General features: G+C 42.0%; 2 protein-coding genes across 16 annotated transcripts; both read right to left on the minus strand.

The window, feature by feature from the left end:
- Positions 1-76,964: 76,964 nt before the first annotated feature.
- LOC141141237 (uncharacterized) lies at positions 76,965-228,593 on the minus strand. Its single transcript, XM_073628921.1, has 25 exons — positions 228,158-228,593; positions 148,095-148,171; positions 133,872-133,902; positions 133,699-133,819; positions 131,146-131,506; positions 129,517-129,594; positions 121,759-121,854; positions 121,616-121,669; positions 121,437-121,490; positions 121,256-121,309; positions 100,861-100,914; positions 100,637-100,690; positions 99,503-99,556; positions 98,173-98,226; positions 98,016-98,069; positions 97,607-97,651; positions 94,787-94,840; positions 94,167-94,220; positions 93,267-93,320; positions 88,228-88,299; positions 82,447-82,482; positions 81,250-81,294; positions 78,643-78,675; positions 78,342-78,567; positions 76,965-77,029 (listed from the first exon to the last, which is right to left on the minus strand). The coding sequence occupies exons 1-25, from the start codon at positions 228,591-228,593 to the stop codon at positions 76,965-76,967; spliced, it is 2,316 nt and encodes a 771-aa protein (XP_073485022.1).
- A 22,171-nt stretch (positions 228,594-250,764) lies between these two features.
- On the minus strand, positions 250,765-940,843 carry DST (dystonin). 15 transcript variants are annotated; one of them, XM_073626691.1, is made up of 104 exons: positions 940,424-940,619; positions 939,839-939,873; positions 913,065-913,256; positions 876,156-876,363; positions 739,292-739,353; positions 724,024-724,113; positions 720,117-720,152; positions 707,924-708,001; positions 705,356-705,448; positions 669,492-669,658; positions 603,485-603,597; positions 603,293-603,399; positions 600,377-600,496; positions 600,170-600,265; positions 596,166-596,293; positions 578,376-578,469; positions 577,879-578,033; positions 577,171-577,750; positions 576,354-576,482; positions 575,096-575,173; positions 574,609-574,770; positions 572,777-572,881; positions 572,365-572,460; positions 570,706-570,831; positions 570,299-570,451; positions 568,094-568,248; positions 567,474-567,600; positions 565,510-565,693; positions 563,134-563,291; positions 561,347-561,525; positions 560,550-560,688; positions 559,701-559,894; positions 556,335-556,494; positions 554,739-554,822; positions 554,546-554,653; positions 553,487-553,585; positions 542,909-543,049; positions 534,623-534,711; positions 532,521-532,656; positions 527,155-531,807; positions 525,932-526,072; positions 515,543-515,749; positions 514,686-514,829; positions 507,998-508,231; positions 506,636-506,788; positions 503,637-503,870; positions 501,998-502,279; positions 483,364-483,906; positions 482,342-482,518; positions 479,031-479,154; positions 477,413-477,621; positions 474,013-474,330; positions 472,790-472,956; positions 470,691-470,847; positions 470,472-470,598; positions 469,805-469,864; positions 466,215-466,447; positions 461,154-461,283; positions 450,011-450,210; positions 443,032-443,527; positions 437,269-438,737; positions 372,372-372,533; positions 369,261-369,431; positions 365,646-365,812; positions 351,121-351,280; positions 348,590-348,916; positions 345,838-345,922; positions 344,403-344,644; positions 342,387-342,593; positions 329,551-329,670; positions 329,343-329,450; positions 323,011-323,229; positions 316,020-316,223; positions 315,229-315,460; positions 314,715-314,941; positions 311,609-311,731; positions 308,066-308,167; positions 307,518-307,619; positions 307,169-307,342; positions 306,711-306,866; positions 305,080-305,277; positions 302,962-303,090; positions 300,759-300,929; positions 299,703-299,858; positions 298,767-298,973; positions 298,549-298,668; positions 295,036-295,205; positions 291,848-292,007; positions 288,553-288,747; positions 287,962-288,090; positions 282,033-282,176; positions 279,514-279,702; positions 279,274-279,403; positions 278,774-278,937; positions 277,937-278,099; positions 274,344-274,498; positions 274,149-274,223; positions 273,451-273,468; positions 271,206-271,323; positions 269,611-269,679; positions 263,494-263,687; positions 260,348-260,458; positions 256,744-256,867; positions 250,765-251,741 (listed from the first exon to the last, which is right to left on the minus strand). In XM_073626691.1, the coding sequence occupies exons 1-104, from the start codon at positions 940,602-940,604 to the stop codon at positions 251,485-251,487; spliced, it is 22,629 nt and encodes a 7,542-aa protein (XP_073482792.1). In that variant the 5' UTR covers positions 940,605-940,619; the 3' UTR covers positions 250,765-251,484. The 15 variants fall into 15 exon arrangements, with proteins under 15 accessions (XP_073482792.1, XP_073482794.1, XP_073482793.1 ...); XM_073626693.1 differs by lacking the exon at positions 720,117-720,152; XM_073626692.1 differs by lacking the exon at positions 720,117-720,152 and having other exon boundaries at positions 940,415-940,619.
- Positions 940,844-1,002,387: the final 61,544 nt, after the last annotated feature.

Consider the following 1,002,387-nt stretch of genomic DNA (forward strand, 5'->3'; position numbering starts at 1 on the left):
GTTTATAGTTTTGGCATAAATCATCGTTGACCTATAAATATGATAGTTGCCCTGTTGTCATTGTTTCAGACCATAACTAAAGGCGGAGCTCCATAGATTAGGGTGACCAGACTTCCCATATTTCCGAGGGCAGTCCCTGGATTGAGGACACTGTCCCCAGGCCAAGACTGACCCCAGTTTTGTCCCTGGCAGGGGCACCGCCAGACGGGGCCACTGATAAGCCAGTACAGCTGGTTCTAAGCTCAGCAAAGGGGGCCTGGGCAATATCACAGGTGATTGGTGTGGCAGTGGGGGGAATTACAATCACCAATCTCCCTATATAGCTTTCAATAAAGCAGATGACAGCCGCTTCTCCTCCTCTCCCTTCCGTGGCTGTCAGCTGCTTTATTGAAAGCAATACAGGAAGATTGGTGCTTGTAATTCCCCCCCCCCCCACAGCCTCACTGATCATCCCCCACTGCTCATCAAATGTCCCTCATCTCTGGGCCCCCATTCCCTCCTCCGGCTCCCGCATCCTCCTGCGACTCCAAGTGCCCTCCTGCGGCTCCCCGTGTCTTCCTTCGGCTTCCCCTGTCTTCCCCCCGGTTCCTCACCTCCTCTGGTCCCCCTCTGTGCTCCTCCAGTCCCCCCTTGTCCCAGATCTGTCAGGATGGACAGTGGAGGAAGGAGCCAGTAAATCTGTCATTTACCGGCTCCTTCCTTTTCTGAATGAACAGTCGGTGATCACTGATTGTCCATTCATAACTGTGTATCGTAAGCTGTGTTTACAGTGCTTCAGTTTACGAATGAACAGGAGCCTCTGTCTCCTATCCATTAATTTTCAGTGCAGCTAAGGCTGCTGAGAAAGGGAATGGGGAATCTGTGTCCTCAGTCCCTTTCTCTGTCTCAAAGGGGAGTTGTCAGGGGTCTGTTTAGACCCCTAATATGTCACCAAAGCCCCCCCCCCCAACAGAGCTTATAAAAAAAAAGAAAGAACTGTAATAAATAAATATTTAAAAATTTAATTTAAAATTAATAAAAAAATAAAATTAAAAAACACTGACATCGTCCACTCCCCCTTCCCCCCAAAAAAATAAATTAAAGCATAGTAATAAATAACAAAAAAATATATAAATTGTAAACATAATAAAAAATAAAAATAAATTGTAAAAAATAAAATTGTAGTAAAAAAAAAAACTGCTGACATAGTCCACTTCTCTACTGACACCATCCACTGCCCTACTGATACGATCCACTGCCAACCTCCTCTCCCCAAAACAGAATTGTGAAAAAAATGTAAAAAAAAAAAGAAGAAGAAATTAAATTGTAAAAAAAATAAATAAATACATTTGTAAAAAATGTATAAATAAAAAAAAAAGAAACTACTGACACTGTCCACTGCTCCACTAACATCATCCATCCATAACCGTCAGCAGCCGCCTCCCCCCACCCCCAAATGAAGCACCGTGAAAAAAATTATTAAAAATAAATAAATAAATACCATTTTAAAAAATATTAAAAATAATAAAAATTAAAAAAAAACTACTGACACCATCCAATGCTCTAATGACACCATGCACTGCCCTCACAAAATGTTTGTAAAAAAATACAAAAATTAGATTGTAAAAAATAGTAATAAAAAAAATGACACTGTCTATTGCTTTACTGACACTATCCACTGCTCTACTGACACCTTCCTGCACATACTAACCACCACCATATACTCCACACGCTTCTCCTGCACATACCACCCACTGCCATATACTTTGCACTCCTCTCCCTTAGCTAAGCATTATATTACTGCCAGCCATAGATGATTAGAATGTTACCTGGTTTAGCAGGGACTGGCTAAGAATTGAACCATCTATGGATGCACCGCTGAACTCTGTACATAGTGCACCCCTGAACTCTGCACTCTGTACATAGTGCACCTCTGTGATTTGAACCATCTATGGATGCACCGCTGAACTCTGTACATAGTGCACCCCTGAACTCTGCACTCTGTACATAGTGCCCCTCTGTGTTTCTTTGGTAAGAATAAAATACAAATATGCATTGAAAAGTTTTTTCTCTATTTATCTTCTTAACATTTGGTAGTCATATCCCCAAAAATTCTAAGAAGTATCTTTTTTTATCTCATGGACAAAATGTGAGAAATAACATATATATCATACAATCATTCCATAAACACATACCACATTCACTGCATATATAATTTGAGGAAAATATGCTTATAAAATAGTTTATCATAAAAGTACACGGAGCTCTGAAGATGGCTCCACTCCAGACTGATTCAGCGGCGCCCACAGCACAAAGCACGGTGTTTCTAACGGAACCACAATGATTGGAGGCACTCCCCACATACCCAGGGACATCCTCATATGCACGGGGCACTGGTCAAGAAGGACCTCAGGCCCCAATTTGAGAAGGCAGGAGCGGGTGGGATATCCAAGATGGCCGCTGCAGCACAGCCTCAGCTCCACAATCCCAGCTCCACAGGACTGGCGGACTACAGGTCAGAGCTACCCCTCATCCCACAACACTTCACCCCAGGGAGGCAGACGGGATTCTTGCAAGCCATCACCCCCTCCCCAGCCTCCACGGAATCCCTTATCAAGTGCTCCACGACTGAATACACCCTCTCCCCCCTAGGGTCTAACGCAGTGGTGCAACCAGGCTACCCCATCCATGATACCCAGGCCAGAGACCCTGTTCTCCACATGGAGGACCTCTTCCACAAATTCTCAGAACTCCTAGACAGAAGCCTAGCGTAAACAGCTGCAAAAATCACAGGAGACCTAAAAGGCAGACTTTAACAACTTAGGCACTAGGATCGACACGATCAAACACAAAATGGAGGAAACTATAGCCATGACAAACCAAAATTCCAAGCACATACACACACTGCAGGAACAACTAGACCTGACCATGGCCCGTATCGATGACCTGGAGAACGGGTCCAGGAGGTACAACATTACAATCCGGGGGCTCCTGGAGACCATACTGAATGTTCCAGAAGCAGTGCAGGACCTGATTAAAAACCTGCTACCCAATATTTCTCCTCACCGCCTTGAACTAGATAGGGCCCACAGAGCCCTAGGGCCCCCCAGGAAAGATGGCACCCTGAGAGACATTATTACCAAACCCCACCACTATACTGTGAAAGAGGAAGTGATGAGACAAGCTAGGTCTGCTCCCAAAGTGATGTGCCAGGGCCACCAGGTACAGATCTTTGCAGACCTCTCACCGTCCACAATTCAGAGGAGAAGATCACTGAAACCACTGCTCCACGCACTGACTCAGAGGGACATAAAATACAGATGGGCCTTCCCTTTCGCGGTCAAGTTTTCTGACAAGGGGAGACACTATGCTTTCTCCACCTTAAGGGAGGGAGAAAAACTACTCCTGCACCTAAAGCTTATATCCCAAGAAGGTGAAATGGAAGCCTCCAACAACGGCACTAGCTCAAACAAAAGACCAACACCAACCAGCCCCAGCCCCCCCTGTGGACCAAAGGAAAAGTGAAGAAGGCCAAAGACAATGGCCCCACCTGAAGCAAGTTCCCCCATGGACTGCCTCTTTTCTCTCCCGAACCTACAGTTCGAACTAGAGGACTCGTAACCTCACTGATGTGGGCTTTACTCAGCCCAAGCCCCTAGTTTCATTTACCACTTAGGCCTTAAGTATTGAGTTAGCTGTTCGCAGTTTCGAGTTTATTTTTTGTTGACAGTGTTAACCATGGAAGGTTTCGGGCCTTCGAAGATTCACAGGCCTCTCCGGTTTGCTCTTCAGATTTTACCTACACCCCTCTAAGGGGCAGTGTTCCCACACTGCGTAAAGTATTTAGACTTGTCCCCTCAATGGACGCTCTGCTGTGGTGGGGAGGGGGGGTAAGAATCTTTTAGGGACACTGACTCCCAGGGATGCTATTCACCTACTGGCTGAGGGGGTTCCCCCCCGACCCCTCACTGGGGGGCGAAGGGTAGGACCCTCCGGGCGGTCGAGGAGGATAGAGGCCTCACATCAGACAAATCATATGAAAACCGTGTTATACTTCATATTTTTCACTTGAAAGGAAAATTTTATTCACAGGGTGCCCTGTCCTGGGATGGAACACTTGGGCCTCCACCCAACCCTTGGACACGCGAGGGTCTCTGAGGGCTGGGTTGTCTGAGCCCTAATGGGACAGACGTTACCTGTTTACTATTTAGGGGATTCTCTCCCCCCCGAATTCCGGTTCACCTTTCTTGAAGACCTTTTCTCATCTATTCTCCCCCCCCTCCTCCTCTCCTCCCTCTTCCTTGTCTTCAAAAATGTGCCTAATACCAGTGTCTTTTTTAGATCAAAAACACACCTTACAGGAAATGGGAGCCAAGGCTCCACCAGAACAAAGCGCAGAACCCTCCGAATCTATCTCGGTTTCAAGACATCCAAGGGTAAGTGAGGGCAGTTCACACAGATTTCCACCTCCTTTACTCCATGGCTGACGGCCCCAAGGCCAAACTCCACATAGCTTCCCACAATGTCCAGGGCCTCAACTCCCTGATTAAGAGGAGGAAGGTACTAGACTACTACAAGTCCCTCAAGCTAGACATTCTAATGTTACAAGAAACACACTTTCCTTCCCGGTATAGCACCAAGTTCCTCCACCCACACTTCCCTCAATTCTTCCTAGCCAGCGCAGACAACAAAACCAAGGGGGTGGCAATCATTATATCCAAAACCTGCAAATTCGATAAAATCTCTGACTGTGCTGATCCAGAAAGGAGGTTCATTCTGGTTAAAGGCATGCTGGGGGACCACCTGTATTCCCTAGTTTCATATTACGCACCAAATAAAGGACAAGCCAAATTTTTCAATTCCCTACTGAGCACCCTCTCCTCAAGGCTAGAAGGAACAATCATCTTTGGGGGTGACTCGAATGTCGCATTCGACCAGGGCCTAGACAAATCGAAACCCCCATGGTCCTAACTCACTCGCCCAACAAAAGAGAGCCCCAAAATAGCAAAAGTATTACACGTCACAGTCTGGCAGACACATGGAGGGAACTCAACCCCTCCAAGAGGGACTTCACCCATTACTCGCACCCTCACAACACTTATGCGAGGATTGACCATATCCTAACCCCATCCACCCTCCTCCCAGTAGTCCCCAAAGCCCACATCAGGGAGACAGCATTATCGGACCACTCAATTGTAGTCATAACAATCCACTCCGGGGCCTCTAGTGGGTCGCGAGGACAATGGAGACTGAATGAGTCTTTGCTTTCTGACCCCATCAGAGCTTCAGAAATCGGAAAAGCCCTACAAGAGTACTTTACTCTCAATAACACGGAACGAACCACCCCAGAAATGCTCTGGGCTGCGCACAAAGCTTTCATCAGGGGCAGGCTCATTCAGATCTCCACCCAAGTTAAATGGCAAAGGCGGGCCGACATAACTCGTCTAGACAGGGAATATGTCGAACTAAGGGCTCTACACAAAAAAGACCCATCCATCCATAACTCAAATTGACAAAGCCAGATTAGATCTCAATCTCACACTCGGACATAAATTCTACGCTCAGGCAGAGAGAATGGGGCCCCTTTTAGCAGCTAAACTATCCCCTTGCTTCAGGGTCCACACCATGCCCAAGATCGGGGTAGCAGGTCAACCCCCCACGACCAACCCAGTCAAGATACTTGAAGCTTTCCAGGGATTCTACTCAAAACTATACAGCCTACCCACTCAGTCCAACGCTGACTTGATCCCACGGTTCCTGGATGGCCTCCCCATCTCATCCCTAACTGATGCCCACAAAGAGAGGATGGAATCATCCATCACAGAGGAGGAGGTGTTGGGGGTCATCAAGGACCTCAGAAAGGGGTCAGCCCCGGGACCTGATGGTCTATCCATACCCTACTACAAGTCCTTTGCGAAGCCCCGGGACCTGATGGTCTATCCATACCCTACTACAAGACACCGTAACGCCACACCTGACCAAATTTTTTAACCTCAAAACCAAAGGAGACCCCCTAGATATCCACCTCAATACGGCATTTATCACAGTCATACCCAAACCAGACAAAAATCATGAAGACGTTAGTAATTATCGCCAAATATCGCTCATAAATAACGATTTAAAAATACTCACCAAAATACTAGCAAACAGGCTGGCGTCCTTCATCAGTCAATACATACATAAAGATCAAGTGGATTTCATACCCGGAAGACAGGGCCCTGACCAAATCTGGTGGGCAATAGACATTACCTCGATCTTACAAACCAACTTACAAACCATCTTACAAACTAACCTTTGATACGGTGTCCTGGTCTTACATCTTTTCTCTCTTAGAGCGATGGGGTTTTGGTAACCGCTTCATGGGACTCCTATATGCACTTTACTCACAACCGAAGGCTCTCATCCGTCTCCAGGGGCACTACTCCAAACCAATAGATATCACAAGAGGCACCAGACAAGGGTGTCCTTTATCCCCACTCATATTTGCCATAGCCAGAGAAACCCTAGCGATCGCTGTCCAACATAATCCCGATATTAAAGGGGTGACCTTTGGGGACCAGATGCATAAATGCGGATTATTTGCGGACGACATCCTCCTTTTCTTGACCTCCCCCCCACCTCACTCCCCAATCTGTGCCAAGTACTGGAAGACTTTGCCAAAATCTCTGGTCTGCGAGTCAACTTCTCCAAATCACAAACCCTTAACGTATCCCTGCCTCCCCAGAAAGTCTCTTTGCTAAAACAGTCGTTCCGATTTGAATGGAACAACACTTCCATTTGTTACCTAGGCATCTCATTGACGGCCAAAACAGAAACTCTTTACACCCACAATTATCCCCCACTCTTCAAGAAACTGGAGACAGACATTAAACTCTGGTCAAAACACGAACTATCATGGCTAGGAAGGATCAACTCAATTAAAATGACCTTACTCCAGAGATTCTTCTACTTCTTCTGCTCCCTCCCTATACCAATCAGGAAAGACCACCTGCAATCACTCCAAAGTAAAATACTAAAATATATCTGGTATAAAGCGGGATATTGCATCCCACAAAGCACTAGGCCTCCCAAACTTACATAAATATTTTATAGCGGCTAGACTGGCTCAATTGTCCACTATCTATTCCAGATATGAAAAACCTGACTGGGTGACAATCGAAAGGCCGGCCACCCCCAACTTCACATTAGATTACCTCCTATGTTGCCACTCAAAGACTCGGCCCCCCCGTTCTCTCACCCACTTTATCCCACTCATGCACCTTATGGGACAGGATCAGGCACACCCCAGCTCTGGTCTCCGCAGGACAGCCGCTCGCACACCTCTTCCACAACCCTGATTTTCCACCTGTATTCGACATTACAGCATTCAAGTGGTGGCTGGATAAGGGGCTATACCGGATAGGTCACTACTTCACTTCTAGCGGTCCAATTACCCTCAGATTCTGTATCAAAAACTTGGAGCTTCCGGTCTCGGAAAGGTTCCGCTTCAATCAAATTTCCCATTTTTTTACATAAAATCTGGAAGAACAAACCCCTCCCTCCCAAATTCACAGCATACGAATTGTGGTGAGGACAGGCCATGAAGCAAAGGGGGGGGCATCTCGGTGATATCCTCCACCCTCACTTACCCTATTGGAAAAACTTCTTACATGACGGCCTGGGATGCTGATTTTCAATGCAGCCGGGAGCTGGAGTCCTGGCAAGCGGCTTTTACCAGATCCTGCAAAGGGATCCAAAACATCTCCCTCATGGAGGCTAGCATTAAGATAATAACAAGATGGTACCTAACCCCTACCAGGCTGGCAGCCATTACCCCTCAGTAAACCCTCTATGCTTCAGAGGATGTCAACTCCTGGCTCCATGGCCCACACATGGTGGGAATGCCCCAAGATTCGCTTTTGGTTCGATTTTCGATTTTGGAGACAAATCTTCAATATGATCTACAAGGTGACTGATTGCAGGTCCCCAGATCCCCAGAGGTGGCCATCCTCAATGCTTCCTTATCCTCCTGGGTGCTAAAATCACAATCGCCAAAGCCTGGAAACAGCCAAAACCTTCCTTGCTGGCAGTCAAAAGGAAGATATTGTGGAGTTTGGCCCAAGAAAAGCTATCCAGCATCCTGCCAGGCACTTCAAAGAAATTGCAAAAGATCTGGGAGCCTTGGGCCCATTATGTGGGAATCTCCCTCATACCAGATGTCCAGGTACACACCACCCCTCAGCCAAGCAACAGGCATACATTTCACGCAGTCCCACAATTGGCACGCAGCTCCCCCCCCCTCCCTCCTCTTTTATGAGGACTCCTACCTCCCCCCTTTTTCTTTTTCACTTTCTTTCTTTTTCCCTTATTTCAACTCAGGTTTATCTTTCACACAGTCACACAGTCTGAGGCTACCACTTGGCTGTCTACCTCAAACTGGGAGAACCCCAGCAAATCCAGCCCTCCAGCTGGGCTAGTCCAGAAAGGCCTGGGCAATGCACCGGGAGAGGCAGGTGGATTCCTCACCCGGCACAGTATGATCCCGTTAGGGGTGCCAGGGGAGGAGGAAACCCTAATACTCCAGGGGCCTGGCTCTGAGTTGTTCCTCAGGGCAGCTAGGCCAAGTAAGCTAGTTAGACAGCCCTCCCAATTACACATAATGTTGGGACAGTTAATAGACAAGTTTCCAGACTGTATACTTTTTGTTCTGTTTACTTGGGGGCCTCCCCCCCGGTGATCTGTTTAATGTATTGACTTAACATGTTTGTGCATATTAAAAATAAAAACATATTGAAAGTAAAAACATAGTTTACCATTTTCCAGATGTAGCACTCTGGTATTTAGGCAGGGTTGCTACTATATTTAGTTTGCCAGGCAGTAGTTGCCTTGGTTAATTGTTAGTAGATCCACTGATTCCTCTCTAATTCTAGACTTGCTGCACCTTCTGTCTTCTGTAGCTAGGTGGCGTTATGCTGTTGACATTAGATAGACAAGGGCTTAGCAAGGTCAGGTTATTAATGAATTGAGTGTCTCAGCCAATTGGCGGGGGTTTCTTTAGTCCCTTGGCCTGCTGGGAGAGCCTATTTGTTTGGGTGGGTTCTGTGCCACCGGGATGGCTGTCTGGGTGGACATGTGTTATGTTGCCCCGGGCTGCTAGGCCAAAATCCTGAGGCCTATCCCGGGAACATCTGACTGCTAGGCTGTCCAGAAGCAGGAGAGGCAGTGCAGGGTTGGGACTGCAGGATTGGAGTCCAACCGAGAGTAAATGTTCAGCCGAACGGGGAACCAGTTGTGGTTGGAGGTAGAGGGGAAGCTGCCGCAACTAAGTGACCATCCACCTTGTTACCGGAGACTGCTGTGAGTAAGCTGGAGCCAGTACCAGAGCAGTCTTCTCACCAGACGGGGATGGTGAAGAAGTGGGAAAATTTCAGCAAGTGCCAAGCCAGGGACCCAGCGGGACAGCAAAGGTGATGCTTGAGGAGCATCAGTGAGTGCCAAGCCAGGGACCTAGCAGGTCAGCAGGGGTTGACGCTTGAAGAGTATCTGTGAGTGCCAAGCCACAGACCCAACAGGGAAGTGGAGGTGACGCATGAGGAAGGTACCGAGTTATGGAAGTGGAAGAGCTCAGGGGATCCAGTGGCGATTGGGTCCAAGCGTCTATTGAGATACTGGGAGCTCAGTGAGTAAAAGTCTACAGTGAGAGACTGTAGAGTGCGAGGAGAACTAGTCTGTGTTACCAATAGTTATGTACAATACCGTTAGTGGCTGTTACAAGATTTGTTGCCATAGGAGGCAATAGTCCTATCTATACAGAAGTGGTATCCGACTGGAGGCCTTCCACTGTATAGCTGTCTACCTATAGAAGTCTCTGAGTCTGCCAATTATCATTGCATCTGTGACAGACCTAGCCGGGAGAGAGACTTTTGGAGGAGACTGTAGGCTAGCCTCTTGCCGATCGATCGGGGGCCCTTGCATTTGGGGGAACGGTGCTCTTTGTGAGCTGTATGCCTGGGGACCCTTGAGATGGTATTACTGTGGATTCAGGTCCTGGTCCCCCAGGACACACAGACTCTGGGGACACTGGATTTGCCATATTGGAATAGTGGCTGATTCATAATGCTGGGACAGATACTGTTAGGAGATGCTGATGTAAATTCCAGCACCTGTGTGTCTGTTGTCTGCTAAAATGTGTATTGTAAATAAGTCTATAGTATGGGATATAAGAGTCATTAGATCCCCATTGATGTTTGTGTTAATTAACTCTGCTATTGTGTGAAGAAGAGTCTATGTTGATTGTGATAATGTTGATTGGATTGTCTGAACTACAAGATGGCCAGTCTGGCCAAAAAGTCATGTCTGAGTCATCTAGGCTGTCTAAAGGGATTAGTTAATTAGCTCATGTTAATTAGGTTAATTAGGTTACAGCTGTATTGTTAGAGTAATATGAGCAGGAGGTCTGCACCTCCACTTTTAGTGTATAAAAGCCTGTATTTTGCAATAAAGTGAGATTCCTGGTTTAACTTACATACATCCTGCCTGGTGTTTGTTCTGAGCTATCACAACTGGACTAGAACGGCACAGAGCTGTAGTTCTAGTCCCGGAGCATCGGATGACCGAACAATCAGATGTTGCGATCTGCAATCTGATTCTATAGCTGCAGAGGAGTGTCAGAAAAGTGGAACCGAGCGAGCAAGGGGCTCGTTACATTGGTTGGAAGCCGTGGTATTTGCTCTCCAGGTACTGGGACACTCCAAACCAGCCTGCAGGAGAGCCACGCTGAAAGACTTACCTGAGAGCCGTGGAGGGAATGGTGGGATCGTGCTTCCTTGCCGTGAACACATCCAAACCATCACCTGGATCCAAGGTAGCAGGGTAGCAGGAGAGGAGAGATACCAGCCACCATGGATGAAGAATTCAGAAGGAGGTTGTGAGAGAAGGAGATACAGCACAGAGGACCAGTATCAGAGCAGGTCCTGCTAGGATGGTTTGATTCTATCCGCTGTGAACTCTGAAAGGAAGCGCTAGCCCGTGAGCAGCGACACCAGGGAAAAGTTCTCCCCTCCATCCATGTGAGGTACTGGTCGCAGTATGAAGTGCGAATGCTGGTTTTGGGGGAACAGCCAAACCAGGAGTGGACAGTCGAGTTAAGCAGGCTGATCTGGGCAGAAATGCGGTTGGATGAGAGCTACAGAGCCCTCCAGTGGTATGTAGCCCAAGTGTGGACAGCAGATGACAGCCCCACAGAAGGCTTTGACTATGATGGCCTGGGATTGTTATACTGGAGGCTGTCCAGAGACCCTGACTTTGGGAGAGATCGGGAGTGGCATTTGGAGGAAATAATGGAGCACAGAGAGCGGAGACTGAATGTCTCAGAAGTGCACTGGGCACTGGAAGATTTGGAGTTTCTGGCCGTTCAGGAATGGGAGTTGGAGATCGCCTACAAACAGCTGTTAGACTCTGCTCAGCAGCAGGGTGGTGCTCCCTTTGCCTGGGACTATCATGAAATACCAGTTGACAACTCTGAAATCCTGGCTGAAGAGTTGACAATGTGGCAGAGTAACGGTGTGCTTTGCCAACCTGCACCCGCAGCTATGGAGGCGGAGGTCTTATGGCGGATGCAGCAAGTGCTGACTGACCTTGGTGAACCTGTTTCTGCATTGGATGATCTTGGATGGAGGAATGTGCCTGTCCAGCAGAATGCCAGAGAATTGGCAGTGGAAAATCTGAAGATTGCTGTCCCCAAACCTGAAGTGCTGACAACAGGGCAAAGCTATGCTAACCTCTGCCCAGCACTGATAGCATTTTCTGGGTTCCATGGAGAGGAGATGGTGAACCTTTATCCCCAGACACCAGTTGCAGAGACAGGGGATTTGATAGACTTTTCTGCTGAGGAAGAACAACCTGGTGAGCCTCCAGCAGAAGAAGAGCTGTTATTAGGGCCAAACTTCACTGTGCTCTGCCCAGCACTGGTAGCATCTTCTGGGTTCCACGGAGAGGAGATGGTGAACCTTTATCCCCAGACACCAGTTGCAGAGACAGGGGATTTGATAGACTTTTCTGCTGAGGAAGAACAACCTGGCGAGCCTCCAGCAGAAGAAGAGCTGTTATTTGGGCCAAACTTTACTGTGCTCTGCCCAGCACTGATAGCATCTTCTGGGTTCCACGGAGAGGAGATGGTGAACCTTTATCCCCAGACACCAGTTGCAGAGACAGGGGATTTGATAGACTTTTCTGCTGAGGAAGAACAACCTGGTAAGCCTCCAGCAGAAGAAGAGCTGTTATTAGGGCCAAACTTTACTGTGCTCTGCCCAGCACTGATAGCATCTTCTGGGTTCCAGGGACAGGAGATGGTGAACCTTTATCCCCAGACACCAGTTGCAGAGACAGGGGATTTGATAGACTTTTCTGCTGAGGAAGAACAACCTGGTGAGCCTCCAGCAGAAGAGGAGCTGGTATTAGGGCCAAACTTCACTATGCTCTGCCCAGCACCAACAGAAGTATCTGTGAAGTTACAAGGAACTTCCCCAGCTGAAGCGCTGGCAACTGGACAGAGGGTCTAAGATCTCTGCCCTACACCTGCGGCGGTTCCGGAGGCTCAGGGTGAGAAGGAGTTGGTCACTTCCCAGCAGCAGATCAGGTTTCAGGGGGAGAAGGGAGAGGAGGTGTTCGTCGTCCCTCCCCAACAGTTAGCCGGAGCAGATGGTGTGGGGTTTCCAGCAGAAGGGCTGGCAACAGGGCCGAGTACTGTTGGACTCTGCCCTCAACTAACAGAGGATGGATGTCCTGTGAAGGTGGATGGGACTTTAGTCTCCACCTGTATACCCCAGGGATGCTGGGCAGTCTGCCCAGATCCCCAACAGCATGACGGAGTGAGCCCAGACACCCTGTCTTCTCTCCAGCGGCAGAAAGGACTCCAGGGAGAAGGGCCAGTCCAGGCCTCTCCCCAGCGGCAGATATGTTCTCTGAGAGAGGCAGAGGTTGGCTGGGTGAGTAATACTTTGTTTGGAACAATTTGTTTGGGGTACTGTGTGGGTACAGGCACTAGAGGACTGGAACTACTGACTAACTTCGGAGTCAACCCGTCTGAGGTCTCTTCCTGTGTTAGTCTCCTGCCAAAAGGGGAGAAATGTGACAGACCTAGCCGGGAGAGAGACTTTTGGAGGGGACTGTATGCTAGCCTCTTGCCGATCGATCGGGGGCCCTTGCATTTGGGAGAATGGTGCTCTTTGTGAGCTGTATGTCTGGGGACCCTTGAGGTGGTATTACTGTGGATTCGGGTCCTGGTCCCCCAGGACACACAGACTCTGGGGACACTGGATTTGCCATATTGGAATAGTGGCTGATTCATAATGCTGGGACAGATACTGTTAGGAGATGCTGATGTAAATTCCAGCACCTGTCTGTCTGTTGTCTGCTAAAATGTGTATTGTAAATAAGTCTACAGTATGGGATCTAAGAGTCATTAGATCCCCATTGTTGTTTGTGTTAATTAACTCTGCTATTGTGTGAAGAAGAGTCTATGTTGATTGTGATAATGTTGATTTGATTTTCTGAACTACAAGACGGCCAGTCTGGCCTAAAAGTCATGTCTGAGTCATCTAGGCTGTCTAAAGGGATTAGTTAATTAACTCATGTTAATTAGGTTAATTAGGTTACAGCTGTATTGTTAGAGTAATATGAGCAGGAGGTCTGCACCTCCACTTTTAGTGTATAAAAGCCTGTATTTTGCAATAAAGTGAGATTCCTGGTTGAACTTACATACAGCCTGCCTGGTGTTTGTTCTGAGCTATCACAACTGGACTAGAACGGCACAGAGCTGTAGTTCTAGTCCCGGAGCATCGAATGACCGAACAATCAGATGTTGCGATCTGCAATCTGATTCTATAGCTGCAGAGGAGTGTCGGGAGAGTGGAACCGAGCGAGCAAGGGGCTAGTTACAGCATCTACTTAAGTGTGTCCTGGCCTTAACCCGCTCTCCCACAGTTCTGTTAAGAGACAATAATTCTCTTTTGCATTCAAAAAGTGTCTGGCGCCCATTTCTCCATCTTGCATCACACCTATCATGCCTTGCAAACCACTCTACAAAGACAGATGTAAGCTATCCATGACTTTGGAGGTCGCCATTAGGCCCTTGGTAGTCCGGGACCTTGCTACATTTGGTGCCCAACCTTGGACAAAGGCATTAATCCTGCAGTAGTTGCCCATAGCAACCAGCTACAGCTATATCGGAATTTCATCGGTGTGACGAAACTCGTGATGAAGGACCGGCCAATCTCACACCACGCTGTCACTTACATAACAATGCCACTCTCAGCTGCGCCAAGCACAAAGATTTTCCAGCTTGCGGGATCACAATCTAGGTGCCAGCAGCCTGAGAGCGATTGTCACTGGGCTAATCAAACAATTAACCCTTTATCTGCCACCACTGACGTTTGTGAAGTGTCCACCAATTTAGCAATACCAATTATGATTTTAGAATAAGTGTCTGTAACACACACATTCAATTCAAATGTACCAGGCCACATGCCCTCAACAAGGGGAGGGTGCTTTGGGGTCTGACCCCAAAGCACCTTGTCCCTATGTTGATGGGGACAAGGGCCCATGTGGGCGGGGGGCTTATCGGAATCTGGAAGCCCCCTTTAACAAGGGGACCCCCAGATCCCGACTCCCCCTATGTGAATTGGTAACGGGGTACATTTTACCCCTACCATCTCACAAAAAATGGTAAAAAAGACAAGAGACAGCTTGGGACAAGTCCTTTATTAAAAAATAAAAAAATTAAATTGTCCAGCGATGTAAATTTACGCCGCCTGATGGATGGAAAAAGGAAAAAAAAAGGCCACAACAGTTCAGCCTCCATGTGAGGCTCCGGCCGAGTGATGCTTCGTCTTGGTGACAGCTGTTATATAGCTGAGGGCGGGGCCACCCGGTGACGTAAACGGTGACCCTGCCCCCTCTGATGCCACGGGGAAGCCCTGAAAGTTCTGAAATTATTAATCTTTGTCTCATTTTTTTACATCACAGAAACCTGACATTTTAACAGGGGTGTGTAGACTTTTTATATGCACTGTATGTATATATTGCACTGTGTTATTGTAGAGATAGGATGTATTTCTATGCTGTCTAGAGTGGTACGCCACACGTAAAATTGTATATATTATCTGCTATTTAGTGCAGCGCTCACAAGCCCAAAACAAAAATTATAAAATAATAGTAATGCGAGGCTCACCATAGCTAAACTGTGGCAATCCTTTACTGCTCCCAATTTATCTGATGTGGTATTAAGAGTAAACACACAGGCCTACTATAAACTAATGTTGGAATACAAAAACTTTAACATTGCAAAATTTAAAAGGATTTGGCAAGCCTGGTTGGTACATCCTAAAGCTTCAAAATATCTGAGGGACTTTAATAACCATTGAAACTCCTCTCTTTACATGTTGAATTATAAAGTGACTTCCATATGCCTTTCCCCCTCCCTTTATAGTTTAGTTTTAGTTTAGTTTTTTAGTTTTAGTTTAGGAACATTCCCTATTGACAATATGGTCCCAATGGGGTCTTTTGTTTATTTATCCTATTTATATGTAGTTTTCCTTTCTGTATCTATATGTAAATGTACCAAGAAGCATTTGTAATGTATCTGAGAAACTAATAAAAATGGAAAGATTAAAAAAATAACAATAATTATGAAATTTAATCCTATGAATCACCAAGATCTTAACACCAAAGTCTCCCATCCAAGTACTAACCAGACACAACCCTGCTTAGTTTCCAAGAACAGACAAGATTGGCCACTGGCCTTTCTCTCTTTTTATTCTGTCCTAGTTTATTTTTTGCTGTGTATGCCTTCATATGAATTCCTGGATTTAAATGATAAGTTTTTTAAAAAAAAAAAAAGAAAGAAAGAAATGGACATCTTTTTGCGGCTATGCGTGGGTGATTCATTTGATTATTTTTCATTACTTTTTTTTTAGCATTTTAGTTTTGGGTTTGTGAGTGCTGCGCATGTTATATACCTCTTTCTATATTAAGTTGCACTATGCTCTCATGTGAGTGAATACTAACAATAAACCTTAATAATGCTAAATTATATATATAAAGTGACTCCGTACATAAATAAAAATTAATTGATTAATTGATTAGATCATGTTTTAAATAGTGCACTGTTTTAAGGTGATTTTCAAACGTGAAATTAACACACGAAACACCCAAGAGTCATGGTTAAAAGAAATAAAGACCTCCACCTCTGCACACTCTGCTGCTTACCGACTCAAATGATCTCCTATTACAGGAGATCACACTCACTTGTGGCTTAATACTCAGCCCGGGCCTTTTGAGAGATGGGACGGTGATCCCAGCATCTTCACAGAATGTAATCTTTCAGGGGCACGTGTTGCCCATTGATCCCCAAAAAGACATAAAGCTTCCATAGTGTAAAATTCTAGGTTACTATATTTAAATAAGAAAGTATTGCGCTTACTGTTAAAACAATAAGAGATTGCAGTATAAATGAGCCGGCCGGCTCTAGATAGCAGCCCGTCACTCCGGGAGCGGATTGAACGCGGTGGCGTCAGCACGTCGCTCCTCCCTACACGTTTCATCACACCTGATGTCGTCCTGGGGCCTGTTGAATGCCACTATGTGTCTTATTCACACAAGAAAAGAAGTTATATACCTATTCCTTTATATAATGTACATTTTGGCTATATTGTTGTTTTATACAGCTATAGGAAGGCTTTGCCCTCCTGAAAACAAGTAGGTTTTTGGCAACAGGTTAAAATTATTTCATTATTTGAGCTGTTTTTTTATGTATCTTCCATTATTTTGTATAGCTTTGTTATGAGATAAGAAAGAATTCTATTCTTTGAATCTTAAAGCTGAGTACCAGCCTTACCTTCAGTCTTGCACAATTGTACAGGGTTTTACACTATACTAAAAATGCTTATTTTAATGGCAATGCACACTGTCAGTTTCTCATATTGTGCATTCAAAGCTGCAACAAGTTAGATAAGGCACGCCTCATTTCCTGGCTGGAAGACATCCAGCATCTTCTATCCCTTTCCCCCACAGACTGACTGTCATTTATCCACCTTTTGATTCATTGGATTTCAGTTCTTTCAATCGTAGAGGCTCAGCATTACTTCTGGGCACTACCTAGTACAGTCTGCATGCAAATGCATCCTGTACAGAAATGTCCACTCATCCAAACAGACAGACAGACATACATTTCGATATTTGCATAACTCAAAGTGATATCATATTGAGGGGGAAAGAGAAAAAAGGGATGGCAAACGATAAGCAGAATAAACTTCAGCTTTAAAAGTGATTTTCCAGCAAGTTTTGTTCTGAATATCTGGTAGTTAATATAAATCTGTGAAGTTTGGAAATGAGCACAAGTCATAAACATTTTTATTATTAATTTTTATCTTTACTGAGGCTATTAGTTTTCAAGACATTTTATGACATGCAAAAGAAGAAGAAATTATTTGCTCCTATGTGTTATAATCCAGAAGTCACTTACAACTGCTCCCAATGCAAGTGTAAATTTATGGAAATGTATTGTTAAATACAGCAGATTATAGGGCCAATGACTTGGTGGTCTGCCTACAATATGTATCCAGCTTATACTCCTGCCTAAAAATAAAGCATACCACACACTAAGTGACTGCCCACACTAAGCAATAATAATAGAATGTGCAATTTATAATACATCTGTGAAAGTGCTTTGAAAAAAAAAAAAAAAACTTAATGAGTACTAAAATAGAAAGTACACATTGTGTCCTAAGATTTTTTTGGGTGAAGTATCTGTCCCATGCTAGAAAAAATGTTCCCCAATTGGTAATATACAGTATATATCTCTATCTATCTATCTATCTATCTATCTATCTATCTATCTATCTATCTATCTATCTATCTATCTATCTATCTATCTATCTATCTATCTATATATAGATATATATATTACCTCTTGAAGAGTCTCTGGTTTATTGGCTCCTTTCACTTCTTGGGGTGATGACCCACTTGGGTAGTACCATAACTCACCAACACACCTGGGGTTCACAATGGTTTATAAAGATGCCCTGCAAAAGTTATACTGCAGCAGGTTGGCACGGCTGAGAAAATCGGCGTAGCTGCACGTAGCTCCTTTAAGGCGACACAACAGGCGCGTGCACTTCTCCCCGGGCCAATGCGTGTGCCCGGCAGGCGCGATGACCGCCAGGCACCCACGATCGCTTGGGACAGAGCGAGAACCAGATGTGTGTGTAAACACACACATCCCGGTTCTCTCAGGGGAGAGGAGAGAGATTGTGTGTTCATACTAAGTTTGAACACCGATTTCTCTCCTCCCCTAGTCAGTCCAATCCACCTACTGTTAGAACCCACCTAGGGAACACAGTTAACCCCTTGATCGCCCCTAGTGTTAACCCCTTCCCTGGACCCAGGACCCAGGAGCACCGAAGAGGGACCCAAATAGAGAAGAGAATGTGGGCTGCTCTGTGCAAAACTACTGAACAGAGCAGGTAAGTATGATATTTGTTTGTTATTTTTTCACAAAAAATAACAGAGACTTTAGTATCACTTTAATTACAATAATGCAATATACACAGCTCATAGATGCATCTGTACTGTAGATAAACATAGCCGTTAAGAAAAGTGGCACTGCTGTGGGGCCAAATTAATAACAAATAGTCCCTCTTAATAGAGCTTGTAGGCAGATGCAGTCTACTTTTTAAGGCCCTGGCTCCCAGGTTTGGCACGCTTTATGCGAGTGGGTAGCATGGGGAAAGGTACTCCATCTTTTAGAGACAGTACTAGAGGTAGGGAAAGAGTAGCCTTGCAACTCCTCTGGACATCCTCCCGCTTGGGCACGAGATGGCCGGGCCGCATTCTGCCCTTTTAACAGACACTGTCAGTCCGGCTGAAACCTGCTCTCTTCACGTTGCTGGAAACCTTTATAAAATACCCTTTTCACCCTTCTTATTCAGTTTTTAATCTCTTTTAATCAATTTAATGTTGGAAAATGTGGCGATTATAGCATCAACAACTCTATTTGTTAATTAACTCTACTTAAGGCTACACGCCAAACCTAAAAATGTCAGCGTTTCATCATGTTATGCATCAACTAACAACATAAAATTATACGATTATAATGTGATGCAATATTTTCTATCAAAGCCATCTTCTCCAACAAAATCCGACTTCTCCAACTAAATTATCAGGAAAAATGAAAGAGACAAAAAAAAGGGGGATATGAGGTGTCCAAAAAGTTGGAATGGCCTGGCCACGCTTCCAAGTAGACTTGTGCACAATGGATAATTTAGTTTAGTTTTGTTTCGTTTTCATTTGTAAAATACATAATTTGGTTCTGTTATATTCATTATGTTACATTAATTCTTTTTCGGATAATTCGTTATTTCTGTAGAGGGTCGATATTCGTTATACCGAATAGATTCGTTTTGTATATGGATTCGATTTGATATTTATGTATGTATATATATATATGTGTGATAACGATTTGTAGTTTGGAAAGTCGTTTGTTTATTGAATCCATTAACACACACAATGACAATATCTCTTCTCTTCTCATATACAATACAAAACCCTTCTCACTCAATTCTCAAATAGCACTTTGCCAGTAATAATAATCCAACCTCCAGCACAAAATTAATCAGCTGATTGGACTGTAAGATTTACTCTGAGTTGACCTTTTGTTTCATTAGACCTTTAACGAATGAATGAATCCTCTGGAATTCATTCGTTATTTTCGCTATAATTTCTTTCGTATTAGTTGAAATTTGTTATTTTTTTCAAATTCCACCAAGGCTCAAACGGTGGAATTGGAGGCTTTCTTTTTCTCCCTTCCTCTCCACCGGGCCGTTTGAGCCTTGGTGGAAATTGCTCTGATAGGTTGGTCTATTGTATGAAGAGCGGAAAGGAAAAGAACTAAGCCATTACCAACAGATGGAAATATCTGAACAACATTAAGATGAAAAATACAGCCCCATCATGACACCTAATGATGCCTGATTCAATCGGTTTTAGGTGAGAGTTCTGAGAGCCTAATACTATCGGTATATTTTTTCATGAAGACTTATATGTACGCTTACTGGACTCCAGTCAGCTTATGAAGCTTCATAGCCAAAATCCAGTTAATTACTGGTTCACCTTATGAACTTTATTCTTGATACACTGGCACCTAGCACTTTTCACTTTGACTTTACACACACACTCATTATTGCGATATTTTATGTTAATTGTATTTTAGTCACAGGAGACACACTATTGATTTTATTATTAGTAATTTTACACTATGTGTGATTAGACTTTATGCGCGAGATCTTTTTACCTCAACTATTCCATTGAAGTGTAATGTGAACACTTGTGATTTTGCTGCTGTCCTTGTAAGACACCATCACACATCAATATTTTTAGCCAACACTTATAATCACTTTAGTTGTCATTTCTACACATTTCCCTCATTACTCTTATTACTTACTCATTATTCATTATTGTTCCTTAACTACTCGACTGCCTGATCCCAACCTGCAACTACTCATTACCGACCCTTTGGCTTATTTACTGACCACTCTGTTGTTTGATCCTCATCTGCTCATCCGCTTTTGGACCCCGGCTTGCTCACATCCTTGAGGGGCAAACCGGAGGACCGTGACCTGGCACTAGCATGCAGCTAAATCCATCTCCACGATCAGGAGCTCTGGTGAGCAACGGTTAGTACTTTCTGGTGAGCCTGTGTCATCTGCCAGGGTGACTGCCTGTGTACCTATCCTGTTAGTCGGTGGTAGTCCTGCAAATGCTATAGCAACTGGTCTTCAAGCCTGATGCCTGATCGTGACAGTAACATCCTCCACATCCCACCACACTGAGGCCAACGTGCATCAGTTCCTTGCGTGCGCAATGCAACACTTCCCTTGCAGTAGAATATCCTCTAACCCAGGGTTTCTGAAACAGGGCTCCATGGATCCTTAGGGTTTCCTCCAGATGTTGCTAGGGGTTCCTTGAGAAATGAGCAAGTTCTGCCTCTCAGATAAGTTCCTATTGACACCACTTATCTTTTTAGCTATCTGTAAGAGGGTAATTCTTCCCAATGACCACTAGTGTAAGAGCATTCTTTCCAGTGACCATCTCACTAACGCATCATGTATTGTAGGTATAGTAATTTTTAGCAGGGGATACCTGAGACTGAAAAGTTATTTCAAGGATTCCTCTGTGTTAAAAAGGTTGAGAAAAGCTGCTCTTACTAGTGAAAACCACAGCCTCTCTCAAAAAATCACCAAATTCACGCACACAGTCTATGATGATCTCAACACAGCTGCCGGGAACAACTAAACAGTCTCTGATGGGTTTAGCACAGTTATGCCCCGTACACATGATCGGACTTTCCGACAACAAAACCGTGGATTTTTTTCCAAAGGATGTTGGCTCAAACTTGTCTTGTATACACACGGTCACACAAATGTTGTCGGAAATTCCGAACGTCAAGAACGCGATGACGTACAAGACGTATGACGAGCCGAGAAAAATAAAGTGCAATAGCCAGTGTGGCTCTTCTGCTTGATTCCGAGCATGCGTGGAATTTTGTGCATCAGAATTGGTACACACGCTCAAAATTTCTGACAAGTTTTGTTGTCGGAAAATTTGAGAACCAGCTCTCAAACATTTGTTGTCGGAATTTCTGACAGCAAATGTCCGATGGAGCCTACACATGGTTGGAATTTCGGACAACAAGCTCACATCGAACATTTGTTGTCAGAAATTCCGACCGTGTGTACATGGCATAACTCTTGTTCTTATAGTTTTCAACAGCACCATTTTTTTTACAGAGTTTCTAGCAGCAGCATCTTCTTGTTGTATGTGTGTGTCTTGAGTGCACTGAGAGATGTTGTCCCTTCCTCCCCTGGGGTCTAATACTGGTACAGCCCTGGAACTGTACAACACAGAAACAACTGGTCTCTGGAACAGCAGTTCACACTATCTGATCTGCACACTAAAATGGCTAAATTAAAAGTGAAACATTAAAGCACTCTGTGAAAACAAAAAATAATTTTAAAAATGTTTCCCATATATGTGTCATATCATAAACCTATGCACCCATGCACTGCAGAAGCAATATGCACTCAAATATTAAAATAAACAGTGCTAACCTCCTTCCTATCTAAAGTGTACAAACGACTATTTGCATTTCCCCATCAGTACCTGGTCATTGGCGGAGACTTTAACCTGACCTTCTCCTCTTGCCTAGATAGACACTCTCTCGGACAGAGACAGGTCCCCAAGGCCCTCGAGAGACGGTGCTCTCTCTTCCGCCAATTGACCAGGAAATACGCCCTGTTTGACTGTTGGAGAACTGCAAACCCTTCAGCTAAACAATTCACTTTTTACTCCCACCCGCATAAGTCCCACTCGCGCATAGATTATTTTTTTGTAAACGCCCCAACCCTAAGGGCTCATGAGAACTCAGACATTCAAGCCATCTCATGGTCGGATCATGCCCCAATAACCCTGTCTCTGGCACTGTCCCCGGGCACCCTCCGTACATGTCATTGGCGATTGAATGATTTTCTGCTTAAACATGACCCTTCCAGGGAGGACCTGGAAAAAACAATGAAACTATATTTTGCGGAAAACAGATCACCAGAGATCTCCATTGCTACTCTCTGGGAGGGTCACAAAGCGGTCCTTAGGGGCCATTGTATCTCGTTATCCACGGCGCTCAAGAGGAATGCTAACACGGCTCGCATAGCCCTATTGGCTAAGCTCAAACAACTGGAAGCAAGCTTGCTCACCTCCTCATCCTTAAAAACCCTTAGAGAGATTGTACAGGTACGGGCCGGTCTTAGTGATATAGACGTGGGTAAAATCGAGAAGGCGCTAATACGATTACGACAAACCTACTATGACAAAGCAAACAAGCCACATACACTATTAGCTAAACAACTGCGAGACAAACTCGCGACTACCTCCATTACCCATCTTAATGATCGAATGGGCACTCCCCAAACACATCCCACCAAGATTGCTCAGATTTTCCATGATTATTATTCGACCCTGTATAACAATCCGGACGTTCCACATAATCCTCCCCCACAAGACCTATCCCAAAGAATCTATTCCTATTTAGAAGAGTGCGACACACCGAGACTCACCCCCTCCGCCTTGATCACACTAAACTCCCCCATTACAGAGGAAGAGATTACAGACACAATTAAATCACTCCCAAACAACAAAGCCCCAGGCCCTGATGGGCTTCCATATCAGTACTACAAAACTTTCTTACCGCACCTACTCCCCCATATGACAATACTGTTTAATTCATTTTTGTCTGAGACACCCATACCACGAGACATGCAAAACTCCTACCTCACGCTGATTCCCAAGCCTGGCAAAGATCATAGCTTGCCTTCAAATTATAGACCTATTGCGCTACTTAACGCTGATCTTAAAATCTTTACGAAATTATTAGCTAATAGATTAAACAATTTCATGCCATCACTGATCCATAAAGACCAGGTAGGCTTTATACCCATGAGGCAAGCAGGGGACAATACCCGCAAAGTTATTGACCTGGTAGAGGTAGCAAACAGGACCAAAGTAGAGGCACTACTGCTCAGCCTCGATGCAGAAAAAGCTTTTGACAGGCTAAGTTGGCCTTTCCTGTTTGCTGCCCTACGGCGAGCCGGAATTACGGGGCCCTTTTTGCGAGCCATTCATCATTTATATTCATCCCCATCCGCCATGGTGCGTACTCAACACGCAACTTCCAACACCTTTTCGATTTCAAATGGGACGCGACAGGGATGCCCGCTCTCACCGCTCCTTTATGCCCTTTGCATAGAACCCTTAGCTGCCCATATCAGGGAAAATTCAAATATACATGGCATCCCAGTTCGAACCAGAGACTTTAAAATCTCCCTATACGCCGATGACGTCCTCCTTACACTCACGCAACCCCACATCTCCCTACCGAATCTACATAAGGAACTAGATAGATACAGTGACTTATCGAGATATAAGATAAACAACTCTAAAACAGAGGCTCTCCCTATTAATATGCCTCCTCAAACACAAGCGACCCTTGCGCAAGCATTTACTTACTCCTGGAAAACTTCCTCCTTAAAATACCTAGGAGTCCACCTCACGGCCACATACGATTCCTTATATAAAGCCAACTTCCCCCATATATATACCACTATTAGAGCCTCACTGAATAAATGGAAACCCCTAAAATTGTCCCTTTTTGGACGATTAGCTACCCTTAAAATGATGATCCTACCTCAACTGCTATACTTATTTGAGACACTTCCGATACCTATCCCAGCCACACACCTAAAGAGACTGCAGGGCGACCTGATTAATTTTTTCTGGAACTACAAGGGACACCGGGTTGCTAAATCGGTTCTCTATGCCCCCCGCAACCAAGGAGGCTTGGCGTTCCCTAACATAATCAAATATTACCTGGCAGCTCAACTACGCCCTGTAGCCTCTTGGTGTACCTTGCACGCCTTCAATCACTGGACACAAATTGAAAAGCTATGGTTAGCCCCTATACATCCGAACCCACTATTGTGGAGTTCTGATGTGGCTTCTGAAAACTTGCAGTTGCTGGGACCAATGTCCCTCCTACGTCAGCTATGGAGGCGAGCAAAATCGGCACATCCCCTTACCACCCCTTCCTCACCGATCACGTCCTTCTTATTTACCCCCAACATCCCGGATAGCTTGACCTCACAGATGTCCCATTTCTGGATGGAAAGGAACCTATTCCGCTATGGCCAACTGATAGACCCTAAGACCCGCATTTTAAGGACATTTCAAGATTTGCAAAAAGAATTTGACATTCCCAAACAGGCCTTCTTCAGTTACTTACAAATACGACACTATGCACAATCTTTAGTCCCTGACCTCCATTTCTCCCCACTAACTGATTTTGAAAAGCTGTGCTTGGAGAGCTCACCCCCTAAAGGCATGATTTCACAAACTTATCAGCTCCTAACACGTGATTTCTCACCAGAGGGACCCCGACATGCATACATGGGTAAATGGGAGCGAGCCTTGGGTGCAGACCTTCCTCTCCACATATGGCAACTCATTTGGTCTCAAGCCACCAAAAGCTCTATGTGTACGCTATATAAAGAGAACCAATACAAGATTTTGTTCCATTGGTATAGGACCCCTGACTTGCTCCACTCCATGTATCCATTGACTGACCCTCGCTGCTGGTGGTGCCATAAGGATAGGGGAACGCTTTACCACATTTACTGGACATGCCCTCTGATTGTACCATATTGGGAGTTGGTGCACTCCCTCCTGGAGGCCATCCTTGGTCCGGGGGTGCCTTTCGACCCGAAGGTTTTCGTACTAGGTCTCCCACCAATCTCCCTCTCTAAAAGATCCAAAAAACTTCTATCACATATATTAACAGCCGCACGTTGTCTGGTGGCATTAAAATGGAAACAGAGGGAACCACCTTCGATGTCGGAACTGCACTCCAGGATCAGGGAGGTCAAAAGGATGGAATATCTCACGGCCTCCTTAAACGACAAACTTGAAAAACATAACCAAGTATGGGAACTATGGGTCCTCTTTGAAAACCCCATAACTTAATCTGCCATGTGACGGCCTCGGGAGGCTTGGTCTTTCCCTCTGGTGGGGGGTGCTGGGCTCCTGGGGTGGGGTGCGATCCCACTGCCATCATCCTCTTTTCCTACTTTCCCTATCCAACTCTATTTATCCCACCCTGGACTTTCCACTAACCCCCCTTCTTCTCAATTCTTCTTATTAATTTCTATTTCTACACTTTTCTCTATTAATTCTTATTTTTTTTTCTTTTCCTTCTTCTGTTAAGATGTACAAGGTATACAATCAGTGATATAAATCTAGAGTCAGCCCACCTGTTATAATTTTTCTTCCTTTTATCTAACATTCAGACAAAATATGTACAATGACTCTAACTCCATGTTACGAATGTTATTGGAGCTGGGCTCTTCTATGGACATGACTATGGCACCTTATTATGTATCACCTTGTACTTTTATTTTCTATATGTGTTCTATTATGAAAAACTTAATAAAAATTGTCAATTTTCAAAAAATAAAAATAAACAGTGCTATACCAAACCTATAACATTCACTGTTTACACACAATTATAATAAATAGTTGCATAATACTTAAACTGAGCTATTCTTTTTTTTTTCTTTTTTTTACACAGAGCGCTCTGATGTTTTACTTTTATTATGTAACCAGGAGCTGGCTAATATTGCTCGTATATTCAGGAGATAATCCGAAACATTGCTACAGTGTGGCTGTTTCCCTCTAGTGTCCAGTCTGGACTCTATGTCATCACAACCTGTAATCAGGGTGAATGAGAACTAAGAGGAGCAAAGCATCTTGGGACATGTAGTCCAGAAGATCTATGTTCTCTACTCAATCGGACTGTTACTTACTAAAAATTCCAGCTGGCTGAGAGAAGTAGAACAGAATGCTGGGAGGGGGTATAAAAGGCCTGTGTTGGGACAGAATTGCTCTCTTGGGACCAAGGACTGGATCTGCAAGCAGTGACTCTGTATTAGATTCAGTTGCGGCCTGTACAACAGGGACAAGGAGATTCATCGCGAGTGGGTACTGGAGCATCCAGTACCAGCCACTTCTGGTCATTCAGCAGCAGCCTGGAGGCTGCTCTCATCACATCCACGCCAGATACAGCCAAGCTGCAGTGCGGTGCAGCATGAGGTTGGGTGCCATCCCTTAAACCAGTCCCTGTGGGAGCCTGCTGCGGAGATTTCTTGCCACTCTTCAATACCACAGATCACTGGGATTGGTGAGCAGGCACTTGTCCATCTTCCTAAAAAAAAAGGACACTGCATACAGACACCCTTGTCTTGTTCCACTGACATAACTTGTAGGAGAACACCAGTATACTTTACACCACCTTGCTTGTCAGGACACTTCAAGCACTTCAGTAAAGAGCTAGCTGAAGACTTAAGGCCTTCTTTTCTTCTGAAAAAAGTACATTTCCCCCTCCTCCACACAGGACAAAAATCCACTGGCGCCCACAGTTCCAACCTGGACTGTATTCACTAAAAGAGCAGATTTAATAACTTAAGGGCTCATTTACACTTCGACTTAACCGCTTCAGTGACCAGAACACTTTTTGCGATTCGGCACTGCGTCGCTTTAACTGACAATTGCGCGATCGTGCGATGTGGCTCTCAAACAAAATTGACGTCCTTTTTTCCCCACAAAGAGAGCTTTCTTTTGGTGGTATTTGATCACCACTGCAATTATTATTTTTTGCTCTATAAACAAAATAAGAGCGACAATTTTGAAAAAAACGCATTATTTTTTACATTTTGCTATAATAAATATCCCCCAAAAATATATAAAAAAACATTTTTTTTCCTCAATTTAGGCCGATACATATTCTTCTACATATTTTTGGTAAAAAAAATTGCAATAAGCGTTTATTGATTGGTTTGCGCAAAAGTTATAGCGTTTACAAAATAGGGGATAGATTTATGGCATTTTTATTGTGACTGCGACATTATGACGGACATGTCGGACATTTTTGACACATTTTTTGGACCATTGTCATTTATACAGCGATCAGTGCTATAAAAATGCACTGATTCCTGTGTAAATGACACTGGCAGTGAAGGGGTTAACCACTAGGGGGCGGGGAGGGGTTAAGTCAGTACTAGGGAGTGATTACTAACTGTTGGGGGATGGGCTAGCTGTGACACTACACTGATCTCTGCTCCCGATGACAGGGAGCAGAAATCAGTGAGATGTCACTAGGCAGAATGGGGAGATGCTGTTTACATCAGCATCTCCCCGTTCGTCCTCTCCGTGAGGCGATCGTGGGTATCCCCGCGCCGATCGAGTCCGCGGGACCCGCGACCCGACTCACGGAGCTCCCGGACGGCGCGCGCACGCAATGGCACGGCGGGGAATTCAAATGGACATACCTGTAAGCCCATTTGCCCAGCTGTGCCATTCTGACGACGTACATCGGCGTGCGCCGGTCGGGAAGGGGATAAACACATATTAAAGGGTAATTTACACTTGCTTCAGAACAAGGCTTCGGACAGGCTTTGTTAAAGCTCTCTGAACACTAGTCAAAGCCCCTGTCACTAAATAAAATGGTTAGCTTACAGTCCTGTTTACACCTGCTTTTGCTTTGCTTTGCTTCTGCTTCGCTTCAAAAATTATACCCCATGTAGCTTTAGTGGTGCTTCAAAGCGTCTTCAATGCCTCCATAGAAGTCTATGGCAAAGCTCGCTTGAAGCCCCACTGAAGCCCCACCGAAGCCTCATCGAAGCCCCACGAAGTCTCACCGAAGTATTGAAGCTCCACCAAAGCCTCATCGAAGACCCACTGAAGCCTCATCGAAGCCTCATCGAAGCACCAAGCAAAAGCAGGTGTAAACAGGACTGTAAGCTAACCATTTTATTTAGTGACAGGCCACATTTTGAAGCAAGTGTAAACTAGCCCTAAGGGTCATATTATTGTATTGAACTAAATACAGGGTTTATACAGTTTTTTGGGACTGTGGAGTCAAAGAATGGAAGGGAGTGGTCTGACATACATCTGGTCATTCCTCTACCCTTCTTATACCTGTATCCATAGAACTCAATCGAGGCAGAGTTTGCTGACTCTGTGTAAGTGTTTATATTCATCTGCAATCAGTTACAGCTGTTTGTTTCTAATTTCTGGGTTACTTGTCAAAGTGAATTCCCTGCAGGTAACAAGTTTTATGTTATTGAATGTCTTTGCCATTAATCTTTCAGTAGATTAAACTGCTTGGTTTAACTGTGTGTGTTTCTAAGAACCTTTGTTACCACAAGAATGTTATAACCCAGAGTGTCAGAGGTGTGGGAGGACTTGCAAGGTCGGGGCAACCAGTGGGGTACTGATTTATTCAGCAGTCCTCACAGGCATAGCACTACAATTATAACTTTTAAGAAGTGGTGTACACTTTTTTCTGAGAGCAGCACTGTGATATTAAAAATATATTCACTTACAGACAAGAGCAGTAGTCTTTTAATCTCACCAAAATGGTTGCTGTTCCCCTTGTATTGTAGACTCTTTCGAGTTCAGGACTATTCACATTGCAGAAAGGGAGTAGTAAACTGCAACAAGGGGAACCATTCTGCAGGTTGGTTAAACGAGCCACAGACCAGGCTATATACTGTATATACCCTATCTTTAACCTTCTTTTAGAATTAATTTAGCTGTCCTTTTTGGAACTAATCAGACATAGGTTATAATCTACTTGGTTATATTAGCATTAATAAAATATATTTTATTAGCATTAATAAAACATATGTTTCCTGACACTGTAAAAATGTAACACTAGAAGCTGCATTGATTTACACACACATGGTGAGACCACTAATAAAAGAACACAATCGTTACAACTTGCATTTTATAAATCTTTTTATATTTATTTTTTATTTAGAGTAAATGAAATACAAAACATAATCTACATTAAGGCCAGGTTCACACCTATGCGAATTAGATGCGGGTTTCCCCACATCCAATTCGCATAGCACGAGAATGTGACTGGCTCCCTATGGAGCCGGTTCACATATCTCCGTTGCGGCTGCAGAGCACACTGCACAGAAATGCTGTGCATCTTTGGCTCCGTTTCAGGGCCGAATTCAGGCATAGAATCGGCCCTGATTCGTCCCTGAAACGGGGAACAGGGACGCACAACGCTCCTGTGCGATCCGTAGTGGGTTACAGTGTGAACCCGGCCTGAAGCAGAAGATTGGCTGCTCACTTCACCCCTCATGCTACCAGAGTTTGTATAGAAAATGCTTTCACTGCATACCTTATTGTAGACACAGTAACATCATCTCTGGACCCATGTGCTTCTCTATGCAATGCACACTGACCATAATTTGTGGCAGGGGCCAGCAGGGTGCTGCCCATAGCTTCCTGAAAAGATCACAACACCTTGCCTTATTACTCCTCTCAAGAGCCCTCAGCCCCGATTCAACCAATAAGCCTACTTATGCAAGTATTAAATATCAGGGGGGAGGGTCCAGAGGTAGAGATAGTGAGCACGGAACAAAATTCCAGAGGGTAGTATTGGGGGCATTAGTGGTAGGTTGACTAAAGCACCTAAACCCGTGGTAAGTATAATAACAAGTCCTATCTGCAACCTCAGAACACCCAATAAGGAGATAGTATGCGACCAGTCTAAGCTAGGTGGTATGTTGACCAATGCCAAAAAAAGGGATGGGTATCCTTATGGGTAGGGCTACAAAGGGAGGAAACTAAGGGGAGAGTAGTACTGTGAGTATGCTATAGGCCCCCTAACCAGGAAGGGAGGAGGCGGAGGTGGACCTCCTATCACAATTTGGATTAGCAGCCAGGATGGGAAGTGTCCCCATTATAATGGGAGATTTTAATTATCCAGACATAGACTGGGCGGAAGGAACCGCACACTGATCTAAAGCTCGCCATTTCCTAAATGTTTTGCAGGACAATTTCATGGGTCAGATGGTAAATGCACCAACTAGAAACAAAGCGTTACTAGACCTACTGATTACCACGGATGTGGAAATACGGAGCAATTTAGGAAAACAGTGAAAGGTCAATTAGTTTTAGTATAAATCACACAAATAGGAAACAAAAGGGGAATACAAAGACACTGAATTTCAAAAGAGCCAACTTCCCTAAACTACGAGTCTTGCTAGAAGATATTAAATGGGATAAAATCCTAGGAACAAAGAACATGGAGGAAAAATGGGTGTGCTTTAAGAGCATATTAAATAAGGGCATTAGCCAGTGCATCCCATTGGGATCTTTTTTTTTAAAGAGCTATTAAATGTCCAGGGTGGCTTAACTCCAATGTAAAAATGCTTATAAAAGCATAGGAGAAGGCCTTCAAAAAATACAAGGCTGAGGGATCATCAGCAGCATTCTAACTTTTCAAAGAATGCAACAAGAAACATAAGAGTGAAACCAGGGTGGCTAAAATAAAACACGAAAGGCACATAGCGAAGAAAAAATCCCAAGAAATTCTTTAACTACATAAATAGTAAGAAAGGGAGGTCAGATCATATTGGTCCCATAAAGAATGATGAAGGGAATCTAGTTACTAAGGATGGAGAGATGGTGGTATTGAAGGCGTTGAATTTATGCTTCTCAGTCTTCACAAGGGAATTGGGGGGCTTCAGTAACCAAAACTGCAATGTGTATCCTCATGACACGTTACAGGAAGCACCCTCATGGCTTACAAAAGACAGAATTAGAAAGACTTGAAAAGCTTAACACAAACAAGTCACAGGGACCAGATGGCTTGCGCCCGAGGGTCTTTAAGGAACTCAGTCAAGTAATTGCCAGACCACTGTTCCTGATTTTTACGAACAGTCTACTGACTGGAATGGTACCAGCTGATTGGAGAAAAGCCAATTTAGCACCAATATTTAAAAAAGGGCCAAGATACATCCCTGAGAATTACAGACCAGTTAGCCTAACATCAATAGTATGCAAGCTCTTGGAGAGGATGATAAGGGACTATATACATGATTTTAGTAATGACAATGGTATCATTAGCAGTAATCAGCATGGATTCATGAAGAATCATTCCTGCCAAACCAATCTATTAACCTTCTATGAGGAGGTGAGCTGCCATCTAGATAAAGGAAAGCCCGTACATGTGGTGTATCTAGATTTTGCAAAAGCATTTGATACAGTTCCCCATAAACGTTTACTGTACAAAGTAAGGTCTGTTGACAGGGACCATAGGGTGAGTACATGGATTGAAAACTGGCTACAGGGGCGAGTTCAGAGGGTAGTGATAAAGGGGGAGTACTCGGAAGGGTCTGGGGTGGAAAGTGGAGTCCCCCAGGGTTCTGTCCTGGGACCTATACTATATAATTTATTCATAAACAACCTGGAGGATGGGATAAAAAGCCCAATCTCAGTATTTGCGGATGATACAAAGCTAAGCAGGGCAACAACTTCTCCGTAGGCTGTGGAAACCTTGCAAAAGGATCAGAACAAATTAATAGGGTGGGCAACTACATGGCAAATAAGGTTTATTGTAGAAAATTTTAAAATAATGCATTTGGGTGGCAAAAATATGAATGCAATCTAATCACTAGTAATCACTAGGGGGAGAGCCTCTAGGGGAATCTAAGATGAAAAAGGACTTGGGGGTCCTAGTAGATGACAGGCTCAGCAATGGCATGCAATGCCAAGCTGCGACAAGCAAAGCAAACAGAATATTGGCATGCATTTAAAAGGGAATTAACTTCAGAGATAAAACTATAATTCTCCCACTCTACAAGACTCTGGTTCGGCCGCACCTGGAGTATGCTGTCCAGTTCTGGGCACCAGGCCTCAGGAGGCATGTGCTGGAACTGGAGAGGGTCCAGAGAAGGACAACAAAGCTAATAAAGGGACTGGAGGACCTTAGTTATGAATAAAGGTTACGAGTACTGAACTTGTTCTCTCTGGAGAAGAGACGCTTGAGAGGGGATATGATTTCAATGTACAAATACCATACTAGTGACCCCACAATAGGGACAAAACTTTTTCGTGAAAGGGAATTTAATAAGACATGCAGCCATTCACTAAAATTAGAAGAAAAGATGTTTTACCTTAAACTGTGTAGAGGGTTCTTTACTGTAAGAGCGGTGAGGATGTGGAATTCTGTTCCACGGGCAGTGGTTTCCGCGGGGAGCATCAATAATTTCAAAAAACTATTAGATAAACACCTGAACGACCACAACATACAGGGATATGCAATGTAATACTGACATAAAATCACAAACACATAGGTCGGACTTGATGGACTTGTGCCTTTTTTTGGCCTCGCCTACTATGTACCTATGTAACCATGTAACAATGCTTTGATAAGCCAATGTCATTCTGGAGAATGGGCATTTCTAGGCAGACTGCTCTAGATATAGCCCACATGTGATGCTGAGCCTCCCTGATTCAAAGAACTGAATTCCAACGAATGGAAGAGATGGGCCGAGACAGTAAGGTTGGGGAAGTAAGGACTAGATAATTTTCAACATCCATTAAGAAAGCTGTATATGACTTGCTGCAGCTTTTATTGCACACCGTAAGAAGCTGACGGTGTGCAGTGAAATCACAGTAAGCTATTTCAGTACAGGAGAGAATCCTGTACAACCAAGAATGGAAATCGGCTTTAAAATATCCAATGCTATTTCCAACTAGGGTCATAAACTGTAAACTGTAGATAACAAAAAAAAAATTGATGTCAAGTAGAGACATAAATGTGTTTTTCACACAGAATTGCTGGGCATGATATGATAATATTGTACAATATTTGTTTAGAAATTCAATAAATCTTCTAATTTCAGTTTACAATTACTCTGACAGTCATTGCTGAATGCAATGCTTATGTAAGAGGCTAGGAATACATGGCCAGATCAAAAACAAACAAAGATTCCCAGCTCACTCATTTGTAAACATATGTGTAAGGTGCAGTGGCCATTTCAAGGCACCCTAGTTTGTTGTGGTCCTAACTCTATAATTGTTCTTTCATGTACTCCTTTGCTGCAAAGTCTAGTTATAGGTTGGGGTGGTTGCCATCTGTTCATATATGGCCAGATGTAGTAATTTGCCCCCTTTATCATCTGCTTGTTTAGTGTTTATATGCTGGATTGTCATTCTACCTGGTTTGAATCCTTCACTTCCACTGATATCAATCAAGGTTCACCAATGTACATTGATCTAGGAAAAATCTATTCTTTCCAATGGATAGCTGTTCTTTAAAAACAGAATTATCCTAGGTCATGGAATCTCAGCAAAAGTGGTAGTAAGAGGGGTTGGGACAAACTATGTAACCATGAGAGGGGTGCTTAAAGCATTTGTTAACCCCCCCCCCAAATAAAATGGATCCTGCTCCTTTAAAGCATGTTATATGAAACAGTGATGTGTCAGTTGGCCCCCCTGTAACACCTAAAAAATCTGACTGATCCTGCCAGCTTCTACCCTCCCCTTTGTAAACTGACCACGGTGTATCATGGCTGCTAAGCCCTGACACCGTGGTCAGTTTATGTGTCATCCGAAGCCCTGCCCTCTGTCTCTTCTATGCTCCTCTGTCCTTCTTGTCCCTCCCCTCCCTGCCTGTCAGCAGGAGGCGGCCCCCCCTCCTGCTGCTTGAATAACACTAACCTGTATGCACCATCTGTGCTGCCTCCTATTGTAGTGTCCCCCTCTGTGTATGATTTATAAAAATGAATGCTGCAAATACCTAGTTTCAGAGCGAAGCTTGTGATCACATGACTGGCCGGATCTCTCCTCCTCCTTTCCTCCACCCCTCCCGACTGATGTCAGCGGGGGAATCTTGGCCCCTCCTGCTGCATCTCTCTGAGGTGGAAAGGAGAGATCCGGCCGGTCATGTGATCATGATCTCAGCTCTTGAAAGAGGCATTTGCAGTATTTATTTTTATAAATCACACACAGAGGGGGACACTACAATAGGAGGCAGTGCTGATGGTGCAAACAAGTTAGAGTGGTTTGACAACCACTTCAGCCCTGGAAGATTTGGCTGCTCAATAACCAGGCCATTTTTTGCGATACGGCACTGCGTCACTTTACCTGACAATTGCCGGTCGTGCGACGTTGTACCCAAACAAAAATAGAGCTTTCTTTTGGTGGTATTTGATCACCTCTGCAGTTTTTATTTTTTGCGCTATAAACAAACGAAGAGCGACAATTTTGAAAAAAAACACAATATTTTTTACTTTTTGCTATAATAAATATCCTAATTTTTTTTTTTTTGAACAAAAACAAATTTTTTCCTCAGTTTAGGCCGATGCGTATTCTTCTATATATTTTTGGTAAAAAAAATCGCAATAAGCGTATATTGATTGGTTTGCGCAAAAGTTATACCGTTTACAAAATAGGGGATAGATTTATGGCATTTTTTATTATTATTTTTTTTTTTTACTAGTAATGACGTTGATCTGCGATTTTTATCGGGACTGCGATATTGCGGCGAACACTTTTGACACATACTTGAAACCATTGACATCTATACAGTGATCAGTGCTATAAAAATGCACTGTTTACTGTAGAAATGTCACTGACAGGGAGGAGGTTAACACTAGGGGCAATCAAGGGGTTAACTGTGTTCCCTAGGTGTGTTCTAACTGTAGGGGGGATGGGACTGACTAGGGGAGGAGAGAGATCGGTGTTCATACTTAGTATAAACACACGATCTCTCTCCTCTCCCCTGAGAGACCCATCATTTGTGTGTTTACACACACAGATCCCGGTACTCGCTCTGTCGCGAGCGATCGTGGGTGCCCAGCGGTCGTCACGCTCTGGGCACAAGCTGTGGGCACACGCGTGCTTCCTACAGCGTCTCAAAGGGCAGATGTACAGTTACGGCGGTTCACCCAGGGCAGCGGGTCTGGAAGTGGTTAAAAAGTACAGTATATGCTTAAAAAGTGTTAGCTGGAGTTATTTTTTTTTTTAGTGTGTTAGTCACTTTAAAATTACAGGGTGACAATGCTGTTGGACAACAACGCGGTTAGGGTATTTTATGGCAACACAAACAGTGCTACCGCCTCATTAAAAGAAGTAAAAAAAAAAACATTTACTGGCAGGTAACACATCTATATTACAGGGGAACTCAGAAAAACAAAAACTGTTGTGTAATTCTGCTATTGATCTATTATTTTACCCTTCATATCTCATAGAGCCAATAAGATTGTAAGACATGTGAGAACACTTAAAGGGTTTTGTATTCCAAATCTTCACATAAGGCATTGAGAAATATTCAAAGAATCATCTCAAGATTTCCTTCCTTTTTCTGTGAAGTCCAGGCTCTATCCAATGTTTACATATCTATCCACTTTAAAACAAGAAGGAATTATTGTTTCAGTTCCCTCACCACCAGGGCCATAACTAAAACTCCTGGAGTCCCCTACCAAAATTTGGATGGGGTCCCCCAGCAACCTGTGTCTGTGAAGCAAGTCAATTGGGACAAAAGTGTAATTGATCCTAATATAAAGTATACTGTATCTAAATTAGACAGCAAAATAGTTTTCAGTTTTCAGATACCACCCACATAAACACCCACTGCCAGTCTATTTAGCATTCTGACAAATGAAAATCGATCAGAGGCTGTCCTCTTCTTCTCTTGCCGTCCTCCAGGAAGCATGTTGTAATCTCCACTATGGGCAGCAAATAGACCATGAATCATTGATTCTGACCCGGGTCATCTTTCAGTAATAGCTGGCTTCTGATGTTCTGTAACTCAGGAAATCAGTAACAGCAGCTGATCTTTGAAGCTTTGTTTGCAGTCATGGTAATCAGGCACCTCAATCTTTATTACACTAGGTGGTTTGAAGCCAAGCTCTACTCCCCCGCCAGGGGGTATGCATGATTCCTTTCTTCCAAATGAAATTTCTGATATGCATTCTTCAGTTGCATATCCCTACTGGGTAAATCTGCTGTACTGGCATTCCAAGATGACAATTTCCAAGTGAGGCCAAATGGCTGTATCAAACAGGCCGTAAAACTCCAGAAATTTGATATTAAACCATGTTGCATTGCAACATCCATAAACATAATACACACTTCTTTGAACTGTGGCTTTTTTAAGAACTACAAGCTTCAAATCTTAACACTTTTTAGCTGAGAAGGTGCTTTTTCAGCCTCAGGAATCCTATGTTAGGCGTTCAGGTGTAGTGCTTACCTGTGAATTGACACAAGTCCCCCTTGCTAGTACAGAGGCCATCAGACCCAGAAACAGTTCCAAGAACACCAAGAAATGTAGGCTCAGTCTAGGGGATGTCTCTTTTTTATATATTTTTATTAATTTGAACTGGAGAGGGGTAGGGATACAGGTGCAGGGTAGTTCAAAACATCAGGACAAATTAGTGGGAGGACAAACTTTAGAAAAAATCCTCTTGTAACAGCCTTTGCTGGGAGTAGGAAGGAATGGCCAGCTAATCTGGAACTCTATGTGAGCAGTCCCAGTCCTTACAGCAACCTCTGGAACTTTTATCTCCAAGCCCATGCACACCTGGGATCCATTATCAAAGTCTTATGCCCCGTACACACGATCGGACATTGATCGGACATTCCGACAACAAAATCCATGGATTTTTTCCGACAAATGTTGGCTCAAACTTGTTTTGCATACACACGGCCGCACAAAGTTGTCGGAATTTCCGATCGGCAAGAACGCAGTGACGTACATCACGTACGACGAGACTAGAAAAGGGCAGGTCTGAACCGAGCGCGGCACCCTTTGGGCTCCTTTTGCTAATCTCGTGTTAGTAAAAGTTTGGTGAGAGACGATTCGCGCTTTTTCAGACTTGTGGTTTTCAGATCGTTTTCTGCTGTTCAGTTTGTGCTTGTGGGTTTGTATCTGGTCTTCAGTGCGTGCAGCGAGTTACGCGTGACTCTGTCATTGTGTTCTTGTTCATTTGTTACTGTTTTTCAGTTTGCTCTTCACAGGTCTTGCTGTTCTTCAGTGCGTTCTGTTACTTCGTTCTGAGCAGCCGACTGTTTTCTAGCCATGTTGCGTATACGTACTCATCGTAGAGTTCGTGCTGTGTGGGGGCTTGGTGTTGGGGTCCTTACCTTGACACAAGCCCAGTCCGTGAACAGGGTGGGGAGGAGTTCATGGACCAAGGATTGGTTGCTCCAGCGTGACCAGTTCTGTCACATGCCTTTGCTCCGTGAGATCCGTGAGAATAATCCTGATGATTTCAGGAACTTTCTCCGGATGACAGACCCCGTATTTTACCATTTGTTGGCTTTGCTGACCCCTTATATTAGCAGGCAGGATACCTGCATGAGGCAAGCCATCATTCTGGAGCAGAGGCTAGTCGCTACCCTGCGGTACTTGGCGACAGGGAGAAGCCTGCAGGACCTCAAGTTCTCGACAGGCATCTCCCCCCAGGCTCTGGGGATCATTACCCCAGAGACCTGTTCTGCCATCATCCAGGTCCTGCAGAAGGAGTATATTAACCACTTAACAACCGGCCCATAGCCAAATGACGGCTACAGGGCGGTTGTTTAACTCTGGGAGGACGTCCAGGGACGTCCTCCCAGAATTCTGCTCTCGCGCGCCCCCTAGGGCGCGCACTCGAGAGCATCCGTGATCGCCGGGTCCACAGGACCCGGCGCATCACAGATACCGGTAAATGGCCGCTGATCGCGGCCGTTTACCATGTGATCGCTCCGTCAAATGACGGAGCGATCACATGTAAACAAACCGGCGTCATCTGATGACGCCGGTTCCTCTCCTCCCCCTCTCCTCTCCTCCTGTGTACCGATCGGTACACAGTGACCGAAGAGGCGGATGGATGGCTGCAGCGTTGTGGGCTGCATCTGTAGTGCCCACAGCGCTGCACAGAGACATCCAGCCATCCATCCATCCATGCTCAGCCATCCCTACTACTTTACATGCCCTGCAATGCTGTGCAATACTCTGCAATTCCCTCTGCAATACCCCGCAATACTCTGCCATACCCGCAATACTCTGCCATACCCTGCAATACCCCGCAATACTCTGCCATACCCTGCAATACCCCGCAATACTCTGCCATACCCTGCAATACCCCGCAATACTCTGCCATACCCTGCAATACCCCGCAATACTCTGCCATACCCTGCAATACCCCGCAATACTCTGCCATACCCCGCAATACTCTGCCATACCCTGCAATACCTCGCAATACTCTGCCATACCCTGCAATACCCCAAAATACTCTGCCATACCCCGCAATACTCTGCCATACCCTGGAATACCCCGCAATACTCTGCCATACCCTGGAATACCCCGCAATACTCTGCCATACCCCGCAATACTCTGCCATACCCTGGAATACCCCACAATACTCTGCCATACCCTGGAATACCCCACAATACTCTGCCATACCCTGCAATACCCCGAAATACTCTGCCATACCCTGCAATACCCCGAAATACTCTGCCATACCCTGCAATACCCTGAAATACCCCGCAATACTCTGCCATACCCCGCAATACTCTGCCATACCCCGCGATACTCTGCCATACCCCGCAATACTCTGCCATACCCTGCAATACCCCGCAATACTCTGCCATACCCTGGAATACCCCGCAATACTCTGCCATACCCTGCAATACCCCGCAATACTCTGCCATACCCTGGAATACCCCGCAATACTCTGCCATACCCTGGAATACCCCGCAATACTCTGCCATACCCTGCAATACCCTGAAATACCCTGAAATATCCCGCAATACCCAGCCATACTCTGCAATACTCAGTGATACCCAGCCATACTCTGCCATACCCAGCCATGCTCTGCAATACCCCACAAAAATCTGCAATACTCTGCCATAACCCGCAATACTCTGCCATACCCAGCCATACTCTGCCATACCCAGCCATACTCTGCCATACTCGGTGATACCCAGCCATACTCTGCAATACCCAGCCATACTCTGCAATACTCAGTGATACCCAGCCATACTCTGCCATACCCAGTCATACTCGGCGATACTCTGCAATACCCAGCCATGCTCAGCCGTACCCAGCCTCTGTATGTGGCCAGGCTGTGGAAGTCTCACACATGTGGTATCGCCATACTCAGTAGGAGTAGGAGAATCTATTTTGGGGTGTAATTTTTGGTATGTACATGTTATGTGTTAGAAATATTGTATAAATGGACAACTTTGTGTTAAAAAAAAAAAAAAGCGTTTTAACCACTTCCCGCCTTCCGTCATACGACGTCCTTGACTTTGTGCGGGGATATCTGAATGATGGGTGCAGCTACAGGCATCATTCAGATATCATCTTTTTCAGCCAGCGATTCCCTACACCATAAGAATGATCATAGCAGCTGTTACACTGCTTGATCGTTCTTACGGGAGGCGAGAGGGGACGCCCCCCCCTCCCGCCGCCCTCCGGTGCTTCTACCGACTCACCGCTACGATCGAAGCCAGGATCTTTTTTTTTTTTTTTTTTTTTATTTCAGGAACAGCCTAGAGGTGAGATGTGGGGTCTTATTGACCCCATATCTCACTGTAAAGAGGACCTGTCATGCCATATTCCTATTACAAGGGATGTTTACATTCCTTGTAATAGGAATAAAAGTGATCAAAACATTTTTTTTTTTGGAAAAAAGTGTCAAACTAAAATAAATAAAGTAAAATGAACAATAAAAAAAAATAAAAAATTTTTAAAGCGCCCCTGTCCGTGTGCTCGCATGCAGAAGCGAACGCATACGTAAGTCCCGCCCACATATGAAAACGGTGTTCAAACCACACATGTGAGGTATCGCTGCGATCGGTAGAGCGAGAGCAATAAGTTTGGCCCTAGACCTCCTCTGTAACTCAAAATTTGTAACCAGTAAAAAATTTTAAAGCATCGCCTATGGGGATTTTTAAGTGGTGAAGTTTGGCGCCATTCCACAAGCGTGTGCAATTTTGAAAGGTGACATGTTAGGTATCTATTAACTCGGCGTAACTTCATCTTTCATATTATGCAAAAACATTGGGCTAACCTTACTGTTTTGTTTTTTTTTAAAGCAAAAAACTGTTTTTTTTCCAAAAAAAATGCGTTCCAAAAATTGCTGCGCAAATATCGTGCGAGATAAAAAGTTGCAATGACCGCTATTGTATTCTCTAGGGTCTTTGCTAAAAAAACATATATAATGTTTTGGGGTTCTATGTAATTTTCTAGCAAATAAATGATGATTTTTACATGTAGGAGAGAAATGTCAGAATTGGCCTGGGTGCTCCAGAACGCCTGAAGGTGCTCCCCTGCATGTTGGGCCTCTGTATGTGGCCACGCTGTGTAAAAGTCTCACACATGTGGTATCGCCATACTCGGGAGTAATAGCAGAATGTGTTTTGGGGTGTAATTTGTGGTATGCATATGCTGTGTGTGAGAAATAACCTGCTAATATGACAATTTTGTGAAAAAAAAAAAAAAGAAAAAAAAAAAACTTGATTTTGCAAAGAATTGTGGGAAAAAATGACAACTTCAAAAAACTCATCATGCATCTTTCTAAATACCTTGAAATGTCTTCTTTCCAAAAAGGGGTCATTTGGGGGGTATTTGTACTTTTATGGCATGTTAGGGTCTCAAGAAATGAGATAGGCCGTCAGTACTTCAGGTGTGATCAATTTTCAGATATTGGTACCATAGCTTGTGGACGCTATAACTTTCACAAAGACCAAATAATATACACTAATTTGGGTTATTTTTACCAAAGATATGTAGCGGTATAAATTTTGGCCAAAATATATGAAGAAAAATTACTAATTTTCAAAATTTTATAACAGAAACGAAGAAAATTTTATTTTTTTACAGATTTTTCGGTCTTTTTTCTTTTATAGCGCAAAAAATAAAGAACCCAGCGGTGATTAAATACCACCAAAAGAAAGCTCTATTTGTGTGAAAAAAAGGACAAAAAATTCATATAGATACAGTGTTGCATGACTGAGTAATTGTCATTCAAAATGTGAGAGCACCAAAAGCTGAAAATTGGTCTGGTTATTAAGGGGGTTTAAGTGCCCAGTGGTCAAGTGGTTAAGGTAAGATTTAGCCTTTAACATCACATTTTATTGTATATAATGTTTGTTAATATATTGTATTTCTTTCCTCATTCCCTAATGACCATGATTGTAATATGCTGTGAATGTCCCCTTTGTCCTCATGCATGCTGGATTTTTATCTATTTTTTTTGTCCTTCATACATATTTGCCTTCACTTACCTCCCCAGCATGCTCTCCTGGCCCTATATTAACCTCATGTAGTCACTTAACAATGTATTTTATCAGCTCCATAGTAGTGCTTTACCCTAAATACCCTCAAAAATGTTTTAAAATGTGATTGGTGCTTAAACTTCATGCAGAGTGCCAGAGGCTTTTTTTGGGGGGTCCCCAAATCATTTGGAACCCTCCCTCCCCCCAACTGCTAAGTCAGCTGATACCAATTCTCTATCTATCCTCAATCATCTATCTGCTGACTTTGCCAAACCCATACACACTATACCCACCTCTTTTGTGGTCAGATTTATGGATGAATTCCCCAAAGCATGTAGTGCAAGGGCCTGCCTGTATACTTTCAAATGGTACTGTTTCAAGTTTTTGTATCCTATTATTATCTTGATAGGTAATAGCAGAATTTCCAAATGTGCTCAAATGTGTACAGTGTGTATTTATCTCTTTGTATTATGACACTTCTTACCTGTCCAGTGGGCTGCCAATAGTGTAACTAAGGAGGGGCTGGCCAAAATAACACACCTTATTTAGGCATTCATCTCTCAATGAAGTGGAGAGGGTTACCTGTCCAAGAGCTCCCCCCCTATAATGTTATAAATGGCCCATGAGAGGGGGGGGGGATCTGATAGGTGTACCTTATACTTTGGTCTTTAAAAACTCCCTCAAATAAATGTTATCTTGATGTTGGCCAAGAATGTTTGTGTCTAATCTGCTTACCCTGTTTATGTACAAAATGACTAATTTTTTTTTTCTTGTTTGACTCCACAGTTTCCTTCCAACCCACAGGAATGGCAGACTGTGGCCTCCCACTTTGCCCAGCAGTGGGACTTTCTGCGGAGGGGCAATTGATGGGAAACACGTCCACATCATCCCACCACCCAACTCGGGGTCATACTATTTCAACTATAAGGGGTTCAATAGTATTGTGATGTTGGCAGTGGTGTCGGCTACTTACGAGTTCCTGTAGGTGGACATGGGGAAGAATGGCCGGATGTCCGATGGTGGAGTCATCACCCAGATGGAGTTCTACAGGTGTCTCCAGAATGGCAGCTTGGACTTGCCACCTCCAGAAGACAATGTGGAAGGACTCCCATTCGTCTTCATTGCGGATGAAGCGTTTGCGCTGGGGGACCATCTTATGCGGCCATTCCCGATAAGGACCCTCACCCCGGACCAGAGGGTTTTTAATTACCGGCTTGCCAGAGCCAGAAGAGTGGTGGAGAACACGTTTGGAATCATGGCCAGCCGGTTCCGCCTATTTCTTACACCCCTACACAAGGCGGAGTATAAACTGAATCATATTAACCTGGCGTGCTGTGTTCTACACAACTTTTTACAGCAACATTCTGCCAACTATGCTGGCTCAGTTGGGCCTGAGGCCGGAATTCCAAATGAACCAACACTGACGGCGCTTGAAAGTGGCCATCCTGGCTTGCCCGCCCTGAGTGCCCGTGAGGTCCGTCTAAGATACCTTGAATACTTTGCGGGTAGGGGGGCTATCAATATGCCAGACAATGTCTGAAACATTTTTCAAATAAACAAAACATTTTAACGACTAAAATCTTTGATGACATTTACTGCTTGTGTCTCTTTTAGATGACCCTGACAGAATTGTGGTGAGTCCTGAAAATGGCATGATTGTGTAACATTACAAAGCATTGTTGGGTGTTATTTACTAAAGGCAAAGACACTTTGCACTACAAGTGCACTTGAAACTGCACTTGTAGTGCAAAGTGGCTTTTCCCTTAGGAAATAACCCCCATTGTCACTGAAAACACCAATTAGAGCACAACCAAAGTTTTGGAGCGTTGAAACAATAATCCACACATTCTTGATTATCAATCTTTTTAATACCAGCACAATCACATGTCCATTTGTAAAAGGTTTTTAAAACAAACCAACATGTTTGTTGTATAACAATTTTTGGGGTCACATTAGAAAAAGTAGAAATGTCCATTTAAGGTAAAACAGGCATGTTTAAAACCAACAAGAAAGACACAAAGTTCACATTTGGTAGAACTTGAAGGCAATTGTCACGACAAATACTCACCGAGGCTAAGATGCCGAGAGTGGCTCGCCCTTACGACCACGTGCACTTGAACCCTCGAGGGTGATACAGGGGATCGGAGGCACGCGGAGGCACGGGCTTCCGGTAGCTGTAGGATATAGGAAGGCTGACTAGGAGTCCCAGTAGGAATTGGAAGGCACCGGCGGGTACCATGCAGGACCCGGAGTCTGAGAACAGGAAGTCCGTAGGGCAGGCAGAGGTCAGGACCGGGGTATCAGGCAGGCAGAGTAATCCTTAAACAAGCAGAGGTCAGGGGGTATCAGGCAGGCAGGTAGAGTAGTTCTTTAACAAGCAGAGGTCAGGGGTATCAGGCAGGCAGGTAGAATAGTCCTTTAACAAGCAGAGGTCAGGGGTATCAGGCAGGCAGGTAGAATAGTCCTTTAACAAGCAGAGGTCAGGGGTATCAAGCAGGCAGGCAGAGTAATCCTTATAAAGAGCAGTGGTCAGGGGTATCAGGCAGACAGGCAGAGTAATCCTTATAACGAGCAGTGGTCAGGGGTATCAGGCAGACAGGCAGAATAATCCTTATAACGAGCAGTGGTCAGGGGTATCAGGCAGACAGGCAGAGTAATCCTTATAACGAGCAGTGGTCAGGGGTATCAGGCAGACAGGAACAAGGAACTATCAGGACTCAGATACACAGGAGCAGCTGACGACAAACCAACAACCCGACTGGGCGCTGGAGTCGTCTGAAGTAACCTCCATAGCGTCACAGCGTGACGAGCTACAGGACACCCGCACGGGCGACGGCGCGCACACGGGGACCGCCGTGCACCATCGGGCCGCGAACGGGTACACGTCTCAACACTAGCCCGCTGCGCATGCGCCCCGCAGCCCGGCGGACGGAGGCGACCTGCGTCTCCTGACAGTGCCCCCCTCCTAAGGGCGGACACTGGACGCCCAGGCTGGACATCAACTTCGGATGGTCTCGATGAAAGGTTTGTATTAAACGAGGAGCATGTAGGTTCCTTGCGGGCTCCCAAGAATTGTCCTCAGGTGGGTATCCTTTCCACTGGATCAGATACTGTAGTTGCCTGCCCTTCTTTCTACAACCAAGGATGGCCTCCACCTCGAATTCGTTCTCCCCGTCCACCCTGATTGGTGGAGGAGGAAATTCTCCTCTTTATGGAAAAGAACTTGGCACTACAGGCTTCAGCAGGGATACGTGGAAGACAGGGTGAATCCTGTACGTCTTTGGTAGTGCTAGTTCCATGGCCACAGAATTGATAATCCTTTTGATAGGGAAAGGACCAATGAACTTAGGTCCCAATTTCCGAGATGGCACAGGTAGTTTAAGGTTAGTGGTGGATAACCAGACTTCTTCCCCTATATCAAACGTTGGATTCTCCTTCCTACCCCAGTCATACTGCTCCTTGTAGTCCCTTTGAGCTTTCTGCAACATGTTTTGGATCTTCTGGAAATTAGATTGTAGGGAGGTTATTCTGTCGTGTACTGCAGGGACTGCTATCTCAGGAATATCATTAGACAGGAACGTAGGGTGAAATCCGCAATTCGCCCAGAAAGGCGTTTGGTTAGTGGTTGCGTGAACGGAGTTATTATAAGCGAACTCTGCATACGGAAGAAGACTTGCCCAATCATCCTGGGATCCTGAGCAGAAGCAACGGAGGTATTGCTCTAAGGTCTGGTTTGTCCTCTCCGTTTGACCGTTGCTCTGAGGATGGTAAGCTGATGAGAGGCACACTTTGATATCCAAGGCTTTGCAGAGTTCTTTCCAGAATTTGGACGTAAATTGCACGCCCCTGTCCGACACTATACTCCTTGGTACACCATGGAGCCTTATGACCTCTTTCAGGAAGGTATTGGCCGTCTCTACTGCAGAAGGAGTACCCTCCATGGGCAAGAAATGAGCCAGCTTGGAGAGACGGTCGACCACGACAAAAATAGTAGTAAAGCCTCCTGAGGCCGGCAAGTCCATGATGAAATCCATGGACACGTCGGTCCATGGTCGTTCTGGAATTGGCAGGGGTTTAAGCAGACCCCAGGACTTAGTGTTTTGGCCCTTGTTCCGTTGACACAGAGGACAGGAGGCCACATACTCCCTGCAATCCCGTCTCCACCCAGGCCACCAGAAGGAGCGAGAGATCAGCTCAGATGTTTTCCTAACTCCGAAGTGCCCGGCCAGTTTGTGGGACATTTTGAGGGTTGTTGACCGGGTCTTCTGAGGTACGAAAATTTTCCCCCGGATCCAAAAAAAATCCCCATCTTTCTTCAAAGAATGTACCTCTGGTTCCATACATGAATTGGATGAGGCTTTGATGGATGATATTAAGTCCGCCTGTGCCAGCCCAAGGAAATTTTGATGAGAGAGGATTGTGCTTGGTTCCGGAGTTTGGGGATCAGCTGAGAACATCCGAGAAAGGGCGTCTGCCTTTCCATTCTTTGCACCAGGTCTATAGGAAATATGAAAATTGAAGCGAGAGAAGAAGAGAGCCCAACGGGCTTGTCTGGGTTTGAGTCGTTTTGCTGTTCGGAGGTATTCAAGGTTCTTGTGATCTGTGAAGATCATCACTGGGTGGAGTTCCCCCTCAAGTAAATATCTCCATTCCTCCAGGGCGAATTTTATGGCCAGCAGCTCCCTGTCACCCACATCATAGTTTAATTCCGCTGGGCTGAGTCTCCGAGATGCAAACGCAACTGGATGTAGGATGGCTTTAGGTCCCTGTCTTTGGGAAAGAATTGCTCCTGTTGCAATCTCCGATGCGTCCACCTCCAGTACAAATGGTTGAGAAGGATCAGGGTGTCGAAGAATGGGAGCGGAACTGAACAGGGTCTTTAATCTCAGGAAGGCTTCCTGTGTGGCTTGGGACCACCAGAATGAACCGTGCTGGCGGGTTAGCTGGGTGATAGGTGTCACTATGGCAGAGAATCCGACGATAAATTTCCGGTAGAAGTTGGCAAATCCTATAAATCGTTGGACTCCCCTTTTGTCAGATGGAGCTGGCCACTCCTCGATAGCCTGTATTTTTTGAGGATCCATTTCAACCCCATTTGCTGATATGATGAACCCCAAGAATTGCACGACTGATTTCTCAAACTCACACTTCTCCATTTTTAAGTAGAGTTTGTGTTGCTTCAGAAGGTAAGGACTGTTCTGACGTGCCCCCTGTGAAGCTCAATCGTGGAGGAAAAAATTAGTATATCGTCCAAATAGACCACAAGGAAATCATCCAGGTATTTTCGGAAAATATCATTTACTAGGTGCTGAAAGGTGGCTGGAGCATTACAAAGCCCGAATGGCATCACCAAGTATTCAAAGTGCCCGAACCTGGACCTGAAGGCCGTCTTCCATTCGTCCCCGGCCCTGATTCTGACAAGGTTATAGGCCCCCCGGAGATCTAATTTGGAAAAGACTCTAGCTGATCGGAACCGTTGGAACAGCTCCGGAATGAGCGGCAGTGGGTACCTATTCTTGATGGTAATGTTATTTAGCTGCCGGTAATCCACACAGGGCCTAAGGGAGGCGTCTTTCTTCCCGACAAAGAATATACCCGCTCCGGCAGGTGAAGATGAAGGACGAATGAACCCCTTCTTCAAGTTTTCGTCGATATATTGTTTGAGAGCCTCCAGCTCCGTTTCTGACAGGGGAAATATACGACCAAACGGGCAGTACGACCAAACCCTGGCAGTAAGTCAATTGGGCAGTCATAAGGTCGATGAGGCGGTAGGCAATCAGCCATTTGTTTGCTGAAGACCTCCTGGAACTCAAGATATTCCTGGGGAACATGTTGGAGGTTAACTGAAGGAGCAGTAACCGTGGCACAGATCTTGGGCACCGAAGGAAGACAATGTTGAGAACAGTATGGAGAGGGAAACGAAACCGCCTTAGTACTCCATTGGATCTGAGGATCATGAGCCTGTAGCCAGGGCAAGCCTAGAATGACTGGAAACATGGGAGAGTGAATGAGGTCTAGGCGTAGGAGCTCTTGATGCCCGGAGTCGGTAGTTACTAGAATGGGTTGGGTCTCCTGGGTGATTGGGCCTGAACTGGGAAGAGACCCATCAGCCAAATGAACTCGTAGATGTTGAGCTTTGGTTTGCAAGGGTACATGCAGGTTACGGGCCAGAGCAGCATTCATGAAGCAGCTACATGCACCCGAATCAATGATTGCTGGCAGGCGGGACTCCCCTTCCGGTAGCTGTAGAGAAACAAACAACATTACGTAAGATTTAGGAGCATTGTTGTCTTGGCAATTCATTGATTTTGGCTGAAAGAACTTACTGGGCCTTATCGGGCAGTTGCGCAGGAAGTGTCCGGCTCCCCCGCAATAGAGACACAAGTTGGACTGCCGTCTACGTTGCCTTTCTTCTGAGGTCAGTGGAGCCCGTACCAGGCCAAGCTGCATGGGTTCGGCATCGGGAAGTGTAGTAGAACCGGTTGCCATAGGAGAAGGTGATTGTATAGGTTGGGGTCTTGATGGCGTCCACACAGGGCGTGGATTTTGGAACCGTTCTGAACGACGTTCCCGCAAATGTCTATCCAGCTTTGTGGCAGCCTGGATTAATTCCTTCAAAGATGCGGGGGTCTCCATCCTGGCCAGCTTGTCCTTGAGGAGTTCGGACAGGCCTTGACGGTACTGATAGCGTAATGCCGGCTCGTTCCAGTTTGTATCGGCCACCCATTTACGGAATTCCACCGTATAATCTTCAATTGGTCTCCTTCCTTGGGACAGGTGGTGCAGGATGGCTTCGGCCGTAGCCATACGCTGTGGGTCATCATAAAGCTGGGACATACTCTCGAAGAACGTATCGATTGTATTGAGCACCTGACTTCCCTGCTCCATCAAGCCGTGGGCCCAGGCCTGAGGTTCTTCAGACAGCAGGGAGATCGCAAATCCCACCTTAACCACTTCCGATGCAAAGGTTCGGGGCTGGAGAGCAAAATAGAGAGAACATGCATTCCTAAAAGCCCTAAATTTCTTACAGTCCCCTGAGAACCGTTCCAGTGTGGGGACCCTAGGTTCCGGAAGTGCCATGACAACTGTGGGACTGGCAGTAGCCTGGTGAAGCGGGCCTTCACTGCTGGGTGCGGGAGCTGCGGCGACAGAAGGGAGTGGCCCCGTCAGCTGTTGGAGACGGTTGTCAATTTGCGTATATCCCTCCTGTAGTTTTTGCACCGAGTCGGCCAGGGTGGAAACCTGCTGACACAGGATCTCCAAGGCGCTCTGTCGGCCACGGACATCTGGCTGGTTTGCACTGTCACGACAAATACTCACCGAGGCCAAGATGCCGAGAGCGGCTCGCCCTTACGACCACGCGCACCCGAACCCCCGAGGGTGATACAGGGGATCGGAGGCACGTGGAGGCACGGGCTTCCGGTAGCTGCAGGATATAGGAAGGCTGACTAGGAGTCCCAGTAGGAATTGGAAGGCACCGGCAGGTACCGTGCAGGACCGGGAGTCTGAGAACAGGAAGTCCGTAGGGCAGGCAGAGGTCATGACCGGGGTATCAGGCAGGCGGAGTAATCCTTAAACAAGCAGAGGTCAGAGGTATCAGGCAGGCAGGTAGAGTAGTTCTTTAACAAGCAGAGGTCAGGGGTATCAGGCAGGCAGGTAGAATAGTCCTTTAACAAGCAGAGGTCAGGGTATCAGGCAGGCAGGTAGAATAGTCCTTTAACAAGCAGAGGTCAGGGGTATCAAGCAGGCAGGCAGAGTAATCCTTATAACGAGCAGTGGTCAGGGGTATCAGGCAGACAGGCAGAGTAATCCTTATAACGAGCAGTGGTCAGGGGTATCAGGCAGACAGGCAGAATAATCCTTATAACGAGCAGTGGTCAGGGGTATCAGGCAGACAGGCAAAGTAATCCTTATAACGAGCAGTGGTCAGGGGTATCAGGCAGACAGGAACAAGGAACTATCAGGACTCAGATACACAGGAGCAGCTGACGACAAACCAGCAACCCGACTGGGCGCTAGAGTCGTCTGAAGTAACCTCCCGGCGAGCGCATCAGCGTGACGCACTATCGGACACCCGCACGGGCGACGGCGCGCACACGGGGACCGCCGTGCACCCGCGCGCGCCGCACCATCGGGCCGCGGACGGGTGCACGTCTCAACACTAGCCCGCTGCGCATGCGCCCCACAGCCCGGCGGATGGAGGCGACCTGCGTCTCCTGACAGCAATATCAGACATGAGTATTTACAAACTGTGTTTGACATTGCGTTTTAAATTTTGAAGATGCACACAAATTGCCAAATGTCAACATGTGCTAGCTGCCATCACGGGGGATCAAGGGACGTGTTTTGTTGGGGCAACCCCTTCCTCACAGCTACTATAATTGAGGAAGGGGTTGCACCCCCAAAACGCCTACATTGATCTCCCGTGATCGCAGATAGCACATGTTGACACACTGTGTGCATCTGCAAAATTTGGCTTTTCACAAATATGTCAAAAAATGGTATAAATTTTTAGATCACAAAAAGCAAAAAAAAAAAGGGATTTGGATTGGTTTTAAACTCTCCCTAAAACATCAATGATGTTCTTCATTTTTTTTGAACATCATTGATGTTTTTCTGGATGTTTTCCAAGTCCCTATTACACCCCATGATCTCCACGATCAGGATCTGTGCACTTTCAGAGGTGAAATGATCTCGATCCACAACATCACGATCGCCTAAAAAGATAGAAACAAAAACACACCATGTATTATAAATATTCCAGCATCCATCTCTTACCTGAGCCTGTGGTCGCAGACACTCACCTGTTGTGGTGACTAGTTCCACCACGTCTCCTTCCTCCTCCTCCTCCTCCTGTTGTCTTTGTGGGATGTCCCCTTCTTCCAGAGGTGGGGGGGTCTGTGGTCTCCTCGGATGAGGGGTGTCCTCCGAGTCTTTTATCCCCTATGTAAAAAAAAATAGGTATACTTAGCACACAGATATTTGATGGCAGAACTATAAATATGAAACTTTGCTTGGAAGTGGGGTACAATTGTCTGTTTTGGCAGAGTTCCAAGATGTTGAAATTTTATTGTCCTTTGTCAAGCTTGAATACCTACCTGTTTAGTACAAGCTTCACAGATGGAGACACCCCTATAGTATACACTGGAGCACCTGTGTGGACCCCCTAATAAAAAGGGTGTTCTTGGGTCCCACACTAGTGCTCCAGCGTCCAGATGTGTAAACAGCTGCTGAGTGTCTCTCCTTACACAGAATCTAGTTTGCATTTCATTCTAGTTACAAACCCACACAAGATGCACACAAATTGCCAAATGTCAACATGTGCTAGCTGCCATCACGGGGGATCAAGGGACGTGTTTTGTTGGGGCAACCCCTTCCTCACAGCTACTATAATTGAGGAAGGGGTTGCACCCCCAAAACGCCTACATTGATCTCCCGTGATCGCAGATAGCACATGTTGACACACTGTGTGCATCTGCAAAATTTGGCTTTTCACAAATATGTCAAAAAATGGTATAAATTTTTAGATCACAAAAAGCAAAAAAAAAAAGGGATTTGGATTGGTTTTAAACTCTCCCTAAAACATCAATGATGTTCTTCATTTTTTTTGAACATCATTGATGTTTTTCTGGATGTTTTCCAAGTCCCTAATACACCCCATGATCTCCACGATCAGGATCTGTGCACTTTCAGAGGTGAAATGATCTCGATCCACAACATCACGATCGCCTAAAAAGATAGAAACAAAAACACACCATGTATTATAAATATTCCGGCATCCATCTCTTACCTGAGCCTGTGGTCGCAGACACTCACCTGTTGTGGTGACTAGTTCCACCACGTCTCCTTCCTCCTCCTCCTCCTCCTGTTGTCTTTGTGGGATGTCCCCTTCTTCCAGAGGTGGGGGGGTCTGTGGTCTCCTCGGATGAGGGGTGTCCTCTGAGTCTTTTATCCCCTATGTAAAAAAAAAATAGGTATACTTAGCACACAGATATTTGATGGCAGAACTATAAATATGAAACTTTGCTTGGAAGTGGGGTACAATTGTCTGTTTTGGCAGAGTTCCAAGATGTTGAAATTTTATTGTCCTTTATCAAGCTTGAATACCTACCTGTTTAGTACAAGCTTCACAGATGGAGACACCCCTATAGTATACACTGGAGCACCTGTGTGGACCCCCTAATAAAAAGGGTGTTCTTGGGTCCCACACTAGTGCTCCAGCGTCCAGATGTGTAAACAGCTGCTGAGTGTCCTCTCCTTACACAGAATCTAGTTTGCATTTCATTCTAGTTACAAACCCATCTACACAACCAAATTATTTTCAGACAAGTAGGCCATAAAAAATGTTTGCAAATGCATATGGCCAAAACAATGGTGTTTTCTAGGCCAAACGAACAATGTTTCATAAGAACGAATAATGTGCCCATGAACATGAAAGTTGCTATTTTAAACTGGACAACAGTAAAGAAAAGCATATGGAGCAGCACAAACGTACTAAACATAAAGATTAGGAACATAAGACAACTACTTACTTTTTTGCAGCACTCTCCTGATCCTTCTGTACTGCTCGTGCTCCCTTAATTTCAGGTCCGACCACCGCTTCCTGAGCTGATCCTTGGATCGCCGTACCCCGAAATTCCGGTGCAGACTCTTGACCACTTTCGCCATGATCTTGGCCTTTCGGACATTGGGGTTGGGGTAAGGTCCATACTTCCTGTCATAGTCGGCCTTCTTCAGGATATCGACCATCCAACATCTCCCCAAAGGACATATTTGATGCCTTAAATCGTCTCCTTCTGGATCGGGATGTTTCAGGCTCCGGGCTTTCCTCCTCCTCGTTGGTGTAATTATCAGACACCTGCTGTGTCTCCGCCATGTGCTCTTCCCCCACTGCGACGAACGAGAAGGGGCGGGGAATAGACTCGAAAGAACATCAGGGGCGGGTGGAGTTTCACACATGCGCAGTGTCTATAAAGCGTAACACGCGTGCGTAGTACGTACGATCTGTGAGAGGAGGAAGGAGTATCGGGGGCGCCGATCGTGATAACGAAGGTAAGATCTAAACTTGGGCCTATACTGCTTCTAAATTGAGGCCTATATTGTAACAAGATTAGGAGAGTTTTGCCTGACATTAGGGTTTGTCTTGTGTTGTGTCTTGCAGAGAAAATGGATGGCTTCAATGACCACAACTTCCTCCCCCTGTTCATAGACAAATACAGGGAGCTGCCCTGTCTGTGGCAGGTCAAACACCCCCAATACAATAATAAACAAAAGAGGCAGACAGCGCTGGAGAAACTGCTGGAGTTGATGAAGCCAGTGGTCCCGACAGCAACCATCCCCTATTTAAAAGCCAAAATTGGTGGCCTGAGGAGCACTTATCTTAGGGAACGCAAGAAGGTCATGGATTCCCAGAGATCAGGAGCAGCAGCAGATGACATTTATGTCCCCAGGCTGTGGTACTATGAGAGACTGCGATTTCTGTCAGACCAGACTGAAGTCAGGGAATCCCTCTCCACTCTTCCTTCCACTCTTCCTTCCACCCCAGCTGAGGCTTCCGATGTCCAACCTGGGACTTCCAGCCAGGAAGAAGTGGAGGAGCCCAGCTGGAGCCAGGTATAGCATTCTTCTACAGATTTCTGGTCAATAACTAAATGATGTTTACTAGATGTTATTATTGATCACTAATTGCTGATTTAATAAAGTGTTTTACATATCAGTAGACAGTAGTGGGCAAAAATAATTGGGACAAGAATGAAAAATGCTGGGCTCAGAATGATCATTAGTTATATTTGTTAACATTCAATTTGCAACAGTCATGAGGTGAAAATTGTGTGTGATTGATGACTAAAAAACTAAAACTATGTCCCTTTTTCATACACAGGAAAACCTGAGCCAGGACGAGGCTGTGGAATGTGCCACACAGGAGGAGGCTGTGGAATGTGGCAGCCAGGAGGAGGCGGGGGTTAGTGACAGCCAGGAGGAGGCGGGGCTAAGTGGCAGCCAGGAGAAGCCTGGGCCCAGTAGGAGCCTGACAGAATCGGAATCAGGATTCAGCACTCAGGCTAATTCAGGAGGCTTCTGCGTCCCTCAGAGCCACACCCACTCCTGAAGAGGCCTTTGCCTGCATGGCTACCACCAAACTGCACGGCATGCAGGAGGGCCAACGCCTCCTGTGTGAGGACCTTATTTATAAAATCTCAACTAAGGGGGTGAGGGGCGAAATCACACCCAATACCCACCTGAGTGAGTTGGACCATCCTCCTCCCCCCCCTCCTCCTCCTCCCCCTGCCACAACTCCACCACCACAGCCACAGCGTGGAAGGAAGCATGGAAGGAAGACCAGAGAGTGATGACCTGGGTTCAGTCTGGTCTGGCCAAAGATGCAGTCTGTTGTATGACCACAGCCTGGGGACATAGATGTCATCTGCTGCTTTCATGATCTCTGGGACTTCTGGACCAGACTGCACTCCCTTATATATGGACTCCTCAGGCCACCAATTTTGCAGTAAAATAATTGATGTGTGCCCTGGGGGCCAAAGGCTTCACCAATTTCTGCTGTTTCTCCAGCGTTGCCTCCCTCTTTGTTTGGCTGTGAGCCCTTGATAAAGGTTTTTTTGGTTCAATTATACTTGCCTATGTGTGTTTTCCTTCAAAAGGGACAGTTTGTTTGTGAGTAGGCAGGTACATTTCAAAAATCCAATGTGAAATTAACAAGGGACACCAACACCAAACAATCTCCTTGGGATTAAATAATACAAGATAATAATGGTGTTGTGGTAACTTGACACACAAAACACACACAAAAATATTCAGGATGTTAAATAAATAAATAAAAAATTAACAACCAGATCAGCCTTGAAAAAAATACAAACCCAAAAAAAAAAAAAAACACATCAGGCTTGAAAAAAATAAAAAGCACAAAAATAAAAATGATATAGATTTTTGGTCAGATGTGACAAATCATAATATATTGAGGGAATCACGATAAATAATAAAGAAATAAGTTTGTGAGAACTCTGTATGAATATCAGCAGCAAAACTACTTCGTTCTTCCTGCATTATAAAGAAAAAGAGAGTGCGCTGTATTAAACAATTTTAAACATTGCAGCCTGACGAAAGTGCTCTATCCATTCCGAACGCTAATTTTACCAGACCAAGCTGTTCCGTCTCGGAATTTCTTCTTAGCATGTGTGGCACTTTGTGCGTCGGAATTGTCCACACACGGTTGGAATTGACGCGATCGGATTTTGTTGTCGGAAAATTTTATAGCCTGCTCTCAAACTTTGTGTGTCGGAAAATCCGATGGAAAATGTCCGATGGAGCCCACACACGGTCGGAATTTCCGACAACACGCTCCGATCGCACATTTTCCATCGAAAAATCCGACTGTGTGTATGGGGCATTACTCACAAATAGGGATGAGCCGAACACCCCCCTGTTCGGTTCGCACCAGAACATGCGAACAGGAAAAAAGTTCGCTCGAACACGCGAACACCGTTAAAGTCTATGGGACACGAACATGAATAATCAAAAGTGCTAATTTTAAAGGCTTATATGCAAGTTATTGTCATAAAAAGTGTTTGGGGACCCGGATCCTGCCCCAGGGGACATGGATCAATGCAAAAAAAAGTTTTAAAAACGGCCGTTTTTTCAGGAGCAGTGATTTTAATAATGCTTAAAGTCAAACAATAAAAGTGTAATATCCCTTTAAATTTCGTACTTGGGGGGTGTCTATAGTATGCCTGTAAAGGGGCGCATGTTTCCCGTGTTTAGTAACAGTCTGACAGCAAAATGACATTTCGAAGGAAAAATTCCATTTAAAACTACCCGCGGCTATTGCATTGCCGACAATACACATAGAAGTTCATTGATAAAAACGGCATGGGAATTCAACACAGGGAAACACCGAACCAAAATTTAAAAAAAAAATGACGTGGGAGTCCCCCTAAATTCCATACCAGGCCCTTCAGGTCTGGTATGGATATTAAGGGGAACCCCAGCCAAAATTTTTTTTTAAAATGATGTGGGGTTCCCCCTAAATTCCATACCAGACCTGAAGGTCTGGTATGGATTTTAAGGGGAACCCTGCACCAAAAAAAAAAAAAAAAAAACGGCGTGGGGTCCCCCCAAAAATCCGTACCAGACCCTTATCCGAGCACGCAACCTGGCAGGCCGCAGGAAAAGAGGGGGGACGAGAGTGCGGCCCCCATCCTGAACCGTACCAGGCCACATGCCCTCAACATTTGGGAGGGTGCTTTTGGGTAGCCCCCAAAACACCTTGTCCCCATGTTGATGAGGACAAGGGCCTCATCCCCACAACCCTGGCCGGTGGTTGTGGGGGTCTGCGGACGGGGGGCTTATTGAAATCTGGAAGCCCCCTTTAACAAGGGGACAACAGATCCCGGCCCCCCCCTGTGTGAAATGGAAGCAGAAGAGCCAGAAGAACCAGAAGAAGATGAAGGAAGATAGAAGAAAGAAGAAGCATTTAAATAAAGGAATTGTCAAAAACTGTCTCTTGTCATTTTTAACATTTTTGACAGTTTTTTAGTGAAATGGTAGGGGTAAGTACCCCCCCCAAAACACCTTGTCCCCATGTTGATGAGGACAAGGGCCTCATCCCCACAACCTTGGCCGGTGGTTGTGGGGGTCTGCGGACGGGGGGCTTATCGAAATCTGGAAGCCCCCTTTAACAAGGGGACCCCAGATCCCGGCCCCCCCCTGTGTGAAGCAGAACCAGAAGAGCCAGAAGAACCAGAAGAAGATGAAGGAAGATAGAAGAAAGAAGAAGCATTTAAATAAAGGAATTGTCAAAAACTGTCTCTTGTCATTTTTAACATTTTTGACAGTTTTTTTGTGAAATGGAAGGGGTAAGTACCCCCTTACCATTTCACACAGGGGGGGCCGGGATCTGGCGGTTCCCTTGTTAAAGGGGGCTTCCAGATTCCGATAAGCCCCCCGCCCGCAGACCCCCACAACCACCGGCCAGGGTTGTGGGGATGAGGCCCTTGTCCTCATCAACATGGGGACAAGGTGTTTTGGGGGGCTACCCAAAAGCACCCTCCCAATGTTGAGGGCATGTGGCCTGGTACGGTTCATTTCCTGTGGCCTGCCAGGTTGCGTGCTCGGATAAGGGTCTGGTATGGATTTTTGGGGGGACCCCACGCCATTTTTTTTTTTTTTGGCGCGGGGTTCCCCTTAAAATCCATACCAGACCTGAAGGGCCTGGTATGGAATTTAGGGGGACTCCCAAGTCATTTTTTTTTTTAAATTTTGGTTCGGGGTTTCCCTGTGTTGAATTCCCATGCCGTTTTTTATCAATGAACTTCTATGTGTATTGTCGGCAATGCAATAGCCGCGGGTAGTTTTGAATGGAATTTTTCCTGACGAAATGTCATTTTGCTGTCAGACTGTTCTAAACACGGGATACAGGCGCCCCTTTACAGGCATACTATAGACACCCTCCAGGTATGAAATTTAAAGGGATATTACACTTTTATTGTTTGACTTTAAGCATTATTAAAATCATTGCTCCTGAAAAAACGTCCGTTTTTAAAACTTTTTTTTGCATTGATCCATGTCCCCTGGGGCAGGACCCGGGTCCCCAAACACTTTTTATGACAATAACTTGCATATAAGCCTTTAAAATTAGCACTTTTGATTTCTCCCATAGACTTTTAAAGGGTGTTCTGCGGCATTCGAATTTGCCGCGAACACCCCAAATTGTTCGCTGTTCGGCGAACTTGCGAACAGCCAATGTTCGAGTCGAACATGAGTTCGACTCGAACTCGAAGCTCATCCCTACTCACAAAGTCCAAGGACAGCTTTCGGCCACGCAGCCTCCATGCAACATGCTAAAGTGAGGAAGAAGTAGGTCTTTCTCCAGTCCAGTCTCCACAGGTGATACCTTCCAGGAAATGTCTCTCAATCAGATCCCCTTCAGGCCCTCAGCCAAGCACATGCTGAGATCAAAACAGCAACATCTTCAGTACACAGACTTCATCCCAGGGGCATCAGCCCCAGGACAAGAACACTCTGAGCAAGCCTCCTAAACATTTATCTTCTCGCTCATCCACCTTCTGGGTGTGCCTCCCAGGGATTGGCAGAGCGCAGATAAATATTCATAACTTCAGTGGTTGACCTTCCTACTCTACTCTATGGAAGCTATTTCCAGATACAGACAGGAGTAATCGACCACTAAGCTTAGGGAAACCTGACCAGGCCGAAAAAATAGATCACTACTCCACTGAGTACAACAGAGCCAAAAACTAAATTTAGCCCAATTAGGGCAGGGCAACACATTGTGTTAACATCAATCAAAGATGACCAAGAGCTCTGAAGAAAATAAATCTAATCACAGATAATGGTGACGCAAAGGAGATCTGTGACTATCAACAATATCATCCCAAAGCATGAGCCTGTGCATATGACACCATTTTTTTCTGGAATGGAAACATCAGAAACCTAATGAGGCCCCTTCCCACCTTGAACACCATAGCGGCCTTGTGGGATGCTACTGCTATATTTATGCCACTGCACCCAACCCAAATCATGTGCTTTGCTGTTTTAAAAGACACTTAATCATGCAAATCCATCCACACAATAATCCTATCACATATTGCTCTTTATTTAATAACTTTTAAAACTGAAAAATTTGATGAAGAATTTCAACTTGTGTGATATACATGTAGCGGGCACCTACTTTCATGTAGGTGACCTTTTCTGTGTTTAAATTACAAAGTACAGCTTCAGGTAAAATTTAGGCAGGCTTGTACTATTATAACAGGCCTGGTTGTTTATTTTTGGGAGCTGGGAGTGTCAGTGTAGTGCAGGGTGTGGCCACCTGTGCTTGGACCCAGAGATGCCTCCTCTTGCTTTCAGTGACATGGTTCTGGAAGAGAGGTTGGACTTAGGATCTGAGTGACAGGCAGCTTGTGTGTGAGTTCTGGCCAATCATTAATTTGTTTGGCAGGAGGCGGGACTCTCATAAAAGCTGGGACCACATGGTCAGTCAGGAGTCGTAGTCCAGTCTGGTGCCCAGAGAGGGGAGAGGTTCCCCTGCGGGGAGCCAAACGGAGCCCCCCCCCCACGGGGAGGGAGGGGGGACCGGGACCTGCAGAAGAGTTAATGACACCGGCCAGCATGTAGTCGCTGGTGTTCCTGGACGCCCCTGCAGGGAAGAGAGCGTGCGGAGAGAAGGAATAAGAAGACATTTCAGAAGAAGTAGCAACTAAGCGGAAAACAACTGGGCGATTGATCGTTTATGAGTGGCACATGGACTGTTGATCAAGTGAGTGAAAGCCCAGGGGAAGGGTACTACCAGAGGCTGAGGGATGTTGGTACGCAAGTCAATGAGACAGGTGGTGTTAGCCTGTGACTTTGGGTTCAACAATACCCCGGGATTCCAATCAGTCAGGCGGAAGGAATTATTCAGAGTAATCTCTTCCTTAGCTCAACTTGGAAGTACCATACAGACGGGAAGTAGTGGTAAAAAGGCAGCATTAAAGCTCCCAGCACAAGTAGAGATACAGACTGTTCTTAAAAAGTTCTGCAGGTGAAGAAGTTATTCAGAGTGACTCTTTACCATATATTCGCTAGTAAATCTACTTCCGTCTTCCCCACTGAAGAAATCATTCAAAGTGATTTTTTATAGTCCGCATTGTCCTAAGTCTTTGCATAAGAAGGCAAAGAAAAGATTATGAAGCAACAAAAGAGCATCTCAGAAAATCCTTCTCCTATCCCAGTTTATGTTATATTAATAAAGCAAGACAAAAGTACAAAATGGACTGTTTCTATTTTATGGGCTGCGATGGGCTAGGTGGAAAACGTGATTTACGGATATAATATATAATCAGCAGCTCCTTCGGGGGTAAGTATTACGTTTGTCCGCTAGCCATCTCCCATAGCAACGGAGTCTGCATTTCAGTAACTGTTGCCAATATAGTCTGCAGTATAATAGTGCCTGCCACCAGGTGTCGCTGGGGAGGACTTTGAACATGTTCAGCTACAGTTCCTCACGCGCTGAACCAACAAGTGGAGGGTGGAGCCACGCCCCAGAGGAAAAGTTTGTCAGCGTTCAGCGTGCCACGCGCCAGACCGAAACAGGCGGAGGAAGATGGCGGAAGGTGTTGGGAGTACACCCGTCATGCATCGGTTACCTGACTTGCAGGACCGGGTTCTGATCGATACCAGTGTTCGATTAGAGCTCACCGGAGGACTGGCACTAGGAGTGATTGAAGGAGTGGAGAGACTTTACATGTTGTGTCCCGGATGTCGGAGGCCTACGGTTGGAGTCGCCGCCTGGGCTTGGTGTGGGCATTGCGGTGTTCAGTTAACACAGCTGGGACCCGTTCAACAGGAAGTCAGTTACTACTCCGCCAGTCTTGCAACGGGACTTTGTCTGCCGCAGATGCAGGTGATTCGGAAGGCCGGAGAGGGTCGGATGTCGCCTGCTGCTGCAGTGGAGGAGCTCCCATTTGATTCGACTGAATCGGAGCCACCGGAGGATCATGTAGGATCTAATGGAGAAGCCTGTGGCCTGGCTGGGGACCCAGGGACTGCTGAAGTTATTGTACAGTCTTTGGAGGAAACCCCTGAGGAGCCGGCTAACAATAAGCCCTTTGTTGTGCCCGTCCGGAAGGAGCCTAAGTTACAGGAGAGGGATCCCTTGGGTGAGCCGGACAGGGTAGACGAAGGCTGGGCTGTAGATTGGGGATCACCGCAGATTTTACAAAAATATGGATCTATGGACAATCTATTTGAATGGTCATCCCCTGAAGAGACTGAGTCTAGCGATGAGGAAGAATGTTTCTTGGAAAGTTCTACCTCACTGGAAGCTTCTACAGGAGTGTCAGAGAAATTACCTGGCACATCTAAAACCCCAATACACCTTTTCAATGTTTCAACTACTGTCCTTCCTACCAGGGCAGCCACGTACCAACAATGGGTCATTAAAGCTTCTGACGCATGTGTTTTGCCTGGCAGGGGAAAGGCTAAAGATTTGCCCAGACTTGCAAGGTTCCAGAGGGAGGTTCAAAGGAAAGTAGCTCAGGAGTGGGGTCTAGATTATCCCTATGTTCCTGAATGGATTATGGAGATCGTTGAGTGTTCCCGGGAAGCATGGGAAGATGATCTTGTTTGGGACTATCTCCATGTTCCTAAACCCAAGCGGATAACTGACAGTTTATGTTATATTAATAAAGCAAGAGAAAAGTACAAAATGGACTGTTTCTATTTCTATGGGCTCCGATGGGCTAGGTGGAAAACGTGATTTACGGATATAATATATAATCAGCAGCTCCTTCAGGGGTAAGTGCTACATACAGGGCTGGCTTTTTACATTTTTGCGGAATATTATACCATCCTCTTTTTATTGCAAGCACTCCATTTCAAAAGAATCATGCATTCGTGCACATAGTCATTTGTAATTTCCTTCTGACTTGTTTGTGAAGCATCTGAAGTGTTCAGGATGTGTAGCTAAAAGTCACAGGGACCCACAGAAATATGTGATGGAGTTTCCATAACATCACTAGCGCATTCAGGAGAGGAACGTTTCAGCAGAAAAAAATGGCCTATTAAATGAATGAACACCCAAATGCCTAATGCACCTGAAAGCACTTAAACACTCCTAAGCGTATTTGCAAAACACGGCTTTAGGTGCATTTTTAACCCTGCTTATCTCCTGCCAGAAGAAAAAGCATTCAGAAGAGCTAGTCAAATGCCCAGTGTGCATGAGGCCTTATGTCAGATTCTCAGCCTTATTAGAAATTGTTGGCCAATCCACTCTAATGCTATGCTAATGCAAAGATATCAACAGGTATAAATAGCATCTAATGCTTGGAAATATATTTACAAGAACCAAGGACTTGTGTTTGCATGCTCTGGCCATGCACATCTGGTGCTGCATAATGTAAAAAGTTGTATAATAAATGTTGTCTACATTATTTATATAAAAGGTTTGTAATAATCTGGATAACAACAATACTATTTGTATAATGTAGACAACAATCAGAGTTTTAACACACTGAATAGATAATAAGGGCAAGTGTAAGAGGTCAGATATTTATAAGTTCTGTAGAACCCAGAGGAAACGATTACAAACTAATAAAGAATTCATCTTAATCCATCTGGTTTTTCCAGGTCTAAACAGATGTTTTATTTCACTCTAAAGAGTCATTCCTTTTCATCGGTATTCCTATGTAGCAATATACTGATGCTGAAATCCTCTAAATTTTTTTGCTGATCCCCTGCCAAAGGATCCTGTGGGACTACAACAGCAATAAGCCAATCTAAGCCTCCACCTCTTCTGACACCAGTTTCATCTTCTGCATTAGGAGAGACTGACTAACCAGGCACCAGACCAATGTGGCATTTCCCTTCTTGCAGTGAAAAAGAATTAGGAGTCCCCAAACTTTTTTAAACAAAGGCCCAGTTTACCACCTGTTTTTAGGCCTGACTGTGGTCAGTAGGAGTAAAAATGCACTTGGGTTGATGGCTTCTGTATTGATAGTTATTAGGGGTAATAAATGCCTCTACATCAGTTATTAATTAAAGTAAAAAATACCCTTGTATCAGTGTTCAGTGGAAAATAAAACATGCCTTTTCATCAGGTGATAGTGGGAATAAAAATGCCCTGACATAAATAGGAGTTAAAAATATTAACCTTTAATGTTTCTTATAAGCTATCTTGTACTACAACCTTCACCTAACCCTAAGCAGCTGGCATTTGAAGTTTAAAAAAAAAAACACCCAAAAAAATGTGTATTCATATAATCTTCATATTTTATAAATATACAGGAGTAAGAAATAAGTCTCAGCATCAGTGGCCATTCGGAATTAAAAATGTTCCCATATCAGTGGTCAGTGAGGAGTAAAAAGTAAAAAACAAAAACAAAGTAAAAGTAAAAAAAACAAAACAAAGAAATGTGATAACATTCATATTGTCTTCATACTACATACAATAAAAAGATTTATGCTGAAATCCTAGTAGACAATATACAGTAGGAGATTTATAATCACAATGTACACTTTCATTTTATGACATCAGCATTGTAATACCAATACAAGCATCTTCATGGTTAGTTAGGTTGTGTGTGACACAGGCTTATTCCTTATATTTACTTTCATTTTTACCTTTACTTTTATTTTTATTTTTGGATGCACCCCATGTTTCCCAGCTGGTCCATTCACTGTTGTGCTTTTGATTTCAGGTCCTTCACATTTTGGACCCCAGTACACACACAAACGCTGTGCCTGGGTGCAGGACACAGCGTTTTTCAGCGCCATCTTGGGCCTTTTTTTCCCTTCTGGGGGGATACCTCTTTCCATACAGCCCAGAGGGTTCCAATTAGATCTCAAGTGGATACCTGCGAGAGGCCAGATGTGAAGCTGCACTATTTTTGTTTTTAATCATATGGATACTTATGCATTGTCGATGAATTTTAAGTAAGTGAATCATGTTTATGTTTGTGCTGAAGGTTTACTCTGGGGGGTGGTGCCACATTTGTTGTTATTAACTATCTTGCATTTTGCAACCCCTCAGATGTAATCTCCTATGTATGAACCCTGAGGAAGGAAAACATTTCTGAAATGCGTCGGTTCAGGGAGCTACACTAATTTTCATAGACGGTCTATTGTATTCATATTGCTATATATGTGTATCATCATTGTTTATCATTGTCTTTTGATATGAATTTTCTTAAATAAAATTATATATTTTTTACACTGTGGTAGTGTCGTTAAAGTCCCGCCTTTGGGGAATTTTTTCTTTTTTTCTCTTTCTTTGACTTATTGGGATGTGGCACACCCATAGAGAGTATTCCCTGTCACTTTCTTCTTTCTACCAATACAAACAATAGTTATATATGACAATCCAATATAATCTTACTTGAAAAAACTCCTTTTGTGATGTGAGTTGTGCCTGTCTGCTGGCCATCTCTTTCCACAACTTCCTGAATTCCCTGCATGCTATGCAGCTTCTCCTCTGCTGTTTACTTTCAATTTCTAAGGACTACATGTCCCATGGTACCCTGCTACAAGAAGTGATTCCTGTGCTACTCTGCCTCCTAAAACTCCACCTCTCAGCACCTCTGTAATTCAGTAGGCAGGCGTATGTGTAACACAGCAGTGCCTACTCACAGGGCATAGTCAATATGTGTCACATAATTTAAAGCGGATCTTCACTAAATCTGAGCACCACAAAACAAAAACACTATTATAATTATTGTTAATATTCACAGCAAACTCCTCCATCCATCCATGTCTCTAAGCTTTATTTTACTGAGAAATCACTTGAAAAACCCTCCCCTAGCATTTCTGGCTGTGGCCATCTTGAGTAAGAGCAAATCATTCACATAGTATTTACTTCTTGGAATCCATCAGCATTTAGCTCATGCATGCATGCAGGAGAGTGTGTTTAGCTGAAAAAACCCCTCCTCCTCTCCTCCTCTCCTGAAGACTCCTGGGATGTATGACATCATTTGCCTAGGCAAGAAATCAGAAAGTAACTGAAGAAATGTAAAAAAAAACGTTTAAAACAAGCAATTATGGTATACTTTCCTATATATTTACTAACACTAGCAGCATGAGAAATAAAAATAATCAATATTGATTGGAAAGTTACATTTCACTTTAAGGAAGTTAATGTGTTGGGGTCTTTACAAAGGAAGTTTACAAACTTCAAGATCATTCAGATTAATAGGAGTAGGAAATAATTGAAATACAATGTGGAAATGAATACATGATTTTACATTTTGACCACAGATACACTTTAAGCTAACCAGCTTTGACAAATAAATGACTTGGCTAGACAAAAAAAGTATTTTCATCTTCTGTTACAGATTATCTCAAACTTGTTCATCCTTGACAACATCCTTGCTACACTGAAGAGGAAAGAGTATACGTGAACATTCTTCAGCATGTTGCAAAATGTACATAGCTACATGCTTCATGCTTGTTCCTGATGGACACCTGCCCCGATCGTTTAGCAATATTTGCAACATTTTATAATAATGTGTTGTAATAATGCCAGAATTTTGTTGCTTTTTTTTCAGAATTACAAGCCTCGAATATCTTATCAAAGAGCAGGGTAGAGTAACATTCTGAGTCAAGTGTTTATTGGTGCTTATTGCTGTCTGCAACATCTCTAACTCGTTCTTGTCCTCTGATGCTTTCACTGGGACAGGAAGTTATAGAGAACCTACATTGTTTACGCAAAGCTCAATAAAAAGTTGATGAATGTTAAATCCTCCCCCCTATAAATCTGTGTATATTGCTTCTGTGTAATTATTGGCAGTGTAATAAAACAGTACTGCTCAATTCATAATTGTCCATTAAAATGCATAGCTGTATAAATATCAATATCAAAAAAGTCCCAACTGGTGCATGTGGAGACTGCATAAATTACTAATGGGTGCGGTGACACACAAAATTGATGAAAGATCCGCTGACTGTGATCCCTCCACCACAAATACAGATGGCCTCTCACCTCCAAAATTCGACCTGATACAGGTCACAAAGCAGTACACAAATCACCAGGCAAACAAATCCCCAGTCTCCATTCCGATTGCTGTCCTCAGATCCACACTCAGTGAGATGGTTAATCATGTATATATAAAACAGAACAAAGCGATCTAATGTTCTCCATTTGGCATGTTTATTAATAATAAAAGAAATAACAAATGTGCACTTACACTAAGCCGCACTCAGATCCGAGTGCCGGCGCATGAACATGCAGTAATATCTAACCACCGAGATGGCCGCAGGTGACGTCACACGTGATACCTGACCCCCGTAAGCATTACGTCAGCTATCTCAGTGGTTAGATAATTATTAGATAGATTATTAAGATGTCTATTTGAGGTATTGTTTGAATTAACCTTGAGTGCCAGTTAGCAGTTCACTTTTAGCTGTGCCCTTGTGTGTCAGCGCTGAATATGTTTTCCATTTTTTTACTTATTGGCAGTGGCAGCTGGTGCTCCATTGGTCGGGGGTGGCAGACAGACCTGACCACGGACCATCCCCCCGTCGCTCTGCACCCACACCCCTCTCCCTGGTTGCCAGCTCACTCACCCTGTGCTGCCCCCCAGACTGACAGGTAGAGATGGTGGTGGCAGCTCCTCTGTGTGCCGACTCTGTCGGTCGGGCTTCCCATGCATCACCTCGGCATCACAGTGGCCGTATGTCTCCTCCCTCCTCCTTCCTCCTCATAAGCCAATTGGATGGCTTCTCCTTTCGGCCAATTGGGAAATGGGTCTCACAACCCACTTCCTGATTGGCTGGGAGGAGAATCAGTGTGACAATAGTGAATATTCATTCACTATTGTCACACAACTGGGTGGGCTCAGGGCATGGTGCTCTGCACCCAAGCCCACCCTTTTTTTAAGCCTATTAGAGCCTCTGGTTCTGATCACGTGCTTCAAAAAGAAAAAAAAACCCTCATTGGAATCCATGCGTCCGGCGCCTTGCATGTAGATTAGGAGGTTGGACACATGGATAGGGGGGCAGCGCCCCTGCGCTTAGTGGATGGGCTACCACTGCTTATTGGAGAAGTTTACCCCCACTTAATAATCCAATGACAATGTTGTTGGAATGCCACTTTAAACTTTAGTTTATTTATTTTTTGGTAAAATAAATAATGCAGCAATACATTTCTTACCCAGAAAGCAACTGAAAACAGGGAGTATATGTTTAGCTTAAAAACAACAGAAACAAAGATAATATGCAACTAACACTCCTCTATAAACACAGCCAATACAGTATGGCAGGTTCACCTCCAGAGCTAGGTAGGCCAAACAAAACAGAATCACTGCACCAGTGGATTTTGTGTGTTCCCTTTCAGAAATCCTTATTACCAGTATTGCTTTGCTGTGTTCAAAGCTCATTGGCAAAATTCTAGACTGTACTCAGCTTCTAAATTGTTCACATTATTATTATTATACAGGATTTATATAGCTCCAACAGTTTGTGCAGCGCTTTACAACATGAGGGCAGACAGTACACTTACAATACAAATCAATACAGGAGGGAACAGAGGGCCCTGCTCATTTGAGCTTACAATCTAGTTTTACTATAACTGCAAAGCACACATGGGCAAACTGACCTATCATGGTGCAATGAATGCTTGCATGAATACCCCTGTAGAGGTTCTCTAACTTTATTATGTATGGGATTCAAATTTTAATGTGCCCCTTTTTATGACCTCAATGTTTAGTTTTCAATCAGGGATTCAGAAAGGAGAAAGTACTTGTCAGAATGAAAACAGGACCACAGAAATTAATTGTTCAACCACTGTATGGGTTCCACCATTAAGTTATGTACCTTTGATTTAAAGTATTTTTATATGCAAGCCATACTAAACATATGATGGGAAAGCTTATAGATTGGCTAAGGATGACCTTTACATGCTCCTTTTTTCTTTTATTTTCACCTGGTGATCTAGCCAATAAGTTCTGTTGTTTTTCTATAGAAAAAGCTTTCCTTCAGATGTAAGTTATAGGGTTGAAATAAACCAGTGGTCTCCAAACTGCGAACTGTGGGCCAAATGCGGTCCTTTGCTTGCCTTTATCTGGTCCTTGAGGCACTATTCCTCTCATTGCTGTGAGGCACTATTCTTCCAACTGACACCAACACACAGCCATTAATGTGTAAATCACTGGCAACAAAAGTGAGTACACCCCTAAGTGAAAATGTCCAAATTGGGCCTAAAGTGTCAATATTTTGTGTGGCCACCATTATTTTCCAGAACTGCCTTGACCCTCTTGGGCATGGAGTTTACCAGAGCTTCACAGGTTGTCACTGGAGTCCTCTTCCACTCCTCCATGATGACATCACGGAGCTGGTGGATGTGTTAGAGACCTTGCGCTCCTCCACCTTCCATTTGAGGATGCCCTACACATGCTCAATAGTGTTTAGGTCTGGAGACATGCTTGACCAATCCATCACCTTTACACTCAGCTTCTTTAGCAAGGCAGTGGTTGTCTTGTAGGTGTGTTTGGGGTTGTTATCATGTTTGAATACTGCCCTGTGGCCCAGTCTCTGAAGGGAGGGGATCATGCTCTGCTTCAGTATGTCACAGTACATGTTGGTATTTATAGTTCCCTCAATGAACCGTAGCTCCCCAGTGCTGGCAGCACTCATGTAGCCTCAGACCATGACACTCCCACCACCATGCTTGACAGTAGGCAAGACACACTTGCCTTTGTACTCCTCACCTGGTTGCCGCCACACACGCTTGACACCATCTGAACCAAATAAGTTTATCTTGGTCTCATCAGACCACAGGACATGGTTCCAGTAATCCATGTCCTTAGTCTGCTTGTCTTCAGCAAACTGCGGGCTTTCTTGTGCATCATCTTTAGAAAAGGCTTCCTTCTGGGACAACAGCCATGCAGAACAATTTGATGCAGTGTGCGGCATATGATCTGAGCACTGACAGGCTGACCCCCACCTCTTCAACCTCTGCAGCAATGCAGGCAGCACTCATACGTCTATTTCCCCAAGACATTCTCTGGATATGAAGCTGAGCACGTGCTCTCAACTCCTTTGGTCGACCATGGCGAGGCCTGTTCTGAGTGGAATCTGTCCTGTTAAACTGCTGTATGGTCTGAGGGGGGTGTGAGGCATGTACTCACTTTTGTGAGATACTGTATATGTGAATGCACTCATATGTCAGTGCTCTTCAGTGACCTCTACTGGATGGTAATATGTTTCTTTGGATCACAGTGATAGACCAATATAACAATATACTATCTTCTGACAATCACATTCAAAGTCTGGGGTGGAGGGGGGCATTTGGAATAGCCAATTGGTTGCAGGCAGTTTGCAGCTGTAAGTCCCACATGATTTAAAACTGCAATATTTATATAATAAAACATTTATTATGAGTGTCCCTGTTAGTACAAAATGCAAACTCCTAATGAGTTGCAATAATGCATGTTTCATTTTTATGACGTTCATAGAAACACATTCTTTATTCCTAAGTCATATTCTTCTGCCACACAGTGGACAAACCAAACATTATTTGTAAAAGGAGAGCATTTTAAAGTTGCAGTCTTTTTCTGATGTGATTCTGCCACCAAGTGGTGTTTTTTAGAAAAACTCCTTAAATGATATTTTCACAAACCTAATGCACAGATAGAAATGTATATATTTAATCACACTCAGTATGTAAAGTATATTTAGTAGATTTCATTTTACGTAATTTGCAGCTGAACTGTAATTGTAAGGACAAACATTTTTTTAATTTTTTTTTATAAACAATTTATATTACATTAGAGCATCAACAAATAACCTTAGTCAAAGGTTAAGATGTGCTTAAAAATAAGAGTAAAACATTCATAACATATGCATGCTGAGAAGTCATATAAGGTTTTATATATAACAAAAATGGCTAAAAATGGGCATGATAGCCAAGCCAATAGTTTACAAAGTGATATCATCTGCCATATTTTTGGAGAAGGTAATGTTGTTGTCTCCTTTTACACAGGGCATGCAAACACTTCTACAACTTGCATTTTGTAACTTAATGTTACTATGATTTTGAAGGGGCAGACATAAATGTATTTTGTAATCCCTTTAAATATGGACAAATCTTACAGGTGCCTATATGATCTAACCAGGACCAGAACAAGGGGGTGGCCGAAGGAAAACGTGGTCCGGGCGCTGGCTATATGTGTAAGGGGGGCGCGTGCTGGGAGCTCTCTTCTCCCAGCCTCTCACTGACAGGACTAACTGCAGTGTAACTTCTGTCAGCAGGGCTTTTTGACATCCAGAGCATGGTGCTACTCTGTACCTTTCACCTCCAGCACTAGCCCTGTGCTCCCCGCTGTCTGCTGTCACTTATTGTAAAGCAGTTTCCCGTACTGTTTACAAATGACAGTGTGCCCCAAATGAGGCATGGGAGGAGGGCTAGGGGGGTGAGGGGGCGATATATTTGGGGGTGGGAGGGGGGAGCTCTGTACTGCGGGGCTAGGAGATGGAAGCAGCTTTGTACTGGGGGGCTAGAATTAGGGGGAGCTCTGTACCAGCTGGGTGGGATGAGTGGGGATCTCTGTTCTGGGGACTATGGGGTGAGGGAGCTTTGTAATGGGGGGTTAGTGGTTGAGGGAGCTCTGTACTGGGGGGGTGAGAGGAGGAGGGAGTTCTGTACTGGGGGGCTAAGGGGTGGGGATCGCTATACTGTGGGAGCTATGGAGTGAGGGGAGCTCTGTAGTGGGGGGGCTAGGGAGTGGGGGGAGCTCTGTATTGGGGGGGTAGGGGGTGGACAAAAGGGGAATATTTTTTACTTTTCGGTGATATTATCAACGTAAGGACAGTTTTTCTTTTTTCCTTTCAAGGACACCACTGATCTAGGGACAATTCTTTCCTTCCAGTTACACCACTGACTCAGGCATTTTTATTTTCAGGGATACCACTAACACACACAGGAGAATTTTTATTTCAGTGACACCACTGACTCAGGGGCATTTTTTTCATCCCAGTCACATTACCAACTCAGGGACATTTTTTCATTTCAGTGACACCGCTAACACAGGGACATTTTTTTCCTTTAAGTGAGACAACCAACCCAGGGACTTTTTTCCTTTTCCATATATCTATTCACCTATTTTAAACTTTTCACTGGTACTATTAAACTGCTTAGCACAAACACAGCAAACATATTGCAACTTGCCACTATTAGCACCGTCGTCTTCTCCACCCAATGAGGGGAGGGGGCGCAGTTCACCATCTTCACCCTGGGCACCAGTTGACCTTGTCTCAGCACTGGATCTGGCCATAAATGCTGATAGTTCAGAACTAATGCTTTGGCTGCTTTTCTATAGAGAAATCTGTTTTCCTCCCTTTCATCCAATTTTATATAAAGGGGAAGAGTTATCAATAGGCATCATTATGAAAATAAACTTCCTGGGCTTTTAAGTTTAAAAAAACTTTAATGTATTACAATAACTAACTATAAATTGTCATTTTTATTGACCTGTTCCTAAATGCAATCTCCAAACTCATGTCAACTAACAGAAAAAAAGAGAATAAAGAACTTCTATTTTTAAGGACTTCTTATAATGCAAAACAAAATCACCCATCCATTTCTTGTGTCATGGGTTTGTATGGTCTCTGTTTTTTATATACAAAAACGAACTGTATTTGCTTTTTGTTTTTTTTAATAAATTATTTTAAGTGATAAATCACATAAGATCTTCTATGCACAGCAGGTAATTCCTTTTCATAGTATTACAAATATTAGCCTTTTCAAACAATTAATGTTGCACATTTACAAAGTTAACACGTAATACATGATTTTGCCTTTCGCTCATGATGAAATAAGCAGTACACTCTTGAGTGAATCAACATTAAAAGTCCATCCCATGGTCATTATGCTATTTATGATTCTAAATCTCCTGTAGGCTCAGTTGTAGGGTCAGCAGCTCCACAGCCAGTGGTTTTACATGATCCCGGTGGTCCTCTCAGTCCTGTATAACCTCTATGTCCAAGCTGTCCTCTGTGTCCACGAGGACCCATCAGACCAGGCTCTCCATCAAATGCTAGCCCTGGTATACCCCTTTCACCTGAAATACATTTGTGAAACATAATAAAGACCTGAAAATGTTGCTTTTTTAATCCGTGCATTATATTAAATTTTTTAATTTAAAGTGATTGTAAAGGAACATTTTTTATTAAAAAAAAAACAAACATGTCATACTTACCTGCTCTGTGCAGTGGTTTTGCACAGAGTAGCCCTGATTCTCCTGTTCTCAAGTCTGGCTCTCTGCCCCCCCCCCCCCCTTGTCGAGTGCCCCCATAGCAAGCTACTTGCTATGGAGGCACTTGTGGATGCTCGCTCTAGAGCCAGCTCACTGCGTCCATAAGACACAGAGAGCATGGCTCAGCCCCTCCCCGCACTCCCGCCTCCCTGGCTGTGATTGACAGGAGCGGGAGCCAATGGTTCTCACTGCTGCATCTCAGCCAATCAGGAGGGTGAGACCCGGGAGAGTCTTGGGTCTCGTGCACATTGCTGGATTGAGATCAGGCTTAGGTAAGTATAAGGGGGGGGGTGCACACTGAAGGTTTTTTTTACCTTCATGCATAGAATGCATAAAGATAAAAAAAACCTTCAGACTTTACAGCCACTTTAAGCACAAGGAAGATCTAACCAGTAGAAGCTAACAGGCAACACCCAGAACTTACTGGTGAAATTTCCCACAGGTTTAAGCGGTCTGAAAATGGATGACTGAATATATATACAGTTAAAGTTTAACTAGAGGCAAAACTTTTTTTTTGTTTTGATTTTGATGGAATGTGGGATAGATTAGAACCCCTGTCAGTTGTTATTGCTGCCTGTGTCCTTGTTAGGGAGATTCTATTTGTCCTGTTTATCATTGTCATTAAAAGTGAAAGTAAAAGAAAATCCCAAATTTTGGGTTGCCCCCAGAAAAGTAATAGAGGGGAAATTTTCCAATGGGGACACTAGTTCTGGTGAGCTGGGGGTCCCCAAGGAATTCCCTTAATTTCCTCCCACTTCCTGTTTGGCTATGGAATGGGAAATGAAGAGAAATCTCCGAACTGGGATACAGATGGCGAAGAAGAAAAAAAACCTGACAGGGGTTATAACCCTCCCTTGCACTATCCAAAATGAAAAAAAAATGTTTTCTCTATAGTTCATACAAAATAATGTGGAAACCAGAAGTTTATATTTTGAAGTGCTTAAATGTTTAGTTGATAACCAATTTTTTCCCACAAATACATGCTCAAGGGAAACACAACATTAGAGTATTGGCTGCTCGTCCCTGTTTAGCATCACCACAGAAAAAAATTAAACCCCTTGGGACTTTTGATGCATCAAAAGTCCCAAGGGGATTTATTTATTTTTGCACATGCTGACACACACAATACAGTATGCAGTAGTAAGTAATGGTGTTGTTTATAACAAAAAATGCAGAATAAAAGCTTTCAAACAGCATATGTTAAAATAGCTATCAGGCATAGTCACAGAACTCAAACACATGAAACTACAATCAGACAAAGTGACAAACACATCTAAGAAATTTAAGGAAAACCAGCTCTGTAAAATCAGTGAAGCAAATGAAAGGCTTGCTCTAAAAGCTTTCAGTACTGAGAACACATAAGCATTATATGCATTATCTCAATTCACACAACTGTGTTTCTGAAAAACAGTCATGAGGCATTTCACTACTGACCTCTTTGTCCTGGGTCACCATCAAATCCAACGAGCCCATATCCCTTGGGACCTTTGTCTCCCTGCTCTCCAGGTTCACCTACAACACAAGAGATCTTAAGGTCTTTTTGTAGTCTTTTATAGTCTTTCTTTCAGTGCAAAAGTAAACAATAATGGTGGATTAGTTGGTGTAATGATGTCGATATAAATTGTATTTTAAGGCATTTTTTTTAAAGATTTTATTCATTTATAACTATAATAAACATGGTTAAAATTTAGAAAAATAAATACCCCTTTGTCCTTGTTTCCCTACATCTCCAGCTTCACCATAAAAGCCTTCTGGACCATCTTCACCATCAAGACCTTTGATTCCAGGTTTACCCTAAATATAGTGTTTAAAAACAAATATATATATCTCATTATAGCGTTACATTTATATTCCGTAATTCTAATTTATAAAACAAATTGCCTAAAATGATTTGTTTCCTGGCTATGTTGAGTTGATACATGAATTGGAGTTTCCCTCATATATGTTTAATATTAGCAGAATCTTAAAGAGATTATAGAACAACAATATTAATATATTCCTGCTCTGAGACACAAAAACCCTAATCTCGATCTTATGATTTTTGCTTAAAAAAATCACTCAATCTATATCTGTATGAGGGTATATGAGTACAATTTTGTTTCTTCGCTGAAGAGCTGTCCTTAGATCCCAAGTCATACTACAGGTAACATTTTTCCATTGCATGTATTCATGTAATTTTTTACAAGATGTTTCTGAGACACAGTGGGGTTGATTTACTAAAACTGAACAGTGTAAAATCTGGTGCAGCTCTGCATAGAAATCAATCAACATCTATTTTTTTCTGTCAAGGCTTAATTGAACAAGCTGAAGTTAGAAGCTGATTGACTACCATGCACAGCTGTACCAGATTTTGCACTCTCCAGTTTTAGTAAATCTCCCCCAATGTTTTTAAGTGAATAAACGTAAAGTTGTATGTATATTATTTAATGTAAATATACATCCATCTCTCTAATTGCATATAGAACATATATGGTATCAGTAATTACTAATGTGATCCTGCCAAGTTTATTAATATACAACGTTTTTAGTTATACTCTGATACTCTGTAAGTGTGATGATTGATCATTCCCCCAACTGTGCTGAAGAAGAAGGTTGTTCTCTACTGCATTTAAGAAGCCAAGAGACATTGTAGATGTCTTGAGGTGTAAAACTGGCTTAATGGAGTACAGAGTGGTTTCCGATCTGCCTGGCATTTTTTTTTTTTCTAAGTCCTCTATGTCAAATGAGCAAACCTGGTGTGGAAATTGTTTGAAAATGTCTTTTAAATGGCTCTGCTATTTTAAAGATTACCCATTCCCCAGAGTGTAGTGGTTAAAAGCTAATGGAAAGCTTTAAAATTGGCAACAAATTTACAAGTTGCTTTATCCAGCATAAGAGTCTTGTAAGGTGTAGAGGGAATTAGCTGATGGAGTGAACTGTCTAAGGTAAAGTGAAAATGGACAGTGTGATATAGCTGAAAAACAAGAAAGACAGTAAAGTGAAGATGGTAAAGTTGAGAAAATTAAAATTTGAAAGCATATTGTATGATAATTTACAGTATGTAATGACATTTTCATTTTCCTTATTACTGATATACTCACAGGTTCTCCTGGTGGTCCTGGTAGCCCTACAGGTCCTGGAGCTCCCATAGGTACTTCACCATACAAAGGGCATACACTTGCACATTCTCGTCGTACAGACTGAGCATATGAAGACATTTGTTCAAGAACAAACTTTTGACAAACCTCAATAACACGGGATGCGGGAAATAATGGCCCCTATGAACAGAAAATATTTATAATATTGAATATTCAGTCTATAGCAGGGGTGTCAAGCTCAATTTTATCGCAGCATTTTGGTTGCCCTTGTATCTGTAAGACTATATATATTTATCCAGGGTTTTTTTTTTACTCAGAGAGTAGGTGCAGGAACTCAACCACACCCCCCAGGGACGGACTGCATCAAACAGTGGATGTGGCCAAATTGCACAAACAGTGGGAGGATCTTAAGGGGGGAATAAATACAGGAGTGCATTATGTGTGGGGTTCAGGGGTGTCCTATGCACAGAGTGAAAAGTTAATGTGTGTACAATTCACAATATGCAGAGTTTAAGCGTGTACTACATGCCAACTGCCATGTCCAGGGGTGTGTTACGTACAGAGTGCAGAGTTCAGGGATGTGTTACATACAGAGTGCATGGGTGCACTGTGTACAGAGTGCAGGGTAGAGGAGTGTGCTACATACAGAGTGCAGGGTTTAGAGGTGTGTTATGCACAGTGTGCAGTGTTCAGCTCTCTTTCACTGGCTATCCACACCTCACTTCTACCCCTTCTCAGCACCTTTGCACCATCCCTTGTCCCCGCCATGAGTGCAGAGCAGGCAAGGATCTGTGAGAGTTTTTGCCACGTTCCGACTGAAAAAAGCCCTGGGAGTGAGGGCCACATGAAATGGCCTGGAGGGCGAGATTCGGCCCGCGGTCCTTGTGTTTGACACATGTGGTCTATAGATATCAAAGTACATAGAAACCTTTGCAAACAGTTGTAACTTCCATCTTGGAAAGAAGAAAGAAATGGCTGCACATCCAGAACTTCAGATTGCATTTTATTTTGTTTCACAAAGATAACACCAAAGACACCAAACTGTGGTCACGTAGACACGTTACACACATACATCTTGTGCTTAATCATTACCATGATCTTTCTTCTTTCCAAGTTTCCCATGGAGGCGGGCCGGGACTAGCGCTCTGCAAGATACTCCAATCAGCCTTATCTTTATACACCTGGAGCAGCGATTCTTTTTCTTGTAACTTCCATCCATAAACTGCTCCATGTGGATAACATCTCAGACTGATTTTAATATGAGTAGCTATTCTATTTATTACTTATATATTGTTGATTCAAGCTTTAAATATATCTAACACGAAAGATATATTATAATTGCCATAGCTGATTCCCCCATCTGAAAATTTTACTTGACTATCCAATATGCTAACCAATTGGATTAATGCGTACTAGACATGTGCACACTGAAATATTTCGTTTCGGAATTTCGTTTTCGTCCGAAAAATAAATTTATTTAGTTACTCCCGAAATTCGTTTTTATTTATTTCGTTTTTCGTTAAAAATTGCATTCATCCGAAAATCCAAATTAAGGTCGAATCTGTCATTGAAGGCTTATGGTGTCTGTCGAATGTTCAAAGAAGATTCGACGGAGCATCTAAACTGTACAACACCGTATAGTTTACCTGCTCCGTCGAATCTTCTTAGAACTTTCAACAGACACCATAAGCCAAAGTATGTGTGTACTTAGTTCTAGCTATTTTACTGCTCCTCCTCTTTGGTTACAATCAGCCAAAAACATTCATCATCATTATTTTTATTTATCTTTTCTCCCCTACATCAAATCTTTTCTCCCCTACGTCGAATCTTTTGTCCCCTACGTCTAATCTTTTCTCTCTATGTCGAATCTTTTCTCTCTATGTAGAATAATCTTGGACTAATAGAGTTAAGGTTAGGCACATTCGACCACAGGTTTGATGGACACAGATTGTTATTGTCATCATCATGTCGAATCTCCTATCTATATCGAACTGTTGTAGCAACGAAAACGAAAATAAAGCATTTGTTTATGTCGGATCTTTCATTTTTCGGATTCTGCACTTTCGTTATCGTTTGTTAAAACGATAACAAAAATACATGAAATTCGGACGAAAAACGAATGCACGTGTCTAATGCATACCTGTACTCAATTAAAATATTGAACTAGTCATATAGGAACCTGTAGTCTATGTCCAGATTACTTCCCCTGCAACATGTTTGTCCAATGCATTGCCCTTTCTTTATCACTGGTACATTTTTCTCTCCTGTCATGTTTATTTTAATGGAGAAAACACAGAATCCTGTAATTGATATGCTGCTGTTTGACAAAAGAAGGATTGTGCAGAGCTTGGGGCCTGTATCAGGAAATGTAGCTTGCTTTGACACAAATGGTGTTACGTTTACTAACTACAACTACAAATAGGCTGTTGACTTTTCAAAATAATCTTTACTTTTCAAGAGAATTTTCTCTTAGGCTAGTGAACGAAGTAAAGAACTGTTGACTTCCATAAACTAATCATTTGCAAGCAAAATACAGTATTTTATCTTGAATGAGATTGAGTATACTTTGCAAAATGAATGTACACCACATTCACTAAGCTAAAGGAAAATCTCCTTACAAAGTGAACATTCCCTTGCAAAGTGAACAGCCTATTTGTCTTTAGTAAGTCAACCCGATCGTTTATCACGATTTAAGCATAAACTAGCCAATACAAACAATGAAAAGGACTCTTCTTTTCTATCCACAAAAACTTTTGACTAGAGATACAAACTCATCTATATGAAATTAAAAATAAGCTACTGTAATAAGTACTGTCATATGCTAATGACTAGAGTTATCTTTGAAAGTGAGACTGTTATACCTGCCAAATGTATAAACAAACATCTCTTTTTGTTAGATAAGTGCATGTGTTTGCTGGCACTGCAAGCACTGCTAATAAAGTTGGTTTGTACACTTCTGTTAGCATGACAGATTTGCTTATTACTTTAACCTCCCTGGCGGTATGATTATTTCATATTTTGATGCTGAAAGCAGTACAATTATTTTGCATGGAAATTTGGCGTTTTATATTGTAGGCCTGTAATTCTTAGGAATAACTCACTTAAATCTGTCCAAACCAGAGTCTAGGAGACATCTCGGGTATGATAAAGTTTGAAACACGAAATCATAAATTATAATATAATAAATAACTATAAATAATTATACCAAATAATAATATAATAATAATAAAAATTATTCAATAATGTAATCAAATCAAAAACACTAAAAATTGCTCAGTTGCAGAATTGTCACTGTCTTTACTTTTCAGTGTTTGATGACGAATCTCCCCACAAATCACTATCACTCAATTCTGCAAGTGATTCTAAGTTATTATCGCTGTTATCTAGCTGGTCTAAAACCCCTTTTGATGTAAAGGGACGGTTTTGGACAATCTATAGTTTCCAGGCAGAAAGAACAGTTTTTATAATATAAAACTGCATGCAGGGCACTGGAGAAACCACTAGGGACAAAAGGGAGGTGAAATAATTTAATGCAGTAATGTAATCTGTGAGATTACAGTATACTGTATGTATTGTGTGTGTTTCACTTTTTGAATTTGGCGCCATTCTCTGTCCCCGTGTGTCACAACGCTCACATGGAACGGAGATCGGCTCCGTGATGAATCGAGCGGAGGATGAGCTGCTCACACTGTGGGGAGACATCGCAGGATCCAGGGAACAAGGTAAGTAAGCTCTTCCTGGATCCTATGATGCGATCCCGAGTCTGGCTCAGGGTTACCGTTTTTGGTTCTGAAATTCCACCCCGAGCCAGGCCTGGGAATACCGCCAGGTAGGTTAAACTTTTTGGTAGGATTGGCTCTCTGTATGTATTCATATTTTAGCAGAAGGTTTAAAAGTTTTACCCTTGATCCCATTGGTCCAATATTTCCAGGAACTCCACGATCTCCTGTAGGACCTTGCTCTCCCACTCGACCACGAGTACCAACCTCTCCTGGAGGTCCTCTTCTTCCAGCAAGTCCCTCAAGACCTACTGGGCCATTGTCTCCACCCTAAAAATATATACTGTTTAATGAACAACTCTATACTACTCAACTGCAGACTGCATTAATGTGAATCATACTTACTTTGCCTTTGGGTCCTTTTGTTCCCTTTTCACCCTTTAAAAATGCAATGACAGCACTTAAATGAAAAACAGTTTTACCAAGATTGTGTTGAATACTACTTAATTAAACATTAAGGGTATATATATTATATATTTTTTGTAAAATTATGAATATTGTGGTGTATATGGCTTATATTAATATATATATATATATATATATATATATATATATATATATATATATATATATATATTATATATTGGGAGGAGGAGCCACGTCCTGACGTCACCGCGGCATGTCGAGTCCTGGAAACTATGGGCTGTTTTGAAGCCGGCCGGCTTTCTCTTACTGTTTTTGCCTTTACATTTTCGCCAATCTGTAAGTGTTCATTTGTCTTTTATTCAATTTATTAAATGTTATAAGGATGTACGCTATGTGGAGCACTTTGTGTTTTTTTTTGGTGATTACATTACTTTACTGAGATTTATGGTGACGATCCCCACTGACACTGTTCTATCCAGTGCCTGCCTGTGAGATCTCGGGCTAGGGTTACAACCATCTGCTCAGCGTGGTCCCCTGTAATAAGGGACCATCGCTTTCCGGTAAGCGGCAGTGTTTTTCTGTGGTGGAGGTTTCATCTTTGCACTTATCACTACAGTGTGGAATGTCACTATGCAACACCCTGGGATTTGCTTTGTACAACATGGACTTTTTTTTATTCATCAATCAATATTTATTATCTATACATTCCCATTTTTTTGCACTTAATATATAGACATTTTGAATTGAACTTTCTTTACACTTGCACGTTTTTTTTGTTATTACATTTGCTTCGAATATTTACAGTTTTTTATTCTGCATCTCAATACTTTATTTAATATTTATTATTATCACTATGATTTGTGGTACCTAATACTTCGAGTTTTACCACTTTTTTATCAGCGCGACTTTTGTTTTCTTAATTCTAATTGATGTCGTATAACACTTTATAGTTGCAGCTCCACTCATATACCTTTACTGTTAGCGCAATATTTTATATATATATATATATATATATATATATATACACACACAGTATCTTACAAAAGTGAGTACACTCCTCACATTTTTGTAAATATTTTTTTATATCTTTTTATGTGACAACACTGAAAGAATGACACTTTGCAATAATGTAAAGTAGTCAGTGTACAGCTTGTATAACAGTGTAAATTTGTCTAAACCACTGGAAAAAAGTGAGTACACCCCTAAGTGAAAATGTCCAAATTAGGCCCATTTAGCCATTTTCCCTTCCCCATGTCATGTGACTCATTAGTGTTACAAGGTCTCAGGTGTGAATGGGGAGCAGGTGTGTTACATTTGGTGTTATCGCGCTCACTCATACTGATCACTGGAAGTTCAACATGGCACCTCATGGCAAAGAACTCTCTGAAGATGTGAAAAAAGGAATTGTTGCTCTACATAAAGATGGCCTAGGCTATAAGAAGATTGCCAAGACCCTGAAACTGAGCTGCAGCATGGTGGCCAACACCAAACAGCGGTTTAACAGGACAGGTTCCACTCAGAACAGGCCTCGCCATGGTCGACCAAAGAAGTTGAGTGCACGTGCTCAGTGTCATATACAGAGGTTGTCTTTGGGAAATAGACGTGTGAGTGCTGCCAGCATTGCTGCAGGGGGGTTAAAGGGGTGGGGGGTCAGCCTGTCAGTGCTCAGACCATACGCCACACACTGCATCAAATTGGTCTGCATTGCTGTCATCCCAGAAGGAAGCCTCTTCTAAAGATGATGCACAAGAAAGCCCGCAGTTTGCTGAAGACAAGCAGACTAAAGACATGGATTACTGGAGCCATGTTCTGTGGTCAGATGAGACCAAGATAAACGTATTTGGTTCAGATGGTGTCAAGCATGTGTGGCAGCAACCAGGTGAAGAATACAAAGACAAGTGTGTCTTGCCTACAGTCAAGCATGGTGGTCGGAGTGTCATGGTCTGGGGCTGCATGAGTGCTGCCGGCACTGGGTTGCTACAGTTCATAGAGGGAACCATGAATGCCAACATGTACTGTGACATACTGAAGCAGAGCATGATCCCCTCCCTTCAGAGACTGGGCCACAGAGCAGTATTCCAATATGATAACGACCCCAAGCACACCTCCAAGACGACCACTGCCCTGCTAAAGAAGCTGAGGGTAAAAGTGATAGAATGGCCAAGCATGTCTCTAGACTTAAACCCTATTGAGCATCTGTGGGGCATCCTCAAATGGAAGGTGGAGAGGCGCAAGGTTTCTAACATCCACCAGCTCCATGATGTCGTCATGGAGGAGTGGAAGAGGACCCCAGTGGTAACCTGTGAAGCTCTGGTGAACTCCATGCCCATGAGGTTTAAGGCAGTGCTGGAAAATAATAGTGGCCACACAAAATATTGACACTTTGGGCCCAGTTTGGACATTTTCACTTAGGATGTACTCACTTTTGTTGCCAGCGGTTTAGACAATAATGGCTGTGTGTTGAGTTATTTTGAGGGGACAGCATATATATATATATATATATATATATATATATATATATGTGTGTGTGTGTGTACTTTACACGGCAATATTATCTTCTGACAAAAGAGAGGGAAAAAAAATTACCTTCTGTCCTTCTGCACCTTTGATCCCTTGAGCCCCAGTACTGCCCTGTACATAGAATAAGACATCTTAACAAGCAAACAAAGATGTATAGAATGCACATTGTAGAATGCAGCAGATGTATTTTCTCTTATACTGGGATATGGGAAGATAAAAAGTTCAGAAAGTAATATACAGAGCATTATGTCATAAAACATATACTACAAGTATTCTCTAGTAGACATCACTGAATGCTTGTAGCAGTCCAACCAATGTATAATTGTAAAGTTCAAACAAAATATGCAGCAAAATTTCTACTAAATAAACAATATGTGATCATAGTAAAAATGAAAATAAATATTTAATTGTTTTTGTTGTAAGTACCTCATTTGATAAAAATCATCCTGTAAAAATGACTTACTGAGCTAATGACTTCTGTAGCAGCTCAGTTTAAATAAGAAATGCTGAGATCTTGCCACACAGGCAGCGCTGAGTTGAGAAAATGCTCCATTTTAACATGATAGAAGCTCAGGTCTGATACTGTTATTAGAGGCACAGTAATAGTTTATTCCAGGTAATATTACAAAATAAAGCTATGCACTATGTTTATGTGTTTAGAGTTCTGCAAATGGATACATATCTGTAAATGACCAGTACTTTGTAATGAGATTGAGATCTCCCCTCCAAAGTTTCTGACTCTTGCCCATTTGGGTTTGGGTTTGCATTGTTCCCACTCATCTTGGTATGATCCCACCCTCTCTTATTATTATCAGTAATACAAAACTTTCAGGGTAGCTGTGGCAGGCATGTATACCTGGGAATATAGTTGCAGATAACTCACTACAAAACACTGAAACATAAGTTTTCTAGTGCATTGACCTTTTAAAGGGAACATGTAGTGATACAACTATGGGGGCTGAGATTGCTGACCTTATTCTGAAAATGCCAGGCTGGCTGTGTCAGGTGTGGGTTTCTTACAGTAGTTATTCTTGCAATAAATTTAACATCTTCTTGCCTGCTGCATGCCTTTGTGTGGGTGGGCTTTAACGCCGAGAGGCTGCATATACTGTATGCATCCCCGTGTAAACACAAAACGGTGCTGAGTGCATGCGCCCTGCACGCTTCCAGCACAGTCACTGGTGGTGACAGGAAAGCTCCCAATGCATACTTGCGATCGGGAGACTTCCGAAAATAAAACTGCTGTGACATCCAATAAAGTACCTTTGTTCCTGGACCACCGGTAAGACCTACATGTCCCTGTGAAAAAAAAAGATTTTTGTCATGAATTTCAGACATGAGAGCATGGATTATTCATTATAAAAAAATTAATACATTTCACACAAAATATCGGGATGTGCTAGAGTCCTATAAGGCCTAAAGTATAGCAATACTGAGCACCTTGAAGGGAGAAATAAGTGGTTAATAAGAAAAAGGACATGATTGCTTGCTTAAATTGTGTATAATTCTATGCCCGTCTGATGCCTAGCATGACCGTGAAGTTAGAAGAAGGTGTATCACTGCATGGCTGACACACAGACCAGAGCTGACAGGCAGGGAGGGAGGGGGTGAGGGGGCAGCGGAGAGCAGAGGAGAGCTGCGCATGACAGAGCCACGCAAGTTGACCATGGTAGTCAGGGCTCAGCACACAGGAAGTGGCAAGATCAGGCAGGTTTTTTACAGTTTAGAGAGAGGCAGGTTAGACCGCACAAGCACTGTGCTGTTTAATCTGCTATGATGAAACAGGATCTCTTTTTTTATTTTTTTGGGATACAAACAAGTTAGATGCAACGATAAAAATGAAAAATTCCTTTAAATATAGTGCCTGTGGGGTCCCCATATTCTGGCTGTAAAGTGGTGCATCTTTAGCATGCATAGAACATGCTGCAGCAAAAATTAAATTTCTAAAGAAAAAAAGAGAGTCAAATCACATTTAAATTGACTCGCAGTTTCAATTACCGGCACCCAGCTATTTAAAAAAAGAAGAAAAACGCAAACACCCGCTGAACACCCTCCAAATTCAGTTGTTACCCGAATGGGACAAACAGCCAATGTTCGGGCCGAACTCATGCTCCTGGCCAAACCGTTTACCAAACTCTAACGGCTAGTACCGAAAATGCTCACGATGCATACTTGCAATCAAATTTTGTGAAAGACTCAATATCTTTGGAAAAGTTTAGGAACGAGAAGGAGCAGGGATCATGATCTTGTTAATTTACTGATAATCTACACAAGGTCTAAATGAATGGTCCTTTTTCAACAAAGAAAATACCAGCACCAGCAGGAGAAGAAGATGGACTAATGAATCCCTTTTCAAGGCTTTCATTGATATATAGTTGTAAGGCTTCAAGTTCAAGTCTCTTGTGTCACAGGTCCTAATCTGGGAATGGTCCCATCAGTTAGGTGGATTTTGTGTCTCTGTTTCTAGTCTTTAAGCGGAGTTTGGCAATTTGTAGCCAAGGTGATATCCAGGAAGCAACTGCATGCCCCAGAGTCAATGATTGCTTAGAGCTTGATCTCCTTTTCTGCCACATGTAATGAGATGGGTAAAACAAGGTGAGCTGGAGAAGATCTGGAGACTTGGAAGCAGACAGGACATGGAGGCAGGAACTTACTGGGTCTCACAGGGCAGTTGCATAGGAAGTGTCCAGTACCTCTGCAGAAGAGGCAGAGGTTGGTCTGTCGCCATTGCATCTTTTCATTCGGGGTCAAGGCAGAACATACCAGTCCAATCTCCATCAGTAGCGAGAGCGGGTGAGGGAGCAGGCATAGGTGAAGGTGAGGATGGAATTCTGGGCAGCATCCAAGAGGGTCTGTAGGTATTAGTCCTTTCTGACCCGCGTTCCCACAGGCAGCGGTCAAGCTGAATGGCCAGTTTGATGAGGCCTTCAAGGGTAGCAGGAGCCTCCACTCTGGCCAATTAGTTCTTAAGGGCTTTGGACAGACCGAGCTGATACTGGTACTTGAGGACAGCCTCATTCCATCCCAGACCATTTACGGAAGTCTACTGTATGATCCTCCACTGAGTGTCGCTCTTGTTACAATGTATGAAGGCAGTCTCTGCAGTTGCCATGCATTTAGGGTCATCATAGAATTGTGCCATGGCTTCAAGGAATATAGAAACGGAGTTGAGCACAGGATTCTTCTGCTCCAGTAGGTGGTGGGCCCAAGACTGGGGTTTATCTGAGAGCAGGGAGATAATAAACCCTACTTTCACGGTTTCCAGTGAAAAAGTCCTCGGCTGGAGTGCAAATTAGAGAAGACAGGCGTTCTGGAATGCCCTGAATTTTCATCAGTCCCCTGAAAAGCATTCGGGAACTGGTACTCTGGGTTCTGGAGGTGACACCATCATGGTGGGAGCAGAGACAGAATGTTCTTGAGCAGGAGCAGCAGAAGCAGAGGATGCAGCAGGAGGGTTCTGATCAACAGGTGCAGATGAGAAGGTTCTGTAGGTGACCTTCCAACTGAAAGTAACCTTCTTGTAAGTTTTTCATAGCTTAGGTAAGGGCGGCAACTTGCTGGCACAGAGTCTCTAATGGGGATGAACCTCTTTCAGCCTCAAACATTATGGCTGGATTATACTGTCACAAACCTGACTGGAGGCTGAAGTGATGGGAGGACTACCCTTGCGGCTAAGTGCAGAGTAGCCCTGAAGGTGGGTGATAGAGGGTGCTATGCCCAAAGATGCATGGCAGGTGATTCTCTGGAGGTGCTGGCAGATCTTGACAGAGGGGTAAAGCAGGAGCAAGGTCAGAAGCCAGGCTGGGATCAAACAGAGGAAGTCAGTCAGGAGTAGAGGCAGAAGCGTGGTTGGGATCAACATGTAATCATGCAGAAGCACAAGGCACGGGAACACAGGATACAAGGCTGATAATAATCCAGCAATTTGTGAGAAGAGCTGCTGTCTTTATACACACCAGTGGATGCTGGCAATTAGCGCGCTTTGCGTACGTCGGTGCGCCGTCGCGCACAAAGATTCGGCATTGCGTGCCATTCATGCCAGTATGCCATACTGGATATTGGCATATTTACCAGGTTTTCTCAGAATTCTTCCCTGACACTTCCTCATGATTGTGTAACCCAGTGGTCATCAACCCCGTCCTCAGGGCCCACTAACAGGCCAGGTTTTATGTATTACCTTGGGGAGATGCAGACTAGAATACCGCAATCACTGAGCAGCAAATTATATCACCTGTGATGTATTTCAGTTATGTTGCAAACCTGGCCTGTTAGTGGGCCCTGAGGACAGGGTTGATGACCACTGGTGTAACCTACTAAACCAGACTAAGAGACCATTTAAAGACTCAGGAAACCTTTATAGGTGTTTTGAGTTAATTAGCTGATTAGAGTGCGACACCATGAGTCTACAATATTGAACTTTTTCACAGTATTCAAATTTTCTGAGATACCGAAATTTAGGTTTTCACTAGCTGTAAGCCATAATCATCAAAATTTAAATAAGTAAATGCTTGAAATATATCACTCTGTGTGTAATTAATCTTTAACCACTTCCTGACTGCCCTATAGCAGTTTTACTGTTACAGGGCAGCCACGCTATGCAGGATCACATATATACGTATATACGTGATCCTGCACTTCTGGGTATCGGGCATGAGTGTGCACTCTCTCCCGCTGTGATACTACACAGCGGGAGCCGTTCAGAGGGTCTCGATGTCTCGAGACTCAATGTCCGCCGCCACCCGCTGATCATTCTGTACACAGGCAGAATGGCAGTCTGCCTATGTAAACAAGGCAGATGCCATTCTGTCAGTATAGAAGGCATGGATCAGTGTTCCTGCAAAGCAGGGACACTGCTCCATGACTCCATCTAGTAAAAGTACCTCCCCCACTACACTAAAACACTAGCTAGGCACTCAGTTAACCCTTTGATTTCCCCTGATGTTATCCCCTTCCCAGCCAGTGTCATTAGTACAGTGACAGTGCATATTTTTAGTGTCACTGGTTCCCAAAAAGTGTCAAAAGTGTCAGTTAGTGTCCGGTTTGGCTGCCGCATTATCGCACTCCCACTACAAGTTGCTGATTGCCGCCAAAAAAATGAATAATAAAAATTCCATAAATATATACCATAGTTTGTGGACGCGATATCTTTTGCGCAAACAATCCACGCTTATTGAGATTTTCTTACCAAAAATATGTAGCAGAATACATATTGGCCTAAATTGATGAGGAAATTTGATTTTTTACCATTTTTTTTAATGAATATGTTTTCTAGCAGAAAGTAAAAAAAAATATATTACTTTATTTATTTATTCAAAATTGTCAGTCGATTTTTTTTTTTTATAGAGCAAAAAATAAAATACGCACAGGTGATCAAATACCACCAAAAGAAAGCTCTATTTGTGGGGAAAAAGTGACAAAAAATGTATTTGGGTATAGTGTCACACGACTGCGCAATTGTAAATTAAAATAACACAGTGCCATATCACAAAAAGTGGCCTGGTCATCTTCCAGAGCGGAAATGGATATAATATATGAGTTTCACTTTTTGAATTGAATTACTGAAATAAATTAACTTTTTGATGATATTACATTTCTTTGAGATGCACATTAATATCATTACTGAAATATTTCCCTTTATTTTCTACTTAGATGAAAACCATAAACTTTTGGTTTTACCACCAAATTCTGCCCACTGAAAATGGTCACCAGGACAAATAGAAAGGGTGATGCCAAAAACTAGCTCTTGTTTACACTGTCCAATTAAAAAAAAAAAGTTGTGCTGTTGATACACAGTTATTGTATTTCATTTTAAATAAGTAAATATGGAATAATAAATATGTTTTTATGGCACTTCCACACAACAGGTGGGGTTCTATACTCTATGTTAAAGTATTTATAAAGGGCTGAGTTTTTTTTACCTTCATGCATTCTAGGCATGAAGGTAAAAAAGACCTTTCATGTGTAGCAACCCCCCTAATATTTACCTGAGCCCGATCTTCCTTGGCTCTCCAGGGACTCTCCCTCCTCATTGGCTAAGACAGCAGTGGGAGCCATTGGCACCCGCTGCTGTCAATCACAGCCAGTGCACCAATGAGGGGAAAGAGGGGGCTGGTGGGGCCACGCCGCAGCTCTGTGTGTGAATGGACACGCAGAGCCGCTGCTCAAGAGCAAGCCTGCTCGGGTGCCCCCATTGCAAGCTGCTTGCTTTGGGGGCACTAGGCAGGAGGAAGGAGCCAGAAGCACTGGCAGGGGACAAAAAATGGAAATGCAATTATTTTAGTAAATATAAACTGCTAACTACCTTTACTCATCAGCAGTATATAGCAGTTTGTGACTTCTATCAGTGTCCAGCCAAGCACTGGTTAAAACTTGAAGGAGGAGTTTTCATTCTCCTACAATTGTTCAATGAGACTGTATGACCCCTGACTTTCTGTCTGGACAGTGCTGATTAGCTCTTTGCTGATCACAGCACCCTCAAAAAAGGATAGAATAAAACTAAGCATGTGCAGGGTGCCTTCTAGGGCACTGTTCTATCAGCAGATGGGTTGTAGACAGTAAAGAAAGGGGAGGATCAGAGAAGACAGGATCAAACAGCCTTTTTACAAAATGCGCAGGATTAACCCCTTAGGTTTCACAGGGAATATAACAAGCATGCTTTACTGCATATGCAGACTGATTTTACTGTTTAGATTTAAATTAAGGGAGACTTTAAGGATTTCACTGCAAACTGCTGTGCTAAATATAGGCCTCAATAGCAGATATGATCCTTCCTTCTCCACTAGCAGAAATGAGAACATCTTAGTTATACACGGCTATCAACAAATCTGCAGGCAATTTTGGGCTTTCTTTGCAGCCCAAAAAAAGGTGTCATATAGGCATCATGTACTAAATATTCATTTATAACAATATACATATATACAAATATTTAAAAACAATACAACAAACGTCAGTTTATGAACTTGTACATGAGATGTAAGATAAAATTGCTTAAAATTGTAAGCATTTCCCAGAAAAAATCAAACAAAACAAAAATAATAAACTCACAGCGGCTCCAGGTGGACCAATAAATCCAGGACGGCCAGGTATACCAGCTTCTCCTTTTATTCCTGCTAGCCCCTATGTACATAGAAAAAAATGCAGCACTTTGATAAAGATTATCTAATTGCAACACAACACTAATACCGTTTAATTGCATTTAACATATATCTCTCCTGTGGTTATTCTGCTTCTAGATTCCATCCAGTTCAGGACTTTTTGTAAGGATGGCCCGTAAGAGTAAATGAAGCAGTTGACTACTGTTTCTAGGAAACACCAAACAGCTGCCATTGTTTTTTCTCACTGACCTAGACTGGAGATCAGCACAACAGAAAAGGTTATATGTTGTCAGCTGCATCTGTAACTAACTAGTAGGGTGGATTTTGCTCAGATGTTCTCTGTGCTGGAATTAGGTATAGCTAATTTGGTGGATATATACAGCACAATAGACCCAGTAGCTGGCGTTGGTGATCCCATATTCTCTGGCTAGATGGTTTTAGTGTGCCTTAAAGGGCCCTGGTGATCTACCCTTGTGGTTTATGTCTTTGATACGGGCGACCCTTACACCCTCTATTGAAACATTTGGTATCACCTTAATATACACAGAATACAAAGGGCAGGCACCCCGTTGTACCCTCATTTATGGTGAGCCCTGTGTTCGTTACCATGTGATCCCAGAATTTTATTTTCAGCTGCGCTATATCTACTCATCTCCAGTAATATACTGGAACTTGCCATGTAATACAGCAATATACACCTTAGATGCATGCCCGGATATATTTGGCTGGCTCCTTTGGATGTCACTAGGGGGTTCCTCCACTCCTGTTTTTGTTCTCCTAGTATCTCCTTCCCCTGTTTGATGCCCCACATGTGTCTCCTCTTTTCTGATAGTCACCATCCTCTCCTCTGCATCCAAAGTCATTCAGCACCCACCCAATCAGTCCTGATGAAGCAAGTATATCTTGCGAAACGCGTTGACGTTTAAGTATGGAGCAACACACTAGCAGCAATTTCATGAATCTTATTGAATGTTGACCTATTTCATATTTGTAGATGGAAGGTGTTTTTTGATTTCCCCTTTTTATATGTTGGTTGTATTTTAATGTATATCCAATAACATTTGTTACTTTTTATGCATACTGCCTAATGCTGTGCCTACAAAATCCATGTTTTGAGAAGCTTATCTAGCTTCTCCCTTCTTTTCATAGGTATAGCTAGGAAGAAGCAGTGCCAGAGAGGAAAGCTATGCTACTTAAAGTGGTTTTTACCTACAGGTAAGCCTATATTAAGGCTTACCTATAGGTGCTGGAAATATCTCCTAAACCTCCACAGTTTAGGAGATATTTACAATAAAGCCGTGCGCCGATGTCTACGGCGCATGCACACTTTAGAAAGGGAAAATGGTGTGGTTTCTAAAGGGGGTCATGCCGTGACTGCCGGCTCCTGCGCGCATGCGTGGGAGTGATGTCACGCAACTCCGACCAGTCACAGAGCCAGAGTTTGCGGCCCCAGAAGGAAGAGGGGTGAAGATGGACGCTCGCTGTTAGTGGGGGCAGTAGTGACATTGCAGGCTTCATTTTCAGGTAAGTGACACATAATAGGCTACTTTGCAGTGCATAGTAGCCCATTATGCTTTACCTTTGCAGGGTAATAAAGAGGAAGTAAAACCCATCAGGTTTTACTTCCTCTTTAATAAAGAGTGCTGATCACACAAAGCTGTGGAAAGGTTTATTGCAACATAGAAGGACAGAATGGCAGCTGGGATTCTCATTTACTTTTTTTTTGTCAAGGTCCCTCTATGACACATGTATAAGTAACCCAACATTTTTAATTAGCTCTCTATATTTTCAGTTTTCAATCACACCTTGCTTTGAACTCTTGAGTTATTTTACTGGAGGAAAAATAAATTGTGTATGTGCTAGTAGTTACTAGGTCAAAAAAAAGAATAAAGTAAGAATAAAAGTATGTGTTTTAGCATAAATTCCAAATAGTGCACGGCTGCTTCCTGTATCTACAGCTCTATATCCATGCCTGTTTTAAACCGTCTTTTTATAAGTACCGATCCCTATGCGCATTGAATCAACTTTTATAACAGTACTTCACTATTAGTCCATCCTCTTTTCATTTCTGGGTGCCTGTATATCCTGTTGAGAGCCTCCTATTGGAATCTATCATCTGATGTTTACACCGATCCACCATCTGATGTTTTGACACAAATCCATGTGTGTGGGATACCATTTACAAGCCTGAAGTGACCCCTGGACTGCAAAGCTGGGGGTCGTCTTGTTCTGGTGAGTGGGAATGCAAAAGGGGTGTCGCTGTACTCCTGCAAGTTTGTGAAGCATTTTTTGCACCTACTTCATTGTGGACTAACACTTCAGTTGCATTTATTTGGATTTTTATTTGGACTTTTTTGTTGATTTCACTTATATTGTGTGATGCGAGCACTGTATTTTTTTATCCACATTTATCCAAGTGATTAGCACCTTGTCTACAGCAGCTGCATTTCATTATCACTTAGTTGTTTCCATCAGTGCGAGTTTATATTTAGTAATATATTTTCACTTTTTAACCTGTCCACAAAGCTAACCTTGTTAAAGCAATACCATTAACTTAAATATTTGTTTGGGTCAATGACTATACCCTACATGATTATGTTTTTTTTTTTATGATACCCAAGATAAGTAGAATTTCTAAAATCTTACAAATCTTCTGCACCCCCAGATCTGCAATCTTGCCAACTAAGGAATCCAGACAATGTCCTCATGCAGCTGCTTTTTTTTTAGAGGTCCAGACCAATTTGTTTATCTATTATTAGTCATATCATAGAGAGAAGTATGAATGGTTGTGTAACTTAGAAACAGTAACATGTTGAATATTTGCAAACACTAGAAGGACCAATAGAATTTAAACTTGACTTTTAGTAGATCGAAAATTTTAAAAAGTAGACAGTTGAAATATAACGTGAGTGTGGCAAGCTACCGAGGGTAATACTGACATCTGGTGGTCATTTAAGAATTGGTGCAGACCTATTATAACCATTCAAAGCTGATGTTTGCTTGATTTCTGGTGAATGCAATTTCATTAGGGGTTCTCCACACGTGGTGTAATCCTTGGTGGAAGAAATACCTTCTCTCACAGAATATATAGGATCCTCACCACAATATTTGTTTCATATAATGAACTATATATGAAAGTGTGTCCCGGCGATCTGGACATGAAGCGCTGCTGCAATATTGAAAGACTTTTTATTTTAAAATATTTTATTGCTTTTAATCATAATCTATCTTTTTAAGTAGCTGCTGATCAATACAATATATTTTATTGGTGCTGCTTCTATACTGCTGGTGGTTTTGTACTAGGCGCAGAGCGATGTTTTGATAGGTGGGGGGCACGTAGAACATCTCTTATATACATTTTAGACAGTTGAAAGATCTGCAAAACTTGAGAAAACTTTGACCACAACAGTTTCCAGCTGTCAACCATCTTCTCCACATCCCCTTCATCCCCTGAAGAAGTCACGTGATCGGTGATGTCACGCGTAGGGACGGAATAGGCTGTTTCACATTGCTAGACACAGAACGAGTTCGCTGCTTGTAGGAGAGAGGTTTGCTCTGCATTGTTTTTATGTGAGTACATCTACTTAAAGATTTTTAATAAAGCATTACCTGGTTAATACATACTTCACTATCAAGTACCTTTGTCCTGCATATTCCTGTACATACATACCTGAGATGTGGAGGCTGAGCTAGGATCCGCGCTGGTCTAGGACCCCTGATAGGACCATAGCCACTTGTAATCAGCTGCCATTAGGATAACCCAACACCGGCAAGCGTGGATATAGGGACACGATTGAGGCTCAGGACCTGGCATTTTAGCTACAATTCATGCGGTTGACCTAGCACCGCTAGGTAAGGGGCCACTGCTTACATTAGTGTTTTATGCACGAAGAGGACACTGAGTGAATTGCATCCCAGACACCCCACTGTTGTTTTGTTGAATACACCAGAACTTGCTTTTGCACCTTCAATGACTTTTACACTGGCACTTTAAGTTTGCTGCACTTACTGGCATGTCATTGGTCATTTGTTTCGCAGGCCAGCACAATATATTTTATATCACTATTATTGGGACATTTATTTATATTATTTATTATCCATATTGCGTTGGATTGATGTGTTTTATTTGCGATATCTAGATCACCTTTAAGCACTGGCACTTTGTACGTTTTGCACCATTTATAAGGATATGTTTTTGATGGTTATTTCTGATTTATTCTATGTATTTTTATTTAGAATTATTCACATGAAGTAGTGTTTATGTCCCTTTGTGCACCAACACATGATTATCTAGATTTATATGTTTTTAGTGTCAACACTTATTTATGCGATTTAACATGCGATTTTTTTGTCATTTAGTATATACCAATTGAAAAGGATTTTTTATGCACTTTTTCTCACATACACATGATGCTGATTATTTAGACTTGAATGTTTTTTAGTGTCAACACTTATTTATGCGATTTATTATGCGATTTTATGTCATTTATTAATTGACCACAGACAGAGATTTACAGCTTTCTTCTGGTAAGCGCAGCACCTCCCCCCCTATACCTCATCTTCTCCACACATTCCTAAACTCACCTGCTACCGAGAACTCTAATACAGGCACCAGCTTTGTCTCATGTAACTAACTCTTTCACAAAAACTACATAGCTTACCCACTTACCCAGTCCAATAATGATATGTTAGCAAACAATGTAAGGGGGTTCATTCACCCAGCACAGATAACATAGAATGATGTTTGAATGCTGCAGAAGTGACTAATTATGTATTCCCATAATACAAAACTCCAGAACAGCAGAGAGACCAAGTATGGATATAATATAACCCAAGTTTCTTTACAGAAAAAGGGCTGACCAACCCTAAGTAACAAGGTATAATTGTTTAGTTTATGTAAACATAGGTTTGAGACTACAGCTCTGCATTACGTAGAGAGAATATAGAAGGCAATGTTTTTATTTATGTGTTATTTCACATATCACTTACAGATCTTCCTGGTGGACCTTCAGGGCCTCGCTGCCCCACAAATCCCTTTTCTCCCTTGGAAAAAATATACATAAATGTCTAATACTGACAGCAACTAAACATTAAACTGTGACATTAAGTCACATTACATATCAAGATGTATAATGATAAAACATACTAAAAATATTTCACTATAGCCATTTCAACAACTAAAACGTTTAAAAAAGGATCAAATGGTTTTGACTATTGCCCATAATTACACCAGTCAATTCTGGCCCATTTTTACAGTCCTTGCTTTTCTTCAATGCATACGAAATATGCATGTCTTTTAAGTGTTGCAAAAGACACATTAGTAAAATGAAAATATATTATCCTCATCAGTATTTTTTTATCACAACAGTACTGAAGCCCCTATTTCTTCAAATTAAGAAAAAAAATGATTGCTTAACATTTGTGACCTTTCAGATTTGGTGAAGAGCTCTAAATTAAAAAGTAGGTGAATTCTGCAAATAATTTTCCCTTGAAAGGGGTTTATTCAAAAATGATTTTCAATCAATCAGTGATATACAGTAACCCACAACAATTGGTTGGTACACAATTAGACTTTATCTCTTCAACGATGTTGGTGAACAATTAGACTTTATCTCTTCAACGATGTTGATGATATAATGCTAGTAGATTATATGAATTCTCTTTGTATATACTCAAGAAAAACTGTTTAAATATTAGTTATATAACCCCCAAATCTGAAGGCTTCGATTCCAGGAGTTTTAATTCACTTTAATATATTTCAGGTTTATTGGGTTATCCCTATTCTTATTTGCGAAATGTCAATATTCAGGTGAAAGAGAAAAATTCAGACAAGAAAGCTGCTACACTTTTTCTTTCAAATATTATTTTATTCTACAAAATAATTTTTACCTTAATTCCCAAACCTCCACGGCGTCCTTCTCCACCCTGAGTACCTTGATATGCCTATGGTACAATAAAATAATGACTTTAAAAATTTGCATATCAAATTACTGACTCATTGTCATTATTCATACAGATTATAATTGTATGGCAGAGAAAGTATAGTAAATACATTAAACGACCTACCTAAACTAGACCCCTTTCAAAAAAAAGAACTTGTTTAACAGGTTCTGAATGTGTAAAGTATTCGTCACCTGTGTTATTTGTTTGGTATTCTTTCCGCAGTCAGAGGGCTCCTACCAATGGGAATAATATACAATACATATATAGTTCATTATTTTCATTTAAATTTGTGATCTATTATTCCACTGAGTGATGAAAAATAGAAAGGGACTGCACACTGTAAATAATGTATTTTTGAATGTAAGTTTTACAAGATTTTTAATTACTTGCGCTATTAGTTTCAAGTCTGTTCCTAGTTTTAATACACAAAATTTGAGTATGTTTTCAGTTATAAAGCAACAATTTGCATCTCTCTTATAAAATATAAGCATAGATGGCAACTAACATAAAATCTACTTTCACTTAATACAGTCAAATATTAACATTTGCAGCCAATAATGTCTTACTTCAATTCCATCATCACCATCACGCCCAAACAAACCTGGATCACCAATTACTCCCTGAAAAATACAACTGGAAATTAGAAACTTAAAGTGACTGTAAACACTAGATTTTTTTTAAGTTAAAATAACACACTTGTTATGTGGTATCAGAGCCGCTGTTAGAAATCACGGGGCCCAGTACAGTCTATCTGACGGGGCCCCCTTTCACCCCACCCTCGACCCCACCCCTGGCCCTGCCCTGACCCCGCCTCAAAACAAAATGCATTTTATTTTGCCGATTACATATGCGTGTTGGACCAACATGTGCGTTCGCAATTGTACATAAGCACGAAGGAGTTGGGGCAGTTTAAATTTCTTTTAAATTATATTATAAAAAATTTACACAGTATCTTTAAATTATTATTTTTTTGCTATCACAAGGGATGAACAACATCCCTTGATATAGCATGGGTATGACCGACCTAGCCAGGACAGAGGCTTTTGAAGAGGATTGAATGCCAGCCTCTTGCCTACCGATTATGGGCCCTGGCATTTGAGGAAACTACAAGCATTTAAGAAGATACTCTGTTATGTAATGCAAAAGGACATTATTAAGGAGGCCATGATGGTCTCTGCATGCTTGGGACTCATATAGCAGGTGTATGTGAAAAGAATGCTGATCAATGAGATCTGGAAAGCACTGGGTCTCCTGTTGTCTACTTCTAAGAGTATTTCACCCATTGTTGTTTGTGCTTATTAACCTTGCTATTGTATAGAGGAGTTCTGTGTTGATTTATGATAATGTTGATTTTGTCTTCTGAATTAATAGACTGCAAGTCTGTCCTAAAGGTCATGTCTCTTTGTCACCTAGGCTGTCTAAAGGATTAGATAATTAGCTCACGTTAATTAGGTTTCTGGTTACAATTTGTATTGTCAACAAGATGTATATATTTGTGTAAGATCTCAAATAAAAGGCTATTCCTGATGTACTCCAAGACTGGTGTGGTCTGATGTTTTACCCTACACTGAGCTACGATTAGTGAATGGGAAAGCTAAGGGGTCTTGGATTGTGTGGTACCAGACAGAGGAAGCATTTACGGCAGACATCTTGGGTACGGGGGTCCGTCACAATGGGCCATTACAGGTCCTCTTCATGAAGCGACCCCATATCAGTCCTCCGGCTTCCAAAGCAGTTCAGGTGTGTAGTGTTAATGTGTGTTGTATTACGCATGTTTTAATGTGCATTATTTCAGAATTTTTGTCCAGTGCAGTGCACGGTAGTTCAGTGCACAGTAGTTCATCACCATGCATTGTGGTGTGCTGTAACACATGTGCTGCACTGCCTTTGTGCCAATCAACATGAACTGTGGCAAAAATTGCAACAAGGCTGTCAGTTGGTCCCTCTGGAATCACTCCCATTGCTAGTGATCAAGATTCAATAGTATTTAGAGAGGAAGCAATTCCACAGAGGTAGGTGAAAGTTCTCTGCCACTGAGACTTTGTCACTAGTAGCAACAGAGCCTCCCACTTGACATCAGCCTGAGAGGGCTTCTCTGAAAAATGATACTGTGAATATTGTGACAAAACAGGAATGCATTCATACAAACTTGTACAGTGACTGGGAGGTAGAATGTAAACTCCACTCCTCTGCTCTGACCCTATATCTCTCTGTCCTCCTCAGTTCAGGACCTCCAGGATTCTGCTAGCTTCTTCCTCCTGTAGGAAGCTGAGTTCCAGCTGGTCTATGCCTGGGTCAGTCATATCTGTGTCAGGGGATCTTTCTCTGTACACACATGACTTTGATGCTCACCGATGCACAGAGCAGCCTCAGCCATCGAGGAGGAGCGATGAGCGGGCACGTCTACAGGGATCCCGGGATGCCAAGCTCCAAATAAGCTGGGCGCTGTGATATGTCCTGTCCTGCCTCTCCGGGTGCTGGGATGCCAGACCCCAGCTTTATTATCTCCCCCTCATTCCTCCGATCTCAGCTTTCCTGCAAAAACACAGCTCCTACAATTTTGCCCCAGCAGCCAGGACACAACTTGCATAAGTGGTTCATATAGTAAACTTGGTGTTGAGTTTTTGGAAGAAAAGAGATTTCATCTCTAATTTATTTTTTTTTTTTTATAATCCTTTATACACAATCCCCATACCCACAGTTGATCCAGAGGATACGTACCTACTCTGTGCTATGGTTTTGCACAGCACAGCCCCAAACCTCCTCTTCTGGGATCCCCCACCAGTGCTCCAGGCTACTCCTCTTCCTTGTGTGCCCCTTAGCAAGCCACTTGCTATGGGGCACATCTACAGGCTTGCTCCTGAGCCAGGCTATGTGTGCCTCTAGACCCTGCCCTGTGCACTCTGCTCACAGGATTTGACTGACAACAGCAGGAGCCAATGGCTCCCACTGCTGCCCAGGTTCCTGTGAGAAGAGGAAGAGAAGGGAGAGTAAAGCTGAAGCCAGGACAGTGCAGGTTCACTAACAGAATCAGCTAGGTGTTTAGAGAGGGGGAGCGAAATGGTTAGTGGGGTGTTTATTTTTTCTTAATGCAGAAAATACATTAGGTTAAAAAACATCCAGGCTTTAGAACCATTTTAATCTGAAAAACGTGTTATAAATAATGAAGGCGTGGACACTGATGTTAGAGGAAGTTAAAGGCATTAATTTTATTTGGGGTCTTCAACCATATGGACCCGAATATCCATCAGTCATTGACATCTTCTCCACACATAGAAATGTGTTAAAGCTTCCAATGTGCATGAACAGGATAATAAGTGTTGTCTGTGCATCAATTTTGTTTCTGAGCACCAAGAAAGTACTATTATCTGTAGGTTATACTGTACCTGAGGTCCTTGTGTACCTTTCCCACCTTTTGGGCCTATTATGCCCTACAAAAAATGAATATTGTAAATTAGTTGGCTTAGATATTATCGCTATACAGATAGAGTTAGAGTTAAATGCATAGATAATACTGTAGATAGATAGATAGATAGATAGATAGATAGATAGATAGATAGATAGATAGATAGACAGACAGACAGACAGACAGACAGACAGACAGACAGACAGACAGACAGACAGACAGACAGACAGATAGACAGATAGATAGACAGATAGATAGATAGATAGATAGATAGATAGATAGATAGATAGATAGATAGATAGATAGATAGATAGATAGATAGATAGATAGATAGATAGATAGATAGATAGATAGATAGATAGAATAACCATAAAAATCAAATTTTTTACAGGTTCGCCTTTGCTTCCAACAAATCCAGGTTCTCCTGGGTCACCGACACCTCCCTGAAATAAAGAGAAGAGATTTTTTTTTTAACATGACACTGATATGTGTATATATTGAGTTTAGTTATTTTAGATGTACTGATGGTAAGCGATCCAACAATACCTTTGATCCTTGTTTGCCAGAACGCCCTTCAGCACCAGGGAAACCATCATCACCCTAAAAATTTAAATTAATAGTTATATTCAGTTTGATATACAGTATGTGTAGAGCTTTATTTCATTTAACCCTTTCACCAAATATTTATTTAGATTTTACATAAAGGTTCCTGCTACTTTACATTATTACAAACATGAACCATTATTATATTTCAGTGGCATACCTAGAGGAGTGTGATCTGATGTCACCTTCCTCCTGCTTAAGTTTCACAGTCACAACATGCAGCCACACCACACTCTGCCTTCCTCTATCCTGAAGTCTGTGCAGAAGTAACAATGGTCTGCAGCCACATTGTGCAGCACTATACCAATCATGGAGCTTGGGTATTGCCTCCATATCTGACACACCACCATTATGGAGGGGTCTGAAATGCTTGTGATTTCTATATATATCATGAAGTTTCATGACATGTCATTTCTGTGCCATTTACTCCCAGTCACTGACCACCAATGCTAGGGGTAGGGATTTTCTTTTTTACAGTGTGCCCTTGACCACCAATACTTGGGGGTTAATGTTACATCCGATGACCACCAATGTAATTGTTGCAACTGCTTACATCAGTGCTGAGAGTTATTTTTGCTGCCAATGAGACCAATTCTGGAGGTTACTATTAATTACCATAACGCCAATGTTGGGGATTATTTTACTCCCACACTGCAAGCCAAATCTCATAAAGTGCCACCCACTTTATGGAACACGCCTCTAGGTGATTGGCGGATGGCATGCTATGTCCACCACATCTGACTTCTTTATACCTTCCATGCAGCCCTCCTATATATTTCCATATTATGGTACTATGCAGGTAATAGTGTCTCTGACTTTATTTATATCAAGTGGATTGATATGCTAAGTTCATTAGATCTGCATAAAATTAAATCATTTTAATGTGCGAGGTAAGAGTGTTAAGAAGATGATCAGCCCAAAGTGCCAAATTAATTAGGTACACTGTTGCTTATAGTAAAACGTAATCAAATAACCAACATTTAAAAAAAAAATCAAATAACACACATTTTTATTCACTTATTTTTTTACTGCTTTGTATCTACTTTTGAATCAACAGTAACCAGACCTACAGTTTATCCAGTTTCTTCTCAAAGACATGGCAACTCCTTGGACCAGAATCTATTCATACCTACTTGTAACATTAGATGTATGAGAATGTATTTGCCATGTATGAGACAAGCAAAATAAGTATATTTTAAGGAAGTTATCTATTTCTCAGAAATATGTCTGAAACTTTATTTTGTAATGTTGAAGGTCTAATAATGAGACTTACCTTGACACCTCTGAATCCTGGAATCCCTTCATACCCTCTTTCTCCCTCTTCTCCCTAAAAAAATAAAACACAATAGTTATTTAACAGCACTGTATATATGCTGTATTTATCAAAACAGTATGTGTACTGTGAATTATTTCTTGGAAAAATATGATGAACTGTAGCATTGAAAATTTTAAATAAGTTGAACTGAAATGTTAATTACATGCCAAAGTCAGTAGTGGATCTTGACATTAAAATTCTATCATACTAGCAAAGCATCTCATTACCTTGATACCTTTTTTGGAGAAGCTTCTCCCTTTTCCTCTAGTTCTGAAGGCATTGGAAGCCTCCAGACTAGGTTAGCAGAGGAAATGCAACATATTTAAGCCTTAAAACCCGGAATAGTTGCACACTTTGTGTACCCTAAAATTTGGCCCTTTAACACCTTTTCCCACAGATCTCTGGATTCCTTGGCATGCCCAGGGAAGATACATTTAATTGACCACACCCGATTAGGCAGAGGTGCCTTTGGCAAGTAATCTGCAACCAAGTTAGACCAGAGCCTAATAGAATACAGATTCTCCAAAAGACTTGGCTACTGTGGGGAGCGCCTCTCTGATTGCTACCAGAGTACTCTAGTTCCAATGGGGTGGCACTTTGTCCTTGGGCCTTGGATTCCTCCGGATGTTCACCTGTGTGACCAGAGCTACCTGGTCACTGTGAGGGACAATGTCGATAAGGACAATCACAAGAAACTGTGTCCTGTACTGTTTTACTAAAGTAGTGATTCTTAGCTAGTCTCTCTGTTGTTATAGTCTTATAGAGAAAATGATATTCAGCCACTTGTTATCTGTAAACCTGTACATATAAAAACATGCACCATGTTACTGTAAATATACCCCGTAAAACTACTGCCTGCAAATACTTTTGTGGGCTACCCTAAAGGAAAAAAATGCCATCAAATCAAGAATATGGGATTTGGCCTGCATCTCCAAATTTTTGGTCAATTACAAGTCTATATAGTACAAACACATCTCAGCAAAAAATAAAGAAACATGTACCAGGTAATGGTGCCTGTTTTTCAATAAGTATTTTAGTGTAGGAGAATTTTTACATCCCAGACTTGATTTATTATGAATTATGGTATATTACCTTAGTTCCTTTTGGCCCTGAGGGTCCTAGGATTCCTGGTGGGCCTGAGATTCCCTAAAATATAAGTGCACTTTAATAAGTTTTATTATATAATGAGAAAGTTTACAGCATAAAGAATTGACCTTGCAAAACCTTATTACATTGCGATAGATAGATAGATAGATAGATAGATAGATAGATAGATAGATAGATAGATAGATAGATAGATAGATAGTTTTGCTTACTTTGAATCCATCTGCTCCTGGAAGTCCTTTGAATCCATGATCTCCACGGTCACCCTATGAAAATGTGTATATTGACTTTTGAAAAGACCCTGACAAATATAGTTTACATGTTCTGTCACACAGGCTTACAGTTAGGTTAGGTAAAATGTCATGAGTTTCTGATGTTGATCAGGAACTGGGGTACAGTTGAGTCTGATGATAGTTGTACAACTAAATGGACTAAACTAGCATTCTGTTTTTTTTTTCAGCCAAGTAGCCCCAATTAACCCTTAATACTAATGTAACCCTTTCAAGTCCCAAGGTAATTAAAACCTTTGTGACCCAACCATATTTTGATAATTAAATGCTAGTTTACTCAACAAAAGATTTGAATATCTTTGCATATCAAAATAATTTTCATTTTCCAATGTGTGTGGTGCTCCTTTTCATTACCCATATTTACTCACAAACCTCCACCTCTAGATCATATCTCAACATTTTTTTGCAGGGGCAGCTGCTTGAGGGGAGGGAGAAATCTTCCTACTGGCAGTGGTGGATAGGCAGAATTTTGTATTGCACCAGGCAGGTCTGAGAATGTAGGTTGGGATTTCAGTGCAGAATATACACTGCGTTGTCAGCCCCAAAAAGGAAGTTAGAAGCACACACTGCCAGACTGACAGGCATTTTTCTGTATTTGCATCATTCTTAAAATAATAAAACATGCGGAAAGGTGCATGTACTAGAGAAATGTATTGAATATGTTTTTATTTTATTTTGTTCTGACATACACTTTAAGTCAGGTAAAGCAGCCCATAGATTATACAATTTTCTTTCCTTCACCACAGGAAGAAGTAAAGAAAATCACTTAATTCCCTCATCAACACAGTTATGCCCCGTACACATGATCGGACATTGATTGGACATTCCGACAACAAAATCCATGGATTTTTTCTGACAGATGTTGGCTCAAACTTGTTTTGCGTACACACGGTCGCACAATGTTGTCGGAATTTCCGATCGCCAAGAACGCGGTGACGTATACCACGTACGACGAGACTAGAAAAGGCCAGTTCAGAACCAAGCGCGGCACCCTTTGGGCTCCTTTTGCTAATCTCGTGTTAGTAAAAGTTTGGTGAGAGACGATTCGCGCTTTTTCAGACTCGTGGTTTTCAGATCATTTTCTGCTGTTCAGTTTGTACTTGTGGGTTTGTATCTGGTCTTCAGTGCGTGCAGCAAGTTACGCATGACTCTTGTCATTGTGTTCTTGTTCATTCGTTACTGTTTTTCAGGTCGCCCTTCACAGGCCTTGCTGTTCTTCAGTGCGTTCTGTTACCTCATTCTGAGCAGCCGACCGTTTTCTAGCCATGTTGCGTATACGTACTCCTCGTAGAGTTCGTGCTGTGTGGGGGCTTGGTGTTGGGGTCCTGACCTTGACACAAGTCCAGTCTATGAACAGGATGGGGAGGAGTTCATGGATGAAGAATTGGTTGCTCCAGTGTGACCAGTTCTGTCACATGCCTTTGCTCCGTGAGATCCGTGAGAATAATCCTGATGATTTCAGGCACTTTCTCCGGATGACGGACCCCGTTTTTCACCGTTTGTTGGCTTTGCTGACCCCTTATATTAGCAGGCAGGATACCTGCAAGCCATCACTCCGGAGCAGAGGCTCGTCGCCACCCTGCGGTACTTGCCGACCGGGAGAAGCCTGCAGGAGTTGAAGTTCTCGACAGGCATCTCCCCCCAGGCTCTGGGTATAATTATCCCAGAGACCTGTTCTGCCATCATTCAGGTCCTGCAGAAGGAGGACTGTGAGGCTGTTGGAACTCTGTGTAAGTGGAACCAGTCTAAGTGGTGAGTTAAAACCAGAGGGGAGACCTTGAGTGGAGAGGGAAAAAGTCTTGCTTTTTGATTGCTGGGTTGCATTTTTGGGGCTTTTCCTTTTAGCTTTTCTATCACCTTTTTCTGTCACTTTTTAAATAGCTTTTTTTCTTTTTTTTTTTTTCTTTGGTTCCTTCGGACTACCAATTAAGGGGAGTGGTTAATTGCTCACAGGTGCTTGAGGCCTATATAACCTGGTGTAGGACTCATACTGAGCCTGCTCATCTGTGAGGCTGTTGGAACTCTGTGTAAGTGGAACCAGTCTAAGTGGTGAGTTAAAACCAGAGGGGAGACCTTGAGTGGAGAGGGAAAAAGTCTTGCTTTTTCATCGCTGAGGTGCATTTTTGGGGCTTTTCCTTTAAGCTTTTCTATCACCTTTTTCTGTCACTTTTTAAATAGCTTTTTCTTTTCTTTTTTTTTTTTTCTTCTTTGGTTCCTTCAGACTACCAATTAAGGGGAGTGGTTAATTGCTCACAGGTGCTTGAGGCCTATATAACCTGGTGTAGGACTCATACTGAGCCTGCTCATCTGTGAGGCTGTTGGAACTCTGTAAGTGGAACCAGTCTAAGTGGTGAGTTAAAACCAGAGTTTAAAACAGAAGGTTATAACAGGGGTCATAGTACCTGTGTAGTGTGAGTACCTGAGTGTTGTCTGAGTAGTGTGTGTGGATCGTTAGTACTTGTGTATTGTGTACTGTATACTTGTGTATTGCGAGTGCACATAGGCCTGCGAGTGCACGTAGGTCTGCGAGTGGCCTGCGAGTGCACGTAGGTCTGCGAGTGGCCTGCGAGTGCACGTAGGTCTGCGAGTGCACGTAGGTCTGCTAGTGGTCTGCGAGTGCACGTAGGTCTGCAAGTGCACGTAGGTCTGCGAGTGGTCTGCGAGTGCACGTAGGTCTGCGAGTGCACGTAGGTCTGCGAGTGGCCTGCGAGTGCACGTAGGTCTGCGAGTGCACGTAGGTCTGTGAGTGGCCTGCGAGTGCATGTAGGTCTGCGAGTGCACGTAGGTCTGCGAGTGGCCTGCGAGTGCACGTAGGTCTGCGAGTGCACGTAGGTCTGCGAGTGGCCTGTGGGTGCACGTAGGTCTGCGAGTGGCCTGCGGGTGCACGTAGGTCTGCGAGTGGCCTGCGGGTGCACGTAGGTCTGCGAGTGGCCTGCAGGTGCACGTAGGTCTGCGAGTGGCCTGCGGGTGCACGTAGGTCTGCGAGTACCTGTGTATTGTCTTGTTGTGCACCTGTGTATTGTCTTAAGTATTCCCGGTATTTAAGTACTCCCCGGCCTTGTGATTTAGTTGGTGGACGGGCGTCACCTGCCCCTGAATGTGGAACGTGAGAGGTGACGCTGTCCACAATACATTCCTATTGGATATACCATATTGAGGCTTGGCTAAGAGCCAGACCTATAGCCCTTGTGATTGGCTTAATACCTATGCTGACGCCATTCTCTGGGCGACCCGGAAGTAGCGGTGTACATGGCGCGAACAGCTGCTAGGATTCAGTAATTATACGTTTTATATATATATACAGGCATGTGTGGCAGACAGTCATGTACCCCAGTTGAAGTCCTATTGGACGAAACGCGTCGGGTGTTTATGCCTGTCTTGCCACTATCTTTGATCCAAGCGCTTTTTATTGCTCTATACCTGACTCCAATTTCTGAGTCAGGGTGTATTTTATTGTTTTGTTTTTAAATAAAGCTCCTCAAAAAGCTTATTTACACTATGGGGAAGTCTTCTTTTTGATCCCATTTTTCCTGAGGACCTTTTCCAACTCCATGGAGGCAACTGCCTTGTAAGCAGTTTCTCACTTGCACCTGGGATATCGGGAGTTGCTGAGACCAGAGAGGTTCGGTCGGCGAGTGCAGCAGTTTTTTTTCCATCATCTCCAGCTGCTGTGGAAACATCTCTTATCCCCATCTTAAGCTTGTCTGACTCCTAAGCCGCTGGCTGTGGAGTCCACCATTGCCGGTAAGGGTATTCTTGCCTATCCCTTTCTCACATATGTTGGATACCTTATCCTGTGGATGCCATCCCCAGATCTAAGGGCCCCACACCATTGGTTTCGGTTGCTGCTGACCTTCCAGCTACATTCCTAGATGCCTATCTATTCATTTTTGCTGGACTTCTAGCTATGTCAGCTATTTACTAATTCACGTTGGACTTCTAGTCTTGTTAGCAGCCCATGCCGTTATTGTGACGCATCATTTTTCACTTTTACCCGTTCACTTTATGTTTACCATATATTTGTGTCACTGTACCTTTAAGAGGTTCTTGTCAGATTAATTTTTTATGATTATCTTTAGATTTATAGAGAGAGAATAGTTTATTTCTTTCATCACTATTCCACGGTGACCCGATCCTGCTAGTGTTAACTACCAGTCTATATAGGGTCCTTTTAGTGTTCACTAGTTTAACACATACATTGCTTTCATTACCACTTTTGTGTCACTTATTTTGACTAAAACGTCCAGATATCAGTCTATACACGATTAAATTTGTGTTTCATTAAATGCACTTTATTGGGCTCTTTCCCTTCCAGATGTCCATTCTGTCAGGTTTTACCCAATAACGCACATGTACTGTTTAGCGCCACACTTATCCATTTTTTTTCACTTTCGTTACAATTAGTCTGATTGTTGTGTTGGCCGCTTTTGTCACTTTGTTTTGGTTGGCGCATTATTATTTTTTGTCTTAAGTATTAGTGCCAGGAAGCTAGCTGTTAGGTAATTTGGACAGGGTATAATCCCCAATCCTCACTAAATTTAATAGGTACGATGCCCGGCGGGTGTGGAGAGGCGACTCTTTGTACATCTTGCTGCATGTATGCGTTCCTTGATCATTCGATCGAGGGCGAATACTGCTGTGCAAAATGTAAGCACATTGTTTCCCTGGAAGCCCAGGTTCTGAATCTGGGGAAGCAACTGTCAGCACTGAGAAGTCCCTCCATACTAAAGGAGAGCCAGGAACGTACACGGCAGGGGCCGGCAGGGGCCAGCACAGAGGCGGGTGGAGACAAAGAGGTGCAGGCACTAGCAAAGAGTAGATGGGTGACAGTCAGGAAGGGTAGAGAGGGAAGTGCCAGGGAGGCCGATCCAGGACTGGAGCATCCCAATACGTATGCTCTATTGAGTGAGATTGGTGAAACTAGTCAGGGACCAGCACTGCTGGAGCTGAGGGACTCTCCTAGCTGCCGGGGGAAGAACTCCTCCAGTGAGAGTGGGGGGGCAGCGAAGGGAAAGGAAAGACAAATTCTGGTGGTAGGGGACTCAATTCTTAGAAGGACAGAGAGGGCAATCTGTAACCAAGACCTGAAGCACCGAACAGTATGTTGTCTACTGGGCGCTCGGGTTTTGCACATCACGGATCTTGTGGACAGATTACTGGGAGGGGCTGGGGAAGACCCAGCTGTCATGGTGCATGTTGGCACAATGACAAAGTCAGAGGCAGATGGAGTGTCCTAAAGAACGATTTTAGGGACTTAGGAGCTAAATTGAGGAAAAGGACCTCCAAGGTAGTATTCTCAGGAATACTACCGGTACATCGAGACACACCAGAAAGGCAGAAGGAGATTAGGTAAGTAAACAAGTGGCTGAAGAGCTGGTGTAGTAAGGAGGGGTTTGGGTTCCTGGAGGCCTGGGCCGACTTCTCAGTCGATAACCGGTACTATAGAAGGGACGAACTGAACCTAAATGAGGAGGGTGCAGATCTGCTGGGAATGAAGATGGCCAAAAAGTTAGACGGGTTTTTAAACTAGGCGATGGGGGGAGGGTCCAGAGGTAGAGATAGTCAGCGTGGAAGATATTCCAGAGGGTAATATTGGGGGCATTAGTGGTAGGTTGACCAAAGCACAAAAACACAAGGTAAGTATGGTAGCAAGTCCTAGTTGCAATTTTGAAACACCCAATACGAGGACAATATGCGACCGGTCTAAACTATGTGGCTTGTTCACCAATTCCAGGAGCATGGCGGACAAGATGGGTGAACTAGAGATACTGTTGTACGAGGAGGATTTGGATTTTGTGGGAATTTCAGAGACCTGGTTCAACAGCTCTCATGATTGGCTGGTAAACATTCAAGGGTATACCCTTTACCGCAAGGATAGAGAGGGTAAAAAAGGGGGAGGGATATGCCTATATATCAAGAATAATGTACAAGTGAATGTGAGAGATGACATCACTGAGGGGGCTAGGGAGGAGGTGGAATCCTTATGGGTAGAGCTCCAAAGGGATGAAGCTAAGGGGAAAATAATACTAGGAGTATGCTATAGGCCCCCTAACCTGAGGGAGGAAGTGGAGACAGATCTCCTATCACAATTTGGATTAGCAGCAAGGATGGGAAGTGTTATCATAATGGGGGATTTTAACTATCCAGACATAGACTGGGCAGAGGGAACCGCGCATTCATTTAAGGCTCACCAGTTCCTTAATGTCTTGCAGGACAATTTTATGGGTCAGATGGTAGACGCACCAACTAGAAATAAAACATTACTGGATCTACTGATTACCAACAATACAGACCTGATCACGGATGTGGAAATACGGGGCAATTTAGGTAACAGCGATCACAGGTCAATTAGTTTCAGTATAAATCACACAGATAGGAAACATAAAGGGAATACAAAGACACTGAATTTCAATAGAGCCAACTTCCTTAAACTACAAACCTTGCTAAAAGGCATAAATTAGGAACAAAGAATACGGAGGAGAGATGGGTTTACTTTAAGAGTATATTAAATAAGGGCATTAGCCAATGTATCCCATTGGGTAATAAATTTAAAAGGGCGAACAAAAGTCCTGGATGGCTTAAAGCGGGGTTCCACCCAAATTTTGAACATTATCTCTATGCATTCTCTTCCTTGCCTAGATGCTGACATGCTGTGTAAAAAAAATTAAATCGCTGTAATTACCTTTTTTTTTTCTAATCTTCTTAGCACTTCCTGGTTTTCCTCCCATGGGAGTAGGCATGTTTCTAGCCTCTCCCAGACCTCCCACAGTCCCCTGGGAGCTAGTCTCAGGCTTCCCAGCATGCATTGTGCAACAGCATCATCACAACATTTTTACAGACAGTCTACTGACTGGAATGGTACCAGCTGATTGGAAAGAAGCCAATGTAGCACCAATATTTAAAAAGGGCCCAAAATACATCCCTGGGAATTACAGACCAGTTAGCCTAACATCAATAGTATGTAAACTCTTGGAGGGGATGATAAGGGACTATATACAAGATTTTAGTAATGAGAACGGTATCATTAGCAGTAATCAGCATGGTTTCATGAAGAATCGTTCTTGCCAAACCAATCTACTAACCTTCTATGAGGAGGTGAGTTGCCATCTAGATAAAGGAAGGCCCATAGACGTGGTGTGTCTGGATTTTGCAAAAGCATTTGACACAGTTCCCCATAAACGTTTACTGTACAAAATAAGGTCCATTGGCATGGACCATAGGGTGAGTACATGGATTGAAAACTGGCTACAAGGGCGAGTTCAGAGGGTGGTGATAAATGGGGAGTACTCGGAATGTTCAGGGGTGGGTAGTGGGGTTTCCCAGGGTTCTGTGCTGGGACCAATCCTATTTAATTTGTTCATAAACAACCTGGAGGATGGGATAAACAGTTCAATCCCTGTATTTGCAGACGATACTAAGCTAAGCAGGGCAATAACTTCTCAGCAGGATGTGGAAACCTTGCAAAAAGATCTGAACAAATTAATGGGGTGGGCAACTACATGGCAGATGAGGTTCAATGTAGAAAAATGTAAAATAATGCATTTGGGTGGCAAAAATATGAATGCAATCTATACACTGGGGGGAGAACCTCTGGGGGAATCTATAATGGAAAAGGACCTGCAAACCATGCAAACAGAATTTTGGCATGCATTAAAAAGGGGATCAACTCCAGAGATAAAACGATAATTCTCCCACGCTACAAGACTCTGGTCCGGCCGCACATAGAGTATGCTGTCCAGTTCTGGGCACCAGTCCTCAGGAAGGATGTACTGGAAATGGAGCGAGTACAATGAAGGGCAACAAAGCTAATAAAGGATCTGGAGGATCTTAGTTATGAGGAAAGGTTGCGAGCACTGAACTTATTCTTTCTGGAAAAGAGACGCTTGAGAGGGGATATGATTTCAATATACAAATACCATACTGGTGACCCTACAATAGAAATAAAACTTTTTCGCAGAAGAGAGTTTAACAAGACTCGTGGCCACTCATTAAAATTTAGAAGAAAAGAGGTTTAACCTTAAACTATGTAGAGGGTTCTTTACTGTAAGAGCGGCAAGGATGTGGAATTCCCTTCCACAGGCGGTGGTCTCAGCGGGGAGCATCGATAGTTTCAAGAAACTATTAGATAAGCACCTAAATGAACGCAACATACAGGGATATACAATGTAATACTGACACATAATCACACATAGGTTGGACTTGATGGACTTGTGTCTTTTTTCCATCTCACCTACTATGTAACTATGTAACTATGTAAGATTTTTATCCTTTAACATCACATTTTATTGTATTTAATGTTTGATAATATATTGTATTTCTTTCCTCATTCCCTAATTACCATGATTGTAATATGCTGTGAATGTCCCCTTTGTCCTCATGCATGCTGGATTTTTATGTAATTATTTTTTTTGTCCTTCATACATATTTGCCTTCACTTACCTCCCCAGCATGGTCTCCTGGCCCTATATTCACCTCGTGGAGTCACTTAACAATGTATTTTATCAGCTCCATAGTAGTGATTTACCCCAAACACCCCCTAAAATGTTTTTAAATGTGATTTGTGCTTTAAATTCTGGCAGAGTGCCAGAAGCTTTTTTTGGGGGGTCCCCAAATCATTTGGAACCCTCCCCCTAACTGCTAAGTCAGCTGATACCAATTCTCTATCTATCCTCAATCATCTATCTGCTGACTTTGCCAAACCCATATATACTATACCCACCTCTTTTGTGGTCAGATTTATGGATGAATTCCCCAAAGAATGTAGTGCAAGGGCCTGCCTGTATACTTTCAAATGGTATTGTTTAAAGTTTTTGTATCCTATTATTATCTTGATAAGTAATAGCAGAATTTACAAATGTGCTCAAATGCGTACAGTGTGTATTTACATATTTGTATTATGACACTTCTTACCTGTCCAGTGGGCTGTCAATAGTGTAAGTAAGGAGGGGCTGGCCAAAGTAATACACATTATTTAGGCATTCATCTCTCAATGAAGTGGAGAGGGTTACCTGTCCAAAACATCTTCCCCCCCCCTAAAATGTTAGAAATGGCCCATGAGAGGGGGGGGATCTGATAGGTGGACCTTATACTTTGCAATAAATGTGAAAATACAGCGCTGTCAGAAAGGATAGTAAGACAAGGTGAAATTATTCACCAGTCTTATATATTAGATGTAAATACAAAAATCAAGCAGCAGTTAGAAATGTGAAATACCCACACTAGACAAGTTGTAAAATCGGAAAAACTGCGCTAAATGAGATCAAAGCAGAATGAATATCCACTCAGTGGAAACATAATATTAAAAGTCCATAAGAGTGAAGAGTAATAAACAGATGTTGTTGTTCTTCAGAGGAAGATTACAATATGAAATGCATCTTCATCCCAAGCAGAGGTGACATCACACATGAAATACACCGCAGAAGATAGTGATATGGATAGGACAGTCCTTCACCTAGAAAACCGCAGCCTCTTACCAGCTATTTTGATCTCTGGTCTGGAGATCACATACGCCTTTTAGCTTATAACCCAGCCACAGTCTCAGGATGAAGCGATAAGACAACAGCTCTCTTCCTCTCAAAACTTTTCTATTGGCCCACAGACAGCATCTCAAATGACAGCCACTGCGACAAAGTACCCCATGATTAGTGGGTTCTACACTATCCATAGACTGGGAGATCCTGCATCTCTGCGGTTTTCTAGGTGAAGGACTGTCCTATCCATATCACTATCTTCTGCGATGTATTTCATGTGTGATGTCACCTCTGCTTGGGATGAAGATGCATTTCATATTGTGATCTTCCTCTGAAGAACAACAACATCTGTTTATTACTCTTCACTCTTATGGACTTTTAATATTATGTTTCCACTGAGTGGACCTTATACTTTGGTCTTTAAAAACTCCCTCAAATAAATCTTATCTTGATGTTGGCCAAGAATGTTTGTGTCTAATCTGCTTTCCCTGTTTATGTGCAAAATGACTAATTTTTTGTTGTTGTTTGACTCCACAGTTTCCTTCCACGCCACAGGAATGGCAGACTGTGACCTCCCACTTTGCCCAGCGGTGGGACTTTCCTAACTGCGGAGGGGCAATTGATGGGAAACACGTCCACATCGTCCCACCACCCAACTCGGGGTCATACTATTTCAACTATAAGGGGTTCAATAGTATTGTGATATTGGCAGTGGTGTCGGCTTCTTACGAGCTCCTGTATGTGGACGTGGGGAAGAATGGCCGGATGTCCGATGGTGGAGTCATCGCCCAGACAGAGTTCTACAGGCGTCTCCAGAATGGCAGCTTGGACTTGCCACCTCCAGAAGACAATGTGGAAGGACTCCCATTCATCTTCATAGCGGTTGAAGCGTTTGCGCTGGGGGACCATCTTATGCGGCCATTCCCTATGAGGACCCTCACCCCGGACCAGAGGGTTTTTAATTACCGGCTGGCCAGAGCCAGAAGAGTGGTGGAGAACACGTTTGGAATCATAGCCAGCCAGTTCCGCCTATTTCTTACACCCATACACATGGCAGAGTACAAACTTGCGTGCTGTGTTCTACACAACTTGTTACGGCAACATTCTGCCAACTATGCTGGCTCAGTTGGGCCTGAGGCTGGAATTCAAAATGAACCAACCCTAACGGCATTGAAAGTGGCCGTCCTGGCTTGCCCCCCCCCCGTGATGTCCGGCTAAGATACCTTGAATACTTTGCGGGTAGGGGGGCTATCAATATGCCAGACAATGTCTGAAACCTTTTTAAAAAAAAAAAAAACTTAACTACTAAAATCTTTGGTGACATTTACTGCTTGTGTTTCTTTTAGCTGACCCTGATAGAAATGTGGTGAGTCCTGAAAATGGCGTGATTGTGTAACATTACAAAGCATTGTTGGGTGTTATTTACTAAAGGCAAAGACACTCTGCACTACAAGTGCACTTGAAACTGCACTTGTAGTGCAAAGTGGATTTTCCCTTAGGAAATAACCACCATTGTCACTGAAAACACCAATTAGAGCACAACAAAAGTTTTGGAGCGTTGAAACAATAATCCACACATTCTTGATTAACAATCTTTTTAATACCAGCACAATCACATGTGCATTTAGAAAAGGTTTTTTAAAACAAACCAACATGTTTGTTGTATAACAATTTTGGGGTTACATTAGAAAAAGTAGAAATGTCCATTTAAGATAAAACAGGCATGTTTAAAACCAACAAGAGAGACACAAATCTTGAACTTACAAAGTTCACATTTGGTAGAACTTGAAGGCAATATCATACATGATTATTTACAAACTGTGTTTGATATTGCGTTCAGATGGGGTGAAGTCAGCCCTAGAAAAGCCAAATTTTGAAGATGAACACAAATTGCCTAATATCAACATGTGCTAGCTGCCATCATGGGGGCTTAAAGGACGTGTTTTGTGGGTGAAACCCCTTACTCACAGCTACTTTATTATGACACACTGTGTGCATCTTCAAAATTTGGCTTTTCGCAAATATGTCAAAAAAATGGTCAAAAGTTTTAGCTCACAAAAAGCACAAAAAAAAAGGGATTTCGAGGGGTTTTAAACTCTCCCTAAAACATCAATGATGTTCTTCATTTTTTTTTTTTTTGAACATCATTGATGCTTTTCTGGATGTTTTCCAAGTCCCTATTACACCCCATGATCTCCCCGATCAGGATCTGTGAACTTTCTGAGGTGAAATGCCCTGGATCCACAACATCACGATCACCTAAAAAGATAGAAACAAAACACATCATGTATTATAAATATGCCAGCATCCATCTCTTACCTGAGCCTGTGGTCGCAGACACTCACCTGTTGTGGTGACTAGTTCCACCACGTCTTCCTCCTCCTGCTCTGCTTGGCTTGGGTCTCTGGTCTCCTTGGATGAGGGGTGTCCTTCGAGTCTTTAATCCCCTATGTAAAAAAAAATAGGTATACTTAGCACACAGATATTTCATGGCATAAATAGAAATATGAAACATTGCTTGGAAGTGGGGTACAATTGTCTGTTTTGGCAGAGTTCCAAGATGTAGAATTTTTATTGTCCTTTGTCAAGCTTCAATACTTTACCTGTTTAGTACAAGCTTCACAGATGGAGACACCCCTATAGTATGCACTGGAGCACCTCTGTGGACCCCCTAATAAAAAGTGTGTTCTTGTGTCCCACACTAGTGCTCCAGCATCCAGATGTGAAAACTGCTCAGTGTCCTCTCCTTACACAGAATCTAGTTTGCATTTCATTCTAGTTACAAACCCATCTACACAACCAAATTATTTTCAGGCAAGTAGACCATAACAAAAATGTTGGCAAATGCATATGGCCAAAACAATGGTGTTTTCTAGGCCGAACGAACAATGTTTTAAACGAATGAATAATGTGCCCATGAACATGAAAGTTGACATTTTAAACTGGACAACAGTTAAGAAAAGCACATGGAGCAGCACGAACATAATAAACATAAAGAATAGGAAAAGTTATTATAAGTAGGGGATTGGCGCTGTCCAACTGTGATGATAATTATAAATGAAAAAAATGTTTTCTCAGCATATATATCCCAAATATTCGTGTCAAAAAATATTAAATATTATTGTGCATATAACAAAGTGTTTACAAAGACTGAAGTGTATCAAGTGTACATAATCCACCTATACAGTACAATATGGTAAAGTGCAATGTGCTCCTAAAGTGCGTGCAAAATATCTTATATTCAATGGTTATATATCTATAGAAAAGGTACCTATATCTTATAAAATGGCAGAAGAAACAAGATCCAATATATGAACACAATAATGATATTCAAAGCGAACAATTATGTTGAGAATAAAAAGTGAAAAAAATATAAAAAGACCCCAGCATGTGTGCATGAAAAATACAATTATGGCAATCAAAGCAAACAATTAATTGGAGAGAAGATGTGAAAAAATATATATATAAAATATAAATTCCCAGCATATGTGCATAAAAATCCAAACAAAAAAAAAAATGTTGGTGTGTAAAAAACAAAATTTATGAAAAGTAAAAGTCTGCAAAAAAATCCTAAAAAATGTCCTTCTGGTGAAGAAAAGCGTGGTCACAGCGTTCAACTGTTAATATCCCGTCCTTATTTTATATATATATATATTTTTTCACATCTTCTCTCCAATTAATTGTTTGCTTTGATTGCCATAATTGTATTTTTCATGCACACATGCTGGGGTCTTTTTATATTTTTTTCACTTTTTATTCTCCACATAATTGTTCGCTTTGAATATCATTATTGTGTTCATATATTGGATCTTGTTTCTTCTGCCATTTTATAAGATATAGGTACCTTTTCTATACATATATAACCATTGAATATAAGATTTTTTGCACGCACTTTAGGAGCACGTTGCACTTTACTGTATTGTACTGTATAGGTGGATTATGCACACTTGATACACTTCAGTCTTTGTAAACACTTTGTTATATGCACAATAATATTTAATATTTTTTGACACGAATATTTGGGATATATATGCTGAGCAAACATTTTTTTCATTTATAATTATCATCACAGTTGGACAGCGCCAATCCCATACTTATAATAACTTTTCACGTTTTGGATTTCACCTTGGTTATTTTCATTATAGGGGGGCAGCAGTCCTTTCCTAGGTTTTATATTCCTAAGCGCGGAACTACTGTCATTCATAAAGAACAGGAACACAGGACAACTACTTACTTTTTTGCAGCACTCTCCGGATCCTTCTGTACTGCTCATGCTCTCTTAATTTGAGGTCCGACCACCGCTTCCTGAGCTGATCTTTCGATCGTCATACCCCAAAATTCCGGTGCAGACTCTTGACCACTTTCGCCATTATCTTGGCCTTTCTGACATTTGGGTTGGGGTAAGGTCCATACTTCCCGTCATAGTCGGTCCTCTTCAGGATGTTGACCATCTCCAACATCTCCCCAAAGGACATATTTGAGGCCTTAAATCGTCTCTTTCTGAAACGGGATGTTTCTGGCTTTGGGCTCTCCTCCTCCTCAACGTTGCTGCCATGTGCTCTTCCCCCACTGCGCCAAAAGAGAAGGGGTGGGGAATAGACTAGAAATCGTCAGGGGAGTGTCTATAAAGTGTAACACGCGTGCGTAGTACGTACGATCTGTGAGCGGAGGAAGGAGTATCGGAGGCGCCGATCGTGATAACGAAGGTAAGATCAAAACTTGGGCCTATACTGCTTCTAGATTGAGGCCTATATTGTAACAAGATTAGGAGAGTTTCACCTGACATTAGGGTTTGTCTTGTGTATTGCAGATAAAATAGATGGCTTCAATGACCACAACTTCCTCCCCCTGTTCATAGACAAGTACAGGGAGCTGCCCTGTCTGTGGCAGGTGAAACATCCACATTATAATCACAAACAAAGAGGCAGGCAGTGCTGGAGAAACTGCTGGAGTTAGTGAAGCCGGTGGTCCCCACAGCAACCATCCCGTATTTAAAAGCCAAAATTGGTGGCCTGAGGAGCAGTTATCTTAGGGAGCGCAAGAAGTTCACGGATTCCCAGAGATCAGGAACAGCAGCAGATGACGTTTATGTCCCCAGGCTGTGGTACTATGAGAGACTGCGATTTCTGTCACACCAGACTGGAGTCAGGGAATCCCTCTCAACCCTTCCTTCCACTCTTCCTTCCACCCCAGCTGAGGCTTCCGATGTCAAACCTGGGACTCTTCCAGCCAGGAAGAAGTGGAGGAGCCCAGCTTGAGCCAGGTATAGCATTCTTCCACAGATTTCTGGTCAATAAATAAATGATGTTTACTAGATGTTATTATTGATCACTAATTGCTGGATTAAGAAAGTGTTTTACATATCAATAGACAGTAGTGGGCAAAAATAATTGGGACAATAATGAAAAATGCTGGGCTCAGAATGATCATCTGTTATATTTGTTAACATTCAATTTGCAACAGTCATGAGATGAAAATTGTGTGTGATTGATGAAGAAAAAACTAAAACTATGTCCCTTTTTCATACACAGGAAGACCTCAGCCAGGACGCTGCTCTGGAATGTGGCACACAGGAGGAGGCTGTGGAATGTGGCAGCCAGGAGGAGGCGGGGCTAAGTGGCAGCCAGGAGAAGCCTGGGTCCAGTAGGAGCCTGACAGAATCGCAGGTTCCTCCCCTCCGCCTTCCAACCAAAACACCCAGGAAGGGGAGTCACGTGCAGGATTCAGCACTCAGGCTGATTCAGGAGGCTTCTGTGTCCCTCAGAGCCACCCCCACTCCTGAAGAGGCTTTTGCCTGCATGGCTGCCACCAAACTGCAGGGCATGCAGGAGGGCCAACGCCAGCTGTGTGAGGACCTTCTTTATAAAGTCTTAACCAAGGGGGTGAGGGGCGAAATCACACCCAATACCCACCTGAGTGAGTTGGACCATCCTCCTCCTCCTCCAGGTCCTACTCCTCCTCCTGCCACAACTCCACCACCACAGCCACAGGGTGGAAGGAAGCGTGGAAGGAAGACCAGAGAGTGATGACCTGGGTTCAGTCTGGTCTGGCAAAAGATACAGGCTCTTGTATGACCACAGCCTGGGGACACAGATGTCATCTGCTGCTTTCAGGATCTCTGGGACTTCTGGACCAGACTGCACTCCCTTAGATAAGGACTCCTCAGGCCACCAGTTTTGCAGTAACATAATTGATGTCTGCCCTGGGGGTCCAAGGCTTCACCAATTTCTGCTGTTTCTCCAGCGTTGCCTCCCTCTTTGTTTGGTTATGAGCCCTTAATAAAGGTTTTTTGGTTTCAATTATACTCGCCTGTGTGTGTTTTCATTCAAAAAGGACAGTTTGTTTGTGAGGATTCAGGTACATTTCTAAAGTGCAATGTGAAATTAACAAGAGACACCAACACCAAGCAATCTCCTTGAGATTAAATAATACAAGATAATAATGGTGTTGTGGTAACTTGACACACAAAACACACACAAAAATATTCAGGATGTTAAATAACTAAAAAAAAAAAAATAACAACAAGATCAGCCTTGAAAAAAATACAAACCAAAAAAAAAAATCACATCAGGCTTGAACAAAAAAAAAAAAAAATGATATAGATTTTTTGTCAGATGTGACAAATCATAATATATTGAGGGAATCACGATAAAATAATAAAGAAAGAAGTTTGTGAGAAGTCTGTGTGAATATCAGCAGCAAAACTACTTCGTTCTTCCTGCATTATAAAGAAGAAGAGAGTGCGCTGCATTAAACAATTTTAAACACTGCAGCCTGACGAAAGTGCTCTATCCATTCCGAATGCTAATTTTACCAGACCGAGCTGTTCCGTCTCGGAATTTCTTCCGAGCATGCGTGGCACTTTGTGCGTCGGAATTGTCCACACACAGTCGGGATTGACGCGATCGGATTTTGTTGTCGGAAAATTCTATAGCCTGCTCTCAAACTTTGTGTGTCGGAAAATCCGATGGAAAAAGTCCGATGGAGCCCATATACGGTCGGAATTTCCGACAACACGCTCCGATCGCACATCCAACCGTGTGTACGGGGCATAAGTGTTGATGAGGGAATCCCTCCAGCAGCGCTATTGTGTTCTGCTGGCGGGGAGCCTTCCTGCCAGCAGAACACAATGATCACTGCTAGCAGCTATAGCCGCTGGCAGTAATAGCATGCAAAAAATATGACAGCCTGGTTGTACTGAACTTAATCGATGGACAGTCTTCAGTACAACCAGCCTGCCCACAGATGGATTGAATCTTGGAAGGTCCAAGCTTAACCAGTCGAGATTCAATCCACCTATGGCTGGCTTAAGGTGATTCTGTAAATATTATCTAGGCCTTTAGCTGACCCTTGCTAGATAAAACTTTTTTATATTTCAATCTGTTTATTGTTTTTTTTTGTCATAATGCAAAGAAAGTACAAAACAATAACACGTATGTAAACAATTAACATACTGTTATTAAGGCACATGAAAAGAGAGAACATGTCAAAGATATGAAACAAACAGGTTCAAATTGCACATTGATATGACTGATGATGAGGGATATCTCTACATGATGCAGGGACATTAGTAGTATCAAGAGACCTATGTATATAGGGTGGAGCCTTGTGACGTAATTTCCGGTGGCGTTTTACGGAAGTGCGGTGAGGAGGTGAGTGTGTCACTACTCCCATTGTTTCTTACTGCAATTTTTATTCTTACTTGATGTAAGCAGCTTCTTTTACTTAATAAATTTACTTTTTAATAAATTTACTTTTTATTTGGCAATATTGCACTATGGCTGTTCTTTGTTTCCTTTGAGCGCCATTTATACAAGAAGTGCCATTTCTTGGAGCGAGCTGTTTCCTCTACATATGGAGTTTCCCAAGATGTTTTGATACCAAGATCTGGATGTAGTTCTTCGTCTTCACTTGGGACCTGGTTGTCTTTACAGATCCATCAGCAGGATTCCTTATCTGACTGGCTGATGAGCCTTGTTTGACCTTTGGGTCATTTTTGGAGATGAGTGGCCAATTCATAAATCGATGTTTGGATTGATGTGTTGTCTGTTTTTTCTTCTATCAAGTCACTCCTATGAAATTTTTATCTCTATATGAACTGATTCCTACCATTAGGCTTTAGTTGGACTTTTATTTACATTTATTTATTTGTATGTTTTGGATAATTATCATGTTCATTCTTTAAGTATATTAATTCATGGCATGCTATTGAATAAGCGCACCACTCTTACTTCTTCCTTTTCATATGTATACATATAAACAATGTAAAGAATTCACTTTTTTTTTTCTTGTCCTGGAGACTGTAAGTAAACCATAATAACAGACAGGCCCTGTGTAATATATTTATGCTTCTTCAAATGGTCACAAACCAATTTCACAAAAACTGGTCAATACAGAAAGTGAACCAGAAAGAAAAGAGAGAAGAAAAAGAGGTGGGGGAAGAAAAGGTGAGGGCAGTCAGGGTCGCGTCGTCCCAGACCTCAAGTATCCATAGACAAGAATTATATCCAGGGTTGCCATGTTTTATCAAATTTAGCCTGGTTGTTATAGAGGGTGCAGGTCGTCTTATCGTTAATCATGATCCAGTTCAATTTTTGTTTGAAAATAGTCAAAGTTACTATTGACTGGTTCCCACAATGCGCAATGTCTTTCCTAGTGGCCAGGACCATTTATGAAATCAAGCAGAGGTGGCTCTAGGCTTTGTGAGGCCTTAGGCAAAACTTAGACATGAGGCCCGACTCATGCCTATAATGGGAAAAAAAATTCATGCAAGAAAAATGGCGGCAGAAAGATGCACAGATCAAGCACACAGGTGATCAACACCAATTCCAGGGCACTCTCCTCACCCATCAGACATATGCAGCCAATACAACATCTGAGACCCAGCAAGGTGACAACCCATCTAGGAATTACTCCCATTGCCTTAGGAGAATGGGCAGGGGATGTCAATGTGTTATTCTACATCCACAGAGGAAGGAGAGTTTGGGGATCCCAGCACAGCGCTGAAAGAAAAGGGAGAGAGAGAGGGTAGGGAGAGAAAGTTAGGGGGGGATGGAAAGGGGGGGAGAGGGGGGAGAGAGAAAGAAGGAGCTGGAGAGAGAGGGAGGAGGGAGAGAGAGGGGGAGGAAGAGAGGGGGGAAGGAGAGAGAGAGAGGAGGAGGGAAAGAGAGAGAGGGGGGAGGGAGGGGAGGGAGAGAGGGGGGCATAGAGAGGAAGGGGGAGAGAGGAAGGAGAGAAAGGGGGAGGGAGAGAGAGCGAGAGGGTTGGACCAAGGGGGAGGGAGAGAGAGAGATGGGGGAGTGAGAGAGAGACAGGAGGAGGGGGAGGATGAGAGGGAGTGAAAGTGGGGTTGGAGGGAGTGAGAGGGGGAGGGAGTGTAGGTTCTCCAGATAGGAAGTCTCCTATGCGTAGCAAGCCTTTCTTCTCCCACCATCAAAAAAGCAGTGGGGATAGTCCCGGTATAAACTCCTTATTATTAATAGAGATAAAGGCATATGTTGTGACCAGAGTTTTTTTCTTTGTTTAATGACTGTCCCATACTGATAATGAGAAAGAAAGTGTAGGACATACAATAGGGGAAAGCAACCTGCCATTGTAGCTGCAATCAAATCCCTGTAGCATTACAGGGCTTCCACGTTAACCCAATGTGAAGTTGGACCTGAAACTGTAGTGGGTGCTAGCTGGGCTATTTCTACCGCTTGGTGATTATCGGCCAAATTAGAGACTCCTTGGTCACCCTGGGTCTACAGAGTGTAAAAAAAATCAGCTTATTAATTCTAGAGTGTCTATTTACCCAGATAAAACTCAAAACTTTTCACTAAAATGTCAGCAGATCTCGCGATCGTGATAGGGAGGTTCCGAAAGAGGTATAAAATACTGGGCAGTATGTTCTAGCTAAAACTTTTTTAAGCCTAATTGTTTATATGTTAATTGTTTTATGTACCATATTTGTAAATATAATGTATAGGGGAACATGCCAGATTTTTTTCCTAAAGTTAACATTTTGAGCATAGTTGTCTGTTTTTATCTTGAATGGATTTTCTTCTGCAGTGACCCTTTCAGCTTTTTTTTCTAGCTATCATTCTCTCTGCTTTATGATTATCTAGCCTACTTTGGGAAATGGCATGCAGTGACTAAAGTAAAATAAAAAAAAAAAACATTAGCATGTACAAGTAGAAAATAATGTGCATGTCAATGCATGGCCAGACAACTAACTAAAACCACATTACACAGACTTATGCCACGTACACACGAGCAGATTTTCCATCAGAAAAAACTTGGAAGGTTTTTCCGACGGAATTCCGCTCAAGCTTGCCTTGCATACACACGGTCACACAAAAGTTCTGTGAACTTTCGACCGTCAAGAACGCGGTGACGTACAACACTACGACGAGCCGAGAAAATGAAATTCAATGCTTCCGAGCATGCGTCGAATTGTTTCCGAGCATGCATAGGAATTTTGCGTGGCGGAATTTGTACATTTTTGGATAGGAACTTTTTCCGACCGAAAAATTGAGAACCTGCACTCAATGTTTTGCTGGCGGGAATTCTGCCAGCAAAAGTCCGATGAAGCATACACACGGTCGCATTTTCCGACCAAAAGCTCTCATCCATCTTTTGCTGGCCGAATTTCCGATCGTGTGTACGTGGCATAAGACATTTAGCTGTATAACTTTTTATATATCCATCTATTTAATAGAAATTCCATTGTCTGTAATAAAATGTGTCCACAAATGTTAATGAGAATGACTACCAACATAGAATATGCATATGAGGCTCATTGATATGAGGCCGGTCCAATTTAGCTGTATTTAAGAAAATATGATTGAAAAATAAAAAATACTTACTCTTTCACCAGGTATACCTCTTCCTCCCTTTTCCCCCTTTATGCCTGGCTCTCCCTAAATAACATGGTAAAGGAAATTCACTTCTAAAAGATCAGTTATTTTAACACCAAAATTATTGAATCATAATTAACTTTTTAGATTAAAACAGAAAAATAATTCCAAAATATAATAAACAGCATACCTTGAAGCCTGTGTCACCAATTCTTCCATAAGCGCCAGGATTGCCACGAACCCCCTAATCAAACACATATGTAATAACTTCTTTAGAGATTTAATAATTTTATGATTTTAAATATAGTTCCATTACAAACCTTAATAAAATAAAAGTAAATGTGTTAGATACATTTATCATTTTATTACCAAATTTCCTGGACGACCAGATCCTCCACGTTCACCTGGATGGCCTTTTTCCCCCTACACATTGAGAAACCATCAATAAAAAATTGCCATTTTTAAAAAGTGTGATCAGTTTTCATTAGCAGTAACCTATTTTTTTGTATTACCTTTGTTCCTGCAGATCCCTGAACACCTAAAATTCCATGTGAGCATTTACAACCTTGAGAGTTAGCACCAATGCTTAGTTCAGCAGCACCCCCACACTATGAAGAAAAAAAATTCATAACAATATTGAATAAAATGCAACTTAGCATTATAACCTAAAAGTAGCACAATAACGAAATGGTATATGTTTGGTATTGGGCCAGTTCACAATAGGCTTTGAAAGTACAGAAATATTAGTAGTGGATAATAGATAGTTTTTAGTTATTACCCTCAGCATTCACTTACAGGTCTAACAATTTGACATTTGTCCAGTAAATCAGCATGTACATTTGTTCTGTGCAAATTGGGCTAAAATAAAGGTTCTTTAGGCTATGTTCTCCCATGAATGAATATTGTCTTCGTATGCACAGTAGTAAAATACAGCATTATGGCCACTAGAAAGATCTGAGGATAATAAGAAATTATTCAAGCTGAGGTTTTTTTGTTCATTCTGTTGTCTAGTACAGTAATCTGTTCATTCAATGTAAATTCATTATCCAAGTGTTAAAGTCATCAAGAATAACTGAGCCCTGTAACCAGAGACAAAATAAAGGTTTGTACAAACCAGGAACAGCAGAGCTGTTTTGGTTGGAGGAGGTTGTGAGAGAGAATAACTAGCAGACATTACAAGAGTTTTGAAAACTTCTTTGTGTTTTGTAGCTACATACTACACATCTACTGCTATATACTGTCTACTGCTGTATACAGGGTTTCTCTTCTTCGTCCTATGAGTCAGATGAGTATTACCATTATGAACTGCCTGCATGCTCTAACCTTTACTATCACAAATAACAAGGAGAAATATTTAACCGAGTAAAGCAAGCAGGGCCGGTACAAGGGGGGGCAGAAGGGACAGATGCCCTGGGTGGGACCATTTACTGGAGGAAAAGGGGCGCAATAGAAGCGCCAGTGAACCGGCCGCGCTAAATAGATAATTGACAACATGTGCCAAGTGCGCTCCTGCTACCGGCACAAGACTGAGACCAGCCCCGCCCCGCCTCTCATTTCCCTATCAGGCGGAGTTTCTGTCCTGCATTGGAGGTCCCTGGTGATCTACCCTTCAATCACCGACAGCTGGCGCCTGACGGGTAGATCGAGATGCATGCAGAGAAGCGCAAGAAGCGACTGTGATAAGTTTTCTCTCATGTTATGCTGCTCCCCGGTGGCCCCTCCTCTCTTCTTGTCCATCCCCATTTTCTTATTACATCATCTGGGATGGATGAGAAGAGAGGTGGGGCCGCCGGGGAGCAACGCTGTGTGACATGAAAGAGCTGATTACAGAGGCTTCCTGCGCTACTCTGCATGCTGGCTAGTAAACAATGTACCCCATAATGTGCTATGTGCCCTGATGTGCCCCATGATGTGCCCTGATGTGCCCCATGATGGGCACTGATGTGCCCTGATGTGCCCTATGATGTGCCCTGATGTGCCCCATAATGTGCTATGTGCCCTAATGTACCATGTGCTCTGTGCCCTGATGTGCTCCATGCCCTGATATGCTATGTGCCCTGATGTGCTATGTGCCCTGATGTGCCCTGTGCCCTGATGTGCTATGTGCCCTGATGTGCTTTGTGCCCCATGCCCTGATGTGCTATGTGCCCTGATGTGCCCCATGCCCTGATGTGCTATGTGCCCTGATGTGCTATGGGCCCCATGCCCTGATGTGCTATGTGCCCTGATGTGCCCCATGCCCTGATGTGCTACTGTATGTGCCCAGATGTGCTATCTGCCCTGTGCCCTGATGTGCCCCGTGCCCTGATGTGCTATGTGCCCTGATGTGCTCTGTGCCTTGATGTGCCATGTGCCCTGATGTGCCCCGTGCCCTGATGTGCTATGTGCCCTGATGTGCCCCATGCCCTGATGTGCTATGTGTCCTGATGTGCTATGTGCCCTGATGTGCTATGTGCCCCGTGCCCTGATGTACCCCGTGCCTTGCTGTGCTATGTGCCCTGATGTGCTCCATGTCCTGATGTGCTCTGTGCCCTGATGTGCTATGTGCCCCATGCCCTGATGTGCCCCGTGCCCTGATGTGCTATGTGCCCTGATGTGCTCCATGCCCTGATGTGCTCTGTGCCCTGATGTTCCATGTGCCCTGATGTGCCCCGTGCCCTGATGTGCTATGTGCCCTGATGTGCCCCGTGCCCTGATGTGCTATGTGCCCTGATGTGCTATATGCCCCATGCCCTGATGTGCTATGTGCGCTGATGTGCTCCATGCCCTGATGTGCTCTGTGTCCTGATGTGTCATGTGCCCTGATTTGCTATGTGCCCTGATGCGCCCCATGCCCTGATGTACTATGTGCCCTGATGTGCACCATGCCCTGATGTCCCCTGTGCCCTGATGTGCCCCTTGCCCTGATGTGCTATGTGCCCTGATGTGCTATGTGCCCTGATGTGCTATGTGCCCTACTGTGCCCCGTGCCATGATGTGCTATGTGCTCTGATGTGCCCCGTGCCCTGATGTGCTATGTGCCCTGATGTGCCCCATGCCCTGATGTGCCATGTGCCCTGATGTTCCCCCGTGCCCTGATGTGCCCCGCGCTCTGATGTGCTATGTGCCCTGATGTGCCCCATGCCCTAATGTGCTATGTGCCCTGATGTCCTATGTGCCCAGTGCCCTGGTGTGCTTTGTGCCCCGATGTGCTGTGCCCCATGCCCCGATGTGCTGTGCCCCGTACCCCGATGTGCTGTGCCTTAATGTTATGTGCCCTGATGTACTGTGACCTGTACCCTGATGTGCTGTACCCTGTACCCCGATGTGCTGGACTCTGTACCCTGATGTGCTGTGCCCTGTTGTGCTGTACCTTGATGTGCTGTGCCCTGATGTGCTGGACTCTGTACCCTGATGTGCTGTGCCCTGATGTGCTGTGCCCTGATGTGCTGTACCTTGATGTGCTGTGCCCTGATGTGCTGGGCTCTGTACCCTGATGTGCTGTGCCCTGATGTGCTGGGCTCTGTACCCTGATGTGCTGTGCCCTGATGTGCTATGTGCCCTGATGTGCTATGTGCCCCATGCCCTGATGTGCTATGTGCCCTGATGTGCTATGTGCCCTGATGTGCCCCGTGCCCTGATGTGCCCCGTGCCCTGATGTGCTATGTGCCCTGTGTCCTGATATGCCCCATGCCCTGATGTGCTATGTGCCCTGATGTGCTCCGTGTCCTGATGTGCTCTGTACCTTGATGTGTCATGTGCCCTGATGTGCCCCGTGCCCTGATGTGCTATGTGCCCTGATGTGCCCCGTGCCCTGATGTGCTATGTGCCTCGTGCCCTGATGTGCCCCATGTCCTGATGTGCCCCGTGCCCTGATGTGCTATGTGCCCTGATGTGCTCCGTGCCCTGATGTGCCCCGTGCCCTGATGTGCCCTGTGCCCTGATGTGCTATGTGCCCCATGCCCTGATGTGCCCCGTGCCCTGATGTGCTATGTGCCCTGATGTGCTCCATGCCCTGATGTGCTCTGTGCCCTGATGTGCTATGTGCCCCATGCCCTGATGTGCCCCGTGCCCTGATGTGCTATGTGCCCTGATGTGCTCCATACCCTGATGTGCTCTGTGCACTGATGTGCCATGTGCCCTGATGTGCCCCGTGCCCTGATGTGCCCCGTGCCCTGATGTGCTATGTGCCCTGATGTGCCCCGTGCCCTGATGTGCTATGTGCCCTGATGTGCTATATGCCCCGTGCCCTGATGTGCCCCATGCCCTGATGTGCTATGTGCCCTGATGTGCTCCGTGCCCTGATGTGCTCTGTGCCCTGATGTGTCATGTGCCCTGATTTGCTATGTGCCCTGATGCGCCCCATGCCCTGATGTACTATGTGCCCTGATGTGCTCCATGCCCTGATGTGCCCCATGCCCTGATGTGATATGTGCCCTGATGTGCCCCGTGCCCTGATGTGCTATGTGCCCTGATGTGCTCCGTGCCCTGATGTGCCCCGTGCCCTGATGTGCCCTGTGCCCTGATGTGCTATGTGCCCCATGTCCTGATGTGCCCCGTGCCCTGATGTGCTATGTGCCCTGATGTGCTCCATACCCTGATGTGCTCTGTGCCCTGATGTGCTATGTGCCCCATGCCCTGATGTGCCCCGTGCCCTGATGTGCTATGTGCCCTGATGTGCTCCATACCCTGATGTGCTCTGTGCACTGATGTGCCATGTGCCCTGATGTGCCCCGTGCCCTGATGTGCCCCGTGCCCTGATGTGCTATGTGCCCTGATGTGCCCCGTGCCCTGATGTGCTATGTGCCCTGATGTGCTATATGCCCCGTGCCCTGATGTGCCCCATGCCCTGATGTGCTATGTGCCCTGATGTGCTCCGTGCCCTGATGTGCTCTGTGCCCTGATGTGTCATGTGCCCTGATTTGCTATGTGCCCTGATGCGCCCCATGCCCTGATGTACTATGTGCCCTGATGTGCTCCATGCCCTGATGTGCCCCATGCCCTGATGTGATATGTGCCCTGATGTGCCCCGTGCCCTGATGTGCTATGTGCCCTGATGTGCTATGTGCCCTGATGTGCTATGTGCCCTGATGTGCCCCATGCCCTGATGTGCTATGTGCCCTACTGTGCCCCGTGCCATGATGTGCTATGTGCCCTGATGTGCCCCGTGCCCTGATGTGCTATGTGCCCTGATGTGCCCCACGCCCTGATGTGCCCCGTGCCCTGATGTGCCCCGCGCTCCGATGTGCTATGTGCCCTGATGTGCCCCATGCCCTAATGTGCTATGTGCCCTGATGTCCTATGTGCCCCATGCCCTGGTGTGCTTTGTGCCCCGATGTGCTGTGCCCCATGCCCCGATGTGCTGTGCCCCGTACCCCGATGTGCCTTGTGCCCCGATGTGCTGTGCCTTAATGTCGTGTGCCCTGATGTACTGTGACCTGTACCCTTATGTGCTGTGCCCTGTACCCTGATGTACTGTGCCCTGTACCCTGATGTGATGTGCCCTGATGTGCCCTGTACCCCGATGTGCTGGACTCTGTACCCTGATGTGCTGTGCCCTCATGTGCTGTACCTTGATGTGCTGTGCCCTGATGTGCTGGACTCTGTACCCTGATGTGCTGTGCCCTGATGTGCTGTGCCCTGATGTGCTGTACCTTGATGTGCTGTGCCCTGATGTGCTGGGCTCTGTACCCTGATGTGCTGTGCCCTGATGTGCTGGGCTCTGTACCCTGATGTGCTGTACCCTGATGTGCCCCGTGCCCTGATGTGCTATGTGCCCTGATGTGCTCCGTGCCCTGATGTGCTCCATGCCTTGATGTGCCATGTGCCCTGATGTGCTATGTGCCCTGATGTGCTATGTGCCCTGATTTGCTATGTGCCTCGTGCCCTGATGTGCCCCGTGTCCTGATGTGCCCCGTGCCCTTAAGGTGCTATGTGCCCTGATGTGCTCCGTGCCCTGATGTGCCCCGTGCCCTGATGTGCTCCATGCCCTGATGTGCCCCGTGCCCTGATGTGCCCTATGCCCTGATGTGCTATGTGCCCCGTGCCCTGATGTGTCCCGTGCCCTGATGTGTCCCGTGCCCTGATGTGCTCCATGCCCTGATGTGCTCTGTGCCCTGATGTGCCATGTGCCCTGATGTGCAATGTGCCCTGATGTCCCCCGTGCCCTGATGTGCTATGTGCCCTGATGTGCTATATGCCCCATGCCCTGATGTTCCCCGTGCCCTGATGTGCTATGTGCCCTGATGTGCTCCGTGCCCTGATGTGCTCTGTGCCCTGATGTGCCATGTGCCCTGATGTGCCCTGATGTGCTATATGCCCTGATGTGCCCCATGCCCTGATGTACTAGGTGCCCTGATGTGCTCCATGCCCTGATGTGCCCCGTGCCCTTATGTGTTATGTGCCCTGATGTGCTGTGCCCTGATGTGCTGTGCCCTGATGTGCTGTACCTTGATGTGCTGTGCCCTGATGTGCTGGGCTCTGTACCCTGATGTGCTGTGCCTTGATGTGCTGGGCTCTGTACCCTGATGTGCTGTACCCTGATGTGCTGTGCCCTGTACCCTGATGTGGCCTGGTGTGCTGTACCCTGATGTGCCTTGTGCCCTGATGTGCTGGGCTCTGTACCCTGATGTGCCTTGTGCCTTGATGTGCTCGGCTCTGTACCCTGATGTACTGTGACCTGTGTCCTGATGTGCCCTGATGTCCTGTACCCTGATGTGCTGTGTCCTGATGTGCTGTGTCCGATTAGAACGGTTTCATTGCACTGAATGGGGCGTGACAAGGTTCCCCAGTGTAAACCACACCCAAGTCACTGATCGCCGCCAATACTAGTATATAACAAATTCCCAGTATAGATCCCATCATCTGTAGGCGTTGTAGCTTTCACAGCGGGGGGGGGGGGGGGGCGCAGTTTTCCATCTTTGCCCTAGGCACCGGATGACCTTGTCCCGGCACTGAAAGCAAGCTCTGAGCAATGACGACAAATGGGAGGAAGGCAACAATTTCTCAGACACGTATTTTCATTATGTTACATAGAATTGAATGTATATTTTGGCATTTGAAAAAATGGAAAATAATCTGATAAGAACACCTAGTATAACCAATGCATTTATTCTCTTGTCAACACAGATTATCTCCTAAAGAGATCTAATATGAATGTCTAGGATGTATTTGGAAAGGGATAACTAGGAATGGTAATCCTCTGCTAAACATGTAGCAAAGCCAGATTTTCATTAACAAAGCCTTTTGGTTTTTTCCTCAGAGCAATGGAAGTATTCTTCCAGCTGCTGATGAAGTTCAGTGATTGGCACCTTCATTTTATGAAAATACACAAACATAGACATTATAATTTCTATTATACTGTAAGCCCTGTGTAGAATCCGTAAGAGATATGTAAGGCATAGGACCGCTGTCAGTTTTAAGAAAAGTTAAAATAGCAAGAAAACTCTTTAATGGAAAAAAAAAAACAGATGGTTTAAATGATGTTTTTTTTTTTTTTTTTAGTGATCGCTGTCAACTATTTTAAAATGGTACCTCTCTTAACCTGTAACCAGTAGCTATGCAATGTCAGTACTGATATTTAGAAAAAAAAGAAGCCATCAGAATTCTCACTGTACACCCGAAAGCAAATTATATTTAGCTCTGTGAATGTATGTAGTGAAATTTGCTCCCTAGTAAAGACATGGTTTAACTAAAGCTATAAAAACAAGCAACATGGAAGGAGCAAGCACCTAGTACATTACCGAAAAACATTTGTTCAATAATAAAATCTATAAAAATGGGTACTCACAAAATGGCAACTATCATGGAGCCATAGAACCACACAATGCTGTCCAGTGCAGACACACATATGCCGGTATAACCCTTGATGTGAAACGGCATATGTGTGTCTGCACTGCTCAGCATTGTGTGGTTCTATGGCTCATTGATAGTTGCCACTTTGTGAGTACCCATTTTTATAGATTTGATTGTTGAATAAATGTTTTTCGGTAATGCACTAGGTGCATGTGCCTTCCATTTTGTTTGTTTTTGTAGTATCAATCGGATCGCCCTGTCTGAGGAGGGCTGCACCCGCCCAGTTTTGGAATTACCACTGTCCTTGCTGCTTTCCACCATGGAAGACCTCATAGCACTGGAATTGATTGCTTGCCTTTTTAACTAAAGCTATATCCATCCCAGTGTTGATTCTTTAATACAGAAAGGGACCAGGTGACTATATTCAGAGTGGAGTATGATGTTTTCAGGTGTCAATGACCATATGGCAGATCAAGTAAACCGGCCTGCACACTTACTTGCTCATTAAGCTCACAACATTGCTCCAACAATGCCTTTCCTGGATCATGGTGTATTTCAAGCTTCTGGATGTCAACCTCCAATGGAAACAATATAAAATAAATTAATTTATATAATTATGTCCATGAATAGATTTCATACGTCGGAGTGGTTCAACAAGCTTGATGGATAAAGGAAAGATGTACATGGTTGTGTTGCATGCCACAAACTAATAGTGCATATTCATTCTAGTAAATATCATTACATGAGTACTTAAAAGATTAAATACAAGTTTTTCATGTTAAAGGTGACATTTTCATTGTACTTATCCTCTACTGAAGACATTTTGGTCTGACGATTTTAATATAGACAGTGTTTCTCAAGCTACGATCCACAGAGCACTGCTGAAATGTGGAATGCGCCAGATGGCCCCTAGTCATCCCATCTATACAGGACTTTGTGCAGTTACAATACAAATGAAAGACATTACAGTTACAGTACAATTCAATACAAAAGGGTTGGTAGAGCCCTGCTCTTGAGAGCTTACAATCTAAAATGTAGGGGCAGGTGGTACAAAAAGTAATAACTGTGTGAAGATGAACTGATGTTATTGCATACTGGACAAAAAGAAGCACATCACAGGGTCAGAGCAGTAAAGAGCATAACATAAAAAGACTGCTAATGCAGAACAAATATATGTGAGGCTTCCTATGAAAGTAGCAACAAGGTGTAAAGTCATTAAGAGGTGTGCAGAAAATGTTAATAGTTCATGCCTTTGGGTCATGAATGTAGGCAAAGGGGGGACATTGATTTGATTTGGCTTCAAGTAAGGACTTAGGGAGACTTACAATTCATTGTTGTATGCTTCAGTAGTTTTATATCACTTTGCGAGAGAAGTATCACTTTGCAATACAAATTTCCTGACTATGACCAAAAATACATAATCACATGCAAAGAAAATAAAGAACAGCATTTTTGGTCACTGCATCCCTTAATTCATTAACTTTGGTGAAAATCCCCTTGCAAAATGAACAGTCTATTTGCATTTAGTAAATCATCCCTAGTGCTTCTAAATGTCATGCTAAACAGCCCATATATTCATTATAAATGTATGACAATAACGAAGGAGAGGAGGTTCTCAAGATAATTATTTTCGTCAAACATATAAGAAAGCAATTGCAATGAAGAAAATAACTCTTTACATCAAAAGAGGGGTTGGATAGGAGAATACCTTGAGATGAGATATCCCCAACTTTCTTTCAGGGAAATTGACATTCTCCACAATAGGGACACTGTGGGGTTGATTTACTAAAGGCAAATAGACTGTGCACTTTTCAAAGTGCAGTTGCACTCTACAAAGTGCAGTTGCTCCAAAGCTTAGTAAATTAAGTAAATCTTTACTTTGCAAAGAATATCCAATCACGTGCAAGGAAAATTAAAAAAACAGCATTTTTGCTTGCAAATGATTGGATGATGGAAGTCAGAGCTTCTGCTCATTTACTAAACTCTGGAGCAGCTGCACTTGCAGAGTGCAACTGCACTTTGCAAAGTGCACTGCCTATTTGCCTTTAGTAAATAAAACCCTGTGTCTTTAGAGTAAGAGAAAGGATTGACAAAATATATTTTACTGACCATATTGAAGTACTTACCAATGAAGTGATCCTATTCTTTCGAGGAAGTTTCTCTTCTACTACAGAGGCATCGCTGACATCAGTACAGTCCAGACCCACTTTGGCATTACCATTTGTTACACTTACAGCTAACTTGTGCCATTTTCCATCAAAAAGCTGTTCATGATTGCTATGTTTCTGGAAAAGAAGAGTCTTGTCTGGTGTAGAGTAGAACAGGTTTACAGTCTGTGAATTGTTGTTAAAACTAAGTCCAATTTCTTGGTTTTTATTCCCATCAATAATCTTCCATATGTTCCAGATGCTCTGAGGCACAGCCTTTACAATTTTAAAAGTGGCGATAATAGAATAATCGGCAGGCAAACCATTTGGAGGAAAAGCACTACAAGATAATAAAATTAAATTTTGAGATATAGTTATATATCATGTATAGCACACACTAGAGAGCACAGACCCTCAAGATGCTACCCTTCATAATTCTGCAATATATTCCTTTTGTAAATAGATTGATATAGAAGAGATGGGAGCTATTGGTAAAAAAATATGGCACAAAAACTGAACCAAAAACCTAATTCTGCTCTACCACCTCTTGTATCAAAAATTTAAAACGTTGCTTCCCTGTGTATCTATGACCAAGGAGTTTTTTTTTCTTCTAGAGCATTCCTTTGGACATTAACCTTTTGAGGACCGTTAGATACTGCTGTCCCCTTACACTTGCAATAAAGGGTCAGGGGGAGAAAATGGTCATAGATGCACATGATAATTGAGGTGGATATTTGTGCTTTTTATTAGTAGGAGTGATTCCTGTCTGATGTGGTACCATTTTAATGTGTGTTTTTCATATATTTGATACAATAAACTTTGCTCTGGTTAATCTAGTGAGAAGGTAGAGAGGAATTAGGTTTTTATTTTCGGTTTTTGTGTATATATGATGTATACCTTTTATTGTTATTTTACTATCCCTGTAAATAAAAAGTGAAAACAATTTCAAACTATTTGGATTAGGGCTCGGTTCACACTAGCCTGACTCCAAAGTCGTGCGACTTTCAGTGCAACTTTTGAATCTGACATTGATACAACTTAGATGTGACTTTTTACACTCTGTGGCATTGAAGTCATATCAAAGTCAGACCAAAGTAGTGCGGGAACCTTTTCTAAAGTCAGACAGACTTGTGTAGTATCAGTTAAAACAGCTCTTATAGGGAAGCACTGAATTCCACATGTAATCCAACTTGGGGTCTCACAAGTTGGATCCTATGTCGCATCAGCGTAAACCGAGCATAAAGCAGTTTTCGTTATGATCATTTCATTTTTATGTTTTGTTGCTCACTTGACTGTAAGGCCCATATCACACTAGCAACCTTGTAGCAAAGGTTTGTAGCAGCTGGGAAATCTCTGCTTATTGCCTCTGGCACCTTGTAGCTATCTAGAGAGTTGTAGCTGGCAAAGATGCTTTTCTATACAGCTACAGATTGCTGGTAAGCCATGATCATCAACACCTATATTGGATTGCATAAATCGATGCAAATGCTTGTGATTATATCTTGAAATCCAAAAGCTGCAAAAGGTAAATCGCTCAGTGCCTGAGCAACAAAGCCCTTGAAATGTCTACAACATAGACCTTTTTTTGGTTGAATTTTGTAGTAACAATAACAAGACAATTCTGAAACTGCTACAAATCACTAGTGTGACACAGGTAAGAGTTCCATTAGTAACTTTGTAAATAAACAGATTTATCTAATACACAGCAGCACAAGTAGACTGCATAAAAACCCTGCATAAGCTTGTTTATCTAAATCAGATGCAAAAAGACAACCTTGTGTCAGTGGGAATATGGAACAGGAATAGATTTGCAGAAAAAATATTAAGCTAACATACAATACTATGGTTTGAACCTATTTTAATGGTATAATGGTTTTAGCTATTTTAAATTTACACTGTATTTCCAAATGTAAATAAAGCTTTTTTATCCCCTGTCATCCCAACTTTGACCATACTTTGTACATTATGACAGAGCACTAACCATTATAATAATTTTGTAAGAATGTATTAAATTCTCATTTAAAGCTTTTCTGTAATTGTTATTTTCAGCTCTTATTGACTCTCACTGCAAAAAATAATGACAAAATGGCAGTTGACACTTGCATGAAGAGCCAACAGGGTTGATTTACTAAAGGCAAATAATCTGTTCAGTATTTAAGGGAATTGTACCTTAGTTTAGTGAATGTGGTAAAAATTCCCAATTGCAAAGAATACCCCTCTTGAGTGTAAAAAAAAAAAAAAATACCCAACCACGTGCAAGAAAAAAAAAACTGCTTGCATATGTTCGGATGATGGAAGTCAGCAGAGTTTCACCTCATTCACTAAGCTAGAGAAAAATTCCGTTGCAAAGTGAACAGCCTATTTTTCCTTAGAAATCAACCAATTTATGCCAATTTTATTCTAAAATCATCTGTTCTTGAATTTTATTATCATCACAAAACAGATGAGTGCATTTTGCACACACCAGACAAACACAGATGCTTATGATATAAATACTTTTGGTAACTTGCAAAAACATCTAATTTATCATACCCATCTTTCTTCAGGGAAACTGGTGTATTTATGCGGACAGCAGATAACGTTGGATTAGACCCATTCACTGTTGTTATTTCTGTAACTGTGGAAAGCCTAAGTTCTTCAAAGAGGTCATACACTATAAGAAATTAAAACCAAAGCTTAAAAAAAATGCAATAATAAACATTTACACTGACACTGAATATCTTTGACAAGCTTGTTCTACAAGAGATTAATGCATATTTACTATCTTATATCAAACATATAAGCATAGTAAGACAACATGTACCTTGGTCATACATCAGTCTAATCAGTAGACACTTCCATCACACACACTTCCAACTATACCAGTCAGCTAGCTAGTCTTAGGGGTTGATTTACTAAAACTGAAGAGTGCAAAATCTGGTGCAGCTTAGAATCAGCTTCAAGGTTTTTTGTCGAAGCTTAGCCACTTGCTTACTGGGCACTTATACCCCCTTCCCAGGCCAATTTTTAGCTCTCAGAGCTCTTCCACTGTGAATGACAATTGTGTAGTCATGCAATACTGTTCCCAAATAAAAAATTTTATTCACATAAATAGAGCCTTCTTTTGGTGATATTTAATCATCACTGGGTTTTTACTTTTTGCTAAACAAAAAAAAAAGACCGAAAATGTTTGAAAAATAAAAATGTTTTTCAGATTTTGTTATAAAAATTTTCTCCTTCGCTGATGGGCACTGATGAGATGGCACTGATGGGCACTGATAGGCTGCACTAATGGGCACTGATGAGGTGGCACTGTTGGGCACTGATAGGTGGCACTGATGGGCACTGATAGGTGGCACTGATGAGCATTGATGAGGCGGCACTGGTGGGTACTGATCAGGAGGCACTTATGAGACTGTAGTGATAGGTGGCACTGATTGATGCCACTGATACGTGGCATGGAGAGGTGGCACTGATAGGCGGCACTGATGGGCACTGATAGGTGGCACTGGTGGGCATTGATAGGTGGCACTGATGTGCACTGATTAGCAGTACTGATGGGCACTGATAGGTGGCACTGGCGGGCACTGATTAGTGGCACTAGAGGGCACTGATTGGCAGCACTGGTGATCACTAAGAGGACCGATGTTCCTCTAACAGAAGCCGGTTAACAGCTTTCTTCTTTTCTTCTTGCCGACAGAGTGAAGAAAACAAAAAGATGGAAACCGGCTTCTGTTTACCTCCATGATCAGCTGTCATTGGCTGACAGCTGATCACGTGGTAAAAGGCCCACTGTGATTGGTCCTTTACTCTGCACATTGATCAGCCGAGTCCCAAGGGCTCTGTGATCACAGAGCGTGCCATGCGCGAGAACAAAGCACATACATGTACACCCTTCCGGCATTTTAAGCCTGTACTGTAGTTGTCTTTCGCCTATAGCGCGGGTGCAAAGTGGTTAATTTAACAAGCTGAAGTTAGAAGCTGATTGGCTTCCATGCACAGCTGCACCAGATTTTACACTCTCCAGTTTTAGTAAATTTACCACATAGTGTAATACTAAAAAGGTCATATGTTTTAGATGTACAAGGCACACTAAGTTTTCTTGCTCTGTGTAAGTAGTAAGTAAACTTGGAACCAACAACTAGAAGAGTAGGGCAAACTGTTCTTCTATTCCTTTAGCTTTTGGGTTCCAGATGTACTGATACAGTCAGCAACATGATGTATGGGGGTTTGTATGCCTCCCCAAGCAGTCTTGCCATCCCATGCCATGGCCTATATTGGATGTGCAGAAAACCTGTCCTGCCTTTACTTCAGGTTACAAAAGCAGTTACACATTTGTAAGAAGTTGAATACACATACAAAGTTGTCCTAGATACCTTAAATTGTGTTTTAAACACCTGCAGCATCAGGATGCAAAGTTCTTTGATGCAAACAAATACTGACTTATTATTTTGTTTTTTGTGATATGCAATACATTGAATTTATCCTTTACTACACCAAGACAGATATTCAACATACTTATTTAAAAGACTTGAAACATGAAAACAACTATTTTTGTTGGCTGATAGGTTAGTTAAAAAAAAAAACTGGAGTTTGCCATCAAGTTCTGGTCATCAGTACTCAGGAAAGATGTGCTGGAGCTGGAGAGAGTCCAGCGATCGGCAACAAAGCTAATAAGATGGCAAGGGGACTGGAGGACACCAGTTGTGAGGAACAACTACAAGCATTAAACTTATTCTCCCTGGAGAAGAGACACTTAAGAGGAGAAATGATAGCAATATACAAAATATCTCAATGGTGATTCTAGCATAGGGAGAAAACTATTCAGTCTCAGGTTGCTTAACCGGTTCCCGACTGGCTCACGTGTATATACTGTGGCACAATGGCACCACTGGGTGAAACCCCGTACGAGTACGTCCTCCCCTTTAGGAGCTGCCAGAGGGCCACTGCATGGCAGGGGACCCGATGCGCATGGCTGTTGGGGGGCACAATCACCGCCAGCCACGTGCGATTGCGTGCACGAGCGCCAGCACGGGATTTGTGTGCATTTACACACAAATCTCTGTTCTGTCAGGGGAGAGGAGACATATTGTTTGTTTCTACCAAGTAGGAACAACGATATGTCTCCTCCCCCAGTCAGTCCTATCCCCATACAGTTATAACACACCTAGGGAACACACATTTAACCCCTTGATTGCCCCCTAGTGTTAACCCCTTCTCTAATAGTGACATTTACACAGTAATCAGTGCATATTTATAGCACTGATCGCTGTATAAATGTCAATGGACCCAAAAATGTTTCAAAAGTGTCCAATCTGTCCGTCGCAATGTCGCAGTACCGTTAAAAATCGTAGATCACTGCCATTACTAGTAAAAAAAAAATAATAAAAATGCCATAAATCTTTTTATGGCATATACACTTATTGCGATTTTTTTACCAAAAATATGTAGAAGAATATATATTGGCCTAAACTGATGAAGAAATTCGTTTTTTTTTATTTGGGGGATATTTATTATACCAAAAAGTAAAAAATATTGTTTTTGTTTTCAAAATTGTCTCTGTTTTTGGTTTATAGCGCAAAAAATAAAAACCGCAGAGGTGATCAAATACCACCAAAAGAAAGCTCTATTTGTGGGGAAAAAAGGACACACATTTCGTTTGGGTACAGCATTGCATGACTGTGCAATTGTCAGTTAAAACAACGCAGTGCCAAATTGTAAAAATTGCTCTGGTCAGGAAGGGGGTAAAATCTTCTAGGGCTGAAGTGGTTAAAGTGATACTAAACCCAGGACTCTGCATTCACTATATCTGGTCTCCCACAGTACATAGAACATGGAAATGCAATTATTTTGGAAAAAATAAAAACTGCTAAATACCTTTTCTCATCAGCAGTATATAGCATTCTTGTGACTTCTATCAGAGTTCAGCCGAGCACTGGTTAGAGCTTGCAGGAGGAGTTTTCATTCTACATTGACTGTCCTATGAGGCTACATGACCCCTGGCCCTCTTTTTGGACAGTGCTGATTGGCCCTGTGGTGATAACATCCACCCTCCCAAAAAAAACTAAAAAAAAAACTCTCTAGCAATAAAAAGCAAACTGAGCATGTGCAGAGTGCCCCCAAGGCTCTGTACTATCAGAAGATGGATTGGGGACAGTCAAAGAAGGGGAGGATTAGAGAAGACAGAAGCAAACAGCCTTTTTAAACAATGTGGTGGATTTACCCCTTTGGTTCCAGAGTGAGTATAACAAGCATGCTTTACTGCATATACAGACTCATTTTACTGTTGTGGGTTTAAGAGACTATGCAGCCACTCAATGGGGTTGGAAGAGAAGCGCTTTAACCTTAAACTGTGTAAGGGGTTCTTTAGTCTCAGATAAGTAAGAATGTAGAACTCTCTTCCACAGTTGGTGGTGCCAGTGGAGAGTGTCAATAATTTCAAAAAGACTCTTAGATGAGCATCTTAGTGAATGCAAAATACAGTGATATGGGAAATGTTATTGATATACACACACAGGTTGAACTGAATAGACCGGTGTCTTTATTTAGCCTTACTAACTGTGGGCCCAAACCCAAACCTTTTTCTGTTGAAACAGTAAGAATAGCTAGTATAAATCAACTAGCGAATGGTAAATCCATCCAAAAGGTATAATTCAGTTAAGGCTAAATCCCAACATCATAAACCATTCATTAGATTCTCAAGGCTTTATGGTTTCAATAAGCAAGATCTCTGTGCTGCATTCCCAGCACTACCTACTACTACTTCACATTCATTATCAGGTCATCTTGTTTTTGCATTACTTACTCCATTAATGTAAAAGTATGTAGAATATAGCATGGTAAGTAAGACTTCCTTAGCATTTCTTGATAATAGCAAAGACAGGAGGCTGACCCACATAAACTGATTGGGACAACCTAACGCATTCCATTCAGAATTAACACATTTTGGTGGGTAGCATTTAAAACATTTTATGATGGAGCCTACTGGGTACTAAGTAGACATGATGTGGTGAACTGAGCATGTTTGCATAATTAACAGGGAGGAAATGGTCAAGTTCTTTATAAAGTGCATTCATTGAATTTGCTATTACTACCTCATTTAGTAAAGCTTGCAATGGGTTAACTACATTAGCTGTATTACATTAACTGCAGTCAGCTGTAAAGAACCCCTTACCATATTACTAGTAAGGATGAACAAATCTTTCCCTTTCATTTCATGATTTGCAGGTAATCTCTGAGACCATCCCCATTATAATTCATCACTGCATTTGGTGTATAATTACTGTTATATGCATAGTTGCCCTTCAAGTTTATTTGCATTTAGCTTTTAATTCTGAAACTGTTATGAGTTATTATTTAATAACAAGATCAGTGTGTTACAAATTAATTTTTGATTTTATCTAGGCTTACCAGAGACAGCGGATTCTTGGCATTTTATAATGCTCAGTAATGTGAAAAAAATAATGAGTTTGGGGAATTTCATCTTCTCTTTTCCAAATTACATAAATCTAAAAAGACAAATGCACAGAATAAATCATGCTGTTAGCATTAATAAAAACGTATCAATTAGTAATCCATGAACCGCATTTTATTACATTAACGATAACTTTTTTTTTCAGATAATAGGCTAAGAAATACACTAATTAAAAGGAAATTATCATTATTATACCGGATTTAAATAGTGCCAACAGCTTGCACAGCACTTTACAATATAACGGGGGACAGTACAATTACAACACAGTTTGATACAAAAGGAATAGGAGGGCTTTGCTCGTGGAGCTTACAATCTATGGTTTGTGGACAATTTTCATTTGGATATTTTAAAATTAATTTATATACTGTATAGATCTAGATCTAAAGGTCTAGGTCTAAAGTCTAGGTGTTTTTCATCCTAATGCATTAACCGCTTGCTGACCAGCGCACACCGATGTACGTCGGCAGAATGGCGCTGGTAGGCACAAGGGCATACAGGTACGTCCCCTTTAAGAAGTGGTGTTGCAGGCTTACACTCGCGGCGCGGGCGCGTGCCCGCCACGTTCTCCGTGACCGCGGGTCCCGCGGACTCGATGTCCACTAGGTGCCCGCGATTGTGTCATGGAGAGGGAGAAGGGGGAGATGCTTTTGTAAACAAAGCATTTCCCCGTTCTGCCTAGTGACAGGACAGAGAGCACAGCTCTCTGTCATCGAGAGCAGTGATCACTGTCCTGTGTGTTAAAGCCCAGCCCCCTAAAAGTTAGAATCACTCCCTAGGACACACTTAACCCCTTCACTGCCCCCTAGTGGTTAACCCCGTCACTGCCAGTGTCATTTATACAGTAATCAATGCATTTTTATAGCATCGATCACTGTATGAATGACAATGGTCCCAAAATAGTGTCAAAAATGTCCGATGTGTCTGCCATAATGTCGTAGTCCCGATAAAAATCGCAGATCGCTGCCATTACTAATAAAAAAAATTTAAAATAAAAATGCCATAAAACTATCCCCTATTTTGAAGACGCTATAAATTTTGTGCAAACCAATCAATATACGCTTATTGAGAATTTTTTTTACCAAAAATATGTAGAAGAATACATATCAGCCTAAACTGAGGAAAAAAATTTTTTTTATATATACTTTTGGGGGATATTTATTATAGCAAAAAGTAAAATATATTGCGTTTTTTTCAAAATTGTCGCTCTTTTTTTGTTTATAACGCAAAAAATAAAAACCGCAGAGGCGGTCAAATAACACCAAAAGAAATCTCTATTTGTGGGAAAAAAAGGATGTCAATTTTGTTTGGGTACAATGTCAAACAACTGCGCAATTGTCAGTTAAAGCAACGCAGTGCCGAATCGCAAAAAGTGCTCTTGTCAGGAAGGGGGTAAAATCCTCCGGGGCTGAAGTGGTTATTGTAAAAAACACCCCAATAACTTTTCCCGCCCCAAACACACTCCTGAGTCCTCTGCAGGTCTACTCTCCCCTGCTGCTGTCAGTAAAATCTTGTAAGGAGGGAGTGAGGGGTGTGACCAAGCCACGCTGTGTGTGCTAATGGATGTTCATAGCCCAGATTAGGAGTATGCCTGCACTGGTGCCTCCATAGCACATGGTTTGAAAATGGTAAGAAAGCCCAGAATTTCTTCCATGCTTGAATGGAATCCTAGTGTAATCCTCACACAATCTGTGTGTAAATGACTAAGAGACGGTTCACACGGGGCGACTTGTCAGGCGACCTAGCCGCCTGACAAGTCGCCTACCGTTCTGTACAATGGAACCGTTCTAATCGGAGCGACGCAAGTCGCTCCGACTTAGAAGAAAGGGTCCTGTACTACTTTGGGGGCGACTTGCATAGACTTCTATACAGAAGTCGTCTTGCAAGTCGCCTCGGCAGTCTTGTGCAGGTCGCCTCGGTGAGGCGACCTGCAAGTCGTGCCGCGTCTAGTGTGAACCGGCACTAAGCCATGTGATCCCAGCATTGCTTTGGGAGAGGCTTGTTTCACAGCCCAGCTGGACTAACTTTGTAACGAAAATATAATAAATATATAAAAATAAATATAAATAAAATCTTTTAATAAAACATTTTGTCTGTCAAACAAACGTTTAAAATGATTTTGTGAATGTCTCTTATGCATAGTGCTTTTGAATAACTTAAAGTGTTGCTAAACCCAGGACCCTGCGTTCACTATATCTGGTCTCTCACAGTACACAGAACATAGAAATGTAATTATTTTGGTAAATTGAAACTGCTAAATACCTTTTCTCATCAGCAATTAGAAAGGTTTTGTGACTTCTATCAGTGTCTAGCCAAGGATTGGTTAAAGCTTGTAGGAGGAGTTTTCTGACTATCCTATGAGAGTGCAAGACCCCTGACCCTCTGTATGGACAGTGCTGATTGGCCCTGTGCTGATCGCATGCATCCTCCCAAGAAAAAATCCCTCTCTAGCAATACACATCAAACTGAGCATGTGCAGCCTGACTGCATAGACTCTGTGTTATCAGGAAATTATCAGGGGACAGTGAAAGGAGGAGAGGATCAGAGAAGACAGGATCAAACAGCCTTTTTTACACAATGCAGAGGATTAACCCCTTAGGTTCCACAGTGAGTAAAAGAAGCATGTTTTACTGCATATACAGACTGATTTTACTGTTGTGGGTTTAGCAACACTTTAAGTTCTAGGTATTACATGTTTACTATACCATCCTGTGAACACCATATGCTAGTTAAACATTTGATTTGTCTGATTTGTTTAAAATTCCAATAGCTCACTGCTCTCCAATCAGCAGGTAGTGAACAATGTAGAATCTTGTTTGCAATGCCTAAACTGTATACCAAGTAAGAACTTCAACCCCTTCCTATGGACTGTACATATACAGTTTATATGGCAGCAAGAGGTGTGTCTTGTTTTGCCAAAAAACAGGCATTACTGTTTTGTATTGGAAGCATGCTCAATCGCATGCCCCTCTCACTATGACAGCACTGTCACCAACAGCTCCCAGTTACGAAGTGATAATCAGGAACTGAGAGAATGAACCCCTGATCATGTGGCAGCTAATTCCAGTCATCTCAAAATCAGATAGCCCTTGATGGCAAAATGCCCACTATTGTTTCTTGGCCCTACTTTGGGTACAAATAACAAACAATTCACATATGTGTTCCTATGAACATCAGAAGTAGGGGAATTTAATTTGGGTTTTATTTTGGTGGTGGCTCATGACAATGGCAAGAAATATACAGTTAAAGATAAACAAATGATCTTTCCTCACTATTTTGGTTCAGTTTTCATAAGGAGAGCTCCATTAATACAAGGTATAATGCACTTGGATACACTAATGCCCCATACACACGATAGGATTTTCCGAACTTTTCTTGCATACACACGGTCTGTCAGAGAGGTTACCTTGTTGGCCGTGGTGCTGGCCGCTCTGGTGCACGCTGGTGTGCGCCGGTTCGCGTTGGCGTGCGCGTTCCTGTGCGCACTGGTGTGCATGGTCCTGTGGGCCCTGGCGTGTGCACTGGCGTTCGGGGGCACGCGTGTGCGGCGTTTGGCGCCAACCGGCCTATTTAGGTCTGCTCTGCACTCTGCCCGGTGCTGCCTGATCAACAGCTCCCGGTTCCATAGTTCCCTTGCCTGTTCCTGCGTTCCTGTGTTTCCAAGATCTCCTGACAACCTGGCTTGCCCCTGATATTGATATTCTGCTGATTTCTGCCTGTACCTGACCTCGGCTTGTTTGACCTTGCTTGTGCCTGCTCCTACTGTACCGTGTTGCCTGCCTGTTGCCGAACTGCCTGTGCCTTGACAAACCCGCTCTGCTCCTGCTCAGCATCTTTGCTGTGTTCCAGTATACGATCTGCTGCTTGAAGTTCTTCTTCCCTCCAGCACCTGGATCCCTCACCAGGCTCTCTTACCATTCCATACTCCCGTGCCTCCTGTCCATTCTACCAGGGGCCGCGAGTAGGATACGTACGGGAGACCACCCTCTGCCCAAGCGGACTCACTGGTAAGTAAAGTCTGACAGTGTCACACAAAGTTGGTCAGAAATTCCGAACGTCAAGAACGAGGTGACGTACAACACGTACGACGAGCCGAGAAAAATGAAGTTCAATAGGCAGTGCGGCTCTTCTGCTTGATTCCAAGCATGCATGGAACTTTGTGCGTCGGAATTGTGTATACAAGATCAGAATTTACGACAACGGATTTTGTTGTTGGAAAGTTTGAGAACCAGCTCTCAAATTTTGTGTGAAATTCGGATGGAAAATGTCCGATGGAGCCTACACACGGTCAGAATTTCCAACAACAAGTTCCCATAGAACATTTTCCATCGGAAAATCCTATCGTGTGTATGGGGCATTAGTTGTTGCAAAGATATGTACAGATTTACTTCCACATGCCAAAGCTCCAAAACTCGATTAAGGCTTAAGAGTTCATTGTACCCTCCCCATAAGGGGTTAAAAAGCTGATAATAATTCTAGCCTTCCCCTACTTAGTCCGCGCTGGGACTTCCTTCATATTGTGCCCATATTTGTGATGGGGAGCCGCCTGAAACAAGTCTCTTCGAATCCCCGAAGGACCAATCCACCCCCCAATCCCCCTCTCAGCAAAAATCCTCTCCCCACTTCTAGTACAGATCCTCTCCACCCAGTCCTCCCTTCCAGCACCCTCCTCCCCCATCCTGAGTCAAATTCCTTCCTAGACCATCGTTCCCAACACAAATCCTCTTTCCCCCAAATCCCCCTTCCCAGTACAAACTCCCCCCCCCCCAAAAAAAGCAGAAATCCTCTCCCATTCTAGTTCAAATCCATACTTCCCAATTGTTCCCATTTTGGTAGGACCTTCCTGAGATATGAACAAAATGCCATACATCCAGACTAAGGGCTGGTTCACACCTAAACGCCGTGGGGGAAATCCGCATTCACACCACATTCAAAATGCACTGCAGTTGTGATCTGCAGTGGGTATCAACTTAATGACTCCCCAAATGCAGGTCGCAAATGCAGTGTGTTTGCCTGCACCAAATTGTATGATCAGACGTACCATATGATCCAGTTGATGTGCGTTTTGTAGTGCATGCACAACTCTTGGTGCAGTCCAGCACAATTTCAGACCATTCAAATGAAAAGGCTGAAAATCGCTCAGTGCCTAGAAGACATGTGAATCACACAGGAATGTATAGTGCATTCCTGTGACTCATAGTGTGAAAAGGCCCTGGAGCCCCGTGCCAAAAAAAGTTCTGGCACTCGGCTCCACTAACCTGGCAGGAGGGACACTAGTGTAGGCACCTGGGGAAATTGCTCTGAATCTCTAGTGAGGTCCCCATAATCCCAGACACCGTGATTGCCCCCTCTGTAGCAACCAGCATCTCTTTGAAGATGGGGCAAAGAAGAGTACAGTGATTGGGTAGGGGGGGTAAGAGAATACTGTATGTGCTAGGGAGTGCTTTGGGAGGGGAGAGAAGGAGGACATACAATCTGACCCCCCCAGTCCTATACCCTCCCAAAGTGCCCCCTAGCAGATACTGTATACTCTCCCTTAGCCCCCAAATCTTTACAAACTTGTCCCCCTTCCCTGTGCCTCCTCCCCTACAAGTCTCATGTATACTGTAATCAGTATAGACCTCCGATCAGTGTGGGATATGGAAAGCTATGTCCATTCTCCTCCCCCCTCCTCCTGTCTGTGTATTCTGTATAGGAGAACAGCAGAGCCGAGAAGGAGGAGGGGCTTTAGTACATGAGCTTACTGTGCCATGCTAATGTGAGGCAGCAGCGAGGGGGGGGGGGCAGAGAAGCTGGCTGCCATGTGGGACCCGAGACACCCATACAACCCACCAAGCAGGTGTCACTGCTGCCCACCCCAGCATGCAAAAGGAAGTGGCCACACTGTTAAAGCTACAAAAAAAAAGGCACTAGCTGCCTGGTTTGTATTGCTTCTCTGACAGATGATGGGTATAGAGTACCCTCCACATGTCTACACATTTGCCTTCACAACTACTAACAAATATTCCCCATTGCCTTTCACAATCCTACTAGCTTGTTTATTTTTTTATTTTTATTTTTGTTTTGTTTTTTGTTGTTTCCAGTTGTTTCCAGTAACCTGTAAGAGGCTCAAACAACAGATTACAGAACACAAAAATGAATAGGAGGGAACAGATGAGGTTTACCAGTTATTCCTGGCCACCTGATTTCAGAGACAGTTTTACCCTTTGAGCCTCCTTTGTTATACCCCATATTTAATACCTGTAAATGTAGTATTGTGGCGAAAAAAATTTCCTATGGCATACAAACTACCTGTCTACTATCCCAATGAAAAGTACCACATGTACATTTCATCCTTCCTTCCATTTTTACTTTTGTAAACTTAACAGGGCAATTGGCACCAGAAGTAATATCCAGTATATGCATAGCTTATGCTCCTTAATCTTCGTTATAATTTGTAAGTCACTAAACCAAATTAAATGCTTATGTTAAGCATCCTCTTACCTTGTTAAAGGTATGAAAAGCCCAGAACACATACAGTGGGGACGGAAAGTATTCAGACCCCCTTAAATTTTTCACTCTTTGTTATATTGCAGCCTTTTGCTAAAATAAAAAAAAAAAAATTTCCTCATTAATGTACACACAGCACCCCACATTGACAGAAAAACACAGAATTGTTGACATTTTTGCAGATTTTGAGAAAAAGAAAAGCTGAAATATCACATGGTCCCAAGTATTCAGACCCTTTGCTGTGACACTCATATATTTAACTCAGGTGCTGTCCATTTCTTCTAATCATCCTTGAGAAGGTTCTACACCTTCATTTGAGTCCAGCTGTGTTTGATTATACTGATTGTACTTGATTAGGAAAGCCACACACCTGTCTATATAAGACTTTACAGTGCATGACAGAGCAAATGAGAATCATGAGGTCAAATGAACTGCCTGAAGAGCTCAGAGACAGAGTTGTGGCAAGGCACAGATCTGGTCAAGGTTACAAAAAAAATTCTGCTGCACTTAAGGTTCCTAAGAGCACAGTGGCCTCCAATGGAAGACGTTTGGGATGACTAGAACCCTTCCTAGAGCTGGCCGTCCGGCCAAACTGAGCTATCGGGGGAAAAGAGCCTTGGTGAGGGAGGTAAAGAAGAACCCAAAGATCACTGTGGCTGAGCTCCAGAGATGCAGTCATGGAGATGGGAGAAAGTTGTAGAAAGTCAACCATCACTGCAGCCCTCCACCAGTCGGGGCTTTATGGCAGAATGACCCGACGGAAACCTCTCCTCAGCGCAAGACACATGAAAGCCCGCATGGAGTTTGCTAAAAAACCCTGTCCAATACAGTCCCAACAGTGAAGCATAATGGTGGCAGCATAATGCTGTGGGGGTGTTTTTTAGCTGCAGGGACAGGACGACTAGTTGCAATCAAGGGAAAGATGAATGCGGCCAAGTACAGGGATATCCTGGATGAAAACCTTTTCCAGAGTGCTCAGGACCTCAGACTGGGCCAAAGGTTTACCTTCCAACAAGACAATGACCCTAAGCACACAGCTAAAATAACGAAGGAGTGGCTTCACAACAACTCCGTGACTGTTCTTGAATGGCCCAGCCAGAGCCCTGACTTAAACCCAATTGAGCATCTCTGGAGAGACCTAAAAATGGCTGTCCACCAACGTTTACCATCCAACCTGACAGAACTGGAGAGGATCTGCAAGGAGGAATGGCAGAGGATCCCCAAATCCAGGTGTGACAAACGTGTTGCATCTTTCCCAAAAAGACTCATGGCTGTATTAGATCAAATGGGTGCTTCTACTAAATACTGAGCAAAGGGTCTGAATACTTAGGACCTTGTGATATTTCAGTTTTTCTTTTTTAATAAATCTGCAAAAATGTCATCAATTCTGTGTTTTTCTGTCATTATGGGGTGCTGTGTGTACATTAATGAGGAAAAAAATTAACTTAAATGATTTTAGCAAAAGGCTGCAATATAACAAAGAGTGAAAAATTTAAGGGGGTCTGAATACTTTCCGTCCCCACTGTATATTCATAAAACCAGCTACATACTGTATTTGTCTATCCTGGCAGGTTCTTATAAGTATTACCTGATTCTTCAGTGCATCAGCCCTAAAAAATTGGACAGCTGTAACAGCACTGAAATAAACTTATCCTAGCAGAGGAAAAACACTTGCATATTTTGGTAAATTACCTTATACACAGAGCTTTTAGAGACATGGATTGAACATCAATAACATCCTAGTAAAACATTATTAATTGCAATCATAACTAGCCAAATGTAGTTTTATTTTTCTAGTTGATCTAACATAAAATAATTAGCTTTCAGAGTAAAGCAGCTTTATAATGCTAGAACACTGTGTAAGACATCAAACTTTGTTTTGGAAAGGTCATTGTGGAACTTAAATGCCAATTTGTTTAAATTAACCTAATTTATAGTTAACTATTAGCACATAGGGCATACACAAAGGGTTATTATAGATGTCTGTTCTTTCCAAATGCCATTGTAAATATTGGACTTCACCCCCTAACACACTGCTGTGAAATTCTGTATGTATGCACGAAAAGAAGAGACTATTACGTAAAGGTTCCTGATGAAAGTAGATATTTTTAACTAATCACCATATATGACAAAATAATCTAGTGTCAATAAGTTATCATTTTTTTTGGCGGTTTAACAAACTCAATATTTTATTTTCAGAAATGTATTTAATGCCGCATAGCTCACTGAGAAAGGAGAATATTGGTCAGGTATACGATGTAGTATTTCTTTTCCAGTAGTGTTTATTAAGAAATTTTCCAAAAGTAAACAGAGAATACAAATGCTATTGCACATAGCATCATACAATACCTTTTTTTTGTAACAAAGTGAGTAACGGAGAAAACGGCGGTTATAACATTCTCAGAAACAATGTACTATTTCTAAATACAATTTTAAGCATTACTGATCATAAACCTTAGAACATGATGTAATTGCTTATTATCTGATTGGCAAGTTGTAGAAAAAAATTAAGAACATTTTTAAAATTCATAAAGAATGTCAAGAAAAAATACAAATTTTACCACAAATAAACATTTTAAAATACATGTAAATTAAAGAAGTAGGACTACCAAAATTAATTATATAAGGAGAACATTATGGTATATTATGTATGATGTACAAAGTAATCTAATACAGTAACCTGCATATAAGTAGCTAAAATAAAAGTTAGGTACTGCTGCAAGACTATTTAGATACTAAACTTACTATGCAATAATATCAAATAAGAAAAGATATCACTTTCTAGTAAAGCATATTAGTCAGAGAAATTTGCCCAACAGAATATTTGAACTTACTTTTCATACTTTGTTGAAGTCTCAATCTATATAGGTTTTAAGGAGGTCCTGCAGGTATACTTAGCAGAAGGAAGAGAGAGACTGGGCAGGGTGAGTAAGGGAATACCTCCACTCAGACATTAGCCCAAGTTCACACCTCAAAAGTAACACTGTACCTCTCGTGCCTGGGGGCTCTGCTCTGAAGTAGTAGGTGGAGCACTTTGTGAGTTCATTGCTTGAACTTCAAATTCTCCTAAAAAAGTACAACATTTCAGTTATTTTATTAGCTGCTTCTGTACATAAACATAAACACTGTAAAGTGTATTGTTGATATCAATACAGTAATAGCAAATATATCAGTTTCTTGAAGATTTATTCACTACATTAGTCCTGGCATTTTGTATTCCCTTATGCACTTCATGGTTGGGTAGCTGCTATTCTTACAATTCTTACCTCTAGACAATTCTATGGTCTGTATAGCCTCTTAATTCATTATCTGCAAAGTGTAATCTATATTTTGTGTACCAACAGAAATGTACCATACAAAGTTAAAAGAAATCTAGGGTCATGGTACACACTTTCTTTTTATAATATCAGCATTGTAATAACAATACAATAAGTAGTTATTTTTGACAACCCAATATAAACTTACTTGAAAAATCTCCTTTTATGTTGTGAGTGCTGACTGCTGGCCATCTCTTTCCACAACTTCCTGGATTCCCTGCAGCTTCTTCTCTGCTGATTACTTTCAATTACTAAGGACTATATAGCCCATGGTACATTGCTGCTTACAAACAGTTATTCCTGTACTGACTCTACCTCCTGAAACTCCTCCTCCTAAAATCTCTATAGTTCAGAAGTCAGGTTCTGTGAAATGTGTGACACAGAAGTTCCTACTCACATGGTATAGTGAATACATGTCACAGAATTCAAGGAAGTAAATGTGTGGGGATCTTCACAAAGGAAATTTACAAACTTCAACATCATTCAGAGTAAAAGGAGTAGGCCAGAAATAATTGAAATACAATGTGGAAATTAATATATGATTTTACATTTTGATTATGGATGGGCTTTAAGAAGGCATAAAAAGAAAACGATATTATGCAGATATGGAGCACTGGATGGAATTTGTCCTGTACGTTTTGAGAAGGCACAATGTTTCATTGCTTTAGCAAATTCAGACACTGAGATTTATGATTATGTTATGAAGACTCCTTGGCAGCTTGCATCCACTTCTCAACAATATCCTGTTATAAATGGGAAAATTGCACTTAGTGAGCTATTAAGTTGATTATATCACACAACAGCAGCACTCACAAATATGTACACACCATATAAACAAATAAATAAAGAAAATGTTGCGCTGTCAAAATTGTAATATAGTGATAAAATCTTACCCCAGTATAATAATATCAGAGGATATACACATAAACCATTAAAGTCCATCACATAATCCAAAAGACATGATATAAATGTTAGAGTGAAAAGAGGATGGTGTCCTTCCAATTAACGACAGGAGTAACACCTCATGCTCCCCAAGGGATAGATAAAACAAAAATGTCTTCTTACCAGATATTAAGACCTTTCGAGGCCTGTACACGCGTTAGTGAGTAATCACCACTCACTTCAAATATAAGCTAGCTTTACTGTTCAGCCCGTTAGGGGATGCCAGTAATGCATATAACGGTCTCATAGGAGCCTCAGGCCCGATCATGCAGTATACCAGAAAGAAGAGGAAACAAACTCATTGCGCAGCGTTGAGTTAAAAGCACAAGAGTTTAACCACTTCCATACCGGGCATTTTCACCCCCTTCCTGCCCAGGCCAATTTTCAGCTTTCAGCGCTGTCACACTTTGAATGAGAATTGTGCAGTCATGCGACGTTGTACCCAAATTAATTTTGATAATTTTTTTCCCCGCAAATAGAGCTTTCTTTTGGTGGTATTTGATCACCTCTGCAGTTTTTATTTTTTGCGCTATAAACAAAAAAAGAGCGACAATTTTGAAAAAAAACATATTTTAAATAAATATCCTAATTTTTTTTTTTAAAACTATTTTTTCCTCAGTTTAGGATGATAAGTATTCTTATACATATTTTTGGTAAAAAAAAAATCGCAATAAGCGTATATTGATTGGATTGTGTAAAATTTATAGCGTCTACAAAATAGGGGATAGAATTATGGCATTTTTATTATTTTCTTTTTTTTTTTTTACTAGTAATGGCGGCGATCTGTGATTTTTATCATGACTGCGATATTGCGGCAGACATATCGAACACTTTTGACACTATTTTTGGACCAGTGACATTTATACAGGGATCAGTGCCATAAAATGCATTGATTACTGTATAAATGTGACTGGCAGGGAAGGGGTTAACACTAGGGGCCAATCAAAGGGTTAACTGTGTGTCCTAGGGAGGTGATTCTAAATGTAGGGGGAGGGGACTCACAAGGGGAGGAGACTGATCAGTGTTCCTCTGTAATGGGAACACACGGATTGGTCTCCTCTCACCTGACAGGACGTGGATCTGTGTGTTTACACACACAGATCCACGATCCTGCTGTTACCGGGCAATTGCGGGTGCCCGGTGGACATCGAGGCCGCCGGGCACGAGCATCGGGCCCCCCGGCGGTGTGCACGCGCTCTCCACAATGCAGGGAATTCCAGGACGTCATATGACGCCTGCCCGGAGGGACGAAGGGTTCCTGCGGGCATCATATAACAATACAGCGTTAGGGAAGTGGTTAATAGCAGATCTACAGCAAAGATTAATTACACAGGCATATCGGAAAAAAACATCAGTCAAACACTCTCCACAAGTGCTAAGACGTCACCGCTATTCCTTGCCTTGCCTGACGTATGTTTTGTTCAATAGTACATCTTCTATTCAGATGTCTTATGACACCCGATAAAAAAGATGGAGATTGTCTCACAATAAAAGGAGATTTTTTCACATAGCTACATGTTGCAAGACAGGAAACTTGAATCACTCTCTAAAAGTCAAAGCCACAAGGACGTCTCCACTGACAGGCCTAATTTGCAACTGAGCAAGGGCTGCCAGGGCTCTGGCTGCTTGAACAGCAAATACCAATAATATCTTTAAATGAACTGTGGAAAACGTACATAAAGAGGATAAAAAAAACACAATTGTATGAGTGGAAAAAGGAAACTGGTTTGCAGGCATTGCTGGGCCTTTTCTCTACACATGAAGACTAAACAAAGTGTAGGGATCGGCTGCTCTTGCACTTCCTGTCTCTGTGTTGTTGGCTTTGAAACCCCAGAAGGAGGAAGTAGAGAGAGAGAGAAAGGCTCAGCCACATGTCTTGTCCATGCTGCTAATCCCAGGCCACAACAGGCTATTATGCAAGTATTTCTGTGATCTAATAGTTAAACTGCAGCTGCTCAGTGTATATCTAAAACCTTGTGACAGTCAGCATCTGTGCCCTGTCTTTAGCACTTTCCATCCTTTAAATCATTAAAAAACTATTTAATCCAATACCCCAGTCTATTTTAGATATTTCCAATGTACAAAAACCTACCAAAAATCACCAAGCTTGGGGCTGACTGATAGCACACTTCAAACCCCCACAAATCTGACAGTGGAGTTGACTAATCTATAGGAAGAAAAAGACAATATATAAAATGCACCTCTTGACAAATATTCCATCCTCCAAAAAGCAGGATAGCTACAACCATCATTACACATCAATAGCAGCACCTCACAGAGCACCAAAACCACCATGCTCCACGGGTGTTTTCACATCGAATAACTCATTTGTTATAATTGATTGTTATAAATTATCTGTGATTTCCAAATGCATTCACTGCATCACCTGAAGAAGCAGACATCATACTGTATGCTGTGAAGCGCGTGAAGAGAAGAGCATTGCTAATTTTCCACCAAACTATTTAGTGTACTTCTGTGAATTAAGCAAAAGTGGTGACTTGTGTGATAAACAGTGAACAAGATATTTGGTGGTCTGTGGGGGTTAGTCTTATGTGGGAAAGATGTGTTAATTATAAAGACCATCAGTATGAGCAGTCAGTTCCAGACACAAGCAAAGTATTTTAAGTCAATTTAAACAACTTATGATAGAGCAGGGAGTTATCTAGATCCTGTTTAGCCAGAATCTCCATAGCCTGTTAGTGGATTAATGCCACAAATTTCTACTTGGTTGTTGTAAACAGCATTTGGCCATCAAATCATAATGAAGCCCTATTGTACATTGTGGTTAAAACATTAATTTTTCTTTGGAGGAAGAAAAATGCTGACTATGACCCTAAGAACACCATCCCTACAGTCAAGCACAGAGGTGGAAACATGATGCTTTGGGACTGTTTCTCTGTTAAAGGTATAAGCCAACTTTGCTGCATTGAGGGGCCAATGGACGGGCCATGTAAAATCATGGATGAGAACCTTCTTCCCTCAGCCAGAACACTGAAGATGGGTCGTGGATGGGTCTTCCAGCATGACAATGACCCAAAACATACCGCCAAGGCCAAGGAGTGATTTAAGAAGAAGCACATTAAGGTCACGAAGTGGCCTAGTCCGTCTCCAGACCTTACTCCTACAAAAAAATTTATGGAGGGAGCTGAAACTTCGAGTTGCCAAGAAACCTTAAGGATTTAGAGAAGATCTGTAAAGAAGAGTGGACCAAAATCCCTCCTGAGAAGTGTGAAAACCTGATCACCAACTGCAAGAAATGTCTTACCTATGTGTTTGCCAACAAGGGTTTCTCCACCAAGTACTAAGTCGTGTTTTGCTTGGGGATCAAATACTTATTTTACTCACTGAACTGAAACTTAATTTATACAATTTGTTTAATGTGTTTTTTTTCTGAATTTTTGGTTGATATTCTTTCTTTATCATTTAAAATACACCTAATATACAAATTATAGACCCTTCATTTCTTTGTAAGTGGGCAAACTTACAAAATCTGCGGGGGATCAAATAATTATGTTCCCCACTGTATATACAAATTAAACTTAAGAACAAACTTACAGAACCTTGTTTGCAACCCGGGGACTGTCTGTATTTTTTAAATTTAATTTTGAATGATTATTTTACAGGTGTTTTATCGTTTGTGATATTCAAAGGGTTAATGGTAATTAACCAATCAATATATAATGAATAGTTATATATATTATTTTTTGCACTTAAAGGGACGTATGGTGTATGATCATAATTGTGTATATGCTGATATTAAGGATAAAGGAGTCTCACGCAAAAGTATATACACTTTACATTTTTTACATATCCTATTGAAATACCATACTGTGGGTTACAGGAATCTGCTAGACTCTAAGTAAACATATAATCAGTGAAAGGAATGAATTCAGAGAGCACAGTTTATTACAACACGTAAAACAAGCACTGTTTAGCAAACGCAATTTATGTTCTCAAAAAATAATTTGCTCCACTTTGTTACTGGTCCTTTTAATATTATGACCATACATATGTTGACTGAAATTCAAATTTATTGTGTTTTGCAAAAAACATCCCTTTGAAATTAAACACTTCTGAGTTTCACAAAGATCATGCCTTAGTAGAAAAAAATACTTGATATACATAGATTCAAGTGCAAATTAGGTAAATTCTGGATCAGAAAAATGAATAAGTCCTAGATATTTGTTCCTCTATCTAGCCAACTTTATTACTGACTGATTGTGGAATGTCCCAGCAGAGATTAAACCTAGGACTTTATATCACATAGCACATACTCGGGAACTGCACCATGTGAAAAAAGAAGCAAACTGGACTTCATTAGTCCCACCACTGAACCAAATTACAGTACCAAGCAACTAAATTAGAGTAAAAGGCTGAATTTTTCAAAGCACTTCTGTACAGCAAAAATAGTCTACAATTAAGTTGATCTACAGTGGGGAAAATAATTATTTGATCCCTGCAGATTTTGTAAGTTTGCCCACTTACAAAGAAATGAAGGGTCTATAATTTTTATCATAGGTGTTGTTTGAATAATAAAGATATAATATCAAGCAAAAATCCAGAAAAAAACACATTATACAAATGTTATAAATTGAGTTGCAATACAGTGAGTAAAATAAGTATTTGATCCCCAAGCAAAACATAACTTAGTACTTGGTGGATTAACCCTTGTTGGCAAGCACAGAGGTAAGAAGTTTCTTGTAGCTGGTGACCAGGTTTACACACATCTCAGGAAGGATTTTGGTTCACTCTTCTTTACAGATCTTCTCTAAATCTTTAAGGTTTCTTGGTTGTCACTTGGCAACTCGAAGTTTCAGCTCCCCCCATAAATTTTCTATAGGATTAAGGTCTGGAGACTGGCTAGGCCACTCCATGACCTTAATGTGCTTCTTCTTGAGCCACTCCTTTGTTGCCTTGGTGGTATGGTTTGGTCATTGCATGCTGGAAGACCCATCCACGACTTATCTTCAGTGTTCTGGCTGAGGGAAGAAGTTACTCATCTAAGATTTTACACTGCATGGTCCCATCCATTGGCCCCTCAATGCAGCAAAGTCAACCTGTACCTTTAGCAGAGAAACAGCCCCGAAGCTTATTGTATCCACTTGCGTGCTTGACTGTAGGGATGGTGTTCTTAGGGTCATAGTCAGCATTTTTCTTCCTCCAAACACAGCGAGTACCCCTCCTCAAGAAGGCACATGTACAGTCATGCCAATGAACATCTAAATGATTCAGAGAATATTTGGGAGAAAGTGCTGTGGTCAGATGAGACCAAAATTGAGCCCTTTGGCATTAACTCAACTCACTGTGTTTGTAGGAAGGAAAATACTGACTATGACCCTAAGAACACCATCCTTACAGTTAAGCATGGAGGTTGAAACATGATGCTTTGGGACTGTTTCTTTTTTTTGTTTGTTTGAGTTGCCAAGAGACAGCCAAGAAACCTTAAATATTTAGAAAAGATGAATGAAGAGTGGACCAAAATCCCTCCTGAGATGTGTGCAAACCTGGGCACAAGAAACTACAAGAAACATCTTTCCTCTGTGCTTGCCAACAAGGGTTTCTCCACCAAGTACTAAGTCATGTTTTGCTTGGGGATCAAATACTTATTTTACTTTCTGAACTGCAACTCAATTTATAACATTTGTATCATGTGTTTTTTTTCTGGATTTTTGGTTGATATCCTGTCTTTATCATTTAAAATACACCTATGATAAAAAAATTATAGACCCTTCAATTCTTTGCAAGTGGGCAAACTTACAAAATCTGCAGAGAATCAAATAATTATTTCCCCCACTGTACAAAGTGATAGGTCCACCCAAAACAAAATAAACAGTTTTGCCCTGTAGTTGGTTAAAGCTCATTATAACCATGTATTCTATAATTAGTTATCTTAGTTGGTCATTGCATTTATTTATTTATGTTTTCATTTGTTTATTTATTACAAATTATTATATTACTCATTATACTGGTTCAATACCAGCTGTACTAATCATCAATTTAGTGCAACATACACCCACAACAAATGTTGAAGTATAAAAGTACAATAGATGAACTGGGGTTAAAGTAAAACTATAGGTAAAACATGTTTGTTTCATTTTGGATAGAGTAATAGGGCGTACACACGGTCGGACTTTGTTCGGACATTCCGACAACAAAATCCTTGGATTTTTTCCGACGGATGTTGGCTCAAACTTGTCTTGCATACACACAGTCACACAAAGTTGTCGGAAAATCTGATCGTTCTGAACGCGGTGACGTAAAACACGTACGTCAGGACTATAAACGGGGCAGTGGCCAATAGCTTTCATCTCTTTATTTATTCTGAGCATGCGTGGCACTTTGTCCGTCGGATTTGTGTACACACGATCGGAATTTCCGACAACGGATTTTGTTGTCGGAAAATTTTATCTCCTGCTCTCCAACTTTGTGTGTCGGAAAATCCGATGGAAAATGTCCGATGGAGCCCACACACGGTCGGAATTTCCAACAACACGCTCCGATCGGACATTTTCCATCGGAAAATCCGACCGTGTGTACGGGGCATAAGAGTTTGTTTATCTGTTTTACCAGTGTACATTTATTGCCTTCAGAACTTAAAGCTGAACACCAGGCTTGAACCAAAAAATCATCTCCACACTGCAAGCATTAAATGCGTCTTACGTGTAGAACAATGTTTCTCAACTCCCGTCCTCAAGTACCCTCAACAGGTCATGTTTTCAGGCTTTCCATTATTTTGCACAGGTGATTTGATCAGTTTCACTGCCTTAGTAATAGCTGTTTCATCTGAGGGAAATCCTGAAAACATGACCTGTTGGGGGTACTTGAGGACTGGAGTTGAGAAACATTGGTTTAGAGGAACTGAAATAAGCAGAAATACTTGCACAGACTACCTCCACCTGTGCAACTGGTCACTGTAGGCTCCTCTCTAAGCCACTCATAGCTACAGTCGCCTACTAATGCCTTCACATACAATATATGGTTAATAGCCCCGCTATGTTTTTGATGATTCTAGTAAACTGCCCATAGGCTGAAGTTCTGGGGACAAGAGGACAGTGGTGTAGCCTGCTTTAACAGAAAATAGGGTAAATAATACAGCCTCTTCCTCCAGCTCCCAGAAATAATGAGCATCTAACCCTTGCAGCACAGGAGGACTCCACCGCAAGGTTATTTTTTTTTTTTTGTCTCAGCCAGGAGTTCAACTTTACCCATAAGCCCAGCCACTTAAAATTAAACCAAGTATGCCTAATTGCCTTTCTGATTCTGTAAAAATCCTAAAAAAACAAATATCCTTTCTGCTAAAACATGATAAGACAGCTGAGGTTTGTAGTACTGCAAAAAAAGAAAAAGACATGGTTAGAGAGTGATTTTGTGCAGGAGCACCAACAATTATGCATTCATATAAAATATTTTTTTGCTGACTACAAGACCAGCTCTTTCATCACTTGTTTTCTGTAGCGATGAAAAGGCTAATGCCCTGTACACACGGTCGGATTTTCCGATGGAAAATGTGTGATAGGACCTTGTTGTCGGAAATTCTGACTGTATGTAGGCTCCATCACACATTTTCCATCGGATTTTCTGACACACAAAGTTTGAGAGCAGGATATAAAATTTTCCGACAACAAAATCCGTTGTCGGAAATTCCGATCGTGTGTACACAAATCCGACGGACAAAGTGCCACGCATGCTCAGAATAAATAAAGAGATGAAAGCTATTGGCCACTGCCCCGTTTATAGTCCCGACGTACGTGTTTTATGTCACCGCATTTAGAACGATCGGATTTTCCAACAACTTTGTGTGACCGTGTGTATGCAAGACAAGTTTGAGCCAACATCCGTCGGAAAAAATCCTAGGATTTCGCTGTCGGAATGTCCGAACAAAGTCCGACCGTGTGTACGGGGCATTAGAATTTACACTGAGATCTAATACTCTTAAAAATTGGGGCGCTTTGAGGACAAAGTAGATAGCTGGAGAATTAAGGTTAGAAGTGAATGCCTTGCATTTCTGCTCTTCCTTGATAAATTTATAATAGTGTACTGACTATGTAACTGCTGCCTGTCCTTGATTTTAGTCATACTTTATGTTTAGATCACTCAGAGTTTTGTCACAAATGCCAAAGAGGAAGGTCGCCACTCGCCAGGGGAATCCATCAAGTTTTGCTATGAGGCCCCATGATCTGCAGTAACGCTGATAATAACACATCCACTGCTTTAAAAAAATGTGCCATTCTTATTAGGAAAAATAAATAAACTTCCACTTAAGTACTAAGTCTGAAGAATGAGGACTCTCTCCATTCAGCCATTTCACTGCTGTGTAAAAAGAGCTCCAGTGGGATCCCCAGGCTGGAGCTCATGATATCTGCATACAAAAAATACTGGATAATATTACAGTTCCTTCTTGTCATTTGTGTAAATTAGAAAAGTTTACAGTAGCACGCATACAGCTATGCACAGTGCCATGTGTTTTCATGTGTTTTAGCAATGTGCTTGGTGAAAACAAGCCCATAAAGACAGCATAAAACAATGTGGGAGTCGTGAGAAAGTTACCCCTTTATTCTCCAGACAAGGAAGTTGGAAATGTAGATATTATTATTATGTGTGCGTGGTTGTATGTGCCTTGAACCCTTGCACCCCCGTCCCTGAGGAAATGTCATTTCATAATATGTCAAAACTGAATTTTGTTATATCATTGTATTATAATGTGATCACTAAAAGTTGGTTATTCTGTCTAGATTGCATGTATAGAAAGTCCATATTGATAGCTCCTGATGAAGACGACCTTGTCCAAAAAACGTGTTGATCTGTAAAGACTACTATATGCAATTATTGCAACATTGATCGATTGGTTTTATTATAATATTGTTTTTTATTGTGGTTGTCATAATATAGATTGGAAATTACTAATTTTATCAGGATTTGAATAAATGTTACTTTTTTATTAAAAATGCTGTGCCTTAAAAGTCCCATACTTTTACTATGAAAATTTAACACATCATATTTAGGGATGGGGCACAGAAGTTAAATTATTTGTCTGATCGGATTGTAGATATTATTATTATTAAAAATAATAATAATATTATTAAAACTGCATATATACGATTACCGTATAATATGAAATATATATTTGTAAAAAAAAATACTGCAAAAAAATCCTTTTCAGAACTAGTCTGTGTAATATGTTAAATCCTTTCTACAAGTCATAAATATTATTCATTGTCTTGTCTATGAAAAACATCTGCTTTTCAGCTAATCATGAAAATAGAATATATCAATAGCCAGTTGTGCATATAGCCAGCATTTTTATTTTGCCATAGATTTTATGGCCAGATGCTTTTAATCACAGTTTATAAACGGAAAGGCATAGAGTGGGTTCAAGCATTAACACAAACCATGTGAACTTATCACATCAAATTATAGAGATAGGCCTTGACAGGAAAGGCTGTTTGATCTGTCCACACTCCAGAAAGAGAAATATTTTAAGACTGAACCAAGCATATTTAGGCCTTTAGAGTCATTAAGTATTTGGTTCTATGAAAATAATTATTTAGAAAAAAAAAAACACTTATAATAAAAATATAATGTTACTGCACCAAAAATATTGTTTTTGGAGTGTAATACAAAGTGTAAAATAACATGCTGTGTTATGCTAAAGGAGAACTCGAGGCAAAAGTAAAAATTTCTGTTCGGTTTACATATATTCTACATTTGTTGAGAAGTTCAATTTACATTTGACTACTGTATATGCTTTTATCTTAATAGTTTATTATAGTAAAAACCCATCCTCCCCGCACACGAGTTGTTGTTTTTATTATTTAACAAATACAAAAACTTGCATACATGTATTTGTATAACACAGATGATATTTTAAGGTAAAATTTGTGAGGTTGGGTTATACAAAGTTCATCTAGCAGTACCCCCGCAGGAACCACTGGTGATGACGAGTCCTCTGTTCTGCCACGATTCTCTAAACTGCTCGGTCCCCACCGACACACCAGGTTGTAGATTTTGGATAGCTCACACCTGTGTAACTTAAGCATTAGTATGCTACCACTCAATAATAGTGCACAGAAATAGGCCACAAACAACTGGTGATAGATAAAGTAAGTAAATTTTGTAGCAAATTAGAATAAACACCTTACACATACAAACAAACAGGTCAAAAATACAGTGCATCGGGAAAGTATTCACGGTGCTTCACTTTTTCCACATTTTGTTATGTTACAACCTTATTCCAAAATAGATTAAATGCATTATTTTCTTCAATATTCTACAAACAATGCCCCATAATGGCACTGTGGAAGAAGTTTGTTTGAAATCTTTGCAAATTTATCAAAAATAAAAACCCCAAAAAATCCTATGTACATAAATAGTCACCACTACTGGTATGTAACAGATCAGATCCAGTTTGCTTGGCCATCGGTTGTCCCAAAAGTCTCAGTCCTCACGATCGGGTCCTCACAAGGCTCGATCTCTTACCGGTGTAGCAACAGATCTCTCCAGCTCTGGTCCCAGTTCAGTGAAAGACCTTTCTGTAGCACAGTCCCCAGGCTTTCTCTCTTTCAGGCCCCCAATCTAACATTTCCACAGTGTACAAACCCAACTGCAGGTCTGCACGGTTCCCTTCCCCATGCCGGTCTGCCTTGATGTCTAGATTTGCCCAGGAAAAGTTCTGGTCTCTTGGCCTCTGGTGTGGAGGGACTTATGGGAATTGCAGTCCAACCCCCCATAGCCTCCCTTTTACAGTACTCCTTTGAGGACTATAGTTCCCAGTTTCCATTGCTGAAAGTCCAAATCCTCTCTCTGATGCTCTAATTGGTTCCAGCTCCTGCTTTCTGGTTGGCTTAAGCTCACTGCCAGGAGGGAGGGTGGATACAGCAGGCAGATGGACACAGACCGCAGCTGCAGCTCTCACGCCTGCTCTGTTTACAGCCACAGTGCCCAGGCAGGGGGCAGAGGCGTAACTACAATCTTCAGGGCCCCGGTGCAAGAAACCATAAAAGGCCCCCACCAGTGGCGTTGCTAGGTCTACAAAAGATCTCGGGCTAGAGCCCATAGCAGCTAAGTAAGGAAAGTCATACACTTTAGCGGGCATACACATGTATATAATATATATGTATATATATATTTTCTCTCTCGTTACATATCTGAATGCAGATCCCCCACTTACATCAGGGTCCCCAGGGATCCACCACCTACATCAGGCTACATCAGGGTCCCCAGAGAGCCCCCCCTTACATCAGGGTCCCCAGGGATCCCCCTTACATCAGGGTACCCAGAGAGCCTCCCCCTATATTAGGGTCCCCAGAGAGCCTCCCACCTTACATCAGGGTCCCCAGGGATCCCCCCTTACATCAGGGTACCCAGAGAGCCCCACTTACATCAGGGTTCCCAGAGAGCCCCCCTTACATAAGGGTCCCCAGAGAGCCCCCTTACATCAGGGTCCCCAGAGAGCCCCCCCTTACATCAGGGTCTCCAGATAACCCCCCTTACATCAGGGTCCCCAGGGAGCCCTCCTTATATCAGGGTCCCTAGAGAGCCCCCCTACATTAGGGTCCCTAGAGAGCCCCCTACATTAGGGTCCCTAGAGAGCCCCCCTACATTAGGGTCCCCAGAGAGCCCCCCCTTACATCAGGGTCTCCAGATAACCCCCCTTACATCAGGGTCCCTAGGGAGCCCTCCTTACATCAGGGTCCCCAGAGAGCCCCCCTACATTAGGGTCCCTAAAGAGCCTCCCCTTACATCGGGGGCCCAAGAGAGCCTCCCTACTTATATTAGGGTCCCCAGAGCTCCCCTCATTACATCAGGGTCCCCAGAGAGCTCCCCTTAACATCAAGGTCCCCAGAGAGCCCCTCCTTACATAAGGGTCCCCAGAGAGCCTCCCCCTACATTAGGGTCCCAGAGATCCTCCCCTTACATTAGGGTCCCCAGAGAGCCTCCCCTTACATCAGGGTCCCCAGAGAACCCCCCTTACATCAGTGTCCCCAGGGAGCCCTCCTTACATCAGGGTCCCCAGAGAGCCCCCCTACATTAGGGTCCCTAAAGAGCCTCCCCTTACATCAGGGTCCCCAGAGAGTCCCCTCCTTACGTCAGGGTCCCCAGAGACCCCTTTCCTTACATCAGGGTCCCCAGAGAGCCCCCCTTACACCAGGGTCCCCAGAGAGCCCTCCTTACATCAGGGTCCTCAGAGAGCCCCTCCTTACATCAGGGTCCCCAGAGAGCCCCCCCTTACATCAGGGTCCCCAGAGATCCCCCCTTACATCAGGGTCCCCAGAGAGCCCCCCCTTACATCAGGGTCCCCAGAGAGCCCCCCCTTACATCAGGGTCCCCAGAGAGCCCCCTTACATCAGGGTCCCCAGAAAGCCCCCCCTTACATCAGGGTCCCCAGAGAGCCCCCCCTTACATCAGAGTCCCCAGAGAGCCCCCCCTTACATCAGGGTCCCCAGAGAGCCCCCCTTACATCAGGGTCCCCAGAGAGCCCCCTCCTTACTTTAGGGTCCCCAGAGAGACCCCCCTTACATCAGGGTCCCCAGAGACCCCTTTCCCTACATTAGGGTCCCTAGAGAGCCTCCCCTTACATCGGGGTCCCCAGAGAGTCCCCTCCTTACGTCAGGGTCCCCAGAGACCCCTTTCCTTACATCAGGGTCCCCAGAGAGCCCTCCTTACATCAGGGTCCCCAGAGAGCCCTCCTTACATCAGGGTCCTCAGAGAGCCCCTCCTTACATCAGGGTCCCCAGAGAGCCCCCCCTTACATCAGGGTCCCCAGAGAGCCTCCCCTTACATCAGGGTCCCCAGAGAGCCCCCCCTTACATCAGGGTCCCCAGAGAGCCCCCCCTTACATCAGGGTCCCCAGAGAGCCCCCTTACATCAGGGTCCCCAGAAAGCCCCCCCTTACATCAGGGTCCCCAGAGAGCCCCCCCTTACATCAGGGTCCCCAGAGAGCCCCCTTACATCAGGGTCCCCAGAAAGCCCCCCCTTACATCAGGGTCCCCAGAGAGCCCCCCCCTTACATCAGGGTCCCCAGAGAGCCCCCTTACATCAGGGTCCCCAGAAAGCCCCCCCTTACATCAGGGTCCCCAGAGAGCCCCCCCTTACATCAGGGTCCCCAGAGAGCCCCCCCTTACATCAGGGTCCCCAGAGAGCCCCCCCTACATCAGGGTCCCCAGAGAGCCCCCTCCTTACATCAGGGTCCCCAGAGAGACCCCCCTTACATCAGGGTCCCCAGAGACCCCTTTCCCTACATTAGGGTCCCTAGAGAGCCTCCCCTTACATCAGGGTCCTTAGAGAGCCCCCCCTATATTAGGGTCCCCAGAGAGCCTCCCTCCTTACATCAGGGTCCTCAGGGATCCCCCCTTCGATCAGGGTACCCAGAGAGCCCCTCCATACATCAGGGTCCCCAGAGAGCCCCCCTATACATCAGGGTCCCCAGAGAGCCCCCCCTTACATCAGGGTCCCCAGAGAGCCCCCTTACATCAGGGTCCCCAGAAAGCCCCCCCTTACATCAGGGTCCCCAGAGAGCCCCCTTACATCAGGGTCCCCAGAGAGCCCCCCTTACATCAGGGTCCCCAGAGAGCCCCCTCCTTACATCAGGGTCCCCAGAGAGCCCCCCCTTACATCAGGGTCCCCAGAGACCCTTTTCCCTACATTAGGGTCCCTAGAAAGCCTCCCCTTACATCAGGGTCCTTAGAGAGCCCCCCCTATATTAGGGTCCCCAGAGAGCCTCCCTCCTTACATCAGGGTCCCCAGGGATCCCCCCCTTCGATCAGGGTACCCAGAGAGCCCCTCCATACATCAGGGTCCCCAGAGAGCCCCCCATACATCAGGGTCCCCAGAGAGCCCCCCCATACATCAGGGTCCCCAGAGAGCCCCCCATACATCAGGGTCCCCAGAGAGCCCCCCCATACATCAGGGTCCCCAGAGAGCCCTCCCATACATCAGCATCCCTAGAGAGCCTCCCTACTTACATCAGGGTCCCCAGAGCCCCCTCATTACACCAAGGTCCACAGAGAGCCCCCCTTACATCAGGGTCCCTGGAGAGCCTCCCTACTTACATCAGGGTCCCCAGAGAGCCCCCCCTTATATCAGGGTCCCTAGAGAGCCTCCCTACTTACATCAGGGTCCCCAGAGCCCCTCATTACACCAAGGTCCACAGAGAGCCCCCCTTACATCAGGGTCCCCAGAGAGCCTCCCTACTTACATCAGGGTCCCCAGAGAGCCCCCCCATACACCAGGGTCCCCAGAGAGCCCCCCATACATCAGAGTCCCCAGAGAGCCCCTGGTTACATCAGGGTCCCCAGAGAGCCCCTGCTTACATCAGGGTCCCCAGAGAGCCCCTGGATAAACCAGGGTCCCCAGAGAGCCCCTGGTTACATCAGGGTCCCCAGAGAGCCCCTCCTTACAGTAATGTCCCCAGAAAGCCCCCCCCCGCACATCAGGGTCCCCAGACTGCTGACCCCCCCTCCTTCAAGAGGTTCCCCATGTACCTGGCTGGTGGAGGTGGGAGGCGGCGATCAGCAGCTCTATGGTGTCCACAGGCAGGGAATCTCCATGAGGCTTGTAGTTCTTCTCCCGAGTGTATACAGTGTAGAGGGGAGGGGCCTCTGACCCGGGCATGTATCAGCAGCAGTGTACAAGCAGAACGACTCAATGAAAGTGAAACTGATACCTGCCCGGGTCCTCCCCTCTTCTCTCCACTGTATACACTGACACTCGGGAAGAGAGAACTACAAGCTCCAGGGAGATCCCACCGCCCACAGGCACAATAGAGCTGCCGATCGCTGCCTCCCACCTCCCCCCACTGCATTCCAAACGGCAAGCCAGATGTGCAGGGGGAGATGCCGGGTCTTGGCCCCCCCACAGCGGCAGAATGGCAGGGCCCAGTCGCAAGTGCGACTGCAGCGACTCCTATAGTTCCGCCACTGGCAGGGGGGCAAGCGGTGGAGCGCATACACAGCAGTCCAGCCCACTCTTTCTCCCAGGTGGGTTGGAAGAGGGAAAGCAGCACAGCCGCTCAGAGCCCACTCCTGTCACTGCTCATGGGGGGGGCGAATGAGGGGAACAGGTACAGGAGCACACAGTCAGTGGGTGGCACCCAGCTACATCCAGATGCTATAAAGAAAGAAATAAGTAATTTAAGTGATTTAGTAAAGAAAATAAAACAGTAGACTAGATTAACACAGTTTACACTTTTAGGACTGACAACTTACATAGTTACATAGTTAGTTACATAGTTAGTCAGGTTGAAAAAAGACACAAGTCCATCTAGTTCAACCATAAAAAATAAATACATAAATAAAATAAAAAATAACAACTAAACGTGCCTTCAACAGACAGAATGCAGAGAGCAGGGGTAACTAGCCCAAAGGCCAGCCTGATAGTCTGAAGCCTCATATAATTTATTTAATACACTGGGAGAGAGTGTGAGAGCAGCTCAAAGGGTTCAGGCAGAATTCAGGCATGTTTCAGTCTGCAGATTCAGATGCCATTTGGTAATTGTTTCAGACTTAGAAATTTTTTTTGGAGTTGCCTAAGAATTTCTGGACACAATCTTTGCCTCATGCAGCCTTAGAAGCCACAGCATCCCTATGGATCACGTCCACTATGAAGTCTTCCTGTTTTGCATATAGAACATTGATACTGAGCCCATGTGGTATAACTTAGCTACAAAGCCGATTTGTCACCTTCAGTTCCACAGGCATAGAAAGCTGACCTGTTACTTGTAGCTGATCTGTCACCTGTAGTTCCACTGAGGGGGCCAGTACAATGGGAGTGGGTATGCATGTGAATGATCCACCGCTGGTATGGAAATGCTGCAATCCTGTTGCAAATCCAGTGGCTCCTCATTAGTTGCAAATCTTTCCCTCACTTCAAGGCAATTCAGTGGGGTGGAGGCAGGACAGTGCCTCCTTGGGAAGGGTTAAGGTCTGGTGCTGAAGAAGTGAAAGAGCTTGTGGGAGGGAAAGAAATGAGATGCTATCCATCCACACAGTGCACCCCCACTGTTCACACTATGCACCTGCACCCATGTCCATGCTGTGCACCCTCACTATCCACATCATTCACCCACATGATCCACACTGTGCATCCATACTTTCAATATTGCCTGTCCATACAGACAGTTATGCACTGAGGGTCCTTGGTGGAGGAAAACAGACACATGGGGGTTTATTTACTAAAGCTGGAGAGTGCAAAATCAGACTCACTTCTGCATAGAAACCAATCAGCTGAGATTAGAAGCTGATTGCCTACCATGCACAGTTGTACCAGATTCTGTGTGCACCAGTTTTAGTAAATATACCCCATGGTGTGAACAAGCCCTGAAATATATTCTTGTCTTGAAAATAGGCCTCATGTATAAACAAAACGTGTGTTCAACTGCAGTTTGGCATCTTTGCCCTGGGCACTTGATGGCCTTTCCTTGGCACTGTCTATGGACATTTGGTCTGCTTATATCTTGTTACTGCACATGACTGGAAGCTAAGGGTGTCACCTCCTCTCATCTGATGTTTAATATACTCTGTTGCACAACCAGTCCCCTCCTGGCCTGGCAGTCTGCCTCTCCATTTAAATTGTGCTCCGTCACGCAGCCGCTTGCAAACCTTTTATGGTAGCAATCAGATTCAGAATAGGAGGGGCACAGGATCTACACAGTTGTGTTGTAGTGCTCATACACTAACAAGGGTCATGCTAGTAGCAGAGAGTTTAGCAGAGGAAAATCAGGTCTCCTGCCTTGCTAGACAAGGCTGTGCTGTGTGGCAGTGTTGAATGAATCTCAGAACTGAATTGACAGAAATGCAATTCCTTGGGAAGGTAAAGAAGCGCCCATATATTCCATGTGTATTTTGCTGTCTGCTTGGAGTTCAGATTAGGCACTTCATGTCATTATTGCCTACAAATTGATAATACTTTGGCCATGTCATGAGTATAGTTATGCAATGTGTTTTTTTAACAGAAATATTATTATAAAATATACAATAACATTTTACTAAAGAGTTTTGCTCTGGAGAATGGAGAATGTCTTACTTGGTTTATTGTACTTGGCAGTTAGTATTTCCAGCAACAGCCAATGCAAGCATTGTCCCAATGTACTGCAGTGACTGGCAAATTGAGTTCTATGTAAATACATGAAACCAAGTTTGCATAGTTAAAATAACACACTAACAATTTAATGTTCATTCGATTATTTAAAGAAAACCTGGCAATCTGCGTTGGAAAGTCCTGAAACTTAAGTAAAATCTGTCATGAGGAGAACATGGAGGCTGCCAGTGTGAACCTCTCCTGTAATGCATTAGTCTTGTACATAAGAATAATCCGCAGAATGAATTGAATATTATCTGTTGCAGAACTTCTACATGGGCTGCTATGGGGCCTGCACGTTGTAAGGGGTTGGTGGGACCACCAAAAAATAGGATATGTAAGTATGTGTACCATATAGACCACTGACCGCCATGGATAAAGAGGCTGGTTACAAGGTGTGCAAAATGTCAGTTGCTGAGGAAATATCACTGTAACGAGCCCATTGCTCGCTCAGTTCCACTCTCCCGACACTCCTCTGCAGCTATTGAATCAGATTGCAACGTCTGATGGTTCGGTCATCCAATGCTCCGGGATTAGAACTTCAGCTATGTGCCGTTCTAACCCAGTTGTGATAGCTCAGAACAAACACCAGGCAGGCTGTATGTAAGTTCAACCAGGAATCTCTATTTATTGACAGGAATACAGTCTTATTTATACAATAAAAGAGGCGGTGCAGACCTCCTGCTCATATTACTCCAACAATACACCTGTAACCTAATTAACCTAATTAACATGAGCTAATTACTAATCCCTTTAGACAGCCTAGATGACTCAGACATGACCTTTAGGCCAGACTGGCCGTCTTGTAGTTCAGAAAACACAATCAACATAGACTCTTCTTCACACAATAGCAGAGTTAATTAACACAAACAACAATGGGGATCTAATGACTCTTAGATCCTATAGTAGACTTATTTACAATACACATTTTAGCAGACAACAGACAGGTAGCTCGAATTGATGACATTAGCATTTAACAGTAGGAGGTATGAATCAGTCACTATTCCAATATGGAAAATCCAGGGTCCCCAGAGTCTGTGTGTCCTGGGGGACCAGGACCCGAATCCACAGTAATACCACCTTAAGGGTCCCCAGGCATACAGCTCACAAAGAACACCGTTCCCCCAAATGCCAGGGCCCACGATCGATCGGCAAGAGGCTAGCATACAGTCCCCTCCAAAAGTCTCTCTCCCGGTTAGGCCTGTCACAATCACCAGAAAGGTTAAAGGCTAAGTTCACCTTTTTAAAAAAAAAAAAATCCAGCTCCCCTATGTACAAATATACCATTAATGTACCTCGGTTGCACAAAGATACAAGTTTTCTATGATTTTGAAAACAAGGCCTGCCTCATCCATGGCTATATTACGCAGATCACTTCACAAACTTCCTGGTGTACAGACAGACTAGCAAGTAAGACCCAGGAAGGAGTTTACCAGCTGACCTCATTAGCGCACCTTCAACCATCAACTACATTTTCACAGCACCCCCGGAATTCCTCCATGTGTGCATTTTCCTGGCCTCCCCAGCGTCCCTTCAGACGGGCTCAGGGTGCATGCTAAATTCCCTGGGAGAACATGCAGCCCATGGGACACCCCCATGTAGTGCAAGACCCTGCCTGATTGGATACAGAATGATTGGATAGATGGAGTGTCCTCCAATTATATAGTTTTGGTAAATCAAAAGGAGATTATTCAGAGATTGTACAATCAGATTGTATAGTGTATGGCCACCTTTATACACCTAAAATTACTTAGCTGCACTTTCAGTGTCATTAAATGTTAATGGCACACCAACACACATGAAAAAACAAGTTACAAATGCCGTAACAAATGTGCAAAAATGTCCCACAAGCTACTTTGCCACGTGTAGCATTGCCCAATTAGATCAACGGGCTGCCCTATGTGTGTCACTGGAAAAACGAGCCAAAAAAAGCATGCACTCCCACTACTCTAGGTGTGAAAGGTGCCTGAACATGAAATTGATGCATTTACACAAGAACAATGACTCCAATCACATCTGAGTGTTTTAAAACACATGGCAAACTGCACAGAAAATGAGTGCTTTGCCATGCATTTCAGAAATGTGTAAAAGTGTATTGCGGCTTGTGTTGTCATTATATGTTAAAGTCTCCCCAAGTGCAGCAAACACACCAAAAACTGTGGTAACACACCAGGTTCCACTCCAAAAAAAGTTCTGGACCTGCGTTGGGGCGATTGCTGTGTAGGGCACCCCATTGACGGGGATTGGCTGCCCTATGCGTGACAAGTAAAAATGCTTGAAAACACCCAAAGCAAACACGTGTGGAGATGACAACTAAGTGTTTCTGTCCACTCCTTCCTTTGTACTTGTGTAAAGATGGCCATGCACTATGCAATCTGATTGCACAATCTCTGTACAATTTCCTTTAGATTGATCAGAACTATGGAATAGAGGACACACCTGAACAATCCACTCAGACAGGCCCTTGTACTACATAGCTGATGGGAGAACTAAAGGAGATTGTACAATCAGATTGTATAGGGAGTAAGTGTAAGGTGGTATTATAATGAGGGAGGTGTGGTCCAGAGTGGTGAACACACCCTATCACTCCCTCTTGTCTGATGCAACAAGGAAGCGAAGGCTTCTGGGAGATGACCTAACAGGAAGTGAATGCTGCAACAAGCTACAGGATGTGATGGAATCTAAAAAAATGTTCAAAAATACAAATAAACTGACAAGATTCTAAATATCCCGTGGAAGAGGTAAGTGAGAGAAAAGCACATTGGGATAGTTGGACCAGAAATGGTATTGGAAAACGCTTCTATTTATTATGAAAAGTGAAATTCGGCCCGAAAAGGTGAACTAATCCTTTAAGCACTATCAACATTTTTCTATGGGACCCAGCAATTTAACACCGTTAGATTTAATGCAGAGTTTCACAGTAGCTTAAAAGAAGCATTCAGTATGGTATAGTTTATACAGGATTAAACATGTACAGTAATACCTCGGATTGCGACTAACGCGGTTTACGAGCTTTTTGCATTACAAGCTATTATTTTTTTAAAATCCCGACACGTTTTGCGAGCATTGTCTCTCAAGACGAGCAGGATTCAAGCCAATGGGGTGTGCAGTACCGCAGTTGGCCAGAGGTGCGGGGGCACCGGTAACACTCTGAGCTGCTTGGATGCACTTGAAGCTGCTCGGAGCCATTCGGAGTCTCCGAGTGCATCCGAGCGGTCCTCGAGTGTTTCCGAGTGTCTTTGGCGCCCCCTCTCACCTCTGGCCACATGCGGTACTGCATACAATAGCAGGCACTGTGGAGCAAATTATATGAGTTTCCATTGACACCTATGGGGAAACTCGCTTTGATCAGCCTCATTATGGGGCTAAACATAGATCTGAATGTGAATGTCACACGCTTAAGCAAGCTCTGCTTGGACAACAGACATTTGTAGGTAAATCTCTGTTTTGATCCAAAGAGTAGAGGGTGTAAGGTCTGCCGACAGCTGCAAGACCTTCTGTAGTTTTAATACCATTCAGCAATGGCATCTAATTCTTTTCATTAGTGAACAGCATAATCTAATAGTAGTTTTGTAAATAAAGTAACAGTTGTTCTTATCCAATAGATTATTCCTTTTCTAACTTTCACACCAATCATTAAATACGGTTGATGATAATATGTTAAAGCTATATGATAGAGCATTAGTGGTCACTTGTAGCTTAGGACAGATTATTTCTACATATATTCCTACACAATACTGATACTTTAGCTTTTGCCTGAAGCTGTGTTCCTATTATCCATCATTTTTTACATTCTTTGAGCATTGTAGGGGGGAGATCATTCCACGCATCTTCCCATCATAATTGCCATAATACCAGCCGAGCACTGAGGTGCTAAATACTCACAGTAATACTTCCAAAGTTAAGATAACAGTTTTGGATGTGCTTGATTTTTTTTTTTGTTACTAAATGTTGGACAATGTTTACATGTTTACTCAACTTAAAATGAACTTAAAGCCAAAAACTATTGGATGGCAATCAATAACTATGAAAAAGTATTCCAACTTCCTATTGTCAATAATTAGCACATATCTTCCTGTGAACTATAATAGAAAGCTGCATTCTTTATGATGTAGCTTTATTAAAAACATTATTTTTGTCAGTTTTGCATATGCTTTTAACCACTTTGTGTATTTTATAACCTCATGGTTTGGCATTCACAAATCTGTAGGATGCCCTTGTTCCCTTATCATTTGACACAGTGCTTTTCCTACAGTGCCTCCCGAAAGTATTCACAGCGCTTCACTTTTTCCACATTTTGTTATGTTACAGCCTTATTCCAAAATGGATTAAATTCATAATTTTTCTTCAAAATTCTACAAACACCACATAATGAAAATGTGAAAGAAGTTTGTTTGAAATCTTTGCAAATTTATTAATAATAAAAAACGAAGAAAATTACATGTACATAAGTATTCACAGCCTTTGCTCAATACTTTGTTGAAGCACCCGTGGCACCAATTACATCCTCAAGTCTTCTTGAGTATGATGCTGCAAGCTTGGCATACCTATTTTCGGGCAGTTTCTCCCATTCTTCTTTGCAGAACCTCTCAAGCTCTATCAGGTTAGATGGGAAGCATCAGTGAACAGCCATTTTCAGATCTCTCCAGAGATGTACAATCAGGTTTCAGTCTGGGTCTGGCTGGACCACTCAAAGACAATCACAGAGTTGTCCCGTAGCCACTCCTTTGTTATCTTGGCTGTGTGATTAGGGTCATTGTCCTGTTGGAAGATGAAGCTTCACCCCAGTCTGAGGTCCATAGCGCTCTGAAGCAGGTTTTCATCAAGGCTGTCTCTATACATATAGATGTATATATATATATGCTGCATTCATCTTTCCCTCAAGCATCCCCACAGCATGATGCTGTCACCACCATGCTTCACTGTAGGGATGGTATGGCCAGGTGATGAGCGGTGCCTGGTTTCCTCCAGACATCAGGCCAAAAAGTTCAATCTTTGTTTCATCAGACCAGAGAATTTTGTTTCTCATGGTCTGAGAGTCCTTCAGGTGCCTTTTAGGAAACTCCAGGCAGGCTGTCATGTGCCTTTTACTGAGGAGTGACTTCCGTCTGGTCACTCTACCATACACGCCTGATTAGTGGAGTGCTGCAGAGATGGCTGTTCTTCTGGAAGGTTCTCCTCTCCACAGAGAAACCGCCGGCTTCCTAACAACCATGACACATCTACTGACAGTGGGATTCCCTGCCTGCCCAAAGCACCTTGTCCCCATGTAAATGAATACAAAGGACTCTTCCCCACAATCCTGGCCAGGTGGTTATGGGGCTAATGTATCATAATCTGGAAGCACCCTTTAACAAGGGGGGCCCCCATTTCCTGACCCCCCCAATGTGAATGAGTATGGGGTGCTCTACTCATTCACCAATAAAAGACTAGTGTAAATACAAAAAGTAGGCAGTTTTTGATAAGTCCTTTCTTAACCACTTGCGGGGCAGCCACCGTCATTATTCAGCAGCAGGTCTGCATTATCCCGCGAATCGCTTTAGGTGTACGTCGGCACCTTTAAGGACGATAGCGGGCATGATCACGTGCATGAGAGCCAGAATGGGGATGTATGTGTGTAAACACACACATCCACGTTCTGACAGGAGAGGAGAGACAGATTGTCTGTTTCTAGTAATTAGGAACAGTGATCTGTCTCCTCCCACAGTGAGTCCCATCCCTCCACAGTTAGAAACACTCATGAGGGAACACATTTAACCCCCTGATCGCCCCCTAGTGTTAGCCCCTTCCCTGCCAGTGACATTTGTACATTAATCAGTACATTTTTATAGCACTGATTGCTGTATAGATGTCAATGGTCCCAAAAAAGTGTCAAAAGTGTCTGATCTGTCCACCACAATGTCGCAGTCCCGCTAAAACTCACAGATCGCCGCCATTACTAGTGTAAAAATAATAATAATAAAAATGCCATAAATCTATCCCCTATTTTGTAGACACTTTAACTTTTGCGCAAACCAATCATAAAAGCTTATTGCAATTTTTTTTACCAAAAATATGTAGAAGAAAATATATCGGCCTAAACTGATGAAGAAATTAGTTATTTTACTTTTTGGGGGGGGGGGGATTTATTATAGCAAAAAAGTAAAAAATATTGTTCTTTTTTTCAAAATTGTCGCTCTTTTTTTGTTTATAGCGCAAAAAAAAAACAAAAACGCAGAGGTGATCAAATACCACCAAAAGAAAGCTCTATTTGTGGGGTCCAGCGTCTACGACCGCGCAATTGTCAGTTAAAGCGACACAGTGCCGTATAGCAAAAAAGGGACTGGTCATTAAGGGGGCAAATCTTCCGGTCAGTAAGTGGTTAAAGAAAAAAAATGTGCCCTGATGTACATCCATCATCAATCGCAATAAATGTCACCCGAAGCTTTAGTGGAAAAAAAAAAACCATGTAATTCCCAGCACTAGGCTCCTGCAGACTGACATGCCACCTCCCCTCGGCGCTTAAGTAAACCATGGGGCGGGTCACTGACATCACAAGGGGCAGGGATACCCAGTGATGCCTGTGACAGGGGTGCCAACTCTTGTGACATCATTGACCCCCCTCCCATGGTTTAAACAAGTGGTGGGGGAAAGCGTAGTGTCTATCAGTGGGAGCCTAGCAAATGGAGCGGCCTTTTTTTTTCTTGTGTGGGAGGAGGGCACCCTGTTTTTTCAGCACCCTGTTTTTTTTCACATACAATCACTGGTTCGGTCTACCCATCACCCCACCACACCCTTTTGTGTATCAAGTCTGTACATGTTCTAAATTCTAAATTCCAACATTACTTTTTAATTAGAATCTGTTAATTACAATCCCCCTTGTCCGCCGCTGGGGGAACTGTTGGGTCCTGTCGTTTGCTGGTCCTGTCCAAATGGGTGAGCTGGCCTTCTTATTTCAACACTGAATGTAACTCCTTGTTAAAAATGATATCGCTGTTTATGATGCTCTGTTTCAATGCATTATCTGTCTTATAGACTTTCTCTCCTGAAGAAGCGGTCTCTTGCCTCGAAACCGTTTGAGATTTTATGTATACCCCTCTTCAACAGAAACTCTACAGGGTAACCCATCAGTAGCTGGTTAATTGTGGTGTATGCAATGCTTTTTTAAATACACTGTTTGTATTTTTTTCTGTCAGCATTAAACTTTATTTTTATCATTTATTGATTGTTGTCCATTATCAAGTACCGAGATAGACAAAAAACTTTTCAGGTGTGGACGCGCATGGGTCAGCATCAGCAACTGCCCTTGCACCTCCACTTCCCCAACTTCTTAATCTCAACCTGGATGATGGTACTTTTACATGATTTATTTTCCTTTTCTACTTGAGGCTATACTCATTTATTGCCAAAAACTGTCTACTGTTATTTACTCTAGTGTTTTTTGGTGAATGAGTAGAGGTTCTATGTACAGTGCCTTGAAAATGTATTCATACCCCTTGAAGTTTTCCACATTTTGTCATGTTACAACTAAAAACATAAATTCATTTTATTGGGATTTTATGTGATAGACCAACACAAAGTGGCATATATTTGTGAAGTGGAAGGAAAATGATAAATGGTTTTCAAAATGTTTTACAAATAAATGTGTGAAAATTGTGGCATGCATTTGTATTCAGTTCCCTTTACTCTGATACCCCTAACTAAATCTAGTGGAACCAATTGCCTTCAGAACTCAACTAATTAGTAAATAGAGTCCACCTATGTGTAATTTAATCTCAGTATAAATACAGCTGTTCTGTGAAGCCCTCAGAGGTTTGTTAGAGAACTTAGTGAACAAACATCACCATGAAGGAAAACACCAGACAGGTCAGGGATAAAGTTGTAGAGAAGTTTAAAGCAGGGTTAGATTATAAAAAAAATATCCCAAGTTTGAACATCTCAGGGAGCACTGTTCAATCCATCATCTGAAAATGAAAAGAATATGGTAAAACTGCAAACTTACCCAGACATGGCTGTCCACCTAAAGTGACAGTCCGGGCAATGAGAGAGTTAATCAGAGAAGCAACCCAGATGCCCATGGTAACTCTGGAGGAACTGCAAAGATCCACAGCTCAGGAGGGAGAATGTGTACACAGGACAACTATTAGTCGTTCACTCCACAAATCTGGCCTTTATGAAAGAGTGGCAAGAAGAAAGCCATTGTTGAATGAAAGCCATAATAAGTCTCGTCTGCAGTTTGCCAGAAGCCATGTGGGGGACACAGCAAACATGTGGAAGTAGGGGCTCTGGTCAGATGAGACCAAAATTGAACTTTTTGGCCTAAAAGCAAAACGCCATGTGTGGCGAACAAACCATCCCCACCGTGAAACATGGTGGTGGCAGCATCATGTTGTGGGGATGCTTTTCTTCAGCAGGGACAGGGAAGCTGGTCCAAGTTAATGGGAAGATGGATGGAGCCAAATACAGGGCAATCTTAGAAGAAAACCTGTTAGAGTCTACAAAAGAGAGAGATTGTGACGGAGGTTCACCTACCAGCAGGACAACTACCCTAAACATACAATGGAGCTACAATGGAATGGTTTAGATCAAAGCATATTCATGTGTTAGAATGGCCCAGTCAAAGTCTAGACCTAAATCCAATTGAGAATCTGTGGCAAGACTTGAAAATTGCTATTCACAGACGCTCTCCATCCAATCTGACAGAGCTTGAGCTATTTTGCAAAGAAGAATGAGCAAAGACTTCACTTTCTAGATGTGCAAAGCTGGTAGAGACATCCCCAAAAAGACTTGCAGCTGTAATTGCAGTGAAAGGTGGTTCTACAAAGTATTGACTGAGGGGGCTGAATACAAATGCACCCCACACTTTTCACATATTTATTTGTAAAAAAAATTCCTTCCACTTAACAATTATGTGCCATTTGTGTTGGTCTATCACATAAAATCCCAATAAAATACATTTATGTTTTTGGTTGTAACTTGACAAAATGTGGAAAATTTCAAGTGGTATGAATAATTTTTCAAGGCACTGTACCACATACTGATTCATATTGGGGGGGGGGGGGGGGGTGAGATCTGGTTAAAGGGGGCTTCCAGATTCTGATAATTTACCCCTGCACTCCCACAACCACCACATCAGGGTTGGGGAAGAGGCCCTTTTCCCCATCAGCATGGGGACAAGGTGCTTTGGGGTGGGGAGGGGGGTCTGAATGTGTGACAGACTAACTATACCCCTGTCCTACAGAACTTGTTGACTGATAGGATATAGTTGCCATGTAGCCTAGGGCAGAATGGCAACTTAACCCCTTCCCGACCAGCCGCCCGCAGTAGTACTGCTGCAGGTTGGCTCCCCTGGGCAAAACGGCGTTACCTTACGGAGGCACGTGCGACTCGCCGCCAGGAGCCCGGCAGGCGCGATGACCACCGGGTGCCCATGACAGAGCGAGAACTGAGATCTGTGTGTGTAAATACACAGATCCCGGTTCTCTCAGGGGAGAGGAGACAGATCGTGTGTTCATACTAAGTATGAACACAGATGTCTCTCTCCTCCTAGTCAGTCCCATCCCCCCTACCCAGTTAGAACATACCTAGGGAACACAGTTAACCCCTTGATCACCCCCTAGTGTTAACCCCTTCCCTGCCAGTGATATTTATACAGTAATCAGTGCATTTTCATAGCACTGATCGCTGTATAATTGTTACTGGTCCCAAAAATGTGTCAAAAGTGTGCGATCTGTCTGATATGATATGGAAGGATTCCCCCAAAGGGTGGGGTTTTCAGGCAGCAAAGTAGAATAAGTAACCAAAAATTCAAAAGAGAGTATTGTATTGTATTAATAAAATTTATTAGGGTTCAAAAGTGTCGTTTTTCTTTTGTTTATAGCGCAAAAAATAAAAACAACAGAGATGATTAAATACCACCAAAAGAGAGCTCTGTTTGTGGGAAAAAATGGCCGTCAATTTTGTTTGGGTACAGTGTCGCACCACTGCGCAATTGTCAGTTAAAGCGACACAGTAGTGCTGTATCGCAAAAAATGGCCTGGTCATTGAGCAGCCAAATTTTCCGGAGCCGAAGTGGTTAAAGAGCTTTTTTACAATTACTGCTTCAATGTTGGTCATGGTTACTCCTAGTTAGTTCCCAACAGAGACATTACATGCAGACTTTGGCAGCTACAGCAGGTGGTTACCTAAGTTTACCACCATATATCCTGAACTCTCCTACAAAAACTTATGCGCACTTTACTTAATTTTTACCACCCTCTTACATGCACACAAGCACACATACCTTGGTACCTTCTTGATTGAAGTTCTCATTTAAAATAAAAATGTCTTGATCTCTTAGTTATTTAGAATTTTTTTGTTTAACAAGAGTGTTATATGTGCAATTTGTAGACTTGTATGCAGTCATGGCCGTGTTAAAAAGTGTCAGTCTGTTTTAGACACCCTGACCACCGGGAGTACAGCAGACACCTTCGAAGCCGCGGTCTACTGGCGATACTGGTCAGATGCTGAGTTGAGTAATGTTGTAATGTATCAGGATGATCCTTTGATTTTCCAGGGGATAATGTAAGTTGCAATTAGCCATGCTTTGATTTTAAAACTGCCAGTTCACATAATACAGTTCTTTACTTCATCACTATAAGTACAGCAATGGTATGGTGACCTTGAACTCTATATTTACAGTGTCATGGTGCATTTATGTGCATTTTCATTAGTTTGGAACTTGTTGAGAGGGAATGAATGGTAAACTGATGGGGAGATGTTTTCACTCTCTGTTTGGACACAAATGTGTATATCTATTAAGAGGTCTGTTGCCATTTGGTGGAAATATGGAGTACTTTCAATGATGGCAATTCTACAGTGTTCATGTGACTCCTCTCTGTTACATCTTCACATCTAAATTTATACCCCTGGGCACAAAGTCCTAGTGACTGTGATTGCACAGTATCATATACAGATTTGTGAGTCTGGGGAGAAAGTTAATCCATTCTGTGAAAGAAATGGATTATCTTTGTTGAATGCAGCTTTGCAATAGCCATGACACTCACCTTATTTTGATGTTGCAATATGTTACATCCTGCTCTTGAATGTTATCTTCAAGAGTGTATATCCAGACTCAAGAGGTCTATAGCAGTGCAAATTTCTTTATGACTATATCAACTAATTAATGGCAATGCAATTCAAAAGATTAATACTGTTGCTAATGGGAGTCAATGCTTTGCTCACTTTAAATTGTACATGTGAAGGAGATCCAGTATCTGTTGACAAGACTTTGGAAAGTCTCCAGTTCAACTTAGTTTACACTAGGCCTTGTCTAGCCAATATTCTAACCACCCATTATGTTTTTAGGGTTACCATGGCATTTGGTTATAAAATGATTTCAATAAACAAGCCTTTTACGAGAGTATAGTTCCAGTTTTTTTTTTCCTTTCCTTTTTTTTAAATTATAGGTTATATAATACATTTTCTTATACATGTTCTTTATTGTTTTGAGATTAGTCTGTAGTAGTCCAGATGACAGGGTGCTGTTGAATTCACTGTTTTAGAAGAAATGATTACTAAAAAAAATGTTGACAGCATAGAAGGCATCTTTCCATACCCAATAAAGTTCTCTGAAGTGAAACACATATGCTTTCACTGTTGACCTCCTTCTGAAAATGCTAATTGGCTGGCTGTCTTGCTTATTCTCTATCTTCATTACCTTAGCAATGACAAATACAAAAGTCACCAGAGAGAGAGACGTCCTTATCTGCATATACTTGTATACTCTAAATTAATGAATCAAAGTACTAAACCAATAGGGTCAGATTAACAACCAGGCGATTGTCATTTGCATAATGGGAATTCCCCAACTGCAGCATTCAGATTTCTCTAAGTAAGTACGTAAGTAATTATAATACAATATGCTACAAATCCCAACTGGATGATACACAGATATGCAGGATTTAGATTTTTCAGTTGTCACATCCCTCAGTGTCCACAGGAGGGCAACAAAGCAATAGGTATTCAGCAGCAAGGTTCAAAATAGCAAACAATTATTATGTACATGAAGATTGCAATTCATAGACAGAACAATAAAATAAGTGATGCAGGTAACTGAAATCCTATTAAGAATGATAAAAACGTATTTCCCAAAGCAGGGCTTTCATACAGAAGAAATTCTTACAATAGTAAATACACTTATATGATTTTTTCGAAACTTAAGAAGAGTTTACAGACAGTAATGATGACCTCTAAATATATCAAAAAAAGTGCCGCACAAGTTTAGTGAACCAACAAATGAGTTCTTGCTGGAAAAAAGTATTTTAAGCAACAGACAGCATGGATTTATGAAAGACAGAAGTTGTCAAACAAATCTGATTTCTTTTTATGAGGAGGTAAGTAAAACCTTGGACAGAGGGGTGGCGGTGGAAGTGGTATACTTGGATTTTGCAAAAATGTTTGTCACAGTTCCCCACACACGGCTCATGTGTAAGTTAAGTCTACAGGCTTAGAAGGATCACTTTGTAAATGGATAGAAAACTGGATAAAAGACTGAATTCAGATAGTCGTGATTAATGATTCATACTTTGAATGGTGTAAGGTTATCAGTGGTGTACCCCAAGGTTCAGTGTTGGAGCCCTTACTTTTTAATAAATGTATAACTGATATAGGGTCTGGGATAAAAAGTACCATTTCAATTTTTGCAGATGACTCCAAGCTATGCAGTGGAATAACATCCGTACAGTATGTCTCCAACTTACAAGCCAACCTCAAAGCACTGTTTAATTGGGCAACTAGGTGGCAAATTAGGTTTAATGTTGATAAATGTAAAGTTCTGCACTTGGGGGCTAAGAATATGCGTGCCCCTGGATGACGTGACCTATCACGAAATGCGTAGGGCGGAGCAGGACGACGCGCTGACGTCACCTCCAGTCTGTGTGTTTCTTTCCAGCAAGACGGGTCTGTCTGTGTGTGTTCAGCCTAACACAACGGACTTCAGGCTTGATTACCGACTGTTTATGTAAGTGTGTTTTTGACGTTTTATATTATTAAAAGTTAAAAGGTTTTACACAATCGGAGTTCTCCACTTTTTATTACATGCCATGTTTACATCTGAACCGATCTGGCCCTTATGACGATCTGAGGTACAGTCGGAGTTCAGCAGTCCAGCACAGGAGATTCACTTACTAATACAGCTAATATGCCTTTATGATCCTCTGTAATGGGGGATCATCTATGTCTGGTAAGGAGTAACCCCTTCTATACTGGTGGTGGATCACAATTTTTCGCTACACAACAGTTGAAGATTCTCCTCTGTGCGGACCTTTACATTGTTTCTGTTGTTTTGCACGGGTGGACTATTCACAAGTATATTGAGAGACTTTTCTTATCATTTGTCCTTATTCAATTTAGGTTTAGATTACACTATTATTGATCACAGAGATCTTTATTAATACAGTTTATACACTTTCATGTATAGAATTTGGTTTATATACACCAAAAATAAAGTTGCAAAATAAAGTGATTTTAGAGATCCTCATTTATATTATCCATACACTCATGGGACTTCACGTACCCCAACAATCTAATGTGGGGTATATCAGTTTTTCAACGTATTGATATTTTTAATAATTTTTAGGGTTATTTACTAGCGCGATTCAGGTGTTTTTCTAAGAATATGCATGCATCATACATACTAATGGGAGTGCAACTGGGGGAATCAATGGTGGATAAGGATCTGGGGGTTTTGGTAGAAAATAAGCTCAATAATAGCATGCAATGCCAAGCTGCGGTTTCCAAAGCGAGCAAGGTCCTTTCTTGTATTAAGAGAGGTATGGACTCCAGAGAGAGAGATATCATTTTTCCCCCGTACAAATCATTAGTAAGACCTCATCTGGAATATGCAGTTCAGTTTTGGGCACCAGTTCTCAAAAAGGATATCAGGGAACTGGAGAAGGGCAAACAAACTGATAAAAGGCATGGAGGAGCTCAGCTATAAGGAAAAATTAGAGGGACTAAATGTTTTCTCTCTCGAGAAAAGGAGATTAAGGGGGGATATGATCAACATGTATAAATAAGTCAGTGGTCCATATAATAAACTTGGTGTTGAGTTATTCACTTTAAGGATATCATAGGACAAGGGGGCACTCTTTATGTCTGGAGGAAAAGAGATTTAATCTCCCAATACAGAACGTTTTTTTCACAGAAAGAGCTGTGGAAATGTGGAATAGATTCCCTCAAAAGTTGGTTCTGTCCAGCTCAGTAGATTGCTTTAACCACTTGACCACTGGGCACTTAAACCCCCTTCCTAACCAGACCAATTTTCCACTTTCGGTGCTCTCACATTTTAAATGACAATTACTCAGTCATGCAACACTGTACCTATATGAATTTTTTGTCCATTTTTCACACTAATAGAACTTTCTTTTGGTGGTATTTAATCACCACTGGGTTTTTTATTTTTTGCGCTATAAAAGAAAAAGAAAGACTGAAAATTCTGTTAAAAAAAATGCTTTTTTCTTTGCTTCTGTTATAAAATTTTGCAAATTAGTAATTTTTCTTCATACATTTTGGCTAAAATTTATACTGCTACATATCTTTGGTAAAAATAACTCAAATCGGTGTATATTATTTGGTCTTTGTGAAAGTTATAGAGTCCACAAGCTATGGTGCCAATCTCTGAAAATTGATTACATCTGATGTACTGATGGCCTATCTCATTTCTTGAGACCCTAACAAGCCAGGAAAGTACAAATACCCCCCAAATGACCCCTTTTTGGAAAGTTTAGTAAGAGGCATGGTGAGTTTTTTGAAGTTGTAATTTTTTCCCACAATTTTTTGCAAAATAAAGTTTTTTATTCTTTTTTTTTTCACAAAATTGTTATATTAGCAGGTTATTTCTCACACACAGCATATGCACACCACAAATTACACCCCAAAACACATTCTACTACTCCTCCTGAGTATGGCGATACCACATGTGTGGCTTTTACACAGCCTGGCCACATACAGAGGCCTAATATGCAGGGAGTGCTATCAGGCGTTCTTGGAGCATAAATTACACATATAGGGGATTATTTACGAAAGGCAAATCCACTTTGCACTGCTAGTGCACTTGAAAGTGCACTTAAAATGCACTTGGAAGTACAGTCGCTCTAAATCTAAGGGGTAGATCTGAAATGAGTGGAAGCTCTGCTGATTTTATCATCCAATCATGTGCAAGCTAAAACGCTGTTTTTTATTTTCCTTGCATGTCCCCCTCGGATCTACAGCGACTTTACTTCCAAGTGCACTTTCAGTGCACTGTCAAGTGCACTTGAAGTGCAAAGTGAATTTTCCTATAGTAAATAACCCCCATAATTTCTTGACTACCTCTTACAATTTTGAAGGCCCTGGAGCACCAGGACAATGGAAACGCCCCAAAAATGACCCCATTTTGGAAAGAAAACAACCCAACGTATAATCTATGAGGCATAATGAGTCTTTTTAACATGTCATTTTTTTCTACAAGTTTTTGGAAAATGTGTAAAGAAAATGAAAACGCATTTTTTTTTTTTTTACACAAAGTTGTCCATTTATACAATATTTCTAACACATAGCATGTACATACCAAAAATTACACCTCAAAATAGATTCTCCTACTCCTCCTGAGTACGGCGATACCACATGTGGGAGACTGGTACGGCCGGGTACGGCTGGGTACGACTGAGTATGGCTTTGTACGGCTGAGTACGGCTTGGTACGGCTGAGTAGTACACTGTGAGCGGAGAGGGGAGAAATTGGGTACAGCAGCGCTGTGGTCTGGATCTGTAGTGCCCACAGCGCTGCTGTACCCGATCTCTCCCCTCTCCGCTCACAGTGTACCGATCGGTACAGAGAGGGGAGAGAGGAACCAGACATGACGCCGGTTTGTTTACAAGTGATCACTCCATCATTTATGTCTAAATGCGCTCTTCAGTTCAGAAATAAAAATACAATATGCATTGATACATAACATGTATATAATATTTAAAGCAGAACTCCAGGCAAACAACTCAATACCCAAATAAAATATATGCAAGAGAGGCAAATTATTTACCAAAGGTTTCCATCCAATCCTGAGCTCTGCACATCTCTCCCTTTAGAATGTAAGCTCTATGAGCAGGGCCCTCCTGTCCCTTCTGTAATGAATTGTACTGTAATTGTGCTGTCCCCCCTGCGTAAACTGTTGGCGCTATATAAGTTATAAGTAATAATCTCTACCAGACAACACAACCATGTCTAGTGGGGAGGGGACCTTCTGCAGTTTTACATTCAATTACAGCTCTTAACCTGTGGATGAACAGTGAAATTGAACTAATCATACTGATGAAGTCCATCTCTCTGTCACTCTGTTCTCTCCTTCTGTCAGCATGCTTCTTGCACTGCAGCCCATCTGATTGGCTTTTCATGCTGCTTCTTCTCCCCCCTCTTTGATCTTAGCTGTAAACTACACAAGGATGATAAAATAAAAATAAAATCGGTACCTACATTGCTTATATGGAGTTCAGCTTTAACATAATAACATTTAAGTAATTGCTAATAATAGAATAGATAAATAAATAAAAAGAATAAAATAAGAGTGGAATCAACATGTTGCAACATTTAATGACTAACTGGAACAGTCTTTATAGAAATAAGAACAGCTTTGAGGTTTGACCTTCCTTTATTCCCGTCTCACCTTTATCCTTTCCAGGAAAGTAAAGAAAGCTAAGAGCCAGAAAGTGTGCCAGACAGATCCCTATGATAACTTGATCAATATTGGAGCTGGCTAGAAGAGTCTGCATAGAAATCTAGCTTTGCAAGTTGTCTCTTTGTATGTTTTCTGTTCCATCATGCAGCTAATCTCTGGCTGGATTTACACTTCTATATTTGAAATGTACAGCCAAGCCAGTTTTGTGCCAAGTTAATGATAATGTTTTCTTGAGACTTTCTGTTGCTGAACATTTTGCCAGCATATTGTTGTACTTTCCTGCATGTATTTTCCCCCCCCATTCTACTAATATATATTGTATAAAAATGCATTAAACCACACCTTATGAGAACGTTAGTACATAAGCCTTTATTTAACCGGTTTCCTACCGCCGTATAGTAAAATGACGGCGGCAGGAACCCTTCCTTCCTCCGGGTGGGCATCATAAGACGTCCTCTGCTTCCCGGCATTGTGGAGAGTGAGTGCGCACTCGCTGCATCACTGGGGACCCAATGCGCTTGCCCAGCGACCGCGCTGTCCGCCGGGCATCCGCGATTGCTCATCACAGAGCAGGGACGTAGATCTGTGTGTGTAAACACACAGATCCATGTCCTATCAGGGGAGAGGAGAACTGATCGTATGTCCCTTGTACAGAGGAACACCAATCGGTCTCCTCCCCTCATTAGTCCCCTCCCCCCTACAGTTAAAATAACTCCCTAGAACACACATTTAACCCCTGCATCGCCCCCTAGTGTTAACCTCTTCCCTGTCAGTCACATTTACACAGTAATCAGTACATTTTTTTATAGCACTGATCGCTTTATAAATGTCAATGGACCCAAAATAGTATCAAAAGTGTCCGATCTGTCCACCGCAATGTCACAGTCATGATAAAAATCACAGATCACCTCCATTAGTAGTAAAAAAAAAAATTAATACAAATGACAAATCTATCCCCTATTTTGTAGAGGCTATAACTTTTGCGCAAACCAATCAATATACGCGTCTTGGGATTTTTTTTACCAAAAATATGTAGAAGAATACGTATCGGCCTAAACTGAGGAAAAAAATAGTTTTTTAAAAAAAAAATTGGGATATTTATTATAGCAAAAAGTAATAAATATTGTGTTTTTTCAAAATTGTCGCAATTTTTTTGTTGATAACGCAAAAAATAAAAAACGCAGAGGTGATCAAATATCACCAAAATAAAGCTCTATTTGTGGGGGAAAAAACAATCAAAATTTAATTTGGGTACAACGTCACATGACCGAGCAATTGTCATTTAAAATGTGACAGCGCTGAAAGCTGAAAATTAGCCTGGTCAGGAAGGGGGTGAAAATGCCCTGCATTGAAGTGGTTAAAGTGGTGTTCCGGACGAAATTATACTTTTTAAATAAAAATACCCCTATAATACACAAGCTTAATGTATTCTAGTAAAGTTAGTCTGTAAACTAAGGTCTGTTTTGTTAGTTTATAGCAGTAGTTTGTTATTTTATAAACTAACAGCAGGCCGTGGCCATCTTAAGTGTGGGCATCTGAAGCCAGACTGTATTTCTTCCTGGATCTCATCCTTGCAGATCTCGCACATGCTCAGTGCAGCACAAGCAGTGTAATGGGTTTCAGGTCAGGTTTCCATAGCAACAGCAGCGTCAGAGGAAGTTGCCGCCCCTTTCCCAGAAGGCATTGCAAACAGGAAATGATGCGATGGGCCACGGCCAGGGAGGAGGAAGTGAAAAATGAATACAGCAGATATACAGTAAGTGCTGAGAAAAATAAGAAAAAAAATATCCAATTTGTTTACAGTGCACAGTTTAGTGAGGGATGCTGAAGAGTTGTAAAGGTGGGTGGAACTCCACTTTAAGGGGCCCCAGCCTGCAATGGCAACGCAGAAAACAATAACACGCCCTGCAATTGCAGTGACTTGTTGCAGAAGAGATATTTGGACAAGGCACACTGACCAGTATTTGCTGCAGTCTCCAAATGTATTATATCACTAGAAATTGATTGCATGAGAATAAAGGTGCAAAGTGAAATATCTGTTTGGTTATCCTTGCCAAGTGTCCAGGTCTGCATTATTTCCTATTGTGTGTACATTATTAAATCTATCATTATCAGGTCATTAGAGCTGTAATCTTCTGAGCACAATATTCAAGCTCCCCACCCGTGTAAATGAGTTCTATGCCCAGTGAGTCCCGATGTTTAGGTGGACCTAACATCAGACATACATTTGCTCAGGAATGTGATGAGATGAGATCATAGTACTCCTCCTGACAATGTGTTTATTCTCTCCAGGAAGATAGTATTATGTTTGTTCAGGCATTATACAGGGGGGCCTAAACAGTTCTTGGCTGTGTTCACAAATGTCTGACATGAACAGGCCCCCTACTGCAGGCTCCCACCCTGCTACAAAGTTACAATGTTGCAGTCTGATTCCTGCAAAACAGGAGACTGAGAAAAATACTAAGACCCCTTTCATGGTGAGGCACTCTACAGGCGCTATAGCGCTAAAAATAACACCTGCAAAGCGCCTGTAAAATGCTTCTCCTGTCACTCCAATGTGAAAGTCCAAGGGCTTTCACACTGGAGCGGTGCGCTGGCAGGACGCCAAAAAAAGTCCTGCAAGCAGCATCTTTGAGGCGCTGTAGGAGCAGTGTATACACCGCTCCTACAGCGCCCCTGCTCATTGAAATCAAGCGCCGGCAAAGCATTGGCGCTTTAAACACTTTTTAGGCCGCTGGGGGGTTAAAAGCATCCCACTAGCGGCTAAAAAAAGCGCTCCTAAAACGACGTTAAAGCACCGCTAAAACTAGTGGCGCTGTACCGCCAGTGCCCCCAACACCCCAGTGTGAAAGGGCTCTAACAACTAATGAAATCATACTTGGGAAATACACTAAGGTGGACATAAGGCTGCATTCACACCTGGGCGTTTTGAATTGTGGGAAGAATCTCTGTGATTCTTCCCGCAACATTAAAACGCTCTGCTAAAATGACAAATCGCACAATGTGAATTTCAGCTGCCATTTATTTTAACGGCACCTAAAAACATGGTGCAGTTGTCCCGCAATAAATCGCACTGCAATCGTGCTAAACCGCATCCCGCGAAGCTTGTCGCCCAAAAGAAGCTCCTGAAACTTTTTCTGGCAACAAGCTTCACGTGATGCAATTTGCTGCATTTGCAGTGCAATTTATTGCATGACAACCTTGGCAGAACTGCACCGTGTTTTTAGGTTGTCATTAAAAGGAATGGCATGTGAAATTCGTGTTGTACAATTTGTCATTTTAACAGAGCGTTTTAAAATTGTAGGCTGAATCACGGTGATTCTGCCCACGATTCAAAACGCCCAGGTGTGAATGCAGCCTTTATACTGTGTCATGTCAGGAATGTGTTCATGCAGACTTGTAAAATGACTGAAATGTTCACTTTAACCTTTCCTGTATAAGCGTACATTGTTAATAGAAAATGATAAGATTTAAAGGGCATTTGTACAAAAAGTAGCATTATCATACTGCCTTTATCTTCTTCACCAAGTTATTCAACAGGCAAGACAACTGCAGGCAATTGAACCTTTACTCTGCTTCAGTTTGCAGTACTTGCCAGTGTTCTGTGTAACATGCATGCACCATAATAGAAAATAAGAGTGTCCACAGTGCTTGTGGATGTCTAACATTCTTTCTCTATATTCTCCATAACCACTCTATGGAATACTTCTTAATATAAACACTGGCAGACCCTTGTTAGACTGTGGTTTTGAAAGCACCTGTCTGCCTGCATTCTAAGTCTGTAATGAAGAGGGCAAGGGGGTGAGATTGGACTTTTGCTTTAAAGATTAAAAGATTAAAAGTAAAATATATTGTATTTTCAATGAGCGAGGGGCAGGTGTTCTTGCCGGAAATACCATACCTGCATAGCCTCATACACACTGGACGTTATAAAAATGCCAGTAGCGTTAGCTGCAGAAAACTATAGCAGTAGAATGAGTTTGGCAGCGTTTTTGAAGTAGCGTTTTTCAGCGTTTTTTACCTGTAGCATTTTTATCTTTTTTTTTTTTTTTTTTTTAGCAAATCTATACTCCCACAAAAGCTTATGGCTCAAAAATGCTGATAGATGCAGAATAGCTGCGGTTTTCAGCATATTTACAGCTGAAAAACTCCTCTTAAAACCGACTAGTTCTGGGTTGTTTCCAGCCAGAAAATGCCCCTGCCAAAAAAGGCTGATAACAGCATATGTGTGCATGGACACATAGAATAACATGCTGGAGAGTTTACTGGCAGCAGAAAAAAAACATCTAAAGCCAAAAACAGCAGCTGTAAAAACATCCGGTGTGCATGAAGCCTAAGTGTTAGGCACTTTTAACACATCCTCTCATTATCTTGTATTTACCATATCATTTCTCATGTTGTGTTCACTGCCCTGCTCCTACAGGTAACATCTTTCAATAACATTTCCAACATTTGTTTGCTGTGTATGAAGGAAATGACATCTGCCTTGTTATTGCCTATGGTAATTATCTTTCAATAACATCTCCAACACGCATTTGCTGTGTATCATTGAAACTAAATCTGCCTTGCTGTTGTTCATTGTAACTGTGAAACATTGACACAGACCTACCTTCCTGGTGCCTTGCCTGATCCAAGAACTGATCATATCCTAATGTCTCTCACCTACCTTTAATTCTGTAGTGTAGAAAGCTTTCACTAAAGCTGGCCATAGAAGACTCAGTTTTTGTTTTTTTTATCAGCCAGTGGGCTAATTAAAAAAACGCTGGACAGATTCCCCTATCCACACAAGCAAGGTGGATGGGGGAATCCTCCCTGCTGCGCTATTGTATACTGACAGTGGGGACTCCTCCATATCAGAATACACCAATCAGCACTACATCCTGCGGTGCAGATCGTATGAAAATTGACCAATAGTCTCGTTCAAGATGAGATGGTGATCATTAGATCTAAATGTCCCAGTAATTGTATGCCCTCCATCCCTAAACACCTACCTGAGTCCTCTTTCAATGCAGTGCTGTCTGTCTGCAACATTACTCTCCCGCTTCCTCTTCTCACTGGGCACAGAGGCAGTAGCCTGAGCCACTGGCCTCTTCTGCTGTCTATCAAATCCTATGAGGAGGGAAAGGGGGGCGGGGCTGAGCTTCACTGTGTGTGTCATGTGTGTGTCAGCTGGCTTGCAATTGGGGCACTCACAGAAGAGGAGGAGCGGAGAGCGCCAGCAGGGGACCCCAGAAGAGAAGGTAAGAGACAGGTCTGTGCAATGGTAAGTATAACTTCATTTTTATTCTAGGGAAAAAAATTCTGCCGTTTTAACCACTTTAATAACTGACATATTATTATGGAGAACAAAATATAGGTGTCTTGCGAGCCACAGATGGACTAATGCCTCTAAGGAGTAAACTATTTAAGCTGCAAGCACTGAACCACGTTTCATTGCGTGTAGATAGCGCGGGCACATTTATTATATATTTTATATATTATTATGGAGGTCACAAATATCTTTCAAAAACTGAGCCCTTAATTATTCCCCACCATGTTCCTTCTCTGACTTCTCAATCAAGATCAATAGCACAACTTTGAGTCCCTCTGTTCCTTCCAGGGTGCTATGTGTAATGCTGGACTGGGATCTGTGCTTCAAACTCTATGTCCAATCACGCTCAAAATCTTGTGGCCTTAACCAAAATGTTCCCCTGGTTCACAGCCTGGTTTAATTTTGCTTTAACTATTGCAACTCCAATTTTGTGAATCTATATAAAGGGGGTTATTTACGAAAGGCAAATCCACTTTGCACTGAAAGTGCACGTGGAAGTGCAGTCGCTCTAAATCTAAGGGGTAGATCTGAAATGAAGGGAAGCTCTGCTGATTTTATCATCCAATTATGTTAAAGCTAAAGTGCTGTTTTTTATTTTCCTTGCATGTCCCCCTCGGATCTACAGCGACTGCACTTCCAAGTGCACTTTCAGTGCAAAGTGGATTTTCCTTTAGTAAATAACCTCCAAAGTGTATTATTACTGCGCTATCCTACAAAGGTGAGTGACATCAAAATAAACAATTAAGTGCAAAAATAATAACTGTGAACTGCTGCGACTTCTCTGTGAGACACACACATCTATAACAATTTGTAAATAATAAGTCGCGCTGTGAATGAAAAAATTGGGTGCTGAACCCTATTTAAATCAAAAGAATAAATAAAAAAGATAATAAATGGTCACATATGGTGTATTATACAGTCTATAATAGTTGATAGTTGTTCTCCACTTGTGCAGATATTAAAACAAACACCCAGGAAAGGTGAACAGAGAAAAGGATCAGCCTTCCACCTCCACACAAACTACCGCTTACCGGCTCCTGTGAATCTCTTAATAATGAGAGATCATATACGCCTGTGGCTTGATACCCAGCCGGGGCCATTGAATCACAGCACAGCAGGGATCTCAGCGTCCTCACAGGGGTTTATGGCTCATATGAGAAGGTTACGGCAGATGTATTCCATAAAAAAAGATAGATAGCTCCCATAGCGTGAAACCGTACACAAATTTATTTCATAAACAATAGAGAGAGATATTGCATTTCATAAAATCATCACATGCAGAGTAAAAGAATCAACCGGCCGGCTCTCAATAACAGCCCGTGTTCCGGGACTTTCGTGTACTGCGGTGACGTCAGCATGTTGCTCCTCCTTACGCTTTTCGTCACACCTGACGTCGTCCTGGGGCACGGGCGGCATTCTGATTCACCGCTTTTTATATCAAGCAACGGAAAACCACACCTCATTTTGGGCTTTGAAAGACATTGAACCCGGTCCCCCATTTTGGAAGTGGGAAAAAGCCCTAAATGAATGGAGCGATTTTAAATTTACCAGATTAAGGTTAAAAAAATGCTTAAAAAATATTATAATATATTATATACCATCTGCACGTCTACATAGTATATCATTAGATAGGGAGGTGCTATAAGCCGAAGACAATTTATTCTCAAAGTTGGATGAGAGCACCTAGCTGTAACTTTAGGAAGAGAGCAAAAAACAAACAATCCTACAGTTAGTAAGTGTTAGTGGACAGCATCTGTAATTAGATTGCATTTCCCCCCTAGTGAGCATTATCTTAAGCAACACACCCACTATGGAATTATAATACCAGCATTGCAGCCTTTTCCAGATATTTACTTCCTATTTATATCTGGGAAAGTGATGCACAAAGCTCTAAAATGAGTGAAATCCCCAACTCGGTACACCTGTGTTAGAACAGAACTTCAGCCCCTAGTGAGAAAGGGCAAAGTTACGTTCCAACGACCAACACGTTATAGGTGGAGTTGGTATGGAAGAACCGTAAGTAAGAGAAACAAACTTCCTGGGTACACCTGCATATTGGTAAAACAGCAGCCCCTAGTGGGAAGAGTATTCTCTATAAATGTAGTATGTAAAACACTGAATTATAACTTGAATACACACTGTGTAAAGGGTCAGTGCACGCAGGCATATGACACACAAAGGGACACCCCCAGTTACATATGGCAGCTTCTGGTCACATATTAATGTAGATAGTCTACCAAGGATAAGGGCCAGATCCATCTATATAGCCTAAACTTTTGGGCAATCCGGTTCATAGAGACACCTATAATTCTGGCACAGCGACTCCCAGTAGTAACACAATGGAATACATATATGCAGAGAGTAAAATGAACGAGGTCCATATGTCTAAATATAATCTTATGATTCAAAAGAAACTCTACCTTGGGGATAGAGGTGTATAAGCCAAATCTTGTGAATCTACCTTTACACAGGCTATGCATCCTTCAAAGAGAAGTATGGGAAATAAAAAAAAATACACATTTTTACTCACCTAGTTGGATGCCGCATCAGTCCGATGCTGCATCTGCCCCCTGCTGCCTCTAAGACCAAGAACGACGCGATCAAAGATCACTGCCTGTTTGGTCGTCAGTGAGCAGAGAGCCGGTTCAGTCCCATGGAGTGATTTAACTGCGGATTGATGGTGCAGTCTACTAAGTGACAAAGTTATTTGAACTCCTACATATCATCTAATGACAGGAATAACACATATGTTGATGAACGATATACAAGCAAATGCTGTTTAGCGTTACAAAGTGGATTTGAATCAGGTTTGAGCTTCCTTCCTTACTGGCTTGAATAATACTGTTTCCATTTACTGCTATGTTGCAAAGCTTTAAAACAACTATAGATCTATGATTTGCAATAACTTCTGCCAAGTGACATACACTATATTACCAAAAGTATTGGGATGCCTGCCTTTACACGCACATGAACTTTAATAGCATCCCAGTCTTAGCCCATAGGGTTCAATATTGAGTCGACTCACCCTTTGCAGCTATAACAGCTTCAACTCTTCTGGGAAGGCTGTCCACAAGGTTTAGGAGTGTGTCTATGGGAATGTTTGACCATTCTTCCAGAAGCGCATCTGGGGTGGAGGAACTTGACTGGCCTGAACAGAGTCCTGACCTCAACTGGATAAAAGACCTTTGGGATGAATTAGAGCGGAGACTGTGAGCCAGGCCTTCTCATCTTCATCAGTGCCTGACCTCACAAATCCGGTTCTGGGACAATGGTCAAACATTCCCATAGACACACGCCTAAACCTTGTGGGCAGCCTTCCCAGAAGAGTTGAAGCTGTTATAGCTGCAAAGGGTGTGGCTGCACTACTGCTGCTCTCCTGAGCTCCAGAGAGGCCTGCTGATCCAGGGAGCTTGATTACTCCCTATATCCAGAGTGGATGCAGGAATCTGGGGTAGACCCAGGGAAGGATCCCCCGGATGGCCAGAGTACCGGTCCTCCCATACCAGTGTTTGAGGACCTGTGAAATGGCCCAGCTAAAGGTGAAAGCCTGTTAGCCTACCAAAAGAAGGTTTGTGCTAGGATTGTGAGAATCGCCAAGGAGGAAGAGGTACTGGCAAAGTTAAAGTTTGACTTCAAACATAAAAAAATTGCAAATGACCAGATTCACAGTTCCAAGAGAAGACAGATGCAGCCTGAGTTAATGGCTTTGGAGGCCAAAGTGGAAAAGCAGAGTCTGCTGGTGGAAAGAAAGAAACCAGCGGAGCTTTCAAGGAGAAATATGGCAATGATGATCGCTTCCGCACAGGGGCCATAGAGTCCAGTGGAGGAGAAGCATCACCAGAGTGTGAGAAACCAAGGTCAGTGCAAAGCAAAAACGTTTCTGTGGGCTTGGACTGTTTGTCTGGCCAGCACGCTGGAAAATCTTTACATTCTGAGCCAAGTATCAGTATGCCTGCAGAAATCTGAGAAATCTCTGGCACACAGGCTGCGGGTGATCAGCAGTCAGGTGTTTTGACTGCCAGTATGTCACTGGGCCAAGGAAGGTCTGTGCCCTTGTCACCGCAGCAGGAGGCTATGGAGCAAGATGATCCATCTGAGCCTGTGAAGGGAGCAGGTATGCTAAAGATAATCACAGAAATTAAATCACCTTTGCATGGTCGCAAGTTTGCTGTGTCTGGATCATCTGGGGATGAAAAAGAGGATAATGATGTCCCCCCAAAACCTTTGAAACAACAGGTGGCAGAAAAAGCTGTTTTTGTTAATGACTTGCCTATACAATATAATGGAGTTGTAGTTCCTATGGATGGTGCAGTAGAGGGCAGTGGAGAGCAAGCTCATCTCCTGGCTGAGACTCCCACCTGTGTACAGAAAGCCAGTGAAGGGTGTGCAGACTCTGCTGTGAAGAGTGCTGATAAGGACATCTCCACTGTTGGTAACCCTTTAGTTTCTGGTAATGAAGTAAGAATTACCAAGGGTAATGTAAATGATATTTCTGTGTCGTGAGTCTCTGCTCCATCTGTTCCTGATGATAAAGTTGGCTGCACCTGTTCCAAGGGTGAGTAGGGCCAGTTATTCTGCGGTCACTAGGACTGATGTGAGTGAAGGTCAGGCCAATCTGACACCATCTGGTAGCTCCTTTAAACGCCACAATGTGGTCCAATTGAGGTGGTCTGGAGAAGGTCCCCCACCAAATAGGAGAGATGTCGTGGACCGTATTCTGGGGATGGGTTTTAAAGCGGAGGAGATTTTTGCCCTTATCAGTCCAGTTGGGTCATATGAGTATGATCTCTCCTTTGTCAAGGCGGGAGGGTTAGATGTCTTTTGGGAGAGGTATGAGCAGAGGTGGAAGGAGTCCCCAAGATGGGCATGTTTGTCACCCAAAGTAGTCTCTTGCCAGCCATTATATAAGAACATCACCATTCTAGTACAGAATGAGTCCATTCCTGCTGTGGATCTGGTGGTGTGGTTGGGGAGATATGCTGATGTCCAAGCCCCCTTGAGGAAAGTTGTAGATGATAGGGGGATATGGACAGGAGGATGGACAGTGTTAGTAAAACTGCATGTCACGGTAATGTTGTTAAGCACATCCCTTCGTCTGCCTTTATAGGTCGTGACAGGATTATTACTTTTTATGCAGGGCAACCAAAGTTGTGTCATCGCTGTGGTGAAAAGCTCATGTTCTGTGCAGAAATGTTCCCTCTGTCAGGGCTCAGGGCATGTTGCAAAAGACTGCAATAGTATTCGTTGTAATCTTTGTAACAAGTTAGGTCACCCCTATAGCCTTTGCCCTGAAGCCCTCCATAATCATCCAGAGGTGGTGGAAGAACTGCTGAGGATGGAGGAGGAGATGACCTACCTCTGGGAAACAAGTTTGGGTCCTTATCTGAGGGGGAGGAGGAGTCTTCTAATTCCATGTCTCAGATGGAGGAGGATGAGGTAGAGTGTTCCCTAAAGAGGTCAAGGTCTTCAGTAAGGGGGGAGGGAGCTCATGCTAAGAAACGCCTACCTCAATCATCCTGATGGCAGTTCCCACTCCGATAAAGGTGGCAACGATTAATGTTGCCAGCATAAAATCTGTAAGGGCTCATAATATGGCCTTATTTTTGCTCAGCGAGATGGATGCTGATATTTTATTTTTGCAAGAGACCCGGCTAAATAGCCTTGCCAACATAGGCGTGCGCACAGGGTGTGCCAGGTGTGCCTGGGCACACCCTAATTGCCTTGTGTGCTGCATATTCCCCCCTGTTTTGACCACTGATATTTCATCCCCCCCAAAAAATGTTACACCAGCCCAAAAATTTAGGGAAAAGAAAATTAACTAAATTACACTGTCCACTGCCCTACTGACACCATCAGTACATATACACATGCATATGTATTTAAGCTTTGGGGTGCACACCCTAATGCAAGAGGCTGCGCACACCTATGCTTGCCGATGTCCACCTGGCAAAGAGGGAGTGGAGGCGTGGGCCCTCCTTCTGGTCTCTTGCGGCTGAGCCTTACAGCGGAGTCGCAGTACTTTTTACTGGCATAGTAACGTGTCGGCAGGTTATCGAGGTAGAGATTGGAAGGTGTATGGTCCTGGACGTCTCTGTGAAGAGGCATGATCTGCGTTTATTAAATATTTATGGACCACAAACTAGATGGGAGAGGAAATGCCTCTTTACAAAGATTAAGCCTTTCCTTTTTACATCTCGGCAAGTTGTCTTTGGAGGTGATTTTAACACCGTTACTAGGCCCAAAGACAGGAAAGGATCCACTGACAATCTGAGATATGATAGCGTCTTTCTTAATACGATAGCCAGGGAAGCAGGTCTGGAAGATGCGCATATTAAGTGTTGCCCAGACAGCACGGGGTACACATTTAAGCGAGGCAGTTGTGAGAGCAGGATAGATAGTTTGTTTTTTTTTTAAGGGGGACTCTGCCTTTTCGGCTCCTGAGTGTCGTATGGTGGAGTTCTCTGATCACCTTTTGCTGTCTGTTATTCTCAATGCTTCAGATATGCCACCTAAAGGAAAGGGTATTTGGAGGATAAATTCGGCTCTGCTGGATGACGAGGAGGTAAGACAATCCTTTGAGGCTTTTTTTTCAGGCTCAGTTAACCACCCCAGATTTCTGCAGCAGTACGTCGAAGTGGTGGGAGCTTGCCAAAAGCCGGATTAGTGGGTTTTTCAAGGCCATATGAAAAAGGAAACAGCTTGGTAAGTACATTGCCTACCAGCAGCTGCGGAGAAAAGTTTTGTCTCGAGTGGTGGAGATTCAGGGGCAATCTCTGAGGTGAAACTTCTCCTTAGGAAGTATCAGTATGACCGGCACGCTTCTTTGGTTCTGGAAAGGGACTATGGGAAATATCACTCGCCTGACCCTTATCAGAACTGCAAACAAAGCGCAGCAATTAAGACGGTTGTTGGGCTAAGGGATAGTACGGGCTCTTTGACAAAATCCAGGTCACGAGTCCTGGAGGTCTCGAGGTATTTTTATGTGGATCTTCTGGGGGAGAAGTACCTCGATCGGGCAAAGATGTTGAGTTTTCTGGATTCTACACCAGGTCTGGGAAATAACATTCCGCTGGCAAGTTTGATAGGGGGAATCACAGCAGAAGAGGTAGTCAAAGCTATAGATGGTCTGGCTATTAAGAAAACCCCTGGGCCAGACAGATTGACGGCTGAATTTTATAAGACTTTCAAATCCAGCTTGGTACCTTATCTTGTGGAGGTATTTAACGGCTGTCTGCAGGAGGGTTCGCTCCCTCCCTCCATGAGACAATCTGCTGTGATTCTGTTGTCAAAAGGCAAGGATCCCTCGATGATTGAGAATTGACGCCCCATTAGCCTTCTCAATGTTGATAGAAAGATTCTGGCGAAGATAATTTTCTGGCGCTTTACGTCAGTAGCAGAGAGATTGCTTTCTTGTCAGCAGCACTGTTGGGTCCAGGGCAGGAGCACTTTTTCAGCGGTTTTAGCTGTCCGGGAGGCTCTGGAACTTTGCAGGGCTGAAGGCTGGGGAAAGTATTTGCTGGCATTGAATCAGGCGAATGCTTTTGATCGTTTCAATCATGAGTACCTCTGGCTTCTCTTGACAAGTATGGCCTGGAGGGTGGGTTTATTGGATGCCTTAAGACTTTATACAGAGAGGCAGAGAGCTTCATGCTTGTTAGCGGTTGGGTTGGACGGCCCTTCAGGGTTGGATCGGGGGTGCGCCAGGGGTGTCCGCTGAGCCCTTTGCTATATGTGTTCGCAATCGACCCCTTCATCAGAAGGCTAAAGAGCGGACCGTTGTGCGGGGTGCCGATGGGCATTACTAGTGAGCCGCCCTTGAGGGTTGTAGCCTATGCTGATCACGTTTCTGTCTTTATCTCTGTGACAAAGGAGGCGCAGGAGGTGGTCTCAGTTATAGAACAGTATTCTGAGGCATCAGGCTCCAAGGTCAACCGTGATAAAAGTGAAGTGTAGCGCTGGTAGATTTGCAATCTACCGTATGTTAGGAAAATTTAGTAAATTGTGCGTTAGGAAGGTAAAAGTTTGCCTCTGTTCCAGCTTGGCTGACGTTGTGTGTGCTTCTGTGCTGACCGGTGGGTGTCGCTGTTGCCACTGGTCAGGGTTGGAAAGACAACGTGTTAAAGCGTATGGATGCTCCTCTGTCCCAGAGGCACGCTCGGTGGAGGTGGTCCTCTGAGTTGCATTCTGGGCGAGGGTATTTATGGGACAGACGCCATATTTTGGGGTTGGTTTTACAGCCACCTGCTGGCCCTCCTGGCCGACAGGTATGCGTTAAGGAGCTACCTCGTGGGCCTCCGTTCGGGAGGCCCACCATACACAGCGGCGCAGGGGTGGGTCCTGAGGCTTGTCTAGAGCCTACCGCCGAGGAATGGTCCTGAGCTGTCGGTCCTGTGTGACGAAGCTGGACGACCAAGGAGATCCCAGGGGAGGACCCGTCTTGGAGAGATCATGCAGCGTGCTGGTCTATAGAGGGGCCTGGTGACTCAGTCAGAGGACGTATCCAAAAGTAACTATACAGCATAGTGTTGTCAGCTCGGCTTAAAGGTTCAAGCACTGTGACTGACTTTCACTACAGAAAAACCTATACATCCTGTGGCAGAGGATCGTATAGATTTTATTCCCAAACAAGTCTGTGGCAGAGACTTTGATTCGTGCTGCGTGCTGGCTGCTAGACCGGTGAGAGAGGCCTATCCAGACGGGCAAGAAGTGTGTCCCACGAGAGGATGCATTTCAAATAGTATTTGAATTCTACCAGGACATTTTGTCAAGAGAACCCTACCAGAGAACATTTGAGTTTCTTCTGCAAGTTTCCTTTCTACCTCTTTCCTGCTACTTCCTAAGTCGTTTGTTTAATAAAGCATTGAAAACATACTCCAGTGTTGGTGCGTGTGTTGTCCAGGAGTAAACTCAACGGAACTCTAGACCCGGTGCCGGTGAAACAGAGGGAAGCAGAGTGAAGGTAACAGACCCGCTTAAACCAGCAGCTCCACCATGAGTTAGTGCTACATGAAGTTTTTTGGATGAGCGAGGGAGGTGAGAGCTTTGCACTTCCGGACACCTTCCCGAGGCCTCAGCAGAAAGTCAAAGTATTAGGCATCGAATTTGGCCCTGATGATTACAGTAAGTCAAATTGGGAAGCCAGGCTGAATGATGCTGATGTCAAGATGAAATGCTGGAAGGGGTGGCGGCTCTCCTTGAGGGAAAGGGTTGACTTGATTAAGACCTACCTGATTCCTACCTTTCTGTATGTCAGCTTTGTTTGCATATTGCCAGAGTCCTGCTATACCAGGATTTATAGTTGTTTCTTTCAATTATTATGGGGGAACAGGCTGAATCTTGTGAAGCGAAATGTGACTTACCTATCTAGGCGGAAGGGTGGCCTAGGGATGGTCAACCCAATTGTGTTCTTCTCTCTGATGTTTTTGAAGCACAATTTTGGTAACATGCTAGCAGAGAGACCGCCTGGATGGGTAGGTATTTTCCAGATCTGGTTTAGACCTTTTCTGGGCTGTTGGGAGTGGTGGGCCAGTGAAAAGCCTAAGGATCAAACATGGTAAGCTCCCAGCTTATGTTGCCCCGTGCCTGAAAATTTTTAAATGGTGGCATGTGACAGCAGAGGGTATCAGGTCCCTTCCTAGGAGACTCCTGGGTGAGAAGATCGTGGGTACTGTCTTTCATGCGCCACTGGCCTTAAGGGATTGCCCAGGTCATATTATGAGGGAGGGTTTACGTTTAATACATTCTGAGTGGATTCCCTTGAAATTTAGGGACCAGGCCTGAGTCACTTTCCATGGTAGGCTCTATGTGAGGGGGAACATGAAGTGCCGCTCTTGTCAGGGTGAAGTGGAAACTATGGACCACTTCTTGCTTCAGTGCCCTTTCAATATAGAAGTCTATAAAAAGGCGGGGAGGGCTCTGAATATTCCTTTCCTGCCTAGCATGTCTTATGCTGAGTGGGTGTGTGTAGCATTGCAGAATCGCAAGGGATTTGATTTGGACACTCTTTTTCTAGTCAGCTTAGTAGTCCGACAGATGGCGGCAAATGGTCTAGATAAAGGCGTGGAGGAATATCAGGCCTGTAGCTGCTGTTTGTTGATCTCTGGGTTCTTTCCCTGTTTTCTCTCTGGACACTCCCTTAGATTTTCAGGGATAAACATAATTTTGAAGAAAGGCTACATACACACGATAATCTATGTTTCTTGGTCTGAATGTTAATTAAGTTGAGTAATGTGTAGAATTTTTGAAGATGTCTGTGCTATTTAGTGATACGTATGTATGTATATATATATATATATATATATATATATATATATATATATATATATATATATATAATATAATATAGTGGTATTTCTCTTGGTTGAGGAAAATAGCTTTTGATCATATATTATAGGTTGAAGTAAGCCTTTATTATTATGTTTAGTCTTGTATACAATATGTTATGCATATATATATATATATATATATATATATATATATATATATATTTAAAAAAATGTATATATAATATTTATTTTTTGTATTTGAAAAAAGTTGGAATGTGTTTCTTGTTTGCAAGATTCTCAAAATAAAAAAAAATGCCAACCCAATATTGAACCCTACCGACTAAGACTGGGATACCATTAAAGTTCATGTGTGTGTGTAAAGAAAGGTGCCCCAATACTTTTTGTAATATACTTTGAGCATGTATGTGCAATTGTTAAGTTCTGCCTAATTTTTTCTGCAAATTCTTTGTGCTTCTGCCTATTACTTCCTACTGCAAAGGACATATTCTATGCAAAGTGGGGAGCTTAGCACTACTGTGTAACGCTACTTAACTTTCTCTGCAAGTTCTTTACGCTCCTGCTTATCTCTACTGCAAAGGACATATACTTATTTTGTTACAGATTTTGGATTATGTCTATTGGCACATGCTACTATGTGAATTAGAAGATCCAATGGCCAAATATATATATATATATATATATATATATTATTATAATTATTATTATACAGGATTTATATAGCACCAACAGTTTACGCAGCCCTTTACAATATAGAAGGAGACAATACCATTACAATACAATAATATACAAGAGGATTAAGAGGGCCCTGCTCAGAAGAGCTTACAATCTAATAGGGTGGGGCAGGTGGTACAAAAGGTTGTAACTGTGGGGAATGAGCTTATGGAAGTGGTAGAAGATTAGTTGGAGACGTGATAGGCTTTCCTGAAGAGATGAGTTTCCAGGGATCGCCTGAAGGTAGCAAGAGTAGGGGATAGCCGGACCAGTGGAGGTAGCGAGTTTCCAGAGGATGGGAGAGGCTCTGGAGAAATCATGGAGACAAGCATGGGAGGAGGAGACGAGAGAGCTTGAGGCTCGGTTCACACTAGGACGACTTGTCAGGCGACCTAGTCGCCTGACAAGTAGCGTCCCGTTCTGTACAATGAAACCGTTCTAAGGGGAGTGACGCAAGTCGCTCCGACTTAGAAAAAGGTTCCTGTACTACTTTGGGGGCGACTTGGGGCGACTTGCATAGACTTCTATACAGAAGTCGTTTTACAAGTCGCCCAGGCAGTCGTGTGCAGGTCCTCGGTGAGGCGACCTGCAAGTCGTGCCGCCCCTAGTGTGAACAGAGCCTTAGAGTAGGAGGTCATGAGAAGAGCGGAGAGGATGATTTGGGTGATATTTAATATTGGATGATTTATATATAATGGTTTATACAAATAGACATGTGCAGGATGAAAAAATTCTTTTAGTTTAGTTAAGGTTCGGTTTGTTATTTAACTAAATTCGTTTAGTTAAATTAGTTGCATTCATTACATTCATTTTTGGGATTCGTTTAGTTTCGTATTCGAATTCAAAAAAATTCGACCGCATTCGAAAAAACTATCAAATTCGAAAAAAATTCTACTGAATTAGAAAAAAAACTATCAAATTCGAAAAAATTCTACCGCATTCTAAAAAAAGATCAAATTCGAAAAAATTCTACCACATTTGAAAAAAAACTATCAAATTCAAAAAAATTCTACCGCATTCGAAAAAAATTTGTCCGAATTTGAAAAAGTAAACTATATATAACCATTTTGCGAAATTCGAATTTCATATAAAATGAAATCGAATTCCAATAGAAAAGATTCAAATAGAATAGAAAATAAGAATAGCATGCAAAAACAATAGAACAGAATAGAAAAAAATATAATATATTCTATTCTAATCTTTTCTATTCAAATTCGAATTAATTCTGTACCAAATTCCAATTCCGGAAGATGTTTTATATATATTGTTCTATTGTTTTTTCTATTCTAGTCTTTTCTATTAGAATTCGATTTTATTCTATTTCTATATAACCATTTTCTGAAATTCGAATTTCGTATAGAATGAATTTGCATTCAAATAAAAAAGATTAGAAAAAAATTGAAAATAATAGAAAAGAATAGCATAGAAAAAAATAATATATATATATATATATATATATATATATATATATATATATATATATATATATACATATAAAACCATCTTCCGAAATTCGAATTTCATATAAAATGAATTTGAATTTGAATATAAAAGATTAGACTAGAGTGGAAAAGAATAGACTAGAAAAACAATAGAACAGAATAGAATAAAACATAATATATATATATATATATATATATATATATATATATATATATATATATATATATATATATATATATATATATATATATATAATTTTTTTTTTTAATTCTATTCTGTTCTGTCTATTTTCTATTATTTTCTATTCTAATCTTTTTTATTCAAATTCATTCTCGAATTTCGTCTAGAATGAATTCAAATTCGAATAGAAAAGTTTAGAAAAGAAAAGAATAGCATAGAAAAACAATGGAACAGAATAGAAAAAAAATATTATATATATATAGATATATATATATATATCTATATCTATAGATAGATAGATAGATGATCTTCTTCTGAAATTCAAATTTCATATAGACTGAAATCAAGTTTGAATAGAAAAGATTAGAATAGAATAGAAAATAATAAAAACGAATAGCATAGAAAACAATAGAACAGAATAGAAAAAAATATAAAATATATATATATAGATTGAAGTGTAGAGGAGAACCACACACAGCTTTCAATCTAGTGTCAGAAAACAGGTCCTCCCACCGACCTTGTATATATAAAAATAAAGTTCAGATGTGTTCTGACTGATCTAAGGAAGGGTGCGAACAAATCAGCCTGAAACGTAATCTTTGTCTGAACAAATGATTGTAATGATTCTGTTTATATATATTATTCTATTGTTTTTCTAGTCTATTCTTTTCTATTCTTTACTTCTATTCTAATTCGATTTTCGAAATTAGAATTTCTGAAAATGGTTATATATATATGTGTATATATATATATATATATATATATATATATATATATATATATATATATATATATAACCATTTTCCGAAATTCAAATTTCGTATAGAATGATTTTGAATAGAAAAGATTAGGATAGAATAGAAAATGATAAAAAAGAATAGAATAGAAAAACAATAGAACAGAATAGAATAAAATACAATATAGGTTTTTCTAGTTTATTCTTTTCTATTATTTTCTTTTCTATTCTAAACTTTTCTATTATTTTCTTTTCTATTCTAAACTTTTCTATTCAAATTCAAATTCATTCTATACGAAATTCGATTTTCAGAAGCCATGTTCCGAAATTCGAATTTCGTATAGAATGAATTCGAATTTGAATAGAAAAGACTATTAAAGAATAGAAAATAATAGAAAAGAAAAGCATAGAAAAACAATAAAACAGAATAAAAAAAATTATATATATGTATTCTATTGCTTTATGATTTTATATTCTATTTTATTGTGTTTTTTAGAAAATCAATTTGTATTGTTTTCGAATTCGATTATGTTTTTGAATTCGATTCGAATATGTTTTCGACTTCGATTCGAATATGTTTTCAAATTCGAATATGTTTTCGAATTCGAATATGTTTTCGAATTCGATTCGAATTTGTTTTCGAATTCGATTCGAATTCGTTTGCTTTTTTTCGGATTCGTTTAAATTCATCACTTTTGTAATTCGGAAATTCGGATGCATCGAAATATGCATTCGGATGCATCCGAATAATGAAAAATTCGGAGCGAAACGAAATGCACATGTCTACAAATAATGGTTTATTTGTAAAAGGTGGAGGGAAGTTCTATAAAATAGATATGTTTACATTGTAATATGGCTCTGTAATAGAGCAACTTTTTTGATATTAATAAAGTTTACTTTTGTGTTATTGATTGGAGTGGTTGGTACGTGCCATTTGGTCTCAATAGCTATGAATACTGTTTGGCTTGCAGTGTTTGTGCCGCAGGGATATGTTTTTTTAAGTACAATGAAATAAAGAACCTGCCTGCTTGCAATTTTTGTTCTTTTCAATTTAGCTCTGCTTTAATGCAGGATGTTTTTGTTACACTTTGAAGAATGTGAAGTTTGCTAATAAGGAATCTCAGCAGTATATTTGAACATATTGATTGCATCTGTAAACCAAAAAAAGGCCATTCAGGTGTTGTCTGTGCTCCTTCTGTGATCATTATGCTGTCATTGTCCCTCCTCTGGCTTATAATGTTACCTGTGTTCTTCCTCTGCTTCACAACGCATTCTTTTTTAGCATTCAAAAAATAAGAATATCTAATGTGAGACACTTGAGGCATAATTTATGGTTACAAAGACATTTGTGTGCTATATACACTGCAAGTAGGCTTAGGTTTTTTTATACATTCGCCCTTTAAGCAGCTCTAAAGTTGGCCATACAAGGATCGAAATTCATCCGATTCAGCAGGGAATGGCCGAATGTCGGTCCATGTATGGCACTGTGGTTGAACAGAAGTCAGTCTACCAATCAACTTCTGTTCAACCAGTCTGCTGGAAAATTTCCACACGATCATCATTGCATGCTATAGCCTGCAGTGCTGATCAGTGTATTCTGATGGCGGGAAATCTCCCTGCTGTCAGAATACAATCACACAGCGTGAATGGGGAAATCGGGTCAGTTTTTTTCATTAAACCTGCTGCCTGAATTAAAAACTAAAAAATATATATGTAACTTCACTGTTATTTAAAATCTGGCCAAGTCCGCGGTTCCCAGCTATACACGCCACAGAATTAACTTTCCCAGTGTGCTCCAGGAAACTCCAGGATCCTAGAAAAGCCACTGCACAGTTGTAGGATTACCTTTTAAAAGTACCGTTTATACTCGAGTATAAGTCAATCCGAGTATAAGTCGAGGCCCCTAATTTACCACAAAAAACTGGGAAAAACGTATTGACCCGAGTATAAGACGAGGGTAAGAAATGCAGAGGGTCAACAATGCCCATCTGCAGCTGCATGCCTCCCTGTGTCCTGTGCAGCCTACCTGTATCCTGTGCATGTGTCCTGTGTCCTGTACATGTGTATGTGTCCTGTGTCCTGTACATGTGCATGCATCCTGTGTCCTGTACATGCGCATGTATCCTGTGCATGTGTCCTGTGCATGTGTCCTGTACAAGTGTCCTGTACATGTGTATATGTCCCTGTGTCCTGTACATGTGTCCTGTACATGTGTATGTGTCCTGTGCATGTGTCCTGTACATGTGTCCTGTACATGTGTATGTGTCCCTGTGTCCTGTACATGTGTATGTGTCCCTGTGTCCTGTACATGTGTCCTGTACATGTGTATGTGTCCCTGTGTCCTGTACATGTGTCCTGTGTCCCTGTGTCCTGTGTCCTGTGCATGTGTCCTGTGTCCTGTACATGTGTATGTGTCCTGTGTGCATGTGTCCTGTACATGTGTCCTGTACATGTGTATGTGTCCTGTGTGCATGTGTCCTATGTGCATGTGTCCTGTGTACATGTGTCCTGTGTGCATGTGCAGCCTACCTGTGTCCTGTGCAGCCTCCCTGTGGTGATCTCCATCCTCCCTGTGGCGATCTCCATCCTCCGATCACTTCGGCGGCCATTCCACTGTGCAAAAGCCGCGCCTCCTCCTCGTCTGTGATAGGCAGAACACTCAGCAGTCAGCCGTCAGCCTATCACCTATTCTCTCATTCTCATACCACGGACGAGGATGAGGGAATGTCCGTGATAGGCTGTACACTGACAGCTGTTCAGCCTATCACAGACGAACAGGAGGCGCAGCTTTTGAAAGCTGGAATAGCCTCCGAACGAATCATTACACACTGGCCGCCGTCTGCCTGCATGACACGCTGATCATGCAGACAGACGGCGGTGACTCGAGTATAAGTCGAAGGGGACACTTTCAGCCCAAAAAAAAGGCTGAAAAATTCGACTTATACTCGAGTATATACGGGTATATATGTTTTAAAAATATCAATGTAAAAATTATGGCATACCTTAGCAAAGAATTACACAGCCTGGCTAGTATCTAAATGACTAAGTGAAAGAAACAATGAATATACAAAGAGTCGCACTATAGACAAGATGAGAATGGGAAATCAGACCACAGATGCAGTGGTAAAGTCATAGGTGATGAGCGCGCGGGAGGGGGACTAGTATTTTTTTCCGCTATGTTTATAATATACTCCTGTGATTCAAAGAACTTGGAGTTTGCCCAAGGGAATATCTGTACAACCAGCCCCCCAGGCTGTAACACATCCAGTAGACACTGAACTAGATGCAGTATGAACAGAAGTAGTGGTATCAGTAACAATAACATAAATGTGTGCTCTTTTTGAATGTGTATATATTTCCAGTAGTGCATTTTTTTGAATGCAGGATACAGAGACTGTATATACCTTTACATAATGATACTTTTCTTATACATGTTAGCATACATTAGCTTTCACCCCCTTTTAATCCCCTCTACTGCTAACCCTTCCTTCTACCATAACATTAACCCTCCCTGTAACCCTCACATAACCCTTTGATTTCATATAACTCTCACACTAATACTAATCCTCCAGCAAACTCTTAACTATTACTAACCTTTAACATAACCTTCACACTAATACTATCTTTCCATGTAACTCTCATGCTAATACTAACCCTCCATGTAACCCTCACACTACTACTAACCCTCCATGTAACCCTCACACTAATACTCACCCTCCATGTAACCCTCACACTAATACTAACCCTCCAGGTAACCCTAACACTAATACTAACCCTCCATGTAACCCCTAAACTAATACTAACCCTCCATGCAACTCTCACACTAATACTAACCTTCCATGTAACCCTCACACTAATACTAACCCTCCATGTAACCCTCAAACTAATACTAACCCTCCATGTAACTCTCACACTAATACTAATCCTACATGAAACCCTCATACAAATACTAACCCTCCATGCAACTCTCCATGTAATCCCCACACTAATACTAACCCTCCATGTAACTCTCACACTATTACTAACCTTCCACGTAACCCTCACACTAATACTAATCCTCCATGTAACTCTCACACTAATACTAACACTCCATGTAACTCTCTCACTAATCATAACTCTCCATGAAACGCTCACACTAATACTAACTCTCCATGCAACCCTCACACTAATACTAACCCTTCATGTAACTCTCACACTATTGCCCCGTACACACGGTCGGACTTTGTTCGGACATTCCGACAACAAAATCCTAGGATTTTTTCCGACGGATGTTGGCTCAAACTTGTCTTGCATACACACGGTCGCACAAAGTTGTCGGAAAATCCGATTGTTCTAAACGCAGTGATGTAAAACACGTACGTCGGGACTATAAACGGAGCAGTGGCCAATAGCTTTCATCTCTTTATTTATTCTGAGCATGCGTGGCACTTTGTCCGTCGGATTTGTGTACACACGATCGGAAATTCCGACAACGGATTTTGTTGTCGTAAAATTTTATATCCTGCTCTCAAACTTTGTGTGTCGGAAAATCCGATGGAAAATGTCCGATGGAGTCCACACACGGTCGGAATTTCCGACAACACGCTCCGATCGGACATTTTCCATCGGAAAATCCGACCGTGTGTACGGGGCATAATACTAATCCTACATGAAACCCTCATACAAATAATAACCATCCATGCAACCCTCAAGCTTATACTAACCCTCCATGTAACCTCCCCACTAATGCCCTGTACACACGGTCGGACATTGATCGGACATTCAGTCAACAAAATCCATGGATTTTTTCCGACGGATGTTGTCTCAAACTTGTCTTGCATACACACAGGCCACACAAAGTTGTCGGAATTTCCGAACGCCAAGAAAGTACACCACGTACGACGAGACTATACAAGGGCAGTTCAATACCAAGTGCGGAACCCTTTGGGCTCCTTTTGCCAATCTCGTGTTAGTAAAAGTTTGGTGAGAGACGATTCGCGATTTTTCAGACTTGTGGTTTTCAGATCGTATTTCTGCTGTTCAATTTGTGCTTGTGGGTTTGTATCTGCTCTTCAGTACGTGCAGCGAGCTCCCATTGACTTGTCATTGTGTTCTTGTCTGTTCGTTACTGATTTTCAGGTCGCTCTTCACAGGCCTTGCTGTTCTTCAGTGCGTTCTGTTACTTTGTTCTGACCAGCCAACCGTTTTCTAGCCATGTTGCATGTATGTACTCATCGTAGAGTTTGTGCTGTGCGGGGGCTTGGTGTTGGGGTCCTTACTTTGACACAAGCCCAGTCCATGAACAGGGCGAGGAGTTCATGGACCAAGAATTGGTTGCTCCAGCATGACCAATTCTGTCACATGCCTTTGCTCCGTGAGATCTGTGAGAATAATCCTGACCATTTCAGGAACTTTCCCCATTTTTCACCATTTGTTGGCTTTGCTGACTCCTTATATCAGGATACCTGCATGAGGCAAGCCATCACTCCAGAGCAGAGGCTCGTCACCACCCTGCGGTACTTGGCGATGGGGAGAAGCCTGCAGGACCTCAAGTTCTCGACAGGCATCTCCCCCATGCTCTGGGGATCATTATCCCAGAGACCTGTTCTGCCATCATCCAGGTCCTGCAGAAGGAGTATATTAAGGTAAGATTTTTATCCTTTAACATCACATTTTATTGTATTTAATGTTTGATAATATATTGTATTTCTTTCCTCATTCCCTAATTACCGTGATTGTAATATGCTGTGAATGTCCCCTTTGTCCTCATGCATGCTGGATTTTGTTTAAAAAATTTTTTTGTCCTTCATACATATTTGCCTTCACTTACCTCCCCAGCATGCTCTCCTGGGCCTATATCCACCTTGTCTACTCAATTAACAATGTATTTTGTCATCTCCATAGTAGTGCTTTACCCTAAATACCCCCTAAAATGTGTAAAATTGTGATTTGTGCTTTAAATTCTGGCAGGGTGCCAGAGGTTTTTTTTGGGGGGTCCCAAAATCATTTGGAACCCTCCCTCTCCCCAACTGCTAACTCAGCTGATACCAATCCTCTATCTGCTGACTTTGCCAAACCCATACACACTATACCTACCTCTTTTGTGGTCAGATTTATTGATGAATTCCCCAAAGCATGTAGTGCAAGGGCCTGCCTGACTACTTTCAAATGATACTGTTCAAAGTTTTTGTATCCTATTATTATCTTGATAGGTAATAGCAGAATGTAAAAATGTGCTAAAATGTGTACAGTGTGCATTTATATCTTTGTATTATGACACTTCTTACCTGTCCAGTCGGCTGCCAATAGTGTAAGTACGGAGGGGCTGGCCAAAGTAATACACATTATTTAGGCATTCATCTCTCAAAGAAGTGGAGAGGGTTACCTGGCCAAAACATCCCCCCCCCTAAAATTTTTAAAATGGCCCATGAGAGGGTGGGGGGAGGAATCTGATATAAAAAATAAATGTTATACTGATGTTGGCCAAGAATGTTTGTGTCTAATCTGCTTTCCATGTTTATGTGCAAAATTATTAATTTATTTTTCTTGTTTGACTCCAGTTTCCTTCCAACCCACAAGAATGGCAGACTGTGGCCTCCCACTTTGCCAGCGGTGGGACTTTCCTAACTGCGTCGGTGCAATTGATGGGAAACATGTCCACATCGTCCCACCACCCAACTCGGGGTCATACTATTACAACTACAAGGGGTTCAATAGTATTGTGATGTTGGCGGTGGTGTCGGCTACTTACGAGTTCCTGTATGTGGACGTGGGGAAGAATGGCCGGATGTCAGATGGTGGAGTCATCGCCCACACGGAGTGCTACAGGCATCTCCAGAATGGCAGCTTGGGCTTGCCACCTCCAGAAGACAATGCGGAAGGACTCCCATTCATCTTCGTTGTGGATGAAGCGTTTGCGCTGGGGGACCATCTTATGCGGCCATTCCCTATGAGGACCCTCACCCCGGACCAGAGGGTTTTTAATTACCAGCTGGCCAGAGCCAGAAGAGTGGTGGAGAACACGTTTGGAATAATGGCCAGCCGGTTCCGCCTATTTCTTACACCGATACACATGGCGGAATATAAACTCAATCACATCATCCTGGCTTGCTGTGTTCTCCACAACTTTTTAAGGAGAAATTCTTGGAACTATGCTGGCTCAGTTGAGCCTGAGGCCGGAATTCATATTAATGAACCAACCCTGATGGCGCTTGATACTGGCTGTCCTGGCTTGCCCCCCCAGAGTGCCCGCAAGGTCCGTATAAGATACATGGAATACTTTGCAGGTAGGGGGGCCATTGATATGCCAGACAATGTCTGAGACATTTTTTAAATAAAAATATATTTTAAACTGAACAAATATTTGCATTGATTTACTGCTTGGCTTTCTTTTAGCTAACCATGACTGAAATTTGGGGAGTCCTGAAAATGGCCTGATTGTGTAAAATTAGAAAGCACTGTGGGTGTTATTTACTAAAGGAAAATACACTTTGCACTAAAGTGCACATAAGACTGCACCGAAACTGCACTTGTAGTGCAAAGTGGATTTGCCTTTAGTAAAAAACCCCCATTGTCACTGAAAACAACAACTTTAAAACAAAAAATGCTTTTGAGCATTGAAAGAAGAAGCTGCACATTGTGCTTTCATTAAAAAGATTGAGAATCAACAATCACATGTGCATTTCTAATAAAAGGTTTTTAGAACAAACCAACATGTTTGTTGTATAACATTTTTTTAGGTCACATTAAAAGTAGAAATTGCCTTTTAAGGTAAAACAGGCATGTTTAAAACCATAAAAAAATACACAACTCTGGAACTTACAAAGTTCAACTTTAATAGAAATTGAAGGCAATATCAGACATGAGTATTTATAAACTGTGTTTGATATTGCGTTCAGCAGATGGGGTGATGTCACCCCTGGAAAAGCCAAATTTTGAAGATGCACACAAATTGCCGAATGTGCTAGCTGCCATCATGGGGGATCAAGGGATGTGTTTTGTGGGTGCAACCCCTTCCTCTCAGCTACTGTATTATTGAGGAAGGGGTTGCACCCACAAAACACGTACATTGAGCTCCCGTGATGGCAGATAGCACATGTTGACACACTGTGTGCATCTTCAAAATTTGGCTTTTCTAGAATATGTTAAACAATTTCAGAATCAAAAATACAATAAAGCAGAACTAAGTTAGGGATTTCTAGGGCTTTTAAATTCTCCCTAAAACATCAATGATGTTCTTCATTTTGTTTTGAACATCATTGATGTTTTGCTTGATTTTTTCCAAGTCCCTATTACACCCCATTATCTCCCCAATCAAGATCTGGGCACTAAATTTAAAAAAAAACACCATGTATTATAAATATGCCGGCATCCATCTCTTACCTGAGCCTGTGGTCGCAGACACTCACCTGTTGTGGTGACAATTTCCACCACGTTTCCCTCCTCCTCCTCTGGTTGGGTTTGGGGGATTTCCACTTCTTCATGAGGTGGGGGGTCTGTTGTCTCCTCTGATGAGTGGTGTCCTCCAAGTCTTTTCTCCTATGTAAAAAAATAGGTATACTTAGCATACAGATATTTGATGGCAGAAATAGGAATATGAAACATTGCTTGGAAGTGGGGTACAATTGTCTCTTTTGTCAGAGTTCCAAGATGAAGAAATATTTTTTCCCTTTGTCAAGCTTGAATACTTACCTGTTTTGTACAAGCTTCACAGATGGAGACACCCCTATAGTATCCACTGGAGCACCTGTGTGGGCCCCCTAATAAAAAGGGTGTTCTTGTGTCCCACACAAGTGCTCCAGCGTCCAGATGTGTAAACAGTTGCTGAGTGTCCTCTCCTTACACAGAATCTAGTTTGCATTTCATTCTATTACTAACCCATCTAGACAACAAAATTATTTTAAGAGAAGTAAGCCAGAAAAATGTATTGAACTGCATCTGGACAAAACATGGTGTTTTATTGGCCGAACGAAATATATATTGGGACAAGATTAGGAGACTTTAGCCTGACATTAGGGTTTGTCTTGTGTATTGCAGATAAAATGGATGGCTTCAATGACCACAACTTCCTCCCCCTGTCCATAGACAAAAACAGGGAGCTGCCCTGTCTGTGGCAGGTGAAACACTCGCAATATAATCATAAACAAAAGAGGCAGGCAGTGCTGGAGAAACTGCTGGAGTTGGTGAAGCCGGTTGTCCCCACGGCAACCATCCCCTATTTAAAAACCAAAATTGGTGGCCTGAGGAGCACTTATCTTAACTTAGGGAGCGCAAGAAGGTCCAGGATTCCCAGAGATCCGGAACTGCAGCAGATGACGTTTATGTCCCAAGGCTGTGGTACTATGAGAGACTTCAATCTCTGTCAGACCAGACTGAAGTCAGGGAATCCCTCTCAACCCTTCCTTCCACTCTTCCTTCCACCCTAACTTCCACCCAGCTGAGGCTTCCGATGTCAAACCTGGGACTTCCAGCCAGGAAGAAGTGGAGGAGCCCAGCTTGAGCCAGGTATAACATTGTTCTACAGATTTCTGGTCAATAAATAAATTATGTTTACTAGATGTTATTACTGATCACTAATTACTGATTTAATAAAGTGTTTTACACATCAATAGACAGTAGTGGGCAAAAATAATTGGGACAAGAATGAAAAATGCTGGGCTCAGAATAATAGTCTGTTATATTTGTTAACATTCAATTTGCAACAGTCATGAGCTGAAAATTGTGTGTGATGGATGAAGAAAAAACTAAAACTATGTCCCTTTTTCATACACAGGAAGACCTCAGCCAGGAGGAGGCTGTGGAATGTGGCACACAGGAGGAGGCTGTGGAATGTGGCAGCCAGGAGGAGGCGGGGGTTAGTGGCAGCCAGGAGGAGGCCGGGGTAAGTGGCAGCCAGGAGGAGGCCGGGCCCAGTAGGAGCCTCACAGAATCCCAGGTTCCTCCCCTCCGCCTTCCAACCAAAAGACCCTGGAAGGGGAGTAACGTGGAGGATTCAGCACTCAGGCTGATTCAGGAGGCTTCTGCGTCCCTCAGAGCCACCACCACTTGTGAAGAGGCATTTGCCTGCATGGCTGCCACCAAACTGCAGGACATGCAGGAGGTCCAACGCCTCATGTGTGAGGACATCCTTTATAAAACATTAACCAAGGGGGTGAGGGGCGAAATCACACCCAATACCCACCTGTGTGAGTTGCATCATCCTCCTCCTCCTGCCACACCTTCACCACCACAGACACAGCATGGAAGGAAGAGTGGAAGGAAGACAAGAAAGTGATGGCCTGGGTTCAGTCTGGTCTGACAAAAGATGCAGGCTCTTGTATGACCACAGCCTGGGGACATGTATGTCATCTGCTGTTGTTCATGATCTCTTGGACTTCTGGACCAGATTGTACTCCCTTAGATAAGGACTCCTCAGGCCACCAATTTTGCCTGGAAATAACTGATGTGTGCCCTGGGGGCCAAAGGCTTCGCCAATTTCTGCTGTCTCCCCAGCGTTGCCTCCCTCTTTCTTTGGTTAGGACCCCTATGTGTGTTTTCTTTCAAAAAGGACAGTTTGTTTGTGAGGAGGCAGGTACATTTCAAAAATACAATGTGAAATTAACAAGGGACACCAACACCAAGCAACCTCCTTGAGATGAAATAATACAAGATAATAATAAAAACACGCCCAAAACTAATCTGGAGTTAAAAAAAAATATATACAAAAAATAACACGAGATCAGGATTTCAAAAAAAAAATCTAAAAACATAAAACATAAAATGGATTTTGTTGTCGGAAAATTTTATAGCCTGCTCTCAAATTTTGTGTGTCGGAAATTCCAATGGAAAAAGTCAGATGGAGCCCACACACGATAACAAGCTCCGATCGCACATTTTCCGTCTGAAAATCCAACCGTGTGTACAGGGCATAATACTAACACTCCTTGTAACCTCCACACTAATACTAACTCTCCATGTAACTCTTGCACTAATACTAACCCTCCATGTAACCCTTACACTAATACTAACCCTCTATGTAACTCTCGCACTAATACTAACCCTCTATGTAACTTGCGCACTAATACTAACCCTCCATGTAACTCTCACGCTAATGCTAACCCTCCAAGTAACCCTCACGCTAATACTAACCCTCCATGTAACTCTCACGCTAATACTAACCCTCCATGTAACTCTCACGCTAATACTAACCCTCCATGTAACTCTCACACTACTACTAACCCTCCATGTAACTCGCACACTACTGCTAACCCTCCATGTAACTCTCACACTAATACTAACCCTTCATGTAACCCTCACACTAATACTAACCCTCCATGTAACTCGCACACTACTACTAACTCTCCATGTAACTCTCACACTAATACTAACCTTCCAAGTAACCCTCACACTAATACTAACCCTCCATGTAACTTTCACACTGATACTAACCTTCCAAGTAACCCCCACACTAATACTAACCCTCCATGTAACTCTCACACTACTACTAACCCTTCATGTAACTCGCACACTACTACTAACCCCCCATGTAACTCTCACACTAATACTAACCCTCCATGTAACTCTCACACTAATACTAACCTTCCATGTAATCCTCACACTAATACTAACCCTCCATGTAACTCTCACACTAATACCAACCCTCCATGTAACTCTCACACTAATACTAACCCTCCATGTAACTCTCGCTCTAATACTAACCCTCCATGTAACTCTCACACTAATCATAACCCTCCATGAAACTCTCACACTAATACTAATCCTACATGAAACCCTCATACAAATACTAACCCTTCATGCAACCCTCAAGCTAATACTAACCCTCCATGTAACCTCAACATTAATACTAACCCTCCATATAACTCTCACACTAATACTAACCCTCCATGTAATTCTCGCACTAATACTAACCCTCCATGTATCCCCCACTCTAATACTAACCCTCAATGTAACTTTCACACTAATACTAAGGCCCCTTTCACACTGAGGCGGTTTGCAGGCGGTATTGCGCTAAAAATACCGCCTGCAAACCGCCCCTAAACAGCCTCCGCTGTTTGTTCAGTGTGAAAGCCCGAGGGCTTTCACACTGAAGCGGTGCGCTGGCAGGACGGTGAAAAAAGTCCTGCAAACCGCTTCTTTGGAGCGGTGAAGGAGCGGTGTATTCACCGCTCCTTCACCGCTCCTGCCCATTGAAATCAATGGGACAGCGCGGCTATACCGCGGCAATACCGCGGCTATAGCCGCGCTGTACGAGGGATTTTAACCCTTTTTCGGCCGCCAGCGGGGGTTAAAATCGCATCGCTAGCGGCCGAATACAGCTACAAGAACGACGGTACAGCAGCGCTAAAAATAGCGCTGTTGTACCGCCGACGCCCCCACCGCCCCAGTGTGAAAGGGGCCTAACTCTCCATGTAACTATCACACTAATGCTAACCTTCCATGTAACCCTCACACTAATACTAACCTTCCATGTAACCCTCACACTAATACTAACCCTCCATGTAACCCCCACACTAATACTAACCCTCAATGTAACTCTCGCACTAATACTAACTCTCCATGTAACTATCACACTAATGCTAACCTTCCATGTAACCCTCACACTAATACTAACCTTCCATGTAACTCTCACACTAATACTAACCCTCCGTGTAACTCTCACACTAATACTAACCCTCCGTGTAACTCTCACACTAATACTAACCCTTCGTGTAACTCTCACACTAATACTAATCCTACGTGAAACCCTCATACAAATATTAACCCTCCATGCAACCCTCAAGCTAATATTAACCCTCCATGTAACCCCCACACTAATATTAACCCTCCATGTAACTCTCACACTAATACTAACCCTCCATGTAACCCCCACACACTAATGTTACCCTCACACTAATACTAACCTTTCATGTAACTCTCACATTAATAATAATCCTACATGAAACCATCATACAAATACTAACCTTCCGTTTAACCCTCATGCTAATACTAACCCTCCATGTAACTCTCACACTGATACTAACCCTCCCTGTAACTCTCACACTAATGCCCTGTACACACGATAGGATTTTCCGACAAAAAAATCCTGGATTTTTTTCCGACAGATGTTGGCTCAAACTTGTCTTGCACACACACAGTCACACAAATGTTGTCAGAAATTCCGAACGTCAAGAATGCGGTGAAATACAACTCTTACGACGAGCCGAGAAAAATGAAGTTCAATAGCCAGTGCGGCTCTTCTGCTTTATTCTGAGCATGCGTGGAATTTTGTTTGTCGGAATTGTGTACACACGATCGGACTTTCCGACAACGGATTTTGTTGTCGGAAAATTTGAGATCCAGATCTCAAGTTTTGTTTGTCGGAAATTCCGATGGAAAATGTCCGATGGAGCCTACACACGGTCGGAATTTCTGACAACAAGCTCCCATCGAACATTTGTTGTCGGAAAATTAACACCAACTCTTGCACTAACACTAACCCTCCTTGCAAACCCAACACTAACTCTTCCTGTAACAATAACTCCCCCCTTATGTAAACTACATCTCCTCTATTAGCATCCTTTGTGTTAAAAATTATTCTTACCATACTAAAAGATACCAAAACTAAAATAGTAGCACTGGAATATACTTGTAAGCATTTTTGATAAAAAAAAAAGGCAACTCTAGTCAAATCGTTCTTTTTAGCTCTGGATAGGTCAGGGAAAGTTTAGAACTTTTACCTGTTTTAATTGCTGGAATGCTATCTGGGAGATTGCATTACTGTTAGAAATGCTATCTACCCCAACACAAAAAAAGAATATTTTTTTCCTAGCTTTAAGCTTTAACAAATAGTAAATTACTAAAGGCATGAAGGGGTTTTTCACTTTACAGCCTAAACTAATCAAAATCATTCTAATGCTTTGAAATTTTTCATGAACTATCATGCGATGATACCAGAAATGACTGTATACCTCTTTCACTCATTTTTATTAACCACTTGAGCCCCGGACCATTATGCTGCCTAAGGACCAGAGGTCTTTTTCCAATTTGGCACTGCGTCGCTTTAACTGCTAATTGCGCAGTCATGCAATGCTGTACCCAAACGAAATTTGCGTCCTTTTCTTCCCACAAATAGAGCTTTCTTTTGATGGTATTTGATCACCTCTGCGGTTTTTATTTTTTGCGCTATAAACGGAAAAAGACCGAAAATTTTGAAAAAAAATGATATTTTCTACTTTTTGTTATAAAAAAAATCCAATAAACTCAATTTTAGTCATACATTTAGGCCAAAATTTATTCGGCCACATGTCTTTGGTAAAAAAAATGTCAATAAGCGTATATTTATTGGTTTGCGCAAAAGTTATAGCGTCTACAAACTAGGGTACATTTTCTGGAATTTACACAGCTTTTAGTTTATGACTGCCTATGTCATTTCTTGAGGTGCTAAAATGGCAGGGCAGTACAAAACCCCCCCAAATGACCCCATTTTGGAAAGTAGACACCCCAAGGAAATTGCTGAGAGGCATGTTGAACCCATTGAATATTTATTTTTTTTGTCCCAAGTGATTGAATAATGACAAAAAAAAAAAAAATATTTACAAAAAGTTGTCACTAAATGATATATTGCTCACACAGGCCATGGGCCTATGTGGAATTGCACCCCAAAATACATTCAGCTGCTTCTCCTGAGTACGGGGATACCACATGTGTGGGACTTTTTGGGAGCCTAGCCGCGTACGGGACCCCGAAAACCAATCACCGCCTTCAGGATTTCTAAGGGTGTAAATTTTTGATTTCACTCTTCACTACCTATCACAGTTTCGGAGGCCATGGAATGCCCAGGTGGCACAAACCCCCCCCAAATGACCCCATTTTGGAAAGTAGACACCCCAAGCTATTTGCTGAGAGGCATATTGAGTCCATGGAATATTTTATATTTTGACACAAGTTGCGGGAAAGTGACACTTTTTTTTTTTTTTTTGCACAAAGTTGTCACTAAATGATATATTGCTCACACAGGCCATGGGCATATGTGGAATTGCACCCCAAAATACATTTAGCTGCTTCTCCTGAGTATGGGGATACCACATGTGTGGGACTTTTTGGGAGCCTAGCCGCGTACGGGGCCCCGAAAACCAATCACCGCCTTCAGCGTTTTTAAGGGCGTGAATTTTTGATTTTACTCTTCACTGCCTATCACAGTTTCGGAGGCCATGGAATGCCCAGGTGGCACAAAACCCCCCCAAATGACCCCATTTTGGAAAGTAGACACCCCAAGCTATTTGCTGAGAGGCATGGTGAGTATTTTACAGCTCTCATTTGTTTTTGAAAATGAAGAAAGGCAAGAAAAAAGATTTTTTTTTTCTTTTTTCAATTTTCAAAACTTTGTGACAAAAAGTGAGGTCTGCAAAATACTCACTATACCTCTCAGCAAATAGCTTGGGGTGTCTACTTTCCAAAATGGGGTCATTTGGGGGGGTTTTGTGCCACCTGGGCATTCCATGGCCTCCGAAACTGTGATAGGCAGTGAAGAGTGAAATCAAAAATTCACGCCCTTAGAAAGCCTGAAGGCGGTGCTTGGTTTTCGGGGTCCCGTACGCGACTAGGCTCCCAAAAAGTCCCACACATGTGGTATCCCAATACTCAGGAGAAGCAACAGAATGTATTTTGGGGTGTAATTTCACATATTCCCATGGCATGTTTGAGCAATATATCATTTAGTGACAACTTTGTGCAAAAAAAAAAAAAAAAATTTGTCTCTTTCCCGCAACTTGTGTCACAATATAAAATATTCCATGGACTCGACATGCCTCTCAGCAAATAGCTTGGGGTGTCTACTTTCCAAAATGGGGTCATTTGGGGGGGTTTTGAACTGTCCTGGCATTTTATGCACAACATTTAGAAGCTTATGTCACACATCACCCACTCTTCAAACCACTTGAAGACAAAGCCCTTTCTGACACTTTTTGATTACATGAAAAAGTTATTTTTTTTTGCAAGAAAATTACTTTGAACCCCCAAACATTATATATTTTTTTAAAACAAATGCCCTACAGATTAAAATGGTGGGTGTTTCATTATTTTTTTTTCACACAGTATTTGCGCAGCGATTTTTCAAACGCATTTTTTGGGGAAAAAACACACTTTCTAAAATTTTAATACACTAAAACACACTATATTGCCAAATGTTTGATGAAATAAAAAAGATGATCTTAGGCCGAGTACATGGATACCAAACATGACATGCTTTACAATGTAACGTGCAGTGGCAACAAAATAAATACATTTTTAAAAGCCTTTACAGGTTACCACTTTAGATTTACAGAGAAGGTCTACTGCTAAAATTACTGCCCTCGATCTGACCTTCGCGGTGATACCTCACATGCATGGTGCAATTGCTGTTTACGTTTGACTACAGACCGCCGCTTGCGTTCGCCTTAGCGCAAGAGCAGGGGGCGACAGGGGTGCTTTTTTTTTTTTTTTTTTTTTTTCTTTATTATTTTTTTGCTTTTTTATCTTATTTTTAAACTGTTCCTTTCATTTTTTTTTTTTTGAATCATTTTTATTGTTATCTCGGGGAATGTAAATATCCCCTATGATAGCAATAGGTAGTGACAGGTACTCTTTTTTGAAAAAATTGGGGTCTATTAGACCCTAGATCTCTCCTCTGCCCTCAAAGCATTTGACCACACCAAGATCGGTGTGATAAAATGCTTCCCCAATTTCCCAATGGCGCTATTTACATCCGGCGAAATCTAAGTCATAAAATGCTCGTAGCTTCCGGTTTCTTAGGCCATAGAGATGTTTGGAGCCACTCTGGTCTCTGATCAGCTCTATGGTCAGCTGGCTGAATCACCGGCTGCATTCTCAGGTTCCCTGTTGAGACAGGAGAGCCAGAGAAAAACATGGAAGACGGTGGGGGGGGGGTCATTCCCTCCCAAGGCTTGTAAAGGCAGTCTAGAGGCTAATTAGCCACTAGGATTGCTTTTACATGAAAGCCGACCGCTGGCTGAAAAGAATGATACCAAGATGATACCTAAACCTGCAGGCATCATTCTGGTATAACCACTCAAAGTCTTGAATGGCGTACCTGAAGACAGAAAAATGGTTAACAATAAAGCACAGTAAACGGTAAAGTATAAAAAATTGCATACCTGAAAAACAAACATGATAAAACATAATAACAATAAAACATTGCAGAATAGAATACAGTAAAAAAGAGCAGAACAATAGAGAGAGAGAATAGAGAGAGAGAGAGAGAGAGAGAGAGAGAGAGAGAACAATAAAACGACAACAATTTTTTTTTATTTTATATATATTTTTTTTTTTTTACACTTTTTTTGTAACTAACTTTTATAACTGTAACCGGTTCCAGGTTCGGGTCTCTCAAAATGTGATGGCATCTTGGGAGACCCTCTGAAAGTGTGCCTAGTCTGTGCAATGCTGTACCCTACGCTAATACTCAACTAGTGCATGGTAGCGTTCAAAACATTCACCAATGCAAAGACCAGGATTGTCAGGACAGGAGGGACAATAATAGAGGGTGTCACGCCTATATCCGCGCTTGCTGCAGACACGACATCTTTTTTGGGGGGGTTCGCTGGGTAGGGGTACTCGGGAGGACATAAAAAAGCCTCTCATGCAGCCGGCTGCATTTGGTTGGGGATGTGAATGGGGGGAAGTACGGGTGCTGCAGAAGTGGTGGGTTCCCAATTAGGATTGGCGAATGCAGCAGGAAGGGCACTATGGGCACGACGGGCCTGTGTTTATCTTCTTGGTGGCAGCGGGACACTACTTGTGCTTGCCACCTCACCAGCTTGAACTGCACTTATGGGACTCGCCACGTCACCAAGTGTTACTGCAGTGCTGGTTTGACTACAACCGGGGTGTACTAGGCCGCTGGCGCTTGCCAGTTCACCAAAACGCTACCAAAAAAACTGTTAACGTTTGCAGGGATCAGGCCTGACTCTGCGAACGCTGCAGTTATGCGTTTAGTGTTTTGTAAGTGACAGTGATCGATCGATACTGCACTTGGGTGGGCTGGGCCGGGCGGAGGGGCAAAACGCAGGTGTTAGCAGGTATCTGGGCTGATCCCGCTAACACTGCGTTTTTGGGAACCCTAAACTGCTGGGGACGCTAGTATAGATCTGATCGGATCAGATATTGATCCGTTCAGATACTATACCACTAAGGGAGGTGTACGGTGCGTGGGTGTTAGCGGTACTGGCACTAACCTGATGCTGCCTGGGGCTGGTGCTTGCTAGTTCACCTAAATGCTAGCAAAAAAACTGTTAGCGATCGCAGGGATCAGGCCTGACTCTGCGAACGCTGCAGTTATGCGTTTAGTGATTTGTAAGTGTCAGTGATCGATCGATACTGCACTTGGGTGGGCTGGGCTGGGCCGGGCGGAGGGGCAAAACGCAGGTGCTAGCAGGTATCTGGGCTGATCCCTCTAACACTGCGTTTTTGGGAACCCTAAACTGCTGGGAACGCTAGTATAGATCTGATCGGACCAGATATTGATCCGTTCAGATACTATACCACTAAGGGAGGTGTACGGTGCGTGCGTGGGTGTTAGCGGTACTGGCGCTAACCTGATGCTGCCTGGGGCTGGTGCTTGCTAGTTCACCAAAATGCTAGCAAAAAAACTGTTAGCGATCGCAGGGATCAGGCCTGACTCTGCGAACGCTGCAGTTATGCGTTTAGTGCCTTGTAAGTGACAGTGATCGATCGATACTGCACTTGGGCTGGGCCGGGCGGAGGGACAAAACGCAGGTGCTAGCAGGTATCTAGGCTGATCCCGCTAACACTGCGTTTTTGGGAACCCTAAACTGCTGGGGACGCTAGTATAGATCTGATCGGATCAGATATTGATCCGTTCAGATACTATACCACTAAGGGAGGCGTATGCCGCGTGCGTGGGTGTTAGCGGTACTGGCGCTAATCTGACGCTGCCTGGGGCGACGCATATCACCGCCGGGCGATCGGGGGGCTAAACCTTTATTCGGTAATAAACGGCGGGTGCCCTGACACTATACAAAATAAACGAACTAACCAGCGTCACCCGTAACGGTTATACGGTGATCAGTGGTGAAAGGGTTAACTAGGGGGCAAACAAGGAGTTAAAACATTTATTAGGTAGTATATGGGGGTCCCTGTCGCTAAAAAATGCTGACGGCGAACCTAAATATTTACCTCACTAACTAGCGTCACCAGCGACACTAATACAGCGATCAGAAAAATGATCGCTTAGTGACACTGGCGACAGGGGGTGATCAAGGGGTTAAAACTTTATTAGGGGGGGTTAGGGGGGTATCCTAGACCTAAAGGGGGCTAATACTCACTGTCCCAACACTGTAACTGTCACAAACTGACACCAATGCAGTAATCAGAAAAAAAAAAAAACTGCTGGTGTCAGTTTGTGACAGGGAGGGGGGGTGATTGGGGGGGGGGGGTCGGGGGGCGATCGGGGGGGGGGATCGGGGTGTTTTGTGTGCCTGGCATGTTCTACTGTGTGTGTAGTGTTGTGCACTCACAGTGAAGTCTTCTCTCCTCGGCGCTGCAACGGAAAATACCGAGCCGAGGAAAGATGACATCATTTCCTTTGCTGCTGTTTAGCATACAGCAGCAAAGGAAGTGATCTGATTGGCCGGCGGCGATCGCGAGGGGGGGGCCACGAACGGATGGCCTCCCCCTCACCTCCGATCGCCGGGGGACAAAACAGGACCGCCTCGGTCCGTGCCGCCTTGCCGACGTACATCGGCGTGAGGTGGTCCTTAAGTGGTTAATGTAATCTTTATTTTTAGATACATTTTCTTGACATAACATTCAAATAAAAGCAAATAAAGCCAGACAGGACAAAGCATAGTTAGATTCTGCACAACATAGCCATTTGTGTCTTCATCACATACAGAATGATCAGGCCCGATTCGCCATCTAACATAGAGGGATTAGGAGACAAAGGTGTCAAACATATGGATTCGTCTCTACTCCTACTAAAGGACATAGGCAGTAGTCATGAGCACACCCTACTTAGTCCAGTAGATAATTAGAGCCATTTGGCACACAGAATCTGCAGATGTGGATCTTAAGAATCGGATCTTGAAAACAAAAATAATAAAGAAAAGAAAAGAAGAAAAGAAAGATGCACTTATGACATCTAATGCCGCGTACACACGGTCGGACTTTCTATCCTACTTGGTCCGGCACACTTTCCGACGGACTTTGTCCGCCAGGTGCGCCGGACTTTAAAACGGACGGACTTGCCCACACACGACCGGACTTTCCGGCGGGCTAAGTCCGCCCGTCTTTCCGACGGACTTTCGCCGGAGTTACGGCGGACTTTCAGAATGAACGGACTTGCCCACACACGGACAAGTCCGTTCATTTTGAACGTGACTCAGGTGCGACGGGACTAGAAAAGGATGCGTGGGGCGTGGTAGGGGGCGTGGTCACTGGCTGATGTTGACCACGCCCCCTAAAACGTCACAGTCCCAGCATGCCCAGGGACTGTGACATTAAAAGGGGGCGGGGTCTCCGCCTATATAAGTCACAACGCAGCCCTCGGAGAGCAGTCCAGCCGGAGAGAGCGTCGTGTCAACATCTGGAGAAGAGAAGAGAAGAGAAGAAGCCCAGAAGCCCAGAAGCCCAGGAGTCCGGACCTCTGCTGGCAAGAGAGCTACCTGAAGACAGCAGAGGAGCCGGCCGAAGAACTGGAACACCGGGAGAAGAACCAACCGGACGCCGGGAGAAGATGAAGCGCAGGGACCCCCGAAGTCGGAAGAAGACCCCCGAAGCCGGAGGAAGATCTCCCCCCCCGGAGCTGTTTAATAAAATATTTTAAAAACCTGTGTAGTGTGTTTTATTACACTTTTTCCCTAGGTGAATGGGTAGGGGTACCATGTACCCCATACTCATTCACATAGGGTGGGGGGCCGGGATCTGGGGGCCCCCTTATTAAAGGGGGCTCCCAGATTCCGATAAGCCCCCGCCCGCAGACCCCGACAACCAACGGCCAGGGTTGTCGGGAAGAGGCCCTTGTCCTCATCAACATGGGGACAAGGTGCTTTGGGGTGGGGGGCCCCGCAGGGCGCCCCCCTCCCCCAAAGCACCCACCCCCCATGTTGAGGGCATGCGGCCTGGTACGGTTCAGGAGGGGGGGGGGGGGCGCTCGCTCGTCCCCACCCCCTTTCCTGACCGGCCAGGCTGCGTGCTCGGATCGGGGTCTGGTATGGATTTTAGGGGGGACCCCACGCCGTTTTTTCGGCGTAGGGGGTTCCCTTTATAATCCATACCAGACCTAAGGGCCTGGTATGCCCCGCGCTCGCCGCAATAGGAAAATGTGTTTTTCCTATTGCAGCGAGCGCGAGATGCAATACCCTGCCCTCGTGTCGTATCTGGTCCGTCGGACCAGCATACACACGAGCGGGCTTTCCGTTGGACCAGCACACACACGAGCGGACTTTCCGCCCGAAACTGAGTCCGGCGGAAAGATTTAAAACTTTTTTCAAATCTAGGTCCGGCGGGCTTTTGGGAAAAAGTCCGCCGGAAAAGTCCGCCGGCGCCTACACACGGGCGGATTGTCCGGCACACTCTGGTCCGCCGGACCAAGTATGCCGGAAAGTCCGACCGTGTGTACGCGGCATAAGGGAATATTTCTGCAGGTTACCTCTCCCGAGGTCAATTCAAATAAAAGTAAAACTAATAACTACACTAATAGCTGTTCTCCTCCCGCCGGGGTGGGATCCCTCGGTCGTTTGTCAGTGCTTGCCTTTTCAACATAGTGTTTCCAGGCAGCCCAAACACCATACCATTTATCACATCTATCTTTGCACCTCGCCATCCACTCCTCTGCAGCCATAATTTCATTCACCAAGCAGATCCAATCTGATCGGCTTGGGGTCATACTACTTTTCCAATGAATGGGGATCAATCTTCTGGCTGCATTCAGAAGGTGAGGTAGTACTGATTTTCGGTAAAGGCTGAGAGGAACGGATGGGACGTGCAAGAGAAAGCCCAAGGGAGAATCCGGCAGGTCAATATCCAAAATGTGGATTATCTGAGATCTGATATCCTGCCAATAAAGTCTCAACTTGGGGCAATCCCACCAAATATGTAGGAAGGAACCCCTTTGTCCACACTCCCGCCAACAAGTGGCTGGGGAGGTCGGATATATTCTAGCAAGTTTAGTGGGTACTCTATACCATCTTGTTAGTACCTTGAACCCATTCTCTTGCATTTTTGTGTCTACTGAACTGGTATGAGTAAAACGGTATAGGTAATCTAACTGCATGTCAGAGAACTCATGGTTTAAGTCCCTTTCCCACTCTCGAACGTAACTTGGTTTCCCCAGAGGCACCCGCCTTAAAAGTAGTTCGTAGAGGACAGATATAGAGTGAGGTATTGAATTAGCGGCCATGCATAGCTTCTTAAAAGAGGTGGATGAGGTAGGGGAGTGTATGGCTTGATGCAAACCATGTGCAAAATGCTGAAGCTGCCCATATCTCCAGCCATCTAATGGGAAACTACCATATTGGGGTCTAAGAGATTCCGAGAGTAATCCCTGGTCCTGAAAGAACCGGCCGCACCTCACCTCTCCATCTGCTGTCCTGATGCGAAAGAAAGACGGGTGTTCCCCTGGGGCAAACCATGGGAAGCCACTCAGGGGGGTCAATGGGGAGAATAGGGGTGCCAGCTGCCTTGAGTTATTCAGGGTGTCCCATAGCTTCAATGCATGGACTGACAATGGGGAAACGTAAGTGGATAGGCCTCTATGAGCCTGGGGTAACCAAGGGGCATGTGATAAATTGCGACCTGCTAAAAATTTTTCTAGTGATAACCAAACCTTAGTGGTCACCCCATGGTGACAGTCCAATATCCGTTGTAGGGCAATCGCCTCATAATACATGCGGAGATCTGGGACGCCCAGGCCTCCCCACCGCTTTGGTCTCTGTAAGGTGCGAAGCGCCAACTGTGAACCTCGCCCCTGCCAGATGTATTTTATAAACACACTATTGAGGCTCGAGAAGAAAGACCTGGGTAGGGAGATAGGCACCATTTGTAGATAGAACAGAATGCGAGGGCGCACATTCATCTTTAACACACTGACTCGGCCCATCCATGAAAAGGTTTCCCTGTCCCAGCCATGTAAATCTGATTTTATAGTGGATAATAGTTGAGTGTAATTATTATTATATAACTGAGAGCAATGGGGGGGTGAGATACACTCCAAAGTACTTCAGATGGTTACAACACCACTGAAAGGAGAAGGAGGATTGCAACCGTGTACACAAATTCGGGGAAACACTTAGGGGCAAGATCTCCAACTTAGTATAGTTTATTTTAAAGTTAGCAATAGAGCTGAAGGTCTGTAATTCATCCATGATGTTGGGGAGAGAGATCAACGGGTCAGCCACATAAAACAGGTCATCATCTGCATAAGCCGATAGTTTATGTTCCTGAGGTCCAAGGTCAAAACCCTTAATATTAGGGTTAGCTCGTATCCTATTGAGCAATGGCTCCAGGGTGAGGGCAAAGATGAGAGGGGATAACGGACACCCCTGTCTTGTCCCGTTTCTAATATAGAAAGTGTCAGAAAGAACAGTAGGGGGAGAAAGGCGCGATAATATGTATTTGTGTATCCGTCAGGGCCTGGGCTTTTCCCTTTTGGCACATCTTTGACTACAGTTTCTAGTTCTGTCTGAGTGATAGGAGCTTCTAGATTTTTGATATTTTGGGCAGTGAGTTGGGGGGCCCGGGCCTCTGTCAAGTACTCCATAATATGAGCTAGTTTTTGGTCAGCTGTCAGATTGGGTAGCGTGTCAAGGAGCTGGTATAGCTGAGCATAATACTCTCTAAATGCAGCTGCTATCTTCGATGAGTGGATCACAGGCTGACCACTCCGAGACTGAAGTTTATGTATGTGGTTAGAGGCCTGTTGTCTTTTTAGAGCTCTAGCTAACAACCGCCCGCATTTATTCCCATATTCGTAAAAATTATGGGAGACGTAGCGAAGTCGGGGCACGAATCCGAGTGTCCAAAAGAGTGGCGAGTTCTATGCGAAGGGACTGGAGTTCTGATGTCAATTCTGAAGTCACACTGTGCTTATGTTTTAGTTTAGCTAAGTGGATCTTCCCCAAAAGGGATTGAAGGTCTCCCTCCCTTGCTTTCTTTAGTCTCGCACCTTGGGAGATTAATTCCCCCCTAATCACCACCTTGCAACCCTCCCATATAGAAGACCACCCCACATCTGCTGTGGAATTTTCGGCAAAATATCGGGAGATAATATCTGACACGCTTTTAGATGCTATAGTATCATCCAGAATGTTCTCATTCAGATGCCAGGTCCAGGACCTGGCCTCGGAGGACAATGGATGTATGGATACGGACACTGGAGCGTGATTCGACAGGGTAATCAAACCTATCGACGCTCCTGCTAGCGTCTCCAGGGAAAATTGATCCATCATCACCATGTCAATGCGGGTGTTTACAGCATGAGTCGCCAAATAGTAGCTGAAATCTTTGTCGGTGGGATGAAGCAATCTCGAGCAATCGACAAGGTGATGAGACTGTAAGGTTTTTCTAAAATGTTTGAGGAAGGCAAATGAGTGGGTGGAAAGACCTGCAGAAGTGTCTAGCTTGGGATCGGGGCTGACGTTGAAATCTCCCCCCACAATCAATGGGAGTGGGAGAGGGACTCTAAAAAAGAATCCAAAAAGGTGAGTTGGTGGGTGTTTGGGGCGTACACGGTTGCAAATGTAAATTTACGGCCTAGGATGGTGCCTTTAACAAAAACATACCTGGCATTTGTGTCAGACAACTGGTCCACCAGGATAAATGGGCATTGTTTATGTATAGCTATTGCCACGCCACTCGATTTAGCTTGAGGGGAATTACTAAGAAACCATTGTGAATATAGGTGGGTGGGAAGGCGGGGGACCAAGTCAGTGCGAAAGTGTGTCTTCTGTAAAAGGATCTGTGCCCCCATGCGTTTGGTCTCGAGCCACAATTTACTGCGTTTATTAGGCGAGCTCAACCCTCGGACGTTGTATGATACCACTTTCAGAGATGCCATAAGGTGGTGGTTTCAAGGAAGGGTCTCCAACCCCGAGCAGGAGGAACAGCAGATCTGCAGAAAGTCGATTCATAAATCCATGAGTGCTGAGAAAACATAAGGCAAACATAAGAACTCAAAAAACAAAAAAACAAAACAGCAGTTAAAACAACCAACAAGGAGGATGCCGTAAGGGCCCTCCAAACTGACCAACCATCACTAGTCGGGAACCTCCATCCAGCCATCTGACCAATAAAAGGATGGAGGTCAGCGAGCAGCGAGGGATCCCAAATGTGGGACTGAACTCCTAAGAGTTGACCTACGTGGGGGGAAATGGCGCAACACCAAGTGTGAGCCGCCTAGAACAGTCATCCCCAGTTAGCAAGAAGGGCCTAGCATCATCTACAGTGTGCCAGCCCGGTGCGTTGTAACCGCAACAGCTGCAATAAAAGTCGTTACATCCCAAAAAGTGAGAAAAAGGGGGGGGCGTCCTGTAAACAAGAACAGAGGTTAGAGAGTCACAAGAATCCTTTAGGATCTCCTCGGAAAGGGGGGACGGAGGGGTGAATTTTCTCCAGATCTGCGCCTATACCGACCTCTGCGGCGAGAGGTATGCCAGGGCTGAGGGCGCACGGGGAGCGGTATCTCCGGAGCGGACCTCTAATCCGTGATGTCAATAGCAGGTAGGCCCAATTGTTGCAGGAATTGTGGCAGTTCTTCCCTGGAGCGTAGAACAACTTGTCGGTCATCTTTGGTTACCAACAGTTGGAACGGAAATCCCCATCTGTAAATCAGCTTTGCATCTTGCAGGGCCTCAAGTACCGGCTTAAGGGCCCGGCGTTGCATCAAGGTGCGTCCAGAGAAATCTGAAAAAAGGGATAGCTTTGCTCCATCAAAGTCCACGTGGCGGACACCTCTGACGTGAAACATTATGCTTTCCTTCAAGGAATACTTGTGTAGTTTGCAGATAATGTCCCGTGGCTTATCTGGATCCTCTGAGGGCGGACGAAGGGCCCTGTGAGCCCTGTCTATCTCAATGTAGTCAGGTGCAGCGCGGCCTAGGATCTGTTTGAAAAGTCCCTGCAGCTATGGAACTATGTCTTTGGGGCCAGTAGCTTCAGGCATACCCCTGACTTTGCTCCATCAAAGTCCACGTGGCGGACACCTCTGACGTGAAACATTATGCTTTCCTTCAAGGAATACTTGTGTAGTTTGCAGATAATGTCCCGTGGCTTATCTGGATCCTCTGAGGGCGGACGAAGGGCCCTGTGAGCCCTGTCTATCTCAATGTAGTCAGGTGCAGCGCGGCCTAGGATCTGTTTGAAAAGTCCCTGCAGCTATGGAACTATGTCTTTGGGGCCAGTAGCTTCAGGCATACCCCTGATGCGGATGTTAACTCTGCGACTTCTGTTTTCAAAGTCATCCATTTGGTCAATTAAGGAGTTAATCCTGCGGTCCTGTGTCTTACAGCGTTCATGGAGAGCTTGCAGAGCAGGAGTAACAACTTCCCTTCGAGCTTCCAGATCTTCCACTCTACCCCCAATATGTGCTGTGTCTGCCTGCAAGGCCTCAATATCTTGCCTACAGGCCTTCTCCACCCTGTTAACAAACAGTTCCAAGTCTGCCTTTGTGGGGAGGGCAAGAATGTGAGCCCGCAAATCTGAGTCCCCTAGTACATCTCCCAGTGTTGCAGGAGGAGCGGAGCTAGCTGAGCTGGCAGGAGAGGCAGGTAGAGGGGGAGAGGGAGAAGGTGGCCGTGGAGAGGGGATAGGGGAGGCAGCACGAGCGGCCTGATGTTTACCGGTCGGCGCCATCTTGGATGTCCCTGGAGCGGTACGGCGCGGCTCTGTAAAGTACAAATCCAGGGAGCCAGATCGGTTCCGAGGGGTCCGCTGAGGCTGCGGTGATGTCCGCCGTCTGGATGGCATAGTGTGGGGTTGAAATCCCCACAGGAAAGCTGCTGCAGGTGCGGTATATGCTGCGGGCTGAGCGAGGCTCTCTCTCAGCACGTCCTCACACGTTAATGCCACGGCCACGCCCCCCTCTTTTACTCATTTTGATTCACTGGGTGGAATGATTTATAAATAGTTTATATTTATATTGTGTTTTTTTATATTTATAGAATTCTTGGTTTACAGAGAAAAGGGCATTATTATAGAGGTTCTTTCTGAAACTCTTGAACTTTATTTGTTCTAAATTTAGAACAATGTCAATAAAGCCTCAGAGATCCTTGCCAGAGCTGTTTTGCCTGCCAGTGTCTGCTATTCCAATCAGTATAATTGTTGTGAGCAATTGCTCATACAGACCTATTAGGCAATGGAAAACAGAGCGGACTGGAGTCTATTATGAAACTGATTCATGCCTTGGCAAGGACCATTACCTAGATTTAATGTTTTACAGCACTGTAATTGTATCACTGTGAATCAACTTTGCCATATATGCACTTAATCTGCAGATCCATCCTTTACTTTGACAAGGTCGAAATGAAGGCATTTAAAATATGCAGAAATAACATCCAGTACTGGCTAAATGCTAAGGTCCATTTCATATCATATCATTTCATATCCACCAGCCTTGTCTTTTCTCCCTTACTGACACCAACCACTCCAGCAGCACAGTTAATTTGCGTAACAGGCAAATAATGTGTGTCTGGCACAGTACTGTTGTCCTGCCATCAATGGCTTCTGGTCACGGGCTGCTCCTTTAACCACTTCAGCCATTTTTTGCGATAAGGCACTGCGTCGCTTTAACTGACAATTGTGCGATCCTGCAACGTTGTACCCAAACAGACCTCTGCTTTTTTTATTTTTTGCGCTATAAACAAAAGTTTGAAAAATAACACAATATTTTTTACATTTTGCTATAATAAATATCCCCCCAAAAAATGTAAAACAACAAATTTCTTCATCAGTTTAGGCCAATATGTATTCTTCTACATATTTTTGGTAAAAAAAAAATCGCAATAATGCCCCGTACACACGGTCGGACTTTGTTCGGACATTCCGACAACAAAATCATAGGATTTTTTCCGACGGATGTTGACTCAAACTTGTCTTGCATACACACGGTCACACAAAGTTGTCGGAAAATCCGATCGTTCTAAACGCGGTGACGTAAAACACGTATGTCGGGACTATAAACGGGGCAGTGGCCAATAGCTTTCATCTCTTTATTTATTCTGAGCATGCGTGGCACTTTGTCCGTCGGATTTGTGTACACACGATCGGAATTTCTGACAACGGATTTTGTTGTCGGAAAATTTTATATCCTGCTCTCAAACTTTGTGTGTCGGGAAATCCGATGGAAAATGTGTGATGGAGCCTACACACGGTCGGAATTTCCGACAACAAGGTCCTATCACACATTTTCCGTCGGAAAATCCGACCGTGTGTACGGGGCATTAGCGTATATTGATTGGTTTGCGCAAAAGTTATAGTGTCTACAACATAGGAGATATATTTATAGCATTTTTATTATTATGTTTTACTAGTAATGGCGGTGATCAGCGATTTTTAGATCAGACACTTTTGACACTTTTTTGGGACCATTGATATTTATACAGCGATCAGAGCTAAAAATAGCCACCGATTACTGTATAAATGTCACTGGCAGGGAAGGGGTTAACACTAGGAGGCGATCAAGGGGTTAAGTGTTCCCTGGGGAGGTGTTTATAACTGTTGAGGGAGTGTACTGACTGGGAGTAGAGAGAGATCGCTGTTCCTGATCACTAGGAACAGCAGATCCCTCTCTACTTCCCTATCAGAACAGGGACCTGTTTGTTTACATACATAGATTCCTGTCCTGGCCCTCTATGGAGTGATTGCGGATGGCCAGCGGACATTGCAGCTGCTGGCCACACGCATCGGCTCCAGTGTCGCACCACAGGGGCGCGTGCACACGCCCCTATAACTCTTAAAGCGGCCGACGTACACCTATGGCGGTTTGTGCAGCCGTGCCAACGTGCCGTCATATAACAACGTCCGCTGGTCAGCAAGAGGTTATTAGGGAACCCTTTTCTTTAATGTAGCTATAGGAGCTAATAAAGAGAAGGTACAGAGCTGGAAAAGATTGAGCAACCAAACCGTCGGTATTAGGGACCATGCACAGCCCAGCAAAGAAAAGGAAGCATTAATGGTGATCTTTTTTAAAATGCCATTATTCAACCCAAATCAGGATTTCAACATAAGAACCTGCTTGTACCACTGGTAGCATAACCTATAAGCATCTCTCATGTAATCATATAATCACAAGTATCCAGGGCCAGTGCTAGACTATTTTGCGTCCTAGGCAAGATCAGCTTCTTGCACCTCCCCAAAAAAATAAATAAATAAAAATTCTATACCTATAAAATATACTTTCTATAACTCTATACTCTAGAGTTGCCACCTCATCCCTTTAAACCCGAACACATATGAATTACACAGGTTCTGAGGCTAATTAAATGCGGATAAAGCACCAAGTGAGTTTAATTACCAACTTAATCAGCCACAGAACCCGTGTAATCAATATGTGTCTTCGGGTTTAAAGGGATGAGGTGGCAACTCTACTATACTCCCCTGTGATGTGTGTTGCCCTCTCACTGAACTGACCTGAGCCTCCTTGCTGGACACAACGAGCAGCACGTGGCTGGAGTACCTGGTCTGTCTATCCCCGCTCAGTCCCACCGCCCAGCTCAGTTCTTTCATGGTTCCACCTGGCAGCTGAGTTTGTCCATCTGCTCCTGCAGCCTCCAGTTTTTGCACTACAGATCAGCGAGGGACCAGAAAAGGGGCACCACCAGGTGTAGCGCATCCTCCAACTGACTCTCCACCCTACGCCTGAACTCCTCCATCTCAGCTTGCAGCCCCTGCATGGTCCCCCATAGCGGACATTCCCACTCCTCCTCTGGTCCACTCCTGCAGACTGGCCACACCGACACCTCTTCCCCAGGCTCCATGCTGGCAGGCGACGACAGGAGGCGATTGGGGCCTTAGGCTGACTTTAGCTGCAGCGAGCGGCGATCACCATTGTCCAGTTAATTACCTTGTCCGGTGGCGGGATCTCAGCTCACTTCCACTGTGTGCAGGTGCATTGGTGTGTGTGGGAGAGGGACGGCGGCTCCAGAGGTGACATCCACCAGGGATGAGGAGATGACATGAGTGGAATGTGATGGCTGCCTCCGTTATTGCTCTCACTCCGGCATGCGCGGCTTAATGTAACGTGTATTGCTAGCCGGGGACACTGAGAGGCTGACCTGGAACTTAGTGACATCATAGATGTCGCTTTCCTGGTCACAGCAAAAAGCAGAGGAGAGCTGACATGTGTCCGCTCTTCTCCCTTCCCTCCTCCCACCGGCACCCGCCATGTTGGTCCCGGGCCCACAGATGGCCAAGGGCAGCCTGGAATATTGAATATGGCGGGGCACGGGCAGCGCTGGTACTGGGACAGCCGCCTTAATGCTTTCACCTGACAGGCAGGAGTCTGCCTGTCAGTTTTACACACAATCACGAGGGCTGCAACCACCGGATTGTGTGTGAACCCCCCCCCTCCTGCTGTTAAGTCCGTACAACATATGGACCTGGCAGAGAAAGGTTTAAACCCCAAAACATTTATTAGTTTGTAGCTTGCCAATTATTGGATGTGATGGCTGAGTGTAATTTTTTCAACTCCCTTTAACAGACCAAGTTGTCCAGACAAAGTAGCAGTTAGAGGGATAAGAAAACGCAGTTATGACTGATAGAGGTGCTTATACAGTAATGGTCAGCTTTATTAATTTATTTAAAACCTTTATCTCAAAAGAAAAAGGGCTGCTGCAACTGCCTACAAAGTGTTAGCTGGAGTTCAGCTTCAATTTGTTAATCTAAAGCTTCTAATCTAACACTACTTTCCCCCCAGACTGACCATGCTGCTATCCAAAGATGTCTGCATACCAGAGGCGTCGTTAGGGGGTGGCTATTGGGGCTATAGCCCCGAATCTGGGGTCCATAGCCCCGAGTCTCCTACCGCCTAGGAGAGGGGTCCCTGCCTAACCACCGGGCTGCGAGTGCGGCGGACGGGCTGCATGAGGGAAACAAGCAGGCAGGTGAAAGAAGCGAGCAAGCAGGCGGGCGAGCAGTGATTACATCATCTCTCTCCGCCCCCCCGCCCCGCCCTGCATCAGTACACTTCTGCCTTGCAAAATGACTGTGTATACAGCGGGAGACAGGCAGCGCTGCGCTGTATTATTCCCTGGCTAGCAGGGAGCGGGCGGGGCCAGGGGCTCCACTGCTGCTCTGACCCCGCCCCATGTAAACCGCATGTTCGGGACTCGGGAGGCCGCAGCCGGAGCATATACAGAACAACGAGTGCAAGTGAGTAACATAGATCACAACCCACACCAATGCTGCTACTGATCCCATCACCCTCCAGCACTGCCACTTCCCCCATACAGCACTGGCACTGCTCCCATCCTACCACCACTGTCACACTGCTCCCACTACCCCCCCAGCATCTGCCAGTGATCCCACCACCCCCCCAGCATCTGCCAGTGATCCCCCCCAGCATCTGCCAGTGATTCCACCACCCCCCAGCATCTGCCAGTGATCCCACCCAGCATCTGCCAGTGATCCCAACACTCCCCCAGCATCTGCCCGTAATCCCACCACCCCCCAGCATCTGCCAGTGATCCCACCCAGCATCTGCCAGTGATCACAACACACCCTCAGCATCTGCCAGTGATCCCACCACCTCCAGCACCTGCCAGTGATCCCACCACCCCCCCCAGCATCTGCCAGTGATCACAACACCCCCCAGCATCTGCCAGTGATCCCACCCACCCCTAGTATCTGCCAGTGATCCCAACACCCCCCCAAGCATCTGCCAGTGATCCCACCCACCCCCAGCATCTGCCAGTGATCCCACCACCCCCCCAGCATCTGCCAGTGATCCCACCCCCCCAGCATCTGCCAGTGATCCCACCACCCCCCCAGCATCTGCCAGTGATCCCACCCAGCATCTGCCAGTGATCCCAACACCCCCCCAGCATCTGCCAGTGATCCCACCCAGCATCTGCCAGTGATCCCACCCCCCCTTCAACATCTGCCAGTGATCCCAACCACCCCCCCTTCAGCATCTGCCAGTGATCCAATTCCACCCCCCCCCCAGCATCTGCCAGTGATTAGTCCACCCCCTCCCTCCCAGCACTGCCCCTGATCAATCCCCCTTCCCTCCAGCATTACCACTGATCACATTATCACCAGCACTGCCACTGATCCTATCCACTCTAGCAGCACTGTGTCCCATCCCCCACACAGCACTGCCACCAGGGGCGTAACTACAGGGGTCACAGTTGCGATCTGGCCTCATGCTCTACGGGGGCCCATGCTCCAATGTACACCTAGATAGGAGGAGCGGCATATAGAGGAACCGATCCCCTCCATTTTCCTCATGTAGAAAAATGGAGAGATTGATTCCTCTATACGCCTCCCCCTCTCCGTTCCTCCTATCCAGCTTCTTTCTGCTGCTCCTGGGCCCCTGTCCTCTGTCCTGGCCCCCCTGCAGTATTGCCGGGGGATTTGTCAGGATGGAGAGCAGGGAAAGGGCTGGTAAATATTTAATTTACCGGCCCCTTCCTTGTCTGAATGGACAGGGATCTGTACCGATCACTGACTCTGTTCATTCATACCTATCTTAACTATGCTTTAGTTTGTGAATGAAGGGGAAGATTCTGTGCAGCTGAGGTTGCAGAGAAGGAGATTGGGAGCTCAGCAGTGGAACATCAGAGGTCTGTTTAGACCCCTGATATCTTACCAAAGCCCCCCAAGGGGGCTCCTAAACAAAATGTAAAAAAAAAATAATAATAATAATGTTGTAAAAAAATAAAATAAACAGTAAAAATAATAATAATAAAAAACTACTCACTACCAGAGTCACAAAGGTTACACTTGTGACTGAGCCCTGAGGGTTCCACCACTGGGCTTCGGGGGATGGGTCCCAGGCTCATGAGAATGGACCCCATCTGGGAGGCAGGGGGGCCCTTCATGGTTTCTTGCACCGGGGCCCTGAAGGTTCTAGTTACGCCTCTGCCACAGGATATGAGCCAAGATCGGAGTGGGAGGGAGCGGCAGTGGTGGTGAGAGCCAGAGGCTTTGGAACTGGGATCCGAGTGGGAGAGAGCAGGTTCCCAGGTCCTTCTCCCCAAATAGTCTGCCTGTGAGTGTGGACTAAATCCTGATCTGGCTGTGGCTGAACTGTTCACCAATTAGAGCACTAGCATGCACCACCAGTGGTACTGGCACATCTTCCACACATAGACATAGTGAAATGCACCACAGCTTGATGGGCTTCCTTTAGGCCTGGTTCCCATCTATGCGGGTTTGTGCTGGGATGGCAGCCCATTTATTTGATCAGGCTGCCATGCCGGCATTTCCTGCAGAGAAAAGGTGCATGCAGCATTTTAAAAATGCAGCAGCCTTGAAATCACATGGTGCTTTTTGCACCGTGCAATTTCCCTGCAGGTCCCGCACCCATAAATGCGCTGCATTTTTAGATGCGTGGGGGTGCCATTAGGAATTAATTTTTTAAACAGCAGCGTGTGCAGGAATCTCAGCAATTCCAGCACCCAGAGTGCTGCTGTTTAAAAACACGCGAGGCTGCCATATATTTTTAATGGCACCCCCACACATCTAAAATTGAACTGCAGGGAAATCGCAAAGTGGAAAAGCTGCTGCGTTTTTCTAAAAATGCAGGCACAGCAGCCCATTCAAAGAAATGGTCTGCCATGCCTGCACAAACATGCGCTGCAAACCCGCACAGATGTGACCCAGGCATAAAGTGTTAGTAAAGTCATTTTTTTCAAATGAAAAAGCTAGACCCCCTGCAGGTTTAACCGCTTGCCTACCAGGCACTTTCACCCCCTTCCTGCCCAGGCCAAAGTTCAGCTTTCAGCGCTCTCACACTTTGAATGACAATTGCGCGGTCATACAACACTGTACACATATGACATTTTTAACTGCAAACAGGTATTTTTTCACTTTCACTAATGGGCCGCACTGATCAGGACCCTGATGATTAGTGCCCTGATCAGCGCAGATGTCCCCTTTCACACAAGCCAGTTACTGGCTCTCTCCTCGCGTTGTGACAGTGTGAGGAAAGGAATGCCGATAAGCGGCAAGTGTGTTTACATCATGATCAGTTGTAATTGGACACAGCTGATCACGTCACGTGGTAAAGAGCTGCTGTGATTGGCTTTTTACCCCAATCTCTGAGCTGTGTTATAAAGTGAGCTGGGTGTGCACCGCAGTGAGCACGGTTTTGGGAGGATGTCAATAGATGCCCTCCCAGAACTGGACCGTGCTCTTAAACCACTTCATTATATATTACAATATAACAATAGAAATAATGTACTTCAACCATGGTGCCTTGATGATTGAAGCACCAACACCAGCCACTGCAAATTGCCCGCAAAAAATTGCTTACCACCCCCCCCCCGTGCCTGCAAAAAGTTGGTGACCGCTGCTATGGGCTCTAGCCCCAGATCTTTTGCAAACCTAGCAATGCCCCTGCTGCATACTACTTCATACAGAATGCAGACATCCTACAACAGGAAGTGTGTCACTCTCCAGATCACCAGGTGAAATAAAGGGGGGAAAAAAGTCTAAAGAAAGAAAAACAAATTCAGCCACTACGTCTGATTGGTAAGCTGCAATATATTACACTTTTGGGGCTTTTAATACCTCTTTCTCTACTTTCACTTTGTTCTGTATGCATTGGTGATAGCAGACATCTATGGTCTCCTTTTCATTTTTTTACGATATTTTTCTCAATTTGTATTTTTCAATATTTTTTCTTTGTTTTCCCCCTAAAATCTTATCCTAACCACAGAACTGAAAGTAAACTCCTAGTCCCCTAACTTAATCAGGTCTGGATTTACATCACTGGAGCTTGTAGACATAAAACATTTGGAGCACAAAGAAACACCCTCTGCAAGGATCATCTCTATTATAATAATTTGTAGATAAACTGTATTTCAAATATTGATGGTGGTAACAAAAATCTCTCTCCAAACTATACTGGGAAAAGTGACCCTATTTCTGCCTTTAGCCACAGGCCTACTGTTCCTAAAATGACCTAACATCTGCACTATAATTTGAAGGTAACAGGCCCAACAACACAAAGTGCCAACAACCTAATGCAGAGTATCTGTTTTGTATATGTGTGCGTGTTTTTATACACCGATCAGCTATAATATGACAAACCACCATAACCTGTTGAGACATGGACTTTACTGGACATCTGAAGGTATGCTGTGGTAACTGGCACCAAGCCATCAGTAGAAGACCCTTTAAAGCGAAGTTCCGCCAACAAAAATAATAAAATAAAAGTCAGCAGCTACAAAAAGTGTAGCTGCTGACTTTTATTAATCGGACACTCACCTGTCCCACGGTCCAGTGATGCGGTCGTATGAAGCCTCGCTCCTCTCCCCCTCCTCTCCACGGCACCGGCATTCTTATTGTGGGTGCCTGGCTGTGGCTTCACAGCTGGGCACGCACTGCGCATGCACGAGCCACGCTGTGAATGGCTGGGCAATCTTCTGGGACCTGTGACGTATCCTAGAAGATTTCAGGGAGGGAGGGGGCAGAGGTGATTTTCCTTCCGGTGCTGCGGAACCCGGCAGAAAGTGGGAGCTGGATGCCTCTAAAAAGAGGGTATCCCCCCCCCCAAAAAAATCTGACATGCCAAATGGGACATGTCAGGGGGTCACCTGCACTTAAACTGGAAGTTCCATTTTTGGGTGGAACTCCACTTTAAGTCCTGTAAGTTGTGAGGTGGGACCTCCATTGATTGAACTTGTGTTTTTCAGCACATCCCTCAGATGCTAGGGATCTAGAGAATTAGGAGACAAAGTCAACACTTTCTAACTTATTGTTGTGTCCCTGAAACTATTCTTAATTTCATCACACCAAAACACCTTCTTCTATTGCTCAGTGGTCCAGTTTTGATGCTCAAATGCCCATTGTAGGCACGTTTGGCTGTGGAAACATGTCAGCTACAGTAGCCCTTCTATTGGGTTGTGCTATATGGGGCAGCCTTCGTTCCCACATGCATCAATGAGCCATGATCACCCATGACCCTGTTGTCAGTTTGCCAGTTTTCCTTCCCTCACTTTAGGTAGGTCCTGACCACTGCAGACTGGGAACATCCCACAAGAGCTGCCATTTTGAAGATGCTCTGACCCAGTCATCTAGCCATTACAATTTGGCCCTTGTCAAAGTCACTTAAATCCTCTATGCTTGGCCATTTTTTCAAAAGATCAACTTGAGGTGTAACATGTTTACTTGTTGCCTGATATATCGCACCCACTTTCAGATGCAATTGTAATGAGAAAGCTATATAAAATTGTGGGAGATTAGCTCGTGGGGATCACCTTTTCTCGCAATGAAAGTCAGCGTGCAGGCAGTTTCTTTAAAATCTGTCAGGTTGCCAGCTTTATTTACAAGTGGTTTGCAAAGTCATAAAAATAAACAAAAATAGTAAAGTAAATCCTTGCCGTCCGGAGCTAAACTAAACAGTAGACTGCTCTCTATACGGTGTGGGGCTGGTCCCCGTCAGCCACAAAACATGAGGTAAAGCAAACCTTCTTTTTCAATCCAAACATAGCTCCTCTCTTTCAGATTTCCCCTCTGAGTCTCAGGCCAGAGCCCTGCTGTGCTTTCTTCCTGGTCATTTAAAGTCCACCTGAGCATGGACTCAAGCGGACCACAACACCGAAACTAAGCCTGCCACAGAGGCTGGAAAAACCTGGGCCAGATTCTGGTTCAGTCTCTTACAATAGAACGAAATATACAGATTATCGATGACCTCACCTCACATACCGTCACAATATATATATATATATATATATATATATATATATATATATATATATATATATATATATATATATATATATATATATACAGTATCTCACAAAAGTGAGTGCACCCCTCACATTTTTGTAAATATTTTACTATATCTTTTAATGTGACAACACTGAAGAAATGACACTTTGCTACAATGTAAAGTAGTGAGTGTATAGCTTGTATAACAGTGTACATTTGCTGTCCCCTCAAAATAACTCAACACACAGCCATTAATGTCTAAACCACTGGTAACAAAAGTGAGTACACCCCTAAGTGAAAATGTCCAAATTGGGGCCAATTAGCCATTTTCCCTCCCCGGTGTCATGTGACTCATTAGTGTTACAAGGTCTCATGTGTGAATGGGGAGCAGGTGTGTTGAATTTGGTGTTATCGCTCTCACGCTCTCATACTGGTCACTGGAAGTTCAAAAGCATCTCATGGCAAAGAACTCTCTGAGGATCTGAAAAAAAGAATTGTTACTCTACATAAAGATGGCCTAGGTTATAGGAAGATTGCCAAGACCCTGAAACTGAGCTGCAACACGGTGACCAAGACCATACAGCTGTTTAACAGGACAGGTTCCACTCAGAACAGGCCTCGCCATGGTCGCCCAAAGAAGTTGAGTGCACATGCTCAGCATCATATCCAGAGGTTGTCTTTGGGAAATAGACGTATGAGTGCTGCCAGCATTGCTGCAGAGGTTGAAGGGTGTGGGGTCAGCCTGTCAGTGCTCAGACCTTATGCCACACACTGCATCAAATTGGTCTGCATGGCTGTCGTCCCAGAAGGAAGCCTCTTCTAAAGATGATGCACAATAAAGCCTGCAAACATTTTGCTGAAGACAACAGACTAAGGACATGGATTACTGGAATCATGTCCTGTGGTCTGATGAGACCAAGATAAACTTATTTGGTTCAGATGGTGTCAAGCGTGTGTGGTGGCAACCAGGTGAGGAGTACAAAGACAAGTGTGTATTGCATACAGTCACGCATGGTGGTGGGAGTGTCATAGTCTGGGTCTGCATGAGTGCTGCTGGCACTGGGAAACTACAGTTCATTGAGGGAACCATGTACTGTGACATACTGAAGCAGATCATGATCCCCTTCCTTTGGGGACTGGGCTACAGGGCAGTATTTAAAAATGAGAACGACCCCAAACACACCTCTAAGACGACCACTGTCTTGCTAAATAAGCTGAGGGTAAAGGTGATGGACTTGCCAAGCATGTCTCTAGACCTAAACCCTATTGAGCATCTGTGGGGCATCCTCAAACGGAAGGTGAAGGAGCGCAATGTCTCTAACATCCACCAGCTCCAAGATGTCATCATGGAGGAGTGGAAGAGGACTCCAGTGGCAACCTGTGAAGCTTTGGTGAACTCCATGCCCAAGAGGGTTAAGGCAGTGCTGGAAAACAATGGTGGCCACACAAAATATGGACACTTTGGGCCCAATTTTGACATTATCACTTAGGGGTGTACTCACTTTTGTTGCCAGCTGTTTAGACATTAAAGGCTGTGTGTTGAGTTATTTTGAGGGGACAGCAAATTTACACTGTTATACAAGCTGATTACTCACTACTTTACATTGTAGCAAAGTGTAATTTCTTCAGTGTTGTCACATGAAAAGATATAATAAAATATTTACAAAAATGTGAGGGGTGTACTCACTTTTATGAGATACTGTATATATATATATTTGGTACGTATAATTTAGTACGTATGCTTTATCTCTATATCTTTGGGACACAATGAAATTATTAGGTAATTATTAATAAAATCTCTTGGTTGTGTCAAATATAAGATCTAAAGGTCATATGCGAGCACAAATATAACTGATAGTAGAAGTTGACTGTTACCTCAGATGACATTTCTCTATTTCTGGGTAAAACATTTTCATTTAAATATTTATATTTTAAATCATAACCATATTGTATTTTCCACAGTAGTAATTCTTACAGGACTTCCAAATATAGCAAATGTCATTTTAATAGAATTTATTATATCTGCTTGGGAGGAATGCCCTTTGAAATGATTATTTATTTTGATTGGTCTGTAACATAAAAATAAATTAATTGTAAATTTTAGATATTAAGTCTATGAATATTTTAAATGGTGTAACACCAGATATGAAATTACACAAACGGTGGGGTAAGTAATAAAAGAGAGGTTCATGAGAAGTTTAGGCAAATCAGAGCAGACCTTGCACCTCTTGGACATGACTGTCAAGTGTGGTGGTTCTCAACCACTGAGCCGTGGCTTCCACCCTGCTGGGTCTACATAATTGTAGATATATATACAAACTCTGCATATTTCTCTGTGGTTATGCTGTCCTGGAAGACAGTGGATGCCAAGACTGGTTTTATCACTGGGCACTGAAACAAAGCCTGTACAGTGAACTTTGCTCAAAAGTATAAGTATAGCCCTGGGGATATGGGGGAGAGAGAGAGAATTAGCATGTAATCAGGTACAGAATGTAACCACTGACCACCAATGTTAGGGAGTTAAATTTCAAAGCCACTGAACGCCGATGCGGGAAGGGGACCACATTGCTAAAACATGGCCAATGACTACTAATGATGGGAGTGAATTACATAATAATGTTACTAGACACCAAAGCTAGGGTAGGAGGTTAAATATTGTGCCGACTCTCCATCAATGTGGGGGTAAATTAAACTGCCACTGACCACTAGTGCAAAGAGGGTATTAACAGCACTACTGCTGACCACCAATCATGGGGGGGTTATGCTGGGTATTTGCTAATTATTACAGATAAGTGGAATATCTCCACCAGGTCCACTTATATTTCCTTTTCCCCTTGGTCAACGAAGACGCTCCTCCTATGCTGATTGGTGATGAAGCATTTAAATAGCTGTGTTTTACCATGTTGTGTGTGCCCTAAGCTTGACACAGGGCTCGACAATGCTCAAAATGTTGTTGTATAAAGTGGGAGCTTTAATTGTTTTGTTCTGCTGCTTCTATGCAATAAAGTGAAACAGCTAATACTTTTTAAATATAAGAAACCCAGTGTGAGGATGTGCAATGTTTGTGCAACTGACCCCTGCACTCTCTGAGTTACATACTCATGATCCCTGTGCTCTGTGAGATACATACTCCTGACCACTGCACTATGTGGGTTATGTACTCCTGATGCTTGCACTTTGCACGTTACACACTAATGACCTGTGTATTCTTTGCTTTTTTTTAGCACTCCTGACCCCTGCACTCTGTGTATTACACACTGCTGATCATGCACTCCATGCATTAAATAGTTCTGACCCATGTGCTCTGTGCATTACATACTTCTGACCCTTGAAAGCTTTAAATTACACATTCCTGACCCCTGCGCACTGTGTTACGTACTCTTGATCATTGCACTTTGTACTTTACATACTCCTGACATCTGCAATCAGTGTTACATATGCATGACTCCTGCTCTGTGTGCATTACATACTCTTGAATCCTTATCCACACTCCTGACCCTGCACTCTGTGCGTTACATACTCTTGATCCGTGCACCATTCCACTCTATGGCCCCTCATACCGTTAACACAATTTCACCACATCCACAATTTCCTGTAGCACTCTATGCCACCTTATTACTAGTAATATAAATCTGTGTTCCATATTTTGTGTAAGTGGAAACATTATCTACAGGAAATTATTAAACATTTATAAAAAAAAAATCAAGAACAACAAAAGCACAGCTGTGTTTATTATGCAAAGCATCTTGTTCAGTTTAGATGTGCTCTGAAAAACATGGATACTGCAGGGCTGTCCAAACAAAACTTTATCCTATCTCAAACTACTTTAATGGTGAGGTAACGCATGTTTACTATAATTAAACAACAAATATCATGGAAATGAGGAAATTAAGCAATTCAGATGAATGTGCAATGCATGATGAAACTAAGCTTTGTAGAATTACAAATAGTAGTTTACTTGCATATATTTCAGGTGTCTGTAATAACTTCAGTTAATGAATGAACTCATCTGTTACGTATGTGTCTCAGGCTACCACTTATACACCGCATTTGGGCATACGTGGCCTAACAAACGCAGACATCTGGTACCTTTAGTGACCCTTATAAATGATCACACAACTACATGCACTGAAAAAGACATCACATTTCTTCTGGTGAATGAAATATTACATCAAAGCAGTCTTTTGCTTCCCAGGTATGGGTGTTTTCAGCAAACTGGGTTTAAAACATTTAGGCTGGGTTCACACTTATGCGAACTGGATGCGGTTTCCCTGCATCCAATTCGCATGACAGGAGAGTGTGCCCGGCTTTCAATGGAGCCAGTTAACACACCTCCAGGGCGGCCGCGGTCCGCACCGTAAAAGGGTCCTGTGCATCTTTGGCTCCGTTTCAGGTTCGAATTCAGGCAAAAATTCAGACCAGATTCGCACCTGAAGTGTAGAACAGGGATGCAATGGACCCCCTGCTTTGAGCCGCAGCCGCAGCTAGTGTGACCCCGGCCTGAATGTGCACATAGGGATGAGGAAAGACAAACTGTTCTGATAGTACATAGTAAAAATAAAAAAAGTTTAGGAGCTTTACTACTTTATACTCAAAGTCAAAAGCCTTTATACATGCCCCTATTACTGCTTGAGGAGTCTGCCCAGTCAATTTAGCTGTGTTACTTGTAACTGCGCAGCCAAGGCTGCACTTAGAACTTTGTTAGCGCTACAGAGGCCAGTCTATCCCATACAGAGGTAAGCAGAGCAGTTACAAACTTACATAGTTACATAGTAGGTAAGGTTGAATAAAGACAATAGTCCATCCAATTTAAACTGTGTAGGTGACGTGTATCAGTGTCGATAATCATTTTTCATATCTCTAAGCAGAGAAGACTTCCATCAGTCAGCAGTAGGGTGGGCCATGTAATAGATGTTAGACCTTCTGAAAGTAAAACCTCTTTAAGCTGCCGATTCCATTGCAGCTGTAAATCATTTGATAATTTGGTAAACCCACATATTCCTGTCCTTACCCATGACATAACATCTTAGTGTGATGTCACCATTAGGATACCCTGATCACCATGTCAGCCCCGCAGAACGAACTAGAGCAGAAACATTGGTTCTCAGACACAAAGTGTGTCCTGTGTTGTATGGAAACACTTTTTTGTAGGCTTTCATGTTGCGGGCATACTATGGACAGAGTGCCCAGCTCTACACTTCCCACCCAAAATCACATCTTTGATATTTGACATTGCAAGATATATTTCTTCCCACTACAGATGAACACCCCTGGCCAATGGCAAATAGCTTGTTCTGCAGACTGTGGGTGAACAGTAAATGGGAAGGGATATAGAAAATTCTGCAGGGGAAGAGGAGGTAGATTGTGTCTGCCGTGACTGAAAAGCTGCTGATGGATAGGGTGTATTAAGATGGGAAACTGCAGAGGAAGAAAAAAGGGAGTTTTAACCACTTCAGCTCTGGAAGATTTTACCCCCTTCATGACCAGCCCATTTTTTTAATGCTATTTGGAACAGCGCTACTTCGTAATTGCACGGACATGCAACACTGTACCTAAACAACATTTATATAATTTTTTTGCCGCAAATTGAGCTTTCTTTTGGTGGTATTTGATCACCACTGGGTTTTTTATTTTTTGTGATAAAACAAAAAAAAAAACGAAAACCTGTAAAAAAAAAAAAAAAAAACAATATTGTTTACTTTCTGCTATAAAACATATCCAATAAAAAATTTAAAAACAAAATCAACTTTCTTCATAAATTGAGGTCAAAATGTATTCTGCTACACGTTTCTGATAAAAAAAAATCCCAATAAGTGTATATTTTGGTTTGTGTGAAAGTTATAGCGCCTACAAACTATGGGATATATACTGGAATTTGTATTTTTTTTTATACTACTAATGGCGATCAGCGACTTATAGTGGGACTGCGTGAGTGCGGCAGTCAATTTGAAACTAACTGATGCTGTTGGGAACTGACTGTCACTGACATCACCAGTGACACTGAAACAGTGATCAGTGATAATACTATACAGTGTCACTGTACTAATGACACTGGCTGGGCAATCATGGGGTTAAAAGTATGCCTAACTATGTGTAATGTGTAATGCAAAAACTGACAGATCGCTTCCTCTGTACAGAGCTCTGTATTGTTTACCAACACAAGCTCTGGGCAGTGATAGCACACAGTTGATCAGCAGGTCCTGGCCGTGAATCATTGGCCAGGATTTGCTGACAGGCTCCCATTGTGAATCAGCCAGCGATTTACAGGTACGGTGCTTTGCCTATAGCCTCCGCTCAGGCAGACTGGCAAAAAGTGGTTAAAGTGTTTATAAACCCAGTCCTTAGATGTGGTGGCTGCATTAGCTTTTTTGTATCCTAAAAACTATTTATGGTAAGTGTAGACAAAAACCTGTTCTTTCTATAAATGCAGTCTTATTCTTCTTACTTCCTGTGAACTGAAAAGAAAGCACAGACATCCTTATATTTCATGTCTAAACTACTAGTCGCATTATTCTACCGTGTAATGCAGATGGTCAAAGCAGAAATGTTTGAAGTCCAACCATGGCTCCTTTTATAGGTACAGTGGATATCAGCATAGCCGAAAGGGGACAGGAAGTGTGTTATTTGCAAGATTACCAGGTGAAAGAAAAGGCGGAAAGCCAGAAAAAAGGAAATTACTTACAATGCAAGGAGATGCAAAATATTTTGTTTTAGGATTTAGATACATTTTATACATCTGAAAAGGCCTGGTATGTTTAATTGAAGGTTTATTTATATACGAGATTTTAATGGTTACTTTTTTTTTCCTTAGAAAATTGTAAATTGTTGTTTGAAATAGCCATATGAAAAGAATACGTGCGTTATATAACTAACCATTCACTGGTATTATGAAAAAACAACTGAAACATACTGTAAAATATGGACTGGACATGTTCTAGAATAAAAATCATTAAAAACAATTAAAAAAATGAAGAAACGATACCAAAAACATAGATATAGAAAATAAAAACAAAATGAAAAAACTTTAATAAAATGTAAGCAAAATTATAGTTTATTGTAAGCTTTAAATATATGAATGTATTTGTAAAAGTATAATTTAAAGGAGTCAATACTTAAACATAGTTTAAGCCTGTTAAGACTTCCAGTGACTCATTGTAAAACATGATATCATTCCAAGTTGGTACATGAATCACTACTTTGTCCTCAGTATTACCCCTGGAGATACCAAGAATGTATACTTACAAGAGAGCATAGTGATACAAAGAGGCTAAATACAGTTGTGCTCATAAGTTTACATACAGAATTTATGACTTCTTGGCCATTTTTCAGACAATATGAATGATAACACAAAAACTTTTCTTTCACTCATGGTTAGTGTTTGGCTGAAGCCATTTATTATCAATAAACTGTGTTTACTCTTTTTAAATCATAATGGCAACAGAAACGACCCAAATTACCCTGATCAAAAGTTTACATACCCTGGTGATTTTGGCTTGATAACATGCACACAAGTTGACACAAAGGGGTTTGAATGGCTATTAAAGGTAACCATCCTCACCTGTGATCTGTTTTCTTGTAATTAGTGTGTGTGTATAAAAGGTCAGTGAGTTTCTGGACTCCTGACAGACCCTTGCATCTTTCATCCAGTGCTGCACTGATGTTTCTGGATTCTGAGTCATGGGGAAAGCAAAAGAATTGTGAAAGGATCTGCGGGAAAAGGTAGTTGAACTGTATAAAACGGTAAAGGGATATAAAAAGATATCCAAGGAATTGAGAATGCCAATCAGCAGTGTTCAAACTCCAATCAAGAAGTGGAAAATGAGGGGTTCTGTTGAAACCAAACCACGGTCAGGTAGACCAAATAAAATTTCAGCCACAACTGCCAGGAAAATTGTTTGGAATGCAAAGAAAAACCTACAAATAACTTCAGGTGAAATACAGGACTCTCTGAAAACGTGGTGTGGCTGTTTCAAGATGCACAATAAGGAGGCACTTGAAGAAAGATGGGCTGCATGGTCGAGTCACCAGAAGAAAGCCATTACTACCCAAATGCCTCAAGGTATCCCGCTTACAATACGCCAAACAGCACAGAGACAAGCCTCAAACCTTCTGGCACAAAGTTGTTTGGAGTGATGAGACCAAAACTGAGTTTTGGCCACAACCATAAATGCTACATTTGGAGAGGAGTCAACAAGGCCTATGATGAAAGGTACACCATTCCTACTGTGAAACACGGAGGTGGATCTGGCACAAAATCGTTTGGGGTGATGAGACCAAAACTGAGTTTTGGTCACAACCATAAATGCTACATTTGGAGAGGAGTCAACAAGTCCTATGATGAAAGATACACCATTCCTACTGTGAAACACAGAAGTGGATCGCTGATGTTTTGGGGATATGTGAGCTACAAAGGCACAGGAAATTTGGTCAAAATTGATGGCAAGATGAATGCAGTATGTTATCAAAAAATACTGGAGGAAAATTTGCATTCATCAGCCAGGAAGCTGCGCATGGGATGTACTTGGACATTTCAACATGACAATGATCCAAAACACAAGGCCAAGTCGACCTGTCATTGGCTACAGCAGAATAAAGTGAAGGTTGTAGAGTAGCCATCTAAGTCTCCTGACCTAAATATTATTAAGCCACTCTGGGGAGATGTCAAACGTGCAGTTCATGCAAGACAGCCCAAGAATTTACAGAAACTGGAGGCTTTTTGACAAGCGGAATGGGCAGTTTTACCATCTGAGAAGAAAAAGAGCCTCATCCACAAATACCACAAAAGACTTGAAGCTGTCATTGATGTTAAAGAGGGTAATACACGGTATTAAGAGCTTGGGTATGTAAACTTTTGATCAGGGTCATTTGGCTAGTTTCTGTTGTCATTATGATTTAAAAAGAGTAAACGCAGTTGATTGATAATGATAGGCTTCAGCTAAACATTAAACATGAGTGAAAGATAAGTTTCTGTGTTATCATTCATATTGTCTGAAAAATGGCCAAGAAATCAAAAATTCTGCCAGGGTATGTAAACCTATAAGCACAACTGCATATACATACCTGCCTTGGAAATCTGAATTTAAATGTTGTATAAGAAGCACAAAGAGAGGGCAGGTTATACAGACCAGGCTGAAAAGTCTAAAGTGTTTGTTACCCCAACATTTCATATTCCTGATATGTGCCTGTACCATGTACTTGTATGAGAAAGTATCCTGTTCTCTTTGTATTGCTTCCTTTGTGTGAAATCCCTGGTGTTCCTGCCAGTCCCTCTGCTTTCCTATTAAAAATGGACCACACTAAGCAGGAGAGCACAACATGGTCAGTTCTCTAGCTGTGCTCTCCTCCAATGATCAGACTTGTCCTGATATGCCCCCACTGCGCAGCCTGTCACTGGAATGCTCATTGTACTGTTGCTTGCCCTCCCCCAGCTGAGAACAGAGGGAATGTGATCACTTATTAAAAAAAAAAAAAAAAAAAAGGTATTTATCTCTGGACTCCAGAGAGAAAGATATAATTTTGCCCCTGTCCAAATAATTAGTAAGACCTCATCTAGAATATGCAGTTCAGTTTTGGGCACCAGTTTTCAAAAAGGATATCGGGGAACTGGAGAAAGCAGAAAGTGCAGAGAAGGGCAACTAATCTGATAAGAGTCATGGAGGAGCTCGGCTAAGAGGAAAGATTAGAATAAATGAATTTATTCTCTTGAGAAGAGGAGATTAACTGCTTGACGCCCACCCACCGTCAAATGACGGTGGGGTGGTGCGGCTCTCGTTCTGGGACAATGATGGCGTTCCAGAATGGCTGCTCTTGCGCGGCCGCACCGTGTTGCTAGGACACTGCGCGACCCCAATCTCTGTAAAGAGCCGCGTCCGCGGGTCTTTAACCATGTGATCGGCTGTGTCCAATCACAGCCAGTCACATGTAAACACGGAGATGCTGGTAATCGGCTCTCCTCGCCTCACACTCACAGAGTGTGTGGCGAGGAGAGCCGATCAGCGGCATCTCCAGGCTGGGGGACATCTAGGAATGTAATCAGGGCACTGATCATCAGTGCCCTGATTACAATATAGCAATATAGTGTCACCAATCAGTGTCCACCAATGCCAGCAATCAGTGCCCACCAGTGGCAGTAATCAGTGCCCATCACTGCCCACAAGTGCCACCAATTAGTGCCTATTAGCGATGCCAGTCAGTGCTGGCTATCAGTACCACCTATCAATGCCCAGCACTGCTGTCGATCAATGCCCATCAGTGTCGCTCATCAGTGCCGCCCATCAATGCCCATCAGTACCACCTATCCGTGCCGCCTATCAGTGCCCACCAGTGCCACCTATCAGTGCCCAACAGTGCCGCCTATCAGTGCCACATATCATTGCTGCCTATCAGTGCCCATAAGTGCGGCATATTAGTGAATCCTCATCAGTGCCACCTAATCAGTGCCCATAAGTGCCGCCTCGTAAGTGCCCATAAGTGCCACCTCATCAATACCCACCAGTTCAGCCTATCAGTGCCCATCAGTGCCGCCTCATCAGCGCACATCAGTGAAGGTGAAATATGACTTAGTTACAAAATTTACTGACAGAAAAAAACTAAAAAACTTTTTTTTTTTCAAAATTTTTGGTCTTTTTTGTTTGTAAAAAATAAACCCAGCAGTGATTAAATACCACCAAAGTAAAGCTCTATTTGTGTGAAGAAAATGCTAAAAAATGTGCTTGCGTACAGTGTAGCATGACCGCGCAATTGTCATTCAAAGTGCGACAGCGCTGAAAGCTGAAAAATGGCTTGGGCTGGAAGGGGGTGTAAGTGCCCTGTAGGCAAGTGGTTAAAGGGGTTGTAAAGGATTTTTTTTTAAAATAACAAACGTCATACTTACCTCCTCTGTGCAAGGGTTTTGCACAGAGGGGCCCCGGTCCTCCTATTCTGGGGTCCCCCTGTGGCGCTCCTGGCTTCTCCTCTTCTCGAGTGCCCCCGCGGAGACTCACATTCCCTCGGGCACTCGTGCAGGTGCGCTCCCAAGTCCTGCTGCTGCGTCCATTGACACAGACAGCAGGACTCGGCCCTGCCCCCGGCTCCCGTGTCACTTGCTTTGATTGACAGCAGCGGGAGACAATGCTCCTGCTGCTATGAGTCCAGTCAATGAGTACCCGAGACAGCAGCTGGAGCTGTTCTGCTCGTCCTGGTCGCTGGAACGATTGTGTTTAGGTAAGTAAAAGGGGGGCTCTGGGGGGCTGCTGCACTGCAAAAGGTTTTTCAACTTAATGCATACAATTGAGATTTGAGAAGATTTGAGCTTTATGACATGGTGCATTATGCTGCTGGAAGGAGCCATCAGAAGATGTTTACACTGTAGTCATAAAGGGATGGACATGGTCAGAAACACTACTCAGGTAGGCCGCGGTGTTTAAACAATGCTCATTTGGTACTAAGGGGCCCAAAGTGTACCAAGGAGGAGACACTGTTGGGATGATTTCACCACAAGCAACTGCCTGCAGGTAATGGGATACACACTATTACACATACCTAAGGTGTTTCGAGCTGTATCCTCAAAATATATACGGAAATTCAGCTTTAAGTAAATACTAAATATTTCCTTTGTGCATGCACGTACCCCTACCAAAGGACGTTGTGACAGGCAACTGTAAATATGGTAAGCCAGTGGCATGGGATCACTGTATATATTTGTTATCTCCTACTTGCATTTGTTTCCAGTACAGGGGATGGATACAAGTGCTTATCAGTTTCTGATTAAAAATGACATAACTAAAAAAAAAATATAGAACTCTTTCACCATACACTAAGGACTGGACGAACTAAGAGCAGATGACACCATTTAGTATCTTTATCCAGGAATTGAACAGAAAAAGGGAGGTGAAAAGAAGTTGACTAGGTAGCACTTAAACCAGGAAGAATACAAATCATAGGAGATTGCAGTAGCTAGGGAGGATTGAAATAATAATACAGGAAATCCCTAATCTGGCTTGGAAAAAAAACAACAGAAAAGCTGCTCAACCTATTTTTCAATAAAGAAAGACAATTCAATTTTCAATAACATTATTGTTCATTTATAGATCTGTTGTGCATAGTAACTTTCTTTCAAATAACCCATAAAGAATTTGCTAAAGTCTACCAAAGTAACACACTCCCAAACTGATTTTGGACAGGTTTTATTTCATAGATTCTGCAAGCAAAACTGATTGGATACAAAAAATGTTTGATATCGTTTAACCATCCACTCAAGCGAAGGAAAACTGCACATATGCACCAAAATACTATTCTTTCAACAGTGTAATAGTTCTATTAAGACCGAATCTCACAGACATAAGTTAAAATAAAATAAAAAATAAAATAAAAACAAAAATATAATTTCTGGCAAGTGATTAAATAATCTTCTGTGAGTTCTCCAAAAGTAAACTGCGTCAATAAATGCAGAGGGTCTCGTTATGTTCAAGTGATTGGAGGTTGTGTAGTGTTTTTTAAGCTTGTATGTTTGTTAAACATTTTGCACTATTATAAATAGTTATGAGGTATTCTTATTTTTTTTTTATCTAATAAAGCAGTGTTTGGCATATTGAAGTTCCCTCTGAAATGAAGTTATAAATACATTCAGCAACCGCTTAGTTTGTTTTCCTCTCGCAAGTGTGTCTGTTAGTTTCATTTACTGTCCCTCAAGCATTTCCAAACTAGAACACAAAATTCAATAAAAATATGTGTAAAAAAACAAAGACGAAGACAAAACACACATTTAAGGCCATCTGCAGGGTTAAAATCAAATTCTTGCATTATTCCACAATAATCTACATGATATTTTACATCTTAAAAACTTAAATAGGCAATGCACAATGAAAGACTTTCTCCAGAGTTTATCACCCTATCTTTTTGTTGCCTTTGTTGTTGCTAGTTTGCTCAAAGGTGACCGCCGCTGAGGAGTGGGGATTTTGGAGGGTTTGCCCGTAGAAAGCCGTGAACTTGATCGTGGAGAGGGTCTGCTATCATGAACAGTCTCTGACATGTCAGAACACACAGACTGGATATCGGAGATGTCAAAGTCAGAGGCATCACTTCCTCGCCGGCTACTGGACCTGCTTCCAGCCTTGCTACCAGCTCGACTTGGCGTTTTCCGATAATCTGTTACAAAAGAGCGCAGTTACAATCTTAAATCAGCAGAGATCAAACAAAGATGTACAGATGTATTATTCTTTTTGATTTACTGTCAGTGACATGCTATGTAGCGATTATCAAAATTAAGAGTTTTTGCTACACCAAAAAAAAAAAATTAAAATTAAAATCAGTGTTTTATGGTGGTTTTTAAGGACCCAAATGGTTCTTGTGGCTTACAGAAACGCCTTTCAACTATCGCAGTCCTGTCATTGTGCCAAAAAAAGTTAAAATTAACCCAAATCCAAATGGTACCTCTAAGCCCAGCATTAACCTCAACAGTTATCCTAACCCTTTGTTTCTAAGCAAAGTCATGTGATCACCAAAGCCATGGCTAATGTCAACAAAGCCATGGCTATGACATTGCTTATCAAAAAAGACATGTCACACAGTGCCAGTGTCTCACAGTTAGGAGACTGATGTGTTCTTAGTTTTAAACGAGGAGCTTTTTTATTTCAGTCAAGGGACACTAAACTATGTTTTTAAAAAATGCTATTCAGTTATATATTCTTAACTCAAAAAAAGTACTTTCTATTTCTCTCAGCCTCCTCCAAATCTCCAATTTTTTTTTCTGCTATGATCTGACTCCCTGTTAGAGGGTGGCTACATTCGTTCCCCATGGTCCCACTGCATGTAGGAGCATAGCCACCCTCTGTTGCTCACTCCCTGGATAGACTAGGGAATATGGGATGTGTCGTGTGCATAGAGCAGCACATGTGATCACAACTAATGTGCTCTGCCTGTTCCAAAGCGAAGGGGAGAGGGAAAAGTACAGGCTGAGGAGCTCAAGGAGGCAGAAAAACACAGTAAGAAACAATTTACTGAAAAACAGATTACAGGGCCATTAGGTGGTGGTTACATATGGATTATTTTATATTTTTATTTTATGATTTTTTTTCTTTTTATGGATTATTTTTTAAGGATATCACTTAGTGTAACCTTAAAGTGGTTGTAAAGGCAAAATATTTGCTGAGGGGGCATCCATGCTGGCGCTTCAGAGCTAGGCTGCGTGTGTCCATAGATGCACACAGCCGTGTGGTTTGGCAACGCTCCCCGCTTTCTCCTCACTGGATTTGACTGACAGCAGCAGGAAGAGAGAGCAGCAGTCCTGCAGAAGGGACAGCACTGGATTGTGAAAGGACTCAAGTAAGTGTTTAGGGATGGGAGGTGGAATAAGTAATGTGGGGCTTTTTATTTTAAAGCATCAAATGTATTAGGGTAAAAAAAAATTTGACTTTAGAACCACTTAATAAGGAGCCCTATTATCCTGGGAGGACGTCATATGACAAGTTCTGTCCATCCTCCGGCATGATCGCTCACCCGCTGTGTCGACCGGACAAGGCCAATGACAGTTCAATGTACTGCCCACTTCCAGTACCATGTGATTGCTGTGGTCAATCACAGCAGATCACATGACTTTTAGTGCGTACTATTGTGATGAGCTCTGTGATTGGTCACAGTAATCACATGGTACAGACAGGGTCAATCAAAGCCCATCTTTCCCATATGACAAACTGTGGCCAATCACAGCTAATCATAATACTAAACACTAAATGAATAGTTTTCATTTAAAAAAAATGGTTGCCTATAACTGTAAAATTCAGTTATAAGCAATCATAGCGTGTAAAAAAAAATCCTGATCACCTCCCCAGAGTAGTACTGTGTTTCTCTGGCCACTGTATGTTAAAAAAATAAATACATAAAAAAAATCTAATAAAAAATGTAAATAAAAAAAAATATATATAAAAATGATTACATTTTTTTTTTTTAAATACTGTCACCAGTAAGTGTCCCTGATCACTGCCACACCAGTTATATGACGATGCTGTACTGCAGAGGTGACAGAATGTTAAAATTAAATTTCCACAAAATTGTGATAAAAAAAAAGACAACTTCAAAAATCTTGCCATGCCTCTTACTAAATACCTTGGGCTGTCTACTTTCCAAAAAGGGGTTATTTAGGGGATATTTGTACTATCCTGGCATTTTTGGGCCTCGAGAAATGAGATACAATTGATAAATTTTCAGATATATACCATAGTTTGTGGACTGTATAACTTTCTTACAGACTAAATAATATACACTGATTTGGGTTATTTTCAACAAAGAAATGTAGCAGAATACATTTTAGGCTAAATTTATGAAGAACAATTATTTATTTGCAAAATTTTATAACAGAATCAGGCAGTCTTTTTTGTTTATTTAGCAAAAAATAAAAAAAAGCAGTGATTAACCAATTGCCGCCCGTGCTATAGCCGAAAGATGGCTACAGCTCGGGCTTCGAATGCTGAGTGTACATGGACATGATCGTGCTGCCCGAGCAGCGCACGGATGACACGCTCTTTGATCGTCGAGTCTTTCCAATGACAGCTGATTACAGGATCTATTCAAGCTGGTTATCGGCTTTTCTCTCCTCATGCTGACAGCTTGTGTTAGGGGCATGTGTACTGATAATTAGGGCACTGATTATCAGTGTCCCGCTTATCAGTGCAGTCCCAACAGTGATAACCAGTGCCATCTATCAGTGGCCACCAGTGCTGCCAATTCATCAATGTCAACTATCAGTGCTGCCTATCAGTGCCCATAAATACCGCCTATTAGTTCCGCCTATCAGTGCCCTTCAGTGCCGTCTATAAGAGCCCATCAGTGCCACCTATCAGTGCCCATCAGTGCTGCCTATCAGTGTAGCCTCATCAGTGCCAACCAGTGCCGCCTCATCAGTGCAACCTATCAATGCCCAACAGTGCTGCATCATCAGTGCCCATTAGTAGAGCCATATCAGCGCACATTAGTGAAGGAGAAAAATTACTTGTTTGCTAAATTTTATAACAAACTATGAAAAATGTTTTTTTTTTTCTTTTGCTGAGCAAAAACAAAAAATCCAGTGGTGATTAAATACCACAAAAATAAATTTCTATTTGTGTGAGATAAATTATAAAAATGTCATATGGGTACAGTGTTGCATGACCGCACAATTGTCATTCAAAGTGTGACAGTGCTGAAAGCTGAAAATTGGCCTGGAAAGGAAGGGGGTAAAAGTGGGTAAAAGTGCCCAGTAGGGGGGTGGCTAAATACCACCGAAAGAAAGCTCTATTTGTGTGAAAAAAATTCTAAAAATGTCATAAGTTTACAGTGTTGCATGACCGCGCATATGTCATTCAAAGCGTGACAGCACTGAAAGCCGAAAATTGGCTTGGGCAGGAAGGAGGTAAAAGTGTCCAGTAATTAAGTGGTTAAGCTAATATTGCAACACTGCATGATGCAATTAATGGCAAAGGCAAAATCAAATTTGGTGAAACAGCTCACTCAAGCATGTGTCAATTTTTTTCTTTTTTTGCTCTCTCTTTTATAAAATAAATCACCTTCAATTCAAGTTTTTCCAGGTTAAATATACAAATCATACAGAGAAAAAGTAATGGCCTGGACTGAAAACATGATGAAAATATGAATAAACAGGTGATACAACATTTGACAGCTTGGAGGGTTTGGGTCAAGGTCAACTTTTACTGAAAGAGCCAAATTATATTATCATTATAACATGGTTTTCACTGAAGCTAGCCTTCAGAGGTTTGTTAGAGAACCTTAGTGAACAAACAGCACCATGAAGGCCAAGGAACACACCAGACAGGTCAGGGATAAAGTTGTGGAGATGTTTAAAAAAGGGCTAGGTTATAAAGAAATATCCCAAGCTTTGAACATCTCACAGAGCACTGTTCAATCCATAATCCGAAAATGGAAAGAGTGTGGCACAACTGCAAACCTACCAAGGCATGGCCGTCCACCTAAACTGACAGGCCAGGCAAGGAGAGCATCAGAACATCAGAGAAGCAGCCAAGAGGCCCATAGTAACTCTGGAGGAACTGCAGAGATCCACAGCTCAGGTGGGAAATTCTGTCCTCAGGACAACGATTAGTCGTACAATCCACAACTATGGCTTTTATGGAAGAGTGGCAAGAAGAAAGCCATTGTTGAAAGAAAGCCATAAGAAGTTCCGTTTGCAGTTTGCGAAAAGCCATGTGGGGACATAGCAAATATGTGGAAGAAGGTGCTCTGGTCAGATGAGACCAAAATTTAACTTTTTGACCTAAAAGCAAAATGCTATGTGTGGCGGAAATTTAGCACTGCACATCACCCTGAACACACCATCCCCACTGTGAAACATGATGGTGGCAGCATCATGTTGTGGGGATGCTTTTCTTCAGCAGGGACAGGGAAGCTGTTCAGAGTTGACGGGAAGATGAATGGAGCTAAATACAGGGCAATCTTAGAAGAAAGTCTACAAAAGACTTGAGACTGGGTGGAGGTTCATCCTCCAGCAGGACAACGACCCTAAACATACAGCCAGAGCTACAATGGAATGGTTTAGATCAAAGCATATTCGTGTGTTAGAATGGCCCAGTCAAAGTCCAGACCTAAATCCAATTGAGAATATGTTGCAAGACTTGAAAATTGCTGTTTACAGACGCTCTCCATCCAATCTGACAGAGCTTAAGCTATTTTGCAAAGAAGAATGGGCAAAAATGTCACTCTCTAGATGTGCAAAGCTGGTAGCGACAACCCCAAAAAGACGTGCAGCTGTAATTGCAGTGAAAGATGGTTCTACAAAGTATTGACTCAAGGGGACTGAATACAAATTAACACCACACTTTTCACATATTTATTTGTAAAAAAAATGTGAAAACCATTTCATTTTCCTTCCATAAAATCCCAATAAAACACATTTACGTCTTTGGCTGTAACATGACAAAATGTGGAACATTTTAAGGGGTATGAATACTTTTTCAAGGCACTGCATTTGTGACCGGTTTACTTTAAAGTGTAACTCCAGCCTTTTTTATAACTTTAATTTTTAACTTTCATATTGATCAATAATTATATTGATGATTTCTATGCTTGAGCTTTCCTCAAGCTAAATAAAGTATATCTTTTGAACAAAAGTGATTTGGGTGCAAATCCTATTTAAAACTCTTACCTGCAAACTGTGCCTTGACTTTGGTGGATGCTGCCGTTAATAAACTACTTTCTTCTGTTGAGTGAAAACCTTTCCCTGAAAGATATCCTGGAAGCCTAAGCTTACTTCCTTGAATTGGGGTTCCCTGTGTTAGATAAACAAGACAAAATGTAAGCACATATTCCAACATGCATTTTAGAGTAACTGCTCTGTGTAGAAAGAATATTGTCTTATGACACATAGGATTGTTTTACTAAAAGAGTAGAGCATTACAAATTATTTTTCTCTCTACAAAGTGAATTATTCTTCTCATTTATGCAAACCATTAAATAAACATGATTGCTCTCTTGTATGAATTTTAGACAACACATGAAGCTGGAGGGAAACTCTCTAAAGTATGGACAATCGTATTTTTGATAGCTGTAACCAAAACAAATGTCCCTATTGGAATATTTCCAGTGACAGCTCAAAATTTTTGAATTTCCCTCACTTTTATTCCCAGTGACAATCATCATCAGATTAAATAGGGAAGGAAAATCTTAAAGGTTTATAACCCTTCCCCACTCTATTCAAAGCTTAAACAAAATTCCACTTTAAGACATATGGCTGAGAAGTACTACTACAAATCATTTTTAAAACAGCACCTGGCTCAAAGTTATTGATGTGATTATTTCACAGATGCACAGCTCTTGCTACCCATAAGGATACCACTGGCTCTCCCCCAGATCACCATCAGAGTGGCAAGCAGATTTGAACTCCAACAGGAAACAACAAGGAGATCAAAGCCTCCCCTTTCTGCTGATAAACAGATCTCAGCATGGCTGACAGCCGAGTGCTTAACAACCTGGCACCAGGAGAGCTGCGGTTGCACAGCCCCACTGCTTCCATCACAAGCTAAGCAGAAGACAGAACCTGCAGCTGTTGGAACATACAGATGCCTCAAGTGTGAGTTACTCAATCCCCACTGTACTACAGCCACTATGATTCTGCTGCTCCCAGATGTTTTGTATTGCTGCCATGATAACTCTGTTGAGCTGCTCTTGCTGTACCATATTGCTGACTTGTGAGACCAGCTGGATCAACCCTTGCAGTACCATAACACTGCCTTATGACCCCTGCTAATTTAACTCTTGCTGTACAACAGATTGCTGTCCTATGTCCTTCTGGGCCACTTGCCTTGTGCTCTCTGCTGGATTAACACTTGCTTTACCCTGGATACCTATCTCTGTGACTCCTTGTTTCACCAAACTGCTGGGATTGACCCTTTGCTGTACTATAGTGCTCATTTGTGCTCTCAACTTGATAAATCCTTGGTGTTACCCAGTGTGTTTTCATTCTTACTCTGGACTTATCTCCTTGTTGCAAAATATTGCTGGACATACAGTGGGGCAAAAAAGTATTTAGTCAGCCACAAATCGTGTAAGTTCTCCCACTTAAAAAGATGAGAGAGACCTGTAATTGTCATCATAGGTATACCTCAACTATGAGAGACAAAATGTGGAAACAAATCCAGACAATCACATTGTCTGATTTTTGAAAGAATTTATTTGCAAATTATGGTGGAAAATAAGTATTTGGTCAATATCAAAAGTTTATCTCAATACTCTGTTATATATCCTTTGTTACCCGGGCGGTGTGTTTGGGATCATTGTCATGCTGAAAGACCCAGCCACGTTTCATCTTCAATGCCCTTGCTGATGGGAGGAGGTTTGCACTCAAAATCTCATGCATGGCCCTATAATGGATCAGTCGTCCTGTTCCCTTTGCAGAGAAACAGCCCCAAAGCATGATGTTGCCACCCCCATGCTTCACAGTAGGTATGGTGTTCTTTGGTTGCAACTCAGCAATCTCTCCTCCAAACACGATGAGTTGTGTTTCTACCAAACAGTTCTACTTTGGTTTCATCTGACCATATGACATTCTCCCAATCCTCTTCTGGATCATCCAAATGCTCTCTAGCAAACCTCAGACGGGCCAGACATGTACTGGCTTAAGCAGGAGGATACGTCTGGCATTGCAGGATCTGAGTCCCTGGCGGCGTAGTGTGTTACTGATGGTAGCCTTTGTTACATTGGTCCCAGCTCTCTGCAGGTCATTCACTAGGTCCCCCCGTGTGGTTCTGGGATTTTTACTCACCGTTCTTGTGATCATTTTGACCCCACGGGGTGAGATCTTGCGTGGAGCCCCAGCTCGAGGGAGATTATCAGTGGTCTTGTATGTCTTCTATTTTCTAATTATCGCTCCCACAGTTGATTTCTTCACACCAAGCTGCTTGCCTATTGCAGATTCAGTCTTCCCAGCCTGGTGCAGGTCTACAATTTTGTTTCTGGTGTCCTTCAACAGCTCTTTGGTCTTCACCTTAGTGGAGTTTGGAGTGTGACTGTTTGAGGTTGTGGACAGGTGTCTTTTAAAACTGATAACAAGTTCAAACAGGTGCCATTAATACAGGTAATGAGTGGAGGACAGAGGAGCCTCTTAAAGAAGAAGATACAGGTCTGAGAGCCAGAAATCTTGCTTGTTTGTAGGTGACCAAATACTTATTTTCCACCATAATTTGCAAATAAATTCTTTCAAAAATCAGATAATGTGATTGTCTGGATTTGTTTCCACATTTTGTTTCTCATAGTTGAGTTATACCTATGATGACAATTACAGGCCTCTCTCATCTTTTTAAGAGGGAGAACTTGCACAATCGGTGGCTGACTAAATACTTTTTTGCCCCACTGTATACCCTTTATTCTACAACTAAGCTCAATCAGGGTGAAATGTAACAGAAGGGCTCGGGCAAGATGCAGGGACTGTAGCTAAAACCTCTGTTAGTCTACCAGCAAATGTGGCTGATCTATGTGGTGTGCGCCCCCTAATTTTTGCTATTGTGATTGTTCCATGAAGGGCAACATGCTCCTAGACGTGCTTGTACCCATTGTGGGAGATGAACTGAGGAATGGACAAATGGGAGGTTACTGAACTGCGCTATTTTTACATATTGCCTTAAACCCTAAACCTAAACCATAAGGCTGCCTTGTGCTCACTGCTGGATTGCTATCACTGTGACTTATCCCTTGTTGTACTGTATTGAGGTCCTTTACCTCACGGATCATACCCTGGCTTCAACATCACTGCTGCACATCCTGTGGACAAACCTTTGGCCATGGTAAATTGCACCAAAACTCCTGCATAACTTTTGCTTTGTCCCGCCCATACCTTTGTCACATGTCAATAAATACATTTTACAAAACAATGGTTCATAGTAATACAATAATAGTATTACCAAAATATGTCACAAACCCCATAATCTCAGAAATAGCTGAAAGTTATAGCATAGAATAACAAGTGAACCATGCTTAATGAAGTAAGACAGAAGAGGAAATATTAGTTTCTAAATTGAATTGCAGGATACAAATCAGATAAATGCCTAGTCATATTAAATGGACAGAGAGAAGAAATTGAATTGTAATATTATAAAGTAGGACGTGGGAAGAGATAACAGATGTCATACGGAAGTTGGCGATTAGCCAGTGTGCACGGAAGGGTTTTCAGTGTAGTAGTGACAGTAGTTAGTGAGCTGGTTTAGCAGTTGTGGCTGGAAGAGATTACACAACTGTATGCTCCGTGTGTACTATACCTCTTCAGATGAGAGTCTGTGCTCAGGGGGCTCAGGACTCTTACAAGGAGTCGATGTTTTGCTGTTTGTCAGCCAAGGTTTACCATAATTGCGTGCTATATGGAGAGGTGTCTGTGTGAAACAATGGCAATGCAGTTTTAAAAAATTGTGCAGTGATGGAATGATAAAATCCACAAGGAAGGGTGTTTTTATTAAAAGGCCTGCATCTCCTTCAATAACTTAAAAATACAAACCAGTATATTGTTTAAAATAGGTAAAGTAATCTAAATGCACAAAAGCACAAGAGAAAGAATACTATAAAGATCCAAAAAATAATGTACACAAACTGCTTAAAAATATATGACTTATTACATCTATAAGATACAATGGGTACTGAAAAAAATCACCTCCTTTAAAATAATTGTTGCTTTGCAGCCTGAAATGAAGACAGACACAGTTTTATCCAGCTTTATTTACTTATAACATCCAGGTGAAAGATATAACACCAACATGTCAGAAGAAAATTCAAAAAATTCAATAACAGATTCACTTAGAAAAAGGATCACCTCCTTGTCAGTATTTTGTTGAACCATCTTTAGCTTTAATTACAGCTTTTAGTCTGTTGGGATATGTCTCTACTAACTTTGCACATCTAGACTTTGCAATATTAGCTACACCTGATTGAGTTTACAAGTCATTTTTTAAGAGAGGGGTGATCCTTTTTCCAACTCACTGTTCTGTTTTTCATTTTTTCTGACATGTTGGTGTTATGTCTTTCACTTGGATGTTATAAGTTGCAGTGAGTAAATACAGCTGGATAAAACAAAAACTGTCTGTCTTCATTTCAGGCTAAAAAGTAACAAAATGTAATTATTTTAAAAGGGGTGATTCTTTTCTATATCCACTGTACATGATTATGCCCTGTGCTGCTTAGTACCTTTGAAACAGTCAGTAACTTGTTCCACCCCAAAAAAGCATACCATCAGTTTCATATTCTACTTACTACAGTAACTCTGGAGAAATGGAACCTATATATGCTGTAGTATATGTATATATATATATATATATATATATATATATATATATACACACACACACACACACAGTATCTCACAAAAGTGAGTACACCCCTCACATTTTTGTAAACATTTTATTATATCTTTTCATGTGACACTGCAGAAATAGCACTTTGCTACAATGTAAAGTAGTGAGTGTACAGCTTATATAACAGCGTACATTTTCTGTCCCCTCAAAATAACTTAACACACAGCCATTAATGTCTAAACCGCTGGCAACAAAAGTGAGTACACCCCTAAGTGAAAATATCCAAATTGGGCCCAATTAGCCGTTTTCCCTCCCTGGTGTCATGTGACTCATTAGTGTTACAAGGTCTCAGGTGTTACTGGGGAGCAGGTGTGTTAAATTTGGTGTGATCACTCTCACACTGGTCACTGGAAGTTCAACATGGCACCTCATGGCAAAGATCTCTCTGAGAATCTGAAAAAAAAAGCATTGTTGCTCTAAATAAAGATGGCCTAGGCTATAAGAAGATTTCCAAGACCCTGCAACTGAGCTGCAGCATGGTGGCCAAGACCATACATCGGTTTAACAGGACAGGTTCCATTCAGAATAGGCTTCGCCATGGTCAACCAAAGAGGTTGAGTGCATGTGCTCAGCATCATATCCAGAGGTTGTCTTTGGGAAATAGACATATGAGTGCTGCCAGCATTGCTGCAGAGATTAAAGGGGTGGGAGGTCAGCCTGTCAGTGCTCAGACCATATGCCGCACACTGCATCAAATTGGTCTGTTGTCCCAGAAAGAAGACTCTTTTAAAGATGATGCACAAGAAAGCCCGCAATTTGCCATAGACAAGCAGACTAAGGATATGGATTATTGAAACCGTGTCCTGTGGTCTGATGAGACCAAGATAAACTTATTTGGTTCAGATGGTGTCAAGCGTGTGTGGCAGCAACCAGGTGAAGAGTACAAAGACAAGTGTGTCTTGCCTACAGTCAAGCATGGTGGTGGGAGTGTCATGGTCTGGGGCTGCATGACTGCTGCTGGCAATGGGGAGCTACAGTTCATTGAGGGAACCATGAATGCCAACATGTACTGTGACATATTGAAGCAGAGCATGATCCCCTCCCTTCAGGGACTGAGCCGCAGGGCAGTATTTCAACATGATAACGACCCCAAACACACCTCCAAGACGACCACTGCCTTGCTAAAGAAGCTGAGGGTAAAGGTGATGGACTGGCCAAGCATGTCTCCAGACCTAAACCCTATTAAGCATCTGTGGGGCATCCTCAAACGGAAGGTGGAGAAGCGCAAGGTCACTAAGATCCACCAGCTCCATGATGGCGTCATGAAGGAGTGGAAGAGGACACCAGCGGCAACCTGTGAAGCTCTGGTGAACGCCATGCCCAAGAGGGTTAAGGCAGTGCTGGAAAATAATGGTGGCCACACAAAATATTGACACTTTAGGCCCAATTTGGACACTTTCACTTAAGGGTGTACTCACTTCTGTTGCCAGCGGTTTAGACATTAATGACTGTGTGTTGAATTATTTTGAGGGGAAAAGCAAATTTACACTGTTATACAAGCTGTACACTCACTACTTTACATTGTAGCAAAGTGTAATTTTGTAATTTCATGAAAAGGTATAATAAAATATTTACAAAAATGTGAGGGGTGTACTCACTTTTGTGAGATATATATATATATATATATATACACACACACACGAAAAGTGTGCATGTTTTTTACATTTAAGCACATAAATCCTATGATGCTTATAGAAAATATGCATATGTGACAAAACCCTATATACTAGATCAGTGAATTGGACTAGTTGAAGACTCAAGTAAGGCTACTACTATGCAAAATGGTAGAAATGAAAGATGGATTTTACACTTAATAATCTCAGTTCTTTCTGTAGCTTTTGTAAATATGCAGTTTAACATAGCATTAAACAATTTATAAAAGTTGTAGATGCAATATTGTCGATTTGGGAAAGGTAACTTCTTCCGCTGAAGGTGCAATATGCAAAACCAGAATTGATGATCTCTTTATGAACCTCCTAAATTATAAATCTATAGATTTCCATAGATCTATTTCCATACATGCCTTTTGGTATACAATTAAAGACTTTAAACAATGAGCATACCTTGGGTGTGCTGGTACCAGTGATCTGTGATGGACTAGCCTGGATATTTGGGCTTGAGTTAGACCTGTTTGGTGAAGCCCCTCTTGAAGATGGTCTAGACCTCCGGCCCTTCGGTCGGAAAGGTGTCATGCTTTGACTAATTCCCTCTGGTAACATAAACTTTTCCCGAAGCTCTACATTTGTCCTTCCTTTGGCTGAAGAAAAAAACAATACAACCACATGGGAAATGAGCTGACATGACCACAGTGTAAATGATAGTCTATCATAAATACAAACTTATTCAAAGTTAGGAATTTAAATTTTACATTCTGACTTTGGTATATGAATTTTTTCCCCTTATGCAGAGATAAAATGTACAAACAGATAATATTTGTTTAAGAATTAAAATAAAACCTATGCAACTGCTGCAAACTAGACTTTAATATTTGTGATGTGGTCATTGATACATAATGATTGAAGGTTTGGAAACACAAGTACAACTTTCATTTGTCATACTGTGAATGTTTATTTTCATATAACAAATAAAGTAATTTTCAGCATTCCTAAATATTATAGCTTGCTCAGTTCCAGAAGTAAATTTATTTAGTCTGGATTTAAAAGAGATGGATACAATTAGAGCTATATGACTTTCTAATCAATAAAGTCCATAAAAGACTGAGGAAGGGTTATCAGCTGCACATTTAACAATGGAATCAATGACCACAATATAACAGCCATTCAAATGCAATAAAATGTGCAAGGGGATTATGGGATGATCACAGCAAGTGCCTGAAAGGAAAGTGGACTATAATGGAATATTTACATCATCACACATTCAGCCTTCATTTCCCGCTATTCAGGTATGTGGCGAGCACATCTCATGGACACAACAAAAATGTGGAATTATCATTCTTCCCAGGCATCTTGAATGTGTTAACCTCTAAGGACTGGTTAACTCTGTACATTTTAGGTGTGGTTTAATGCTAGGAAAATTTAACAAAAATGTATGATGAGCTCCATGGTGCTTAAATCTGCTGTTCAAATCTCAGCATTCTCCTCAGGAAGCTTCAGCACCTTTCAATAAAAGCCCCTTTCACACGGGCGATCCGATCAGGTCAGCCTGTCAGTTTTTCAGGCAGACCCGATCGGACGGTCCAATCTCTTCTATGGAGCGGCAGATGTCAGTGGACACATGTCCGCTGACATCTGCCGCCATCTGATCCGATCCTGTCTGCCAACAACAGACAGATGATGGTCCTATTCCCCCATTTGTCTGGCGGATTGGATCAGATGGCAATCAGTCCTCTATGGGGCAATCAGATCAAAACAGACTACCTGTCTGTTTCCATCCAATTGCCCCATAGAGGAGAGCAGGACTTTGTCCGTGTTGTCTATGCATAGTAGAGCGGACATGGACCTGTCATCCGCCTACTTAGCAGGGATCAGTGGAGAGATCCCCCGCTGAGCAAGCAGATTCCACTTCATGAAGCCGCCTGTGTGAAAGGGGCCTCAATGGGACGGATCTCATTATGCTTTTTGTCTGCAGTATCCCCACCAAACTGCACCAAAAGGCACTTTTTTAACCACTTGCCGACCGCTGCACGCTGATATACGTTGGCACAATGGCAGCGGTGGGCAAATGGGCGTACCTGTATGTCCCCTTTAATTGGCAGGGCTAGCAGGCAAACGCGCGTCCGCCATGTACAGTGTTACCGTGCCCGAGGGTCCCGCGGACTCGATGTCTGTCGGTGTCCCGCGATCGTGTCACAAAGCCACAGAATGGGGAGATGCCTATGTAAACAAGGCATTTCCTCGTTCTGCCTAGTAACATGACAGGGATCTACTGCTCCCTGTTATTGGGAGCAGTGATCGTTGTCATGTCAATGGTAGCCCATCCCCTCCACAGTTAGAATTACTCCCTAGGACACACTTAACCCCTTGATTGCCCCCTAGTGTTTAACCCCTTCCCTGCCAGTGTCGTTCACACAGTAATCAGTGCATTTTTATGGCACTGATTGCTGTATAAATGACAATGGTGCCAAAATAGTGTCAAAAGTGTCCTATGTGTCCGCCATAATGTCGCAGTCACGATAAAAAACGCAGATCGCCACCATTACTAAAAAAAAAATTAAATAATTAATAATAAAAATGCCATAAAACTATCCCCTATTTTGAAGACGCTATAACTTTGCGCAAACCAATCTATATACGCTTATTGCAATTTTTTTTACCAAAAATATGTAGAACAATACATATAGTCCTAAACTGAGGAAAAAATGTTTTTTTATATATTTTTGGGGGATATGTATTATAGCAAAAAGTAAAAAATATTGCTTTTTTTCAAAATTGTCGCTCTTTTTTGTTTAGAGTGCAAAAAATAAAAACCGCAGAGGTGATCAAATACCACCAAAAGAAAGCTCTATTTGTAGGGAAAAAAGGACGTCAATTTTGTTTTGGTGTAAGGTCTCAGGGCCGCGCAATTGTCAGTTAAAGTGACGCGGTAGACATGTGCAATTCGTTTTGTAACGAATCAAAATTTTCGGCCAAATTTTGCAGCTTTCGGTCATTCAGATGCATCCAAATGTCCGAATAAATAAATAATGAATTTCAACTAATACGAAAGAAATTATAGCGAATATAACGAATGAATTTGACAACATGATTCGGTAATTTGTTAAAGATCTAATGAAACAAAACGTCAACTCAAAGTAAGTCTTACGGTCCAATCAGCTGATTAATTTTGTGCTGGAGGTTGGATTACTGGCAAAGTGCATTCCTGAGAACTGAGTGAGAAGGGTGTTGTATTGTATTTGAGCAGAGAAGAGATATTGTCATTGTGTGTGTTAATAGATTCAATAAACAAACGACTTTCCAAACTACCAAACATTATAACGAATATGCTGTATATACATACATAAATATCGAATTTCAACTAATACGAAAGTAATTATAGGGGATATAACAAATGAATTCGACATGATTCGGGATTCAGTATAACGAATATTGACACTCTACAGAAATAACAAATTATCCGAAAACAAATTAACGTAACATAACAAATATGACAGAATGAAATTATGTATTTTACGAAGGACAACGAACCAAAACTAAACAAAATTTTCCGTTGTGCACAAGTCTACGACGCAGTGCCGAATCGCAAAAAGTGCTCTCGTCAGGAAGGGGGTAAAATCTTCCAGGGCCGAAGAGGTTAAAGGGTAGTCTCATCTGACAAGATAAGACTGTTCCCTTTTTACATACACACAACAAAGCAAGAAAAAAAAACATGTAGATCACCCAGGTCTTAGGGAAGGGATAGGCTGGTGTTTTTCTACAGTATCATTTTCCAAATTGAGAAGATTACCATGTTTTATGCTCATGGAGCTGAAAAACACAAAAATCACTCCGTGCATGTCTAAATGCTCCTGTATAAGTTAAACGTGGAAAATCAATGCTGTAAATTCCATGTATTCATGTGTCGCTTAAAAAGAAAAATGGACACCTATGTTGTACTTTGCACATCACCATATACATACACATCAACACAGATATCATGCATAGCATACCAGGAAACCCAGGACAGTTTGTCAAGCAGTGTTTCTGGTTACCACCTCTTCCACACACTCTTCCAGCGTATGAACCTTACTATTAGGTATGAGAGGCCATCCCTTATTTTAACAGGCACAAAGTAAAGTGCATGAGGAGGTTTAGTGTGTGTCAGAGCCAGAGAGACGGAGGCTTGCTTACTACTGGCATAACAGACTCTGGCGTTTTAGAAGTGTGTGTGTGTGTGTGTGTTGGGGGAGGGCAAGACACTATACACGAGATATAGATTGCAGTACATTATTTGACAGTTTTCTTTGTGTTTTTGACTCACAGGTTTTACTTTATGCATAGGGGATAGGAGACATATATCCCCTTTTAAACACTCACTGATGCCCTTTGTATCAGCTCAGTGATGGTAAAATGTATCCAGAATTTCAGTAGAAAAATAAAACTGCTGCATCATATGAAATAGAATTCACGAAATGACCCCATACTAATCAAATCTTGCAATTTGCAGCAGAAAATTGAGAGGTTTGCTGTAATTTTCACAGCCTGGAAAAAATGTCCATGTGACCTAGCCTGCATGATTTACGGTGTTCTCTTATTCCAGACATTTTGCTTTGCTACAGTTCTTCTGGGGTTGGAATGACACTGAAAATAGTTTTAACGTAAACACGCCTGGATAATGTAGAATAAGTCTACTTTTTTACATTCTAGTTAGAAGTCCTAAATTTAGAAAGAAGAGTGCTGTACTTGATATTGCCAAAAACATAAGTTTTAAATAAACACTGAATTTTTTCTAAGGACCAAGACTTTAGTGTCTTGGCATGAAGATCCTTAGTTCTTTTGATTACTTTGTCTTAATGCAGGTTCTAAAAAAAAGCTCTACAAATTTATAACACATTTAACATTCCCAACCAGTAGCGTCGCTGGGGAGTGGTTATTGAGGCTATAACCCAGAATCTGGGGCCCATAACTCAGAGTCTCTTGCTGCAGGGGTCCCGGGTTAACCAGTGGGCCGTGGCCTCTCTGCAGCCGGTCGCAGGTGTGGCGAGCGGGCAGGCTGCACGAGAGAGCTGGGTAGGCAGATGACAGAAGTGAGTGGGCGGATGAGCAGAGATTACATCATCTTTCTCCACCCGCCCCACATCACCGTTCTTCCACCCTCACAGCCGAGCCTCTTCAATGTCAGAGATGTGGCGGGGAGCAGCGAGATGACATAATCTCTCATTGTCCGCCCCCCATCACCGCACTCCTACCTTCACTCAGAACTAAATGCACCAGTGCTGCCAGCCTGTCACCAATGCAACAACAATGCACATTTGGTGCCACTGGCTGGCATGGCAAGTGACCATCCGCAAATAGTGACAGGCGATCATCCACATCTGGTGGCAGGTGACAGTGGCAAGTGACAATCCATATCTGGTGCCAGGCGACAGTGGTAAGTGACAATCCACATCTGGTGGCAGGTGACGTTACAATCTGCAAATGGTGGCAGGTGACAATCTACATCAGGTGGCAGGCGACGGTGGCAAGTGACAATCCACATCAGGTGGCAGGTGACATGGCAAGTGACTATCCACATCTGGTGCCAAGCGACAGTGGCAAGTGACAATCCACATCAGGTGGCAGGCGGTGGTGGCAAGTGACAATCCACATCTGGTGGTAGTGACAAGATGCATCTGGTGGCAGGAGATATGGCAAGTAACACGCCCAGGGCTCCCACTGAATCTGCATTATGGTGAGTTGAACCACTTCATTATATATTACAATGTAATAATAGAAATAATGTGCTTCAATCACCCTGACACCATATAAACCATGGTGCCGTGATGATTGAAGCACCAACACCAGCCATTGCTAGTGAAAAATTACTCCCCCCCCAGGCCTGAAAAAAGGTTGGTGATCGCTGCTATGGGCTCTAGCCCCAGATCTTTTGCAAACCTAGCAATGCCCCTGTTCCCTACTAACAAAGCAGGGTAAGGTCTCATTCATTATAACTTTCCTCTGCAAAAACATGTCAAACTAAACAGATATGCCTGGCACAACAATGTAATCAGAGAATAGAGTGAGTGGCCAGACAGGAAAAAGAACCACTGATCAGCAACTGAGAGTGAGTTTCTCACAACTGACCACAGGCACAAACACTGCACCTGCATGGTTTTAACCCTATTAGAAAGTATGTTTTGATAAATAAATAAAAAATGTGTTTTCCATGGAGATCTCCCCATGATGCTAAATGTTTCCAGACACAAAGTCAGGATTTGACTCAACACACTATATATACTACACTTAGTCCAAAATAGATGTCCATTAACAAAGATGGATTATTCTCGCTGAAAAAAAAAAAAAACACAGCATGCAAAATATGACAGTTTAGTTTACTATATGAGCACACATGATGGTTTTAATAGTTTACCTCAACGTGCATGCTAACCACAGCAAAATCTAAACTTTAGGAGTCCGTGCCCAAGGATATAAAATAAAGAACAATAAGCATGCACTACACACCAAAGAAAATGATAAATTAAAAGATGACAAGTGAAAGGAGTGAGTGAAGATGTAGAGAAATTAAAGAGGGAGATATTTGCCAACCTATAAGAGGCTGAGTAGTAATTGAAGAGTTTGATTCCGAACGTAACATTTTACTTCCATGATGATGAACTAGGGAGAAATGACAGAATACCAGTCAAGGAAAACAAAGAAGGATATTTAGTAAGGAAAAGATATAAAGGGTAGCTACAAGTAAAAAAAACAAAAAAAAAAAAACAAAACATAATCAAAGAAAACAAAACTTCCAAATATACCCAGAAGAAAAGCATAGTAAATTTTAAAGAAGAGTATCACTTCAAATATAATATCCTGCTGGACACCAAAGACATAATGCAACTGAGATTTTTTTTTTTTGGTAATTGTATTTATGTATTTATTTATTCTTTATATTAGTCATGTTGCTTTATTCTAAACATTTTTATTCTAGATGACCTACATATCTTTTTTTTTTTTCTTAGAAAAGATTATAAAAATATATCAACTAAACTTCCTCCTCTCTTGCTGACAGTGGATACCCATTTTTTTTTTTTAAACCATCTGGATAATTATGGTTGCTACTATATAATCATAGTTGCAACTCCACTGCTGCAAAAAGTGCTACTATGACTGAAAAAAACAAGGGTGTGCCATAGTAAAGCATCCTTTCAGGTGTAGGCCATATTTTTTAAAAAGAAAACAGTCATAAGATTTTTAATCTGGTTTTACAATAACCGGTATATTTGCAAAAGTAATCTATAAAGGAGAAATTTTTAGATGCCAAGATCTCTGATCTTACCTCCGGATCAGGTTTGTGCACCCATGTGCTTTACACTTAGCTTCATGCTCACATTCCAGTGAACTTGAGGTGAACATTTCCTTTGACATGCAGAGCAAAAGTTAAAGGTTCACCTAGCTTCCCCCTTCCCCAGCAGCAAGCACTCATATTTCTTCTCTGTTGTACTGCTCTCAATGATCTCTAATAGGACCAGAGACAAGTACCAAATAAACTTACTGAAGTTCTTACAGGGTTATGAACTACTTTCCTAGCACCATGTGACAGCATTGAGCCAATGAAGGGACACCTAATACTGTTACATAGGAGAGGGGACAGAGCTTAATGCTCACCTATACTCGGAAGTATGCCCGATGATTGAACAGAGCACCAAGGGACCAAAGAAATGGTGAGAACATGATAGAGGGGAGGGGAGGGGAGGGATCTAACCTTTAATTACTCCCTGCATAGAGAAAGAAAGTTCACTTTAGGCTACAAAGTCCAGGTCAAAGCACACAAGCCAAAATATATTGTTGGTCCCACTCTGATAAGGTCAGGTTGAGCTATTACACAGAAAATTAGTTCCCCAAAACAGGACAGTGGGTGGTGATTAATTAAACATTTTATCCCAGACCAATAGCTCTACTAGAAATCTCTATGAACTAGCTTTTATTGTAATTATTTATACACTACTCAGGGAGCAGTGAACTAGAATTTAATTAAATGGCTTATTTAAAATGAAAAGATTGTTTTCTTCTTTTTAGCATTAAATAAATCTGTGTAGTTTTAAAAAATAAACAGCAGCAAATTACACTGAGAAAAGCAAACATCAATTTATGGCTGTGGCTATTAACAATATTTAACTTCCAGACAACACTGAGCTTACCTCTACATGGATCATTTTTCACCAGGAATTCATCGAGTGCCATCCAACCTCCACCAACCCGAACCATCACCGTGCTCCTCAAAATACGGACAAGGCGTAATTGCTGGGAGTCACCAAACTTGGAAGAAACAAATGTGAAAAATAAATATCTGAAGTAGAAAGGAATGGAAATTACTTGAACATGCCTATTATGTGATTGGCATGTGATGCTATAAAGTAGAAGTGGTATTATCTTCAGTAAGATTAGTGAAATGTAGGTAAATTTGTGTAAACAGTTCTGAAACACCCATGCAGCACCAACTGAAGCATAGTGATTAAAGCAATGGGCAATTACAGCATGGAAGGGGGGGGGGGGGGTTTAAGCGTGTAAACATTTTGTAACCAACATACACTGGTGTACACACACTGGATTTCATTTTGTAAGAGTGTACACCTTTGCAGAAGATTTACCTGTTAAGAATTTGTAATCAGATTAAATGTAACAGCAAGCTGAAACCAAAAAACTCAAACTCATAGCAACCATCATTTTTAGTTGGGATACAACTTTGAAAAAAAGGAACATGGTTTTGAATGTTTCTAAGAGATGTTAAAAAAACTTGTTAGTAATTTAAAAATTACAAATAAATATAATTTACAATGATCTACAGCCATTTTAGCCTGTCACATGCAACCCCTGTCTTCACACAATCTCATGAGAAGACAGACCATTGATGTGATCAGTGTTCTTTTTCCTGATAATTTCCAATAATATGGACATTTTTGGACAGATGCCACATCCACCTAGGTGAGTATGAATCTTTATTTTTTTTCAGTTCTCATACTTCTCTTTTAACTTCAGTTCAAGGTTTTTGGTTAAAGCAATTGTTACCCCAGCACTTCATATTCCTGATATGTGCCTGCTGTACCATGTACTTGAATGAGAAAGTATCCTGTTCTCTTTGTATTGCTTCCTTTGTGTGAAATCCCTGGAGTTCCTGTAAGTCCCCTTCCTATTAAAAACTGACAACACTAAGCAGGAGAGCACACCATGGTCAGTTCCCTAGCTATGCTCTCCTCCAATGTTTAGACTTGTCCTGACATGCCCCTGCAGCACAACCATTCACTGGGAAGCTCTGTGTACTGCTGCTTCTCCTCCCCCCAGCTCTTATGCAGCTGAGAACAGAGGGAATGTGATTACTTATAAAAAGGGAAAAAAGGGTATTTATATATTTTTTTAATATCTATACAAAAATGTTTTGCCTTTCATTTCTATTTTAAACTGAATGGGTTGTTTTACAAGGTGATCATTTACAATCACTCTAAGTCATAACCTGAGGGTCAGCAAAAATTAAAATACACCCTAGCCATTAAGACAATCTTTCGTTTTCTGAATTACTCTAATCAGGTAAATGTTTATTAGTTAGTGATTTCTGAACCCAGATAGCAAGGATAACTTGCCACAAATTAGTGGCAGTGTTGAATTGTAAGTCTGTTAACTTGCTGCACATTTTCACTGGGAAGTTTTGCAGAGCACTTGAAGCACAAGTTCTGGTTGACACTTTTCCAATTTGTAGCAAATGTGCTCGACAATTCTCTAGCAAGCGCAAAGTTGCAGTGGCGAGTCTACAGTAAGAGCTCTGCGAGTCTACAGCATAAAAATTCAGCCACAGTGACACCTGTGGTGGGATGACTATTGCACAACATAACTGAACCAGAACTTGCAGCAGACTTGCAGAATGTTTACAAAGAAAGTTGATCTGGAATCCTGCAATGAGCTTGCTGCAATCGTGCAACAAACTTGTGAAGCCTGGCAAGTCTAGCAATAGCTTAGCAAGTCATTTTCATACTTGCAGGTCAATTGCTTGCTATCTGGGAAGCTTTAATTGGCACCTAGTACATTTTCGTACATGAGGATGGAGTCTTCAAAATTATACTATTATTAATTAAATGTTAACATTAACTTAACATTAACACAATTTTACCACAGAAAGTTGCTCCATGCAATTCCCAGAGGTTGCAGATATTGCTATGGTATAGTTACATTATTTCTAAATAATACAAAGAAGCCATAGGAACATTTGTCCAGAGATGTATTTAAATTAAGTTATATTAATTGGTAGCTAAGCCCCTTCACCAGCACAGGAATGGATTTCAAAAAGCATTATAACATGGATGTGTAGGTTACGGTAAGGTGGCGGTGATCATACATTGCAAGCTTTGATGATCAGTAACACACAGAAGAACATTATGCTTTACTGGTTTGTACCTGATTTCCCAGGAAAAACTGATAGCAAAAGGAAAAATGGAAAGAAAATACAATTAGTGTATACGTATTATTTTATTATGAAAAACTTAAATATACTACTAGATGGTCTCATCATCTATAAAAAAAAAACTTCCTTATTTGACAACCGCAGGAAAGTTTATAGTGATAATCCTAATTCACCATGTTGGTATGACTTTAGCACTACTTGGAACATTTAATACTACACACCAGAAAATGGCTACTCTGTTTATTAGGAACTAATCAGAATATTTTCATCTTTTGAATACTAATGTATAACATTATTATTGAAATTGGTGAATATTATTTAAAGTGTATTCATTTAAGCATTTAGTCATATTTAAGGAAGCTTAAAAACTGGAACATCTCCTGCACATGACAGGATGTTTGAAGTGCTCCTACAACTGTTCAGGTGTTTACTGTGAAAAGTGCCTAAGCTGTGTCTATGGGCATGGATAAAATATTCAGCAGTTATTGACTGAAGACCAGTAGCCCTCGTTGGCAATGTCTATGTAAAAAAAAAAAAAATTGGAAACTATACTCAAAGAAAAATGACAATATTTTGTTAAAGCATTCTTTTGCATTCAAAACTTTCATAGAAAAGATTAATGAGATCAGTGTAAAAGCTCTTCAAAGAATGCTAACAAGTAAAAATAATACCAAATCCTACATTTACCTACCCTGTATTTGTTTTCTCCAATCTGTTCAACTTGAAATCGCTTGGCACACTTACATTTAGCCACTTGTCGAGTTACCTGTAACAGTAAACCACAATACTTTCACTGTTTAAATGATTTCAGTAAATTATGAACCTAAAGGAATGACCATAAAATATGAACTTAAAAGAGCAGAAAAAGAAAGAGCAGGAAATATACCTCGTCTTCAATTTTGTCAGCATCAGTTACAGGTTTATAGGCATCTTTGTTTGGGTGAAGGGCTGCTACAAACTCATAATAGTCAATGTAACCATCGCCATCACGATCAAAGATGTCAGCCACAGCGCTCATCTCTAGACGGCTGGTAGGAAATTCTGCCAGACAAAATGGAACAGGAAATTTACTGCCTATAAAAAATAGGTATTTTTTTTTTCTATAGAATATGAAATAGTTACAACTTTGTCCAGTATCAGTACTTACTTCTATTCTGGCTACAGAAAGGAAATGAGGAAATATCTTCCCAGTTGGGACACATGCAGCATTAAAATCATGACACAAGTTCTAACTCTTCAACATATTAGGAATTATTAGTTTGATTACATTTCTACAATAAACAAGGATTTCTTTAAAATGTTGTGCTAATATATTGTATATCCCACCACTCATTGCCAATTATATATTTTAAGCAAACTACATCTGTCAATGCAGATAAAAGAACGGAGGTGAAATAAGGGAACATCCTATGTACAACTAATACCATTTTGTAAACAATAATGTATGTACACCAAAGGGCTTGAATTAAAGGGTATGTAAACCCTAAATCTATTTGCCTGTATTTGTCTCACCATATACAGTTTTCTTAAAGAGGAACTGCAGTCTGCTCACATAATTTGTAATAAAAAAATTGTTGTCATTCTGAAGCTTCTCTTCAACCACTTTAATTATTTTATATATACTGTGATTCTGTACTTGTCAAATATGCTGCAGAAATCTCCCTCCACTAAGTCTGGCTGAAACCATTTTAACTGTGGGCAGCTGAAGCTGCTGCCTGTTCACTTCCTGGATTTACACAGACACACAGAGGCACACCTCCAGCTCTGCAGCTTTCATTGGCCCTCTTATGACTCATCCCCCTCCCTTCTTGGCAAATTCTCACGAGAGTGAGAAAGGGAGCTGTGTATGGCAAAAAAAAAAAGTTTTACTATCCAAAGTTAAAACAACAAGGGCAGAAGATTTACTAGATGGAAAGTCGAAAAAAAGTCTGAAGGTCCACTTTAAGGAAATTGTTTCACAAATAATCACATCTCAGTTGCTTCTTTACATTTAGCAACAGCATTGTCAGACTGCTGTGTGAGCGCCTTCAGTTGGGTTGGTCTGCCTCTTAGGTTTGCCGGAGGTATGCACAGACCTGATAGGCAGCCAACCCATGCAGCACACATGTCTCAGCTTCCAAGGCTTCCAAGGCCAGAACTTTAAGATGATAACACTTTATCCCCTGAGGAATACAGATGTCATCAAGCAAGAAATTAAAAGGTATTTGGACAATAATCAAAGAACCAGTAGCACCCATATACCACTAGCCTCTAATTAGTCTTCCGCTATACTACTATACATACAATTATATTCCCTTATCTTAAAAACTACCCTGGATTTGGAATACCTTTTTCCTAGGTTGTACTCTGGCAAACTAGGCCATGAGGCCTTATCATACAGGATCTTGGAAACTTAACTTCTATGCATGTTCACATATTGAGTTTAAAGAATTTTCACACTTCTTTTCTGTTTGCTACCCCACACTCCCAAATTTTTTGATCTGGCTATTCCAAAACAAATCGAAGTAGAACAAACTATTTCCTTTTCTACCACCCCCTGCCTTTTAAAATGTAAGCTCCACAAGCAGGGCCCTCCAAATCCTCTTGTATTGAGTTGTATTGTAACTGTTCTGCCTCGCTCTACAAAACTGTTGGCACTATATTAATCCTGCATAATAACTTTACTGTTCTTCCCAGTAAAACTAATTTCCTCACTGTTGACATACAGCAGAATGTATTCATACTCTACTGTTTTTTCATTGTCTCTTCAATCAGATTTAAAAAAAAGATTCATTGGAGGTGCAAGAGAAAGGCATACAGAAATCTATGCACACTGTATAAGTCAGTCACCTCATCTACAACCTGCCCTCTGCAACGAAATAATCAATTACCAACCCTGCCCAGATCAAGGCAGAGGACACAGAGCAATAACACACAAAATCTCTTTTGTCTCCAAAGAATCAAATAAAAAAATAAATAAAAGCAAATGAGTTCAGGTACCTACTCCATCACTACCACCTTCTGTAATGCTAAATCAATAAGGAATAGGACAGCTGTTATAGCAAATGTAATTTTATTGTCATTGGACTCCCTGAAAAAGAACTATATCACTATACCAATTCTTCGCTCCACACACTGGCTTTAAATTAAATGGAGGATTGCCTTTAAAATGAGCCTACTTGCTTTTACAGCCCTAAATAAGTTGGACCCTGCCTAACTGACTAAACATCCAGGTAATTATACTTTTACATGTGCCCTCCCCTCCTGAGAGAAAAGAAAGTTATATGTATCCAGAGTCACCTTAAAATCTATTGGATCTTGTGCAGTTTATCATGCTTCACCAACAATATGGAACTCACTGCCATTCACTGTCTGGGAAACACACCCTTTGGATGTTTTAAAAAGCAGACTTAAAGGATAAGTTTACATTTGGAATATGTTACATGTTCAACCTGTTTCTAGGGTGGAACAGGTAACATGTTCCAGCTCCTGCACCTTCTCTCCCTGATCTCCCACTTCCTGCGACTGTGGTCGGTGGTTCCTCTCCCCACATTCTCTGTCATTTTTAAATGTAGTATGGCTGTGCGGAGCTCCCCTCACACAGCCACGTCATTCATTCACAATTTCCTGTGAATTAATAAACTACAAGTACCGTCAGTCACTGTGGCAGATGTATTAGTAGTTTGAATGAACCGCAGGCACAACAATCAGCATGTCCATAGTTCATTCACACTGCCTACTGCAAATACAGCCTGTGCAGAGGTGTTTGCAACAGAGGTGTAGGCAGTATGTGCAGGAGCCTGGTATTTTACCAGATCTAATTATCCTGGGTGCCTTGCTTTCTACGCTTTTGTTTTTGTTTTTTTGTTTTTTAATAAAATGCACATTTTTTACTTGCAAAAAGATGTGCAATCATTTTTTTATGTAAAGGTGAACTTAGCTATAAAGACACATGTATTAATATAGGCTTATAGCTGACAAAACCTTCTCTTCAATGAATAATATATTGTTTGACATACAATCAAAAGACACCTCACAGTGCAATATACAGTGGTTAGAAAATAGACTGAAACAACCTGGGAGGCCAAGGCAAAAAATTTCTTTATGTGACAGAATATTATAATATCAATGATGCAGCTCACGTCTGAAATGACTTATTACAAAACAAAATGTTACTAAGATTCTCAGTGAAAGCCACATATTTTTTTTAGATTATATCCAATTTGGTGTTAAAGCACCCCCCAGTAGAGAAAGCCAGACGCATAACAATACAATCTGACAATAAGACTAGACAGGTGCTGCCAAAGGTCCTGTAACAACAATATCTGTAGAGTGCTATCCATGATACAGGACTTTAGCTAGCAACCGGTTTCAAGAATGCTGGTGGGAAAGAATATTCATTCTTGCCATTTCTTAACGGCAACTACACAAATGAGTTACCTAATTACTTTCACTTCTAAAAAGTAAACAGTATAATAAAACTATACCAAAATATCTTACTTGAAGAAAGAATTCCTTCTATAAATTCCTGCCGTGTTATCTTTCCATCTTGATCTTTGTCTATCCTCCGGAAGAAGTCCATTACCCGTGATTTCTTATGATTCATCCACCTCATATATTTCTTTCGCCATACGTCGAAATCAAAGTTGGCAAACTCTTTGAGCTTTAATGAAAAAAAGTACAGAGCTAAGGTTTTCCTCCAAGACTTAGCTGTGACTCATATAAGATATCCCATACTCATATAAGATACACCATTGGAGAGAAACATTTTACTTTAGGCTTATATCTTTACCAGTGCAAGCAAATATGAAAATTGATTTCTGAGCCCTTGGTAATATCACCACTGTGCAAATTAAAGCACTAAACATTATACATATATATGACATGATTATTTACTTTATATATAACAAGCTAGTAAATAGGAAAATACTTGGCAAACTCCACCCTAAACATATATATTTACACTTTGGATGGGTACCAGCAGATAGACTCATCCTTTGACGTATTATTGCATTTGCAGTCTCAAGTGACAAGATTTCCCCAGCACAGTTTCTGTATTCATCGCCTCCCGTTTGGTAAAAGCAAGGTCTCACTCTCTATAGACTAAACTCTTCAATTATTTGTTTAACAACCCATTGAGAGTGTGGCGCTATCTTTTTGTTCAATAATGGGCACAGTAGTTTGACACAACCAGGAAATGTAGGCAAACACATAATAATACTATAGTTCCTGAGCTATATAAAAATACAGCACATGGCTTAACTTGCCAGCAACTACACAAAACGTAAATATTAATGGCTTTTAATGAAATAAAAATTTTCAGGACAAGTACAGTACCTCTTCCAGCCTATCCAAAGCATCATTCAGATTTCTTCTTCTCTCTAATGCCAAAAGCCACACATGTTGCCATTTGCTAACTAATAAATTGACCCTTGGGTTCTTTGTTTCTAGTGTAGCTTGTGTGCCGGATGGATAAAGGTTAGGTGTCGGTGACCTCTTTCCTGTTAACACAGACAACATGCCAGAATTCAGCCTTTACTAGAAAAAAGTAGCTTTAAAATAACAGAAAATGTTTTCATAACTTATATTTAAAGCGATAAAATGTGTTCCTATATTGTTTAAGGTCCTAAGAAGGTTTCATTGCTGTTATTTAGGCAGTAAGAATAATCCAGGGAATACTGATATAAACTTATTTAGAGTGAGTTTTTTTTTCTAGCCAAAAAAAATGGATAATATATAAGTTAACATTTTCTTTATTTGTGGCTATATAATTATTAGCATTATTACCATGCATTTTTGTGACCTCGACAATATAATTTCTGTCCTTCAATACTTACGACATGCTTTCCCCTTGTTTAAGACCGGGATTTGAGATTGCCCTGACATGGATTCAGCAGCTTTCCTCTTGTAAGTCTTTGTGACTTTATCTACATCTGGCTGTTTTCTAGTCATTTCTTCCATAAATGCCTGAAACATTACATAGCTTATGTAAAAATGTGGCACAGAATCAACATGCTAGAATACAAAAGAAAGTCATTAGTTCTCTTGCAAGACTTTGGCAATAAAATATATATTACCTGATGTTCTGCAATCAGAGCTTTAACTTCATCTATCTCCTCTGGGATGTCTTCCTTATCTTTTTCATTGAGTGTAGCCTCTGCCCACTGTAACCATGTCAGAAGGGATTCCAGCAACTCCTTTTTGGTTATCAAATCGTCCAATGCTGCAGCCAGCCTCTGTTGATGCTGCTTTGCCCAAGTTAAGACCTTAAACATGTGAAAACCACATAAAAGTTCAAACATATGAACTGTACTGATTTTGCTCCACCTTTACATTCTAATGTCAGTAAGCGTGAATACACCTATTAAGATAGTTCTAGAAGGACCTGTGTATATAAAGTGTCCCGAAAATGATTGAAAACATTTTTGCTTAAACTGCAGGAGGTCATGAGTTTATTGCTTAAACAAGACATGCACTTTTTAGCTGTTTGAACATCAAGGTGGTAAAGTGGTACACACATATGTATGGTAGGGCATTTGCAGGCAGCCTGTTGAGGCTGGAACATGTTGTGGAGCTGCTTCTACAAGGGACCTGAAAATATTTTACTAAACATAAGAATCTACTGCTCTTGAAAATTGAGATGGCTACAGAAGAAAATCAAACCCTAATGGCTTATGTTGTCCCACACCCTGAAATGCAGGTAATAGAAAAGAGACAACAATAAAACGTTATAGAGGTTCTAACTCTTCCTCACTGTAATAAAAACAAAGACTGGGGCGGAGTAGCTCTGGAGTGAATATAATGGATGTTTTAGCCACTGTATAAAGATATCTTGTACCTTTATATTCTTATGGACCATAGTGATTTTCACAATTCCACTATGGGTCTGTTTATTCAGTTATAACTTTGTAATTACCTAGGATAACAAAGTAATACATGCAGTGTTTTTTTGGGGGGGAGGGGGCATACTAGCCTTTCATTTGGCAATATTATGTCTTGCACAGTTGTACAGGCCCCTCGCCTGTACTGAAATCGCTCTCTGATTTCACTGCACCCTTTGAACCTTTCGGGTCAGATAGAGCCTGCCTCATTTCCTGGCTGGAAACCATGCAGCATTATCTAGCCCTTACATCATCCTTCATTTATTGGATTTCAGTTCTTTCAACCATGGGAACTCAGTATCACATGTGGGCATTACCTAAGGAGGCCTGCATGCAAATTTGGTGGTTGGCTCTGGTCGGATAGATGCACACATTCTTGGCAGACATTATTCGTTTTTATTGCGGCTGGCTTTATCCAGACCTCAATTTAAAAACTACTGTTTATATACCCTCTAAATTTCTTGAGGAAGTAGCTGGCAATACACATCAAAACACTTCCATCACTGCCTAGTTTGAAGATCTCTGGATTTTCAAGTATCTGGAAGCTTACATGTTATGTTATATATGGCAGGGTGGAGCAACTGTGGAGTAGAGGGAGCATTACTGTTATTGTTATGGGATATGGCTGTACATGCCAGAGTTCTAGATTTTAGGAAAACTTTTAAATTACATAAAATAAATATATGAATTTTATAATACAATGTTTGCATTGTATTGGTACCTGGGAAAAGTCCCATGTTTGTGTATTTTCTTGTTTTTATACAAATATAGCGAAGGGTAGAAGGGGAGGAAAGAGTTATTAGGCCAAACTATGGGGTTATTAAAAGATTACATAAAAATACATTTACAAATAAAAATAAAGGACTGTTTTTAACGCATACTGTTAGACTGGACAATTTGGTTGGTTGCAGGCTGGTCATTAAGTTGGGCTGGGAATTCCTTTGGTTTTGTATTGAATGTGTTGCCCTTCCATGTGCTCCTTGCTAGAAAGGTCAGTTATAGGTGAGGGTAGTGGCCATTTGTTTGTACTGTTGAAATATTGGTGAGGGATTGCAGTGGACACTTTTGCTGCCATAGTGCTAGATGCTGGGTGTACGGTGCGCCCCTGTGCCTCTAAGGAGGGATGGGCTCCCTCCAGACTCACCTGCCCTCTGCCTATCCATTATAATGCAAGTGCTTCCACTGTGGAGGCTCTCAAAATTTAGAGTTAGAACTACAGATACTGGGGCTCTGGTAGCTTACGCATGAATTTGCAAATGTGTGCAAACTAAACCCATTTTAACACATAATGTTAGACAGGACAATTCGGTTTGCTAGCAGGCTTATCTGCAAGTTGAGCTGGGAATTTCTTTGGTTTTGTTTTTCAGATAAAAGGCTACATGTTGTATTTAGTCCATGGCACTTGTAAACAATCTACATGTGTCATTTTACACTAGAACGGCTGCATTTTGATAGCCACTCCTGTTGTATGAATAGAAAAAAAAGCAAATAAAAATGACAGCTGGTAACTGCTGACAATAGCAGCAGGGAAAGCAGTGGTAAAGAAGGATTGGGAGTGGGGGGAGTGGAGCTGGATGTAAAAGATGCACCCTGAAAACTTTGTGGAGGTTTTTTAGGGCATCTCTCTTACGTTCAAAAGCCTTAAGCGGTAAAACAAGTAAATACTGACACAAAGCAAATTCCTTATAAATAACTATGTAGAAAAGCTCACATACCTCCTCAAACCTAGCTCTAATAATGGTTATCCAGTGCTTAATAGTAGTAATGGAGTCCGGATGACAAACCGAAAGGATTGATTCTCCCATACTCGTTCCATTATTCAGCTCAGTTCTTTGTTCCTCAATATTTTTCATGAATTCCTAAAATGAGACATATTATATACATGCAATCATTGATGGATCACCATAAAGTATGATCTAATGAATACAGCTAATGAAGAAAGTATGAGTTCTTTAGGATTATCAGTTATTACAATGGCTACCAGAGTCAAGGTAGGCCACTAGATTACACAACAGTTTTGCAATTTACTGAATTAAACTTTGTAAATAGTAGCCCTATATTTACTGATTTACTGGATAATCAACTATTTTTCACATGGTTACCAACAGCATTAACAATGCAAGAATAAAACAAGATTAGGTACTCATACAAAATGAGATAATGTCCAGTAATATTAAACTTACACTTTTCCAGCTGTGGCCAAACATCCCCCATGATTCTGTTATCTCTAAAATTCCTTATGAACTAGTTATTTGGAACTTTACAGAAAAGTGTTGATAAATGACCATTACACAATCCAAGAATGTTGTAACAACTTTCTAAAGTCCAAAAGTAAAGAGTTTTTTACATAATTTTCAACCCAAACCCTAAAACATAGTAAAAATAAGTGGGTGTTTCAATAAAGCTCCAATAAATCAGTTAGAATCATTTAATGATCTGAAACTGAAAAGACATTACCCTTAACTCGTACTATTTTACTGAATAAGAGCTATTACATTGCTACACCCGACTGTTGTGCCGACATTTCCTCAGCCAGTCCAGACTTTGGAGCTCTCAGAAAAGGGGGCTCACTTCCGGGGGGTGGGGGTGGCTGAGGGAGAACAGGGGTTGTAACATCATATTGGACAATTGAAACCTATGTTCTTTTTAACATGGCACCAAAAAGCAAACACTCCTTTTTGGTTTGATATGATCTTTTAAGCTTTTTCACTCAAAACGCTTTTGCAACTCAGATATCAGACAGGTACTAATGCCAGGCACTGAAAGTTAATGGCTATGGTCACTAATCCTATGAGTCTTTTTATTAATGACTGATCAAGAAGTGACAGTGACTGGACCCTGGACCCATACATAATGAAGAGTTGATGGTGAAACAGCATGTGACAAAAGACAAGGAGGCTTTACCAAAGACATTATACATTTTCATAATCCCTAATAGTGGATTTATACTCCATTCATGAAATCTGACCTGAGCACATATATCTGTAGTGTTTACTTATCCCTCTCCAAAGCCCTGTCCTGTGTCTTTATGCTGCTTCATTCCTCTGTTATCAGCATGATAACTTCTGACAAGTTCTCTGAAACAGGAGATAAAAGCAGCTGAAAATTTGCTCTGCCTATGTGGAGGAGGGTTGTGCCTTTCTCCAATTAGCTATCACATAGTGTATTCCCAGACTGGCCTCCCACTGCTGAAACAGGAAGAAAAATTTCTAACACAATGTGCACTTTCTAAAGACTATAGAAAACTGAAGACAGCAGATATGCAGTTGTGCCAATAAGTTTACATACCCTGGCAGAATTTATGATTTCTTGGCCATTTTTTCAGAGAATATGAATGTGTCAGGGCTGGGCTCAGCCCTTCCTTTCTGAGCTGGCTGCTCAGCTGTCGGCTAATTGCCAGCTCCTTTCTCTCCACAGTGACTCAGCTGTTGATGATCTGCTCATCAGTCCTGGCTACCAAAAGCCGTCCAGCTCACTTAATTTCTGCCTTCGTCTTTGGTCACATCTCAGAGACTTTCTCCTACGTTCCTGTTGAAGACTTGCTCGGCTGATGTCCCTTCTGGCTCCTGATCCTGCTTGCTGTACTACTACGTTGATCTCTGGCTCTCTGACATTGGCACTGGCTGACTACCCGATCTGGTTATTGAACTCTGGCTATGTATTGACTATGCTTACTCTGTTTACCTTTTTATTATTATTATTAAACAAGTGCGATTAACTGTACTTCTGTCTCGGTCTGATTCATGGTTTCTGACAGAATGATAACACAAAAACTTTTCTTTCACTCATGGTTAGTGTTTGGCTGAAGCCATTTATTATCAATCATTTATTATCAATCAACTGTGTTTACTCTTTTTAAATCATAATCACAACAAAAACTACCCGAATGACCCTGATCAAAAGTTTACATACCCCAGTTCTTAATACCATGTATTGCCCCCTTTAACATCAATGACAGCTTCAAGTCTTTTGTGGTATTTGTGGATGAGGCTCTTTATCTTCTCAGATGGTAAAGCTGCCCATTCCTCTAAGCAAAAAGCCTCCAGTTTCTGTAAATTCTTGGGCTGTCTTGCATGACCCAAGATCATCTGAGATCTCCCCAGACTGGCTCAATGACATTGAGGTTGGGAGACTGAGATGGCCACTCCAGAACCTTCACTTTATTCTACTGTAGCCAATGACAGGCTGACTTGGCCTTGTCTTTTGGATCATTGGATCCCATTTGCAGCTTCCTGGCTGAATGCAAATGTCCCTACAGTATTTTTTTTATATTCATCTTGTCAACAATTTTGACCAAATTTCCTGTGCCTTTGCAGCTCCCACATCCCCAAAACATCAGCGATCCCCCTTCGTGTTTCACAGTAGGAATGGATGGTGTACCTTTCATCATAAGCCTTATTGACTGCTCTCCAAATGTAGCGTTTATGGTTGTGGCCAAAAAGCTTAATTTTGGTCTCATCACTCCAAATGACTTTGTGCCAGAAGGTTTGAGGCTTGTGCTGTTTGGCGTATTGTAAGCGGGATACTTTGTGTCATTTGCATAGTAATGGCTTTCTCCTGGCAAATCAACCATGCAGCCCATCTTTCTTCAAGTGCCTCCTTATTGTGCATCTTGAAACAGCCACACCACATGTTTTCAGAGAGTCCTGTATTTCACCCGAAGTTATTTGTGGGTTTTTCTTTGCATCCCGAACAATTTTCCTGGCAGTTGTGGCTGAAATTTTAGTTGGTCTGCCTGACCGTGGTTTGGTTTCAACAGAACCCCTCATTTTCCACTTCTTGATTAGAGTTGGAACACTGCTGATTGGCATTCACAATTCTTTGGATATCTATTTATATCCCTTTCCTGTTTTATATAGTTCAACTACCTTTTTCCTTTGACAATTATTTTGCTTTCCCAATGACTCAGAATCCAGAAACATCAGTGCAGCACTGGATAAAGATGCAAGGGTCTGTCAGGAGTCCAGAAATTCATTTTATACAGCTTTTATACACACACACTAATTACAAGCAAACAGATCACAGGCGAGGATGGCTACCTTTAATAGCCATTCAAACCCCTTTGTGTCAACTTGTGTGCATGTTATCAGGCCAAAATCACCAGGGTATGTAAACTTCTGATCAGGGTAATTTGGGTAGTTTCTGTTGTGATTATGATTTAAAAAAAAGTAAACACAGTTGATTGATAATACATGGCTTCATCCCAACACTAACCATGAGTGGAAGAAATGTTTTTGTGTTATCATTCATATTCTTTGAAAAATGGCCAAGAAATCATAAGCTGTGCCAGGTTATGTAAACTTATGAGCACAACTGTACATGTAAATTATGTAGGGAGATTTGTTTTATCTCTGTGTATCATCTGAGGCTGTTCACTTCACTTGATACATGTAAGGGTTTATATCTACTTTAAGTCTACTTTTAGAACTGACCAAGAATTCTGTACAATGAATGGACAATATTTACAATGTGAAGATTCTCAACACTATTCGTAAATCAGTCCACATATGTCTACCAAAAGAAAACAGTTTACTTGGATTTCTGGATGACTATGTCCAACCTAAATAAGAAAAAAATATTAAAAAAAAAAAAAAGTATTTGCTGCACTGATACGTTACAATACTATGCCAGAGCAATGAAGATGTCATGACGCTTACATTTTCAATTAAATGAACAATTCCGTTATCATCTTTTATTTATGGGAATAGCGGGATTAAGGCATATGTATTCTAATGTAGGACAAGTGTCAAATGCTGTGAGTTGGAGGACTTTCACATTTGTTTTTGTTTTTTTTAGCAAACACCAATTGTAATCTACTCTACCATCCAAAAAATCTCAACATGCAAACCACAAAAATAAGCCAAGATAAATATATTGGCAGTGATCTCAACAAACCTGTCTAAAACATTATCAAGTATAAGATAACAAGAGTGCTTCAGAAATTTATAAAAAACAGCAAGGAGACGTAACACTTCTTTTCTTTCCGTTCTGTACTGTTGTTCCAAAATAAACATCATGCTTGTTGTAATTTGAATGCCTTTGCCTAATAAAGATGTCTTGCAAGCTGGTGAACTTTTTATACCTTATGTTTCTGTTCTCATGTAAACAATCAGAGTCAGATGATTAATTTTTTTTTCCTGCAGATTTGTCTTTGAATCAAATTCTAATTTCACTGAACTTTAACACAATAAAGTTGCAATAGATAGTTTATGCAGGCACCCAGAGGTGCCAGTCTTCTGGAGAACCCCAGTAGCCCTAACATCTAGGGCACTGTAATTTGTTTCACTTAAACTATAAAGTCTGCATATCGGCCCACCTCTTTTTGCGCTTCACATTAGGTCAGCTATGCCTCTCATCACATTCAGCTCCTTATAATGGTCAGCTGGAGGTGGACTTGAGCAATTAAATGTGCTGACTTCCAAAAGCCAAAGTAAGCAGTTGCATATAACAGTGGGGACTCTACTTGGGGACCTAGAAGTTCCCTTTAAATGTTTTTAATAACATTTCCATTTAAGGGTTCATTGCTGCAAAGATCAGTATTGATCAATGCAGGTTCAATACAAGAACATAGTGAAACAACCCATATAGGGGCACTGATATATGTAGCATGTCTGCATTTTTAAGCAACCTGCAAAATCGTGTGGCGCTGCTTGCTAGCACATGGCAACATGCTGTTGTGCATAGAGTTAAATGAAGTGTTATTTTGTGACACTTCAAAAAAGTTTATAAAAATGAAAGCAAAAAATGAAACAGTGTGATGAATTGTAACAACGCTTTTCACTGCCCGTACGCAAGGGACACCAGTGCGCAGCATCATACGGAGCATAACTTGCACAGGCTGGTGTGAACAGGCTCTTGTTATAGAATAAAACAGGCTTTAAAAGGCACATCTTATACAATCTTTTTTTTATAACCAAAGCAAAACTAACACATTATAATACACAGGTATATGGGGTTAAAAGTAATAAGGAGATATAAGATGCATTACACATCAAAGCTGACAGAATGTCTGTATCTCCCACATATCATCTCTTTTCTCTGACAGCATATAATAATGCCACTGATAAACTACTGGTAAGTGACAATGGCTATCAGGTTTATGTTTTAGTTTTTAAAGGCAGTAAAACCTCCCTGAAAGTGGTTGTATGTCAATCACTGGTAAAACAGAAGAAAAGTGCCTGAGAAAAAGTGATAACTTGAAAACCCAAACCCTACAGAAATGTAACATTCATCTTTTAACAGTTTAGATGTTTAAACCACTTTTAAATGAGACCAAGCTGTCAAATGGGTAAAAAATGCAACTGTTTATTTTAAATATAATTATCCAATTAATTTTAATTTAAAACAACATGTGTAAATCGTTTTATTTGCATTCCCTGTCATTTAGTCAATAGCAACATACTGAAGCCATTCTAAAAGAGTGGTTATAAGGTATTTATTTGTAATGTACAATAATGCAAAGCCGTAACCTCCTAGCCCAGACATAAGATTTAACAATACAGAAAAATGCTGAAAAAACAAAGTTACATAAAAGGCAACATTCTGTTTTTTGTGTATATGCATTTTTCCGTTATTGCTGGAATGAAAGGAACATTCCAAATTCATGCCACATCTTTTTTAATTTATGTATACTTTTTTACTTACCTTGTGCTGTTCAATTAGTGTCTTTAGAGAATCTTCATCATCGGGGAGGACCCCGTGAAATCTCAGAGTCTGCTCTGCCTCAGCCAGCCACTCCAACAAGACATGCACAGCTGAGTGAAACTCCTCTGCCTGGAATGATACATAATCTGTTAAATGCAGTTTATTACATCCAAATAGCTTTTCTTTATAAAGATACAGTAAGTTCTTACACCACAAACGGACACATCTTCCCACTGAACACAGTTATAACATCTTCATAAATAATAAACTGACTGCACATAAGAACTATAACGCACACCTTATGGATCTGTAAAATGCCAGTGTGTCAAGAACTATTTGGCTGGCAGAAAACATGTGATTTATAAACAGAACATCTCTTCTTTCATTTAAGAGTCTTTACATAAGCTGAGCTGTAAATCTGCCAGGCTAGCTTTAACTGAATTTTCACTAGTGTAAACTGTCTCCTGTCAGAGTTCAGAGCAGAGACCAGACTGGTATATTCACTCAGCCCTTGGTGAGAAATGACCTCTTTAATGAAGTACAGGACAGGAATTCATGTTATGACTAATTATAATCCCTACATGAGCCCACCTGGCGCAGCGCTTCTTCCAGTCGGGTCTGTTTGGATATAGATAAAGTGCATACAGTTTCCCAGCGGGTGCCTAATTCCTGCATTTGGGCTTTCACCCAAGAAGAGTCATCACGACTTCCTTCAATTAACTCTTTGGCAGAACGCTTGAGGGCCTGTATACTGCTGCTTCTCTTTCCCAGCTCTTTTTGAAAAACCTAAGAGAGAAAGATGGCTTTACTATAATGCAAGACACAAGATAAATCAGCCTCTACTTCTTTAATACTCTTCAAGGATCGGAATATCAGCGCATTGCATTCTACATTTTTTGTCTAACATTAATACCCAAAAATTGTCAAAAAATGTTTTCTTTTACATTGGATAGCGTAAGGAGGGGTTAGAACTTCTCTTTGGTCTTTATTGCTGTGTTCTTACTGGGGAGATTTCCAGTCAGTTCTTGATGACGGGTGAGAAGGACAGAATGTTATTGGAAACCTTTCCAGCAATGAAAGATACAGCAACAAAAAAACCTTTTTTGTACCAAAATGTGGAAGGATTAGAACTTCTGTGATGATGTTATTGTTGTTTGTGCTATTCTAAGTATTTGTCAAATGATATGTCTATAGGGGTATGGAGGTAATTGGGTCTTTGGTCTGTGTACATGTATCTTTAGAGCATTTACAGTGGGGATCGAAAGTTTGGGCACCCCAGGTAAAAATGTGTATTAATGTGCATAACGAAGCCAAGGAAAGATGGAAAAAATCTCCAAATGGCATCAAATTACAGATTACACATTCTTATAATATGTCAAAAAAAGTTTGATTTTATTTCCATTATTTACATTTTCAAAATTACAGAAAACAAAAAAATGGTGTCTGCAAAAGTTTGGGCACCCTGCAGAATTTGTAGCATGCACTGCCCCCTTTGCAAAGCTGAGACCTGCCAGTGTCATGGATTGTTCTCAATCATCGTCTGGGAAGACCAGGTGATGCCAATCTCAAAGGTTTTAAATGGCCAGACTCATCTGACCTTGCCCCAACAATCAGCACCATGGGTTCTTCTAAGCAGTTGTCTAGAAAACTGAAACTGAAAATAGTTGACTCTCACAAAGCTGGAGAAGGCTATAAGAAGATAGCAAAGCGTTTTCAGATGTCAACATCCTCTGTTCGGAATGTAATTAAGAAATGGCAGTCATCAGGAACAGTGGAAGTTAAAGCAAGATCTGGAAGACCAAGAAAAATATCAGACAGAACAGCTCGCAGGAATGTGAGAAAAGCAATTCAAAACCCACGTTTGACTGCACGATCCCTCCAGAAAGATCTGGCAGACACTGGACTTGTGGTACACTATTCCACTATAATGAGATACTTGTACAAATATGGTCTTCATGGAAAAGTTATCAGAAGAAAACCTCTATTACGTCCTCACCACAAAAATCAGCGCTTGAACTTTGCAAATGAACATATAGACAAGCCTGAGGCATTTTGGAAACAAGTTCTGTGGACCGATGAGGTTTAAATAGAACTTTTTGGCCGGAATGAGCAAAGGTACGTTTAGAGAAGAAAGGGCACAGAATTTAATGAAAAGAACCTCTGTCCAACTGTTAAGCATGGGGGTGGATCAATCATGCTTTGGGGTTGTATTGCAGCCAGTGGCACAGGGAACATTTCACGAGTAGAAGGAAAAATGGATTCAATAAAATTTCAGCAAATTTTGGATGGTAACTTGATGCCATCTGTGAAAAAGCTGAAGTTAAAGAGAGGATGGCTTCTACAAATGGATAATGATCCTAAACACACCTCAAAATCCATGGGGGATTACATCAAGAGGCGTAAACTGAAGGTTTTGCCATGGCCTTCACAATCTCCTGACCTCAACATTATTGAAAATCTATGGATAGACCTTAAAAGAGCAGTGCGTGACAGACAGCCCAGAAATCTCAAAGAACTGGAAGACTTTTGTAAGGAAGAATGGGCAAAGATACCTCAAACAAGAATTGAAAGACTCTTGGCTGGCTACAAAAAGCGTTTACAAGCAGGTGATACTTGCCAAAGGGGGCAGTACAAGATATTAACTCTGCAGGGTGCCCAAACTTTTGCAGACGCCATTTTTTTGTTTTCTGTAATTTTGAAAGTGTAAATGATGGAAATAAAATCTAACTTTTTTTGACATATTATAAGAATGTCTAATCTGTAATTTGATGCCATTTGGAGATTTTTCCATCTTTCCTTGGCTTCGTTATGCACATTAATACACATTTTTACCTGGGGTGCCCAAACTTTCGATCCCCACTGTATGCAATACGTTATAAAGTGAATGTATGAATATAATTAGGAAAATTTATGTTGGAGTTTACAGGAATAGAAGTTTGCACAGGGTATGCGTGAGAATGCATATGGGAGTGTCCACGTAGATGTCCATGTTTGTGAGTAGGTTTAATTGTGCATGAAAGAGAATAATATGTGGACAGAAGTGTGGTGTGTTTGTGTGTCGTAATGCAATCATTTGTACTTGTGTCTATGTATATGGGTAATACCATACATGTACACATGAGTGGTTCTGATGTACTGACCCTATCTAATCCCCAAACACACTTTTTAAATAAATATATAAATACATGCAGTGATCATGAATAAGGTGAAGCAAGCACTTATACCACCAGAGGTGGGCAACCTATAGCTCCCTAGCTTAGAAGAAATGGCAAGGTGGGTGTGACAATTAAAAAAAAAGAATCTAATAGAAGCAGAAAACTATTTCTATGGCTTTCTTTACACATCAAGTACTAATCTAAATAAGGAATTATGCCGCGTACACACGGTCGGACTTTTCGTCTACAAAAGTCCAACGGACGCCGACGGACTAAAGCTGGCTGGTAATCCGTTCGTGTGTGGGCTTCTCCGGACTTTCAGCAGACTTTTTCAGCCTCAAATCCAACGGACTTTAGATTTGAAACATGCTTCAAATCTTTACGTCGTAACTACGACGGACCCGAAATCCGCTCGTCTGTGTGCTAGTCCGACGGACAAAAACCCATGCTAGGGCAGCTATTGGCTACTGGCTATGAACTTCCTTATTTTAGTCCGGTGTACGTCATCACGTACGAATCCGTCGGACTTTTGTGTGGTCGTGTGTAGGCAAGTCCGTTCGTTAGAAAGTCTGCTGCAAGTCCGCCGAAAGTCCACCGGAAGTCTGTCGGACAGGCTGTCGGACTTTTGTAGACGAAAAGTCCGACCGTGTGTACGCGGCATTACATTTTATTGAACCATACAAATAACAGATATCTGAAAGAAAAAGAGGTAGCTAGAAGTCGAACATTACTTTGTGGTTGTCAAAGAGATTCATCACTACATCAACATCTCCATGTACTGGTTGATCTTCAGCCAACTGTGGTTCCACTTTGTACAGCCAATCAATAAGAGCTTGCAAAGCATCTGTAAACTGGCCAGAGAACAGCAGTGCTTCCTCCAGTTTGTTTTGTCTAGGCCACAGAAAATAAAACACAAAAATACATATATTAAATAGAAAACCGGATTTGTATTATTTCTTCAGCAATACTGTAAATTATATATTACATAATAGACACAGACATTTGTTCTCCAAATATGCTTCAATTAAAGTTTTAATAACATCTAATAAAATCTCTTATTGTTGCTTTAAGCACTGCAGATATCATACATTATAGAACTGGCACAGACCAGTTTATATGGTGTGTCAGATATGAGGTTTTTTACTACTAACACAATGCTAATCCTAAGTAGGAGGGGCAGACTGTACTTTGACCTACCCCACTGCCACAAATAGCTACTGAAGGGGGCGGACTAACGTGCCTTTTTCGTGGCTGAAGTTGTCATTTTTCATAACAGAGATCCCCAGGTTCCTGGCCCCTTAGTTGCACTAGGAGGTAACTAAAAGTATGTTTAAAAGCATCTCTGGGTGTCTTCAGTGGCCAATAGTAACTTTACATTCTTATAGGCAAGGACAAATACACACCAAAATTTCCTTATAACTTATATTATAGTATAATTACTTATAAGTATATATTAGCACAGTGAAAAAAACAAATTTTGTACCTACATAACCCACTGAGATAATTAAGCAATTTAAGATTATAACTGCTGCCTACAGGAAAAATGAAGACATGGCACATAAAAAACTAAAGGCTATTCCCCCTTGAAGCTATATCCCCTTCAGTTCCAAAAAATAATACAACAGCATATGAGGGAAGGGAGTTATGTACCTTAATGTATTCAAAGATAAAGCTCTTACCATGAATACAAAAATCCTGTTTTCTCCACCTAATGATAATTAGGCAACCTAGTGATACTCAAAATCAGTCCAAACAGAGGGGTGGGAACACCAAAATAAAACGTGACCAGCCCAACAAGATAAAAACAAAGCAAAAGGTAAACCAAGGGCATTAAACAGCTGCTTGCAGAACGCTTTGACCAAAACTAGAGCCTGCCAAGGCAGACACATGGACCATATAAAACTTAGAGGACATTTGCACAGAGGACCAGTTCGTAGCCCTACAGCTCTGAGACACAGAAGCCTGATGGGAAGAGTCCCAAAAAGTAAATACTGTCCTAGCCCAGTGGCCTTTAAAGGGAAAAGGAGGCACTTTATCTCATAATTCATAGACTTGTACAACAACCTGTCAAATTAAGAGAAACAGAGAATCTGGAAGCCAGAGAACCTTTTAGGACAGGGGTCTCAAACTTGCGGCCCTCTAGCTGTTGCAAAACCACAAGTCCCATCATGCCTCTGCCTGTGGGAGTCATGTTTGTAACTGTCAGCCTTGCGATGCCTCATGGGTAGTTTCGCAACAGCTGGAGGGCCTCCTGTCTGAGACCCCTGTTTTAGGACCTTCTGGAATAGAAAAAAGACTAAGTGGCAGAAAAGGGAAACCCTGATGGCCCTGGCCACATTCAGACAATTGCGAGAGATTCCCTTGAGCTAAACTAGTGCTGTACACCAGAAAGTTAATAAAATATTCTGGTATCATTGTGACCACTTTGGGTAAAAAGGTTGTTAGTCCTAAAACAACATTGTCTATATGTAAGATCAAATAGGGTCCTTACAGGGCAATGCTGATAACTCACAAATCCTTCTGGCTGAAATATTGGCCACAAGAAAGACTACCTTATGGGATAGTAATGTCAAGGAGTTATTACAAACACACACAAAAGGAGGTCTTTCTAACACACTGACAATACTAGGTTTAAATCCCATGGTTAGAGTGAAGGTCTAAGTTGGGAGCAACATATGTAATCCCTTGTAAAAAAAAAAAAAAAAAGTTTAAATCAGCCAATGATTAGCAAGAGGATGTTGGAAAATAACCTGAGCTTGAATAGTGCTTAAGGCCAAATGTTGTCCCACGCTAACAGGAGGAAAGAAAGAACACAGCCCACTCTAAAGCCACATGCAGAGATTCACATCAGTGAAAAAAAGTCTTTCACATTCAATGGTAACTCTTGCAGGAAGAAGTATTATGAATTGTTAACATGATTGGGATTTTAAAAGCTGAAATGACTCTGCGAAATTTTGTTTTAACTGCTAGAACATCAAAGCCAGCAGGATGGAAGATTGTTTTTTTAGATAACAGATCTTTTAACAAATCAAAAATCTTCAATAGGAGCAAAAAAACAGCAGTTTGGAAAAAGACATCAATTCATCTAAAGACAACAGAAGGTGGGAAGGTTATAGCTTCAAAGGGGCTGGCCTTCAGTTTTTAATGTGCCTAATGCCCATTTCCTCTTTGTCAGTGGCAGTGTATGCCTAGGTTGTTAAGCCATCATCAAGCTCAATGGATTATAGTTGTTGTGTAATATTTAAAATGTTAAAGTAATTTCAAAAGTCAATTTTAATCCTCTTAAATTTACAGTGTTTAATAAAATGATGCCTGGTGATCCTGCCATGAGGGTAATTTTTCAGGCATTTCCTGTTATGGGGTAAAAATACTCTTCCTCTGTCTTCCAACTGCTCTCCTACATTGTCACTGGGTAACATGTGCTTCTACTGGATACATTACACAGGCATGGTATGCCACTGTCACCATCAAGAAGCTGATCCAAGGCAATAATATGCAACCGAAGCTGGAAAATATTTATGTAGGCAGGAAATGGCTGTAAAAGGCTTCAGGAGATCAGCAGCATTGAGATGAAGGGATGAAAAGGGTGAAAACAGTATAATACATATCAGTTGTTTATGACATTTGTTCAGCAAATTATTGCCTTTCATTTTTTGTTTAGATCTACTTTAAAATGGACTTGACTGCAGGAGCTTTCCTTTAGGAACTGGCTGTAAGTTGGATATTTAAAGAATTCCTAAGCCGTCTGACAGTAGAATAAACTGATTCACTCTAAAAACTTTTGATTACTTAAGGGTTTAAGAAAAAATAACTTTATCAAAAGTTATCTTCTTTTGTCTCATTACAATGACCAAAAAAAAAAAAAAAAAAAATACAATTTGTTTGTAGCCAAAACCACCTCCACTGTAATGCTCATTACCTCTCCACTGACTTCCCACAGACTGTATCCCATTTGTCTCTTATCTCACTGAGCATGTCATCCAGTTTCTGAATGTCATCATTCAGTGTTGCTTTATCTTTCAAGGAGCGACCACTCCTAGTGGTGGAATCGTAGACAGAATGTTTGGCACCCAGGGTTTTTTGAAATTCCTGTGCATTACAAAAAAAAAAAATAATACTAGTGCAGTTCCTTAAGTTTACAAGTTTACATGCAGATGGTAAAGGAAATATCAAAACAACAGTTCTAACAGCAAAGATTTTCTTTATAGTGCTTTCTCATGAGGAATTTGAAACAAATCTTTTTGGCCAAAAAAAAAAACTGGAACAATAAAGATGTAAATCAAAATGAAGCGTATGTAGTCATAATACATCATTGTTGAAAAGTCTGGATGGAAAGTTTTGCTCAAGTCTATTATCCAAGCCCATGTGTTCCAGGCTTATGCAGAGATGTAGTACAGATTACTTCAATAGCTAGTTTTAGGGTGTGCCAGAGTGTTCTTCTAGTGATGTGATATAATATACGTGTTACTTAATGCACTGGCCAGTCATCGGCTGTAGTTAAAGCCATTCAAAATGTAAAGTGGTGTTTTCTATTAAAAATTTAATTAAGCAATTTCTAAAAACTGACCACAGGCTAAGAGTAAGAAAAGGCTGATCTGCAATTTATACTCCTCACTTTTGATTTACTCAGTCCAACAAACTCTTAGAACACTATCTAAGAAATCTAATGGTAAATTAATTGTAAAAATAAAGCCTTTTGATTAGATATACTAATTAGATATACTTTTGTTTTTGTGTTATAAAAATATCTACAATCTTCACATAAAACCATGCACTAATAATCATTTACAATGTTAGTTAACACAAGACACTACTTATTGTGCAACACAATATATGTTTTATATATATATATATATATATATATATATATATATATATATATATATATATATATATATGTAAAGCGTTGTGTAAATTGACAGCGCTATAAGTACCTGTAATAAATAATAAGTAAAATAATTAAGACAGAGTTCTGGTATGGTGTTCATTGGCATAAGAGTATCTTAACCCCTTTGCGCCTAAAGGTAAAACGAATCTTAATGCCTAAGCACAATTTTGCAACTTTGATATGTGTTAGTAAAACTGTATCATCACAATTACTTTGTGCATCCAGGTGGTTTTTACTGCTTTTTTTCAGGACAAACTGGGCTTTCATTTGCAGGTAAATAGTAATGGATAGTTTTTATTAACAAAGGAAAACTGGCCCAAAAAAAAAAAAATTAAATTTAGCTGTATATTTCTTGTTACTACCATAACCTTCCACCAAAGAACAACCCAAATTAAATTCTCCTGCTCCTGACTATCGCAACGATACTACAGTTGTTGCTTGTACCCATAGTACAGCCCAGAAATAATAGTGTGCATTTCGTTTTTTATTCTACCTAAAACACACTGACACTAACTGATGCTGATACTAGTTACTAGCTCTCTCCTCCATTCACAGAGAGAGAAAACACAGGGTTGAGCTTCACATTAACTGATCACTGTAATAGCCAATTAGAGGCTATCACAGCGATCAGGTGACTTGGAATCGGGTGTTTCAGGTCCCGATCGTTAGTACGGGGCCGAGGTGCCCGCCGAGACCCTGGTCTCTGTGCAGGGAGCGTGCTGTGAGGCATGCTCCTAGCACAAAAAAAGATACGCAAAAATACGGCCCCACGGAAAACAGCCCAGTCCAGCGTGAAGGGGTTAAGAAAAATGTTCTCTTGAACTCAGCTATAGATTAAAGCTAGCCATACACTGTTAGATTTTCTTCATCTTGTGGGCCAAATGAAAAAAAAAAACATCTAAAGCTGGCCATGTACTAGAAGAATTTCTTTGAAAGTTTTTGTTTTAAGAAGGTTTGTTTGAATTTTATTCGGTTAGTGGGATTAAATCAATGTTTGTTTTTGACCGTAATGACAAGGAAATTTAAAGGAGCAGGATGGAAAATGTTTCTTTTTAACAGTATGGGGTTTTCATTTGACAAATTAAGTTCATTCCAAAATCGAATGCTAAAAACAAATTACATTTGTAGTACGTTCAAACGGCATTCATCAGGTCATGGAATAAACTGAGTATTTTCATATGAATATTCAGAAGAATTTTCATATAAACGTTTGTTGTTTAAAAAAAATCTACTAGTGTATATTCAGCCAAACGTATTTCTCTGCCCACGCTTTACAGTACAGATGGACAAATCTCCTGCTTTGCCTATTGTATTTTGACAGCTGCTGAAGATGGCTGTCAGGACACCTGAACAGCGGCTGCATCTGATTCAATGCAGGCATTGTTCAAATGAAAATTTTCTAGTCGGCTCCTTTGATTCTTTAATCTAACGATGATGGGCAGAAGGGGGCAAACAGGGCCACCCATGTAGCAAATTCCTGATCAGACGGACAAGATTTTCAGTGTATGGCCAGTTTATGAAAAATCTACAAAGTCAGCAACTTGCCTTCTTTCGCTGTTTAAGCAGCTTTCAAGTTACTACTAAATAATAAAAGAATATTATATGCTTGTAAATGATTGTCAATGACTTGAAATATTTTATTATAACATTTTAAATGAAAGCAGTTTTTCAAAAGTGGAAAAAAACATGCCTATTTGATAATTCAATGCAAGGAACAAAGTGAAAAGAAACAGGAATTTAGTAGAATACAATATTTAATTTCATTTTTTGAGATTTGATAAGCTGATATGGGCTAGTGCAATATGTTTCTTGGGTTGCTGGTTTTGATTTCATAAGCAACAGGGTTAACACATACTGTATGTGCAACCACAAATTCCATATATTGAAATTGTCCGTTAAAGGGGAAGTATAGTTCAGTGAGCAGATAGTTTGATTTACTATTTCAGTGTTTGATATGACTTTATAATCTTGCTCTCTATTTCTTTAACAAACAGATTATTGGCTGTAAGCATATTGTATAGACATACATAGCCAAAATTGAGTAAGTGGTTTACAGAAATTGAAAGGTAGACTTCAGCCATAAAAATCAACAGAGGTACAGCTGAATAGGATGCAATAGAAAATGTGCTCTCTATTTATTTTATTTTGTTAAATATAGAGAACTGTAGTTTAGCCACTAGAGGGAGCAAACACTTAGTTTGCAATCACTCTACCTTCCATTTTATGTATGAAATACAAATATGTCTGCTTGGGGGGGGGGGGGCACAGTGTTTCAGTGAGTCCATTAACTCATAGGGGTTATTTACTAAAACTGAAGAGTGCAAAATCTGGAGCAACATTGCATAGAAACCAATCAGCTTCCGGGGTTTATTGCCAAACCTTAGCTGAACAAGCTGAAGTTAGAAGCTGATTGGCTACCATGCACAGCTGCACCAGATTCTGAGTGCACCAGTTTTAGTAAATCTACCCAATAGAATAGCATTGTGAAGAATTAACAGTAGTGAATCATATCATCATTTGTTCATGACTGTTTACATCACTGACCTTATGTGTTGTCAGTTGCGTCTTGATCTTGTCTGGGTCATTTGCAATCTCAAGTTCTGAATCTAAAGATTTTTCTGATTCCTCCAGCCATTCCATAAGTTTGTCAAAGGCTTCCTGGAACTGTGACAATGATACAAAATTGTGATGCAAAACATCTTTTCTTACAGAACAACTAAAATGGGAGAGCAAAGTAACAGACTCAAATCTCAATACGGTACCTGTTTGGATTGTTTTCGGGCATCATCTAATGCTCGTCCTCTTTCTATTGAGCGCTGGACAACATTTTCCCATCTGCTCTGTACACTGATCAGTAAATTCTTGATTAATACTACATCCTCTTTTCGGCTGAAATATTTTAAATGGGTTCCAGTTTTATCCAGCTCCATGATCTGATCTCTGTGTGAATTAACTTCAGTAACAAACACCTAAACCAAATACAAAGGCATTTACTTTACTTATGCAGTAAGCCACCAAAACAATTAGCAATATGCATGGGCTTTTGTACATTTTCAACTAACTCTCCTTAGTGGTTACTCAACAAGCTGAGTAACCACTAAGAGGAAGCATTATAGAGCTTTGCTACAGCACAAAGCAATGTGAATGTGACATTGATCTTTGGTTTGTATTTATCAAACTAATCCAATGTGCTTTCTCAATCGCAGGTGCAAAGAAGGATTGGCATGCTTTAGATAACTACTACAAAACCTAAAATTACTTTGCAAGATATATAAGTTCCAGCTTATACACAGTATCTACAGCTTTTAGGAAAATTAATGACCACTGTCTTGTGTTTCTCCCGCCATCCTCCTAAACTCATTTAATGTTAGATGTGCTCCAAATGTATGTTTTTGAACAGAAGGGCACAGAATGCTCAAGAAGTGTCCGTGTCATTTTAAAACTAATCCTTAAAAAAATATACCCTATATATGGTACATGAAACAATATCCCGGACATTACACGATTTGGAAATACTTAAGAGTTTGTTCAGTACAGATTTTGCCTACGTAAGCTTAAGCCGCGTGATCCAATCACGTCTATGACCCACAAAAATCTATCTCAAAGGACATTCCTTAACTCAAAACAACAGCATGGACTGCAGGTTAAATCTATAAGAACTCCATGAGAGGAATCATACATTTAGTTTTCATACACACCTTATGTTCATCAATCTGAAATAATACTGTATCCAAAACAAGACTTGGAGGAGAAGCCATAGTTAGCGTCTGCTCTGCTTGAGTTAACCAATTAATAAAGTCTTGAAGAGAATTGTGAAATCCCGTTGCCACATTTAGTGCTTCCTCGAGTTTTGCCTAAATGCAAACACAAAAGTTGAGAATGATACCAGACTCATTCAGCTTGATATGCCTATTCATGTAATTAGTGTTTGAGGTTTGTATTACTGAGGTAGTCCTGGTCACATTTTACTATTCTTTTTTAGCAAAAATAACAGCCTGGAAATTACATAAATATAAAAATCCTTTACAACCTTGGTAATTAATTAAGAGATTATGTGTAATATTTAAGGCTCAATGTGTAATATTCAAGGCTCAAAAAAAGGTGGGAATGCGTATTGCTGCATAGCAACATTTGTCCAGCTTGGACCAAGGTAAGTATGCATGTGTCATCCCTGGAAGATGCCCGTTGAAGTTGAAAATGAATGTAGTAAGCTTCGCTACTACAGTGATCGCACCTATGTTCTGAGCGGCTGCATGGCTGCTTAGTGAACACAGGAGGTTGCTTGCTCAGCACAGATGCTATTTAGAGGACACTTTCTCAATGAATGTAAAGCATTCTCTGATTGGTCGAGGTGGAGAAGCGCAGCAGTGATGTCAGGATCTCTACCTCGTTCAATTAGGGAATGATTTGTATTGGTCCATGCAACTATGCAAAAATAAGCATACCAAAACTTCAGCTCGGATCCTACATTATAGTACAGTGGATGTTAAAACAATTACAAAAAATATCAGGTGGCAGTAAAAAAAAACAAAAAACAAATCAGCAGGCACAGAGAACAACTCTCAAATATGATTTAAATAGGCTAATGTTGTTATTCATACAATATAAATTTTGTATGTTCAATACTAGATCCTATTGTGTTGAGGTCATTACTATGTTATCAGAGCTGAAAAGCTGACTTTTCTTGTCTACAGCACATTATTACAACCAAATATTGCACTGGCGTTTACCTAATTAAAGCCTTCAATACTTACTTTTTGCTCACTGAGTTTTGTTTCTACTGATTCCCATTTCTCTTTTAGGTTGTTTATGTCTTGATCCATATTTGCTTCAGGGTCATCTGAACTTTTTTGCAAAAGTTGCTGGCTTTTAAGCATGATGTTTTTGTAGACCTCTTCCTTTACTTCAAACATAGCACATAGTTCCTAAAAGATATGCAAATACCATTTTTATAATGCTTCATTACAATGTGTTAGCACGTCAGAAGTTGGTTGAAACAGATATACTTTACAAATGATGAACATGATGTTCAGGTCGATGACCGATGAAGGGAAATTAAAATGGTTGGAAAGCTTATATTTATTTTACAATAAAATAAAAAACATGTTATGCTTACCTGCTCTGTGCTATGGTACTGTACAGAGCAGCCCCTTACCTCCGCTTCTGCAGTCTCCCGATGGCGCTTATTGGCTCCTCCTCTCTGAGTGCCCCCTCAGCAAGCTGGCTGTTGAGGGGTCCTTCCTGTGGGCATGCTCCTAAGTCAGGCTGTGAATCTATAGACACACACAGCATGGCTCGACCACAAACCTGGATTTCTGGCAGGATCAACAGGTATTTTTCTGTACTTGCAGAAAATGATGCCGAAAAAGAAAATGTACTTAACCTGAAAAAATGTAAATAAATACAGCCACCACGTCTAAGGACTGGCAAGCTGCAATATATTACAGTCTTTTACTTTTTTTTACCATATTATTTACATTTTTTAATAACATTAATAAAAGTTATAAAAGAGGAACCTATACATGCTGGGATCTGGAATAGTCAGACCCTTTTGAAGATGTTTTGCATATAATTTTCACATCCACTCAATAGCGTAACAAGTCAGAAAAGCTCTTCATTGACCTTTATATGGTGCACCTGCTTATTTCTAAGAATTAAAGCCCAACTATAGCCAAAACTTATTTTTTACTATTTTGGAGAGGTAAGAGAAATTCTGTAAGCTTGTTATTTGTTGTCTATGTCCCTGCTTGGGAGATTTCCTGTCGGGACAGGAAATGATGGGAGATCCCTCCAGTGGGCACACAGGGTGCAACCTCACACTTTTTTCAGTGCAATGAGAAAGGGTTAGTTAGAACCCATCAGGTATTATTTTTTGTCCTAGAAAAATCTGCTTCACACTTCAATTATTTTCTATCCTGCTGGGACAAGAAGATAAAAAAAATCTCCCCACCATGGTCACAAAAAGCAACTGAAATGTAACTGGACTGTACTCTTCTCAAATCCATCCAAAGCTCAAAAAAACATTTTTGGCTCAAGTTAGGCAGGCCATAGATTATGCGGTTTGCATAAGACAATTGCTTGATTCCCCCATCAACACTGACTTCCAATCCCTCCTGCAGCACTATTGTGTTCTGCTAGCAGTGAGCCTTCCCTGCCTGCAGAACATAGTGATTAGTGTTGCCGACAATAGTCGGCAACACTAATTGTTTGGGTAATACTTGACAGGCTGGTTGTACTTGTGTATAACCGGGGTGCCCATACATGGATCAAAATCCGACCAGTCCCTGTTGAACCGGGCGAATTTCAATCTATGTATGGCCAGCTTTAGTCTTTAAAATAAAACAATGGGAACAGCCAATTACTTTTAAAGTTATCAGATCATTAAAGCATGGTACACACAATGAGTTTCTTTGTGCTCAACCCAGTGGGCTGAATGAAATAAAATGGACAGATTGCTGTACTAACACAAGTGGTGTTAGTACAGCAATCTCCCCTGCTGTGCTATTGTGTTCTGACAGTGGGACCACACCACAGTTTCTACTGTACCAACTGATTTCGGCCAGTATTCAGCTCTGGAAACACACTTAACTGCAGTTGTTTATATATGGCAAAAAGTGTTACAGGATAGGGTCCAAATTGTTTAGATTTTACAGAGTACAACTCTGTGTTCTTTTCACTGATTAACATCTGACACATATGACACTCAACGCTATCATCATAGACAGGACCTTTTGTGATGTTAATACCCCCTCAAATCCAAATTGCTAAGGGTATTTTTTCACATGTGCCTTTCCTGTACTTTATATGTAAATTTTCTGAAAAAGCCAAAAAATCATACAATACTACTAGACAAATTTAGAACTTTATTTCAAGAACAAAATATGATCACTGATGTCCTTGCCTACAAGGCAGACAGGACAACCTGGCCAAACTGGAGCCATGTCTGCAGATTCTTACCAGATGAGTGTTGAGTTGCTCTCTCGCTGTTTCTGGTAATCCTCCAACAGCTTTGGAAGCCAGTAAATGACGTTCAGTCTCTGTCAGCCATTGATGCATTTCTTCAATCTCGCTGTGGAAACCCTGAGCCTGTTTTTCAGGGAACAGATAACTAAATGTTAAACAAATGTCAACATCCTAACACTGCGCAGTGCATAACTGCTTAGTCAGTAGTTATATGCAGCAGCATTTTGAAATAGTATAATATATGATTTCTTATTGTTTCCTGGATTTTGTTTGGAGTAACTAGGCACTATATAAACATAATAAAACGTATAGGGACAAAGCACTTCCTTGGTACTGTTTTTAATAACTTCATTTTAATAAAGTAACTATATATATATATAGGTTCTGTTTAATTATAATATAACAAAAGGACAAGCAATGTTTTTAGTGTACTGGACAGAATATAAGAACACTAAAATAATGTAGTATGGGAAATGTTCAATATTTGCATATTAATTCGATATATAAGTGTAGGGTTTGATTAACTAAAAGTGGAGAGTGTAAAATCTGGTGCAGCTGTTTATGGTAGCCAATCAGCTTATAACTTCAGGTTGTTCAATCGAGCTTTGATGAAAAAGAAAAACTGGAACCTGATTGATTTCTATGCAGAGCTGCACCAGATGTTGCACTTTCCAGTTTTAGTAAATCAACCTCATAGTGTTTGATTTAAAAAGGTAGTAGAGTGGGTAACTTTTTTCTCTTCTAAGGCAAGCCTGACCTTCAAAAGAAGAAAATTATTTAAAAGCAACTCTGGACTTCACAGAAAATGGGACCATAAGAAAAACAAATAACAATATTTAATGAATTGAAATAAAAAACAACTGGACTCACACTTGTGGATTAATAGGCCCGCTGCCTTTTATTATAAGTTTAAACATTTTTTTATTGAAAGCTTAAATCAACAAAATATTTATTTTATATATACGTTATATTATATATTATATATTATGTGCCTTTTTCTTCCGCTCCTTGCTGACTGCATCTCCTGTGATGCATCTTTTTCTTTTTATAGGTAACAGCAAGCGCTCCAGCCATTTTAAAATTTCAGCAACCAATTAAACCTCTAGAATTTTCTTTTTAGTCTGCCACAGTCCCATAGATGTGGGGGTGGGGACAATTTTGCCCCACTCCACACCTTTCATTCTCATAGCATCTGCATTTAATATCAAACAGCCTGATAAAAATGGTGACTTTATTTCTACTTTTACCAACAACGTTGAAATATGTATATCACCATGAAAATGTTGTATATGCACTAGAACATTTGCTTTCCACTAATTGAGATTTACATTTCAGCACATTTATTTAAATTAATTAAATGACACAAAAAAAAAGAGCTTAAAAGAGAAGTATGTTTTTTTTAAGAATCATACTTAACCTAGGTGGATGCAGCTTCGGTCCGTTGGCATCCCCCGAGGCCTCTAGCACTGAGAGCTCTCACAGACCTGGGAGCAGAGAGCTACTGACTGTCAGTCACAGCTCTCTGCTCTGCCCCCTCCTCGCTCACTGGAGTGCTGGGCTGAGGAGGGGGCAGCCGGCTCAGGCTCTCAGTGGCTCACCGAGAGGCTGAGCTGGGTGTTGATCCAGGGATCTAGTGAATCCTGATTTCGTGGTCGCGATGATGCGGAGCCTGGACCGACTTCTGTGACGTCAGCAGAGAGCGGACTTCAGCCCACTCTCGGCTGAAAGCAGGTCACAGGAGTGCAAAACGAACTGTACTCCTGTGATCCATAGGAGAAGTACAGCCAAATTAGCTTTGGCTATACTTCTCTTTTAATAGGATATCAAACAAATAAGTGATCAGATGTATGCCCACATCCCATTCTTTTTATTTGTAAGTGATCTTGTTTTATAATACACACAATACGGTACACTATATTAAGAGAGATACTTTCATCGAACATAGTTCTATTATATGATGCATACTACACCCTGTTAACATCATGTTAGAATTCACATTGTTATTGTTTTCAGAAAGCATTGTAGGTTCTGCACTTTCACAAAGATGTTTCAAGTATTGATAAAAAAACATGCTTGAATCATTGAGTAATCCGTTGGTAATCTTTCACTTACCTGGAGAAGTGCATTGTCAAGTTGCTTTCTCCTCTGCTCTGTTTTATCCGTGACATTTTGCCAACGCTGGCTTAGTGCCTCTAACCTGCTGTGCAGACTGCGGGCCTCTTCTCCAGCACTGGACTCTATCAGGTCGTTTCCTGCTTTCTGGACCGTTTCTACACTAGACTTGTGTGCCAGAACGTCATTTTGTAGCACCTATAATAATAAACAAAATGGCTTTGTTAGAATGTACACTGTTTTATTATATAGGAAAAAAATTATAAATGTATACATTTAACTTAACCACTCCAGCCATCACACCTGTATACCCTATTTACTGTAGACCACTGCAATGTTTGCATTTTAGCTATGGGTCTATTGATTCAGTGATAACTTTGTCATTACTTAAAATAAAGCAATAATATATCTTTCTTTTGGTGCAATCAAGGCTTTCTGCTGGCAATAATGTCTTGCAAAAACTTGTTTTGCATAGTTTATTCTATAGTTTGTTCAGTCTATAATGACAATAAACCCAACGTTTTAGTACAAAGCATGGCAGAATTCATTTCAATTGAAATAAAAATTTCTGATATTGTGCAGTTATTTTAAATTAGACACTAAAATATTAAATAGGAACTTTAGTCCTCTATAGTTTTGACCCCCCCCCCCCGCACAATCATCCTTGATAATCTGGCCCTGGCAGAGCCCTGAGGCAAAAACCACCAGTGTGCATGCGCAGACACGGCAAAGGTCTTTACGCACATGCTGGAAACCCACATGGGTGCATATGTGCCGCAGGGTCCTGTCGGGACCCAAAGCCCTGTGGCACATTGCCACGCTCACAGAACCTGGGGGGGGCAAATGTTATTTTCTCCTAGGTGAGAATGATGGAACTGCTGCAGCACAAGATGTCTATGGTGGGAGGAGGGTGAGTCAGTTTGCATTAGTTAAATAGACATTGGCATTTTTACGCACATTTCTTTAGCTGACATCACATGCCGATCGTCCCTTTGATCTGCTATGAATGAACCATAGTATTTACAATATAGCAAAACAATGTTGCTACATCAAAAATCTTCTAGACACTGCAGACTGTGTTCTGTTACTGTCAAGATACACAGAAGTAGAAAGAGCTGCTTCTGTGATACTAACAAATCCCATCATTTTGACAGCCAGGATTCCTTCAGTATCACAGAAGCAGCTCTTTTTCCAGGTAAATACAGCCAGAGAGATTCAGGGAAAAAAGAGGAGCAGGGTGTACCACACTGTTGCTAAGGTTTTTTAAATTAAGTTTCTTTGCAAGTGTGTGGCACTCCAAAGTCCAAGCCTTGTTAAATATCAAACTCCATTTAAAAAAAAGCTTTGCATACATCCTCTAGTGCAACAAACTGATGATGTATGATGCTTTCACTCTCTTTAGAGTTGAGTGAATGATTAGTATGTTGTTTTATTTATGGCTCGCCCTATGACACAGTGGAAAGAACCAGGTCTTATCAACTCTAAACTGGGTACTCAAGGACCCTCAATTTGTACAGAATGGTCAGTACTATGACTGCTAATGGTTTTACTACACATGGAATTCATCTTGTTACAATATAAAATCAACTACCTGAAGTGGCTACAAATTTCTTTGTGTTAGGACTACTCACGTGGTGTTTGGCAAGTTCAACCTCAATAGTCTTCGGATCTCCCCCAATGGGTTTCTGTTCATTGAGAAGTCCCTCTGTATGAGTCATCCATGTTAGCAATTCATCTAGAGCATGCTGGAATGGACCTAAAGCTAAGAGGGCAGCTTCTAGTTTGTGCTGATGGAAGGAGGAAAAAAAAAAGACTTACTGTACATTTAACAATCATTTCAAAACACGTATATGTTGTATATTTGTATATTATACATGGATTGTTTAGTAAAGCCTCAATTTACATATATCAGGTAAATCAGCTATGTGAACAGTTTATGTTCTAGTGTCTGAGATATTTAAGAAATTGTGCCAATATCCCAAGAAAGAAAAGCTTAACCTTTTACTATTTATGTTTTCATGAAACAGATTTTGCTGTGGTCATATATACTCTTCACCTAATTAATCAACAAACATCATTTGTATTTTACCTGTCTGTTGATAATTTTATCCTCTAAGGTTTGCCATAAACTTTTCAGTTCTTTGAAGGAATCTTCAACAGCTTGCTTATCATTCTCATCTGTCACCTTCTTCTGTAATAACTCTTTCTGGTGATTCAGCCTTTCCAGTTCTATTTGTTGTTGATACGCCCCTGTCTTAAATTGCTGCAGCAGGGAGAAAAGAGAAACAGACAGTTCACAGTGCTGTTCACAGAGCTGAGACTATCAGAGTCAGAATTATATTCAATGGACTGCATCCTGTAACATTTACAAATGAATCAATAGGGATTTCTCAACTATAAAAAAAAAATTACGTAATAACAATTTTTTTTTGTCATACCTTAAGTTCAACTATTTGCTGCTTCACCATGTCTAGGTCTGTTCCGATAGGTGACATTATAGACATTCTCCCTGTAGCAATATCCACCCAGTCAAACAGTGCCTATAAGTACATAAAACAAAACTTTACTGACATGCTGTATCGATCACCCTAACAATGCTTTGCACTTATGATGTATTAGGTTCTTGTGAACATTAGAGCAGTAATAAAGAATACTGCTCCAAGTAAGTCATTGAGGAAATAAACAATTTATTAACAACAAGTGATAACATTTGAGGATTATTATTCTATTTAAATGTATTGTGTTAGCCTTCTGTTTAGCACCATGTTTTGCTAATTTAAAAGTTATAAAAAACTGCTGTTCTTTTATGTATATCATTTATAGCAGTTGTAATGTACAGTGAATGGATAACTACAACATAACCTGGTAAAAAATATAAAATATACTGTGTAAACTACAATAGAATAATTTATGAAAGGGCACAAGTTATCAGTTATTATTTAGCTTTCCTCAGTATTGACAAAATAATCAATACACATAAATGTACCTGCAGCCCATCCTGGTACTGTACAGCAGCCTTCATTGCTTCATCCAGTTTGTCTACTCTCTCTTTCCATGTTTTATAAAGTGCGTCCCATGCAGAATTCAGCTAGAAATAAAAATGTTTTGAATAAATCAAGCATTATATGAATTTGCATTATATTATGGGGTTAATATATAAATATATATGCCACATATTCATCACACACATGCCTGCAGGGTTTTCACCACTGCTCACCAAAGCCATAGAGCAGTTCATAATTGTCTATAAACCAAACTGAAGTGCAGCGCTCGTAAAACAAAAAACAAGCCAGAACTAATATTAGTCCAGTAGGTGTACCTGTAATAAAATTTCTAGGCAAACTAAAGAACTTCACCGTGAAGTATATGTGAAAAAAAATCTTCATATAAATCTCCACATAATAGCGTAGAAAACTCCTTCAAGTGAAAAAAAAAACACACTCAGTACTCTCACATAGTGCCTAGATCAAAAGCTTACAAGAACGATATGACCCTCAGAATGAGAAGTCATATAACGCTTGAAAGTGATTAGCTCAAATCCTGGATATATGATGTCACCACTTCATTCCACCATATATTTCAGCAATCACTCAGGGGAATGAGCATGAATTTATACAAAAAACACATATGCAGCTTGAACAGCCAGAGAAATGGGGTAACTTAGGTAAAACAAATGTGCCTAGATTCTCCTGCATCTTATTAATAAACCCAATGTCTACAAGATGATCTCCACAGTGGTAACGCCTCATGTTCCAATTATGTCACACAAGTTGGTCAAAAACATTACACAGTGGTTGGATGGACACTTGGAAGTGATCAATCTGATAGTGAACTTCAACCTGCGTACAACACAAATGATTATATCTCAATGGGGAGCATATTTTATAAATATATATATATTACGGAGCAAAGTAATCTATTGAGAAGTAAATATCCAGTCCTACCAGTAGTCCTTCCCCCTTCCTGAGAGCTACTGTTGCCTGTAAACAGCCTTTGGTTCAGATAAATAGTATATACTATACTATACTATGAGGCTGCTAGTGATAGGGTATGAGCACTGCACTTAGAATATCTAGTAGCTGAACATGGATGATTTTATCCACCAGTTGAAATTACCCTATGTATATAGAAACATATTACCAGGGCTGGGCTCCTGCTATTTATAGTGCACAATGGCTGATCAGCTGTTGGTTAATTACGTTGTTTCCACAGTGACTCACCTGGTTACCATTGCATGCCTCATTAGTCCATCCTACAGCCAGCCCCTTTTGGCTATAAATAGCTTTGCACATTTCCTCCATGCCCTTGCGTGGTCTATGATCTCCAGTGTGTTCTTGTGTATGACTTGGCCTGCCTGACTTCTTTTCCAATACCTGTTCCTGGTTCTGCTCCTTACTATGCTGACTTCTGGCTTCCTGAGCCCGGCTCGTCTAATTACCCGCTCTGGCATCCAAACCATGGCTTCAGTTTTTGACTATGTTCCTGAACTGTTATTTTTTGCTATTTTATTAAAGGTGTGATTTTAACTGAATTTTCTGTCTCCGCCTGGTTAATGGTTCCTGAAACATATATATATTAATGTCCTTCTAATAGAATAATTGTCATTAAGCGGCTAAATTACTTAGCAATATAAATTACAATTAACATTATAATTAACTCTACAACTGTGAAACATGGTATATATTGTTTAGATAGTTATTCAATTTCTATTAGATGAAACGAATGAATGCACTTACATCAGTCTATTCGAATATTTTCTTGACTAAACTGGCACTTCCACAGCTTCCATACAAGCTGCAAAAGCGTTTTTACACTTTAATGGTTCATTCAGTGGATGGAAGCAGCTGCTTCTATACATCATGGGAAAGAGTAGATCTTTCTTTTTGTCCTGCCATGGGGTTAAACAGCTGTTACTTCCCAAAAAAATATCATTGGCAGGGCTCACCTCACATCCTATTGAATAAGATTTTTCATATGTTGAATGGCTGTTTGGAATATGCTGGTTAAAGTGATTGTAAAGGCTCTTTTTTTTTTTTTTTAAATAACAAACATGTCATACTTACCTTCACTGTGCAGTTTGTTTTGCACAGAGTGGCCCCGATCATCCTCTTCTGGGATCCCCCGGTGGGCGCTATCAGCTCCTCCCCGCATCATATAAGGAGAAGCGCTCTCCTGGGGGGTTACCTTGTGGGCGCACTCCTGAGCCCACCATTTGTGTCCATAGACGCAGAATGCAGGACTCGGCCCAGCACCCCCGGTCATTGAATTTGATTGACAGCAGTGGGAGCCAATGGCTGCGCTGCTATCAATCTATCCAATCAAGAGCAGAGAACCCGGGGCAGAGAGTACAGGGCGTCTCCGCCAAGGGAACGAAGGGCTCAGGTGAATAAAACGGGGGACTGGGGCGGTCACTGTCAGAAGTTTTTTCGCCTTATTGCATAGGGTGCAATAAGGTGAAAAAATACGAGGGTTTACAACCCCTTTAAGGGACCCTGGTTGAGTGTGACTTGTAGTGTGCAGTATGAAAGAAAAAGGCAGCTACTGCTCTCACCCCATGAAAAAGGGGTGCTGTATGGGAGCAAATGGTGGGGTAAGACTGTGCGGAAGATGGACTTCCAGAGAAGTAAAGAAAGCAGTGCCCAAAAGGCAGTCTGTAAACATTGCTGATGATGTGGAAATACAAGTTAGCATTATACAAGCAGCACAGTAAGTGGTTAGCTGTTGGTGCTATATAAATCCTGTATAATAATAATTATAATAATAATACTGGATTCCTTAATAGCCAGGCTGAGCAGCTGAAACCTATCACTCGTGTATGAGCAAAGGGGTAGATGGAAAGACCAACAGTGAAGAAGAAAGGAACAGGGAAGGAGAGAGAGAGAGAGAGAGAGAGAGAGAGAGAGAGAGAGAGAGAGAGAGAGAGATTGAGAGAGAAGAGTAAAAGGAATGGCGAGGGCAAAAGCAGGAGAGATTGAATGAAAAAAGAGTTAGATAAAATAGATGAGAGGGAGAGAAAGACTGAAAGAAAAAGACAGTGTGAATGTGAAAAATATTGATTTAAATACAGTATGTTTTTCATTGTGTCTGTTTAAATTACAGAAACTAGTAATATTTTTGACTTATTAATCCCCATTATACATTTAAAAACATATTTTGGATTTCCTACCAATTATTTAAGTATAATCTTTTTTACTATTGTACCATGGAAGGTTTGGGAACTATTCATTGGGTTCTGGTCTCATTACGGATTAGAATCACTGTTCTAGTCAGCTACCTGCACCAATGAGTGGTGTTTACAATTGATATAGTACATATTAAGAGGAAGAAGGGGAGACATTTTTGTAAAATGTATTTTACCTTCAGTAAAACATCAGGAAAATTCACCTTGGCCTGACTACAGGGCATTACACTGAAATTTTTCTTAGGCAAAACTATAGAAAAATGCATTGGAATCTACTAAAGACAAATCTCATCCATAATTGCAACAGTGTTTACATATAAAAACCTCAACATGTAAACTAGACAATACCTCATCAATACTTTTATTCACAACAGGTTTGTCAGGTTCTCCACATCCAGATATTAACTCTGACCCAAGAGAAAACACAAGGTCCAACTCTTCTTGCAGGCCATCAATTTCTTCTTTTATAGCCTAAAAATAAAATGTTACTGTAAAGCTTCAACAATACGCTAACATCTTAATAATCATCTAACAAATACATGGGAAAAAATGCCTATAATATTTTCAGCTTTGCTGACACTGTTGTCAAGACGAGTATATGTAGTGTAAATGTACTGAACAACCATAGAAAAAAATTGAGAAGATTATCACATAAATACACTTACGATTACAGTGAGACTATCATTGACCAAAAACAACATTATAGCAGGATCCTGCAAGAGAGAGGTATTGTGCTTACCACTCTGTTACCCCATGCCTGTTGGCTTTGACTCCCTTTGAGCAATGTACCTTCCCTCAGCATTCAACATTTCTGGGATAAACTTCTGAGAAGTTCATCAATAACAACTGATATTTACTATCTATGTAATTTCACCTACTAGTAGTGATTTGTCAGTTCACTACTAACAGCTGTTTGTCAGTTTCATGAATGATGCTATTACTAACAGTATGTATCAGACTTTAGAATAGGGTCCCAAATTGGGTATTTTCTGGGGCCTCAACTTTATTTTAAGATTTTTGGTAGTTGAGAATTATGGGACACCATAATCTATGATGATTCCTAACTGCAAACATCAGAAAGAATTACACAAGTAGAACACAATAAAGTGGCCACTGAAGTACAGTGAATGCTTTGCTTAAATTGTAGACCCCCTTCTCTTGTAATCATTCACTAGGTGGCACCATCTCTCTAGGAAGATTCTTGGCTAATGAAGAGTATTCCAAATCTTAAGAGAAGACACCCAAGTTAATTGCAAGATCGTCTTCCTGCAAGATCTGGGCTGTCCTCTCTTCCCCAGGATCTCTCTGGAAGGAGTGTGACATCATCCTCATCTAGGTGCCACAGGAAGAAGACAGAGATAAGGTAAGTATAAAATCTAACTTTTTTATTTACAGGTACTTTTTGAACATAGTGGGTTTGATAGACTAAAGGTAAACAAGTTGTTTACTTTCCAAGGGAATTTTCACTTGCCATTTTCCCATAGCTTAGTGAATGTGAGGAAGCTGAGCTGACTTCCATCATCCAAACATGAGCAAGCAAAAAATATTAAAATTTTTTTTTTTTTTCTTAGCACGTGATTGGGTGTTCTCTTCCACTATGTGCTACCAATTTTACAGGAAGAAGGGGCACAGACATTGTAAGGTCTGCTTTAAATAATGGCATGTAAATATACTGTAATATTGGGTACACATGTGAAAAATATAAGGGTGTTTAAAGCGGCACTCCACCCCTCAACTGCCACATTTGGCACTTTTTGGGGAAAGGGGGGAGCAGGTACCTGCTTCCACTTCCAGGTAAGATGGCCCCGGTGATCTCTGAGTATTTTTGGCCCCTCCATGTTACCCCCGCTGCCTCCTGGGCCTCACACAGGTCACAGAAGACAGTGGGACTATTCAGAAAGCACAATCGCACATACATGCACAGTAATAAACCAGCTGTGAAGCCTGCAGGCTTCACTGCTGCTTTCCCTTAGTGAAGATGTCGGCGCCTGCACCCAAAGCCGATTGTTGAATCGGCTCGGGGTGCCGACATCGATGGATCCCTGGACAGGTAAGTGTCCTTATATTAAAAGTTTCTTTCCCAGACTGGAGCTCTTCTTTACCCTTCCTAGCGGTATTCCTGAGTGTGGCTTGGGGTCAATTTTCATTACCAAAAGCAGTAACTCTGAGCCACACTCGGGATCGCATCGCAGTATCCTGGTAAAGTTACTTACCTTGTCCCCAGGATCCTGCAATGTCCTCCCACTGTATCCGCAGGCTGTGTCCTCTGCCCAATTCATCACTGTGCTGGGCTCCATTCCCTGCGAGCGTTACGACGCATGGAGGCGGAGCCCAACGGCAAATTAAAAAAAGTGAAAAATACAGAACACACTGTAATCTATAAGATTACTGTATCAAATCATTTCAACTCCCTTTTGTCCCTAGTGCTTTGTCCAGTGCCCTGCCTGCAGTTTTATATTATACATATACTGTTCTTTCTACCTGGAAACTTGAGAACCTCCATGGCATCCAAAAAGTGTCCCTCTATGTCAAAAGTGGTTTAAGACCAGCTAGAAAACAGTGATAGTAAATTAGAAACACTTGCAGAATTGAGTGATAGTGACTCGTGGGGAAATTCGTCATCAGACACTGAAAGTGATGACAGTGACAATTCTGCGACTGAGCAAATTTCAGTGCTTTTGATTAGATTACATTATTGAATAAAATGTATCATTGCATATTTTTTTGCTATAATTATTTATAATTATGTCAGAATTTATGATTTCGTGTTTCAAACTTTATCATACCCAGGATATCTACTAGACTCTTGTTTGGACAGATTTAAGTGAGTTATTCTTAATGCCCTGTACACACGGTCGGATTTTCCGACGGAAAATGTGTGATAGGACCTTGCTGTCGGAAATTCCGACCGTGTGTGGGCTCCATCACACATTTTCCATCGGAATTTCCGACACACAAAGTTTGAGAGCTTGCTATAAAATTTTCCGACAACAAAATCCGTTGTCGGAAATTCCGATCGTGTGCACACAAATCCGATGCACAAAGTGCCACGCATGCTCAGAATAAATTAAGAGACAAAAGCTATTGGCTACTGCCCTGTTTATAGTCCCAACGTATGTGTTTTACGTCACCGCGTTCAGAATGATCGGATTTTACGACAACTTTGTGTGACCGTGTGTATGCAAGACGAGTTTGAGCCAACATCCGTCAGAAAAAATCCATGGATTTTGTTGTCGGAATGTCCGATCAATGTCCGACCATGTGTACAGGGCATAAGAATTACAGGCCTACAATATAAAACGCCAAATATCTATGCAAAACAATGTACCGCTTTGAGGTTCAAAAATCAGACATAATTATACAGGGAGGTTAAGGCTCATATGTATTTTGCCAACCATTTCTTCTATTTTTGATGCATAATTATGTTCCAGTAAGGCTTTATTAGTCAACTCACCTCCGCTGCCTCTTGTTGCTGTTTTACAACTGAAGGATCAACTCCAGGTTCATCAAGATCTCGGATAAATTCTTGGGTGTCTTTAATGGTGGCTATTAGAGCAATGTGATCACACCAGAACTTTTCTGCCAACTCCAACACATCCAACAACTGGGCCTCCCTTTCCTCCGTCAAAGCCTGGATGTCCTCCCAGATAAAGACCATTTGGTCAAGCTTATCTTGAACAGCTGGCGAAGAAAGCACACTTTATAAACAGATATGTCTGCCATTTGATTCAGCTTTAATAAATTTATAGTTGTTCAGGCAATTAGGCTTTAATGACTCATAAATAAGGCATTGTAAGGCAAATCATAGTACCATATTTCTTGCCAAAAGCAGATTTCATAACAACATTTCATGCGAGAATTATGAACAACGTAACTGACAGCACATGATATGAACAGCACTAAAGTCTGCACTATGTACCATCCACTGAAAATGAAAAGAATAGCTGCTGTCTTGCCCAATGAATTACCTTTAGCTGAGATGTCCTTATCAGCACCCTCCGAACGTGCGATCATTTCCTCTCCACGCATTTTAAGCGTCTCATAGACAGGCTGCAGCTTTTCAAGCTCCACAGAAACATTTTTATTCTCGCTTATCTGCTCTCTGATCTTCTCACACTCTGCTGAGATTGAAGGTGGCTGTCTCAAACGCTCAGCTATTCGTTGCAAGCTTTCAAGCATTGGTATAATCTTGTCATGAAACTGGGGAGTAATGAAAACAGAAAGCATTCTTTTTTATGAATTTTATTTTGAGCCGTTAACACTTCAGTAATAAAAACATTAACATTATTTGGAAACCGTGAGTTGAAAACTTATAGTATCATTTGGCATTATACCTTAAAGAACTGAATGGTACCTACAAGCAAAAAAGCCTTATATGTTTTTTATTTTTCAATAGTACTAAAACAATTGCTTTGTTCATCATAGTAAAAAAAATAGAATGAACCCTAATTAATTATATTTACTTGTGATGTATAAATATATTTACTTAGAATGAAATATTATCTGTTTATGTTTCAATGTAAAGTTAAAAAAATATTACCTGCTGGACCTGCTTTGTCCAGCATCTTAGTCAGCATAAAGAAATTAGGTCATTGGAAAGCTATGTATATGTGTTATGTATGCATTCTTTTACATACAGAAGACACTTCATTTTATATATATATATATATATATATATATATATATATATATATATATATATATATATATATATATATATATATATAGATAGATAGATAGAAGACACTATAACAGGTACCTGTGATGACTGAGAAAAAGCTTCATCCAAGGCATCAGCCCGCTTCTTTACAACTTCCTTGATTTCACTGTAGAGGGAATCAGCTGAAACATATTTCTCCTGGATAAAGAAACCTTCCTCAGGACTGAGTTCCAACAGCTGGGGCCCAGTTTTGTTCATCTTATCTATATGAGGTTTGTGTTCTGCAATCAGCTCACGAAGTTGCTATGACAAAAGACAAACACATTACAAATATTTTAGGCTCATACTCCCTTCCATGTCTGTTTTTAGCGTCCTAATGTATCCAGCTGGCAAAATACTCTAAACACAGTTATAAAGAGAGTAAAGATAATAACTAAGGACATACATCTCTAAATGTATTAAAGTTCATTTTACTCATGAGGGCATGAAAAACTTATTTTAAATATTTATGATGTGACTACATCAAGGCCGTTGCCCTGATAAACTTACAAGGGGACTTATAAGTGATTCTAAACATTAAGGTTATATCATTTAAAATGGCAAAAGACCAAAGCAATGAGACTACTTGCTTGGCTGGGACTATAGGAGTAACAAAGGTACTGCGTTTATAACATTTCTTAAAATGCAACAATAATAAAAGCCAATAAATAAATAAAAATTGGAAATCACATTGTTTAAAGAATTAATAAACATTAGCAGTTCCTTATACTCTGAAATATAGTATCTATTGCCTGTAGCATGGCCATGCAAACAAAAATAATAACAGTAATGCTGTCAAAGCACGTGCATTGAGGGTATCCTAAAACTTTTTATTGTATAAGAATTTTCCAACCACATTTAGGCAGTCCGAATAGATACAGACTCCCCACATTGTTTAGGGGACAACATGCCAACAAGAACATAACACAACTGTTTTGCATCAAACAATAGACTAATGGAAGACTCTCAAAAGGTAGAGCTTGAAGGATTTTCCACATGTGCTGACTAAAGCCTAGTACACATCAGAAAATCTGTCAAAAAATACCGAAGTGATTGTACAATAATCTGATCGTTAGTACATAGCTTTCAAGAGCTGTTCACGACAGTTCATCTGAAATTATCCAAAGGGACAAACACGAAAATCCTTCTCGTACAATATCAGAATGTACAATTTTCGTTTAATCAGTACAATATTCGTCCGAAAAAAATTAGAAGTTTAAGTTTTAAGTTTACTGTTGACCAGTGAAATAATAATTCTGGTGCTGTGAGTTACTACACTTTAAACACAAGTCTTTGCCATATTTAGTAATTTTTTTTAAGTAATTTACCAATGGTTTTGTAATTCTGTTCAGCCAGTCTTTTGATCAAGACACTCCTGTCCAAACAGGTTGGTAACCCTAATTTTTTAGTGCAATTAAATATTACAGCTCAATACCCTGCAGCAAGTTTTGCTAACTGAGTAACCAGAAGGAACCTGCTTTCTAGAAGTTAATAAAGCAGCCCCAAAGAACTGTATGGAAAGGCTCAGTAATCATACCAGGGGCTGTCTCCTGGTACACAGGACAGACACGTTCAGGAACTAGACCCCTAGCAGCATATGAGAGTACTGAATTAGACTGAGAGGAAATGGAAGTAGAGGTCTCAAAGTGGGGTCCCTCAAACTCCTATGTTCCTGCAAGGGAGGAGAGAGGGGTAACTCCCTGTTTGATGATGAGGGACTCAAGGTAAACATACTGTGGACCATTGTAGGAATGGACTACATTGGTAACTCTCACCTACAGGTGACAGGTTTCTAATGCTGAAATATGACAAAGTTAGATCAGGCTGGATCTTCCAGCCTGATGGTAACTCTCACCTACAGGTGATAGGTTTCTAATGCTGAAATATGACAAAGTTAGATCAGGCTGGATCTTCCAGGCATAAAACTCTTTGCAAGATGCTCTTCTATCACTTTCATTGGGGGTCATCCTAGTACCCCCCCCCCCCATGGGGTGCTGGGAAAAGGCACTAGGTCAAAAACAGGAGTCAATACTCTGAGAATTATCAAGTGTGCAAGGGCGACACTGAGGATACAGATCCCTACCTAGGTGAAGAACAGCACAGCCAGTCTGTGTTGACCTAGTTGGTCAGAGGGTCCCTCTGGAGAGAAGAATTGCTGAAGAGTTTTCAGAGAGCAAGCAGAAACAGGACACAAATTTAAAGTCTTCTAGCAAGCCATCACAACAGAAGCGCAGGGCTCAAGCCATTGGTTTCACACACTATTACTAAGGGGTCTGCCTCAGTATCCTTTTTGAGGGATCTAACCACTTCTGCCACGGCCTGGCAGATTAGGATTACAGCCAAAACAAGGCAGGTGGCAAAAACTGGGATTTAGGTAGAGATTACAACTGTTGGTCAGTAGAATCCTTAAAGTTAAGGTTCAGCCATACAAAAAAAACTTCTGTATAGCGTTAGTAATGAAGAATGTCCCACATCATGCGGGCAGCTAAACCTCTGGGGCTGCAAAATACAACTTTTCAACAAAATCCACCAGTTTACATGTAAAAAAGAACATAAAAGCACAATAGCGCTCATCCATAACCTTTGTAAAGCTATGTATATTCCTTTTCATGGTATGTAAAGACAAATTAGCAGATATAAGAAACAATGATATACTTTTCCAAGATATGTTTAACTTGACACATCCTGTGCAAACACACTGCCTTCAAAGCATACTATTTACTCTAAATACAGAATTTCCATGAAAACAAATCTAATATAAAGCAAATATAGTGATTAAGGCAAATAACTTACACACATGTAAGTTGTATGTTCTTGTGTGTGTTTTAACCACTTATGAATGGCAAAGCCATCTAAATCTGGCCAACCATAGTAAAATCTGATTGTAAAAACTTAAGACAACCTTTTTTTAGATCTAATAATTGTGGTTATTGTGCAGTACAAGGGCTTTCTTTATAAAAAATCCTTTCAATTTACACCCAGCCAGGAAAGCCTTCACACTATATATAGTAGTTGTGAATAAACTAGATTCACATGATTGGCTAGCTTAGTTTTTGAAAACATTAGTCCGTAGCTCTGCCCTACAGACAAAGCAGTGTTTATGAAATTGCCAAGCTAGTTATTTCAGTTTTGAGAAAATATCTTACACTGGAAGCTTTGATGGCTAAATCATTACTTATTGTGCAATGTTAGAGTTAGTCAAAATAGAATTCAAGTCTCTCATTGTTATTTGGATGCCTTGCAGCCCAGATTTGTTTTTGCCTCACCTTCTCATGGTTTCCTAGGTGAGTTTTTAGAGCTTTCCCATGCCCAAGAGACAGATAAGATCACTCTTGTTTTTATCTACTTCTTTGAGGACGGGATGGATGTCAAACATTTAAACTATGAAAAACATTTCTCTTAATTTTTAGAATTGTCAGTTATACTCTATGATGATTCAAGATTTGCAGAGGTTTTATCCTACTGTGACGGTCTATGTGATCATTAGGAACAATGCTGTAAAGAAGCCTTATACCTGAGATACAAAGACAAATATGGCCCGTATGTTTTACCAAAAAGATCTGAGATTGCTTCCATGGACCACAGTTAAAATCACTATATTATCAAAAGTGCACTGGTCCAAATCATTTGGTGGAGGGGGATTATGGTGTGGGGTTGTGTTTCAGGGGTTGGGCTTGGCCCCTTAACCCCAGTGAAAGGAACCCTTAAGGCATCAAGACATTTTGGACAATTTCATGCTCCCAACTTTGTGGGAACAGTTTGGGGTTGGCCCCTTCCTGTTCCAACATGACTGTGCACCAGTGCACAAAGCGAGGTCCATAAAGACATGGAAGAGCGAGTTTGAGGTGGAGGAACTTGACTGGCCTGCACAGAGTCCTGACCTCAACCCGATAGAACACCTTTGGGATGAATTTGAGTGGAGACTGTGAGCCAGGCCTTCTTGTCCACATGAGTGCCTGACCTCACAAATGTTCTTCTGGAAGAATGGTCAAACATTCCCATAGACACACTCCTAAACCTTGTGGGCAGCCTTCCCAGAAGAGTTGAAGCTGGTATAGCTGCAAAGGGTGGGCCAACTCAATATTGAACCCTCTGGACTAAGACTGGGATGTCATTCAAGTTCATATGCAAGTAAAGGCAGGCATCCCAATACTTTTGGTAATATGGTGTATACAAGTTGTCACATGGTATCAATTGACAACACAGGAAAGTTTATCATTATGAAACAATGATATTTTGGTAACACATATAGCTGAATAACAATGCCAGTTACAACATCCACCTTAATTACACAAATTGATTTAAATAAAGAGGATTTAGATGGATTTTTTTTTTACTTATTCAATAAAGACAGCTGTCGTGCCAAGCACTCTGTAATCTCACTTCAATTTTTTTTCATGAGGTCCATTGCTTTGTTCACAAAGTGTTACTGCTTTTAGTGTTTAGAACAGTGGTACATGTTTTCAGTGACTATGTTATGTTGTCAGATGTGTGCTACATACAGAAACTGGACAGGAACACAAAACTTTTCTGGCATTTTACTGATGTTTATCTATGAACAGTATATTGCTGCACTACCAGATAAGACAGAGTAAAAAGACTGTCGGAAGCAATTAGGTCAGACAATGGAATCTACAGCCTACGTAATCTAGTTATGTCGACTTTTGTAATTGTTTAGCAGATGACGATTGACAACATTTTCCTACTGGTCCGCCACTAGGAACATGAATAGTCTGTAAAATTATAATTAATGTAAAATAACAAGCCACTGTGTACTTGTTAGTTTATATTATTATGACATACAGTATGTGAATATTTAAATGAAGCAAGAAGGTTTTTTTAGGCCGCAAAACAATTTTGGCATAATCAGGGTACTAATCAACATTGCAAGAGTTATGAAAAAAGTTTTTAAAGATGCTGGTATATTAAAAGAGTCTCAGGTCTTTTCAAAACCAAAGGTAAGAAAAAAATAAAACAGCATCAAAAGGAATAAAGAAACTGAGACTAAAACATCATGGCCAGTAGCTAGAACATAACATAACATAAAGAACAAGTCACACGGGATTTGGAGAACAAAATGCAAACATTCACCAAGTTATCCCCAACAAACTCTGTACAAGAACTGTATTGAGCCATAGTGCTCAGTATACGCAGGAACAATGCAAAATGTTTTAAAAAAAACCTTCATGGTCATCAATATTTTAAAGAGATTCCCAGAAGGGCCCCCTGCTTAGAACAGTAATAAAAACTGGCACAAATAATTTTAGGTGTGTTTTGGATGTGTGCCTTAAATGCACAACCCAATTGTGTCCATGCTAATGCATACTAATATCTCTAATGCATACTATCTCTGAGGAATGTTTTATGTTCTGCTTCGGTGTGGTATATAAACTAGTACATACTGTAACTGCACTGCACCTCGCTCTATATGTTGAGCTTGCGACTTTCTTTGTCTACAGAGGTTCTTAAATTGGAGTCATTTACTCTATATATGGTGACAGCTTCTCTTTTCACTTAGTTGCTGGCTTTTGAGCATGTCCCAGGGCCATCATTTGAAAATATTTTCATTATCTTCTTAAAATTCCCATACTTTTGCGCCTACAATGAGGTGATAACCAGCCAAATAGTTCATTTCCCCAGGGTGCATTAACAGCACTGCACACAGAGAGATTGTCAAAAAGGAATAGAACTACTGAAGGTCCAACTGATGAAAAATGAACAAAAGTCATCTTGTATGATCAACTACAAAGACAGCACAGGAGCATAACAAATATTATATGCTCAGTCCTGATCGTAACAGCCACAGTTAGGACTCATTTACACGTGTGTCTGTCATTGCCACCACTCACTGCCCGTGTTAAAGTATAACTAAAGGCAAAACTTTTTTTTTCTTTGACTGGAGAGAGATTAGAACACCTGTCAGATTTTTTTGCCGTCTGTGCCCCCGTTAAGGAGATTCACCCTCTCTATTTGTCCTGTCTACCATTATTATTATTCAGGATTTATATAGCCCCAACAGTTTACGCAGCGCTTTACAATATAAAAGGGAAACAATACAGTTATAATACAATAAAATACAAGAAGATTAAGAGGGCCCTGTTCAGAAGAGCTTACAATCTAATAGGGTGGGGCAGGTGGTACAAAAGGTTGTAACTGTGGGGAATGAGCTGGTGGAAGTGGTAGGAGATTAGTTGGAGACGTGATAGACTTTCCTGAAGAGATGAGTTTTCAGGGATCGTCTGAAGGTAGCAAGAATAGGGGATAGCCGGATAGATGGAGGTAAGCAAGTTCCAGAGGATGGGAGAGGCTCTGGAGAAATCCTGGGGACGAGCATGGGAGGAGATGAGAGAGCTTGAAAGCAGGAGGTCTTGAGAACAGCGGAGAGGTCGATTTGGGTGATATTTGGAGACAAGATTAGTGATGTAGCTCGGGGCAGAGTTGTGAATGGCTTTGTATGTTGTGGTTAGTAATTTGAATTTAATTCGCTGGGTGATTGGGAGCCAGTGTAGGGATTGGAGTAGAGGGTTGGCAGACACTGAGCGGTTGGTAAGGTGGATAAGTGTGGCAGCAGCATTCATGATTGACTGAAGAGGGGATTGCCTATGGAGAGGTAAGCCAATGAGAAGGGAGTTGCAATAGTCAAGGCGAGAGATAACAAGGGAGTGAATGAGGAGCTTGGTGGTTTCATTTGTTAAAAAGGGGTGAATTTTATCATTGAAAGTGAAAGTAAAAGAAAAATACCAATTTTGGGTTGTCCCCAGAAAAGTAATAGAGGGGAAATCTTCCAATGGGGATACTAGTTCTAAAGAAATAGGGGACCCCAAGGGATTCCCTTAATTTTTAAGCCATGGATTCAACCTATAACAAGAAGACTTAGCTATATTTTTTGCTGCTTTATCTAGTTTTAATTTCTCAGATCCATCCACATATGCCAACTGATCTTAGAATGAAAGTGAATTATATTTCCTGTCAAAAAACTATTCAATAAAAGTGAGCACAAGGATTCCTTTAATAATCCATCAAAACATTTTATTTAGTAGCTTGTTCTTACCCGAATATCTTCTTGCTGTTGTTTTAGTGTATCATAATTTAAACCCGGTGGTGGCAATTTAGAGATGGCTTTCTCAGTTTCTGTCAGCCATGGCCACAGCTCTTCGTATGTCTCCCAGAACTGGCTTACTAAAGATACAGCTCGCTCCAGCTGCAGGTTCCTTTCAGCATTCAAATGACAGACGTCCTCATAATTCTTCTGCAGGCTTCTGACCTTGTTCTTTATACACACAAAAAGTAACAATTTAATATCAACAGAAACTCTAATATAGGTAAATGCTTTATTAAATAAATAAATACATTTATATATATATATATATATATATATATATATATATATATATATATATATATATATATATATATATATATATATATACAAGATACCAGCAGTATCTTTGATAAATGTTATGATATAACAGCAATGATATTATAAGTAGTTAAACATTGAGCTTACTGAATACATGTTCTCCTTCTTGAACCTTGCGGAGGAAGCATAATCAATACTGTATAAGACCTTTTACACTAAAGGCTATCTTTAAACTCCTAAAACGAAAGCAGCTAACACTAAAATGTCCTAGCTAACCCACTTAACGAATTACTTCAAAACATATCGCAATTAAACAATGAAAACAAATACACCACAACGTAAAGTCATAAAATCTACAGCACATCAAAAAACACTTAGTTACATACACAAAAGAAGTATGTGCACACCCAATTATTAGCAGACAGGGCACAGCTACACCAGACTTTGTATGGTTTAAAGAAGCAGAAATATGGATGAATTTTGGTGTGAATTAGTAGATATTCATCTGGTGCGCTTTTTACACTTTATTGGATGCACATATTTTTTGTGTACTGTATATAACTGTAGACTTTATGACTTTACATAGTGGTGTATTTGTTTTCATTAATAAATTGAAATATATTTTCAACTTTAATGGGTTAGCTAGGAAGGGGAGAGCGCTGCACTATTTACATATGATCAATATTTTAGCTATATCTATGTAAAATATCTTACTTGCACCGCCTATTGAGTACTTCTATATAAATACTGTAAATGATTTTGGATAAGTGTTTTTCCCACACATTCAACATCATCTAGTGTATATACACAGATTATTTCACTTTCTGACATTAGGTTTAGGTTTGTTCTTTATTTACAGCGTACAGTGTAAATTATGCCATAGAATCATAGCGCACTCTTAGTCCATGCACCACAGTGTAAATTATGCCATAGAATCATAGCGCACTCTTAGTCCATGCACCACAGTGTAAATTATGCCATAGAATCATAGCGCACTCTTAGTCCATGCACCACTCTTAGTCATTAACATTATTAAAATAGCAGTTTTTCACTTTAGCTTAAAGGGACGCCACTTTCATGTGTACATTTAGCTTTACAGCAGGGTCATCAACCCATTGATCGTGATCTACCCATCAATCACAGGTAGGTGATGGGTAGACTGCGATTCTTCCTTGCCATCCCCTAGAACAGAGTAGGATGGGTGGCGGTGGTAGCTTTTACTGTAATCGATCCCCTTTCCTCCTGCAACCACTGAAAGCCGCCTCTCCTCCCGCTGGCATTCAGCAGCTGCAGGAGGAAAGGGAATCAGTTACAGTAAACGCCACCCCCATTGCCCCTCCTATCCCTGTTCCTCTTCGTCTAGCCACCTTCCCTGTGTTCTCCTCCGCACCCCCCTTCCACCGCAGTGCTGCCAGCTGCCCTCCTCTTATTTCCCGCCAGCTTCTGCATGGACTGTTGCAGAATAGAGAGCGGGGTAAGGGGCCAGTAATTATGTAATTTACCGGCCCCTTCCTTTTCTGAATGAACACAGTGAGTATTTGTGCTAATCACTCACTGTGTTTGTTCATAACTGAAGCATAGTAAAGTGTGCTTACTACGCTTCAATTTGTGAATATAAAGGAAGCCACTCAGTCCAGAGCACTTTGCATTTATTCACTATCCAGTGCAGCTGAGGGAATCTCTGACCTCAGTCCAATTCTCTTTCTTAAAAGTGAGATATCAGCAGTCTGTTTATACCCCCGATATTTCACCAAAGCCCACAATGTGGCTCTTAAAAATAAATGCAAAAAAATTATATTGTAAAGAATAAAAAAATTAAATTGTACAATAAAAAAAATAAAATAAAATACTGACACTGTCCACTGTCCTACGTACATCATCCACTGCATTACTGACATGGTTCACTGCTCTATTGACACTGTCCATTGTCCTACTGACAGTGTTCACTGTCCTACTGACACCAACTTCTGCCGTACTGACATGTTCACTGCTCTTCTGACTGAAACCATGCACTGTCCTACTGAGACTAACCTCTGTCCTTCTGATATGTCCACTGATCTACTGACACCATTCACTGCTCTACTGACACGTCCACTGCCCTACTGGCACCAATCTCTACCCTACTGACACCGTTCTGTGCCCTATGATACCGTCCACTGCTTTACTGACACCGTCCTCTGCCCTACTGACACCAACCTCTGCCCTACTAACAACATCCTCTGCCCTACTGACACTGTCCACACATCATCCACTGCCCTACTGACACTGTCCACACATCATCCACTGCCCTTCTGACACTGTCCACACATCATCCACTGCCCTACTGACACTGTCCACACATCATCCACTGCCCTTCTGACACTGTCCACACATCATCCACTGCCCTACTGACACTGTCCTCACATCATCCACTGCCCTACTGGCACCGTCCACAAATCATCCACTGCCCTACTGACACTGTCCTCACATCATCCACTGCCCTACTGGCACCGTCCTCACATCATCCACTGCCCTACTGACACTGTCCTTACATCATCCACTGCCCTACTGACACTGTCCTCACATCATCCACTGCCCTACTGGCACCGTCCTCACATCATCCACTGCCCTACTGACACTGTCCTTACATCATCCACTGCCCTACTGACACTGTCCTCACATCATCCACTGCCCTACTGGCACCGTCCACACATCATCCACTGCCCTACTGGCACCGTCCACACATCATCCACTGCCCTACTGACACTGTCTACACATCATCCACTGCTCTACTGACACTGTCCTCACATCATCCACTGCCCTACTGACACTGTCTACACATCATCCACTGCCCTACTGGCACCGTCCACACATCATCCACTGCCCTACTGACACTGTCTACACATCATCCACTGCCCTACTGACACTGTTCACTACTTTACTGACACTATCCCCTTTTAAAGATAGTGTAAGTTTATATTTTTACAGTGACGTTTGTTTTATTATAGGTTTTCCTTACTCTTTAGTTAGACCTTGCTAGGTAATTTATTTTAAAGAAGGGTGATGAACCCTGGTGATTTTTAATCTCTTTCATGTTGTTTAGGTAGATCTCTGCTTCTCAAAGGCTGCCTACTCCTGCTTCACAGGATAATATTAATTACATTATTTAACACGTTTTTAAGCCAAGTAAAGTTTATATATAGGTATATGTAAACACATTGTATTATGTATTCTATTCTATCCCCTATTTATCTCTGCAGTACAATGAAATATACAGGACCCAGGCTTGATTCCTTGTTAAGCATCACAGAGGCAGGATGCAGCAATTCCCACTTGTTTAGCCAATTGCCTATCCCATGTCTACAGAACATGATGTCACTTAAGCCGTCCACAGATTGGCTGGTTTAGCGAGGACTGGCCGAATTTTGATCCATCTATCGACTTCTGTACAACCAGCCTGTTGGAAAATGCTTGCTCGATCAGTGCCACCGGTGCTGATGAGTGTACTTTGTTAGCGGAAAACTTTCCCCACTGTGAGAATACAATAGCGGAAGAGGTTCCCCCATCCTCCTCGAATATATGGATGGGGAAGTCTATCCATTTTCTGTTATTCAACCTGCTGTTCATACTAAAGAAAGTGAATCATGTATGGCCTAGTGGAGTCTAGCTAATAAGCTGTCTTTCCCTCAGTGTCAGCCAATTAAGCTTGCCTATTAGTTTAAAATTGTAAACAATAGGGTGTTGTGAAGCATAGCTTTATTCAAATTATGTTACAGCCAAAAAAAAAAATAGATCTCTTTGAAGAGGAAAAAAAAGGCTAAAGCATTACTAGCCCAGGGCTCTTATTACATCTGCAGATCTACATACTTAAAACATCACTAAGCTTTAAATAGTCACTTTGCTCACACTTCATGATAATGTTCATTTAAATTATGAACCAACATCATCATTTTACTCCGTGTTTGATGGTGAAAACTCCTAAAGCACTCCATAGATATCAGAACTAGCGAATCACATGCGATGTCTGTGTTCGGACAAGTGTGAACCCAAGGTGAAAGCTGATCTATTTATTAGAAAACATGTAGCGTGTCTACATCAATATTTTATGGCAAGGGCCAGGTATCCAGTGTGCAAGACAATGCAGTTTTTTTATTGTTTTGTTTCTAAGGTATTTCAGCTTTTTTGCAAGAATCCAAAAAAGAAATGTCACTACTGAATGGAATGCTTGAAGGTGTAATAGTCCCCTCATCGTCTTTCCATATGCTCTACATACGCTGACAAAAGCAGATTCCTGCTTAGTTCTCCAAAAACAAAGAGCAAACTCTCTTTGTAAGGTATCATACTCATTCACACTAGATGATTAATAAGCATCCAACACTATTTAAATTAACAATGCATTTATAGCACCACCAGGGAAGGGGTGGAAGATTAGTCTGGATAGATAGAAAACATTTTTGGCAGATGTCAGTGTACTGCTTCTCACTGAAAACACATTTTTAAAAGTCATCAAGGCATGGTACTCAGTAGAGTAAGCCTCCTCTGGTAATGAGTTCAATGTTTTTTCTTAGTTGTAAATAAATAGGAAGTTTTTTTGGTCAAATAGGGTCCATATAATTTATTGACTAGATGTAAAAGTAACAATAAAAGCCAAATGCACTGCTGTTGGAGGAATAAAATGCAACCTTTCCACTATGTGAAATCACCCTATACAGAGAGGCGATACATCATGAACAAATATAACAAGGCTGTAATGTTTTACTAATACAGCATGTAGCTTCCCCTGCAAAGAACACAGATTTAATACATTTTCATTTTAACCACTTGCTGACTGCCCACCGCAGATATACTGCGACAGGCCGGCTCCATTGCACGAAACTACGTAATAGACACGCAATCGCTCCCCAGAGAGGCAAAACGGTGATCTGCCTATGTAAACAAGGCAGATCACCGTTTGTTTACATCATCACTATGTAAACAAGGCAGATCGCTGTTCTGACAGGGAAGAAGATAGAGATCTTGTGTTGCTGCTAAGCAGCAACACAGATCTCTGTCTTCTCCTAGTCAGTTCATCCCCCACACAGTTAGAAAACACTTCCAGGGAACACATTTAACTGTTATCTCACCCCTGATGTTAACCTCCTCCCTGCCATTAGAACAGTAACAGAGCATATTTTTAGCACTGATCACTGTAATAATGTCACTGGTTCCCCCAAATAATTTCAAAAGTGTCAGTAAGATGTTCGATTTGTCCACTGCAATGTCGCAGTCCAGCTAAAAATCGCTGATCGCAGTTATTACTAGTAAAAGAATAAAATAAAAAGCCAAAAAATTGTCCCATAGTTTGTAGACGCGATAACTTTTGTGCAAACCAATCAATATACTCTTATTGGGATTTTTTTTGCCAAAAATATGTAGCAGAATACATATTGGCCTAAATTGATAAGGAAATTACATTTTTTACATTTCTTTATTGGATATGTTTTATAGCAGAAAGTAAAAAATATTGTTTTTTTTCCCCAAAACTGTCGCTCTTTTTTGTTTATAGCGCAAAAAATAAAAACCGCAGAGCTGATCAAATACCACCAAAAGAAAGCCGGATCGCAAAAAATGGCCTGGTCATTAAGGGGTAAAACCTTCCGGGGCTGAAGTGATTCATTGGCCTTAAAGTTAACCTGAAATTAAAATGTGAAAGGAATTGCAGGGGAATTTTCTCTTTTTTTAATGAATGAGATGAAGCTCTGCTGACTTCCAATCATCCAATCATGTGCAAGCAAACATTTTTTTTTCCTTGCACATGATTGGGTATTATTTGCAAACAGAATTTTCACCATATTCACTAAGCCATCAGGAAAATTATCTAGCAAAGTGAATAGCCTATTTTCCTTTGGTAAATCAACCTCACAGTATCTGTCACAGAGAAGGATCAGCTGGAGGAGGACCACAGGCAGAACTAGTGACTAGTACTTTGCTGTCTGCCTGTATTGCCATATCTTAGTAAAGCCCATAAAATATGTCGCCAATTAGTTCTAGTTTATAAAACATACCGCCATGGTTTGTTTTTCCCCATCATTGAATGAATTCATTATTTCATCTCCTGAATTGACCAGTTCATCTATCGTATCTTTGTGTTTTAATACGTCCATTGCAAAGCCCTGTAAACAGAAAAATACTTATTATTTCTGCATCACTCTATAAAATGATATCTTATTCATTTGCAGATAGCAGTATTAAATCCCAAACACATTTTATTACCTTTTGAACTTGTAGCTGAGCCACAGTCTGGTCTTGCTCAAGCCGAATGGGACCAAGAGCCATCAATTTATTTTTAGTTTCCTCAATCCATGTTTGCTCTGCACCAACAGCTTGCTCAAACTGGAACAATATAAATGAGATTATATGACATAATTCTGCGGGATGGCTATAAAGCTCAAACAGCCTTTATTAAAAGAGCAAAGTTGTCTCTATGCTAGATGCAAAATTGTTCACAATATGTTTAAGGTCTAAACATCATGTGTATGAGTAAACATAAAGTGATCCCAATTTGTATTGTATATTTTCATCTGACACAAGCTCTATGCAGTGCGTAAAGATAAGAAAATATAAATCATAACCTTAGCAAAAAGTCTCAAGAAGTAGGAAATAATAGATGTTGCCATGCAATATTCTTTTTTGGCATAGTGCTAGCAACCGGTGTAGAGCGAACAGAGCAAGGCAAATTCTAACAACAATGTAAGGACAAGAGAAAAAAAAAACTCTTTCATTGCACTTGTGCTGCATGAGAGTCTTTTTATACATTGAAAAGATACAATGACCATATACAGTGCTGTGAAAAAGTATTTGCCCCCTTCCTGAATTTTTTTTTTTTTTCATATTTCTCACACTTAAATGATTCAGATCATCAGACTAATTCTAATATTACACAAAGATAACCCGAGTAAATCCAAGATGCAGTTTTTAAATTATTTCATTTATTAAAGGAAAAAAGCTGTTCAAACCTGCCTGGGCCTATGTGAAAAAGTAATTGCCCCCTCCCATGCTGAATCGTGAATGAACTGCGATTAACCACAATTTTTTAGAAAGCTGAGTTAAATTTCACTTGCCACACTCAGGCCTGATTACTGTCAGACCTGTTGAATCAAGAAATTGCATAAATAGAAGTTGTCTGACAAAGTGAAGCATGCTAACAGATCACAAAAAGCCACAATTTAATAAATTCAAGAACAGATTAGAAACAAACATGTATCAGTCTAGGAAGGGTTTTTAAAGCTATTTTTAAGGTTTTGGAACTCCAGTGAACCACGGGGAGAGCCATTTTCCCCAAATGGAGATAACTTGAAACAGAGGTGAACCTTCTCAAGAGTGGCCGGCCAACAAAAATGATTCTAAGAGCATGACGACGACTCATCCAGGAGGTCATAAAAGCACCCAGAACAACATCTAAAGAACTGCAGGCCTCACTTGCCTCAGGTAAGATCAGTGTTTATGATTCAAAAATAAGAAAGAGACCGGGCAAAAATGGCATGGGAGAGTTCCAAGGCCAAAGCCACTGCTGCCAAAAAAAAACACAAAGGCTCATCTCACATTTACCAAAAAACATCTTGATTATCCCCAAAAACTTTTAGGCAAATATTCTGTGGACAAAAATTTAACTTTTTGGAAGGTGTGCATCCCGTTACATCTGGCATAAAACGAATACAGCATTTCATAACAAGAACGTCATACCAACAGTCAGACATGGTGGTGGTAGTGGGATGGTCTGGGGCTGCTTTGCAGCTTCAGGACCTGGACGACCTACCATAATTGATGAAACCATGAATTCTGAGCTTTACCAGAAAATCCTAAAGGAGAATGTCCGTCCATCAGTTCGTGACCTCAAGCTCAAATGCACTTGGGTTATGCAGCAGGACAATGATCCGAAACACAACAGCAAATCCACCTCCAAAGAAAGCAAAATTTAGGTTTTGGAGTGGCCTAGTCAAAGCCCAGACTTAAATCCAATTGAGATGTTGTATCATGACCTTACGCAGGCCATTCATGCTGGAAAACCCTCCAATGTGGCTGAATTAAAACAATTCTGCAAAGAAGAGTGGGCCAAAATTGCTCCACAGCAATGTGAAAGACTCATTGGCAGCTATCGCAAATGCTTGATTGCAGTTGTTAGGTTTAGGGGGCAATTACTTTTTCACATAAAGCCAGGCAGGTTTTGGCAGCTTTTTTACCTTAATTAACCACTAGGCGTCCGCGCTATAGCTGAAAGACGGCTACAGCGCGGACGCTAGGGACGGCCTCCCGTTTACTTCCGCGCTGCGCGCTCCCGAGGGCACGCATCGGGGAAGTTCTGTGCTGGCCGTGTCCCTTGGACACAGCCAGTCACAGATCGCTGAAAACGGCCAATCCTAGCGGTGGCGGTGCCAATGAGAGATGATCTCATATGTAAACATATGAGATCATCTCTCATCGCCGGTATTCTGCGGCTCTCCCTCTTCACACAGAGACAGAGTGTGAGGAGGGAGAGCGAACCGCTGTGGTGGTATGTGAAAAAAAAAAAAATGAAAAAAAAGTGTTCCCACTGCCATCTGTCCCTGTCATCATGTCCCTGCTGTCACGTCCCTGCCATCTGTCCCTGTCATCATGTCCCTGTCGTCACGTCCCTGCCATCTGTTCCTGCTGTCATGTCCCTGCTGTCATGTCCCTGCCATCTGACCCTGCTGTCATGTCCCTGCCATCTGTCCCCACTGCCATCTGTCGCCACTGCCATCTGTCCCCAGTGCCACGTATAAGTGCCATCTGTCATCAGTGCCACATAGTGCCATCTGTCATCAGTGCCACCTGTCAGTGTCACGTGCCATCTGTCATCAGTGTCATGTGTGCCACGTATCAGTGCCATCTGTCATCAGTGTCCTCAGTGCCACGTATCAGTGCCATCTGTCATCAGTGCCACGTATTCGTGCCATCTGTCATTAGTGCCACGTATTAGTGCCATCTGTCATCAGTGCCACGTATTAGTGCCATCTGTCATCAGTGCCACGTGTCATCAGTGCCACATATTAGTGCCATCTGTCATCAGTGCCACGTGTCATCAGTGCCACATATTAGTGGCATTTGTCATCAGTGTCACGTGTCATCAGTGCCACATATTAGTGCCATCTGTCAGTGCCACGTATTAGTGCCATCTGTTTTCAGTGCCACGTATTAGTGCCATCTGTCATCAGTGCCACGTATTAGTGCCATCTGTCATCAGTGCCACATCAGTGTCAGTGCCACGTATCAGTGCCATCTGTCATCAGTGCCACATATCAGTTCCATCTGTCATCAGTGCCACGTCAGTGTCACATGTCATTGTCCTGGTGCTCCAGGGCCTTCAAAAGTGTAATAGGTAATCAACAAGTTAGATGTGTCATTTATGCTCCTTGAACACCTGATGGCGCTCCCTGCATGTTGGGCCTCTCTATGTGGCCAGGCTGTGAAAAAGTCCCACACATGTGGTATCGTAATACTCAGGAGGAGTAGCAGAATGTATTTTGGGGCATTATTTGTGGTATGCACATGCCATGTGAGAGAAATAACTTATTACAATGACAATTGTGTGTGGGGGGGGGGGGGATCTTCATTTTGCAAAGAATTGTGGGAAAAAATGACAACATCAAAAACCTCATCATGCATCTTACTAAATACCTTGGATTGTCTACTTTCAAAAAAGGGGTCATTTGGGGGGTATTTGTACTTTTCTGGCTTGTTCAGGTCGCAAGAACAAGTACCAGTACATCAGGTGTGATCAATTTTTTATGATTTGCACCATAGTTTGTAGATTCTCTAACTTTCACAAAGACCAAATAATATACACTAATTTTGGTTATTTTTACCAAAGATATGTAGCAGTATAAATTGTGGCCAAAATTTATGAAGAAAAATTAATAATTTGCAAAATTTTATCACAGAAACGAAGAAAAATGCTTTTTTTTTCTAAATTTTCGGTCTTTTTTCATTTATAGCACAAAAAAATAAAAAGCCCAGAGGTGATCAAATACCACCAAAAGAAAGCTACATTTGTATGAAAAAAAGGACACAAAATTCATTTGGGTACAGTATTCCATGACTGAGTAATTGTCATTCAAAGTGTGAGAGCGCTGAAAGCTGAAAATTGGTCTGGTCACGAGGGGGGTTTAAGTGCCCAGTTGTCAAGTGGTTAATGAAGCCATCATTTAAAAACTGCATTTTGTATTTACTCGGGTTATCTTTGTGTAATAATAAAATTTGTGTGATGGTCTGAGTCATTTAAGTGTGAAAAATATGCAAAAAATTTTAAAAAATCAGGAAGGGGGCAAATACTTTTTCACAGCACTGTATATGCTTTTGAAAACTAATCATGTTCACCCTGTACACTCTGCAAAAAGTAGATTTTTGAAGGAGAACTATAGCCTTGTATCAAAATATGTGATGCAGGAATGATGTTTTAAGTGCATCTATACTTACAATATTCTCTTAGTCCCCCTGCATGATCCCAAAAATACTTTTTGAACCTACATCTAGCTTTCTGTTATGTGGCAACGATCCTGCACTGCTCATAAAATCAGAGCAGAGTTGCCACTCTCATGTGGGTTGTGGTTGTTTGCACTACACTGGGATAAAAAAAATGTTGCAGGCGGAGTAGCTTTCAGCATTATCACTGCATTATCACTGCTGATTCACCAGCCTGTAGTTTGTTTATCAGCACCTGGCCAACCCTACCCCTGCCCACTGCTTTCTGGATTGACAGCACTGCCTTTGTGCTGAAACTCTCTCACTGTGAGCTGCAGTGTCCAGAGGGAGAATGTGTGAGACACAAATGAAGGAGGAATTGGCAAAATCAGGGAAGGCACATGAAGTTGTTTACTTTATGAGGCTTGTACATAACATAGTAATTGGATTGGGGACATGTTTAGGCTGTCATACAGGAGCCTTTAGTTGTACTTTTAGAATTGTATAGTTATATTAATGTTATATATTTGTTTTGTTTATTTTGCTGTTCTATCATCGCTAGTGGAAGATATTAAAGAGGAGCTTCAGTCATTTGTGGAAAAATGAAAAGTCAGATGACTTTTAATAAATTTTAGTGGCTGGCTTTTAATAAACAGACACTCACCTATACAAGGATCCAGTTCCATCCTCACCCAGGCCGGTTCTTCACCAGTCTTTCGGGTTTCCGGTGCTAGCATGTTAACTGTAATCCCTTACAGATTTACAGCTGGCTTCCCACTGTGCATGTGCAAGCTGTGCTACACTTTGTCAATGGTCCTGCAGTCTACTGGGACCTGTGATGTGTCCCAGAAGGTGGGGGTAAGCCAATCCAACCAGAGGTGAGGGCGAGTACCACAAAAAAAAAAAAACTAAAAAACTTCCAAATGGGTCTTAGGGGGTGGGAGTGTCTGATGGGGTTGTGGATGAGGAAGAGCGGAACTTCCCCTTTTGGGTAAAGTTCTGCTTTAAGGCTATGTTTGAAGCCTCCTAGCTAATAAATATATCTTTGAAAACATGTACCTACTTTATAGTGGCCATATAAGGTAAAACCCACACTGTTATATAAACATAGATTTTCACAACTAATGGGTAGCACAAGAAAAAATGAACCCAACCAAAAATACTATAGAAATCGCAGAAAAATATTAAAGGAATGATAAACCTGTAGGGTATACCCTCTGATATTATTCTGATTTACATATTTTTGTTACTGCATGTATTTAACATTGCACAGCACTTTGGAGTACATTTTCTGACATTTATTCAGCTTGAGAAAGAGATCTTACTTTGGCCTGAAAGAGTTGCTGATGATTGATAAAATGATATTAGGTATAACAAACATTGCTTGGCTTTAAATAAATACATACTGTACATGCTGCAGTCTGTTAGACTGCTGAACTATATATATTGTTTGAGAATATTTTTCTATACATATACAGTATATTTTTGTGCACACACCAAAGGTAAGATAGCAAGGCATAGATTAGCTGTCTTTAAATATGAAGTACATAATTATGTGAATAAACAATTACAAAAAAAAAAAATGCTCTTTTGAGAACCAGCACTAATACTTAATTCAGCTGCTATTAAGAACTATTTCTGTTAGGATTAAGCATTTGTAAATATTAGTTAGACTTGAGGCAACAAAAAATTAGAATACAATGAAATGTACTATGAGTCATACAGCTTGCCAAGAAACCTGAATTAATGATGGCTTTTCTAAACAGTAACAGACATCACTGTTCAGCAGTAAGCCTTTTTCTTTGGTTTCTGTGATACAATTAGGAAGCACAAATTGTACATCAGAATATGTAAACATGAATATAAAACATCAGTAACCAGTAGGATCACAGTGAAGGTCTAGTAATAAATTGACTTTATTGCTTATATTAGCTCAGCAGCCATGGTTTTCTCTTCCCCATCCACTAAGCCTTTAGTAAAAAAGGAAAGACAGAGACACAGGCAACACATAAACATCACTGGTATTTATGCAGTGGCACCGATGTGAAAAAAAAAAAAAAACAGAAAATAATATGGGACATAATACATACAGTATGCTGGCATGGCATAGTATGCACATTTCCATACAGCAGCAATTAGTGCACCAATGGCATACTACCAAATGCCATACCTAAAACTGTGTAAAATATAAATGCTATAAAATTTTTTAAGTATAATACCTACATAATAATAAAAATAAAATATATCTACTATTAACTTTGCTAGTCAAAGAAAAACTTCTGTGCGGCTCTCTGAAACTAGTTTTACTTTGTCACTAACCCAGCTTGCTAAAACTAAAACAGTACTGCTCAAATACCCTAGGATGAAGCTCCAACCGCCTCCTACTGCTTCCAGGTGCTGGTCAGGCTGTACAAAGGCTAGTCAGGCTCTAAGTAACAAAGTGAAACTACAACAAATTGGTGCCCACCAGTACACTGTCCAAACACACTACTAGTCACATCTAGAATAAATGGGTTTCAGCTTGGTCTCCTACACATGGGAGGACTCCCTCTAACATGTTTCACCCAATACAGGGCTTCCTTTAGAGGCTTTTACTAGTAAGTCCTGCATTGGGTAAAATGTATTAGAGGGGGTTCTCCCATGAGTAAGAGACCAAGCTTAAACCACTTTAATATATATGTGACTGGTAGTGTGCCTAGATGGTTTGCAGGCAGGCAATATTTTGTTGTAGTTTCACTTTGTTACTTAGTCGTGACTTTCCTGAGTTTGAATGCCATCCCCCAGTCTTGATGAGAGTTCTCAGCTGGCCCTACATGGATCGAAATTCAGCCAGTTCAGCAGGGACTGGCCAAGAATCGATCCATGTATGGGCAGGCTGACTGTACCCAAGTCAATCCATTGATCGATTGGGTATAACTAGCCTGTCAAATTTTGTACATGCGATTACTGATGGCAGCTATAGCTGCTAGAAGTAATCACTGTGTTTTGCCGGCCTGGAAGGTAACCCACCACCCCCCAGAACACAATAGCGCTGTGGGAGGGATTCCTTAATCAACACTGACTGTGCTGATGGGGGAATTGAGTGATTTTCTTTCCTTTAATTAATGGGCTGATTTACTGGTCTCTGAGGCATTCTCACTAAACATGGGATGGGATGGCCTTGTGCTGATTTTTCTTGGTTTAGGAGAAATTTTGGATTGGCGTAGAAAAGAAGAGAATGTTTCCTAAACCAAGAAGAATCAGCACAAGGGACACATCATACTAAATGTAAGTTATGTCCCTTGTGCTGATTTTTATGTATGTCATTTAGGCTAGAATTTAAGTCAGGCCCATAAAAACAAAAGGAAACTAGTTTCAAAATGGCATACCATTGAAATTTAATTGTATTTACACTTTGCTTTTTTGCACCCATTGATTTAACAGTTTTAACAGTTACATTCAAGGCAGGCTATGAATGATAACTGTCGCAGTTGCTCATGCTTGCAACCAAACTGTCAAACCATCAAAAGGCTGGTGTTATAACTGATCACATGTGCATCACCATGACAATTGCAGACCAAACAGAGGCTAAGATATAAGGGTACTTAGCTCCAAAAGGATAGAATGGTTTATTTCCACTTTATAAGTATAGAATGGCTAACAGTTTCACTTTTAATTAAGATGCCCGTGTGCTAAAAACACTGCTGCAATGCCGAGTGGTTGTGTATATGGCATCCATACTTCATACTGATGTATGTATCCTAGGGGTCATCCTAGTTCTAGAATAGAAAAAGATCTGCTCTGCTATCACCGATTCTATTACTGGAAATTTTGGTTGGCTACTGTCTTTGGTAGCTAAAACAGGATCAAGTTTATGAACAAATATTTATCTTTACCTGATAAGAGATTTGATGAGAAATGGGGAACGATTTGTGTTATTACATGGAGGTGATATTACTTTGATGGGGAAGAACATCTCCCAAAGTGTTCCACTCAATTCACCGCTATGTTATGAAAAGAACTCCAGATTTTCTGAGGTTACATGGAATACTCGCTGTAAAGGTTAACATTTCTAGATTTCTAGCTTTAAAAAATAAAATAAAGCTAGATAGCTCTTTAGAATATTACATGTAATATACATGAAATTACTGGGAAAGTCAGTCAACTAATGCGGTATGTACTAAACATGCCGGAATCAATGACAAAATCTACATCCAGCAAACCATGAGAATGACTAGTGCTATTGGATATCTACATAAAGGGCTCTTTCACAGTGACATTTCTGACTGCTGAATAAATGCAATCCTGAGGACCAGTAGAAGAAGTGATAAAAGTTCCCCTGTGATATTGTGCTTTGCAGAATGTGATGATAGTCCTTGTGGTTAATTTACATTTTTTGTCCTCAACAAATCTTTCTTTTGAGTTCTATTTCCAGTCCAAAGTGTAATAAGAAACACACTGATACATTTCTTTCCGAAACTTTTAATGATTTTTCGCTCTCACAAACATCAAAGCTGGTTTGACAGTTTGATGAATGTGTTCTTATTTTAAAAATCTTTGGTATTCTTTTATCATGTAGCATGTTTAACAATACATAATAGAAGAAACACAAAGTTTTGCTTGCTATGTGAAAATCACAGTGAATTATATCTATACCCGTGCAGATATATTTGTGTTTTTATCAGTGTAATATCCTAATTGATGTATCTGTAATTTGTGGATTTAACTAAAGGAATTGCAGATTTACTTGGATATGCATATACAGATACTGCAGTACATAATAATTCTCAAAGGTATTAGGCCCCTTTCACAGAAGAGGTCTGATAAGATCTGGCTGTCCATTTGTCAGTTGGACCTGATCGGACCCTTCATTCTCCTCTATGGGGCGCTGGATGTAATCTGACTTGTGTCCGTTTACACACAGCTACCTCCAGGTCTGATCTCATCCAGCAAAAAACAAAACAAAAAAATGGAAGGTTCTCTTTACCCTCTGTCTGGCCAGATCGGATCGGAGGGCAGTTGGGTGTAAACTTACAGCAGGTCCCTGTACATCTGACTGCCAATAGAGCGGCGCACCTGTATGAGCTACCTACACTCAGCTTAGGACAGATTCAGATGCAATAACAAATGCCTGCCTGAATGAAGTCTTAAACTAAGTATCATGTATAATGACTAATATTTACACAGTCATTTACATAATAAAAAAATACTAAAATAAAATACTAATAATAAAATAAAAATGTTAATTTTATAATTTATACATTCTTTATACATACTATGATAGTATAACAGTCCCAAAAATCACAGTCAATAAGGAGATTATTCACAATGGAGAACATAACCTGCAATAAAAAATATTCTCTTCTGTGCTAAAAAGGGTGCATTTATTGCTTCCTGTATACCCACTGGAGAGATCCTGATGCCAGTGCCCATAAAGTAAATGAGGTGAAATCTGAAACACAGCAATACAACATTCAAAGCAAACTTTCAAGCCTTCTGCACTGGAACAAAAAATAGAAAAATGTTTTTGGCTGTTTGATTTAAAATTGGCCTTAGGTAGATAGGGCCACTTTGAAGATTTATTTTACTCTGTAGAACTATGTTTCCTCTGAGTTTGACATGCTCTGTCCAGACAGAAGCATATATTAGTTAAACATCAGGTAGGCCTCTTCCAAATGGGGTTGGCTCCGTTGGAGTCCACCTGCTCAGCGTGGAATCTGTCCACTGAGCAGGTGGATGGCTGATCCGTGTTCACTCTGCTTTTGCAGAGCAGACACAGCCCGTTCTCCTCTATGGGCGGTCGGATGTAAACAGACTGCCTGTCCATTTACACCCAACTGCCATCCGATCTGCCAAAAAACTGACAGTAGGACCTAGGGCTGCACGATTCTGACTAAAATGAAAATCACAATTTTTTTGCTTAAAATAAAAAACATGATTCTCTCACGATTCTCGCAGGGTAACATAATCTTTCACATTATACAAAAAAACCTGGGCTAATTTTACTGTTTAGTTTTTTTTTATTCATTAAAGTGTATTTTTTCCAAAAAAAATAGTGTTTGAAAGACCGCTGCACAAATACAGTGTGACAGAAAATATTGCAACGACCGACATTTTATTCTCTAGTGTCTCTGCTAAAAAATATATATATATTGTTTGGGGGTTCCAAGTAATTTTCTAGCAAAAAATACTGACTTCAACTTGTGAGCAACAAGTGTAAGAAAAAGGTCTAGTCTTTGAGTGGTTAAACTGACCTCATTTACAGACCAAAGTTCATTTCTTTGCTCTGAGAACGAAATGTTACTTTATTTATAGTTATCTCCAATGTTAAGATGAACTTGGCAGGCTGCCTTGATTTATTTTTTTTTCAGCAGTCAGAAGTGAGCAGAGAACTCTGCACTTGTTACATAGAAACGGTAAATGCTGTTTTAAGTTCGGGAGGAGGGTAGATTTACGATTTCAATTCTTTAACAATTAATCTCGCTGCTCTAGGAGGACCCAATCAGTCCACTAGTGTGAAAGAGGCTGTAGGCAGACTGCACAACAGGCATTTGGTTGATCAGACTGAACAACACTACAGTTAAGAGACTAGCAAACAAAGGCACACAAACATGCATAAAGGTTATAGGCATGTGGGAATGAATATATTTCCTCTGTAAAAATGTATCTAAACTGCAAAAAATAAATTTGGTATGTTGCGTCATACCAGTAATTAGATAAGGTGGCTTTCTTTTTTCAAGCTTTTTTTTTGCTTTACTTTCACTTGGTAATCCTGTGAAAAACCCACATCTTAGCCTGAAAAAAGAAAACTAAAGGGGCCACCACATCTATAGACTGTGCTGTATTACATTTTGTTCTTGAGTTTAGATATCTTTTAAAATAAAATCAATATTTTTAGTGGGAAAATATGGCTCAGTCGGGTTGATTTACTAAAACTGGAGAGTGCAAAATCTGGTGTAGCTGTGCATAAAATCAATTAACTTCCATTTATTTTTTTTGTCAAAGGTTAAAGTATAACTAAGTGCAAAACTTTTTTTTTTTTTTAGTTTTGGTTAAAAGTGGAGAGGGATTAGGACATGTGATCTGTGCCCCCCTCCCGTTAGGGAGATTCATCCTCACTATTTGTCCTGTGTACAAATATTATTGAAAGTGAAAGTAAAAGAAAATCCCAAATTTTGGATTGTCCCCATAAAAGTAATAAGGGGGGAATCTTCCAATGGGAACACTAGTTCTGGTGACCTGGGGGTCCCCATGGAATTCTCTTAATTTGCAGGGATTTCCTCTCACTTTCTGTTTGGCTATGGGACAGGAAGTAAAGGAAAATCCCCGCAATGGGAAACAGATGGCGAAAAAAAAATCTGACATTGGTTATAACCCTCCCTTGCTCTATCCAAAATGAAAAAAAAGTTTTGTCTATAGTTCTACTTTAATTGAACAAACTGCAGTTAGAAGATGATTGGCTACCATGCACCAGATTTTGTACTCCCCAAATTTACTAAACCAACCCTTGGGTATCATATGATTTTAAGGCTGGCGACACATGGGCTTATTTCTCGAAAAATTGAACAACTATTCAATGAAAATTCTTTACTGAATTCCTAACAATATTTTACAAATATTTTATGTGATGCATGCAATTTTGGGGTGGTAAGTCATTCTTTCCGATCATTTATGCACTGAACAACATCAACTCTATTAGGCTGTAATTGCTGTGTATGGTAAATTATTGTGTTTATAACAGCTTTCAAAAACAATTGTCTGCAGCTGATGATTTCCCATTAAACTAAAAAAAATGTTTTGAAAAATGTCACCAATTTTATCTGTTATCAGTAACTGTTTTGGGCCAGCGATGCTACAAATAAATATTCGCAAACACGGGCTCATGAATAACCAACCTTTCACTGATTTAACCCAAATCTAACACTCAGTTTTTGCCAAAACAAATGATGTGCTTCTAATATTTTGGTTAACATACACATCATAAATATATATATATATATATATATATATATATATATATATATATATATATATATACACACACATACACATATATATATATCTATATTAAAAAAAGTACATATATTTATCAGATAAAAAGCCTTTACAAAACAACTGAATTGAAAACATTACAAAAGAAAAATTGCTTGTAAAAAAAAGTTGACAATATAATTTATTATAAGGACTCTTTTAGACTGGAAGACTAGATTATTCAAAGCAAACCGATGTGCAGCACCTCATTAATCCAATTATTAACAATAACAGGATGGTGCAGCTAACCATCTGGGGCTTTTCAGGAAAGAAATCATGGGTGTTCAAAAAAAAAAAAAAAGAGATTAGGAAAGGAACTGTGTAGGATAGTAGTATAGAATTTCTATCTTTTTTTTACTTCTTTATCATTGTGAGCAGAGTTTATGTTATCTTACGATGATGTGTGAACAATGACACCAGATGGCTTTTACAATATACAGATTAGTTGTGCTAATATCCCACACCACTTGAAATCTTTTCAAGCTATGCTTTGGTTGTAGATGCATATCAAATTGATGACAGCATCTTTTTTTAACATTTGTTCTAGTCCCAAGATTGCCATTTTGTTTTCAAAAATTGAAACAAAAAAAAAAAAAAAAAAATCAATAGATTGTCTGTACCTGCTGAGATCTTAACCTGGCAGCATCTATCTCTTCAACCATTTGCGTGAGGGTGTCGCTTACTAATCTGTAGCGATCATTGTCTACTGTCACCATCTTGTCAAGGCCTTCTCTGACTCTCCAAGGCACTAGTTCCAGCAAAGCACTGCTAACTTCATTCAGGGAGTCCAGCACTGCCTTGTTTGTTCTGGCTTCTGATTGAAGCTCCTGAAAAAAGAAGACACTAAGGATTAACACCCTGAAACATATCTAAACCTCAAAACAAAAATGTAAACTTGAAAGCATTATATTATATCTGTTTAAGAAGTTCAAAAAAACATGTTGATCATGCCAGAAATCTTTAGAGCAGGGGTAGGCAACCCTCAAGAGGCGGAGATCTACCTGAGCAACATGGAAGAGATCAAAGATCACCGAGGTTCGCCCCCCCCCCCTTTTTTTTTATTAGGTAATGAACTAGGGTGGCCCCAATAAAAAGTAAGGACAGCATAAAGAAAAAGTAAAAAAATATAATAAAACAAACATCACTGTAAAAATAGAAACTAAGCCTACCGTAAAAGCTCTGGCCAATGTAAGTAGTATGTCTAGGGTTCCATAGTAGGTAGGACAGTGTACAGAGGTCAGTAGTAGGTAAGGCAATGACAGTGGCAGCGGCATGTCAGCATCGTGATCCACCTGTCAGATGGCCATGATAGACAGGTAGGCTGCGATCGACAGGTTCCCGACCCCTGCTTTAGAGCCAATAGCTTCCCACGTTTTTTACTTGTGCTGACTTCTATCATATGCAAGGTTCTAAGTTATCTATGAAGACTATGGAACCATGCTACTCTATGCTATGTAGAATAAGAGGGGCTGGGTTCCATAGTGCTATCTTGTTTCTGTTGTGTAACAGAATGGTGAATGAGTGTTGTCATGATAGGACTAGACCTATGATAATGGCAGAATCAAAAGATAAAAATAAAGACAAAAAAGTCTGAGAAAAGAGAACTATTGTAGGCACTTTATCTAAAGACTGGTAAGCTGCAATTTATTCATTTTTTTGTTCTATTTTTATATTGTTTTGTTTTTTTCGGGGGGGGGGGAGGGCTGTAGATTGTTGTCTTTACAGAAAACTTAGTATTTTAGTAAACATTTATGTAAAATAAAAGTTGCTCTTCAATAAACATACATATTCAAGAATTTTGTTGTGCTATTTTACTTTTATACCATGATTTCAAGATCAGTTTGGCTGGTTTCTCACCTGTCCAATTTAGTGTGTTGTGTTTACAGGTGTTGCATTTTGTTAAGGCATCCCTTGCAAATGAATGGAATGCCAACGCAATGGAATGGACAATAAAGGGACATATACCATATTTAGTAATGTAGAATGCCATTTTTAGCAATTAAGCACAACACAGCACATGGTAGTGTGTTACCTTGTCTTGTGGTGGGCTGCAGTGCAGGTGCATGGGTAAGGTGTATGCAGGGTGTGGCATAAATGCATCTCCCTGCCTTTCAGTGTCTTCTTTTTCTGAGTTAACCCCAAGCCGCACAGCCCAGGGTACATTCCTGGCACGATTATGTGCTAGGATGAAGTAACTACCATGTGCATATGCAGAAGTTAAGTCATTCCAGTCAATCAAGATGGCTGAAGACTCTGAACCAGGAAAGATACCAGGTGAAGATGAAAGCACAGGTTACAAGGGGCACCATGGCTGTCCTATTGCTGGAGAAGGGCTTTTATGAGGTAAAAATGACAAAATGTGCAAATACATTCAGTATACTTGCACAATCTGGCAAACATTTTTTAGCAGTTTACTAAACCAAAGCGGAGAAAATAAGAGAAGTTAATTGTTAGAGTTTATATACACTATGAAGTCCAAAAGCAATGGCATGCTGTAACCTATGCAAACTTATCAAAAGTTAGCTTTCCTTAATTTACATGGGATAAAATATTAGGAACGCTATCAAATATTACTGCACACCATTTATGTACTATGCCACTAAACAGACCCAAATCTTTATGTAATTATCTTGTACCTTCTTTCTTTGTTGAATGGTGTTCAACTCCTCTGGTTTATGGCTCTGTAGATCAAAGCTCTTCAGTTCTATTTCCACTTTGTCCAGCCATTGGCTCAGCTCTTCATGTGTTGAATGGAATTGTGTTGAAAGGTTTAATGCCTCTTCTAGGACTTTGTAAACTTTTGAACTCAGGTTTGTGATTTCTGAATATCTTGATTTGATCCCATCTAGTTTTTCCTGTATAATGACCACTTCATCACCTAATCAAAATTGAAATGATAAAGCATTAGGCGCAGTTTACTTAAAGTTTTTCCTTTATTAGCACAGAAATTTGCATTTTCTCATAATGCTAATGTTTTTGTCCAATTACATTGAGTTTCCTTTCCTGTGCATGGCTGCTATCATAATGCTTTAGCCAGTTCTTTAATTATTTCAAATTCTTGTTAATTTGATTAACAGCAATTGCCCCTATAAGTGGTTTGATTTGTAAGAAGAATCTCTGCAACAGTAAGACCGGTCATGCACGGAGCAAATATATTTCCTGCAACCACGGGAATCCCTCCTGCCAGGCCATTGACTTCTCCCGTACGGGAGGCGGGGGAAGCCGTCCCTGCCTGGAGAAGACATTGATTATCGTTAGTGGCTATAGCAGCCACTACTGATAATTGCAAGAGAATCCGGCAGGCTGGTTGTACCCAAGTTGGTATATTCAGCCTGCCCATTAACAGTTCCTGCTGAACCAGCGGAGATTCGAACTGTGTATGGCCGGCCTAAGGGACTGAGTTGACAGGTTTTATTCTTGTCAAAGTCTGTGCAATGGAAAACTTGCCTGAGGGTCAACTGCAGGTTAGGAGGTCAACTGCAGGTCAAATATTATTATCATTATTCAGGATGTATATAGCGTCAACAGTTTGCGCAGCGCTTTACAACATGGGGGCAGACAGTAGAGTTACAATACAATTCAATACAGGAGGGATCAGAGGGCCCTGCTCGTTAGAGCTTACAATCTAGAAGGGAGAGTCAAGTGGAACAAAAGGTAATAGCTATAGGGGATGATCAGATGGAGAAAATTAAAATACAGTTAGGCGTGGGTAGGATAGGCTTCTCTGAAGAGGAGGGTTTTCAGGGATCGCCTGAAAGCCAATAGAGTAGGGGATAATTGGACAGATTGGGGTAAGGCGTTCCATAGGATTGGAGAGGCTCTGGAAAAGTCCTGGAAGCGAGCATGGGAGGAGGTGATGAGGGAGCTAGCAGCAGGTCTTGCACCTGTCATTGAATTCTGAATGATCTTAGAAGCATCACAAACTATTGTCAAACGGATACCAGCAATTCAAGCCTACATCCTGTCAGCACTAATAGCTCACTGAGTCCTATCAGTCAAAAAAACTATTTTGTAGGTTCAGTTTTTGTAGACTGCTAATTACCCATAAATATAGCTTAACATCTCACTTACCGGTTGTTTGTTTAAGCAGTTCCAATCCATTCTGTATGGCCTGGTCCACATTTTGCTTCCTGAGCACAATATCTTCCTGAAGGAGCTGTGAGAAAGCATGTAAAATGTGATCATATATCAGTCTGCTGAAATGAATGGTCCCTATGTCTTAAGCCTCGGTTCAAACTATGAACCGCATATGACTCTCACAGGAACCGCACCACATTCCTGTACAATTCACATGCAAGTCAGAGGGGTGAAATTTTACCCCATTCATTGCATCAAATCCCTTCATGTACCAATTTTAGAAGTGCACTAAAACTGGATCACATAGTCATTTTGTACCATGTGATCCGGTGCAGGCAAATGCACCACTTCTGCGACCTGCATTTGGGGTGACGTTAAGATTACACTGACACCCGCTGCAGATTGCAAGTGTGGTGCAATTTGAATGCGGTGAGGAAAATATGCATGGATCGCGGGTTTTGCGCACCACATTCTAGTGTGAACCTAGGCTAAATGGAACAACAAGCAAAACTTTTTTTTTTTCAGATTTCGTCAGAGTGAGGAAGGCCAGAACTTCTCTGACTCCTGTTTCCCTCTTCAGAAGATTTTTTTTCTCCCTTCCTGTTTGGTCGTTAAGACAGGAAGTGAGAGGAGAACAAAGGCGGGCATAAATATACTTATTTGTAGAGTGGGGAAGGTTTTGACCCATACCAAGTTTTTATTGCAATCCCTTTTTCTGTTGGGAGAATACCCATTATTTTCTGTTTGGCCATTGAGGCAAAGACACTATTCAAAAGCACTAACCCTTCTCTGCTCTTTCCAATACTACAAAATAGTATGGCTGGAGTACACGTCAAGTACTTTAGTACATCTGCAGTAAAATTTGGAGGCACTTATAATATATCTTTAGTAAAATTTAAACTTGAATGCTGTAAAATAGAAGACATATTGAACCAGTACCCAATAGCAGACAAGTGAATGCTACCCATGTTTACACAGATAATCCAATAGAGGTGAGGACCTATAGACACGGGTACATACTTAAACTGGTACTAAACCCCAAATAATGTTTATATATTGCAGTTTATCAATAATTAATTCGTGGTGGCTGCATTAATTTTCTTTTTTTGCCCCTATTGTCCAGCCAGTAACATACTTTCTGTCTAGAGTGGCTCCACTCTGGATGGAGGAGCAATGGGTACACTTTTGGACAGCAGCATTGTAAATCTGGGGAGAGGGTAGTATTAGATGCACTAGCAGATTTAGATGGACTGGACAAAAAAATGAAAGCTGAACTTCTGCTAACACTTTTAAGCAAGTGTTTTTTTTTCTTGAAATGTTTTAAATAAAGGTTTTATAATGAATAAAAGCTAATCATTGTAAGCACCCCTGTCAGTGTTATATGGTGTATCTCAACCATCTAACTGCCACTTCTGCTGGATGGTTTGGTCAGCTACAGGAAATTTAAAAAGGAACAGACTCTATATGAGTCCCCCTGCGTGAATGGGAAACATGCTGGGTCCTATGCAATTATAAGATCAGAAGCTCTAAATATGATTATGCTTTCCACAGCATGGACACCTAGCAAGGTCAAATACCTTCCGTGAAAACTTCCCTCCTTTTCTGACTAAGATAAAACATGATCTACATTCCTGAAATAAGCTTGCCCACACTTGGTTCGGAAGAAAGAACATCCTAAAAATGAATATCCTACCCAGTCTCTTAGATCTCCTGCAAACTCTCACAATACAGATCCCACCTGGAAGATAACCTTATGGCTCTACTCCTACCCCTCAGCTCACTCTCTCTGAAACATAAATGTTCCTTACTTATTCACCTAATTAACGCATAAAGGGCCTGTATAACATCAAATGGAAGATAAGTAATCCTCCCACAGTGGGTTAGTGTTTATTGATGGTGGATGAGGATCTCACTCGCTCCCTTAGACTTTAAGAGGGCAAATAAAAAAAAAAACAGTTCAGATACTCTTCAGAATACAAGAAGGCCTTAGCAAATCATATCAGTGATAGTGGGACAAATACCACATCATGATAAACTTGCCCAACTTTCTACACATCTCCTAAAAACTGGGGCCTGCTACTGGTACACATGGGTCCATATAGCCTTCTTTCATATTCATATGAGTAACCCCATATGGGGCTTACAAGATAGATGACCCCTGTTATATTGTTTATATTGTAGCCCATTGTTCCAGGCTTCAGACTGCTCATATACTTCTCAGTTTTTGTACATATTTTTTGTGTTGGAACAATGCAAAATCACACATTTTGCACAACAGTGGCTTTAATGTGTACTAGATTTACTGGCCGGATCACCAGGTGAAAATAAAGGTATAATAGGCTAAAAGAAGAAAACAAATGCAACCACAGCATCTAAGTATTGATAAGCTTTAATTTAATACACCTTTGTTTTTGGGTTTAATACTGCTTTAGTCAGACATGTAATTTTGCTACAGTAACCACCTTCAGATAAGATTCCAAGCTTCAAAAAATTAAGACCTGGTCCTAAGTAATCTGTTTGTTGTACAATTGATATTAGTTTCACTTTCACTGGAAAGAATCTAAGTCTACCCAAATGAATGTTTTATATACGCCAGTTAATGTATAGCATCTCTTTCTTCTCAGCAAGCCTGTTAAAATGAATTGTACTGTATATATGGTGCTAAATAAATAAATAAATAAAGTGTAAATCAAATTATGATGAACATAAAGAGAACATACAACATAAATGAACAAATGTAAAATACCAGCAATTCAGTGTGCTGCCTTGTGAGTACATCTGTACTGTAATCTTGAACTGACAGTTTGCTCAGCTTGTCAAGTACTTCAGTCAGCCAGTTCATCAACTCAACCTCATCATCCCCAAATATCTGAGCATTGCAGTGTGCCTGCTGTAGAAGTTCACTTCTCCTGCTACTTCTCTCTTGGATCTCCATGTACCGTGTCTGTGAGAGATCTAATTTTTCCTGAACCATTTCCTTCTCTTCTCTGGAACTCAGTGTCTTTAAAGACTTGCCAATGCTCAGAGATTGGTGCAATAGTGAATTGTGAGCTGTAATGTCGTCTTGTAGTGCCTAAATGAGGAGGGTGAATCCACCAAAAGAAACAAAAAGGAGGAAAATATGGCCAAATGAAATAAACACAAATGATAACGATGGAACATAAAAATAAATCAGTGCGTTGTTAGTTTAATCAGGCAGTGAGAAAGGAAGAGATGAGCTTCATAGCTGACTTGTCAAAACAATTAGCACTTTCTGAGGTTAATATTATTCAGGTGAAGTCTTTTAGCGAGAAAGTTTTCAAAGTGAAAAAGCAGAACAAAGTTAGTCAGATGAAAGCACAAGAATGCAAAGTTACTTGAAGCACTAACTTTTTTTTTAGAGTATAATAAAGATATTTGCTAATCACACAAAAAGACCTTATGCACACAAGCAATTTTGGGCATGCAGCGTAAACTTCTGGTGTATTTCAGCACCCAGGGTACACAGCTACTAAACTTCATAGTACTGAATGGCTGTACGCAGGTTTAATCTGCTGCTTCAATAAATCTGCACATAGTAAGGTCATACTGTCAGCGACCATGGTTGTACGGATGCATGAGCAGGTTTGCACAAGTAGCCACGTAAACCCGTGTACAGACATTTTATACTATGAAAGCAGCAGCTGCCTATCGCAAGCGCAGAAACATGCTAGAAAAATGATGTGACCTGCACAAAAAGTGTCCATGTGCGTGAGGTCTAAAGTCCTGGTTGATCACACTACAACAGCAATTAAATTGTATGTTCACCTTTTCACGAAAAATAAACATGTGAACCAGCTCCAAATATCCTGGCCACTCCTCTAGACCCCACTTTACAAAGCGGGTGTGATGCCCCATGAGGCTGTTGCAGCAGTCTTTACACCGCAATACACAGCCCCCAAGTAAGTATCCTTTATAATACTCACAATGGCAGTTGCTCATTGGTCAGTACAGCCACATGATCATGCTAACCAATGGGAAACGCATCTGAGGATTATTATTCTGGTAAGATGTCCCATAAGGAAGAAACTATTCTCATCGGTCAGCGCAGTTACATAGTCTCACTGAGCAATGATGCTTGCCATTGCAAGCATTATGATGGATTATCATTCCCTGTGCTGTGTATTGCATGTATGGTCTGCTACACTGGCAGCACGGGGCATCACTGCCACTATATACAATGGATTCTGAAGGGGTGGCCAGGATGCCTGGCATTAGTTCAACTTTCCTGTAAAGGTGAACTTAGTCTTTAAAGCATACTTAAAATGCCTATGAAAATATCTTATCACATAAAACAAGTACTGGAAATGCTAATTGAGCATTCCTTAAGTGCTGCCGGTCAATAAATAATGGTATAAGACATTTACGAGTCACACAATGAAGATGCATGCTGAAATTACACTTTGTGTACCCATATGTCTCAAATCTACTGAATGAGAAACACAGGGGTAGATTTACTAAACTGCTACACTCAGAATCTGCAGCTATGCATGGTAGCCAGTCAGCTTCTAATTTTAACTTGAATGCTAAGTTCAGCAGTTAAGCTTTGGCAATAAAAGCTGGAAGCTAACTGGTTTCTACACAGAACTGCACAAGATTTTGCAGTCTTCAGTTTTACTAAATAACTCCTACGATATCTTTTCTGGAAGCTCTAATGCAGGATCCTTGATGCAATTCCAGTATATGCCATACATTCACTGATTAGTCCACACCTCAGAGTCTTAATGACATACACACAAACGTTGAAAAAAGAAGAAAGAAGAGAATTGCAGTATGAGTTCCATGTTCTTAGGGACAGTACTGGAACTGCTTTTGTGTATACCTACTTTATGGTTTCTGAAATCGCTATGTAACAAGTATGTGGCGCCCCAGCTTAACAGAGGAAATACAGATAGATAAAGATATTTTTCAATATCTTTGTCCATCTCCTTTTTCATTTGATGATACTGAATTTTCTTATTACACAAATGCAATCTCAGAACATGCTACCTAACACCAGATATAAAAACAGAAATACTCGTAGCATCTCTACATGGGTACACAAGTGAATTTCACAGTTCATCAGAGTTTATAAATGTTTTATATTAAATTTAAAAAAAAAATATTTTAACAAATCCGGTCTAAATCAACTGTGCCCACTTATTTTTAAAAAATGGTCAATTCTTTCAAAATGTAAAAACTAAAAGCTAGTGCTTCAATATCAAGATTAGAAAGAGGATCAAGAAAAAAAAAAAAACTTTTGAATGTAGTCTTTCTTACTTTGTGCTGAGCAATCTGCTCCTGGAGTTTAGATGTCTGTGTACCAATGGGTTCTGCATTGGCAAGCTTCTTTTCGGTGTTGCTGAGCCACTCAGACAGAGGTTCCAAAGTGTCATGGAACTGTTCTGCTACAATCAATATACCTTCCAGCTGACGATTCCTACAGGTGACAACATTAATGTATGATATTACATCATTATATTATTTTAGCCATTATATATTCATTTTTTCTCTGTCTGCATTTTATATTTTCAGGTATCTCCCTCACAACTTTGTAGTGGGTTTGGCTGGTGGAAGCAGTCAGAATGAGACGGAGACGGATGTCAAGTAAAAGACTGCCATACTGTCTGTTGGCTTGGTGGAGCTTTGACATAAGCAACATAACGAATTTAGATTAATATTTGTTAAACATTTATCCTTTTCAACATGGTAGTCAAATGACTATGGAAAATAGCCTCAAAGCAAACCATGTCTGACTTTCTTTTAGCTGACCCATAGAGCTCTGGGGAGTGGTTGCAAGCAGGAATGACATTTTTACTCTACAGGAAAACCCCTTAATGATAATTTATGGAAATAATGAACAGAAAATTGACATGAAATGGTCTATAACATTTTCCCTTAAAGTGGTAGTAAACCCTTGTCCTAGGTTCACACTTCAAAAACACGGCCGCAGGGAAATTGCATGGTCTTTTTGACCATGCGATTTCCCTGCGGTTCCTGCACCAACACACGCACTGTGATTTTACATGCGTGGGGGTACCATTCAGAATGAATGGCAGCCCCATGCGTTTTCACAGTGCAGCAACTTTTCACTGCGGGTTGTTGTGGGAATCGCAGAAATTCCCGTGCCCGCAGCCACATGCAGAGGTGTGAACTAAGCCTCACATATACCCAGTGAAGTGACTGGCCTCAAGTGATACACAGAGATTAAACAAATCCTACTACATAAGTTGCACCTGTTTATCTGCAGTCTTCTCTTCTCCACATCCATTCAAAGTGCTGAATTTTTAAAGTCTAATGCCCCGTACACATGGTCGGACTTTGTTCAGACATTCCGACAACAAAATCCTAGGATTTTTTCCGACGGATGTTGGCTCAAACTTGTCTTGCATACACACGGTCACACAAAGTTATCGGAAAATCCGATCATTCTGAACGCGGTGACGTAAAACACGTACATCGGGACTATAAACGGGGCAGTAGCCAATAGCTTTCATCTCTTTCATTATTCTGAGCATGCGTGGCACTTTGTCCGTCGGATTTGTGTACACACGATCGGAAATTCCGACAACGGATTTTGTTGTCGGAAAATTTTATAGCCTGCTCTCAAACTTTGTGTGTCGGAAAATCCGATGGGAAAATGTGTGATGGAGCCCACACATGGTCGAAATTTCCGACAACAGGGTCCTAGCACACATTTTCCGTCGGAAAATCCGACCGTGTGTACGGGGCATAAGAGTTAAAAAATATGGGTGAGGGGGCAGAGAGCTCAGTGAGGAGAGCTCTTAAAGCTGATTGGAGGAAAGGGACACACCCCCTTTCACACAGCACACAGGAACAGAGCTGAGGCCGTCAGTCTGCTGGTAGTCCCCTCCCTTGTCACCTTTTTCCTCTTGGTGTCAGGAAAACTTGTCAGAAATGATTCATACTGATAGCAGAGGAACAAAGCAGTAGACAGAAATGACATTTCATGCTCTTAATTGAGCCAAGTACACACCATAGAGGGATATGCTTTGTTCATATTTAACATCTGAGGTTTCACAACCACTTTGAAACTATAGCTAAAGGCTCAACACACGTTACAACCTGACCATACAATCTCAGTACAATGAATTTTAGACTGACCAAAACTATGTAATATGAGGTCCTACCTACATTTTTAAATCAATTTGTATCTAACTGGACAGGTCCTGGCACAACCTACTTGTTGGCAGAAAGGAAATCGTGCAATCAGACTGTAATGTGAGTGCTCAGCTTTAGGTAATACCATGATAGTCCTGAGCTGTAGTTGCTAAATATTTAGCATTTTTACTTAAAATTCGAAGAAAGATATGATCGGGCAGTGCAGTCATGGTGGTAAACTAAGTTGCATCCGGTAATGCAATGCTCCATCTTCTCTATAAAGACAAATAATAAGGTTGTGTTGTAATTACATTGAGGGATTCTAATGACTTCACCGGAGCAGAGAGAAAAGCCAGAGCCACAACATGTAATTACATAGTTAAATAAACAGTTTTGGGCGGATTCAACATATTATTAGTCTAGGAAAAGCATGCATTGGCTTCAGCTTCTCGACAGTTTCACTTCTGCACTTATGAACTCGTCTCCTGCTTCCTTCACTTTATTGTTATCATTACTTTGGCTCTCTATGCAATAATATATTGAAGTTTTTAACTGATGTATATTGGAGCACAGCAGAAGTTCATAAACATTAATACATAGATATGAAAGTGGAATTACCATGACTTACTCTCAGATTAGTAAGGCTATATAAAATATTACTTTGTGATCACTCTGAAATATTTAATAATATGAAATATGTGCTGTGTTTAAATATTATGTCAGTCAATGCTGGGTCATGAGGCAGCTCAGGAAAGACTGGAAATGTGCAAAGAGTTCTTTGGCTCATCCAGAAAAAGTGAACAACAGACCCCAATAGTATATATGAGACAGCCTGGCTTACTTCCCCGTGTGTCTGGTGCAGCAATCTCAGATAGTTTCAATAAAGATGAACCTTCTCCAATGAAAACCCCTACAAAACATGAGTCCCATGTATCCATATACTTAACTACAGTAAAGAATTGTATCTTGGAGTGGCTTTTCAAGAATGTAATAAAACATATGTATTGATCTTTTCCTTTGTATTTGTCTATTTTACATTAAAGTGGTTGTTAATTCTTACATATACCCAGTGAAGTTACTAGTAGCACGTGATACACAGAGATGAAACAAACCCTCCTACATAATTTGTATCTGTTTATGTGAAGCCCTAGCTCCTCTACAACCACTCACAGTACACAGATAAAGGGCTATTTCTGAGCTTCCAGTAGGCAGGGGCCAGGGATCTGATGCCATACACTGCACAGCATAAAGCATAAAGTTCAGTGTAATCTGAGACCTGAGTGCAGGGAATGAACAGGCCCCCTCTACACAGTCTCATAGGGAAACATGCACAACTGAGGCTGCCGATCACCTGCTGCGGGATGGGGGGATCTCCCAGGATTAGCTGGTACTGGTATAGACTGTCAATGAATGACTGTCAAGGAATGAGAGAGGAGACAAAAATCGCACTCAAAGCTTTGGATAGAGGCAAGGACATATTATAGAAGAACATGCTTTACTCATTTTTCATTTCAGAGGTTTACAACCACTATAGCTATAATAAGTTTGGTCAATTTTAATTTATTTTACTTTAGTAAGTTTTCCAACTAATGATTTACATATACAGTATATAAGCTTTGTTTTACAAATATACATAAAATTATGGGGTGCACATCCATGGTTTTCTACAAACTGAGCATAGCAGAAGCTATTTCAGACTCTCTGGGGTTGATTTACTAAGGGCAAATCCACTTTGCACTGCAAGTGCATTGCAAGTGCACTTGGAAGTGCAGTCACTTTAGATCTGAGGGGAAGATCTGAAATGAGGGGAAGCTCTGCTGATTTTATCATCCAATCATGTACAAGCAAAAATGCAGTTTTTTATTTTCCTTGCATGTCCCCCTCAGATCTACAGTGACTTGCAGTGCACTTGTAGTGCAAAGTGGATTTGCCTTTAGTAAATAAACCCCCCTGTCTTTTAAATCTGTGTAGTGAACCATCTAAACAAGCAGCCAGACAGAGCTAGGGGGGGGGGGGTCATCATTCTTTATCATTCACTTGTGTGTAAATGTCAGCGTACATTAAACCTGTGCTTTGCCAATTCAGCACAATACAATGGGTTCACTTAAATGCCACCCTTCCCAGCTATACATATTCACTTTCCTTTGACCTTCCCTCCATTCTTTTAACCCAGCTGTATATTGGAGGAATCCAGATTTAAGCTCTAAGCTGTGACAGAGGTAAGCACTCTCTCCTTACCCTCTTTGGCCATGCTAAGTGGCTGAGTGGCCAATCACAGTGCTGTCAAAAGGACAGAAGGGAGTCTTCAAAAGCTCCCAATAACTGAATGTATGGGTACTTCTCATTACCCCTGGTGGCTGGACAAAGAAATAGGAAGGGTGAAGGTATGTACAAAAGGTTAGCAATCTAGTCAACTTGTTGCTTTTCCCTTCATGAACAAAGCACAAGTTCAATTGAAGCCACTGCAGGAAAACAGCAGGATTTTTTCTTTCAAAATAGTTTAATTAGGTTTTAAAGTGAGGGATATGACATTACAGGTAAAGCTGGCTATACACTAGTAGAATTGTGTTCTAAATATGTTGTTGTAAGAATGGTAATTCAATATTATAATTGTCAGTGGGATCAAATTGATGTCCATTTTAAAAATATGAAGGAGCAGGATGGAAATTTTTCTCCAAATTTCTTAAGCAAATTTCTAACAGTAAATGTGGTTTTCGTTCGTTCCTAAATCGAATGTTGAAAGCGAACACAATTTTTAAGTGCTTTTGAATTATATTTATCCACCCATTGGATGTACAAAGAATTTGCATACAAATGTTCATGTGAATATTCATATGAACGCTGGTTCAAAAATCTACTAGTGCATATAGCCAGCTTTAAGTATAGTAGGTTTCCATACAAAAGTTTGGGTTAAAAGTAAATGATCAGATGGGATATTGCAGACATCGAATTAGGGTGCTCAAAACTGTAGGCTGGGGAAGAGGGGTACAGGTGGTGGTTTATAGACATGCATGGGCTTGCAATTCTTGTATAAATGTGTGGTGAGGGGAACGCTGGATTTTTTCAACTGAGAAGCTAAGGCGAGCCTACACCAGAGTTTTTAAATTACGGGTTGGAACTCAAACTGGGCCATGGACATGTTTCTAATGGGTTGCCATTTGACTGTGTAGCTCCGCTACATCCAAGCACAAAATCAGTAGATCAGTATTAAGTGGAAAGCACACTGTCTATGATTTACAGCACCAACTCATATCAGGAAATAAAGTGTGTGCGGGGAAAGGGGGCAGGAAGAATTAGACAGAAAAGGTCTGAGCTTTGCTGTACAGGGACTGCAAGGTCAAGTTACGTGTGTCTATTTCACGCATAAAAAAAGTAAATGAAGAGTGCACACATTTATGTCTTTTATATCTGTCTGGGGATCTATTTTAAAAAGTTTTTGTATACATATGAATATTTACATTACAGTACAGTAATACTTTTCTTATTTGGGTCCTCAAATTTAAAGTGGAACATTAGAGAATTAAGTCCTGATAGAACATGTCAGGCTGGCCCCTTTTCCAGCTATAGCTATGTAAAACATTAAAAATAAGTGTCTATACTGTTAAAAAATACAGTTAAACACTGTCTCACCTTGCTCTGCACACGCTCAGTTGCTCTATATTTTTAGGCACTGTGCCTAAAATCAGTCACTAGAGGCCAATCTGCTAAAAGCTTATAGATTTACTGCTGCCCAGGGGCTCTGGGTTTCAGCAAAATGGCAGCCTCCAGCAAGACACAGGAACCGTGCTAGAGGCAATTTACAGCATATAATAATTTTGTAAGCGTAAATATTAGAATGTATGTTCCTTGCCATATTACATTATTCTTTCCCTTTCCCCCCTTTTTCCCTTCCCTCCTTCCCTCCCTCCCCCCCTTTTCTTTCCCCTCCCCCTCCCCCCCCCCCTTTTTTCCTTTCCCCTTTTCCTATCTCGTTCACACCTGATTATGCAGTTTATATCCCATATTTACTTTAATCCACCTCTTCATTACCAAATTTTAACTATGTTACATACGTCCCCACATTGTTTGTTATTCGCCGGTACCTTGTAGGACAGGCACGTCTCCTTGAGTCTTAGGGACAGCCCCTTTCTTATCTTATTACATTGTTTATTTAATCTTATCTAAATTACATTATACCATTATGAATTATTTACCGTACATGTATTGTTCATTACAGTATCCAATTCTGTGCTCCTGAAGAAGCGCATGTGGCGCGCAACATTGTCGAGCCTATACAGAATTTGATTATCACCACTGCATAGCTTCTGTTTCTACGTAATGTAACTATATTGATCAAGTTTTTTGACTCTACAACACTGCTCAAACTACTGAATTTAATCATTTAGCTATGTATGAAGTGCATAATTTGTATAACTGTGCAATCATGAATTGAATTCTACATATTTTTTTGTTTTATCCTCTATTTTTAATAATATTTTCTTAATAAACTAGCATTTTAATCATTTATCGAGTATTACTGTGCCTATAAAGTCTTGAGCCCATTTATGTCCCATGTTCTCTATTCTTTATTAACCTCTCTGGCGGTATGATTAGTTCAGATTTTTGATGCTGAAAGCGGTACATTGTTTTGCATGAAAATTTGGCGTTTTATATTGTAGGCCTGTAATTCCTAATCAACAAGGTTGGTCTTTATTTGAGAAGACATCATGTAACAGTTATCATCCATAAATTGAACTCTTATATACAATCCAGGAATAATCAGTTTAAAATGCAGAAAGATACATTAATAAGAGGATACATCAAAATCAAGTGTAAGAAGAGTAAGCTGTACAGATCAGCACATTCAACATCACATATAACTTCCCATGTGCACATATTCTACAATGTCAGGTTACAAAAGTATTCCTTATTTGGGGGGGGGGGAACGTACCAGCTTATGCTATTATCTCAATACTTTGGGGCGGTGCCTTACTCGTCATGTGTTGGGAATATTAGAATTGCTCAGTCCAAGGTAACCATATCCGATCGAACTTCTGTGGGCAACCTCTGTTAGTGTAGGTCATCTTATATAGGGGTAGCACAGCGGAGTCCCATGCCTCCACCTTTGGGGGAGACGGTGAAGCCCATTTCTTAAGGACTTCCTTCTTGGCATAAAACAACAGCAATGAGATGAGTATTTTTGTATACTTAGGTCTCTGATCATCTTCATGGATGCCCAAAAGAGCCAGTTCAGGTGATACTGGCAATGTTAATTGCAAGCGGATATTAATGCTTTCAAAAATCGCTGCCCAGAACTTCGTAATAAGGGGACAGGTCCAGAACATATGCATGTATGTGCTGTCAGGGGACTGACATCTATGACAGTTCGGTGACCTATCAGGGTAAATCTGGTGCAGTTTCTGTGGCGTGTAGTATACACGATGCATAAACTTAGTTTGCAGCAACTTATCTCTAGAAGATATCACTAACTTAGATCCGTCTTCAAAGCACTCCTCCCAAGTTTCCCTGTCCAGGCTGGGAATGTCAGACTGCCATTTGGCCCATAGGGTGTTCATTTTAGGTGAATCACTTTCTAATAAGGCAAAATATAGGGTGGAAAGGGTCTTCTTGAGAGTCTCCTGTGTCAGAATTCCCTTTGGGTTTGGGCACCAACACCGCCTCAGACATAGAGTCTGGAAGGGAGCCAAGGGTATAAAACTGCGAAGAGAGGCCAGTCTGGGGGCCAACAGCTCCTGATGCAGTGAGTAAAACTCTATGGGTATACCGTCTGGACCAGGGGCTTTCCCCGCCTGCATGCAACCCATGGCCGTCTGAATCTCCTCCAGCGTTATGTCTGCATCCAGAGCTTTGCGTTGGTCTGGTTCAAGTGCAGGTAATGGTATGAGGTCTAAATATTCAGACAGGTCACTGGCTGTGTAGTTTACCCTAGAAGAGTACAGCTCTCAGTAAAATTGTAAGAATCTATTGCTAATTGTCTCAGGGGTGGTTAATAGTGTACTGTCCGTGTCCCGGATCCTACCTACATGAGTCGTTGCATATTGCCCTTTGGCTAACCAGGCTAAAAGCCTGCCATTTTTGTCCCCGTGCTCAAACACCCTTTGGGCGCAAGCCAACATAGATTTCCTAGTGAGGTCTACTCGCAGCAGCGACAGTTCCCTAATGGTGTATTGCCAGGAGATGTAGTTATCTGAATTCAGGGTGCTAACATACAATTGTTCTCTTTCCCGAGCCTGTTCTTCTAGTTGCCCAAGAGACTGCACAGATACCCTTTTTTTCTATTTGCAATTTTCCATATATATTCGCCTCTCAACCAGGCCTTAAATGCATCCCATGTTATGAGCCGTCCAGAGGAGTCCACATTGCTCATCCACAAATTGCATAATGCCTCGGGCATCTCCTCCTGGATCTCCGCGTCCATAATCCAGTATTTGGATAGTCTCCACAACCTCGGACCCCCAGGTGGAACCGCCCGGACCATAACCAGCAATGGAGCATGATCCGAGATGCCGCGGGAGAGAATCTCAGTGGACACCGTCTCCCGCAGCAAGTCAGACGAAGCAAAAGCCATATCTATACGGGACAGTGTCCGAAAGGTAGTGGATAAGCAGGTGAACTGAGCGTTCGAGGGGTGGAAATGACGCCAGAGGTCCGTCATATGAAAGGAGGATGCCCATTGCGACAGACATTGCGACAGACCGGTGTTAGTAGAGGGAGAGGGCCGAAGCCTGTCTAGTTCATTAGACATGACCAGATTAAAGTCTCCCACAAGCAGCACTCTACTGACATCATATTGTATAACAGTTTGCATCAGAGTATGAAGCAAGGTAATATCAGGAGGAGGAGGCAGGTATATTCCTACAATTTATATATGGTGAACCAGCAATTAATGCATTCACAAGAACATATCTGCCACCGGGATCAATTTTAACTGCCACTAGTTGGAAAGAGAGGGATCTATGCACCAGAATACTTACTCCTCTGGCGTAGTTGGAATAGGAGGCATGATAATGGGCAGAGACCCAGGCTCTCTTTAACCCCAGTATCCTGGTACCTATCAAGTGGGTTTCTTGCAAGATGCAGATTTTGGGGTTATGCTGCTGTATGTATTTAAGCACTAGGGACCTCTTTATTGCTGAGTTGAGACCCCTGACATTCCAAGACAGCACTGTAAAATTAGCCATACTTCCTACACAACCATGAATGAAGGATGTCATAATATTGAGATATGCTGGTCTCGTCCGCAGGTGCCCCCCCAATTGCTCCCCAGGGCCCACCAAACTGTTGGGGCACGGTGGCTGCACATCCCCGGACGGCCACTTGTTGCACAGAGCAATTAGAACACATAGACCAACCATGTATGCCCGTAACCTTATAAGGAACAAAACAACCAACTAACAGATGGCAACGGCCATCCAACACCCCACCCCCCCATGTGCACCCTCAAACATCAAGGGGCACATGACCCCAAACAAAACTTAGAACAAGTCCAAAATAAAAGTTTGGTATCGGGAAGCGTGGGCCCAATTTAGGACATTCCAAAGTTTGTACTTTGCAGCCAGAAAGAAAAGGGGAAATCAAAAAAACGAAAAAGAAAAAAGTTTTTTTTCTTTTCAACCCCCCACTGGATTGAGTTGCTGGAGAGTTAATGAAGGAAGGGAGACTTATGAAGGCAGTCATAATGTGTTCCATACCAGTAATTCGTGCCAATCATTGGGACTTCGTCACAGGGTACAGTACAGGAAGGGGCACAGTTAGCATCAGGATAAACTCAGGAAAAGCAGGTTGAGGCCCAACTGTATCCAAATGCACTCAAGGACCATAATCTGGCTTCAATCTGTACAGGACAGCGTCTTTACCTCCTCAGTGCAGAGCCCCTAACTGCGGCCTCAGCAGTCCCAAACAGAATGAAACAAAAATAAGAATAAAAGTAAAATGAAGGCTTAGGGCAGAAGACAGAGGAGCTTTAAGGAGGCAGTGTCTCCAGCCAAGCGCCGGCTTCTTTAGGACTGGTGAAGATCCTTACCATCTCTCCATCGACTACATGCAGCTTGGCGGAAAATAGTATACTATAGCGAATCCCCTTGATTCGAAGAGCCGCTTTCACAGTGTCAAAAGACGGACGCTGCCTCTGTGTCTCCATCGTGTAGTTGGGGAACAGCATGAGCTTCACGTTGCGGTAAGGGATGTCACCTGCTGCATGGGCCGCTCTCAGAAGCTCGTCCCTGTCTCTGAAATTTAGTAGTCGCAGGATTAGCGTACGGGGGGGCTCCTTCTGGTCCTGGCCTTGGTGGTACTCTGCGAGCCCTCTCCACCGTAAAGTAGGATGATAGGTGCGCTGCAGGAAGGACCTATCGTAATAGGTCCCCAGTAAAGGCAGTGGGATTGCGTCCCTCAACCCCCTCCGGGAGCCCAACAATGCGAAGGTTGTTCCTCCTGCTTCGATTTTCGGCATCCTCTGCCCGATATTCCAAAGCCTTTACCTTCGTCTGAAGTGCTCTAATGGAGGCCTCATGAACGGTCACAGTGTCCTCCGTGCATCGAGCGGAGGAGAAATGGCTCGCACACACTGTGGGGAGACATCGCAGGATCCTGGGGACAAGGTAGGTAACTGTACCTGGATCCTGCAATGCGATACCGAGTGTGGCTCCGGGATACCGCTTTTGGTACTGAAAATTCACCACACTCGGGATTACCACCAGGGAGGTTAAGCTGGTATGGGTAAAGGCCTTTTTTTAACATTTAAAACCCTTGGCCTAGAAATCATTGTAAGAAGATTGCTAGCTTGACAAGAAAATACAAAATATTCAAATATTTTATATTAACCTGGATAAAAAAATATATAGATATAAAGTTCTTATGTGGTTTATTAAAACACACCTGGATTGCACGTGGTGACACCGGCAACCGCCTCCCCCGTGACGTCACTGACCCAGCATGCATCGGTTGGAGATGACACAGGGGGTGGGGTCACTTGGTGACATTGCCGGGTAACTCCATCCCTTAGCTATTTAAGAACTGTCAGAAGGTGGAGCAGGCAGATGGCAGGTGCCCTCGGCGTGAGCGGAGCTTTTTTTCTTCAGTTTAGCGATGGGGGCAGGAGTCGTGATTGACAATAGATCTACACCGGGAGACATTATTTTGTTTTTTTTTAATAAAGGAGTTGTCAAAAACTGTCTCTGTGTTTTTATTTCGTTTTGCGTTTTGACACTTTCTTGGTGAAGGGGTAGAGGTACAATGTACCCTCTACTCATTCAGATGGAGGGGCCGGTTAAAGGGGGCTTCCAGATACCCCCTGCCTGTAGACCCTCACAACCACTGGCCAGGGTTGTGGGGAAGAGGCCCTTGTCTCCATCCCTTTCCCCATGTTGAGGACATGTGGCCTAGTATAATTTGGGGGGGGGGCTCGCTTCCCCCCCCCCTTTCCTGACCTGCCAGTCTGCATGCTCAGATAAGGGTCTGGTTTGGCTTTTGGGGGGCCCCACGCTATTTTTTTTTTTATTTTGATGTGGGGACTGTTTTTTTTTCTGATCGAATTCGTGTTCAAAATTGATGAGATGTGTGATTCTGATGTGTTCCCATAGAAGGCAGTGAGCCTGAAATTTGCATCTGAATCACACCGCAGTGCTCATAAAATGCGCACGACTCTTTTTTAAACATGAAGCAAATTTGCACTGCCACTGCACCGCATATATGTGAACCGACTCCATTGAAAGCCAGTTTGGATTCACATGTTATGCGAATCGGATACGGTTCAAAACACATCAATTTGCATATATGTGAACAAAGCCTAAAGATATGAGAAACTAGAAGTTGATTTTGCCCAAAGTGTTTCTATTCAGTCCTATGATATCTGTAGTATTCCTTATGGGAGGACTGACCACTTGATTTTTGGGAGAACTCTTAGCTAGAATTGAGTGACATTTTTTAGTTATTTTCTGATAACAGTTGGCAAAGTTCCCATAAATGTACCAGTGCCTCCACTTAACATGGAACATTTGGGACTCTATAACCTCATGACAAAACCATTTTATGTTCACCACTTTGTAAATACAGAAACATTCCAAGCAACACAACATTACATTGGGAGAATTTAGTCCCTTACGTGAAATACCAGACTTTAAAATATCCTATAACAAAAGTTGTCAGCAACGTCTGCTAACACCAACAGCATCAATCACATAACAGACAGACAGTGCCATTAATGAATATTGCTAACTACAACCATGTATGTACTGTAGCAGACACCAGATGGGTTTAATCTGCTACTTAATCCTATAGGTGTGCTTAACAAAGGAGTTTCAACACTCAATGTTTACTCTGAATGGTACATTTAACATTTCATTTACTCTTTATTAAAGCAACACTAGGAAAAGGAAGCACTAAACTGCGTTTATCAGAAAAAGAGTATCATAAAGCTTGGGTCAAAGCAATAAGTTATATATAGTCACTTAAATCAATATTTGGCAATGTACATTTATGAAAAAAAGTGCAATTCACATGTAAGGACAACGTACATTATGCATTTCTATAGTGTATAATGATATTATGTACATTGTGTATAATGATATTAAAACAGAAGTAAGAGCAAGTAGTTTTTTTTATTTCTGTATAAAAAAAAGTTATATTTAATGAGGTTTATGGCACATCTGGATCCCTGTTCTGTGCTGTAAAATGCATACTTCCATTCATGCCGGATATCATTTTACTTCTGTCCCACTGCAGCTCGCATACAAATAATTGAGAGCAGTGTTATTGGCCCCCTTCTCCCCTTGTCTATTCGCAAGACACTTTGTATACTGTTAACTATTCACAGAACGCGTGTTCTGTAAATGGACAAGGGAAGAGTGAAGTGGATACATGACACTCACTTCCCTGTATGAGAGCCTCAACTCTCATAGACACAGCAGGCAAGAAGTACATTGATAGCTGTACTATCTGCAATGAATAAAAGTATGACATTTACACCACAGAGCAGCGATCCAGGCATGCCCTAAACCTCATTAAATGTAACTTTTTTTTAAAACACCAGAAATGACAAATACCTCTCTGCCTTGAGTTCTATTGTTAGCTGATTTTTTTTCTAGGATAGTATGTAGGTCTGTGTAGAATGCGAATAAGGGGAGATTGGTATGACTATAGGCTCTTCATGCCCCTAAGACTACAGAATCTGGTACAAAGTTCTAAATACCTGAGTGTCAATGCTAGTGTGTGTCTGTAACAATGCATCACATACCACTAGCGATGTGCACGAAGGAAAAATTAATTTCGCTTCAGATTTATTTGTTAAAGGGGTTGTAAAGTCAGAAGGTTTTTTCATCTTAATGCATTCTATGCATTAAGATAAAAAGCCTTCTGTGTGCAGCAGCCCCCCTTGGCCCCCCTAATACTTACCGGAGCCCCATCTCTGTTCAGCAATGTCTACGAGTGTCTCTGCCATCCGGGACTCTCTCTCCTGATTGGCTGATACACAGCAGTGGCGCCACTGGTTCCCGCTGCTGTCAAAGTCAGTTAGCCAATCAGGAGAGAGAGGGGACGGGGCCGACCTGCAGCTCCCTGTCTGAATGGACACATGGAGCTTTTGCTCCCATAGCAAGCTGCTTGCTGTGGGGGCACTCGACAGGAGGGAGGGGCCAGGAGCACAGAAGAGGGACCCGAGAAGAGGAGGATCTGGGCTGCTCTGTGCAAATCCACTGCAACAGAGCAGGAAGTATAACATGTTTGTTATTTTTATAGAAAAAAAAACCGAGATGTTAGAATCACTTTAAGTAAATTATTTTGTTTCATCATATTTGTTATATTAGAATGATTCGTTTTGGAATGAATTTCATATATTCATATTCATTTCATATCTTGGGATTTGTTTCGTATATTTGTTGTTCCAAATTGATTTGTAATTTTGGAAGTCATTTTGGAAGATTGGCTATATTTGTTTTAACATGTTAATTTGTTATTATCCCTGCTAGTCCAACACACAAAGAGAAATTAAATGAGCTGATTAGACAATATCAATTTGAGTCGCGTGCATCCGAAAGTAACAACATTTATTTTGGATTTATTTGTTATGCTATTATTCAGAGATTCTGATGGATCCACCTCCATCCAACCCAAACACAATAAGTAGGAATCATCATCTTATTTCGCTTTGATACCTTACTGTATTTATTGCAATAAGTTTCCATTTCATATGTAGTGCATTTTTATAATAATGCAAAATGTTAATGCAAAATAAGAATGAAATGGATCTGAATTAAGTACCTAGTTACGTTATTTCGGAAGCTTTGAACATTAACAAAAGGCCGAAACTATTGCATCATGTCATCCAAATGAATACGAATTAATTTGTTGTTTTGTTATTATTTATTTCGGATTTGTTGGAATTCATTACTGTTGTGATTCTCTGAATGATGAAAATTTTGCCCAAATTTCAACTAAACAAATTGCACATGTCTACATACACATAGAAAGCCAAAAACTGAAAGCCTAGTGTAATATCACAGATTCTAATTTCAAAGTGCAAAGCACAGGGTAAGGTAATCAAGTAGTAATCAAGGACATACGCTCTACATTCTTTTTTTCTTTTTCATAACTGCACTGTTCAACTGATGTTCTCCCGTGTTTCACAATTTCATGAGTTGATGTCAGAATGTTTTAATGTACAGGTATTTTACCAGTGTTAGTCATACCGTATTTCAGCTTTCTTCAGCAACTCATCCCACCGACGCTCCAGGGTACTGAGCTGCTTCAAGATCTTGTCTTTATCTGTTTGGTCAGCAGTAGCAGCAATCTTCCCCCCCTCTCGTTTAATAACATCAATGGTTGGCTTTCGGTCATCAAGTAGTCTTTGTAGCAGCTGGTAACAAAATAAGAATGATGTAATACTTTATCGGGATGGCAGCTCATACAAATTCAAACCGTTTAAAAGGAAACTGAAAACAGTTAATTTCTTTAGGCTAATGATTTATCTCTATTGATTTGCTCTACATAGAATCTTTATTTTACGAATACATATTCGTTTCGGGGCATATCCATAATCATGTACCATCTGCTGGCTGAATGTGAAAATATAAAATATGTGTATGCTATACAGTATATCATATTTACTTGATTATACAATTAAAAGAATACAGTGTATTCCTTAAAGTGGACCTGAAGACAAAAAGTAAAGATTTGCTATGTTATAGGTAACATCTAGAAGTTAATTTTGCCTAAGCTGTACCCTAAAAAAAAAATGTACCTTTAGTCTTGAATTAATCTTAAAAAACAGCAGGCAGGCCAGGCACTCTTGTACTAGCATCAGGAGATGTGGAGTGAGATTGGTGATATCGATAATGTGCCAATCACTGTTCCTTGCTTGAGGTTTTGACATTAGGAAGCAAAGCCTTGGCTCTACCAAGATGGTCACCTCCACACAGAGACACAGTGCAGAACTAGGCATGGTCAGTAATGGGGAATGATCAGCTGCAGGGAGACCACAGGCAATACTGGCGATTAGCCCTTTGCCCTCGTATCCCATTTTATTTGAGAACAGTTTGCAGAGTTTAGTTAATTTTTTTAAGACAATCCCCTTAGAAAACGTGTTTTTTTAGTAATACATACAAACAACATCTATCTGAAAGGTTAAAGTACACTTGTATCTAGGCTATGGATGCTGAAGTATTTACATATTCTTAACAAGCATTAAAGAGGTTTAAAAACCAGCCATCCTTGCTGTTTGTAATGTGAAGTAAATAATTTGCAGGCCTCATGCGCATGGAAGCTTATCAGCCCCTGTGTGCTGAGGCATAAAATTTATTTATTTATTTTATTTATTTCAGGTACTTATATAGCGCCATCAATTTACGCAGCGCTTTACATATACATTGTACATTCACATCAGTCCCTACCCTCAAGGAGCTTACAATCTAAGGTCCCTAACTCACATTCATACATACTAGGGGCAATTTAGACAGGATCCAATTAACCTACCAGCATGTCTTTGGCTGTTCACAGATTTGCATGGGTAATTGCATTAAAATCGCATTTAACCACGCATGCTTGTGCAGCACTTTTTCACGGATACACTCCTTTTTGCCTTTGGGGGGGAAGTAAATGCCAATGCATATACAGCCATTCACTTGCAGTGACACCTACATGTGGCACATGAAACAGAAAAACTGGAGCGTGGGATTCAAGTTAGAATAAAAGCATTTATTAGCAAAAATGTATAGTACACTTATGCCCCGTACACACGAACGGAAATGCCGCCAGCAAAACTCAGATGAGAGCTTTTGGTCGGAAAATGCGACCGTGTGTATGCTCCATCTGACTTTTGCTGGCGGAATTCAAGCCAGCAAAAGATTGAGAGCAGGTTCTCTATTTTTCGGTCGGAAAAAGTTCCTATCCGAAGATGCGATCGTCTGTATGCAATTCCGACACGCAAAAAACCATGCATGCTCGGAAACATTTCGACGCATGCTCAGTAGCATTGAACTTAATTTTCTCGACTCGTCGTAGTGTTGTACGTCACCGCGTTCTTGACGGTCGAAAGTTCAGAGAACTTTTGTGTGACCGTATGTATGCAAGCCAAGCTTGAGCGGAATTCCGTCGGAAAAACCATCCAAGATTTTACCGATGGAAATTCTGCTCGTGTGTACAGGGCATAACAGTGAAAATCTGGTAGGTCAGCGTGGGAAGCAAAAGGCACCAGGACAGAAACATAACCAGGTTAAGCTGAAGTAGCAGCAACTTCTAATCTAACAGCTGGCATACAGGGGATTTTACTCTGACAGCTATCAAAAGAAGCACCAACAGACAGAGTCCTCAACCACTAGCTGTTGCCTTGTGGTAACCTCTATGTGAAGGGCATGGGGGCAGTAACGTTTTGAAGGACAACTCCTTCTTTCTCTGTGCTATAAATTTTTGCTAATAAATCATTTGTTTTTATTCTAACTTGTATCCCGTGCTCCAGTTTTACTGTTGTTTGAGCTGTACCGGATCACCCTGGATCCCTTTGTGGAAGCCGCAGTTACTATTACTCCATGATTCTTGGTTCACTTGTGAACTTGATGGAACATTTTGGTGTAATTGATTCTGGATTGTGAAGCTGGGACTTGCGGTGCACTGTAGTGGTTTGTGTACGTGGGGCTCCCCAGGTGCCTGTAAGCTCCACAGATATTATACCTAATCACTCAGGAGCAGGTAAGTGTCTGTGCCGCATGAGACCTTAAAGATTCACAAAGATGACAACAAAGACTCTAAAGGGTTGATTTGCTAAAACTGGAGATTGCAATCTGGAGCTGTGCATGGTAGTCAAACAGCTTCTAAATTCAGCTTATTTAAATAAGTTTTGACAAAAAAAAAACCTGGAGGCTGATTGGTTTCTTTGCAGAGCTGCACCCAATTTTGCACTCTCCAGTTTTAGTAGATCAACCCCTAAGGCTCAGTTTAGATCTGTGTGTGCACGTTTGTGCTCACATGTCAAAAGTAAGCCAGGCCATTCATTATAATGGGCTGCCCTACCCACAAAAAAGGTGGGAAAGAAGTCCACAACCCTTTTATTTTTTAAACTGTGCCGCGGGTCCCAATGTGTGGGGGTGAGATTAAGAATTATTGGCAGTCCTGCGTGTCTTCTAAAGTGCAGCACATTTCTCTATGGGGCTGAAATGGGCACAATTTTGCATGTCTTCTCCAACCATAGAGATCTTAACCTAGGGTAAAGTTGGGTTTCAGTGAAAGGCTGCTTTCACAGGGGCTGACCGAGATCAGCCTGAAAAACTGACATCAGACCATCCATTGCCCTCAAAGGAGTGGCGAGTGTCAACGGACACATGTCCACACAGACACAGGACCGCATGTCCCTTTACACCCGCTGATATCTGATCTGATCCTATCCACCAAAAACAGATGGGTGGGGGATCCGTTCCCCATCCGTTTGGTGGATTGGATCGGATGGCCGTCGGTTGTAAACGGACAGGCAGTACGTTTAAATTTGACCGCCCATAGAGAACAGAGGGCTGTGTCTGCTCTGCATAAGCGGAGGGGACACGGATAAGCCATCTGTCCAGCCAGTGGGGATCAGCAGACAGAATAAACTGATCAGTGCTGCATGATCCAAGCAAAATTTCCCAGCAAGCTGGTTCATGTTTGCTAATTAACAACAATGGCCATAAATGGATCGAAATTCGACCAGTCCCTACCGTTTGCATGTTATAGGTGACATAAATATATTTGCTTTCTTGCAGTATGGAAAATAATTAAGTACGTTTAATCATGAAAAGCATGAACAGCAATTATTTTTTAGCTGAAAACTGCTTTTATACCTTTTGCTCCTGAATCTGCGCTTTGACCACCTTGAATTCAGCAGATGGTGACTTCTGATTGGCCACAAGCTCCTCTGTATCTGCAAGCCAGCTCAGTATAGATTCAATTGCATCTTGAAATCGTCCACATTGGAGGAGAGCTTCTTGTAGTTGAACTGCACGCTGAGCAACCTATAAAAGAAAAGGTTTTCTTTAGTCTAACATATTTTACATATATCAGACAGAACAAAATCTGTCAGCTGCAGCTTTAGTTTTAGTTTGAAAACTCTCGCTATACTCCTTAATTTATTATCTTGGCTAGTGCATGTTTTTCTTATTAGAAATGCACTATAAGGAACTTTACTTTATTAAGGCTGTTACCCCTTCATTAGGCCAGCAGGTCATGAGCTGAGTGACAAAGACCTTTTTGTAACAACACACTTAAATATGGGCAATCCTTTTCTATCCTACAAATGTATATTTATGTAGTCTGCAATCACCACCAGTGCACCAGAGACTTTCTGGCTAATATGCAAACCAGGTAAAATTGCAGACTTTTGGAAGCCAGCATCACCAGTGCATTTATAAAGTATTAAGACCCCTGTCACTTGTTCAGTTTTGTTATGTTTCGGGCTGATACTACAGTTGTTTAAATAATTTGTTTCTCATTAATCTGCACTCAGTACCCCATAATGACAAAATGAAAACAGAACTTTAGAAATGTTTGCAAATGTTTTAAAAGAGAAAAACTGAAACATCACATTGGCATACGTATTCAGACCCTTTGCAACAACACTTGGAATTTAGTTCAGGTGCCTCCCATTTCTCTGGATCCTGCTGAGATGTTTCTACACCTTGATTGGAGTCCACCTGTGGTAAATTAAATTGATTGGACATGATTTGTAAAGGCAAACACCTCTCTATAAAAGACTGACCGTAGGAACTGCCTACAGAGCTCAGAGACAGGATTAAGTGGTCTCTATAATTTTCAAACAGAAGAAGTTAGGCACAACCAGGACTATTCCAAGAGCTGGTCGCCGGCCAAACTGAGCAATCAGGGGAGGAGGGCCTTGGATCCTGTGTGGAGATGGGACAAAGTTCTAGGGGGACAACCATCATTGCAGCCCTCCACCGATTTGGGCCTTATGACAGAGTGGCTAGACAGAAGAAATGCAAAACACATGAAAGAGTTTGAAAAATGCACCTGAAGGACTCTCAGACTGTGAGGAACAAGATTCTCTGGTCTGATGAAACCAAGATTGAACTGTTTGGCTTCAATTCTAAACGTTATGTCTGGAAGAAACCAGACACCGCTCATCACCTGCACAATATCATACCAACAGTGAAGCATGGTGGTGGCACCATCATGCTGTGGGCATGTTTTCAGCAGCAGGGACTGGGAGACTGGTCAGGTTTGAATGGAGCAAAATACAGGAGATATCCCCAATTAAATTCTATTCCACAGCGCCTAGGTACTCCAACTGGGCCGAAGGTTCACCTTTCAACATGACAACGATTCTAAGCCCACAGCCAAGGCAACACAGGAGTGGCTTAGGGACAACTCTGTGAATGTCCTAGAGTGGCCCAGCCCAAGTACCGAGTAAGGGGTCTAAATACTTAGGTACATGTGATATTTCAGTTTTTTCTTTTTAATACATTCTCATACATTTCTAACATTCTGTTTTACCTTTGTCATTATGAGGTACTGAGTGTAGATTAATGAGAAGAAATTGAATTTGAACAACTCTCCTATTACTGCCCTCCACACACAAGTGATATTTTCCAAATATGAAACTTCTTTATAGACGTAAAAAAAGAATATTAACCACTTCAGCCCCGGAAGGATTTACCCCCTTCCTGACCAGAGCATTTTTTGAGATACGGCACTGCGTTGCTTTAACTAATAATTGCACGGTCATGCTACGTTGCACCCATATAAAATTGACATCCTTTTTTTCCCACAAATAGAGCTTTCTTTTGATGGTATTTGATCACCTTTGTGGTTTTGTGCGCTATAAACAAAAAAAAAAGTGAAAATTTTGAGAAAAAAGCAATCTTTTTTATATTATATTTATATCCCAAAAATATATATCTATATAAAAAAAAAAATTTCTTCCTCAGTTTAGGCTGATATATATTCTTCCACATATTTTTGGTAAAAAAAAAAAAAAAATTGCAATAAGTGTATATTGATTGGTTTGCGCAAAAGTTATAGTGTCTACAAAATAGGGGATAGATTTACGGCATTTTATAATTATTTTTTTTTTTTTATTAGTAATGGTGGCGATCTGCGTTTTTTATTGTGACTGCAACATTGTGGCGGACAGATCGGACACTTTTGACACTATTTTGGGACCAGTGACAATTATACAGTGATCAGTGCTATAAAAATGCACTAATCACTGTGTAAATGGCACTGGCAGGGGAGGGGTTAAACACTAGGGGGCGATCAAGGGGTTAAATGTGTTCTCTCAGTGTATTGTAACTGTAGGGGGGGATGGGCTCACTAGAACATGACAGAGATCACTGCTCCCGATGACAGGGAGCAGTAGATCCCTGTCATGTTGCTAGGCAGAACAGGGAAATGCCTTGTTTACATAGGCATCTCCCCGTTCTGCCTCTCCGTGTCACGATCGCGGGCCACCGGCGGACATCGAGTCTGTGGGACCCGCGGGCACGATCACGCGGCAGGAGTGTACACTACTCTGCGATTTAAAGGGGGCGTACAGGTACGCCCATTTGCGCAGCCGTGCCATTGTGCCGATGTATATCATCGTGCGCTGGATGGCAAGCGGTTAAAATGCTTACTGATTACATATTATCATTAATAAAACCCTAATCATTAAAATAAAAAATCTCCACAAAAAATAGAGTACCCATTTAGGGGAATTTTTCAATCGTGCCAAATTTATAAGATGAGCACAGCTGACTAGCTAACTAGCAACGTGACATCTTGTATACAATACAGAATTAAGCCACGCAGGGACACTGGATGTCTGAGCAAGAACAAAATAAGCACAGTCTTGAACAAGTGCCCAGACATGAAAGGGAATATTTAACACAAAACTCAGAAAAGACGAACAATAGGAAAGTGTTGAAATAAAACACACAAAGCAAAGCTGAAGTCGGTACCTTTTTGTTCAGAGTATTCCACTTTGTGTTGACTTCCTCCAGATCGTGTTCTAAATTCTGGGTGCTGGTGTTTTTCCCAGCACTTTGAACAAGCCCCTGACCTAGCCAGTTCACCGCTTGTAGTCGAGCTTGAAGGGGTTCAATCTCTTCTTTCTGGAAAGCCTGAAAAAGTTTAAAAATGACTTTGAATAAGTATTTTGTGTTGATTATTTTTCTCATCCCCAGTGCCTTAATTATATTCATAATAGTTTACTGGATTATAAAGAATACCTTTTTGTTTTCGAGGTGCTTCATCACTGCTCATTGTCAGAGCTGTAACTACACTAGTATTTATACTGTTATCATACTGAAAGTACATCTGAACTGAAAAAAAAAAACACAAAAGCTGCTATTTCTGACCTATTAATGAAAATGCTAGTTGTCTGGTTGTCTCTGCCTTGAATATTTTCAGTCACTGATCCAGAAAATTATTTAACAGGTTAAACCTGTGTGACAACAGAATTCATAATGTGCCCACTTGTTTGAACGAATGATGTAAAAATTTTTGAAGTCTTTGACTTAGTATGAAAACCGGGCTACTAGCGTGGCGGCCAGCAATGGCAACTTACATGTTCCCTTAGCACACATTTGCTTTAAACAACACCACCAAAACATTAATTCATTTTACAAAAGTCTGAGAGTGTTGCACATTGTTAATCATAAATACTTTGCATTAAATAATATAAGCCTTTACAGTCCTGGTTGTGGTTGAAGAACAAGGCACCTTCTTTGTTGAGTTTTTGGATCATGTATTATGTTAAATTTAGAGATGAAATGATAACTTAGAATGAGTTTAAGTGTAATACCTACAGTCAGGGCTGCCGATATGGGGGGGGGGGGGGTACAGCTAGTCCTCCTATATGGAGCCTGGGCCACATCAGTTCAACAGGAAGACCTGGGCAGCTGACAAGCAGGGGGGATGGGATCCTGGACAGGAGGGTGTGATCAGTGCGGTGGGGGGTCATTATCTGGAACCAATCCCCTGTGGTTCTCCCTGCGACAGCTAAAAGACAGCTTTTCTCTCCCTCCAACTGGCTTTCAACTCCTACAGGTAGAGCCACAGGGGATATGCTTCAAGAGGTTCTAAAAGAAAGACATTTTTTATCTCAATGCTTTTCATACATTATGGCAAAAAATGTCCCAGTGGTTGTATGCCCCCCCCCCCCCCCCCACCCCACTGCCATAAACATTCACTTGAGTCCTTTCTCGATTCATCACAATTCCCATCTGCAGGAGCAATCTCCTCTCTCCCTGCTCTCACAGGACTCAGGCTCCTTGTTGCTTTCAATCAAATCCTGTGAGGAGGGAGAGCGAGAGGCAGGGCTTCAAAGAGCAATGTTCGTATCTACAAAGAGACTGTGTGTCTCGGGAGCACGCGCGCCCGAGTGCCCCCATAGCAGTCGGCTTGCTATGGCGGCACTCACAGAAAAGGAGAAGCAGACAGTGTCGGCGGGGGACCCCAGAAGAGGAGGTAAGGGGCAGATCTGTGCAATGCCATTGCACCGAGCATGCAAGCATTTTTCATTTTCGGAAAAAAAAAAATATATTGCCTTTATAACCACTTTCTGTTTGAGAATGAACAGTGAGACTCTGGTCAGAGCTCATCCTTTCTGTTCACCTGCAGCTGAGGCTGCAGAGATAGAGGTTGAAGAATGTCCTCAGTGCCATTCTCTGTCTTAAAAGTGGACATCAGCAGTCCGTTTGTACCCCTGAGATTTCACCAAAGCCCCCAACAGTGGTGTAAAAAAAATTGTAAAAAAAAAAAAAAAAAAAAAATCAAAAATCATTAAAAAAAAAATTGTAAAAAAATAAAAAATAATAATGAAGGGCTTATTCACATGGGTTCTCTGGCCCACAGTTTAAATAGCTGCTTTTTAGGCAGCTTGAGCTGCTTGTTACTTTACGGGGACACAGCAACTATACAAACAGAGCTGCAGGTCCCAATTTGGCAGGTGTGGGAGAAGGGTCCCTATTGCACACTGTCTGTGTTCAGGGCCACACCTGTCAAATTAGGACCTGTCATTCTGTTTGTACAGCCACTGGCTTCTGCTAATAATGATTTTAGTGTATTTTTAGCAAAAATATTGTTTTGATCATTTTGGGGAAGGAGTTATGTTATGTAGGCTGTACAGGGACCCATTATTTCTAACAGAAGTCTTGTCTAGTAATGTAAAGAAACCCAGAAGTGATGAGGCATTGTACCAACATATTGCGTCATGAGAGCTCTGTGTACAAGTAATGTTGCCACATTAAAGTGTACAGAATCTGAGATACCAACTGATGAACAGCTGAACAGGAATAACAAGCATTAAAAAAAATATTTCATAGGTAAAATGCAAATCAATATCTTAGTTGAACTCTTCTGAACTGCAGCTCCTGGTCTAATGAAAATGTATCAAGCGGCAAAGGGAAGGAAGCATCAATTGATGCAAAGAAGCAGACAAAGACCAGACAGGACCCACTCTTCAGTTTGCCCTTCCTCCATTCCCAGGATGAGGTCAGCGCATAGTACATAAAAAAAGGGACCTTTGTCACAGAGTCAGAAAGTGATGGGAAACCCAACATTTCCAAGTTGTCACTAAAGTAAGAATTGAGGGTAAAACCTTGGTTCAAACTGCCGTGACTTGTGAGACCCCAAGTCACGTGATATGTGCAATCCCATTTTTGTCAATGAGAGTTGTCTTAATTAGCACTACTGAAGTCGCTCCGACTTTAGAAAAGTACTACTTCAAGGCGACTTCTATTTGAATTGTGCCCATAGATTTTAATGGAAGTCGCCTCCAAGTCGGATCCTCATCTTAACTGATGCGATTTGTATCCGACATTACAGGAAGATTGCCCAGGCATTCCCTGAAGTTGCTTTAAAGTTGTTTGAAAGTCGATGCAAGTCGTACTCAAGTCACCTGGCAAAGTCGTACTGAAGGTCGCAGCAGTGTGAACTGAGCCTGAACATTCCAAAGGGTGCATCGGTTTTGTGTGAATTACCCCTTGCTTTGCAGAGATGTCCACTTTCTTTATGTTGTTTGTTTAAAACAGGGAATGAAAAAAAAATCTCCCCGACCCAACAGAGACGGACAAAGAAAAAAATTGACAAGGTTTATAATCCCTCCATGCTCTATCCAAAAGTAGTGACAAATAGAAGACAACATCATGTGATGTAAGTAAGCAGACAGATTCCACTCTTCAATTTACCTTTCCTCCACTCCTCAGATGAGGTCAGCAAATAGTACAACCAAATTAAAACTTAGTTTGTGTATTCACAAAGATCTGTCCTGCAGTTTATATTCTACTGAAATACAGTTTATTATGTTAAGCTGAAAATTTATAGGTGGTTCTACTGTATTAAAAGGTGAGGCCTTCATATAAAACAAAAACTAGCAAGACCTCACAGATGAGAAATATGGAAAAATGAGCTTTCACAGATTGCACCAAGGGTGTATTTTCTGCTTTGGTTTGTACAGGGTCTTACTAAGCAAATTGCTTATTTTTCGCAACAGTAAGGAGTCAGGACACTGTATTTTAGGGTTTGATTTACAAAAGCAAATAGACTGTGTACTTTGCAAGCGCAGTTGTGCTTATTTCCCCCAAAGCTTAGTGAATGTGGGGAAATACCCAATCGGATGCAAAGAAAAAAAAAAAAAAAAAAAAAAACAGCATGTTTGCATGCATATGATTATATGATAAAAATTAGCAGAGATTCACCGCAATTACTAAGCTCTGGGAAAAATGAGTGCAACTGTACTTACAAAAGGAGCAGTCTATTTGCTTTTAGTAAATCACCCCTTTGTGCTGGATACACACGGTACGTTTTTTTTATTTGTTTAACCTAACGAGACTGCTCCCCATCAGAACACGCTCGTTTAACAGAAGTCCGTTGTGAGACGGGCTTCTGTTGGAAGAGGAGCTGTACACACGGGCCGAAAAGCGATTTTCGGCTTGTGTGTACTCTGCTTTAATTTTCACTGTGAAAGGAATAGACAAATGTTTACCATAAAGTGCATCACATCTTCTAACAAGACTGAATTTCCTCACAGCCAACATAGGCAGTGGACTATGGTGGCAGTGCTGCCAGGGGTGGCAAACAACCACTGTAGATATGCTCAACATGCTGCTGTTAGTGACATGTTTCCATGTATAGGGAAGGGTTCTGTACTGCCACCATGCCTAGCAGTGACATCCACACAAGACAGTTGGTCTATGGGGGAAGCAAGTTTAATCTGGCCCTGCCTCCTAGACCTAGAATTATTTTAGCAGGGTATTTGAAAAAGTATTTGTAACCAGACAAGTTATGGTGAGGTGGGTGTAGCCTCCCTGACGGTATTCCCGAGTGTGGCTCGGGGTTAAATTTTAGCACCATTAACGGTAACCCCGAGCCAAATGTAAAAATCATAACACATACAGTACTGTAATCTCACAGATTACAGTACTGTATGAAATTATTTCACATCCCTTTTGTCCCCAATGCTTTGGCCCATGCCCTGCCTGCAGTTTTATATTATATATACTGTTCTTTCTACCTGGAAACTTGAGATTGTCCATAGCAACCAAAAAGTGTCCCTTTACGTCAAAAGTGGCTTTAGACCAGCTAGAAAACAGCGATAGTAAATTAGAACACTTGCAGAATTGAGCGATAGTGAATCGTGGGGAAAGGTATTTTATTATTATTATATATATTTTTTTTATTTATATTTATTATATTATAATTTATGTTTCATACTTCATCATACCCGGGATATCTACTAGACTCTTGGTGGACAGATCTAAGTGTGTTATTGCTAAGAATTACAGGCCTACAATATAAAACGCCAAATTTCCATGCAAAATAATTGTACCGATATGAGACGCAAAAATCTGAAATAATCATACCGACAGGGAGGTTAAAGGAGTTGTAAAGGCAGCAGGTTTTTTATCTTAATGAATTCTATGCATTAAGATAAAAAAACCTTCTGTGTGTAGCAGCCTCCCCAGCACCCCCTAATTACTTACCTGAGCCCCTTCTCTCTCCAGAGATGTCCACGAATGTCTAAGCCGTCCGGAACACCTCCCTGATTGGCTGAGACACAGCAGCGGCACCATTGGCTCCCATGGCTGTCAATCAAAAATCTGTACAGACGCTGGATACAGTAAAATCGGGACAGATGCTGGATTTTATTTTTTAAATACCGGAAGGTATTTTTTTAATATAAATCACTATTAAATTTGATGTGCGAATGAATGATAACTTTTGGCATAAAGTATTAAAGTTGTAAGGACTTCCTATGTTTCCTATTCAGTGTTTTTAGTCATTAATAAAATATTACCAAATGCTAAAGCTAACTGCTATCATTAACATGTAAACAGATGCAAGAAGAATGCAAAAATTGACATTATTCCATCAGCCAACAAAGAATTTGTTTATAGTCTTTGTTACCCTTGTTTCAAATGGCATTTATCCTGAGTCTAGTAAAATGAAAAGGTTTGTTTTGGGAACACAGAGGAGCAATAACACAGTCTTAGGGCTTAGCACTCAGATATCACATGACCCTAATGTTGCAAAGGTTAATTGCTTTAACTTTACTGCAGTTTATATGACCAAAGCAAGATGTGAGGTCTTTTGTAACAGAAGAATTCTATATCTAATTCATGATTTGGGTATGATTAAATAAAGCCTCAAGAGTAATCCAGGCTTTAGCCAGCCCCCCTGTCCAACTAGACATCCTCCATATCAACCAGCTGCTCTTGGGGTCATGTATTCACAATCCTATTGTTAAGTGCTCTATAACAATCAATATTAATGGGGAAATCAAAATCAGTTCACTTTTTACGGCAGTCATGACAGTTGAATTTAACACAGCATAATGAATTTAAACAAATGGGGGCAACAGCATATGCTAAAGCCATACACATGGGAATACGATTATTTAACAAAGAATAATTACACCCTCCAACAAGATTAATTTGTCCAACATGCTCATCTACCATTCCATGTGTATTGGGCAATCTTCTGAATACTACATTTGAGGCAGTAATTTGGGTATTCCTACTCATTTCTGTCATACCAGTACAGGTGAACTGAGTATTGTATTAAAGTGACTGTAAAGTCTCAACATTTTTCACCTTAATGCATTTTATGCATTAGGGTGAAAAACCTTCTGTGCTGCAGAGCTCCCTCCCCCCAGACCCCCCCCCCCTTTTTCCTACCTGAGCCCAATCTGATCCAATGATGTGCACGAGTCCAGTGGCTCCAGCCGCTGTCTCTTTCCTCATTGCACAGATTGATAGCAGCAGGTGCCATTGGCTCCCGCTGCTGTCAATCAAATCCAGTGACATGGGAGCAGGGGGCAGGGCTGGGTTCCGCTGGCTGTGTCAATAGACGCAGCAGCGGGACTCGGGAGTGCGCCTGCACGGGTGTCCCCATGAAAAGCGGCTTTCCATGGGGGCACCCGATGAAGGGGAGGATCCAGGAGCACCGGCATGGCATCCCAGAAGTGGAGGATCGGGGCTGATCTGTGCAAAACCCTTGCACAGAGCAGGTAACATGTTTGTTATTTTTATTTAAAAAAGGAGCCTTTACAACCCTTTGAACATTTCCAACCAACCCAATCACTGGTGACACCAATGGCCAAACATGATTGTGCACATAGGGGCAGACTTTTGCACAATATTGCTAACAGGGTGTGTGGGATGGGTTTTTGTTCACTGCAGAACTGAATTTCTCACCATACAAATGTATGGGGATGCAAAATATAGGGGTTGATTAACCAAAGGCAAATAGAACCTGTACTTTGCAAAGTGCAATTGCTCCACAGCTTAGTAAATGAGGTATAGGTTCACTTCGCAAAGAATACCCAATCACATGCAAGAAAAAAAAACAGCATTTTTGCTTGCACATGATTGGATGATGGAAGTCAGCAAAGCTTCTGCTCATTTACTAAGCTCTGGAGCAACTGCACTTGCGGAGTGCAACTGAACTTTGCAGAGTGCACAGTCTTTTTGCTTTTAGTAAATCAACCCCATAATGTCAAATGTACCTGCAATGAATTCTGATTAATGTCAGAAGCATCCCACATTCTGATTGAAGCTTTTCAAGAATATCATATTTCTCTTCAATTGGTGGAAGCTATACAGGCACCACATGTAATCACATATCATACCATAAATATATACGTAGGTGCAGACAAAAGATAGATAGATAGATAGATAGATAGATAGATACTGTCTACCCCAAAAACACAAAACAGTACTTTGCCTATACGGAGGTGCAGAAAACTGTTAAGTCTTGCCCTAACTCTGCAAAGCTTTTTCTTTTTGGATCTGTAGAATATGACATATCTCAGTGCTGAGACATAGTTTCCACCTCCTTCCACCTGTGGGATTTTTCCTTATTAGGTCTTGTCAGTCTAACCTAAGTATTTCTGCTCAGCTTATATAAAGATAGCCCCAATTAGAAGAGTGGGCAGGTTTTTAAGATTCTAACATGCATGAGATAAAATTAAAATACACCTCTGCTTTTTATAGGGGTTGTAAAGGCAGAAGATTTTTTATCTTAATGGATTCTATGCATTAACATAAAAAAACCCTTCTGTGTGTAGCAGCCCCCCTAATACTTACCTGAGCCCCATCTCTATCCAGTTATGTGCACAAGTGCCTCGGCAGTCCGGGATGCTCCCTCCTGATTGGCTGAGACACAACAGCAGCACTATTGGCTCCCACTGCTGTCAATTAAAGTCAGTTAGCCAATCAGGAGAGAGAGGGGGCAGGGCCGAACTGCAGCTCCGTGTCTGAATGGACCCCATAGCAAGCTACATTCTGTGGGAGTACTCGACAGGAGGGAGGGGCCAGGAGCTCCAGCGAGGGACCCGAAAAGAGGAGGATCTGGCTGCTCTATGCAAAAACATTTCACAGAGCAGGCAAGTATGTATTGGAATTTTCACTCTTATGAGAAGATTTGGAGTCAGTAGGGTTGATTTACGAATGGCAAATATGCTGTTCACTTTGCAAGGAAAGTTGCCCCTTGCAAGGGAATTTTCCCCAAAGCATAGTTTAATTTTAAGTTGAAGCTCTGATGACTTCCAGCTTACAATAATGAGCATGAAAAAATTGTTTTTTATTTTAGCATTTTTATGCTGGTATGCTTTGCAAAGTAAAACTTCACAAAGCTATGGAGCAAATTATGTTGCAAAGTGAGACATCCCGGGCAAAGTGAACAACCTATTTGCTTTTAGCAAATCAACCCCAATGTTTTCACCAGAGAGTTAGGATATAATGGTGCCAGTGCTAAGAATGATGTCTTAAACCAAATGGGTTAATTTACTAAAGGCAAATAGGCTATTAATTTTGTAAGAGAATTTCTACTTTGCAAGGGATTTTTCCAGTAGCTTAGTGCAGGGCTCAACAAATCCCAGGTGCCAGGTCGCCATGGTGACTAGAAATTGCATCTTGGCACCTGGGCTTTTGTCAGCCCATTCACTGTTGGCATCAGGTACCATTAAGACCCTCATAACAGCGTCCTTACTGCTGCCATCCCCTGTGCACCTATCTGTCATAACATCATCCGCCGCCACGCTGCCCACAGTCACCAGTGTGCATCTCTGTACACTTGAAACAATCATATACAGCATTGGAACCTGTGTAGAAGCATAATCTTTGCAAGGGCTCCTGGCCATTGGTTAGCTTGGTCATGTGACAGCGCTGACCAATTAGTGTCTGTTCTTTCTTCCGAGGCAAAAATGTATTTTTGTAATTTCTTTTAATTTTTTTTTGTTTTGTTTTTTTAGGTGTGAAGGTGGAGATACTCTTTAAAATATATATATTAAAAAAAAAAAAAAGTTAGCTCTGCTTGCTACCCATATTTTTTTTTTAATTCTTCACATACCGGAACTCTGGGGGAGAATTTGTGAAGGGAGGGAATTTGTTAAGCGTTAAGAGGGGTTTTTAAACTAGGCGACAGGGGGGGGTCCAGAGGTAGAGATAGTCAGTGCAGAACATAGTCCAGAGGGTAGTATTGGGGACATAAGTGGTAGGTTGACTAAAGCACATAAACCCAAGGTAAGTATAGTAACAAGTCCTAGTTGCAATCTCGAAACACCAAATAAGAGAATAGTATGCAACCGGTCTAAACTACGTGGCATGTTCACCAATGCCAGGAGCCTGGCGGACAAGATGGGTGAACTAGAGATACTGTTGTATGAGGAGGATTTGGATGTTGTGGGAATTTCAGAGACTTGGTTCAACAGCTCTCATGATTGGCTGGCAACCATTCAAGGGTATTCCTTTTATCGCAGGCATAGAGAGGGTAAAATAGGGGGAGGAGTATGCCTGTATATCAAGAATAATGTACAAGTGAATGTGAGAGATGACATCACTAAGGGAGCTAGGGAGGAGGTGGAATCCTTATGAGTAGAGCTCCAAAGGGATGAAGCTAAGGGGAAAATACTGGGAGTATGCTTTAGGCCCCTAACCTGAGGGAGGAGGGGGAGGCGGACCTCCTATTACAATTTTGATTAGCAGCAAGGATGGGAAGTGTTATAATGATGGGGGATTTTAATTATCCAGACATAGACTGGGCAGTGGGAACCACGCATTCATTTAAGGCTCGCCAGTTCCTAAATGTCTTGCAGGACAAATTCATGGGTCAGATGGTAGACGCACCAACTAGAAATAAAGCGTTAATAGATCTACTGATTACCAACAATACAGACCTGATCACTGATGTAAAAATACGGGAACATTTAGGAAACAGTAATCACAGGTCAATTGGCTTCAGTATAAATCACACAAATAGGAAACATAAGGGAAATACAAAGACACTGAATTTCATAGGAGCCAACTTCCCTAAACTACGACCCTTGCTAGAAGATATAAATTGGGATAAATCTTAGGAACAAAGAACACGGAGGAGAGATGGGTTCGCTTTAAGAGCATATTAAATAAGGGCATTAGCCAATGCACCCCATTGGATAATAAATTTAAAAGAGCAAACTAAAGTCCTGGATGACTTAATGCCAATGTAAAAATGCATATAAAAGCAAAGAGAAGGACTTCAAAAAATACAAGGTTGAGGGATCATCATCAGCATTCAAATTTTATAAGGAATGCAACAAAATATGTAAGGGTGCAGTTAGGGCGGATAAGATAGAAGACAATTAGCGGAGGAGAGCAAAAAAAATCCCAATAAATTCTTTAAGTATGTAAACAGTAAAAAAGGGAGGACAGACTACATTGGCCCCATAAAGAATGAGGAAGGACATCTGGTTACAAAAAATGGGGAGATGGCAAAGGTATTGAATTTATTCTTCTCATCAATCTTCACAAGGGAATCGGGGGGCTTCAGTAACCAAAACTGCAGTGTTCATCCTCATGACACATCACAGGAAACACCCTCATAGCTAACAGAGGACAGAATTAGAATTAGACTTGGGAAACTTAACATTAATAAATCACCGGGACCGGATGGCTTGCACCTGAGGGTACTTAGGGAACTCAGTCAAGTAATTGCCAGACTATTGTTCCTAATTTTTACTGACAGTCTACTGGACTGGAATGGTATCAGCGGATTGGAAAAAAGCCAATGTAGCACCAATATTTAAAAAGGGACCAAAATACATTCCTGGGACTTACAGACCAGTTAGCCTAACATCAATAGTATGCAATCTCTTGGAGGGGATGATAAGGGACTATATACAAGATTTTAGTAATAAAAACAGTATCATTAGCAGTAATCAGCATGGATTCATGAAGAATCGTTGTTGCCAAACCAACCTATTAACCTTCTACGAGGAGGTGAGTTGCCATCTAGATAAAGGAAGGCCCGTAGACATGGTGTATCTGGATTTTGCAAAAGCATTTGACACAGTTCCCCATAAACGTTTACTGTACAAAATAAGGGCTGTTGGCATGGACCATAGGGTGAGCACATGGATTGAAAACTGGCTACAAGGGTGAGTTCAAAGGGTGGTGATAATTGGGAAATACTCGGAATGGTCAGGGGTGGGTAGTGGGGTTCCACATGGTTCTGAGCTGGGACCAATCCTATTTAATTTGTTCATAAACGATCTGGAGGATGGGGGTAAACAGTTCAATCTCTGTATTTGCGGACGATACTAAGCTAAGCAGGGCAATAACTTCTCCGCAGGATGTGGAAACCTTGCAAGAAGATTTGAACAAATTAATAGGGTGGGCAACTACATGGCAAATGAGGTTGAATGTAGAAAAATGTAAAATAATGCATTTGGGTGGCAAAAATATGAATGCAATCTATACACTGGGGGGAGAACCTCTGGGGGGAATCTAGGATGGAAAAGGACCTGGGGGTCCTAGTAGATGACTGGCCCAGCAATGGCATGCAATGCCAAGCTGCTGCTAACAAAGCAAACAGAATATTGGCGTCCATTAAAACAGGGATTAACTCTAGGGATAAAGCGATTATTCTCCCACTCTACAAGACTCTGGTCCAGCCGCACCTGGAGTATGCTGTCCAGTTCTGGGTACCAGTCCTTAGGAAGGATGTACTGGAAATGGAGCGAGTACAAAGAAGGGCAACAAAGCTAATAAAGGGTCTGGAGGACATTAGTTATGAAGAAAGGTTGTGAGCACTGAACTTATTCTCTCTGGAGATGACACGCTTAAGAGGGCATATGATTTAAATTTACAAATACCATACTGGTGACCCAACAATAGGGATAAAACTTTTTTGCGGAAGGGAGTTTAACAAGACACGTGGTCACTCATTAAAATTAGCATTAAAGGGGTTTAACCTTAAACTACGTAGAGGGTTCTTTACTGTAAGAGCGGCAAGGATGTAAAATTCCCTTCCACAGGCGGTGGTCTCAGCGGGGGGCATCGATAGTTTCAAAAACTATTAGATGAGCACCTGAACGACCACAACATACAGGGATATACAATGTTGGTTGCACTTGATGGACTTGTGTCTTTTTTTAACCTTTCGACTTAGTGAATGTAGTGAAAATTCACTTCGCAAAGAATAACAAAGCACACAGAAGGGAAAAAAATGTTTTTTTGCTTCTACGTGGTCGGATGAATTCAGCAGAGCTTCACTTTATTCACTAAGCTAAGGTAAAACTCCCTTTCCATTTAAAAAATCAACCCTAAAGTCTCACCAGTGCAAGAGAAATGAATGAAACATAACATTTCCGCTATCTCAAAACATGATATTGTAAAACTGATAAATCCAGTAATCCTCTGAAAAACACTAACCTAAGGGTTTAAAATTCTTAAAAATAATTTAGGTACACTTAAAGTGGTGGTAAAGGCAGAAGGTGTTTTTTATATTAAAGTGATTGTAAAGTCTTGTTTTTTTTTTCATTATTAAATAACAAACATGTTATTGCACAGAACAGCCCAGATCCTCCTCTTCTCGGGTCCCTCTTTGCTTCTCCTGGCCCCTCCCTCCTATCAAGTGCCCCCACAACAAACAGCTTTCTATGGGGGCATCCAAGCCGAGTCAGAGCTCCATGTATCCATTCAGACATGTAGCCCTGACCCGGCCCTGCCCCCTCTCTCCTCTGATTGGCTGACTGAGCCCCCGGTCTGTGTCTCCTTCTTCCCTCTCCTCCCACCTCCTCCCTGCCAGCAATCCGCCTCTCTACTCTGCCCCCCTGCCGCACCGCCCCCCCCCCCTGCTGCCACCCTCCGCCTATCTCTTTGCCGAATGCCAGGGACCACCAGGGACCACAAGTGCCGAATGCCACGGACCACAAATGCTGAATGCCACGGACCACAAGGCCAGCATGTCTTTCCCACCAGTGCAGTGCGGGGGTTATTATTAGAAATCAGTTGTATGACACAGCGGGGATCTCCCGCGGTGTCAGGTATTGTATATCAGAACACTAAGCGCTGATGTCTAGGACATCAGAATACGGTGTTCTCATATACAATACCTGACACTGTAAGAGATCCTCGCTGTGCCATACAACTGATTTCTAATAATAACCCCCGCTCTGCACTGGTGGGACAGACATGCTGCACTTGTGGTCGCTGGCATTCAGCAATTGTGGTCCCTGGCATTCGGCACTTATGGTCCCTGGCATTTAAGACTGGAGGTCCCTGGCATTCAAGACTGGTGGTCCCTGGCATTCAAGACTGGTGGTCCCTGGCATTCAAGATTGGTGGTCCCTGACATTCGGCTCTGGTGGTCCCTAACATTCAGCTCTGGTGGTCCCTAACAGTCGGCTCTGATGGTATCTGACAGTCGGCTCTGGTGGTATCTGAAATTCGGCTCTGGTGATCCTTGATATTTGGCTCTGGTGGTCCCTGACATTTGGCTCTGGTGGTCCCTGACATTCGGCTCTGGTGGTCCCTGACATTCGGCTCTGGTGATGGTCCCTGACATTTGGCTCTGGTGATGGTTCCTGACATTTGGCTCTGGTGATGGTCCCTGACATTTGGCTCTGGTGATGGTCCCTGACATTTGGCTCTGGTGGTTCCTGACACGTTGCACTGATTTGCACTTATATTAAAATGCTTTGCATTTATAAGGCTGTAACCTATCATACCCCGTGTTATGTATGGCTTTCTGGCTGCAGAATGAGGGGTGTGATTTATGTTGAAGTGGGCGAGTTCACATTTACATGTACTAGCCTAGTGGACCTCCCACATTCACTCCCATCCCAAGGATTCATGGGAAATGTAGGCTGATTACAGTTAGAGAGAGAAGAGGATATGATGCAATCAGTGTTCTAAGAGATCCTCCCTGCCATAAAAGATAAAGCATTTTTTGAATCACAAAGCTGACTTTCTGAAAATTCAATCACACATCTCTCTTAAACGGTAAGAAATTTCACAAATGTAATAACCGTTTAGTGTTTTGTGTGGGGGTGTACTAATGGGGGATTTTTGAAAAGCCTGGAGTTCTGCTTTAACCGCTAAGCCACCGCCCACCGTCATATGACGGCTGGACGAGGCTTCTGTTGTTCTGGGAGGACGTCATATGACGTCCTCGCCCTCCCGAGCCACTAGGGGGCGCGCGCCGTCACTCGGGACCCGGTGCGCGTGCCCGGCAGCCGCGATGTCCGCCGGGCACCCGCGATTGCCGGGTAACAGAGCAAGAGCGTGGATCTGTGCATGTAAACACAGATCCACGTCCTGTCAGAGAGGAGAGGAGACCGATGGCGTGTCCCTTGTACATAGGGACAGCGATCGGTCACCTCCCCCAGTCAGTCCCCTCCCCCCACAGTTAGAATCACCTCCTTAGGTCATACATTAACCCCTCGAGCGCCCCCTAGTGTTAACCCCTTCCCTGCCAGTCACATTTACACAGTAATCAATGCAATTTTATAGCATTGATCGCTGTATAAATGTGAATGGTCCCAAAAATGTGTCAAAAGTGTCCGATATGTCCGCCGCAATATCGTAGTCACAATAAAAATTGCAGATCGCCGCCATTACTAGTAAAAAATAAATAAATAATAAAAATGCTATAAATCTATCCCCTATTTTGTAGACGCTATAACTTTTGCGCAAACCAATCAATATTGGTTATCACAATTTTTTTTTACCAAAAATATGTAGAAGAATACGTATCGGCCTAAACTGAGGAAAAAATTTGTTAAAAAAAAAAAAAAAAATTGGATATTTATTATAGCAAAAAGTAAAAAATATTGTGTTTTTTCAAAATTGTCCCTCTTCTTTTGTTTATAGCGCAATAAATAAAAACCGCAGAGGTGATCAAATACCACCAAAAGAAAGCTCTATTTGTGGGGAAAAAAATGATAAAAATTTAATTAAGGTGCAGTGTAACATGACCGCGCAATTGTCATTCAAAGTGCGACAGCGCTGAAAACTGAAAAATGGCTTGGGCAGGAAGGGAGTGTAAGTGCCCTGTATTGAGGTGGTTAAGATATGTATAAGAATACAATTTTAAAACATCTTATTAGTTTCCTTGCACAAGTACATGCTTGCTGATGGATTCATGACTAAAGTCTCGTTTGCATCTTTGCTGTCTTACTTCAAAAGTGGGTCAGCGGTGCAGTTGTATCCTAGGATAGAATGACATCAAACCAACAAAAGAACTGAGGCTTTCCTAAAATACATTTAAAGGGTCACTGGGTTTGAATTACAATAGGCTATCAACTTTGTAGGGAATTTTTCCTTAGCACAGTGAATGTGGTAAAAATGTACTTTCCAAAGAACACCCAATCACAGGCATGGAAAAAATAAATATATATTTTTGCTAGTATATGATTGGGTGATGGAAGTCAGCAGAACTTCACCTCACTCACTAAGCAAAGGGAAAATCCACTTACAAAATAAAGTTTAGCTAAATTACAGCTAATGTAAATTTCAAACTATTGGCCTATTGACAAACCAGAATTTTTTTTATTTGCTACGAGTATTAGCTTTACTTTTTAAGCAAGGCCTTAAAGGTCTTGTTTTTTTTTTTTTTTTAAATAACAAACATGCTATATTTTTCTGCTCTGTGCAGTGGTTTTGCACAGAGCATCTCAGATCCTCCTCTTCTCAGGTCCCTCGCCAGCACTCTGGGCCTCTCCCCCCTGCCAAGTGCCCCCATAGCAAGCTTGCTATGGGGCCCCCGAGCGAGCTGCTGCTCTTTGTTCATTCAGACACAGAGCCGTGGCTTGGCCCAGTCCTCTCTCTCTCTCCTCATTGGCTCACTGACTGACAGCAGAGGGAGCCAATGGCACCCACTGCTGTGTCTCAGCTATAAAGCAGGTAGCCGAGGCTCTCGTGCCACACTGCTGGATCGGGATAACCTTCTGCCTTTAGAATCACATTAAAGGACTGTAAAGTCAGAAGGTTTTTTAACGTAATGCATTCTATGCATTAAGGTAAAAAGTCTTCTGTGTGCAGCAGTTCCCCTCAGCAACCCTAATACTTCCCTGAGCCCCATCTCTGTCCAGCGATGTCAACGTGTGTCTTGGCCGTCCGAGACTCTCCCTCCTGATTGACTGAGACACAGCATTGGCGCCAATGGCTCCTGCTGTCGATCAAAGTCAGCTAGCCAATCAGGAGAGAGAGGGGAAGGGGCCAGGCCGCGGGTCCGTGTCTGAATAGACACAGGGAGCTGTGACTAGGCTCAGGTGTTCCCATAGCAAGCTGCTTGCTATGGGGGTACTCAACAGGAGGGAAGAGCCAAGAGAGCTAAAGAGGGACCCAAGAAGAGGAGGATCTGGGCTGCTCTGTGCAAATCCACTACACAGAGCAGGTAAGTATAACATGTTTGTTATTTTTATATAAAAAAAAACGAGACTTTACAATCACTTTGAACTCTATTTCCCCTCCATGTTTCACACTAAAAGGGAATGGGGGTTATAGTTATTATTAACTAGTCTTTATAGGAAGGAAAATACTAGAAGCCAAAATAGTTTATGTACCTAAAAAAAATTACTAGTCTAACATACATGGTACCTGTCTCACATAGGCTGAACTAGAGATAACATTCCTTAAACAATTTCAAATGCTTTGGGTACTTTGCCACAAACAATTTAGAATAGAGATTATTGGGTCTCTAATACCTGAAGACAAAAAGTGCACTGTGTACTACAAGGGTGACAACTAAAAATACAAAACAATGATTCAAAGTGCTCTACGACTACAGTCACAAACCTCCAACCAAGTTAAATCCTTTAGACAGTGGATATATATGAAAATTTAAATCACATAAAAACAAAACCACAAAACAAATCCCATCCTAAAAATTAGTTTACAGTCCTCAATAATCCAAAAAAAATGTATAAATATATTCACCAAAAGAGTTCAGGTAGTCCCCAAATTAACCACCCACACACACAAGCACCCGCCCGCAACCTTATGGGACATGTCACAGGTCCCAGAAGGATGCAGGACCATTCACAAAATGCAGTGCAGCTCTTGCATGCGCAGTGGAAAGCCACCTGTGAAGCCGCAAAAAAAAAAAAAAAAATCACAGCCGGCTGCCCGTGAAGAGCTGGTTTGGGTGAGGACAGCGCTAGAATCTTGGACAGCTGCTGGGAGCCATCCCTGCTGGAAGAACGCTAAGCTTATTGCTAGCGGCTTTGGCCGCTGGCAATAATTGCATACTAGAAATCCTACTTGCTGGTTGTGCCCTACTGAACCGGCTGAGATTCACACCATGTATGGCCATGCCTTGTCCCATTGTTTAATATGTTGTGTCAATGGCCCATTGTAATTTATTACATTGGACATTGTGAGAGGGGGGCACTTTAAAGCCCCGAAGACCAGACAAAATACGAGAGAGTGCTGCTGGGTCTTGGGTTTACTGCATCCAGACCCACCGCACACTGTTCATGCCTGGTAGGCCAAAACATTGACAGCGTGCAGTTGGTTTTATGTGGAAGTCTGGAAATTAGAATTTCTTGCCAGGTCAACAAGCTATCATCACAAAGAAGCATCAAAGGAATTCCTGAGCTGCCTACCCTCTCTTCTCCCCTTTATCTTAAGAAGTTCTAATGCCACGTACACACGATCGGACTTCTTGTCAGAAAAAGATATGACGGCTTTTCCGACGGGATTCCGCTCAAGTTTGCCTTGCATACACAGGTCACGCAAAAGTTTGCTGAACCTACGACCGTCAAGAACGCTGTGACATACAACACTACGACGAGCCGAGAAAATGAAGTTCAATGCTTCCGAGCATGCGTCGAATTGTTTCCGAGCATGCATAGGAATTTTGCGCGAGCATTCGTCGAATTGTTCATCCTATGCATTAAGGCGAAAAAACTTCTTACACTGACCGGCCCTGTAATTCCCATGGCGGAGACAAGCTCTTCCTCTCTATCCGGGGTTCTCGGCTCTTGATTGGATAGAATGATAACAGCGCAGCCATTGGCTCCCGCTGCTGTCAATCAAATCCAATAACGGGAGTGACAAATTTTGTGTCAGGATGAGTGCTATAAATAGATTAGCAGAGAGTTGGCCTATTCACAGCACAACTTCTTCCTATGTGGAGAGGGGGTGTGTGCCTTTCCTCCAATCAGCTGTCTCACAGTGTTTGGCAAGAATCCACACCCACAGCTGAATCATCAGGAAGAGAAAATTCTAACAGAATGTGTACTTTCTAAACAGTATATAAAGCTGAGGACAGCAGATATACATGTAAAACTTTTATGTAGGGAGATTTGTTTAATTTCTGTGTATCATCTGAGGCTGTTCACTTCACTGGGTATATGTGAGGGTTTATATCCACTTTAAGACTAGATGCAGGTTTTTTTTTCCTGTACTGTGAAAAGCTTCAATAAAAACCATTGAAACAAGACTAGATGATGCCATACACTCCCTGTGCTAAGATCTTAGAATACAATATCTCAGGAACAAAATTAAAAAAACTATTAAAATGGAAAAAGATATATTCAGTGTATAGATGTACTGCATTATGCTTATGTTCCAGCTCTGTCATATGTCATAATACAATTCATAACCAAGACTAGTACAAAAATAACTACACAAATACCTTCCACAAATAGCTACGAGGACATGAAAACTTTGGAGCTTCAGCCAAAACTTTTTTTTTTTGTTTTGAACAGAGTAGGGAATGCACAGACAGGAATAAAAAGTAGAGTGGGATAGTTTTAAAACCTTTGTCATTTTTTTCCCTGCTTTCTTTGACCTGCTAAGAGAGGGGTGTAAGTCTCCCCAAAAGGGGATATACACAGCTAAAAAAAAAAAAAAAAAAAATCTTTAAAATGTACTCATTGAGAGAAATTTAAAATTAATGGGTGAGTGTACTTTGAAAGAGTACTTATCGTTTAAATGGTTAGTTCGCCTTTTAAAAAAAAATGGAAAGGTGAACTAACACCATGCATCCTCCCCATACCCTGGTCCCCACTGTACTTACCTCTGAGGGTGATGAGCTGTCAGTACGCACACAGATTGTGCAGTGATCCAGGGATTTGAAATCACCGCTCTTCTCCCTTGTGCAGAGTTTCTGGGACAGATCAGAACAAATCTGATTAGTCTGCGCCAGCACAGAGCATCACTCTGATCCATCCCAGAGAAGCTGCAGAAAGAAGAGGGAGAAGAGTGGGGATTTCAAATCCCCCGATTGCTGCACTGACTGTGGTAAGTAAAGTGAGGACCAGGGGGTGGGAAGGGTGTATGGTGTTAGTTTACCTTTTTATTTTTTCTGAAAAAGTGAACCTACACTATAAGCCCTAAAATGCTTACAAGAAATACAGTCTATCTGCTTAGGTCTTCAGGTTTTTATCCAGGCAGGGCTGTAATTTTCATGTGACTGCATAGAAAAAAAACACGAAAAAAATGGATTTACATTGTGAATTGTTATAAAATGTTTGCAGGGCATGGGGAGAAAAGGGAGGGTATACTTACATGTCGGTTTATCACACTGAGGCGCTTTAAAGGCGCTAGAACACTAAAAATAGCGCCTGCCAAGTGCCGTGAAAGAGCCTCTCTGTTCACTCCAGTGTGAAAGCCTGAGGCAGGACGGTAACAAAAGTCCTGCAAACCGCATCTTTGCAGCACTATAGGAGCGGTGTATACACTGCTCTTAAAGTGCCCCCGCCCATTGAAATCAATTGGCAGTGCCGCCGGACCGCTGGCAATGCACCACTGCAGCGGCCCTTTGCAGGTGGTTTTAACCCTTTTTCGTGTGCTAGCGGGGGTTAAAATGCCCCGCTAGCGTCCGAAATTCTTCCGCAAAAACGACGGCAAAGCTCTGCTAAAAATTGAGGCGCTTTACCGTTGATGCCCCCAACGCCCCAGTGTGAAAGTAGCCTTAGATTTAGGAAAATTGGCAATGTTTTCTGGCTACCGTTATAAGTTCACAGACTAATTGTATTAGTTGCTTAAATTAGCCCTTTAACAAAAACACTGAACAGAGATGAATGTATGATTCCATAGCTGCAATGCATGTTAGTCCTTTATTTATATTTCCATAGTGACAGAAACTAAAAGGCAATGGTGAAGGTGATAAAAGAAAGGATACGGGTGAATAGAGGTACTGCAGTGTTCCTATGTGAATAGTTTAGACTCCACTAATATAATAGTTTGCTTGTTGGATAAAACAGTTATTATTAGAGGAAGCAGGCTAGGTTCAGAGAGGGCAGAAATGTGAAAAGTATGGTGGGTTAGGCAGAAAGTTGGTCCCAGAAGCTGCTCGCCTAATGAGGAAATTGTTTGGAGGCAGACAAGTAGGAACAAGCAGGTTTGTTACTTATATTGGGTAACACTGACAAAGAACTGATTATCCGAACAGCCAGACTATTTGGAAAAGAGAAAGTCTATGCTAGACCAGAGTAAAAGCTGAATACTGTAACACTGTTTGGCTTCCATACATCTGATGTTTATTTGGCTATGTAGAAGAACCTTGGAGCCATCCTTTGTTATATTGTACATATACATCTGAAGATGATTTATGCTTTTGCATGATTACATGGACTACTGCAAAGCTAATACTAAGTAGTCCTTACAAAAAACTTTTTACAGTTCTAGAATTGGCTTATTTACAAAGGTATCAACATTTGTAGATGGTAAATAAACAGAACTGACATATTAAAAGGTGGAAGGTATCAGATTAGTGGATGTAATATATGACTGAAAAAAGAAAAATAGATTATCCAGGTCTCATTCATATTAGATGACATTTTTCCATGCCAATTTTGGCTAACTAATTACCAAAATTCACTGTAAAGAACTGGAGCTGTTCACATGGTAAACTTTAGATGGTGTTGTAATCATATGTTAACAAAAAGCTGGCAAGAAATATAAAAGCCTACAGCATCTACTATTCAAAATCTGGTCTAGTAATGGTAGAATAGCTAAATACTAGGCAGGAAAAAAGTTTATTTGTTCTATAAGTATGCTTAAAGTGGTTGTAAAGGCTCAAGGTTTTTTCTGTGTTCTGTGAACCTTCTGTGTTCAGCAGTGCCCCCCTCTCCCCAAAACTTACCTGAGCCCCATCTCGATCCAGCGATGTGCAGGAGATCCTCAGCTCTCCTGGGTCTCTCCCTTTTCCTTGACTGAGACAGCAGCAGTAGCCATTAGCTCCTACTACTGTCAATCACAAGCAGTGAGCTGAGGTGAGAGCGGGGGCAGGGCCGAGCTGCACTTTGTGTGTGAATGGGCACGCAGAGCAGCCGCTCAGGAGCGAGCCTGCTCGGGTGCCCCTATAGCAAGCCGCTTGCTATGGGGGCACTAGGCAGGAGAGGGGGTGGGGGGCCTGGAGCGAGAAGAGGAGGATCGGGGCTGGTCTGTGCAAAACCACTGCACAAAGCAAAAAAAAAAACCTTACTATCCCTTTAAGAACTGATTTTACACGGATGCAAAGGACTGTACACTGTAAAAAAAAAAAAAAAAAAAAAAAAAAAAGCATATTTGTGCACGCAGGAGGCATAGATTGGAAGCCTGTACAAATCAATGACAGGCTATGGCTGTACACTGTTAGATACCATAGATACAGGAATGGATGTGCGCTCTAGGCTGTTCATCCATCTCTGTACACATATAAATGCTCAGAAGTGCAATTACCAGTGAACAGCAGCAGCCTGTCATTGATTTGTACAGACTGTACACAAACACCTGTACTCCATGTCACAGAAATCTATGCTTCAATTGATGGTATACAGCCCTCTGCAGCCATGTAAACTAGCCCTTATCAATATCATTTTTATGATAGAATCTATTGCAGCAAATGATGGGTATGATGTTTATCACAATCAGTCACTTTCTGAAATGAAAATTAGAGTCTATTTTCAGGGAGCACATATTGTGAATAATTATTGCAGTGATACCTTAAAACAACTGTTACATTTTTATACACTTTCATTTTCATGGTTTTGTTACTCTATTAAACATAGAGATTTGCAGATAAACCACTAGAGCAGGGATATGCAATTAGCGGACCTCCAGCTGTTGCAGAACTACAAGTCCCACGAGGCATACCAAGACTCTGACAGCCACAAGCATGACACCCAGAGGCAGAGGCATGATGGGACTTGTAGTTTTGCAACAGCTGGAGGTCTTCTAATTGCACATTCCTGCACTAGAGGGACCTCTCAGTTGCTCAGTCTATCATGGACTAAGGAGATAAGATATAAGCCACAAGAAACAGTAACGCACAACAACTGTGTCCCAGTACAGATATGGCTGCCCCATGCACATGCATCATTACTAACTATGCACAGTATATAGCATAATAGTAATATACACATAGTAATAATAATGTAAACACATTTCTAAAAACGTCAGCACATATGTATAAGATTACTTACATCAAATGTATCTCTTTTCTAAATTTATAAAAAAAATATATATCTGCCCTAAAGTTATCCAAAGAATAACAGAAAAAATACAGTATAATGGACTAGCTCCATTGTTTGGCTATTCAACATTAATTTTTTCTAAAATTATTATATGATCAGTTCTCTTCACCACTGGAACGATGCTTTGCAGTACAACAGACTCTGAGTCAAAACCACTATTACAGCAGTAAGCCCCAGGAAAATAGTTTGTGGTGTGCTAGAAAAGCCAACGATCTATTAGTAGAAATGGTGCTCAAGTAGGTATGTGGAAGAATCCCAGTACAATGAAAAAAGCACATTACCAGTTATGCAGAATATCTTTAGGCCTCATGCACTCCGGGGATTTGAATTTCTCCTCTAGCTTACATGTTTAGGCATATTTAGAAGCGTCAAGCGCTTGAGAGTTTATCAATTCCACTGGCCAGAATATTTTTTGCGGCCATTGGAATGAATCAAATGCATTTAAGTGTGTTTAGACGCGTTTGCGTGCGTCAAGTGTTTTTTATGCTCAAAAGCTCCTCTCCTGAATGCGCTGGTGATGGGTTTTTATTAGGGCTGCAACTAACGATTATTTTCATAATCGATTAGTTGGCCGATTATTGTTTCGATTAATCGATTATTCGGTTAATAACCTTAAAAAAAAAAAAAAGCGTGGTGTATAATTTAGTTAATGTGTAAAGTTTTTAAAAAAAGGTAATTTGTTCTTAAATATCTCTATGCAGTGGTAAATATAAATAACCAACTATATGGTTAGGGAGCAAAATATTGAATCCACTCTGAGCATAACAGACAGAAGAGATATACTGTATATAATATTAGAAGAGATATACTGTATAAACTATTAGAGGGGATATACACTGTATATACTATTAGAGGATATATACTGTATATACTATTAAAGGGTGAATCTGGTAAATATCATCAGACTCAGTGATCAAATTTTTTTATTAAAAACAAAAACAATGTCTTCCTTCAAAAATAATGTCATTTTAAGAACGTTCGTTCTTTCATTCAGCGAATGTACAAAGATTTTTTGTCTGAATATTCTCGTCTGAAATTGATCCGTGTGGCCAGCATAAGGCTCGGTACACACCTATGCTGTTTGCTTTTGATCTGTTTCTGCAGTGCTTTTTGCTGTGCGTTTTCAATTCTGCGCACGTGATTTTGCTGCGATTTGCATTTTTGCATTTTTTTTGCCAATTTGTTGTTGGGCAGATTAAAAAACACAAATTGCTGCAAAAACGCATTACATGCTTTTCTGCAGCTTTTCAATTGAAGTATATTGAACCAAAAAAGCACAGTTTTGTGTGAACATGTCCCATAGGAAAACATGTAAATGAACTGTAGTGCGTTTCTGCAAAAAGCACCAAAAAACACACATAGATGTGAACCAGGTCTAAGACATTTAGTAACACAATGGGGTTCAAACAACTAAAACTAGCCCTTTATAGTACAAAAAAAGCAGCTAATCACTATTGTAAGGGGTTCATTTTTTTTAGTGTAGAACTGTGAAAGTAATATTTGCAGTAGCGATTATTTGCTCTTCTATAAAGGGCTCATTTTAGGGTTTTATTTAACCCCATTATGTTACTGGCCGATTAATCGATTATGAAAATAGTAATCGATTAATTTCATAATCGATTAGTTGTCGATTAATCGATTAGTTGTTTCAGCCCTAGTTTTTATTATGCCTGTAAAAGATCTTCTAATACACCTGTAAACGCCTATGTGTATATGGATACATAGGCTAACATAGGTGAGTAAAAGAGGCGTTTTAAGCCCTGTGTGCATGAGCCCTTACTCAGCTCAGACATTGTGGCTTACTGTGCAAAGTACCATTCAGTGAAGTAGTTCTTAGCAACTAATCAGAAATCAGCTTTTGACAGCAGGGTGTGGGCAGACAATCTCTAATGGGTTGTTTATTACTGCTCTTTACATTTTGATATTAAATGGGGTTATTTGCCAGGTTTGTATTTAGTGTTTTATTAAAGAGTGCATTATGTCTTGAGAACAATGAGCACTTTCTAGGACAGCTGGCAGCAATCAGCATTTTATACACTGCTGCCATTTAAACAATGACCAACTAACCTTTCTCATGTGTATCCTTCTTAACATTCACCCTGTGCTAGAAAAGGCTCTATAAGTCCTGTCCAGACATCTGTTTAACAGAGCTAAACTGGTGTCGTAGTGGCTGAACACTCACATGTGAATTGCCTGACATCTGAACGAGTTACTGAAAATAACTGCTACGTGCCACACGATCGCCCTAATTACAGCTCATGCCTTTACATATTATAAGGGATACAAGAAACACTTACACTTGCTCTGTGTGAAAAGGAAGCATCTCTTTTTCAGAAGCCAGATATGTAAAACATACCTTTGATGATGAGCCGTTATTTATTTGCTTTCCTCTTTTGGATTCTTTGGTCCACACATTGCTTTTATCTCTCATAGGGATAGTTTTAGGGTGCACCACAGAAGCTTTTTGCCTTGATGGAGAACCCAGAATACCCCAGGATTTTGCACGTGCCATCTTGGGCTGCTTGTGACCAGGTGCAGGAAAACCCAAATCATAATAACCAGCATTGGCAGAGCAAATGTCATTGTAAACATCCAGACCATCTGTCATGTCCCCTATCTTGCCTTTCTTTTTGACTTGGTCATTAGTAGGCTTATTTTCTTCTTCCTCAAACAAGTTAAAGCTATCCTCTAGATTCACGTACCCCTCACCGGGGTTTGAGCATTCGCTATCCAGATCCAAATCAGAATTAAGGGCACTGTGGAATTCAGGGCTCTTAGAATCAGTAATGCTGCATGCAATTAGGCTGAAATCTAAGTCACTCTGCACTTTGGCATATAATAGGAAGGGAGTGTGCTGACCACAGTTAGAGATCCCTGATAATAAGTTGCCCACCATATCATTACGCTCTACACAAGCCAAGCCAACTTGTTGCTCCTCTTGTTCTATAGCTGTTGCCTCTGGTTTATCATCTCCTTCGGCCAGTGGACTGCACAGGCCAGAATCATCCTCTGATGTTAGAGAATGTGTTTCCTTTTTACATGAATTTAAAGTATCAGAAGCAGGACTCTCAGCATAAGAACTTTCACTTCTACTAACATAATCTGCAAGGTTTACAGGTACAAAAATCCTCCAGGACCGTCTGTGTTCCCTCTTCTCTGATTTATTTCTATTTCTGGGTAAACCTCCGGGGCGGTTAATTTCTCTATTTAATTTGAGTGCATCATAGATCATTTTTTCATCCAGTTTGTAGGGTTCATTGTCATGGTTTCTGGATTCATTGTTACAGGCAAGGGCACCATTGCTGCACAGAGTGCTGCTGTCCAGTGTTTTATTGCTATAGGGTAAGGTGCGATCTGTAAAATGCCTGGAGGATAGGCTGCCTTTACTACCAGAGTCAATCTGTTCATTTAGCCGGACTGTGTCATAAATAGACCTCTGGGGGACATAACAATCTTCAATGTTAAAATCCTCTTCCTCCGCCTTACCAACACATGGTGGGTTCTGTCGTAAACAATCTGGCCTGCTTAAAGGCTTGCCCATATTCTAACACTGACAGGCAGCAGACAATACATAAAATGCTACAGAATTTGGTTGAATCCTAAAGAAACAGTGTGCATATAAAACATGACTTATGATGTCTCTCGAAAAGAGTCTCAATCCAAAATATTCAAAAGTCTTTTAAAGTGTAAAGTGCCAGAGTAAACCCATTAACCACAATATGTATTACTGCCAGGTGGCTGGCAAGACTGGTAAATAATATTTGCCATTTGAACAAGCACTTTATGGTTCATGTTAGAAAGCCATACATGAAAGCATCCAGATAAATTAGGAGCACAGATTTCCCAGTCCTGTGCAGGTAATTAATTAACCATAATCCATTTAAACTGCTTGCAAAATATAGTCTCTGCAGCCAGTGATGCACAGTCCAAGGTGTAGGAAAACTGAAAATGTATCATTATCCAAAGCCATGACAGTGAAATCCTGCAGAACTAAACCTGTATCCCCAGCCTCTGGTTACAAATACCAGGATTTATTCCTCTCTGGAAGAGATGCTCTTGATCCAAACATCAGTGTGTTCTTTCTCACTGCACACTTCTGGCTGTCGTGGCACGTATATCAAACTCTCCATAAAAAGACTTGTTGGCAGGTCCCATGGCTCTTCCATAAAAGTCTTAATTTGCAATGATTCCCTGAGATCTCCTTAAAATTATTGTGAAAGCAGTAAAATACATCCAATATTTACATCCATCTGAAAGCACATAGATCTTTCAGCCTTGTCAAAAAAAAAAAAAAAAAAAAAGGCAATTCATAGTTATATCCTATGCAGCAAATAAAAATAATAGAGAGAGCTTGAGAAACGCCAGCCTGCTTGCTCTGTACAATCCAGTGTCTGTGATAAGCTGTACAGCTCTGCCTGCCTTCTCCAGAACTGACAGACAAGCTCCTAGCAGAGAGCTTAAGAAACGCCCTTCTGATTCCTTAAGCAACATCTGCTACTATCCCATTCGTGCTCCCAGCTATTATTCTATTGGTAGGTGACTGACCTCGCAGCACTGCCCCGTATGTTTCCTGCCCCACACAGCTTCAATTTAACGTGACTTCGTCTTATAGTGGACTGACTAAACAATGCAGAAAACAACCAAGCTGATCCTTATCTATACAACTTATCTATACAATTAATGCAAGTCTAATTTAGATGTATGAGAACTAATAAAAGCCTAATTTAGATGTATGAGAACCAATAAAAGCCTAATTTAGATGTATGAATCTATGTTTTGACAAGCTGCAAGATAATTGTGATATTTAAAAGGTACCATATGAGTTTGAAAAAGAAACTTAACTTGATTTTTGGACGACCGAACGTTTGATTTTTGTAGCATGCTAGTCTCATGTCAAAAGTGAAGAGGTTACTGACAATAGGAAAATTTTCGAACGACAGAATACAACGTGAGAAGTGATGTAATGTGTTGAATAGTTTTGTATGTATTCTTTAGTTTCTGAGCATGCTTAGTCTTGCTCTTACGATTTTTTTGGTACAAAAACCATACTAATGAAACGAAAATCGGCTGTTGAGTTCACAAAAATTTTATAGTCTGCACATCCAGCTTTTGTCTGACAAAAAAGTGAAATCGGCTGTCAAAAGCACCGTACTAACGATCTGAAAATCGGCAGACAGCTTGTCGTACGAATTTTCCTTTCTGATTTTTGTATTGTGTGTACAGGCCGGGTTTACACTGGTCGGGTCTGCCGCATCGCATGTCATTTGTACAGGAATCAAACCAGATTTCTACTCACTCACTTTACTGTATCTATGAAGGAGCAGCATTGTCACCCTAGTGTTAGGAATACAGAACACCAACCCTCATCTTCTAGGGGAGAAGTGTTATGTAGCCCAAGTAGGTAAACTGAGCAGGGCTGCTAACATTTTTTGGTATTTAATTTCAGCATAGCCCAAGTGTCAAGGAAGTTACAAGCTCACTAGATTACTGGCAGGATCAAATTTTTTTTGCAGTTATCCGCCAGATATAACAAAACACTCTCAATTCGTTATTTCATAGGTCAAAAGGGAGTCAAAAATTGGTCTTTGTTAGAGTTTACACACACATTGACTAGAATATACTGTTTTGTTATATCTGTTTGATATCTAGGGTCGTTCAAATCCCAATCACAAAACTACCTGTATGTCCTCCCTGTGCCTGCGTGGGTTTCCTAAGGATACTCCAGTTTCCTCCCACACTCCAAAGACATGCTGGTAGGTTTGTGTCCAAATTGGTCCTCGTATGTGTATGTATGAATGTATGTTAGGAACCTTAGATTGTAAGCTTCTTGATGGCAGGGACTGATGTGAAAATACAATATACGTATGTAAAACGCTGCATAATATACGTGTACCTGTAATAAATAAATAGTTGTTATCAGTTAGAATTGATTCCACTGATTCCAGGTCTGCCCTGTGACCTACAGAAAATACTACACCTATGTTTTGTAGATGAAGAACGAGGGTGTCCTGTAATCCTAACATACTTCCTGTCCAAGGGTAACAATGTTGCCTCTCCATACACACAGTACAGCAAGTAAACACTGTCCTCCTAGGACAGAAATCTTGCTACTAATAGGATCATTAGCTGAAAATAAAGTAAAAATAAGCCAGGCAATAAAAAAAAGACTAAAGGAGCCATCACAGATAAGGACTAGTAAGCTGCAATATGTTAAATGTTTCCTTTTGAGTTTAGCATAGATATATTATTACTATTAGTAGTAGTAGTAGTAGTAGTAGTAGTAGTAGTATTTACATAAAAGGTTAGGAATTTTTTTTTTTGTTTTTTTGTTAAAGATATAGGGTAATTGGTCCCATTTAGAATGTGTGATCAATGGGTAAATAAATACAATTCTGGCAAGAGTATTATATCTACACTGAGCAAAATTATAAATTCAACTCTTTTGTGTTTGCCCCTATTTATCATGAGCTGAACACAAAGATCTACAACTTTTTCTATGTACACAAAAGGCCTATTTCTCTCAAATATTGTTCACAAATCTGTCTAAATCTGTGTTAGTGAGCACTTCTCCTTTGCCGAGATAATCCATCCACCTCACAGGTGTGGCATATCAAGATGCTGATTAGACAGCATGATTATTGCACAGGTGCGCCTTAAGCTGGCCACAATAAATGGCCACTCTAAAATGTGCAGTTTTATCACACAGCACAATGCCACAGATGTCGCAAGGTTTGAGGGCCTCCCAACCGCAGACCATGTGTAGCCACACCAGCCCGGGACCTCCACATCCAGCATCTTTACCTCCAAGATTGTCTGAATCCAGCTGCTGCAACAATCGGTTTGCATAACCAAAGAATTTCTGCACAAACTGTCAGAAACCATCTCAGGGAACCTTGTCTGCATGCTCATCGCCCTCATCGGGGTCTCGACCTGACTGCAGTTCGTCGTCGTAACCGACTTGAGTGGGCAAATGCTCACATTCGATGGCTTCTGGCACTTTGGAGAAGTGTTCTCTTCATGGATGAGTCCTGGTTTTCACTGTACAGGGCAGATGGCAGACAGCGTGTATGGCGTCGTGTGGGTGAGCGGTTTGCTGATGTCAACATTGTGGATCGAGTGGCCCATGGTGGCGGTGGGGTTATGCAATATTTAAAACATGTATGAAAATACGAGCACAGAGACAATGACAATGAGGAGCAATCTGCAGAATGGATAATGTTCTCCATTCAGTATCAAGAGCCAAATCATCCCTTCCCAGCTGTATGTATAACTGCATTCACCTCATGCTGGCCGCAATCACAAACCAATAGAATATTGTAAATGTAGTAGACCGAGAATCACACAGAGGAAAACTCCTAAGACTCTTCTTATTATTACTATGATGAAGCAAATGGAACAGAAGATAGCAATAACCAGTCACATACTGTACATTGCAATTTTATTGCAGAATCTGCTTTGGATATACCAAAAATTAGATAGTGCCTACCCAAATGCATAAAGAATAGGTTGTTTAGGTGGGCCCTAACTCCACATAGCTGGTAAATGTTATAATGGTCTCAATCAACATAATGGTATACTGTGTTGATGAAATCATCAAATAGTTTTGATTTTTTTTTTTCACGGAAAAGGAATGATTGGTTGAAAATTGTAGCAATAACAACTGCATGTGTCAAAGGACTGTTTTCAGTCAAAAGATTGTTAGGAATGATTAACTCTATCATCAATGATCATTTATCATTACTAGAATGGCTAGTATAAAGCAGACTGTACAGGAAGTGCACTGACTGTTACGTTTGTATGGGCAGCTTTTCACTTATACCTTATTAGCAATGTCTCTTTTGCTCATTATATGCATAAACTGTATTACTTCATGGAGTTGATTTACTAAAGGCAAATAGGTTGTTCATTTTGTAGGGGAATTTGCCCCAGAGCTCAGTGAATGAAGCTCTACTGACTTCCATCATCCAATCATGTGCAAGCCAAAATGCTGTTATTTTTTTTTCCTTGCACACAATTGGGTATTCTTTGCAAAGGAAAACTTCCACTCATTCTCTAAGCTCTGGGGCAAATTCCCTTGCAAAATAAACATTTGCCTTTGATAAATAAACTCCCTTTGTGTCAAACGTGTTTTACTTAAGCCTAGTAGACACTATAGGTTTTTTTTTCCCGGTCGGAGCCGCTATACTCACTATGCAAAGTAAGTACAGCGATTACCCATGCTGAGCTGTTGTGTTCTGACAGGAGGACAGCCCCCCGACATGGGGACAGCCCCCCCACCACCACCAGAACACTCCAATCAGCGCTTTCAGACAATGGCGGAGAACGCTGATCAGGAGTTGGTCAGCATGCTCGTCCGACAGAAGGTTGGCTGCTGTCGGACAGACCGACATAAACACGGGCATAATGTCGGCTGTTTTTTTCTTGAACTGGCAAATGTCTCTTGACATTTGGCCCGTGTGTACCTGGCTCTAGAGCCGTTTCACACCTTGAATCACACAGTATTACGCTGTGGGTTCCTGTGTAATTCACTTGAATGGGCTGAAATCACACCGCACCGCAGCAAAAATAGTGCATGCACTACTTTATAAAAAGCTCTGCAACCAGATCACATGGTACTTCTGTACCATGCCATCCAGTGCAGGCAAATGAACTGCGTTTTGTGTGTCATTAATTTACTTTTGACCTGCTTTAGATCACAATTGCAATGCATTTTGAATGCTGTGCAGGAAACGCACACGGACTGTGGGTTACTTCACCATGTTATAATGTGAACTGGCCCTTATACATCCTATTAATACAATGTTAGTGAAAATTGGCAGATGTATTGTTTTTCACAAGACTCAAAACAAAAAAAAAAACATCTTTACAGACTGAAATACAATGACATATAACTAAGCCTGGCCTAAACTGATCACTCTTTGACAGATGTATTGTTTTGATGGGTGGGGTAACCAGGGTATTATGTGAAAAAGTGTATTGTGGAATATCAAGTAACAAGAGTTATGGTTGTATCAACAGGCTTCCAATGGAAAGTTGTTTTTCATATTTTTATTTTTTAATGAAAGTTTTTAAAAACGATTTCATTAAATGAAAAATTTTTTAAGCAGAACTATACTGCATCTGAGAACCACTATTCAATTCATTTTTAATATCCAAAGCAAACTCATTCATCTATCCATGTCTCCATGTTTTATTTTGCTGAGAAATCACATTGAGAAACAGCCCCCTAGCATTCCTGGTTGTGGGTTGTTCTTGAGTAAGGGCAGATGATTTATGTAGCATTTAGTTCCTGGAATCAATTTGCCCTTAGCTCAGGCACGCATGCAGGAGGGTGTGCTTTGCTGAGAAATCTCCTCCCGAAGAATCCTGAGATGTAAGATATAATTTTGTTCTGGCCTGGAAACTAGGAAGTAACTGAAGAAATGTAAAAAAAAAAAAAAAAAGTTTTAAACAACTAAACATAGTATACTTTCCTGTCAATTTACTGTTAGCAGCATAAGGATTCAAAATAGTCAATGTTGATTGAGAGAATGTGTATGTGTAATACATACTCAGAGCATCTATTAAGTCCTAGCATGTCTTTAATCCATTTGATATTTTGAGTACTTATACATCTTTTAAAAAAAAGTTAGTGAAAATTAACAGATGTATGTTTTTTTATGGACTAAAATATAATGAAATATAACGGCAGAGCAGGGAAGAGAAAAATAAATAATTGTAATAGGCACGTTTTTGGGGTTTCCCATAAGTAAATTCTCATGGTGGAATGGAATTCCCTTCTAATCAAATGAAGGTGATGCATTTCCATTGCTATATCACACTCATTTTAAAGTCTTGCCTTGTACACTTCAATTGCCAGTCCCCTCTGCCTGAGCAGTATGTTTCCAAATTGTATTGAATATGAAAAACATCAGGCTCACAGTTTACTCTGGACTGGTGGTATAGTTGCTTAGTATCTGCCTTGAAACTTAGCCATTACACTGCTGCCACTGGTGTGCGCTGGGAGACACAGTGCTGATACGCCAGTTGCAGTGCATCCCTTTTGGTTCATAAAATTTTACTGAACTATCATGAGTGACATCCCTCGCAATAGTGAGGGAGAAGGCTTCCTTTAACTTCTGATTGATATTTTAACAATAAATGTAGATGCATATGGATGGTTTTGTATTGTGAAGCAATGAAAAAAGGAGAATTACAACATTTTCTTGGGTCTCTCATGTTTTTATTGCATGGGGCTGGCATATTAGAGAGGAGAAAGAGAGGCGGCTGTTAATCTCTGGTGCGCAGATAGAAGGTCTGGTATACTTATGGTTGGAGAGATAACCATGGAAGGAGTCCCGGATAAAGAGAACAAGCGATGATTGACCCACTTATTAACCTAAGGGGTCAAATCTTTCTAGTTAGGGTTGAAACACTGGGTGAAGAGGACAACATGTGGGCATTGCACATAAAGTGGAAGACGTTCACTAATATTGGATTTTGGACTAAGATTTTGACTTTTGGACTATATATATATATCATAGGTGTGCGCAGCCTAATGCATTAGGGTGTGCACCCTTAAGCTCAAACACACATGCATGTGTATGTATCTACATATATATGACTATGGCACATTGATCACCCTGCTGGCACAGTGAAAGAGAAAAGGATAAACACTTCTCTTATGGCAGAGCAGGTAAGAGGGAGATCTTTCCCATGTTCCTGTTGCTACACAGAACGATAACACTAATGCGCATGGGGGGATTAGGGTGTGCCCGGGCACACCCTGTGCGCACGCCTACGATATATATATATATATATATATATATATATATATATATATATATATATATATATATATATATATATATTGTTTTCACGGAGGAGAGAGGTGTATTATAGTATTGAGGGGAATATAATTTATTTTTGGTTACAAGGTTGCTGATTTGTGTTAGCACAAAATTAGCATGGAAGTGGGAGGTGCAGTATAGTACCTCATATTGATTGATTGGATTCCTCAATCAAGCACTATTTATTGAATATTATTCTTTGGTAGTTATATACTTTATATTATAGTTTTCGTTATGTAGGAAAGTAGCCACTATCTCTTGCCCCCCACCCCGAGATGGACTGGGGACTATGGGATTTGTAGTGTGCACAGAACAGTGCATAAGACTGAAACTCACGTGCACTGCCTGTTCCAAACAAACAAGGGGGAAAGGAGAGGTCATGGAGGACATTACAAGAAGACAGAGAAACACAATAAGTAATGTTTTCATGAAACAATGGATTACAGGGCCATTAAACTGTAGATATTCAGGAATAATTGTTGGAGAATAAGGATAATGCTAAAGCAGATACACACTAATATGAGGGCTTTCTCAGAATCATGCAGCAGAAAAGAAAATATCATTAAGTTTATATCTACCTTTTTACAGAACTGTTGTACTTTAAAAGGACAATATTTTATTAGAGATACAAGTTTAAGACAAACTGTACAAGTTCAATAGACCACAATTAGAAGATGCTATTGATTACAGTAAAATGGACAGCCAATGTATTTGCTGGGTACTCATAAAGAACAAATCCATAGCCATTATTATCATATTATCTATCCACCACTAACACACATACATTTTATCTGTTGACGCAGTTAAACAAACACATAACAACCAAGCATTTAAATGATTCACACTGGACTCAGCACAATTTATGTCTAAAGTGGACACGTGAGAACCAGTTCTTGTACAAATAAAGGAGTTTCACTTGAACCAAAAAAATGTCTGTGGGAAATCATGTTTTGTGCAAGGTTTGAAAGTACAAATTTGTAAAATCTTTTTATGGAAAAGAACTAGATGGTAACAAAGGTAGTGGAAAAAATACATTTTAGCTTCAAGCAAACCTGTGCTTACCCCAAACAGGGCAAAGCAATAGAGATGTTTCATTGCCACACCCTCCCATGCCATGCACCTTTCCTTCAAACTCCTGCAACTCTGTTCAGCCACCAGGGGAGATGAAAACACAGGGCTGGTGGTGGGTGGAGGTGTGAAGTAAAGTTAAGTATTTGCAGTTCAGCAGGGGGTATTGAACTGAAGCTGAGTTTTGTTTTGTACATGCTAAGTACAGGTTTATTTTAGCAAACACAGTACAATAAAGAAATGTTTGATAAAATCTCTAGTTTGTGGTATATGGAGCATAGTGTGGCATTATTCAATTATTCATTGGTATACCAAAGAAAAGATTAGGACGTTGAGTTATATTGTTGTTTCAAGACCTAGTATGGATGTAAGAACATTCATGCCCACATTCATTAATGTATGGTAAACGTAATCCCAGTACAGTAGATTATAGAGCGGAACGAAACATGAAGGCTAAATCAGGGAGGTACAGAATTGCAGTCCAAGAGGTCAGGATTGGGGGTAGTGGGATTGAAGTGGGAGGAATAAAGAAAAGAAGGAAAAAAGGAGGCGGGGAAAGAGAAATAGGTGGAAGGGAAGAGGAACAAAGAGGGAGGGAAGGTGTACAAGGTGAGTAGAAGGTTGACCCCTCTCCTCTTTCACCATGACCAGAGTAAAGCAGGATGATAACCTATTTGGATACAAAGTCGCAGAACCTGTAAGTGTTGAAACACCTTCCATTTGGCCAAAGTAATGATATAATGACCCATCTTATCGTATTCCTCTGTGGTTAGGAGTTCAAGGAATACAGTCAGTTTTTGTCATTCAACCTGCAGGTTGAACATCAAAACCTAACTCATAATGGTCAGCCTAGGTTTGTTGTTCTGGTCCATTTACGATATGTGGAGTTTTGCATCAATGGGGAAAAGGCTGGATTGTCACAGAACAATGTCACAGAACCAAGTTAAGTGGATAGTTTAAGATTGGAGATCACCAAGACCCATATGGAGAGGAGATATTTTGTGAGGACGTATGACTTTCCCATGGGGAGTGTAGAATATTGATTCAAAGCTCAGAAGAGAAGTGGCGGAACCAGTTTACTATTCTGCAAGCAAGGAGGCCTGGTAATGCAGGGCAATGTTTGGGGCATTTGCTCCTCTCTTGCTTTTAGGCAGAGAAGGCAGTTTGTGGAGGCCTGGTAATGCAGGGCAATGTCTGGGGCATTTGCTCCTCTCTTGCTTTTAGGCAGAGAAGGCAGTTTGTGGAGGCCTGATCCCAAAATGAATTTTGTAAAAGTTTGTCGTAGTTTGAGGATGGTACATAAAAGATTAAATCAACTCTGCCAAACCAAGAGAATGTTTTCTGATCATAATTTTCAAGGCTTATTATAGTTTTCTGGAGTGGGGACTGGTAATTTAGGAGTAAGAGTTGGGACAGATCTACAGGTATGTATATCCTGAGATTTTTCAAGGCATTAGAACAGAACTTGAAGGAGAAGTTAGACTCCTATTTTGTTCTTGTTGAGGATTCAAAGAAATGTTTAAGGCAGGGGTGTCCAGTCTGTGGTCCAGAGGCCGCACACAGCCCAAGACAGCTATGAATGCGGCCCAGCACAAAATCATTCATTTACTTAAAAACATTGATATTTTTTTTTTACATTTTTTGTAAAAGTCAGTTTACATGTTCTTATGCCGAAAAAAAATTTGACAGTGTCTCTTTACTAGACTTTTATTTTAAAATTTTTTATTGTATTTTATTTTAAGCCGCTCCTAAAGTGCCCCTTCCCATTGAAAACAATGGGGCAGCGCTGCCAATCTGCCCGCATAGCGCCGTTGCAGTGGCGCTATGCGGGCGGTCTTAACCCTTTTTCGGCTGCTAGCGGGGGTTAAAACCGCCCGCTAGTGGCCGAATAGCGCCGCTAAAAAAACGGTAGAGCAGTGCTAAATATAGCGCCGCTTTACCGCCGGCACCCTCCCGCCCCAGTGTGAAAGGAGCCTTATTGTTAATGTGTTTTATATGCGACCAAGACAATTCCTCTTCTTCTAATGTGGCCCAGGAAGGTCAATAGGTTGGACACCCCTGTGCCTATAAAATTGGACCTTAGTTTCTAAGAGTTATTTGCCTTCCTCTGGATCAGTTGTAGGTTTAGGGTTCTAAAGATGCACATCTTTCATTTATTTATTTATTCACAGCATTTTTGCATACTGGTTGAAGACAATGAACATGTATTTTTTTTTTGGAGGGCTGCTGTACAGTGAATGACAGAATATCAAGATAATTATGCTCCTTAGCTAGTTATCTAAGCTTACAAAGTTGTTGTGTTTAACTTGTGTGTGCACTTTTAACACAACCACATAATTTCTCTGACAGGTTCTCTGACATGGTAAATAATACCATTCCGATAAATAATAACAGTAGGCTAATAGAAGGAGCTGTGAGCTCCGACCGCGTAGCCTGTTTCCTTGATTGACAGTCCTTGGTTCCGACGCCCACCCTGCCCGGTGACGTCACTTCTGCTTCTGCGCTCCAGGCTGGTTAGCGTGGAGCTTCCTGCTATCTTCGGATGGATACCCAGCCACCCACAAGACGCACATCTCCACCAGCTATTGGATCGGTTGCAGAGCCTGCAGAGCTGCATTAGAAACCGCCAGGACTGATCAGATCTTGATGGGCATGAATCTCCTTTTAGATCTTGTAACTGTTTTTACCCTGTGCATTGAATGCTGAACTTTTAAATATTACACTCAGTTGGCGCCTCCCTTTCTCTGCTCTTTCACATGTTTTACAGAGGTTCTAACCACCCTCTGAGGATGGCTGCCTCCTTTAACTGCTTGCCTTAGTCATCAGTATGGACTATTAGACTTTGCTATTACAGCCATTGCCCATTGTTTTATATCAAGGACACACACCATTTGGAGCGCCAGATCCCTCCCCACTATATCTTTCATGATAAATAATAACAAAACATGAGGAAGTAATTTATAAAAATCTTGAGCAATTATTAACAAATGTTCTGGCTTCATTAGACACTAATGTAATTCTTATAGTTTAAAGAACAAAATATGTGAATATTTATTCATTTCATTAATGAAATGTGCTCATTCAGAGAATGTTTACTTTCCTATGTGGCTGTTTGAAGTTATTATCACAATTGTGGGTTAAAAAATTCTTAATCATCCAATTAGAACCGGATTTGGTAAGCCAATTACAAGTTCAGTAACTATATGATTAAGTGTAATTACAATTACAGAACAGGGTACTACTTGCATTAATATTTGTGGGAATGTGGAGACAAATATGAATTTATGTCACTGACTTGTTGGGACAAAAAAACACCAAGGTTACAACCAGAGCTAAATATTGACAGGCAAACATCTGTACAACACCCACATTTTTATCAAATAATTATTTTATTGTGTAAATAGAACTAACTGCAATGCTTACACCTTCACAGGCACACATAAAACCAAAAGTTTCCAGAGAGACTATTCCTATACAGTAACTATTTTGTCTAAAACAAATCCACTGTCATTTTATTACAGAGGAAGGGAGAACACTTCCTCTGTTAATGTACGCTGTGAATGCAAGTGCAAGTAAAACCTATGAACTATACTGATACTGATTTGATTCCATTTGTCTTGTAAATATACAATTTTATTATATTTCTTCAGCAAAAAAAATAAACTGTTGATCCTGCCAGAAAGCATGTGAACTGTTAACTTCCTGTGCACTCTCAACAGATTATTCCCAGCCAGCTCAGTGGACTACAAAACACTTTAAATCATGGGAAAGTGTCACAAAGTTTTAGTGCAGTCCAACTTTGTAGTGCCACCTAGGGGAAACAATGCTGCTCCTCCATAGATACAGTACAGTGAGTGAGCTTTTTTTCTTGCCCTAGGACATGAAGTATGTGACCAGCAGGGTGACCAAGTGAAAATAAGGCCTGAAAAAAATAATACAATGCAGCCAATCACGTCTAATGACTGGTGAACTGCAATATATTACATACTGTATGTGTTCTTCGGTTTAAATAGTGTAACAGTCCCTAGACTCTCAAAAGTCAAAAGACACCTTCCTTTGAAATTTTCAAGGTGAATTGAATTTAAGTTATATAAACAAGGCAACCATTACCTTAATTTTTAAATTTATACTGCCCTATCACTAGCATTACAAAACAGGTCCACATAAGAAATATACAGTTGTGCTCAAAAGTTTACATACCCTGGCAGAATTTATGATTTCTTGGCCAGAATATGAATGATAACACAAAAACTTTTCTTTCACTCATGGTAATGGCTGAAGCCATTTATTATCAATCAACTGTGTTTACTCTTTTTAAATCATAATGACAACAGAAACTACCCAAATGACCCTGATCAAAAGTTTACATACCCCAGTTCTTAATACCGTGTATTGCCCCCTTTAACATCAATGACAGCTTGAAGTCTTTTGTGGTATTTGTGGATGAGGCTCTTTATCTTCTCAGATGGTAAAGCTGCACATTCCTCTTGGCAAAAAGCCTCCAGTTCCTGTAAATTCTTGGGCTATCTTGAATGAACTGCAGGTTTGAGATCTCCCCAGAGTGGCTCAATGATATTGAGGTCAGGAGACTGAGATGGCCACTCCAGAACCCTCACTTTATTCTGCTGTAGCCAATGACAGGTCAACTTGGCCTTGTGTTTTGGATCATTGTCATGTTGGAATGTCTGAGTACATCCCATGCACAGCTTCCTGGCTGATGAATGCAAATGTTCCTCCAGTATTTTTTGATAACATACTGCATTCATCTTGCCATCAATTTTGACCAAATTTCCTGTGTCTTTGTAGCTCACACATCCCCAAAACATCAGCGATCCACCTCCGTGTTTCACAGTAGGAATGGTGTACCTTTCATCATAGGCCTTGTTGACACCTCCCCAAATGTAGCATTTATGGTTGTGGCCAAATAGCAAAATTTTGGTCCAATCACTCCAAATGAATTTGTGCCAGAAGGTTTGAGGCTTGTCTCTGTGCTGTTTGGTGTATTATAAGCAGGATAATTTGTGGCATTTGCATAGTTATGACTTTCTTCTGGCGACTCGACCATGCAGCCCATCTTTCTTTAAGTGCCTCCTTATTGTGCACCGTGAAACAGCCACCACCACATGTTTTCAGAGAGTCCTGTATTTAACCTGAAGTTATTTGTGGGTTTTTCCTTTGCATCCTGAACAATTTTCCTGGCAGTTGTGGCTGCAATTTTAATTGGTCTACCGGACCGTGGTTTGGTTTCAACAGAACCCCTCATTTTCCACTTCTTGATTAGAGTTTGAACACTGCTGATTGGCATTCTCAATTCCTTGGATATCTTTTTATATCCCTTTCCTGTTTTATACAGTTCAACTACCTTTTCCCAGAGATCTTTTGACAATTCTTTTGCTTTCCTCATGACTCAGAATCCAGAAACATCAGTGCAGCACTGGATAAAAGATGCAAGGGTCTGTCAGCAGTCCAGAAACTCATTGACCTTTTATATACACAAACTAATTACAAGCAAACAGATCACAGGTGAGGATGGTTACCTTTAATAGCCATTCAAACCCCTTTGTGTCAACTTGTGTGCATATTATCAAGCCAAAATCACCAGGGTATGTAAACTTTTGGTCAGGGTCATTTGGGTAGTTTCTGTTGGATTATGATTTAAAAAAGTAAAAAAAAGTAAACACAGTTACCAAACACTAACCATGCGTGAAAGAAATGTTTTTTGTGTTATTCATATTCTCTGAAAAAACGGCCAAGAAATTATAAATTTTGCCAGGGTATGTAAACTTATGAGCCTAACTGTAAATGTTTGACTTCATAAAAGCACTTGACATAGGGATGACACAGATGAGATGAATAATGTCAACATTGTTACTATCCTGTCTTTTATAGTAATATATAGTATAGAAATTACCAGGTAGTAGAGAAAATGTTCCACCTCCGCCTTTATTTGGCCAAACACAAACAGTCCAATAAGAGCACCAAACAAATGTCCAAGAGCCCAAAGTTTTTAATAAAACTGTCTACTTTTTTTTTTTTTATAAAATTACTTTATAGCAGAAAAAAATTATCACGTTTCACGGGCCAAAGAGCCTTCCCCTTCATTAGGGCATAGGAATTTTGACCGTGCTTAAATAAACTCACATGCGCAGATACCAAATAGATTTGTCATTTACTGCTTAGAACAGTTTCAGAAAGGCAGGTTAAGCCAGTGTTACTGAGTACAGTATATTTGCAGTACACAATTTTATTATTAAAAACTTTGGACTTATGTTTATGCACTTATTGGACTGTATGAATGTGGATTCTCAACTCTGCCTTGTGGGGTGTTGCCACACAGGAGCCAAAAGACTGCATTTTCTCTATTTTGCACATTGGACTATTATTGCAATCCATATTTAAAGAAGAACTCCAGCTTTCCTTCCCAAAACAACAGATGCATTGTGCATGTAAATGAATCACAGCCCCACGGTCAGTTTGTATGTAACTTACATCCTTTAACTGTATACAGCAGGTTTCTGTGTCTATGATGTCTTCTCCTCCTGGCTGAGTTTCACAGTTCTCTAACTTCCTGTTTCCTTCCCTGTCCAGTCCTGATACTACACGTTCCATGATCCTTTGAGCCTCTGTAGCTTCAGGATGGGCTATAAGAGTCCCTTGTACCAGTTCTTGGAGCTGATGTGGGTAGGTCCTAGGGTTACTGTGGGTGTTTCTGGGCCTTTATGTTGGTGGTGAAAGGTGTAAATGTGTCATACCTCCTCCTGTGTCATTCCTGTCTTGCAGCATGATAAAGAATAATGGCTTACTGCAAGACTACAGAGGAAGGGCTATGGGAGATTATTATGAAGGTGTTTCCTTCATATGTAAATTATTCACTTGTAGGAGAGCGGGCTCTGGGAGGGCGGAATCTGAGGGGTGGGACTCTCCCTGTTCACACTGGCTGGCATATTTAACTGGGCAGGATTGGATTATAATTGTGATCCATTCAATCCTGCCCAGCAGCAGCAGAGCTAGCTTTACAGCAGACTGTGTATGTATGTATATTAAGGGGTTTCCTTCTTGAATAATGCTGTGATCTGTGAGATTTGGGAGGTTTGGACTCTTTCTGTAGGTGTGGCTGGGTGGGACTGAATGCTAATTACCATGTATTCAATCTCACCCACCATCAGAGCTCTGAAAGAAGTTACATGATTTGCAGTCTGAAAGACTACAAAGGGGAGTGTTATAGGCTCTAGCTGCTGCAGGAAGTGGCTGTGGAAGGAGCCGAGTCTATCAGCAGGATATACAGAGTGTCACATGATACAAAGTCACAACTAAACTCAAATCATTAGGGTATCTGCAGACAACAGAGCAACAGAGGTATGATCTATGCTGGGATTGATCATTCCATTTAGTTCTAGTTAGAGATGTGAAGGTCTGGGAAAAAATCGAAAAAATTCCGAAAAAAAAAAGTTTTTTTTCCTGAAGGCTTTTTTGGTTTTTTTTCTAAAAAACTGGAAAAATTGAAAAAAGAAAAAAAAATTGTGGCATATTTTATTTTAACATGATGAATACAATATTTTAAGACAGGGTGTTCAAATATTTTCCAAATCATTTCTAAAAAGTGAGAGTGAGGACAAGCAAGTCCTAGGTAACAAACTGAACCCTCCAATGCAAGAACAGTATGCATTTCTTCCTTTAGGAGGTGCTGTGCTGCTATGGTAACAAGAACCGGTCCGGTCAAACCTTAAGTTTTTAGAAGTTCCTAATTGTGATGACGGACAAAAAAGAGTAGCTGCAGAAGCTGAGATGGATACTGACAATTTCAGCTCAGAAAATGATTCTGATTAAATGTCCATTGAAACTTAGCCCCACTCTCTTCCTAACACTTCCCCCATCATCATTTTGTTTTTATGATAATGGGGTTTTTATTTTTATTTAATATTGTGGAGAGAAAATATGAAAAATTGTTACTTTTGGTTTTGAAAATTGTTTTGTGGAGGCTTTTTGGCTGTTCCACGTAAACTAGTAAGCAGTTCAGGAGATTGTTGCTCCCTTTGTTACAAATAAATGTTATAAAAAAAGTAAATTCTGTTTGTGATAATTGTTTGGCTACACTATATTTTTAATATGCTAGTTGTGATAATTTTATGCCAAGTCAAATTGTTCATAGTCATATTTTATGTTCCTAAAGTAACAGAATGACTTTCAATCTTAAAAAGAAAAAAAGTGCTAATGTAGCATTTTTTTTCAATTTTTCCAAAAATTTCAATTTTTTCCCTAAAAAAACTGAAAAAAACTGTTTTTTTTCTGAGCTTCAAAATTTCCGAAAATTTTACATCTCTAGTTCTAGTGAAAAGAAAGTTGGAATTCAGCTTTAAATCTGAACTTCATGAAAACAGCCACATTTAAAGCTTAAATACATACAGGATATGGGGGCAATTTTATCTTGCAAAGGTTTTTTCAGTTCTGCAATATAGTAAATCCAGCCTTGTAACATGTCTAGTCAAGCAAGGCTGCCTGCTCACCTATCTACCCTTAGCTTGTGACTAAATTAGCAGAGAATGAATAGGTCATCTCTCTCCTCCTGTCAACATGTTTGTTGACATCACTAATGCTAACAGTATAGTCTGATTGATTCAGATCAATGTCCATCCTTCCCCCACTCTGTGTGCTGATGTGCATTGGATTATAAGAAGATGATATCACAAAGAAGTCAGGTACTTATGTTAGTTATATTTAAAATTACATTACATTTTTTTAAATACTGTAAGTTACTGCATTAAATTATAGGTATTTACGTATGGCTGCAGTTCAGCTTTAAAGAAGAAAAAAAATAATAATTACAATTGTACCAGTCTCCGTCCTGTCCACATGCTCACCAGCAAAATGGTTAAGAAGCATTGCAGAAATACTTAGGAAGTGTAGCTGCAATAAAGAGTCACTGTATTATCAAATCTGTTCCTGTTGTTGTCACAAAGCAGAGAACAGAGGAGCCATAGTGCTTAAAGGGACTTTATGCGAAACTGTGCCAGCAATGTCAGGAAAAACTGCTATTAAGTATAGGCCTCGGCAGCTGTGAATGTAAAGATATTGTGAAATTAGGTTGTGGGATTTCAGGTAATTATTTTTTTTCCTCCTGTAAAATCCCTATGTCCCTATTTCCTCCACAAATATGTCTTGTTTAGGTATTAAATAAAGAAAAATAGATTGTTAAATAATAGTACTACTTAGCTCTTGAAAATATTATACTATAGATTTTTACAGATTGCTTTTATAGTTTCTATAGATTTTATGTTTAACTTAAAAATATTAGTATAAAGGTACAGTTGTAAGTAGTAATAAAAAAAACTGTGATAAAAAGTTTAGCAGTTTGTATTTTCTGCAGTTTTTTTTTTTTATGCTGACCATAACAGGTTGTTTATAAATGCAAATGTAAAGTTCAGTCAGCGAAAGGTGACTGGCTGATAAGAGCTTTGCGATGTTATAGCTATTAACGTAATTCCATTCAGTTAAAAGTGATTTCTGATTGGCTGTTAAGAGTTCTTTAACCACTTCAATACTGGGCACTTATACACCTTCCTGCCCAGATCAATTTTCAGCTTTCAGCGCTGTCGCAGTTTGAATGACAATTGCGCGGTCATCCAACACTGTACCCAAACTAAATTTTTATCATTTTGTTCCCACAAATAGAGCTTTCTTTTGGTGGTATTTGATCACCTCTGCAGTTTTTATTTTTTGCTAAACAAATAAAAAAAGACTGAAAATTTTGAAAAAAATAAAAGTTTTGCTTTTGTTTCTGTTAAAAGTTTTAGTAAATAAGTAAGTTTTCTATTTCACTGATGGGCACTGATAAGGCGGCACTGACAGGCACTGATATGGTGGCACTGACGATGGGCACTGGTAGGCGGCACTGATGGGTGGCACTGATATGCAGCATTGATGGGCATTGATAGGCGGCACTGAGGGGAACTCATGGGTGGCACTGGTGGGCACTGATGGGCACTGATAGGTGACACTGATGGGCACTGAAAGGCTGCAAAGATGGGTTCTTATGGGTGGCACTTATGGGCACTGATAGGCGGCACTGCTGGGCACTGATAGGCGGCACTGCTGGGCACTGATACGTGGCACTGATGGGCACTGATACGTGGCACTGATGGGCACTGATACGCGGCACTGATATGCGGCACTGATAGGCATCCCTGGTGGCACTGGCAGTGGTAGGCATTGTGAGTGGGCACTGATTGGCAGCTGCCTGGGCATTGATTGGCAGCTGCCTGGGCACAGATTACTATTTCCCTGGAGGTCTAGGGGGCATACCTGGTGGTCCAGTGTGGATGGCTTCCCTGGTGGTCCTGGGCGGCTTCCCTGGTGGTCCTGGGTGGCATCCGAGGGGGGCTGTGCTGATAAACAATCTGCACAGACCCCCCCTGTCAGGAGAGCAGCCGATCGGCTCTCCTCTACTCGCGTCTGTCAGATGCGAGTGAGGAAAAGTCAATCACCATCGTGATCAGCCGTGATTGAAGGAGACTCTTTACCTAGATTGGTGTTTCGGGGTGTGATCGCCGCGATGATATATGATCATATGACGCCCAGTCAGGATATTGAAACCACTTTTCCGCCGTCATTCTGCTATATGGCAGTCGGCAAGTGGTTAAATTTCACAAAATGTTGTGATGTTCAGGATATAAAGCCTGGTGACCAGAGGGTAGAGACTCTGATTGACCCACCATCTTTGTTTGCTCTCAGCTGCTAGTATAAAACAGAAGGTTGAAGTACCATCAATTAATTACCATATTTATCGCGTATAACACGCACAGGCGTATAACACGCACATTCATTTTAAGAGGGAAGTTTCAGGAAAAAAACTTACATTTTAAATAAGGAACTTTGAAGAAAAATAAGTGTCAGTGCCCATCTGCAGCCTCACCATTGCCATCAATGCAGCCTGATCAACGCCCATCTGCAGCCGCACAAGTGCCATCAATGCAGCTTCAGCAGTCCACATCAATGCAGACCTACAAGTGCCATTAATGCAGCAGCCTCACCATTGCCATCAATGCAGCAGCCTCACCATTGCCATCAATGCAGAAGCCTCACCATTGCCTTTAATGCAGCAGCCTCACCATTGCCATCAGTGGTCCAATGGTGGCCCAGGAGACGGGACTTCCTATTACAGAGGCCGCCAAGTAAACAGGAAATTCTCACTGTATGTAATCTGATGGCGCTCGTCCCACACCGCTCCCTCCGAGGTAGCTAAAATTGAACTATTGGCGTATAACACGCACACGCTATTTGCACCCGATTTTCAGAGTGAAAACGTGCTTGTTATACGCCGAAAAAAATACAGAACTTCTATCTTTCTGAGGTTTCAAAATGAAAAGAATAATTGAATATTTACCATTGCCATCATTGCTATTTTTTCCGCTATGCTGGTATGTGAAAACAAGTTACACCATTATCTGCAGGGTGGACTTTGTAACTAAACTTCGGACCTGCCCACATGAAGTCACATGAGAACAACAGTTATATACACCCACCAACTCACTCACTGCCCAGGAGATTGCCAATCACTTCAAAACTAAGATTGATACAATTCATGCGGAGATCGCCAATGCGCAAAAACATCCCCCATGCAACACCCCATGTCCTCAGATACAATCATTACTTCCCTCATTCAACCCTGCTACTACTACTGAGGTTGCTAAACTTTTAACCAACACTCATCTAACCACCTGCCCCCTGGATCCTGCTCCCTCGCAAATGATACGCTCACCCTCTGACTCGATTCTACACTCTCTAACTCACATTTTCAACCTCTCCCTCTCTTGTTGTATCTTCCCAAACGCTCTAAAACATGCGCTAGTCACCCCCATACTTAAAAAGCCCTCACTGGACCCCACCAATCTCAACAACTTACGTCCCATCTCCTTACTCTCCTTCTCCTCCAAACTTCTTGAAAGACTGGTCTACAACCGACTAAGTGACCATCTGACCATCAATAAACTTCTTGATCCCCTTCAGTCCGGTTTTCACCCTCAACACTCCACGGAAACTGCTCTCCTTAAACTCTCAAACCTACTAATGGCTAAAACCAGTGGACACTATTCTGTACTACTTCTCCTGGATCTCTCTGCTGCCTTTGACACAGTGGACCACCCCCTCCTCCTCAAAAAACTCCACTCCTTTGGTCTCCGTGACTGTACTCTTCGCTGGTTCTCATCCTACCTATCCCACTGCTCCTTCAGTGTCACTTACAACTCTACTTCCTCCTCTCCTCTTCCTTTCTCCGTTGGGGTCCCCCAAGGTTCTGTTCTTGGACCTCTCCTTTTCTCAATCTATACCACCTCCATGGGTCAGTTGATTGCCTCCCACGGCTTTAAATATCATCTCTACGCTGATGACACCCAAATCTATCTCTCCACCCCCCAGCTCTCTCCATCTGTCTCCTCACGCATTTCCAACTTACTAGCAGACATATCAGCCTGGATGTCACATCACTTCCTCAAACTCAACCTATCCAAAACCGAGCTCATGATATTTCCTCCCTCAGGTGCCACTTCCCCTGATTTCTCTGTCAATATCAACGGCTCAACTATCAATCCATCTCCCCACGCCAAGATCCTAGGTGTAATCCTGGACTCTAAACTAACCTTTCGACCCCACATTCTATCACTATCCAAAACTTGCCGCCTCAATCTCCGCAACATCTCCAAGATACGCCCCTTCCTAACCAATGTCACCACAAAGCTTCTAATCCACTCCCTGGTCATCTCCCGCCTCGACTACTGCAACTCCCTCCTCATTGGTTTACCTCTAAATAGGCTATCCCCACTTCAGTCCATCATGAACGCTGCTGCCAGGCTCATCCACCTCACAAACCGCTCAGCGCCTGCTACACCCCTCTGCCAATCCCTCCATTGGCTGCCACTCAGTCACCGAATTAAATTTAAGATACTAACTATAACTTACAAAGCCATCCACAACCTGGCCCCCAGCTACATCTCTAACCTAGTCACAAAATACCAACCTAATCGTTCTCTTCGCTCCTCCCAAGACCTCCTGCTCTCAAACTCCCTTGTCACCTCATCCCATGCTCACCTTCAGGACTTCTCCAGAGCCTCTCCCATCCTCTGGAATGCTCTACCAGAATCCGTCCGATTTTCTCCTAATTTATCCACTTTCAGACGATCCCTGAAAACTCGTCATTTCAGAGAAGCCTATCTGGCCCCCACCTAACAACTGTACATTTATCTTCTCAATCAGCACATCACCCACAGTTATTACCTCTTGTATCTCTTGACCTTCCCTCTTAGATTGTAAGTTCTAAGGAGCAGGGCCCTCTGATTCCTACTGTATTAAAGTGTATTGTATTTGTACTGTCTACCCTCAAGTTGTAAAGCGCTACGTAAACTGTTGGCGCTATATAAATCCTGTATAATAATAATAATATAAAATCAATGAGAAAAATGTTTTGCACGCACATAATAAAAAGAATATTCACTACAAAAAGCTATAATATAAAATCTCCCAACAAAAATCAATCTACAAGATTAACCACTTCCGGACTAGCCGCCGCAGTTTTACTGCAGCAGGTTGGCTTGGCTGGGCAAATCGACGTTACCCTACGTCGCTTTTCCTTTTGACCACTAGGGGTGCACGCGCACCCGCATCGTGTGCCCGGAAGCCGATGCGAGTGCCGGCGGGCGTGATGACCGCTGGGCACCCGCGAACATTCGTGACAGAGCGAGAACCAGGATCTGTGTGTATAAACACACAAATCTTGGTTCTTTCAGGGGAGTAGAGACAGATTGTGTGTTCATACTAAGCATGAACACCAATCTCTCTCTCCTCTAAGACAGTCCCATCCCCCTTACAGTTAGAACACAGTGAGGGAACACAGTTAACCCCTTGATCGCCCCTAGTGTTAACCCCTTCCCTACCAGTGACATTTATACAGAAATCAGTGCATTTTTATAGCACTGATCACTGTATAAATGTCAATGGTTCCAAAACTGTGTCAAAAGTGTCCAATTTGCCGCAATATCGCACACCCGATAAAAATCGCAGATCGCCGCCATTACTAGTAAAAAAAAATAATAATAAAAATACCATAAATCTATTCCCTATTTTGTAGACACTATAACTTTTGCGCAAACCAATCAATATACGCTTATTGCGATTTTTTTTTTACCAAAAATATGTAGAAGAATACATATCAGCCTAAACTGAGGAAAAAATGTGTTTTTTTTTTTTTTAAATGTGGGATATTTATTATAGCAAAAAGTAAAAGATGTTGGGGGTTATTTAATAAAGGAAAATCCACTCTCTAAATCTAAGGGGTAGATCTGAAATGAGTGGAAGCTCTGCTGATTTTATCATCCAATCATGTGCAAGCTAAAATGCTGTTTTTTATTTTCCTTGCATGTCCCCCTCGGATCTACAGCGACTTTACTTCCAAGTGCACTTGCAGTGCAAAGTGGATTTGCCTTTCGAAAAAAACCCCCATTGTGTTTTTTTCAAAATTGTCCCTATTCTTTTGTTTATAGCGCGAAAAAATATAAACCGCAGAGGTGATCAAATACCACCAAAAGAAAGCTCTATTTGTGGAAAAAGAAGGACGTCAATTTTGTTTTGGTACAGCGGTGCACGACCGCACAATTGTCAGTTAAAGCTACGCAGTGCCGTATCGCAAGTAATGGCCTGGTCATTGAGTAGCCAACTCTTCCGGGGCTGAAATGGTTAAAATACAATAACGAATTTATCACAGTTTTAGGCCATTGATAAAATGCACATAAACATTGTTATTGGTCACAGGAATATTACAGGGTACATACACTGTCTGAAGTCCCATGTTCCAAATAGAATTATCGAAGAGTTTATTTTTGAAGGGTTCAAAAATAACTATCTCTAATCTGCTTCTATTTTTTTTGTCTTTTTTTTTTTGGCTAGGGTCTGTCGTTTTACAAATTGTGATATATTACCTCTGTTACATGGCTCATTACACTCTCTAGTTTGCCTAAAGTAAACCATAGTGCTAGAGTTATCTCAAGTCCAAAAGAAAGGGACAGCAGGGTTTGTATTACTAAGCATTACCAATAAATAGCTATAGCACTTGAATGTATAGGTGGTCATAATGGATAGATATATTGGATGAGATTTACCAAAAGTGATGCACACAGAATTTGGTGCAGCTGTGAATATTAACCAATCAGCTTGTTCATTTAAGCTCTGACAATAAAACCTAGAAGCTAACTGGTCACTATGCACAGCTGCATCAGATTCTGTGTGCACCAGTTTTAGTAAATCTCTCCCATATTCCCCATAAATCTTGTAACTGCATTAGGGTTCTAAGGAGATTTTATCAAAGTGTTAACAATATTATTTACAACACTCCATTGAAAGTTTGGTCTTTTTGGGAAGTGCACATTTGGGAATAAATGTAACAAAATGTAAATGTAACAGTGGACCCTAAGTTGTATATATTGAAAAATTTGGAGTCTCTCATAAATGTATTTAGGGAGAAATGTGGGACATGGAGCCGCCTCCTATTGTCAGTAGTGGGCCGAGGTAGTTTGATCAAAATGGTGTGGCTGCCTCAACTCCTATATATCCTACATAACTCACCAATATGGATTCCCAGAGTGTGGTTTAGGAGGTTGGAGGGGCTCTTTAGGAAACTGATTTTGAAGAAAGGGCAAGCTAGGGTCCATTAACGAGTGTTGCAGCTACCGAGAGAGAGGGGGGGGTTGGCTGTCCCACACTGCTAGAGGTATTAGATGGCGGCTTAGCTGCAGCAGATGGGGGATTGGGAGGTGAGCAATGATACTACTAGATATAACTCACAGTCAAGACTATCCTACACCCCACATACATCTTTGATGGAAGCTTTAGAAGCAGATTCATTGGGGAGGGGTGGTTTGTGCCCCTCCGCAAGGTAGATGTTGAAGGTATGGAATACAACACAAACAATATTTCAATATTTGTGATTCTAAGAGTATACACCTATTTGTGATAACGTGAACGTGCCTGAGCTTGAGAAACTGGAGAGCTTTGGCAAATGGAAACAAAAGGGAGTGGTAAAGATTGTCGCAATTATATATAGTGGGAGTACTGAAGACATTTCAGTAGTTAAAAGAGGAATTTGGGCTCTTAAATAGAAACTTCTATCAATACCTACAGCTAAGACATGCACTGACACACATTTAAAGAGGGGAGGTTAGACTGGAGTAAAACCCCTTTGTTGAATGCTCTGGTAGAGGTTGCTTCCCTAATGGGGGTGATCTCAAAATTATATAAAACTATATTCTTAAAAGTACTGGAAAAAGATTCTCAGTTGTCTAGTAGAGTAAAATGGGAGGAAGACGTGGGGAAACTAACAGATGTTCAATGGACTGGTATAGTAACTTCAATAGATATATTGTCCCTCTCAGCAACTCAAAGGCTCAAGCAGTTCTATATTATACACGGAGCATGGAACACACCTAAAAGATTGTTTAGGTTTGGGATGCAGCTTGCCCCAGATGCGGTGCTGCAAATGGGGATTTGATTCATATGCTCTGGAGGTGCCCCAAACTATATAAATACTGGAAAGGTGTGGTGGATAAAATAAACTCAGTATTCGGAAAAGGTTTACGATTGGACCCAGTGTTTCGTGTACTGGGATACTTAGAGCAGAGTGCGAGCAGGATGCAAACGCATAGCAGTATTGCGATGTTTATACCAAGCTAGAAAGGCGATAACATGGAGGTGGATTAATGTTAAACCACCATTGGTAACAGAGTGGCTGGGAAGGGTTAATAATATAATAATTAGGGAACAGTGTGAGAAGGGGGGAGGGTAGATATGAAAAGTATGGATTGAAACCCCAGGACTAGTACATAGGACTGTATACATTTAGAAAGTCTGTTCTGTCAACATATCAACTCGACAGGGATTAGAGGGAGGAAAGGTGGGGTTTTGTGGGGGAGGGGGAATGGGAAGTTAAAGATACGTGTATTTGAATTTTGAATATATTTTATTGTATCTTGTATGGAAATTTTATACGTTGGGAAAAATTTAAATAAAGATGAAGTTAAAAAAAAAAAAAAAAAAAGGTTTGGTCTTTCACTATATTCATTAGCTGCTTGCAAAGTATATGAATGCATCACTGAGTAATAAATGCAAAAATTGTCAAGGAACCTTATCCCTTGCTCCTTTAATGGGATAATTTGTAGATTTCTTATCTAGGACATTTTTTTGGTTGTATTCTGGTTTCCCTGGGATGTATTAAAAATGTTGGTTTCTGCAAGGCACAGTATAGGCAGACAATGATGTCCAGTTAACATCTAACTGGACATCAATGTCCAGTTAACAGTTACTAACAATAGCAAAAACCACAAGGTTCTCTGAAGCTAATAAATCCCTCCTTCATAGCCACATGTTGCTTCATTGAAGAAGGCACATCAATCACCCCCTTACATCCTTATATACAGTATGTTTACAAACATATACATTGTCTTGTTATACACAAAAAGCAAAAGTAAAATAGAAAAAATAGATCAAGCATTGACATTTTGAAATTCTCCTACTCATTTACAGAATGTAGCTGGTGGGAAGTTTGTTGTTTGGCTAAAAGACAGCACTGTGTGCAGAAATAAACTACTTAAAGTAGAACCTTAATACCCATACCAACTTGATAAAAAATAACGTTTTTTTAGGCAGAAACATCCATTACATTTTAATAATTATGTAACCAAAATGCGTGTGTGCTGTAAATTGCCTCCAGCATTGCTCCTGTTTCTTCTTGCTGGAGCCTGCCATTTTGTTGAAGCCCAGAGCCCCCAAACAACAGCAAATCTTTAGGCTATCAGCAGATTGGCAAATTCTACATAGTGCCTAAAAATAGAGAGCAAATGAGCATGTGCAGAGCAAGGTGAGACGGTGTATTACTGGATTTTCAACAGTATAGGCACTTATTTTGAATGGTTTACATAGCTATACCTGCAAAAGGGGCCAGCCTGATGTGATCTAGCAGGACTTATTTTTTTCTGCTAAATTTCCACTTTAATATGCCTAGTAAGCCACTGAAATGTTTGGTATTTTTCAGGAAAGATATTTCATTTAAGTACAACCCCAGCTTAAACTAAACACCACATTATATATTATATTTACCAGAAGTAGCAGCATTAAAGCAATGTGTGCAGAGGGCACTGTTTTTTTACCATAAAAAACTGCCAAATGTAAGCGATTCAAGGAAAACCATGGGAAGAGTTAGACAACATCAGAGGTGACACCAGAAGCAACAGAATCACCGCTAGCTTTTGTGATGTCTGCAACCAGACATGTTTATTCATAGGTGTACTATGCCCCGGGGTAAACATTAGGTGCCTGAATGGTGACATCCAACCACACATCTTACCACTATATGCTTTTTTTCAGGTTGACCATTAAATTAAACCCACCCAAAACTATTTTTTAGTTTTGAACAGAATGGGCCAGGTTTATAACATCAGTAACCTCTGAACCTCTTCAGGTTTTTGTGCTGTCCGTGTGCCCGTAATACTAATCTTCCCATTAAAGTTGTAGAGAGTAAAAACAGAGAAGTCCTCACCCTTCTCAACTCTGTTTTAAATGTTTTCTGTTTTGCTACTGGAAAATCATTTCCACACTTCCTTTGTCATTGACATCAATTGTTATGATAGGAAAAGACAGAAATATTTCTCCAGTAAGGGCAGGAGGGAACCCAGGTGGGGACAATAACACTACCAAGCACTCTATTTTTGCACACATTGCTGTCTTTTTGGTAAAGAGGCTTACCCGCAAAAAAGAGAACAACGCTAAAATGCTGCTCCAGTCATGATAAATCGTCTGCTGAAACCATGGGAAATGTACATTTCCATAAATTATAATCTCATTCCTAATGTTTTAGTAATATGTTTAAAAGTAGCATATTAACCAATGAAAACAAAAACTTCTTAAGTAAAAAAAGAAATCTGATGCACATATACCTGTATATTTTTCAGCACAGTTATGTCTGCTGTTTTTGTATTAATTGTGCTTTTCCTTAACCTCCTTGGCGGTATTCCCGAGTGCGGCTCGGGGTGAGATTTCAGTACCATTAGCGGTAACCCCGAGCTACACTCGGGATTGCTTTGCTGGATTCTGGAACAGGTGACTTACCTTGTCCCCGGCATCCCGCGATGTACTCCCGCTGTGTACAGAGGCCGGATCCTCTGCCCGATCCTCTGTGTGTTACGGCTTCACAACGCAGGGGGTGGAACCAGTGGCAGATTCAAAAAGTGTAAAACACAACACACACCATACATTGTAATCTTATCGGATTACATTACTGTATACAATAAATTGTCCTCAGTTTGCCCCCCAGTGCTTTATCCGGTGCCCTTGCCTGCAGTTTTACTATACTTTCTGCCTGGAAACTGGAGAACGACCATGATATCAAAAAAGCGCGCCTCTATCTCAAAAGCGGTTTATGACGTGCTGGAATACAGCGACAGTGATACAGAATCACTTGCAGAATTGAGTGATAGCGATTCGTGGGGAAGTTCGTCATCAGACATAGAAAGTGATTTCTGCGACGATCCTACGACTAACCTCAGTGATGTGCGGACTTGGTGCTCTATTGACTGCGGTAAGGATCACGTAGTGCCCCCAAGATTCCCAATAATTGGAGCACCTGGTATCAAAGTGGATGTTGAAGATGACAAACCGGTACCAGGAGCAAGAAGCTGCTACACATCGGCGGTTTTCAAGGAGCAGAAAGTGGGAACCAGTGACCAAAAAGAACATCTGGAAATTTCTGGGCCTAATAATTCTTCAGGGAGTGGTGGGGAAACCCCTGTAGAAGTGGTATTGGACAGCCAATTAATTAATAGCTATTCCATTCTTTGGCACGGTCATGTCGGAGTACAAATTTTCCCTGATAATGAAATATTTGCACTTTGAAAACAATGAAGCATTTGACGAAACTACTCATCCAGCACCCAAACTCAAGAAGATTTGGGAGGTATATCAGATGATTATGAAAAATTTCCAACAGAGCTATGTGCCAGATAGAGGCATCAGCATAGATGAAAGTCTAATGGCCTACAAGGGAAGGCTCAGCTGGATACAATATATAGCATGATTTGGCATAAAATCTTTCATGCTATGTGAATCGAGCACTGGTTACATTTGGAATTCTGTCCTATACACCGGTAAAGCAACTAAATTCAACCAAAAATACAGTCATTATGAAATGGCAACCTCTTCAGTTCTTTCATTGATTGAGCCATTGCTAAATCAGGGCTATTGTGTAACTACAGACAATTTTTACACATCTCCTGAAATCTATGAGTTCCTTCTACAGAACAAAACGGATGCTTATGGAACCATTTGGGCTAACCGACGTGACATGCCCCCAACCTTTGGCAATAAGAAGCTCAAGAGGAGAGAAATGGTTGCCTGGCAGAAAGGCAAAATGATGGCACTGTGATGGCGTGACAAAAAATATGTATGCCTAATGAGTACAAACCATAACACCTCCGCTGTCATGGTACACACAAAAGGTGGGAAAGACATTCTTCTGTTATCAGCCTGATAACTCCTGACAAGTTCTCCATCACATATGATCACTTATAATAAAAGCAGCCTGAAATTTGGGTTGGGTAGGAGTCTATAAATAGATTAGCAGAGCCCTGAACTATTCAACGATCAGCTCTGAAAGTCTCTACCTATGAAGAGAGGGGGTGTGTGGCTTTCCTCCAATCAGCTGTCTTGGCTTCACTGCAGTGCTAACCAGGAAGAAAAAAATCTCCTAACACGATCTGAACTTTCTAAACATTATATAAATCCTGTATAATAATAATATAAAGCTGAAGACAGCAGATATACATGTAAAACTTATGTAGGGAGATTTGTTTAACCGCTTGCCGATCAGCTGCCGCAGTTATAATGCGGCAACATGGCTCAGCTGCGCGAATCGCCGTCATGTTGTGTCGCGTCTATATGTGGCCACTAGGAGCCGCTGCTCGCCCCCGGAGCCGATGCGAGAGCCCAGCGGTTTGCGATGACCACCGGGCCCCCGCAATTGCTCGTGACACGGCGAGAAGCGGGATCTCTGTGTGTAAACACAGAGATCCAAGTTCTCTGAGGGGAGAAGAGACTGATCGTGTGTTCATACAAAGTATGAACACCAATCTATCTCTTCCCCTAGCAAGTCCCATCCCCCCTTCAGTTAGAACACGTAGCAGGGAACACAGTTAACCCATTGTTCACCCCTTAGTGTTAACCCCTTCACTGCCAGTGACATTTTTACAGTAACCAATGCATTTTTATAGCACTGATCGCTGTCTAAATGCCAATGGTCCCAAAAATGTGTCAAAATTGTCCGATGTGTCCGCCATAATGTCGCAGTCATGATAAAAATCGCAGACCACATTACTAGTAAAAAAAAAAATAATAATAATAAAAATGCTATAAATCTATCCCTTATTTTGTAGACGCTATAACTTTTGTGCAAACCAATCAATATACGCTTATTGTGATTTTAATTGCCAAAAATATGTAGAATACATATCGGCCCAAACTGAGAAAAAATTTGCTTTTTTTAAAAAAAAATTAGGATATTTATTATAGTAAAATGTACAAAATATTGTGTTTTTTTTAAAATTGTCGCTCTTTTTTTGTTTATAGCGCAAAAAATAAAAACAGCCGAGATGATCAAATACCACCAAAAGAAAGCTCTGTTTGTGGGAAAAAAAGGATGTCAATTTTGTTTGGGTACAACGTTGCACTACTGCGCAATTGTCAGTTAAAACGACAAAGTGCGGAGTTGCAAAAAATGGCCTGGTCATTCAGCAGCCAAATCTTCCGGAGCTGAAGTGGTTAATCTCTGTGTATCATCTGAGGCTGTTCACTTCACTGGGTATATGTGAGGGTTTACATCTACTTTAATGAAGAACTCAAGGCAAGAAGCCTAATATACAGTTTAGAACTGTTTTACCTACCAAAGGGTTTGCATTTCTGTGCAGTTAGCGATGTTGCAGAAGCACAAAAACAAACCCCCGGCCTGCTGTTCGGAGAAAGAGAAAGCAGCAGAATATGGATGAGGTCATTTTTTCACAGTCAACACATGTGCACTTCAGCAGAACTTGAGTGGTTCCTAGTTCTAGCTCCCTTTCTTTCTGTCTGATTCCTGCTGTTCAGGGATTACTGAAGGCTCATATCAAAACAAACTCAGGTACTTCCACTAGTTGCATTATAAATACGTTTAATGTTTTTAATGGGTACTTAATTGAACTGATTGGAATTGTTATATTTATCTGCAGATCATGTTTAGAATCAAATATGTTTTTATTGTTTTAACAAAATAAAATAATACAATACAAATATCTTTCTGATGACCATAACATAGGGTCAGTGGCGTATCCAGGGTATGGCACATATGGCAAGTGCCATGGGCGCAAATGAAGTGGGCGCTGCTGAGTGGCTGGGCAGCAAGGCTTTGTCCTACATAATTATGTTGCTTATATGTCAACTTGTGGCTGAATAGGACCTGCAGCAGTGTGAACATCCAGCACATCCAGGGATTGGCGAGCAAGCCAGCTGGATGTTCACTGTGCAGTTCCGATGAAAGACTTTACCTGTCAGATCCAAGTTGTGATGTCGGGTATGGGTGGGACTGCTACTCAGACCCGCCCTCTATCAAACAACCAGTGTAATGAAAGAGCCGACTCACATGGTACTTCATTACATGTAATGCTCCTCCCCCTTCTCCCTTACACAGAGCACAGCAGCCCCTCCCCTCTAGCTTTAGCAGGTTATATCTAAGCCCTGCCCCTCCCCCTATGTCCTTTCCAGCATGAGCAGCTTCTGTTAGTATACACAGGGAGAACACTGCAGGTGAATGTAAGGTGAGTGTATAGTGAGAGGAGGCTGAGCTCTGATTGGACAGTGGGGTATCTGAGCCATTCACAGGAGGGACTTCAGGTCCCAGCATGTCAGCTGCTTTCTGGGGAGGTTTGTTGTTATGCCATCACGATGTACAGTGCTGAGGACATCACATCCTGGGTACTACATGCTGTGTGATGTTCCATCCACTCACTGTGCTGGTGGGGGGGGGGAATGATGTGTCAGGCTGGCCTCCCCCTCAGCTGTCTGTATGTTCTGGTGGGATCTCTCCTTGCAGATACTATATCTCTCTGGAGATTGGATCTGTCCAGTGTGTGGGTTCCGGGGCCCCCTACAGGAGATCTGAGAGGGGGATCAGGCACCTAGGGGTGTCAGGCAGCAAACAGAACCTGTCATCGTCCATTCAGATCAAAGTAGGACCCCTTTCACACTGTGCCACCACGGGCGTCAGCGGTAAAGCGGCGCTATTTTTAACGCCGCTTTACCGTCGTTTTAGCTGCGCTATTCGGCCACTAGCGGGGCGGTTTTAACCCCCGCTAGCGGCCAAAAAGGGGTTAAATCTGCCCACAAAATGCCGCCGCATCAGTGTTTTGCCGGTGATATAGCAGCTCTGCCCCACTGATTTCAAAGGGGAGGAGCGGTGAGTTCACCACTCCTTCACCGCTCCAAAGGAGCTGCTGGCAAGACTTTTTCTGACGTCCTGCCAACGCACCGCTCCAGTGTGAAAGCACTCGGGCTTTCACATTGGAGTGAATGGAGCCGCTTTTTCAGGGCGCTTTGCAGGCGCTATTTGTAATGCTATAGCACCTGAAAAACACCTCAGTGTGAAAGGGGTCTAAAAGATAAGTACTACAGCTGGGCGCCTCCAGTGCTGACACCATCCCTGCACTCTCCTGCCATCTGTCTGTCTGTAAGGCACTTGGTGAATGCTTTGCTCTGTGCCAAGGCCGATCCCTGATGTGGGGAGACATATAGGCCCCTTTCACACTGAGGTGCTTTGCAGGCGCTAAAGTGCTAAAAATAGCGCCTGCAAAGCGCCCTGAAAGAGCCGCTCAATTCACTCCAATGTGAAAGCCCCGAGGGCTCTCACACTGGTGCGGTGCGCTTGCAGGGTGGTCTAAAAATTCCTGCAAGCAGCATCTTTGGAGCGCTGTAGGAGCGGTGTATTTATCGCTCCTAAAGCGGCCCTTCCCATTGAAAACAATGGGGCAGCGCTCCAAACACGCCTGCAAAGCACCGCTGCAGCGGCGCTTTGCGGGCAGTTTTAACCCTTTTTTGGCCGCTAGCGCCCGAATAGCGCTGTTAAAATTATGGTAAAGCGGCGCTAAATATAGCGCCGCTTTACCGCCAGCGCCCGCAACGCTTCAGTGTGAAAGTAGCCTAAAGCTGACACTTACCTAAAAATCGAATTGGGTATACACTGTTCATTTTTTCTCATTCAACCAGCAGGCTGAATGAAAAAAAAACTGACAGCTTTTGGCGACTCTTTCATTACACTGGTTGTTTGACAGAGGGGCGCGTCTAAGTAGCAGTCCCGCCCATATCCGACATCACAGCTTGGATCTGACAGGTGAAGTCTCTGATCTCTCTGAGCTGAAAATGAGTGTGCACCCAGTGCACTGGAAGGTGAATGGAAGCTCTGGCTGCAGTGGATAGAAGAGCCATCTACAGAAAGGAGCTGCTTTTACAAAGATAAACAAGTGGAAGATGGTGGAGCTTTGGGGAGGGGATGGGGAGATGAGGGCAGAGGAGAGGGGCAATAGTGAGATGTGGATGGATGACCTGCACTCTGTGCAAAAGGCACTCCAGAAACCTGCAGTCTGTACCTAGTGCTCTCCTGAGCCTTGCACTGAGCCGTGCATATCACACTCCTGAACAAGGAACTCTGTTCATAGCACACTTCTGAACCCTGAACTCTGTACATAATGCATTCCTGAATCCTTCTACACTTTGTGTAACACACACTTTCATAGTTTATACAAAACCATTTGTAATGGAAGCTTTTCCTGTTTTTTTTTTAATGATAGTGCTGGGGTTTGTACGTGTCCATGAGACTTTATCTTGTGGCACAGCAATCAAAGCATATTTTAGAGGTACAAGGAAACCTGGGTTTTGTTTAGCCAGGCCCATTAAGCCCCCCCCTACTGTTAAGAGTCTGACCATAGCCACTTTTGCCACAGTGCACATAGCATGCCGTCAGACACTTCCTCCCTCAAGTTTCTCATATTCTGAAGTTCAAAAGTTGGGAGGTATAGTCTCTTCTGCCCATAAAAGCCTGTTACGGGCAGCGGTGCCTGTAAAAAGATGGCCATGGGCCAGCCATGCAACCGTTTCAAAGCCTGCAGGGCTCAGGAAAGATCGTACAGGCTCGACCGGGCAGTGCATGTGCAGTAACGTAATGTCACCACCTGGCGCCATTTTTAAATGGAAGGCACTCGTTCTCGGCAGTGCCACAGCGGCGCAACAGTGCAGAGGAGGCACAGACCACAGGAGGACTCAGGAGGACATTACGTAGGGGGGGAAGCCGGCCCAGCAGAGGAGGACAGTACATTGATGTGCACAGTGCCTGACTGGAGAGGTGAACAGGACGCAGTGACAGAACAGAAGACGGACACTGACTGATGTGGAAAGATATGGTAATATTAAGGGGGGACAGAGTAGGAAACTTCCATGTCCACAGCCTCTAACCATGTCCTATCTGCAGTATCTGAAAGATAGGTTTGAAATGCTTTCACGGGCGCAGTTTCAGTGGTTGCCATAGGCGCCATTTTTCACTAGATACTCCTCTGCATAGGGTAATACAGTGCAAGTCTCACTTTTCGTTTATCATTGGAAACATTTCCGTTGTGGGTACTAACACACCGCCGTCTGCAGTTCATGTTTAAACAATTTAACTGCCATTCGTTTTCAAATTTACAGAATAAAGTGTTTTGGTCTCTGTACCTTCAAAAAAAAAAAGTGAGTGAAAACTTCCCTATTTAGTATGATGTAGTTGGTGCACTAAAGAATCAATGTGTGAGGCATATCAAATTTGACACCATTTATGTGGAAAAAGATGTCAGGGCCAAGTGGTAAGTTAATAGTGTGGTTCTGTAGTGGGCTGTGGGTAAAAAGCTCCTGGATGAGTGGAAAATCTTTAAAGTCTAAATGTTAGTCATTTTAATCTGTGTGCTATAAGAACCTTTAGTCCCAGAAAAGAGGGAGCCTTCCAGCTGATATCAACCCCTACTATCTGCCCTGAAAATGCAGGTAAATGCATTAGTGAAAGGCCTGCAATACAGTAGTTGAGACACACAATACTAAGTGCTGTTTTCACTTTAAGGACGAGTGACTTCATTGCTCCATATTCTCCTCTTGTTCACATTCCCTCTCCTGTCCTTATTTAAACTTACAGTGCTCAGCTTCACCGTTAAAGCTTTTCCAAGGGGATGAAAACAAACTGTAAGATTAACGGGTTGTGGTAACATGAGAAATATGTCTATACAGAAAACTAAAAAACCGTAAGAAAGCATTGAGAAGTTATTTGGAAATTGAAAATGTCAGATCATGTCTGGAAATACCCGAGTACAGAATGTGTGAGCGTCAACAAAGGCGATACAAAATACATCAAAAGAAAATCCTAACAACTGATAATCCATGTGTCGTACAAGAGGCACCCATGTGGTGGTACATACAGGAAAATAGGACCTAAAGGTCAGTATTTTCTTACTGAAAAAAATTCAGACTGTTCAGTAGTGACAAAACTAAGCACAAGCAAAGTAATCAGATTGTATAGTCCTCTTAGTTTAGCTTGAATATGATACCTGTGTATACAGAATCCAATCATCAAAATCACATGAGTGTATATGAAAAGTAACTGGATTCACAAAAAAAAATTCTAGCAGTCTACAACACGTGTGTTGTGATTGTATTTTTTTAAAGCGGAGTTCCAGCCAAAAACACAACTAGGTCTTAAACAAAAGACCACCCCCCCCTCGTTTTTGGATATATATATATATATATATAAATATAATATATATATATATATATATATATATATATATATATATATATATATATATATATACATACAGTGAGGGAAAAAAGCCCCCCCATACAGTGCTAGTGCCATGCTGCTGGCTCTACTATGTGGTGTTGTTCCTGGGACTATGCAGGTACTTTTAGATGGGAGGACAATCAGTCACAGCTCAGTAGATCCCTAGCAACATTTGGAGGAACCCTAGGTTGAGAATGACTGTTGAGGCCTGATAGCCCAACAATAAATAAACATACAGGGATGTTTCCATGATTTTTCCAAGTCGATCTCCCTTGTTTTTGTGTAAATAGCAGGTAAGATTTACAGTATCATCTACACAGCCACATTTTAGGTGATGACTGATAGCAAGTTGCTTGGAGTATGGAGTTACCCACAAACATTTTTAGTTCTTATTGGTTTACATCCAACCAAACTTAAACCCTATATAATTTTGGGGAAAACAATGAATGATTAAATATACCCTATTTATCAATACATTTCTGACTAGTTGAACATGTCCAAAGGATTCTCGGGTTAAGCACACAGATCTGCCTACTTGTGTGAGCCCATTTACTGGCCTGTACTTGATCTGTTACATGTTTTTGATAGACTATCTTACAGGTATTTGGTTATGAAGAGTTGTTTACACTAAAGGAGAGCTCACGGGTGGTGGGACACCCAGTGTTAATATACATATATGAAGGTCAAGAAATATATTTTTCTCTTGACAATGAATAACCTTCACATAGCTGATCACTACTCTACAAATAATACTTGCTATCACATCTTGCTGTGAAACACTGCTATAAATATTTGCAATCCCCCAGCTTTGAAACTAATCCAGGAGTCATGCTGATTCATCACTAAAATACCAGAAGCCTTATTTTTACTATACTTCTCCTGCTAAGTCTGAACCGCAAATGCACTGTGATCTCATACACATCCATGTACTTTGGACCCGAAGCCTCATTTTGAGAAGCTGAGCTGAATTCAGTAAAACTATCATTAAATACTTCTGGGAAATAAGCACAACAGCCTAATTACTAGACAGATTTGTAGAATTAGCAGACAATAATTGTAATGCTTAGCAACATGTTAAAACTACATATTAGAAATGTAGACTGTATTAAAATATTTCTCTTAATTGAATGCTACTAACATTCTTTAGTTGTAAAACCATGACAAGTACAAGGTTCTTACGCAAACATTATCTTACCACATAGCTAATAGGTGTGTATTAAGTAGAACATGGGTATTATGCACTTATTTCATCAACATTTCCACAAATTCCAGAGGTACCTAGACAAGAATCTCTGGGGGTCTAGCCTATGCAATAATTCTTATTGGCTGTTGAGGGTTACATGGCTCTAATAATTTCTTGCATCGGATGTCAGATATTTCAATTAAAGTACCACATGCCTTATATATAATAGTTAACCCCAAGAAAAAATATAGGAATTTTTAGGTACAAATAATACAATGTAAACCAATTATCTAGACTAGTGATGGCGAATCTTGGCACCCCAGATGTTTTTGAACTACATTTCCCATGATGCTCAACTACACTGCAGAGTGCATGAGCATCATAGGAAATGTAGTTCCAAAACATCTGGGGTGCCAAGGTTCGCCATCACTGATCTAGACTATTTAAAAATAAAGGTATTTATGGGTGTCCTTTAAAAGCTTTTTTTGTTGAATAATAGAATCTTTGTTCTGTATTTATCCACATCTCTGCTCATCGCCCACCAAGTTTGTTCTTATTCTGTCTATACAAAACAGTACAACAATATGTACACATCAGAAGTCACCACCATCGCTTGTATATAACTTGTATGTGCCCTCCAGGTTAGGGACCCCAATAGTATTAAAGTGGTTGTAAAGTCAGAAGGTTTTTATCTTAATGCATTCTATGCAATAAGATAAAAAGCCTTCTGTGTGCAACAGCCCCCCACTGCAGATTATTGTTGCATGTCAACCCTTGTATTATAATGTAAGCGATAATGATTTTGTATATGTGCTGCTGATAACACTTAGGAAATCTCTAAGCATATGCCTTATAAAGCCTTTCTCCTCTATGGTCCCATATGTGCCCACATCGTGTAAGCTTACCTGTTATGGAAGAAATATTTGTGCTGCTGGCCTTTTAAATATACTAGTTGACTGGCTATGGCAGCATACGGAGGTCACAGAAGCCTCGGAATGCCTTATCTCGTTATTCCTTAATAGATTGTAAGCTCTCACAAGCAGGGCCCCCCTTAACCCCCATGTATTGAATTATATTGCAACTGTACTGTCTCCCTTTATATTGTAAAGCGTTGCGTAAACTGTTGGTGCTATATAAATCCTGTATAATAACAGTAATGTGATCCAGGTTAGTCACGCACTGACAAGGCATCTACATCACAGCCAAACAGCTACCATTTTTGAAAGAAAGGTCACCAGTGACAGCCACATATTTTTCATGACAGGTTACCTTTAGTAACTTTATTGTCTCAAACTATAGGGGAACCATGGGACAAATTGACTGTGATTTGAGCTGCTAAATCTCATTGTTGCTTGAATCAGGTATTTTACATGCAGCTGAGTGTTCTACCAGCAGGGGCCTGGCATCGAGTCTAAAAGCTCACCAACTGTTGTGTTTTGTGGACCTTACATACATAATAATATGTATACCCCAAACAGTTTTATTTTAGTTTTTTTTTTTTGGATAGAATCCCTGGAAAGATTGTACTGCTGTCTATGTCCCAGCTGGAGAGGTTGACTTTTCTATTTATTCTGGTAATCACTGACACCGAAACAGAGAGTAATGGGAAATCTAAAACTTTAATAGCCAGTGGGTTGAATGGAAAAAAGAACTGACCCAATTCCCCCATCCACACATTCGGGGGGATGGGGGAATCATTCCCACTGTGTCTTTGTATTCTGACAGAGGGGAGTACCAGTGTCTCTGGTACAGAAAATGAAGGGAAATCTGCCCAATGAGATACAGACAATAAAAAATAAATCAATAAATAAACAGCTCTATTTAAAACCAAAACAAAAAGCTATGCACTTTAAAGCTGGGCATGCATGGATTGAAATTTGATCTATGTATGGGCAGACTGATTGTACTGATGCATGCAAGTTGATCTATTTGTGTTATGCCAGCCTGGAGGGCCCCCCCCCCCCACCAGCAGAACACAATAGCGCTGCGGGAGGCATTCTCTTATCAACACTGACTTTTTTGATGGGAGAATGGAGCGATTTTTTTTTCTTCCACCCGTGTTGGAAGGAAAGAAAATCATGTGATCCATGGGCTGCTTAAGTTTAGAACACATGTATCACATCAAAAGGTATGATTAGTATAAAAAGTATTTCTCAAAGTCATTTACATAAAATTTTGAAAGTCAATAGTTTGCCATCAAAGGCAAAAACCCAGATTACCTATTCAGTAACGGGTGAAGCACACTATAAATTCTAAAATCTTAACGTAAAACTAAGGGCACAACTTTTTTTTAGCTTTGCACACAGTGGAGATGGATTAAAACATCTATTGGTTTTTCATTTCTGTCCCCCCCCCCCCCCCAATTGTAGCTATGGTACAGGAAGTGAGGGGAAACCTTCCCAGTGGGACAAAGATGGCAAACAATTACGGGTTGAAACCCTACCGTACTTTATCTGAAATAAAAAAAAAACATTTTTGCCTAGATTTCTATTTTAATTTCAGTCTTATTATTTCTCAAAGAAGCTTCCCTGAAGCACAAGACAAATGATCATTTGATCCTATTCTGTTACCCTACAAAATGTAATTTACAATACGTATGACACATTAAGATATCATGTATAATCAGCTTTCACTGACTTACTGTAAAAATGGATAGCTGTTGATTGATGACATCAGTTTCCATTCCAACAGGACCTTGCGATTCTTCATGCTCTTTTGCTTTGCTGAGCTCATCAGCAAATTCTTTTAACGTATTGTAAAAGTCTTTCATTCTGGTAACAGTACCATCAATGTTTTCTTCTCTGAATTTTGCTCGATCCTGTAATTTGCTGCATTGTTTTCTCAAGGCTTCTAGGTCCCTTTTAATACCAACAAGATCAGGAGATGTTTCAGAGGTCAACATCATCTTGCAGGTCTTGTTAGCATTGTCATTAGTTGTTATAAGATCTCCTAACTTCTGCATGAATCTGCTAATGTCCTTTTTCTGGGCCTGAAGTGTATTCATATCCCTTGCAATTGGCATCATACTGTCAAGCTCATCATCCAGCTCTGCAAACTGAGAAAACATCTCTCTGATACTATTTTGGAAATGACCGATTCCTTGTAACTTGGTTTCTAAGAAGGAGCATTTTTCTTCTATTTGTTGGCTGATAGTGTTGTGTTTTTGCTGAAGGGATTCAGCTTGAAGGAGAAGATCAGACACACCTTCTGCATCTGAGGCATCTACCACAATCTCTTGGGCCAATTTTACAGAGCGCTGTATTTGCGGCTGCAAACTTTGAAGGGCTTTTTGTTGGGTTTGCATTATTGTTAGATGCTTGTTACTACATGCTTGGGTCCCGAGAGATTCATGTACTTCTATATGCTCCTGAGCCACAGCCAGTTGCTTTTCAGCTTCTTTAACAGATTCTTGGAAGTCTTTGAGACGCAGTGCCATCTTCTCAAGTGAGTCTCTTTTATTATGTAAACCATCAATAAGTGATTCCACTTTGTCATTCAACACGACACTCTCTTCTGTAATTGGGTCTTTATCTGTCTCACAGGAGTTTAATAAACTATCTGCTGCACTGTTTAACATCTCCACTATTCCACGCTGTTTGTCAACACTCTTTTGTAGAGCTTTTACTTCTCCAATTGAATTTTCTATCACTGTTGGGTCTGTGGAAAGTTTAACTGAAAATATTTTATTTTGATACTCTTCAATCCAAGGCTCTATGTTATCCACAATGTCTCTGTATTTCATGGCTTTTTGTTGACACTCTATCAAATTGTTCTCCCGTTCTGATACTTTCTTATTAATGTCTTCCCAGCTAGATTTAAGCATAGAGAGTTGAGACTGAAGTTTTGCCTTCTCTTTCCCTTCAGTTTTTTGTAAAAGGTTCTCACCCTCTGTTATAATCTTTTCATAGGCACCATGTTGGGCATTCAATGTACTGTGTGCTTGTTTTGTCTCTGTGATTAATGACTCCAAAACCTCAAGCTTGGCTGAAATAGGTGCTGCTTCATTTTGCATTTTTTTCTGACTCTCCATCCAAGCCTGGAAATCTTCAGACATCTGATGGAATTTTTGAGAGCTAGCAAATGCAGATTGTAGCTGCTCAACTTGAATACCTATGGGTATAATGCATACAGTTAATGGAGACAAAAGTAAAAATAACCACACATGCACTACATACATGGAAATAGGTGATGCATCTGTGCATCTTTTAAATGTATTTCTTAGGTGTTCAGTGTCTTTTTACGCATTTTAAATTACCAAAGAAAGGTGTGCTTAGTGCAGGTGTATGGCGTTGTGGCCTGCCCAGTTACTTAATTTGACAGCCCACATTTAAAATGCACTGGTCAATCACAATTCTAACGACAATGCTATTAATATATAGCTATGGATCCTTTTTATTTATTGAACCATAAGGTGGAACATTAGGGAAGAAGCAATGGAGGTAGGTATCCCAATATACAATATATCCACTTGTCCACAGTGCACTGGACATTTGCTATATTTACAGTGGATATAAAAATTCTAAACACCCCTGTTAAAATACAAGTGAAATCAACCAGCGCGGACCATAAAATCCTAACTAGAAGCAGCTGTAGTACTGAGGGTAAATTTACCAAATCCCAAAACATTAAATGAAAATAAAAAGCAGTACAGCGCATAAATAAATACTAATAAAAACAATCAATATTGTCCATATGTCAATTGTAAAAGCAGAAATAATCCAGCAATTCCTCCGGTGACTTAAGTGACATGGAAAGCAAGTAGAGTGACTGTAGTGAAAGGAACCTCCACCTTCGGTAACACAAGCCGCTCACCTCTACAGATGGACCCCTGAGTGAATCAGTCAGGTCTAAACAGCAGTTTCCTCACAGGGATATTAGCAGGAGGAGATGCATATAGGACTGATCAAACATCGGCAATAGGTACGCTTGCAGTGATCACATGGAAGAGATGTAAAAGAAATCTAGTGCTCTCTGAATACTGCTTAAAGGTTTATTGTAAAAAACAGTAGGAACACTTACAAACATTGCACTGTGCCCCAGTGCAAAGGATACGAGCGTAGGAATGGATGGATGATCCACAAAGGATAGACAAGCAGAACGCGGGTGACGTCACGATCTGTCACGTGGTGATGCCGTACACGTTACGTCCCTAGAAGGGGGCGGGACTTCCTCAGTGTTCCTACTGTTTTTTACAATAAACTTTTAAGCAGTATTCAGAGAGCACTAGATTTCTTTTACATCTCTTCCATGTGATCACTGCAAGCGTACCTATTGCCGATGTTTGATCAGTCCTATATGCATCTCCTCCTGCTAATATCCCTGTGAGGAAACTGCTGTTTAAACCTGACTGATTCACTCAGGGGTCCATCTGTAGAGGTGAGCGGCTTGTGTTACCGAAGGTGGAGGTTCCTTTCACTACAGTCACTCTACTTGCTTTCCATGTCACTTGAGTCACCGGAGGAATTGCTGGATTATTTCTGCTTCTACAATTGACATATGGACGTTTATTGATTGTTTTTATTAGTATTTATTTATGCGCTGTGCTGCTTTTTATTTTCACCCCTGTTAAAATGTCAGGTTTCTATGATGTAAAAAAATGAGACAAAGATAAATTTCAGAACGTTTCCCACTTTTAATGTGACCTATAAACTGTACAATTCAATTGAAAAACAAACGGAAATATTTTAGTGGGGGAAAAGTCAAAATAAAAACTAAAATAATGTGCTTGCATAAGTGGGCACACCCTTTTATAACTGGGGATGTAGCTGTGTTCAGAATTAAGCAATCACATTCAAACTCATGTTAATTAGGAGTCAGTACATGCCTGTCATCATTTAAAGTGCCTCTGATTAACCCCAAATAAAGTTCAGCTGTTCTAGTAGGTCTTTCCTGACATTTTTTTAGTTGCATCCTACAGCAAAAGTCATGGTCCGCAGAGAGCTTCCAAAGCATCAGAGGGATCTCATTGTTAAAATGTATCAGTCAGGAGAAGGGTACAAAAGAATTTCCAAGTCATTAGATATACCATGGAACACAGTGAAGACAGTCATCATCAAGTGGAGAAAATATGGTACAATAGTGGCATTTCCATGAACTGGACGTCCCTCCAAAATTTATGAAAAGATGCAAAGAAAACTGGTCAGGGAGGCTGCCAAGAGGCCTACAGCAACACTGAAGAACCTGCAGGAATATCTGGCAAGTACTGGCTGTGTGGTACATGTGACAACAATCTCCCGTATTCTTCATGTTTGGGCTATGGCGTAGAGTGGCAAGAAGGAAGTCTTTTCTTACCAAGAAAAAAATTCAAGCTCAGCAAAATTTTTCAAAAATACATCTGAAGTCTCCCAAAAGCATGTGGGAAAATGTGTTATGGTCTAAGGTTGAACTTTTTGGTCATAACTACAAAAGATATGTTTTGCACAAAAACAACAATGTACATTACCAAAAGAACTGCATACCCACGGTGAAACATGGTGGTGGCAGCATAAAGCTTTGGGGCTGTTTTTCTTCAGCTGGAACAGGGGCCTTAGTCAAGGTAGAGGCAATTATGAAAAGTTCCAAATACCAGTATATATTGGTACAAAACCTTCAGGATTCTGCTAGAAAGCTGAACATGAAGAGGAACTTCATCATGTTCATGACAATGACCCAAAGCATGCATCTAAATCAACAAAGGAATGGCTTCACGAAGATTAAAGTTTTGGAATGGCCCAGCCGGAGCCCAGACCTGAAGCCGAATGAAAATCTGTGGGGTAATCTGAAGAGGGCTGTGCACGGGAGATACCCTTGCAATCTGACAGATTTGAAGTGTTTTTACAAAGAAGAGTGGGCAAATATTGCCAAGTCAAGATGTGCCATGCTGATAGACTCATACCCAAAAAGAATGAGTGCTGGAATAAAATCAAAAGGTGCTTTAACAAAAGTATTAGTTTAACGGTGTGCACACTACCATATTATTTTAGTTTTTTATTTTTAGTTCCCTCCACCTAAAAGATTTTGGTTTGTTATTCAACCGAGTTGTACAGTTTATAGGTCACATTAAAGGTGGAAAAAGTTCTGAAATGATTTATCTTTGTCTCATTTTTTACAACACAGAAGCCTGACATTTTAACAGCGGTGTGTAGACTTTTTATATCCACTGTACATATACCTGTATGTGATTCTGCATTTCCAGGTAGAGGGCACACACGCGCCCTGCTGTGCTGTGATTCATCACAGCATATGCTGATCACCGGGTTCCGGCCAGTGATTAACTACCGGCACCCGGCGATCAACTATGTGCTACCCGGAACACAGCTGTGAGTGTAAACAACACAGAGCTGTGTTCAGTGAGGAGGATCTAGTTGTTTTTTCATTCTCTGCTCAGCAACTAAATCCCCAGTAAAAGCAGCACATACGTAAACACTTGTTTACTTGCACATATTCAACCCCTTGATTTCCCCAGATGCTAACCCCTTCTTGCCCAATATCATTAGTACAATGACAGCGCAAATTATTAGCACTGATCACTGTAATACTGTCACTGGTGATGTCAGTGGCAGTTAGTTTCCACAAAATGTCAATGTCAGATTTTTATTTATTTTTCTATTTTTTATGAGATATGTTTTATAGCAGAAAGTAAAAAATGTTGTTTTTCCATAAATGTTTTTTTCAAGTCTTTTTTCATTTCATATTCTTTTCTTCTTTCTTTTCTTATATAATAAAAAAAACCCCAGAGGTGATCAAATACCACCAAAAGAAAGTTCTGTTTGTGTAAAAAATTATATAAATTTAGTTTGGGTACAGCGATGCATGACTGTGCAATTGTTACAGTAGCGCAATGCCTCATAGCAAAAAATGGCCTGGTCATGAAGGCGGTAAATATATAGCCATATAGTAAATAATGAGTATGTTTTCATGTGGCTGTATTTAACACTAATAATACTACTAGTTCTTTAGATGACTGAGACACAATAGCGGGGGGTTGAACAATAGCAGGGTAACTAAGGGAATGTGTGATGACCTAACCGTATTTCTAAATCATGCACCGTGTAATACTTGCATTCTTAAATCTAGCTGAGTGGTGATGTCTGAAATATGAGCTTACTCCTGATTTTATCAGACTCTTTCTGTTCATGGCAATTAAGCTGTGGAATGTTTTATTATGAACCAAGATACTTTAGCGATTGTGTGTGTTTTTTGGAACTATTTCTGATGTTTTTAAAAATGACCATACAACAGGGACCTGAAAAGTAATCTTTCTTCCAAACTAATGGAATGTGTTCACTTTATTGACTCATCAGCACTGTTTGTGTTAGTATTTAAAGGCATTATTTTTAGAGATCTATTTTAATCACTGAAGTCACCTCAGCATGTTGGCATTTAAAAAATCTGTATAAAGATTATTTTTTTGCCTGAAACCAACCTGCTTTTTCTTTTAAGTCCATGAATGGCTTAACAATCGTGTCCATTTGCCTTTTCAGTTCTGCCTTCAAGTACTCCTCGGCCACCAGATGTGACAGGTCATCACAAAGGGCTTTGGCAAGGTCAATGTTGGCCATCTCTATGTTTATTTCTTCCTGTACCTGCTTTGCATTGTCCATCTTCTGTTTTACAGCATCAGGGTGAGAGCTTACTGTCATATTGCTGCTCAGTTTGTTATTCAAGGCACTTAGTTTCTCAGAAAGGCCATTCAGAAGCCTTTGGTAGTGAGTGCTCTTCACAACAGCTTGGTCAATTCTGTCACATCTGTCATTCAATTGTCCACTCAAGCTCTCCCATTTACACGCCACAGCTGCCAACTGCTCCTTTACCACCTCATCACAAGGAGGAAGATCCCCTGGTCGGCTTAGGATTCTCTGCCCTGTGCTGTTAAGTTGTTCATACTGCTGTTTTCGTGCATCAAACTCTTTCAGGAGAATCTATCACAAAAAACAACAAAAGTATAATTAATGTAATTCACAGGTTGAGCAGTCCAGCCTAAAAAAAACACAAAGGGGTTGATTTACTAAAACCGGAGAGTGCAAAATCTGGTGTAGCTCTGCATAGAAACCAGCTTCCAGGTTTTATTGTCAATGCTTAAGTTAGCAGCTGATTGGTTACCATGCACAGCTGCACCATATTTTTCACGCTCTGGTTTTAGTAAATCAACTCCAAAAGACTCTCAAATGAAACACATTTTTTTAACAGGGTAGCATGAGCAGCAATGATTATAAGTAAAAAGCAACAGGCAAGAACCTACATCAATAGAGCTTTCATCGTTTTACTGTTATAACATTTAAAAAAAGCATACACTTTACAACCGACAATGTGCATTCTACACAACAAAGCTTTATTCCGAACACCCAGACAGCTTGATAAAAGCACTGAACCCCCAGGGGGAGGCAGTCACTCTCGATTTATATGGATGGGATTAACAAATACATGTGGGTTTACAATATTATACATGTAAATCCATGTTTAGACAACTGGCACATAAGTGCTATAAAGTTTATTGCTGGCATCTTTACTGGTGAGCTGAAATACTGAAGAGTGCAGAATGTTCGTTTTGCAAAAGTAAATGTCCACTTGGCATAATAAACAAGATGAAGGATCCCAATGAGTAAGCTCCGGTGGGCGGAGTGAACCACATTTGGGGCTTGGCCTGGCAGGGGTCCAGGTTGAGACTGCCATTCACTATTATACAGCAGGTTTCGACTTGATGTACGGCTCTCGGGACACCTAGTCACTCTCTACCAAGGCAAAGCTATGCTAACTCTGAAAACCTAATCAAGACCAAAGTAAGCTTAAAAAAAGCAGGTTTTTCGAATTACATGTGGCTGAACGATTGAGAAAAACACAGATTCACTAAGCTTATTCACTAAGCTATTTGAACATTTGCTTTGCTAAGTGAACAGGCTCTACTCCTTTAGTAAATGAATCTCAAAAAGTTTACTCTTTTGCCTGGTACACATGGGAGTTTTTTTTTCATTCAACCCAGCGGGCTGAACGAATACAAACTGACAGGTCACTGTACTAACACAAGCCATGTTACTACAGCAATCTCCCCACTGAGCTGTTGTATTCTGACAGGAGGACTGTCCAACTACCAGCACACAGTGAGCAATGGCTACCAACACTGATCGGATGCTGTTTTTTCAGCATGCCCATTCCATAAAAGGTGGTCGTTAGACCAGCTTCTGTCAGACAGGCTGCTCTACACACGGGCCGAATGTCGGCCGGTTTCTGTTGAACTGGCCGATACCTGCCTATATCTGGTCTATGTGTACCAGGATTAAGGCACAATGATAACTAATCCCAGATGCATTTTTACATCAATTTCTGAAATTGAAATCTATTGAGTCATTGTACTTGTGGCCAGCATGGATGAACCAGTGAAAGGAATATGTGTTGAATGTCTAGTGTTTTTACTAGATCACAAGTGGCATGCAATTGCAGAGGATGAACTCATGTGAAACACATTTGCTAATTTATAGACATACATCTGGGGGGTATATGAATGCATAGAACATTGTCATGCTGCAGATGAAACGCATTTCTATAGCATGACAGCCAAGACAGAAAAAGCTAAATTAAAAAATGGTGTGATCACAGGGGTGACTGACAGTCACAGAACAATATAGACTATGTGTAGCGAGATCATACGAAAGCTGGTATGGAGACATGAATCACTATTGAATCATCCCACAGGAAATACAGGAGGGTATTTAGTTTAATGGAATAATGTGATTATGGCCAAAGTGTCAAGCAACAGACAAAATCATTACTCATTCATTTTAGTGGTATGTGTAATTTAGTACCATATTGTGCTATTGTCATGCACATTGGAAATGTTTTCTCTTATATAGTAATACCAATTTTACGGTCTGCCAATATAAGGTACAAGGGACAAATCAAATTATAAAAAGTACACATAGAAGTGGGCACAGAAAATGTTAAACTTTAAGTGGACACACACAAATATGTGCAAAATTTGATAGTCTAGTTTAATATGTAGCAGCAGGACACATGTCTTGCCGCTAAAATGTCTTTCAGTGCTAGGGTTTTGAATTTAATTTTGCATATTTTTATGTAAGTTTCCTCCCCATACAAAATATTTACTAAGGTCTGGTGTTTTACAATATGCTTTCCAAAGTTATCAATACATATATCTTTATAACTATATCTACAGACCAAACATTGTATAATACTGTATTTTCAACCAAATATATCATTCTTCTGAGACATGGTACTAAAAAAAAAAAATGATCAGGCTACAATTGCTGACCTCTTATTTTTAAAATGCTAGTTGACTGGCTGTCATATGATTTATCTTTAATACTTTATGAATCACTGGTTAGAAATAAGCAGATCAGGAGCATTGGCTTTACTTGGACTTCACATTCTGCATGTTTTTTTTCCAGTGATTCGGGAAGTAATGATATCAGAAGAAGCCAGGCTAGTAACAACTTCTAAGGAGGTAAAAAATGGCAGCTCCCTTTTTCTCTTATTACAGTTTTCATTTAAAGGGAACCTCTTAGGACAAAAAATATAGTATTTATTTATTTCAGGTATTTATATAGCACTCTAAATTTAAGCAGCGCATGTACATTCACATCAGTCCCTGCCCTCAAGGAGCTTACAATCTAAGGTCCCTAGCTCACACTCATACATACACATACTAGGGCCAATTTAGACAGGATCCAATTAACCTACCAGCATGTCTGGAGGGTGGGAAGAAACCGGAGGAAACCCACGCAAGCACAGGGAGAACATGCAAACTTCAGGCAGGTAGTGTCGTGGTAACTAGGGATGAGCCAGATGTTCAAGTCGAACATATGTTTGACTCGAACATTGGGTGTTCACCTGTTCACTGAACAATGAACATTATGTGGTGTTTGCGGCAAAGTCGAAAAGCCGCGGAACACCATTAAAGTCAATGGGACACTAACATGAAAAACCAAAAGTGCTAATTTGAAAGGCTTATATGAAAGTTATTGTCATAAAAAGTGTTTGGGGACCTGGGTCCTGCCCCAGGGGACATGTGTCAATACAAAAAAAAGTTTTAAAAACGGCCATTTTTCAGGAGCAGGGATTTTAATAATGCTTGAAGTGAAACAATAAAAATGAAATATTCCTTTAAATATCGTGCCTGGGGGGTGTCTATAGTATGCCTGTAAAGTGGCAATTTTCCCCTTGTTTAAAACACTACCACGGCAAAATTATATTTCTAAAGGTAAAAAGTCATTTAAATTGTGGCTGTAATGAATTGGGTCTCGGCAATATAGATAAAACTCATTGAAAAAAACGGCACCCCCCCCCCAGTCCATTACCAGGCCCTTTGGGTCTGGTATGAATATTAAGGGGAACCCCGAACCAAAATTTAAACAAAAAAATTGAGTGGGGGTCCCCCCAAAATCCATACCAGGCCCTTCTGGTCTGGTATAGATATTAAGGGGAACCCTGCACCAAATAAAAAAAATGGCGTAGGGGTCTCCCTAAAATCCATACCTGACCCTTTATATCAAAATACATACCAGGCCGCAGGAAAAGAGGGGGCGACGAGAGAGCGCCCACCCCCGAACCGTACCAGGCCACATGCCCTCAACACGGGGCGGGTGCTTTGGAGTAGCCCCCCAAAGCACCTTGTCCCCATGTTCATGGGGACAAGGGCCTCATCCCCATAACCCTTGCCCGGTGGTTGTGGGGGTATGCAGGCGGGGGGCTTATCGGAATCTGGAAGACTCCTTTAACAAGGGTACCCCCAGATCCTGCCCCCCCTATGTGAATTGGTAACGGGTACATTGTACCCCTACCATTTAAGAAAAAAAAAGTGTCTCCTGTCTTTTTTACTATTTTTGGCACTTTTTTTGTGAGATGGTAGGGGTACAATGTACCCGTTACCAATTTACATGGGGGGAGCTGGGATCTGGGGGGTCGCCTTGTTAAAGGGGGCTTCCAGATTTTGATAAGCCCCCCGCCCACAGACCCCCACAACCATCGGGCAAGGGTTGTGGGGATGAGGCCCTTGTCCCCATCAACATGGGGACAAGATGCTTTGGGGGGGGACCCCAAAGCATCCTCACCATATTGAGGGCATGTGGCCTGGTACAGTTCAGGAGGGGGGGCGCTCTCTCGTTCCCCCCTCTTTTCCTGCGGCCTGCCAGGTTGCGTACGCAGATAAGGGTCTGGTATGGATTTTGGGGGGATCCCTACGCCATTTCTTTAAAAAAAATTGGCGCAGGGTTCCCTTTAATATCCATACCAGGCCCTTGGTATGGATTTTGGGGGGACCCCCAGGCAAACTCTTTTTAAAATTTTTGGTTTGGAGTTCCCCTTAATATTCATATCAGACCCAAAGGGCCTGGTAATGGACTGGGGGGGGGGGGTAACCCGTGCCATTTTTTTCAATGAGTTTTATCTATATTGCCGAGACCTGACAATTCATTACAGCCGCAATCGGTTTTAAATTACTTTTTTTCCTTTAGAAATGTTGGCAAAAGAGCAGAAGATAGCGGAGGAGCCTGGCAGAAGAGCCAGAGAGCGGGAGAAGAACTGGAGAAGAGGCCGGAGACCGGGAGAAGAGGCCAGAGAGAGCGGAGAAGAACCGGACACTGGGAGAAGGAGCCGGAGAGAGTGCAGAAGTCGGAAGAGATCTCCGGAGCTGCCTAATAATTTACTTTAAAAACCTGTCCAGTGTGTTTTCTTTTATGGACACTTTTTCCCCCAGGTGAATGGGTAGGGGTACGATGTACCCCATACTCATTCATATAGGGTGGGGGGCCTTGATCTGGGGGCCCCCTTATTAAAGGGAGCTCCCGGACTCCGATAAGCCCCCTGCCCGCAGACCCCGACAACCAATGGACAGGGTTATCGGGAAGAGGCCCTTGTCCTCATCAACATGGGGACAAGATGCTTTGGGGTGGGGGGGGCCGCAGGGCACCCCTCTTCTCCAAAGCACCCACCCCCCCCATGCTGAGGGCATGTGGCCTGGTATGGTTCAGGAGGGGGAGCGCTGCTCATCCCCACCCCCTTTCCTGACAGTCCGGGCTGCATGCTCGGATCAGGGTCTGGTAAGGATTTTGGGGGGGCCCCTACGCTGTTCTTTCGGCGTAGGGGGTTCCCCTTAACATCCATACCAGACCTAAGAGCCTGGTATGTTCCTGGAGGGGAATTCCCTCTCGCGCTCGCTGCAATGGGAAAATGTGTTTTTCCTATTGCAGCGAGCGCCAGATGCACAGTACTCTGCCGCCGAGAACCAGCATGATCCGCACTGGAAACACATTCTCATGGGCAGGTACTGTATGTCACAAGAGCTGATTAGCTCTGATTGGCCACAGGCAAAGTCGCCTGTCCTAGGGGCTACTTGAAGTCATGTTGTAAGTTGCTCAAAGTCGCGTTGAAGTCGCCTTGCAAAGTCGCGCTGAAGTCGTGTTGCCCCTGTGTTAATCGGCACTCAGGAAGATTTACTAAAACTGGTGGACGCTGGTGGAATCTGGTACAGCTGTGCATAGTAACCAATCAGTTTTTAACTCTGTCCAATGAATGTTTTTATCCTTTTTGTTTACAGTTCTACATGTTAATTCTCATGTGCATTACAAGCCTGTGTCTTTAAAGTGGAGTTCCACTCGTTTGTAAGTTTAAGCACTTTTTGTTGCTGCTGACTTTGAATAAACAGACACTCACCTGTCCCATGGTCCAGCGGTGCGGCCGCCCGAAGCCTCACTCCTCTCCCCCTGCCTCTCTGCAGCGCCAGCATTGCGAGTGTGGGCATCCGGCTGTGACAGCTTGTGGCTTCACAGCTGCGTGTGCACTGCACATGTGCGAGCCGCGCTCTCCTAGTGGCCAGGCAATTTTCTGGGACATGTTACATGTCCCAGAAGATTGCAGAGAGAGAGGGGGAGAGGATGAGTCGCCTAGGGGGAGAGGAGGAGTCATTTAGGCAGTGATGCGACGAGAGCAGGAAGTGGGAGCTGGCCACCTGTCAATACTATCCAGCCCCCCCACAATAAAATGATATGCCAAATGTGGCATGTATGGGGGTGAGGAGTGCTTAAAGCGGAAGTTCCACTTTTGGGTGGAACTCGGCTTTAACTTTACATAACAAGTGCCTTGAAAATGTGCACTTGACAAGTTTTGCATGTTGTCAGATATATTTTATTTCTCGGCTTCCCTCAACGGTAATGGTGACTTGTCTAGCACAAACAGAAAGCACACAGAGTCAAGCACACAGGGTCCAGGACTCCCTTGTCATCAAATATGTGCCTGTTCTTAACACACTGACAGTTAAAGGAAGATTTACATCTCCCTGCACCAAATAATGAGAAAAAACACATGTGACATGTTCTTGGCAGAAAATGAAAGTAAGAGCTTGATAAATCTGTAAAAAACAATAATCAGATGTATGCTGCAAATGCTTGGCTTACCTGAACTTGCTGTTTCTGAGTTTTCAGCATATTCGGGTCTATTGAAAGTGGTCCAAGAACACTTGCCATGAGTTCTTTCTCTAAAAGCCATTGCTTTAACTGGGCCTCGGCTGTCTGGAACAGGGCCAGGTCATTTGATGATTCTTCCAAGATTTTCTGCCTTTCGGCTGTCATCTGGGTGATCTCTGTCCAGGAAGATTCTGCAGCACCAAACAAATTGAAAACTTTTATACACAGTGACGAAAGATCCTGACAGATAATCAAATGTTAAAACCCATCTCTAGATAACACCCACAAAGAAGCCACCTCCTGTAGGAAGAAGTGAAAAGACTCCGACTGGAGCATCATGTTACCACAGATTTAGGGAAAAAGGGCTCCACTGTAGTAATTAAAGGGGTTGTTGATTATTTGAGTCTGCTTAGGGTTCCTGAGCATGATTGCTTCCTCTGCCCCTGGAAGAAGCTTCCAGAACATAGAGAGGGGGATTCAAATGATCAGCTGAATATTTATCATACCCTGGCAAAAGAGCGAGAAGACAGCGGACAAGACTCGGCAGAGGCAGAAGACAGCGGCCAGAGGGAGAAGAACAGGAGAGGGCTAGAAGACATCAGCGGAGAAGAGCCGGCAGAGGCAGAAGACGTCAGCAGAGGAGTCAGTAGAGCCAGAGAGGGGAGAAGAAATCGGAAGCGATGCCGGAGCTGTCCTAATAAATTACTTTAAAAACCTGTGTACTGTGTTTTATTTCTGACACTTTTTTTTTAGGTGAATGGGTAGGGGTACAATGTACCCCATACTCATTTACATAGGGTGGGGGGGCCAGGATCTGGGGGCCCCTTTGTTAAAGGGGGCTTCCAGATTCTGATAAGCCACACTTCCGCAGACCCTGACAACTAATGGCCAGGATGGTTGGGAAGAGGCCCTTGTCCTCATCAATATGTCCTTACCCCCTTTCTTGACCTGCCGGGCTGTGTGCTCGGATAAGGGTTTGGTATGGATTTTGGGGGGACCCCATGCCATTTTCTTGACATGGGGTTCCCCTTAAATCCATGCCAGACAGAAGGGCCTGGTATGGTCTTGGAGGGGGAACCCATGCCGTTTTTTTTTTTTTTTTTTTTTTATTATTTGGCATGGAGTTCCCCCTAAAGATTCATACCAGAGATAAAGTGCCTGGCATTATCGAGATCAAAGTCGGATCCCCGTTCATTGAAGTCGAACGGATATCAGACTTCAAGTCACAGGGCAAAGTTGGATCCACAGTCGTACGACTGTCGTGTCGTACAAGTGTGAACCCAGCCTAAGTGCTTTTATTTGCTTTAAAATCCTGCCAAAATTCTACAAATCTATTCCGTGCTATGTAATGTTTAGGAGGGGGTCGTGGAGTACTGTTTAATATAATTAACTCTGTCTGAACTGTAATGGCAGATCAATGTTGTCAGTTGAAGTGAAGGTGAAGTAGATGTGCACACTGTGTGTCCTAACAAAGGGTTAAAGATCTCAAGGCTTAGGTTTTAACTGCATGCTAATGTACTTTACAAAAGTGTGCCCCTTACCTTCACTGTAGGCAAGGGACACACTACAATAATCACTGCAATCTTCCAAGTCTCGTACCGAGGAGCTGTCCCACTGCATATTGACCACAGGGGGTCACTTGCTTGGCACCACTGCTTTCCCTGAGCGAGGTGAAGAGGAAAGGTGGTGCTGTCCCCTGGCTATTTATTAAGGTAAACAGAATAATTGCTGTTCATTTTGCCACACTTTGGGTTTGATTTACTAAATGGTAGCCAATCAGCTTCTAACTTCAGCTTGTTCAATTAAGCTTTGTTAATAGAAACCTGGAAGCTGCTTGGTTTCTATGCACAGCTTTACCAGATTTTGCACTCTCCCGTTTTAGTAAATCAACCCCTTTGTCTATATTTCAGACAAGCTGACAAAAAAGGCACCAGAGTGGCAAAATGTGGCAAACACAAAGCATATTTTCACATATTTTTACCATATATTGACAAATAAGAAAAATAATACAGAGAAATATATTTCATGGATTTTTTTTTTCAGAAAATATTGTCTAGTATTTATATTTATTTTTTCTTAATCAGGTAATATTTTAAAACCTCACTCCCAGCAAAATTTTTCTTTACCCATTCCTGCCTCCCACCCTCCTCTAATACATCCTGCTAGGTGTTATGCTGTGCCTGTCTGGTGAAGCCAGGTGTACTCACCTGAGTTCTTCCATTCAGATCCATTTCTGAGGGGACTGCTAATTCAGCTTCACACATTAGCCCTTGTCAGCTGCTCTCAGTCTGATGGTAGTCTTTTTTTCCTATCCTATGAGCGCCTCTCTGCTGGCCAGCCAATGGGAATTGCCCATGTCACATAGACTGTGACACCCAAAATAAGGACTGCTCCAGGATGTAAACAGTGAGGTGAAGGATCCGGCATTGAATGATCATGTGACAGCGGCTTAGTAAGTAAATAAAAACAGGGATTTAGATAGAAAGATTTTTTTTTTTAAACCCAGCAGTTGAATAAAGTGGGATGGGTAAGGGGGTTAATTCGATCCTACAGTTGGGTTTTAACTGAGGGCAAATGAACACTCAAAGTGGTCTTTTTATTGCCTACTTTGAGAAAAAAAAACTAGAGACATTCAGGAGCACTACAGAGTTTACTACCGTGAAAAGAAAAGCATATATTTTCTGGATCAATATTACAAGGATATTTAGTTCAATATTCTACAAAGAAATTGTTGATGCTTTCATCGTGTTATATTGTTATATGTCTTTGGGGAGATTTTCATGCAAGGCAGCAATAAAACAGAAACAGCAGAACATTTAATGATATACAGTTTCTTTAAGATGACAGATTATTTAAAAAATCCCTACCATTACCCGCTGTTAAAAAGTAGCACCATGCCAATATAAAACATGACTGTGACCATTTCTTATAAGTACAATCCACAGCAAATGCTTTGCCAAATAAAAAGCAGCTGAATCTATGCTACATAGGTGCTGGATTTTGTCCGTATCTTGCTGGTAGACACCCTCTCTTTCAACAGATGAGATCTACTCCTTTTTATGTTAACTCAAAATTACAAAATTACCTAATTTTCCTATTTTTGTATATCTTAGTAAATTATCTGCGATGGGAGAATTATCCTCAAAGTGTCCTATCATAGCCACCACAGAAAACATACCTGTAGACAAACCTATTAAATAATATGTGTAGACCCTATATAAACGTAAAGTATATGTAAACCCTAAATTATGAACTTAAGTTGGTTAAAACACCTTAACATAAACTGCCCTTTCTATTTTAACTAATTTGTTGTTTGCACCTTGTATTCCTCCTTTGTTGCATCTCATGGCTGCTGATTTTCTACAGCCTCTTTACAGTTACTTCCTGTCTACATGCATGCACTCCAGCAGTGGCTGCATGATATTTCTCAGGACAGGTTTCCAGATGGTGACAACAGTGGACTATGTCTGTGTATTGCGTATTAAAATGGCCACTTTTAGTCTCCATTAGAAGGCCATGTGACAGAGTTACAGTGCAGGACTTTTGGGAGAAAAGAACAGAGCATTGCCACTCTAAAACAAGAAGTGCCTGAGCAAGGACCCTAATGACAGTATCACCCAGTATTAGTTTAAATAAAGTTAAAAATGTAAAACTATTGTAAGTGACTTATTTGGTTATACTTTAATATCCATTTGTATATGTAATATGACTGTTTGGGAACCTTTCTGTTTTAAAGTGAAAGTAAGCTATTTTTAAAATGATGAATTACTGGTGCCAGGAGGTTCTGAGGTTTTACAAAAAACTGAAAAAATTCCATTTGCATTAAATGAATGCTTCTGACAGGCGAAATCGTTCATCATTGTCTTTTAGGAAAGGTCAGCATGGCCTTAACCATGCTTTATCTTGTATAATAATACTCAGATTGTGCTGGCATCAGTCATGTATGGCTTACTGCACGCAGCCATTAAACAAATAGGATGATTTAGGTGAGAACACTAAAAAATTGTGAATATTTATCTAAACTATTCAGTCATATTAAAAGCAAATTTTTTTTTTCATTTTAAATACCCAAATAAGGGCACGTTTCACGTGACTGAATATACTGGAGCAAATATTCGCACAATTTTTTAATCAAGATTCTCAACTCCTCTAGAAAATCAGCTCAACTATCACCCAACAAATAACTTCATGGTTTGATTTGTAACACTGCAACAGGTATAAAACAAAAGTAAAGGAGGGTTATAAGCCATATAAATCTAGCTCATACTGTATGGTGACCAGTTCTTAAAATTAAAATCTATATATATCAATAACTAAATTTCTATTTTTCAAGGCAGAAAGCATTGTTCTAGAAGTAGACATGTTGGCCACACACACAAAAATGTTTAACCTAAAACTATGTAATTACTCATCAATGTATATCAAAGTCCATACCCAAAATTAGTATAAAATGTAAAGGGCTGAATGTGCACATTACATTTCCTCTGGCCATAAGATGTGGAACACAACATGGGAGACTCCTGTGCACTGGAATTTAGCACAGCAAATTATAGACAGTGGATGTCTACACCAATAACTGCCATAACCATGTTTTATTATAACAGTTTGGCTTTGGTAAGTTCATTTATCTTTGTCAGTTCATTTTTTCAAAGTATACAAGCAGTTCTATTTGCAGCATACCAGCTTCACTACTACTTTATCTGTGCATCAAACTAATACATCATAGTGTAAATAAATGGAATTTGACATTACAATATATACATGTCTGTCTTTTCAGGATTATCCTTTTCACATGTTTTATTAAAATAGAATTTTTATATAAATCCCCTAAAACAAAATTACTTGTACTGTATGTCTTATTCTGGAGCTCCAAAAATTCCACAGCTTTCTCTTTGTGAGAAGCAAGGTAGCATGTCAAGCAACAACTCTACATGTATTTTCTAATCATTAAACCTACTGACAGGGGTGATTTTGAATGTATCTATGCCTTAGTGCATAAAGGTAACCACATACTGATTATAAATCCTTGCTATCAATTGTCCTTCCCACTAGTAATAAAACACAATGATAATAGTCCCACCATTACCAAATGCAAACTTAGACAAGCCTTCTTGATCAGGACTAGGGTGATATAGGCATCCTAGTGGCTGCAAGCTGTACCATCTCATTGTACAATGATTACCGTCTGGTAGTATATCATTCTTACATATCTCTCTCTATATATACAGTGATGTGACAAATAAACTCACAAATTCATGAAAAAGTATACAAAGTGCTCATGTGCAATAAATAATGCAAAAACTCATAGTTGGTGAAAACTCGGTATCAATAACTATTTGCATAACAATATATGAACTTATATCATATATCTTAACTTAACCTATATATATAACTTATATAACTTATATATTTGAAAAGTTAATTCAAAGTCCACAGACCACAAGACAGACTGGTGCCAGTGCAAATCGCTTACCAGAGGATTTGATATGAATGCAAAATGTATAGTGGGCTCGATGACTGTGAATTGTCCAGCCCCTGAAGCAGCAAAGGAACCCCAAAATATAACATTTGCACCACCAGGCTTTACAGTTGTAATGCACTTTGGAGTAGGGATGAGCATGGGTTCGGTCAAACCTGGAAGGCAGTTGTCAGTGCCAGACCAATGAGCTTATGGTATGGAATTCCCTCCCCCTTCACATAAACAAAAGGGTGGTTATGCTCTTGAGACCCTTGGCCTAATATGACCACATGGTTCATTGGTCTAGTAATGACAGCTGCCTTCCAGATTGGTCCAAATTAGAGCTGCACAATTAATCGTTAAAGAATTGAGATCACAATTCTACCCCCTCCCGATCTTAAAAAGCATTTCCTCAATTCGGGGCAGAGTTCTCTGCTCAAGCTGACAGCTGTCAAAAAAATAACCAGGCAACCTGCCAAGATTCTCACAACACTGATTAGGGGGAGATAAGGAGAAACATTGTAACATGTAGTTCTTTAGATTTAATGGGGTGAACGTCTGTCTGTAAATTAGATCAGTTTAACCACTTAAAGACTAAATAAACCTTTTTCTGACACTTGTTGCTTACAACTTAAAATCTGTATTTTCTGCTAGAAAATTACTTAGAACCCCCAAACATATATATATATATATATATATATATATATATATATATATATATATATATATATATATTAGCAGAGGCCCTAGAGAATAAAATGGTGCTTGTTGCAATATTTTATGGCACATGGTACTTGCGCAGTATTCTTTCAAACGCAATATTTTGGGGAAAAAAATACACTTTAATGAATAAAAAAAAAAACTAAACAGTAAAGTTAGCCCAATTTTTTTGTATAATGTGAAAGATGATGTTACACCACAAGAATCATGAGGGAACCACCATATACACCTCTCCTACAGCGCCTCAAAAATGCGGCTTACAGGACTTTTTTTGGCATTCTGCCAGCGCACCGCTCCATTGTGGAAGCACTTGAGCTTTCACACTGGAGTGAGAGGAGATGCTCTTTACAGGCACTATGCAGGCGCTATTTTTAGCGCTATGGCCCCTGTAAAGCACCTCAGTGTGAAAGCAGCCTAAGCAAAAAAATTGTGATTCTCATTTTAGCCAGAATCGTGCAGCTCTAGTACAAACCCATGTTTGGAGCCTATCCCAATCTCATCTCTAGTTATGAGGTTCTTTTCCTAAAATACTGTTTATACAGTATCTCACAAAAGTGGGTACTCCCCTCACATTTTTGTAAATATTTTATGACATCTTTTCTTGTGACAACACTGAAGAAATGACACTTTGCTACAATGTAGTGAGTGTACAGCTTGTATATCAGTGTAAATTTGCTGTCCCCTCAAAATAACTCAACACACAGCCAATAATGTCTAAACCGCTGGCAACAAAAGTGAGTACACCCCTAAGTGAAAATGTCCAAATTGGGCCCAAAGTGTCAATATTTTGTGTGGCCACCATTATTTTCCAGCACTGCCTTAACCCTCTTGGGCATTGAGTTCACCAGAACTTCACAGGTTGCCACTGGAGTCCTCTTCCACTCCTCCATGATGAAATCGCTGAGCTGGTGGATGTTAGAGACCCTGTGCACCTCCACCTTCCATTTGAGGATGCTCCACAGATGCTCAATAGGGTTTAGGTCTGGAGACATGCTTGGCCAGTCCATCACCTTTACCCTCAGCTTCTTTAGCAAGACAGTGGTCATCTTTGAGGTGCGTTTGGGGTCGTTATCATGTTGGAATACTGCCCTGCACTGCAGCCCAGTCTCCGAAGGGAGGGGATCATGCTCTGCTTCAGTATGTCACAGTACATGTTGGCATTCATGGTTCCCGCAATGAACTGTAGCTCCCCAGTGCTGACAGCACTCATGCAGCCCCAGACCATGGCACTCCCACCACCATGCTTCACTGTAGGCAAGACACACTTGTCTTTGTACTCCTCTCCTGGTTTCCGCTACACACGCTTGACACCATCTGAACCAAATAAGTTTATCTTGGTCTCATCAGACCACAGGACATGGTTACAGTAATCCATGTCCTTAGGGCTCTTTCACATGGACGATCGGTATGTCCGTTTTTTATCCTTCCGTTTTCGGATGAAAAACGGACATACATGTATCCCTATGGAATAGCGGATGTCAGCGGATGAACGTCCGCTGACATCCGACCCGCTCCGATCCGAAAAAGTGTAACGGAGGAAAATCCTACTTTCCATCCGTTTTCGTATCGGATCAGGTGATGATGGACTCTACGGTCCATCATCATCCGATCCCCCATAGGGGAGAGCGGCGCTCTGACAGGTCCGTCGCTGCACAGTGTGCAGCGACGGACTTGTCATCTTCCTGCTCAGCGGGGATCGGCGGAGCGATCTCCGCTGAGCAAGCGGGTGTTCACGGGGCGGATCATCACTGATCCTCCCCATGTGAAAGAGTCCTTAGTCTGCTTGTCTTCAGCAATCGGTTTGCGGGCTTTCTTGTGCATCATCTTTAGAAGAGGCTTCCTTCTGGGACGACAGCCATGCAGACCAATTTGATGCAGTGTGCGGCTTATGGCAGCACTGATACCTCTATTTCCCAAAGACAACCTCTGGATATGACGCTAAGCACGTGCACTCAACTTCTTTGGTCGACCATGGCAAGGCCTGTTCTGAGGGGAACCTGTCCTGTTAAACCGCTGTATGGTCTTGGCCACCATGTTGCAGCTCAGTTTCAGGGTCTTGGCAATCTTCTTATAGCCTAGGCCATCTTTATGTAGAACAACAATTCTTTTTTCAGATCCTCAGAGAGCTCTTTGCCATGAGGTGCCATGTTGTACTTCCAGTGACCAGTATGAGAGAGTGAGAGCGATAACACCAAATTTAACACACTTGCTCACCATTTACACCTAAAACCTTGTAAAACTAATGAGTCACATGACACCGGGGAGAAAAAAATTGCTAATTGGGCCCAATTTGGACATTTTCACTTAGGGGTGTACTCACTTTTGTTGCCAGCGGTTTAGACATTAATGGCTGTGTGCTGAGTAATTTTGAGGGGACAGCAAATTTACACTGTTATACAAGCTGTACACTCATTACTTTACATTGTAGAAGAGTTTCATTTCTTTAGTGTTGTCACATGAAAAGATAAATAAAATATTTACAAAAATGTGAGGGGTGTACTCACTTTTGTGAGATACTGTATTTGCAGAAAACATGTCTACTGTGACCAAACATCTCAATCGTCAGTACATTGTTCCAAAATGCCTGTTTTTTGCTATTTGTTCAATGGCAAACTGAAATATTGCTCCAATGTTCTTTTTTGTACAGTACATGCTTTTCCCTAACACACCTCAGGTTGAATTGGTGCAATCTCTTTATGATTGTAAATTGGCCCCAACTGTTGGCCCCAACTGTTACCAACCCACACGAGTTACCAACCCCCCCCCCCCCCCCCCCACCATGAAATTTGAGGATTCTGGAGACTTCTTTTAGCATCAAACGGTCAGCTCTGGGCTTGGATTTTTGTTGGCCAGCCAGTCCTGGACAAGTTAGTAGTTGTTTGATATCGATGCCACCTTACAGTGAAATGATTGATATTTCAATTTGTTTGGCAATCTTTATAAACCACTAGCCGGACTTATGGGCATCCACAACTTTCTTTCTGAGGGCTTTAGAGAACACTTAATCTTGGCATGAGGACACCAAACATGCCAATAGCAAAGAGAATGCCAGAGCCTAGATGTCTGGGAAATAAATAAGACATATTCCATTCATCATTCTAATCTTTGGCACCTACTCTTGAAGTGAAATGGTGGTATATGTACAGATGTACTTACTTTTTCCATATTACAAATCAGCCTTTTTGTTAATTTAGATCACAAAAAGAATGCACCATGTAAGGTTGATTAGACTCTCTGTCAAACGAGGTGGATGACTGATGTTCAACGGTATAGGTGAACTTAGATGTGAATTAAATGGCATTAAATGGCGTCCCTCTGTGATACGCTGCCCTACTCTGCTCTCCCCTCTCCCCCCTCATCCCCATCCTTCCTCCCTGTTAGCGCTCTCTCTGTCTCCACTCAGCCCCGCCACCCCCCGCTGCTATTATTGAAAAAAAAAAAACTACAATTGTCACTGCCATCCTCTCTATTAGAGGCTGGCATACCACACTGTGTAACGCATTTTAAAAAATGAGCAGTGTAAATACCAATTTTCAGCTGTCTTCAGGCTGGTCAAGTGACTCGCGGACGCTTTACAGCTATGAGATAGGGCTTCTGCGGGTGGAGCCTAGCAGCCACATGATGTCCCCGGCTGACGTCAGAGGGAGATGACGTCCCCTTTTGAAGAAGCAATCCATCGGAGCTGGAAAGCAGCTACGAGTCATGTGACCGGCCTAAAGACAGTTGTAATTCGATATTTACAACGCTCGTTTTTAAAAATGCTTTACACAGTGAGCTATGCCAGGCTCTAATAGAGGGTCTGGCATAGACTTAGACAAATGTGTTCAGAAACCCTTTTAATAAGGTTGACAAGTCTACAATTTGAATATATATATGTGTATGTATATATATATATACATACACACACACACATACACAAAAAGCTACAAGGGGTAGGCTAGCCGTAGATATAAGAAGGCAATCAACAAATGTTGCACAATCAATATGCAGAATGCTGGGATCATAAGCATGTACCATCATAAAACTTAACAAGCATGTTTGTGCATTGTGCATTTACCTAAGATCGGTTAGCTGAGGTGTCTACAGAGGTTGCAATGTGCTCACATAAATAGCATCATTACCCATTCTGATCATTCTGATCATTACTGGGGAAATGTGCATTGATCATCCAATATGTGTAGCAGTCTTTGGGGCATCTTAACCTATTTAAACAAAGTCTGCTGACCCTTATATTTAACAAGCACTCAACTACTGTACACCTGTCCATATTTTCTAACATTTGCTGGCAAAACATTCCTTGAGCTTTGGGAGGAGATGAAACTACTGTGAAGAAGAATGGAAAAGTTTCTGTTATAAACATATTGTTAGGTAGCAATGCCTAACTTAGCTTCTAATTATACCTTTAGCTAGTCAGAGGGAAGAGATTTTTGTAGTCACATCCTCCAAGTCTCTCCTCTCTTTTATCTGCCTTGCTGGGGTTATAAAAAACAATACAATGTCAAGCAATGGTTGCGCAGAGCACGTCTGTTAAAGAAGTGTTTGTGTCAAAGGGATAAAGATCTGTTTTCATTTGCATTTTTCATGAATCTAATTCTTGTAACAGGGATTAAAGGTATTAGTTTGAGTAGACAGACATAACTGTTTGACTGCATCTTTCTTCAACACAGGCGTAGTAAGTGGCAGCATGTGTAGACTGACAAAGCCTTGGATCACAGAGCTACGTTTTTGTTTTTTTTCATTATGGTGCATTCAATAATGCCTCATTGGTTCACAGTATATATCTTCACACTCAGTCTAATATCTTCTGAGCTGGGAATTGTGGGAAGATTATATAAAGAAAGATTTCAAGTATTTATACAAGTAGAATTTTCCTAAATACATTTAACATTTAATAAAAACATAACTAAACTGACAGCTGTTTATATGCCTAGAGGTATTTCAGCAAGATAAGTATACCTATTTTATTGGAGACATCCTCCCAATGTTGAATCTCTGGAGCATCCACATTGTTCTGTATGAAACTTTTCAGCTTGCCTTTTAATGCTTCAACGTTGTGTTCATTCTGTTTCACTTCTGCTGCAAACACCTAGAAAAGAGCAAGGCAGGCCGATACTAAAGAAACGTTCTCCAAGACAAAGGCATTGTGGCTTACTCTCCCCACCTGTTTATTAGGGACTGCGCGTCCCGTTTCTAATATTGCAATGCTAGTTGTTAGTGAAATCTGGCATTGTAGCCCAACTATTCAGATATAATGGTATTCAGTGAGCACTGTCAGACCCACTGGGCAATGGTAAACAAAGGTCCTGGTTAATTGGAAATGATAACCATTCCATGTATATCATGACCCATTTAAAGTGTGTTATATTTACCCATGACATTTAAAAGCCCACTAAAATTACTGTTTATGCATTTTCAACTATCTGGTCTTACTCAGAGAAAACATGTGTATTGGTGGCAGAAAAATTAAGCGCAACGCCCATGGCATGAAAAGCCCTTAGTCTGAGAGGTGTAAGTATTGAAATTTAAGAGATGTAAATAAAGCTCACTTTTATTGGGATCTAATAATACGGAGTGCTTGTCATGTTCATGAATGTGTTAAGCTTGTAAAGTGGACATGGATGCAGATTTTGCAACGGTGTTTGAGCGCCAGAATGGACTTAACTTAAGCAGGTGAGCTTTTTGTGCTCTTTATCTAAGCAAAGGTTCTGCTGGTGGTTTGGGAAACATGCAATGAGAATCAGCATGTCAAAAAAGAGAAAAAGTCAGCAGTACAAATATAACTTCCTACTGAAAACCCCTTTAAGAACAAGTACATCAGGGCCAACAACAACATTACAAACATTTGTGTAAAACGACATTGTAATATAAAGCATGAATACCATTTAAAACTGTATTGCATAGTGAAGCTAGCAGGGCACCTACTGTAACATCCAATATTCTGTACAGCTCTGTGCAGTTTTACAGTCTTGATGTAAACATGTCTGGGAGTGTCCACACAGTCGACACTTCTCCCCAGTAGTAATATAGCGTGCATTGGATGTTCTGCACTACTGCTATTTACAACAGCTGCTTTACAGCTAATTTAGCCTGTATAGAAGTTAATCATGCACAAAGAAGGATTTCACTAATTGAGTTATACATTAGTTACATTAGTGAATAAAGTTGAGCAGCTGCCAAAATGGGGATTTGTACAAAGATTACCCTCTGCTAAAGCATTAAGTCAGCATTAGCAGGTATTATTCACAATGTGCATATCAGACAGATCTGTTTCAGCGATTATAGCAGTGCTAGTACTATAATTAACCTCTTCATTGACATATCCTCTATTTAAAGGAAACATACAATATATCTGGTGTTAATAAATCTCTACAGGCTGGCCAATGTCTACAGGCCGCCCGTACACAGAACAAATTGCAGGAAAGAAATTTGCTTTATTCCTCCATCAACAAAGACAGTGTTGATACAGGAATCCCTCCTGCTGAGCCATTGTCTGGTCCCTCTGGGGGGGAGGGGCGGGGGCGGCCATCCCCGCCAGAAGAAGACAGTCATTATTGCTAGCGGATATAGCAGCCGCTAGTGGTAATCAAAAGGTAATCAAAGGTAAAACCCGGCATATGCTGGTTGTACCCAAGTTGATCGATCAATCAACTGGTACATTCAGCCTGCTCATACACAGGAGTGCTGAACCGGCCGAGATTTGAACCATGTATGGCCTGCCCTAATAGAATAACATAATATGGGGGTGCAAGCTTAAAAAAATTATGAAAATCCCATCAATAATTACATTAGAGACAAGTTTATATAAAACACCCAGACTTCCGAGTTTAAAGCTGAACTCCAGCTTTTGATACACTGGCCCTAACAAACTATGTCTCTCACTAAAACGTGAGGTCGCTGGACGTGCTGTATAAACTGTATGTAGCTAGGGCTACATACAGCATACTGCACTGTGTTCCAGGTTCGAGCCGAGACTTCATGTCTCATACCTGGAACACAGTAGAGTCTATCTGATTGTCACTCAGCCATTCAGAAAAAGCAATGTATTCTAGTATTGAATCCAAAGCTTCCTCTGAGTGCCTGAGTCAGAGGTTGTGACATCACCAGCCCGCCTCTCTGACTCAGCCAATCAAAGGAAGCTTTGTATTCATTCATTCTCTGAATCGCTGAGCGCCGATCAGATAGACTCTATTTTGTTTCGGGTATGAGACAGGAAGTCTCAGCTTGAACCCAGAACCCAGTGCGGTATCCTGTATGTAGCCCCAGCTACATACAGTTTATACAGCACATCCAGCAGCCTCACAAGTTAGTGAGGGACATCTTGGCCCAAACAAACTGTGTAAAGTGTACCAAAAGCTGGAGTTCAGCTATATAAGAACCCTCTGTCACCTTGGACAAAGCGGGAAAGTCTGTTTAAAACCTACTCTTGATCACATTATACTTACAGAATCTCACAAAAGTGAGTACACCCCTCACATTTTTGTAAATATTTTGTGACAACACTGAAGAAATAACACTTTGCTACAATGTAAAGTAGTGAGTGTACAGCTTGTATAACAGTGTAAATTTTCTGCCCCCTCAAAATAACTCAACACACAGCCATTAATGTCTAAACCGCTGGCAACAAAAGTGAGTACACCCCTAAGTGAAAATGTCCAAATTGGGCCCAATTAGGCATTTTCCCTCCCCGAGGTTATGAGACTCGTTAGTGTTACAAGGTCTCAGGTGTGAATGGGGAGCAAGTGTGTTAAATTTGGTGTTATTGCTCTCAACATGGGCACCTCATGGCAAAGAACTCTCTGAAGATCTGAAAAAAAGAATTGTTGCTCTACATAAAGATGGCCTAGGCTATAAGAAGATTGCCAAGACCCTGAAACTGAGCTGCAGCATGGTGGCCAAGACCATACAGCGGTTTAACAGGACAGGTTCCACTCAGAACAGGCCTCGCCATGGTCGATCAAAGAAGTTGAGTGCACATGGTCAGCGGCACATCCAGAGATTGTCTTTGGGAAATAGATGTATGAGTGCTGCCAGCATTGCTGCAGAGGTTGAAGGGGTGGGGGGTCAGCCTGTTGGTGCTCATATCATACTTCGTACACTGTATCAAACTGGTCGTCCCAGTGGAAATCCTCTTCTAAAGATGATGCACAAGAAAGCCCGCAAGCAGTTTGCTGAAGACAAGCAGACTAAGGACATGGATTATTGGAACCATGTCCTGTGGTCTGATGAGACCAAGATAAACTTATTTGGTTCAGATGGTGTCAAGCGTGTGTGGCAGCAACCAGGTGAGGAATACAGAGACAAGTGTGTCTTGGCTACAGTCAAGCATGGTCGGTGTGTTATGTTCTGGGGCTGCATGAGTGCTGCCGGCCCTGGGGAGCTACAGTTCATTGAGGGAACCATGAATGCCAACATGTACTGTGACATACTGAAGCAGAGCATGATCCCCTCCCTTCAGAGACTGGGCCGCAGGGCAGTATTCCAACGTGATAATGACCCCAAACACACCTCCAAAATGACCACAGCCTTGCTAAAGAAGCTGAGAATAAAGGTGATGGACTGGCAAAACATGTCTACAGACCTAGACCCTATTGAGCATCTGTGGAGCATCCTCAAATGGAAGGTGGAGGAGTGCAAGGTCTCTAACATCCACCAGATCCATGATGTCGTCATGGAGGAGTGGAAGATAACTCCAGTGGCAACCTGTGAAGCTCTGGTGAACTCCATGCCCAAGAGGGTTAAGGCAGTGCTGGAAAATAATGGTGGCCACACAAAATAGACACTTTGGGCCCAATTTGGACATTTTCACTTAGGGGTGTACTCACTTTTGTTGCCAGTGGTTTAGACATTAATGGCTGTGTGTTGTGTTATTTTGAGGGGACAGCAAATTTACACTGTTATACAAGCTGTACGCTCACTACTTTACATTGTAACAAAGTGTCATTTCTTCAGTGTTGTCACATAAAAAAGACATAATAAAATATTTACAAAAATGTGAGGGATGTACTCCCTTTTGTGAGATACTGTACTCTCAAGCTTTCCCCCAATATCAAGTTGATATTATTTTTTTTTTCAATACCCCATTCTTGGGGGGATGTTATACCTTGACTTTACCAGAATGTCAGTGTCCACTTTTGACAGGTTAGTAACTATTGTTAGATCACACCTGCAAAGAATGAATACTAGCATGAGGATCAATTAGTATCAGCATTTCAGGAAAAAAAGAAGAAGTATGTAATTTTCTGTTGTTAAACGCACTGCAGCTATCTGCAGCTAAACACAATGCACATTTAGCTGCAGATAGGAAGGAAAAGTCAACCCTGGACACAGGACTTTCCTTCTTTACCTAAACACAGTTAAACTGTATGCAAGTAATTGTTGCTAATAATTATGTATAAATAATATAATTATTTTGCATTGTGTGAGTACAGCTGCTTTTAGAAAAGTATTCCAAATGCAGCTAAACTAGACTTTAGAAAAGTCTTTTAAACGCAGCCAAACAACACCTGTGTGAATGTAGCCTAAGTGAGCCATTCACTAAGCTATGGGGATAGTTTCCTAGCAAAGTGCAACTTCCCTTGCAAAGTAAACAGTCGATTTGCCTTTAGTAAATCAACCCTGCTGCTTCATCAGATGACTGTTGTTTCTTGACTGCAGGCTCCACTACCACATCCACAAAATGTAGATGTGTAGGATAAACTCTTATGTTTATTTCCCCACACATCCCAACAGTTTTAAGGTTTATAAAAGGCTTACTGCTCCATAAAACAAAAAAGCATACTGTATATAAACATCAGATAACGTAAAAGGACCGAAGCAAGGTAATACAATTATTATTATTTTTTTTTTTTTTTTTTTTGCGAAATTGCCACATGCAGTGATCTGGCATTTTATGGATAAAGTATAGCTGTGGGTTTTTGTGTGCTCCATGCTTACTGCACACACAATCAGACAAGAGTATCTGTATAAACTATTTGCTGTACAACAATTTAGGATCATAACAGGTAAACTATACAGTACCTTATGCTGTTCGACATGGACTCGCACTGATTCGCTATCTGTAGGGGCTTCCCATGATTTGGCAGTTGTGTGCATTTTCTCAAACCACTGTACCAAAGAGTTGGTTTCATCTTGGATTTGCTGTAGCTGAGAAAGTCGAGCTTCCAGTTCACTCATTTTGTCTTTTAGTAATTTTCCCAAATGTTCATAGCCTTCATGAACATCTGCCATTCCCTTCTGCACTACAGCCAATTCTACAGAACAAAAAAAAGCTTTAAAATGAATCCACACTTCTGTTTAACAGTGTACCTATGATACAAATACTATACACATATATATATATAATAAAATATATAAAACAAAATTCATAAAAATATTCTAATATACAATAACGCATCTTCATGTGTTGTTTTGGTTATTTATTTAGAGGAAAAGAGTAACATTATGCAGTCGACCTTATTCATTTTTTGACATTAGGCCCAAAAAACTGAATTAAGTACCTTGACATACAATCTCTTTTAATGATGTCTGTAAACATTGATTGCAAGCATCACTCATAAAAATGTTGTTACAATATTATATTTCTCAGAGAGTTACTGGGCTTCAAAGTTGTCCCAATGTTTCTGTGGGTTTCTTTAGAGAACAAATTACAAACCATAGGAATACACAAAATGTCCCTAGGATGTGTATTTGTTAGTGCGACGGACGGTGATATGAATAAAGCCATAAACTTCACAGAAGAAGGATCTAAACCATTTGTTCCACTTCAGTGTAATAAATAATCTATTTTCTGAAAATGTCACATTACAAGGAACTACTACTGCATTAAATACAGAAAAAAAGTTGAGAGTTAGCAGATCACTGAAGCAATGTAATAAAACTGGCTACAACAATTAGCCAACATGGAAGTTCTAAGCAAATATTTGCATAACAATTAAAGATTTTAGCTCATTTGTAAACCAACAAAAAATCCTTAAAATTAATAAAAACTCAATAGCATATGTAATGCCTTATGATAGAACTGAAAAAAAAATGTAAGCACTTCCAAAGCAGCATAATTCTACTTGCAAGTCACAAGACCCTGCTGTTGATTTATCATACTAACTTGACAACACCTCCATCTAGTGGTTATCTAGAAGAGATAACAGGTTGCATGGTACAATCGCACAAATGAGATGGAAAAACAGCAGTGTCTACGGCCATCCTTGACGATCGTGGCAGGCACAGGAACGTTAGACGGGGGCATGTCTTAAGCGTACTTATGAAGCCTACAAGGCCCTGTGGAGCTCCTTAGATCTTAGATCTAAGGCTATTCAGGGTTTTCCCAAGTTGATATTACGCCTCACCCCCTCCAGTTGCCAATGCCCAAAGGTAATTCTTCTGTCAAATGCCAGTGGCTCTACTGCCCACTGGAAATTTAGGAATTTGACACTGATACATACAGGCAACACAGTGGGGGAGATTTGCTAAGAGCCCATTCACACAGGGGCAACTTTGGATCCGACTTCAAGTCGCCCCTAGTCGCCTCAAGTCGCGCTACATGAATAAATCAATGTAAGTGAATGGATCTGTCTTAATGCACACTACTGCAGTCGCTCCGACTTCAGAAAAGGTTCCTGTACTACTTCAATCCGACTTGAAGGCAACTTGTACCCATTGATTTCAATGGAAGTTGCCTCCAAGTCTGATCACTGTTCATACTGAGGCAACTTTACAGGAAGCAGAAAGGAAACAGAAAGTAATTTCCTCCACTAAACAGCCAGCCCCCTCCTTCTCACACACAGCTGATAAGCTCTGATTGGCCACTTGTAAAGTTCCCTGTCCTGGAGGCGACTTCAAGTTGTGTTGTAAGTTGCCCCAAGTCGTGCTGTGATTCATACTCAAGTCGTGTCCAAGTTGCCTCCCAAAGTCGTGCTGGAAGTCGTGTTGCCCCTGTGTGAATGGGCTCTAAAACTGATGCACACAGAATCTGGTGCAGCTGTGCATAGTAACCAATCAGCTTCTAACTTCAGCTTGCTCAATTAAGCTTTGCTAGTTAAACCTAGAAGCTTATTGGTTACTATGCAAACTTGCCCCAGATTCTGTGTGCACCAGTTTTAATAAATCTCCCCCATGGTGCCTGCTCTTTCACAATCTTGTTATCCTTGAAATGTTTTAGGCCATGCCACTGTCACTTAAAAGCAGAGGTAGGCAACCTTACAGAGGTGGAGATATACCTGAACAACACGTCAGAGATCATTGGGCACAGTGCTGCCTCCTCATACCTGATTTAAACCTCAAAATGCTGGACTACTGTATCGCAATTGCGTGCATTGCACAGCAATCTTGCGTTTAAATCAGGTGGTTAGGAGGCAACATATAGCCTCCTCGCCACCTGTCAAACACACTCAGATCACTTTTCAGAGGAGTAGGAGTGCCTGCTGCATGTGTGAATGAGTCCTTAGTTGCATTTAGCAGCAGCACCCTTAGGGCTTGTTCATACGTAAAGTTTGGGGGTGGTAAAACCCTGTGGTGGTGGTTTTACTGCACCCTACTACAGCTAAAACTTTACAAGTAGTCCCTCTGTATTGCACTCTGTTTGATGCTTTGGAATGGTGGGTCAGCTAGCCCAGACCATGATCTACCAGTCACCTGTCCGCGATCTACTGGTTGCTGACCCCCGTTTTAAAGTAAAGTATCATGCACACTCAAACATTTTAATATTCTTAACAATCAGTAAAAGCACTTTAGAACAAGCTTTAGAACAAGCTCTCACTTATATCCGTATCTATAAGCATTGCAGAGAAAATAAGTTAAAGTGATTGTAAGGGTAAGTTTTTTTTTTTTGTTTTGTTGTTTTTAAATAACAAACATATCAAACTTACCTCCACTGTGCAGCTCGTTTTGCACAGAGTGGCCCCGAACCTGCTCTTCTGGGGTCTCCCGGTGGCTCCTCCCCACATCTGATAACCCCCTCAGAGAAGCGCTTCCCCGAGGGGGTTACCTTGCAGGCGCGCTCCCGAGTCCAGCATTTGCGTCTATAGACATAGAATGCCGGACTCAGCCCCGCCCCCACGTCACTGGATTTGATTGACAGTAGCGGGAGCCAATGGCTGTGCTTCTATCAATCTATCCATTCAAGAGCCGAGAGCCCGTGGGGAGAGAGACAGCGCGTCCCCGTCAACTGAATGAAGGGGTTCAGGTAAGCAAAACGGGGGGGCTATGGGGCCGGTGACTGCCAGGTGTTTTTTCACCTTAATGCATAGGATGCATTAGGGTGAAAAAACACAAACCTTTACAACCCCTTTAAGTTCACAGCACAGGCACTAAAATTTCAGCTTTTCTTTCGATGAGAGCAAATCCTGACAGACTGCTATACTTCCAATGTAAACAGCCAGCAGGTCTTTCTAAGTTGTTAGAAACTGATTGAAACCCCATCTGTAGAGTCTTGGCTGTGATCTTAGAGGATCTTTGAAGATTAATACCTTCACTTTAAAATCAGCTAGAGGTCATGGATAATTTGTATATTTTTAAGCTCTTCTATTTGTTTTAATGCTCTTCAAGCTATGCCAATATACTGTATAAATGCATATTGTGTACGCACTGATTTCACAAGTTTTGAAGTACCTTACCTTTATTTGTAAAATTTTCTTTAGCAGCAGATGAAGCATCTCCATTCACCTGGCCCCTACCTATAACAAAAAAGGGTACATTTTTTTAATTTGCAAACTCAGAAAGGAAGCACGTTATAGTAAAAGCTGATGAACAATGTATATACATTTACTACTATGCAGAGTGATAAACATTACATGATACAGCTTTGTATGCCCTGAACTAATCTGAAAAGCTTGCAGTCTACATTTATCCAGTATCATGCTTTCTCGATTGCTAACATGGACGTGGGATGATGGTATTATACCATAGGGCAGGGGGAATATAGTTAAATTATTGTACACCTTATTGTACTTTAAAATACAAACTTTAAAGACTTAAACTAAGTTTTAATAAATCTATAATTGCTGGACTGTCAAAATCTCACACCTACCATCTGCTCAATGCAGATTACTATATAATCTACATCCGAGCCCCATGCTGGCAAATTTCTGTTGCCACTGTCTTTTCTTCATCCATTCATCCTTAGACCGTTAGCTATTTAGGGAAAGGCTTTCATTCCAGTTTTCAGTAGGATTTGTGTCTATTAAACTGTAAATTGCATAGACTAGGTATGCCTTTGTTTAGTACAACACTGAGATATGTAAATAATATATCATCATTTTATATTGTCATTTGGCTACATACCCAATTTGGCAGTTGATCTGGCCTTTGCAGGTGAGGTCACTGCAGCAATCAAGCTGCACAATGATGATCCTTTGCTGTTTACTTTTTGTACTTCTGGTGACTTTTGTGTCCACTCTTCCTGCAAATTCTGTAAACGTGTAAAATGTATTATTAGACTCACACATTTTTATTTTTATGTACCTATTACCAGCTCTAAGTTTCCAACATGTAAGATCTCACCTTAGTTTCTTGTAGGCGTTCAGTCAGATCTTCCAAACACAGAGTGAGTGCTTCTGGAGGAATTTTATCATTTACTGTTGCAAACCAGTGTTTCAAAGACTGAACTAAAGACTGGAAAGAGTCCATCTGACTTTGGCAGGATGATACATCCTCTTCCCTAAAAATAAATACAATTACAAGAAACACTTATCTTTTTAATTATTGGGCAAATCATTCTGCATTTTAACTTTAAAAGTGTGATTTAACACAAAACCTAGTGAAACCTAGTGAAATCCCACCTTTTTTTTAAATTAGAAACTAGTTATTCACTAATGCTTTTGATATGCTGCATGAGATCTGAATGGGAAGTCAAGCCAAAAAAGTGGTCAACGGTACAATTTCTGTTGCATTTATTGTGTCTCGTTTGGGAAATGTCCCCCTTCATTTGTTATCCTGATGGCTCCAATCACTTGCACAGAAAAGGGGGAATCTACCCAAAGGAAATAGAAATGAAAAAAACTGACAAGTAGTCACCCTTTTGTACTGTGCAATAAAAAGTATAACTATCTGTGGTTGGTGGGATTATTATCATCAGTTCTAGTCCCAGGCACCGACCAAAACAAGTTGCAGATGGTAATTTTCCCTGCTAGGACACAAACAGTATTAAAAGCCTGAAACTGTTTAACACTTACCTATTCTATCTAAAACAAAAATGTTGGTCTGATTTCCAATGTAAGCTACATTTTTGTGTATTATATGTAGTGGTCTAAAGAAATAATCGGCCTCGCGGAAGACAACCCCTCTGCGGACTGGGGGGGGGGGGGGGGGGATGGGTAGTTGTTTTGTCAGGGGTTTTGTCACCTCACCTGCCACTTGCATCTCTATTTGTATCTGTATTTTATTATTATTATTTTTATTATTGTTATTGAAAAAAAATATTTTTGAATCCCTATTTGTATGTTTGGCTTATGTTTGGCTGATCATATGGGCCCTATTTAATATTATTAATGATATTGAATTGAGCTCATGAAATCAACCAGACAGATACAAATAGAGATTACAGAAAAAATATATTTTTATGAATAATAAAAATACAATTTTTTCATAATATATATTTTTCTATAATAATGATATTTTTTCCATAATATTACCAACAATAGATTGTCTATCCACGTAAGTTCAACATATTTGTTATTATTATAATGGAAAAAAATATTATTATAGAAAAAGAAATCTAATATAAATATATATATCTATATATATAGATATTTATAGCTATCTATCTCTCTATATATAGCTATATATTGACTATATATATATATGTCATTTTTTGTCATATATATATATATATATATATATATATATATATATATATATATATATATACACACCGAGAGACATGACCACAAAGAGGGAAGGGAGTGGTACTGCTAGAAGAAGGGGAGCAGGTGCCCTCTGGTGGTGTAAGGGTGGCAGTGCACTAGACCCAGACAAGGATCCAGATCCCCCGCACATGCAGCCCAAAGCAGGGCTCCTAAGTGAGTTGCCGCCAATGCATACTGAGATTTGCCGGCTCGCCCCCCACTCCTTGCTGCACGCCCTGGCCCTCAACAGTTCACCAGCATTGATCCATGGCCAGGGGTTGGGGAACTCTGCCCTACATGATAATCACTAGAAATAAAATGTTTCAGAATAAATGCTAGCGTATTTAGTATATGTGTCATTTGTCATAAATTAATAACATTAACAGTCCACCCATAAATCAGTGTTGGATAAATTCAGCTATGTTGAAGCACATAGCTGTTATCACAGATGTGGAATTTTATGGGATTTAAAAGCTGGAGCACCCAGTCTGCCTCCTCACTATGGCCATTACTACAACAGTCCACCGCTGACCTCTCCATAGATGAAATGGAAATTCGGTGTAAGAGAAAGCTTGACTATAGCATTTGTTTTAAGAAGGCTAGCACTATTTAGTGTCAGTTGAATAGATCATTTCTAATTGTGACTAATAATATTGGTAGTGTCTGCAGTTGTGTGCTTTGAAAATATCGCCATTCGCCCTGGCCAATTTTGGACTGACTCATTTGCCAAGTCTACTGTTACATGACTGTACTCACTTTGCCCTAACAGTCTCTTCAAGATCCTTAAACATTTTGGACAAGGAGTTCACTTTTTCCAAAACCAGGGCCTTGTCGCCTGGGAGACCATGTACACACAATTCTTCTGCCAGTCGGTGTAAATTCTCCATGCTCTTCTTGTGCTCCTGTAGCTCATTGCTTGTTTCCTGTCACAGAAAAAAGTTATCTTATCTCTTTCACTTGTATTCTATGCCATTTAAAGTGATTGCAAAGGGTAAAGGTTTTTTACCTTCGTGCTTTCTATGTATGAAGGTAAAAAACCTTTAGCGTACATCTCCCCACACAGCCCCCCCCCCCCCAAGTCTTACTTGAGCCCCATCTAGATCCAGCAATGTGCACGGGAGCGGCTGTTCTCCTGGGTCTCTGCCTCCTGAGGCTGAGACACAGCAGTGGGAGCCGGGGGGCGGGACTCAGCCACACTCTGTGTGTCCCAAAGACACATAGAGGCAGCTCGGGAGCAAGCATGCACGAACGCTTCCAGAGCAAGCAGCTTGCAATGGGAGCACTCAGAAAAGGGGAAGGGCCAGAATTGCCGGCGAGGGACCTGAGAAGAGGAGGATCAGGGCTGCTCTGTGCAAAACCATTGCACAGAGCAGGCACGTATGATGTGTTTATTATTTTAAAGTGAAAATAATCAAACCATTATACTATTTCGAGTAGATGAAACCAGATTAAACTGCAATGAGTCATTGTACTTATTAAACAAGTGAAGACAACTGTTTTTTTGTCTCCAGCAGCAACTTGCCTTCATTGGTGTGAAGGTTAAATAAAATGGTTGCTATGGGTAGGAAGAACTGTTCACAGTTCACATAAAGTCAAAATCTTGTAACTGTTCATCATTTTCTATGAGGATGAAACTGTAAGGTTGATTAGACTCTCTGTCAAAGGAGGTGGTGATGTTCAACGGTATAGGTGAACTTAGATGTGAATTAAATGGCATTAAATGGCATTGCCATGTATAATTAGTAGGATTGATCAGATACCTTACTGATCCAGGGAAATAATCGGACTTCTACTAATAGGGTCAAAGAGGGGATTTTTTCCTCAAGTCTGAGGTTTATACCTGCCTCACTGAAACTTTGTTTTGCCTCTTTATGAAAGAACAACATTAGAATTAGAATTGACATTTATGGACATCTGTGTTTTTTTGCTTTATCTACCAGGTGTAACATTGATACTGATATGTTTAGGACATGCTGTACCTGCATGTACTGAGACAGCTCTGTCACATCCTTTCCAGGACTATCTGCCTCTATCAGTGCCTTTAATTTCTGGTCCAAGAATGACTGCACTTTCTCAGTGAGGTCCTCAAACAGTTCCACCTGGGTCTTCAAGTCTTCCATTTTCTTTAGGCGTGCTTTGGTAAGTTCGCCAGCTTTAGAAAAGCGTTCACACAGTTCATTCATTTTTCCTTGCAGTGAAGATGCAGTGGAGGAATCTGCTGTCTCCATAAATTTTTTCACTTTCTCGTTCATTGTATTAATGCTGCTCTGACGACTTGTGATGTCTTGTTCAAGCATCTTTTAAGAGAAAGCAGAGTTAAAATGACATTTTACATCTTTGTAAGCAGTTAATGCTAAGTATAGAAGGCAATGCATATACAGTTAGGTCCATATACAGTTGTACTGGCAGAATTTATGATTTCTTGGCCATTTTTCAGAGAATATGAATGACAACGCAAAAACATTTCTTTTACTAATGGTTAGTGTTTGACTGAAGCCATTTATTATCAATCAACTGTGTTTACTCTTTTTAAATTATAATTACAACAGAAACCACCCAAATGACCCTGATCAAACGTTTACATACCCTGATGATTTTGGCCTGATAACATGCACACAAGTTGACACAAAGGGGTTTGAATGGCTATTAAAGTTAACCATCCTCACCTGTGATCTGTTTGCTTGTAATTAGTGTGTGTGTATAAAAGGTCAATGAGTTTCTGGACTGCTGACAGACCCTTGCATCTTTCAGTGCTGCACTGATGTTTCTGGATTCTGAGTCATGGGGAAAGAAAAAGAATTGTCAAAGGATCTGCGGGGAAAAGGTAGTTGAACTATATAAAACAGGAAATGGATATAAAAAGATATCCAAGGAATTGAGAATGCCAATCAGCAGTGTTCAAACTCTAATCAAGAAGTGGAAAATGAGGGGTTCTGTTGAAACCAAACCACGGTCAGGTTGACCAACTAAAATTTTAGCCACAACTGCCAGGAAAATTGTTCAGGATGCAAAGAAAAACCCACAAATAACTTCAGGTGAAATACAGGACTCTCTGAAAACATGTGGTGTGGCTGTTTCAAGATGCACAATAAGGAGGCACTTGAAGAAAGATGGGCTGCATGGTCGAGTCACCAGAAGAAAGCCATTACTATGCAAATACCACAAAGTATCCCGCTTATAATGCACCAAATAGCACAGAGATAAGCCTCAGACCTTCTGGCACAAAGTCATTTGGAGTGATGAGACCAAAATTGAGCTTTTTGGCCATAACCATAAACACTACATTTTGAGAGGAGTCAACAAGGCCTATGATGAAAGGTAAACCATTCCTACTGTGAAACACAGAGGTGGATCGCTGATGTTTTGGGGATGTGTGAGCTACAAAGGCACAGGAAATTTGGTCAAAATTGATGGCAAGGTGAATGCAGTATGTTATCATAACTACTGGAGGAACATTTGCATTCATCAGCCAGGAAGCTGCGAATGGGACGTACTTGGACATTCCAACATGACAATGATCCAAAACACAAGGCCAAGTTGACCTGTCATTGGCTACAGCAGAAAAAAGTGAAGGTTGTGGAGTGGCCATCTCAGTTTCCCGACCTCAATATCATTGAGCCACTCTTGGGAGATCTCAAAAGTGCAGTTCATGCAAGACAGCCCAAGAATTTACAGGAACTGGAGGCTTTTTGCCAAGAGGAATTGGCAGCTTTACCATCTGAGAAGATAAAGAGCCTCATCCACAAATACCACAAAAGACTTCAAGCTGTCATTGATGTTAAAGGGGGCAATACACGGTATTAAGAACTGGGGTATGTAAACTTTTGATCAGGATCATTTGGGTAGTTTCTGTTGCCATTATGATTTAAAAAGAGTAAACACAGTTGGTTGATAATAAATGGCTTCAGCCAAACACTAACCATGAGCGAAAGAAAAGTTTTGTGTTATCATTCATATTCTCTGAAAAATGGCCAAGAAATCATAAATTCTGCCAGGGTATGTAAACTTATGAGCATAACTAAAAAAAGTGTAAAAAAAAGTGTGGCTCTACCTCAGGGAAATGATGATTCAGTGACCTAATAGGGTGTGTGGGGTACTCACATTCAAACTTCTGGGTTTGCTGGTTTCTACATCCCCTGGTCTTGGAACCCACGCTGCGGCAGTTTTCAGGGATCTCCTAAAGCTGGACAGGTTAGGGGCTGATCGGATATACCGGGGCAGGGAATTCCAGAGGATGGGGGAGGCTCTGGAGAAGTCCTGAAGGTGAGCATGAGAGGAGGTAACAAGGGAGCAAGAGAGCAGGAGGTCCTGGGAGGAGCGGAGGGGGCAATTTGGGCGATATCTGCAGATGAGGTTGATGTAGCTGGGGGCGATGTATGTTGTGGTCAGCCTTTTGAATTTTATACGGTGGGGTAGGGGAAGCCAGTGAAGGGATTGGCAGAGAGGGGCAGCAGTCACGGATCGATCAGTGAGGTGTATTAGTCTAGCAGCAGCATTACCTAATTTTGTTGCCAGCGGTTTAGACATTATTGGCTGTGTGTTGAGTTATTTTGAGGGGACAGCAAATTTACACTGTTATGCAAGCTGTACACTCACTACATTGTAGCAAAGTGTCATTTCTTCAGTGTTGTCACATGAAAAGATAAAATAAAATATCTTTAAAATTGTGAGGGGTGTACTCACTTTTGTGAGATACTATATATATATATATATATATATATATATATATATATATATATATACAGTGGGGACGGAAAGAAAGTATTCAGACCCCCTTAAATATATGAGTGTCACAGCAAAGGGTCTGAATACTTAGGACCATGTGATATTTCAGTTTTTCTTTTTTATTAAATCTGCAAAAATGTCAACAATTCTGTGTTTTTCTGTCAATATGGGGTACTGTGTGTACATTAATGAGGAAAAAAAATTTACTTAAATGATTTTAGCAAATGGCTGCAATATAAAAAAGAGTGAAAAATTCAAGGGGGTCTGAATACTTTCTGTCCCCACTGTATATGGAATGGGACAGTACATTTCAGATTTAATTACAAGTCAACTATAGTTATAGGAGAGCTCAGTGTTCGTAAACTGTTACAAAAACCAAGATATTTTTGAATGAATTTTTTGCAGCGAAAATTACTCCTATAAATGAACTGGTGTTGACTGCCTTACTGTTTTAAAATTAGTCAATTAACCAGCGGAATTTGACCTATTTAATGTGTATTGTAACAATATTATATGCAAGGAACACTGCTGCAATTAGCAAAGTGCCATCTAACACTGCGGAATCTAAAAGCATAAGGGTATTATTTGTTCACATATAATCTAACAACAGCAACAATGTCCTATGTTTCTCTAGCATGATACACTCACACTTACATTGTTTTTTGCAATAATTTCCTGAATAGATGAAGAATTTAATGGCACATATTGTTGCTCTTTCAGGTCCTTTTCTACCCCATGCATCCAATCAAACATTTCATCCAGTCCATCTTGAACACTGAGTGAGCGAGTAAGAGTTATTTGGAGTTTCTCATTCCAGTCATTCACAGTCTGGGATAAATGATTGTATTTTCCCACAATGTCATCTGCAAAAAAGAAATTTGTAATATATTATTGAACAAATCTGATAAAAGTATTGCAAAATATTTAAAGAGATTGTAAAGTCTCCTTTTTTTTCCTATAAAAATAACAAACATGTTATACTTACAGGCTCTGTGCAGTGAATTTGCACAGATCAACCCAGATCCTCCTTTTCTCGGGTCACTCTTCTGTGCTCCTGGTCCTTCCCTCCCGTTGAGTGCCCCCACAGCAAGCAGCTTGCTATTTAGACATGGAGCTGCGATTTGGGCCCACCCCCTCTCTCTCTTGATTGGTTAACTGACTTTGATTGACAGCAGCGGAAGCCAATGGCGTCGCTGCTGTGTCTCAGACAATCAGGAGGGAGAGTCCCAGACTGCCGAGACACTCGTGGACATCGCTGGACAGAGATGTGGCTCAGGTAAGTATTAGTGGGGCCAAGGGGGGCTGCTAGACACACAGGGCTTTTTATCTTAATGCATAGAATGCATTAAGATAAAAAACCTTCTGACTGTACAAGCCCCCATTCACAGGAGGATAGCATCTAATGTATGTCTACATGTTCTTAGGAATGAAGGGCCATACAGAAGCTTCTTTGGGGTAGGATACCACTTTTTTTTAACCCATTGACTTCTATTATGGGAGTGCCTGAAGAACATACGCAACACTTATTTTTACACATTTTTTTACATGCTTCTATTGAGGTCAATGGAAAGAGAAACACCCCATTCTGCTTTAGAAGTAACAAAGGTACCCTTTGGAGTTTTAGGCATTGAGCTATAGGCAAACAGGGATACTTTAAATGCACTGAATTCAGCGTTTTGAGTGTTTTGGAGCACTGAGCTTCAAGCTCCAAAACGCCTAGGTGTGATGAATGGGGGCTTAAGACAGTCTTGGGTCAGCTTTCAGAGTACAGGGCAAAAACGGCTGTAAACCATAGCATTTGGATATCAAAATATTAATCAGGCTTCTAGACATTTTGACCTGACTCCCACTTTGTCAAATTGTCAACGTCAAAGCATTATCTGTACTCTGGCATACGCCTGTGCTCCCATAAACATGAGTTTAGCATACAGGCGCATTCCAAGAATAGACAATTATCCATTTTTGGATACATCCCTTTGATATATGAGTGTTTATGCGAGAACTGGCATATAACCAAGTACAGCCACACACAGACATTCATATCTATTGTTGGTTATACACAAGACCCTGAGATTTCCAATTGTAGGGAAAATGTTATGCCGCATGGGCTCAGGCGCAAGAAGCCTTAACTCCTTTTAACATAACTAAAACAACTGTTTTTATTGTTGGCTGCTTCCCTATTGGCTTTCCACACACTTGCAGTGCTGGTGCCCACCTAGGCATTAAATTATAGTGAAACAAAGAGTGAATTGTAAAAAAAATAATTACGTACCAAGTGGCTTTTGGATTTCATCCTTATTTAACAGGAGCCCACCTCTGGCATCAAGGAGACCTTCTGCAGCCTTCTTTAGCTTCTCCACACCAACCTGGTGGACAGATACCTGCTCGCAGAGCAACTAAAAAGAAATATAATGTATTGGTAACAAAGTACAAAGAAAAGTATTACCATACAAATTTATCCCTAAAAATCTATCAGTTTACAAAGACATGAAAAAACTATACCGATCTAGTCATTGTGTGAAAAAAGTTCTGATATTTAGTTAAATGAAAACTGTACTTTTGGAACACATTAGCTCATTTTTAACTCACAGATAGTATAGCCTCTCATACCTCTGCCTTTCCTTTCCTTTCTTTCCTTGTGCTATTGCACTGTATACATTCAGTGTGTGTGTGTGTGTGTGTGTGTGTGTGTGTGTGTGTGTGTGTGTGTGCGCATGTGTCTGTCTGTATTGTAAGTGAAGGTAAGTACTAATGACAAAGAAGGCAGCTCCCCCATACACCTGTTTGATTCAAAGTTCCAGTGCCAAAGGCCATAAAAGAGAAATTTTGATTTACCTGTAAATTCCACATCTTAGAGTATAGTACAGGCCACAGGACTCATATTCATAGACCCTGGATTATAGGCCTGTACCTTCAGGTGATTGGACACTGGCAACCTTTTGAGGACACTATAAGTTTATGCCACTCAGTGAGTCCTCAATTTTGCAGGAAGCAAAGCAGAGCAACAAAGAGAACTTAGGGAGGGTGTCTTGTGCCCTGTACTGTACTCTAAAATATGGAATTTACATGGTAAGTTAAAATTCCTCCGATCTTAATCGTATAGTACAGAACACAAGTATCCTATTCATATACCATGGGAAGTCCCCAAGCAATGAATATATGAATGGGCAACAACAAGGCAAACTGACCTGTGCCAACAGGTTCAAGAACAACTACAATAAGAGACTCAGGTTCAGAGAGTCACTTCAAGAACCCTGCGGGCAAAAGCTGCATCAGAAGGTTGGGCATTTATTTGGTAAAACTTTGAAAAGATATGAACAGAAGACCTGGTGTTGGCCTTACAGAGTTGGGCAACAGAGGCTTGGTGTTTAAAGGCCCAGAATACTTCAACAGATCCGGTAGAGTGTGTGGGTCTTTGTTTTAAAGTGTAGACTCTAGCAATCATATCTGTTTTCAACCATGCTATGGTGAATTTTGAAGTGGGGGGGGGGTGGGTCTTTGTGAGTATCTGCTTGTCTAATGGAAGCAGTCACTTTTTACGTACAACCTAATGGCTCTGACTACTTCCAGGCAATGTTGATGGATTTTCCTTTGGGTGCTTAGGAGCCAGGCACAAGGATGGTAGAACAATGTCCCCACTGAGATGGCATGCTAAAACCACCATTGGAAGAAAGGATGATCCAGGGCATAATACACAGGTCTTGGACACTGGTGGCGTTGCAAACTGCAATAAACCCCCCCTCACACTTTTAGGAATGAGGGTGCCCTTTTATTGTAAAGTGGGCTTTGGGAAGGGCTTGGTGGCTTTTTTTGGCCAAGCCTTGTGCCAAAAGGAAGGGCAAAAGTTAGGTTTTATAGTTGACGCCTGGGAGAAGCATGCAGATGCTGTGCATTTACAGTATCTCACAAAAGTGAGTACACCTCTCACATTTTTGTAAAAATTTTATTTTATCTTTTCATGTGACAACACTGAAGAAATTACACTTTGCTACAATGTAAAGTAGTGAGTGTACAGCTTGTATAACAGTGTAAATTTGCTGTCCCCTCAAAATAACTCAACACACAGCCATTAACGTCTAAACCGCTGGCAACAAAAGTGAGTACACCCCTAAGTGAAAATGTCCAAATTGGGCCCAAAGTGTCAATATTTTGTGGGGCCACCATTATTTTCCAGCACTGCCTTAACCTTCTTGGGCATGGAGTTCACCAGAGATTCACAGGTTGCCAATGGAGCCTCTTATACTCCTCCATGACGACATCACGGAGCTGGTGGATGTTAGAGACCTTGCGATCCTCCACCTTCCATTTGAGGATGCCCCACAGATGCTCAATAGGGTTTAGGTCTGGAGACATGCTTGGCCAGTCCATCACCTTTACCCTTAGCAAGGCAGTGGTCATCTTGAGGTGTGTTTGGGGTCGTTATGTTGGAATACTGCCCTGTGGCCCAGCCTCCGAAGGGAGGAGATCATGCTCTGCTTCAGTATGTCAAAGTACATGTTGGCATTCATGGTTCCCTCAATGGACTTTAGCTCTCCAGTGCCGGCAACACCCATGCAGCCCTAGATCATGACACTCCCACCACCATGCTTGACTGTAGGCAAGACACACTTGTCTTTGTACTCCTCACCTGGTTGCCACCACACCCGCTTGACACCATCTGAATCAAATAAGTTTATCTTATTCTGGGATGACTGCCATGCAGATCAATTTGATGCAGTGTGCGGCATGTGGCCTGAGCACTGACAGGCTGACCCCCCATCCCTTCAACCTCTGCAGCAATTTTGGCAGCACCCATATGTCTATTTCCCAAAGACAACCTCTGTATATGACGCTAAGCGCGTGCACTCAACTTCTTTGATTGACCATGGTCAGGACAGTTCTGAGTGGAACCTGTCCTGTTAAACCGCTGTATGGTCTTGACCACGGTGCTGCAGCTCAGTTTCAGGGTCTTGGCAATCTTCTTATAGCCTAGGCCATCTTTATGTAGAACAACAATTCTTGTTTTCAGATCCCCGGAGAGTTCTTTGCCATGAGGTGCCATGTTGAACTTCCAGTGACCAATATGACAGAGTAAGAGCGATAACACCAAATTTAACACACCTGCTCCCCATTCACACCTGAGACCTTGTAAGACTAAGAAATCACATTACACCGGGGAGGGTAAATGGCTAATTAGGCCCAAACATTTTTACTTAGAGGTGTACTCACTTTTGTTGCCAGTGGTTTAGATATTATTGGCGTTGTGTTGAGTTATTTTGAGGGGAAAGCAAACTTACACTGTTATACAAGCTGTACACTCACTACTTTACATTATAGCAAAGTGTCATTTCTTCAGTGTTGTCACATGAAAAGATAGAATAAAATATTTACAAAAATGTGATGGGTGTACTAACTTTTGTAAGATACTGTAGAGGAGGAGCTAGGAGCTCCCTGGGGTGTAGTTCAACGTTAATCTAGTAAATACATTTTTTGACTTTAGAACCACTTTAATTTATGTGTGACCAGCACTGCAGGGTAACTTATGTAGAAATATCCTTACTTATACTGCTTACAAAAAAATCATGTGTTTAAAATATAGTTTACCTTAGTTTCTTCTATCTGCCTCTGCAAGTTCCTGCTGTCAGCGGCAATAGGTTCAGACAGGCGTTTTTCCACAGTGGATTCTGAGCTCTGAAGTCCTGCCAGTAACTCATGTGATGCTTCCTTATAATGTTCATATTTGTCCACTAAATCCTTCAAGTTATTCCCCAGGATATTGCACTATGAAAAAGAATTACAAGAGCAATAGTTTATATTTGATCAAATTACACAAGTAGCTTCCACAGCATTCTAATTATTTGATAAGTACACACAAACAACTGCAACAAAATGGGTTGCAGGAAAGAAAATCGCTTGAAGGAGCTATTGTGTTCTCCCTGAAAAGGGGGGTGGCAGGGAGGGGGCCTGAGAGCCATCCCTGTCAGGAGAACACAGTGATTATTGCTGGCAATAATTGCATGTAAAACGCTGACATGCTGTTTGTACCCAAGTCGACTGATAGATTGACTTGAGTACAATTAGCTTGCCCGTAGATGGTTCAAATCTCATCCGGTTAAGCAAGGAGCGACCGAGATTCGAACCATCTAGGGCTGATGGTATGATGTTCATTTCATTACTTTCTCTTTAAGCCTCATGCACACTGGATGTTATAAAAATGCCAGTAGCGTTAGCTGTAGAAAGCTGTAGCTACAGAATACGTTTTGCAGTGTTTTTGCAGTAGCGTTTTGCAGCGTTTTTTAGCTTTCTATAGCAAAACTATACTACCACAAAAGCTTTTGGCTCAAAAATGCTCATAAACGCTGAATAGCAGCATTTTTCATAGTTTTCCAGCTTTATCCAGAGTTAGAGCGTTTTTACAGCTGAAAAACTCTCAAACCCACTAATTTTGGGGTTTTTTTCCAGCCAGAAATGCCCCTGCCAAAAAACGCAGAGAGCAGCCTATGTGTGCATGGACACATATTATAACATGCTGGAAACTTTACCAAAAACAGCAGCTGTAAAAACATGCAGTGTGCATGAGGACCGAGGCTGTAGTTAGTATTATAAAAATACAAAAATAGACCTACCTTAGTATGTAAAGACTTGAAGTTTTCTGAAGCCAAGTCTATTTTGCTTTGAACCATTTTACATGTTTCAAGGGTGCCGACATTATTATTATCTTCCACAACATCATCTTTGTTGCAAGACTTTGCAGCATCTAGTACTCTCTGTCCAGATATAGTGATGTAACGCAAGTCCCCTTTGTGAGAGATCACATCTTCTGAATAGATTTTTTGCTTTTGCAGCTTGTCCAAAACACCAGCAAATTTCTCAGCCCCAATCTCCAGATGTTCCAGTTCATGCTTTGAGTCCTGAAGCCAATTCTCAAATTCATTATAATCTTTAGTGAACTTCTCCAATTCTTCTTGCACTGTTTGGATCACCTTCATTTTCCTTTCAGAGTCACTCAAAGCTGATTCATATTGGGCTTTTAATGCCTCTATGTCTCCCTGAAGCTTTTCCTTCTCTTCAGGAGTGAGGTGACGGCCTTGTTTCTCCAGAAGAGCTTGTGCTGACTGTGTGGCTATTATTACAGCCTGATGTTGAGACACAAGCTTTTCATGTTGGGCCTAGACAGTTTGTTAAAGGGAGATATCAGAGATATTTATAAAGGGAATACATTAGATGCATAACAATATTCCACAAACCCAACACATATGTTTAATGACACTCATGTTAGCTCATAGCTTAGTGGCTGTAAACCTCAGACATGAAATCTCTATAGTGTTTACTTGCCTCTCTCCAAAACACTAATGCCCTGTACACCCGATAGGATTTTCCGATGGAAAATGTGTGATAGGACCTTGTCGAAAATTCCGACCGTGTGTGGGCTCCATCACACATTTTCCATAGGAATTTCCGACACACAAAGTTTGAGAGCTGGCTATAAAATTTTCCAACAACAAAATCCGTTGTCGGAAATTCCCATTGTGTGTACACAATTCCGACGCACAAAGTGCCACGCATGCTCGGAATCAAGCAGAAGAGCAGCATTGGCTATTGAATTTGATTTTTCTCATCCGTACATGTTGTGAGTCACCGTGTTCTTGACGTTCGAAATTTCCGACCAACAGCAAAAACAGTTTGCTGAAGACAAACAGACTAAGGACATGGATTACTGGAACCATGTCTTGTGGTCTGATGAGAAGAAGATAAACTTATTTGGTTCAGATGGTGTCAAGCGTGTGTTGTGGTGGCAACCAGGTGAGGAGTACAAAGACAAGTGTGTCTTGCCTACAGTCAAGCATGGTGGTGGGAGTATCATGGTCTGGGGCTGCATGAGTCCTGCCGGCACAGTTCATTGAGGGAACCATGAGTGCCAACATGTACTGTGACATACTGAAGCAGAGCATGATCCCCACCCTTCAGAGGCTGGGCCACAGGGCAGTATTCCAACATAACGACCCCAAACACACCTCCAAGACAACCACTGCCTTGCTTAAGAAGCTGAAGGTAAAGGTGATAGACTGGCCAAGCATGTCTCCAGACCTAAACCCTATTGAGCATCTGTGGGGCATCCTCAAATGGAAAGTGGAGGAGAGCAAGGTCTCTAACATCCACCACATCCATGATGTCATCATGGAGGAGTGGAAGAGGACTCAAGTGGTAACCTGTGAAGCTTTGGTGAACACCATGCCCAAGAGGGTTAAGGCAGTGCTGGAAAATAATGGTGGCCACACAAAATATTGACACTTTGGGCACAATTTGGACATTTTCACTTAGGGGTGTACTCACTTTTGTTGCCAGCGGTTTAGATATTAATGGTTGGTGGTGTGTTGAGTTATTTTTAGGGGTCTGCAAATTTACACTGTTATACAAGCTGTACACTCCCTACTTTTCATTGTAGCAAAGTGTCATTTCTTCAGTGTTGTCACATGATAAGATATAATAAAATATTTACAAAAATGTGAGATACTGTATATTACAAAAAAATGTGAAATTACTGCGCTACCTCAAAATAAAAAATATAGGGGGGGGCGTGGCTTAGCAATGGAAGCGTGAGGACGCTTGTCCTGGAGCACTGCACGGGAAAGTCCTGAGAACCACCTGCTGGACTGTCAGAGAATGCTGACATTTCATGCCAGGGGACCGTAAGCATCCGCTGGACACGGGGGCACAGAGGGGTCTCGAGATCACTCAATATTTCCTCAAAATATAAAATATAGGGGGGCGTGGCTTAGCAATGGAAGCGTGAGTACGCTCGTCCTGGCGATCTGCGCGGGAAAGTCCTGAGAACCACCCGCTGGACTGTCAGAGAAAGCCTATATTTAATGCCAGGGGACTGTAAGCATCCGCCGGACAAGGGGGCACAGAGGGGTCCCGAGATCACTCAATATTTCCTGCGGCAACACGCCGCTTCTTCCCCCGCTGCTCCAGCCAAGATGGCGCCGCCACGAGTCCCTCCGGTGTGCGCCGCCGCTCATAGTTAGCACACAGGCTGAAGCTGCTGCGGCGGTAACTTGGCTGAACAAACTGTCAGACCGCTCTCCCCCATACCATCCCTGGCAATCCCATGCTCATACTCGCAGCCTGGTTCTGACTATACTAGGGGGACAGGCAACCATGCAGAGGGCTCCCTCCGGGACATTGTGGCAAGTCTGCCCACCAAACAAGACCTGCAAGAAATGGCAGCCTCCATAGTAAATGCCCTTTTAAGGGATCTGCATGATCTGCGCCAGCAGGTGGATACGGTGGAGGAGAGGGTCACCGTCCTGCAGTCCTCCACCTCCACCACCAATCCACACATCACCTCCCTGGAGACAGAGCAATGGGCATTCCATCGCCATCTTGTGGGGGTCCAACTAAGGCTTGAGGATGGGAAGAATAGGAGCAGGCGAAACAACCTGCGTCTGCGTGGCATCCCTGAAGCCACCACGCAGCCAGATCTCCGTGCCACTATGGTTGCCATCCTGAACCAGATTTTGGGTAAGCTGCCGACCTCGGAGTTAGAGCTTGACAGGGTTCATCATTTACCGGGGCCCCGGGCACCCTCCATACCATCACAGGGCCCTGCTGCCACAGACCTTCCACAAGATGTCTTCTGCAGGGTGCATTTCTTCACTATAAAGGAAGAGATCCTTCGCCTGGCTAGGGAGAAGGGTCCGATTGACTTTGATGGAGCCCTAATCCGGATCTATGTCACATCTCCAGGCAGATGAGAGCCATGCAAGGGCTCATACAATCCCTCCTCTAAGTGATCCGTGAAGCCGAAGCTACATACCGCTGGGGTCACCCTTTACACTTAATTGTGCAGAAGCGGGGTGCCGAATTCCACCTCAGCTCAACCGGACCAACTTTCGGATCTGTTCAGCTTTATCGACAAGTCTGCCGTGAGTGTCCCCAATTGGTTTGAATATCTGCTATCCCAAGAAGTGCTCCGTCCCTCCTTGCCTAGGCCGCAACGGGTCCGTCGACCCTGCTCTCGTGCTCCTAGCCATGAGACTACCAGACCCCATCCGATGTCTTCCTGATCCCTCGCTTTACCCTGGTGACTGGTAAGACATTACGATTGTTGTCCTGGTGGCCCTTTCCTGGGCTATCCCATCAGTTCCCCAGGTCCCTAAAGCATTTGGATCTTGTTTACTTTGACCCTCTGGGACTGCCTTGATGGGTGCTTTCACCTGCCCCCGATTGTCACCAATGCACAATACTTCCCACGGACCATTGTTTCCTGGGGGACCCCTTCTACCGCACTTAGGGGAATTTGTTTATTGTTTGTATATCATTTCACTGCCTATGGCATTAGGCCTTAGTTGGCGCTGTACTGCCCTGTTCGGTGACCAACTCTCCCATGAGCGCCTGCTTTCAGGTTGGCGGCATGGGAGATTGGTGTGTCTGCTGGAGACTCGCGGGCAGGCGTCAGGCTCCACCGCTCCTGGCCTCTTCCGGCTATTACTGGCCCTTGGTTACACTAACCCCCCCACTGGTTTGGCTTCTTGAGGGCCCTGTATTATATGTTAATTACAAAGCCATCGGTTCCCCTCCAACTCCCCTTGCATGCCTGACCTGCTGCCCTCTGATTAGTATGCGGAGACTGGGGCCTGCCTGGTGGTTCTTAATAGCTTACAATAGGAGTAGGTGAGGTCTAAGCTGCATACCTTGCCTTTGTTTCCCCTACTGTACTGTGTTTTGCTATTTTTTTTTTTTTTGTTTGTTTTAAATGCAGCTTTCTCACAGGTATACATATTGATCCTCGGTCTTGGTGCTCTGGGTTACGGTGCGGAGTACCTAGCTATGTCATAATCTTAAATATTTATCGCCCGCCCAGGGCTCCCTTGATTTACTTGCACCCCCCCAGTGCACCACTACTGTATGATCACAGCGGTTGCCATTCAGCCTTTCAGCTTCGGTTACTGTTTACTGTTTGTTATGTTGCTATTGTACTATGTTGGCTCCTACGCTACTCATAATATGGTTCTCTACGATCTCATCCCATGCACCTCCATAAGTATTGTTTACTTTCCCTTCTGACTTATTGCTGCTCCAGTTTGAGCAGCCCCTAACGCTCCAACCACAACCCTTTAGGGCGGAACCCTGCATGGGCACCTAGAGTACTTAACGGGGGACCACAGTATTCATACGTCAGAAACCGATTATCCCCACTGCCTCTCTCCTTCTCCCTTTCCTTGTTCTTTCTATTTCTCGCTAGTCGCCCTCTGGCTGGGGGGGATCCCTTGGCTGGGACCTCTCCACATGCTTATTGGTGGTCCTCTTCACGCCAGACGGCATCATGGGTCTCCTCAAGAGAACACACTGGAAAATCGCCGCAGCTTCTGGCTGACTTGCGCAAAGGTAAAACTCAAGTAGAATTCTTACAGGAAATTCATTTCTGTGGTGATAGTACCCCCAAACTGACCAGTGGGACCTTCCTGGTGGCTTACCATAGTGTCTCTCCAATCTCTAAATCGAAGGGGGTTAGCATCCTGCTGGCTAAATCGGTGCCGTGGACATTCGAGGCGCAGCGAGCGGATGCGCAGAGTCCGTTGCCAACCCCCTGTCCCCCGGTCTGGGAAGCCCATAAGGCGGTTGTCAGGGGCACACTGATCAGAATAGGAGCTTGCCTTAAGCTGGAGAGAACCCGTTGCATGGAAGAACTTCTCGCCCTGATATGTAGCCTGGAGTGTTCGCATAAGGCGAGTCTTGCACATGTAACCTTTCAGGATCTCCTCAAAGCTCGTGAGTAACTCCGTTCGCTTTTATTCCACAAAAGGAAGCAGAAATTGGCATGGGTACATTGCACCATGTACGAATTCTCGAATAAACCCGGGTCATTGTTGGCTAGGGCTCTGCAACGCCCATGCACGAAAACGAACATTTTTCTTATCCTGACTTCCTCTGAACAAAAGCTGAACACATCATCAGACATGGCGACAGAGGTCCGTTCCTTCTATGAAGGTCTCTATAACCTAGACAAGCCCGCCTCTGCTGACCCCTCAGCTGATGATAGCTCCACCCCTCAGTCGTACGTAGCCTCTTCAGGCATGCCATCACTCCCCAGTGCTGTACAAGAAGAACTGGAGGAGCCCATCACGGTAGCAGAGCTGGGAGTGGCTCTAGCAAACTCTAAGCCGAGGAAGGCTCCCGGCCCCGATGGCCTGAACCTGCCGTACTATAAGACTTTTTTTTATACATTATCGCAACCTCTAGTCTCTGCCCTCAACTCTATCACAGAGGGTAATTCCTTTCTGGTAGACACTCTGACAACCTATATTTCCCTTATCCCAAAAGAGGGGAAAGATCCACTACAGGGTGGGAATTATCGTCCGACAGCACTTTTGAACACGGACTTGAAATTGTTTGCTAAAATTCTGGCGAACAGGCTGCTCTCTCATATACCGAGCTTCATCCACAGAGATCAAGCGGGCTTTGAGGCGCTGCGGGAGCCTCGGGACAACACTATCCAAGTGGTGAACTTGATCCACGCGGCCAGGACTTCTAAACGGGCCCTTCTCCTGCTGTCTACTGACACGGAGAAGCCCTTTGACTGCGTGCATTGGTCTTTTACATGGGCCACTTTAGAGCACATTGGCCTCCGGTCATCTATGCTGGCATGGATACTGTCCCTTTACTCTCACCCCAACGCAGCCATCAAAGTTAATGAGACAAGGTCCGACTTCTTTAATATTCACAATGGCACACGGCAGGGCTGCCCCCTGTCCCCTCTGATTTTTATACTTTCACTGGAGCCTCTCCTGTGCAGAATAAGGGTGGACATGGGCATTGTTGGTTTCCCAAAATCTTCTGGGTCCCACAATGTGGCCGCATTCGCGGACGACCTAATCTTCTTCCTAACAGAACCGCTTACTTATCTCCCAAATCTGCTTCGATCCCTCCAGGAATATTGTTCAACGTCTGCAATCGGCCTTTCCTTTGAGATGGGTGACTAACTTTATCCGATACCTAGGAATCAAAATTACCCCTGACCCCACTGACTTATACTCGGCAAATTTCGCCCCGCTTCTTCTTTGCCTTAAGGCGGATATTCTCCATTGGCACTCCCTCACGCTGACGTGGTTTGGCCACTGCCCTTAAGATGACCTTGTGCTTCCTATCCGTCTGTCTTCCCCCTGGTGTTCTTCAAGTGAATTGACTCTATGTTTCGCGATTTCAACTGGTCCTTTTGCAAGCCATGAATTAGATTTCAACTCCTCCACCTTGCGAAAAGTAGAGGTGGGGTTGGCCTCCCGGACATGAAATCCTATTACAGGGCGGCTCGCCTAACCAGGCTGGTGGACTGGCATTGCCACGCAGAGGCAAAGCACTGGGTGGCCATGGAAATGGAGGATTGTAGAGATACGGCCAAGAGCTGGCCCTGGATGACCACACCTCTACCGAGGGACCTAGTGGACCATCCTACACTAGGCAGCAAACTATCAGTGGTTAGAGATGCCTTTCAGCATTCTTCAGTGTCCCTGCTACCCTCCCCTATGGTGCTGGTTCTGAGTAATCCAGAATTTATACCTGGCCTTCAGAACCCTCACCTCAAGCGACTGGCAACAGGCGGTAGGTCCCGTTTGTGTGACTTTTTGGGGCCCAACGGCCAACTCTCCTATGAAGCTGGGGTGTCTGCTACGGACCCCCCTCTGGACTTCTGGAGCGGCCTACAGCTGCGCAACTTTCTGCGCAGATGCTTGCGGAACCCAGGCATCTCCCGTCAACTTACTGAACTAGAACACATCTGTTATCGTGGGGAGCCAGTGCAGCAATGTCTCTCGCTTATCTATTCCTCCCTGACCTGACCAGCGGAAGGGTTCATTCCTTCATTCCTCTCTAAGTGGGAAGCAGAACTCGACATTCAATTCACTGACTCCCAGAGGGAGAAGATTCTCCACTTTGCTCAGAAATCCTCTATAGCCACCAGAGTCCAGGAGACCTGCTACAAAATTATGACCCGATGGTATAGAGTACTCACCACTCTGCACCACTTCTCCCCGCGGGTTTCTAGCCTTTGTTGGTGTTGTGGCACTGCAGAGGGGACAATGCTGTACATCTTTTGGCTCTGTCCCGGACTTTCTTCTTTCTGGCTTGAGGTGACTCGCACAATCAAACACCTAACTGATGTCTCTCAGGAGGGGAACCACTCTGCCTGCCTGCTTCACCTTTTGGAACGAAGCATCAAGAAATACAAGACCTCTCTCACCATCCAGCTACTGAATGCTGCCAAGGCATGCATCCCCCTCTGTTGGAGATCGGAGAACCCGCCGGCGAAGTCTCTGTGGTTTTCTAAAGTGAACAAACTAAGAGACATGGAGGATCTTACTGCCACCCTGCGTAACAGGGAGGAGACCTTCTGGGAGACCTAGGGACCCTGGCAACATTTTATATACACGGACGCATATCTCCGAGAGGTTGCGCAGTCTGGCTGACCCTATGGGCTTGTTCCGCCCCCTGGCTGGGGGCACTACCCTACTTTACTCCTCTTCTATTTCCTGCATTTAACTCTTGCATTCCACCTTGCTCCCCCCTCTCCTCTCCCCTTCCTACCCCTCGCCTTTCCCACCTCTCTCTCGGGTCCCTGTCCCTTTCCCATTCTTAGAGTTGTCTGACCCTCTACCCCTCCCCCTTTGATACACAACCCCTCCCCATAACTCTTATGCCCCCTACACAAGGTCGGATTTTCCGACGGAAAATGTGTGATAGGAGCTTGTCGGAAATTCCGACCATGTGTAGGCTCCATCACACATTTTCCATCGGATTTTCCGACACACAAAGTTTGAGAGCAGGCTATAAAATTTTCCGACAACAAAATCCGTTGTCGGAATTTCCGATCGTGTGTACACAAATCCGACGCACAAAGTGCCACGCATGCTCAGAATTAAATAAAGAGATGAAAGCTATTGGCTACTGCCCCGTGTTTTACATCACCGCGAGCAGAATGATCGGATTTTCTGACAACTTTGTGTGACCGTGTGTATGCAAGACAAGTTTGAGCCAACATCCGTCAGAAAAAATCCTAGGATTTTGTTGTCGGAATGTCCGATCAATGTCCGACCGTGTGTACGGGGCATTACCCAATCATGGGCTGTTTGATCAGATACTGTGAATATCCTGATGTGCATTACATATTTCATGTGTCCCATGTTTGGGCCCACCTGGCCCTTGGGTTGCCTTGCTTCCCAAGCAACTATAAAAAATGTACAAAATGTCATTGTGTTGTATAGCTTTGTATACTTTATTACTAGTTCTAGGTCACGCAAATAATTGACAGGATGCCTCCCTGGCCTCGCACACTGATATTATCTGTATACCGTGTTTTTGGTTTTTTTTTATGTGCCTGACTTACTGTGCAATGCCGGAATGCCTATATGTTTACCTCATCTAATGACCACGTTTGATCTCTTTGTCTGATTTTTTTATTTTTTTTTGAAAATCTTTTTATTGAGTATAAGACATACAAACAATTAACAACAATTAAACCTGCCACAGCATTGGGACTAGACCCACGCAGGAGTCAGTGCCAGCCGGCCATTGGGCTGCATCCAGCATTAATATCATACATCTGTAGCATGTCCGAAAGAAAAAAAAAACAATAACAAACAAACCTAGTGCGGTATTGGCTCCTGCTCAATTAAGTATTTCAGGATCAGATTTATCAGCTGAGACTCATGGGACAATATTAGATGTCAAATAAACCCTTTTCCGAGATTACATTACCATAAAATCAACCAATGTATCAGTATCACTTTCTCCCGTAGACTGGTATTATGTACCTGTTCAATCAGTCTGCGGTTGCCGTGGAGGCCTCAGCTAGCCATTTGGCCCACACTCTATCATATTTTTTGGGGCATCCCCTATTTTGATAGGTTTCCTTATAGAGTGGTATTACTTTATTGACATGTGTTTTCCATAACAATATGGATGGCGGGGCACGTTTTTTCCAGCAGAGAGTGATCATTTTCCTTGCATAAAAGAGCAAGAGCCCTATGAGGGTTCTCTCTGCTATCTTGGGGGCTAATTCTTCCACTAAACCTAGAAGGCAGATCTGCGGGGTCGGGGCTATGTCTGTTTTTACCACTTCTTGTATTACAGATATTACTTCTGACCAGTAGTTTTTAATTGCTGGACAGGACCAGAAAATATGTATAAAATCACCTGGATCCCTAGTACATCTCCAACACTCCGAGGACAGGGAGGTTCTCATCTTATGCAATCTATATGGGGTGAGATATGCCCGATGTAGTATTTTGTATTGTATGAGACGGTCTCGAAGTGAGACCAGGATTTTGAAGGGGAATTCCCACATGTCCTCCCAATCCTCGGAGTCCAGTGTCGGGATATCCTGTGTCCATTGCTGCCGGAGCTTTGACAGATCTGGAGAGGAAACTCTTAGGAGATGTGCATAAAGGACTGAGGTCGGTTTCTTGGTACATTCATATCTTGTGACCCTCTCCAGATCGGATTGCACTATTTGCATGTCGTTGGGTATTATTTGGGCTTTGAACGCATGAGACAGTTGCATATAGCGAAATAGATGCGAGGGAGGCACATTGTATTGGGATACCAGGTGATTGAAGGAGTGTATGGCGGTGCCGGTACTAGCCACCAAACTGCCGTGACCAGCTGGGCTGCCAGAAAATATTTCTGGCAGTCTGGGAATGCCAGCCCCCCCTGCGACACCGGACGCATTAGTGTGGAGAGTTTAAATCTAGGGGGATATGGACCCCAGAGGAAGGAGGAGAAAATTTGGTTCAATTTCTTGAAAAATGAGCGAGGTATCCATTGTGGGGAATTACGAAATAGGTATGTAAATTTAGGTATGATTTTCATTTTAATTAAGTTAATGCGGCCCAATAGGGATAGAGGAAGGTTCTCCCAAGCTCTGAGTTTGGCCTTGACTACTTGGACCACCGGGTCTAGGTTAAGGGGGATAAAGCTGGATGCGTCTCTCGAGACGCGTACCCCTAAGTACACCATTTCGTCCACCCACTGCATCTGCAGATCCTGCGGGGCCAGTCTTTTTGCCTCAGTGTCAATAGCCAGCAACTGGGATTTTGTCCAGTTCACCCTTAATCCTGTTACTTTGGAGAATTCAGTCAATACTTGCAGCGCTCCTCTAAGAGAGGAGTCCGCGTCATTCAGAAAGAGGAGGAGGTCGTCCGCATACAGAGCTACCCTCTCCTCCAGCCAGGCTATTTTTAATCCTTTTATATGGGGTGAGACCCGCAGTGCCTCTGCCACCGGTTCCATAGCTATTGCGAATAATGCCGGAGAGAGGGGGCAGCCCTGCCTTGTACCCCTGGACAGCGGGAAGGGGGGAGAAACATTTCCTCCCAATCTGATTGCTGCCTTCGGGGATTTGTATAAAGTTTGCAGCCAGGCAATAAAAACCAACGGAAATCCCATCCTCCGCAGGGTTTCCCAGAGAAATGGCCATTCGATTGAATCGAATGCCTTTTCGATATCGAAGGAGGCAACCGTTCTAGTGCCCACATTGTCATGTATGGCATGTAAATTGGTGAATAATCTGCGGAGGTTAATATCCGTTGACCTGTGTGCCATGAACCCAGTCTGATCTGTGTCTACAATAGAGGGCAGAAGTGGGTTGAGTCTAACAGTAATTAGTTTAGATAAGATTTTGAAATCCGTGTTAAGAAGTGCAATGGGCCTGTATGAGGCGCACCGTTTGGGATCTTTATTGGGCTTAAGGATTAGAATAATGTGTGCATCTGCCATAGAGGGTGGGAGCGCTCCCTCCCCCAGACATCGGGTATACAGGTCCGCCAACAGGGGGGCCAGTAGATCCGCATGAGACCGATAAAATTCGACGGGTAGACCATCAGGACCCGGTGCCTTCCCAACTGCCAGTGCATTAATGATAGCATGTACCTCCTCCGCAGTGATAGGCCTAACCAGATGGGACCTCTCCTCATCCGAGAGCCACCCCAGAGCCAGGGGGTCCAGGAGAGGCGCCATCTCGCCAGGGGTCACATCCCGAGGGAGTGTGGTACTGTATAGTGCCTGATAAAAGGCCTGAAACTCCTTTAGGATACCTTCTTGGGACGTAATAGATTCACTCGTGGGAGAGATCAGTTCGGGGATCAGAGTTATGGGGGTGTCATGATGGGACATCATTGCCAGTAGTCTGCCATTTCTATCCCCCTGCTCAAAGAATCTTTGTTTGGTGTGGAATACCTCTAAGCGTGTAACCTCAGTGAGATGGAGGTGGAGATCTCTCTTTGCGGACTGCAGCTGTTCAAAGTTGGAAACCGAGGGGTCAGACCCGTAAGTGGCTGATGCCGCTTCAATCTCCCCCTCCAACTGCCTTGTGTTGGCTTGTTGATTTACTTTCACCTCCTTAATTGCTGACATGTAGTGTCCTCTAGTGAACGCCTTGAAGGCGTCCCAAACTATGGGTGGAGAGGATGACCCCGCGTTATGTTCCCAGAATTCGCGCAGTGTTTGTGGAGTCTGCCCTGAAATCTCCTCATGGGAGATCCAGTGGGCCCCAAGGCGCCACATGGAGCCACTGCGTTTGTTTCTGGTCCGCATAGTGATCTTGAGAGGGGAATGATCAGATAGCCCGCTAGGTAGGTATGTTGCCTCCACTATATCATTTAGCATAAGTTGATTTGCAAACGCATAATCAATTCTAGAGGAGGTTTTATATGAGGTAGAAAAACATGAATATGCTTTAGTCTGGGGGTGTAACCACCTCTATACCTCAGTAACCCCTGCTGAAAGTGTCCACCCCAGCAGGTCCCCAGTAGAGGACTGCGAAGGCGTGGGCCTATCCAGATCAGGGGAGAGGGTATTATTGAAGTCCCCTAGGATTAACAATTTAGCTGGACAGTACGGGGTAATCCTCTCCAAAATAGTGTATAGCACCTCCGGTTTGAAAGGTGGTGGGATATAAACTCCTACTATGATATACCTTTGTTGCCAGGCCGTCAATACCAAAATCACAAATTTGCCATGAGGGTCTGTATGAACCGCCTCAACAGTACACGGGTAGGATTTATTTATCAGTATAGAGACCCCCCTATCATATGAGGAATACGTGGCATGGAAAGTTTTCTGCACCCAGGGCTTTTTCAAGGCCATCAGTTTGCCACCCGTCAAGTGGGTCTCCTGTAGGATCAGCACCTGTGGGTTGTGCGACTTGACATACTGGAACATCAGTGCCCTTTTAAATTTGGAGTTGAGGCCTCTGACATTCCAGGATATCACCGACATTGTTTCCTGATCACGTGACTCCATGATACCAGGGGAGAATTGCTAACCTCTGGGTGAATGCGTCCCAACTGAAACCCACCCGATGAGTGTATTTAGAGCCAGGGCCAACCGCACATAACATAGAAAACATAGCAACCAATTTAAATCTTCCCAAGCACCAGGTGCTTATCCTACCATTTCCCAACATCCCCCGAAACAACATGGGGGAGGTCAGGAAACGGCCTATACCCAAAAAAAAAACAAAACACTATGCCTGTGAACCTGGTAGTCAGGTCACAGTGCAGTCTTCATTAGCACTGAGCTGAATTTAAGCTCGACTTGAATAGTAAATGTCTGGAGGCTCAAAATTCCTGGGATCGCCCCAGCTAGTGTTCAGCCTCTAACAGTAGGTGAGGGTTAGGGGATATGTATCCCAACACAGCCAGGAGAACCAGGTGATCTGGAGCAGTTGTATAGTACCGCCGGGTGGTGGAGTTCTCCAGATAGGTAGAAAAAAAAAACAAAAAAAAAACAAACCCGGCCCTCCGCTCTGAGAGATAAGATCAAAACTAACAAAAAACAAAAAACTGGGAGGGGGGGGGGTTACGTGTAGAGGTACACTTGAGGTAACTCCGGTGTTTACAGACAGTTTAGTAGGATAGATCAAAACCAGGATGTGGAAGATCCGTGCATTAGATGACTTATTGAGAAAAAACTTTTAACGCAAATTGGTCAGCCAGTCGTCAGCATCCGCTGGGTTGTCAAAGAAGCGGGTCGCTCCATCATGTTGGACTCGTAAGCGGCTTGGGTAGAGCATGCCATATTTAATGTTCTTGTCTCTGAGTCGTCTGCGGACATCATTGAAGGTTTTCCTCTTCCTCTGCAGATCGGCCGAGAAGTCAGGGAAAAGAAGAATAGAGGAGTTGCAATGTTTGAGCGTGGGGTGTTTGCGGGCTTCCGAGAGAATCCTGTCCCTGTCCCGATAGTTAAGGAAGCGGACCAAAAAAGGCCTGGGAGGACTTCCTGGGATGACACGGCCCGTGGGCACCCGGTGGGCCCTTTCAACAACGTATGTAGGAGGAACGTCCGTGAAGCCCAATAGGTTTTTAAAGAACTCCTCTGCGAATACAGCAGGGTGGTCCCCTTCTTCTCCTTCAGGCAGACCCAGGACTCTTACATTATTGCGCCTCAGCCTGTTTTCGGCGTCGTCCGATTTTGCGACAAGGGACTGTACTGTGCGCTGCAATTCGGCAATAGAGGTGGCATGGGTGGCCGTAAGATCTTCGGTGGCAGATACTCTGGACTCGGTTTCGGTCATTCTCCCCCTTATTTTATCGAGGTCGTTCCGTATAAGGTTACACTCCTCAGCGAGGTGGTCGATGCGTACCAGCAGCGAGGTCCTACTTCGCTCGATCGCATCAAGGATCGTGGCCGTACTGTCTTGAGGCGGTGGAGCTGATCCCTCTGCCATTGGAGCCGGGCCAGGGTCCATTTCCAGGTCGGCCAGCAAGGCCCGAAGCCGCCCCACTAGTATTGGGTCGGTCTGTGGGGAAGATGACAGCGGTAGCCTGGACTGTGCGTCGGTCTTTGTGGTTTTGGAGGACCCCCTCCCTTTTTTGGAGGAGGAGGACATCAGATAGTTCACCCCGAGAGCCCTCTATATGGGATATTTATCCGTGCCCAGGTGAGCGTGCAGGAGGCAGTTAGAGGGCGATCAATCTGGCAGCAGGCGCTGAGCCCCAGGAGCGAAAGCGCTGGGCCGGTCGTCAGTGTTCACCAGCAGCTCCTAACTTCACCGCAGACACAAAGGCAGGGACCAGGTGGTGAGGATGTGAAGCTGGGGGCACTAGGGTGGAGAGGGTCCAGGGCAGTGAGAGAGGCAGAAGGAGGCAGATGATAAACACTAGGCCCCAGGAGTTTTCAGCCGGTTCAGGTAAGCAGTCTCTGCTGGGCAGCACACCAGGCCTTGGCAGGGGGGTGGATGGATGGCAGGAGTGTGGATGGATGGCAGGGCAGGAGGTGACAGATGGTCCACGCGCCCGAGTTCGGGCAGGCCGGCCGCGGCGCCCCCCCCCGGCGGGGTAGCGGCTCAGGAAACACCGGTGCTTTGTAGGCTGTACTAGGCCGCGCTAGGCCGCGGCCGCCACGGACGTCCCCAGCAGCCAAACGGGCCTCCGGACCGCACTAGGCAGGTGGATGGGCAGGCAGATGTGGATGGATGGATCCCCGGCGGGATGGCTTCTCAGGAAACGCCGGTGCTCAGCCAGCTGTACTAGGCCGCGCCAGGCCGCGGCCGCCACGGACCTCCTCAGCAGCCAAACGGGCCTCCGGACCGCACCAGGCAGGTGGATGGGCAGGCAGATGTGGATGGATGGATGGAGGACAGTCCCTTACCTCCAGTCCGGTCGGGATCAGATCTCCTCTGAGTGGCACAGGCCTACAAGATGGCGGCGGCCGCAGGTGCCTGGAGTCTATGGTGAGTAGACGGCCCCAGGGGGGATAGACTCCGCAATTTTGCCCCAGGACAAGGCAGGGGACACCAAGGAATGGGCTGGCAGGGTGTCAGCCTGATTTGACAAGTCGGATGCACGGATGGCGAAGGATTAGATCAGGATGCCCGGAGCTCCCCAGATACACGTCTTCCTGTGTTCACATCAGGACACGCCCCCCCTCTTTGTCTGATTTTTGTTATGTATCTTTGCTATCTGTGTTGATTGTTAAAACGCACTTTCCATGACAATAAAGGAATTATAAAAAAAAAATATATATATAAAATATAGCTGCTGACACGGCAATGTGACAAAATTGGATAAAGTGAATAAAAATAAAAGTGCAGCGCTAGTGTGTATATGTACCACATATGATATATGTGAACGTCAACACAATAGGTGAAATATGTAACAATAATTAAAGTGCATGTGTGCTGACACAATATATGAAATGTTATATGTAGAACCATCAATACAATGTGGAATGTGTATGACAATAATTAAAGTGTATAAGGGATAATGCAAAAAATGAAAACAATTAGTGCAAAACATATAAATATCATCACAAAAAATACTGAATGATAATAAGTGCTGATAATTGGTAGTCACAATGAAGTGAACAATAGCATGTAATACAATGAAAAACAAAGTCCACTGAAGTCCGCTTAAAACTGTTCACACAGCAGAACCGGACTGATATGAGATGGAAGAATGAAAAGAAAGAGTCTATGCCAGAAGAAGCAGTGATGAATAGACATCTGTTGTAAGATCACCAATGATAGTGCATCCTCCACCCAGGGGAAGGGGTAGGTACTCTTACCGGAGACTGTGGACCCACGTGCCAGCGGCAGCAAGTCAACCAAGCTTAAGATAGAGACTGGAACTCAGGCGCAGATCACCGAAACTCCTGTCGCTATATTCGATGGGATTTTCGTGTGTGTATAGCGCCAGGAGTTTCGGTGACCTGGGCCTGAGTTCCGGTCTCTATCTTAAGTTTGGTTGACTCGCTCCTGCTGGCACGTGGGTCCACAGTCTCCGGTAAGAGTACCTACCCCTTCCCCTGGGTGGAGGATGCACTTTAAAAAAATGTATTCAGTTTGTCGCCACTGCACGTTTGCACAATTTTAAAGCATGTCATGTTTGGTATCCATGTACTCGGCCTAAGATCATCTTTTTTATCTCATCAAACATTTGGGCAATATAGTGTGTTTTAGTGCATTAAAATTTAAAAAAGTGTGTTTTTTCCCAAAAAAAATGCGTTTGAAAAATCGCTGCGCAAATACTGTGTGAAAAAAAAATGAACCCACCATTTTAATCTGTAGGGCATTTGCTTTAAAAAAATATATAATATTTGGGGGTTCAAAGTAATTTTCTTGCAAAAAAAAAAAAAAATTCATTCATGTAAACAAAAAGTGTCAGAAAGGGCTTTGTCTTCAAGCGGTTAGAAGAGTGGGTGATGTGTGACATAAGCTTCTAAATGTTGTGCATAAAATGCCAGGACAGTACAAATGACCCCATTTTGGAAAGTAGACACCTCAAGCTATTTGCTGAGAGGCATGTCGAGTCCATGGAATATTTTATATTGTGACACAAGTTGCGGGAAAAAGACAAATTTTTTTAAAATTTTTTTTTTTGCACAAAGTTGTCACTAAATGATATATTGCTCAATGTCATGGGAATATGTGAAATTACACCCCAAAATACATTCTGTTGCTTCTCCTGAGTATGGGGATACCACATGTGTGAGACTTTTTGGAAGCCTAGCCGTGTATGGGGCCCCGAAAACCAAGCACCGCCTTTAGGCTTTCTAAGGGCCTAAATTTGCTGAGAGGTATAGTGAGTATTTTGCAGACCTCACTTTTTGTCACAAAGTTTTGCAAATTGAAAAAAGAAAAAAAAAATGTTTTTTATTGTCTTTCTTCATTTTCAAAAACAAATAAGAGCTGCAAAATACTCACCATGCCCCTCAGCAAATAGCTTGAGGTGTCTACTTTCCAAAATGGGGTCATTTGGGGGGGGGGGGTTGTGCCACCTGGGCATTCCATGGCTTCCGAAACTGTGATAGGCAGTGAAGAGTGAAATCAAAAATTTATGCCCTTACAAATCCTGAAGGCGGTGATTGGTTTTCGGGGCCCTGTACGCGGCTAGACTCCCAAAAAGTCCCACACATGTGGTATCCCCATACTCAGGAGAAGCAGCTAAATGTATTTTGGGGTGCAATTCCACATATGCCCATGGCCTGTGTGAGCAATATATCATTTAGTGACAACTTTGTGCAAAACAAAAAAAAATTTTGTCACTTTCCCGCAACTTGTGTCAAAATATAAAATATTCCATGGACTCAACATGCCTCTCAGCAAATAGCTTGGGGTGTCTACTTTCCAAAATGGGGTCATTTGAGGGGGTTTTGTGCCATCTGGGCATTTTATGGCCTTCAAAACTGTGATAGGTAGTGAGGAGTGAAATCAAATATTTACACCCTTAGAAAACCTGAAGGCGGTGATTGGTTTTCGGGGCCCTGTACGTGGCTAGGCTCCCAAAAAGTCCCACACATGTGGTACAACTTTTTGTAAATTTTTCAATCACTTGGGACAAAAAAAATGATATTCAATGGGCTCAACATGCCTCTCAGCAATTTCCTTGGGGTGTCTACTTTCCAAAATGGGGTAATTTGGGGGGTTTTGTACTGCCCTGCAATTTTAGCACAAGAAATGACATAGGCAGTCATAAATTAAAGGCTGTGTAAATTCCAGAAAATGTACCCTAGTTTGTAGGCACTATAACTTTTGCGCAAACCAATAACTATACACTTATTGACATTTTTTTTACCAAAGACATGTGGCCGAATACATTTTGGCCTGAATGTATGACTAAAATTGAGTTTATTGGATTTTTTTTATAACAAAAAGTAGAAAATATCATTTTTTTTCAAAATTTTCGGTCGTTTTCCATTTATAAATAAAAACTGCAGAGGTGATCAAATACCATCAAAAGAAAGCTCTATTTGTGGGAAGAAAAGGACACAAATTTTGTTTGGGTACAGCATTGCATGACCGCGTAATTAGCAGTTAAAGCGACGCAGTGCCAAATAAGTAATAAAAAAAGTGCTCTGGTCAGGAAGGGGGTAAATCCTTCGGGGCTGAAGTGGTTAATTATTGTTACATATTTCACCCTTTTGTGTTGATGTTCACATATATCATATGTGGTACATATACACACTAGCGCATCACTTTTTTTTAATTCACATATATTACAGCTGCATTAAATTTGGACTAGCACCTAAATAGGTTATTCAATTTAGTCAAAAATATACAAATACAAGAACTGTATAATGACAAATCCTGAGATATGTCATTGTATACCGACATTCCCTGTTTGTTTGAGTGAAGTCTTTGAAAAAAATACTATTTGTAATTGAGATATACAGTTATTTGATCAAAATACAGATTATGGAAAATACTGTATATTTGCCTTTGCAATAAAAAGATGTAGTAATAAATAGAATTAGCGGGTACTGTACCTTCACTTTTTGATACTGGCTGCTTAGGTCATCTTCATTAGATAGTTCCTTTAACCTTGCAGTACTCATTTTTCCATCAGACTCTATTAGGTTACCATTAACCTCTTCCACACCATCCAGTATAGACTGTAGTTCACTGTCTTTGTGATATGTTCCATTCTGCTGGATTGCAGGTTTTTTTACCAAGTTACCATTCTCTCCTTTTTCATCCGTTTGCAAAAGCCAATTTAGCAAGCTCTCTATCTTGTTTCTGCTTTCTTCCAGTTGTTCAACTGCAGCAGACTAGATAGAAATATTACCATACTGTTTAGATTTGTACTAGATGGATTAAACATAGGTTTTGTTTCATTCTACAGACTAGTTATGCTTCAATGCTAATGTTTTTTACATGGATATAGGTTACAGGTTGTTTCGTGCAATAGAGCCGCCCTGCCGCAGTATATATATGCGGTAGGCAGTCTCTACAGAGAATTATGTCTAGGGAGCAGGCTGACCCTCACAATTTTCACATAAAAGTCATTATGGATACTGCCAAGCAGGCTCTGGGAATTTAATTTATGCAAAGTGAAGCTAACAAGTGTAGAACATATTGGGGTTGATTAAAACTGGAGAGTGTAAAATCTGGTGCAGCTGCGCATGGTAGCTGATTAGTTTCTATGCACCAGATTTTGCACTCTCCAGTTTTAATACATCAACCCCACTGCATTCCATTTAAATCTTCATTAGCATGTTATATGAATGCGCATGGTGCATCAAAGCCAAGGAGGCCTTATAATTTCATCCTAAATCAAAAACATAGGGTAGACTTACTAAAGCTGGTGCAAAAATAATCTGGTGCAGCTTCTAACTTCAGCTTGTTCAATCAAGCTTTGACAATAACACCTAGGAGCTGATTCGTAACTATGCACAGCTGCACCAAATTCTGTGTGCACCAGTTTTAGTAAATCCCAGCATGTTGATTTACAGTAGCTTTAAGTGGTTTTATAGGCTGAAGGTTTTTTACCTTCATGCATTCTATGTATGAAGGTAAAAAACCTTATGTGTGCAGCGCCCCCCCCCCCCCCCCCCCAACCCTTACCTGTGCTCTCAACGATCCAGCGATGTTCATGATAGCCTTGGCTGTCCCGGTACTCTCCCTACTCATTGGCTGAGATAGCAGAGGGAGCCCATTGGCTCCCACTGCTGTCAATCACAGCCAGTAAGCCAATGAGAAGACAGTGTGGGGGGGGGGGGGGCACGGCTCTGTGTGTCTTCTTGACGCATAGAGCAGTGACTTGGTAGCGAGCATGCAGCAGTGCCCCCAGGGCAAGCAGCTTTCTCTGGGGGCACTGCTCAAGAGGGAGGAACCTGGAGCGCCGAGGGGGGACCCGAAAAGAAGAGGATTGGAGCTATTCTGTGGAAATCAACTGCACAGAGCAGGTAAGTATAACATGTTTTTTATTTAAATATAAAAAAATATAAAGCTTTAATATCACTTTAAGCTCTATTGCTATAGTTTTCTTGGAGAGCAAAGCAAAATTCTTTCTTTGCCTTTATCAAAACTGATTGTTATGTAGAACTCTGAGAAAAATATATAATAGGTCAAAAACAAATACAAATATAAAGAAAAAAATAGGCAGAGTGCAGAATAATAAATAACCTTTTCAGTTTCTTTCTTAATGGCAGTTGTGACTGCTTTTTCCAACTCCTTTTTGGATTCTTCTGCTTTCTTTTGAAGAATTTCAAACTTAGCTTTAGCTTCCTTAAGTTTCTGCTCAATTATGGCTCTCTCTTCAGAGGAAAGTTTATCTCCATGTTCCTGAAGGAATTTCTCTGTATTCTTCACAATTTCTGCCAACTCACTGGCACCAGCCTGCATATCTTTCTGTAGCTCCTGTAAAATAAAAAACGTTCAGGCAGTTCTTTATTAAAATGTGTATTTATCTGGCTTCCTAAGAAATTGTGTCATTGTGAAGATTACCAACCTAACATCATCTGGAAAAGGGTATGCTAAACTGTACATTCACACAGATTCTCCATCGATAAAAACAAATCTCACAAGGAAATCTCCTTAAGTGACAAGAGTTTCCTTCTTAGACAATGGTCCCCAAACCATGTTTGCAGACTGGGCAGTTTTCCTCTTATCTCTTGCTCTGGAGACAACTACCAAATGTTGGATTTCCCATCCATTTCTTTCTAGATGACAATGGTCACCAGTGCAAACAAAGGGGCAAATCTCCCCAACAGGGATAAAGGTGGCATTAAGTACTTGACAGAATGTCTAACTCTTTTCCTATCTATCCATCATTTTTTTTTTAAATGACCTACAGATATACTTTAAGCACCCTTCAATGTATTCAGTTATGCTTAGAAAGGATCCCACCCATCATGTATGTTGATAATTTGTAATAACATGCAGGTATTTCAGTATATGAGACTACTATTGGTTCTTAAGGCAAAGAGGTCATTACAGGATTACTACCATCTTCCATTTTCTGACATAAGTCTCCTCTGAAAAGTAGTAGTACACATAATATGGACCACTTCATATCTGCACATTTCAGAAAATGTCCTATCTGTATTTCTTATGTGATTGTATTAGTATTTGGTTTTCAGCAAAACACATCTTACAAAGAGTTTAAAGTGGAAGTAAAGGCAAAACCTAACTAACTCTAAACCTACTCTCAGTCACATTCTAAGCCTAATCTATCTAACCCTATAAAGAAAAAATTGATATACTTACCTGTTCTGCAGCCGCTCTGGTCCGGTCTCCAGCAGCGCCCTCCCTGTGCAGGAGAAAGCCAACAATGGCTGGCAAATGTCTGAGAGGTAAAGACCCCCCTAGAGTTACTATAGGGTTTCTGTTGTCGGCTGCCTCTCCTACACACTGAAGCCACCGCTGACAGCTCAGCCTAGGACCGGACCAGAGCAGCTGCAGAACAGGTAAGTATAGTGATTTTTTCTGTACAGGGTTAGATAGATTAGGGTTAGAATTTGGATGAGAGTAGGTTTCAAGTTAGTTATGTTTATTTCCACTTGGAAGGAAGCACTTGTATAACATGCCTGTAAAACAGCACATATCTAAAACGTGCAAATGTGGTCTTATGGTACTGAAAGTCATGAATCTATGCATATATGAAGCATAAACCTGTATTTATAATTTAACTATGGACGCACCAATAAACTTACTACCACAAGCAAGGCATCATAGCCACAAATGCCTGCAAATACTGTCCAAATAAAGGCAAACATTTCACTATTTTGTAAAATGTTGGCCTACTCTAAGAATCGGGGATTGTAATAAAGCAAAAACCAACCAGGGCCTTGATTCATCACGCTGCACCAGCATCTAAGATAAATTCACTTAATGCATGTTAAAATCTGTGGTCTGTATTATGGCTTGAAATTTTAGCATGGCCTGTGTGCTATTATGCAAGTCTTAAATGCTATTGTAGTTTGATTATTAAGGTTTAAAATCTCTTCCTGGTTGCTCTATGGCCTGTTCCCCTTTTCTTCTTTACCTCATTACACTCTGCAGCCAATAGAGAAATTAAGAGAAGCAGAAAGGAGCAGACTACTGTACACAGTGATAAGAAACAGACCAGGCCACTAACCCTATATTAGGGCTTGTTTACACTATATGCAGTTGAACTAATTTTTAAATACCATACAAATGCATATGAAGAAAAATTAATGAATTTCAAAAAGCCTACAGTACTTTACACCATTGCAGTGCATTCATGTGCATTTAATTTTTATTTTTTCACATTAAAATGCACATGCATGCATCACAAAATCATGTAAATGCAACTCAGTAAAAAATATAATAAATAAATGTCAGAAAATGCACCTTAAATGCACTGCAAACACGCCTGAAACACATTACAAATGCATGTAAACACATATGTGGAACCCCACACTTATGCCCCGTACACACGGTCGGATTTTCCGACGGAAAATGTGTGATAGGAACTTGTTGTCGGAAATTCCGACCGTGTGTGGGCTCCATCACACATTTTCCATCGGATTTTCCGACACACACAGTTTGAGAGCAGAATATAAAATTTTCCGACAACAAAATCCGTTGTCGGAATTTCCGATCGTGTGTACACAAATCCGACGGACAAAGTGCCACGCATGCTCAGAATAAATAAAGAGATGAAAGCTATTGGCCACTGCCCCGTTTATAGTCCCGACGTACGTGTTTTACGTCACCGCGTTCAGAACGATCGGATTTTCCGACAACTTTGTGTGACCATGTGTATGCAAGACAAGTTTGAGCCAACATCCGTCGGAAAAAATCCTAGGATTTTGTTGTCGGAATGTCCGAACAAAGTCCGACCATGTGTACGGGGCATTAAAGTGGGAATGGTGGCTATAAAGAAGCCTTTACAAAGTTAGATTTTTAAGTACTTTCATAATGAATACTCTAGGAGGATTGGAGTTTTAAGTTAGCTGCTGCAAGATTAATATATTTTTCCTCCTTGTGTGCTGTGGATTATTTTTTATATATATAATTTATAAGTTAAGCAGGTACAATAGCTTATGAAAGAAAAAGTAAATTAACAAGCAGGCATCAAGAGGTCCCTAAACTATCATGCAAGCAGTGGTTGCCTGAAAAGTAGCTCTTCTCTTCTACAACTATGTTTGGTACAGCACCTCATATTCACTCTGACAGTGTTGAAGATCAGCTGGAGTATCCCTCGCAATAAGCTTGTCTTGTTGACCAATCAATTTGTTCTCTGTCTGTGTAAGCAGGTCGCAAAGCTCCTGCAGCTTTCCCTTGTGTTCCTGCAGCTGCACCTCAGCATCCTACAGGAAAAGGAAAAGAGAATGCAAGTATATTTAACAGAATGTACTCAAGACTGCAGTGCTGCACAGCCCCAAAGCACAGTATGCTGTAAACATGGTAGCATAGGTCATGATCTGAGCAAAGGTGACTGACAAAGAGAAGAGAAAACATCAAATTCATCTCAAAAGGTAATAAAAAGACCAAAAAGAGAAAAGTCTGATCAAAGCCTGACCATGCACAAGTTAAAGTAGATGATTCAACAGCGTTGACAATCCAATCCCTTTTCATCCTGGAACCTGCGTTAATAATGATGCACAAAAAGATATATCAAACGGAGAGGTTAGTGTGGAAATATGACGGTTAAAGCAAGATGTACATTTAAGACAGATCTGCCAAAGATTTAAGCTGGGATCTTCAAATTAAATGAAAACACAAAACTAAATACATTTCTTTTTATACACCTGCTACTGGCTCTGATATTCATATACTGACTCTTGGATTTGAATGTGAGTATCAAACCCTTTTTGCTTAAAAGGGTTTATTTCACTTTGCATGTTAAATGATAATACAGTTCACATTCACTACAACTCTACAAGATGGGTTGCCTACCTGGGGAACAAGAAATTTGAATTGAATTGAATTTAATTTAGCAAATCCTGAAGTTAAAGGCATTGTCCACCTTTAGAATCATGTTTCATGTTACACCTATGTAACATGAAACAGCTCATTGTCCACCTCCCACCCTCAAACAGCCCCCTCACCTAACTGAATTGAGGGTATTTTTCTCTGGAGAATCCTGTTGTTTAAATTTAAGCATGGCTGTACATGGCTTCACTCACACATCTGTATCATCCATTCACAGGAATTCATGAATAAGTAGAATACAAGTCCCATCTGGCACCACGGCAAAGGGACCCACAAATAAAGTCAGCACAAGTGCAGTCACGTCATCACACTTGTTCTACATTCTTTACCTACTATAATGCATTTAGGATAGTGAGCAGCCTTTATAGAAGCAATATTTATGAGTTTCTACACAGCTTGTAAATAATGTAGAGCTAGCTTAACTTGTGTCATGCTTTAACCAAGAAATGATCTAGTTGAATAAGCTTTGTAATACAACCTGTTAATATACTCTTGTCACCAACTAGACTAGATGAATATACTCAAAGCACACGGCAGCCAGAAAAGCAAATGGCAAACTGGAGCGCAAGCAGCAAGAGGCAAACCTTCAGCTCATTCAAGTCTTGAACTGCAAGCAGCTGGCTTTTCAATGACTCTGTTTCTGAAGAGAATTTCTTCTGAGCTTCCTGGAAATTTTTCTGTGTTGCATTCAAAAGCCTCAGCAGCTGTTTGCTTTGATTTGGGGATAGATCCTGAGCATGTTCCGATATGAAGAATTGGATATCAAATGCCGTTGTCTCCAGTTCTATTTTTTGTTCTGAAAGCTGAGTGTTTAAATCCTGTATTTAAAACCCAAAGTTAGTTCATTATACAGGTTGAAATGTCCCTACAGGTTCTTATATCTACTAAATAAAAACAATTAATATGTATTTATGCTCTACAGGGATCAAGCGCTAATAAGTAGTATATTGCACAACATGAAACAAGAAATGAAACAGGCTCTTGCTATCCAGGAATTGTAAATGTAAATAAATATAGGCAAATATATCTCCAAGAGTGACATCCAAGAAGATATCAGCCTGTCCCTAAATGAGCCAGTGGAATGCCATAACTTGTTGCAATAGCCAACCAATGAAGATAGTGGCTCACATGCAGTTTTTTTTTTACCCTTCCCTCTTCACCACAGCAAAGGTCAGGCCATACTCCTGACAGGGAGCTCATGGTCTGCTTATCAAAAGTGGGGATGAACTAAGGTTCAGACTGAACTCAGTTTGATCTGAACCCATGGGAAACTGTCACATGATAACAGGCTGTTGGCACAACCAGCTGCAGACATGGAATTTTTCACGTCCATACGCAACAAAAGGGTGGGGATGCCATTGACATTTTTTACCTAATATAGCCACATAGCGGCTATGTGGCCACTTTAGGTCAATGGTGTCACCAGCTTCCTGTTAGCTCACCCTTAATAAAGTACTGCTTATATCAGAAGCATCATTTATAATAGCTGGTTAGTTATGCCCTCCCTTACTAATGTGTAAGGTTTTTGAACACTCCAATCCCCAATCAAAAAACAAGGTTAAAATAAGAACCATCTGATAGCTATATGCTGACATAAAATATGTATGTATTGCCAGGAGAGAGCAATTGCTTACATAGTTACATAGTTAGTCTGGTTGAAAAAAGACACAAGTCCATCTACTTCAACCAATAAAAGGGAAAACACTCTATACAATCCTACTGTATATACACAATCCTACACCCACAGTTGATCCAGATGAAAGCAAAAAAACCCAAAAGAACAGCAAAGCATGATCCAGTACCAGCTCTTGAGGAAATCTATTCCACATTTTCACAGCTCTCACTGTAAAGAAAACCTTTCTTTATTTGGATATTAAATCTCTTTTCCTCCAGACATAAAGCATGCCCCCTTGTCCTCTGTGATGACCTTAAAGTAAATAACTAAATACCAAGTTCACTATATGGATCACTTATGTATTTATACGTGTTTATCATATCACCCCTTATCTCCTCCTCTCAAGAAAGAATAAATTCAGTTCCTCTAATCTTTCCTCATAGCTGAGCTCCTCCATGCCTCTTATCAGTTTGGTTGCTCTTCACTGCACTTTCTCCAGTTCCCTGATATCCTTTTTGTGAATTGGTGCCCAAAACTGAACTGCATATTCCAGATGAGGTCTTACTAATGACTTGCACAGGGGTAAAATGGTATCTCTCTTTCTGGAGTCAATACCTCTCTTAACCACTTCAGCCCTGGAACAATTTACCCCCTTCCTGACCAGTGCGTTTTTGCGATTCGGCACTGCGTCGCTTTAACTGACAATTGCGCAGTTGTGCGACGTGGCTCCCAAACAAAATTGACGTCCTTTTTTTCCCACAAATAGAGCTTTCTTTTGGTGGTATTTGATCACCTCTGCGATTTTTATTTTTTGCGCTATAAACAAAAAAAAGCGACAATTTTGAAAAAAGGCATTATTTTTTACTTTTTGCTATAATAAATATCCCCAAAAAATATTTAAAAAAAACAATTTTTTTTCCCTCAGTTTAGGCCGACACGTATTCTTCTACATATTTTTGGTAAAAAAAAAAAATCGCAATAAGCGTTTATTGATTGGTTTGCGCAAAAGTTATAGCGTTTACAAAATAGGGGATAGTTTTATGGCATTTATTATTATTGATTTTTTTTTTACTAGTAATGGCAGCGATCAGCGATTTTTATCGTGACTGCGACATTATGGCAGACACATCGGACATTTTTGACACATTTTTGGGACCATTGTCATTTATGCAGCAATCAGTGCTATACAAATGCACTGATTCCTGTGTAAATGACACTGGCAGGGAAGGGGTTAACCACTAGGGGGCTAGGGAGGGGTTAAGTGTGTCCTAGGGATGTGTTACTAAATGTGGGGGGGCGTGGCTACATGTGACACGTCACTGATCTCTGCTCCCAATCACAGGGAGCAGAGATCAGTGACAGTGTTAGGCAGAACAGGGAGATGCTTGTTTACATTAGCATCTCCCCGTTCATCCTCTCCGTGAGGCGATCGCGGGTATCCCTGCGGCGATCGAGTCAGCGGGACCCGCGACCTGACTCATGGAGCTCCCGGCTGGCGCACGCGCGCCCCGCCGGCGGCGTGCATACAAGGGCATGGTGGCAAATACAAAGGGACATACAGGTACGCCCATTTGCCCAGCCGTGCCATTCTGCCGATGTACATCGGCGTGCGCCGGTCGGGAACCGGTTAATACAAAAAAAGGATTTTGCTCCCTGTGGAAACTACAGCTTGGAATTGCATGTCATTATTAAGCTTATGATCTACCAGAACACCCAGATCCTTCTCCAAAAGTGATTCCCCCTGTTGTACTCCCCCTAGTATGTATGATGCATGCATATTCTTAGCCCCCGAGTGCATAACTTTACATGTACTGTATCAACATTTAACCTCATTTGCCACATAGTTGCCCAATTAAACAGTGTATTAAGGTTGGCTTGTAAGTTGGAGACATCCTGTAAGGTTGTTATTCCACTGCATAGCTTGGAGTCATCTGCAAAAACTGAAATGGTACTTTAAATCCCAGACCCTATATCATTTATAAATATAAACACTGAACTTTGGGGTACACCACTAACAACCCTAGACTATTCAGAGTACAGTGCCTTGAAAAAGTATTCATACCCCTTGAAATTTTGCACATTTCGTCACGTTACAACCAAAAACATAAATGTATTTTATAGGGATTTTTTGTAATAGACCAACACAAAGTGGCACATAATTGTGAAGTGGAAATGATAAATGGTTTTCCAAATGTTTTACAAATAAATATCTGAAAGTGTGGCATGCATTTGTAGTCAGCCCCTTTACTCTGATACCCTTAACTAAAATCTACTGGAACTAATTGCTTTCAGAAGTCACCTCATTAGTAAATAGAGTAAATAGAGTCCACCTGTGTGTAATTTATTCTCAGTATAAATATGGCTGTTCTGTGAAGCCCTCAGAGGTTTGTTAGAGAACCTTAGTGAACAAACAGCATCATGAAGGCCAAGGAACACACCAGACAGGTTAGAGATAAAGTTGTGGAGAAGTTTAAAGCAGGGTTAGGTTATAAAAAAATATTCCAAGCTTTGAACATCTCACGGAGCACTGTTCAATCCATCATCTAAAAATGGAAAGAGTATGGCACAACTGCAAACCTACCAAGACACGGTTGTCAACCTAAACTGACAGGCCGGGCAGGGAAAGCAATAATCAGAGAAGCAGCCAAGAGGCCCATGGTAACTCTGGAGGAGCTGCAGAGATCCAAAGCTCAGGTGGGAGAATCTGTCCACAGGACAACTATAGTCAGTCATACACTCCACAAATCTGGCCTTTATGGAAGAGTGGCAAGAAGAAAGCCATTGTTGAAAGAAAGCCATAAGAAGTCCTGTTTGCATTTTTCAAGAAGCCATGTGGGGGACACAGCAAACATGTGGAAGAAGGTGCTCTGGTCAGACGATACCAAAATGTACCTTTTAGGCCTAAAAGCAAAAAATGTGTTACAGAAAACTAACACCATGAAACATGGTGGTGGCAGCATCATGTTGTGGGGATGCTTTTCTTTAGCAGGTACAGGGAAGCTGGTCAGAGTTGATGGGAAGATGGATGGAGCCAAATACAGGGCAATCTTTAAAGAAAACCTGTTAAGTCGCGTACACACGAGGGGAATGTCCGACAGAAAAAGTCAGACGGAAGCTTTTCATCGTCTATTCCGATCGTGTGTATGCCTCATCGAACTTTTTTTTTTTGAAAATTCTGACGGACCTAGAAATGGAACATGTTCTAAATATTTCCGAAGGAACCAATTCCTATCGGAAAAACCACTCGTCTGTATGCTGTTTCCACGGACCAAAAACGACGCATGCTCTGAAGCAAGTACGAGACGGAAGCTATTGGCTACTGAACTTCCTTTTTCTAGTCCCGTCGCAAGTGTTGTACGTCACCGCGTTCTTGATGGTTGGACTTTGGTCGGACTTTGGTTTGACCCTGTGTAGGCAAGACCTCTTGAATGGAATTCCGTTTGAGAAACCTTCGGAGTTTATTCCGACGGCAAAACCGGTCGTGTGTACGCGGCATTAGAGTCTGCAAAAGACTCGAGACTGGGGCGGAGGTTCGCCTTCCAGCAGGACAACGACCCTAAACATACAGCCAGAGCTACAATGGAATGGTTTAGATCAAAGCATATCCATGTGTGAGAATAGCACAGTCAAAGTCCAGACCTTAATTTAATTGAGAAACTGTGGCAAGACTTGAAAATTTCTGTTCACAGACGCTCTCCATCCAATCTAACAGAGCTTGAGCTATTTTGCAAAATTTTCAAAAATGTCACTCTAGATGTGCAAAGCTGATAGAGACATAACCAAACAGACTTGCAGCTGTAATTTCAGCGAAAGGTGGTTCTAAAAAGTATTGACTCGGGGGGGATGTGGAAAATGTCAAGGGGTGTGAATACTTTTTCAAGGCACTGTATAAATCATTAACCGCTACTCCCTGAATACGGTCTTTTAGCCAGTTTTCTATCCATTTACACTGATTTTTCCAAGCCTGTAGACTTTACCTCACACATTAGCTGTGTGTGGGGAACTGTGTTAAATGCTTTTACTACATCCACAGCCACTCCTTTGTCTAAGGTTTTACTTACCTCCTCATAAAAAGAAATCAGATTTATCTGACAACTTCTGTCTTTCATGAATCCATGCTGTCTGTTGCTTAAAATATTTTTTTCCAGCAAGAACTCATCTATGTGGTCTAAGTGGACAACTGTTGCCCACAGATCATTGGTTTCAAGCTCAATTTCATCACAGTCAGAATCAGTAGTATGGTTGCCTTCAAACGGCCAGTTGTATCTGTGGTGCGCTACATAGAGAGTGCAGAGTTCAGGATTACGCTACGTACAGAGTGCAAAGTTCAGGAGTGTGTTATGTACACAGTGCAGGGTTCAGGGGTGCGCTATGTACATTTTGCATGGTTACAGGCACAAAACATAGAGAGTGCAGGATTTATGGGCACGCTACAAACAGAGTGCAGCATTTAGGGGTGCCCTACGTACAGAGTGCAGGGTTTAGTGATGCTCTACGCACAGAATGCAGAGTTTAGGGGCGTGCTGGGTATAGCGTGCAGAGTTCAGTGGTGAGATACGTATAGAATGCAGGGTTTAGGGGTGCGCTACATACAGAGTGCAGAGTTCAGGGGTGCGCCTTGTACAGAATGTAGGGTTTAGGGATGCGCTACGTGTAGTGTTCAGGGTAGTGCTGTGTACAGAGTGCAGGGAGTGCAACCACCACCCACCCCAAAAGCTTCATTGCAACTCTCTCTCCTATCTGGCCTAGCTCCAGTACATACTTGTGCAGGCAGCAGACCTTACAGGGAAATTATCTCTCTCTGGAGATCTGTCCCCACCGTATGTGTGTGTGATCGGTTAAATCTGGGAGCTGCTGAGCAAAGCCGTCCCTTGTAAACGCAGACAGCTTCTGCGTTTACAAGTGACAGCAGGGAGCAGGATCGGAAGCGGAGGGTGAGAGCCAGAGGTGGTAGAATGGAGTTTTGCCACATTCCGGCTGAAAAACTGGGTGTAAGGGGCACATGACAAGGCCTGGTGGGCCAGATTCGACCCACAGGCCTTGTGTTTGACATATGTGCCATAGATCCTTCTACTGACACTAGCCCCATTCACACCTGAGCATTCTGAAGTGTGTTTCCCTACACCTGACTTCGCTTACCATGTAGAATCCCTTTGTTTGTAATTGTGTCTGTTTATATTTCAACACGCAGTCTATTGTAAGGTCAGCCTAACCTAACCCACCCTCCACCTCCATAGATGCACACCTACCTCAAACTGACCGGCATGGTTCTGCTGTTCATTTACATCCAGTGGTGCTAATCTTAACTTCTTCAAAGTCTATGGGGTTGTAACACACAGGCACTGCAAGGCTTGCAGTGCTGGATGTAAACAAACTGATGTTATTAGGTCACAGTCAGGGGAAGAGGGCAAAAGCACAATTTGTCTTAAAGTGCACTTATCATTTTTAATACAGTCCAGTTTCCCTATTAGAGTAGTTTACATCTACATTCCGTATAAAGGTTATTAGAAAAAATGCAGGACATACTGTATTTGTAAAAGGGTTTAAATTAGGTCACAAAATGGAAAAGAAAACTAACATACTGTACATTTGTTATTTATAGTTATGGTAACCAGAAAAACATTATGAAATATATAACATAAAAACATTTACTGCACCTTTAGGCACTGTAAGGTTTTCTTCAATGCATCCACATCATTAGTATTCAGCGAAAAGCCCATAGGTTCACTTTTAGAGCTAAGCCAATCTGAAAGCACTTGTAAACGATTAAAAAGGCCCTGATGGGTCTCTATCAACTTAGTCTAGAAAGCAAAAAAAATTTTAATTAGTTTCTAAAAAAAAAAAATACATTAAGTTTAGTGTATTCACATGAAAGTTCTACATCTGTTCCGAGCAGGTTTGGATTTTAAGATTGGGAGGAAGGAGGCAACCTCTTTGTAAGCCTATCAAGTGAAGTCTGAGAGAAGCAGCGCACACAAAGAGGAACACCCAATCTGATTGTAAGATCCACGCACAGGTGCCTGGGCTCAGTGTGTCCATACACACAAAAACAAGACAAATGGATAGATTGAGCCGGCAACACTGTAGTCCGTATAACAATTTTTTGGTGACCAGTTACAAAGGAGTGACAATGAAACAAAAAAGCTAACTGTACGACTAAGGCTCTCGCCAAAACGTGTAAGCTTTTTCTTTTATTGTCACTCCTTTGTAACCAGTCACCAATAAATTGTTATGCGGACTGGTGTTTCCAGCTTAATTCCTCCCATTAGCCCTTGTAAACCTGCTCTAAATTTATCTCTAGTGTAGTGATTACTATATGCACACATATTTGCAAATGTATGCTACTTGGACCTATTAGAATTAAATGTTTGTATATATGACATACATTATAAACTGAAGACTTTTTATTTTAATTTAGTTGTATTTTGCAGAGGCTGTCAACAAAGACAGTGCAGTCAGATCACCCAAATAAATTTCTTAGCTAACATGTAGATTCATTTTATACATGCCTTACCATTTCAGTATCCACTGCGTACGCAATTTGTTTTGCTCGATCTGAGGACATTTCACAAACTGCAGAAAAGGTTTTCATCAAATTGTCACTTAGCTCCTTAAGATGTGCTCCTGGAATGTCATTAGGCATAGACAGTGAGAACTGCTCTGCAAGCTGTACATCTTCTTTCAGGGTAACAGAAAATGCAGCCAGTCTTGATTCAAATGACTAGAGAATTAAATAAACAGAAAAATATTTACTAAACTGTGATCAGTTGACTATACACTGCCAAACTACACAAAAAGCAAACAAAAAAGAGCACAAAACAATTGTCTCAAGAGCCCATAAGATCCTTTATTCTTGTCAACAATAACAACAGGAAAGCAAAAGGCAGCCAATTTGGGGGTCCATAAACTCCCCCTGTAATAAAATGTATACATAAATACATACTGTATATACAGTACATGTACATAAATGGTGGCAATTACGAAACCTATTCGAACCTATGTTTACATAAGCAATGTTTTTATATAAATAATACAACTTTGCATATGAATTTGCCTAAAAGTTTGCATACAAAAAGTAATAATAATTAATACGAAAGGTAGAAATCACTAAAGAAATACTAAATCTAATTAAATATATGCTTGTGTAAGAAATGTCTGCACAAGAAATGTTTGTTTAAAGATTCTGTCAACACATAACATACCATATGTATAACAGATCTTATCCCATGGAATAAAAGCTTCACCTATTTGGAATAACATGAACAGTATTGGTAAGTGAAAGAGGAATGTGATGATAATGCAGACTGAGCACCTCACAAGGCTGTGTGAAAGGGCAAGGTCCCCATGTTGTTCATTTCATAACATAACAGCAGTGATCCCTTTTACGTCCTCCCAGGAAGGCATCTGATACAATTAACAAACTTTTAGCTGCATTCCAAACACCGTTATCAGTACTTTGATAGGATTATTAGAATCTAACCCAATCCACGTCTTGGTCTCAGCGCTCTTGTAAAACCGTCAAAGTTTTCAAGCTTGGGTAATTGGAATCATAACAGATATCCGTCCTGCTCTCTGACTCATTTTCAGTCATAAATAGTTTAGCTGGTGGAATGGCCAAATACGCATTCCTGACTGGCTGGTTATAAGCAAGAAATCTAAAACTTCAGTGTATTTCATAACTAGTGAGATAATAACAGTCCAGCCAGAATAAGGACATATTTACCTATATCAGTTGCTTAGCAGCAATTTAAGCCCAAATACCAGGGCTAGGAGATGCCGGAAGCAGAATCGGCCCATTTCCTCTCCTAGATGAAATAGCTATTGACACCAGTCATGTTTGGATTCATTTAAAATATACTTTCTGCTGTAAATATTTTGTTTGCTCCATTTTCTTAACTGCCTCTTTTTATTTTTAAGCGATATCTCAAAATATTCTCTCTAATGCACTAACGCAGAACTTAAAGAATCCCTGTCTCTGAAGAGCGCTACTAATTAGCAAATCTCTGAAAATAGCTGTCTGTGGTGACACCGTGTATTGCAGAATTTACTTTTAAGTCATAAATTGCTATTGCTAATATTATGAACATTTCATATTTTTCGATAAAAATATCTGGTGGCAGAGTAAAAGGTTAACTGCATAGTTAACCAAGCCCACTGACAATCTTTCTCAGTCTGTTGGAATACCTTCAAAATACAGTCACTTCAAGAATGCCTGGATTCAAAAGGGTTTAAGATCATGTATCTTCAAGGTGTTAAAAGAATAACAATTGTAAAATGAAAAGAAGCATACAGGATCAATAAGGTTGATAGTGATGTATTGCACTGCAGTGTAATATGGTCTAAGATCACATAATACGTAGCTGGAACACGTGTTCTCGCTTGTGATTTTTTGTGCAATTCACGTGTTTCCACGTGTCGTGCATAGGGCACCTGATTTACTTAAATGGGCTGCCCTACGCACGTTTGTCATGGCAAAGAAGATTTTGGCCCTGAGCTAGGTGTGTTTTAGGATGTGAAGAGTAAAGGATTACAAAATGAACAATCGCTGGACACAGAGGAAATTAGAGCGAGGATGCAAGGGTATTGCTAAACACTCTTAACTATAGGTAAAAATAAGTATTTGGGTATTATTGGAGGTTGAAAATGCCATGGGGAAAGTCCCAACTTTTTCTTTTTGATTTTTTTGTAAGGACTTCTTGTAGATATGCTATATCCCATTATGAAGTTATGGTAATACATAGCTTGGTATCATCAGCAAACATGGTGTCAGGACTAGAGATGGGCTCAGGCGTGTTCCGGATCCTAGTCCCAATCCACCTGTCCAATCCCGCCAGGAAGCTTACACTGCACACTGCTAATCACAGGCAGTGAGACATTTCCCTGTGCAGCTGCAGACCAGGAAATGTCTCATTGCCTGTAGTTAGCGGTGTGCAGTGTCAGCTTCCTGGTGGGATCAGGCAGGTGGGTTGGGACTAGGATCCCGAAACATGCCCGAGCCCATCTCTAGTCAGGACATGGATCACCTGCTCCTCCCAGAGCAGAAGGTTGTAGTTCCGGTGTCCACCAGCGGGTGGGAGGGTATTTAGCTCCTCATTTCATTTCAATCTCACACTAGTGTTTTGCTTTGCTGCCAGATACTTCTAGTAGGTTATTCCGTTCCTGCTCTTGATAGAGCTCTTTGCCTTGTACCTGTACCCTGAACCCCACTCCTTGTTCTTATTCCCCTTTGTTCCTGATCCCAGCTTTGGTTCCCCCTTCCTATACGGTGCATCCAGAAAGTATTCACTTTTTTAACATTTTGTTATGTTACAGCCTTATTCCAAAATAGATTAAATGCATTATTTTCCTCAAAATTCTACAAACAATACCCTATAATGACAACGTGAAAGAAGTTTGATTGAAATCTTTGCAAATTTATTAAAAATTTAAAATGAAAGGGCGCATGCTCGGAGGCTCTGAGGATGGCAGTGTAGGACCAGAGCTCCGCACAGAGCCGACCATACAGCAGAAATAAAAGGCAGGTAAAGGCTTTCAGGAGTTCCCAAAATAACGGGAACAGATTGAGGAGACCCCAGGGCACCTTTCTATATAGATAAGATAAGAAGAAAAAGCCGTGCATCTTATCTTAAAGTCCTTTGAAAAGCGAGTCATTCTCCAGAAATGGCAGGAGTACCTCAGATAACAGTTCAGTCAGGAGCTGAGGTATCCACAGCAGGCAGGCAAATTGTTAACCCTGCGACTCTCTCATATGTTCCACAATTATCAGGATTAGTTCCTTCTCTTAATATGTCATCTCCTGAAACTGCAGTAACTTTGATAGAATGTTCTGTGGGAATTATGGAAATGCACTCGCTGGATGCTAACCCTATTTACCCTGACTCTATAACTGTACAAACAGTGCAGACTCCTGAGGTAACTTTTAATATGACTGAATTATTTGCTAGAATCTCTGAATTGCTAGACAAAGGACTAACCCAAAACGCTGACAGAATTACAGGGGAAATAAGGGCAGATTTCCAGTCCCTGGGAAAAAGAATTGAACATATAGAACACAAGCTAGATGTCACTATCTCCAAGACAACTCAGAATACTGACCATTTGCAGTTTATGCAAGAACAGCTTGACACTGCTCAGACTCGTATCGACGACCTTGAGAACCGATCGAGGAGGGATAATTTTCGGATCAGAGGATTACCAGAATCAATTTCTGATGTACAAACGGCAGTTCAAGATATTATCAAATCCTTGATCCCTTCAGTTCCAGCTCATAAATTAGAACTGGATAGGGCACACAGGTCCCTTGGCCCTCTGAGGAAGGATGGATCCCCAAGAGACATTGTAGTAAAACCGCATTATTATTCTATCAAAGAAGAAGTGATGAAGAGATCTCGTCAACAGGAACAGATTCAGTATCAAGGGTCAGATATCCAAATATTTGCAGATATTTCCCCCTACACCATACAAAAGAGACGATCATTAAAACCCCTCTTGGCAGCACTCACCAAGAAAGACATAAAATATCGTTGGGCCTTTCCGTTTGCCCTGAAATTTACTTACAAAGGCAAACAACATGCATTTCATAGCTTTTCAGAGGGTGAACGTTTGCTGTTGGACTTGAAGCTCATTACACTTGAATCTGACATGGAAACAGCACCCACACAACAGGGTTCAGCTAAACGTCAATCCCCTACAAGCCCACCTCCTTCACGTTGGAATAAAGCTAAATACAGGAGAGTCAAGGATAACCTCCCACCCTGATGAGGAGTCTCATAACTATTCTGTGTGAAAATTTCTAAATTTTTTTTTTTTCTTCTTCTTTTTTGCCATGTTCCTCAGACCAGGAAAAGAAAAACGTTTTTTTTTTTGGTTTTTTCTTTCCCCTTTTTGGTGTTTTTTTTTTTTTTTTTTTTGTGTTCATAAATATCGAACCTAGACTGACGTGGTTCTTGCTAAAAAAGACTATTACAGGAATATAGTTCAGTTGTTTTTGCATAGTTTATCTGAGTCAAAGACTTTACCACTTACACTGAAATCTAGTCAGTTTGGACTCATAGTTTTCTTTTTTTTTTTTTTTTTCCCTTCTCAATTTTTCCCCTAGCTAGATAGTTTGGATTGCTTTCTCAAAAGGGGGTTCCTGTTAGCGGGTCCTGTACTTTGAATATTTTATAATTTTTTCATATGCTGTCACTGGCCGGTGCTGATGCATTGTGCCTGCGCCTACTACTCAAACCAGTTATTTGCTGCTTTGTGTGGTAGGTATCTAGCCCTTTTTATGGGCTGTTTAAATATTTTTGTTCTGAATGAGGGGAGGGAGTCTTATTCCTCCCCACATTCCGGGCCTGGTTATGGCCTTTCGGTGCTTTATATATCCATGATGTCTCTTTATGCCTATTCTTTTTTTTTCTTTTCTTCTAACCTCTTTTTTCTTCTAGCCTGTCTGCCGATTGGATTTCCTTATAAGGTGTATTTAGAAGTGTTAATCCCAATAATAGTAAGCAATTTTTTCTTCTCTGCTTTTTCTACCACATGGAATGGGGTAGATGACTGTGGATTGGTCAGCGATATTTTCTTTTTGATCCATGGCTGGTAGTAATGCTACTAATTCCCCCCTACGTATTATCTCCCATAATACTCAGGGGTTGAATTCCCCAGTCAAGAGACGAAAGGCCTTTCAGGTCTACCGTGCTCGTCACATTGATGTAGTTCTCCTACAGGAGACTCATTTTCCACTGCGGTACACCCCCTCATTTTTACATGCACACTTCCCAGTATTTTATTTGGCTAATGCTGAAAACAAAACGAAAGGAGTAGCGATTATATTTTCTAAACAATGTAAATTTAATTTTAAAATGGAACACAAGGACCCGGAAGGAAGGTTTTTATTGGTTAAAGGTACGATTGATGATAAGTTATATACTTTCATTTCTTACTATGCTCCTAATAAAGGACAAACACAGTTCTTCAGACAATTGTTTAAGACCCTTGGCCCACTTATGGAAGGTGTAATAATTATGGGAGGTGATTCTAATACAGCGTTTGATACTGGTCTGGATAAATCTAATCCACTTAAAGCACAATCAGTTAGACGCAGCAGAGCTAGTTTACAAATAGCGCGAATGATTTTTCAATCAGGGTTAACTGACATTTGGAGGGAACTAAATCCAAACATACGAGATTTTACTCACTACTCAAATCCACACCAGTCTTATTCGCGTATAGATCACATCCTTGTCTCTATACATCATATTCCATTGGCCATTACATCCTCTATCTTAGACGTAGCTTGGTCAGACCATTCCATGGTTCTATTAACAGTAAGAAGGGATAATTATGGACAACAGGGTTCTCATTGGACTCTTAATCAATCTATGTTGCAGGACCCCATTATAGTGTCTGAAATACAGGAGGCTCTGCAGGAATACTTTTGCTTTAATGATGTGGGTGATATTTCTGCAGAAACTCTATGGGCGGCGCACAAGGTGACCATTAGAGGTAAACTAATACAAATTTCTGCGAGACGAAAGAGAGAGAGAATGTCAGAAATAGAGAGATTGGAGAGTGATTTTATTAATTTAAGTAAACATCATAAAAGAGATCCCTCCAATGTTCCTGTTTCCAAGCTAGACGCGGCTCGGACGGCCCTGAATTTGGCTCTCACAACAAAGGAGGATAAATCTATCAGATGGTCTGGGGCCAAGTTTTACCAGACCAAAGACAAAATAGGAACCATGCTAGCACATAAATTGTCTCCTAGGCTTCGTTCACACGCTCTTCCTAAAATTAAACAGGTGGATGGTACCTTTACCCTAAATTCACAGCGCATAATGAAGGGATTCCAAGACTTTTATGCTGAGTTATATAAGGCAGAGACAAATTCTAACCCCACTAAAATAGAAGAGTTCCTAGATAACTTACATCTTCCAAAACTAACAACTACTCATAAAGCAGAAATGGATGCTCCCATATCCATTGAGGAGGTGTCAGAAGTTATAAAAGCCTTAAAGGGTGCTACAGCTCCAGGGCCTGATGGCTTCTCTACCCCTTATTATAAAACTTTTTCTGATCTTCTAACCCCCTACCTCACTAGATTCTTCAACTCCATGACTAAGGGCACTGGGATAGGTAATCAACTCAATATGGCATATATTTCTGTAATCCCAAAACCAGATAAAGACACCAGCCAAATAGAGAATTATAGACCTATCTCTCTAATTAATAATGATCTTAAAATATTGACCAAAATATTAGCTAACCGATTGGCTTCATTTATAGGACTATATATTGATAAAGATCAGGTGGGGTTCATCCCTGGTAGACAGGGTCCTGATCAAGTGCGAAGGACGGTTGATCTTATATCAATAATGCAATCAGAATGGGATGGAGGTCAAAAACAAGAAGGAATGCTATTATCGCTGGACCTCCAGAAGGCATTCGATTCAGTTTCATGGTCATATCTTTTTGCAGTCCTTAGAAGATGGGGATTTGGACCAAATATTTTAGGAATCTTGGAAGCCTTATATTCAACACCAGTAGCCAGAGTCAGACTTCAGGGAATTTTCTCTGACCCAATTAGGATTGGCAGGGGCACACGACAGGGCTGCCCCCTCTCACCCCTGATATTTGCTATAATGATTGAAACCTTGGCAATAGCAATTCGTAATAATCCAAATATCAGGGGGATTCAGTGTGGCCAAAACAATCATAAATGCGCCCTGTTCGCTGATGATCTTCTGCTATTTTTATCCTCCCCAATTTCCTCTTTACACGAGATATGTTCATTGCTCAATGAATTTGCGTCAATTTCAGGACTAAGAGTGAATATGTCTAAATCTCAGGCTCTCAATGTATCCCTCCCAAGCTCTATGGTCTCCCAATTACAGGAAACATATGAATTTAGCTGGAGTAATTCATCAATTAAATATTTGGGAATTAATATAACTCCCAAGATTGAGAATCTGTATCAAGCAAATTACCCCCCAATGTATCGAAAACTTGAGGCTGATCTCAAGACTTGGGAGTCACACAATATTGCCTGGATTGGTAGAATTAATTCGGTCAAGATGACCTTATTGCCTAGACTTTTGTATTTGTTTCGATCCCTTCCTATCCCGATTAGAAGGGACCATCTAAAAACATTTCAAGGTAAACTTAATAAATTTATTTGGAACAAGAAAGGTTCACGTCTATCAAATCGTAACTTATTTAATCTCCCTAAGCAAGGTGGATTGGGTTTTCCAAACCTCCTTTGGTACTATCAAGCAGCCCGATTAGCACAATTGTCCGTTATATATCTAAAAACTGAGCGACCAGACTGGATATTAATAGAAAGCCAAGCAGCTCCTACATTCTCCATGGAATATCTACTATGGTGTCCTCCCAGGAACAGGCCTCCAATACTGTCACCAACCCTTTCACAATCCCTTTCTTTGTGGGATTCCCTTAGGAAGCTTCCTTCCCTGGTTTCTGAAATACAACCATTAGCTCATCTGTTCCAAAACCCTCTATTCCAACATGGCATGGATGTTGAGGCCTTCAAGTGGTGGAGGGACAAGGGGGTGTACCGCATTGGTCAATTTTTTTCTTGCACAGGCCCACTACCCCTTAAACATTTTATAGATGAACTAGATCTTCCCTCTACAGAAAAGTCTAGATTTTACCAGATCTCAAGCTTTGTTCACTCTTTATGGAAAACTAAACCTAATCCTCCAAGATTTACGCCATATGAAGGTTGGTGTGCACAAGCCACGGAGCGGAAGGGAGGGATTTCTGTGATCTATGCTTCACTTGCTTCCAATTCTGTAAAATTACCATACATGTTGGCCTGGGAGAAAGACCTTCAGACTGATTGGGATCTGGAAGACTGGTATGAGAACTATTCTCATTCGATCAAAGGTTTATATAATATTTCACTCATCGAAGCTAATGTTAAAATATTCACGAGATGGTACTTGGTTCCCACAAGATTGGCAGCGATGTTCCCTTCCACTTCACCCTTATGCTTTAGAGGCTGTCAGGGAATAGGTTCTATGATTCACATATGGTGGGAATGTCCCAGAATCCGAGGATTTTGGAATAGGGTCTTCCACATCATACGAAAGGTTACAGGTTGTGCTATCTCTCAAACACCAGCGATTGCCTTGCTGAATGGATTCTTGCCGCATGTCTCTAAAATCACCCGTAAATTGATTCTGTTTATATTGACAGGAGCCAAATTGACTATTGCCAAAGCATGGAAGAAGTCTTCGGTATCTCTATTGTCCATGAAAAGGAAGATTTCATGGATAATGGAACAAGAAAAAATGGTTAGTTCCTTATTGGACCAAACCACACAATTTGAAGCCACTTGGGAACCCTGGGCTCGGTTTATGGGAATTTCTCTGATACCGGACATAGGTAGCAACACCAATCGCTGATTTTTGAGTTTCACATCGGAAAGACAGGCTTTCTATACTCTTTTTCTGTACTATTTCTTTATCTTCTTTCTTCTCCCCTAGTCTCTTTCCTTTAAATATCTTCTTTTTATGTTTTAGAAACAGTATAATTTTTCCTTAAAGTTACATAGAAATTCTCAGGTTTATATACTAATTTTTCTTACTAGGGTCAGAATGTCTATTTTTGATCTATTATAATGGGAACATTATATTGTACCCCTGATAAATTCCATAATAATCTTTGAGCTGGATATAATAGATTGTTAATAATATCTCCTCTCTTCTCTCAAATAAAAGTTTATAAGAGAAAAAAATGGTTAATGAGAGGGAGAATCCTCACCCCTCCTTGGACACAGTGTGATCCCCTTTGGGGTGTCGAAGGGGGAGTGAGGCTTCAACATATCTTACAATAAGCAGGTGTACAATTTGAAATTGAATGGATATAGTCAAAGTTAAGAGTTTACATTATATTACTTATACTTTATTTCTTTATATTGTTAGTGCTGTTTACCACAGTAATAAGACAACCAATAGACTGTGATGACATATTTTGAATTCGCTGTGAAATATATTGTACTAATTTTTTGTTATGCTGATTATACTGTACTATTTTTTCAATGATGATAATAAAAAACTTGAATGAGAAAAAAAAAAAAAAAAATTTAAAATGAAAAAGAAATCACATGTACATAAGTATTCACAGCCTTTGCCATGACACTCAAAATTGAGTTCAGGTGCATCCTGTTTCCACTGATCATCCTTGAGGTGTTTCTACAACTTGATTGGAGTCCTACTGTGGTAAATTCAGTTGATTGGACGTGATTTGGAAAGGCACACACCTGTCTTCCACGCATGGTGGAAGGAAAGAAAATCAAATCATCTACGGGCTTATTAAGTCAGTAAGGAACAATGGTCTAACTATAACCTGGCTATGCTCTTGAGGACATGTGTAATCCATCTGGCTGGTCCTGGAGATTTGTTCACATAATTTTTTTAGATGCTTTTTTGAACTTGGATTTCTGGCAGCCAGAAAGGTACGTTAGGTCCTCCATTAATAACATTACTATTGTAATTATTAAACCCATCTTTTTTCAGTATAAACTGAAGTGAAGAATGTATTTAATGCATCATTTCTCAATCATTTCTACATTTGTGTTGCAGCCCTAAAAAAAGGGGGAGTTTGAAGACTACTGAAACAGATTGGCTATCTTTTGCTTTCCTGTTGTTATTTGTGACATCAATAAAGGATTCTGAGACAATCCTTTGGTGCACTCTTTGGTTCACATATAAGCGCATTTCTCAATTTAGGTTTTCCCTTTGTCTTGGAGGGTCCCCCACTTTGTGGAGAGCTCCCAATTTCAAACCATTAGGCTCAACCAGTTATTCATTTTGATGAGTTATAGATTTAACTATAGTGCCTCATGTTTCCCTCTTCTTGAAATCAACTTAAAAAGCTCAGTATACTTACGCACCTCAAGCTGCTCAAGTTGCAATTTTAGTGTTTCCAGGCTGTCACCAATGAGTGGTAAATTTTCCAAATGGAGTTTCTGATCTTGAACAACAATCAGATGTTTACGTAACGTCTGACCGAAAAGTTTTACTTTAACAGTTGTCTAAAATAAATAAACATGAATTAAAATCGATTATGTTAGTAAACATGATGCAATGTATATGCATGTCAGCAGTTATCTTACATAGATGTAATAAAAAGTTTAGAGTTTAAGACCCAAGGGCAGGGGTAGTTTTTCTGTAATTCCTTTAGGTGGGCCTAATGCCTTGGTTCACACTATAAATTGCCTATTAATTGCACAGGAATCACACAGCATTCCTGTGAAATTCACATGTGATTCAGTGTTGTGCAATTTGAACTCATTCAATTTGAATGGGCTCAAGTCGCACCGCATATCCCCTGAGTAGTGCATGCTCCAATTTTAGAAATGCACTGCCATCAGGTCGCATGGTCGTTTTGTACAATGCAACCCATGTGAAGGCAAATGCACTGCATTAGTGACCTGCATTTGGCGTATCGTTAACATTGCATTGACACCAACTGTAGATCGCAAGGGCAGTGCGATTTGAATGTGGTGTGGGAAACGCACATGGGTTATGGTTTTCCCGCACAGTGTTCTAGTGTGAACTGGGGCTAAGTCGTACCCTATTCATACCTTTGTGTGTGGCATTCTGAATGGCTGCAGTACAGTTGTGGTGTCAGTCGGAACATGCACATAGAGGAAACACCTACAGGATTCGATGCAGCAATGTTGGAAAGTGGTCAGGGGACAGTTTAAAAAGGAAGCTCTGAGGAAGTTATATTATTAGTATCTGATTTAGGAAAAAAATGACCTCATTATCATACTAAGGGTATCATCTAAACTCCAAACTTTCTGCAAAAATAAATGGGTAACACAGTAAAAGGTCTTGATTGTGCTATTATTTAAGATACCACAATGTGCCACATTTCTGAAACTGAAAAACAACCTGATCTGATTTTCAGAACCATCTTCAGAACTGTACAATGCAAGAGGAGTTCCAAAAGCTCGAATCTTTAATAACCTAAGTTAGATAATAATGTGTATCACCTAAACGCTAAACTTTCTGCATTAATTAATGGCTAACACGTTATAATACATTACTATAATTATAATGAACATTTAAACTGTTTTACTTTTTATAACAGTAATTGTAACCTGCTTACCTCATCGATGGAATGATTTTCCACAGTCTGCTTGATTTCTGGTGTATTTGGTACATTCAATGTTTCAGGCTTTGCATCCATGGAATTTATTTCATTGACTTCTTCTAATACACTGCCCTTTACTTCATTTTCTGCTTGTCTATACTTGCAGTCTTGGGTAACAGAATTCGTTGGTTCCAGATTTTGCTTAGGAAAGTCCACATATTGGGAAGACTGGCAGTCCGACTCACTAGGAAACAAACCTTTATTTATGCTTATTATTAATTCTTCCAATTTATTTGATTTTTCATTATCAGGAGGGATATGGAAGATTTGATCAAGTTGGGAAGAGATTAATTTAGGATGATTCAGCTCCTGCACTTGCTGTTCAACAAAAGAGTTGTCATATGGCTTATCATTCGTTTGGATTTTGGACTCACATGTTGTTGGTGTGTTAAAATCCTTACAAATATGTTCAATGGGTTCACTGCCATCTCTTTGGAGAGGAACTTCATCTGCCCCTTCACTATTTTTTGCTGAGTTTTCTAAATGAACTGATATTTTTTCATTTCCCAAAAGTACACTGCTATTATCCTTCGGAACTATGATGGATGCATTTTTTTCATCTACTAAACAATTCTGCTCTAGTAAGCCTCCAAATGGCTCCTTCGAGGAGTAGGTATGCTCATCAGAAGATTCCTCAGTTTGGATCATTTCTGCATAACTTTTCAGGTATGTTGTTAAACTCCCTGAGACTACAGTGTTTTCAGTGTCAGGCCGGGGTGCCTTATAAGGTTTAACACTTCCAGGCACAGATTTGGCAGCATTGGGTTCCAGATCATCACTGTGGGTTTTAGTAATTGACGAATCAAATATTGCACTCAGATTGTCAATATGAATAGGACTTTTTACTGAATATTGGGTAGCATTCTCTTTCCATTTAGTCACATCTTCATTTTTCTCCAGCATATCTGTAATTTTGTATATTTCTGTGTCATTGATTGGCTCAAGTGAAGCATAATTTGCACTTTCACCAGTCTCTTTCTGGATCAACTTGCTTTCTGGCAAATCTGAAATTTTCTGTCCGTGCAACTCCAAGTTCACTATATGCTTTTCAGTCTCTTTCTGAGATACTACAAGAGTAGAGCTAGCAGATTTGCTAGAATCCATATTAAAATACTGCCCATCCATTTGTTCTTTGCTGAAATGAACCGTTTGGCACAGAGTATCTTGACTGAAAATTTGATTATTTTCAATTTGTGGGTGTTCAGTACCATGCTCAGCACACACACTACTAACTTCAGGCTGAAGACATTCATTATTCAGCTCATGTTCAATTTCTATATGTTTAGTATCACACTTGACACATGTGTTATCAGGTAGTGGGCCATTATAAAAGTCACTATTTACAGAACCGTCATCAGGTAGGCGAGTTCCATTTACTAATTTCGTACATGTACCAGCTCCCTTAGTTGAAAGGCTTTCTTGCAGGATATCTGCACAATCACTATAAACTTGAGTTTGAACAGGTTCAGTAGTTTGTTTGGCTGATGCTCTATCCCCTTCACTATGATTCAGTGCAACTTGCATTTCGGAACATATACCATTATCTTCAGTTTGAGGATGTTGACTACCAAGCTTGGCAGATGAACAGGTATCTGATGTTTGAAGGCACCTGGGATTCTGTTTTCCATTTTCTTCCATGTGTTTGAAGTACTGATTGGCACAAGTACTCTTACCTTGAGATTGAGGCTTTGTAATACTGACAGAAGAGTCAATGTTTTTAGTTTCTAACGTATTTGCATTTATGAAATCATCTAGCGGGTCTTGTGATTCACTCAGAATGTTGGGGCTGCATGTGTTGTCACAAATATTAACTGAGCAAGAATTTCCATTAATTCTATTATTTGTCTGAACATCAACATCTTTACATTGAGTGTTAAAATTAAATTGACTAGGAGCTTCATTAATTTCTTTAGCTTCAACACAAAAATCTGAATGCTCCTCAGTAGCATGATAATCTTCTTCACTGTTGGTCTCATCAGTAACAAAACATTCAACATCAGTTTCACTGAAAAAACTTTCAGTAGATTCATCATCTATTTCTTCATCTCTGATTACAAAAGAAACATTGTGAGGGCTATGGGATATATTATCTTTACAACTGTTTAATTTGATACTCTCCAATACATCTTCCTCTACATGTACAGAGTTGGTTTCCTTAGGAGGCAGAACAACTTTATGGTCTACAGCCTGGTCTTCTACACACGAGTTACATTCTGAATCTTCTTCAGTTATGGTTTCCAGGAACTGTCTTTCATGTACCATGTCAGTGCTTTCAATATCATTGTCACTGTAATAGAAAGTTTCATCATCTGAGCTTGTATCACTTTGAGTAGGTGTCTTTTCCTCTATACTGTCTCCTCCAATAGTTTTCCAGGTTTTAAGTGTCTCAAACACGTTACTAACATCAAATTCACTGTCATCATCCCCTACAGATATTTCAGAATCACTGCTGCTTCCCAGATATCTATGTGTTTTGATTTCAGAATCATTAGAGTAATCACTATATTCCTCTTCCTCACGCAAAAGATCAGAGAAAATATCATGACCTGCATAAGGCAGAGGGACATTGTCATTAAAACAGCTACCTTGAAATTGCTGCGCTTCTTGTTCACTCTTATTACAGTCATCAACCAGAGAAAACAACTGATCCACTGTATCAGAAGAACTAATTTGTTCTTGTATAGAAGGGTCTTTATTCTCTAGTTCATCCTCAAAATGACAAATTTTGGACAAAACTAGTTTTTCGCAGGTAATCTCTTTATAGTCCTCTTGAAATGGCTCTTGGTCACAGTTATAATCAGCAGAATGGTTATTTTGCTCTCTGGGTTGAACATCTGTTTTGTTCTCTTGGATACCTTTTGCAGGGTACATTATTATTTCTTCATTCTCTCCATCTGATTTAGGGAACCAGCATGAATCAGGCTCCCTAAATTTATCATCTGGCTCAGTTTGTTCGAACTGTTGGCATATAATGACTTGAGCTTCTTTGTCAACGTTGTCCAAACTCTGAGGTTCAATTTGGACTGTACCATGTTCCTTGTTTACTAGTTCCTCAAAATTAGATTTTAAAAGAGTTGTATTATTATCCATGCAGATGTTGTTTATATTGTCATCGACATCAATCACTTTTAGAGTATGATCTGTTTCACAGACATCAGTGGGTTCTCTGTTCTGTTCTATTGATGACCGCACTATTTGTTCAGACTCTAGCAACATGCTGGCAGCTTCATCAAGATCGCCATCGAACAGCAAAAGTCTTTCTCCTGTATTGGCATCAATATAGCTATTTATCATGAGATAGGAAATGAACAACTGTTTTGTATGTTCAGGATTGTGCATCAGTGGTTCCTCCAATTTATTTTCAGAATTTTCATTCAGCTGAGAGGTCTGAGAATCATAACACGGCATCCATTTAGGTTTGCAGGTGGGTTCCAGTACATCTATATTTGGCATTTTGTCCTGTAATTCCAGGCTGCTGAGAACTGCTGCAGTGTTATTTTCTATTACACCAAGTTGAGCAGCCACATCTAATCTCACTATCTCAGATGTTTCTGGTATATATAATCCAGCGATTTTCTGTCTGTTGCTTAAGATCTTTTCTGCTAGTTCCTTTGAAACCATTCCTTGTTGCAAAGATGTGGATATAGGAAATATCTCACTTGTATCAGGCCATATCAATCCAATAAATCCTCTTTGTGCTTCTAGAACCATTAGTGCACTGCTGTGTGAGATTAAGTTGCACTGCACAGCTTCATCCACAGTTAAATATTTTTTTGTTGATGGGCAAATTATTCCCCCATTTTGAATCTGTTGAGTTAATATTCCACATATTGTTGCCTGGTCAATTATACCTTGCTCTCTAGATTCCTCCAGTGTCAATCTTTTTCCAAAATCAGGGTCGATAATACCTCCTGAAAGAAGCTGAGCTCCCAACAATCTATACATGACTTCCCGTTCTAGGACTCCTTCATGAGCTGCTCTTAGAACATTGACTCTCCTTCCAGATTTTAATGTGACTTTACCTTTTTCTTCTGCACTAACCGGAAGAAATCTCATTCCCGTTGTCTTATCTATGACAGTCCTCTGGAAGAGTTCTGCTAGAGTAACCTTCTCTGCACTTATAGGATCAATCAGATCTTTACCTGTCTTCTGTCTTTCAAGAAGCTTAGTAAACATCAATGGGGAGATCATATTTCGCTGGAAAAGTTTATTTACATTGAGTTGCTCTCCAGTGGTAGGAACTTGTAGGCACCCACAAGAAAGTAAAGTGCTGATTACCTTAATTGCTACTGTCTCTGATATTAACCCCTGTTCAATGGCAGATATTACTGGAAACTCACTTGATGAGTGAGTTGAAATAATAACTTTAGCGTCTGCTATCTCCTGTAATCGTATCTGAATTTGTGCATCAATAAGTCTGTGATTCTTGGCTTCTTCAGCATCAAAGCATGTCTTTGTGTATGGACAAACCAATCCAGAAACAATAAGCTGCATTTCAAACAGCTGAATTCCGGTTTCATAATCAATAAGGCCTTCCAGAACAGAATGATAGATTGAATGAACTGTCCCAGTTGTTTCATCTATGGTTCCTGATATAATCTTATCAACCTAAAGCAGGAAATACAAATTAACTATCAAAGAAATGTTGGTCATAGCGCATTCTGAATAATTACTTTTTTATTGTGCTTTAAAAGCAAGATACTTACCAGAGTTGAAACAAACGGCTGTATTAGCAGCTTAAAAGTGCAAGTGATTTATGTCAGTAGTCTTGCCAGCAAATGTGACACAAGCTTTAAACTCAACATGCATCTGTGAACTAGAACTTAGTTTTAGGAGACACTGTGGGGGTTAGTGAAAACAGATGATGACAACAGGTATATTTCATATCACCTGCAAAGTAAATCACCATGCCATTTGATGGGTTAGAGAAGAAGTTGCACATTGAACCATGCTCGACATGTTTACAGCATACTGTATAAACCACACCTGATTGATCAAACGTTGTTAATAGCGAAATCAGGATGATATCATTGATTACACAACTGCCAATCCTATAGAAAACACACTGGTGATCTTTTACTAGTCTTTGTCAAAGTAGATCATAAGAAAGCATGAAAAAGATGAAATGCTTATTTTAAAATTCAATGCGTATTAGCTTGGCTCTGCAGTTTACCTACCAACATACCCCCCAAAAACGAAGGATCTTTATTATTAGACAGAAAGAAAACAGTACTTTTGTTTATTAATCCAACTCCATGCAGAAAACCACACAGATTGCAAAACTGATGCACAACAACAGGAATAAACACTAGCAATGTCACCTTCTGCTCCACCAGTTTCTCTACCAAGTCCTGGGCTTCTTGTTGCTGTCTTTGATACTCTCTAGATAGCACACTTTGGCTCTCCTGCAATGCTTTGATTTGTGCTTCAATCTCTGATCTTTCTTCTTCTGTCATTCTAGTTAGGAAAAGCAAAACAATGCTCAGAAAATGTATCACTATCTCATTGTCATGTTCTGTAAACATGACGAGAGGAGATGAGAGATAGACAGGACAGCCCTGAATAGTCTAGCTCAGTTGTCTCCAAACTGCAGCCCTTTGCTTGCTTTTATCTGGCCATTGGGGCACTTTTTCGTCCACTGATACTTCCCCCCCTCTGACACCAAAAAGCACTATTCCTCACTATGACACCAATGATGGGGCACAATTTCTCCCAATGACACCAACAATAGCACCCAATGGCAACAATGAAGTGGTACAATTCCTCCCAATGACACCAACAATGGGGCACAATTTCTCCCAGTGACACAAACAGTGGGGCCAAATGACACCAATGATGGGGTACAATGGTACAATTCCTGCCAGTGACACCAATGATGGGGCAAAATTCTTCCCACTGACACCAATGATGAGTCACAATTACTCCCACTGAAACAAACGATGGGACACTATTGCTCCCACTGATGTTGGGACCTTTTCTACTCCCAATGGCCTCAGTCTGCCCCCCAAAGTCTGAAGAACAGTAAACTGGCTCTGTGTTTAGAAAGTTTAGAGACCCCTGGTCTAGCTAACCCAGGTAGATATAAAGCCGCCAATTATTACAGTTATTTCTTTATTAAAAAAAAATACATTTAATTCATTTTTAAATGCAATAAATGTAAGCACCTGAAACTGTCTTTATGGTAGTTTCCTGTATTCCCCTATAGGGAAGAAATTAGCTTGGGAAAAAAGCGAGATAGTGAAAGCGAAAGTGAACTTGCTTTTGTGAGGAGAAAGAAAAGTAAGCAGAGTGAAATGTCTGTACTTTGGGACTGCTTATTTATTGTCCCAACAGCAGGCTGGGGTGTGACTTTAGCCAAGCAAAGCTGTTGCAGCAGAGAAGGTCAAGGACCTGACTGCCTGCTCAGATCACAAGGCTGGCTGCACAGATTTGCAAATCATTTAGCAGTTAAAACAGGTCCCATATATATATTGCAATGGTGTATACAGTTGCTCATCTAGAGTTTAGCTTTTAGTGAAAGCTAAATGTATAACATAATGTTTTTCAGACAAATGGGTAAGCACTGACCTAATTAACAAATACTACGAAGAGAAATACAAAGAAGGGAAAGAAAAAAAAGAAAAGAATGGGTTTTATATATTGTCCGTCTTAGATCTCCCTAGGAAAATGTGTACAGCAAAGGGAACTAAATTTTTTGGTGTTATTGCTATTAAATCTCTATTCTTTGATATTTCTCACCAATGTATTTCCAATTTAAAAAATTGATATTTAATAAACCAAATAAAATTTGTAATTAAGAATAATGTTGTAAAATAGAAAGTGTTGCTTTAAAGTCTTTACTATAAAGTGAGGTTGGCTTTAGCCCCCTGAAACACCACAACTTCTAGGGAGTTTCATAGTGAAGCTTGGTGGCTATACAGAAATCTATAATCTCAGCTGATTGATGTCATGTGGAAAAGGGGGTTGGTGTTCTGGCAAGCCGACCACATACCAACTATCAGAAAGTATTTGCATAGGAACTTCAAGGGTGCCTTAAATAAAGATTACTGCAAAGCTGCAGGCATGCTCTTTGACACTGATGTGCAGACAGAGCAGTCCATTAATTTGAATGGGCTGCTGTACCTGTGGGAAACAAAGGGAAAAGGTCTGACCCTTTTTCCAAAATATAGGCACAAGGAACCGAATTACGTTGCGGCACCATGTGATTTCCCGCACCCGAAAATGTGCTACCATTTCAGTTGTGTGGAATTACCATTAAGAATAAATGGCAACCCCGCATGCATGGGATTTACACACATTCCCACACCTGTAATAGACTAGACTTTCACCATAGAGTCGACATATTACGGTATCTAGGATATTCTAAAAATTACAATGGTTTTAAAATCTCACAACCACTAAAGAAAATATTTTTTTAAGTTACCTGTCACCATGTTTGGCTAAAAGTAATTGCAATGTTTGTACAGCATCTGTCATTTCTTCTTGCTTTGTTAGAATTTCTTCAGAAGAAATCTAGAAAATGTAAAAGAAAAACTTTACAGATCTAATACAGACAATAACTATCGTGTTATACAACATGAAGCATACTACTGTATATGACAGCAATTCCAACACATTACATTCATGGAAAAAAACAAAAATGTAAGCATGGAGTAAGCCAAAAATATGATAACAATTTGACCATACAGGCCACATTATTGTTCATGTTAACAATATTTTTATTCTTATATGCTGCAAAGTTCAGATATTCACCTATGAAGTAAAGTGACACAGGTGTCTATGCTCTTCACTTCCTGCTGGTTGATCTTTGCGTTATTCACCTATCTCACTAGAAAGTAGGGATACATCTCTATAGTATGGGAAAGCTAAAATGTGCATTGGCTTTTTATTGTTGTGTTTATTGCAGATTTTTCCTTACTTCCTGCCTAGTAAAAACTTCACCAGAACAGAAAATTATGGAAATCCCTGATAGCAGTTAAACCCCAACAGGGGTGCTAATCCTTTACTATGCCCAACCACAACTAAATAGAAAAAGTTTTGGCTGGATATACACTTTAACAGTGAGTATAAGGGAGAATGCAAAATTTCTTGTTCTCTTTCAATTGATAATTTTACATGTTCTTATACATTAGATTAATATTTTACATTTTCTTATTATGCTGTAGGGTTGGCTATATTAAAACGTACTCAAATGCCCCGTACACATGGTCGGACTTTGTTCGGACATTCCGACAACAAAATCCTAGGATTTTTTTCGACGGATGTTGGCTCAAACTTGTCTTGCATACACACGATCAAACAAAGTTGTCGGAAAATCCGATCGTTCTAAACGCGGTGACGTAAAACACGTACGTCGGGACTATAAACGGGGCAGTGGCCAATAGCTTTCATCTCTTTATTTATTCTGAGCATGCGTGGCACTTTGTCCGTCGGATTTGTGCACACACGATCGGAAATTCGAAAAATTTTATAGCCTGCTCTCAAACTTTGTGTGTCGGAAAATCCGATGGAAAATGTGTGATGGAGCCTACACACGGTCAGAATTTCCGACAAGGTCCTATCACACATTTTCCGTCGGAAAATCCGACCGTGTGTACGGGGCATAACTATTATTAAGCTATAGTTCTTCATTGAATGTTCATAGCATAAACCATTTTTGCTATATTATAGTTACTTTGGGATAGAATCCTTGGGCATATCAAAGTGGATGATTGTAAATACTTTTTTTTTGGTAGCATTTTTTTTAAAGATTAACGAGTAATGGAAAAAAAAAATTCTACAATATTGTTTTTGCTTTATGTTTCACAGAATTGTTTTATTCAACAAAATAAAAAAAAAATTTAATAGATTACATCTTGCTAGTCCTTAGATATGGTGGTTGCATTCTAAAGCTTTTTTCCATTATTTTCACCTGGTAATTCTGTCTAGAACACACATCCTGTCCTAGGGTGACAATGCTTACTCGTTGTACTGTACCTATAAAGGAGCAGCTTTGTCACCCTAAGTGACACTTTCCCTTTTCCTTACCTCCATAACATAGTTTTGATGGCACTTATCAAAGAGATATAAAAAAACAATGACAGATGCACCCGACCAAAAGAAACATATTAAAATAGTTTATTGCTAGAGTTTACATACACTTTCACCACTTCCTGACTACCTCATGTACATTTACTGCAGGAGGGCGGCCCTTCAGCGAGAAATCAGGTACCTGTACGTGATTTTGTTTGCTGGGTCTGGGGCGCGCACCACTGGTGACCCACTCCCGCTGTGATTGGACACAGCGGGACCAATCAGTGGGTCTGGCGGACCCGATGTCCGCCAGGACCTGCCGATAGTTCCTGAGACAGACAGAAAAGTGATCTGCCTTGTTTACATAGGAGGGGGGCGAAGATGGAGATCTTGTGTTTTTGCTAAGCAGGAATACGGATCTCTGTCTCCTCCAGTCAAAGCACCCTCCCAACAGTTAGCAAGCACTCCCAGGGAACACATTTAATCCTTTGATTGCCCCTGATGTTAACCCCTTTCCTGCCCGTGTCATTAGTACAGTGATAGTGCATTTTATTTTAGCACTGATCACTGTATTGGTGTAACTGGTCTCCAAAAGTGTCACTTAGTGCCAGATTTGTCCACCGCAATGTCGCAGTCCTGCTAAAAATCGCTGATCGCCCTCATTACTAGTAAAAAAAAAAACACTGTAACTTTTGCGCAAACCAATCAATATACTCTTATGGGATTTTTTTTAAACAGAAACATGTAGCAGAATACATATTGGCTTAAATTGATGAAGAAATTTGATTTTTTTCAAAAAAATATTGGATGTGTTTTATAGCAGAAATATTCAAAAATGGCAGTCTATTTTTTGTTTATAGTGCAAAAAATAAAAACCGCAGAGGTGATCAAATACCACCAAAAGAAAGATCTATTTGTGGGAAAAAAAGGACATCAATTTTGTTTGGGTACACCACACAATTGTCAGTTAAATATAATGCAGTGCCATATCGCAAAAAATGGCCTGGTCATGAAGGGGTTAAAGCTTCCAGAGCTGAGGAGGTTAACTTAATATAAGCATTTTCCTTTTGTGCTAGTTCACACCAGACGCAGTTCCGTTCAGTTCTGTGCGCTTTTTTTCTGCACAAAATGCATGCACAGTGTTTTCCATGTATTCCAATGTCTCTAGTTCACACCATGCGGTCAGTTTCCAGTCAGTTTCTGCACCGGAAACTGACCGGAAACTGACTGCATGGTGTGAACTAGAGCCATTGGAATACATGGAAAACACTGAGCATGCATTTGTAGTGCAGAAAAAAAGTGCACGGACTTGCATCCGGTGTAAACTGGCCCTTTAATTTAGAAAAATGCATACGTTTTCTAGATGAAGACATTCATTTTATTTTATTTTTTAATTCTGCATATTACTACTGAGTTTCCTAACCTATAGTACTTATAAGCTCACAAAAATGTTATAGTAACATATAGCAAACTTGAAGACTCAACATTAAAAACAGTTCTAAAATGGTCCAGCAAGTATAGAATGAAGCCACCTCCCTATGCGATAGTTTTTTACGCGTATACTAAACAAATGTGATGGAAGGAACACCTTGGACTTGTATGCTGCCTTTGTGCAAAAGCTTCTATTGTTTCCTGTGTTCTCCTGGAGGAGGTTAAGATTAGGTGCTTATATATATATTATATATGGTAGCTTAATACAAAATAAAGCTAATTATCAAACTGAATAACAAAATTAACACATCTTCTTTTATTTTCTTAAGCCGGCCAATCACTGGTTGCAGGAAAGAAATTTGCATGATTCCCCCATCAACACAGAAAGTGCTTACAGGGGAATCCAACCTGCCAAACTATCCCGGCAGGGGGGAGGGCGGGGGAAGCCGTCCTTGCCGGCAGAAGACAGTGTTTTTCGCTAGCGGCTATAGCAGCCACCAATGTTAATCTAACCAAATCCGGCAGGCTAGCTGATCAATCAACTTGGTACATTCAGCCTGCCCATTAAAGGTTTGAATATCTTCCGATTGTGCACCATTTAGGAGATATTTACTTTAGTAGCAGCCGGTGATATCACTGGTGCATGTGCACTGCGCTCTCAATAGACAACATGCTGTCCATTGAGAGAGCTGCCCCCGGCTGTAACTCCCACACGCATGTGACGCCATCATGGTTTGACCGGTCAAATGGCCGGAGCTCGCAACGAACCTGGAAGGAGGACCGGGTGAGGATGGAAGCCCTGCAGTGGTGACAGCCGCTGCTGGAGGGCTTAGTTTTAAAGTAAGTCTGTCATGCATACTAGCACATTATGACATTATCCTGCAGGGGCCCCATTTTTTTTTCAGTTTACTACCGCTTTAAGATCTGCCAAAAGCTAATCATTTTTCTACACTTGCCTAATGATGTCTTTCCTTAGCACCAGCAAATAATCTTTTATTTGTAAGGAGAGTCATATAACTGGTGACCTAAAAAAGTTGAGTTTTATGCCACTTGTAGAAATGGATGACAATAACAAATAGAATATTGTAAACTGCTCTCTTGAATGATGGGTACCATTTTCATCCTGGATCAATTTCCTTTGAACATAGAAGGTTATGCAAATTTCTCTCTTGCATAATGTATGTCCTTTTTTCTTCTCCTAGAAATTCTTGTAAAGTAGTGTCTGTTGTGTCTTTTTTTTCCCCTACTCCAGTGTCACTCATTTTCAGTTTCACCTACAGTAATGATATAGAGGGCTGGGTGAATGTGTAATACTGCCAGCAAGATCTAGTTTCCCACGAGTGAGTGACATAGAGATTAACCAATAATGTGTGGAAAGCAGGGCAGATCTCTCTGTAGTGTATTCAGTCATATCTAAACTATTTAGGAGTCATTATACTGCGGCAGGTCGGCACGATCCCGCGAACCGTTGTAGCTGTACGTCGGCTCGCGGGATCGGGATAGCAGGTGTGCGCACACGCCCACTGCACAGCGGGGGTACCAATGCTCATGGCTGACGGTCACGATGACCGCCGGCCACTAGCGATCGCGAGCACGAGGGACAGAACACGGAAGTGTGTGTGTAAACACATAAATCCGTGTTTTGTTCTGAGAGGAATGACAGATCGTGTGTGCCTATTAGCTAGGGACCACGATCTGTCGTTTCCCCTAGTCAGTCCACTCCCCCTTCAGTTAGAATCACCTCCCAGGGAACATAGTTAACCCCTCGATCGCCCCTAGTGTCAACCCCTTCACCGCAAGTTACATTTTTACAGTAAGCAATGCATTTTTATAGCACTTATCGCTGTATAAATGCCAATGGTCCCAAAAATGTGTCAAAATTGTCTGATATGTCCACCATAATGTCACAATAAAAAAACACAGATCGCCGTCATTACTAGTAAAAAATAAATAAATAAATAAAAATGCCATAAAACTATCCCCTATTTTGTAATCGCTATAACTTTTGCGCAAACCAATCAATATACGCTTATTGCGATTTTTTTTACCAAAAATATGTAGATGAGTACATATTGGCCTAAACTGAGAAAAAATGTTGCTTTTTTTTTTCAAAAAAAGGGGATACTTATTACAGCAAAAAGTACAAAAATTTTTTTTTTCAAAATTGTCGCTTTTTTTTGTTTATAGCGCAAAAAATAAAAAACGCAGAGGCAATCAAAACCAAAAGAAAGCTCTATTTGTGGGAAAAAAGGGACGTCAATTTTGTTTCAGTGTAACATCGCACAACCGCGCAATTGTCAGTTAAAGCGATGCAGTGCCGAATCACAAAAAATGGCCGGTCATTCTGCAACCAAATCTTCGGGGGCTGAAGCAGTTAAAAGTGAAGGTCCTTCGCGCTACCAAGTGAAAATACTGAAAACGTGAATGAAAATACAAAACTGTGATAATCAGAAACTCAAAACTAGCTGCAAAACCTATTTGTGTTCACAATACACAGATAATAAAATAATAATAAACAAGTGATCTTGCGCAGTCATAAATTATCACAAACAATACTGTAATATAAATATGCAAAATTGGTGTACTAAATCAAGTTCCAAAAACATCTAATCCATATAGTTCTTCATGCTAGAGGTGTCTTTAATATGTATTCATTTCGTGCCTTCACACAACTGTTATGTGCTCTCAGAAATCTCACCTTAAACCAGTGAATATCCGGCCTCAAATTATATTGGAATATCCAGCCTTCAAATATATAACTTCAGAATCCTCTTTCTGGTATATTCACGCCTTCCTGAAACCCATAGAGTAAACCAGCATCCGGATTCCAAAACACCAGACTTTAAATTGCTACCAAATCTCTATTAGAGATGTTTTTGGGACTTGATTTAGTACACCAATTTTGCACATTTATATTACATTATTGTTTGTGATAATTTATTACTGCGCAAGATCACTTGTTTATTATTAGAGACCATAACCAGTCAACCTGCCACCACCAAGGAGAAGATGTATTTACCACATGACATAGGCAAAAATGTACCATTTATCATGGACGCATTTAGGTCAGAAGATGTGGAACAAAGGCAGCTCTAGGGCTGCCTTTGTTCCACAACTTTTAGGTCTGCCTTTGTTCCACATCTTCTGACCTAAATGCATACGTTATAGGTTGTACATTTTTGCCATGTGGTAAATACATCTTCTCCTTAGCGGTGGCAGGTTGGCTGGTTACGGTCTCCTCCTTGTGTGGTCCAGTGCCTCTTATGCCGTCCCCTGCCTGTTTGTGGGGGTTCTGGTTTGTGTATTGCTTTGGGGTGTGGTCTGGTGGAGAATGTAGGGTTCTTGCATGCCCAACACAGTATACTGTTGTGATGCTCCTGTGGGGTCCCTACTGAAGCTCTTTTTTCACTGTGAAACACGTTGGGCCACATCTACTGAAATACACAAACATCCAGTGTTATATTTCTGCAGAACCCTTTATGTTTTTAATGGTGTACTGTTTAAACTGTGTAAACATTTATGGTAATTTAGACCAGGTCTTTTTATATTCATGTTTATTGTACTAAAATTATATATTTTAACAACATTGATTGTGCTATTGCTTTGTGTACAAAGCCTTTAACCACTTATGGACCGTCTGCTGTCGTTATACGTCGGCTCTTTGAAGTGCAATATCGTTGTTATGGCAGCATCTAGCTTCTTCAGCGGGCGGTCCGCTTTAAGATAACATTGGTCTCAGCAGAGGATTCGGCGCAAGATCACTTTTATCAGTGGCGGGAGAGGGGCCGCTCTCCGGTGCCCTCTGCCGCTTACCGGAGCCATCAGTGTAAGGGGAAGATGGCCATACGACGTCAAAACATCACTTCCGCCCATAGCTCTTAAAGGGACATTTATTTTTTTTTATTTTTTCAAACAACATTTTGCATTTTAGTGTAAATATGAGATCTGAGGTCTTTTGACCCCAGATCTCATATTTAAGAGGTCCTGTCATACTTTTTTTCTATTACAAGGGATGTTTACATTCCTTGTAATAAGAATAAAAGTGACACTTTTTTTTTTTTAAAGAACAGTAAAATAAATAAGAAAAAAAAAAGTTTTTTAAAGCACCCCGACCCGCAGAGCTTGCGTGCAGAAGCGACCGCATACGTGAGTAGTGCCCACATATGAAAACTGTGTTCAAACCACACATGTGAGGTATCACCACGATCATTAGAGCGAGAGCAATAATTCTAGCCCTAGACCTCCTCTGTAACTCAAAACATGAAACATGTAGAATTTTTTAAACGTCGCCTATGGAGATTTTTAAGGGTAAAAGTTTGTCGCCATTCCAGGACCTGGGGCAATTTTGAAGCGTGACATGTTGGGTATCAATTTACTCAGCGTAACATCATCTTTCACAATATAAAAAAAAATTGGACTAACTTTACTGTTGTCTTATTTTTTAATTCAAAAAAATTATTTTTTCCCAAAAAAGTGCGCTTATAAGACAGTTGCGCAAATACGGTGTGACAGTAAGTATTGCAATGACCGCCAGTTTATCCTCTAGGGTGTTACAAAAAATATATATATAATGTTTGGGGATTCTAAGTAATTTTCTAGCAAAAAAAAAACAGATTTTAACTTGTTATCAAAACCACTAGCCAAAAAGAGAGAGACCCTCTGATAAAGCAGCTGTGCTTCCAGTGTTTTGTTTCACATGTAATTATTTTCACTAATTTGTGTGCTTTCATTCGATTCCGACTGATGATGCATACGGACTAAATGGACTAGACAAAGTAGTTTACTAGTAATATTGTGTTGCTTAAAGGAACAAAGAAGTCAAAGAATGTCTTCTTAATTGATCAAAACGTTGCATCAAAAAAGGTAATCCTACCTTTTAGGTAGAAATACTGAAAACATTATTTTCACTTCAAATAGTTTCATTCACACACAAAAAAGATGATAGAAATTAATGAAAGGCAAGACAAAGTTAATCATATGAGAAAAAGCTGGGAAAATATTACATTTTTTCAACAGAGGAGCTATTAAATGACAATTTTGCCAGTTTTGTACAACACCGGCATTAGTAGCTGAGTTGATTTTGATGTTCATACTGATGTTCCTTGGGTGCCTCCTTTTCATTTGTGTGTATTTTTAAATAGTTTATTTATTTGGTTTTGGCCTGAGTTGAAAATAGTATAAAGACTTATTTTTTATTACATGAAAAATATGAAATAAAATATTGAGGACTTTTTAACTGTAGATGCAGCATATTATTTTCCAATACCTGTGGCTCAGAAAATTGTTTTTTTTCTGCAGTGTCTTGACTTCCTCCTTCTTTACTTAGTGTTTTATTGATTTTGGACACCCAGTTCAGTATATCCCCTGCATTCTTTACATGCTCTTTCTTTTCCTCTTCCAGTAACTTCTAGCAATACGTACATGATGTAAAAAACACAAATATTACAGGTGGGAAAACAAAAAAAACATTTTTATCTATGCACACACAAAGAAAATACTCATATAGAATGTTTGGATATAATATTCATTTTGATATGCATATACATTCTAAAAGAGATCTGTTAATACATGAGATAAAATATAATCACCTTAACTACCTTGAACATGAAATACATATAGAGTCATGGTAAAGAAAAAGTACCAATGGGGTCTATGCAGCCATATCATGTTTGGGGCAACCTCATGTGTAAAGTCACAAACAAATTAGGATATCAATATTCGAATCGCCAAAATATTGCTTGAAGATAAAATGACTATAAGAATCTCAAACTTCATTACAATTTCCAATCTAATGTTTATGTTAAACATCATAGAGGCCTATTGTATATCTTTATATTCATTATATACCAAAGTAGCTAGGAGTATGTCTTCACAATTGCTTGGAAATATTTGACAGTGATTTAAAATGAATATGGAAAGTTTTATCTACATGAGGGATGAAAGGACCCCGGTGTTAAATATTTTTAAAGGAAGAAGACATCATGTAATAAAATCACCATCAATCCCAACAATAGCACCTTTCAGACCAGCTGCCTTTGCATTAGCTTGACCAACATAACATATGCTTGACCATTAAAAAAAACAAGTACTGTAACATTTGCTTCTTGGTACAATGACTATGTAGCCTGTATTAAACACTTGCACTATCCCTCTGTTCACATACAATTGCTTTTCTGTAAAACGTGCAATGACATTCAACAATATTTAATCAATTCTTCATGTGCTGATGTTTTAACTGATGTGATATGCATGTCTTCTGTTCAATTCTTTGATGAGGCTTGTTACAATATGAGAACACATGTATGCTATTTTGTTCAAAGTGGTACAGGTATAATTTGCAATTTCAATACGCAACTTGTTAAAAGAATACTACTTCAACATATAGCTAGCATGGTACCTAGCAATAGGTACAGTATGTCTAATTACTACAGCAATACTGGAATTCCAACAATGCTGACATTATTTACAGTGCATTTGTGGAGAGTAATTAAATACAAAATATCACATAAATAAAAGATTCAGCCCACTGATAAAGGCTGCTCTATTCTACACTTATGTGACCCAAGTGGGGAAGCATGTCATCTGATACAAAATGTAGAGTGTGGCAAACCAAGTATATAAACAAATGAAACGTAATCTTTTTATGAAACCAAACTTAAGTATAGTTCACTGTATGTGCTTCTTAGCAGTGGCATATACTATTATTTAGTTATACAGTATACTGTAGTTTAGTTATTTAGTAATCTCCCATTCATTATCTATAACACTGGAAACCTGTAATATTTTATATAATTAAAGCTTGAATGGGCCACTATTAATTGAGAGACATCACAAGCTTATATTTAACAATGTGATGCACAATAACCTATGAATTATACATACTCAAATCCAAGCATGTAGTATTGAAGTTCCAATTCAATTCAAGCAAATACTTAAAAATGAACATCCTTGGCAACAATATCACAAAACGGCATCTATCACATTGTTGTTGTACTTCATGGTGGTAGTCCATTATTTCTTTTTTTTTATCATTTTCTGCCTGTTCAACAGACCACTTATACAAATGTCCCATACTATGCAAAGTCATTGGCACTATTGCGAGGAAAAGTACAGGCTAGGAATTCCAACATTCACAGGCAGCGGTGCTTTCATCAAACGAAATCCAGTATGGCAGTCAAAGACTGCTGTTTCCAGAGCATCTTTGTAAGATATCTTCCTCCTTGATTTGGGGCAAGTAAGATTTTTTACATATGACTTTTCATCCTTAAGCTTTGTTGCTGTGGCAGCATCCACTATTCCTTTTCTGATAGCATCTTCTAATGACAAGCGTGCATGAGTTTTAGGATCTATTAATCCTCCCGTTAGGTACTGATACTCGAGACTTCGAGAACCAATTTCTTTGTTTAAAAGGTTTACATTTGTGGCTTCAAAGGCAGACAGAAGTGCTTTAGTTGAATGCTGAATGACACCAGTGTAAGCTAATTCAAACTGTTGGATTTGTTTAGCACAGACCTCGTCAATTAAGCCTTTCTGTAATGCTTCTGAGACACTATGTTTTTTGCCATTAGAAGGATCAAGGATTCCACCAGTGCTGGCCTGAGCTTCAAGGCATCTAAACACTGTTACCCTGTCTACCATGTTTCTTTTTAGTGCTTTAAATGCAGAGACTCTTTCACTGGTTTCAAGGATCCAAAATCCTGCTAAAGGACTATTGGGATCTTTAGCTGGTCTTGTTCTGCTCACTATAATGTCAGCTAACTCAGTGGCAGAAATCTGTCCGTCCTTAATCTTGCCAATTTGTGACCTGTCAATTTTTCCTTGGCTGACAGCTTCCTCCAAGCTAAACTGTCTACCTGTCTTCCGATCAATTAGGTGTGTTTGTGATTTACCCTGCGAATCAAAAACTGTAGCGGTTTCCCACTGGCACTCATGCTGTGAAAGCTCAAGATAGGACCTCTGGTCAATGAGCCCTCTTTCATATGCCTCAAATCGTGTCAGCTCAATACTAGATCGAGTATCTACTATGCATATTTTATGGCCCTTTTCTGCAGAAAAGGCGCTAATGTTTCTGTCGCCAATTGGTAAAAGGAATGTTTGGCTATTTAAATCTAGAACACATAGTTGCAACAATTCAGAATAATACATACTCTGTTTGTTAGTGGGAAAGTGAAAGCCCTTCACATTACTTGCTGGTTCATGCAAAAACTTTAAGGTTGTATGATTCAACAAACCCTTCAAAACTGCCACTTCAGCTGGAATTCGTACACTTCTAATGGGATCAATGACTCCTCCAGTGGTAATTTGAGCTTCAAGAATTCTTTTCCCTTTCTGTCTTTCAAGGAGCCTAGCCTCAATGGCCTGGAAAACGGATAGTCTTTTTCCCGAGTGAATGTATCCTATGACTGCTTTTTCAGCTTCAAGGAGCTTCTCCTTAAATTCTTGGTCAGCAAATCCACTGGTGATGGCCTCCTCAACAGAATACTTTTTGCCTGTAGAAGGATCAATGATAAAACCTGTCACTGCTTGTGCTTCCAAAAACTCAAATGCCAAACCTTTATCAATAATTCCTTTCTTTGCAGCTAAACTGAAAGATATTTTTTCTCTACTTGCTTCAAGGTATAAACCTGCTATTGCAGTAGCCTTTGTTAAATATGTGTCGAGTGCTTTCTGAACTTCCTGAATGGTCATACGACCTGACTCAAGCTGTTCCATGGTTTTGCCATCGAGAATTCTAGCTTCTACCAATTGTTTGGCAGACACATTTTTTCTGAGCCCTTGAAAGATGAACCTATCATCGGTGGAAGAACTGTCACTCAGAGATGTCTCAGAGCCTGCATAGCTTTTATAACTGGAGGACATATAACCCATCTTCGGTAAATCTGATCTCCTAAATCCTTCCAAAATATTACGTTCTTCAAACACCTGATCTTCATTGTTTATCAAGAATTCTTTTTCCTGCTTTACAGTTGTAACTTCAACAGTCAAATCATACTGCTTGCTCTTCACTATCTGTAAATAGCAATATTTAAAATAAAGGAAGGATGATTAGGGGTTATACCTAGGTCTTGCGTCAGTATACAAACAGTTATCTATAGCAATAGCAGAAGAATATTAGCAAAACAGATTATGTACAATTAGTGCAGATAAGGTAAGATACCAACATCCAGCTAAGACCCCTAAGCCATGCACTATGTTACAACAGCGTGCAACAAGCTTTCACATATATTTATAGAAAACTAACTCCGAAACTTGCCTCAACACATAATATGGAAAGAATAGTACTTTTTACAAAAACAAAAAAAAATGACTGCATAATTAGTAAGCAAATAGGTCCCAAAAATTCCATTCAAGAACATGAAAAGCAAAGCATGTCAGGTAGCATAAAAGTAGGCAGGATACAGATTAAATACCTCCATAGATTGGTCAAATTTTCCAAGCTCCTTTCCGATTTTCTCCTCTTCAATTCTTAAGGTCTGAATGGCATTCTGTATACTTTTATCCTTTATAGTCTCTAGTTCTGAAAGCTGTCTGTAGGGATTCATATTGTCGATAGATATTTGAAGCTCTGTGCTGGTCTGGGTAACATACTCAAATGGCTGTGCTTTTTCTCCGCTGTCAAGAGACTGTTTTATCCTAGAGAGCTGTAACTGAAGTTCCTTCTGCACAGTTTCATCATAACCATCCACTTGCTTCTTCTTTTCTTCTATAAGGGTAGAGTTATAAACAGGAGAACTGACCTCAAGATGGCCATCTAGTTTTCGTCTCAACACAGGCGAAGATTTAGCTCTTTGGCTAAGTATGTCAAAATCCTGTTGAGAGCTGGATGAAAAGGCAAAGCTGTTTCCTTTCATGTCATAATCACTTTTCTGCAGTGGACTTCTAAGGCTGCTATTGCTGCTATTTTGCTGAATTTCATTCTGCAGGTATCTCAGTTGATTAATATGGTCCTGTCTTTGCAGGTCAACTTTTTGTCTAAGACTTTCAACTGTTCGCTTCTGGTTATCAAGTTCTTCCTCTAATTTTCTGCATTTCTGCGCATGATCTAATCCTGATTTTTTCTCAATATTCAGTTGATCCTGGGATCTCTGCAATCTTTCTCTTACTTCTGAAAGTTCCGCTTTCAGCAGTTTAAATTTTTCATCTAGCATTGCTTTTTCTTGCTTCAATGAAACAACTTCAAGCCTTAAGTTTGAAAACTGATTTTCAGTGCTTAAGTTAGACTCCACTGTTTTTTCTAATTTCATCCTGAATTCTTCCGCTGTGTTCTTGTATTTTGAAGATTCCTCCTGGTATAAAGCAAGCTTCTTATGAGCTAACTGTTCATCAACTGTTTTCTTGTGGAGATCATCCTGTGCCTTTTTTAATTTTGTATTTACTTCCAGCAGTTGAGATTGATGCTGCTGAATCTTCTGGTCTACCATGCGTTTTTCAACTGACAAACTATTTATTTCTGTTTTTAAGTTTCGTATGTCCTTTTCATAATTTAGAATTGTCAGACTCTGTTTGTCAAATTTCTGTTTAATTTCATTTAGAGCATTTTTAGATTTAGACAATTCTTCTTCGAGACGCTTTACCATATTCTGAGTTTCATATTCTCCCTTGGACTGTTTCTGTAGCTGTTCATGAGTCACTCTTATTTGCTCTTTAGTGCTTTCTAGTTGTGACTTTGACATATCAAGATTTTTCTGCAAATTATTCCTCTCCATAGTAGTCTTCTCAGATTCAGATTTAAGCTTTCTTAGCATCATCTCATTCTCATTGTTCAATTTAGTAAGCTCATCTAATTTCAGCTTTAGGGAGTTAGACCACTGATTGCTTTTTGCCAGTTCATCCTGAAGTTTCATGATCTTTTGCTGATCCTCCTTATGTGCCCTGGCATTTTGGTTGAACTCCTCTTGAACTTTCTTTAGCTGGTCGCGCAAACTATCAACCTCCCCACTTCTTGATTGTGATCTTTGCTCAATTACAGTTTTTTCTTGCTGCAAAGACGTCATCTGAGTATTTAGCATTTTTAAGCTGCTCTCTGACTTTGCATGTGCTCTGGAAAGCTCTTCCATTCTTTTACGCAAGTCATCCACTTCCTGCTTCTTTCTAGCTAAGTCTTCTTCTAGGAATGATATTTTTTGAAGGCTGCCTCTTTCAGACATATCCTTTTGCCTCAGTTCGTCCTGGCAAGCTTTCAGCTTCTCTCTGACATCATCATAATCAGCTTTCTGCATCTTTAGTTTATGATTTAAGGAAACTTTCTCCTGTTGCAATAACTTCAGCTCTTCCTCAAAACTCATTCTGATTTTCTTCAGCTCATTAGCCTCCTGCATAACATCATCTGCTTTATCCTGACTCTGGTACAGCTTTCGTTCAACTTCTCTTATTTGCAACACATAGTTTTGCTCTAGCTGATTCTTCTGCTCCAGTTCCATTTTAAGCTGTTGCAATATATTATGTGTATCATCTAACTGATTTCTTAGCTGGCGACTTTTTTCATCTGCCGCTGCCCTTTGTATCTGCAGTGTACTTAGTTCTGATTTATACTGTTTAATCTCAATTTCTGCTTTTTTGTGAACCAATGTAAGCTCATCAAGCTGCTGCTTTAGGGTTTCTGCCTTTTTAATATATTGTTCTGCTTGAGCTCCCCTTATGTCTGAATCAATCATATATTGAACTTCTTGTACAGTACGTGCTGGTATAACCATATCTTTAGAGGAAGAAAAGCTGAATAAGGAATCTGAATATTGCCTTTTGGTTTCATATTCTATTTTCTCTCCTACAATCTTCTTCTGATATATAAGATCACTTTCAAGATGTTTGATCTGTCTCATAAGTTCATCTTCAATCTCAGCTTTTCTTTTTAGCTCTGTCATAAGACTTGTCTTTTTACTTTCCAGATCTTGAAGGTCAATTTCTTTTCTCTTCAAGTGTTCTTCCAGTTTTCTCCTTGCAGTAGTGCTTTCCTCTATCTGAGACTTGAATGCCCGGAGTTTATCTTCCACAGCATCTCTTTTAGACTCAGCCTGTTTCGTCATTTGGCGTACATGTTCAAGCTGTTGTTCTGCAGCAGTCTTCAACTTGACTGTAGTCTCCAGCTCTAAACGAAATTGCTGTGCCTCATATTCAGATTTTGTTTTCTGCAAGGTTAAATCTTCAACTGCTTTTTGATGCTTTTTGATCTCCATCTCTGCAGCAGCCTTAATCTTAGGCAAATCTTGCTCTAGCATAAACTTTTGCTTTTTCACTTCTTCTAGTGCTAACTCAAGTTCCTGTATTCTCTTTAAAAGCCTCTTATTTTCCTCTGTGCTGGATTTTTGTTGTTCCAATAATTCTGGATATGCTGACATGGAAGAACGTTCTGAATACATTAAAATCTAAAAATAATAAAAAAAATTTAAAAAAAATTCATGTTCAAATTTTACCTCCCAGAGAAAAAAAGTAAGGCTGAAAAAGATAATTGTCCATCAAATTCAACCTCTTACCATTTTGGTCTAAGTGAAGGCAAAACAACCTACCACACAGAGAGAACTGTGACAAAATAATTGATTTCAGGAAAAAAATGTCCTTAATTAACCAACATGGTCCTTGAATTAGTACTCTGGATAACAAAAAACTATCCCTAATAAATATAATTTTGGATTCTGTTGGTTCTTAGAAAATATTCCAAACCTTCTCATTATTTTGTCACTTTTTTATGGTAGGACAGGGCATTCCACAACTTATCCACTCTTACCATACAGAATAGCTTCTTTTACAGATGGTCAAATCTCCTCTTTGTTAAACGCAAGACAATACAGGCTGACTTAAGGGCTAAAAGCTCAAATATTGGAATTCCACCAGTGTATACATCAATATGTGCAACAAAAAACAAAACCTAGAATGCAGACCAATCACATTAAACAAAAAAAAAAAACTTGAAATGACAAAAATCCACAAACCACGTGCCGTCTGTCAGTAATACGTCATAAGATTAATTGTATAGAACATGTAAATAGAAACCTATTAAAAATGATGGTGATTATTAAAACATCCACTTTTAGACACTGTTATTAGAAATTGTTATTCACACAATTCCTGCTCCTCCTGTATTAGCCTGAATGTAAGACCCTCATTGTCTTTGTTTATATCTTCAGATGCTCTGTGCTAGATTTTTGATGTTTGTGTCTACAACTATTTATTGATTTAGTCTGTAATATATATTTTCTATTCTACCAATGAGACTGATGTCATGAGAACATATTACCCTATAACCTTTTGTGTTACTAGTTGTCAGAATCACACGCCAAAAGGGTTGGAATATATTTGTGATTGGGGAAATGTTAATACTCACCATGATTTTTTACATGTTTTTATTTACGTGTGCTATAAAATTAACAATTAATTGTGATGTATTACTGACATACAGCTCATGGTTTCTGGATTTTTGTAATTTTTACTTTTTTTTTTTCCATTTAAAGTAATCAATAAGTCCACTATTCAGGCTTTGTTTTTTGAGGTAACTAAAATCTACTCTTCCCATATACAACTACAAGGTTAACCAGTCACATCTATAATGACTTTTCGTTGATTAATATTCTCTTTTCAACCAAATTAAACAAGACCAGATTTTTTTCAACATATCCTTATCAGATTCTATCAGATTCCGCAAATTTTTGCTGCCTACATAGTCTCTTCACATCATCTATGGTTCTATGTCCTTCTCCAAAACTATACTCCATATACATTTGTTATTTCAAGATGTTTGCTTAAATATATACAAAACTATACCTGCATTATTTGTTTTTAAAGCTCTTGGTTTATTATACCAACATTTGTTTATGCAGATGTCTGGTACTGACTGGTGCTGCTTAAGCCTGGTACACACTACAGTTTTTTTTTGGGCAACCCCGCGGGTTTGCCCGGAACAAAAACTGACAGCTCTGGTTGGGAGCCGCTGAACTAACCATGTAAGATTAGTCTAGTGATCTCCCCCGCTGAGCTGTTGTGTTCTGACAGGGGGACGGCCCCCCCACAAGAACACTCCGATCAGCGCTCTCTGCTATTGGCTGAGAGCACTGATCGGGAATCAGTTGGCTGCTGGTTTTCCAGCATGCACGTCTGACAGAAGGCGGCTGACTTCTGTCAGACAGACCGACCGACATACAAACGGGCAGAATGTCGGCCGGTATTTTTTGCACTGGCAAATGTCTCCCGACATTCTGCCTGTGTGTACGGGGCTTTAGTTTACTAATCAGTATTCCAAAGTATTTTTCTATGTCTGTTTTACCAGTCACAGTCCATATATACAGGGGACTCTCTAAGAAGAGCTGAAGAGTATACCTTATACTTATTACATTATGCATTATATTTCATTCCCTATTTAGCTGCTCATGGTACCATTTTGTCAGGACCGTTTTGAAATAAATCAATAAACTTCTTACTTTATATTACTTCCCTCAGATCATTGCTAATGGGACTAGAAATAAACGGAGCCCCTTATTGATACTTGTGGGACATCACTGCAAATGATAATTTATCAAAAACAGTTTAAAGATTAAAAAAAGTGAGGATTCAAATAATGTATTTTATGCTCAGAGAGATAATAGCATAGGAAAAAAGTTTATTTAGTATATGTAGCAACTTACCACGATTAGGCTATTAAAAGGAACAGATGCTTTCAGCCACCTTTCTGTGTCAAAGAAGTATCAAGAGAGCAAAGAGAATTGAAATACCCAACTCCACAAAAGCAAGATAAATATTGCATTATAAACAAAATGTAGAGTGTCCAAGGAGTTAATGACAGTCAACAGAAAAAGACCAGCATTGTATTCAACTTACCAGAACATGCAAGAAAACACAAAGCTGACAATATATAAGGAACAGGTCAGAGAATAAACAAAGAAAACGCCATACTTTAATAAACCTTTACATGTTAGGTCATTATTTGAAGCTAATGCAAAGGCAGACTAGTCCTTCCCTTTATTGTGTGAATACTTACTGTCTTAACTAGTGTTTAGGTATAACAATTAAGCACAATATGTATTTAATGAACATTTCTTATCACCATATTTTCTTCCAGAATATAATTTGTTCTCCTGCTGTAGATACATGTTTGTGATTGAAAAACATAACATAACTAAATTCTGGTCAACTTCTAGTTCAGGGCAGTGTTCCAAAATTAAGATTATCTTGTGTATCTCTTTTATGTAAGTCTATTCACTACTGTTCAGTCTATGACACAGACATCAAAAGGAATTATCAGAATGCAGAAGAATAGTATAGTAACCCTCCACCATAAAGCGAGCAACAAGCAACACTGACGTATTATATGACAGTGCACCAAAAATAACAAAAAAGAACAGTATTTCTCTCACCATGCTGCTGGACTGTTCTATGGAAAATTAATTTGGTTTAATTGCAGTGGTATGTCTGGTAGGTGTAATGCAGCAAAGAATTCCACAACCCTACCACACATCAAAAAGAATATAGTCATATGGTCTTCTAATGCAAACGTTATCGTCCTTGCACTGCACCACACATGCAGCACATGGCCAACAGAAATGAATGCAAAAACTGTCTAATGCAGTAAATGATCCTTTCACTCACGATAATGGCCAGCTGCCAGGCATTGTACTACATTAGAGGCATCCTGCTAGGTTTCTGATTGATACTCTGAATACAAACAAGGGGGCAGTGCAATAATAACTGTACAGGTCCAGTTATAAAGAAAATAAAGGACACCTGATCTTTTTCATTTACAAAAGAAAAAAGGTTATATTGTACAAAATTATATACTTAGAATTTTAAATAGCTCTTTTGGAAAGAGTGATAATTTATTATGTAATATAAATCCATTTATTTCATTTTGTTTTTGTACCTCTTCTTCTTCCAGTCTCTTCAAGGTTTCACCAGAAAATTTAATAAACTGGTTAATTAAAGTCATCAAAGCATTGTAACGGGTCTTTAGATCCATGTACTAAAATAAAACAGAACAAGTCACTTTTAATTACAAAACAAGAATTATATCAATGTGATACAGTATATGATAATGTATCTATCATCAGTGAGTGCCCTCTCTACTAACCTAGAGACCAGTCATCAGGAATGAAAGGTGGTATTATCAAAATGTAGCAACTGAATGAATGACATAATCCCTGCATGTTGCTGCTGTACACTGGATTGGGACTTTTCCTTATCTTACGCAGTATGTAGTCAGATAAAAATTAGGCCTGTTCAGCAGGAAACAGCTGAATTGTGATCCATCTTTGGGCAGGCTGGTTATATTAAAGATGATCAATAGATCAACTTCAGTACAACCAGCCTGCATTTTTTTTTGTACGATCACTGCCGCTGGCTATAGCGGTGCCCCTGATGACATCACAATGACAAAACATGTAGGGTGGAGCTTCACTTATCCAGGAAAGAGATAGTGGTGTCCATGAGTAATCTGCCAGCTTCTGTTAGGTTTCCTGAGTGAGTGCAATTCATGCTTTTAATTAATAACATTTATTATTGGATAAACACCTGTAGCAGCCATCGTAGGTCTCAGATTGTTTTGAGGCTTCACTGGCCCTTGTAATAAGAGCCTAATTTTAAGGTGAACATATATCCATAGAGTTTATGTGGTGACATATGAAGTTTGACACATTTATAAGTTATTTTAATCTTTTAGCGCAGTGCATTTCATATACAGAATACAATAGCACAGTGGGAGGGATTCAGGGAATTTCCTTCCTTCAACTAGTGGTTGAAGGAAAGAAAATTGCATAATGTATGGCCAGCCTTAGAGTTGTAGGAGACAGGAAGTTTTAATATATACAGTCCTAGAGTGTAATTTGTGTGAGGAGCAACTACAATTAAAATACAGGATGTTACTAAAATTTAGTAGATTCATTGTGTTCAAATTGTTTTTTTAGCATCTGCATAAAAAGCTTACCTCCTGTACAACAACATCTGAAGAGCTCTGAAATCTTCTGCGCTTCATTGGAGACTTTTGATGGGAATCCACTAATGCTCTATATGTCATTAGCTGTAGTTCATAATCCTGTCAATATAGAACAAGCAATATTATGTCTTGGGAATCAGAAGGAGACTGAACTAACAGCATTGCAGAAAAAATACACATATACCTTTATAGCCAAAGAATACTGTTCCGAATACTTCTGACATTCATCCACCTTGCTTTGTTTCATCTCAATTTCTGAAATCAGCATCTGCATAATGTATGACATTAAATTAGAAAAATACATATAGGTGTATTGTACATACAAAAAGGCAAATGACACAGAAGCAAAAGTACAATTCTAATAAACAGCAATCAAAATTAGATATCATATAAACATTTTCCCAAAGCAGTAAGATGTATATTGTCCTCATGCATACCATGTAACTTTGGAGACTAGCGCAGACATCTCTTTCTGCTGCAACATGGCAGGAGGGGAAATATATGCTGACAAGTTTGTATCTGATTTGCTAGTATTAGCCACTGCATTAAAATTTATATAAGCACAAATTGACCAGCCATTTTTCCTCTTAGCACTCCTACTGATGGATCTCAGCATAGTCCAGAGATGAGTGACCAGCTGATTATTATAGATTTAGGTTGAGCTAAGTCATTAGTTAGAATGATAGATCAATTTTTCAAAAGACTTTTTAGGAAAAATGGTATACTCTTCACTGCCCACTAGCTATAAACTACTTACATCAACGAACATCTTATTACTATTTATGAGCAAAAATTATCTGGCCGCACTCCAAATAAATACCTTTATTGAAAACATAGTCCATACAAACATCGGAATAAAAATCACTAATGCATTTCACACCACTATTGCTGGTGCTTAATCATAGCCAAAATCAGTGGCTATGATTAAGCACCAGCAATAGTGGTGTGAAACGCGTCAATGATTTTTATCCCAATGTTTGTATGGACTATGTTTTCAATAAAGATATTTATTTGGAGTGCGGCCATCCAGACAATTTTTTCTCACATGTATCATGCTTACTGAGCCGGCACCCTATTCAGCGGGGGGAGGTGATAGTTTGGAAGTGCTACCTGGAGCGGTGTATCGCTTATCTTATTACTATACATTCTAGCACAAAATATCCCATCAGCCGCTGTGATAATTGAGCAATCTATTATGATAGCCTAATTCCTGCACAAGTCAAAGGCAGTGAGGGCAACTTGTGTAATTTTTTATATTTTATTATTATAAATAATATTATTATTATTTAATCAACTTTACAGTATTGCTATCACAAGGGATGAACATCATCCACTGTAATAGCATGGGCAGGTACTCTTTACAAGGAGATTTGGTGTCTATTAGACCCAAAATCTTCCCTCTGCCCTCAAAAGCATCTGATGAAACAGAGATCGGTTGGAACCACTTTCCTCCACATGTAAAAATGATCTAGAGGCTATATAGCTGCTCAAATAATTTTTACTATATAGAGAACCATCTGCTCTAAAGAAAGACACCAGGGTCACGGCTGCAGCCTTGGTGGAACCACTGAAACCCAAGGACATAAGGGTACGTCCTTTTGCAGGAAGTGATTAACGTGGAAATTACAGCGTATAAATAATGGCATATTTGGCACCAGTCTCACAAGCAACTTTAAATAGTTCTTTAAAGTAAATCCATTTGAAGATAATGTTATAATGTGGTCCTATTTCAATGGTCTCTTATTTAGTACATCTAATAATTGCTGACATTATAACTCACCTTCTGCTGGTCTAGCTGTTTAGAAAGTGCCTTGCTGTCAGACATGCTGTCTTGCAGCTTACTTTGTGTTTCCTCTATTTGCCTAATCCAGGAGTCAAGAGTCAAGTACGATTCCTTATAGTATTTCAGCGATTTGCTAATTCCATCCAAGTCTCGCAACCTGTAACACAACGTGCATTATTCCCATTTATATTATTATAAATCAAATAGAGATACCTTGTGAGAGCATCAATACTATGTATCCTTTTTTTATTAAAAGAAAAGCACAAACAAATGTACATGTGACGGAATTTATTTACTAAAGACAAAAAAGCTGTTCACTTTGCAAGGGAAGGGAAGTTGCACTTTGGAAGGGAATTTTCCCCAGTGCTTATCGAATGTAATGACATTTCACTTTGCAAATAATACCCAATAACATGCAAGGAAAATGAAAAAAAAAACAGTATTTTTGCTCTCATGTAATTTGATGAGGTCAGCAGAGCTTCACTTCCTTCACTACGCTCTGGGGAAAATTTCCCTTGCAAAGTGAACAGTTTATTTGCCTTTAGTACATCAACCCTGATGTATCATGCATAAATGTTAAATATGTATGCATATTCTGCATTCTATCCACACAACACAGCCAAATCTGACACAGGCAGCCACTGCTAGTATTAATGAAACTGCAAAAGATATTTATGAGATCCATATGATTTCAGCCAGATAGAGAACACTGGGCAACTGATCTTGAAGGAAATAACACATCTTGGATTTCCTTTTATAGGATCTGTTCTGCTCTGCTATTATGAGATCTTATAATAAAATGGCTCAGGGATGTCTTCTTGCTTCCTCCTCCTCCCCTAGAACAAATTGGATAATGGCCAAATGACCACCTATCCATCAACATTGTTATGTTAGAATAAGCCTCTCTTTTTTTTCCACTGTGGCTTGCCACCTACTGGTATCATTTGAAAATAAAGAAAAAAACAACTTAATAAATAAAACAAAAAAAAAACACATCTTGTTGCAGGAAAAAAAACACTTCAGCCTGTGAGGCATATATATATAGTGGAGATATAAAAAGTCTACACACCCCTGTTAAAATGTCAGGTTTCTGTGATGTAAAAAAAAAAAAAAATGAGACAAAGATATATAATTTCAGAACTTTTTCCACCTTTAATGTGACCTATAAACTGTGCAATCTTTTAGGTGGAAGGAAGTTAAAATAAAAAAATAAAACATGTTTGCATAAGTGTGCACACCCTCTTATAACTGGGGATGTAGATGTGTTCAGAATTAAGCAATCACATTCAAACTCATGTTAAATAGTCAGTACACACCTGCCATCACATAAAGTGTCTCTGATTAACCCCCCAAAAAGTTCAGCTGTTCTAGTAGGTCTTTCTTGACATTTTCTTAGTCACATCCTACAGCAAAAGCCATGGTCTGCAGAGAGCATCCAAAGCATCAGAGGGATCTCTTTGTTAAAAGGTATCAGTCAGGAGAAGGGTAAAAAAGAATTTCCAAGGCATTAGATATACCATGGAACACAGTGAAGACAGTCTTCATCAAGTGGAGAAAATATGGCACAATGGTGACATTACCAAGAACTGGACGTCTCTCCAAAATTAATGAAAAGACGAGAAGAAAACTAGTCAGGGAGGCTGCCAAGAGGCCTATAGCAACATTAAATGAGCTGCAGGAATATCTGGCAAGTACTGGCTGTGTGGTACATGTGACAACAATCTACTGTATTCTTCACGTCTGGGCTATGGGGTAGAGTGGAAAGACGGAAGCCTTTTCTTATGAAGAAAAACATCCAAGCCCAGCTAAATTTTGCAAAAACACATCTGAAGTCTCCCAAAGGCAGGTGGGAAAATGTGTTATGGTCTGATGAAACCAAGGTTGAACTTTTTGGTCATAATTCCAAAAGATATGATTGGCGCAAAAACAACACTGCACATCACCAAAAGAACACCATACCCACAGTGAAGCATGGTGGTGGCAGCATCATGGTTTGGGGCTATTTTTCTCCAGCTGGAACAGGGGCCTTATTCAAGGTAGAGGGAATTATGAACAGTTCCAAATACCAGTCAACATTGGCACAAAACCTTCAGGCTTCTGCTAGAAAGCTGAAAATTAAGAGGAACTTCATCTTTCAGCATGACAATGACCCAAAGCATGCATCCAAATCAACAAAGGAATGTCTTCACCAGAAGAAGATTAAAGTTTTGGAATGGCCCAGCCAAATCTGTGGGGTGATCTGAAGAGGGCTGTACACAGAAGATGCCCTCGCAATCTGACAGATTTGGAGTGTTTTTGTAAAGAAGAGTGGGCAAATATTGCCAGGTCATGATGTGCCATGCTAATAGACTGATACCCAAAAAGACTGAATTCTGTAATAAAATCAAAAGGTGCTTCAACAAAGTATTAGTTTAAGAGTGTGTACATTTATGCAACCATATTATTTTTTTATTTCCCTCCCTCAAAAAGATTTCAGTTTGTTGTTCAACTGAGTTGTACAGTTTATAGGTCACATTTAGCCTCGGTTCACACCAGAGGCGGCACGACTTGCAGGTCGCCTCACCGAGGCGATCTGCACACGACTGCCCGGGCGACTTGCAAAACGACTTCTGTATAGAAGTCTATGCAAGTCACCCTAAGTCGCCCCCAAAGTCGTACAAGAACCTTTTTCTAAGTCGGAGCGACTTGCGTCGCTCCCCTTAGAACGGTTCCATTGCACAGAACGGGAGGCGACTTGTCAGGCGACTAGGTCGCCTGACAAGTCGTCCCTGTGTGAACCGAGCCTAAAGGTAGAAAAAGTTCTGAAATGATTCATCTTTGTCTAATTTTTTTACATCATAGAAACCTGACAGGTGTGTGGAATTTTTATATCCACTGTGTGTATATATATATATATATATATCTGTATATCATATATATCTATATAGATATACTGTATCTATATATCTGTATATATATATATATATATATACAGATATATCTGTGTATAGATATTTTTTCCAAAACAGCAGTGCCCCCTAGATTGATAGCAGCGCAGCCATAGGCTTCCCACTGCTGTCAATCAAATCCAATGACGCAGGCGCCGGGGAGCGGGGCCAAGTTATACATTCGGCGGCTATGGCCGCCGAATGCTGGACTCGGGAGCGCGCCCACAAGGTAACCCCCTCAGGGAAGCGCTTCCCCGAGGGGGTTATCTGATGCGGGGAGGAGCCGCGAGAGCCGCCGGAGGACCCCAGAAGAGAAGGTTCTGGGCCACTCTGTGCAAAACGAGCTGCACAGTGGAGGTAAGTATGATATATTTGTTATTTGAAATAAAAAACGAACCCTTACAATCACTTTAACTAAGAGGGACAGACAACAAACCTGTTTTCAATCTGGGAATGTACATTCTGCCACCTCTCTGCAATTTGGTCCGCCTTTTCTTTGTGCCAATCAAAGTCGAGATCCCGTTCCTTGTGTACTTTGAACATTTGATCGCTGATGGCTTTGGCTTTCTGTAGTCCATCTTCCAATGCATGAAACACCTCTCTTTTCTCATCAACCTCTGATCTCCATTGCTTCAATAAAAACATTAAAAATGAAAAACTGTGGTAAAGCGGTCTTCATTAGAAGAACCAGTATGATGTGACAAAACAAAGAAACAAAACAAAACAAAGAACTGCACTATAATAATAATAATAAATACTGTATATAGTGGATTCATTTAAAATATCAGCAACAAGTCTGTATATTAATGCTTTCAGAAGGTTACCCAGAAGCATTGATTAGACACAAATTTGGAGGGCATTCTTCCTGGTAGGAGTTAGTGTGGATTGCAAGAATTGTTTTGGTAAGTAGTCTTTTGGATCAGTTGAGGGAGACATTGGGGTTGATTTGCTAAAGGCAAATAAGCTGTTCGCTTTGCAAGAGTATTTTTACTTGCACATGATTGGATGAAGCAGTTTCACCTCATTCACTATGCTGGGGGAAAATTCCCTTTCTTTTAGTAAATCAGCTCCATTCAGGTGCAAATGACTGTCACCTGTGCAACCACAGTCAACATTCAGTTATTGTGACTATTATTAACATGGGCTGCTTCAACTTTGTCCTATACACCATATGGTGCTTTGTAATAATTCACACAGCAGGTTGGTATACAAATGTCATATTGCACAAATAATTTGTGTCTACCTTTGGGTATGTTTCTTAGTATGTGAGGAAGGTACTACTTACCTTTAGGGTGGCAACCAGTCTATCAATTGCAACTTTATCAGCTGTAATCACGTCCTCTTCATAAAGTTTGGTCTCATACGTCTTCACTAGAGTCTCAGCTCCTTGTGTGTTCTTTAGCACCAGATTTATTGTCTTTAATCTAGGTTAGGAAAGCAGAAACAAACATTAATATTTTCATTTATGTATCTCATTTTTCATTACTTGCTTTGGTTTTATTCTGTGCTTTTTAGTTGGCTCTATCAATAAAAATTTTTTATAGTTTCTCTGAACACAATAATATGCCATATTGTGCAACTTCAAATTAATTATGTTATCAACAATAAACAGTGGTCTTTATCCTGGGATTTCTACTATTTCCTACTTAGCTAGCTCACAGTGCTGAAAGTGTGCATATCATTATAAGATCCCTGACTGATCCTGCAAATTTCAGGTGCAATTAAGGGACTATCACAATGTCTAGTGGGTGACCTCAGTAGAAACCATTGGCTCATAAATCTAACACAAGTCAGCTAGGCTTAATTTTTTTGGCAGACTCATTTTTCTCAGAAAAAAAAGCCCTGGGAGTATATTCAGATCACTAATAAATGTCAATCTGTTGTCTTTATTTTCTGTCAGGAATAAATTTCCCTACCCTGAAAGCTTGATGGTGCTCACTGCTTTCCACAGCAGGAAAGGGTAAGTACACAAAATGACAGCAACCAACAAGGATCTTTCCTGATCACAACAATTTGCAAGCCATCTACTTAAACCAGAAATAAACAGCATGGTGTTGTATAAACTTAAACTAGGTCACATACTTTTCCAGGTAGATGGAAGACATGGAATACAGCGTGTTCATATACTGGATAACTGCATTCAGTTCTCCCTGTAAAGCTCCAATCGATGGAGAGGCAGCAGCCTGGCTAAAGAACTCCTCACATTTCTCTGAAATTGCTGATAAATCTACTTTCAGATGATCCAACTCCTTCTTCACTTTCTGTAGAGACAAAAACAAACACCTTTTAATACACTCCTCTGTATAACTTTCATTAAAGGTAACACGTAATGCTGTGATTGTGATAACAAAAATAAATCTTAAAACTGTATTACAAAGCATTTTGATAACATAGTTCCTAGTTACTATTTGTAATGCTGATAATTATATGGTGGAAATAGCAACTAGAACAGTCCAGTTTAAAAGTTAAAGACTTTACACTATGGTGAATCCTCCTTGTTTTTCACATGACTCCTGTATGCGATATCTGCGAGCACACCTTTATTTTGATGAGAGGAGCAGTGGATAAAGCTGCTGAGGAGGGGTGACTCCTGGTGATACCAAGCATGGAGGAATTCCAGAGCCGCTGTGGATCTCTTGATGATAACATGCATTACATGACTTACCTGTAGTGGGGTGGTTGTGTATGGTTGGTCAGTTCTCTGGTGTGGTGGTGGTGGATCACTGGAACACTTTGTTGAAGACCTCCAACACTGTTTTGAAGAATATTTGCACAGCACTATAGCACTTTTGTTTGTTTTTTAAATACATATTTGCACTTTTTGTTTCTTACAACTTATATTTGTATTGTCAAATATTTTACGTGCTGCTCCAAGTGAGATCAGGCTCCATACTCCACAACGATATCCCAGGTGCTGGCTCGTCTTGTCTCCACCGCAGCAATCATTTGTTCCAGCAACAGGATTGCACCACAATGACAATAGTATTCTTCCTTAATTAAAATAGGCAGCAGGAATAAGTTCTGTTCTGACAGATTTTGTGCTAGGCACATTGCTTTCTCAAAGAATGATTCTTTGTGAAAATTTTGTGCCTAGTGTGCGGCATTCCTGTTTCTGGTACAAGTAATATTTGTATTGTACTAAAGTACAGTCTCGGAGTTAGTCAGTGGTTATAAAGTAATACGACCAATATTCAGTATGATATGACATGATTAATATGAATTTACTTGGTCTGAATACTTAGTGGGTCACAACTAGATCTGGACATGTCAATGGTATGCTCAGTATTAATGACCACATCAATGTTTAAAGATCAAGTGTACACTTCTCTTCCTCAGATACCCTGGCTGGCATGCTCCCTGTCCCTCCGAGCCCAGCTCCGCCACCACCACACCTTTTTTCCCTAAAGATATAGGGTTATCCTTCATTTACCAAATTACTGTCTTTCCATCCCAGGCTCTCCCAGCAGACCCCCCACCTCCATTTCCTCCCTCTCCAACCCTTTCTGCCTTTATCTTTCTTTCCCCATTCTCTTTACCTCCTGATCTACTATGGTTTGACATAAATTGAACCCAAGCCTATTTATGAAACCTTTGAGCGCAAGGCAATAGCCATGTGGCACGCTCGTTGCCACTTTCCTATAAGTGATAGGTCAACTGTATTTCTGTTGTACTGTTTATTCTACCCATACAAACATATTCAACTCTAAAGATCAAGTGGCCCCCGATAATCCTAATTCCCACATAGATTCCTAATTTATTGTTCACTGATTACTGGATGACTGCTGAAATATTTCAGTACCTTTTTCAGAACATGGCAGTGCTGTCATGTCATGTCTATATAACATATACTTTAATGAGCCCTGCCATACCTCCTGTTCAGAAATCCTCATTGCACTTTCATGAAGATCATCCCTGTCCAATGGAGTTCTGATTTGTCGAATGAGACGTTCCTCAATGCTCTCCAATCTAAGTCGAAAGTTCCGAATCTCAGAAGTGTAAAGGTTGTAAATAGATTCTTCTTGCTCCTCTGTTAAATGAAAAATGTTACAGTGATATACCATATGAACACTGGCACTCCGTACTAAACTAATTTATTTTAATATTATAAATAAAAATCTGCACATGAATATAGATAAATATTGGTATCTAGTTTCTAGTTGTTTCTAAAAGCAGTACAGCATTTAGCAGGGACCAATGTATAAGTTGTCACTATATTTTTATGATGTGCCTTTAACCTCCCTGGCGGTATTCCTGGGTGTGGCTCGGGCTGAATTTTCAGTACCAAATGCGGTAACCCCGAGCCACACTCGGGATGGCATCACAGGATCCAGACAAAGTTACTTACCTTGTCCCCAGTATCCTGCGATGTCTCCCCGCTGTGTGTGCGAGTCGTCCTCCGCTCGATCTATCACAGTGCCGGGCTTCGTTCCCAGCGAGCGTCGCAGCACACGGGGACGGAGCCTGGCGCCAAATTCAAAAAGTAAAAAACACACAATGCACTGTAAATTACAGTACACTGTAATCTTACAGATTACATTACTGTATCAAATTATTTCACATCCCTTTTGGCCCTAATGCTTTGTCCAGTGCCCTGCATGCAGTTTATATATACTGTTCTTTCTGCCTGGAAACTTGAGAATGTCCATAGCAAACAAAAAGTGTCCCTTTACGTCAAAAGCGGTTTAAGATCAGCTAGAAAACAGTGATAGTAAATTAGAATCACTTGCAGAATCGAGTGATAGTGATTTGTGGGGAAATTTGTCATCAAACACTAAAAGTAACGACAGCGACAATTCTGCAACTGAGCAAATTTCAGTGTTTTTGATTTGATTACATTATTGAATACATTTTATTATCATATTATTATTTGTTATAATTATTTATAGTTATTTATTATATTATAATTTATGATTTCGTGTTTCAAACTTTATCATACCTGGGATGTCTACTAGACTCTTGTTTGGACAGATTTAAGTTATATTTGAGTTATTCCTAAGAATTACAGGCCTACAATATAAAACGCCAAATTTCCATGCAAAATATTGTACCGCTTTGAGCATCAAAAATCTGACATAATCATACCACCAGGGAGCTTAAACAAAGCTGTATTTTTAGGCTTAAAAAAATCTGCACATAATCAGGCAGGATAGCAATTTTTACTAAATGTGTTAAAACTTTTCACTGGAATTTAAAAGGTTATATACTGCAAGCACAAACAAACATCTACATCTCTACAGTACATACTGTGTGTAGTGTGCAAATTTTAGTGTGTTGATTTTCTAAAGGAAAAGAGGTTGTTTACTTCGCAAGGGAATTTGTGCTGAAAATTCACTTTTCAAACCGAACAGCCTATTCGTTTTTAGTAATATAAGCCATATATATCAAAAATATCTCTAATATCCAATAATTCCAGCTTCCAAAACAAGGGCTTTACCCAAATGATTTTGACTGGAGCAAGTTATTCAGAAGATATTCAGAAGATCTGTATCCATGAACCTAATGATTATCTCTTTCTCACACTGCCCACAGTGCTGAGCACACCTGAGTGACAGTGGTTGTCATGTGTATGTGTGTAGCTTCTTGCCCCCAGAGCAAGCAGCTTGCTCTGGGGGCACATGAGCATGCTTGCTCCTGAGCTGCTGCTCTGTGCGTACATTCACACACAGAGCCGTGGCTTGCCTCCGCCCCCTCTCTCTCCTTATTGGCTCATTGGCTGTGATTGACAGCAGCGGAAGCCAATGGCTGCTGCACAGAGAAGTTTTTTTTTACCTTGAGCCTTTAGAACCACTTTACATTTTGAATACAGTTCTTTTTCAATAAAACATTTTTATTTTTCAGTGTTTACTCTAATTTTGAAATAAACTTACTAGAGGAGTAAGGGTGGACTGAAACAAAAAGACATGTCAAAACTATGTCTTGAAAGAAACACTATTTATTTCACAAGCTATTCTCAGTAGTGATTAAGAGAATACAACAAACAAACATATATAAGGGAGGCTGAAGCTGGAACATACTACATACAAAAGCCAGATTACCCTGCCACCTATATGATGATATGAAATGCTGGGACCTGTTATTCTATATCACTGGGACATGCCCAATACAAAAACAGCTTATTTTTTTGTGTAATTCATTGAGACATCTCAAAATGTAGTTGTAGAAATAAACAAGATTTTGTTTATAGAGTATGTCACTGCTAGAGCAATGGTCAGTTTGATTGCACGTATTTATGTATCTGTAATCACCTCTTTCTGCAGATTTCAGCAGCTCCTCATAGTACAATTTGCAGACATTCACTTCCCTTTCTAGCTGAGATATGTCAGAGACAGAGAACATCTTCGACTCCTGGCTGTCTTCTAGAAATTCTTCAAAACGGGTTTTCAGATTGCCCATTACTTGCTGATGCTCTCCGGGCAGCAAGGTTTTAATCTGCAATGTAAAGTAGAAATATATAAATTCATCTGAAAACCAGACAGATGACACAGAAAAGATTTTAAATGGGCCAAAAGGGCCATAAAAACATATAATCATAAGTATCAAGTTAAGCTTTTGTTTGAAGGAAGAACAATGCTAACTATGACCCTAAGAACCCCATCCCTACAGTCAAGCACAGTAGTGGAAACAATATGCTTTGAGGCTGTTTCTCTGCTAAAGGTACCGGCCGATTTTGCCGCATTGATGGGCCAATAGATGGGGCCATGTATTGGAAAATCTTGGATGAGAACCTTCCTCCCAGAACACTGAAGATGGGTCATGGATGGGCCTTTCAGCATGACAATGACCCAAAACATACCGCCAAGGCAACAAAGGAGTGGCTGAAGAAGAAGCAGATGAAGGCCATGGAGTGGCCTAGCCAGTCTCCAAACCTTAATCCTATAGAACATTTACAGAGGGAGCTGCAACTTTGAGTTGCAAGGTGACAGCCAAGAAACATTAAGGATTTTGAGATCTGTAAAGGAGAGTGGACCAAAAGTCCTCCTGAAATGTGTGCAAACCTGGTCACTAACTACAAGAAACGTTTTACAAATGTGCTTGCCAACGAGGGTTGCTCCACCAAGTACTAAGTCATGTTTTTCTTGGGGATCAAATACTTATTTCACTCACTGGACTGCAACTCAATTTATAACATTTATGTTTTTTCTGGATTTTTGGATGATGTTCTATCGCTATCATTTAAAATACACCTTTGATAAAAATTATAGACCCTTCATTTCTTTGTAAGTGGGCAAACTTACAAAATCTACAGGGGATCAAATAATTATTTTCCACACTGTATATGTGGCCTCACGGAAGTGGGTCTTTTTCCATGGGGCCACATATATGCATACCTGTGTTTGTGCTGGGAGCGTGTGCTGCACAGCACACTCCCAGCATGTAGACTGGGCTGCACAGCACACTCCCAGCATGGAGACAGGGCTCTCAACAAGAGCCCTGGGTCCCATACTAATGATCGGGAATTGGGAGGCCCGCTTCTGGATCACCTGATTTCTGTGATAGCCTCTGGATTGGCTATCACAGTGATCAGTCACTGTTCAGCCCACCCCTGTATTTTTTTCTCCTCTTGAATGGAGAAAAAGATACACTGCTTTTTTTTCTTCTTCTTACTAGAGGAAAAAGTGTAAACAAAGAAGTGTGTGTAAAAAAAAAGTAATAAAAATACAGAGACCATTTCTAGATCAGGGCTTGATCTAGGTCAGGGCCAGGGTTAGAGGTCAAAGATCATGTTCAGGGTCAAAGGTCAGTGTCAAAGATCAAGATTAGTGTATTTTCCTTTCATAATAATAAAGAAAAAAAAAACAGGAGATATCCAGTACCAATTATCACCAAACGAAAGCCCAATTTGTCTTTATAAAACCAATGTATAATTCACCCGAATACACTAAGTAGTTGTAATAAGCCTACTTTAAAGGTATAGAAATGCCCACACCACCTTGTTCACAAATCCAAGCATATAATAAGGCTGATTTACTAAAACAGATAAGAATCTTCACTCATAAATTTGTGTGAATATTCACTTTAATTATCCAATCATGTAAAAAGTGACTGCAAATGATTGGGTATTCAAAGTGAACAAGAATTTGCTTTTCACGTGATGTGATAACTGAAGTTAATACTCACACAAATTTGTTATTGAAGATTCTAAACTCCTTTAGTAAATCAGCCTCTCAATGTCAACTTTTGAGTCTGTAAAGATGAGAGTGGCGCTTACCGAAGAAACCTTGCTGGCCCGCATAGCCTCAATTTCACTCATCAGGTAATGCCAGGATACCATGCTCTTCATGTTGATGTGAGATTCATGCCACAGGGAGAGGACACTCTGATACATTTGTTCAATCCTGAAGTAAGAACAGTAATGGAACTGATCAGATTTTCCAAAGGTCATGTGGTCAGTCACAGGTTTAACAATTTAGAGATTGTAAAGTTAGCATGTAAGCAACTGGTTCAGAAGCTGTTTACAGCCATCTTTGATATTTGTATGCATGTAATAGAAACCCTCACTGATGAAACACTATTTGTACAAACAAGTGTAACTGCATTGCATGTAGGTGCACATATAACATTCTGCTTATTTCCATTAATTACTAGCCACTGGGTATTGTGCAACACACAATATATATCTGTCTGACAATGGGTTATTCATTTAAAACTCACAATTTAAAGCAGGGATTAGGCAAAAATACCAAACTGAGTCCCTGCAAGAGGTTTGTATTTGTTTAGGAGTTTGCCAAAGTAAGCAGTTTTAAGCTTTCCAAAGTGAGACATTGCCTTGACTACTAACATATTTTTAAGTTTCTTCATTATATTTTCAGGTTGTATAGTAGCTCTTACCTGTTTGCAGCATCTATAGCCTCTTTGTTTGGTGCTGGCACTGTAAAGCACACAGAAGGGACCATAGCCTCATTACCAGTTGGACTGATCACTTTCCACTTTCCCCGATGTGAATTGCTGCCCAGTACACATTCATCATCTTTGTAGATAGTAATCTAGACATAAAAGAGAAGACTTTACATACTTCATTTATTGATTGCTATTGTTTTTTTATCCCTCTACTGATTTTAGACTCGTCTTTTTTTATTTTACTTTCACTAACAGCACAGTGGTAAGTGGTTAGCACTTCCACCTAGCAGCTCTAGGGTCGTCGGTTCAAATTCCAGCGACAGAGATAGCTGCATGGAGTCTGCATGTTCTTACTGTGTCTTGAGTTTGCATGTTTCCTCCCACTCTCCAAAGGCATGCTAGTAGGTTAATTGACAGCTGTCTAAACTGCCCCTAGTATATGTATGTGAGTTAGGGACCTTAAGACTGAGGGGAATGTACAATATATATGCGCAAAGTGATTGTGCTATATAAGTACCTGTATTAAATAAAAGGCTACCAGATCACACTATTATGCTGAGACACCATATTTATATTTCTTGCATGTTTCAACACTGCTCCAAAACTGGTAAGCACTCCAGAAGTAGGAATGATATACTTTGATAAGCGTTTCCCCAAGCAGATGACACTGCAAACAGCAGTGTAACTTGGGCTCTCTGGAAGCTGTACACTCAGCGTTACAAACTACTGCAGTTTTCTTATAGCACCCTTCAACATTTTTTTTATGTAGTTCTGTGTCATTTGTTAAGATTCCATCGGTTTTAAAGGAATATGTATTCAGATAAAACTAAAAGACAGTCCTCCTACGGATCTGTTAAAACTTACAGCATACTGCCTACTCAGTGTAAGCAAGAAAACAAATCTGAGCGTCAAATCTAGGTGACATACAATATATTTACAGTGCTTTGTGTGGTAAACATTTCAAGCAATGACATGCCTTGCTGAGTTGTATATTATGAAAAGCAATATTTTAAGAAATACCTGACAGTTATAATGAAACTAAGATTCTCACAAGTCTAAGAACTTGCTTATAAAATAATCAGGTAGTGTCATGCACTAAAGACATAAATTAGCAACTAAAAAAAAAAAAAACAAGACATGATGATCAGCTGACAATAAGATAATAAGGTAGGCACAGAAAAAAAATTAGATATTAAAATTTAGACTGATGCTTTTAAAAAAAATGTCACCTTTAAAAAGCACATGATCCCTTTTTTTCTTCCTGGATATTAAGATATAATTGGGGGTCTCTTTTCTAGGCCCACAACTGTCCTTGGTAAAGAATCAGTGCATCCAAAAGTAATAATTCAGCTTCTTGATAGATTCTGGAGAGTTAAATCATCTAACAGTTTTCAACATCAAAGTTATTAAAGACGATACCCTCTTTTAGCCTCTCAGAGAGTAACTCAGCTTTTGATTGTCAATAGGAGGTATAAAAGAGTGGGTCTTCATGACAGTGCTATTTGTAACAGATGTGGTCATGCCTTAGCAATCTTTATTCATCCAATTTGGAGATGCCTTGGTATGATATTTGAGAGATGGAGCTGTTCAATATATATTCATATTTTATAAGCAAACGCCACCGGCAGCGGAGGGGGGCAGTACCTTGCATTTTTACAACATAAGGCACTGTTTGCTGATTTTTTTCTTTAACATTATGAATGGAGGAGCTGAGCAGAAAGGGCAGGCATAGTTGGGCACTTTGGATAAGTGCCTGTCACAGCTTTGTCAGCTCTATTAACCCCTGCAGCACTAAAAAATCATAGTAGAGGGAGCAGAGGGGGGATAGATGGAGGAGAATTTTGATTAACAGAGAAATCAGCAGCAAAAGGGAAACATCCTACTGATTGTAAGTAATGTTCTTTGTGCTGATTTTTGTTTTTTGATCTCTGAGTAACCTAGGCTTTAAGGGGGGAATCTGATAGGCACTCCTGAATGTAAGAGTGTGCTGGGCACACATAAATGTAAGGGGGAATTCTGATGGGCTCACCTGAATGTAAATTCCGGGTGTAGGGGGAAATCATTAATAAAACTGATTTTTTTTTTGGCCAGCAAGTATATGTACAATTTTCAATGTGGCCTGTGTACTGAAAAGTTTGGAGACTCTAGCCATAAATACAGTTCATACATGTTCAAAGTGATACTGATCATACTGACCTCGATTTGCCTATAATCACAAATAGATCTGATAGGGATTGAAGATTTTAGTGGATTTTCTGGATTTCGTGGTTTCAGCTGCACTACTGACTTTGCCTTCCCCACAACGTTGGCGATGGTGCTCTTGTACTGCAAAAGCTGTTCTTTTTCTTCCTAAATTATTAAAAAGAAAAGGCACTGTTAGTCATGCTGAGTAAAATTTTCCCTTCCCACATTCCATTAAGACTTGACACTAATTGTTTAATTCATTAAATTCTTACAATGTCCCTTTGCATTAGTAGATCTCTGGTTTAACACATAAATACGGAGTTAACATGCTACCTGCTGTTATGGTAACAGCTGGTAGTCTGCAGGTGCCAACATTTTTTGGTTTTCAAACTATAAAAGTAAATTGCATTTATAGTTACCATAGATTCTTGCACTAGGTCTTCTAGCTTGTGTACGCTGGTCGATTTGTCACAGCTATATTTCCTCAGTATGCCATCTTTTAGGGTCTTCAGATAATTAGTGGCTTCTTTGGCATCATTGAAATACTAACACAGTGCAAAAGCAAAATAAATTAACATTATTTTAAACAAAATAATATCAAACTACACCTTATTATGGAATTGGCCTCTCCAGTAATGTCAATTTACCCAACTGGCAATATATTTGCTGTTATGTATATTATAGAGACCTAAGTATTTGTCTTGCAAGTTTGGAATCAGCTTTAAAGCAGCTGATCAGCCTAAAGTGTTTTGCAAATATTCTGAACAAAATCCTTTTTTTGAGGGGGGGACACAGCAGAGTACACAGAGTTGCTAAATGACCACCACCTTCTGCCTTTCATTGCTGAGTTCTTGTATTCCATTCCAACCAAGCAAACTACTATTAGCCTATTACTTTTATGGTCACATTCGCCAACAAATAGTAAGATGCAAGATACAGGGGGGTCCAGTAACAGTCATTGCCCATTAAACCTAGTTGTTGTTTCCATAAAACACTGCCCATGGTTCAGGTATCCATTGTCCATGGTTGGCATACAGGCATTTGCAGATGCATGCCCTTTAGAATAAGTGTCAGTTCATATGGTTTTTGAGGCCGACAGATTTCCTTTAGGAAAATGATTTTGAAAAGGAGCAATGAATTAGAGCTTGTGCAAGTTTTAAATCAGTTATCATTTCTAGCATTTAGGAAAGTAAGGAAATATCATGGAAGGAAAAATCATAGGAGGACTATATAACTTTTACACTTACAATAACAAGATAAGCAAAATGATGGAATGAAATGTATACTTGATTCCTCCAAAACACATAATTTCTAGGAATTACCATTTTCAAAAAAAAAATGTCAAAGATAATCATCAAACAGGAATGCAATGGTGCAAACTGTCAAGTTGTCACAAAAATGTCCATGTGGCAAGGAAGAGTTTTAGCAGAAAAAAATTGGGAGGTTCTGAGTGTGATTTACATGGATTTGGGAGTAGCTTAGTCATAACAGGCAGGGCTACTATAAAGGAACAGTATTAAAAGGTTATTATATTTCCATGTTAACAAATTGAGGAACTGCATCTTAACATGAGCATGCATAGCATATTCTTAAAGGACTTTCTACAAGAAAGCATAAAGGGTCATAGACTTTTTCAAATAACTGGATTATGTAGAAAGTGTGCTGCACACACTAAGGCGGGCCATAGATGATATGATTTTCTTTCCTGCAACCAGGGGTTGCAGGAAAGAAAATCACTTGATTCTCCCTCCAACACAGTCAGTGTTGATGGGGGAATCCCACCTGTGGAGCTATTGTGTTCTCCTGTGGGGGGGGGTGGGGGGGGGGGAGTGGAGCCATCCCTGCCGGGAGAACACAGTGACTATTGCTATTGGCTATAGCTGCTGGCAATAATCACATCCTATAAGTCTGACACGTGATTGTACCCAAGTCGATTGATGGATCAACTTTGGTACAATCAGCATGCCCATACATGGTTTGAATCTTGGCTGGTCCCTGCTGAACTGGCCAAGATTTGAACCGTCTATGGCCGGCTCATTTATGCAGCAAATAAAACTGCACTTGCACTGATAAAATACCTCAAAGTAGGCAGTGTTCTGTCGTATGTGTTGTTCTACACAGCTGCAGAGCTGTAAAATCCAGTTCCACTGAGTCTGCATAGCAGCTTTGTAGGCCTGAAAATAAATTGCACAAAAAATTTAGGCTAGACTGACAACAAAACTGTATACATAATTATATGGCAAATATGAAAAAAGCAGGTAATAAGAAAAAGAACAGCAAGAGAACCATATATGTATTACTCCAAATGCAGGTTAGTAAAAAGGAACAGTATATTAAGTAAACAAAGACATGCAAGACAAAAACGTCATCTTCAGCAGAAACATGTACTGGAATAACTTCAGCTGCACTAGGGCACATTGCACCTGTTCACCACAGGAACCTGCAGGCCAGAACACTACAGCCAATGTCAGAATCACTCTAAATACTAACCTCAATAGTGGATCTTGCAGGATGATTTTGAAGCAGCATCTGCTCTGCTGTGTCCTGCAGCGATTTAATGACTTCTTCTTTATGATCAAGTTCTCTCATCAGATCCTTCACAAACACAGAGACATCAAAGTTACTTCAAAGCTAGTCTAATTGTACTCTGTCTCATTGTGTGCCAATAGACAATCAGAGCATTTTTTTTTTTTTTGGATCTCTTTTTTTCATATGAAAGGCTTGTAAATGCACACAACATCTAACAGACATGTTTTAGTATAGCCAATAAAAAAAATAATGATATGCAAAATGCAATAACCCATAACATCCAAACAGATTACTGTTTCCATCGGTTTACATACTGAAAGATGAGAGCTGACTGCAATGGAGTTACCACGCTACTTATTCAGTGTTAGACTTATTACCAAGACTGAAAGAAACCAAATATACAGTTAAAGCTGAGTTCCACCCAAAAATGGAACTTCCACTTTCCGGATTCCTCTCCCCCTCCGGTTACACATTTGGCACCTTCAGGGAGGAGCAGATACCTGTCTAATACAGGTATTTGCTCTCACTTCTGGCAAAAGATATCCACGGCGATCTACGCCATGTCCTGGCCACACAGGTCCCAGAAGACAGCAGGGACCACTCAGAACGCGCATCGCGACTTGCACATGTGCAGTAGGGAACCAGGCTTCACTTCATGATTCCCTTACTGAAGATGCCGGCGCCTCCACCTGGGAGCCGAGGGACAGGTTGGCTTCGGGTAAGAACATCACTGGGCACCCTGGACAGGTAAGTGTCCTTATTTTAAAAGTCAGCAGCAGCAGTATTTGTAGCTGCTGACTTTTATTTTATTTATTTTTTCGGCTGAACTATGCTTTAAGATGCTTTAACATAAACTACACTTTTGCCAGAGTATTTAGGCAAGCTTGAAAGGGAATTTGCCACAAAACAAAATCCTTATGTAAGACGTTTGTGATAAAATCAGTATCCTCTAATTCACAAGCTGCAGAGCAGTGCCATCATGCCAGCTAAATAGGCTCTGTTTCAGTGTGCTGGAACAAGCATACAGCCTGGATGTCAGAAAAAAGGCTAATTGCATTTTAGGTTTCTGAGCTGAAAGACATATCCCCTTCATTGCAGAGTCATAAATTCCTCCAAAGTCCTGATTTGAATATGTGTCACGGTGAACTTGCCCTGCAATTGTGCCTATATCTTCAGCACCAGCAAGAATTATGGTTCAGTTGCAATTCTTCCAAAAGCACAACTTCTGACACGGCAAAGAAAATTACTACAGTGGACTTCCACTGATAAATTTAATGACACACTGGGGTTATTTACTAAAGGCAAAAAGACTGCACTCTGCAAGTGCAGTTGCTCCAGAGCTGAAGCCATCATTCAATCATGTGTAGGCAAAATTACTGTTTTTTTTTTATTGTTTAAGTGATCGGGTACTCTTTACAAAGTTATGCCTTACCTCATTAAGCTCTGGAGCAACTGATCTAACAGAGGGCAACTGCAAAGTGCACAGTCTATTTGCTTTTAATAAATCAACCCCATTGAATGCTTTTTTGCCCATACTATTTCTTCCATTTATGGTTGTTCTGTGTACACTCTACTGACTGCAGTAAATTGGTGCCAAATATTTGAATAATCATACTACTCCTACAAAGATTAGAATGCCCATCCTACAGAATTACCATTTCTATTAAACTATTGCTGCTTTTTAGACACAAAGAAATGCTATGATCAACTGTGTGAAAGCAATTTTAGAAAGCATCAAGATAACGGTAACTGTTTCCACACTTACAAGACACTTTTAGACTGATGGTACTTACAGCATGATAGTCTTTTTTAGCAGATATATTTTGGTTTCTATCGCTCCAGTCATAAGCTACTTCTTCCTCCTCTTTTTCATTTAGCCATATGAGTTCTCTTGTGGCTCTTGCTACAAAACTGTGCAAGGCATCTAGGTGCTTATGTCGGTTTCTTGATGAACTCTTATATTGTTTAAGGAAACAAAAAAAAGAAAAAAATGTCAAGAAAAGTCTTTACTGTATGTACGGTCAAGGCAGAATTATTAGAATGATGAATTATTCCTGTGCAAACTGGCCCACGACCCCCAGGCCTACTACAGAATGGATAATGAGTGGAAAGTCCAATATGTTTTTTGTTAAAATCAGTTCTGCGCAGAGTCAACTGGTAAGCATGTTTGGGTGTAATCAAAAGTATGTTTCACCCCTCACTAAAATGTTTAACATTTACATATCTCAACTACACAGTATTTATGTTGTCACAAATGCTACTTGCAGAAATAATACTTACTAGCAGTTTGGAATAAAGGCCCTCCACTTTGTGTAGAGTATCAGAGTATGAACTTTTCAAAGGACCAGATATTTGAAGCTGCAAACATAGAAGATTGGTAAGAAAATGACACAGAAGTTAAATGTGGAAAAACAATGTGATATTATAAATAGGGATTTTTAAGGGAATTTCTAATTCTAAGCAATGAAGATGTGAATGCCCAGCCCTATTAATAACATGTGACGAGTTATTATATAAGGACATTACGATATTACAAATCACTAGCTAAATCTTGGGGTCATATTTATAAAGCAGCGACTGTAAAGTTCAACAAACATTCAGTGCAGGTGAATCAACCACTGTAATTTAAAACACATTCATCAGGAACATTTACTTGCAGTAAATGTTTGTTGAATGTCACATTCATTGACATAAATAAAATGCCCTTATTATTACAGGGTCTAAATGTGAATTAACTTGATATATGTAGGTCTTTTATTTATACACGTAATGAGCGATTGGGGTCTCAATAACATAAAATTGAGCAGCTTATGAATCTTAGGAAGGCCTACAGATCATATTCACCAAATAGGTATATCCAAATTATTACGTATTTTTATTTGATCAATAAATGTTCTAATTTCTGTGGAAGGGCTATTTATCTTCATTTGAAATTTGAACTTGCAAGAGCGAAACTCACATAGTGATTTCTCAAGAAAATAAAATTCTTAAAGTCTTCAGCTAACAGAAGGTAAAACTATGCACTCATCTATAACCAGAGGCATTACATATTCACTGCTTTATTGTATTTCACAAAGTGCTAATGTCAGAATTTTCCTGCAAGCACAGGCACAGAGTGATCTGTTCACATAGACAAGGTATAATCACACATTGTGCACTGTGGCAGGTACATTTTTTTTTACTTCTGAGAATGGGGGGGGGGGATTTACTAAAACTGGTGCACGCAGAATCTGGTGCAGCTATGCACAGTAACCATTCCACTTCCATGTTTTATTTTCAAAGCTTAATTGAACAAGCTGGATTGGTTACCATACACAGCTGCACCAAATTCTGAATGCTCCAGTTTAATAAATCACCCCCATGTGTCTTGTTTTTAATTGTTTTAATGCCAAGGAATATATACTGCAAACAAATCTAACACAAAGCAACTACCTAAAATTACACTGGCTCTTTAAGAAAACTATTACAACAATAACAAAACATGCAAATATAGCTGGGCACAATATGAGAGTAACAAATGCCTTTTTTTAACAAATACCTCAGTCATCTTTGCCTCTTTAAGACTGGTCTCAAATTCTTCAATACCCCCATGAAAATGTTTGTGGTTTTCTAAATGAAACTCAATACTTGATAATTCCGAGCCCCAATTTCCTCGGTCCAGTTGTATCTGCCAAAAAACATTAAAATGGTTGACATTATTTCGGTCACCATTACTTTTAAATAGCTAACACTATGCTGATAAAAGTACACCATTCTACAATGCAAATGGCAATATGACATTTTTATATAAAAAAATTTCCTCCTTGCGGCACAACTGTTGGGAGCTCTATACCCTGACAGGTAGGGAACTTACGCCCTACAAGAGCTGCCATGCCCTCTCTCCTAGTATTCATAATCACATGCAGGTTAATTCAAAGCATTATATCAACTTCCTCCACAAGCAGTAGATATCCGGTATATTGTGAAAGGTGTGACATGAATACTTATAACTCTGATAGGGGTAAATTTACCCAAACTACTTGTACTTTAGGTATGGGGACCACACAGTTCTGAACACCATCTTCAAAGAGCCTTTGCTTGCTGCATTCACTAATTAAACGAAGTGCTCTAACCAAAATATGGCACTTTAACATAAGTGCAAAATACTTCCTAAGCATTATCCATAATTTCTCCAAAAAGTGCTGATGATGGTGTGGGCAACATTTGTTGTTGCTTCATTTATTTTACCCAAATGATCAGTCATAAGATCCATACAACAATTCTCCTGATTGTCTCATGTTTGTAGCAAGGTAAGTAGACTGCCTTCCAGACTAACAAATCACAAACCCTTCCAAGACTAAATCCAAAGATTTTACCTGCATCTCTTCCACCCAGCTACAAAGGTCTTGGACAAATTTAAGGTTGACTTCTTCTTCTGGTAAGTTTTGGTCAGCAAAAGATGATTTTAAAAGTGGTTTCTTAACCTGCATGAGTTTGAGTGACTGTAATGGATTTGTATTCATCCCCGTTGCATAGTTCTGGATTAAACCTTGGTTAAAACCTGGTGAAAACCCTGGCGTCATAGCAGGAGTCAACTGTGAGTTAAAGCCTTGAGAATAACTTGCATTAAGGCTGGATGGCAGACCAGGAGTATGAACAGGTTGGAGAGCAGGAGACAGGCTGCCGGAAACACCCTGATTTAGGTTGGCGGCCATACCCTGGGCGAAATTGGTGGAAATCCCTGGAGTTAGGTTGGTTGGTGACATGGGTGCCATATTGTGGGATACACTGGAGTTCATTGCAGGGTTCAAGCTTTGTGAAAATCCTGAGTTGAGGCTTTGTGATATTCCTGATATCATAAGTTGTGTTTGGTCAGATGAAAGCATCCTTCCTTTGCTGTATAAGGATGAGTATTCATTCCTTAACGCCAGTAGTTCATCCCGTAAAGAAGCGACCCTGTGTATAAATGACATTAAATCAGAAAAGCTAGCACACGCATAACAAAAAAATTATCAAGCAATTATTTATACAACTACAATAAAGTCCTGTGCCAGAACATATTTTCATTATGTAGACATCATTACCTCTGTACCAGCTGATCTGCTTGGTAATACTGTCCATCAACAAGGGTCTGGACATCAACAAGCTGCTGTCGCAAGAGATTCTCACATTCAATTAGGTAGCCCGCAATTTCTGAATCATTTTGAAACTGAATGCCTGATTCCATCCGTTTAGTATCCTGTGATTAAACACACCACAGATATATACTTAATTTATTATTTTGTTTCATTGTCTACATCATTATAGTTTTAGATGGAACAAAAAAAAATGCTCACTAATTATGAAATAACTCAAAAATTTTCCAAAATATTGCAATACATGTGCAATAGCCTTATAGTAAATGATGTGACATTATTCAACTAAAAATAAATAATGTGACTAAAATGTGACTGATATTAATATTAATGCGTTTAGTTAGACCACATTATGTAATTAATAAATTGTGAGAATGCTATATAATACAAGTGCTGGGAACTAACAAGTAATGTATTGTAATGTAACTGTGTTAAAAAACACTCACAACTTGAAGAGCACTGCGAGCTAGAATCAGCTTGTCTTCACAACCGAGGCTGTCCCTCTGCACTCGGTTAGCTATTTGTTGTAGCATGTCTAACCTAAATGGAAAAAATAAAAATAAATCACAAAAAACATAAGACGAATGCAAAGTAAGAGACTACTACATTAATAGAGAATGTGTCTCAGAAAAGTCTGATCCTTATAGTAATAGATTTAGAATAAATAAATAAAAATAAATAATAAACACTACTTCACATATGCCCAAAGTATGTTAATTCTTTAAAAGTGTGTAAATATACTAAATGACATACCTTGAATTGCTGGACTGCTCACTGCCAAAGCTTATATAAGAACTAATCATTTTTGGACCACAGTGAACTGAAAGTACGTTTTCATTGGAGCTGATGCTGGTGCGGTTGCTACCTGTGAGCACAGAGTCACTACTGTAGTAGCCATAACAGGTGCTGTTCATTTTTATACTACTGACCCTTATTCACCCATTCAAACTGACAGTATGATAAAAGATATAAATAAAAAAAGCCTACAGAATGTACAGCTTCCAGGAACTAAAAAATATCCCTACTGGCTAAGAGTACCACTAGCGTCCTTTCTTAAATAGGCTTCAACATGTAGCTTCATAACCCAGCAAATAATATTCACATTGCTCTTCAAAGGATTTCGCCTGCAGCCAAATATACCAGTGCAAGTTTGCCTTTCCTCCCCAGCTTTAATACAGAGCAAGTTTGGGCTTATCAGCTTCTTTTGGGCGTCTGTGGGAAATGGATATGCCAAATATTTCAATTATTCTCAATTAGCCAGTTCCAAACTCTGTGGTGATAAACCCCTCGTGTTTACATCCCTGAAAACTGACAATAGGAAATCATTAACATACACATGGAGCACACTGTCAGTTTGGACAAGTAATTGTTGCAGCATGTTGTTACAAAGATTTAATGTGATAAAGTTACAGCAAATAATAATTCTACATGCTGATGCAGTTTCTAGACAAGTTTTTGTACAGTGGTGTCCTTTACAAATCCACATTTAATATATGAACTGTAATCTATGTAATAACATTAAATATATGTAGGATTATTTAATAAAAAAGAACTTCAGGGATAGGTTACAAATAGTTTAGTGTAATGAGGTATATGTAACTTTTTGGTTAGCTGCCTCTTCTTCACAACTTACACTTATATAATAATAATATAATAATAATAATATATAATTAAGTATACCACTAATAATGGGCCGAACAGACCCCTATTCGGTTTGCACCAGAACTTTCGAACACCGCGAAAGTTCAGACCCGAATAATGAACCCATTAAAGTCAATGGGACCCAAATGTCAAAAATCAAAAGTGCCTATTTTGAAGGCTTATATGCAAGTGATTGGGCATGCAATGATTATAGGGGTCTGGGTCCTGCCCTGGGGGACATGTATCAATAAAATAAAAAGTTTGTGAAAAATGTCATTTTTTTAAATGAGCAGTGATGTTTTGATTTTTAAAGTGAAAGCATAAAAATGAAAAAATCCTGCCAATATAGTGCCTGGGGGGGTCCCCTTAGTCTACCTGTAAAGTGCCAGATCTGTACCATGTCTAGAATCTGCTGCAGCAATAATTGCATTTATAAAGCCAAAATAAATGACATTTTCCCTGCAAACAATGTACATTGAGGTCACAATGTAGTGCACTGGGAACAAGATTAGAGATTTTTTGTATACCATAGTATAGTATAGTATATTATAATGGGCAAGTTCTGGACAGCTGTCTATTCTCATCACCCAGCAAGTCAGTGGATCTTCAGCTGGAAAGCTCTCCATCTCTGTTTTGACCTCAAGGTAATCCTCCACCATGTGATGCAGACGCTGTCGAAGGGATGTGGAAGCTGACAGCCCTGGGCGGCGAGGACTAAAAAAATTCCGAAATGCCTCACTTAGGCGGACGCCTTCTCCAACGCTCCTCTCTTGACCAACAGAAGACTCAAAACTATGTTTTCCACGACCCTGTAACCTACTGGAGTCAGGAAAAACATTCAATAAAATCCTCTTTAACGTGTCCTCAAGAGATTTTATCTTCTGCACTCTCTGTGGGGACAGGATGAGTTCAGAGACCTTCCCCTTATAAAGGTGGTGAAGGAGGGTTGCCAACCAGTAATCATCCTTCTCCTTTATGCCATGTATTCTTGGGTCTTTTCGCAGGCTTTGAAGCATGAGGTTGCCCATGAGCCTCAAATTTGCTAAGGCTTGAGAAGCAGACTCCTCGGGGTCACTCAGGATGATAGAATCTGGAACTTCCTCCTCCCAGCCATGTACTACTCCCAAGGGTCCTGGGCTTGGAAAGCCATCGCTTACAGATTGATTCATGTCTTCCTCTTCTTCGAAAGCCTATGAAAGTGCCAGAATCCTCCTCCTCATCCTCCTCCCCTCTCTCCACCTGTGTGTTCTGATACATAGGAATGATGGTTTCTGGATAAAGTGGGCCTTGAGAGGAAAGGAAGTCCTCCTCTTCCTCCTGCTGCTCTGCCTCCAGTGCCCTGTCCATAATGCCATGCAGAGTCCGCTCCAGCAGGAACACAACAGGGATTGTGTCACTGATGCATGCACTGTCACTGCTCAACATCCTTGTGGCCTCCTCAAATGGTGACAATACAGTGCATGCATCCTTAATGATCAGTCATTGGCGTAGGAAAAAAAAAGCCAAGGTGGCCTCAGCCTGTCGTCATGCCGTACTGGCACAGGTACTCGTTGATGGCCCTCTGCTGCATGTATAGCCGCTGCAGCATTCCCAAAGTTCAGTTCCACCTGGTGGGCATGTCACAAATCAGGCGGTTTATGGGGAGGTGGAATTCCCAGTGAATTTCAGCCAACCGAGCACTGGCTGTGTATGACCACCTGAAATGGCTACAGACTCTTCTGGCCTGCTTTAGTACATATTGCAACCCTGGGTACGTACTTAGGAAACGCACCACCAAAATTAGGACATGTGCCAGGCATGGCACATGTGTCAACTTTCCCTGTCCAAGGGCGGACAGGAGGTTTGAGCCATTATCGAACACCACCATTCCTGGCTCCAGCTGGCGTGGTTTGAACCACATCTGGGCCTGTCCCTGCAGAGCTGCAAGAATCTCTGCTTCGGTGTGGTTCCTGTCCTCTAAACACACCAGCTGAAGCACTGCATGGCACCTTTTAGCATGACTCTGGGAATAGCCCTTTTAACGCTTTGAAAGGGAGTACCTGATGTTCACAGGACAATTCTGCAGAAGAGGGCATGGAGGTGGCAAAGGAGGAGGAGGGGGTAGAGCTCACAGGTCTGGCATCATCATCACCAGCTGTATGGAGACGTGGGGGCACAACAAGCTGCAGCACCAAGCCCTGTCCTGCATCCTTTCGAGTTGCAAACAGCGTTACCCAGTGTGCTGTGAACAAAAAATATCATCCCTGCCCATGCTTGCTGGACCACGTGTCAGCAGGAAGGTGGATTTTACGGCTGACTGCCTTGTCCAATGATCCCAGAACATTCCCTTCCACGTGATGGTAGACAGATGGAACGGCCTTACATGAAAAGAAGTAGCAACAGGGAACCTGCCATTGTGGTACAGCACATTGTGCGAATTCACGGAAGGAGGCAGAATCCACCAGGCTGAAAGGCAGAAGTTGGAGAGCCAACAGCTTTAACAAGCTTGCATTCAGACGCTGGGCATGTGGGTGGCAGGGACTGTATTTTTTTTTTTGGAGCAAAAAAATTTGCCAGCTACAGTCTACAGCTGGTGGTGTGCTACTGGCAGATGTGCTGCTAGGACCTGGGACACCCTGTGCTATACCATCATCCCTGTCAGTGGAGGCTGCTGAGAGGTAATGACTCTGTATCACAGGGGCAGACTGAAGTGGATAAGGAGGAGGAGGAGGGACAGATTTGTGCCACTTTTGTGTGGCTTTTAGGTGCTCTTGCCAACGTGCTGAGTGGTTGAATGTTAAATGCCTTGTTAAGCATGAAGTACCCAAATGGTTGGTGTTTTTGCCACATTTGCTGTGCCTGAGACACAGTTTGCAGATAGCAACAGTGCGATCTGCTGCAGATGTGCTTAAAAAAGCCCAGACAGCTGAGCTTTGGGGAGTGGGCCAGGAGATAACAGCTGCAGAATGTGATGGAATAGGGTGGCTGCTCTCTACTCTTTCTTGATGTCGACCTCCTTGGGGTTGTGCCGCCTCACCTTCAGTTTCCTCCTCTGCTCTATCTGGCACCCAAGTCGCATCAGTGGCCTCACCATCATCATCTCCACCCCCTCCATCTTCATCATTACCACTGGAGACTTGGCAATACGCTGCAGCCTTGGGAACATGAATGCCAAATTGTCTACCAGTGTTCCTCCCTGTCATGAAGATCCTGCCAGTAATCAGCGATCTGCGCGCGCGTTCACGGGTGCTGTCACGCACGGGCACGCGTGCGCGCACTCCCGCTAGTGCTAGGCGGGCTATTTAAACCGGCCTGTCACACTCAATCCCCGCTGTCTGCTCTACAGCGTTCCGTGTGCCTTAACCTGATCTGACCTGTGTACTCTACTATCTGACCTGGTTTCCTGTTAGACCATCCTGCTATCCGCCTGCACCAGACCCTCTTGGCTTGCCTGACCATCCCTCTGTGTTACCCTTGGTACCTTTGCTGCTTGACCGATACCGACCTCCGGCTTGTTGACCATCCCTCTGTCTGATACCAGTATCCAGTCTACTACCAGCTACCTTGTTTCTGGTTCCAGTCCAGCGCTCCAGTCTACTACCTGCTGCCTTGTTCCTAGTTCCAGACCAGCGTTCCAGTCTACTACCTGCTGCCTTATTCCTGGTTCCGTTCCAGCGTTCCAGTCTACTACCTGCTGCCTTGTTCCTGGTTCCAGTGCAACGTTCCAGGCTACTACCTGCTGCTTTGTTCCTGGTTGCAGTCCAGCTCTTCAGTCCTGCTTACTTACCTGCTGTGGTTCCGGGTCCTCTCTGCATTCCAGCCTACTCTTCAGCTTCAGGCTCCAGAGGGTGCCACCACTCCTGAACTTCCGGTGACTGTTGATCCTGCCAGGCACCCATACCACTCCTCACTCCTGGGCCCTCTGTCTCCATTCCAGGGGAACAGGAGTGGGAGCTGTAAGGGAGGTCTTTCTCTGCACTTCAGGCTCAAAACCTACCAGGTACGTGACAGTAGCAGACAGCCATGTCTGAGCCTGAGCAGGGAACATCTCCCATGGAGGAACTTTGTGCACACCTGGCAGGATTGACTGAAGCAGTCAAGAATCTACAGCAAGGATACACCAGGCTGGAGGAACGAGTGTTAACCTTGTCTAATCCCACTGGGGCCCAGGGAGCTCCTTCCGCTCCTGCTCCTTCAGTCGGGCCTTCCTCAACGGTGGTCATGCTCCCTCCAGAACCCGACGCCTGAACGTTTCTCCGGAAATCGCCTTAAATTCAGGGCTTTCCGCAACTCCTGTGAATTGTTCTTTGCTCTTCAGCCACGTACCTTTTCCCTGGAGGCTACCAAGGTGGGCTACGTAATTTCTCTGCTTTCTGGTGACCCCCAAACCTGGGCCCATCGTCTCTTGGAGCAAAAGGACGTATCCCTGACTAATCTCTCCACCTTCTTTGACGCTTTAGGTCAGCTGTATGATGACTCCCAGCTGTCCGTGACTGCAGAAGCGGCTTTGTACACCCTTCAACAGGGTCGCAGGGCCACAGAGGACTATGTGGCGGAATTTAGAAAGTGGAGTGCGGACACAAATTGGAATGATGCGGCTCTCCGCTATCAGTTTCGGATGGGACTCTCTGACTCTCTGAAGGATGAATTGGCCAGAGTGGGTACCCCACAGACATTAAATGCACTGATTGATCTAGTCATCCAGATCGATTGACGCCTAAGAGAACGTAGGACTGAGAGAGCTATGGGAACTTCTCGCCCAACTTGGGTTACCCCTAAAGTTCTTCATCATATGTCACCAGCACCACCTACCTCCACGTTTAACCCTCCTGAGCCAATGCAACTAGGGGTCCTGCGGCCTTCTCTTACCCAGGAAGAATGAAAACGTTGTCGAGTGAATAATCTGTGCCTGTATTGTGGGGAACCTGGGCACTATGTCAGGAACTGTCCCCTTAAACTTCGTAAGTGCCTATCCCTGTCCACTGACTATGTTGCACCTCTGGTTAAGAACACTACTCACCTTGCTCTCTCTATCCTGTTACAGCTTCCAGGAGAGACTCTGCAAATAACCGCCATTATTGACTCTGGAGCTTGCAGTTGTTTCATGGACTCTCTTTTTGCTACCCAACACCGGATACCCTTGTTGCCTAAAGCCAATGGACTTTCCATCCATCTAGCTGATGGAACAGCCATTAAGTCTGGACCTGTTACCCAAGAGACTGTTCCAATACCCGTCTCCATCTCCAATTCTCATCAGGAACTGCTTTGCCTAGATATAATCGCCTCACCCCTGTTTCCCATAATCCTCGGCATGCCATGGTTACAGGCTCACAATCCTGAGATTAATTGGATCACAGGTGAAGTTACCTTTTCTTCTCCATATTGCCAACAGCCTTGCAGATTTCAGAACGCTCAGGAGAACCCTACCTTGCTCTGCTTAGATACAGATTCTAGTCTACACCTCTCCATCCCCTCTGCCATCATGATTTCTTAGATGTATTCAGCAAGCAGGGGGCAGAGGTCTTACCCCCTCACCGGGCCTATGACTGTCCTATCGAATTACTTCCCGGTGCTGAGATTCCTTTTGGAAGGATCTTTCCTTTGACTGAAGTAGAGCAAGGGGCTTTAAAAGAATATATCGATGAGAATTTAAAGAAAGGCTTCATTCGTCCATCCACGTCTCCAGCAGGTGCAGGCATTTTCTTTGTACAGAAGAAAGACAAGACCCTCAGACCATGTGTAGACTACCGCGAGCTGAACAAGATCACTGTAAAGAACTGTTACCCTCTTCCCCTGGTACCGGAGTTGTTCCAAAGACTTGGGACAGCTACCATATTCACTAAACTTGACCTCCGCAGAGCCTGCAATTTAGTTCGTATTAGGGACGGAGACGAATGGAAGACCGCCTTTCGTACCCGTTATGGACATTTTGGATACCTAGTGATGCCTTTCAGTCTGTGCAATGCCCCTGCTACATTTCAGTACTTCATCAATGATGTTTTACGAGACTTCCTAGATCTGTATGTTATCGTCTATTTAGACAACATATTAATTTTTTCTTGTTCCCTTGAATCCCATCGCAAGCACGTCAGAAGTGTGTTGGCCCGGCTTCAACAACACGGTCTATATGCAAAAGCTGAGAAATGTGAATTTGAACAGGAAAGTATTCCATTTTTGGGGTTAATCATTTCCAGTAGAAGCATTAAGATGGACCCTCAAAAGGTCGCTGCAGTTTTAGATTGGCCAGTCCCGACAGACAAGAAGGGAATCCAGCGATTCGTTGGATTTGCTAATTTTTACCGTAAATTTATTAAAGGGTTTTCATCATCACACCCATCACACAGCTAACTAAACAAGGTACACGCTTCCACTGGTCTGCTGAGGCCCAAAAGGCTTTTGAGACTCTCAAGGGCCTTTTTACTTCTGCCTCCGTACTAAAGCATCCAGATTCCTCTCTGCCATTCGTACTAGAGGTGGACGCATCCGAAATCGCAGTAGGGGCAGTGTTGTCCCAAAGACAGGGGACTAAGGCCCTGTTATACCCTGTGGCCTTCTTCTCTCATAAATTGTCCACGGCAGAGAGAAATTATGATGTAGGTGACAGAGAGTTGTTGGCAATCAAATCAGCGTTGGAGGAGTGGCGCTATCTGCTGGAGGGTGCCGCTCATCCAGTCTTAATTTTTACAGATCATAAGAACCTGAAGTATTTGAGATCTGCAAAGAGGTTGAAGCCTCGTCAAGCCAGGTGGGCTCTCTTTTTCTCCAGGTTCTCCTTTCATGTCACTTACCGCCCTGGCTCCAAAAATACCAAACCTGATGCCCTATCCAGAATGTTTCACAAGTCCCAAGAGGTTTCCCCTCCAGACACCATTCTGTCCCTGGGGAATTTTCTTTTGCTTCAGGGAGACCTGCTTTCCCAGATTAAGCAGGCTTCCGCGGAATTGGGATCTTCCATTAGGTCAGAACTCCAAGTTAAGGATGGGTTACTATGGCCACGAGAATAGGATCTTTATACCTGAAACTCTACGAGTTTCAGTACTAGAACTCTGTCATGATCATGCATTGGCTGGGCATTTTGGCGTGGCTAAGACCACTGATCTGGTACAGCGTACCTTCTGGTGGCCTCAGTTACGCGAAGATTGTAGGAAATTTGTTGAGTCCTGTACCACCTGTATTAGGAACAAGGGGCACAGAACCAAGGCATGGGGATTACTAAAACCATTGCCTGTCCCAGATAGGCCATGGAAAATGCTTTCTCTAGACTTTATTGTGGAATTACCTCCGGCTGGGGGCTTCACCTCAATTTTTGTCATAGTAGACCGGTTGTCGAAGATGGCCCACTTTGTCCCAATGAAGGGGACCCCCTCAGCTACAGAAACGGCACTCATTAAAGAAGTCATCAGGCTCCATGGGGTACCGGTTAATATCGTTTCAGATCGGGGGTTACAGTTTACCTCCTGATTCTGGAGGTCTCTGTGCAAAACACTGAACATTGAACTTTCATTTTCATCTGCTTATCATCCCCAGACTAATGGGCAAACAAAGAGAACAAATCAGACTCTTGAACAATATTTACGCTGTTTTTCTTCTTTTGCCCAAGATGATTGGATTTCTGTTCTCCTATTGGCTGAATTCGCCTACAACAATTCTATTCATTCCACTATCAAACAAACTCCATTTTTTGCAAATTATGGTTTCCACCCTTAATTTTTGCCTAATTCTCTTCCAGAGTGCACAGTACCCGCAGTTCAAGAGAGGTTGGACTTCTTTACTTTCAACAACCAAGTTTTGCAGGAGACCATGACCAGGACCCAGGAGTATAAGGCAACCTTCGATAAGAAGAGGCGAGGTGAGCTGTTACTTACACCCGGGGACCAGGTATGGTTATCTACAGTAAATCTCAGGATGGCTTGCCCGTCAAAGAAATTGGGTCCCAAGTTTCTTGGACCATTTCCTGTCAAGCGAAGAATTAATGAGGTGGCATACAAACTTGAACTTCTGGATTCACTAAAAGTGCATCCAGTATTTCATGTGTCCCTGCTCAGACCCTCTATTTCTAATCCATTTCCAGGCCGAAGTACGGATCCTCCTGATCCAATTTTGGTAGATGGGGAGGAGGAATTCGAGGTGGAGGCTATCATGGACCATAGGAGAAGAGGTAACCAAAATCAATTTCTGATAAAATGGAGGGGGTTCGGCCCAGAAGAAAATTCTTGGGAACCTGAGGATAATATTCGTGCTGAAAATCTGTTGCAATCTTTTAAAAGAGCCCATCCAGAGAAATTTCTTCAAAGGGGCAGCCGGAGGCTGCCCCTTGGGGGGGGGGCAATGTCATGAAGATCCTGGCAGTAATCGGTGATCCAGACGCACGGGGACACGGCCACGGGTTCCACTGCGCATGCGCGTGCGTTCACGGGTGCTGTCACGCACGGGCACGCATGCGCGCACTCCCGCTAGTGTAGGCGGGCTATTTAAACCGGCCTGTCACACTCAATCCCCGCTGTCTGCTCTACAGCGTTCCGTGTGCCTTAACCTGATCTGACCTGTGTACTCTGCTATCTGACCCAGCTTCCTGTTAGACCATCCTGCTATCCGCCTGCACCAGACCCTCTTGGCTTGCCTGACCATCCCTCTGTGTTACCTCTGGTACCTTTGCTGCTTGACCGATATCGACCTCCGGCTTGTTGACCATCCCTCTGTCTGATACCAGTATCCAGTCTACTACCAGCTGCCTTATTCCTGGTTCCAGTCCAGCGTTCCAGTCTACTACCTGCTGCCTTGTTCCTAGTTCCAGACCAGCGTTCCAGTCTACTACCCGCTGCCTTGTTCCTGGTTCCGGTCCAGCGTTCCAGTCTACTACCTGCTGCCTTGTTCCTGGTTCCAGTCCAACGTTCCAGGCTACTACCTGCTGCTTTGTTCCTGGTTGCAGTCCAGCTCTTCAGTCCTGCTTACTTACCTGCTGTGGTTCCGGGTCCTCTCTGCATTCCAGCCTACTCTTCAGCTTCAGGCTCCAGAGGGTGCCACCACTCCTGAACTTCCGGTGACTGTTGATCCTGCCAGGCACCCATACCACTCCTCACTCCTGGGCCCTCTGTCTCCATTCCAGAGGAACAGGAGTGGGAGCTGTAAGGGAGGTCTTTCTCTGCACTTCAGGCTCAAAACCTACCAGGTACGTGACAGTAGCAGACAGCCATGTCTGAGCCTGAGCAGGGAACATCTCCCATGGAGGAACTTTGTGCACACCTAGCAGGACTGACTGAAGCAGTCAAGAATCTACAGCACTTCAGGCTCAAAACCTACCAGGTATGTGACACTCTCTAGGCTCATATTCCTGTCATCCTCAACCTCAGAACCAACATCTGAATTCAGTAATGGCTGGGCATCATCAAGGAACAAGTGGCTGATGCTGTGGTCAAATAACTCAGCTGACTCCTCAATGGCTGATGTTGGGGCTATGGCAGGAATAGATGTGTGAAGGAGGCAGGTTTATCCACTCTGGCAACTGCAGGGGACTGCACACTTATCTCTGCTTGCATGACAAAGGATGAGGAGGATGAGGAAGGTTTAGTAAGCCAGTCCACTGCCTCCTCTGCATGCTGTGGCTGGACAGCATGGGCAAACTCACTAAACAGAGGAAATGATGCCCTGCCTGAGGACTGACCACCACGTCCACCTTTGCCTGCGAACACATATGTTGCTGGCCCCCTTACAGTGTCAAGGGAACGTCTGCCTCTCCTTGTTGTCCTCCCAGACATTATTGGGAGGGAGGGGGCGGTACTTATAAGCATGTAAAGAAGAAGTTGAAATCTGTATGTAGATGCACTTTAATTGATGTAAAGAGGTGTTTGGCACACTTTAATTTAAGTACTCACACTACACAGACACACTCCACGGATACACTATAATATACTGCAATATAATGCGCCAAACGTACAGTGACGCACAGAACTACATGGCGTTAAACTGGCAGTAACGCACACAAAACTACATGGCATTAAACTGGCAGTAACGCACACAGAACTATATGGTGTTAAACTGGTAGTAACGCACACAGAACTATTTGGCGTTAAACTGGCAGTAACGCAAGCAAAACGATATGGTGTTAAACTCGCAGTAACGCACACAAAACTATATGGAAATAAACTGGCAGTAACGCACACAGAAGTAAATGTCGCTAAACTGGCAGTAACACACACAAAACAATATGGCGTTAAACTGGCAGTAACGCACGCAAAACGACATGGCGTTAAACTGGCAGTAACGCACACAAAACTATATGGCATTAAACTGGTAGTAACGTATACAAAACAATATGGTGTTAAACTGGCAGCAACACACACAGAAGTAAATGTCGTTAAACTGGCATGAATATAAAGGAGAATGTAGATGTGGCGCTGTTCTGATTATGAAAGAGGGTGTTTTATAATAAAGCTGCTGTGTTACACCCTCTGCAGTCCTCCAAGACCAGATGTGAATAGTGAGGAGATTAATAAACAGAATGGCAAAAGAATGTGTAGATGATAAATTATCAGCAAGAGGTACCTAGACCTATATGTGTGCACCCCCAGCAGGGTGTGGTACCGTATAGCAATATACAGATATGTTATCCTCTAATGGCTATGTCCAAATCAAAAGAGGGAGTAATTGGATGGGTATCAGCATTAGTGTGCATATACTCTCCACTGGGTGTGGTGTCCTGTGAAATAATAGTCAAGTGTGTTGCCCCCTAATATCCACGTCTGGATTTCAGAAAAAGGAATAGGTGTGCATAAAGAAAACACCAAAAATGGCTTTCCTATAATGATGCTAGATCCTCTATATAAGACCGGTGTTTGGGGTAAAAGCTGGTGTCCAACTGGGATACTAGTTTGTAATAAAAAAGATGTGTCTAGGTTGTGTTTCCCCCTCTGGCAGCTACTTGTCAATTTGGTGTCGGCAACCAGAAAGGGGCAAACTCCTAATGTTTTTTTAAAAGCTGGTTGTGTTAATATAAAGAAATGTGTCCAAGATGTGTTACACCCTCTGGCTACCTAACCAGTGGGCAAAAGGTGTGCTTATGGAATATAAATGCCTATGAACTAAAATGTATGATATTCCCAATAATGTGATTGAAATATCATAAATTTAACCGAAATAATTAATAATACATTCTACAAAAAATTTGTATAAATATACTTAGCAGTGAAAATAACTTGGTAAAAGTGCATATTTCAAAAGTGCCTAGTGCTCAGAAAGTGTCCAGTACTAACAAATAAGCTATAGACTTCAAGAAAAAAGTCCAGTGCTTGCTGAGGAATAATATTTAAAAAAAAAACTTCTTGTTCAGGTGCCAGCTAGTGATGGTGCTCCTTATTCATGCTTCTAATGTGTATGCACTCACCAAATAGTCTCACCCCCACAGGGATACTGCGCGGTCAACAAATAGCCTCACCCCCCCAGGATTACTGCGCGGTCACCAAATAGCCTCACCCCCACAGGGCTACTGTGCGGTCAATCAGTTAAACTGGCAGTAACGCGTGCAAAACTATATGGCGCTAAACTGGTAGTAACGCATACAGAAGTAAATGGCGTTAAACTGGCAGTAACACACACAGAACTATATGGCGTTAAACTGGCAGTAACGCACGCAAAACTATATGGCATTAAACTGCCAGTAACGCACACAGAGGTAAATGGCGTTAAACTGGCAGTAACGCAATCAAATAGACGGTGTTCAACCGTCACTACACTGACGCTATCTGAACTGTCCCTACTCTAGCTATACACTAATGTAAAGATTACTGACACGGTCTCACTACACTACACTGTAACTATCTGAGCTGTCCCTACTCTACACTAATGTATGTATGAATGACACGGTCTCACTACACTACACTAAACTATTTGAGCTGTCCCTACTCTAGCTGCACACTATGCAAAGCTGAATGATGGCCCTCCTCACTACACTCACACTATCCCTAGACTGACACTAAACTAATATTCTACACTGACAATTGAAGCAAAATAGCACAGTATAGTACACTAACTAATAGCACTGAACAGAGCCCTGTTCTATCTCTCTCCACCCCAAATTCACACTGAAAATGGCTGTTATTGAAAGAATACTTTTATATTGTGGGGCGGGAATGAGCCATGATTGGATAAAGTCATGATGACAGTGTCAAATCATGACTCTGACAGTGCTCTGTGCCCTGATTGGCTGAAGCTTTCACCGCTTCAGCCAATCAGGGCTTGCAATGCACTGTTCAGCGCCGCAAATTCTGGTCGGTTCGGGGGGCCAAACACATGGTCGAACAACCCATTTATTCGGCTGTTCACCGAACAACCGAGCGAAAATTCGGCCCGAACTTATGCTCAGGCCAAACCGTTCGCCCATCCCTATATATCACTATACTTACGGCACTCCGACAGGAAACTTGCAGCTCCCCTAAGGAGCGGCAGTTATGTTGTTTGCCCGCCCCACCTTGCCCACCCCTCTTCTTGCATATTTACAGAACATTTTGTATTCTGTGAACTATTCACAAAATACAAAGTGTTCTGTGAATGGTCAAGGGAGACCCTGGAGGTCTTCTTTAAAGCTTAAATCCATCTAGTTCAAGAAAAAAAATATATGGATCTTTTAGCAGCTCAAAAAGGCAACTCTGGCTGGTAAAACCACACAATCTCTGGTACTGTCCCCTGCAGAAAAACCTACTCACTGATCCAGCACTGATCTTTTCCAGGTTGAATGATACACCCTCCCCAGCCCCACTGTCCTGGACCTACTGGAAAATGCTTTAGAGAGTGGTCATTATGTGGCACCTCTCTCTTGGCAGCATTTAGAAACCACCCTCAATCAAAGGAAGAAGAGTTAAGAGAACCGATGAAATCTCTCAACTAGACTGAAGACACCTTGAAAATTTTTATTTAAACTACATTTTTCTGAAGGGCTGGGAGTGGGGGGATCCTGAGGACAGAGTTGGCTATAATGTGCACTACCCTTACATGGGCTACTATGTATTTGACTTTTTTTTTTTTTTTAATGGCACAAATTCCATACTTTGGTACTTTGGAAAACATTAAAATAAGATATCAAAATGATATCACCTAACAGTCCCGTGATTTTTACATGTACAGTATTCACTTGCTTTCACTGCAACTTTCTGCACAAGCCACACACCGATTGGTGATCAGAAAACTTACCATGCAGTCTTTTTTTAAGGATAAGTTCACTTTTGGTAACATGTGACATTTCGCATACTTATTTAGGGCGTAAGATGTAACATTACCAAAAAGCACCTGCCTGCACCCCTCAAATCCTCCAATGTGACAGCGGGCAGAAATCTTCTCCCCGCACCCGCTTCCACAATTTAAAAAGACTGTAGTGTGCAGAGCTCTGTCCACACCTGCAGCACACATTCACAGAGATCTCTGCATGAATAAAGTACAACTACCAGGGGGCGCATACGCGATGCGGGACGGACGTGTCTAATCACAGCTCCTCCGGACCTGGACTGCCAGGGCCATTTCGTACCAAACTCTCCCGATTTCTTCAAGCACCCCTGTGGGACATCCTTGTGCATGCCGATGGGCAAAAAGGGGCGCAATTGCCACTCCCAGCACTCGCTAACCAACTACCTACTCAGCGTTGGGAAATCACAGGCAAAGATGACCCAAAATTGCTACCGCATATAGCATACGGAACCGAGAGCGTTGTGATGTGGATGGGAATACCACTAGAACAGAGGAGAATCCACCATCTGTCATGTGACACATCTCCCACACAGTCATCGCTCTATATATAAATCCACCACATGATACAGACCATTTTCTGTCTTCCAAGGCTCTGATAAAGAGGAATCCCCTCAAAACGCGTTATCCATTGATTCAGCCTATACCCTTGCAAGGGTTTTTTAATAATTTCCACTATTTTATCAAATGAGAATATTGTAACCTGTTTTTATGAACACATAGTAATTTTCGTTGTATTAATTTATTTGTTTAGAATAAACTTTATTTATCAACTTGATTCATGCGTTAGGTCACACGCCTCCTTTCTCCCTCATCACCTGCTTCTACTTATTTGATATCATAAACCTCTATACCACTTGCTCCTGATGAAGAGGAATGATGCATAATCTTGAAATGCGTAGATTTTCACTCTGTACATTTGCACAAGAGTGATGTAAACTAAGTGTTTTTTTTTATGATCTCATGTGGATACATTACACTGAACTTGTAAATCTGTGATACAAACTTCCTATGTATCTATTCTATTTTTTCTAGAATTTGTATTATTAAACTTATTTAAATTTTATACATTTATTGTTTGCATACGTAATTTTTGGAGTCATTGCCTTTTAAAGTCCCGCCAGAGGGTTCTTGTTTTGCTGTTTCTATGCTTTATTAGGGATGTGGGCAAGTGCGCAATACTTATTGTATAACATTGTATTACTGAATGATATCACCTTTGCTGTATCATAATTTTACTTTTGATCTTACAAATAAAAACGTTTGTAAACAGAAGTACAACTACCATCTGCCACTGCATCAGACAGCATATACTTCTCACTAAACTGCGGGGGGCTGGTGAGTACTCTCCTAGTTCATTGAGCTTACTTCTCCCTAGTAACTGTCTGCCCATATGGGAGGTACAGGCAGACAACTATATTGAGATTCTGCAGTCTTCTGATCACGGGTGCAATGCTCTGCATGCTCCAGAAAAAAAGAATAATAAATGCACTTTTTTTACCTGCAAAAAATATGTGTATTTATTTTTTAAAAGGTGAATTTAGCCTTTAACAATGAAATTAATTAACATTACAGAGAACATAAAGTGGCTGTAAAGCCTAAACATTTTTTACCTTAATGCATTCCTTGCATTAGGGTAAAAAATGTTTAGGTGTCAGCATGCCCCCTCACCACCTCTTTTACTTACTTAAGCCCTCATTCGATCCAGCACTGTGCACGTCTGCAGCTCTTCTCTCCCCTTACTTCTGGGTCTTGCTGGCTTTGCTGGGGCACTGGTAGCAATTGGTTCCCAGTCAATCAAAGCCAGTGAAGAGGAAGTGGGGAGAGGGGGGCAGGGCCAAGTCCCGTTGTCTGTGTAAGGGCTCTTTCTCACGGGGCGGATCAGTGATGATCCGCCCCGTAAATATCCGCTTGCTCAGCGGGGATCACTCCGCCGATCCCCGCTGAGCAGGAAGATGACAGGTGCATCGCTGCACACTGTGCAGTGATGCACCTGTCAGAACGCCGCTCTCCCCTATGGGGGGATCGGATGATGACGGACCGTAGTGTCCGTCGTCACCCGATCCGAAAACGGATGGAAAAGTAGGTTTTTCCTCCGTTACACTTTTCGGATCGGAGCGGGTCGGATGTCAGCGGACATGTCACCGCTGACATCCGACGCTCCATAGAGATTCATGTATGTCCGTTTTTCATCCGAAAACGGAAGGATGACAAACGGACATACGGATCGTTAGTGTGAAAGAGACCTTAATGGACGCAGCAGTGGGGCTCGGGTGCGAGAACGCATGAGTGCCCCCATGGGAAGCGGCTTCACATGGGGGCACTGGACAGAGGGGAGGGGCTAGTAGCACCGATGGAGGTTTGCAGCCACTTTGTGCAAAACCATTACACAGAGCAGGTAAGCATAGACATGTTTGGTTTTTTTTTGTTTTTTTATTACCTTTACAATCAATGTAATCATGGCTGTAACCATGTAGGCTTAAAGCAGACCTTAAGTTTAAAATGTGTCCTTTCCTCCGAGCAACCCTTCCCAAGTTTAAAAAGCTTTTTTTTTTTAACCATTTTAAAAAATATATGGCCCTGCCCCCCAGTGCCATTCTCCCTGCTCTTGCAGCTCCCTTGGTTATCCCTGTCACATATCTCAGGAGGCTGCAAGAGCAAAGATAATGGGTGGCGGGAGAGTGGAGCTGCACATATCATTGGGGGCTGACTGTCTGCACCTGAAAGCGATAGCAGGGCTCACAATGACATCAGAGAAAAAGATGGTGGCACAGGACCAGGAATGTAACAGCAGTGCATCAGATTGCAGAAGGACAATGCAATATTCACTGGGCAGGATGTGGATATGATTTGAGAACACTGCATAACGGGTAAGAAAACGATAAAAAAATAAATAAAATAAAAAACAGAGGGGGGGTGAAGTTCCTCTTTAACTATGAAAGATTTACTGTATACAGTACTTGTTTACTTGTTTACCTCTACTTACTTTTTCTGAGAGTGAAACATATGTTTGATTGTCATGAGTCAAGAGGGATTCTGAAGTCTAACAGCAGTTTCCCTGTCAGCTCCCTCACCTTACATATCTCCTGGTATACTGTGTATACTAATGCTTTTATGCACACTGATAAGTTAGAAGACGTAGGGCCATACAGTTGGCAGGGCAGCAACTTTCTGTCCTGATACAGGATACCCAAGATGAAATGTCATAGGAAAAGTATAAAAAAGCTCAAGGCTAAATAAGCAGGCATATTTAAGTATTTTATAGATAAGCCTGCCCAGCTATAATAAATTAAGTATAAACATTCAGATTATTGTACAAGTCCAACTATGACTGGCTTTCATTCACAACTGCTAAAGCCACATTTGTAAATCCAGATTTTACTCACCTTTCAATTTCAGGCCTTATTGCTTTCTCTCTTTCAAACATGGCGATGATTAGCTTTCCCCATTCTTTTTCTATATCATTTGGATGGTATCCTTGAGAAAGCTTGATGCGGCCAAAGTTAATCCATGGCTTGATGGACACAAACATTTTTAAGATAAAATTAGTTCACATTATGCTTACTAATTTTGCAATTAAATTCAACACATAAACCTAAATACCCATTATGCTCACCCATTGGAGCACAATTATTTACAGTGCAGACTCTGATTTTGTAGTGGGCCCCCCAGAACAAAAGCACTCATAATAAACTTAATTTATTATAAAAACAATGGGGAAAAAAATGCCAGTCATTATACTAAGTTCACTTATACACAAATGACTAGAAATACTGTTCATTATCATTAGTATTAATAATACTTTATTATTAGAAAGTCATTGTCATTAATACCCCATTACAAATTAGGAAGAGTCCCTGTTATTAGGTGTTCCTACAATATCTTAACAGCCGCGCTAAAGACCAACATCTCATTTTCATGCCACCTTTGCACACCAATAGGGGAACATAACTGGTGTTAAAATTCATAATTTTGAATAATAGGTACATTTCCACTTGAAAGGGAAATAATGGGCTGCTTGTAGGTGGGGAGATCTATGGATCAAGAACAGACTATTATAGCCTTTTTACTAGTGGGGTAATGTGCAACCATACAGTCAAAATTCCAGCATGGGTGCATGCAAATCAGAGTAAAATCTGATCTGAGGATCTGTCTGCGTCCACTGGGTACACAGAATTCCAGCAATATCATCTTTAAAAGATATGCCCTTGAACCATGTTTACTTTGCTGTTTCTTGACTACATATATTTGAGCCTCCACTGTTACATAGATGCCAGTTGTCCAAAATTTGCTGGAACAGTCCTGCATCTTAGCCCTTTACCCACCGATACTGTGTCCTGGGCCAAGTCCCGGGATCACAGCATTAACATTCTTTGAGTTGGTATACATTAACATTAACACTAAAGTGCATTAGTAGTGGGGATTGGGGCAGTGAGTGGGTATTCCCAGCATACTTAGAGACAGGGTCTGGGCATGACCAACCTACCAATAGGGTGTAATGGGCAGTCACGGCATAGTTAAAGGCACTGTCTGGGTGGGACCAACACATAAAGTGGCCATGATTTCGAAGCGCCCACCCAAAAAGTGGGTGCACAAAATGTGGTCCATGAGTTAACAGTTTCCCAGAATCCAGAACCATCATGTTGGTAAGCGTGCAGCTCCATGTAAATTATAAATAACAATAAGTGTAATCTGTAATCTCTGTTTATTCTCTGTCAGCCAGCCTAAGGAAATATTGCGTAAATAATAACTGTATCAGCACAGAGCGGTACTGTGGATACTATACAGATAGACAGTGTCACGTCCCATTAGGATTGAAGAAAAATTGGAAAAAAGGCTTGGACTTTTTAGGCACGACCTGACAGAATGTACAAAAATATATTTTTATTGCATAAACATAGTAAACAACATATATATTAAAATCCCCATTAATGAGTCAAATACTATTTAAAGTAATGCAGCTGTAAATAACCAACTTGCAGCTACATGGATTCTGAAAGATGAAAAATCATTTCATTGTGGTAATGAATCCAAGAGTGCTGGATCTTGGCTCTACATATTACGCTCCTTGCGCTTCTTCGGGAGCATCAGCATGATACATAATATGGGGTATATGAAGCATAGGCTAACAGCTAAAAAGAAACAAGAATAAACAAGATGCCGGGCAGTTGCTGGGGAGTCAGGTAGTTCCGTCAAGAATTATAGTTTAGATGTAAAAGGTCAATTTCACAGAAGGCTAGCAATAAAAGATGGGGGGCTTGTTTTTCGAATTTTTTTATTTTTATTTTTTGTCAGAGAGACAACGGTAGATGAAGCATATGGCAGACAGGAAAGGACACTAACAGGGTCCTCACTATAAAGTAATTATTGCCACAGGGAACCCTGTGGCTACACACATTTGGTGTGTCATTGCAGTGACGTTCCTGAGGGGTTCCCTGTGAGGAGATCACCTAGTATTCTACCTGGCTTCCTGGATTGTGTGGGGAGGTTGCTGCTATTGGCCTCTTATGAATCAGTGGAGATAATTACTTTATAATGAGGACCCTGTTAGTGTCCTTTCCTATCTGCCATATGCTTCATCTACCGTTGGCCCTCTGACATCAAATTTTTTAAAAACACCCCCCCCCCCCATCTTTAATTGCTAGCCTTCTGTGAAATTGATCTTTCACATCTAAACTATAATTATTGACGGAACTACCTGACCCCCCAGAAGCTGCCCTGCATCTTGTTTATTCTTGTTTGTTTTTAACTGTGAGCCTATACTCCTATACCCCATATTATGTATCATTCTGATGAAGAATGAAGAAGCGCAAGGCGCGTAACATGTAGAGCCAAGATCCAGTCTACATTGCTTTACTCTAAGAGCCCTTTCACACTGGGGCGGTTTGCAGGCGCTATTGCGCTAATAATAGCGCCTGCAAACCGACCCGAAAGTGCCGCTGCATGTATTCCTGTGTGAAAGCCCCGAGGGCTTGCACACTGGAGCGATGCGCTGGCAGGACGGTAAAAAAAGTCCTGCCAGCAGCATCTTCGGAGCGGTGAAGGAGCGGTGTGTATACCGCTCCTTTACCGCTCCTGCCCATTGAAATCAATGGGACAGCGCGGCTATACCGCCGGCAAAGCGCCTCTGCAGAGGCGCTTTGCGGTGGTATTTAACGCTTTCTCGGCCGCTAGCGGGGGGTAAAACCGCCCCGCTAGCGGCCGCATACTGACGGTAAAACGCCGCTAATAATAGCGGCGTTTTACCGCCGACGCCGCCCCAGTGTGAAAGGGCTCTAATATAGACGCACTATTGGATTTATTACTGCAATTAAATAATATTCTCATCTTTCAGATTCCATGTAGCTGCAAGTTGGTTATATACAGTTGAATTACTTTAAATAGTATTTGACTCATTAATGTGGATTTTAATATATACAGTGGCGATGGAAAGTATTCAGACTCAGGTGCTGTCCATTTCTTCTGATCATCCTTGAGATGGTTCTACACCTTCATTTGAGTCCAGCTGTGTTTGATTATACTGATTGGACTTGATTAGGAAAGCCACACCCCTGTCTATATAAGACCTTACAGCTCACAGTGCATGTCAGAGCAAATGAGAATCATGAGGTCAAAGGAACTGACTGAAGAGCTCAGAGACAGAATTGTGGCAAGGCACCGATCTGGCCAAGGTTACAAAAAAATTCTGCTGCACTTAAGGTTCCTAAGAGCACAGTGGCCTCCATAATCCTTAAATGGAAGACGTTTGGGATGACCAGTACCCTTCCTAAGGCTGGCCGTCCGGCCAAACTGAGCTTTCGGGTGAGAAGAGCCTTGGTGAGAGGTAAAGAAGAACCCAAAGATCACTGTGGCTGAGCTCCAGAGATGCAGTCGGGAGATGGGAGAAGGTTGTAGAAAGTCAACCATCACTGCAGCCCTCCACCAGGCGGGGCTTTATGGCAGAGTGGCCCGACGGAAGCCTCTCCTCATTGCAAGACACATGAAAGCCCGCATGGAGTTTGCTAAATAAAAAACACCTGAAGGACTCCAAGATGGTGAGAAATAAGATTCTTTGGTCTGATGAGACCAAGATAGAACTTTTTGGCCTTAATTCTAAACGGTATGGGTGGAGAAAACCAGGCACTGCTCATCACCTGTCCAATACAGTCCCAACAGTGAAGCATGGTGGTGGCAGCATTATGCTGTGGGGGTGTTTTTCAGCTGCAGGGACAGGAAGACTGGTTGCAATCGAGGGAAAGATGAATGCGGTCAAGTACATGGATATCCTGGACGAAAACATGCGATTGGGTATTCTTTGCAAAGTGAAACTTCACCACATTTACTAATCTGCCTTTAGTCAATTACCCCGTATGTATTTCGCCTAATTCAAAAGCACAACTGTCATACTTACTTCTAACATTGTGTACAGATGCTTGATTTTAGCCTTTTCACTCTCCTTTGGTGGGATGTCTTTCTCTTTAAATTGTAAATACTGGTTATAAAGTGCCTGCAGATGTAAATTAAATATTCAGATAAAAAGAAAATGCAACCCATAAAAACATTTTACATGCCAGCAGGTAAAGTGTAATATACTGTGTACAACACAAAAAAGCCTTACCTTTAGTTCTACAGCAGTGTTCGGAAAATTCCTCTCAGACATTAATGCTACATGGTGCCTTATCCATTGGATGAGGTAATTCACCATATTCTGATATTCTATCCATTTTACTTCAACATCCTGGAGAAATAAAACAATGGAATACATTTCACATGTAATAAAACAGTTTAACTCAACGTCAACAATAACTGTAATTAAAATTTGCAATGTAGCTACTTTTGCTAAAACAAAAAAGGGAGATGGAAGCACATTAAAATATCTAATAATAAAGTGTAATCATTAGCATGTTAAAGGACATATGCTTCCAAAGCACTTTTAATGGAACTTCAGTCATGATTGGGGGGAGGGTAGAGTGGGAAAAGGTGTCTGGTTTTTAGTCCTGTATGTATGCCTGCTGAAGTGATTTTCTAGCACAGAAAGTGAGGTAATATCTTGAGTCATAGACTTTATGGGCTCAGAGCACTGTACTGTACAGTATGAAGGACCATTTGCTTATCTTTTTGGAGCAGCATGAAGCTGCTGAATTTAACACGTACACAGGTATGGGTGTATGGCCCTGAATGCACACTGTCTGAACTCAGGTCTCAGAGGGTACACAGCCACTGTGTTTCTATTGACTTATATAAGCTACTCCATGCGGGGATCTCATGCACATGTGGACACACAACAGATTTGCACATGTGCGAGATATCTTCTTTAATGCATATATCAAGACAAAACGTTTGCCTTGTTTTGGATAGATTGTGTAAGGTTTTGACCTTCTTTCAGGTTTTTACTGCCATCTGGAGCTCTGCTAGAGATATTTTAATTCACTGTCTGCCTTGCTGATGACTTTTTACCAGACAGGAATAAGAGGTTAATTTCCCTGTGATCCAGTGATGTTCACTATAGCCTCGGCTGTCCCGGGACACTCCCTCCTCATTGGCTCGGATAGCAGCGGGAGCCAATTATTAGCTCCCACTGCTGTCAAGCACAGCCAGTGATCCAATGAGGAGAGCGCGGGGGGGGGGGGCAAGCCGCGGCTTTATGTGTCTTATAGACGCATAGAGCAGCAGACTGGGAGCGAGCATGCATCAGTGACCCCAGGGCGGCTTTCTCTGGGGGCACTGCTCGAGGGGGAGCAGCCAAGAGCACCAGTGCACAGAGCAGGTAAGTATAGCATGTTTGTTATTAAAAAAAACAAAAAAAACAAAGCTTTAAACTTAAAGTGTTATTAAAATCAAGTTTGTTTTTTTTTTTAGAACCATTTTAATATGTGATTTACTTGAAACATTATTTAATTTGTGTTTATAAATGGATCTATCCATGTTAGGCCTCTTCATTAGCTTTTTTTTTTTTTAAAACACTTTATTTTATTAAGAAAATTTTCATACAGATAAGAATGCATAAAAAGCATATACAAGCTTTAACATAAGCCAACATAGGAGCCTTGCTACATAAGATACTGCACAAAAAAACTATCCATCCTGTTTATTGAAAGGCAACTCATCAAGGCCAAGGATCAAGTGGCAAAATACAGAGCGCATGCATATCATCTGTGATTTGTAACAAAAAATAAATTCAAATATATAACTGAGATACAACATAGCATCATACAGAAGTGTATATCCTTAGATGCAGACAAGCAAAGAAAGTGTTTCCACCGCTCAGGCTGACACTGACCCAGGTGTAAGTAGAAGTTTCAGAGCAGAAGAGCTCCAGGTGCTGGCTGAATGCTAGGCAAAGCAGGCTTGAATGGAGGAGAAGATTTGGATGCCGCACACTGGATGTAGTCAAAAAACTTCACTTTATATTATAAAGTGAAGTTTTTTGACTACATCCAGTGTGCGGCATCCAAATCTTCTCCTCCATTCAAGCCTATCATACAGAAGTGATCAGAAATGAAAGAATAAAAAGAAAGAGAAAAAGGGGGAATCTCAGTCTCCCATTTGAGCATCTGAGGCATATTCGCTCGAGCAAGTAAATTGGGTCCAATAGAACCACTTACGATGGAATTTTTCCTCTTTACATGGAAGTGAGGCCATGATATTTTCCATGGACTAAATCTCATTAATTTTAGCAAACCACATGGAGAGCGATGGGGAAGTATCCTGTTTCCAGAGAAGCAATATGCATGCCCGGGCTGCATTCACCAAGTGGATCACCAGAGAATTTTTATATAGTTTCCTATATAAGTCAGAGTGGTGTAGAAGATACCTGGCTGGGTCACCCCCCAAATCAACATCTGTCAACTGTTTGATAGTTCCTCTAACCTGAGACCAGAATTAATCAGCCTACTGCATGACCAGAATATATGTAAGATTGATCCTTCCTCCTCCGTATTTGTCGATTCAGGGTAGAGCTTTCCAAAAAAAAAAGGAACCCTGTACCAGCGGGTAAATATTTCATTAGCTTTTCTATCCATGTTAGATCTCTATTAACTTTTCTGATAGCCAGGAAACTTCCAAACTTCTGAATTTCTGATTTGACTTTTGTGCATTGATACAACACAGAAAAACATCATATACACGTCTTAGCTTAGATAAAGCTGCCCATAGATGGATTGAAAATCCGCCAGTTGAGCAGGGACCGACTGAACTTTGATCCATGTACTGTGTGGGCACTGTGGTTGTACAGAAATCAATCTACCAATCAAATTTTAGATAACTGCCCCGCTGGAAAATTTCCTCTTGATCAGAGCTGCAGGCTCTAGCCTGCAGTACTGATCAGTATATTATGATGGTGAGGAAGTCTCTCACTGTCAGAATACAATGACATAGCAGGGAGAAACCCCCCATCTACCTGAAATGTGTGGATGGGGGAATCGATCAGAACAGATCCTGTGCACTTGTCGTATTCATTGAGGTTTGTCATTTAACTCTGGTATTTCCATGTTAGTGTTTTTATTGCTCAGTGTATGAAACTTGCATTACTTACATTTACACTAATTCCTTCCCCACCTTCTGGTGTCTTCGGAAAAACATCATACATTGAGGAGACATATGTAATCACTGACTTTTCGTCAGGGGAAGAAACATCTACATCTAAAAAAATAAAAGAGAAGAAATGACATATATTATTGTAGTCCTGACTCTGCTTATTCATACTTTCTATAAGATATGAATTTACCTTCAGGATCCAGAAGTCTTGTGACACCCAGTTTTTCTGCTACATAAAAAGCATTTTCTAAATTTGTAATGTTGCTTTGAACAGCAACAGTATCCATGTCAATCAGGTCCGGCCTAGATAAAAAAAAAATACAAATACAAATTTAGAAATAGATCAGTCTAGATTTTAGTAAAGTTAACAGTTTTTAAAAATGTCATTGCTTCCCTCTGTTTTTGTATCGGAAACAAAGGTTACCAGGACAAACAGAGAATGTGCCTAGTGGGGCATAGATAGTAGTAAAATTCCCCTAGCTATAGAGATATCCAGCCTTTAAGCCATCCAACTCATAACTTTTCATATGGGAAACCCATAGCAGTAGAGTAGATAAAGCCAGGTTCAAAATCAGATCAAAGCTAAATTGTTACTGGCTCCAAACATTTGGAATTTTGCTCTAAGTTTGTGGGAACATCTGCTAAGGGATATCTGGTTATATTTAAAAATATATGAACAATCTCATAGAAATCTGTTTAGACTGCAGCTAAAGAAATATTTAGTTTGGAACAACCTAGGGAAGACACCTGAAAAACCCTGCACAATGTATTAACATTATCAATTATGCACCACGAAGGTTGCACGATTCTCAGATTTTCACTGTTAGAAAACTGCTGTAGTTGCATGTATATTAAAAAAAAAATTAAATTCTTGAATCTTTTCTAAAATTGTGATCTAATGCTATGTTTGATTCACTTTGAAGCTACTCTAATACCACAAAAATCTAATTTTATAAAATCAGCATTTCTGGTGTATATCTAGTAGCTAGTCACATTCCATTGGACTTGTTCTGTTTTGCTGGAGATGTTTCATATCTTACCAAGCTCATTCTTCAGTTCCTACAGCACCCCAGCATTTATATCCACCCCTAAGGATATCTTTAAGTGGTTGTAAAGGCAGAACACATTTTACCCTAATGTATTCCCTACATTGGGGTAAAAAATGTTCCAGATGTATTGACCCGTCTCTGCACCTATACTTACCTGAGCTCTCTCAATCCAGCACTGTGCCCATCTGCAGCGGCACTGGACTCTCTCTCTCTTCACAGGACACAGAGGTAGTAGCAGTAGTGGGAGCCATTAGTTCTTGCTGCTGTCAATCAAATCCTGTGAAGAGAGAGCAGGGGGCCGGTTTGGGCCATGATGTGTATATCTATTGACACGCACAGCTCGGCTTGGGAACAAGTCTACACCTGTTCCCAATAGCAAGAAGAGGAAGAGCTGGCAGCGCCGACGGGGGAACCCAAAAGAGGAGGTTTTGGGCTGCTCATTCCTTGCATTACAGTAAAAATTGTTTAGATAGCAGTATGCCCCCCATCCCTCTTACACTTACCTAAACCCTCACTCGATCAAGTGCTGTGCCCATCTGTAGCGGCTCTCTCTCTTCTATCCACTCTAACAGGCTTAGCTGCTGTTAGTCAAATCCTGTGACGAAGGAGTGGGGTCAGGGCCAGGCCATACTGTCTGTGTCTATGGACACAAGCAGTGCAACTTAGGATCGAGCCTACAGATGCTTGATAGGAAGCAGCTTCTTATGGTTGCATACCAAGAAGAGGAGGAACTAGGTGCGCTGGCAGGGGACCCGAGAGGAGGACGATCAGAGCCACTCTGTTTATTTTAGGGAAAAAAAAGGGTTTACAACCCCTTGTGGTAATCCAGAGTGTGGCTCGGGGTTAAACTTCAGTACCATTGAGCGGTAACCCTGAGCCACACTCGGGATTGCATTGCATAATCCTGGTACAGCATACTTACCTTTTCACCAGGATCCTGCGCTGTCCCCCCGCTATGTCCTCTGCCGGATCATCCGCCTGATGCTCTGTGTTCCGGGCTTCGTTACCTGCGAGCGTTGCGACGCATGGGGGCGGTGCCCGGTGGAAAATTCAAAAAGTACAAAAAACATAACACGTACAGTACTCTGTAATCTTACAGATTACAGGGGGTCCCCGGGTTACAAACAAGTTAGGGACTATCGGTTTGTTTTTAAGTTGAATCTGTTTGTAAGTCGGAACAGGTACATTTTTTAAGTGTAGCTCCAGCCAAAAAAACTATTTTTAAGCTTTTTGGATAGCATAGGGAAGGGTTAACACCCCTGTAACATTTGTTATGCTGTGTGTGCCCCTGTTCAGAAGATTTCACCTCACTTTCTGCCCCAATGACAATTGGATTTTGAAAATGTTGGGTTGTTGTGGAAACAAGCCTTGGTGATAAAGCATCAGTGGAGGTGCCTTTTCCCCATTATAGCTCTTACAGAAGTGAATTTCCCTTCCTAGGGGTAGATTTCCTCTCACTTCCTGTTGTCTCCCTCCGTTTGTAAGTAGGAGTCGTTTGTAAGTCGGATGTTTGTAACTAGGGGACCCCCTGTACATTACTGTATCAAATCATTTCACCTCCCTTTTGTCCCTAGTGCTGTGTCCAGTACCCTGCATGAACTTTTATATTATATATACTGTTCTTTCTGCCTGGAAACTTGAGATTGTCCATGGCAACCAAAAAGTGTCCCTTTACGTCAAAAGTGGCTTTAGACCAGCTAGAAAACAGCGATAGTAAACTAGAAAACTTGCAGAATTGAGCGATAGTGAATCATAGGGAAATACATTTTATTATTATTATATTATAATTTTTTATAATTATTTGTAGTTATTTCTTATATTATAATTTATGATTTCGTGTTTCAAACTTTATCATACCAGGGATGTCTACTAGACTCTTGTTTGGACAGATTTAAGTGTGTTATTTCTAAGAATTACAGGCCTACAATATAAAACGCCAAATTTCTATGCAAAACAATGTACCGCTTTGAGATTCAAAAATCTGACATAATCATACTGCCATGAAGGTTAATCCAGTCACCATTGAATGTGTAAATGTTGATAGTCTAAGAGCAGGATGGAAGGTGTGAAAGTTGTGAAATATGTGGAAGAAAGATGGCGACGAAAGACTCCACTCCTATTCAGCGATGGATGGATGTTTCATTTTGACGTAAATTACCTCTTTCACACCTTGCAAATCCACTGTCATTTCCAAAATGTTCAACTCACTGTCCTTGAAAAAATAACCCATTTTCTTAAGGTGTAGGAATACTCTTGAGTCTTGGCCGATAGAATTTGCCTCCTTTGTTGGGCCATATATTTGCTGACAGGTTGTTTTGTCTCCCTAATGTACAAGTCTGTATTCCTATCTGCACTGCATATACCAAGTTACTTTGCTTGTGTTTGGGTGCCCTAAGGTATGATTATAAATGCTGGGGTATGTTACTGAAACTCTAGAAGTGGCTTGGTAAGCTGTGAAACAAAACAGAACATGACCAGTTGAATGAGACTAACTACCACTAGATATACAATGATCTGGGGGCGTGGTCTGGTCCTGGCCTGAGATGGATGGTTAACTTTTGAGCTCCGACACCCCGAGGTCCAGCACTCTCTCTAACGGAGGGATTACTCAACAAAAGGTGGGGAAAACATACCGCAGCGCTTCCACCACCAGGTCCTGATCACCCCGAGACCAGGGAACCCAACTACGTGGGAGTTATTCCGCAACCAGCTGCAGATGGACGCCATGTCTGCCTCACAGGCCTCTTCCTCGTCCCGCTCTCCTAGCAGAAGTCTTCTAGAAATGCAGGACAGAAACACTGCTGCCTCAAGCTCAATAGTGACACTAGCTTCAAGCTTAAATGACCTTAACGAGATTGCTGCTGACATCAAGAATGCCCTATCGACAGCTATCTCTGATCTGCGAAAAGACATTCATGCCATTAACTCCAGAGTGGGGGAGGTAGGGAGAAAAGCCCACTATGATGCCTCACTCTTTTAAGTTCAGCAAGTTACGGTGTCTCACGCCATGCACCTACTAGAGCTTCACTGCCATCTAGAAGACCGACAACCGTGGCAGGTGCCACAACTTAAGGGTAGGAGGGTTGTTTGAAACCACTGAGCCCAACCGACTTGCCCAAACCATAGTATCCCTGTTCAACGGCCTTCTAGAGAGGCCTCAAGATGCCCCAATCGAAATGGAGCGCACACACAGAGCACTCAAACCATGAGGCAGGGACACCCCAAGGAACGTTGTCTGCTGTCTGGTCAGCTTTCCCCAAAAAAGAAGAAATCCTTCAGAAAGCATGCAATAGAGGCCGTCTAATGTCCCATGGTGCAGAAGTCAAAATCTACCAGGATTTATCACACATTACTCTGCAATGCAGAAAAGAGCTGAGACCTCTCTTAGACCTCTTAATCCATCAACTACAATTAGAAATTTCCTTCTGCCTCTCAGGAATCATCCAAGGCTGCACAGCAAATCTAAGAGTTCCTGAAGATTTTGAACACTTCCGCAACATCTTTGGAGATTTCTGTGATTGACCTTCCTGACTGGTATAGTGACTTTCACCTACCGCCAGCAAGACATGCCAATTCCATGGAAGATATCGGCAAAGCGGGCCATCGTGGCCCCAGATATCGACGTTCTCTCACACCGCATTACCCCCTACCAGCTGCCCAAGGCACCCCGAGGAATGACAGCCCAACAGCTTCTTCAGCTCATCAAAGGGCTCGCCTCTCCGCATAAAGATAGCACTTACTAAATCCAGGCTGCATACCACGGATTAAGGTCGGCACACCTACTTCACTAGTAGTTCCTTTAATTCCTGCTACTGACTGATCCTTTCTCCCTTCATCCACAACCACCTATGACTGTACTTCCCAATATGCTACCTTAATATCCTACCATTCCACGGACATATCTATTTCTCCCTGAAAGATATGAAATCCATGTCCCTTCAAATCTACTAGCAATCCCAACTCTTGGCTCTAAAAGTCCCCTCTCACCACTTTCTGTTCAATGCTTCTAATAAGCACACTGCTCAGCTTATTAACAAGTCTAACCCGCAAATCCCAAAACTTCACCTTGGAAAACAGCATCTCGACCTCATATTTCCCACAAAGCTGCTTCAAGAGCCATTGTGCAAGAAACAAGCTTTTTTTCTAAAGTTTTTCTAAAGTTTTTCTAAAGTTTTTTCCGTCTTGCCCGAGATATGCGTTATTGTTTTTTTTCTCTTCCTTGGATTTCTGGTGAAGGTCACACCTTCGATACTACCCTTCCAAATCTGCTTAACTTCAACAATCTACAGATCCAAAGCCTATAAATTATCTCTATGCAGACACTCCTAGCACAGATGCTCAAGCAGATCATCCGAAACCCCCAACCTACTGACTATTCCAGATCTCACCTCTCTTTGGGTTCAATAGACTTTTCCGCCGCTGATTGCACCCCCCCACCCCCCAGCCATGAAGTACAAGGAGAGCAATGATTCACGACGCATCTCATCCTCTATCCTACCTCCTTCTGCATATATTTGCTCCCTAACTATATTTTTATCCCACCCCTTCCCTTCCTTCCATTTCCCTAACCATCTCTCCCTACTCCAAACTTTAACTTTTCCCCCCAAATATCAAAATACTCCACCTTCAGTAAGTATAATACTTTTTTTTTTTACTGAAGGACAACTTTCCTGAATATAACATAAAGACATAAGCTATTGCTAAAGTGAACACCCCACGTATTTCCTTAATCCGTTGATATGTACTGTACATATTGTATCTCAAGCTGGCAGGAATCCAGAAGGGAACGATCAGATGTTCAAATACTCATAATTACCATCGCTCCCAAAGCCTCAATCAATCCTGTTTGCTAACTTTTCTTATACTCACTCACTAGTAACCAACTCAACATAAAGATACTTTCCTGATCCATGCAGTGTGCTTATCTGGTGAACCCACATACATTATATATGTTGATTTACTCACCATCTGATCCCACTCGGAAACCCCCCATATACTCCTATGTACTGTATGTTAAAATTGTTTTACTTGTTCTTTACACTGTTTAGTGTGCCCAACTACAGTATGTTTTACATATAATATTGTTATCTTTACAACTGCATCACCAAACCTGACTGCTGACAATTTCAAGCTGACCTATCGGTTTGATGCATTTACTTGATCTAGACCATCCTCCTGACTCTAAAGCAAAAGACCTTCCCTACAGCATATCCTCTCCTACCTAGCCTATCTATTCCTTAAAGCGGAGTTCCGCCTAAAAAAAAATAGTAATAAAGTCAGCAGCTACAAATACTGCAGCTGCTGACTTTTAAAATAAGGACACTTACCTGTCCAGGGCTCCCGCGATGTCCTCACCCGAAGCCGACCCGTCCCTCGGCTCCAGATGGAGGCGCCAGCATCTTCAGTAAGAGAAGCCTGGTTCCCTACTGCGCATGCGTAAGTCGCGTTGCGCGTTCTGAGTGGTCCCTGCTGTCTTATGGGACCTGTGTGTCTCCCAAAAGACAACGGGGGGGGGGGGTGGAGGAGGGGCCGGACATGGTATAGATCGTTGCGGATACTGAGGCGATCTTTCACCATAAGTGGGAGCAAATACCTGGATTAGACAGGTACCTGCTCCCCCCTCCCACCTGAAAGGTGCCAAATGTGACACCGGAGGGGGGGGGACTGGATCAGCGGAAGTTCCATTTCTGGATGGAACTCCGCTTTAGCAATCATGCTTTAGCCATTATAATCCCAATCTCCCCTATCCCATATTCAGACACTCACCAATAATGCACATACAGTATCTCACAAAAGTGAGTACACCCCCTCACATTTTTGTAAATATTTATTATATCTTTTCATGTGACAACACTGAAGAAAGGACATTTTGCTACAATGTAAAGTAGTGAGTGTACAGCTTGTACAACAGTATAAATTTGCTGTCCCCTCAAAATAACTCAACACACAGCCATTAATGTCTAAACCACTGGCAACAAAAGTGAGTACACCCCTAAGTGAAAATGTCCAAATTGGGCCCAAATGTAAATATTTTGTGTGGTCACCATTATTTTCCAGCACTGCCTTAACCCTCCTGGGCAAGGAGTTCACCAGAGCTTCACAGGTTGCCACTGGAATTCTCTTCCACTCCTCCATGACGACATCACGGAGCTGGTGGATGTTAGAGACCTTGCGCTTCTCCACCTTCCATTTAAGAATGCCCCACAGATGCTTAATAGGGTTTAGGTATGGAGACATGCTTGACCAGTTCATCACCTTTACCCTCAGCTTCTTTAGCAAGGCAGTGGTCTTGTTGGAGGTGTGTTTGGGGTCGTTATCATATTGGAATGCCCTGCGTCCCAGTCTCCAAAGGGATGGGATCATGCTCTGCTTCAGTATGTCACAGTACATGTTGGCATTCATAGTTCCCTCAATGAACTGTAGCTCCCCAGTGCCGGCAGCACTCATGCAGCCCCAGACCATGACACTCCCACCACCATGCTTGACTGTAGGCAAGACACACTTGTCTTTGTACTCCTCACCTGGTTGCCACCACACATGCTTGACACCATCTGAACCAAATACGTTTATCTTGGTCTCATCAGACCACAGGACATGGTTCCAGTAATCCATGTGATTAGTCTGCTTGTCTTCAGCAAACTGTGGGCTTTCTTGTGCATCATTTTTAGAAGAGGCTTCCTTCTGGGACGACTTGATGCAGTGTGCGGCGTATGGTCTGCGCACTGACAGGCTGACCCCCCACCCCTTCAACCTCTGCAGCAATGCTGGCAGCACCCATACGTCTATTTCCCAAAGACAACCTCTGGATATGACGCTGAGCACGTGCGCTCAACTTCTTTGGTCGGCCATGGCGAGGCCTGTTCTGAGTGGAACCTATCCTGTTATACCGCTGTATGGTCTTGGCCACCGTGCTGCAGCTCAGTTTCAGGGTCTTGGCAATCTTGTTATAGCCTAGGCCATCTTTATGTAGAGCAACAAATCATTTTTTCAGATCCTCAGAAAGATCTTTGCCATGAGGTGCCATGTTGAACTTCCAGTGACCAGTATGAGAGAGTGAGTGTGATAACACCAAATGTAACACACCTTCTCCACATTCACACCTGAGACCTTGTAACACTTACGAGTCACATGACACTGGGGAGGGAAAATGGCTAATTGGGCTCAATCTGAAGCCCCACAGCTTTCTTCTGAAACAACAAAAGGGTATGCACTAAGTTCCTTCAGGAAAATTGAATACCAAGAATTAGCTACTCCCATCTTGGACTACCAAACCTCAGAAACTCCAGTGTTCTAGATAGGAATAACCACGACAGATTCAAAGATTGGGTCAACCCTGAGGCTTCTTTACCTCATCCCCCCTACAACTGCTACCTTAGATGCTCCCGAAACACATATCAACTGAAATCTGCAATCCAACCATTAGATGCTTTCACAAAATCTGCAAATCAACCTCCTTATCCTCTATACCAGCCCCCCTTAATTCTCTCCATCTTAACCCTGACTTCTCCCCCTGGAATATACAGCAACTTCTTAAATGATATCTGGCCGCACAGAACAGAAACGTACAGACACACCACTTCTTCATACACAGTCAATTTTTACCATGCGAAAACCTCCCACCAAATGGGAAAAGCCGCTCTATCTCCCCCTGAAGCTACCCCGTACTTTCGCACTACATTCGCTTCTTGAATAGGAAGTTCAATGTTTCCAGACCCCTTCCACCTTTCGAAACCTTATGTACAAAGAACCCCCCCCCCCCAATGTCACTTAGTCTACACAACGCATGCTCTCTTATTTAAAGATGTCCCTTTCAATATAGGATTGGCATGCACAGCTTGGTAAAATGAACTTTTCCTCTCCCTGTCACCAGAAGATTGGGAACAAATTAATCTGAACATCCACAAGGGATCTGTAAATGACTCCACACAAGAAAATGGTTACAAAATTCAAGTCGGATAGTACCACACCCCCACCCTTATACATAAATTTTGTCCGGACCTCCCAGACTGGAGGTGTCAACATGACATATGCTGGAGGCGTCAACTTGAAAGAGGGAATCTCCTACACATATGGTGGAGCTGCCCTATCATCCAAACTTTCTGGTCTGAGGTGCACCGCATCATCGCGAAGGTAACCACATACACGCTTGATTTTTCCCCGGCACAATTCCTCTTACACTATTTCACGTTACCAAATAGCAATAACTTTAAATCCCTAGCCATGTATATGGTAAACACTGCTTAGCAATGCATACTAGTCCACTGGGGCTCCTCACATACCCCCTCAATCAAGAAATGGCTAGCTAGAATTGCCAAGATAGCAGAACGCCTCATTAGCAGTGCACGTGACACACTCACAAAATTTTCATCCAAATGGGCCTCCTGGACCCACTTCCAGACAACAGCTGAATACCAAGACCTAGCCACCAACTTCTCACCCATCTGCCACCACCCTAATACCCAAACCTAGATCACCCCATGACCAGTCCCAAAACTGACAATCTTTATTAACTATCACTAATGTCCTACCCCTGACAGATCCCAACTCAAAAAACCCAATAAGCCCTTCACCTTTCCAACGGAGGGAGAGAGAGATGGTCAACCCGCCCCTCCGTCCCCCTTACCCTCCCCCCTACAACCATACCACCCTCCCCCACCTACCCCTTTTGCAAAACCGCTCCCCCTCCTTCCTTTCCTCTTCTAACAACCTTCTATTGTCCCCCCCCCCCATTCCTGATTATCTTTAAGTCATACAGAAACCTACTCTCTTACTTCGATATAAACTCCTTTTAAAAACAAATTTTTATTCACGATGCCTCAGCCTAGCTTGACAAAATAGCATCCTCCATAACAACTACCTTGCCACAACTTATGAACTGATCCATATGCCAAAAACATACTCCCAGATAATCTTGATATTAACCACTTAGTCGTATATTTAACAACTAACTCTAGTCCGAAAAAGACCTGAAACTATTTCCACGACATATGCCTTTGGTCACTAAGGTCTGATTCACACCTATGCAGGTTGCAGTTTGTATATTGCAGGTGCAGTTTGCATTTTTCAATACATGCTTTTCATCCATTGAAGTCTATGGAACCAAAAACCAGAAAAAAGTCCCTGGCCCTTTCCATAAAATACAAAGATGTGAACTACATCCATAGGAAACCATCTTAAATGCACTGTAGTGTGTTTCTGCAAAACTGAAAATGCGCTAAAAAATGTATAGGTGTGAACCAGGCCTTAGACCCCCTAGATACCCCATCCTAAGGTACCTATCCCAATACCCAGAACCTATGGAAACCAGCGAGTACCTGTTCCACTTGAAATAAGGTTCCTTTCCGATATCTTACTACTAGGTTAGGCTCGATTCACACCTATGCATGTTGCTTTTGAGCGTTTTTGGAGGTTTTTTTTTCATGCTTGGCACGTTTTTGAGCAGCGTTTTTGTAGCGTTTTTGCGGCGTTTTTGCCGCGATTTGCGTTTTGCGTTTTTTTTTTTTTTTTTTCATTTTTTTTTACAGTCTTAAAAAAAAATTACAAAAAAAAAAAAAAAAAACGGCAAAAACGCACCAAAAACGCACCAAAAACGCTGCAAAAACGCTGCAAAAACGGTGCACTTGCGTTTTTGATGCTTGTCCATTGAAATCCATTACATGCAAAACGCTGCTTTTTGCATGAAAAAAAGTCCCCGACCCTTTCCAAAAACGCAGAGATACAAAAAAGCATTGATGTGAACATGTTCCATAGGAACCCATGTTAAAAAATTCCCATGCATTTCTGCAAAATGCAAAATGCATCAAAAAACGCGCTAGTGTGAATGGAGCCTAACATCTTGATGTTAAATGATTTAGAGTTACAATGTTAACAAAATATCTCATACATCTTGTATTATTTGTTTCTGTAATAAATCTATTGTGCTTGCTCTCCTTTATTTCCAATAAAAACCTTATAAAAAACAGAAAAAAACAATGATCTTGATGAATGAAAACCTTCACAAACAGCATTTCATGTTCAGTTTCCAGATTTTAAGAGAGATGAGCTCAAGTCTTTGCTGCAATAATTTAAAATGAATAAATAAAATAATTACATAAAATGACACTGTTAACTACATACAATAGCTATGAGGACACTTGTGTTTAAAAGTTGTATTTTCAAAGCCTTTCAGATTACATTAAAACTTCCATTACTCATGTTTAATGGTTTAAACATTTTACTTGGCACATCTTTAAACATTTAACAAACATGGTCATATATCATTTTTGTGATTAAAAAAAAAATTGTTGCAGTATTTTCATAGCCAAAGTTTCTGTTGCTGCATATTATAGATAAATTTGTTAAAAGTGTAACTGGTACATCTATGCAAAACATGTACATTTTTCCCATGTTTTATCACCACTACAAATACAGTATCTCACAAAAGTGAGTACACCCCTCACATTTTTGTCAATATTTTATTATATCTTTTCATGTGACAACACTGAAGAAATTACACTTTGCTACAATGTAAAGTAGTGAGTGTACAGCTTGTATAACAGTGTACATTTGCTTTCCCCTCAAAATAACTCACCACACAGCCTTTAATGTCTAAACTGCTGGCAACAAAAGTGAGTACACCCCTAAGTGAAAATGTTCAAATTGGGCCCAATTAGCCATTTTCCCTACCCAGTGTCATGTGAATCGTTAGCGTTACAAGGTCTCAGGTGTGAATGAGGAGCAGGTGTGTTAAATTTGGTGTTATCGCTCTCAATCTCTCATACTGGTCACTGGAAGTTCAACATGCCACCTTATGGCAAAGAGCTCTCTGAGGATCTGAAAAAAAGAATTGCTGTTCTACATAAAGATTTCCTAGGCTATAAGAAAATTGCCAAGACCCTGAAACTGAGCTGCAGCACAGTGGCCAAGACCATACAGCGGCTTAACAGGACAGGTTCCATTCAGAACAGATCTCACCATGGTCGACCAAAGAAGTTGAGTGCATGTGCTCAGGGTCATATCCAGAGGTTGTCTTTGGGGAAATAGGCGTATGAGTGCTGCCAGCATTGCTGCAGAGGTTGAAGGGGTGAAGAGTCAGCCTGTCAGTGTTCAGACCATATGCCACACACTGCATCAAATTGGTCTGCATGGCTGTCATCCCAGAAGGAAGCCTCTTCTAAAGATGATGCACAAGAAAGCCCGCAAACAGTTTGCTGAAGACAAGCAGACTAAGGACATAGATTACTGGAACCATGTCCTGTGGTCTGATGAGACCAAGATCAACTTGTTGGGTTTAGATGGTGTCAAAGGTGTGTGGCGGCAACCAGGTGAGGAGTACAAAGACAAGTGTGTCTTGCCTACAGTCAAGCATGCTGGTGGGAGAGTCACGGTCTGGGGCTGCATGAGTGCTGCTGGCACTGAGGAGCTACAGTTCATTGAAGGAACCATGAATGCCAACATGTACTGTGACATACTGAAGCAGAGCATGATCCCCTTCCTTTGTAGACTGAGACGCAGGGCATTCCAACTTGATAACGACCCCCAAACACACCTCCAACACGACTACTGCCTTGCTAAAGAAGCTGAGGGTAAAGGTAATGGAATGGCCAAGCATGTCTCCAGACCTAAACCCTATTGAGCATCTGTGGGGCATCCTCAAACGGAAGGTGGAGGAGCACAAGGTCTCTAACATCCACCAGCTCCGTGATGTCATCATGGAGCAGTGGAAGAGGACTCCAGTGGCAACCTGTGAAGCTCTGGTGAACTCCATGCCCAAGAGGGTTAAGGCAGTGCTGGAAAATAATGGAGGCCACACAAAATATTGACACTTTGGGCCCAATTTTCACTTAGGGGTGTACTTACCTTTGTTGCCAGCGGTTTAGACATGAATGGTTGTGTGTTGAGTTATTTTGAGGGGACAGCAAATTTACACTGTTATACAAGCTGTACACTTACTACTTTACATTGTAGCAAAGTGTCATTCAATATCAAGATTATAAAGAGAATTAAGAAAAAACTTTTGAATGTAGTCTTTCTTACTTTGTGCTGAGCAATCTGTTCTTGGAGGTTAGATGTCTGTGTACCAATGGGTTCTGCATTGGCAAGCTTCTTTTCTGTGTTGCTGAGCCACTCAGACAGAGGTTCCAACAAAAATGGGAGGGGTGTACTCACTTTTGTGAAATACCTGTTTATCCTGCAAGAAACCCACTGGGCACTCAACTTCCTGTAGTGCGCTGACAACACTATCTCTGCTTCACTGAAATGCCAAGCACTATTGTCAGCCCTGTTTGAGTTCTCCTCTACTGGATTACAGAACACTTTCTGCTCTCCTCATCTCCATAACAAGTGGAAGGTGTTGTGTAGTCCAGCAGAAAATAGCCCAGGCAAGGCTGACAACACCGCTTTGAATTTCAGAGCAGAAGAAGCAGCACTGTCAGTTCACTACCAAAAAAGCACTGGAGTTGATTTACCAAAAGCGTAGAGGATGTTCTTCCTTATCGTAGTGAATGAGCTAAAAACTACCTTTACAAAGAATACCCACATAAAATGTTAAAAACTGGATTTTTGCTTGCACATAATTGAATGATTAAGGTCAACTCATTCACTAAGGCTGGCCATACATTATTTTTTATTTTTGTTCAACCAGCGAGTTGAATGAAAAAAATATGCCGATTTGGTGCTGATGGGGGAGTCCTTCCTGCAGGGCTATTGCGTTCTGCCAGCTGGGGGACCTTCCTTGCTGGCAAAATATAATGATCAATGTTGACGGCTATAGCCAGCGACACTGATTGTTCAGGAAAAACCCAAAAGGGCTGGTTGTACATAGGGTTGCACTGATACTGATACTAGTATCGGTGCCGATACCAAGCCTTTGCACAAATACTTGTACTCGTGCAAATGTTCCGATGCCTAATCCGATACCTGGGAAGACAGGGATGATCGGTGCAGCGGGGGGGAAGTTACAAGCACCGATCTCCCTGTATAGATTTCAATAAAGCAGCTGACAGCCGCTTCTCCTCCTCTCCCTCCCACAGCTTTCAGCTTCTTTATTGAAATCTATTTAGGGAGATCAGTGCTGGTAACTGCCCCCACCGCTGAACCAATCATCCCTGACTTCCCCTGTGTCCTACTCCGGGCCTTCTCCATGTCCAACTCCGGTCCTCCTCCGTGTCCTCCTGCAGTCCCCCTCTGTGTCCTCCTCCAATCCCCCTCCATGTCCTCCTCCAGTCCCCCTTCGTGTTCTCCTCTAGTCCCCCTCCAGGTCCTCCTCCAAACCCCCTCCGTGTCCTCCACCAGTCCCCCTCCGTGTCCTCCTCCGTGTTCCTAAGGTCCCCCTCCATGTCCTCCTCCAGTCCCCCTTTTTGCTCTTCCGCCCCCCTCTGTCCTCCTCAGGTTCACCCCTGCCCCAGATCTGTCAGGATGGGGAGCGGAGGAAGGAGCCGGTAAATCTGTCATTTACCGCCTCCTTCCTTTTCTGAATGAACAGAGTCAGTGATCACTGACTCTGTCTATTCATAACTGAGCATAGTAAATTGTGTTTACGATGCTTCTGTTTATGAATGAACGAACAGGAGCCGCTGTCTCCTGTCCATTCATCTTCAGTGCAGCTGAGGCTGTAGAGAAAGGGACTGGGGAATCTGTGTCCTTAGTCCCTTTCCCTGTCTCAAAGGGGAGATGTCAGGGGTATATTTGTAAAAAAAAATAATAAAATAAAAAAAATTGTAAAAAATAGAATTGTAAAAAATAAATAAAATAAAAATAAAAAACTAATGACACAGTCCACACCTCATCAGTGCCACCTATCAGTGCCCATCAGTGCTGCATATTAGTGCCACTGTCAAATGACATTAAAAAAAGTATCTGTAATCGGTATCGACGAGTACTTGAAAAAAGTATTGGTACTTGTACTCGGTCTAAAAAAAGTGGTATCAGTGCAACCCTAGTTGTACACAAGTCGATCAGCAGATCAACATGTGTACAGCCAGCTAGCCCATACATGGATTGAGATTCGGACAGTCCCAGCTGAAATGTCCGAATTTCGATTCATGTATGGCCAGCTTAATCGCTTGCCGACCAGGTGCCATCGTTATACAGCGGCAGGTTAGCTCAATCAAAAATAAAAAAAATGTCCCCAAATCTATCCTATAATTTGTAGACGCGATAAGTTTTGTGCAAAACAATCAATATACACATATTTTGCAATTTTTTTTTTACCAAAAATATATAGAACAATATTGGCCTAAACTGATGAATAAATTCATTTTTTTATATATATTTTTTGGATATGTATTATAGCAAAAAGTAAAAAAAAAATTGTTTTTTTTTTTCAAAATTGTCACTCTTTGTTTATAGAGCAAAAAATAAAAAACGCAGAGGTGATCAAATGCAACCAAAAGAAAGCTCTATTTGTGGGGGAAAAAAGGACGTCACTTTTGTTTGGGTTACAATGGTGCACAACTGCGCAATTGTCAGTTAAATCAACGCAGTGCCGTATCGCAAAAATGGCCTGGTCATTAAGGGGGCAAATCCTTCCGGGGCTGAAGTGGTAAAGTTGTTTTAAAGACAGAAAGTTTTTTTATCTTAATGCATTCTATGCATTAAGATAAAAATGCTTATGTGTGCAGCAGCCCCCTCAGCCCCCTAATAATTACCTGAGCCCAATCCAGCAATCTTGCACGGGAGCCTCGGCTGTGCGGGACTCTCCCTCCTCATTGGCTGAGACAGCAGCGAATGCCATTGGCTCCTGCTGTTGTCAAAGTCAGAGAGCCTATATAGAGATAGAGGGGGCAGGGCAAAACTGTGGCTCCATGTCAAGCTGCTTGCTGTGGGGGCACTCGGCAGGAGGGAGGGTCCAGGAATGCTGGGACGGGACCCGAAGGAGGAGTATCTGGGCTGCTCTTTGCAAAACCACTGCACAGAGCAGGTAAGTATAACATGTTTGTTATTTTTAAACAAAAAAATACAAGACTTTAATATCACTTTAAGTTAAAGTTTACTTTGCAAAGTAAACTATATTACTTCTTTAGTAAATCTAACCCACTGTGTTATTAGCTCAGATAGTCAGAAGCACACTGAATTTCTGGCTGATCAACCAGTATTTTTCAGAACTTACAGAATTTTAATTAATAAAACATGGGTAAATGTGCATGAATTCCAGAGACTATGGGGTCAATTCACTAAGCTTTACCGCGTGCAGTAAGGGTATCATGTTACTCTATTATCGCATGCGGTAAATAAAAGTACAATTCATTGAAAAAAATTAAGATTTTTGCGGTATAAAACGAAAAAACTAAATTGTCAGTAAAAATCGCAGAAAATCATAATCTGTTAAGTCCAATTCACAAACGAAACAGGAACTAAAAAATGGTGCGATATTTAACACCACCCTTTTGGCGGCGGAAACCAGTGCGGTACCAGAAAGAGGGGTCTATTAAAACCCTCAGAGAGGAGCATTCAACCTACCAAGAGTCTAATTCAACCCACAGAAGACGCATCATCAAGATCTTCAAGAAGACATCATTAACATCAAGAACTTTAAAAAATTAAATTAAATTAAGCATTTACAAAAGTGCAACAATGGAGTATGTCAACCATGAAAATTACAACCATGACAAATACTCCAGCTAGAAGTGAACTCCTGAAGTGGCCATTATAATACTTTTGGTCATATACGCCATTACAAGTTAAACTTGGATAGGAACATGAAAAATAATTAAAAATGTTTTAAAAAATTCTAAAAATATATATAGTCCAGTTTTCTTTAGTTTCCACAATATAAGCATAGGCAGCAGCACAGAAGTGGGCCAAAAACATAGAAAAGAACATTTTCAACAACTCTAGCAGGCCATGCATTTACAAAAAAAAAAAACATTTTTATGGATGTATGGCATGATGGATTTAGTAAAGGAGCTGGGATTACCAAGCATCAGGAGACATACATTTGAGAAGGTAGTTACGCCTTCAAATACAGATTACCATAAAAAATGTTAGATTAAAAATTTTTTTTTTGCAAAAGAAAAATACCAAACATGTTAAAAAGTTAAATATTATAAGGAAATTAACTTAAACAACCCTTAACCACTGACACGTGTGATAAATTACAGCATGAGAAATGTGGTAGTTACCGAACATTGGAAAAATACGGCATTTGTTATTTATGCTAAATTCTTAGTGAATTGAACTTTCACAACTGATTTAGCGCATGCATTATTTTACCGCATTTTATTTGCCATTATTTAACTCTTAGTGAATTGACCCCTATATGTACTACTGTATGTACTACATATGTTTTTATTTTGCCCATACACAAAAAAAACTGTTTGAACATTTATGCTAGGTTTACACTTAAAACCTCTATGGACATTTTTACTGTGGACATGGTTAAATGCATGAACATTTGGAAGCGAATACAGGTTCTTTTCACTGCACATCACCTAAATTCACACTTCAGTAAATCAGGCTCAGTGAATTCATCATTCTCATAGGAGAACTGCTCTGACAGAATCAATAAACATCAATACCCAACTGAAAAGACAGTATTAGTACACTGTATAGTAACTAAGAAGGTAAAGTAAAAGAATGATGATTTTATCTGGGTAATTTTGGCATTCGCCATACACCATGATTTTTTTCAGTGGTCTGATCACAGTTATTCATTGGTGCTTTAATTATATAAGATATTTAAACATCCCTCTTTTTTATTCATATATTTTTAAATGTGAAAAGTGACTATTTTACTGTTGGAATGAGAACATAAGAAGAAATGAATGGGAGATTCCAATTTGTGTACTGATGTGAACTTTTGGAATCACATTGACACTCTGAGGGTTATTTACTGAAGGAAAATCCACTTTGCACTGCAAGTGCACTTGAAAGTGCATTGAAAGTGCACTTGGAAGTGCAGTCGCTGTAGATCCGAGGGGGACATGCAAGGAAAATAAAAAACAGCATTTTAGCTTGCACGTGATTGGATGATAAAAACAGCAGAGCTTCTACTCATTTCAGATCTACCCCTTAGATTTAGAGCGACTGCACTTCCAAGTGCACTTTCAGTGCACTTTCAAGTGCACTTGCAGTGCAAAGTGGATATGCCTTTCGTAAATAACCCCCTTTATGTCACCATTAAGTTACGCATATTATATTTTTTACTTTTATTATACTTGTTGTAGTTGAGACAACAAATGTTCTTGCCCTGAAGCAGTAATGTATAATTATGATTTAAGTATTAACAAAAATAATTAAGCCAAATTCCTCACAGCACGGTACTGCGGGCTGTATTTTTTAAATAGTGCATTAACCATTTGCTGCCACTCCTTGAAAACTATAAGGGAGAAAAGTGTTTAGAATATATGTTGCACTGCAACATTATCTCAATCTGACAACCAGCCTTTTGCTGTATGATTTAAGAATATGAATCCCCCCTGTTCACCAACAAGGAACCAATGAAATCAAAGTGTATGATGAATCATTCATTAGGTAAACAAGAATACTATGTAATATAACCTATTTGGTTAATCCCAAATATATACACAGATCTAGCTCATGGTACTGGAAACTCTTAAGCCTGACGTGTGGGTGGGTACAGATGGATTGAAGTATGTCCAGTTCAGCAGGGACCAGACAAATTTCAATCTGTGTAATGACACCCCCCCCCCCTCGTTCAACAAAGTTGAAGTTGATCATTAGATTGACATCTGTTGAACAGCCACTTTTGAAAACTTTCATTGATCAGTGCCTGCAGCCAATCAGCTGCAGCCGCTGATCAGTGTATTCTGACAGTGAAGAGTTCCCACTGTCAGAATACAATATTGCAGTGGGGAGGATTCCCACATCCACCTCGTTTGTTATTTTTTTTCATTCAGCCATGTAACCATGTAAACCCAGCCTTAGTCAGAAGCTATACTGAGCTGATTTCCACATCTTTTGATGTAAACTCTGGCCATAGACACAGGCATTCCTTTATAAAAGTAGACATAAATGCTGGAGGGGTGGGCTATTTCATAAGAACTATACAAATAGATGTTGGTGAGGGGTGGCTAAGGGAACTACAGATATATATCAGTATATATAGATATCTGCTATGGGAAAGGGGGTTAGAGAATTTTGTATGTGGTCCATGTGTGTAAGCTATAGTATTTGATGGTTCCCACATATTCAGAAGATTTGTTTATGTGATTGTAAAGGCACAATGTTTTTTAAAAGCCTTCTGTGTACAGCAGCCCCCCTCAGCCCCCTAATATTTACCTGAGACCCATCTAGATCCAGCAATGTTGTAGTAGTGTCTCGGCTGCCTGGGACTCCTCTGTTCATTGGCTGAGACAGCAGTGCGGCACCATTGGCTTCTGCTGCTGTCAATCAAAGTCAGTCAGCCAATGAGGAGATAAAGGGGGCGGAACCGGGCAGCGGCACTGTGTCTGAATGGACAAGGGGAGCTGCAGCTCGGCCCAGGTGCCCCCATAGCAAGCTGCTTGCTGTGGGGTCACCCAACAGGATGGAGGGGCCTGGAGCACCCAAAAGGGACCCAATAAAAGGGAGATCTGGGCTGCTCTGTGCAAAACCACTGCACAAGGCAGGTAAGTATAACATGTTTGTTATTTACTAAAAAACAAAAAATGAGACTTTAGTATCACTTTTAGGCTTAAAATATACTGTTTAGCGCTTCCTCGGAACAAAATGCCTAACCTACCTCCACAGTTCAAATTTTATGAAGGTTTGGATACAATCAGAAAAAATTAAGGTGTATGTATAGCCAAAAATTCTTCATAGTTTTTGACAGGGTAGGAAAGGATTAGAATCTGTGTCAGTCATTTATTGTTGTCTGGAGATTTACCATCTCTATTTGTCCTGAGGCCCACATTCTCCAAGAACTTTATAAAGTGATGGGAAATACAAAATACTACAACTGTCATCAGAAAAAGAGGTGATGGTAAATCTTCCAATGGAGACACCTGTTCAGGTGACAACTGTCTAAGAGGGGAGTTCTTGAGAGTTATGTAGAGAGTTCTTCTGACTTCCTGTCGTGTCTCCAAAACACAAAGGGAACGTAAATCTTCCCAACAGGCACAAACAGAACAAAATAATCTAACAGGTGGTATAACCCTTACCTAGTCTATACAAAAATAATGGCTATATATACATTTTAAAGTGTACCTTTAACCAGGACATGTTATGCATATTCAAATTTTTACTTTTATTATACAACTTGTAATTGAGACAACAAATGTTCTTGCCTTGAAGCAGTAATGTATAATTATGATTTGAGTATTAACAAAAATAATTAAGCCAAATTCCTCACAGCACGGTACTGCGGGCTGTATTTTTTTAGTGTTCTCAGCATTAACCAATTGCTGCCACTCCTTGAAAACTAAGGGAGAAAAGTGTTTAGAATATATGTTGCACAGCAACATTATCTCAATCTGACACCAGCCTTTTGCTATAGTATGATTTAGGAATATGAATCCCCCCTGTTCACCAACAAGGAACTAATGAAATCAAAGTGTATGATGAATCATTCAGAAGGTAAACAAGAATACTATGTAATATAACCTATTCAGTTAATCCCAAATATATACACAGATCTAGCTCATGGTACTGGAAACTCTTCAGCCTGACGTGTGGGTGGGTACAGATGGATTGAAGTATGTCCAGTTCAGCAGGGACCAGACAAATTTCAATCTGTGTAATGACCGCCCCGTTCAACAAAGTTGATCATTAGACTGACTTCTGTTGAACATGCTGTGGTCACCACTGCAGCCCTGATTGACAAGATTCCAGCCCTGCCTTGGTCCAATCAGATGCCAGTGACATCACTTCTGGGTCAGCACGGAGCTTCCTGGTTCCTGGAGAAACACTGTGATCCATTCCAGCCAGCTGCCCAATCCTTTCCACCTATCCGGAACAGCGATGGAACCCGCAGACCCATGTGGAATGTCAGGACCGCACTTTTCTTTGATGAGCATGCATCTTCTATCATCTTTTAAATGTTTTTAATCTTATCCTATTAAAGTCATCATTTTAACACTCAGGTCGGCACCTCCCCCTGCCTGTTTTTTCCCTTACATGTCTTGCAGAGTTCTGGACGCACTCTGAAGGGTGGCTGCCTTCCTTTTTAACCCTTAATACCCCTTTCTTTTCCAACCAACCAACTTATGGATACATTACCATAACAGACTATACCCCTTAAGAATTACTCCATTTGGAGCACCAGATAACACTGACTATACTGCTACACATTGCTAGGATAGCTAGGGCGGTGGAGTAGATTATGAATAAAGTCACAAGGCAAAAGGGAAAACACACAAGGTGTGTTTGGGGTAGTAAAAGTATGTGCTATGTTAATGTTTTTGTCACCTGATTTTGTCTAGTCAATGTTTGTGATGTCCGCGCTATGTTTTTTTTTGTTTTTGTTTCCATGCTGTCATTCGTTTCTAGCGAGAGTGTAGAAGGAGACCTAGGTGCTTATGATACAGGTCTTTCCCTCTCCCTATTGGTCAGTGATTTGCATACAGCCAGCCTGGCCCCCATCCCCTCCTTTATAAGCATACCATCCAATATTTTATCCTGGTTTCACAGAGGGGCGTGTCCCTGAAACGCGGAACGACGCCCTTTCCAATTCTGTCATACTTGTGTATCTCTGGCTCGGCTCTTGATTCGAGGCTGATGGTGCGCTCTACACTGGCTCCCGTGAAAGGTCCCAGTTATCACCGCTTCCTGCTCCGGCTCAATGATCTCCAGCCACGCTTTCACCGCGTGCTCGGCCTATACAGCCCAGCCACTTCCAGGTGTCACTTTGTTCTACCCAGCCGCTGCCCTGCCAAGCTCTGCAGATACCAGAGGACTAGTAATGCTTTTATACAATGTGAGTGCAATTTTAACTTATTTTTATTGTTTCAAATAACTCTACACTTAAATGGTGGCGTACGCTGTTTCTTTTGTTTTTTCCTGATCATACCCTCCACTCTCTTCTCTTGCACATTTTGTCCGCTAAAACATATTCTTTGTAGTATCTCTAAGCTTGCCTGTTCTGGAAACCTTTCCTTTTAAAATGGAAACAAAAATGGTTATAGACACACTTTAAGATATCAGATGAATGCAACTTAGCTGTCTATGAAATATTTGAAACAATGAGTCACTGTGTAGTAACATTCATTAAAATGGTTATAACTTGAAGATGTGTTGTTTTGCAGTGCAGCAGGCCTTAACATGAACCAATTAATAATCTTTCAAGTATGTAAGGCGCACAATATTTATATTTATAGAAGAACTCATAGAACAATGAACAATTTACACCTATTAGAGGCCACACACTTTATAACCACTATAATAGAGCACTGTAGTGTCTCTGGAATTCTTTAAGTTTCCTGTTTGGGAAATACATCACATGCACATGTGTGGTTAAATACAGATTTACAGAAGCATCAACATTTTTACAAGTAGTGGGGCATACAGCCATTCACTATCTCCAGCTGTACACCCCACTTGCATCACCTCAGGCATGGGAAAAACACTGGGAAATTTACACTTAGCAAAAGAGACAGACACCATAAATTTAATATTTTTATTGGGAAAAATAAAAATCCCCCCACCTCCAAAAAAAAGTCCAGCAATGTACATCCTCCCAACTGCTTACCTGCACTTACCATTTCTCTGGCAATATATACAGTTGTGCTCATAGAATTTATGATTTCTTGGCCATTTTTCAGAGAATATGAATAATGCCGCGTACACACGAGCGGACTTTACGGCAGACTTTGCCCGGCGGACTTTGACGGACTTTACGACGGACTTTCTGAATGAACAGACTTGCCTACACACAATTAACCAAAGTCCGACGAATTTGTACGTAATGACGTACGACCGGACTTAAATAAGGAAGTTCATAGCCAGTAGCCAATAGCTGCTCTAGCGTGGCTTTTTGTCCGTCGAACTAGCATACAGATGAGTGGACTTTTCGACCGGACTCAAGTCCATCGGATAGATTTGAAACATGTTTCAAATCTAAGTCCGTCCAACTTTTGAGAAAACAAAGTCCGCTGGAGCCCACACACGATCGAATTGTCAGACGAAATTCGGTACGCCAGACTAAGTCTGCCGTAAAGTCCGCTCGTGTGTACGCGGCATAACACAAAAACTTTTCTTTCACTCATGGTTAGCGTTTGGCTGAAGCCATTTATTATCAATAAACTGTGTTTACTCTTTTTAAATCATAATGACAACATCACCCTTTAACATCAATGACAGCTTGAAGTCTTTTATGGTATTTGTGGATGAGGCTCATTATCTTCTCAGATGGTAAAGCTGCCCATTAATCTTGGCAAAAAACCTCCACTTCCTGTAAATTATTGGGCTGTCTTGCATGAGTGGCTCAATGATATTGAGGTCAGGAGACTGAGATGGCCACTCCAGAACCTTCCTTTATTCTGCTGTAGCCAATGCGAGGTCAACTTGGCCTTGTGTTTTGGATCACTGTCATGCTGGAATGTCCAAGTACGTCCCATGCGCAGCTTCCTGGCTGATGAATGCAAATTTCCTCCAGTATTTTTTGATAACGTACTGCATTCATCTTGTCATCAATTTTGATCAAATTTCCTGTGCCTTTGTAGCTCACACATCCCAAAACATCAGCGATCCACCTCCGTGTTTCACAGTAGGAATGGTGTACCTTTCATCATAGGCCTCGTTGACTCCTCCCCAAATGTAGCATTTATGGTTGTGACCAAAAAGCTAAATTTTGGTCTCATCACTCCAAATGACTTTGTTCCAGAAGGTTTGAGGCTTGTCTCTGTGCTGTTTGGCTTATTGTAAGCGGGATACTTTGTGGCATTTGAGTAGTAATGGCTTTTTCCTGGCGACTCAACCATGCAGCCCAGCCCATCTTTCTTCAAGTGCCTCCTTATTGTGCATCTTGAAACAGCCGCACCACATGTTTTAAAAAAGTCCTGTATTTCACCTGAAGTTATTTGTGGATTTTTCTTTGCATCCCAAACAATTTTCCTGGCAGTTGTGGCTGAAATTTCAGTTGGGTCTACCTGACCATGGTTTGGTTTCACCAGAGCCCCTCATTTTCCACTTCTTGATTAGAGTTTGAACACTGCTGATTGGCATTCTCAATTCCTTGGATATCTTATTATATCCCTTTCCTGTTTTATACAGTTCAATCACCTGTTCCCCCAGGACCTTTGCAAATTATTTTGCTTTCCCCCATGACTCAGAATCCAAAAATGTCAGTGCAGCACTGGATGAAAGATGCAAGGGTCTGTCAGTAGTCCAGAAACTCATTGACTTTTTATACACACACACTAATTACAAGCAAACAGATCACAGGTGAGGATGGTTACCTTTAATAGCCATTCAAACCCCTTTGTGTCAACTTGTGTGCATGTTATCAGGCCAAAATCACCAGGGTATGTAAACTTCAGGGTCATTTGGGTAGTTTCTGTTGTCATTATGATTTTAAAAAAGTAAACACAGTTGATTGATAATAAATAATAATAAATATATATAGATAATAAAGCCAAACACTAACCATGAGTGAAAGAAATATTTTTGTTATCATTCATATTCTCTTAAAAATGGCCAAGAAATCTTAAATTCTGCCAGGGTATGTAAACTTATGAGCACAACTGTAACCTTGCCCCCAAATTGGTAGTGTGTAAGCATAGGCTGATGTAATTGACCATATATGTATATGCATATACAGTATACATAAGCAATGTCAAATGTGGCTAGAGAAATGGTGAGTGCGGGTTATTGGGAGTCCAGGCAGATAATTTTCCTGGTGCCTCCAAGGCAGCATACATGTGATAGTAGCCCCGCCTACTTCCACCCACAGGACCAGTGCATAGCTATAAAAAGTTAACACCCACTCAGCAGCCCATTCCCTTTTTGTCCTTATGGAACTCACAGTCATTGTGAGGAGAAGAAACCCTTACCTGCCACCTTTGGAGGTTTTCCCCTCAGGTTCAGCCTCTCCTGTAAGCGCAGTGCCTGATCTTGGGACACTAAATGCTCTGATAAGGCAGGGAGCCTTTTCTGTGGATCTTTTGGGGTGAAATTCAGTGCTAACTAGCCCAACATACAGCAGTGCAGCCAGGGCTTTGTTCCTCAGAAGAGCTGTCCGTGTCTGGAGCCTGCCTCCCAGAATTGAGTGGATCCATTCAATTGTGATACCGCATTTCCAAGATAAGTATGTTTTATAATTTTTTGGAGTTTATCTGCGAATGGCCTCATAAGCTGTGTGGTACATCTCCTCTTGGATGAGCTGCAGCTGCATTGTGTTCCACCATGCATTCTAGTGGCAATCGTGGAAGAGAAAGCTAAGTGTCTACATTACAGCGATCTGGATCTCCACTTTTGTATGAGAAGCCTAGAACTGAGGGTAGCCTCATATGAGGCAATTCCTTTGTCTTGGTTTCACCCCAGGCTTTTACAGGCCTCTGTTTTTCAAGGGACAAGCTTACTCAGTCTTTGGTTAGGTGATTTCCCTATTGCTGAGACTCAGGGGTCTGGCTCTCAAGCAAGGAAGTCTTCTCATCCTGTTTTAAGGAATCCCCATGGAAAGACGCCTCAGACAGTGGATCATTCTGGGGAAGAGACCTAGACACCCTTGATATCAAGTGGCTTGGTTGTCTTTGGCATCTTGTTTTCCTAGGTAACATCCAGACGTTCTGGGCTGTTTTATATAATCTGGATCCAAGCAGACAATGCCATAAAGGTGGCGTACTTCAATTATCAGGTGGATCCAGAGCTTTACAGTAGCAAAAGGCTAGATTGGTATCCTTGGCAAAACGTCAGGCATGAGCATTCTAGGTATACATCTTGGCAGGCAGACTGCATCTGACAGCAGTGCCTAAACCTGTGAGATTGATTTCTACCCCTGGAGGTGTGTCCCAAGTAGGCAACTTCAGAGGTTGACTACCGGATCCCTGAGGTCAAACTAAAGGCTAGTCAGTTTTGGCTCAGGTGCAGTGGTCCTCTGGTAGGATGCTCCTGTGACTTTCAGTACTTCCTTCCCTCGTTTGTCTCGTATGTTCGGAATGGAAAGCTATCCGGTGTTTCAGGCTGATCCATGCAGATGTGGTACGCCAACCTAAAAGGGGCGCCAGACAGTTGCTCTGAGGGATCCACTGGATCAGGATCATCTGTTCCCAAGGAATGTGTTTTGCCATCCAGCTTGAAGCTGCCTTTGACAGCTTGATAATTGAAGCTCAAATTCTGAGACCCGGTATCATAGAGTCTAGGAGTCCCTTGATTTCAAAGGTGTGTGTGTGGGGGTCTTATTCCTTATGTTAAATCTATTGCTGGACATGTGGCTCCGGAGCTGTGATTGGCCGGAGCCGCGACGTCACTCCCACGCATGCGTGTGGGAGCCGCTGTTCACGACACAGGCTCGGAAGGAACAGCACTCGTGGGCCGTTCCTTCAGAGCGCATGTGCCAGTGATGTCACTGGCTGCATGCAATGTAAATATCTCCTAAACTGTACAGGTTTAGAAGACATTTTCACTACCTATAGTTAAGTCTTATTATAGGCTTACCTATAGGTAAATGTAAGCATTTACTTCTTCTTTAAGTAGTTCAGTCGTAGCTTTTACTTGGGGAGGTGACTGTTTAAGACTGGTGACCTTGTCTGGCATGGAACCTTTCACAGGTTTAACATAAGACAAGGTTATTAGAACCCAGTTCTCTATCTTGCTCTGGTTAGTTTCTATCTGTCTCCTCAAACAGGACATCCTTATTCAGCTGTTTAATCTGCATTCAGTTCACACAAAGGAAGTTGCCGTATCTTGGTTGGATGTGGTCGGGATGGAAAATTTATCTCTCAGCCTTTACTTTCCTTTTTTGTATTTCAAAATGGATCCTGTACTGATGTTCCGATTTCTAGCGCCATCATGTCAAGTCGACCATCAACCAACTCCGTGGTCTAGGATTCATGTTCCATCCTGTCCTGGCAAGATGCACTCTACTAAATCTATGAGTGCATCCTGAGCTTTTGGCTGCAAACTATGGTTTATCAGATTGGTAAGGCTGCCACCTAGGCTTCTATCCACACTTTCCCTGTGTTCTACCAGGGGCTTGGGGTGATTGTAGTCGGATTAACGCACTTGCTGCGGGAGCATTTGGGTGCTGTCCATTGTCCTTTTTCCATCTCCACTGTAATTTTTGGGGCAGGCTTTGGGGGCGTGTCCCCTTGAGGGGGGTGCGCTCCGGGGGGCCTGTCCTGGGGATTTGAATGTTGGTGCAGATGAGGAGGGTACCGTGGAAGGTGCTCAGTTGTTTTTCTACCAGGCGGACATTCATTATCTAAAGCCAACTTCTGGTATAAGAATTATTGGGGAAGCTCTTCAAGCTGCAGAAAGTTCACAGCCTTGCTGTTGTCATGACATCAAGAGCCTGTGGGAGCGTTTGTTTGCCATAGTGAGATTGCTTTATCTGACCTAGATGAAGTACTCCTTCAATACATCCTGATCAATGATGGCACACTTGTAGTCATTATCTAGCCAATGTAGCTATACCTAGCACCTTAAGAAACCAACAATGGTAGAAGGCTCCAGTGCATAATCACATTGCGGTTCCTAAAGTTAATTCTAAGGTCCTGCTATATGGCTGTGCTACAAAAACAGAAAGTAATTGCTTAACGTTCCTCTAGTAGTATCTTAACATTGTGGACACCTCATGCAGAGATGTCAGCCAACATGACAGGCAGGGGAGCCAATCCGGTTCTTTCAGCACTACTGATGGGCTTAGTAGTCCTCACTATATCTGTCCTTGGCAAGAAGCCAGTAGCTTACTCACTTCTTTAAGATAGAATTTGCTGAAGCTTCCCACTCTGATAGCTAGTTATTGATCTATCACATGTATGCTGCCATAGAGGCACCAGGAAAACAAAAAATTGTATCCTACTTTCCATAATTTTCTTTTCCTGGTGCCTATCCATGGCAGCATACCAAACCCACCCAGTTCCTAGTTATGTACAGGGAATGGGCTGTTGTATAGGTGTTAACCTTTTATAGCTATGCACTGGTCCTGTGAGTGGAAGTAGGCAGGGCTACTATCACATGTTGCCATGGATAGGCACCAGGAAAAGAAAATTAAGGTAAGTAGGATCCAATTTTGTTTTTTTGCTGGGTGTTGCTGTCGTGACCAGTTGAAAGATTTTTTTTTTCTGGTGCAGAACATTTTTCTGCACTGTGTGCATTTTCATGTGGAAAAATGCAGACCTGCTACATCATTCCACACAGCTCTGCTCTACACTTCATACCAACTGGGGTGAACGGGGCACATAGATAATATTAGTTTTCTGTATGCCTTGCACAGGCCTGCTAGAAAAAAATCTACAAAAACATTACATTCCCTTTAATGCAGCAAATATCATAATTGTTGGGCCCCTTTCACACATATATGTCCGTTTTGACGGAATCCGCTTTCTCAGCAGGGATCGATCCGTTGATCCCCGCTAAGTCAGCGGATGACCAGTCCGTCTCTGCTCACTGTACAGGGATGGACCTGTCAGAGCCCCGCTTATCTCTATGAGGGATCGGATGAAAACGGACCGCTGACATCAGTAAAGAGGTACATGGAGCGTCCGTTCAGGTCCGCCTAAAAAAACTGGCAGGCGGACCTGAATGGTCCGCCCATGTGAAAGAGCCCTTACTGTGCCCCAAGTAATAATAATTTTGAAAAACACAAACTGATAGTATTGTTTTACAGTTGCATAAACTGCACATTATCCAATTTGCTACTGCAAAGTTAAATGTAGAATTTTTTTCTTAGCCATTGATTCATTCAGTGACCTCCTGTACAAATCTGTAGAAATATTTTTTTTCTCTTTTTTTAGTAACTAATACCAGCATTCCTACTGTCATGTGCAACAGGTAAACAATTTAGCCATAGGCATATTAGGCAGAAGACAGCTTCAGTTCTGTTACTGTATCTTCACATATAACACATTCCAGATAAGGTGTGGTCAGGGATTGTTAATAACTTTCACCCATTACTGTTCTTCCAATCATTAAAATGCAACTCTGGCCAACTTTGGGTTGCATCTTCCATTAACCCTTTTGTGACAGATTGTTTTTTTTATTTCTATAGGCCCAAGTTTAAAAGCATCTGTATACGTAAGCGTCATTTAACGTATAACAATAATTATGCAATAATTCTAGGAGACATTTTTTGACTGACAACAGGTCTAATACTAGGAGCACACACAGTTGCCTATTCTTATTTTTTGCAGCAAGGTTATTTCTCACTTCAAGGGGCATTTCATATGTGGACTTAAAAAATCATATTGTGGTCACAATTAATTAAAAGAGAAGTATGACCAAAGCTTTTTTTTGGCCATGCATTTTTTTGGGGGGTCACAGGAGTGCACTTTTGCTCTCTTGTTACCCAGCGTCAGCTGATAGAGGGTTTTTTCCCCTCGCTATCAGCTGACATGTCAGAGCCACTCCAAACCCTGGAAGGATCTTGACAATGCTGGACAATGTTGGCGAGGGGGTCGTCCCCATGTCAGAACACAACAGAACAGCAGGGGGGATTGCTGTACTAACAGTCCATAGTTAGTACAACGGCTCTTCCTGAGCTGTCAGGTTTTTTTTTTCCTTCAGCCCTGCTGGGTTGAATGAAAAAAACGACTAGTTTGTACTAGGCTTTAGGGAGAATTCTGTTCACCATCCACAACAGGGCTATCAATAGCAGAATGGCCTACCTGTCTGCCTTTATAATAGAGAAAGGAGATTACAGAAATTGGATGTGCACAAAAAAATCTACAGGAAAAGGTTTATAAAAGACAATGTTTCTGCAAAGGCATGCGCATATCAACCCACCCTCCTGTACGGCACCACGTCTATTATATATTATGGCTCATCAAATCCCACGGGTCTGTATGTCAGGTATTTGCTTTGCTGTGATGTGTATAAATCTATGACTGCATGCCCCTTAAATTTTAAAAATCACCTTGATGAACATATTATTTTGAAAGCCCATCCACTTCCCCAAGAATATACTGAAATTTAAAAGTGCATCTATTGCCAAAACTATTTTAATATTTTTAGTTTTGGTTAGAGTGGGAAAGGATTTGCCCCTTGTCAGGTTTAACTGTTTTCTGGTGCTCCATTAGAGATTTCCACTTGCTCAGTGTCCCAAGGACAATCTCACCAGAAAGGAAGTGAAGGAAAGTCTCCAATTACAACATATGCAGAAGTGAAAAACATATGCAGAAGTGAAAAAACCCTTTTTTAAGTTAAATAGGGAAAAGCAAGAAACCCTGTGCGCTATTAATTGTTGTCCCTTTGCTTTTGTTGCAGATTTCCCCTCATTTCCTGTCTGGTAATGCATTGTCTACAGAACAGGAAATAAGAGAACATTTTTCCAACAGGGTCCTTCCTGCGTAGCATTAAAACCTGATAGAGGTTTTAACTATTTCCCTACTCCATTTAAAGACTAGAAAAAAATGTTTTGGCTATTGATACAGTTTAGGATGAGTGCCAGATAAAAGAACGTTGTATTTAGTATCTTTCAAAGTATTGTTTCTTCAATGCTATTTTTGCATAAAATCTGTTTGTTTTTACTACATTGCTTCACACAGAATTCACCCCTGGCCATAGTTGAGAGATGGAAGCAGCAGTGTGGCAGCAACAAGTTACACACTGGGGACCCCACTCTCGTAGATGATTTAAAAAACTGCAGCAACAACAGGGGGTGGCTGGCCCTAAAGTTAAAAATCTGCTTTATGAACTGCTCACAGAATTGGAAAACATTTGTCACCAAGGGGAGCCGGTCCGCCATAGTCTCTCGACAATCTACACCCTTTTGATTCAACCGGCGGATAGCTTTGTCCCTCTATTAGTGTCCAGGTGGGAATCGGACCTGAACACCCAATTCACTGACTCCCAGAAGGAGAAGATCCTTCATTTTGCACAGAAATCCTCCATAGCTTCCAGAGTCCAGGAGACCTGATATAAAATTCTAACTCAATGGTCCTGAGTACCTACCATTCTGCACCGTTTCTTCCCTCAAGTTCCTAGTCTGTGTTGGCGGTATGGCAATGCTGAGGAGACAATTTTGCATATCTTTTGGGACTGTCCTAGGCTCGGTCCATTTTGGGGGAGGTGACCAGCACAATCAAGCATCTGACAAATGTCGACTCAGAGGGGAATCCTGCAGCTTATTTGCTCCATCTTTCACCGCGACCGATTAAGAAATACAAGGCCTCCCTTACAATCCAGCTATTGAATGCGGCTAAGGCGTGCATTCCCCTCTGTTGGAGATTGGAGACCCCGACATCCAAAGCCCTGTGGTTTTCTAAAGTTAACAAACTGAGAGATATGGAAGATCTCACTGCTACCATAGACAACCAAGAGGAGACCTTTCGTGAGACCCTGGAGACCCTGGCACCACTTTGTGTATATCGACACATACCTTTGGGAGGTCTCGCAATCTGGCTGACCTCTTGGACTTAGTCCTATTCACCTGGGCGAGAGGTACCAACTGTCTACTATCTGTTTATAATTTCTCTCCCCCTTTCCTTGACCTTGTCTCTTCCCGCACTAGGGACACCCGCTATTTCTTTCTCCTCCCTCCCCGTCTATCCAATCCCTCCCCTCTTGTCCTTCCTAATATGGATATTAGGTCTAGATGTGGGTATTACTTTTTGAATATGGTTCATATCTGCATCCACCTTTATTTTTTTTATTTTAACTTTATGTTTTATTCTAATCCAACTGGCCATCGGAAAGCTCTGCATCCCGATACTGTATGAATCTTATTCTCTAACACAGATTGACATTTGTGTTTTTTGCTAGGGTCCCCTCTATAGTTACATGTAAATTAACCCAGCTCTACCTGCTGTTAACAATTTCTGAAACTGTTATATTTCATGTATCTATCTGATCAGGGTATTACTGGGGCAGTTGATTTGTACATTTGTTGACGTGACCCTTTTCTTCCTGTTACTTGACCATTCCATATGTTTTATGTCATTGACTCGGGTTGTAAACCGTACCCTGTTTGAAAATTAAGGAATTAAAAAAAAAAAGAAAATCTGCTTTATATCTGACAGTCCTGCTTGTTGTTACCGACAGATGTTTAGACTCCAACATCATTACATGTTTTAGTGCTCTAGATTCCTGGTAGTACTGTCATTTTTGTTTATAATATTGTCCAAGCAAAAAAACTGGCTTTTGTAGCCACCCTACCCTTCCCTGAAAACAAGCACACATATACCTTGCTAAAAAGGCTTGCTGTATTTTAAAAACAGAAATATCATATTAAAATTTAAGCCAAATAACTCTGTCACCATCATTCCTACTCTCAGTACTCTGGTGAGCAGATTTCTATGAAGTAACCTGTTATAAAAGAAATATTGTTGGTAATGTCACTATAAAATGTTTATTACTCCATGATTGAAGGTCCAAGTAGTCTCCATATTTTAAGAAAGTTTTGAGTAGTTTTGGTTACTTTAAAATATTTCTACTATTAGAGGGTAGATAGAAGTGGTGGGCCCAAAGCTGTTTAGGCTGCTTGGGCCCACCTTGTATCCATCTGTCCACTGTCCCTACCACCACCTGGCTCAGACCATCTTCAATGGATTTGGACTGACAGCCTTTATAATTGCAAAATACTGATGTAAAAGAAAAAAAAGTTTGATGACCTTAGCAACCATGCCAATGTATGTTTTATTTTTTATTTTTTTCCTAACCTTCACTAGAAAAATGTCAACTTTTGCTATCTAAATAGAAATAAATTATGCACAAAAACTGATGGGTTGTTTCACTTTGCTTTGTTCTAGTTTTATATAAACCAGAACAAGTCAACCCCACAACAGACAAGTATTTTATAAAATAATATATACAATGTAAATAAGACACAAACATAAAAATGACCTCATGTTCATAAGCAAACCGTTTACTGCCATGAGCTTCTGTAGTAAATCAAGAACAAAGTATAGAGCACATCCATGGTTTGCAGTCTCTTTAGTCCTGTGCCAGCAATAGACATGTATCTGATCTCTTACCAAAGGGTAGCATATGACACATCAATCCAAGGCAGTAATTGTTTCATTCATGTATTTGGTGTATACTTGAGTTCTTTGTTAGAGTCCCACACCCAGAATTAGTTAATCTCCCTTTGTTTGCCTCCTTTACCCTAGACTTCAAAAGAGATTGCACAAATGACTTCAGTCTCTACCAAGGATCTGACTATTGACTAAATACAAACTCTGTAGCTGTAGAAGAAGAAATTATATTTTAAATGAGAAGGATGGATTATACAACACTTCTTCATAATATGTACACAATGACAAGGCAACCTAGGCGGGTTCCTAGGGACCGGTGTGTGCTCAGTCACTAAGATCACTTTGCAAAAATCAGTATAAGTTCGATCATTACTACATGCATGCATGCAATCCTCCTCCAAGCCCCAATGCTCTTTGGACCCCTCTGTGAGACTGGAAATGCTGTGGACCACTTCAAGATGAAAAGGGAAGGGCTGTCCTTCATCTACCTCCTTTGTAAACGTGTAAGTGCTCAGTTCCAAGCACTTCTGGGTTCAGAGTGGCAAATATCAACATGCAATGGACAAGACTGCACAGTGAAGATACCAGGCATTAAGATGCTCTATGTCCAGATCCTACTAATGGCAATTCAGGAAAAACTTGTTGAAATTCCAGTATTATCCTAAACTGCCCTGTTATAAATACCTACAGATAAGAGGGGGCTGCCACAAAAGTCATCAACAATAGTTGCATCAAAAATGCATGTCTCAGGGCACTCCATGCCTTTCTTTGAATGAAGAACTGATCAATTTATAGCATCCTCCCAGCCAATCACTAATTCAAATTTTGTGTGATCAATTTGCTAGCCTTACTGACTGACCTGTCCTGACATAACACTCACTGACCGCCCTGCCACTACATACTGGTCACTGACCGCTCCGTCACTACATACTGCTCACTGACTGCCCTACTGCTACATACCATATCCTCCATAGCTCTGCATTGCCACTTCTTACTGCACTGCATACTTTTTGTTTAGCACACCTATTTTAAATGTATGCCCTCCCCTAAATAAAGTAAATCACTGCCTACAATGGCTTGCGGAACACAAAACAAAAAAGTTGTCCCTGAAATTTTTTTTTTTAAATGTTGGCAACTATGCAGGAAGGGGGCCCGCTGCAGGACCGTAATTAAAACCTGCAACTTTGTACAGTTCGTAGTATAGCATGAAGATAGCATTAACTATATTCTTTTATTTTTTTTACTAATATTATATTTATCCTGAAATGTAATTAAATAATCAGCTTTGTAAATACTGAAAAACCACACAAAAAGTCCAGCATTACCAACTTAAGAGATTTTCTTACATATCATAAAGTGTTGTGCATTCAAAGTATGTTTACAGTGCTAGTTCATAATTTACGGTTGGGGAAACTGCTCCAATATGGTTACCTGATTCAGTTTTACTTTAGGATAAACCAGTATGGCAGCTTCCATTTAAAGCCTAACTCAGGCCATTTTTTTTCAGTTTTTTTTTTTTTTTTTTTTTAGAGAAGGATTAGGATCTTTGTCAGTTTTGTTTTTTTGTCAAGCAGTTGGTGACCTCACTGGAGAGATTTATGCACACCTTTACACTATCTCATAGTGACAGAAATGGAAATGTTCTCTTATATTATAGGAACAGAGATTGATTGTGCTTAGTTCAGACCTGCTTAAAGAGTATCTATGGGCCGGATTAAAAATCATATATTGATTTCCACATTGAATTTTAATTATTTCTACTCTACTCCTAATAATATTAAAGATCTTGAAGTTTGTAAATGTACTTTCACAAAACATTTAAGGCACTTTCACACTGGGGTGTGCGTCGGCAGTAAAGCGCCACTATTTTTAGCGTGTAAAGCGCCTTAGTGTGAAAGGGGTCTTACTTCCTTGAATTGTGTGATATGTATTCACTATGCCCTAACGATACAGTGAGGGAAAAACGTATTTGATCCCCTGCTGATTTTGTATATTTGCCCACTGACAAAGAAACGATCAGTCTATATCTTAATGGTAAATTTATTTTAACAGTGAGAGACAGAATAACAACAAAAATATCCAGAGAAACGCATTTCAAAAAAGTTATGAATTGATTTGCATTTTAATGAGTGAAATAAGTATTTAATCCCCTATCAGTCAGCTAGATTTCTGGCTCCCAGGTGTCTTCTATACAGTTAACGAGCTGACAATAGGAGCACTACCTTAAAGGGAGTACTCCTAATCTCAGCTTGTTACTTGTATAAATGACACCCGTTAACAGAAGCAATCAATCAATTAATCAATCAATCAGATTTCAATCTCTCAACCATGGCCAAGACCAAAGAGCTGTCCAAGGATGTCAGGGACAAGATTGTAGACCTATACAAGACTGGAATGGGTTATGAGACCATTGCCAAGCAGCTTGGTGAAAGGGTGGCAACAGTTGGTGCGATTATTCGCAAATGGAAGAAACACAAAATAACTGTCAATCTTCCTCAGCCTGGGGCTCCATGCAAGGTCTCACCTCGTGGAGTTTCAAAGATCATGAGGACGATGAGGAATCAGCCCAGAGCTACACAGGAGAATCTCATCAATGATCTCAAGGCAGCTTGGACCATAGTCACCAAGAAAACAATTGGTAACACACTACGATGTGAAGGACTGAAATCCTGCAGCGCCCGCAAGGTCCCCCTGTTTAAGAAAGCACATGTACAGGCCCGTCTGAAGTTTGCTAATGAACATCTGAATGATTCAGAGGAAAACTGGGTGAAAGTGCTGTGGTCAGATGAGACCAAAATCGAGCTTCTTGGCAACTCAACTCGCCATGTTTGGAGGAGGAGGAATGCTGCCCATGACCCCAAGAACTCCATCCTCACCATCAAACATGGAGATGGAAACATTATGTTTTTGGGGTGTTTTTCTGCTAAGGGGGCAGGACAACTTTACCGCATCAAAGGGACGATGAATGGGCCATGTACCGTCAAATCTTGGGTGAGAACCTCCTTCCCTCAGCCAGGGCATTGAAATTGGGTCATGGATGGGTATTCCAGCATGACAATGACCCAAAATACACAGCCAAGACAACAAAGGAGTGGCTCAAGAAGAAGCACATTAAGGTCCTGGAGTGGCCTAGCCAGTCTCCAGACCTTAATCCCATAGAAAATATGTGGAGGGAGCTGAAGGTTCAAGTTACTAAATGTCAGCCTCGAAACCTTAATGATTTGGAGAGGATCTGCAAAGAGGGGTGGGACAAAATCCCTCCTGAGATGTGTGCAAACCTGGTGGTCAACTACAAGAAACATCTGACCTCTGTGATTACCAACAAGTATCAGGGATGGCGGAGGCTATGCAAAACCTGCTGGTGTAAAGGTAACCTGGAGCGGTTCGTAGCCGAAAGGGAAGCCTTCTGAAGGGGATGGAGAACCACTGAGTCCGGCTGAAGGGTCGGGTCCCTGGCCTTCTGGCCTAGATTGGGGTAGCTCTAGCTCTGGTCAGTTTTTCAGAAGAGAACACTTACTCCTCCTTTGGGAGGGGGGGGAGTGGTTAGTATTTCCCAAATGTAATTAGGTAGGAGGGATGGGAGCGACGGTGAGGCCTGATGGTAAAGGGCTCTCACCAAGCTTCCAGAACTTCAGGCCTTCCTGGCTGGGGTGGGGGCTGCTGTGGTCTGGGCTGGTGGTCAGGGTTGCACGAAAAGCAGTGGTGAATGTGCCCCTGAAGTGGCAGTTCAGGGGAGCCGTACAGTGACAGTGTTTCGGCACTTGATTAATTGCACCATGGTCACTTTACCACAACACATGTTTTTCGCACCTGCCTCTAAGACTGAGCCTTTTGACTAGGACCAGGGGAAATTTTTATTCCTGGCCGGAGGGCCAGCCATTGTATTACACAATGGTCACTTTTCACTCTCCCACTTCCTTCTCTCCACTTTCTTTTTATTTATCCCCGTGTTTGTCACTTTTTTGTATTTTTTTGTTTGATGTGTATACACATTTCTCACTGTGTGATGAGTAGGGTGTGGGTCCTCAGGCCTACTCTGAAAGTCTTGGGAGGGGGTGGACAAAGGCCTTCTGGCTTGGTTCGCCCTCTCTCATGAGGTCTCCCTTCGGGGGAGTCCCACCTAGTACTTGGGTTGGTCTGTTTCGGCAGACCTTCCAGAGAACGGGGGTCCGTGTGGTTTCAGCCAGATGGACCCAAGTGAAGTACCTCAGTCCCCGTCTGCAGCCTAACGCCCTGGGGGATCAGGGTAAGGTCCTTTACTAGTGGAGGATCAGTGTAACACAACCGTTGCACATTTTTGTGTTTCACTCTTTATGTGTGTGCACTTTTTTTGGCACCGGGTGGAAGTTTTTGGGTGTGTTTTGCATTCCACTGGATTTTCAAAAAAAAAAAAAACATGCCGTGACTCAGTTGACGATGTCAGAGGACCGTTATGTCTCCTCACCATCATCTGACTCCTTGGCACAATTGAAACGGAAGACCAGGGTGGTGGAACAGCTGTGCCAGAAACGGGCTAAACATAAGTTGTTTTTTAGCAAACAAAAGATCTTCGAGCAAGATGAGCGCTCGGGTAAATTACTGGCATATCTGGCGCATCTGGACTCCAGACACCCAGTGGTTATTACCTTGCACTGAGCCAAGGCAGGGGACATCACAGACCCTGCGATCATTGCCAGGGAATTTGTGGATTTCTTCCGGGAAGTCTAGACATCCAAAGTGCATTATCCCCCTCAGGATCTCCTAACCATTCTTGAGACACTGGATTTCCCCAAACTATCTGCCGAACAAGTAAATTTATTGGAGGCCCCGATCTCAGGAGATGAAATTACCCTAGCCCAATTTGAAAAGGCTAAAGCCCCGGTTTCAGATGGCCTGCCCGTCAAATTTTTTGTCCATTTCTCCGAAGTCCTAGTCCCTAGACTGCTGGCCCTCTATCAAGCTATATTCAAAGCTACAACCCTTCCTGAATCTATGAGGGAAGCGATCATAGTCCTTATCCCTAAACCGGGTAAGGATCCCCCCTAGTGCAGAATCTTATAGGCCTATTTCCCTACTACAAACAGACATTAAAATTTTGGCCAAAATCCTGGCTCTATGCCTAAACAAAGTAATTCTCTCATTGATACACTCGGATCAAACTGGCTTCATGCCGACAAAAAACACGGCATTCAATACCAGATGCCTCTTCATGAACCTACAGGCCTCCCACGACCAAATTGGCTCTAGAGTAGTAGTCTCCCTTGATGCGGCCAAGGCATTTGACTAGGTTGAATGGCAGTACCTTTGGCAGTGTCTTCGCTGCTATGGTTTCGGCCCCAACTTCGCCAAGTGGCTCATCATACTTTATAATACACCGCAGGCTAGGGTGGTGGCTAGGGTGACACTTTCCCACTTTCGCAGGGGACACAACAGGGGTGCCCCATTTCACCCCTTCTATAGGCAGAACTGGCTGTAGAACCCTTAGCGGTGGCACTTAGGGACCACCCTGATATTAGAGGGTTAACATCTGGATCTGGGGTTGAAAGGGTGGGACTATATGCAGATGACATGATCCTTTACCTGGCTGACTCTGGCCCCTCCCTTTCAACTGCACTACAGATCATAGACAATTTCGGTAGATTCTCAGGCCTTAAAATAAACTGGGATAAGTCCCAGATCCTCCCCTTGGATATGTTTCCCCCACCTTAAGACCAGGCCAATATGCCCCTGCTTAGAGTTAGCACTTTTAAACACTTGGGGATCCAGGTTTCTAGGGATGTAGCTAACTATATCTTTCTAAATGAAGAACCTCTTCTCCCACTGATTAAAACCAAAACACAGATGTGGGCCAAATTGCCACTGGGAGTTATGGGCTGTGTGGGACTAATCAAAATGATACTATTGCCCAAAATTCTTTATGTACTATGGCACTCTCTGGTCTACATTCCACTTAGATACGTCAAAACTATGGACACTTTGCTAAAGTCTTTCGTATGGGGGATGCCTAGGCATGCCACTCAGTGGACTCACAGGCTCCACATCCATTCTGCGACCTGCTGCGTGGTCTGCATGGCTCATTTGAGCTCCCAAGCTGCTCGGGCCTTATATTCCAGCACAAGCGGATATGGGATCTGTCAATGTCCAAGACAGGAACAACTGGATTTCACTTTAATACTCCTTTGTGGTACAATAGACTTCTCCCAGAACTCCTTCAGATACTCGGATATCCAGGGGAGTATATCAGTTGTCCCACGTTCTCACAAACAGAACACTCAAAACATTTGATCAATTAAAGGCAGAATTTAACCTCCCCAACCATATGTTCTTTCGTTTTATCCAAGTGCGCCCATGCCCTATATACCCCATTCACAGGCTCCTACCCCGACCTACCATCCCTGGATGCACTTGCTATAATCTGTAATAATGAGCCACGTCAACTCATATCAATTTTTTATAACATGATCATTACTCCAGTTGCTGTTAACCTTGCCCACAATGCAAAGACCAAATGGGTTGACGATGCTGGGGAGTTGGATCATGAGGACTGGGGCGAGGCTCTAGAGACCTGCCCACTTGACTCCCCCAAAATAGGGCATACTTAACTCCACACCGCTTAGCCAAATTCTGTCCCTCGCATAAGTCAATGTGCCCCAGATGCTTGATATCAGTTGGCACCTTTGGCCATCTCCTCTGGCACTGCCCTTGTATTCAAGGATACTGGACACAGATTGTCCAGTTCCTACATGATCAGATGGGCTCACCGGTGTCCCTTGATCCTAAGCAATGCCTGTTGGGAATCTTTCCTGACATTGATATAGACAAACACACTCTCAGATTCCTACATGAAACCTTGTTTGTAGCTAGAAAGATTATAGCCCAGAATTGGATCCAGGCTCCGCCTCCTACAATGACTGCCTGGATTGCTGAAATTAATAATACCCTTACATACAAAAAGATAATCTACATCAATAGAGGGTGTCCGGGCAAATACAATAAAATCTGGGACAGATGGCTCCAGTCCTCATCAACCTGTGTCTACTGAATCTGCACTATGCATTACTAGCTGAATGCACCTGGCCCTATGTGGCATGTGTGAATTATATACATCAATCGTCATCAGTATTGTAAATTTTTGTGGGTTTATTTTTATTTTTCCATGTATGTATACTTTTGTTTTTCTTTTTCTTTATGTCTCCTTGATACGACTTGCAATGCTTGAATACCCTGTATACTTTTGCCTAAAACTCAATAAAATTTGTTTCCAAAAAAAAAAGAGGGAGGGTCAAGTGATACAAAAGGTAATAACTGTGGGGTATGAGCTGATGATGAAAATAAAAGATCAGTTGTTAGGGGAGGGCAGGATAAGCTTCTCTGAAGAGAAAAGTTTTCAGGGATCGCCTAAAAGTCTATAGAGTTGGAGTTGGATAGTCAGACAGATTGGGGTAGGGAAGAGTTGGAGATAGTCATAGATTGGGGTAGGGAATTCCAAAGAATGGGAGAGGCTCTGGAGAAGTCCTGGAGGTGGAAGGAGGTGATGAGGGAGCTAGAGAGCAGGAGGTCTTGGGAGGGATAAAGAGGATGATTTGGTTGGTATTTTGAGACTAGGTTAGTTATGTAGCTGGGGGCAGTTGTGGATGGCTTTGTAAGTTATTGTTAGTATTTTGAATTGAATTTGTTGGGTGAGTGGAAGCCAATGGAGGGATTGGCAGAGAGGGGTAGCAGACGCTGAGTGGTTTGTCAGGTGGATGAGTCTGGCAGCAGCATTAATGATGGACTGAAGGGGGGATAACCTATTTAAAGGTAAGCCAATGAGGAGGGAGTTGTAGTAGTCGAGGTGAGAGATAACCAGGGAGTGAATCAAGAGCTTTGTGGTAAAAAAAACTTGACACTGCCCCTGCAAAGCCACTGGCAATCATTATCAACTGTTGGCAATACCAGTATTGTTGACACCTATACACTTACAAGCACGGCCAGGTTCTCATCTGTGTGGTGCAGTAATTTTGCACCACTTTTTAAATGCATTTTACATACATTTTTAGGTGTGCTGCCATTCAATTCAATTCAATTAGAACTTACACAGCGCACCTAAAAACACATGTAAAAATGTGTATAAAAATGTGAAACTGAAAAAACGCACCTCACAGATGTTAACTGACCTTATGTCTGGCAACTGGCCAATCAGACCCTAAAGGCTAGACTGTGGTGAAGAAAGTGATATGTCACATGCCTTCCCATACCAGATATTCAGAAATGATGTGTCACATGCCTTCCCATATGGCAGTGGTGGCGATCTAAGCAGTAAGGGAGCAGTGTACAGATAAGTATAGGCTCTGGAGACTGCCTAGTTCAGGGTGGGTGGTGTGCTTTAATCTGAATTCTGTCCTTAGTTGCAGAATCCAGAGAACACTTCCCAGAGATCCTGGGAGTGCACTTTCTAAAAGCAATAGGACTTGCCCACTCTCCTTCCTGCATCACCAATTACATCCAAACCTCCAAGTTAAGTTTGGATGTGATTGAGGGATGGGGTTGGTCAAAAGAAATACAGACAAAAAGCCAAATAAATGCATGCACGAAAAACCTGCCCTGAGCATGTAGTCTGTACTGCCTGCATGTATCTTAAGAATTCATTTAAATTTCGAGCATGGCGTCCACCTAACAGTAAGGTTTTACATTTCACATAATCACTCACTAGCACATAACAATTTATAATAAAAAAAACACACTTCATAAAAATCCAGTGAGAGTTTTGAACCATTTGTACTAACTACCCCCAGGCAAGATGAACATAACATGTGCAGATAGTCACTCATACTTTTACTTTTTTGACAGTTTGGGGCATGCTTACATATCAAAATTGTTACCTCACACGAGGGCTGAAGGAGACCAAGAAATATTACTCCACTGAAAAAAAAAATCCAATTTTCACCTGCAGCAATAAATTCATGGTGTCATATACAGATATTTGTGAACCTTAAACCTCCTTACGCCCCGTGAACACATTAATATTATATTTAAACCTACAGAAAACCTACAACTTTGTATTACCGTATTTATCCTGAAATGTAATTAAATAACCAGCTTGTAACTACTGAAAAACCACATAAAAAGTCCAGCATTACCAACTTAAGAGATTTTCTTACATATCATAAAGTGTTGTGCATTCAAAGTATGTTTACAGTGCTAGTTCATAATTTACGGTTGGGGAAACTGCTCCAATATGTTTACCTGATTCAGTTTTACTTTAGGATAAACAAGTATGGCAGCTTCCATTTAAAGCCTAACTCAGGCCATTTTTTTTTTCAGTTTTTTTTTTTTAGAGAAGGATTAGGATCTTTGTCAGTTTTTTTTGTCAAGCTGTTGGTGACCTCACTGGAGAGATTTATGCACACCTTTCCACTATCTCATAGTGACAAAAATAGGGAAATGTTCTTTTATATTATAGGAACAGAGATTGATTGTGCTAAGTTCAGACCTGCTTAAAGAGTATCTATGGACCGGATTAAAAATCATATATTGATTTCCACATTGAATTTTAATTATTTCCACTCTACTCCTAATAATACTCCTAATAATATTAAAGACCTTGAAGTTTGTAAACGTACTTTCACAAAACATTTAAGGCACTTTCACACTGGGGCGGGCGTCGTATTTTTACTTTACGTCGTTTTTGCGGCGCTCTTCGACCGCTAGCGGGGCGCTTTAAACCCCCGCTAATGGCCGAAAAAGGGATAAAAGTGCCGGCAAAGCGCCGCTTTGCCGGCACTTCGGCTGCGCTGCCCATCGATTTTTAATGGGCGGGGGGGCTTTAGGAGCAGTGTATACACCGCTCCTACAGCACCTCAAAGATGCTGCTTGCAGGACTTTTTTTAGCGTCCTGCCAGCGCACTGCTCCATTGTCAAAACACTCGGGCTTTCACACTGGAGTGAGAGGAGAGGCGCTTTGCAGGCGCTATTTTTAGCCTGTAAAGCGCCTCAGTGTGAAAGGGGTCTTACTTCCTTGAATTGTGTGATATGTATTCACTATGCCCTATTGATACAGTGAGGGAAAAAACGTATTTGATCCCCTGCTGATTTTGTACGTTTGCCCACTGACAAAGAAATGATCAGTCTATATCTTAATGGTAAATTTATTTTAACAGTGAGAGACAGAATAACAACAAAAATATCCAGAGAAACGCATTTCAAAAAAGTTATGAATTGATTTGCATTTTAATTAGTGAAATAAGTATTTAATCCCCTATCAGTCAGCTAGATTTCTGGCTCCCAGGTGTCTTCTATACGGTTAACGAGCTGACAATAGGAGCACTACCTTAAAGGGAGTACTCCTAATCTCAGCTTGTTACTTGTATAAATGACACCCGTTAACAGAAGCAATTAATCAATTAATCAATCAATCAGATTTAAATCTCTCAACCATGGCCAAGACCAAAGAGCTGTCCAAGGATATCAGGGACAAGATTGTAGACCTATACAAGACTGGAATGGGTTACACAGGAGAATCTCACCAATGATCTCAAGGCAGCTTGGACCATAGTCACCATGAAAACAATTGGTAACACACTACGATGTGAAGGACTGAAATCCTGCAGCGCCCGCAAGGTCCCCCTGCTCAGGGAGGCACATATACAGGCCCGTCTGAAGTTTGCTAATGAACATCTGAATGATTCAGAGGAAAACTGGGTGAAAGTGCTGTGGTGAGATGAGACCAAAATTGAGCTTCTTGGCAACTCAACTCACCATGTTTGGAAGAGGAGGAATGTTGCCCATGACCCCAAGAACTCAATTCTCACCGTCAAACATGGAGATGGAAACATTATGCTTTGGGGGTGTTTTTCTGCTAAGGGGGCAGGACAACTTCACCGCATCAAAGGGACAATGAATGGGGCCATGTACTGTCAAATCTTGGGTGAGAACCTCCTTCCCTCAGCCAGAGCATTGAAATTGGGTCATGGATGGGTATTCCAACATGACAATGACCCAAAACCCTTGGCCAAGACAACAAAGGAGTGGCTCAAGAAGAATCACATTAAGGTCCTGGAGTGGCCTAGCCAGTCTCCAGACCTTAATCCCATAGAAAATATGTGGAGGGAGCTGAAGGTTCAAGTTACTAAATGTCAGCCTCGAAACCTTAATGATTTGGAGAGGATCTGCAAAGAGGAGTGGGACAAAATCCCCCCTGAGATGTGTGCAAACCTCATGGCCAACTACAAGAAACATCTGACCTCTGTGATTACCAACAAGGCTTTTGCCACCAAGTACTAAGTCATGTTTTGTGAAGGGGTCAAATACTCATTTCACTCAAAATGCAAATCAGTTGATAACTTTTTATTTTTGAAATGCGTTTTTTTGGATATTTTTCTTGTTATCCTGTCTCTTACTGCAAAATAAACCTACCATTAAAATTATAGACTAATCATTTCTTTGTCTGTGGGCAAACGTACAAAATCAGCAAGGGATCAAATACTTTTTTCCCTCACTGTAGGCACTGCCATGTCACACATTTCACAGACCCTGCCTTCTGAACTACGGAGGTGCTGAGAGGAGGAGTTTCAGGAGGCGGTGTCAGTACAGAAATAACTGACTGCAGGCAACAAGGTACCATGGGATATGTAGTCCTTAGAAATGAAAAGTAAACCACAGAGGAGTAGCATGCAGACAATCCAGGAAGTTGTGAAAAAAAATGGCCAGCAGACAAGCAGCCATCACAACAGGAAACTCGATTTTTCAAGCAATCTTATATTTGATTTTTAAAAATAACTAAAATTTGTATTGTCATTACAATGCTGATGCTATGAAATGAAATTGTATGCTAAAGATCTCCTGACTTCCATGTAGAGACAAACTGAACCTGTGTTATTTCACAAAAATGTTTGTTTTATGATTCTGATATTACACTGTATTATATATTAAACCTTTTGCGAGTGACTGATGAATGGAACATTCCAGACTGCCAAAGATGAAGTACATTTTTTTTTATTTACATGAAAACTGATTGACAACTGTTTAACTGGAAATAGTTTTGATTGCTTCTAGGTCAAAAGGGATAACATATATACTAAACTTCAAGTACTATTTCAGCACCCATATACCTGTATTAAATGTACCTTTTATTTTAACGGGAGTGTTGGGTTCCACTCTGAATGTTACCCACAATGCTTGTATCTTTATAAAATATTTTAGAAGGAACAATGTTATATAGATAATAATGTTCCTCATTGTAAAATTGCAAAGATTTTAAATGTATCATCATCTACAGTACATAATATCATCAAATGATTCAAGAGAATCTGGAGAAATTTCTGTGTACAAGGGACAATGCTGAAACTTTATATTGAATGCCTATGATCTCTGGACCCTCCAATGGCATTGCATTAAAAATAGACATGATTCTGTGATGGACGTCACTGCATGGACTCAGGAATACTTCCACAATTCACTGTCTGAACACAGTTCGCCATGCCATCCAAAAATGCAAGGTAAAGCTCTATCATTGGTTTGTAGCAAGAGATATACAAATAAACCGCCCCTGAATCTCTCTTACTCCACTGCGCCAAAGAAAAGTGCAAAGCTATATAAAAGATGTGTAAATGAATACAAAATATGTGTACATACACAGTGTACAGTGAAAAAAAGCTGCCACTTAAATAAATACATAAACTGATCAAAATCCCCAAAACTATACCTCTCACACGTGTACAGGGAGAGATAGCGGCGCTAATATAAATTGTGTAAAATAATGGGTCAGAGCAGTATAATGCCTATGACCCTCTACTTATGCATAAAAATATTAATAATAATAGTGTCATGAAAAATATTAATTTTATCATGAAAAGAAATTTCTTTAACACCCAGTGAAAAGTGTCACTATCAATAATAAATTACAAGAAATGAATGATGATGTTGAACTTGATCATTCATTTCTTGTAATTTATTATTGATAGTGACACTTTTCACTAGGTGTTAAAGAAATTTCTTTTCATGATAAAATTAATATTTTTCATGACACTATTATTATTAATATTCTTATGCATAAGTAGAGGGTCATAGGCATTATACTGCTCTGACCCATTATTTTACACAATTTATATTAGCGCCGCTATCTCTATTTGTACACGTGTGAGAGGTAAAGCTCTATCATTCAAAGAGGAAGCCATATCTGAACATGCTCCAGAAACCGCCATTTTCTCTGGGCCAAAGATCATTTAAAATTGTTTGTTGCAAAGTGGAAAATTTTTCTGTGGTCAAACAAATCGAATTGGCAACCATGGGTGATGCATCCTTCAGACTAATGAGGAGAGGGACTTTCTAGCTTGTTATCAGTGCTCAGTATAAAAGCCTGCATCTGTGATGGTATGGGGATGCATTAGTGCATACAGAATGGGCAGCTTGCACATCTGGAAAGGCACCATCAATGCTGGAGGTTATATCAAGGTTTTAGAGCAGCATATGCTTCCATCCAGATGACATATTTTTCAGGGCAGGCCTTGCATATTTCAGCTGGCCAATGCTGTTGTCTGCATCTAAGACAACAGCATGGCTTCGTAGTAGAGTCCAGGTGCTTAACTAGTCTGCCTGCAATCCAGACCTTTCACCAATTGAAAATGTTTGGCACATCTTAAAATGAAAAATACCACAAACAAGAGCCAGGACTATTGAGCAGTTAGAATCCTATATCAGCCAAGAATGCAACAACATTCCTCTCCCAATACTCTAACTGGTCTCCTCAGTTCTCAGACATTTACAGAGTGTTGTTAAAAGAAGAAGGGATGTTACACTGTGGTAAACGTGACCCTGTCAGAACTTTTTTAAGCTTGTGTTGCTGCCATCAATTTCAGGTTGAACTAGATGGACTGGTGTCTTTATTCAACTTTACCAACTATGTAAAAATGTACTTATTTTTTTTTCTTACATTTTTTTCTTAAAATTATTTTCAATATTTGAGTGTGAATAAAATATAGGTTTATGAGATTTGCAAATGAATGCATTCTGTTAGTTATTATGTACTGTAAATTTTACACAGCGTACTAACTTTTTTGGAATTAGGGTTGTATTCTGTGTTGCAAAGAATCTCCTTTATTTGGCCTTGCATTAGCCAAAACAGTTAGGTGGGACTGAACATTTCAGAGGGGACAGGTATTTTGTCAAAAGAGTCTCCAGAGATGAAAGAAACCTGCTTATTCAACTTGTCATCAACCAAACAAAAGATATTCGTTGTTGTATCCTAGGAATCAGAGTACATGCATTTACCTAGCAACTAGAAAGATGCTGAGTGCTTATTGTAAAAAAAAAAAAAAAAAAACTGAATTGATCACATGTATTCTGTAATGGGAACAAGCAAAGCTATCCATTTTCGTTAAAGGCATAGAGTAACAAAACAAACCCCAGGCTATATTCAGCAAAAAACACTATTAAAACCACATAAATACTAGACAGAATGCTGACTGTGTGTCAATATAATAGAAAAAAGCACTACATGACTTTACGCTATTTCACATACCTCTTAAAGTGAAATAGGTACAGTATGTTAGTTACTGCTAACATCAGACAAGAAATGAACATGTAGTTTTGTACATGCTTGATGTTCCATATCTTGATTGTTGTATCTGATAATTTGTAAATGCCCCTCCTCCCCCCCCAGGATCACCTGTTTGGCAAGGAGTGTGGTTAGAAGCCCTGTTACAGCTAAATTCCAGATAAACGAGTAATATACTGAAATGTAATATACTGAAATACAAACCTGCTAAAAAAATAAAAAAAATTGTAATTTGGGAAAGTCCAGAAGCTCTCCTACTCTGAGTACTGCTTCACAGAGGATTACAGGACATTGATATCCAAACAGAAAAGACTAACAATTTTGAAAAAAAAAATCACTTTTTTTTTACTTTTTGTTATAATAAATATCCAACCCCCCCCCCAAAAAAAACCTAATTTCTTCATCAGTTTAGGCCCATATGTATTCTTAAGCGTATATTGCAGTACAACTGCAGCGGCTGGTCGGCAAGTAGTTAATTGTAGGATTTGGGCTCCTCAGATTTCATGCAATGCTGTAAGAAGGCCCAGTAATATCACCCTCATCTGGGCCTAATTTCCACACCCAGACGAAGACACTGGAAGCAGAGTGCTAGTAAGGTTATCTACATTTTCTTTTTCATCTTCAGTTGAGGATGAAACAAATGACTGTCACTCAATCAAACCCACAACAGTCAGATCTGAAAATAACTGGGATGTCTGTGAATATATTGAGGCCTGTGCTGCAGATTCCTGCCTGGGAATATATATATATATATATATATATATATATATATATATATATATATATATATATATATATATATATATATATATATACATACATATACAGTGCCTTGAAAAAGTATTCATACTCCTTGAAATTTTGTCATGTTACAGCCAAAAACATAAATGTATTTTATTGGGATTTTATGTGATAGACCAACACAAAGTGGCACATATTTGTGAAATGGAAGGAAAATTATAAATGGTTTTGCAAACTTTTTACAAATAAATATGTGAAAAGTATGGCGTATTCATCCCCCTCAGTAAATACTTTGTAGAAACACCTTTCGCTGCAATTACAGCTGCAAGTCTTTTTGGGGATGTCTCTACCAGCTTTGCACATCTAGAGAGTGACATTTTTGCAAATTCTTCTTTGCAAAATAGCTCAAGTTCTGTCAGATTGGATGGAGAGCGTCTGAACAGCAATTTTCAAGTCTTGCCACAGATTCTCGATTGGATTTAGGTCTGGACTACGACTTGGCCATTCTAACACATGAATATGCTTTGATCTAAACCAGTGGTTCTCAACCTTACTAGCGCCGTAACCCCTTGATAAAATTTCTCAAGTTGTGAGGACCCCTAACAGTAAAATTATTTTCGTAGCGTGGGTTGTCAACACCCAAGGCAAGGCAAGTAATTTGCCTCCCTAACCCACGGATATTTAGCGCTCCCTGAGTCTCTTCCACTTAGGATGTACCACTCTTTCTTTTTGTTCTCCTTTCTTTCCCTTTTATCTCTCTCTATCCTAATTTCTTGTTTTTTTCCCCCATCCCTCTCTCGTTGTCTTTTTTGTTCTTTCTCTTATTCTTTCTCTCTCTCTCTCTCTCTCTCTCTCTCTCTTTGTTCTTCCCCTATTTTCCTCTCCCTTCCATGTATTCTCTATTTTTATTTCCTTTCTCTTACTCCTTGGTGGGGGTGGGGGGGGGGGGGGGGATGAGTGGCAGTGCTGGCGGGGAGTTAGGATGAGTGGCAGTGCTGGTGGGGGGTGGGATCAGTGGCAGTGCTGGGGGGAGTTCTGATCAGCCAACTTAGGTGCTCTTGATCAAAGTCATCTGCTGATCTGAGAACTGTAGTGGTGACTTTTAATGGCAACAATAATCACAGGTAGTGTTACTCACTGTGTCTCCGACTTTGTGGTGTCTCGCAGCAGTGACACCTATGCCGAAATCAGGAGATAGGGTCTCCTTCAACCCCTCCCACTTCACATTCCTCACCAGTTAGCTGACCTCTAGTCACCGCCCCCCCAGCCATGCTCTGAACTGAATGGGCGGCTGTGAAGAGTCTGAGTGGGCAGCCACAGGCTACAGGGACAGCCATTCTGGACGGCGGCAAAAAAAGGCTGGGAGAGCAGTGCAGGCTTCAGGAACAGCCCAGGATTCGGTGACCCCTGGCAAATCGTCATTCGACCCCCGAGGGGGTCCCGACCCCTAGGTTGAGAACCACTGATCTAAACCATCCCATTGTAGCTCTAGCTGTATGTTTAGGGTCATTGTCCTGGTGGAAGGTGAACCTCTGCTTCTAAGATTGCCCTATATTTGGCTCTATCCATCTTCCCATCAACTCCGACAAGCTTCCCTGTCCCCACAACATGATGCTGCCACCACCACCATGTTTTATGGTAAAGATGGTGTGTTCAGGGTGATGTGCAGTGGTAGTTTTCCGCTACACACATAGCGTTTTGCTTTTAGGCCAAAAAGTTACATTTTGGCCTCATCTGACCTGAGCACCTTCTTCCACATGTTTGCTGTGTCCCCCACATGGCTTCTCGCAAACTGAAAACAGGACTTCTTATGGTTTTCTTTCAACAATGGCTTTCCTCTTATCACTCTTCTATAAATGCCAGATTTGTGGAGTGCACGACTAACAGTTGTCCTGGGAACAGATTCTTCCACCTGAGCTGTAGATCTCTGCAGCTCCTCCAGAGTTACCATGGTCCTCTTGGGTGCTTCTCTAATGCTCTCCTTGCCCGGCCTGTCAGTGTAGGTGGACAGCCGTATCTTGGTAGGATTGCAGTTGTGCCATACTCTTTCCATTTTTGGATGATGGCTTGAACAGTGCTCCATGAGATGTTCAACGCTTGGAATATTTTTTTTTATAAAAAAATAACTCCACAACTTTATCCCTGACCTGTCTGATGTGTTCCTTGGCCTTCATGGTGCTGTTTGTTCACTAAGGTTCTCTAACAAAACTCTGAGGGCTTCACAGAACAGCTGTATTTATACTAAGATTAAATTACACACATGTGGACTATATTTACTAATTAGGTGACTTCTGAAGGCAATTGGTTCCACTAGATTTTAGTTAGGGATATCAGAGTAAAAGAGGCTGAATACAAATTCACACCACACTTTTCAGATATTTATTTGTAAAAAAACTTTGAAAACCATTTATCATTTTCCTTCCACTTCACAATTATGTGCCACTTTGTGTTGGTCTATCGCATACAATCCCAATAAAATACATTTACGTTTCTGGTTGTAACGTGACAAAATGTGGAAAATGTCAAGGGGTATGAATATTTTTTTAAGGCACTGTACCAACTGTCCCAGGCTGCTCACTTTTTGTTCAGCTATGCCCCAGGAATGAGCTATGGTATTTGCATGTGATTGAGTCGAGGCCAATTTATGTGCAAATCCAGTGACTCATTCCTATGCAAAACAATGTACTTGTTCTGTGCTGTGAGGAAGAGATGGGACAAGTTGTGCTAAGTGGAACTGTGGGTGGAGAATGCAGAGGAGATCTGCGGATAAGGGTGTGGAAGTGGGCAGTTGAAGAGTCATGCAGAGGTGAGTGGTAAAAAAAATGCTGTGGGTTAGTACTTCAACCACTGACACCAACTCTGAGGGTTACTACTGCACCCACTGACACCGAAGCTGGGAGTTATTACTTTATTCCTACTTTCTCTTCAGTGTACCCTCAGGTCCCATTTTGTCTATGGGTGAATTCACACTGGAACGGAAATCTGCTGGATCGCTTTACCCCTCCGGCAGCTGTCCGCTCCCAACTGCAGTAGGGGGCAGTGTTGTGCGTGATTCAGTGCATTACATGGCTCCTTTTTTTGTTTTTGTACAAACTTTATTAGAAGTGTACAAAAGCAAACGTCATTCATGGTGCTGTACAGCATCTTGATGCACTGCTGTACAGTGCCATGCAGTTCTGTACAGTGTGCTGCGACAAAATTTACAAATCAGATATACACTCACTGGCCACTTTATTGGGTACATCCGTTTAATTCCTTGGTAACACAAATTGCTAATCAGCCAATCACATGGCAGCAACTCAATGCATTTAGGCATCTAGACGCATTGAAGACAACTTGCTGAAGTTCAAACTGAGCATCAGAATAGGAAAGAAAAGGGATTTAAAGTATAACTAAAGGCAACAGAAAGTTACACATGGTAACCAAAATTATTATTTTCCTACCATATAGCTGCAATTGGCGTCTCTAATCCATTTACCATTCATTCTCTGCTCGATAATGTTAGTGATGGTGGGAGGAGTTCTGCAGAGTTGGTATGTTATATTCTTCCACTGTGCTAGCATCTGCATCACCCACAGGGAACTACATTTCCCATGAGTCCTCATGCCTTCTGTCATGCTTAGTCTGTTTTACAAAACCCATCTCTGATTCAATGTAAAACAGAGAAAGTTTTCTAGTGCTGCTGCAGCAATGCTCTCAGTGAAAGATGGATAAGCATTATATATATATATATATATATATATATATATATATATATATATATATATATATATATATATATATATATATATATATAATGTTTTTCATTTTATAATAATTATATAATTAATGTTCGTTTTTTTTAGCAGGTAACTTTACACACAGATTGTTCAATTCATCCGTATGCTTCTTGCTGCCTTTTTTCCTTTGTCAGCTTATGAGAGAAACAAATCCATCTGTTTTTAGCGAGTCGGTTTGAATGCTGGCGGGTGTAAACAGACACAAGGCTATTTACACCCTCTGCTCCATAGAGGAGAATGGAGGGTCAGATTGGGTGCACTTGAAAAACGATCAGGTCCAAGGATCCACTTGTGTGAAAGGGGCAGACAGGAAGTGTGTTATGCCGTGTGCACATAGGCATAACATAGGCGGACTTTTCGGCATCAAAGGTCTGACGGTCTTTCCGACGGACTTTCCGATGGACTTTCAACGTACTTCCGACGGACTTTTGAACAAACGGACTTGCCTACACACGATCACACCAAAGTCCGACGGATTCATATGTGATGACGTGCGACCGGACTAAAATAAGGAAGTTGATAGCCAGTAGCCAATAGCTGCCCTAGCGTCGCTTTTCATCCGTCAGACTAACATACAGACGAGCGGATTTTTCGACCGGACTCGAGTCCGTCTGAAAGATTTGAAACATGTTCCAAATCTAAAGTCCGTCTGATTTTCGACCGAAAAAGTCCGCTGCAGGTCCGATGAAGCCCACACACGGTCGGATTGTCCGATGGATTCGTCCCGTCGGACCAGTCCGGTCGAAAAGTCCGCACGTGTGTACACGGCATTACTGACCACATCACCAGGTGAAAATAGAGAGGGAAAAGCCTAAAAAAAACTGAAAACAAATGCAGACATTTAAGATTTAGTAAGCTGCAATATATTACATGATATATATGCAAAAAGATATTGCGCTTAGTGTATATAAATTATTAACTGAAATGATAAGTGACAAACAGCAGCACTCACAAATATGTACACATCATCAACTAAAAATTCGAATAACGTGTTGCGCTGTCAAACATAACCTTATCTGCACAAAGTGTACAAAGTCCATCAAATAGAATAAAGGTGAAAAAAAGGAAGAGATGACAGTCCAAAATTCCAGCTACAGTCCATAAAGTGAACTTGAAAACGTGTTGATCCAATTTCAATCGGCGCAAACACCCAGTGCTCCCAACAGGATAGATAGGGCAAAAATATCTGCTTACCAGATATTAAGACCTCCCAAGGTCTTTATACCCTCACTATGGGTATACCGCCTTAGTGGTTCAGCCAATTTGATTGGATTCCAAAGATTGGATTCTATTATTCTTCAAGGGAATCCCAGAATCTGATCATTCGGTAAAACATATGGAAGAGGATGATAGACTTATTGCGCAACATTAACCACTTCAGCCCCACAAGAATTTGCTCCTGACCAGAGCACTTTTTGCGATTCGGCACTGCGTCGCTTTAACTGACAATTGCGCGGTCGTGCGACGTTGTACCCAAATAAAATTGACGTCCTTTTTCTTCCACAAATAGAGCTTTCTTTTGGTGGTTTTTGATCGCCTCTGCGTTTTTTTTTTTTGCGCTATAAACAAAAAATGAGCGACAAGTTTGAAAAAAACGCATTATTTTTTACTTTTTGCTATAATAAATATCCCCCGAAAATATATAAAAAAAACATTTTTTTTCTCAGTTTAGGCCGATATGTATTCTTCTACATATTTTTTGGTGTCTTCTATCCGGACCCCGTGAGCCCATGTAAAGTTACGTGGTTTTGCGCAGGGGAGCCAACCTGCTCCAGTAAAACTGCGGCGGCTGGTCTGGAAGTGGTTAAAAGCACATAAGAGTTTATTAAAGGTTCTACTTACAGCAAAAATGATACAATTAGGCTTTATAGAAACACTCGTTTGTCCAGCACCCTTGGCGGGTGCTCCGACGTCACCGCTGCTCCGTGCCTAGCCTGACATATGTTTCGTCCAATGGGACTTCTTCTGTGAGGCAGTAAGGGTTATGCCGCGTACACACGGTCGGACTTTTCATCTACAAAAGTCCAACGGACGCCGACGGACTAAAGCTGGCTGGTAATCCGATCGTGTGTGGGCTTCTCCGGACTTTCAGCAGACTTTTTCAGCCTCAAATCCGACGGACTTTAGATTTGAAACATGCTTCAAATCTTTACGTCGTAACTACGACGGACCCCGAAATCCGCTCGTCTGTGTGCTAGTCCGACGGACAAAAACCCATGCTAGGGCAGCTATTGGCTACTGGCTATGAACTTCCTTATTTTAGTCCGGTGTACGTCATCACGTACGAATCCGTCGGACTTTTGTGTGGTCGTGTGTAGGCAAGTCCGTTCGTTAGAAAGTCTGCTGCAAGTCCGCCGAAAGTCCGCCGGAAGTCCGCCGGAAGTCTGTCGGACAGGCTGTCGGACTTTTGTAGACGAAAAGTCCGACCGTGTGTACGCGGCATTAGAAGTGCTCACATCACTTCCTTATAAATGCAAAAACTGGTGCTGAACAATAGAGAGCAGTGTGATCACCAGATGGTATTCAAAACCATCGTGAACCGCAACACCATTTTGTTGTAGTTCAAAACTCATCACATGGCAGCCATGTTCCGAGGGTTACATTGTGCTCTATTACAACACCCTTGACTGAACGTATTGCTGTTTAAACTGCATATACGATCAGTCAGCATATGCAATTTTCAATTTGAACCAAATCACAGAACAACGTATCTACTAATCCATGGTGGTTTTGTACATAATCATAATCACAATTATAATATTACATATTACAAAATTAAAATCTAGAATGATAGATTAATAAAACTAATATAACATTAATAAAATTAATATAAGATGCAGTCCCAACTAATTAATAAAATACTTAGCTATTATTAATAAAACTGTTAATATCCCACTCAACATTTTACTCCTTTGGTTGGTAAAAACCTAATTTATATATCCAGCGAGTCTTTCGCTTGGATATATGTCGGACCATATTGCTGCCTCTCTAATGTGGTATACCAACCTCAATATCCCCCACCTTCACTTGGGATGGATCTTTGTTATGTTTTAAAAGCAAAATGCCTGGAGGGGTTATGTTTTGTGAAGCCCTTTTTAATATTTGCTAAGAGCCCTTGCACACTGGGGCGGTTTGCAGGCGCTATTGCGCTAATAATAGCGCCTGCAAACCGCCCCGAAAGTGCCGCTGCTTTCATTCCAGTGTGAAAGCCCCGAGGGCTTGCACACTGGAGCGATGCGCTGGCAGGACGGTAAAAAAAGTCCTGCCAGCAGCATCTTCGGAGCGGTGAAGGAGCGGTGTGTATACCGCTCCCTTACCGCTCCTGCCCATTGAAATCAATGGGACGGTGCGGCTATACCGCCGGCAAAGCGCCTTTGCAGAGGCGCTTTGCGGTGGTATTTAACCCTTTCTCGGCCGCTAGCGGGGGGGTAAAACCGCCCCCCCCGCTAGCGGCCGCATACCGACGGTAAAACGCCGCTAATAATAGCGGCGTTTTACCGCCGACGCCGCCCCCCGCCCCAGTGTGCAAGGGCTCTAAGTGCTCACCCACTCTAATGTGCAGTGCTCTTTTGGTCCTCCTCATATATTGTTTACCACAACTACATTGAAGTAGATAAACTACTCTCTTTGTATGACATGATATAAAGTTTTCTATTTGGTATGATTTACCTGTAACTGCAGATGAAAAAGTTGTGGTCCTAATAGACACCCTTGATAATAGTTATATTAAGAGATGCAAAAAGTCTGCCACTGGAAACTACAGATAAGATTTTGCTCAGACTGGAGCTCTTTAAAAGTAGGTACTTCCTATAGCAACTGGAAAAGCAGTTAACACATTACTTTCTTGTATTATATATGGCAATTCTTAAGTGGGGTACACACTATGAGTAAATCCGAAGAAAACTACCGCACAAGGCACAATCAATTTGAGTATAGTGTGTATACAACTTTCAACATCCGATTCAGACTTTCTAAATGAAAATTTCCGAGGGCACGAACTCCAAATTTTTTCTTGTATGTGAACAGAACTAATGTTTTTTGTTTAACCACTTCAGCCCTGGAAGTTTTACCCCCTCTTTTATGACCAGGCCATTTTTTGCGATACGGCACTGCTTTAACTGACAATTGCGTGGTCATGTGACGCTGTACCCAAATAAAATGTTTGTCCTTTTTTCCCACAAATAGAGATTTCTTTTGGTGGTATTTGATCACCTCTGTGGCTTTTATTTTTTGCGCTATAAACAAATAAAGACTGACAATTAAAAAAAAAAACAATATTTTTTGCTTTCTGCTATAAAACATATCCAATAAAAAAATGTAAAACATTGAATTTCTTCATTAATTTAGGCCAATATGTATTCTGCTACATATTTTTTGTAAAAAAAATCCCAATAAGCATATATTGATTGGTTGGCGCAAAAGTTATAGCGTCTACAAACTATGGAATATTTTTCTTGTTTTTTTCCTTTTTACTAGAAATGGCGTGATCAGCTACTTATAGCGGGACTGCGATATTGCGGCGGACAAATCGGACACCTAACTGACATATTTTGGGGACCATTGACACTAATACAATGATCAGTGCAAAAAAATATACACTGTCACTGTACTAATGACATTGGCAGGGAAGGGTTTAACATCAGGAGGTTTAATGTGTTCCTAGGGAGTGCTTGCTAACTGTGGGGGTGGATTTGCTTTGACTGGGGGAGGTATAGATCGGCGCGTGCACGTGACCCGGAAGTGTCAGATCACATAGTACGTGATCTGGCACAGAGCGGCCACCCTGCCGCAGTATACGTGCCTGGGGCAGTCCGCAACCAGAAAAATCATATGTGAAAGACAGCATATGATCAGAAACAATACACAAAAATAAGTAAAAAAAAAAAAAAAAAAAAAGCCTTTTTTGTTCAAGACAAATTAGTACCATCTTCAGATTCGACCTGCTGTGAAACATCGAGGAAAACGGGACGATTTTATGGCTTTATGAATACCAGGAAAGAAAAACTGACAGTAATTAAAAGCAAAATCCAAACTTTTTCTCCTTGCAATCCCTTTAGGTCCCCAGCATAACTAGTGCATGTTTTGGCCTTCACTGCTCCAGTCAGATGGAATGCAAGTCATGCACAGGCCTGAGTACAGGGAACAAGTTTAAACACTGCCATCTATAAATAAAGCAGGCTCGTGCATTGTCAGAATCATATGAAAGCATGTATTTAATAAATTATATACAGACATTAACCAAAAAAAAAAATCACAGCTTCTACCTTGTTAGACAATATGCAAAAGAACATAAGCACACTAAAACACTCCCACAGGGCAGTTTATATCAAAATAAACACAGCAGAAAATTAGTTCAACCCCCATGAAACACCTTTGTATATTGTTTAAAGTTACATAATAACAACAACTTATTAGAAGTGATTGTAAAGTCTTGTTTTTTTGTTTTTTTTAATAACAAACATGTTATATTTTACCTCACCTGTGCAGTTGGTTTTGCACGGATCAGCCTGGATCCTTCTCTTCTCAGGTCCCTCTTTGCTGTTCCTGGCCCCTCCCTCCTATTGAGGGCCCCCACAGCCAGCAGCTTTCTAGGGGGGCACCCGAGCCGAGTCAGAGCTCCGTGTATCCATTCAGACAGGGAGCCCCAACCAGGCCCCACCCCCTCTATCCCGATTGGCTGACTGACTTAGATTGACAGCCTTGGGAGCCAATGGCGCCACTGCTGTATCTCAGCCAGTCAGGAGAAGTGTTCCGGACGGCTTAGACATTCGTGGACATCGCTGGAGAGAGAAGGGGCTCAGGTAAGTAATTAGGGGGTGCTGCTACACACAAAAGGTTTTTTTATCTTAATGCATAGAATGCATTAAGATAAAAAACCTTCTGCCTTTACAACCCCTTTAAGTGCTTCAACCTACTATAAATCAGTGCTTTTACTATGGTTATGAGTGTAGTCAAAACACTCCTGTCACCAGATAATAGCCAGTCCTGATGACTCTGGATCATTACTAGAGACCAGGAGCTGCTTATGATAGCTTGGTCACTGTGCTGGAAGCATGGATGATATGTGCGGTGTGTGGGTATTATAGCCCACCCTTTTATGCATCCATGGGTGGTTTCTGTGCTGAGAGTGCACGTTTCCAGCACTGTGGCCAAGCTGTCATAAACAGCTCTCCGTTTTTAGTAATGATCAAAAGTTGGTAGGACCAGCTTCTGGTCATGTGACTACAGCCAATCGCAGTGGTCACGTGATCAGGCAGTCCCTTCCATCCTCTGGGTGTAAATATCCAGTTAAAGAGGTTGTAAACTCTGTTACCCCACTTGTACAGGAAAGCCTATAATAAGGTTTACCTGTAGGTACTGTAAATATCTCCTAAACTTGCACAGATTAAGAGATATTTACTATATGCACTGCTGCCAGCGTCATCGGCGCATGCACACTGAAGAAACGGTTTGCTCGTGCCATTTCTTCAGTACCTGTGCCATGACTGGCGGCACCCGCGTGCAGGTGTGGGAGTGACGTCATCGCAGCTCCGGGCAGTCACAGCGCCGGAGCACGTGAACCCAGAAGTAACTCCGGTGAAAGATGTTAGCCATGGAAGCAGAGTGCGGGTGGCACTGTAGGACATCGTTCTAAGGTAAGTATTTCATAATGAACTAGTATGTGGTGCATAGTAGCTCATTATGCCTTTGTCTTGCAAGTCTTTTATTTTTTTGTGTGTTTTTTCGGGGGTTTATAACCTATTTAAAGAAATACAGGGGTTGGGCAAGACGGGGGTTAAATGAGCAGAAGGCCAATATATGCCTCAACTAGCCTAAAGCAGACCTACAGTCTTAATTCAAGCTTGGCTTAAAAAGTAGCAAAAGTGAATAGAAGATCACAGATAAAACTAGGCATACTCTACAATCCTCAAATTACACTCCCTTTCACTACTGGTCACATGACCAAATGATAGTATTTGGTGAAGTGATCCTGCAGACCAACCATTAGCTCTGCCTAATTTATGGGCCTCATTTTTGGATCACACGTTAAACACTGGCATTAGATCATCTGAGCAGCTCCAGAAGGCAGAAAAATAACTAGATTTTAATGGAAAGGTAAGTGTTCTTCAACAGTCAACTGAGGAGGATGCTTTAAAGGAAACTTGTACTGACAGATACATGAAGGCTGCCACTGCAGACCACTTCTGTGAAAATGTTGGTTGTATGACCTTTGTGCTAAGCCAATAGTTTTAACAGTTTTGGCATCACTGAACAAATATTCATTTCAGGAGTTCCTCATATTCTATGCTATATGTTAACGTTAGCATAATTATTATTAATGTGGAAAGCAAGTCTCTTCCCCTTCACTTGTAAAAGATCAGATGATGTGTCCTAACAAGTACATTGGGATCGCAATGAACAGCTATAAAGTTAGGATTATGACTATCTAGGAAAACATGGAATCCGTGATGGAGGCTACAAACATTAGGTAATTCAGAGTTTTAAATTGAAACATGTTCAGGTGCTAGCTAAATAGTGCACATATATTAAAAGTGTATTGTAATATTACAAAGCTGTTTTCTGTATGATCTGTCTTCATCCTACCATTTTGATGCGATGCCCAGTCAGTCACCCACCGTTGTCCACTGTATTAAACATAAGCCCACTAACATGTCCCTCAATACCAATTTTGTAGTAGATCTCTACTCTCACTCTAGACAGCTATGCCTAAAACAGCCATATCATGTTTAAACTATCATGCTTTAAACGCTATACAGCAGGGGTCTCCAAACCGCGGCACGGGGGGCCAGATGTGGGCCTTTGCTTGCCTTTCTCTGGGGCACTTTTCCTTCCTCTGATACAAGACACTATTCCTCCCACTGACAACAACGGGGCAATATTCCCGCTACTGACAGTAAAGCGGAGTTCCAGCCGTTTCTGTGTTTAATAAAAGTCTGCAGCTACAAAAAGTGGAGCTGCTAATATATAATAAACACACAGCCACCGGTCCCACGATCCAGCAATGCGGCCACCCAAAGCTTCGGTTCTCTCGTTCACCTCTCCCCGGCGCTGGCATCTCTAGTGTGGGCACCCGGCTGTGGCAGCTTGTGGCTTCACAGCCAGGTGTGCACTGCACATGCATGAGTCGCGCTGCGTGTTCCGAATGGCTGGGCAATCTTCTGGGACCTGTGACGTGTCCCAGAAGATTGCAAGGAGGGAGGGGGAGAGGGGAACTTCCGCCCAAAAAAAATAAAAAATTACATGTCAAATGTCGCATATCAGGGGGTCAGGAGTCCTTAAAGCGGAAGTTTCACTTTTGGGTGGAACTCCGCTTTAACAATGGGGCATTTCTCCTATTGACAACAACCATGGGGCACTATTCCGCAAACTGACATCAACAATGGAGCACTAATTCCCCCACTGACACCAATGATGGGGCACTATTCTTCCCACTAATAGCAATGATGGGGCACTATTTCTCCAAATGACACCAGCAATAGGGCACTACCCCCCCCCCCCCCAATACCAAAGATGCACTGTTTACTTCCACTGACGCCAGGATAATTTCTACTTCCAATGGCCGCAGTCCAGCTTCTGTAAAGTCTGGAGGACAGTTAGGCTGTTCTCACACAGGGGCGACGGGGTCCGTTAGCGGTAAAGCGCCGCTAGGTTTAGCAAGGCTTTACCGCTGTTTAAGCCGTGCTTTTAGACCGCTAGCGGGGCACTTTTAATCCCCACTAGCGGCTGAAGGGGTTAAAAGCGCCCATGTTGCGGTGCTTCCGAATCGCTTTTAAGGCACTTCGGAAGCGCTGCCCATTCATTCCAATGGGCAGGGGTGGTGTAGGAGCGCTGTATACAGCGCTCCCAAACTGCCCCACAGATGCTGCTTGCAGGACATTTTTTCCTGTCCCACAAGCGCACCGTCCCAGTGTGAAAGCACTCGGGTTTTCACACTGGGGAGGCATGAGAGGCAGTTTTCAGGCACTATACAGGTGCTATTTTGAGCGCTAAAACACCTGAAAACTGCCTCAGTGTAAAAGTAGCCTAAACTGGCCTTTTGTTCGAAAGTTTGGAGACCCCTGCTATACAGCATCAATGAAAGAACTGATACAGTGCCTTGAAAAAGTATTCATGCCCCTTGAAATTTTCCACATTTTTTATTTTATTGAGATTTTATGTGATAGACCAACACAAAGTGGCACATAATTGTGTAGTGGAAGGAAAATGATAAATAGTTTTCAATTTTTTTTTTTACAAATAAATATCTGAAAAGTGGCGTGCATTTGTATTCAGCCCCCTTTACTCTGATACCCCTAACTAAAATCTAATGGAACCAATTGCCTTCAGGAGTTACCTAATTAGTAAATAGAGTCCACCTGTGTGTAATTTAATCTCAGTATAAATCAGGGACCTGCAGTCAGGGGAGGCAGGTGTGGCAAGGCCATGAACATAAAAAAAAATAAAAAATAAATAATAAATAATCGGGCTTCGAAGGTTGTAGCTCGGCGACTTGGGGTCACAGAGAAAAATTTGGGGCTCCTACAACCTTTGGTTCCAGAGATATGGGGCTCCTTGCGCTAAATACAGAGCGGCCACTTTAATCACATAAGGACCGAGCCTCTTTTTTACAGTTGTTGTTTACAAGTTAAAATCATTTTTTTTGCTAGAAAATTAATTAGAACCCTATATACACTATATTTTTTTTTCTAGCACCCTAGATAATAAAATGGCGGTCGCAATACTTTCTGTCACACCGTATTTGCGCAGCAGTCTTACAAGTTTTTGGAAAAAATATACTTTTTTGAATTAAAAAATAAGACAACAGTAAAGTTAGCAATTTTTTTATATTGTGAAAGATAATGTTACGCCGAGTAAACTGATAGCCAACATATCACGCTTCAAAATTGTGCCCGCTCGTGGAATGGCGACAAACTTTTACCCTTAAAAATCTCCATAGGTGATGTTTAATAATTTCTACAGGTTGCCAGCTTTGAGTTACAGAGGAGGTCTAGGGCTAGAATTATTGCTCTCACTCTAATGATCACGGCAATACCTCACATGTGTGCCTCACCAGCCACTGACCTCACCGCACGTCCCTGGTATGAATACAGTTGTTCTGTGAAGCCCTCAGAGGTTTGTTAGAGAACCTTAGTGAACAAACAGCACCATGAAGGCCAAGGAACACACCAGACAGGTCAAGGATAAAGTTGTGGAGAAGTTTAAAGCAGGGTTAGGTTATAAAAAAAATATCCCAAGCTTGGAACATATCACAGAGCACTGTTCAATCCATCATGCGAAAATGGAAAGAGTATGGCACAATTGCAAACCTACTGAAACTGACAGACCAGGCAAGGAGAGCATTATTCAGAGAAGCAGCCAAGAGGCCCATGATAACTCTGGAGGAGCTGCAGACATCCACAGCTCAGGTGGGAGAATCTGTCCACGGGACAACTGTTAGTCGTGCACTCCACAAATTTGGCATTTATGGAAGAGTAGCAAGAAGAAAGCCGTTGTTGAAAGAAAGCTATAAGAAGTCCTGTTTGCAGTTTGCGAGAAGCCATGTGGGGGACACAGCAAATATGTGGAAGGAGGTGCTATGGTCAGATGAGACCAAAATTGAACTTTTTGGCTTAAACGCAAAACGCTATGTGTGGCAGAAAACTAACACTGCACATCACCCTGAACACACCATCCCCACCGTGAAACATGGCGATGGCAGCATCATGTTGTGGGGATGCTTTTCTTCAGCAGGGACAGGGAAGCTGTTCAGAGTTGATAGGAAGATGGATGGAGCCAAAGACAGGGCAATCTTACAAGAAAACCTGTTAGAGTCTGCAAAAGACGTGGGACTGGAACTTCCAGCAGGACAATGACCCTAAACATACAGCCAGAGCTACAATGGAATAGTTTAGATCAAAGCATATTCATGTGTTAGAATGGCCCAGTCAAAGTCCAGACCTAAATTCAATTGATAATCTGTAGCAAGACTTGAAAATTGCAGTTCACAGATGCTCTCCATCCAATCTGACAGAGCTTGAGCTATTTTGCAAAGAACTCTCTAGATGTGCAAAGCTGGTAGAGACATCCCCAAAAAGATTTTCAGCTGTAATTGCAGGGAATTTAAACAAAGACAGTTCCCCTAGTGGACTTTAAAGGCACATATGAAAGGTCATATAAGAGAATGTGTAATAAGTAGACAATAATTTATTCATTACAAAAACATCATAAAAACATCAAAGATATAACACAAAATGAGAGGAATGCGATTCATGCATATATACACATGTAGCTATTGATACCAATGTGCTTGCACCCGACGCGTTTCGGAGTTGTTTTAGCCTCCTTCTTCAGGGGTGGTTGTAAGCTTTAACAATGGTTTATTGGTATATATGTAGACTAGCTACGCATTTCAGAGAAGTTTAAAAGCAAAGGTGCTGACACTGTCTGCCCATCCAGCGTGTTTCCCAATCGTGATATATAGGAATTGTTTAGCATGCCCAGAGTGTTAGTATTTCATATGTAGAAATGAAAGTAGCTGGGTATGGATATGTAGGGTAGTTTTACTTCCTTGTAATAGGAAGAAAGGCCCATCAATCTAGGGCATACAGGTGTTTTGGATCTGGAATCCCACTGAGGCCGAATGCGGGTCCTGATGGACCTACTGTAGAGGGTTCAAAGGGAAACTACAGAAGATAATAGGTGTAAACCGAATAAATCTCAGATAATTTGTATTGCAGCAGCTCACACCCACAGCGTCCTGCCAACAGCAAAGCAAATTGCAGGGAAAGGTGGTTCTACAAAGTATTGTCTCAGGGGGGCTGAGTACAAATGCACGGCAAACTTTTTACATATTTATTTGTAAAAAAAAGTTGAAAACCATTTATCATTTTCCTTCCACTTCACAATTATGTGTCACTTTGTGTTGGTCTATCACATAAAATCCCAATAAAATACATTTAAGTTTTTGGTTGTAACTTGACAAAATGTGGAAAATTTTCACTGTAAGATATAAGGGGAAGTGTTTGAAATCATGCACAATCGTCTCAGGTTTGAATCTACTGACCTTCTGATGTTTTTTTACCCTCTGCCATTTTTATTTTTTTCAATAAAATGCATTCCCTCTACCCAGGCTAGCACACCAGACATAACTTCAGTTGTTTTGAATGAACATATGAAACAATTAAAGTTGCCCTATAGAGAAAAGGCACCAAATCAAGAAGTCATAAATGTTGGCTTTACCATAACAGTGACCTCCACACAGATAGTCCTCTAGCCTAATTCCATGTACACACGGGCGTACTTTTTGACCGGACTGGTCCGACGGGACGAATCCGTCGGACAATCCGACCGTATGTGGGCTTCATCGGAGCTGCAGCGGACTTTAGGTTTGGAACATGTTTCAAATCTTTCCGACGGACTTGAGTCCGGTCGAAAAATCCGCTCAACTGTATGCTAGTCTGACGGATGAAAACCGACGCTAGGGCAGCTATTGGCTACTGGCTATCAACTTCCTTATTTTAGTCCGGTTGTACGTCATCACGTACGAATCCGTCGGACTTTGGTGTGATCGTGTGTAGGCAAGTCCGTTCATTCGAACGTCCGTCGCAAGTCCGTCGAAAAGACCGTCGGACCTTTGATGCCGAAACCGTGTGTACACGGCATAAGAGATAACAACACATAAACCAGGTGTTCTGGGATTGGTATTACTAATGCCCCGTACACACGGTTGGATTTTCCGATGGAAAATGTCCGATCGGAGCGTGTTGTCTGAAATTCCGACCGTGTGTGGGCTCCATCGGACATTTTCCATCGCATTTTCCGACACTCAAAGTTGGAGAGCAGGAGATAAAATTTTCCAACAACAAAATCCGTTGTTGGAAATTCCGAACGTGTGTACACAAATCCGACGGACAAAGTGCCACGCATGCTCAGAATAAATAAAGAGATGAAAGCTATTGGCCACTGCCCCGTTTATAGTCCCGACGTACGTGTTTTACGTCACCGCGTTTAGAACGATCGGATTTTCCGACAACTTTGTGTGACCGTGTGTATGCAAGACAAGTTTGAGCCAACATCCGTCGGAAAAAATCCTAGGATTTTGTTGTCGGAATGTCCGAACAAAGTCCGACCGTGTGTACGGGGGAATTAGGGTGCACTAATAATTTTACTTTTAAATTGATATATGCAGATAAATATAATACTTGTCAGATAAGGTGAGGTAAACTGGATAGAGGGCATCTTTAACTCTGAATCAGCCTTTCTGCTGCAGACCTCAAACAAGTCACATTTATTTGCTCAGACTATGAGCAAAATTTAAAGCCTGACTCCAGACATGTTTCTAATGCCCCGTACACACGAGCGGAATTTCCGTCGGAAAAATCTTGGATGGTTTTTCCGACGGAATTCCGCACAAGCTTGGCTTGCATACACACGGTCACACAAAAGTTCCCTGAACTTTCGACCATCAAAAACACGGTGACGTACAACACTACGACGAGCCGAGAAAATTAAGTTCAATGCTTCTGAGCATGCATCGAATTGTTTCCGAGCATGCATGGTTTTTTGCACATCCGAATTGCATACAGATGAACGCATTTTCGGATAGGAACATTTTCCAACCAAAAAATAGAGAACCTGCTCTCAATCTTTTGCTGGCTGGAATTCCGCCAGCAAAAGTCCGATGGAGCATACACACGATCGCATTTTCCAAACAAAAGCCCTCATCTGAGTTTTGCTGGCGGCATTTCCGATCGTGTGTATGGGGCATTAGAGTTTAAGACAGAGTGGAGATAAGTCAATGCTTTGATTTTTTTATTTCTGTCTGTGACTCAATTGGGTATATTTCCCCTCGCTTTCTGCCCATTTGACACCCATAAAAAAAAAAAAAAAAATAGAGGGTGTGGTTGTCATTGGAACAGGAAAGTACAGACAGAAATAAAAACATTGTTAAAAGTTCTATACCCACTGTACTAAGAATGTGTTTCTGTTTGTGTTCTGGTTTGAGTGATTTCTTATCATCCTACTCTACCTAAAATGATATATGAGTTGGGCTTTAACCATTGAACATAATTCATACAAAGAGCAGCAGAAACATCTCAAGTCATCATGTCTGTATTGCCAAGAAACCTATAAAGCAATAGTATACACTCACCTGTATCTATGAATGATGGCGTTAAAGAGTCGTCCATCTCGCCAGCATGTGGTAAAGTTTTCACAGCGAATTCCACCATAGCCTTCTGCAGCTTGCTGTGTCCAAAGAAGTAATTTTTCTTTGGCTGACATATCTTCTGACTCTCCAGTAACATGGATGTCAGAAATCTGTAAAGCAAGATATAAACAGTTATAACAAATTCTATTAAAAAATGCTTTGCTTGAAGTAATCTTCTTAAAGTGACTCGCTAAAGACAGTGTATATGCTTCTACAAGTAGATGTTGTGGTACAATAAACATGCCATGGGCACAATGGTTGAATAGAAGAGGCAACTGTACGGAGATGTAATGCTACAATACATTTATCTTTTCCAACAAAATTTTTTCCTACTGATTTACTTATAATTACTGACAGCATTCTCTTCACTGCTATATTACACCTGCACCTTTGCAGGACTACCCATTGGACTACATAGTTTTACTGTTAGCTTTTAGGTCTATTTCAAACACTGCAAACTGTAAAAGACAAAAAACAACATAATTTTATGTGGAATTCATTCTTATACACCAGAAGTTTTGGCTGCTAGACCAGAACATCAGCCTGGACCAGCGTGAAGAGCTCACTCATATAAATAAAACAACACCTATTAGAAAGATGCACATGCTGTATATATTAATACATGTATTACCAATTAGTGTGATTTTACTGGCTAAAACAGCACATATTGTGCTAGTGAAAGTTCCCCACCTAGAATAAATAAACCATGTTCATGCATATTATGAGACAATTCCATACATTCAAATTGAAAATTAAAAATGTATATTTTATTCCAAAAGCAACAGCACAGGCTATTTTGCAGCACAGTATTTACAGGTTGTAAACTCATCTGACAAATTCTGAACAATAACCCTACTTGAAATAGTCTTAGCTACCCACAGTAGATTATAGGCAGACATTTGTACTTCATTTAACATCAAATAATTTGTTGCTGCTGTATGCATGTAACCACACATCTGAGCAGTTACATGGGCAATGGGATAGATGAGCAGCCTTGGACACATCCTGTACAAGTCAATAATAGGCTGACAGAGGGCGCTGCTGTATGCATGTAACCACACATCTGAGCATTACATGGGAAATGGGATAGATGAGCAGCCATGGACACAGCCTGTACAAGTCAATAATAGGCTGACAGAGGGAGCTACTGTGTGCATGTAACCACACATCTGAGCATTACATGGGATGGATGAGCATCCTTGGACACATCCTGTACAAGTTAATAACAGGCTGACAGAGGGCGCTGCTGTATGCATGTAACCACACATCTGAGCAGTTACATGGGCAATGGGATAGATGAGAAAGCTTAGACACATCCTGTACAAGTTAATAACAGGCTGACAGAAGGTGCTGCTGTATGCCTGTAACCACACATCTGAGCATTACATGGGCAATGGGATAGATGAGCATCCTTGGACACATCCTGTTCAAGTTAATAACAGGCTGACAGAGGGCGCTGCTGTATGCATGTAACCACACATCTGAGCATTACATGGGCAATGGATAGATGAGCATCCTTGGACACATCCTGTTTAAGTTAATAACAGGCTGACAGAGGGCGCTGCTGTATGCCTGTAACCACACATCTGAGCATTACATGGGCAATGGGATAGATGAGCAGCCATGGACACAGCCTGTACAAGTCAATAACAGGCTGACAGAGGGCGCTACTGTATGCAGGTAACCACACATCTGAGCAGTTACATGGGCAATGGGATAGATGAGCAAGCTTAGACACATCCTGTACAAGTTAATAACAGGCTGACAGAGGGTGCTGCTGTATGCCTGTAACCACACATCTGAGCATTACATGGGCAATGGGATAGATGAGCATCCTTGGACACATCCTGTTCAAGTTAATAACAGGCTGACAGAGGGCGCTGCTGTATGCATGTAACCACACATCTGAGCATTACATGGGCAATGGATAGATGAGCATCCTTGGACACATCCTGTTTAAGTTAATAACAGGCTGACAGAGGGCACTGCTGTATGCCTGTAACCACACATCTGAGCATTACATGGGCAATGGGATAGATGAGCAGCCATGGACACAGCCTGTACAAGTCAATAACAGGCTGACAGAGGGCGCTACTGTATGCATGTAACCACACATCTGAGCAGTTACATGGGCAATGGGATAGATGAGCATCCTTGGACACATCCTGTACAAGTTAATAAGAGGCTGACAGAGGGTGCTGCTGTATGCATGTAACCACACATCTGAGCATTACATGGGCAATGGGATAGATGAGCAGCCATGGACACAGCCTGTATGTAGTGACCTCTATTTAGTCATGTGCTTACAGTTCTCCTAACCTGTTAGAATGCTAGATCTATCACAATAAAGAACCCCTTATAATACTAGATCTATCACAGTAGAGAACCCCTCAGTGCTAGATCGATCACAGTAAAGAACCCCTTTATAATGCTAAATCTATCACAGTAAAGAACCCCTTTATAATGCTAGATCTATCACAGTAAAGAACCCCTTTATAATGCTAGATCTATCACAGTAAAGAACCACTTTATAATGCTAGATCTATTACAGTAAAGAACCCCTTTATAATGCTAGATCTATCACAGTAAAGAACCCCTTTATAATGCTAGATCTATCACAGTAAAGAACCCCTTTATAATGCTAGATCTATCACAGTAAAGAACCACTTTATAATGCTAGATCTATTACAGTAAAGAACCCCTTTATAATGCTAGATCTATCACAGTAAAGAACCCCTTTATAATGCTAGATCTATCACAGTAAAGAATCCCTTATCATGCTAGATCTCTCACAGTAATGAAAGGCCATAATATTTTACTCTATGGCAGGGATATGCAATTAGTGGACCTCCAGCTGTTGCAGAACTACAAGTCCCATGAGGCATAGCAAGACTCTGACAGCCACATGCATGACACCCAGAGGCAGAGGTATGATGGGACTTGTAGTTTTGCAACAGCTGGAGGTCCACTAATTGCATATCCCTGCTCTATGGTAAACTTTTAACTGGCCAGTATAGGTTAATGTTTTCTCTGCACTCGATACAACAAAGAAAGGTCATAGAAATGTGTATCATGTAGAGCAGCGCTATAAATACTAGTAGGACTGTCATTTGCTGGATTGTGCTTTTATTTTACTGAAACATGCACTTGAAGGTCGAAGCCATTTAAAAGACGCAGGCTCAGCACTGGACATACATTAGAATATTCTGAATTCTATTACTCATTTTCTGGAGGTGTTCACAAATGTCACTATCACATGAAAATAAGCATAAATAATAATATTTATTAAGGTCTGTCATGTTTACCTGCAATGCTGGGCAAGAAGAGGACAGCAAGTCGTCTCTTGAAATGGAAGGTAAAGTAGACACATAAGAGGGCCTGTCTAGCTCTGCAGCACTGTAATACCTTGCATACACCAAACAATCACTGCTCTTCATTTCCTCTTGTCTGTTTACATCACTTTCACCATTTCTATCACAACAGCTATTTGTACTAGTTGTCTCCTGTGCTATAATACAGTCAACAGAGCTTAGGCCGGATGCCGTTTTTTCATAACAGGCATCTGTGTTGGGAAGGAATGTTAATGTATTTGGAATGTTTGGGAAAGAAAGATTTCTGTTCACAGCAAAACTGATGTTTTCCAGACAAAGTTCCCTTTGGGCAGTCGGTTCAACGTTGCCTGAACTGTATGATTCCAATGGAAGTGCGGCCAGGCAGTCCGCGTCTGCCGATGGGATATTACAGACATACTTTGATGATCGCTGTGCAACTGGAGAGGTTTTGGTACTGACACCCAGAAAAAAATCCTCGGGGCTATATCCATCTCTGTTATTCTCTGCTTCTGTTACCGTTGCTCCATCGCAGTTCTCAGACTCTTTCCTTTTGTCGGACTTTCTTCTTCTAAAAAATCTTCTGCCTGAAGAATTCTTTCCAGGGCTAAAAGGAGCTTTCGCAGGATCAATATAGTATTCCTCCTTCTGAGCTCGCACACATCCACACACATTTCCCATTTGTATAGAAGACTAGTTACATTTCAGTGTAAGAGATGACCCTGGCAGATATGTCCTGTATGTCCAGCACAGAGATCTTCAAAGTGAGCCAAGCATCCTGACTTCTCCCAGAGATCATTCTCTAGCTCTGCACTGAGCAGCCATGTTGGTAGCTGAGAAATGCACACGTAATAAATGTCATGGCACAGTGCCCAGCCCAGGCCTGTGTCTGATTAGACGCTGACTTATTTCTGGCCACCAATCCTCTTAGACAAACACATAATTGCCTCTGTGCTAAAATATGAGGGAAGAACGATTAGCTTTCCAAGGCAGGACACTTGCCATGTGACTGAAAAGTGTCAGATGCCTTTTAATTTCACTTCATACAGCTTCCTGACACATAGCACGAATCATTTTAACCTTTGGAACCATTACCTTGAGTTACTGATCTGAGCAAACAGAAAGGAGAACCAAGTCAAAATACTTTGTGCCATTTAAAAGATCATTTCTTACGATTATTGCCAGCTTTTAAAGGGAAATACAACCATGGATATGTTGAGGTGGCTACTGTAAAACCTGTTTAATCCTGGCTTTTTGCATGCAAAGTTTAAAACTTGGGATAGTTATTATATAGCTATGATATAGTTTAAAGCCCACCTTTAACTATTTTTTTTTTTTATGACAAATGTTAAAAATGTCTTTTAGACACCCATCATTTGGACAGCAGCTGAGGGGAAATCTTTTAAATTTGCACTCAAGAAGAGTTCTACATTTACATCCTTTGTCTATACCAGGGGTCTCCAAACTTTCTAAACAAAGAGCCAGTTTACTGTCCTTCAGATTTTAGGGGGGCCAGACTGTAGCCAGCTGGATACAAAATGTGCTAGTGTTACTGAAAATGAACAATGTCCCTCTTTGGCATTAGGGGGGAGGCATAGTGCCCCATCATTGGTGTCAGTGGGAGGAATAGTGCCCCATCATTGGTGTCAGTGGGAGGAATAGTGCCCCATCATTGGTGTCAGTGGGAGGAATAGTGCCTCATCAATGGTGTCAGTGGGAGAAATAGTGCCTTATCATTGGTGTCTGTGGCAGGAATAGTGCCTCATCATTAGTGTCAGTGGGAGAAATAGTGCCTTATCATTGGTGTCAGTGGGAGAAATAGTGCCCTATCATTGGTGTCAGTGGCAGGAATAGTGCCTCATCATTAGTGTCAGTGGGAGAAATAGTGCCTTATCATTGGTGTCAGTGGGAGAAATAGTGCTTTATCATTGGTGTCAGTGGGAAAAATAGTGCCTCATCGTTGGTGTCAGTGGAAGGAATAGTGCCTTATCATTGCACAGTGCTGTAGTGGGTAGCACTTTCACCTAGCAGTAAGAAAGGTGGCTGGTTCGAATCCCAACCATGACACTACCTGCCTGGAGTTTGCATGTTCTCCCTGTGCCTGCATGGGTTTCCTCCGGGTACTCCGGTTTCCTCCCACACTCCAAAGACATGCTGGTATGTTAATTGGATCCTGTCTAAATTGTTCCTAGTATGTATGAATGTGAGTTAGGGACCTTAGATTGTAAGCTCTTTGAGGGTAGGGACTGATATGAATGTACAATGTATATGTAAAGCGCTGCGTAAATTGATGGCGCTATATAAGTACCTGAAATAAATAAATAATAAATAAATTGGTGTCAGTGGGAGAAATAGTGCCTTATCATTGGTGTCAATGGGAGAAATAGTGCCTTATCATTGGTGTCAGGGGGAGAAATAGTGCCTCATTATTGGTTTCAGTGGGAGAAATAGTGCCTTATCATTGGTGTCAGTAGGAGGAATAGTACCACAATGTTGTGTCATTGGGAAGAATAGTGTCCCATCATTGGTGACAGTGGGAGGAATAGTGTCCCATCGCTGGTATAAGTGGGAGGAATAGTGCCTCATCAATGGTGTCAGTGGGAGGAACAGTGCCCTGTTGTCGGTGTCAATGGCAGGAACTATGCCTCACTGTTGCTGAAAGGGGGGGAAATAATGCCCCAAGGTCTGAATATAAGCAAACAAAAGGGTCGCAGTTTGGAGACCACTGGTCAATACTATAAAATGTGTTTTATATATGTCTACATCACCATTATGGGAGGGGGGTCTACTAATTTTTCGTTTTTTTTATACACCCTTCAAACAGACAGAAAACAAAAAGATCTTCCTTCACTTCCTGCTCTGTCCGACACTCAACAAATAGAAAAGGAAGCAAAAAGATTTTCCTTTACTTCCTTTTCTGTCTGACAGCCATCAAATATGCAGAAAGTAAGAATATTTTCCCTTACCGCCTATTCTGTCTGCCATCCATCAAAGAGCAAGGAAGTAAAAATATTTTTCTTTGATTGTTCCTTATTTCCTGTTCTGGCTGACACCAATCAAATATCCCAGAAGATTTGTCTTTATTTCTTGTTCTATCTGGCACCCATCAAATATGCAGGAAGTAAGAAGATTTTCCTTTGCTTCATGTTCTGTTTGACACCCATCAAATAGGCAGGAAGTAAGACGCTATCCCTTTACGTACTGTAGTAAGATTTTCCTTTACTTCCTGTTCTGTCTGACACCCATCAAACAGAGAGACAGTAAGAAGGTTTGCCTTTACTTCCTGTTATGTCTGACATCCATCAAACAGGTAGGAAGTAAGAAGATTTGTCTTTACTTCCTGTTCTGTCTGACACCTATCAAATAGGCAGGAAGTGAGAAAATATCCCTTTACTTACTGTCCTGACTATATTTCATCAAATATGCAGGAAGTAAGATTTTCCTTTACTGTCTGACAGCAATCAAATATGCAGGAAGTAAGAATATTTTACTTTACTGTGTCTGACAGTCATCAAAAAGTAAGGAAGTAAAAATATTTTCTTTGATTGTCCCTTGTTTCCTTTTCTGGCTGACACCAATCCAATATCCCAGAAGATTTGTCTTGATTTCTTGTTCTATCTGGCACCCATCAAATATGCAGAAAGTAAGAAGAATTTCCTTTCCTTCCTGATTTGACTGATATCCATTAATGGTTGTCAAACAGAACAGGAAGTAAAGGAAAAATATTAGGTTTTGCCTATTTAAATAGAAAAGAATGTAACATAAGTTACCTTTAATTCTCCACTCATTAAATAGGCAGGATTAAGAAGATTACCTTTACTTCCTGCTATTTATTTCCTCCTCATCAAATAGGCAGGAAGTAAAAAGATTTCCCTTTACTTCCTCTTCTGTCTGACACCCATCAAATAGGCAGGAGGTAGGATGATTTCTCTTTACTTCCTCTTCTGTCTGACACCCATCAAATAGGCAGGAGGTAGGATGATTTCTCTTTACTTCCTCTTCTGTCTGACACCCATCAAATAGGCAGGAGGTAGGATGATTTCTCTTTACTTCCTCTTCTGTCTGACACCCAAGAAATAGGCAGGAAATAAGAAGATTTCCCTTTACCTCCTGTTCCATCTGATACCCATCAAATAGTCAGGGAAGGAGGAGAGATCACCCATATGGGGAAAAAATGTTGACGTAGTTTTCAAACTATCCCCGCTATATCCCAACAATCTTTGCCTAGATTTCAGCTTTTATATATTTTGGTTTCTCCTTCTTATATTACAGAGCCAGTGAAAGTTTAGCAAATGTCAGTTCTGAAAGTGAAAGTTTAGCAAATGTCAGTTCTGGGCGGGGAAGCAATATAGCTATGTGGCCTCATATCATGTCATCACAACACCAATTATAAGAGCTCCACAATAGCAGGCTATTGAACAGGAAAAGCAGGCAAAGGTAACCAGTCACAGTGGTTCAGAATCAGATTCCTGGGTCATTTTGGCTGTAAACGCTCTCCAGTTATAGAATCTATTTAAAGAGCTAGTAATAGACAACAAAAAGTTTAAACTGAAAATAAAGTGCTATAAAATAAAACACCTGTGCGATAGGGTTCTAGTGAAGGCAGCCATCGCTCAACTCAGGTGTCCTTACAAAGCAGTGACCCAGTGAACATGGTGGCACTGTTCAAAATCACTGCCCCTGCCAGAAATGGTCTTTAACACAACACGCTCTGTTTTTATAAAACAAGACTGCGAATAATACTCAATATAAATAATGTAAGTATAGCTGCTAACATCCTCTGCTACATTTACCATAGAGATAAAGAAAAGCTGATGCAACTGCCAGCAGACTATTATGATGACTTCAACGTCTATGGCTTTGCTGGTTACACTGGATGTTTTCTCAAAGTTTTGATTGTTCTCTAATATATTTACATTGGAAACAAATTCATGTATGCCTAATGTCATCGGTCACTGTACATCCTGGCATTAGTTCTGCATTGTATGACACAAAAGCATTTCATGTATCTATAAAATAAAGCATCAACAGACCCTAAATTTCCAGCATGTTTTTCCACCCCGTTGTAATCGCTCTGATCTAAAACAGATATGAGGATGGAATAGTCTGTGTCCAGTGGAAGAATTACTGTATTTCATATACAGAGAAGGTGAAGTCTTATTTTAGTCTCCCTGTACACTAGACAGCAGATGGTCGCTATTTCAAGCTGACAATCTGTAAGTTATCTGTTCAAATGCTCCGATGTATGGCCATGTAGCAAGTAACCACATTTCAGGATGTGCATGTATATATGTAAAGATTAAATTCTGGATGTAGCCGAAAAAGTATTTGATTTTCAAGCATTGTTGACCTTATGTCTTCAAGATAAAATGCTATCCAGCTGGATTAATTAAGCAGTATAAAAAAAATAATATACCTAGGTGATACGGGTACATCTGTCACTGAGAATAATCACTGAACTGCTGGGACCAATCACAATCTTCTCCGCACCTCAGCCAATCTCCAATGAGGAGTATGTGAGACGAAATGTTAATTCCTATCTTTCCAGCAAATCAGAAAATCTCAAGTGATTAATACCAAGCTCACTTCTACTGTTCAGACAATTCCTACAGAGATAAATGGTGGAAAATGATGTCTGTATGTATATGCTTGCTTCAGAAATATTTTTTTATAGTTGGCTTCTACTTCATAAATTAATTTATGATAGAATTTAGGGGGCAGTCACTCCAAGTCTCAGAGCAAGCAGGTTCAAGAATATAGGTAACTAATAAACACTATTAATAACTTTAGAAAACTTTGGATACAAGTGTTAATATTTTAAGAACATCAATATAATTGTATATAATTTTCATGGGATAACATATACAAAAGTGATAGGTTTGTCATAGGTGGAATCCGATGACCCAAGTCTACAGTTAGTTATTATATCTCTGGGGCACTTCATTAGAGACACCATCTAGTTTCTGGCTCTGGCTCTACCCACCTCGTTACATCTACTTATCTAGGGGTGTTCTCACTCTATCTGCACATCCTTCAAATTATACATATTTACTTAATGGTGCTACAGGCCATGCAGAGTCCTGTCCCCCTGTATAAGCTTCGCCACATTTTTTCTTCAAATAAATTGAGTCAAATAATCTGCCATGCTTCCACAGATAGGGTGGTGCATTCTCTCACAACCAGGAAACCATCAATCCCAGACAATTGTTAAGCTTTTAAAGGTGTGTATCCATAGCTATCAGCTATATGTTTTAAAAGCCCTGTACTAATAATCGTTTTGCATATGGACTATCTATGAGTTCTAAGGCCAACAGATATTGCTCAGATAGAAGCTGCAGTCATACCAGCCTCAAAGTTTTCATACAGCTGCTTCTATTGCACAATAAGGAGATATTGAGATTATTGAATGACAGTCAAAATCTGTATGTATTTTATACCAACTAAATGCAAAATGTTCATGACCCCATCTATGTACTGTATGTAGTCAATTATGATCATATCTACTCTCTGCATAGAATAGCTCAGTTCCAGTCCCCTTATGTTTGAATCTTGGTAATCAGACACGTATTAAGACATCATGCTGCCTAACCTCAAATGTGTTGGAGTAGAGTTCTGCGATGTATAGTCACTCTGCCAGTCACCAGCTATTTGCCACAGTGGTAAATGCAGATGACTGGACATTGTTTGCGACAACATGGTTCATAGTTATTCACAACTCATGGATGCTTAATAGATACAAGTGCAATCACAAATGAGGTGTCAGGGAAAACTGGTTCAGCAGTTGGCCATTCCATCCACTATCCCAGCCCTCAAAATTTCCACTTGCCTGCTTGCCCTCAAGTGGAAATAACTTGAGGGCAAGTGTGGGGCTGCCTTGGAAAGAGAGTTAAATGGTAGCCGTTCTCCTCCCAGCAATCAGCCAGGAAACTGAGGAGGAGAGAGGAGAGCAAGAGGAGAGGCGGCCGGATCACACAGAGCGGGGATCTCTATGACACAGCTTGGATTCAATTTGCCCGGAGGCCGTTGTCAAGTCTTGCCTCCTGGACCACCTCCTATGATAAACAGCACACTAGTCCAATCCTGGGAAATTGAAACAGTGTGATGTCTATCATAGAAGCTGGTCCAGGAGGCGGGACTTGACAGCGGCCGCCGGGCAATTCAAATCCAAGCTGTCTCACAGCGGGAGATCCTTGCTCTGTGTAATCCAGCCGCCTTTCATCCCTGTGATCCCTGTGCACTGATGAGGCTGCATTGATGGGCACTGGTGAGGCTGCATTGGTGGGCACTATTCAGGCTGCATTGATGGGCACTGATGACTCTTCATTGATGGGCACTGATGAGGCTGCGCTGATGGGCATTGATAAGGCTGCGCTGATGGGTACTGGTGAAGCTCCATTTATGGGCACTATTCAGGCTGCATTGATGGGCACTGGTGAGGCTGCATTGATGGGCACTGGTGAGGCTGCATTCATGGGCACTGATGAGCACTGGTGAGGCTGCACTGATGGGCACTGATGAGGCTGCATTGATAGGCCCTGATAGGGTGCACTGATGGGCACTGGTGAGGCTGCATTAATGGGCATCTATTATTAGAAATGTTTCCTAAGAAATATATATATATATATATATATATATATATATATATGTATATATATATATATATATATATATATATATATATATGCAGTACCCTGAATTGGAGAGTGCCAGGGCAAACCTAGGTGGGGTTCAAAAGTTGGATATAAAACAGTTGAGGTCAATGTTGAGGTTCAGGCCTCTGGGCGCCAGAGACCCCAACCTGTATTTCCACCTAGTTTCATTCTGTGATACCAAAACTTTTTTATTACCACCTCTCCAATGATCCTTGATTTGATCTATTCCATAAAATATTAATCCTGTGGGGTCCCTATGGTGTACTTCCTTAAAATGTCTCGAGAGGCTGTGTTTCGGGAACCCTTTTCTTATATTATTAATGTGCTCTCTAACCACACGAACAAAGGTCGGGTAGTTCTACCTACATATTGGAGGTGGCCGGGGTACTCATTAACGTAGGTGACGTGGGTGGTGTTACACGTAATTAGCTCTTGTATTTGGTATTTCCTTTTATTGAGCCTTGACTTAAATGACTCTCTTTTCTGCGGCTGTTTCTTGCTCACTGTGCGCGGTAGGCATTTTTGACACGTAGAATCCTTTAATTTCTGAAAATAATTTAACAGGTTTTGGGGGGTCAATAACATTGTGGACTAGATGATTCCTGAGTGTGGGGGCTCTTCTGTACACAAACCTGGGTTTCTTTGGTAAGATCTTGGATAGGACCCTGTCTTCTTTCAGAATGGGCCAGTATTTTCTAATGATGTGCTCTATTGATTGGTATTGTGTATTATACCCAGTAATGAAGTCCACATCCGTATAGTTTTCTACTTTCTTATCTTTCTTTGTCAATAGTGTGTTCCTAAACATTTTCTTTATTAACCGTGGAGGATTTTGAAATACAAGCAAATGTTATTGATCCCCCAAAACCTGTTAAACTATTTTCAGAAATGAAAGGATTTTATAGGTGTCAAAAATGCCTGCCGTGCAGAGTGAGCAAGAAACAGCTGCGGAAAAAAAGAGTAATTTAAGTCAAGGGTCAATAATAGGAAATACCAAATACAAGAGCTAACTACGTGTAACACCACCCATAGTGCTGATTAACACTATTTTTAGAGTATTTTAGTTTTACTAGATAATATCTGCATTGTATTGGTGAGCAGAAATGCAGGGAGTAATCTATAATTTGACCATAGGGAGCGTGCGATATGGAGAAAGTATGATTCCGTGTGGATAGCAATGTGCCAATATTGGTCTGCACTGCAGGAATTGTGTATACCCCTTCCCCACCAGGACTTGTATGAATAGACGTCAGGTGTACCAAGATGGCACCGCCTCAGATGATGTCCTATGACGAAAAGCGCAAGGTGGAACATGGTACACATTTACGTCACTTGCGGTGTGTGGAATTCCGGTCTGTGGAACGCACGCCAATCCGGATCTCTTGTATTGCAACTAGTTTTGTGCTAGTTTTTATGCACTTAACTATGTTAATTTTTTTTAAATGCACTTTTACAATAAATTTTACCTAATTGGATTTACACTATGAGTGCCAGTCTCTTCTATACATGAGGATATCCTGCGGTCTGAAAATTTCAACTATACCTATTGCACGTGCTTTACACTTGTAGAGGCATAAGAATCTGGATACCCCAAGGTTTGAGGTGCCAAGGAGAAGGTGATCATTTTGGATACTGCCACCATACTCACTACATGGGCTTTACCCCTGTAGGGGTGCAAGGATCTGGTGAGTGGGGAACTGAAGGGGAGCATGGATGTCACTTCACTTTCAGCACATGATCTGCGGCTAAGCATATGCACGAGTCACGTTGGAATTTAATTATGTGCACAAAAAAAATTGGACTTTATATTACAAAACAAAATTTCATATATACGGTGTGTATATATATATATATATATATATATATATATATATATATATATATATATATATATATATATATATATAAACATATATATACATATATACATATATATATACATATATATATATACACATATATATATATATATATATATATATATATATATATATATATATACACATATATATATATTATTTTTTTTTTCTTTGTAATTTTTTTTGATGGATTTTTTTGATGGATTTGGTGATGGACTTATTTCATGAATTTGTTTAATATTTGATTTTTTTAATATTGTATTTTGTATTGTAACATATAAGTATTCATGGCATTGTGTACTTGGAATATCTAAAGCACCAACAGATAATATATTTGTATTGGTATAAGATTATAGGGTGAGAACACCTTTAACCACATGATCTCACATTCACATATTGATTTATCACCCTGTATGGATAGGAATTGCACTTTCACCTGGGAAGAGTGACGCACCTGGAGGTTCACTCTTCAGGTGACGGCCACCCACCCCTTACTCATTTATTTTTTAATACTAATCATATTGTAATTGAATGTTATTTCAATTTGCAGCCACTGTCATTTTCTGAGAATGCATTGCAATATGGCTACCTGGAGTTGTTCTGTACACAGAGTGTGTACTGACCACCCCCAGAAATATTATTTCCTGCTTGTGTGATTGGCTCACCAATTTTCCCAGAAGTCTGCCCAAGATACAAGTCAGATTTCAGGAATCCCCTGCAACAAAAATGTTATTTTTGGAGAGATACTTTCAATAGCAACACGTCTAAAGGGATGCAGGCCCAGCAGATTTCCTCAATAGTGCTCTGCAGCTGCACACCTGACAGTTAATTATGAAACCACTCTCATTAGACCCACTCAGAACAGAGGCACAGAGGAACACAGAGGGATTTATTCGGAATAACAAAAGGTAGGAATCTGCAACAAAGTTTGTTATAATCCTTGCAATTTACATAGATCACCCAGAGGGGAATGTTTTTTTCTCGACAAAAGTGGAGTTACGCTTTAAATGACAAAGGCTCGGTTCACACTGCTCCAATGCGAGAACCTGTGCAAATCCAGTACAGGTTCCCACATCGCATATAACTCGCAGGCAGTTCACACTGCCCTATGCAAACCGCTGTGGGCGTCAATAGAAAGTTAATGACACCACCAGATTGGTCCGCATATCGCAGTGCAAACTGTCAGTTCGGACATGAATCGGATCGCATGGGTGTTTACACCCATGCAATCCGATTCTGGTGTGGACCGAAAAAGGATTCTGTACGACTTTGGTCCGAATGCAATGCAAATTCAGCCATACAACCTGTATGGCTGAAATTGCATCACACAGACATCGCATGTGGTATGCACTGCAGTACGGTGTGAATCACATGCAATGTCTGGCATCGCAGCAGTGTGAACCGAGCCTAATACCCAAAGAAACGGTATGTATGAACAAGCAGACCTAATCATCCAGTTAATAAAGATTAGTTATTTAAAGCGGAGTTCCACACAAAAATGGAACTTCCGCTTTTCGGAACCCTCCCCCCCTCCGGTGTCACATTTGGCACCTTTCAGGGGGGAGGGGGGTGCAGATACCTGTCTAAGACAGGTATTTGCACCCACTTCCGGCATAGACTCCCATGGGAGTCTATGCCTCTTCCCGTCCCCACCGCGCTGTCTGCTGGGAACACACAGCTCCCAGGAGAGAGCGGGGACCACTTGGGAAGCGCAGCGCGACTCGCGCATGCGCAGTAGGGAACCGGGAAGTGAAGCCGCAACGCTTCACTTCCTGATTCCCTCACCTAGGATGGCGGCGGCAGCTGCCGAGAACCGAGCAGGTTCTCGGCGTCCCCTGCCGACATCGCTGGACCCCGGGACAGGTAAGTGGCCATGTATTAAAAGTCAGCAGCTGCAGTATTTGTAGCTGCTGGCTTTTAATATTTTTTTATTTTGGCGGTGTGGGTGAACCCCCACTTTAAAACATAGTTTACTACTAGTATAATTTGCTATGATTACTCTTTTTAGAATGTATTATATACATACTGTGCACTATTACTATGCTGTACAGTCTATAACAGCCTAAACTGTATTTGTGAAAAGTCAACCATATGTGCATTTATCACAGAGTTAATCCTAGCATCTTGAAAGCTCCTGTATACATTCCTTATCCTCAGGGTAGAAAACTGTAGCACTTTGCTACTGGCTTAAAAAATGCTGGTAACACAGAGCCTGCTGGAGCTGCTTGTACATGTTAATACTCCTAGATGAAGTCTAATTAAAAATGTAAGATCCAAAGTAAACATGGTAATATATTTCAAAACAAATCATATATGGAATGATTTGGGAGTTACCAACTTAACGGGGTTGATTATTAAAGGAGTAGAGGAAGGTCACTTTGGTTAACGATGTGACGGTCATGTGACACTGACAATTTTGTCACTGGTGAAACCTTAGCAGCAACAGAATAACAAAGGTGCGACTGGCACGTTTTCTAATCAGTACTGCTCACTTGCTGTACAGCCTCCCTCTCTCGCAAGAGTGCAGCCACAAGGCAACATCTTGCTGGTTTGGCAAGAAAGGGAGCATCGCCATAACATAAAGTAAGGCTGGCCATACATTATACAATTTTCTTGTACAATTTTCCTCTAGATTTACCAAAACCATATAATTCGAGGTCAAACCTAAACATTATTTCAATTTGTATGCAATCAGGCAGGCCCTTGCACTTCATAGTTGAAGGTAAATCTAAAGGAAATTGAATAAGAAATCTAAAGGAAATTGAATTAGAATGTATGGTCAGCTTAAGGTGCTATCTTAGCAACTTCATTTAGAGTGATATCCAACCAGTGATCCTGTCACAGGTGACAATTTTCTATCGACGGGATTGGTAGTGTGACATGGTCCTAAATTAGGTAAAGTTTTGATCATTTAATCATTTGAAAAGTCTTTTTAATTTCGGTTGCACATAATTGAGCATTCAGAGTGAGCATTCACTTTTCAACATTTTAGTAAATCAACCCAAGTGAGTCATTTTTAGGCTGCATCATTGAACAGGTTTTTTTAAATGTTTAGTAATTTTAGGGGATTATAAAACAGACCAAACTGAGCAAACTTGCTCATATGTTTGATTCCACAGCCAATACAAACATTTTCTATTTTTTTCTTTTTCCCAGCACCTTTGTTGTAGTATCAAATGTGAAGGAAGAATTAACACTCTCACTGGGTTAATGAGCAATCTGTTTACTGCTTAGTGCAATCTAAATCCTCGTACACATGATCGGACTTTATACAGACTTTTCCGTGGATTTCTGTACAAAGGGCGTTGGCCATGAACTTGTTAAGCATACACACGGCAGGACTTTTTAGGCAACAAACACGAACCTAATGACGTTTCAATGTACTGACAACACTTCAAAAGAGGACGTTCAACTCTCCGGCACCACCCTTCGGTCAACTTCTGTATTTTTGTCTGATCTTTTGCATTGGTTCTGAGCATGGGTGTTTGTACTTTGTACTTAAGTCCGATGGTTTTGTGTACACACGATCGGACTTGCCGTCGTTGGACTTTTGTTGCCGCCAAGTTTGTCTGTTCGAACAGCCAACATTTGTCCGATGAAAAACGAAAAAGTTTGTCTGATGGATCGTACACACGGTCGGATGTTGCCTTGAAACAGCTAATTTGCATGTTTGTTATCAAAAAGTCCGATCGTGTGTATGGGCCTTAAGTGATTGTTACCAATAATATGGCAAAAACAGCATTTTGGAACAATGAAAATCAGACTACAGATCTAGACTAGTGGATAATCTTTCTGCACTGATGCTGATCCTTTCAATCCCAACATTTTTTCTAATATAAATGAAAAGACATGTCACCTCGCCACCCCAAAGATAGCCAAGAACCCCACATATATTTATTGATATCCCCCATGGCTGGATGAGAGCTGCAAGCAGGGGGGGGGGGGGTCCTTCTTTGCGCCCACACTACCATCTGCACTTCTTAAAAAAAGCTCCCACCCTTGAAACTCCAGTTGGGTGAGTGGCAAGCATTGGCCTGTTTTGTACCACCAATTAAATGGGAGATGGTCTATAAACTAAAGGGGAGATAGGGAACGTGATGCTGCTTTACTGGCCTAAAGAATCACTGTAATAACTGGTCCATGGGATTCTGGTGAAATCCTACAATCCAACTGACATCACTAAGTAGTCTTTGGAACTGGAAAAGATTCTACTAAATGATTGAATTTGGAACAGAACAAGAATGTATATCCCCAACGCTTTGTGTGTTCCTTCTTAAAGTGGAACGAAACCCTCCTATCTTTTATAGCTAAAGAAGTTGTCACCTTAGCCTCTGTTTGATCTGCCATTGCCATGGTGCTGCACATGTCATCAGTTATGACATCAGCTATTTGATGGCTTGATATTTCACTTGAAAGCAGAAGCAATGGGTGGGTTAAGTTCACCTTTAACTTTTTTAGCCACCAAATACAGCAAAGTTTTAGAGTTTTATATCAGTTCCTATACTGTTACCCAGGGCTGCTGTTAGAAATCGTTGTGCCTCATACTGCCTACCTGAAAGGGTCCTGCTCGCTAAAAAAAAAATATACTAAAATCATTATTATAAGACATTTTTACTGGCACCCCTCCTCCTTTCTCCATCTTGTGTGCCCGCACCAGCTGCCGGCAGGAGGGGAGGGAAGCTGGCCAAACTGTGGGGAAAAGAGATGCAGATGGGGGCCCTGAAAGAAGAAGGATGGGGGTGCATATGCTAGAACTGATCACACTGCAGCACAGCTGGGGGGAGGAAGCAGAAGAGAAGCCAGCAACACTGCAGGGGAAGGCAGAAGAGGATCAGTGTCTGCAGTAAGGTGATACAGCTGGCCCTCCTGCTCAGCAGGTGCCTGCCCCCCCCCCCTTTTGAACTGATGGGGCCTAAACCCAGTACAGTAGGGCTGGTTGCACTGCCTTATCAGCAGCCCTGCTGTTACCTGATGAAGGAACTGATATAGAATGCCAAAATATCGCTGTATCCTTCCTTGTGACCAATAAAGAGATGTAAGAAAGAGCACTGTACATGGTGATGCAAACATCTGTTCAAGACCTTGCCACAGCGCCATTTGCAGCATGTCACTACAGCGCTCAGAGAAAAAGGTTCAACGCTGTTTGGATTGCATCATATGCCTGCATTCCCATGAACTGGGAACAAGACCACAGGAATTTTCAAGAATCCCACAGGTATTTTAATACAATTATTCTCTATTAGAATCAATTAGCTAATCTGGAGCTGAACTTTAGAAAACAAATAAGAAAAAGTTTTGTTCTGCTAAATTTAAGACTTAAAAAAAAGGCACAATACAAAACATGGAGTGGATGGCTATCTTTGGGAAGAGGAGGCAAAAAGACAAAACATAAAAGTGGCAGATTGAGTAATAGTCAAATATCCTTATCTCTAACAATAGAAAACTGGTCCAATCCAAGTAGGATTTTAACATATTGGCTAGAGAAACAATAGGAATGATTATGACCACCTTCAAACCACACAGAACTTTCTTTATTATGAAACCTCAGAGAAAAAGCTAGATTTTGACTTGTAATGCCATGTACACACAAGCGGAATGTCTGACAGAAAAAATCAGATGGGAGCTTTTCATCCTATATTCTGATCATGTGTATGCCCCATCGGACTTTTTACGTCGAAAATTCTGACGGACCTAGAAAGAGAACATGTTCTAAATTTTTCAGACGGAACCAATTCCTATCAGGAAAACCGCTCGTCTGTGTGCTGTTCCAACGTACCAAAAATGACGCATGCTCTGAAGCAAGTACGAGACGAAAGCTATTGGCTACTGGCTATTGAACTTCCGTTTTCTAGTCTCGACGTATGTGTTGTACGTCACCGCGTTCTGGGCGATTGGACTTTGGTGTGACCATGCGTATGCAAGACAGCTTGAGCGGAATTCCATTGGAAAAACCTTAATGCCCCGTACACACGGTCGGACTTTGTTCGGACATTCCGACAACAAAATCCTAGGATTTTTTCCGACGGATGTTGGCTCAGACTTGTCGCAAAATCCGATCGTTCCAAACGCGGTGACGTAAAACACGTACGTCGGAACTATAAACGGGGCAGTGGCCAATAGCCTTCATCTCTTTATTTATTCTGAGCATGCGTGGCGCTTTGTCCGTCGGATTTGTGTACACACGATCGGAATTTCCGACAACGGATTTTGTTGTCGGAAAATTTTATAGCCTGCTCTCAAACTTTGTGTGTCGGAAAATCCGATGGAAAATGTCCGATGGAGCCCACACACGGTCGGAATTTCCGACAACACGCTCCGATCGGACATTTTCCATCGGAAAATCCGACCGTGTGTACGGGGCATTAGAGTTTATTGTGACAGGAAAACCGGTCGCGTGTACAGGGCATTAGACTAGTAGGCTATAGGCAAGAAAGGTACCCATTATGCACACTAACAAGTTCATGGGACAAAAAAAAAGTACAAGTGATACTAAACACACACACTGTTTAATTTACATTGTCCCTTCTATTTCTGTATATGGATGATGGCACTGTAGTTATTTTAATTAAAAAAAAAAAAAAACATTAAAATTGAAATTTAAATCATCATACAAAGCTATATTTGAAATAAAATATTTATTATTTTTGGCAATAACATGGTGAGGGCAGATTTCTGCTAGTCGGAGCCTGTGTCTTAGAATAACAGGGAGGAGAAGCCGCCATCAATCAATAAGTAATATCCCATCCCCATTGAGTTTAGCTGGCTAGTGGGCATGGAGGAGGAGGGAGGGAGTGGGCTGTCATGCACGCCCACATGTGTGACTCTATAGTTACAAGGGCTGCTTAGATGTGATAGAGAGGAAATGCACAGCATAGAAACTCATTGAATATGGAGCATGTGCAGAGCTGCCAACACTGCTCTGCAAAATCCCCAACTGCATAGGGGGCACTAAAGAAGGCGGAGATACAGAGCAGCATGATCAACCAGGCTTTTTGCAGAATACAGAAAACAAATCCCATAGTGACTGAGTGAGTATAAACAGCATGTGACAACACTAATTATTGATAGTCTTTTATGATGTAGGTTTTGTGACACTTTAAACCTGGTACACACAGGAAGCTTTTTTTTCTCGTACTTCCCCTACTGTGGCAAGCGCATATCAGCTATCGTTTGCCGCTCATTTTCCATCATGCTTGTCTCACGACTGGCTTCTATCAGACAAGGAGCTGCACACAGGGGCCAAAAAGTAAGTAACTGTCAAATCGGTCGTTTTCTGACAATTTTCGGTCAGTGTGTACCTAGGCTAAGTTTATAAGTGTAAAAAAATGGCATTTGGGTCATATCTGCACATTCAATCAATATCTAAAGTCTACAACCAACTTGAAAGCTGTTGCTGAAACAATAGCCCAAGAAACAGTAACTTCAAGATAGCTGTAATTGCTTGCAGATCTTCCTGCGCATGGCTAGATGACAGCTTTATCTATTGTGGCAGAGCGAGGCTCTGTCCCTATGAAATCGGAGGTAAAAGAGACACAGAGTTTGCATATCTGCGGACTGCAAGACTACAGAGTGTAGAGTTTTAAATGGAGAAAACTGCTATGTCAGTTTTCTCCAGGTTTTGCTAGTTCCGGATGGGATTCTGTAGTTTGGAGGTCCCTGAGAGTCATGGGTGGGACAGGATCTCCAACCCTGTGTCTGGGTCTTGAGGATAGCAAACAGGGTGTGTGCCCAGCTGCACACAGCCCATATAACGAGGGGCTGGTGAGAGCAGAAGTTGGGAGGATGGTAGAGTGTGAGCTCTTTGCTGCTGCTGTGTGAAGACAAACCTGTGTTTGGAGAGTGGTCTGCCCTTTGGGAGACTGTAGCCCGTGTAAGGGGGATTCTTTGCCCAGGGACTGGGAAAGGCTGGCCAGCCTTGAGAGTTGGGAAGACTACGGAAGCCAGTGAGTCCAGGGGGCTGGAAAGAATCAACTCTGTTGAGAGCAAGCAGAGGAACTGCTGACAAGAGAGAGCCAGGTGGCTTGGTATGTTTTCATTTATGAGTGCTTAATGAAGTTAAACCCCTGCGTAGGATTTCTGGATGGACTTTTGTTTTGTTTTTTCCCTTTAATAAACCTGGGCTACCAGGCCCTTAACTATACATGCCTGTCTGATGTGGACTCACTGCACAAAAATGCATCTATCCACTTGAGCTGAACAATCCCCCATGCCACACTATCTATATATCTATATAGCCTTCATAATTTGCCATGTGACAATCTCGCTCTGTATCTATGTATATCTCATCAGCACACACTCAGCACCTGCACTGCAGTTCTTATCTCCTTATTGCCTGCTGCAACCTTGACCTTGTTCTGGGAAAGCACATGCTACAAGAAATTGAATCCATACTCATCTTGACCTCCACTATGATTGTGACCAGTTACCATGTATCAGTTTCAGAACAATGCTGTCAATGAGTTCCACAATGTACACAATCTCCAGGGACAACCCAAGGTTTTGAGAAATGTTCCCGGTATCCAAAATCAACCAAATGCACCATAGTTTGTTCATTTTTTTTCCAATAATGTGTTTTACACTCAAAATATTTACTGCACACACATTTCAACATTTATTGAAAATAAGAAAAAATATTCTTAATCTAAACATATAAGCATGTCAGAAGCTCGTATATTGTGGATTTTGGTCCCCTGAGATTAGTCATAGAACGTTGGAAACATGATGAGCACAAATCAATTTCTGGGTCTATCTGACATATGCTATCAATCATCTTTCCCCAAAATCATATGTCTTAAAGTGGTAGTAAAATCTAGATAGCCCCCCTGCAGGTTTAAGTCATAATGTACTGGTATGCATACTAGTAAATTATTACAGACTTGCCTACAGAGCCCTCCAGAGCTGTGCTGTCACGGCTCTCCCTGGTCCCTGGAGGCTTTAATATTCACCCGGTCTTCATTGCAGGTTTCGTATACTTGGCCGCTTCAATGGCCAGGCCGCTGTGACGTCACTCCCGCACATGCGCACAGGAGTCACTTTGCAGAGCAGGCTGTAAATGTGGTGTGAGCTGCGTATGTGCTGCTCAGATCACATTACGCACTGACAGGCGGGGGGGGGGACATTTATGACAGAAGAGACCTCTAGGGTCTCTTCTGTTATAAAAAGCCAACCTGTCAGTAGATTTTTTAAATCTTCACTCAACTACCACTTTAAGGTCCCCATTCTCTGTAATACTATTGAGAAAGTATACAGTTTAGTCTAAATCCATTTCCAGAAGCCATGGCCAACCGACATCTTTACAATTCTCTGATATATCAGTAAAAGCCACTTGATATTATTTACAATGGCAAGAACAATTATGCGAACCCCTTGGAATTAAACAATAAATACATTTGGAACTAACTGTTTTTCTGCAATAATTTGCCATAACATGTGATCTAGTCCTCATCTAAGGCAGCCCATACATTATGCAATTTTCTTTTCTTCAACCACAGGCCTATAGGAGGCAATCATAATCCAAGAAGTCCGAGGAAGAAGCAGAAGCTTTGAAACGCATTACCACCCCAATCCCCGCAGCACAGCTCCCCATTGACGTCAGTTCTGGCCGTCTTGTGTTCCACGCTGGTTGCCCCGGTGGTTGGCCACTTCCTGGTCTCATTGTCACAGCTGTTTGACAACGCTAGTGCTGCATTCAGCTAGGACTTCAAGGGGGACCCCCTATGCCCAGCCATGGATAATTAGATATGCTTACTTGTTTCCATCAACATGTGAGTTGCCCATTGTCATGTTTTTAATAAACCAAAGTGATTGTAATACTGCACTTAGTCTGGTGCCCCCCTGTGTCTCTCTATGTGCTGCCTCTGATGCTGTTTGCTGTCGCCTGCTTTATGCTATTATATTAATATGGACAGTTTGTTGGACTTTAATGGTCTTTACATATACTGAATTTTGAGTAAACTAGATTTCTTCAGTGCCATTTGTCTATTTATCCTGTTTATTTTCATTAAAATTAATTTTGTCTAGTTGCTATAAGTTACTGCTCGTAAGTATTAGCAATTAAGACTCAGAATAAGATGTATCATGGTGCCATAAACATTTCACCTCTGTAGCTATGGGGAAATGTGGGATGTAATACATTTACATTGACACACAGAAGTATGCCATTTGCCTAAAATGACTGAGCTCAATCAACACGTAGGTAAGCTTTGTCCACAGTAAATCAAGAAATACAATACAGAAAGAGAAGACAAAGAGACCTCAACTTCTGTAAGCTCTGTAAATCACCTGGTACCCCATACTTTGAACAGCACCCTCTGGCTGGTGCTTCGAATGGTGACTGTAAGAAAACTATGCATTTGGCTTGGAGACAGCACCTAAATTCCTGTCTACAAATCTGTTAAAAGGAGAGTGATTCCCCAGTGTCTAAAATAATTGATCAAGAAGTAACAAGAACAAGCCTTGGAGCATACCCAATAGGATCTTTATGAGTAAATGTTTTCTTGGGAGACAGGTGCAACGTACGAAAAAAATGCAGGCAAGCTGTCAGTTAATTCTGGCAGACTCAGCACATTAAAACATGTAGCAAAGTTCCTGAACTTGACCAAGAAATTCAGAAAATTCAGAATTTGCAAATGATGATCTAAGCACTTAATAACTTAGCTATTGAACAAGAATTAAAAAGAAAACAAAATACGCAATGGGGTTGATTTACTAAAGCTGATTGGCTACCATGCACAGCTTGATTGAAGCAGATTTTGCACTCTTCCGTTTTAGTACATCAACCTCAACATCTTCATCCTGACCATAGATTACAATAAAAACATGTTGGAGGTCATGTGTGAAGGACCATCTCTACTGGCTGATCATCCCACATTTATCTATGCAGCACAAAGAACAACACTGGGCAGAGTGCAGTAACCCATAGCAACTAAACATTGCATACTAGCTCATAATGCCTCTGTCTTGCAGGATTTTTTTTTTGGAGGTTTCAACCTCTTTAAGCTGTGACAAAAAAAAAAAACCTGGAAGCTGATTGATTTCTTTGCAGGGCTTCACCAGATGTTGCATTCTCCAGTTTTAGTAAATCGCCCCCCTAAAGAGAAATCTAGATAAGCACAGCGTAGATAGCAGACTGTAGGTAAAAAAGCATGAGCTGTAGAGGCAGTAGCAGCCATATTATAACATGAAAATGAATTGATGACTTGGGCACTGACAAGTAAAATAAAGGTTGGCCAGCTAGGTGTAAACCCCCCTACTGCCAGCATGCCTCAGCTTTGTTGAAAAACAGTATTTAGGAGTAAATCATACAAAAGAGGGGTGGGACCTGTGTCCCTTAAAGTAAATGTAAAGGCTGAATGTTTTTTTACCTTCATGCATTCTATGCACAAAGGTAGAAAACCTTCTGTGTGCTGCTCCCCCTACAGCCCCCCCCCCCCACCACCACCACCACCAATACTTACCTGGGCACCCTCTCAATGCAGTGATGTACATGGGAGCCTCGGCTGTCTTGTGTCTCCCTCTCTTCATTGGCGGAGACATAACAGCAGGAGCCATTTGCTCCCACTGCTGTCAATCACAGCCAGTGAGCCAAAGAAAAGAGAGCGGGGGTGGGTCTGAGCCGCTGCTCCATCTGTCTTATGGATGCATAGAGCGGGACTCAGGAGCGAGCAAGCACCAGTGCCCCCATAGCAAGCGGTTTGCTATTGGGAGCGCTGGTCAAGGAGGATGAGCCAGGAGCACCGTCGGAGGACCTGAAAAGAAGAGGATCGGGGCTGCTCTGTGCAAAACCATAGCACAGAGCAGGTAAGTATAACATGTTTATTATTTTAAAGAAAAAAATGTAATCGCTTTAAAGTGATCTTAAAGGCATAGTTTTTTGTTTACAAAATAACAAACATATTTTACTTACCTGCTCTGTACGATGGTTTTGCACAGAGCAGCCCAATCCTCCTCTTCTCGGGTTGGGGGCACTAGTGACACAGACAGCAGGACTTGCCCCCGTCCCTCGCTCCTTCATCACTGGCTGTGACTGACAGCAACAGGGGCCAATGCCTCCCGCTGCTGTCTCTGAGCCAATGAGAAGGAAGAGAGCAGACAGAGAATGCATTAAGGTAAAAAACCTTCTGCCTTTAGAACCACTTTAAAGTGGAAGAAAAGTCTAACGCTAACTATTCTTAAAAATGCTCCCTCCCTCCTTCTCTTACCTATCCTGCATACCCTGTGTAAAAAATACCTATTTACTTACCTTTTTTTAATCTGGTCATGTGATGCTGCAGCTCTGGCTCCCCTGTGGGGAGAGCTCAACAGTGGTGCCTACTGCAGTGATTTCCAGCTTCCGCGGGCATCCCACATGTATGGTAAATGCATATTTACATTAGTCCAAGCTGAACCAAGGTAACTATGCAAAATACACCATACCTAAACTTCAGCTATAAGAACCCCAAGAAATGGATTTTATGGTAAATATAAAAAATCCTATCTACCTCTATTGTCAATTAAGGGACACAGGATCAGTAGGTGTTCTGATACGATTGAGATGTCCAAAAGCACTCCAGCTGCCCAGTGGGCAACACAGCAAACATAATTATAACATGTTTACAAACAAAAACAGAATGAAACTAATGACAGCTTGCAATTAAAGAGCTGCCTGAAGGACCATACATTAAAAGGTGGCATAAGATCTGAACATCCACCTGCTAAAACTTGAATGTATGAATAGAGGACCAGGTGGACACTTTGCAAATTTGGAAAGGTGCTTGATACCTAAAAGCCAAAGAGGCTGGAACTTTGACCTTGAGATCATAAGCTTGAAAAATGATCTGTTTGCACCACTGAAAAATGGTGGAATGAGGTGTGGGCTCCCCTTTAAAGTGTATACCAGGAATGACAAAAAGAGAGTCAGTCTTTTTAATAGAAGCAATGGCTTTGAGGTAAACTCGAACAACACAAACTTCTGATGTACTGGACCAGCACAGAGAGATGAATGAACAACTCCTCTCTGGTCAAAGCAGAGGAAGAGGTCACACCTGATGGAGCCATGAAAGACTCCGAAGTGTGGGTTAAGTGAAGTAGAGGAAAATTTTGCAGGCTTTACGTGTCAAGTCCTTTAGGAGGGACACTGCAAGCTGCACCAGAACTTAGTCGATTGTGTGCCAGAGCAACTGCTCCCTCACAACCAGCTGCATAAGCAGAAAAGATTTAATGGCAAGAGGGGACCAGGTCACCATAGATAGCAGTCAGGTCCAATTGGAGCGTGAACTGCATGTCTCTTGCAGATAGGAGCCAGGGGGCGTTCTGCAGCTAACATAGTTCCCTAAAGGCTGAATAGTTCCACAGGCAAAGCACAGTGCCCAAGGGCACATCATAGGGTAGCCTCACAATCTTTGGTCCAGCGGGTCTGGGTACAGCTTCCAATGTGGCGCCAAGGATTAGCCAATCCGAATAGCTACACAGTGAGCTGATCTTAACAACTTGTAGATGATGTCTTGATTGAAGAAAAGAAAAAAAGGGTTGGTTACAAAAAAACACAGAAAAAAAAGGGGAGACTTTTCTCAGAACAAAAAAGACTTCCTTGGGTACCAGCAAAAAACTGAGGCACCCTGGAAGTGGGAGAGAATATAACTGGCTGACCAACTGCTTTTTTGTCTGCCAGTCTCCAATTCCTCCTGTAGATAGACGTGAAACCCAGTCCTAGCAAATAAATACTGATCCAGTGTGCCTTAACGATAATGTATTTTTTTTTTATTTGTCACAAAGGTGCACTTAAAGCAGACTAAAATGCTGTTCTAATCTATAGTTATTTCTCTCTCCTGTTGTGCCCTAGACTTAATTAGCACAAAGAGCTACGTGGAAGCTGTGACAAAGCAAAAAGGCTTCAGATTAATAATAGGATAACATGGTAGATCACAGCTCTTGGTTTTGTGGAGTACTGGTTTCTGCTTCCCTAAATAAAGCAGGAGCAGAGGATGTCTGCGCAGTATGCAGACAAAACAGACAGATATGCTCATGTTGTACTATACAGAGGTCTTTTTACTCACATTCATCTTAACCATCATCAGATTAAAAAGGGCAGCTGAAGAGCTAAATATGAGGATATATTTCTAACGAAGCCAGAATCTTATTGACAGACCATATCCTTTTACAGGTTGTAAAGTCATCAATGCTATCAACGTGCACCCAGAAGTCAACAATCACTGGTGGGTGACTAAAGCTGTCCATCAACTTTGACATTTTGCAATATTTACTCAGCTTTCAATCAAGAAAAGGATCGTTGAACATTCCACTGCCATTTGTCACTACCGCTTCCAACTTGATTAGCCAATCATAAAGCAACTGAAAAAATCAAACCCTTTGTGCCAACTGAATGAAACCATCAAAATATCTTTAATTAGTTTGACATTCAAAAACTGAAAATGATCAACTGCCATGTATTGTTCAATTCCATGCAATCATATATATTTTTTTTATGGACAGCTGATAAAAGGCTTTCAAAACTGTCACAAAATTGCCAGCCTTACTTTTTGATATGCATATAACAAATGCAGATGTTGTGTATATATGAAATAACAGACAGTAATCATTACAGATACATGCCTGTTGTTATGTACTATGATAAGTGCAAGGTGCTGTATTTTGGGTTACTGGCATGTATCCAAGCTTATATATCCATGTATTTTAGTGGCACATAGCTGTAATGCCAGGAAAAGAAAGGACTGCTGTAATGTGACTCCAGTTCTAGGCAGAGGGAATTGTCTTTTAGAACTGAGTCCATATGAGCACTGACTGCTGATGCCAAGGAGCTTGCATGATCTCGCATGACCAAACCCAACTCCAGAGTATGATCTCATTACAGAGACATGCTGCACTTATTGTATGAATTTCACATTACACTTAGTATAATGGCTTTCATTTCAAGGGTGTGTCATTTGTTACTTTTAATTTTACACATGTATACCTGATAAATTCCTTTTTCCTTCAGGTATGCAAAAACTAAATTTTACACTATGGGGTGGTGGAGTAGGGTCAGCTCTCCAAGAAGATGAGAATAATAAAATAAAAAAACTCCTCCAGTTAACTGTAACCAAAGGGAGATCTGGGCCAAGCTTATGAGTATGTGTTTTTAAGAGTGGACTATCCTATAAATCAGGCATCACTAAATGGCAGACCGCGGACCGAATTTGGCTGAGCCACTGCTCTATCCGGACCGCCACAATCGTGCTATTTAGCTGCCGCTTTTGTCCCCAGCCTGAGCCGCTGTCATTAGCAGATCACAACAGATGGCGAGAGGCAGGCAAATTCTAGACTGGGGGTGGGAGTAGCACTGCATGGAGAGCGGGAGCGGCAGCTGGCTGAATTAACTTTTCGCGTTAACCAGGAGGTGATTGGCTGCTAGAATGCAGGGCGCGGTTCTAGCAACCAATCACCAGCTTGTTAATATAAAAAGTTAACCTGGCAGCTCCCATCCTCAATCCAGTGCCGTTGTGACTTTGCCTTCAGTCCAGGATTGTCCCACCTCCTGCTCTCTGCAAGATAGGGGGTGAATGGGGCAGTGCTGTGTAATGTGTGTGGGGGGAATGTAAAGGGGGACAGTGCTGTGGGGGGATGTGAAAGGGGCAGTTCTGTACACGGTGATATGTGAAGGAGGACAGTGCTGTTGGGGAATGTGAATGGGGTAGTGCTGTGGGGGTGATATGTAAAGGGGGCAGTGCTGTGGTGGGGAGATGTGAAGGCGGACATGCAGCCGCACACAAAAGGAGGTGCTGCACAGAAAATGTGTGGGGGTACTATTAACTTTTAAACACACTAAAATACATGGTGCGGTTTCCTGCACATGGAAATTGCATGGTACGAATTCACCACGTGGCTGCATTTTTTAAAAGGTGCCAGGACCTTTTCCCAGCAGAAAACGCAGGCACAGCAACAGATTCAAATGAATGGGCTGTCGTGCCTGCACGCCTGGACTGTGATGTAAAGAATCTGAGTCATTGCACAAAATGCGATTTTGACCTCTGCTGGAAGAAAATTGTACTAATCGAGCCTCAATGAATTTTAATTTAATAACCCTTCTATAAATTATTCCTTGAAGCTTGGCAATGCAGCTAGTCCTGAATGTAGATAAAATTAATACATATTTTTTTTAATATTGCTATTACTGAAGCAAAGCCTAATTTTTAAGGTTGTGGTGGTCAGCCACAAGTCCTGTAGTTAGCCCTGTCACTAGAGAAGTTGCTAAGATGTGCTTACAAGTTAACTTGAAGCATCAGAACATTGCATTTGGAAGTTATCAGAGGATCACATAAAAACAGTATGAAAGTAATAGCAAATGAGGTGATTGACTAAAGCAACCTAAATAAAAACATTGCATACAGAATGCTGAATAGCTATGGTCATCTTGTTATGTTTTGCAACCAAAACTGCTCACATAAATTGTAAAGGAGAAGTGTAGAAAATAAAAGAAACATACATACATACTTATCTATATGGCTGCAGAATTGATCCAATGCTGCAGATGTCCCCCACTGGCTCTAAGACTGAGAACTGAGCCATCACATGAATGCTGATCGCTCATTTCTCAGTCTTCTCGGAGCAAAAGATAGAGACTATCAGTCACCACTCTCTGGTCTGTACTTTGGGTTGTGGAGAGGGTGAGAGCAGCTTGCTCAGCCTCTCAGTGGTACGCTGAGAGGCTGAGCCAGCTTCTGGTCAGACACCTGGGTGGATCTTGACATTAAAGTCAGGATCCCTTTAGAGTCTGGAACAGCTGAGCGACATCTGCTGACAGCAGGCTTTAGCCCACTGTTGGCTGAATACAGGTCATAGGAGTGCAGAACTAATTGCACTTCTGTGACCCACAGGAGAAGTATATCCATTTGCATGAAGCCTCAGACTTATGCACTCTTAGGCTGGGTTCACACTGGTCCGACAAACGCTCCGACATTGGGAGCTCATGTCGCATGACGTGTGAAATTTAATGTTTCCCTATGGGAGCCGTCCTAACTGGTCCGACACAAGTCGTTCCGACTTTAGAAATGCTCCCTGTACTACTTTGGTCCGACTTTGATCCTACTTCAGCCTATTGACTATCATTGAAGTCGGATCAAAGTCGGATTGCCGTCTCGCATGATCCGACTTCGGCACGCGACTTGTGCTCAGATCATCTTGAGGGGGAACTCCGCGCCAAATTTTAGATAAAAATCCGGCATGGGTTCCCCCTCCAAGAGCATACCAGGCCCTTGGGTCTGGTATGGAACTTGAGGGGAACCCCCTACGCCGAAAAAGCGGCGTGGGGGGTCCCCCCAATCCATACCAGACCCTTATCCGAGCACGCAGCCCGGCCGGACAGGAATGGGGGTGGGGACGAGCGAGCGCCCCCCCCCCTCCTGAACCGTACCAGGCCGCATGCCCTCAACATGGGGGGTTGTTGCCTTGGGGGAGGGGGGCGCGCTGCGCCCCCCCCACCCCAAAGCACCTTGTCCCCATGTTGATGAGGACAAGGGCCTCTTCCCGACAACCCTGGCCGTTGGTTGTCGGGGTCTGCGGGCGGGGGGATTATCGGAATCCGGGAGCCCCCTTTAATAAGGGAGCCCCCAGATCCCGGCCCCCCACCCTATGTGAATGAGTATGGGGTACAGCGTACCCCTACCCATTCACCTAGGAAAAAAGTGTCAATTTAAAAAAAAACACTACACAGATTTTTAAAGCATTTTATTAGACAGCTCCGGGGGTCTTCTTCCGACTTCGGGGGTCTCTCCGGTTCTTCTCCACGCTCTCCGGATCTTCTGCCGGGCTCCTCCGCTCTCTTCTGCTCTTTTGCCGCTCTTTTGCTAAAGCGGAGGAGCCTGGTCTTCAATCTTCTGCCTTCTGCCTTCTGCCCTCTTCTCCTGATGTTGACACGACGCTCTCTGGGGCTAGAATGCTCTCTGTGCGCTCTGCTCTGACTTATATAGGCGGTGACCCCGCCCCCTTATGCCGTCACAGTCCCTGGGCATGCTGGGACTATGACGGCATAAGGGGGCGTGGTCATCGGGTGATGACCACGCCCCCTAAAACGTCACAGTCCCAGCATGCCCAGGGACTGTGACGGCATAAGGGGGCGGGGTCACCGCCTATATAAGGCAGAGCAGAGCGCACAGAGAGCATTCTAGCCCCAGAGAGCGTCGTGTCAACATCAGGAGAAGAGGGCAGAAGGCAGAAGGCAGAAGATTGAAGACCAGGCTCCTCCGCTTTAGCAAAAGAGCGGCAAAAGAGCAGAAGAGAGCGGAGGAGCCCGGCAGAAGATCCGGAGAGCGTGGAGAAGAACCGGAGAGACCCCCGAAGTCGGAAGAAGACCCCCGGAGCTGTCTAATAAAATGCTTTAAAAATCTGTGTAGTGTTTTTTTTTAAATTGACACTTTTTTCCTAGGTGAATGGGTAGGGGTACGCTGTACCCCATACTCATTCACATAGGGTGGGGGGCCGGGATCTGGGGGCTCCCTTATTAAAGGGGGCTCCCGGATTCCGATAAGCCCCCCGCCCGCAGACCCCGACAACCAACGGCCAGGGTTGTCGGGAAGAGGCCCTTGTCCTCATCAACATGGGGACAAGGTGCTTTGGGGTGGGGGGGCCGCAGCGCGCCCCCTCCCCCAAGGCACCACCCCCCATGTTGAGGGCATGCGGCCTGGTACGGTTCAGGAGGGGGGGGGGGGCGCTCGCTCGTCCCCACCCCCATTCCTGTCCGGCCGGGCTGCGTGCTCGGATAAGGGTCTGGTATGGATTGGGGGCGACCCCCCACGCCGTTTTTTCGGCGTAGGGGGTTCCCCTCAAGGTCCATACCAGACCCAAGGGCCTGGTATGCTTCTGGAGGGGGAACCCATGCCGGTTTTTTATTTAAAATTTGGCGCGGAGTTCCCCCCTAAAGATTCATACCAAACACAGTGCCGGCATTGGCGGGGATCCAAGTCGGATCCCCGTTCATTGAAAGTCGGACACATGCCGGCTTCATGTCGCAGGGCAAAGTCGGATCCAAAGTAGGACGGCTGTCGTGTCGCACCAGTGTGAACCCAGCCTTAGACTCCGGCATTTGTGGGTGTGTTGCATGTCTGCATCTCCCCCTTGGCTACGGGATAACTTGTGTGTCCCTGCAGCTCTTTAAGAACACACCAGCATAGTATCAGGGAGACAAAGGCATCTGACACATACCAAGAAGTGCAGGATGCTGAAGATTCTAGAAGTGCAATTATTAGATCAGTAAGAAAAGAGATATTGGAGTCGATGGAGGCCCTAATGAGTACTATTAATGTATTGTGGTCGCCAACTGGTAGTTAATGTTTTCAGCTTCCAAACCTTTCCTTGTGACCACGATTGTTGTCTACTACAGTCTACTTAGAGATACCATACAGTGCATGTGACTGCACACACATCCACATTTATTTAGACACTATGCTCTCATGGCATGTGCACATTAGTAAAAATGAGAAGAGGAGAAGATCTGCATCCTGGCTCAGAACGCACACCTCACTATTGCATCATTATTTTTTTTTGATCAGAAAAACTGTTATTTAGAAACATCAGAACAATACATTCCAGAGTGCATATATGGCAGTTCAGGCCACTTCTGGACTTCAATTTTAGGATTAGCGATAAGAAAATCAATGCATCAAAAAAGAATTAAAAAAAAACACATAGGGGTTAATTTACTAAATCTGGAAAGTGAAAAATCTAGTGCAGCTCTGCATAGGAACCAATCAGTTTCCAGGTTGTTTGTCAAAGACAAACTGTAGTTAGAAGTTGATTGGTTACCATGCACAGCTGCACCAGATTTTGCACTCTCCAGTTTTAGTAAATCTCCCCCACAGAGTGTCACACAAGCTTATGATGTTACACCTGTTCATCCTACACAGGGCCCAGCAACCAGTATGCCCACTAGTGCATAATTCTGATAGATTTTATTTGCAATCCATTCCATCTTCCACCTGTTTAAAAAATGAAAGATGCAGCTGACAGTGCCATCTAGTGGTCATCACAGTAACTGCAGTGTAAGCTATACTGGGCTTGATGAATACATTTGCAGGCTGCTATTCTTGTTGTAGTCATTGCTTAACATAAAAAAATCAGTAAATAGAAATGCATGCTATGAAGAAAGATAATTATGCCAGCTAACTAAATTTATTCTGGCCAGTTCACACCACTGTGTTGCAATTGTGTACACTGAAAGAAAAGAAAAAAGCACAGTAGGCCATACTTTTTTCTAGAGCAGCGCAGTGCGAGACAATCTATCACTTCACACCAGGCAGCGGTTAATAAAAAATGACTTAAATGTCACTATTAAATTTCAATAAAGTTAATTTAAAAAAAAAAAAAAAACAGGGTGATGTGCCACGATCAGTGCATCAGTACCGCAGTTATCCCACCACTGCTACTTTATAAAAGAAGTTCAGTATTTAAAAAAAAAACAAAAAAACATTTATACTCCCCTAGGTGGATGCAGCATCGATCTGATGCTGCATCTGTCCCCCGCTGGCTCTGCAGTGAGAGATCAAACAACGCGATCGCTCAGTTCTCCCCTTCCATATGGTCAGGATCTTTCCTGAACCTGGACCAGCTGAGTGAGATCAGCCAACAGTGGGCTTCAGCCTGCTGTTGTCTGAAAACAGGTCACAGGCATGCAGAATGAACTGCACTCGTCATCCATAGGAGGAGTATAGACATACTTCTCCTTTAAGTATACATTCAGGTTAAATAATGATACAAGCATAACAATATACTGTCTGAACCAAACTAGAGGGTAAAGAGCAGTAGCCCATCATAGAGAGAAATTAAAAAAACAAGTGCTGAACCTCCTGATGTCACAGATATGTATATGTATAAGAGAAGAGTAAAAACACCATAATCCCAGCTGCCGTAAGGGCCACTTGGAGCAGTGGACACATCAAACCAAAAGTACCAAATTAACACCGCTTAGGGTATTGGGGTGATAATGTATCCATTAGAGTTCCATAATAGGTAAATTATTATGCTACAACAACCACTAACAGTAATGAATAGTCATTTATTAAGCCACGTTAAGTATAAAGTATTAAAAAACATATTATCAGCAAGCTGATCCAATTACCAATTCCAGTGGCAATGGTGGAAAATCAATAGCTCCACACTCGGTGTCCAAGAGCCATGCATACGTTATCCTGATGGGAAAGGCTGTCAGTGTAAGGCATTAAGCCAATGGTACTAGCACAGTGCACCTTTTGCCTTTATTTATAATGACTGAACGTCGGTTTGAACACTGTGGCTTACATTCTGAGAAGTGCTGAATAGGATGCTTTCTTTAGGTTATTCACAAATACCTTATTCTCCTTTTTCCCTCATTTACTTTAGCATGCACAGTCTTGATAGACAACATCATCATCAAGAAAGCCTGATTTGTCTTTGTATACAACATGTGTCAGTTAGTCCAGGGGTTCCATTAAATACATTTTCACAGATGTCTCTTTTCTCAACATGTTTCACATAGCCAGCTTCATCAGGAGAACAAGGAGATGGAAATTCAGTTCTGCGTATTCAAGCACACCTTATTATAATTGCACAGCAAGTTTCTTCCCATGTAGGGGAAGGCCCAACTCAACTCCTCAATGATAACTCAGGTATCCCACCAGCCCTGGAATCTGACTGTTATTCACACAGTGTCCGACAGTGGCAGTGGCAAGACAAAAAGAATGAAGTTACAATATACAGTAAACACTTAAGGTACTTTAACAGGAGCTTTCCACCCAGCGGACTCCTTTTACTCTGCGGGGATCAATCCGCTGATCCCCACTGAGCAGGCAAATGACAGGTCCGTCTCTGCTTACTGTGCAGAGGGACCTGTCAGAGCCCCGCTCTCCTCTATGGGGAGGTCAGATGAAAACGGACTGCCTGTCCGTTATCATCTGTTCCCATTCGATCTGCCAAACGGATAGAAAATAGGGTTTCTACTCGTCTGGATTTCACCAACAGGATCGGATCGGATAGCGGCAGATGTCAGTGAACATGTCACCACTGACATCTGCTGCTCCATAGGGCTGAATGGAGCATCCGATCAGGTCCGCCTGAAAACCTGACAGGCGGACCTGATCGCAAAGCCTGTGTGAAAGGGGCCTTAGGATAAAAAGCTACTTCTCAGTACCAGGGCCGCAGACAATAGCAGGAAATATGAAGCCAACAAATATAGAGGACAGTAGTTACCAAAGCTACAACGAATAATATTAAAGGTAATATGTAACCAGCGGAAGCCACTGTCACTCACAAATATAGATCCACTTATCTTTTAAGCCCCAAAAATGAGGCTACAGCCCACACTGCTATCCATCAATCCATACTGTCAGCACATGCCCTTATCACACAGGAAGGAAGCCAGCAGCAGCTTTTAGAACTGAGAAGTTCAGATATATGTATTCACCACATAAATAACCAAGTTGTATAAATTATAAAACCAGAAAAAAGAAGCAGAAAAAGACATCTCCCTTACAGGATGAACCTGAAACATTACATTTGCACATCATGGATACTTCTTTCAGTCAAGTTATTGTCTAAGTGCCAGAGTCTGTACACAATAATTCAGTTGCAACAAAGAAAATTCTATGATCTTCTCCTATAACAACATTGTTAACTATTATTTAAGAAATGGCAACACTGTGGTATTTACTAAAGACAAATAGGCTGTTTAATTTGCAAGGAAAGTTGTACTTTGTAAGCGAGCTATCTCCAGAACTTAGTGAATGCGGTGAAATTTACTATTTAATTAGAAGGATTTAAAAAAAAAAAAAAGCATTTTTGCTTGCAGATGATTGAAGGATGGAAGTCAGGAGACCTTCACCCCATTTGCTAAGCTCTATAGAAACGTGAATGCCTATTTGATTTTCTTTTAATCAACCCCAATGTCAGTAGATGAAAAGACCAAACAAAGCATACATCCACAAATATCAGCAAGAGAATATGTAAGATCTAATTCACCATCTTACCTGAAAGTGCAGAATGATGGTCCATATTAAGCCCAAAGTCAATTTGGGATTCCCATCTGTTATGTCATCATTTCTTATATTAACTAGTTTCACCTGTAATCAGAAGTAACAATAATGTACCGCATTAGCTATGAGTTATACTGCACATACATATTACATATAATGCTGCTATAATTGTAACATTTGTAAAATTATTATGAAGCCACCTTGTGCACAGAGCTGCCCAGCTGCAGTGCATTCCTCATAGCATTTTAGTGCATCCCGGAGGAACTGGTGCAGTGTCCAGCCCTACCACAGATGGCCTATTAAAGTCTATGAAAGGCTATGTTTGAGCAGGGCTGAAAACTGTACTGGCATTTAGGCACCTATGCATTCAAGGGTCCAGGAGTGCATGTCTTCTGCGTCTGACTTTCTTCTTAAAACAATTAACTTTCATTTAGCCCACAAGCTAAACAAGAGATAAATTAAATGTATATGGCTAGCTTTAAGGCAGTGGGCTCTATAAGAGGGGTTCTCAAAGGGGAGCAATAATCCACTGCCACAAGAATCAAAATCCAGCCCTGAACATGTGGAAGAATTACTATTCAGGGACTCTCCTCTATCAATATTCATGACAGGTACACACACAGCATACCTCCCACTGACTCTCAACAATCTTAAAGTGTCACTAAACCTAAATTGTAACTATGGTCATATTTAGAAGTATGGTATCTACCCATCTGTATAACCTAACCATTATGCATGCTGTAACTGTTAGTAAATACCTGGTTGATCATGCCGCTTTACTGAACTTCCCCAGTCAGAGTGGCAACAGAATAGCAGGCGATTCTGTGTATCCACTGTTGCCACTCCCATTACACATGCTCTGGCAGACTCTTCTTCAGAAGCTGTGCACCTGCTCTTTTCAGCTCTGGAAGCCACCCTTGTGACTATTTATATGTACTATCGAGTGGCTCCTTAATCTCCTCCCTCTTACCTTCTCTCTTCCCCCTTACTAATGTAAAGCGGCTTTAGGAAGGATGACTTACAGTCTTCTCCCTGCTGGCCACCCGTTACATGAAGTTGGCAGACTCTGCCCCACTTGATAAAGTAGAATTGCTCCAGCAAGGACAACTGACAGTCTACTCCGTGTTAATCCCCCCTTACATGATGTCAGCAGGCTTCGCCCCATCTGACAATGCAGGGTGGCTCCAGAAAGGATGAATGACAGGGTCTTCTCCCTGCTAGCCACCCCTTGCATGAAGTTACAGGCAATGTCAAGCTTTTACCTTTGAGGAAGGGGGAGAGACACAGGAAGTGCCAACCTGAGTGTAGTATATTAGATATGATTTATTAGCAAAGTAAGTAATGCACTTACTGGAAATAACATAAAAACAGGCTCATCTGTAAATGGTGGTGTCTGCAGGTGTAGATCGGTATGCAAAACGAGCGTCCACGGATCTGGCAGATGACTGGGGGAGCCTCAATCCGTCTTGTGGCCACCAGGAAGTCCGTCTGGTGGACCATGGAGCGCAGGGAGATGACATCACCAGGAAGAAGGCCTGTACAGGGGCTGATGCTCCGAGCATGTAGCCTCTTTTATTCAGTTGTTTCTCCTCTGGTGTCTCTCTGCTTCCTGGTGACGTCATCTCCCTGCGCTCCATGGTGGCCCAGACGGACTTCCTGGTGGCCACAAGATGGATTGAGGCTCCCCCAGTCATCTGCCAGATCCGTGGATGCTCGTTTTGGATGGCGATCTACACCTGCAGACACCACCATTTATAGATGAGCTGTTTTTATGTTATTTCCTGTAAGTGCATTACTTACTTTGCTAATGAATCGTATCTAATATACTACACTCAGGTTGGCGCTTCCTGTGTCTCTCCCCCTTCCTCAATCTGCTTACAGAGCTCCTGCGGACAGCTGCCTCCTGCCACCTCACCCTAAGAACTGTTGCTGTATGGACTATCGAGCCATTACTGCTCTCATATTGCCTGCTATGTTACTTCATGTACACAAATATTTGTGCTTACAGTTTTTTCTTTTTATCAAGCTTTTAGCTTTGCTGCACTTATGAGCCCTGCACTCTCTGCATTATGCACTTCTGAGTCTGCAGTCTCCATGTAACACATACCTGAGCTTTGCACTCTTTACTTTATACACACCAGAGCCCTACACGCCTACTCCTGACCACTGCACTCTAAGTACTTCTAAATTATTCTTTAAGGTAGGCTGTGTGCAAAAAAAAAAAACAGCCAAAAGGGTGTTCATTCCATTTTAACTCGTCCCAGCCCCCCTTATCCCGAAGCATAATTTTGTTTGGTAATGAGAGTCGGCACCTGAGATCAGGCGGCTTTTGGAACAAGTATCTGGAACAGCACGTGAACCTGTTTTCTCAAGCTTTGTCTGCCTGCGTCAGGTGTTTCAACCATACAAGCCTGATACACAGGCAGAAAGAGCAAAAGGATGACAGGTCCTGAGAGTCAGAATATATCATTCAGTACACTATACATGGCACATTCACTCATCCCCTTCCACCAGTTACTGCAAAGCATGCTGCGAGAGCTGCAGAAAATAAATGTATATTACCTGACGTTTTTTCAAATAATCAAGTGCAATTTGTACATTCTGTAGTCTGTGAAAGCGCATTCGGCCTTTTTCTCGGGGCTATAAAAAGGGGAAAAGACATGACAATGTGAGATAAATTTGTATTTTAATAGTGATATTTGCAACAGACATTGTGCTGAACACTTCCAGATACATATCACAGTGAATAACACATTAGGTGACGTGCCCTTTCATGCAGTGAAGAGAATAAAACCCACACACTATGCTTTTTATTAGACAATCTCTCATTACTATTAAAGTAGCATTCAAGTTTTATGTTCTAGAACAGTGAAAGACACCAAAGATAATTTATAAGTAGAATTATGGTTAACTGAGATTAAACATTATTGCTCTCTATTTGTAATATAAAACTGTTGGGGGCAATAGCCTCACCTATGTTCCTTTTAAACACCTCCTTAGGTTTAAATTACTTATGAAAATAATTGTAGTCAGTTTAAAGTGGAAGTAAACCCTTCTATCGTTTTCAGCCAAGAAAGCTGTCATCTTGGCCTCTGTTTAACTTTCAACTGCCATGATGCTTCACATGTGATCAGTTATGACACCAGCCATTGGATGCTTTGACAGTTTGCTTAAGAGCACAATCAATGGGACAGTTACATTCCCGGCATGTGCCAGGAATGTAACTATTTTTTCAAACTGTTAAATCGATGGATTTACTTCCGCTTTAATGTATAAGTATGGGTAGAATAAAAAATGACATGTGTGAAGCAGTCTGACATTAGCATTAAAGCAGATTTTGTACCTAAAAAGTAAGATCAGCTGTTTAGGTTTCCTCCTTGAACCACTAAAAAAAGTTTAAAAAATTAGAAGAAAGTTAGACAGTATCCTCACCTTTTACCCAGCTTTCACCTGTGATGCCTGGGAAAGGGTGACATTATGCTCATTCTGGCGAGATCTGGGGGGTGTAAAGTAGGTCAAATCTTGTGAGATTTGGAATATTAAATATTTACTGGGATCTCATCTGGGGATGACAAAGTCACTCCCAGCACCATAGAAACGGGAAAGACCAGAATATCTTTTTTCCCATACAGGTGTTTTAGCCAGGGGTAGGAGCGAATGTAAACAGCAGGCCTTGCACATAGTGTAAATTCTACTTTAAGAGCACTTTCACACTCACAACGCCTGGGCGCTTTACCGTCATTTTTGCTGCGCTTTTTGGCCGCTAACGGGGTGCTTTTAACCCTTGCTAACGGCCTAAAAGGGGTTAAAAGCACCGCTGCAGTGGTGCTTTGCTGGCGCTGCCCATTGATTTTAATGGGTAGGAGTGCTTTAGGAGTGGTGTATACACCGCTCCTAAATTTCCTCAAAGAAGCTGCTAGCAGGACTTTTTGTTGACGTCCTGCCAGCGCACCGCTCCAGTGTGAAAGCACTCGGGCTTTCACATTGGAGTAACAGGAGAGGCGCTTTACAGGCGCTTTGGAGGCATTATTTTTAGCACTATAGCACCTGTAAAGCGCCTCAGTGTGAAAGGGGTCTAAGACAGGAGTTTTAATTTTTTTGAGCCCTTCCCCATAGCAAAGGGAGGTACTTCAAGACCTTCTTCAGATCCTCTTTAAGATTACATTTGTTTAAGAAAAATATTGTTTTAGACACCAGATTTCTTGGTTGAACATACAAATAATGATGGGAACTTTGTTTTTCATTTGTGCTACACATATGCACATAGTACAATTACTATGGAAATGTGTATAAACACTAGGAGTAGCATATGTGAAGATCAGCCTACCTATAGCTAATCAATAGACAACCATGGTCTATACTTGCAGCAAAGTGTAAACAAGGTAATAACTGTTTGCAACAATAAGCATAATTAATGCCCTACTCCAGTCAAAGTTTTTTCATTTTGTAGTGAGGTAAGGTTACAATCCTTGTTGGTTTTTATTGATACTTTTCTATGGGAAGGTTTCTTTTCACTTTCTGTCTCTTTAAGGCCTCATGCACAATGGACGTTAAAATAACATTATAAAAATGCCAGTAGCTTTGCAGTGAGTTTTTCAACAATTTTCAAGATTTTTGCAATAGTGTCTTTTAGCGTTTATTAGCGTTCTTTAGCATTTTTCTGCGTTAGTATTTTTTGGCGGTTTTTTTTTCAATGGATCAAAAACATCAATAAACGCTTGTAAGCTACATTTTTTGAGCGTTTATCAGCGTTTTTTAATGTTAGAGCATTTTTACAACTGAAAACAGGTACAAAACTCCTCTCAGAACCCACTAGTTTTGGGGTTTTTTTAAAACCAAGAAACACCCCAGCGTAAAAATTGCTAATAACAGCCTATGTGTGCATGGACACATAGGATAATATGATGGGGAGTTTATTAACTGTAGAAAAAAATGTCTGAAGCCAAAAACAGCAACTGTAAAAACGTCCAAAAATGTCCAGTGTACACGAAGCCTTAATGTTTAGGCAAGATGGGAAATAAGGGCTATCTTCCCATTGGGGATACAGATTACAATTAACTTCTATTTATTAGACTAAAATGGGTTTATATTGCTGTCTTGATCCTTTTAGGCAGTTTCCCCTTAAGTTCCTGTACTGGTAAGCGGTGTCACTGGAAAAAAACAGGAGGGACATTTTCCCACAGGGGACACAGGCAGCAATAGGAACTTGGCAGGTGGTTCCACCACAAGAAATCTTTTGATTGGGTTTTGAGTTTAAAGCTAAATTGTAAGTTAATACCTAAATAAGCAGTTGGAATACATATACCCTGACAATGGACTTGTTATTTTGTCAGTCCAGCCTTGAGATTTATACAGTCCCCCCAGATGGTACTGTCAAACTCTACTGCAGTTAAACTCTACAGCTTGGAAACCCTCCAGCTTGTGATTGAACAGTAAAGGAGCAGCAGAAGACTCAGAGTCATCTCTCTCCTCTCATCTTCTGTTGGCATGTTTCTTGCCAGTACAAATGCTTCTAGAGGGCTCATAGGGTCATTTTTTACAGGCTATTACATAAGGAAGATAAGAAGACACATAAACCTACTTATTCTAGTTACATGTAAAAATATATATTAATACATTGTATTAATTGCATAAGGGTATTCAGTTGTGTTTTTTTATTTATTTTTTTTATTTATAATATCAGTCTGGAGTTTAGCTTTAAAGATTGTGGCATATACACAGTAATTTATAATGCTACAACTGTTGTGTTAAATGTCTTGACACATTCACTGTAAAATCCTGCTTCTGTTGAACAACTTTCACTGGAAGGCATAATTAGACAAGCACAGAAACGACAAATTCATTTTTGACATCTAAAATGTATTAATGACTAAAATTTGGGTGACGGCAGCTGTATACTACCAAAGCAAACTAAAAAGCATAAGCACATAGGAGAATATGCATCAGTTAATATGAGGAAAAGCCAGCATGGCTAGAGTAAAGGAGAGTGGGAAAATAAGCAAAACTGAAAACATTTGACAATTCTGGATGGTTTCTACAAGCTGGTTGCAAGCTGTTTATGCTGCCTGCCAGTGTAAACAATATGGCTCCTGGTCCCTGTCCATGTGATGAAGATTACATGCTCTCAGATGTCACATATTGCATCCAAACCTCTGCCATTTATTACTTTCAAACATTCCATTTCCCCTTAATCCCGTGTGCTCTTTACATACAGTACATTCATTTTGCTGAAATAATCTAAGGGAATCACTGAGGTAAACAATGCATTTCAATATCGCCCTCTGTGTCCCTCCTGTGATACCCTAACCCACAGGTTTCTGTGACGATAGAGAAGGGAAAAACTCAGCTTTATACATATCACTGGTCACACCAAAAATACAAAAGTAGCTGAAGCATTTTTTATATATTCTGGATAATTAAACAAAAATCATAAGAACACTAATTTACATTATCACATTATTACGGTAAGGCCTCATACACACAGGCACTTTCACACATCTGTCATAAATTGCAGCCATTTATGCACCCGAGAGAGACAACCCCTCAGCTGTATGCTAGCTGTACGTTGGTGTACCCAGTGCTTGCATAAACAGGGTATACCCACACAGATGTAAATCTCTGAACACGGCTTCTGTGTGTGTCCACAGGTTTACACCAGGGCACTAGAGTTTACACAAGCACAGCATATAACTGTGTACAGCTTGTGTATATATCCATTCATTACTGTACAGTGCAGCTATCTCTCTCAGGAGTGGAAATATTATTTACATTGGATGCCTGAAAGCACCTATGTGCATGAGGTCTAAATGACATTCATTATATGCATCTTGAGGTTTAGCACATTAATTAAAAAAAAAAAAAAAAAAAAACAGTGTAAAGAAAAGTGCAAGCTTCAAAATGAAGGCCAATATATGCTTGGTACTGATAGGCATGTGGAGGCTGCTACTACCGATCTCTTTTGTTAAAGCAGAAAAAGAAAATAAGATTTTGACTTATCAACAGTCCGACAGACAGAAAGACATTCCCTTGGGGTGTGCTTTACTGCTTTGGGACTCCCCAAAACAGTAGAGAACACACCAAGTTCAAACAAATAAGGAACAAAACCCTGACCCAAGTGGTGGTCCTAGGACACCCTGTGGTCCCCTCCAAGCATGGCACACTGGAGGCAGCAACCAGGGGATATGCTCAATCTAGGCAGAATACTCCCTAAGGAGTCTTCAAAAACTGGGTTCCACCAGCTGGGTGCACTGTGGCCGTGGACCTGTAAATCTCAGCTAACCCACATGTTACACCAAAGGTCCAAGGTTGTGTTGGACACACTTCAGCGTAGCCCAGTACCCTCAGGACTATAGGCTGGCCTTGCTTTTTCCTCAAAAAGGCGTCTGGCCTCAAAAGCTAAGCTGCAAAATTAGTTCTATTGGCTGTGCAGCAACTAAAAAAGCTTACTAGATAAAAGAAGAATATTGATGAAAAAGAAGAGGGTTGGCTTCTTTCTGAGGGGAGAAGATGACAGTTTTCCTGGGACACTATCAAAAAAATGGAGTATGATAGGAGTGGGAGGGGTTATACTCGGCTGTCCCTACAGCTTTGTTGCCATTGTCCAATCTTCTGAAGGCTCCATGTACCTGGACTCCATACACTCAATGTACTTGATTTATTCATCCTGTGTCCCCTAATTTATGATTAAGAGATTCAAGTTGCCCGGCTGTTTCTGGCTTCCTGATTTTGAGTCAGTGGCCCAGAACAAGCATGCTGCTTGTGAAGTCTGAGAAAAGTCAGGACTCCTGACCAGCGCACTTGTTCTGAGTCTGTAACTCAAAACATATTGAAGCCTTTAGATCAGGGGTCTACAAACTTTTTACGCGAAGGGCCAGTTTACTTTCCTTCAGGCTTTAGGGGGGCCAGACTGTGGCCAGTGGGAGCAGAAAATTCTATGAACATCAGTGCTTCATTATTGGTTTTAAAGAGGAAGTAAACCCTGATGGGTTTACTTCCTCTTTGTTTCCCTGCAAAGGTAAAGCATAATGGGCTACTATGCATCGCATAGTAGCCCATTATGTGTCACTTACCTGAAACCGAAGCCTGCGATGTCCCCGATTTCCTCGCCGGCTGGAAGCGTCCATTTTCCTTATGGGGTCGCGGACTTCGGCTCTGTGACTGGCCGGAGTTGCATGACGTCACTCCCGCGCGGGAGCTGCCTTTCACGGCATGACCCTTACTTGAAACGGCACAGCGTGAGATTTCTAAAGTGCACATGCGTCGAATAGGTCGGTACATGCACAGAAGAAATCCTTGTATGGGGAATTGTAAATATCTCCTAAACCGTGTAGGTTTAAGAGATATTTACAGCACCTACAGATAAGCCTTAATATAAGCATACCTGTAGGTAAAAGTTTGTGGTAAGGGTTTACAACCACTTTAATGGGAGTAATAGGTCCCCATTGTTGGCATCAATGGAAGAATAGTACAACATTTATGGTGTCAGTACTGGGAATGGTACCCCATCATTGGCGTCAGTTGGTGAAATAGTGCCCCATAGGCCAGATAAAGGCAAGTAAAGGGGCACATCTGGCCCCTGGGCCGCAGTTTGGAGACCACTGCTTTAGGTCAACAGTCAAGCAACAAACATTTTCAAAGAGAAAGAAAAGAAATAGCAGCCTACTTGTTTCCTTGGTACATAGCTCCTTTAAAACTAATCCATTTCTATTCATAACCTGTACCAGCAGAGGGCAGCATAACAATACACATCACACATATCATACATATTCACAATAGAATCACAAAATATGCTATGAATTCAACAAGTTTCATCTGTGAATGGGAATTTATAGTCACACCCACATGCACAAGGAAATATAATTTTGTCTCCTCTCCCTATTCCTGAGAAACTAGATTAAATGAGTAGGCAACAGACTTTAAAAAAAAATCAAAAAGGCAGGTTGACAAAGCAGCAACCGCTGCAAAAAAATTGCAAGCCAATCAGTAATATATGGTATAGTTTTATAATAGAATAATGCACAACACCAAATAAGGAGAGGAGAAAAGGTTGGTGAAAGCATAAAGTAGCCATCATAAAATCAACCTAATTTATCATGTGTCTTAAAGCATCCCTTTCCATATAATAAAATCAGTAATGCTGCAATAGCAATGTATGCAAGGCACCCCCCAATACCTCCCTTACATTGCTACTGTAATGTCCTCAAAATATCTAATGTCCTGACAACAGGTCTGGGATTCAGATAAATCAGCAACCCCTTTCCTGACTCGATATCAGTTGCTGTGAACTGATCCACACAAAAGAGGTAAGTTTCTCTCAGAAGAAAGAAGAGGTCCATCACCATAAGGACACAAGCAAAAACATTAGCCTAACTGGGAGGAGTTATATAGGAGATGTCTTTGCAGCTTTCTTATTTTGCCAATGTCCAATCACTTGAAGGTTTCTGCATGTAACTCATGGTTAAAGATTAACAATCATATTTCCTGGACTGTATGACTAAGAAATAAACATTTACCATGTGACAAAGGATTCCCAGAGCATTATGGTTACATACAGAAATAGAGCTACACTGCTTGCTATAATAAAAATCTCATATTGAGCCATCTGATTACAGATGAGCCACTGTGCTCTGAAAACTCACTGGTGTTGATTTACTAAAACTGGAGAGTGCAAGATCTGGTGAAGCTCTGCGTAGAAACCAATCAGCTTCCAGTTATTTGTCAATGTTTAATTGAACAAGCTGACATTAGAAGCTGATTGGCTACCATGCATAGCTGCACCAGATGTTGCACTCTCCAGTTTTAGAAAATCAACCCCACTGAGTATTGGTAAAGATTTATTGCTAAACAGTAAAATTTGACTAGAACTCTTTGTGTCTCCAAATGACATTGTTAAAGTAGAACTATAGGCAAAACATTTTTGCTATTTTTGGATAGAGCATGGGACGGGGATAACCCCTTCAGATTTTTTTTTTTTTTGTGGAGATTTACCTTCACTTCCTGTCCCATATCCAAACAGGAAGTGAGAGCAAATTAGAGGAATTCATTGGGAACCCCCAGGTCACCAGAACTAGTGTACCTATTGGAAGATTTCCCCTCTATAATTTTAAGGAGACAATCTAAAATTTGAAATTTCTTTTACTTTCACTGATAATGGTAAACAGCACAAATACAGGAGTTGAATCTAATGGGGACGCAGACAGCAACAAAAACTGATAGGCCTTCTAATCCCCCTGCACTCTATACAAAACTAAAACAAGTTTTGCCTTTAGTTATGCTTTAAGCAATAATTCACATTTACTTGAATAAAAAGAAACAAAAACTATATATATATATATATATATATATATATATATATATATATATATATATACTGTATATATCTAGATAGATATATAGATCTATCTAGATATATAGATAGATATATCTATCTATATATCTAGATAGATATCGATATCTATCTAGATATATCTATCTATATATCTAGATAGATATCGATATCTATCTAGATATATAGATAGATATCTATATAGATAGATATCTAGCTAGATAGATATCTATGTATATCGATATCTATCTATATATGTGTATATGTGTGTATATTTTTAAAAATACATTTTGGACATTTGCTGTGACTAAGAAAGGTTGTCTAAATATGCAAGTGTTCTCCTCCTCAGTTGTGATATTAGTGTATACCCCAGGCTCACAAGAGGGTTATCAGATCAGACAAGGTAAATGTAGGCCCCTTGTAGTGCCTGTTCTGAGGTGGGACTTTTACAAAGAACAAAAAGCTGACAGGTCTACGTTAAGAAACATGATAAATGAGGTTAAATGTAAGGAACTAGTTTACAAAGTGAATGCAAATACAAATAACAAAAAAAGCATGTGGAAACTGATATATGCTTTCCAGGAAAGAGGATTCTGACACCCATTTCTTGCTATGGTATGTACAATAATAGTATGATTGTACATTGTATGTCTGTGAATACAAGTTACATATTATATTATTGTGCAAGGTCAAACAGATTGTCAAAGTTATAGCTTTATATGACTGTGATGGTCTTCCTGTCTTGTTACATCTGAGCTTTCCGAAATACAATAGAGGTGTAAATTCTAATAAGAATACAGGAACAAAAAAATGAATCCTTGCCAAATGCCTATTTGTTGCAATAAGATGGGTTAAAATTGATGACGAGCAGCTCCTGTTTGCCATTGATAAATAAGTTCACAAAAAAGTAGCTTTGGTCAGAGCTTCAGCAGCCTAAATGGTAGCATGTCCTGCTTTACATTTTCTATAACTACAAGGCTTCACTTTGAACTGCCTTTGAGTAGTGATATGTTGGAACTAAAACAGTTCTTAGCTTGATGGACTGTAATTTACACAACCTCCAAATCTACTAACTGTAATAACACGTTGACTGAGGGATTTATTTCAATGACATTTAGGAGACGGGAAAGAATTTTACTCTTGTCGCAGTAAAACAAAACTCGCTTGAGGATTTACTTAAATTGGATCAAGTGCAATATATATGATCATACTTTGCTGTACAGTAAAACACAATCACGTATGTTTTTTTATACAAGATTTTTGGCATTGCTAGTAGAGCTGCACGATTCTGGAACAAATGAGAATCACAATTTTTTTGCTTACAATAAAGATAACGATTCGATTCTTGGCGTAACAACATCTTTTACATTATACAAAAAAATTTGGGCTCATTTTACTGTTTACTGTTAAATTGCATTTCAAAGACCGATGCGCAAATACAGTGTAACATAAAATATTGCAATGACCGCCATTTTATCCTCTAGGGTCTCTGCTAAAAATAAATATATATATATAATGTTTGGGAGTCCTAAGTAATTTTCTAGCAGAAAATACAGAAAAGCAACAAGTGTCAGAAAAAGGCTTATGCCCTGTACACACAATCGGACTTTCAGACGGAAAATGTGCGATCGGAGCTTGTTGTCAGAAATTCCGACCGGGTGTGGGCTCTATCGGACTTTTTCCATCAGAATTTCTGACACACAAAGTTTGAGAGCTGGATCTAAAATTTTCCATCAAAAAAATCCGTTCGCGTAAATTCCGATCGTGTGTAGACAATTCCGACGCTCAAAGTGCAGAAGAGCAGCACTGGCTATTGAACTTCATTTTTCTCGGCTCATCGTACGTGTTGTACGTCACCGCGTTCTTGACGTTCAGAATTTCCAACCAACTTTGAGTGACCGTGTGTATGCAAGACAAGTTTGAGCCAACATCCATCGGAAAAAATCCAATGGATTTTGTTATCGGAATATGAGATCATGTGTACAGGGCATAAGTCTTTAAAGAGGAAGTAAACCCCACTTCCTCTTTTGCTCCCCGCAAGGCCTGCAAATTAAAAGTATAATGGGCTAGTATGCATCGCTGGCTGGAGCCGCGTGACGTCACTGCCACGCATGTGCGTGGGAGCCATCAGTCACGGCACGCGCTGAAGGAAGAAACGGCACGGTGGTCCGTTTCTTCACAGTGCATACGCCAATGACGACATTGGCGCACTACAAGTGAAATATCTCCTAAACGGCGCACGTTTAGGAGATGTTTCCACTACCTATAGGTAAGCCTTATTCTAAGCTTACCTATAGATAAAACTAAGACAAAAGGGTTTACAAGTCCTTTAAGTTAAACTGCCCTCACTTAGGCCTTGTGTACACTGCTGCTGGTAAACGGATGTTTAGGAGTAGTTGGGTGTTTTTTTCAGCTGCCCCTGCATCTCCTCTATGTTATCTTATCAAACAAGAAATAGTTTTTTTTTTCTTTTGTGATAAAGGTTTTAAATAAAATAATAAAAGCTTATATTTGTAAGCACCCCTGCCAGTGGTAAATGGGTTTGTTACATCCTTGTAAACTGATAATTTGTGGGAGAGCTTGTTCTCTAAAAGACTTACTGGCAAGATCACCAGATGAAAATAGAAGAAAGCAGGCCTAAAGAAGAAAGCCAATGCAGCCGTCATATTAGGGCTGTAACTAACGATTATTTTCATAATCGATTAGTTGGCCGATTATTGTTTCGATTAATCGATTATTCGGTTAATAACCTTAAAAAAAAGTATGGTGTATAATTTAGTTAATGTGTAAAGTTTTAAAAAAAGGTACCGGTAATTTATTCTTAAATATCTCTATGCAGTGGTAAATATAACTAACCAACTATATGGTTAGGGAGCAAAATATCTAATCCACTCTGAGAATAACAGACAGAAGAGATATACTGTATATACTATTAGAGAAGATATACTGTATATACTATTAGAAGAGATATACTGTATAAACTATTAGAGGAGATATACTGTATATACTATTAGAGGAGATATACTTTATTAGAGGATATATACTGTATATACTATTAAAGGGTGAATCTGGTAAATATCATCAGATTCAGAGATCAAATTTTTTTATTAAAAACAAAAACAATGTCTTCCTTCAAAAAAAATGTCATTTTAAGAACGTTCGTTCTTTCATTCAATGAATGTACAAAGATTTTTCGTCTGAATATTCTTGTCTGAAAATTGATCCTTGTGGCCAGCATAAGGCTTGGTACACACCTATGCAGTTTGCTTTTGATCTGTTTCTGCAGTGCTTTTTGCTGTGCGTTTTGATTTTTTGCATTTCTTTTGGCCAATTTGTTGTTGGGCAGATTAAAAAACACATATTGCTGCAAAAACGCATTACATGCTTTTCTGCAGCTCCTTTATTGAAGTATATTGAACCAAAAAAGCATCGTTTTGCGTGAACGTGTCCCATAGGAGACCATGTAGATGAACTGTAGTGCGTTTCTGCAAAAAGCACCAAAAAACACATAGATGTGAACGAGGTCTAAGACGTTTAGTAACATAATGGGGTGAAAAAAATTAAAATTAGCCATTTATAGTACAAAAAAAGCAGATAATCACTACTGTAAGGGGTTCATTTTTTTTAGTGTAGAACTGTGAAAGTAATATTTACAGTAGCGATTATTTGCTCTTTTTGTACTATAAAGGGCTCAGTTTAGTTTTTTTTTAACCCCATTAATGTTACTGGCCGATTAATCGATTATGAAAATAGTAATCGATTAATTTCATAATCGATTAGTTGTCGATTAATCGATTAGTTGTTTCAGCCCTACGTCATATCTAAAATTGATACGCTGCAATATAATAAATGTTTGCTTTTGGGTTTAATACAACTTTAAGTAAGAATATTAAGCCTTTTAAAAGGAGCTCTACCCTTTCATATCATAACATAAACACGTTTGCATATGTAGGATACTGCCATGTCAACCAGCTTCAAACTGTTTACAATTCACCCTAAGTACCAATGTATTTCTGTAGGACCACTGCTGTCAATTGGTCATCATTTTGTGATACCTATAAGAGGTGTTTTCAGTATAACCACATCTAATCTGAATGCAGAGCAGCATTTATATTTTTATATTTATCTGGATTAATATAAAGTGTCTGAGCACACACATAAGTTAACAAAACAAACCCTAGGAAGAAGCTGAAATGAAATCTAATGTGAGGAACAAAGAGTGCTTTATTACATTTGACATCCGTGAAACACATCACTCACTGTTGAAAGTGTTAGCAGCGTGTTTTAGTGACAAGTCAACCTAAGATACATGGTACCAGTCACTGCAAACCTAAACAGATATTAGTACTGTTATGGGGGCACACCTACCCCCTTATCCTCATCCTCCACATCCTCATGCTGCTCAACCTCGCATGCGTCTGATGAACTCACCAACCGCAAGGTCTTCAAAAAATCTCGTTCTCTTGGCTAATGAACACAACAGACAGAAAGAGAAGGCAAAGCAGGAACACAAGACAGACCACAAATGAAGAGAAAAGTATGAAAAGAACATAATGAAGAGGAGGTATACAAGGCAAAAGAACGAATGATCACCAAACAAAACAGTAATGAATATCTGGGGAACACCAAAGGAGCTTTAGAGAATTTGGTGCCAGAGGGGTAGATTATATATACACAGACGCCAAATGAATTCTTACTTTATGACCAAGAAAATTACAACCACATCTAGCAAAATACTGTACTTGTTGGCATATGATGATTCTAAATATTAGAATATATGCCAGATTCTATTAAAAATAATAATATAACAATTCATATAAAATTGTGCTTTTTATACCTACCTATGTACTACCTACTCTTTCTTTGTGATATAGACAGGTGATAGCCTAGCAATTACTCTTAAACTGACCATAGACAGTTTGAATCATATGAACCATGTATGGGCAGGCTGAATGTACCCAAGGTGATCGAGCGACTTGGGTACAACCAGCCTGTCGGATTTTACATGCAATTATTGCTAGTGGCTCTTATAGCCGCTAGCAATAATCACTGTGTTCTCCTGGAGGGGACAGCTTCCTGCTGAACACAATGGCTCTGCAGGAGGGATTCCCCCATCAACACTGACTTGGGTACAAACCAGCCTGTTGGATTTTACATGCAATTATTGCTAGTGGCTGTTATAGCCACTAGCAATAATCACTGTGTTCTTCCGGCGGGGACGGCTTCCTGCCATAGACAATGGCTCTGCGGGAGGGATTCCCCCATCAACACCGACTGTGTTGATGGGGAAACTGTGGTTGCAGGAAAGAAATTTGCTCTGTCTATGGCCGGCTTCCCCTGCCCAGGAAAGAAATTTGCTCTGTCTATGGCCGGCTTCCCCTGCCCAGGAAAAAAATTTGCTCTGTCTATGGCTTCCCCTGCCCCCCCCCCCCCACCCGACTGGGAGAACACAATGGCTCCGCAGGAGGGATTCCCCTGTCTTTGTTGATGGGGTAATTGGGCTAATTGTTTGCAGGTAAGAAAGTTTCTCCATCTATGGCCAGTCTTAATCACCAGCAGTATGTCTGCATTAGCACCCTAAAGCTGAACTCTAGGTATGAGTTATTGCATAGTATTGCACATTTGTCTAGTTTGACCAATGTAAGGATGCATATCTCATTACCAAGCGTTTGCTGCGGATGCTGCAAATCACTGTATTAGTTGCTATTTCTACAGTGATAGCAGCAATGTTTTGTGTCTTGTGACAAGCAGCTTCCCTTCCACTTATTAACCAGAGGTGGTCGCTCACTCTGCACCATGGCCATTTACAGAATGCCTTGTATTTTTTTTTTTAATGAATACAAAGCATTCTCTAAATGAACGAGGTGGGTAGCAGGGCAGTGAGGTCATGATCTCCATCTCTTCCAATCAGAGAAAGCCTTGTTGAAAAAAAAAAATACAAGGTGTTCTATGAAAGGCAACAGTGTCCTGCAAGTGACCCCTTGTGGTTAACATGCAAAAAGGAAGACGCTTGCCACAGTATCCTGAAGATCATTGCTATTATTGTAGTAGCACTGACTACTAAAGTGATTTACAGCTTCACACAACAATCACACATGTATGAGATATGCATATTTACACGGGTCCAAGTAGGACCAATGTAACTATGCAATATAACTCATACCTAGATTTTGGCTTTAATGTTAACAGCAGATCTACAATAAATTGACTGTAGGTACACAGGTATATGAGGTTAGGAGCATATAGAAGAACATGCACATACAGTATATTTTTGCTATTGCTGTAATCATGTTGCTTGCACAGTCACAGTCATGTTGGCTGTAAAGTGGATAGAAGCCAAGCACACCAATCCACTTGATGGTGACTATGTAATTAAAAAGTGTTGCATAAAATCTGCTTTTCAAGGCAAAAACTTGTCTTAAGGCACCCATTTTTTTTTATGTAAAATTCAAATGTGTCCAGGGCTACTATATAATGATTGGACCATGTGTCGACCAGAAAAATTGCAGCAAACCGTTGGCTGGGTGGGAGTCTTTAGGGGGTTCTGAAGTTATGTGGGTACTTTTATGGAGCTTTTGTAGAACACATGAAATAGGCAATCAATGTACACAAAAACATTATCAATCACATAAAGGAACATTAAAAATCTTCTGTGTGTGAATAATAGGGGCCCAAGAATGGGCTTAATTCTGACTGTGTAAAATACAAATATGTCTAGCTGGGGCCGAAGCACTGATTTTCCAAAAGTTTGATGAATATTCTTGAGCTTGTCTAATGCCATTACGTCAGAGATAATCTGATTATGCGTAAGCCCTCGTTCACATTGAAGCAATTTATTATGCGATTTGACAGGTCAAATCGCATGACAAGTCGCAGCCTATTCCTGGCAATGGCACCGTTCCAATCGGTGCAACGCTGACTTTGTGGTGCTGCACCGATTTGCAAAAGTAGTTCCTGCACTACTTTTGCTGATTCCAGGTGCGACTTACATATATATAGATCTGTGCAAGTCAGACCCGACAATGCTGATTTGAAATCGTGCGAGTTCAGATGAAGTCACATGATTTCAAAGCCATGTTCAATGTGAACGAGGGCTTAATTGGTAACAGGACTTAAGCCGGCCATAGACCAGCCAAGTATCAAACCACGTACAGTGGAACCTTGGATTACAAGCAAAATCCGTTCCAGGAGAATGTTTGTAATCCAAAGCACTCGCATATCAAAGCGAGTTTCCACATAGAAGTCAATGGAAATGAAGATAATTCGTTCCACACTGACTTTTTTGTATGCAATACTGCATGTGGCCAGAGGTGGGGGGGCACCGGAGAGACTCAGAAATACTCAGAGACCGCTCGGATGCACTCAGAAAGGCTCGGAAACGGAGTATTTCCGAACGGCTCCAAATCACCAGCGCCCCGCACTTCTGACCAAATGTGGTACTGTACTGCATCTTGCAGAGGCTTGAATCCTGCTTGTTTTGCTAGACAACACTCGCAAACCGAGTCAGGATTTTTTTTAAGTAATAGCTCGTTATTGCTAAATGCTCGTTAACCGCGTTACTCGCAATCCCGAGGTTCCACTGTCCAAGTTGATTGATCGAGAAACTTTAGTACAACTAGCCTTTTGAATTTTACATGCGATTATTGCTAGTGGCTGTTATAGCTGCTAGCAATAATCACAGTGTTCTCCCAGCGGGGACGGCATCCCCCACCCTCCCCACCTTCCGGAGAACACAATGGCTCTGCGGGAGGGATCCCCCCCATCAACACTGACTGTGCTGATGGGGGGACTGAGCGATTCTTCGCTCCATCTATGGCCGGCTTTACAAATATAAGGCCACATAAAGATTACCTTACTGTAAAAGTGCAAATTATTACTTTGTACCTATCTTATAACTTACTTTACATTTAAATAAAGGTAAAAAGTTCCTGGCTGGAATTAATCCAGACATGAAGATACCAAATATTCCTTTCCTGGAGGGAATAAATGCAGTAAATCTGGTGTTACATTTTCTTTATATCAAGTGATAGTTTCATCATTGTACAATTACTTTACTTAGAAGCAACCTGACAGAACACCATCTAGCACCAAAACCTTCACTGTAACAATTGTTTGGGACAATTCGTGGCAGCACATTATTACATGGAATATGATTCAAAAAGAGTATTAGCTACAGCGAGGAAATGCAACAAATTGCAAGGGTTGCAAGGATATGTAACATTAACCTACATGAAAAGAATGGTAGGATAAATGTTTTACAATCTACGTACAATAAGGGTGCTTTAGTTGTTCTTGTATTATTTTCAAAGAATACAATGGATTGTAAATGAGATCTTACCAGGGTATCTCCAGAGAGAACTTCTAAAAGAGATATTAAGTTATGCCCATCGCGTAAATCTTCATATAGGTCACCCACATGTTTCCGTACCTGCACAAAGAGAAAAAAAAAAACGCTTTCAGGGTAATTCAATTAAATTCATTTAGTTTACTGATTACATAATGGATTTCATTTGCTTTCTACAAAAACTCATTCAGCCATAACATGCATTGCATTTAAAATGAACAATATTCATTTTTTATTCTATTACCTGTCATTGTAATAGCTTGATATGGCTCTTTTTTATTAGCTTTACACTAGAAAAACGAAAAATTGGAATGCGCACAAGCCAGGAATCAGAAGGAAGAAAAATAACAATAAAGTAGGTTAGCTGGATGGCTGCAATTTGAAGGACGTCTATGCAAACAAGAGATCAAATAAACCCTGCTCATGTACGCAAAACAAACCCTACATAAGTATTGGTCCATCAAGTATATGGTTGTTTAGTTTTAGATAGAGTAGAGAAGGAGGATTAGAGCCCCCTTTTCAGGTTTTTACTGCTATCCAGGAATATGTGATCTATCCTAACTTTACTATTTAGTAAATCATAGAGCAGAACAAGCATGGGCACATCAGAACCCCTTAAGATAAACTCTTCCTAAGAGAAGCCTCATTCTGAAAATGAGAAGTGCTTGGTTGTAATACTGATACCCTGGTTTAAAAAAAAAAAGAGTCACTGATCCATAACAGTTATTCCTATCAGAAAATTCAGTGGGAATTCTGAAGTCTTTATTAGTATACTTGTGTCAGTGACTCAAAGTTTTAATGTCAAAGGGTCAGCCAGGTAACTAGCATTTTCAGAATGAGACATCAGCAAAACTATCATCTCTCTAGTAAAGATACCTTTAAAGTGGTTGTAAACTCTTTACAACCACTTTTCACTACGGGTAAGCCTATAATAAGGCTTACCTATAGCTACCCTGGATATCTCCTAATCCTGCACGGTTTAGGAGATATCCCCGGTATCAGCATGTGCCAACGTCATCGGCACATGTGCACTGAAGCAACGGCTCGTTTGTGCCATTGCTTCAGCTGACGTGCCATTACCGGCGGCTACCCTGCACATGCGCAGGAGTGACGTCATCGCGGCTCCGGCCAATCACAGTGCCAGAGCCGCGATACCCAGAAATAACATTTTGTCGGGCAGAACAGTGTGCCGGGACTGCTGTGGGGGCTTCTCAGGTAATTATTTCATAATGAGCTAGTATGCTATGCATACTAGCTCATTATGCCTATCTTGCAGGGTTTTTTTAGTGGGTTTACAACCACTTTAGCAGGGTTAGGCAACCTTTAAGAGGTGGAGCTCTAACTGAACAACATGAAGGAAATCAAATATCACCAGGCAAGCCGGCAGGGGTGGGGGGAACCAGGGAAGCATACAGGGGGGCCCAGGCAACATAAGGAAAGGGAACCTGGACAGGAGGGGCGGCAGGGTCAGCATTTACTGGATCTGATCCCCTGTATTTTTTTTCCTTCTGCAGCAGCTGACTGTCAGTGGGAGGGAGAGATGGAGAAGCCAGATTTCAGCTGCTGCAGAAGGAAAATACAGGGGATCAGATCCAGTAAATGCCACCCCAGCTCTTGTTCGGGATCCAGGGGTTGGCAAGGAAGGAACGCGATCTACCCATCACCTACCTCCAATCGACCGGTTGCTGACCTCCACTCTAAAGTTTTAATCATCCCAAAACTAATCAGCTATGGGCAGACACTACTGTGGAACAACTATCAATGGCCTGGGATTTCAGCAAGTCTAATGACAACTGTCCCCTACCTTGCTTTTCCTTTTGCTTTTATGGTCTAATAGCAAAAAAATTTTACAGAGTGCATGAGTTCCTTTCATGATGTTTGTGACAGGTGGACAGATCTGAGAACTAAGCTTTGAGATCGCACTTCCAGATTCCCCCATAAATAAACCTGTAGGTGATTCAATGTATCACTGTAGCCAAGGCTGAAATATCATTTTAGTGGTAAAATCTGCAGAAGTTTGCTGTTATATCCAGATACCTCACTGTGGATTGATGGTGACGAAACAAGCTATGCCCCCCATTACCCTCCACCCAAAAAGAAATGAATAGTTTGAGCAAAGTTCTTCATTGAGTATGAGATAACAACTGTGTGTGAAGAATGCATTGTTCAGCACATACAGTAACAGAGCTGCCTTTTCACACATTGCTGTAAATGAAAGAATGGACGATCCAATCTCATTTTTCTAAGCCTCACACTTCACTATGTGACCATCTATTCTCTGGCTCTACAGTAAGCATGTTCATTTATCTGAAGTCTAAATACATGGAGAATGGTTCATTTTCTTCACATTTCTATACAAAATCTATAACATTTATTTTTATCTTTTTTTTATCTTTTTTCCAATTCCACAATACTATTCTATACTGTATATATACTATATTCTCTTCTAGGTAACACTATCATTATATTTAGTAATGTAGCAAAGTCAGGTTTTCACATCATCCTCGGTGCATTTTAAATGGCACCCCATGTCCTCCAGTCTGTAGTACCCTACAACAATCTGGCTTTGAGGTGTACATATTGTTATTAAATCTACTGCCCCGAACATAATCTAAAAGTGTATCTATAGGCAACCTTAAAGCGGGGGTCCACCTACATCAGCTAAAAAAAAAAAAATATTAAAAGCCAGCAGCTACAAATACTGCAGCTGCTGACTTTTAATACATGGCCACTTACCTGTCCCAGGGTCCAGCGATGTCAGCAGGCGACGCCGAGAACCCGCTCGGTTCTCGGCAGCAGCCGCCGCCATCCTAGGTGAGGGAATCAGGAAGTGAAGCGTTGCGGCTTCACTTCCCGGTTCCCTACTGCGCATGCGCGAGTCGCGCTGCGCGTCCCAAGTGGTCCCCGCTCTCTCCTGGGAGCTGTGTGTTTCCCAGGAGACAGCGCGGAGGGACAGGAAGAGGCATAGACTCCCATGGGAGTCTATGCCGGACGTGGGTGCAAATACCTGTCTTAGACAGGTATCTGCACCACCCTCCCCCCTGAAAGGTGCCAAATGTGACACCGGAGGGGGGGAGGGTTCCGAAAAGCGGAAGTTCCATTTTTGTGTGGAACTCCGCTTTAACAAAATGACCCACCACTTGAGAAAGAAATTGTGGATACTTTAGGAGCCATATCTATTGTTATTTTTACTTTGATTTTTGTTTTGTTTTTTCTTTTCTTTCTCCTTTTCTTTTCTCTTTTTGTCTTGACTGGTAGTCATGATCTCTAGTTCCTATCCCTGAGCAAGAGCCAACGTAGCAATAAGGTTTTGACGTGCCACAGGTGTTTGACATTTCTGATGGTTGCGATACACTGTGCCGGTGTCTTGCCGAGAAAGTTCCCCCGGCGGATAAGGACCCCCTGTATTGCGCAGGCGCAGCGCTTGCGCAGTACGAACGACTAGGAGCCGCTGAAAATAGCCGAAGATGAAAAACTTCAATCAGCTGTACGGCGCCTGCGCCTGCGCCCTGGGTCCAGGTTGAAGCCCCACCATCCAAGTGGACCTAGAGGGAGAATAAAAAAGTGCCAAGCGAAGCGAGGCCGTGCCCGAAGCGTGACGAGCGAAGCGAGCCCACGAGGGGCCCTCTTACAGGCGCCGTGTACAGATGATTTCTATTCTATTCGGCTATTTCCGCCGGCTCCTACTGCGCAAGCGCTGCGCCTGCGCAGTAGAGGGGGGTCCTTATCCGCCGAGGGGAACTTTCTCGGCAGAAAACCGGCTGGCACTGACCCCTACGTGGGTCTTGTTTCAATGCTGTGGCAGGTTAATTGTTTGTCTGTCTGTATATGTGGTATGTTTTCTACTACTCAATAAAAAGATTTTAAAAAAAAAGTGTATCTATAGGCAAAGTTTTGTTTAGTTATTGATAGAGTGAGGAGAGGTTAGAACCCCTGACATGTTTTACTATTATCTAGGGCTCGGTTGGAGATATGTCCCCTCACTTTCTGTTCTGGGGGACAGCATTTTTCCAAACAGGAACTGAGGGACTATCTGTAACAGGGAATCAGACAACAAAAAACTCACAATTAAAAAAAAAACTGTATTACAACGGGAGCTGAAGAGTCCAACAGTAGGACAATATTCCTCCAATTGGTTCTACCAGGCTGCCACCATATCAGTACTCTAAAATGGAATAAGTAACAATAAAAGGATACAACAGGGTCATTTCTAAGAGTACCAGGTTTTCAAATAAAGTACAGTGTATTGTGGCAATCAGGCTTTGTGACATTAGAAAGCTGACAGGGGTTATAACACCTCCATACATAACCCTAATAAAGTCATTTTTATTTCTGTCTGCATCGTGAAGGAAAAATTTCCTTCACCTCTGGTCAGGCAAAAAGGCTGTCCCAGGGACAGTGGGTAAGGAGAAACGGAGTCCGGACAACCTGATAGGCGTTCTATTCCTTCTCCACTCCATCCAAACAAACAAAAAAAAAGTTTTGGCTAAAGATATGCTTTTCAGCTCTTCGTGAGTGCAAAATTATTCTTTCACCATAAAGGACACAGCAACAGGTTACCCTTCCACTCTCACAGTGCAGACTGTTCCTCTCGTTGAGTGAGTACTGTTGGGCAGTAGATTAGAGGAGGTTGCAATCAAGGTACCTGGTCTCTTTTTGCTGAGGGACAAAAGGTACTTTTGGTTGCAAGAAGATACATTCAGAGTCCCTAGAGCAGGGTTGTCCAACCTGCGTCCCAAAACAAAATTGTAAACTTACTTAAAAAACATAAAATTTTTTTTTTTTTTTGGGGGGGGGGGGGGGGTTGGAAAAATGCATTTACACTTAGCGAATACATTCGGTCGAAGATAACATTTGACAGTGTCAAATGTCAAATTTTATCTCCCCAAAGAAAAATATTCCACCCTTCACAATCATGCCTTATTCATGTCATCAATTTTTCACAACACCAATAATTGTGTGCAAATATTTTCAAGGATGAAGCACACAAAGGGCAAAATTAGAACCAACATATCTGCTTAGCACATTGAAAATTCATTGGAAATTGCTACTACAAGGGATGGTTGCCCTGGGCACTGTGGTATCATGTGAGGTGGGGGGCACCACAAGGAAATTGGGAGGGGAGGGTTGTTTTCAGAAAGGGAATTTGGGGAGCAGCAGGGGATAAGAATTGCTCTAGGAGGGCAAATTTAGGGAGGTGTGCTAGGGTTGGTGATTTGGGGGGATTTATGTTTGGAGGGGGGGGTATGGGAGAAAGAGGATTTGTGCTAGGAGGAGGGATTTGGGGTGTTTGTGCTATAAACGTAATATGGTAGAGTGGAAGTACCTTTTTTTGGGGGGGGGGGGGGGATTTGTGCTAGGAGGGATGATTGGGGGGCATTTATGCTAGGAGGGGAAATTTGTGTGTGTGTGTGGAGGATTTGTGGTAGTAGTGATGATTGGGCGGCATTTGTGCTAGGAGGGGAAATTTGTGTGTGTGGGGGGGGGATTTGCGCTAGTATGGGGGATTGGGGGAGGGAGATTTGTGCTGGAAGGGGGGAATTTGTGCTGGGGGCATATGGGGAGAGTGAGGATTTGAGATAGGAGGGGGATGGAGCAAAGATTTGTGTTGGGAGGGGGATTTTAGCAGGGGGGCAAATATGTACTGGGAGGAGGGGGGAATGTATGCTTAGGGGGTGAGCATGCAGATTAGTTCTTGATTTGGGGGGGGGTCGCACATAATGCTCATACATCTTGGGGGGGGGGGTGCAATTTGGCATGTTTGTCCTGGACTCAACATGACCTTGTCCTGGCACTGGCTAGAGCACAGTAGCAGTCCCCAACACCTTATGCATATAATGACTTTTCGAAATTTGGCATTTGCAAAAATCAGGCAATTCCCTCCTCCCATATGGCAATTGCCAGGCCTGGCAATACCTTACTCTCGCACCAAGAACTGAATAGTGGTGTATAGGAGGGGGTTTTATCCTCTTTCATTCAGGAAGCAGTATGTCTATTCAGCCTATAGATGTAATCATTACATGCCAGGAAATAAGGCAAATATTTCTGAATATATAGTAATAAGCAAATTTATTACATGGCGAAGTGAACGCCATAGAAGAAAGCAACAAAGTAATCATATTACAGAAATGAAAGACAGTGAAATATGGGAGAGGAATGGACAGGAAAGGGAAGGAAAAAGAGAGAAGAGAAAAGGGCAAAGGACAGGGAAAAGGGAAGGAAATGAAAAAGGAGAGAAAAGGAAATGGATGAGAAAAGAGGAGGGGGAAAGGGAGAAAGAACAGAAAATGAGAGAAAAGGAAAAAGGAGAGAAAAGGAAGAGAAAAGGGGAGGAGAGAAGATCGTTGTGCCATAGATATATTCTTCCTCTCAGAATACCAATAACATATTTCACTACCCTTGAATGCAACCCAGATTTTCTGTATCCATGTAAATATATCCAAGGCAGAGAGCAAACCATGAGTCAGAATAGTAAACACCATAGGTTAGTGACATTTTCCACTGGCAAAAAGACTACACAACTATTACACACTTACCACAAGGGTTAGGGAATCGTAGTAACCCACAACAATGCATAAGAAATCATCTATTAGCTGAATGGACTTCTGTCAAGTAAAATCTTATTGGCTAATACAGGTTACAACACTGTACATTCTTGTGCCTAATGTACCTTTGTGGTCATTTACAACAGTCAAAAAACAAACCTATCTCCATCATTGGACCTACATCTGTTTGTATACCAGATGTTACTGTGCAGAAAGCGGGGGTATGAGTAAGATGAAAGAACATTCTGATGTAGCAATTACATGGCAATTTCCAGAAGTCTAGGTAAAGCAAAGTGAACAGGTCTCACAAAACAGCCAAAGAACCCAAAGCTTTGTTCCTACAGAAAACAGAGGCTGCTTTGAGCTATGATGCAATGTCAGCTTGCAGAACAACTCTGAGCACACACAGAACAAAAGACCTCAATATTTAAAGTGGTTGTTAACCCACTTATATGAAAACATCCCATCTGCACTGTAATATACCAGTAAATGTCCCTGTGCCTGTGTTAGGTAAAAATATGCTTATCTGTATGTATAACAGCGCGGCTCTCAACGCTCAGCTGCCTCTGTGGGTCTCCTCTCTTTCCGACTTACAGCTCCAGTGGGCGGGGCCAAGCGCTCCCGCTGATATCAGTCGGGGAGGAGAGAGTGAAAGCCGCGTCACCTGAGCGCCAGGGAGCCGCGCTGTTATAGATACAGATAAGCATATTTTTTACCTAACATAGGCACAGGGACATTTATTGGTATATTAGAGCGCAGATGGGATGTTTTTTTATGAAATATGAGAGCAGCAGGAGGGGGGGGGGGGGGCTGACGCGCAGAGAGGGGAGGGGGGCAGAGGAGATACAGACACAGAAGAGCAAGCTGCGGATGACAGAGACACGCAAACAGACCACAATGTCAGGGGCTCAGCAGCCATGATTATCGTGGTCTGTTTGCAGAGGGGAGAGGATAGCCAGGTAGAATCAGCCAGGTATTACAGGTGTTACAGGGGGCCAAATTACACAGAACAAGCACTGTGCTGTATAACATGCTTTAAAGGAACAGAATCTGTGTTTTTTTTTTTTTTTTGGGGGGGGGGGGGGTAACAAATGCTTTAAGGATAAAGCTAAAGATGGCTGGACCTTAAAAATAGTGCACACAGACATGAAAAAACATGTGAATAGGGCTGAAACAACGAATCGATTAATCGACAACTATTATTTGTTTACATATCAGGAAATACAGTGCAGCACACATACAGCTCAGTACACCATCCATACATGTCAGTAAGTGCCTGAGAACTTGTGAATGTGAATGTGTGAGGAGCAATGCTCTATGGGACATGTAGTCCTGGGCAGGAAGTGAGTGGCTCTAAAGGCAGAAGTTTTTTACCTTGCTATAGGGGCACCCTATACTATAATTTGCAGTTTGAGATTGGGGCACTCTGAAGGCAGGAGTAGCCAGAAGCATCGGTGGAGGACCCCAGAAAAGAAGAATCAGGGCTGATCTGTGCAAAACCATTACACACAGCAGGTAAGTATAACATGTTTGTTTAAAAAAAAAATGACTTTAAAGACTGTGCAGGGAAGATCAGCATCTGAACCCATAGAAGATGGAGGCTGATAGACTGGAGGTAATAGAAGGCATTACAATTACATTTAAAGTAAACTTTTACGTGGGAGCAGGGCACATTACGTGGGAGCAGGGCACATTACGTGGGAGCAGGGCACATTACGTGGGAGAAGGGCACATTTTGTGGGAGAAGGGCACATTACGTGGGAGAAGGGCACATTACGTGGGAGAAGGGCACATTACGTGGGAGAAGGGCACATTATGTGGGAGAAGGGCACATTACGTGGGAGCAGGGCACATTACGTGGGAGAAGCCCTACATGTGGAGTTGTGTGCACTGGTGTGCATAACATTCAGTATGTGATTGCCAGAGAAGGAAGCACTAAGGTATGGCCAGAGATAGAGGATTTGCCATGGGAATTGTGAGGTTGATGTGTTTAGGTGTTTTAGTTTTATTTGTGTGTGGCTTTAGCTTTTTGCATTAACAGGTAAGGTTCTTTTAAACGTTACACGATTTGTTTAAAGTAAATCTGTGCTTTGACCATGCAGTGCAAAGCAATCAGGTTCACTTTATTGGTGACCAGCAGCTTGTACTTACCTTCCCTTCACTGCCCTCTGCTCTGGTAACTGAGAGTAAATGCAAGTAGCTCTGTGTAAGTTCCAAGCTGGGACACGTTTACTTCATCTCAATCATAAAGAAATACTTTGCCTGCCAAATGTCATGTTTTTAGTGGAACTCCATCCACACATACCTGCTCTATACAACGTCATAATGGGAAAAAGTCACCTCTTCTAAAGTGGCTCAAAGTGTATCTATGTTCAAAATGTAAAATCATTATATTCATTTCCACATTGTATTTCAAATATTTCTATCCTACGCCTCTTAATCTTAACAATATTGAAGTTGACATTTCCTCCCTTGAATTCTGTGATATGTAGACACTATACCCTTGTGAGTAGGCACTGCTGTGTCACACATTTCACATTTGCCTTCTGATCTACAGAGGTGCTGAGAGAAGGAGTTTTAGGAGGCGGAGTTAGCACAGGAATCACTGCTTGCAGGCAGCAAGGTACCATGGGATATGTAGTCCTTAGAAAGTGAAAGTAAACCGCAGGGGAGAAGCTGCAAAGCATGCTGGGAATCCCGGAAGTTGTGGAAAGACATAACCAGCAGACAGGCAGAACTCACAACATGAAAGGAGAGTTTACAAATAAGCTTATATTGGATTGTCAAATATAACTATTGTTTTGTATTGCTATTACAATGGTGATATTATAAAATGAAAGTGTATAGATTTTCTTTATTTGCTTAGCTTAATCCTGTTTATTGTGTAATTCATTCAATTTACCTGTCACATAATACAGCCAGTGCTGTATTTGCAGTACTGCGGCAACAATTGCTGCAGCTCCTTATGGTGAAGGCATCTTTTTGTTTGCCCACCCTTTCCTCTTCCCTTGTCCGTTCACAAAACAATGTTCTCCATAGATGTGAACAAAATACAAGGTGTTCTGTGAATCGACAAGAGCTGCAGATTTCATACATTGAAGGGACTCTGTCTTATTTATGCTCCTTCTTTGCCATTGTCTGTTCACAAAACAATGTTCTCCATAGATGTCTATAGTTGGAATTACACTTAAGGAAATCTGTCCCAGAGCTGGGCAATTCACACAGAGCAACCAATTTAAAAAAATGCATAATCCAATGAAGAGTTAAGATACAGGTAGCTAAATAACATATGCAAATTTAAACTTCCACCTCCCTAAAACCTCATACTAAGGCCACCTGCCAAAAAAAAAAAAGCATCAACAGGGGGCATGGGAGGAAAAAGTGTGGGGCTTGAAAAGTTCAAAGTGTACAGGAAAAGTTCAGACTTGCATATAAAATCTCAACTGTCTATCTCTCTAGATATATTCATCAATATGACATACTGTAAAGTTTTCACTAAAAATAACAATAAGGATGGTGGAAAGTGCTCAATTTGAATTGAGTTGCAACAGGTCTATTCATAATGCATAACTGCCTGCAGCAAAACTAATCTTTTAGAAAGCCTTGTGAAAATGCAATTGTGTAGCACTTGATGTTCCTAGATGATGTCATGGCTTGTCACTCCACATTCTCCACATTACTTTGTTTACATAGATACCGCAATACATTCATTTTATTTACATCTGTTACTCAGCAGCCTTGTCTTTTAACCTACACCTATTATCAATTAGTATATCCTGTATTGTATTATTAAAAATCAGGATTTCTAGATGTGTTTTAAATGGAAATATGTTCTCAGCTTCCTTATTCAGTAATAATTTCGAAAGTGTTAAATTATGGTGGGCTAATATATTGAAATAATGCTGCCACTGTACTACAGAGACCACAAGATGCCAAAACAAGTATGGCATTTAGGGGTTGATTTATAAAGATTTAACATAGCCACATGCCCAGTAAAAGTGTGTGTACATTTGTTCTGTGCAAATGGGGCAAAGATGAATGTTATCAGGCTATATCCAGTGCTGTTCTAGTGTAAATTATTGATTTTAAATGGAAGCTACTGCATTTCGCCACTAGATGGAGGTGAGTATCATAGGCATTTTCTATAATACTTACCGCCATCTAGTGGCTACATGCAGTATTTTCCATTTAACTAAAAAAAAAAAATCACTGCACTCAAAATTGCTGGAAAGAAAATAGCCACATCAGCAATGGATAATGAGGTCCAGTACTGCTGAGCAGTCTCTCACAAGCTGGTTGAGGTAGCAACTCCACTGGTAAGCTGGAATGCTGTTAGATGAAAGACGCCAACACTCCTGTGCCAGTCTGTTTTGGACTGCAGCACAAAATCACCGAGCAGTGCCAGCTGCACTTCTCAGACAAGTTGGTATAGTCTGTGTGACTTCAATGATGCTATAAAACTGTAAAGGGCTAACCACACAAGTGTCTAAGGGAAAAGCTCAAGTTGCTCTTAGCAGAAGGAGAGAGCTGGCTGCCACAGGGAACTTCAGAGAGCTATATTGTGTGCCATGACAACATGTTTTGGGGGTGTGTGCCCCTTTTTCAGGTCTTGAAATAGCCATATTAATGGCATGATATGCATTACCTACAATGCTAACATTAGATTATATAATTTGGTCATAGTACAGTTTCTCATTAAAGCACTGTGATTTAGAACTATCCTTTCTAAACTCCTCTGTGATGATAACTCAACACAGAATCACAGGATCTAGAAAGGTACTGGATAATAAAATAATAATATTCATTTTCTGGTGGTATGACCCCCTTAAGATGGCCTGCGCCCAATTCAGACAAGCCTTTTGAAAGTTTTGTTGGGAGATCTGACACGTGTCAGATTCAGGTAGTTCTTACATCTGCCACTTTAAGACTCTATGACTGTGACAGATTCAAAAAGAACTACCATGAGTTTGCAGATAAGCAAACTGGTGGTAATGAAGACCTATTCTGAGCAGGTATACAGTGAGACACCAGTGACACATTCCCAGTCCCATTCAGCTGAATGTAAACAAATGACACAACAGTTGAATGTAAATAAATGGGTGGGATGCTGAAGATGTCATTACACAAATATGGCTATGCCCAAAGTTAGACAATGACAGGAATCCACCGGAAACTCTTTATGAATTCGATGGACTGTTTCTACACATCCTCTTAAAGGAGATGATCTTTATAAAGAACCCTCTATTATAGGCTAAATTATCTCAAATAACCATTGATACATGCAAAAACATTATATTACCCATTACTCTTACTTGTATATATGCAATTTCCAACCAACCCCTTATGATTTGAAATAAATATAAATACTTATTTAGTTTCGACTGTTTTAAATACGGTATATTTTTTGTGGAAACATAAACCTGTTATTAAGAATGTGCTTTAGAAATCAAAACTTAGAACGTAAGACTGATATAAAGCAACAACACAATTAAATCAAATCATGTTAACCGTAATTGTGCTTTCTCAAATACATCCAGCAATGCAGCAACTCCAAATAACAGTGTAAAATAACTGTGGGTTTACAGGCTGTTATTTTAAAATGTTTCCAATTTCTCCATTACAGGACTAGTCCTAGCATGATTCTGCCTATTTTGAAGTATTTGCTGAGAGCCAGTTTGGCAGTGGTAACCATGTGTTGGTAGGCATTGACAATAAACATGAAGAGAGCAGGCTAATGACAGCACGATCTGAGTCATTTCCCTGTTCATAATGCTGTACTATTCCTTGGGGTGGGCCATCTACTTCATGCAGTGAATTCCACTCAGTCTAGCCAGTGATCTATCTAAAAAGACATTATGGGGGAGATTTACTAAAACTGGTGCGCACAGAATGGTGCAGCCATGCATAGTAACAAATCAGATTCTAACTTCAGCTTGTTCAAACTGATATTAAAAGATTCAGCTTTAAAAAAAAAAATAATAATAATAATAACAAACATGTTATACTTTCCTGCTCTGTGTAAGGCCCCTTTCACACTGCTCGGATCCGCCTGTCCGTTTTTCAGGCGAATCCGAGCGGGCCATCCATTGACTCCTATGGGGAGACGGATGTCAGCGGAAATGTGTCCACTGACACCCGTTTGCCATCCGATCCGCTAAAAACATACGTATGGTCATACGTTCGCTATCTGTCTTGGCAGATCGGATGAGATCTGATGAAAACAGATATGCTATCTGTTTTCGTCAGATCTCCCCGTAGGAATCAGCTCTGACAGGCCCCTCCCCGCTCAGTGAACAGAGACGGACCTGTCATCCGCCTCCTTAGCGGAGATCAACAGAGCGATCTCCTGCTGAGCTGGCAGGCTCCGCTAAACAAATCTGCCTCCTGTGAATGAGGCCTAATGGTTTTGCAGAAAGCAGCCTTGACCCTCTTCTTCTTAGGTCCCCTGCCAGTGCTCCTGGCTCCTCCCCCTTGACCAGTGCCCCCTAGAGCAAGCCACTTGCTATGGGGGCACTGGTGCGTGCTCGCTCCAGAGCCCTGCTTTATGCATCCAGAAGACACATAGAGCAGTGGCTTGGTCCCTCCCCCACTCTCCGCTCCCGCTGCTGTCTCAGCCAATGAGGAGAAGGAGTCTGGGGAAAGCTGAGGCTCTCATGCACATCACTGGACCGAGATGGGACTCAGGTGAGTATTGGGGGGGGGGGGGGACAGCACACAGGTTTTTTATCTTTATGCATAGAATGCATGAAGGTAAAAACCTTCAAACTTTACAACAACTTTAAAGGATATTTTCACTTTCACAAAAAATAAAAATAAATGCACATTTCTTTGCAGGTAAAAAATGTGCATTTATTTTATTTTTTGCTGCAGGAGCCTGTAAAGCATTGCACCAACGATAAGCAGGACGCTGGTGGCATTCAGGTCTCCTGCAGATCTGTCAGTATATCGGCTTGCTTGTACCTCATAGGTGGAAGCCGATACATGCTGACAGGAAGAGAGAATGAACTACCACTGCCCTTCAGTGAAATCTACAAGCTGACAGCCACAAAGGCTGCTGCACCTTGTCGTTTTCCACTCACAGAGGACTGTGAACGAACGACGCGGCCGGGCAGGCCAAATTGTGACAGCTAGCAGGGAGGGGGAAGATCCCCACTAGCTGTCAGTTTGGGGAGCAAGGGGGTGTGGGGGCTGGTCCGTTCGTACCATGAAAAACCCTGAAAATGGGTGTAACATGTAATGAACGGTGAACTTATCCTTTAAAGTGATTGTAAAGTATAATTCTTTTTCTATTAAAATAACAAACATGATATACTTACCTGCAGTGGTTTTGCACAGGGCAGCCCAGATCCTCCCTCTTGTCGAGTGCCCCCACAGAAAGCAGCTTGCTATGGGGGCACCCGAGCCGAGCTGCAGCTCCATGTATCCATTCACACACGGAGCTGCGATTCGTCCCCACCCTTTCTCTCTCCTGATTGGCTAAATGTGTTTGCTTGACAGCAGCAGGAGCCAATGGCACCGCTGCTGTGTCTCAGCTAATCAGGAAGGGCTAAGGGGGCTGCTGCTGAGGGTATTAGGGGGGCTGAGGGGGGGCTGCTGCACAAAGAAGGCTTTTTATCTTAATGCATAGAATGCATAGAATGCATTAAGATAAAAAAAAAACCTTCTGCCTTTACCACTTTAACTACCTCAATACAGGGCACTTTCACCCCCTTCCTGCCCAGGCCATTTTTCAACTTTCAGCGCTGTCGCATTCTGAACAACAATTGCACTGTCATGCAACACTGTACCAAAAATAGGTTTTAATCATTTTCTTCATACAAACAGAGCATTCTTTTGGTGGTATTTAATCACTGCTGGGTTTTTTATTTTTTACAAAAAAAAAGACCGAAAAATTTGAAAGAAAAAAAAGTTTTTCTTAGTTTCTGTCAGTAAATTTTGTAAACAAGTAATTTTTCTCCTTCACTGATGTGCGCTGAGGAGGCGGCACTGATAGGCTGAACTGATGGGCACTGATGAGGTGGCACTTATGGACACTAATAAGGAGGCACTATTATGCCGCACTGATAGGCGGCTCTGATGGGCACTGATAGGCAGCAAGGATAGGCGGCTCTGTTGGGCACTAATGGGCGGCACTGATAGGCACTAATGGGCGGCACTGATGGGCAGCACTTATGGGAATTGATGGGCAGCACTGATGAGCAGGCACTGATGGGCACTAAAAGGCAGCACTGACTGGCACCAGCAATGGGCACTGATTTGTGTCACTGATAGGCACTCATTGGTGGCACTCATGGACATTGATTGGTGGCACTCATGGGCATTGATTGGTGGAACTTCTAGGGCTTTACTGTAATCAGGGCACTGATGATCAGTGCAATAATAAGAGGTCTTCAGTATTGGTTTAGACCTTACATTCCCTGGTTCCCTAATACTGTATAAGGGTACTGCTGGTAAACCCCAGGTTTTATCATTTTCTGGTTATGAAGACTCTCTTTCAGACATAATAGATGTCCAGATCTGATCCTGTTTTGAAATACTGGAAGATTCTTGTCAGGGACATTTCTCTTTACTTTGCCCTGTAGCTGACTAATGCAAATATATATATATATATATATATATATATATATATATATATATATATATATGAATGGCATATATATATATATATGAATGACAGAAGCCAATCATTCAATATATCACAATGTGTGATTACTCACCTTCATTAGGTGCTGGTTAATCCATTTGGTAAATGTCTTCTTTTGCACTTTGTCTCTTTCATCTAATAATAAAAAAACAAAAGAAAAAACGGGGTTAAGACAATCTAGAACACTGCATAAAATGTTCCAACAACAGATACACAAAATACAGAGGGGTTGATTTACTAAAGGCAAATAGACTGTGCACTTTGCAAAGTGCAGTTGCTCCAGAGCTTAGTAAATGAAGGGAAGCTCTGCTGACTTTCATTATCCAATCATGTGCAAGCAAAAATGCTGTTTTTTTTTCCTTTTACGTGATTGGGTGTTCTTTGCAAAGTGGAGCTTTGCCTAATTTACTAAGCTCTGGAGCAACTGCTATTTGCCTTTAGTAAATCAACCCCATTATCTCATATCAAGATGTATTTTATACAGGAAGCAGTTAAAGTGGAAGTTAACTTCCATCACTGACTTTTACCTATAGGTAAGCCTATAATAAGGCTTACCTATAGGTAGTGTAAGTATCTCCTAAACGTGCACCGTATAGAAGATATTTAGTGTACACGCAGCCAGTGATATCACTCACGCATGCACTCTGAAAGCTTCCATGCGCATGCGCAGGAGTGATGTCATCGCGGCTCCGGCCAGTCACAGAGCCAGAGTCCACGAACCTGGTAGCAAGATGGGTGAAGATGGAAGCAGCCTCCAGGTCTGACATCTCGGCACGGGAGGGCTTTGTTTTAAGGTAAGTTTATCATAATGTGCTAGTAGGTGATGCATACTAGCACATTATGGCTTTATCTTGCAGGGTAAAAAAAAAAAAAAGTCCAGTGGTTTACAACTGCTTTAAGGGCAGTTAATAGACTCTGTAGTACAGAATCTCAACTTGACCAACACATTAACATCACACAATAGACTTTGTCAAAACTGGTCAAAAAAGAAAAAGAAAAGAAAAGTGTTATTACTGGACATTCTGCTAGTGTAAGACTGTGGCTGTGATTTTCTATTGTCAAATAAATTACACATCTATACAGTAGTAGTTGTTTTGTATGGTAAAAAGCTAGCTATGCAAATTCATATATAAATACTATCCTTTATAAATCACACCTGTACTTTTCCCAAAAGATTTGCTCGATAGCTTACCCGCTCAGCTACTGATAAGTTGCAATGTGCCATCCCCACCCCACTGTCCCATTCACCTGCCACAACTCTGTGAAACACCTAGTACCTATTGGTATGGCAGAACATTTGACTTTTTACCCTTCTTCCCACCAAGCAGAGCCGGGTGTCCAAGAGGTCAACCTCTGGGGCCAAGTGGCAGAGACAGATTAAGGTAGAATGGGGCACAAGATTGCAGCTTTGGCCACTGTATTGCTTTGACAGTGAAAAAGATTCTAATGGGTACAGAGAAGACACCAACTGTCTACAAGAGCACCTTTCCATGTGATATAACAAGCGGGGTGCACACAGCTTTGACCAATAGCGCTATCCTCCTGGTTTACTGTAAGCATGAAGGTTTTAGCTGCCCCTGGACTTCCACCATCCCTAGTCTACTGTCTAGTTTGCCTTGTGGATGATCCGGCACTTTCAAGCACGGTCACATGGAGGCTGGGGGAGGATCCTTAGCCAGAAAAGTAAGTTCTGACCCCAACTAACTTAGAACATACACAATGGGGCAGGAGTAGGTATTGTTAGTGAAATTAATAGAATGGGCAAAAGTAAAAAAATATGCTGTTTCCATTGCTTAAGGGAATGGGCCTACCTCACTAAGTTAAAACAATTCTAAAGGTTCCATTTTTTTTCTAAATAAAACACACATCAGCCCAAAACCTCCTCTTCTGGAGTCCCCTACTGGTGCTCCTGGCTCCTCCTCCCTTCCGAACGCCCCCATGCCAAGACGCTTGCTACAGGGGCACTCATGTGGGGCTTGCTCCCAAGCTGGTCTATGTGGGACACACACAGCATGTCTCGGCCACACAAAACCACACCTCCCCCAGCTCCGTCTTCACAGGATTTGACTGATAGCAGCAATGGCTTCTGCCTCCATGTCCAGCGAGGAGAGAGCTGGTGCTCTCGGACACAGGGCTGGATCGAGATGGGGCTCAGGTAAGTATTGGGGGGGGCTGCATGAAGTTAAACAGCCTTAAGCCTTCAGAACCACTTTAATGCAGAGAATGCATTGAGATTAAAAAAACAAAAAAAAACTTAAGCCTTTACAACCACTAAGTTTAATCTATCTATCTATCTATCTATCTATCTATCTATCTATCTATCTATCTTATATTAAAAGATGTCTTCAGCACAACCCAAAAACTAATTAGGCTTATGGCATAAATTACTATTACCAGATAAATAAAGCACACAAACACCATGGGCCCTAAATATAGTTTAAGTGAAATCATTTATTTCCCTTAACAAGTATATTCTGTTGTAAAGCTCCAAAACACATACAGTTTAAAGTTTAAATGCCAAACTGTTATATGAGTGTAGAAGACATGTTTCCCAGTGTGAGTTATTACGAGTCAAAGCTGCTCTTCTCTTTCTGATTTTCTACTCAATTATGTTTTCCCCAGTTACTTTGCTATACAGTTATCATAATGGGGTCATCTTCACAACAATTTATTTCATCAAGACAAGAAAGATTAGTTACTGGAATAGTGCAACAGTATATCAAAAGTGAAGTGAGCAATCCAGGTAAGGAAGAGTGGAAACAGCTGTGACATAAAGCCCTGTGTATGATGCCTTGAGCTATGTGAAAGCACCATTCCAGGTTAGTAAATAGTGAGGCTTAGTGAGTGTTAATGAGTATGTAAATGCCCTGGAGAAGGTAGCCACATCAGGAGAGCAGAGCATGGCACATACTGACCCATACAGCACATCAGTAGGAGAGCAGAGCATGGCACATACTGACCCATACAGCACATCAGTAGGAGAGCAGAACATGGCACATACTGACCCATACAGCACATCAGTAGGAGAGCAGAGCATGGCACATACTGACCCATACAGCACATCAGTAGGAGAGCAGAGCATGGCACATACTGACCCATACAGCACATCAGTAGGAGAGCAGAGCATGGCACATACTGACCCATACAGCACATCAGTAGGAGAGCAGAGCATGGCACATACTGACCCATACAGCACATCAGTAGGAGAGCAGAACATGGCACATACTGACCCATACAGCACATCAGAAGGAGAGCAGAACATGGCACATACTGACCCATACAGCACATCAGTAGGAGAGCAGAGCATGGCACATACTGACCCATACAGCACATCAGTAGGAGAGCAGAGCATGGCACATACTGACCCATACAGCACATCAGTAGGAGAGCAGAGCATGGCACATACTGACCCATACAGCACATCAGTAGGAGAGCAGAGCATGGCACATACTGACCCATACAGCACATCAGTAGGAGAGCAGAACATGGCACATACTGACCCATACAGCACATCAGTAGGAGAGCAGAACATGGCACATACTGACCCATACAGCACATCAGTAGGAGAGCAGAACATGGCACATACTGACCCATACAGCACATCAGTAGGAGAGCAGAGCATGGCACATACTGACCCATACAGCACATCAGTAGGAGAGCAGAACATGGCACATACTGACCCATACAGCACATCAGTAGGAGAGCAGAACATGGCACATACTGACCCATACAGCACATCAATAGGAGAGCAGAACATGGCACATACTGACCCATACAGCACATCAATAGGAGAGCAGAACATGGCACATACTGACCCATACAGCACATCAGTAGGAGAGCAGAACATGGCACATACTGACCCATACAGCACATCAATAGGAGAGCAGAGCATGGCACATACTGACCCATACAGCACATCAGTAGGAGAGCAGAGCATGGCACATACTGACCCATACAGCACATCAGTAGGAGAGCAGAACATGGCACATACTGACCCATACAGCACATCAGTAGGAGAGCAGAACATGGCACATACTGACCCATACAGCACATCAGAAGGAGAGCAGAACATGGCACATACTGACCCATACAGCACATCAGTAGGAGAGCAGAACATGGCACATACTGACCCATACAGCACATCAGAAGGAGAGCAGAACATGGCACATACTGACCCATACAGCACATCAGTAGGAGAGCAGAACATGGCACATACTGACCCATACAGCACATCAGAAGGAGAGCAGAACATGGCACATACTGACCCATACAGCACATCAGTAGGAGAGCAGAACATGGCACATACTGACCCATACAGCACATCAGAGACACCAGCACTGCATTCAGATCCTGCTCACTGCTGTACAGATGCCACATCATTCTTCCAGCACCTCTTCATGTCAAATTAAAGGAGATTTGGTTTTTTTTGCAGTGCAGGAAGGAAAATCCACTGACGAGAGATGAGAAGCTCCGCCTGACCCAGCAGCAACTCCCATTTAAAAAAGCCACACAAGGCAAAGCTGTAGTTTCTGAATGACACAAATAACTACTGTAATGTAAACTGTAGCACACTGTCTACAACAGCTATAGAGTACATGGAGAGGTCAGGTAGGTCAAAACAACATTTTCACCAAGAGCTATTTTATTAAAACCATTCATTCCCAAACTGCAATGTTTGTAAATGTCATGATATTATTATACAAATAACTGTAAAAGTCCCTGAACAGAGGTAACAGGTAACTGACCATAATGGTATAGGACAGCTCAGGACATTCTAGAACTTGTAGTTCCTCCACACTTATCTGCTTTCCCTAAATGAGTGAGTATTGGTGTGGTGGTGAGGCTTTTGTTACTGCATTAAGGCATACATTTTTATTATGCATTTATAACAACATAGACATTAAGGCTCCTTTCACACTTGCACAACTTGTCCTGCGACTTGGGACTGCAAAGTCGCATGACAAGTCATTCCCCATCATTTCCAATGACAACCATTCATATTAGTATGACTTCAAGTCATGGCAACTTCAAAGTAGTCCCTGCACTGCTTTGGTCTGACTTTGATGCGAGTTACACAGAAATTCCCTGAAATTGCGGCAAAAACTGTGTCAAAATCGCAGCCAAATTGAGCGACTTTGAAGTGTTAAAAATGCCCCCCCCCCCCCACACCTATTCTGAGTAATCATTGTATGAAAGATATATACTTACCTATTCTCACTCCGGTTCAGGAGAGAGCGCTCCAACAATGGCTAGTAATGGCGGGGAGCCGTGACTTCATTCATTGGCTCCTATGGCCCATTTGTTGTCAGTGCTCCCTCTTCTCCCCTGCAGCTGTTGTTAATAGTTGACATAAGGGAGTTGAATCACGTGACAGGACCAGGGCAGCCTCCAAATAGGTATATATATCTATCTATATATATATATAGATATAGATATACATAGATATCTATATCTGTATCTATATATATATATAGATACAGATATAGATATCTATATCTTTATCTAGATAGATAGATAGATAGATAGATAGATAGATAGATAGATAGATAGATAGATAGATAAATAGATCTTCCTTACACAGGTAAGTCTGCTTAGGGGGGGGGGGGGGGGGGCATTTTTACGATTAGTTGGGTGAAGCCTAGAATTCTCCCCTTAAAGACACAAGACAACTATGGTACAGTTTAAAGAACACTTTAGTCATACATTCAGTAAGATCTTGTTCACACATTTGGAGGATAGCTGGAAAAAACATGCAATACCCCCAACCCAAAGTTAACATGGCCAGTGAATATTTTGTATACATTGCTGTGTTTTCTCAGTGCTGCATCGTTTCTACTGCATGTTGCAGATGGTAGTCAGTACTGCTTGCCAACAGCACCCTTTTCAAATTCAATGGGAATGCAGTACAACCACATCACAACCTTGTGGCACAGTCCAGTAGGACTTCAATGTAAAATCCCCCTTGGGGATAAAAAAAAAAGTGGGCATTCAGAAGGCTGCATATCATCTCCCGCTATCAACTGCCTCTAATCCGCCTTTGAACAGAAATCCACTGAAATTGCTTTAAGAAGTGTCTACAACTCTCCTGGATAAGTGAACGAGGTCTAAGGCCATGAAGCAAAAAACAACTCATCTACAATTCTATAAATAGGGTATTTTACCTAAAAATCTAAAGAAAAAAAAGGCACAATCCAAGAAATAGACAAAGTTAATGTTTATTTTTTTTCAGTTTTATTTTAGTTTTAGACCGAGTTATGCCCCGTACACACGATCAGATTTTCCGACAACAAATGTTGGATGTGAGCTTGTCGGAAAGTCCGACCGTGTGTATGCTCCATCGAACATTTGCTGTCTGACTTTCCACCAACAAATGTTTGATAGCAAGCTCTCAAATTTTCTGCCAACAAAAAATTTTCCGGTTGTTGTCGGAATTTCCAATCGTGTGTACACAAGTCTGTTGCACAAAAGTTCACGCATGCTCAGAATCAAGCAGAAGGAGCCGCACTGGCTATTGAACTTCCATTTTCTCAGCTCATCGTACGTCTTGCGCGTCACCATGTTCTCAAGTTCGTAATTGTTGGCCAACATTTGTGTGACCGTGTGTATGCAAGACAAATTGGAGCCAACACCCTTCAAACAAAAATCCTCGGTTTTGTTGGCGGAAAGTCCGATCGTGTAAAAGCTGTGTGTCTGGTTTTCTTTGTATCCATGTCCCCACCAGAGAAGATTTGCATCATTTCCTGTCCTGACAGGAAGTGAGTGACGTGTTTATCTCCCCAATAGAGACACAGGCAATTGTAAAAACTGACAGGATCTCTAACCCTTCCCTGCCTAACCCAAAATAAAATAGAATGTTTTTTTTTTCTGGAGTTGAGCTTTAAGAACTCATTACTATCAGTGTAAAAACAATTGATAGCTGAGCCTCTCTTTTAAGATTCATATTGGTTGAACCATAAAGGGGAACTCCAAAATGTTTTATTTTCTAGAAGACCATTTGAGTAATCCAATTGGTCCCCCATCTTGCTGCATTTACTTGAGATCCATACAGCCCAATTAATGAGTAGTCTAATACACGATTGCCTGCTCAAGATTACTACATTTTGCACATTCTTCTTCCTTAAAGTGTATATAAACTTTGACAATGAACTTCCCCCTATTTGCTCCCATTTGGTCTGCTAAATTTATAATTGGAAGACTTTTATTATATCTGTTTATCAAGTGCAAAAAAAAAGTAGCTTTTTATCCAGCCAGATCTCTAGTAAACTCACACGTTTCTGTACTTTCCGCCTCTTGACTGTTATTGGTTAGCATTGATCCCTGTTATCTCCTTGGACTACAAAACACCTCCCCCAGTTATGGAGAAGAGAGGGAAGTGTTATTTAATCTGTACACACTTCTTTGTCCTAATGTGACACTGCTCAGTATGGTTGTCACCCTAGGACAGGGATCTTCAAACTATGGCCCTCCAGTTGTTCAGGAACTACAATTCCCATCATGCCTAGTCATGTCTGTGAATGTCAGAGTTTTACAATGCCTCATGGGACGTGTAGTTCTGCAACAGCTGGAGGGCCGTAGTATTAGGATCCTTGCCCTAGGACCTAAGTGTGTTAATGGCAGGATTGCAAGCTCAAAGTAAAGAAAAAAAAACGAATGCAGCCACCAAGGACTGGTAGGTAACTTGCAGTACAATCAATTTTTGTTCTTAGGTTTAGAGACACATTCAATTTGTCTCAACACTTGTTTTTAGTAGAAAACAGGAAAAAGAAATCATGAATACATTTTGTACAAAAAACCCACAAGAAAATATAAATATGATTTTGCTGTTCAGACTACAGAACTGACAAAGATCCTAGGTCAAATGTATTTGCAGTGTATCTTTAAGAAGTGGTGTTAATTTTCAACCAATAGTTAAACAACAGTTTGTTTTCAGAAACAGATAGCGCCCTGCAGTATTTACCAGCCTTGAGATACCACCAGATCATCAGAGGAATACACAGCCTGCCACCCTGGAAAGAGCTTTTCATGTGCAGGTAACATATTCTGAATTCATATATTATTATTACAAAAAGCCTGTGCTTGTGTGTATTTTCTGTGGAAAATGTTAAATATCTGAATGATTTACTAACGTTTTTTCTGCAAAACTACAGCTAACATTGGTTGTTTAGCGAATAAGCGTACTTAGAGTACCAAATAATATCCAAAGTGTATCTAAACCCATGAAGAAAAATTGAGAGTATTGCAGCTCACAGTCCTTAGATCTGCTGGCTACATTCATAGTTTTTTTCACTTTTTTCCTCCTTTATTTCAGCCTGGAAATGCTACCACTGTACTGAACAGCGTTGTTACCCTAGGACAGGAAGCGTCACCCTCCCTCTCTTCTTCAGAACAGGGGGAGATGTTTTGTAGTCTATGGAGATGGCAGGGAACAATGCTACCTGATAACAGTTCAGAGGCACAAAGCACAAGAAATGATCAGCTCACAAGATTTCTAGTTGGATGAACAACTATTCGGTTTCATTTTTTTGCATTTGTTGAACAGACATAATAAAATGCTTTCAATGGTATATTTTACAGAGCATAAGGAAGTACATAAGATAGACTGTTAGTTTACACACACTTTAAGCTGGTTGTGTATGTCAGATGACAGTTAAATATGCAGGCATGACCCAGGCACTGAAAGACAACTATGAAGTCAGATTGCATGTGCCATGTACACAATTATGTATATGTATAATTATGTATATAATATATATATAAGCCTATGTGCAATTCTGGAGTCCCCCGTCGGCGCTCTCTGCCGTTCCTCTTCTCTGGGTGCCCCCTCAGCAAGCTGTGTGCTGGTGGAGCACAAGTCTGGGCGCACTCCTGAGCCGGGTTGTGTGTGGCCATAGATATACACAGTACAGCTTGGTCACATCATCCCGCAACCCGCGCCCTCCTTACAGCATGTGACTGGCAGCAGCAGGAGCCAATGGCTTCAGCTGGGCACAGTGCTGGATCTATAGAAGACTCAGGTAAGTGTTTAGGGAGGGGGGGTGAGAGGAACAGCTAGTAGAAGGTTTTTTTAACTTAATGCAAACAATGCATTAAAGTGCAACTTTAAGCAAAAGAAAAAAACACTTGACAAACAAGCAGATTTTTTAATGCAGTTGGAACGTACTATGGGGTTGATTTACTAAAGGCGAATAGACTGTGCACTTTGCAAAGTGCAGTTCCACTCTGCAAGAGAAATTGCTCCAGAGCTTTGTAAATGAGAAAAAGCTCTGCTGACTTCCATCATCCAATCATGTGAAAGCAAAAGTCCAGTTTTTTTTATTTTCCTTGCACATGATTGGGTACTTTTTGCAGAATGAAGCTTTACCTCATTTATTAAGCTCTGGAGCAACTGCATTTGCAGAGCGCAACTGCACTTTGCAAAGTGCACAGTCCATTTGTCTTTAGTAAATCAACCCCACAGTCTCTCCTGTATTTAAGTTCCCTACCTGATGCAGGCGCAGCTCAGTGTATACATTTTGGCAATGCCAAGATGTATAAACTTCTGTGCATGTGCGGGAGTGATGTAATCTTGGCCAGGCCAATGAAAATGGCTGAAGATTCACAATTGTTTTAAAGCCCATTTAAAGCCTATAAATTTCTCTAAAACAACCAAAAAAAATCAGCAAAAGGGATATTACTTACCTTCAGTGAGATGTGTCCCTTTCGCCAAAATCTTCCTCCTTAACCCCTCCTGCCATAATCTTCCAGTGTGGAGGGGGTTAATAGAACTATGGGGCTGTATCAGGTACTCATCAAAGATTGAGCAGCTTTGTCGCCCACCTGCTCCATTCATAGAGGCCGTTACTACAGCATCCATGAATGAAACAGGATCTATGAATGGAGGACAGGTGGATGATTAAAAGACCTGCTCCCTCCATTCAGAGACCGTGTTTAATTCACGGAAGATATAGTATGATTCTATGAATGCAGCAATGATCAGACTTGTCCTGACACGCCTTTGCTGCACAGCCATTCGCTGGCAATCTCTGTGTGCTCTCCTCCAATGATCAGACTTGTCCTGACACGCCTTTGCTGCACAGCCATTCGCTGGCAATCTCAGTGTGCTCTCCTCCAATGATCAGACTTGTCCTGACACGCCTCTGCTGCACAGCCATTCGCTGGCAATCTCAGTGTGCTCTCCTCCAATGATCAGACTTGTCCTGACACGCCTCCGCTGCACAGCCATTCACTGGCAATCTCAGTGTGCTCTCCTCCAATGATCAGACTTGTCCTGACACGCCTTTGCTGCACAGCCATTCGCTGGCAATCTCAGTGTGCTCTCCTCCAATGATCAGACTTGTCCTGACACGCCTCTGCTGCACAGCCATTCGCTGGCAATCTCAGTGTGCTCTCCTCCAATGATCAGACTTGTCCTGACACGCCTTTGCTGCACAGCCATTCGCTGGCAATCTCAGTGTGCTCTCCTCCAATGATCAGACTTGTCCTGACACGCCTCTGCTGCACAGCCATTCGCTGGCAATCTCAGTGTGCTGCTGCTTGTCCTACTCCCCTAGCTCTTATGCAGCTGAGAACAGAGGGAATGTGAGCATAAAAAAGGGGTAAAAAAGGTATTTATGTTTTTTTTTAATCTATACAAAAAATGTTTTGCCTTACATTTCTATTTTAAACTGAATGGGTTGTTTTACAAGGTGATCGTTTACAATCATTTTAATGTTCATTTTCGACCACAGTGACTGGGTGAATTTCAATCCCCGTGTACCCAGCTTTAGGCTTCTCATAATGACCACATCAGATGTGTTGGGCAATATAAGTTCACTAACAAAGTCCTTGAGAGCCAATGACATTCTCTCCAGCATGTACCAAAATCTAAAATATCAGTTTTAGGTGGACTGATTCTTTACTGTATACTGATTTCTAGTAATGCCAGCTGGTCTGAAAAGGAAGTAACTTTCCAGTGATGTCTGAAGAACAATAACATTTGTATTGCTTGTATTTAGCAGAGCATGGTGACCCTCCCAATTCACTAACACTATGATTTATTGCTATTAAACATGCACACACATTGTCACTGTCACTTTTCATGTGTAAAAAACATTGGATTCATTTAATACTACACATGACACACCCGCATTAGGAGCTGAGGCTTTAGAAAGTATTTAACATTCACCAGCATTGTCAGTGTTGCATCTGGATACAAACAGAGTATTGTGTGGCATATTGAAAGTCTCTGTGTGGTGTAAGCAAACACACTTGGTGCCAGAAACCAACACAAAAGGGCAGAGAATGGAGGAATGTGCAAGTGGCAAAATGGAATAGTGTTTATCCAGCATCCAAATTCAGTTAGTAGAAGTTTGTATATTTGACACTCTCTTTTAGGATGGAGCTTTTCATTACATTATGCATGGCAGACAATCTATACAACACAAAACTCCTGTCACAAGCATAAATGACATACAGGAGGAATTAATATAACAAGAAAATAATTAGGGACATCCTGTGTTTGAAAATCATTTCTTAAGTAACAATAACTGGAAAATCAGGTAAAGCCACCTCGCAGCACACCCTACTACAACGATCTGCAGATACTTGACTGTGCAATCGCTCTTGCTGGAGGAATAAGGCTGGAAGGCAGGAGCAGGGGAGTGCCTTGCCATACTAGGCAACTAGGTTGTGTGTTTCTATTGATGCACACAGTGTGGTGATCCACCCATCCTACCTGTGTGGAGCTCTCTGTAATCTGCTATAGTAGATAACAGTACATGGACTCAAATAAAGGTAAATTAGAGTAGACTTTCCATCTATAGTACAATTGTAGTGTTTACTGGGGAGCAATAGTAATTCACTAAGTGGCGTCCTTTGTTGTGCTGAACTGATTAAAACTGATCTCCAGGTTTCCCGTCACTTTAAATAGTTTGTATGGACCAAGCTGGTCCAAATGAACGATTTCCTTCACTTGCTGCAGTGTCTAAGCACTGTATGTACTGCAAGTAACATCAGCTACATACACTACACAGTGCTGGGTTCTGGCTGTGAGACAGACTTCCCATCTCACACACAGAACAATATTGAGTCAGTCTGAGCGACGCTCAGCCATTTGTAGGCAGCTTTGTATTCTGTGAAAGCTTCCTCTGATTGGCTGTGTTGGAAAGTGTGACATCATCAGCCCACCCCTCCTACTCAGCCAATCATAGGCAGCTTTGTATTCATTCACAGAATACAAATCTGCCTTTGAATGGCTGAGTGCTGCTCAGACCAACTCTGCATTGTTCCAGGTATGACACGGGGGTCCCTATCTCACAGCCTGAACCGAGCACTATGTACAGTATGCAGCAGGAGCTACATGCTGTACACACATGAAGGAAATAGTTTTTTTGGACCAACTTGGTGACAGGAAACATGGAAATCAGCTGTAAAACAGATTTAAATGACACTGATTAATGCCTGAATTTACCCTGGTATCAGCCTCTTGCAATCCCTCTACAGAAGAGCTCAGACTGGGACAAATTTAATTGCAGCAAAGTTAATTGTTTTACAGAGGAGTCTATGGTGGCAGTGCTATGTAAATTTCAGAACTGGATGAAAATAAATACAAATCCTTTGGCAGGTAAAACAGGGACCATATATGTGTTTTCCTGGATTTAAAGGAAAACTGTTCCACATAAAAAAAAAACACTTGGACATGCATCAGATCACTTATTAAAGCAATGTATTTTGTAAGTTCTGCTAATGTCCAGATAATAGTACAAAATGTGCTGTGGATGCGGACATGTACCGAGAGTCTACGCAGAGAGTAGTATTCAAAGCTCCAACAACTGCAACTTTTATGCATCATTTTTAGAAGTGTTACAATTTAATATAAACTCTGCTAAAACCATTTCATTTCCTCTACAGATTGTTTAGAAAATAGACCAAAAAAAAAAAAGATATGCAGTGTTCTGGTCTGTGATTGTGCTTCAAATGTAAAAGATTCAGGTTAAGCTGCATATAACAGACATCAGTCTGCATGCACAATTCATCCACGGAACAAACTTTTTTTTTTTATCAGAAATTATTACATTGACATTCATGCCTGAATCACACAAAAATGTATATCTATACTTAGCAGTCCCAACAGTAGGTGACATGTCGGAGAAATGATACCTTCTGCTATATAAATATATATATCAGGGTGGATAGAAATCTGATTGTTTTTTTAATTGAAATCGGATTTGTTTTATTTAAATCGCTTTTTTGGATTTTTCTAAAATGTATTTTAATAAAATACTTTTGGAGTAAAAATCTATCTAAAGATAGTTTTCTATTTAAGATACATTAATAATTTAGTTTATTCAGCATGAAATGGAGCTTAGTTATGGAGCTGAATATTCTACAATATTTACATTTGTGGTAAACTCATTCAATGAATCTAAGCTCTGCAAGCTGGGATAACATACAATGCATTGATGCATTCACACAATTTCACAGTAACCATGCGATAAAACAAAGTTCAAAAATATTCCTTTATCCCATTGTTTTGCAAATGTATGTACTGTACACTACAAACTGTATGATTGAATTGGTTCTGATATCGCTGTTTTACTAACATGAAAGCTTATTGTTCTAAATAGGACATTTTCATTTTGTTTGCAAATATTAAAGATTTTAACCACTTCCGTTATCCTGACTGGGCGTCATATGACGTCCAGCAGGATAACATGCTGCCGCACGCCCACGGGGGCGCACATCGCGGCGATCGGTGGAGCGGTGTGTCAGAATGACACACCGCTCCACCGATCTTGGTAAAGAGCCTCCGGCGGAGGCTCTTTACCATGTGATTAGCCGTTTCCAATCACGGCTGATCACAATGTCAATAGGAAGAGCCTTTGATCGGCTTTTCCTCACTCGCGTCTCTCAGACGCAAGTAGAGGAGAGCCGATCAGCGGCTCTCCTGACAGGGGGGGTCTGTGCTGATTGTTTATCAGCGCAGCTCCCCCTCAGATCACCACACCGGACCACCAGGGATCGCCACTAGGACCACCAGGGAAATGGCAACACATGGATGGCCAGGTATGTACCCCATTGCCATCCACATGTGCCCAATCTGTGCCAATCAGTGCCCACAAATGGGCACTGATTGGCACCATTATGTTTCAGTTCTGCCCAGCAATGCCACCAATCAGTTTATTCAGTGCCACCAATCAGTGTCATCACTGCCACCAGTCAGTGCCCTTTGGTGCCACCTGTCAGTGCCCATCAGTGCCCACCCATAAGTACCCATCAATGCCACCTACGAGCGCCCATCAGTGCCGCCTATGAGTGCCCATCGGTGCCACCTATGAGTGCCCATCAGTGCCGCATACTAGTGTCACTTATCAGTGCCCATCAGTGCCACCTATCAGTGCCGCCTATCAGTGCCCATCATCAGTGCCCGTCAGTGCCACCTCATTGGTGCCACCTCATCGGTGCCCATCAGTGCCCGTCAGTGCAGCCATATCAGTGCCCGTCATTGAAGATAAAATGTACTTATTTATAAAAAATTTTAACAGAAACAAAGAAAAACTTGTTTTTTTTCAAAATTTTCGGTCTTTTTTTATTTGTTGCGCAAAAAATAAAAACCGCAGAGGTGATCAAATACCACCAAAATAAAGCTCTATTTGTGGGAACAAAATGATAAAAAATTTGTTTGTGTACAGTGTTGTATGACCGCACAATTGTCATTCAAATTGCAACAGCGCTGAAAGCTGAAAATTGGCCTGGGCGGGAAGGTGTCTATGTGCCTGGTATTGAAAAATAAGAATAAGTGCTTACATTTAAAGAGCATTTGTCATTTCAGATCCATCATGGAAGCGCCTGTTAATGGGCATCCACTCACCTGCTGCCGCCATGTCCCTCACCTTGTTGTGTCGCTGCCGCATCACCAGCCATCCCATTAAAGTGACTAGGACTGAGGGTTAGGCTTCATGTACACGGGATGTTTTTACAACCTCTCCTGAACGATTTAACTTCACAGATAGTAACCCACGTTTAAAATGTCCGTTTTGCCGCGCTTACATGCTGTGTTTAGCTGTGTTTTGCCACGTTTGCGTTTAGAAGCATTTTTTCAAAAGAACCAAAAATGAAAAACGACTGTGACGAAAACGCGGCTAAGTGCGAGTTACCGCATTTAGAAGCTGAAATGCCTCTAAACTCAGCTTCTGAACCCATTTTTTTGAATTCCAAAAAAAGCCTCTAAACTCCACTGCTTAGAAACGACTATAAACGATCCTGTGTACATGTACTGATAAGATAACATAGAGGAGAGTTCAGGAGCAGTTGAAAAAAATGCCCAACTGATCCTAAACATTCGTTTACCAGCAAAAGTCTACATGAGGCCTATGGGTCGGTTCACACTGAGGCAGCACGACTTACAGCGCGACTGCCTCAGGCGACCCAGGACACGACTCAGCAGCGACTTGCAAAACGACTTCTGTATAGAAGTCAATGCAAGCCGCCCCAAAGTCGTACAGGAACCTTTTTCTAAGTTGGAGCGACTTGCGTCGCTCCGATTAGAATGGTTCCATTGCACAGAATGGGACGCTACTTGTCAGGCGACTAGGTCGCCTGACAAGTCGCCCCTGTGTGAACCGGTGCTAAGTCAACAGCGGGTCAGAGGAGTAGCCGCTGCGGGACAGAGATGACAGTTGTTCTTTAAAAACTATGATTTAAATCAAGTTGATTTAAATCAAGCCTTTTTACTAGTGATTTAAATCATGATTTAAATCGAGTTGATTTAAATCAAATCCACCCTGATATATATAAATATATATAGATATATATCTCTATATAGATATATTTATCTATATATAGATATATATCTATATATAGATATATAGATCTAGATAGATAGATAGATAGATAGATAGATAGATAGATAGATAGATAGATAGATAGAAATCCAAACTCAACAAGTAGCTTTTATCACAGAAATAATCATCACGGGTGCCTGCTAAATTCAACAAGAATCCATAGATGAGCCTTTCATGTATGTAGGTACTAAAATTGAAACAAAATATAGTATTTTAGTGTTTATTAGCATTTTTACGTGTTATCGTTTTTTAGCGATTTTTTTTTTTAATGGATCAAAAACGTCCAAAAACGCTGGTGAGCCATATAAAAAAACTCCTCTCAGAACCCACTAGTTTTGGGTTCTTTTAAAAGCCAAAAAACACCCCAGCCAAAAACTGCTGATAACAGCCTTTGTGTGCATGGACACATAGGATAACATGATGGGGAGTTTATTGAAAAAACGTCTGAAGCCAAAAACAACTGCTGTAAAAACGTCCAAAAACGTCCAGTGTGCATGAGGCCTTAGGCCTCTTTCACACGGACGATCCGTAAAAGGGAAGGACGAAAAACGGACATACATTCATCCCTATGGAGCGTCGGATGTCAGCGGTGACATGTCCGCTGACATCCGACCCGCTCCGATCCGAAAAGTGTCATCATCAGATCCCCCCATAGGGGAGAGCGGCGCTCTGACAGGTCCGCCGCTGCACAGCGTGCAGCGATGGACCTGTCATCTTCCTGCTCAGCGGGGATCGGCGGAGCGATCCCCGCTGAGCAAGCGGGTGTTCACGGGGCAGATCATGACTGATCTGCGCCGTGTGAAAGAGCCCTTAAGGTTAACAGCAGGGTCTTCTACAGAGAAGATTTGTGCCACTCACCCGCCTCTTTTTGCCTCCTATGCCATTCAAAGTGGCATAGCTCAAGGCAGCAGAGGAGATCCTGTCATTTGATTGATCCTCCTCCATTCACAGAATGCAATGCATCGTGGGAGTGTACAGGCATACCCCACTTTTAAGTACACAATGGAGTTTATTTACTAAAGCTGGAAAGTGCAAAATCAGGCTCACTTCTGCATAGAAACCAGTGACCTTCCAGGTTTTATTACCAAAGTTTCATTGAACAAGCTGGGGTTTCATTGAACAAGCTTGGTTTCTATGCAGAAGTGAGCCTGATTTTACACTTTCCAGTACACTTTATTTATTTAGAACTTAAAGGAATAGGTGAGCTTCCAGTCACAGGAGCTGTCAGTCTCCTTTTTTAATTATAATAATGACATATGTCGGTAAGAAGTTGCAAACTCAATGGTCATAGATGGCAAGGATGGGAATGAGCCTCAAAAGTCACACCTTCTAAAGCCGGCCATAGATAGTTCGAATCTTGTCCAGTTCACCAAGGCTTGGCCGAGATTCAAACCATGTATAGGCAGGCTGAATGTACCCAAGTTGATCGACTGATTAACTTGGGTACAACCAGCCTGTCGGATTTTACATGCGATTATGACTAACAACAATTATAGCCACTAGTAGAGCTACACCATTCTGGATAAAATGAGATTCACAATCTTTTTGCTTAGAATTAAGATCATGATTCTCTCACAATTCTTGCAGCGTAACATCATCTTTCACATTATACAAAAAAACTGGGCTAACTTTACTGTTTAGTTTTTTATATTCATTGAAGTGTATTTTTTCCCAAAAAAATAGGTTTGAAAGACCGCTGCGCAAATACAGTGCGACATAAAATATTGCAATGAACACCATTCTATTCTCTAGGGTCTCTACTAAAATATATATATGTAGTGTTCCAGAGGGAGTGGAAGTCCGCACTGCACGTATGAAGGTTTTTCACAGTGCTTTATAAGTATTATATGCTAGCATAGTAAAATGGACATTTTACAGCATGTTACAGCAACGTATGGAGATGAAGCCAGCAGAAGAGAATGAGTACCTTTGTACGCTTGTGTGAGAGCAGCCATCTGATATGCCCCCTGGTTGGGTCACACCTATCAGCAAACTTCACACTGCCTGCTAACTTCCGCACTGCACAATTATGATTTAGAAAAGACCTTCATTAAAACCGTTGAGAACTACAAAGCAATAAACACTTTGGTCAGCATTAAAGTGTTTGTTAAGTCTACTATTTTATTCACTGCCAGCCCCTCTATTAGAGGCTGGCATACCACACTATGTAAGTCCTTAGTAAAAACGAACATTCTAAATACCACCTTAGAGCTGTCTTCAGGCCAGTCACATGACTCACAGCCGCTTTACAGCTCCGATACGTTGCTTCTGCGTAAGGGGCCGTGATCTCCCTCTGACATCAGGTAGGGAGATCACGTGACCTCCCACAGAAGCAATGTATCAGAACTGTAAAGCGGCCACGAGTCATGTGACTGGCCTGAAGACAGCTCTAAAGAGGTATTTAGAACCTTCATTTTTACAAAGGACTTGCATAATGCGGTTTGCCAGCCTCTAATAGGGGGGCTGGCAGTGACCAATGTAGGTTTTTTATTTTTAATAGTAGCGGCGGGCAGGGCGGAGACAGACACAGAGAGAGCGCTGACAGGCAGGAAGGAGGGGAGTGAGGAGGAGAGAGGATGGCAGAGAAGACAGCTACATATGACGGAGGGACGTACTCTGACCACGGTGGTCAGGGCTGAGCAGTCCTGGTTATCGTGGTCAGTATAGAAAGGGTATACAGGAAGTGGCAGGTTTAGGGAGGTTTTTTTTTTACAGTTTAGAGGGGGGGAGATTACACAGCACAAGCACTATTCAGTGTAATCTGAGGGACCAAAATCTGAATGATTTTTTTTTGGGTTAACAAACACTTTAAGTAACACAGCATATAGAGTGAAGTGTTTAGGATTGGTAACGTACAACATAGTGTATAAAGTGCAGGTGTCAGAAGTATACATAACATATAGAATGCAAACATATTCTGCTGTTGTCACTATCAAGAAACCTACACCCTGACCAATCATATGTAAGCACTGCTGCAGTGAGTGCATGTAGATAGAGTCTCTGCACAGAGGCTGCAAGTGATCAGCAGCAATAAATTGCAAAAAAAGAAAGAAAGAAACACGGCAATGGTTAAGATGCATTGCCATGTAATGAGCTAGACAGCCCAGTCAAAATGAATAAACTATTAGGCACCTTACAGCACAGAAAAATATGTTTCATCTGCATGTTTTGCAGCACAGAATAGAGGACTGTAAGGGCCCCTTCACACTGATCAGTTTGTGGTCAGTTTTTCAGTTCGAAAAATTGGAAGAAAAATGCATGAAAAATGCATCCCTTTAAATCCTATGGAACTCTTCGCACTGGTCAGTTACATTTTTGGCTGCTTTCACACTGCTCTGTTGCAAAAAAGTGGTAAAAATGCATAATCTTCCACTTTTTTTTAACTGAAAACCTGATCAGTGTGAAAGGACCGTAAAGCAGCTTTGTTTTGGACATGCATTGGCGTGTCATTCAAAATGAATGACACCACAATTCATTGACAGGTGCACAGTGCATTACCACAATGCAGTAGTGTAAGGTCCCTATGGGTGCTGACCTATCTGGCTGATAAGGGACATTTATTTTAACAGCACTGAGCAGACATAGGTTGTCCTTACTGCCTGATACTTCCGCTCTTGTAAGAGAATTGAAATAAATAATCACAATCAAGTAGTCAACACAGGAGTGGAATTTCAGATTAGATCAGGTTCCTGGTTCTCTTTAAGCAATTCTGGAACTAAAAAAACAACATTAGTTGAACAACTGGATAATTGTTTTTCCAATCTACAAGATTCTCTGCTTTACACTCTGCAAAGATGTGTCACATTTAGAATTTGTTTTCCTTGAAGAATCATGTAGTTATATTAACTATCCCTACTTTAAAAGTAAAAAAAAAATGAACAAAGGTGGCCGAACTTTTCATTACAAATGTATAGGCCAATAAAGTACAACTGAAGGCAAAACATTTTTTTTTTTTTTTTTTTTTGGATAGAGTGGAGAGAGATTAGAACAAAGGTCAGGTGTTTATTGCTGTCTGGAGACCCTGGTGACAACTTCACTTTGAAGGGAATCCCTTGCACTTCTTGTTTTGGCTGTAGGACAGGACGTGAACGGAGATCTCTCCAATGGGACACAGAAAAAATAACAGGGTTATAACCCTCCCTTCCCCTATTGAAAATGTTGCCTTTAGTTCTACTTTAAGGGATATAATTAGAATTTCAATGATCAATAATTTTCTTACCTATTTTAGCAGCTGCAGTCGAATTTGTGCAATGATATAATTTGACCACTAGATGGCAACATTTGCATATCTGAGATTAATAGCGGTTTCCTTTATGTTGCATGCAACTTTATTTGTGCCCAGAGCACCCCTACTGTTCCTTTACTTTCGTGTGTGTGTGTATGTGTGTTTGGGGGGGGGGGGGGGGGTGCATAGGGGACAAGGGTAATCAGTTTGGGGGAGCAGGGGTAACGGCTTTACCCTTGAGCAATGCTCTGGGCTGTACTGGAGCCATTTCCAGCAACTCTTACTATACAATTAGTAGGTAATTTAAGATGAGTATTAGCGGCAAACAACTGGGTAAGCGTACCTAGACAGTCTCTGCACAAGATATGTAAGTGAATTGTAACTAGAAATCAAGTTGAGTTCCTGAGCAGAGATTTATTCCTACACACAACAGCTGCTCCCAACATGAAATGATTCCAGGAAACAACAGCTGGTAGTCGGATCTAAAGCAAAAGTGAATAGTATGTCAGGTAGTTCTAGTATTAGCAGAACTTAGGGCACAGATTCTCAATTCACAGCTGTCTGATTTGGAACCCCAAAAGGTGTGTAAATATTTTACCAACTGAGAAAATGTTCTGCAACACCCCATTTGGCCTCTGTGTTCACAGCTTGCAAGACTAGGGCATTATTTCTCAACCTGGGGTGCTGTTTGGACTCCCCTGGGGTGCCATGAACATGAGTCACAGTTTTCCCCCGATCAGTGTAATGCGTTGCCAGGGTGCGTGCAAGCTCCATAACAACCAATGATGCTGTAGAGCCAGGATGAACGGCACCATTCATTGCTATGGGGCTGTCGGCTAACTTGATGGGTTGACTCTGATGAGATGGTGGCAGTCTAACATGAAGGGGGGACTCTGATGTGATGGGGGGTCTCTGAAAGGATAGGAGACCTTTAGCATGATGGGAAGACTCTGATGAGATGGTGGGAGCCTATTATGAAGGGGGGACTCTGATGTGATGGGGGACCGTGGATGTGATGGGGGACTCTGATGTTAAGAGGAGGACTCTGACATGATGGAGGTAATCTGACATGAAAGGTGGACTCTGATATGATGGGAACAGGCAAATTTGGCTTGAAGGGGGGACCCTGATGTGATCTGGGACTCTGAAGTGATGGGGGCACTACAACGTGAACAAGCATCTTCCGAGGTTCAGGTTTCCATTGATGGTAACACCAGATTTTTTTACAATTTAGACTGAGGCGCCTGGAGACTTTGTGTTCTTTTAAAGGGAGCCGCAACTGAAAAAAGAGAGAAATGCTGATCTAGAGATTTTGCATTACTTCATTTAAAGGAGTGTGCATTAAAGCCTAAATATTAATATTCTTGCTGGAAAGGATAAAATAGGAGTAATGCACGCTGAAATGTGTACCCTTCCAGGTGAAAATGTTCCTTCTGCTATCTCCATGGCTGATCAGAGAAGCAGAAGCCTAGACACATGGTCATGTGATCTAAGTTGAAGGTTGGGATAAGAGTTCACACTTTCAGAAGACTTTTGGACATGCGAGTAACGCCAAGGGGAGGGTAGAGCAATGTGTTCTTGAGAAAAGAGAAGCAATCTTGCTTGGCCCATCTATTTCTTTTTACTTATCCATCCCAACAAGAGTGTCAGTACAGCTTTATTCTGAAATTTGAGTTGATATGTCCTGTTACTGATAAAATGAAATATTTTGCAATAATCACCACTGTGTGCCTGTCCAGAATCATTCATAAAGTCAAAAGCCAAAGTTTATTTTCATTATTTTGAAAAGAAAATACTAATGCCGTGTACACATGACCAGACTTTCCGGCAGAAAAGGTCCAATGGAACGAATCCGTCGGACATTCCGATCGTGTGTGGGCTTCATCTGACCTTTTCTGTCGAAAAATCTGACAGACCTTAGAAATAGAACATGTTTCACATCTTTCCTATCGAAAAACCCGTTCGTCTGTATGCTAGTCCGACGGACCTAAAAAGACGCAAGGGCAGTCCGGTCGTACGTCATCACGTTCAAAACGAACGGACTTTGGTGGGATCGTGTGTAGGCAAGTCCGTTTCGTCGGAACTCTGTTGAAAAGTCCTTTGGAGTTCAGTTCGACGAGATGTCCGCTCATGTGTATGCGGCATAAGGCTAGAACATCAAAAAATATATACTCAACCATTCAATGCTATGAAGCAACTCAATAAAGAAATTAGACCAAAAACATTTTTCTGAAAATAATACCCCAAAGGTATTATGCTAGAATAACCCCCCAACCATGTGCAAATATATGAGGATAATAAAAAATCACTATCTCTGACAAGTACAGAGCTTCAGTCAATGAATGTGATAGGAAGTAATAGAGCATGACTCCAAGTGGGGCACAGACAGCAACAAAAGCACTTTTGGAAGTAGATTAAGGAGGAGTCAATGCTCTTTTCTTCTGTCTGTGTTTCTACCCACCGAAGTCACTGGCAGCAGTAAAAATTTGGTAAAAGTTCTAGCTCATGCCCATTCAAAATGAAAAAAAAAAATTTTGTCCTGCAACCTGTGGTTCGCTGGATTCCCCCATTAACACAGTGTTGACAGGGGAATCCCTCCCATTGAGCTTTTGTGTTCTCCCGGCAGGGTTGCGCGGGGGGGGGGGGGGCAGGGGAAACCATTCCCAATGAGAAAACACAGTGATCCGTCAGGCTGTGACAGATAATAGCTGAAGATCCTGGGAGACGCACATCACAACAAGACTTGCTGTGTGTAGACAAGTGGCCGTCTCAATATGGAACCCATGCCCCCAATGTTTCACTCCGCCCACTGGAGCTTACTCATGGGGATCGATCGCTCAACTTGGGTACAATCAGCCTGCCCATCTATGGCAGGCCTTACTCTCAAAGCTAGGCAGAACGGTATATTACACCAGTCGTGAGAGATGTAAAGGGGCTGCCACTGCTGTCCTCCTAAAATGTGGGTTGCCTTCCTACCGGCTTCAATATTTTTGAGTCACAACATACTGCACACAGGTTTCCTGGAACTAGCATTTCCCAGAAGAGGTGTCAGCCATGGTGGTCTCTATAGTTCTATGACAGCTTCCTTCAAGCTTCTTTCACACTGTACTGATGTATGAGCATTAAACATTCCTTGCAGAAAAAAACCTAAGGATGGGCTGTATATCACTTGCGTGTATTGGTGTGTATTTGGGAGTATGCACATTCAAGTATAAAAAATGAATCTAGCTTTGTTTTAATGAAGGAAGTGTGGTATATGTGTGTATTTGTGAATATTTCCACGTATACACACAAAAATACTGACCAGCAACTCAGATTTCTGTATTATTTTTTTACTGATCTATATGCAGCATATGTTTACACACCTGTGTATACAGGCACATTAAATAAATGGGCTGAATTAGTAAAAAATGCCTGTATGCCTAAATACATAGTGTGTTTCAGGCACCGGTGTGGAAGAGGCCATAACAGAACTTTTAAATTCTTCATTTTTGAAATCTTTAAACAATCCGGACATTAAATATATAATTATATACCAATCAATGACATGTATTAGCTTCAGTTTATCTTCCTCACAGCAATAAAAATGAATACGCAGTAAACAAGTATTATCCACTACTAGAAATGGCAAGCGTTTCCTCTCTCCAGGAAGTTGCTTGTCACTTTCATGTTACTTGTTAACCAGAATATAATTAACTCTGGTTGCATATCTGTATTTTACAGCAATGTGTTATAGGATCTATAATGGTGCATATGGTTAGTCATATTTCCTGGTAGAACTCCAAGACTTGAGGGCTCTTCTCAAGTATGAGGTACAAATAAAGAGAAGACAAAGTTTTCTTGTGGATCATTAAGTCTGGAATCACTCACAGTGGCAGTACTGGATATAGAGAATAGGGTTTCCTGTTGCATATATGTGCACTTATACCGCTATATAATAAGTACTGATTGCGTTAGAATTTGAGAGTCCTGATAAGGGCCGTACATAATGTTTAATATATGTAATACTTGAGAGGACTGTCAAAAACTGCAGAACTAATAGAGGAAACAATGGTCAGACAGTGGGGACAGTGAGGTATGAGAGCAGCACATCATATAACAAAGGTTGTTAGGGCTTTAGATGGTTCCACATAGCTGCTATTTTGATATATTTATCAATTGTGATTTTTTTAAATTTTTTTTTTAAGCTGGCCATGCCCAAGATAGCTTTTGGTAGAGTGTTTTATCATATTCCTTACACAATTGAAAATAATGAAATAAAAAATATTTTTTAATATTGTTTCTTGTTGTTATTTTGAACTTAAACTGACAAGCATTTTCCAGGTACAATACAACACCGTATAAAAGCTAGTAGCGTGCAAACACTCCACATAATACTCTGCATGGTTTAGGAGATATTTACCATATTCGCTTGCACCGCCATCGGCGCATGTGCACTGAGGAAGGGGCACGATCATGCCGTTTCTAAAGGGCACGTGCCGTGACTGGCGGCTCTCCCACACCCATGCGCAGTAGTGACGTCACGTGACTATGCCCAGTCACAGAGCCGGAGTCCACGGCCCCGGAAGGAAGAGGGGTGGAGATGGATGCAGCCACCAGTGGGGGCATTGCAGGCTTTGTTTGCAGGTGAGTACAACATAATGGGCTAGTATGCAATGCATACTAGCTCAATATGCTTTTACTTTGCAGGGTAAAAAAGAGGATGTAAAACCCATCAGGGTTTACTTCCTCTTTAAACCAAAGGATTTGAAAAGTCTTCACTATGGGGCTTATTTACAAAAGGCAAATCCACTTTGCACTACAAGTGCAAACTACGAGTGCAAAGTGCACTTGAAATTGCACTGAAAGTTCAATTGGAAGTGCAGTCGCTGTAGATCTGTCTGCTACAAGACAATACTAAGTCCCTCTGAATTACACTGGTTTTGTTTTTGGGGATTAGAAGATTTGTAGCTCAACAGATTTAGAGTAACCCATTAGGCTCCTTTTACACTGGGGCGCTTTGCAGGCGCTAAAGTAGGGCTAGGAGATTTTCTTTAAAAAAAAAAAATCTTCGTTTTCTCTTAAAAAAAACTCAATTCACGATTCGAATCGAGTTTTTTTTTCTCTTTGGAAACCACGCCGGTCCTGAGGCGCTGCGGGCATGAGCTTTTAGGCGAGGCCGCGGCTTCGGCCTAGTCCGCGGTGTCTGGCCGAAGCCGCGGACTAGGCCGAAGCCGCGGCCTCGCCTAAAAACTCATGCCCGCAGCGCCTCAGGACCGGCGCGGTGAAAAAAAAAAATCTAAAAAAAGCGATTTGCTTAAATTTTGAATCAATTTGACCTCTCAACTCGATTCAAGATTTAAATCGATTTTTTCCCCAGCCCTACGCTAAAGTGCTAAAAATAGCGCCTGCAAAGCGCCCCGAAAGAGCCGCTCAATGCACTCCAGTATGAAAGCCCCGAGGGGTTTCACACTGGAGCGGTGTGCTTGCAGGGCGGTCAAAAAAGTCCTGCAACCTGCATCTTTGGTGCGCTGTAGGAGCGGTGTATTTACTGCTCCTAAAGCACCCCTTCACATTGAAAACAATGGGGCAGCGCTGCAAACCCGCCCGCAAAGCAGTTTTAACCCTTTTCGGCCGCTAGCGGGGGGTTAAAAAAAAAAAACGCTCGCGCCGCTAAAACAATGGTAAAGAGGTGCTATATTTAGCGCTGCTGTACCGCCAGCGCCCGCACGCCTCAGTGTGAAAGTAGCCTTAAAGTCTTTGAAGTGACAGGCATTTCAGTGCTGCTCATCCCACCAACTAAGATTCCAATGCAGACACGGGCGGAAAGCAATGCTTGCACCTGCAAGTCAGGACAACATGTAATCTAAGGTCTGCTCCTTGATTTTCAATGGGATCAGGAGGGCAAGGGTAGGGGGTGTCCGAAAAAAAGTAGATTGTCATTTCAAAAAATTTTTTTTAAGTTGAACTAAACCCATCAATTAAATGGTTTAAAAAAAAAGTTACATTCAAGGCATGCTGGGATGCTATCACATTTGCTTGTGCTCTCAACCAAACTATCAAACCATCACATGGCTGTAGTCATAACTCATCACATGTGCAGCACTATGGCATTTGCAGATCAAACAGAAGCCAAGATGGCAGTTTCCGTGGCTGTAAAGCATTGATGGGTTTCACATGACTGCTGCAAAGCAGACAATAGCTAAAGCCTGGAAGACCCCGGCACTTTTGCATGGTTGCCATGGGTCATCCAGGCCAAGATTGAGGCAACGCTTCAGGACAAGGTGACGGTACACTAAAATTTGGCAACCTTGGGTAGATACATTTTTACCTCCTGATTTTGACATCTCCCTTATGGAGCCCTAACTACATTTCTGTCCTTTGGGCATTTCTGTCCTTTGAGTCACCAGCTCTCTGCTCGGGGAGCTGTGAGAATCAAGCGATCGGCGGTGTTTGATCGCTCGATTTTCAGTGTTAGAGCCGGGGGGGTTAGATGCAGCATCCACCTAGGTAAGTATGATTCAGAAAAAAAGCCAAACCTCATAATTTTCTTTTAAAAGCTATTAGCTGTTGGATCCTCTCTGCTCATTCACTGATAAACCCTTTGCAATGGGTTAGTGTTTTAACCCAAACTGTTAACAGTGCTTATTTCTGTATTGCTCCCTATGTGGAGTCAATCTTTACTTATGATAGATATTAATATGTATGTAATGGACTTTGTGACGCTCAATAAAATATTTGAACATGAAAAATTGATTTCACATAAGGTGAAATGTAGTTGTAAAGAGGTATTTAGTAGAGCAGAAATTTTAGTGCAATATTCTTTGAATGGAAGCAGGAATTCACAGGGCCCAGGTCAGCTGTTCATGTATTGTGGTAGCACATATGGTGTAGAGAACACACAATCGGTGTCAGACTCCCTGGATCCAGGATTGACTCATCATTTCCAGGCACCAGCTGGGAGACAGGGGTCCCAGTGCCACTGAAGAGAATGGGACAGGTGTCAAAGCTGGGAAATATCAGTCAGTAGCCAGGCAACACACAATGCCATGGGAGGGGAAATGTGTTCCCAAAGGAAAAAACAAAATATTAACTGAAGTTTATTCAAACCTTAGTATAGGCTAATACCTATATTTAGTCTAATTACAACACAGTGTTTTTCTTTACTGATCAGTCATACATATTTACCCTTAACACTGGTGTATGCATAATAAACACAGTAGAGCTGCACGATTCTGGCCAAAATGAGAATCACAATTTTTTTGCTTAGTATAAAGATCACTATTCTCTCACGATTCTCACGGCGTAACATCTTTCACATTATACAAAAAAATTGGGCTAACTTTACTGTTTAAAAATGAAAAAGTGCTGCGCAAATCTAATGCCCCGTACACACGGTCGGATTTTCCGACGGAAAATGTGCGATAGGACCTTGTTGTCGGAAATTCCGACCGTGTGTGGGCTCCATCACACATTTTCCATCGGATTTTCCGACACACAAAGTTTGAGAGCAGGATATAAAATTTTCCGACAACACGATCGTGTGTACACAAATCCGACGGACAAAGTGCCACGCATGCTCAGAATAAATAAAGAGATGAAAGCTATTGGCCACTGCCCCGTTTATAGTCCCGACGTACGTGTTTTACCTCACCGCGTTTAGAACGATCAGATTTTCCGACAACTTTGTCTATTTGAGGTTTTTATTTTGAATTAGCCTTGAGTGTCTGCTAGCAGTTTTATTTTTGTGTCCTTTTGGGTCAGCGCTGGATATCTCTTCCCTTTTCCTAACTTTACTGTTTTTTTGTTTTTTTTTAATTCATTGAAGCAGGGGTGCCCAATCTTTTGAAGAATGAGGGCCACTTAAGCGACTTGGTAACTGGTCACGGGACACAATGAGTGAAGCGGGCGGATGACAGGTCTGTGTCCAATCGGCATATGCAGAGCGGACATGGACACAGCCTGCTCTACTCTATGGGATTCGATAGGCCCAGACAGAAGGGGAATTCTTCCCTCCTTTTTTTTAGTGGATCGGATTGGAGGTAGGTGGGTGTAAACCAGTGTTTCTCAATTCCAGTCCTCGAGGCACACCAACAGGTCATGTTTTCAGGCTTTCCATTATTTTGCACAGGTGATTTGATCAGTGTGACTGCCTTAGTAATTACCACAGCCGTTTCATCTGAGGGAAATCCTGAAAACATGACCTGTTGGTGCGCCTTGAGGACTGGAATTGAGAAACATTGGTGTAAACAGACACAAGTCTACATCTGCCGCTCCATAGAGGTCCGATTGGGTCAGACTAAATTATGAGAAAGGGGCCTAAGGCTGCTTTCACACTGATGCGCTGCGGTTTACCTACAGGGGGGGTGAAGCGCAGTGCACCTGTGGCTTTCCTGTATTTTGCCATAGATTTCTATTATATTCTGCAGGTGTGGTGCACTTTCTGAATATGCACCAAACCCACAGGTAATAACAGACGTCTATGGCCCAGTGCAGGTAACCCACAGGGGCACTGCACTGCACCTGTGGATCAGTTTGAAAGCAGCCCAGTAACCACTGCAAAACAGATATGCCCATATATACACATTGTGATTTTAGTAATAAATTTATCTTTAATAAGTGTCTACCATTCAGGTATCACCGGCTGTTGTTGTCCCAGGCAGAATGCATTTGGTATCAATCCGCCTGTGACAGGAGCCGGAACTATACAGGAAACAATGGCTTAGGCGGCTCTGCTCCACAGCCGCTTGCTTCCTCTACTGCTGGCTCCATTCACAACACTGCTGCTCTGGGATAGAGGGTCGGCAACCCGCGATCTGGGTTTGCCGACCTGCCATCCCAGGACAGGAAGTCGCGGGCCACTGGTTGGGCACCCCTGCATTAAAGTGTATTTTTTTCCAAAAAAATTGCATTTGAAAGACTGCTGCGCAAATACGGTGTGACATAAAATATTGCAACAACCACCATTTTATTCCCTAGGGTCTCTGTTAAAAAAAATATATATAATGGTTGGGGTTCTAAGTAATTTTCTAGCAAAAAATAATGATTTTAACTTGAAACCAGCAAATGTAAGAAAAAGGTTTAGTGTTTGAGTGGTTAAACTTCCCTCATTTACAAACCAAAGTTTATTCAATTGATCTAAAGGACATATCGTTACAATGTTTATACTTAGTCCGCTGCTGAAGAATGTTGTAAAACATGGGAGACATGTTTTTTGTTTTTTTTTTCTTTTGACAGTTGTGGCTTCAGCAGAGCAAGGAATTCTCTGCATAGAAAAAAATCGGGAAAATACTTTGTCAAGATTGCAAGGGGGAAAAAAATCAACTAACACTTATCAATTAACACTTAACACTTTTCTGTTTAGTATCAAGATAAGTTCTACAATAAAATTGTATCAAATGACAATAAAATATTTTGAAAGAAAAAATTGTATCAAATCCTAGTCATAAGCAAATCATCCATCAATGATCAGGAAAGGCAGGGCTTGTCTTGAAACCATACAATACTCTCCCATGACTAGCTAATTAAGGCTTGTTGCGTGTGGTTTCCATTTCCATAGTAATATAAACAGCTATCCTGAACAAACTTATCTGAAGTGTAAGCACCTAGAGACTATAGATCACATATACGGCAAACTGCATAGCTCTACAAGGTCTGTTAATTGTCTGTTCAAGTTTTACTGTCAAAAGATCAGACCCAGAGGTATTTGCATACAAAAGTCAGTACAAGCTTGATATATTTCGCATTACATTGTATTCTTCTACAGACACCGGAAAGCATATTCATTTCTAATATGGAATCAAGATGGTAAACACTTTCAGTTGTAAAATTTCAAAAGTAGTCTATGTACTGCCAGGGGAGTTTTTTGAATGCAGCAAGTCTGTGTGCAAGAGCATAAGTTGGGCCCCTCTATAGAGAAAAAGAAAACCCTGCATGCACAGCACACTGTGGCAGAAGGTGGGCATGGTTTACACTGAACAGAGTATTTGGCCGTGGGCTTACGGGTGTGGTTAGTCTGAGATGACCAGCACAGTGCAAAATGAGGCAGTGTGTAATAAGAAATAAACAGCCCAGAATACAGAAAGAGGCGGTGTGGAAAAGGGTATGTACAGTAAGTGTACATTGTTTTTGTGGGCTAAAAGAAGTCCTATTACCAAAGGCCGGAACCCCTCACAGTGGCGGCCCATCCATTAGGGGCGCCCGAACACCGCCCCCTCTATCCTTGCAACCCCCTATATGAATAACGGAAACGGAGAGATTCATGCAAAGCAAGGGTGTTAGACTGGCTGAAAAGAGAGGACTCCCGATTGGCCGCCAAGAAGGACGGAGGAAACGGAAGAAGCCGCTGACGCTGCAGAGACCCATGGAGAGCAGGGGAATGGGAGGCCCCCGCCAAGCATGGGAAGCCGCGATGGGGTAAGCCCGTCCCACTGACCGACGGGGGGGGCTGTCGGTGGCATATTGTTTGCCAACCCCCCCAAAAAAATAATATTCCACTGGCCGCCACTGACCCTTTATCCAGAGTGTTACAAAGCCCCTTTGCAGGCAGGTTGTAGTGGTGGGGGTGAGGGGCTGTGGCACTATGGTGACTGCATAGGGGAGCCAGTGAGCCAGAGACCCCCCCATCCTTCCCTATAATCCCCAGATATACCATATACTGCAGATACCACTAGATGTGGGCTCCAGATGAGCTCCTTCCATGACAGCAATTCTGTCCTGGCAGAACAATTCCCTTCTGGCAGAACACAATGATTACTCCCAGCGGCTATAGCCAACGACAATAATCACATGCTAAATATACAACTGGCTGGTTGTACCCAAGTCTGCCTGCCCATACATGAATAGAAATCCCTGCTAAACCAGATAAATTTCGATCCATGTATTGGTGGCTACAGTAACTCCCTCGTTATCTCTCTCCTCAACTATTGCAACCCTCTTCTTGGCTTACCTCTACACAGGCTATTCCCTCTTCAGTCTATTATGAATGCTGCTGCCAGACTCATCTACCTTATCAACCATTCAGTGTCCACACCCTTCTTTGAAATCTCTCCACAGGATTCTAGTCACCCAAAGAACAAAATTCAAAATACAAACAGCATACAAAGCCATCCCCAACTCTGTCCCCAGCTACATCACCAGCCTTGTCTCAAAATATCACCCAATTCTTCCTCTTCACTGCTCCTAAGACCTCCTGCTCTGTAGCTTCCTCATCACCTCCTCCAATGCTCACCTCCAGGACCTCTCTAAAGCTTCTCCCATCCACTGGAACTCCCAGACCCAATCTCTCCAGCTATCTCCCACTATGTCCATCTTTAGGCAATACCTGAAAACCCATCTGTTTGGAGAATTCTATTCCACATCAAACTAATAAACAGAACTTCTATCTTCTTCCACTGCTCATCCCCCAGCTTTTGTGTTACATGCCCATCCCTTTTAGATTGTACACTCTCACAAGCAGGGCCCTCTGAACCCTCTTGTAATGAATTGTACTGCAATTGTACAGTCTCCTTTTTTTTGTAAAGGGCCACACAAATTCTTGCTGCTATATAAATCCTGTATATAAATAATAGTAATATGCATATATAGTATATAATAAACAATTATAAATAAATATAATCTGTACCTAAGATGTTGCCAATATTTTTGCATTTGCTTTCAAATTACTATATGCAAAGATTTATAAAACTGGGGAAACTGTTAAAACAGTACCTGGAAAATGATCACAGATACTTGTTTTTTCTCTACGCTTTCACAGGTATGACTCAGTGAATAGTATACAGACCGAACTCCGGGACAGTTAACACCACACAATCTCATAACCAGACTAAGGCCACTAAAGGATTGGCTGCTTTCACACTCATACATTATGACCTTGGTCCAGGGCATCAGACTTTAGCATTGCACTTAGTTCAGTCTGTTATACCACTGCCAACATTGTAACACATGGGTGTCATGACTTATTTTTACAACATTAAAGTGCCATTCCAGGTCACAAATGAAACCAATCAAATGAGTGTGAATGCTGTCCAGCCAACACTAACTGTGGTTAAAGTAAGAAATTCCACTTTAACCTGAATTTACTTTAACCTGAACTCTTTATCATTTATTGCGGGACAGATTTCACACAGCTTTTTCACATGTAGCAGAAGTGTTTGTTTTCTATACATGACATATCCCCAGAGAAAAAAATATTATTTCCCTTTATTTATGTTTACCTAATCGAGAATTTTTCTAAATGGGGAACTCTTAGCAAACAACTTCTAGGTCAGGAACCCTTTTATTATTATTATTTCAGGTACTTATATAGCGCTGTCAATTTACGCAGCGCTTTACATATACATTGTACATTCACATCAGTCCCTACCCTCAAGGAGCTTACAATCTAAGGTCCCTAACTCACATTCATATGCTAGGGCCAATTTAGACAGGATCCAATTAACCTACCAGCATGTCTTTGGAGTCTATTGCATGGATGGAAGTTTCTACTGTCCTCTGAAAAGGAGGACGACAGAGCAGCAGCTGGCAGGCATTCAAGAGTCGATCCTGCCACCTCCTTATTTTTTTAATCTGTATTGGAACACAGCACTACAATCGTGAGCCAAGGTTTGCCTCACAGTTGAAGAGCAGTCCTAGTTTGACAGGAAGTGCCACCTGTCCAACTCTGCAAACCATGTTAAATTTGCCAAGACCTGTGTGCAGTTGAGGGGTGGTAAAAAAACGCCTGTTTTAACCATCCCTTGCTACCTGTGTGATATGGCCCCAGAAGTGAGTTAAAGTGCCAATTAAAAGTGTATAATTAGGCCTTGTTCCAAAAGGCTTCAGTCCTTATAAGAGCAGTATGAACACCAAGCTTTGTGAAGCATTCAGCAAGCTTTTGCAAAGAATTTGTGGAGATTTTGGCAAGGTGTTACTTTAAACAAGCTGCTAACAAGCTTCCGCAGACTTTCAACAAGTGTCAAGTTGTGCTGAAGGCTACTAGCAGCTTGTTTAAAGTGACCTTCAGCACTCCTCGTTCACACTTGAGCCTTGTACAGGCATTTTTGCATGTTTTTGTGTGCGTTTCATTCTTGAGCTTTTTTTTTTTGTTTGTTTGTTTTTTTTTTTAGCCAGAATGCTAGTTACTAATGAAGAAAATGTATAAAAATTGCATGTTTATGTGCTTTTTTCAGGATTATCCTTAGGTGTGCATGGGCACCATTGAATATAATTGAAATCCTAGTGTTATGTGTTGATGTGCTTCTGGTGAAGCTCGCTCAAATGTGAACAGGGTCTTCTGCTTAATATTCCTAAACTGAAGAACTGAAGCTACTGATGGCTTAAAGGCTTGTTTATGCTAATGGTTGAGGAGGCAGTAAAACCGCATTGTTGAGCTTTTTTACCCCCCCTCAACCACTACCCCTTCAGCTAGAAAGGCAGCAGCCAGGGATGAACAGTTGCCGCACCACAATTTTTTGCTTTACACCAGCATCAGGAATTATACGCCCTGCCACTTTTAACAGGCACTACCGCCTGCCAAACAAAACCATTCAAGTAAATAGGGCCATGCTGCAACAGCCCTGCAGCCACACACAATGCACTTAGTTGTCCAGCATTTAGGGGGTTAAAACAGGTGGTGTAGAGGTGCAGATTGCTCTTCAGAGAGCAACACAAGTGTAAAGAGGCCTAGGGGACATGTCATGAGTGGCAAAGGGTCGATAGGTAGTTGATTCTTGATTTACCACCACCACTTTCCCCCTGTCTTTCCCATCCGCCTTAATGCTAACATAGCACCCACACAATGTACACTTGCTGTGGCCACAATGCTATGCTTCATGGCCATAATAAATTTTACGTGTTGTCAATAGGAGAGCACTGCAACCACAAACCAAGCAAGCAATTTCAATACCAAACCCCCCTTGGGATTAAAGAAAAAAATGGCATTCAACAGGCTGCAGGTTTGCCAGCCCCTGCTCTACCACCCTCTGAAAAGCAATCCACAGAGCGGAGCTCTTTTTAGGGCAGTACAGACTGCCACCCATGTGAAAGAAGCGTCAACATAGCTTGATGAAAACTCTGTAAATGTTTTGTAAGGACTCGTTCACACTTGCTTTGGTGATCCGCATTTGGAATGCTCTTCAGAGAGCATTTTGACAGGCGGCTTAGGAAGTATTGAACCACCTCCTCACTGCCTGCTTTAACCCCCTGACCCCCTCACTAGCATGCATTGCACAAGATGCTTGCAGAGTGGTCCTATAAATTTTAATGGGTCGTTAGGGTTAGAAGGTTAGAGGGTTAGGCGTAGAGGGTTAGGGTTAGAGGGTTAGAGGGTTGGGGTTAGAAGGGTAGGGTTAGGATTAGAGGGTTAGAAGATTAGGGTTAGAGGGTTAGAGGGTTAGAAGGTTAGGGTTAGGGTTAGAGGGTTAGAGGGTTAGAGGGCTAGAGGGTTAGGGTTAGAGGGTTAGAAGGTTAGGGTTAGGATTAGAGGGTTAGAAGGTTAGGGTTAGAGGGTTAGAAGGTTAGGGTTAGGGTTAGAGGTTTAGAGGGCTAGAAGGTTAGGGTTAGAGGGTTAGAAGGTTAGGATTAGGATTAGAGGGTTAGAAGGTTAGGGTTAGGATTAGAGGGTTAGAAGGTTAGGGTTAGAGGGTTAGAAGGTTAGGGTTAGAGGGTTAGAAGGTTAGGGTTAGAGGGCTAGAGGGTTAGAAGGTTAGGGTTAGGATTAGAGGGTTAGAAGGTTAGGGTTAGAGTGTTAGAAGGTTAGGGTTAGATGGTTAGAAGGTTAGGGTTAGGATTAGAGGGTTAGAAGGTTAGGGTTAGGGTTAGAGTGTTAGAAGGTTAGGGTTAGAGGGTTAGAAGGTTAGGGTTAGGATTAGAGGGTTAGAAGGTTAGGGTTAGAGGGTTAGGGTTAGAGGGTTAGAAGGTTAGGGTTAGAGGGTTAGGGTTAGAGGGTTATGGTTAGGCAGAATGCCTCTGCAGCTAAAGTGGGAGCAGTTTGGGGGGCGGTAGAAACACGGCTAAAAAATTGGGTTTTACTGCCTCTCTTATGGCTTGTGTAAAGGAACCCTAAAAGCTCCCTGTTAACACAACTTTTATACATGCTGAAATCTGTGCGAACAAAGCCATAGCCAAAAAATGAGGGGAAAATTATGGACATTTGTTTCAGTGACAACTGTCAAAGAGGGGAATTCCACTCATTTTATAGAGATTTTAAGACTGATTTACTAAAGAAGTTCAAAATGTTCACATAATAAATTGTGTAAATATCAATTTCAATTATGTAATCGTGTGCAGATAAAATATATAAACAGGGATTGCTTTTTACGCGATTGGATAATTGATGTAAACCTTCACACAAACATTTTATTGTGTATAAATTCTCAAATGCTAAATCATCCTCTTCCACTCACATGCTGTTGTGTCTCTGGGATAGGAAGTGGAGGGAAATCTCCCACTGAGACATAGGAGGAAAAATATAAGCTGACAGCAGTTTTAGCCTCCTACCTCTTCTACCACCCTACTCCAAAAACAATGTATACAACTTTACGTGGGAAATTGATAAAAAATGCATCTAGTCTGAATATCCTTCCCTAAACCAACCACAAAATTTAGATCCAACTTATTTCATGTCCTGAATAGAGAAAGAGCGACACCTATATGATCATTACCATACAGTACTTTCCTTAGGGTAACAATATTTGTTTACATGTGTGTATAAAAATAGAACAGAAACTAAGTAGTCAAAGCAATAGTGCCAGCTAGTGGTGATATGTGGAAGAACCTGTTTCTGCTGAATATCCATTTGTAGGTGTTGTTAGTTTAGTAGGCCTACATACTTTAACCCATTCTGAAATCAGTTGTAGAAAATGTAAACAATAATCCAAGCAGTAACCAGGGAGACAAATAAATAAATGACTTCCTTCTTTAAAAGCTGAATTTCAGGCAAATATATATTGTAAAAAAAAATCCATCCCTTCTAGATTGTAAGCTCTAACGCCTCTGATCCCTCCTGTATTGATTTGCATTGTAAGTGTATAGTCTGCCCTCATGTTGTAAAGCGCTGCGCAAACTGTTGGCGCTATATAAATCCTGTATAATAGCAATAATAATAAATATAAGCAGGGTGACTCCCTGAATGTAACTAGTAAAAACAATAGTGCCAGCTAGTGGTGATATGCGGCAAAACCAGTTTCAGATGTCAGCTGAATATACCGTTAAATATCACCCATTCGGAAGTCAGTTGCATAAAATGTAACCAATAATCAAAATAGTAACCATGGAGACATATAAATAAATTACTCTTCCTTCTTTCGTGTACTTGCACACATTACTGATGTATGATTCCTGGCAAAAAAATCCTGCGTAATGTGTACATGTACACTAGTGTAAAAATGCTTCTAGCTTTGCTCGGGGTGTGTCGTACATGACTACACACATATATGTGTATATACATGTGTACGTGCGTGAAATACTGTCCAGCAATGCAGATTTTTTTTTGTTTTACTAATCTATGCACAGCGCAAGTTTACACCACTATGTACACAGGCGCATTAAAAACAATGGGATACATTAGGATCAGTAAAAATAAACCGCATGCATGCCTAAAAATTTGGCAATTTTAGGAATCATTCACACAGGGTGTATATAACTGTACGTTATAACCTGAATGCGTTTTGAAAGCACTGTGCTGTGTAATCTGCTTTAAGGGACCAGAATCTGAATGATTTTTTTTTGGGTTAACAAACACTTTAACTTAAAATCAGCTCAACCAGACAGGGCTGTGCAACAGAGCTGTGTAAATCAAAGAGATGGATAAAAATACAATTCCTTTGCCAGGTAAACTATATATATATATATATATATATATATATATATATATATATATATATATATATATATATATATCATATCATACCGTATATAAATACATAAATACACATGTATATATATTCATTCATCAACTGTTGATTTAGCCGTTTTCCTGGAGTTTATTTTATTTTAATAATATATTTTAATTACTATAGACACGTTTTTTTCCTCCATGTTTTTAAATAAATCACTTCCACCTATAAAAATGTAAAGCTGCAATCTACTTAGGGATACTTGTTAGAGTCTTGTCCCTCTGTTGTCTGGAGCTGTACCATGAAGGAAACAAATCAAACACTCAAAGAGCTTTCTGAACAGTTACAGTAAGTGTTTACACTCTTGCATGGTGAGTGCTTACTGCTCACTACCATCAAATGACACTTGGTGTCAGGTGTCACTACTAGGCACATACTAGCTGTTCAGGTCTGCGCTTGAGACAGAGCAGTCACTGCCAACAACATCTAGGGTGTCAGAGGATCACAAAGTAGGGCAGTCTAAACCCCAATGCCCAAATGCCCAATCAGTTGTGCCAATGTTCCTGCATAGTGTCATCTTGCTGAATACATCTTTCAAATTTACATTTTTCAAAATCTTGTTTTTATAGATGCCTATTAGAGTATCTCACATCAATATTTGTGATATATGCAGTCATTTGCATTTTTTGTGTATGCATTTTTTTGTGTATGCATTTTTTTGTGTATGCATTTTTTTCAATTTAAAAATCTTTGTAATTTAAGTTAGCGCTACACTATATATGCATCTGTTTATGACCATGCCTGATACCTTTCTCAAGGTATCACTCTCCATCATAAACATAATCATATTCTCAATCAACGTTATCAGCCTTTTCCAGTTCACCTCTGTAAACTACTGAACAAGGGGGAGGTGTTCTATAATCCAAATCAAGAATATAACCGTGTTCCAGGTAGTGAGATTGACAAGCATACATCATCCCTGCTTGGCATTTTAACCCAAGAAGCCAATGTTGATGATGCCTTAATAAACAGGGCACCTGCCTTCCAGGGAGAAAAGTAGATGGAGGCATTTTTATGATAAGAGCTAAACTCTTCTTTGCGCTCTTCAACTAGTGAGTGAAAAATTTACCTTAGAGAGAACCTTTTATAGAGTTCAGCAACTGCCCCTCACCCCGTTCCCAAATTATTATTATTATATACGATTTGCATAGCGCCAACAGTTTACGCAGTGCTTTACAATGTAGAGGGGGGGACAGCACAATTACAGTACAGTACAATACACTGCTCATAGTAGATTACATTCTAAAGGGAGGGGGTGGTGGTACAAAAGGTAATAGATGTAGGGAATGATTTGATGGGGGTGGCTCGGGGACAGTTGTTAGGTGGGTGTAGGATAGGCTTCCCTGAATAAGTCAGTTTTCAGGGATCTCCTAAAGGTGGACAGGTTAGGGGCTGATCGGATATACCGGGGCAGAGAGTTCCAGAGGATGGGAGAGGCTCTAGAGAAGTCCTGAAGACGAGCATGAGAGGAGGTAACAAGGGAGCTAGGGAGCAGGAGGTCCTGGGAGGAGCAGAGGGGACGATTAGGGAGATATCTGCAGATGAGGTTGGTGATGTAGCTGGGGGAGATGTTGTGGATGGCCTTGTATGTTGTGGTTAGCATTTTGAATTTTATACGGTGAGGTAGGGGAAGCCAGTGAAGGGATTGGCAGAGAGGAGCAGCAGTCACGAATCGATTAGTGAGGTGTATTAGTCTAGCAGCAGCATTCATAATAGACTGGAGGGAGGATAGCCTGCTTAAGGGTAGGCCATTAAGGTGAGAGTTGCAGTAGTCCAGGCGGGAAATAATCAAGGAGTGAATAAGTTGCTTTGTGGTGTCATTAGTCAGGAAGGGTCGAATTCTGGAGATGTTACAGAGGTTAAGGTAACAGGATTTAGCCAGTGATTGGATATGGGGGCTGAAGGAGAGGTCAGAGTCAAGGATTACACCCAGAACCCTGGCATGTGTGGAGGGACCAATGGTTGTGCTGTTGATCTTAATGGTAAAGTCATGGGGGGGGGGGGGGGACCGGGAAGGAGGAAATAGAACAAGCTCAGTTTTAGAAAGATTGAGTTTGAGAAAGTGGTGTGACATCCATACCGATATGTCATTCAGTAAGTTTGAGATCTGTGAGGAGATCGAGGGGGTGAGTTGAGGAGTGGAGAGATAGATCTGGGTGTAATAGCTAATCATCTTGACCCGCTCATACATTTAATACATGCCCCTGACCCTAGGCCATACTCCCTGCAGTCAAGGTTCCCTTTCCCTATGGGATCAAGGAGCCTTACTGCAGCAGATGAACAAACTTGTATCTTTCCATGGAGCACAAGGGTGATGATTACCGCACTCATAGTCTGTCGACACTTCCTCCAGATCTCTAAAGATGGGAATACATGGAGAGAGATGTGGAAATCTCCCCCACTGCACTATTGTATTCTGACAGTGGGGAATTCCCCTATTCTGAATACACAGATCGAATGCTGTTTTTTCAGCAGGACCATTCGACAGAAGCCGCTCCAACGACTGGCTTCTGTTGAACAGAGAGAGATAAATACACATCAAAATTCAGCTGGTTCCTGCTGAACTGGCCAGATTTTGATGTGTATAACCACAGGCAAAACTTTTTTTATTCATTTTGGATAGAGTACACTGATGCGAATTTACAGCAGGTTTGATGCGTTTAGGAACACACAGATTTACGGGTAATGTAAAAAGCATAGTATTCCATGGCTTTGGTTCGCATCTATACGTTGTGAATTTGGTGCGAGAAAAAAAAAAAAGGGTCCTGTACATGTTGACTGCGAGTGCAATGCAAATTCCTATGGTGCAGTGCAAATTTTATCTTCATAGGCTTCAAATGAACTTGCAGTTACCTCGCAGCACACAGTTCACATCTCTGCGAATTGTTCACTGCCTCCAGAAATTCATGGTAAAATTGCGGTAAATTTGCATCTGTCCACCTCAAAACGCAAGGCAAATTCGCACCTCACACAGGACAAAAAAAATGGATCAAATTTGCGGTACATCTCATCGCAGTAGTGTGAACCTAGGCTAAGGGAGGGTTATAACCCCTGTCAGGATTTTTCCCTGCTGTGTCCCATTGCAAAGATTTCCCTTCACTTCCTGCCCCATAGCCAAACTGCAAATTAAGGGAATTCTTTGGAGACCCCCAGGTCACCAGAACTAATGTCCCCATTGAAAGATTTCCCCTCTATTACTATTCTGGGGACAACCCAAAATTCAGGATGTTCTTTTACTTTCACTTTCAATGATAATGGCAAGCAGGACAAATAGAGAGGATGAACCTCCTTAGTGAGGGCACAGACAGCAATAAAAACTGACAGGTGATCTAAAACCTCTGCAATCTATCCAAAACTAAAAAAAAAAAAGTTTTGCCTTTAGTTATCTTTTAAAGGAGTTGTAAAGGCAGAAGTTTTTTTTTTTATCTTAAAGCGGAGTTCCACCCAAAAATGGAACTTCCGCTTTAAGTACTCATGACTCCCTGACATGCCACATTTGGCATGTCATTTTTTTTGGGGGGGGGGGGGTGAGCAGGTACCTAGTTTTCACAGGTACCCAGCTACCACTTCCTCTCCTGGTGCCGTGGCAATCTTCTGGGACACGTAACAGGTCTCATTCATAGCGCACGGCTCACGCAATCGCAGTGCGCACCCTGCTGTGAAGCCACAGCCGGGCACCCTCACTTGCAATGCCAGCAACGCAGAGAGGAGGGGCAGAGTAGTAAGGCTTCGGGCAGCCGCATCGCTGGACTGTGGGACAGGTGAGTGCTGATTATTAAAAGTCAGCAGCTACACTTTTTGTTGCTGCTGACTTTTAAATGGGTGGAACTCTGTTTTATTGCATTCTATGCATTAAGATAAAAAGCCTTCTGTGTGCAGCAGCCCCTCTCAGCTCCCCTAATACTTACCGGAGCCCCATCTCTGTCCAGTGACGTCCACGAGTCCCTCGGGTGTCCCTGACTCTCCCTCCTGATTGGCTGAGACACAGCAGCGGCGCCATTGGCTCCCACGGCTGTCAAAGTCAGTTAGCCAATCAGGAGAGAGAGGGGGTGGGGCCAAATGGCAGCTCCATGTCTGAATGGACACACAGAGCTGCAGTCTCGGCTCGGGTGCCCCCATAGCAAGCTGCTTGCTGTGGGGGCACTCAGTAGGAGGGAGGGGCCAGGAGCAGCGAAGAGGGACCCAAGAAGGGAAGGATCTGGCTGCTTTGTGCAAATCCACTGCAACAGAGCAGGTAAAAGTATAACATGTTTGTTATTTAAAAAATAAAAAACGAGACTCTACAATCACTTTAAGGACAGCCAGAATACAGCCCTAAGCAGTTGCATTCCCTTCTTTAGATGGCCAGTTGGAGGCAGTAAAACCGCAGCTCAACTACCTGTTTTAGCACCTCCAACTGCCCACCTGAAGAAGGGCATGCAGCCAGTCAGGGCTATACACATGCTGCAGCTGTAATGCTTTGTGGCTGCTGCAAAAATAAAACCACATGTCTCATTCTGCAGGTGGTACTGCCACCGAATGTGGCCCATTTAGCTGTACAGGGCCATGTCATGTGATTTGCACACAGTTGTAGCATGGTGGTTAAGCCTTCTTAGGACTAAAAATAGGTGTTGAGGAAGTGACGCCCATGAAATGCCCTCTGAAAAGCAATCTACTGCAGATCACTTTTAAGAGGGGTGGCAAGGGCTGCTCTACATGACAAGGAGTCCTAAATGGACTCCTAAAGGAGGAGTCCTAAGGCCCCTTTCACACTGGGGCAGTGGGAGAGTCAGCGGTAAAGCGCCGCTATACCGTCAATTTCACGGCGCTATTTGGGCGCTTTTACCCCCCCCCGCTAGAGGCTGAGAAAGGGTTGAAACCACCACAAAGCGCTGCTGCAGCAGCACTATGCCGGTGGTATAGCCACGCTGCCCCACTGGTTTTAATGGGCAGGAGGGGTTTAGGAGCAGTGTATACACTGCTCCTTCACCGCTCCAAAGATGCTGCTAGCAGGACTTTTTTTAGCGTCTTGCCAGCGCACCGCTCCAGTGTGAAAGCCCTCGGGGCTTTTACATTGGAGAGACAGCAGCGGCTCTTTCAGGGCGCTTTACAGGCGCTATTTTTAGCCCTGTAGCACCTAAAAAGCGCCCCAGTGTGAAAGGGGTCTAAATGTACAGAAATGGAGCTGGAGTAAGCATCTGCAGGAGACATTGTGCATTGCATTCGTTGTCCATTGATCGTGGCTGCAATGCTTTCAAGGCTAATTTGAACAATGCACATTTTTTCTGCAATTTATTTATTTGTTCATTTATTTAACCTGGCTGGTTACAACGCATACAGTCCTCAATTCCTTCAACTTGTTAAAGGGTGACTCCACTTTTGTGGGTGAAAAAAAATAGCAAATAAGGAAAAAAAAATTAGCGTGTACAATTGCGACACAAGTCATATTGTAATTGAATGTAATTGAACCTTTCCTTTTCAATCTGTAGCAGCTGTAAATTTCTATAAATGCAATATGGCTACCTGGTGGTGTTCTGTACACAGACTATGTACTGACCACTCCCCAGAAACATCATTTCCTGCTTGTGTGATTGACTCACCAACTTTCACAGAAGTCTACCTAAGATATCAGATCAGATTTCAGGCATTCCCTGCAATGAAAATGTCATTTTTGGTGAGATATTTCCAATAGGAACACGTCTAAAGGGATGCAGACCCAGCAGCTTTCCTCATTACTGCTCTGCAGCTGCCACAGCTGACTGATAATTATGAAACCACTCCCATTAGACTCACTCAGCACAGAGGAACAGACAAACACACATGGATTTCTTCAGAATAACAAAAGGTAGGAATCTGCAACAAAGGTTTTTTATAATCCTTGCAATGTACATAGATCACCCCGAGGGGAATGTTTTTTTTCTCAACAAAAGTGGAGTTACGCTTTAAATGTAACTGTATTTAGTAACGTGTGTCTTTACAGCAGAGTTACAAACAGCATACTTGTTTTTGTTTGACATTTCATAGATGATGATTCCTAACACCAGACTCCAACATGAATAGCTAGTGTGTGAGATGCCAGATTGTAACCTTACAATAACAAAAACACAATAGTAACCTTTCTACTTGGAAGAATCAAAGGTGGCGATATAGTGTGATGCTCGCAGTATCCTCTTCTGTGCAGCGCTGACATATTTATTTGAACCAAGCTAGTCTTCTAAGTACTTTATGAGCCTTTGGATTATATGCCTTGTGTTTACAAGTAGTTGTCAGCATTTACAATGTCATATATTTGACTAGTTCTGGCAAATGCCTTGAGTCAATCCATGCAAAGAATTGAAGTCAACAATGGTGTAATTGGACTGGCACTTCATGGAATATGTTGTGAAATCTGTACAGTGCTTAGCTACTGCGCCTTTTATGGCATGGCCAACCTCAAGTACCTCGCTGTTTACAGAAGGCCAGGTGAACTAATACACAATGCCTATTATTATGGGTCATTTACTCAACATCATATTAAAGAAATACCGACAATGAAGTCTGTTTGTCTATTAAATGGAATTAATGACATAAGACCTTTATTAATTAGGATATCTGAGATTTCAACAAGTTGTGGAGGATTGTTCAACGTAAGCCTAGTAAACAATACTAGTTTTTGTGGGATGAATGAAAAAAAACTTCACAGCTCAGGTCGGAGCTGCTGTACTAACAATCCGATGTTAGTATAGCCATCTCCCCTGCTGTTTTACTGTGTTCTGACAAGGGGGCGCCCCCCCCCCCCCCCACCAGTACACTCCGGTCAGTGCTCTCATTGGCTGACAGCTCTGAACAGGAGTCGTTTGGCAGACCTTTTTCGGTCATGCCCCTTCAACAGCTGCAGTGCTACAGCGGCTAGTGAACCGGCCGACCAGCGTGTTGAATGAAAAAAAATGATCTGATTCCCCCATCCAAACATGCGATATGTGATTGTGTTCTGGTGGCAGGGAGTGCCAGAGGCACTGATCTATCGGAAAAGACCTGAAAAAGACGTGTATATATGGAAAGGGCATCCCACATTTCTGTGTCAAAGAAACCTAAGATTCTTATTTAGACTGCTGATGCAGATACTGCTAGCCAAGAATCCTAATCCAGCAATAAGCTTCCCTGCACCGATTCAAATAGAGAAGCCTTACTTTGAGTCCACTCAATGTTCTCATTTTTAACTGAAGCTCTGATGAAGGGGAAGTTCCTTTGACCCCCGAAACACGTTGAGTAACTTTTTTTTTTTCCTTGGCTGTCTTTTAACACAATATTAATAAATGAATTTGGACTCTTATCTTTTGGTCTGATGCTCCTTCCATATATGCACATCTGTTTCTGGTAACCACAATAGGGTAGCCTTGTCTGTTGTGAGCAGCCTAACCTCAGCCAGTGGGCTCTTAGAATATTTTCTGCCCTCTCACTACCTTGTTTAAACTCATATCAAAGTCCCATCCCCTCTTGTATGCTCTTTTTTCTAATCGGGAAAAACCCAACAGGCTGGTTGTACAGAAGTCGATCAGTAGACTGACTTCTGTACAATCTATGTATGGCTGGCTTACATAAAGATGGATGAGGCAGTATGGTACGGGCATGCCCACGTGAGCAATTTCTCAAGCCCTATTCCTAACAAAACACAACTGAAGAAACTGCAGGCAGGACTATTGTGCGTACACTGAATGCAGGAATACCCTCTCCCAACATTGACACCATTTCTGTGTGGTCTCCTGCTCTATAACTTTGGGGCACCAGAGATGGCATATTAACATACAAAACCAGACAGTTCTATGCCACTATGTTTAAAAAAATGATCTGATAATTACCCCACATGAAGAGAGTATCATTCAAGTGCCAACAGTTATGGCTACTATTGGCACAAACAAAATGACTGCACTCAAATAAAGAATCAGTAATCATCCAGCCAATAAATCCTATGTCCCTTTCATGTAACTAAAAGAATAATGTAACAAAAAACAAAACATTCGTGGTTACTTCTGATATTCCTGATCCCTGAACGGCGAGTTGAATGAAATTAACTGTCTATACCCAGCCTTAGTCATGTAGTTACTTCTGATCTTGTGTGAATGTGCCCATATATGCTGGTGTCACTATGTCATAACTCGGTTTATGCGTTTTGTTAAAGTCTTTCTCAAGAGCGGTACAATGCATGGAAACTGCTGACCCTACATACACTCACATTGATGGCCACAAATGAGTCCCCTCACAACGCCCATGGCTTACGCTGAAGTGACAAATCACTCTGAATCTATCAAAATTCGAGCTGTGTATGGCAGGCGTTATACAATGAATTGTTGGCACCAGTTGTTGTAGACCAGGAGCAAGTTATAAAAGAGACCAGATGACAGCAGTGAGAGGTGGGGTGTGAACCATGCACCGGGGTGCAGAGGTGGAAGGCCAGGCACTAGGAGATGAGGTTTTCTGCAAGCAGGTAATGGAAAGTGGGACTTCTGAAGAGGAGAACAGCATTCCAAGGGAAGGGCAAACAAAGAGGCCGACCACAGGAGGTGCAATGAGAGGTGGAATGTGAGGTGAGAACTGGAGTGCAGAAGAAGAGAGGTTAGGTACCAGGAAAGGCAAGGAGCAGAAAAGCAAGTATAGAGAACATAGCTCTGGGAGAGGAATTGAGAAAAGGTAATGCAGAAATAGAATAAACTAAGTAGCAGACCACGAGGAGCAGTAAGAAGTGCAGTGTAAAGTCCTCATGTAGACTTTTGCTGATAAACGGATATTTAGGAGCAGTTGAGCATTTTTTTTCAGCTGCTCCTGAACTCTCCTCTATGTTATCTTATCAGTACATGTACACAGGGTTGTTTACAGTTGTTTCTAGGCAGTTGAGTTTAGAAGCATTTTTTGGAAAGCAAAAAAATGCATTCAGGACGGATGTTCAGAAGCATTTGAAATGCCAAATGCCTGTAACAGCTTGTAAACGCGGTAACTCGCGTTTAGCCACGTTTCGTTTACAGGCATTTTTAATGGAGATACATTTTTGACTGTTTGAAAAAAAAAAAAAAAAAATATATATATATATATATATATATATATATATATATATATATATATAAATAATTTTCTTTTTTTCAAACGCTGCTAAACGCAAACGTTGCTAAGCGCGGCATGTAAACGTGGCAAAACTGAAGTTTTTAAATGTTTACTATCTGGCAAGTTAAATCGTTCAGGGGAGGTTTTAAAATGTCCCGTGTACATTAACCCTAATGCCGCGTACACACGATCGGTTTTCTTGACGGAAAAAGATATGATGGCTTTTCCGACGGGATTCTGCTCAAGTTTGCCTTGCATACACACAGTCACGCAAAAGTTTGTTGAAATTACGACTGTCAAGAACGCGGCGACGTACAAAACTACGACGAGCCGAGAAAATGATGTTCAATGCTTCCGAGCATGCCTCAAATTGTTTCCGAGCATGCGTAGGGATTTTGCGAGTCGGAATTGCCACAGACGATCGCATTTTCGGATAGGAACTTTTCCTGACCGAAAAATTGAGAGCATGCTCTTGATCTTTTGCTGGCTGGCATTCCGCCAGCAAAATACCGATGGAGCATACACACGGTCGCAGTTTCCGACGAAAAAATCTCATCGGTCTTTTGCAGGCCGAAATTCCGACCGTGTGTACGCGGCATTAGGTGTGCAGTAAATCAACCCCAATAAATCTTCTCGTAGCATGTCTCTGTAATACAAAAAATTCTCATCCCTCCTGACAACTTAATATGTTGCAAAGAAAGAAAAAGTGGTACACACATTCAGCGAGAGGAAAAAGTTTGTTTATAAAGCATTTTCTGTGTGCTTTGACTGGTTCTTACGATCGCGTGCCCCTGAATTACTCTGATTTATATGCAGTGTACAACTCTAGCCCACTTGCTTAGAATTATTTGGATCAATGTCCATTTGTACAGAATATGTCTTAGAACGGGGGTCAGCAACTTGTAGATCGGGATCTACCAATAGATCTCGCCAGGTGTCTGGTAGATTGTGGTCTTGGCTTGTTCACTATGCAAGAGGATCAAACAAAATGCAATCCAGAGGAACTACTTTTAAAGTTGAAGCTGTAGTAGAGAGTAAGAGCCACATAAGCCGATGCCTCCTCTGTAGTGCTGACTTCTGTCTGATGCAGAGTGATACCAATTGCACTAAACCTCTTATCCTGGCCTCCAGAGTGGTCTCCAGAGTAGTGCCAGCAGCAGGAAAGAAGAGATCTTCAGGTCAGTGTGAAGCAATACACTGGGCATAATAGTATAGGGCTGCTTCAATGATGTGCTGTGATTTATCCACATGTGACAGCAGGCAGGTAAAATCACCTGGTTGCATCCAGGATGGAAAATATGTATGCCCTAGATTCAGGCTTTATGCTGACTTATACCACTAGGGGGAGTGCTGGGAGTCCTGCAGGGGAAGAGTTAATGAGCCCAGCTGAAGTAAGTGGGCTCATTAAGACCTATAGAAAACACCCCAGCAGGCTTAGGGAGATGCTCCATCCTGGAACCAGTTCTGTGATTGTGTAGACTGGGGAGTGTGGTATCTGAGCTTTGCGGTGAGTTAACGCCTGTGTGGCAAAACTTCTCAAAGAGAGATAGGGACTGGGGCAGCACAAGGCTGCACCCAGTTGTTAGTTAGGGAATCTACGTGTGTAGTAAGCGGTCAAGCTGACCAGGATTTCTTTTCATGTTTCTTTTTGTTTTTCTGTTATTTTTCAATGCATCTAGTCTGAATAAACCGCACCTTTGTTTTTGTTTCACCTACCAAGCTGTCTGCTGTGCCTGATTTTGTGTGGTGAACCCATCCAGGGGGTCACACACACCCGCTGCCGAGCTAACCCCTCACAGTTGGTGGAGAAGCAGGGGCAGTTTTTTTTAAAGGCCAGCATGGAGGAGATACTGAGACAGCTGGCTCTAGCAAATGCAAATCAGCAGCAGACAAATGCAGGTTTGCAAAAGAGCCTTGCAGCTCAACAACAAAGCCTTGCAGCCCAGCAGCAGATAAATGCAACTTTGCAGCAGAGTCTGGAAGCTCAGCAGAAAGCTCAACTGCAGAGTCTGGACGCTCAGCAACAAGCCCAGCAGCAATCTGAGGCCCGCTTCATAGAGCTGTTACAAAAGCAAGAGCAGAGACTCCAACAACAAATCGAGACATTAATGCAGCAACGGCCGCAGACCAGTGAGGCAAGTGGTTCCACTAATACTGCATCCTTTGGTGTGAGCCGTTTACTGACAAAAATGACTGGAGAGGATGATCCGGAGGTGTTTTTGACCACATTTGAAAGGACTGCTGAAAGGGAAAAGTGGCCTAAGGAGCAGTGGGCTGGACTTGTGGCCCCTCTGTTAACAGGGGAATCGCAGAAAGCCTATTATGACCTAGAGCCGGACCAAGCAAAAGACTATGTGGTGCTAAAAACAGAAATATTGGCACGGCTGGGTGTCACCCTGGCCGTCCGGGCTCAGCGTGTACATAACTGGACTTTCCGGCTTGGAAAACCCCCCAGGTCTCAAATGTATGATCTCATTCACCTGAGCAGGAGGTGGCTGCAGCCAGAGACTTTGACCGCACCAAACATTGTGGAACGTGTTGTTATGGATCGTTTCCTGAGAGCTCTTCCTACTGCCATCCAAAAGTGGGTAAGCCATGGAGACCCAGAAACTGCAGATAAGCTTGTGGATCTGGTTGAGAGGTACTTGGCTACAGAGAACCTGACCACCTCTTCCAGGGACTCACGGACTTTCCACCCTAAGACCAGACCATCCCCAGTGGCGGGTAAGATGACTCCAAGGGGTGAGGGTGGAGAGAGTGAGAAGGTGGGGGTTCAACCTAATGTCTGGCGGGAGCAGCCCGGGAAGCCCAGGCCGCAAGAGGCAGCGAAAAAGATTATTTGCTACCGCTGCCGGCAAGAGGGACATATTTCAGCTAATTGCCCAGTTGTGGATGAACCTATGCAATGTGACTTTATAAGGGACAGACGTCAGTCGATGTTTGCGACAGTCGCTTGTACTGCCATTCGGGGACCTGAGAAACATTTATGTAAAATGTGTATTAATGGTAGAAATGTGGATGTGTTGCTGGATTCAGGTAGCCTGGTGACATTGATAAAGGCTGAATTAGTTACTACAGTGGTCTCTGGGAATAACAAGGTGGCTGTTATTTGTGTGCATGGGGACACCCGAGAGTATCCTGTAACTTCAGTGTTTTTTGAGACCCACAAAGGTAACCTCTCTCATCAGGTGGGGTTAGTGTCTCACTTACCACATGATGCCATTGTGGGAAGGGATTTTCCAATGTTCTGGGAACTCTGGGATTGTCCTGAGCCCCCCACTGGTGCCCCTATAGACCAGAAAGATGATGACCAGAATTCCTCTGAGAGTGGTGAGGACTCTCCAGAATTTCCCTTGTCGGTATTGGCAGGGGAAACTCGAGAAAATGGGGAGGAGCCAACATCCTCAGATGAAAACATGCCGTCTGTGGAATTTTCAGATCTTGAGGTTCACAGGGAAAATTTTGCCACAGAACAGTTAAAAGACCCCACCCTAATAAAGGCACGGGAAAATGTGGTGAAAATAGATGGCGAGTTAGTGAACCCAGAAAAAACTTGCACTTACCCGTACTTCACTGTGGAAAGGGACCTACTGTATCGAGTGGCTCAAAGGGCAGAAGAAACCGTTGAGCAACTTGTGGTGCCCAAACCTTACAGGAAGTTGGTGTTGGAATTGGCCCATGGGCACATTCTTGGAGGTCATCTGGGGACAGAGAAAACCAGAGAGAGAGTATTGCAGAGATTCTATTGGCCTGGGGTCATGAAAGAAACAGAAAATTATTGTTCCTCCTGCCCTGTGTGTCAGAAGTCGGCACCTATGCCACATTTCCGTAACCCGCTGGTACCTCTTCCTATCATTGAGATCCCCTTTGAGAGGATCGCAATGGATTTGGTAGGTCCGATAATGAAGTCCGCTAGGGGGCATCAGTACATTTTGGTTATAATGGACTATGCCACCCGTTATCCGGAAGCGATTCCTCTTCGAAATACCTCGGCCAAAACCATAGCCAAAGAACTATCACTTGTTTTTAGCCGTGTGGGTATTTGTAAGGAACTGCTTACGGACCAAGGTACACCTTTTATGTCCCGAGTTATGAAAGAACTATGCAAGTTGTTCAAAGTGACACAATTACGTACGTCTGTGTATCACCCCCAAACAGATGGGTTGGTTGAAAGATTCAACAAAACCCTAAAACAAATGTTAAAGAAGGTGGTGGATAGAGATGGAAAGAATTGGGACTGTCTAATACCCTATTTGATGTTTGCCATTAGGGAGGTACCCCAATCCTCTACGGGTTTCTCACCCTTCGAGTTACTCTATGGGAGACACCCAAGAGGACTGCTGGATATCGCCAAGGAAACTTGGGAAAATGAGAGTTCTCCCCACAGGAGTGTGATTGAGCATGTCGCCCTGATGCAAGATAAAATTGCACAGGTAATGCCAATCGTAAAGGAACATTTGGCCCAATCGCAGTTAGCACAGCAGAGAGTGTACAACCGTGGGGCCAAGACCCGTACTTTTTCCCCGGGGGATAAGGTATTGGTGCTAGTCCCTACGGTTGAAAGCAAATTCATGGCCAAATGGCAAGGTCCATACGAAGTTCTTGAAAAATTGAGCGAGGTGAACTATAGGGTCAGACAGCCAGGAAGGCGAAAGCTGGAACAGGTATATCACGTCAATCTGCTGAAAGCCTGGAGGGATAGGGAATCCCTAGTTGCAGAGACTTTGTCACCGGTCCAGTCTGATTGCTTTGTTCCTGAGGTTGGAATCGCAGTCACCTTATCGAAACCCCAAAAACAGGAGGTTAAAGAGTTTGTACTTCGCAACAAAGAGATTTTCTCTGAGCTGCCGGGAGAAACATCTGGCGTAGAGCATGATATTATTACCCCGCCAGGAGAAAGGGTAAAACTAAAACCTTATAGAATACCAGAGGCCCGACGGGAGGCAATACGTGGGGAGGTTCAAAGGATGCTGGAATTGGGTGTGATAGAGGAGTCCCAGAGTGACTGGTCCAGTCCTATCGTACTAGTGCCCAAACCTGATGGGAGCTGGCGGTTTTGTAACGATTTTCGACAATTGAATAAAGTTACAAAATTTGACACCTACCCCATGCCGCGTATAGATGAGTTGATCGACCGGCTGGGAACAGCCCGATACATGACAACTCTCGATCTCACCAAAGGGTATTGGCAAATTCCCCTGGCCGAGTCGGCCAAGGAGAAAACTGCGTTTGTAACCCCAGATGGGGCGTTTCAATACAAGAGAATGCCGTTTGGGTTACAGAATGCACCTGCAACATTCCAGCGGAAAATGGACAAGATTCTGAGGCCCCATCAGAAGTATGCTGCAGCTTACCTGGATGATGTGATTATCCATAGCACAGATTGGGTCTCACATCTGCCAAAAGTGCAAGCAGTCTTAGACTCCATTCGGGAAGCTGGGTTTACGGCCAATCCAAAGAAGTGTACCATTGGACAGGAGGAGGCCAAATATCTGGGGTACACTATTGGGAGGGGAGTGATAAAGCCTCAAGTCAATAAAGTCGAGGCCATACAGAGTTGGCCACGTCCCAACAGCAAGAAACAGGTACGAGCCTTTCTGGGAATCGCTGGCTATTATCGGCGATTCATCCCCCATTTTGCTTCTCAGGCTGTGCCCCTCACCAACCTGACAAAAGGGAAAGAGTCTGTCATGGTCAAATGGTCCCCGGAGGCTGAAGCAGCATTCCAGTCATTAAAAACTGCCTTATGTAGCCAGCCAGTGTTGTACTCCCCAGATTTCTCTAAGGACTTTGTTGTACAAACTGATGCATCAGACGTTGGGTTGGGAGCAGTGTTGTCCCAGGTCTGGAACGGGGAAGAGCACCCAGTCATTTACCTCAGCAGGAAATTGAAGTCCCATGAGGTAAATTACGCCACAATTGAGAAGGAGTGTTTAGCTGTGAAGTGGGCTCTAGATTCCCTTCGGTACTATCTATTAGGTAGGCACTTTGACCTGGTAACTGATCACGCTCCTTTAAAGTGGATGGCTCAAAACAAGGAGACCAATAGAAGGATAAATAGGTGGTTCCTGGCCCTACAGGAATTCAACTTTACAGTAAAGCATCGCCCTGGCGTTAAAATGGGGAATGTGGATGCTTTGTCTCGAGTACATGCGTGCCTGACTGCGTGTGTTCCAACCCCAAGGTTGAAACAAGAGGGGGGGGTATGTGACAGCAGGCAGGTAAAATCACCTGGTTGCATCCAGGATGGAAAATATGTATGCCCTAGATTCAGGCTTTATGCTGACTTATACCACTAGGGGGAGTGCTGGGAGTCCTGCAGGGGAAGAGTTAATGAGCCCAGCTGAAGTAAGTGGGCTCATTAAGACCTATAGAAAACACCCCAGCAGGCTTAGGGAGATGCTCCATCCTGGAACCAGTTCTGTGATTGTGTAGACTGGGGAGTGTGGTATCTGAGCTTTGCGGTGAGTTAACGCCTGTGTGGCAAAACTTCTCAAAGAGAGATAGGGACTGGGGCAGCACAAGGCTGCACCCAGTTGTTAGTTAGGGAATCTACGTGTGTAGTAAGCGGTCAAGCTGACCAGGATTTCTTTTCATGTTTCTTTTTGTTTTTCTGTTATTTTTCAATGCATCTAGTCTGAATAAACCGCACCTTTGTTTTTGTTTCACCTACCAAGCTGTCTGCTGTGCCTGATTTTGTGTGGTGAACCCATCCAGGGGGTCACACACACCCGCTGCCGAGCTAACCCCTCACACCACACTACAGGTGCAGTGCAGTGTACCTGCAGCTTTCCTGCGGGTTTGCTGAGCTTAGCCATTGACTTCTTCTGAATACAGGAATATTGGTGCGCTTTCAGAAAGTGCACCACACCTGCAGGATATAATAGAAGACTATGGCAAAGCACAGCTAACCCAGGAAAGTCGCAGAAGCACTGCGCTGCACCCGCGGTGCTAGTAAGCCACAGCACATCAGTGTGAAAGTTTAACCTCTTGGACCCCACAGAAGCATGCAGTTGCAGGACGCTTGCGGAGTGACCCTATTTACTTGAATGGGTCGCGAATGGCAGGTGGCTCCACCAACCAAAAGCAACAGGGGGTTTAATGCCTGCTGCAGAATGTATACAGCAGCTAAGGGGGGTAGGGATTGGGAGTGCTAAAACCACGATCAAACCATACAAGCCCCCAAAGTTATATGTCAATGAGCCCCAAGGGTGCCAGTGCCAAATGCAACTAATGGCTCACTTACAAGTGCAGCGCGCACTGCTGCTCCTCTGAAAAGTGATCCCAGTGTGTTTGGCAGGTGGTGAGGAGGTGATGTGTTGCCTCCTTACCACTTGATTTAAACCCATGATTGCCATGCAATGCACGTACTTGCGACATGGTAATACAGCAATGACAGGTTTAAATCAGGTGTGAGGAGGATTTCTCCCATGTTGTTCAGGTAGATCTCCACCTGTTTAGGGTTACCTACCCCGTCTTAAAAGGGCCATAAAGCCCAACTTCTAGAATCATTCATCTTGTGAGCCCAAGATGTCAAAGATGTACGGTACCCCTTGGGGTGCATCATGAAGCCACCATGGACTTCTAGAAAAACACTGCAGCGAAAGAACGTAGTGGAACTCTCTGCCGCATTCAGGACCCTCCTACAGCCATCATGTGACTGGACCAAAGACTGTAGGATTTAAGATATGTACACTGTGGGGAGTGGGGGTTCCAAGAATCTAGGGCACTCTAGTAAGTAGCTGTTACACTTTCATAGTCCAATCAACTAAATGGAGCATAGGGATGACACCATTGTAATCATTTAATTTGTAATGTTACTCCCAGGCCACGGAGTGTGGTAAGGGTGCTTGAATCTTAAAAAGGCTGAACAGAAGCACTCAGACGTTGGCAGTAAAACCAATCATAAATATTGCTACAGAGTTCTTGGCTTTGCTTGGGTTTAGATTACATTATAAATGGAGTTGCAAATATAAATTAAAATTTCTCTGAAAATCCTGCTACAAAAGATGTATTTTCCTTTACATAAAAACCAAGCCTGTGTATTACAGTAATGATCTCATGACCAGAAGGACTATATGGAAACCATGCACTACATTTGGCCTTTCTAAACTACGCTGTTCAATATCAAGTAGCCTGGCATGTCTGGTGATTCAGCCAAACAGGTACATTTTCAAATAAATATTTTTATTATAGGCAAGGGGAGACAAGCTAAATATGAGCATGCTGTCTGTTTAAAATTCCACGGCATCTCATGGGATTTTTCTGGCCAGCAGACACTTCCAGCTGTTATCACTGGTAAGCTCTTTACTGTTTAAATACCCATTACCTTGCTACTGAAATAAGAAAACATGATGTAAGAACAGCGTGTAAAACAAAAACAAGCAGAGATCTGGTGTCTCATCTCTCAAAAACAATTATGGTGCCCATCGAAAAATCTGACTGCCAAACAATCATTCCGTAGAATGACAGTATAATAAATATGCACACCCACATTGTCTAAGCATACATTTTTATATGCCCCACCTCCCAAAGACATAACTGTACTAAGGCATTTATGTCCTATAGCCACATACAGTGCTTTGAAAAAGTATTCATAACCCATGAAATGTTTCACGTTTTGGCATTTTACAACCAAAAACGTTAATGTATTTTATTGGGATTTTATGTGATAGACCAACACAAAGTGGCACATAATTGTGAATTGAAAGGAAAATAATAAATGGTTTTCAAAACTGTTTACCAAAAAATATGTGAAAAGTGTGGCGTGCATTTGTATTCAGCCCCCTCAGTCAATACTTTGTAGAACCATCTTTCACTGCAATTACAGCTGCAAGTCTTTTTGGGGATGTCTCTACCAGCTTTGCACATCTAGAGAGTGACAATTTTGACCATCCATCCAAACCTCCGAGGGCTTCACAGAACAGTTGTATTTATACTGAAATTAAATTACACACAGGTGGACTCTATTTACTAATTAGGTGACTTTTGAAGGTAATTGGTTCCACTAGATTTTAATTAGAGGTATCAAAGTAAAGGGGGATGAATACAAATGCACACCACACTTTTCAGATATTTATTTGTAAAAAATGTTGAAAACCATTTATCATTTTCCTTCCACTTCACAATTATGTGCCACTTTGTGTTGGTCTATAAAATCCCAACAAAATACATTTACGTTTTTGGTTGTAACATGACAAAATGTGGAAACTTTCAAGGGGTATGAATACCTTTTAAGGCACTGTAGCTGTATATCTGCAGTGCCAGATCATCTGAGGCACTGTGCCGCCAACTGCTAGTCTCAGGAGATCTGAAATGAGATTTGGTTATGTCAGTACTTTCTCCTTGCTGGTGAGGAAGCTGTGCCTGCTATATTTATTCTGGATCTGTGCTCTTAACTCTATTTTTTTTGGAAAGGGGAAGCTCTTAGACATCAAAAAGAACTTTATAAGTAAAACGTTTAAGCGCCTGATTTACAGAATTTACTTTATTGAATTTACAGAAGGTCAGTTGATCATAGGGGGGAGATTTGAATATTCCATTGACTCCAGCAGAAGACACTTAGATTGTAAGCTCAAGGAGCTTACAATCTAAGGTCCCTAACTCACATTCATTCATATATTAGGGCAAATTAACCCACACAGGCAAAGGGAGAACAGATAAGCATGTTAATTGGAGTTCAGCTTTAATTTGTTAGTCATGTAAAGTCCATCTAATTCTACTAGTCCATCTAACACTACCCTCTCCAGACAATGCTGCTGTCCAAGGGTCTCACCATTGATCCTCCAAAGATAGAGGAGCCACCTTAAAACAGGAAGAATGTTACTGGTCAGATCACCGGGCGAAAATAAAGGAAAAAAAGCCTAAAAATAGAAAAAAAAAATCATTGTTGAGCAAAGGATGGATCAATGCAGACCCACTGGTATTGGAATGAATGACAGTGTCAGCCTGGGCTCCCACCAGGCCATGCCTCACATTTTGTTCCACCCCTCGGAGCTGAATCATGGGGGATCCCCATAATTAAGCTTAGAGGGGCGGAAGTAAAATGTGTTGGGGGCGTGGTCTGCCGGAGCCCAGGCTGACACTGTCATTCATTCCAATACCAGTGGGTCTGCATTGATGTGCGGCTTAATGGGATCCATCCTTTACTCAACAGTTGTTTGGAGGTGAGACAAGCTCCTTCTCTGGCCTCCACTCACAGCGGTGGACACAGGGTTTCTTTCCCTTTTAGCCTGAGCGGCACACATATTCCATTACCGGTTCACAGAAAAAAAAAAATCAGCCACGTAAAGTGCAATTTAAAACATTTTTTCATTTGGGTTTACATATACGTAGCCTCCCTGACGGTAATCCCGAGTGTGGCTCGGGGGTTAAATTTCAGTCCCATTAGCGGTAACCCCTGAGCCACACTCGGGATTGCATTGCAGGATCCTGGTGCGGCTTTACTTACCTTGTCCCCAGGATCCTGCGATGTCCCCCCACGCTGTCTGCGGGCTCTGTCTCCTCCGAAGCCTCTCTGTGCCAGGCTCCGTTCCCTGCAAGCGGCGCGACGCACGGGGGCGGAGCCTGGCGGCAAATTCAAAAAAATGTAAAAATCATAACACATACAGTACTGTAATCTTACAGATTACAATACTGTATGAAATCATTTCACATCCCTTTTGTCCCCAGTGCTTTGGCCTATGGCCGGCATGCAGTTTTACATGATATACACTGTTCTTTCTGCCTGGAAACTGGAGATTGTCCATAGCAACCAAAAAGTGTCCCTTTACGTCAAAAGTGGCTTTAGATCAGCTAGAAAACAGCGATAGTAAATTAGAACACTTGCAGAATTGAGTGATAGTGAATCGTGGGGAAATTTATTTTATTACTATTATATTATTATTTTTTTAATTATTTATATTTATTTATTATATTATAATTTATGTTTTTGTGTTTCAAACTTCATCATACCTGGGATATCTACTAGACTCTTGTTTGGACGGATTTAAGTGTGTTATTGTTAAGAATTACAGGCCTACAATATAAAACGCCCAATTTCCATGCAAAATAATTTTACCGCTTTCAGCACCTAAAATCTGAAATAATCATACCGCCAGGGAGGTTAAATAAGAATTAAACTTTGTATCTCTGGAACAATGTTTAGGCCCCTTTCACACTGGGGCGGTGGGTGCGTCGGCGGTTTACCGTCAATGGGTGGGTGCGTTAGCGGTTTAGCGGCGCTTTACCGTCAATTTCACGGCGCTATTCAGCCGCTAGCGGGGCACTTTTACCCCCCCTGCTAGCGGCCAAGAAAGGGTTAAGACCACTGCAAAACGCTGATGCAGCAGCGCTATGCCAGTGGTATAGCCACGCTGCCTAATTGATTTCAATGGGCAGGAGCGCCGCTCCTTCACCGCTCCAAAGATGCTGCTTGCAGGAGTTTTTTTAACGTCCTGCCAGCGCACCGCTCCAGTGTGAAAGCACTTGGGGCTTTCACACTGGAGAGATAAGAGCGGCTCTTCACAGGCGCTATGAAGGCGCTATTTTTAGCGCTGTAGCGCCTGTAAAGCGCCTCAGTGGGAAAGGAGTCTTAGAGTTGTTGATATCATTTCAATTCTCTTAAATGTTTTTTTGGGGGTTTAGAAACCCTTTCATTGTTCTAGTTGTTTGATTTTAATTATTTTGGGCAAATATTACAATAAGAAATCCTGTTAACTTGCTAAAATGACAATTCCCCTCACTTTTGGGAGACTTCCTTAGACTTTCTGTTGCATCTACAGAACAGGAAGTGAGGAAAATGTCCCCAGCATGACAACAGAAATAAAAAGAACATGGGGATGTAATGCTTCTTTACTCTATTTAAAAAGTTTTTGGTTATGCATACTATTTCAGTGAAAAACATCCTATCTTTACTAAAAACCCTTCTCAGTGCATGTAGTTGCTTTTTCCCCATAGACAACCAAGCCACATATACATTTTTCTTTATTTCACCATCAAGGTGTTGGAATTCAGTCCCATCTTCAAAGCTCAGAATAAATAAGTGACAGTAAGAATCTACTGATATCTTCACTCAGCCACTGATCGTGGTGCAGAATGTTCTAGGCCATGCTGGAAATTTATCAGGTTCTTAAATATTGATCTGACTTCCTGTAAATGCAAAATAAGGCACTCTTGGCCATTACGCATCAAAGCTCAACTCTTTCTTTATTAATAATTTACATCTACTCTAACAGTGAAGAGATGGAACCAGACAGTGTGAGATTTTGCAAAGTGCTGATATTTAAGCAAGATACACTATTATAAAAAAAAGGCAAAAACGCAGTAAAACTGTGGTTAAAAACGCGGTAAAAACACGGTAAAACGCGCGACTCTGAAACGCTCAGGTGTGAATGCAGCCTTAGGTTCACAGTGAAAGGAACCCTCAGCCAGCGAACTCGGGTTATGTGGCAGAAGATGCTCATATTTTCTATGTGACTTGGATTTTTTGGCAGGAAATGCAGACAGTTGCACAGCATCTCCAGAAAGCTAACGATCCTATCTGTCTACTGCTTGTATTCCCACATCACAGTTATGTTTAACATTTTATAGCTAACGTAGACTGCAGCCTTAGGCCCAAGGGCCCTAAAAAAAGCACCTCGCTTTTAACCCTTTACTTCCAGTTGGCTAGTAACTATTCTGATTTCAAAGACATTACTAGTTGCATCTGTGTTTACTTTACAGCAGAGAGCAATGCCTGGTATGTAGAGTGACATTGCACCATACATACACCAAGTCTATACTATAGAGAAGACAATCCCTCTTTAGCCCGGGCCCATATTAGACACATGCATATACCTAATAATTCATGTGTCCAAACTAGAAAAAGGGGATTTTGGCCCATGAGAAGAAATATCTCCTGAAAATCTTGTAAACCTAGAACAGGAAAATATCAGCACCACCATTATGAAAATGATTTCTACACGGTTTAAAAATGACACTCTGGTTCCAAATGTTCCACAATATGATTTAGGTTTACAAGGTAATATCTGGGTTTGCAAAATGCATTTGGTACACACAAAGTGGATTTATATCCTGTGTGTTTATTAAGGAATATTTTCAAATTAAAACTGAATGTATCCATAGTTAAAGCGTATCTATGGTCAACATGTAAAATCATATATTCATTTCTACATTGTATTTCAATTACTTGTAGCCTACTCCCATTATTCTAAAAGATCTTGAATTTTAAATTAGAACTAAATACAAACCTTTTTTAAAAAAATGTGGATTGAATAAAGGGGGGGGGCAGAGGACACCACTCTGTGGGGGGGTGATGTGGGGGTTGATGTGAAGGGGGCAGAGAACACTACTATGGGCAGGGTCCCCCCAATAGCAGTGTCCTCTACCACCCTTCACATCAACCCCCCTGATCCCTGCATTCTGAGTGTAAAACGCACTCCTGATCCCTGCATTCTGAGCTTACAACACACTCCTGATCCCTGCATTCTGAGCGTAAATCACAATCCTGAACCCTGCATTCTGAGCGTACAACACACTCCTGATCCCTGCATTCTGAGCGCAAAATATACTCATGAACTCTGCATTCTGAGCGTGCAACAAACTCCTGATCCCTGCATTCTGAGCGTAAAACACAATCCTGAACCCTGCATTCTAAGCGCACAACACACTCCTGATCCCTGCATTCTGAGCATAAAACACACTCCTGATCCCTTGCATTCTGAGCGTACAATACACTCCTGATCCCTGCATTCTGAGCATAAAACACACTCCTGATCCCTGCATTCTGAGCGTACAACACACTCCTGATCCCTGCATTCTGAGAATCAAACACACTCCTGATCCCTGCATTCTGAGCGTAAAACTCACTCCTGATCCCTGCATTCTGAGCGTAAAATGCACTCCTGATCCCTGCATTCTGAGCATAAAATGCACTCCTGATCCCTGCATTCTGAGCGTAAAATGCACTCCTGATCCCTGCATTCTGAGCATAAAATGCACTCCTGATCCCTGCATTCTGAGCGTAAAACGCACTCCTGATCCCTGCATTCTAATCGTAAAACACACTCTGATCCCTGCATTCTGAGCGTAAAACACACTCCTGATCCCTGTATTCTGAGCGTAAATCACACTCCTATTTCCTGCATTCTGAGCGTAAAACGCACTCCTGATCCCTGCATTCTGAGCACAACGCACTCCTTAACCCTGCATTCTGAGCATAATGCATTCCTTAACCCTGCATTCTGAGCACAACGCACTCCTTAACCCTGCATTCTGAGCACAATGCAGTCCTTAACCCTGCATTCTGAGCACAACGCACTCCTTAACCCTGCATTCTGAGCATAATGCACTCCTTAACCCTGCATTCTGAGCACAACGCACTCCTTAACCCTGCATTCTGAGCACAACGCACTCCTTAACCCTGCATTCTGAGCACAACACACTCCTTAACCCTGCATTCTGAGCGTAATACACTCCTTAACCCTGCATTCTGAGTGCAACGCACTCATGATCCCTGCACTCTGAGTGTAAAATGCACTCCTGATCCTGGCATTCTGAGCGTAAAACGCACTCCTGAATCCTCCATTCTGAGCGTAAAACGCACTCCTGAATCCTCCATTCTAATGGTAAAACTCACTCCTGATCCCTGCATTCTGAGCGTAATGCACTCCTTAACCCTGCATTCTGAGCACAACGCACTCCTTCACCCTCTATTCTGAGTGTAATACACTGGTGAACCCTGCATTGTCTGCATAAAGCACTCCTAAACTCTTGTAATACTTATTTTATTCGTCACCGTCACATGCGCTCTAAAGCAACTGGGGCCCCGGCCTACATGCACTGGAGTGACATCATTGCGGCTCGGCCAATCACATGGCAGTCCGCAAATCCGAAAGGAAGACCAGGTGAAGATGGAAGCCCAGTCAGCGGTGACATTGTGCTGCTGGAGGGCATCATTTTAAGGTAAGTATTTCATAATGTGCTAGTATGCTATACTAGCACATTATGATATAACCTTGCAGGGTAAAACTTTTTTTTTTTTTCTTTTTTTTTAAGAAGCTTTATTACTGCTTTAAAGCCTGTATCTATCCCATATAACCTCATTGTTTCCGTATGACCTTGATGCTCTTTTTCTCACATCATGGGGATAGACAAGCTGCAGAGAGATTACAAGACAATGGGAACTATTTACCCCAAAAAAATGCATTACTAATAAAATGAATAACACAAATTATAATTCACATGGACTTAGTACTTTTATGTTTCTGAAGACCTTATTTATCAAAGTGAATGTGTGTGTAACGTTTCATTATACCTAGAATATCTTTCATTCTCCAACTGCTGTTTTATAACACAGGTTTGAATTTGATTAGTTGCTGTAGGGCGACTTTTCTTATTTCAGTCAGTTTCATAAATGAGGCTCTGCAAGGCCACGGCTAAATGTATGGAGAACGGAGCCAAAAGGAATAAAAAGGCCCTGCAGTATAAATACTGTATGTGCTCTAGATGAAAATTCCAGAAGGAGGAGGCACTATTCTTATATCTACAATATTGTCAGCCAAGCCTGCCCTTTTACAAAGGCACCACATGGCTGGCATTCTTTTTATTACTAACAGGAGGGAAGATGAAGCCTGTAAGCCTTTCTAATGCCATTATCATCAATTTGCAGGAATACAATGTTTAAGCTATTAGTGAACAGAAATTAGATAAAGATTTCCATACCTTCAACAATTAGCCTTTAGATACATTAATTTCAAGGACTTGTCTGTGATCAATATCCTGTCAAAGTGTAAGATATCTGATGTATCTATCTTTTCCTTTGTTGCGTGGTGTCATTTTTACAGCAAGTTAGGTCACCGAGGATGAACCTATTCTGAAATAATGACATCATTCTAAATATTAACAAGGAAATATTCCGCCTACTGCTTGCCCACCCAGGAAATATGATATCTTTCCTATTCAGGCCACCCACATATACATATCAAAGGCCCAAGTCCTTAGATCATCTCAAATTTACTTGGCTGAATGTGTTCCGATGAAAATAAAGACACCGGGGTTGATTTACTAAGATTGTAGAGTGCAAAATCTGGTGCAGCTCTGTATAGAAACCAATCAGCTTCCACTTTTTTTTTTTTTTCGGTCAAAGCTTAATTGAACAAGATGAAGTTAGAAGCTGATTGGTTTATCTTACAAAGGATAGTGTTTGAAGCTATTCAAATCAGTATCACTTATAATGACTAGACCATGTACTGTTTGCCAATAAAGTCATAGTAAGCTCCTCTGACTATCATTATTAATATACACGCACAAATTTCTGTTGGAAACGAACACAAATGTTTCATTCACCCATAAGTTGACATGGAGAAAAGATCCTGGTGAGGTCTGGAACCATGGAGATATCTTGAAGGACAGGGGGCTCTCTCGCTCTCCACCTATAACCAGTATCTGGTCTCTCCAGACAACTGAGCCAAGACTCACCCATTTCCTATTCTGAGGAGAAAGACTAGCACTAGAGTAGTAGCTGTTGTGTGTTTTTGGTGGGTTTGTATTTTCTATGAATGATGGTGCACAACTCCAGGGCACGGTCATTCACGACACATATCGCTTGTTAATGCTCTAGTCTCTCTCTCCCCAGAATAGCTGGTAACTGGTGGTTTGATCTGGGCTCAGGGGCTCTGGGTCAGGGATAGAGAAAATGCAAGATTAGATGCCAGAGCTGTAGATGTTGGAATGAAGATGAGGAGGGGCTACAGTGCTGGCTGTAACTTCCCCATAGGAATGTCCATAAATTGGGCTTCAGCCTGGGGTGGAGCTGCAGTCAGCACAAACAGCACAAAGATGCCCTTTTATTTGCAAACCATTTCATGGATCTGAACAGGACCAAGTGCTATATGGACTGGGTCTCATGGGGGAGTTCAACAAGCATTTTCAACTTCTAGTGATATATTTCCTTAACCAACAATCTATACATTGCAAATTCACTTGCTCCTAGAGTTAATGACCAGTCATGATGCAGACAACCCTCAGGGACAAAGAAAATCATTCTACGCATCATAAGCACAGAACTCCAGCAATGTAATAAATGCTCTTATGTTTGCTTGACTTGATTGTTGTTAGGACTAATAAAACCAAAACTAATTGCAAATCCGGATGAGTTTGTGTAAAAAACATTCAGTATAAAGCTGAATCAAAAGCTCCGAGCGCTTTCATGAGAAAGCAGGCCGCCGACTGAAAATAAATAAATACCAGGGTTATGGCTGATAGCTTCAACCATAATCCCGGTAAATCACTTGTAAAAAGCAACGTGTATATATACATATTGCAGTCGGCAAGTGGTTAAGCATGACTCAGACAGTGTTAACTCTGTCTTTTTTCTGCCTGTTGAAAAACATATGTGATAGAAGAGTTTCAGTTTTTTAATAATCATTTTGCTGAGGTATTTACTTATCTGTGAGACTCTCACTTGTGCTATAGTAATAAAGTATATTTAATGGTACAAGGACTGTGACATATGTATGCCATGTATACAGTGAAAAGGTTTTTTTTTTTTTAACAATGCCTTTTTAAGCTCCTCCCACAAGAAGCACAATTTATCCATGCCCATCATTCAGTATGTAATATAGGGGTCCCCCAGGACTTTTACAATCCTAACAATGCTTCGGATTACAACTGACTTCAGATTTGATTAAATACCCCTCATTAAAATTAGTTGGCCAATATTTTAATTTTACCAGCAGAAATTTAAATGCATTATAAACATTCCTACCTGTACCTTGTGTTTTTCACCTGCATAATGTGCATTGATCATATAGTCAGACCTGACACTTTCTGTGAAGAAACTATATATCCCACAATCCCTGGGTGTTTAGTCCTGTCCTCTACAGGTGAAACTGCACAGCAATTAGATCTGGCACAAACACAAACAGGAAGAACACCATGTTGGAAGAGATGTGCTATTGATCACTCTGGCAATGCTGAGGCAATGCATTCCAATTGCCTTCACACATCCCTGGTACCTGCGCCCCCCCCCCACCTCCCCTTCCACATGCGCGCATCAATGCCATAGTTACATAGTTACATAGTGGGTGAGGTTGAAAAAAGACACAAGTCCATAAAATCCAACGTCAGTATTAAATATACATGTATATATCTGTATGTTGCGGTCGTTCAGGTGCTTATCTAATATTTTTTTGAAACTATCGATGCTCCCGGATGAGACCACCGCCTGTGGAAGGGAATTCCACATCCTTGCTGCTCTTACAGTAAAAAAACCCTATGTTTAAGTGCAGTTTAAGGTTAAACCTCTTTTCTCCTAATTTTAATGAGTGGCCACGTGTCTTATTAAACTCCCTTCCGCAAAAAAGTTTTATCCCTATTGTGGTGTCACCAGTATTGTATTTGTAAATTGAAATCATATCCCCTCTCAAGCATCTTTTCTCCAGAGAGAATAAGTTAAGTGCTTGCAACCTTTCCTCATAACTAATATCCTCCAGACCCTTTATTAGCTTTGTTGCCATGTATTCTGAGCTTGACCATCTGTGGGCCCGGGTCAGACACGACGGGTGCTGGCAGGTGGAAGGGAAGGAGAAGAGCAGACACATATCCGCTCCCCTCCCCTTCCTGCTGTGACCAGAAAAGTGACGTGTATGACGTCATTTCCGGGTCAGCCTCTCCTAGCCTAGCCAGGAAGGGATGTGTTGCAATGCGATGTGCATTGCAATAAATTCAGTGGAGCCCATATACACACGTATGAACGTAAACACACGGGTCGGGGGGACCTACGTGTGGAAATGTTGATTTCGATATACATGTTACATATCGCCGAGCACGCCGGAGTGAGAGCAATAATTCTAGCACAAGACCTTCTCCGTAACACTAAACTGTTGACCTATAGGGGCTTATGAAGCATCACCTAAAGAAAATATAGAGTACTGACGTTTGTCGCCATTTCATGGGCGCACACAAATTTAAGGTTTGATATATTGGTTATCTATTTACTTGGTGCGGCCTCGTCTTTTATATTGTATATATTGTATATATATATATAAGATTGCCATGGGTTTCCAGGGGCCAGGGGCCAAAGCTCACTATGGCTCCTGTTTTTATAAACCCACCAATTCTACTTCTAAAATCTGCTCTTCATCCATATTTATAAGCTGAGGTCTGTTGATAACACATTGCTGGCAACCATACAATGTGATTATATATTGTGGTGCCTGGAAACGGTTGTGGCATGTAAACGACAGTATAATAAAGTTTCCTTTCTTAGGGTCATGACAGCAGAGAAATCGGTCAAGAGAAACACTAGTGGGAGACTTTCCACACAAAGGCAACAAAGCTGCATTAGCATTACCCCCCTATTCCAGTCCGACATTGCACTTCAATTTTATTTTCCCCAGACTGGAGGTTGCATGATCTCTGCCCATTTCATTTCAGCAATGATCAAATCAGTCTAGCAGTACAAGGAACCTCAGACAACACTTCTTCTCAGGTCACATAGCCAAGTCATAAAAAGCTATATTGTTCCACTGACAAAGAGGCTATATGGGGTTATTTTCACATTCCTGGAATCTGAAGTCTGTAACAATCATCAGCACTGTACTAAAACTCACAAATCATAACAGTGAATAAGCTATCCATGTTTATATACAGAATCTATTATGACGAACCTCAGACAAACATATGTGAAAGCTGAAATCCAGACAGATATCAAAAAATGTAGGTAATTCAGTTGTGTATTGCTTTAAAAATAATAGTGTATTTTGCATACAATTAGTATAAGTGACTGAATCTTCCTCCTACTGATGGGCATTTTTTACTGTCATTGACCCCTGACCCTGGGACATTTTTTACTGTCCATGACCACCGAACCTGGGCCATTTTTTCAGCCACTCTGACCACCAAGAGTGGGGCATTTTTTACTGCCAATGACCACCAACCCTAGGGCATTTTTTACTGTCAATGACCCCTGCCCTGGCCCTGGGACATTTTTTACTGTCCATGATCACCAACCCTGGGCCATTTTTTCCTCCACTCTAACCACCAAGAGTGGGGCATTTTTTACTGTCAATGACCACCAACCCTGGGGCATTTTTTACTGTCATTGACCCCTGACCCTGGGACATTTTTTTACTGTCATTGACCACCGACCCTGGGCCATTTTTTCCTCCACTCTGACCACCAAGAGTGGGGCATTTTTAATTCCACTGACCACCAACCCTAGGGCATTTTTTGCTGTCATTGACCCCTGGCCCTGGGACATTTTTTTCTCCACTCTGACCACCAAAAGTGGGGCATTTTTTACTGTCAATGACTGCCAACCCTGGGGCATTTTTCCTCCACTCTGACCACTAAGAGTGGGGCATTTTTTACTGTCAATGACCACCAACCCTAGGGCATTTTTTACTGTCAATGACCCCTGGCCCTGGGACATTTTTTACTGTCCATGACCACCGACCCTGGGCCATTTTTTCCTCCACTCTGACCACCAAGAGTGGGGCATTTTTTACTGTCAATGACCACCAAACCTGGGGCATTTTTTACTGTCAATGACCCCTGGCCCTGGGACATTTTTTTACTGTCAATGACCACCGACCCTGGGCCATTTTTTCCTCCACTCTGACCACCAAGAGTGGGGCATTTTTTACTGTCAATGACCACCAACCCCGGGGCATTTTTTACTGTCATTGAGCCCTGGCCCTGGGACATTTTTTTACTGTCATTGACCACCGACCCTGGGCCATTTCTTTCTCCACTCTGACCACCAAGAGTGGGGCATTTTTAATTCCAATGACCACCAACCTTAGGGCATTTTTTACTGTCATTGACCCCTGGCCCTGGGACATTTTTTACTGTCCATGACCACCGACCCTGGGACATTTTTTTCTCCACTCTGACCACCAAAAGTGGGGCATTTTTTACTGTCAATGACTGCCAAAGCTGGGGCATTTTTCCTCTACTCTGACCACCAAGAGTGGGGCATTTTTTACTGTCAATGACCACCAACCATGGGGCATTTTTTCCTCCACTCTGACCACCAACCATGGGGCATTTTTTACGGTCAATGACCACCAACCCTGGGCTATTTTTCTTCCACTCTGACCACCAAGAGTGGGGCATTTTTTACTGCCAATGACCACCAACCCTAGGGCATTTTTTACTGTCAATGACCCCTGGCCCTGGGACATTTTTTACTGTCAATGACCACCGACCCTGGGCCATTTTTTCCTCCACTCTGACCACCAAGAGTGGGGCATTTTTTAATGCCAATGAACATCAACCCTAGGGCATTTTTTACTGTCAATGACCCCTGGCCCTGGGACATTTTTTACTGTCAATGACCACCGTCGCTGGGTCATTTTTTCCTCCACTCTGACCACCAAGAGTGGGGCATTTTTTATTGCCAATGACCACCAACCCTAGGGAATTTTTTACTGTCAATGACCCCTGGCCCTGGGACATTTTTTACTGTCCATGACCACCGACCCTGGGCCATTTTTTCCTCCACTCTAACCACCAAGAGTGGGGCATTTTTTACTGCCAATGACCACCAACCCTGGGGCATTTTCTACACCCACAGACCCTGGGACGTCTTTTAATCCCACTGACTATGGGTCATTTCTTATTCCCTCTTACCCTGGGACACTTTTTACTCCTCTTGACCTCTGATCTGGCTTAACTTTACTCTCACTGGCTACTGATTATGGGTTATCTTTTTTTTACTACCACTGGCCACTGCTTAGATGCCCCCCTCCCCCCCAAAAAAAGTTTGAAGGGCAGTGAAACAGCCCTTTTGTTTATAAGTGTTTCTCAAAGGTTTGCTTTAAAGTGTAGTTGTGTAAAAAGTTTATATAAATTATGGACTAAATTTACTAATTCTAATTACTACTAACCAGCCTTATTCAATAAAGGACTTCTATATTTTTTGTGCTAATTTCTAAAGCAGAACTGTATTCATTTTCCTGTTCGAGACACCAGTGATAACAGGTCAGAGCTATCCCCTGCTACCCTGACCTTCTTCCCTGGCATCTTACAATTGCTGGGGAGAAGCCAGGGTGTACACTGCACTGTGCAAGTGTCCCAAGCAGTATACACTGTTTTAAAAATTGCTAAGAGGCAGGGTAAATATGTTTTTTTTTTTTTGTTTTTTTTTAGCAAAAGACACGCAAAGTGCTCAAAAAAAAAAAAATTCCTAGCAAAAAATAAAAATAAAAACACCAACAAATCATAATGAAACAGGGATTAGTTGCTACGAGCTACATATTTTTAAATATTTGTTGTTTTTGTTTCAATTAGTGAGACGTACATGCCTTGAACTCTTAATGAAAGGATTGTTTCACGTCGCCCTTTAAGCTAAATCTATGTAAGCTAATTAATTATGCTAAGCTTTGATGGATACCACAATGCTCCTTATGTTTTCATAGCCTGATGGCCACCCTTTCCCTGGAATATTAAAGTACAAGACCATGAAATTCTTTGTGATAACCTGGATACATCATGGTAACTACAGCCCCCAGAGTTGTATAGGGCCTTTTCTAAATTTCCTTTATTCCTGAAGAGTGGTGGAGCACAAGGTCACACGGGAAAAGATGCTGTTTTGTCATGCTAATTATGGACCTAAAAAGGTGCACTTCATCAATGCATATAAATGTAAAAATAAATGAAACCTCCAAAGTTTCATTTATCAGAGTTCACAGCTTAGTTACACAAATCCCACAATAGCTAATTGTGGCATACCAGATTGGCTCCAAAGAAAAGATAGAAGATACAACACAGATCACAGGACATCGTCCTCTTTATATTTCATAGAGGGATGCATTGAAAATTTAAGAAATTGTTACTGCAGTTAAAGAGTTTGCTATCGTAGTGGTAGATTTAAAGCAAACCCCAGCCAAAATTAAAAAGATAATAATAAACAGCCCATTAAAAGATTAAAAACAAAACAAGCTTTTGCTGAAATGCTTTATTTCCCTTAAATCCAGAAATTTCCACCATGGTATTTTTTTTCTGGGGCTGGGTGTCCTCTGATGGCCAGCGTCATTTATCCCTCTTCCTCTGAGCCCAGGTCATCCTACGCCCGCCTGTAACTGGATAGTGAAAGAGGAGGCAGCACAGTGATGAGCTTATGACTCTGTCATTCTGCATTTTATCTAAAAGCTTCTAGAGAGCAATAGTTGGCTGCCCCTGCTAACCTCCTTCTGAAAGTGCAAGTTGGATTTACTGATCCAAAGCAAATATGCAGCAAGTGAAGCAAGAACTCTTGATGCGCATAACTTTTCTAAAACAGTAAGGCCCTTTTCACACTGGGGCGTCGGCGGTAAAGCGCCGCTATTTTTAGCGGCGCTTTGCTGTCGTTTTTGTGAGGGTTTTTGGCCACTAGCAGGGCGTTTTAATCCCTGCTAGCAGCCAAAAAAGGGTTAAAATGACCCTTTGACGGCGCTTTGCCGGTGGTTCGGCAGCGGTGCCCATTCATTTAAATGGGCAGGAGCGGTTTAGGAGCGGTATATACACCACTCCTTCACTGCTCCAAAGATGCTGCTTGCAGGAGTTTTAATGTCCTGCCAGCGCACCGCCCCAGTGTGAAAGCCCTCTGGCGCTTCAGTCGCTTTAAAGGCGCTATTTTTAGCCCAAAAGCGCCTGAAAAACATCTCAGTGTGAAAGGGGTCTAAGGGTCCATGCACACTGGCTTAAAAAAAAAAAACAGTTACCTTGCCAGAAAACGCTATATTAAAAAACACTCATATTTAGCGTTTTTGTGCTGGCGGTTAGCAGCTTCTAGCAGCGTTTACAACATCAGAAAAAAAAACCTGGGTGACGGAGTTTATCAGCGTTTAGGAGCGTTAACTTTTATAGGCGTTTTTACAACATCAGAAAAAAAAACCTGGGTGACGGAGTTTAGCAGCGTTTAGGAGCGTTAACTTTTATAGGCGTTTTTACAACATCAGAAAAAAAAACCTGGGTGATGGAGTTTATCAGCGTTTAGGAGCTTTAACTTTTATAAGCGTTTTTACAACATCAGAAAAAAAAACCTGGGTGATGGAGTTTATCAGCGTTTAGGAGCGTTAACTTTTATAGGCGTTTTTACAACATCAGAAAAAAAAACCTGGGTGACGGAGTTTAGCAGTGTTTAGGAGCGTTAACTTTTGTAGGCGTTTTTACAACATCAGAAAAAAAAACCTGGGTGACGGAGTTTAGCAGTGTTTAGGAGCGTTAACTTTTGTAGGCGTTTTTACAACATCAGAAAAAAAAGCCTGGGTGATGAAGTTTAGCAGCGTTTAGGAGCGTTAACTTTTATAGGCGTTTTTACAACATCAGAAAAAAAAACCTGGGTGATTGAGTTTAGCAGCGTTTAGGAGCGTTAACTTTTGTAGGCGTTTTTACATCAGAAAAAAAAACCTGGGTGACGGAGTTTAGCAGTGTTTAGGAGCGTTAACTTTTGTAGGCGTTTTTACAACATCAGAAAAAAAAACCTGGGTGATGAAGTTTAGCAGCGTTTAGGAGCGTTAACTTTTATAGGCGTTTTTACAACATCAGAAAAAAAAACCTGGGTGATTGAGTTTAGCAGCGTTTAGGAGCGTTAACTTTTGTAGGCGTTTTTACAACATCAGAAAAAAAAAACCTGGGTGACGAAGTTTAGCAGCGTTTAGGAGCGTTTAGAAACGTTAAGAATTTTTTTACCTGCTTCTAAACACTGAGCTTAAAAAACACCTCTAAACTTACCTACTGTGCTTGGACAAATAGTATACCATTAGCTGCTCCTGGAGGCTAAACGCCTCTAGGGGCAGCGTTTTTTTATGCCAGTGTGCATGGACCCTGAATCGGAAAATACTAAAGCCAGAGACAGCTAGGCAGTTAGCATTTTCAGAAGAGGTGAGCATACCTCTATCTCAATTATAGAACACAAGAAGAACATATATTTTTACTAAATAATATTAATTATAACAATTGACATATCTCCTCGACAGAATGCCTTCCCAAATGTAAACTCAGGCTCATCACAAATATCTGGATTGTACAATCTTCTTTAGATTTCCCAATACTTATGTAATGTAGGGGCCTGTCTGATTGGACACAAAATGACTGGAGAGTTTAGGTAAACCCTCATATTACATTGATGGTTATTTACGAAAGGCAAATCCACTTTGCACTACAAGTGCAAAGTGCACTTGAAATTGCACTGAAAGTGAACTTGGAAGTGCAGTTGCTGTAAATCGAAAGGGGTAGATCTGAAATGAGTGGAAGCTCTGCTGATTTTATTATCCAATCATGTGCAAGCTAAAATGCTGTTTTTTACTTTCCTTGCTTGTCCCCCTCAGATCTACAGCGACTGCACTTCCAAGTGTACTTTCAGTGCAATTTCAAGTGCACTTTGCACTTGTGGTTTGCACTTGTAGTGCAAAGTGGATTTTCCTTTCAGAAATAACCCCTACAGTTTTGGTAAATCTAAAATTGATTATAGTCCGATTTTAAGGTGTATGGTAACCCTAATAGGGCGTACACACGGTCGGACTTTGTTCGGACATTCCGACAACAAAATCCTAGGATTTTTTCCGACGGATGTTGGCTCAAACCTGTTTTGTCTACAGACGGTCGCACAAAGTTGTCGGAAAATCCGATCGTTCTAAACGCGGTGACGTAAAACACGTAAGTCGGGACTATAAACGGGGCAGTGGCCAATAGCTTTCATCTCTTTATTTATTCTGAGCATGCGTGGCACTTTGTCCGTCGGATTTGTGTACACACGATCGGAATTTCCGACAACGGATTTTGTTGTCGGAAAATTTTATCTCCTGCTCTCCAACTTTGTGTGTCGGAAAATCCGATGGAAAATGTCCAATGGAGCCTACACACGGTCGGAATTTCCGACAACACACTCCGATCGGACATTTTCCATCGGAAAATCCGACCGTGTGTACGGGGCATAAGACTTTGCCATCATGAGTCTGTCATCCTTGTCCCTGGATGGATAGCTGAGTATATAGCGTATTTGCATAGGAGCTGAGCTGACATTCCAGAGGTGAGAAATCCTGCGAGTGTAGTCAGGGGCTGTTCATTTCACAGAATAAGTTTCTTTGTTAAATTTTCCATGAAGGACCCTTTTCACAAAGCCTCTGAAGCCTGAAATAATAGCCCAGTCTTCACATTTGGCATTTATAAAATAATGTGTCCAACAGACAAGCACCACACACACAGGAAAAAAGCAAACCCATCGCAGACAGAGAGCTATGAATCTAGAGTACAGAATAATGAATAATACGGGGGGGAGTGACTCTATGACCTCATAGAAGAACCATGAAACAAATGATAATTTTATTAACTTCAGTAGTGCTGTATTCATTTATATGCCAGCGTTTATTGATGGACAGTGAGGATCGGCACTATTATTTCATTTTCCACACTTCTAAAGTGCTGACAATACTGAATACATACAGCAGTCGGCATGTCAAATGGAGGTTTCTGGGCCACATGCAGCCCTCTTCTTACTTCTTTCAGTTTTGGAATTGTAATTTAAATAGGTCTCAGACTACTCTATAACTCATAAAGCCACACTTCCGCAGGCCATTTGCAATTGAATACCTCCAGAATTTTTCTGACACCATCCTGGATCAAATTATGAAATATTGTTGCTGTCATTATTATTATTATGTTAATCTAAGTGCTTTGTCATTTTGGCAATGGGAGGCCCACAACAGATCTTATGTGGCTCCCTGCAGAGTTATTCTACTCATTTCAGCCCTCTGTTTCATTTGATCTAGCCATGCTTAAAGCGGATCTTCACTGCATCTGAGCACCCCAAATCAAAAACACTATTTAATTCATTTTCAACATTCAAAGCAAACTCCCCCATCCATCCATCCATGTCTCCATGCTTTATTTTGTTGAGATATCATTTTGAAAAACACCCCCCACCCCCACCCCCCCAGCATTTCTGACCATGGCCATTTTGAGTAAGAGCAAAAGATTTGTGTAGCATTTACTTCCTCAAATCCATCTGCCCTTAGCTCAAGCATGCATGCAGGAGAGTGTGCTTAGCTGAGAAAACCCTCCTGAAGACTCCTGGGATGTATGACATCATTTGCCTAGGCAAGAAACCAGAAAGTAACTGAAGAAATGTGAAAAAAAAAAAAAATTTAACACAAGTAAATCTGATATACTTTCCTATCTATTTACTAATGCTAGCAGCATAAGGAATAAAGATAATCAATGTTGATTCAGAGAGTGAAGTTCGACTTTAATATAGAGCCATGTGGGAATCAGACTTATAATTCCCAACCACTTGGCTATCAAGTCATCTAGATGGACAATGTAACGGGCAACACACTGTTCCTCCTTCTGGCGTATCAGAAATCTCACAATTTGTCATAGCTTACAGCATTTTACTTGATTGTTTTACTGAATAAACCCATTATCTAAAGGTATAAATAAGCTATAGTCAGTGTTGCCAACCGCCCATATTTTTACGGGCAGCCCGTAAAAACGGGCACTTTTTTCCCCGCCCGTAAATGTCCGTAGTAGCGGGAATGTGCCAGTAAAAAATAGCCGTGATCGGTCCGGCTTGGAACTGCGCATGCGCAGTTCCGGAGCTTGCCGAGCAGATCCTCTATTCGGCCGGCGGGGGGGCGGATCTCACGGAGTCTGAGCGGCGCTGGCGCGCTTTACTGGTGGCAAGGCGAGTGATGTATTAGCACATCCCGCCACCAGGCGCGCCAACATTTAAAATCTGTAACACTAATCTGGAGCACTGGACTGGAGCAGCAGGTCTCGGAGGCTGAGCAGCATGCGCCGGCGGAATGGAGGGGAGCCCTGCATCCAGGACCAGGCAATCCAGAGTCTACGGGAACCGGGGGGAGTCTGGGACAGAGTGACAGCCCAGCCGACGGTGACAGAAGGTGATGGTGGCAGAGGGGGATGGACTGGAGCAGGTCGTGTTGGTGGCAGAGGGGGGTGGAGGCAGGGTATGATGGTGGCAGAGGGGGATTGTGGCAGAGGGGGATGATGGCAGAGGGGGATGGAAGCAGAGGGGGATGGAGGCAGGGTGTGATGGAGGCAGTCTGTCAGAGGGGGGATGGTGTCAGGGGGTGATGGTGGCAGAGGGGGATTGAGGCAGGGTGTGATGGAGGCAGTCTGTCAGAGGGGGGATGGTGTCAGGGGGTGATGGTGGCAGAGGGGGATTGAGGCAGGGTGTGATGGAGGCAGTCTGTCAGAGGGGGGATGGTGTCAGGGGGTGATGGTGGCAGAGGGGGATGGAGGCAGGGTGTGATGGTGGCAGAGGGGGGGGGGGTGGAGACATGGTATGATGGTGGCAGAAGGGGATGGTGGCAGAGGAGGATGGACTGGAGCAGGTGGTGTTGGTGGCAGAGGGGGATGGAGGCAGGGAGTGATGGTGGCAGAGGGGGGGGTGGAGACATGGTATGATGGTGGCAGAGGGGAGCGGTGGCAGAAGGGGATGGTGGCAGAGGGGGATGGACTGGAGCAGGTGGTGTTGGTGGTAGAGGGGGATGGACTGGAGCAGGTGGTGTTGGTGGCACAGGGGGGTGGAGGCAGTCTGGCAGGGGGTGATGGTGGCAGAGGGGGGTGGAGGCAGGATATGATGGTGGCAGAGGGGGATTGTGGCAGGGGGTGATGGTGGCAGGTGGTGATGGTGGCAGAGGGAGATAGTGGCAGAGGGGGGTGGAGGCAGGGTGTGATGGAGGCAGAGGGGGGTGGAGACATGGTATGATGGTGGCAGAGGGGTCGGTGGCAGAAGGGGATGGTGGCAGAGGGGGGGTGGACTGGAGCAGGTGGTGTTGGTGGCAGAGGGGGATGGAGGCAGTCTGGCAGGGGGTGTTGGAGGCAGGGAGTAATGGTGACAGGTGATGGAGGCAGGAGGTGATTGGACTAGATAATTCCTTATTATGTCGAAAATAACAAAAATATGTTTTTTTACCTTAATATCTACCTTAAATCACATTGCTATTTGCCTAGCATACCTGTTTGCAGCCTAAATACTGAAATTTACACCTAAAAATGTAATTTTGGAAATTTTGTGAAATGCCAGTAAAAACTTGGTGGTGCCAGTAAATTTTGGGGGTTGTGCCAGTAAATTTCAATCTGGTAGGTTGGCGACACTGGCTATAGTTCAGAAACCTGAAGGTTGCCATTATTGACCTCCTACAAATGCTCCCGGATACTTGGAGTTGTTGACTTGGATGACATAAATCAATGTCAACATTTCTCATGTGCATACTTGTTTTTGGTCAGTGACACACAGTGACACACAGTGAAAGCCTATAGAACAGCACAGAAGCCACATAACAATTTATTAGGAGAGGTCAGTAATGGCAACCTATGATAGCTGCATCAGTACAGGTTTACTTTAAATTGGAACTAAGGGCAAAACAAAAAAAGACATACATGATAGTCTGTCAGTAGCATGTATTGATTTCCATAGGACCCCCTGAAACATCACTTTAGTATTTACTAAAACTGCAGCACTCAGAATCTGGTACAGCTGTGCATGATAGTCAATCCGCTTCTAACTTCAGCTTAATCAATTAAAGTGGAGCTCCCTCCCCTCTCCACTGCCACATTTTGCACTTTTTGTTGGGGGGGGGGGTCAAAACCAGGTCCACTCCCACTTCCAAGTAAGATCACTGATCGGCAATCTACATGCATTTCTGGCCCTTCCTCCTTCCCCCCACTGCCTTCTGGAACACACACAGGTCCCAGAAGATGGCAGGACCATACAGAAAGCGTGACTCGCGCATGCACGGTAAAAAAACAGCTATGAATCCTGAAAGCTTCACTGCCCATTTCCTTTACAATAGCCGATTGACAAATCAGCTCCGGGTGCTGACATCGTGGGCTCCCTGGACAGGTAAGTGTCCTTATATTAAAAGTCAGTAGCTGCTGACTTTTAATTTTGTTTTCCATACTGGAGCTCCTCTTTAAGCTTTGAAAATAAAACCTGGAAGCTGATTGGTTTCTATGCAGAGTTGCAGCAGATTTAGCACTCTCCAGTTTTAGTCACACCCCCCCCCCCTTTATTAATTGTTAATTATATTGTTATATTCATTATTTTTCCACCTGCTTTTACAGGTCAAGCCTTAAAGGAGTTGTAAAGTCTTAAGTTTTTTCACCTTAATGCAATCTATGCATTAAGGTTAACCACTTAAGCCCCGGACTATTTGGCTGCCCAAAGACCAGAGCACTTTTTGCGATTCCGCACTGCGTTGCTTTAACTGACAATTGCGCGGTCGTGCGACGTGGCTCCCAAACAAAATTGATGTCCTTTTTTTCCCACAAATAGAGCTTTCTTTTGGTGGTATTTGATCACCTCTGCTTTTTTTATTTTTTGCGCTATAAACAAAAAAAGAGCGTCAATTTTGAAAAAAAAGCAATATTTTTTACTTTTTGCTATGATAAATATCCCCAAAAAATATATAAAAAATTTTTTTTTCCTCAGTTTACGATACATATTCTTCTATATATTTTTGGTTAAAAAAAAAACGCAATAAGCTTTTATTGATTGGTTTGCACAAAAGTTATAGCGTCTACAAAATAGGGGATAGTTTTATGGCATTTTTATTAATAATTTTTTTTTTTACTAGTAATGGCGGACAGATCGGACACTTTTGGCGCTATTTTAGGACCATTCACGTTTATACAGTGATCAGTGCGATTAAAAATGCATTGATTAATGTGCAAATGTGACTGGCAGTAAAGGGGTTAACCAGGAGGGGGCGTTGCAGGGGATAAGTGTGTCCTAGGGAGTGATTCTAACTGTAGGAGGGATGGGCTACGTGTGACAGAACACTGATCACCGCTCCAGATTAAAAATTACAGGGAGCTGTGATCAGTGTCATTAGGCAGAACGGGGAAATGCTTGTTTACATCAGCATTTCCCCGTTTTTCCTCTCCGCAGAGTCTGCGGGACCCGCGATCACACTCACAGAACTGGCAGCAGGATCGCGCGCGCACGCAACTACACGGTGGCAAATTTAAAGGGATGTACCTGTACGCCATTTGCCTGTCCGTGCCATTCTGCCGACGTAAATGTTCGTGCAGCGGTCGGCAAGCTGTTGAAAACCTTCTGTGCTGCAGCAGCCCCCCAGAGCCCCCCTTTTTCTTACCTGAACCCGATCTTTCCAGAGACGGGGATGAGCCCAGAAGCTCCAGCCGCTGTCTCAGGTCCTCATTGGACAGATTGATAGCTGCAGGAGCCATTGGCTTCCACTGCTGTCAATCAAATCCAGTGACATGGGAGCCAGGGGGCAGGGCCATGTCCCGCTGTCTGTCAATGCAGCAGCAGGACTCAGGTGCGCGCCCGCATGAGTGCCCCATGGAAAGAGGCTCTCTGTGGAGGCACTCGATGAAGAGGAGGGGCCTGGAGTGCTACAGGGGAACCAAAAAAAAAAAGGATCGGAGCGCTCTGTGCTAAACCCTTGCACAGAGCAGGTAAGTATAACATGTTTTTTTAAGTAGCACTTACAGTTGTGAAAAACCATATAACACTGGAGAGGAGGATGCTTACAGTCAGCTGTTTATTCATATGGTCCAGTCATCTTTTTCCATAGAAAATAAAATATCACTCTAACTACTGAGCTAGCTGGAATAAGGCTTTCATTTGTTTCTTTTTTTCACTTAAACTGCATTGTCCATTTTACCACAGGGTGACAACATTGCTGTGCGATTTTGCAGTGAAGTGTAAAAATAATGGATATATTAGAAGGATCAACAGGCAATACGGGGGAGGGGGGGTTATTTTTTCTTTTACACATAGTTCTACTTTAAGCCTGCAAATTCTTTTGTTAAGCCAAGAGGTGCAATATCTGGGTTTTCTACTTCTTGTCAAAAACATTATACACACCTATAAACACACACAATGGTGTGGAAATCTTATCTACACTTTACCGGTCGGCTGGAAACAATGGGTTTAGGCATTTATACATTAGAAGGCTCATGCTGTCAGTTTGCTGCGATATATTGCACCCAATGCTGGAGAATTCCAATGTCATTTACACATACATACAAAGGATTAGTTCTAATTACCACAATTGCCTTAAGTCTCTTCAGAAACAAACATTTCTGAGACTCTTTTCTAGCCCTCCAGGGAGTCCCCAAACCTGAATGTTTTTACTATGCAAGCAGTGACTCCAAGGTCCTCAGTTTGCTACATTCTGTGTGTGTCTATAGACACACACAGCTTGGCAAAAGGCACACGCAGTGATTCACAGGTGCCTCTTTAGCAGTCATACAGCAAAAGGAGACACCTGAAACAGAAAGAGGAGCCAGCAGCTTGGGTACCAGTTGGAGGAGACAGAAAGGGATAATTTTAAAGAATAAGAACAATCATCTAAGGCAGGGGTGTCCAAACTTTTTTCAAAGAGGGCCAGATTTGATGAAGTGAACATGCGTAAGGGCCAACCATTTTGCCTGACATTCTTTGAACCATTCAAATTTGGTCTAAGTGTGTTCATCCAAGCACTAATACACTGCCCAACAAGAATTTTCCTGCCTTTGTGGCTGTGTGTGATGAAAAGATGAGTTTTGGTGTGTTATTTGGATATACCGTATTTATCGGCGTATTAGGCCCCTTTCACACGATCGGACCGTTCAGGTCCGCCTGTCAGTTTTGACAGCGGACCTGAACGGGCGCTCCATGTTAGTCTATGGAGCGTCGGATGTCAGCGGAGACATGTCCGCTGACAAACGACCCGGTCCGATTCGCTAAAAGCAGACGGATGGCTCTACGTCCAGGTCCATCGCTGGCGGATCGGGTGAGATCTGATGAAAACGGACATGCTGTCCATTTTCATCTGATCCCTTCATAGGCGGCAGCGGTGCCTGACAAGCCCCTCCCCGCTCAGTGAGCAGAGAGGGACCTGTCATCTGCCGGCTCAGCAGAGATCAACGGACAGATCTCCCGCTGAGCCGGCGGACCGAGGCGGGCTCCGTATAAACGGAGACCGCCTCGTGTAAAAGGGGCCTAATGCCACTTACACACAGTCTGACTTTTCGTCTACAAAAGTCCGACGGACGTCGACGGACCAAATCCGGCGGACAATCCGATCGTGTGTGGGCTTCCCCGAACTTTCGGCGGACTTTTCCAGCCACAAATCTGACGGACTTTAGATTTGGAACATGTTTCAAAACTTTATGTCGTAACTCCGCCGGACCCAGAAATCCGCTCGTCTGTATGCTAGTCCGACGGACAAAAACCCACGCTAGGGCAGCTATTGGCTACTGGCTATCAACTTCCTTATTTTAGTCCGGTGCACGTCATCACGTACGAATCCGTCCTACTTTTGTGTGATCGTATGTAGGCAAGTCCGTTCGTTAGAAAGTCCGCCGCAAGTCCGACAAAAGTGCGCCAAAAGTCAGTCGAAAGTCTGTCAGACGGGCTGTCGGAGAAAAGTATGACCGTGTGTACGTGGCATTACACGCAGCTTCACTTTAGGTGGGAAGTTTCAGGGAAAAAAACTTAAATTTTAAATAAAGAACTGTGAAGCAAAATAAGGGTCAGTGCCCATCTGCAGCCCCACCACTGCCAATTGGCCCGCGGGGGACGGACTTTGGACATGCCTGGTCTAAGGTAAAGTCTAGTACACACAATCAAAAAATCGACCTGAAAAATACCACTTTCGAAGCAATCGTACGATAATCTGATCGTTAGTACACAGCTTTTGAGAGCCTAACCAGACAGTTCATTCAGAATTATCCAAAGGGACAAACACGAAAATGTTTGATAACAGAAAATATGATTTTAGTTTAATCAGTACAGCATTCATCCGAAAATAAATGGAAGAAAAAATACCACGCATGCTCGGAAATTACAGAATACATTACAATACAATACAACACTTTACATCACTTCCGAAGTTTTATTCTGCTTTACAGGAATTTTAATAACTTTAGTAACCTCTTCATTTTCGATATAAGACTAGCATGCAAAAAAAAAAAAAAAACGGACCATCATTTGTCTGATATTCTCATTCTGTGTACCAGGCTTAAGTTTGGACCTCCTCATTTGAAAAAAAAAAAAAAGGGGTTTATTATCACTTTTTTTTTTTTTTTTTTTATCACGATTTTTTTACAGCAAGAACTTGGCCAACTTTCTAAATCTCTTCAAATTGACACAGGAGAAAAGAGCTGTGGAATCTATGAAAGGGATAAAGAAGTTCTAAGCTGCATTTGCTATTCAACTGTCAGTTCCCAGTTTGAAGTCCCATACATAAATGGCACGCCAGTCTAGTTTGCATATATGTGCATGATGGGATTGCTCACCACTGAACAAACGGACAGACATTCCACACAGTGCTGCGTCATTCCAAGACAGCGGGGACAGAACACAATTCCTACAGCTGACACCGCTAGTTTACACCACTCAACAGCTGAAGACTGGAGGGTCTTGTAACACTAGATCATAAACTGAATGATGGTGACACCGAAGAACAATACATAGCCTACACAACTATGATGGACATTATTAAGCCATTTCCGTCTTTACTAAACATCTTAACATGCATACTTATCTTTAAAGGTGAGTTTAACTAAAATACTATCCAAGAGCACAGCACTCTGGGTAAAGAAGTACTTCTTCTTTCAGCTTGATATGAGAAGACTGAGCTGACATCCACACTTCAAACATTAGTGACAATATTAGGACCTGCTATCTAATAATACATATCACATATTTACGCCAGTCAATTTGCATCATCTACTAACACTGTAGGCCAGGAGTCTCCAAACGTTCTAAATAAAAGGGCCAGTTAAGTGTCTTTCAGAAACCCTGCTGTAGGCATTATAGGAGAAATGGCTTACCATAGCTTCTCCACGGACAAGAAATCCAAAGGTGTAAGCATCATAATAGCAAACTCCATTCCCTGGATTCTCACTCATACATATAAGAGGAAAGAGGGCCGCATTCTCATAGTGAAAGCCATAATTGGTATTCAAAAAATAACACTAGCCAACATATTTTTTCTGCACCAAAATCAAATTCCCTTTCTGTTGCACTCTCCAACTATCCTGGACAACTTCAGGTATAGCATGTTATTTTATGAGTGGGTCCCAAACGTCTCTTAGGTCCACGACTTGACTTATACCAATCTACTTCTCATTTATGTTCTCGGCACTCAAGCACCTTAAAAAATAGCTACATTCACCACAATTAAAAGACATCTGGAGGATACACCATCCTATCATTTTCTCCCCCACTCACCAAACATATGAGTATGGACTACCTCTAGTTCCCCACAGCCATGTACTCTATGTTTCCCATATTAAGACTGGTCAATTGTTGCTGTCTGACCATGGACCTGTAATTATCACTCTCTCACTTGGGGACCCTGAACAGGAGCTTGGCACTGGCGCCTCAATGAATCGCTCCTCCATTACATGGGTTGCTCCATAGCAAGACTTTAAACTATACTTTGATACTAATTCCATCGATAAAACCACACTGTACACAGTCAGGGAAGCACACAAGTCCTTTATATGGGGCAACTTGATAAATGAGGGCACCTAGCTCAAAAGACAAAAACCAAACAAACAGCACACCTGCTCTCCCCAATCAGTGCATTCGAATATTGCCATAAAAGATACCACAAAACCCACATGGCAGAGAAACTGAAACTTCGGGATTCTTTAAAGTCTCTGTGCCTTTCCAAAGTCAAAGCCACCCTTGTCAAATGTAAAAGACAATTTTACGAATATGCCAACCAGTTCAGTAGATCTTTAGCCCATGACCTTAGACAACAGCAGGCTAAGACATTTGTCTTCTCTATAAATATTAAGTCAGGAGCCAAGAAAACACCGTGGTAGACACTGCAGAAGTGTTTAGGGATTATTATACAACTCTATACAACCTTCTCTCTCCCCACATCGAGCGAAATATTGCTTTGAGTGTACATGATTGTATCTCCATAATTCTGTTCCTTATATACTGGTTTCTGTAAATCTTTCTGTAGAAGATACTTTAATCCTGATATATTCAGTGGTAAACCAAGTACCTTTATAAGAATATAGTCCTTCTTGCGTCTGTATTGAATCACCATAAAAAAAAAGGATTTATTTAAAAAAAAAAACACAAAAATGTACGTGCAGCTAACGCATTAAAGAAAGAATTAAAGGAAAAGGAAAAAAGCATCCTCCGCCAGGCAGAGCATTTCTACATATATTATTAACACCTCTGAAATCAGAGGAAGTCCCATGCATTTGATGAACAGTAAAGATGGTTAGCTGATTAGATCATGTTCCCATAATGTCAGCAGCTCTTGGAACAAACTGGTGATGTCACTCTATAGGGACTTCTTTTTTTGGAAAAATAGAATCCTGCTGAAAATCTATATAGGTAATGCATTTAGCAGACAGGCAATTGTTCTACATTCTTGCCAGGTGCACTATTACTATAAATTTCTCTACGCAAGAAGGCATGGGGTTCTGCAAGCCAGCAGCATTAATATATGCCAGGGGACCGACAAGGGGTTCAGTTACAGTACCTTTCCATGCGCTCAGCAGTTTAATATGCTAGGAGTTGGATGGCTTGATTTTACACCTCTTTTCTCTTTTGCTCCAACTGAGATGGATAACATAGTGACCATTTGCAGGTACCAGTTATTAGAACTCTATATTTTAAAGCTGAACTCTGAGGAAAACAAAAGTGCTCTCTTCAATGGTTCTAACAGCAAAAGATTTAAGCATTTTCTACATTAAGGGAAAAACCTTTCAATAGCATCTCCCCCGAAGCGCCCTCCCCTGAAACACATACCTGAGTCTTCTCTCGGTCCCATCTGCAGCAGCTCTTTTTCCCTCTTCCTGTATTCACAGGAGGCTCTGCCATTGCCTCCTGCTGCTGTCAATCAATTCTTGTGAGGAGGGAGCAGGGGGCGGTCCTGAGCCACGCTATGTATGTCTATGGACACATCATAGAGGCTTGCTATGGGGGCCCTCAGAGAAGAGAGCTCTAAGGGCCCACTCTCTACAAAATCAATGCACAGAGCAGGTAAGTAGAACATCATTTTTTATTTTAGGAAAAAAACATTTAACCACTTGAATACAGGGCACTTTCCCCCCTTCCTCCCCAAGCCAATTTTCAGCTTTCAGCACTGTCACATTTTAAATGACCATTGCACGGTCATGCAACACTGTACTCAAACAAGTTTTTTAGCATTTTGTTCCCACAAATAGAGCTTTATTTTGGTGGTATTTGATCACCACTGGGTTTTTTATTTTTTGCTAAACAACTAAAAACATACCAAGAAATGTTGGTCTTCTTTTAGTTGTTTGATGAGGCACTAATATGCAGCACTGATAGGCACTGATGGGCAATGATAGGTGACACTGATGGGCACTTATAGGTGGCACTGATAGATGGCACAGATAGACAGCACTGATGAGGAGGCACTGGCAGGCATTACCGATGGGCACTGATTGGCATCTCTAACGGGAACTGATTGGCACCTCTAATGGCACTGATTTGCCCCTGGTGGTCATGGGTGGGCACCCCTAGTGGGCACAGGTGGGCACCCCTGGTGGGTCTGCACTGATAATTAATGAGCTGATTATCAGAGCAGACCCCCCCCCCCCGTGTCAGGAGAGTAGCTGATTGGCTCTTCTCTACCAGCGCCTTGTGTCAGCCAGAATAGAGGAAAAGCTGATAAACGGAACTTCCTGTTTACGATGTGAACAGCTGTGATTGGACACAGCTGATCACATGGTAAAGAGCCCATGTCATAGGCTCTTTACCAAGATTGAAGATGTGGTGTGTCAGACTGCCACACTACAGCGCCGATCGCCGTGCTGCGCACCCCCCACGGGCGCGCGCGAGCAGCTTATCCTGCTGGAAATCACATGATGTCCAGTCAGGATAATGAAAACACTTTGCGGCCATCATATTGCTATATGGCGGGTGGGAAGTGGTTGAGGTTTACAACTGCGCATTTGTTACCTTAAAACAAAAACTGGATCCTGTTCCTTTAAAGCATGTTATACAGCACAGTGCTTGTGCTATGTAATTTGGCCCCCCGTACCACCTGAAATCCCTGGCTGATCCTGCCAGTTTCTACCCTCCCCTCTGTAAACTGACCACAGTTCATCATGGCTGCTGAGCCCTGACACCGTGGTCACTTTACGTGCCTCCATCTTCCGCTCTCTCCTTTCTGCTCTCCCCCCTCCCTACCTGTAAGCCCGTGACAGTGCCTGCCCCCGCCCCTCCTGCTGTTGAAATAACATGTACATTTTTTTTCTCTAGCTCTGTCTACTAATCCTGTGTCCCCTTGTGTGTGTGATTTATAAAAGAAAAATGCCGATTATACCTCATTTCACGTGACTGGCCGACTCTCTCCTCCTCCCCTCCCGAGTGACGTCAATGGGGGAATCTCGGCCCCGCCCACTCTAGCTGTCAGACAGGTAGAGGAGAGAGCCAGCCGGTCACGTGAGTGCCGATTGGCGCTCTGAAATAAGGTATAATCAGCATTTTTTTTTAAATCACACACACATGGGGGACACAGCATTGAGAGACAGAGCAAACTGTATAAAGTAGTGAGAGTGACTTAACTTTAAAATACTTGTTGTTTAGGTCTAGAGGATTGCAATCTTCCAGTCCTGCAGGCTCCTCTAGACTTTAATAAAGCCCACAAACACTTAGTAATATGTGAAATTTGTGTGCAGCTGCTGTCACATACACAACTGTGTGTCACAAGAAATAAACAAACAATAGAACCACAGATAGCACTCCACACCAGATAAATTTGACTTGTTCTTTTTATCACAAGAAAGTCAAATAGCACTTGTTGGTAAGCCAACGTATCACCAGATCATCCACTGGGAACCAAGAACACCATGCACCTCTTAAATAGGATTGTACACCACCAAACCAATGGCTGGGAACCCAAAGACCCTTGCACTGGAGTATGGAAGCTGCTATCTCCACCTTCAATTCCTCCACACTGGTAATGGTTATCTAAGGTGCACCAGAATATTTATGTAATATATGAGTAAAAGGGAAAACCTCCCATAGCATAAAACCCTTTTATTGGTAGCTCAGAAATGTTAAAATCACACATACATAAGTAAATCTTCCAATATGGCCATTGTATAGCTTTAAGGGAGCGCCACTGGTCCCCCACCGTGCATTCCAAACAAACCAGAAGTGACATGCCGTAAGTCCCATCCTACGCATTTCATCATCACCATGCGACGTCCTCAGGAGCGTCTTGAGGACATCACATGGTGATGAGGAAATGTGTTCCCATCCAGTGGTTCAGTGGTGTACAATTCTTTTGAAGAAGTGCATGGTGTTCTTGGCTCCCAGTGGATGATCTGGTGATACGTTAGCTTACCAACAAGCGTTAGTTAACTTTCTTGTGAGAACAAGAAGTCAATTGTATCTGGTGAGTTCAGAGTGCTATCTGTGGTCACGGTGGATTTTGAGCACAAGTCTTGTTTATTTTACAACATGTGGTGTTTCAAGAAATACACATCACTACAGCAGTTTGAAAGAAGACTTTTATAGGACTTTATTTTCACATATATGTGCATTGTATATTGATGAAAGCCTGTTTTTTTGTATATTATTCTGCCAGGTTGTAAGACTGGTCCCTGCAGCCTCTTCTCCCTGGGAGTCAGATGCCCTTTGATGTCATCAAGACCTATTCAAAGCCCATAATCCTGCATTGGCCGAGAGGACACCATGGAAGAGTCCACTGATAAAGCGTAGGTAAGTAAATAGTGCTTTTGGTGCCCCTCAGACATAAACGTACAACTAACCCTTACAGCAAGAGGGCAACTGCAAGGGAGGATCTTTGTTATCCCTGGAGATGAGCTTTAAATAAATAAATGCTTTTTATCACTATGCCAAATGCATTTCTCAATTAACAATGAGCAATCAAATGCAATCAAATGATTTAAAAAAACTGTACAAGGCAGTGTTGTTTTTACATATGCTGACAACAAATTATATAAGATAAAAATGCTTTTATCTTCCTGGAAACTAACTGGACTTTGGAAGTAGAGCCGAGTCCATAAAAGTACAGAAAATGTAGATGAACTCTTATCACTTAGATTAGTAAATATGGACTTAAAAAGACATCCCATGCAAAATGTATATTTCAGTTATAGGTGGATTCTGGTGGGTTAATTCTGAATTTTTATATCACCATTACTATAACATTCTATAACCTTAATGACATTACCAAAACTGGACAGAAAGAAATAAGGAGGTACAGTTTGGGTCGCCATACATTTTACAATTTTCTTGTTCAATTTTCTTTAGATTTACCTTCAACTATGTAGTAAAATGGCCTGCCTGATTACAAACAAATTGAAAGTATTTGGGTTTGGCTTCATATTATATGGTTTTGGTAAATCTAAAGGAAAATTGTACAAGAAAATGGTATAATGTATGGCCAGCCTTAGCCTGGATTCACACTTGAGTGTGAGCGCTCTTATGTGGTTTTGGAGATTTATTTTTTTTTTTTGTGCATTTTTAGGTGTTTTCAAGGCTGAATATTTTTGTTTTAGCCAATGGAAAGCTAGTTACTAGAAGGCGTAGATGGTTGTTTGGTACATAATTATACAAAGAATACACAGTATGCTTGTATTTTCAGTTGCTCCCATTGGAGTCTATTGGAGCCAAAAACGCACGATCATAACCCAAAGAAGCTCCTGTACGCTTTCTGATCGATGAGCAACAGCACATCCCTCAGGTGTGAATGGACCAATAAAATAACACAGAAATCTGGTGTTGGAATGCTTTTGGAAACATGCTTCAAATTGCTGAGATGCAGAAGGGAGCTCTTATTAAAGGCCTTAGGCAAGCCATACATGATGCATGTTTCTTTCCTGAAAGCAGACATGGCTGGCAGTGGAATCAGCAATTGTCTTCTCCCGAAGGGGGGGGCAGGGAAAGCTGTCCCCACTGGGAGAAGGCAGTGATTATCACTAGCAGCTATAGCAGCTGCTTGCAATAATCGCAAGCAAATCCGGCAGGCTGGTTGTACACAATTTGATCAATCGCTCAACTTGGTACATTCAGCCTGCCCATTAGCGGTCGAATCCAAGCTGGTTATCGCTAAACAGGCCAAGATTCCAACCGTGTATGGCCAGCCTTATAGAAAAGTCCCATTACTAATTCTGAAAGAATTTAGCACTAGCCTTTAGCCTGTGTTAATGTGTAGTCTTCAGATCAATGGTTATCACACATGAGATGTTCTCATCCTGACTAGGCCTGCATATCTTATGATGAGCAATCTCCCTGCATTACACTCCAGTGAACACATGAGAAACACAACATTATATTTATCAGAAATAGTCTAATTGAAACAATGTTAAAAAGCAACACATATGACATCTCACAGTTCTCACTGGATACAAAGCTGTAAAATGACTATATGATGACAGGCCGTAGTCTCCAGAGATTTACTACTGACATCTATTTCAGGCAAACAACAGAGGTTAAAGGGCACTCATCTAGTGTAAATCACATATCTCCTCTGTTATCAGCAATCGTAAACATTTATAAGTGTTGGAATAGGGTGTGGTATTTTCTGAGGGGGGATGATGAGACTTGGCACAACAACAACATGTTTAATAACACAATTATTATTAAATGATTGTCATATGCAAAAAAAATGGACCAGTATATTCTTATCAACTGATTGACTGTTATAAAATAAAACATAACACTTTCTTTTATTTCACCCAATCAAATAATGAGCCCTTTATTCAATAAAACATTGCCAAGAACAACGGTTCTGTGCAAGTGGATCAGAGCGTCTAATCCTCCTAACATGAAGGCACAGTCCACACGCCCAACAATAAAGGGCAGGGTCTGTACTGAGCTGCAATCAGATTAGCCGTATCTTCACATAAAGACAATTAGCTTCTGGTCACTCCTGCTGCCCGCTCTTATAAGATAATACCATTATAGTCCCATTCAGTCAAATGGACCATAATGGATATTACCTGTCAGCATGCTGGAGACACTCCTTGTGATCAGTGTATGGTGTCACTAAAGTGGGTCATCAGGGGGACAGAGGCAGGTGCAACTATATCATAATGTCACAAAGAAAGCTGCACGGAACTATAGACTATGTGTGCCACAGATCTGTAATTACTGTTACAAACCCAATACATACCAATGTCACAAAGAAAGCTGCACAGAACTATAGACTATGTGTGCCACAGATCTGTACTGACCGATACAAACCCAATACATACCAATGTCACAAAGAAAGCAGAAAATACCTATAGACTGTGTGTGCCATAGATCGGTACTGACCATTACAAATCCATTACATACCAATGTCACAAAGAAAGCAGAACATACCTATAGATGTGTGTGCCATAGATCGGTACTGATCACTACAAATCCATTACATACCAATGTCACAAAGAAAGCAGAAAATACCTATAGACTGTGTGTGCCATAGATCGGTACTGACCATTACAAATCCATTACATAACAATGACAAAAAGAATGAGGAACATACCTACAGATGTGTGTGCCATAGATTGGTACTGACCAATACAAATCTGTTACATAACAATGTCACAAAGAAAGGAGAACATATCTATAGACTGTAAAGAGAAGCAGGCAGAATCTGGAGCAGCTCTTCATGGTAACCACTCAGCTTCTAGCTTCCGCTTGTTCAGTTAAGCATTGCAATTGAAAGCTAGAAGCTGATTGGTTGCCATGCACAGCTGTTCCAGATTCTGTTATAGATCTGTATAGACAGAAGTTTAGGATGATGTGATGTGCTATGGAGCAATGCACAGAGGTGTGTGTATATAGGTGAAGTTCTATTAGCCCTGTGCTCCTCCAATGTATGTATGTAGATGATGATGTGCCCATGAAGGAGGGCTGTATGCTGCTCCCTGCCTTATCTGCAGTAACTGACACTCGTGCTGGCTGCCTGTGTGCGGCTATTTTAGGTGAGTGCCCTTCTCCCAGCTCTGATCCTCCAGCCGGCTCGGTGCCCTGTGTGCCCAGTACCTTTATATCTCTCCAGCACGTCTTCATAGGCCTGCAAATACTCCTGCTCGTCCGTGCGGCGCTGAGATGACGCCGAGCTGGCCATGTAATAAGCCATGCCGCCCTGATCACTGTCCACACAGCCGGGGGCTCCGGCCAGCAGCCTGGGGAGAGCAGCGACCAGCCGGGATGTGAAGAAGGGGAGGGGCAGCTGTCAGTGGGACACGCCCCGTCTGCCCCCGATCCTCCTCCCCCCCCGCCGCCTGTCACTGGCCGACCACCAGCGTCCCAGCTGTCACAGGACTTCTCCGAGAGCCGGGGTCGCACTGACAGCACGGGATGCGCATGGACTGGGCGGTGTCCGGGATCATTACACAGCTCTTCTCACAACCCCCCCTCGTCCTGGAAGAAGAGTAGTACCGCCCAGAGCTATAAGAGATGCGAGATGGGAAGAAGAGAGCCTTCACTACTGACTGCTACTGGAAGCATCTTCTCTGCTCCTATTCCCCTGGGGGGCTGACATCAGGCTGCAGCTTCCTCCATACACAGCCAGTCATTGATCACCACTAATACAATCACATCACTACAATGGTGACTTATATCTCATCACTGTCATACAAATACACAACATAGAGGCCACCCAAATCAGACCTCACTGCTCACATCTCATGACTGCTATGGCCTGGCCTGTATGTCTGCTGGGGACTGATCTATGTGTTCTAATAACAAGGGAGCACTGATCTTACCTACACTAAGGCAGACCATACATTCACCAGTTTTTTTCAATCAGCAGGTTGAATGGAAAAAAATGACCTGGCTTCCCCATTCACACATTCTATTGGTATTGTATTCTGACAGTGAGGAGCCTTCTCTGCCCTCACAATACAATGATCAGGGTTGCCAGCTATAGCTGACAGCACGGATCATTTAGGAACAGCGCAACAGGCTAGTTGTACATAAAGCTTCCACTAGTTTTTTTGCTGGGTTAAACAAAAGAAACTCACAGCACCACTGTACTAACAATCCGATGTTAGTACAGCAATTTCCCCTGCTGTTCTATTGTGTTCTTGTGCTCTGAAGGGGGACACCCCCCCCCCCCAAAAAACACTCTGGTCAGTGCACTTATAGGGAGCCGATCTGCAGCTGGTTTTCCAGCATGTACATCTGACAGATGCCGGCTACTAAGGGACCAGCTGCTATATACAGGAGCAGAATGTCGGCTGGTTTTTATTGAACTGCCCAATGTCAATCGGCACTTGGCAGGACCCTGCATTTACTATATCTGGTCTCCCACAGTACACAGAACATGGAAATGACATGATTTTAGTAAATATAAACTGCTAAATACCTTTTCTCATCAGCAGTATATAGCAGTCTTATGCCTTCTATCATTGTCTGGTTAAAGCTTGTAGGAGGAGTTTTCATTTTACTCTGACTGTCCTGTGAGGCTGCATGACCCCTGACCCTCTGGACAGTGCTGATTGGCCCTGTGCTGATCGCATACACCCTCCCAAGAAAGAAAAAAAACTCTCTAGCAATACACACTAAACTGAGCATGTGCAGTGTGCCCCCAAGGCTCTGTCTTATCAGGAGATGGATTGGGGACAGTGGAAGAAGGGGGGGATAAGAGAAGACAGGATCAGTCTTTTTACACAATGTGGATTAACCCCTTAGGTTCCACAGCAAGTATAACAAGCATGCTTTACTGCATATACAGACTGATTTTACTGTTGTGGGTTTAGTAACACTTTAAGTCGATCTATCCATCAACTTGTATACAACCAGCTTGTACATACATGGATTGAAATTCTGCCACTCCCTGCTGAACCAGTCACATTTTTATCCATGGCTGCATTAAAGTGATACTAAACACACAGTGTTTGATTTATATTGTCCCTTCTCTTTCTGTATATGGATGATGGCACTGTAATTATTTTGAATTAAAAATATACATATATATTGAAGTGCATTTTTCCTAATCAATATACAGCTGTCACATGACCCAGCTCTCTCCCGGCCTGTCTGCAGGGAAACATAAGCATCAGGAGCTACTAGTGCTCCGCTGACGGTCACATGTTCAAAATAAAATAAAAAAACAGCCTTTGGATTACTGAGTAAAAATAAATTATTAATAGCAATAAACTGTTTTAAAATGTCATACAATATATATTTAAAATCAAAGCTTTATTATTTTTTGGAAATAACATGGTGTGGGTTGATTTCTTCCAGTCATGCCCCTCCAACCTGTGTCTTAGAATAAGAGGGAGGTGAAGCCTCCATCTATCAAGATGTAATATCCCCCATTGTGTTTAGCTGGTTGGTGGGCATGGAGGAGGAGGGAGGGAGTGGGCTGTCATTTACCACTGTGTATACGCCCACATGAGTGACTCTACAGTCACACGTGCAGAGTTGCCACTACAGCTGCAATATAGCTGAATTGGGGTCATGAACAGAAGGTGGCAATAGAGAGCAAGCAGGATCAAACTGGTTTTTTGCAGATTATAAAAAAGGAATCTCATAGTGACTGAGTGAGTATGAACAGCATGTAATACACTATTTGTTGATAGTTATTTTATGTGGGTTTAGTGACACTTTAAGTCTGACCACACACTATACAAGCTGATTGTACGATCTCCTATAGATCTACCATTAACGATGTAGTGCAAGAGCTTGCCAAGTTTGATACTAATTGGCTGTTTGGGGTTGTCTTCATATTACACAGTTTTGATAAGGTTGGCCATAGATGGATTACAATTCAGCCAGTAGGGACCAGTTACATTTCAATCCATCTATGGCTGTTCCTGTTCGTGAGAAGTCAATCTAATGATCAACTTCTCACGAACGGGCTTGTTAGAAAATTTGTGTTTGATCAGCGCTGCACCCTATTGGCCGCAGTGATCAAGTGTGTATTCTGACAGCAAGGGAATCCTCGCTGTCAGAATAAAATAATACAACAGGGGGATCAGCCCACTGGCCAATCGAAAAAAAACGGAGCCACATATGGCCAACTTAAAGTGATTGTAAAGTCTTATTTTATTTTAGTTAAAAATAACAAACATACCATATTATACTTACCTCCTCTGTGTAATGGTTTTACACAGAGCAGCTCAGATCCTCCTCTTCTTGGGTTCCTGTTCGGTGCTCCTGGCCCCTCCCTCCTGTTCAGTGCCCCCACTGCAAACCACTTGCCATGGGGGGACCCGAGCCGAGCCACAGCTCCCTGTGTCCATTTAGACATGGAGTCATGGCCCAGCCTCGCCATCTTTCTCTTCTCATTGGCTGACTGACTTTGATTGACAGCAGTGGGCACTAATGGCACTGCGCTGCTGTCTCAGCCAATGAGGAGGGGAGTCCCAGGCAGCCGAGACACTCCTGCAACATCGCTGGATCTAGAAGGACCTCAGGTAAGTATTGGGGGGGGGGGGCTGCACACAGAAGGCATTTTATCTTAATGCATAAAATACATTAAAGTGATTGTAAAGTCAATCTGTGACTTTACATGTATGCCCTCCGGGCATGCTGCCATTCACTACAGTGGGGTTGTCTTTTAAAAATGTAAAAAAGGCTAAATACCTTTTGTCACACCACAGCTGTGCGGTCACGTGATCCCCCTGTGTTAGCCGGCCTTGATCTGAGTAGAGAAGCCAAGATTCCCCTGTGACATCAGCCGGCCAGCACAGGGGGATCTCAGCCCCTCCCACTTCTCTCTATAGATCGAGGCCGGCTATCAAAGGGGTATCACGTGACTGCACAGCTGTGGTGTGACAAAAGGTATTTATCCTTTTCCTTTTTTTAAAAGACAAACCCACTGTAATGGATGGCAGCATACCCAGAGGGGATGCATGTATATTAGCTGCATTATGCAGCTTAATAGCAGCAGGAGGGGCGGCAGATGACGGAGGCATGTAAACTGACCATGGTAATCAGGACTCAGCAGCCATGACTATCGTGGTCAGCAGATGCAGGAGGACACAGGAACTGGCAGGATCAACCAGGTTTTTTTTACACGTTAGGAAGGGAAAAATGACATAGCACAAGCACTGTGCTATACAGCATGACTTAAAGGAACAGGATCTTAGTTTTTTTTTTTTAGGGTTACAACCACTTTAAGATAAAAAAAAAAAAAACTTCTGACTTTACAATCTTTTTAACCCTAAATGAGATTGTACAATCAGATTGTATATTATATAGCCAGCTTTAGATCTACCAAGTGTGTAGTTAAAAAAAGTCTGCCTGACTGATTATAGATTGATTGGGTTGGTCTTTATATTACATAGTTTTAGTAAATTTGATTGTACAAACATTGTATGGGCAGATTGTAATGTGTATGGCGAGCCTAATCTTATTTTTTTGCCATTACACCAGGGGTATACAGATACATATGGAATTCAGGAGCCAACAGTACAGCCAGTAGAGAAAAGCTCCAAAGTTAGGTGACAGATGTCATTTCACCCCCCCCTCCCCCCCCAAGCGCCATCTTTTTGTCCCCTATGTGATGAAAAAAAAAGCAAACTAAAACAATTGTTATTTTAATTGTAAAAAATTAAAATTACACCCAATCACATTTTTTTAACATGTGCGCAAAAAACCTGCAAAAGTGGCTCTGGCAGCAAAAGGGTTAAAGGATAAGTTCACCTTCGGGAACATGTTACATCTTATACGCTTTATTGGTTAAAAGAATGACCCCTTACTTTTTTTAGCTGGTTCCTAGATTCAAAGCAAATTTGTCAAACCCTGACTACCAGTATCCCTTAGTTAAGATGTCGACACCTGGACTCGAAGCCAATTGAAGAATCGGCTCGCGTGAGGACAGCGCAGGATCCCTTGACAGGTAAGTGTACTTATATTAAAAGTCAGCAGGCACAGTATTTGTAGCTGCTGAGTTTTAATTTTTTTGGGGGAGACTGGAGCTCCTCTTTAATGCATTCCCTGCATTAAGGTAAAAATTGTCCCACAGTTTGTATCATTCCCCCCCCCCCCCCCCTTATACTTACCCGAGTCCCATCTCGATCCAGCGCTGTGCCCATCTGCAGTTGTCTCCTGTTATTGTTAATCAATTACTGTGAGGAGGGAGCAGGGGGCAGAGCTGAGTCGCAACATGTGTGTCTATAGACGCATACAGCCCAGCTCAGGATTGAGGTTCAGGCTTCCTATGGTGGCACTTCAAGAAGAGGAGGAGCCTAGAGCACTGGTGGGGGACCCAAGAAAAGGAGGTTTGGGGCCACTCTGTGCAAAATCATTGTGATTGTACAGTTAAAGTGGGGTTCCACCCAAAAAAACAAAAATACATAAAAAATCCCAAAAAACAAAAAACAAAAGACATTTGGATATTTTTTTCTTTTTCACTCACCTCTAAATGCCTGTTTCTAGGGGGTCCCTCGTAGTCTGCCCCTTCCACTGCCTGGGCTGGTGACATCACTTCCCCCTCGGCACAGGAAGGGCTCCGCTCTGCTGCCTCCCTCCTGTCAATCATCTGGGACCCATCACAGGTCCCAGGTGACTGAGAGGCCCATCACAGCGCGCGGCGCCGCTCGCGCATGCGCAGTGGGTGCCAGGCTGTGAAGCCACAGCCTGGCGCCCCCAGTTGCAATGCCGGTGCCGCTGAACGGAGGGGGAGACGAGCGGGGCTTCGATCCCCCGCATCGCTGGACCCAGGGACAGGTAAGTGTCCAATTAAAAGTCAGCAGCTGCAGTATTTGTAGCTGCTGACTTTTAATTTTTTTTTTTAACCGGCCCCCAGGGTGGAACTCCTCTTTAATTTTAAGCACACCCTCCTGTCTGCATGCCTGAGCTAAGGGCAGAAAGACTCCAGAAAGTAATTATCTGTTTAAGATGGCCACAGCCAGAAATGTTGGAGGGGGGGTTTTCAAAAGAATTTCTCAGCAAAATAAAGCACAGAGACATGGATGGGGCATTTGCTTTGAATATTAAAAAGAATTAAATAGCATTTTTGGTTTGTGGTGCTCAGATGTAATGTAGTTCTGCTTTAAGCCTTTACAGCCAATGCCTTTAAAGTGGAGTTCCACACAAAAGTGGAACTTCTGCTCATTTGTCTCCTCTCCCCCTCCGGTGCCACAATTGGCCCCTTTCGGGGGGAGGGGGTACAGGATACCTGTCTTTGACTATTCCTATTCCTATTCCCATTCCTGGAAGTCCGGGGCGCGGCCAGTGACTTCACCGCGGGGCTCCCTCCTCCTCTCCCTGTCGCCGGGCCAGTAGGAGAGAGGAGCGGGGCCTCGGGCATGTGCAGTAGGGTTGCCAGCGTGAAGCCGTAAGGCTACACTGCCGGGTACCCCTACCTGCAATGGCGGCGGCAGCACCCGACAGCTGATGGAAACATCAGCTGCGGTACCAACATCGCTGGACTCCAGGACAGGTAAGTGTCCTATTGTTAAAAGCCAGCAGCTGTAGTATGTGTAGCTGCTGGCTTTTAATTTTTTTATTTTGGGAGGAACACCGCTTTAAGGAGCACTGCCTACCTGACTCTTGGAATTTGTACCATATAATTCTGTTGAAGGAACCAGGTGAAAAATGTATAGCCGAACCATGACTACATCCATGGTTCGGCTCTACATCAGATGCCACTGCGGTTCGGATGTTCGGCAGGGAGGTATTACTCCATCCACACTGTAAATGGAGTAAACTATGGGATTTTCAATGTTTAACCCTTAGGCTGAATGAAAGAAACCTATATGTGTATGGCTACCCTTAGTGTCATTGGCTTGGGAGTAGCACAGTGACTTAGTCGTTAGCACTTTTGATCCTCACACAATCCAAAGACATGCTGGTAGGTAATTTGTCCCTATTATGTGTGTACAATGTGTCTATGCACATTCTATGGCATTCTATTATCACATATTACATACTACATGCTGGTCCCATGCTGAACAAATGGGAAGGATTGAGAAGGAACTACCTTGTAAAAAAAAAGTCTCTCGAAAATATCAACCAAACAAACATGTCATTTTTGTATGTGTGCGCTATAATCTATTTTGTTCTTGAACATATCAGACATGATGCCCATAGAATCTCCAAGAGTTAGATAAGGCTGTACAGATATATACAGTGGCTTGCGAAAGTATTCGGCCCCCTTGAACTTTTCAACCTTTTGCCACATTTCAGGCTTCAAACATAAAGATATAAAATTTTAATTTTTTGTGAAGAATCACCAACAAGTGGGACACAATTGTGAAGTGGAACGAAATCTATTGGATATTTTAAACTTTTTTAGCAATTAAAAAACTGAAAAGTGGTGCGTGCAAAATTATTCGGCCCCTTTACTTTCAGTGCAGCAAACTCACTCCAGAAGTTCAGCGAGGATCTCTGAATGATCCAATGTTGTCCTAAATGACTGATGGTGATAAATAGAATCCACCTGTGTGTAATCAAGTCTCTGTATAAATGCACCTGCTCTGTGATAGTCTCAGGGTTCTGTTGAAAGCGCAGAGAGCATCATGAAGACCAAGGAACACACCAGGCAGGTCCGTAATACTGTTGTGGAGAAGTTTAAAGCCGGATTTGGATACAAAAAGATTTCCCAAGTTTTAAACATCCCAAGGAGCACTGTGCAAGTGATCATTTTGAAATGGAAGGAGTATCAGACCACTGCAAATCTACCAAGACCTGACTGTCCCTCTAAACTTTCAGCTCAGACAAGGAGAAGACTGATCAGAGATGCAGCCAAGAGGCCCATGATCACTCTGGATGAACTGCAGAGAACTACAGCTGAGGTGGGAGAGTCTGTCCATAGGACAACAATCAGTCGTACACTGCACAAATCTGGCCTTTATGGAAAAGTGGCAAGAAGAAAGCCATTTCTCAAAGATATCCATAAAAAGTCTCGTCTAAAGTTTGCCACAAGCTACCTGGGAGACACACCAAACATGTGGAAGAAGGTGCTCTGGTCCGATGAAACCAAAATCGAACTTTTTGGCCACAATGCAAAATGATATGTTTGGCGTAAAAGCAACACAGCTCATCACACTCAACACACCATCCCCACTGTCAAACATGGTGGTGGCAGCATCATGGTTTGGGCCTGCTTTTCTTCAGCAGGGACAGGGAAGATGGTTAAAATTGAGGGGAAGATGGATGCAGCCAAATACAGGACCATTCTGGATGAAAACCTGTTGGAGTCTGCAAAAGACCTGAAACTGGGACGGAGATTTATCTTCCAACAAGACAATGATCCCAAACATACAGCAAAATCTACAAAGGAATGGTTCACAAATAAACGTATCCAGGTGTTAGAATGGCCAAGTCAAAGTCCAGACCTGAATCCAATCGAGAATCTGTGGAAAGAGCTGAAAACTGCTGTTCACAAACGCTCTCCATCCAACCTCACTGAGCTCGAGCTGTTTTGCAAGGAAGAATGGGCAAGAATTTCAGTCTCTCGATGTGCAAAACTGATAGAGACATACCCCAAGCAACTTGCAGCTGTAATCGCAGCAATAGGTGGCTCTACAAAGTATTAACGCAAGGGGGCCGAATAATTTTGCACGCCCCACTTTTCATTTTTTTATTAGTTAAAAAAGTTTCAAAAATCCAAAAGATTTCGTTCCACTTCACAATTGTGTCCCCACTTGTTGGTGATTCTTCACAAAAAATAAAAATTTTATATCTTTATGTTTGAAGCCTGAAATGTGGCAAAAGGTTGAAAAGTTCAAGGGGGCCGAATACTTTCGCAAGCCACTGTACATACAAACATGGCGGATGTGCTCTGTACACCAGTACTGGTCCGTCGCTGTTGGTAACATCTAATTACTGATCTCTGCATTGCTTTATAATGGAAGCCAGGGTTCATAAAGCACACATTCTCAAACCTGTCATCATTGCATGGTTGTATATTATTATATACTAAAGATTTATTCACATGACCATCCTGTTTGTTTTTCTATGAGTGAGCCTCGCCCGGAGAAAGCAGAGTGTAAAGGAAGCAGAGGGAAGAGCAGCCATGGAAAATACCTCACACATGTACATATCTATCCTCCAAAACACAGAGGGAAACTCCATGCCAAACATCACAGGTGCAGTGCCAGGGGGAGGACGCTACTCACAGGCTGGGGCGTCTATTATTTATAGCAGCATGCCATGGATTGTGGAGATGCTACTCACAGGCCTTTTTTACCTTTTACAGAAACAGAAGCAAAATCCCTGAAGAAGAACTCTAGTGTTAGGGCTCTTTCACACTGGAATTCTAACATTGCAGCCTGACAGAGCTGTACACATGCCATGGCCGCGACACCTTGAGTCACAGCCGCAGCATTTAAACTCGGGCTACAGAGTCTGACAGGTGACACGCCTGTCAAACTCACCCTTTGAGTTCATTGAGGCTGAACCGCAATCACAAGCTAAATGCTTGGCTCACAGCTGCAGCTCAATGTATATTTGCAATTTGAAAAAAAAAGAAAAAAGTAAAAAAAAAAGAAAAAAGTTTAAAAAAAAACAGAAAAAACAGGCATCAGTAGTGCCACCTGAAAGCCTCACAGCATATTAACCCACAATGCTGGGTAAAGCCACATACACACTATCAGATTTTCTGCTGATTTTATGCCTTCAGATTTACCAAAACCATATAATATGAGATCAAACCTTAGGAGTTTCAATTTGTATGCAATCAGGCAGGCCCTTGCACTACATGGATTTGGTAAATCTGAAGACACAAATCAGCAGAAAATCTGATAGTGTGTATGGGGCTTAACTCACAAAGCACAGTGCAGTATGAACTATCATGTTAGGCTGCATTCACATCTGAGCAGAGTGATTTTCAGACGTTTTCATGATTTTTTTATATGTATAGAAGTATTTTAGAAGCTTATTTTAGGTGTTTTTTATGTGTATTCAGGCTTCCGCCATTTTTTGTTTTAGACTCACACGTCAGCAGTTTTCAGCTCAACGCTTAGAAACGTTCAACAAGCAGAATCCCAATTATTTCAATAGCCCCTGTTCACATTTGAGCGTGTTGTCGCCTGTAGCAAAATGGCTGTTGCTCTAAAAAGTACATGAGCTACTTTTCAGGCAGATTTGAGCATTTTTGTTTCTATAGACTTCGATGGAAAATGCCTGAACAGCAAGAAATTAGTGTTTTTTCAAGCATTTTTTTTAGGGGATTTCAGCTCAAAATGCAGCTCCCCTCCCCTTTTCTAGCATCACTCCACACCTTACACAGGTTTCTATTGGCCACAGCAAAAACGCCTAAATGAAAAACGTTTAAATCTGCTACAAATATACTTGAAAACGCCTGGAAAAAAGGCCTGAAAATGCTCAGCTCAAGTGTAAATGAAAACACAAGGGAGAGGAGATCAGTTCTTTACAGGATAAAATGTTTGATTCATGCATTATCAGACGGCACTCCTATTCAATTCTATGGGACCAAAAACATCCAAGTCTGCCTGAAAAATAGCACATGTAACCTGTGGAGCGTCAGGAGTCAAGCTACAGATGCCTGAACCCTCATACCTGAACAGCCACCCTTGAAATACATTGGATTTTGCATGCTGAGTGTTTTAGAGCTTTAGATATGAATGGGGCCTTAACACATGTGCAGTAATACACTGCAATGCACCACCACAGATTGAATGTGTTCTAAAGCATCAGCCCGTTTTCCCACAGTCCACAGTCCTTCTGTTATAGTATAAGAGCACTGATGGCTCTAAAATGTGTGTGTATATATATATATATATATATATATATATATATATATGTATATATATATATATATATATATGTATATATATATATATATATATATGTATATATATATATATATTACTGTGACAGCAAGAGGCCCTGTCGCTGTGAGAGTATCGGAAAAAGTGACACAGGATTTGCATTTAGGGTTAATGTGACTATCATTTCTGAGCAGAGAAAGCTGTGTTTTTGGCTTTCTCCAGGTTCTGTGGTCCTGGATTGGATTGGATTTTTGTGGAAGAAACTCCTACGCGGGCAGAACTAATGTGCATGTGAACTTTCTGTTTATTTAATAAAAGTGGGCTGTTATGCCTTAAAATACAGTTTTGAACTGGCGCAACACATTGTAAGCACGCCTACCACTTGAGTTTAAAGTGGTTGTAATTCTACAAAAAAAAAAAAAAAGATCCTGTTCCTTGAAAGCATAAATAACAGCATGGTGCTTGTGCTGTGTAATTTGTCCCTTTGCATCATCTACAGGAAAATACCTGGCTGATCATGCCTGTAATGCCCTCCCATCTGTAAATTGACCACGTTTATTATGGCTGCTGACCCATGATACTGTGGTCAGTTTACGTGCCTCTGTCTTTCCGCTGCCTCTCCTCCCCCCCCCCCTCGCCTGTCAGCTAGTGCCAGTGCCGATCTGCTCCCTGCTCCTCCCCTCATGCTGCTAAAATGACTGTGTTTTATTAATAGAATCCCCTGTTTCATTAAGTTACAGTGGGGCAAAAGAGTATTTAGTCAGCCACCAATTGTGCAAGTTCTTCCACTTAAAAAGATGAGAGAGGCCTGTAACTGTCATCGTAGGTATACCTCAACTATGAGAGACAAAACTTGGAAACAAATCCAGACAATCACATTGTCTGATTTTTGAAAGAATTTATTTGCAAATTATGGTGGAAAATAAGTATTTGGTCACCTACACACAAGCAAGATTTCTGGCTCTCACAGACCTGTATCTCCTTCTTTAAGAGGCCCCTCTGTCCTCCACTCATTACCTGTATTAATGGCGCCTGTTTGAACTTGTTATCAGTATAAAAGACACCTGTCCACAACCTCAAACAAGATACAAGAACATATTTGGGGGGCACACCCTACAATGCATTTAAATTCAAGATGGTGCTGCTATAACACCTACAAACAGTACAAAATATTTTACAGCGCACACATACAAGAATTACATTTCCTGCAAGGCTAGTTAAAAACACCTGAACATATTCAAAAAATACGGGGGTTTGGTCACACTATATGATCATATAGTGCTAAGCCCACTTACTGCGACAAAGTACCCCGAATTAGTGGGTCCTACTCTAGTAATAGAATGGAAGATCCTTTGTCTCAACCATGGGAGCTGAACTCATCTATGTGGGAGAACTGAAGGGGATACATCTTATGCACTGGTGGCCACTAAATAGGAGGTAATGAGGAGGGGGAGGGGTGCTCCAGCCCAAAAAACCTGGTCAGAGCCTATTACAATATACAAGAACATATTCTATTACTAGAGTAGGACCCACTAATTCGGGGTACTTTGTCGCAGTAAGTGGGCTTAGCACTATATGACCATATAGTGGAACCAAACCCCCATATTTTTTGAATATGTTCAGGTGTTTTTAACTAGCCTTGCAGGAAATGTCATTCTTGTATGTGTGCGCTGTAAAATATTTTGTAGGTCTTATAGCAGCACCATCTTGAATTTAAACGCATTGTAGGGTGTGCCCCCCAAATATGTTCTTGTATGTTCAAATATGTGAAGACCAAAGAGCTGTCGAAGGACACCAGAAACAAAATTGTAGACCTGCACCAGACTGGGAAGACTGAATTTGCAATAGGCAAGCAGCTTGGTGTGAAGAAATCAACTGTGGGAGCAATAATTAGAAAATGGAAGACATACAAGACCACTGATAATCTCCCTCGATCTGGGGCTCCACGCAAGATCTCACCCCGTGGGGTCAAAATGATCACAAGAACGGTGAGCAAAAATCCCAGAACCACACGGGGGGACCTAGTGAATGACCTGCAGAGAGCTGGGACCAACATAACAAAGGCTACCATCAGTAACACACTACGCCTCCAGGGACTCAGATCCTGCGGTGCCAGACGTGTCCCCCTGCTTAAGCCAGTACATGTCTGGGCCCATCTGAGGTTTGCTAGAGAACATTTGGATGATCCAGAAGAGGATTGGGAGAATGTCATATGGTCAGATTAAACCAAAGTAGAACTGTTTGGTAGAAACACAACTCGTCGTTTGGAGGAGAGAGAATGCTGAGTTGCAACCAAAGAACACCATACCTACTGTGAAGCATGGGGGTGGCAACATCATGCTTGGCTGTTTCTCTGCATAGGGAACAGGACGACTGATCCGTGTACATGAAAGAATGAATGGGGCCATGTATCGTGAGATTTTGAGTGCAAACCTCCTCCTCCCATCAGCAAGGGCATGGAAGATGAAACGTGGCTGGGTCTTTCAGCATGACAATGATCCCAAACACACCACCCGGGCAACGAAGGAGTGGCTTCGTAAGAAGCATTTCAAGGTCCTGGAGTGGCCTAGCCAGTCTCCAGATCTCAACCCCATAGAAAACCTTTGGAGGGAGTTGAAAGTTGCCCAGCGACAGCCCCAAAACATCACTGCTCTAGAGGAGATCTGCATGGAGGAATGGGCCAACATACCAGCAACAGTGTGTGACAACCTTGTGAAGACTTATAGAAAACGTTTGACCTCTGTCATTGCCAACAAAGGATATATAACAGAGTATTGAGATGAACTTTTGATATTGACCAAATACTTATTTTCCACCATCATTTGCAAATAAATTCTTTCAAAAATCAGACAAGGGGATTGTCTGGATTTGTTTCCACATTTTGTCTCTCATAGTTGAGGTATACCTATGATTACAATTACAGGCCTCTCTCATCTTTTTAAGTGAGAGAACTTGCACAATTGGTGGCTGACTAAATACTTTTTTGCCCCACTGTATGTGCCCAGTGTATTTTATATATAAAAAATATGTAGCTTTAGGGTACTTTCACACTGGGGCGGCACTTTACCATCGATTTTAGCGGCGCTTTTCGGTCGCTAGCGGGGCGCTTTTAACCCCCGCTAGTGTCCAAAGAAGGGGTTAAAAGCGCCTGTGTTGTGGCGCTTCGGAAGCGCTTTTCAGGCGCTTTGGAAGTGCTGCCCATTCATTCCAATGGGCAAGGGGCATTGTGAGAGCGCTCTATACAGCGCTCCCACACCTCCCCAAAGATGCTGCTTGCATGACTTTTTTACCCCTCCCGCAAGTGCACCGCCCCAGTGTGAAAGCACTCACACTGGGGGGAGGCAGTTTTCAGGTGCCTTACAGGCGCTATTTTTAGCGCTAAAATGCCTGAAAACTGCTTCAGTGTGAAAGTAGAATTATACCTTATTTCAGAGCGCCGCTCACGTGATCGCCTACCGCTCCCCTTCTCTCCTCCCCTCCTCTGATGTCAGCGGGGGTCTGGCAGCCCCTCCCACTGTAGTTCTCACACTGGGGGAGGAGAGCAAGGGGCAGTCACGTGAGCGCTGAGTGGCGCTCTGAAATAAGGTATAAAGCTACATATTTTTAATATAGAATATACACTGGGCACATAACTTAATGATTGACTTCTACGCAATCAAGGTTTAGCTCTACTTGCGTACCTCTCCAACCTATGGGATATCAGTCCCAACAGCGAGGCACCCGTTCATCTTCCATACCATTAAAATACACACTAATGCTGGAGTCCAACTATGATCCTAATTATACTTTATTGGTAAAAGGCAAGCTATCCATTGTACCCAAAAGAACAACAAGACACTAACATGTTTTTGGAAAAAAACCTTAATCATAGCATAATCTCTTTCTGGCTATGTAACACATATTTGGCAAGGAGGGTGGTTCTTAAAGCAGAGTTCCACCCAAATGTATTGTCTTCCTTGCCTAGATGCTGACATGCCGTTTAAAAAAATTTAAATCGCCGTAATTACCTTTTATTTTTCTATTCTTCTTTGCACTTCCTGGTTCTCCTCCCGTGGGAGTAGGCGTGTTTCTAGCCTCTCCCAGACTCCTGGGAGCTAGTCTCAGGCTTCCCAGGATGCCACTGAGCATGTGCGGGAACGAGCGGTGAATGCTGGGAGCACAGCATTCACCACATCCAGGAAATAAATGCTTGTGGGCTTCAAATGCCCACAATGAAGATGGAAACCGCCTGCAGTGAATAATATAAGTTATTCTTTCCGACGAAATCTGACACAGGCGGACATATTACACACAATATGTGAGTATGTAATGCTGAGAAGAAAAGTTTGTGAATGAACTAAAAAAAAAAAAAAAACGATAGATAGGTGGACCCCCGCTTTAATTCCCACACCCTGCACATATGTGTCCATGATGGCTGAGGTTTCTGTGCTGAGAGCACAATCACTGTACATTCCCAGCACAGTGACTGAGCTGTCACCTACAGCTCTTGATCTTTAGTCATGATCCAAGTCATGTGACCCCGTGACAGCCAATCACAGCGGTCACATGATCGGGAAGGTCGCCTTTCCCCTCCACCAGTTAAAGGGCTGTGGAAGGGGATAATAATATCTATTACTAAGGCGTTTGCTGAAATGCGCTAGGATCTTGTTGGCTTGCAGAGGATTACAGGAAGCTAACAAAAAGACACACTGGGGTTGATTTACTAAAACTAGAGAGTGCTAAATCTAGTGCAGCTCTGCTTAGAAACCAATCAGCTTCTAACTTCAGCTTGTTCAATTAAGCTTGGATGAAAAAAAAAATCTGGAAACTGATTGGTTTCTATGCAGAGCTGCACCAGATTTTGCGCTCTCCCATTTTAGTACATCTCTCCCAATGGGATGCTATCTAAAAATACACAATTATTTTTTAGTTGTTTAACTAGCTTGCATTGAGGTCTTTGACCTAAAGACTCTGAATATTTAGCTTGCTAAATAATAAAGTTGTAAAATAAACACAGGAAAAGAGCATTTTAAGTAAGTGTGTATGGTTACGGTTCCTAGCATCCCATTCCAGCAGCTATTCTGTTGCATCTAACTGGAGCATGGCATGCTTTCTTTTTATCACAGTGTGCACCACCATACACTGGAGCGTACTGATAAAATTCCAGCACATGGAAAATCTTAAAAAGGCATGACAAAAAATGCTTCTAATGTGTTACTGGTTTATATGCGTTTTCAAGCTAATTTGCACAGTTTATGTGTAAACACATACCAAATACCATAAACCAGTAGCTGGTATATTGAAAATGATGGCATTGCTTTGATTGTAAACTGGATTTAATCCCAAAACAAATTTGTTATACTTCACATAAAGCCATAACCCCCATTAAATGGGATGGTATTATAAGCGATAGTATGCAATCAGAACAAAGCAACAGGTTCTCATTAATCACCCCGCTTACCTCCCCAGCAGCAAATACTACTACATTTTGTTGCCCAGATCTGGAGAAGGCCGCTGTGTAAGCAAGAGAGTTGTTTGAATCAAAGCTTACACAGGGCTATAGGGCTCTCCACATGTAACATTTCTGGTGCTCAGTGATAGGCCAAGCGCTGCCACATGGCATGGGTCATACCCAAAAGTACCAGATATTTTCCTTTCTGCCAGCAGCTGACTAAAGCAATGGGGTGGTGTGAAGGACAGGTGAATATGTACTGCTGGGGAGGGGGGAGTTAAAGCAAATCCTTAGTTTTTCTCTGCAGATCTTCGTCTGGTATTTAACTAGCTGAGAACAGTGGGAATGCTATACATGCCCGAAAAAACTTAAAGTACACAGGGCATGTGTAGCACATCCAGTCCTTCTGATCTGCTGCCGCAACCTCCCCATTCCACTTGCCAGCAATTCTTAGCTCTTAAAATAATGTTGGATACAATGTTTATAAACAATGTTTTAGACGTATACATACATGTACATAAAATTATTACTGTGTTACCTTAAAGCAGAACTTCACCCTTAGCCCCTGTTGACACCGGTGCAACTTGACATGCGATTTGACAGTTCCAAATTGCATGACAAATCGCACCCTATTGCTGGCAATGGAACCGTTCATATCGATGCAACTCATGTTGCAGCAATTATGAAATATGTGTTTCCTGCACTACTTTTTGCCAATTTTATTGCCACTTGCATAGACTTCTGTTAAATGAAGTTGCAAGCTGCAATTAAAATGGCAGTGCAAATCGCACTAAGGTGCATCAATGAAACTGCACTGAAGTAATGCGGTTATAAAGCTGCACCAGTGTGAATGGGGGCTAAAAGGGAAGTTCTGCTTTAACATCTCTTTCCCCCTCCTCTCCCACTTTTCGAGTTTTTTTTTTTTTTTTTGAGAGGGGGTGAGCCAGCACCTAGTTTTAGCAAGTACTCACTCCCGCTTCGGCTCTGACCACTTAAGCAATCCAATTTCCAGTTCTTCACATCCCTCCCTGTCCACAATCTTTTAGGACACGTCACAGGTCCCAGAAAGCTGCAGGACCATTCACAAAGCATAGAGCGGCTCGCGCATGCGCAGTGGGAAGCCAGCTGTGCAGCCACAAGGAGTCACAGCAGGCTTCGCTTAGTAAATGGGCTGGCACCAGGGACCCAAAGACCGGTGAAAGGGTGAGGACAGTGCTGAATCCTTGGACAGATAAGTGTCCTTTTTTTAAAAGTCAGCAGCAACAGTATTTGTAGCTGTTGACTTTTTTTTTTTCTGTTAAAGGGTTACTAAACCCTCGTTTCTTTTTTTTTTTTAAATAACAAATATATCATACTTACCTCCTCTGTGCAGTTGGTTTTGCACAGAGTGGCCCCGATCCACCTCTCAGTGGCCCTGTTGGCTCCTCCTCTTCTCGAGTGCCCCGTCGGAGAAGCGCTCTCCCTCAGGACACCCGTGCGGGCACACTCCCGAGTCCTGCTGCTGGGTCTATTGAAACTGACAGCAAGACTCGGCCCCGCCCCCCCGGCGCCCGTGTCATTGGATTTGATTGACAGCAGTGGGAGTCAATGGCTGTGCTGCTATTAATCTATCCAATCATGACATGAGCCACCGGCCGGAGCTGGTGTGCTCATTCCCTTCACAGGAATTACGGGGCTCAGGTAAGTAAAAGGGGGGCTCAGGGGGGCTGCTGCATGACAGGCATATGCATTAAGGTGAAAAACCTTGAGGGTTTACAAGCCCTTTAAGACTGGAAGTCCTTTTTAAGTAATGACGAAGGTATTATTGAATAAACAGGCCCATACCAGAAATGTAAAAATAGCTCTAGTCCATAGGAGGCTAATGCCGCGTACACACGATCGGATTTTCCAACGGGAAATGTTGGATGTCAGGCTGTTGGCGGAAAATTCGACCGTGTGTATGCTCCATCGGACAATTGTTGTCGGACTTTCCGCCAACAAAAGTTGGCTAGCATGTTCTCAAATTTTCCACCAACAAATGTGTGTTGTCGGACTTTCCGATCCGATAAACAAGTTTGTCGGACAAAAGTACAAACCGCCATGCTCGGAAGCAGAAGTGGTCAGTTTTGTAAACTAACATTTGTAATGGAGAATTAACATTCGTGACGTGGCAAATTATGAAATCTCCAAATGCAGTGCACAATTCTCTTCTACTTTAATGGGATAATAATGAAGCTGCTTTGCTGGTGATACTGATGGAGTTACTGCAAATTAATTTTCAAAGGCTTTTTTTCTAGTGATATCAAGAATAATATTATTATGGTTTTAACCAAAGAGTGCATTCTATGCATCCAAAAATATAGAAAATATACCAAATCAAATCATTATTCAAACAAAAAAATAATGTCAAAGCAATAACTCCAAGGCCAGTAATAACACGTTATCTCCTCCGATTCCGCAACATGAAGAACGGCCGTTCAGAAACGAACTGAAAAACATGAAATGAAAAGCGTGAACAGAAAAGCGCTAAATGAAAAACGTGAAAAGAAAAGCGCAAATCAACGCTCACCAAACTTCTACTAACACGAAATTAGCAGAAGGAGCCCAAACGGTAGCGCTAAAGAGCTTAAAAACCACGTAGTACGTCTAGTACGTCACTACGTTCGTAATTGTTGGCCAACATTTGTGTGACCGTGTGTATGCAAGACAAGTTTGAGCCAACGCCCTTCAGACAAAACTCCAAGGTTTTGTTGTTGGAAAGTCTGATCGTGTATACGAGGCTTTACAGTTGTGAGAGTGGAAGTGGTTAAAGATTTGCAAGGAGGAAGGTTTCTTACTGCAGAGAAGACATATTAAAATACTTCAAATCAAATCCTGCTTTCAAGATGGCCAAAGACTCAAAACCTGAAAAAGAGTGGGGGAATATGGTGGTGCCTGGGAGGGAGCTTGTGGAGAGGCGAATATTTGGGGACTACAGTAAAACTAAAGGCAACGTCATATTTTTTTGTTTTAGATAGAGTAGAGCAGGATTAGAATACCTGTCAGGGTTTATTTGCTATCTGTGGCCCCTTTATGGAGATTCACCCTCTCTATTTACATTGTTAACATTATCACCAAAAGTGAAAATGAATGCCAAATTTTGGATTGTCCCCAAAACTGAAATAAAGGAGAAATGTACCCAAAACTATGTAGTGTGAGAATACCTACATCAACCATCCATTCATAACTCCTATGCCTGAAATACATTTAAATGGTAGAACAGTAGAACAAAAATCAGCAATATAATATGAATGTAATAATTGTAGCTGATCACAGGGGGAAAAAAACATGTTCATTACATTTAGGATAATAAAAATACTGCATGTGTCATGTTTTTATGTAAGTTCACCGCCTTCAATGTCACATTATGTATGTTTTCCTTGGTTTGTAGGTGTCTTTCTTGCATTTATTTTTAAAGGACCTAAACAAGACCTATTTTGCTTCCCACTGTCATGTTTCTACAATTATTGTAGCAGATGGCCCCAGCTGTCACTTGTTCTTCCCCTGAACATAAGAAACACAAGTTCAGACCGCACCGCACTGTCCTCAGAATTATTATGGATTACTGCACTGCTTCCACCTGCTAGATGTTTTATATACTAAAAATATAATAGCCAACTATCTGGGCTTACTGACCAAATTGGTATTAAATTAAAGCTGAACTGTGGGAATATGAATATGAAAAAGCTACCCTTGCAGTGGGGACACCAAAACAAATGGCTTCTGCACATAATGTCGGTGCTAGCACCCATTTGAATGAGGCTTTGTCGTTGCTCTACAAAAACAACAAGCATTCAACCCTTGCAGAATTGGGGGGGGGGGGGGGGGGGCTATTGTAAGAGTATTTTTTTAATTTCTCCAAATACAGCATTATAAAAAGTAGACTATGGTCAAAAAAAGGGGGTGCTGATGCAAAGGCTATACAAACGTGACATTTCCAGCGTACTCTCAAAGAAATGCTGGAAGTTAAACTCAGAACATATGTTTTTGCATTTGATTCCAAAGAGTTACAGTTAGGTCCATATATATTTGGACACAGGCACAATTTTAGATTTTTTCAGGTATTTACCAAAACCAATTGAAGCTATAGTTATATAATGGATATGGGCTGAAAGTGCACACTCTCTGGTTTAATTTAAGGGTATGTACATCCAAAACATCCAGACCAAAAGTAATTGGACAATTGAATCAAAAGCTATTTCATGGCCAGGTGTGGACTACTCCATTATCTCTTCATCAATTAAGCAGGTAAAAGATCTGGAGCTGATTCAAAGAGTGGTATTTGCATTTGGAATCTATTGCTGTGAACCTACACCATGCATTCAAAGAAGCTGTCCATGCAAGTGAAACAGGCCATCGTAAGGCTTCAAAAACGAAACACATCCACCAGAGAGATACAAGCAACATTAGGAGTGGCAAAATCAACACCAACACTGGTGGGCTCAGCAACATAAAAAGGCCTGGACGTCCAAGAAAGACAACAGTGGTGGATGATTGCAGGATCCTCTCTATGGTAAAGAAAAACCCATTCACAAGTGAAGGACACTCTCCAGGAGGTGGGCGTATCATTGTCGAAGTCTACAATCAAGAGAAGACTTCATGAAAGCAAATACAGAGGGTTCACCACAAGGTGCAAACCATTTATAAGCTTGAAGAATAGAAAAGCCAGATTAGATTTTGCCAAAAAAACATCTAGAAAAGCCAGACCAGTTCTGGAAAAGCATTCTTTGGATAGATGAAACTAAGATTAATCTGTACCAGAATGGCAGGAAGACAAAAGTGTGGAGACGGCTTGGAACAGCTCATGATCCAAAGCACACAACGTCATCTGTAAAATATGGTGGAGGCAGTGTGATGGCATGGGCATGCATGGCTTCCAGTGGCACTGAGTCATTGGTGTTTATTGATGATGTGACTGGCAAAGCATCAGAAAGGAGGAAACCCAGTCTTTGGTAATGTCCATGGGTTCCAGACTTCAGGCAGTCATTGCCAGTAAAGGATTCTCAACAAAATATTAAAAATATACATTTTATTTATGATTATATTCATTTGTCCAATTACATTTGAGCCTCTGAAAATGGGGGACTGTGTATAAAAATGGTTGCATTTCCTAAAATTTGTACTTGATATTTACGTTCAACCCCTTGAATTAAAGCTGAAATTCTGCTCTTCAAATGAATATGTATTGTTTTGTTTTAACTTTATTCTGGTGGCATACAGAGCCAAAAGTATGAAAATTGTACCTGTGTCCAAATATATATGGACCGAACTATATATAAATTAAATTGAAAAGTGCAGTAGAAAAAATACACACATATGAGAGCTGTTTTGTACTCATGCCCACCCAGTGCTGAGACTTACACAACTCTGCCACAGATCAAAGACTTGCCTAGCATGAGAGGGGACCTGATCTATCTCTGCTGTATATTTCCTTTTACTTACAGGTCTCCTCCCCTCCCTCTGACAGAAGAAGCAGTTGAACAATGAGCTCATCTTCTGCTCACTCTGACCTTTCCTCCTATTATCATGCTCTGTCCACTGCAGCACACCTGATTGGGTCCTTGCACTGCTTCTCCCTCCCCTGTCTGAGCTCTACTATACATTAGGTTGCAAGGGGGATACAAGACTAATTCAGGTAATTATGCTACTTGCAAAAAAATAGATAAACAAAAACAACAATAGTATCCACTTGCCGCCTGCCCACAGTACATTTACTGCAAGCAGGTAGCAGCTCGAGGCTAAGCGATGTACGGGTATGTCGCGGCTTGCTTCCTTGTTTTCATGCACACTGCGCACGCCCCCTGCTGATCTGTGCTGTGATTCTGTCAGCAAGTCTGTCAGCAGGTTACAGCCAATGATTTCGCCTGGATACCTGCTGATCAGCTGTGGCCAATCACAGCACAGACCTATGTGTGTTTGTATACAGAACACACAGGATATGGCCAGTTTATTCCTCCCTGAGCTCTTTTTGTTCAGGGAGAGGGCAGCCAGATTCTGCATGAGTACAAGCAGCACATATACACTTGCATACACTTGCTATGGGCATTTAACCCCTTGATTGCCCTGTCACCCAGCCAGTGTCATTGGTACAGTGACAGTGTACAGTAGTATCACTAATTACTGTTTTAGTGTCACTAGCGACATCAGTGTCAGCTAGTGTCCTTCCCAGCCAGTGTCAGTTAGTGTCAGATTGTCCACCACACTATCACAGTCACACTATAACTTGCTGATCACTGCCATTAGTAGTATAGTGCCTCAGTAGTAGTATCAGTATTTTGATCACTATTAGAACTATACTAGTGCCACCAATAGTATAGTGTCCCCAAAAAACGCAGTGTTAGATCTGGGATTTGTTTTACCTAAGACGTGGCAGAATACATTTTGGCCTAAATTTATGAAGAAATTTGAATTTTATTGGATATGTTTTACAACAGAATATAGAAAACATAATGATATAAATTTCATTTGGGTACAGTAGTACATGCCCTCGCAATTGCCAATTAACGTAGCGCAGTAGCAAAAAATGGCCAGGTCATGAAAGGGGTGAAACCTTTTCGGAGGTAAAGTGGTTAGTAACAATGCAATAATGATTACATAGCTGTAGTAATTTGTGCAATTTTATCTGCCTGGAGTTCTGCTTTATGTTAGCAAGTTATGTTCAAGAAACATACTGAAATCAAGGATAAATATGTATGCAAAGTTCACATACTGTATGTCTACTAAGCATAGGATATTTGCATTTTATTCCCATTTAAAATCAATACCTGCGTTTGCCATAAGGCTTCCCTGAAGCTGCATGAATGTATCCACTTTCTAGGTAAAGCAATGCACATTTTACACAATGTTGTTTTTCTTTTTGCATATATGATTCATTCAGTTTCCCTAAATCTAAGAAGTTCTGTGGGTTTACACTAACAAAGCTTTTGTTCTTCTGTTCGTGTCAGAAATTAAGAAGTGGTAATCATTCCAGCAGCTTTCCAAAAACATGATGCTCACTGAAATAAAGGGAAATAATTAGGGAGTGTCAAGCTTTATCTACTTGAATGTGTCATTTCCTGAAAAGCACCATCTCTCTGTGAGTAATTGACCATTTCTCTGGAAGAAGTCTGCCAATATCAGGGACAGCAATGTCACAGTTGGCTCCTGTTTAGTCATTTTGGTGGCATGTGCAGCCAGCATTTCTATACCCCAATGTGCTCTCCACCACTGATATCAATAGATGCAAGACCAAGCAGGAAAATCAGTCAATAGTATAAAAATGATGTGCTGCCTTCCATACAGTGTTGCTCTAGGTCTATGTAATCAATTACAGCAACATTAATAAAATGATAAACCTTACTAATGACGGTAAGAAGGAATGAAACATATTTTTACATCTCCTTGTATAGCTGGTCAAGATCATTGAGGGCATTTGTATCCATTATATAGCATCATCTATTCAAAGGTATATGAAAACAATTTACTGTACATTCTGTAGGCCTTTGTTAGCTCTATGCTGTCCCCCACAGGAGATTTTCTGTATGGCAGTTTTCCAGTTAGGTAACTACAGAATTTCTTAAGCATCAAGCTACAGACAGATTTCTACATAATATTGTGAGATGCTCCAACTACTATTTCTAATATATTACTGCTAACTCCTAAACCTTGAAATACCAGCATGTGAAAAGATTACTGTGAGATAAGTTCAAAATTGTGCCCTATTGAAGAGGAGTTCCAGCCTGTATAAAAAAAAAATAAAAGTCAGCAGCTACAAATACTGTAGCTGCTGACTTCTAATATAAGGACACTACCTGTCCAGGGAGCCCGCGATGTCGGCACCCGAAAGCTGACCCGTCCATCGGCTTTGGGTGCAGGTGCCGCCATTCTTATGGTCCCGCTGGGACCTGTGTGTGTCTCCCAGAAGGCAGCAGGGAGAAGGAGGAGGGGTCTTAAATGATGTAGGTCGCCGCAGTGCCCTTACACAGAAGTGGGATTGGGTACCTGTGTTTGACAGGTATCTACTCCCCCCTGAAAGGTGCCAAATGTGGCACTGGAGGGGGGAGGAAGCAGATAAGTGGAGCTTCCACTTTTGGATGGAACTCTGCTTTAAACAAATGTGGAAAATGCTAAAAAATAGGTAGATAAGACACAGAATATGTGCTATGAGCTCCTTTTTAAGGTATATCTAATGCTAAAATTCTGAGTAGAATAGGGAATAGAGGCAGCATGACCGCTTTGATTGGCTTTCACAGCAGTCACATGATCGGGTGCCCATCTTGATCACAGGCTGCAAATGAGAGCTGTCAGTAACAGCTTGGTCAGTGTGCCCAAGGAGTGCAAGGAGCAAACTCTAATGGGGCGTACACACGGTCGGACTTTTCGTCTACAAAAGGCCGACGGACCAAAGCCGGCTGACAATCCGATCGTGTGTGGGCTTCCCCGGACTTTCAGCTGACTTTTCCAGCCGCAAATCTGACGGACTTTAGATTTGACATTTTCCATCGGATTTTCCGACACACAAAGTTGGAGAGCAGGAGATAAAATTTTCCGACAACAAAATCCGTCGGAAATTCCGATCGTGTGTACACAAATCCAACGGACAAAGTGCCACGCATGCTCAGAATAAATAAAGAGATGAAAGCTATTGGCCACTGCCCCGTTTATAGTCCCGACGTACGTGTTTTACGTCACCGCGTTTAGAACGATCGGATTTTCCGACAACTTTGTGTGACCGTGTGTATGCAAGACAAGTTTGAGCCAACATCCGTCTGAAAAAATCCTAGGATTTTGTTGTCGGAATGTCCGAACAAAGTCCGACCGTGTGTACGCCCTATTACAGTTTCACAGCCGGTTTCCTACTGTGCATGCTCAAGTAGTGCTGCACTTTGTGAATGATCCTGCAGTCTTCTAGGACCTCTGATGTGTCCCAGAAGGCAGAGGGGGGAAGGAGGAGAGGCCGAATGTTGCTGTAGTGATCTGACCAGAATTGGGTGCGCGTACCTGTCAAAAACAGGTACCTGCTTTAGGCCTAGGTTTCCACTATTGCAACCTGAAAGTTGCACGATTTTGCCGCAATTTTGATGCGACTTGAAGCAATGCCTGTGTATTCTTGAGGTCCATGGACCTCAAGTTGCATCAAAATGGGACCACTGCAGGGACTACTTTGAAGTTGCTGCGACTTGAAGTCACACAGATATGAATGGTACTCATTGGAAATCATGGGGTAGGACTTGTCATGCGATTTTGCAGTCCCAAGTCGCACTAGTGGAAATGTATCCTTATGCCGCGTATACACGGCCGGACTTCCCAACAGAAAAAATCCGATGGGAGCTTTTGGTCAGACATTCCGACCGTGTGTATGCCCCATCGGACTTTTTCTGTCGGCATTTCCGATGGATTCAGATATAGAACATGTTCTAAATCTTTCCGTCGGAAATGCTGACGGAGTTAAGCCCCTTGGAAAGTGCGCTCGTGTGTACGCGGCATTAGGCTCACTCTACCAGCCACCACACATATGCATTACATGGTTGATAAAAGGTTGAAACACTTGTCATTTTTTGCCATCTGCCTTTCATGATAGAGATTTCCCTTTACTCACGCCCCAATGGATCAAACAGAAAGGGATAGGAAATCTCCCTCAAGTGAGGTAAATCCCCTTAGACAGCTGCACCAAAACAAGTGTCTCTGTTGAAAGATTTCCCCTCTATTCACGTTTTTAGAGATAACTAAACATTTTGGATTTTCTATCACATTCATTCCAAGTGACAATGGTCACCAGTACAAATAAAAAGGCTATTTCTACCTAGGGGGGGACAAATACAGCAATAAAAACCTGACAAGGGTTAAAAAGCTTCTTTGGTACAGAGCTGAGGCTCATATTCTTGCCTTCTGGCAGGCTTGAGGCTTTATAAAGGCTTTAATAGCAACCCAAGTCAACAGAAATGTTTTATTCTCTATTAACAGAGTTTTCCAATGCTAAGTGAAAGGGAAAGCATTGTATCCTTCAGTGATCGAAATACGTCCCAGTTAGCGGATAGCAGCCAGGATCTTCATTACAGAGTAGCTTCCGCATCATCCTCTGGGATAATCTTTTTTGCATGGTCCTAGAGTGCAGATAAAGTGTTCCAATATTGTGTTTTGGTTTGTGATAAGGGAATCCAATATGGAGACCTGACTTGTCTCGTGGCCTGCTGATATGAGAGAGCGTCATGCATGCGCATATAGGATGTCACTACTGGATACTCCATCTGTCACTTTCTGCTTTTCAGGAAGAAGAATGCTCCCCTTCCCCAGGAATAGACATATCACACAAGTCAGGTCTTCCTACTGGATTCCCTTATTGCCAACCAGAACCACATTCAGGGAAATTCATAAACAGTGTCTATGGAACTCTTTAGAATTCCACCATGCCTCCCCACTAAAAATGTCAATGCAGAGATGCATTCATGTACCTGTTGTAAACATGTGGGGCATGTATCACGTGCGGAGGCACACTAATACTAGCCATACACCAGTTGAAAAATCGTTTGAACCCGTTTTAAAAAAACAAACACTCGGTCGTGAGAGTAAACAGTGATGCCACCATGTAATTGAACGATAAGTGGTTCAATGGACATAAATGAATCAGATTTTCCATCATTTTGTTACACATGTGTAGTGCAAACAGTTCAATTTTTATCAGGCGAGAAACACATTAAACTTTCAAATTATCGTTCGTTCAGCAGAATTTTTCAACCTGTTCCTTAGATTTTTTTTGGCTCTGAAGAGTTAAAACCCATTTTCCATTTATGCCCATTAACTGGATGAAAAACGAACAAATGATCCAAATACCAGATTTTCAAATGATTTTTTTGGTTAGTGTATGGCCTTTATAAGACTGCAGTTTGCATACGAACACTCCATCCTCAGTGCAGCTGTAGCACAGACAGCACAGCAAGTGAGGATTTTTGAAGCTGGGTGGATGAAGCCTGATAAGGATTCAGAGACACTAGTTCCCTACCTGATCCACTCCATTGATAGCAGGCAAGGAGAGGATCCATTGCCAATAGACAGCTTGATACTGGTTATCAAAATCATCCACTGCCTGCTGCCAATCACAAGGAGAGGGTGGACCTGATGGGGTACTTGTTTCCCTGCTTTCTCATCAAGTTCCACTCACTGACAGCATCACAGCTAGTTGGCTGTAAAGCTGCCAGAGCCCTTAGGCCTCACTGGACGTTTTTTGACGTTTTTACAGCTGTTTTTGGCTGTAGACGTTTTTTTCTACAGTCATTAAACTCTCCATCATGTTATCCTATGTGTCCATACACACATAGGCTGTTACCAGCAGTTTTGGGCAGTGGCGTTTTTGAGCAGTAAAAAAAACCCAAAACTAGTGGGTTCTGAGAGACATTTTTTCAGCTGTAAAAACGCTCGAACGCTGATAAACGCTGATAAACGTCAATAAACGCTCAAAAACGTCGCTCACCAGCATTTTTTAATGTTTTTGATCCATTAAAAAAAAAGAAAAAGAAAATAAAACATTTTTCTCTTAAAAAAAAAAAAAACCACTAAAACGCTAACACGGAAAAACTATTGCAAAAAAGGTTGAAAAAAGTTGAAAAACTCACTGCAAAGTTACTGCCATTTTCATAACTTTATTTTAACGTCCAGTGTGCATGAGGCCTAAAAGTGATTGTAAAGGATCATTTTTTATTTTTTTTTTAAAATAACAAACATGTCATACTTACCTTCATTAAGGGGAAAAAACACAAGGGTTTACAACCCCTTTAACAACCAGGGACAGGTAGGGTGAGGAGGAGGTAGTAGCAGCAAATATGTTGCCCGCTATACACTGTTCAGAGACAGGCACTCTACCTGTCTCTGTGGGGTTGTTTTACTAAAACTGGAGAATGCAAAATCTGGTGCAGCTGTGCATAGAAACCAATCAGCTTCCAGGTTTTATTGTCAAAGCTTAAAGGGGTTGTAAACCCTCATGTTTTTTCACCTTGATGCACCCTATGCATTAAGGTGAAAAAACACCTGGCAGTCACCGGCCCCCCAGCCCCCCCCCCCCCATTTTACTTACCTGAGCCCCTTCATCTCTTTGTTAGGGACGCGCTGTCCCTCTCTCCACGGGGCCCCGGCTCTTGATTGGATAGATTGATAGCAGCGCAGGTGCAGCCGAGTCCAGCATTCGTGTCTGTGGACACAAATTCTGGACTCGAAAGCGCACCCGCAAGGTAACCCCCTCGGGAGGGCGCTTCTATTAGGTGGTTATCTGATGAGGGGAGGAGTCACGAGAGTCGCTCGGGGACCCCAGAAGAGGATGTTCGGGGCCACTCTGTGCAAAACATGCTGCACAGTGCAGGTAAGTATGACATGTTTGTTATTTTAAAAAAAACTATCCTTTACAATCACTTTAACTGATTAAGCTGAAGTTAGAAGCTGATTGGCTAACATGCACAGCTGCACCAGATTTTGCACTCTCCAGTTTAAGTAAATCAACCACTGTATGGCAAGTTTGAGCCTTAATTACCTCCAGTTTTGTTATCTATGAACTGCGTTGGTTATATTTTAATTTGGTACACTATTACCACCACTTTGTGAAAGTGGCACAATTAAAGTGGTTGTATACCCCTGTAGGTGATTTTTACCTACAAGTAAGCCTATAAGAAGGCTTACCTGTAGGTAAAATGAATATCTCCTAAACCTGTACAGTTTAGGAGATATTGACCTTGCATGCATCCACTGACGTCAGTGGCGCAAGCACTCTGAAGGTCCGGCGGACGCTGCCGGAAAATCAGAGCTACTTGCCAGAAAGAGGACTCCAGCTTTAAGAACTACCTGAATATGCCGCACGTTTCAGTAAAGATACCAAAATTGGCAGCAGGGCATTTTAAACCTGGCACTGCCAGAAAAATAGAGCAGGTGCTTTATTGAATCACCCTAATTATTGGAACACTTTATCTGCACCCTAGGACCCTGTTAAAAGGGTTAACCCAGAGGATCATATGGTAAACTAGTCTGTACTGAAGAGCCTGGCTCATATCCAGATCTCTGACAGGTAATCATTAGGATGTATCTCAATCACTGAAGGATACAGTGTTTACACTTTCACTTAACACTGGAAACCTCTGCTAATAGGAATACAAAGTTACTGTTTACTCGGGTTGCAATTAAAGCCTGCATAAAGCCTCAAGATTGTTAGAGGGTTAGGCAGAAACCTCAGATCTGTACTCATGTACTTTTATTTGCTGTTTCAAGTGATATTCAGAGGTATCACTATGTGGAGAATACAGATGCTACTATTTTTGTGACATACAGATGTTCCTGCAAACAAGTACACTGAAGTGCAGGGGGTCTAAACCATGCATTTAGATAAACTAAAATATATGTAAACCCAACATTTCATATATATGATGTGTTCCTGCTGTACCATATACTTGTATGAAAAAGTATCTTGTTCTCTCTGTATTGCTTCCTTTGTGTAAAATACCTGGTGTTCCTCCCAGTCCCTTTGCTTTCCTATTAAAAACTGACCACACTAGGCAGAACCCACCATAATCAGTTCTCTAGCTGTGCTGGGAACTCAGCCTGCTCTCCAAAGATCAGACTTGTTCTGACACCCCCTCCTGCACAGCCTTTCACTTGGAAGTCAGCTGTTTCTCTGTCCACCCCCCCCCCCCCCAGCTCTCTGAGTTTCTTATGCAGCTGAGAACAGAGGGAATGTGATCACTTATTAAAAAAAAAAGGGGGGCAAAAGGCTATTTGTTTTTATATATATACACAAATGTTATGCCTTTCATTTCTATTTTAAACTGAACAAGCTTTTTTACAGGGTGAGGGCATACATATAGTTTAAACAAATATCAAGTAATAAGAGAAAAAAAAATGTCATGGTATTATAGAAGATGGAATTAAGTCTCCCATTAGTAAGAATAGTATACTGTATATATTGCTGACATAGGTAGCTGACAATCAATACTAAATGCTGCTTCTATTTTGGTATGGTAAGAGAATCCTTATAGTTTTTTTTTTTTATTAATAAACAGAAACCCTTAATGGATAAGGCAAATTGTTTTTTTGTTTTTTTTTTAAAGTGCTGAAACCTATAGGAACTCAATCATCTTTTCAGCATGAGATGTTAAACCTGAAATTCAGGCACAAAAATCGAAATATACTCCTCGATAGCCATAAAGGATTTAAATCCACTTTGTGAGCACCAAATGCCTTTTCAAACCCAGATATCACTTTGTAAAAGTAGCAATAACACCATCATTGTGCTGTACATAACCTATACAGGGAGCAGAGCTGTGGGAGGGGTCTCACTCACTACAGGCTGCCTACAGAAAATGACAGGAGGGGGCGGAGACAAGATGAGTTACCCTGCACAAGGGGAGAGAGCAGAGCTATGGGAGGGGACTCAGCAAGCTCCACCTACTACAGGCTGCCTGCAGAAAATTACAGGAGGGGCGGAGACAAGACCAGTCACCCTGCACAAGGGGAGAGAGCAGAGCTATGGGAGGGGACTCAGCAAGCTCCACCTACTACAGGCTGCCTGCAGAAAATTACAGAAGGGGGGAGGAGACAAGACCAGTCACCCTGCACAAGGGGAGAGAGCAGAGCTGTGGGAGGGGACTCAGCAGGCTCCACCCACTATAGGCTGCCTGCAGAAAACTACAGGAGGGACGGAGACAAGATGAGTTACCCTGCACAAAGGCAGAGAGCAGAGCTGTGGGAGGGGACTCAGCAGGCTCCACCTACTACAGGCTGCCTGCAGAAAACTACAGGAGGGGACAGAGACAAGACCAGTCACCCTGCACAAAGGGGAGAGAGCAGAGCTGTGGGAGGGGACTCAGTAGGCTCCACCCACTACAGGCTGCCTGCAGAAAACTACAGGAGGGGACAGAGACAAGACCAGTCACCCTGCACAAAGGGCAGAGAGCAGAGCTGTGGGAGGGGACTCAGCAGGCTCCACCCACTACAGGCTGCCTGCAGAAAATTACAGAAGGGGGGAGGAGACAAGACCAGCCACCCAGCACAAGAGAACAGCAGTGATCGATCTTTATTACAAGAAGCTCATGCACAGAGGCAAAGTTTCACACTGGATTAAGGCACAGATCTGGACGTTCAGCTTTAAACTGCAACTTTTTTTTTAGATTTGGATAGAGTGGAGAGTGATCAGGACACCTGTCAGTTTTTATTGCTGTCTGTGTCCCTATTAGGGAGATTTACCCTCTTTATTTGTGCTGTTTACTCTTATCATCAAAAGTGAAAGTGAAAGAAAATCACAAATTTTGGGTTGACATCAGAACACTGCTTTCAATGCTTTCAATGGTGACCCTGGTGACGCACTAGGATTTCTCACTTTGGAGGGATTTTCTCTCACTTTCTCTCACTTCCTGCTTTGGCAGGACAGGAAATGAAGGGAAATCTCCCCAATAGGACACCAGAGGGTAAAAATAAACTGACGGGGGTTAAAATCCTCCCTTACTCTAGCCAAAAAAACAAAGGGTTTGCCTTTGACGGCTACAGCGCAGACCTACTTTGCCAGGAGGACGTCAATAGACGCCCTCCCGTGCCCGAGCGGCCTGCGCGCGCTCTGTAATCAGAGAGTCTATGAGGCTTGGCTGATCAAAGATCAGAGTAAGGGGGCCCTTACTTACTTGACCCCTTACCACGTGATCAGCTGTCAGCCAATGACAGCTGATCATGTGATGTAAACAGAGACGGTAATCAGCTATTTTTTCTCCTTGCGCTGATAGCATGAGAAGAAAAAAAAAATCACCGGCGGCTTTCAGAGGGACATCTGTCCCGACCAAGGCAGCCCATATTCATATTTTTTTTCATTTAACCAGTGGGATGAACTGAAAAAAAAAAAAGACTTGATTCCCCCATTCACTCATCTGAGGTGGATGGAGGAATCCTCCCTGCTGAGCCTTTGTATTCTGACAGCGGGGAGGTTTCACTGCTGTCAGTATACACTGATCAGTGTTGCCGGCTATAGTTAACGGTGCTGATCGAGTGGAAATTTCCCAACAGGGTGGTTGTACAGAACTCAATCAGTAGATCAACCTCTGTACAACCAGCTTGCTCATAGATGGATTAAAATTTGACTGCTCCCTCCTGAACTGGGCGAATTTGGATCCATGTATTGCTGGCTTAACAGACATAAAACAAAGGTAAATGGCACTGGACACAATGCTGCCTTCACACTGATAACAACAAGAAGAGCACAAAAGTAGATGTCACCTGACATTTTATGGCCCCAGGTTTCAGGGATGTGTACAGCACTGACTTAATAGTTACAGTATATGAACTGTACATTGTACAGCAGACAGGACTTGGAAGCATTCACATAGGTGCATACCACTCCTGGTTTTGGCATCTATGTCAACTAAGCTTTGCACATTATTTGTTTTTGTTATATGCCAAAAAAATGCTTGGCTATTTTCAAACCAATGTAGGCAAATATTTGATATTGATATACTTGGTATTGCATAAAAGCTAATCAAATAAACTAAAAAGAAAACACTCATAATGTGTCAAATCATATCAGCAAATGCCGTGTTTCAATGTAATTGTAATAATGAACCTCCTTGTGGTTCTCTTTTCTATAAAGCAGACAAGTGTTACATGTGTTCTCTAGAGCAGTGTTTCTCAACTCCAGTCCTCAAGGCGCCCCAACAGGTCATGTTTTCAGGCTTGCCATTATTTTGCACAGGTGATTTGATCAGTTTCATTGCCTTAGTAATTACCACAGCCATTTCATCTAAGTGCCGGTTCACACAGGGGCGGCACGACTTGCAGGTCGCCTCAGCGAGGCGACCTGCAAACGACTTCCGAGGCGACTTGCAAAACGACTTCTGTATAGAAGTCTATGCAAGTCGCCCCAAGTCGCCCCCAAAGTAGTACAGGAACCTTTTTCTAAGTCGGAGCGACTTGCGTCGCTCCTATTAGAACGGTTCCGTAGCACAGAACGGGAGGCGACTTGTCAGGCGACTAGGTCGCCTGACAAGTCGCCCCTATGTGAACCGGCACTAAGGGAAATCCTGAAAACATGACCTGTTGGGGTGCCTTGAGGGCTGGAGTTGAGAAACACTGCTCTAGAGAGTGGTAGAGCAATCAGAAGGATTGTGACTGACAACCAATATTTTTTGATTATCCAATTAAGGCTGGGTTCAGACTGGTGCGATGTAAGAAACCCTGCAACTCTTGTGCAGGTTCCCACATCACACCGGAATCGCAGGCGGTTTTACACTGCCCTCTGTGAACCGCTGCCAATGTCACTAGAAAGGCAATGACACCCCCAGATCGGTTTGCAGATCGCAGTATGAACTGTGAAATGGTGCAGGACCCGGTTCACATACCTGTGAACACCCATGTGATCTGATTCCAGTGCAGACCAAAAAAAGAGTCCTGAAAAAAGAGTACCATTTTGGTGCAAATACGATACGATTTCAGCCATATAGTTTGTATGGCTGAATTTGCATCGCACAGACATCACATGTGATGTGTACAACAATGTGGTGCAAATCACATGCAATGTCTTGCATTGCACAAGTATGAACCCAGTCTGAGGGTTTCCTCAAGTAGAACTGAAGGCAAAACTTTCAAAGATTTCCCCTCTTTTCCTGTTTTTTCTCAAAAGTTTTTTGTCACTTTCTGTGATAACGGTCCCCAAGACATATAGAGCGTGTGAATCTCCCTACTGTATACACAGCAATAAAAACCAGAAAGGTGTTCTAATACCTCTCCATCTTAAATTGAAAAAAAAAATCTGCCTTTAGTTATACTTTAAAGGATAAGTTTACATTAACTACTTGTCTGTTGGGCACTTTTACCCCTTCCTGTCCAGGACAATTTTCAGCTTTCAGCGCTGTCGCACTTTTAATGACTTTTGTGTGGTCATGCAACACTATGGGGTTGATTTACTAAAGGCAAAAAGACTGTGCACTTTACAAAGTGCAGTTGCACTCTGCAAGAGCAGTTGCTCCAGAGCTTAGTAAATGAGCAGAAGATCTGCTGATGTCAATCATCCAATCATGTTCAAGCAAAAATGCAAGTGAAGCCTTACCTCATTTACTAAGCTCTGGAGCAACTGCACTTGCAGAGGGCAACTGCACTTTGCAAAGTGTACAGTCTGATTCAGTGTGTGTGAATGCGCTACCCCTATAGTGTACCACCACTTGTTCTCTTCCTATTAATCCGAGAGAATCACTTACATAAAATAGAATACAAAATCATATGCATAATCTTATAACAAACAAAAAAATATAACCATATATTGTCCAGTACATAAAAAATCCTTCAAGCGTGCTGCCAAAAAAAGTCCTTTAGTAATTAATTGTGACTGGCGTGCTCCTATGTTCCTTCAGTGATCATATGTGACTGAGTGAAAAACCTCCACCATTCAGATTGGCCACTCACCAGATGTTTAATAAAGTTTTTATCCCTTATGCTCTCCAATGAGGAACATTGGAGTCCGAGTTTAGCCGGTGAGGAGAGTTACATAGGTGGAGTGGTTATCCCTTGAATGAACCAAAGGCTCAACTTTATTAAACATCTGGTGAGTGGCCAATCTGAATGGTGGAGGTTTTTCACTCAGTCACATATGATCACTGAAGGAACATAGGAGCACGCCAGTCACAATTAATTACTAAAGGACTTTTTTTGGCAGCACGCTTGAAGGATTTTGTATTCTATTTTATGTAAGTGATTCTCTCGGATTAATAGGAAGAGAACAAGTGGTGGTACACTATAGGGGTAGCGCATTCACACACACTGAATCAGTATTTTTAGCCCATCTTAATGAAGGGTTTTTTTTGAAAGCAGCAACCCTGACACATATGGTTAATATAGAAGTGGTTTTTGCGCCGGTGACACACATACACTAAAGTGTACAGTCTATTTGCCTAGTAAATCAACCCCTATATCCAAACATAATTTTTCTCATTTTTTTCACACAAATAGAGCTTTCTTTTGGTGGTTCTTAATCACCACTAGTTTTTTTTTTTTTTTTTGCTAAATAAATGAAAAAAGACCGAAAATTTTAATTTTTTTTTTTCATAGTTTGTTTTAAATTTTGCAAACAGGTCATTTTTCTCCTTCACTGATGAGACTGCACTGATGGGCTGCACTGATGGGCACTGATGAGACTGAACTGATGGGCACTGATAGGCTGCACTGATGGGCACTGATGAGACTGCTCTGATGTGACTGCACTGATGAGCACTGATAGGCTGCACTGATGTGCACTGATGTGACTGCACTGATGAGCACTGATAGGCTGCACTGATGTGCACTGATGAGACTGCACTGATGGGCACTGATAGGCTGCACTGATGGGCACTGATGAGACTGCACTGATGAGACTGCACTGATGGGCACTGATAGGCTGCCAGATGGGCACTGATGAGACTGCACTGATGGGCACTGATAGGCTGCACTGATGGGCACTAATTAGACTGCACTGATGAGACTGCACTGATGGGCACTGATAGGCTGCCCTGATGGGCACTGATGAGACAGCACTGGTGGGCACTGATGAAACTGCACTGATAGACGGCATTGATGGGCACTGATGGACAATGATAGGTGGCACTGAGGGGCACTGGTAGGCAGCACTGATAGGTGACACTGATGAGTGAGCACTGATTGACAGCACTGGTGGGCACTGATTGGCAGCACTGGTGGGCACTGTTGGGACTGCACTGATAATCAGTTCCCTAATTATCAGTGTACATGTCCCTTTTACAGAAGACAGTTATTGGATCTCTTCTCCCAATAACTGGCTTACATTGTGATCAGCTGTGATTGGACACAGCTGATCACATGGTAAAGACCTGCTGACTGGCTCTTTACCTCAATCTGTAATCAGCAGTATCCGGAGGACAATGCGATCACAGAGTGCGCCACCCGCATGCCGCAGCAGGTGCGATCATGGGAGGACATCATATGATGCCCTCCCAGAACTGGCCGGCCCACGCTGTGGCCATCATTCGGCTACAGTGCAGTTGGTAAGTGATTAAAAACAAAATAAAAATAAATGCACATTTTTGCAGGTAAAAAAAATGTGCATTTACTATTCTTTTTGTGTAGGATTTTGGAGAGCATTGCACCCGCGATCGGCAGATCACAGGTGTAATGCAGTGCTCTTGCAGACTTAGGGGTTGATTTACTAAAGGCAAATAGACTGTGCACTTTGCAAAGGGCAGTTGCACTCTGTAAGTGCAGTTGCTCCAGAGCTTAGTAAATGAGGTAAAGCTTCACTTTACAAAGAATATCCAATCACATGCAAAGAAAATTAAAAAAAACAGCATTTTTGCCTGCACATGATTGGATGATGGAAGTTAGCAAAGCTCCCTCATTTACTAAGCTCTAGGGCAGGGGTCTCCATACTTTCTAAACAAAGGGCCGGTTTATTGTCCTTCAGACTCTAGGAGGGCCGGACTTTGACCAGTGGGATTAAAATTTTCCTGGCATCAGTGGGAGTAAACATCACCACATTTGGTATTAGGAGGAGGAATAGTGGCCCATCATGGTCATCATAGGGAGGAATAGGAACCCGTTACTGGTGTCAGTGGGAGAAATAGTGCCCTGTTGTCGGTGTCAGATGGCAGAGTCATGTCATCAGTGGGAGGAATAGAGCCCCAAGGGCCGGATAAAGGCAAGCAGAGGGCCGCATCCGGCCCCCGGGCCACAGTTTGGAGACCACTGCTCTAGGGCAATTGCACTTGCAGTGTGCAACTGCACTTTGCAAAGAGCACAGTCTATTAGCCTTTAAATCAACCCCAGTGTGTCTGTCTGTTTGTACTTCGTATGTGCAGGCAGTTAAACACTGACTGGAAGAATCCATAAACTGCCTAGAGCACTCAACAACGCCCTGGTAGTTCACGGAGAACTGCCACAAAGGCTGTTGGTACTTGTAGTTCCTTCATTCACAGTACTCTGTGAATGAATGACGCAGCCGTGTGGGCAGAGCCCCGCAGGTCACACTCTTTTCAAATATTGACAGCGGGTGCAAGGAGCTGATCCCCAGCCTGCTGTTATGGGGGAGGTGGGGGGGGGGAGTGGCTGCAGGAGCGGGAACATGTTCTCAAAGGTGAACTTACCCTTTAAGCTATTCCACAACTCTGTAGCAGTGATTTAATAAAATGTAATGATGCTTATAAACCGCAAACAGCCAAGTGTTTTAAAAATTATTTGCAACATTTAAACCTGGAGTTTACGTATTGCAATTTTTAGAAAATTAGATTGGTCAAACTTTGTATGGGCGCCATTCATGAACACTTTGCATTTTCTCAATGAATGAAAGGCGTTCTCTGATTGGACAAGGAGAAAAGACGGGGCAGTGACAACATGGTCCCCACCTTGTCCGATCATAGAACACGTTACCTTCATCAAGGAATCCAGAAGCTAATGGAGATCATTAGTAGCAGTGACTAATACTGTGATTTCCACCTTTCATGGGTAACCCACAGGTAAGGCACATACATACTTACATTGGTCTTAGCTGGATGTAAAATTGCCATACCTAACTTTCACTATGGAAAGCCTCAAAGACAGAACACTACCAAATGTTATATTTTTTTTTCTTATAGCTTTGGATGAACTACCACCAAAGCAGTCTTTAAAGCTGGACATTGGGATAAGCAAATATTATCTAAATACAAGTGTCCTGTGTATTCTTACTTGAATCTTGCTGTGCTTTTTGTATTGTTTCCTTCTGTTCCAAAATCCAGTGTGAAATTTTACATCTGTGCAGGAGCTTCCTGCAAGAAAGACTGTTCACTTCCATTCTAACTATGTGCAGGGTCGCTGGTCATGTCTCCGACCCCTCCTGTAGTTTTCTGCAGGTGTTCCATCAGATTAGGCGACCCATCAGATTTCGTAACGGAAGTGATGTTCTGTTGTGGCCATCTTGGTACACCCCGCACTCGGACACACTAAGCCTACAGTCTGAAGTTGCCAAGTGGACATCTTTTTACACCCACCAAAGTCTTGCATTTCACACTTAGACCCCTTTCACACTGGGGTGCTTTGCAGGCGCTACAGTGCTAAAAATAGCACCTGCAAAGCACCCTGAAAGAGTCGCTGCTGTGTCTCCAGTGTGAAAGCCCCGAGGGTTTATAGTCCTGCAAGCAGCATCTTTGGAGCGGTGAAGGAGCAGTGTATACACCACTCCTAAACCGCTCCAGCCCATTGAAATCAATAGGGCAGTGCAGCTATACCGCCGCTAAACTGCAGCAGCGCTTTGCGGTGGTTTTAACCCTTTCTCAGCAGCTAGCAGGGGGGTAAAACCACCCCGCTAGCGCCAGAATACCGCCGCTAAAATGACGGTTAAAAAATAGCGCCGTTTTACCGCCAATGCCGCCCCTGCCCCAGTGTGAAAGGGGCCTTATTTACCACTAAACTGAGCTTATTTTGTGAAATACAGTATTTAGAAGTCTGTAACACTGTTTTTGATGTTGAATTTTAAAAGCAGCGGAAAGCCTGCCAATCTCACACGTTTGCTAATCCGACAGAACACCACTTCTTTTTAAAATTCAACATCGGAACAGTGTCAAAGACTTCTAAATACTGTAATTTACGATATAAGCTCAGTTTAGTGGTAAAAACAAACGTGAAATGCAAGACTTTTGTGTAAAAATATGTCCGCTTGGCAACTTCAGACTGTAGGCTTACTGCGGCTGACTCCAGGGTGTACCAAGATGGCCGCGACGGAGCGTTACTTCCATTATAAGATTTGACGGGTCGCCTAATCTGACGAAACACAGGCAGCCTGTAGTGAATGGAGCTGCTAGGCCACTCCCACAGTTCTGCTTCCTGCACAGGCTATGTGCAGCACAGAGATGAAGTCTCTGTTACATTTACATGATAATATCTAGGTTTGCAAAGACATTTGGTGCACACAAAATGGATTTAAATCCTTTGTGGCTATTGCAGAATATATTTAATTGAAAGTTTTAGTGCCCAAAGTGCAGCTTTAATTCTATCCCAGCCACAGCAAGATCTCTCTCCCACATCTCAACTGTGACAATCAGAATTCTGTTGTGATCCCCCTGCTTTCTCTCTGTGAAATACATTCTCTGCTAAATTATCCAGGAGGGGTCTAGTGACACAACTATTATGGTGTTACAAAATCCTTTATTATATGAACAGATGAAGAATGGCCTCCGGAGACAAGAACCAGGAAGTACAGCTCCCACTTGAGCATTGAACGCCACCGCCACATTGGAGGCGATATTCTCACTGAACTATGTCTAGCAGTAAAGACTAGTAAAAACTGAAGCCTCTCCTAGTCTCTTGGAAAATAAAAACAAACTGGATGGAATTCCATGTTATAAAGTAATTGAACTTGTACGCACCCAGTGAAAATATTTAAACAGTAAGTCTGGTGCTGTGATAATATTTTTTACTGGAGACATATTTTACATTGCTTATATAATGCTTGATGTCTATCAAGGAATGTGACTCTTCTCTTACAGGATGTTTGTTTTTTTCCTACACTCTATGGTTGCCGGTTCTTTCTGTTTATTTAAAGCCGTCATATATTGCAGCTTACCAATTCCTAGATGTGGTGACTGTAGAACTTTTCTTCTTTTTTTTTTTTTTTTCGGCTTTTATCCTCTATTTTTACCTGTTGATCTTGCCAGTAAACCTGTTATTTTTTCAACTTACTGTAACAGATCATGCTGTCCAGCAAAAGTGGCAGAGGATTGAGAACAACCATTTAACAATGACAGGGGTGCTTACAATGATCAGCTTGTATTCATTTATGTAAAACATTTACCCTAAAAAGAACAAAACTGTTGCTGTAATTGCTTACAAAGTATTAGCTGGAGTTTAGCTTTAATTTGTTATTCAAATCCATCTAAAGCTGGTCATAGATGTTTTGAATCTTAGCCGGTTTAGCAGTGACCCGACAAGATTCAGACCACCTGTGGGCAGGCTGATTGTACCCAAGTCGATCCATCCAGCATGTTGGATTTTTACATGCGATTATTGCCAGCAGCTATAGCCGCTAGCAATAATCACTGTGTTCTCTCTTGGCTGGAACGGCTTCCTGCACCCCCCGCCGGGAGCACACAATAGCTCCATGGGAGGGATTCCTTCCCCCATCAACCTTGACTATGTTGATGGGGGAATTGAGCAATTTTCAAAGAAAATTGCATCATCTATGGTATGGGCCTACCTAAATCTGATGTTTATCCAACACTATCCTCCTCCCAGACTGAGAAGGCTGCTGTCCATAAGGTGCCTCTGTTGCTTATACATCCAGAGTGGAGACACCCTAAAGCCAGCCATACACAGATCAACATTCGGCCAGTTCAGCAGGGGCCGGCCAAATTTCAATCCATTTATGGGCAGGCTGATTGTACACAAGTCGGCATTAGGGTTGCCAACTTTCAGTAAATTTAAAAATAGCTTGCAAAATCATAAATTTTTGAATCTGTCTGTGAATCTCCATTGCTGGCAATGCTGATCAGTGTGTTCTGATGGCGAGGAGGGCTCCCCACTGTCAGAATACGATACCACAGTGGAGGGATTCCCTCATCCAGATCGAATGTGTGGATGGGGGAAATTGAATAATTTTTGATAATATGTATTTATTTCTACTCCGTAATCCAAAGGATGTTTTTTTTTTTTTTTGTGAACATGTGACCAGCAGCAGAGGACTAGAAGCTCCTCCTGCCATTGTTTCCCTGCAGACAGGATAGGAAAGAGCTGGGTCATGTGACAGCTGTATATCACATAGGAAAAGGGCACTTAGTTTTTCTATTAAAATAATTACAGTGCCAACAGCCACATACAGAAATAGAGGGGGACATGTATATTAAACAGTGTGTGTTTAGTATCACTTTAAGGGTCAATCATGTACATTATTATTATTATTATACAGGATCTATATAGCGCCAACAGTTTACGCAGTGCTTTACAATATAAAAGGGAGACAATACAGTTATAATTCAATAAAATACAAGAGGATTAAGAGGGCCCTGTTCAGAAGAGCTTACAATCTAATAGCCTCCTGGCAATATTCAGGTGTCTATATAATATACATACATTCTAAAGATAACTATTACAGTGTGTGGTTCTTACTGTGGTTACAAGAAAACCAGTGGTGTAAAACATAAGCAATAGCAGGCCAGGCTGACACTTTCCCTGTCAGAACACATGGTGCTCAGATGTTACATGCAGTCAAACTAGAGCCTGTAATCACATGGACATGTGGACTGTGTTAGACATTGGGGAAATGGAAGATAGCATATCCTTAGGGGAAGCATTAGAGGATATTGCCCAATAGCAAGCAGTCCTGTAAATTAAAACACATCAATCACTTTAGTTGCACAGTAGTCTGGTCTCAATATAACCCATATTCAGGAAGTTTAATTGCATTATTGGCCTTTACCTCAAAGGAAACAATTTACAGTCTATATGGCAAAGAATGAATGCATCATAAACAGAAATAATAAGGGCATTAGATATTTGAATCATAAATTGCCCCTTTCAATGGTTGGATTGGCATACTACTCAAACTCCCAAGAGCCTTACCATTACCAGTCATGTGACCCAATCAATACTGCAAGATATATTACTGCTTGCATAGTCATTGATTGTATGACAAAATAGAGGGTGCAGCATACTTATCCATCAGCTGGTGATTACACAATAAAGCAGACCTAATTAGAAAAACAACACTGCATGCCCCAGGTCATCGCATACATAGACCAAGACTACGGCCTGCTTTAAATATTCATTCTGTACATCTATTTACAGAGAAATGGAAGTCATCCAATCTTATTCACGGATTCAATCGAATGATTGCACGCATAATATTCCCATCAGAACGTAAGTCATCTACTCAATATCAGCTACGTCATTTGCAGTGACATCATTTCACAGGATGACCTTAGGAAAGAATTACTGTATAAAATAAGTGGCATTGGCCAGCACAGTAAAAGGCATCATCAGGTTTTTGTTAACCAAGGTGTGATGGGGAGATAAGGGGTTAACAGTGCGCTCCTTAGGGAAGGATAAGATTTTACCATGACCCACATCTCAGGTTCTTGTACATAGCTGTAATTATTCCCTCCCACACCTTAGCAAGGCAACAAGAAGCTGCAAACTCCTCTGCAATAATACACCCTTTGGTACAGCAAGCAGAAATTATTTTAAGTAACACCCATTAGCAAAGCACTGCAACAAAGTACAGCAATACACAATGTCAAATTCAAGGCTGAGCATCCTACTCAACAAATCGCTTCAACATTTTCTATTTCTCCAGAAACATAAGGAAGATATTCAATGGAAATGTACTGAAGACATACGCTGTATAATTACTAAACTGAGATGGAATGTGGCGTTTGGTTTATATTATGCATCCTGTTGTATATATCACATAGAAAACATTAAATAACACTGCATAACAAAAACTAGCCAGGAAAATATCAACATTATCATTTGTTTTTATGTAAGGAACTCCGGAGGCAACTGGCTCTACAGAAAAACCCATTCTCAAGTTCAAAACCCCCAAGGGAGAAACATTTTACAAAACTGGGGGAAACTACCATGACTCCAGGCAATAAACAATGTATAACAAAAATAACAAAAGACAGCATCAATACATACACAAAAAATATGAAAAATGTCTTTGTTTAGTTACAAGATTGCACCACGAAATCCTAACCCATAGTTTTAGTTATGAGTTAATCTTTAGAGGGACAATCATTTGAATAAAGATACAGTATATATATATATATATATATATATATATATATATATATATATATATATATATATATATGTGTGTGTGTATATAATGATTTTGTCTTTTGTTTAACATTTTTTTGTGCAGGACAATTAAGGCCTTATGCACACACAGGATGTTTTCTAAACTCTCCTAGAAGTCTTCTGTTTTGGCAAAAAAAAAAAACAAACACCTGATGCTTGTAAAAATGCGTAATGCGTTTAGCAGCGTTAACCCGCGTTCACCTGAGTCAAGCGTTTGGGCATTAATTCATTTCATTGGCCAGAATAAATAATTTATTCTGGCCAATGAAATGAATTAATGTTCAAGCACTAAACGTGCCTAGTGTTAACGCGTGTTTAGACGCATTTACAATCATTTTTTCTGGCAAAACTCTGCTGCTCCTGGACACACTGGCAGTCGTTTTCTTTTCCTCCCTCTGGAATTTACTGCAACTAAACACTGCCCAGATGCTTATATGTGCATGGACACATAGGCTAATATGCAGGGGAGTTTAGAGACAGGAAAAAAAATAAAAACACCAGACGCCCGGGGAACATCTGTAAAAACATCCAGTGTGCATGAGGCTTAATGCTCTTCATTCATTGTTTCCTTTACTTGTTTTCATGATGTCCTGATCATAAAATACTTGATTCTTTCAGATTTTATCAAGAAACCTCATGCAAAGTCCTACAACCTACAGAAACCAATCAGAAACATCAGGAAAATTAAATCCTATTACTTTCTAAAGATTACTTTACCTTGTAGATCGTCAGTGTGCTTGGAAGTGCTAAATGACTAAGTTGTTATTGTATCACTAACTAACCTCACAGGCTCATTCATAGGTGCAGCACTCTCTACCATCCCTCTAAATAGCAATCCACCATGGAAGAGCAGCAGTAGAGCGGCAGAACAGCAATTGCCAAGCATTCTGAAGTCAATACTTGCACCCCCCTGAAAAGCTGGACAGGGATTTTCTATGTAAATACTGTGCTGCAACCTCAAGCCAAGCACTTGACTTGTGTCGTGGTCCCATTAGGTTGAATGGGTTTCCTTGGGCTGCAGTCCTGTCCACCAAATGTGACATAGGGTATAATATTTGCCACAGCATGTGTAAGACCCCAAGTGACTGCATGTTATCTTTTAGGTGGGTATCTGAGGGGGGTGGGTCGATAAAGCAAGCCATAAATTATACAATTTTCTTTCCTTCAGCCACAGGTTGAAGGAAAGAAAATTGCTTGTTCTCCCCATCTACACATTCAGCTTTAGTGGGGGGGGATCCCTCCTGCAGGGCTATTGTATTCTGACAGTGGGAGGTTTCCCAACCGCCAGACTATAATGATCACTGCTGGCAGCTATAGCCACCGCCAGTGAACGCACACAAAAACCCAACAAGCTGGTTGTACTGAAGTCAATTGATGGATCAACTTCAGTACAACCAGCCTGATAGACAGATCGAAATTCGGCTGATTTCTGCTGAACCGGACAAATTTCGATCAGTCTATGGCTGGCCTAAAACTGCAGCTCAAACGCCTGTCTATGCCGCCTCCCAGCCACGTGTATGAATGAGGCCTAACCTTCTTGTAAGTAACTGTTAAGGCATGGACATTTGTTTAGACTCTTTTAAACATGCCAATAAAACACAATAGGTATCAAGTGTAGAAATGATTTGAAAAGGAACATGTTACTAGTAGCAGCCAATCAAATTCTAGCTTTGATTTATTTATTACAATTCAAATGTTATTTATTGCAGGAATGTATAGCGCTGACAATTTATACAGCATTTTCCATTCCCAGCAGTCCCTTCCTTCTCGGAGCTTACAATCTAAGCTCCTTAACTCACATTTATACATACACATACTAGGGCCAATTTAGAGAGGAGCCAACTAACCTACCAGCATGTCTATGGAGTGTGGGAGTAAACTGGAGTACCTGAAGGAAACCCACTCAAGCACAGGGAGAACATGCAAACTTCAGGCATTTAGTGTCCTGGTTGGTGTTTGAACTGGGGAACCTGGTGCTGCAAGGCGGGAGTACTAACCACTTAGGCCCCTTTCACACGCAGGGTCCGATCAGGTCCACCTGTCAGTTTTTTTAGGCGTGCTTGATTGGACCCTCCATTCACCCCTATGGGCTGGTGGGTGTAATCGGACTTGTGTCCATTTACACCCACCTACCTCCAATCTGATCCGGTCCGCTAAAAATAAACAGAAGGGGATCCGTCCCCCTCCATCTAGGTGGTTCGGATCAAAGGACAGTCTGGTGTATACAGACAGTGGAGTCTGTTTACACCCACCGGTCCATAGAGCAAAGCAGGCTCAGTCCATGTCCGCTCTGCATAAACAAAGTGGACATGGACCTGTCATTCTCCTGCTCTGCTTCGATCAGTAGGAGATCGATGGACAAATCCCCTGCTGATTGGTATGAAGTCCGCTCCATGTGAATAACGCCAAGCCTCCATGCTGCCCGAAATATTTCATTCGGGATGTAAGGGCTCTTATTGGAAAAAATAAACTTTTTCAAAAGCACTAAGCTTGATATCATTTCTACTGCCTGTACTGTTATATTCTGCACCATTCTTCTTTTTTTTTTTTTTTTTTTTAAATAAACAAAATCAAGACATTTATCTGTGAGGATGAATTAAGACTATCCAGATGTATTTGTAAAAAAATAAATAAATAAAATTATCCAGATAAATAAAAAGGTGGCTTGTGTTACCATGACAATCCTTATACGCTATTCTAAAGAAGATACTAGTTCCTTATGATGTAGATGCACCATGTAATAAAAGGATCACATATAGATGGAGTATTTTATGGTGGTCATACACTCTTCAATAAATAAAACAATCAAAATATTGCTCTCACAGTGCTATAAAGTACAATAAAAGCTCACCAGATATCATACCCTTACTTTCAGCACAACTAGTACAAGTCCCCCATATACTGAAATTCCCTGTATATCTGGCACAGAGAATCTCAATATATAGGGGTCTTGCAGTAATTGCACTAAAATTAGGGTATGATTTCTCATCAATAAATGATTAGTTTCTTTTCTGATCAATCTCTTCCGATATGAATAATTGATCTATGTTGCTAAGTCAAAAACCAATTCAATCAATATGTCACAGATAAGGCAGTGGATTTTGGTTGATAGTTGAAATATGATTGTAACTTATGAAATGAACAATCACATCTCTGTTTTCACTTGTAATCCCATAGTCTGGATGACTGAAATATAATCATATTCACGAACAAAGTATCTTATTAATGTTGAATGATTCAATACGACCAATAAATTTCCTTCCTGGCTGATTGGGACCAATCTAATCTGAGTCTAAATTAATCGAAAGGGAACGTATTGGTGTTCAATTACAGATGTGATTGCTTTGGTTGAATCACACATCGACTGGATAAAAAAAAAAAAAAAGAGCATACGGCCATCATAACTCTGGGGAGCTAAACATATTCAAATGACAGATGTCCTCACAGGTCACCAGGAACTGATTGGTAGGCTTCCTGTGCACACAAACACTCTGGCCATGGAGAAGAATAGCACTGAAATAGCTTAGTCACCACAATACATGTCTGCCCAGGCTGCTTCACTACCCAGCTGACAGGCCCCTAATGACAAGGCCTTTTCTATGATTGTAAACCCCCCTCCTATATATACAGTGATCCCCTGATCATGTATGATATTACCAATCAACATTATAGTGCGCAGCATCCCCTGATCATGTATGATATTACCAATCAACATCCCCTGATCATGTATGATATTACCAATCAACATCCCCTGATCATGTATGATATTACCAATCAACATCCCCTGATCATGTATGATATTACCAATCAACATCATAGTGAGCAGCATCCCCTGATCATGTATGATATTACCGTTCAACATCCCCTGATCATGTATGATATTACCAATCAACATCATAGTGTGCAGCATCCCCTGATCATGTATGATATTACCAATCAACATCATAGTGTGCAGCATCCCCTGATCATGTATGATATTACCGTTCAACATCCCCTGATCATGTATGATATTACCAATCAACATCCCCTGATCATGTATGATATTACCAATCAACATCCCCTGATCATGTATGATATTACCAATCAACATCATAGTGTGCAGCATCCCCTGATCATGTACGATATTACCGTTCAACATCCCCTGATCATGTACGATATTACCGTTCAACATCCCCTGATCATGTACGATATTACCGTTCAACATCCCCTGATCATGTACGATATTACCGTTCAACATCCCCTGATCATGTACGATATTACCGTTCAACATCCCCTGATCATGTACGATATTACCGTTCAACATCCCCTGATCATGTACGATATTACCGTTCAACATCCCCTGATCATGTATGATATTACCAATCAACATCATAGTGAGCAGCATCCCCTGATCATGTATGATATTACCAATCAACATTATAGTGCGCAGCATCCCCTGATCATGTATGATATTACCCATCAGAATCCCCTAATCATGTATGATATTACTGTTCAGCATCCCCTGATCATGTATAAATTTACCCATCAGCATCCCCTGATCATGTATGATATTACCCATCAGCATCCCCTGATCATGTATAAATTTACCCATCAGCATCCCCTGATCTCCAGCAATGAATGGGGAAGTTATTATCATCATCCAGCAACAGATGAGTGTGGTTCTAGTCATCTTTGTAGAAGAGCCAACTTATGGTGACTTGTATAAGTCATATACGCTTCCATAAATCATCCATTACTTTCCCATTCATCTCCTATGATAATAATATAGTTGACACCCTGTCTGCTTGATATACCACACATGGGTAGATTTGTAATAGTACTGTCCCGCCTCTACATTGTAAAGAGCTGTGTTAACTGTTGGTGCTATAGAAATCCTGTATAATAATAATAATAGACAGTATCTCCACTTCCACCATAAACTCTCATATTCTGATTGATAGAAATGTGATCATATACATGAAGAGAGAATCTGCCAATGGATGCACACCGATCGATAACATTCCACCCTGGATGGACTCCCTTAGATTGAATCTAATAGAAATGGAGTGTAAATGGATGTGAAGAGAAGTTGTGTGTGTTTTGTTGGAATAGATAACAGAATTGTAAGGTGTGTGCCCACCATGAGAGTGTGTCCCTGGAGCTGTGCTGATGATGAGGAGTGGATGAACACTTACCGGCGATCCTGAGTACCGCCCTCTCGGCAGGGTCCAGCACGGCCGCCCCGGAGCTCTTCCTCTTGCACCTCTCATGTCTCGGTAGGTTCCAGGGCAGAGTGTCACCCGGCGCCGGAGAGGCCGATCCTGACTTCTGGCTGAAATCGTCATCATCGGACAAGTCGGCCGAGGAAGACATGGAGCAGCGATAGGACGCTGTGCCCGAGCTCTGGGGAGAGAACATACACACACGATCTGTATAATCGGCAGAAGGGATCGGCAAGAAATACAGAGAGATCGCAGGCTGACAGCACACGGCTTACCATGGTGTGACATTCAGGAGATCGCTGCCTGAATCATTTACTGAGGATGGGCAACAGGAAATGATCCCTGCGATCAAACCATCTCCAATGACTGCAACCAAGCCTAGCTGAGTGTCTGGCGCCCTCTACTGGACGGCCGCACACGTGCAGGGTCCTGCGACAAGCAGAGAAGCAGGGTGGCTTGTTCCTTTGTTGTGATTAGTGAAGGCTTCCTAATGGCTCTCTACCTCTAACATCCCACTTACAGATCCGGCCTGTGTACAGCACACAAAGAACACCAACTGGCTGGGCACAACCCAGGAACCCTTTATATACTCTCAGCCCTCTGTACTGCCTGTCAGTAAACAAATGTTTCATGTCACTTTCTATCCTCTGCCCTGGCATCCCTCCCCATCCCATTATACAAGGGACATCTGCCTTTGGTCAACCATGACTGCCAGGGCCATTTCTGGGCAGCCTGGCATGATGGATCCTGCCCAGGAGCTGTCACCATTTTATCTGATTATATAGACACCTTCCACATAAAAGGAGCTGCCAGTGAGGGAGTCATCACTACATAGAAATCATGGGGAGTCATGGGCACACTAAGGAAAGTGCTGATAAAACACAAAAAAATAAAATCAAACCTTAAAGTAGAACTGTAGGCAAAAACTTTTTTTTTTGTCATTTTGGATAGAGCAAGAGAGGGTTATAACCCCTGTCAGATTTTTTTTTCACCATCTGTGTCCCATTGCGGAGATTTCCCTTCACTTCCTGTCCCATAGCCAAAACAGGAAGCGTGAGGAAATCCCTGCAAATGAAGGGAATTCCTTGGGGATCCCATTAAAAGATTTTATTTTTCTGGGGACAACTCAAAATTTGGGATCTTCTTTTACTTTCACTCTCTATGATAATGGTAAGCAGGACAATTAGAGAAGGTGAATATCCTTAACGGGGACACAGACAGCAGTATAAACTGACAGGGGTTGTAATGCCTCTCTCTCAAAAAAAAAAAAAAAAAGTTTTGCCTTTAGTTATACTTTAAAGACTAATTCCAGGAAAATTAAAAAAAAAATCCTCCCTTGCAGTGCCCCCCAATCCTAACACACTGCAAGGGTTAAAGTGTATCTAAACCCAATGAAACATTCATACATTGCAGCTTTCCTATCTTTAGATGAGATCCGTTTTCTTTTTTTTAGGCTATAGGTTTTCCCCTTTATTTTAACCTGTTGATCTGGTCAGTAAGTCTGTTGTTTTTCTGTCCAGCAAAAGTGTTAGTAAGCCCTCGTTCACATTGACTGCGGCTTTTCAAATCGTTTGACTTCATCTGAAATCACACAATTTCAAAGCCACATGTCAGTGCGACTTGGAAGACATCTGTGCGGCTTCATGCACATATGTCTATTCGAGTCGCACCCCGAAATCCTCAAAAGTAGTGCAGGAACTACTATGTCAAATCAATGCGGCACTGCAAAGTCAGCTTTGCACCGATTTGAATGTTGTGATTGCTGGCAATAGGGATTGACCTGTCAAATAGCATGGCAAGTCGCTCCAATGTGAACGAGGGCTTAGTGTTAAATGGTTTGCCTCAACCCTCTGACAGGGATCCTTACATCCTTATATAAAACCATTTTTCCAAAAAGAGAAAAAAAACTTTTTTTCGCATTAACCACTTCAATACCAGGCACTTTCGCCCCTTGCTGCCCAGGACAATTTTCAGCTTTAAGCACTGTCACACTTTGAATGACAATTGTGCGATCATACAACACTGTACCCAAACTACATTTTTATCATTTTCTTCCCACAAATAGAGCTTTCTTTTGGTGGTATTTGATCACCCCTGGGGTTTTTATTTTTTGATAAACAAACTAAAAAAGACCTAAACTTTTGAAAAAAAAAGTTTTTTTAGTTTATGTCATAAAATTTTTTTTTCCCCTTCACTGACGAGCACTAATGAGGCGGCACTGATGGGCATTGATGAGACAGCACTGATGGGCACTGATGAGTTGGCACTGATAAGGTGGCACTGATGAGGAGGCACTGATATGTAGAATTGATGGGCACTGATAGGCGGCACTGATATGCAGCACTGATGGGCACCAATAGGCAGCACTGATATGCAGCACTGACGGGCACTGATAGGTGGCACTGATGGGCACTGACAGGCGGCACTGATGGGCACTGACAGGCGGCACTAATGGGCACTGACAGGCAGCTGTGATGGGCATTGACAGGCGGGTGTGATGGGCACTGACAGGCAGCACTGATTGGCACTGACAGGTGGCACTGATGGGCAACACTGATGATGAGGTACTGATGTGTCACTGACAGGTGTTACTGCTGGGGCACAGATTGGCACTGTGGTGGGAACTGATTGGCACTGTGGTGGGCTTTGATTGGCACTGTGGTGGGCACTGATTGGCACTGTGGTGGGCATTTGAAGGCTTTTTTATTGGGGAAATGCTGGGCACTGATTGATAGCTTATTTGCACATCTGAGGGGGCTGTGCTGATAACCAATGTGCTGATTATCAGCACAGACCCCCCCCCCCCCCCCTTTGACAGGGAGAGCTGCCGATCGGCTCTCCCTGTCAGTGAGAACCTTCCTGGTTCACGCTGTGATCAGCTGTGATTGGTCACAGCTGATCACGTGGTAAGAAGCCTCAAGTGGTAAGAAGCCTCACGTGGTAAGAAGCCTCAAGTGGTAAGAAGCCTCAAGTGGTAAGAAGCCTCACGTGGTAAGAAGCCTCACGTGGTAAGAAGCCTCACGTGGTAAGAAGCCTCTGAAAGCCTCTGGCTTCAATTTGTTAGTCAAGTCTATCTAAAACCACCTAGTACATCTAACATTTCCCTCCTTCCAGACTGACAATGTTGCTGTCCAATGGTGTCTCTCTTGCTTCTCCATAGGGTGAAGGCATCCTATGACATCCTATGACATCCTATGACAGGGAGTATGTTACTGGCTGGATCATCAGGTGGGGGAAAAAAGGATAAAAAGAAAACAAATGCATCCATGACATTTAAAGTGTTACTAAACCCACAATAGTAAACTCAGTCTGTATATGCAGTGACGCATGCTTGTTAGACTCACCGTGGAACCTAAGAGGTTATTCCTATGCATTGTGTGTAAAGGCTGTTTGATCCTGTCTTCTCTGATCCTCCCCTTCTTCCACTGTCCCCAATCCATCTGCTGATAGAACAGACCCACTCTGCACATGCTCAGGTTGGTATGTATTGCTAGAGAGTTTTTTTTTTTTTTTCAGGAGGGTGCATGTGATCGGAACAGGGCCAATCAGCACTGTCCAGGCAGAGGATCAGGGGTCATGCAGCCTCATAGGACAATCAGGGGAGAATAAAAACTGCTCCTACAAGCTTTAACCAGTTTAAGTGGGTTTAGCAACTGGTAAGCTACAATATATGACATTTGTGGTTTTAGGTTTAGATACACTTTATTTGCTTGTTATGTAGGGGATTGCAGAACAATCTCCTTCACATACCTGATTTGCTGGTCCAGATGACCCTCGCATTCTCCTCCCCTGCCCTAAACAACCCTGTACCTAAGTGCGACCAGAGCCAGTCACAGCTTACAGAGCAGCTGTGGGGTTAAGTTGTAGTAATGGAGGAAGCCTGATGGAGTAAGGAGTACAGTACATTTTTACACCTTAATCATCTGCCTCTGAAACAAGAATTTAACCCATGTAATGCAAAGGTTGGGGGGGGGGGGGGTTTATGTTCCTGGTGTTGAGCTTTTAATTGTGGTGGCTGCATTCGTTTTCATTTTTAGGCATTTTTCTTTATTTTCACCTGGTAGTTGGGTCAGTAACACACTTCCTGTTTTGGGGTGTCTCCACTCTGGATGGAGGAGCAACGGAGACAACTTTAGCCAGTGGCATTGTTAATCTGGGGAAAGGGTAGTGTTAAGCCGGCCATACATCTATCAAAATTTCCTGGTTCAGCAGGGACTGGCCAAATTTCCATCCATGTATGGGCATTTTGGTTGACCAGAAGTTGGTCTACTAATCGACTTCTGTTTAACAACCCTGTTGGAAAATTTCCTTTTGATCAGCGCTGCAGTCTACAGCGAGAAAGTGCCACTGTCGGAATGCAAGGACACAGCAGGGAAGATTCCATTTTGGGTCAGTTCTTTTCGTTCAACCCACTGGTCGAATGACAAAATGGACTCACCTCTGGCCAGCTTTAGATACACTAGCAGATACAGATGGACTTGACTAAGAAATTGAAGCCGAACTCCAGCTAACAGTTTATAAGCACCTACAGTTTTTTTTTTTTTTTTTTTTTTTTGCTTTTTGGATAAATATTTAACAATGAAAGCTGAGCACTGTAAGCTCCCCTGTCAGTGTTAAATGGTTTGTCTCTTCCCTCTAACTGCTACTTTGTTTGGTCTGTTAAAGGAAGTTGCAAAGGAATAATAATAATGGAAATTAAGAAAAAGAATTAAGAATAAAGGAAAAAAGCCTAAAAAAAGAAAACTAAGCACTGGTAAGCTGCGATATAAGCTATTTTTGTTTTTGCATTTAAAAATGCTTTAAAGTGATTGTGAAGCTTCAGTTTTTGTTTTTATAAATAACAAACATGTCATACTTACCTCCACTGTGCAGTTCGTTTTGCACAGAGTGGCCGCGATCCTCAACTTTTGGGGTCCCCTGGCGGCGCTGGTAGCTCCTCCCCGTATGGTATAGCCCCCTAATAGAATAGCTCTCCCGGGGGGGGGGGGGTGTTTCCTTTGCGGGCGCGATCCTCAGTCCAGCATTTGCGTCCATAGATGCAGAATGCCGGACTCAGCCCCGCCCCCGGCACCCGCGTCATTGGATTTGATTGACAGCAGAGGGAGCCAATGGCTGTGCTGCTATCAATCTATCCAATCAAGAGCCGAGGCAATGGGCAGAGGGGAAGAGCACGTCTCCGGTGTGGGAATACAGGACTCAGGTGAGTAAAACTGGGGGGCTGGTGGTCAGTGTCAGAAGTTTTTTCACCTTAATGCATAGGAAGGTGAAAAAACACAAAGGTTTACAACCCCTTAAGTTCTTCAAATTCTATATTTAGCATAAATAAAATAATAGTAATTATTTTCCGAATACCAAATCCACATTGATGTGTGGCAAGCACATATACACTGTTTATCAATGTCAGAGCCAGTTATATATGTGTGCAGACTGTACACTTCTATGAGCAGGCCTTCCATTACTAATGTATCTTGTTTGTGTTCTGTATGAGTAGCAAAGTCATTGTGTGTGAAGTTACACTTCTAGTGTATCTGGTTACATTGTAACACTTTGTACAGTGTCAAGGTAGACAGATGGGACTGATTTACTAAAGGCAGATAGGCACTTTGCAAGGGAAGTTGAACTTTGCAAGGGAATTTTCCCCAGTCAATGCAGTGAAATTTAACTTTGTGAAGAATATCCAATCACATGCAAGGACAATTAAACAAAAAAAACAAAAAAACATAATTTTTGCTTGCACATGATTGTATGATGGAAGTCACTTCATTCACTAAACTCTAGGGGAAATCCCTTACCAAGTGAACAGCCTATTTCTCTTTAGTAAATCAACACAGTAAAGCTAGCTTTACATATTACAATGTAATTGTACAACTTACTAAATCTAGATTGAATAGTATGTTTGTATATCTCAATGGATCATTCTGGAAAGTTAAAGCGGTTGCAAACCGCTGTTTGTTTGTTTATTTATTTATTTTTTCCAGAACTGCAAGGTAAAGGCATAATGTGCTAGTATCCATCGCATACTAGCACATTATGTGAAACTTACTTAAAAATGAAGCCCTCCAGCAATGCGATGTCATCACTGGAGGCAGCGCCCATCTTCACCCATCTTCATTCCGGAGCCACGCACTCCGGCTGTGTGACTGGCCGATGCAGCGATGACATCACTCCTGCGCATGCATGAGGGAACCATAATTTTTGACACAGGATTCTGAAGGAACGGCACGGGTGGCCATTCCTTCAGAACGCATGTGCCGATGACGTAATCGGCTGTGTAAATATAGTAAATATATTATAGGTAAATATATACACGGGTCCCAGAGACAGCAGGGACCATCCAGATTGCGCAGCGCGAATCCTGCATGCGCAGTAAGGAACCAGGAAGTGAAGCCACAACGCTTCACTTCCTGATTCCCTCACCGAGGATGGCGGCAGCAGCAGCCGAGAGCCGAGCGACTGATCGGCTTCAGTTGCTGAAATCACGGGCACCCTGGACAGGTAAGTGTCCTTATTTTAAAAGTCAGCAGCTGTAGTATTTGTAGCTGCTAACTTTTAAAAAAAAAATTGGGGGGGGGGCCTCCGCTTTAAGAACAATATATTACCTAATTTTTTTACTTTCACATTGGCTTATTTTAAAGTAACAGTCACCTATATAGATCCAATCAGAATGACTCTTTTGCTGAATAAAGCCCAAATAAAACTTTTATTATGTAATGCAGTCAGGCTCTATAAACAGTAATAGATGCGGACCACTTTCTTTTTTCACTTGAATTACTATTGTGCTGCAGCTAGGGTGCTTCAATCAACACTTATTACACTCATTCAGCAGCACTGTTGATAGGAAAAGGGCAGGTTGGACTGTTGGGGACCCAAACTGATTGACTCTGTGTTAAAGCTGAACTCTGGAATAAAGGAATAATATCTAAATAAAAGACTTGTGTGTTGTCACTTAAATCTTGGTGTGCTTGTGTATTCCTTGCAGCTCTGTACAGTAATCTAATGCAAAATGTTACTTCTGTGCAGGAGATCACAGTAATAAAGACCGGTCACTGCTGCTCTTTCGCCTTGTGCAGGGGGATTGGTCTCGTCTCCGCCCCCTCTTGTAGTTTTCTGTGGTGGGTGGAGCCTGCTGGGTCCCTCCCACCGCTCTGCTCTTTGCACAGGCTATGTGCAGCACTGTGATGATGTCACTTTTTATGATAACATTTGGGTGTGCAAAAGGCTTTGGTGTATACTGTACAAAGTGGATTTATATACTCTGTGCCTATTAAGGAATATATTTCAATCAAAGTTTTTGTGCCTGGAGTTCAAGTGAAGGTCCAGTTCCCCAGTGTGCTGACACCACATGGCTCTTTAACCCTAGCTGCACCAAACTTCTTTATTCAAAATATAAAAAGTGGTCAAAAACGATTACTATTTATGCAGCCTGACTACATTACAGTAATAAAAAACATAAGCTTCAGTTGTGCTTGAAGTAACTGATACTCCCGGACTACTTTAATACAGATCTGATTGTTTAAATGGTTGGTGACTTCTAAGGCAGGTCATAGATGTTGCAATTTTCTTTTCAACCCCCCTGGTTGCATAGGGAGCTGTCCCTGCCAGGAGAACACAGTGATTTTTGCTATGGTAATAATCGCATGTACAAATCTGACATTCTGGTTGTACTCAAGTTGATGGAAGGATCAGTCTGCCTGCCTATGGATGGTTCAAATCTCGACCAGTCCCTGCTAAACCGGTTGAGATTCGAACCGACTATGGCTTGCTTAACTGGTCAGAAGATATGTACTAAAAAAAAAAATAAAGGCTGTTCATCCAGCAAAGTGTGTTTTCACTTTCCAAGTGAACATTAGTAAATAAGGTGCAGTTGTCTTCACTTTGATTATACAATCATGTGTGAGGGGAAAACACAATTTTTTTGATGAGGTATTCAAAGTGAACAGCATCATGTGATGTTGCAAGGCTACTTTGTACGTTCCAAGGTTCTGATGATATAACAGAGTCCAGATAAATACTTCTGCACTGCTTGTTCTGTTCATTGCCATCTCTGGGTAGCTGTAAAAATGAGTTGGCATATCTTTAGGGATGGTGATTGTTAGTCTTATCAACATCATGTGAAATGTTCTCTCACATACTCCCTGTCCTTCTTCAACACTGACATTTATTATTGTACATCTAAGGATGCATTCATACCTGCAAATGCACCCTGGCTGCAATTACCTGCGCCCAGGGCTGATCAATCGCATATAATCATTGCATGAGCGATTACATGCGAGTGGGCGTAATTAGCAGCGAGAGCTGGCAGCCGTCCATTATTTAATAAGGGCTAAGCCTATTCTTCTACTACAGGTGAGCTGTTTTAGGTTGGCACAATTGATGTACGTGGAATAACCACAATATAACATCTGCAGATTAAGGTATATTTAAAAAAAAAGCAGTGTGCAATAATCTCTAGCAATAGAAAAAGATGACTCCTGGTTGGCTAGTGTTTACTATAAATACTGCCTTATTACATTGGGATTAGACATTAGGATTTTCTCATGGTTTAGGAAAGTTTCTTTACCCCCTGCCAATTCCACTATGCCTTCATGAAAGGAAGTTTTCACCTTTAAAGGGGAACTCTGGTCATTTAACATTTTTTTCTAGATATAATGTTAGCTTATTTTAAATAATATAATACTGTACTGTATGTGTATTGATAGTATAAAAATAGTTTCTATAATGTATTTTCCTTAACACATTACATTTGCAGTACGTACTGACTTCCTGCTATGTCTTCCGGTCATGCACATTGCACAGAAAAAAAGTAGGTTACATGAAGGGAAAATGGGAGCAATCCTCCTGTCACATGTAGAGAAAGCAAACAATCATATCCTACTTTATAAATGAGAAAATGATGTCACTATGATATCACTTCATTCTCTTTTAGATCAGTGGAGCTCAACATTTTTAAGGGCAAGACTCCAAAATTAGTTGAGAATTTTTATGGAGCCCATGTATGTTGTAAGGGAAATGTTAATGCTCAACTATATATAAATATAAATGTATACAGTCAGATCCATAAATATTGGGACTTCGACACAATTCTAATCTTTTTGACTCTATACACCACCACAATGGATTTGAAATGAAACAAACAAGATGTGCTTTAACTGCAGACTTTCAGCTTTGATTTGAGGGTATTTACATCCAAATCAGGTGAACGGTGTAGGAATTACAACAGTTTGTATATGTGTCTCCCACTTTTTAAGGGACCAAAAGTAATGGGACATTAACAATCATCCATCAAACTTTCACTTTTTAATACTTGGTTGCAAATGCTTTGCAGTCAAATACAGCCTGAAGTCTGGAACGCATAGACATCACCAGACGCTGGGTTTGATCCCTGGTGATGCTCTGCCAGGCCTCTACTGCAACTGTCTTCAGTTCCTGCTTGTTCTTGGGGCATTTTCCCTTCAGTTTTGTCTTCAGCAAGTGAAATGCATGCTCAATCGGATTCAGGTCAGGTGATTGACTTGGCCATTGCATAACATTCCACTTCTTTCCCTTAAAAAACTCTTTGGTTGCTTTCGCAGTATGCTTCGGGTCATTGTCCATCTGTACTGTGAAGAGCCTCCCAATGAGTTCTGAAGCATTTTGCTGAATATGAGCAGATAATATTGCCCGAATCACTTCAGAATTCATCCTGCTGCTTTTGTCAGCAGTCACATCATCAATAAATACAAGAGAACCAGTTCCATTGGCAGCCATACATGCCCACGCCATGACACTACCACCACCATGCTTCACTGATGAGGTGGTATGCTTTGGATCATGAGCAGTTCCTTTCCTTCTCCATACTCTTCTCTTCTCATCACTCTGGTACAAGTTGATCTTGGTCTCATCTGTCCATAGGATGATGTTCCAGAACTGTGAAGGCTTTTTTAGATGTTGTTTGGCAAACTCTAATCTGGCCTTCCTGTTTTTCAGGCTCACCAATGGTTTACATCTTGTGGTGAACCCTCTGTGTTCACTTTGGTGAAGTCTTCTCTTGATTGTTGACTTTGACACACATACACCTACCTCCTGGAGAGTGTTCTTGATCTGGCCAACTGTTGTGAAGGGTGTTTTCTTCACCAGAGAAAGAATTCTTCGGTCATCCACCACAGTTGTTTTCCGTGGTCTTCCGGGTCTTTTGGTGTTGCTGAGCTCACCGGTGTGTCCTTTTTTTTTTTTTTAAGGATGTTCCAAACAGTTGATTTGGCCACACCTAATGTTTTTGCTATCTCTCTGATGGGTTTGTTTTGTTTTTTCAGCCTAATGATGGCTTGTTTCACTGATAGTGACAGCACTTTGGATCTCATATTGAGAGTTGACAGCGATAGATTCCAAATGCAAATAGCACACTTGAAATGAACTCTGGACCTTTTATCTGCTCCTTGTAAATGGGATAATGATGGAATAACACACATCTGGCCATGGAACAGCTGAGCAGTCAATTGTCCCATTACTTTTGGTCCCTTAAAAAGTGGGAGGCACATATATAAACTGTTGTAATTCCTACACTGTTCACCTGATTTGGATGTAAATACCCTCAAATTAAAGCTGAAAGTCTGCAGTTAAAGCACATCTTGTTTGTTTCATTTCAAATCCATTGTGGTGGTGTATAAAGCCAAAAAGATTAGAACTGTGTCGATGTCTCAATATTTATGGACCTGACTGTATATATATATATATATATATATATATATATATATATATATATATATATATATATATATTTTTTTTTTTTTTTTTTTAATGAATAGTGTTTCCCAAACTCCCACTATATTTATGATGCTTCTCAAAACCCTTTTTGCTACCTGGACTTCCTAAAAGTGTGGTTATTAGTTTAACAACGCTTTGGATTAGAAACAATGCTCTCCGCTCCCCTCAAGACCTTCTACTCTCTAGCTCCCTCGTACACTCCTTCCATGCTCGCCTCCGGAATTCCTTAGAGCAGTGGTTCTCAACTCCTGTCCTCAGGGCCCACTAACAGGCCAGATTTTAAGTATTACCTTGGGGAGATGCAGACAAGAATACTGGAATCAGTGAGCAGCAAATGATATCACCTGTGATATATTTCAGTTATCTTGCAAACCTGGCCTGTTAGTGGGTCCTGAGGACAGGAGTTGAGAACCACTGCCTTAGAGCTTCTCCCATTCTTTGGAACTCCTGGGAGATTTTAAAAAAAAAAAAAATCTGCGATTTTGTTAAAAAAACTCGATTCACGATTCAAATCGAATTTTTTTTTTTTTTGGACACCGCGCCGCTTCTAAGCAGCTGCGGGCGGGAGTTTTTAGGCGAGGCCGCGGCTTCGGCCTAGTCTGCGGCGTCCGGCCTCGCGGGCTAGGCCGAAGCCGCGGCCTCACCTAAAAACTCCTGCCTGCAGCTCCTCAGGACCGGCACGGTGTCAGCGCCGGTCCTGGGGAGCTGCAGGCAGGAGTTTTTAGGCGAGGCTACGGTTTCGATTTTTTCCTCAGCCCTACTCCTTACCCCAATCTGCTTTTAGATGATCCCTGAAAACTCATCTTTTCAGGGAGGTCTATCCTGCCACCACCTAAAAACTGTACTTTTACCTTCTCTTTTGACTCATCCTTTACAGTTCACAGTTATTACCTTTCGTATCACTTGCCAGATTGTAAACCTTCATGGGCAGGGCCTTCATACAACTCATATCACATTGTTATGTAACTGTTTTGTCTCTTTTTATTTTGTAAAGCAATGCAGAAACTGTTGGTGCTATATAAATCCTGTATAATCATTTTGCTTTAAATATGCTGTTTACAAAGAAGTACAAAAACATTCAACATTCAACACCCCCAAGCATACATGGTTAGTAACTCACCTCAAAAAATCTGCTCTCTATTTCAAAATATCAATGTTAAAAATGCTTTTTGAATATCATAACCTCCTGGATACATTTTATCTTACACTATCATTGTCCAATGTTTTTGAAAAGCTTAGGTTTTACAAAAGACTTTGGGCAATAATATACTTCCGTACACTGCTAGAGGTAAAGTGATAGTCAATAAATATAAAATATACTGTATATAGCTAATTGTCAGTGAACATGTGGCAATGGTAACTTTTCATATAGTTAGCTGTATCCTATGGGTCCCACCTAGGGGAACGCTTTGTTGTGTGGAGCTGTTATTTAAAGAGCTGAGAGTAAATCAACAAAGGATCAACAGACTTTGAGATGTCATATTGAATTCAATCATAGAATCAGTAACTTCAGCCTGCAAACAAGATGTAATGCATACAGAGACTCTTCTATTCACAATGCGTACTCCTGAATGCATTATGGCTCCTCCTGTGTAGAAAACTGAAGTGAGTGTTACATTGCTATAGCACAATTGTACTGACATTTTATCTTTGCTGTGTTCATGTTTACATATTATTGTAAAGGCCTGAAGCCTTCTGCAGATTATTACCATGACGTCCCCTGCTGTTACCTCACTCCCTCATTTTTTTGCACTAGACAGAACAAAGATTGTTTCTATGCAGAGGACAAATATACACCACAGATAAAATTGTTGATGTCTCAAAGCAATGCAATACAATGTTTGTGGTAAAATGAAGGTAAAGCCTGTGCTGAATGTAAGAAAATGTGTCTATACAACTGTATCTAATAATCTGGAGCCAGAAGCAGAGTTTCATTTTGTGCCCACATGCCATTGTGATTGGAGCACCTATGCCCCCCTGACAACCACAGCTCCTTGTTTAACAGAATTATTATAACAGTAAACTATGCAACAATGCTATCCTTATGTGAGAGTCAGGACCATTCCTGTAACTAGAATACCAAAACAACTTCTGTATATTAAAGCAGGTTTCACCCAAAAGTGGAACTTCCGCTTTAAGCAGTCCTCGCCCCCTTAAATGCCACATTTGGCATGTCATTTTTTGGGAGGGGGAGATGGTACCTTGATTTGAGAGGGACTTCCTGTCCCATTTCCTGCTTCTGTCTCTTGGCCGCCTAGGCGACTCCTCCTCTCCCCCTAGGCGGGCCTCCCTCTCTGCAATCTTCTGGGACATGTCACAGGTCCCAGAAGATTGCTTGGCCACTAGCAGAGCGCAGTGCGACTCACGCATGCGTAGTGCATGCCTGGCCATGAAGCCGCAAGTTGTCATGACTGGGTGTCCACAGTTGCTTTGATGGCACTGCAGAGAGGAGAGGGAGAGGAGCGAGGCTCCGTGCGGCCGCATCACTGGACCGTGGGACAGGTGAGTGTCTGTTTATTAAAAGTCAGCAGCTACATTTTTTGTAGCTGCTGACTTTTAATAAACTAAAAAACAAGTGGAACTCCGCTTTAAACCAAAATGATGATTAGGACCATACAATTTCAATCTATTTTTACTTGAAAGCAGACAGCTCTAATTATAGTGGTTATAAATTGTGTATTGCACTTGTAATTCACATTTTGCATACTTTAAAGGTTTTTTTACTAAAAATCATGGTACCTGCCAATGCTGAGACAAGGCCGTCCAGTGCCCAGGGCAAAGATAGGAAACTGCCCCACTCAACCTCCTTCCCAATAGGAAAGGGATGGGGCCAATAGAAGCGCGTACTGCGCTGAAATGTATGTAATGTTTGTGGCAGGTGCTGCAATAGTTCCAACAGTTTTGGTACACTGCAGGGAACAGAAGAGTTTAAAATCCATTCACAAATATGGGGCTAACAGTGGCAAAAGAAAAAAAAATCCCTAAGTTGGTGGTGTCACTAAAAGGAAAAAATGTCCCTGCATCCTGGAACCACTGAAAGGAAAAAATGTGCCTGTGTCATGGTCTCACTGAAAGGATAAAATGTCACTGTTTTATGGTGTCACTGAAAGGATAAAATGTCCCTACGTTGTGGTCTCACTGAAAGGATAAAATGTCCCTGCATTGTGGTCTCACTGAAAGGATAAAATGTCCCTGTTTTGTGGTGTCACTGAAAGGAAAAAATGTCCCTGTTTTGTGGTGTCACTGAAAGGAAAAAATGTCCCTGTTTTGTGGTGTCACTGAAAGGAAAAAATGTCCCTGTGTCGTGGTCTCACTGAAAGGAAAAAAATGTCCCTGTGTCGTGGTCTCACTGAAAGGAAAAAAATTCCCTGTAAGGTGGTCTCACCGAAAGCTGTTTTGTGGTGTCACTGAAAGGAAAAAATGTGCGTTTTGTGGTGTCACTGAAAGGAAAAAATGTCCCTGTGTCGTGGTCTCACTGAAAGGAAAAAAATTCCCTGTAAGGTGGTCTCACTGAAAGGAAAAAAATTCCCTGTAAGGTGGTCTCACTGAAAGCTGTTTTGTGGTGTCACTGAAAGGAAAAAATGTCCCTGCATTGTGGTCTCACTGAAAGGAAAAAAAATTCCCTGTAAGGTGGTCTCGCCGAAAGGAAAAAATGTCCCTGTTTTGTGGTGTCACTGAAAGGAAAACATGTCCCTGTTTTGTGGTGTCACTGAAAGGAAAACATGTCCCTGTTTTGTGGTGTCACCGAAAGGAAAAGATGTCCCTGTGCCTGTGGTGTCTCCGGCAGGAAAACATGTCCCTCTGTCTTTGGTGCCACTAGTAGGAAAAAAATGTCCCTGCATCAGTAGTGTTGCTTAGAGGGAAAAATGGTGCTGCATCAAAGTGAGGACTAAAATGCCCCTGCATTGATGATGTCAGGCTGAGGACGGTTTTTGGCATCAATTTCAATGGGATGAAGTAGGGAACTGAGAGGTGGGCTCTGTGGGAGTATCCTAATCTGATGAAGGATGGGGACTGAAGACTTCTAAGGGAGGAAGGATGTTAAGGGGTTCTTGGAAGGTACTAGGGGAAGCTCTGTATACTCTGTGTACTGTAAACTCAGTTCAGATGTCAGGCTCAGAGTCCAGGAACTGAAACATCAGGCTAGTTTGTGCTTCTTAGCAAGCTGGGTTCAGTACACAAGCAGGTGTTAGTGGTATAGGAGAAAGCAGAAGCTTAGTCAAAGTGTTGGATGCTTGCCTTGCTGCATGACTTTGCACTACGATGGATTGATATCTTTTCCTGAAAAGTAACTACGGTTCCTTTAGCAGAACCGCTCTGTATAAAACCACTGCACACAGCAGGTAAGTATCCCATGTTTATTGTTTTAATAATAAAAAATAAAGCTTTACAATCACTTTAATGATAGGGATAAGTAGAAAACAAAAGCTCCAGGTTGGTCCACGATCAGTCTGCCCCATCCAACACAGGTTTCCAGTCCAGCTCGCCTCTGCATGATATACTGTACTTCAACCCAAAGGGATGATGGCACACTGTTAAAAAGTCAAATTCTTTATTGTATCTATTCAAGACAACAGTCACCGAAGTCTCTCTTCCCTCGCTGCACGTCTGTGGATGTTGTCTTACATTGATAAACTAAAGAAGTTGGCTTTTTTAACAATGTGCAGTCATCTACTTGAGTAGGTAGGGATAAGTAGCTACAAGGCAGCTGCCAAGATTAAATGATTTGCTCACAGTAGCTGACAGTCACAAAGACCCAGATGTAACCAACTCATGAGACAGAGTAATAGTCAAGGTCAGGCCAGAGAACAGGACAGACTGCAAGCAAGCATTGCCAGAGAATAAGACAGCAGGTCGGTAAAGGCAGGGGACAGTGTAAAGAATCCAGGTTAACCAGGGACAGGAGATCAGGGATAGATATCACAGACAAGCTGATGGATAACCAAAGTAGTAGATCAGAGTAATTACAGGAAATATATCTATTTTAAGTAGAGACACCCAGTACTTCAAGGTTGGCAGGAACAGATCCATGAACTATGTTTGGACATTTTGCAATTGGAGTGTCCACTAGATATAATTCAGGGGACTCAGCCTATAAGCAGGTTGAAATATGTGGTTCTAGTGAGTTAATGGCTGGCCCAGGCTGGGGGAAAAGGTTAACTGCCGTAAGCTTAGTTCCCGGGCTTTTGGTTCTGTTCTATAAAAAGTGGGACGGCTGAGGTCTAAAAAGGTGGGTTGCTATGGGTTCAGGAGTTAGAGAATCACCTACGAGTGATGCCAATGGTGCTATTGACAAACCAGGATTTGTGGAAAACATCCAAGCCACAGACAATACCGTGATGGACAAAAGAAAAACAGGGGCGCACCAGCCTTGTGTATTAACTTTTTTTTTTAAATTTATTAAAAATGATTAAAAGAAACAACTCACAAGCAATGGGTAGAAGAGGCCCAACACGAAGTGTACCAACAGCCAGCATGCGACTATAGGATGAGTGATGCCTTCCAAAGATCGTGGAGAGATGCATACACATCACAATCAGCTAACACGTTTCGAAGGGAAAGTCCCTTCTTCGTCAGAGCTATGCAATCAGTGAATACCGTGATGGACTCTCACCTCATGGAGGTATGCCTGGGCCACTACATTATCTTAGTTAGGATTAGGGGCAGGAGGTTGTTCATATTGAAATGTATGCCACATCATGTTCAGTAAAGTTATATTAACCATTATGAGCCTGGTCTGAAGTTATTCAAAGGGGCGCATGTTGGTTCTGGCATATTCCAAAGAACCCAGGTTCTGTAAAGCACATATGGGTTATGAAGCAACACTACTGCAAAGGGGTTGACTCGGCAAGACAAGAAAATGAGTGTAGTTTCTATGGGTAACCAAGTGAAGGTACAAGCTACAAGCAACCAGTTGTTGTGTGTTGTGTGGAACCCGGTAGGGTGACGGGTCCTCTGGGAGCTGGGGTTGATGTTCTGGGTCCCTCCCTAGCGGTCAGTATCCAGTGGCAACCGGAACTGAACCAACATTATGGAAATCTATGGCATGGTCACAAGCTACAGGAAAGAGAGAGTTAAGTGAGAGCACATATGAGGCCTGTGCTAGGTGCATGGCAGGGACCCCATTCTGTTATTGGGAGTGAGGTAACAGAGGTACACTAAGCTGGTGGAGTGGGCGCATACTCGGCACATTCCTCCAAATGCAACATACAAGTTACAATGTGTAAAAACAAGTCGCTTTTCATAAGAACTCTGTATTTTATTTTAAAGCTCATCTATAAGTTGAGGAACTGCCTTAATGTTAGATTCTTCACCTGACCACAGTCTCCGCCTGGTCCCGGGCATTGATGAGCACATTCTGTGTGAGAGGTACCCCCACATGCACGAGCACAGTAGACCTCACCCACCAAGAAGTCCACCAGACTTCACCTGTAATTAAAAATGTAACTTCTAAATGGACTAAAGCAGGTCATACATGAGCAGAATTTTGTTCAACATATATCCTTTAAGAATGTTCATTTGATCTTCTAGCGGGTTTAAATTAGTGTTCTTTTATGACCGCAGTGACAAGAAAATTCAATGAAGCAAGATAGTCATTTTTTTCTAAGGGGTAATGTGGTTTTCATTTAGGAAATTCTATTCATTCAAAAATTGAATGTTAAAAGTAAATTGCATTTTGAGGAACTTTCAAATTACATTTATCAATTCATCAAATGCACTGTCAGCTTAACGCTTAAAATATTTTTTTATAGGAAGAAATACAGCAAATATTTTTGTTTAATTGATTAATAATTCATAATCACTACTTCAAGCAGAAAGTAAATTCAAAGAAAATATGTGCTAAACTGAAGATATAACCTATACATTTGATCTAGTATTATTAAAAAATCTGCATATTTAAAGCTGAATTCCAGGCAAACAGTTACAGTACATACAAAAATAAAGTCATGTAGGAGATCTGTTTTACTTGCCAAAAGATTTGTATTTCTGTCCATCTAATCCTGAGATTTATGCAGCTCTGCCACACAGCACAGCCATGTTTAGCAGGGGAGGGTACCTGATGATTTTAAGCCATTCTTTTTTCTCTATAGTTACTGTAAATATATTTATAATGACAAGTGTGAAAGCAGAGATCAGAGATTAAAGTTCAAACTTGTAATCAAAGAACTGCACTTAATTGTTAACAGATGGAATTCCCAAACCCTAGATTACAATGCACAGGAAATAGTTCCCCGGTAAACAGGAACTTCAGCTATAACATGGCACAGAAATGAAGGTATTGTATATATCTTTTTGGGCCATCACACGATAAAAATACAATGCTTAGCACTGATTAGTAGAGAGGATATAGTGGCATGGGTGTAAAAATGTGACACCAAATGCATTTACCTCTACATAGGAAACTCAACATTAAAGCCACCAGACCACACCCTGCTACACTTATCACAATGATCATGTGTATACAGGTGATCACTTGTATGTACATTAAAGTGACGCTAAACCCTGGTATAAAAAAGAATCTATTTAAAGTGGACCTTAAGTCATTTTTTCAACTTTCCATCTATTATATTTTCTGCCCTTGTTGTTTTAACTTTGGATAGTAAACCATTTTTTTCTGCCAGTAAATACCTTATACAGTCCACTTCCTGTTTCTTATCTGGTAAAAAACCTAGGCTTATGACATCATGCACAGCTCTCTCTCTCACTCTCCTGAGAGTTTGCCAGGAATAGAGAGGGGGGTGAGTCATAAAAGGGCCAATGAGTGCTTCATGGCTGCTGGAGGTGTGTCTCTGTGTGTCTGTGTAAATCCAGGAAGTGAACAGGCAGCAGCTTCAGCTGCCCAAAGTTAAAATTGATGCAGCCAGACTCAGTGGAGGGAGATTACAACTGTAACCAATATTATCATGTACAGGGGGAGAAATTAAACCAGTGTTCAAAATTCATTAGATACATTGGAAGAAGAGATTGATATTACTTTCAACTGATCCATGATGCATGTAGATATAGTAATGATACATTTTATTGTAGCAGTTGTTGTGTTCCCATGAGAACTGAGCTAATTCCACTGACACTATCATTTATATGCAGAAAATGCTTACCATGGGACAAAACACAATACTGTTATTGTGATTATGCAAATCTAGATTATTATTGTTTTTATTATTTTTCACCACTTCCATATCGAGCCTATTCTGGCACTCCTCACCTACATGTAAAAATCATCATTTTTTTTGCGGGAAAATTATTCAGAACCCAATAACGTTATATATGTTTTTTTTAGCAAACAGCCTAGGGAATAAAATGACAGTCGTTGCAACTTTTTATCTTGCATGGTATTTGCGCAACAATTTTTCAAACGCCTTTTTTTGGAAAAAAAAAACCGGTAAAGTTAGCCCAATTTTTTTGTATATTGTGAAAGATGATGTTATGCCGAGTAAATAGTAAATAGATACTCAACATGTCACGCTTTAAAATTGCAAACACTCGTGGAATGGTGCCAAACTTCAGTATAATAAATCTATCCATAGGCGACGCTTTAACATTTTTTACAGGTTACCAGTTTAGAGTTACAGAGGAGGTCTAGTGCTAGAATTGTTGCTCGCACTCTAACGCACACATGACATCATAACGCCGTGCCCGGGCTTCCGACGGTCATAGAGATGACTGGTGACCATCTGGTCACCGGAAATCTCTGTGGTCATCATCCGGTGGCGGCCGATTCTTTCTCCGGTTCCCCGATGGCACGGGAGAGCCCGGAGAAGGAGGGGGGGTCCCCTCCCATCGCCTGTAAGAACGATCAAGTGGCGGAACTGCCGCTATGATCATTTTTATGGTGCACAGAATCACCGGCTGAAAACGAGGAGGTGCAGGCATCATTCAGATATTCCCACTGAAAGTCAGACGTCATATGACAGCCTTGGGCTAGAAGTGGTTAATAAAGTGGTTCTAAAGCCTGGACATTTTTTACCTTAACACATTCCCTGCAGTAAGGTAAAAAATGTCTCAGTGTTTGTATCACCCTCTACTTTTCCTTCTTAGGTACCTGAGTGCCCTCTCAATACAGCGATTTGCCAGTCTGTAGCAGCTCTCTCCTGTTAATCAAAGCCTGTGATACTGAGAGCTGGGGACAGGGCTGTGCTGTGTGTGTCGAGTCCGCAGGTGTGTCACCATAAGAAGCAGCTTCCTATGGGGCCACACAAGAGGGGAAACCAAGGGCATTGGCAGGGGACCCCAGAAGAGGAGGTTACAGCCTACTCTGTGAAATGCTATTGCACAGAGCAGGTGAGTATGATATATTTGTTATTTCAAATAAACAATTACCTTTACAAATACTTTAACCTCTTCCTGATGGCTGCCAAAGGCCTTTTAAATGGACTTTAATCATGGGAGGCTCATTCAATCTCTCACCTCGACTACTGCAACACCCTCCTCATTGGCTTACCTCTACACAGAATAATCCCCCTTCAGTCCATCATGAGTGCTGCCAGACTCATCCACCTTACCAACCGGTTAGACCCCTTTCACACTGGGGCAGTTTACAGGCGCTTTAGCACTAGAAATAGCCTCTGCAAAGTGCCTGACAACCGCCTCTCATTCATTCCAGTGTGTCTTTTCACACTGGGGCGGTGCACGTGCAGGACATTCCAAAAAGTCCTGCAAGCAGCATCTTTGGGGCAGGTTGGGAGCGATGTATTTAACACTCCCAAAATGCCCTGCCCATTGGAATGAATGGGCAGTGATTTCAAAGCGCCTTAAAAGCAAAACTTTAAATGCACCTCAAAACGGGACTTTTAACCCTTTTTTTGGGTGAAAAGTGCCCTGCTAGCAGGCGAAAAGCGGCCGGCGCTTTCAGTGTGAAAGCAGTCTTAGTCTCTGCTACTCCTCTCTGCCAATCCCTCCACTGGCTTCCGCTCACCCAATGAATTAAATTCAAAATACTAACAAGGACTTATAACGCCATCTACAAATCGACCCCCAGCTACATCACTAACCTGTCTTAAAATACCAATCAAATAGTTTTCTTTGATCCTCCCAAGCCCTGCTCTCTAGCTCCCTTGTTATATCCTCCCATGCTCGCCTCCAGGACTTCTTCCGAGCCTCTCCAATCCTATGGAACTTCCTATCCCAATCTGTCTGACTATCTTCCACTCTGTCCACTTTTGGACAATCCCTGAAAACCCTTCTCTTCAGAGAAGCAAATCCTGCCTCCACCTAACAACTGAAATTTTATTTTTATCCATCAGCTCATCCCACACAGGTATTACCTTTTTTTGTATCACTTGAGCCTCCCTTTTAGAGTATAGAGTCTTCCGGCTTCATTACACGCAAGGGGGATCAGGGAACGAATAGAAGCATAGAAGAAATATAGAAGAGTGACAACAGAAAAAAGACCACATGGTCAATCGAAAAATTATATATATATACAGGGCTTTTTTTCAGGGGGAACTTGGTGGAACTCAGTTCCACCACCTCTGGCTCAGACCCTTGGGGGGGCTGCTCAGCAGAACAATCACTTGTAAACACAGAAGTCTGGTTTCTGTGTTTACAAGTGACAGCTCTGCACTCTGTGTGTAACCCCCCCGAACTCTGTATGTAATGCAATCCTGGTATTTAATGCCCCTTTAAGACCCTCCTACTGTTCGTGAAATTTGACTGACCACACCCACTATTTGATGTGTCGTGGTTGAGTTCCAGCATCTATTGTTTCAGAAAAAAAGCCCTGTATATATATATATATATATATATATATATATATATATATATATATTTGTCAAAAGTATTGGTACGCCTGCCTTTACACGCAAATGAACATCCCAGTTTTAGTCCGTAGGGTTCAATATTGAGTTGGCCCACCATTTGCAGCTATAACAGCTTCAACTCTTCTGGGAAGGCTGTCCACAAGGTTTAGGAGTGTGTCTATGGGAATGTTTGACCATTCTTCCAGAAGTGCATTTGTGAGGTCAGGCGCTGATGTGGACGAGAAGGTCTGGTTCGCAGTCTCCACTCTAATTCATCCCAAAGGTGTTCTGTCAGGTTGAGGTCAGGACTCTGTGCAGGCCAGTCAAGTTCCTTCACCCCAAACTCGCTCATCCATGTCTTAATGGACCTTGCTTTGTATACTGGTCCAAATCATTTGGTGGAGGGGGGATTATGGTGTGGGGTTGTTTTTCAGGGTTTGGGCTTGACCCCTTAGTTCCAATGAAGGGAACTCTTAATGCGTCAAAATACCAAGACAGTTTGGACAATTTCATGCTCCCAACTTTGTGGGAACAGTTTGGGGATGGTCCCTTCCTGTTCTAACATGACTGCGCACCAGTGCACAAAGCAAGGTCCATAAAGACATGGATGAGCGAGTTTGGGGTGGAGGAACTTGACTGGCCTGTACAGAGTCCTGACCTCAACCCGATAGAACTCCTAATTCATTCAAATTAGAGCGGAGACTGCGAGCCAGGCCTTCTTGTCTAACATCAGTGCCTGATCTCACAAATGCGCTTTTGGAAGAATGATCAAACGTTCCCATAGACACACTCCTAAATCTTGTGAACAGCCTTCCCAGATGAGTTAAAAGCTGTTATAGCTGCAAAGGGTGGGCCAGCTCAGTATTGAACCCTACGGACTAAGACTGGGATGCCATTAAAGTTCATGTGCGTGTAAAGGCAGGGGTCCCAATACTTTTGACAATACAGTGTGTATACAGTTGTGCTCATAAGTTTACATACCCTGGCAGAATTTATGATTTATTGGCCATTTTTCAAACAATATGAATGATAACACAAAAACTTTTCTTTCACTCATGGTTAGTGTTTGGATGAAGCCATTTATTATCAATCAACTGTGTTTACTCTTTTTAAATCATAATGGCAACAGAAACTACCCAAATGACCTTGATCAAAAGTTTACATACCCCAGTTATTTATACCGTTTATTGCCCCCCTTTAACATCAATGACAGCTTGAAGTCTTTTGTGGTATTTGTGGATGAGGCTCTTTATCTTCTCAGATGGTAAAGCTGTCCATTCCTCTTTTCAAAAAGCCTCCAGTTTCTGTAAATTCTTGGGCTGTCTTGCATGAACTCCCCAGAGTGGCTCAATGATATTGAGGTCAGGAGACTGAGATGGCCACTCCAGAACCTTCACTTTATTCTGCTGTAGCTAAAGACAGGTCGACTTGGATCATTGTCATGTTGGATTGTCCAAGTATGTCCCATGCGCAGCTTCCTGGCTGATGAATGCAAATGTTCCTCCAGTATTTTTTTTTAATCAGATCATTCTTTATTATTACTTTTTCATACAATATACAAAAACATCACAGACAACATACACCCAATATACAACCCTGGCATGAAATAAGATGGGGTGGAAAAAACAAAACAAAAAAAACACCAAACCCCTCATAAAAGCACCCCCCCCCCCTCCTCTCTCCCGCCACATTATATATCCAAAATGTCAGTCCATCTTCTCCATATCTTTTCAAAGTTCCCTGGGCAGCCTCTGTGTAAAAATATATACTTTTCCTTAACTAATGTTTCCCTTATTTGTATCTTCCATTCCGCTATTGTAGGTGGGTGTGATGATATCCACTTTTGCGCTATGAGCTTATGTGCCTGAAATAAGATCCTAGTTAATGATATCCTGTATTCCCTTGGGATATCCCATTCGTCTAGGATACCCAAGAGGCAGCCTCCCGGTTCAGGAGACATCCTGGTCCCAAAAGCACTATTAATCATTGATATCACTTCATGCCAATAGCGATGGAGCTTGGGGCATCTCCATAACATATGGATTAATTTTTCCGGACTCCCTTTACATCAAGGGCATTGGGCTGTAACTTTACATTTCCATTTAAATAATTTCTCTGGCGTACAATGAGCCCTGTGTAATATGTTACATTTTGTGTTGGTATTTTTTGATAACATACTGCATTCATCTTGCCATAAATTTTGACCAAATTTCCTGTGCCTTTGTAGCTCACACATCCCAAAACATCAGCGATCCACCTCCGTGTTTCACAGTAGGAATGGTGTACCTTTCGTCATAGGCCTTGTTGACTCCTCTCCAAAAGTAGAAATTATGGTTGTGGCCAAAAAGCTCAATTTTGGTCTCATCACTCCAAATGACTTTGTGCCAGAAGGTTTGAGGCTTGTCTCTGTGCTGTTTGGTGTATTGTAATTGGGATACTTTGTGGCATTTGCATAGTAATGGCTTTCTTCTGGCGACTCGACCATGCAGCCCATCTTTCTTCAAGTGCCTCCTTATTGTGCATCTTGAAACAGCCACACCACATGTTTTCAGAGAGTCCTGTATTTCACTTGAAGTTATTTGTGGGTTTTTCTTTGCATCCTGAACAATTTTCCTGGCAGTTGTGGATGAAATCTTAGTTGGTCTACCTGACCGTGGTTTGGTTTCAACAGAACCCCTCATTTTCCACTTCTTGTTTGGAATTTGAACACTGCTGATTGGCATTCTCAATACCCTAAGCATCATTTCCTGCATTATTTGCATTGTCATTATACGGCGGCAGGTCGGCTCGTTCCCGCGAATTGCTGTACCTCTACGTCGGCTCCTTTAAGAGCCATAGCAGGTGAGCATGCACCCGCTGCTCGACGGGGGACCCGGTGCACGTGGCCGGCAGCCTCGGTGTCTGCCGAACATCCGTGATCGCAGGCACGAGATCCAGAATGGGGATTTGTGTATGAAAACACAAATCCCTGTTCTGACAGAAGAGGAGAAACTGCTGTTTCTAGTAATTAGGAACAGTGATCTGTCTCCTCCTCTAGTCAGTCCCATCCCCCTACAGTTAGAAACACACATGAGGGAACACATTTAACCCCTTGATTGCCCCCTAGTGTTACCCCCTTCCCTACCAGTGACATTTACACAGTAATCAGTGCATTTTTTATAGCACTGATCGCTGTATAAATGTCAATGGTCCCAAATATGTTGTCAAAAGTGTCCGATTTGTCCGCCACAATGTTGCAGTCCCACTAAAAATCGTAGATCGCCACCATTACTAGTAAAATAATTTTGTAAACTCTATAACTTTTGCGCAAACCAATATATGCTTATTAGAATTTTTTTTTTTACCAAAAATATGTAGAAGAATACATATTGGCCTAAACTGATGAAGAACTTTTTTTTTTTAAATGTTGAATATTTATTATAGCAAAAACTAAAAAAATATTGTTGTTTTTTTCAAAATTGATGCTTTTTTTGTTTATAGTGCAAAAAATAAAAACCGCAGAGGTGATCAAATAACATTAAAAGATTATTATTATTATTATACAGGATTTATATAGCACCAACAGTTTTCTCTGCATTTTATAAAATAATTACACCACAGATTATGTTTTACCACATGTTAGTGATGTACATGAGAATTCAAAATCATTACTGCATTTGTTGTGAGTAATTTACACAAAATGGGTTGAAAATTAGGTTAATTAGTCTCAAATGAAATCTGCTCTACTTACGCATGAATGTCGCAACCCCAATTCCAAAAAAGTTGGGACTAAAATTAGGTAGCCATGGAATTTGTGTGGACACATATAGGACAAAAAACTATTTTAAACATAGATAAAAAGCACACAGGCAAAAATTGCTACAAAGCATAAAATACGTCTATAACCCAAAATAGACCTATTTTATGCCTTGTAGCAATTTTTGTTTGTGTGCTTCTTATCAATGTTTAAATAAAATGTTGTGATTTTATGTAAATGTTACTCTTTTGTACTAGATGTGTCCACACAAATTCCATGGCTACCCAATTTTGCTTGAAGGACTTTATATATATCATCATTTTGTAAATGTGGTCAGGACTTATGTGACTATCTTACTGTATATCCTAATTGTTGAAACCGCAGTGCCTTTTTTCATGTTCATTCAATGTATTCTGTTATGCTGGACCTGAACTATGTGTAATATATCAATACATATTCTTACTGGCAAAATATATCATTAGCTACAGTACATAATATCATTGAAAAATTCTGTGCACAGAAATCTCTGTGCACAAGGGACTAGGCTGAAATGCAATATTGGATGCCCATGATCTTTGGCCCTCAGATGGCACTGCATTCAAAACAGGCATGATTCTGTGATGGACATCAGTGCATGGGCTCAGGAAAATCACTGTGTGAACACAGTTTGCATGCCATCCAAAAATGCAAGTTAAAGCGGAGTTCCAGCTGGACCCATGTTTATTAAAAGTCAGCAGCTACAAAAAGTGTAGCTGCTGACTTTTAATAAACCAACACTCACCTGTTCCACGGTCCAGCAATGCGGCCGCCCCAAGCCTCCGTTCTATCCCCCGCCTGTCCATGGCGCCGGCATCACTACTGTGGGCACCTGGCTGTGACAGCTTACGGCTCCACATCCAGGTGCGCACTGCATGTCAAATCTGGCATGTCAGGGGGCCAGGATACCTTAAAGCAGAAGGTCCACTTTTGGGTGGAACTCAACTTTAAAGCTCTATCATGCAAAGAAGAAGCCACCATACCTGAACAAGATCCAGAAATGCTGCTGTCTTCTCTGAGCCAAAGCACAATTAAAAGGGTCTGTTGCAAAATGGAAAATCTGTTCTGTGGTCAGATTAATCAAAATTTTACATTCTTTTTGGCAGCTATGGGCACCGCGTCCTCCAGTCTAAAGAGAAGAGGGATCTTCTGGCTTGTTATCGGTGCTCAGTTCAAAAGCCTGCATCTCTGGTGGTGTAGGAATGCATTAGTGCGTACGGAATGGGCAATTTGCACATCTGGAAAGGCACCATTAATGCTAAAAGATATATCCAGGTTTTAGAGCAGCATATGCTGGCCTTGCAAATTTCAGCAGGACAATGCTAAACAGCATACTGCATCTATGACAACAGCATGGCTTTGTAATAGAAGAGTCTGAGTGCTCAACTGGCCTACCTGCAGTCCAGACCCTTCACCAACTGAAAATATTTGACGCGTCTTGAAACAAAAAATACAACAAAGAAGACCCAGGACTATTGAGCAGTTAGAATCCTATTTCAGACAAGAATGGGACAACATTCCTCGCCCAATACTCCAGCAAATGGTCTCCTCAGTTCTCAGATGTTTACAGAGTATTGCTAAAAGAAGAGGGGATGACCCTGTCCCAACTTTTTTGAGCCGTGTTGCTGCCATTATTTCAAAATTATCTAATTTTTTTCTTTAAAATTGTAAATTTTCTCAGTTTAACCACTTCAATACCAGGCACTTAAACACCTTCCTGCCCAGACCAATTTTCAGCTTTCAGAGCTGTCGCACTTTGAATGACAATTGCGCGGTCATGCTACACTGTACCCAAATAAAATTTTTATCTTTTTGTTCCCACAAATAGAGCTTTCTTTTGGTGGTATTTGATCACCTCTGGGATTTTTATTTTCTCCTAAACAAATAAAAAAAGACTGAAAATTTTGAAAAAAAAAAGTTTTTTTTGTTTCTGTTACAAAACTTTGTAAATAAGTAAGTTTTCTCCTTCACTGATGGGGCTGCACTGACAGGCACTGATGGGCACCGATGAGGTGGCACTGATAGGCGGCACTGATATGCAGCACTGATGGGTACACATAGGTGGCATGGATGGGCACTGATAGGCGGCACGGATAGGCATGGATGGGCACTGATAGGTGGTACTGATGTACACTAATGGATGGTACTGATGGGCATCACTGATTGGCAGACATTATTGTTTGGCACTGCTTGGCATCCATTGTGGGCACTGATTGGCATCCCTGGTGGCCATGGGTGGCATACCTGGTGGCAACTAGTGGTGGACATCCCTGGTGGCATCCCTGGTGGTCCAGTGTGGGCATCCTCGGGGGGGGGGCTGCGCAGACAATCAGCACAGACCCCCCCTGTCAGAGGAGCAGCCAATTGGCTCTCCTCTACTCGCGTCTGACAAACTCGAGTGAGGAAAAGCCGATCAACTGCTCTTCCTGTTTACACTGTGATCAGCCTTGATTGGACACGGCTGATCACATGGTAAAGAGTCTCCGTCAGAGACTCTTTACCTAGATTGGAGCGGCTTGTTATCCTGAAAGACATCATATGATGTCCGGTCAGGATAACGCAACCACTTTGCCGACATCATATTGCTATATGGCGGGCGGCAAGTGGTTAAACATTTTATATGTTTTCTATTTTCTAATGTGAATATAATATGGGTTTATGCAAATCATTGCATTCTGTTTTTATGTAGATTTTACACAGCATTCAAACTTTCTTGGAAATGTACAATTATGTTAGCATACAGTCCTTAATACTTTTTTTTTTTTAGAAAATCAAATTGTTTATATTAATAGTTACCTGAACTGTACATGTATTTTCATTTCTATGAAGCAGCCTATCCTGAGGTAGGACATACATGGGGCCAGCTTTTCTGATACACACTCCTGCTGATTTCTGTCCTACTTAATATCAGAGTCTAATTCTTGGACAAAACTGTGGATTTCAATGGAAACACCAACACGAGACAGGAATGTACTGTAATAACTCAATGTTCCTTCCTCTTGCTGACAACGCACTAAAAACCTAGAACATGCCAGGGAGGCAAGGAGGTGGCAGATACAAGCTGGATGCCAATGCACCTCCTAGATGGAGGGAATTCACCAAGTAATACACCTTTGAGGATCTGGCTGAACTCCATTCAAAACAGAGTTTTCCAATCACGTTTTCCTTTATTTAGGTGGGAGACGGCAGTAATACCATCAGGGATTTAAAATAGACGGAAACCCAGGCACATACAGTATTTAACATGTTATATAAAAAGTCATTTTCAATCTTTTAAAACCTGTAGATTGAATGAAAATGATGCCTGGTGACCTTGCCATGAAGTTCCTTGTTTGGACACTTTCTGTTATAGGGTGATAACACTTTGTCCCTCTCTCCCAACTGCGCTCCTATGTTGTCACTCAGTTACATTTACTAATCTGGGAAGGACTATCAGCTGCTGTGCCAACATTTATTATGCAGGCATGGTCTACCTTTGCCACTATCAGGAAGACTGCACTGAGCATGGAAATGCCCCCACTGCTGAAGTGCATGAATGTAATCAGGAAGTGGCTGCAAAATGGGGGCGACAGGAGAGCAGCAGCACTGAGATGCAAAAAAAAAAAACATGAAATAAATAATAACTGTATTTTATAAAATAAAAATGTAGAAATGATTTATGATAGATGGTGATTAAAGTCTCTAAAAGCCCCAAATCAAAAATGTATTATATTGCAGCTTACCAGTCCTGCTGGCTGCATTTGTTTTTTTCTTAGGCTTTATTCTTTTATTTTCACCTAGTGATCTGACCAGAAAGTCTGTTATTTTCAACTTCCTTTAACATACAAAGCTGTCCAGCCAAAGTGTCAATTTGTTGAGACAAGCCATTTAACACTGACAGAGCAAATTGGTGACAGGGTAGGGGATTTGTGGTAGGAGGGGGGATTTTGGAGGAGGTGGGGTTGTGCTAGCTGAGGGGATGGGGGGATTTACAACCTACTGACTGCTTAACTCTGCCTGACAAATTCAATTTTAGGACTTTTTCACACCATGTGCAGTGCGGTAATGTGCGTTTTTCTTCACCACACAAAAAGGCTTTGCCTTTTGCAATTGTACACAGGTGCCATTAATGCTTAATGCCACCCCCACACATCCAGCAATTGCATGCATGTTTTCGCCCAGTAAAGCGCCCGGTACCACAGTACCATGCATTTTGGTGGGGCTCAATTTAAAAATCATGCCAGCACATTTTTTGCATGTTTCACTAGCATAGAGCAGCCTAATTAAAAACGCAACACGCGGAAACACGCCAGCAGACTGGTGTGTCCCGGGATTGTGCGCAAGTCTAAAGGGTGCCTTGACTGAAAATAGGTTAAGAAAACACTGCTCTATACATCAGCTAAGGATATCTCCTGTATCACTTGTGTCTGCACAGCGCTCATTGGCACTGTATTGGTCACATGACAAAAAAAACAAAAACTTTTTAAATAAATAGCAAAAAAAGAGCTTTATATAAATCAATATTTGAAAACAATTGTTCGTTACTTTTGTACATTAACATTGTAGAGGCGGAGTTTAATATATATCTTATATCCCATCCACATACTAAATACCGTCACATTTGCATAGGAGGAGGGAGGGAAAGGCTCATCAATCAACACTTTGTTTATGCCCACATTTATGACATTATAGTAATGTGGGCTGCATAGAAGGAAGCAAGGAGGAAATTAACTGCTTGGATTGTAAACAAAGCAGGGAGCATGTGCAATAGAGGTGGCAACGGGGATTCCATACCATGTCAAGCTACAGTGGGGACACAGGCAAAGAGGGATTGCCAATGCATGGCAGAATCAACCAGGTATTTCTTAATTTTCATAAAATGAAAGCTCTAATGCTTAAGCAAGTATAGACACTATGCTATGTAGCATGTAGAGACAGTTTTTATTGTTTTGGGTTTAGTGACACTTTAACACTACCCTACCCCCCAGATTGACAACGCTGATATCCAAGGGTGGCTACACAGCTCCTCCATCCAGAGCGGAGACACTTCAAAACCCCAAGTGTGTTACTGGCCCAATCAGCAGGTGAAAATAAAGGGGAAATTTACTGTACTACTTTATAACTTCGTCAATAAAAAGAGTTTAAAAAAAAAAATAAAGGGCAAAAAAGTCTAAAAAAAGAAAACTTATGTGGCCACCACATCTATACATTTTGTCTTTTGAGTTTGGTTACTCTTTAGGCAAACACAATGTCATTCAGTTACGGTTTACTTTACCTTAGAAATAACAAGAAATTGCACAGGGCTTTACAGACTGACATATAGGCCTAAAATATATATCTATCAAAACCTGACAGAAGCAGAGGATTCTAAAACTCAGTTGAATCAGTTGGACAAAAATCTATCAACATATTTTATGCAAAAAAAAAAAAAAGAGCGAGCAGTACTGTATGAGGTGTTAGAGCTTAGTTGTTAGATCAGTTTTCAGGAAATATTAGCTGGAGTTTATAGGGAACCTTCTGGAAACTATTTATGTCATTTGAACACAAGCATTATGTCACGTCTGCTCTTCTACTTTAATACTATATAACAGTCAGACCATAATGAATCAGGAAAATTCCAAAACATGACAGAACCACCATCTACTAGTCAGTGTAGTTCTCTAGAATGTTTTACAGTGTGTGTAATCAAATCATTCTGATTTCTATGTATATAGTTTTATATATACACCTGATACAAATCAATCGATTTGATAGTGCTTACAGATTGATTCAACTTTTAAGTGGTATTAAATCCATCAACTTAAGCCCAGATTCACACTGAGCTGCGGGAATGAAGCAGTGCGAGTTCAGCTGAACCTGCACGATTTCACTCCTGCATGTCAGTCCTGATTTAGGCTGCGATTTCAGAGACATCTGTGCAGGTTTCTGCACAGATGTCAATGTAAATCGCAGGCCGAAATCACAAAAAGTACTACAGAAACTACTTTTTGAAATTGGTGCAGCGCCGCAGATGTGGGCGTCGCACTGATTAGGACGGTGCCATTGATGGCAATTGCCGCCGATTTGACATGTTATTTGACATGTCAAATCGCATGTCAAAACACAGGGCTTAGGCCTAGTTTACACTAGCAGTTGGAGTGCAGTAAAACCACATGATTAAACCCAACCATTCTCGCAGTGGAGCGGAGTGTACATATGCTGCAGCTGCAATACTCTGCACATAAATTATCCCTATAGTCGCATTCAGCAGGCAGTACCACTCGCTAAACGTGACCCATTCAACTGAATGGGGGCCCCTTGCAAACACATGTGGTGCACGTGGTTCCATTGCACTAATGCAGGGTTCAAGGGCTTAAAGCAGCCAGTAAGGAGGCAAACAATGTCTTCTCACCACCTTACAAATGCTCTTCGAAGAGTGAATTGAACGCAGATTGCTCTCCAAAGAACAACACTAGTGTACATTAGCCCTAATTGTTTACCAAAATTGTTGAAATACAGAATTGTATTTTTGTACAACTACTGAACATCAGTAGTTTGTAGCTGCATGTATGGTTAAACTCTGTGTCTTTTCTCTATAATAAAGTTCCTGTTCCTGTTTGCATTTAAGCAGCAAGGCCCATGTGGACTGTGCACTGTCTATCTGTTCTGTAGGGCTATATACAGAATATCTAACAGGTTATGGGTCAAGGCATAGCCCAGACACCCAGTCATAGCCAGCTATGGGTTTTACTCCCTTTCTTGTACCCTGCAAAGTAAAAGCATAATGTGCTAGTATGTATCACATACTAGCACATTATGTGACACTTACCTGCAAACTAAGCCCGTGCCGTCCCCGCTGCAGGCTGCATCTATCTTCGCCCCTCTTCTTACCTGGGCCGTGTACTCTGGCTCTGTAACTGGCCAGAGTCACACTCCCGTGCATGCATCAGCTTCCAGTTTTTTTTGTCAAAGCTTAATTGAACAAGCTGAAGTTAGAAGCCGACTGGCTACCATGCACAGCTGCACCAGATTTTGCACTCTCCAGTTTTAGTAAATCAACCCCATAGCATGACTCTTCTGTAAAGAGCTGCCTGCTTGCAACTTTTTAAATTATAGGTTTAGTTCTACTTTAAAGCCCAAATATATTAATTCCTATGGCTGGGTCCCTACTAGTGGGGGCCCCAGTTATCCAAGGTGGTACAGACCAAACCACAGAAATGAATAGGGAGAGCAGTGTGCACGTGCAGTAGGAGATGAAAGCATGTGGGTGGGATGCACGTGCGGGGGTACCTCTCTTCTCCTCTCGTGTGCATACTTATCAATGCCTGGGACTGGAGCAGGGGCAGACTGACCATTGAGCCACTCGGGCACTATCAGAGTTGCCAGCCTCAGTAAAACCAGGGACAGTATGTATAAATCTGTGGTTTGTTTACATCTGTCTGTGTATACTATGTGTACATGTATGTGTATACTGTGTGATTGTATACTGTGTGTGTGTATACTGTGTGGCCCCATAATCTCTGATTGCCTGGGGGCCCCATAATCTCCTATTGCCCAGGGGCCCCATGAGTTATCAGTCTGCCCCTGGACTGGAGCCAGGTTCATGTGAAAGTCAACTTTAGGCGAAACCCCTGCTTAGAAATGAGCCGTTTGTTGTGTGCACTAATGTGACATGCAGAGTTCCTCTGTGAAATGTTTCACCTTGTCACTACACACCTTTTCCAATTAATGTTGCATTTAAAAGGGACACCACTGAGCCTGTGCCCTGTCCACCAGTCCAGCATACATCTGACACCTTACTCCCGATGACAGAATGGGGTCCCGCCATGCACTAAGCACGGACCTCATACATTCACTTAATTAAACACTTCACCTACAGAAAATGTATCCCCCTTCGTGACCAGGCCATTTTTTTGCGTTACTTTAACTGACAATTGCGCAGTCGTGTAGTACTGCACCCAAATAAAATGTATGTCCTTTTTCCCACAAATAGAGCTTTCTTTTGGTGGTATTTGATTACCTCTGCGGTTTTTATTTTTTGCGCTATAAACAAAAATGGCAGACAATTTTGAAAAAAAAAAACAATATTTTTTACTTTCTGCTATAAAACACATCCAATAAAAAAATTTTTAAAAATCAAATTTCTTCATCAGTTTAGGCCAATATGTATTCTGCTACATATTCCTGGTAAAAAAAACCCTAATGCCCTGTACACACGGTCGGACATTGATCGGACATTCCGACAACAAAATCCATGGATTTTTTCCGACGGATGTTGGCTCAAACTTGTCTTGCATACACACGGTCACACAAAGTTGTTGGAAAATCTGATCGTTCTGAATGCGGTGACGTAATACACGTACGTCTGGGACTATAAACAGGGCAGTAGCCAATAGCTTTCATCTCTTAATTTATCCTGAGCATGCGTGGCACTTTGTGCGTTGGATTTGTGTACACACGATCGTAATTTCTGACAACGGATTTTGTTGTCGGAAAATGTTATAGCAAGCTCCCAAACTTTGTGTGTTGGAAATTTCTATGGAAAATATGTGATGGAGCCCACACACGGTCGGAATTTCCGAAAACAAGGTCCTATCATACATTTTCCATCGGAAAATCCGACCGTGTGTACAGGGCATAGGTGTATATTAATTGGTTTGCGCAAAAGTTATAGCGTCTATAAACTATGCAATTTAATTATGGATCTTTTTTTTGTTTTATTAGTAATGACGGCAATTATAGTGACTTATAGCGGGACTGTGATATGGGAGCGGACAAATCGGACACCTAACTGACACTTTTGACACTTTTTTGTGGATCAGTGACATTATTACAGTGATCGGTGCTAAAAAATGCATTGTCACTGTACTAATGACACTGGCAGTGCAGTTAACATCAGGGGTGATCAAAGGGTTAAATGGATGCCTAGCTGGTGATTCAGTGTAGTGGGGGAGGTGCTTTAGCTAGTGGAAGGCAAGGATCGGTGTACTGACAGAACAGCAATCTGTCTCGTTTACATAGGCAGACTGCCGTTCTGCCTGTGTACTGAACTGTCAGCACATGCCTTCGCGCCCTAAAACCCATATATATACGTGATCCTGCGCAGTGCGGCCACCCTGTAGCAGTAAATGTGCTATGGGGCAGTCGGCAAGTGGTTAACGCCTTCTTTCTCCCATACCATGCGGTTAGGTCCATGAGGTCTATGTACCGCAAGCTCGGTACCGGTTGCTTTTGGGGAAGCAGCCAAAGCACCAACCTCCTTGCTACCAGAGGACCTGTCACCCTTGCCTGGTACCACTCTTCCCTGTCTGGCTGCTATTACATTCCCACCAGTTCATGGTTACCTGTAGCAACTACATTCCTTCCAATAACTCCTTTGCTATTTGTAATGGCCTTCCATACCCTCCTCTTCAACCCCGTGTGCTTTACAGGCCCTGTTCTCTCAGATAATGGTGACAGAGGAGGGAACTCCAGTACATTGACAGCCTCGGCTCTGTTTCCGTGAGCTGTGTGAAGGGGTGTGTGTGTCCTCCCTTCAATGAGCTCTCAGACCTCATCTCACTGAACTCTGTAGAGTGAAACTTCTCCTTTTTTCTGAACTCTTAGACAAGGTTATAAATTCAGCACTTTGAATGGATGTAGAGAAGAGAAGACTGCAGATAGACAGGTACAACTTATGTAGGAGGATTTTTTATTTCTGTGTATCACCTGAGGACAATCCCTTGCCTGGTACCACTTTTCCCTGTCTGGCTGCTATTACATTCCCACCAGTTCATGGTTACCTGTAGCAACTACATTCCTTCCAATAACTCCTTTGCTATTTGTAATGGCCTTCCATACCCTCCTCTTCAACCCCGTGTTCTTTACAGGCCCTGTTCTCTTAGATATGCCATGTACCTTCATGCACCCCTTTCAATGACTTCAGACTAGGCATGAAAGTTAGTGAAAATTTACTGAACATTCAGCAGTACAGTTCAACAGTACATGAAACAATGCCCAAGTTTATACCTTCTCCAAAGAGAGTCCATTTACAGTAGCTCAAGTGCATTTCTGATAAGAGTCCTGGTTCCACAGAGAACCTCAGCAGGGTGACCCAGGAGGGGGCCATGTGTTCCAGTAGAACTACATGATCCAGCAGTCCTTCCTCTGAAATCCCATGTGGAAGACAGAATGCACAGCTCTGGGACTCCTCTTGTATTGATATGGCTTACAACAGGGGGCAGGACACAGAAAGCCCAGAAAAGAGTCTACACACAATTAACCCCTTCCCATCGTAGGCAGCCTGAACTAACTACACAGTGTAATTACTACAACAGCAGAAATACATTCAATGATCCCCCACAAACACCTGTTTACTAGCAGGCAGGATTTTTTTTTTTACAAAGTCTGGCTGTACTGGGCAGTAGACATAGGCACTGCCGAAAAATGTGTTTGTTTTCATTTAATTAGTTGTTTTTTTTTCTCGTTTTTCTGGTCATTTGTTATGATCGCAATTTGTACATTTAAAAAAAATTGGAAGTTTGTTAATTATAAAAAAGAATGGAAATTGGTAAATTAAAAAAAAAAGTAAATTAGAAAAAAAATTGAAGATTCGGAAATTCGAAAAAATGTGAAATTTGGAAATTCGTTAAAAAAATCTGAAATTCGGAAATTCGAAAAAAAATCTGAAATTCGAAAAAAATCGGAAATTCTGAAATTTGAGAAAAAAAACAGAAATTCGGAGATTTGAAAACCCAAAAATTTGAAAATCTGAAATAATAACTAACTAATAATAACTTAACTATTACTAACTATTAAATTATAGGTATTGGAATTTCCTTTCAAATTTGGCTGTTAGTGAACGTAACGAATACGAATTTATCCGAAGTTACGAATTATTCGAAATAACAAATGCTGCACTAAACAAATGGAACAGAACAAATTAATAATAAATAATAATTAAACATTTTTATTATTATTATTATTGTACTTTATTATTAATATTTCGTTACGTTCCATTTGTTTAGATACAGCATTCGTTATTTCGGATAATTTGTAACTCCAGATAAATTCGTATTTGTTACGTTCACTAACAGCCAAATTTGAAAGGAAATTCCAATTCCTATAATTTAATAGGTAGTAATAGTTAGGTTATTATTAGTTAGTTATTATTTCAGGTTTTCGAATTTTCGGGTTTTTTGGGTTTCCGAATTTCAGGTCTTTTTAGAATTTCCAAATTTTCGATTTTTTTTTTTAATTTCCGAATTTCCGTTATTTTTTGAATTTCCAAATTTCCGAATTTTTTCGAATTTACAATTTTTTTAGAATTTCCGATTTTTTTAGAATTTACGAATATTCAGAAAAGTTTGTTAAACTTGTTGAAATTTGTAAAAAAACGAATTCAGACCGAAACAAATTGCACATGTCTACTGGGCAGTGCCGCACAGTAAAAATGGTTGGACTAAAGGTAAGTATTTCGGTACGTGGTTTAAACTGAGAGGGGGTAGGGGAAGGATTCTCTAAATGTGAAGCTATCCTTTAACACTACAGACCATGGTCTGCTGTTATCAGGGTCAAGGTTTATCTGATGTAATACTTATCAGTGGTTCTGTTTCTTACCGCTAGGTACACACAAAGGCCATAACCAACTGAGTTGTACCATACATAGCTTTGAAATTGCTAGACACTTACCGGTTTACGGGTGGGTGTCACTTGGACAGCCTGATAAAACTCTGGCTGGACTCGGCTACTTCTCTTGATTTTTCTTTTCCTCAAAGGTGAAGCCGTTTCTTGGTCACTCTGCTGAACTTCTACGAGAGGCTTTGTTTCTTCAACACGGGCTCGTGTGTACCTCCTCAAGTGACGAGGGCTTGGCCTAATCCCCTAGAGAAAAAATCAGAGTCCATTTTACATCACTTTTAAAGGGACGTTGGAAGACTATTTAAACAGTACAGTAAATGATTATATGCACACCCAGGTTAAAGGTATGTAAACACCAGAACAGTACTAAATACATTTATGGCTTTTCACCTTTTACAGGAACTAAAAGTGTTTATATATCATCTATGAGATCACTTGTCAGGTCATGTGTCAGTGTACTCTGACTCTTCAGTACAGAGATATGTAACAATATTTTTCACACACCTATGAGTAAACATTGTACTGTTTATGAAGCTTAATTATGTATAAATGAACACATTTCAAATTTTGCAATGCAGTTACAACTAAAATCATTTTATCCAGTGTACATTTGAAAATGAAAATCCTGATTGGTGGTTTTTAAATACAGGGAGACATTTATGAAGCAACTGCAAGACTTTGGGGTCTGTTTCTAAAACATTGGTTGCAGGAATGTCAGAAATATTCATGCAAAACTGAATTCAATTGCATAGTATGGTTTCAAATAAATTAACTGCTGTATCATCACCACCATCTAGTGGCCTAAATGTGGTATGATTTTCTAAAATACCCCAATGAGAAAATATAACACATTTTGGCCACTAGATGGAGCTGATGATATAGGAGTTAATCTATTTGAAAATATACTGAGAAATGTATTTCAGTTTGCATAAATGTTTTTGATATTCATAGAACAAATGTTTTATACATAGACCCCTTAGTATTTCATGCTAGTGTTTTTAGCACGGTGGTTGATTCTGGAAAGTAATCAAAATCTATCCTTGCGGTGCACTATTCCTGCCCTCCCACCCCCCATCCCCTGAGGTTCTCAAGAATCCACTGTAACCAAAACAAGCTACAGAACAATTCTCCTTTCGAGTGGGGCTGCCTTTGCGCTGTAAAAGTTACATGCTTGTTTATGTCTAGAAGACTGGGAACAACAGTGGACTGTTACTCATTTTCCTCATGTTCAGTGGCCTCCTTGACTTGGATGCTTAGCACCTAAAGCATACCTCCCAACATTTTGAGATGGGAATGTGGGACACCTACCAGCAAACGTATGTAGGCATAGGACATGCCCCCCTGCCACCCCCCTTAAAGGAGCATTAACCAAAAAAAAGTTTAATTAAATCCACAAGGGATTTTTTTTACCACTACTATTCCTTTATATTGGCTTTTAAAATGTACAAATGCAGCAATTTAGAATTTGGATGAAAGATTTAGCACTGGGAAACACTTTTTGAAAGATAAAAAGTGCATTTTATATACAACAATATAGATCAGACCAAAATGAGGGACAAATGAGGAGGAATGAGGGACAGAGGGACATTGCTCCAAATCAGGGACAGTCCCTCGAAATCAGGGACAGTTGGGAGCTATGCCTAAAGTAAGCTGAGACATGAAATCCCTGGCACTTTCTGGCTCCTGGGGCAGGGTACCGTCGTATATACAAGTGAATAGCTGTACGTGGCCAAGCTGAGGTAAGTGCCAATTGGCTTCTGCATTGGCATTTACCCATACATAGGCACCCACCCATAGGCACTTCTCCCTGAATCTGAAAATGTTGTTTACCAAGCACAACTTCATACAGCTATACACCAGCTATTGGTGGCTGTACGTGGCATGTATGGCTACCCAGGCACCAGAAAGTGCCAGGATTTTATGCCTCAGTACACACGAGCTGCTAAGCGTCCAGGTATATGAGGCCTTCAGGCTACAAGAAGTCTGCTTAGAGTCTGCCTGTTAAATGCCTCACTATAGAAAACCTCATGCCCTTTAAACTAGCATATATAAATAAGGATTAAACAATTCTCATCACTCACATACATATATTTGCATTCCTTGAGCATCCAAGAACTGTAACCTGTAGAGCTGTGTCTACCTCTGCTGCTGGGAAAGTACTTTACTTCAGTTCTTAGAACTGACCATTTGATACTTCAGGCCAATAATGTGTAAGTAATCAAAGAAATAAATAAGCTATGCAGAACAAACCATTCTTATCCAAAGCAATTCAAACACGTTATCAGCTGAGTACCTGGACAGGTAAAATAAACTGTATTATAAAATGAATTAATCACTGCTGGCACCCAATAGTAAAGACATACCATGATGGTGATGAACAACATTTATGAATGAACTACAAAATCAATAGTTTTCACTCTATGCTGTCAACTTCCTCAGGCTTTCTAATGGAAAACTATTCATCTCTTTTTTACAGGAATGGGAGATATAGCGCCGTATTTGTCAGGGCAGTAGGATAGATTGAAAGGGAGGATCTAACTGGTGGCTATAGGTAACACGAATGGTTCTTCCTTTAGGCAATTTGGTAAACAGAATCTTCAGGAATTTAAGTTTTCAGTTAAGGTATGCTGGCTCTATACATAGCGGAGAAGCTGTGCTTTTACTTTTGTAATAGGCAAAGACTGCGTGTTAGTTGCCATTACAAATGCTTGATACTGTATTATTAATGAAAGCCTGTCTAAACCCCAAAACAAAATAGAAAGTTTTACAGCTTTCTTTGTGATGTGCTGGCTGCATTCGTTTTGTCACATGGTAATCATGCAATTACCATACTTCTTGTCCTATGTTGGCAACCCTATTGAGCAGCATTGTCACCCTGGGATAGGATTGCTACCTGTCCGGGATTCACCCGGACAGTCCGTGTTTTGAATCGTGTGTCCAGGTTTCAGTCCACCTGAAACCTGGACACACTGTTCAGACAGGCATGTGGCTGGGAACAGGGCTTGGCAAGAGTGTGACTATGTGTGCCAAATTACTATTCTCTTTGGAGTGCTCAAAGGTGTCCCAGGTCTGTTACAATCCTATAGTGTATACTAAAACAAAAAATATATACTGTGCACCACTAAAGTGTTCGGTTTGGCTTGAAGAAAAAGTGGCAACCATACCCTAGGAAAGGAAGTATGTTACGACTACATAACACCTTCCTCTCCTCTTCAAAACAGCAGATATAAGTGTACAAGAAGTTAATTGCTAACCATATTTCTGGATAAACAGCTATTACTTTTGCACGTGTCAAACAGATATAACAACTTTTTTTCAGTGGTACTGCATGTTTAACAGACCAAAAGGGAGAACAAAAAATAAATGTAGCACTGCCCCCAAAGGAGTCGCCTGGTAATTTGGGTTCTCTGTTCTGTGCCTTGATTCAAAGAACAACCCCAGCTCCTCTGGCACTCCTGGTTTAGTGAAAGTTACTGATAGCACTTAAAGGAACACAAGTTTGAATACCTTTAACTCGGCCGTGAATTAGTATCAGGAAATAGATGCAAGACCATTTATTGGTAAATTAACTCAATGTATTGGTAAGGGTTAGAGTAAATGGTGGTTTAAGCATAAATGAGCACACAGAGGAAAGATTCAGACACAGAGCAGCAATAAGCAGTGCATATAAGCATTAACTGCAATGTGAATAATAATAATACTATTACTAATCTAGGGTGTATTCTAGGAGAATGGCTAGGATATGGTGCAGTCCCCTGAGAGGTACCTCTTAGCATAAGCAATAGGTGAAGGTCTCTGTGTAAGAGCTGTAAAGCGGCTGTCTTTATTCCTAACTCTTTAGCTGGCTAGCATTGGGGCCTAGTTGTACCATTGGTGCACATGAGAATCATACCAATAAGTTCAATTCCCAAAGGGCTTAGTCCCTCTCTCTAGCAGCACATAGTAAATCCCCTCAGCAGCAGCTCATCAGTCCCAGCAATATTGCAGCTCACCGTTCTGTCACACACAGCGATTGGTGCACTTTTTGCTCTCCTCCCAGTTGACTCTGGCTGTCATCACTCCCAAACTCAGCACTCCAGATCCTGCTCATGCTGCCGACATGCAGCAGCGATGGTACACATGAACAGCAATGTGCACTCTCCAGTCTCCCTCACAGCAAAAGGAAGCTGTATTCTGTACAGCCTGAGAAAACGCAGCTTTTTCCCCTCCTGGCAACCTACTTCTGGGGAATGCAGTTCAAAAGCTGTTGAGTGCAGTAGAGTCTCTCCCCTCTGGACTACAGTCTACACAGTTCAGTGCTTCCTGACTCAATCTATTGAACTCTTCCTGCTGAGCAGCCCCCTTCTATTGCTGATATAGCTGTTAACCAATCAGAACGCCAGGACAGCAGCTACAGAAAACAGTTTGCAGGTCAGGTGTTCTGATTTCATTTTGAATTTATTTCCTTCAATTACTTTATTAAAGAAAGTTAACTGGTATTTTCAATAGGAAGTCAGCAAGGCAGGGAACACATGCCTCTCAGCAGTGGTTCTCTTTAACCCAGGGATCTCCAAATTACTAAAACAAAGGACCAGTTCACTGTCTGTCAGATTGTTTAGGGGCCAGACTGTGACCAGAATAGGTTAAAAAAAAGAAAGAAAAAAAAGCTCTGGCCTTAGAGGTCAGTGGGAGTAATAAATGCCCTTTTAACATTGGTAAATGACAGAAAATGTCCCTATGTCAGTAGCTAGTGAAAATAAAAAATGCTCCCATGTCAATAACTCATGAAGTAATAAATGCACCCTTTCATCTTTGGTGTCAGTTGGAGTAGTAGAGGGCCCCCCCACACCAATGGTGTCAGTGGGTTGGAGTAGTTACTCACTTAATGTAGGAGTAAACTCCCTTGTATGATTTTTACCTGTAGGTAAGTCTATAATAAGGCTTACCTATAGGTACAGTAAATATCTCTTAAATGTGCACCGTTTAGGAAATATTGACTTTAGATGCAGCCGGTGACGTCATCGGTGCATGCGCTCTGAAGGAATGGCATACCGTGTCGTACCTTCAGGGCTGTGCCGTAAACAATGACTTCACCAAAAAGGCAGTGAAATGTAAAGAAAAAAAACAAGAGCCGTTTTTTTATTAATAGCTCTGTCTTCTCCCGGTGCCGTCTTCTCCGCCGCCGTCTCTTCCCGCCGCCGTCTTCTCCTCCCGCCGCCATCTTCCCGCTAAAACCGGTTATACGCTAAAAAAATTTTAAAAGCCGCTGTTCTTCTGTTGCCGTCTTCCTCTGCATTCCTCTTGCCGCCCCTTGTCTCAGGAAAGTGTTAAGAGCTAAGATATGTTTTACTGTTACTGTTTACTGTTTTAGATATGTTTTACTGTTACTGTTACGGTATATGTTTTACTGTTACTGTTTACTGTTGTTGGATCAGCTGCAGGGTGGGGGGCTCATAGCTACACTTAGGAAATATCTAGAAACGTGGGAAAAAAACTACATATACTATGTCACATAGGTAAAAAAAAATAGTGGAAAAAAAAGAAAAATTTCATGATATTTCTTTAATGTTGCAATGTTAATAATAGGTTCACTCTAAGCACAGTTTTGTTCAGTAAATCGCTGCAGTGTCCAGCAGACACAGAACGGTATTCACAAGTCCAGCTTCCATGCATCTCACAGGTTCTCTCCAACAGAAAAGAATATGAAATGTTTGCAGTGACTAAGATTTCTGTATATCACTGTGATCTTGTTTCCTGTGTGACAGATTTTTTATTTATTTTTTCTACAAGGACTTCCTAGGTAATATTTGCTAATGTTTTGCATAGTTTTCACAGTGAAAACTGGCTTTAAAAATAGCATACTCCTATGTAAATTAAGATAAAGTGGATGAATCCCAAAATTTATGCCCTGTACACACGGTCGGACATTGATCGGACATTCCGACAACAAAATCCATGGATTTTTTTCCGACGGACGTTGGCTCAAACTTGTCTTGCATACACACGGTCACACAAAGTTGTCGGAAAATCCGATCGTTCTGAACGCGGTGACGTAAAACACGTATGTCAGGACTATAAACGGGGCAGTAGCCAATAGCTTTCGTCTCTTAATTTATTCTGAGCATGCATGGCACTTTGTGCGTCGGATTTGTGTGCACACGGATTTTGTTGTCGGAAAATTTTATAGCAAGCTCTCAAACTTTGTGTGTCGGAAATTCCGATGGAAAATGTGTGATGGAGCCTACACACGGTCGGAATTTCCGACAACAAGGTCCTATCACACATTTTCCGCCGGAAAATCCGAACGTGTGTACAGGGCATTACCCTTCGCAGGGCCCATACCATAGCATATTTTAGATAAGGAATACTACATGTTTCTTATCAAGAATAAAAATCTGCTTGTTTCTGGGCAGCCTAGAAGGCTAACAATGAGTATTGTTGGTATTTTAGGAAGTTGTGATTGAACCACCACTAAAATTGCCCAAAGTCAATATGACTACCTACAGTACTATTAACACTGCATGTAATAGGTGTATTCATGACCTTATGTACAGTAGCTGCACCTACCATTTAGAGTGATATAATGCCACAAAAATCTGTTTTGAACCTGGTAGCTTTCACTTACTCAATGTATGGAAATCAGGAATTCTCAGAAATAGGATTTGAGAAAAAGTATGATAAGACAACTCTCCATATTACAATGACCACGAGGACCATACGCAATTAAAAAGCCCCAGCTAAGAACAGGGCCATCTTCTTACTGGCCATTGAGTGTTTGACAGTTCTTATTACAGAACATCTTTGTTGCTATCTGGCACACAATGTACAGTACCAGTCCCTGAGCCTGAGTGGTTGCGAAGTAATGTTATTGACAGGCCTTTTTTTGTGCCGAAACATGCCAGTATGCAGTACTGGCACCTCCCGACACTACTTCTGTACTGTGTGCTTCCTATTCAGTAGGAGCTACTGGTCTTTTAGTAACTCTGGTACTTGGCAGGAAGAGTCCTGTCAGTTAGGCTCTAGAGCCCAGCCACAGCCTCCACTTCCTTAGCTATGGATCTCAAAGAGAAGAGACCAGCAACCAATATGGGCCAGTCTGAATGTCAGACACCAGTTTAGAGAGTGGCACCTGAATTAGCCCTGCCAACACCCAATAGGTGCTTGTCACCAATGATAATGTAAAAAAGCAAATCTTCAGCCAATCACAGGGATAATGAAGCTGGGCCAAAGATGGTGCAATATACAGAGCTGTAAAAAACTGTAGAACCTCTGAGTGGCGGCAAGTGAATGTGGAGTCTATGGACAGGGCCTGTCAGGGAGGGGAATGGGATGTACTGCTCAGCAGGGCTGGGAGCTACAGAGATGGCTGGGAACCTACATTTGTGGTGTAGGCTAAGAGTGTGCCTATTCTGGGTACAGAGGGAGCAGAGAGGGCTGGGTTACACACTAAATTCATAGTATACAGATGTGTGGTAACCATGGCAACCATACCATTCAATTCTTGGTAAGCTGATGTGTTGTAAGAATTGCAACCAGTTAAACTGGAAATTAACCTTTCTATCGCTTACAGCCAAGAAAGCTGCCATCTTAGCCTCTGTTTGATCTGCAGTTGCCACGGTGCTTCACATGTGGTCAGGTATGAAACCAACCATTTGATGGCTTGACAGCTGGGCGGAGCGCACAAGATAAAGTGACAGTTGTCATGCACGATAGGCCTTCAATGTAACTGTCTTGAGAAACAGTTAATTTGATGGGTTTAGTCCTGCTATGGCCTGTACACACAATCCGAATATCGTACGAAAACTGTTGTCCGAGGAAGAATCGTACCACTTTCGGATCTCGTGTACACTACTTTCGACAGCCGATCACCACAGTTCATCTGATAAAAATTTCCTCATACGATTCCAAATCATATGATTTTCATTTAGTCAGTATAGTTGTCGTCCAAAAATACAATACAAATACATTACAACACATGACATCACTTCTGATTTTTTTTTCTGTCGTACGAGAATTTTCGTGACTTTATTTACCTATTCAATATCTACTTGCGACTATTAGGCCTCATGCACACGGACGTTTTTACAGCCGCTTTCTTTTGCAGCTTAAAAACGCCTGTCTATGTTAGTCTATGGCTTCATGCCCACCTAGGCGTTTTTGTGCTGCAAATGGCATAGGCGTTTTTAAGCTGTAAAAAAAACCCAGGACCAGTGGGTTCTAAGAGACGTTTTTCAGCTGTAAAAACGCTGATAAATGCTCAAAAACGCTCAAAAACTTCGCTCACCAACGTTTTTTAATGTTTTTGATCCATTGAAAAACGCTAAAAAACGCTAAAAAACGCTATTGCAAAAACGTTGAAAAAAGCTGAAGAAAGTTAAAAAAAAATCACTGCAAAGCTACTGGCGTTTTCATAACGTTATTTTAACATCCCGGGTGCATGAGGCCTAAAGCTAAAAAGGTCGTACGATCTGTCGTATGATATTCGGATCGTGTGTACGGGCCATTAGTGTACTGAAGTGTGATAACCATGGCAACCAGTTCACTGAATTCTCAGTATATTCATGTGCAGTAACCATGGTAATCACTTCACTAAATTCTTAGTTTGCTGATGTGTGGTAACTATTGCAATCAGTTAACAGGATTCTTCATATACCGAAGTGTGGTAATCATGCAACCGGTACACTGAATTCTTAGTATATTGATGTGCAGTTACCATGGCAACCATTTCACAGACTTCTTAGTATACAGAATTACGGTAACTATAGCTACCAATTAACAATTTTTTTTAGTATACTGATGTGCAGTAACCATGGAAACCAGTTCTTTGAATTCTTAGTATGATGATGTGCGGTAGCCATAGCAAGCAGTTAACTGATTCTTAGTATACTAAAGTGCAGTAACCATGACAACCAGTTCATTGAATTCTTAGTATATTGGTGTGCAGTATATATAGCAACCAGTTCATAGATATCTTTGTATACTGATTTGCGGAAACTATGGTAACCACTTTACTAAATTCTTAGTATGTTAGTGTGCAGTAACCATGGCAATAGGTGGGAAGGGGAGTACCTGCACCCATTCTCTGACAAAAAAGTCCTGGTTATTGGAGACCTTTTTCTAATATCTGTATGTTGATTCCTTTACTTCTCCAAATCTATGGTAATTAGCAATAATTTGTTTCCTGGTACCTAACTTTAGTTTGCACTGAGAGTCGTGTATGTGAGACAGATTATCTAGCCTTTGGGAAATATGAACTTGAAAGCAAGCATTTTTCTTTATAAAAGAATCTGTCTACAGTCTGACTCAATTAAGAAGTTAAAGGAGCTCAATGAAACCAGCTCAAGGCACACAGCTTCATAAAGTGTATGTTAGGCCAAAACCTTTTTTTAGTTTTACATAAAGTGGGAAAAAAACCCTGTCTGTTTTCCACTTCTATCTGGGGCTCCATCAGAGAGATTTTTCCTTACTTTCCATTCCACTGACAATGTGTTACCCAGTTTGGAAGTAAGGAAAATCTTGTAATAGGGACACAGAAAGACCACAGTGAATCACTTTTCAGAAGATGGCTAAACAGTGATCCTGCTGCCTCCTAAAAGCCCTTTTTTTTCTGATTGACAATTTTAAATGGACCTATTATCCCACAACTTTGAGCCAAACGTTTGGCTCAAAGTTGCAATGTGTTCCCATTGACTTGAATGGATAAATCAACGCGGCAGCCAATGTGTTTTAGGGGCTCAGCACTGCCCCTTCATTAGGGCTATGAACAACACAGAAGTAGTGAATCGTCCATATTAATTAGAATATATATAGACATTTTTGAATAGTCATTATCCAAGTATAAAATGTTTAACAGTTTCAAAACTATCCACTAGAGGGAGCGAAGATCGTATTGGACATTAAGGAAAGAAATATGAACATGAATTCCATCTCACTTGTAACATTGAGAGTCTGTGTATAGTGAGCACATAATTCAGATTTTCTTAACAGGTTCAACTATTAGGTTATATGAATAAATATAACATATCAGTGTAAATAAAAAAAGTGACACAGATTCTAGCTTTCCAATATGTGGCATGGCTTCTGTATCATGTGACCAACAGCAGTCACATGATCGAGAGCCTGTCCCTCTGGCTTCCAATAGGAAGTCTTGAGCATAAGCTGTGAGTGAGAGCTCAGTTAGTGTGCTGGGAGTGTGTGGTGAGCATACTGTCAGCCATAGGCGCCGCTAGGGGTGGCTATTGGGGCTCCAGCCTCGAGTCTGGGGCCCATAGCCCAGAGTCTCTTGTCCCGGGCCAGAATGCAGGGGACAGGGGCTGACTGAGCCATGGTAGCGCTGGCTCCGGCTCCAGCTCCACCCCCGCCTCCACCTGACTCTACTCTCGGTCACTGGTTGCTAGAGCCACCTAGCTGGTAGCAACGAGTGACATCACGGCCGCAACTTCCTTCCTGCCCACTGTGCCCACACTGCCCAGCATTCAAAGCAGAGGAGGACTGCACTTCCTCCTCCTCCGTGCTAGTGCTCGTGGGGCCTGGACTGGAGAGTCCCACCGCTGGTCCGGTGGTGGCATGGAGCAGGATCAAACAGGGAAGAGCCCAGGAGGGTGAGAGAGAGAGAGAGAGAGAGAGAGAGAGAAAACACAGCCACCCTGAGCAGCATCCCCGGCGCCTCCCAGAGCCTGCACTCCTCTAACCTCAGTCCTCTCCCAGCTAGCTGTGACTGGAACAGGAAGAAAGCTCCAGAAGAAGGCTCCAGAAGGTGGGAATTACAATGCGGCCTTTGTGCCACATCGATCCCCGCTTGGCGCAAGGGCAGGCGGCTCTCCTCCTCTCCTCTGGCTGCCTCGCACAACAGCACCATGGCTGAGCTGCTGCTGCAGGACCTGGACACATGAAGTCTGTCTCCTCCTGGTCAGGTAGGTCAGTCAGTGTATGTATGTAGGTAGGTAGGTCAGTGTATGTATGTCAGGTAGGTCAGTGTATGTATGTCAGGTAGGTCAGTGTATGAATGTCAGGTAGGACAGTGTGTGTCAGGTAGGTCAGTGTATGTCAGATAGGTCAGTGTATGTAGGTCAGTGTAGGTCAGTGTGTGTCAGGTAGGTCTGTGTGTGTCAGGTAGGTCAGTGTATGTAGGTCAGTGTGTGTCAGGTAGGTCAGTATATCAGGTAGGTTAGTGTATGTAGGTCAGTGTGTGTCAGGTAGGTAGGTCAGTGTGTGTATGTCAGGTAGGTAGGTCAGTGTTTGCATGTCAGGTAGGTAGGTCAGTTTAGTGGTCAGCATTGATGGGCACTGATAAGCCAGGTAGCAACCAGCAAGTGAGCTTACCCCCCACCATACAACCCCACTGCCCAGCCAAAAAACCCAGCGCCACTAGAGACACAAGCCCACTTCATATCCCGCACACCCACTCCCTGTGCCGCCCTTGGACTTCGGGCTGAAGCCCCTAGTCTTTTTGCCACCTAGCAACGCCCCTGCTGTCAGCACACAACCTTCTGCTAAGCCATAAAGCCCACCTTTCCTGTCGCCATTATTAGAGCCCTTTCACACCGGGCCGCCTGCAGCCTCAGCGGTAAAACGGCGCTATTTTTAGCGGGGTTTTACCGTCAGATTAGCAGCGTATTTCGGCTGCTAGCAGGGCGCTTTTAACCCCCGCTAGCGTGCGAGAAAGGGTTAAAACCACCTGCAATGCGCCGCAATAGCGGCGTTTTGCCAGCGGTATCCCAGCGCTGCCTCATTGATTTCAATGGGGAGCAGCGGTGGAGGAGCGGTTAACACACCGCTCCTTCACCGCTCGAAAGAAGCTGCTGGCAGGACTTTCTTTCCCCGTCCTGCCAGCGCAGCGCTCCGGTGTGAAAGCCCTCGGGCTTTCACACTGCAGACAATGGAGCAGCTGTTTGAAGACGGATTGCAGGCGCTATTTTTAACGCTATAGCGCCTGCAATACGCCCTTGGTGTGAAAGGGGTCTAAGTGCTATGCAATCATCAAGATAGTCCAATTTAAAAAAAAAATGTATTTCTTTCTATGCTGCTGTTTGAGAATACCTCTTCTTAGTAAAACAAGTGAATGCGTCTATGCCACAACTGTCCTGCAATTGTGACCAATGTACAGTAGTGCGTCTTCAGCACAAAAACTGATTCTGGTACTGGTGACCATTATTACTGATTGTGAAAGAAAACCCTACACTTTGGGTTGTCACCAGAACAGATATAGAGGGGAAACCTGCCAATGGGGACACTAGTTCTAGTGACAACCAATTGCCTCCACAATGACTCACCCTTCATCCAACATATAGAGCCATATAGCACATGGTTGTGGTGTGGTTTCATTCACTTGAATTTGTACCTAAAGTACTCATGTTTAGATGCATACAGTGTTTAGACCTGTCCAATTCTTCAAATGCCCTAATGCTTTATGCATGCATGCGTTTATACTCACTTACATGCATTTTCTCACATACACACATAAAGTCTGCAGATACATACAGCCCCGAATGCAACTGTGTCCTGCTTTTTCTGTACATCGCTTAATACAGCCCCCTTATTTTTGTAGACGGAGCTGTGTGGATGACCCCATTGATTCCTATAGTGCTGCATTTAGATGCATACACAACTATATGCTGTATGCATCTATAGGCAAAATTTTAGATGCCCATGCGAATGAGCCCTAAGTTATTACCTTTGAACAAATATGCAGAATGTAAGTTCTTAATTCCATATGACCTCCCTGATCTGCATGCTTATTCCAGGTCACCTATAAAGTGTTGAAACCAGAGACAGCTCAGGAACCAGCGCTTTTCAAAGATGGTCATGAGTGCCTAGGTTCCCACTGTAGCGATGTGGAAACCAGCACAATTCCAGTGAGATTCCACTGCCTAGGCTATAAGAAGATTGCCAAGACCCTGAAACTGAGCTGCAGCAGGGTGACCAAGACCATGCAGCAGTTTAACAGGACAGATTCCACTCAGAACAGGCCTTGCTATGGTCAACCAAAGAAGTTGAGTGCACGTGCTCTGTGTCATTTCGGAGGTTGTCTTTGGGAAATAGATGTATGAGTGCTGCCAGCATTGTTGCAGAGGTTGAAGGGGTCAGTCTGTCAGTGCTCAGACCATACGCCGCACACTGCATCAAATTGGTCTGCATGGCTGTCGTCCCAGAAGGAAGCCTCTTCTAAAGATGATGCACAAGAAAGCCCACAAACAGTTTGATGAAGACAAGCAGACTAAGGACATGGATTACTGGTCTGATGAGATTTGGTTCAGGTGGTGTCAAGCGTGTGTGGCGGCAACCAGGTGAGGAGTACAAAGACAAGTGTGCCTTGCCTACAGTTAAGCATGGTGATGGGAGTGTCATGGTCTGGAGCTGCATGAATGCTGCCAGCACTGGGGAGCTACAGTTCATTGAGGGAATCATGAATACCAACATGTACTGTGACATACTGAAGCACAGCATGATCCCCTCCCTTCGGAGACTGGGCCGCAGGGCAGTATTCCAACTTGATAACGACCCCAAACACACCTCCAAGACGACCACTGCTTTGCTAAAGAAGCTGAGGGTAAAGGTGATGGACTTGCCAAGCATGTCTCCAGACCTAAATCCTATTGAGCATCTGTGAGGCATCCTCAAACAGAAGGTGGAGGAGCGCAAGGTCTCTAACATCCACCAGCTCCATGATGTGCATGTCTTGGGGAGATGTCCTGATTTTTTTCATACATATACAAAGATGAGCTTTTCAGCATAGACTAATGCCGCGTACACACGAGCGGACTTTCCGGCAGAAAAGGTCCGACAGAATCATTCCGTTGGACATTCCGATTGTGTGTGGACTTCATCAGACTTTTTCTTTCTAAAATTCTGACGGACCTAGAAATAGAACATGTTTCAAATCTTTCCGATGGAATCAGTTCCTATCGGGAAAACCGCTCGTCTGTATGCTATTCGGACGGACCAAAAACGGTGCAAGGGCAGCTATTGGCTACTGGCTATTGAACTTCTTTTTTCTAGTCCCTTTTGTACGTCATCGTGTTCTAAACGATCGGACTTTGGTGTGATTGTGTGTACGCAAGTCCGTTTCACCGGAACTCCGTCTGAACTCCATCGGAAAGACTGTTGGAGTCTATTCTGGCGGAAAGTCCGCTCTGTCCGCGGCATAAAAATTAAGAAGTGAAGTAACCAGTGCATGGTTACCTGTCTTCTTTGTGGTATATTGTTTGCTTTAAAACTTCAACGGTACAAGTCTGTAGATACCCACACTATTCTCATCCCTATCAGATTAGACAGTATTTGCTGACCAAGCAGAATATGTGACTCTTCTATTTCTAAAAGTGCATATCCTAGAGATTTAAACTGCTTCTGGATACCTGATCTGAAATAGTCAAGGACATCCTAAAGATGAAGGTGCTCCAAGTCTATTTTATCCTTTTATCAAGGAAGTTATAAAACCGCCCCGCAGTATGGCTAAATCGGTCCGGCACCATGAAATGCACTTTTCCTGCATTGCTTCATTTTGAAATAATTTACAGACAGCCTAGCCAGATTTATGTGCATTTTATTACATTACTCTGCACAAGCACAGTATGGTTTATGGGTCAGACATTAATTAGAAAGAAATGTATTATGTAGTTCAAAGGATTAAGAGAAAACATTTGAAAAGTCAAATTTCAGGGGTTGACCCTCACTATAAATACTATACACGCTATTATAAATTTTTCCCCCTTAAAATGAAACTAAACTCTGGTTTAAACAAAATTATATTCAAGTATGTATTCCTAACTCAAAAAGTCCAGTTTATTTCTCTCAGCCTCCTCCAAATGTTCAAAATTCCCTATTTTTGCTAGTGTGATCTGATGTCCTGTTAAAAGGTGGCTACATTCATTCTCCAGGGTCCCACTGAATGTAGGAATGTAGCCACCCTCTCTTGCTCACTCCCGAGATGGACTAGGTATTGGACTATGGACTATGGGATTTGTAGTGTGCATAGAGCAGTACAAATGACCGCATCAACATGCACTGCTTGTTCCAAACAAATGGAAGGGAGAGGTTCAGGAGCTCCAGGAGTAAATTACAATGAGACAGAAAAACATATTAAGAACAATTTTATGCAAAATAGTTTACAGGACCATTAAAGGGGTTGTCGACCTTCGTGTTTTTTCACCTTAATGCATCCTATGACTGGAAAGACAGCGGTTCACAAATGGTCACCATCAAATTTAACTGAACGTGAGCAGTTCTGCATGTTATAAGTTGCACTGAGTAAATACAGCTGAATAAAACAATAACTGTGTCTGTTTTCATTTCAGGCTGCAAAGCAACAAAATATGATTATTTTAAAGGGGGCAATTCTTTTCTATACCCACTGTATATTGGATCAATGTACTGTAAGTGTAGCACCCTCTAGTGTGTGCTAGAGTCAGTGTAGGTTTTGTTAGTGTATGTAAAATGTAGTTAGCTCAGGGCTAAGCCTGAGTTGGTGAATCAGGGTCAGTGTTCAATGACTCAGGGCTGGATGACTCATCCTGACAGCTCCCCTGGTGCCTCCCCCTGGTCTAGAAGAGTGGCAGGTCTAGTGGGCAAGATGTTAGGAGGAGCTTCCTGCAATATTTATGACGCCTTGACCAATCTCCAGTAGTGGGCTGGCAGGAGGCAGAGCTTACCTCATAAATAGCCATGTGCCGTGTCAGCAGGGGCAGTTGGGTGGAAGATGGAGATTCAGTGCTCAGGAGGCTGTGGGTGGCCCTCAGGGGTGCCCCCTAGTCTGGGGGGTGTGCTACTTTGGGCCAGGGCTCAGGTGCTGAAAGAATCCTGCCAAAACACAGGGAGGAAGCCCTTCCTGGAGGTACGGGAGCAAGAGTGGACAGAGTGAGTAGATCAGCACAGTTGGGGACTTACAAGGGGGAAGACTGCCACATGTAGCCAGTTCTCCCTGAAGACAGCAGTGGGTTTAAGTCTTCATCCTTCCTCAGGAGATCTCCTGAGAGTCAGCCAGGTGGGCTGGTGAAGAGTCAGTCTGGAGGACTGGTGTGGGGGCTAGTGAAAGGAGCAGATGCAGCCAGGTGGCTTGGCAGTGCCTGAAGAGGTGGTGCTGGGATCAGTAGTCACAGGAAGAGATATGTAAGCTGTTTCACTGACATCTGCTACACAACAAAGGGCTACGAGCCTTTGTCTGTAAGGGGCCATTGCTGGATCTGACTGAGAGCATGTCAGATGAACCAACAGTGATTCAGCTGGGGTCAGCAAGCAAGCATGTGCAGGAGGAGTGCAAAGGAGACTAATTTTATGAAAAATGCTGGTATGGCTCCATTCTATCTAGATAGCTACATTTCAGCTTTAAATGTAATTATAATTAGCAGAGTACCTGTAGTCTTCCATTGTTGGCTGTTTAGAAGCCAAGTGCTGAGAGTGCAGAATGTCTGAAGCCCAAGCAACACCCCACTTTGTCATATTTGATCAGCCTGGGTGGCTGTAGGAAGGCAGGAACTGTCACATACGGTGTAATATAAAGCACATGTGGGAAGCCCTGATAAGGGGACAAAGAGAACTAGGTGCTTAGACAGCCCAACAAAAGACTGATTAGTGGTGGACAGTAAACTTGCCCAGAGAATAAAATGGAAAATAAAATAAAGACAGCAAAATAGGGGAAACCCTGACGTGAAATTGAGAAACTCAGGTAAGATACTGTGGGAACAAAAGGAAGAGTGTGATGGAAGTATAGTAGGCAGACAAAAAAGTGTGATAAATGAAATGTATACACAAAAAAAGAACACAGCAATTGTATGTACAGTGCCAAAAGATAAATCTAGTCAAAGTTGAACATTGAGCCTTCAAATGCAATAAATGAACACAGCCTATTGGGTATCCCTATTGCTTACCTGGTTCTAATGCAAGAGAGGTACTCTGAATATACCTACTACCAAAGTGTCAGCGCTAATGGTTAATTACATAAAAAATACATTCTACCTACCTTGGATTTTTGTGTATAATGTTTGATAAACCAGAGACAGAGAAAATTACATAGCACAGACTTGAGGAAGGAGTTCCATTCCCCACATGTCAGGAATTCTATGGAATCTGACTGCAATTGGTTTCGTAGAACTCAGATTGGATGTATTGAGTGGACATTTCTGTCTTTATCACAGTGGTACTGTTTCTGGAATTCTTGCCTACAATTGATTTATTAAATGAATTGGGTGTTAAACTGTAATGTAATAAGACTCCCTTAGAGGACACTTTACAGGTTAGTTACCTAATTGTTCTCTAGCTATATGAACAATTTCTCTAATGCTAGATTTGAACATTTTTGTAAGCATATTAGTCTAGAGGGAAATGCTTCCAATGAGAGTGGCACACCCACCTGGATTGCAAAGAAATCCTATTTACTTTCACTTTCACTGAGGGAAACAGTGGAGAGAGATATCCTTCTGATGAACTGGAGCCAGACAAAGGGATGGAAGAACAATTTTCTGGTTAAAGCGGAGTTCCACCCAAAAGTGGAACTTCCGTTCATCTGATTCCTCCCCCCCTCCGGTGCCACAATTGGCACCTTTCAGGGAGGAGGGGGTGCCGATACCTGTCTACTACTATCTGTTTGCCTCAGAATTATCACAAACATCTCTGGCTGTTCAGTGCATTTGTGCCCACTCACCCTATTCTCATTGTATTACATTTTATTTTTTGCATTATTGGGCACCATGTTGCCCACTACAAGGTTTCACTCATAATGACTTATTTGAAATAATCTTTTTTTTTTCTTTTTTTTTTTTTTCAATTAGGGTTTTGTTGTCATTATTTATTTAAAGGCCTAAAAGTTAAAGTTTTGTGCTAAATAAAAAGTCTCACTTTTCACAATTATTGAAACCTCAATAAAGGGCCGAGGACATTGCTGTTCACTACATGCTTAACATGGTAAATTCAAACAATGCTAAGCCATATTATATTCTTCCTGAAAATGATTGAACTTTTCAAACCCATGACAATGCAGGACACAAATAAAATACTTTTGTTGATAAAAGATGGTTGAAATGTAATATACAGATGATTTAATTTTTGCTTTTAACCTCTGCTTATAATTGTGATAACCTTACTGTAAATATAATATTATCAATATACTGTATGTTAATATTTTAAAAAGCTGCAGCCTTATACTGTATGTACATGAGGACAGCCATATGTTTTCATTAAATATTCACAGGCCATGCTTTCTGCTTAGTAGCAGTGCAGAGCAGTTGTGCTTTTCCATTTCAGTCTTTCAGTGCAAAAATATGATTCTGCTCAGACTGGTTGAAAACGTAGACACTCTAAAGCAGGGGTCTTAAAACTACGGCCCTCCATTTGTTCAGGAACTACAATTCCCATCATGCCTAGTCATGTCTGTGTATGTCAGAGTTTTACAATGCCCAATGGAACGTGTAGTTCTGCAACAGCTGGAGGGCCGCAGTTTGAAGATCCCTGCTCTAAAGGGATTTTATCTCAGCAAACGTTGAACTGGGAAACTAAATAAAGGCCTAATAGCCAGATATGCAGATCGTCATTAAAAAAAATGTTTAATCACTGTAAACACACCAAAAATATTCTTTAAAATTAGTAAAGGCAACTACAGCAATCCATTATAAGTAACAGCTGACCCTGTCATGCATGGAGCTGTAGTTCCACATCTGTAGTATAGAGATGTTGTAGATATGGCTAATACACAATGCAAAACCAACACTGTGTGGCTATGACAAGTTTCAATAAATCTGAGCCACAGACCAACGCATTAGCATTTACAGCCAAAGAAATGGCATTTCCAGAAGATCAGCAATGGCAAGTAAAATTCCCAGCAGTACTATAGCCAAACAAATTTCTGTTCTCTCAGTGAAAAAATGGGCTTACTGGAGCTTGTAGACAAAATATTTAGACCAAAGCAGCACCCCTCTGCTAGGATCACCTCTTTTATACAGGCATTTTCGTAATTTACTGGTTCTAACTTATGCCTACCGATAATGGAAAAATGTATCTGACCAATACCCATAAGGGAAAAAGCTGCCTCTGACACTAGACATAAGCCAACTGTATCCAATAATAAATCTGGCCCTGGGCAAAATAAACTGAAAGTAATTTAATATTTTACACTAACATACTTGAGAGGTGGATGTCTGAATATGCCATACTGAACTTCAGCTCCTCAAAATATACAGTGTATTTGTTTTAACTCCTTTAAATGTAGATGTTCATGAGGTGTAACCTATAAACTAAGAATGGTTAAAGTGGTTGTAACCCTTTAACCATTCTGCACATGCCGCAGTATATGTACGGTGGGTGGTCCAGAAGCGGTTAAACAGCACCACCGTACTGCCCCTTTCTAAGCTGTAAAAAACCTGGTTGATCCTGCCTGTTTCTGTGTCCCCATCTGTGTACTGATCACGGTAATCATGGCTGCTGATCCCTGATTATTGTGGTCAGTTTACGTGCCTCCATCATCCTACTGCTCTCCTCTCTTCCCCTCCCTCCCTGCTTGTCAGCACCTGTGTGTGTCTGAGCCGCCCCTCCCCTCTCCTCCTGCCGCTAATAGTAGCTAGCAGTAGAGTTAAATAAATATTACTGCCAGCCCCTCTCTTTTGATACATGCAGTATCTCACAAAAGTGAGTACACCCCTCACATTTTTTGTAAATATTTTTATTATATCTTTTCATGTGACAACACTGAAGAAATGACACTTTGCTACAATGTAAGGTATTGAGTGTACAGCTTGTATAACAGTGTAAATTTGCTGTCCCCTCAAAATAGCTCAACATACATTCATTAAAGTGATTGTAAGGATTTGTTTTTTAAAATTTTAAAATAACTAACATATCATACTTACCTCCACTGTGCAGCTCGTTTTGCACAGAGTGGCCCCGAACCTGCTCTTCTGGGGTCCCCCGGCAGCTCTCACGGCTCCTCCCCACATCTGATAACCCCCTCAAAGAAGCTCTTCCCCGAGGGGGTTACCTTGCTGGCGCGCTCCCGAGTCCAGCATTTGCGTCTATAGACATAGAATGCCAGACTTGGCCACGCCCCCCCGCCGCCCACATCTATGGATTTGATTGACAGCAGCGAGAGCCAATGGCTGCGCTGCTATCAATCTATTCAATCAAGAGCCAAGACCCCGTGGAGAGAGAGACAGCGCATCCCCGCCGAAGAGATGAAGGAGTTAAGGTAAGTAAAACGGGGGGGCTAGAGGGCCAGTGACTGCCAGGTGTTTTTTAACCGTAATGCATAGGATGCTTTTAGGTGAAAAAACACGAACCTTTACAAACCCTTTAATGTCTAAACCGCTGGCAACAAAAGTGAGTACACCCCTAAGTGAAAATATCCAAATTGGGCCCAATTAGCCATTTTCCCTCCCCGGTGTCATGTGACTTGTTAGTGTTAGAAGGTCTCAGGTGTGAATGGGGAGCAGGTGTGTTAAATTTGGTGTTTTTGCTCTCCACTCAGAACATGGTCAGCCAAAGATGTTGAGTGCACATGCTCAGCGTCATATCCAGAGGTTGTCTTTGGGAAATAGACATATGAGTGCTGCCAGCATTGCTGCATAGGCTGAAGGGTGGGGGAGTCAGTCTGTCAGTTCTTAGACCATACGCCGCACATGGCATCAAATTGGACTGCATGGCTATCGTCCCAGAAGGAAGCCTCTTCTAAAGATGATGCGCAAGAAAGCCCACACACAGTTTGCTGAAGACAAGCAGACTAAGGACATGGATTACTTGAACCATGTCCTGTGGTCTGATGAGACCAAGATAAACTTATTTGGTTCAGATGGTGTCAAGCGTGTGTGGCGGCAACCAGGTGAGAAGTACAAAGACAAGTGTGTCTTGCCTACAATCAAGCCTGGTGGTGGGAGTGTCATGGTCTGGGGCTTCATGAGTGCTGCCGGCACTGGGGAGCTACAGTTCTTTGAGGGAACCATGAATGCCAACATGTGCTGTGACATACTGAAGCAGAGCATGATCCCCTCCCTTTGGAGACTGGGCCGCAGGGCAGTATACCAACATGATAACGACCCCAAATACACCTCCAAGATGACCATTGCCTTGCTAAAGAAGCTGAGGTTAAAGCTGATGAACTGGCCAAGCATGTCTCCAGACCTAAACCCTATTGAGCATCTGTGGGGCATCCTCAGACGGAAGGTGGAGGAGCGCAAGGTCTCTAACATCCACCAGCTCCGTGATTTCATCATGGAGGAGTGGAAGAGGACTCCAGTGGCAACCTGTGAACCTCTGGTGAACTCCATGCCCAAGAAGGTTAAGGCAGTGCTGGAAGATAATACTGTAATTTTATATTGGTGGGTTAACAACCAATGTTATTGTACCAATGTAACTGTTTATTTCACTATCTATAAATCTGATGGTGGGAAGATTTGGTGTTCCTATGACTAACTGCTTGATCTGGCTTTTTATGTAGAAAACACCTATATTTGGCACATTGATGGTTAGTTACCTCTGAGACCTGGATTATGCCTGAGGACAATTTATGGAGAAATGAGGGAGATGTTAATCACTGTAACAGCTATCACAGTGTAAAAAAAAAAAACCTGATGATCCGTGATTATTTATTTGCAATCGTTTATAACAGAAACTAAGAAAAACTTTTTTTTTTTCAAAATTGTCTGTATTTTTCGTTATATATAGCAAAAAAAATTTTAAAAAAACCTGGTGGTGATCTAATACCAACAAAAGAAAGCTCTATTTGTGACACAAATGATAAAAATGTCATTTGGATACAGCATTGCAGGGTTGCAGTTAAAGTAGTACATTGCTGAATAGCAAAAATGCCCTGGTCATAAAGGGGGTTAACCTTCCAGAGGTCAAGTAGTTAGTTGGTGCACAAGTAAGCCTTAGGCCATTTGATCAGTGATGTGGCTTAATACACTCATTATTACTGGACTACACACATCTTGATGTTGTTATTAGTCTTTGCTTGTTGCAATAATACAACTAAAAGCGATGAAGAAACGTGTTATCAATATACAAGGTAGTGCATTCTGATTGATGTTCCATACCAATAGATTTTGACATTGTACTAGCATGTGATGTGGGAATAGGCATTGAATATAGCCACCCCATGATGCTTTGGAAGTTACATCATACTCCACCCATTACTGTGGCCTTTGCTTGGCAATCAAGGTTTGAATAACATTTATTGTATTGTAGCTTAGCAATTTTTAAATGTAATGGGTGCATTCATTTTCTTTTTTAGTCTTTCTTTCTTTTATTTTCATCTGGTGATCTGGCCAGTAAGTCTGTTGATTTTCAGAAGAACAAGCTTTCCTGCAAATTTAGCAGTTAGGGTGTTGAGACGAACCATTTACCACTGACAGGTGTGCTTACAATGTTCACCTTTTATTTATTCATGTAAAACCTTTATCCAAAAAGAAGAAAAAAAATAAAACGGTGCTGTAACTGTTTGTGTATCTACAGTGTTAGCTGGAGTTTGGCTTCAAGTTGTTAGTGTATCCAAATCTACTAGTTCATCTAACACTCCCCTCATTCCCAATTTTCAGCTTTCAACGCTCACACACTTTGAATGACAATTGTGCGGTCATACAACACTGTACCCAAACTACATTTTTATCATTTTTTCACACAAATAGAGCTTTCTTTTGGTGGTATTTAATCACCACTGGGTTTTTTATTTTTTGCTAAAGAAACAAAAATAGACAGAGCATTTAGACAAAAAAACATTTTTCATAGTTTATTATAACATTTTGCAAACAGGTAATTTTCCTCCTTCACTGATGTGCACTGATGAGGTTGCACTGATGGGCACTGATAGGCACTGATGAGGTGATACTGATGAGGCAGCACTGATAGATAGCACTGAAGGGCACTGAGAGGTGGCACTGATAGGTGACACTAATGATGAGGCACTGATAGGCACTGACTGGCAGCACTAATGGGCACTGATAGGTGGCATTGGTGGGCACTGATTGGCAGCACTGGTGGGCACTGATTGGCAGCACTAATTAGCAGTACTGATAGGCAGTGATAGGTGGTACTGGTATGCACTGATAGGTGGCACAGATTAGCAGCACTGGTGTGCAATGTTGGGACTGATGTACCTGTAACAGAAGCTGGTTACCAACTTTCCTCTTAACTCCTCACGCTACCAGTGATAACTGGCTTCTGTTTACTTTTGTGATTAGCTGTCATTGGCTGACAGCTGATCATGTGGTAAAGGGTCGCTACCCCAATCTCTGATCAGCTGAGTCCGAAGGGCTCGATGATCACAGAGCGCGCCACCCACGCCCCGAAGGGGGCGCACGAACAGCACGATCACGGGTGTACGTCTATGGACACTCTCCCAGCACTGGAAGCCCAAGCTGTAGCTGTCTTTCGGCTATAGCGCGGGCGGAAAGTGGTTAATTTGCAGGGATTTCCTTTCACTTCTTGTTTTGGCAAATGGACAGGAAGTGAAGGGTAATCTCCCCAATGGGACACAGATGGGAAAAACTTGAGGGGGGGTGGGAGGAGGGTGTAGGGGGGTAGAGGAGGGGGAAGAAAGATGGCAGACCAATAGGATTCTGCTGTGTATCACCACAAGCGATACAAACCTATTGAGGCATGGACCCTTAGATCATAAACGCTGCATTTCTAAGTTAGATAGAACAAAGGTAACTCATTTTAAAACCTTTTTCTTTTTGTCCAACTAGGTAATGAAGGAAATTATTTAATTGTTACTTAGGATATATAGTCTGTTTTTGTATTCTATCTATTATATTGAGCCTGGGAATGCCCTATAGGCACTGTTTTGTATTGTAAACTTTTGAAATTGAATAAAGATACAATTTGAAAAAAATAAATAAATAGCAGGAACAATGATTATTACAAGTGTGAGGGAGTGGGAGTAGTATTAAAAACTGTAAAAAGAAAATCTGTTGCATTTGAAGTAAAAAAAAAAAAAAAGAAGTCTCCCCTTTTTTGCTACATATAGTATAATATAATTTTCTGAAAACTTTGATTTGTTTCACTAGCCATTAACTGACTTAAATCGTGCAGCCAGTGACATCTGAAAAACCCACTCCCTGCCTGATTTTTCTGAGTCATGGTTTAACTTGGCATTGAAGACAGGGTCAGCGTGACAGCCTGAAAGCCAACAAGCCATCAATAGAAGCTTCCATATTCCTGCACTCAAAATGTAATTTTACAGTAAAAAAGGAATGATGTCGTGTATTAACCCACTGCAACCAAGTCACTGTAATGTAGTAAAAATGATGTGTCACTAAGTTACTATATATATATATATATATATATATATATATATATATATATATATATATGTGTGTGTGTGTGTATATATATATATATATATATATATATATATATATATATATATATATATATATATATCACAAAAGTGAGTGTAAATTTGCTGTCCTCTCAAAATAACTCAACACACAGCCATTAATGTCTAAACCGTTGACACTGACAACAAAAGTGAGTACACCCCTAAGTGAAAATGTCCAAATTGGGCCCAAAGTGTCAATATTTTGTGTGGCCACCATTATTTTCCAGCACTGCCTTAATCCTCTTGGGTATGGAGTTCACCAGAGCTTCACAGGTTGCCACTGGAACAGCTATATACATTATATATTGGAACCAGCACCCACCAAAAGATCAATCTGTAACCAAGTAAGCAATAATGAATTTACTAATATCTACAGAGGATCTTGCTGGCAGAGGCTGGCAGCAAGATCCTGTGTAAAAAAATGCATCTAATGGTCAGTAAAGTTCTATGTGTTTAGACACATAAGTGTACAGATCCACAAAATTCTTATTTTCATTCCTCTAGCTCAAATTTGTGCATATATGGTTCTGGTTGTATACATGTAAATGCGTTGACAAGGGTTCAAATACATACTTACAGACGATGAATGCAGATTTTTCTATTTTTAGTTTATGGATCTTTATGCAGCGCAGTACAATACTGCTTGACTGAGATCCATAAAAAATATACGAGTTGTGGTGTTTTTGTGTTTTCCCTTAGCTTAACAAACTTAAAAGGATGTATCATACATCCATGCCGCGTACACTAGGTAAACATTTAGTGATAAATACCATTCTGTGCTGCACAGCATTTATGCAAGTCATTTAAGGCCATCACGTGTTCCCTAGTAGGCTGTATTTTTTTCGAATTTTCTCTCTCATACACTGAGCTTACCTAATGTAAAAAATTAATGATATAACTAGCGATGTTCAACTATGTTCTGCTATCATCTGTTTCTAATGTAATCAGGTCATTTTTAATCAGAGCCTTATAGAGAAATACAGTAAAACGTTGGTTTGAGAGTAACTTGGTTTGAGAGCGTTTTGCAAGACAAGCAAAATTTTTAAATACATTTTGACTTTATATACAAGCGATGTCTTGATATACAAGTAGTGTCATGTCACAAATGAGTATAAAAGAGAAGAGAGGCGCCTCTAAGTGTAGCAATTTGCTTACATTTAATGAAGGTACAACATTTAGCAACTCACATAGTTGACGATTAAAACAGACACATCTAAGTATGCAGGCATCCGGGGTAAATCTGTGCACATAGATCGTCCTCCTCACCGCCATCGATGTCATCACTTCCATGCTGCGCTCCACGAGCAGTTCAAGCCTCGCTTTCAGATCACTCTACTGCAGGGTAGTCTTTACGTTCACGATTGCAGGCTGACAGCAGTAAGAGCCAGTGGTGCGGGGGATGGTCTATGTAAACAGCTTTACCCCGGATCCCTGCATACTTAGATGTGCCTCTTTTAATCATCAACCATGTGAGTTGCTAAATGTTGTAGCTTCATTAATTGTAACCATATTGCTACACTTAGAGGCGCCTCTCTTCTCTTTTATACTCTGTAGCTCCTGCTGGATTTTGCTTCTAATCCCCTTGTGGAGGCTGCCATTTGTGGATGGACATTTTATGGTTACACAACCTATCACATTGCTATAATCCAGGGATATGCAATCAGTGGACCACCAGCTGTTGCAAAACTACAAGTCCCATCATGCCGCTAGGTGTCATGCTTGTGGCTGTCAGTCTTGCTATGCCTCATGGGACTTGTAGTTCTGCAACAGCTGGAGGTCCGCTAATTGCATATCCCTGCTATAATTCTTTTCTATGGACTATAAACTGAAGGACTTATGAATAAATGGTTGTGGAACAAATCATTTGAGTTTCCATGATTTCTTATGGGAAAATTTGCTTTGATATACAAGTGCTTTGGATTACAAGCATATTTCTGCAATGAAATGTGCTCCCATTCCAAGGTTTTACAGTATATGCTTTAAGGCTACATAGAAATGGCTGCACCATGCAAATGCTGTGTGCACACTCTCAGTACGACCCAGCTGCAGCTGTCAGATTTGTATTCTGGCCTGCGCCACTGCTGTGCACATATTACCTTTCATCTGAGCGGTTACATGCAAATAGACCCTGGTGCACACTACGTTCTGGGTTGGCATTTCTGCTGAGTTCTGACCACAGCTAATTGGTCAGTTTGTATGCAACCACAGTGCAGAGTGTTACTGCATCTAGAGCCGGCGTTTAGCAAACTACCTGCACCCATGTGACCGTATAAATGTAGGCTGGCCATACATTATACAATTTTCTTCTTCAATTTCCTTTAGATTTAGCTTCAACTATGTAGGGCAACTGCTTGCCTGATTGCATACAAACTGAAAATGTTTAGGTCTGACCTCATATTTTATGGTTTTGGTAAATCTAAAGAAAATTGTACATGGAATTTGTATAGCATATGGCCAGCCATAAAGCACTAAGCTGGTTGATATGAAGGGAGCCCATGAGAAGTGTGCTGTATACAAGGTGTATATCACAGCAGTAAGTGGAAATAGTTACCTCTGAGCGAAAGTGATGGGATCTCAGGATGGCATCTGCAAGGAGAAAAAAAAAACACACAATCAGCGCCAGTCGTTCACTTTTCATGAGGATTATCTGGCAATCCTCTTAGAAAACATGCACTACATAAAAAGTGTCAAGGGCATACAGAAGGAAAGGAATGAATACTATGGTGGGGGGGGGGGGGGGGCTGTCACTGACCCCCTCTTCTTCACTCACACACTGTCCCAACATCTCATCTTGCTCCACTTTCCTGAAGGATGGGTGGAGACACGTCTGCCGCAGTCCTGTTGGGAATCTCCTAAAATTGGATGCCAGATGAATCAGACTGCCACATGTACACAGCATGCCCTCCTTCTTCACCTCCAATGTAATAGGACAGGACTTGTAAGAAATGAATGTTTTCTCAGCATCCCCCTCCACCCCATCAGCCTATTGCACTTTGCAGCTATGGCAACTCAGCAGACATGTCTGTTTATACCCTGATCGCCCTATGAATGGGCACTTTATGGCTGAGTGACAGGGAAACACATCACATGATGACACACACGGAATATTTCTAAAATGGTTTCTTACATGTCCTACCTCTGCTCCTTGGTCGGTAGCTGAAGACAGTCTTCATGGGGTGCCTGCTTTTCTGGAGCTTGCCATGCCAGCAGCACAGGAAGGAAATCGTGGCGATCGTGCCCAGCATAAGGAACAGTAAAAGAAGGGCACATTGGATGCTGTAAGGTCTTAGTAAGACCAGGAAGGCAGCGGCGATCATCCTGATGTGGTGATCGGTGGATCAGAGTGCTTGGAGCAGATGTCGTGTGTGTGACCACAGGAGATCGGAGGGAGATCCGTGACTCAGCACCTTCACTTCTGTTCCCCACCGGGTACAGCGATTGACAAGATGTAAGCGATTAGATCGGATGAGCAGTGCTGGAGTCATCCATCGAGCGCCAGCTGGAGCTCATCACATGCAGTGTAGAGGTGACAGGCTTGCTGTGCAGAGGCTGCCTGTCATATGCTGGGACCGAAAATAAAAGTTTTTCTCACTGTGTCCCCCCACATTACTAGCAACCTCAGCATCAGCATCAGACCGCTATGGGCGGAGACCACATGCTTTGCTCCTCCTTGGATGGATGCCGGCTGACGTCACAGACACCCAGCTAGTGCTGCAGAGACTGGAGGAATCATGGCTGCAGCATCCTCTGCACCCACCTGGGCTCTCATATGCCTGGAATGTGCTACAATATGGATCTAATCTATCTAATCAATGTGTATCCAATCGGGCAAGTGCTTGTACTACATAGTGTCACCCCCTCAACCGTCTGCCCTCAGTACAGACCCCCTCCTGCAGTATAGATCCCCCTCCCTCAGTACAGACCCCCTTCACTAAGTACAGGTATCCATTCATCACTATAACCCCCCCCCCCCCCACTAAGTACAGACCCCTCTCCCGCAGTATAGACTCCTTTTTTTCACTACAGACCCTCCTATATTAGTATAGACCCCCTCCCTCAATGCAGACCCCCTCACTAAGTACAGACCCCCCTCCATCAGTGCAGACCCCCCCACTAAGTACAGACCCCCCTCCATCAGTGCAGATCCCACCCCATCAGTGTAGACCCCCCACTCAGTACAGACCCCCCTCCATCAGTTCAGACCCCCCTCCATCCCTCCATCAGTGCAGATCCAACTCCATCAGTGTAGACCCCCCACTTAGTATAGACCCCTCCCTCAGTGCAGATCCCACTCCATCAGTATAGACCCCCCATTCAGTATAGACCCCTCCCTCAGTGCAGACCCCCCTCACTAAGTACAGACCCCCCTCCATCAGTGCAGACCCCCTTCAGTATAGACCCCCCTTCCATCAGTATAGACCCCTCTCCATCAGCGCAGACCCCCTCCCCTCAGTGCAAATCCCCCCCATCAGTGCAGACCACCCTCCATCATTATAGACCCACCTCCTCAGTGCAGACCCCCCTCCATCAGTATAGACCCCTCCATCAGTATAGACCCCCTCCATCAGTATAGACCCCCCTCTTCAGTGCAGACCCCCCTCCATCAGTACAGACCCCCCTCCTCAGTGCCTGATCCCCCCTCCATCAGTATAGACTCCCCTCAGTGCAGATGCCCCCTCCATCAGTATAGACCCCCTTCATCAGTATAAACCTCCTCAGTGCAGACCCTCTCCATCAGTATAGACCCCCTCCATTAGTATAGACCCCCTCAGTTCAGACCCTCTCCATCAGTATAGACCCCCCTCAGTGCAGACCCCCTCCATCAGTTTAGACACCCCTCCTCAGTGCAGACCCCCCCTCCATCAGTATAGACCCCCCTCCTCAGTGCAGACCCCCCTCCATCAGTATAGACTCCCCTTCTCAGTGCAGACCCCCCTCCATCAGTATAGACCCCCCTCAGTGCAGACCTTCCCTCTATCAGTATAGACCCCCCTCAGTGCAGACGCCCCCTCCATCAGTATAGACCCCCTCCATCAGTATAGACCCCCTCCATCAGTATAGACCCCTCAGTGCAGACCCTCTCCATCAGTATAGACCCCCTCAGTGCAGACCCCCTTCCATCAGTATAGACCCCCCTCAGTGCAGACCCCCCTCCATCAGTATAGACCCCCCTCAGTGCAGATCCCCCTCCATCAGTATAGACCCCCCTCAGTGCAGATGCCCCCTCCATCAGTATAGACCCCCTCTATCAGTATAGACCCCCCTCCTCAGTGCAGACCCCCCTCCATCAGTATAGACCCCTCCATTAGTACAGACCCCCTCCATCAGTATAGACCCCCTCTTCAGTGCAGACCCCCTTTCATCAGTACAGACCCCCCTCCTCAGTGCAGACCCCCCTCCAACAGTATAGACCCCCCTCCAACAGTATAGACCCCCCCTCAGTGCAGATGCCCCCTCCATGAGTATAGACCCCCTCCATCAGTATAAACCCCCTCAGTGCAGACCCTCTCCATCAGTATAGACCCCCTCCATCAGTATAGACTCCCTCAGTTCAGACCCTCTCCATCAGTATAGACCCCCCTCAGTGCAGACCCCCTCCATCAGTTTAGACCACCCCTCCTCAGTGCAGATCCCCCTCCATCAGTATAGATCCCCACAGTGCAGACCCCCCTCCATCAGTATAGACTCCCCTTCTCAGTGCAGACCCCCCTCCATCAGTATAGACCCCCCTCAGTGCAGACCTCCCCTCTATTAGTATAGACCCCCCTCAGTGCAGATGCCCCCTCCATCAGTATAGACCCCCTCCATCAGTATAGACCCCCCAGTGCAGACCCTCTCCATCAGTATAGACCCCCCTCAGTGCAGACCCCCTTCCATCAGTATAGACCCCCCTCAGTGTAGACCCCCCTCCATCAGTATAGACCCCCCTCGGTGCAGATCCCCCTCCATCAGTATAGACCCCCCTCAGTGCAGACCCCCTTCCATCAGTATAGACCCCCCTCAGTGCAGACCCCCCTCCATCAGTATAGACCCCCCTCAGGGCAGATCCCCCTCCATCAGTATAGACCCCCCTCAGTGCAGATGCCCCCTCCATCAGTATAGACCCCCTCTATCAGTATAGACCCCCCTCCTCAGTGCAGACCCCCCTCCATCAGTATAGACCCCTCCATCAGTACAGACCCCCTCCATCAGTATAGACCCCCTCTTCAGTGCAGACCCCCTTTCATCAGTACAGACCCCCCTCCTCAGTGCAGACCCCCCTCCATCAGTATAGACCCCCCCTCAGTGCAGATGCCCCCTCCATGAGTATAGACCCCCTCCATCAGTATAAACCCCCTCAGTGCAGACCCTCTCCATCAGTATAGACCCCCTCCATCAGTATAGACTCCCTCAGTTCAGACCCTCTCCATCAGTATAGATCCCCCTCAGTGCAGACCCCCTCCATCAGTTTAGACCCCCCTCCTCAGTGCAGATCCCCCTCCATCAGTATAGACCCCCTCAGTGCAGACCCCCCTCCATCAGTAGAGACCCCTCCATCAGTATAGACCCCCCTCCATCAGTATAGACCCCCCTCCTCAGTGCAGACCCCCTCCATCAGTATAGACCCCTCCATCAGTATAGACCCCTCCATCACTATAGACCCCCTCTTCAGTGCAGACCCCCCTCCATCAGTACAGACCCCCTCCTCAGTATAGACCCCCCTCAGTGCAGATGCCCCCTCCATCAGTATAGACCTCTCCATCAGTATAAACCCCCTCCATCAGTATAGTCCCCCGCAGTTCAGACCCTCTCCATCAGTATAGACCCCCCTCAGTGCAGACGCTCTCCATCAGTTTAGGCCCCCCTCCTCAGTGCAGACCCACCTCCATCAGTATAGACCCCCCTCCTCAGTGCAGACCCCCCTCCATCAGTATAGACCCCCCTCCTCAGTGCAGACCCCCCTTCTCAGTGCAGACCCCCCTCCATCAGTATAGACCCCCCTCAGTGCAAACCCTCTCCATCAGTATAGACCCCCTCCTCAGTGCAGACCTCCCCTCCATCAATATAGACTCCCCCTCAGTGCAGACGCCCCCTCCATCAGTATAGACTCCCATCAGTAAAGACCCCCTCAGTGCAGACCCTCTCCATCAGTATAGACCCCCTCAGTGCAGACCCCCTTCCATCGGTATAGACCCCCCTCAGTGCAGACCCCCCTCCATCAGTATAGACCCCCCTCCTCAGTGCAGACCCCCCTCCATCAGTATAGACCCCCCTCAGTGCAGACCCCCCTCCATCAGTATAGACCCCCCTCCTCAGTGCAGACCCCCCTCCATCAGTATAGACCCCCCTTCTCAGTGCAGCCCCCCCTCCATCAGTATAGACCCCCCTCAGTGCAAACCCTCTCCATCAGTATAGACCCCCTCCTCAGTGCAGACCTCCCCTCCATCAATATAGACTCCCCCTCAGTGCAGACGCCCCCTCCATCAGTATAGACCCCCCATCAGTAAAGACCCCCTCAGTGCAGACCCTCTCCATCAGTATAGACCCCCTCAGTGCAGACCCCCTTCCATCAGTATAGACCCCCTCAGTGCAGACCCCCCTCCATCAGTATAGACCCCCCTCCTCAGTGCAGACCCCCCTCCATCAGTATAGACCCCCCTCAGTGCAGATGCCCCCCCATCAGTATAGACCCCCTCCATCAGTATAGACCCCCCTCCTCAGTGCAGACCCCCCTCCATCAGTACAGACCCCCCCTCCTCAGTGCAGACCCTCCTCCATCAGTATAGACCCCCTCCATCAGTATAGACCCCCCTCTTCAGTGCAGACCCCCCTCAGTGCAGACCCACCACCATATGGAGGCAGGGGGGGAAGGTAGATCCGGGGCTGTTCTGACTGAGTCTTCGGGCGAGCACACAGAGACATTCTCCTCCTGGCCGAACAAGAACAGGAAGTGTGTCCTGAGACACGATTGGCCAGGGTGTCTTAAGACTCAGATGGTACCTAACTTCATATAGACTTGCCAGATACTCACCCCAGATGCCTTCCCTATGTTGGAGAAACTGTGGAAATGTAGGCACTCTATTCCACATTCTATGGTAATGCTCCGCTATATCCTTCTTTTGGACAGTTATTTTCAGGATCCTCTCACAAGTTCTAGGGATAAATATTCCATTATCACCTGGACTAACTCACCTCTCCCTAGGGATTGAATCAATTATGGGGGACTTAAGATATACTAGTATCTTATACTGGTATAAGATAGCACATCCGGATTAATCATATTCTTTGATAGGTAGCCTTCTTAATTATTCCCAATTGTGACTGTGATGTTCCTAGCCTTTAAGTTTAATTTCTTTCTTTTCTCTCCTTTTTATTTATTTTTTTTAAAGTTAACTACAGTTTCAGACATAGAGAGTGTGACAGACCTAGCTGGGAGAGAGACTTTTGGAGGGGACTGTATGCTAGCCTCTTGCCGATCAATCGGGGGCCCTTGCATTTGGGGGAACGGTGCTCTTTGTGAGCTGTATGCCTGGGGACTCTTGAGGTGGTATTACTGTGGATTCGGGTCCTGGTCCCCCAGCACACACAGACTCTGGGGACCCTGGATTTGCCATATTGGAATAGTGGCTGATTTATAATGTTGGGACAGATACTGTTAGGAGATGCTGATGTAAATTCCAACACCTCTCTGTCTATTGTCTGCTAAAATGTGTATTGTAAATAAGTCTACTATGGGATCTAAGAGTCATTAGATCCCCATTGTTATTTGTGTTAATTAACTATGCTATTGTGTGAAGAAGAGTCTATGTTGATTGTGATAATGTTGATTGGATTTTCTGAACTACAAGACGGCCAGTCTGGCCTAACGGTCATGTCTGAGTCATCTAGGCTGTCTAAAGGGATTAGTTAATTAGCTCATGTTAATTAGGTTAATTAGGTTACAGCTGTATTGTTAGAGTAATATGAGCAGGAGGTCTGCACCTCCACTTTGAGTGTATAAAAGCCTGTATTTTGTCAATAAAGATAGATTCCTGTTTGAACTTACATACAGCCTGCCTGGTGTTTGTTCTGAGCTATCACAACTGGGTTAGAACGGCACATAGCTGAAGTTCTAATCCCAGAGCATTGGATGACCGAACCATCAGACGTTGCAATCTGATTCTATAGCTGCAGAGGAGTGACGGGAGAGTGGAACCGAGCGAGCAAAGGGGCTCGTTACAGAGAGTAATCTCCATAGGTTCATATTCAGTTTTTAAATTAGTATTTTGCTAATTAACAAGGTAATACCTGTTGACCTGTCTAAACAAAATGGTGCTAGAGGAGGTTTAATGTAAGTTGGCGGGTGTTTTTTTTATACCAGAATTTATTGTCACTTTTAAAGAGGTTCTTCAGCCTGAGCCAGCTCTCTTTAGTCCATGGCACAGTACTTTGGTGATTGCTACATTCGCTAGCGCAAACCTTGCATGGCTTTAAAAGTAACTTCACATGAGTCCATACCTTTAAAAGAGAAGTATGGCCAAATATATCTTGGCATCACTTCTCTTCCTGGTCACAGGAGCACACTTGACATCACAGAACCACTCCAGGCTCTGGAAGGATCCCAACAGTAATGTCGGGATCCACTCAGATGCCAGATTGCTAGATGGCTCAGCCTCTCTGCACACCAATAAGAGCCAGAGCCAGCCACCTCCCAGTGAGCTGAGTCACTGCTCTGTGCTTAGAGCAGTCCAAGTTTTGCAGGAAAAACAATGTGCTTTTATTATTTTTTTACCTTGGAGCCTGCAAAGCATTGCACCCACGATCAGTGGATCACAGGTACGATGTCAGGCTCCTGCCGACTCTGATGACAGCTGTCTGCCTATCCTCCATATGCACCTGAAGACCCCTTTCACACTGGGGCGAGGGTCTGTTATCGGTAAAGCGCCGCTAAAACTGTTTTAATGGCACTTTTCGGCCGTTAGCGGGGTCCTTTTAACCCCCGCTAGTGGCCAAAGAAGGGGTTAAAAGCTCCCGTGTTGCTTTTCAGGCACTGTGGAAGCGCTGCTCATTCATTCAATGGGCAGGGGCGGTGTAGGAGCGGTGTATACACTGCTCCTACACTGCCCCAAAGATGCTGCTCGTGGGACTTTTTTTCCTGTCCCGCAAGCGCACCGCCCCAGTGTCAAAGCACTCAGCCCAGTCTCCAAAGTGAGGGGATCATGCTCTGCTTCAGTATGTCACAGTACTTGTTGGCATTCATGGTTCCCTCAATGAACTGTAGCTCCCCAGTGCCAATAGCACTCATGCAGCCCCAGACCATGACACTCCCACCACCATGGTTGACGCAAGACACACTTGTCTTTGTACTCCTCACCTGGTTGCCACCACACACGCTTGACACCACCTGAACCAAATCTCATCAGACCAGTAATACATGTCCTTAGTCTGCTTGTCTTCAGCAAACTGCTTGTGGGCTTTCTTGTGCATCATCTTTAGAAGAGGCTTCCTTCTGGGATGACAGCCATGCAGACCAATTTGATGCAGTGTGCGGCGTATGGTCTGAGCACTGACAGGCTGACCCCCCCACCCCTTCAACCTCTGCAACAATGCTGGCAGCACTCATACATCTATTTCCCAAAGGCAACCTCTGGATATGACGCTGAGCATGTGCACTCAACACCTTTGGTTGACCATAGCGAGGCCTGTTCTGAGTGGAACCTGTCCTGTTAAACTGCTGTATGGTCTTGGCCACCCTGCTGCAGCTCAGTTTCAGGGTCTTGGCAATCTTCTTATAGCCTAGGCAGTGGAATCTCACTGGAATCGTGCTGGTTCCCGCATCGCTACAGTGGGAACCTAGGCACTCATGACCATCTTTGAAAAGCGCTGGTTCCTGAGCTGTCTCTGGTTTCAACACTTTATAGGTGACCTGGAATAAGCATGCAGATCAGGGAGGTCATATGAAATTAAGAACTTCCATTCTGCATATTTGTTCAAAGTTAATGACTTAGGGCTCATTCGCATGGGCATCTAAAATTTTGCCTATAGATGCGTACAGCATATAATTGTGTACGCATCTAAATGCATCATCAGACCAGGGGACATGGTTCCAGTAATTAATGTCCTTAATTAATTTGTCTTCAGCAAACTTCAACGCCCCAGTGTCAAAGCACTCAGCCCAGTCTCCAAAGTGAGGGGATCATGCTCTGCTTCAGTATGTCACAGTACTTGTTGACATTCATGGTTCCCTCAATGAACTGTAGCTCCCCAGTGCCAACAGCACTCATGCAGCCCCAGACCATGACACTCCCACCACCATGGTTGACGCAAGACACACTTGTCTTTGTACTCCTCACCTGGTTGCCACCACACACGCTTGACACCATCTGAACCAAATAAGTTTATCTTGGTCTCATCAGACCAGGGGACATGGTTCCAGTAATCCATGTCCTTAGTCTGCTTGTCTTCAGCAAACTGTTTGCGGGTTTTGTTGTGCATCATCTTTAGAAGAGGCTTCCTTCTGGGAGGACAGCCATGCAGACCAACTTGATACAGTGTGAGGCGTATGGTCTGAACACACCCCTTTAACCTCTGCAACAATGCTGGCAGCACTCATACGTCTATTTCCCCAAGCCACAATTCTTTTTTTCAGATTCTTAGAGAGTTCTTTGACATGAGGTGCCATGTTGAGCTTGAGAGAGTTGGTGAGAGTGACAAGTATGAGAGAGTGTGAGCGATAATACCAAATTTAACACACCTGCTCCCCATTCACACCTGAGACCTTGTAACACTAACGAGTCACATGACACCGGGGAGGGAGAATGGCTAACTGGGCCCAATTTGGACATTTTCACTTAGGGGTGTACTCACTTTTGTTGCCAGTGGTTTAGACATTAATGACTGTGTGTTGAGTTATTTTGAGGGGACAGCAAATTTACACTGTTATACAAGCTGTACAATCACTACTTTACATTGTAGCAAAGTGTCATTTCTTCAGTGTTGTCACATGAAAAGGTATAATAAAATATTTTAAAAAATGTGAGGGGTGTACTCACTTTTGTGAGATAATGTACAGTGGGGACGGAAAGTATTCAGACCCTCTTAAATTTTTCACTCTTTGTTATATTGCAGCCATTTGCTAAAATCATTAAAGTTCATTTTTTTCCTTATTAATGAACACACAGCACCCCATATTGTCAGAAAAACACAGAGTTGTTAACATTTTTGCAGATTTATTAAAAAAGAAAAACTGAAATATCACATGGTCCTAAGTATCCAGACCCTTTGCTCAGTATTTAGTAGAAGCACCCTTTTGATCTAATACAGCCATGAGTCTTTTTGTGAAAGATGCAACAAGTTTTTCAAACCTGGATTTGGGGATCCTCTGCCATTCCTCCTTGCAGATCCTCTCCAGTTCTGTCAGATTGGATGGTAAACGTTGGTGGACATCCATTTTTAGGTCTCTCCAGAGATGCTCAATTGGTTTTAAGTCAGGGCTCTGGCTGGGCCATTCAAGAACAGTCACGGAGTTGTTGTGAAGCCACTCCTTCGTTATTTTAGCTGTGTGCTTAGGGTCATTGTCTTCTTGGAAGGTAAACCTTCGGCCCAGTCTGAGGTCCTGAGCACTCTGGAGAAGGTTTTCATCCAGGATATCCCTGTACTTGGCCGTATTCATCTTTTCCTCAATTGCAACCAGTCGTCCTGTCCCTGCAGGTGAAAAACACCCCCACAGCATGATGCTGCCACCACCATGCTTCACTGTTGGGACTGTATTGGACAGGTGATGAGCAGTGCCTGTTTTTCTCCACACATACCGCTTAGAATTAAGGCCAAAAAGTTCTATCTTGGTCTCATCAGACCAAAGAATCTTATTTCTCACCATCTTGGAGTCCTTCAGGTGTTTTTTTAGCAAACTCCATGCAGGCTTTCATGTGTCTTGCACTGAGGAGAGGCTTCCGTCGGGCCACTCTGCCATAAAGCCCAGACTGGTGGAGGGCTGCAGTGATGGTTGACTTTCTACAACTTTCACCCATTTCCTGACTGCATCTCTGGAGCTCAGCCACAGTGATCTTTGGGTTCCTCTCTCACCAAGGCTCTTCTCCCCCGATAGCTCAGTTTGGCCGGACGGCCAGCTCTAGGAAGGGTTCTGGTTGTCCCAAACATCTTCCATTTAAGGATTATGGAGGCCACTGTGCTCTTAGTAACCTTAAGTGCAGCGGAATTTTTTTTGTAACCTTGGCCAGATCTGTGCCTTGCCACAATTCTGTCTCTGAGCTCTTCAGGCAGTTCCTTTGACCTCATGATTCTCATTTGCTCTGACATGCACTGTGAGCTGTAAGGTCTTATATAGACAGGTGTGTGGCTTTCCTAATCAAGTCCAATCAGTATAATCAAACACAGGTGGACTCAAATGAAGGTGTAGAACCATCTCAAGGATGATCAGAAGAAATGGACAGCAGCTGAGTTAAATATATGAGTGTCACAGCAAAGGGTCTGAATACTTAGGACTATGTGATATTTCAGTTTTTCTTTTTTAATAAATCTGCAAAAATGTCAACAATTCTGTGTTTTTCTGTCAATAACGTCTGCAGTTTTTCTCTCCTCTCACATCCTGGTCTAACTGGCTTTGCTGAGGAACCTAGAGGCATTGGCTCCCGCAGCTGTCAAAGCCAGGAGCGAAGCTGAATCCCGCTGTCTGTATCGATGGACGCAGCAGTGGGGCTCAGGAGCAAGCACACACGAGTAGACTGGACATAGAGAAGGGGCCAAGAGCACGAGCACTGGCGTAGTCCCCAGAAAAGGAGGTTTGCAACCGCTCTGTGCAGTTCCATTGCACAGAGTAGGTAAGTATAGACATGTTTGTTTTTTCTGTTTTTTTTATTTTACCTTTGCTCTTTAAGTCAATCAACGTGTGCAAATAATCGATAAAACTGAACAATTTCCTTTAAATAAAAATACAACTTGCAAAAAACAAGTGTTTAATGTCCTATAAATAAAGTGCAACTGCGCAAAAAATTAAGTCTCTGTGTCTTTTGTTGTTCAATTACTTCCAGATGATAAATATTGTGCAAATATACTATTAAAAGTGCCAAAGATTTAGTGCAAACTGAATATGTTCAAAAGAAAGTTCTTCAGACAATTAATATACTAATTGCACTCCTCTTCACCAAATTCAAGTGCTCCACTGGATAAAGTGGCAAGCACTCATTCCCCCATAGGCTAGACCGACTTAAGAAAAATGAAGGACCTTTTGATTAGAAAAGGCTCTATAAGCGCTTAGGTATGTGATCTGTTATCAGCCTTCAAGTGGTTGTAAAGACTGAAGATAAAAAACTTCATAGTGCAGCCCCCTATTACTTACCTGAGCTGGATTCAGTGATGTGCATGAGAGTGGAGGCTCTCCCGGGTCTTCCTTTCCTCCTTGGCTCCCGCTGCTGTTAATCACAGCCAGTTGGGTGAGAGCGGGGGTGGGGCTGAGCCACGCTTTGTGTGTCCCTTAGACACACAGAATTGGCACAAGTAACACAAACTTAATTCTGTACAAAGAATATTCGGTTTCTGGTTCAGTAGAAAGCACAACGGCTCCTTGGAGATTGTGGTAGCAGGATTCTTTGTACATGATTACGTTTTGTGTTACTTTGAGCTTGGCATTTAAACATCACGTCACGTGCTACAAAAACGCTCTCCAACAAGTGTTTGAAGACACATACAGTATCAGCAGAACAAAGCAGTGTGATAGAGAAAAGAAGGTGAGTATATATAACTAGGGAGAAGGAAGGGGGTCATTAATGCATAAGCCAAGTCATCAAAAATAAATTAAGCCGAGGCCCCATCCCAATCTCAGGTCACTGTACATTAACCACTTAAGGACTGGAAGATTTTCCCCCTTAATGACCAGGACTTTAGTTATAAGTTATAGCGTCTACAAAATAGGGGATAGATTTATGGCATTTTTATTTACTTTATTTTTTTACTAGTAATGGTGGTGATCAGCGATTTTTAGCAGGACTGCGACATTGCGGCAGACAGATTGGACACTTTTGACACTTTTTTGGGACCATTGACATTTATACAGCGATCAGTGCTATAAAAATGCACTGATTACTGTATAAATGTCACTGCAGGGAAGGGGTTAACACTAGGGGCGATCAAGGGGTTAAATGTGTTCCCTGGGAGGTGTTTCTAACTGTGGGTGCAGTGTACTGACTGCAGGAGGAGCGAGATTGCTGTTCCTAATCACTAGGAACAGACGATCACTGTCTACTCCCCTGACAGAACGGGGATCTGTTTGTTTACATGGACAGCTCCCGTTCTGCATCTCTGTGGAGCAATCGGGGCTGGCCGGTGGACGACACGGCCGCCCACCACGCGCATCAGCTCCCTTGCTATATAGCTGCTTAACCACTTGACCACTGGGCACTTAAACCCCCTTAATAACCAGACCAATTTTCAGCTTTTGGTGCTCTCACATTTTGAATGACAATTACTCAGTCATGCAACACTGTATCTATATGAATTTTTTGTCCTTTTTTTCACACAAATAGAGCTTTCTTTTGGTGGTATTTAATCACCGCTGGGTTCTTTATTTTTTGCGCTATAAAAGAAAAAAGACCGAAAAATCTGTAAAAAAATTAATTTTTCTTCGTTTCTGTTATAAAATTTTGAAAATTAGTAATTTTTCTTCATATATTTTGGCCAAAATTTATACCGCTACATATCTTTGGTAAAAATAACCCAAATTAGTGTATATTATTTGGTCTTTGTGAAAGTTATAGCGTCCACAAGCTATGGTGCCAATATCTGAAAATTGATCACACCTGAAGTACTGACGGCCTATCTCATTTCTTGAGACCCTAACATGCCAGAAAAGTACAAATACCCCCCAAATTACCCCTTTTTGGAAAGAAGACATTCCAAGGTATTTAGAAAGATGCATGGTGAGTTTTTTGAAGTTGTCATTTTTTCCCACAATTCTTTGCAAAATCGAGTTTTTTTTTTTTCTTTTTTTTTTTTTTCACAAAATTGTCATATTAGCAGGTTATTTCTCACACACAGCATATGCATACCACAAATTACACCCCAAAACACATTCTGCTATTACTCCTGAGTATGGCGATACCACATGTGTGAGACTTTTACACAGCGTGGCCACATACAGAGGCCCAACATGCAGGGGAGCACCTTCAGGCATTCTGGAGCACCCATGCCAATTCTGACATTTCTCTCCTACATGTAAAAATCATCATTTATTTGCTAGAAAATTACATAGAACCCCAAAACATTATATATGTTTTTTTAGCAAAGACCCTAGAGAATACAATAGCGGTCATTGCAACTTTTTATCTCGCACGATATTTGCGCAGCAATTTTTCGAACGCGTTTTTTTTGGAAAAAAAAATGTTTTTTGCTTTAAAAAAAAACAAAACAGTAAGGTTAGCCCAATGTTTTTGCATAATATGAAAGATGAAGTTACGCCGAGTAAATAGATACCTAACATGTCACCTTTCAAAATTGCACACGCTTGTGGAATGACGCCAAACTTCGCCACTTAAAAATCCCCATAGGCGACGCTTTAAAATTTTTTACTGGTTACAAATTTTGAGTTACAGAGGAGGTCTAGGGCCAAAATTATTGCTCTCGCTCTACCGATCGCAGCGATACCTCACATGTGTGGTTTGAACACCGTTTTCATATGTGGGCGGGACTTACGTATGCGTTCGCTTCTGCATGCGAGCACACGGACAGGGGCGCTTTAAAAAATTTTTTTTTTTTTTTTATTGTTCATTTTACTTTATTTATTTTAGTTTGACACTTTTTTCCCAAAAAAAAATTTTTTGATCACTTTTATTCCTATTACAAGGAATGTAAACATCCCTTGTAATAGGAATATGGCATGACAGGTCCTCTTTACAGTGAGATATGGGGTCAATAAGACCCCACATCTCACCTCTAGGCTGTGCCTGAAATTAAAAAAAAAAAAAAAAAAAAGATCCTGGCATCGATCGTAGCGGTGAGTCGGTAGAAGCACCGGAGGGCGGCGGGAGGGGGGGACGTCCCCTCTCGCCTCCCGTAAGAACGATCAAGCAGTGTAACAGCCGCTATGATTGTTCTTATGGTGTAGGGAATCGCCGGCTGAAAAAGATGATATCTGAATGATGCCTGTAGCTGCACCCATCATTCAGATATCTCCGCACAAAGTCAAGGACGTCGTATGACGGAAGGCCAGAAGTGGTTAAAACGCTTTTTTTTTTTAACACAAAGTTGTCCATTTATACAATATTTATAACACATAGCATGTACATATCAGAAATGACACCCCAAAATAGATTCTCCTACTCCTCCTGAGTACGGCGATACCCCATGTGTGAGACTTCCACAGCCTGGCCACATACAGAGGCAGAGTATGGCTGAGCATGGCTGGGTATGGCTGAGCATGGCTGGGTATGGCTGAGCATGGCTGGGTATGGCTGAGCATGGCTGGGTATGGCTGAGCATGGCCGAGTATGGCTGAGCATGGCCGAGTATGGCTGAGCATGGCTGGGTATTGCAGAGTATCGCCGAGTATGACTGGGTATGGCAGAGTATGGCTGAGCATGGCTGAGCATGGCCGGGTATGGCTGAGCATGGCTGGGTATTGCAGTGTATCGCCGAGTATGACTGGGTATCGCCGAGTATGACTGGGTATGGCAGAGTATGACTGGGTATCACCGAGTATTGCAGAGTATGGCTGGGTATTGCGGGGTATTGCAGAGTATTGCAGGTTATGGCAGAGTATTGCAGATTTTTGCGGGGTATTGCAGAGCATGGCTGGGTATGGCAGAGTATGGCTGGGTATCACTGAGTATTGCAGAGTATGGCTGGGTATCACTGAGTTTTGCAGAGTATGGCTGGGTATCACTGAGTATTGCAGAGTATGGCTGGGTATCACAGAGTATTGCAGAGTATGGCTGGGTATCACTGAGTATGGCTGGGTATCGCGGGGTATGGCAGAGTATTGCGGGATATTGCGGGGTATTGCAGGGTATGGCAGTGTATTGCGGGGTATTTCAGGGTATTGCAGGGTATGGCAGAGTATTGCGGGGTATTGCGGGGTATGGCAGAGTATTGCGGGGTATTCCAGGGTATGGCAGAGTATTGCGGGGTATTCCAGGGTATGGCAGAGTATTGCGGGGTATTCCAGGGTATGGCAGAGTATTGCGGGGTATTCCAGGGTATGGCAGAGTATTGCGGGGTATTCCAGGGTATGACAGAGTATTGCGGAGTATGGCGGGGTATTGCGGAGTATGGCGGGATATTGCAGGGTATGACAGAGTATTGCGGAGTATGGCGGGGTATTGCGGAGTATGGCGGGATATTGCAGGGTATGGCAGAGTATTGCGGAGTATGGCGGGGTATTGCGGAGTATGGCGGGATATTGCAGGGTATGGCAGAGTATTGCGGAGTATGGCGGGGTATTGCAGGGTATAGCAGAGTATTGCGGAGTATGGCGGGGTATTGCAGGGTATGGCAGAGTATTGCAGGGGTATTGCAGGGTATGGCAGAGTATTGTAGGGGTATTGCAGGGTATGGCAGAGTATTGCAGGGGTATTGTGGGGCATACCAGAGTACTGTGGGGCATTGCAGGGCATGCATAGTAGTGGGGATGGCTGAGCATGGATGGATGGATGTCTCTGTGCAGCGCTGTGGGCACTACACATGCAGCCCACAACGCTGCAGCCATCCATCCATCCCCCTCCCCGCTCACAGCGTACCGATCGGTACACAGGCGGGGAGGAGAGGAACCGGTGTCATCAGATGACGCCGGTCTGTTTACATGTGATCGCTCCGTCATTTGACGGAGCGATCACATGGTAAACGGCCGCGATCAGCGGCCATTTACCGGGATCTGTGATGCGCCGGGTCCTCTGGACCCGGCGGTCACGGATGCTCTCGAGTGCGCGCCCTAGGGGGCGCGCGAGAGCAGAATTCTGGGAGGACGTCCCTGGACGTCCTCCCAGAGTTAAACAACCGCCCTGTAGCCGTCATTTGGCTATGGGCCGGTTGTTAAGCGGTTAAAGGGCCGACCTACAGCTATGGCGATTTGCGGGAACAAGCCGACCTGCTGCAGTATGACGGCGTCTGGTCAGCAAGTGGTTAAATATTAAATTTCAAATATTTTTTAAAACGCCTTTTTTTCAGTTTTTAAATGCTGATTCACCTGGCCATTTTGAACGCTTTTTTCGTACTTTTCCCAGCTCAATGGCATTATCACGGTTTCCACCTGTGCTGGGACCAAGGTACATCACACCCTTCTGCCTTTAGGTGTGACAAGCACTGCTACTAATTCTATTGACCTGTTTGAACAAAATGGTGCTAGAGTGAGGGGTTCTAATGTAGGTTGGTGGGTGTTTTTTGATTGGTTACACCAGAATTTAGTGTCACTTTAAAGAGGTTCTTCAGCCTAAGCCAGCTCTCTTTAGCCCATGACGCAGTACTTCGGTGAACACTACTATGACTTACATAAACCCTGGCTGGCTTTAAAAGTAACACGTACTAGGGAAATACTACTCATTCACATCAGTCTGTACCTTTAAAAGAAAAGTATGGCCAAAGATACTGTATCTTTTCCACACTTCTCTTCTTGGTCAGTGTAGTGCACTTACTTGACATCACAGAGCCCCTCCAGGCTCTGGAAGGATCCTGACAGAAATGTCGGAAACCACCCAGATGCCTGATTTCCAGGTGGCATCTCTAGCCTGAGCCAGCCACTCCCGACCACTCCCCCCGTGAGCTTATTCACTGCTCTACTCAGAGAAGATCAAGAACTGAACAATCAGCGGTCATGTGATCACTCAGTTCTCAGACTCAAGAGGCCACTGTAGTATGATACTGATGCCACAGTAGGGAGGAGAGTATATAGGTGCATCTCAAAAATTTAGAATATCATCAAAAAGTTTTATTTCAGTAATTCAATTCAAAAAGTGAAACTCATATATTATATAGATTCATTACACACAGAGTAATATATTTCAAGCATTTCTTTCTTTTAATTTTGATGATTATGGCTTACAGCTAGTGAAAACACAAAATTCAGTATCTCAGAAAAATTGATTATATAAGACCAATAAAAAAAGGATTTTTAATACAGAAATGTTGGCTTACTGAAATGTATCTCCATGCACAGTATAGTTTGCACTCAATACTTGGTCGGGGCTCCTTTTGCATGAATTACTGCATCAATGCAGCATGGCATGGAGGCGACCAGCCTTTGGTACTGCTGAGGTGTTATGGAAGACCAGGTTGCTTTGACAGCAACCTTTAGCTCGTCTGTATTGTTGGGTCTGGTGTCTCATCTTCCTCTTGACAATACCCCACAGATTCTCTATGGGGTTTAGGTTAGCCGAGTTTGCTGGCCAATCAAGCACAGTGACACCATGATCATTAAACCAGGTATTAGTAATTTTGTTAGTGTGGACAGGTGCCAAGTCCTGCTGGAAAATGAAATCAGCATCTCCATAAGACTGCATTCAGACCTGAGCGTTTTCAGATTTTTCAAAACGCCCAAAAAACACCCAACGAGCAAAATCCCATTCATTTAAATGGCCCCTGTTCACATCTGAGCGTTTTGTAGCCTGAAGCTCAAAAAGTACATGAGCTTCTTTTTGAACAGATTACAGGCGTTCTTTTCCTTTTTACATTGTGGTGACCTTTTGACCCGCAAAAACGTGGTAAAATCGTGGTAAAAACACAACACGACTTTCTGCCTGAAAACGAAACGCTGAGCTGTAAATGCAGCCTAAAGCTGATTAGGAGAGGGAAGCATGAAGTGCTCTAGAATTTCCTGATAGAGGGCTGCGCTGACTTTGAACTTGATAAAACACAGTGGACCAACACCAGCAGATGACATGGCTCCTCAAATCATCACTGACTGTGAAAACTTCACATTGGACCTCATGCAACTTGCATTCTGTGCCTCTCCACTCTTCCTCCAGACTCTGGGACTTTTATTTCCAAATGAAATGCAAAATTTACTTTTATCTGAAAAGAGGACGTAGTCCATGTCCTGAATACATCTGTGTGTGGTGGCTCTTGAAGCACGGACACAAGCTGTAGTCCTCTCCTTGTGAATCTCTCCCAAAATTTTAAATGGCCTTTGCTTCACAATCTTCTCAAGGCTGCGGTTCTCCCCGTTGCTTGTGCACCTTTTTCTACCACACCTTTTCCTTCACTCAGCTTTCCATTAATATGCTTGGATACAGCACTCTGTGAACAGCTGGCTTCTTTAGCAATGACCTTTTGTGACTTACCCTATTTGTGGAGGATGTCAATGATTGTCTTCTGGACCGTCAAGTCAACAGTCTTCCCCATGATTGTGTAACCTACTGAACCAGACTGAAGTGGGGTACACACTATAAGAAAATCGGGCGACTGATCATCCGATTTTCCTCGTTGTTTCACAGCAAATTGGAACCGATTAATAAAAATTTGTACAAAAATTCTCGTACGACAAAGATTTTTGTTGTTGTTGTTGTTTATTGTTTCTGATCATGTGCAGTCTTTCTTTTATGATTTTTCTTGTACAGAAATTGTCCGAAAACTGTACACATTAAATGAAAATCGTTTGTTCTGTTCCCGTACGAGAAAAATCGGGATCCCCAAAATCCATACCAGACCCTTGCTCGAGCATGCAGGCCATCAGGTCAGGAATAGGGGGGGGATGGGTGAGCGTCTCCCCCTCCTGAACCATACCAGGCCACATGCCCTCAACATGGGTGGGGTGGTATGGACTCAACATGTAGAAAAAAATTATCTGCACTTCGGTTGTTGCTCTTAAAATTTCTTCATTTTACTGAACAGCCACAGTGAATAAATGCAGATTAAGTCAGTTGACGCATATCAGCCTATAAGGCCTTATAGGCTGAAACACGTCAGTTGACTTAATCTGCATTTGTTCACTGTGGCTATTCAATAAAATGAAGAAATTTTAAGAGCAACAACCGGAGTGCGGATCATTTTTTCTACATTACTCTACTCAGCCAGCGACTGTGGATCGAGCACCTGGGAGTTCTGCTATCTATGTGGTGTATGGGTAGTAGCACTGACTTTTCTGTTTATACTATGAACTCAACATACCAGTCTCTGGTATGGGCTCACCATACCAGGCCACATGCCCTCAACACCCCAAAGCACCTTGTCCCCATGTTGATGGGGACAAGGGCCTCTTCCCTACAACCCTGGCCGGTGCATTTGGCCAGGGTTGTGAGGCTTTAAGAAAGGGGGCCCCCGAATCTTGCCCCCCCATGGGAATGAGTATGGAATACCCATTCACCAAAAAAAAAAAGCAAAAAAGCAGTGTAGTGTTACAAAAAAACAAGAGACTGTCTTTGACAAGTCCTTTATTAAAATGAAGAATGTCCTCCGTCAACGTAAGTTTGACTCGAACATCGGGTGTTCGCCTGTTCACCGAACAGTGAACAATATGCGGTGTTCGCGGCAAACTCGAAAGCTGCCGGAACACCGTTAAAGTCTATGGGACACAAACATGAAAAATCAAAAGTGCAAATTTTAAAGGCTTATATGCAAGTTATTGTCATGAAACGTGTTTGGGGATCTGGGTCCTGCCCCATGGGACATGTATCAATGCAATTTTTTTTTTTAAAAATGGCCGTTTTTGCAGGAGCAGTGATTTTTTTAATGCTTAAAGTGAAACAATAAAACATGAAATATTCCTTTAAATATTGTGCCTGGGGGTGTCTATAGTATGCTTGTAAAGTGGCACATTTTCCCGTGTTTAGAACAGTACCACAGCAAAATGACATTTCTAAAGGAATAATTGTCATTTAAAACTGATTGCGGCTGTAATGAATTGTCGGGTCTCGGCACTATGGATAAAACTAATTGAAAAAAATACCATGGGTCCCCCCCCCTAGTCCATTACCAGGCCCTTTGGGATTGGTATGAATATTAAGGGGAACCCTGAACCAAAATTAAAAGAAAAAAATGTGTGGGGGTCCCACTAAAATCTATACCAGGCCCTTAAGGGCAATATGGAAATTAAGGGGAACCCTGCGCCAAATAAAAAAAAAAATGGCATAGGGCCCCCCAAAATCCATACCAGGTCTGGTATGGATTTAAGGGGAACCCTGCGCCAAAATTTTAAAAAAAATGGAGTAGAGGTCCCCCCCAAAATCCATACCAGACCCTTATCCGAGCACACAACCTGGCAGGCCATAGGAAAAGAGGGGGGACGAGAGAGTGCCCCCCTCCTGAACCATACCAGGCCACATGCCCTCATCATGGTGAGGGTGCTTTGGGGTAGCCCCCCAAAGCACCTTGTCCCCATGTTGATGGGGACAAGGGCCTCATCCCCACAACCCTGTGGTTGTGGGGGTCTGCGGGCGGTGGGGTTATCGGAATCTGGAAGCCCCCTTTAACAAGGGGACCCCCAGATCCCAGCCTCCCCCCCGTGTGAAATGGTAACAGGGTACAAGTACCCCTACCATTTCACAAAAAAGTGTCAAAATGGTAAAAAAGACAAGACACAGCTTGGGACAAGTCCTTTATTAAAAAATGAAAAAAATAAAAATGTCCCACAATGTCCAGTCATCTTCTTCTATCATGCCACCCGACGGACCGGAAAAAAAAAAAAAAAAAAGCCGCGGCCGTACTGCCTCCATGGGAGGCTCCCGCAGAGTGACGCGTCTTCGCTGAGACAGCTCTTATATAACTGAGAGCAGGGCCACCTGGTGACCCCGCCCCCTCGGTGACATAAAATCGTGTGACCCCGCCCCCTCTGATGCCACAGGGAAGCCATGGGGAAGGCCTATGGCGTCAGGGGGGGCAGGGTCAACCCCAGTTATATAAGAGCTGTCACAGCGAAGATGCATCACTCAGCGGGAGCCTCCCATGGAGGTGGTTCGGTTGCGGCTTTTTTTTTTTCGGTCCGTCCAGCGGCGTGATAGAAGAAGATGAATGGACATCGTGGGACAGTTTTATTTTTTTATTTTTTAATAAAGGACTTGTGCCAAGCTGTGTCTTGTCTTTTTTACCATTTTGACACTTTTTTGTGAAACGGTAGGGGTACTTGTACCCCATTACCATTTCACACGGGGGGGGCTGGATCTGGGGTCTACTTGTTAAAGGGGCTTCCAGATTCCGATAAGCCCCCCGCCCGCAGACCCCCATAACCACCGGGCAAGGGTTGTGGGGACGAGGCCCTTGTCCCCATCAGCATGGGGACAAGGTGCTTAGGGGGGCTACCCAAAGTATCCTCCCCATGTTGAGGCCATGGGGCCTGGTACGGTTCAGGAGGGGGGCGCTCTCTCATCCCCCCCTCTTTTCCTGTGGCCTGCCAGGTTGCATGCTTGGATAAGGGTCTGGTATGGATTTTAGGGGGACCCCCACACATTTTTTTTTACATTTTGGTTTGGGGTTCCCCTTAATATTCATACCAGACCCAAAGGGCCTGGTAATGGACTGGGGGGGTTCCCCTACTCTTTTTTTCAATGAGTTTTATCTATATTGCCAAGACCAGACAATTCATTACAGCTGCGATCAGTTTTAAATTACAATTTTTCCTTTAGAAATGTCATTTTGCTGTCAGACTGTTCTAAACATGGGAAAAATGCGCCACTTTACAGGCACACTATAGACACCCCCCCCCCCCCCCCGACACAAAATTTAAAGGAATATTTCATTTTTATTGTTTCACTTTAAGCATTAAAAAAAAAACACTGCTCCAGTAAAAAAAACGTCCATTTTTAAAAAAGTTTTTTGCATTGATACATGTCAGTGTTTCCCCAAACACTTTTTATGAAAATAACTTGCATATAAGCCTTTAAAATTAGCACTTTTGATTATTCATGTCCTATAGTCTTTAACGGTGTTCGTGTGTTCTGACAAATTTTTTGCTTATTCGCAAGTTCTGCTGCAAACCGAACAGGAGGGTGTTCAGGCTCATCCCTAATGAGAATAGAAAAAACGCTCCTCTGGCGCTGAGACCCCCCTTGTAGCGTCAAGCACCTGGTCTGTGACGTCACAAGGGGGTGGCGGTCTCAGGATGACATCACCTGATGGCCCATCCCCATAGCTATATAAGAACTGTCAAACACAGGAGCTGGCAGAACAGCGGGAGCCAGTGTCGTAGGAGAAGCGTTTTTTTTTTTTTTATTTATAGCGGGTCGGCGGCGAAGGAAGCGGAGAAAGAAGACATCGGCAGAGGAAACAGAGAGAGAAATCATCATGCTTGACATTTGAGCTATGACAGTGAATATTCTTCATTTTTAATAAAGGACTTGTCAAAAAACGTCTCTTGTTTTTTGTAACACTACACTGCTTTTTTTGGTGAATGGGTAGGGGTACAAAGTACCCCATACTTATTCACAAGGGGGGGCAGGATCCGGGGGTTCCCAGATTCCCATAAGCCCCCTGCCCGCAGATCCCCACAACCACCTCCAGGGTTGCGGGAAGAGGTCCTTGTCCCCATCAACATATGGGGACAAGGTGCCCTGGGGTGGGGGAGCAGAGCCCCCCAGCCCCAAAGCACCCACACCCCATGTTGACAGCATGTGATCTGGCATGGTTCAGAGGGGGGGGCGCTCACCCGGCGTTACCCCTAGGCAAACTAGGCAGCCGTCTAGGGTACACTGCCGCCTAGGGCACAGCTATGGCTCCTGGTTTCCCTATGCTCCACTGTAGGGACATAGATAAGGCGGGTGGTTAGGGGGTCTGAACCCCTTCCCCCCAGAGCAGCCTGCCCAAATATCCAGTTAGTCCCTGCTGCTGCATGGAGTCACGCAGTGTGGTCCCCAGACTTCCTCCGTTTTTGCCCTCCTCCTAATCTGAAAGTCGGGACCTGGTACAGGGCAGGCACATGATTAGTTGCTAGGACATTAGTGGTCCTATCAACCAATCATGTGCTTGTCCAGGCCCTGACTTTCAGACATGGAGGCGGGGGAAGTCTGGGGACCACACTGAGTGAGAAAAAAAGTTAAACGAGATGTGTATATAATGCAGAATGAAGGAAAGTGGAGAAAAAAACAGAGAAACACAGCACTAAATGAATATTATTCAACACAGTGGTGTGACACCAAAAGGAAGAAGTGGAGGAAAAGGACCATCATTTCACCAGCCAGAAATAACTATGTATACAGAAAAGTTTAAAAAAAGACTAATGTGGAGCAAGCCTCAGGGAACAGTGGGGGAGGGAAGAATAGAGGAATGGGGTTGGGGTAATTGATACAATATGGTTTACGACCATGAGATGAGAATACGGGCACTTTCTAGGGTAAAAAGTGACAGGGCAAGTGCAGGAGAATAGAGAGGCATACATGGGAGATGGGTCAGGGAGAGGAGTGATAGGTGGGTGAGGGCAGGAGATCAAAGATTGGAAACACAGGTGGTGTGCTAAGGAGAGGAATGAGAGGCAGGTAAGGGCAGATGATGGGAGAGGGATTCATGGGAGATGCCCTAGGATGAGTAATGAGAGGTGGGTTAAGTAAGGAGTGCGGTTGACTGGGAGATGTGCTGAGAAGCAAAGTTAGAAGTGGACAGGGGCAGAAGTGTGGAGAGGGATGAGTGGGAGATGTTCAGGGAGAGAAGTGAGAGGCGGATGAGGGCAGGAGTGCGGATAAGGATGAGTGGGAGATTTACTGGGAGAGGAGTGAAAGGGGGATGAAGGCAGAAGTAAGGGGAGGGCAGGGCCGATCCTAAGGTCACAGATGCCTGGGTGCAGAAATATTTCTGGCGCCCCCACGTTGGCGTGGTCATCTTACCAACTCCTCCCCTTTACAAATGTTTCTATGGCAATGACTCAAACACAGATATGCTCCCCTAAGAACTCTTTGTTACCCTGGGATCCTCCCATGATCTTTTAACAATAAAGAAAATACAGGAAGAGCGTACACTAATGAAACCTGGAGGGGAGTCTCTCTGATGCACCCAGAGAGGGCTTCTGTTAGAGAATCTGTTAGAAAGAGCCCCCAGACATAGTACAGGAGATGGTCCGAGACTGCAATCATAGTACAGGAGATGGTCAGACTGCAGACATAATACAGACGATGGTCAGAGACTGCAGACATGGTACAGGAGATGGTCAGAGACTGCAGACATAATACAAGAGATGGTCAGAGACTGCAGACATGATACAAGAGATGATCAGAAAATGCAGACATGTTACAAGAGATGGTCAGAGACTGCAGACATACTACAGGAGACGGTCAGAGACTGGAGATATAATACAGGAGATGGTCAGAGACTGCAGACATAGTACAGGAGATGGTCAGAGACTGCAGACATAATACAAGAGATGGTCAGAGACTGCAGACATGTTACAAGAGATGGTCAGAGACTGCAGGCATGTTACAAGAGATGGTCAGAGACTGCAGACATACTACAGGAGACGGTCAGAGACTGCAGACATGGTACAGAAGATGGTCAGAGACTGCAGACATACTACAGATGGTCAGAGACTGCAGACATAATACAAGAGATGGTCAGAGACTGCAGACATGTTACAAGAGATGTTCAGAGACTGCAGACATGTTACATGAGATGGTCAGAGACTGCAGACATAGTACAGGAGATGGTCAGAGACTGCAGACATGATACAAGGGATGGTCAGAGACTGCAGACATGTTACAAGAGATGGTCAGAGACTGCAGTTCCTATGGACGTTAGTAAATAATGGCCAGTCGGCCCTCTCACCTGACCCAGCGATACAGCAACAACGGTTCCTCTGTTGAGGAGTCAGCTCACTCTGAATTGCCCGTGGCGACTCCGCTGGGTAGAGCCAAGATCTGTATTCTGGCGATGACTCCATTCCTTTCTCCACCAGGGATGGCGCCAGGCTTTGTGGCTTTCCCTCATGTGGCGCAGGGCAGCGGGGTCCTCTCTCTGATGGTGTTGCCTCAGCACTGTCCTCTCCCTCTGGAGTCCTGGATGCACTTCCCTGAAAGCTTTCCCAGGCTCCTGTCTCTCTCTCTCCTATTCAGCTGAGCATGCTGTGTGGGCTGCAGTTTCTGTGTTACAGTGGGGCTGCCAGTCCTTGGGACTACATGTCCTACAATCCTCTTCTTTGCTCCTTTTTTTTTTTCTTCCCTGGCCGATATGAAGGCGGGGGAAGAAATATAGTGCGCCGCTCACTAGTACAGCAGCGCACACAAAGAGGAGAGGGAGAGGGGAAACAAGAGCAGTGGCGTCACTAGGGTTGGTGTCACCCAGTGTGGTAAAACATGGTATCACACCCTCCACCAACTATAGTCGCCCCTCAGTACAGACCCCCCTCCACTAAGTATAGACCCCCCTCCGTCAGTGCAGGCTCCCCACTAAGTATAAACCCCTCCCTCAGTATAGACCCCCCCAGGACAAATCACCCCCCTACATTAGTATAGACCCCCCAGGACAAACCACCCCCCCACATTAGTACAGACCCCCAGGACAAATCACCCCCCCTACATTAGTTTAGACCCCCCAGGACAAACCACCTCCCCTACATTAGTACAGACCCCCCCTCCATTAGGCTAATTAAAAACACCCGGGCGGCAGCTGGAGAGGAGAGGACGGTGTGCAGCCGCGCCGCCCGGGTGTAGAATAGAGCAGGCAGGAGTTACACACAGGAGGAGAAGTGGAACACGTCGGGGTCGGGCTCGGACCGCCCCATCGTAACGTCACTGCACGGCCGTGGCTGGTCTCTCTCTGCACACAGAGACAGCCACTCCGGTCTCCAGCTGTTTCACTCTCCTCCTCTGACAGGAGAAGGGAGGGGGGATGGGCACAGCAGCGGCGGTGGTGGTGACCAACGGAGAGAGCCGCCTATGGACAAGGAGAGGAGAAAGAGGAAGGAGGGGAGCACTCTGGCGCTTCAGCGCCCCCACCTCTGTGGCACCCGGGTGCACTGCACCCTGTGCACCCCGGCCAGGATCAGCCCTGGGGGGAGGGTTGAGTGGGAGATGTGCTGAGGAAAGGAGTGAGAGGTGAACGGGGGCAGGAGTGTGGAGAGGGATGAGTGGGAGATGTGCTGGGAGAGGAGTGAAAAAGGTGGACAAGGGCAGGGGTAAGGAGAGGGTTGAGTGGGAGATGTGCTGGTGAGGGGTGGACGGGGGCAGGAGTGTGTAGATGGATGAGTGAGAAATGTGCTGGGAAAGGAGTTAGAGGTGGATGAGGACAGGAGTGCTGATAAGGATGAGTGGGAGACAGTGGCGGCCCGTGTATAAGGGACGCACGGACCCCGCTTCTCCATCCATGCGTCTGGTCCCCTGATCTACATACAGGGATACCGGACGCATGGATTCCAATGGCAGGGATGTTTTTATAACATGTGATTAGAGCCCAGAGGCTCTAATAGGCCTCACAAAAGGGTGGGCTCTGGGCACAGAGCACTGCTCCTGAAGCCCACCCAGTTATGTGACGATAGCGAATGAATATTCATTATCGCCACACTGATCCTCCTCCTGGCCAATCAGGAAGCGGGTCTGAGACCTGTCACCCGACTGGCTGAAAGGATATGATCCTATTGGAAGCCCAGCAGGAGGAGAGAAGAGATGCACAGTGGAAGCCACCGCTATCTAGGAAAGGGCACAAGAGCCGCTGCCTGACCCACAGTTTGCCGCCCATCACCTGCTGCCTGACCCACAGCTAGCCGCCTGTCACCTGCTACATGACCCTGCCCTGTCAACACCAGGGTAGGACCACACAGCTAAGATCCAAAGAACGAGAAGGACGTTTTCTTCTTCTTTTTATAAACATTTGATCTGTTTGGGTTCGTTAACCCTTTAACATCATCGGAAGTCTTTCTGGTCCCCTGGAATTCATGTCTTCTATGGCAGCTGTCTTCCAGGTCCACTATTATTCAAGCCTGATTGACCCAGTGGGTATATACCCATCTGGGTTCAATCCTTCCGATAAGCCTTTAAGAATATATGGGGGCGGATCTTCTATCAAATTGCTTCACCAAAGTCACACTTTTAAATAGCATATATCATCTCACCTTTAGGATCACTACTATTTCCTTTTGGACAATAATAATGAGATTGTGATTGATATTGTTTATGTCATCAAGGACACTTTTTTACTGAAGTGATCATCATCCTTTGTCCATTCATTTTTACTTTTATTAACATACTGTTCAGCACCGGTTCATTTTTCATATGATTTTTGCACAGTCACTGTATATGTATATTTGCCACTATTCTCAGTAAGTATCTGGGACTTTTAAATCCTTATCGCTGCACTTTCTATTGGATGATCTCAGAGAGGCTTAATTCAGGCTGGGTTCACACTAGTGCAAATTGGATGCAGATCTTACGTAATTTAATTTGCATAATAGGAGATTGTGATTGGCTTTCACACATCTTTGTGGGAGCTGCGAAGCGAATTGCACAGGGGTCCTGTGTGTCTCTGGCTCCATTCCAGGTCTGAATTCAGGCAAAAATTTGGGCCTGATTGATCCCTAAAACGGAGAACAGGGACGCACCAGACCTCTGCTGTGAGCCACATCAGTATTTGATGTGAACCCAGCCTTACATTAGACCGTGAGTATCTATAGGCGAGGTTGTGGAGCTTTTTTTCTGTGCATTTTTTCAAGCGTATTTAGGTTTGAGCATTTTTTTTTTTTGCTTTAGCCAATGTAATGCTATTTACAAGATGGTTGTTTTGGCTTAAAAAATGCTCACTTTCATGTGTTTTCAGGCATTGTACAGGTGCCCCCTTTAAAGTTTGTGGGGCCAAAAATGGCCCATTCTGCTTCAAAAGTAGCTCATGTGAGCAGGCACAATTTAAAAGCGTAGGATTTCGGTTATTGAGCATTTTGGCGCTTTGATCGTCAAGCTACAAAATGCTCAGGGGTGAATCCGGGTTGTCAAATATCTATGTACTGCGACTTATGTGTCCTCTAGGTGGCAATAGAGGATACTGCATGAAGAACCTCATATAAAAAGAAAAGTATACATACAGGGAAAACCTAATGGTAATATTTGTTCCTATGTGTGTAAATATATACGTGTGTCTGTTTCTTGTTTAAACAATGTTGAATGGTGTAGTTCACTTTGTCGTAAACAATGCTTTTAGTAAGGCTTCAGAAACATGGGGAGTGATGTTGTAACACTGTTCTTTTACCAAAATCACAGTAAATCACCTGTAGAGCCTCAGAGCTGCCACCCTACTAACCTCAATAAAAAATAAATAGAGACTAAATAAATAAAAATTAAAAATTAAAAAAAAAGTAAAATTCAAAATAAAAATAAAAAGCTGCCAACACTACCCACACTTCCCAAATGTGACAATACAAACTGATATACCAAATGTGCGGCGCTAAACATAAATAAAATACATTTAAAAAAATGAATATAAAACTAATACGGTAACTCATGTATATATCCTATAATGTGAAAAAAAACATGAAGTATAATATATGATGTGCATGTGCTTCATGTGATGCACACAAATCCTCAATAATATAAAAAGTCCATTATACAAACATAACGATAGAGCAAAAAATATAATCTTAATGCAATGTCCAAAGACTATACAGTAAAACCTAGGTTTGAGAGTAACTTGATTTGAGAGCATTTTGCAAGACAAGCAAAATGTGTTAATAAATTTTGACTTCATATATAAGTAGCGTCATGTCACAACTGAGTATAAAAGAGAAGAGAGTCGCCTCTAATTGTAGCAATGTGGTTACATTTAATGAAGGTACAGTACAACATTTAGCAACATATTGCTACACTTAGAGGCGCCTCTCTTCTCTTTTAGGCCCCTTTCACACGATCGGACCGTTCAGGTCCACCTGTCAGTTTTGACGGCGGACCTGAACGGGCGCTCCATGTTAGCCTATGGAGCGACGGATGTCAGCGGAGACATGTCCACTGACATCCGACCCCGTCCGATCCGCTAAAAGCAGATGGATGGCCCTACGTCCAGATCCGTCGCTGGCGGATCAGATCGGGTGAGATCCTAACCCTCCATAGGCAGCAGCGGCGCCTGACAAGCCCCTCCCCGCTCAGTGAGCAGAGAGGGACCTGTCATCCGCCGGCTCAGTGGAGATCAACGGATTGATCTCCCGCTGAGCCGGCGGACCGAGGCGGCTCCGTGGAAACGGAGTCCGCCTCGTGTGAATGAAGCCTTATTGTAGCTCCTGCTGGATTTTGCTTCCCATCGCCTTGTGGAGGCTGCCATTTGTGGATGGACATTTTATGGTTACACAACCTGGTCACATTGCTTTATTCTTTTTATAAGGACTATAAACTGAAGGATCTATGAATAAATGGTTGTGGAACGAATAATCTGAGTTTCCATTATTTCTTATGGGGAAATTTGCTTTGATATAAGAGTGCTTTGGATTACAAGCATGTATCTGGAACGAATTATGCTCGCAATCCAAGGTTTTACTGTATATAGGAAAAGTGCGCATGCTCCTTGTATTGCAAAAAAAAATCCTTAGTATTACAACAGTCCAAACGTAATAAACCGTGATGGTGATGTCTTCATGCAGGTGTGAATACACCCCCCCACCAGGTGTACCCTCACCTTAAGGGCTTTTTAAAAAACCTGTGATAAATAATATTATCAGCTTGGGAAGATCCTCCTATGGTTCCTCTTTCCTGTGGTGGCTAGTTATGGCTTAAATGCTGCTACAAAGCATTCCTTCCCCCTGATCACAAGCCAATTTCCTCCTGGCTGCCAGCAATCTCCTCATATATCACACATGTGAAAGACAATAGAAACTTGCAATGGTGTGATAATGTTTTAAAACAGGTTTATTAAACCTAAAATCCCTCGTAGATGTACACTCACATTTAGTACAATAAAAACAAGCCTTGATATATTTATGGACAGCAAAAGGAGAGTGATGGTGTAACCTGGAGACCAAATCTGCAGCTACGGTTCTCAGCGTCCTCCCTGTCCTTAGCCTGTAGTACAAACAACACCTCACGTCCTGCCTCATCAGCCGATCAACTAAGTTAATCTGACTAAGTGCATTTTTGTCAGATTAATCAGTGTTCCGTCCATGTCCTTTTTGTCTGCAAGAAAGTGAGTGCTGGAGGAAGAGAGAGCTGTGTATACAGACTGTAAAGTTGTCCCTGAAGAGTTCTGAAGTCAAGTGGGCATCCCATAATTTTCCCTCTACCCTATCTAAGTTTTATCCCCTCAATAAAACATAAAAACAAGCACTGGACTGTTCCTTGTCTCTACAATACTGTGAAGATTTGGTGTGCCTGGCTGTGAAGGGGATCCCTATTCACTAGCAGCTCCTACGTGGGGTGTGCTACACAAGCTCTACAATTATTTGAGTATCCCTTGTAAGGATGGGCTCGGGCATGTTTGCACACTCCACGTGCAGAGCCCGCCAGGAAGTCGGCACTGCGCTGTGCAAATCACAAGCAGTGAGACATTTTCCCGATGTGCGGCTGCAGAGATCGGGAAATATCTCACTGCCTGTGATTAGCGTAGCGCAGTGCCGACTTCCTGGCGGGCTCTGCACATGAAGTGTGCAAACATGCCTGAGCCCATCCTTAATCCCTAGGCTCACCCTCACGCTATCCAAGTTCATACCCAAAAAAAAAGGAGAAAAAGGACATGCACAACCTGTTCTCTGAGTCGAATGTGTAGAAAATATATAAATACAAGAAGTATGTGGCGCTAACTATAAGTGATAAAAAATATATAAGGATATACAACCATTCCCACTCCTAAGAAGTAAGCATGTATATCAAAATATGCATATAACTGTGATGAATCTTATTTACAACAATAAATCGTGATAATAAAGTGAAAATAATGATCTCCAAAAAATATTCCTGTGTAACATCCAGTAAGTGACATCCAATATATAATAGACGTGCATCAAGTGAAACATACCATCCTAATCCAATGATATGATCTAGTGCATAAATATAGCATAAAACAGTACATCGTAAATATGAAAAAAATATTAACACAAAACCTTCTAAACAAGTCCACTGTTCTCATAAAGTGCGTGAAGTGAAAAAATAAACAACAAAGTCCAAAAGGTGATAAGCACCAATGCAAACAAAGAAATCCAGGTAAAAGTTCATCCAAGGTTCATGTGCAAAAAAATATATTAACTTTTAAAAACCCAAAGTGCATGTGCAGAAAAAACGATCGATCAGTGCCAAACTCCTCCAATCTTTTCTAGAATCCGTGGTGCGCCACACGCTTCCTCCAGCCTCTCACCTCAAATATAGACCCCTACAGGTCGAGTCAAGCCTTCGGTATGAAGAATAAGTCGATCGATCTCCAATGATTGTTCCTGATAATGGCGGACTCCTGGGGGTGACTGCTTCTGCTGATACCGACACCTGATTCCAGTCACTTCCCTTTTTTTTTTTTTTTTTTTTTAGTGTGTAAAAAATACCATGTGTCTAGGTGCAATGTGCCTATCAGGGAATAGAACCTGGGACCAAACAGCCAGACTGATATCGTCTGTGCACTACACACCAATACCTTGACAAATTGCATGGTGATTGGGTTAAAGCTGAATTCCATGTATGGCTATTTTAGCATAGTTACCATGGTCTAGCTTGTATCAATGTAAGAGTGCATGTGTCATACCTGGAAGATCCCAGTGGAAGATGGAAATCAGTGTTGTAGACACTGCTACTACAGTGATTGCCACTGGCTCCTGGGTCCCGGGATGAGCAGGTGCCCTGCAGCTAAGTGAAAACTGGAAGTCGCTCACTCAGCATGAATGCCATTCATAAAACATTTTGCATTTTTTTTAATGAATGCAAAACATTCTCTGATTGGATGAGAGGAAGATGAAGTCACCGCCCTGCTTTACACCTCATCCAATCAAAGAATGCTTTGCATTCATTTAGAAAAATGTGGAGTGTTCTCCAAATGTTGGCTGTGCCAATTTAGCAATCTCCTGTGTTCACTATGCAGCAGTGCAGCTACTCAGCATGGGACAACAGCAATTACTGTAGTAGCGGGGCCTACTACGGTGATTTCCAGTTTTCATGGGGATTGGCCAGGTACAGTGCCTTGAAAAAGTATTCATACCCCTTTGAAATTTTCCACATTTTGTCATTATTATTATTATACAGGATTTATATAGCGCCGACAGTTTACGCAGCGCTTTACAACATTAGGGCAGACAGTACAAGTACAATACAATTCAGTATAGGAGGAATCAGAGGACCCTGCTCGTTAGAGCTTACAACCTAGGAGGGAGGGTCAAGTTATACAAAAGGGTAATAGCTGTGGGGGATGAGCTAATGGAGAAAATAGTGTCATGTTACAACCAAAGGCGTAATTTTATTTTATTGGGATTTTAAGTGTAAGACCAACACAAAGTGGCACATAATTGTGAAGTGGAAGGAAAATGATGAATGGCTTTCAATTTTTTTTACAAATAAAAACAGTATAAATACAGCTGTTCTGTGAAGCCCTCAGAGGTTTGTTAGAGAGCCTTAGTGAATAAACAGCATCCAATTGAGAATCTGTGACAAGACTTGAAAATTGCTGTTCACAGATGCTCTCCATCCAATCTGACAGAGCTTGAGCTATTTTGCAAAGAAGAATGGGAAAAATGGCACTCTAGATGTGCAAAGCTGGTAGAGACATCCCCAAAAGGACTTACAGCTGTAATTGCAGTGAAAGGTAGTTCTACAAAGTATTGACTGAGGGGGCTGAATACAAATGCACGCCACACTTTTCACATATTTATTTGTAAAAAAATTTGAAAACCATTTATAATTTTCCTTCCACTTCACAATTATGTGCCACTTTGTGTGTGTTTATCACATAAAATACATTTATGTTTTTGGCTGTAAAGACAAAATGTGGAAAATTTCATGGGGTATGAATACTTTTTCAAGGCACTGTATGGCACATCCATAGTTATGTTATTCTATATAGCTATATTTGGAATTCAGCTTTAAGGTGATTGAGTTATATGTGTGGCTATAAAAGCCAAGGTATGTTTCTGACTTGTAGCCCTCTTTTCGTGGAGGGTTATGAGAATTGGCCATCCCCAAACAGGATATTGCGCTAAACCTGTGATTAAATAAGAGAACCAGAACCTTTGTTAAGTGGAAGAGTAGGATTAAATGAATAAGGCCAATGTGGTGATGCACCAATCGCATCATATTACTTTGAGTGACTCTTCAAATAAAGTTAATAAAAAACACAAATTGCACCTCACACTGGCAACGGCCCCCACAGTAAAATGTGTTAGCCAGCAATAAAAATGATATGTGACAGTTTCTATTAATGACTGATAGGGTGTGCCAAAATAATCAAGAGCCAATGTTCTAAGTTAAACATTGCCCTAAAACGTATACCATTACCACAATGGGGTACATACTGTACTGAAGAGGGATGGACAGTGAGAAGCAGCATTGCAGAGGAAAGTGGGGGGGGGGGGGGGAGATCATGTGTACAGAAAAGAATTGCCCCCTTTTAAAATAATCACATTTTGTTGCATTGCAACTTGAAATGAAGACAGACACAGTTTTAGTTTTATCCAGCTGTATCAAAAACAGAATCACTGAGCTGGAAAAAGGATCACCCCCTTGTGTCAGTATTTTGTTAAACCACCTTTTGCTTTAATTACAGCCTTTAGACTGTTGGGATATGTCTCCACTAACTTTGCACATCTAGACTTTGCAATATATTTGCCCACTCTTTTTTTTGTAGAACTGCTCAAGTTCAGTTAAATGTGATGATGACCGTTTGTGAACTGCAGTCTTCAAGTCATTCCACAGATTTTCAGTCGGGTTTAAGTCTAGACTTAACTAGGCCATGCAAGGACATTCACCTTTATCACATTCAACCACTGTGTGGCAATTTTTGCTGCCTTTGGCTCATTGTCATGTTGGAAGGTAAACCTTCTTCCCATTGACAACTTTCTGGCAGAGGGCACCAGATTTTTTCAAGAATTTGACAGTATTTTGCCCCATCCATTTTTCCTTCTATCCTGACAAGTGTTCCAGGCCCTGCTGCAGAAAAACATCCCCATAACTGGATATTACCACCTTCATGCTTTACTGTAGGAATGCTGTTATTTGGATAGTCAGCTGTATTGGATTTCTGCCAGTCATATTTGGTGTTGAGGCAAATTATTCAATTTTTGTCTCATCTGACAAGAACGCCTTTTTCCATGTGGCCTCAGATTTTTTAACCACTTCAGCCCCGGAAGGATTTGCCCCCTTAACCACTTCAGCCCTGGAGGATTTGGCACCTCAATGACCGGAGGACTTTTTACAATTTGGCACTGCGCTGCTTTAACTGGTAATCGCGCGGTCATGCAATGTTGTACCCAAACGAAGTTTGCGTCCTTTTTTCCCACAAATAGAGCTTTTTTTTATGGTAAAAAGACCGAAAATTTTGAAAAAAAATGATATTTTCTACTTTTTGTTATAAAAAAAATTTAACAAACTCAATTTTAGTCATACATTTAGGCCAACTTTGCGCAAAAGTTATAGCGCCTACAAACTAGGGTACATTTTCTGGAATTTACGCAGCTATTAGTTTATGACTGCCTATCACATTTCTTGAGGTGCTAAAATGGCAGGGCAGTACAACACCCCCCCAAATGACCCCATTTTGGAAAATAGACACCCCAAGGAATTTGCTGAGAGGCTTGTTGAGCCCCTTAAATATATTATTTTTTGTCACAAGTGATTGCAAAATGACAAAAAAAAAAAAAAATTACACAAAGTTGTCACTAAATTATATATTGCTCACACATGCCATGGGCATATGTGAAATTACACCCCAAAATACATTCTGCTGCTTCTCCTGATTATGGGGATACCTCATGTGTGAGACTTTTTGGGAGCCTAGCTACATACGGGACCCCGAAAACCAATCACCGCCTTCAGGATTTCTAAGGGTGTAAATTTTTGATTTCACTCCTCACTACCTATCACAGTTTTGAAGGCCATAAAATGCCACGATAGCACAACCACCCCCCCCCCCCCCAAATGACCCCATTTTGGAAAGTAGACACCCCAAGCTATTTGATGAAGGGCATGTTGAGTCCATGGAATATTTTATATTTTTCCACAAGTTGCGGAAAATGAAGTTTTGTTTTTTTTTTTTTTTTACACAACGTTATCACTAAATGATATATTGTTCAAACATGGCATGGTTATATGTGGAATTACACCCCAAAATACATTCAGCTGCTTCTCCTGAGTACAGGGTTACCACATGTGTGGAACTTTTTGGGAGCCTAGCCCCGTACGGGACCCCGAAAACCAATCACCGCCTTCAGGCTTTCTAAGAGCGTAAATTTTTGATTTCACTCCTCACTGCCTATCACAATTTCGGAGGCCATGAAATGCCCAGTTAGCACAAACCCCCCAAATGACCCTATTTTGGAAAGTAGACACCCCAAGCTATCTGCTGAGAGGCATGTTGAGTATTTTGCAGATCTCTCTTTTTGTCACAAAGTTTTGAAAATTGAAAAAAGAAAAAAAAAAATTCTATTCTTTCTTCATTTTCAAAAATAAATGAGATCTGCAAAATACTCACCATGCCTCTTAGCAAATACCTTGGGGTGTCTACTTTCCAAAATGGGGTCATTTGGGGGGGGGGGGGGTTGTGCTATCTGGACATTTCAGGGCCTCTGTAACTGGTAACTGTGATAGGTAGTGAGGAGTAAAATCACAATTTTATGCCTTTAGAAAGCCTGAAGGCGGTGATTGGTTTTTGGGGTCCTGTACGCAGCTAGGTTCCCAGAAAGTCCCACACATGTGGTATCCCCATACACAGGACAACAGCAGAATGTATTCTGTGGTATAATTCTACATATAACCATGCTATGTTTGAACAATATATCATTTAGTGACAACTTTGTGTAAAAAAAAAAAAAAAAAAAATAATAAAAATTTAATTTTCCCGAAACTTGTGGCAAAATATCAAATATTCCATGGACACAACATGCCTCTAAGTAAAAAGCTTGAAGTGACTTCTTTCCAAAATGGGGTAATTTGGGGAGGGGTTGTGCTATCTTGACATTTCAGGGCCTCTGAAACTGTGATAGGTAGTGAGGAAGTGAAATCACCATTTTACACCCTTAGAGAGCCTGATTGGTTTTCAGGGTCCTGACACAGTATCCCCGTACTCAGGAGAAGCAGCAGAATGTATTTTGGGGTGTAATTTCACATATGCCCATGGCACATATGACCATGGCATGTTTGAGTAATAGATCATTTATCATTTAGTGACAACTTTGTGCAAAAAAAAATTAATTAATTTTCCCGCAATTTGTGGCAAAATATAAAATATTCCATGGACTTAACATGCCTCTCATCAAATAGCTTGGGGTGTCTACTTTCCAAAATGGGGTCATTTGGAGGGGTTGTGCTATCTTGGCATTTTATGGCCTTCAAAACTGTGATAGGTAGTGAGGAGTAAAATTAAAAATTTACACCCTTCGAAATCCTGGAGACGGTGATTGGTTTTCGGGGTCCTGTATGCGGCTAGGCTCCCAAAAAGTCTCACACATGAGGTATCCACATACTCAGGAGAAGCAACAGAATGTATTTTGGGGTGTAATTCCACATATGCCCATGGCATGTGTGAGCAATATATAATTTAGTGACAACTTTGTGTAATTTTTATTTTTTTTTTTTTGTCATTTTGCAATAACTTGTGACAAAAAAAATAAAATATTTAAGGGGCTCAACAAGCCTTTCAGCAATTTCCTTGAGGTGTCTATATTCCATGGACTCAACATGCCTATCGGCAAATAGCTTGGGGTGTCTACTTTCCAAAATGAGGTCATTTGGGGGGGGGGGGGGTTGAACTGTCCTGGCATTTTATGCACAACATTTAGAAGCTTATGTCACACATCACCCACTCTTCTAACCACTTGAAGACAAAGCCCTTTCTGACACTTTTTGTTTACATGAAAAAATATTTTTTTTTTTTGCAAGAAAATTACTTTGAACCCCCAAACATTATATATATTTTTTTAAAGCAAAGTCCCTACAGATTAAAATGGTGGGTGTTGCATTTTTTTTTCACACAGTATTTGCGCAGCAATTTTTTTTTTTCAAAAACAATTTTTTTGGAAAAAAAAACTTTAATGCACTAAAACACACTATATTGCCCAAATGTTTGATGAAATAAAAAAGATGATCTTATGCCGAGTACATGGATACCAAACACAACATGCTCTTTTTTGAAAAAAATGGGGTCTTTTAGGCCCTTGATCTCTCCTCTGCCCTCAAAGCATCTGACCACACCAAGATCGGTGTGATAAAATGCTTTGCCAATTTACCAATGCCGCTGTTTATATCCCGCGAAACCTAAGTCATGAAATGCTCGTAGCTTCCAGTTTCCTAGGCCATATAGATGATTGGAGCCATTCTGGTCTCTGATCAGCTCTATGGTCAGCTGGCTAAACCACCAGCTGCATTCTCAGGTTCCCTGTTGGGACAGAAGAGCCCAAAAAAACATGGAAGACGATGGGGGGGGGCGCGACGTTCCCTCCCACTGCCTAGAGGCTTATTAGCCGCTAGGATTGCTTTTATATGAAAGCTGACCACTGGCTGAAAAGAATGATACCAAGATGATCATTCTGGTATAACCACTCAAAGTCCAGCAACATACCAGTACGTTGCTGGTCCTTGTTGGGCATACATTGTAATGTCTTTTTTTCATGCAGCCTGTGGGCTGCATGAAAAAAAGAGATTGATCGGTGGGTATGCCCATCATTAGAATACCGCCCTTCATCCACCCACTTCTAATGATGGGCATACATGCACCATTTTTTTTTTAACTGTGGTGGTGAAATCACCTCCAACAGCGCTGGAGTCACGGCTTTATGTATTGTAGGAGGAAAACGCTGTTGCTGTCAAGATAAATAAACCCGTGCTCCAGCTGAATGGCGTACCTGCTAATCAAATGATGGTTAACAATAAAACAAACATTACAGTTTAACATACCATACCTGCAAAGCAAATACAATAAAACATATTAAAAATTAAACAGAGAGAGATCGATATATATAGAACAATAGTGAGGGAACAGTAGAGTGGACAGAGAGCAAACATAAGAGAGAGAACAAGAGAGAGAGAACAAGAGAGAGAGAGAGAGAGAGAGAAAGAGAACAAGAGAGAGAGAAAGAGAACAAGAGAGAGAGAAAGAGAACAAGAGAGAGAGAAAGAGAACAAGAGAGAGAGAGAGAACAAGAGAGAGAGAAAGAGAACAAGAGAGAGAGAAAGAGAACAAGAGAGAGAGAAAGAGAACGAGAGAGAGAGAGAAAGAGAACGAGAGAGAGAGAGAAAGAGAACGAGAGAGAGAGAGAAAGAGAACGAGAGAGAGAGAGAAAGAGAACGAGAGAGAGAGAGAAAGAGAACGAGAGAGAGAGAGAAAGAGAACGAGAGAGAGAGAGAGAGAGAACGAGAGCGAGAGAGCGAGAGAGCGAGAGAGCGAGAGAGCGAGAGAGAGCGAGCGAGAGAGCGAGAGAGAGAGAAGAAAAATACAACCACAATTATTTTTGGCTTATTTACATTTTTTTTTGTGTTTTTGTGTGTGTTTTTTTATTTTTTTCACTTTTATAAAAACTGTAAAAACTTCAACCTGAACGTTGCAGATTAGGGTCTCTCAAAATGTGATGGCCATCACATCTTTCGAGACCCCAAGACCCTGTATTAGTGTGCCTATGACAGTGTGGTGCTGTACCCTACGCTAATACTTAACCAGTGTGTGGTAGCATTTGAAACATTCACCAATTCAGAGACCAGGTTGGTCAAGAAAGGAGGGACTATAAAAGTGGGTGTCACGCCTAAATCCGCGTTTGCTGCAGATACGACATCTTCTTTGGGGTGTTCTTTGGGTAAGGGTACCAGGGAGGACAAAAGGAAAATGCCTCTCATGCAGCCGACTCACTGCATTTGCGTTGGGAAGTTGGGCAAGAGCACCGTCTGGAAACAGAAGGGCTCTGATGATCTCTTCCTGGAATTTAAGGAAGGATCCAGTTCGTCCTGAAGCTTTATATAGCACTAAAGCGTTCAGCAAAGCCGATTCAAATAAATAAACAGACACTTTTTTGTACCAGCGTCTGGCCTTATGGGCAATTAGGTACGGCGCCAACAACTGGTCATTGAGGTCCACCCCTCCCATGTTAAAGTTGTATTCATGGACACAGAGGGGTTTCTCCACAACACCAGTCGCCGTAGAAATTTGCAGAGAAACAAAAGGGAGGGTTTCCGGTGTCTTGCCGAGAATGTTCCCTCGGCGGATAAATTCCCCCCCTGTACTGCGCAGTACATACTACTCTCAGCCGCCGGAGATAGCCGAGGCTCAAATGCTTCAATCAGCTGTACACGGCGCCTGCGCTCTGGGTCCAGGTTCCTTCCCCACCATCCAAGTGGACCTAGAGGGGGAATCTAAAAGTGCCGAGCGCAGCGAGGCCGTGCCCGAAGCGTGGTGAGCGAAGCGAGCCCGCGAGGGGCCCTCTTACAGGCGCCGTGTACAGCTGATTTTCAGCTGTTCTGCTTCGGCTATTTCCGCCGATACCTACTGCGCAGGCGCAGTAGAGGGGGGAACTTATACGCCGAGCGGAACTTTCTCGGCAGAACACCGGCGCTCCGCAACATGTGATGTCTAAGATAAATAGTACAATGGTAGCTATAATAGCACATTAAAATAAGGCAGGTAAATTCTAGAATAAGCAGGCAGCCATCCTCAGAGGGTGTCCATTACTCTGTTGATAATCAATGTTGAAAAAGGGAGGGGTGTGGAGGCGCCAACTGTGGTAGCTTGTTTATGCAAAAATAAAAGTTATGCCGCGTACACACGGTCGGACTTTCCGGCATACTTGGTCCGGCGGACCAGAGTGTGCCGGACAATCCGCCCGTGTGTGGGCGGCGGCGGACTTTTCCGGCGGACTTCTTCCCAAAAGCCCGCCGGACCTAGATTTTAAACATGTTTGAAATCTTTCCGTCGGACTCAGTTTCGGGCGGAAAGTCCGCTCGTGTGTGTGCTGGTCCGACGGAAAGCCCGCTCGTGTGTAGGCTGGTCCGACAGACCAAATACGACACGAGGGGATGGTATTGCATCTCGCGCTCGCTGCAATAGGAAAAACAAATCTTCCTATTGCGGCGAGCGCGGGGCATACCAGGCCCTTAGGTCTGGTATGGATTATAAAGGGGAACCCCGCTACGCCGAAAAAACGGCGTGGGGTCCCCCTAAAATCCATACCAGACCCCGATCCGAGCACGCAGCCTGGCCGGTCAGGAAAGGGGGTGGGGACGAGCGAGCGCCCCCCCCCTCCTGAACCGTACCAGGCCGCATGCCCTCAACATGGGGGGTGGGTGCTTTGGGGGAGGGGGGCGCCCTGCGCCCCCCCCCCCCCAAAGCACCTTGTCCCCATGTTGATGAGGACAAGGGCCTCTTCCCGACAACCCTGGCCGTTGGTTGTCGGGGTCTGCGGGCGGGGGCTTATCGGAATCTGGGAGCCCCCTTTAATAAGGGGGCCCCCAGATCCCGGCCCCCCACCCTATGTAAATGAGTATGGGGTACATGGTACCCCTACCCATTTACCTAGGAAAAAAGTGTAAGTAATAAAACACACTACACAGGTTTTTAAAATATTTTATTAAACAGCTCCGGGGGGGGGATCTTCCTCCGGCTTCGGGGGTCTTCTTCCGGCTTCGGGGGTCCCTCCGCTTCATCTTCTCCCGGCGTCCGGTTGGTTCTTCTCCGCTCTCCGGCCTCTTCTCCCGGTGTCGCAGGTCTTCGGCCGGCCCCTCCGCTCTCTTCATGTAGCTCTATTGCGAGCGGAGGTCCGGACTTCTTGGCTTCTTGGCTTCTTGGCTTCTCTTCTCTTCTCTTCCCCCAGATGTTGACACGACGCTCTCTCCGGCTGGACTGGTCTCTGAGGGCTGCGTTGTGACTTATATAGGCGGAGACCCCGCCCCCATATGATGTCACAGTCCCTGGGCATGCTGGGACTGTGACGTTTTAGGGGGCGTGGTCGACCACGCCCCCTAAAACGTCACAGTCCCAGCATGCCCAAGGACTGTGACATCATATGGGGGCGGGGTCTCCGCCTATATAAGTCACAACGCAGCCCTCAGAGACCAGTCCAGCCGGAGAGAGCGTCGTGTCAACATCTGGGGGAAGAGAAGAGAAGCCAAGAAGCCAAGAAGCCAAGAAGTCCGGACCTCCGCTCGCAATAGAGCTACATGAAGAGAGCGGAGGGGCCGGCCGAAGACCTGCGACACCGGGAGAAGAGGCCGGAGAGCGGAGAAGAACCAACCGGACGCCGGGAGAAGATGAAGCGGAGGGACCCCCGAAGCCGGAAGAAGACCCCCGAAGCCGGAGGAAGATCCCCCCCCCGGAGCTGTTTAATAAAATATTTTAAAAACCTGTGTAGTGTGTTTTATTACTTACACTTTTTTCCTAGGTAAATGGGTAGGGGTACCATGTACCCCATACTCATTTACATAGGGTGGGGGGCCGGGATCTGGGGGCCCCCTTATTAAAGGGGGCTCCCAGATTCCGATAAGCCCCCGCCCGCAGACCCCGACAACCAACGGCCAGGGTTGTCGGGAAGAGGCCCTTGTCCTCATCAACATGGGGACAAGGTGCTTTGGGGGGGGGGGGCGCAGGGCGCCCCCCTCCCCCAAAGCACCCACCCCCCATGTTGAGGGCATGCGGCCTGGTACGGTTCAGGAGGGGGGGGGGGCGCTCGCTCGTCCCCACCCCCTTTCCTGACCGGCCAGGCTGCGTGCTCGGATCGGGGTCTGGTATGGATTTTAGGGGGACCCCACGCCGTTTTTTCGGCGTAGCGGGGTTCCCCTTTATAATCCATACCAGACCTAAGGGCCTGGTATGCCCCGCGACGGGGCTAGCAAGGTGTCAATCTCGCCGATAAAAGCGGCAAGATTGACATCCTTTTCTAGTCCCGTCGCACCTGAGTCACGTTCAAAATGAACGGACTTGTCCGTGTGTGGGCAAGTCCGTTCATTCTGAAAGTCCGCCGGAACTCCGGCGAAAGTCCGTCGGAAAGACGGGCGGACTTAGCCCGCCGGAAAGTCCCGGCGTGTGTGGGCAAGTCCGTCCGTTTTAAAGTCCGGCGCACCTGGCGGACAAAGTCCGTCGGAAAGTGTGCCGGACCAAGTAGGATAGAAAGTCCGCTCGTGTGTACGCGGCATTAGTGTAACAATTACACTTACTGGTTCGCAGGCTGGAGGTGTTTCTTAGAGATGGAAAGTGTCCTGGGATGTGCTGTTATCTTGTTTCCGGCTTGGATTTCATTCCTTCAGGCGTCTGGGTGTGGAGTCTGTACACAGGCTGAACCGCTGCATCCAGTGCATGGAAAGCTCCATGCTGACCACTCTGGAGCGCGGAAGAGGAAATTATGTCACTGATGCACGGCAAACGTCCAGGCTGGTATTGGGGATAATGCAGGGATAGTACAGGCTACGCGCTCGGGGCTCACAGCTCCTTCTACTGGCCTTTTTGCTCCCTGGAGGAGAGCAGCTTGAATATATAGTGGAGGCAATTAGGTTAATTAGGTTAATTGGGTTAAGGTGTATGGGCTGGAGGTCTGTGGCTGTGGAACCACTACAGCCAGCAGACCCACAATCTTTCAAAAAGCACAAAAAAGTTGAAAGTAAAGTATGAAGAATTAAAAATATGATGAATTGGGGGTAAGTTTAATAAATATAAGGATAATAATAGTAAGTGGAATTAGAGTTAAAACATTTATTTAGAAGATGAAAAAAATGTGGGAAAAAAAAAAAAATGAAATAAAAATAAATATAAACTAGAAAATAAAATGAAAAATAAAAATAAAAATGGGAAAAAACAATGAAAAATAGAAATAATAAATAAATAAATAAATAAAATAAATAAAAAAAATAAAAATAAATGTAAAATTAAAATAAAAAATAAAAAATGAGATTAAAAAGCACTGGGATACACATTATGAGGATGAGCTCAAGGGGGACATGAGGGGAGGGGGGGTGGGGAGGGGTGGGGGGGGGGAAAGGGGGTGAAGTTGTTATATAGAACGGTGGAGTTGCTATCTGGGTCCATGAGGGGACAGCGGTCCCTCAGGTGACTGGATGATACGACAGCAAAGGAACATGGGGGTATTTTTATGTTGTAAGAAACTTCTACATGGTTTGTATAGTGATGGGCAAGGTGTATGTGTGTATGTATATATATATATATATATATATATATATATATATATATATATATATATATATATATATATATATATATATATATATAATAAGAAAGTGAAGAATGAATGTATGATTGTAGGGGGGGGGGGAGTAAACTACAACAAAGAATGTGTTTCTAATTCTTCATTGAGTCCCCCTGGTGAGAGAGTACCCAATGAATATATCCAGTAGGCCTCCTGCTGACACAGGCGTTTAAAACGTTCCGCAGCAGGAAGACCTCTGGGCATGGCCTCGATGACCCAGACTCTGAGGCCCATGGTAGATTTTTGGTGTTCCTTCAAAAAATGAAGAGGGACACTGTGTTTGTCCCAGCCCTTTTCTATGATACGCCTGTGTTCGCCAAAACGTTGGCGTAGGGGGCGTATGGTCCTGCCCACATAAAAGAGACCACATGGGCAGGTCAGGCAGTACACCACGTATTCACTGGAGCAATTATAAAAGTCTTTTATGGTGTATGTTTTGTCTTTAACAGTGAAGTTTTTTTGTCCATGGTCAACAAATTTGCACGTTAGGCATAATTTTTTCCGGCATTGGTACATTCCCACTAATGGAATTAGGGGGATGTGTGAGGCTGGAGTGAGTGGGACTTTACGGATTTTACTGGGTGCTATCCTACTTTTAATATTTTTTGCTCTACGATATGAAACCTTGGGTAGTTGGGTGAGGGAAGAACCTAGAAAGGGGTCTCCAAGCAAGATGCACCAATGTTTGGCTAAGATGTTCTCCATCTTCTTGTGACAATCATGAAACTGGGTAGTGAAACGTGTTGGTTGTGGATTATCTGAAGTTTTGGGTTTGGGTGGAGGTTTCTTTGCCTGTTGGAGGAAGGCCTTTTGTAACAGATGTGGTGGGTATCCTTTGTCTTGAAATTTATTGGAAAGGAGTTTACCCTGTATGTGGTAATCTTCGTCCTTGGTGCAATTCCGCCGAATTCTATGGAATTGGCTCTTCGGTATGTTGTTGATCCATGTTGGATGGTGACAGCTCTGGTAGTGAATATAGGAATTTCCAGCGGTGGGTTTGACAAAGTTTGTAGCATGTATTTCAGATTCACTATGAAAAAGTTCTAAGTCCAAGAAGATTAGTTTTTCAGGGTCTATGACATGGGTGAAGGATAGCCCTAGGGAGTTGCAGTTGCAATGCTTGACAAAGGACTCTATACTCTCTGATGTGCCCTCCCAGATCAGAATGATATCATCGATGTAGCGCCCATAATATATGATATGGGCGGCAAAAGGGTTGTTATGTGAGACGTACACCCTCTTGCACCCTCGCAAGAACCCATTGAAACCATTAACCATGATGTCCTCCCAGATGAACTCCATACAGAATATCCCTTTGCAGATATGGAATTGTACACTCAACACTACCAAACATCCCCTCCGATTCAACATACAAAATTCAAACCCAAGTCCATCTATAATCCAGTACATAAAAAAGGCCCCTATCTACAGACATTCTATCAAGTCTTGTATACCGACCTTGTCCAAATGTGTAAATCGGCTCCCAAGAAAAATTATTACACTTCAAGCAGACTCTCTCCCACCGTCTAAGTCGGGATTCTACAAGCCGTTGGGGGAAGCCCCGGCGATTAGATCGCACGGTGCCACATGCGCCAATTCCATAATCAAAAAGGTGACTAAAAAGTGGCACGCTCGTGTAATAACTGTCCACGTACAAGTGGTACCCCTTTCCAAATAAGGGTGATACCAAGTCCCACACTAGCTTACCAGCGCTCCCTATGTAGTCTGGGCAGTTCTCTGGCTCTACGTGACTATCTTTGCCCTCATAAACCATAAAAACTGAGAACCAGGGAGTTTTGGGACTTTGATTGAGGCAGTAAACATTGTGAAGGTAATAAATAAAGGTACAACTTTATTAATCAAAAGTTCATAATGCATCTAAAAAACAGGAACCACATGCAAGAAGACATTGTAATAAATGTGATTCTTAAAAATATTGACACGTACATAAGTATGCATGCATTCAATACAGGCATCAAGGGTACAACAGTGCATACCAAACAAGCGCCACATAGTGGTCTGAATAAAGAGGTTATGACATGACATGAGTAATAATGTGTACATGAATCATCTGAACAGCATGGCAGAAACAAAATGAAAACAATATATAAAACCATTAGGACCATGATGAATAAGGTTGATGCTAAAAGGTGGAAAATTGTGCATATATCTGTATCCCTGTTTCCCGACGCATTTCGTGTATTTTGGACACTCATCAGGGGCAGGTGCTTCTGGGATATCTACAGAATATAAAAGAGTGCAATCAGCAGGTCTGAATTGTAATACAATATATTGAAGGTGGGATAAAAACAGCCCACCTTGCGTACTTACATGGAAATACTGCGATAAGGTGTGGTGAGTGTGGAACCAAAGCCACAACCAGCCCATCATGGGAGCTGAGGTGGCCTAGGGCCGCACGCCAACAGGGCGTACATACAAAGCCCCCCCCCCCCAAAAAAGGTTGTTGTAGAGACACAGGACGCAGGTACTGAATTTCTTGGTGGGACCAGGTGGTGAAACAGTGGGGGCAGCCAAGAAGAGTCTAGAAAAAAATAATGATAATATCATTATATCATATTGTTTATCCACCGACAAACAGTTAGTCCAGGCGGGCAGACAATACTAGGAGTGGGTGTATATAGTACCTGGAGAAGGCGTCCTGGGGTCCTAGAAGAGGTGTGGAGACGAAATGTGACATCCAGAAATGTAGCGTCTGGATTGTGTCAGGGGAGGCTATATATAGCCGCCCAAGGCACACGTGCACCATCCGCCACCAGCGTCACACTGGGTTTGGCAGGCAGGGGAGAGGCGTCCCGACGCCCAGTGATAGGTTTCCCAATCTCGGACTGACCATGCATCATGTCTGGGCTTGGTTCAAAATCCTGAACACAACCATGTGGTGTTCAGGTTTCTGTCCAGCAGTTTTTGCAGCACGACTTGGATCTGTGTTTGATGTGTGTCTGGCTGTGATCCGTGGCCACTATTTGTCTATTCATGGGAGCTGCGATGCGCGCACTCTCCCCGCTGGTTTTCCCTCTGCCCCACTGGGCGGGCGGATACGTGTGGGGAGATCTTGGCGCACACAGTGCATCGGCGCCACGCCTCCCGCTGCACATGTGACGTCATGTCTTGGCGTCACTACGTGCAGCGTGTGTCTAGTCATCTCCGGTCTGGCAGCGGGAAACATGGGCGTTCCCCACGGGCGTTGTACGCCGTCTGCGTCGGGACGCCTCTCCCCTGCCTGCCAAACCCAGCGTGACGCTGGTGGCGGATGGTGCACGTGTGCCTTGGGCGGCTATATATAGCCTCCCCTGACACAATCCAGACGCTACATTTCTGGATGTCACATTTCGTCTCCACACCTCTTCTAGGACCCCAGGATGCCTTCTCCAGGTACTATATACACCCACTCCTAGTATTGCCTGCCCGCCTGGACTAACTGTTTGTCGGTGGATAAACAATATGATATAATGATATTATCATTATTCTTTTCTAGACTCTTCTTGGCTGCCCCCACTGTTTCACCACCTGGTCCCACCAAGAAATTCAGTACCTGCGTCCTGTGTCTCTACAACAACCTTTTTTTTGGGGGGGGGGGCTTTGTATGTACGCCCTGTTGGCGTGCGGCCCTAGGCCACCTCAGCTCCCATGATGGGCTGGTTGTGGCTTTGGTTCCACACTCACCACACCTTATCGCAGTATTTCCATGTAAGTACGCAGGGTGGGCTGTTTTTATCCCACCTTCAATATATTGTATTACAATTCAGACCTGCTGATTGCACTCTTTTATATTCTGTAGATATCCCAGAAGCACCTGCCCCTGATGAGTGTCCAAAATACACGAAACGCGTCTATCAACAGGGATACAGATATATGCACAATTTTCCACCTTTTAGCATCAACCTTATTCATCATGGTCCTAATGGTTTTATATATTGTTTTCATTTTGTTTCTGCCATGCTGTTCAGATGATTCATGTACACATTATTACTCATGTCATGTCATAACCTCTTTATTCAGACCACTATGTGGCGCTTGTTTGGTATGCACTGTTGTACCCTTGATGCCTGTATTGAATGCGTGCATACTTATGTACGTGTCAATATTTTTAAGAATCACATTTATTACAATGTCTTCTTGCATGTGGTTCCTGTTTTTTAGATGCATTATGAACTTTTGATTAATAAAGTTGTACCTGTAAGGTACCTGGTAGGAGAGCCTGACTGTAGGAGAAGACCTCTCATACAACGCTGGTTCAGGAGCCACTGGAGTGGGGACAGTGGTCTCCTGAGCGCAGTGGGGTAGGAGTGCCTGTATAGTCTCTGATGTGGAGGCAGAGATCCCTCCTGGGATGGCCGAGCTGCAGGTGAGTGGAGACTGGAGTAGCAGTAACTTGACTCACTGGGTTGTAGGTGAGAGGAGACTGGAACGGCAGCAGGCTTGACACACTGGATGGCTGAGTTGCAGGTGAGAGTAGACTGGAGCGGCAACAGGCTTGACACGGAGGGAGAGATCACTGAAGCTGAAGCTGAAGGTGCAACAGCAAGTGAACAGTAGGCACAAGCAGAGTCAGACAGTCCGGGTCGGCAGGTAGCTGGCACAGGTAATAACGGCAGACTAGGCAGAGTCGGTGAACAGGCAGGGTTCGGCAACGGTAGCAAATACGGACAGAAGAGTAGTCAGACAAGCCAGATCGGGATAGGAGCAGGTCGGATGGTCAAACAAGCCGGGTCAAGATCAGGTAGCAGACAATCAGGATACGGGTCAACAGATTCACAGAGCTGAGACGAAGCAGCGACGTCCTCATGGAACAGGGGAACTTTTATGTGCTAAGATGGCGCCAAACCGGCGCTAACGCGAACGCGCGCGCGCCCGCGCCGTGCACCCGCGCGCGCCCGAGCGCCGCGCTGATGCACAGCAGTTTGAAGCTGTGTCCGAATGGAAGCGCGCCGACGCATAGGCGAACGCAAGTGTCCTGGACTGGTGCTGGTGGGTCCCTGACATTGCCCCCCCCCAAGGGGCAGCCTCCGGATGCCCAACAACCTCTTCTTCTCAGGATGAGTAGAAAAATAAGCGCGCACTAGACGCCTGGCATGCACATTACTGTCCGGTTCCCATGAGTTACTTTCTGGGCCGTAGCCCTTCCACTTGATTAAGAACTGGTTTTGCCCTTGCCTTCTTCTACAATCAAGGATAGCCTCGACCTCAAATTCCTCACTGCCATCAACTACAACAGGTTCAGGGGGTCTTGTGCCCCTAGCAGGAAAGGGATCAGGTACAGCAGGTTTAAGCAGAGATACATGGAATACTGGATGAATTTTAAATGAATCAGGTAACGTCAACTCATAAGATACCTCATTGATTTTTCTTCTGACTGGAAAAGGTCCCATGAATCTAGGTGCCAACTTCTTGGAAGGACATGCTAATTTGATGTTAACAGTAGAAAGCCATACCTGGTCGCCAATTTGCAAGTTCAGCTCCCCCCTTCTTTTCCGGTCGAAGATTCTCTTACCATCAGCCTGAGCCTTGGATACCGTCTCCTGTAGCAACCGGCTGTTGTGACTGAGGAACTCCACCGTACTTTGTACTGCTGGAACCGAAGACTCTGAAAGGAAATCAGGTAGAAAGGTTAGGTGAAAGCCATAATTGGCGTAAAAGGGAGATTGACCGGTGGCAGAATGTTTGGCACTGTTATAGGCAAATTCTGCTAAGGGTAATAGAGATACCCAATCATCTTGTGTGAATGATGTGAAGCATCTGATGTATTGTTCCAGGGTCTGATTAGTCCTCTCTGTCTGACCGTTTGTCTGAGGATGGTATGCCGAGGACAAAGCCAATTCAATCTTTAAGGTTTCACACAGGGATCTCCAGAAACGTGAAGTGAATTGAACCCCTCTATCAGAAACTATGTTTGCCGGTACTCCATGAAGTCTGATGATCTCCTTGATAAATATGCGAGCAGTCTCGGAGGCAGACGGGGTTCCCCTTAAAGGTAGAAAATGAGCCATTTTGGTTAGACGGTCTACAACTACAAAGATAGCTGAACATCCTTCGGAACATGGAAGTTCCACAATAAAGTCCATAGAAATCATTTTCCACGGTCTGTCGGGTACGGGCAATGGTTTCAATAGACCCCAAGCTCGATTCCTGGACGACTTATTCTGGATACAGATGGGACAGGAACTAACATACTTTTCGCAAAAGTCTTTCAGATTGGGCCACCAGAAAGTACGCTGCACTAGTTCCAAGGTCTTGCGGACCCCAAAGTGGCCTGCCAATGGGTGGTCGTGGAGCAGTGTTAAAACCCTGACCCGAATGTCTTCAGGAACAAAAATTTGGCTTCCTTTCCAGAACAGACCATCTCTACTTACTAAAGAAATTCCCGTAGGCCTGGCTGATTCAGAGGATGCTTCCTTAATCAGGGAAAGTAAATCTTTTTGCAGCAGTAAAAAACTGTTTGAGGGTAATATGGTGTCCGGAGTGGATAAGTCCTTAGGATTGTCATGCATACGTGATAATGCGTCTGGTTTGATATTTTTAGAGCCTGGACGGTACGTGATGTGGAAGGAGAAACTTGAGAAAAACAGAGCCCAGCGGGCTTGTCGAGGCTTCAGACGTTTGGCAGATCGTAAGTACTCTAGGTTTTTATGGTCAGTATAAATTAGTACTGGATGCATAGCCCCTTCCAACAGGTACCTCCATTCTTCTAGAGCAGCTTTTATAGCGAGAAGTTCACGGTCACCGACGTCATAATTCTTCTCCGCGGGGGAGAGTTTACGGGAGAAGAACCCTACAGGATGCATTATCTCTTTGCTACCTTTGCGCTGTGAAAGAATCGCACCTACCGCAATCTCGGAGGCATCAACCTCTAAAATAAACGGTAGGGATGGTTCAGGATGACTGAGGATAGGTGCTGAAGTAAACAGCTTCTTGAGATTTTCGAAGGCATCTTGGGCAAGTTGGTTCCAGGAAAAACGGATATTTTGTTTGGTTAACTGCGTGATGGGTGCAATTATGGCTGAGAACCCCCTGATGAATTTCCTGTAGAAGTTTGCAAACCCCACAAACCGTTGAACTCCTTTCTTGTCCAAGGGTACCGGCCAGTCCAGCACAGCGGACACTTTTTGTGGGTCCATCTTGATGCCTGTTGCGGAGATGATTAACCCCAAGAATTGGATGCTCCGTTGTTCAAACTCACATTTCTCCGCTTTCGCGTACAGACTGTGTAAGCGAAGACGACCCAACACCCTGCGGACATGTTCCTGATGCAATTCACGGGACTCCGAAAAAATCAAAATATCGTCCAGGTATGCAATTACAAACACATCTAGAAAGTCCCTGAGGACGTCGTTAATCAGGTGTTGAAAAGTTGCAGGGGCGTTGCAGAGCCCAAAGGGCATGACCCGGTATTCATAATGCCCGAATCGGGTTCGGAATGCTGTCTTCCACTCATGTCCAGCCCGGATGCGGACTAGATTATATGCCCCTCTTAGGTCAAGCTTGGTGAAGATGACGGCAGTCCTTAATTTTTGAAAAAGTTCAGGTATCAAGGGTAGGGGATACCGATTTTTGACCGTGATCTTGTTTAGCTCACGATAATCGATACACGGCCGGAGCGACTTGTCCTTTTTGGTCACAAAAAATATTCCGGCACCAGCTGGAGAGGTAGAGTGACGTATAAAACCTTTGGCCAGATTCTCATCTATATATGTTTTTAGTACTTCCTGTTCCTTCTCGGATAAAGGAAAAATGCGTCCGAATGGTATCTCGGATCCAGGCAGCAAATCAATGGGGCAATCGTAGGGCCGATGAGGTGGAAGAGAGTCTGCCCCCTTTTTACTAAAAACATCGATGAATTCATGATATTGTTTAGGTATGACCTGGCAGAGTTTCTGGTCGGTGTCTAGACAAAGTAGAGTAGATGAAGAATCCGAATCTTCCTTTACACAGTGTTCAAGACAGTAAGAAGATGAGAATTTCACTTCTCCAGATGTCCAATGAATGTAAGGGTTGTGGGCCTGCAGCCAAGGAATGCCCAGGATGATGGGAAACATAGGGGAGGAGATGACATCAAGAACCAGCAGTTCCTTGTGTAGGGAGGAAGTAGAAGCAGGCAGAGGCAGGGTTTCTTGGGTTACTTGTCCCGATCTGATGCGGGAACCATCAGCTAGAAACACAGCGAGTCCATGGGTCTTGGTTTGTAATGGAATGTTATGCTGGCTGGCAAAGGTTGAGTCAATAAAGCAGCTGCATGCTCCGGAATCAATGATGGCGTTGGTCGTTATTGTCCCTTCTTGCAGCTGTAAAGACAGAGGAATGGCAATGTGGGTAGAGTTCGCAGACAGAGCAGAAAGACTGGTATACACAGAGAATGGGCATTTACTTAATTTGACTGGACAGTTCAGGACATAGTGCCCAGTCCCACCACAGTAGAGGCACAGATTGAGTTGCCGGCGCCGGGCCCGTTCTTCAGGCGATAAGGCGGGACGCATCAGTCCCAATTGCATAGGCTCCACAGGATCAGGCATAGCATTAGCTGGATTAGAGCTGGATGGGGGTAAGTAGCGTGCTGCCGGGAGTGGTGCTCTGGCTGTCATCCACATCGGGCGGGATTGTAAAGTGGATCGTTCAGAACGACGTTCCCGGATTCGCCGGTCAATTTGGATAGTCAGATTAATTAATGCTTCAAGAGTGTCTGGTACACCCACTCGGGCAAGTTCGTCCTTTAAACTTTCAGACAGACCTAAGCGGAACTGATGACGCAGGGCCGCGTCATTCCACTGAGTGTCTGCACTCCAACGTCTAAAGTTCATGACATAATCTTCCGCAGGTCTGCGACCTTGCTGGAGCGTGAGCAGTGCTGATTCAGCTGTTGCAGTCTGTTGAGGGTCCTCATAAATTTGTGCCATGGCTTCAAAGAAAGAGGATAAAGACTGGGTTAGGACGGAGTCCCCCTCAAGTAGCCGATGAGCCCAGATCTGAGGTTCTCCTTGTAGGAGGGAGATCACAAACCCCACTTTGGTGGCCTCCAGTGAAAAGGTTCGGGGCTGTAACGCAAAGAAGAGCTTGCAGGCGTTGCGAAAGGCCCGGAACTTGGACCGGTCTCCAGAGAATCTATCAGGAGTAGGAACCTTTGGTTCAGGTGGAAGCATTACAACAGAAGGTCCAGGAGCCGTCTGTGCTGGGGTTGTGGCTGAAGAGGAGGCCAAGGGGTTAGGGCCTGCTAGGTTCTGGACTTGTCCCTCCAATCTGTTGTAGTTATCCTGAAGGGATTGTACGGCTTGAGTGAGGGCCGCAAGGTGGGTGCATATTTCTTTCAAAGGAGAGGTATCTCCTGCAGGCTCAGTCATGGCTGCTTCGTACTGTAAGGTACCTGGTAGGAGAGCCTGACTGTAGGAGAAGACCTCTCATACAACGCTGGTTCAGGAGCCACTGGAGTAGGGACAGTGGTCTCCTGAGCGCAGTGGGGTAGGAGTGCCTGTATAGTCTCTGATGTGGAGGCAGAGATCCCTCCTGGGATGGCCGAGCTGCAGGTGAGTGGAGACTGGAGTAGCAGTAACTTGACTCACTGGGTTGTAGGTGAGAGGAGACTGGAACGGCAGCAGGCTTGACACACTGGATGGCTGAGTTGCAGGTGAGAGTAGACTGGAGCGGCAACAGGCTTGACACGCTGGAGGGAGAGATCACTGAAGCTGAAGCTGAAGGTGCAACAGCAAGTGAACAGTAGGCACAAGCAGAGTCAGACAGTCCGGGTCGGCAGGTAGCTGGCACAGGTAATAACGGCAGACTAGGCAGAGTCGGTGAACAGGCAGGGTTCGGCAACGGTAGCAAATACGGACAGAAGAGTAGTCAGACAAGCCGGATCGGGATAGGAGCAGGTCGGATGGTCAAACAAGCCGGGTCAAGATCAGGTAGCAGACAATCAGGATACGGGTCAACAGATTCACAGAGCTGAGACGAAGCAGCGACGTCCTCATGGAACAGGGGAACTTTTATGTGCTAAGATGGCGCCAAACCGGCGCTAACGCGAACGCGCGCCCGCGCGCGTGCACGCGCGCACGCGCGCGCGCACCCGCGCCGTGCACCCGCGCGCGCCCGAGCGCCGCGCTGATGCACAGCAGTTTGAAGCTGTGTCCGAATGGAAGCGCGCCGACGCATAGGCGAACGCAAGTGTCCTGGACTGGTGCTGGTGGGTCCCTGACAGTACCTTTATTTATTACCTTCACAATGTTTACTGCCTCAATCAAAGTCCCAAAACTCCCTGGTTCTCAGTTTTTGTATTAGGGATGGAGGCACACCGCATATGTGCCTCAATTTAAAGTCCCAAACTCTTCCCCCCTTTTTTCTTCATAAACCATAAAACTACATGTATAGCCTGTGGCCCTGTCACAAAGCTTATACATCTTGGCCCCGTATCTGGCACGCTTGCTGGGAAGATACTGTTTGATAGACAAGTGGCCAGAAAACGTAATCAGGGACTCATCAATGCAGACAACTTGATCGGGAGTAAACAAGGCTGCAAAACGTTGGTTGAAGTGGTTTACGAGGGGCCAAATTTTGTAGAGCCGATCAAATCCAGGGTCACCCCGAGGACGACAGAGTTCATTGTCATTGAAGTGGATGAACCGCAAGATCTGCTCTTATCGTGTCCTGCTCATGGAGGCAGAGAACACGGGCGTATGGTGAATTGGGTCAATGGACCAATATGACCGGAACTCACTCTTGTTAGTTACGCCCATGAGAAGGAATAGGCCTAGGAAGGTCTTAAATTCAGAGACCATAATAGGTCTCCAATCTCTTGCAAGGGTCAGCTGGGGCTTAGTGGCGATGAATTGACCAGTATACAAATTGCTTTGATCCACAATAGATCTATAGAGATCTTCGGTGAAAAACAGCCAATAAAAATCAAGTGACGTAAAATCAACTGTTCCCACCTGAATTCCAGGTTGGCCAGTAAATGGGGGAAGAACGGGTGCTGCAGAAGTGGTGGGTTCTCAATTAGGATTGGCGCATGCAGCAGGAAGGGCACTATGGGCTCGACGGGCCTGTGTTTGTCTTCTTCTTGGTGGCAGCGGGACACTACTCGTGCTTGCCACCTCGTCAGCTTGAACTGCACTTATGGAACTCGCCACGTCACCAAGTGTTACTGCAATACTGGATGTACTAGGCCGCTGGTGCTTGCCAGTTTACCAGAAGGAATAGCGGCGCTAGTACTGGATCTCTGCTCCATACGAGAGCCCTGCGGTTCTTGCACCTCAACGACAGCAGAAGAAGATCGGGGTCTGGTACGCCTGACCTTGGTAGGGACCACAACTCCGTCATCAGAGCTATCTGTCAGGGTGCCGCTGCTCTACAAGTTCGTTTTCTGAGCCTGAATCTGACAGATGAGTGACTTCCTCTTCACTATCTGTCATGCTCAGAAACGTGTAGGCATCTTAACTAGTGTACTTTCGCTTTGACATTTTGGGCTCTAAATTTACTGGTACACTAGTGAGACTCACAGGTAAAAAAGCTCCTGACTGTTAGCGACTGATTCAAACGCTACCAAAAAAACTGTTAGCTTCGTAGGGATCAGGCCTGACTCTGCGAACGCTGCAGTTATGTGTTTAGTGTTTTGTAAGTGACAGTGATCGATCGATACAGCACTTGGGTGGGCTGGGTTGGGCCGGGCGGATGGGCTAAACGCAGGTGCTAGCAGGTATCTGGGCTGATCTCGCTAACATACTGCGTTTTTGGGAACCCTAAACTGCTGGGGACATCGATCCATTCAGACACTATACTACTAAGGGAGGCGTATGGTGCGTGCGTGGGTGTTAGCGGTACTGGCACTATTCTGACGCTGCCTGGGGCGATGCAAACCCTATCTAACGCTAAAACCTAACTTTGATCACCCGCCGGGTGATCAGGGGGTTAAACCTTTATTGGGTAAAATACAGCGGGTGCCCTGACGCTATAAAAAATAAACTAGCTAAACTGTGTCACCCGTGGCGCTTATATCGTGATCACAGGTGACAGGTGGTAATCACGGGGTTAAACCTTTATGGGGGGGGGTAGGGGGGTGCCTAGACCTATCTGGGCCTAAGACTAATTACCCTAACACTGATTTTTGTCACTAATGACACTAGTACAGCGATAAAAAAAAAAATCTGATTGCTGTACTGGGTGACACAGTGACAGGTGGTGAAGGGGTTAACTGAGGGGTGATTGGGGGGTGAATTGTGTGCCTATGTGACCTGGTGTCAGTGTAGTGTCACTGTTTGATGCTCTCTCCTCTCGGTCTGGAACGGAAAAGACTGACACGAGGATAGATGACATCACATCCCCTGTCAGTGTTTACAGTTACACAGACAGGGGAAGGATCTAATTCGTCAGGACCGATCACCATGTCCTGGCCAGATTTCATTGGCCTGGGCCTAGGGATTGATCAGTTCCTGATCGAATCCGATCGTCGTGGCCAGCTCCCCAGCTGGCCACGCGCGGAACGTATACCTACTTTCTGCTATAATACTTATCGGAAAAAAAAATGTATTCATCAGTTTAGGTCGATATATATTCTTCTACATATTTTTGGTAAAAAAAAAAAAAAATCGCAATAGGCGTATATTGATTGGTTTGCGCAAAACTTACAAACTTACAAACAACATCTACAAACTACAAGATAAATTTAGATTTATTTTATTTTTTTCAGTACTATAAAAATGCACTGATCAATGTAAATATTACATTGGCAGGGAAGGGGTTAACACTAGGGGGGCGATCAAGGGGTTAAGTGTGTTCCCTGGGTGTGTTATAACTGTAGGGGGGATGGGCTTACTGGAACATGACAGAAATCACTTTTCCCGATCACTGATACAGGGTGCCTTGCCGTGGCCTGCAATTAATGCATGTATTTGCAAATGTGTGCAACTAAACCTGTTTTTAATGCATACTGTTAGGCAGGTTAATTTGGTTGGTCACAGGCTGGTTGGTAAGTCGAGCTTGGAAATTCTTTGGTTTTATTTTACATGCGTTTGCCCTTCCAGTGCTCCTTGCTGTGAAGACCAGTTATAGGTGGGGGCAGTGACCCTTTTTTTGTATGACCACAGCTGATCACAGTTGAAAGTCAAGTAGCTTTGTTTGCCATTAAGAAGGTGATTAGCTACACCTGATTGAGTTTACAAGTAATTTTTAGGAAGGGGGGTGATCCTTTTTCCAACTCCAACAAAAAATGTGTCTGTCTTCATTTCAGGCTGCAAAGCAACAAAATGTGATTGTTTCAAAGGTGTGGGGATGGGGGGCGTGATTCTTTTCTATGCCCACTGTATGCATAGATAGTACACCACTATCATGTAACAAATTGTGACACTTTTATTTATGTGGTGCATAAAATGTGAAATAAGTAGGAACATTAAGGCTACTTTCACACTGGGGAGGAGTTGGCGTTAGCGCGGCACTTTACTGCTGTTATAGCGACGCTTTTTCGGCCGCTAGTGGGGTACTTTTACGGACGAATAAAGGGTGAAAAGCGCCCACAAAGTGCCACTGCCAAATCGCTTCGGCAGTGCTGCCCATTGATTTCAATGGATAGGGGTGGTGGAGGAGCGGTGTATACGCCACTCCCGCACCGCCCCAAAGATGCTGCTTGCAGGACTTTTTTTCCCGTCCAGTCACCGCTCCAGTGTGAAAGCACTCAGGCTTTTACACTGGGGTGGCTTGAGAGGCACATTACAGGCGCTATTTTTAGCGTAAAGATGCCTGAAAAGAGCCTCAGTGTGAAGGGGGTCTAAAATAGTTGCATTTTTCTTGGAGGGTCTGTTTCTTTACAATGTTGCATAGATATTGGAAGGGTTAGCGCATTGTGACAAAGGTGAGAGGAAATGTCCCCCAGTTGGAGCACAAACTGCAGGAGTAAGGGATCATGTAGGCTTGATGTTGGGGGACAATTAAAACGCAAGGTTGAGCCCTGTTTCTACAGCCCCCCAAATTACAAAAGCAGTAGACAGGGTTGTACGCTTGTAATGTCCATGATGCTTTGCTTCACGGATGTAGCAAAAATTATCCCCCTGTAGCGTTTGGTGGGTGCTACTGCCTGCTGAACGAATGGGGCCACACCACAACTGTCCCGCAACTGCATACTATGGTTGCGGTGCGGTTGTATGCCATTTACGGGGTTAAAAAAGCTTGTTAACATACTGCATCATTGAAGCCTGTGAAAATCTAGGTTCACACCTATGCTGCTGCGTTTGATGCATTTTTCAGGCATGTTTTTCTGTGCATTTTGGGTTTTTAAACCAGCGTTTTTTATGCGTTTTTTCATGCATTCTGCGTTTTACATTTTTTTTCTCTTTAAACGCACTGTAAAACATACTGTATGAAGTTGGTTGCTAAGGAGGGGGCCGGGAAGCCAGCCGCCACGTCCTTAGCAACTGATGAGCAACTGCAAAAAAAACAGCGTGAGGTTCCCCCCCAGGTCCATACCAAGCCCCTCGGGTTTAGTATGGATTCAGAGGGGACCCCCACCCCAATTTTTTTTTTTTAAACGGTGTGGGGTCTCTTATCCGAGCATGCCGCCCGGCAGGTCAGGAAAGGGAGGGGACGAGCGAGCGCCCCCCCCCCCCCTCCTGAACTATATCAGACCACATGCCCTAAACATGGGGGGATGGGTGCTTTGGGGCAGAGGGGACTTTGCGCCCCCCACCCCCAAGCACCTTGCCCCATGTTGATGAGGACAAGGGCCTCTTCCTGACAACCCTTTCCCGGTGGTTGTCAGGGTCTGCAGGCAGGGGGCTTATCAGAATCTCCTCAGCCCCCTTAAACAAGGTGAACCCCAGATCCCGGGCCCCCCACCCTAAGTGAATGGGTATCGGGTACATCGTACCCCTACCCATTCACCAATAAAGAAATGAAAAGTAAAAAAAAAACATGAGCCAGTTTTTGACAATTCCTTTATTAGTAAAATAGCTCTGAGCTGCCGTCTCTCCCGATGCCTTTGTCTCCTTCCGCCAACGTTTTCTCCACGAGCTGTCATCTCCCGGTGTCGTCTTCTTCCTCCTCCTCCTATTATTTTTAATTTTGGCATGGGGATACCCTCCGAATTCATACTAGACTTGAGGGGGCCTGGTATGGTACTGGCAATTTTTTTTTTTTTTTTACCATCCGCTTTCAGCGGGGAACCCCGCTGACAGCTGATGACTCATTGGTTGCTAAGGACGCAGTGGCGGGCTTCCCGGCTCCCTCCTTAGCAATCCGCTATATACAGTGGTAAAATAAGAACCACAAAACACATCAAAAATCGCATCACAAATGCACCACTTGCTTTTCTGGTGCAGCTCCATTGAAGTCTACTAGCCGCAAATCGTGGGAAAAAAGTCCCCGACCCTTTCTAAAAACACACCAGCCGCAAAACGCATAGATGTGAATTAGTACCATAAAAAAACCATGTTAAATGGACTGTAGGTGTGAACGTAGGGTAAGTGACAGTTTCTAACCACTCCAGTTTGCTGTACAGGTGGAGGCATTGGGGTTGATTTATTAAAGGCAAATCCACTTTGCACTACAAGTGCACTTGGAAGTGCAATCGTTGTAGATCCGAGGGGGACATTCAAGGAAAATAAAAAACAGCATTTTAGCTTGCACATGATTGGATGATAAAATCAGCAGAGCTTCCCCTCATTTCAGATCTTCCCCTCATATTTACAGCGACTGCACTTTCAAGTACACAGAACAGCGTTTTCTATGCTAACTAGTTACAGCTAGCTACGTTAGGTTGGCCATACACGACACAATCTGATTGTATATTCTCTGTACAATTTCCTTTCAGGTGATCAGGTAATCATACACTATACTAGGGCTGAAACAATTAATCCACATAACTGATTATGAAAATAGATGTCAGCTATTTTCATAATCAATAAGTGCCGGTTCACACAGGGGCGACTTGTCAGGCGACCTAGTCGCCTGACAAGTCGCCTCCCGTTCTGTGCTACGGAACCGTTCTAATAGGAGCGACGCAAGTCGCTCCGACTTAGAAAAAGGTTCCTGTACTACTTTGGGGGCGACTTGCATAGACTTCTATGCAGAAGTCGTTTTGCAAGTCGCCTCGGAAGTAGTTTGCAGGTCGCCTCGCTGAGGCGACCTGCAAGTCGTGCCGCCCCTGTGTGAACCGGCACTTAGTTGGTTAGCCGATTAGTTTTTGATTATTTGTTTATATATTAGAAAATACAATGAAACACACATACAGCTTAGTACACCTTCCATACATGTCAGTATACACTGTGCAGCACACATACAGTTCAGTACACTGTCCATACATGTCATTATATACCTTGCAGCACACATACAGTTCAGTACACTGTCCATACATGTCAGTATACACCGTGCAGCACACATACAGTTCAGCACACTGTCCATACATGTCATTATATACCGTGCAGCACACATACAGTTCAGCACACTGTCCATACATGTCATTATATACCGTGCAGCACACATACAGTTCAGCACACTGTCCATACATGTCATTATATACCGTGCAGCACACATACAGTTCAGCACACTGTCCATACATGTCATTATATACCGTGCAGCACACATACAGTTCAGCACACTGTCCATACATGTCATTATATACCGTGCAGCACACATACAGCTCAGTACACTATCCATACATATCAGTATACACCGTGCAGTACACCGTCCATACATATAAAAATGTGAAGAGAACCAATTCCTTGTGAGATACGTAGTCCCTGGCAGGAGAAGGAAGTGAGTGATTGTAAAGGCAGAAGAGCCCCCTATACTATACTTTTTGGCTTGCTATAGGGGCACTCTGAAGGCAGGAGGAGCCAGAAGTGCCGGTGGTTGACCCTAGAAGAGGAGGATCTGGGCTGCTCTGTGCAAAACCACTGCACAGGGCAGGTAAGTATGACAAATTTGTTGTTAAAAAAAAAAAAATCCAACGCTTATCACTGTGCAGGGAAGATCAGCATCTGAACCCAGAGAAGCTGGAGGTAGTATAAGGTATTACAATTACATTAAGGCTGGGTTCACACTATTACAAATTGGATCTGGGTTTCCCCACATCCAATTTGCATGTCAGGAGATTGTGAGCTCTCTATGGAGTCGGTTCACACATCTCCAGAGCGGCTCCAGTGCAAATTGCACAAGAGTCCTGTGCGTCTTTTGGTTCCTTTTAGGTCCAAATTCAGCCAAAAATTCAGACTGAAATCGGACCTGAAACGGACCCCCTGCTGTGAGCTGCTCCGTGCTGCAGTGTGAACCCAGCCTTAAAGTAAAAGTTTACCAGTAAATGGCATTATATTTAAAATGATTATATCCTTAAAAAAAGGTTCAGCCTTTAATTTAAGAGATTTATATTTCCCCACCACCCTTCATATAGCTTCATGTCTGACTCCCAGTTAAAATACCCTGTACATTCTACTTCTGGGTATAGTTATTATTAATATATATATATATATATATATATATATATATATATATATATATATATATATATATACATACATGATATAAGTTTCTGAACGAAAACAACATACGCTGTCCAAAAATTCCTTCTATCAAGAGTTTTTTATTCTGCCCCTTTGGATTTACCTATCACTGTGGTCAAAACGAACATTGATTTGACCCCACTAACAATTAGCAAATTGAACCAATGTTCAATGTTCAAAAGGGATGTTTTTGAAGGAAAAATGTGTTCGTGTATGGCCAGTATAAGTGACAGCAGGCGCAGATATATACATAATATATCTCACAAAAGTGAGTACACCCCTCACATTTTTGTAAATATTTTATTATATCTTTTCATGTGACAACACTGAAGAAATTACATTTTGCTACAATGTAAAGTAGTGAGTGTACAGCTTGTATAACAGTGTAAATTTGCCGTTCCCTCTAAATAACTCAACACACAGCCATGTCTATACTGCTGGCAACAAAAGTGAGTACACCCCTAAGTGAAAGTGTCCAAATTGGGCCCAAAGTGTCAATATTTTGTGTGGCCACCATTATTTTCCAGCACTGCCTTAACCCTCTTGGGCATGGAGTTCACCAGAGCTTCACAGGTTGCCAATGGAGTCCTCTTCCACTCCTCCATGACGACATCACAGAGCTGGTGGATGTTAGAGACCTTGTGCTCCTCCACCTTCCGTTTGAGGATGCCCCACAGATACTCAATAGGGTTTAGGTCTGGAGACATGCTTGACCAGTTCATCACCTTTACCCTCAGTTTATTTAGCAAGGCAGTGGTCATCTTGGAGGTGTGTTTGGGGTCATTATCATGTTGGAATACTGCCCTGCGGTCCAGTCTCTGAAGGGAGGGGATCATGTTCTGCTTCAGTATGTCACAGTACATGTTGGCATTCATGGTTCCTGCAATGAACTGTAACTCACCAGTGAAAAGAAAAAAGGGGGTTGGGGTATAAATACCCCTGGGATTTTTATGGTGCTTTTCAAAATTTCAATAGATCAATATAGAAAAATAGATCAAAAAACAAAAAGAGAAGAAAACACTGTATGCAAAAACTGTATGTATGTAACTCACCAGTGCTGGCAGCACTCATGCAGCCCCAGACCATGACACTCCCACCACCATGCTTGACTGTAGACAAGACACACTTGTCTTTGTACTCCTCACCGGGTTGCCGCCACACACGCTTGACACCATCTGAACCAAATAAGTTTATCTTGGTCTCATCAGATCACAGGACATGGTTCTAGTAATCCATGTCTGCTTGTCTGCTTGTCTTCAGCAAACTGTTTGCAGGCTTTTTTGTGCATCATCTTTAGAAGAGGCTTCCTTCTGGGACGACAGCCATGCAGACCAATTTGATGCAGTGTGCAGCATATGGTCTGAGCACTGACAGGCTGACCCTCCACCCCTTCAACCTCTGCAGCAATGCTGGCAGCACTCATGTGTCTATTTCCGAAAGACAACCTCTGGATATGACGCTGAGCATGTGCACTGA

The sequence above is a fragment of the Aquarana catesbeiana genome, linkage group LG04 (assembly GCF_042186555.1).
Source record: "Aquarana catesbeiana isolate 2022-GZ linkage group LG04, ASM4218655v1, whole genome shotgun sequence".
Lineage (NCBI taxonomy): Eukaryota > Metazoa > Chordata > Amphibia > Anura > Ranidae > Aquarana > Aquarana catesbeiana.

Coding starts and splice junctions, on each gene's coding strand:
- DST (XM_073626691.1), bottom strand. CDS start 940,604: ATGATCGCCGCTGCCTTCCTGGTCTTACTAAGACCTTACAGCATCCAA. Junction 568,249..570,298: donor GTGATTATAGGCAAATCGAG/GTCAGTATGATC, acceptor TTTTATGTCTAG/ATTACTATCTACAAAGATGA. Junction 288,748..291,847: donor ATCTCTTTGACAACCACAAA/GTAATGTTCGAC, acceptor TTTCTCTCTTAG/GTTTTTCAAAAAGAGCTGGG.
- LOC141141237 (XM_073628921.1), bottom strand. CDS start 228,593: ATGGCGCCGACCGGTAAACATCAGGCCGCTCGTGCTGCCTCCCCTATC. Junction 82,483..88,227: donor TTGGTCCACCTGGAGCCGCT/GTGAGTTTATTA, acceptor TTTTTTTCACAG/GGACATGTAGGTCTTACCGG. Junction 77,030..78,341: donor AAAGTTTAACCTACCTGGCG/GTATTCCCAGGC, acceptor GCAAATGATTAG/TTTATGGAAGTCAACAGTTC.